Genomic DNA, 1,153,433 nt, shown 5'->3' with positions numbered 1-1,153,433 from the left:
TTTTTGCTCGACATTGAATATATTCTGCCTCCTGTTTCCTTTCCTGAATTCCCCTTTTTTCTTTTTTCTTCTCCAAAAATACTAAAAAATGTTTTAAAAAAATATCAATTTGTTTTCCACTACAATGGATAACAAGTGGAATTTGTTTTCCACTTGTTCTCCATGGGATAACGATGGAGTTGCCTAACTACATTTATAAGTGTAATTTCCAAATGGTAAGATATATCCCTACTCTGCATTTGTTTTGGGAATTTGTTTGTGGTAAGATGTGTGTTACATCTCATTTTCAGCCTGCAGCAGACTCAAAGCTGATTAGGCTGTGATATTCACTGGCTATTCGTCCTCAGTTAGTGGGCATATATTTTTTTGCAATCTCCTTGGCCAGACTGGGTTGACATGTTTTTGGCACTCTTCTGAGCCTTCTGATCCCTGCATTTGGTGGCAGGATTTTTTTTTACATCAGCATGTTGGAAATACAATTGATATTGAATGACCCTCAGGGGAGTACATTGAGTGAGATTTGGGATTCTGGTTGTCTCTGAATGATGGTCACTGCTGATACCTAGGACATGGGTGTTAAGACTGTTTAAACCTTTGTTCCTTTTACCACATTTCTCCACTCTACCTTTACTTTTCAGTATGAATAATGAAATTGTATTTGAGTTGTTGACCCATTTCATGGCCCTTTTGGATTTATTTCTTAAGTAAGCCTTGTTTTTATTTTTTGCTCGACGTTGAATATATTCTGCCTCCTGTTTCCTTTCCTGAGTTCCCCTTTTTTCTTTTTTCTTCTCCAAAAATACTAAAAAATGTTTTTAAAAAATATCAATTTGTTTTCCACTACAATGGATAACAAGTGGAATTTGTTTTCCACTTGTTCTTCATAGGATAACGATGGAGTTGCCTAACTACATTTATAAGTGTGATTTCCAAATGGTAAGATATATCCCCTTCAAATTTGGTGTCTCCAGAATCACAATTGAAAGTCCTAACTTATGATGAAGTCTGATTTTAAATTGCAATTCTGAAAATTACACTTTTAGAATTATGGCATTTTCTTGCTTTTGCCAATTCGATTCAAAGTCTTTATTTGGCACAATCAAAAATGACCATAAAAGTACAGAGAATAAAATGCAACAATAAATAATAATTAAATGTTTAATAACAGATTTACAATATTCAATATCAGGGACTTTACAGTTAGAAATCCCAGATCCATCCTCGTACTACAAGTGAGAATAAAATACTTTTCCTCATTCGAATTGTGCCCCAAATGTAAGAAGAAACGAATCCTCCAGTGCACACGGATATGGCAAGCAGCATTATAATCTCTAACATTATGTGCAAGAAAGAACAGTGTCAAGTACTATTTTTTGGGGCCATAATGAAAGCTATGGAATAAGATGAAGCGCTGAGCAATCTTCTTCAAAATTCCATTATATTGGCATGTGACCGTTTCCTTAGGCTGTTGTTTCCTGGTGGAGAAGGCGACAAGAAAATATACTATGCCCACCCGCAGCCTACTCAAAATGAGGCTGTGTTGGGTACTAGTCACCTAAGACAAATATGGTTAGTAACCCTTTTGGGAAAGTATTTGACATATAAGAAGCAACAGTAGGTTTCTTTAACTCAACAAGGGCTCTGTTTTATGATCTAGCACTTAGCAAAAAGGCCTTAAGGTTGTTCTTATTGAAGATAAGCATACTGTGTGGATTATGGGACATAGGGAGACCAAAGAGTGATCTAAAAGTGTCACTGATGTAAGAAAGCCAGGGGATATGAAAAGCATGGCCTATTGCCAGACAATCCAAGATGTTTGAGTTTGTAAAAACTGTTTCAGCTTTTGCTCTGATGGAATTCCAAAGTAATATAGGCTTCAACTAAAGAAGGTTCTCAAAGCCCTACTTCCTTATGAAAAATAAATGATGGTATGGAGGGAGGAGTACACAACGATGCCTAGAAAGACATTCTCCTCAACCTGGAGAGGACCACAAGGTGTATAGCCCCATTGGCCTCCACCGTACATAGCAGCTGACAATGCTCTTACCTTATATATATATATATATATATATATATATATATATATATATATATTAATTATTTCATAAACAGGACATCATTTTTGATCGGGCATTTAGTATATGAGTATATGTTAGGACCATGAGCCACTACTGGCTATTCCCAAATAAAATGTGGAGTTGACCTTCTCAATTTGGAGAGCCCCTAGTATAGAAGGGCCAGCCCACATGACATCGTAAGTGCTTTAGTGTTGTTAATCTTCATTTTTCTGGCCTCTATAAAATAAGTGAATGTGTCCATCAGTTTCTGTGGGCCGACAGAAACCCTTGACATCAGCACAGGGTCATTGGCATACAACACAGGAACTGAATGTCTGGTGACAACGGTCGTGTCAGGCCACAGAGCCCTAAGAACATCATTAACCCAAATAATAAAAAGAGTAAACAAGAAAGATGCCAAGACGCAACCATGTGTAATTCCCCTCTTAATCTTAAATGATGGAGTACATTCCCCATTGGGGCCATAGTGGACCTTGGCAGACAGATTTTCAAAAAGCCTGGACAAAATAAAAAGGACAATATTTTCAGGGGCCCCAAGCAAACGCAATGTAAGCCAAAGAATCAAGTGATCACCCAAATCAAAAGCGCTGCTTAGGTTGGCAAAACATAAAGATAGGGACCCTGGCATAACCCTAGTATATTACCCGATGAGCATGACTACATTGACGCACTGCTCCACTGTCCCTAACCCCTTCCTGAATCCATACTGTGCCTCCAAAAGAATGGAGTTCTAGGCTGCCCATTGCTGTAATCTCTCCAGGAGAAACCTACCCATCAATTTAGCCAAGGAATCCAGGAGATAGATCAGGCTGTAGAACTTCAGCTTGGATCTGTCCTGTAGAGTCATATGAGTGTGAATGACAGACCCATTTTGGCTCTTGAAAGACTCCATAGAGTGATGACGTGAGTGTTAGAACATGGTGAAGTGAGTGCAGGTTGAAAATGTTGTGTTCGCGGTTAGTTACGCGTGGCTACAACTGACAATGAGATAGGGTACAAATACCCCGCAGATCTACAGTGCTCTCCTAGGGAGTTTGCTGTGGTCCTAGCAAACTGCTTGTGCATGCCACATGTGCCTTTGTGGAAACTGGCTAAAGAACCCATTTTGTATTTCCACAGGCCTGTCCCCAGTCTTTGATACTTAATGATGAACAGTCCTGCAAAATGTATGCAAATGTTTGGATGACCTTTAAACTAATGTACCCTGGCAGATAGCTTGTAATGCAAGGCTTGCTTAAAAGAAATACCTCACGTGACATGCATTAGTTCATTTGCCCAGCAACAGACAGACGTCTGGATGTCCACATAGGTCTGAACAGGGGTTGTGAAGAAATTGTTTTGTTGATGCCTTTGAAAGTCCCATCCATTTGAGTAATGTGAAAGTCATGCTTGTGATCATCTTGTATCATGCTGTCATCATGAAATGTTGTTATACTGTGATTGGTTAGAATTTTAGTTGGTTAATATATTTTCACGCCTTTGTGGATTACATGTATGAAAGATCTGATGGAACTTCTCCAAACTTGTCATGTTGTTCAAGGACACATGGCTCTATGATCACAATTATATTGCACTTGAACTTGACTCTGTCTGTGTCTCTATATTTTAAGGAGCTTCCACACCTTCATTGAGGTGCAGAATCAGCGTTTGGCGTATGTAGTCAAAGTGCAACTCCAGCAGGTGTGAAGCATTTGAAGATAATGAAAGCTTCACTGAGAAGTCTAAGCAACATTAGCCAAGTAAATACAAGCAAGGCCTTACTGAAAGGTACTGTGATACTCCGCTATATATAGCTTTACAGTGCACAAAGTAATAATGCCAAAGGCAGCCCCAAACAGATACAGAAAAGAGAGGTAGCTGGCAGAACCGTTGGTAACAAAGCATGTTGTAGTTACACTTACCTGAGCCACAGGAAGAAGAGCTCTAGGACCTTAACGGCTGGCAAGGAGACCCAAAAAAAAACATAGGGGTTGTGCTTACTGAGCTGTCCTATACCTAAAGTGGAACACCACCGAAGCTGTGCAACTATGGAAGACTCCAGAAAGTGAAGGGCTCCAATGGAGACCAAGGAAGAGGTCACCGTTCGACAGACAGTCCAGGACTTCCCAGAGGCCAGTACATCACAAGGCCTCAGAGAAGGTGTGCATGAGCAAATTCACCAAGACCGCCAGATGGAGTCAGAGCGAGCTTCACCTTCACAGTGTGTTGGAAAGTGGATTATTGGTAAGGGCAGGTAAGTACCTACACTTAGCAATAGGCCACTAACCCCCACTAGTTTCAGTTCGGTCTCACTGAATTAACCCCAGCTCAACCCTTGGTAGCTTGGCAATGAGCAACAAAGATTAACCTAGTAGACAAATCAACAGATGTATCAAACTTTTTTGCCTTCTCAAACAGTGTGAATGACAAAATTCCACCATTTGCGAATGCAAAATAGCCCTTTTTGAAAGGCATTTGCAGTGAAATTTTAAGGAATCATTAAAATAGTGATTCCCTAAAATTACAACTCTATTTTGTGAATCACAAACTGCAAATCGCAATAAGGAATCACAAAATAAATGTATGAACCATTCGCAAATTGGGAATGGTAGCAAAACAGGGATTTTGCATGTGCAATTTACCACCAACTCAAATCAGGTGGTAATCAGGTAAAACCTATAAAAAGAGGCCCGGAGTGCATCAACCCTTTTCAACAATGGCTGCACTCTACATCATAGCGAGTAGGATGAGGATCCTGGCAGGTTTGAGGAGAGGGAGGAGGGGACAAGAGCGCATTTTCAGAGTGTGCATTTCTCTCTTTGATCAGACAGAGGAGGACATATTTGATCAGTATATGTTGAACTCTGCCATTATACTGGACCTAACAGCATATTTACAACAGCAACTGCAGCCACACACACACATAGAACCGATGCCATACAACAGCAACTGCAGCCACACACACACATAGAACCGATGCCATACCCACGCATGTGCAGGTATTATGCTCCCTCCACCTCTTAACCTCAGGAACTATCAGGGGATCATAGCAGCAGGCGGAGGTGGGTGCACTCTCACGCTTTTTCAATGCATTCCTCAATGCAATTTTAACACAAATTAATCTGCACATCAAATTCCCCAGCATCCCACAGGACTTGCAGCTAAATAATTTGAATTTCTACCAGGTAGCCCAATTTCCTCATGTCATTGGCTGCATTGATGGGACACATTTGGCAATCTGTCCAACATCTGAAACTGAGTACATATACAAGAATAGAAAAAATAGCTATTCCACAGGTCATTTGCAATGCTTCCCATATCATTACTGATTTAGTGGCCAGATGCCCTGGTAACACACATGATTTGTCTATCTTTAGACATAGTGGAATGTACACAAGGATTCTTGCTAGAGAGTTTGGAGAAGGATACCTACTTGGTAATGTTACAGAGAACAATGCAACAAATCATATAAGTGACGCCACAGATAACAATAACTAATTTTACACTCCTGTCATTGTAGAAGACAGTGCAGTCCTTCATCCTAACACCATACCTCAATGAAGCCACGCCAAGTGAACGGCGATACAATGCAGTACATAGATTGATGCGAAGTGTAATTAAAAGGACCTTTGGCCTGCTGAAGAGTCACTTCCGGTGCCTGCATAAAAGTGGGGTCGCACGACAATGCAGTCTGGAAACCACCTGTAAGATTGGGGCCACATGTGCTGTGTTGCATAAAATCACTACGACAAGAGGCATACAAGTGGAGCCCACAGATACAGACTCAGATGAGGATGACTACCCCTTGCCACCCCTTCACCCAGCAGTCAGAGCCAGAACAACAGACCGCAGGCAAAGACGTGCTGAGATTACGTGCAACTATTTCTGATGTAAGTAATGACAGCACCACGTCTTGTTCAATTTTTTGCAACACGCATCACATTTATTGCCTTAACTTCAGGTCAGTTATGTGGGCATAGGACATACATAGTCTAAAAGCACAATCTGTACCCAATTACAAAGTCATACCATTAACAGCATGGTATCAATGCATTGACACAGACTATGCAAAGGCCAGCACATGTCCACATTACTTTTTACATACACACACTCCTCTAGAATGCTCAGTGGGCTCAGCGGCACCTCTTTTTGAAGATTCTGAGACAATAATGTGCCTGGAACTGTGACACCTAGGATCCATTACAGGGACTGTGACAAAACTGAGGCTAGAGAGCTCCACAGTATACTCACCACCCATCTCGCTGTTTGCAGCATTCTGGGCTGTCTGCAATGTCTCCAGTGCATTGGTAACTCAATCAATCACAGACATTTATAAAAGCGCGCTACTTACCCGTTAGGGTTCCAAGGCGCTGGGGGGGGGTGGGTGACTGCTCGAAGAGCCAGGTCTTGAGGAGTCTTCTGAAGGCGAGTAGGTCTTGGGTCTGTCGGAGGTAGGTAGGGAGCGTGTTCCAGGTCTTGGCAGCGAGGTAGGAGAAGGATCTGCCGCCGGAGGTGGTTCGTTGGATGCGGGGGACGGTGGCGAGGGTGAGGCTCGCGGATCGCAGATGGCGGGTCGGCGTGTAGAAATTGAGTCTGTTGTTGAGGTAGGTGGGGCCGGCGTTGTGTAGTGCTTTGTGTGCGTGGGTGAGGAGCTTGAAGGTGACCCTCTTGTCGACGGGAAGCCAGTGGAGCTCTTTGAGGTGTGGGGTGATGTGGCTGTGGCGGGGTGCGCTGGTGATGAGTCGGGCTGAGGCGTTATGGATGCGTTGAAGTCGTTGGAGGTGTTTTGCTGGGATTCCTGCATAGAGTGCGTTGCCGTAGTCCAATCTGCTGCTGTCGCGGGCGTGGGTCACTGTCTTCCTGGTAGCGGTCGGGATCCACTTGTAGATCCTGCGGAGGGTGCGGAGGACTTGCACCAATCATCGTGCAGTGTCTCCACTGCAATGTGCCATTTCCACTTGCATGCTCACAATACGTTGTGACAGCAAAGCAGTTGCATTAGTGAGGCAATTAACAAATCTGCTGAACCCATCCAACCTACCCATCAATTGGTGACTGTGCATATTAGAAATGGGGTCTTTGGTTGGCAGGTACCCCCTGTCTAAGCAAGGACCCTCACTCGAGTCAAGGTAAGTCACACACAATCCAAATTATCCTGTGCCCACCCTCTGGTAGCTTGGCACTGAGCAGTCAGGCTTAACTTGGCAATGTGCAAAGTATTTGTGCAAGAAATCATGCAATAACACAGTATAACACCACAGAAATACACCACACAGTGGTTAGAAAAATATAGAATATTTATCTGGTTAAATGCAGGTCAAAACAATCAAGATTTGATAAGTAGATGTTGAAATATCACTTTAGAGAATGATAAAAATAGTCTTAAGTTCTGAAAAGCAATAAGTGTCTCTTCCAAGCGCAAAGGGGCATATTTATACTCCGTTTGCGCCGAATTTGCGTCGTTTTTTTCGACGCAACTTCGACGCAAAACTAACTCAATATTTATACTTTGGCGTTAGACACATCTAGCGCCAAAGTTCATGGAGTTAGCGTCATTTTTTTGCGTGAACACCTTCCTTGCGTTAATGATATGCAAGGTAGGCGTTCCCGTCTTAAAAAATGACTCCGATGCTATTGCGTCGGATTTATACTCCCGGGCAAAAATGACGTCTAAAAAACCTGCATTTGCGCCGGATTTTAGCGCCTGGGTCAGGGCAGGCGTTAAGGGACCTGTGGGCTCAGAATGAGCCCAGAGGTGCCCTCCCCTGCCCCCAGGGACACCCCCTGCCACCCTTGCCCACCCCAGGAGGACACCCAAGGATGGAGGGACCCACCCCAGGGACATTAAGGTAAGTCCAGGTAAGTTTTTTTTTTTTTGTGGCATAGGGGGCCTGATTTGTGCCCCCCTACATGCCACTATGCCCAATGACCATGCCCAGGGGACAGAAGTCCCCTGGGCATGGCCATTGGGCAAGGGGGCATGACTCCTGTCTTTGCTAAGACAGGAGTCATTTCAATGGGGGATGGGCGTGGTAAAAAAATGGCGCAAATCGGGTTGTGGCGATTTTTTTGCCTCAGCCTGACTTGCACCATTTGTGGACGCCCATACGCCATTTTCCCCCTACGCCGGCGCTGCCTGGTGTACTTCGTTTTTTTTAACGCACACCAGACAGCGCCGGCGGCTAACGCCGGCTAACTTCATTCAATAAATACGGCGCCCGCATGGCGCTTCAGAATGGCGTTAGCCGGCGCAAATTTTTTTGACGCAAAACTGCGGTGGTGCAGTTTTGCGTCAAAAAGTATAAATATGGGCCAAAGTATCTGATTTGCGTCTAAATTCTCTGCAAGGGGCCATGGAGGAAGAGATACGTGGAAAACTGGGAGGTGTGTGTCAGTTTCTCTGGGGGCACACAGACGATGCAACGATATTTTTCCACACAGTCAGGGCCTTGCGTCGATTTCCAGCTCAAAGACTTGGATCCTCTTCGGGTTGCGGGTTATTTGGATGCCCCGGGGACGATGAAGAGAAATCCTGAGAGTGTAGGACGAAGTCACAGGAGCTTCGTCAATCTGGTGGGCGAGGCAGGGAAATTTCTGTCACACGGCAGGAGCTGCGTTGATTCTTCTCACAGGAAGTCAGGCTGCATTGTTCTGGCTCAGCTATGCATCAATCCAGTGGGCCGTGTGTCAAAGTTCTAGTCAGAACGCTGGCGCTGCGTCGATCTCCTCTCGGGGAGCTGGCCTGTATTGTCCTGGTTCGGCGTGCGCTGATTTTCCCACCGCGATGCTGGCTGTGCATTGTTTCTGGCAGGCTGTGTGTCGAATCCATGCTGCACAAGGAGTTCTTTGCAGGATGAAGTCTTTTTGGCCCTGAGACTTCAAGGAACAGGAGGCAAGCTCTATCCAAGCCCTTGGAGAGCACTTCTCAGCAGAGCCAGAGGGCAGCAAGACAACAGGGCAACAGCAGGGTGGCAGTCCTTTGCAGGAAGCAGCCAGGTGAGTCATTTGGGCAGCCAGGCAGTTCCTCTTGGCAGGTTGCAGGGTCTGGTTCAGATTTTCTTCACCAGTGGTATCTTGTCCAGAAATGTCTGAGTTGGTAGGGTCAGAGGCCCTGTTTAAATACCCAAATGTGCTTTTGAAGTGGGGGAGACTTCAAAGAGTGGCTTAGAAGTGCACAAGGTCCCCTTTCAGTTCCATCCTGTCTGCCAGGGTCCCAATAGGGGATTTGGTGGTCCATTGTGTGAGGGAAGGCCACTGTCCTTTCAAATGTAAGTGTCAGGCCCTTCCCACTCCCAGCCCAGGAAGACCCATTCAGTATGAAGATGTGTGCAGGTGTGACTGAGCATCCTGTGTTTGGGATTGTCTGAGTGAAATGCACAAGGGGGCTGACAACTAACCTATCCAGGCGTGGATTGTAAGGCACAGAAGGATTTAAGTGCAGAGAAATGCTCACTTTCTAAAAGTGGCATTTCTAAAATAGTAATATTAAATCCAACTTCGCCAGTCAGCAGGTTTTTGTACTACCATTCTGGCCATACTAAATATGACCTTGTTACTTCTTTCAGATCAGAATCTACCACTCAACCAGTATAGGAGGGTAGCTCTAATGTTAGCCTACGGAAGGAACAGGCCTCACAGCAGTGTAAAACGAACTTAGGAGTTCTACACTACCAGGACATATAAACTATACAGGTATATGTCCTGATTTTTATCTACATAGCCCCCTGCCCTATGGGTTACCTAGGGCCTACCTTAGGGGGGGATGACTTATTTGTAGAAAAAGGGGAGTTTAAGGCTTGGTAAGCACTTTTAAATGCAAAGTCGAATTGGCAGTGAAACTGCACACATAGGCCTTGCAATGGCAGGCCTGTGGCATGGTTAAGGGACTACTTATGTGGGTGGCACAATCCATGCTGCAGGCCCACTAGTAGCATTTAATATACAGGCCCTGGGCATATGTAGTGCACTTTACTGGGGACTTACAAGTAAATTAAATAAGCCAATTGGGTAGGAATCAATCTCACCATGTTTCCAGGGAGAGCACATATGCCCTTTAGCCCTGGTTAGCAGTGGTAAAGTGTGCAGAGTCCTAAAACCAGCAAAAACAGTGTCCAAAAGGTGGAGGGAGGCAGGCAAAAAGTTAGGGGTGACCACCCCAAGGCTATCAGGTCTGACAGCACCTATGGTGGGTGACATTGTCTTGCTGCATTACAGTGCAGAGTTCCTTTATTGCATTAGCCATCTCCCCTATTTTTTCTGCTTTTGCTTGCTGTCCTTCATACTGATGTCTTTGGGAGCATCTACCAACAGAAGGTGGTGTGTGTACATCTTCTTGGAAGTCATCAGAGTCCTGAGTAAATTCAGGGAGGGGTTCCACTCTTGCCCAGTGTCTGGCTGGTGCTGGTATAGTGGACTCAATGATGTCAGTATCAGACTGTGGCTGGCTTTCCTCATTCTGCCCTGATTCAGTATCTGTTGCATCAGTTGGAGGAACACTTTCAACGACAATTCACAGCATGTCAGTCATGATGTACTTTTTCCATGTCTCATTTCACATCTACATTTTTAGTAAAGATTTTCCCCTGCATAATGTCTCTAATTGTCTGATGTGTCTCTCTGTTTGGTTTTGCATACTACTGCTATTTATGTAGTAGGTGCACTTTTGGGGTATGGCCTTCTACTCCCATAAGGCATTGTTGTGTTGAATGGAAAATGTGGCATGGACGGTTTTTCACAATGCATGGTGACATTGCAATTATCTAAGGGATATTTGTCCATGCAGATATGGTGATTCAATTCATTACTGCCCTTACCTTTGCTGGTGCTCGGTGTGCCTAAGGTATCCATGTCAGTGACACCACCAACTGCTTCAGGCAGCAGTGTTGACTCCACCATGTCCTCCAAGGAGGTGGACGGTGTCTGGGTGGATGGCCCTCCACCAGTGCTGCTTGTGTCCTTTAGCCTGCTTGCTACGCTCTCCTTGGCATGTGACTGTAAGTGGTACCAGCACTTGAGTATCTCCTCAATTGTACGCTGTGCAACACCCACTGTGCTGATGTTGGCCTGAATGTCAGTCTAACATTTCCTCTTCTCACTTTCTGGAATATGCAGTGAGTGTTTGCCAAATAACTGGTCATGGTTCCTGACCACTCTTCTATGAGCACCTCCAATTCCTGCTCACTGAATTTAAGTTTTCTTTTTCTCCCTCCTGTGTCCTTGCCATTCCCATCAGTGGCCATTGTGTATTATGGTCCTGGCTGACTCTCCTGAGTGCCTCCCTGGTACTGTGCTGGGTGTGTGTGCCTGCTCATGTGGCTGTGACTTCTAGAAACAACATCCATTGACTCACTTCCTGGTTGTGATGTCATCATGCTGCTCCAGAACACAGAAGTCGCGGTTTGAGATTTCCAAAAACCCATTCTCTATTTAACCGAAGCGCTATTTGGTACTCTTTATTTGCGATTCCCATTTTTTGGTAATTGCAAAAAAATCTGTGATTGCCTTGTTACATCGCATTTTGTGAATCCCAAATAGCTATTCAGTAGAAATCGGTATTTGGGATTCGCAATTGCGGACCTTCGTCCGTCTGGTCCAAAGGATGTAAAGCATTCAAATATCACAAAACAGTAATAAAATAAAACACAGAAAACTGCTTAAAAAACAAAAACAATTAAAAAAAACTAGGAAATATTTTAACTTTAATTTGAAAACAGAATGAATACAATCAGATAAGGGGAACCGGAGATATGATTTTTTAAAGAATAAATGTTTTTTAGCAGAAGGAAACTAAAAGCACCCCCCGGGATACCTGATCTCACCTCGACCAGGGCAAAGTCAAACTTTGAGGCCAACTGCAATAGAGCTCTTCTCTACAGCAAGCAGGAGGCCTTGATCATAAATTTTCCTTTGGATATATTTTGTAAATTTGTATAACTTTTGCGTAAAAAAATTACACAAACGCAGCGCAAAAAAGTATAAATATGGGCCTTAGTCTTTTTCTTGAAGATTTTTCTCACTGGGACGAAGTCACCATTCTGATCTGACCTCCCTGAAGCCCTATTCAATATGCGTCACAGGAGATCTCGGCAAAGAATGCTTTCTTCAGACTTAGACAATTTTTCAGGATCGATATCTTTGTCCAGGCCAGAGTTAGTATTGGATCCAACATCCCTGGAGCCTTCCTCAGATATGCTGCATGGGAAGTCCCCACTTTTTACATTTAGACTTCGTCATTTTTTGAAACTTTTTCTCTTTGACGTCGGGCGATCCTCCACAGCAAGCGAGTCAACTTCATTGGATTGACGTAAGCCGGCTTGACACACGAGGGCGGGTCGGTCCCTTCATTGAGTATTCAAGTATTATAATCTTCTCCAAACTTATTGCTCTTCTTCCAGAAGGTCTTTGAAGGTACTTAAGGAGTCCACTGCTCACCCCAAGGTTCCAGAAGCTCTGAGTTGCTTCTCTTGGGTTAGGACTCCAACTCCCAGAATGCACCTGGTTCAAACTGAAAAATGACCACTGGACAGTGGTCATCTGGTCAGTTTCTTCAGGATTTGATTCAGGGGACTCTGGTTAGCTATTTACTACCTGTAGCAAACAGGGAGTCCCTTCTTGAATCAGTTGAAGCCAGGCAAAGTCCTTTTTGTGGTGAAGCCCAAGTGTGCAGCTGGTGCAGTCCTTCAGAGTTCAGTGTCCAGGTACAGGTCAGGGGTCCAGCAGGACAGTCCTTCTTCTTCTTGTCTTGTTCCAGGCAGGGATCTGAGGTGTGGATGCAGCTCTTCCATATTTATCCTTGTTCCTGTGGTGGAAAGCTGAGGAGGGGGGCAACTGTCCAATCACAGGCAGGCCACCACCATCTTGGATGACCACTTCCTGGGAAGTGTGGCAAAAAACAAAAAAAAACAATCCCAGAAAGCAAAATTCTTTAAAAAATCAAAATGGCAGAATCTGAATTTTGGATGCTGGATCTGGCTTAGTCCACCCACTAGTATGGCTAAAATTCATTAACATACCCCTTTCCTGCCCTCTCCTTATCTAATCAACCAGTTTGGGTGCTCTCCCCCCATTCAGTTTCACCATCTGCTGAGGCAGATCTCCTCCCCCAGGCACTTCCTTTGTATTCAGCCTATTCCACTTCACACCTCATCAAAGCAGCCTGGCCAGGCTGCCAGAGGCTGGCCAATCGGAGAAGGACACTACAGAGCTGAAGTTGGCAACTGTCAGGTAGAGTTTAAACTCTTTCCCTGAACTAGTTATATTAAATTCAACAATGACAAGTTGTTGGATTTATTATAATGATCAGTTTGATACCAACCTTAAAATATTTAACTCATTGTGAGACTTTATTAATTAAAAATAAGGGTCCATATTTATACTTTTTGATGCAAATCAGCGCTTGGGCAGATTTGTGTCAAAAAGTTTCCCACCCGCTAATGCCATTCCAATGCGCCAGCCGGGCGCCTTATTTATGGAATGACATAGCCGGTGCTGCGGCCTGGTTAGCGTAAAAATAAATGACTCTAACCGGGCAGCGGAGGCCAAGGGAAGACTGGGGGTTGTGTGCCAAAGTATTGTGCAAGCCGGGTCAGAGTACAAAAAATTGGCTCTAACCTGACTTGCGCCCTTTTTTGATACACAACCCACATAGAAATTACTCCTGTCTTAGCAAAGACAGGAGTCATGCCTCCCTGCCCAATGGCCATGCCCAGGGGACTTCTGTCCCCTGGGCATGGCCATTGGGCACAGTGGCATGTAAGGGGGCCCAAGTTAGGCCCCCCATGCCACTTAAAAATATATATATATAATATACTTACCTGCACTCACCATGGATGGCCCCCCCATCCATGGGTGTCCTCTAGGGGTGGGGGAGGCTAGCAGGGGGTGTCCCTGGGTGCAGGGAAGGGCACCTGTGGACTACTTCCATGGTCTCCCACCATGGAAATGAGCCCACAGGTCACTTAACACCTGCCCTGACCCATGCGTTAAAAAAAATGGCGCAAATCCGGCTGGGCGCCATGTTTTAAGGCCCGCCTCCTCCTGTGCGACATTTTGACGCCGGAGGATAAGTAAGGCGCACATGCCTTTGAGTCATTTTTTAAAACGGGAACGCCTACCTTTCATGTCATTAGCGCAAGGTAGGTTTTCACGTACAAAAAATGACTCAGACTCCATAACTTTGGCGCTGGATTGGTCTAGCGCCAAAGTATAAATATGGAGTTAAGTTTGTACCGATGTTGCATAAAACAAAATGACGCAAATCCGCAAATCCGGCGCAAACAGAGTATAAATATGGGCCAAAGTCTCCCCATTTTTGAGTATGGAACCCGTTCACTACAATGAGGTAAAACATGAATTTGGCTATTTTTCCTCACCAGGGCTTATAAAACATGTTTTATAAGGTACCTGCTTATAATTAGACTGTACCCAACCGTGGGGGGCACCCAGGACACACCTTCGGGTGACTTGTTTGTAAAAATTGGGTAGTTTAAAACTTTGGAAGTACCTTAATTCAAAAGTCAAATTTGAAGGTAACTTTAATTTAAAAGCAGCCAACAAAGCAGGTCTGCCTTTAAAATGACACTCATTACCTCAGCAGTGCACATATGGGTGCAGTACCTATTCTGGGATCTCGAAACCTACATGTTCTACCATAAACTAGGGACTTATAAGAAGGTCGATACTGGCAATTATAATTAGACTAACTTGCATATCCACTTTACACCGAGCACTGGCCCTGGGACTGGTTAGCAGTACCCAGGTTAGAGTCAAGAGTCAGTAACCACCAGTGTCTGTCCAAAAGGTTTGTGATTGACCAGGGCAAAAAGGAAGACTTTCCTCAGTGCCATTCTCTCTAGTGAGAGGATAGAGACATTTGATGATTTCATTGATGCACTAGAAGAACCTGATAACAAAAATATCATCAAGTACCTGGATTATCTTGTTGGTTATGGTGTGGAGAAAGTCACTGGCAAATTAAAGAAGCCTTGGATCTTAAATTCAATCCAACACCAAATGTAGATTATGAAAGGTACATTTTCAGTCAAGAGTGACAAAGAGATGAAAAAAACATTGACAAATTTGTAAAGAGACTGGATATGTTCATAAAACAATGCAGATTCAATTAATTTAATGACGAAGAAGCAATATGTCTCTGAGTTCTTGATGTCTAAATATCAGATTCCTTCAGACAACGAATGCAGAGAGAAACTATTACTCTAGAGTGAGTTCTCATGGTGCGTGCAGATAAACAAACTGGTGACATGGAGGCCGGAAATGCCCAAAGTGAGCCAGTCATGAATATAAAAAGCAAGGTGAGACACAGAGCTGAAGAATACAAGGTGTTGTTGTCACAGAAAAAGAAGTTGTGTTTCAGATGTGGACTATCGTTTTCAAATGAAGAAAAATATCCTGCCATTGCAAATGCTACGTCAAACAGAACCATTTTGTAATGGTTTGCAATGCAAAGTAAAAAGTAAGTGCATCACAGAGAGAAGACAAAATGACTGGCCGACTGTAGGAGGCTGGCTTGGTGTGTGGTGGGTACCTATGGTACTTACACCTTATACCAGAAATAAAACACTCAGGCGGTTACCGCCGAATGACCGCTCCGCAGTCAGGAAACCGCGGCGGCCATTCTGGCTTTCCCGCTGGGCCGGCGGGCGACCGCCAAAAGCCCGCCCGCCGGCCCAGCGGGAAAGCCCCTGCAACAAGGATGCCGGCTCCGAATGCAGGGGTGCGACGGGTGCAGTGGCACCTGTCGCGATTTTCACTGTCTGCTAAGCAGACAGTGAAAATCTTTGTGGGGCCCTGTTAGGGGGCCCCTGCACTGCCCATGCCAGTGGCATGGGCAGTGCAGGGGCCCCCAGGGCACCACGACACCCGTTCCCGCCATCCTGTTCCTGGCGGTAAGAACCGCCAGAAACAGGGTGGCGGGAAGGGGGTCGGAATCCCCATGGCGCAAGCAGTGCCGCCATGGAGGATTCTCTGGGCCAGGGGAAAACCGGCGGGAAACCGCCGGTTCCCCTTTTCTGACCGCGGCTTTACCGCCGCGGTCAGAATAGCCCAGGAAGCACAGTGTCGGAATGACCCCCTCAGTGTTACAAAAATAAAGGTACTTTATTTTGGTGACACAAATACCAAAAATACCATAGAGACTATACTCCCTTAGGAGGTAAGTAATACACACATTATATGCACTAGTATGCAGCAATAGGCATAAAAAACACAGTTAGAAAACAGTGCAATTAGTGAAAATCACAATAGTTAGAAATGGGCCTAGGGGGAGCACAAACTATATACTAAGAATGTGAAATGCAAAAGTTGGTCCCACACCTAGGCAAGTGTAGTGTGTAGAGGGGAGCTGAGAGTAATAGGAACACACAAATGCAAGTACCACAACCCACCCCAGATACCAGGAAAACAAGAGTAAGTCACCGTAAGTTTCACATAATACACACAGAGAAGTAAAGAGGAATAATGCAAGACCAAGAAGAGACTGTAAGACATCAACAGTGGATTCCTGGACAAGAAGACCTGTTGAAGAAGGGGCCCATGTCCAAGAAGTACAGAAGCGCCCAAGAAGAGCAGGAGCCCCTGCTAACCTGATTGAAGGTGCAAAAGGTGAACCACTGGGGATGAAGAAAATTCAGCACTGCACCCAAGAAGACGGGTTCCTGAAGGATGCAAGTGATGTCCCACGTCAGATGGAAGATTGCAGTCAAGTTTGCGTCGTTGGAGTCTGCTAACAAGCCTTGGCATACACAAAGCTCGCGGGTAACAGAAAATGGCACTGCCGGGGACCAGAAAGGACCAGGTGGACTCTACCCTGGAGGGGAAGTCAGAGGGGGCTAACGGCAACACAGAGAGCCCACAGAAGACCAGGCAGCACACACAGGAGTCCCACAGGATGGGGAAAGGAAAGTTGCAGAAGAGGCCCACAAAGCACTACAACAAAGGCTCCTATGCCGCTGGAGAACCACTCAGGAAGCTTTGCATTGCAGGATAGAGTGCTGGGGGCCAGAGCTTCAAGAGGCATGAAGATCCTGGAGAAAGGATTCCAACAAGACTTGGCAGCTGCAAAGAACACAGTGCAAGGGGGTACTGTTTTGCGTGGGGAGGCAATCTCTTACCCCCACCAAAGTTGGACAGTTGGAGGAGAGGACCGTTGGGACCACTTCAGTCCACCACCCATGATGCAGGATCCACGCAGCTCAGCAGAAGAGGGGATCCATGCAGGGAGAGTACTTTGTTCTTCTGCAGGTTGAAGACGGTCTGTCCTCAGAGGATGCACAACTGCAGAAATGTTGCAGTTGCTGAAAAGAGCCGGAGATACAATGCTGCAGAAGACATCTTGCTTCTTTGTTGCAACTTGTAGGGTCCTGAAGAGTCCAGATGCAGTTTTTTTCGGTGAGAAGTCGAAGTGGAGGATGCAGAGGATTCCTGCTGGAGTCTTGCAATCCAGGTTTGAGGAACCACCCAAGAGAGAGAACCTAAATAGCCTTGAAAGGGGGATTGGTCATCTAGCTGGGTGACAACCTATCACGATGGGGCTCTGACGTCACCTGCTGGCACTGGCCACTCAGATGCTCCCAGAGTTCCCTGCCAACCTTGAATTCAAGGTTGCAAAATCCAGGGACTTTGGAGGAGCTCTGAGCACAAACCCTGGGGTGGTGATGGACTGGGGTGGTGATGACTGAGAATTGCAGGTAATTGCAACCTTTTCTACACCTATTGGCCTGTTTCAATACAAAAGACTATGGTTCAGTGTGTCATCAGCTGCAGAGATTTTTCAAGATGTCATTAGACATATCATATAGCCTGTTGTGAATGCTGTCAACTATAGCGATGACATATTCGTTTTTGGAGCTACACAGAAGGAGCACGATAAAGCTCTTGGGCAAGTGCGTCATTTACTCATTGATGCAGGCTTAACATTAAATGCTTAGAAATGTGAATTCAAAAAGGCAAAGCTACAATTATTTGTCCACATATTTTCTGATGGGGGCATGATACCAGATCCAGCTAAACTACAATCGTTGTCAACTGCCAGTTCCCCATAAGATGTTTTCATGTTACATCCATTCCTTGACATGGTCAGTTATTGTTCTAGATATATATAAAACTTTGACACTGTGAGTGATCCATTGAGAGAGTTGATGAAAAAGAATGTGTCATTTCACCAGTCACATGAATGTGAGACTCAAACAAGCTATTGAAAATGCTACAGAAATGGCATATTTTGATCCAAAACTAAAACAAAAATTGTTTTGGACGTCAGCCCGGTCGGGTTAGGCTCAATCCTTCCACAGCACAATGGACACCCAAATGCTCAAAGTCATATTGTACTGTATGCAAGCAAAAGTTTGTCCCAGACTGATCATGCTTATTCACAATCTGAAAAGGAATGTCCAGCAGTGGTAGGGGTTTTTAAACATTTCGATGTGGTCCTAAATGGAAAACCTTTCATACCTGTAACAGATCATCAAGCATTGCTGACCATCTTTGGCAATCCAAAGACCAAGATGCCTCCACGCATTGAACATTGGGGTCTACGATTACAGGATTACAACTACACAGTTCAGCATCTTCCAAGGTGAGATTAAAACCTTGAAAACTACTTCTCCAAAGTGTCTGTACAGTGACAAGGTAACCCATCTAAGACAGCTAAAGCCTGAGCAAACTTCACTGTGAAATCAAACACACCAGCTGCTGTTTCATTGGAACAAATTGTCATTGCCATGCGTCAAGATAGTGACATGTTAAAACTGAAAGACATAATTACACATCAGTCATGGAACAAAAATACTCGACATCTTATCACTGATAGAAGATACCAGAAGTTAAAAAATGTCAAAGATGAACTATCTGTGACACAAGAAGGCATTATCCTGAGAGGTTTTAGAATTGTCATTGCGGAAAGTCTGCAACAATAGATTACTGAAGTAGCCCATGAAGGATATCGTGAAATGGTTGCCACAAAACAAACTCTCTGAGATCGAAACTGTGTTCCTCATCTCGATGAAAGATTTGAAAGGGAGTTGAAGGCTTGTCATTTATGCAACTGCCTGTCATTGAAAACTACTCAACCCTCCTTAAATATGTCAGAATTGTCAAAGAATGCATGGGAAAGAATTGCTGTTTACTGTACAGTTGACAATGGACATCACCTGATAGTGATTGTGAATGAATACTCCTGCTTTCCTTTAACAGAAGATATCTCATCTACCACTCAGGAAAGAGTAAACGAGAGATTAGATGGCATCTTTGCTACATGGGGCATTCCTGCAATTTTAAAATCTGACAATGACCCACCATTCAATACTTGAGTATTCAGAGACATTCTCAATCTGCTTACTGTGAAACATCAGAAGAGGATTCCTCTTTGGCCAAAGGGTAATGGCCTTGTTGAACATTTCATGAGTACATTAATGAAAGCTGTTCAACGTGTTGCATTAGAAAAGCTCTACCTCAAGACTGTCTTGAATTCTACTCTATGAGCTTACTGTTCAACTCCTCATTCAACCACAGGTGAATACCCTGCAATGTTGATATTCAGGAGAGCAATGGTGACTAAGTTACCTCAGCGCACCAACAAGATCAAGAACTGATGAAGAAGGCCTCTGCTGACAAGCGACAACATGCAAAAGACATTGCTTTCACAAGAGGAGGTCGAGTGCATGTCCATCAGCTAAGAAAAATAAATCTAATGCTCCATTTGATGCTGAGCTATGACATGTTGGAACCAGCAAAGGACACATAGGCCCTCATTACAACACTGGCTGTCGGTGTTAAAGCGGCGGTAATACCGCAAACAGGCCTGCGTGAAAACAAAAAAAGGGATCATGACCGTGGCGGAAACCGCCAACATAGACAGCCACTTTAACACTTCGACCGCCATGGTGGTAGAAACAAACACCGCAGTGATAACCGCCAACAGACGGTGGAAGACAAAGTACCGTCCCACCGTATTCCAAGACGCCTATCCACCACCTTTTCCGGGGCGGATCCAACGCTATCAAAAGCACACCGGAAACAGTACACAGAAGGGAAACCACTCACCACTCGACACCCAACGAGGAACCAGGATGCCATGGAGCCCGAACTTCAGGTGTTACCTTTGTTGGTTTACCTCCTCTTCTACCAGGAGTACGAACGGCAGCAGCAGCGACTACGGTGAGTTCTGCACCTTCAACACAGGGGAGGGGGAGGAAAGAGAGTGACACACACACATGCAACACACCCACCCTCACCCTCACCCTCACACCCAACAACCTAAACACAAATACATGCATCAACATTACACATACACCACCCTACCCCTTGGAAGAACGCAATGACAAAAGGAAATGATTGTAACGATTGTAATCATGAAAAATCCATTAGTCAAAAGTAAAAATTCAGTATATCCAAATATGTACACCAACAACAAAAGTCCGGATAGTGTACCAATCATTGTCCGTGGACCATTGGTCCCAAAATGCATGGGCGAAGCCCACACATGATACCTGACTGGAAACGGAGAGAACACTGCTGGGGCATCAGTTCGAAAATACACAGGCACCTCAGAGGGAGGGGGAAGGGGGGGCACCTCAGCCTGATGAACGCACTACGCCACTGCTGCACGAGGGGGCTCCATGTCCATTGCTGTATCCTAGGGAGTGCAAAAGCCACAGTCCCTCAAGTCTCTCCAGTGGGTGGTTTGCCCACTGCTCTATCCTGTGGAGTGCAAAGCCACAGTTTCTCAAGTCTCTCCAGTGGGTGGGTTGCCCACTGCTCTATCCTGGGAGTGCAAAGCCACAGTCTCTTAAGTCTCTCCAGTGGGTGGTTTGCCCACTGCTCTATCCTGGGGAGTGCAAAGCCACAGTCTCTCAAGTCTCTCCAGTGGGTGGTTTGCCCACTGTTCTATCCTGGGGACCTGGGGCTTGCAAAGCCACAGTCTCTCAAGTCTCTCCAGTGGGTGGTTTGCCCACTGCTCTATCCTGGGGAGTGCAAAGCCACGGTCTCTCAAGTGGATAACAGTCTCCACTGGTTCTGGAGGGGGCCTGGTGCCCAGAGTGCTTCATCCTGCCAAGGACTGAGGTAGGGCATGTTTTTCTCCACTGGTTCTGGAGGGGGCCTGGTGCCCAGAGTACTTCATCCTGCTAAGGACTGAGGTAGTGGATGTCATTCTCCACTGGTTCTGGAGGGGGCCTGGTGCCCAGAGTGCTTCATCCTGGCAAGGACTGAGGTAGTGGATGTCTTTCTCCACTGGTTCTGGAGGGGGCCTGGTGCCCAGAGTGCTTCATCCTGCCAAGGACTGAGGTAGTGGATGTCATTCTCCACTGTTTCTGGAGGCGGCCTGGTGCCCAGTGTGCTACATCCTCCCAAGGACTAAGGTAGTGGATGTCTTTCTCCACTGGTTCTGGAGGGGGCCTGGTGCCCAGAGTGTTCCACGTGCAGTGTGGCTGGTACAATTCCCTCACCTGGGTGTGCGTGCCACAAGATTGGCGAGGTTCAGGTAGCATGATATGCCATGGAGGCAGTGACATACCCCACACTGCTGCGGCTTCACATTCCACCTGCAGGTGCAAACAGTGATGGAAGTCATGCCTCATGGAAGCTGCCCAGGGTCCAGGAACTCTCCTCCAGCCGCAGACGACTGACCACTGGGGATAGTAGCCATGTCAGCGGTGCCAATGTCCGAGGATGCCGCGGGGCTGGTGGCGGTGCTTGCAGTGGTGTCTGTGGCAGTGGTGCTTGCGGCGGTGTCTGTGTTGGCGGTGCTGGCGGCGGTACATGGGTCAGCACCTGCAGAGGGACAAAGCAGGATGTCTCCTGCAGCCTCGGATGGCTGCCCACTGGGGAAGAGACTGGGGACTGTCGCTGAGGCTATAGACGTGCCGGGGGCAGTGCAGGTGGCGGAGCTTGTAGAGGTAGTGGTTGTAGGAGGTGTACGTCTGCTGAATTTGTGTGAAGGTGCATGGGCCGGAGGCTGTTGTGAGGTGGATGGCTATTGGGTGGGTGTGTGCCTGCATTTGTTTACTTTGGGAGGAGGGCTCACTGACACACTGGGAGAGGACACTGGGGATGTGAGAATGGTAGGGGGGTAGTGAGTGCATGTGAGTGGTGTATGGAGATGGGTGTGCTGGTGATGGAGGTAGTGGCTGAGGATGTAGTGCATGCAGGTGTAAGTGGAGACGAGACAGGGAGGGAGGAGGAGGAGATGGAGGAGGGGACATAGTGGAGGCAGTGGATTTTGGTGTGTCTGCATGGGGATGGTGCTTGTGTGAGTGCCTGTGGGATGTGTGGTGCTTAGGTTTGCCATGTCCACTCTTGTGTATTGATGTGTGTGCATGCTGGTCTTATGGTGTGCTTGGGACAGGCTGAGGTACAGGGGATTGGGTCTGGGTGGAGGAAGTTGGAGGGGGGTGGCTGGACACAGGGACAATGGCTGCCATCATTGCTGAGTCCATAGCCTGAAATGCTCTCTGTTGTGCTGCCTGCCCAGAATGAATGCCCTCCAGGTATTCATTTGGTTGTTGGAAATGCATCTCTACACCCTGGATGGCATTCACAATGGTAGATTGCCCAACAGTGTGGTCATTAGCCTCCTCACTGAGGGCAGCAGGGCTGACTGGGGCAGGGCCTGAGGTGCCTGGGGCGAAGGAGATGCCCACCCTCCTGGGTGAGCATGCACGGGACACACGATGAGGGGCTCCTGGGAGGAGGGTGCTGGGAGGGGGGTGGTGGCTGTACCTGTTGATGCGGTGAGCACTGAGTTGCCCGCCACCGCAAGGGAGCTCCCATCAGAGGATGAGTTGCTGTCACTGCTGTCTGCTCCTGTCCCCGCCGTGGAGCTCCCCTCACCCTCCGTCCCACTGGTGCCTTCAGACTCCGTTGCTTCACCCTCCATGGCCAAGTGGGATGCAGCTCCCTCCAGCTCCGGTGCCAATGCTACTCCACCTTATGATGCGATTGCACACAAGAACAGGGAGACCACAAAAGGGGGGGAAGACATGTTCAGTGCATGCAACACCACTACAGTTGGCGGACACAACACACATGGAGCAGCCCTGTGCACTATGCCATGCAATGACAGTTCCTAGAAATTTCAGCTGACCATGGGGTACAAGGCCTAAGACCAATTGCTGTACACCTGGAAGTCACAGGAGCCTGACTAGGTGTAGATGGCTCTTACCACTGGTGGGGTTGGGGTGCCACATAGCCTGCCTCACAAGGGACCTTGCCTACCAAGTTCGCTCTGGCCTAGGGGAACCCACTGCCCACCTCCCCCACCCAGACACCTCATAATCTGTGCAGAATCAGCTGAATGAGAGTGTACTTACCCCCTTGTGACTGCTGTGATGCCCTCAAGCGCCCATCCAACTCCGGATAGGCCACCGCTAGGATCCGGAACATCAGGGGGAACATGGTGCGACGGGCACCCCTCCCACGTTGGGAGGCCATCCCCACCTGGGCCTCCGCCGTCTTCTTGTTCCAGCGGTGCAGGCCCTCCCATCTTTTACGGCAGTGGGTGCTCCGTCTGTGGTAGACCCCCAGGGTCCGGACGTCCTTGGCGATGGCATGCCAAATACCCTTCTTCTGGTGGGCGCTGACCTAGAGGAATGGTACAGGGGGAAAGGAAATTACTTACATGTCCGGACCGTCATACTCATTGCCCACCAGTTCCCACCCATGCCCTGATGCACATACACTCACCATCGGGCACATGCAGGCCTCTGCCCCCCTATGTATCTTCAATCTACACCACTCAAAACAGGCATTGCCCATGCAGCATGCTCATAGTGTACTCACCTGTTTGTCTGGAGGACCGTACATTTGCGTGTACTGGGGAGGACCCCATCCACTAGTTTCTCCAACTCCTCCGAAGTGAAGGCAGGGGCCCTTTCCCCAGACACTGTAGCCACCGTCGCTTCCAGACACAGGTCACAGCAGCACTTGCAGTGTAGGTCCTCTCCTATTGAAGGTCAGGAATCAAGTGAGTGAGCAGACAGAAAATGGCGGTCACGTCCGCAACGGTGCGTACCGTCACCGCCGGCGTACATTGTCATTGGCTCCTGGGACCCATAGGGCCCAATTATAACCAATGCAGAATTGTGCCGCGGTCTCCGACCGCCGACCGCAACGGTGTACAACGCCAGCGCAGTTACCTCATATCCCCTTGTCCCACCTTACAGGTCAGGCAGCCGCCATTTTAGGAAGCCACATGGGATGAATGTTAACTGCGTCACACCTATCTGGGCCAGGAATATAGACAGATGTCGGCACATTGCGGAATAATAACGTTTCTGCAAATAACAAATTGTGATACCTCAGTGTTGGATGACCCTCTGATCGCTGTTCTCCTCCATAGGGCATGTCTGCTGGGGCAGGTGATGAGATGGCGGCATCCTCCTGTGTACAGACCCCTGGTGGACCTGTCGACAATGGTAGAGAGACACATCCTAGTCACATACAGACTTGATTGTGCAACAATCCTGGAACTGTGTGCCCAGTTGGAGCCAGACCTGATTTTAGCTATCCGCCATCCCACAGGAATCCCCCCTCTAGTGCAGGTCCTGTCTGTACTCGATTTCCTGGCCAGTGGGTCTTTTCAAACAACAGTGGCCATGGCATCAGGGATTTCTCAGCCAATGTTCTCTAACTTGTTTTCCAGAGTGTTGTCTGACCTGCTGAAACACATGCGCAGATACATCGTTTTCCCTCTGGTGGAGGATTTGCCCACAGTGAAAGGTGACTTCTGTGCTCTGGGACATATCCCCAACATCATTGGTGCCATTGATAGGACACATGTGGCATTTGTACCCCCCGCAGGAATGAACAGATGGATAGAAACCAGAAGAGCTACCATTCGATGAATGTGCAGATGGTGTGTTTGGGAGACCAGCACATCTCCCATGTCAATGCCAAGTATACCGGCTCTGTGCATGACACTTACATTTTGAGAAATAGCAGCATCCCTTATGTGATGGGGCAACTCCAGAGGCACCGTGTGTGGCTAATAGGTGAGGGCAAGGTCCCAATACAGTTGACATAGGTGTCTGGGTATTGAGCTGTCCCTAAGGGTTAGTGTGTGTCAAAAAGATATCCATCGACATTTGCAGGTGACTCTGGTTACCCCAACCTGTCATGGCTACTGACCCCAGTGAGGAATCCCAGGACAAGGGCAGAGGAACACTAAAATGAGGCACATGGGCAAACTAGGAGGGGGATCGAATGCACCTTCGGCCTCCTGAAGGCCAGATTCCGGTGCCTCCATCTGACAGGTGTCTCCCTATACTACTAACCGAAGAAGGTGTGCCAGATAATCGTGGCCTGCTGTATGCTGCACAACCTGGCTTTGCGACCGCAGGTGGCGGCAGGTGCCTTTTCTGCAGGAGGATGGGTCAGATGGTGGTCTTGTGGCAGCTGTGGAGCCTGTGGACAGTGAAGAAGAGGAGGCAGAAGAAGAGGATATCGTCAACCGAAATCATGCAATACTTCCAGCGAGTCACAGGTAAGAAGATGTAACTGCTTCCCACATCTCATACTGTTGTTTGAGCTAGCATAAGTCTGTCATTTTCACTCAGTGTATGGACCCTGACTTATCACTTTGACTTTCTATTTCACAGATCTGGGTCCCACTTTGTGCCCTCTGATCTGTTTACTCCTGGCCTACAGCTGTGTTACATTGGTATGTGAACAAGTAAACTGAAATTGCTATATTCCATAGTTATTGCAATTACACATTTGTGAAAGCACAGACTGACTCCAGATTGTTTTGTGATTGAAGTGTGTTTATTCCTGTGCAAATAAGTGGAGGGGGTTGTAAAATGGGCTGGGGTGATGGTGGAGGAATGTCCATGGCAGAGTCTAGTCTATTTGTTTCACAAATGCATTGTCCAAAGGGGCATAGGAAGTGGAGCAATGGCAGTTTAAGGATGGACAGGGTGACATAGTGGGACAGTAGGGAGACATTCAGGGGGGTCTCATTTCCTGGTGGGGGTCTTGGCAATGTTCTCTGTCTTGTTCCTGGATCTCAGGGACCGTTTGGGGGGTGGTTCTCCATCTGCAGGGGGTGGGGTGCTGGCGTCCTGTTGTTCCTGTGGCGGTGCCTCCTGTACACTAGGGCCGGCAGAGGTGGAGGGCTGTTCATCGTCCAGGCTAGTGTCAGGGGCCCCTTGTTGTGTCACTGTGTCCCTCCTGGTGATGGCCAGGTCTGCCAGAAGCCCTGCAATGGTGACCAGGGTGGTGTTAATGGACTTCAAGTCCTCCCTGATCCCAAGGTAGTGTTCCTCCTGCAGCCACTGGGTCTCCTGAAACTTGGCCAGTACTGTTGCCATGGTCTCCTGGGAATGATGGTAAGCTCCCATGATGTTGGAGAGTGCCTTGTGGAGTATCGGTTCACTGGGCCTGTCCCCCCCCGTCACACAGCAGTCCTCCCAGTTTCCCTGTTATCCTGTGCCTCTGTCCCCTGAACTGTGTGCCCACTTCCCCCAGGTCCCTGATCGTCCTGTGTTAGTGGGTTTGCCTGGGTTCCTGTAGTGGTGGACACACTGCTGACTAACGTGTCCTGGGGACAGAGGGATGGGCCTGCTGGGTGGGTGCTGTGGTGGTGTTTCCTGAGGGGGGAGGCTCTGTGGTGGCTTGTGACAGTGGCAGGGGAACCGACTGTCCCGAGGTCCCAGATGGGCCAGGCTGGTCATCTTGATCCAGGCATGCAGAGCTTCTGTCATCACTGTGGGCCTCTTCTTTGAGGGGACTGGACATGTCTGGCACCTCCTGTCCGGTGACGTTGAGTAGGGGTCCTGTTGGGGTGTAAATGCATAGTTATTGTATCTGTGTGTGCCATCGTGTGCAATGGGTGAGTGACCCTCTACTCCAGTGCTTGCATTATTGGCTTGGTCCTTGTGTGATTGGTGCTTTTGGGGCATGAGTGAGTCGCTGTACTGGACATGCTTGGGTGATGGGTGTCCATGCATTGGTGTTACATGCAGGGCTTGTTTTTGGGATGTGTGGGTTGTGTTGGGGTGATGGGTGTGAGGGTAAGGGTGGGAGTATGTGATGGCATGCAGGTGGGGTGGGGGGATAAGGTAGTAAAGATTTGCCTTACCAGAGTCCAGTCCTCCTGCTACTCCTGTGAGGCCCTCAGGATGCAGTATTGCCAAGACCTGCTCCTCCCATGTTGTTAGTTGTGGGGGAGTAGGTGGGGGTCCACCGTCAGTCCTCTGTACAGCAATCTGCTGTCTGGATACCACAGAACGCACCTTTCCCCATAGGTTGTTCCACCTCTTCCTGATGTCATCCTGTGTTCTTGGATGCTGTCCCACTGCGTTTACCCTGTCGACAATTCTTCGCCACAGCTCCATCTTCCTTGCAATGGATGTCTGCTGCATCTGTGATCCAAATAGCTGTGGCTCTACCCAGACGATTTCCTCCACCATGACCCTGAGCTCCTCCTCCGAGAACCTGGGGTGTCTTTGAGGTGCCATGATGTGGTGGGTGATGTGTGAGGTGGTGTCTGTTGTGATGTGTGAGGAGATGTGCTGGTGTGTGTTGTTTGAGGTGCGTGGATGTTGTGTAAGTGATGGTGTTGTTTGTCTGTGGATGCTGGTGTTGTTTTTGGTAGTGTCTCTCTCTGGCCTGCTTTCTAATTTCTGGTAGTAAGGGTTTGTGGGTAATGTGGGTAATGTGTGGTATGTGTATGTGTATCAGGTGTGTCTATTTCGAATTGTCCAATGTGGTTGTGTTTTGTAAATGTGTGTGTATTTTGAGCACAGCGTTGTGCACCGCCAATGGTTTACTGCGTTGAAAGACCGCTGCGTTGATTCGTGGGTCGTGATAGTGTGGATTCTTGTTGGCATGACAGTTTTGTTATCACCAGTTTATCGCTGTCTTTTGGTGTGGCGGACTTGTGTGGGCATCTGTTTTGTGGTGGATTCCGAGCTGTGGGTCATAATACCTGTACCGGAATTCCGTAGCCGAAGCGGTATGTTGGCGGTCTTCTGCATGGCGGTAAGTGGGATTTACCGTCAGGGTTGTAATGAGGGCCATAGTGATTGCCCAAAGTCCTGAGAAATCCATCACACAAGATTCCTTGCATTTCAGCCATGTGGCTCATCAGATACTGATTTCAGCAAAGAGGCTGGTTCGGAAAAGACAAGTGGAAAACCACAGACTGCTGTTGCTCCTGCATCGCCAATGCGGATTGTGGACATTCCTGTTGCTGATTCCCAATTCCCAAATGCACGATCAGGACGAGTCATCAAAGCACCAAGAAGGTTTATTGAAGTGTTATGATTATGCATTTGTTTGTAAAAAATGGTAATGTTTTATTCAGCAGAGAGGGAGATATAGTGGATGATGGAAAGCTTGCTTTACCCTATTATTGAATGTTTGCAGCTGATTGAAGAACGTCTATGTACTTTTAAGGTCTTGCACCTCGTTACCGCAGAGAGCTCTGTGGCTCAATCTACTTATATGACAGCCCCTGGGGCTTCTCAAACTGTCCATGACCTGTTTGTAACCAATCCCAACCCTTCCCTTAACTGTCCAAAAGATAGCCATTTGGACAGTTGCTCCTCTGCTACACATCATGACTGCTTTCAACCCCTCCAAAATCAAGTCTCTGGGTCCCACAGTGTAGGAGTGCCTTCCACATTAGTGGGGGAGTTGATTTCAACCAGGACTGCTGGCCCTATGAAGGGCCTTTTATCTAGTCAGTCTTAATTGACTTGCTCTAACAACTTGGTAAGGAATCCTGATAATATTCGGTTATCCAAATTCTTCTCCAGTGCCCCCCCCCACACTTTGTGCTGGAAATACAGGGACACAAAGTAAAGAGGGGGAATTTCCCAGTTTAGTGACCATCAATTTATCCCCAGCTTGCTGCCTTTACGTGGCAGTCCATTCCCAGCCTCTGGGCTCAACTAAAGGAGACACTCACCTCCAGGAAATCAGAGGAGTCCAAGGCCACCATGGAACCAGAACTGGTAGTCTTCAGGTGTGTGTGTGAGGTGGATGGCTGTTGGGGGTCTGAGTGGGAGCGTTTATGAATCTTTGGAGGGGGCAGACACCATGAACCTGACAATCCAGTCTGTCACACAAATGGCCTACATACTGCATCTGTCCCTCATCAATCACTCACACAACCTGTACCTCTGCACTCACATTGCCTGCAGCCATTCCCCCCAAATGACACACTGTTAGCACACACACATCTCCATGCAGCCATGTCACATGCAACGTACCCATGAAGTACTAACCTGTTGGTCTTGAGGCCTATACAACTGCCCATACAGGGGTAGGACCCGATCCACAAGCCTCTCCAACTCTTCCGACGTGAAGGCTGGGGCGCTTTACCCTGTTGGATGGGCCATGGCAGGTTCCAGGCACAGGTCGCAGCAGCACACACAGTGGAGATGTCCTTGTGTGGAAAGTCAGGATTCAAGTGAAGTGGTAGAAAGAAAATGGCTGTCACGTCCAGGGCGGTGAACACCGTCACCACTGACATTGATCAACATTGGTTCCCGTACTCCATAGAGCCCCATTTTATCCAATGAGGAATTGCACGGCAGTGCAGACTGCATTACACTATGATGCCGGCAGAGTCAGCTCACTTCCACCTGTCCCTGCATACAGGATAGACAGTTGCCATTTCCTTACCCTAGTACTCATGTAATGAATTGATATGTGTGACTTAGGTGTCGACTGTACACACCTAGACAATTCTAGTGTCCTACACACATATATGCTCTCTGTACCCTGATGGGTTTCCATAGGTCCTGTCACACACACATTTTAATTTTGGCTCACTTAGGTACCAACCACTGTGGAGGAATAGGAGGAGGAGGCAAGCACCCGTGTACAGACCCCTTGTGGACTTGGCTATACTGGAGGACAGTCAAATCATACTCACCTATTATCTGGACAGGACAACAATCTTAGAGCTGTGTGCACAATTGGAGCCTGATCTGCTACCTGCTATCTGTTGCACCACAGAAATCCCCCCTCTTCTCCAGGTGCTGTCAGTGTTCCATTTCCTGCCTACTGGTTCTTTCCGGGTGACTGTGGGCTTGGCTGCAGGAATGTCACAGCCAATGTTCTCCATTGTGCTTGCAAGGGTTTTGGCTGCCTTGCACAAACACATGTGCTGCTACATCGCATTCCACCAGATTTACGTTTTGTCCACAGTGAAGGCTGTATTCTACGCAATGGGATGCATACCACATGTGATCGGGGACATTGACGGGACCCACATTGCCTTAGTCCCTCCCAGGGCAAATGAACAGGTGTACAGGAATAGGAAGAGTTTCCACTCCCTCAATGTCCAGATGGTATGCCTTGCTGACCAGTACATCTCCCACATCACTGTCAAGTATTCTGCATCTGTGCATGATGCCTTTGTCTTGAGGAACAGCAGCATCCCACAGGTGATGGCACGACTACAGAGGCACACCATGTGGCTCACTGGTGAGCTTGAGTCCCCACCCAAAGCAAGTCAGTGTATGCCTACTGGAGTCATACCCCATGCCATTGTGCATGGCTAAAGTGTGTCCCTCACTTCTTCCAGGTGACTCTGGCTAACCAAACCTGTCTTGGTTGTTGACCCCTGCCTGGAATCCGAGAACAGGGGCTGCAAATAGGTACAATGATGCTCATGGGCATGCCAGGATGACTGTGGAAAGCACTTTCGGTCTCCTGAAAGCCAGGTTCAGGTGCCTCCATTTGAGAGGCGGATCCCTATGCTACACCCCTGAAAAGGTCTGCCAGATTGTGGTGGTCTGCTGCATGCTGCACAATTTGGCCCTCAGATGCCATGTGCCCTATCTGCAGGAGGATGGGGGTGAGAATGCACCTGTGGCAACAGTGGACACTGAGGACAGTGAGGAGGAGGAAGAGGAGGACATATCACCCAGCAGTTTTTTCCAATAGCACTCAGCTAAGACTGTTGACCTATACATGTCTCCATTTAAGTGATGTGCTGTGTGGCTGTAGTATAATGCCAGTCACTACCTTTGCATCCCAAATCCCTATGCCTTCCCTTATTGCAGATGTTTACCGTTGTTACAACAGTGTACTGCTGAGACACATTTGTTGGATGGATTGACACATTTCTGGACATTTGCACAGGATCATGCAGTTAAATACAGTTCAATACATTGCACATTTCTTACTAATATAGCACTATTACTCTAGTTGTGTTCAAGGGTGTTTATTTGACTTTTACAAAAACAATGGGAAGTGAAATGGGTTGGGTTGATGGTTGGGAAAAGTCCAGTGTAGTGGCACAATCTGTTTGTAGCAGAGGTCCAGTGTACAAGGGGCCATAGGAAGTGGAGCAACGGCAGTCCAAAGTGTACAAGGTGACTCAGTGGAACACAAGGGGGAGATTCTGGAGAGGGTAATTTCCTGGTGGTGGTCTTGGCAACTGTCTCTGGTGTCTGTCTGGTTCGCAGGGAATGTTTGCTAGGTGGGTCACCTTCTGCAGGGGAGGGATGCTGGTGGTCTGTGGTAGGGCCTCCTGTCCACTAGCTGCAGCAGATGCGGAGGACAGGTAAGTACACAGGCTAGTGAGGGTGGAAGGGCCAATGGTGGACTGGCTATGGGATGTGATAGCCGACTGACCACTGGTCCCAGATGGGTCAAGTAGTTCATCCAGATTGAGAGCACCAGAGTTGCTGTCATCACTGAGGGCATCTTCTGGTGGGGGACAGCAGGGGCGTGGTACCTCCTCGTCGCTAACATTGACCTGTGGGGATGTAAGTGATTTGTTAGGGTAATTGTCTGCCACATATTCAGCATTTCTAGCTTTCCTAGTGTTATTGGTGTTGTCCTCCCACCTTTGGCAGTGTATGGTTATGTACTGTGGGATTGGTAGTTCTCCGTGCTGTTCATGCATTGGTTGTGGGTGTCCATGCATAGCTGGGAGGGATGTGCTTGGAGTGAGTATGGCGTGCAGGGGTCAACATTTAGGTGTGGTAATTGGGGTAGTGCATTGTGTGGGATGGTGTGGGGTCAAGGAAGTCAGGGTAAGGTGGTGAGTTGACATGCTGGAATGGGGTGGTGGTAGGTTGTTAAAGGTGACTCCAGTCCTCCAGCCACTCCAGTGAGTCCCTTAGGATGCAGGATTGCCAAGACTTGCTCCTCCCATGCTGTCAGCTTAGGGGAAGGAGGTTGGAGTCTGTCGCCAGTCCTCCTAATGGTGAGCTGGTGCCTTGCTGCAATGGAACACACCTTCCCCGAAGGGTCATTTCACCTCTTGCTAATGTTGTCCCTTGTGCGTGGATGTTGTCCCACAGCGTTCACCCTGTCCATGATTCTCCATCATAGCTCCATCTTCCTTGCGATGGAAATTTGCTGTACCTGTGCTCCAAACAGCTGTGGCCCTACCCTGACTATTTTCTCTACCATCACCCGCAACTCCTCATCAGTGAAACAGGGGTGCCTTTGTGGGGACATAGGTGTTGTGTGGTGTGTGTGATGTGCAGAGGGTGTTGAGTGACGTGGTGGGGTGTATGGTGTGTGGTGCGTGACAAATGAATGGGTAGTTGTGGTGTGTGTGTGCACTTGTCTCTGGGATTGGTGTGGCAAGGTGTACCGGTTTTCTTGTATTTGCAAATGTTTTTGAGTGATGTGGGAGGTATTTTATAGTGCTTTTGGTGGGCATGTGGGGTGTGTGTATTTGTGTCAGGTGTGGGTTTTTTGTTCTGGCCAATGTTGTCTTGCCATTTCAGCCGCGGCAATGTGCACCGTCAAGGGTTTACCGCCGTTGAATGTCTGCTGTGGTGATTAGTGGGTAATTATTTGGAGGGCAGTGTTTGGTGGCATAACGGTAAGGGTGGTAGTTCCGACAGATTTTCACCTTTGTAGGTTCTTGCAGATTGATGGTTGTGGCTGTTTTCTGTCGGCTGTGTGTGTCTTATAATCTGGGGGACGGATGTTCACCTCCGCGGCGGTATGCTGGCAGCAATCACCACGCGGTATATGGTATTTACCGCCAATGTCATAATGAGAGCCAGCGTCCTTCACTGGCTCAAATCTAAGTTTGTTTTTCCAATTTCTAAAGCTACTCACATTTTTCTGACAAATAAATTTGGGTGGATTGGTCCAACTGAAAAAACTTTTAAGGAGTACTGTGTTATTATCAATTTTAAACAACTGAGGTTTGCAGGAGAGTCATTGTCCAGGTTTGTATCTCTTACCCAATATTCTGAAAATATAACACTTCTCCCTCTGAAGCAAGTGTTCAATGATTCAATTCTCAACCAGTGCTCTCCTGCTGACTGCCCACTTTTCCCCTGCTGACCATCTAGGTTCTAGGTTCTGAGTGATCTGCAGGAGATATAGGGGGTCATTCTGACCCTGGCGGTCCATGACCGCCAGGGCCAGGGACCGCGGAAGCACCGCCAACAGGCTGGCGGTGCTTCCAGGGCTATTCTGCGTGGTCAGAAAAGGGGAACCAGTGGTTTCCCGCCGGTTTTCCCCTGGCCCAGGGAATCCTCCATGGCGGCGCTGCTTGCAGCGCCGCCATGGGGATTCCGACCCCCTTCCCGCCACCCTGTTTCTGGCGGTTTTCACCGCCAGAACCAGGATGGCGGGAAAGGGTGTCGTGGGGCCCCTGGGGGCCCCTGCACTGCCCATGCCACTGGCATGGGCAGTGCAGGGCCCCCCTAACAGGGCCCCACAAAGATTTTCACTGTCTGCTTACCACTGCACCCATCGCACCCCTGCAACTCCGCCGGCTCTATTCGGATCCGGCTTCCTCGTTGCAGGGGCTTTCCTGCTGGGCCGGCGGGCGGCCTTTTGGCGGTCGCCCGCCGGCCCAGCGGGAAAGTTGGAATGGCCGCCGCGGTCTTTCGACCGCGGGGCCGTCATTCGGCGGTGACCGCATGGCGGGCGGGGACCGCATGGCGGGCGGCGCGGTCAGAATGACCGCCATAGTTACTTCATTCCGCTGAGGAATCCCTCTCATCCATCTGTACGGCTGACTCGATAGCCCAGAACACTTGTTCCCATGCCTCCATTTACAGCTCATAACTGTACCCCCTCTTTCTGTTAATGCCATGTTGCCACCTAAGAATGCCCAATCTAGTTCAACTAGCCCCCTTGCCTAATCTCCAACATTAACACACCCTGGTTATGAAGGGATTTGTCATTTCACTTCATGGAATATTTTTTGGCACTATAATAAATTCAATAGTAGCCACAACTGGTATAATAATATTACTTTTGATGTAATATGCCTTCATGAAACTTGATGTGAAGACACAACCAATGTGGAAAGGTTTTCCTCACTTTGTACCACAGCTACACCATCTCTTGAAAGTCAGGCTAAAGGTGGATTGCTAATTCTAATCTCTCATTTGTTACTTGTTACTATTTGTTTCTCCTTACAATCAGTGTCCATGGTTATCATTTAGGGGTGGATCTAATTTGGTGTTAGCGATATCACCTTTACCCTTGATGTTGAGATGGACACAGATTTGCACCCAATTCACTTTAATTGTTCTATCTTTTGGGCTGATGATTTCAACACACAAAATGTCCTTTATTATTGAGCCATGTGTGTGGTTTAACTGATTGAGTGTGTGTGGGAATCTTACAGGACTTACAAACCCTATAGTGACTTTGTCCTAACTTCAGAGTACTTCCAATCGCTTTGAGCGACCACCACCAAGTAACCTTATCCATGTCCTTTCATGCAGAAAGTACTAAAGTAACCCCTCGTTTTGCTAATTTTATTCCAGTTAGGCCTAATGGTGTCCACACTAAATGGGAGGAGGTCAACCCTCTTTGACTGTTACAGAAGTTGCTATCAATGCAGCTGAATTAAATTATTTTTTGGATACTGAGATGCGCCACAGAAGGTTGCTGAATGCTTTTGAAAAGGTCCCTTAATTTTCTACTTACATGATCCCCTAGACCCCACATGCATGAGATCACTACATCTCTTTCAGATCTATGACCCTTGACCCCCGAGACTTACTCAACACCCCACACCGCTACATTGAATCCCTTCCCTTTCGCCTGGATGGCAATGCCCCAGCTGACACCATGTGCCATGGACAGACCATTCACACTAGTTTTCTATCTAGTGTTGTTTCTTCTTTTTTTTCTTCTTTTTTTTCCCTTTATATATTCGAATGTACTCCATCCATTGGCATGACAGTGTTGTGGTGCATTTAGTGCTACACATTTACATCTTGAGATAAATTGTGTTGTGACCGGTTTAATAAGACTCTGGCTTTGCTCTTGGCTTTTTCTCGTGGTAAATGGTCCCTTATGATTGCAACACTGTCAATATGCCTTGTTCACTATTTTCCGAAAAAGTTCAATAAAGAAATTTTGAGAAAAAAAATCCAATAAGGAGACCTTGAGATATGAATGTTTACAGTTTTAAGTAAAAATAGATCTGGTCCTGGTCAGAGATTTTACCTTCTAACTTAAAGGCTTTTACAGCTCTCAAAATCCGTCAATGTGGTGAGCCTAAAACTGTTTCTGAGGGAGGTGTACTGAAATAAGACACCTTTTCTGTGTGTTCCCCCTGATGGCTCTAGAGGTCTTAGAATTCAGTTTTCTAAGTTCGAAATTTTCAGGGTTTCTCGGGCACCCTCTTTGGGTCACTTCTAAGGCTCTAAGGACATCAGGGAGAGCTCTTAGGGATCCAGGACTTAAAAGGCCACCAGAAAGGTCAATTGCAGGTCTGGTTGGTACTAGTCAAGTGGTCACTTCAAGAGAAAGCCCTCTTGCATCTTGCTGTGTCCCGCAGCCACAAGTAGGTCAACCAACTTCACTGTCCTGCATACAAGAAGGAGCCAGTCCAGTCCTTCAGGCCTCTTCTAAGGTCACAGCAAGCAGGGTCCAGTCCTCTTGTGTTCTGGTCTAGAGAGAGTACTGAGGAAGGTGCCTTGAGGTGCCACATGTATGGTTGGCACAAACCTGTAGGTGATAGTGACTCCTGGCTCCTCTTTCACCAATGGGGATTACAGGAGCCGCCCTGCCTACTTTTGTAGATGGTCCTGATTACATACAACCTCACAGTGTCCCTTACTCCTAACTTTTGAGATGAAGAAACCCTTTCTCACTTGGGCAAGAGTGCATGAACACCTGAAATTGTAAGTCTCTTTCTCTGGGATCTCTGAAAACTGGTTCTGGGGGTAGCTTCACTCCTACTTGGTTTGTTACCAGCCTTGCTGGTGGGACAAAGGGTTCCCTTTTCCATATCTCATCTTACATTTTCTTGTTAATGAGCAGGCCCCTTTACAAGTTAATGAAGTTCCTAGGTCCACTGTAACTGGTATTCCTATAAAGGTAAGAAAAATACCTTCGCTCATCCAGGCCATTGTTCCTGCTCTGGGAGCAGTTTTTATACTTTTGTAAGCCAAACCACTGACAGCTGTCAGTAAGCCAATGCTAATTAACATATGTTAGAAATAGGATCTTTGGTTGACAGTCAGGTTACCCCCTGTTCAAGAAAGGACCCTCATTCTAGTCAGGGTAAAAGAGAATCACCCTCAGCTAACCCCTGCTTACCCCCTTGGTAGCTTGGCAGAGCAATAGGCTTCACTTCAGAGTGCTAGGTGTAAAGTATTTGTACCAACACACACAGTAACTTAATGAAAACACTACCAAATGACACAACACAGGGTTAGAAAAAAAGGAAATATTTATCCAAACAAAACAAGACCAAAATGACAAAAATCCACTATACACAAGTCAAGTTATTAACCCCTTCGCTGCCAGGCCTTTTCCCCCTCCTGTGCCAAGCCTTTTTCTGCCTATTTGGGGCAGTTCGCGCTTAGGCCCTCATAACTTTTTGTCCACATAAGCTAACCAAGCCAAATTTGCGTCCTTTTTTTCCAACATCCTAGGGATTCTAGAGGTACCCAGACTTTGTGGGTTCCCCTGAAGGAGGCCAAGAAATTAGCCAAAATACAGTGAAAATATCGTTTTTTTAAAAAAAATGGGAAAAAGTGGCTGTAGAAGAAGGCTTGTGGTATTCCCCGTGAAAATGGCATCAACAAAGGGTTTGCGGTGCTAAACTCACCAGCTTCCCAGCTTTCAGGAACAGGCAGACTTGAATCAGAAAACCCAATTTTTCAACAAAATTTTGGCATTTTACTGGGACATACCCCATTTTTACAATTGTTTGTGCTTTCAGCCTCCTTCCAGTCAGTGACAGAAATGGGCATGAAACCAATGCTGGATCCCAGACACCTAAACATTTCTGAAAAGTAGACAAAATTCTGAATTCAGCAAGGGGTCATTTGTGTATATCCTACAAGGGTTTCCTACAGAAAATCACAACTGAAAAAGAAAAATATTGAAATTGAGATAAAAAAAAACAATTTTTTTCTACGTTTTACTTTACTTTTTCCTGCAATGTCAGATTTTCGAAAGCAATATACCGTTATGTCTGCTGGACTCCTCTGGTTGCAGGGATATATAGGGCTTGCAGGTTCATCAAGAACCCTAGGTACCCAGAGCCAATAAATGAGCTGCACCCTGCAGTGCGTTTTCATTCTATACCGGGTATACAGCAATTCATTTGCTGAAATATAAAGAGTAAAAAATAGCTATCAAGAAAACCTTTGTATTTCCAAAAAGGACACAAGATAAGGTGTTGAGGAGCAGTTGTTATTTGCACATCTCTGAATTCCAGGGTGACCATACTAGCATGTGAATTACAGGGCATTTCTCAAATAGATGTCTTTTTTACACACTCTCCTATATTTGGAAGGACAAAATGTAGAGAAAGACAAGGGGCAATAACAATTGTTTTGCTAATCTATGTTTCGCCAAGTCTCTCAATAAAAATGATACCTCACTTGTGTGGGTAGGCCTAGCGCCCGCGACAGGAAACGCCCCAAAATGCAACGTGGACACATCACATTTTTTTGAAAGAAAACATAGGTGTTTTTGGCAAAGTGCCTACCTGTAGATTTTGGCCTCTAGCTCAGCCGGCACCTAGGGAAACCTACCAAACCTGTGCATTTTTGAAAACTAGAGACCTAAGGGAATCCAAGAGGGGGTGACTTGTGGGGCTCTGACCAGGTTCTGTTACCCAGAATCCTTTGCAAACCTCAAAAGTTGGCTAAAAAAACACATGTTCCTCACATTTCTGTGGCAGAAACTTCTGGAATTTGAGAGGAGGCACAAATTTCCTTCCACCCAGCGTTCCCCCAAGTCTCCCGTTAAAAATGACACCTCACTTGTGTGGGTAAGCCTAGCGCCCGCGACAGGAAATGCCCCAAAGCGCAACGTGGACACATCCCATTTTTTGACAGAAAACAGAGCTGTTTTTTGCAAAGTGCCTACCTGTAGATTTTGGCCTCTAGCTCAGCCGGCACCTAGGGAAACCTACCAAACCTGTGCATTTTTGGAAACTAGAGACCTAGGGGAATCCAAGAGGGGGTGACTTGTGGGGCTCTGACCAGGTTCTGTTACCCAGAATCCTTTGCAAACCTCAAAATTTGCCTAAAAAACACATGTTCCTCACATTTCTGTGGCTGAAAGTTCTGGAATCTGAGAGGAGGCACAAATTCCCTTCCACCCAGCGTTCCCCCAAGTCTCCCGATAAAAATGATACCTCACTTGTGTGGGTAGGCCTAGCGCCCGCGACAGGAAATGCCCCAAAGCGCAACGTGGACACATCCCATTTTTTGACCGAAAACAGAGCTGTTTTTTGCAAAGTGCCTACCTGTAGATTTTGGCCTCTAGCTGAGCCGGCACCTAGGGAAACCTACCAAACCTGTGCATTTTTGAAATCTAGAGACCTAGGGGAATCCAAGATGGGGTGACTTGTGGGGCTCCGACCAGGTTCTGTTACCCAGAATCCTTTGCAAACCTCAAAATTTGGCTAAAAAAAACACATTTTGCTCACATTATGGTGACAGAAAGTTCTGGAATCTGAGAGGAGCCACAAATTTCCTTCCACCCAGCGTTCCCCCAAGTCTCCCGATAAAAATGATACCGCACTTGTGTGGGTAGGCCTAGCGCCTACAACGGGGAAATGCCCCAAAGCGCAACGTGGACACATCCCATTTTTGGAAAGAAAACAGTGCCTACCTGTGGATTTTGGCCTGTAGCTCAGCCTTCACCTAGGGAAACCTACCAAACCTGTGCATTTTTTAATACTAGAGACCTAGGGGAATCCAAGATGGGGTGACTTGTGGGGCTCTGACCAGGTTCTGTTACCCAGATTCCTTTGCAAACCTCAAAATTTGGCGAAAAAAACACCTTTTCCTCTCATTTCGGTGACAGAAAGTTCTGGAATCTGAGAGGAGCCACAAATTTCCTTCCACCCAGCGTTCCCCCAAGTCTCCCGATAAAAATGATACCTCACTTGTGTGGGTGGGCCAGGTGCCTGCAACAGAATAAGGCCCAAAACTTGTAGAGATAGAGGGGATAGCACAGCGAGTTTATAAGGACATATTCTTTTATACATCTTTAGACTGACTCTGCTTTGGGGACCCACATAAGTGAGGTGTCATTTTACTTGGGAGACTGAGGGGAAAACTGGGGAATAGGAATTTTGTGCTGGAGCGGTGATCCTACTAAGAAAAGTCAGAAAAATATGCTTTTTTAAGCAAATTTTGAGGTTTACAGAGGAGTCTGGGTAAGAAAATGTTGGGGGAGCCACGCAAGCCACACCTCCCTGGACTCCTTGGGGTGTCTAGTTTTAAAAAATGTCTGGGTTTTGTAGGTTTCCCTAGATGAAGACCGCACCCAGGACCAAAAACATAGGTGGCCCCTCCCCCCCAAACACAGGTATTTTTGTAATATATCATTTTGATGTGTGCACATACGTCCGTGATGTGCCAAACACAAAAATTGTGAAAAGAAACGCACTTAGGTTATGTGAAAAAGACCCCTCACCCACCAACCAAGTTGGTGGCATGCTTCATCATCGGGGTCCCACCCGAGGCACCTAGCGTGTCACAGGTGTGCTGCGACACCTGATTACAGCGGAGCAGGTTTTGTCATTTTTACCACACATACTGGTTGGATTTGGCACGAGGGTGAGTGATGGTTCAGTGGATCAAATTTTATTAACAAGAGATTTCACAAAAATGAAATGCACTGTTAATAACTGAAAGGCAAAAAACTGAACCAGTGACTCACAGCTCGTGAGCTGTAAAGCCGCAACAAGGCACCAACCACTTTACAGTCCATTCACACACCTTTCATACATGACACGCACAAGACCATTCACACCGCCAGCCACGGGCCCAGCACATTACAACACTCACATCGACAGACCGCGCCACTCAAAGTCCCATCACTTACATACGCCCACATGCCTGATACAAGAATCACACCAACTGATGGGAGTGTGGACTGGCTTTTGGCTCGCACCGCCAGCCAAGCGCCACCCCAAGCACACCGCCAGCCAAGCCCCACCCCAAGCACACTGCCTTCCAAGCCCCACCCCACACACACCGCCAGCCAAGCGCCACCCCAAGCACACCGCCAGCCAAGCCCCACCCCAAGCACATCGCCTTCCAAGCCCCACCCCACGCACACCGCCAGCCAAGCGCCACCCCACGCACACCGCCAGCCAGCCCCACCCCAAGCACACCGCCTTCCAAACCCCACCCCAAGCACACCGCCAGCCAAGCCCCACCCCAAGCACACCACCTTCAAAGCCCCACCCCACGCACACCGCCAGCCAAGCGCCACCCCACGCACACCGCCAGCCAAGCACCACCCCACGCACACTGCCAGCCAAGCGCCACCCCACGCACACTGCCAGCCAAGTGCCACCCCACGAACACCGCCAGCCAAGCGCCACCCCTCGCACACTGCCAGCCAAGCCCCACCCCAAGCACACCGCATTCCAAGCCCCACCCCACGCACACCGGCAGCCAAGCGCCACCCCACGCACAGCGCCAGCCAAGCGCCATCCCACGCACACTGCCAGCCAAGCGTCACCCCACGAACACCGCCAGCCAAGCACCACCCCACGCACACCGCCAGCCAAGCGCCACCCCACGCACACCACCATTTTTTGTTTACAAACAACAAAGAAACCACTAATTATAAAATAAGCACAAAACTACAAACACAAAAGCTCTAACTAAATACATGACAGAGATGCCAACCGTGAAACTAGAGACCTATGAAAATATAAAACAGACAGCTTACGCTCACGGTATTTCCCAGAAGTTTTTTTTGTGTGGTAGCTTCTATAACAGCTGGGCACACACAGCCCAGGCTTTGAAGGGCATTCGGGGCAGTACATCCGGCTCTCTCTCCGGATTAATCTCCGGGCACATACTCTACATTTCTTTGTGGGCAAGTCTTTTTTGGGAGTGGGAGGAATGTGATCTGGAAAGTGCCGATCTTTCAATCTAGCCACATCCTCCACCACTTCTACTCTAGGAACTCTTGCCGGTTCCACCACAATAAGGCTTTCTATCACCGTCTCCTGAAATTTAACAATGTCATCCTTGACTCAGGTGAACAATCCTTGTATACAATAAAGGCATTAAAAGTTGCCAAATGAAATAAATGTAGGGACAACTTTTGTACCACAAATAAGACTTACGAAGAGCAGTGTAAGGTTCCAACCTCTGATCTACTCTATCAACACCACCCATGTGCCTATTGTAGTCCAAAATGCACGCAGGTTTGCACACTTCCGCAACCTGACCCCAAACAGTCACAGGGGAAGTACTCTCATCATGGATGGTAGATAGCATGTACACATCCCTCCTGTCTGAAAATTTCATAGCTAGCAGCTCATTATTACGCAAGGCACTGCACTGTCCCCTCTCAAGTTTTTTACAGACAAGCTCCCTTGGATAGCCTTTCCGGTTAGAACGGATTGTGCCACAAGCAACAGTGTCCACTCCAAACAACTCCTTGAACAACTGCACTCCAGTGTAGAAATTATCTACGTACAAATGGTGACCTTTGTTAAAGTTCCCACACAATTTTTTCGCTAACTCCAAAAGTGGCCGGACAACCAGGAGGGTCAATACTGGAATCCCTACCAGTGTAGACCCGGAAATGATACATATATCCTGTACTGCTTTCTGACAGCAGATACAATTTAATCCCATACCGTGCCCTCTTACTAGGAATGTACTACTTAAAAACTAAACGCCCATAGACTCGTCCACACTTATCTCTTTGCCTGGAACATAGACCTCTGAAAAACGATCCACAAAATGATCAAGGACAGGCCTAATCTTAAAAAGATGGTCACAATCAGGGTGATCTCGTGGCAAGGCTAAAGCATTGTCTACAAAATGCAGCATACGAAGAAGAAGCAAATACCGATTACGTGTCATAGATGCAGCAAATATAGCCGTTGCCATCAAGGGACTAGTAGACCAATAAGAAGCCAGTGACGACTTCCTGATCAACCCCATCAAAAAAGACAAACCTAAAAACTTTTTCATCTCTTCCAGATATGTGGGAACCCACTGAGTAGCTCTAGACTGAGGCTTAAGTCTGGCAGCGTTGTCCCGCAAATATTGCTCTGCATACACATTTGTCTGCTCCACAATCTCTTCCAAAAATACATCGTCCATAAACAAGTGAAAGAAATGGACAGGCAAAAAGTTTTCCGTATTAACTCTACACCTGGGAGACCAGTAAAAGCAGGTAACTGTGTGTGACAGACCGAACAAGATGAGGACAACTGAAGCAAGAAGTTGTGGTGCTCAGGTAAGTGTTTTATTGTTCTCTAAACAAAAAGGATAAATCAAGTGAGAGTCCGTTCTGCTGTTACTTTTAGTCTCTTGTGAAGTTCTTTTTGGAAATGATGTACCTCTTCTCTTTAGGTGGAGGCACTGTCAGTCTCTCGGACGTCCCATGTGGATATCAGGAAAAGAAATCAAGAAAACGAGGGTAAGTGGGACGTTTAAGAGATACGTATATTCTTATTAAATTTATCGGGCTGGGGTAGACAACAAAGGGAAGGGGGTGGTGTCTGTGTGGAACAGAGGGAAGTGCTTATTAATAATTTTACTAGCGTGTTATTGTGTCCCTAGTGCTTCTTTGTGCCCTCCCACCTCTTTTCCCCATTCACCCTCTACCCCCTCCCTAGTTCCCTTCCCCAGTCCCCTTCCCTGCCGTGTGCCCTTTACTGGCCCAGAAGGACCGTACCTTCGTAAGCCACGACCCTCCGGGGCCGTGGCTGGCGTTGAGGGGGTCCTCCCTGAGGTAGGTTTCAACAGGGCTTCCTGGCTCCAGTTCTCCGTCCTCCCGGTGGTGTTTCCTCTCTTGGTCTTTCGTCGCGCTTGGGGTCGGATCCCTTGCCTCGGTCTCCCTCCGTTCTTCGTCGTCTCCGTCTTCCTCCACTTCGTCTCCGTCACCTTCCTCCTCCTCCTTCTCTCTCCCTTTCCTTGCCGGCTCCACCGGCTTTTCATCGCCGACCTCCTTCCGTGGCCAATCCGTGGCCGGGAAACCTATCCAGGTTTCCCTGGCAACGTCCTGACGCCGGCCTCCATCGGGACGCGTCTCCCCGGTAACAGGGAGACGCGGAGATGACGTGTTGGAGGAGTCCGATACGTCATCTCCGGCCTCCTGTCTCGCGGTGATCGGGTTTACCCCGTCACACTGTGGCTGCTCCATGTTTGGGGCAATCCAGGTGTCAGGTCTTCTAATGGGAAACCCTTCAGCCCCAGGCTGCTGCACTCTTGGCACATCAATGTCGTCCTCTAACACAGGCCCTTCATCTGCACTGAGAGTAGCTTCCTCATCAGAAGAATACTCTCGGACAGAAAACTCACTTCCAGAATCTCCTGCTTCCTCCTCTGCCTCAGATGCAGAGTCAGTGTCGTAATCATGGTCTGAAGACGACTCAAAGAGCATGAGAACAACCTGCTGAGCGGTCACTCTGCAGCTAGCCATGATCCTCACTAACAACAACTAGCACTAAAATAAGTAATAAACAAAGTGTAGCTTTATCACAAAGAGTTATGTACTAAAAAAACTATACCACTCACTTGCCTGAAAAAGCTACTCACCAACAACTACTCTGCACAGACACAGCAATCACCAATGATATCCCTCTAAAAAGAAAAAAGAAAAAAGCAAATTAGACATGTGACAACACAAATATCATTGTTCTCAAATCTAAGGACAATGTCAAACACACAATACTGCATTTAGTACACCACATACAAACATGTCATTCATGCATGTCAACAATACTCCTTTGGAGTAAATTGCTTTCACTTACCTAAAACATGCAACTATGCAAACCGCAGGACAACTACTGCCAAAACAGCAAGGATCCACAGCAAAGGAAGCAAATGCATTGAACTAGAAGAAAAAGAAGAAATAAATTGTTATAATCACAAATACAAATACTTTGCCAGTTGACAAACACCCCACCACCAAGAACTTAGAAGTTGTTCCTGGTACCTAAATGGATCCTGCCCCCCTCCGGGGCAGATGGGTGTAAAGAAATTGGCCAATCAGCCCCCAAGGGGGGCAGAAATGGGCAACACCTCTGTGCCCCCTTTAGGGGGCGATCCTTCCCAAAGGGGGCACCCCCAGCACAAAACAAAAAAAAGGGAACAAAGAAAAAAAAATCCCTGGCGTATTGGTGGTTTCTGCCCTCCTTGGGGGCAGATGGGCCTACAAAAATAGGCCCATCTGCCCCAAAGGGGGCAGAGATGGCCAATACGAACTTTCCCTACTTTAGGGGGGCGACCGTTGCCCAAGGGGTGCCTCCAAACACACACCACACACACCACACAATCCCTGGCGCCTAGTGTGCTTCCACCCCCCCGGGGGCCAGATCGTCCAAAAAAATGGCTGGTCTGCCATCGGGGGAGCCGAAACAGAAAAAGAAAAATAGCCCCCCAGGGGAGCGACCCTTGCCCAAGGGGTTGCCCCCAAAATAAACAATAAAAACAAAATCCCTGGTGTCTACTGTATTTTGCCCCCCCTGGGGGCAGATCGGCCGAAAAAAAGGAGATCTGCCCCCAGGGGGGAGCGAAACACTACAAATATGGACCCCCGGGGGGGGGCGACCCTTGCCCAAGGGGTCGCCCCCAAAAAACACAATAAAAACAATTTCCCTGGTGTCTAGTGGATTTGCCCCCCCCCCCCCCCGGGGGCAGATCCGCCGAAAAATCGGCGATCTGCCCCCGGGGGGGGGGAAATACTAAAAAAAATAGCCCCGCAGGTGGGCGACCCTTGCCCAAGGGGTCGCCCCCAAAATAAACTTTTCTCTAAAAATAAATCCCTGGTGTCTAGAGGATTTTGCACCCCCCTGGGGGCAGATCGGCCGAAAAAAAGGCGATCTGCCCCCGAGGGGGGCGAAACACTAAAAAAAATGGACCCCCTTTTGGGGGTGACCCTTGCCCAAGGGGTCACCCCCAAAATACATAAACAAAACAAAATCCCTGGTGTCTAGTGGATTTGGCCTCCCCCTGGGGGCAGATCTGCCCCCAGGGGCGGCGAAATACTAAAAGAAAATTACCCCCAGGGGGGCGACCCTTGCTCAAGGGGTCGCCCCCAAAAGAAACAGACCTGGAGATATCCCTGGTGGCTAGTGGAGAAAACCCTTTCCTTTCCCCCGTGTCTGTTTCCCCCCCCCCAAAACCCCAAAAAAGGAAAGGACTCATCTTTCTGGGTCCTTTCCCCTCGACGCGCTGGAAGCAAATGGCTTCCAGCGCGTCCGGCAACACTTGATGACGTCGGCGCGCTGTGCGCGCGCCGACGTCATCAGATTGCCGGGGGGGATCAAGGTGGAAGGGGAAGGTCTTCCCCTTCCATCCCCGCCTTGGGGGGTAAGGGGGGTCCACAGGGGGGGCGCGCTAGCGCTCCCCCAACTTCCCGTGCCTTGGACGAGGTGACCTCGTCCAAGGCACACGGGAACTGTAGCCTTGGACGAGGTGACCTCGTCCAAGGCACAGAACGGGTTAATTAAAAATGAAAAAGAGTCTTTAAGTAGTTCTAAACACACACTAACACTGTTAGCATGAAAAAGTGCCTTGGGTGCATCAAAAATAACCCTACACGGGCGAGTGTGTGACAAAAAGGGCTTGCGATGCGTCAATTCCACTCACGAGTACTTGTGTCGGAAATCCAGCTGCACAATGATCCGAAAACCACGCAGCGCGGGTTGATTTCTCCCAGCCTCCATCAACGATGCTGCACGTCATTTCTCCTGCTCTGCACATCGATTCTTCAGTTGCGTTTCCGGCGAGCATCGATTTTCAGCCGCAGAGCTGGCGGCGTGTTGTTTCTGCAGCCGCAGATCGGATTTGCTTCGAACTTTTTCCAACACCTTGCTCTGTGCGTAGATTTCATTTTCTTTAGGCTGCCAGCATCTCCTTTCATGATCCCAGGAACTGGATGGGCACCTCAGGGTAGAGTAGGAGTCTCTCCAGAGACTCCAGGTGCTGGCAGAGAGAAGTATTTGCTGTCCCTGAGACTTCAAACAACAGGAGGCAAGCTCTAAATCAAGACCTTGGAGATTTCTTCTCAAGATGGAAGGTACATAAAGTCCAGTCTTTGCCCTTTTACTCTGTCACAAGCAGCAACTGCAGGATAGCTCCACAAAGCACAGTCACAGGCAGGGCAGCTCTTCTTCCTCCTCAGTTCTTCAGCTCTTCTCCAGGCAGAGGTGCCTCTTGTTTCCAGAAGTGTTCTAAAGTCTGTGGTTTTGGGTGCCCTTCTTATACCCAATTTCTCCTTTGAAGTAGGACTACTTCAAAGTAAAGTCTCTTTTGAATGTGAAATCCTGCCTTGCCCAGGCCAGGCCCCAAACACTCACCAGGGGGTTGGAGACTGCATTGTGTGAGGACAGGCACAGCCCTTTCAGGTGTGAGTGACCACTCCTCCCCTCTCTCCTAGCACAGATGGCTCATCAGGAAATGCAGGCTACACCCCAGCTCCCTTTGTGTAACTGTCTAGTGTGAGGTGCAACCAGCCCGACTGTCAAACTGACCCAGACGGGGAATCCACAAACAGGTAGAGTCACAAAAATGGTATAAGCAAGAAAATGCAAACTTTCTAAAAGTGGCATTTTCAAACACACAGTCTCAGAATCAACTTAACTTAAAGATGTATTTTTAAATTGTGAGCTCCACACTCCACATGTCCATCCACTCCCAAGGGGAATCTACATTTTAATCAGATTTAAAGGTAGCCCCCATGTTGTCCTACCTTAACCACACACTGCACCCTGCCCTTGGGGGTACCTAGGTCCTACCTTAGGGGTGTCTGACATGTAAGAAAAGGGAAGGTTTAGGCTTGGCAAGAGGGTACACTTGCCAAGTTGAATTTACAGTTAAAACTGCACACACAGACACTGCAAGGGCAGGTCTGAGACATGATTAAGGTGCTACTTATGTGGGTGGCACAACCCGTGCTGCAGGTCCACTAGTAGCATTGGATTTACAGGCCCTGGCACCTCCTCTGCACTTTACTAGGGACTTACTAGTATATCAAATATGCCAATCATGGAGAAGCCAATTACATACACATTTTTAAAAGGAGCACTTGCACTTTAGCACTGGTTAGCAGTGGTAAAGTGCCCAGAGCAACAAAAACAGTAAAATCAGAGTCCAGCATACACCAACAACCTGGGGAACAGAGGCAAAAAGTTAAGGGAGACCACGCCAACGGTGAAAAGTCTAACATCATAATATATGCTTGGGCAGGTAAAGCTAACCTTCTAAAACTTAATTTTCCTACATAATTATTAAAAATCAGACTTTACAAATGAAGCAGCCTTTTGATAAATACAGGGATAGTCTTTCAATTATTATTTTACACATCACTACCAAATCTTGAGACTAGCTGTTACTTCTGTTTAGCAGGTGTAAAGTCCACAGAGTTGTGAATTCAGCAAAACAGTTAGGATAAAAATGGTGAGAGACCTCTCACAAAAAGATGGCAATTTCCTACATAAACTATATAATGTTAACACATTGCTTTACGTTTTCTAATGATTAAGGTTGTACACTCTTTTGAAAATATTTGCCCGAAGCTCCATTTAATGAACTTTGAGTGTTGTTGCACTGTCAGTATTAATTCATGAGAACAAATTAACTTTGTTGTCAAGCCCTTACAGCCATTTTCTAATAGGACAATACTGTTTTAGATTGACTAAAGCATTCCTGAAAGTAAAATGCATGCACAAATTAATGAGAAAACAGATATAGACAGGTAAGCAATAATCTAGTCAGGAATTAGTCTATCTGTTTGAAGAATATTTTTATAAAATAGTACTATAATCTGTCAAACCAAGTCACACAAAGAGACGTACCTCATGTGTGTACTGCTCTAGTCACATATCAGTGGTAATATTACAGAAAGGATGTATGTTTCACTAAGGTAGGATGGCCCAGATTTGCTGGGTCAGTTGCAGGTTTTCCACCATCCATATTGCCACATTAAAGTCAATTTAGCACAGTTCTTAGATCTCAAAGAGGGTTAACGTAACCTAGAGAAGGGCACGTTTTCAAATGTTCCAGTGCAGGTTAGGTAGTAGCACTTATCAAGAAGGGACTTTAGCATAGATAATAATGTGTGTAAAAATTGTACTAACTATACTTAGTGCCTCATTGTCTGTGTTTTCTATTTTGGTAAACAATGACAGGTAAGTCACTGTTACCCCTTGGTTGATGCAAAACTGTAGCCCAATGTTTGTGTTTGTGGCATGTTATGGCTTTAGGTTTTCAAATCCTGGTCATGCTACTCTTAGCCCAAGGCTTAGAGATGATCATGGTATCACATTTGCCCCAATACTTTTTCTGCTTGCATGTTTAAACATAGCATATGAAACAGGACTAACTATATTCCCAAAGACATAACCAGTTTATCAAGTATGAATTATATGGCCCGATGTATCAAACTTTTTTGCATTTGCAAACGCTGCGAATTGCAAAAATCTGCCATTTACGAATGCAAAATGGTCCCTGCGATGTATGAAAGGCATTCGCAGTGTGAAAATACGGAATCGCAAAAATGCAATTTTTAGTGAAAATGATATGGTTTTGCTTGTCGCAATCAGCATATTGCAAATAGCGACATGAAATACCGATTCGCTATTTGCGAGACGCAAACTGCAACATAGTTTAGCGAATCACAGATAGCGATCCACAAAATCCTGGCACAATTTGGGATACACAGATTGTGACACGCAAAATCATGTTGCAATGGGATGCATACAAATTTGCAATTTGCGAAAATTCGCAGAATGGCCTTTTGCACATGAATTTACCGCAGATTGAAATCAGGTGGTAACCAGGTGCAATCTATATAAAGAGGCCCAGAATCACTCAGCCGCTCTTCCACAATGGCTGCACTCTACATGATGGCGAGGAAAATGAGGATCTTGGCAGGTTTGAGGAGAGGGAGGGTGAGACAGGAGCGCATTTTCAGAGTGCGCATAACCCTTTTTGACCAGATAGAGGAGGAGATATATGAGAAGTACAGGTTAAGCTCAGCCATGATACTTGACCTGATAGCAGATCTCCAACCCATACTGCAGCGCACCACACATAGGACCAATAGCATACCCACCCATGTGCAGGTATTATGCTCCCTGCATCTATTGGCATCAGGGAGCTATCAAGGGGCCATAGCAGCAGCAGGAGGGATCTCACAGAGTGCTCTCTCACGATTCTTTAAAGCATTTCTAAATGCCATGCTGAGCAAAATACAAGAGCACATAAGATTCCCCAACACCCCACAGGAATTACAACAAACAAAAATAAATTTTTATCAGATTACACAATTCCCACATGTCATAGGGGCCATCGATGGGACACATGTAGCTATCTGTCCATTATCGCAACCATAAAAAAACATCATTTCATAAACATAGAGGTGCTTAGCAATGCCTCTAACATCATTACTGATCTTGTGGCCAGATACCCAGGTAGCACACATGACTCGTACATCTTTCGCCACAGTGGGATTCACACAAGACTGCTAGCAGGGGAGTTTGGTGAAGGATTCCTACTGGGTAAAGTAATAGATGACTATGTTGCATTGAAGTTATATTGACTGCAGATTCCAACATTACTCATTTAACCCTCTGTTCATTCCAGGAGACAGTGCATACGCAGTGTGCACTATATACTGACGCCCTACCTGAACCCTACAATGCCTGCAGAGAGGAGGTACAATGCTGCACACTGGAAAACCCGCAGTGTGGTGGAGCGGACATTTGGTCTCCTGAAGAGCCCCTTCAGGTGCATCCATAAGTGTGGAGGGGCACTACAGTACAGCCCAGAGACGAACTGCAAAATTGTGGCTACATGTGCAATGTTCCACAACATTGCAACGAGAAGGGGCATACCTGTTGAACCAATGGAGCCAGACTCAGATGAAGATGGTGATCCCTTATTACCCCATCACCCAGTAGACAGGACCAGTGCAGCAGAGGGCAGGCAAAGACATGCTGACATCACGCACAACCATTTCTGATGTAAGTAATGACAACACCACTGCAATTTTATGTCTTTCTGCAGTTGGCAACTTTATTACCTTGACTTCAGGTAACGTTTGTGTCAATAGGACGTAGCCATGAACCATAGGCTACCATGTGAAAATAACAGTGTCACACTATTAACATCATAGTATAACTGTACAGCTACATGTCACGGTAGTTCCCTGTAGGCCTTTAAATTACTTCCTACGTCCATGCACTCCACTTGAATGCTCAGTGGCCTCACTGGCACCTCTTGAAGCGGGTTCACCGGCAGTATTGTGTCTGGTACTACGACGCCTAGGATCCATCACAGGGGATGTAAGGCTGCTGAGTATAGAGAACTCCTCACTATCTCCACCACCCAGTTTGCTGTTTGTAGCACTGCGTGCTGTCTGCATTGCATCCACAACATTGGTTGTTTGCACCAAGCCCTGTGCAACGTCACAACTACAGTGTGCCATCTCCTCCTGTTTGCCCACAGCACGTCGTGAGATCATGGCAGTTGAGCTAGCAAGCTGATTGACCGATCTGTAGAACCCATCAAACCTTCTCATAAATTGGTGATGGCGCTTACGGTGGCTGACACACTCCTGCTGAATCTCAGTGCAGAGGTCCCTAATGGCATTTGTCAGGTCCTTTGTGTTTTCGGCTCATTCAGTGACTCCAACTGCTTGCTCATTCCGCCCATGTTCTGATTGAATGACACCAACTGCCAGTGCATTGACCTCATGTGTTTGCATTGCAGAAGCTGCACTTTCAGCATGGAAGCTTCAAGGCTGCCAAAGATTGATGGGCCCTCTCCTTCCTCTGTGCACTGTCTGCCTGCATCGTGACGCCTCCTGACGGGAGTTGACTGAGGCTGGGGCAGGGACTGCTGTGTTTCTGTGGATCTACCCTCTGAAACTGGTGTGGGGAGTTCATCCGGCAATTCATCTGAGTCCAGGTTGTACTCTGGAAGAGGTAACACCCTTGCCCTGCGTCTGGTTGGTGCAATACTGAGTGATTCACTTGTGTTGGAGTCGGACTGTGGCTGTGTTTCAACATTCCCCACATTTCCACCTTCTGCTGCAGCAGAGCCCAGGACATCAGCAACGACAATGTGCAGCATGTCATTTATTTATATCTCACAATAAGTAGCACAATAGTAGATTTTGTACTCTGACATCATATCACTGTGACTTGTGTGTGTTGTTCCTCTATGTGGCTGAACACCAAGTTGTTTTTATGTGGTTTATTGACCTTAGGATTGGGGACTATCACTCCCATAAGGCATTGTTGTGTTGTATGTAATATGTGGCATGGACTACTTATCATGCTGCATCAAGCTAATAGCTATTTCTAGGGGATATTTGTGCATGCACATATGGGGATACACATCATTACTGCCCTTACCTTTGCTGGTGCTGGGTGTCCCTGAGGTGTCAATGTCAGTGACACCACTGACGGCTTCTGCAAGCAGTGTGGACTCCATCATGTCTTCCATTGGTGTGGACGGTGTCTGAGTGGGTGGGCTCCTTGCCTCCCTTAGCCTGCTGGCTACCCTTTCTTTGGCACGGGTACCCAGGTCATACCATCTCTTGCGAATTTCGTCGACAGAACGCTGCACAACACCCATTGCACAGATTTTTGTCTGAATTTCCAACCACAGTTTCCTTTTCTCACTGTCAGGGACCTGTAGAGAGTTCTTCCAAAAGAGTTTGTTATGGTTCCTGACAACCTCCTCAGTGAGCTCACTGAATTTGAGCTTGCGCTTCCTGTCTCCCTTCTCCTTCACCTTCCCAACAATGGCCATGTTGCAATTTGGTCCTGGCTGGATCACAAATCTGGCTCCCAGGTGCTGGACTGTGTCTCCCTGCCTGCTCCTGTGGGTGTGGCTCCTGGAAACAGCATGGGGTGACTCCCTTCCTGGTTGTGATGTCATCAGGCTGTTCCGGGTTGCGGTTTTCGCAGTTTGCGATTTTCAGATACTGATTCACAAATGATTTGCGATTCGGTATTTGCTAATCGCAAATTGCATTTGCAAATTTGAAGAAATTGCAAATACCGACTTGCAATTTTGATACATCCCATTTTACATTTCTAAAATAGTGATTTCTTAAAATTAGCTCTTTAAGAAATGCAACCTTCATGTACCACAACCTGGGCATATCTTGATATTGAGTCTACACACTAGGTTATTTTGACATACGGTGCTCTTTCATCTTGATGAGACCTATAGAATTCACTATTTGTAAACAGTGCATGGCATCTCATGCACTTGTTATGGTATGTTAAGTTGTGTCAATTTATGGAGCGCACTTATCACCAATGAGGGTATCCAGGTGCTTCAGCAGGTGTGTATGTGTGTGGTCCTCCGAAGAACCAGGACTTCACCTTGTTCAAGACCTCAAGAAGTAGGGAGGAGGCTCTGATATATTATGGGAGGAAGTTCCATGTTTTGGGTGTGATGTAGAACAAGCGACCTTCTGCTCTGCCTTTGTGGATGGGGGGAGTGCCTGGCAGGATTGTGGACATGTAGGTAGCTGTTCAGGATGCTGGTCCAATGTTGTGCAGTCCCTTGTAGGTGGACGTGAGGAGTTTGATTTGGCTGCATTTGTGAATTGGGAGGCAGTGGAGCTCTCTGATGTTAAGTTAAAATGTGGGTGCAGAGTGGGATATTGAGGATGAGTTTTGGGCAACTCTCTGAATTTTCTAAAGACTGTGCAGAAGTTACTTGGAGAGCCCTGTCTAGAGTGCCTTCCCATAGTCGAGTCTGCTTGTGAGGAGAGCTTGTGAGACAGTACGTCTGGTGTTCTATGGCAGTCACTTGAAGATCTTCCACAGCATTCACAGGATGTGGAAGCAGGCAGAGCTCACCATTTTATCAAGCAGTAAGCAGCTGTTTTTTACCTCCATCCTTCTGGCAGCATGCTCTTTGTCAGTGAGAATAACTGAGATAGGGATAAAGTTGGATTCTTAAATGCTGAGCTAACCATTAACACGTCCATCACTTAGCATTGTGCAAATACAGGAAACAAATACGCTAATATTAAAACGTTATCTTCGAAATTATACACCCAGCATATCTTTTTTACTCAGAAAAAGCAGGTTAAACTTTTTATTATCAAGGCCCATGTTGATTAAAAATGCTGTCACTGCCAGCAATTACTGAGCTCATTTACTCAATGATATGTGAATAATATGAAATCAATCCATAGAAAAATATAAAAAGTCCAAAACGTTTTCCACGTGAATGTGTGATTATATTAAGTTGATATTTTTGTAAAGTGGACATACATTTAGAAAGCCACTGCAGAGTAATGACGAAACAATCACAGGATCACAAACCTGGGGCAAATTGTCACATTTTTTCACAACAGCACAAATTATTGCCTTTAACTTCACATGACATCTCTATGATGAAAACATTAGCTGCAAATGTCAATATTAAAATAACACAGTTTCTTTATCAATGCATGCAATCATCAATTATAATGCTTATTTGCACATCGGGAGTATACATTTGACAATTATTCTATAATATGCAAATATTCCGTTATATTTGCATGGATTATGATTTGAGGTTGAATGTTTTATTGTCTAAACCATTCACTTCATGGTGTTCACTCACAATACATAAATGTAGTCATGATTGATTTAGATATCAACATATACATTATATACATATATTTACATTCCTATATATTTCAAAAGTTGTGCCCAGCTTGGACTGAAAAATAGGTTTGTTCATGAAGAATCTTATAGGGGTGCGATGTGACTCTGTGGTGTCACTTCCCATTATGTCACTTAAGATTGCATATGTTAAATGATCCAAGATTGCATATATTAAATAATCCCCCAATCAGTGCTTAATTTGAGGCAGTGGTTTCCAATGCTCGACACCGGCACTTAATTGTCAACATCCACACTTATGACAATCTGGCACATGCTGGTACTGTCTAATTTAGAAATGAGAACAACATTTGTTTTATGAATTAAATATACATTATAAATTACTAATACCTACCACCAAGCAATAGCTTTGAGGAGCCTATAATAGTCTGAATTGTCACACTTGTTGGTTAGTAGATAGGTTGGTACTGTCATTGGAAGTGCTGGGAGGTGCTATGGGTGGTGCCAGCTGCAGCAACCTTATGAAGAGGGCCTTGGCACGTTTTTGTTTTACAAATTAAGCACCGTCCCCATATTTTTTACTTTTTCCTGTTGCAATTATTTGTCAGAATAAAACGTTTTTTCATACAGCTCATAAAGGAAAGAAGCTCACACAGCATACAAATCTAATGGTTCCCACGAGGCAATTACTCGCGACAAAAGGCAATACTGAACGTACCATGTTAACCAATAACAAACGTCAACCATTTTGGTATGTGTGACTTATGCAAGTGTGTTATTAAACCGTAAACATCAATGCAACAATTTTAGGGGTTGTGCATCTCAAGCTCTCATGTCTTTTAATTTCTCTCAATATCTTAAAAAACTAAACAAACTAAAGCAAATGGCCAGCCTTTATCTGTCATAATTTATATAATACGGGAGGAAGAATACGAGAAATATAGAGCGTTCAATGCTCCTTAAGTGATGCTTTTAATAATCATTCACCACATAAAATTGTATTTTTAAGTTATCACGTGCGCTACTGACGAAAGGAAAGAGTGCATACATTATTTACATGTTTCCCAATTTCAGCCTAGAGTATTTCTAAAGAACTGCTTCAGCATGAGAGCCAATAGGACCATCTATACTGAGCTGCATTATACAATGAATACTTGTTATATTTAAGAGGAGGAAACGCATGCTGAAAGCTAAACTATACCTTTAAGGACGTGAGTCACCAGCACCACGGTTCACAATTTTTTTATTAGGATTTCTACACTGGAATCAAAGAATCGAACCATGATAAACTTAGGAAAGATTCATTTTAAAGTATCTATTGAATGTTGACTTAAGCTTTCTATTGTGTATTGCTTGTGAAAAGTCACCCCTTTCCACTGTGATAGTGTCTCAAGAGACTGACACCATGTTCGACAGACAGAATCAAATTAAAACATCTACAACTCTTCTGTAGTAATCACACTCAAGAGCCTTTAAACAGAGTTAAAGCTGTTTTCTATAATGGACAGGAGCACTGGGACCTGCCATGAAAGATGTGAACAAATGTGCAGATAAACGTTATTCACCTTTGATTACTCTGTTCCCGATTTTTTTGTAGTACATTTTTAGCAATGAAAAATGTAAAAGTGAAATTCGGCTCTTATTCCTGTCACCGAGACATTTGCATTTGTTATTACTTATTTTGGTCTTCATGCCTAATTTATATGTTAGATCCTATTTATAGTTTGTAATAATGCATGTGTACTACAGGGATGTTAGTACCATAGTGATTTATTCTGGTGTCTGGAGATACATTTGATACTAGTAATAGTGAAGTAATAGTGTTTCAATTGGCTTTAGAATCCAGTCATTAAAACAAACTGATCAGTCTAGGCAATGGACATTTGTTCACCCAGTCAAACTGAATGAACAACGGTTGCTGACACACGCATATTTATACATAGCACACTAATGTGATAAAACACATCTTAATTTTCATATTAACCAAAAGAACAGTTAGCATGCAATACAACATCATCTCTACTGACCAAACCGACCCTTGTAATGAAAATTGCACATATCAATTGAAAAAGCAACACTACCAGAGTTCTAATTAGTAGAAGTGGACCCTATTAATGCTGGAAATGCACAACACAAATGATTCCCCAAAGCACTCTTTGAAATAGTTTACTGAGCTCCTAAATGAGCTGGGACCTATATTATGTGCTGATAAAGTACTATTCAAGAAGTACTACTTTACATTGTCATAAATACTATTCATAATCCTCCAACCAGAGAGCTCTGCCTCTACCTCTCCTATCTCTTCTGTTCAGAGATCCACACAACAAAAGGTGTATGATTTTGTATCAAAAGTGTGAGGGACAAGAATGAGTAGAAGTAAAATGTGAAATATTTACTACTGAATGGTAGCGGTTTGGGGAGATTTAAAGATGGATTCAGGAGGGGTATGCAATTACAAAAGCACACCCACAAAAGAGTAAGACAATTGCTATTTACAAAATAAATACCTACATCTACTTTAGTAGCACTACTGACAAAACATGCTCAAATTTACCGCTCAAATTTACTGTGGTCAAGCCTTAGAATAAGTCAAGTATCAGACATGGCCAGATGCTGGTACTTTAACACACTCTCATGGACATCAATAGAACAGGGAATAACTCAAACATCTTTAAGGACAATTAGAACATCCAATTCAGATGAAGGAACAAAAATGGGCAGAGATATTTTGTACTGTAGATCAAGTTGTGGCAAAGATTTACTCTTGGAAGCACACATTTTATTGCAGCCTTTGATTAGTGTTCCAGCAAAGGATTAAGCTATTGATTGAAGCAGCTGCTTCTTTATTAACATTACTAAGGGCCTCAATACAGACACTGCTGTGTCGGTCGACACCAGGATCGGTGATCCTCAAGGGTTGAGGGCAGGTGGAGGTCGCAATCCGCCATGGCAGAACGATTATGACCTCGTTCTCCACCAGCCTTTTCATGGCTGTTTCACTGTCATGAAAAGGCTGGCAGAGAACAGGGGTAAGGGGCAACAGGGGGCAACATGGGGTCCCCTGCACTACCTATACGCTTGGCATAGGCAGTGCAGGGGTCCCCCTGCCCAGCACCCTCGCAATCATCACTGTCTGGAGGCAGTAAACATTGTGAGGGTTTCGGTGCACCCTGCATGCAACAGCATTGCCTCCAGCTTTATTCGAGCCAGAGACAATTCTGCTGCCTGCTTCCCACTAGGCTGACAGGCGGAAACCGAGGTATCCACCCGTTAGCCTAACAGGAAACACCCAATAGGTTTGGAGGGGGTCGCTACTATGGCGGCAGCCACCCTGTCGGGAGTTTGGCTGACAGGCTATTCCATCTGGCAAACTTTTAATTAGGCCCTAAATGTTTGTTCCATCTTTTACAAACGTTCTTGCAGCAGGTGCAACAACAGGATCGCTTAGCTCATTGTACTTTCCTCCTTGCTGACTTCCTATGTCATAATCCAAAAAGAGACTAGCATTTTGATCAGGCAGTCCACTAACCCCCATTTGTCCACTTATTTTGTCATTGATTTGGTGGTTACATCCCTTATTCTTCAGAGGGGTTGTTAGAATATAACTTTGTTGTAGAATATGTGCCTGGGCCGAAAAATATTGTGGCTGATTATTTGTCACGTTCTTCGGTGGATAGTTGTGAGGAGGTTGAAGATGAGGTTACTATTAATTGGGTTAGAGAGATGGCCCTCAGCGAAGAGGAGTGGAAATTGGCAGTGGAGAGAGATTTGGAAAGGCAAAAACTTGGAGAGTTCATTGTTAAAGGGTGGCCTGAGGTTAGGGACATGCCTGACTCTTTGAGAGGCTATTGGAATGTGAGAGATGAACTTTTGCTAATCCATTGTGCTTTGCATGCGTGGGTTCGGATCCCACCTTCGTCGCCAGTGTTGTAATGAAACCCGCCCAACACAAATCTCTCAGAAGATTAGCTAAGGGAGTCCTGCTTCCAATAGCTTCTTGCACACAAGCTTTCACCATTCTATTCATACACTCTGCTAAACCATTGGCTTGTGGCAGATACAATGCTGTCCTCAAGTGTACAATGGCAAGGGAATCCAGGAAATGCTTCATGTCATGTGATGTCAATTGTACTCCATTATCCGTAACTAAATGACTAGGTATACCCTCTTTAGAGAACTCTTCCTCCAGAAACTCAATTACCGTACGGGTATCAATTGAGTTCACACATTTGGTCACCACCCATTTAGACGCATAATCCACCATAAGTATAACATAACGTTCATTCGGTGGTAAAAGATGGAAAGGACCCATCAAATCTAGTCCTAATTTCACCCAGGGTTTTTCCGGAATCTCAACAGGGGAAAGCGGCGCTCTCACCACAACCTTGCTTTTGTCATTTCGTGCACAACTCATGCAATCTTTTACAACAGCCTCAACCTCACTGTCCAACCCTGGCCACCAATAAATGGCTCTAAGTCTGGATTTGGTTAAACTTCTGCCCAAATGCCCTTCATGAGCCAGATTCAAAATTTTGTTCCTCACCCCTTTAGGAGGTATAGATTTGCTTCCCCTAAATAACTCATTACCATTTAAGGAAAGTTCATCTCTCACATTCCAATAGCCTCTCAAAGAGTCAGGCATGTCCCTAACCTCAGGCCACCCTTTAACAATGAACTCTCCAAGTTTTTGCCTTTCCAAATCTCTCTCCACTGCCAATTTCCACTCCTCTTCGCTGAGGGCCATCTCTCTAACCCAATTAATAGTAACCTCATCTTCAACCTCCTCACAACAATCCACCGAAGAACGTGACAAATAATCAGCCACAATATTTTTCGGCCCAGGCACATATTCTACAACAAAGTTATATTCTAACAACCCCTCTGTCCACCTTCGTATTCTCGGGGTCAGCCCTTCATTTTTCCTAGGAGAGAAAATTTGGACAAGAGGTTTGTGATCTGTCCTCACCACAAAAGGTAAACCCCACAAGTAAAATTTAAAATGCTTGACAGCCCACATGCAGGCAAGAGCCTCTCTCTCTATGACCGAATAGTGTTGTTCAGCCTCCTTGAGAGATCGTGACGCAAAAGCTATTACTCTCTCCTCTTGACCTACCCTCTGGACAAGAACAGCCCCCAAGCCTTTGATGCTAGCATCAGTGTACAAGTACGTTTTTGCACACACATTAAAATGCCCTAAGGTGGGCATCCTCCCAATACAGTTCTTTACAAAAGAGAAAGCAGTCATGCAGTCATTCTCCCAAACGAACTCACAACCCTTCTTCAAAGTGCTCTCAAAGGTTGCGTCACGCTAGAAAAGTTGGGGATAAATTTAGAGTAGTACTCTGCCAACCCCAGGAATTACCTTACATCATCTTTGTCTCTGGGTTCAGGTGCATGAGTTATAGATTCAACAAGTTCCAACTTCGGTCTGATCCCATCGCCAGAAATAGTATGCCCCAGGTATGTCACCGAAGTAACTCCAAACTTACATTTTTCCCTCTTAACAGTAAGACCAGCCTCTGCTAAACTGCACAAAACTTTCCTTAATACCTTGTCGTGATCAACTACTGTTTTACCATGAACCAATATATCATCCTGGAAACACAACGTTCCAGATATCCCTTCCAACATTTTTTTCATGACTCGTTGGAAACACGCGGCCGCAGAAGCCAGGCCAAAAGGCATCCTCAGAAATTGGTAAGCCCCTAAAGGTGTAATAAAAGAGGTGAGATGTCTGGACTCAGGGTGCAAAACAATTTGATGATAAGCTGAGGATAAGTCCAGAAAACTAAACACCCTCGACCCACCTAGACACGACAACTCTTCTGTTATATTGGGTAAAGGTTGACGATCTATCCATATGTGCTTATTAAGATCTCTGAGGTCCACACACATGCGGATGCTTTTCCCATTATCTTTGGGTGCCAATACAACTGGGGCCAACCACTCCGAAGATTCTATCTCCTCAATTACTCCGGCATTCCAACATCAACCTAGGTACTCTTCTGACTTTATGAACAACCGGCACTGCATTTTTAAAAAAAATAATCTTGTGTTCAAAATTTGACAGGCAACCTAACTTCTCACTAAACACACTAGGGAATTCCTTCCAAATCTCCATCAAATCGTCCCCATTGCTTACCACCATAACTTGGTTATCAGAATTGGGATCTAATTTAATACCCATGTCCCGTTAGTGTCGCCATCCTAACAAATTGTTACCACGTTTAGCTACATAGACCTTTCCCATGGTAACTTTATCTTGGAACTGAATCTTCATGACCCTATACCCAATCACCTCTATTCTGGTACCTCCATAACTGACTGGATTGATGTCAGGTTTGACAAGGGAGCCTATAGATGCCCCGAAAATATCCTGCCAGTTCTTATCACCAACCATGGTGTAGGGAGATCCCGAGTCTGCTAAAACTGTAACCGTTCTATTATCCAGTTTAATAGTACACTCAGGCATGATCACAGGACCCTCATCTACTATGCCAGTATTGTGCTCAATACAGTCAATCTCCTGCCCCACATATAATACCATCTTGCTGACATCTTCAGTGATACAATCTATATTGCTACTATCATTGTTGCAAACTCTAGCATAATGTCCCTTCTTCCCGCACTTCCTACACAATGAATTTCGTGCAAAACAATTAGGACTACTTGCTGCATGACCTGCATTGCCAGAGCGGTAACAACGCAAACATTTAATGTCTCTCTTCTTTTCTTGGATGAATGCTTGTGCTTTACTACTACTGTTAACCCTAAGGACTTCTTCCTGGGTCCTAGGTACATGCACAGTAGAGAGACTGTCCCCTTCCGTATGATTCATTTCTTTGATCCAGTTGCTAGTACTCTCCATTCCTTCTACAATGGCAATCGCCTCTCTCAAGTAAGGGTTCTTTGTCAAAAGTTTCTCTTGAACCTTTTTGTTATTGGTGCAACGCACAAGTTGGTCACAAATAAGAGAGTCTGTAATTTCACCAAAATCACATGTGCGTGCTAATGTGCGTAGGGCTGCTACAAAATTCCCTACGCTTTCAGTATTACCCTGAGACCTGGCGAAAAATTTATGTCTTTCTAACACCACATTGAGTTTGGACTCAAAATGTGCAGCTAGGATAACCACCGACATCTCATAAACGTCTCTGGGTTCACCATCCGCCCCACCAATAGACAAAGGCTCCAGGCTGTCATATATATTTCTGCCTTCAATTACCAGGTTATGTAGAAGAACTGCTTGTTTCCTGGCTGGAGAGAACTTTTCCCCACCAATGGCTATTATATATGAATCAAAAAGATTTGTTCATCGTTTCCATGGAAGAATGGGGTCACCTTTGTCCGATAAGAAAGGAGGTGGTTGTGACATTGTAGGTGTAGCCATGGTAAAACAATGGTCAGGCTTGGAAAAGACAAATAACAAAAGTTAGATACAGCCCAGTAGTTAATCAAGACCACTAGAGAAAGTACATAAGTTCATCTCAAACGGAGGCGTATAATAATCCACCACTGTAAGCAGAAAAACAAAATTATTACAATCCAGTTTCCTCCTGGGGAACACTTTGCAACTTCCTGGTAAAAACTGTGGCGTAAAAGTTGCAGTCTAGTTGTTTTTTTTTTTTTTTCGTTGTTATTTTTCCCTCCCTACTCTTCACTTCCTGCCGAAACCGGAACAAAAAGAAGCGGTCTAGCTTCTAGATTGCGGTCGTGACGCGAATAAGCGTGTTCTCTGTGCTCTCAGCACACAGAGGAGAGCGCGAGGGTGCGCGAGGGAAAGCGCGAGCCTCACCAAGAATAACGGCAGTCCGATGTTCCAGAAATAAAACAAAGCCCCGGAGGTACTCACACGACAGGACCAGACGAAACTTGAACTGACAACCTCAGTCTTCAGGTCCACAAGAAAAGAAGACAGCTGACGGTAGCGCGAATCCAGAATTACTAGAAGCTTCCACGCAGAAGGTAAGTTCGTGGGTTCAGGGTTGGTTGGTGACTCGTCGCCAGTGTTGTAATGAAACCCCGATGCAAGGAAGGCAATATAAAGGGAGATTTATTGTCATAAGATTATCCAACCCATAAATCGATCCGTGCTCCGTCTCTCTCCTCAACCGATCTCAGCTCAACCGTCCCTCACCTGGAACCTTCACGTCTCCAGGCTCCAGAATATTGATCCTGGAACTCAGGAGAATGCAAGGTTCCAGGCCTAGCTCAAGCTAGTAACAAGAACATCACAACACACTGATAGACCTGTAATGCTCAAGCACACGTTGCTGGATGTAGTAGGCTAATTTCCATTTTGTTGACACCACCTGTATGAAGACTTTTACGGGTCCTTTGTAAGCACACTGAATAATCCTCAATGCTTCCAGGGTTCCCTGAACAAAATGTTTTTAATCAGTAATCTGAGTGTTCAAAATCTCTTTCAGGGTTAAAGAGCTGCTTGAAATGTAAAACCAGATGAAAATATGCATTTTATGCAGTCATTTTGAAACTAGGGTGTGGGGGGGGGAAAGGATCTTACTTAATGTGAAGATGATGACAGCATGGGGTTTGAATAATGATGTTACCATCCAGCGGGCAATATTCCTAACATGTTGAGGAAAGACCGCCTGTAAATTCCTCATGAAATTGGAATGTGTTTACCTCTTCTCTCTTGGAACCCACATTGTTTGCAGGCATTTGGGAATACTTTGTTTATTTTCAACCTAAAACAAACTTTCATATTTAAAAATTAATATGAAAATGAACAATCAAGAATCTTTTGGTCAGAAAAGTGCAATGTGCTTAGAATTGCTGCTTTATAAAATCGTACAAAGTGGTTTATAGATGAATTATTAGGCTGTAAGAGATAATTAAAAATAGCTGGAAATCTATAAAAAGGCACGCATATGATGCACTTGAACACCAAGGTCTAAATATTGGTTTATAAGAATATCATGGCTCAGAAATTGTGACAGCAAAACGTTGAGGTAAAGTATCATAGGCAAGTTCATTGTTTGTGCAATTCAACAATAACAATGTGGTTAAAAAAATTGTATATCAAAACAGCATGTTTATACAGATTTAGTTAATGCACATGTTTATTGTTAAAGTTTTTCCTTATTGAATTTAGGGCCAGATGTACATAATTACTGAATTGCGACTCGAGAGACTCGCAATTTGCGAGTCGCAATTCAGTGTGCAGGATGGTGTCCCTGACACCATCTGCGACTCGCAAGTGTGTCGCAAAGGCCCACCTCATTTATATTAATGAGGTGGGTCGCAATTCGCGACCCCCATGCGACTCGCAGCACTCATAGGGATGGTGGCCTGCTGGAGACAGCAGACCACCATGTCTGTGACTGCTTTTAAATAAAGCAGTTTTTTTTTTGGAATGCAGCCTGTTTTCCTTAAAGGAAAACGAGATGCATTACAAAACGAAAAAATAAAAAAATAAAAATTCTTTTTTTTCGCTGTTTGCAACGTGCAAAAACTTTGCTACATATGGCCCTTAGTGAGCAGTGTTTTAATATACAGTATTTAATCTATTATTTGAGGTTTGTTTTTTATTGGGTTTTGTTTATATTAGTTTTTTGTGTGTCTTCTAGTTTACAATTGTGACTGTAAACATTGAGGTTCACATATATGGGCTATTTTAGGTAATTATTTTTCTACAGGCTTCATGTTTGTTGGAAGATTGTGTGGATAGTGTTCTAATGTTTGAATAATTTTTTAGGTTAGTATTTTTGAGTTCAAGTGGAAATTGATTTTCTATATTTTACCAGGCTGTGTTTATTGTATGTGTTAGGAAATATTTTGGGGATAATTCAGAGTCTTTAGTTTTTAAATGTGTAATTGAATATGTTGCTTATAAGGTTTATGGGTCTTACTGGTGGAAATATTTTGGTTTGTTATTTTTGGGGTTCATAGACCGTAGGTTAGCCTAGGTTCACACCTACTCAATGTCATGATACCATCCTGAATCATAGTGTGCTCTACAAATTTGCATAACATAATGTATTAATGTATTTGTTATTTTATATCAACTAGTATCACAAATAGTAATATTTACATGCTATGGGATTTTTTGAGTGGGTGGACAGTATTCTAACAGTAGAATATTGTCATTTATATATATTTTTGGGTCAAATGTAATTAATTTCGATGTGGATAATATTTCTGACTTGTTTGTGTATATTTTGATTAGTTGTGTTTTTGATTTATAGTGGGTTACATTATTTTTTTTACAATCAAGGGATCCTTTTATTATTCATTTAAATATATTTTAAATGTACCGGATAATAGTGGTAGGTATTGGTGTTCGAATGCACTATGGTTAAATATATGCTGTTATTTTTTTGAAGGGTTATGTAGGTCTCTTTCCACTGGTGAAGAAAGTGTTTTATACTGATTTATTCTTAAAGGGATTATTGTTGATAGCCTTTATTATGTGGACCTTTCCTTCAAATGTTGGGGTAAAACATATGTAATGGATGAGAATTTACTGTCCCTCAAATAAATGAATTGTAATGCATTTAGTTACAATAGGAAATTGGCAGCCTGTCTTATGCACTTCCCCAATGTTTATGGAACTGAAGTTGGAATAGTCAATTTCACCCACAATCATTTAACACAATTTACCCCAGTGTTTTTTGAATGTGAGAAAGAATACTAAACATCATTCCAACACTTTATGCACTTTCAGCAACATTTATGGCACTAGATTTAGAATTGTAAATATAATGCAATAAATGTATACATTTTCTTTAATGTTTGTAAGTTTTGAAGTAAGATCCCCAATGGGTGCAATTAGCCCAGTGTCTGTGAAACTAGAGTTAAAATAGTATATGTGACCCACTCAGTGAATTTAGTTTTCATAGTTTATTGATTAGTGTTAGCTTTGTATAGTAGCACTTATACATGAAATAATGATGATACTAATAATACCAATACTACAACTACAACAACTACTGCTAATAATAATAATAAAACAATAAAAAAAGAGTACATTACTTTTAACATACAACATCATAGTTATATTTCAATTGTAGCTTCTAAAAAACAATTTTAAGAAACTAGGGGCCATATGTACGAACACTTTTTCCCATAGACAAAGAATGGGTAAAAACCTTTGCTACATCTGGCCCTAGGGCCCTCATTACAACCCTGGGTATTGGTGCAAAAGTGGCGGTAATACTGCCAACAGGCTGGCGGTAATCACCGCCAAATTATGATCAAGGCGGAAAGATCTCAGATAGACAGCCACACCGACTGTCATGGTGGAAACAACAGGCACCATGGCGGTAGCCGTCTACAGCCAGACAGAAGTCAGTATTCCGCCCACCGTATTAAGACATGCCAATCCACCACCTTTTCCGGGGTGGTACCATGACATCAAAAGCCTGGTGGAAACAGAGCTCAGAAGTGAAAGGACTCACCATTGGAGACACAGGGAACAACCACGCCGCCATGGAGATCAAGCTGCATGTCTTCCGAATGCTCCTCTACGTGCTGCATACACGTCGAAGATGACGACGGTGAGTACAGCCGCCTAGCACACAAGGGCGGGGAGAGGAAAAAGAGAGTGACACACACACGCAACACCCCACCCCCACCCCCACCCCCAACACCATACACACATAGAGCTACAGTACTAAAACATATTTACCCCGTGCCTCATATGAAAAATGCAAGGACAACAGGAATTTACTAAAGTGAGTGTAATAAGATCAACACAGTAGAAATAAGAAATATGCAATACAACAGATATATACAATTGTACAGTTCAAGGGCAACTGCCCAGTTCTCATTTTGCGTGGGACACATGGCCACAGGCCAAAGTCCAAGGCCCAACTTGTCACCTGCATCAACATGGAGAGAACACTGCAGGGGCATCAGTTGGTAAATAGGCAGGCACCTCAGGGAGATGGGGGGCACCTCAGACAGGAGGTGGAACAACAAAACTGGTTCTGGAGGGGGCAACATGCCCTGTGCTTGATCCTGGGGAGTGCAAGGCCACAGTCTCTCAAGTGGGTGACTTGCCCACATGCTCTGGAGGGGGCAAAATGCCCTATGCTTGGTCCTGGGGAGTGCAAGGCCACAGCCTCTCTAGTGGGTGACTTGCCCACATGTTCTGGAGGGGGAAACATGCCCTGTGCTTGGTCCTGGGGAGCCTGGGGTTGGTGGGTGTCTTACCCACTGGTTATGGAGGGGGCATCATGCCCTGTGCTCTTGATCCTGGGGAGTGCAAGGTCACAGTCTCTCAGGATGGGTGTCATACCCACAGGAGTTGCAGGGGGCAGGCCGCACAGCAGCCCATGGAGGCAGGACTACATACCATCTGTCGGCGGTGACGGTTGCTCAGTGGTGGAAGTGGTGCTGCTGCAGCAGCCAGGGGGAGGCTCCAGCCCATCCCCTGCAGCCGTGGATGGATGTCCACTGGTGGTGGTGGTGCTACTGCTGCTGGTGGGTGGAGCTCCAGCCCATCCCCTGCAGCCTTGGGTGGCTGCACAACCATGGTCAGTGGTGGGGGCTCTGTCAGAGTTCCTGCCCCAGGCCCATTTCTCTTCCTGCCTGCTGGTGCTGCTTCCTTGGTCTTCCTGGCAGCAGCTGGGGCAGGCTCCTTGCTCTTCTTGGCAGCAGCTGGGGCTGGCTCCTTACCCTTGAGGCTGGCTGGTGCAGGCTCCTTCACCCTCAGGACATGTGCCCTGGATCCTTTCCCACCCGAGTGTGTGTGGTGACTGCTGGGCCCGTGGACTGGGTGGCTGAGGTGTTTGGCTGGGTTTTTGCCACCCTGGCCAGAAGTGCAGGATGGGGGGTAGGGGTTGGGAAGAGGTCAATGGTGGATAGGAAAAGCTTTTTAGGGATGTTGGAGTGGGAAAAGGAAGAAGGTTTGGGAGTGGAGGACGAAGGAGTGGTTATAGGAGGTTTCTGTCAGCAGATTTTGGGTGCAGGTGCATGGGCTGGATGCTGTTGTGTGGCGAATGGCTGTTGGGTATCTGAATGCTTGTGTTTGTGTACTTTAGGAGGGGGAACAGACACAGTGGGAGAGGACACAGGGGATGTGTGCATGGCTGTTGTGGAGGTGTCTGCCAGTGAGGTGTGTGTGTTCTGATAGGTGTGGTGGTGATGCTGATAGTGGATGAGGATGTAGTGCAGGTGTGAGTGTAGATGGAACTGGGAGGGAGGTGGAGGAGGAGGAGGGGGAGACAGTAGAAATTGTGGATGTTGGTATGTCTGCAATTCAATGGTGTTTGTGTGAGTGGCTGTGAGATGATGTGTGGTGCTTGTGTTTGCCTGCGACACTATTGTGTGTTGTCTTGCGTGCATGCTCATCTGCCTGTGTGCTTGGGATAGGTTGGGGTTGAGGAGAATGGGATTGGGAAGAGGAAGTTGGAGGGGGGAGGGTGGAAACAGGGACAATGGCTACCATCAGACAGGAGGCAAGAGCCTGGATTGATCTCTGTTGGGCCGTCAAGCCAGTGTGAATGCCCTCTAGGAATTCATTAGTCTGTTGCATCTGGGCTGCCGGCCCCTGCATGGCATTCACAATGGTTGACTGCCCAACAGAGATGGATCTCAGGGCAGCAGGGCTAACTGGGGCAGGGCCTGAAGTGCCTGGGGCGAAGGAGATGCCCATCCTTCTGGGTGACCGGGCAAGGGCAACTCGCTGAGGGGCTGCTGGGAGGGCAGTGCTGGTACAGGGGGTGGCGGCTGTACCTGTAGCTGGGGTGGTCGCAGAGGTGTCCACCACCTCCAGAGAGCTTCCATTGGAAGAGGTATCTGTGTCTGAACTGTCCCCACCAGTCTCTGCCATGGTGCTCCCTTCGCCCTTCATCCCACTGGTGCCCTCACCGTCGGTGGACTTTGCCTCCTCGGTCCTGTGGGATGCAGCTCCCTCCGTTGCCGGTGCCTCTGCTCCGCCACCAGATGATGCTATTGCACATAAGGACAGGGTGACAAAAAAAAGGGGGGGGAGAGACAAAGGATACACCGGGTCAATGGCTGCACCAACACCACCATTTGGCATACACAGCACACTCACACACAGGGTACAGGCCTACGCACTATGCATTGCACTATCAGTGACAAGGCATGGGGAGGGGAACACACTGCCAAATACAGCACACCTGGGACCCACGCAGCCTTGACCAGTGGTGGATGCCTGCGACCTACTTAGCAGGATTATGCCTTCTGGACCCTAGCCACCAGGGGACCTATGCTGCAATGTCAGGCCTGGCCTAGGGGCACTCACTGACAAACATCCCCCACCTGGATACCACCTACCATGCGCAAGTTATAATGATGGGCACTGTACTCACCCCCTTGTGGCTGCTGTGATGCACTCAAGCGTCCATCCAGCTCTGGATAGGCAGCCAGTATGCGGGCCATCAGGGGGGTCAGGGTTCGACGGGCACCCCTTCCTCATTGCAAGGCCATCCCCAGCTGGGCCTACACTGTCTTCTGTGTCCAGCGTCTCAGGTCCTCCCACCGTTTCTGACAGTGGGTGCTCGGCCTGCCATAGACCCCCAGGGTCCGCACTTCCTTGGCGATGGCACACCATATACCCTTCTTTTGATGGGCGCTGACCTGCAGAGGGAAGACAAACAGGAAAATAGTATTAGTCAGACAGTCCTGCCTGATAGACTTATGGCCCCATACCCCTTAACATCACCATTTACACACACATGGCCCAGCACACAACCTGTACGCTGCCCACGGGACATCAACCCACCCCCCTTACACAATGCCTTCACACCGCACACCATGCATTCATGCCACATGTATCATGTCCACAGTGTACTCACCTGTTGGTCTGGAGGCCCATACAGCAGTCTGTACTGGGGTAGGACCCCAGCCACCAGTCTCTCCAACCCCAACGAAGTGAAGGCAGGGACCCTTTCCCCAGTCACACGAGCCATGGTAGGTTCCAGACACAGGTCACAGCAGCACATGCAGTGTAGGTCCTCTCCTGTTGAAGGTCAGGTAGCAAGTGAGGAATCAGAGAGAAAATGGAGGTCACGTCTGCGGCGGTGCATACCGCCATCGCCGGCGTACATCACCTCACCGCCTCCCGCAACGGCACAAAATGTCAGCGGAATTACCTCACTTCCACCTGTCACTCCACACAGGGCAGGCGGACACCATTTCAGGGGGTGGGCAGGCCTCTGGATAATTACTGCATCACTGTTTAATTTTGGACATACAGGACAATTCTCAATGAACCATTACATTTTGACAGCATGCATCGTACGGTTGTAGCCCCATTGTTCAGTTTGTGACTGGCTCCTCACTCTTTTGTCCCTTAGATTGCTACCACTGTGAATGAATAGAAGATGGAGACATACCCCCGTCTACAGACTGGACTTGGAAAAAATGGACGACAGGCACATCATCCTGACCTATAGACTTGACAGGGCCACAATCTCAGAGCTGTGTGCCCAATTGGAGCCTGACCTGATATCTGCTATCCGTCACACCACTGGGATCCCCCTCTTGTGCAAGTTCTATCAGTTCTCCATTTCCTGGCAACTGTTTCTTTCCAAGTGACAGTGGGCTTGGCAGCAGGAATGTCACAGCCAATGTTCTCAATTGTGCCGACCAGAGTGTTGTCTGCCCTGATTAAACACATGTGCAGCTACATTGTATTTCCCCAGGTGGAAGATTTAGTTACAGTGAAGGCTGACTTCTTTGCAATGGGACATATCCCAAACATAATTGGTGCGATTGATGGAACACATATTGCATTTGTCCCCCCATCAAAATAAACAGGTGTACAGAAATCACAAGAGTTTTCACTTAAAGAATGTACAGATGGTGTGCTTGGTGGACCAGTATCTCTCCCATGTCAATACTAAGTATCCTGGGTCGGTGCATGATGCCTTTGTCCTGTGGAATAGCAGCATCCCAAATGTGATGTCCCAACTACAGTGGCACAGGGTGTGGTTAATTGGTGAGCCTTGGTCCCCACCCAGGAGATGTTGGGGTATGGGTGTGGTGTGGGCCATATGGGATAGTGTGTGACTAAATGATGTCCCTCAATATTTGCCGGTGACTCTGGTTACCCCAACCTATCATGGCTACTGATCCCTGTGAGGAATGCCAGGACAAGGGCAGAAGAACGTTATAATGAGGCATATGGGTGAACCAGAAGGATGATAGAAATACCTTTTGGCCTCTTGAAGGCCAGGTTTCGGTGCCTCCATCTGACAGGTGGATCCCTCTGCTACTCACCGAAGAAGGTCTGCCAGATAATAGTGTCATGCTGCATGCTGCACAACCTTACGTTGAGACGCCATGTACCTTTTCTGCAGGAGGAGAAGGCTGGAGATGCCCGTGTGGCAGCAGTGGACCGTGTGGACAGTGAGGATGAGAAGGCACAGGATGAGGATGAGGACAACAGAACAGCAGTGATCAGACAGTACTTCCAATGACACACAGGTAAGACAGTGTTACTTCACATGTTATTGTCATTATTTAGAAATTGCTTGGCACTGGCATGCTGTTGTTTCCCACTTGTATGCCCACTTCCTGAACCCTTTGGCAATTCATTTTACAGATGTTGGTGCCTCACAGTAGCTCCTGGTGTGACCACTGTAGCTAACTACAGGTCTTTCATGTGTGCTTTTTTACTGTACAGTTGATTTGCAATGTTTGTACATGGTTATAGGTTTACATACTTAAATAATGTTACATACTTAATACTTCTATTTGTTTCAAGAGTGTTTATTTGAGTGCTGATATATTGTGGGGCAAGTGCAATGAGATAGGGGTGACGTTGCAGGAAATTCCAGTGTAGAGTTTCAGTCTGTAGCACAGGTGCATTGTCCATGGGGACATAGGAAGTGGAGCAATGGCAGTTCAAGGTAGACAGGCTGACTGAGTAGGAAACAAGGGTGACAATCAGGAGAGTCGTATTTCCTGGTGGTGGGTCTTGGCAATAGTCTCTGGCTTCTGCCTGGATCGCAGGGACTGTTTGCGGGCCCCTAACACTAGCCAAACCGATGAACAGCCTTCCACCTCCGCTTCCGCTAGTGGAGAGGAGGCCTGCCACAGTAAGAACAGGCCACCAGCACTCCACCCCCTGCAGAAGGAGAACCACACCACAAATGGTCCCTGCGATCCAGGCAGAAGCCAGAGACTATTGCCAAGTGCCCCGCCAGGAAGTAAGACTCTCCTGATTGTCACCCTTTTGTCCCACATGTCACCCTGTCCACCTTGAACTGCCATTGCTCCACTTCCTATGCCTCCTTGGACAATGCACCTGTGATACAAATAGACTGGACTCTTACCTGGACATTCCTCCACCATCACCCTGGCCCAGTGCATATCCCCCTCTACTTATTAGCACTTAAATAAACACCATTTGCATAAATACAAGAATGGAGTCTGTTGAATGATTGAACTATATATTTGTTTAACAAGCTTTAAATACTGCAATACAACTGTACAGTAATGTATACATAGGAATGACCTGTAGTTGGCTGCAGTCAACACACAAGAAGTGATAGTGGGTCAAAAATATCTGAAAATAGAGATGCCAAAGGGTACAGTAAGTGGCTATAGAAGTGGGAAAATCAGCCTATCAGTGACAATGTCAACACAAAACAGTCAATGTAAAGTGAAATTACAGTGTCTTACCTGTGTGTCATTGGAAGTATTGTCGTATTATCGAACTTCTGTTGTCCTCATTCTCATCCTCTGCCTCCTCATCTTCACTGTCCACAAGGTCCATTGCTGCCACACGCCCATCTCTAGCCTCATCCTCTTGCAGAAAAGGCACCTGGTGACGTAAGGCAAGGTTGTGCAACATACAGCATGCCACGATGATCTGGCACACCTTCTTGGGTGAGTAGTACAGGGATCCACCTGTGAGATGGATGTAACGAAACCTGGCATTCAGGAGGCCGAATGTCCTTTCTATTATTATTCTTGTTCGTCCATGTGCCTCATTGTAACGTTCCGCTTCCCTTGTCCTGGGATTCCTCACAGGGGTCAGTAGCCATGAGAGGTTGGGGTAACCAGAGTCACCTGCAAATATCGAGGGATAACTGTTAGACAAACACTAACCCTTAGGGCCCACACCATACCCATACACCAACACCTACTGAGTGGGAACCAGGGCTCACCTATTAGCCACACCCTGTGCCTCTGGAGCTGAGCCATCACATATGGGATGCTGCTATTCCTCAGGATAAAGGCATCATGCAGAGACCCAGGGAACTTTGCATTGACATGGGATATGTACCGGTCCGCCAGGCACACTATCTGCACATTCATGGAGTGAAAGCTCTTTCGATTTCTGAACACCTGTTCATTTCTCAGGGGGGCCGGGGGCAAATACAATATGTGTACCATCTATTGCTCCAATAATGTTGGGGATATATCCCATTGCATAGAAATCTGCTTTCATTGTGGCCAAATCCCCCACCTGGGGGAAAACGATGTAGCTGCGCATGTGTTTGATCAGGGCAGACAACACTCTGGTCAGCACTATTGCGAACATTGGCTGAGACATTCCTGCTGTCAAGCCCACTGCCACTTGAATGGAGCCAGTTGCCAGGAAATGGAGCACTGATAGCACTTGCACAAGAGGGGGGATCCCGTTGGGCTGACAGATAGCAGATTTCAGGTCAGGTTCCATTTGGGCACACAGCTCTGTGATTGTGGCCGTGTACAGTCTATAGGTGAGGATAATGTGCCTGCCCTCCATTGTTGCCAAGTCCACCAGGGGCCTATACACGGGGGATGTCTCCATCTCCTATTCATCCGCAGCGGTTGCAATCTAGTAGGCAAACGGTGAGCAGCTGGTAAGTATTCCATATTTCCAATCACTACACTGCATTGCATGCAGTGACTGTAACAGTATTTTGTTGGATAGGCCCACATGGTGCCTATGTGTACTGTGACACAGTTAAGTGCCATGGCCTGACCCCCCCCCGAAATGGAGTCCATCTGTCCTGTATGGAGGGACAGTTGGGAATGAGGTAATTCTGCTGACGTTGTGTGCCGTTGCGGGAGGCGGTCGAGAACCGCCGTGCAAATCCTCATTGGATACCATTGGGCCCAATGGGTCACAGTGTCCAATGGCGAAATACGCCGGTGGTGATGGTACGCACCTCCACAGACGTGATCGCCATTTTATATCTGTTCACTGACTTGCTACTTGACCTTACACAGGAGAGGACCTACACTGCAAGTGCTGCTGTGACCTGTGTCTGGAACCGACCATGGCTCGTGTCACAGGTGAAAGGGCCCCTGCCTTCACTGCTGTGGAGTTGGAGAGACTGGTGGATGGGGTCCTACCCCAGTACCGATTGCTGTATGGGCCTCCAGACCAACAGGTGAGTACACTGTGAGCACGATGCATGGGGCATGAATGCATAGAGTTCTGTGTGTGAGGGCCTCTTTTAGGGGGGGTGTTGGTGGAAGGGCCCTGGGCAGCTTGCTGCATGTATGGTGGGCAATGTCTTTGCGTAAGGGGATGTGAGTGCTATGGTGGGCCATGAGTGTAACAGACAGGATGGTCTGACTGATACCTTTTCCTATGTGTATTTCTCTGCAGGTCAGCGCCCATCAAAAAAAGGGCAAATGGCGTGCCATCGCCAAGGACGTGCAGACCCTGGGGGTCTACGGCAGGTGGAGCGCCCACTATCGGAAATGGTGGGAGGACCTGAGACGCGTGGGCATGGAAGACGGTGGAGGCCCAGCTGGGGATGGCCTCCCAACGAGGAAGGGGTGCCAGTCGAACCCTGACCCCCCCTGATGGCCCGCATACTGGCGGTGGCCTATATGGAGCTGGATGGGCGCTTGGGGGCATCACAGCAGCCACAAGGGGGTGAGTACAGTGCCCCAATATACTACTTGCACGTGGTGGGGTGGCATCCTGGTGGGGGATGTGGGCCTGTGGGTGCCCCTAGGCCAGGCCTGACATTGCAGGGTAGGTCCCATGTTGGGTGGGGTCTGATTTACACCTCCTCTAACCAAGCTAGTAGGCATCCACTCCTGGGCAGGGGTCTGTGGGTCTCAGGTATGCTGCAATTGGCATTAGGTATCCCTGTCCATGGGCTGGTGACTAACATTGTGACTGTTAGTGCATTGCCTAATGCGTAGGGCTGTTCCCTGTGTGTGTCGTGTATGCCAACGGTGGTGTTGCCACCATTGTCCAAGGGGATCCTTTGTCTCTCCCCCACTTTTGGATTTGTCGCCCTGTCCTTATGTGCATTAGCATCATCTGGCGGAGGAGCAGAGGCACCGGCGACGGGAAGAGCTGCATCCCACAGGGCCCAGGAGGCCGAATCCACAGACGGTGAGGGCACCAGTGGGACGGAGGGCGAGGGGAGTTCTGACAGTGATACCTCCTCCGATGGAAGCTCCCTGGTGGTGGTGGACACCTCTGTGCCCACCCCAACTACAGGCCCAGCGGCCACACCCGTACCAGCACCGCCCTCCCAGCAACCCCTCAGCATGTTTCCCGTGCCCGCTCACCCAGGAGGGTGGGCATCTCCTTCACCCCAGGCACCTTAGGTCCTGGTCCAGTTAGCCCTGCTGCCCTGACTGAGGAGGCTATTGACCTCCTACGAACCATCTCTGTTGGGCAGTCAACCATTGTGAATGCCATCCAGGGGCTGGCAGCCCATTTGCAACAAACAAATGCATTCCAGGAGGGCATTCACTCTGGCATGGCAGCCCAACAGAGATCAATCCAGGCTCTGGCCTCCTCCCTGATAGCAGCCATTGTCTCTGTTTCTAGCCTCCCCCCTCCAACTTCCACTGCCCAATCCCATTCCCCTCAACCTCAACCTATCCCAAGCACACAGGCAGACCAGCATGCACCCAGGACAACACACAGGAGTGGTTCAGGCAAACACAAGCACCACATATCATCCCACAGTCACTCATACAAACACCATACAGAATCAGACATACCAACAACCACTGCCTCCACTGTGTCCCCCTCCTCCTCCTCATCCACCTCCATCCCAGTTATGTCTACAGTAACACCTGCATGCACTACATCCTCATCCACTATCACCACCACCATGACACCTATCACTACACGCCCCTCACAGGCAGTCACTACCCCCACATCCATACACATGTCCCCTGTGTTCTCTCCCACTCTGTCTGTGCCCCCTTGTCCCAAATTACACAAACACAAGCACTCCGGCACCCAATAGCCATCCACCTCACAACAGCATCCAGCCCATGCACCCAAACACAGCAGACAGACACCTCCTACAACCACTTCCTCTTCCTCCACTCCCAAACCTTCACCCTCTTCCTGCCCCAATGTCCCTAAGAAGCTTTTCCTCTCTACCGTTGACCTCTTCCCTACCACACCCCTCCCCGTAATTCTTGGCAGGCCAGGGTGGTCAGAACCCAGACGAGCACCTCAGCCACCCAGTCCACAGCCTCAGTAGTGTCGACAGCTACTGCAGGTGGGAGAGGATCCCCAGCATCAGGCAGCAACACTGACAGGGTGCCTCCACCATGTGCATAAAGGAAGGGCAAGGAGGCACCACCAGCTGCGACAGGGAAGGGCAAGGATGCACCACCAGCAGCGTCTAGGAAGGGCAAGGAGGTACCTCCAGCTGCAGGAGGGAAGGGCAAGGGGCAATCCCGGGCTGCTGACAGGAAGGTCAAGGGGCCTGCACCAGCAGGCAGGAAGGTCAGGAGGCCTGGTGCTGGGACTCATGGTGGTTCAGCTGTCTGAGGCTGCATGGAAAGGGCTGGAGCCTCCCCTCACCACTGCCAGCACTGCCACCAGCACTGCCACCAGCACCGCCACCAGCACCACTGCCAGCAGAAGCAGCCCCAATGGGCAGCCGTCCGAGGCTGCAGGGGATGGGCTGGAGCCTCCCCAACCACTGCCAGTCCGACACCAGCACCGTCACTGCCACCACTGAGCAGCCATCACCGCGGGTGGACTGTGTGTAGTCCTGCCGCAATGGGCTGTTGTGCGTCCTGGCCCCTGCAAATCCTGTGGGTCTGACACCCAGGTGAGAGACTGTGACCTTGCACTCCTCAAGATCTGCATCACAAGGCACAATGCCCCCTCCAGAACCAGTGGAGAAGCCATCCACTCACCCAATCCTTCCCAAAATGAAGCACACTGGGCACCAGGCCCCCTCCAGAACCAGTGGAGGAAGCCATCCACTCACCCCATACGTCCCAGGATGAAGCACACTGGACACAAGGCCCCCTCCAGAACCAGTGGAAGAGGCCATCCGCTGACCCCATCCTTCCCAGGATGAAGCTCACTGTGCACAATGCCCCCTCCAGAACCAGTGGAAGAAGCCATCCACTCACCCCATCCTTCCCAGAATGAAGCACACTGGGCACAATGCCCCCTCCAGAACCAGTGGAGAAGCAATCCACTAGAGAGACGGTGGCCTTGCACTCCCCAGGACCAAGCAGTGGGCAAACCACCCACCTGACAGACTGTGGCCTTGCACTCCCCAGGACATTGCACAGGGCATGTAGCCTCCTTCAGGACCAGTAGTGTTGTACCATCTTCCAGCTGAGGTTCCCCCCATTCCCCGTCCCCCTGAGGTGCCTGTGTATTTTCGACCTGATGCCCCTGCAGTGTTCTCTGTGTTGTTGCAGGAGTGAGGTGGGGCCTTGGCCTATGTGATGTGGCCCTGTGGCCCACGGACATTGAGGACCGGGCAGTGTCCCTCCATTTGTAAATATATTTATATGTTTGTACTTTGATGCACTTATTCATGTTATTTTATCGTATTACACTCACTTTCTTCCAATCATTTTGTCCTTGCATTATTCCTGAAGGGTACGGGTGGATATGTAATGTTTGTGCATCTGGTTGTGTGTATGGTGTTGGAGGTGGGGGTGTTGTGTGTTGCATGTGTGTGTCACTATCTTTTTCCTCCCTCCTCCTTTGTTTGCTAAGCCGCAGTACTCACCGTGGTCATCTTCGCTGGTGTTGCTGCTCATAATGCAGGAAAAGGTAGACGAGCATGGGAAATATGTGCAGCTCAGGCTCCATGGCATTGTGGTTGTTCCCTGAGTTTTCAGAGGTGAGTCCTTTGACTTCTGTGTTCTGTTTCTGCCGTGCTTTTGATGTCATTGGTACCACCCCGGAAAAGGTGGCAGATAGGCCTGTCGTAATAGTGTGGGCAGTACATTGTCTTCCGCTTGGCTGTTGGCGGTTACCGCCATGGTGCTTGTTAATATCACCGTTGCGGTCGGTGTGTTAAAGTGGCTGTCTGTCTGAGCGGTTTCCGCTGTGGTCATAATAAAATTTTTGTTACCTCCGGCCTCTTGGCGGTATTACTGCAGCTTTATCACTGATTTGTAATGAGGGCCTGAGTCTCCTTTGTGGTTTACCTGTAGGCTACACATATTTTGCCTGTCTAGGTTATACAGTTCCTCTCATATTCAGACGTGTTAATTAGAAAGTTTTCCACTTTTTTCCTAGTAGTGGTATTGAATTAGCATCACACATCTACACCAGAGGCATACCCCCACCCTGTATCTTACCAGTAAATATATTAATTCACTTTTTCTACGCATGTTCCTATGGTGCCCTGTCCCTAATAGAGGAGGGTAAGCAGTTGTTACCTTGAGTTTGCCTTAACACCAAGCATGGCACCATGTCATCACCGAGTGCCACAACACTTTCCGTGTGTCCAATTTTATATGTGTATTTGATCTTAACATATATTTGCTGGTCAGTTTTTTTTTTTTTTTTTTTTCACAGGTCCTCATCTATCTAGACTGTTAGATGCGTAGCTATTTGAGTAAGTTAAATCAAGATTTCTTACACAAATCCCTTTACACAATTTGTTATGTAGTGTAGCTTAGGAGATGTTCGTCCTGATGCCAAATGCCAAACGCCATTTGATCCGTAGGGACTTCTTATGCGTGAAACATGTTGACCTTTACTAGTGTTTGAAGGAAGACTCTTCTTTCACCCGTCTGTGTGTTGGTAGAGTGGCAGAACATTGGGGGTCATTCTGACCCCGGCGGTCTGAGACCGCCGGGGCCAGGGTCGGCGGGAGCACCGCCGACAGACCTGCGGTGCCCCGCAGGGCATTCTGACCGCGGTGGTTCGGCCGCGGTCAGATGCGGGAAACCGGCGGTCTCCCGCCGGTTTCCCGCCGCCCTGCAGAATCCCCGCTCCGCCGCCATGGGGATTCTGACACCCCCTACCGCCCCCTACCGCCATCCTGTTCCTGGTGGGGCCCCCGTAAGAGGGCCCCACAAAGTATTTCAGTGTCTGCCATGCAGGCACTGAAATACGCGACGGGTGCCACTGCACCCGTCGCACCCCTGCAACTCCGCCGGCTCCATTCGGAGCCGGCATCCTCGTTGCAGGGGCATTTCCGCTGGGTCGGCGGGCGCTCTTTTGGAAAGCGCCCGCCGGCCCAGCGGAAATGTAAGAATGGCCGCCGCGGTCTTTTGACCGCGGTGCGGTCATTTGTCGGCGGGACTTTGGCGGGCGACCTCCGCCGCCCGCCATAGTCAGAATCAGGGCCATTATCTCCATTCCACTCCCTAGTGTTTTTAACCTTGACTGAGACCATTTATGATCAATAATTTTGAGGTTCTCCAGACAATTTTAGTTATTCTTTCTCCAGCTCCTCTCTGACTGTAGGTTTAAATTTACTCCTACAACCTTTAACCACGGGACGCACTTCAAATTAAGGTATACAGCAAAGAGCCCCCTTGTGGGGCCCATCAAATATTGCAGCGCCAGTATGACGAGGCGCAAGCCCTATGATGAAGCATGACATCTAATGGATGTGTGAGGGCTCTTACTTCTATTTTTATAATTGCCTAATGAATCCTTGTTTTTCTTGTGGAACAGTGTATTTTTTTGATTTGCATGCAGGTTGCACTCCTGCTGCTAAGGATGTAACTGTTGGTGCAGATATGGCATCTACTATGCAGCTTGATCTGATCATCAGCCTCTGTGTCGGTTTTTAGTGATAGCTCACTCCTCTTTCATGCGAGACCAAATACACAACAAAAACGAGGCTATGGAATTCAAAACTGAGTTCATCATCTGCCCTAAAACACAACAGTGGTACAGACCTATTTGATCTAATCACATACAACCTGAACAAGAGCAAAAGCCATCTTCTGCATGCATATACATATTTTGTGCAAAAGAGCAGTTCATGCAATATATTATCCCCCTCCCAAAACAGACAGTCACAATCTTCACTTTCTTTGAAAACCTTGCACACATTACAATGTGTTGCCTAGTAGGTAGGATTCCTAATCCCAACTTCATGTATAACATTTGTTTCTTTTCAGGATGAGGCAAATCTAAATACAACTTGCTACCTATACACAGCATACATTAGAAGTAGTCTCCCAGTAAGCTGCCTGGTTTTATTTTCAAAGGGCTTCATCTCCCACCTTAGTGCGTGGTAGCGCTACTTTGCAAGCTCTACAGTATCCCATTCTATCATGCTTGGGTCAGCCCACAGGTACCACAATTTCATCCCTTCTAATCTACTTTTCAAATGGGCTAACCAACTCCTCAAAAGAATCTCGCCACCAGAACTCTTAACATCTTCCAAGGATTTAACGGAGATTGTTGCCTTTAGGTCCTCACTCATCTGATTCAGTACAACACTGGTTTTAAGGCTGCCTGGTCAGTAATTGGTGTGGCTGCTAGTTCTACATAAAGTGCTGACAGAGGGCTAGCATGCCCCAGCCTTAACAAGACCCTTAAAAAATTATTTACCACTACTTGTAAAGGACGTAAGCTTCCATTCCCATAGAGCTCGGCCCCATAAAGCTCAGCCACCACAGATTTCTGTTTGTAAATTCTAAGGATAGTGTTGATGCTTTGTGCACCTGCCTTTAGTCTAATTTTTAAAACTGCACTGCAAGTCTGCATTAAAAAGTACCAAGCCTTAACTATCTGGTTCCTCCAGATTAGTTGTGCGCTGTGAACTGTATCCCATAGTAATTGTATTGTTCAACATGCTAGATGTACTCATCATTTATCACTAACCGCGTCTTAGGACTGGGAGACGGTTTTAGTACCATACACCGTGGGCCTCAGTATGACTTTGGCGGTCTTCTCTCAAGACCGCCGCTGTGGCAACCGCCAAAAGACTGCCTTGTTGGTGGTAGCCTGACTGCAGTAACAAGAGTCACACACTGAAGAACGCAAAGAAACAGCCACAAATCTGACACCACCAGGATACTGGAGGGCGGGAAACAGGCAGTTCCACCACCAGTACCACCAGCCCGACAACCTTCCACCCACCAGTGTATGACCCAAAAGTCACCACAGCAGTACTTCCATGGTAGAAAACCATTGGCGGTCCAAACCGTTGCACTCAAAAACTCACCTCTGGCAGAACACAACACCACATTGGCCAGTTTGAGTACCCCACACCTAACATACATACACACAGTAGCCACACCTACTCACATCACTATGTAACACACCCCCATACAACCCACAATCCTTTGTAAAAGAAAACACATACACAGACATCGAGGACCCACAAACTCATTACTAAGCACATACACACCATAGTCATGTATACATTACATACTCAGCACACACCACACAACTGCTTGATCAACACTATACACACATCACTACTGCACTCAAACACCACAACCAACCAGCACACACACTCAAACAACCTTATTCCACCAAGCACCCAACACTGCACCCTTACAGACACAACACCCACCCACAACACAACCACCATGGCCCGTCAAAAGCACCAATTCTTCACAGACGATGAGTAGAGGTTCGTGGTTGATGAAATTGTCAGGGTAGTGCCACAACTGTTTGGAGCACAGGTACAGCAAACATCCACTGCCAGGAAAATAGAGTCATGGCAGAGAATAGTTGACACTGAGCAACCATCCACTCGCAAGGGAGGACATCAGGAAGAGGTGGAATGGCCTCAAGGTGAAGGTGCGTTCCATGACATCCAGACACCAAATTGCCATGCTGAAAACTGGTGGTGGGCCGCCATCTCCTCCCCTAGAGTTCACGTGGGAGGAGAAGGTCTTGGGCATCCTGCATCCAGATGGCTTGACTTGAATACCCGGAGGACTGAACTCTGGTAAGTAACTAACACTTCCCTGTCACAAAATCATCCGGTCCAGTATGCCCCCTCACCACCCAATCACTCCACAATTCATCCTATCATCCACTCTACCTCTTACCCAATCACCTAATGCCCCTCTCCTGCATGCTATACTACCACCCAGCCCCAATGCCCACACAGTCCCTGCCAAGTGCACGGATAGCACAGCCAGGCACAATTACTGCAACTCCCACAATGCACCTGCCCATCCCCATCAAAACCTGCAATGTGCATATCACATCACATCTCTTGCATGTATCACTATTGCACCAGCTGCACCAACTGGATACTTTGGTTGAGGACCACTAAATGGCAATGACAGCAATGCTGTGGTACAACACAATGCCAACCAATGCCAAGCACAGACACAGCACAGCCACTTACCTGGAGCAACAACCCTGAAATGGACTCAACATGGGCTTGTAAGTAAGAAGGTATACTCCATGCACAACATGCACAGACAGGAGAAGCAATCTTGCATAAACATATACCCCCCTCCCTTAGACACCATGCTGTAATGTACAGCCATACCCACTCACAACTAACAAGCCTGAATTGCCACCTGCTAACAGGGCACACCTATCATGTGAACCATCACACAGAAACAGAACCCACCCACTGACCTAAAGTTACCAAGCCTGACTGACAACAACTCCTATGGAGTATTGTACATATGTCACAATCCACTATCCACAAACTGTGTTAGCAGTGCTGGACCTGTCATTGCCACTGATGGTAATCAAGTTAAGCCACTGTATGCATCAGACAAAGAGATAACCATTCATCTCCCCATTTAACCCTCTCTCACTCTATCCACAGGTACCTCTGCCAGTGCCACCTTGGAAAGGATGCCAGAGACTGCCAGCTCTCCTCAGGATGGAGGCCCCAGTGAGGACAATCCTACTGGATGTCTGGACAGTGATGAACTACCTGGCCCATCCGGGACCCCTGGTCAGTCTACCACTCCCTGCCTCACCCTGCCCACATAAACCCCCCCACCCTGTGGCACCAATATCACAGCCAACCCTTCGTCTCCAAACCTGTGCCCCAAGGACTGTTCAATCAATAGTGTGCCCCACAATATAGGGACCCGAGTCAACCCCTCACACCCAAAACAATGAAGGTCCTGCTGACACTGGGAGTGGGCACACCATGCCAGGGGCACAGGCACATGGTGGCAGGTGGCATAGCAGGGAACTTGTGGGCCAGAGGACGAGGCAGCCAAGGCAGTCACCTGACCAGGAAGCCAACCCTCAAGTCCTTGGAGCATATCAACAATCCCAGGACAGGATGTTCAACATAATAACCATGTTGGGGGAAAACCAACGGCTGCAGAGGGAATACCACCAGGAGGTCATGCATTAGTGGCAGGCCCGCACTGCCATCATGGCTTCCATTGCAGGGGTGCTTAGGGACATTAACACCACCCTGAGTGCTTCCTCTACCCACTAACAGGCCCCTCCCACTAGACAAATCACCTCTAATCCGTCAACATCTGTGGCAGCTAGTGGAATAGAGACCCTGCCAGGTGAACCACAACCCCCAGGCACCCCTCCCTCTGTAGCTGAAGAACCCCCAACAAATGTGGACGTCCACCCAGACTTCCAGCTGCAGCAGATGGCAAGACAAAATCCACTGTCAGGAAGTGACCCTCACCTGATATCTCTCTCTTGTGTGCCACTGAGACACCCTGTTGACTGTTCAATGACATTTCTCCATTCTTCCTTGGCCCTTGGACACTGGGCCTGTGCTACCTACAGTTGTGCCACCTATGTTGATGATTTCAACCACAATGACCCCACTCATCCCCTGTTGGACAATAAATGCACAATAAGCACTGTAGATCACAGCAAATGCATATTTGTCTTTATTTGTACATATACAAATGTTTGTTCAGCAATATGTTATATGGGTATGGCCCCCTAAACCCAACAGGCTGTGTAATGGACAGCACTGGGAGGCATTCTCTGCAGGACACACAACATAACAAACATGTCCCATGGTAGATGTAAGGGAGTCACCAGTCCTGCCACACACCAGAGCACATCCACTGATCCAACCTGCAAAAAGTCCATGACAGAGACTTCCATCAAGATAGTATGCATGGTGGCACACAAATCACATATGCAGTTCATAGTTATCGTGCCCAGTGTGGATTGCCAACTACACAGGGCACAACAGTTGTCACTTCTACATCGCCAGTCCCAGGAAATGCATCACAGAACTCTGTAGCTGGCATCTGTCATGGTCAAAACTCTACTTTGTAATCAGTCACCAAAGGCTAATGAACACGAATGCCTCAAGCAATATGTAGAAGAGGCAAAGATTCACAGTACACAGTTGCTTGCTGGAATGACATGCGAACAGGAGAATGCTGGCCACATAGCACAATATAGGCCTGTCCATAGAAGATATGATACTTGCAACCTGCATTGAGTACACATGTTAGATATTAGACATTTTACCTCTGCACTTTACATGCAATCTCACACAGAGGGATAGGAACATATTTCACCATCACTGATGATCCAAATCAGGAGGACCACTGATACCTAACAATGTGAAAGTACAACACTTGCAAATACACACACAGCATACCTGTATGTTACTGGAAGTACTGATTGATGAGCTTTGTTCTAGAATCAGCTACACTTTCCTCATCTGCCTCCTCATCACTTTCCATGTCTGCATCACCAGCCACTGGTCCAGCTGCCTCCTCATCATCCGCTAGTAATGGCATCTGACGTCTTAGGGATAGATTGAGGAGCATGCAGCAGGCAACTATGATCTGACATGGCTTTTGGGGAGTGTAGAAGAGGGCACCTCCAGAGATGTTCAGACACCTGAATCTTGCCTTCAGTAGGGTAAATGTCCTTTCACTTACATGCCATGTCGTGCTGTGGGCATCATTGAAATGGAATTCCCCTTCGGTGGCAGAGTACCTAACTGGTATCAACAGCCAGAGAAAGTTAGGATAGCCAGAGTCACCTGTGTGCACAGAGGTGGGACCTGTGACATTTCAGGTACAGACACAGGGAAGAATGTGATGACAGGTACCATAACAGAAACACACATCCAAATGCATACATACCGATGAGCCAAAGGTCTCTCTCTTTAGATGTGCCATCATGTGGGGACATTGCTGTTCCTCAGAATGTAGGAGCATTCACATATCCTGGAAACCTGGCTGTCACTTGGGAGATGTACTGGTCTGCTATACACACCACCTAAACATTGATGAAGTGGTAGTTTTTTCCTGTTTCTACACAGCTGTTCATTAGCACCGGGAGACACCAAAGCTATATGAGGGCGCTGGGCCCGGAAGACCATGGAAGGCCAGATGGGAATGTCCTCCCAACGAGGGAGGGGTGCCCATCTGTCCCTGACCCCCCTAATGGCCTGCATTTTGGCAGTGGCCTACCCTTAGGTGGATGGGTGTTTGAGGGCAGCACAGCAGCCACAAGGGGGTAAGTACTGACTGTATCCTGGGACTTTTCTGGCCTTTAGTGACATTGTTGTTTATGCTAGATGTTCAATGTCAATTGGTATTGGGTACTAGACACCCCGTCAGAGTACCTTTAGCAGATGTGTTTTCGTGCTGTACTGTCAGTGGATGTATATCTCACATTTCCATTCCTCTTCATGTCTATAATGAGGCGATGCACTGATGACATAGGGACCACCATGTCTGACTCCATCCTGGCCATAAAATGGATGTGAGTGTTTGGATCACACTAAACATTGTGTATAACCAGCTCCATCCATCTGCATTAGTGGCTCTGATATGTCAGGCCACTCCCATCTGTGTAGCCTCTCCTTTTATCACTGGGACTATGTACATCATGTACTGTTTCTGGAATTGACAGACAGTGGGGCTGGCCTTACAGTACCACTACAGAAATGGCCCTCACAGGACAGGACTATAGGCCTGATAGCTGATTAAGCATAAATAGGTGATCTGCTTACTGTAGGGCATGGGTAGGTAGCCAAACTAGGACACTGACATATGTAGAATACATATGGCCTGACTGCACAGATCATGCATTCCTAGGAGCTATAATTGGGGAGATGTGGCCTTCAAACCTATGGGATGATACTAGAGGTGGTAAGTGCCCTGTGAGATCCCTTATTAATCACCATGGTTTATACATGACATGTATGACGAAGCCCCAGTAATTCCTATGCTGCAATGCTGGATAACTGCCTACATCATTTCAAAATGAAATTTTGGGGGCACATCTGATGGCCTGTGACTATTACAGCTCGACAATAGGTAGTGGCAGATTATGAGTGGGTTGGGTTCGCACAACACATGGTGTGTTGATGTGATTAAATATTTGGATTCAGTCTCCTCAGGCTACCTCATATGGTAGTGGGATGTGTAATTGGCGTGCAGCCAGTGGCGTATGTCCATGTGTGCCAAATGAATGCTAAACCTTCCCCTCTGAGATGTGTGTTGTCTTGGCCCTGTGACAGGTTTTACCATTTGTGGAATGGTGTGTGTGAGTCTGGAGTTGTCATGGTGCATAGTCCAACTGGTGTATCTGCATGTGTGGTGGCATTGGAAGTGATCCATGATGTTATATGTGTGTTCCTGTGGTACATTTCTTGTAGTACTTTACTCAGTGGATGTGTTTGGATGTGTTATATGTGGTACATGGCACATTGTCGGTGCACTTCGCAGTGGGCTGAGTAGTGGTATATGTGTTGGGTGTCAGCTGCACTGGCTCTGTGATGGGGTCTGACTGATCACATGGCTATACCTTTGACTCACATAGTAGTAATCAGATGTGAACTGTTTTCATGTCTGACTTGTACTGGCTAACTCGGATTTAGTGGCATCACTGTGCTGAGTGGCCATACATTTAATATGAGAGGTAGGTACAATGTGGTCTGTGAATGGAGTTGTCTTCACTGTGATTAACATGTCACAGGGGCATGGACTTATCAGGTGTTGTTACTGTAGAGGCCTGAAGTGTTGTGTTCAGTCAGCTGCACATCTAATGTGTGAAAGGGGCATGGAGAGGTAAAATGTGTATTCAGGCATACTATTGATACTGCATCCAGTGCATGCAAATGCCATTGCCTAGCTATGATATGTATTGTCACAGATTAACATGTTTACCTGCATCTATGAGAGGTATATGTTGACCCTTTCTCCCCTATCTTTCTCTCTCCACCTCTCTGTTTCTCCCTGTCTTTGTGTGCATTAGCATCACAAGGAGAAAGGAAAGGAGCAGCGCACAGGGAACCAGAATCTGGCACCAGGGAGGGACCCAGCGACCCTTGACCCCAGGGTAGGTCGCTCCGCCACCTCCGCAGCGCCACCAGTGCCTGACTGCCTCCTCTCACCAACTCTCAGCTCCGCTCCAGCTGCCGTCTTGCCCGCTGGTGTGCTCCTTCTCCCGAGTGCTTGGCCCCGTGTGACTAACTGAGTGATTGATTTCCCTCCGTTTTCTTCCGTGTATCCCGAGTGCTTGGCCCCGTGTGCCTGGCTTGAGTGATTGATTTCTCCCCGTTTTCTTCCGTGTAACCCGAGTGCCTGACCCCCTGTGAGTGCCCGGTCCCCCTGCCACATTTCTCTCACCCCCGTTGTTTTCTCTCCGGCCCCCTCGCCGTTCTCTGGCCCTCGCCTCGCTTTTTGCCTCTTTTTCCACAGCTTTTGTCCACTTTTGTCCCCCTCGCCGATTTTTCCCGCAGTTTTTTGCTTTTCCCCGCCTACCCTCCCGCCGCCCACCTTCCAGCTGACCCCTCCTCCCCCAGCTACCCCATATATGGCGGCCGCTGCGAGGCGGAGGTAGCGACCCTTGACCCCAGGGTAGGTCGCTCCCCACCTCCGCAGCGCCACAAGTGCCTGACTGCCTCCTCTCACCAACTCTCAGCTCCGCTCCAGCTGCCGTCTTGCCCGCTGGTGTCCTCCTTCTCCCGAGTGCTTGGCCCCGTGTGACTGGCTGAGTGATTGATTTCCCCCCGTTTTCTTCTGTGTATCCCGAGTGCTTGGCTCCATGTGACTGGCTTGAGTGATTGATTTCTACCCGTTTTCTTCCGTGTAACCCGAGTGCCTGACCCCCCGTGAGTGCCCGGTCCCCCTGCCATGTTTCTCTCACCCCCGTTGTTTTCTCTCCGGCCCCCTCGCCGTTCTCTGGCCCTCGCCTCGCTTTTTGCCTCTTTTTCCACAGCTTTTGTCCACTTTTGTCCCCCTCGCCGTTCTCCGGCCTCGCCGATTTTTCCCGCAGTTTTTCGCTTTTCCCCGCCTACCCTCCCGCCGCCCACCTCCCAGCTGACCCCTCCTCCCCCAGCTACCCCATATATGGCGGCCGCTGCGAGGCCGCGCCTAAGGCAAGCCCGTCTGCGCCCGTCCGTGCCTGGACCGCGCCCAGCGCCCGAACCCCTGGCCCCCGCAATCCCCGCCTGACCTACGTCTCCGCACCCTCGCCAACCTCAACCCCGGCCGCACGCCCGGCATGCCACCGCGCCACCCCGAAACGAACCCACGGACCCTTCACCTGCAGCAACTGCCGCTTCACCTGCCAACGGACTCACACCGCTCCCGTCAAGAACGACTGCCCCGGAAGCAATCTCCACTGCATCCTGGTCAACACCCGATCCGTCCACAGGCACGCCATCGAACTGTGGAACCTCATCAACTCAACGAACCCTGACATCGCCTTCCTCACCGAGACCTGGGTGAACCCCTCCTCGGCACCCGACATCGCCATAGCCATCCCCGACGGCTACAAAATCATCCGGAAAGACCGCACCAACCGCACCGGAGGAGGCATCGCCATCGCACACAAAAGCTCCATCCGCATCTCGACCCACACCGACGACTCACTCCCCGACGCCGAACATCTCCACTTCACGATCCACAGCGACCCCAAGACCACCCTCAGAGGCACCCTCATGTACAGACCACCAGGACCTCGCACCAAGTTCAGCGAAGACACCGCAGACTTCGTCAACCCTCACGCACTCTCATCCACCGACAACATCCTCCTAGGAGACCTCAACTTTCACCTGGAGAACCTCACCGACAACAACTCCACCGCCTTACTGGACAACCTCGCCAACCTGGGACTGAAACAGCTAGTCAACACCCCCACCCACTACGCTCGACCCCATCTTCTCCTCCAGCAAACACATCACCTTCAGCCACGCCACCGAACTCACCTGGTCGGACCACAGCTGTGTCCACTTCAGCTTCAAGAAGACCACCATGCATCACCACACCCAGCAACCACCAAGAAGACACTGGAATCGTATCACCACTGAACAGCTCGCATCAACCCTCTCCCAGAACCAACCCACCAACACCACCGACCCCAACGAAGCCGCCAACAACCTCACAAGCTGGATCTCCGACTGCGCCAACCTCCTGGCCCCCCTGAAGACTCAAGCTAACACCAACAACCACAAGAAAAACTCCTGGTTCACCCCGACCTCAAGGACTCCAAGAAAGAATGCCGCGCCCGCGAGAAGAAGTGGCGCCTCAACCAGACCGAGGAGAACATGTCAGCTCTCAAGGACGCCACCCGCCAACACCACCAACACCTCCGCGCCGCACGAAAAACAGCCTACCGGAACAGACTTGACAATAACGCCCACAACAGCAAGGAACTATTTGGCATCGTCAAAGAGCTCTCCAACCCGGACGCAGAAAAAAACTCCATCCCTCCCTCACAAGACCTCTGCGACTCCCTCGCAACCTTCTTCCACCACAAGATCACCGATATATACAACAGCTTCACGACCGCCAACGCGAACCCCCCCCCCGGAACCCGCCACCGACATCACCACCATCCTCACCTGGAGCCCAACCACCACCGAGGAGATCACCCGCGTCATGAACTCGATCCACTCCGGATCCCCATCGGACCCCTGCCCGCACCACATCTAAAACAAGGCCGACAACATCATCGCACCGCACCTCCGAGACGTCATCAACGCCTCCCTCACCACCGCCACCTTCCCGGAGAGCTGGAACCACGCAGAGCTCAACGCCCTCTTAAAGAAACCCACAGCAGACCCCACCGAACTCAAAAACTTCCGACCCATCTCTCTCCTACCGTTCCCCGCCAAAGTGATTGAGAAAATCGTCAACGCTCAACTCACCACCGCCCTGGAAACCAACGACTCCCTCGACCCCACACAGTCGGTTTCAGGGCCAACCACAGCACCGAAACCGCCCTCATCGCAGCCACGGACGTCATCAGAGCCCTGACCGACAAGGGAGAAACCGTGTCCCTCATACTCCTGGACCTCTCTGCAGCCTTCGACACGGTCTGCCACCGCACCCTGATACGCCGCCTCAGCAACGCCGGCATCAGAGGCAAGGCCCTGGAATGGATCGTCTCCTTCCTCTCCGGAAGGACTCAGAGAATCCGCCTGCCCCCCTTCAGATCCACAGCCACGGAGATCATCTGCGGCGTACCCCAAGGATCCTCCCTCAGCCCCACTCTCTTCAACGTCTACATGACCCCCCTGGCGAACATCGCACGCAAACACGGACTCGACCTCATATCCTACGCCGACGACACCCAGCTCATCATATGCCTCACCAAACCCCACCTCAGCAAGGACCAGACTACATGACGGTATGAAGGAAGTAGCGAACTGGATGACAGACAGCCGGCTGAAACTGAACACAGATAAGACGGAGGTCCTCATCCTCGGCCCTACTCCCACCGCATGGGACGACTCCTGGTGGCCCCCCGCCCTAGGCAGCACTCCCCAACCCACCGACCACGCACGCAACCTCGGCTTCATCCTGGACTCATCCCTCTCCATGACCAGACAGGTTAACTCGGTGACCTCGGCATGCTTCAACACCCTCCGAATGCTCCACAAAATCTTCCGCTGGATCCCCACAGACACCAGGAAGACCGTCACCCATGCCCTCGTCACCAGCCGCTTGGACTACGGGAACACTCTGTACGCCGGCATCACCACCAAGCTGCAGAGGAAACTCCAACGGATCCAGAACGCTGCCGCACGACTCATCCTGGACATACCCCGCCACCACCACATCTCCGTACACCTAAAGAGACTGAAGGTGAGCGTTCCCTTTTATAGAGTTGGTTTCCGCCAGGGTTTTCATAGTGGTGCGACTGCGACGGAAACCTTGGGAGTGTGCAGCCTCGTAATTTGTCTGGTGGAAACATGGTCCCCGCCGGCCTAAAGGTGTCTATCGCCATCTGTGGCGGCCTGACCGCACTGGTGGTACTGGCGGTAGTTTGGCTGTGTTCTGTTGGAAACACAGCCATGGTCCTAATATGGCGGCCTTCAATGCAGGGCATCGGAAGTACGACCGGAAGTACGACCGCCGCCGCCAACATGGCGGTCCTGAGAAGGCCAAACTTGTAATGACCCACTTTGTCTTGTTGGAGTTGATGATCAGGGCATATCTATGACAATAGTCTGCACATATGTGTAGTGCATTGTAGGAAAGTACCATCTTCCTTGGTATGTTACCCTCATTTTTACCTGTATGTCAGTATGTTTGTGCCTGTCTCACTAGGATCCTGCTGGTCAGGACCCCAGTGCTCACAGCTTATGGCCTAATGTGCGTGTCTGTGTATTGCTTAACTGTGTCACTGAGGCTCTGCTAATCAGAACCTCAGTGCTTATGCTCTCTCTGTTTTTACATTTTTCGCTGTAGGCTAGTGACTTAATTTCCCATTTTCAATTGACACACTGGTACCCAGGGCATTGGGGTTCCAGGAGATCCATATGGGCTGCAGCATTTCTTTTGCCAACCATAGGGAGATCAGACAAACCCTTGCACAGGCCTGCCATTGCAGCCTGCGTGAAATAATGCACATGTTATTTCACAGCCATTTTCACTGCACTTAAGTAACTTATAAGTCACCTATATGTCTAACCTTCACTTGCTGAAGGTTAGGTGCAAAGTTACTAACTGTGAGTGCGCCCTTGCATTAGCAAAGGTGCCCCCACATAGTTCAGGGCCATTTCCCCAGACTTTGTGAGTGCGGGGATGCATTACATGTGTGCACTACATATAGGTCAATACCTATATGTAGCTTCACAATGGTAACTCCAAATATGGCCATGTAACATGTCTAAGATCATGGAATTGTCCCCCATTCCAAATCTCGTATTGGGAAGCCAATTCCATGCATCCTGGTGGCTCCACCATGGACCCCCAGTACTGCCAAACCAGCTCTATGAGGCTTGCACTGCAGCTACAGCTGCTGCCACCTCACAGACAGGGCTCTGCCCTCCTAGGGTCTGGGCAGTCCAGTCCCAGGAAGGCAGAACAAAGCATTTCCTCTGAGAGCAGGGTGTTTCACCCTCTCTCTTTAGAAATAGGTGTTACAGGCTGGTGAGGGGTAGCCTCTCCCAGCCTCTGGCAAGGCTTTGAAGGGCACAGATGGTGCCCTCCTTTCATAAACAAGTCTACATCGGTTCAGGGACCTCTTCTCCCCTGCTCTGGTGCGAAACTGGACAAAGGAAAGGGAAGTGGACACTCCCCTGTTCATCACCACCCCAGGGGTGGTGCCCAGAGCTCCTCCAGTGTGTCCCAGACTGCAGCCATCTTGCTTTGCAAGGTGTGGGGGCACTCTGGAGGGCTCTGAGTGGCCAGTGCCAGCAGGTGATGTCAGAGACCCCTCCTGATAGGTCCATACCTGATAAGGTAGCCAATCCCCCTCTCAGGGCTAATTAGGGTCTCTCCAGTGGGTTCCTTCAGATTCTGCTTGCAAGTTTCCTTCAGGAATCCTCTGCAACAACTTTAGCATCCTTTGACTTCGGATCAACCGCAGCCTACTCCAAGAAACACTGTAACTGCAAACAAAGTATCCACCTGAGATACTTTTCTTCTGCAACCTCAGCTCCAAGTCAGCAACTGCAACAGTTTCCATGGTGTGCACGCTCTGGGGACACCCTGTCTTCATCCTGCACCAGAAGGGCCAAAGACATCTCCCGTGGAGTGACGGAGTCACTGCTCCAAGAAGGCACCTTTCAAGATGAGGACTAGTACCATTTGACTCCTCTCACAGCAACAAGCGTGCTCCTAAGGACACAGAGGGTGGACATCATGAATATAGACTGTCCTGAGGTCCTGCTGACACAATTTGGAGGAGGTAAGACCTTCCCTTTTCTGAGAGCGATGGTACCCCTCGGTACTGCATCTTCTTCTCCTCCTGGGGCCTCTGTGCACCATTTGCAAAATTCCTTTTTTGCACAGCCTGGCCCAGGTCCCCAGCACTCCATCCTGCAACGCTCAACTAGCTGAGTTGTTCTCCGGCAGCGTGGGACCTTCTTTTGTTGTGCTTCATCAACCGCATTTTGCACCTCCTTTATCCCCGGGTCCTGTGACTCCTGGAGGTGACGGCAGGCACCCAGAGGGCTCTCTGAAGTGCTGAGAGCCCTCTCTTCCTCCTCACACAGAGTTGAGGCCCCCAGGTCCCTCCTGGATCCATCCAGCTCAATTTTGAAGCAAAATGCACTTTTGTCGTAGCCAAGGCTTGTTGTTGACTTCCAACTCGAAATCAAATCTGGAATCTTCCTAGGGTGCATTCCTGCAGTCTTCGACTAACCAGGGACTCTTTTTTTGCATCCTCTTCTGGGTTAGCAGGGGCTCCTGTCCTTCCTGGAACTTCTTTCAACTTCTGGACTTGGTCCCCTTCCTTTGCAGGTGTTCAGGTCCAGGAATCCAGCAGTTGTTCTTTGCAGACTTGGTTTCTGCTGCAAAATCCCAATCACAAGGTGTAGTGTGTCCTAAGGAAACTTGCAGTACTTTACTCCTGCTTTTCTGGGCTCTGCGGTGGGATAATTTACTTACCTTTACTGTATTCTTTCTCTCCCAGTGATTCTGCACACACTACACTTGTCTAGGGCGGAATTTGTGATTCGCATTCCACTTTCTTAGTATATGGTTTGTGTTGCCCCTAGACCTATTTTCTACCATTGCATTCTATAGCATTTCCTATTGTTTGCATTGTTCTATGACTATTTACTTGTCTAATGTTGGTGTCTAGTGTATATATGGTGTATAATCCTTACCTCCAGAAGGAATATTGTCTCTAAGATATTTTTGGTACTGTGTCACCCAAATAAATACCTTTATTTTTGGTAACACTGAGTATTGTCTTTACTTGTGTATAAGTACTGTGTAACTATAAGTGGTATTGCATTAGCTTTGCATGTCTCCTAGTTCAGCCTAAACTGCTCTGTTATAGCTACCTCTATCAGCCTAAGCTGCTAGAACACTACTACTTCACTACTAAGGGATAACTGGACCTGGTATAAGGTGCAAGTACCCAAGTTCCCCACTACAAGCCAGGACAGCCTCCTACATGCATTTCCTGTTTGGGTCAATGGGACTGCATTAACAGCAACAGAATCATTGCCATACGCCATACAATAGAGTCAACAATTATTTCTTTTAGCAAATAAGTTACAACATGCTGTAACTAAACCTTCTGCATTTTTAATCTATATTCTATTCAAAATAAACATTAACACAGAGTTATTTTGTCTCAATTTACAAAGTAAAATAAATATGTAGTAGATATGTAACAATGCACAATAATCACAAATATAATTTGTAGTGTTCTTAGCAAAATTCTGGTTAAAAAATTAAGATTTTAATGAATCTTTTCTCAGTATAACAAAAGGACAGGCCTGGGGGAAATTTCATTAATCTTAATTAATGTTTGGCATTTCACATTTGGTTTTCTATGCAAAGTGTCTGAAAATAATATATTGCAGTTTTGCATTCCTGAAATTTTTGTTGAGTAAAAATGCTACAGTGGAGGTACAAGAACATGAACAAATGGAGAATGAGCTGCTGTTGTTTTTATCATGTGTGATTTTGTGTTGTTTTTAGCATGTCATGTGAGATGTGTCCTGACTTCAGAATTGGATGCAGGTATGCATATTTTGCTTAGAAATATCGTGAAAAATAGAACAAAATTCAGTGTCAGCAGTTTGCTAATGACAGGTAATTTTGTGTATTATTTTGCATCATTTCTCCAAAGGAAATTATGTAAAATTCTTCCAGGTTTACAAATCATGCACCATAAATTATTTTGGCATGTAAAGTAAAATGTATCGCTTTAATATTTTCAAAGATAAATAATTGACATATGTAGGACCTGATTTAGAGTTTGGCAGAGGGTTTACTCCATCACAACTGTGACGGATATCCCACCCACCGAAATATAAATCCTATAGGATATAATGGGATTTATATTCAGGCAGACAGGATATCCGTCACCTTTGATGGAGTAACCACTCCGCCAAACTCTAAATCAGGCCCATAGCTACAATGCATAAAATATATTTATTTTTATTTACAAACATTGGCGAATTTTCTCTGTTATTTAAACTTTTTTTTAAATAGTTTCATATGCATGCATCTAATAATAACATAATAATTATTTTTAAAGCTGTTATAACTGGCAAGACAAGTGTCAATCACAGTACGAATCATGAACATTTTTCTCAAAGTACAGTTTGTAGCATCTTAGTCTCTCACCTGTGTCTTCCTATGTTACATTAAATAATGATAATACATTTAATATTATGACATTAAATAATACATTTAATATCATACATTGGATGCAATCTATTTGTAGGATTCAGCATATTGTACATTCATTCCTTGATGGCGTTACCAATAGTTTGTCAAGATATATGGATGCAGGTTGCAATTTCATCAGATCAGAAATTCTGGGTTTGATATTTATGTAAACTGTATAGGTTTACCCAAATAATGGCCTACACCCTCACCATCTCCCTAGTGCATCTGTTGGATGCTGAAGAGGCTTTAAAAGGAACCTCTGGTGCTCGCACCAGCGGCTACTCTTTTAAAAATCCTGGGGTGGGAGGAAAGCAGAATCGCTTCTGCATCAGCCCCACCCCTTCTTCCACTGATCTGTAACATCAGCGTGCCAAGTACATTGGGTGGAGTTGATAAGAATGACCAGGTACTTTAGACATACAATGTGAGTAGGAAAACTTGCACTTGAGATAAGGAGACGTTTACCCACCAGATCCAGTTGGCAACATACAATGTTTACTTTGAGACAACTACAGGAAGACAGAGGTCTTTCCTTGACTTCCAGTTGACCATTATTTAAAATTGTATTGGCTGAAGAAGCAGTAGCCTCTACTTTATCTGCTATGGAGAATTCTGCAAGCCTGCAGGATTGTCACTTTGCTAACTCTAGGTCTGAAACAGCCAGAAATACTCAACCTTGTTGTCTAAGCAACAAAAGAGGCATGGGATTCATTATTACTGTCCCCAATCAGCCCTATGTTTCACAAATTGCTTTAGGTTGTACCATACAAAATACAGGATTGGGAAATTGACTGAGGTGGAGGTTTCCTAATATATACCTATCAATGGCTATGCATAGCTGCATACTTTCCATGGGTCATTACTTCACTACGCAAGTAGCCATTAAAATGTTTTCCTTTAGTTGAGAAAATCTTGAACTTACTTATTGCCGGCTTGACATATTTATCTGCTGTCAGAATTAGGTAGATGTTCTGTTTGCCATATGACAAATGTATTACACTCACAGCACCGCACCTAATGGTGAACTGAACATAGCACATGATGTCACAGAGTGCGCTGTATAGCAAAACGTAAAGCCTTTTAGCTTAAGACAGTCTTCCCCAGCATGCTTACCTTAGTTTCAAAGGTAGACATACTCAGTCGCTTCTGGAAACATAGGCCTCAAGGCATCCTTGGACATCCTCCAACTATCATCCACAAAATGGATGAAATTGGATTAAGCACAGCAAATGCACTAAAGGCACATGAAAGACATGGCTTCTGGAGCTTTAGGTGGCTGTCACGGACTTTATTAGTAAAGTTTAACTCAGCAGGTATAGGGAAATAGTAAGCACTTGGAAGGATAGGGAGATGCGATAGGAAACAGATAGGACAAGCTTAGGCCTGGTGTGCTATCATAGGGATATCGCATAGGTAGAAGACAGATAGTTAAGGTAGTAGAGTTACACATGCCATCTTCACCAAAGAGCCAACCCCATTGGCTCCACACTTACCCCAATACTCAACTACTTCCTCACTGAACTAACCAGATGCCTGCAAACCATGTAGAAAACAGCAGTCAGACTCACCCTAAATTTCCCACCATGTGCAAACATCACCCTATACCTCAATGAGCTTCACAGGCTTCCTATCCACAAGCGAGCTCTGTTTAAAATCCTCCTGCATGCATTCACAGCCCTACATAACACTGGCCCAGAATGGACTCAGATTTAAGAAACCTTCAGATACCTCTTCTCAGCCAGACTCCTAGATCCTGTGCACATGGAGCACTAGAAAAGGAGGTGGTGCCCTTTCCTACCTTGTTCTGAAAGTCTGGAATGACCTCCCCCTACACATCAGCACCACCTTTTAAATACTTACATTTTGCAAGAAGCTGAAGACTTGGCTCTTTAACTAGGCAAGTCCATTAAACAGCGCAGACTGCTCCTACGCCCACAACTTTTTGCCTGCCTCCACCCATTTTTCTGACACTGTTTTTGCTGGTTTTAGAACTCTGTGCACTTTACCACTGCTCACCAGTGCTAAAGTGCATATGCTCTCTCCCTTAAACATAGTACCATTGGTTCATTCCTAATAGGCACATTTGATTTACTTGTAAGTCCCTAGTAAGATGCAGGACATGTGCCCAGGGCCTGTATATTAAATGCTACTAGTGGGCCTGTAGCACTGATTGTGTCACCCACTGAAGTAACCCCTTAACCGTGTCTTAGGCCTGCCATTGCAAGGCCTGTGTGTGCAGTTTCACTGCCACGTTGACTTGGCATTTAAAAGTACTTGCCAAGCCTTAAACTCACCTTTTTCTACATATAAGTCACCCCTAAGGTAGGCCCTAGGTAACCCATAGGGCAGGGTGCTCTATAGGTAAAAGGCGGGACATGTACATGTGTGTTTTATATGCCCTGGTAGTGGAAAATGCCTAAATGTGTTTTCCACTACTGTTAGGCCTGCTCCTTTCATGAGTTAGCCCTAGGACTACCCTCGTATACTGTTTGAATGGTGGATTCTGATCAGAAAGGGGTAACCAGGTCCTATTTAGTATTGCCAGAATGGTAATAGAACATCTTGCTCATTGGTGAGGTTGGATTTTATATTACTATTTTAGAAATTACACTTTTAGAAAGTGAGCATTTCTCTGCACTTAAAAAACATTCTGTGAATTGCAGCCTGTCTCCAATCAACATCTGTACTGGGCTGGTTGACAGCTTCCTTGTGCATTTCACCCAGACAACCACAAACACAGGACACTCAGTCACACCTGCATTCATCTGCATACTGGATGAATCGTTCAGGGCTGGAAGGGTGGAGGGTCTGACACTTACATTTCAAAGGCTAGTGGCCTACTTTCACACAATGGACTGCCAAACCCCCTACTGGAACCCTGACAGACAAACCTGTACTGAAAGGGAATTTGTGTACTTCAAAACCACTCTTTGAAGTATCCTCCACTTCAAAGGCATTTTTGGTACTAAAACTGGGCCCCTGACCCCACCAACTCAGACACTTCTGGACCTGAACCTGCAAGCTGTCAAGAGGAACTACCTGGCTGCCCAAAGACCTCATCTAGACAGCTTTGCTGAGAAGGACTGCTGCCCTGCTGTTGCCTTGCTATCCTGCTGGCCTCTGACTTTGCTGAGAAGTGTTCTGCAAGGGCTTGGGTTGAGCTTGCCTCCTGTTTTCTGAAGTCTCAGGGCCAAATACACTTTGGTGGTCATTACAACCCTGGCGGACGGTGTTAAAGCGGCGTTAAGACCGCCAACAGGCCAGCGGTAAAAGAATTGGAATTACGACCGTGGTGGAAACCGCCAACAAAGACAGCCACTTTAACACTCCGACCGCCAAGGCGGTACAGACAAACAGCTTGACGGTCACCGCCAACAGACAGGAGGAAGTCAAAGTACCGCCCACAGTATCACAACCTACCAATCCACCACCTTTCCAGGGCTGATTCACCACAGACAAAAACACCGCGGAAACAGGACTTCGAAGGAAAAATGCTCACCTCTACACACCCCACGAAGAATCCGTATGCCATGGAACCAGAGCTGCACATTTTTCCAGCCCTCATCTTCTTGCTCCTCTACCAGGAGCACGAACGACGGCGGTGAAGACAACGGTGAGTACTGCACCTACGACACAGGGGAGTGGGAGGGAAAAACAGGGACACACACACGCAACACCCCCACCCTCACCCACTACAACAAACACACAAATACATATTGATACATTATAGTTACACTCCCCAATCCCCCCGGAAGAATGCAAAGACAAAAGGAAATGAGTGTAACCATTGTAATCCATTAAAATCAAGTACGCAAAAATATATATATATACACCATAAACAAAATATACACCAATCTTAGTAGTCCAGGTAGTGCTCCAATGAAGTCCATGGAACACCATGACGGAGAGAACACTGCAGGGGCATCAGAGAGCAAGAAAACAGGCATCTCAGGGAGAGGGAAAGGGGGGGCACCTCAGCCGGTTGAGTGCACGACGCCAAATCCATGAGGGGGCCACATGCCCAGTGTTCAGTCCTGGGGAGGTCAAAGCCACAGTCTCTCAAGTCTCTACAGTGGGTGGGTTGCCCACTGTTCCATCCTGGGGAGTGCAAAGCCACAGTCTCTCAAGTCTCTACAGTGTGTGGGTTGCCCACTGTTCCATCCTGGGGAGTGCAAAGCCACAGTCTCTCAAGTGGATAACAGTCGCCACTGGTTCTGGAGGGGGCCTTGTGCCCAGAGTGCTTCATCCTGCTAAGGACAGAGATAGTGGATGTATCTCTCCACTGGTTCTGGAGGGGGCCTGGTGCCCAGAGTGCTTCATCCTGCTCATGACTGACTCAGTAGCGTCAGTGCCCTTGGCGCTCATGGGCCAGCGGTGCTTGTGGTGGCGGTGCCCTGTTCAGCGGTGCTTGTGGTGGCGATGCCCTGTTCAGCGGTGCTTGGAGCGGCAGTGCCCTGTTCAGCGGTGCTTGGAGCGGCGGTTCCCTGTTCAGCAGTGCTTGGAGCGGCGGTGCCCTGTTCAGCGGTTCTTGAGGCGGCGGTGCCCTGTTCAGCAGTGCTTGAGGCGGCAGGCTCCTTTGCAGCGACTCAGCTGCTGGTGGTCCTCTCTGTCCCAGCGGGGCTTATGCTGGCGGTCCTCTCTGTCCCAGCGGGGCTTGTGCTGGCGGTCCTCTCTGTCCCAGCAGGGCTTGTGCTGGCGGTCCTCTCTGTCCCAGCGGGGCTTGTGCTGGCAGTCCTCTCTGTCCCAGCGGGGATGATGGCGGTGGCCTCCTGGGCAGCGGGGATGATGGCAGTGGCCTCCTGGGCAGCGGGGATGATGGCAGTGGCCTCCTGGGCAGCGGGGATGATGGCGTTCTCCTCCGCCATGCTGGTCTTCCCAGACTTGCCGGGTTTCTTGTGGCCCTTCCCCACCTTGGAAGGTGTCGCAGCTGACTCCACACTCCCACTGGGACCCCTGGGAGTGGCTTTGGTGGCTGGAGTCTTCCCCCTCTCCCACTGGGCACTGGCCAACTTCTGATGCTTGACAGGTGGGGGACTGTCCGTGCTGTGGCTCCGTGCCACACTGGCTGCCCTGGTGGCCGGTGCACTCCAGATTCCGGTGACTACAGGCACCACTGGTCCCGGAGATGTTGTGGCTGAGGTGCTAGGTTGGGACCTGGAGAGTCGGGCCCTAGGAGACGGACGGGGTGGGGGAGGTGTGGGAAAGAGGTCAAGGTTGGACAGGAAAAGTTTTTGGGAGACACTGGGACGGGTAGCTGGAGGGGGTTTATGAGTGGAGGAAGAGGTTGTGGTTGTAGGAGGTGTTCGTTTGGTGACTTTGGGTGAAGGTGCATGCGCTGGAGGCTGTCGTGAGGTGGATGGCTGTTGGGTGGGTGTGTGCCTGCATGTGTGTATCTTGGGAGGTGGCCTCACAGACACACTGTGAGAGGACACAGGGGACGTGTGGATGGTAGTGGGGGTGGTGACTGCACGTGAGCGGGGTGTGGTGGTGTGTGTGCTGGTGATGGCAGTAGTGGCTGTAGATGTAGTGCATGCAGGTGTGAGTGGAGACAAGACTGGGAGGGAGGAGGGAGATGAGGAGGAGGGGGACACCGTGGAGGCAGTGGATGTTGGTGTGTCTGCATGTGTGTGATGCTTGCGTGAGTGCCTGTGGGATGTGTGGTGCTTATGTTTGCCTGAGCTTCCCTTGTGTGTTGACGTGTGTGCATGCTGGTCTGAAGGTGTGCTTGGGATAGGCTGGGGTACAGGGGATTGGGTCTGGGTGGAGGAAGTTGGAGGGGGGAGGCTAGAGACGGGGACAATGGCTGCCATCAGTGCTGAGTCCAGAGTCTGAAAAGCTCACTGAAGGGCCGCCTGACCAGAATGAATGCCCTCCAGGAATGCATTTGTTTGTTCCAACTGCCTTTCTACACCCTGGATGGCATTCAAAATTGTAGACTGCCCAACAGTGAGGGACCTGAGGAGGTCAATGGCTTCCTCACTGAGGGCAGCAGGGGTGTCTGGGGCAGGGCCTGAGGTGCCTGGGGCAAAGGTGATGCCCACCCTCCTGGGTTAGCGGGCACAGGGCAAAGGCTGAGGGGCTGCTGGGAGGGTGGTGCTGATAGGGGGGGTGGCGGCTGTACCTGTAGATTAGGGGGGCACAGATGTTGCCGCCACCACAAGGGAGCTCCCATCAGAGGACGAGTCCGTGTCGCCTCCGTGGAGCTCCCCTCGCCCTCCGTCCCACTGGTGAACTCTGAGTCTGTAGTCTTGCCTTCCATGGACTCCACCTGATGATGCTAATGCACACAAGAACAGGGAGACCACAAAAAGGGGGGGGGATGACAGAAGAAAGACATGTTCAGTGCATGCATTACCGCTACCGTTGGTGGACACGACAGACACAGAAGCGCCCTGCACTACGCCGCGCTCTTGGACTCACTGTTCAATCCCTGGGACATGGCCTACTAGGCTATGGACGACATCTGCACACATGGATGACACAGGGGCATGACTAGGTGTACTTGGCACTCTACAGAGGTGGGGTGGGGTGCCACATGGCCTGCCTTACGGAGGGACCTTGCCTACTAAACTCGCCCTGGCCTAGGGAAACCCACAGCCCACCTCCCCCACCCAGACACCTCCACTGCGCGCTAAATCAGCAGGATGAGAGTGTACTCAACCCCTTGTGGCCACTGTGATGCCCTCAAGTGCCCATCCAACTCTGGGTATGCCACCACCAGGATACTGAACATCAGGGGGTCATGGTGCGACGGACATGCCCAGGTGAGCCTCCGCCGTCTTCTTGCTTCAGCGGCGAATGTCCTCCCATCTTTTCTGGCAGTGGGTCCTCCGTCTGTGGTAGACCCCCAGGGTCCTGATGTCCTTGGCAATGGCATGCCAAATAACTTTTTTCTGGTGGGCGCTGGCCTACATGATTTGTACATGTGGAAGAGAAACTTATTACCAACTGCACCGTCACAGTCATTGGCCCCCATCCCTACCCTTGGCAATGTGGCACATGCACTCACCGTTGTTTCATGTATGCCGCACTCTCCCCCCTTCCTTCTTACATCCACCCCTCTCCACACAGGCATAGCCCATACAGCATGCTCCCAGTTTACTTACCTGTGTGTCTGGAGGACCGTAGGGTAGCGTGTACTGGGGGAGGGCCCCGTCCACGAGTTTCTCCAACTCCTCGGATGTGAAGGCAGTGGCCCTTTCCCAAGACACCCGAGCCATTGTCTCTTCCAGACCGAGGTCACAGCAGCACTTGCAGTGTAGGTCCTCTCCTGTTGAAGATCAGGTATCGAGTGATTGAACAGATAGAAAATGGCGGTCACGTCCGCGGCGGTGCATACCGTCACTGCCGCCCTACATCGTCATTGGCTCCTGGGACCCATAGGGTCCCATGTTAACCAATGCAGCATTGTGCCGCGGTCTTCGACCGCCTACCGCATCAGTGTACAACGCCAGCGCAGTTACCTCACATCCCATTGTCCCACTTTAGAGGTCAGGCAGCCGCCATTTCAGGGGCTCACATGGCTTTATTTGTAACTGTTTCGCACATACCTAGGCCTAGACTCAACACACATGCAGGCCACTTTTCGGATTATGATTCGTGTTCTGTGTAAGCTGTGGGTACGTACCTCTGAGTTGGTTGACTCTGTGCTCGCTGTTGGCCTTCATAGGCACCGTCCGCTGGGACATGTGAGGAGATGGCGGCATCCTCCGGTGTACAGACCGCTGGTGGACCTACAACAATGGAGGAAAGACATGTGATCATCACATACATGCTTGACCATGCCACAATCCAGGAACTGTGTACCCAGCTGGAGCCAGACCTGATGTCAGCTATCCGCCATCCCACAGGAATCCCCCCTCAAGTGCAGGTGCTGTCAGTGCTCCATTCCCTTGCAAGTGGGTCATTTCAAACAATAGTGGCCATAGCATCAGGGATGTCCCAGCCTATGTTTCCAACGTGTTGTCCAGAGTGTTGTCTGCCCTGCTGAAACACATGCGGAGCTACACCGTTTTCCCTCAGGTGGAGGATTTGCCTACAGTGAACAGTGATTTCTATGCCCTCGGACATATCGCCAACATCATAGGTGCCATTGATGGGACACATGTGGCTTTGGTCCCCCCTGCAGGAGTGAACAGGTGTACAGAAACCGGAAGAGTTATCATTCCATGAATGTGCAGATGGTATGTTTGGCAGACCAGTACATCGCCCATGTTAATGCCAAGTTCCCTGGCTCAGTGCTTGACGCCTACATCCTGTGGAATAGCAGCATCCCTTATGTGATGGGTCAACTCCAGAGGCACCGTGTGTGGCTATTAGGTGAGCACCTGGAAGCAAGTCAGTGGGAATGGTTGTTTGGGTCTGGGGTTATCCCTACAGGTTAGTGTGTGTCTAACAGTTGTCCCTCGCCATTTGCAGGTGACTCTGGTTACCCCAACCTGTCATTGCTACTTACCCCAGTGAGGAATCCCAGGACAAGGACAGAGGAACGCTACAATGAGGCCCATGGGCGAACACGGCGGATAATCGAGCGGACCTTTGGCCTCCTGAAGGCCAGGTTCCGGTGCCTCCATATGACAGGTGGATCCCTATTCTACTCACCAAAGAAGGTGTGCCAGATCATCGTGGCCTGCTGTATGCTTCACAACTTAGCTTTGCAACGACAGGTGCCATTTCTGCAGGAGGATGGTCCAGGTGGCGGTGTTGTTGCAGCTGTGGAGGCTGTGGACAGTGAAGACGAGGAAGCAGAAGAAGAGGACATCGACAACAGGGACTCAGTGATCCTGCAATATTTCCAGTGAGACACAGGTAAGAACACAAACCTGCCTACTACATGTACTTTAACACTACTATCTCTCTTCTGTCTGTCGTTTTCACCCTGTGTATGGTCACTGAGTTGTCGCTTTCCCTTACGATTTCACAGATGTGGGTCCCACTGTGTGACATCTGCTTTGATTCCTCATGGACTATAGCTGTGTGACATAGGTATGTTGACATTACAATTGAAAGAGCTTTTTGCCACAGTAATTGATAATACACTAATTCGAAATCACAGACTGACTCCAGATTGTTACTGGAGGGGGTTGCAAAATGGGGAGGGGTGATGGTGGAGGTATGTCCATGGCAGAATCCAGTCTATTGGTGTCACAGGTGCATTGCCCAAATGGGCATAGGAAGTGGAGCTGGGGCAGTTTGAGGATGACAGGGTGACAAAGTGGGACAGAAAGAAGACATTCAGGTTGGTCTCATTTCTTGGCGGGGGTCTTGGCATCGTTCTCTGTCTTTGTCCTGGATCTCAGGGACCGTTTGTGGGGTGGTTCTCCCTCTGCAGGGGGTAGGGTGCTAGTGTGGTGGTCCTGTGCTGGTGCCTCCTGTCCACTAGCGCCGGAGGAGGTGGTGGGCAGTTCATCGGCCAGGCTAGTGTCAGGGGCCCCTTGTTGTTCCACAGTGTCCCTCCTAGTGTTGAGTACTTCCTTCAGCACCCCTACGATGGTGCCCAGGGTGGAATTGATGGCTCTGAGTTCCTCCCTGAAGCCCAGATACTGTTCCTCCTGCAGCCGCTGGGTCTCCTGAAACTTGGCCAGTACCGTTGCCATCGTCTCCTGGGAGTAGTGGTAGGCTCCCATGATGTTGGAGAGGGCCTTGTGGAGAGTGGGTTCCCTTGGCCTGTCCTCCCCCTGTCGCACAGCAGCCCTCCCAGTTCCCCTGTGTTTCTGTGCCTCCGTCCCCTGAACGGTGGGCCCACTGCCACTGCCCCCAGGTCCCTGTTGTTGTTGGGGTGGTGGGTTAGCCTGGGTTCCCTGTAGTGGTGGACACACTGCTGCTTGACGTGTCCTGGGGACAGAGGTATGGGCCCGCTGGGTGGGTGCTGTGCTGGTGTTTCCAGAGGGGGGAAGCTCTGTAGTGGCCTGTGCCAGTGTGAGGGGAACCAACTGGCCAGAGGTCCCCGATGGGCCGGGCTGGTCATCTAGATCCAGTTGGACAGAGCTGCTGTCATCACTGTTGGCCTCTTCTGTTGGTGGTGTGGACATGTGTGGACCCTCTTGTGAGGTGACGTTGGGTAGGAGTCCTGCAGGAGTGTAAAAGCATGATTATTGCATCTGTGTGTGTCATGGTGTGCAATGGGTGGGTGACCGTGTACCCCAGTGCTTGCATTCCTGTGTGGGACCTTGTGTGAGGATGGTTTAGGGGGGTGTATGGGTTTGTGCAGTTTGCATGCTTTGGTGTTGGTTGTCCATGCTTTGTTGTTGCATGCAGGGCTTGGTGTTGGGATGTGTGGTTTGTGATATTGGGACATTTGTGAGGAGTTGGAGTGATGGGGTGAGGGTGAGGGTGAGAGTGGGGGTATGTGATGACATGCAGGCTGGGTGGGGGATGAAATAGTGAGAGATTTGACTTACCAGAGTCCATTCCTCCTGCTACTCCTGCGAGGCCCTCAGGATGCAGAATCGCCAAGACCTGCTCCTCCCATGTTGTCAGTTGTGGGGGAAGTCCGCTGCCAGTCCGCTGAACCGCAAAGGTGGTGTCTTGAGACCATGGAACGCACCTTCCCCCGTAGGTCGTTCCACCTCTTCCTAATGTCATCCCTATTTCTTGGGTGCTGTCCCACTGCGTTGACCCTGTCCACTATTCTTCGCCATAGCTCCATCTTCCTAGCAATGGAGGTGTGCTGCACCTGTGATCCGAATAGCTGTGGCTCTACCCGGATGATTTCCTCCACCATGACCCTGAGCTCATCCTCCGAGAACCTGGGGTGTCTTTGCCGTGCCATGGGGTCGTGTGGGTGATGTGTGGGGTGGTGTTTGTGGTCATAAGTGTGCTGATATGTAGTGGTTTGTTGTGTGAGGTGCTTGGAAGTTATGTGGGTGATAGTCTGGTGTGCCTGTGGATGCTACTATTGTTGATGGTGGTGTCTCTCTCTGGCCTTCTCTCTGTGATTCTGGTCGTAGGGGTTTGTGGGTGATGTGGTGTGTGTTTTATATAGTATTGGGTGTGTGGGAGTGGTGTGAGTATGTGTATCAGGTGTGTGTATTTTGAATTGTCCAATGTGGCTGTGTTTTGTAAATGTGTGTGTATTTTGAGCGGGCGGTGTGTACCGCCAATGTTGAAAGACCGCAGCGTGGATTCGTGTGTCGTGATAGTGTGGGCGTATTTCTGTTGGCGTGACGGTGGAGATTTTGTTTCGACAGTTTATCACTGACCTTTGGTGTGGCGGACTTGTGTGGGTGTCTGAATTTTGGCAGATTCCGTGCTGTGGGTCATAATAGCTGTGGCGGATTTCCGCGGGCGCGGCGGTGTTTTGGCGGTGTTCTGCACGGCGGTAAGCGGCTTTTACCGCCAATGTTGTAATGACCACCTTTATCTCTTCAGGAAACTCATTGTGCACTGAAAATTGATGCACAGCCTGCCAGAAATTACTCACAACTTGCTTTGCGACTGAGAAATCACTGCACAGCCGAACCGGAATGACGCAGCCCAGTCTCCTGAGTGGAAACTCAATGCAGCACCTGCCTTGCGACAGATAATTTGATGCATTGCCTACCAGATCGACGCACAGCTAAACCGCAATGACGCAGCCCGATTCCCCAAATGAAAAATTGATGCAGCGTCTGCTTTGTGACAGAAAATTTGATGCATCGCCCTACCGGTTTGGCGCAATGTCTGTGCCTTCTTCCAGCACATCAAGAATTTGTCAAAAAGATCCCAACATCGCAGTGAGGAACCAAAACAGTGCACCCAAAAATGACGCAAGGCCCTTGCAGCGTGGAAGGAAACAAAGCTACGTCTGCATATCCAACGCAAACCTTATTTTTCCATGCAGCTCCCCCCTTCCAGTCTCCGTACGTGTTAGTTTTGACGCAAACTTGGTACTTTGTGTAATCAAGACACAACTGTTGATTTTTAAGATTTAAGACTCTTTTTAACCTTGCAAAAGTGATATATCAACTTGTGCTTATTGAATCCTTATCGTTTTGATCTTATTTTAATCAGATAAGGATTATCTATGTTTATAAACATGTGTAGTGTATTTTTGTGGTCATTTCACTGTGTTACTGTATGATTTATTACACAAATTCTTGACACATTGCCTTCTAGGTTAAGCCTGACTTCTCAGTTCCAAGCTACCAGAGGGTTGATACAAGATCATTTGGATTGTGTGTGACTTACTCTGACTAGGATTGTGGTACCTACTTGGACAAGGGTGTATTCCTCTGCAAACTAGAGACCCCATGTCTCACATTGGTGATCAGCAGTCTGGATATGACTTGTGTTTGTGATTTACAATAGCTACGTGTACACTACCTACCCATAGTTAAAGGTCAATTTGTTTTTTTCTCTTTTTGCTGCAATTTTCCTGCTTGACATTTTAATCTAATCCTATATAACATGTCTCTGGCTGGGTCTCTAGGTGGAGCTGGAGAGTTTACCCGAGTTAAGCTGAAGGCATGCACTGTCAGTCAGCTGAAAGGGTTCTGCAAGGGGATGGGAGTACTTACCCGGGGAGCCTCCAAGAAGGAGGAGTACCAAAAGGCTCTGAGGGCCAGGGCAGAAGCCCATTCACAAGAGCATGCTAAGTTGGGAGAGCAAGAGGAGTGCTCTCCAGAGGATTTTCCAACAGCAGTGGGGGCAGTGTCTCATGTCACAGCCTGACTGCAGAGGATAGGAGGGAGGAGACAGAGTTTCAACTGCAGTTGGCAAGATTACAAATTGAAGCCCATCAAACTGAGAGAGAAGCCAAACAAGCTGCGTATGCAGCTGAGAGGTCCTTGGCTGAAAATAAACTACTTCTGTCTCACGAACTGAGTGTGAAAGAACTGGAGCTTAAGTCTATACAGTCTGAGTCCAGCAGTGATAGTGCTAGCATACATACAGGACCTGCTGGAGATAAAAAGGTTTGTATACCAAAAGATGTGGTGCCAAGTTATATGGTGGGAGAGGACATTGACAAGTGGTTTTCTGCTTATGAAGTTGCACTAAGGGCTCATGGGGTTCCTGAAGAGCAATGAGGGGTGGGTTTGTAGAAACACGTGCCAATACTTGGGAGGGACACACTTCTCACTTTAGAAGTGAAAGACCAGAACATGTACACGCTTATGACAGTCTTGTCAAGTTTGGACTGACCCCTGAAAAGTATTGCCAGAAATTCAGGGACAGTACCAAACGTGGGTAGGCTTTTATGATTCTTTTAGCAAGGCACTGAATGGATGGGTGCGGGACACTAAAGTAAATGATTATATGAGTTTATATAATTTGATCCTCAGAGAGCACATGCTCAGTATTTGCTTTACAGAGTTGCCCCAGCACCTGATTGACAGTAAGCTGACTGATTCCTGGAAGCTTGGTGAGGAGGCGGACCTCTGGGCTAGCACCAGTGTCCAAAAAGGTATCTGGGGGGGCACCCACAAAGGGGGTCAGTTATCCATCAGAAGAAAGAGGGGGGGGTTTAAAAATAAGGAGTTCTCAAAAGGCCGCTGTTGGACCTGGCTTTTTGACAGGGTCATCCCCAAACTTTTTGCCTCCTTCCTCCTATTTTTTCTGACCTGTTGTTGTTGGCTTTTGAACTCTGGGCACTTTACCACTGCTAACCAGTGCTAAAGTGCATATGCTCTCTGTGTAAATTGTACTGTTGATTGGTTTATCCATGATTGGCTATTTAATTAACTTGTAAGACCCTAGTAGAGTGCACTATATGTGCCTAGGGCCTGTAGATTAAATGCTACTAGTGGGCCTGCAGCACTGGTTGTGTCACCCACTTCCGTAGCCCCTTAACCTTGTCTCAGGCCTGCCATTGCAAGGCCTGTGTGTGCAGTTTCACTGCCACTTCCACTTGGCATTTAAAAGTACTTGCCAAGCCTAAAACTCCCCTTTTTCTCCATATAAGTCACCCCTAATGTGTGCCCTAAGTAACCCCTAGAGCAGGGTGCTGTGTGGGTAAAAGGCAGGACATGTACCTGTGTAGTTTATATGTCCTGGTAGTGTAAAACTCCTAAATTCGTTTTTACACTACTGTGAGGCCTGCTCCCTTCATAGGCTAACATTGGGGCTGCCCTCATACATTGTTGAAGTGGCAGCTGCTGATCTGAAAGGAGCAGGAAGGTCATATTTAGTATTGCCAGAATGGTAATAAAAAATCCTTCTGACTGGTGAAGTTGGATTTAATATTACTATTCTAGGAATGCCACTTTTAGAAAGTGAGCATTTCTTTGCACTTAAATCTTTCTGTGCCTTACAATCCACGTCTGGCTGGGTTTAGTTGACAGCTCCATAGAAGGAGACGGTCCGCGTGCTGGAAAATGACGCACATCTTCCCCGAGTGAAAAATAACGACGCAAGTCCGTGTGTGAAGGGGTGCAACCGACACACACACCATTTTTCCTCCCATAGAACGACGCACGTCTCCCAGGGTGAAAAATAACAACGCAAGTCCGTGTGTGAAGGGGCGTAACTGACGCACACACCATTTTTCCACGCATCTCCTCTTCTGCGGCCCTCTGCGGAGATTTTCCACTCCAAACCAAGTACTTTGTGCTTGAAAGAGACTTTGTTTACTTTTTAAAGACTTAAGACACTTTATATCAGTGATAGCTCTACAATTTCATATTGCATCTTTATTCGTTTTGACCTGCAATTATCCAGATAAATATTATATATTTTTCTAAACACTGTGTGGTGTATTTTTGTGGTGCTATATTGTGTTATTGTATGATTTATTGCACAAATACTTTACACATTGCTTTCTAAGTTAAGCCTGACTGCTCGTGCCAAGCTACCAGAGGGTGGGCACAGGATAATTTGGAGTGTGTGTAACTTACCCTGACCAGGATCGTGGTCCCTACTTGGACAAAGGTGAATACCTTTGCCAACTAGAGTCCCCATTTCTAACAGTCTTGAGTTATGGAATTCTGTTAACTCCGAATTTGTTTTTTTATAAGTAAAATATTCTGGATTTTTTTGACATGTAACTATGTTTCACTTTGTTTCTATTTTAGGTTTCACCGAATTTTTTTTTTTAATGGATTTTTCTTTACGATTTTGCAAGGTCTTTTTGAAAATGATGTATAACTTTACCTTTTGATAATACTATTCTATTTTTTAAAATCTATTTTTAAATGTATTAATGGCTATGAATTTTGTTTGTTTTCTTTGGGGAAGTGTGCTGTGTGGATTGTCTACAAAAGAACCTCAAGTAGTTTAATTTGTTTTATATATATTGCATTACAGTTTATGTCATTTTTAGATTATGGTTGTATTTTTTGTTTATGATCATGGATGTTTAAGGATGTAATAACTTGTTTACATATATGAAATATGTACAGTGTAATTATCCGACCCAGTATTGGTTTTTACCTTTCCATGCCATGTTGGACAGACAGGACCCACACCCCAATTTTTGTTTTTTAACATAAGTGTTATTCACTGGGCTTTCTGCCAACCGGAGGCATATTGGGGTTATATACTAAAATATCCCCCTCTCCTGGGGGGATCTGAAAGAAAGAAAGACTGGTGGGCCCATGAATGTGTTCTGGATTGGACGCACAACACCTCTTCTTTCATTTTAAATAATATCCTTTGTTTCTAATCCACTTTCTGACACCTGGGGTTCGGATTAGAAGTCTGGTCAGCGGGCCTTGCACTATACCTCAATGGGCAGCCAACTTCCACTGTGCACCACCTTTGGCCATGTGCAGTGTGAGGTTGGCTGCAGGGCCTGTCCCTTGGTCATTTACTGTACCTAACTCTCCACTGGCAATCAACACCTACAGTTCAGTGGGTTTGGCCAGAGAGTCTGGCCTTCAAGCAGCTCTTCAACCCAAGTCTCCCCAGGTGGTGAACACCCAGAGTGCAAGGCCTTTGGTCTGAACACCAGATTCTGGCTGCATGCCTGGTCTCTAGTAAATGCATGATTGTGAGAAAAATCACTATTTACAAAAATGTAGATTTTTATAAAAATGAATAAAGGTAACCCCGTCAAAACCATGGCTGGATGAAGGCCCTTCTAGGATGAACAGGCTGCTGACTGGTTGCTGCAGGACCAGACCCAGTGATCATCTCTCACTTTGAAGCAGTTGTTTACCTTCCATGACTATTAGGCACATTGCCTTGCTGGAGGTCATACCCTGGAGTCTGTTCTGCTCCTCAGGCTGCTAATGCCTTATCTTTTTTCAAAATAGTTTAATTATAGTAAAATAATGTGTGTGTGTGTGTGTGTGTGTGTGTCTGTGTGCGAGAACTGTATTGATGTGGAGTGCATTAAACCGCAAATGCTAGAAGGATTCGTATCAACATGTGTTGGAGACAGCTCACTGCTCAGTTGTTTTCATTATAGGACTGCCCATATTTATTGCTTTCATTTTGAGACTTTGTCTGTGGATAATTATTGTTCAGCTGTGTTAATTACAGGATTTTTACTAACCCACTCGGGAGTGCTGTTCATCGAACTTGTATCCACGTTAAATAGTTGTTTCTTAGGTTTTAAAATATTAGCGAATGTGACTAACTGTGTGGAAGCAAATCATTAGCATTCTTTGCAAATAAAAGAAGGAAATCCTTGATATGTAAACATTATTACAATTCACTTATATAGTTATTACATTGGACAGACACATGAATTTCAGATTCGAAAGAACTGTTTTTGGTGTGATGAGTTATGGTCTTTAAAGAAACACAAGGAAGAAGAACAAACCACGGGCTGGTTGAATTCTCTAGGGAGGCGGACTTGTCAGAAAACAAAAAAAAAGATCTGAAAAGACTGAGGGCAAAAGTATTTGATAAACTGCAGCATTCAGCAGAAAGATTAATGGTCTCACCAGAGCAGCCTCCACATTGATCTGAAGTTGAGAATCCCGTTAATCTTAATGAAGCATTCTGTTTACATTTTTTGGAAACTATTGCCTGACACTGTAGGAACAAATAGTGAATTCAGATATGATTTTCAGTAAAACTATCTAGCTCTGATTTTTCCACAGCTAATTTCCAGTAATGGGCCTTTCAAAAATTTAGCAGGTTCTGTCAATCAAACCCAGTGTCTTATAATTAATCGGAGCGGGTATTTAAATAATGAAAATATATATTATCTATATGAAATAAAAGATTAGCTTTGTGTCATACATTTTTGAAGAGGTACTTGCAAGTGATTTTAAGCATCTCTTGTCCATTTAATATTGCATGCATAACAGCATCTATTGCACTGCGGACTCTATACTCAAAGAGAGCATCAAAAACTTGTAATCGCTGAGAATGTCAATTTGCGATGGTCAGTTATCTGAAGAAGAATCCAACATAAATATTTATTTTCAATATAGCAGTATGAATAATCAATTTAGACATTTATAACGTGGACTCTATGACAAGTAATGTATAGACACACATGGTGGGGTATTTACGCTAATCCCAAGGTGAGATAATTACCATATGTGGTAAATACTGCATATTCCGAGTTTTCAACAAGAAAATGAAGTGTAACGTGCAGAATCAGGTTTTAACACAAAGAATTCCACATGTTTTGCCTATTTTCCTTGCCTTCTCCACTAATACTTTTTGGCAGAATTCACCTGCTGTAATGTATTAGGGTCAAAACTATACCGCTGTGAAATTCAAGTCAAATTTGAGGGCGTGAATATAAGAGTACACTCCTGAGAATGTTTACAGCCAATAGAGCATCGTCAAAAATCTTATGCAACTCTCTAACTCCAAATCCACCCCTTATATACACTGATCATGCCATGTCATCCCCCAAAAAGTTCTTAGGAAAATTATGATACAATGCACAACCATGTTTGTGTATCGCAACCAATAATCTGCAAAGCAATATGATATATAATGGATGCATTTATGCCTAATTTGGATCAAACTATCACCTTCTTCTAGAGATTTAAAGTCCTAGGACCTCATTTTGAGTTTGCTGGATGGGAAAGCCCATCTTTCGGCAGGGTGGACACTGCCTTCGTGCTGACTACCCCACCGGAGTAATTATGAGTTTCCTGCTAGGTCGGAGGGCAGAAACTTCAGTTTCCACCCGTCGGCCTAGCGCAAAACAGGCTACAGCATTGTCTCCAGCAATGTCTCCAGCTCAGGATCGAGCCTGCAGTAGTGCTGTAGCCCGCAGGTTGCACCAGCACCCTCACAATGCAGACAGTGAACATTGCAATGGTGCTGGGCAGGGGGGCCTGCACTGCCCATGCCAACTGTATGGAGAGTTCAGGGGCCTCCTTATGGTCCCCTGCACCTGTTGTCCGCCAGACATTTCATGGTGGTGTTACAGCCATGAAAATACTGGCGGGAAACAAGGTCATTATCCGCGGGACAGCGCTGCATGCAGCGCTGCTCTGGCAGATTACGATCTTCGCCGCCACCACCAGGCCACCTGAATCATGTATCCTGGTGGTGCTGGTGGTTCCCTGGCAGTCCTGACCACCACTGTGAGTGTGTTGATCTGAAGAGTGCTACACTCGTAATGGGGCCCCTAGAATGATAACTGAGTGGCCTCTTCTGCACCAGTGACTCCGCTTTGCTGTTAGTGGTAACAATAGAATACAACTTGCTATACAAAAACGCCAAAAACCTGTTTATCTATTTAACTGCCAAGGATAACCAAAGATAACAAGTCCCAACATACAGCTGATATGTGGTTTGGCAATCTACTTTAATATGAGCTGCAAATATTTCCCAAATCTCTGGCATGACACTCTCATTGTGGATGGCAAAGATGTCAACATGAAGGCACAGACTAAATTAAAATAATCGTGTTCTATTAGGTGAGTTGTTGATACAGGTCCTTTTTTCATAGGATCTCAATCTACTACTTTAAAGACGTAATGGTGCCCCAATTATAGCTAAAAATGCCTGTACTTAGAAGGCACTAGTACAGTACAAACCCAAACCATACATACATAATACATACATAATAAAATACTGACCCTCAGGTGCAACTCAATGCAAATCGATGCAACAATCTGTCAAGTGCAATCCACTCAATGGATGGTTGTTACACCTGTCAGCCATAGGGTGGGCTTTCCTCCAAACATTTTCCCTCTCTTCTTCCATTTTACTGTATTTTTTTGTTGGCCCTAGGACTCTGTGTACTTTCCCACTGCCAACCAGTGCTAAAGTGCTTATGCTCGCTCCTCTAAAACATGGCTGTTGGACCTGGACCTTTTTAAAGGGTCATCCTCAAACTTTTTGCCTTCCTCCTCCTATTTTTTCTAACCCTTTTTGTTGATGTTAGGACTCTGGGCACTGTACCACTGCCGATCAGTGCTAAAGTGCATGTGCTCTCCCTTCTACACTTGGTATGATTGGCTTACACCTGACTGGCCTTTAATTTACCTTAAAGTCCCTTGAACTGTAATTTGAATGCTACTAGTGGCCTGCAATGCAGCTTGTGACGCCCACAGAAGTAGCCTTTTAAACCTGTCTCAGGCTTGCCACTGCCGGGCCTGCATGCCCAGTTTACTGCCACAGGGACCTGGCATCTAAATGTACTTGTCAGGCTTGGAACTCCCCTTTTACTACATATGTCTCCCCTATGGTAGGCCTGAGCTAGCCCTATGGGAACGGTGTTGTGTATGCAAAAGGTAGGACATTTGTCTTTATGTACTACACTGCCTCTCTCATAGGACTGCATTGGAAATGCCCTCACAAATGACAAAGTGGTATTGTTTGATCTATGAGAGGTGGCATAGGCATGTTTGGTATGGTTGCAATGGTAGCGAAGAATGCTGCTAAGTGGTGTAGGTTTATTTTTTATTACCATTATAGAAATGCCAACTTCAGAAAGTGAGCATGTCCCTGTGCTTATGAGTCTAGTGGTTTGCAGCTTGACTACAATCCACGTCTGGGGCAGAGGGACAGTTGGGCTTTGTACATACTTTTCAGAAAGACTGTACACAGGGAGAGTGGAGGTGTCATAAAAGTGCATCTGCATATTGAATGGCCTTCCTGGGCTGGGAGAGGGAAAGGCAGGGCACACCTGCATTTGTGAAGGTTGTGCCCTGGCCTCATACAAAGGGCTTGTTTACTGCCTACTGATGTCTGGAGCCAGTGCTGGAAGAAAAAGGGGACATTCCTGGAACCGGTTAGTGCTGGGTGGAATCCCCTCCCTTCCTTTTGTGGAGACTGCACAAAATGAGTATAAGTACAGGGAATTGTCCCCCACATTGAGTGGAGCACTTTTGGAACTGGGACAGAATCTCTTTCAGAAGGACTACTGAATGGCACGAAGGACTCATCTGGACTGCTCTTCTGTTTGTTGCCCTGCTGCCTGCTATTTGCTGGGTAGCATACAGAACTCAGCTGTATTGATTTTATGCTTTTTGCCCTGCTGCTAGTACTCCCTGACCTGGACTTCCCTTGCACTGCTGGTCTGCCAGGAGGAACTGCCACCAATGGTCCTGGTGTGCTAGCCTACCTGGTCCGCTGTGTCCCAGTGTTTCTCCCAGGAAGCCTGGTGCATGGAGAGAACTGGTTTTGTTCCTGGTCTCCCTTCAAGTCTAGCGCTGGAAGAGCGCTACATTTCCCTTTACCGGTTGTCACCTGGTTTCAGGGAGGGCGATTTTTCATGTACTTTTCCAGAGCAAGGAAAGTGCTGTACCCGGTTTTCCAAGGCTCGACGAGCTCTTTATTCTTGTCACCCTTTGCTCAAGGAAGTGACCCAATATCACCCTGAGTGTGGGCAACCCTCCTCTTCCCTGCATAACATAGCACAGACGAGCGCGCTCTGTGCCATGCCCGGGGGGGGCACAAGAAGGCACCTTTTTTCACCACCACAGCCAGGGTGAGGAGAAAAGAAGAGGACTGGCCAACTTTATTTGATCCGCGGTACCGCCTGCTTGCGGGCAAAGACCCTGTGAGAACTCAGACAGTGGTCGGGAGTCCCAGGTGTGGGGTTCCGCGGAACGCCGCATATTGAGAACCTCTCTAGGAAAGTCCGGGCAGCCTTGCCTTCACAAGGAGCGAGGTCACCTGTCCCTTGTGAGGTTCACAGGGGCCAATCATTTGTGAGCATTGCCACCATTGTGCCACAAGATCATGGATGGCGAATCTGGTCTCCCCATCCACCCAGCGTTACTATACGAGCCCGGAGTGAGAGATGAGAAGGATCGCCTCCGAAGCATCCACAAAACTGCCATAAAGCTCCTACCAGGAGCGCAGGTGCCTTCTGTTGCCCCGATAATTGCAGTTGCGACCCATGCTGGGACAGCCATTGCTGTGAGTCCAGCTGGGTTTATGAAGTCAACCATAACTACCCTAGTTGGAGCACAGGTGTACCGTGCCCACTTCCCCCCTCCGGTTGAACTTAGTGGATGATGTGTGTGCCACACCAGTTTGCAGAGCTGATATCTCTCACATAAGTTCATTCTGTCATGTCATATGAGCTTTCCCCCTGTCCAACTTATACTGGCTGTATAATGCGTTCCCAGTGGACGTGAAATTCTTCCCCCCTATAATAGAAGCACGGGAGCTCCTTTTGCAGGGCAGACATTGGGGTGGGGGTGTAATGTTTTTTATGACTTGACACTTGGGCAATTTAATGTGCATTCCTGATGATGTCTTGGCATTTATGGTATGTGTTCATTATGACATGCATTTTGGTGATTATGACAACCTAACTACAGCTTGTGTTGCAGAATACCAGTACCCTTTATGTTTACCTGACTACTGCTTAGTTTCACAGCGTACTAGTAACCTGCGTGATGTTTTGACAACTGCTTGTGTAGCAGGGTATTATTGATACATGTTGTGTTTGGTCTATTGGTGTTTTTTGCAATACAGTTTATTTTTATACAACTTGCTTTTGTGATTCCTTTGTGATGCATTTATTGTGTCACATGTGTTGTGAGCATTGTGCAGAAGCTTTACACATTGTCTATGAGATAAGCCTGACTGCTCGTGCCAAGCTACCAAGGGAGTGAGCAGGGGTTATCTTGGGTGTGTAACTCCCTCATCCTGACTAGAGTGGTGGTCCTTGCTGGCTGAGGTGCCTACCGTGCCAACCAGAAACCGCATTTCTAACAATGGTCAAAATTGGCTTATGCACAGGGGCCTGTAAATAAAATTCTACCAAGGGGCCTGCAGCACCCATGGTACCTCCGACTTAAGAAGCACATTAAAGCATGTCCCAGAACTGCCGCTACAGCCAGAATTCAGTTTTAAATATCCATATCCACTTGGTAATAAAACCTCCCTTCCAAGCCTTAAACTCCCCTTTTATTACATATATGTCTCCCTAAAGTAGGCCCTAGGTAGCCCATAGGGCAGGGTGCCTTGTAATTGAAAGGTTGAACATGTACTGTTTAGTTTTGCATGTCCTAACAGTGAAAAACCCCTAAAATTGTTTTTCACTACGGTGAAGCGTACCCCTTCCATAGGATACATTTGGATATTCTTTATTAAAATCAGTAAGCTGTAATTTCCAATTGGGAGCTGGTAGCTATGTCATGTTTTGTGTTTTCGGAAGTGGAATGAAAAACCCTTGAATGGTACCACCAGGTTCTTTATAATACTTTTGAAAATACCACTTTTAGGAAGTTTTCATTTTCCTTCCCTTAGTTCTTTTGTACGTACAGCATGACTGGGTGTAGCTGACTACTTTGTGAATTCCTCCCAGATAGTCACACAATAGAGGGATTAGGTGTGCCTGAATAGGCCATCAAAAGGAAGTATAGGGGTGCTCTGCCTTCACACAAAGGAACAATCACCTCCGTATTGTAACTGAAGCCAGCTTGGAGCCAGGGCAGGAGAGTCATGAAATGCCATGCACTGCAAAGACACTGTCTAGAAACTTTTCCCACCTTCCAAAAGGAGGATACCAGCTTATAAAAATAGGACCTCAGACTTTCCAGTTCACTCCTGGGCCTGCAGAAGGACTCTGCTAGGACTGTGAGGACTCCCTGCTGATGTGACCTGTTATACACTCTGAAGGACTGCTTTGCTGTACCTGGAAGGATTGCTTTGCTGACTGGAGTCTGCCTTGAACTCTCAGAGACCAGCCCTGCTCTTGAACCCTGCATTTTCACCTGCTTCCAGGACTTACACAGGCACACAAAGGCTCCCACCAGCTCGAACCAGCACCTGGACCCAGCCTAAATGAGTCCTGAAACTCAAATGGTGTCCCACCAGTCCTGGACCCTTAGTTGTGGTGCTAAAGGTGCCCAGATAGCCAAAACCCAAAACTTAGAACTTGGAAAATTGTTGGCCAAAAACAGGTCTGAGAACCAGGAGGAAACTGGCACCAACCTGCTCGCCTATCCACCCCAGGTGCAATGCCGGTAAGATTGACTTTGGGGCTTACCGTGCTATGTTCTTCTCTGCAGCAGCAAATTATGTTCAATGGTCCTTCACCAAAGGGGTATCCAGCCTTGTGGAATCTTTGGCTACAGCCCTCTGCCTTGTCCTGCTCAAGATTTTATACTTCCAAAAAAAAGAGACTTAAGGCCTAATTTATAGTTTGGCGAAGGGGGTCTACTCCATCACAAAGGTGATGGACATCCCCTCCACAGTATTATGATCTCCATAGGCTAATGAGAGATCGTAATATGGGGACGGGATATCTGTCATGATTGTGACGGAGTAACCCCCACCACAAAACTCTAAATCAGGACTTAGGCCCAAACGTAGAAAACTTCACCGCTGCTTTGACCCAAGGGTCCAGTCGGTGACACTCTATCCTCAGAAACTGATTGCAACCTTTCCCTACCGAATTCGACCTTCTCCGAACATTTTTCTCAAAATTTCTTTTAAGTCCAAAGGTAAGCACTGACTGGGCCCAATTTACTACTTGTATCCGAACTTGTCTCCACCGTAGTCAAACATATTTTTTTTACTTTGACCCTGTCTCTCACAACTAGATGTTCGTGGTTGGTGCTTTAATCTTTTGGGTGCTACATTTTACTAAAAACTTTTAAAAAACATAACTCTGGTTCTACTGATTTGATTTTTGTAATTTTTATGTCAAATAATGTATTAAACTTTACTCTAATTTTATAAAATGGTGTTGTATTTTCCTAGTGTTGTGTTTTCACTTTGTCACAGAATTTGGCTGCACTAATACTCTACACATTGCCTCTAAGTTAAGCCTGTCGGCTTTTTGTGATAAGCTGTTCAGGGTTAAACACAGGATTATTTAGTGCCTTTTTGTGGTTCAGTCTGAAGGTACTGTTTCTTGTTTGCTAGTCAATACTATGATGTCCCTGTGAATACCATGACAGTACAGTGTCCTGCTATACTGGGAAAGGCCTACATTCAAAGATCCAGCCACAGTATATTTTATACTTTGACATCAGGCCTAGTAGTGAGCACAGAAAGCCGAGCACACAGAGTGAGGCTCACACACACAACCAAACATTAAGAGACTGAGGGGCATATTTATACTCCGTTTGCGCCGAATGTGCGTCAAAAATGTGGACGCACAATCAGCGCAAACGTTGCCCCATATTTAAACCCTGACGCCCGAGCCCGCGGATGACAAAAATCCGCAATGTGCGTCATTTTCTGGATGCGGCAACCCGCCCTGCGTTAATGATATGCAGGGTAGGCGTTCCCGTCCAAAAAACGACGCACACACCCTTGCGCTGCATTTATGCTTCCGGGCAAAAATGACTCTCGGCCGGGAGGCGGATCAAAAAAAATGACGCAAAGCCGGATGTGCGTCCAAATGTAACGCCTGGGTCAGGGCAGGCGTTAAAATGGGGCAAACACACCTGTATTTAATCAGAACACACAGAACAAACAGCAGAGCAGCAGAGCAGCAGAGCAGCAACAGGGAGACATGGAGGTGATTTTTATTCAGCGTGCACGTAGACGCAGAGCCCTGCAGCAACAACAGCAGCTACAACAACAACAGCAGGGACCCCAAAGGCAGCGCAGAAGGCAGGAGAGGATATTCCGCCCAAGAACAACCCTGCATGGCCTCAGGGAACACGACATCATACAGAGGTACCGGTTGAACTAGCAGGCCATTCAGCAGCTGCTGAGAAATATTGAACAGCAGTTGGCCCCCACTTTGGTGACACCCCACACCATACCAACAGAAACAAAGCTGCTTGCTGTACTTCACCTGCTGGCAAGTGGCTCGTTTCAGACAACTGGTGCCCTGGTTGGTGGAACATCACAACCATCATTCTCCGCATTGCTGCCAAAAGTACTGGATGCCATCATTTGCCTGACACCCCTCCACATCTGCTTCCCTAACACACTGCAGAAGCAGCAGGAAACAAAACAGGGGTTCTACGCCATCAGTGGCTTCCCACACGTCCTTGGTGCAATCGACTGCACACACGTACGCCTTGTGCCACCTGCTGCAACAGAACACCTCTACCGCAACAGGAAGCACACACATTCAATCAACGTGCAGGCCATAGTCGATCACCAAGGATTGATCAGCAACATTGTGGCTAAATATCCTGGAAGTGTACATGACGCATTCATCTTCCATCACTCTACCATCAACCAACACTTCCAGGATGGACGGTATGGCAATGGACTACTTGTTGGTAAGTACAAAAATCCAATTTATATACACACTGCACAGCAACCCTCTAGGACAAACAACACATACACCACAATAGCAACACCTAGCCAGGAACACACTGAGGTCCTCACATCACTAGCCATGTTTCTGAAGTCACCATTGAACCTGTCACACATTGGAATTTACTCTACGGCGTAATGTGAAGACATTAATGAGTGTGGTTGCCTAAATGTCACCTTGCAAATTGTAAGTGTCACAATAACCTGTACATTAATACATTGCATAAGTCTTAAGGTATGGGATGTACAGGGTACTTTCATATGAACGTGTTAACTACACTTTCATGTTTTAACTCTGCATGGAACTATCATCTCACCCCCAGTGAAGACACATGGACACGTGTATCACAAGTCACAATGCTAGGGAGGGCACACTGTACTGAAAATCCAAATACACACTGCTGACAAACGGTTAGCTAACAAACACTTGCTCAGCCAAGGGAAAAACTCAATGCAAAAGTTTTCTCCTACAAGTATAGGTTGTCACATTAGTGCACAAAAGAGTCACAGACAACACAAGACAACTACTGCCATCAAAGGTCTGTACAAGAGTGCCTCCTACATCTAATTGATCCCATTCTGTGTTTCTCTTTCAGCTGATCAGGGGTATGGCATCCAGCCTTGGCTAATGACACCATTTGGGAACCCGACTACTGCTGCAGAGCGGGCATACAACGACGCCCATAAGAGGACACGCAGCATTGTTGAGCGGACCTTTGGGATCCTAAAGTCAAGGTTCCACTGCTTTGACATCACTGGCGGTAGCCTACTATATTCCCCAGAGATGGTCTGTAGGATCATACTCACTTGTGCCATATTGCACAATATTTGTGTAAAAAGGAACATTCCCCTCCTTGAACCAGACCCAGACATGCCTGAAGACGACGAAGAGGAGGATGCTGGCCTGCAACAGGAGGGGGAACAACCAAACACGGCTGCTGGAGTGCGTAGGCGCCAACAGCTTGTAAATAATTTCTTTTAATAATTTCTTATATCAATACTTATTGCACAATTGTAAATAAACACAGATAACAAACACCACATCATGCTTTGGCCTATTAATTTCTGCCCACCTTTAGTTTGAATTTGCTGAAGAAGAATGTCGTCTCATTGAGCAATAATGACATAACACTCATCACACAAAAAATATACACCACAAATGTCTGCACAGAGGCTATGATGTTTCATGATACATTACCATCCACAGAGGCCAACAGGAGTACAAATGTGGCAATGACACATGCCTGATCCAGACACCTGAGACATTCTCTCACTCAGCACAAAAATGTAGCTCATTTGAAAGTCTCATTACACGTGTTCAGTGACAGGGTGGGACCATCCATGTGTACGTGACCATGTCCTCAATGGCTTCTCTCAATTTTTGCTACAAACAATGCCCAATTGGAACAAGATTAGCTACCAGTAACTCATGAGGAGACCTTGAAGTTACAGTGACAACATACACCCAGACAGTTGATAGTGGATCTACATTCGCCCACACATATAAACATATGTCATCCAATCAACCAATTATTTGCAAGTAGCCGATCACAGTAGTGTCCCAGTTCGAACCTAGCAGGAAGAATGTAACATGCCACTAAACCAGGTAATGCATAAAGGGCCACATACATCAACAACCTATTTGTCATCAGCACATTTGGAACGCCGAGATTTATCAAAAATTTTCAGTGCAAAATGGTATGTCAGATTGCTCCAAATAATCAATAGGCCAAACGTCAAATGGGCTAATGGGATTATTGAATGGCTAACAGTGATTCATACCCTATGGCCTTCCATGAGCCTGCTGCTGCAGGTTTAGCATAACAGAATAAATGAAAGCAATGCATAAATTAGCAAATCTGGAAGGGCAAACCCTAGGGTGCTGTGGGCCTAAGTCCACCTCTACCGCCCCCCAAATATACAATAATTATGTACATGTGAAGTAAACACATGCATAAGGCGCATGTGTGGCCTACATGTCAAAAGTAAAACACATATAAGATACACAAAATCATTATTAGGACATGGTTAGCCCCATAAAAAGTGTAAGTGACAATTGCACTACCTGTTTGGACTATAGATAAATGCATTACCGTGATAAATGTGGGCACATTTTTGAGAAGGAATACATCCTGGTATCCCATTCATCATTTCAAAATAGCCATCAACAATTGCCCAAAATATGTGTACAAATATGGTTAATAACCATTTTGAGCAATCATTAATATTACAGTGTGAATGCCTTCTATACATCCAATAAGGGACATGTGTCATAGCTAACCACAAATGTGTATCACATAGCACCGTTTGGTCATGACAAAGTTCCTTTCACAACTTGAAAAAATGAAGACATTTTTGTCAAGATGCGTCATATTTCCACGCATACAGCATGGGCGTCATAATTTTTTGACGTACAGGAGTGCACAGAATGCAGAGTAAAAAAAATTCCTATTAAAAATAATAGATTAATAAACTGCATTACATGTCCACCATATTTTCTATGATGCGTCATATTTCCACGCATACAGCATGGGCGTCATAATTTGTTGACGTACAGGAGTGCACAGAATGCAGAGTCAAAAAAATTCCTATTAAAAATAATAGATTAATAAACTGCATTACATGTCCACCATATTTTCTATGATGCGTCATATTTCCACGCATACAGCATGGGCATCATCATTTTTTGACGTACAGGAGTGCACAGAATGCAGAGTCAAAAAAAGTCCTATTAAAAATAATAGATTAATAATCTGCATTACATGTCCACCATATTTTCTATGATGCGTCATATTTCCACGCATACAGCATGGGTGTCATAATTTTTTGACGTACAGGAGTGCACAGAATGCAGAGTCAAATATAATTTTCATATTTGGTTCTCATATTTGCCAGCAAATTACATTTCTACTCTAGAACTGTAAACTCAGCCTCACACAAATGTAAGGGAACAATGAAGAAATTAGTTTTGACTCTGCATTATGTGCACTGGTATGCGTCTAAAAATATGAAGCACAATCTGTATGCGTGAAAATATGACGCATAACGGAAAAATAAAAACGGCGGCCATTTTATGCAGGAAGTGATGTAATATGATATCCTGTTTACATAATCTGTACTGTGAGTTTACTTTCACTTTCACTTTGCAGTCTCAGATTCTTCTAGACTTTGTGGGTGTGTGAAAAGTGTTGTCCTGTGTTTTACTGCTTTTGTGTCCTGTGTACCTTGTATATTGTGCTTTTGTGATCATAGTCTTGTTGTCTAATATTGTCTTAGTCTGTTTTGTATACTTTTGTCAAGTCCAGTGTTTCTTTTTTTTGTCTGTGGGAGTCTGTTCTGGGTAGTTTAAATTTGGGGTTAGTTGGGCTATTTTTCTTAAGTTTCCTTTTTCCTTCACTACTCTACCTTTCCCCATTTCCCCCTTTTACTTTTTTTTCTAATTGTTTACCCTTTATAATAGTAAAGATGTCAGGTAGTCCATGGCTTGCCAGGATGGGTGAGGAGGAATTGGGGGGATTCATTTGGCTTGTTTGCCATTTCCTCCCACTCATGCTGGAGGCTGGGGGCCGTGTGATACAGGGGTATCACACAGAGGCACATAAAGTCCGGTGGGGGAAGGTGCGCCATCACTTGGTCCGGGTCTACGGTAGCATGAGGAATGACCATCAACTCAAGCACCGCTGGGCTGATCTGATATCCAGGGAGCAGGATCTGCTGGACCACCTGGGAATCAGGATTGGTGGCCATGTTGGTGAGTACAAATCAATTACATGTGAATAATTGAAAGCTGTGTGGGGACATGTGATGATTGTTACCCAATCTGCTAGATAAGTAGCTGACTGTGTGTAATGCTAGGGAAACCTAATGTGTATTTGTTGCACAATGTGTAGGAAGACCAATGCTAGCAGTCAGATGGCTCATGTTTTCAACACATACTGGATGCCTGTAGCTGTATGTAATGTAGTGTTGCCTTTGTGTCAGACAAGCGACACATTAATGCCTCTATTTGAACTCTACAGGTCATAATTGCCAGTGAAAAAGGGATGTTGAAACATCATACCTACATATGTAGACGCCATAGCTAGACAGAAATTTGTAAAACCATGATGATGCTATAAATGAGTGGTGCCTTCACGTCACATGCAGTTAGCTATGTTGTCCACACATATGTCACATGTGTGTCTGGTTGGTGTGTGTTGAAAATGACCACATAGCCTGTTTGAGTTTGAGGGGTCATGCAGTCCTCAAGTAACCAGCTTTTGGATGTCTCTCTGGGATGCACATGATGAGATGAATGCAACCCGATATTGTTGGGGCATACTAATGGAGGTGTATCTTTGACACCACATGACTGTCCTGGCCACTGCATGTGTGTAGTAGGGTGTGTAACTGTAGCAGGAGACTCATCCAATGTAAATGTTGATTAAGAATTCTTCCATGCAGTATGAGCATGTGTGAAAGTGTATCATTACGCATGTCATATTAACACAGTGTCATTGTAACTGCAATTGTTTGTCAGTGCACGGAGTCTGAGTATATTCTTCCTTCCATGCTTTACAGGTGGACCTGCACCGTACACCATGGGAGAGGTGGCTCATTTTGAGGACCCCGACACCTACAGTGAGTGTGGCCTGAGTGCTATTTTTATTGTTTGCTAGTGATGCATGATGGACTACTGTGTGTTCAACAGAATTCAAGGTTTGATGCGCTGCCCGTTCATTGGTATTGTTGCATTAGTGGGATTTCAAATATCACTTCAGTTTCTGTAGACCAATGCTTAGCCATCTCTCAGATTTAGGGGCTGTAGGTCATTCCAGTCGGCCCGCTATGGGGAGTGGGATGAGTCATGTGGAATACACTGGTTAATGTAAGAGTTGCTCTGGGACTTGGCTTAGACTGAGTCTGCATATCAGACTGACATTCTCCCAGATAGCTTCTGCAAAAGGCTTGTATTAAATATGCAGCTTCCGAGTTGAGGATGGACTGAGTACACTGTAGGTTGGATCTTCCGGGGCCATGTACTTCCACAGGTTGAACTAGAAGTGTGTGGAACTAGAGTGCAATGGCCTAGGTGTTCATTCGACTCATGATCATGGGTGTTCTTGCTCCTCTGTGTGTGTGGTAAAATATGCCTCACTGGTAGTATGTGATGTTGGCCTGAGTCAGTGCATTTTGACATGTGTGGACCTTGGATAGGACAATGTTTGGCTGACTCCAAAGTGTTGCTAGCCCTTCATTGGTGTTGTGTGTGGAGGCAAATACTTGTTGACCTTTCTATACACTACTGGGTGTGCATTGAATCTGGGATTGTTGGTTGTTCTTCCCACCCCACCCTCAAAGACTGCCATGTGATTGGGAATAGGGTACCTAGGACTGTAGCAACCAGTATGTTACACATACTTGTGACCTTTTGCAACTTAGTTTAGAACCTAGTGTACACATTCGGTTATGGCACATGGGTTCAATATTTGCAAACAACAATTTACAAATGGCATTGAGTGAGGGTTGTGATAGTTATCACATAGAGTGACATATGTAGTGAAGTCAGTATGCAGAAGAGGTTCAGCCATAATGTCAGCTGCATTAGCCATTATTTGGATGAGAAGTTTAGGCTGATGTCACCCATCATGTAGAGACATGGATATGCTAGGTGTGAGATGGCCTTTTGTATGCAGGCTTCACATGTACTTCCTCTGAGACTTTCAATGAACTATGTTGTGACAATTGCTGTAACAAATACAGTACAAGTAATGTGCAAATGACCCATTGTGAAATTCCACCCAATGCATTTCCTATGGTAAATAGTTGCCATTTCTCTTCACAGCTGCAAACATGAGTGCTGCAGAGAGACACCAGTTTGAAAGGCGTGCCATGCGATACCGGCACATTCTGCAGGTGCAGTCGGGGTACAGGAGGATGGCCCGCAAATACCAAGCAGATCGGGCCTCCGGGGCATGGTGGGCCTCACCACAGGGTGGCCCTACATTGCCCACAACAGCCATCACCACCACATCCACCAGGTCTCCCCAAGTGGCCCCAGCAACGGCGGGGACAGTTGACCCTGCCTCGTCAGCAAGACCTGGACCCAGCCATTTTCAATACCCAGGACAGTCCAGTGGGCATACAACTACTGCCACACCGTCCACCTCGGCCAGCACACAGACTGCAGCAGCCCCTCCTGTAGACCCAGCCGCATTCCTGGCATTAAGCCGTAAATTGGACAAAGTTTTTTCAAAGGTGGACAAGCTAAGCCAGGATGTGGCATATATTAAGAAAAGGGTTCGGTCCATCAGGCGGACCCTACGGAGGGCCACCCTCTAGGACTTTTGCCATGTTTTACTTTTACCCCTCCCCTCTCTCCTCTTTCCTATTTTGTACTGATAGTTGGGTTTTGGGGATTAGTGTTAGGTTAGTGTAGGTTGTTAGCTTAGTTAGTGTTAGGGAGGAGCGTGGGGGGTCCTTATTCTTTCTATTTTTCTTTTTTGGGTGGGTGGGTGGGTGTCAATGTTGGGATTCATGTTTGTTAAAAAAATATATATATATAAAAAATCACCCAAAAAATATATGATTGTTTAGGATAGTATAGTATGTGTGTAGGTTAGTATGTGTTGTCCTGCATGTGTCCTGTCTCATAATGGTGGGTGGGGGGTTGATGTTTAGATCGTTTCGTAAGTTTAGCTTAGGTTAGTTAGGGACAGTTGTGGGTTAGTAGTAGTCAGGTTAGATTAGTGTAGGTATGACTTTTCCCTTAGTTGCCTCTTGTGTGAATAAATAGGAATAAACATATAGTTAACCCTTTGCATGATGCGTTAAGTGCTACTTTATCATGGCCTTGACATCAGTGTAGTTGAATGTTTTTCTATGACATTAGTGTCCTATGCTACCCACCACAGAAAATGCAGGTTTAACATGCCAGCTACCCGTGTGCTAACTTGATAAGTATCTACCATTTGGGAGACCCACCATTGGTAGTTTACATCAATCACCAAGGATTTGTGTTGATGAGTAGGTATTCTACATCACAAAGTGTGCTTCCAGACTTGTTATTGTGGGTAATTTAATAGGTCGGACTGCAGTGTGATGTTCAGGGAGATCTTTGTAGATGAGGTGTTGTTAACACTCTTGTCTTGTTGCCTTCATTGCTGACCTAGATCATGTGTGTAATAATTCAGCATGACTTTCCTTCATGGAAGTATACTCAGAAAGGGTGATTGATGCAGTGTTTTCTTTTTTTGTTTGCTTAGATTTTGCTGCATAATTTAATGTTTTAGTATTGCATGGTGCCTACATTTATCAGCCACCATTAGTTGACTAGAATTGCTATAGATGGAGCATTATTCTGTCCAACACAGCATGATTGTGTGTGGTTTGTCCCTTCATCAGTTATTCTCCTCAGGATGGTAAGGCTATGATGCAATCCTGGCCACTGCACAGAGGTATCAGACTACATGATGTCAGGACAGTTGTATTGACAAGCTACATGGTTGCCACACAGGCACTTTAGAGTTATCTACTGCACAGTTGATGTGTCAAATAACACAGAGACATATTAGGTGTGCAAGTGCTATTTATTGATAGGTGCTGTAGTGCAAAATGTCCATTGTCCATGTTTGCTGAGTCCGTTCTGGTGCATTCTTACATGGTGATCCTACAGAAGGGGTGTGGATGATGCTCCTGATATGCTGGGGTGATGTCACAGACAGTGCAGAGGGACAGGATTTGGCAAATAGTAGGAGAGAGACATTCACTGGCAATGGTGACAAGTCATACAGTGGATAGCAGAACAGTCACTGAGTGTAGTTGTAGTGAGACTGGCATTTGACAAAACGTAGGACCTTGGTCAAAGTAGGCCATGGTGCAGGGACTAGTGCTTCCGGGTACTCTTCCGTGAGAATGTGATCTGTTCCATGTCTTCTTCTTCTGATGTGTGTGTTGCCTGGTTTGTCCTTGTTGTTGTTGGTTGTGAAGGGGCAACACACACCTCAGTGTTAGAAGACGTGGAGTCAGACATCCCGGGGGCTGCTCCCTGTGAAGTTCTTAAGGGCAGTACTGCTGCAAGGAGGGCCTGCTGGTTTTTGAGAATAGCAGCCACATCACGATGGTAGGCAGCCAGGTCGGCCCTGAGGGGTTCAATGTTGCATTCGTGCACACGTTGACTGGATTGCAGTTGTAGGTGTTGTGTCAACTGGATTACAGCTGTGCTGATTTCCTTCTGTGTTTTCGCAAGTTCCTGCAAGAGAGATGTTAGGGCTTGCATTGCAGCTGCCTGATCTGCAAATGACGTCATGCACGAACGCACCCCCTCAAGGCTGGCTGCCATGTTTTGCATCCCCACCCGCACCTCCTTGGCCAGATCCCGCTGTACACCAACTACAGTTCTTTCAAAGCTGGTACCAGTGTCGTCAGAGTCCTCAGCTGTGTTGGAGCTGGCAGGTCCTACAATTGGGGTGGTGGGTGGGTCTTCTGTGATGGCTGCTTGTTCTGTGCTCCTCCTTGTGACTGAAGGTGGAGTCTGGAGGGTTTCAAGGACCTTTTGGATGGTCTCCTGGGAAATGTTTATGGGCTCGTCATCCATGTCATCAGGGAAATCAGGGACAGGCATATCGGCAGGAGATCCATGTTCCTCTGCAATAAAACAGGGTACAATTAGTGTGTCTGTGTTGTGACAATTTTGCCGTAACATGCAAGCCTTTTGATGACTTTACTATGTGCTCTGGTTTGGTATTGGTATCTGCTGTCCTTCATATGGGCATTGTTATAGGCCTATGGCCCACCTGGGTGTCACATGTATGATATAGAGTTATCAGACTTGTCTGCCTAATCGCCTCTAGGTGTTGCTTTGTACCAATTAGGGAATAGCCATCTTTTTGTCCTACTCGACCCTCCGTGTATATCTATTCGTATGGAGAGACATTTTCTCGCGTGGGCTCTCATTATCCTAAATGAGACTACTGGATTTCTAGGCAGCAGGATAGCTAACGGTGTAGGGGACTGAGTCTGACCCACTTGTAAAGAACTCTGTCACCCTAATTCTTTTTTTTGCTCTGGCTAACTAGCAGTGCCTCATGTCTCCCACGGCAAAGAAATGATTAGGCAGCCGAGCGCATGACATCTTTGGAACTTCTCAGGGAAGTCATGGTCACTCAGATCCAAACCAACTCTCTCATTTCCAGTATGATCTCATATACAAATGACAAAGACAGTATTTCATAAAACAACTGAATTTTAGATAATAATGCGTGAGCCGCAATAACCCAAACAATACAACATGGTAGAATTGAAATAGTCACCAGGAGAGTAAAACATTAGAACAGAGCTATCATGGTGCCTAACAGTTTCTACTCTCCCTCTGCTTGTTCTATTTAGAGCACAGCATGTTAAGCTTCTAGCATGCCTTTCCGAATCACTGGGGAGACATCAGCCCTCATACCTGAGCAAAGGCCTGTGATCTGGTTCAGCATCTGCAACAAGGCAGGCAGCGTCTAGTTGTGGTTCTCTGTTCGGAAACTCCCTCTTGCGTGTATTGGGACAAGGAAGTGATTTTATAAATAACATGTCATCGTGATCACAAAATGTCCCTACGCAGGAATGCCAAATCTAAACTCCTACCACGTCTATCGGCAATGTACCAGACTGTATCCTTGACTGAAGCACAGAGTGAATATGTTATGGAGAACTCCAGTGCTGAAGTAGGCAAAACAGTGTGAAATGAATAAAAAAACACCGTAGAACTGGCTATTTGAAAAATAACAGTACGAAGCCTAATAAAAAGCATTTAGTGCAAAGTGCACAGAGGCTCTAAGCTGTCAGCAAATGAATAAAATACATTCAGGGCAAAGTGCACAAAGTCCTAAAGCCTGAAGCTAATGTGCAAAGGATACGTGAAACTTACCACACTATACTTTCACTGGCTGTGGGTGTTGTGATTGCCCTGGCAGCACACTTGCCTCTCAGGACCTGCCCCCAAATCTTTTTATTCACATTAACCTAAATGTTATTGTTATGTGGCATATCCTATGCATGGCAATGTTAGGATGTGATATGGATGTAAACATTGTTGATGTTTCTAGATGATGTTGGGTAATGTGTTTTTAATTGGATTGCCCTGTTTATCGTATCAATGTCCTATTTGGTTCTCAGACTATGCAGGTGTGTTTCAGTGACCAGTTGCGTGTGTCCCCTCCTCAATGTTGTTATCTGAGCAGTATGACATTAGTGATGTTGCCTTGTTAGCCAGGCACGTGAGGGACCCTGACGTATGCAGCATTTGTGTGTCCTTAGTGCTGTGTGGCTCCTATTGCTGTTTACTTTGGCTGATGTATGTTTCTACTATGGGCATTGGCATTTGAGTGTACTGGTGCCTTTGTCTTCTTTCTAGAAATAGTTGCAGATGTCATCCTCACCCTCTAATTTAGGTATGTATGTTCCATGGGGAGGTTACTGCCATTGGCTACTATAGCTGCACAGAGATCAGAGGTGTTATTGTCAACTGTTGTCGCAGTTACATTGCAGTTGTTGTTTTGGCTACTGGATTACTGATAGGGACCTAGTTGATGTAGGATACATTTTGACTGATGAGTGCCTGGATGTAAGTTTGACGTAGTGGCCTTCCCACTTGTCGCTGCTTTCCCTTAGCTCCATTGTTGTCATGACAGAATGGCCCCATGGGACTGTTGTTGGTGCTGTATTTTGTCGTGCCCCAGCTTCTGTCTGTGCTGGCCATGCCCCCCTGCCGTGCACCTTTACCCATGCCACTTCATATATATGCTGACTTACATGCATTGTGTAGTAGGCGTCCCCCCCCCCGGTTGCAGTTATCATTATTGCATTATAATTCCCCATGTGACTTACCCTGCATGTGCGTTGTCTCGTGGTAGTCTGCGCTGTCCTGTCCTTGAATCCCTGTGACGATCTCCTCAGGGATGATGGCTGCGACCATCTCCTCCATGTGGTCCAGGGCCTCCTGGTGTGCTGGACTCCCCCCTCCAGTCTGCAGTGCTGCCTTCCTGTTCCTGGCCATTTTTTCCTTTGTCCTACGTTTGCAGTCATGCCAGCGTTTCTTACACTCGGTGACTGTTCTGCGTTCTTCAGCCACACTGTTGATCTTGTCCACAATTTTTTGCCATATGGCCTCTCTCCTGCTGATTGGCAACTTAGAGGTGATGAACAGTTGGTGCTGGTGTTCCATCACCTCTTTAACCAGGATTTCCTGCTCCTCTGCACTGAAGCGACACTTTCTTTTTTTTCTATAAATGTCCTGGTTCCTGTATGGATCATCCTGGCTGGTTCCTGGTCTGCTGTCATCTTCCTGGGGTCTGTTGTGGCATCTGGGATCCATTTTGGCTCTCCTCTGCTGAAAGGGCAGTGTTCGCGGGTGAATTTGACGCTATTGCGTAAAAAAAAACGGCGCTTTCCGGGTTGCGCTGTCGTAAATCGACCCACAGTCATTTGCATCGTGTTAACGTTGGTTTCCTTTACGACTTGACGCCGCTGTGTGCGTCACGAAATAATGACTCCCACCTGTTCGTTGCGCCGCCGTGCGTCAAAGTATAAATTTGACGCCCGCACGGTGCACCGAAATGGCGTTAGCCGGCGGTAATTTTTTTGACGCAAAACTGCGACGGCGCAGCTTTGCGTCAAAAAGTATAAATATGGCCCTGAACGTGAGGAAGAGACAACGCAGAGCTCTATCGCCTCGGCACTGTGGTACCGTGGTTATCATTCACACGTTAGACCAAGAGACACAGTGAGGTACTGGGGACTGCAACGGAGAAATAGTAAGGTCTGCAACTGCAACTAAAACATAACTTCACCATAGTGAATCTAAATAGTTGGGCCTCCTGTTAGTAAAATGCCATGGTGAGTGGCATCCGACGTCGTAACGCAATCGTCACTCAACAACAAGCACTTAAGGGTGTTGCTTCCTGTGAAGCCGACTGGTTAATGGGGGAACAGGAAAGAGTGTCAGTAAACTACTTCATGGCTATGTAGACTGCCACAAACATCCTATACTTATCCTATATACTCTTGCCCTCAGTTACATTTCTGCTGAATGAAACGTGTGAAGCACGTCAGGGGGTTCAACAGCCTCAATGAAAATATCTATTAATGATCTCAGACATGGCAACATGCACTCTTAATTGTGGGTAGGCCAGTTCTCTCTCAGGCTCTAGACGTACAGTGATTCTCTTATGTAATGTTTACACCTTCCAGTTGGAGATCCTCAGTTCCACTTTCGTAGCGCACTTGATGTCACATTTACAGGTGTGAAATCTCTTTGTTGACAGCTCTACTCCTCATGGGTCCCAATTTTGATTTTTGGTGCGGATGCTTTCACTGCAGCACACTACACTTGCAAAAGTTCCACCGCCCAATGTTCAAACCACAAGCCACACGATAGCTGCTTTTCTCTGATGCAGTTACAAACACCAAATCTACAGCTGCAACTCACCTACAAATTATGGTAGACATTCCACCTGTCCTGCCTCTGCATTAGACATCCTACTGCGGGAAATTAAGTCATCCAGAAGCGCGCTGAATTGGAGCAGTGACAAGCACCACTACAGTGGTTTCTTTAATAAGAAACAACGTAGTCTCTATGCAAAAAGTCTTGTCAAAACAAACTCTAGAATACCTAGAAACATGTCTCAATAATCTACAGGAGTGGGGTACAGATATGTGGTCCCTGAGGCAAAAAGTAATAGAGCTATACAAAAGGATCAGCAGAAACAATGTAAGAAATATGGGAGTCCCAGTAAAGATGGAGGAGGAATCTATGTCAGCCTTTCTTTGCGAATTTCTCCCGAAGCTCTGAACAATGGCATTTGAACCACTGTTGGAGTAACAACAGGCACTAAGCCATGACCTGTACTTCATCATCTCTGAATAATCTACATCCTCTTCTGGCCTGCCTTTTTCCTCCTCAGCAGGCCCGTCAAGTCATCAATGCAGCAAAGAAACAAGGCCATTAGGTGTATGATGATCACAACATTTTTAAACTAGCAGATGTTCCTCACAACACTAATGTGAAAAGAAAAAAAGCTTCTTAGGTCTCAGGCCAAGGTTACACACCAGAGAATGTTTTTATAGCCTCCTGGAACCAGCCATAATGTTAATCACTCTCAATAGACAGACAACAGAGTACAAGGACACAGAAGCCTTGGAGAAACTTCTGAACATGCTGAACACGTCAGATCTGGACATGACAGAAACTCCAGATTTTACATCAAACAACACTAGTCAGAAGGAATACCAACTCAAAAACAGTTAGGAGCGCACAGATTAGAGGAAGTGATACAGATATCAGTCTCAGGGGACACATGCACACCCCCAACGCAGACATTACCCAGATATAAGTCCAGGTCAGTACTAAGGAATTGATTTTTGTAACACTGGCTTGATTTTCTCATGTCTTGCAAAAAATACTTGTATGTTTGTGGTCATATGATGTTAGATTTGAATTAACTGAACCCCTACATAAAGTCATGGTTGAATTATCAGTCTCTTATTATGATCTATTTTTTATTGTTGGTTTAATATTCAGATTCATTGTCACATCGTGTATTACACAGATCCTACACAATTGAGTCCAGTCCACTTACACGCCCCAATGTCCGATGGTGGTGGCTTCACTACATTTCATTCATGTGGTGGGAGAGAAGCCATTTAGATAAACATGACATGGCTTTCTACCCGAGGTTCCCACTCATCATTATCCTATTTCACACTACTTAGGAACGCATGCCCCATACGAATGAGCATAATATTATATCACTCCTTTTATTTTCTTCTCTGATTCGAAGATCGGAGCCTGCAGCTATACTAAGTACCCTCATTGTCTTTAGTAGCGTGACGCTTTCAAAGAAGGAAGAGCAAGACGTTTCCTTTTCCCTTTTCCACGTCCACACAGCGCATACCCACCATGCTTTCTGAGTACCCCTCTAATACCAGCATACACTGAAAGGAAAGGCTACAGTCACATACTGTGTGTTACCACTGCAAATTGCATCTCTAAATGTCAATGGGCTGATCAATTTTATAAAAAGTAATACATCCTCAAATTTCTACGTACACAAAGACTAGACATAGCTCTCATCCAGGAAACACATTTAACAATCAAGGAAATTGAGAAGCTGAAGAGAGATTGCATTGGGTAGGTACTGTTATTTATGCCATTAAGATCAATACTTCTTGACCCAGCCCGCCACCCCATAGAGCCTATGAAGAGAGATGTAGCACCATTCGTTTATAAATTCCTAAAATTACTTATCATATGGACCTGGAAATATAAGTTTGGAAGATAGTTCGTGAAACTTGAAACTGCGAGATATCTGTAACAGGATTTACCCCTTCACCTCTTGCATGCACAGCTTCAGATGACGGACAGATTATTTTCTTTTGATTGCACCATTAGCTCCTAACGTAGCCATGTCCCTTATAGTTCAGAATTGTACCTCGCCATACTGATACCACCGCAAATCACTGGACATTAACATTTCACGCGACAGAGACCTAAATACAAAGCACGCCAATGCTTTTACTTGCAATTACATTTGATGAAAAATGAAGACACGATATCCTTCACACAAATGCTATGGGCGGAAGGGAAAATTTGCCTGGGGGCGCTGTGATCAAATTACAAAAAAAAAACATAAGGAATAAGAGAAATTTAGACTAGCTATTCTTACACAACTCACTAAGGCCTATAATTCATGCCTTACCCCGACACTACTGAAAGACCTACTCAAGGTCATGATTTGAAATCGATCTATACTGTACATCCCAAGCCAAAACTGGTGAAGTTGGATTCTACATTACTATTTTAGAAATGCCACTTTCAGAAAGTAGGCATTTCTCTGTTCTTACTGCCATCTGTGCCTTACAGCCTATCTCCAATCCAAGTCCGGCCTGTGATGGTTGACATCTCCCCTTGTGCATTCCACCCAGACAACCAAAACCACTGGGCACTCAGCTGCATCCGCATTCATCTGCATACACATGAGTTTCCCTGGGCTAAAAGGGTAGGTGGGCTCTCTTTTACACTTCAGAAGCCAGTGCCTGCCCTCATTCAAAGGACTGATAACATACCCACAGGGCTGCTAGCAGACTAGGCTTGGTTGAAAGGGGAACGTGTGGTCCACAAAACAATTCTTTGAAGTTTCCTCCACTTCAAAGGCACTTTTGGGTATATATTGTAGTTCTGTGACCCCACCAAATCAGACTTCTGGATCTGCAACTGGACTCTGTCAAAGGGACTGCCTGGCTGCCCAAAGGACTCATCTGGACTGCTTTGCTGAAAGGACTGCTCTCCTGCTTGTTGCCCTGCTGCCTGCTGGCTCCTGACCATGCTCGAAGGACGGTGCCTTCCTCCACAAGTGCTCTCCAGAGGATTGGTTTGAGCTTGCCTCCTACTCTGAAGTCTCAGAGCCAAAAAAGACTTCACCAAAGAGAACAAAATCCCTGTGCATCAAAAAATCGATGCAATGCCTGCAGAAATCGAGGCAGCACCTGCCTCACAGCTGTAAAATTGTTGATTCAGCTACTTGGTTGATGCAGCACTGGCTCGTTCTTACCAGCACGCTCTGGATTTTCAACACAATGTCCCTGGGCATCAAAATATCCTCCAATTGCAATGAGGAACCAAGGCTGCGATCCGTAAGCTCGAGGCATCACCTTGCAGAGTTTAAAGAAATGACGCATTGTATTTGCTGCATTGGAAAATCCGATGCATTGCCTTAATTTTTAACGTATCTTTTCCTCTGTGGCCCCTATGCTACTATGGCCCATATTTACACTTTTTTAGCGCCGCGTTTGCGCCGCTTTTTGACACAAAATCATCGCAAACTTACAAAATACAATTGTATTTTGTAAGTGTACGCCGATTTTGCGTAAAAAAACGACGCAAATGCGGCGCTAAAAAAGTGTAAATATGGGCCTATATTTTTTAGGCATCCCAGGTACTGTGTGTTAAAAGGATACAACCACAGATTCTCAAGGATTAAGGCACATTTAAACCTTTAAAAAGTGACATCTTGACTTGTGCATATTGGATTTTTGTTGTTTTGGTGCTATTTTATTCAGATAAGTACTATCTATTTTCCTATACTAGTGTTTAGTACTTTTTGTGGTGTTTTCACTGTGTTACTGTATGAGTTATTGCACAAATACTTCACACATTGCCTTCTATGTTAAGTATGCCCACTCTGTACCAAGCTACTAATGGGCGAGCAAAGGATAATTTAGGTTGTGTTGTGATGTACCCTGACTACGATTGTTGCCTCTACTTGGACAGGGTGCATACCTCTGCCAACTAAAGACCCATTTCTAACAAGGATGGTCTTACAGCCTGTGAATATTTTCTTGGGTCAGACATGTCTGTTATTACACCAGACATAGATGATTCTTGACATGATGAAGTTCTGCCTATCAAATAATGTATTTTCCTTTAACAGTACCTTGTATAGACAAGTAGAAGGGACCCTGATGGGCACTTGTTACACCCCAAGCTATTTGAACTTTCTCATGGGCTAGTGGGAGAAGCAGGTATCTACAGCATCTGAAAACAGTGAGTACATGAACAGGAATGCACTTTAGGTAAGGTTCATTGAAAATTTGTTCTTGATATGGCAAGTAAGTGAACAGGATGCTAAAAACGTTGTGAACAATTTAAATGAGAACAGCTTGAATTAAATATTTTTTGCAAGCATGAGTAGAAAAGACTATGGCCCTCATTATGACATTGACGGTAAATCTCACTTACCACCATGCTGACTGTCAGCAACATACCGCCAACGCGGCGGATATCCGCTTACCAAATTATCACACACACACACCAATCCATCACTATTCAGCCACAGACACAAATCCGCCACACCAAAGGTCAGTGATAAACTGGCGGTAGCAAAACCCACACGGTTACGCCAACAGAACAACAGCCACAGCATTATGACCCACGAATCAACATGGCGCAATGGTGGTAAACCATTGGCGGTACATACCACTGAGCTAAAAATACACTCAAACAAAACAACACCACATTGGACAATTCAAACTACACACATCTGACACACATACACACACCACATCCGCACACCCACACCACCCACATTACCCACAACCCTTTACAACTACAAAGCATTGCCACCAGAGAGAGACAGCAAGACCACAGACAAGACCAGAGACACACACCAGTATCACCTATACACCACCCACGCACCTTACATTACATACCCCAACACATCACCCTACACACCCTCAACCACACCACTCACACTGCACCCATGGCACCACAACGACTCCCAAGATTCTCTGAGCAGGAGCTAAGGGTCATGGTGGAAAAAATCATCCGGGCAGAGCCACAGCTATTTGGGTCACAGGTGCAGCAGATATCCATTGCGAGGAAGATGGAGCTATGGCGGAGGATCGTGGACAGAGTCAACGCCATCGGACAGCACCCAAGAACAAGGGATGACATCAGGAAGAGGTGGAACGACCTACAGGGGAAGGTATGTTTTATTGCAGCAAGACAGTAACTCGCTGTACAGAGGACTGGCGGTGGACCCCCAACTCCTCCCCCACAACTAAAATCATGGGAGGGGCAAGTCTTGGCAATCATGCATCCTGAGGGCCTGGAAAGAGTAGGAGGAGGACTGGACTCTGGTAAGTCAACTCTATGCTACTACTACCCCCCTACCTGCATGCCATCACATACCTCCACCCTCACTCTCACTCCCATCACTCCACCACCTCCCACACACCCCACTATCACAACCCACTCATCCCAATTCCAAACAATGCATGCACCACCAATGCATGGGCCCACCAAATAACAACTCACACAAGGCAAAGTTGCCAGGACAGTAACAACCATAGAGTGCAACCCTCCCATGCACAATATGTCACACACAGAAACAATAACACTGCATTTACATCCCCACAGGTATACCAGCCAATGTCACCGGCGAAGAGGTGCCAGCAACATCCAGTCCCCCCACAGAAAAGGCCCACAATGATGACAGCAACTCTGGTCGCCTGGATCTGGATGACCAACCTGGCCCACCAGGGACCTCCGGACAGTTGGTTACCCACGCACAGTCTCACACCACCGCAGAGCCTCCCCCTTCAGGAAACATCACCACAGCACCCACCCAGCGGGTCCATTCTTCTGACCCCAGGACACGTCAATCAGCAGTGTGTCCACCACTACAGGGACCCCAGGCCACCCCACATACCCAGGACAATCAAGGACTTGGGGTCACTGGCAGTGAGCACACAGTTCAGGGGACAGAGGCACAGGACAACAGGGAAGCTGGGAGGACTGCTGTGTGCCAGGGGGAGGACAGGCCCAAGGAAAGGACTCTTCGAGAGGCATGCACCGCAATCCTGGGAGCATACCAACATTCCCAGGATACACTGGGCCAGATCATGGACATGTGGCTGCAGTATGGAAAGTACCTGGGGATCAAGGAGGACTTGAAGTCCATTAGCACCACCCTGGTCTCCATTGCAGGGGTGCTGGCAGACATAGCCAACAGTATGATGGAGGCAGTGGCACACCAGTGGGCCCCTGCCACTAGCCAGACAACTGAACAGCCCTCCACCTCCGCTGCTGCTAGTGGACAGGAGGCCCCACCAAAGGACCAATAGGACACCCGCAACCCTCCCCCTGTGGAAGGAGAACCATCCCGCAAATGTTCCCTGTGATCCAGGCAGTAGCCAGAGACTATTGCCAAGACCCCCAACAGGAAATAAGACTCTCATGACTGTCACCTTTGTGTCCCACTCTGTCACCCTGTCCTCCTTGAACCACCATTGCTCCTCTTCCTATGCCCCCTTGGACAATGCACCTGTGCTAGAAATTGACTGGACTCTAACCTGGACTTTCCTCCATCATCACACCAGCCCATTGCATTTCCCCCTTTTCGTCAGAGCACTGCAATAAACACACTTTGAAAAAATAAAAGTATGGAGTATGTCAAATGATTTAAGCATGTATTAGTTTAACAAGGTTTAAACATTGAAATTCAACTGTACAGTAATGTACACATAGGAAAGACCTGTAGTTTGCTGCAATGAAAAGACCAGGAGCAATAGTGGGGCACCAATATCTGCAAAAAGTGATGCCAAAGGGTACAGTGAGTGGGCATAGAAGTAGGAATTCACAGCCTGCCAGTGACAATGTCAAACATGAAATTATCAATGAAATGTGAAATAACAATGTCTTACCTGGGTGTCATTGGAAGTATTGATGAATCATTAGAGTTCTGTTGTCCTCATCCTCATGCTCTGCCTCCTCATCTTCACTGTCCACAGGGTCCACTGCTGCCATGCGGCCTCTCAAGCCTCCTCCTCCTGCAGAAAAGGCACATGGCGTTTTAAGGCAAGGTTGTGCAACATACAGCATGCCACGATGATCTGGCAGACCTTCTTGGGTGAGTGGCACAGGGATCCACCTGTTAGATAGAGGCACCAAAACCTGGCCTTCAGGAGGCCAAAGGTACATTCAATAATCCTTCTTGTTCGCCCATGTGCCTCATTGTAATGTTCCTCTGTCCTTGTCCTGGCATTCCTCACAAGGGTCAGTAGACATGATAGGTTTGGGTAACCTGAGTCACCTGCAAATATCGAGGGACAACTGTTAGCCACACACTAACCCTTATGGCCCACACCATACCCATACACCAACATCCACTGGGTAGGAACCAGGGCTCACCTATTCGCCACAGCCTGTGCCTCTGTAGTTGGCCCATCACATTTGGAATGCTGCTATTCCTCAGGATAAAAGCATCATGCACCCTGCCTGGATATTTAGCATCGACACGGGAGATGTACTGGTCCGCCAAACACAACATCTGCACATTCATCGAGTGGATACTTTTTTGATTTCTGAAGACCTGTTCATTTTGCCGGGGGAGGGGGGACAAATGCAATATGTGTTCCAGAAGGTGCCCCAATAATGTTGGGGATATGTTCCATTGCATAGAAAATAGCCTTCACTGTGGCCAATCCTCCACATGGGGGAAAACGATTTAGCTGTACATGTGTTTTATCAGGGCAGACAACACTCTGGTCAGCACTATTCAGAATATTGGCTGTGACATTCCCATTGCCAAGCCCACTGTCACTTGGAAAGAACCTGTTGCCACGAAATGGAGCACTGATAGTACTTGCCGAAGAGGGGGGATCCCTGTGGGGTGAAGGATAGCAGATATCAGGTCAGGCTCGAATTGGGCACACAGCTCTGTGATTGTGGCCCTGTCAAGTCTATAGGTGAGGATAATGTGCCTGTCCTCCATTGTTGCCAAGTCCACCAGGGGTATATCTCCATCTCCTATTCATCCGCAGCGGTTGCAATCTATGGAGAAAAAGAGTGAGCAGCTGGTCATATTCTGTACGTTGTAACCACTAAAGTTCAGTGCATATTGTGACTTTTACAATTTATTGATGGCATATGTCCAGAATGTGAAATTGTGAACTGTGACACATTGCGGGTCCATGGGATGCCCCCACTCCCCCCCCGAAATGGCGTCTACCTGTTCTGTATGGAGGGACAGGTGGAAGTGAGGTAATTCCGCTGACGTTGTGCGCCGTTGGGGGAGGCGGTCGGGAACCGCCGTGCAACTCCTCATTGGTTATCATTGGGCCTAAGGGGTACAGTGGCCAATGGTGATGTACGCCAGCGGTGACGGTATGCACCACTGCGGATATCACCGTCATTTTCTATCTGTTCACTCACTTGCTACCTGACCTTCAAAAGGAGAGGATCTACACTGCATGTGCTGCTGTGACCTGTGTCTGGAACATAACATGGCTTTTGTAACTGGGGAAAGGGCCCCTGCCTTCACCTCGGCAGAGTTGGAGAGACCTGTGGATGGGATCCTACCCAATACTGACTGCTGTACGGGCCTCCAGACCAACAGGTGAGTACACTGTGAGTACAATGCATGGGGCATGAATGAATGGAGTGTGTGTGAAGGCCTTGTGTAGGGGGGTTTGTGGATGGGCCCTGGGCAGCGTGTTGCATGTATGCTTGCCCATGTCTGTGCAAAAGGGGATGGGACGGGGTATGGTGGGCCATGAGTGTTACAGGCAGGACGGTCTGACTAATACCTTTCCCTGTGTATGGTCAGCGCCCATCAAAAGAAGGGCATATAGCGTGCTATCGCCAAGGACGTGCAGACCCTGGGGGTCTACGGCAGGCAGAGCACCCACTGTCAGAAACGGTGGGAGGACCTGAGACACTGGGCACGGAAGACGGCAGAGGCCCAGCTGGGGATGGCCTCCCAACGAGGAAGGGGTGCCCATCGAACCCTGACCCCCCCTGATGGCCCGCATACTGCCAGTGGCCTATGCAGAGCTGGATGGGCGCTTGGGGGCATCACAGCAGCAACAAGGGGGTGAGTACGATGCCCTTCATTACTACATACACCTGGAGGGGTGGTATCCAGGTGGGGGATGTGTGCCTGTTGGTGCCCCTAGACCAGGCCTGACATTGTAGAGTAGGTCCCATAATGGGCAGGCTTCTGATGTGAAATTCCTCCAACCTAGCTAGTAGGCATCCACTACTGGGCAGGGGTTTGTGGGTCCCAGGTATGCTGCAGGTGGCGGTATGTGTCCCTCCCCATGCCCTGGTGACTAGTATTGTAACTGGTAGTGCATTGCCTAGTGCTTAGGGCTGTTCCCTGTGTGTGAGTGTGTTGTGTATGGCAACAGTGGTGTTCGTGCCACCATTGACCAAGTGTATCCTTTGTCTCTCCCCCCCTTTCTTGTTTTGTCACCCTGTCCTTATGTGCATTAGCATCATCTGGCCGATGAGCAGAGGCACCGGCGATGGAGGGAGCTGAATCCCACAGAACCCAGGAGGCAGAGTCTACTGACGGTGAGGGCACCAGTGGGATGGAGGGCAAGGGTAGCACCACGGCGGAGACTGGAGGGGACAGTTCGGACATGGATACCTCCTCCGATGGAAGCTCCCTGGTGGTGGCAGACACTTCTGTGCCCACACCAGCTACAGGTACAGCCACCACCCCCGTACCAGCACCGCCCTCCCAGTAGTGCCTCAGCGAGTTTCCCGTGCCTGCTCACCCAGGGGGGTGGGCATCTCCTGCACCCCAGGCACCTCAGGCCCTGCCCCAGTTAGCCCTGCTGCTCTGAGTGAGGAGGCTATTGACCTTCTGCGATCCATCTCTGTAGGGCAGTCAACCATTGTGAATTACATCCAAGGGCTGGTGGCCCAAATGCAACAGGCCAATGCATTTCTGGAGGGCATTCACACTGGCTTGGCAGCCCAACAGAGATCAATCCAGGCTCTGGCCTCCTCTCTGATGGCAGCCATTGTCTCTGTATCCCCCCTCCCCCCTCCAACCTGCTCTACCCAATCCCATTCCCCTCAACCCCAACCTATTCCACGTACACAGGCAGACGAGCATGCACACAGGACAACACACAAGAGTGGCACACGCAAACACAAGCACCACACATCATCCCACAGGCACCCCCCCAAACACCATACAGGTGCAGACATACCAACATCCACTGCCTCCACTGTGGCCCCCTCATCCTCATCCTCCACCTCCTTCCCTGTTGCGTCTACACTCACACCTGCATGCAGTACATCCTCATCCACTACCTCCATCACCAGCACACCTATCAGAACACACACCTCACTGGCAGTCACCACCACAACAGCTATGCACACGTCCCCTGTGTCCTCTCCCACTGTCTCTGTGCCCCTCCTCCCAAAGTACACAAACGCAGGCACTCAGAAACCCAACAGCCATCCACCTCACAATAGCATCCAGCCCATGCACCTTCACCCAAACACAGCAGACTCATGCATACTAGGAGGAATTGCAGTGATATTGACACACTTTTGGTAGAGTATGTGTTGGAAATGGCCCTTCCTCCTTCTCTTTTTCTGACCTCATTTTTGCTGGTTTCTAGACTCTGCACACTTTACCACTGCTAACCAGTGCTAAAGTGCATATGCTCTCTCCCTTTCAACATGGTAACATTGGATTATACCCAATTGGACTATTTAATTTACCTATAAGTCCATAGTAATGTGCACTGTATGTGCCTAGGGCCTGTAGATTAAATGCTACTAGTGGGCCTGCAGCACTGGTAGTGCCACCCACTAAAGTAGCCCCTTAACCTGGTCTCAGGCCTGCCATTGCAAGGCCTGTGTGTGCAGTTTCACTGTCACCTCGACTTGGCATTTAAAAGTACTTGCCAAGCCTAAACCTCCCCTTTCTCCACATATAAGTCACCTCTAATGTATGCCCTAGGTAACCCCTAGAGCAGGGTGCTGTGTGGGTGAAAGGCGGGACATGTACCTGTGTAGTTTACATGTCCTGGTAGTGTAAAACTCCTAAATTCTATTTACACTACTGTGAGGCCTGCTCCCTTCATAGGCTAACATTGGGGCTGCCCTCATACAGTATTGAAGTGGTAGCTGCTGATCTGAAAGGAGTAGGAAGGTCATATTTAGTATGGCCAGAATGGTAATACCAAATCCGGCTGACTGGTGAAGTCGGATTTAATATTACTATTCTAGAAATGCCACTTTTAGAAAGTGAGCATTTCGTTGCACTTAAATGTTTCTGTGCCTTACAATCCACGTCTGACTAGGTTTTGTTGACAGCTCCTTGTGCATTCACTCAGACACACCCCAAACACAGGGTACTCAGCCTCACTTGCATACATCTGCATTTTGAATGGATCTTCCTGGGCTGGGAGGGTGGAGGGCCTGCCCTCACACAAAGGACAGCCACACCTTCTACTGGGACCCTGGCAAACAGGATTGAACTGAAAGGGGACCTGGTGCATTTCTTAGCCACTCTTTGAAGTCACCCCCACTTCAAAGGCACAATTTAGAATAAAACAGGGCCTCTGCCCTACCTCATCAGACACTTGCTGGAGAAGAAACCTGAACCAGAACCTGCATCCTGCCAAGAAGAACTGCCTGGCTGCCTAAAGGACTCACCTGTCTGCTTTCTACAAAGGACTGCTGCGTCGCTGTTGCCCTGCTGCATTGCTGAACTCTTGCCTTGCTGCTGAAGTGCTCTCCAAGGGCTTGGATAGAGCTTGCCTCCTGTTCCCTGAAGTGTCAGGACCAAAAAGACTTCTCTTTTTCATTAGGACGCCTTGTGCGCCCAAAAATTCGACGCACAGCATGTTCCGCTGTGAAAAATTCAGAAAGACTCCACTCGACGCAACGCCTGCGGTGCAACCGGAACTTCGACGCACGGCCTCGCCTGGACAACGCCACCCGACTCCAGAAAGGAAATCGACGCGACGCCTGCCGTGAGGGAGAAGATTCCACGCACAGCCCACCGGAATGACGCGTAGCCAGAAAACAAGCCTAGGATTCCACGCACAGATCCCGGGACATCTGGTAATCCCGCGAACCACAGAAGGAGACTGTCCGCGAGCTGGAAAACGACGCACAACTTCCCCGCGTGAAAAATAACGACGCAAGTCCGTGTGTGCAGGGGAGAAATCGACGCCCACACTATTTTTCCACCTCTGCGGCCCTTTGCAGAGATTTTCCACTTTAAACCAGGTACTTTGTCCTTGAAAGAGACTTTGTTTGCTTTTTAAAGACTTAAGACACTTTGGGGGTCATTCTGACCCTGGCGGTCCGAGACCTCTAGAGCAAAAATGACCAAAGCACCGCCAACAGGCTGGCGGTGCTTTTTTCCATATTCTGACCGTGGCGGTACCGCCGTGGTCGCACTGCCGGGGCCGGCGGTTTCCCGCCGTTTATGCCCCGGAGGGGATAATCTGCCAGGGCAGCGCTGCAAGCAGCGCTGCCCTGGGGATTATGACCCCCTTACCGCCAGCCTGTTTCGGGCGGTTTACACCGCCAGGAAGAGGCTGGCGGTAAGGGGTGTCCTGGGGCCCCTGTGGGCCCCTGCACTGCCCATGCCACTGGCATGGGCAGTGCAGGGGCCCCCTAACAGGGCCCCGGACAGCTTTCCACTGTCTGCATAGAAGACAGTGAAAAGCGCGACGGGTGCAACTGCACCCGTCGCACAGTCGCAACACCGCCGGCTCCATTAGGATCCGGTTCCTGTGTTGCGGCCTCATTCCCGCTGGGCCGGCGGGTGCAAACTTGGTTTGCGCCCGCCGGCCCAGCGGGAATGTCGGAATGGGGGCCGCGTGAGTGCGGCCGCATGGCGGTTTCCGCCTGGCGGGCGGGGGTAGCCGCCCGCCAAGGTCTGAATGACCCCCTTTATATCACTTTTCAGTGATATCTTTAAAAAATCATATTGCATCTTTGATCGTTTTGACCTGCAAATACCCAGATGAATATTATATATTTTTCTAAACACTGTGTGGTGTATTTTTGTGGTGCTATATTGTGGTATTGTATGAGTTGTTGCACAAACACTTTACACATTGCCTTCTAAGTTAAGCCTGACTGCTCGTGCCAAGCTACCAGAGGGTGGGCACAGGATAATTTGGATTGTGTGTGACTTACCCTGACTAGAGTGAGTGTTCTTGCTTGGACAGAGGGTACCCTGTCTGCCAACCAAAAACCCCATTTCTAACAGTATGTTACAAAGATTCATACAGCATGGGTACCCCATATTGGTTCGGGACAAAGCTGTCCAAAAAGATAGTACACATTCCCACAATGAGATTCTATTTGGTCCCAATTATACTAACAGTGAGAACACTGACACAAGTGCATTAAGAATTATTACCACCTTCAGCAGCAGGTCAAAGAGTGTGTGTGACAGTCTAACCAAAAATTGGGATTGACTTAAATATGATTCTACCATTGGAGAGACCATCAGCTGTACACCAAGGATCACATATTGGAGAAATAGGTAGTCGAGAGATATGGTGGTTAAAGCAGGTGTCAATGTTGAGACAGGTCACACAACACATATGGACACCAGCTTGTAGGTTTCTTTATTTGTGATAGCATGTGAATATTCTACCAACTGTAAAGATTTTGCTATTCTGCACAATACCAGACAGAGTAATATAACACAGTTTATCACTTGCAGCACTACTTTTGTTGTGTACATCTTGCAGTGCCCCTGTGAGCTCAGGTATGTGGGGAGCACAATAAATCCCATACTCAAGCGTATCTTGGAATGCACCAGAGCCATTACGAATCAGTATAAACACTATCTGATTGCCTGCCACTTTGAAAAACACCACCAGAGTGACAGTAAACAGTTCAGTTTATTTGGGGTGGAGCTTGTGAGAATAGACCCCAAGGTAAGAGACAGGGCTGCTGCACTGAAGAGGAGGGAGTCTAAACTCATCTTTGAGCTCAATAGCAGTTCCCCTTATGGTTTAAACGATGATGAGGAGCTACATGTCCACCTAGAGTAAAAACACACATTGTATAAGCGAAAAACTGCTGTAAATTGCAATAAGGTTCTCAGCATCAGGTGATACACAATTTTAAATTTATAATTTTGGGGGTTTTGTTCCTTCAGGGAACAGAGGAAGGGACAGGCTGGGGCACTCTACCCTTTTCTTTTAGGAACACTTCACATGCACTGGGTGATATGTTTTGTATTCACTTTTCTTAAGTTTTCTATTTCAGAGCTGGCTGTATAAATCATGCTAATGTTTTTCATATTTGAACAGACTGCCAGTAAATATGCCCCTTGGAGCTGCATGTTTGTACAATCGTGGGGTACGGTGATCAGGAGCTGTATGTTGACATTATTTGCTCACTATAGGCTATATTTTGTAGATTCTGTGTATTTATTAGGGGCATCCTTGAGTTATATCAGAGTAACAAGTGGTCTTTGCATTTACCAGATTGAATCAAGTGGATAGAGGTATGAGAATTTTGGGAATCAATTTCCGCCGAGCTCTAAATGTTGAGGATGATATGTTCAGCTACATTGTGTGCTTTATTTGGCCAACCCAAAGTGATTTTGATGTTAAATTTATTTCATTTGAATAAAATTATTGTTTGCTGTGTATTTTGAACTTGAATGAAGAAAATGTTACTGCTTTTGGATGAACTAAATGAAGGGCAACATATTATATTTTAATTGGAATTTTCATATTATGTCATTATTATAAATCACTGCGCCCATGGACATTACAAAATGACCAACACATTTTCACGAATAATGATGGTACAACCAGTCCTCTGTCGGTATCTATGGTTTGAAACAAAACACAATGCATATAATGGATGGTATCACAACTTTCTCTCATGCCTGACCAAGGCCGTGGGGCCAGAACACATTGCAGGGGCTAGAGCACATCAAATACAACTTTAAACTGTCTTCCTGAGAGCACGTTGTACTTGTGTTCTTATTGTGTAGTCTAAACAATAGTGGAGAAACTGTTGAACTTCAGAGGGTTTACATTAACTATTTCCACTTTACAAAGCTCAACAGTAGAGAAAGCACTGAATTTCAAAGGGGTGAAATTTACTATTCTCACTCCAAACAGTGAAACAGTAGGGAATGTGTTGGGCTTGGAGGGGTACAATATACTGTTCCTTCTCCATTCTGTGCAACAGCAGGGTAAGATTTAGATTTTAGAGGGGTTCAATTTACTATTCCCACTCCAAACAGTGCAACTGTAGGGAATGTGTTAGGCTTGGAGGGGTAAAATGTATTACTCCCACTCGATTCTGTGTAACAGCAGTGAAAGTGTTGGACTTTGGAGTCATTACATTTACTATTTCCAATCCAAATAACACAACAGTAGGGAAAGTGTTACATTTCGGAGGGGTTACATTTACTATGTGTACTCCAAACAGGACAACAGCAGTGAAAGCATTGGATTTCGGATGGGTAAAATGTGTCATTTCCATTCCAAACAGCAAAACAGTAGGGAAAGTGTTGATGAGGTTAATTTTACTATTCCTACCGAAGTCTAAACAGGAGAAGGAAAGGAACTTCACTTGAAACACATTATTACATATATAAGTAACTCCATCTCAGTCACTGACGACATCAGAACCCTGATGGACAACGGTGAAACAGTCGCCCTCATTCTGCTCGACCTCTCGGCTGCCTTTGACACCGTCTGTCACCGCACCCTAATCACCCGCCTCCGCTCCACCGGGATCCAAGGCCAAGCCCTGGACTGGATCGCCTCCTTCCTCTCAAACCGTTCCCAAAGAGTTTACCTCCCTCCGTTTCACTCAGAACCCACCGAGATCATCTGCGGCGTACCCCAAGGCTCATCACTCAGCCCGACACTCTTCAATGTCTACATGAGCCCCCTCGCCAACATCGTACGCAAGCACGACATCATCACCTCCTACGCCGACGACACCCAACTTATACTCTCCCTAACCAAGGACCCCGCCAGCGCCAAGACCAACCTACAAGAGGGTATGAAGGACGTCGCAGATTGGATGAGGCTCAGCCGCCTAAACTGAACTCTGAAAAAACTGAAGTCCTCATCCTCGGCAACACCCCGTCCGCCTGGGACGACTCCTGGTGGCCCACGGCCCTCGGCACCGCACCAACCCCCACAGACCACGCCCGCAACCTCGGCTTCATCTTGGACCCTCTTCTCACCATGACCAAGCAAGTCAACGCCGTGTCCTCCGCCTGCTTCCTCACCCTCCGCATGCTCCGCAAGATCTTCCGCTGGATCCCCGCCGACACCAGAAAAACCGTGACCCACGCCCTCGTCACGAGCCGCCTGGACTAAGGCAACACCCTCTACGCCGGGACCACAGCCAAACTCCAAAATCGCCTGCAACGCATTCAAAACGCCTCGGCCCGCCTCATCCTCGACATACCCCGCAGCAGCCACATCTCCGCACACCTGAGACACCTGCATTGGCTCCCTGTCAGCAAAAGGATCACCTTCCGACTTCTCACCCACGCACACAAAGCCCTCTACGACAAGGGACCGGAATACCTCAACAGACGCCTCAGCTTCTACGTCCCCACCCGCCTCCTAACCTCCACTGGCCTCGCACTCGCTGCTGTCCCTCGCATCCGCCGCTCCACAGCGGGTGGGAGATCTTTCTCCTTCCTGGCGGCCAAGACCTGGAACTCCCTCCCCACCAGCCTCAGGACCACCCAGGACCACTCCGCTTTCCGGAGACTCCTAAAGACCTGGCTGTTCGAACAGCGATAACCCCCCCCCCCTTTTTCCCCTAGCGCCTTGAGACCCGCACGGGTGAGTAGCGCGCTTTATAAATGTTAATGATTTAATGATTTAATGCAGAAAAAATATTAAACTCTATATACAAATTGTTAATTAACATGAAACATATATATAAATCAATTAAATAATTTATTGACAATTAATAATAAATTGCTAATTAATGTTTACTTAATTAACCTCCCACCCTAAATCCCTATAACCTAGAAGCCAACACCTAAAATATAACTAAACAAAGAAATATTCCATAATTTACATATTTAAAAATCAATTACTTGTTAATGTATTAATGAACTTCCAAGCATAGACCCCTACAAATCTACCAGCCTGCAACTAAAAGATAATTAAACTAAGTTTTCTATAATTGACATATTCAAAATTCAATTTAATATTAATGTCCCCAACCTACAGCCGTACAAACCTAGCATCCCACAACCACAATATAAATAAATAAACAAGTCGTCCATATTTTACATAGTAAATAATTAACAAGTAATAATGAATTGCTAATTAATAATTAAGTATTTGCCTTCCCGCACTAGACCCCTATAAATCAAGCAGCCCCCAACTAGAAATATAGGAAAAATAAATAAGTATTCAGTAAATTACATCATTAAAAATCAATTAAATAACTAATAAACAATCAAAAAACACTTGATATCTAATTAGGACTTAATGCATTTCTCACCCTTTATTCTTAAAAACTTAACAGTCTACAAACAACACATAACAAAAACCAATCAGCAGTGAATAATTTACATAATAAAGATCAATCACAAAAATCAAGAAAATGTATTAAATAATTCATAATTAAGTATTACCGAATTTACTTCCCATCCTATCCAACTACACACCTAACAACCTGCTATGACACTACAAATTACTACAAAAAAGTATTTCAAAAAATTCTAAGCTATAATGTAAAAAAAATGTATAAACAATAATAACATAAAATTTGTATATCAAATAAAACACATTTGTATAATAATAAAACCATTTTTTAAACTACTATATTATTGAAAATGATATTAAAAGCATCAACATTAATTAAAATATTACCTCAAAAAATTATTTTCTTGTCAATGCTATTTGTGCATCACAATATTTCTATGTCACAATATTTAATATCCAACATTTATGTCTCCCGATTTTAACTCAATATCTGGCCCAAAGTGCCTCACAGTTCGGTAGGAGTCTTTTGGTGAAGGTTGATGTGGGCAAGGGTAACATGGGACCCCTGAGTGGATGTTTTTTATGGTAGAAGAAGTTTCAATGGTGGTGATGGGGGGTCACAAAGTCAGGGTTCATGCATTAGCCATGAGGGGAAGTTTAGTTGTGATGGTGATGGGGTCATAGTTGCTGTACATGGAAATGATTTAGATACAAAAGAATTTCAAGATCTTGTTGCAAAGGTCTTCCGTGAAGGTGATTTTGCTTGAGGTGGCAGGAAGCACAGTGAAATTGTTTATGGTACCAACATTTTTCTTGCTTCTGTTTGTGCTGGCATTGATGTGGTTTGCAAAAGCTGTACACTTGGTGTTAAGGATTTTCTGGTGGGAGCGCCTTAGGATGGCTTTTTTCTAGGTACATTTAAAGGTCTCTAAAGAAGATGATGGTGCTAGTATTTATGATGAGGGATGCAACAAAGTCAAGGTGTCACAAGTGAAATTGTTATGGGATCCTGGTAGTCTCTATATGAGGGTTCTGCCCAGTGAGAAGTTTTCTGTGATTTGTATCTTGATAGTGAAATGTTCTATGTAACTGGTGGGGTGCCCTTGTTTGTGTTATGTTATGTTATGTGATATGGTTTTGTTAAGCGCGCTAATACCCAAGGATATCTTGGAGCTAGTAGGAGAGAAACAATACATAACTATGAAAGAATTTTAAAAAATGAATACCAATGAAAAATAGCTGATAAGAACACTACTATGAGTTTAGGAGCCAGTTTTGTAGCTCCTTCCTAAATTTCAACAGATTGGGTTGAGATCTTAAGTGGAGAGGTAGCATATTTCACCATTTAGAGGCAGAAAGACAAAAACTTCTACCTCCCCTTTGTTCCTTTTTAATTCTGGAAACCGTTACTTAATTTGCTATGCTGAAAGGTAGGGTCCTAGAAAGAGAATATCACTTGAAAATATCCTGCAAAAATGAGGGTCTTGATGTAAACCCTTGTGCAGCCAGCAAAGAGATTTGAACTGAATACGTGCTCTAGGTGGAAGCAAAAGAAGATTTTTCAATGAAAGGGAGACTGAACAAAACTTGGGCAGCTTCAAAAACACACTTGCAGCAGCATTGTGTATTGTCTGTAACGTATTAAGAATTGGTTCTTGTGCACCTACCAACAGAGTGCTATGCAGTCTAATTTAGTGGTGACTAGAGCATGTATCACCGATCTTTTTAGTTTAAGTGGGAAAAAAGGGAGAACTTATTTTTTATTTTGAACATTAAGAAACAGGAGGAGGTAATATTTTTTGAGTGGTCTAAGAATGTTAGTTTAGAGACAAATAGAACACTCAAACGTTTTGCTTTCTGTACTGGGACTGGGAGGGGGACAAGACTTGAGGGACACCAAGACTGATTCCAAAAAGGTGTTGTTTCCAAACAACAGCACCTCAGTCTTATTTGAATTAAGTTTTAAATAGTTTGCTTGCATCCAGAGTGTGATGCTGCTCCTACAAGAGATTAACTTTAAAGTAACTCTTTCAGGATCAGAAGAAACAGACATCACTATCTGTTTGTCATCAGCATAGGAGCAACCATAGGATCTAATAAGTTGAATGAGTGGTGAAATGTAAGCATTAAATATGGTGGGACTTACTAATGATTCTTGGGGGACCCCCACACGTAAGATTGAAAGGGGAGGAAGAATACTCCCCTAGGGTCGCTACTTGTTCTCCTTCTGACATAAAAGTTTTGATGAGATTTAGAGCAATACTTTTTGTACCTATGGCATTTGGTCCTTTGATAAGGGAGATTTAGTGAACTGTATCAAATGCTGCTGATAGGTCCAGCCAAGGCCGCACTGTGTCCCCTGTCCACAATGGTCCTGATTTCTTCATAATCAAGGCTCTTTGAGGCCTCTAGGAATAAGATAACCTAAATTTATAGCATTCTCCAGACTTTTCGCTGGAAGAGGTAGGCACAAAATCGGCCTCTAGTTCTTCACCTCAGCTAAATCAAGGGTCAGCTTTTTTAAGAGGCAGAATAGAGGCTTTTTCCAAATGTTTGGAAAAAACTGACTCCAATATTTAATTTAGGACACTAGCCAGATGGGTGGCAATGGTTTTGGAAACTGGTGGTGCAGCTGATGGTGTCTTTGAATATGATGCCGACTAGCAGTGGGTGTGGGGAGGACCAAGGTTCCTGACGCTGGATGTGGTCAAGGCACGAATTGATGCAGACTGCCACATTTCAGTTGCCATTTGGTAGGTCCTGGAAAGAAGAATGAGTGCCAGGAGTGGTAGCAATGTAAAGATTAATGATGGGAGGTAAAGTTCTTGTGCTTGCCTTTTTCTTTCAAAGAAAATATTGGTGGAAAATCAGTGATGCCACTTCCTGTGCAGATGGGTGATGGGAAATTACATTATTTTGCTTTGTTTCTTGTTTAAAACATGATTTTGGTGAAAAAAACGGTGATGTCACTTCCTTTGTTGATGGATGATTGGAAATGCAGTCACTTCCTGTACAGATGGATGAAGCTAAATACTAGTCAAGTTCTATAAAATAACAAAGTCCTTGATGGTACTAGTTTTGGAAAAACATTTCCCCCATACCTGAGTTTAACAAAACCCAAATCTCATTAATACCTAAGCTTGAAGAAATTAATTCCACTGTACAATCTATAGACACATACTGTTGATTAACACTGATGTAAAAATAGTGGCAATAGGACAATTGGTTAAAGTACTAAGTTTCCCTCATTAATTAATTCATCCCAGGTAAGGTTTGTACTCAGAAGATCATCTGCAAATCTTTTACATGCACCTGCTCTGGCAAACTAAAGAAAATGTAGGTGACAAGATACAGATTTTGCTAGATGCCGAAAAGGCATTTGATCAGACAGAATGGACATATTTAGTCTGAGTAATGGACAGGATGAGACTTGGGAAAACCTTTATTGGCATGGTGCCCTGACTGCATATTAAACCCATGACCTTGGTAAACCATGGTGGATTTGCATTTCCTTACTTTGAAATCAAGAGAGGCATGAGGCAAGGCTGTCCTTTTCCATCCTCTGTGTGCCTGATTGTGAGTGTACCGCTCACTATTGCCATCCATGGAGAAAGGAACATTTGTGGCGTAAACACAGTGGTGGGGGAACATAAAGTGATGTGTTATGCATATGAATTATTAGTTACTTTCTAGACCCAGGAAATTGGAAAATTCAATTCAATTCAATGACCCAGGCTGTGACATAATACATGTGTTGTAGGATAGGAAGACACTTGCCCATTACTGGCATACAATGCAGGACTCTTTTAAGACTGAAGCAGGTTAACATCCTGCTGAAAGGGAGAACTGTCATATTACCTGACACATCCATGCCACGTGGTTCTCCGTTATGCTAAGAGATGGTGTTCTACAGCCCTGGCAGTTGCAAAAATGAGGATGTTGTGCGGTAAATCCTCATTCTAAAATTGGCTATAAGACATGTACACAATGGCTTCCATTAAAAAGATATATGTAAACTGAATGATTATATGCATAATTTAATTAATGAATGGGATACAATTGTAAAGTACCTTCTCTGTTACTGAAGACATGAGTCTGTCCCACACTTGTAGCCAAGCTGCAGGTAGTGATGTTTCTGCAATAGATAATATTGCCACCACAGAAAAGGAAAGTGTTTGTAGAGGGAAAAGAATGGATTAGAAAGCATATTATAAATTAGGACATCTCTGCAGTTTTTTACAAATTGAAAATGTAATCAATTTCAGGTTTGTTCATAGATTGGTACAATATTTCCTAAAACACATAATAATGCTAATCAAAAGTCTAAAATAAAAGTAATTTTATATTTATGTAACATCAAATCTATTATTTTGTACCTTGTACAAATTGTTCTTTTGCAGATATACCTTAAAAATAATGAGTACTTCATGTTCTTCCTGTGGTACTTCTTAAGGCATCTTTTGGTAGATGGAATGGTGGATTTGCTCCTTCAGTATCAGAATCTGAATCAGTTTTAACAGTGGGAAGTCACTTTCTAGCACAGGTTGCAATGATTTTACAGCATATGTCAGGGTTATAATACAGAGTCCCACAACTCCTATGGAAACAGGAAAACCTTTCTTTCAGAAGTCCAAATGTAGTTCTCTCTACTACAAAGCATGTTCATTTGGTGCCAGTGTTGCATTGTCACTCACTCCGGTGCTGGGTTCAGCTATGGAGTTAAAATCCAAATGCACCCAGGTTTGATATGTGTTAAGATTTATCAACTACTTACCAAGGAAAAAACCATCATCCACAAATGATGACTGTAAATCCCACGGTTATTGTTATCACAAAGCAAATACTCATTTTCAGATGGTGGGCATATTGCTACGAGTTCCATCTACAAAGCCAATTACATGTGAATAAGTGCAATACAATAAAACAGTAACTCTGTCTGCTGTATGTCCTGTTACGAATTAGGAACAAATATATGATTATTACTATTCCCCAACATTACATTCAAAAACTTACAAAATATCTCAACATGGCACTTTGTGAAACACCACCTGCCACAGCAATTAAATTTGGGTAACTACTGGAGGCTAACAGGAGAAAGGAACAACTTGCATATGAGTTGGTATGACCTTACTTCTATCAGTATTTATTTCTAGAAAGGGTTTAAGTTCAGCTATTAGTTCTAAACACCCTGACTACTATGTGTAATAAGTAGCACATATCTATTTCTTTGTTCATTCATAAAAGGTAATCCTTACACTAAAACTATTTTCCTGTCTTTTCTTCCTCATCTTCATAACAGCCAGTAATCACATCCACCTCACAATCAGATTAAAAGCAACCATTGTGAAAATGCCTGATGCAATCTGGAGCTGTTTTTATAGGTTCCACCTGATTACCATCTGAATCAATTTGGTACTTAATTGCCAGTGCAAAATTTGTGAATCCTTCATACCTAGAAATTTAGATCACCATTAAGAAAACCCTAATAAAGATTTGTCATTTGGAGTTGCAAAGTTCTTGATTCTGTATTTTGCGATTTTGCTAAAATTAGGGTCCGAGTGACGATTCATACATGTGAAAAGGGTATTTTAGTGGTCAGTAACTAGTTTGCAACTGGTTGCCAAACCATTAACTCTTTGTACATCTCACTGTTAGTCTTTTTACGGATCTTGGAATCCTCTAGCATAGAAAGCCTAAAACTGTACCTACAAAGTCCCTTCAAAATTTGACCCTTTTTTACAAGGTCCCACTGATGCTCTGGAGTCTTTAGATATTAACATTTTTTGGACTAGTTCCTCTTTGTCATATTCAAGGATTCCAGGACCTGATCTCATGAACCTCATGTAGGGACCAGAAAACATACTCCAGCAGAGGCCACCAGCAGGGTTCAGTCCGGGTCCAATCCTGCTGGTCTGCTGGGTGCTTCAGGTGAAAGGCCTCTTAAAGTTTAGGCGAAGAGCTACTTTCGTAGGGTTTACTTGCAAGCAGTTCAGGGAGGGAACAAAGAGAGACTCCCTAATCAATGAGGAACATGTTTCCAAGGGCAAATGTAAGCAATTCGGTTATTAGTCAAGGAGGGTGACTAGCCACCTTGAATAATAATCACAATCCTTGTCAGGAAGAACCCCCAATGTCACTGAACTAACATAAGATCAAGCCCCTAGCAGGTATGGCACACACCAGAGAGGCTTAACTTAGGGCAATGTGTAAAGCATTTATGCAACAGAAAAACAGTATTCAAGTCAAAATAAAACACAACATAATAAACATTTAAAACCATATTACAAAAATGGAGAACGTTTTAATCAATAAAATCACACCAAATCGACAAAGATCCAATAAGAGGAATCAGAGATAACTTTAAATGATAACAGAGACTAAAAGCATTAAGCGTCAACTGCAATCAACATGTCATGGTAGACTGAGACGTAAGTACAATTTGAGGTTTACTGAGATTGAGCAGCGATTGAATACAGAAAACAGATTTGACTTGGTTGAAGGTTTTACCAAGGAAAATCCAAAATATTCAGCAGAGAAAGGCAGCACGCTGTTCCAGAAGAGGGCTTCATGAGGTCACAGCCATGGCCTCCGTGAAGTCATTGTTTCGGCAGGAAAAGTTAACAATGTAAGAAATTCAAAGGTCACTCCCAGAGAAGTCTTCTCACTGTCTAGATAGCTTTGGCATCTTCGCCCAGTCAAGATTTTTGCTTTTGCACTAAATAACTTCTTCAGAGCTTGGAATTCTTCAACGGTGCAAGCTGGTTTATGTCTTTCAACTTAACAAAATTTCTGAATCAACCTAATTCAGTACCCTGTGTGGCCCATTGTCAAACAATGATCGGAAGGGTCTGTTGCCTGAAAACTCTATTTTGAAGGAGCAAGGGCGGATACAATTCCTTAAAGAGCAAATGGGGAAAATGTTTACTGCAACTGATCATCTCCAAGACAACATTATGATAGTAAAAACTAGTGACAACAAAATGTTGGAGCCATAATAAATGCTTGTTCAAGCTGAGGTGGACCCTTAATAAACACTTATTAGAAATATGGTTTCTTCTATGAACAGCACTAAACAGACAACCAGAAAGGGACCAGAACCAGGTCACCTCCCACAAGAAGCTCACACTATATCATCCTGCAATCTGGAAGGATCAACTGTCCTGGGCCTTGCATGCGTTGATGCACAACCATGTGTGGGTGATCCTTACAAATATGCAAGTGCCACAGAATTGGAAATGTATAGTCTTGTGTCTAATGAATAACCTGACAATGGATGTTAGACCTGGCATCATTGGCATAGTCTCCCCTAACTTTTTGCCTCTACTTCCAGGTTGTCTCTGTGTCCTGGACTCTGTTTTTGCTCTTTTTGTTTGCTCTGGACACTTTACTACTGCTGACCATTGCTATAGTGTAAGTATTCCCTGCATAACTTGTATGTGTACATTGGCTTATCCATGATTGGAATACTTGATTTACTATTAAGTCCCTAGTCAAGAGTACTAGAGGTGCCCAGGGCCTGTAAATCAAATGCTACTAGTGGGCCTGCAGCACTGTTTGTGCAACCAGTGGCGGCTCCTCCGTATGGGCGGAGGAGCATCGACACCCGCCAGCAGTAACCGCTGCAAACCCATTAACAAGGAAAGGATAATAAACCATGGCCCATATTTATACTTTTTGACGCTAAACTGCGCTAACGCAGTTTAGCGTCAAAAAGTTTTGCGCCGGCTAACGCCATTCTGAAGCGCCATGCGGGCGCCGTATTTATTGAATGGCGTTAGCCGGCGCAAGCAGACCGGCGCTGCCTGGTGTGCGCGAGAAAAACCACGTACACCAGGCAGCGCCGGCGTAGGGGGAAAATGGCGCATGGGCGTCTTAAAATGGGGCAAGTCAGGTTACGTCGAAAAAATCGTCGTAACCCGACTTGCGCCATTTATTTTCGACGCCCATCCCCCATCAACATGACTCCTATCATTGTAAAGATAGGAGTCATGCCCCCTTGCCCAATGGCCATGCCCAGGGGACTTCTGTCCCCTGGGCATGGTCATTGGGCATAGTGGCATGTAGGGGGGCACAAATCAGGCCCCCCTATGCCAAAAAAAATTATTAAAAAAAAATAAAAAAATACTTACCTGAATGTCCCTGGGGTGGGTCCCTCCAGCCTTGGGTGTCCTCCTGGGGTGGGCAAGGGTGGCAGGGGGGGTCCCTGGGGGCAGGGGAGGGCACTCTGGGCTCATTTTGAGCCCACTTGTCCCTTAACGCCATGCCTGACCCAGGCGTTAAAAAGCGGCGCAAATGCGCCGTTTTTAGCCACGCCCACTCCCGGGCGTCTCTTTTGCCCGGGAGTATAAATACCACGTAAAGGCCTGGGAGTCATTTTTTAGACGGGAACGCCTCCCTTGCATATCATTAACGCAAGGAAGGGGTTCACGCTAAAAAATGACGCACATTCCGGGAACTTTGGCGCTATTCGCCTCTAACGCCATAGTATAAATATGGCGTTAGTTGGCGTTAGTTTAGCGTCGAATTTGCGTCGAAAAAAACGACGCAAATTCGGCGCAAACGGAGTATAAATACGGCCCCATGTTTATTATCCTTTCCTTGTGAAAGGGACAGGGACTTGTGGGGTGACCTGGATGAGGGGAGTGCACTGTGCACTCCCCTCAGAGCACATGTGTGTTTGGCCGGCCGTCTCGGGCCGGCCAAACACACATGCGCAATAGGCTGTCGTCAGCCTGGCAACTGTGTCTGACTGGAAGTGCCCTGGCTGGGTGCTCCTAGCCAATCCTGATGCTGCATTGAGCAGCATCAGGATTGGCGCATGGCAGGTTGGGAGCCTGTGAAGACCAGTGTGATGGCGGTGATGTGGCGCGGGAAGGAAGGTGTATTTTATTTTTCATTTTTAAATTTCATTACTTTCCCCCAAGTACCCCTGTGCCCCTGTGCCGCTCCACCCCCTTCATAACCCGCGAGACACGACTGTGTACAACCCACATTGGTAGCCTTGAAGTCATTGCTCAGACCTGTCCACTGCAGTGTCTGTGTGTGCAGTTTTAAACTGGCAATTAGACTTGGCAAGGGGACCCACTTGCCAGGCCTAAACCTTCCCCCTTCATACATGTAAGGCACCCCTTAGGCAGACCCTAGGTAGCCCCATGGGCAGGGTGCAATGTATTTTAAAGGTGGGACATGTACTTATGTGTTTTACATGTCCTGACAGTGAAAAACTGCCAGATTCATTTTTCACTGTTGCAAGGCAGATCTCTCTCACAGGTTAACATGGGGGCTGCCTTTAAATATGATTAAAGCTCAGATTCCCTTTGGGAGCAGAGAGACATGTGTAGTTTGGCGTCTCTGAACTCACAATTTAAAAATACATCACCGGCCTTGTAGCTAAAATCAACGCTCCACCTGCTTGTCAGCTGGAAGATCGAGCAACATGGCTGGAGAAACGATGCGCAACACATGCAGCAGCTGCTGTTAACAACACAAGCCCCCACGCAGCGCAGTTTCTTGACACCCTGCGACCGGATTTCAATGCAACATCACTGGGTGTGGAAAATCAACGCAAATTCTGCCTGGTCCCAAGGTGCCCGTCCGGATCGACGCATCGCTCTCTTGTGGGAGAGAAGAAACGATGCATGCTGACCTGACCGGAGGAGGAATGATGCACGTTCTCACTTGCATTTGAGAAATTGACGCATCACTGGCCTTTACCGATGCACACTCGCCTGTGTGGCTTTATTTTGATGCTACCCAGGTACTTTTGAACGCTAACAACATTCTCAGTGTTTTCTAAAGAATTTAAGTTTCTTCCTTTTTAAATTCATAACTTGACTTGTGTATGTTGGATTTTTGTCATTTTGGTCTTGTTTTGTTTAGATAAATATTCTCTATTTTTCTAAATCCGTGTTGCTTCATTTTGTAGAGTTTGCACTAAGTTACCTTGAGTGTTGGTACAAATACTTTACACATTGCTTCTGAAGCTAAGCCTGCCTGCTCATGCCAAGCTACCAATGGGGTGAGCGGGTGTTAACTGACGGTGATTCTCCTTTACCCTGACTAGAATGAGTGTCCTTGCTCGGACAGGAGGTAACCTGACTGTCAACAAAAGACCCCATTTCTAACATTGGTGATCACCAGTTGGGATTGGACTTGTATTTTGTAATTGACATACAGTGATTAAGTGTACACTACTGTTTTCAGTGCAGACCATTATGTGACCACCTACTACTTGTCTTTATAATTTTTGCTTTTTTCTCTTTTTTGGATTTTTGATCAGACAGAATGGACATATTTAGTCTGAGTAATGGACAGGATGAGACTTGGGAAAACCTTTATTGGCATGGTGCCCTGACTGCATATTAAACCCATGACCTTGGTAAACCATGGTGGATTTGCATTTCCTTACTTTGAAATCAAGAGAGGCATGAGGCAAGGCTGACCTTTTCCATCCTTTGTGTGCCTGATTGTGAGTGTACCGCTCACTATTGCCATCCACGGAGGAAGGAACATTTGTGGCGTAAACACAGTGGTGGGAGAACATAAAGTGATGTGTTATGCATATGAATTATTAGTTACTTTCTAGACCCAGGAAATTGGAAAATTCAATTCAATTCAATGACCCAGGCTATGACATAGTACATGTGTTGTAGGATAGGAAGACACTTGCCCATTACTGGCATACAATGCAGGACTCTTTTAAGACTGAAGCAGGTTAACATCCTGCTGAAAGGGAGAACTGTCATATTACATGACACATCCATGCCACGTGGTTCTCCGTTATGCTAAGAGATGGTGTTCTACAGCCCTGGCAGTTGCAAAAATGAGGATGTTGTGCGGTAAATCCTCATTCTAAAATTGGCTATAAGACATGTACACAATGGCTTCCATTAAAAAGATATATGTAAACTGAATGATTATATGCATAATTTAATTAATGAATGGGATACAATTGTAAAGTACCTTCTCTGTTACTGAAGACATGAGTCTGTCCCACACTTGTAGCCAAGCTGCAGGTAGTGATGTTTCTGCAATAGATAATATTGCCACCACAGAAAAGGAAAGTGTTTGTAGAGGGAAAAGAATGGATTAGAAAGCATATTATAAATTAGGACATCTCTGCAGTTTTTTACAAATTGAAAATGTAATCAATTTCAGGTTTGTTCATAGATTGGTACAATATTTCCTAAAACACATAATAATGCTAATCAAAAGTCTAAAATAAAAGTAATTTTATATTTATGTAACATCAAATCTATTCTTTTGTACCTTGTACAAATTGTTCTTTTGCAGATATACCTTAAAAATAATGAGTACTTCATGTTCTTCCTGTGGTACTTCTTAAGGCATCTTTTGGTAGATGGAATGGTGGATTTGCTCCTTCAGTATCAGAATCTGAATCAGTTTTAACAGTGGGAAGTCACTTTCTAGCACAGGTTGCAATGATTTTACAGCATATGTCAGGGTTATAATACAGAGTCCCACAACTCCTATGGAAACAGGAAAACCTTTCTTTCAGAAGTCCAAATGTAGTTCTCTCTACTACAAAGCATGTTCATTTGGTGCCAGTGTTGCATTGTCACTCACTCCGGTGCTGGGTTCAGCTATGGAGTTAAAATCCAAATGCACCCAGGTTTGATATGTGTTAAGATTTATCAACTACTTACCAAGCAAAAAACCATCATCCACAAATGATGACTGTAAATCCCACGGTTATTGTTATCACAAAGCAAATACTCATTTTCAGATGGTGGGCATATTGCTACGAGTTCCATCTACAAAGCCAATTACATGTGAATAAGTGCAATACAATAAAACAGTAACTCTGTCTGCTGTATGTCCTGTTACGAATTAGGAACAAATATATGATTATTACTATTCCCCAACATTACATTCAAAAACTTAAAAAATATCTCAACATGGCACTTTGTGAAACACCACCTGCCACAGCAATTAAATTTGGGTAACTACTGGAGGCTAACAGGAGAAAGGAACAACTTGCATATGAGTTGGTACGACCTTACTTCTATCAGTATTTATTTCTAGAAAGGGTTTAAGTTCAGCTATTAGTTCTAAACACCCTGACTACTATGTGTAATAAGTAGCACATATCTATTTCTTTGTTCATTCATAAAAGGTAATCCTTACACTAAAACTATTTTCCTGTCTTTTCTTCCTCATCTTCATAACAGCCAGTAATCACATCCACCTCACAATCAGATTAAAAGCAACCATTGTGAAAATGCCTGATGCAATCTGGAGCTGTTTTTATAGGTTCCACCTGATTACCATCTGAATCAATTTGGTACTTAATTGCCAGTGCAAAATTTGTGAATCCTTCATACCTAGAAATTTAGATCACCATTAAGAAAACCCTAATAAAGATTTGTCATTTGGAGTTGCAAAGTTCCTGATTCTGTATTTTGCGATTTTGCTAAAATTAGGGTCCGAGTGACGATTCATACATGTGAAAAGGGTATTTTAGTGGTCAGTAACTAGTTTGCAACTGGTTGCCAAACCATTAACTCTTTGTACATCTCACTGTTAGTCTTTTTACGGATCTTGGAATCCTCTAGCATAGAAAGCCTAAAACTGTACCTACAAAGTCCCTTCAAAATGTGACCCTTTTTTACAAGATCCCACTGATGCTCTGGAGTCTTTAGATATTAATATTTTTTGGACTAGTTCCTCTTTGTCATATTCAAGGCTTCCAGGACCTGATCTCATGAACCTCATGTAGGGACCAGAAAACATACTCCAGCAGAGGCCACCAGCAGGGTTCAGTCCGGGTCCAATCCTGCTGGTCTGCTGGGTGCTTCAGGTGAAAGGCCTCTTAAAGTTTAGGCGAAGAGCTACTTTCGTAGGGTTTACTTGCAAGCAGTTCAGGGAGGGAACAAAGAGAGACTCCCTAATCAATGAGGAACATGTTTCCAAGGGCAAATGTAAGCAATTTGGTTATTAGTCAAGGAGGGTGACAAGCCACCTTGAATAATAATCACAATCCTTGTCAGGAAGAACCCCCAATGTCACTGAACTAACATAAGATCAAGCCCCTAGCAGGTATGGCACACACCAGAGAGGCTTAACTTAGGGCAATGTGTAAAGCATTTATGCAACAGAAAAACAGTATTCAAGTCAAAATAAAACACAACATAATAAACATTTAAAACCATATTACAAAAATGGAGAACGTTTTAATCAATAAAATCACACCAAATCGACAAAGATCCAATAAGAGGAATCAGAGATAACTTTAAATGATAACAGAGACTAAAAGCATTAAGCGTCAACTGCAATCAACATGTCATGGTAGACTGAGACGTAAGTACAATTTGAGGTTTACTGAGATTGAGCAGCGATTGAATACAGAAAACAGATTTGACTTGGTTGAAGGTTTTACCAAGGAAAATCCAAAATATTCAGCAGAGAAAGGCAGCACGCTGTTCCAGAAGAGGGCTTCATGAGGTCACAGCCATGGCCTCCGTGAAGTCATTGTTTCGGCAGGAAAAGTTAACAATGTAAGAAATTCAAAGGTCACTCCCAGAGAAGTCTTCTCACTGTCTAGATAGCTTTGGCATCTTCGCCCAGTCAAGATTTTTGCTTTTGCACTAAATAACTTCTTCAGAGCTTGGAATTCTTCAACGGTGCAAGCTGGTTTATGTCTTTCAACTTAACAAAATTTCTGAATCAACCTAATTCAGTACCCTGTGTGGCCCATTGTCAAACAATGATCGGAAGGGTTTTGTTGCCTGAAAACTCTATTTTGAAGGAGCAAGGGCGGATACAATTCCTTAAAGAGCAAATGGGGAAAATGTTTACTGCAACTGATCATCTCCAAGACAACATTATGATAGTAAAAACTAGTGACAACAAAATGTTGGAGCGATAATAAATGCTTGTTCAAGCTGAGGTGGACCCTTAATAAACACTTATTAGAAATATGGTTTCTTCTATGAACAGCACTAAACAGACAACCAGAAAGGGACCAGAACCAGGTCACCTCCCACAAGAAGCTCACACTATATCATCCTGCAATCTGGAAGGATCAACTGTCCTGGGCCTTGCATGCGTTGATGCACAACCATGTGTGGGTGATCCTTACAAATATGCAAGTGCCACAGAATTGGAAATGTATAGTCTTGTGTCTAATGAATAACCTGACAATGGATGTTAGACCTGGCATCATTGGCATAGTCTCCCCTAACTTTTTGCCTCTACTTCCAGGTTGTCTCTGTGTCCTGGACTCTGTTTTTGCTCTTTTTGTTTGCTCTGGACACTTTACTACTGCTGACCATTGCTATAGTGTAAGTATTCCCTGCATAACTTGTATGTGTACATTGGCTTATCCATGATTGGAATACTTGATTTACTATTAAGTCCCTAGTCAAGAGTACTAGAGGTGCCCAGGGCCTGTAAATCAAATGCTACTAGTGGGCCTGCAGCACTGTTTGTGCAACCAGTGGCGGCTCCTCCGTATGGGCGGAGGAGCATCGACACCCGCCAGCAGTAACCGCTGCAAACCCATTAACAAGGAAAGGATAATAAACCATGTTTATTATCCTTTCCTTGTGAAAGGGACAGGGACTTGTGGGGTGACCTGGATGAGGGGAGTGCACTGTGCACTCCCCTCAGAGCACATGTGTGTTTGGCCGGCCGTCTCGGGCCGGCCAAACACACATGCGCAATAGGCTGTCGTCAGCCTGGCAACTGTGTCTGACTGGAAGTGCCCTGGCTGGGTGCTCCTAGCCAATCCTGATGCTGCATTGAGCAGCATCAGGATTGGCTCATGGCAGGTTGGGAGCCTGTGAAGACCAGTGTGATGGCGGTGATGTGGCGCGGGAAGGAAGGTGTATTTTATTTTTCATTTTTAAATTTCATTACTTTCCCCCAAGTACCCCTGTGCCGCTCCACCCCCTTCATAGCCCGCGAGACACGACTGTGTACAACCCACATTGGTAGCCTTGAAGTCATTGCTCAGACCTGTCCACTGCAGTGTCTGTGTGTGCAGTTTTAAACTGCCAATTAGACTTGGCAAGTGTACCCACTTGCCAGGCCTAAACCTTCCCGCTTCATACATGTAAGGCACCCCTTAGGCAGACCCTAGGTAGCCCCATGGGCAGGGTGCAATGTATTTTAAAGGTGGGACATGTACTTATGTGTTTTACATGTCCTGACAGTGAAAAACTGCCAGATTCATTTTTCACTGTTGCAAGGCAAATCTCTCTCACAGGTTAACATGGGGGCTGCCTTTAAATATGATTAAAGCTCATATTCCCTTTGGGAGCAGAGAGACATGTGTAGTTTGGCGTCTCTGAACTCACAATTTAAAAATACATCACCGGCCTTGTAGCTAAAATCAACGCTCCACCTGCTTGTCAGCTGGAAGATCGAGCAACATGGCTGGAGAAACGATGCGCAACACATGCAGCAGCTGCTGTTAACAACACAAGCCCCCACGCAGCGCAGTTTCTTGACACCTTGCGACCGGATTTCAATGCAACATCACTGGGTGTGGAAAATCAACGCAAATTCTGCCTGGTCCCAAGGTGCCCGTCCGGATCGACGCATCGCTCTCTTGTGGGAGAGAAGAAACGATGCATGCTGACCTGACCGGAGGAGGAATGATGCACGTTCTCACTTGCATTTGAGAAATTGACGCATCACTGGCCTTTACCGATGCACACTCGCCTGTGTGGCTTTATTTTGATGCTACCCAGGTACTTTTGTACGCTAACAACATTCTCAGTGTTTTCTAAAGAATTTAAGATTCTTCCTTTTTAAATTCATAACTTGACTTGTGTATGTTGGATTTTTGTCGTTTTGGTCTTGTTTTGTTTAGATAAATATTCTCTATTTTTCTAAATCCGTGTTGCTTCATTTTGTAGAGTTTGCACTAAGTTACCTTGAGTGTTGGTACAAATACTTTACACATTGCTTCTGAAGCTAAGCCTGCCTGCTCATGCCAAGCTACCAATGGGGTGAGCGGGTGTTAACTGACGGTAATTCTCCTTTACCCTGACTAGAATGAGTGTCCTTGCTCGGACAGGAGGTAACCTGACTGTCAACAAAAGACCCCATTTCTAACATTGGTGATCACCAGTTGGGATTGGACTTGTATTTTGTAATTGACATACAGTGATTAAGTGTACACTACTGTTTTCAGTGCAGACCATTATGTGACCACCTACTACTTGTCTTTATAATTTTTGCTTTTTTCTCTTTTTTGGATTTTTCCCTACTTCCATTTGGTGGTAATCCTTTATTTACTTTTGAACTCCATTTGGGAACTTGTTTTTGTACCTTTGGAACTTTGCACTTTTAAATCGTCATCATGTCTCAACCTGGAGATGCATCAGTTGCAGCTGTTCTTGATTTAGGGAAACTGGAGAGCTTTACAGGTGCCCAGTTGAGGCAGTGGTGCAAAAACCTTGCGGGTCTCCACCAGGAAGGAGGAGCTGCAAAAGGCACTGAGGGTCTGGGTAACCGCCAAGGATGCTGAGGGGCACACAGAGGAGGAGAAAGATGAGAAGGAGGAAGAGCAATCCATCCACAATGGTGTAGGGGGTGGGGCTCTCTAGAGTAGGTAGCAGTGTGTCATCCAAGGGTCTGACTCCTGAAGAGTTGCAGGACAGACAGGCAGATATGGCTGACCAGTTGGAGTTGGAGAAAATGAGGATTGCCATAGAAGATTTTTTTTATTGTTGGCTTATGAGCTCAGCTAGCGGGAGCTGGATCAGAGGAGCCAGTCTAGTAGGGATGGTGACAGCAATTACACAGTGCAGCCTGAGAGTAGGGTGCACATTCCTATAGACCTTGTGAAGGATTACAAGACAAAGGATGACATACTGTTGTGGTTTAAAGGATATGAGTCTGCTATCCATAGTAATCTGGTCCTTGAATCTCATTGGGGGGGCGGGTCTGTGGAAGCACTTTGAGGTAGAGGGATGGGATACTCTGACATCCTTAGAAGGTCCACAGGGGCTCACTTGCCCTATCACGAAGGACGTCCTGATCAGTAGGTGTGATCAGTATAAGGACAAGTTTAGGTCCTATAAGAAGAAGGAATCCCAAACATGGTTGGAATGTGTTGATTGTTTTTGCCGGACACTGGATGGTTGGGTAAAGGACAGTAAGGTAACAATGTATGAGGGGCTTTACAATTTGAATGCTTAGGAGCACTTGTACAGTTTATGTTTTCCAGGACTGTGCCAACACTTAATTGACAGCAAGCTGACTGACCCCAGGAAGCTTGCACAGGAAGTGGACCGTTGGGAGAGCACCAGGGTCCAAAAGAGGTGTGGGGGAGACCATGCCAAGGGTGGGCAGGGTCCCCATCAGAAGAAGTGGGGGAGGGTAAGGGTAAACAGAGGGAGTTCTCTAAAGGGCACAACCTAGTTCCCAGGGTAAAGAATCCCAGCCCCCAGTAGAAAAGAAACCATGGGTCTCTACTGGGAAACCTGAGGAGAAGGGTCCCGCTGGTGCTTTGCATGTTATCAGGATGGTCACATGAGGGGGGACCCCAAATGTCCCAAGTGGACACCGGCACCAACTGGTGCTCAGTCACAAGGTGTGGCTAGTGTAGCGCTTGGGGAGGAGTTGGTTTCAGGTGGGTGGGAGCAAACTGAGATGACCCTTGTCTAACTAGGGGACAGTGAGATGGTCCAGAGGACCCTCGTGCCTGATAACACTAAGAAGTACAGGCGGTGGGTGACCATCAATGGACACAGGGTGGAGGCTCTGAGAAACACAGATGCCAGTGTGACTACAGTGAGGAGTCACCGGTGTCTGAAGAGCAGATAGATCCCTTTGTACTTCACCAAGCAGTTGCAGTGGACAACTCAGCGCACCTGTGCAGAGTGGCGCAGGTTCCCTTTGAATGGCAGGGGGTCTAAGGTTTCTTGAAGGTAGCTGTGAGTCCATCCATGCTGTAGATTGTTTGCTTGGCAATGACCTGGAGGTTCCCTTTGGCAGGATGTGGAACGTAGGTCCCACTTGGAGATGTTGGGTCTTCCTGGGTGGGTGTGTGTGTCTACCTGGTCGACGGTAGCCCGTCAGGGTGATCAGGAGACCCTGGAGCCTGAAAGAGTGGCCCAGGTGTCTGCCAGAAGGGGGAAGGGCAAAGGGCAGGGGAAACTGGCCACAGAAGTTTTCACACTCCATGAGGAGGCTGAACCTGAGGGGGAGGCCCTGGAGCCTACAGGGGAACAGGTGGCTGAACTGGGTGAGGTCCCTGAGCTGTCACAGTGGCAAGAGGAAGGTGGCTTACTGGGGAAGCATTTTGTGAGGCACAGACAACATGCCCTACTCTGGAAGTTTTGTGGTGGAAGGCTGCAGACCAGGCATCTGGCAAGGAGTCTGGATCACATTTGATGTACTGGGAGGATGGTCTCCTATACAGAGAGCCTAAGGTTCCTGAGCCTGGGTCATCCCGTGTGCTGGTGGTACCCCAGTGCTTCAGAGCCTTCCTGCTGGGTCTGGCTCATGACGTTCCTTCAGCTAGACATTTGGGGCAGGACAAGACCTTTGAACGGCTTGTCACCCACTTTTACTGGCCCCTAATGCGCAGGCACTCGGATGCTCATTGTAAGTCTTGCCCAACTTGTCAGGCAAGTTGCAAGAGTGAAGAAAATGCAAGGCCCCCTTACAACCTTTTCCTGTGGTTAGTACCCCCTTTGAAAGGGTTGGTATTGACATTTTAGGGGCTCTGGATCCCAAGACAGCCATTGGCAACAGGTTTATCCTGGTCTTGGTAGACCATGCCACCCACTACCTGGAAGCCATTCCTTTGAGCTCGACCACTGCCCTGTGGTGGGCAGTGCATTGATGGGGGGTTTTCCCCGCATGGGGTTCCCCAAGGAGGTGGTATCTGATAGAGGTACCACCCTGATATCCACATATATGAAGTCTCACCTTACTACCCCCAAAGCAATGGTCTGGTTGAGAGATTCAACTGCACATTGAAGGGCATGATTATGGGCCTGTCAGAGCCCTTGAGGAGTAAGTGGGACGTCCTCTTGCCATGCCTTCTGTTCGCTTACAGGGAGGTGCTCCAAAAAGAGCTTGGTTTTAGCCCTTTTGAGCTGTTGTATGGGCACCCTGTGAGGGGACCTTTGAGCCTGGTAAAGGAGTCTTTGGAGAAAGCCCCTAGTAAACCCCGCCAGGATGTATACAGCTACATGCTGGCTCTGAGAAACCAAGCTGCCAGCTTCAGGAGTCTCGAGCAGGAGAACCTGGAAGCAAGCCAGGAAGACATGAAATGCTGGTATGACCAGAATGCCACTCTGGTCGAGTTTCAACCTGGTCTGAAAGTGTGGGTGATGGCACCAGTGGAGCCTAGGGTGCTGCAGGAGAAGTGGACTGGCAAGAGTAAGGTCACCTACCTGGTGGACTTGCGGACTCCCAGGAACCGTTTAAGGGTCCTGCATGTGAACCGGCTCAAGCCACACTTTGAGTGGAATGAATTGTTCATGCTCCTAGCAACAGATGATGGGGTGGAGGAATAGAGTGAGCCTCTTCCTGTCCTCCTATCTGCTGGAGAAAAAGACGGGTCTGTGGAGGGAGTGATCCTCTCCTTCTCCCTGGCCCTAGAGCAGCAGAGGGACTGTCACCAGGTGTTGGGTCAGTTCTCCTCACTGTTCTCCCTGATCCCAGGGGTCACACACTTGTGTACACGTGATGTGGACACTGGGGACAGTCCTGTTAAACACAAAGTTTACAGAGTGACTGACAGGGTGAGGGCTCATATTAAAGATGAGGCTTCTAAAATGTTAGCGTGGGGGGTTATTGAATTTTCCAGCAGCCCTTGGGCCAGCCCTGTGGTTTGGTCTCCAAGCCTGCTGCCCCTGGTGCCGCTCCAGAACTCAGGTTCTGTGTGGATTACCGGGGACTCAATGCGGTCACTAAGACTGATGCTCACCCCATCCCCGAGCTGATGAGCTCATTGAGCTCACTGACTGGTTGGGAGCTGCCAAGTACCTAAGTATGTTTGATCTTACCTCTGGGTACTGGCAGATCGCCCTGACTAAGGGGGCTAAGGAGAGGTCTGCATTCTGCACACCAGATGGGCACTACCAGTTTAGGGTGATGCCCTTTGAGATCAAGAATGCCCCTGCCACCTTTCAGAGGTTGGTCAACCATGTGTTGGCTGGACTGGATGATTTCAGTGCCGCCTACCTGGATGACATTGCTATCTTTAGTTCCACATGAGAGGAACACTTGCAACACCTCTTTAAAGTGTTGGAGGCCCTGCAGAAGGCAGGCCTCGCTATTAAGGCAAGCAAGTGCCAAATAGGGCAGAGTTCTGTGGTGTACTTGGGACACCTGGTGGGGAGTGGCCAGGTGGTACCCCTACAGCCAAAAATTGAAACAATTCTGACTTGGGAGCCTCCCAAGACCCAGACTGAGGTGAGAGCCTTCGTAGGTCTCACTGGATGGAGTCACATTCCAATTGTATATTTAGTGGAGAATGAGTAGACCAAGGAGAATCAGTTGAAAAGTAATTTATGTGTGCTATTACAAAGTGACATTGTTACTTCCTGTGTATAATAGTTCTCTACAATGTTGAGTCTCCTGCGAACTCCTGTGCTGTGTTTAGTTGTTCCCCCTCCAAGTTATCATCATCCTCCTTCTCATTAGGGTCTTCAGCTTGGGCCTACCAGAGGAAATTTGTCCTGACACGGATCTTGTATAGGATTGCACAAGCCAGTATAATCTTGCATAAAAGAGGAGGAGCATTCAAGAGGCTTCCTCCTGTCAAGGCCAGGCACCGGAACCTAGATTTAAGAAGCCCAATATGTCCTCTCCACCAAATTGCGTGTTCTCCGATGTCCTTCATTGTACGCACGCTTTTCCATGGTTGTGGATTCCCAAATGGTATCATGACCCACGGCTGTATGTATGCCGTAACATTGATCAGCTGCAAAGGTAAGAAGGTAAAACTGTAGTAAAAGCTTGAGGCAGATTAGGTATCTACCATGGCAGTTTGAGTGGTGATTCAGACATACTTGTGGTATTGTGTATGTTCCTGCTCTTCTGAAATGGTTTAATTTGACTGTGTTGATGTACATGACAATCCTGGGTATTGACTCAAGGATCTGCAAATTATCATTATGATTCCAAAATTGATGCTCTTCTTGTTTGTAACATCTTTTGTGTAGCCCATAATTGTGGCAGTGTTCTATTGTTAGATGGAAGATAGCACCTCCTTGCAGCACAATGGTGTCAGATGTGGAAACACCATAGTAGCCCTACATAGCCGGAGTATCCCGTTCATGTTGCCATGTGGCACTACACATGGCGTGCAACACTTAGTGGGGCAAAGTGCCAGATTATTGTTGTGGCAGCCATCAAGTGTACAAGGGTGTATATCACATATTATTATGATGATCACATTTGGTAAAGGTGTATCTCCTAACTTCCAGAAATTGATTTTCTGCCATACTTTCAACACATGCACAGTGCAGACTTTGGGAGGGGCCACAGCTATTTTTCTAAAGTGTCACTTAGTACAGTGCATGCATGGTCAGTCATGTCCTCTATACTCATGCAGGGGCCTACTATGGCATCCATAGTCATTACAGCTTTGCACTGACTCAGCACCTTGGAGCACAATTTAAATTTACTGAACAGACATGATGGAGTTAGGGGGCGCTAGGTGGCATATGTGAGGTGACAATAGAGTAGGTGTGGCACAATTTCTCATGAATCTGCCTCATGTTATTTCATGGCAGGTAAATTAGAATTCCTATGTGTGCAACACAACGCATCAGACAGATGTATGTGCACACTACAGGTATGTCAGGTTTGTGTAGATAAGATGTAGTCGGTTTTGGCACCACTTGGGTGGCATTTGATGTAGATTGTGCCAGATGCTTGCATACCATGATTTAGGTGGGGATGTGCCTAGGTGTGACTTTTTTAGATAGGCATGGCATATGCCATTGACATAGCAGAGCTGTTCTTAGTTTGGTGTAATGTGTGTGAAGTGTATTTAGTAGTCAACCAGTGGACACTTGTAGTGGTTTGTGGGCTTCTTCTGTATGCAAAGGGAAAATAGCTCCACCTGTCCTTCACATGGTGTGGCGGTCAGGTTGTGGCTGTGTTAGCTACATGTGGGTGTATGCGTTTGTGATGTGTAATGATTGCCGTATGCTGCAGCATGGTGCAGATGTGTTGTTGCCTGTACATCTGTGTTCCCATGCCCGTGTGTATTTGTTGTGGTGTTTGTCTAGTTCGTCCTACAGGTTTGGTGCGTTGTGTGTGTTTGGATTGGTTTATTGATTTACCCACAAGTAGCCCATTGCCATATTGGCCATCTTGGAACTGTTCATTGATGGTGGAGTGCTGGAATATGAATGCATCATGGACGCTGCCGGAATACTTGGTTAAGATGTTAGTGAAGAGCCCACGGTGGTCCACAATGGCCTGCACATTTATGGAATTGGTGTGCTTGTGGTTTCATGATAGGTGTTTCGTAGCTGCAGGGGGCACCAGTTGGACATGGGTGCAGTCCTTTGCACCCAGCACATGCGGAAAATGCAGCAATTTGACAGAAACCTTGCTTGGTTCCAGCTGTAGTTGCTTGGTGTTTGGGAAGCAGATGTGGAGGGGTGTAAGGCGGATGATGGCATTTAGGACCTTGGGTAGGAGAATGATGGCTGGGAGACCCCAGTGACTAGTTGTCTGAAAAGATCCAGACGCTAGCATGTGCAGGACAGTGAGGAGCTTTGTGATGGGTGGTTTATTTGTTGAAGATTGCAGCCTGGCTGTGATGTCTGGCGCAATGTGGTGCAGCAGGCACCCGGTTGAGACGGTAAATCTGATGACGTCTTGTACCAGCGGACAAAGTAGGGTTGTGCGCTGTCTGAAGATCCTCTCCTGCCTTCTGCTTTGCCTTTGTGGGTGCTGTGGTGGTATTTGTGGTTTCTGTGGTGGTGGTGGAAAGACCTGCTGTTGTTGGTGACGTCTGCAGTGTGTGCCAAGCTGGATAAGTACGACTCCCATGTTGTCCTGGAGGTTGCAAATGTTCTTTCTGTGAGTTTTCCTTAAGTAGTGGTGACTGGGCCTCACTTTTTAATGCCTGGTCTGACCCAGGTGTTAAAATTTGATGCAAAGCGGCCTTTGCTTCATTTTTTGGGTCTGCTTCCTAGGTGTGCATTGTTTTTGCATCAGAAGGTAAATATGGTGCAACATGGGTTAGCGTCATTTTTTGGAAGGGAACGCCTACCTTGCATGTTATTGTTGCAAAACAACACAAGTTGGTTTGGCACATCCAAAAATGACTCAAACCATGTTATTTTATTTCGACGCTAGACTGGTATAGCCTCCAAATATAAATATGGAAGTAAGTCTGCAGCGCCTTTGCGTAAAAAAAATGACACAAAGGCTGCACAAAGAAAGTCTAAACATACCCCTTATTCTTTTGAAAATTCATATTTGACTTGGGCATTTTGAATTTTTGCCATTTTTGTCTAGTTTGATTTAGATAAATATTGCCTATGTTTGTAAACTGTTGTGGTGTTCATTCACTATATTATTGTGCGTGTTGGTACAAATACTTTACACATTGCCTTTGAGATAAGCCTGGCTGCTTGTGCCAAGCTACTAAGGGGATGAGCAGGGGTTGTCTTTGGAGTGTAACTCCCTTACCTGACTAGAGTGAGGGTTCCTGCTTGGATAGGGTGCATACTCACTGCCAACCAGAGACCCAATTTTTAACAGTATGCAGCTGCAATCATTAATATTAAAACTTTAATTTTGGTCATTATGTGCATTGTGAAATTTGACGTTTGTCTACCATGCCACCCTTTCTATTTAAGAGAGAGAGGAAGAGAAAGAGAGAGACAGAGAGAGCAAGAGAGTGGGGGGGAGAGAGAAAGAGAGAGTGTGTGTGTGTGTGTTTTCATGTCTTAGGTAGACTAACAATATTTTTTAGAATGCCCTTCTTTGTGACTGTGCCAAATATCAATCAATCAATCAATCACTGCATTTGTAAAGCACGCTACATACCCGCAAGGGTCTCAAGGCGCTGAGGAGGGGGGGTGCTACTGGTCGAAGAGCCAGGTCTTGAGGAGTCTTATGAAAGCCAGCAGGTCCTGGGTCTGTCGTAGGATGGTGGGGAGAGTGTTCCAGGTCTTCGCGGCGAGGTAGGAGAAGGATCTGCCGCCGGCGGTGGTTTTTCGGATGCAGGGGATTGTAGCGAGGGCGAGGTTGGCTGAGCGGAGGCTTCGGGTGGGGGTGTGGAAGCTGAGTCGGTTGTTGAGGTAGGTGGGTCCGGTGTTGTGCAGTGCTTTGTGTGCGTGGATCAGGAGCTTGAAGGTGATCCTTTTGTTGACGGGGAGCCAGTGCAGGCCACTCAGGTGGAGTGTGATGTGGCTGCGGCGGGGGACATCGAGGATGAGTCGGGCCGAGGCGTTCTAGATGCGTTGGAGTCGTCTCAGGAGCTTGTTTGTAGTTCCTGAGTAGAGGGCGTTCCCGTAGTCGAGTCTGTTGGTGATGAGGGCCTGGGTAACGGTTTTTCTCGTGTTGAGGGGGATCCATTTGAAGATCCTGTGGAGCATACGGAGGGTGTTGAAGCAGGACGCGGAGACAGCGTTGACTTGCCTGGTCATGGAGAGAGTGGAGTCGAGGATGACCCCCAGGTTTCGTGCGTGGTCCGTGGGTTCCGGGGCTGTGCCTAGTGACGTGGGCCACCAAGAATCGTCCCAGGTTGATGGGGTGGGTCCGAGAATGAGGACCTCCGTCTTGTCTGAGATCAGCTTCAGTCTGCTGGCCTTCATTCCTCGGTGGAGGTTAGCTTTGGCGGTGTGGGGATCTTCGGTGAGGGATATGATCAGCTGGGTGTCGTCGGCATAGGAGATGATGTTGAGGTTGTGTTGTCATGCGACGTGGGCGAGGGGGCCATGTAGATATTGAACAGTGTCGGGCTGAGGGAGGATCCCTGTGGGACGCCGCAGATGATCTCAGTGGTTTTGGAGCGGAAGGGTGGGAGGCGGACGCTTTGGGTTCTGCCGGAGAGGAAGGATGTGGTCCAGGCCAGGGCCTTCTCTTGGATACCGGCATCATGGAGGCGTGCTGATAGGGTGCGGTGGCAGACCGTGTCAAAGGCTGCTGATAGGTCCCGGAGGATGAGGGCGGCTGTTTCTCCTTTGTCCATCAGGGTCCGAATGTCGTCAGTGGCGGCGATGAGGGCGGTCTCGGTGCTGTGGTTACTGCGAAAACCAGATTGGGACGGGTCCAGGATGTTGTTGACTTCGAGGTAGCAGGTCGGCTGTTTGTTGACAATCTTCTAGGTCACTTTTGCCGGGAAAGGGAGCAGGGAGATGGGACGGAAGTTCTTAAGGTCCTTGGGGTCCGCCTTGGGCAGAAGGGCGTTGATCTCGGCGTGCTTCCAGCTTTCAGGGAAGGTTGCTGTCTCGAAGGAACAGTTGATTGTTTTCCAGAGGTGGGGCGCGATGGCTGCGCTGGCTTTGTTGAGGACGTGGTGAGGGGAGGGGTCCGATGGGGATCCGGAGTGGATGGAGTTCATGGTTTTGATGGAGTCTTCGTCGCTGACGCTGGACCAGACGGTCAGGCGACTGGTGCGAGTGGTAGTCGCAGGGGTGGTGGACTCGGTGGTGGGAGCGGGGGGGTCGGGGTTGAAGCTGTTGTGGATGTCGGTGATCTTGCGGTGGAAGAAGGTGGCCAGGGAGTCGCACAGGTCTTGAGATGGCGGGATGTCGTTGGTGATGGAGCTGGGGTTGGAGAGTTCTTTCACGATGCTGAAGAGCTCTTTGGTGTTGTGTGCGTTGTTGTCTAGGCGGTCCTTGAAGGCGGTCTTCTTGGCGGTCCTGATGAGTTGGTGATGTCTGCGGGTGGCACTCTTGAGGGCTGTGTGGTTGTCTGGTGTTCGGTCGTGGAGCCATTTCTTCTCCAGCTTCCGACAGGTGTGCTTGGAGATCCGGAGGTCCTCGGTGAACCAGGCGGCTTTCTTGTTGGTGTGGTTGGTTGTAAAGGTCTTGAGAGGGGCGAGGGTGTTGGCGCAGTCGTTGATCCACTGTGTGAGGTTGGTCGCGGCAGTGTCTGGGTCGGTGGGGTCGTGGGTGGTCTCAGGGCGAGGGCGGTAGTCAGTTGGTCCTCGGTGACCTTGCCCCAGCAGCGGCGTGGTAGCTGTTGGGTGCGGTGGTGTGTGGTGGGTTTTCTGAAGGTGAAGTGGACGCATCTGTGGTCGGTCCAGTGTGGTTCGGTGGTGTGGTTGAAGGAGACGTGGGGGCTTGCGGAGAAGATGGGGTCGAGCGTGTGTCCAGCGGCGTGAGTGGGTGTCGTTATGAGCTGTTTGAGTCCGAGGTTGGCGAGGTTGTCGATCAGGGTGGTGGAGTTGGCGTTGTTGTTGTTCTCGAGGTGGAAGTTCAGGTCCCCGAGGAGGATGTAGTCCGTGGAAGCGAGGGCGTGGGTGCTGATGAGGTCGGCGATGGTGTCACTGAACTGTGGGAGGGGTCTGGGAGGTCTGTAGATGAGAGTTCCTCTGAGGGTGGTGTTGGGGTCGGTGTGGATCTGGAAGTGCATGTGCACGGCGGTGGTGAGGGTGTCATCGGTGTTCGTTGAGATTTTGATGGAGTCTTTGTGGATGATGGCGATTCCTCCTCCCACTCCATTGGTGCGGTCTCTGCGGGAGATCTTGTAGCCCTGTGGGATGGCTATGGCGATGTCTGGTGCTGAGGTGGTGTTCAGCCAGGTCTCCGTCAGGAAGGTGACGTCGGGGGCAGTGGAGTCTAGGAGGTCCCAAAGTTCGATGGCGTGCTTGCGAGCAGAGCGGGTGTTGAGGAGGATGCAGCGGATGTGGTTGGGTTCTCTGGTTGGATGCTGGTGAATCTGCAGTTCCGGCAGGTGAAAGGCCCCTGGGTGCGTTTCGGGGTGGCCCGGTAGCAGGGGTGGTCTAGTCTGGTGTTGAGTGCATGGAGGGTGCTTGCGTCGTAGTGCAGTCTGGCGTTGCGGGGGGTGTGGGTTCCAGGGGTTCTGGTGCTGGGTGCGGTCCAGGCGTGGACGGGCGGACGGGCGCAGACGGGCTTGCCTTAGGCGCGCCTTTGGCGCGCCAGCGGCGCGCCCGCTTCGCGGCCTCCATATGAGGGCAGAGGGAGGGAGGAGCAGCTGGGAGGTGGGAGCGGGCAGCCAATGGGAGTGAAGGGGGCGGGGCAGCAGGGGCTCAGCAGCAAGGGAAAAACCCAGGGGAAAACCCAGGGAAAAAACGGCGGGAAAAGACGGCGGGAGAGGGTCTTCAGCTTGGGCCTACCAGAGGAAATTTGTCCTGACACGGATCTTGTATAGGATTGCACAAGCCAGTATAATCTTGCATAAAAGAGGAGGAGCATTCAAGAGGCTTCCTCCTGTCAAGGCCAGGCACCGGAACCTAGATTTAAGAAGCCCAATATGTCCTCTCCACCAAATTGCGTGTTCTCCGATGTCCTTCATTGTACGCACGTTTTTCCATGGTTGTGGATTCCCAAATGGTATCATGACCCACGGCTGTATGTATGCCGTAACATTGATCAGCTGCAAAGGTAAGAAGGTAAAACTGTAGTAAAAGCTTGAGGCAGATTAGGTACCTTCCATGGCAGTTTGAGTGGTGATTCAGACATACTTGTGGTATTGTGTATGTTCCTGCTCTTCTGAAATGGTTTAATTTGACTGTGTTGATGTACATGACAATCCTGGGTATTGACTCAAGGATCTGCAAATTATCATTATGATTCCAAAATTGATGCTCTTCTTGTTTGTAACATCTTTTGTGTAGCCCATAATTGTGGCAGTGTTCTATTGTTAGATGGAAGATAGCACCTCCTTGCAGCACAATGGTGTCAGATGTGGAAACACCATAGTAGCCCTACATAGCCGGAGTATCCCGTTCATGTTGCCATGTGGCACTACACATGGCGTGCAACACTTAGTGGGGCAAAGTGCCAGATTATTGTTGTGGCAGCCATCAAGTGTACAAGGGTGTATATCACATATTATTATGATGATCACATTTGGTAAAGGTGTATCTCCTAACTTCCAGAAATTGATTTTCTGCCATACTTTCAACACATGCACAGTGCAGACTTTGGGAGGGGCCACAGCTATTTTTCTAAAGTGTCACTTAGTACAGTGCATGCATGGTCAGTCATGTCCTCTATACTCATGCAGGGGCCTACTATGGCATCCATAGTCATTACAGCTTTGCACTGACTCAGCACCTTGGAGCACAATTTAAATTTACTGAACAGACATGATGGAGTTAGGGGGCGCTAGGTGGCATATGTGAGGTGACAATAGAGTAGGTGTGGCACAATTTCTCATGAATCTGCCTCATGTTATTTCATGGCAGGTAAATTAGAATTCCTATGTGTGCAACACAACGCATCAGACGGATGTATGTGCACACTACAGGTATGTCAGGTTTGTGTAGATAAGATGTAGTCGGTTTTGGCACCACTTGGGTGGCATTTGATGTAGATTGTGCCAGATGCTTGCATACCATGATTTAGGTGGGGATGTGCCTAGGTGTGACTTTTTTAGATAGGCATGGCATATGCCATTGACATAGCAGAGCTGTTCTTAGTTTGGTGTAATGTGTGTGAAGTGTATTTAGTAGTCAACCAGTGGACACTTGTAGTGGTTTGTGGGCTTCTTCTGTATGCAAAGGGAAAATAGCTCCACCTGTCCTTCACATGGTGTGGCGGTCAGGTTGTGGCTGTGTTAGCTACATGTGGGTGTATGCGTTTGTGATGTGTAATGATTGCCGTATGCTGCAGCATGGTGCAGATGTGTTGTTGCCTGTACATCTGTGTTCCCATGCCCGTGTGTATTTGTTGTGGTGTTTGTCTAGTTCGTCCTACAGGTTTGGTGCGTTGTGTGTGTTTGGATTGGTTTATTGATTTACCCACAAGTAGCCCATTGCCATATTGGCCATCTTGGAACTGTTCATTGATGGTGGAGTGCTGGAATATGAATGCATCATGGACGCTGCCGGAATACTTGGTTAAGATGTTAGTGAAGAGCCCACGGTGGTCCACAATGGCCTGCACATTTATGGAATTGGTGTGCTTGTGGTTTCATGATAGGTGTTTCGTAGCTGCAGGGGGCACCAGTTGGACATGGGTGCAGTCCTTTGCACCCAGCACATGCGGAAAATGCAGCAATTTGACAGAAACCTTGCTTGGTTCCAGCTGTAGTTGCTGGGTGTTTGGGAAGCAGATGTGGAGGGGTGTAAGGCGGATGATGGCATTTAGGACCTTGGGTAGGAGAATGATGGCTGGGAGACCCCAGTGACTAGTTGTCTGAAAAGATCCAGACGCTAGCATGTGCAGGACAGTGAGGAGCTTTGTGATGGGTGGTTTATTTGTTGAAGATTGCAGCCTGGCTGTGATGTCTGGCGCAATGTGGTGCAGCAGGCACCCGGTTGAGACGGTAAATCTGATGACGTCTTGTACCAGCGGACAAAGTAGGGTTGTGCGCTGTCTGAAGATCCTCTCCTGCCTTCTGCTTTGCCTTTGTGGGTGCTGTGGTGGTATTTGTGGTTTCTGTGGTGGTGGTGGAAAGACCTGCTGTTGTTGGTGACGTCTGCAGTGTGTGCCAAGCTGGATAAGTACGACTCCCATGTTGTCCTGGAGGTTGCAAATGTTCTTTCTGTGAGTTTTCCTTAAGTAGTGGTGACTGGGCCTCACTTTTTAATGCCTGGTCTGACCCAGGTGTTAAAATTTGATGCAAAGCGGCCTTTGCTTCATTTTTTGGGTCTGCTTCCTAGGTGTGCATTGTTTTTGCATCAGAAGGTAAATATGGTGCAACATGGGTTAGCGTCATTTTTTGGAAGGGAACGCCTACCTTGCATGTTATTGTTGCAAAACAACACAAGTTGGTTTGGCACATCCAAAAATGACTCAAACCATGTTATTTTATTTCGACGCTAGACTGGTATAGCCTCCAAATATAAATATGGAAGTAAGTCTGCAGCGCCTTTGCGTAAAAAAAATGACACAAAGGCTGCACAAAGAAAGTCTAAACATACCCCTTATTCTTTTGAAAATTCATATTTGACTTGGGCATTTTGAATTTTTGCCATTTTTGTCTAGTTTGATTTAGATAAATATTGCCTATGTTTGTAAACTGTTGTGGTGTTCATTCACTATATTATTGTGCGTGTTGGTACAAATACTTTACACATTGCCTTTGAGATAAGCCTGGCTGCTTGTGCCAAGCTACTAAGGGGATGAGCAGGGGTTGTCTTTGGAGTGTAACTCCCTTACCTGACTAGAGTGAGGGTTCCTGCTTGGATAGGGTGCATACTCACTGCCAACCAGAGACCCAATTTTTAACAGTATGCAGCTGCAATCATTAATATTAAAACTTTAATTTTGGTCATTATGTGCATTGTGAAATTTGACGTTTGTCTACCATGCCACCCTTTCTATGTAAGAGAGAGAGGAAGAGAAAGAATGAGACAGAGAGAGCAAGAGAGTGGGGGGGAGAGAGAAAGAGAGAGTGTGTGTGTGTGTGTTTTCATGTATTAGGTAGACTAACAATATTTTTTACAATGCCCTTCTTTGTGACTGTGCCCAATATCAATCAATCAATCAATCACTGCATTTGTAAAGCACGCTACATACCCGCAAGGGTCTCAAGGCGCTGAGGAGGGGGGGTGCTACTGGTCGAAGAGCCAGGTCTTGAGGAGTCTTATGAAAGCCAGCAGGTCCTGGGTCTGTCGTAGGATGGTGGGGAGAGTGTTCCAGGTCTTGGCGGCGAGGTAGGAGAAGGATCTGCCGCCGGCGGTGGTTTTTCGGATGCAGGGGATTGTAGCGAGGGCGAGGTTGGCTGAGCGGAGGCTTCGGGTGGGGGTGTGGAAGCTGAGTCGGTTGTTGAGGTAGGTGGGTCCGGTGTTGTGCAGTGCTTTGTGTGCGTGGATCAGGAGCTTGAAGGTGATCCTTTTGTTGACGGGGAGCCAGTGCAGGCCACTCAGGTGGAGTGTGATGTGGCTGCGGCGGGGGACATCGAGGATGAGTCGGGCCGAGGCGTTCTAGATGCGTTGGAGTCGTCTCAGGAGCTTGTTTGTAGTTCCTGAGTAGAGGGCGTTCCCGTAGTCGAGTCTGTTGGTGATGAGGGCCTGGGTAACGGTTTTTCTCGTGTCGAGGGGGATCCATTTGAAGATCCTGTGGAGCATACGGAGGGTGTTGAAGCAGGACGCGGAGACAGCGTTGACTTGCCTGGTCATGGAGAGAGTGGAGTCGAGGATGACCCCCAGGTTTCGTGCGTGGTCCGTGGGTTCCGGGGCTGTGCCTAGTGACGTGGGCCACCAAGAATCGTCCCAGGTTGATGGGGTGGGTCCGAGAATGAGGACCTCCGTCTTGTCTGAGATCAGCTTCAGTCTGCTGGCCTTCATTCCTCGGTGGAGGTTAGCTTTGGCGGTGTGGGGATCTTCGGTGAGGGATATGATCAGCTGGGTGTCGTCGGCATAGGAGATGATGTTGAGGTTGTGTTGTCATGCGACGTGGGCGAGGGGGGCCATGTAGATATTGAACAGTGTCGGGCTGAGGGAGGATCCCTGTGGGACGCCGCAGATGATCTCAGTGGTTTTGGAGCGGAAGGGTGGGAGGCGGACGCTCTGGGTTCTGCCGGAGAGGAAGGATGTGGTCCAGGCCAGGGCCTTCTCTTGGATACCGGCATCATGGAGGCGTGCTGATAGGGTGCGGTGGCAGACCGTGTCAAAGGCTGCTGATAGGTCCCGGAGGATGAGGGCGGCTGTTTCTCCTTTGTCCATCAGGGTCCGAATGTCGTCAGTGGCGGCGATGAGGGCGGTCTCGGTGCTGTGGTTACTGCGAAAACCAGATTGGGACGGGTCCAGGATGTTGTTGACTTCGAGGTAGCGGGTCGGCTGTTTGTTGACAATCTTCTCGGTCACTTTTGCCGGGAAAGGGAGCAGGGAGATGGGACGGAAGTTCTTAAGGTCCTTGGGGTCCGCCTTGGGCTTCTTCAGAAGGGCGTTGATCTCGGCGTGCTTCCAGCTTTCAGGGAAGGTTGCTGTCTCGAAGGAACAGTTGATTGTTTTCCAGAGGTGGGGCGCGATGGCTGCGCTGGCTTTGTTGAGGACGTGGTGAGGGGAGGGGTCCGATGGGGATCCGGAGTGGATGGAGTTCATGGTTTTGATGGAGTCTTCGTCGCTGACGCTGGACCAGACGGTCAGGCGACTGGTGCGAGTGGTAGTCGCAGGGGTGGTGGACTCGGTGGTGGGAGCGGGGGGGTCGGGGTTGAAGCTGTTGTGGATGTCGGTGATCTTGCGGTGGAAGAAGGTGGCCAGGGAGTCGCACAGGTCTTGAGATGGCGGGATGTCGTTGGTGATGGAGCTGGGGTTGGAGAGTTCTTTCACGATGCTGAAGAGCTCTTTGGTGTTGTGTGCGTTGTTGTCTAGGCGGTCCTTGAAGGCGGTCTTCTTGGCGGTCCTGATGAGTTGGTGATGTCTGCGGGTGGCACTCTTGAGGGCTGTGTGGTTGTCTGGTGTTCGGTCGTGGAGCCATTTCTTCTCCAGCTTCCGACAGGTGTGCTTGGAGATCCGGAGGTCCTCGGTGAACCAGGCGGCTTTCTTGTTGGTGTGGTTGGTTGTAAAGGTCTTGAGAGGGGCGAGGGTGTTGGCGCAGTCGTTGATCCACTGTGTGAGGTTGGTCGCGGCAGTGTCTGGGTCGGTGGGGTCATGGGTGGTCTCAGGGCGAGGGCGGTAGTCAGTTGGTCCTCGGTGACCTTGCCCCAGCAGCGGCGTGGTAGCTGTTGGGTGCGGTGGTGTGTGGTGGGTTTTCTGAAGGTGAAGTGGACGCATCTGTGGTCGGTCCAGTGTGGTTCGGTGGTGTGGTTGAAGGAGACGTGGGGGCTTGCGGAGAAGATGGGGTCGAGCGTGTGTCCAGCGGCGTGAGTGGGTGTCGTTATGAGCTGTTTGAGTCCGAGGTTGGCGAGGTTGTCAATCAGGGTGGTGGAGTTGGCGTTGTTGTTGTTCTCGAGGTGGAAGTTCAGGTCCCCGAGGAGGATGTAGTCCGTGGAAGCGAGGGCGTGGGTGCTGATGAGGTCGGCGATGGTGTCACTGAACTGTGGGAGGGGTCTGGGAGGTCTGTAGATGAGAGTTCCTCTGAGGGTGGTGTTGGGGTCGGTGTGGATCTGGAAGTGCATGTGCACGGCGGTGGTGAGGGTGTCATCGGTGTTCGTTGAGATTTTGATGGAGTCTTTGTGGATGATGGCGATTCCTCCTCCCACTCCATTGGTGCGGTCTCTGCGGGAGATCTTGTAGCCCTGTGGGATGGCTATGGCGATGTCTGGTGCTGAGGTGGTGTTCAGCCAGGTCTCCGTCAGGAAGGTGACGTCGGGGGCAGTGGAGTCTAGGAGGTCCCAAAGTTCGATGGCGTGCTTGCGAGCAGAGTGGGTGTTGAGGAGGATGCAGCGGATGTGGTTGGGTTCTCTGGTTGGATGCTGGTGAATCTGCAGTTCCGGCAGGTGAAAGGCCCCTGGGTGCGTTTCGGGGTGGCCCGGTAGCAGGGGTGGTCTAGTCTGGTGTTGAGTGCATGGAGGGTGCTTGCGTCGTAGTGCAGTCTGGCGTTGCGGGGGGTGTGGGTTCCAGGGGTTCTGGTGCTGGGTGCGGTCCAGGCGCGGACGGGCGCAGCCGTGCGCAGACGGGCTTGCCTTAGGCGCGCCTTTGGCACGCCAGCGGCGCGCCCGCTTCGCGGCCTCCATATGAGGGCAGAGGGAGGGAGGAGCAGCTGGGAGGTGGGAGCGGGCAGCCAATGGGAGTGAAGGGGGCGGGGCAGCAGGGGCTCAGCAGCAAGGGAAAAACCCAGGGGAAAACCCAGGGAAAAAACGGCGGGAAAAGACGGCGGGAGAGGGACAACAGAGCACAGGGGTACAGAAAGCAAAACACAGGGGCACAGAATGAAAAAAACGAAGTGGCACAGAAGCCAAGCGCAGGGGTACAGAAAAAAGGGAGCGAGTAGTCAGGCGTCAAAAGCGGCAACGGAGGTTCAACCCGCAAGGTGCTGCGTGGCAGATGGGGGGTGCGACCTGCCTGGTGACAGGGTCATAGGAAAAACATTTTTAAATAATACACCCAATAACTTGTTTATTATGTTAATTGAGTCTAGGCAATTATGCCCTCTACAATGCTATTTATTTCTTGATTTATTTATGTACGCATTTATATATAATGTATCTGTCACAGACCCAGCCATATCAAGGTGGAATGCACATCTTTAAACTGGAAGTTCTAATCTCTATGTTATTTGCTGATAGTTCTGTTAGGACTCATTGGAGAACAAGCTTGAAAGTGGTGCAGTAGTGTCTGCGGGTGCAAAAGAACATCAGTACATTATGAAATGGGAAAGTAACAAGGCATCAATGCCTGACTAGGATATGGAGGTTGGGGAACCATGCATGCAAGTATCAGAGTACACTGAATTGGTGGAGTTTCATTGTGCATGGACTAAGGGCTATGATCCCTTGATCCAGTATTAGAGGGCATTCAAGATGGCTGGTGGTCTGTTCTGTCCCTGAGGCTCTGATAGGAGGTCAGTCAACTAGCACTTGGAGTCACTCTGGGAGTCCTGGATTCAAAAACGGAACAGGGCACAAACAGCAGGGCAGGCTCCTGAGGATTCAAGACAGGCTCCAGGCAGCAAACCAGTCATTCCAGATGCAGCAACGCCATCTTGTGAAGTATACAGCAGGCCACAGCAGCAGGTAGTCCTCTGAAAGTCCTTTCGCAGGTCCGGAAAGTAAACTGAAGAGTGGGTCAGATAGTCCGAATTTTATACCGGGTGCCTCAATTGAAGTATGGGATTTTTCTAGAGAATTCACTTTCAAGTGCTTGAGGTTTCCTGCTTTTTCTGCTCTGGGTCCTTTGTCTCAAGGCAAATCATGGCCCTTTCAGTTGCAAGTAGGGATGTGCCCAATTCCACCCCCCATCCTACCAGTTATAGCCCCTCCAGACACACCTAATCCCTCTATTTTGTGGCTGTCAGGGATTAACAAATAAAGCCCAACTTCCACCAACACCAAGTCATGTGGCTCAGTAACAGGATGCAGGCACCAAATAGTTAGGTCAAGGAAATGCAAACGTTCTAAAAGTGACATTTTCAAAATTGTAACTTAAAATCCAACTTTACCATAAAGAGGATGTTTAATTACAATTTCTCAGGCACCAAACACAAAATGTTTACCTGTTCCCCATCAAATGTTAGCACCTTATAAATGTAATAAGGCAACCCAATGTCATCCTACAGGAGAGGTAGGCTTCGGAGTAGTTAAAAGAATAATTAGTTTTTTTTTTTATTACCAGGACATGTACAACTTAAAAGTATATGGCCATCTTACCGCTTTACAAGGGGCTTACAAGTAAATTAAATATGCCAATCAAGCGTATGCCAATTTTACCATCTTTAAAGGAGAGAGCACAGGCACTTTACCACTGGTTAAGAGTGGTAAAGTGTACAGTGTCCTAGTGCCAACAAAAACATTTGTCAGCAAAATAAATGGAAGATAAATGCAAAAGGTTTGAGGGATGACCACTCTAAGGCTAACAGATCTAACAAAAAGCATTTCAGATAATATTGAAGAAGTGTGCAAGTGGGTGAAGTTTACAAACACTCTATTTTCCTAAGGGTCTAAGAGAATTGATTTGTCAACCAAGAAAAAAAATCTGTTAAAAAAGTGATATATATATCATAGCACTTCTTCATAATCTACCCCTGAATCTTATCAGTGCTGCAGAAGTGCTGCACAAGTTCATCTATTAAACTTTATTCAATCCTGAAAAAGTTGGACAACTACTCTCTTAATAGGAGTAAAGCTACTGTGGTTAATATTTAAGGGTTTTTTATTGACCTGTAAGGGACTTATTCTACTACCTCGCAGTAGCAGGTGGTTACTGCATTTACACTGTGTGAACGTTAAGGGGTATCTGGTAAATAATGACAGACTGATTCTTATACACAAAGGAAAACTTATACTTTTACTCTTTTTTTATGCCCTTCACAAACTATGATTTACTAGTAAGTTTATGACTATGGAGAATCTGCAGGCAGGGTGAAGAACTTCACATATAAAAAGAAAGGCCTGTCCTAACTTTTTATATGCGGAATTCTCCGCCCGACTGCGGAGTCTCCATAGTTGTAAAGTTACTTATATATTGTTATTTGCGAGCACAGAAATAGCGTACACTTACACAAAAGTGTAAATTTACTTTTGTGAATCAAACCCAGTCAATATAAGGTGCAGTAATTATCTGGGGTACAAACCAGCAGGGTCCCTCCATATGGGGGAAGGGGCAATGCCCCCTCACACTTTTCAAAGCAGTAGGTGTCTGTCAGGCTGAACAACGGTCAGCGTGAAAGACATTCTTCTTCTTCAGGTCAGGCAGCTTGGAGCTAGGCAAGGGAAAAATGCTCATGGTCCTGGCTGTCTGCTCTGAATTTTGACAGTCCTGTGGGCGTGATCTCCCCAGCCTGTCAAATGTGCCTCAAGGCTCTCCTCTTCATAACGAGGGGAGCATCGTCAATTACATTGGACCTGAGTACTACAGTTTAAAGCCCTGAAGTGCCCTTAGCCGAGTGTCACTTAGTGACACCTCGTCACAGAGTGAGGTCAGCAGGTCTCACTGACCCCATTCTATTCTGTGACTAGTGAGGAACTGCTGCCTCCCCTTCTTGGGCCTCCGAGTCTTTCCTCTCCCGGAGCAGCAGGACAGGTACGTTTTATGGAGGGTGCATGCATGCACATTTGTATAAATGTATGACTTTTTTGTGAATGGGTGTGTGTGCATTTGGGAATGCATAGGAGTGAATGTGTGTATATGTGAGAGTGTGGACTGCCAGTCCCCCTCTCTACTGGTACAAACTCGATACATTTAACGTTTCAAACTTCGAAATGAGGATAAGGTGGTAATACAAATTTTCATCCATTCCAAGGTACACAAAAGGTGCAATTTGATCACACCTGCTTTTACCTTTTGACACCTGTCTGGCTCATATGTGCTAATTTATGCTTCAATCAGAAGCCTGATCCAGGCAGGAACTCCTATAAGCCCATATCAATGCTTGCAGAGCTTCTGGAATGAGCCCTAGGCCTGAAGCTTCCATTAACTTACATCACGTTCCCCCACTTCATTTCTCACACTACCATTGTGCACTGTCTTGCCATAATGCACGCATTTGTCTCGAATTGTTTAATACCGAAGAAGTGTAATAATTAAGCACATTGGGATTTGATATGTAATTGTGTAAATGAGTGAAGGCCACTGTTCTTACATAACTATTTTTATGGAATGATTGTGATCGAATTGCTATGTATATAATGCTTTGCCATAACAGGGAAAAAAGCCACAAGAAACAAAAATAAATTACTGAGCAAGTCATAACCATGCGCTATTGTGTGATGGATAATAGGAAACGTTTCATCACTCTACAGTACAGTATGTGGTATATTTCTGCTTGACAACCTAGATTCCAAAAGATTTGCCTTTCTTGATTATTCTCAGGATATCTCTGTCACTGTTACTACATGTTTCAGTGAAACACTGCAAAACGTAGGAAGGCAAAAGATCCCGAAGGGCGTAATCCATCTAATACTGTGCGCTTTTAATAAAAATACCATGCCTCTGAAAGAGCACTATCCATTATCTAATTTCTGAACTGGATGAAAAATCTTTTTTGCTTTCATCCAATGTGTGCCAAACAAAAGACACAATAAAAACTGCATTGAAATACATCATCTGTGTGACAGGGATATTAGTCACATTTTATATGCTGACCTTATGCTAGCTAGGACTTTCTGGAGTGTGCTGGTCGAGGCTGACATTTTCAAAGGGGTAAAGCTCCTTCAAGTCATTTTTCACTTGAACAAAAAATGCGTTCGATCTCTAGAGAGAACAGGCGATACTTTTTACTAGAAATGCTGATTCTTTTGTTTTTTCTGTACAATTCTCCAAGTCACTTTAAAGAGGTCAAGCAGAGTAAACACTGTTATGAGAGCCATTTAAAAAAACGAATGTGGCTGTAATATGGCCTGTTGTGGCAACATAACCTACCATTTCATGAAAGACAATTTGAACACAGCAGTGATTGGTTAAGTGTCTGTTAGACCTGACAGTCTTAGAGTGGTCATCTCTCAACTTTGTGCCTCCCTCTCTCCACTTTCCTGACAATGTTTTTGCTGGTTTTAGGACTCGGCACACTTTACCCCTGCTAACCAGTGCTAAAGTGCATACGTCCTCGGCCTTAAACACTGTACATTGGTTCCTACCCAATTGGCATATTTAATTTACTTATAAGTCCCTAGTAAAGTGTGCCTTTGGCCTGTAAATTAAGTGCTACTAGTGGCCAGCAGCATTGATTGTGCCACCCACATAGGTGGCCTCTTACCCATGTCTCAGGCCTGCCATTGCAAGGCCCATGTCTGCAGTTCATTGCCACTTCCACTTGGCATTTAAAAGTTCTAGCCAAGCCTTGAACCCCCCTTTTTGAACATATAAGTCACCCCTAAGGTAGGCCCTAGGTAACCTATGTGGCATGGTGCTATATAGGTAAAAGGCAGGGTATATACATATGTGTTTTATGTGTCCTGGTAGTGAAAAACTCCTATATTAATTTTTCACTACTGTGAGGCCTGCTCCTTTCATAGACTAGCATTGGCACTGCCCTCATATACTTTTTGAGTGGTAGATTCTGATCAGAAAGGGGTAACCAGGTCATATTTAGTATGGCCAGAATGGTAATAGAAAATCCTGCTTATTGGTGAGGTTGGATTTTATATAACTGTTTTAGAAATGCCGCTTTTATAAAGTGAGCATTTCTCTGCACTTTAAAACAATGTGTGCTTTACAGCTTGTCTCCAATCAATGTCTGGGCTGGGCTGGTTGACAGCTTCCTTGTGCCTTTCACCCGGACAACCACAAACATGTGACACTCAGTCACACCTGCACTCATTTGCATACTGAATGGGTCTTTCTGGGCTGGAAGTGTTGAGGACCTGACACTTACATGTCAAAGGCTAGTGGTCTGCCCTCACACAATGGAATGCCAAAACCCCTACTGGGACCCTGGCAGACAGGCCTATACTGAAAGGGGAACTTGTGCACCTCAAAACCACTCTTTGAAGTCTCCCCCACATCAAAGGCATTTTAAGTATATAAACTGACCCCACCAACTGAGACACTTCTGGACCTGAACCTGCAACCTGTCAAGAGGAGCTACCTTGCTCCCCAAAGGACTCATCTGGACTGCTTTGCTGAGAAGGACGGCTGCCCTGCTGTTGCCCTAATGCCTTGCTGGCCTCTGACTTTGCTGAGAAGTGCTCTCCAAGGGCTTGGATTGAGCTTGCCTCCTGTTTTCTTAAGTCTCAGCGCCAAAAAGACTTAGGGGGTCATTCTGACCCTGGCGGTCCATGACCGCCATGGCGGAGGGCGGCGGAAGCACCGCCAATAGGCTGGCGGTGCTTCCTGGGCTATTCTGACCGCGGCGGTAAATCCGTGGTCAGAAAGGGGGAACCGGCGGTTTCCCACCGGTTTTCCCCTGGCCCAGGGAATCCGCCATGGCGCCGCTGCTTGCAGCACCGCCATGGGGATTCCGACCCCCTTCCCGCCAGCCTGTTTCGGGCGGTGTCCACCGCCAGAACCAGGATGGCGGGAACGGGTGCCGTGGGGCCCCTGGGGGCCCCACAAAGATTTTCACTGTCTGCTTTGCAGACAGTGAAAATCGCGACGGGTGCCACTGCACCCGTCGCACCCCTGCAACTCCGCCGGCTCCATTCGGAGCCGGCTTCCTCGTTGCAGGGGCTTTCCCGCTGGGCCGACGGGCAGCCTTTTGGCGGTCACCCACCGGGCCAGCAGGAAAGTTGGAATGACCGCCGCGGTCTTTTGACCGCGGTGCGGTCATTCGGCGGTAACCGCATGGCGGGCGTCGACCGCCGCCCGCCGCGGTCAGAATGACCGCCTTAATCTCTTCAAGAAACACCTGTGTCAAAAATCGACGCATGGCCTGCCAGAAATGACACACAGCCTGCCTTGTGACCGAGAAATCACCGCACAGTTGAGCCGGAACAATGCAGCCCGACTTCCCAAGTGGAAATTCGAAGAAGAGCATGCATTGTGACGGAAACTTCAACGCATCTCCGGATCAATGTAACGCCCGTGCCTGCTTCCAGCGTGTGAAGGATTTCCACGCATCGTCACTGGGCGTAAAAAAGATCCCTGCATAGCAGTGAGGAACCAAGACTGTACGCTGTAAAATTAAGCAAGCTCCTTGCAGCGTGGAACGAAACGACGCAACATCTGTGCCACATCGAAGAATCTGACGCACACCTTTTTTTTCCACGCATCTACCCCTCTGCATTCTCCCTGCGTGTTATTTTAAATGCATCCAGGTACTTTGTGTAATCAAGAGACAACTGTTGATTTCTAAGATTTAAGACTCTTTTTAAACTTGCAAAAGTGATATTTCAACTTATGCTTATTGAATCTTTATCGTTTTTACCTTATTTTTCAGATAAATATTATCTATATTTATTATCCTGTGTGGTGTATTTTTGTGGTGTTTTCACTGTGTTACTGTATGATTTATTGCACAAACACTTTACACACTGCCTTATAAGTTAAACTTGACTGCTCAGTGCCAAGCTACTAGAGGGTGGGCACAGGATAATTTGGATTGTGTGTGAATTACTCTGACTAGGATTGAGGTCCCTACTTGGACAAATGTGTATAATTCTGCCAACTAGAGACCACATTTCTAACAGTGTCTTTTTCTAATGCATGAGGCTAACTGAGTCCTTTCCACTGTGTTAATTCAATATGTAGTTTTGCCATATTTTCTTTTGTATAGCGCATGTACCTAAATTGATTTCAACCCCGTAAGAAGTATCAGCAGACTCTCTTTAAAAATGAGACCTGGCAGACATCCAATTTATTGTGAATTTCCCAATATTTAATTAATTGGTAGTAGAGCGATTGGCGAGGTAGACTGCTTCAGGGAAGTGTCTTCTCAGCAAGAAAATTCACGATCACTGACATTGCTTCTGAAACCTAGAGATAACTAGAATGACTGGCATTGTCCCAGTCTTTGCCTGTCATAAGTGGTTTTGTTCATGAAATGAGGAGCAGCTAAGAAAATGATCCTATCAGAAATGCAAAGCATCTTGAATTCCACATGTGCTGTGGATGAAGGCAGTGGAATGACTGCCACTATGAGATAGTGGAGTGAATATTCCAGACCAGCAACTCCATTCTTCACCATCAAAAGACGGTGAAACAAATATAATTACGGGAATAGGGGAGGGAAACAAAGATATTTATCCTAAGAACTCAGGGCCGTATTTATACTCCGTTTGCGCCGAATTTGCGTCGTTTTTTTCGACGCAAATTCGACGCTAAACTAACGCCAACTAACGCCATATTTATACTATGGCGTTAGAGGCGTATAGCGCCAAAGTTCCCGGAATGTGCGTCATTTTTTAGCGTGAACCCCTTCCTTGCGTTAATGATATGCAAGGGAGGCGTTCCCGTCTAAAAAATGACTCCCAGGCCTTTACGTGGTATTTATACTCCCGGGCAAAAGAGACGCCCGGGAGTGGGCGTGGCTAAAAACGGCGCATTTGCGCCGCTTTTTAACGCCTGGGTCAGGCATGGCGTTAAGGGACAAGTGGGCTCAAAATGAGCCCAGAGTGCCCTCCCCTGCCCCCAGGGACCCCCCCTGCCACCCTTGCCCACCCCAGGAGGACACCCAAGGACGGAGGGACCCACCCCAGGGACATTCAGGTAAGTTCAGGTAAGTATTTTTTTATTTTTTTTTAATAATTTTTTTTGGCATAGAGGGGCCTGATTTGTGCCCCCCTACATGCCACTATGCCCAATGACCATGCCCAGGGGACAGAAGTCCCCTGGGCATGGCCATTGGGCAAGGGGGCATGACTCCTATCTTTACAATGATAGGAGTCATGTTGATGGGGGATGGGCGTCGAAAAAAAATGTCGCAAGTCGGGTTACGACGATTTTTTCGACGTAACCTGACTTGCCCCATTTTAAGACGCCCATGCGCCATTTTCCCCCTACGCCGGCGCTGCCTGGTGTACGTGGTTTTTCTCACGCACACCAGGCAGCGCCGGTCTGCTTGCGCCGGCTAACGCCATTCAATAAATACGGCGCCCGCATGGCGCTTCAGAATGGCGTTAGCCGGCGCAAAACTTTTTGACGCTAAACTGCGTTAGCGCAGTTTAGCGTCAAAAAGTATAAATATGGGCCTCAGTTTATCAACCCAAAAAGGACAATTTAAACCACCCCAAAAAAATATTTTAAAGAATATTACAATGTAAATGAAAATTCAAAGTCAAACATTAACGTCTTTATCACTATAATTCCCTTTAGGTCGAGCCATTCGCTAGTATGTATGTCATTAGTACATCATTTATGTAAAATTATAATTCAAGTATAAATTGGTTGGTCCTGTATCATATGGCATTAATCTTAGCTACGCTATATTTAGATGCACACAAATGATCATATTGCCTGGTACTTTCCAATCTTGAAATAAGATTGGCAGTATCTTAACTGCATAAACTGTATGAACAAATGAAGAGATCTTGTCACTATGGTCATTTTTCTACAATCCTAAATTTTGTGTTGTACTGGGTTTGTAAACTTCTAGATAGAAGTTTTTGTGACAGTAGGAAAACACAGAAGGATTATTTTGTATTACTTTCGCAGGTAGATTTCAATACTAAAAATGCACAAATTTGCACAGACAAAGGCATGTTAAATGTTTTTTTTTTATAGTAAGTAATACTTTTATAAAGTGCACAAATGTGAGATGTCTTAGCACTAACATTCTCAAAGTACTAAGAGTTTTGACTAGTATGCATTCTTCTAAAAGATTATCTGTTATATTGAGATCTTAGGGTAAAGGGCATGGTGTTCCAGAGTCTACAAGTTAAGAAAGGTACATTTCTTCCTCCCCATCTAACACCCTCAATTTTGTGGACTACCACCAAATTGGCAATCCTCGATTTGAGTTTTCAAGAGGGTGCAATCCATCAAAATATTTTTGGGAAATAAAGTGGACTTCACCATACAATGCCTTATTGGCCATTCAGAGGGCCTTAACTTTCACTTGTTTGCTGACTGGCAGCCAATGGAAGTCCTGAATACCTTTGGAGATGGAATTGTATTTAGGTATTTTGAGCAACAGAAGTGCAAGTCACATTTTGAAGTGATTGGAGCTTCAATTGTAACTGTTTCTGGATCCCCAAATAGAGTGTGTTCCAATAGTCTATCCTGGAAAATACTAATGCCACAATGACAATTTTTTGCTTTTCCAGAGGGTCAACTGGAAACACTTCCCTTAGCCCTCTAAATAGATAATAAAAATAGGATGTAACCAATGTTTATTTGATTGGAAAAACAGAGCTGTTCATCAAACATTACCCCCAAACGTTTGACTTTCTGAACCGGATAAGAAAGAGGTCCGATGTTAGTGGGTCACCAAGACATGTTAAAAAATGAAATGTCATATACAAATAAGATAGCCTCTGTCCTTTCAGAGCTTTAGGCTATTCTGCATTCATAGAACACTGTTCAAGCAATTGCTAAATTTACTGTCCACCTCCTCAACATATGAGGAAATAGACACCACTATTTGTGTGTCTTCTGCATATGCTATGGCAACAAAGCCGTAAGACCTAATACATTTAGTCAGAGGAGCTCCATAAATATTGAATAATGTGGGGACAAAGACAAACCCAGAGGCACTCCAAAAGGAAAAAGGATTCAAGGCAAATTCTCCAAAAGCCACACTTTGTTCTCTCTCCTAGAGAAAAGAGCTGAGGATGGTAAGGGCTGTGCCCCCTATCCCAATACTTTCTAGCCAGTTGACAAACAAAGAATGATTCACCATGTCAAATGTGGCAGAGAGATTAAGAATAATTAGCGCAGCACTACCTCCTGAGTCCACCTGTATACAAATCTCTTCAGTGGCAATTATTAATGCAGATTCCATACTGTGAATCCATGCAGGGAGGGGTCTAAAATATTATGGGCTTAATATCTTCACTAAGCACCTTCTCCAGAATTTTAGCAGGTGAAGGTCATCTAGGTATAGAATGATTCCGGGTATGGGATTTATTGGAATTCAGAAATGAAAGCCTCATATTTGATTGGACTGTACTGAGAGGGATTTCTCAATGATGGAGTTGGACCTGGCCCTTTTTGTGGTTTCATCCCTAGACTTTTTGCCTCCTTCCTCCTATTTGTTCTGACCTCTTGCTGTTGGCTGTAGGACTCTGAGCACTTTATCACTGCTGATCAGTGCAGGTGCTCTCCCTACTAAAGTTAGTATGATTGGCTTTTACCTAATTGGCATATTTAATTTACCTGTAAGTCCCCTGTACAGTGGTATCTCTATGCCCGGAGCCTGTAAATTAAATGCTACTAGTGGGCCTGAAGCACTGCATGTGCCACCCACAGAAGTAGTCTTTCAAACCTGTCTCATGCCTGCTAGCGCAGGGCCTGCGTGCACTGTTAACTGCCACAGGAACCTGGCATGTAAATTTACTTGCCAGGCCCAGAACTCCCCTTTTACTACATGTAAGTCAACCCTAAGGTAGGCCCTAGCTAACTGTATGGGCATGGTGCTATGCATGTAGAATGCAGGACATGCACCTGGTTGAGTGGCCTGTCCTGATATTGACAAACAGCCTATTTGGGCTCTCACTGTTGTGAGTGCTGCCTTCTCATAGGGCTGCATTTGAAATGGCCTGCCTTATGTGTAGGGGTTATTGTCTGACTTATGAGGGGTAGCGTAGGCATGTTTGATTTGGTTGTAATGGTAGTGAGAAATGCTGCTTACTGGTATAGGTGGATTTTTTTATCATTACAGATATATGTCTTCTAGAAAGTAAGCATTTCTCTGTGCTTATGACTCTCGTGTTTTGCAGCTTGACTCCAATCCACGTTTGGGCAGAGTGACAGTTGGGCTTTGTGGATAATGTTCAGGCAGCCTGTACACAGGGAAGTTGGAGGTATCACAGACGTGCATATGCATTTTGAAAGGTCTTCCTGGGCTGAAAGAAGAAGGAGGCGGGGCACACATGCATCTGTAAAGGCTGTGCCCTGGCCTCACTCAAATGGCTTTTTTACTCCCAACTAATGTTTGGAGCCTGTGCTGGAGGAAAGAGGGGACACTCCCAGAACCAGTTGTAACTGGTTGGAACCTCCTCTCCCCTCCTTTGTTAAACCATTGCAAAAATGAATATAAGTACAGGAGATTTTTCCCCACAATTTGGAACATCACTTTAGCGTACTTGTAATTGGACACAGAATGCAGGAGGGACTCATCAGGAACTGCCTTGGAATGCTGCTGCTACTGTGCTGACCTGTAACCTCCTTGGTCACTTGGAGGAACTGCCCCTTTGTGCTTGCCTGTTGCTGGGCCCTACGGCCCCTGAGCTCCATTCTTTTATGTCCTCAGAGGCTGGGTGCTGTGGCCGCTGTCCTCGGCAACCTCTGGAATGCCACCTGATGTTCCCAGGGGCTGGGTGCTGTGGCCCGACCCCCCTGCAACCGTTGTTAGCAGAGCATGAGGTGTGCTGCCCGTGATGTTCTTGCTGGACCATAGTGCCTTGTGAAGCACTTTTTCCTGTTCCCTAGCACCTCGTGAGTGCTTTATTTTTGGGGCCACGGCACTTTGCAGGCAGGTTGCTGTGCCAAAAAAGTCACCACTGTGACTCAGGCACTTTTAATTCCAAGCGCGTCAGAGACACGCTGCCTCTGGTACCCCCCGGCACCACAGAAGGAGGGGCCCCTATATAAAAAGGGACGGGTGCATGCTGTCCCCCTGCCCCCAAAATCACCAACCAGCCCCCGTTTTGCGCAGAGGAGCACCATAGACCCCTTTGTTTTATTTTGTGACACTGGGGGTGCCCTCATCTTTCAAAACAGGTACTTTTAATGGACATATGCTTCTTCCTATATTTCTATGGCCATGCTGGGAATATTATGTTAACCTGATTTTTATGTTGTGCCATATATTTACTAATGTTCCTTTTATGGGCATTCTTTGCTAGCATGTTTTCATGACTTACCATATGTTTTCTAATGTTCCTGGTATGGGCATTTATGAGACTTTTATGACAAGTGTATTTTTATAGTAATTATGGTAATTATTTCCTGACTACTGCCTATGTTGCAGAACTCACCTATGTGTTATATGTAACTACTGCTGATCTCTGCAGAGTAACAGTATTGTGTAACGTTCTGACAACTGCTGCAGTAGCAGGGTATTACTGTCATGTGTTTGGTCTAATAATGTTGTGTACAATACAGTTTATTTTTATATAACTTGGTGTTGAGGTTCGTTTATGGTGGGGATAGTACATCACGTGTGTCGTGTGTGTTGCGCAAACGCTTTAAACATTGTCTCTAGGATAGGCCTGACTGCTCATGCCAAGCTACGAAGGGGGTGAGCAGGGTTTATCTTGGACTGGTAACTCCCTTGCCCTGACTAGAGTGGATGTGTTCTGCCTGGCTTAGGTGCATACCCAGCCAACCAGAAACCCCATTTCTAACAATGGAAAAAACGCATGCACAAAATAGTCAGGTTTATACATGCAAATCAAATGATTTGCAAGCATGCAATACTTATTCTGGCTTTGTGTGAAATCGTACATTTTTTCCAATGTGAAATGTAATTCATTTTAGGAAAAATCCTGTGCATTGCAAAAAATATTACTGAAAGGTTATCTGAGTGGCAAATGTACTTGAGGTGTGGTCTTTCATGCAAAGGCCAAAAGATACCTCTTTAATGTATCTTCCATATGCTTAATAAATCATGCAGTGAAAATTCACCAAGGCCTAAGCTGGATAAATACTTTGAAGTGCTTAAAAAATGTCTCTGCTGCTTTCTTTCACTCTAAAAACAGGGATGATTCTTCAAGGACAATTTTCTAACTATTGTTTCCTGAGCTTTGTGAATTGGGCTCCTTTCCAAATGTGCTAGAAGAGGAGGTCCTTACATCAATATTGGTACAATAATCTCATAGTGATTCGAATCCCTTTGACATTATTTTTTTTTTGTAGTTTGAAAAAAGAAAACATCGGGGGGGTGGCCAGCCATCATGGCCAAGTAGACATGATCCACAACAGCTCTGGCAAGCACCCCGCACCTCACCGCACATGGGTGTATTTAGTGAGCGCCTAACTCCGCACCGGGACTAAGACTATGGCCTCACTGCAGCAACGCTCCCTCTGGGACGGTTTAGCTTTGTTGGATCTGACCACAAATCGGGCCTGGAAACAAGATGGCAGGGAGCCGGGGATGTCAGTTGGTGCTGGGCCTGACAAAACACTAGTTGCACGGGGTGAGAGGTGCGGGTGCTCCCCACCCCCCTTGAGGTTTAGACTTTTCTGTGCAAGGAGTCGCTCTGCAGAGCTGAGGCCAGCAAGGCACTAGTGCTTTCTCAGCGTGATGAGTGGCCCCCTTTTATCACGCATGACCTCAGTTGGGGTGACGCCTGTGCATGGGCAGCCAGTGTGCTGGTCCCGGGGATCGTTTACAGACCGTGCACCTTGCCTGACCCTAATATGGCACCTGCCTGATCCTTGGAAAAGAGTGCTGCAGAGCCGGCCCAGTGCTGCTTGCTTTATGCACGGTATTTGTCCACCTTTTCAATTGGCAAGTTACAGAATTGTGCTACAACCTTCAAAAAATGGCAGTCTATAAGCTGAACTAGCACAGACTTGAAAGGATGAATACCTTTTGAAAATGACACAGTTTGGAACTTACTCGTTATAAAAGCCTTGACCTGTCCGAAGATTCAGGGGTGTTATGGAGGGGAGGGGAGATTTGGGGTCGTGGAGAGGTATCCCTTGAGGAACTCTGGCCAACAAACGCTTTCTATATCACCATTTGAATCACCATTAAATGTTTAGGTGCTCAACTACCCCAGTAAGTGCTCCCAGATGTGGAAATACCAGCTTAATAGGCGATTCAATGTTGTAGCGCTCCAGGAAACCCACCTGAAACAGGCAGAAGTGCACCATAGAGTATATCCCAATATCTAGACCTCTTCAGCTAATACAAAACACAATGGAGTTGCGATCCTACTCCACTGCAATGTTAATTTTAACTTCATAGGTAGTAACTCAGATAAAAAGGGGAGACTCTTGATGGTTAAGGGTCTTACAAATGGTTGCTTATGTACTTTAGCTTCAGTATGTGCTCCCAACACAGCCCAGACGGACTTCTTTTGCTCTTCCCTCTCTATGCTGGGTAATTTCACAGAGGGAGACATCATCTTGATGGGGGATTGTAACTTAATATGGGACTCCAGTTTAGACACCACACATCCACATAGAACACATAAGGGACTCTTTCCCAAAACTATTAAAGCAACATTACGCCAGCTGGGCTTGATAGATGCATAGAGATTACTGAGCCCCACAATGCAGGATTATATATATTTTTCTCATTCCCATAGAACCTACTCCAGAATTGACCATACAGTACATTTGTGAGCCAACAGCTATAACATTCCATTTTAACTACTACCATACATTCCATCACTAGCTCTGATCACGCGCCCTGGAAACAGTTCTCAACTGGCATCCCCAGAATTCCTCGTCTCAGAGATGGCACTTCCCTAACATTTTATCAGGAGATCCTATACTCCGCACTGAACATAGGGAAGCGATTAGAGAATATTTTCAGCTCAAACTAACTGGACAGGTAGATCCCTCTCTACTATGAGATGCCGTTAAGGCTGTTCTTCAAGGGAAGTGTTTATCCTTGATGACCACATTAAATAGACAGAAGATAGAAGAGAGGTACATGCTTGAGGCAGAGTTGGTCAAAGCCAAAAACCCTCACAAGGAGACCCCCACACTTCACCTTCAAAGGAAAGTTACGGCCCTTCAATGGAAAGTTGAAGCCATATACGCTAACAGGGCTGAGCTCTCCTTTTTATATCTTAAACATAATAAATGAGAAAGGTAATAAGATAGGCTCTCATCTAGCCAAGCAGCTATGAGCAAACGAGAACATACCTATATTAAACCTATACCTATACCATACCTATATTCGAGATGAAGCAGGACAGCTTCAACATTAGGAACAATCGAAGGTGTTAACACGTCCTGCCCTAGGTAATTTACTTGGTCTGGGACTCGTTTTAGGCCAATGAATCTTTTGACCCTGATTGGAGACACCTTAGGACGGGAAGACTATTCAGCATATCAAGCAATAAATCAACAGTCTCATCAATATTCACAGTAATAAATCAATCAAATTAGTTAATCATTTCAATATGAATTTGAAACGCAACATGACCTTTCAGCCAGGAATAACCACACAAATTTAGTATATTTATGATATTTATTCCCTATTGGTTACACTCTACAAGCAGGTTTATTAGTCTCAACACGAGAAAACACATCAACAGTGTTATAATATGGCAACTCGAATAAGATTTAAGCAAAGCGAAGGTTATAAACATTAGAACAAAACATGGCGTCAACATGTATCCATTTAGCAGAGTATCATTAGCGCATCTGTTCAACACAGCAAAGATTCGGTCATTTTGTCTGATTGCACCCAATATTGGTGATTGCCTCGCCTACCCTCGAATTAGCATCAGCATGTTGGGCTTCATGCAAAACAATTTAGTAACACAAATTTGGAAAACATCTGACTATGGTCTCTGTCAAAAGCAGTTGGTACCTAGAAAGGAAAGGCAAGCAGACAATTACAATTTCATCATCATATAGTTACCCTCAGTAATGGGTCACCATACAGGGTCAGTCTTCGTCCTCAGGACAGTAGTCGATTCGCCATCCTCCAGGAGAGAACAGCAAAGTCTCAGAAACTAGGGCAGACAGTTCTTCCCTCTTAAGGAGGAGAAGAACTTTATATTGGGCAAAGCAAGGTGAGGATGGTTTGAAGAGTCAAAGCAGCAAAGACGGAATGCCAGAGTAACAGCAGGAGTGTCCCTCTAATGGCTGATGTCTCCTTGTAATGCGACGCTAAATTGAATTTTCCCATTGGTCGGTAGTTGGTGCACCACTATCTCTATCCAATAGTTGTGTGGTCACCTTACTAGAATTTTCCCCTAAGAGAGTTCTCATACAGTTCATTGACTCCTGTGATTTACGTTTTCATCGGGTGAGATGGCAGGTAGAAAAAGTTACACACACAACTCCAGTTAGTAGCTCCATTGTCTTTACCAGTTCAGGCGACCTTGTACCTGTTGCGAATTACACTGTTGCATTAAACAAGAATGTCTCTTTGAGCAAGTCGGGTCTCATGAGAAAGAATTTACTACGGCTACACACATCTCTAGCTTCTGAAAAAGTACAGCTTTGTGTCCTTCAGGAAGACAGCACAGTGCACGTTAGAAAACACATTTAATATGAGACCAGGCAGCTAGGCCCAGACTCTTGCTAACTAAAGCCTAGTGATTTATGCAGCAAAATCTTAACCTATAATTCTAAAATGCTAAACAGAATCAGACATTAGTACATTAACAATTCATTATTAATCAATTTCGTTAGTCATCGTATACATTGGTGGACACTCCCCGTGGGCACATTTCATATGCGTATATTAAAAACATATTAATGCGTTTTCTATGCAGCTTCATTACACATTATTTTGCAAGCAGTTCATGTTAATTTTGATTATAAAAGCTACACTCCAACAAAGGCACGAACGCTCCGAGATTTTTATGAGTGTCTCTATACCTCAGAGCCCAGGGATGATAAGGATCAACTAACTTGTCTTGCGGGTGTTGACCTATCCCAGGTCTTCCCAACTCATAATGAAATATTAGTTGCCCCTATTTCACCTGAGGAATTGATTTGCTTATACTTCATGAGGCTCCTGGCCCGGATGGCTTTAATGAATCCTTTTCTAAGACCTTCAGCTCTGAATTGGTCCCACACTTAACAGATTTCTTTAACCATATAGCTGATACCCACACAGTCACCCCCACCATGGGAGAAGCTTTGATTTCGATTATCCCAAAGCAGAGACACCCTTAGACTTATGTGCATCCTGCCGCCCGATAGCCCTTCTTAAATCAGATGCTAAACTATACACTAAGATATTGTCTCATAGGCTAGAGAGGGTGATGCCAGGGCTGATACAACTGGATCAATCAGGCTTTATTGCGAGGCCTTTGATAAGGTAGATTAGGCCTTCCTCTCCCATACCATGTCACAGTTTGGGTTCCATGAGTGCTTCATAATCATGATCCTAGCTAAATATATCCATCCTCAATCTAGAATCGTAGTCAATGGGGTGGCCTCTACTTTTTTTCCCCTTTAGAGGGGCACACACCAAAGTTGCCTGCTTTCCCCTCTACCCTTTCTCTTAGCATTGAACCCCTGGCAGTAAAGTTGAGGGTCACCCTTTCAATCCAAGGGATCCCTTTTGGCTCGGAGAAACACAAACTTTCATTATTTACAGATGACATCCTACTTTCCCACACTTCCCGTTAACTTCCCTTCCAGCCCTCGAAATTGAACTTCATCACTATGAAGCAGTGTCAGGCTTCTGAGTTAATCTCAATAAGTCATTCCTGCTTAATCTCACAGTTCCTCCCACTGAACTTGTACAACTGACATTAATCTCTCCATTCTAATTAGCAAAGAAGGAAATCACATACCTGGGAATTAATCTGACTCCAGCAATAACTGATCTTTGAAGGCAAACCACCCTCCTCTATTGCGGCAACTCAAGCTTGACTTGAAGCACTGGGGTCTGATATACTTAACCTGATTAGGTGGTATAAATGCTGTTAAAATGACAGTCCTCCCCAGGGTACTGTATCTGTTTCAGGGGCTCCCCTTTGCGGTTGACCAGGGGTTGTTTACTAGCATTTGTTCACTGATTAGAAATTTATATGGAAAGTTCACCTGGCTTGCTGCCTTCTGAGGCTTCCTAGAGAAGGGGGAGCCTGGAGCTTCCTTATTTCTTGCCTAATATAGAGTGGCTCAGCTTTGAGTTATTTCAGAATGGTCCATGAAGGTGTCTGACAAACACTGGTTGCATATGGACCGAGCGATAGTGGGTAAAACCATTTGGGACATTCTTTGCAAACCCTAGGCGGACAGGCCATGCAACTCCTATTTAAGTACTTCAACAGTGACCACATTGAAAACATGATCCATGGGCTGATGGCTTTCCTCTCGCTTCATACACCAATAAACCTCAACTCGACACCCCCCCTGCCCTGATGCCTGGACCCTTTGATAAGTGGTGAGAAGGGGGATGCCTCACTGTAGCAGACCTATTTCACAAATGGGACATATTAACATTTGATAACTGTTGCTGAGATTTTATTCTCTCTAAATCTGAGGCATACCATTACACCCAGCTGAAACCAAAATATTGGGCTCACCAATAGAGATCATCAATGGCGCAGTTTATGGTGTGATATTTCTAGAGTCAATCTCTCCCTAGGCCTCCACAAATCCCCACTTTAACGCAATGTGTACCGAGTGCAATGGTATGTTGAAGAATAAAGACATCTGGTACAGAGCACCCTGTGTGGTGTATTCATTTATATGCTCCATGGCTCGGAATGACAGTCTTGTTAGCATGGCTAAAGAGCTCAGATTTCTTCAACCAGCAAAAACAGTCAAGCCAAAAATCTGGTGCTATACCACAGAAAAGATGGTCATTTCCAACAGGTGAATTGTGCCTTTTGTGATGCATAGTTTAGTCAATATCAAGTGATTGAGGGTTGCATGATTTAGATGGTAATTTAGATAGTGGTAGTCAGATGCCCAAAAACAGACATATGGTTCAGGTTTATGCTTAACGCCCTCAGAAGAGTGTAGGATGATTCCAAACATCTCCTGAGAGTGAGCGGAATTAGTAGTGTCTTGCCTTTATTGCACTGCCTCTTCTATGATAACTACTAACTATTTCCTTCTCCTACCAATTGCTATGAGACTAGAGAAGAAGCACTTGTTATTACTGCTCCATTGTTTGATAGGGGCACCTTTGAAAAGTTCAGGGATTTGGATTGGGCCACTGAGAATAATAATCTTAAGGAATTTAAGAAGATTCCTGAAGCGATAAAAACTGCTGGTCGCTCACCATTGCCTCCATGTTTAAAACGTGAGACCTCCTTTTTATTTTACCATCCTGAAGCATTATCATGTAACATCAGTACCTCTCCTAATCATGCTGCCCTTTCTGGATTTCCTTTCTTACAGAGACATAATCTGTATGCCAGGTGATCTCCTCAAATGATATCTTTGTCATCAAAGTTTTATCATGATCACTTTTTATGCTTATTGTTGCTATTGGTCACCTACTAATGAGATAAACGACTCTACATTCAGTTTAAAAGAGACAAACCTTTTTCAGCACCACTGTAATATCATGCATTTTCTCCAGTTTTTGCTAAGCCTAAAATATTTTACATCTCCTGATAGGAAATATGATTGTGTGTCATGACCGTAAAAGGACATTGGTTTATCCATAAGCCTTCCAACTTTCAATGTTCAATGCTTTGAACATTATCTACACTGCAGAAGCTGGGATGAAGGGGAAACAGGAGGAACAGGAAACAGCTAGGGTAGGTAGAGAAAGTAATGTTGGTTCAGTAATTCGGGTAAATAAGTCAGGAGCACATCACATCCTTTAAAATAAAGTATTAAAGGTAACCAAAAACAAGATTCACTTTGCTCCATTAGTCCTGAGTGCAACTTGGACCAGATGGAAGCTGAAAACGTATTACTTCTGGTAAGGATGCAGGTATCATTGAATCCAGTTAACTAGCAAGCAGTTGTAGAAGAACCAGAAAGTGCATACAAAAGAAGAAGGCTTAGTGGCAGAAGTAGTCCGCAGGGAGAGAACCCCACAACTATGACTGTTGCAATGGATATTTAAGTAAGGGCTAGCTTATATGTACTGAGAACCCCTTTTAAGTGAATGCTCATCAACTCATTGTCAAATATGGCCATTGTAGATTGGGAAATCAGCTGTTAAAAAAACACAGGTCACTAAAAGCCATAAATACATGGTGGCAATTTTGAATCCGGCAGACGTTTTACCATGCAGACGGATAGCATGATGGGAAAACAACATTGCTGTCCTGTTGACTTTCGCAGCCACCCTCTAAAACTGACAGAAAAGTGACACCTAAAATCCTGTAGTGAGGATGGAGAAGCAAGGTGCAGCTTTCTACTATCTCTGGAGACCCCAGTAACCTCCTGGTATGCACTGACATTGCACCATATTACTCTCAATGGTTGTTATTGTTTCACTTGGATGAATCTATTCATTATATGATAAAGAGAAGGAAACACTGAAGTCTTATATGGAGAGGATTTACAAAGCATTGCATTGGGCCATCTTTATCACCTCCTGGGACAACTTTGTGTTTTGGATGAAGGAAATTTTAAGATTAGTAATCTTCATTTACAAGGTGCTTATCATCGATTGTGTTTAAAGGGAAGCAACAACTCAATAACCGCTTTTGGTATCCTCTTTGGGACTTGTCTATATCGTGTAATGCCATTTGAGTTAAGCCATTTTCAGCATTTTATGGATTCAGTATTTTGTTTTGCTCTATTTGGATGATATTTTAGAGTTTTCAAGCACCCATGTGCAGCATCAAGATAATGTGATGTTGAAGTTATCAAAACGTTAGCAACATATTTCGTTTGCCAAACATGAGAAGTGTGAGTTTGACAAGGAAGAAATAGACTTTCTTAGATTTACATTTTTTCTGTCCTTTCTATGGTTTCAAAGAAGGTGTTATCTATTTTGGATTGGCCTTCACCCTAATAACGTTGAAGAGACTTAAGGGCATATTTATGAGTTTTTCACACAGTGCAGTGCAGCAAGTCACCTTGCTGCACTGCAGTGAGTGACAGCAAAAGGACAGGAATGCACTGTATTTAAGCCAATATTGGTAATTCCTGCCTTTTCTCCTGCACGGAGACCTTTTGGGAGCATATCGCCAATGCAGGCACCCTTGCACTATTGTGCAAGGGTGCCTTCATTGTATGCAGGATTGTTTTTATGCATGAAGGTGCAGTTTCCTGCACAAAAACAAGCCCCTGAGGTGTTTTCCTCTTTCTATGTGTGCTGCAGAACATTTTTCTCCAAAATGCATTTCTCCTCATTACACCTCATCTGGGAGGCGCAGGTTGTTGGCAGATTCCTAGGTCTACTGCTTCTCAAAAATCGGGGAATGTGTCAAAATCCATTGAGGTTGCATGGGAACACCCACACAACATGTATGGAAACGACTCACTGGAGCAGAGTAATGCAACACAGCTATTTGCATCTGTTGCATTACTCAAGATTTATGAAGCCATGCAGAACCATGCAAGGTGGACTTGTGTAGATTCCTAAATCTCATCTTTCAGTTGTGTCACTCTTGCACAACATTGAGTGGCGCATGGCACTGCAAATGGGCTTGTAAGTGTGCCCCTTAATGTTCCCTTTGATTTCAAGATTGCTAGAAACAGCATTGTCATTTTTAGTGATCATATTACTGAAGAGTTAATTAAGCTAAATAATGGAAGCAGAAAGGGTAAACACAATCTATGTTATGCACAACTTGAGATCTTGCATTTACTGCAGGAAGATAAATCAATAGTAAACAAACCCTTAAATATAGGGGGGGATCTTATGATGTTATCCAGAAACTGGTATGTACAGGGGGCTAATAAACAGTAGAATGATCAAGGATGCTACCAGAAAACTGATATGCAATATTCATCTTAAGAATAGAAATATGAAAATGCTAACTGAGTTGCACAATGCAACAATTTTGGAACGGGAAGCATAACAATTTAGAAAAAAAAACTAAACGTCTACCATTCCAACATTATACTTCTCAGTAAAATAACATAAGGATCTTATTACTACTCCTGGCCATCCAATAATTTCATCTTGCAATAGATCATTGTAAAATGCACCAATATATGGTGACCAAGTAGTAGTAGTAAATAGTTTATTTTAAAAAATTATTTCCTTAAAAACATAATACAGTATAAAACAATTCCATTGTCATACAATGACCTTAAAACTAATCACTTAGCATACATAATTGCTGGAAATTGGGCTATTAGTTGTGTGGCCAGTACAAGTAATAGTTCCTCAGTTGTCCTCAATGGGAACCAAACACCCCATTGTAGCGCTTGACTCTCACATGGTAGTGAGGCGTAGCAGGTCTAAGACCTACTCAAGGGAGGTGGGTGGGCTAAGAACCAACAATTACTGGCACATAGTAATAACATTCCATTAATGATTGTCTAGGTAGTATTTTTTCTTTAGAAAAGGAGAGTATATATATTACACACACACTACTTAATACTATGCAATAATTTACAAATATACATTGGTGGATGAAACATTCCATTGCTGACATGGAGCACCCACTGGTGACCCTCTAGAGGGTTCATCCAAACATATCAAGTGTGTTCAAACAGTCATGATGTCATAAGTACATTACTACGGCATGAACGTGATTATAATAATGGTGAAAATAAAACATAGCCAATCATTGTGCAAACTCAATAAAAACATTGATCAGAAATAAACTTTGTGTTTGTTCATTCTTTCATACACTTGAAAGCATTGTAATGTACCCACATAAGCAGCCCCTAGACTACATAACTACATGAAAACAATATAGAGGGGAAGCATTACTGTGTACTTATATGTTCAGCCCCTAGAGGGCACAACACCATGCAATATTATTACAATGTCATCACATTAAAATGAATCAGTGTAACCATATTCTCAACCCCTAGATAACGCAGTGCATATATATTCAGACATTCCAACTTTCCTAAAATGTTAATATACACTACGCCACCAGAAACCAAACTACTCTCATCTGTCAAACAAAAGTTCCAGCCATGGGAATGCTTAGAAATGCCTTGAAAAGTGGGAAAGGTGATGATTTTGGGGTTCCTCCCAAATTAGGGTGGGGACCCATAAGATTATCCAGGGAGAAAGAGTTCCTCATGCTGAACACTTTGGTGGTAGTCCCATAATCCTAACGACCAACACAGGCTGTGTTATGGGCAAAAACGTGAACTAAATGAACGGCCCCGCATCGCATTATAGGGTGAGTTTTCCTGACTACAGTGAATAACATAGTAGCAGCTCCCCTGCTGTACCAGGGAGAGCCATGTTGAGGTTTTTCTTAGGTTTTTTGTATCTAGAATGCAGGCTCATGCAGCGTATTCATTTGTTTTTCTGATGGGGTGTCCAGTCCCACACAAGCACCCCAGACATGGCCAATGCTGGAGGGCAGCTCGTGGAGCCCACCCACAGCTGCCCTCGCTGGATCCCCGTCTTAGCAGCATGTCCGTGTGTTGCTGCAGGAGCTAGCAGTCCTCCTGCATGTCTGCCCGCTCCAGCAGACAGAAGGGTTATGTTGGGGCTGCTTCCTAGGGTTGAGGCTTGGAGTCCCGGGGCCGTACTCACCGGGAAACGCAACAGTGCTTTCCCATTATTATGTGCACACAGGTGTTGGTGTCCCGGCCCCTGCAAGGAGAGTCTGCCCGGTAGATGGGGTACCTGGGAGAGGTAGGAGCATGGGGAGGGGGCCCTATATACTGTCTTCCCAACAAAATCTATTTTGCTTTCCTGCACAGTGCCTCGGGCCCTGACCCACCCAGGGGGAATTTTACCAGACCTGTGGCAGAGCCCCATGAGCTCATTGGCAGAGAAGGTCAAAGGTGCCCAAAATTTTAAATGCCATAACTTGGGCCCATTGGGCCGATTTGGATGATCCAGGGCTAATTTTACTCCTAAAGGCAAGCTCTATCCACCATTGGCATTAACAACAACCTCCCTCACTGCCAGAGTGGTGCAGTCTTCCAAAAGCTGTTCCTGTTGGCTCCCTGTGCCAGTTCTCCTTTGTGAGTTTGATGGTGGGTGTAGAAGCGTCCAGGGCTTCTCCCAACTGGTTCGTAGGGGGAGCAAGGGTGCCAGCTTCACTGGCCCTTGGGGAGACCCACTGGTCCTGGTGTAAAATGGACATAGTCCTGGGTCCTGGGTGGGGGTCAGGGGGTTCCTACTTTCAGTTCTCCATGACAGTCCCAGGATCCAGCAGCAAAGCAGGTAGAAAATCCACAGGCAAGAAGAGATTGTTCCCCTTGTACAAGAGTTTATAAAGGGGAGGGGAAGGTTGCAGAAGACAGGCACCCCTGACCAATCCTGGGGTGCCAAATCACCTTTCCACCTTTGTCCCATCCCTCCTGCACAGCATGTTGGGACTATCCAAAAAGGCATTATCAAGGAGCCACTGGTCACATCAGCTCCTGGGGTCTCAGCTCCAGCCCTCGCTGACATCACTGCCAGGGACCTGCACACTAAAGGCCGCCCCCAGAGGTTTGTCTCCAGTTGTCTGGGCACTCTCCTTCGTTCAGGGTGCTTGGGCTGGCTCATCCCTGGTGCATGTGACAGCGAGGTTATTGATATAGAGCATTATGCCCCATCCCTTTTCTCCTCAGAAGCAAAGAGAAATAGTGCTAATAGCTCCTTTTGAGTGGGGGCAGCCTTTGTTCCTACTGCTCGAGAGAATGTAATTACTGGACACAGCAGGGTGGCAACAGGCCTGGGATTTAATCCTGAGCCAGAGGAATATGAAAACTCAAAATTAATAGTTTAAACTTCCCTCTTGAGGCCTTTCCCTGGTGAATACCTATGGCTGCAGAGTCCCCATTGCGCTAAGCTACCTGTGCTCTGTTACCGGGCTGAGCACGGCAGCAGTCTCCCACGTGCAGCCTACACACATGTTTCTACGCATGTGCACACATGTTCATGATCAAAAAAAGCAACAAAAAAAATCCGGGTGTACTGCCGGGGCGGAACCCGGTGCAACAATAATTATATACAATTACAAGCCACAAACTCTCAGAGAAGAAATTTTTCTTGTCATTTAAGGTTTGAAAGAACAAGGGGTTCTTAAGAAGATGCTTTGACAATTTACTATACATCCTCGAGGTTCACTTGGCTGATAAAAGTTCATAATGCTGGACAAATCACTTAAAATCAAATGAGCAAGCATACTTTATACAACACAACTCTCAGATCTTAACAATTAACTAAAAAACTGTGAGCATCTAATTTCCTTTTTTAGTATATTTAATGCACAGTCTACAGTTTTTCAAATTTCCAATGATTTTGTCTTCGCAGGTAATGCACTAATTAGGTCAACTGTTTTTAACAACTATTAGTTTGGAGACTAAAGTGCAAGTGCTATAAGAAAAACCATCTATGCAATCATAAAATCCATGTTAATTTCAAGATGAACATGAAACAAAAAGAACAATACAGTTAGTGCAAAATAATCATCATCATTGGACCTTCAAAGTAATATGTACATTTTCTGTAGGACCTCCTACCCCGCTAACACTTTGCTCCAAAACTACTCAAGCTGCTGGCTATGTATAAGGCAATAGCATTTTTATGGATTCCTAGTTGCTGAAACATAAAAGATAGTTTAAAGGTCAGCTTTAAAATATCAGCTCTGAGAGAAAGAAAAATGTTAAAAGTTAAAATCCCTCTGCCCTGCAGGAGCCTTACTGCGAATACGTAGCTACTTAGGCTAAACACTATGTGAGGGTATGTGTTACTTTTTAAGACACTTAAGGCTTCTAGGTATTGCCTAAAACCTAGACAGAGACATAATGAGTGATCCATTTCTTTCTTAGCCACAGAAAGTCTGGGCAAAAAACAAAACATGTGCAACATTTTCTTTAGCACTCAGGTGGCACAAGGTACAAATACAATTTCCAGGGTTATTACTGCAGATTTTACATTTCATCATATGGGACTAAAATTCTAGGATGTCATAGCAAAACCTTATCTGGAGTGTCTTAGCCAACTGAGATTGAGTGGCATCCAAAAACACTTTGAAATGTGGTAGGGGTTTGGGGCCAGGTGTATTATAGGATTTTACCCATTCTGTGTCTATGGGAAAATGCTTTAGTACATATGGCCCTTAATGTTCAAAACTTATGCTGACAAGCTCCTCAACCTGGTGCTTTAATGTAAATTGGCAATAACATATTCCCAGAAAGTAAATTTGAATCAAATTTTCGAGAGCATAAAAAGGGTGAGGGTGAGTCTAGAAAGGCCTAATTTAGCACACCAAGATTTGACATGACAAATCTATTGAAAGCTGGTATACTTGTCTAATTCTAGGAGTTCCCTCATTCCCTCTCTGTATGACCAAGCTCTTGTACTGTCCAAATCCTCACCCAATAAACCAGAGGTCTTAAAACTGCTACTTTCTCTACTCTCTAAAGAGCAACATCATAGAACAGAGGCATAGGTGAAGTGCTTTTGAGAAGGTTGAGTAGAGACCTTGATAGCGCGTCCAGCCTTTATAAATTACTTGTACTTGGACACGCTGGAGGTTGGTGAACCTTTTAACCGAGTTGGGCTCTCCTCATCCAAGAATAGTCAGATCACTCAAATCAATAATCAATAACCATTATAATCAATACCCAATACTTAATTAATAGATCAAACAACACATTAGGAATCAATAACAATCAGTATTTTGACGCAACATGACCTTTCAGTCGTGAATAACCACACCAGTTTATTAAAAGTTAATGAGTTTATTTCCCTATATTAACAAAGCTAACACAATATATATGTCTCAAAATCAAATTATATATGTATACGAACATTACTAGCTGTCCATAACGGTGGAAGAAACGCAATCTACGCAAAATCTGGATTATAATGCACTCGGTTATAGCAATGCAAATCACTAATATAAGTAACTGAATTTGACTAATTTCATACATCGGTCAGCATAACAAGATTTCAATTTAGCATGGTGCATCAAGTGAATACCTCAACTAACCTCTAATTAGCATTGGCATGTGGGGCTTCATGCAAAACAAATTTAGTCAACACAAATTTAGAAAACTCCTAGCTTGGGCCCTATCAAAAGAAGCAGTTGGTACCTAGGAAGGAAAACACAATGCATAATACAATTATCCTTTCATAATTACCAAATACAATCAGCATTCAAGAAAAGTCTTCGTCCTTCAGGTACCGGTTCGATCAGCATGGGGCAGATTGAAAAGGGGGCAAAGTTGAGGGCAAGTTTCCTTGCGGCAGCAAGGAAAATGGGGCAAAAGTTATTACATGGACAGGACGGGGCAAAGTTAAAGTTAAAGTCTCTAGGGTGAGAATTCTTTAAAGTCTCTTTCTCTGCGACAGAGAAAAGGCATCAAAAGGGCTCGTTCCAAAATGGCTTCTTGAATCTTGCTTCAAAATGCCATCGTGGAAAATGGCTGACTTCTCTTTGTCCCGTGGGTTTAAGTAAGAAACATTCCAAATTCTTTAGGGTCTTCCATTGGAGGGTTCATAGGGTGGCTTCAATTTGACCAATGAATAGTGTCTTTCTCCTAGTACTCATTTATGCATACATTGTCCTTGGAGCCTTGGAACACAAGTTGCAACAAAGTTTGCCAATTAATTTTATCTTATTGCCTTTATTGTCTGCACCTGCAGAAACTGACCTTGCTTCAAAGAGGATGAAACTGGCCTAGCACAAAACCTTGAGATAAGTGTATTAGTCATCCCTACTGGAAAAATACAGCCTTAAAGTAAAATAATATGTCTTTGTTAATATAAGTGAAAACCATGCAGTTAAATTCGAGACCAGGCAACTAGGCCAACGCCTCTGCTAAATTTAAGCTAAGCATAAAACAGTTTCAACAAGAAAATCACATAATACATTTGCAATTATGACGGAATACTACATTTTCAATTCTTCATGATTAATTAAGCTCGTTTATAATAATGGCGAACTACCCCGTGGGCACAATTTCCCACGTACATTGGGGGTCATTCTGACCCTGGCGGTAAATACCGCCAGGGCCGGGGTCGGCGGTAGCACCGCCAACAGGCTGGCGGTGCTCCGCCGGGCATTCTGACCGCGGCGGTACAGCCGCGGCCAGAAGCGGAAAGCCGGCGGTGTACCGCCGACTTTCCGCTGCCCATGGGAATCCGCCATGGCGGCGCAGCTTGCTGCGCCGCCATGGGGATTCTGACACCCCATACCACCATCCTGTTCCTGGCGGGTCGCCCGCCAGGAACAGGATGGCGGTATGGGGTGTCGTGGGGCCCCCGTAAGAGGGCCCCACAAAGAATTTCAGTGTCTGCTTTGCAGACACTGAAATTCGCGACGGGTGCAACTGCACCCGTCGCACCTTCCCACTCCGCCGGCTCCATTCGGAGCCGGCTTCCTCGTGGGAAGGGTGTTTCCCACTGGGCTGGCGGGCGGACTTTTGGCGGTTGCCCGCCAGCCCAGTGGGAAACCCAGAATGACCGCCGCGGTCTTTTGACCGCGGTATGGTCTTTTGACCGCGGTACGGTCTTCTGGCGGTTCCCGCTTGGCGGGCGGCTCCCGCCGCCCGCCAAGCTTAGAATCAGGCCCATTATTTTCTTTGCTAAAAGCAAACTACCTTATACAATTTTGATTACATAATATATGAATATTTGTTAGTCCTTCTTTTTCTGCGTCATCAACCTTATAAAATTATTCTCACCCAATGTCAGATTTTGAAGGTTATCTGTTCCCCAGAGCCAGTGTGTTATAAGGCAGCTGCTTGTGCTTTTAAGTTATACACTTTAATAGTCAGAGAAATGGCTCTGGATGTTGTTGCCTAATGTTTTTTTTAGTATTGCCATGGCTCTATGTCAGAGAACAGCTCTAGGCTTTTGTATTAGTGCAGTACAAGACAATTTATCGTCAAGCATCATACCAAAATACCATGAATTCATTCTTATCAATATTGATTTCAAATCCTTTTTTTTCACAACACCCATTGAGTTTGTCCAGTAGCAACTGCAACACGCTCTGGGTTTATAATAATAAGAGGGTGTCACCTGCAAATAGAAGTGCAGGGACTGGGGCCCCTTCTAACTTGGGGCAGTCATTAATATACTCTAAGTAAGCTTTAATTACATCATACATTAAAAAGCCAGAAGAGTCTGGGCACAAGCACACATCTTTATCTCACTGTCCTACATATTGGAACACAATCGGTTGGTTGGCCCTTGGGTCCCCAGCAGACTTGAGAATAGTTCTCATGTTGAAGTCTTATTATTAGGGTGAGAAGATCTTCAGGGACTCCTAGTTTCTTAAAAGTGACCATAGTGAACCTCATGGGACAAGGTCAAATGCCGCCCTCAGGTGGACAAAAGCAATGTATAGGTGACCATCCCTCAGCTTTACATGTTTCCAAATAATAAAAATGATCCTGCACATCTGGACTGTTGTGCTCACTCTTGACCTAAAGCCAGTCTGAAAAGGAGACATAATATTACTTTCCTCTGTCCACTCTGCAAGCTCATTCAAAATCTGCCTGATATAAACCTTTTGAAGGGTGTCCAGGAGATTGATTGGTCCTAATTTGCCTGGATCGAGTCAATCACCTTTTTATAGATAGAACTAATCTTGGCATCTTTCCAGGTATCAGGCTCTTGGGCTCTGGAAGCTATAGAGTCCCATAGAAATTACCATTGGGGGCCCATATTGATATAGAATGCCACAGTAGCTCCCCATGGAATGTTATCTGGACCTGGGACCTTGCACAGTTTCATAGCCTTTATCGCCAACATTGTCTCTTCCATAGTAAAATATGATTTTAACAGCTTAGCGTCCATTAAGTGGCTATTGTGTGGGATGTTAGAAGCTATAGAGGGCAAATTATCATGGTCATTACCATGTGAGTAGAGATTAGCGAACTGTTTGATCCATTAATTTGCAATTAACAAGCATTCAATCTGTGAGGCAGACTCCTTACTCCTGTGGGCTATGAGTTCCCAAACTACAAAATATCACTGGTCTTTGCTGCCTCAATGAAGTCTAACCAGTAACCATTTTGTGTCATTCCTGTTTCATTGAGCTTGTGCCAGTACTCTCTTGTACCGTGCCCTGGCCCCATGGACATCAAGAGGGGGTTTTGATTTGATAGCCTTTACTAAGTTTTTTTTAGATATTTGTCAATTCTTCATATACCAAGGATTTCTTGAATTATTTATAACTGACCCTTTGCTTGGATTTTAGGAGGTGCTGTGGTTAAGAACGGTTTAAAGTTTTCAACTGAGATGCTGCGGATGTCCACTATGGGAAAATCAAAAGAAGGAAGGTTGATAAATGTACTCAAAGCATTAAAATAATCTTTACAGAGTTTTGTTGAAAAAATCGTCTTATCCAATATCTTTGCCCCCTTAATGGATCAGTGGTAATTTCGAACAAATGGCATTAATATGAGAAATGCCCAATCTCTCAATAAAGCATCCTGACATCATTAATTGTAAAGGGTAATGAACACTATGGTGCCTGGGATCTATCTTGAAATATATAATTTTATAACATAAAGAGTCCCCTAGCAGGATGTAATCAATTTTTAGATCTAGCATACCGCTCTTAAAAGTATAGAAACCTAGCTTATCTGATGTGAACTTTCCATTTCAGGCCCAAAGGCCATGTGCTACAGTTAAAAGGGCCAACATAGCAGCCACCATAAATGGAATGTGGGAACTAGTATCTAGAGAAGGTATACCCCATGTCTCACCCACCTCATTTGCAACCAAGTCATAGCCACAAATAGGTTTGCATGTGATATTGAAGCCTTTCTTTTTGTAGTTTTTAAGTAGCTTTTCAATAACACTAGAGTGTGGGATTCGGTGTCTCTCTGTCTCGGCCTAATGCAGACATTGAAAAAATATAGGCTAAGCCACTTTTAAGTATGTATTCTTAGCACCAGAATATCGGGGGAATCAATGTGCAGAACTTCCATGCAGACATTCAACACTATTTTTGCCCAACCAACAAGTCGCCTGACGGCCTACAACTAGGGAAAGATATAGCATTAACAGTGTTAGACCAGACAGCCTTAGGAAGGTTTTCTCCTCTGCTTTTCAGACCTCGTTTTTGCCAGCTTAAGGACTCTCAACTTTACCACTGTTAACCAATGCTAAAGTGCTTGTGCTCTCGCCCCTAAATATGGTAAAATTGGCTTATCCAGAATTGCCATATTTATTAATGTACACTACATGTGTCCATGTGTCCAGGGCCTGTACATTGAATGCTACTTGTGGGTCTGCAGAATGTATTTCAGCCTTTTAAACAACTCCCAGGCCTGCTATTACAGAGCCGGTGGGTGCAGTTTTACACTGCCATTTGTACCGGGCAAAATAATGATTTATCACAGGCCCAAACATTCCCTTTTTATAGAGTCACCCCTAAGGTAGGTCCTATTCAACCCAGAGGGAAGGATGCACTGTATTTAAAAGACAGGACATATACTTTTAGGTTTTACATGTCGTGGTAGTGAAAAACTCTCAAAGTCGTTAATCACTACAGCAAGACCTATCTTTCCTATAGAATAGCATTGGGATTACATTATCACCACTTATAAGTCTAAAATTATCAAATAAAGTTTTCAAATGTGATATCTCCAAAATCACAATTTAAAATCACAACTTATGATGAAGTCAGATATCCCTGCTTGGTGTTTCCTGCTTTTAAGTGTTAATTTATGGTTTCATCTTTAAAAAATAATGGCTCAAGTTCTACTTATCGGATCTTTGTCATTTTTCACTTGGTTTTATTTATCATTAAAATTGTTTTTCTAACCTGATGTGCAGTCTTTTTGTGTGGTGTATTCACTGTTTTACAGTTAAAAGTGTTGCCCAAATACTTCACACTTTGCCCCTATTTTAAGACTGACCACTCTGTGCCACGCTACCAGAGGGTGAGCACAGGTTAATTTAGGGTTTGTCTGACAGTTACCTTGATGAGAATTGTGATTGCTCCTTGTCCAGTGCTCATATCCAGTCAACCAAGAACTCAGTTTCTAACAATCACAATATGATTTGTATCCTGGTAGGTAGGGTAATTGAGTTAACCAGGATTCCTGGAACCTACAAATATTGAATTGATCAATATGATCCTGCCAATCACTGTCAAGGAGTTTTTACCCTAAGCATGTGAAGGACTCAGTAAGTTGTTTGCTGGCTTGTTTTAGAGGAAAGATGCTGATCATTACTTCCGTAAGGTGGTCTTGGGAGATATCTTTGAGTGCATGGGCTACTGTTGTGAATTGTCATAGACAGCCCAGTTGAGATAGGGAGATTAATCTTTGCTTAAATGTGAGGTGTTGTTGGTATGGTGGATCCTAATGCTGAGGGAGAATCTGTACAAATATGAATGATACCTCACAGGTCAAGATTTCATTTGGGTGTTTTTTTATTTTGACTCTTGTGTGATTGAATACTGTCAATACATTAGTGGAGCAGACACATCTTATTTGTATTGTACTTTGTTGTGTATCTTTGATGCTAAAACATTGTGTGTGCATGAAGGTTCTAAAGGCAGGTGAACCACTGAAAGGAGTGAGATTGACTTCACAGTGTGCCATGCAGGTATTGATTTGCTGCTGTAGTGCTGCACTGGTATTGGTTGTCTACGTCACAAGTGGCCTCACTGTTACTGGTTGCTGTTGTTGAACTAGTAATGCAGATAAAGAGCTAGTTTTTGTTCCAGAATAAAATCCTGTTTATGATTATTGAAATTTGATTGAAAAATGAATTGTTTGAAGGACATACAAGATTTATTAAAAGGAGATCTGGCTTCACAGACGAAGACGAGGCATCTAGCATGAAATCTTTTCACCTACAAGTACTAATTGCAGGCCCCAGTGCCCCCATGTGTTCATGATTTGTATCCTGTGCTCTCAAAGATATCTCCCTAGACCACCCTACGGAAGCAATGTTCAGCATCTTTCCTCTCAAACAAGTCAACAAAGAACTTACTTTTTTGGTATGTTCATTGGATTGTTGTAGGAACCAAGAATGGAATTTTGTCATACGGGAAAGGGCTTGGTGGGAACCCCTCTCAGTTATTCCCATAGGGGAAAAACCCTCACCAAATCTTTGGAATGTGCGAATAAGAAAATCTCAGGATTCTTGTTTACCCTTGGACCAATTATAGCACCGAAATCATTATTGTTCTTACCGCAATTCCAGAAATCTCCCGAGCCCAGCCCAGAGCACTCTATTATTTAGTGTTTCAGGAAACTAGAGATACACAACATTCTCTGGGGATCGAGCCAAAGTCCAGTGGCCTCTGGCTTTCAGACTTACTAGTGTATTTAAGATTTTCAGTGGTAGCTGAATGTTTAGGCTGGGATCTACTACTCAGACCTGCCCATGACCTTTAGTATGTACCACCAAGGTTCGCTCTAAACTTTTAAGTTCTTTAAGCTCTTTTGTCAGTAAGTCAATTTTTAAACTTTCTCAAGGATAGATCCCTGTGGGTTTTACTTTCCAAATTACCAATCATATATGAAGGTTCATTACACTCTTTATGCAAGGAATGGAAGGAACCACTTCAAATACTTCCTTACAAGTTCTATTGGCCAGAATAATTGTCTCAATAGATAGAATAACTAATGCCTAGACAGCGTGGGATATAGTGTGGCTCGAAGCTTCAATTGCAAGGGAATCACCTCCCTGCCCTCCACTTGTAAGCTAGGGAAAGGTATTGTGTTTGTTGGAAAGTCCTGCTCATCAATGTAATTCTTGTAAAATCATGATATGTTCGGGCGTTGTGCACCATTTGTTTTTCTATTGTCCCCTATCATAGTCTCAACTTCTTCTTTTAGATTATCAGTCCCCAGTATAGTTCAATGGCCCTCAGCACTCATTCTTCACTTTGGGAGTTTTACCGTTGTTTGGCGCTGCCTCCATTGGCTTGTGCTTAATCATTCTTACAAAAATAGCCAGGGCTAATATATGGAGCCACTGAATTATTTACTTCAACAACTCCCAGTGAGACACAAAGAAAAGGAGATATTATTGTGCAGTTCCCTCATTCAGTAACAGGAGAAAGTGAACAACAAATTTAATTCACACAGATATTACTACCTAAACGTGAAAGGTTTCCCTAGTACAGTAGACCACTTTGTAAGTGCAAGTACACTAAAGATTAACAAATACTTACCTTACACACAGACCATCAGATTATGGCCCTCATTACAACATTGGGGGTAACTACCGCCTACCGCCACGATGACGGCCGCCAACATACCGCCACCGTGGCTACCAGCCATCTACGCGTATCATGACTGCCGATGGTATTCCGCCAGAATGCTGGCGGACCACCGCCAATGGTCATGGCGGTGGACAGCGGTAAGGCGGCACTGCTGACAGCAACAACGCCAGCAAAACACTGCTGACGGTATCATGACCAATGATAGGGCCTGGCGGTGTTTTGCTGGCAGACGCTGCTACTGACAGCAGTGCCCCGGACTGTCTCCAGCCGGAGGACCCCCTCAAGCAGGTAAGTCAGGTTCTCTGACAGGAGAAGGGTGATGGGGGTGTTGTGTATATGTGGGGTGTGTGTATGTTTAGGAATGTGTGCATGCGGGTGTGAGTCACATTGAATACATGCGTGAATGAGTGAATGTGAGTGTTGTGTGTGGTGAATGCATGTGTGTGTTGCGGTGTGTGGGTATGTATGTGTGCATGTGTGGGTGGAGGTGGGAATGCATGTGTGTATATGGGTGCGTGTGTGTATACGTGCGGGGGGCAGGAGAGGGAGGGGGAGGGTGGGGGAGGACTCTGGGGAGGGAGGCAGGGGAGACTCCTATCAGTGCCAGGGAAGGGATTCCCTGGTACTGATCGTGCCTACCGCCATGGTTTTCATGGTGGTACGTTTGGCATGAAAACCATGGTGGTAGGCCGAGTCGTAATCCTGAGGGTGGGATTATGACGGCCGCCGGGCTGGAGACCGAAGCCTCCAGCCGAGCGGCCGTTACCACCCTGACGGTTGGTGTGTTAAAGTGGCGGTCTATGATGGTGGTTACCGCCAGGGACAAAATCCCATTTTTTTTTTCACCGGCCTGTTGGCGGTATTAACTCCACTTTAACGCTGACCGCCAGGGTTGTAATGAGGGCCTATGTTTCTTATCTTTTGCATTGCCTCAACTGAAATTCTTGTGTGCCTCATGCTTTTGGTGAATTTATACTTATATAGCAAGTTTTTTAGATTAACTTACATTAGTTTTGCCCTTGACTTGCAATAAGTATTTTGAACTTTATCTATCGCCTTCTGGTATTTCATGTTTGACCAAATGAGTTGCACTGTAATTTTATTGCAATACAGAGTTTACCTCTCAAGCATCCTAAAAAGGTCCATCACAAGAAGAGAAACAAGAAGATGGGCCCAGAGCTCTATCAGATGGTAGCAGAGGATGGTTAGGTCTTGAAGTAAGGAGAGCTAGAACCCTTTATTCTAGATGAGCTACCCCCTAGAGACCAGTCCCTAGAGTCAGTGCCTTCATTTTGGTAGATCAGTGGAGTTCTGAAAATTCGAGCAAGAGAGACATAACAGGAGAGGAGTGAGTCTTAATATGGCCGTGCTTTGCAGTGGTGCATGCTTAGCTTGCGGAGTTTGGGGAAATTGTCCAGTGCTTTGAGGAGATGGTTAGAATGTTGTGTGAGTCTGGTGTTTTGTATAAAGAAGTTGTTATCAGGTCTAACTTGACCTAAAATCCCGGGATCGTATTAAAAAGTGTAGAAGACACTATATTATAATTGTCTTCAAAGTTTGTTGGTGCTCATTGTGAGACATCATTGATGTCCCAGTTGAGATAGGGACATTAATCTTTGCGTAAATGTGTGGTGTTGTTGGTATAATGGATCCTAATGCTCAGGGAGAATCTGTACCGATCTGAATGATACCCCACAGGTCGAGGTTTGATTCGAGTTTTTTTTTTTTTTACTCTTGTGTGATTGAATGCTGTCAATTATTTCCTGAAGCAGACAAAACTTGCAGGTATTTGGTTTTGTTGTGTGTCTTTGATGCTGAAAAGGGGTGTGTGAGTGAAGATTGTAAAGGAGAGAGAACCACTGCAAGGAGAGAGATTGATGTCACAATGTGCCATGCTGGTGTTGGTCGGTTGGTATAGTGCTTTACTTTTAGTGGTTGTCTACATCACAGGGGGTCTCTCTTTTATTAGTTGCTCTCGTTTAACTAGAATTGCAGAAAAAGAGTTATGTCTTGTTCTGGAACAAAATCCTATTCATAATTATTGCTATTTGATTTAAAAATGAATTGTTTTAAGGTCATACAAGGTTAATTTAAAGGAGATATGGTGTAGAGGGGGAGAACATACCAAAGATAACCCAGGTCAATACATGGCAATAAATGTAGGGATCCACACATGTATTTGGGTTGGTTAATGGTACAACATCACAGAAAAGGAGGGTGCATTGAGGTTTCCACGCCATGGCACATTTAATCTGAAAATCATTAACAAATTGAGGAATATTATATATGAAATGAGACCAGCCCCTTGACCTGCACAGTTTGAGGTGCTCAATGCTTGGGAACATGCTGCTCCTGCTAGAGAAAAGGAAACGTATCAACGAAGAGCCAGAAAAGTAGTGTGTACTTATGCTGCTGCTAAATGGGATGCTGAACAAAAGAAGTGGAGAACTTACATGATAGAGGGAGTCAGATTGTACACAGCTTTAATGAGTGAAGCATTCGAGAAAGAGTCAGAAAAGAAAAAGGATAAGAAACTGAAAAAGGGAAATTGAAAGGAGATGTATGATATGAGTGAGATCAGTGACAGTGATTCTAGTGCTAGCCTTTATGATGCATTATTGTCAGAATGTCCATATCCATGTAATGAGACCTAAGTGGAGGAAGGAGACAGTCCCACTGTTGGTGGGAATCTTGTATCATCTGCTGCCACAATAAACATGAATTCTGGTTTCATCGGGTTGCTCCAGTGAATGTGCATCGTGAACTGATGGGAGACTTGTGCATCTCCTAACTCCGCATCCCCTAACACGGCTGATGCTATTACTGTCCTGGTTACTATTGGGCCTGTGGTCTTTATTTACAAACCTGATTTCCCAGGAAAGGCAACTTTTGGCTGTCCTTAGCGCAGCAAAGTCATCAAGTTGCAATATGAGAGTTTTTATTCCACTGATTCCAACAAACACAAATTCTCCATGTGTAGCAAGTACTAATTCAACACTGAATCATACAGGGTGTGGTTTCACAGGTACAATTCAGAGGATGTCAACTTATGGTATACGTGTATGGAAGATGCCTTTAAATTCTAGTGGCAGTACCTAAAAAGAGGAGAATGTTTCTAATGCCCCTGTAGTGTCACAAAGTCTTAGTGCTATGGAAATAGATGAGTGGGTGAAGGCTTTTATTACTCCTTCAAGTGACAGTGGGAGTTCTAAGTTGAGTCAGAGAAAGATTCAGTCACCTGTGAGATAAAATGTAGTGGATGTGGCTAAATTGAAATTGGAATTAGTCGAAATGATCAGTGGAAATCTCAAAATAGCTTGTTTAGCCTCTTATTAAGAAAATAAGCTTATATTCATGTGTAAGGATGTTACCAGAAATGCTGGACAAGTTTATGACAAGCTATCTGAGTTGTCTCACAAATATAAGATAGATTTGAATAAGACCAAAGCCTTGCAGAAGAGTTGCTGTGTATGCTTTAATGAGGAAGACTTGGCTTGTATTAGAACCTCAGAAATGAAAATTCAAACTAATGAGTTCCTGAAGTTGAGAGAAAATCTGGTAGAATAGGACAAGAAGGTTGAGCGATTTGTGAAGATTTCATAAGCATTGTGGGTTGGTTTAAACACTCTGTTTGGCATTGTGGTTCCAAGTGATTTGTGGGCAGAATTGAACATAGCCATAGACTGGCCTTAGGGCCCTTCGCCGTTGGCGATAAAAAAGTATCAGAAGGACATTTTTTAAATCAAAAGTGTTGCCCAAAGAGATTGATTGAGTCAAGATTGACAGAACAACTCAAGAACCTCAAGAGTCAAAGATTGTTGCTTGCATTCAAGCAGCATAGTGGAATAGAAATAATTGAGTCAAAGCACATGAGACATTTTGTGCCAAAGTTTGTGACAGGATTGAAACCTGAAATTAGCATGAGGATACAGCAGCATTTGTTTTGTTGCTAGAATAAATCAGTTGATGAGATCTTGAGCTATGTGAAGTATTTTAATGATGAAATCGAGATGCAACATGTGAACCTTAAGGAGTAGCTGATTGTTGCTCAGATGAAGGCTGCTAAGAGAAGGAGACAGGCTCTTCCTTTTTGTAGGGAACGTTGGTCCCATGCAAGAAGTGTATCAGCAAGTTGCTACTGCGATACAAGGTAAAGGTTAAGGTGTTCCAATTGATTCTAGTACAGGAATATATTTGGTTAATCTGAAAAAAATAACCCTTGTCACTATTGCAAAAACATGGGACATTGATAGCAGGAATGTTGTCTTAATCAAGCTAATCAAGTTCCAAATTCAGGATTTTCAAAGCCCCAGAGTAACAGCCCTGTGCAAAGACAGAGAGTGCAAATGTTTAATGTGTCATGTGTTCTGTTGATGCAGGTTCCACAACCCCTGATGCCTCAGCGAAATGCAAAGGATTGAGCTTTAGTGAAGCTTCAAATATGAATTTGAATGTGTTTCAAGACAATAATCCATTCCAACAATATCCTCTGCCTGAGGCATCTGAGAACAATGGCTCCAATCAGTCAGCCTAATGATGCATGAAGAGGGATGAAGATTGCTTACTTGGTGCAGTCTTGGAGGTAGACCGGAGAAGTCCATTAATTGATTGTGAAGTGAATGGCCACCCGTGCCATTTTTGTTTTTCATGATGAGGACATCGCCTTTAAATTGGTGAGTGATGATATTAATACTCCATTGTCTTCCACGATTATGATTGATAATGTGATACCAGACCTCAGAGATGCAGTCAAGTCTGAGGTTTGGGATTTTTCAGGTCAAAACATTGGTTTGTAAAAAAGTGTTGAACCTGTCCATATCACCTGAACCCAAATACTGAGTATCCAAGAAAACCCCAATCTAATTTGACACCTGAGATGATTTCTGAGAATACTTCAGTAATTGAATCCATGTTTCACCAATGTATCTTAAAGGAAATCATGGGAAACCCATATAATTCCCCCATTATGGCCTTGCAAAAGCCTAGTGGGAAATACTGCATTGTTTGGGATTTAAGAAAAGTGAACAACATTGTTGTTTCTTGTTGTTCCCTTGTACCAAATCCAGCTGTGATTTTATTTCAGATTCCATGTGAGGCTGAGTGGTTCAATGTCACTGATTTGTGCCAATACCTCTTTTCCACACAATTTCATGGGGACATTCTGTTCCTCTTCACATTTGGTTCAGCAATTGTGTTTTAGCATGGTGTTGAGTCCCACAAGGGTACACCAAGAGGTCTTCCAACTTCAATCAGATCCTCAAGAAGAATCTGGAGTCCCTGGTCATGCCTTGCTACTCAGTCCTAGTCCAATATATGAATGACCTACCTGTAGCTCAGAATACCAAAGAAGCTTCTAAATAAGACACCATTGCATTGTTGGACCACCTGGCTGAGAATGAACATACAGTGTCTCCAAGCAAGTTGCAATACTGTCAGAAAGAGGTCCAATAGTACAGATATCACATTTAGAAAGGAGCAAAGAAGAGTTGCAAAAGAAGAAAGGATTTATGGAATTCTGAAAATGAATCAGCCAACCACCCAAAAGAAGTCACAATGTTTATAGGGATGGTGGGCTACTGTCATCAATGGATAACCAGCCTTTCCCTAGAGGCCAAGCCCTTACAGAGGCTGACACACAAGAAAGTATCTGCTCATGTACCCTGGGATAAGAACTGATTGAATGCATTCCTAAAGCTGAGAGAAAGTCTTTGTTGTGCCCTGGCACTGGGAATGCCTGACTACAATAGGTCATTTGCACTTTTCTACAGTGAGAGGGAGGGCTGCACTCTTTCAGTAATTACACAGTTACATTGAAACACCTGAAGGCCAGTGGCTTATTTCTGTTCTACTCCTGGCCCCTTAGCTGATTTGATCACTCTTACTAAGAGGTAAAGAGGCTTCAGGAAGAGGTGTTGGAAGCAGTACAGCAGGGATAGGTTAGAGCAGGTTGTGTCAAGAGAGGATGACAGTTGAATTTAGGTGGATGGAAGACCTGTGTTTTCAAATAGCTTGTTGCCCCCAATGGCTACACATTTCCATGGTTCAGCTCACATAGCTCACATGTGGTTCATTTGTTTAGGCAAACATGGTTCAATCCCAAGCTTAGATTGATGGCTGAAGCATTGTGTCACGTGTCTGTTGCATGCCAGAAGAACAATGTTGGAAAGAAGATTGTAGTAAAACTAAGTTGCAAAGAGAGATCAGATCCTTTAACAGGATGCATCTGGACTTTATCAAGATGCCTGTGTGTAACAGGCTGAGATATGTCCTGGTGGTTGTATGAATCTTCTTGTGTTGGGTGTTAAGGCCCACTCATTCTGAAGAAATTACAGTTTCACTGTAGCTAAACTGTTGCTAAGAGAACTTATTTGTAGATTTCGCTTCCCACCCTCTCTAAAGTCAGACCAAGGGACTCATTTTAATATTGAGGTCCTGAAATTGTTGTGTGCAGCATTGCAAGTGGAGCATAACCTACATTGGAGCTGTCAACCTGAGGTTTCAGGTCTTGTCGGAAGAGGTTAATGGGACACTGAAATTCAGATTGACAAAAGTGTGTGCTTCAACATCTTTGAAATGACCTGATGCTTTGCCCATTGTGTTGAGTTTTTGCAGTGTACCTGATTGGAGAATGGGGCTGTCTCCCCATTAAATAATAATAGGTAGAACTATGAGATTGCCAGTCATACCTGTGAATGCACTTGTGAACATTACAAATGAAATGATCCTTGATTACTGCATAGAACTAGTTGACTTAGATTGTTCTATGTTCCACCAGGTCAGAGCAGCCACAGCCTGCCCACATCAGGAACAGTGCCATGACCTCAGTTCCGGTGACTGGTTTTTGGTGAAGCAACTTGTGAAAAAGATGCGTTTAGAGTCTTGTTGGTATGGGTCATACCAGGTCATCTTGGTGACAATGACAGATGTTAAATGTGGAGGTCTCCCTAACTGGATGCATGCTTCCCATACTCGCAGAGTTGAGTGTACCCTTGATTAACTACTCTAAGTTAAGCCTGACTGTTTTTTGTGTCAATCTACTCAGGGTTAAGCACTGGTTATTTTAATTACTTTTTATGGCCTACCCTGCAAGGGATTGTGGCTGGTGCTTGACCAGGGCTCACACCCCAGTTAATCCACAAACCAATTTCTCACAGCAACAGTTAATAGCTCCCTTCAACCGCTTAAGGTTCAAGACATTAGATATAAGTTATAGCCATAGACACAATCGGACATTTTTGTTAACTGAAGTTCAGAAGAAATTTCTAAATTCAGTTGAAGACAAAAAAGGAGCAATAGAAGAAAGGGGAAAATATGGACAGCATCAGAAATTTAGAGGACAGTGGGATGAAGAAGAAGCAAAACACAGGGATTCAGGAGTTATGCCAGCATTGCTTTTAGATAATCAACACAAAGGGAAACTATGCATAAGCAAGAATGAATCTTCTCTGAACAAGATCTTCATGGGTAGGAGTGAATGTGGCCATTATTTCAAAAATGGAGATTTTTGGCTTGTATTTTTGGGAGGATGTGATCATGGTATTCCTGGCATTTATTTTATTTGTGGAGACAATGCCTAATTCACGTTGTCTAAGGGGTGGTATGGTACCTGCTATTTAGGTGTGGTTTCCTAAGAAGATATCATGTGGAACATTTGAATGATCTGGTGTGACAAACGAAACCCCAAACTAGACGTGGTGCAAGTGGTGATGAAATTGTGAGAGATATTTCTGGAGCAATAATCCCAAATGTGGGTGTAATCTTGAATGAGCTCAAGATTAGGAATGTGTTCACTATAGTAGATGGATTTCCACATGCACAGCAAGTTAATTATTAGCTGTAGATGCTGACATGATAGCCATGAGATCTATGGCTTGGCAGAATTGTCTTGCATTAGACATTCTGCTCGCCAAAGAGGGCCGAGTCTGCCAAACAATATAGGTCCAACGGCGTTGTACCTATAGCCCTGATAAGAGTAAGCATCTACGATATTGTTAAAGGTGCATTCATGCTAGAAGACTAGAAATTGTTGCATGCATGCGTTTTAAGGGCTGACTTTAACATGCTAACTTGTAGTGCTCGTTCACACTTTTATCTATGTAGTTTGATGCATATTGTTTTATTGAAACTGTATATACTCAAGTTTCATTTATACATTTGAATTCTGATTCATAATTACAAGATGCACTTATAATCATGTATCTCAATTGTGCAATGGTTGTTTTAGTAAGTTAGCATAACCAAAGGCATTAGGCATTTAACATTCAACGTGGAGCTTTGATTGGGTTGCAATGTTCTTTCTTTTGCAAGTACATTTGTGTGATTCTACAGTTCGTGAAAAGCATATTGTGTATTAGAGATAGTGAGGTCTGAGAGGATATTTTGGAAAGGACAGGGAAGAAAAGACGTCCAATGTGGTCCTGATATCCAGTTCGTTGGATGGTAGACATGAGGGGGGTTGCCAATTTCAACTGTACGGGAGATGGAAAACTACTGGTGTTGATGCCATAAATTTCTCAAAGGTTCCCTAGGTTTAATTGGTAACTGCATATTTGTTGGGGGCAGATTTATTAGAGACTTAGAGGGTAACAGACCTCTCTACCTTTATTCCTTTCTGTGGCTTCATGCCATGCAACCCCTCTCTATCAGAACATCTACAGAAGTCTGTGCTATGCTGACACTTTCCTAATTCCAGAGAATGAATTATTATTATTATAATTTAATTTAGTTCAGCATATTTGGATTAATGTAGACGTATCCAATGATTGGACAACAGGACCGAAAGATATAAACAGACCATCAGATTCTGTTTCTCATCTTTTGTATACTCTCCCCTGAAATTCTAGTGTAGCTTATGCCTGTGTGATTTAATCTAATTTGGCAATTTACTTCGCCTTTGATGAAGTTATACTTATACTGCATGTTTTTGAGATTCATTTAAATTAGTTTGGCCCTAAACTTGTAATAGAAATTTTGAACTGTATCTATCACCTTCTGGTATTTAAAGTGTGCCCAAATGGATTGTACTGTAAAATGAATTGTGAGATAGAGTTAAACTCTCCTTTACCTCCCAAGCATCCTAAAAAGGTCAATTGCAGGAAGAGAAAGAAGAACATGAGCCCAGAGCTCCATCACCATCATCAGTAGGAATGATATGAACATGAGATTAAGGTGGTCATTATGAACACGGCGGAAACAACCTCCGTGTTCATGCTGGCGGTCAAAACACTGACCGCCAGCGACCCTGGAACCCCGCCGGGCAGATAATGAACATTTCTGAGAGCCGGGCGGGCGGAAACTTTGTTTCCGCACGCCGGCTCACAGAAAGGCTCGGCTGGGACATTGATGGAGGCTCCACATGGAGCCGCCGTCAATGCCTCTGTGCAGCAGGTACAGTTGCACCTGTCGCTCAGATCACTGCCTGAAAATCGGGTAGTGACCTGTGCAAAGGGGCTCTGCACCGGGGCCCCTGCACTGCCTATGCAAAGTGCATGGCCAGTGCAGGGGCCCCCAGGGGTGTCCCGGGACCCCCCCGCAACCTTTTCATGGCAGGAAAAGAAACATTATCAACAGGGTAGCACAGCTACCCTGGTGGATGGTGTTTCAACCCGCCGCTAGGCTGTCTGACTGCGGGATCCTGGTGGTGAGTGACGGCTGCCGCTGGGGGCCGTCACCATGTGCATAATATGGCGTTTCGGCCCGCCATGATCATAATGAGGGCCTAAGTCGTAACTATAGTAAGGATACAAACAAATTCCTCAATCTCAATCTCAATCTTAGGCTGACAATAGGGAACTCCTGTATACAAATAAGTAATTTCAGGAAAGACACATTGGGTAATTCAGTATTGCACCACATAGCAACCATCCACCTAATTTTCATCGGGGTATCCGAAGCAAAACAAAATACCAGGAGAGCTAAGGATAACATCAAAACACGAAATAGGATGATGACTAGGTTCAGACAAAGAGGGTGCTCCAATAGAATGTTGAAACACACTTCCAATCAAAGAGACAAAATAGAGAGAGATACATTACTATAGAGAAAAAAAACTAAACCTGATACCAACAGGGAAAACCATGGACCTGTCTGTTTTACCACCATTTTCAATACACAAACAAGAGCACTTACAAGTATTGTTAGGAAGTATTGGGATATCATCAGTAATCACAAATTGCTGAGGGATAAAGTTAGCCCCAATCCAGTTATTTCCTACAGAAGATGACTTTAAATTTGGGATAAGCTTGTAAAAAGCCATTTGAATCGCATGACCCAAAGCTAAGTTGAACCCTCCCATGGTTTCTTTCCTTGTGAGCAATGTTAGGCTTTTAGTTACAGTCTAAGCATTAAATTATGTGTTTTACCACTCAACAAACAGACTCATTATATCACAAATACATCATTTGTAAAACTGATTTTGTTGTGTTTCCAAAAGTATGCCCCTGTCCTAATGGTATATTGGGAGTACGATGTTTCCAGTGCAAAATCATATATTAAAACATATGAGGGCAATAACAAAGCAGAATATGACACATAGTACAGCCAAACATTTTTATGAATTGTAGTCATTGAGACAGTGACTGGATGAAACTCAGATACTTTGGAATGGATGTGGTTTAAAAAAAAAATCCAAGAATCAGTGTTCTAAAAATCTAAATACATAACAAACCCTGTCTGCTTAACACCTGTAAGTATGAATGTTAGTGGAGACCTGCAGGTGGACCCCTAATTACATTTAAAAGGTTTGGCATTTGAAATCTGAAGTTTCTGAAATTTGTAATTTTTACATTTTGGGATTTACATTTTTTTAAAATAAGTTACAGGGTATTTTGTACCTTCATTTTCACTATATGTTAATGTTTTCAATTTTTTGAACCATGATAAGCGCTTTAGGTTTTTCACTATGGCACTCTCTTCTCCTGTCCCCACCTTAATTTCTGATTGGAACTGTATGAACAGTGGCTTTGACATTTTTATGCAGCAGATGAACAATGCATTGAGATTATTATGTTAAGTCAATGTCAAACCATAAGGAACTGAATGACCACTAGAGGCTTCTGTTTGTCTTATGATAATATGGATTTGTGGATCTATGTGAATGTTCTTGTAATATTGCTGTAGCGTGCATGCAGAGGGCAATAATAGTGTTAATTCTTTACATATATGAATTTTTCAAAAGGTATGAATAGTTGACATCTTAGTATATGAAGTGTTTCACTTTCCTGTGGTTGTGAAGTAAAGAGGGTGTTAAGATAATGATTCCTGTTTCTTCACTTATGATAGCAGTTCATGATGTTAACATTACCACCAAGAAAAGGGCTTGCCAATCAGGTATTCACTTTTAGTTTTAGTTTCTATTTTCGTATGTTATGTGCTGAACTATGCATGAACATAAATTTGAGTTAAGTGAACAAAATAATACTTGATGAGATATTGCACGTTGCATAGGTGCTGGTAACGCTATGAATATCTTTCTTTTTCAACCAGCCGGCATGTGAACAAGAGTTGAAAGGGTTGAGACGCATCATGTCTTTCTGTACTTGATGTTTTGTTTACCTAAAAGATATATGTATTGTATGCAGTAGTGCTCTGGTGTGGCTCGCTTTTTTCAGAACCTGTGGAGACACAGAGTAATGCATGCTATTAAGCCGACTGGGGAGGCATCCTTTGGGTGAAAGGGGGCAGTACAAAAATACAGGCTCCATTTTGGTATGGAAAAGTATGCTTTATTGATACCACATGCACATCACAAAAAAAAACCAGGCCTTTGTCTTGCCAAAAATATATTTCACTATACAAAAACCACCTAAATGCACTGATCCCCCATCCCTAAAGTATACATCCCCCCTACCAGTAATTAAATTCCAACTTTTTACACTTCTTAAACTTTTAAAATATTTAACTTTTATTGATACCTTTCTATATTTCACTGAATGATGTAGCACCTCCCTTAACTGCATAATGTACAAACCCATCCCAGAATGAGACAAGTGCACCCTATCCCTGAACACATTCCACCACTTCATACCTCAAATCAGTGTGTTCCACCACACTAAATCCTGCTTCTCTAAAAATTGAATACATCTCCTTGTTTATCTTTTTCCTTGCCCCGTCAATCATTGAGGTTTCCTACCCCCCTCCATTCCATCCATTGGATAAATTCCATCCATTAGACATGACAACTACACCACTGGCACATTATCTCACTCAGGTCCCTTTTCAGTTCCTTGAGTAATGCTATTTTTTTGCACAAAACCATGTCATTTTCTCCCAGGTGTATGGCCAAAACATCAGGACATCTATGATGCTTGAGCATGCTACCCAAACACTCCAACAACTCCCCATATCTCATCCCTTCTCTTCCATGCCAAGTCACTGCAAACAGTCCCTCTCCCAGGCCTAAAGTGACTCCTCGCTACATGTTTCTCTGCCCATTTCACAATAGAATGCCCTAGGTCAGCAGTTTTTTCCCCATGACAGCACCTGAAAAAAACAATGAATGTGATGGACAAGGAGACGAAAAATACCAAGTCAAGTCAATCAATATTGCCCTTCCCCCAAATGCACATAGCAGCAGAAACACTTTGAGGACCATTTCCTTAAAGTCATGATCTTGTCCCTGCTCCAACCCGCCATGCTGCATCGGTGGCCAACCTGATCCTGAAGGAGTGAGTTCTGAAAGCTCCAGAGGTTTCCCCAGCCTAGACTGCAGCCTTGCACAGCACTGAGAGCAGCTAAAAATCTGTCACCAGTGCCTCACTACCATGGCAGAAAACCATTCCACTACCAGTTCCATGTATCCCATGCAGTCTACTTCTCCAAATGAGTGGGAATAGCTCAATGACTGAGAATGTCTTCAATACCACCATCTTGGCCAGGGACCTCTGGTCAGTCGTTGACTTGCAGAAATGCAGCTCCACACAATCCTCCATGATGGAATCCTCCTCCCATTGCAATCCCCTAGCACCCTGGCGACCCAGTAATTCATAAACTTGATAGGCCCGAAAAAAAATCCAAGACGTAAGTATGGAAAACAAGATGGTCTCCCCTGACCCAAATCACAAGACAGGCAATGCTTTATTACTGTCTCCAACAAACTCCTTGCCAATGGCTGTCTTGTCCTAGATCCTCACCCCTCTCCTTTGCCCAACCTTCCAACATCCTCTAGCCCAGTTCCCCAGAAAAATGTACATAACCGTAGCAGAGCTTCCCCATGAATGCAATCTTTGCCAGTTTCCCCGTAATTGTCACACTAGACATGTGCTTACCAATCAGCCTCAAGATGAACTGCACTACATCCTCCTTCCTGCTCCCTCCATCTGGCTGTCGCTTGGCACCCATGTTCAGGAAATCTTCCCAAGCCTGTGAGTAAGTACACCTAGTGGATTCAGCGAGAGACCCTACCATCAACCGGAGTATCCTTTATCTCCTATTGACATTAGCTCCTCCGGCATACACATCCTGAAACTATCCACTTCTGTGACCAGACCATGGAACCACTCCCACTGCGAACGAGACAAAGCATCTCTGATGTCATTATTTACTCCCGGGACGTGTTGAGTCTCAAACATCACATCATGCTTCAGACAGCCCAACAAAAATGTGCAATAGCTTGAGGATCTGCATATTCCTAGCAGACTGCCTGGTAATAATAAAGACCACTGAAATGTTGTCTATGTAAAAGAGTACCTTGCAATGTTCCACTTCATGTTCCCACAGAGCAATTGTGACCACCAGGGGAAAGAATTCGAGAAAGGCAATGCTCCGCCTACCAAGCTTCCAGGTGGTGGGCCATTCTTCTGCACACCATTATCCCTGCCAATAAAGTCCGAACCCCATTCTGCCCGCTGCATCAGAATAGACCTGCACGTCCCAGTCAAACTCCTTAGGCACCCTCTTGGGAAATCAATTGAAATCTGCAGGAACATGCACCATATGTGCAAGTCCTTCTTAGTACCTGCAGAAAGATGTACATTGGACTTTGATAAAGATAAACACATCAAGGAGAGACTGATCCGCCTGCAGAAAGTTCTGCTCTACATGATTACTCTGCACACAAAGTTCAGGTGTCTGAACAAAACCTGTATTTCTTTTACCATTATCTTCTCCTTGTCCCAAATGGTATCCAGCAGCATTTGCATATGTACTTTCTTATCCACAGGTAGCCGTGCTTCCATGGCCATGGAATTCCACTCCATACCCAAAAATGATAAGGTTGTACTGGGACAACCTTCTTTTCTGGTGCGAGCGGCACCTCCAAGTCCATCATGAGCTCCTGGAACTGTCCCAACTGTTGTTGGCAGTCTGCCAAACCGGGTGGACCCACAAAGAAAAAATCGTCAGGACAGTGTGCAACTGTTCCCTGACTAGTGTGCCTGGAGAAGACCCATTGCAAAAAGGAGCTGAAAACTTCAAAGAGAGCACAGGACACGGAACATCCCATTGGTAAAGCTTTGTCGACATACCACTGGCTCTCAAACTGTATGCCTAGGAGTCTGCAGGGTGAACAGACAGTAACCTGAATGTAGACTTTATGTCACATTTAGCCATGTATGCTCCCTGACCAACCTATTCAACCATTTCCATTGTGACATCCACTGAAGAATAGGACACAAAGTCCACCTCTTCTTAGATAAAATTGTTCACTGACTGACTTTCAAGCCAAGACAGGTGCTGTATGAGCTCTTTTTTTGGAACCACCCCTATTGGTGACACAATCAAATCAGGCATCAGTCAGTCGTCAAAAGGACCTGCCATCCATCCTTTGTATATTTAGTTCTGCATTTTCTCTGCTACCAACTTTTTATGTGATTTGGCAGACATCAAATGCTCTGCCCATCAGCATATTCGCGGACCTTCATAACCCAGCTTAAATCTCCATCTAAACCCTGTGCTCAACAGTTTTGCCCCTTCCTTGTCCGGATTTTGGGCCAGCCAGTATTCCAAGTATTCCAGATCAATTGGCGTATGAGCCCTTCCCCAAAGCTCCTTGTGCCCCCTACCTTCCCGAAAACCCCCTTGGATAATGAGGTGCGTATGACTGTCTCTGGTTCTCCTGCCATGTTCCTTGGTTTGCATTCCAGTAACCCTATTGCAGACCCTGTCTACTCCCCTTTGTGTCTGAATTTGCAATGCTACTGTGTGCAAAGTCCTTTATTAAAATCCCAGCACGCCCCGTTCACGTGTTCCTCAGTCTTGTTTGCCGTACCCACCCTTGAGAGAGGCCTTGAAAGGGGAGATACATGATTGGCAAGCTGCTGGCTGTAAAAATACATTTCCCAAAATGTGCTGGGCCCAAAGTCTGCTGCCACAAATCATTATCGATCTCTTTCCATTTTGCTTCCGGATCCCAGGGTAAACTGGCCAGAAACTTGTCATCATACTGAGCCCACACATATCCCCCTACGCGATCTGAGTCTTTCGGATCATATCCATATAATTGAACAATGCCACTGACCTCTCAGGGTATCTTTCACAATAAACACTGGCAAACATAAAAATGTGTCAGTCCAATTTTCAATAGCCCTAAGAACTTTTGCCCACTTTGAAAGCTCATATTCCTTTTCCTGTGACCCTTCTTTAGCCCTAAGCTACCTGTGGAGAAGCTTGAACATTTCAATGTATTCTCCTTTACAAATGTTATCCTTTGTGGACAGCGTCAAATGCGCCCCAAAGGAGTTAGTCACTCCCATATATGGTAGTTTTTAAAATTTTGAGCTCCTTACTCTCCAGGATGCTACCCTGCTGTTCTTTTATGTTTGAAACTGACCCAATTTGAACCTTCCCTGCCTGGTCTGCTTGTACCCTGATGCCCACGGGCGTGACATTCAGTGCCTTCCCCTGACATGTCGCCGCTTTTGTGTTGACAGGGACACCTGCCTTGGCTCCTACTTGTCCCCTTCTTCTAAGCCCACCCCAGTGTCTCTGACACAAGGCCCCTTGTTCAGCCTCAATTCCTCCACACATCGCTCTATTTGGAGTCCACCACAGTAGACACTACCTTTATGCAGATTCCGCAGCTGCTGCACACCCCACCTGGTGTCAAGGTCCACATCCTCTCTGGATACAGCCGCCTAACCAGTTATGAAGGAATATCAGCATCGGTCTCTGAAACGCCTTTCATCCTCTTGGCAGGTGCATCCCATTAAACACTAGGAACAATCACATTATCCACCCTCCCGCTGGAGCCACACACCCCATTGTTCCAGCACCTTTCCTCCTCTGAGGGTACTGTCATCCACAATCTCATCTTCCTCTGGACTTTCCTCGTGATAACCAAGCTGCGTGTCCTCACTCAATGTGAAAATCTCCTGTGCGTCATCACCAACACCGCCGCCTTGTGCCCTTGATACAATGTCACATGCTTCAATGTATTTTGCTGTCACGGTGTTGTACTGCTCCTTCCTGCCTTGCTTGCCTGTGCGCACCGATGGCCATACTGTACCCTCTGGTTTGTTACACTGCTTGGGTTGCCACAGGCATCGTGTACATCTAAGGCTGCCCTCTGACTGGCCACACTGTGCATTGCCACCTTTTCGCCTTTGGGCAAAGGAGGCGTACTAAGCTCTTCTGAGTCAACTGACCTGTCTAGCCGCTGGTCCTGTAAAGGAAAAGGGGGAGGGCAATTTGCCGGGGTTAGTCATTCTGTCCTCAAAAGCCTCGCCTGCTTCAGGTATCCACAACTAATGCCCCCTTGCATCCCATTACACTGCCCTCCCCTTCTGCTGTTCCCCTTGAAAAAAATGGGCCTGTGAATCCGCTCCCGCCGCACAACCCCTTCTTCCACATTAGGGCCATATGTGGTATGTTCTTTCCCCACAAATGTCCTGCTCCTCTACCTATGGTGGGGCCTGAGTAGGACTGAAATGAGGTCTTCTGTGGGTGTCCTGCCCCAGCACAGGATCTTCCATTATAATCTATTCCTCCTGGCACTCCCCTACCTCCTCCTCGCCTGAGCTCCACTCGAGCCTTGCTGCCACTAGGGCCAAAGCCATGCCCCTGGTCGGGGCAGTCTCTGACATACCTCCTGCCCCCACCCATGGAAGGAAGGAAGCACAGTTTGTGTTGAGTGGTTCTGCCCACCAGCCCAACTCCTCTGACCAGCAGTCCTTGATACACTGAGATGCCCTGTTTAACCACTCCGCCTTATCTCAGGATACTGGACAGTGGAGCCACTTGTTGACACCTTTGGCCTGTCTCCCCCCACCGCCCAACCCGGCTCGCATCCCCCTTTGGTGGCATGCAATCATCCTGTTTCCTCTTGTCATAAATGTTAAAATGGGCCACACCGTGGTTCCCGCGAGGATCCGTGCACTGTCACAGAGGCCATTCCCCGAGCATGGGCATGGCCTCTACCTCTCACCTGCTATTCTCATGCTTTTTTCAGGCTGTGCGGTGGTGAAACCACCATCACCGCTCTGGCTACTCCTGCTGACATGAGCCAGGCCAGGCCTTGGGCGCAAACATACCCATGCGACCTGCGTCTGCTAGCAGGCACATTGTTTCCCTCACATGGTCATCCTCCATAGCGAGGGATTGACTTGTATGACTCACTTGCTACCTTTAAAGAAAATAACTAGCTACTGAAAAATGCAGAACAAAAGGGAAAGAGAATGGGGACCTAAAATGGCAGTTTATATAATTGGGCTACTAGCCCCCCCAAAAATCCCAAATTACGTCAGGGCTGTACCATTCCCCAATAACCCCGGGGGGCCAAACCTTCTTCCCATCGACTGCCCCCCAAAACCCATTAGTGAAGCTCCGATCCCAGTGCTTGAGGACCAGCTCACCTCAGTGAGACACTAAATAGACAAAGACACAGACTAACACACAGACACACAAACATACACTCTCTCTCTGTCTCTCACTAAAAGCATTAAAGGCATTAAAAATGTAATTAAATAAAGAAAATAATACCCAATGAAAACATATATATTGAAATGAAAGTCTTTAAAATTAAACCAAATGATCAAACATTTTACTCAAAAAATATGTATAATATGCATGTATAACAAAACATTGACAACAGAATTATGCAATATGGCTACTACGTTACTAAAACTACAATTCAAAAGCATACCCGTAATTCAAAAACACTAATGAAACAAAATCTACAACATTTAATAAAAATAGCTGCACATGTAAGCAAACAACACATGTTCTACACGAAACGTGATGTATCATATTATGCATTCGGTTAATATCGACATCGAAAACAAACTTGTGTTCCCATTAGAAAATGCAAAATAACAACTAATTCCTCAAATCAAGTTGGCTATATGTTTACCAACACAGTCAATCACAGTAATAACAATCTTCAATAAGGAAGCCTTCGCAATTTTGCTTCCTTAAAGTGGCAAGGTAACAGTTTTTCACATTTACAAATTAATAATTTTATTTTAGGGCACATTTTCATCATGAAAAATGGAAGTTCCCTCATGCATATTGCCGTAGGAATTAATTTTGGACTCCATTTGTCATTGCTTTTCTTTACATATGTCCACGTCTTTTTGCTTGAAGCTCGTCCCAAAAGTAAATTGATTCTCTCCATCTCAACTAGACAGTTTTTCATAGCATCTTGTAAAGCCCTGGACTGTGCTAATGATCTTTCAGAAGATACTGTCAGATTAAAGACATTTTAACATTCTATTACTCCTCATATAAATATTCTTCATTATACAATTTTGAACGGCAATTAAAATTCTAACAATGCCATTTCTGTGATTGTACATCTTGTTTAATTGCATTATTTTAGCAGCTAGATTTCTTTGGAAATTAGGAATTCTACTGCCTGACTGCAAAGGTACATTTTTAGAGGTTGTTTCATATATTTCAGCCCTAGACTTCTTATTTCGACAAAGAGATAGTTTCTGTTTATCAGTACAAATATGTAGAAAAAGTTGAATAGTACATTACAAGCAACACAAGCGAACTTGGGCATTTTATGCCAACGAAGCAAAGACATGAAACGAAATCCTAAACCAGCACAAACTCACGATAGGTTTTCTAGCCCACATTAAAATGGGTAGTGGTTACGCACAAAAATCAAGATCTTATCCATTTTTAATTGGGGTCTGTAGGATAAATAAAAAATGAATTGGTGCAGATTTTACCACAGCCCAATTCGAGCCCTGATCTTAGAGACCAAGGGGCAGATTTAGGAGCCCCTAGAGCCTCCTTGCGCCAAGTTAGTGTATTTTTTGTACGCTAATGTGGCCCAACAAAGCCAAAATTGGTGCGCCAAATTTACAAAGTGGTACAATGCATGCAGTGTGCTACTTTGTAGCCCTTTGCGCTACATTATGCCTGCACCAGGCATAATGTCTACAAAGGGGTGTTCCCTCATTAGGGGGGCTGAAAAAATGTCACAAAGAGATCTAAGGTGAAGATGTAAGAGCCCCTAGTACCTCTTTGCGCCACATTAGTGTAAATTTTTCGCGCTAATGTGGCCCAACGAGGCCAAAATCGCAGTGCCTAATTTACAAAGGGCCTCAATGAATGCATTTCCCCACTTCGTAACCCTTTACGCTACATTATGCCTGTGTTCTCCTGTTAGGGGGGTTGAAAAAATGGCGCAAAGAAATCTAAGAGATTTCTTTGTGTCATTTGTTTTGGCACTTTTAATGCCTGCTAGTGCTCAAAAGATCAAAGTGCCAATTGTGGGCATCCAGTTGTGCGAGACTGGGTCAAAGCCGGAAAATATGGCTGACAGCAATGAGCGCTCATATATGAGAAGTGGATTTAGCCCAATCAGCGCTTACCTTTGGACTTGGCAGTAATTTTGAAGAAAATGTTCTGAGGAGATAAAGTTCAGTGGAGCATGATTAAAGGTGGTGTCCAAGGAGGTGCCATCATAATTAGTTTTCTGACCATAAGAAGGTAATAACAAATGAAAAGAGGGAATACAATTTGCTATTGTACATTCTTCTTTGCAACCAAACACAAGGTTTCATTGTAAGAGCACAGAGTTCATAACATCCAACACGAATAAGCAGTGTTAAAGAGCTCCTGGCAGGAGCAGCATTAAGCAGCATTAAGCGTTAGGCAGCATTAAAGAGCTCCTGGCAGGAAAAGACAAAATAGATAGACGGAAGAGCAGCATGGTGTGCTTAGAACATGCATCTTCTCAGAGAATTTTCCATCAGATTCATATTGAGGCCATATGGAAATTCCACTAGCAGTAGGGTGAAATAATTAAATGAGCCAGACGAGCCAGATCCCCACCAAAACCAACCATGCTACACACAGTAGTTGCTTACTGTTGGACTTGGCCCTCTCTGCAGGGTCACCTCAAACTTTTTTTGCCTTCACCCCTATTATTTTTGCTAAACTCCTTTTGTTGGCCTTTGGACACTGCACTTTGCCACTGCTAACCATTGTAAAGGGGCTGTTCCTTTAAACATAGTAAATTTGGCTTATACCTGATTGACATATTTAATTTACTCATAAGTAAGAGTAGTATACCGTATATTCAGGTCCTGTAATTTAAATGCTACAGGTAGACCTGTTGCACTTATTGTGCCATCCATTTAAGTAGCCCCTGAAAGCATGTCTCAGGCCTGCTATTACAGCCTGTGTGTGCAGGTATAAACTGCCAGTTTGAACTGGCAAGGTCAACCACTTGCGAGGGCCAGGCCTCTCTTTTCTACTACGTATGTCACCCCTAGGTAGGCATACCACAGGCCTGAGTGCAGTGAACTAAAAAAGCTGGACGTGCATTTTAAGTTTTACAAGACCTGGTAGTGAAAAACTTGTTTTTGACTATTGTGAGGTCTACCTCTCCTTTAGGATAATATTCGGTTACCTTATTAAATTTAATTGATAAATATCAATTGGGAGCAGGTAGGAATCTTGAATTCGGTGTCTAAATAGTTATAAGTAAAACTATCTTTAAAGGTAAAGTCAAATTTAAGTCACAGTTCTGAAAATTCCACTTTTAGAAAGCTGGCATTTTCCTGTCCTAACCCTTTTGTGTCTGCAGACCATCCCTGGGTCACATAACAAGGTATAGCCGGCAGTTGGGATTTGTGTATTGCTCCCAGACCATGAGGCAAATATATTGTGTCTCACTCTGCCTGCACACCACCCTCCATCCAGTTCACCCTCTTCCTCCTGCTATCTTGACCCTCCCCATACGCCTGTTCTGACATACAGTACTCTATGGCTCGGCACTGTCATTGCCCTTTTAATTTTGGCCTCCTTCCTATAGCCCCTAGAAACCTTTCCTACTCGTATGGCCTTGAGGAGTGGCTACCATCAAGAACAGAGTCTTGTATAAAAGCTGTGCCCCTGCATGCGCCAACTGCTTGGCTTTCAGAAATTCCAAGAAAAGAGTCTGTTTGTGGGGCGAGGTCCTGTTTGTTTTTTCAAGACCAAGCACCACTTAACTGATCCTGTGGACCAGACACTGTTGTGTTATCTACCTTTCATCCTGACACCTGGAGTTGATATTTTCTGCTGAAGGTGATCATCTGCAAGAAAAACAAAAGAGACAGTCATTAGTTGCACGATAAGATGAATTACTGCATGCTTGTGCTAGCCAGGAAAAATAGACCAGTAACTGAAAAAAGGTTTGTTGGACAATGATATGCTGTTATGTTTTAGCAGCCAGACACATTCACGAAAAATAAACCTCCGCAATTAAGCCACATGAGAAGAACTAAGAGGACCCTGAAGGCAAGGCTCCCCTCTGAGCTTTAAGAATGGGCAAGATGGTGAAGAGCTCACAAAAGAGGTACGTGATTGAAATGGAATGCACTTATATGGTTTTGTGTAACTGACTAGGGGCCAACTCACTCCTTGTGACTTTAGGGAATAACAAAACCACAGACCTTCATTTGGGAGTGAGATACATAAATATTAGTCACACTACTTACTCCCACTCCACTACAGAAAAAGTGATTAGGAGCCCCAACACTCCATCTCTCATAGAGACAAGATATAATACTGGGAACAGGGGATCAGGTGGAGCCTGGAGGGACAGGATAATAGTTAAGGAGTATAACCTTTCTTCTACATCCTCTCAGCACAAGGGATCCTCAGCTCCACCAAAGGTGCGTCCTTGGAGATCGGCAAAGGAAGTCAGCCGGCACCCACCCAACTTCTAGAATAAGTCGGACAACTCTCTTCTTTTTCTCTTTTCCAACACAGTTTTCTGTTCAGTGTGCATGGTGCCAGCCTTCAGGGGTATGTGTGGTCTCAGTGTCACTCCTGCAGACTCCTGGAACAATTCAGGTCAATGTTTTCCTCGTCCTGGGAAATGGGAAGCTAGGTGTTGGCATGAGTGGCCACTCTGAGTTGGTGAGGGGAAGGAACTGGCACCACACTTGTACATCCGAAAGCCTCTGCCTGAGCACACTCAGAAAGGGTTTGACACTAGTCTTTTGAGACACTAATCGGGGGTCAGGGCAGGGAGGTAGGAAATTTAAAAAACACCTCCGATAGTAGAAATATCCCGGACCTTCTTTTACTTCAAAATAGGCCCAAGTATAAATATTAGACTCTGAGACCCAACTGTTCAGTACAATCTGGACCTGTGGAGAGATTCAGAAGAAAGCCTGCTGTGTTGCTCTGCAAGAAGGACTGTCACTCTGATGTTCTGCTGCCTGCTGCCCCTCTCACCGAGTGAAGGGCTGCATGACCTCCTTAAACCTAGGACCACCAGAGTGACCCCAAGGGTTACCTGACTGTCGTACTGCCTACTGACAAGAGCCCCAGGGAAAGAAGGCTTCAATCACTTTGAACCCAGCACCTCGACGCTGTCTGCGTTTAAGCCCTACCCATCCAAGTGGTGCCACCCCAGTCCTGGACCCTTGAAAGTTGGCCTGAAGTGATCTACCAGCCCAGCTGTGGTCCCAGAGGTACTGACACATCACCTTACTAAACTCTGCATCTGAACCACTGCATGATGCATCTTCGAGCAGTGCAGATGCATAGCCTCAGTGAACTCCACATCAAACCTCTACATGATGCATCTCTGACAGGGGACTTGTAATGCAGCCTGCAGGTTTTTCAGAACTGCCACTGTGTGAGGCATACTTGATGTAGGTCCTTGTTTTGCACATCCCTCAGCAATGGCATCCTCAACAATGACAGAGCCCTGCAACTCCTTCTGGACCAAAAAGTGCGTAAGACATCCTTTACGCAGAAGATCGCACTGCAAGTTCTTTTTCAACAGCATCCTCAACAGCGATGTAGGACCTTGCATTGTAGCCTCACAGCTTCCAGGGGGTGGCCATTGTGTGATGCATCTCCACACCAGGAACTCACATCAAGTTAGCTGCATGACGCATCCTCAACACGGGATTTCCCAACACTCTGCAACCAGGATTCATAGTACTCTTGCTCAGTGAGCCTAACTGGGTGACTGTAGCTGGACTACATTCCTTTGTGGTCAGTCTGGACTTGTGACTTTGTCCCAATGCGGCACATCAAGATAATCACAGTTAGTGCTTGTGCTTTTTGGCAGTACTTTCACTTAAGTCTTTAAAATTGCATATCTCTGGTTCTCATGATTGGATTTTTATCATTAAAATTTTTGTTACATTTTACTCTACTTTTCTAAGCTGGTGTGGGACTTCTCTTGTGTTGCGTTTCCATTTATTGCAGTGTGAATTGCTGCAAACATACTTTACACATTGCCTCTAAGTTAGGTCTCACTGCTTTTATGTCAAGCTACCAGAGGGTCAAGCACAGGTTAATTTGGGGTTGCTTGTGTCTTCGCCCTGACAAGGATTGTGGTTGCGGCTTGAGTAGGGTTTCACCCCTTAACCCCAGTAGCCCAATTTCTTACACTTACCTAGCCTTTGCCACGGCTTTTCACTTTTTGTGAGAAATTAAGTGATATAGTGCTTTATCCAGGTGCTACTGGCATCTTCATTGACACTAAATTTGCTCATTATTATTGTTTACCCTGAAAAGCACTTGTCATAAAGGTTAAAGCAGTAGATGTTACTGACCTTTGTTTGGGGTCCTCTACCCACCTTACAGAAAGTATCCTCCTTGTTTGTCTTGATATCAGTCATAAGGAACTCATCTCATGTGATGTTATTTAAACAACTCACTGTTGGGTAACTCGAGGCATGCTCTGCTTGGCACAACACGGTGCCTTCATTGATTGGGCTCTATAAATAATAACATTTATCTCTGAGTATGCATGAATGATTGCACAATTGAAGTATACACCACAGCACTTCTGCTGCTTAACCTCTAGCACACCAGTATGTGGAAGCTACTACTAAACCTAGGGTTATGTTACTTAACATTATTAAGCATACCTAAGGTAATTGATGTCCTAATGCCTTTACAAAGAAGAATGCTGAAACCTTACCACCTTATAAACTGTCTGGCTGCAAGGAATCCTGCTTCTCAGGTTGCCATGGAGTGAGATGTACAGGTTCCTCTTTCTAGGTCATCTGCAGGAATCTTCCACATCAGCCTATTCTGATGAGCATAACATGTTCAGCCAATAACTCTGCTGACATAAATCAATCACTCTAACATTGCTCAAGAAACACTACGCAAGTATATCAATTTAACTCATCATGAATTGGTAATTCAAAAATTGGTTCACCCACAAATGAACCAGATAACTTGCTGTTTAATGACTAATCAACATCACTGAGCGCAATATTCACTCCAAAGTATATATTGTTAGAGTGCAAACAGTATTAATAAAAAATTGTGTCATTAACGCGTAATGGAAATAACAAGTGTTTAAAAGTAATATGACCACTTTGGTGCCAGCCATAATTTAGTCCAACAATAATAATAAATAACTTTCTAATGAAATGTATTTTGTGTATTTCTAATTAAATGTACTGAAATGCTAATATTATTATGTACTAAAAGTAACAATAGTTTAAATATTATGAAATGTTTTATTCTTCATGTTTTAGCATTGGTTTTAAAAAAGGCCTCATGTTCAGAAGTGTCTAGAGGCAATGTTTAAAATGTTAATGCTGTGAAAAATGTTTTCTAAGCATCCTGTGTGACTTGTTCACTGTGGAAAAGTTTTGTTCTTATGTGTAGTGTGTATTCAAGAACAATAGTGTAATAGTTTTCATGTACAGTCTGCAATAATTGTATTCCACTGCAGAAACTGGTGACTGCAGTAGGAGATGATGATCCAGTCATGAATGCATTAAGTTTAGAAAAGATACTCCTGGAGCATGGAGTAATTGGTTCTGACCTAAACCCCATAGATTGACCAAGAAGCTTAGCTAGTTGCTTTCTAGGACTTCAGTGTAACAAAATTAGGTGATGTGAGTTCAGTTGTCAGCAGGTCTTCTCTGATTCTGCTCGTGTAATGATGTGCTGTGTCTTTAGCTTTCTGACATTTACAGTTCAGAGGCATTAAGGCCAAACATTATTGAACTGTTCCCTATTATGCCACTATTATGCCACTGTCCAATGAAGAAGACCAGAAGATGCTCCCCTGATGAAGACGTCGCTGCTTGCTGGTCCATTTAGGAAAGGTGTAACTGAATGTGCATTTACTTTTCTTGCAGATGTTTATATTTTCTTCTTTTAGAAACCCAACCGCTATTCTTGGTTAGCGCCATAGTCAGATGTTTTCCAAATAAATTTTTGTCTTCTTTCCTTTTTGCATGAAACCCAAACATGCTTATCGAATTAGTTTCATAGCTAAGGATGCCACACTCAATTCATCTGCAATAACGAAATGTATTCTGTGTCTATCATTAATTTGTTACTGTGGTTATTCTGCATGGTGGTTCTTGAATGCTTAATGATAAATATTCTGTCTAGACTATGATAGTTACAAAGGTTTGGTCAAACTGTCTTATTTCTGTACTTATATAATTTGGTCTTGCATTTGGTTTATGTGATCTTAGCGTTGTTAATCTAGGGAAATAAATGTTTGAACTTTACTAAAGTGGTGTGATGATTCGTGGACATATAGGTCATGATGCGTATAAATTACTGACTAAAATATTGAAAGTGATGTTTATTGATTTGATCTCATTGATTGACTATCTCACTCCTATCTGAGTCCAAACATTTGTGTCGACCTCTAAGGGTAATTGAAGGTTACCTTATGTGTGTCACCTTATAAATAAATTATCAAAAGCAATATAAGGCTGAACACGCCCACAATATCACATTGTCACAATGACATCCTGAACAGGGGAACATTCTTGTCTTTTACAACACATCCTAATCCTGGCTACCTCCAGTCCATCAATATTCTTAGATTCCAGTTTGACAGACTTCAGACATTGAGGACTACAGACCCAACAACTCAAACCTGGATATCTACCCAAGTACTTAACAAGTACAATGCTAAAAGCAGACTGGGGCTGGATTGCAGCATTTCTATCAGATAACATAAAATATTGTTTCTAATATTTCTCATAGAAACCTGCCTACAGGGTCAAGTCTCCACAAGTCCAATCTCACCATGTTCTCCAATCTTGGAAGGAATGTATCCTTCACCTAATTCAGAAAAAGGGGTGTAATGCCAACCCGTGGAACTACTGGCTAATCATGTTGCTGGATGCAGAGGCCAAAACATAGGCCAAAGTTTTACTTGGTGAATTTAAAACATGGGTTTAGACAGCATTCTTCTGTCACTGACAATACAGTTGCTTTGTTTTATATGGCATACTGTGCTTTGATTCCACATGGCTGCCACTGTTTGTGTGCTTTGTGAATAATTCCACTGCTTTGGACAGCATTACCACAATCATCTTTGGGCAAAGCTGTCAGACTGGGATATACGTGCAAGCCTGCTTAGAGCTATGATTGCATTGTGCTCAGACACCTGGGGCTTAAAGCAAGGATACATTCTGGCTCCAATGGTGTTTAATATTGACACCCCAGGAGTGGGTCATTCACTAGCAAGGGCAAACTCAATTCCCCAAAGATTGGCTCTATTTAGGCTCCCAGTGATTCAGTACATGAATGATCTGTTTTGATACTAGACCAAATGAGCTTCACTCCTATAACACAAAGAACAAACGGATGACAACCAAGATAAAACAAAGGTGATGATATTATTAGAAAGACCCACACAGATTATATCACCAGCTATGCCCCCCAACAGCAGAGGCCATAATCTGCGTCACTCAGATGAAGTTGCTACTTAATCTTTCATATGGCCAACACTCAGGGGCATTACTTCAACACTGGATACTGGACAGTACCAAGACTTCAGAAGGCTGTTTCATCTTCAAAAATATACTTGACGCTCACTACTTCACTTTGAGTTTGGCCTGTATGGCCAAGACATTGAATGTGAGGCTGCCTTCCTTAATTATGACTATACAAAGAAACGAGCCAAACCAGGCCCCCCCTAAAAACGGTCCACCAAGTGATTGATACGGCATCACCTAATCCAAGGCTTCCATATCTTATGAAGGTGTCTTCTGCTTTAGGAATGAATCTAGAAACGTTGGCGACCCCAAATGTTCTGTACTCCAGCATAAAAAAATACTTTGAGAAAACATGCTGCACTGAGCTTGAAGAAAGCAGACCTGGCAACCATTACTCTACCTAAGCTGCTCCTATCTCAAAAACATGCATGACCACTTCTGTACTGGTGCATTTGGCTCCATTCAGCACATTTGTCAAGAAGAGCTTTATTGTCATGTGGGAGACAAGGGCCAGACTGGGCTGGCCACAGACACAGTGGAAACATAAATATCATAATGTCATTTTATTTGATTTTAGCTTTGAGTTCGATTTTATTGCTTAGTTTTAATCTCTGATGATGTTTACCTTCTCTTAATTGTTTTATTGCAATGCTGCGATTAATTGTATCAATTGTAATTAATTGACACAAATAAACATATTCATTCATTAGTGAGTGAGTCTACACATACAGGCACATATTTAAAGGAAAATGACAGGCCGTGACACTGTGCTAAAATTGGCAGTGTCGCGCTTCATCATTTTCACAATGCAGGGATGCCCGGTATTTCATTGAATACAGCGCACACCTGTATTGTCCCCTGTGCTGGTGCTAAATTGCGCTGTAAATTGAGCTGCCTGTGCAAGGATGTCTGCGTTGAGGGCTTTGATTATGTGTAGGAAGGTGTACTTTCCTGCAGATAAACAATCAGTAATGGCGATTTGGCACTTCTGTGTGTGCTGCAGAATGCAGTCCCAAAGCATCATTTTGAAATGATTGTTTACGTGCAGGAAACTACACCTTCCCGCACATAAATAATCATGTCTGGCATTTTGCTTTTTCTATGCGTGTTGCAGAATGCACCACACATAGAAAAAGCAAAATACAAGGAGAAATAAAACCATTTCTCCTCCTTGAGCCTTGCTAACGCCACCCATTAAGTGCCTCAAGTTTACGAAAATTCACAAATCTGAGGCAGCATCAAACGCAATGGGTGTTGCTGTGGCAACCCCACAGCAACACCTTTTGCACGCCCCTTCTACGCAAAGGGCTGCATGTGTAGGGGCCGTATTTACAAGGTGGAGTTAAGCCACAAAATGTGACTTAACGCCACTTGTAAATATGGCACAGGGCATTGCTCCAAGGGAGACTCATGAAAAGAGGTGCCCATGCGACGCTAGGGCCTCATAAATATACCCCATAGTCCTTTAGATTGTTTACTTGATGAAATGGCTGCAAGAAAATGAGGCCAATACATATATTTTCATTCTTCACCTACAGCTGTTCTGTTGTCCTTCTTTACAAAGTCCAATAGAGAATTAAGATCATAAGGAGTGGAAAACTCCATTGGTACTCATATTACCTGTTAGAAGTATTAGTGATTCCTTTTGGACTGTGAAATGCACCCCTATATTCCAATTCTTTCTAAATAAGGAATCTGAAGATTTGTGTGAATGTATGCAACAGTAACATGATTATTTGTTCAGAATCTGAGCTGCCACATGTTATTCACATTACAAAAGTCTTGCTGGAGTCCAGACAGATTGAGCTGCATACCAAAATAGGCAAACTTAATTTCTAAACTTTGGGCCCAATTCACAACGATTTTGTTATGAGTAGGTGTGACTTACTTTTGTTGTACACTTGCTTACTCCTTAATTTAAAGTGTTGTCTGGACTTACTCCTGGCTTACTTCTAGGCCCAATTCCAAAGGCAAATCTCCCAGAGGATTTCCACACGTATATTTATGCTTTGTCCAGGCTAAAACTCCACTTAGGTGCAATTCACTATAACTCTGGGTTAGTACATTTGCTCACCTCATAAAGGGTGGGAAAAGATTCAACTGAAAAATACGACCGGAGAGTAATTAGCAGTAACGTTCTGGAAACATTTTCTTGTACAGTGCCTACCTTTGTATGAACAATGAATTAAGAAGACATGTCTTGAAAATCTACAAGCGTTTGAGTTAAGTACGGATTTCTGTAGATCCTCCGAGGTAAATTTGGGGTGATTTGAACTGGAGAAAAAGAGAAGTAAATATAAGTGTAACCATAGTGATCAACTACTTTTGCATTATTCTTGGCTTACCCCAGGACATCAAGAACACTAGAAGAGTAAGGGGCATATTTATACTCTGTTTGCGCCGGAATTGCGTCGTTTTTTTTTACGCAATTCCGACGCAAAACTAACTCCATATTTATACTTTGGCGTTAGACGCGTCTAGCGCCAAAGTCCATGGAGTTTGCGTAATTTTTTAGCGTGGACACCTACTTTGCGTTAATGAGATGCAAGGTAGGCGTTCCCATCTAAAAAATTGACTCCGAGGCATGTGCGCCATATTTACACTCCCGGGCAAAATTCACGCCCGGGAGTGGGCGGGTCAAAAAAAATGACGTACGGCTGCCTTTGCGCCGTTTTTTAGCGCCTGGACAAGGCAGGCGTTAAGGGACCTGTGGGCTCGGAAGGAGCCCAGAGGTGCCCTCCCATGCCCCCAGGGACACCCCCTGTCACCCTTGCCCACCCCAGGAGGACACCCAAGGCTGGAGGGACCCATCCCAGGGACATTAAGGTAAGTTCCGGTAAGTACTTTTTTTTGTTTTTTTTTTGTGGCATAGGGGGGCCTGATTTGTGCCACCCTACATGCCACTATGCCCAATGACCATGCCCAGGGGACAGAAGTCCCCTGGGCATGGCCATTGGGCAAGGGGGCATGACTCCTGTCTTTGCTAAGACAGGAGTCATTTCTATGGGGGTTGGGAGTAAAAAAAATGGCGCAAATCGGGTTGAGGCGAAATATTTGCCTCAGCCTGACTTGCCCCATTTTTTGGCGCCCAAGCTCCATATCCCCCTACGCCGGCGCTGCCTGGTGTACGTCGTTTTTTTTCACGCACACCAGGCAGCGCCGGCGGCTGACGCCGGCTAACGTCATTGATTAAATACGGCGCCCGCATGGCGCTTCAGAATGGCGTTAGCCGGCGCTAATTTTTTTGACGCAAAACTGCGTTAGCGCAGTTTTGCGTCAAAAAGTATAAATATGGCCCTAAATCTTAATGAAGACCATTTGTGATTTGAAGCTAGTGTACGGGACAGGCATGGGTAATCTCAGCTGCACCTTAATGAATTGCTTCTAGCAGCATGTGAAGTAGTACCGCTAGAGCTTAAGCTTAAACAGTTCACATTTACTACATAAGTGCTTCTCAGTGCACTCAGTTTGTCAAAAATTATTTGAGCGACCATACCCAATATTTGCAGTGATGCACTGGTTTATCCACGTGGGCTCAGTGTTTTTTTGTGTTTAGTTATGTTAGAGGTATGAAGAATTCACACAATTTGCTTTCAGATACTTACCAAAATTATATAATTATGCGAAATGAAAATCCATCATATTGTTCTATATTTTAGCAAGAAATGTACCCTTGCTTCAGTTCATGGCAAGAATACACATTGAAGCAAAAGCACTGCATTCCACAGTTCCCGGCGTTCTCTTCATGTGTGTTCACAATAAATAATGACCATTTATGTCTCCATTCACGGTAGGTGGCACATAATTATGCATTTCAGGAATTTCGTCTAACGAGCCTAACAAAAAATTCTGAAAACTTCACAAATTACATTGCCATAATTTAAATTTCATATTAAGTATACAAAAACGATGGATAAAATACGTGAATTAATATAAGCCACTGGTTTACTTGCACTGAATCCTAGTCCATCTTTATTTTGCACTCACAAGTGACCCAAGACTGTTTTTGCTCTTATTAATGATTATAAGTCAGGTATATCTTGGTTCCATTGGCACAGTGTGCACAGGATACATGCCGGGTGTTAGAAATGGGTTCTCTAGTTGGAAGAGGTATACATCCTTGTCCAAGTAGGGACCACAATCCTAGTCAGGGTAAGTCACACACATTCCCAATTATCCTGTGCCCACCTTCTGGTAGCTTGGCACTGAGCAGTCAGGCTTAACTTAGCAGTATAAAGTATTTGTTCAATAAATCATACAGTAACACAGTGAAAACACCACAAAAATACAACACACAGGTTTAGAAAAATTTAGACTATTTATCTGGTTAAATTACGGCCAAAACAATAAAGATTCAATATGCTCAATTTGAGATATCACTTTTGCAAGATTAAAAAGGGTCTGAAATTTTAGAAATCAACAGTTGTCTTTTGTTTGCACAAAGTACCTGTTTTATGTCAAAGATAACACGCCAAGGACCGCATAACAGGAGATACGTAGAAAATTAGAAAGTACATCAGATTTTGTGATGCGGCACAGATGACACGTCATTTCTTTTCACCCTGCACAGGGTTTTTCATCGAGATCCGGCGTGCAGTCTTGGTTCCTCACTGTGATGCTGGGATCTTTTTGACACCCATGGACGATGCAGGGAAAATCCTGGGCATGCAGGAAGAAGTCACAGGTGTTGCGTCGATCTGGTAGGTGATGCATTACATTTTCTGTTGCACGGCAGGCACTGCATTGAATCTTCACTCAGGAAGTCAGGCTGCATCATTCAAGTTCAGCTGTGTGTTGATTTTCTTATTGCAAGGCAGGATGTGTGTCGTTTCTGGAAGGCTGTGCGTCGATTTGCGGCACATAAGGAGTTTCCTCAAGAGATAAAGGCTTTTTGACCCTGAGACTTCAGAAAACAGGAGGCAAGCTCAATCCAAGCCCTTGGAGAGCACTTCTCAGCAAAGTCAGAGGGCAGCAAGGCCGCAGGGCATCGAATTAGAGCAATAGCTAAGGATGCCACACTCAATTCATCTGCAATAACGAAATGTATTCTGTGTCTATCATTAATTTGTTACTGTGGTTATTCTGCATGGTGGTTCTTGAATGCTTAATGATAAATATTCTGTCTAGACAATGATAGTTACAAAGGTTTGGCCAAACTCAGAGGGCAGCAAGGCCGCAGGGCATCAGCAGGGCAGCAGTCCTTCTCAGCAAGGCAGTCCAGATGAGTCCTATGGACAGCCAGGCAGTTCCTCTTGACAGGTTGCAGGTTCAGGTCCAGAAGTGTATGATTTGGTTGGGTCAGGGACCCAGTTTGGATACCCCAAAATGCCTTTGAAGTCTGGGAGACTTCAAAGAGTAGTTTTGAAGTGCTTACGGTCCCCTTTCAGTAAAGGTCTGACTGTCAGGGTCCCAGTAGGGGGTTTGGAAGTCCATTGTGTGAGGGCAGGCCACTAGCCTTTGAAATGTAAGTGTCAGGCCTTCTACCCTTCCAGCCCAGGAAGACCCTTTCAGTATGCAAATGAGTGCAGGTGTGACTGAGTATCCTGTGTTTGTGGTTGTCTGGGTGAAATGCACAAGGAAGCTGTCAACCAGCCCCGTACAGACATTGATTGGAGACAGGCTGTAAGGCACAGGTGGATTTTAAGTGCAGGGAAATGCTCACTTTCTGAAAGTGGCATTTCTAAAATTGTAATATAAAATCCAACCTCTCCAATAAGCAGGATTTTCTATTACCATTCTGGCCATTTATAAATGACCTAGTTACCCCTTTTTGATTAGGATCTACCACTCAAGCAGTATATGAGGCAGTCCTAATGCTATCCTATGAAAGGAGCAGGCCTCACAGTAGAGAAAATGAATTTAGAATTTGTTCATTACCAGGATATATAAAACCACAGGTACATGTTCTATCATTTACCTATATAGCACTCTACCCTAAGGGTTACCTAGGGCCTACGTTAGGGGGACGTATATGTGGAAAAGGGGAGTATAGGGCTTGGCAAGTACTTTTAAATGCCAAGTCAAGGTGGCAGTAAAACCACACACACAGGCCTTGCAATGGCAGGCCTGAGACATGCTTAAGGGGCTACTCATGTGGATGGCACAATCAGTGCTGCAGGCCCACTAGTAGCATTCAATTTACAGGTCCTGGGCACATGTAGTGCACTTTACTGGGGACTTACAAGTAAATCAAATATGCTAATTGGGAATGAACCAATGTTATCATGTTTGAAGGAGAGAGCATATGCAGGTTAGCACTGGTTAGTAGTGGTAAAGTGCGTAGAGTCCTAAAACCAGTGAAAACAGTGTCAAAAAAGTGGAGGGAGGCAAGCAAAAAGTTGGGGAATGACCACCCTAAGGCTGTCAGTCTAACACTGGGGCATTGAAGTCCCTCCTTGTGCGTCATACTGAAGTATACATAAAAGTGATGGATGGAATGCTTGAATTGATCTCATCCACTAGTAATTACTATGGACAGCATCACAGCCCATCTTAAGTTTGCACATCGTGCCACTTCAGTTTGAACCCATCCATATGCAAATCAACCATGACCCTGCTCCAATAGGAACAGTCCAGACCGAACTGCCAGGCCAGGTCCTCTCTGAACCAGAACAAAAGTAATCCAAGACGCCTTCGCCTTTGTTAGTGTCTTCAGTCATGTAGAGCTTGGTTATAGTGGCACAGTGTGCCCAGGACCCACTTCTGGGCATACTTGTCCTCTGGGCATAACTGTCTCTCCTAAGGCCTTGCAAATAGGTATAGAAAAAATTGCCTTCAGTTGCTCGGGTTTTTAGTGATATCTCCTTGTAAGTAACCCTCTATGCTTGTAATGCCACTCTGTGGATGATTATAGGCTATACTTGAGATGAATACATAGCATGTGCAATAAAGTTCAGATTTAAGAATTCTTCCTGTTCCATCATAGTAAAATATTAAGTGTAAAAACTGTGCTACAGTCTTTAGAAAGGTTTAAAATAAAAGATCCAAATTTATTTTCTCACATTCTGGTTAGAAAGGATCTACAAGAAGCAACATAGTGTCACGAATGCCTACAAAAATGCCATGGTTCTTGAGAAATTTTACGCCTGGGTGAAATTTAAATCACACCAATGTAATTGGTGTAATTTTGGGAAATTACCATTAGGATTGTCCCACAAAATACGTACATTCTTAAAAATATGCTGTTGTGTCTCTTCACGATATTATGGAACATTTGTGGTAAATATTTCCTGCAAATGTGCAATTCATAGCAAAAAATGAAAGAAAGCAACAGAACAACAGAGTGGCCATTGTTTGTGGTGACTTCGTTTATTTTAATTTTTTTAAATGAAACTGAAAACAGTGACACTATTACTGCTATGGATCACAATAGAAAAACCACAAAATATTTGCATAATAACAGTCTAGAAATCTGTCCAACTAAAAAGTGAAATCCCCTCGGGCTCGCACTCCTCCCCCCAACTCACATGATGCAACTCTGCAGTCCTCCACATCTCCACCAGCCCCTTCCCTCCCCCAGCACATAGCTCAGTAGATCAGAAAAGCACCCCTTATCTCCTCAAATGTATGCATGCTATCATTAAATCTATACATTACCTGTTCACATCTTGCCACCTCATACATTTATTTAAGCCGTTGACTATGGGAGTATCTTTACAGTCTTTCAAAGTCTCCGTATTCCCAGTTTCACCATAGCCAACACCATCAAGAATCAAAGTTTCATACGAGACATCAAGGTAGACAACTTTGTAAAGTCATGTAGACACATGCATCTGAAAACGGCAGAAGTTCTTGCAGTTCCACCTTGAGACTGGGTCATACTTGACTCCAGTAATCCAAATCCCTCTTATATTCCCATAAGATATGTATGTTGCCTCCCCCCAGACCTTTGCACCTTGATAACAGACTCAATTTCAGCCTGCAGAGTTTTGAGGGAGTCTTACCCAATCTATGTACTATCTTTAAAGTGACTAGCCGCCATTCCCTTCAATTGTGAAACCAAAAGTCTGACTGCTTTCTCCCCTCACTCGTAAAAGGAAAGCGGGGTTCTTCAGCCTGGGAGGTATATAAAACATTCAGAACACATTTAGCCTTTGCACAGGTGTGAGAGTGTCTGGTGTAGGACATTGTGGGGGTCATTCTGACCTCGGCGGTAAAAGGCCCTTACCGCCGGTCAGAACTCCGCCATACTACCGCCGCGGCCGCGGTAAACTGCCACGGTCATTCTGACCACCAACTGTGAATCCGCCAAAAACCCGACATCCAAGGAAGGCCGCCTCATCAGCGGGCCGCGGAAAACTGGAGATGACCAAACCTCCACCGCCACGCCAACACAAACAAGCCTATGCCATTCTGACCCACCAATCCACGCGGCGGTCTTTCAACCGCGGCATTCCATTGGCGGTACACACCGCCGCGGTCAAAATACACACACAGCTCCAAAACACAGCCACATTGGACAATTTGAAATACACACACCTGACACACATACAAACAACACTCCCACACATCCAATCAACTATAAAACACACACCCACATCACCCACAAACCCCTACAACCGAAGATCAGAGACGAAGGAGAGAGAGACACATCACAGAATAGAGAGCTACATCACACAGAGGCACACTACACCATCACACACACCACATAGAAGCACAAAGCACCACACACCAACACACTCTTCACCATATACACCACCCCACACCTCATCCACACCACCCCATGGCACCCCAAAGGCACCCACGCTTTTCGGACCAAGAACTCCGGGTCATGGTGGAGGAAATCATAAGAGTTGAACCCCAGCTCTTCGGCTCACAGGTGCAGCACACCACTATAGCCAGGAAGGCGGAGCTATGGCAGCGGATCGTGGACAGGGTAAACGCGGTGGGACAGCATCCCAGAAATCGAGACGACATCCGCAAACGCTGGAACGACTTACGGGGAAAGGTGCGCTCGATGGTCTTGCGACACAACATCGCAGTGCAGAAGACTGGCGGGGGACCCCCACCCACTCCACCCGAATTCACAGCATGGGAGCAAGAGGTACTAAACATCCTGATGGCCTCGCTGGAGTACACGGAGGAATGGACTCTGGTAAGTACAATCTCAACTACTTCCCCCCCCCCAGCATGCTAACCCCCACCACCACCCTCACCCCCAACCCCCCATCACACATCCTCCCTGAGAATGTCTCTCCAGCACAACCCACCCAACACCAACCCCTGCATGCCACCACAAACTATGGACACCCATCACCTAAGCATGACAACTGCACATCCCCCCCCCCTAAACACCCCCACAACACCTCCCCCAAAGGAATGACAGCACTGGGGGACAAGGGCACCCATAAATCTCACACAATAGCACACACAGAAACAATAACCAAACTCTCTTACCCCATGCAGGACCCGAACGCCAACACACCGGCCAGGAGGGTCCAGAAATGTCCATCCCCCCGCCGGAAGAGGCCCCCAGTGATGACAGCAGCTCTGTCGACCTGGAACCTGATGACCAGCCCGGACCATCGGGGACCTCTGGACAGTCGGTTCCCCACACACAGGCCACAGCAGACCCAACCCCCTCTGGGAACAACAGCACAGCTCCCACCCAGCCGGCCCATGCCTCTGTCTCTAGGACAGGTCAATCAGCGGTGTGTCTGCCACTACAGGGCACCCAGGCTAACCCACCACCCCAACAACAACAGGGACCTGGGGGCAGTGGTAGTGGGCACACCGTCCAGGGGACAGAGGCCGGGAGAAACAGGGCAACTCGGAGGGCTGCAGTGCGACAGGGGGGGGGAGGAGAGGCCCAGGGAACCGACTCTCCAAGAGGCCCTCACCACCATCATGGCAGCCTACCACCACTCCCAAGAGACGATGGCGACGGTACTGGGCAGGTTACAGGAGATCCAGGCACAGCAGGAGGAACGCTACATGGGGTTCACCAATCATCTCACCAACATCTCTACCGCTATGGGGAGCATAGTCCAGGCCCTCAACCGGATAGAAGACACGTTGCGGGACCATGTGGCACCACACAGGGCCCCTGTCACTAGCCCGGACCAGGAACAGCCTACCACCTCCGCCGGCGCTAGTGGACAGGAGGCCCCACCACAACGACAGGCCACCAGAACCCCACCTCCTGCTGAAGAACAACCACCCCGCAAGAGGAGCCTGAGATAAAAAAAAAAGACAGAGTAGGATGTCAAGACCCCCGTCAGCATGAGATACCCCCTGAAGTCATCCCACTGTCCCACATTGCCACCCTGTCCAACCTTGAACTGCCCCTGCTCCATCCTTCCACAGGCATATGGACAATGCACCTGTGAGACTGAGAACTGGACTCTGCCATGGACATTACTCCACCCCCACCCATCACCGTGTTAATATCATGTACCATTATCTAGCACCAAAAATAAATCCCTCAATGCACTGAAATCATGCTGGAGTCAGGCTGTATTATTTACAAATGTATAACACATTACCGATCAATTATGTTCTGTTAACTTTGTGCTGAACACATACCGAGATCAATAAGCATTAGTCCATGGGCTAACCAAGCAGAAGTCACGCAGTGGGTCATACAGCACTGAAAAGGAAAGGGAAAATCAAACATCAGTTTTAAAGAACTGGGGGGTCATAGACAAAGTTGAGAAGCTGGAGGCTTTCAGGAAAATTAAAATGGCGTGTGTGATTCTTACCTGTGTGCTACTGAAAATACTGTTGGATAACTCTGTCCCTGTTGTCTGTGTCGTCCTCTGAGTCTTCCTCCTCTTCACTCTCCACAGGCTCCACAGCTGCTTCACCACCACCATCTGGACCATCCTCCTGCAGGAAAGGCACCTGACGTCGCAATGCCAGATTGTGAAGCATACAGCAGGCCACGATGATCTGGCACACCTTCTTTGGTGAGTACATCAGGGATCCCCCTGTCATATGCAGGCACCTAAACCTGGCCCTCAGGAGGCCAAAGGTCCTTTCTATGATCCTCCTAGTTCGCCCATGGGCCTCATTGTACCGTTCCTCAGCCCTGGTCCGGGGATTCCTCACTGGGGTCAATAGCCAAGGCAGGTTGGGGTAACCAGAGTCACCTATTAGCCACACACGTTGTCTCTGTAGCTGTTCCATCACATAAGGGATGCTGCTATTACGCATCACATACGCGTCATGCACTGAACCAGGGAACATGGCATTCACATGGGAGATGTACTGGTCAGCCAAACAGACCACCTGGACGTTCATAGAATGGTAACTTTTCCTGTTTCTGTACACCTGCTCATCGTCTTTTGGGGGGACTAAGGCTACATGGGTCCCATCAATGGCACCAATTATGTTGGGAATATGTCCAAGGGCATAAAAATCACCCTTCACAGTGGGCAAATCAACCTCCTCAGGGAAAATAATGTAACATCCGCATGTGTTTCGTCAGGGCAGACAACACTCTAGACAAAACTTTAGAAAACATTGGCTGAGACATTCCAGATGACATGGCCACTGTTGTCTGGAATGAGCCACTTGCAAGAAAATGGAGGACTGACAGCACCTGCACCAGAGGGGGAATTCCTGTGGGTTGGCGGATGGGGGACATCAGGGCTGGCTCCAGCTGGGCACACAGTTCATGGATAGTGGCACGGTCAAGTCGGTATCGTAGTATGATGTGGCGTTCTTCCATTGTTGACAGGTCCACCAGCGGTCGGTACACGCGAGGATTCATCCTTCTCCTCGCAAGTCCCAGCGGACGGTGCCTAGGAATGACAACATGGAGCACAGAGTCAAGCTAATCACTGGTACGTTCACCACAGCTTGCATAGCACACGGTTATCTATGTATTGAAAGGCGTGTATGTGTGGCAATGCAAGGCCTAGGCCTGTGTGTCGCAGTAGAAATTATGCCATGTGGGCCCTTGAAATGGCGGCTGCCTGACCTGTGAAGTGGGACAATGGGATGTGAGGTCACTGCGCTGGCGGAGCACACCGTGGCGGTAGGCGGTCGAAGACCGCTATACGGAGCCGCATTGGATAACATTGAAGCCTATGGGTTTCAGGAGCCAATGACGATGTGCGCCGGCGGTCGCGGTACGCACCGCTGCGGTACGCCCCGCCGCGGGCGTGACCGCCATTTTCTATCTGCTTAATCACTCGAGACCTGATCATCCACAGGAGAGGACCTATACTGCAAGTCCTGCTGTGAACTCGGTCTGGAAGAGACAATGGCTGCTGCGACTGGGGAAAGGGCCCCTGCCTTCACGTCTGAAGAGTTGGAGAAGCTCGTGGATGGGGTCCTCCCCCAGTATGCGTTACTCTACGGTCCTCCAGACCAACAGGTGAGTACACCGGGTGCACATGGAATGGGCGATGCCTGTGTGGAGTGGGGTGGATGTAAGTTGGTGGGGTGGGGGGCGAATGAGGAGTGCAACGCACGACAGATGAGAGCATGTGCTATATTGCAAGGTTGGGGAGAGGGGGCCAATCACATCTAACATGCAGTAAGTTGATTAATGTTTCCTTCCCACCCTGTACATGTCACATAGGTCAGCGCCCATCAGAAAGTCGAGATTTGGCGTGCCATCGCCAAGGAAGTCCGGGCCCTGGGGGTCCACGTCAGACGGGGCACCCACTGCCGCAAGAGGTGGGAGGACATCCGCCGCGGAACCAGGAAGACCGCCGAGTCACTGCTGGGGATGGCCTCCCAACCTAGGAGGGGTGCCAGTCGTACCCTGACCTCCCTGATGTCCCGGATCCTGGCGGTGGCCTACCCTGATTTGGATGGGCGCTTGAGAGCATCACAGCAGACACAAGGGGGTGAGTATCAGAACATTCTGCTATCTTTCTGCGCAGTGGAGGCGTCTGGGTGGGGGAGGAGGGTTGTGGGTGACATTAGGCCAGGGCGCTTTCTGTAGTGTAGTCCTCTCCCTTAGGCATGGCCCTGTGCTCCCGGCCCCCACCTCTGTAGGGTGACAAGTACAGCTATTGATGGTCCAGCCTCACACATGTGCGCGTTTGTCGTCTCTTGACCTGTTGTCCGAGTCAGAAGTACTGTGTAGTGTACCCCGAATGCGCGGCTTAGTGCATGCGGCTCCTGTGTCTGTCCTCTCCGCCAACGGTGTTGAGATTGCATGCACTCAACCAGGTCTTCTTTTTCTCCCCCCAACCTTCTTCTTCATCTTCTTGTGCATGTGTGCATTAGCATCATCAGGCGGAGGAGATTTGGCATTGGAGCACGAGGGAGCTGCAAGCCACAAGGCCCCGGTGGGACCAGGAACAGACACCGAGGGCACCAGTGAGCCGGAGGGCGAGGGGAGCACCACAACGGGGACCGGTGGTGAGAGCAGCGACACAGACACGTCCTCGGATGGGTGCTCCCTAGCTGTGGCGGCAACATCCGTGCCCCCCGCCTCTACAGGTAAAGCCGCCACCCAGCGCACCAGCCCCGCCCTCCCTGCAGCCCCTCAGCCTACGCTCCGTGCCTGCTCGCCCAGGAAGGCCCCTGTCACCCCTGCTGCCCTCAGTGCGGAGCTCATTGACCTTGTGAGGACGCTCATTGTTGGGCAGACTACCCTTTTGAATGCCATCCAGGGGGTAGAAAGGGAGGTGCATCGGAGCAATGCCTACCTGGAGGGCATTCATTCGGGTCAGGCTGCCCATCAACGATCGTTCACTGCTCTGGCCTCAGCACTGACGGCAGCCATTGTCCCTGTTTCCAGCCTCCCTCTTCTGACTGCCTCCACCCTGTCTCTGTCTCCTGTTCCTCAGCCTATCCCATCCACACCATCTGACCAGCCTGCACACACCTCAACACCCAAGGGCAGCTCATCCAGACACAAGCACCACAGATCCCACAAACACTCACCCAAGCAACACCCAGATGCAGACATTCCAACAGTCACTACCACCCCTGTGTCCCCCTCCTCCTCGTCTCCCTCCTCCCTCCCTGTGACGTCTACACTCACACCTGCATGCACACCAACATCAGCCAGTGCTTCCATCACCACCACACCCTCCTGTACAGTCCGCACGCGTGCAGTCACCACCCCCACTGCCATTTACACGTCCCCTGTGTCCTCTCCCACTGTGTCTGTCACCACCTCTTCCAAGACACACAAACGCAGGCAGCCACCCACCCAACAGACATCCACCTCACGACACCCTACAGCACCTGCACCTTCACCCAATGACAGCACACCTGACTCTCCTACAACCACATCCTCTTCCTCCACTCCCATCACCACTTCTCCTACCCTTTACCTTGGCCCTAAAAAACTTTTCCTGGCTAATCTTGACCTCTTTCCCTCCGATGACCTACCCCCTCCATCTGCAAAGAGTCCCAAGAGCACCACAGCCACCACCAGCCCAGCTTCGGGTGTCACTGTTGTGCATGGGTTCTGGAGTCCACCCTTTGCCAGCAGTGACACCTCCATCAGCAGCAAGGACACATCCAGCCCCCCCCCCCGGCAAGAGGACCAGGAAACACAAGGGCCGCCGTGCGAGGACTGACACGGCTGCCCCCAAGGAGCAGAGTTCGCCCACTTCACCAGCCACAACATCTAGGGGAGGCAAGGGCCCGAGAGCCCCATCTAAGGAGCGTAAGGGCAGCAGGGCGGAGAAGTCAGCCAGCAGGAGCGCGGAGCAGGTGGGCCCCACATGCCACATCCCAGCTGTAAAGGAGGACACCAAAGGGCCCAGGACTCCGTCACCGAAGGGTCCAGAAACATCACGGTCGGAGGGCGACTGAGCAGGGAGTCCAGCCCAGGTCTGGCTCCCTTGAACCTACTGGATGTGCACCGCTGAACAGGGCCCGCCGTGCAGAAGAGCACCGCTGAACAGGGCCCTGCCGTGAAGATAGGCAACGCTGAACTGGGCCCACCGTGCAGAAGAGCACCGCTGAACAGGGCCCCGCCGTGAAGATAGGCATCGCTGAACAGGGCCCGCCGTGAAGATAGGCACCGCTGAACAGGGCCCGCCGTGCAGAAGAGCACCGCTGAACAGGGCCCCGCCGTGAAGATAGGCACCGCTGAACAGGGCCCGCCGTGCAGAAGAGCACCGCTGAACAGGGCCCCGCCGTGAAGATAGGCACCACTGAACAGGGCCCGCCGTGCAGAAGAGCACCGCTGAACAGGGCCCGCCGTGCAGATGAGCACTGCTGAACAGGGCCCGCCGTGAAGATAGGCACCGCTGAACAGGGCCCGCCGTGCAGAAGAGCACCGCTGAACAGGGCCCCGCCGGGAAGATAGGCACCGCTGAACAGGGCCCGCCGTGCAGAAGAGCACCGCTGAACAGGGCCCGCCGTGCAGAAGAGCACCGCTGAACAGGGCCCGCCGTGCAGAAGAGCACCGCTGAACAGGGCCCGCCGTGCAGAATAGCACCGCTGAACAGGGCCCGCTGTGAAGATAGGCACCACTGAACAGGGCCCGCCGTGAAGATAGGCACCGCTGAACAGGGCCCGCCGTGCAGAAGAGCACCGCTCCGCTGGGCCCCACCGTCTCAAGCACCGCTCCGCTGGGCCCTTCCTGTCAAGCACCGCTCCGCTGGGCCCTTCCTGTCATGCACCGATCCGCTGGGCCCCGCCGTCTCAAGCACCGCTCCGCTGGGCCCCGCCGTCTCAAGCACCGCTCCGCTGGGCCCCGCCGTCTCAAGCACCGCTCCGCTGGGCCCTTCCTGTCAAGCACCGCTCCGCTGGGACCCGCCGTCTCAAGCACCGCTCCGCTGGGCCCCGCCGTCTCAAGCACCGCTCCGCTGGGCCCTTCCTGTCAAGCACCGCTCCGCTGGGCCCCGCCGTCTCAAGCACCGCTCCGCTGGGCCCCGCCGCCTCAAGCACCGCTCCGCTGGGCCCTTCCTGTCAAGCACCGCTCCGCTGGGCCCCGCCGTCTCAAGCACCGCTCCGCTGGGCCCCGCCGTCTCAAGCACCGCTCCGCTGGGCCCTTCCTGTCATGCACCGCTCCGCTGGGCCCCGCCGTCTCAAGCACCTCTCCGCTGGGCCCTTCCTGTCATGCACCGCTCCGCTGGGCCCCACCGTCTCAAGCACCGCTCCGCTGGGCCCCGCCGTCTCAAGCACCGCTCCGCTGGGCCCCGCCGTCTCAAGCACCGCTCCGCTGGGCCCTTCCTGTCATGCACCGCTCCGCTGGGCCCCGCCGTCTCAAGCACCGCTCCGCTGGGCCCTTCCTGTCATGCACCGCTCCGCTGGGCCCCGCCGTCTCAAGCACCGCTCCGCTGGGCCCCGCCGTCTCAAGCACCGCTCCGCTGGGCCCCGCCATCTCAAGCACCGCTCCGCTGGGCCCTTCCTGTCAAGCACCGCTCCGCTGGGCCCCGCTGTCTCAAGCACCGCTCCGCTGGGCCCTTCCTGTCATGCACCGCTCTGCTGGGCCCCGCCGTCTCAAGCACCGCTCCGCTGGGCCCTTCCTGTCATTCACCGCTCCGCTGGGCCCCGCCGTCTCAAGCACCGCTCAGCTGGGCCCCGCCGTCTCAAGCACCGCTCCGCTGGGCCCTTCCTGTCAAGCACTGTTTATGGTTCACTGTGCCCACCATGCCTCCTCCTTGACCAGTGGAGACTGTCATCCACCTGATGGACTGTGGCTTTGCACTCCCCAGGATGGCAGAGCGGGCAACCCACCCACTGTAGAGACTTGAGAGACTGTGGCTTTGCACTCCCCAGGATGGCAGAGTGGGCAACCCACCCACTGTAGAGACTTGAGAGACTGTGGCTTTGCACTCCCCAGGATGGCAGAGTGGGCAACCCACCCACTGTAGAGACTTGAGAGACTGTGGCTTTGCACTCCCCAGGATGGCACAGTGGGCATGGTGGCCTCTTCGTGGATCTGGCGTCGTGGACTCATGTGGCTGTGGTGCCCCCCCCCTTCCCTTCCCCCTGAGGTGCCTGTAGTTTTTTCATCAGATGCCCCTGCAGTGTTCTCTCCAAAGGACTCAGGTCTCCTGTGTGGGCTTTGCCCTTGTGTCGCTACACTGTAGCCCACGGACTGTTCTATTTAACTTTGATGTAGAGGACTAATTGCCTCGGTTCTCCATGGCAGTGTGTATAGTATTATTTTGTTATGGATATTTTGTATAGTTGACCGATACATATCAGAGTCTATTTTTTATATAAATTTTTCTTCACAATTTAATTATGTCTTTGCATTTTTCAGGGGGGTTTGGGTGGTGTCACTGTGCATTGTTGCTCTGCATTGGTGTGTACATAGTTTGGGGGGGTGGGGGTCGCATATGTGTGTGCCCGTAACCTTTCCTCCTCCCCCCTCCCGTGTGTCGTAGGTGCAGTACTCACCGTTGTCGTCTGCGCCGGCGTTCGTACTCGTGGTAGATGAGAAGGTAGACGAGAGCAGGTAGGATGTTTAATTCGGGTTCCATGCTGTCCTCCGTACTCGTGGAGTGTGTTTTGGTGAGCGTTTTCCCGTCCGTAGTCAGTTTCCGCCGTGATTTTATCGGCGGGGCTCCCGCCCCGGAAAAGGTGGCAGATTGGTGAGTTGTAATACTGTGGGCGGTACATTGTCTGCCGCCTGGCTGTTGGCGGTGACCGCCGCGCTGTTTGTCTGTACCGCCGTGGCGGTCGGAGTGTTAATGTGGCGGGCTGTGTTGGCGGTTCCCGCCAGGGTCAGAATTCCATTTTTTGGACCGCCGGCCTGTTGGCGGATTGGCCGCCGCTTTATCACCGACCGCCAGGGTTAGAATCACCCCCTGTGTGTACTCCAGGGAGAAGGTTTCAATTTCCCTCTTTAGATGCCATCTATCTTGATAGGCCTGCTATTTAGCCATCACAGATTCCCTCGCCCCCTACAAAATCAAGGGCAAAGTCTCTAAATCCTTATATTCCTCCAAGAAATGTTGGATCAATGATAATATTGATTGCTTATCTGCTGGGTCATTATACCTGGTTGTGTTCATACACCACTGCCTCAAAAGAGAAGATGCAGTCTTCAAACTGAGTGTGAGCATCACCAAATTATGGTTTGAGAAGCCCCAGTGTAATTGCAGCCATCTCTGTATGTTGAAGGGCAGACATCGACACATAATCAATATGGGTGTCTATGCCATGGATGTAGGAGGAAAAGGTATAATCATGTTGACTTGTTAGCAACAATCTCCATAGTTTACCAAAAGTCTGATAGCAAGTCAGAGAGGATCCCTCTATCCCTCCTTCAGGGAAGGTCAGGACAATAGGACCTGTCTAGAACCAGATCCACAACCACATTACAGTCTTTTCCTATGACCACTTGTGTCTTCCAAAAGGACAACAGCAGTCTAGCCAACCTAGAGAACAATGCAGTTTTGTCCCCCACTGGAGGCCATACCAGGGCAACAATCAAATATCCATCCTAGATTTGGAGCTTCACAAAAACATATTACCCTTCCTCATCTACCCAAGTGTTATGCAGGCAGTAGGAAAGGCGTTTGTGAAAAATTATCGCTATTCCCTGAGTCCATATAGCCTGCAAAGAAGGGAGGAGGAGCCAGGGCAGGCATAGATTACTCATCTTACTCTATCTCTTCTAAGTTTATCACACACTATAGTTCCTTGGATCAATGCAATATCCATCCTACCAAGGATGAAGAAGACTTTCATTCTATTAATAAAGTGTGTTAGACCATTGTTGGAAGGTGGGTCATTAGTTGTGTGGCCTACACAAGTATTGGGACCGAACCTGACCACCACTGGGAACCAAACGCCCCATTGTAGCGCTTGACTCTCATAGGGTAGTGTTGCTGAGCAGTCCAAGGCTTACTCAAGGGAGGTGGTGTGGACTAGTAATCCCCATTCACAGACATGCAAGCATGGCACTCAATAAATTATTGCCCAGTCTGTGCTTTTTCTTTTGATAAAGTAAAAGTACAGTTACTATGTAACAATTTACGAATATACACTAATGAATGGAATTACCCTTGGATGACGTTTTGTAAACTCTCACGCCACCCCTAGGGGAAATATAATCCAACCACCCGCTTGGCAATACTGTCCCTGATATCCCAATGCAACATTTGCCTGTAATATAGAGTGAACGCACCAATGCCTGACAATGAGTATAATTACTATACAGAACTCAGTATTACCAGAAACACCTAGACACACGTTTAAATAGTTTAAACAATGACTTGTGGATTACATTGGTGTAACCTAAGACATTTAATTATTTTGGAGCAATACTAACCTGCACCCCTAGAGAATGCAGTCACACAAGCTAAAAAACAAAAGTTCTAACATGCATGTGCTTTACATTTGCATGTAACCCTTGAGGGGTTATAGTTCCATTCTCCTACCCAACCTAGGGTGGGGAACATAAACTTGGCATTGGGGGGATGCTGCTCTGTTCCTGCAGCTCCCCCTGGCAATAGGCACTTGGTTGGTGGTGGCCCCATCTTCCTGGGGCCACAATGAGCTGAACACTGGGTCCTGGAGAACCTAGGCCTGCAAAGCCTTATAGGCCATAGGCATATTTAGTGAGTGGCTCTCCCACTGTGCCGGGAAGAGTCGCTACGCATTTCCTTTTTGTAGATTTCCCTTATGCGGTCTTGTGCCACATTTCCTGGCCGATGGCAGCGTGGGGAGCCCACCCCCAGCTGCCCTCCTCGGTGGGGGGTGTCTGGTCCCACTCGGACACACCATCATGCTGCCTCTTATGTGGAGGGCAGTTTGGGGAGCCCATCCCCGGCTGCCCTCATCGGTGGGGGTTGTCCAGTCCCACCCGGACACCCCCGTCTTACTGCCTTCTTGTTGGATGGCAGCGCAGGGAGTCCACGCCCGACTGCCCTCATCAGTGGGTGGTGTCCGGGCCCACCCAGACACCCCTTCAGGTGCGTATGGTGGGAAAGCGTCTCAGGAAGCCCACCCCCGGCCACTCCCGCCAGCTCCCCTCAAGGCCAGCACCTCTAGGTGCTGCCACAGGAGCCGGCCTGTTCTGTGGTGACTCTCTGCTCCTGCTGGCAAACACCTGCTGTAGGGCACCCAGGTGGGCCGCCTGGGGGGAGTGTGATGGCACCCTCCTTCCTCTCCTGCTGCATCGGGACCGAGACGGGGTCTGGGGACCCCCTCTCCAGTCCAGGGAGCTTAACGGTGCTCCCCAGCCTCGCCCTCTTCGCAGGGCTGGGATCGGGGGCCCCTTTGGTTGCATTCACAGGGGTGTGCCGGCACCCCCCTGACTTGGTCTCCTGGTGAGGACCCCAGGACAATATTTGCGGGGAGCACGACGGCGCCCCCTGCCTTAGTCTTCTGCTGCCAGCTCTCGCTGCCGGCGGCCATTTTTGCGGGGGATGAGACGGCACCCCTAACTTTTCTTCCTGGTGGGGTCCCGGGATGGGGTCCGGGGCCTTCTTTCCACCATGTTCACGGGGAGTGTGACGGCACTCCCCATCTGCCTTTTCTGTCGGGCCCCGGGCTGTCCTATTCCAGGTCACCACCCACTCTGCATAGTTCCTCCCCCACCAGGCTCCCTAAACACAGTTCTTGGTCTGCGCATGCCAGGATCCCTCCCCGCACAGCCCTTACATGGGTGCACATGTGTCTGCACACATGATCACGTGTAATCAGACTGGGGCCTCCTAATCTTGCTGCATCACAGCAGCCTTTCCTTAGCAAGGCGGCACCGGTGGTCACACGTGCAGTCCATATTACCCTGAGCTTAATCTGGGGGAGTCCCTGACTAGAAGGCTCCCTCACAGTAAAAGGTCAAAAACCAGGTGGTCAAAAAGTGAAAAAAATCAGGGCAGAACAAATGGTCAGAACCATCCTCTCACAACCATTAACATTAAGAGAAAACAATGTAAGTGATTTTGTGAAGCTTTGCATCGTCGCTTTGAAGTCGCAACAGATCACGGCCAGAGTGGCAACTTGATACGGAAGCACAGGAGGTTAAAGTGGAGGCAAAGAATGCAGAGCTAAAAGATGGGCCAAGAAAGAAAGACGTTCTTCGAGCAGCCGATTACAGGGTCGGTGGAGAGGAGTCCCTGCGTCAATAATGCCAAGCTTCCCAATCAAAACAATAGCAAAGAAGGGTCTAACACAGCCACATCAACTCCCCTAACCCGAAACCAAATAACTGTAACCTTGGGAGCTCTAGGCTGCCTCCACTCTAGCTACAGACTATCTCTCAGCCATTTTGTCAACAGCAAAGCAATCAAACAATGATCAGCAAGCCATTAAAAAATATTAACTGCTTCTGAATCCCATGCCAGGAGAGTCACCCGTAGCCTGAGGAAAGTACCCCAATCCGACCTCATGGAGAAATAGGAAGCTATGTCATATCATCTTTGACCACAGACTCAATAGTTCCCTTTCCCCTGTTGATACACTTTGCCACCATCACCAAATACCCTTCATATGATAGTCAGAAGGCCCATTGCCAGAATTCCATTGGAGGTCACAGAAGTCCAACATGCCCTCATAAAAATAAACTCTCCTCCCACAATGTCCATCCCAGAACATTCTTACCTTGCACAACAAGTTACTATCAGGAGGAGTCCACCAATCTTATCTCCAATGCTCTGAAATATTAAGGGAAATCTACAAACTTTCAAAACAGAAAAAATGAATAGCTAAGAAATAGAAGAATAGAATGTCCCCCCTGGCAGGGGCTGGTATCGCCAGGTCAGAAACCAACTGGTGAGCACGCTGGGATAGACAAACATCAAGTACTTCCATCCCCCAGTAGAGTAAAATCCACGGGGTTTAAAAGATGACCATGATTTGTCCCTTTCATTCTAAGGTTCCCAATGAGTGACTTTAGGGTCTCTGTTCCGTTTTCTCATTATCTCCTCCACTTGATTGGATTCCTCCAAGACTTCCCTAGTCAACTCATCCATGACCTCTTCACAACATTTAAGAGATGTGCGCAACACTGTTACATGCATGTCAGTTCCATCCAGGTGTTCCAGAGCATTGAGACATTTCTCCAGGTCTTCTAGGTCAGTATACTTGCAGGTCGTGCCGCCATGAGTGGTCAACATCAGTGCTGGTTCCAGCAGTAAAATTTTACTTCCCTGTTCTGTAAGCATGGTCTGAGCGTCAAGAAAAGCTTCCATGTCTGGTTGGTTTACTATGAGAAATCTGGAGTAATAAGGATTTTACTATTCTCAAATTAGTATTGCCCCTGCCTCTTGGCTGTATCAAAGATCTGCCGAGCATGCTGGTGTCTGTGGCACAATATAAGAATCTGTCCCTGGCAGCCATGCAAGGAAGGTTTCTGCAACTTGACCCTATGGTCCTGTTGAAATTCCTGGAGTGTTCCAAAAGTCACAACAAGAGGGGGTGGGATAAGGCACACAAGAAATCCCACCATGTTGCCTTTTTTAATCTTCTCTGTCTTAAATTATTCCAGCAACTTCTACCCTCCAAATCTGTGGTCCTCCTGCAAAGCTCCCACCTTTCTGGGCCCTAGCCTGGAATAATTTTCCTTCTGGATTCCATTTCCATCAGCCTCTGTTCAATGATGAAAATTCTAATTCAGAAACCATTTATGTACCCCCTCAGGGACTGAATTTCCATTGAAGTGATCAACAGGGTAGGGTTCACCATGCCAATAGGCAGTCTGACTTTCTCAAATTCTTTCAGGATCGTCACCAGGGCAGATTCAGGTGTGGCCATTATCGGATCGTGTGGGTTCACCATCTGTTCCTTAGGATCTCTCGTCACAGTAGTTTCCCTCCTCCCTTTCCAGCTACTGCCTCAGAATAAGTCAACTGCCTGGACGTTTTCTACTTTTGGTCACCTCACTGCAGCTGGGAGAAACATGTATCCTCAGGTGAATTGACTCCATCTAGGGAAGGTAGGGAGCCATTTTTAAGTGAGGGTGGATAAGGGGCACTCTTGGGGCACTGAGGGGCTCCTGGAAGATAACAGTCAACAGTGCCTGTTGTCAAAAATGATAGTTGCAATAATCAAAGAGTGCCAAAGGAGATCCCTCATGGTAGAGGCAGTAACAGCAAAGCATCCTTCTAATCCCAGTCTAATATGTCTGACCTGAGCCAGTACAGACAACATAAGTGCTGTAGCCTGTTGTTGGTGCCAGAGGCCTGTGTATCATTCTGATGTCAGTGTTCCTGCCGCTGGGTAGGTAAGCTCTGTCTCCCTCCACCTCACCTCACCACAGAATTGTAAGGCACACCCTGCATGCGGTCTCAACTTCAGCAGCACACAGGCCTCACCTTTGGATTTTCGACCTCACTCGGCAAGCTCACTCCATTTCGGAAGATGCTTGTTTCCACTGCTTGAGGTGCTGCACACTGTCCTACAATGTTGAATCAACTTCAGCTGTGTCCTCACCCGGTTCCCCTGTTGCATGGGTCTGCTGGTGTTACAGGCCACAAATGACTCAGCCAGAGGCTACGATCTTTCAGCTTAGGGATTGATCCTCCCAGACCTCAAAGGGCAATAGCAAGTCCCTGTCACTTCTCCATTGTGATTTTCTCACAGCAGTCATCCTGGGATGAGAAATAAGGAGTCTGGTCAGGGACTGCAGCAGAAGCGTCAGCCCAAAGCCACCAGGTTCTCCAGCACCCAGCCACCTTTTGTTTAAGTGTGCCCTCAAGCCAAAAATTGACACAAAAACACATTTCACACTAATATATACTGGTAATGCTGGATTTGAATTTCATGAAATTACCCATAATTTTGTGTAAATGCTATGGATGTATGAAATTTGCATAATTTGCCTTTGACTAATTTTATGAATTTATGGCAAAAATAAGGAAAATTGTGCATAATTAAGTAAATGAAAATCTGCAATTTTTCACTCTATTTTAGTGTGAAATGTATTCTCCTGTCATTTTCTTTGCTACAAGGATGCATTTAAACAAGAGCAGGTGTTGTTCTGTGTATTCAATGAATATTGTTAGCACAAGTGGCTGCAAATTGCACTATTTTTGGTTAATGCCTATAGTGAATAGTGCAAAACTACACAAAGTAGCATAGCAGCATAATTTGGGGATTTTTGATTGACAAATGCAATGCAAAATTCCCGATATTACATGAGTTACACCAATGTAATTTCAATTTCACCCATTAAATATGTGAAAGCAAAGTACTCAATTTTGGATCATCCATTGTTGTAATCTAAAATTCAAGACAGCTGCCATCTCTTGAGATTTATATGGGAACTCATGCCTGCTGGGTAATGTAGTTTGTCATTGGGGCACTGTCAGGTTGTGCACTGGCCAAGCATGCAAAGACTCTCTCCAGAGAGCAACAGCACTCTGCTAGGACCTCCAGTCTTTCCTTCCCTCAGATGGAATTTGTTAGAAATGGGGTCTTTGGTTGGCAGTCAGGTTACCCCATGTCCAAGCAAGGACCCTCACTCTAGTCAGGGTAAGTCACACACAATCCAAATTATCCTGTGCCCACCCCCTGGTAGCTTGGCACTGAGCAGTCAGGCCTAATTTAGAAGGCAATGTGTAAAGTATTTGTGCAATATATCACATAATAACAGAGTAGAACACCACAAAAATACACCAGACAGTGTTTAGAAAAATATCTAATCTTTATCTGGTAAAATGCAGGTAAAAACAATCAAGATGCAATAAGTACACGTTGAAATATCACTGTAAAAATTATTTAAAGTGTCTTTAGGCTCTTAAAAAGCAACAAGTGTCTCTTGCAAGCACAAAGTACCTGGTTTGCGTTCAAATTCTCCACCATGGGACCGCAGAAGAGGAGATGCGTGGAAAACGGGGAGGTGTGTGTCGATTTCTCCGGCCGCACACAGACAATGCGTCATTTATTTTCCACGCAGAGAAGACTTTGCATCGATTTCTGGTGTGCGGACTTGGATCCTCTTTGGGTCACAAGGTTTTCAGACGCCTCCGGGATGATGTGTTGAAATCCAGCACTTGCAGGATGAAGTCACAGGAGCTGCGTCGATCCGGTGGGCGTTGCGGGGAAATTTCTACTGCATAGCAGGCACTGCATCGATTCCTCTCAGGAAGTCGGGCTGCCTTGTTCTGGCTCAGCTTTGTGTTGATCCATTGGGCTGTGTGTCGAATTTCCAGTCGCTACGCTGGCGCTGCGTCGATCTTCTCCCTGCAAAGTCGGGTGCATCGTTCTGGTTCAGCGTGCAGTGATTTTTTCACAGCTATGCAGGCTGTGCGTTGTTTCTTGCAGCGGTGCACAGGGAGTTCTTTTGCAGGAAATACATTTTTTTGGTCCTGAGACTTCAGGGGACAGGAGGCAAGCTCTATCCAAGCCCTTGGAAATCACTTCTCAGCACAGCCAGAGAGCAGCAGCCAGGCAGCAGGGCAACATCAAGGCAGCAGTCCTTCTCAGAAAAGCAGTTAGGTGAGCCTTTTGGGCAGTCTGGCAGCTCTTTTTGGCAGGTTGCAGGTTCTAGTTCAGGGATTCTTCACCAGTGGTATCTTGTCCAAAAGTGTCTTGATGAAATAGAGTATCTACCTCAGAAGTGTCTCAATTGGTAGGGTCAGAGACCCTGCTCAAATACCCAAATATGCCTTTGAAGTGGGAGAGTCTTCAAAGAGTGGCTTTAAAGTGCACAAGGTCCTCTTCCAGTTCTATCCTCTCTGCCAGGATCCCAGTAGGGGGTTTGGCAGTCCTGTGTGTGGGGGCAGGCTACTGTCTTATGACATGTAAGTGTCAGGCCCTCCACCCTCCAAGCCCAGGAAGACCCATTCAGCATGCAGATGTCTGCAAGTGTGACTGAGCATCCTGTGTTTGGGGTTTTCTTAGTGAATGCACAAGGGAGCTGTCAACTAAACCTAGCCAGACATGTATTGGAAGGCACAGAAGGATTTAAGTGTAGAGTAAAGCTCACTTTCTAAAAGTAGCATTTCTATAATAGTAATATAAAATCCAACTTCACCATTAAGCAGGATTTTGTATCACCATTCTGGCCCTACTAAACATGACCTGGCTACTGCTTTCAGATCAGTATCTACCACTCAAACAGTATAGGAGGGCAGCCCTAATGCTTTCCTATGAAAGGAGCGGGCCTCACAGCAGTGTAAAATTAATTTTGGAGTTTTACACTACCAGGACATATAGAACACACATGTTCATGTCCTGCCTTTTACCTACATAGCACCCTGCCCTATCGGCTACCTAGGGCCTACCTTAGGGGTGACTTATATGTAGAAAAAGGGGAGTTTAGGGCTTGGTAATTAATTTTAAATGCCAAGTTGAAGTGGCAGTGAAACTGTACACACAGGCACTGCAGAGGCAGGCCTGAGACATGGTTAGGGGTCCACTTATGTGGGTGGCACAATCAGTGGTGCAGCCCATTAGTAGCATTTAATTTACAGGCCCTGGGCACATGTAGTGCACTTGTCTAGTGACTTACAAGTAAATTAAATACGCCATTTGGGTATGAGCCAATGCCAACATGTTTTAAGGAGAGAACATATGCACTTTAGCACTGGTTAGCAGTGCAAAGTGCACAGAGTCCTAAAGCGATCAAATATTAGGTCAGAAAAAGAGAAGGAGGAAGACAAAAAGTTTGGGGGTGACCCTGCAAAATGGCCATTTCCAACAGAATCAGTATGAGCAAATTTGGAGCATCGCTCCCCTGGACTGACAGAGTTTTAAGCAGTGAACCACATGCCCAGCACACTGAAATAGAAGAAACAAAAAAGGATCAGTCATAGCATTTATAAAGCACAGTGCTATCACCCCTAAGAGTATCTGGGCACTTAGGGTGCAGTGTCTCCATTGAAAAGCTATATCACAAGTCTCCTTCTGAAGTCTGCCAGGAAGTGAGCTGTTTGGAGGTGGAGGGACAGGCTGTTCCAGGACTTGGCTGCTGTGTAGGAGAAGGAGTGGCCTCTACTGCAGGTGCAAGGTTTCGCGAGGTGGAGCATAGTTGGCTTGCTGGGATGTAGAAGCTCAGTTAAAGGTTGATGTAGGACAGCCCTAGGTTGTGGATAACCCTGTATTTGAGCATGAGGATTTTGAATTGCATCTCTATTGAATGGGGAGTCAGTGAAGGTTTCTGAGGTGTGGGGTGATACTTGAATCCTTTGGTGGGTTGAGAATGAGTATGGCTGTGGTGTTCTGTAGAGTCTGGAGTCTTTTAAGTGGCTGGGAGGACACTCCATTGTTGATAGCTTTGCCATAGTCGAGGCGGTGGTGACCAGGGCATGCGTGACTGTCTTTCTGTTGTCAGTAGGGATCCATTTGAAGATTCGGCGGAGGATGTAGAAGCAGGAGGATGTAACTGGGTTTACTTGTCGATTCATGGATAGTTGGCAGTCGAGGATGATGCCGAGGTTTTGTGTGTGGTCTGATGAAAAGGGCGTGTTGTCCAAGTACTGCTGACCACCAACTGTGGTCCCATACAGAGATGTTCTTCCTGAGAATCAGGACTTCCACTTTGTCGGTGTTTAGTTTGAGGCAGCTGTTTTTCTTCCGTGTTGCTACATTGGTCATGGCATTGCAAAGCTGGCTTTGGCGTTGTGGGGTCTTCAGTAAGTGAGAGGATTAGTTGTGTGTCATCAGCACAGGAGACTATATTGAGATTGTAGGAACTGCTGATGTCTGCAAGGGGGGTCTTGTAGACATTGAACAGGGTTGGGCTGAGGGAGGGTCCATGGGGTGTGCCGCAAGTGATGTTCTCTGGTGTAGAAGTGAAGAAAGAAAGGTAGGTGCTGTGCTTGCAGCCTGAGAGGAAAGAGGTGACACATTTATGGGAATTTTTGTGAATGCCTATGTTGTGGAGTCTGTTGAGGAGAGTGTGGTGGGAGACTGTATCGAATGCTGCGGAGAGATCTTGAAGGATCAGAGCTGCCGACTCTCCTCTGTCGAGGAGAGTCCTGATGTCTTCTGTGGTGGTGATCAGTGCAGTCTCTGTGCTGTGGTTGACCCAGAATCGTGATTGTGAGGTGTCAAGAAGGTGCTTTGGTTCGAGGTAGTTGGTGAGCTGTTGGTTGATGGCTTTCTTAAGCATTTTGGCGGTCAAGGGGAGCAGGAAGATCTGTCTGTAGTTTTTGTCACTGGGTATGGTAGAGGCTTTCTTTAGGACGGGTCTGAACTCTGCATGCTTCCATTCATCCAGGAAAGTTGCTGTGGAGATGGAGGTGTTGAGGATGGGGGTTAGTCTGGTGCTAATAGTGTTGGTTTGTGGTTGAAAAGCCGGTGGGGGTTGGATGGCATGTTGTCTAGGGTGGTCTGTGTGGTAATCGGGGACCAGGAGGTTATTGTGTGGCTGGTGTTCGCTGCTTGAGAGATGTTGTCTATGCTGTTAGTGGAGGATCGGGGCCGTAATTGTTGTATATGGTGGTGATCTTGCTGTGGAAGTAGTCTGCAAAGGAATCACAGAGTTCCTGGGATGGGGGGTGGTGGACTCTGTTGTTATTGGTTTAGAGAATTCCTTGATGCTTCTGAAGAGTTGATTTGTGTGGTTGGCTGTGGTGTTTGATGCAGGTAGTGATTGCTGCTCTTTTTGCTGCCCTGATGTGGTGGTGAAAGTTGCTGAGGGCTGCCTTGTGGTATACCACCTCACTGGCTTGAAGGTGGTGTTGGTTTTAGCTGGGTTCAGCGGGGCGACTTGGTGATCCAGGTGGTGACATTTTGGACAACCTGGTGGAGGTCGAGGTCTGCCGCGTGCTTGGGTTCTGGCATGCCTAGGGCCTGTGCAAATAGGGTCTCGGTTACCTTGCAGCAGCTTCGGTAGGGGCTGCGGAGGTGTTTGGTGTTAGTGTGCTGCAAATTAGAGATGGTAATGTTGGTGATGACATGGTCAGTCCAGGTGAGTTCAGTCATGTGGGTGAAAGTGATTCTGTAGCTAAAAGTGAAGTCAGTATCCAGTGTGTGTGTCTGGCTTTGTGCTTGGGTTTGGTGATCAGTTGGGTGAGGCATGTGTTGATGAGGTTCTCTATGAGGGAAGTGGAGTTGGTGTCTTTGGGTTCATTAGGGAGGAAACTGAAATCACTGAGTAGGATGTAGTGAAGGGAGTTGATGGTGAGGGGGGGCAATGAGGTTGGTGACGGTGTTGCAGGAGGTTGAGCATGGTGCTGGGGATCTGTATTAAAGGGTCCATTGCTTTGTGGTATTGGCTTCGGTCTAGAATCAGAAGTTCTGGTGCTCCATCAGGGTCTTTGGGTCATCGTCGGTGATGGTGCATTGGATGGTTTCCTTGAAGATGGTGGTGATGCCCCTGCCATGTTTGTTGGTGCAGTCTTGCTATATAATCTTGTAGTCGTCAGGGATGGTTGTGGCGATGTTGGGGTTTGAGGAGGATGTTAGCCATGTTTCGGTATTGAAGGCAATGTCCGAGTCTTGGGTGGTGATGGTCTCTTAGATTTCTGTGGTATGTTTGCATAAGGAGCGGGCTTTTAGCAGGATGCACTGGAGTGGTGCTTGGTTGACCGTAGTCTTCTGTGTGAGTGCAGTGCAGATGTTAGTGTGTGCAGATAGGCCGGCATTGCAGGACAAACAGCAGTGTAGGCAGGTGAAGGGTCCTTTGGTGCAGCATGGGGAGAACAGGAAGCAGTTGTTGATGGGGTGGCTAACATTCGGGGCCTGGAGCTCCTTGGTGGTGTAGCGGTGGGGAGTGGGAAGACTGGGGATCCTGATGCAGGCACAGACAGGCACAGATGGGCTTGCCTTTGGTATGCTTTTGGCATCCCAGTTGCGCGCCAGAACTTTCAGAACAGAAGGCACTTAGAGAAATACTCTACAGACAAAAAAGTAGCCAAACTGAATATCATAGAAGAGACAGGTCAGAATGCTGAAAAGGATTAGTCTCAGAATTTCAACTACAGTTTGAAGAAGGGATAAAAATATTTGGGTTCAAAAGTTCATAGCTCATTGTAAAAAGAAGACCACCATAAAGAAAAAAATATATATCTCAGAGAATGAGAGTCCACCTGCAGAATGGAACATGGACAGGAGCATTCCTGGGCATCACAGCAAAAATTACTTACATTTGTCAGACTCCCAGGGAGCATCTTGTCACAATTCCTACAGAAGAATAATTTTAGATAGAAAAGAAGTTTGGACATGTAAAGTCCACTGTCAGAGTTTATAATAAAGGAACACAGACAGAGGGTGATGTGTCACACATTATATAAGTGGTTTTCTCTTCACATCTGTCAGAAGCCCATAAATATATAGCAGCTAAGGATGAATGACCTCCATCCTTTATCAGAGACATGTCTAGTGGAGACAAAGTAATAATTGGTACATTCATTTCTATGTAGGATCTCAGGGATAAATATGCATGAGATTTGCTTTGAAACAAGCTCCAGCATCAAACAGTTCGGAGTGAGGCACTGGTTTAAGCCAAATATCCATTATATCCAGAGAAGTGTGAGATAAAAAAGATTCCGACACAATTGCATTGTAAAAAAGCCTCTTGACAATGAATGCTCCATCTGAAGGTTATATTAGACAATACATACAGTGTAGTACAGTAATATATAAATATTAATTCTCAATCACATTAACACTCAACAGAGAAAACTTCTAGCACCAAACTGATGACAAATCTTATAAGAAAAAAATGAAAATACTCTTGACATCGCTAGCAGTTCCTTTAGACATAACATGGTGCCGGAATTTCAATACCAGACTGTATTTACATTTAGTAGCATATAGCACATGTTTAAGATTACTTACTACGTGTGTATAAAAAACAGCTCAGAGTAATTTGCAGCAAGAATAATAAAAACCCTATGGAACAACTATGATATACATTTGACTGAAAGCGACTTAAGGGAACATTTAGAAATGGCAGACATAATGTTTTTTCTTTCTTAATATCATCTTTCTGGCACATGAATTATCTAGTTTAGGCAAAGGACTGGCATCAGATTTCTTATAGAAATGTACTTCCTTGCTACCCCAATGCAGAAAATTACAAGCCTTGATTTTTAATTTTGAAATGACTTTTCTGCCATATTGTGCTAAGCGAGTGAAGCTTTTATGTGATTTAAGGTTACTCATTTTTTTCTGAAAAGTATTGGGTGGGTACACGTATTGCAATCTTACACACGCCACAAGCTGATAGGTAAAGTTAAATATTATCAAACACAGAACAATAAAAGAAAAGTAGCTGTTAGGGTTGTTCCAGGCATGTCAAACTTCATGTATATTTAATGAGGGACAAGCAAATCCCATAGCCTGCTCATCACATGTATATTCAGCTACCAAGAAACAGGTTACTACAACTAAGAAAATTCTCATGTCTGTGCAGGAGACAATTTTGAAGAATAAAGTGACATTTTGCACAGACTTTAGAGGCAGGAACTAATGCCAGCATCTCAAACACATATTGTAAACTACACTTGTGTTGGTGAAATGGGCGTCAACTCTAAATTTGTGTGATATACAATTTAAGTACGATCCCACACTCAGAACACAAGAATTGTTGCAGTACAGAACGACCTGGAGGGAGGGATTGCGATCCTCATTTAGCCCTTCCCCCACATGCCATCATCTGGAGAAGGTCTGCATGGGCCTTAACGCCCTATTCACTTTAATGGACAAGTATCCACTCCAGAGGCTTAAAGGCTGCCATTATGAACAGGGGAAGAAGGTGGGGCAACTATTAGTGGCCCAACTGTGTTGTGAGAGAACAGGGCTGATTGCAGAGGCCCCCTAACTTTTTGCCCCCATTTTCCACCTTTTGCTGGTGTTTTCCTTACTATGAAGGTGCCCTGTGTACTGCTAACCAGTCCCAGGGCCTGTGCTCTGTGTAAAATCAGTATGTAAATTAGGCTAATTATAATTGGCTAAGTCAACCTACCTATAAGTCCCTAGTATAAGGTAGGGTATGTAGGTTTAGGGATCCCAGCATAGGTAGTGCACCACTGCGGAGGTGCCCAGTGTCATTTTAAAGGCATGCCTGCCTTGCTGGCTGCTTTCAAATGAATGTTATATGCAAATTCGACTTTTGAATTAAAAGTTGCTCCAAAGTCTTAAACTACGTTATTTTTACATATAGGTCACCCCTAAGGTGTGCCCTATGTGCCCCTAGGGCCGGGTGCCATGTAACTATAAGAAGGGACCTTATAAAAATAGTTTTAGAAGCCCTTGTGAGGTAAAAACAACCAAATTAGTTTTTCCCTCATTGTAGTGAATGGCCTTTATAGGCTAGAATGGGGAGACGTTTTTCTAATTTTAAAAGCCCCCTTAAGTGACAGATACGCAGAGTTTGGTATCAAATGAATTGTTATAATAAATCCCACAACTTCCAGTTGTTGGATTTGATATAACTTGTTCAGGTAAAGAGTTTTAAACTTTACCTGAAAAGTTGCCAGCTTCAGCCCTGCATTGTTTTTGCTGCTGTGCTCTGATTGCCAGCCTCTGGCAGCCTGGCCAGGCTGCCTTGATGAGGTGTGAAGTGGCATGGCTTCACACAAAGAGATGTGCCTGTGGGAGGGGATGGTGAGACAGAAATGGGGAGGGATGCCAAACTGGTCTTCAAAGGCAGAGAAGGACATTTGGAGCAACCTAGCAACACCCCCACATCCTGCAACCCCAGACAACTAGGTGCCCCCTTGATTAGATTAGGAGAGTGCAGGAGAGGGGCGTGTTTTTTGATTTTTAGCCACACCAGTGGGTGGCTCAGCCAGATGTAACCTCAAAATCACTTTCAGCCATGATGGTTTTTTGAGGAATGTTGCCTCCTGGGACTGATTTTTGCTACACTTCCCAGTAAGTGGTCATCACAGGGGGAAGGACCCTGCACCTGATTGGAGAACCAGGACCCCCCTGTTTTTCACCCAGGAGCAGGGATAAAACTGGCAGACCTGTACCCACACCTCAGATTCCAACAAGGAGAAGAAGGACTGCCCTGATGGACCCCTGGCCTGCAACTGGACCCGGCACTCTGAAGGACTGCACCAGCTGCACACTTGGGCTTCACCACAAGAAGGACTTTGCTTGGCTTCAACTGGTTCAAGGAGGGACTCCCTGTTTGCTACAGGTGAAAAATTGATAACCAGAGTCCCCTGCACCAACTCCTGAAGAAATCAAGCAGCTGACCACTGTCCAGTGGCCAAAAAGGAGTTTGCGCCAGGTGCATTCTGGGAGTTGTAACCCATACCCCCAAGGATCATCTCAGAGCTTCTGGAGCCTTGGGGTGAGCTGTGGACCCCAAAAGAACCTTAAAAGAACATCTGGGAGAAGATCTAGAAGTTTGGAGAAGTTTGGAGAACTTTTGAAAAAAAAGCTCCATAGAGGGACCGACCCGCAGCAGCAACTCTAGCCGGCTTGCCTCAACCGCGACCCGGCTTGATTTGCAGGTTTGTCCCGGTGAAGAAAATCTCCAAAAAAGAGACTAAGGCCCTCATTCTGACCTTGGCGGGCGGCGGAGGCCGCCCGCCAAAGTCCCGCCGTCAGGTTACCGTTCCGCGGTCGAAAGACCGCGGCGGTAATTCTGACTTTCCCGCTGGGCTGGCGGGCGGTCGCCTTCAGACCGCCAGCCAGCCCAGCGGGAAAGAGGCTTCCACGATGAAGCCGGCTCGGAATCGAGCCGGCGGAGTGGAAGCTGTGCGACGGGTGCAGTTGCACCCGTCGCGTATTTCACTGTCTGCGCAGCAGACAGTGAAATACATGTAGGGGCCCTCTTACGGGGGCCCCTGCAATGCCCATGCCAGTGGCATGGGCACTGCAGGGGCCCCCAGGGGCCCCGCGACCCCCCCTACCGCCATCCGGATCTCGGCGGTCCGACCGCCGGGATCTGGATGGCGGTAGGGGGGGTCGGAATCCCCGCGGCGGTGCAGCAAGCTGCGCCGCCGCGGAGGATTCAATGGGGCCGCGGTACACTGGCGGGACCCCGCCAGTGGTGCCGGTCCGACCGCGGCTTTACCGCCGCGGTCGGAATCCCCATTGGAGCACCGCCGGCCTGTCGGCGGTGCTCCCGCGGTCCTCCGCCCTGGCGGTCAAAGACCGCCAGGGTCAGAATGACCACCTAAGTCCGAATGTAGAAAGTTGACGTGACTTCCCAGCCAGCGTATCCGAGGAGGGCTCCAAGGACGTCGGATCAAGATCCAGGTTTACCCCGGTCGAAGGATTTTCACCTCGAAAAAAACTACTAAGTCCGAAGGTAAACATCTCCACTGAGGGCTCCCGTGACACATATCCGGAGAAGAGTTCCAGGAGGTCGGATTGGACTGGCAGGTTCATTCCGCTGAAGAAAATCTTCAGAAAAACGACTAAGGGTGAAGGTAAACTTTTGACCAAGGCCTCCGGCGGGCTGTAGCCGAGCCGGGCTCGATCGCGGTCAGCCTTAAACTTTGACTTTGCCCCGGTCGAGGTGCGACCAAATGACCAGATTGCCGCTTTTTGTTTCTAGGTGCTAGAAAACAATAATTCCTAAAAAATTCATATCTCCGGTTCCCCTTATCCGATTTTATTCGTTTTTGTGTCATTTTAAAGATAAAAATATAATCAATTTTTTATATATTTATTTTGGATTTTTAAACTGTTTCCTGTGTTTTATTTAATTACTGTTTTGTGATATTTGAATGTTTTACACTCTGTCTCCTAAGTTAAGCCTTGTTGCTCGTTGCCAAGCTACCAAGGGTTGAGCTGGGTTTAATTTACTGAGACCTAACTGGACCTACGTGGAGGTTAGTGGCCTATTGCTAAGTGTAGGTACTTACCTGCCCTTACCAATAACCCATTTTCCAACATGCGTCAACAAGAGGAAGCGCTTGCAATGCCTACTATCCATTCGACAAGTGGCACTGTCCTTAGCCAAACGTAAAATACCAACAAATTTGCAGATTTCTAGTAGGCTCCCTACATCTCCCAAGATGACAGATGACCCTGCTCATCTGGGGGCCTTCTTTCACAGTGTGCGTCTTCCCAGACTGAATGAGTCTGGTAGTGAATTGCTCAATAGGGAGATTAGCAAGACTGAGATAGCACAGGCCATCTCCAATTTCCCTATCATAAGGCTCCAGGAGTTCTACAAGTGGGTGGGAGAGGATGTTATTGGTTCCGTTTCTGAATTCTTCAGCGAAGCCAATCAAACGGGCTCCCTTAGCTCCATTTCCAAAAGAGCAATGATAGCAGTTCTCCTCAAGCTGGGGAAGGAGCCTCTAGTTGGTGGGAGCTACAGGCCCATTTCCTTGCTTAATGGGGACATCAAAATACTTGCAGGCGTCCTCACAGCCCGCCTACATAAGATGATTCGATCCTTGATCCACCACACTCAGGTGGAAACTCTTCACAACCCTGCATCAGTTTGGCCTGGGGGAGTGATTTATTGCCAAGGACCGCTGGCTCTACGACTCCCCTAATGCACAGGTTAACTGCGGTGGCTATCTCTCAGACACATTCCCAATCCATTAGGGAGCCTCGGAAGGCCTGCCTGTTGTCAATGCCGGTGTTCCTCCTGACTATGGAACCCCTGGACGCATCTCTTCGCCAATCCCCGCTCCTCTCCGGTGTCCCTATTCCAGGCAGGACATCCACAGTGGATCTTTATGGAGATGATAAAATACTCACCCTCACGGGTCTTCCTCATTCTCTCCTGGCCTTGTTGGAAATCATTGCTGACTTTGCAGCACTTCTGAGCCACTGAGTGAACTGTGACAAAAGTGAGGTGCTGCCCCTTTCACGCGCAACCACATGTGGTGATATCTGGCTACCCTTTCTGCTAAAAATCATCATGCCTCAAAAACATTGGGGTCTATGTCAACAGGGGTCTGGACTGCATGCAGGCAGACAATCTTGACCCTCGAACACCTGCTTGAAGCTCAATTTTGACAAATGATCCCACCTCTGGCTATCCTTGTGGGGGGAGAGTACCAGCAGTGAGATTGGTGATGTTGCACGGTTCACATACGTCCTTGGCATGCTGCCCCTGTTTGTCCAACTATCTACTCTTCGTTATGCGGGTAAAAGCATAAGTTCTTTTGTCTGGGGATCATGCTCCCTTCATCTAGACAGTGCATATATTTTCGACACATTGCTTTGATGGCAACTTGGGCCTTCAGTTCACCTCTCTCAACTGGTTTACAAGCTACCTGGGACAAAGTATCCATTGCAGTGGGCTGTGGCAGAAAGCACACTGCTAGACTTCTGTCAGGGACTGTACTCACTATACAATGGGGAATCACCGCTGTCACATCCCATCAACTTGATCTTGCAGAACATGATGAAATCCAGGTGGCGAGCCCATTGCTTCTTTGGAGTTGAGCCTCTCTTCATGAGCATGTGCCACAGTGAGGTAATGACAGCCTTCTCATCAGAGGCAAGGTCTTAAACTGGATGATGTGGCGATAGGCAGGTGTTATCAGTTTAAACCAGATCATTCCAGAGGGGTACCCTCAAATTCTTCACTATCCTCCATGAGGAGTTTGGTACATGCCTTAGCATGGAGATACCTCCAATTGTAACATTGCCTCAAACACTGCCCGGGTGTGTGACCCTGGAACCTCAAATCCTCAGTGGTAGTCTCCTATCTTAGGACATGGGGCTGATTTAATGGGGTGATGTCTAGTTTGTACAGCCTCTTGACTCATCAACTCTTCTACCTCCCTCTCCTCAATAACCTCTGCATTGAATGGCAAGCTCGGCTGCAGATGGACTATGAGGCAGAAGACTGGACTGAACTCTTGGAGGTGTTTGACCAGGGGACAAAGAGGCACATTTGAAGTTTTGCCTTTTTGAGACACTGCATGACGGGCACTGGACCCCTGTGAATCTACTAGCCGACGGCTTGTTGCCCCTTGCAAATTGCAATGCCCTGTGTCTAGTGTGGCTTACTGAATGTCCTCTGCACTTGTCTGTCATTACAATCCTTTTTGGATGCAGTGGGGCCCACACTAAGTGAGACCCTGCCGGTCAGGACTCCTCTCCCCTGTCCTAGAGAACTCTCCCGCCCCCAGGGGCACCTTTTACGTACAGCTCTCACCAAGCCAAGAAATGTATACTTTATCACTCGCGTTCTTTCAGGTCTCTCACCCATGAGGACTGGCTAGTGGCAATGTTCCAAGTGGCCTCCCAGAAGTGCTTCACCGATAATCTCCAGGACAGAACTGAGTTCTTTCTTCAGACATGGATGTCCTTCCTACAGGGTCCTGTGGGCTAATCTGCTACTCTTTGCTCTTTAATCTTCGTCCCAATGTGCACCCCTCTCTCCCCTCTCAACTTGCTTGGTGACTACACAGAGCCTAGTCCCATGGCACTGACTGTATGAATGAACCCTCTTGTTGCACCCCACTACCCTCACCACCACCCACATCCCCCACTGTTGTGTTCCCCTCCCCTCTGCACCTCCACTTCCCTCTCTTTTTGCTCTCTCTCCTCTCCCCTTCCATTTCCCCTCCTGTCATGTCTCATCCCAATCCCCTTGGACGCGCCTTACCCCATTACTTCCTGATGTGCTTTCTTCCTTAATGACAGTTCCTGTAACATGGCAAGTCTCCAGTTTGGGGGACATGGCGTCTTTGTATGCAATGTCACCTGTATTCTTGTTCCACTGAAGCCTACTGTAGATGTGTGATTGGTTTGCTGTCATCCTTTGCAATGGCAATTCCATGTCCCCAACCCTCTTTCTGTTTTGCTCTTTTTTGATTTTTCAATAAAGAACTGTGAAACAAAAATAACTTGTTGTAGTAACAGGCACTACTACTGACCCTACACATATTAGCATTAGATGAGTATAAGAGTGTGCTCTTTAACTGATTGCTTGGCTGAGCAGCTGATTGGTGATAAACAAAAATACTCCATGATTTGTGCTGTAATGCAGGTTATTTCCCAAAATGGTGATTTAAAGGCTCAACAGTCACCTTCTAAAACACCAGGTGATTCAACTATATGGGTAGCAGAGAGGTATGCCCTCTTATTAATGCTTCAGAAAAAAAACTTGATTCCCAGACAGAGTGTTGAATTCTTTTTTCTGAGTACAAGTTATACCCCCAGCACTAAAACGGATCAGGGATCTATTAGGTCATTTAGGACTGGAAAGGAAGATTGGTGAACTAGATACCCAACCAGACATATGTTTATAAACACTTCCTCATTTACAGGGATCCCACCACGAGAATAAACAGAGAAAGGGAGTGGCTTTTGAGATCAATGGATTGTATTACATTCATCGATGTATTGAGTGACTGTAGACTTTTTTCCAAGAGAAAATTCAACTCCTAGTGATCATAGACTCTAAAAGGAGATACAGAAAGACAGTGGTCCTATGCTCAGAGGACGGGGAGAAGGGGAGTTATATTATTTCAACAGATGGACCACAGCGTAAAAAATAATCAATTCAACTCAATTAGAACTGGAGAAATATCTTTTCCTAGCAAGTGTGATTGATCAGTATTTTTTTCCACCTGAAGATCTTAATTTAATGCGGTTGATACATGGGACTGTTTCTTTACCATCATCACTTCTAAATTTTATGGGTGTTCACAATACAATTCTATGGGGTGGTGTGAACATATTCATAGCACATATGATCTACATTGATGGCATATTCTATTCCAGTATCTTGCTAGTTATGTGAAAATCATGTCCCTATTAGCATAGCATCATATATTAATCCATTCACTGTGACACTATCATATTCCATAGTTCCTTTGACTTCTTATAATTTGGCTTTGCTTAGAGGTTATTACTTAGTTTCAACTGTATCAGTTATTCCCTCTTATCGCGCTCTTCTCAATAATGACAGCTATATTTTTAAAACTAACGATTAGTGTTGTGTTTTGTATTAAGTTTATGTTTATTTACTTACTGTAAAAAAGATTAAAAAAATTGACATCCTCCAGTTGGAGCTTCTGATGTTGCCCCCTTGCCGGGAGTTAATTTGCGCCATATGAACTTTGATAAAATCAATATGCTTTTAACAATCCTAAAACAATAAGAAGTTTCATTTACTTCTGCAGCCAGAACAGAATTATGACCTTCTGCCAGGACACGTTGTGACATAGATAAGGATAGTCAAAAGCATGTTTATTAAAGATTTGCATCACCCTTGCACAACACAAGGAGGCACAAGAGCGAAGCAACTCTCAAGTTAAACTTATCAAGCTAGGCAAGGGCATCTTGTATGGCCTTGCTTGGCTTCATACATCTGGAGGAACATAAAGCAGAGCAAATCACTGCCTTGTGATATTCTGCCTCACTGAGTCGTTCAATGGGTGGAGTTCAGGTGTTCCCATTCATCCACCCATGGATTATGGCGCATCCCCATGTTTACCATTATTTCAAAATACTACGCTTCTCCTGGTAAGGCATAACAAGGAGAGAATCTTTATTTATGTTCTTTACTTCCTCTTTCTATGCATGCCACATTTTACAGCACACATAGAAAGGAAAATGCCTCAGAGGATTGTTTTTGTGTCAGAAGAGTTTCCTTCCTGCACAAAAGTATGCTGCTTACACTTCAGGCACCCTTGCACCACAGTTCAAGGGTGCCTACATTTGTGCTAGGCAGCACATTGTGCACCGTCAGAGAGAAAGAAAAGCAGGAATTATGTTAAATACAGTGCATTCCTACACTTTCCCTATCACACAGTGCTGCATGGTGACATGCTGCTCTGCACTGCATGATTGTTTCACAAATATTCCCCTCAGTTTCCACCTAATTTTTCTGACCTTCTTGTTGCTTTATTTCAATCTTCTAACCCAAAAGCTGATGCACTGTTTCCAGAAAGCTAGCTCTGGACTATTACTTATTTTCAATACCATACTCTAAACTATGCCAACATTTGTGGCCTTATTCTGATCAAACCGATCTGGTGAATTCTTAACAGTTCTATTTCTCTTACGCTTGTTAAATCTGATAATTCTCCTATGACAATAAATACTCATTTGAGCAGCACTGCCTTCATGTAATCCCTTTCTACTTTTTTGGTGGTAAAGTTCCCAAACACGGAGCTATGTATTACACATATTTATTCGTCTTTGTGTAACTGCAAACTCATAATTCTAAACCTTTATTCACTTCATTACATTCTAACAGTTACTTGACAACTCTACGGAGTCCTTCAGGAGCCAAAAGTGTTTTGTCATTCATACTCACACAACACTAAATATCCCTCTCTGTTATATCAAAAATTATTTTTTTCATGAGCTTTCTTGGTGCTCTGATTACTCGAACCTGATTGTGTCTTCTAAATCTGGGAATCGGCAACAGAACTGTCCATGATCCATCTTGGTATTGCAGGAGCAACAGCAGTCGGGCTTTCCAATTGTCCATTCTGAAATAGTCTCTATTCTGACATGTCTGAAACTTGCGTAATGGATTTCCCAGGACTTTGGGCAGTCACCATGTGTTCTTTGCTGGTTACACATGGAATGACTAAGCATCAAATGGAGCACATCATTCCTATGTTTTTATGGCTGACGGATGAGCACTCAAACTTCTCTTGTGAGGACAGTGTTTTTTGCATATTGTCTCTTATCTGCATAAGCCTTCATTTTCTCTTTATAATTCAAGTCTTTTATACCATTTCTTTCTTCACTTCTCAAGCTTGTTTTGGTTCATTGAGGGAACTTTGTTGTTGTTGCTCTCCCAAAGATCAACATTGATATGTGGCCTAGAGAGGAGTGAACAGTAAGCTTGTAGGATAGAGTTGAAGACAGACTTGAGGTGGACCTTATCCAATGCAGCATGCTGAACAGCGTTTTTAATGTACTCATTAACATTTTCAACAAGGCTATTAGCCAGTGACCCAATAGGTGTGTACTTCTGGTGCTTCACAGTAAGCAGATTGAGAAAGTCTCTGAACTGTCAAATATTAAAAGTGGGCCATAGTCAGATTTTAAAATTGCAGGAATACCCCATCTAACAAAGATGCTGTCTAATCTCTCAATGACTTTTAGTGATGGATGGAAGAACTTCTATTAATGGAAAATATGAGTATTTATTGATAATCACCAGCAGGTGATGTCCACTGTAAAGTGAACTGAAAATGTCAACAGCAATTCTTTCCCAGGCATGTTTTGAAACTCTGACATGCTTAAGGGGTGTTGAGTGTCTTGCGATGACAGACAGTTGCATAGAAGACAGGCCTTAAAATTCTCTTTCAACTCTTTCATTGAGATGAGGAAAACAAATTCAATCTTGGAGAGCTTATTTCATTGTAATGATTCCATTGATGTCCTTCATGGGCCACTTCAATTATGTGTTGCCGTAGACTCCGCAGAACGACAATTCTCAAACCCCTCAGTATTAAGCCTTTCATGTTGTGGACAGTTCATCTTTGGCATTTTTATACTTCTGGTATTCACTGTCACTGGTAAGAGATTGAGCATGTTGGATTCATGATGGATGTGTTGTACGTTCTTTCAGTTTTAACATGTCACTATCTTGACTCATGGCTATCACAATTTGTTCTAACGAAATGGCAGCAGGCATATTTCATTTCACAATGACATTATGTAGGCTTCAGCCGCTTTCAAGAGGTACCTTGACACTGTATAGGCAGTCTGTAGAAAGGGTTTTAATCTTTCTCTGGATGATGTACAATTGTATGGTTGTACTCATATACCCCAACATTCAATGCAAGGAGACATATTGGCCTGTCATCTTGGCCTCTGGATTGCTGAAGATGGCCAGCAATGCTTGATGATTTGTCACAAGTGACAAAGGTTTTCCGTATAGGAACACATGGAAATGTTCACAAACCCACACCACTGCTAAACTCTCTATTACAGCATGTGAATAAGCAGGTTCAGTCTGGGACAAACTTTTGCTTGTGTATGCCACAATAGGTCTTTGGACATTTGGGTGTCCACTGTGCTGTGCAAAGATTGCACCTAAGCTGACCAGAATTACATCCACATTAACTTCTGTATAGAGATTGGATCAAAATATGCTATTTCAGTAGCATTTTCAATGGCTTGTTTGATTCACCTAAAGCTTTGCTTACAATCCTGTGATCAGTAAAATGAAACATTATTTTTTTTCAACTCTCAATGGAACACTCACAGTCTCATATGTACCAGGAACAGTAACTGACAATACCAAGGAATTAGTGTGACATGGAAACATCTTGTGGGGGACTGGCAGTTAACAACACATTAGCTGGATCTGGTATCATGCCCCCATTTGAAAAAATTTCACCAAAGAATTGTAACTTTGTCTTATTGAATTCACATTTCTCAATGTTAAACCTGCATCAACATGTTAATGACACACTTGCCTGACGGCTTTATCATGCTCCTTCTGTGTAGCTTCGAAAACGATAATGTCATCACTATAGTTAAAGACATTCATTACAGGCTGCATGATATGTCAAAGGAAAATCTCTGCTGCTGATGATATACCTAAACTTAGTCTCGTATTGAAACAGACCAATATGTGTAGAAAAATGTGCAATGTACCTGCAATTCTCCTCAAGTTCCAACTGATAATATCCTTCACCATTCACTTGTGTTATCATGTCAGCAATGTGGGGACCTGAATGTCATTCTCTTTCAATTGCCTTGCTTGCTTGAAAAATAGCCACACTGATTCATACAGCTCCTTCACTGTCCTTTTTAGGTACTGCCACTATGAGAGAAAGCCACATCGTCGGATCAGTAAAATGTTCAGTGATGACATGTTTAAGTCTTTTTCTACAGTTTCTTGTAAATGAAATGCAATTCTTCTATGTCTTTGAGCAACAGAATGGGCATCCTCATTAATATGCAATTGTACTTTCATAGTCTCAAGATTTCCTAACCAATGAAACAATGAAGAAAACTGACTTACTATTTTGTGATGAGCATTCAAGTTGTAGTTCATTGAGATCAGTCCCATATCAGTAGCTGTGCTGAAACTGAGAAAAAAGGCACTTGATGCTGCCCCTTGATTCCTTGAAGCATGTGAATGGGTGCTAGTGCTTTTGTTTTCTTGTATTTTATTGTTGCTACGAATTAACCTATGTTTCAATGGTGACGATGCAGCCCACTAACTACAGTAAAGCGTGGATGCAGGTAAAAGCCCTGATCAATACCCGGCTCACCACAGGGGCTGTGATTGATCTAAGAGGGATAGCTTCTGGGTACAGGGTGGCATGGTCCACCAAGACCAGGATAAACGTGTTCCCCATGGCTGTCTTAGGATCCAGAGGCCCCACAATGTCAATACCCACCCTTTCAAAGGGGGTGATGACCAATGGGAAAGGTTGAAGGGAAGCCTTACATTTCCCCCCACTCTTGCAACTTGCTTGGCAAGATCTGCAATATGCATCAGAGTGTCTGCCCATTTGAGGCCAGTAAAAGTGGGTGAAATCCCTTCAAAGGCACACAATGAACCAATCCCAGTAGGAAGGCTCTTGTTAACGTAAATGTCTTAATTATAAATTATTAATTAATGTTTATGTGTTCAGAATAATGAAATTGGTAGAAAATGAATAACGTAGAAAAATAATCTTCAAGTTTGAAATTGTGAATGGCCACCAATATTTACGAATTGTACTAAATGAGAGATTAACATACATGAAATATTGAAAATGTATTAGATTACTGTAGTAATATGTCATATTGAGAGTTATAATCTATGTTCTGTATAATTGTAAGCCTTAACTTAGCGAATGTCTTGGCCTAGTCTTGCCAGGCCTCATGCAGAAAGCTGAATTTCTTAACGTCTAATGGAAAAATGCTGACAAAATGAACTGACAATGAACTGGACATTGTTTAATAAAATGCTTAACTGGAGCGTCGATGAGAACCAACAGACAGGAGATGATGACTCCTGAAAGTATCAAAAAGAGTAATGCATGCTAGATGTACTTTCCCAGGACTCGAACAATGAAGACACTGACTGGAGAAGAAGATTAAACATTTTTGATACCTGACGAGCCGGTTGATGAGAACATCGTAAAGCGGACGAATCAATGACATGTGAACTGTAAAATATTAGAATTCATAGATTTGGTGCATAGACATTATTGGTTAAGATAATAATGAACAACTAATTTACCAATTGGTAATTGGGGGATAGTGTGGGTGACTTTGACATAATAACATGACAGAGGGAAAAGAGATCAAATCTTGCCATTTTATGAACTGCGTTATTACAGAGGAGAAGAGATTTGAGATTATCTCCTCAATCTCCATTTTAAGTTTTTCTAACTGCAATTGGTGCACCCTCTCTGCTTGTCTGTCCTGCAACTCCGCAGGGGTCAGACCTTCAGAAGAAACACTACTGCCTTCACTGAAGACCCTCCCCAGGTAGAACAGGGTTACCCAACACCACATTATGAACACTCTGCACCTCCACACCCTCCTCCTCCTCCTCTGTGTGCCCCACAACCTCTTTGGCTGCCACCCAGGCCCTCAATGCCTTTTGCAGCTCCTACTTCCTAGCAGAGCTCTTGATTGGGCAGCCAAGATCCTTACATAATTGCTTACGTTGAGCCACTGTGTACTACTCTAGTTTCTCCAACTCAAACATAGCTTTTGTAGCCATAGCTGGTGCATCTCCAGATTCAGACATACTTGTGAGGTTCAATAACAATGCAAGAGTTCCAAAAAGGACAGAGAGTGCCAAGAAAAAAATAAAAAAAGGAAGCAGAAAAAAAAGAGAAAAAGGCAAAATAAGTAGTATGTGGTCACGGAATGGTCTACACTGAAAACAGTAGTGTACACTTAATCACTTTATGTCAAGTACAAATACAAGTTTTATCCTCACCTCTGATCACAAATGTTAGAAATGGGGTCTCTGGTTGGCAGTCAGTCAGTTTGCACTCCGTCCAAGCTGGCACCCTCACTCTAGTCAGACACACACCCCTACACTCACACATACACTGCAACAACACATACCCGCACACATACAAACAGACAATCACACAGACCGAAATGCACACATTTCCCATACACACAACACCCCCGCATGCATACATGCACTCACACACCCCCTCTACATACTCACACGCACACCCCCATGCATGCACACAACACACAACACCCCCCACCCCCCTCCCCTAACAGACGAACAACTTACCTTGTCCGTTGATCCTCCGGGAGGGGAGGGGATACATGGGGGCTGCTCCACCACCAGCTCCCCATCACCAGAACACCGCCACACCGAATCATGGGACGTGATTCGGTGGGCGGTGTTCTGATGACAGGGCGGTAGAGGTGGAGCAACCTCCACTTCCCCGCCGACCGCCAGTATGGCTGCTGGAGGCTCTCTGTCCGAAAAAGGACGGAGGGCTGCCAGCAGTCATAATATGCCGTACGGAAAACCGCCTGCACTGGTAGTCTTCAGCACAGCGGTTCCTCAGCGGTCTTTAAAAAAGACCACCGAGGTCGTAATGAGGGTGTATGTGTGCCTAATCTGGGCTCATCCCCACCCCCAGGGACCAAATTCCCCCCTGTATTGTCTAATGTTGCGGTGCTGGTTTTAATGATCTTGGGCTCATTGTGCTCCTGGTGGTGACCTCTAGCATTCACACTTCTTGGGGCTGTTTTTCCTGATTGCTCTTCTACCAGTGAGGTGAACTGAGGGCCTGCTTCCTGTCCTTGATCTCTGAATTCAGAGCCTGCCCTCTGTCAGGCACAATGTGTTCTCCTTAGCTCAGGGTAATATTCAATAGTGCCCTGTAGTCACCTGAGAAGAATACCCTCTATGCTTTCATACTTAAGGCTTGATGGCCTCCTTTGGCCACTTGCAGGGTACCCTTGTAGTGGCAGAATTCAGGGATGGCCCTCTGATAGTCAGTCCCTCTCTGCTTCTATTTCCTGGAAATTCTAGGGAGCCTTTCTCGCCCTAGGACCCCGGCAAGTAAAACCCTCTACCGCTTCTTACAGGGTGTAGAGGGGTAGTGGGTAAATCAACAGATCCAGTCCAAGTCCATGGTGTCCCAGCAGTCCACATTGAGGCATGATCCTCTTCAGGGTCCTGAGAAATCCAATTTCTCTATCTCCGCCTCTACCAGTAAAGAGGTTTTTAAGTGGAAGTAGAAAGTTCCAGAAGGTAGGCACCTCAGCTCAGTCCTAGGAAGATAAATTGTTTCTCCAGCTCTATCCAAACCCTCCTACACAGCATTCTTTGACATTCAAATATGGCTGTTTGAAGTAGTCTGTTTAAAGTCCTTCTCTAAGATGCAAAGTCATGCCCTTAACTTGCATAGATATCTGGCATCTTCAGTCTAAAACTTCAAGGGAGAGCTCTTCCTTGGATTGGCTCCAGAGGTCTGGCATTCTACATTTTTTTCTCCTTGGAAACATCATTTCCAGGCCTTGTCTAGAGTAAAAATCAATTAGGACAGGCAAATTTTGCCCCAGAAACTAGTTAAAAGATTGGTATATAATACCAAACAAATGAGGCTGATTGGAATCAATCTCAGATGTAACTTGCTGCGGATCTAACCCAGTCAGAATATAGAGGGATCTTTTTTTCTTCCACACTAACGTATGCCATACACATACAAATATCTTATTCACAAAGGACCATGACAGTTAAGTAAGAAAAATATAAAACTATGCTGAAACACGTTGTAGATTGCCTGATAAATGGAAGTCTCTTATCTAAACATGTGCTTGAAATGTTGAATCTTATCAATAATTATTTTTTGGGTATTCTGGTTCTAAAGGGGATTTTGGTATTCCCTGGTTCTGAGAAACATCGCTAAACATATCTACTAACCCAGATATAGCCATTGCAGTACAACAGGGCCACTTAAATCTGCATCAGAATAGAACAGAAAGAATAGGAGTATACATTTCTATTATTGATTTTAGTAATTTCTAATGTGTACCATGTTTAATAGAAAAGTTGTTAGGAGCAGAGAGTATGGGTTTTTGCCTTTAAACCTCTGAATAAACATCTTTTTCAGGAATAATAATGTATTGTCCTCCAGGAAAAAGTATAGCATTCCCTAACTCATTGAATAATGTCTAAGATATGCATTGTCTACAATACACTAACTTTACAGTTCTGTGAGACTTTAATTTCCAGGTAGACGAAGACATGGTCACATTGACTCATACCCTCCTTGATATACTGTCCTTGTTTGATTTAAATCGGGTGTCCTCTCAACCAAAAGCTCAGCAGGAAGCATTTTAGATTTGATTTGTACAAGTCATCAGCAGTTGTAACGGGATAGCCTGTGGCTGAAATATGTTCTGACTAACGCATCATTCCTTTTGATTGGCGGGGAAAATGTCAAGGTAGAGCAGAGAAAAATAGGACTGTCTGTCAAAGGGGCAAAATAACACTATCTCATGTAGCAAATACACTAAAGATCACTACTCCCCTATCATCAGGATTGTAAAAAAAGATGTAGCATGTGTCCACTATTAGCTGGAATTGGCAATGAATAAGCTTGCCCCCACTAAATCCATAGCATATCAAGTGAGAAAGGCCTCAGCTCTGTGGTTCTCTGCTGCACTTGCAAAAGAAACAAAATATTTCTGCAAGAATTTAGAAAGGGAATGGCACAGTAACTATTTGGAGGGGGACAAAGGGGGTCATTACAACATTGGCGGTAAAACGCGCTTACCACCGTGCAGAAGACCGCCAATACACCGCGGCAGCGGCGGAATTCCGCCACAGCTATTATGACACACATCTCGGAAACCGCCGAAATTCAGACACTCACACAAGTCCGCCACACCAAAGGTCAGTGATAAACTGGCGATAACAAAACCTCCACCTCCACGCCAACAGAAACACGCCCATTCTATTACGACCCACGAATCCACACGGCGGTCTTTCAACCGCGGTACTCCATCGGCGGTACACACCCTCAGGCTCAAAATACACACATATCTCCAAAACACAGCCACATTGGACAATTCAAAATACACACACCTGACACACATACAAACAACACTCCCACACACCCAATGCAATATAAAACACACACCCACATCACCCACAAAAATGTATCACGAAGGCCAGAGACACAGCACAGATCAGACAATCCCACCACGCAGAGGCACACAACACCATCACCAACACAACATCCACGCACAAAACACCACACACCACGACACATCACCACACACATCAACACTCACACCGCCCCACACATCACACACACCACCCCATGGCACGCCAAAGACACCCCTGCGTTTCCGAGGAGGAGCTCAGGGTCATGGTGGAGGAAATTGTCCGGGTAGAGCCATGGCTATTTGGCTCACAGGTACAGCACACATCCATAGCCAGGAAGATGGAGCTATGGCGAAGAATAGTAGACAGGGTCAACGCTGTGGGACAGCACCCAAGAAATAGGGAGGACATCAGGAAGAGGTGGAACGACCTACGGGGGAAGGTGCGTTCAACGGTCTCCAGGCACAACATCGCGGTTCAGCGGACTGGTGGCGGACCCCCACCTCCTCCCCCACAACTAACAACATGGGAGGAGCAAGTCTTGACCATCATGTATCCAGAGGGCCTCGGAGGAGTCGGTGGAGGATGGGACACTGGTAAGTCAAATCTTAACTAACATATCCCCCACCCTACCTGCATGCTATCACACACCCCCACCCTCACACCCTCCCCTATCACCCCAAATCCTCACTAATGTACTAATAACACAAACTACACATCCCAACACCAAGCCCTGCATGACACAACAAAGCATGGACACCTATCACCTAAGCATGCCCACTGCACATACCCAGAACAACCCCCTAACCATCATCACACAAGCCCCCACACAGGAATGCTAGCACTGGGGTACACGGTCACCCACCCATTGCACACCATGACACACACACATGCAATAATCATGCTCTTATGCCCCTGCAGGAACACGAAGGAACGTCACCACACCAGAGCGTCCAGACAACACCACTCCACCCCCAGAAGAGGCCCACAGTGACGATAGCAGCTCTGCCCTACTGGAGCCTGATGACCAGCCCGGACCATTGTGGGCCTCAGGACAGTCAGTTCCCCTCGCACAGGCACAGCCCAACACTGACCTTCCACCCTCTGGTAACACCAGCACCGCACCCACCCAGCGGGCCCAAACCTCCCTAACCAGGACAGGTCAATCAGCGGTGTGTCCACCACTACAGGGAACCCAGGCTAACCCACCAGCCCAACAACAACAGGGACCTGGGGGCAGTGGTAGTTGGCACACAGTCCAGGGGACGGAGGCACAGGAACACAGGGGAACTGGGAGGGCTGCAGTGCGACAGGCCAAGGGAACCCACTCTCCACGAGGCCCTCACCTCCATCATTTGAGCATACCACCACTCCCAGGAGACGATGGCCACGGTCCTGGTCAAGTTTCAGGAGACCCAGCGCCTGCAGGAGGACCAGTATTTGGGGTTCAGGGAGGAGCTCAGGAGCATCAGCTCCGCCCTGGGCACCATCGTAGGGGTGCTGAAGGACATACAGCAGACCCTGAGGGGCCCCTGACACTAGCCAGGATGATGAACTGCCCACCACCTCCGCCGGCGCTAGAGGACAGGACGCCCCGCCACAGGACCACCACACCAGCACCCCACCCCCTGCAGACGGACAACCACCCCGCAAGCAGTCCCTGAGATCCAGGAACAGGACAGAGCAAGATGGCAAGACCCCCGCCAGGAAATGAGACCACCCTGATTGTCCCCCCACTGCCCCACTTTGTTACCCTGTCCATACTTGAACTGCCCCAGCTCCTCTTCCTATGCCCAGATGGGCAGTGCACCTGTGAGACTAATAGACTGGACTCTGCCATGGACATTCCTCCGCCATCACCCATCACCATGTAACAACCCCCTCCCAATTCTCAGCACTGCAATAAACACCCTTAAAACACAAAACAATCTGGAGTCAGTCTATGATTTGTTCAAATGTAATAGCAATGACAGTGTGAAAAGCGTTGTGAGATGTAAAAGTAACATACCAATGTCACACATCAAAAGTCCTGAAGGATGCAAGTAGATGACACACGTTGGTAACCACACCTGTGAAACCGTAATGGAAAGAAACAACTCAATTACCAAATAATACCAAGTAATTACACACAGGATAGAGGAAGACGTGTGACAGTGAATGTAATGTAAAATCTGAAAATGTTCTCACCTGTGTGTCACTGGAAATATTGCTGTATGACTGACTCCCTGTTGTCGTTGTCTTCTTCCTCAGCTTCCTCCTCATCACTGTCCCCAGGCTCCACAAGGCTCCACAGCTGCCGCAACACCGTCATCTGGACCATCCTCCTGCAGAAAAGGCACCTGGCGTCATAAAGCCAAATTATGAAGCATCGAGCAGGCGATGATGATCTGCACACCTTCTTCGGTGAGTAGAATAGGGAACCACCTGTCATATGGAGGCACCTGAACCTGGCCTTAAGGAGGCCGAAGGTGCGTTCGATCACCCTCCTAGTCCGCCCATGGGCCTCATTGTACCGTTCCTCTGCCCTGGTCCTGGGATTCCTCACTGGGGTCAGTAGCCAGGAAAGGTTGGGGTAACCAGAGTCCCCTAATAGCCATACACGGTGCCTCTGGAGTTGACCCATCATATCAGGGATGCTGCTATTCCGCAGGATGTAGGCGTCATGCACAGAGCCAGGGAACATAGCATTAACCTGGGAGATGTACTGGTCTGCCAAACATACCATCTGTACATTCATCGAATGATAACTCTTCCTGTTTCTGTACACCTGTTCACTGCTGTGGGGGGGACCAGAGCTACATGGGTCCCATCAATGGCAACAATGATGTTGGGGATATGTCCAAGGGCATAGAAGTCACCTTTCACTGTAGCCAAATCCTCCACCTCAGGGAAAATGATGTATCTCCTTACGTGTTTCAGCAGGGCAGACAACACTCTGGACAAGACGTTGGAAAACATAGGCCGGGACATCCCTGATGCCATGCCCACTGTTGTCTGAAAAGAGCCACTTGCAAGTAAATGGAGCACTGACAGCACCTGCACGTCAGGGGGAATTCCAGTGGGATGGCGGATTGGTGACGTCAGGTCTGGCTCCAACTGGGTACATAGTTCCTGGATTGTGGCACGGTCAAACCTATAGGTGACGATGACATGTCGCTCTTCCATTGTCAACAGGTCCACCAGCGGTCGGTACACCGGAGGATTCCGCCATCTTCTCCCATGTCCCAGCTGACGGTGCCTACGAAGGACAAGAGCGACGATGAAGTCAATTTTCATCCAGGTATGTACCCACAGTTACACAGAACACGACATCACACACAAAACCCTTCCTGTATGTGTGTTGAGTGTAGGCCTAGCTATGTGTGACGCAGAATCAAATGAAGCCATGTGGGCCCCTGAAATGGCGGCTGCCTGACCTCTACACTGGGACAATGGGATTGTGGGGTAACTGTGCTGGCGTTGCACACCGTCGTGGTAGGCGGTCGTAGACCACGGCGCAATGCTGCATTGGTTCACATAGGACCCTAAGGGTCCCAGGAGCCAATGAACAGGTGCGCCGGCGGTGATGATATGCACTACCGCGAACGTCACCGCCATTTTCTATCTGTTCAATCACAAGATACCTGACTTTTGACAGGAGAGGACCTACACTGCAAGTGCTCGGTCTGGAAGTGACGATGGCTGCTGCGTCTGGGGAAAGGGCCCCTGCCTTCACTGCTCAGGATTTGGAGAAACTGGTAGACGGGGTCCTCCCCCAGTACACGCTACTCTACGGTCCTCCAGACCAACAGGTTAGTACACAGGGAGCACGTTGTATGGGCTAGGCCTGGGTGGAGAGGGCTGGGTGGAAAAGGGAAGGGGGCAGAGTTCAGGGAACATTAATGCATGTCAATGAATGGGCCACATGGCTAGAGTAGGGAGGGGGGCCATTCACATCAACGGTGCAGTTGGTAATGACTTCTCTTCTTCCCTTGTGCATGTCATGTAGGTCAGCGCCCACCAGAAGAGGGACATTTGGCCTGCCATCACCAAGGACGTCCGGACCCTGGGGGCAAACCAGAGACGGGGCACCCACTGCCGTAAAAGATGGGAGGACATTCGCCGCTGCAGCAAGAAGACGGAGGAGGCTCAGCTGGGGATGGCCTCCCAACGTGGGAGGGGTGCCCGTCGCACTATGACCCCCCTGATGTTCCGGATCCTGGCGGTGGCCTACCCGCAGTTGGATGGGTGCTTGAGGGCATCACAGCAGACACAAGGGGGTGAGCACAACCTCATTCTGCGGACTATGCGTGCAGTAGAGGGGTCTGGGTGGGGGAGGAGGGCTGTGGGTGTACCTAGGCCAGCCAGAAATGCGTAGACTAGGCCCCTCTGTAATGCAGCCCATGTGGCACTCTACCCCACCTCAGTACAGTGCCAAGTACAGGTATAGTTGTCCCTGTGGCATCAATGTGTTCAGATGTCCACCATAGCGATGTAGGCCATATCCCAGGAATTGCATATGCAGAGGCCAGGAGCACAGCGTAATGCAGGGGGCTGCTGTGTCTGTCTTGTCCGCCAACGGTAGCGGTATGCCATGCACTCAACATGTTTTTCTTCTGTCTTTCCCCCCCCTTTTTGTGCTCTCCCTGTTCTTTTGTGCATCAGCATCATCAGGCGGAGGTACAGTGGCACCGGAGCACGAGGGAGCTGCATCCCACATGGCCATTGAGGGCCACACCACGGACTCAGAATGCACCAGTGGGACGGAGGATGAGGGGAGCTTCTTGTCGGCCACGGGATCACCAAGCAGCGACACGGACTCGTCCGCCGATGGGGGCTCCCTTGTGGTGGCGGCACCATCTGTGCGCCCCACTTCTACAGGTACAGCCGCCACCTCCCCTACCAGCACCGCCCTCCCAGCAGCCCCTCAGCGTTCGCCCCGTGCCCACTCACCCAGGAGGGTGGGCCTCACCTTCGCCCCAGGCACCTCAGGCCCTGCCCCAGTCACCCCTGCTGCCCTCAGTGAGGAGGCCATTGACCTCCTCAGGTCACTCACTGTTGGGCAGTCTACCATTGTGAATGCCATCCAGGGTGTAGAACGAGAGTTGCAACACGGTAATGCATTCCTGGAGGGCATTCATCTGGTCAGGCTGCCCTTCAGCAAACCCTGCAATCTCTGGCCTCAGCACTGATGGCAGCCATTGTCCCTGTGTCTAGCCTCCCCCCTCCAACCTCTTCCACCCAGACCCAATCCCATGTACCCCAGCCCATCCCAAGCACACCTACAGACCAGCATGCACACAAGTCAGCACACACAAGTAGCTCAAGTAAACATAGGCACCACACAACCCACAGGCACTCACGCAAGCATCACACACATACAGACACAGCAACATCCACTGCCTCCACTGTGTCCCCCTCCTCCTCTTCTCCCTCCTCCCTCCCAGTCTCGTCTACACACACACCTGCATGCACCACATCTACAGGCACCAGGAATCGCACCAGGACACCCAGCACCACAAGCCGCTCACCTGCACTCACCACCTCCACTGCCATTTACACGTCCCCTGTGTCCTCTCCCAGTGTGTCTGTGACGCCCCCTCCCAAAGTACACAAATGCGGGCACCCACACACTCAACATCCAACCACCTCACGACAGCCTCCAGTACCTGCACCTGCACCCAAAACACCTAAAGTGACACCTCCTACAACCACCTCCTCTTCCTCCACTCCCAGACCCCTCCAACCACCCATCCCAGAGTTCGTCAGAAACTGTTGACCTTTTTGCCCCCACCCCCCCTCCAATTCATCAGTCCCGTCGTAGCGCCTCAGCCAAAAAGCCTCCAATACCAGTGGTGCCTGTTCAAGGTATGTGGAGTGCACCGGCCACCAGGGCAGGCAGTATGACCTGGAGCCAAGGCACTGGCAGCCCACCCCCTGTAAAGCCTCTGAAATTGGAAAGTGGACGACGGGACCGTGTGAAGACTCCTGGTGGGAAAACAACTCATCCCAAGGGGATTGGAGAGTCAGCTGTGACTACACCAAAGGTGGGGAAGGGCCAGAGGAAGTCTGCCCAGCCTGTTGTGAGTCTCACGGCGGAGAAGGGCGGCATCATTCCCGGCGGTCGAGACGCCACCGCCAGCACCGTCGTCACTGGTCAGGAGACCACCACCCAAGTCATTGCCCAGGAGGGCCCAAGTATCGTCACTGGTCAGGAGACCACCGCCACAGCCGGAGTCAGTGCCCAGGAGGGCCCAAGTATCATCACTGGTCAGGAGACAACCGCCGGAGTCAGTGCCCAGGAGGGACCCGGCTGCCACAGCCCCGGTGAGCTATGAGGGAACGTCATGCCACACACCAATGCCCAGTCCATGGAACGTCATGCCACACACAAATGCCCAGTCTAGGGATCGTCATGCCACACACCAATGCCCGTTCCAGAGACCGCCATGGCAAAGCACCGCTGAACAATCCAGAGACCGCCATGGCAAAGCACCGCTGAACAGGGCAAGCACCACCATGGCAAAGCACCGATGAACAGGGCAAGCACCGTCATGGCAAAGCACCGCTGAACAGTCCAGAGACCGCCATGGCAAAGCACCGCTGAACAGTCCAGAGACCGCCATGGCAAAGCACCGCTGAACAGGGCAAGCACCGCCATGGCAAAGCACCGCTGAACAGGGCAAGCACCGCCATGGCACAGCACCGCTGAACAGGGCAAGCACCGCCATGGCAAAGCACCGCTGAACAGTCTAGAGACCGCCATGGCAAAGCACCGCTGAACAGGGCAAGCACCGCCATGGCAAAGCACCGCTGAACAGGGCAAGCACCGCCATGGCACAGCACCGCTAAACAGGGCAAGCACCGCCATCGCAAAGCACCGCTGAACAGGGCTCGCACCGGGTAAGAATGTAAAGACCGCCACATCAAGCATCCTTATCCCATGTGCATCTGGGACAGTGACGGGACAGGAACTTTCACGGGGAGACTGATCCAGTCTGGCCACCAGTCCCCCTCCAGAGCCACTGGTGGATGTTATCTACTTGAGAGACTGTGGCTTTGCACTCCCCAGGATATGGCAGTGGGCAACCCACCCACTGTAGAGACTTGAGAGACTGTGGCTTTGCACTCCCCAGGATGTTACAGTGGGCAACCCACCCACTGTAGAGACTTGAGAGACTGTGCCTTTGCACTCCCCAGGATATGGCAGTGGGCAACCCACCCAGTGTAGAGACTTGAGAGACTGTGGCTTTGCACTCCCCAGGATACATCAATGGGCATGGAGCCCCATCGTGGATCTGGCTTTGCAGTCATCTGGCTGAGGTGCCCCCCCCTTCCCTTCCCCCTGAGGTGCCTGTAGTATTTCTATCTGATGCCCCGGCAGTGTCCGCTCCGATTGAGGACAGGTATCTTTTGTGGGCCTCGCCCATGCTTTTTTGGACTAGTGGTGCACGGACATTGCTATGTGCATATCTGCACTACTTCTCGTAATGTATATATTCTGGCTGATTTTCTTATATATCTGTATATTTTTGACAGACATGTATATTGATACATTACAATGTTTGAACAGATTTCGCTTTGTCTTTACATTCTTCCGGTGGGATTGTGGGTTGTTACTGTGATTTTTTTTTATGCATTGGTGTGTATGTTGTAATATGTCAGGGTGGGGGTGGGGGTGGGAGTGTTTCGTGGGTGTCCCCCTAACTTTTGCCTCCCCCCTCCCCCATGTCGTAGGTGCTGTACTCACCGTTGTCTTCGGCCGGGCCGCTGTTGGTCTTCGTAGATGAGTAGGAATACAAGGGTCGGAATAATGTGTAATTCGGGCTCCATGGAGTCCTCGTTCCTCGTGGGATGTGTTGAGGTGAGCGTTTTCCCATTACAGTGAATCTGCCCCGGAAAAGGTGGCGGATTGGTGGGTTGTGATACTATGGGCGGTACATTGTCTTCCGCCTGTCTGTTGGCGGTGACCGCCGCGCTGCTTGTCAGTACCGCCGTGGCGGGCGGTGTGTTAAAGTGGCTGTCTTTGTTGGCGGTTTCCGCCAGGGTCATAATTCCCTTTTTTTGTCTGCCGGCCTGTTTGCGGTATTGCTGCACCTTTAACACCGTCCGCCAGGGTTGTAATGACCCCCAAAGTGTTGACTAGAAAAACTGTTAAGAGTTACCATAAAGTTTTTAAATCAGTCCAAACAGTATAATATGTCAAGAAAAATGAGCTTGCAGGGAACATAGAACAGGACATTTTTTTAAAATACAACCAGTTTTTTAACCCTAGAGCATGCAAGACATAGGTTGAACCATCTCAAGAATTATACAATAAACTTTGAAACGTGTTCAATGAAAGCGTGAGGACATTCAGTTCTATTTTAATAATGCTCGAACAGATAATAATAATAGGAAGCGTCTGGAATCAGCATTCTCAATAACAAACAGTACCCTACCAAAATTCACTCATATATCCATAGAGGAGATGGAACATGAGAATACCTGCTGCAAGTCAAGATCACCTGATGATTACTGTCTGGCAGAGTTGCTTAGAAAAACAGATTGGATCATTAATTCTTCCTGTACCAAGTTAATTAACTCTCCTTAGACAGGGCAGAAGTACCAGACATCTAGAAGTTGGCAAAAGGCTGGTGTCTTTAAAAAAACCTTCCGCCAACCAGATATTTTGTCAAGTGTTCCCTACTTCCAGCTCTGTCTACATTGTTGGAAAAATTGATCAGTACTCAATTGACCATCTATTTGGAATAAAAAGGGCCTGCTGCATTGGACCCAATTGGGGTTCAGACCCTGACCCTTTGAATCTGTGCTTTTAGAGGTGCCAGAGTCAATTACAATCACATTGTCCTCATCATTCTGGATCTCTGGCGTTTAAAACCTTCTCTTCTGCCCCACATCTACAACTTTGACAGAAACACAAATTTGTGCTTTTACATTAAATTTCTTGCAAACAGAATACAGGCAGGGCCACTTTGAAATAGAGTTCCGCATGGGTTGTCCATGATCCCTCTAATGTTCAATGTCTTCATGGTAATTTGGGGTGATGTTGATATCTGTACAGTAATTACACATCTAGGTGTCAAATTTCACTCAACCTATCATTCTGCTCATCAATTATCTATGCCAAAGGGACAGGGTGTTCAATCTTAGGTGCTTAGTGAAAGATTATTAACTTTTGCCTTTAGAACCCTATGAGATTGTAGTCCATACCCCTGCCACCTCTTTAATAGATTATCAAAAAATCATATCTTGGAGTGTTGCAAATCTGTACTGATCATTCATTCAGATTCTGTCCTCACCTTTAATCCTCCTGGTGACTAGCTGAGTAATTTCACAAGTCTAGCAGGGAGAACATAATCCTGAAATCTAATTCGGAGCTGATTCATAGAAATAGCTAAAATATTCAGAGGGAGTGCAGATCTGGCAAAAGAAACATGAAATCTATTCTCAAAATACGTTTACCATAACACTGGTGCATTATCATAGTGTCAAGGCCTAACTATGGCACAACTTTGTTTTGGTGAGGATTATACATACAATGCAGTACAGACTTACTCTATGAATGCCTACTCACATTATAAGGCCTGCACAGGCTGGTACGAATTCAAGAATTGTTCCTTCTGTATCTGGCTGCCTTTGTTCAGATATCGGTCTGAGCGGAATGGCAGTCCAACTCACTCAGCGCATATACGTGTTCACACACTTTTGCGCACATGTTCATGTGCAGCCACCCAAGACCTTCTTAACCCAGCTATGCAACAGTGGACTTTGTTTTAAAAGGCAGATGCTGGCAGTTAGCACTGGCAATCTATTTTAGCAGTTCCATAGGATATAATGGACTCGTAATACGGCTGGTGGTATATCCGTAACTTTACAGTCACTTTTGGGACGGATTAACACCTCCTCCAAAGTTGTAATAACCCCCTTAGTTTGTTCACAATTTTATCTATTCAGAATCTAGGTTAGTGATATTATCTGAGTCTGACTCATGAACAAATGTTAGAAATGGGGTCTCTGGTTGGCAGTCAGTCAGTTTGCACTCTGTCCAAGCTGGGACCCTCACTCTAGTCAGGTCAATGTAGATACACACTTAAGATATCCCTTGTTCACCCCCTTGGTAGCTTGGCTCAAGCAGTCAGGCTTATCTCAAAGTCAAGTGTATAGTATTTGTAACAACACACACAGTAATACACTGAACACACTACAAAATGGACACCACACCAGTTTAGAAAAATAGCTAATATTTATCTAAATTAAACAAGACCAAAACAACAAAAACTCAACATATACAAGTAAAGTTATGAACTTTTTAAATTAAAAAGTGTCTTACTCCACAGAACACAATGGATGTATCGACGTTACACAAAGTGCCTGGTTTGCAACAGAAATAAAGCCGCACAGGCGAGTGCTCATTGAAAAACTCAGCAATGCATAGATTCCTTACTCACAAGTGAGGCCGTGCAGAGTTTCTTATCCGGTCAGGTAGGCAATGTGTCATTTTTCTCTCCCCCAAGAGAGCGATGCATCGATTTCTGGACGGGCACCTCAGGTCCAGGCAGGTTCTCGATAATGCCCAGCGACGATGCATGCGAAATCCAGCCACACAGTGATGGAGAACTGCACTGTGTGGGGGTTTGTGTCATTTTCAGCAGCCGCTAGTGGGTGTTGCAATGTTTCTCCAGCCGCTATGCAGGTGATGCATCGATTTTCCAGCTGAAATGCAGATGGGGCATCGATTTTTCAGCCATGATGCAGGTGGTGCGTAATTTTTACAGCCTCATTGCAGGTGGTGCTTCAAAATTTTTCTAGCACGGCTTGTGTGCGTGGATTTTAGTCTTGGTTCCACCAGCTTCACCTTTCAAGGGCCCAGGAACTGGCTGAGACACCTGCCCACTTTGCAGGGCAGGAGTCTCAGTAGGGAGTCCAGGTGCAGGCTCAGGAAGTCTTTGATGGCCCTTGGACTTCAAAACAGGAAGAAAGCTCAGTCCAAGCCCTTGGAGACACTTCACAAGCAGGAATATAACACAAAGTCCATTCTTTGTTCTCTTTCAGGCAGAAGCAGCAACTGCAGACCAACCCAGAAAAGCACACTCACAGGCAAATGGACAGTAATCCTTCTCCAGCTCTTCTCCTTGGCAAAGGTTCCTCTTGAGTCCAGAAGAAATCTACAAATCTTGGGTTTTGGGTCTACTACATATACCCCTTTCTGCTTTTGAAGTTGGCGTTCACAAGATCCTGTCTTGCCCAGGCCTGGCTCCAGACTTACACCAGTAGGCTGTAGACTGCATTGTGTTAAAGCAGGCACAGCCCTTTCAGGCCCCCTTTGTGTCACTGTCTAGTAGAGATTCAAAAACAGACCAACCATCACTCTGACCCAGGCAGGGAATACTGAAGCAGGCAGAGTAACAGAATGGGTTAAAGAAGAAAATGCCCAATTTCCAAAAGTGGCATTTTTAAACTGACAATTTAAAAAACAACTGTACCAGAGCAAACGATGTGAGTTGAGACCTCAAACTCCCAATATCTATCTGCTCCAAAATGGAAACTGCAATTAAAAGTTATCAAAAGGCATCCCCTATGTAAACCTGTGAGAGAGATAGGCCTGGCAACAGTTAAAACTGAATTTGGCAGTATGTCACTGTTATAACTTGTAAAAACACACCATTACATGTCCTACCTTTAACATACACTGCACCCTGCCAATGGGGCTACCTAGGGCCTACCATAGGTATGCCTTACATGTATAAAAAGGGAGGGTTTGGTCTAGCAAGTAGGTACACTTGTCATGTCAAATTGGCAGATTAAAACTGCACCCACAGACACTGCAATGGCAGGTCCGAGAAATGTTTAGAGGGCTACTCATGTGGGTGGCATAATCAGTGCTGCAGGGCCACTAGTAGCATTTGTTTTACTGGCCCTGGGCACCTCTAGTGCACTTTACTAGGGACTTACTAGTAAATTGAATTTGCCAATCAGGGAAAAGCCAATTACACATACTATTTACAGAGGGAGCACTTGCACTTTAGCACTGGTCAGCAGTGATAACGTGAAAGTGCCAAACCTAGCAAAGACAAAGTCCAGCACACAGTCAAAACATAGGAAGCAGAGGCATAAAGGACAGTGGAGACCACACCAAGGATACCAGTTCTAACAAAACCTCAAGCAAAACATATTTTTCCTCTGACACTTCACCTTGTGTCCTTCACCCTTGTGTTTCTGCTTGCTTTTCATGTTCATGACTGACTCACTTTGGGCACCTCCAGCCTTCATGTCGGCAGCTGGACCAACAGAATTCTCTTCAGCTCTGGCAGCCATTAGAACTTGCTCCAGAGAGTTTCTCTCAGCATCTGCCATTTGAATGAATCCGACAGGCAGCTGTCAATAACTTATAACACATTGCTTCCTCATCATTAAGTTCATTGAACTTACAGTGTTTGATGAGTGTATACAGTCTCTCAAAAAATGTGTCTGTGGTTTCAGCAGCTCTCTGTTATTCTTGACTGAAGATGTAACTTTCACAATCTACAGTTAGCACTGGATTGAATTCGAGATTCATGGCTTCTTAAATGTGAAAACATGTAACTTCATCAACTACTGACTCCAGTGAGGAATCCCAGGACAAGGGCAGAGAAACGCTACAATGAGGCCCATGGCCGGACTAGGAGGATTATAGCGAGGACCTTTGGTCTCCTGAAGGCCAGGTTCCTGTGCCTCCATATGATAGGTGGTTCCCTATTCTACTCACCAAAGAAGGTGTGTCAGATCATCGTGGCCTGCTGTATGCTTCACAACTTGGCTTTGCGACGACAGGTGCCTTTTCTGCAAGAGGATGGTCCAGATGGAGGTGTTGTGGCAGCTGTGGAACCTGTGGACAGTGAAGACGAGGAAGCAGAAGAAGAGGACATAGACAACAGGAACACGGTGATCCAGCAATACTTCCAGTGGGACACAGGTAAGAAGACAACACTGCCTGCTACATCTGATTTAATTCTTCTACCTCTCATCTGTCTGTCATTTTCACCCAGTGTATGGACACTCAGTTGTCACTTTCCCTTTCGATTTCACAGATGTGGGTCCCACTGTGTGACCTCTGCTTTGTTTCCGCATGGACTAGAGCTGTGTGACATAGGTATGTTGACATTACATTGGATATAGCATTTTGCCACTGTTATTGCTAATACACATTTTCGAAAGCACAGACTGACTCCAGATTTTTTTGTGATTTAAAGGTGTTTCTTTAAGTGCAAAATAGTGGAGGGGGTTGTAAAATGGTCAGGGGTGATGGTGAAGAAATGTCCATGGCAGAGTCCAGTCTATTATTCTCACAGGTGCATTGTCCAAAGGGGCACAGGAAGTGGAGCTGGGGCAGTTGATGGATGGACAGGGTGACAAAGTGGGACAGAAGGATGACAATCAGGGTGGTCTCATTTCTTGGCGGGGGTCTTGGCATTGTTCTCTGTCTTTGTCCTGGATCTCAGGGACCATTTGCTGGGTGGTTCTCCCTCTGCAGGGGGTGGGGTGCTGGTTTGGTGGTCCTGTGGTGGTGCCTCCTGTCCACTAGCGGCTGGCGGAGGTGGTGGGCAGTTCATCGTCCAGGCTAGTGTCAGGGGCCCCTTGTTGTGCCACAGTGTCCCTCCTGGTGTTGACGAGTTCCTTCAGCACCCCTACAATGGTGCCCAGGGTGGAATTAATGGATTTGAGTTCCTCCCTGAAGCCCAAATACTATTCCTCCTGCAGCTGCTGGGTCTCCTGAAACTTGGCCAGTACTGTTGTCATCGTCTCCTGGGAATGGTGGTAGGCTCCCATGATGTTGGAGAAGGCCTCGTGGAGAGTGGGTTCCCTGGGCCTGTCCTGCCCCTGTCGCACAGCAGCCCTCCCAGTTCACCTGTGTTCCTGTTCCTCTGTCCCCTGAACTGTGTGCCCACTGCCACTGCCCCCAGGTCCCTGTTGTTGTTGGGGTGGTGGGTTAGCCTGGGTTCCCTGTAGTGGTGGACACACTGCTGATTGATGTGTCCTGGGGACAGAGGTATGGGCCCGCTGGGTGGGTGCTGTGCTGGTGTTTCCAGAGGGGGGAAGCCCTGTAGTGGCTTGTGCCAGTGTGAGGGGAACCAACTGTCCTGAGGTCCCAGATGGGCTTGACTGGTCGTCTAGATCCAGTTGGACAGAGCTGCTGTCACCACTGTGGGCCTCTTCTGTGGGTGGAGTGGACATGTCTGGACCCTCCTGTCCGGAGACGTTGGGTAGGGGTCCTGCAGGGGGTTAAAGGCATGATTATTGCATCTGTGTGTGCCATGGTGTGCAATGGGTGGGTGACCGTGTACCCCAGTGCTTGCATTCTTGTGTGGGACCTTGTGTGATGATGCTTTAGGGGGATGCATGGGTATGTGCAGTGGCCATGCATTGGTGATGGGTGTCCATGCTTTGGTGTTGCATGCAGGGCTTGAGTTTGGTATGGGTGGGTTGTAATATTGGGACATGTCTGATGAGTAGGAGTGATGGGGGTGAGGGCGAGGGGGTATGTCATGGCATGCAGGTAGGGTGGGGGATATAGTAGTAAAGATTTGACTTACCAGAGTCCATTCCTCCAGCTACTCCTGCGAGGCCCTCAGGATGCAGAATAGCCAAGACCTGCTCCTCCAATGTTGTTAGTTGTCGGGGAGGAGGTGGGGGTCCGCTGCCAGTCCTCTGTACCGCGATGTGGTGAACACACCTTCCCCCGTAGGTTGTTCCACCTCTTCCTGATGTCATCTCTAGTTCTTGGATGCTGTTCCACTGAGTTGACCCTGTCCACAATTCTTCACCATAGCTCCATCTTCATAGCTATGGCGGTGTACTGCACCTGTGATCCGAATAGCTGTTGCTCTACCCGGATGATTTCCTCCACCATGACCCTGAGCTCCTCCTCAGAGAACCTGGGCTGTCTTTGCGGTGCCATGGGGTGGTGTGGGTGATGTGTGAGGTGGTGTGTGTTGTGATGTGTTGGGTGATAGTTAGTGGTGTGTTGTGTGAGGTGCGTGGATGTTATGTGGGTGATCGTGTTGAGTGCCTGTGGATGCTCGTTTGTAAATGGTGGTGTCTCTCTCTGGCCTTCTGTCGCAATTGTTGTCGTATGGGTTTGTGGGTAATGTGGGTGTGTGTTTTATATTGTATTGGGTGTGTGGGAGTGGTGTGTGTATGTGTATCAGGTGTGTGTATTTGGAATTGTCCATTGTGGATGTGTTTTGTAAATGTGTGTGTATTTTTAGAGCAGCTGTGTGTACCGCCAATGGAATACCGTGGTTGTAAGACGGCCGCATGGATTCGTGGGTCGTGATAGTGTGGGCGAATTCCTGTTGGCGTGACGGTGGAGGATTTCTTATCGCCAGTTTATCACTGACCTTTGGTGTGGTGGACTTGTGTGGGTGTCTAGATTTTGGCGGATTCCGAGCTGTGCGTCATAATGGCCGTGGCGGAATTCCGCGGCAGTGTGTTGGCGGTCTTCTGCACGGCAGTAAGTGGCTTTTACCGCCAATTTTGTAATGACCACCAATGTGTTCTCCTCAGCGCAGGGTAATATTCAATAGCGCCCTGTAGTCAACTGAGAAGAATACCCTCTATGCTTTCATCCTTCAGCATTGATGGCCTCCTTTGGCCACTTGCAGGGTACCCTTGTAGTGACAGAATTCAGGGATGGCCCTCTGATACTCAGTCCCTCTCTGCTTCTATTTCCTGGAAATTCCAGGGAGCCCTTCTCGTCCTAGGACCCCGGCAAGTTAAACCCTCTACTACTTCTTAGAGGGTATAGAGGGGCAGTGGGTAAATCAACAGAGTCCTATCCAGTCCAAGTCCATGGTGTCCCAGCAGTCCACATTGAGGCATGATCCTCTTCAGGGTCCTGAGAAATTCAATTTCTCTATCTCCTCCTCTACCAGTAACGAGGTTTTTAAGTGGAAGTAGAAAGTACCAGAAGGTAGGCACCTCAGCTCAATCCTAGGAAGACAAATCGTTTCTCCAGCTCTGTCCAAACCCTCCTACACAGCATTCTTTGACACTCAAATATGGCTGCTTGAAGTGGTCTGTTTAAAGTCCTTCTCTAAGATGCAAAGTCATGCCCTTAACTGTTATAGATATCTGGCATCTTCAGTCTAAAACTTCAAGGGAGAGCTCTTCCTTGGATTGGCTCCAGAGGTCTGACATTCTAAAGAAAATTCTCCTTGGAAACATCATTTCCAGGCCTTGTCTAGAGTAAAAATCAATTAGGACAGGCAGATTTTGCCCCAGAAACTGGTTAAAAGATTGGTATAAAAAAACAAACAAATGAGGCTGATTGGAATCAATCTCAGATGTAACTTGCTTCGGAGAATACCCAGTCAGAATATTGAGAGATCTTTTTTTATTCCACACTAACGTATGCCATACACATACAAATATCTTATTTACAATGGACCATGACAGTTAAGTAAGAAAAACATAAAACTATGCCGAAAAATGTTGTAGATTGCCTGATAAATGGAAGTCTCTTATCTAAACGTGCTTGAAATGTTGAATCTTATCAATAAAAATAATTTTGGTATTCTGGTTTTAAAGGGGATTTTGGTATTCCCTGGTTCTGAGAAACATCGCTTAATACATCTACTAACCCATATATAGCCATTGCAGTACAACAGGGCCACTTAAATCTGCATCAGAATAGAACAGAAAGAATAGGAGTATACATTTCTATTATCGATTTTAGTAATTTTTAATGTGCAACATGTTTAATGGAAAAGTTGTTAGGAGCAGAGAGTATGGGCTTTGCCTTTAAACCTCTGAATAAACATCTGTTTCAGGAATAATAATGTATTGTCCTCCAGGAAGGAGTATAGCATTTCCTAACTTGTTGAGTAATGTCTAAGATATGTATTGTCTACAATACACTAACATTACAGTTCTGTGAGACTTTAATTTCCAGGTAGACTAAGATATGGTCACATTGACTCATACCCTCCTTGATATACTGTCCTGGTTTGATTTAACCCCTTCTGTGCCCAGGACGTGATGGTTACGTCCTGAGACACCGTGCTCATGTGCCCAGGATGTAACCATTATGTCCTGGGCACAGAGCCCAGAGGGAGCGCTAGCGCTCCCTCTGTGGGGTTCCCCCCACCCCCCCAAGCAGGGATGGAAGGGGAAGACCTTCCCCTTCCACCTCCGACCCCCCATGACCTCAGCGCGCGATCGTGTGCTGATTGTCACAGAGGGCCTCCTTCGAGCTTCCAGCGCGATCGGAAGAGAAATGCAAAAGCATTTCTCTTCCAATAACGTGGAGGAGGCCGAGAGACTTCAAAGAGAAGGAAAGTTATTTCCTTCCCATTGAAGTCTCTCGCAGCATTTTAGCAGCCGGATTGCAAGCAATCCGGCTGCTAAAACGCACACTAGAAACCAGGGATTTTTTTTTCAATGAAATTGGCATGAGGGAGCGACCCCTTGGGCAAGGGTCACTCCCAGGGGGGGCAGAAGGCCTTTTCTGCCCCCCCTGGGGGCAGATCGACCTATAATTAGGCCGATCTGCCCCCAGGGGGGACAGAAACCTCTAGGCACCAGGGAGAATTTTTTTTTTGTTTTATATTTTTGAGGTGGGGAGCGACCCCTTAGGCAAGGGTCACTCCCCTAGGGGGCAAATTATATTTAGGCCATTTCTGCCCCCCTGGAGGGTCAGATCAGCCTATTTTAATTAGGCCGATCTGCCCCCAAGGGGGGCAGAAACCACTAGGCACCATGGATTTTTGGTTGTTGTTTTACAGATGGGGAGTGACCCCTTAGGCAAGGGTCGCTCCCCTGGAGGGGCAAATTGTATTTCGGCCATTTCTGCCCCCTTTGGGGGCAGATCAGCCGATTTTAGGCCAATCTGCTCCCAAGGGGGGCAGAAACCACTAGGCACCGGGGATCTGTGTTTTTGCACCAACGTCACGCAAGGGGAGCGACACCATAGGCAAGGGTTGCTCCCAGGGGGGCAAATTTATTTTAGGCCATTTCTGCCTCCCCCGGGGGCAGATCGGCCTATTGTTATTAGACTGATCTGTCCCCAGGGGGGGCAGAAACCTCTAGGCGCCAGGGCAAATTATTATTATTATTTTATTTTTTAGAGATGGGGAGCGACCCATTAGGCAAGGGTCGCCCCCCTGGGAGGGAAATTGTATTCAGACCATTTCTGCCCCGCTTTGGGGGTAGATCGGCAGATTTTGGGTCAAACAACTAGGCACAGGGGATCTTTTTTTTTGTGCCAATGTCACACGGGTGGAGCGACCCCGTAGGCAAGGTTCGCTCCCCGGAGGGGTTGTGGGGGCACATTTATTTTAGGCAATTTCTGCCCCCCTTGGGGCCGGCTGAGCTAGAGGCCAAAACCCACAGGTAGGCACTTTGCAAAAAACACCTCTGTTTTCTGTGAAAAAATGTGATGTGTCCACGTTGTGTTTTGGGCCATTTCCTTTCGTGAGCGCTAGGCCTACCCACACAATTGAGGTACCATTTTTATCAGGAGACTTGGGGGGACGCTGGGTGGAAGGAAATTTGTGGCTCCTCTTAGATTCCAGAACTTTCTGTCACCGAAATGAGAGGAAAAGTGTGTTTTTGGTCAAATTTTAAGGTTTGCAAAGGGTTTTGGGTAACAGAACCTGGTCAGAGCCCCACAAGTCACCCCATCTTGGATTCCTCTAGGTGTCTAGTTTTTAAAAATGCGCTGGTTTGCTAGGTTTCCCCAGGTGCCGGCTGAGCTAGAGGCCAAAATCCACAGGTAGGCACTTTGCAAAAATCACCTCTGTTTTCTGTGAAAAAATTTGATGTGTCCAAGTTTTGTTTTGGGCCTTTTCCTTTCGTGGGCGCTAGGACCACCCACACAAGTGAGGTACAATTTTTATCGGGAGACTTGGGGGAACACAGAATAGCAAAACAAGCGTTATTGCCCCTTGTCTTTCTCTACATTTTTCCTTCCAAATGTAAGGCAGTGTGTAAAAAAGACGTCTATTTGAGAAATGCCCTGTAATTCACATGCTAGTATGGGCACCCCAGAATTCAGAGATGTGCAAATAACCACTGCTTCTCAACACCTTATCTTGTGGCCATTTTGGAAATACAAAGGTTTTCTTGATACCTATTTTTCACTTTTTATATTTCAGCAAATGAATTGCTGTATACCCGGTATAGAATATAAACCCATTGCAAGGTGCAGCTCATTTATTGGCTCTGGGTACCTAAAGTTCTTCATGAACCTACAAGCCCTATATATCCCGCAACCAAAAGAGTCCAGCTGACGTAAAGGTATATTGCATTAAAAAATCTGACATCGCAGGAAAAAGTTACAGATTAAAACGTGGAGAAAAATGGCTGTTTTTTTCACCTCAATTTCAATATTTTTTTATTTCAGCTGTTATCTTCTGTAGGAAACACTTGTAGGATGTACACAAATGACCCCTTGATGAATTCAGAATTTTGTCTACTTTTCAGAAATGTTTAGCTTTCTGGGATCCAGCATTGGTTTCTTACCCATTTTGGTCACTAACTGGAAGGAGGCTGAAAGCACAAAAAATAGTAAAAATGGGGTATGTCCCAGTAAAATGTCAAAATTGTATTGAAAAATTGGGTTGTCCAATTCAAGTCTGCCTGTTCCTGAAAGCTGGGATGATGGTGATCTTGCTACCGCAAACCCTTTGTTGATGCCATTTTCAGGGAAAAACCCACGAGCTGCCTTCTGCAGCCCTTTTTTCCCATTTTTTTGAAAAAAACAAAATGTTCACTGCATTTTGGATAATTTCTTGGTCTCATTCAGGGGAAGCCACAAAGTCTGGCTACCTCTAGAATCCCTCGGATGTTGGAAAAAAGGACACAAATTTGGCGTGGGTAGCTTATGTGAACAAAAAGTTATGAGGGCCTAAGCGTGAACTGCCCCAAATAGCCAAAAAAGGTTCGGCACAGGAGGGGGAAAAGGCCTGGCAGCGAAGGGGTTAAATCAGGTGTCCTCTCAGCCAAAAGCTCAGTAGGACACATTTTAAATTTGATTTGTACAAGTTATCAGCAGTTGTAACAGGACAGCCGGTGGCTGAAATATGTTCTGACTAATGCATCATTCCTTTTGATTGGCAGGAAAAAATGTCAAGGTAGAGCAGAGAATAATAGGACTGTCTGTCAAAGGGGCAAAATAACACCATCTCAGGTAGCAAATACAGTAAAGATCACTACTCCCCTATCATCAGGATTTAAAAAAAAGATGTAGCATGTGTCCACTATTTGCTATAATTGGTAATGAATAAGCTTGCCCCACTAAATCCATAGCATATCAAGTAAGAAAGGCCTCAGCTCTGTGGTTTTCTGTTCTCTTGCAAAAGAAACAAAATATTTCTGCAAGAATTTAGAAAGGGAATGACACAGTAACTATTTGGAGGGAGACAAAGTGTTCACTAGAAAAACTGTTAAGAGTTACCATAAAGTTATTAAATCAGTCCAAACAGTGTAATATGTCAAGAAAATTGAGCTTGCACAGAACATAGCACAGGACATTTTTTTAAAATACAACCAGTTTTTTAACCCTAGAGCATGCAAGACATAGGTTGAACCATCTCAAGAATTATACAATAAACTTTCAAACGTCTTCAAAGAAAGCGTGAGGACATTCAGTTCTATTTTAATAATGCTCGAACAGATAATAATAATAGGAAGCGTCTGGAATCAGCATTCTCAATAACAAACAGTACGCTACCAAAATTCACTCATATATCCATAGAGGAGATGGAACATGAGAATACCTGCTGCAAGTCAAGATCACCTGATGATTACTGTCGGGCAGAGTTGCTTAGAAAAACAGATAGGATCATTAATTCTTCCTTTACAAAGTTAATTAACTCTCCTTAGACAGGGCAGAAGTAACAGACATCTGGAAGTTGGCAAAAGTCAGGTGTCTTCCAAAAAACCTTCCACCAACCAGATATTTTGTCAAGTGTTCCCTACTTCCAGCTCTGTCTACAATATTAGAAAAATTTATCAGTACTCAATTGACCATCTATTTGGAACAAAAAGGGCCTGCTGCTTTGGACCCAATTGGGGTTCAGACCCTGACCCTCTGAATCTGTGCTTTTAGAGGTGCCAGAGTCAATTACAATCACATTGTCCTCATCATTCTGGATCTCTGGCATTTAAAACCTTCTCTTCTGCCCCACATCTACAACTTTGACAGAAACACAAATGTGTTCTTTTACATTAAGATGGCTGCAGACATTTCTTGCAAACAGAATACAGGCAGGGCCACTTTGAACTAGAGTTCCACATGGGTTGTCCATGATCCCTCTAATGTTCAATGTCTTCACGGCTGTTCTGGCTTCAATTGTGTAATTTGGGGTGATGTTGATATCTTATGCACATGACAGCCAGTCAATCATTTCATTAAAATTTCCAGCAAACAAATTAAAAAAAAAACTGTAATCCCTATTTTATGACAGTTATTGAATGGATGAATGAGAAGCAACTGAAATGTAACACTGACAAGACAGGGATACTTTTGTAAGGAATAAGCAATAGGTCTTCAGCACTTGAGTGGTAGCCAAAGGGTCTTGCTCGATCCACCTCACCTGCTACAGTAATTACACATCTAGGCGTCAAATTTCACTCAACCTATCATTCTGCTCACCAATTATCTATGCCAAAGGGACATGGTTTTCAATTTTAGGGGCTTAGTGAAAGATTATTGACTTTTGCCTTCAGAACCCCATGAGATTGTAGTCCATACCCCTATCACCTCTTTAATAGATTATCAAAAACCCTATCTTGGAGAGTTGCAAATATGTATTGATCATTCATTCAGATTCTGTCCTCACCTTTAATCCTCCTGGTGACTAGCAGAGTAATTTCACAAGTTTAGCAGGAAGAACACAATCCAGAAATCTAATTCAGAGTTGATTCAGAGAAATAGCTAAAATATTCATAGGGAGTGCAAATCTGGCAAAAGAAACATGAAATCTATTCTCAAAATACGTTTACCATAACACTGGTGCATTATCATAGTGTCAAGGCCTAACTATGGCACAACTTTGTTTTGGTGAGGATTATACATGCAATGCAGTACAGACTTACTCTATGAATGCCTACTCACATTTTAAGGCCTGCACAGGCTAATACCAATTCAACAATTGTTCCTTCTGTATCTCGCTGCCTTTGTGCAGATATCGGTCTGAGCGGAATGGCAGTCCAACTCACTCAGCCCATGTATGTGTTCACACACTATTGCACAAATGTTCATGTGCAGCCGCCCAAGACCTTCTTACCCCAGCTATGCAACAGTGGACTTTGTTTTAAAAGGCAGATGCTGGCAGTTAGCACTGGCAATCTATTTTAGCAGAGCTTACAGTGAGTGAGACTTAGTTAGTGAGACTCACTCAGAACAAAAGTCCAAGAATGGATAGTCCAAAAAAAATATCCAGGGAGAGGGGTGTTTAAATGGATTGGAACTCATTTTTCTATACTCACACTCTCCTACCCAACTGACACCATGAGTACCAAGGTTTATTTTTCATAAAGCAAATGATTTGCATGAAATCGTTTGATTGTTCACAGCGCTCTTGAGGAACGATGAGGGACTTCAAATTGCAGAATAGGCAAATGACAGAGCAGTCCTCTATGGAACTCCATCAATTACGTTGACAATTTATGCTGAAGCAAAATCTTACAAAGAGTTAGAAAACCAGCAGCATCAGTCTAAAGAAATTAGGCAAAAAGGCATTTTCTCGCAATCACCAATATAACTATTTGTTCATGAGTCAGACTCAGATAATATCACTGACCTAGATTCTGAACAGATAAAATTGTGAACAAACTTAGGCCCTCATTCCAACCCTGGCGGTCTCTGACCGCCAGGGCGGAGGGCAGCGGAAGCACCGCCAACAGGCTGGCGGTGCTTCCAGGGCTAGTCTGACCGCGGCGGTAAAGCCGCGGTCAGAAAAGCGGAACCAGCGGTTTCCCGCCGGTTTTCCCCTGGCCCAGGGAATCCTCCATGGCGGCGCTGCTTGCAACGCCGCCATGGGGATTCCGACCCCCTTCCCGCCAGCCTGTTTCTGGCGGTTTTCACCGCCAGAACCAGGATGGCGGGAACGGGTGTCGTGGGGCCCCTGGGGGCCCCTGCACTGCCCATGCCACTGGCATGCCACTGGCATGGGCAGTGCAGGGGCCCCCTAACAGGGCCCCATACAGATTTTCACTGTCTGCTTTGCAAACAGTGAAAATCGCGATGGGTGCCACTGCACCCGTCGCACCCCTGCAACTCCGGCGGCTCCCTTCGGAGCCGGCTTCCTCGTTGCAGGGGCTTTCCCGCTGGGCCGGCGGGCGGCCTTTTGGCGGTCGCCCACCGGCCCAGCGGGAAAGCCAGAATGGCATCCGCGGTCAGAGCGGCCATTCGGCGGTGACCGCCTTAGTCTACTATCACTCTGCCATCATCTGACTACAGTGAGGCTAGTCCATATACATATACAGTAGCATACACTTAATCACTGAATGTCAAGTACAAATAGAAGTTTTATCCTCACCTCTGATCACAAATGTTAGAAATGGTGTCTCTGGTTGGCAGTCAGTCAGTTTGCACTCCATCCAAGCTGGGACCCTCACTCTAGTCAGGTCAATGTAGATACACACTTAAGATATCCCTTGTTCACCCCCTTGGTAGCTTGGCTCAAGCAGTCAGGCTTATCTCAAAGTCAAGTGTATAGTATTTGTAACAACACACACGGTAATACACTGAAAACACTACAAAGTGGACACCACACCAGTTTAGTAAAATATCTAATATTTATCTAAATTAAACAAGACCAAAACAACAAAAACTCAACATATACAAGTAAAGTTATGAACTTTTTAAATTAAAAAGTGTCTTACTCCACAGAACACAATGGATGCATCGACGTTACACAAAGTGCCTGGTTTGCCTGGTTTGCAACAAAAATAAAGCTGCACGGGCGAGTGCTCAGCGGAAAACTCAGCAATGTGTAAATTCCTTACTCATAAGTGAGGCCGTGCATCGTTTCTTCTCCGGTCAGATAGGCGATGTGTAATTTTTCTCTCCCCCAAGAGAGCAATACATCGATTTCTGGACGGGCACCTCCGGTCCAGGCAGGTTCTCGATGATGCCCAGCGACGATGCATGCGAAATCCGGCCACACAGTGATGGAGAACTGCACTGTGTGCGGGTTTGTGTTATTTTCAGCAGCCGCTAGCGGGTGTTACATTGTTTCTCCAGACGCGATGCAGGTGATGCATCAATTTTCCATCTGAAATGCAGATGGGGCATCGATTTTTCAGCCATGATGCAGGTGGTGCTTAATTTTTACAGGCTCATCGCAGGTGGTGCTTCAACATTTTTCTATCACGGCTTGTGTGCGTGGATTTTAGTCTTGGTTCCACCAGCTTCACCTTTCAGGGGCCCAGGATCTGGCTGAGACACCTGCCCACTTTGCAGGGCAGGAGTCTCAGTAGAGAGTCCAGGTGCAGGCTCAGGAAGTCTTTGATGGCCCTGAGACTTTAAAACAGGAAGAAAGCTCAGTCCAAGCCCTTGGAGACACTTCACAAGCAGGAATATAACACAAAGTCCATTCGTTGTCCTCTTTCAGGCAGAAGCAGCAACTGCAGACCAACCCAGCAAAGCACACTCACAGGCAAATGGGCAGTAATCCTCCTCCAGCTCTTCTCCTTGGCAAAGGTTCCTCTTGAGTCCAGAAGTAGTCTACAAATCTTGGGTTTTGGGTCTACTACATATACCCCTTTCTGCTTTTGAAGTTGGTGTTCACAAGATCCTATCTTGCCCAGGCCTGGCTCCAGACTTACACCAGTATGTTGTAGACTGCACTGTGTGAGGGCAGGCACAGCCCTTTCAGGCCCCCTTTGTGTCACTGTCTAGTGGAGATTCAAAAACAGACCAACCATCAGTCTGACCCAGACAGGGAATACTCAAGCAGGCAGAGTAACAGAATGGTTTAAAGAAGAAAATGCCCAATTTCTAAAAGTGGCATTTTTAAACTGACAATTTAAAAAACAACTGTACCAGAGCAAAGGATGTGAGTTGAGACCTCAAACTCTACATCTCTATCTGCTCCAAAATGGAAACGGTAATTAAAAGTTATTAAAAGGCAGCCCCCATGTAAACCTGTGCGAGAGATAGGCCTGGCAACACTTAAATTTGGCAGTATTTCACTGTTAGAGCTTGTAAAAACACACCAGTACATTTCCTACCTTTAACATAGTCTGCACCCTGCCCATGGGGCTACCTAGGGTCTACCATAGGTATACCTTACATGTATAAAAAGGGAAGGTTTGGTCTAGCAAGTAGGTACACTTTCTAGGTCAAATTGGCAGATTAAAACTGCACCCACAGACACTGGAGTGACAGGTCCGAGAAATGTTTAGAGGGCTACTCAAGTGGGTGGCATAATCAGTGCTGCAGGCCCACTAGTAGCATTTGTTTTACTGGCCCTGGGCACCTTTAGTGCACTTTGCTGGGGACTTACTAGTAAATCAAATTTGCCAATCAGGGAAAAGCCAATTACACATACCATTTACAGAGGGAGCACTTGCACTATAGCACTGGTCAGCAGTGGTAAAGTGAGAGTACCAAAACTAGCAAAGACAAAGTCCAGCACACAGTCAAAACATAGGAAGCAGAGGCATATACAGTCTCTCAAAAAATGTGTCTATGGTTTCAGCAGCTCTTTGCTATTCTTGACTGGAGACGTAACTTTCACAATCTACAGTTAGCATTGGATTGAATTCAAGATTCATGGCTTCTTTAATGTGAAAACATGTAACTTCATCAGTTCGCAGCATTTTCTTTATGACTGCTTTCACACCTTCACCAGCAAGAGTCTTCATCTATTTGATTATCTTTTTGATATCTGTTTCTATTAATGCATCAATTAAATCATCAAATGTCTCTATGTAGTCCATGTAGTTCATCTATCAACAATAATTTGCTGTTTGGCGTTATCAAAGGTGGTGGTGGTTTCAGGAAGGAGGCAGATCATAACCATTTGTGGTTATGAACTGACATTGATATCAGAGTCCTTTATAGCTTCATCTGTTGTCCATCAGGACCTGTTCCATTCATACCATCAGCAAGGACCTGTGACGCACAGGCTTCTGGGTCATCTTTATAACGGAGTTAAATCTAGCCTTTTTCTTGGTCTTCATAGAACAGCCTTTTACTGTTATGAATGTCGCTTTCTGTATGGACGGCTCCAGAAGCACAACCCTGGGCACTTCTTATTGGGCCACTTTTCAGTGGTGTGGTATGATTACTCTCTTTAATGTGTTTTAGTAAGCAGATGACCTTTCCTTGTATCTGAACTGCTGCATTTCCAGGCATTCTCTTCTTCATTTTGACTCCTGGTTAATCTTTGCCTCACAGCACTTATGATCACAACTTTATCATGTAATTTGCCATTGCTATTTTCCGTACTGTCAAAACCTTGTTGTATCCACCTTCAGTAGTAGCGCTACATTTACTGTTTAGTTTTCTAGCTTTGCTAGTAGGTCCTTGGCCAGCGATACGTAGATTTCTCAGTGAAGCTTTCCTTATTTTCAAATGCTTCATACCTGCTGGTGTTGCGCTTTGACTCCGCATATGCCAAATGTTGGTTCCGTACTTTGAAGGAGGCCCATTTGGCACACAAGCAGTTTGCTTTGACCACAGAAAAAACTCTGGGAGTGCACTGTCAATCTTCAGGTTATGTATCCATTTCATGTCGCCTGTTGTAGCATCTTCCCCAACGTGGGTATCCGCCAATGAATAAGCCACACACGGAGCTATTTATTATATGTCTTTACACAACTATATATAACTGTGAACTAAATATTCTAAACCTGCCTTCACTTCACTACCTTCTAACTCTTACTTCATAGCTCTACAGAGACCTTCAGAAACCAAAATTGTTCCATCATTCATATTCACACGACAAGAAAACCTGTACCTGCCACTCTTTCATAATGACTGTAATCATCTACAGGGTTTGCTTCTCAACTGTTCCTCTGATAACAGAATCCTGATAACAGAATCAACATTTGACACTTTTCATTTCGAAGTTTTAGGTCTGTCTTTCAACCAGGACGGAGATTATGAAGAGAAGAGTGTTCTACTATGTCTTTTGCTGTTTTGCTTGCCTCCAACCTTATTTTTCACTCCCTTTTTGCAACTTGATGCATAGTCAAATTACACATAATGCTAATGTCTTGCTTGTTCATGTATCAATGTGCATTCATATACAGTGACTATAGTCACACCCTATACTGCGAATATGTTTAATTGTTTCATTGAAGCCCTAAGGACTTGCTTGAAATTATTGATTATCTCATACTTATTTACTAATATTATTGTGCACCAATGACTACTACACTGAATGCATAGTTCAATAATATGCTTTCAATACATGTATTCAAAAGCTGGATTAAATGTTGGATGGTAAGAGAAAGGGAAAATAGCTTTAACTTATGTTCCCTCTCTAAGAAAGTGGGTTATTAGTTATGAAGGATGTAATTACTTCACAAGTAATATATTTGCAACATGAATCTTCTGGGAGCCAAGTACCCTACGGCAGCACTTGACTCATCCAGGGTGGCAAGACAAAGCAATCCAAGGCCTACTCAGGGAAGGTCTTGTGACTAATACCCCAGTTCACAAGCATGTAAGAAGCAACCCTCAATCATACATTGTCCAGTCAGTCTTTTTACTTATAAAAAATAAATGTTCTTTATTGTTCACAGTGTACTCAATACTACACATTATTCTTAAATATATACAAATTGCCATGTAGAAAAATCCAAGGTTATAGCCTTTTAAAAGTGTGCAACCCAACAAACCCTGAGCCCTGAAACAACAATACCCCCACCCACATTTGCCAAACACAATAATGGTGTGGAAGTGGAAGACTAAGACCTACCTGTTTTTTCAAGGTGTCCCCACAATATTAAAAGCAGAAACAATCATGATAAACTAATACACCACCACTAAAACCAAAAGGGATGGTACTAGCTTACAATGGTGCTCAATAATATGTGTATTGATTCACCCTTAACATTGTTAGTAAAGCACTTCAATAGTAAATGGAGTGATACAGTGTAAACTTAATTATTGTGAAGTGTCCTGCACCCCCGGAGTCTTTTGGGGCGATTCTTTTTACCAAATGCAGCCTCATACCACAAGAAATATGTTTCACTTTTTCTATTTTTCCTTTACTTTGAAACATGCTTTTAAACAAAGACTTGTCATTGACTACACACCTCCATGACCTCAGATGTCTCAGCATCAAGCTAACACTGTCATGTGATAGCATAGGAGCTATCATTCTGTTTCCCAACCATGGCCAGCCCAGGCATATTTCTGCTGGGATGCGCTTCCCAATTTTCACCAGATATGGGCAGCGGGAAGCATAACAGCCCTATGTTCCTGAAACTCTGGCCTCCCCAGGGACAGATACCTCCTGAGCACCTGAGCATGGTAGCACATCCTCTGCCTTCCTTGATCCCTGGGGAGAGGAGGGGTACCCAGAAATGTATTAAATTGAAGAAGATAACCACACTAATTTTCTTTTTTCTGTGTCACATCAGTCCATGTTGTTCTGCAAGGACATGGGGGTCCCCCAAGATAACTTGGAAAACTAAAGCAGGATGTCAAATGTGACCTCATTCTATTCCTCATCAGACCCCCTGGTGAAAGGAACCCCAGGGACATTTAACAAGTAATAAGGGAAGACATTATGGCCCTCATTCCAACCCTGGCGGTCGGTGTTAAAGCGGCAGCCAACCCGCCAACAGGCAGGCGGTAAAAAAAATGGAATTCTGACCCTGGCGGGAACCGCCAACAGAGACCGCCACTTTAACACTCCGACCGCCACAGCGGGACAAACAAACAGCGTGGCGGTCACCGCCAACAGACAGGCGGGAGCCAATGTACCGCCCACCCTATCACAACCCACCAATCCGCAACCTTTTCCGGGGCGGTAGCCCCGCCGATAAAAACACGGCGGAAACAGACATTACGAACGGAAAACGCTCACCTCTACACACTCCACGAGGAATCTGGACAGCATGGAACCCGAACTACACATCCTACCAGCTATTGTCTTCCTGCTCCTCTACCAGGAGCACGAACGCCGACGCAGAAGACATCGGTGAGTACTGCACCTACGACACAGGGGAGGGGGGAGGCAAAAAATTACGGGCACACACATACGCGACACACCCACCCTCACCCTCACCCTCACCCACAACTACATACACATCAATGCAGAGCAACAACTCAGAGTGACATCCCACAAACCCCCCCGGAAGAATGCAAAGACAAAATAAAATGTTCATGAATTTTGAAGTATATTGAACGGCTAAGTAAAAAAATATATCCAACATCTATAACTATATATACAAAGGTAAATTGTCCTGTGCAAATTGGGTATCAGCCATTGTTCGTGGGCCAATGGGCCTAAACACATGGGCAAAGCCCACACACGATACCCAAATCCATTGGAGAGAACACTGCAGGGGCATCATATAGCAAAACTACAGGCACCTCAGGGGGAAGGGAAGGGGGGGCACCTCAGCCAGATGAGTCCATGACGCCAGATCCACGAGGGGCCTCCATGCCCACTGTTCAATCCTGGGGAGTTCAAAGCCACAGTCTCACAAGTCTCTACAGTGGGTGGATTGCCCACTGTGCCATCCTGGGGAGTGCAAAGCCACAGTCTCACAAGACACTACAGTGGGTGGATTGCCCACTGTGCCATCCTGGGGAGTGCAAAGCCACAGTCTCACAAGTCTCTACAGTGGGTGGATTGCCCACTGTGCCATCCTGGGGAGTGCAAAGCCACAGTCTCACAAGTTTCTACAGTGGGTGGATTGCCCACTGTACCATCCTGGGGAGTGCAAAGCCACAGTCAATTAAGTGGATTACAGACTCCACTGGTTATGGAGGAGGCATGGTGCCCAGAGTGCTTCGTGCAGCCCTGCCCGACACAGATCCGGCCCTGCCCCTTCTGCCAATGGGCCAGCGGTGCATGAGACTGCGGTACCCTGTCCAGCGGCGGGCCCAGCGGAGCGGTGCTTGACTTGAAGGGCCCAGCAGAGCGGTGCAGAGACGGCGGTGCCCAGCGGAGCGGTGCTTGACTTGAAGGGCCCAGCGGAGCGGTGCTTAACTTGAAGGGCCCAGCAGAGCGGTGCCTGACTTGAAGGGCCCAGCGGAGCGGTGCTTGACTTGAAGGGCCCAGCGGAGCGGTGCTGTGCAGAGACGGCGGTGCCCAGCGGAGCGGTGCTTGACTTGAAGGGCCCAGCGGAGCGGTGCAGAGACGGCGGGGGCCAAGCGGAGCGGTGCTTGACATGAAGGGCCCAGCTGAGCGGTGCTTGACTTGAAGGGCCCAGCGGAGCGGTGCCTGACTTGAAGGGCCCAGCGGAGCGGTGCTTGACTTGAAGGGCCCAGCGGAGCGGTGCAGAGACGGCGGTGCCCAGCGGAGCGGTGCTTGACTTGAAGGGCCCAGCGGAGCGGTGCAGAGGCGGTGGGGCCCAGCGGAGCGGTGCTTGACTTGAAGGGCCCAGCGGAGCGGTGCTTGACTTGAAGGGCCCAGCGGAGCGGTGCCTGACTTGAAGGGCCCAGCGGAGCGGTGCTTGACTTGAAGGGCCCAGCGGAGCGGTGCCTGACTTGAAGGGCCCAGCGGAACGGTGCCTGACTTGAAGGGCCCAGCGGAGCGGTGCAGAGACGGCGGTGCCCAGCGGAGCAGTGCTTGACTTGAAGGGCCCAGCGGAGCGGTGCAGAGACGGCGGTGCCCTGTTCAGCGGTGCTTGACTTGAAGGGCCCTGTTCAGCGGTTCTTGAGACGGCGGTGCCCTGTTCAGCGGTGCTTGTCTTCAAGGGCCCTGTTCAGCGGTTCTTGAGACGGCGGTGCCCTGTTCAGCGGTGCTTGTCTTGAAGGGCCCTGTTCAGCGGTTCTTGAGACGGCGGTGCCCTGTTCAGCGGTGCTTGTCTTGAAGGGCCCTGTTCAGTGGTTTTTGAGACGGCGGTGCCCTGTTCAGCAGTGCTTGTCTTGAAGGGCCCTGTTCAGCGGTTCTTGAGACGGTGGTGCCCTGTTCAGCGGTGCTTGACTTGAAGGGCCCTGTTCAGAGGTGCTTGACACGTGTCCCCAGGCCACCAGATCCGGCCATGACATGGATCTCACTCGCCACCCGACATGTGGCTGCCCTGCCCTTTGTGCACATCTGTCTTCTCGCTGGTGGGGCCCTCCTGTGCTGATGTCCCGGGCCCGTGGGTGTCCTCCTTCACCCCTGGAATGGGGCTGGTGGGTCCCTCCTGGGCAGCTCGCCTGCTGCCGGACTTGTCGGGCGTGCTGCCCTTGCCACCCTTCCCTGCTCCTCTGTGGCCCTTTCCTCCCTTTATCGGTGTGCCAGGTGGCACCCCACTTCCTGACGGTGCCAGGGTAGTGCTTTTGGAGCCTGCTGTCTCTGGCCTCTCGCGCCGGGGACTGGCTTTTTTGGCTTTCTTTTCAGGGGGTGGGCTGGCTGTATCTTTACTGCTAGCCGAAGTAGCTGGCCTTGAAGGTGGTGGGCTCCAAATTCCTTGGACTATTGTCCTTGTAGGTCCAGATTTTGTGGTGGCTGAGGTGCTGGTTGGAGTCTTATGAGATGGAGGGGGTGGGTCAGGTGATGGAAAGAGGTTAATTTTGGACAGGAAAAACTTTTTTGGAGCAGTGGGAAGGGTAGGTGTAGTGGGTATGGGAGTGGAGGAAGAGGATGTGGTTGTAGGTGAGTCAAGTCTGGTGTCTTAGGGTGCAGGTGCTTGTGCTGGAGGCTGTCGTGAGGTGGATGGCTGTTGTGTGGGTGGCTGCCTGCGTTTGTGTGGTTTGGAAGAGGGGGTGACAGACACACTGGGAGAGGACACAGGGGACGTGTAAATGGTAGTGGGGGTGGTGACTGCACGTGTGCGGAGTGTTCTGGTGGGTGTGCTGGTGATTGACGTAGTGGCTGATGATGTTGTGCATGCAAGTGTGAGTGGAGACGTCACAAGGAGGGAGGAGGGAGACGAGGAGGAGGGACACACAGAGGAGGCAGTGGCTGTTGCATGTCTGCATGTGGCTGTTGCTTGGGTGAACGCTTGTGTGATGTGTGGTGCTTATGTCTGGATGAGCTTCCCTTGGGTGTTGAGGTGTGTGCAGGCTGGTCTGTAGGTGTGTCTGGGATAGGCAGAGGTACAGGGGAGTGGGACTGGGTTGAGGAAGTTGGAGGAGGGAGGCAGGAGACATAGACAATGGGTGCCGTCAGTGCTGAGGCCAGAGCGTTGAACGATCGCTGATGGCCAGCCTGACCCGAATGAATGCCCTCCAGTTATGCATTACTCCGGTGCACCTCCCTTTCTACACCCTGGATGGCATTCAAAAGGGTAGACTGCCCAACAATGAGTGTCCTCAGGAGGTCAATGACCTCCTCACTGAGGGCAGCAGGGGTAACTGGGGCAGGGCCTGAGGTGCCTGGGGCGAAGGAGATGCCCACCTTCCTGGGTGAGCGGGCACGGGGTGAACGCTGAGGGGCTGCTGGGAGGGCGGAGCTGGTGCGCTGGGTGGCGGCTGTACCTGTTGTTGCGGTGGGCATGGATGTTGCCGCCACCGCAAGGGAGCTCCCTTCCGAGGACGTGTCTGTGGTGTCACCACGTGTCCCCGCTGTGGAGCTCCCCTCGCCCTCCGTCTCACTGGTGAACTCCGAGTCGGTTGCATGGCCCTCCATGGCGATGTGAGATGCAGCTCCCTCGTGCTCCGATGCCACTTCTCCTCCGCCTGATGATGCTAATGCACACATGAACAGGAAGACCACCAAAAAAAGGGGGGGGGGAGAAAAAAAGACATGTTGATTGCATGCATTGGCAACACAGTTGGCGGAGAGGACAGACACAGAAGCCCCCTGCACTACGCCGCGCACTTGGGGTACACTACTCAATCTGTGGGACATGGCCTACAAGCCTATGGACGACAAATCCACACATAGGTGACACAGGGCCATGATTAGCTGTACTAGGCAACCTACAGAGGTGGGGGGCGGGGGCACAGGGCCATGCCTAACGGAGGGGCCTAGCCTACGGAAATCGCCCTGGCCTAGGGTTAGCCACAGCCCTCCTCCCCCACCCAGACACCTCCACTGCGCGCAAAGTCAGCAGAATGTATTTGTACTCACCCCCTTGTGTCTGCTGTGATGTCCTCACGCGCCCATCCAAATCGAGGTAGGCCACCGCCAGGATCCAGGACATCAGGGGGGTCAATTGACGAGTGCCTCCCCTCCTACATTGGGAGGCCATCCCCAGCAGAGCCTCCGCGGTCTTCCTGCTCCTGCGGCGGATGTCCTCCCACCTCTTGCGGCAGTGGGTGCCTCGTCTGTTGTGGCCCCCCAGGGTCCGAACGTCCTTGGCGATGGCACGCCAAATATTGATTTTCTGATGGGCGCTGACCTATGTGACATGTACAGGGGGAGAAAAATAAACAATCATTTTCTGCATGCTCGATGTGAATGGCCCCCCATCCCCACCCTTGTCATGTGGCACATGCTCTCATCTGTCGTTTGATGCATGCCTCATTCGCTCCCCTCCCCACCATCGTTCATTCACCCGACTCAACCCAGCCATTGGCCACAAAGCATGGTCCCAGTGTACTTACCTGTTGGTCTGGAGGACCGTAGAGTAGCGCATACTGGGGGAGGACCCCATCCACGAGTTTCTCCAATTCTTCAGAAGTGAAGGCAGGGGCCCTTTCCCCAGTCGCAGCAGCCATTGTGTCTTCCAGACCGAGGTCACAGCAGCACTTGCAGTGTAGGTCCTCTCCTGTGGATGATCAGGTATCGAGTGATTAAGCAGATAGAAAATGGCGGTCACGCCCGCGGCGGTGCGTACCGCGGCGGTGCGTACCGCGACCGCCGGCACACATCGTCATTGGCTCCTGAGACCCATAGGGTTCAATGTTAACCAATGCAGCTTTGCGCCGCGGTCTTCGACCGCCTCCCGCCACGGTGTGCTACGCCAGCGCATTAACCTCACATCCCACTGTCGCACTTCACAGTTCAGGCAGCTGCCATTTCAAGGGCCCACATGGCCTAAAATCTACTGTGTCACACATACCTAGGCCTTGCACCAACACTCATACAAGCCATTCAATGCATTGAGAATCATGTACTGTCCAAGCTGTGGGAACGTACCTGTGGGTTGATTGACTCTGTGCTCCATGTTGTCCTTCCTAGGCACCGTCCGCTGGGACATGCGAGGAGATGGAGGAATCTTCCTGTGTACAGACCGCTGGTGGACCTGTCGACAATGGAGGAACGACATGTCATACTGACATACAGGCTTGACCGAGCCACTATACAGGAACTGTGTGACCAGCTGGAGCCAGACCTGATGTCACCCATCCGCCAACCCACAGGGATCCCCCCTCTAGTGCAGGTGCTGTCAGTACTCCATTTCTTAGCAAGTGGGTCATTTCAAACAACAGTGGCCATATCATCAGGGATGTCCCAGCCTATGTTTTCCAAGGTGTTGTCCAGAGTGTTGTCTGCCCTGCTCAAACACATGCGGAGCTACATCGTTTTCCGTGAGGTGGGGGATTTGCCTACAGTGAAGGCTGATTTCTATGCCCTTGGACATATCCCCAACATCATAGGTGCCATTGATGGGACACATGTTGCTTTGGTCCCCCCCAGCAGGAGTGAACAGGTGTACAGGTACCGGAAGAGTTATCATTCCATGAATGTACAGATGGTGTGTTTGGCAGACCAGTACATCTCCCATGTTAATGCCAAGTTCCCTGGGTCAGTGCATGACGCGTACATCCTGCGGAATAGAAGCATCCCGTATGTGATGGGTCAACTCCAGAGGCACCGGGTGTGGCTATTAGGGGACTCTGGTTACCCCAACCTGTCATGGCTACTGACCCCAGTGAGGAATCCCAGGACAAGGGCAGAGGAACGGTACAATGAGGCCCATGGGAGGACTAGGAGGGTGATCGAGCTAACCTTTGGCCTCCTGAAGGCCAGGTTCAGGTGCCTCCATATGACAGGTGGATCCCTAATGTACTCACCAAAGAAGGTGTGCCAGATCATCGTGGCCTGCTGTATGCTTCACAACCTGGCTTTGCGCCGCCAGGTGCCTTTTCTGCAGGAGGATGGTCCAGATGGTGGTGTTGTAGCAGCTGTGGAGCCTGTGGAGAGTGAAGAGGAGGAAGCCGAAGAGGACGACATAGAGAACAGGAACACAGTAATACAGCAATATTTTCAGTGACACACAGGTAAGAGTACACACCGGCATATTACATTTACTTAAAGACTCCTACCTCTCTACTGTCTGACTTTTTCCCCCAGTGTATGGTAACTGTGTTGTGACTTTCCCTTCCGTTTTCAGAGATGTGGGCCCCACTGCGTGACATCTGCTTTGTTTCCCCATGGACTACAGCTGTGTGACAGCGGTTTGTTGGCATCACAATGTGAATTTACATTTTGGCAGGGTCACTTCTAATACATTTGTTCTAAATCACAGCCAGACTCCAGATTGTTTTGTGCAATAAGTGTTTTTATTCAAGTGCTCTAAATTGGATGGGTGGTTGCAAATCGGTGAGGGGTGATGGTGGAGGATTGTCCATGGCAGAGTCCAGACTATCAGTTTCACAGGTGCATTGTCCAAATGCCTGTGGGAAGTGGAGCAGGGGCAGTTTAAGGTTGAACAGGGTGACAATGTGGGACAGTGGGATGACAAACAGGGCGGTATCCTTTGCTGGCGGGGGTCTTGACATCTTACTCTGTCTTCTTCCTGGTTCTCAGGGCCCGCTTGCGGGGTGGTTCTCCTTCTGCAGGGGGTGGGGTGCTGGTGGCCTGTTGGTCTTGTGTCGGGGCCTCCTGTCCACTAGCGCCGGCGGAGGTGGTAGGCAGTTCTTGGTGCATGCTAGTGTCAGGGGCCCTTTGAGGTGCCACAGTGTCCCGCAATGTGGTGACTACCTGATTCAGGGCCACTACGATGGTACCCATGGCGGAACTTATGTTTCTTAGTTCCTCCCTGAACCCCATATACTGTTCCTCCTGCAGAAGCTGGATCTCCTGAAACCTGGCCAGGACCGTCGCCATCATCTCCTGGGAGCGGTGGTATGTTCCCATGATGGAGGAGAGGGCCTCGTGGAGAGTGGGTTCCCTGGGCCTGTCCCCCCCCTGTCGCACAGCAGCCCTCCCAGTTCCCCTGTTTCCCTGGGCCTCTGTCCCCTGGACCGTGTGCCCACTACCGCTGCCCCCAGGTCCCTGTTGTTGTTGGGGTGTTGGGTTAGCCTGGGTTCCCTGTAGTGGTGGACACACCGCTGATTGACATGTCCTGGGGACAGAGATATGGGCCCGCTGGGTGGGTGCTGTGCTGGTGTTCCCAGAGGGGGGAAGGTCTTCTGTGGCCTGTGGCTGTGTGAGGGAAACCGACTGTCCCGAGGTCCCCAATGGACCGGGCTGGTCATCTAGATCCAGGGAGACAGAGCTGCTGTCCTCACTGTGGGCCTCTTCTGGGGGTGGAGTGGACATATGTGGACCCTCCTGCGCGGTGACGTGGCGTTCGGGTCCTGCAGGGGTATAAAAGTATGGTTATTGCTTCTGTGTGTGCCATAGCGTGCAATGGGTGGGTGCCCGTGTACCCCAGTGCTGGCATTCCTTTGTGGGGGCTGTTGTGACAGGGGTTGGGTGGGGTTGTATGTGTATGTGCAGTGGGCATGCTTAGGTGATGGGTGCCCATGCTTTGTGGACGCATGCAGGGCTAGGTGTTGGGATGGGTGGGTTGTGATCGTGAGACATTTGCAAGGAGTAGGTGTGATGGGGGTGAGGGTGGGGGTATGAGTTGGCATGCAGGTGGGGTGGGGGGAAGAAGTAGTTAAGATTTGACTTACCAGAGTCCATTCCTCCGCCTACACCTGCGAGGCCCTCAGGATGCAGGATGTTCAAGACTTGCTCCTCCCATGTTGTAAATTCTGGGGGAGGAGGTGGGGGTCCGCCGCCAGTCTTCTGCACCGCGATGTTGTGCCTGGATACCATGGAACGCACCTTCCCCCGTAGGTCGTTCCACCTCTTCCTGATGTCGTCCCGATTTCTTGGGTGCTGTCCCACAGCGTTGACCCTGTCGACTATTCTGCTCCATAGCTCCATCTTCCTGGCAATGGTGGTGTGCTGCACCTGTGCCCCGAACAGCTGTGGCTCTACTCGTACAATTTCCTCCACCATGACCCTGAGTTCATCATCAGAGAACCTGGGGTGTCTTTGCGGTGCCATGGGGTGGTGTGGGTGATGTGTAGGGTGGATTGTGTGGTGCTAAGTGTGGTGATGTGTATTGTTGTGTTGTGTGAAGTGCGTGCAAATATTGCTGGGTGACAGTGAAGTGGGCGTCTGGGTGCTCAGATGTCTTTTCTTGGAGCGTGTTCACGAATCTCTAGGAGTGGAGGTTTGTGGGTGATGTGGGTGTGTATTTTATATTGTAATGGGTGTGTGGGAGTGGTGTGTGTATGTGTATCAGGTGTGTGTATTTTGAATTGTCCAATGTGGTTGTATTTTGTAGGTGTGTGTGTATTTTGAGCGCGGCGGTGTGTACCGCCAATGGAATACCGCAGTTGAAAGACCGCCACGTGGATTCGTGTGTCGTGATAGTATGGGCGTATTTCTGTTGGCGTGATAGTGGAGGTTTGGTCATCGCCAGTTTCTCCCTGCCCTTTGGTGTGGCAGACTTTTGTGGATGTCAGTATTTTGGCGGTTTGACTGTTGTGGGTCAGAATGACCGTGGTGGTTTACCGCGGCGGTGTTATGGCGTCTTCTGAACGGCGGTAAGTGCCTTTTACCGCCGAGGTTGCAATGACCACCAAAGTGTTGACTAGAAAAACTGTTAATCTGTTTTAATTTAGTAGCGATTAGATTAAGCATCAGCAGAAGACATCTTGTATTTAGCAACTATTGTGAACATTTCACGGAATCCATTTGTATTCATGGCAGCCATTATCTCTGCCACATGCTGCCATGTGCTCGCCATGTGCTCTGTCCTTCCTTCCTGTTAACTACTCTTGAAAATCTGTCTAGTGACAAGTTATATTTAGCATCTCCCACTTTCGCACATGCCCAGTAAGATCTGCAGCTGTTAGTAATTAGTAACAGACAGTAATGTGTCTACTAGTCCTTGAAAACTGTTAGCCCCTCCTACCTGTTGACTGTGCATTTCCATATGACCTTATATGTATATAACTCTTACTTCTATAATTGTACCAAATTCTTTTTAGCCCCTGCGTGGGTATAAAAGGACCATGCTCTCTTAGTTCAGTGTGCTACTTCAAACATTGCCGAAGGGTGCTGTTTGAACTGTAGTACCACCTCTTGAGGTTTAATAAACTTTGGGGGTTATTCCAACTTTGGAGGAGGTGGTAATCCGTCCCAAATGTGACAGATTTACCACCAGCCGTATTACGAGTTCCATAGGATATAATGGACTCGTAATACGGCTGGTGGTATATCCGTCACTTTACCGTCACTTTTGGGACGGATTACCACTTCCTCCAAAGTTGGAATAACCCCCTTTGTCTTTTATTTCAGTTTCTGTGCCAACTTCTTCCTATATGGTCTGAGGACTTTGTGCAGAGAAGTTCGAACACCTTGCACTAGTAGGCCTTGCTGAGGCTTACTTCGACAAATTGGCGCCCGAACAGGGACTCATCAGCGACTCGGACGGCCAACGGATTGGTCGCGACGAAGGATTGGGATCTCGCTGCGGACGATCAATGCCTGAGGAGACCCGATTCTTGGCAACCACTGCGTTTTTCCCTTATTTCTGATTTGACCATCCAGGTGGCGCCGGTCCTCGACTGAGATCCTTTTGTTCATTCGTCGTGCAGTGACCATTTGGTCGATTTTAGAACTTGGCAGTTGGAACCTGGATGCCCTGTGATTGGTAAGAGTCGTTTTACGGCACTTGCTGTGGGTTTTGATGCCTTTGTTTGGTAATGAAGTTTAGCACCACTTACTGTGGCTCTCGTGTTTTGGGTGACTAGTCAATTTGTGTCCTTTGAATTGATATATAAATTGCAATTTATAAAGGCAGGTAATGAGGAGAATTTTCTCCAATTTAATTTTGATTTGAACGGCACATCGTACTAGAGGTACCTTAAGTGCTACTTTGATTATAATACTGCATATTCTGAAGTATTTTTGGCATGCCTGTTTCGTAGGATGTGTTGCTTTTGTAATGGTACCAATTTGAGACTGGAAGAATCACAACCGGCAGCCCCAGAGGGGATGCCCAACAGAGATATGTATGTTAAACATGGTCTTTCTTCTATAATGTACAGCACATTATGGAATAAATACACTTGTGCGGATCCTGAGTTAAGTTGGCCTATGAATGGGTCATTTGATTTGCGATAGATTGAGTATGTGGAACAATGTATGTGTAAGCAAACATCTAGGCAAGATATGTTTGACTGTGTACGAATGTGGGAGAAGGAAGTGCATGGACGAATGAAGCGTGAGCAAGCCTTGCTTGAGAAAGAACAGTGGAAGAATGTATATGTGAAAGCATTGGAAATGAGAATGAAAGAAATAAACGATTTAAAGGAGATAGAAGAGAAAGAATGTAAATTACAGGTAAATGTCCAATACACTGTTCAGCAACCTCTCTATCCTATCCATAATAAACCACATGTTGATTTTTTTGTTACTAGATTGCCCTCCACCTCCGTATGTCGTTCCTTCTGCCCCTCATGAGTTAGCTGAAGTCTCCGGTATGGAGCAACAGAAGATACGAGACAGTCGCTCTATGTTGCCTGCTGACCGTGCGTCTGAGCTTAGATCTATTGCTCGTAAAACAATTCGTAGCGTTGTCTCTGCTTCTGAACTTTTAGACAATATGAAAGGGTGGACGGAAAAGGAGCAGCTATATTTTACTGAGGCATTTGGCACAGAAGTTATTGAACTATTTCAGAAATATTCTGATGAGTTAGAGCCCGATGATGTAGCAGCTGATCGTAAGCAAATGCGTGATGGTCTTTTTGTTTTCTTTCAGGTGGCTGATGCACTCAGGCGTTTGGTGAAAATATGTGTTGCAGCAGACCATTTGCGAGAGGAGAAAAGGGCCGTGGACGTAGTTGCACGGACATCTCAGACCGGCGGGGTGCAAGCTTCCATCTTCGGAACAGATAAGACTATGATAGTTCACGCAAAACGAATGCAGGAGGCCGCGCCTTTGTATGTTCCTCCTAAAGGATCGGGTACAAGTGATGATAAAACTTCTGTTGATGCTAAGGGTTATTTTATTTATAATTGGGTGTATACTCCTTGGAATAGGGCAGATGTAATGGCACTTAAAACAGCATTACCTGACCCGCGGAAAAATCCAGCCGCCTTTTATGAGGAAGTTGAGGGAGCAATTAGTTCTTGTACAATGACTTTGGCTGACATTGATTTATTTTTTGGATTGATATTACCGCCAGATATGTGGAGAACTGTTCATAAAGTTGATGATCGTGTAGTTTTTGGGGCATCATGAAAAGATTTAGAACAGATGGACAGGGATAGGGAACCTGCGAAAAAGCCGTATCAGTTGATTCTAGATCTTCCCGCAGCCATATTAGTTAAGTTACAAATTATTATTCCACCAAAAAAGATAGATTGGACTGTTTTAGCGTCTTGTAAGCAAAAGGCAGATGAATCGGTCCCTGATTTCTTTACACGCTTTGAAGAAGCATTTCATGATTTTAGCAGCCAGTTATTGTCAGATGATACGGGCAGACATTTGTTTGACGATAAATATGTCGCAAATCTGTTACCAGGAATAGCTAGTTGTCTAAAAGCTAGTGAAAGTTCATGGACTACCTCTACTCCGGTTTCTCTTTTGAATATGGCTCAGTATTATGAATGTCAGGAATTAGAAGCAAAAGGTAGCGAGGATAAACAGATTAAAGAATTAAAGGCGAAGGTTATGTTGGCTCAAGCTTATGGTGTGCCTTTGAGAGGTAGTGATAGAGGTGGACGTGGATCTTATGGTTCTTCTTACACTCATTCGAATTTGTCTGTTGATCAGTGTGCGTATTGTAAGAAATTTGGTCATTGGGCTGCCGATTGTCCAGCACTACGTGTTCAGCAGTGTTCACGTGGTCGGGGAAAAATTAGAAATCGCTCAGGATATTCAGGCCCTAGAAGAAGCACAAATGATCATGCTAGGTTTGATGCTAATGTACGAAGGCAGGATGGGTTTAACACTTTTGATAGACGGAACCAATACCAGATGTCTAACTATGTGCAGCCTGATTTCCAAGATTCTGCTTATGCATAGGATTGCCTAGGATGGGGTAAGGAATCAGTTGAAGTTCCAGTAGATCAGAGGGGTCCCTATGCTACAGCACATGTTTTGGATTCTACTGATCAGTTTCTGGTTGATGCAGGAGCTACTCGTAGCGCCTTGTCTAAAAAAATGATTCCAAGGGCTCCCCTGTCTGGCTTAACCATTACATTGATAGGTTTCGATGGAACACTTTCCCCTAGCCTATTGTCACAACCACTTGCATTCCATGTTGATAAATTTACTGCTCCATGTCCATTTTTGCTTTCTCCAAATACACCAGACAATATTGTGGGTCTTGATATACTCAAGTATTTCAGGGCTACAATACGATGCTCTTCTGAAGGGGTGCATGTTATTTTGAATGATAATCATCCTGTGATGGAAAGAGTTTGTCTTGTTAAAGAGGATATTGCATTAGCTTCACTCCCTAGTACTTTGTGGGCTACTTCAGATACTGATGTGGGACAAATGATTACTCCACCGGTACATATTAGTGTCAAGGAGGGAGCTGTATTCACAGGAGGGCAAAGAAGCACTCATACGAATCGTGCATGATCTTATTGCAGTTGGAGTTGTTGAGGAAGTTCCGTATAATGTTTTTAACAGTCCGATTCTTCCTATTCTGAAAAAGGATACTGATACTAAGATTTACCAATTCATCATTGATTTACGAGAAGTGAATAAGATTGTGGTACAACAATATCCTGTGGTATATGACATCATGACACTTCTTACTTTGGTTCTCCCGACAGCAACTACGCTCTCTGTGACAGACTTAAAAAATGCTTTCTTTTCGATCCCTATTCATCCTGATAGCCGATATGTGTTTGGTTTTACTTTGAATAAAAGATCATATAGATTTTGCAGAGTTCCTCTAGGCTATACTGAGAGTCCTAGTATTTATAGTCAAGCGTTAAAACAATATGTCGATGATATTTTGTTGGCAGATGATACCCCTGAGCAAGGTGAAAAGTGCACTTTGTCCTTACTTTCTTTTCTTGCTTCACACCATCATAAAGTGTCACGAAAGAAATTGCAGTATTGTAGACCAAAGCTAACCTATTTAGTCACCTTTTGTCCAAGGAGGACCGTGCGCTTACATCAGATCATATTCAAGCAATTGTAGACACACCAGTACCCTCTACTCAGAAAGATGTTCGTGCATTCCTTGGTCTTACTTCTTTTTGTAGGCAATGGATATCAGGGTTTTAACACATTGTCAAACCTTTGCTAGCACTTTTGACTAAAGATACTCCAATGCCCCTCCCATTGACAGATGAATGTGAGACTGCTTTCTGGCAGCTACGACAAGCCCTTTGTTCAGCACCAGTGTTTGGTACTCCAGATTACACAAAGACTTTTGCACTTTACGTACATGAGAAAGATGGATGTGCATTGTCAGTTTTAGTACAGACACATGGCGATAAGCAGCGTCCCTGTGCATATTTTTCAGCAGTACTTGATGCTGTCGCTCGAGCGTTGCCTGGGTGTTTTTGTTTAGTTGCAGCAACAGCTGTGTCAATACGTCAGAGTGAAGGGATAGTTTTGTCACATAAACTGTTAGTGTTAGTACCCCATGCGGATGATGCTCTTTTAAATCAAACAAAGACGCAACATTTAACTAGCGCTCGCCTGACAGGATATGAATTGACATTGCTGGCTCCTCACATTACACTGAAGAGATGTGCAACACTAAATCCAGCCACTTTGTTGCCATATCCGGTGACTGAGCCTCGGTCACAAGAAACACACGATTGCATATTCCTAACCGAAGTACAGACAAAGGGTCGTATTGATTTGCAAGATACGCCCCTTCCAGATGTAGACGGGGAATTGTGGGTTGATGGGTCTTGTTTGAAGTTGCCAGACGGTACGACCTCAGCTGCATATGCAATCACCACAATACACACGGTAGTGGAGACAGCTCGTATACTACAGAAGTCAGCTCAAGCAGCTGAACTAATAGCTGTGACACGAGCATGTGAGCTTAGTACTGACTTATGTGTGAACATTTATACAGACAGCCGCTATGCTTTTGGAGTGGCTCATGATTTTGGTTTGCTTTGGAAGGAGAGAGGCTTTCTCACATCCCACGGGATGCAGATAATGCACAGAGAATTAGTGCATAACCTCTTGACTGCATTGACATATCCAAAGAAAATAGCTATTGTGAAATGTAGTGCACACAAGAAAGTGACCAATAAGATAGGGCAAGGTAATGCCCTTCCGGACCGCGTAGCACGTGAGACTGCGATGCAGCGAATTACTACTTCTATGTATGTAGTGAAGTCATAAGCTGAACATTGGCATAATGCTAGACAAGACGTATTGGATATACAGAAATCTGCTTCTGTGAAAGAACGTGAGCAATGGTCTGAAGAAGGAGAATTGGATGATGAGAGCTGTTGGCGGAATAAGCAGATGGATAAATGGAAATTGCCTATAGCTTTTGTACAACCAATGTTTCAGATGGCACCTGGACTGGCACATGTTGGAGCTTCAACAAGAACGAAGTTGCTTACGCAAGTTTGGGAGCATTCAGAAATTTCCTGTACAGCTAAGAGAGTAGTACAGTCTTGTGTGATCTGTTTACAATACAATCCTGGAAAAGGGACACAAACTCCTGCGGGAGTGTTTGCTACACCAACTGTACGTTTTGAAGTTCTACAAATGGATTATATTCAGCTTGAACGCTGCAACAATTTAAAGTATGTCTTGGTGGTGGTATGTGCCTTCAGTAAATGGATAGAGGCGTACCCCACAAAGGATAGTACTGCCATTACCACAGCGAAGGTGCTTTTGAAATAATTTTTCCCTAGGTTTGGTGTTTGCAGACTTTTATGGAATGATAATGGACCTCATTTTGTTGGGGAAGTTATTAAATATGTCCTGAAAGGATTACGGATCAAACAGAAGTTCCAGGCGGTTTTCCACCCACAATCAGCAGGGTTGGTGGAAATGTATAATGCTACTTTGAAGCTGAATTTGGCGAAGATACAGGCTTCCACATCTTTAACTTGGCCGGATGCATTACCGTTGGCATTATTGTCTATTAGGTCAGTGCCACACTCTCGAACAGGCCTTACCCCCTATGAAATAGTATTTTGAAGGCCAATGAATATTTGGGGAGTTTATAAACCAAATTCTGCATATGATGTACCTTGTGTCCTGATGAATGATTATTTGGCACAGTTAACCGACAATTTGGTTTCTATTCATCAACAGGTTCAAGAAGCACTTCCTGACAGATCTACAGGTAAAGGCCATGAACTCCGACCTGGTGACCAGGTGATTATTAAGTCCTTTGAAAGATCAAGCAGCTTGGAACGAAGGTGGCAAGGCCCAGAGCAGGTGCTCCTTGCGACAAAGACAGCAGTTTGAGTGACGAACCGAAAGAATTGGGTCCATAGTACTCACTGAAAGAGAGTGCTACCTACCTTGGTGGAACCTGCTCTGCTAATCGATCATCAAGAGATTTTACTACGGAGAAAGGCTGTGCTCTCACCTGACGAATCTGCGGAGTTCTTCCCGGACCATACGATTTCTGGAGTGTTGCGATGAGACCGAGGAAAGAATCTGTAGTGCTGGAAAAAACTGGTTGAGCTACCACCTTGGGTTAGTGAAACAGAGAGCCAATGTGGCAAGGGGGGTGGATCAGCCATGCATTAGAGTAGTGACACCTGACTTGGCCCGTGGTGAAGAAATCAGCGGCTGCCCAGGGATAAGAGCTCCAATGATTGTTTTTAATTAATTTCTGGAAGGGTCGACTATCACTGTTGCTAAAATGAATAACAATGTGATCATTAGTACTACGGGGTTTGTTGTTGTTTTGGTGGTTATAGCAATAATCACCTGGTTTGTTGAAAAGAAGGCTCCTGCTTGTGAGTTTTTTGTTGCCACTACTCCAGTACCAGAGGATCACTATTACTTTACGCTTCCGTATCATGGGCAGAAGCACCGTCAATCGTACTTCAATAATACTTTCCTTCAGATGTTGCATCATACTCATAATGCTACAAATACTACTAACTGTTGGGTATGTGGAATACACCTGCGCATCAAAAGAAAGGAGGAACACCTTTCATTCAGCTTCCTTTTCACACAATGGTTCTTGTCAAGCTTGGTATAAGCTTTTGTTTACATCTGGAAAACGTACAGAGGGCGGACTTCTTTTTCGCCTTAATAAGGTATGCTACCAGGACAAAGATGGGTATCCCCAAGCCAAAGGAACTAAATGGGAATGGGAAGAGTATCAACCGGACAATGTTTCAATACCATATGTCTTCACAAATATAAGAGACTCTGACAAGAAAGAACAATTTGTGATTTCTGTTACAAAAACTAAAGCAGATTTATGTATACGTAGCATTGGGCGAATTCCAATGGGGATAAGCGATTGTACCTTGATTTTAACTATTGAGGGGGTAAATAATAGTAGTTTTACAGCTTCATATAATGCATATTTTGTTTGTGGTAACTATGGATATTACCAACTACCTGTTGGGTGGTCAGGTGTGTGTTATGTATCTTTTCTATTACCCCCTGTGTTTTTGGCACCTGCATCATATCACCGAGATTTTAAACTGTTCAATGACATCATTAAAAATAGATATAAAAGGACAATAAGTACAAATGAGGTAGACCAAACGGACACTAGCCTGCAACAATATGTTGATTTTAATTTAGGGTTGTTCTCCTTTGTGGGTACTGCGTTAAACAGTAGCAAAGTGAGATGATTGACTAGGGTTGTGGAAGCTGTTACCAATCAGGCAGCTCTGGCACTTGGGAATACTACAGAGGAGCTCCAAATTGATTGTAGCGCTCCAAAATCGTATGGTACTAGATGTGATATTAGCTGATCAAGGTGGTGCATGTTGCATCATCGGTAATAGTTGCTGCGTTTTCATTCCAGATCACTCACCTTCAGTACATGATGCAATATCTAAATTGAATAAAATTGCTGCAGAAATTCACACAGAGACTGGTACTTGGACTTTTCTGGATGGTTTTGGGCTCTTGTTTCCGCCTGGGGCTGGAAACTACTGACTATCCTGTGTGTAATGATTGCAATATTTTTCACATGCTGTATCTGTATTTAGTGTGGTCCAATGTTCTGTTCCATGTGTATTACTGCTTGTATGCCTACCAAAAGAAATATTACAGAAATGAAAGCACAACACATGTTAGATAAGGAAATAGCTGAAACGATTAGCATAAATATACAAGATGAATATTTAGATTATCCCAGAAAGACGAATGTCTTCAGCTAATGCTGAAAGGGTCGTCTGTTGTAATTTAGTAGCGATTAGATTAAGCATTAGCAGAAGACATCTTGTATTTAGCAACTATTGTGAACATTTCGCGGAATCCATTTGTATTCATGGCAGCCATTATCTCTGCCACATGCTGCCATGTGCTCGCCATGTGCTCTGTCCTACCTTCCTGTTAACTACTCTTGAAAATCTGTCTAGTGACAAGGTATATTTAGCATCCCCCACTTTCGCACATGCCCAGTAAGATCTGCAGCTGTTAGTAATTAGTAACAGACAGTAATGTGTCTACTAGTCCTTGAAAACTGTTAGCCACTCCTACCTGTTGACTGTGCATTTCCATATGACCTTATATGTATATAGGTCTTGCTTCTATAATTGTACCACCTTCTTTTTAGCCCCTGCATGGGTATAAAAGGACCATGCTCTCTTAGTTCAGTGTGCTACTTCAAACATTGCCGAAGGGTGCTGTTTGTACTGTAGTACCACCTCTTGAGGTTTAATAAACTTTGTATTTTATTTCAGTTTCTGTGCCAACTTCTTCCTATGTGGTCTGAGGACTTTGTGCAGAGAAGGACAAACCCCTTGCACTAGTAGGCCTTGCTAAGGCTTACTTCGACAAAGAGTTACCATAAAGTTATTAAATCAGTCCAAACAGTGTAATATGTCAAGAAAATTGAGCTTGCTGGGAACATAGAACAGGACATTTTTTTTAAATAGAAACAGTTTTTTAACCCTAGAGCATGCAAGACATAGGTTGAACCATCTCAAGAATTATACAATAAACTTTCAAACGTGTTCAAAGAAAACGTGAGAGCATTCAGTTATATTTTAATAATGCTCAAACAGATAATCATTATAGGAAGCGTCTGGAATCAGCATTCTCAATAACAAACAGTACGCTACCAAAATGCACTCATATATCCATAGAGGAGAAGGAACATGAGAATACCTGCTGCAAGTCAAGATCACCTGATGATTACTGCTGGGCAGAGTTGCTTAGAAACACAGATTGGATCATTAATTCTTCCTTTACCAAGTTAATTAACTCTCCTTAGACAGGGCAGAAGTAACAGACATCTGAAGTTGGCAAAAGTCAGGTGTCTTTTAAAAAACCTTCCACCAACCAGTTATTTTGTCAAGTGTTCCCTACTTCCAGCTCTGTCTACAATGTTGGAAACATTGATCAGTACTCAATTGACCATCTATTTGGAACAAAAAGGGCCTCCTGGGGTTCAGACCCTGACCCTTTGAATCTGTGCTTTTAGAGGTGCCGTAAGCAATTAAAATCACATTGTCCTCATTGTTCTGGATCTCTGGTGCTTAAAACCTTCTCTTATGCCCCACATCTGCAACTTTGGCAGAAACCCAAATTTGTGCTTTTACATTAAGATGGCTGCAGTCATTTCATGCAAATAGAATACAGGTAGGGCCACTTTGAAATAGAGTTCCACATGGGTTGTCCATGATCCCTCTAATGTTCAATGTCTTCATGGCTGCTCTGGCTTCAATTGTGTAATTTGGGGTGACGTTGATATCTTATGCACATGACAGCCAGTCAATAATTTCATTGAAAATTTTAGCAAACAAATTAAAAAAAACTGTAATCCCTATTTTATGACAGTTATTGAATGGATGAACGAGAAGCAACTGAAATGTAGCACTGACAAGACAGGGATACTTTTGCAAGGAAAAAGCAATAGGTCTTCAGCCCTTGAGTGGTAGCCAAAGGGTCTTGCTCGATCCACCTCACCTGCTACAGTAATTACACATCTAGGTGTCAAATTTCACTCAACCTAACATTCTGCTCACCAATTATCTATGCCAAAGGGACATGGTTTTCAATCTTAGGTACTTAGTGAAAGATTTTTGACTTTTGCCTTCAGAACCCCATGAGATTGTAATCCATACCCCTATCACCTCTTTAATAGATTATCAAAAAGCTTATCTTGGAGTCTGCAAATCTGTACTGATCATTCATCCAGATTCTGTCCTCACCTTTAATCCTCCTGGTGACTAGCGGAGAAATTTTGCACGTCTAGCAGGGAGAACACAATCCAGAAATCTACTTTCGGAGCTGATTCAGAGAAATAGCTAAATTATTCATAGGGATTGCACATCTGGCAAAAGAAACATGAAATCTATTCTCAAAATATGTTTACCATAACACTGGTGCATTATCATAGTGTCAAGGCCTAACTATGGCACAACTTTGTTTTGGTGAGGATTATACATACAATGCAGTACAGACTTACTCTATGAATGCCTACTCACATTATAAGGCCTGCACAGGCTGGTGCCAATTCAAGAATTGTTCTTTCTGTATCTGGCTGCCTTTGTGCAGATATCGGTCTGAGCGGAATGGCAGTCCAACTCACTCAGCCCATATATGTGTTCACACACTTTTGCGCACATGTTCATGCGCAGCCACCCAATACCTTCTTACCCCAGCTATGCAACAGTGGACTTTGTTTTAAAAGGCAGATGCTGGCAGTTAGCACTGGCAATCTATTTTAGCAGAGCTTACAGTGAGTGAGACTTAGTTAGTGAGACTCACTCAGAGCAAAAGTCCAAGAATGGGTAGTCCCAAAGAAAATATCCAAGGAGAGGGGTGTTTAAATGGATTGGAGCTCATTTTTCTATACTCACACTCTCCTACCCAACTGACACCATGAATACCAAGGTTGATTTTTCATAAAACAAATGATATGCATTAAATCTTTTGATTGTTCACAGCGCTCTTGAGGAACAATGAGGGACTTCAAATTGCAGAATAGGCAAATGACAGAGCAGTCCTCTATGGAACACCATCAATTACGTTGACAATTTATGCTGAAGCAAAGTCTTACAAAAAGTAAAAAACATTTTCTCGCAATCACCAATATAACTATTTGTTCATGAGTCAGACTCAGATAATATCACTGACCTAGATTCTGAATAGATAAAATTATGAACAAACTTAGTCTACTATCACACTGCCTTATCTGACTACAGTGAGGCTAGTCCATATAGAACCAATAAGAAAACAATTACTGGATCCAAGAATAGCCACAAACGTTCAGATTCAGGACGATATCTCAAGTTTTTTACGAATGTTCTTAACTACAGAACATAACACATTACAATGAAGATGATATTAGGAGAGAAGTCTGAGAAAGCAAAAGTAAGCTTGGTATCAGAAATAGATAATGGAAGGAACTTCTGAAAAAGCAATGGCTACATAAGATGAGACCCTGGAGATCTGATGGTAGAAGAGCAACAGGGAAACCAGCATTGTGCTAAGGAGACTCCACAGGAAAAAATGACGATTTAAAAAATTGTTCAGAAGGTCGAACTTACTTTAAGTGGGAATCAAATAGAGCACAGAAAGTGGCACATAGAGACTGGAAAGTAGTACACTAGTGGAGGTGTTTTATCTCCCTTAATTAAGGACATCATCATTCCATATAGAAAGGCTAAACCATTTCAAAAGCCCATAAAGTGCCATTGCAGAAATACAATTATAGGCAGCTCAAACCACTATTGCCAATTTTATAGATTTCCAAATTCCCCCTAATGAGATATTGCTTTTTTATTTCGCTCTGTACTTTCATTCAAAATCTAGCAAAGTAGGAAGGGGATATAAACACTTATTCCTGAGTTCAAGATCACAGGGGCACAAGCAGATATTATGAATAATCTAAATTGAAAATGTTTTGGTGCAATAACTTTAAGGTTTCTGAAGACCTTGAAGGATCATGAGCTTTACTCACAAAAAATATGTACTCACGAGGGAATGTAATCTGCTTCTACAAGTGCTTTTAGCAAATCCAGAGAGGCAAAAATAAGATACACTAGGGAAAAATGTGATAGTGAAATGGATGTAGTAGACCCATATGAGATTAGGTATATAGTGGGAGGGAGTTAGACTTCAGGCCTAGAGAACGTGTAAAAAGCCTTGCAAACCACTAGGAAATGTTTACTACTGGCTAATATTATTGATGAATTCACCTGACCTTCAGATATGGGCTACAGGAAAGTATGGACCAGGTCCCTCAGTAGGGAAGGGAGAGGCCTATCTGTGGTGAAGGAAGAGAAGGGATTCGTAATAAAAGTGGGAATCTTGTAGTGAGATGGTTAGTGATAACGTATGGACAGTTTAAAAGGGACTTTGGTCTCAAATAGAATGTATAAAAAATATCTCAGTTAAAGCCAGTTGTCTTCAAAAACAATTTAAAAGAGAAACCATCATGACCTTGTTAAATGAATCAAATGCAGCCAAAAAATTAATACAATAAGCTCACTGGCTATAAGTGGTTCTGTGAATTACATTACTGAAATTGTGTCTCTCCTATAGGAAGGATGACTTTCATAAAAAGGAAAAATGCAGGAACGGTGGTCAAAAAGTGATACACAACATAATTGGCAGATGGATAATTTTGCACATAATCATGAGTGGGCAAGACTGTACAATGCTAAATTATTATGGGCCTATTACCTATGACCTACCCCTTTAGAGGAAATGCTTTTGGACTTAGTAAGGTTTCTGTCTCTAGTAGTCTTGCGGGGTGACTATAGGGTTCACCTGAAAAGAACAATTAGCCAGATCCTTCCAAAAGGGGTAGATGACTAGATGAGGGTGATAATCAAATTCATGCAACAAAGCTATAAAATAAATGAAACTGGCACTTGTGGCATATACAGGCAGCTCTAGGAAACTTTAATGTTTGGGAACCAGTATGCTCCAACCACTAATTTTTAATTATTCTTGTCGGGACAGAAATCTAACAGGAGAATTGTTTGTTAATTAATTTGGCTTCTACACCAGGGTTAGTTTGACAATCGTTGAACATTTATCTTAGTAGTGTTTCTGTAGCACAAGGGGCCACTAGAGGAAAAGTAGAGTGGGTTTAGAGACAAACTAGATACTTAACTTTCCTAGATCCAATAGGAACTTGCATATTTGCCTACAGAAGTAAAGGTGACAGAAATAATAACTGTAAGAGGCAGAATAGACAGAAGTAATGGGAATAAGAAATGGTAAACAGAAAAGCACTGTTCAAAGATCTTTCAAGGGAAAAGAAAACTAAAGAACACAAATTGCTAGCATTGAAAGTCAAAGAACAACACTCCCAGAATCAGACATAGCATTTTAGATGAAGCCACATGAGCATATTAAAGTAACTAGAAGGAATAGGCCAGTCTCATCCAAAATGTTTGCAAAAATGTATTTAGGATCTTAATTCCAATTTGGAAAAAATAAGAATTTTTGTAATAACCTCTTACCTCTAGAAATTATCAAATGAAGTATAAAAAATATTGATCAGCAACATAATGGAGGGAGAAGTTACACCTGCTATTATGCTCTTGTCCTCCTCAAAGACCCCAGCATAGACATCCCATCTCATGTAGTCTATAAACTGTTACAAGCAGAAATTATTATTTGGATTACAATTCTCTTTGATGCTGTTCTTAAAAGCAACTTTTAAAACTGACAGCCTTAAGGTGGCATTCGCTCCAACTTTTTCCCTGCCTCCCTCCAATTTCTCAACTGTTTTTTTGCTAGCTTTAGGACTCTGTGCAATTTATTACTGCTAACCAGTGATAAAGTGCCTGTGCACTGTATCTTGCCTAAATAATGGTAATATTGGCTCCACTTTCTGACCTCCTTTCAGCTGGCTTTAAAACTCTGTGCACTGTACCACTGCCAACCAGTGCTAAAGTACTTGTGCTCTCTCTCCTCAATCATGGTAGCACTGGCACCCCAAATGGCATACTTAATTTACATAAAAGTCCCTAGTAAAGTGCACTACATGTGCCAAGTTCCTTTATATGGACCGCACCCAGCGCCAGTCCTCCTGGTCCCCCCAGCCAAAACGCCAGTCCCCCTGGTCCCCCATAGACAACTCTACTCCCCTCTCACCCTCCACTCCCTGAACCCAGGCACCTGCCCTACCTGCACCCAATCCAGCCCCACACACACACAGGTCCCCTTCACCTGCTACACCTGTCATTTCTCCTGCTCCACATCCCATACACCCCACACCAACCCCAGCACCCCCGTCTTACACAAAAACTTCAACGCAATATACACCAGCACTGCCCTCATGCCCACCAACCGGCCCCACCACATGACGCCTCAAAACCTGAACACGCCCCACAACAACACCACCGTACAACACAACAACAACACCCACCACAACCATCTCAACTGCCTGCTCCTCAACACCCGCTCCCTACACAAACATGCCATAGAACTCTGGGATCTCACCACATCACACTCACCTGAGATCGTATTCCTCACAGAAACCTGGGAAAACCACTCTTCAGAGCCCGACATAGCCATAGCCACCCCCATGGGATACAAACTCCAACGCAAAGACCGCCTTAACAAGCCAGGAGGTGGCATCACCATCCTGCACAAAGGCACCATTAAAGTCACCACAAACTCCCCAGACACCCTCAACAGCACAGAACACATGCACTTCCTAATCCACTTAAACAACAACTCCACCCTCAGAGGTACACTAATTTATAGACCCCCAGGACCACGGCCGCCTTCTGCGACATTATCGCCGACACCACCAGCACACACGCCCTCCCCTCCACAGACTACATCCTCCTCGGTGATTTCAACTTTCACTTGGAGAACCTCTTAGACCACCACTCCTCCTCCCTCATAGACAACATCTCCAACCTCGGACTCAAACAACTGGTCACAGCACCCACCCACTCAGCAGGACACACACTTGACGCAATCTTCACCTCAAGCCAATACATAACCTACACCCACACCACCAAACTCCACTGGACTGACCACCACTGCATCCACTTCTTCGCCAAACCCCCCACACACCACCGCCAACATGCCACGCCCTACCGCATGTGGGACAAGATCCCCACAGAATGCCTGAACTCCCAACTGGCACAGAACCCCCCCACACCAACGACCCCAACACCGCAGCCCCCAACCTCTCAAAATGGATCACTACCTGTGCAGACACACTAGCCCCCCTCAGAAAATACATCACCCCCTGCAACATAAAAAACACCCCTTCGTTCACCACTGATCTCCAAAACTCCAAGAGCAAATGCCGCCAAGCGTAGAAAGCCTGGATGCAAGAACCTTCAACATACAACTTCTCCACCCTCAAAACCTCCATCCGCACCCACCACCAACTCATACGCACCACCAAAAGAGCACACTACAAGGAACACATTGACAACAACTCCCAAAACAGCAAAGAACTCTTCACCATTATTAAAGAGCTATCCAAACCCAAAGCCACCAACATAGACCCCACACACACACAGCCCCTCTGCGACGCCCTCTCCAACCACTTCCACCACAAAATCCTGGACATATACAACAGCTTCATACCACACACTCCCACCACACACACCCCTCACCCGCCCAACACAGACCCCACTCACGCCCCCACAACCTACTTACCACCTGGGCCCCAACCACCGATGAAGAAACTGAAATAAACATGAATTCTATTCACTCTGGATCCCTCTCCGACCCCGCCCTCATCGCATCTACAACAAAGCCAGCCCAACCATCGCCCCCATACTCCGTGACATAATCAACTCCTCATTCGACACCGCCACCTTCCCAGACCCCTGGAAGCACGCAGAAATCACTGCACTCCTAAAAAAGCCCAAAGCCGACCCGGAGGTCCTCTCCAACTACCGCCCCATCTCCCTCCTCCCTTTCCCCACCAAGGTCACCGAAAAACTAGCTAACACCCGCCTATCCCACTTTCTTGAGGAAACCAACACACTTGACCCCTCCCAATCCGGGTTCCGCAAGAACCACATCACGGAAACCACCCTCATCGCATGTACTGACGACATCAGAACCAGAGTCGACAAGGGCGAGACCGTCGCACTCATCCTCCTAGACCTCTCCGCAGCCTTTGACACTGTCTGCCACCACACACTCCGCATACGCCTCCACAACACAGGAATCAGACACAAAGCCCTTGACTGGCTCATCTCCTTCCTCACCGATAGAACCCAAAAATTCTGCCTCTCACCCTTCCACTCCACTGCTACCAAAATCATCTGCGGAGTTCCCTAAGGGTCCTCCCTCAGCCCCACCCTCTTCAACATTTACATGACCCCTCTCGCCAACATCCTCCGACCACACAGAATCACCACCATCTCCTACGCAGATGACACCCAACTCATCATCTTCCTCATCCACAACCCCACCACCTCCAAAACCAACCTCCACGCAGAACTCCTTGACACCGGCACCTGGATGGCAACAAATCACCTCAAGCTCAACTCGAACAAAACCGAAATCACCATCTTCAGCCCCAACAAAACCATATGGGATGACTCCTGGTGGCCCACGCCCTAGGCCCCGCACCCACCCCCGCAAACCACGCACGCAACCTCGGCATCATCCTGGACCCCTCCCTCTCCATGACCCAGCAAATCAATGCAGTCACCTCCTCCTGTTTCCACACACTCCGACCACTGAAAAAAAACTTCAAATGGATTCCCACACAGACCAGGAAGACCGTCACCCATGCGCTTATCAGCAGCAGGCTAGACTACGGTAACGCCCTCTACGCCGGCACCACACTCAAACTCAAACGCAAACTCCAGAGAATCCAGAACACAGCTGCATGCCTCATCCTGGACCTCCCCCGCCACGAACACATCTCACCACACCTCAAATCCCTTCATTGGCTCCCCATAGACAAGAGGATCACTTTCAAGATCCTCATCCACGCACACAAATCCCTCCACAACACAGGCCCAACCTACCTCAATGAAAGAGTGAACTTCCACACTCCCACCCGCAACCTCCGATCTGCCGACCTCGCACTAGTCACAGTCCCCCGCATCCAACGCACCACCACAGGAGGCAGGTCCTTCTCCTACCTCACCCCCAAAACCTGGAACTCCCTCGCCACCAACCTTCGCAAAACCAAAGCCCTCCGGCTCTTCAGAAAGAACCTCAAGACATGGTTGTTTGAACAGTGGCCCCCCTGGCACCCCCCCAGCGCCTTGAGACCCTCACAGGTGAGTAGCGCGCTCTATAAATATCTTGATTGATTGATTTATATGAAATGCTACTAGTGGGCCTGCAGCACTTATTGTGCCACCCACCTAAGTAGCTCTCTAACCATGGCTTACGTTGACCTCGATAAACCTTTTGCCAGGACAAAATCTTCCCTTTTTATACCGATATCATCCCTTCTGTAGGCCCTATATGACCCACAGGGAAGGGAACAATGTATTTAAAAGGCAGGACATGTACTTTTCAATTTCACATGCCCTGGTAGTGAAAAACTCCCAAATTCATTTTTGTCTACGGCAAGGCCTAGCTCTCCCATAGGGTAGCATTCGGATTACCTTATTATATCTAATAAGTATAAATCCCCATCTAGAAGAGATGGGTTTGTTAAGTTTGGTGTTTCTGGACTTATAATTTAAACTCACAATTTATGGTGAAGTTGAATTTTAAATTACAGCTTTAAAAATGCTACTTTTGGAAAGTTGGCAATTTCTAACTTTAGCCATTCGGTGCCTACTGCCTGTCTCCAATACACATCTGCGGTGGGGTGACTGCTGACTTGTGCATTCTCTTTAGACAGCCACACACAAGGATAGCCTAGGTGTAACTGATGGGCCATCCACAGCCTGATGATTCATCCTGAGCAGGAAGAGAGGGAGGGTCTGACACTTACACCTAAATAGGCAGTGTCCTGTCCCCACACAAAGGCTGTATATCCCATGTAGTGAGCCTGGAACCAGGGCAGGAAGGGAGGACCTCTCTGTGCTTCAAAAACCTTTCCTTGAACTCTCCCCCACTTCAAAGGCACAAATTAGTATAAGTATGGTGTTGTGTAGCCATTTTAGTTATAGCTCCTTGCACGTTAGTTTAACACACTAGGCCGCTGTGCACTTTGACCTAGATATATTTTATTCAGCTTTGCATTGTTATTTTTACAATAACCAGTTTTACGGCCTTGTTTTATTTTCATCTATCTAACTGTTTTGCTTAGCCCAGCACTGTGTTCTCAAACAAGACATTCTTGATCACTTTGTGCTTCAGTCAAGGCTACAGTTTGGTACATTGCCGGTGAACGTGGTAGAAGTTTAGTCTCCAACATTCGTAGAAAATACACATCCTTACGTAGGGACATTTTCTTAGAACATTAGCTGTGTTATTATAAAAGCACTTCCTAGTCCCATTACACGTTAAGAGGGAGATTCCAGCCAGGGAACCACAACTGTATGCTGATTGCTGAATGCTTTGCTGCAGATGCTAATGCAGACTACAGGTCTTTGCTCAGGTATGAGGGTTGATGTCCTCCCGGGGGAACCTGAAAGGCAGAATTAGAGCTTAACATGCTGTGCTCAGGTTATGACTTAGATAGGAAATAGTCCATCGATTCTAGTGACAATATCATAGCTTATGCTTCACTCTGATGGTCACAATTTTAATATTGTCATGTTGTGTCATCCTGGTTATTGCAGCTCACGCTTTGCTATCTAAAATGCAGTTGTTTTATTAAACCAGTTTTTAAAACTCATACTGCTTTTATTGTCATTTATATATGAGACCGAACAGTGAATGAGAGAACCGTATGTGACCTGAGTGACCACGACTTACCTGAGAAGTATGATATGTCATGCGCTCGGCTGCCCAATCATCTCTACCTCCTGGAAGAGACGCAGCACTGCTTGTTAGCCGGAGCAAAACCCAGATTTGGAGCAACAGGTGTCACCCAAAGTGGGTCAGACTCAGTCTCCCACACTGGATCAAAATCCAGTAGTCTCATTAGAATAATGAGAGCCTACGCGACAACGACACCTCTGGCACCACCAACTCAGTATACTTCTGGACCTGTCTATTCTCCATCAGTAAGAAGGACTGCTGTACTGCTACAATTATTGCCACTCTGCTGAGCTGCTACTTTGCTGGACTCCTGCTTTGGTGTGCTGACCTGCTTGCTGCTGCCCTCTTGCCTGGGAGTGAAAAGGACAGGACCTGCATCTCTACATCCCAGAACCAAAGTTACTCAAAGATCTTGTTGACTTTCCTCCTGTTTTCTAAAGTCTCAGTGACAAAAAAGACTTCCATCTCAACTGCTACTGCTCCTGGACCCATCTTCAACTAGCTCCTGACATCCAGAAGGTACCACTCCAATCCTGGCCCCTTGGAAGTGTTTTTTGTCTCCTGAAATCAAGGTTTTGGGCTCTTTGCGACTGTGAACAGACCCACTTGCACCAGAACCGCTCTGCTCACTTGAAGAATCAGCAAGAACTTTTGCAAGTTCATGTCATCACACAGCAAGCATCCCTACTCAAGACCGAGAGACTCCAGCCCACCCGTTCATGGCAACTGGCCAACTCTTCATGCCCGCAGATCATGTCAGCTATGCTCTCTTTGCTCTTAGCAACATTTTCCAAGTGAACTTGGCTCTTGGCTCAATTCTTTAGAAGGTAAAACTTCACTGGGTCTTATCTCGGATTGTATAGTTTAAAAGAGCTGGTCATCAAGGCCAGACAGACTGAATCCAGCAGCAGTGGTGGCAGCATACATAGAGTACGTGGTGGAGACAAGAGGGTTTGTATACCCAAGGATTTGGTTCCTAGTTATGTGGTGGGAGATGACAATGATAAGTGTTTTTTTGCTTATGAATTTGCACTGAGGGTTCACAAGTTTCCTGAGGAGCACTAGGGTAAGGTCTGTAGAAACCCATGCCTACCACGGGGAGGGACACACTTCTTACATTAAAGGTTGTTGACCAATCCAAGTATACCCCATGAAAACGATCATGCTTGCCAACTTTAGGTTGACACCTGAGAAGTATTGCCAAAGATTCAGGATCAGCCAGAAACTCCCTTTTGGACCTGGCTTTTTGACAGGGTCATCCCCAAACTTTTTTTTGCCTCCTTCCTCCTATTTGTTTTGACCTGTTGTTGTTGGCTTTTGACCTCTGGGCACTTTACCACTGCTAACCAGTGCTAAAGTGCATATGCTCTCTCTTGTACTGTTGATTGGCTATTTGATTTACTTGTAAGACCCTAGTTGAGTGCACTATATGTGCCTATGGCCTGTTGATTAAATGCTACTAGTGGGCCTGCAGCACTGGTTGTGCCACCCACTTAAGTAGCCACTTCACCTTGTCTCAGGCCTGCCATTGCAAGGCCTGTTTCTAACACTCCCCAACAAATCCTGGGTAGATTTTATTGATTACTCCAGTAAGGAACTGAATGCTTATGTGAGGGGCAACAAAGTTAATAATTATGTTTGGTTGTACAATTTAAATATGAGACAGCACATGCTCAATATCTGTAAACTGACTGATCCCAGGAAGCTTGCTGATGAGACAGACCTCTGGGCTAGAACCAGAGCGTCCAAAAAGGTATTGGGGGCACAATGGTGGTCAGTGTTCCTAAAAGAATAAAGATGGGAGAGAAAAACTTAAAAACAAGTAGTTCTTCTAAAAAGGCCCCAAAAATAATTCCCAAGGGAGTACTGGTATCCAGTCACAGTCTGGTCCCAAGAAGAAGGGTTTTTCTTGTCCCAAAACTGGTACAATTGTACCCCAATGTACTGAGCGCTACAAGTGTGGACATTCTAAGGATGACTCCAAATGTGCCAAAAGGGCACTCTGGGAGGAGATGGTCACAGTTAGTTTTAGGGGGACAGACATAGGTGAACCTAGTTTCCCTAAGTGATAGAGAAATGGTGCCAAAAGCCCACATGCCTGCAAATACTTCAACGTGTAGACAGTGGGCCACCATTAATGGGAATGGTGGGGGCTCTGTGAGACACAGGAGTTAGCATGACAACTGTCAAGGTTCAGCTGGTGTCTGCAGAACAGGTCCTAGGAAACACATTCCACCAAGTCATAGTGGCTGATAATCATAAGAGCCTTCTGCCAGTGGCCTTGGTTCAGTTTGAGTTGGGGGGAGTCTCATGTTCTCTCAGACTTTCTGTGAGCTCTGGCATGCCTGTTGATTGTTTATTAGTCAACAACCTGGAGCACACTTCATGGAAGGAGTTAGAGCTCAGGTACCACTTGGAGATAATGGGATTGCCCAAGTTGGTCTGTATGACCACACGGTCCATGGCTGCCCGATAAAGGAGTCAAGGGTGTCTGGAGCCTCGAACAATGGCCTGGACACCTGCCAAGGGTGCGGGACATAGGGCACGGAAAGGCAGTTCCTGAAATTCCCATGGTGGAGGTTGGCAAGTTCCCTAAAGAGGTGGCCCCGAGCCAACCGGGGATGTCACTACTACAAAAGGTGACCTACCTGAGCTTGCTAGCTGGCATGTTGAGGGCGGGTCCACCAGGGAGGAATTTTGCCCAGCGCAGAAAGAGTGTCCCATTTTGAGGGCTTGAGGTGACAGGCCTGAGCCCATGCAGCAGGTGAAGCCTCTGGGAATCACCTGATCTATGGGGAGAATGAACTCTTCTATACAAAGGCTCCTGGCACCCCTTATGCGGATGGTCAGCCAGTGTTACAGGGCCTACCTACTGGGTTTGACTCACAACATACCCCTAGCAGGTCACTTAGGGCAAGAGAAGAGCTTCACCACGCTTCTCTTCCACTTCCGTTAGCCCAGAATGGAGCCAGTCTCACATGTATTCTGCAGGTCCTGTCCCATCTGTCAGGCCATTGGGAAGTCACAGAAAAAAAACACCAAACTCCCCTGACACCACTACCAGTCATTGGCACCTCATTTGAATTGGGTGGCATCAACATCATTGGGCCCTTGGACCCCAAGATAGCCTTAGGCAGCAGGTTTGTCCTGGTCTTGGGGACCATGCCACTTGCTACCCAGAGGCAATCCGATTGAGGTCCATGACTGCACCTATGCTGGCTAGAGCTCTGGTGGGGATCTTTACCCATACGAGGTTCCCAAAGGAGGTAGTGTCTGATAGAGGCACTGACCTCATGTCTGCATACATGAAAATCATGTGGGGTGAGTGTGGTGTAACCTACAAGTTCAGCATACCTTGTCACCCCCCCAAACCAAAGGTCTCGTGAAGAGATTCAGCAAGACTTTGAAGGGCATGATTATGGGACTGCTTGAGCCCATGAGGCTTAAATGGGATGTCCTCTTGCCATATCTTCTCTTCACCTACAGGGAGGTGCCACTGAAAGAAGTAGGGTTCAGTCCCTTTCTAACTCCTCTATGGCCATTCTGCTGGGGGATTTCGGAGCCTGGTTAAGGATGGGTGGGACAACACTTCTTAGAAACCTCTCAGGATGTTTTGAGCTACATGCTTGCCCTCCGCAACTAGATGCATTGCATCTGGAAAAAAGCAAAAAGCAATCTTGAGGCAGGCCAAAAAATAAGAAAGCTCTGGTATGACCAGAAGGCCACTCTGCTGGAGTTTCAATCAGGCCAGAAAGTATGGGTCATGGAACCAGTAGAGCCGTGGACTCTCCTGAACTACTGGACTTGCCCATTTGTGATCAAGGAGCGCAAGAGCGAGACCACCTGGACCTCCAGACCCCTGAAAAACCCCTAAGGGTGCTCCATGTCAACAGACTTAATACTCTCTTCGAGAGGTCAGAAGTGAGCATGCTCCTTGTGACAGATGGGGGAGTGGAAGAGGAAAGTGAACCCCTTCCTGACCTCCTCTCTGCACACAATGGGTCAGTGGAAGATGTCAACCTATCTACAACCCTGACCCCAGAACAGCGGATTGACTTGCCAGTTGCCTGGGACAGTTTATCTCCCTCTCCTCACTCACCCCTGGATTAATGCATCTGTGTATCCATGATGTTGGCACGGGGGACAGACCCCTTATAAAGAACACATTTTATAGATTGTCAGACAGGATGAGAGCCTGCTTCTAGGAGGAAGTCTCTAAGATGCTTCCCTTATGGGTGATTGAGCCCTCTAATAGCCCCTGTTCAAGCAATGTTGTTTTGTACCAAAAGCTGCCCTACCTGGCACCACACCAGCACTCCAGTTCTGCGTGGCCTACAGAGGACTCAACTGAGCCACCAGAACTCATGTGCACCCTACACGTCAATCTGATGAGCTCATTAACAGGCTAGGCACTGCCAAATTCCTCAGTACCTTTGATTTTATATCAGGGTAATGGCAGATCGTCCTGAATGAGGGAGCTAAAGGCAGATCTCAGAGGGCCACTTCCAGTTTTGGATGATGCCCTTTGGATTGAAAAATGCCTCTGCTACCTTCCAAATGCTGGTTAACAGGGTCCTGGCTTGCAAGGAGGCCTTTTGGGGCGCCTACCTAGAAGACATTGCTGTCTATAGCTCCAGCTATTAGGAATATCTGCACCACAACCACGAGGTGCATTAGGCCCTGCAAAAGGTAGGCCTGACCATCAAGGCCAGCCAGTGCCAGATTAGGCAGGCTCTGTGATGTATTTGGGGCATCTGTTAGGTGGAGGCAACATGCAGCCTCTACATGGCAAGATTAAAACCATCATGGCCTGGCAACCACCTAAAACCCAAACAGAAGTGAGATGCTTCCTAGGCCTCACTGGCTATTACAGAAGATTTGGTAATGGAATATTGCACCATTGTTGCCCCCTTCTCTGAGCTGACTATAAGGAAGCAGCCGAGATTGGTGATCTGGACAGGGGCTTGTCAGAAAGCCTTTGACACCCTAAAAGATTCCATGTATATATCACCTGTGCTCAAGGCACCTGATTACTCCAAGCAATTCATTGTGAAAATGGACACTTCACAGCATGGCATAGATGCAGTCTTAGCACAGCTAAACGATGAGGGCCCAAACCAACCAGTAGCCTTCATTAGTGGGAGGTTATTTCCACAGGAACAGAGGTGGAGTGCCAAAGAAAGAGAAGCTTTTTCTGTGATCTGGGCACTGAATTGCATATTGACAGACAGAATTATATATAGACCAGTCAGAGCATTTTAGCTACCGCTATGATTTGATATGATGCAGACAGTATTGTCCCATTTTTAACACCAAACATAGAAAATATCAATAAGACTTCTAAGTGAATAAAGAGCTTTAAAGATATATCCTTTTATCTATTTAATAGGAGTAAGACAGAGGTTATATTAGTTGGTTCATCAAAAAAATCGTTCTGACAAACCTGAACTGATTATATTACCCAAATGCCTCTTTATTTTTCATGCACTGTTTTGCCATCTTAATGGGGCTTTCTTTTAAATGATACATCAAACAGTCTCTTTATATTGCCCAATAAAATTTTCAAAATGACTAAGATTAGACTACGGGAAAACTAGAAAAAGAGGATAGCCCTTCTCTAAATTTCAGAATTATTGCACAGCTACTACTAATAAGGCACTTCAGACGGCCTGTGGCTACACCTCTGCCTCCTTCTGACAAATTGCCCATAGGGTAAATTATCGCTTAGGGAACATGAATGATAGCTGTCGTATTTTAACAACGAGTTTATGTCTGTAGATTTTATGTGCATAGTGGTTTACAATTTTCGTTGCTCATGACTCACCATCAAATCTAGGTAGTGTATCCCTGTGATGCTTGAATTGGCTGTGAATTTCCAATCTATACTGTTGTTTCAGCCATTTAATGAGGACATCATCTATATATCTCTTAAACATGTAAACGTTCTGTTCAAGAAAGAAGCAGAGGGACTAATGAGTAGACTCAGAAAAAAGGCTATTCGAGAAAACTACTATGCAGGGCCAAGAGAAGTCACCCTAAACCCCTGGGCACAGGATATGGATCAAAAAAGAATCCTCTTGGTTGCCACATTTAGCCCTGTAAGCAATGAGGTCCATAAGACCACCAAACAAAACTGCCACCTCGTAGATGAGATCAAAAACCTCCCCACCTCTCATTTGCATACAAACGCAATAGGAGTATCAGAGACAATGTAGTGAAAGCCTACAGGGAAACAGAACTACACACTTACTAACCGTGAGGACTGGACTTTTAAAATGTGCGAAGTGCCAAGCTTGTAAATTAACTCACAATTTGAAGAAGTTTACAAATGGTAACAGAGAATACCAGATGAAATCTTTTTCTAGTTGCAATACAAGGAATGTTGTGTATGTGATTTAGGGCCAGATGTAGCAAGGCATTAGTGCCTCGCAAACGGCGAAAAACGCCATTTGCGAGGCGCTAATGCCTGCGCGCGATGCAGAAACACATTTTGCGAGTCGGAACCGACTCGCAAAATGTGTTTCCGACTCGCAAATAGGAAGGGGTGTTCCCTTCCTATTTGCGACTCACACCGCGATGTAAGTTGATTTGTGACCGCAAAAGCGGTTGCAAATCAACTTGCAGTTACCATCCTCTTGAAGTGGATGGTAACTCATTCGCAAACGGGAAGGGATCCCAACGGGACCCCTTCCCCTTTGTGAATGATCACAAAATTATGAATTATTATTTTTTCAGAGCAGGCAGTGGTCCAATGGACCACTGCCTACTCTGAAAAAAAAACGAAACAAAAGGTTTCGGTATTTTTTTCTAAGTGCAGCTCGTTTTCCTTTAAGGAAAACGGGCTGCAGATAGAAAAAAAAACTGCTTTATTTAAAAGCAGTCACGGACATGGTGGTCTGCTGTCTCCAGCAGGCCACCATCCCCGTGAGTGCCCAGATTCGCTATGGGGTCGCAAACTGCGACCCGCCTCATTAATAATATATGAGGTGGGTCTTTGCGACCCCATAGCGAGTCGCAGAAGGTGTTTGAGACACCATTCTGCATAGCAAATTGCGAGTTGCAATTTGCGAGTCGGAAGGACTCGCAAATTGCAACTCGCAATTTGCTTTCTACTTACATCTGGCCCTAAATGTCAATGTAGGAGAAAAGCCTTACATGGCAAAACAAAGAATTTGCCAACACTGCAGCAGGAGCTGCTGCAAGACTGAAGGAGCACCTCTAGTAAGGTACTTTCAACAGAACGACCACTCAGAAGATGAGAGGATTTTGTTTGTGGTTAAAAATATCAGAGTCAGCCACAGAGGGGAGGGAATCGTGCTAACATTTTGTCAATGAGGAAATGCAAAATCGCCTCAGTGTTGTATGTGAATTAGGTTTGTGAATCTCCTTTACTCTTTCACATATGTGAATCTCTTTTACTTAATAGACATCTTGTCAGGAATACCGCTACCAACGTAAATTGACATGTAGTCGGAATGTAACTCTAGACAATTTTCTGGCATATAGATGAAGTAACAGACATGGCTTCCATACATATCAAAATTAATTTTCTATGGAATAGACAGGAAACAGCTGATCACACTGGTCACGCTACACCCAACATCAATTTCTGTCGAATAATTAACATTTCCGGCAGTATGTGCTATATCTCATAAAAGGTGGTAACATAACTGTAAAGACATTCACATGTTTTCCTACTAACTTGCTAGACCTTCGTAATTATGGGAACGACACCTGTTGTTCACTTTACATGAGCTACAATACTATTTTTGTGGGGGAATTATCTGACACTGTTTTGGGATTACAGTGTTTTAAAATGACCGTGCTGTGTAAAGTTATCATTCTAGCTGAAGCAACCTGAAAGACAAGATAATGACCTTCAATGAAACATCTTTGCGCTACACCAGAGACTGGAAGAGAAGGAGATACCATGGGCCAGTTTTTCTAAGATTTGGCTCAATGCAGCAAGACAACTTTTTGAGAAGCTCTGCATCGAATGAAGAAAGCGGAAATGCACCATATGTCTTAATGTATGGTGCATTTCTTCTGTCTCTCTGTGCTGACCAGCTTGTGGCTGGCATGTGCCAACAAAGGAATCCAAGTGTCTGCATTACAGGCTGGATTGTTTTTGTGCAGAAACGGACACCTTGCTACACAAAAACAATCCTCAGAGGCATTTTCCTATCTAGATGTGTGCTTTAAAATACCCTGCCATTAAAAAGGGACAGGCGCACATGCCCAGGGCCAGTTGCCTGAACCATGCCACTGTGTCTGTGTCACATCATTTCAGTAGCATGGGGACCTAGGGTCCCCAACACTACTATGGCGACAAGTGGGTTTGCCCCCTGCAAGAACCGTCTGCAGCCCCTTCACTCCTCGTGGGAGATTGCATAAGGCTCTTGCGCCTGCAGTGCCACCCGCACAGATATCCCAAGAGGCCTACAGTGTTGGGGAAGCTGCTGCAGCCTGTTAAGGGAAGAAGGCTGAAGCCGAATGCCCAGCGATGCCAGCCCAGGAAACACACAGTTCCTGCTTTGACCGCACAGTTAAAGGCAGACCAACAATAGTGCCCATTCACGAGCCGGGTGCGAGGTGAGCCCCGCGTGAAGTCCGGCGAAGAGAAGCCTCCCCCTCCTTTGCAGTGGCCACATGGGCAGTGAGAGCTGGTATCAACAGCGTGGTGGGGAGACAAGCTGTTCCTGCATCACGTGGCTCTGCATAGCACTCTCAGCCATTTGCTGCCACTGCAGGGAAAGAAAATGGTATGCAGCGCTTGGAAGGCTGCTGCTGCCCACATGTGAAGCTACCCTGCCTGGCACCAGTCATATCCCAGAGAGGGAGAAGGACTGCCAGCGACCGCGTTGCAGCAGATGGGACCCCCACCTCTTTAGCGCTGCAGAGAACAAGATGGGCAGCACTATAGAGGAGGCGCCCGAGGCAAGAGAACAGCTGGCAGTGCACTGCACTAAGCAGGATCCAGAGTGAAAGGCATACAGAGCAGCGGCAACATCACTTACCGGATGCACATGAAGGGTTGCTGGCGTGAGAAGGTGCTGGCAGCAGTCAGAGGCACCGAGCTGAGGGTGGTGGTCTCCTCTGGGGCTGAAGCAGAAGGAACCAGCTTCTGCCTCAGTACTGTGTGCCCCCCGCTACAGGGCTGTCAAACAGGCCTGCAACGACCTACATAGAGACTACTGTCCCCACAGCATGCTGTCTTCCTCCCCACTGCGAGGCTGATTGAAAAAATAAATTAACTGCCCAAGGGATCTCCACAGCAAGAAAAAAAAATAAAGTGTAAGAAAAGAAGAAGAAATAAAGAAAACTCCACTTACCTGCAGTTCCCCACAACAGCAGAAGCCCCCACCAGCTGACAAAATCCTCCGGGCAGCATGGCTCCTCCCCGGCATCTGTTTCAATCAATGAAGCCCGGTAGGAGGAAAAACTGTTTCTGGATCTGAAAAGAAGAGCCACAGTGGCACCCTCTTTTCTGTTTTAACAGGGAAACAAGCTTTGTTGAAAGCAACTTGACAGCAGCAGCCCCAGAGAGTGACCAGCAGCGCACCCACCAACGACACAGAAGATGTAAAGTGACGTGTGCAACCACTGCACAGCGGAGAAGACTGCAGCCATCCCAGCCAAGCTTCAACAGTAAGAAATGGTTGCAATTGCCTTGTGAGGCACTAGGAAAGCGTGCATAGCCTGAGCAGCCCCTAGCGGCCGTCTGCCACCGCCAATACGGAAAGAGCACCATGTGCCCCAGCAGTGATGGACATCACCGCAAGATAGGAGAGGGACATGCTAGGCATCAACAAAGGACGCCCAGAAGGAAAAGAGACAATGTCAGAGGTGCACAGAGAGCTGCTCCACCGAAGCTGACAATGCGGGCAGGAGCCCGAGAACATGGACAGAGCCCCTGAGAGTGTGACGTAACACCCGGGACAGGAGGCCGTGCCAGCTGGCCACACAACAAAACAAGATGGCCACTATTGCCCATCGTTCAGCATGACAGAAGAAGTAATCAAGCCTGCCAAGTAAACGGAGACAGGAGCGAGCCCTGCAACAGCACAGTCTTGTGCTGCAAGAGCGGTGCCCTCGAGCGAAGACACAGAGGAAGAGAACAGTGATTCTCCAGTCATGGAGAGGTCCACCAAGATGATCCCAGAACAGACCAGACCTGCGAGAGTTCTGTCAGAAGAGCGGATCAAGTCCTACTGAGAGGGCTCAGCCTGTGACCGAGCAAGATGCATCGGCTGAGGTGCAGCGAAAGGTCCATGTGACGCAGCATGCGACCTGTGGCGCAACGCCACATCCAGGAAGAAGAGCAAGAGGCACCAGCAGAGGTGCAGTGAAAGGTCCATGTGACGCAGCACGAGACCTGTGGCACAACGTCACACCAAGGAGGAAAGAGGAGAAGAGAGCGTGGCACGATGCCATAACAAGAAAGGACGAAAGGAAGAGAGGAGTTTGACAGACCAGTCACACCACAGATTGACTCCATCACAGGTGCGCAAGTGGAAGGAAGAAGAGTGACACAACTGAGGACTCATGCAAGCTGAGAAAGAGGTGTCCATCAGCAAAAGACAGCCACCGGGGTGAGCAGCCGTCACTGAAGGCAGCCACGAGGGTGGACCCCCACGCTTCTCAGTGTGACCGTCCAGCCACTTGTCACCAGCTGCTTGGTTGAGATGGCATCCCTGTTGCTAACTGCACAGGCCAGGAAAGACCTGCCAGTGGCCACGAAGTCCCTCAAGTGATTCTTCTGCTGACGAAGACACCGCCACTTGTTTGATCTGCAGAAAGATGAAAAAAGATTATCATCTTGATGAGGTGCATCATCCAACCACCGAAGGAGCACAGCACCACCTGAGTGGAGCCAGAGTCAGCAACAAGAACTGACACTGACCAGGCATCTTTGGCACAGTGGAAACTAACCACCTGAACACCTGCCATGAGCCCTGTGAACCAGGCACCTGCCGGTGAGAGCAGACCAGACCATTTGTACCATCCAGGCAGGTCGCTCCCCCCATCTGCCACGCAGCCCCCTGTGGGTTGAACCTCCGTTGCCACTTTCGCCGCCTGACTACTCGCTCCCTTTTTTCTATTCCCCTGAGCTTGTGCTTCTGTGCCACTTGTTTTTTCCATTCTGTGCCCCTGTGTTTTGCTTCTGTACCCCTGTGCTCTGTTGTCCCTCTCCCGCCGTCTTTTCCCGCCGTTTTTTCCCCGGGTTTCCCCCTGGGTTTTTCCCCGGGTTTTTCCCTTGCTGCTGAGCCCCTGCTGCCCCGCCCCATTCACTCCCATTGGCCGCCCCGCTCCCACCTCCCAGCTGCTCCTCCCTCCCTCTGCCCTCATATGGAGGCCGCGAAGCGGGCGCGACGAAGGCGCGCCTAAGGCAAGCCCGTCTGCGCCCGTCCGCGCCTGGACCGCACCCAGCACCAGAACCCCTGGAACCCGCACCCCCCGCAACGCCAGACTGCACTACGACGCAAGCACCCTCCACGCACTCAACACCAGACGAGACCAGCCCTGCTACCAGGCCACCCCGAAACGCACCCAGGGGCCTTTCACCTGCCGGAACTGCAGATTCTCCAGCATCCAACCCTCCACACCACCAGCCAGAGAACCCAACCACCTCCGCTGCATCCTCCTCAACACCCGCTCTGCTCGCAAGCACGCAATCGAACTTTGGGACCTCCTAGACTCCACTGCCCCTGACGTTGCCTTCCTGACGGAGACCTGGCTGAACGCCACCTCAGCACCAGACATTGCCATAGCCATCCCACAGGGCTACAAGATCTCCCGCAGAGACCGCACCAACGGAGTGGGAGGCGGAATCGCCATCATCCACAAAGACTCCATCAAAATCTCAACGAACACCGATGACACCCTCACCACCGCCGAGCACATGCACTTCCAGATCCACACCGACCCCAACACCACCCTCAGAGGAACTCTCATCTACAGACCTCCCGGACCCCGCCCACAGTTCAGTGACACCATCGCTGACCTCATCAGCACCCACGCCCTCGCTTCCACAGACTACATCCTCCTCGGGGACCTGAACTTCCACCTCGAGAACAACAACGACGCCAACTCCACCGCCCTGATCGACAACCTCGCCAACCTCGGACTCAAACAGCTAGTAACGACACCCACTCACGCAGCTGGACACACGCTTGACCCCATCTTCTCCGCAAGCCCCCACGTCTCCTTCAACCACACCACCGAACCACACTGGACCGACCACAGATGCGTCCACTTCACCTTCAGAAAACCCACCACACACCACCGCACCCAACAGCTACCACGCTGCTGCTGGGGCAAGGTCACCGGGGACCAACTGACTACCGCCCTCGCCCTGAGACCACCCACCAACCCCACCAACCCCACCGACCCAGACACTGCCGCGACCAACCTCACACAGTGGATCAACGACTGCGCCAACACCCTCGCCCCTCTCAAGACCTTTACAACCAACCACACCAACAAGAAAGCCGCCTGGTTCACCGAGGACCTCCGTATCTCCAAGCACACCTGTCGGAAGCTGGAGAAGAAATGGCTCCACGACCGAACACCAGACAACCACACAGCCCTCAAGAGTGCCACCCGCAGACATCACCAACTCATCAGGACCGCCAAGAAGACCGCCTTCAAGGACCGCCTAGACAACAACGCACACAACACCAAAGAGCTCTTCAGCATCGTGAAAGAACTCTCCAACCCCAGCTCCATCACCAACGCCATCCCGCCATCTCAAGACCTGTGCGACTCCCTGGCCACCTTCTTCCACCGCAAGATCACCGACATCCATGACAGCTTCAACCCCGACCCCCCCTCACCCACCACCGAGTCCACCACCCCTGCGACTACCACTCGCACCAGTCACCTGACCGCCTGGTCCAGCGTCACCGACGAAGACACCATCAAAACCATGAACTCCATCCACTCCGGATCCCCATCGGACCCCTGCCCTCACCACGTCTTCAACAAAGCCAGTGCAACCATCGCGCCCCACCTCCGGAAAACAATCAACTGTTCCTTCGAGACAGCAACCTTCCCAGAAAGCTGGAAGCACGCCGAGATCAACGCCCTTCTGAAGAAGCCCAAGGCGGACCCCAAGGACCTCAAGAACTTCCGTCCCATCTCCCTGCTCCCTTTCCCGGCAAAAGTGACCGAGAAGATTGTCAACAAACAGCTGACCCGCTACCTCGAAGTCAACAACATCCTGGACCCGTCCCAATCTGGTTTTCGCAGTAACCAAAGCACCGAGACCGCCCTCATCGCCGCCACTGACGACATCCGGACCCTGATGGACAAAGGAGAAACAGCTGCCCTCATCCTCCTGGACCTATCAGCAGCCTTTGACACGGTCTGCCACCGCACCCTATCAGCACGCCTCCATGACGCCGGTATCCAAGAGAAGGCCCTGGCCTGGACCACATCCTTCCTCTCCGGCAGAACCCAGAGCGTCCGCCTCCCACCCTTCCGCTCCAAAACCACTGAGATCATCTGCGGCGTCCCACAGGGATCCTCCCTCAGCCCGACACTGTTCAATATCTACATGGCCCCCCTCGCCCACGTCGCACGACAACACAACCTCAACATCATCTCCTACGCCGACGACACCCAGCTGATCATATCCCTCACTGAAGATCGCGACACCGCCAAAGCTAACCTCCACCGAGGAATGAAGGCCATAGCCGACTGGATGAAGGACAGCAGACTGAAGCTGAACTCAGACAAGACGGAGGTCCTCATTCTCGGACCCACCCCATCAGCCTGGGACGACTCTTGGTGGCCCACGTCACTAGGCACAGCCCCGGAACCCACGGACCACGCACGCAACCTGGGGGTCATCCTCGACTCCACTCTCTCCATGACCAGGCAAGTCAACGCCATCTCCGCGTCCTGCTTCAACACCCTCTGTATGCTCCGCAGGATCTTCAAATGGATCCCCCTTGACACAAGAAAAACCGTTACCCAGGCCCTCATCACCAACAGACTCGACTACGGGAACGCCCTCTACTCAGGAACTACAAACAAGCTCCTGAGACGACTCCAACGCATCCAGAACGCCTCAGCCCGACTCATCCTCGATGTCCCCTGCCGCAGCCACATCACACTCCACCTAAGAGGCCTGCACTGGCTCCCCATCAACAAAAGGATCACCTTCAAGCTCCTAATCCACGCACACAAAGCACTGCACAACACCGGACCCACCTACCTCAACAACCGACTCAGCTTCCACACCCCCACCCGAAGCCTCCGCTCAGCCAACCTCGCCCTCGCCACAGTCCCCCGCATCCGAAAAACCACAGCCGGCGGCAGATCCTTCTCCTACCTCGCCGCCAAGACCTGGAACACTCTCCCCACCATCCTACGACAGACCCAGGACCTGCTGGCCTTCAGAAGACTCCTCAAGACCTGGCTCTTCGACCAGTAGCACCCCCCCTCCCCAGCGCCTTGAGACCCTTGCGGGTATGTAGCGCGCTTTACAAATGCAGTGATTGATTGATTGAATGATTGATCCACCCTAGGAGTTGCCGAAGACTTGAACATGGCCCTGTTGGGAGTTCAGTGCAACTCCTTTGTCACGGCCTACGTTGGCCTGCACAGCCCATGCAGTCCTGTGGCAATCCAGGGGCAAGGGCCTCCATCCGGTGAGAGAGGAATCCCGCCACAAGAGATTTATCTGAGACAGCTCCACAACAGTCATCGGGAAGGACGGAGGTCACATACAGAGACTGGTAACCCAAAGACTGTTGCACTATGGCCAGAGCACCCGAATCCTGATGGCCCGAGCAAGCTGACCATGCGTCAACCACCCCTGTGGCTCCATGTGAAATTAGGATGTGGTCCTGTAGGCTGTTCCTCTGTGACACCTTTGCTTGGCCTGCGATAGGTCAGCACAGTCCACACAGTCCCGTGGCAGCCCACCAAAGGGCCTTGAGGAGACTCCTGTTTGATGGAGTTCTGGCACGAGAGGGAAGCCTTCCACTGCTCTGCCGCTGGACACCCAGGTACACCAGGCCATCACGTCATCTACAGTCTTAGGAGATGTGCCATCCCGAGAGTAGGAATGCCTTCCAGAACGGTGTACAGGTGACTTCCCACTGTTCCAGATGCACCAGCATCAGAAGTTGTACATAGCCTTTAACAACGTGAGCCCAGGCGGGACCGGACCGACAATCCCCAGCAAACTGTGAGATCGTAGACAAGCGACTGAAGTATCCGGATGTCATCTGCGCTTCTGTTCATGTCCAGCACAGTCTGGTTGAATAACGGAGGCGTGCTGTGATGCTGAGTGCCTAGCTGCACCTGTTCCATGTTGCAGGTCAGACGGACCTCCTGAAGAGAATATGTATATATTTTGTGCCTTTGTTTCTGTCCCACTGGTTGGACGTTGTTATTTTGTTCCTCAATAAAGTTTGGGAGGGGGGTAGAGTACGGCTAGACTCCTTCTAGTGGTTCACCAGCCACTCGTCTGAGGGCTGGCCTTACACACACACACCCCACACCCATCCAACACAGGTGTCACTAGTCAGGTGACTCTGCCAATAAAAAGGGCCGGGCGCACGTGCCCAGGGCCAGTTGCCTGAACAATGCCACTGTGTCTGCATCACATCATTTCAGTAGCATGAGGGCCTAGGGCCCCCAACACTACAAGTCCAAACAGAGACGTTTTAAGGCATGGGGAAAGTAGGCTCTGGCAAAAGGCCCCAGTCTTTCAGGGGGTGCTTATGGGGCAAACTATACTCTGCAAAGAGTCTGTCTCTTATGGCTTTGAATAATTCTTAAACAGATTGTTTTAGATACTGTTTTCCTTTAACTTATTTTTAATGTGAGTGATGTGCGGGAGTCTATTACAGACATTTTGCAGAGGCGTGGCTTTACGTTTCATGCAACATACATAAAATGAATGTTGCTTTTTTATCAAAACAGGACCTCGCAGATAAGAAATGGGAGGGGGTCACAGTAATTACTTGCAATAATATTAGATAACTGTTGTTGTGTTACAGTATTGAAAACACATTACTACCGCTGAATACTGGATGTAAACACATTTAAAATTTGGACCAGCAAGCCTGTGTACTCAGTGACGTGGCCAATGAGGCAATGAAAGAGCAGGAATTGAATCACCGATACACATCTGTTCGGAACAGGGCCCCCCAAAATACGGTTGGACCAGGGCCCCTAAAATCCTTAGGATGTCCCCGAGTCTAATTTTGTCATGAAGTAGTCAGCACAACCCCCACTAACCCAAACAAAAGTAATGTTATGCCACTGAGCCCCAAACTAGCAATAAATTAAAGACACTGCGTTTTACTTTTCGTATCTCCAAAACGTGATGTGCACTACAAGCGCTACATTCCTGGTTCCCTACTTCTGATAACTCATACCGTCTAATCACTGAAAGGCATAGTACTTTGCAGTTTTTACTATGTAAATGCTGTCAAAAATACTGTAAGAATCAGAGAAACAGCAATGCACTCCTATTTAGCAGTACAGATACTGGCATGACAGTTCAGATGGTTCCTGTGTATGTTGTGCAGACTACACAACTTCTCAAACAGGAAAATATGAGTCCCTCTGATAAAAGTCTGTTACATTAAAATAACTCATAATTACTTAGCATGGCATGACACATTTTAGTGTAATACAATATGGCATAGCATGAAATAATATATATTTGAACATCGGAACGATGATATTGCCATTGAAGGCAATGAAGTGGCCAAGGACCAATAATGGCTAGTATAGAGCTTCTTCAACCTTCAAATGCTGTCTTTCTTTTTCTCCCTGTTTATTTTAGAACAATAAACTCTCAGTGAGTGAAATATTCTAATAGCATTATAGCCCTTCTGATTTGGATGACAAAGGCTGTTGAAGGCCCTCTCTCTTCCTTCCCTTGAGAAGAAAACTTTGAATACAATTAAATCCCTTGGAAGTAGGCTGTGGTAATGTATGTTATGTGATATAACATAGTATAATACAGTACAGCATAATATGGATTAACACAAATAGCACACTCTAATTTAACATAACAGAGTGTACCACCCCGTAATATTGCATAGCATACATTGCATGGAATTGAATGGCACAGTATAAAACAATAACATAACTTGAAAAAAGTACATTACATCAGGTCGGAAAATCTAACATAATACACTTACCCAATATGCTTATTGGTGGACCTGTTAATCTGTCAATAGCATTTGACAAATGAAGGTTTTAAAACGAAGCAACAGGAAATCAGAATAGGTTTGTACTCATGCGTACATCACACAGAATACAATGCATATTTTGCTCATTGCTATAAATCTTTATTCCCGTCACAATTTACACAATCGGCAGCGCTTGTTCTTCCAGTGTTGTTTACATATCTGAAAATAGTTGAAAGCAATGTAATTGAAGCAAGAATGTTCAAATCACAAAAGGAGTTCAATGCAGAAAAGCTCATTTAAATCAAGACCTCCTTCACGAAAAAGCAGGCAGTAGTTTGTAAACTAAAGCTTTTTTTCTTGACACTGTTTACAGTGAACTCTTTTCAACCAGACATCAAGGCCCTCGTTATAAATTAGGCGGAAGAGATGAGGTATTTACCACACATTGTTTATGCAATTACCCAGGAGTGAGGTAAATGCCTCCTATGCTGACTTTTTATCTTGCAAGTGGCACAATATGGGGAATCAGTATGTAACACACCGAATTTCACCTTTTGTGTTTTTATGGGCGTTTTTCCCTGATATATTTTAGCACCATTGGCCTGCCGGAATTAAACAGGGTAAAACTGCAACTCACAATTGGGACCTGTTTGCACAGGGATCGAAATGTAGTCCTGCAATTGCAAACAGGGCCCAAACGTTTTAAAAGCAAATACTTTATTACTCATTGGCTAAACTTCTCTGGCTCATCTAGGGATGCTGCACTTCCCTCCAGGCTCCGACTTTCAACACCCACTTTCATCCTCTCCAAAACCTATTCAAACTTAATTGTTTAGAGGGGTTTAACTGAAGCAGGGAACATGCTTGTTCAGGTCCAATTTCAATTTGCACATTTTTGTCATAATCCACGAGAATCATATGACATAGCTTATATTTGTGTCCATGGGCCTCATTATGAGTTTGGGTGTCCGCGCACCACCATTGGCTTGGCGATTGGACCACTGTGTTACGAGCCTTGTGGGCCTATGGATCAAGGACCGCTGCAACTCTGCTGGCACCGCCAGGCAGCACAGACCACCGCAGTGCTGGGCAGGACAAACAGGCCAGTAGAGCCTCTGTTTCCACTGGACACATTATGATGTTGCACACCGCCAATGTGACTATGACGGTCCAACCACCATGTTCCAGCAGGCGGAAATGGGGACTATAAAGGGAGCAACTCAACTGAGGGCAATGTTACACATCCTGTGACACCATGGAGCCCATCACACATGTCCTGCCTCTGCTGCTGCTCATCAATTAAGCACAAAATCCACACTGCCGTTGATGCAACCGACGGTAAGTACACACACCTACCTATGTTATTAAGCTCAACAACAGATTGTCGCACCACCACCCACATGAAAATGAGGTCACAATATAAGCACCAAGTATACTTGGCATTGTGTACACAGTCAGAATCATACACAAAGAAGGACACATTCACATCCATTAAACACCCCTTTTGGGCATGTCACACACACTGTACTGCCACACTGAACAAAACCAAATGTCTGCACATCTTAGACATATGGGCAGTGAAGCATACTCAACATTGTGTCATACAACAGCAACAACACAGCAGCATAACTTCTACCAATACATCTGACACCCTCACATTGCACTCATCTCATTGACTGTCATCAGATTCAACAAGCATATGTATGGTTGTGTCATGGAACACAAATACTCCTCTCATAAAACATCTTGTAATGGACCCACACATTGCAACACCATGGAAGGACAATGGGATGTACAGTAGTCAGAGAGACAAATATCCAGAGCTCACTATGCAAACAATAGCTGCACAATAGGGATGGGGGCATTAGGAGCACTCATGGAAGGATTTTGCACTGGGACACATTAAACTTTGCACACACCCCTAAAACAACATTTGCACAGGAACTGGCCCTACATGTATTTACCGGGAGAAACAATATTAGAACTAAGTAATATGCCTATCTGTACAACGTACAAGTGCAAGCCAAGAAGGCATATACAATTGAAATACCATGGGACATACACCTAGATGAAGTAACTGACAGCAAAATGGACACATGCACAGTCAAATGAAAAGGAAGCTATCACAATTGAACACCCTCCATGTCTGCATAAAGAAAACTCAAGCTGCCACAAGTGAGACGGATCTACAATCCATATTAGGAGGACAAGCTTAACACCATACATGCTGACATTGGACCACACAAGATGGAAATCGTACCACACCAAACATGACAAAATGCAATGGCACCACAATTGCATTAACAAACACTTATCCATACAGTCAACATCTATCCTTGCCCTGGATGACACCAGCACTGCCCACAAAATCAGATACTGCAAGCAACAGCCACTGAATCAGCAAGCAGGCTGAAACACGCACAACACAAATTACTCATGAACAACAAAAAGGTAGAACATGATTTTCATAACAAATGTGTACCCCAAAACAACAATTTGGGTTTATTAAAGTGAAAATGCATAATAGCAAAGGCCATTGGCCAGTCCATTTTTTAGTCTATGCACAGTTCTATGCCCACACTTGACTCCCATTACTGACAGGGAACCGCCACAGAAAGAGGTGTGGCGGACGTGGTGGATGTCTGTTGGAGAGGTGTCTGCGTCGATGTTTTGTGTAGTGGATGTGTCACTAGATGTTGTGTTGGTTCCTGTGGGTATGCCAGATGTGATTATGGGACGGTGAGGGTGGAGGGGGTGTCTGGGGAAGTGGGGGCTGATGTCATGTTTGTGGGTGTATGTTGAGTGCCCTTATGCCGGTGTGTCTTGTGGTGTTGTGTTTATGTGTGCTGCTTGTGTGTGTTGAGGTGGGTGCCTGAAGATGTGCTTGGGATAGGTAGGAGAAGGGGGGATTGGAATTGGGAAGAGGGAGGTGGAGGAGGGGCAAAATGTGGGGGTTGACTGGCAGCCATCAGTGAGGAGGCCAGAGCCTGAAAAGGTATCTGTACGCCAGACATGCTACTATGAATCTCTTCCAAAAAAGCATTGGTCTGTTGAAGTTGGCTGGCCAACCCCTATATGGCATTCACAATGGCAGTCTGCCCCACAGAGATGTTCCTGAGGAGGTCAATAGCCTCCTCACTCAGGGCAACAGGGGTAACAGGAGCTGGGGTGGAGGTGGCTGCGGTAAAGGAGATGCCCAACCTGTTGGGGGAGCCAGCACTGCCAACTGGGTGGGAAGCAACAGGGAGAGTCGCAATAGAACTGGGGTGGTGGACAAAGATGGTACAGTAGTAGGTCCCAGTGTGTCTGCTACCACTAGGGAGTGGCCACTGGAAGTTAAATGCGATGGTGACAATGTAGATCCAGTTTCCTCCGTGGCACTCACCTCACCCTCTGGGCCACTTGGTCCCTCCTTGTCTGTGGTGTTTTGATCGAAGATACCATGAAGATACCATGACCAAATGCTTCCCCACTTGATTGCCTGGGCAGATGCTTGGGCTGATACTGCAAATATAAATAAGAAAAGGGTCACCACATGTTTCTGATCACACTTGTACAACAGCTCTGATTAGGAAACATTACCTTACTCACCTCACCCTCTGGGCCACTTGGTCCCTCCTTGTCTGTGGTGTTTTGATCGAAGATACCATGACCAAATGCTTCCCCACTTGATTGCCTGGGCAGATGCTTGGGCTGATACTGCAAATATAAATAAGAAAAGGGTCACCACATGTTTCTGATCACACTTGTACAACAGCTCTGATTAGGAAACATTACCTTACTAGGCTTCAGCTACATATACATGCATGCCATCTGAACTGTCAACAGTTGCCCACAGGAAAATCAGGATCTCAGACAATTGCACAGCTGAAGTTCTGTAATCACAGTAAGGAGACATAGGCGGTCATTATGAACACAGCGGTAAACACCGCTTACCGCCATGGTGATGGTGAACAGAAGACCGCCATTGGTGGTGAACAGAAACCCGCCATATAATGAACTAAAAACCAGAATCCGCCAAAAATCACCAGTCGACCAGTCACCGCCAGGGCCCTGTTGGCGGAAATGCTGGACCTCCCACCCTGCCACCGCTGAGCACACCCACATCCCACCCTCCAAATAATGATGCTCAAATCACCATGGCGGTCAGTGGAAGCTGAACGACCATTGGCGGGGCAGTGCAGACTGCCACGGGCAGAAAGTGGACCCAACAGTAAGAAGTGCACACATTGGATAAGTTAGAAACCCACACACCTGACACACATCCACAACACCACAAAATACTCACAGACACACCCCACCATCCTTTGCAATGAAAGTAGGCCAACAAAGACAGAGAACACCAGAAGCAGATACCGAACGCCACAAAACACAAGACTCACACCAAACAACAGAAAAGCACCCTCACCTCGATTCCACCCCGATACCATTCAACACACTCACCATGTCACCCCCCAAACATCCACGCTTCACAGAAAGGGAGCTAAGGACCATGGTGCATGAGATCCAGAAGGTGGAGCCGCAACTATTTGGGGCTCAGGTGCAGCACACACCCATCACCAGGAAGATGGAGCCATGGCAGACCATTGTCAACAGGGTCAATGCAGTGGGACACCATCCACGCACCAGGGACGACATCCGCAAGAGATGGAACAACCTGAGGGGGAAGTTCAGGGCCATGGCATCCAGGCACCACATTGCACTCCAGAAGATTGGGGGAGGACCTCCACCAACACCATCCAACTACACTGACTAGGAGGAAAAGGTACTGGCCATCCTGCACCCTGAGGGCCTCACTGGACCCACTGGAGGAATGGACTTGGGTAAGTCGTCTTCTTACCCCATATTCATCACACCTGGAATGCATGCACCACCCCACCCCTCCAACATCCACCAGGACCACTACCCCAACCAGCCCACATTGACAACATCCAATTACCCTGCATGCCCCCAAACCCACTAACAGGCCCACATCCCTCCCCCTGTGCACAGCCACCTACCCCTGCAAGGAATCACAAAGGCACTACACCACCCACAATGCACCCCCACTTCCTAAGCAAAATGCAGTGTAAACCTCACAAAGGCACCCTGCATAGCCCTACGTGTAAAATTTGCACAAAACAGACCAGCCCTGTGCACCCCTTCCGATCATGCATTTGTAACAGACATGTCCATTTCCCCCAACAGGCACCACCACCCATGCCACCCTGACAGACAGGACAAGGAGTGCCAGTACCCCCCAGGGAGACAGGGGCTCCTCACAGGACACTGGGGATCGAACCCTGGACACTGATGAGCAGGCTGGCCCCTCACACATGTCCTGGACTGTCCCCATCCAGCAGCCCCACCCAGGATACCACTGACACCCCTCCCACCCAGGCAAGAACATCAGACCAGGGCAACCGTCCACACACCTGTGTATCCAGGCCACAGACTGGTAGAACACAAGTACAGAGGCCACAGCCACCCCCTACCAATAGGCAGGAAGACAATGGCCCCAGTACAAGTGGCACCACCAGACCTGTGCAGGAGACACAGGCACAGGGGGCTAGGCCCAGTGGGAGGGCATCAGTGGCCCAGGGGGAGGCCACAGGATGGATGCTGCAGCCCAGGATGTGATCTCTGAGGTCCTGGGGGCCTACCAGCATAACCATGACAGATTGGCCCAGATAGTATTCACCCTGGAGCATAGTCAGAGAATGCAACAGGAACACCACCAAGAGGACATGTAGCAGTGGAAAATGCACAATGCCACAATGGCTAGCATAGCAGCAGCGCTGCTGCAGCTTGTACAAACCCAGTCTGAGACCCAAACAGTACAGGAGGCCCCCACTACAGCACAGGAGACAGACTGGACAATGACAGCATCAGCAGCAACAATCCACAAACTACCCTCAGAGGAAACTCAAGGAACAACCATGTCATCCCCTATAGGTCAACAGCAGGTGCACAAATGGACCCTCAGGCCAAGATATGGGACTGGAACCTCTGCCAAAAACAAGGACCCCTCAAAGAAGTGACTCTGCAACAATCTTTCCACCAACTATCCCACACAATCAACCACCAAACAGTGCTAACAATCAATAAGAACTCATGTAAGCATTGATGGACCTACCAATACTTACAACAAGGCTGCCACCATGTTGGCATTTAGGATAACCACCCATGACCAGCTGCCATCACTGTAATTTGCCCTATTCAATCCCTGCACCAAATTAAACACATATCACACCTGTTACAGTGTCCCCTGTCATAATGTGTGAACAAAGTGAAATATGGATGCAACTGGCTGATAACTACTTTATTTGTACCTGCGTAGCATAAAAGTACACACTCACCTTACATGTTGTGTTGCCTAAATATGTTAACAAAAAGAACAACTACATTTTATTCTGTCCTATGTAGACCTGGACACAGTTGCAAGTAGTACATTCAAACCCCCCCCTAGATGACAAGGCACACTGACAGTATGTTTCACAAACACCATTCCCAGCCCTTAGTCCCACATAGTTACTGGAAGTAGAGTTGTATCAGTTGGGTCCTAGAATTAACATCTTCCCGTCCACCTCCAAGAGGGGGATAGAATTTCTCACTGCCACGTTGTGCACATGCAGCAGGCCACCACTATTCTACACACCTTTTCAGGCCCATAGGCCAGGGAACCCCCAGAGATATGTAGACAACAAAATCTAGCCTTCAGGAGACCTATCCTGTGCTCTATCACTCTCCTAGTACGTCTATGGGCCTCATTGTAATTACTCTCTGCATCTGTCCCAGGATTCCTCACTGGCGTCAGGAGCCAACGCAGGTTGGGATAGTCAGAATCACCTAGAAAAAGTTGCAAAACAGAGCAGTCATTGCCAAGCCTCAGAGTCAGACAGCCTGTTGTTCCATCTTGTGTGGCACACTACTGTTCCTCAGCATAAAGGAATCATGGACTGAACCGGGGAACATGGCATTCACATGTGAGATGTACTGGTCTGCAGTACATACCAATTGGATGTTCATGGAGAGAAAGTTATTTCTGTTTCTGTACACCTGTTCACTCACTCTTGGGGAGATGATCGGTATGTGGGCGCCATCGATGGCACCTATAACATGGGGTATGTTGGTAAAGGCATACTTGATGGCAGGCAGGTCAGTACTTTGGGGAAACCTCACATAGGACTGCAGGTGTCGTACAAATGCATTCAGAAATCTTGTCAGTATCATGCTGAACACTGGCTGTGAAAATCCAGCACCCATGCCCACTGTCACTTGAAAAGAGCCCGTGGACAGGAAATGGAGTGCAGAGAGCACCTGCCCTTTAGTAGGGATGGCATGCTGATTACAATTTGCCGTAGTCAGTGCAGGATCCAGTAATGCACAAAGTTCGAGAATAGTTGCATGGGTGAGTCTGTAATTGATCATGATGTGATGCTCCACCATGTTCCGCATATCCACAAGTGGTCTGTACACCGACAGGTCCCTTCCTCACCACAAGGGTCTGCACATAGGAGGAATTTGGAACACGTGTGAGGAACACACATACATCGGCACATATTGTCAGTCAGTGAGCACTGCTGACTTGATTGTAGGGACTCAAATGCTAAACATCAACTAGACCATAATTATTGATCGGGGTTAGTCAGGTGTTATATTGTCAATGGTCACATGCATAGGTGTGTTAGGTGAACTTTTGGGCCTTCATTGTGCAGATAGCAGTATTATAAATGTGCAGTTAAGGCCAAAATGTCTGCCCCCTGTCATCCAGAACTGTAGTTGTGGAAGTGACCTCATACCGCTAGCGGTTGACGTAACAGCGTAGGGCGGTGTTTACCACCGTGCGCACAGTCATTGGTTAACATGGATGCCAATGGGGAATCCTGGCGTATAATGATCGCCGCCGGCGGTGATGGTGCACACCGCCGCGGTACATACGCGATTTCCTCCCCCCAACTTCACTTGACTCCCTGATATCGTGCAAGCAGGTACACCACTGAGTGTACTGCTGTGTCCTGCCTCTGGTCATGGAAGTGGCTTGTGTTGCAGGGGAAAGGGCCCCTGCCTTCACCCAGGAGGAAATGGAGAGGCTAGTGGACGGGGTCCTGCCCCTGTACGCCAAGCTCTACAAACGGGCAGAGGTACAGGTGAGTTGTGGGATTGGGGGCAATGGTTGTGTGTAATGGATGGTGTTGGCAGTACATATGTATGCACCTTTGACCCTGCATGGGCCATGGTTCATGACATGCTGCATGCATATGGCCTGTTATTCTGTTTGTACTGCCCGTCCCATAGTAGAAGTCTAGCCAGCTGTATATATTTGCCAAGTGCCTGACCTCAGTGTGACATTTCTGTGTGTCCCTTTTAGAAGAGGGCACTGGGGGTCTCCAACCGGCAGAGGACCCACTGCAGGAAAAGGTTGGAGGACCTGTGGCGCTGGGCGCGAAAAATCTGTGAGACCCAGCTGGGGAAGTCCTCCCAACGGGGAAGGGGTGCCCGTCGGGCACTGACCCCCTCATGCTACGCATCCTGGCCGTGGCGTACCCAGATCTAGATGGGTGCTTAAAGGCTGCACAGCAGTCACAAGGGGGTGAGTACACATACCATATTTGTAACCCCTGATGGATGTCTGTGTGTGCATTCAGGTTTATGCATCTTAGTTGCAGGGACTCTGACTGATGTCTATCTACATGATGGCCCGCGTGGGGAGTAGGGGTGTTTGGGTCAGGTCTCCCACACATCGGGTCCTTAGGGTGTTTAGGGAATGGGTGTAGAGCAGGGTACTGGTCACTTGTCAGGGGCATGGCCATGGGTATAGTTGAAGGTGCTGCCTGTTGAAGGGTCCTCTGGGTGGGTGTATGTATGAGCACTATGTTCACTCCTTTCAGCTGTTTACAAGTGTCTCTCCTGTTTTGTCTCCCCATCCCTGTTCTCTTGTGTTGTTTGTGTACATCAGCATCATCTGGTGAGGGAGCTGAGGCACCGGAGAGTGTGGATGCAGTGACCCACGGATCCTCGGAGGCAGAGTCATCCAACGCCAAGGGGACCAGTGGGTTGGAGGGCGAGGGGAGTGCCAAAGGGGAGGCAACTACCACTGGAGGTAATGACTCCGATACCTCCTCTGATGGGGGCTCCCTGGCGGTGGCGAACCCTAGTGGGCACACCCCAACTGTATCATCTTCCGCCACCTCCCATGCCATCACCGCCCTCCCATTTGCTCCCCACCGAGTTGTCCGTGCCCACTCACCCAGAAGGGTGGGCGTCTCCTTCACCCCAGGCACCTCACAGAGTAGGCTGTTTACCTCCTGAGAACCATCTCTGTAGGGCAGACAACCATTGTCAATGCCATCCAGGGGCTAGCATCAGAGATGCAGCAGACCAATGCCTATCTGGATGCCATTCACGGTGCTGTGTCCAGCCTACAGAGATCTTTTCAGGCTCTGGCCTCCTATTTGACGGCAGCCAGTTTCCCTGGTCATTCCGTCCCCCCCCAACCTCCTCTACCCCTTCCAGCACCCCACTCCCTTCACCCGTCCAAAGCACACAATCTGACATGCAGTCAAGCACCTCAACACACAAGAAGTACACTTCTAAACACAAACACCACACCTCCCACCACAAGCATTCACACAGCCAACATACACATGCACACACAGCAACATCCACTTCCCCCAGTGTTCATACCTCTGCCGCCTCCCTGTCTGTCCCCTCTACATGCACATTCCCAGGCACTGCACCTTCAATCACTGTTGCTTAGCCTATTCCTGCACTCACCACAATAGCACACATCCATACATGCACCCCAGACACCACACCTGCACTCACCACAACTACTGTAGTTGACACACGCAGCACACTCACCAGACTTGATGGCACCCACACAGCATACATTCACACTGGCATCCTGTCTTCTCCCACTGTGTCCAACCCCACTCCAAAAACACACAAACACACCAAAACACCCACACCCATCACACATCCACCACACTTCAGCATACTGTCCAGTCACCTGCACCCACAACAGGCACCCCTACACCACTTCCGTCCACACCCTCTGCCTCCACTCCCAAAACCTTCTCTAGGTCCAACTCAATTGCTCCGAAAAAGTTTTCCTCTCCTGTGCTGACCTCTTCCAACCCACTGGCCCACCCCGTCTTGTCCATAAACGTGCACACCTCCTTGCCCTTTCCACTCCTTCCACTTCACAGCCCACCCCTGTCCGCCCTTCAAATTCCCAGGCCCCTTCCCCAGGAAGAAGCCCTGTGCAGAGCCAATGCCATCTGGCTCCACCCGGTCAAAGCACACTCCTCCACCTTCCAAGGCCAAACCCAAACCCCCTCCACCTTCTGAACCCAAATCCAAGGCCCACCCCCATCGTAAATCCCCACCCCACTACCCCCTGCCCCTGTTCCCTGAGGTGCCTGGATGCCCCATTGTTGCCCCTATAAGGTGGAGTACTGTAGCACTTTTGGGAGTCAGGTTGTGGCCATTGTAGTCCAAAAAAGTCTGGCATTATGGACTGGCCATTGGCCCTAATGTGAATTGTTTGCTCATATAGCTCAATTAAATGGTTATGAGTGGCCTGTGTTTTGGCGGCATACTCTTGATCCCTGGTCTCTTGTTTCATTGTTTGTCGGTGTGGGGCATTTGTAGGTACTATGGTCAGGTTGGATCAGCCTTGTGTCTGGTAAGTACCTCTTGCTAGAGGGTGGGTATGTAACTGTGCCCTTTCTTCCCTTGTTTAGTAGGTTGCGGTACTAACCGTCGTCGTCTTCGTTGCCGGTCTCGGTCGTGGAGGTATATGGCAAGGAGCAGGGTTGGCATGATCTGCAGCTCTCTATCCATGTCTGCTTCGGCGTGTTGTGTGAGCCTCCGGTAAGTGTTTCCTTACATTTGGTTCATTTCTCCCTGGCTTTGCGTGGTGGTGGTTCCCGCCCCGGAACCGACGGCGGTCTAGTGATTCATTATTTGATGGGTGGGTTGTGCCTTTCTGTTGGCCTGTGGGCGGGCTCTCCTCTGCTGGCGGTGGGGGGCTTTCAGGATGACTTTGTTTCAGTTGGTTCATTATTTGGCGGTCCGGACCGCTCCTCTGTTGGCGGTTTTTACCGGCGGCGGTGCGGTGTTGACCCCCATGTTCATAATGAGGGCCATAATCACCTTCAATGCTTTGCCTCATGGAGCTGAACTCAGTTACCTGTTGTCATACAAGAGTAACCCAATGTCAACTTCATTCCCACAGGTTTCACACAAGGTCATGCAGACATAGGTTTGTCACATATACAATAACACAGCAATAAGAAATGATGCTCCCAGAAAATGCATGTTGCTGACAACAGTACAGTAGCCTGGAGAAGGTGACATGGAACTACTCATGTCACACTGGAAACATATTAACAATGCACATGTCACCAAGTTAAGTTTGGCTGAATGGAGTCACAAAGGTAGTACTAATATCGCTCAGATATGGCACACATTTTTCATGGATATGTACACTGTGGACATAATGTGCAAATTGACAGGAAGATATGTCCCTAAAATCCACAACACAATGAATCAGCAAATCCCAAGGAATTCACCAGTAATGTCTGGCGCCCCTTACTATGATATATTCTGATTGCATCAGTAGGTGCCATTAATCCTTTGTATTTTGGAGAGGCACAGAGATTTGCAATTATTTGTATAAGGTCCTTAACATGTTGCCCAATGGGAAGCCCCATCACTTTCTCCATCTTGGTCTTGCAAACCCAGATATCTGTGGATGAATGGTTGTACCCAACCACATGTTATCCCAACATAACTGCAAGTCACTCCATGATGCATGCTAACAGTCAGGTTACAAACCTCCCCCTATTACACATGTACAGTGCTCTTTGGTAGATGATGCCATATCAATGGCCTGAAAATGCACATTGTGGCTAAATAATCTAGTCATACACGTCTTGTCCCTAATTGTACTGCAGTTGTACATACCAAATGACATGCAATGTCTGTTGAGGGTATGTGTCAGCCAACAATCAATAGTGACAAACTCCTGTCTGTGGCACCACATGGAATGTACCCCCATTGCAAATGTCCTTGTCCACACACAGGTTGGCATGCACATATATGTGAGGGATTACAGGAATTATCCAATTAGCACAGGTAGACCATGCTTGAAACAGGAGTGTACACATTTTGTTAAAAGGGAAGGGGACACATGCGCACATGTAGGCACAAGGAATGTTGGCAACAGTGATGGCACACAAATCATGTCAAAGGACATTCCCCACTTACCAAGGGAAAATATTGATCTGTAGCTGCACCCAAAAAACAATGTGTGCTCTGTCACATGTATGATGGCCAGCTTCACTTGGCAGATAGTAGTGAGGCACTAGCACCCATCACATGCTGAAGACAAGTAACCTCTGGGTGGCAGATGCCAATATACACATTTGACCAGACACATGGCTGAGGGAAGTGATCCATCCCTTCCTTTCCTTTGGCCTATAACAGTGAGGAGTAGTGGTCCGTTGCATAGGATGTACACCCACAACAGCAAACATTACTAGATTGATCAATTTGTACAGCCATGTGTTCACTCTGGAGAGCAAATTGTTTGTGGATTGTACACAGTTGTTTCTAAGGTACTTGAGCCTTCTGTGCCACACATTGCTCATACCTAACCACCAGAGGGAGATGTCAGAATGCAACACATTAACTTGGCAATGTGACAGGCAGGAATATGCCCCATTGTGGCTGATTTGCTCCCCTAAAATGTCCATCAAGGTATGGGCACACCACTGCCAGGATGCAGGACATTAAGGAGTTCATGGGCTGATGTCCATCCTGCCCATGTTGGGAGGATAGCCCCATCTGGACCTCCGCGATCTTACAGGCCCAGCATCTCAGGTTCACCTACCTCTTGCAACAATGGCCACTCCGCAAGTTGTGGACCCCCAGGCTCCGCACCTTCCGGGCCATGGCTCCCCATATCTCCTTCTTCTGATGTGCGTGTACCTGCATGTATGCAAGAAACTAATCAAGAGACTACATTCACAAGTTTTATCACAAATGGTTGAGTCAAACGCATGTCAGAAAAATCAATCAAGAATTTTTCATTTTGTCAACATACCACTAGTGGAAAGCAAACAAGCCAATAAGTACGGGGACATGATGAAAGACATTTATATCCATCTGCAAACTAACTCACTACTCTTCTCAAGGTCTACAATGGCTAAGCACGCCTACTCACATCAGGTAGCCCATGCTCCATCAACATGTACTATGGTGTGACCACAATGAAACACTACACAGCTATGTGGTGTCTGAAGGGTAAACTCCCTAGGCCTCAATGGACCAAAACATTCACACTCTGCAGATTGACTCATTACATACAGTCCCTACAGGCAACTTCCATAGTACAAACTTCACCATTAGACTTGAGTGACAATGAAGGGGCTGACATGGTGGGTACCGAAAGTGTATTCCATGTGTGGACATGTGGCCTAACAAATGCAGACTCAAGCAACTTCAGGGGGTGGGTTCTATGGTATGTACCTGTACCAAAGAAACACTCCTTTGGGCATATGAGTCTAACCTACAGAGATGGTATCCAACATACAAAGGTATGTATTGTACAGTTTATGCTATGTGACCAAGCTACTGACTCACATCTCATGGCCTCCCAGGAATCAACACACTATTTGCACTGTGGGACTGTTGTTAGTGCAATATAAGCCTGTACAGGACAACTATGACATATGTCAAGGTGGCAATAGAGTTGTGGAAGTAAGGGACCTGTCATGAATCAAAAACACACATTCACAATGTTACAAAATGTACATATGGACTACTTATTGAATGTACCTGAGTACCCATTCGTAATCTAGTCAATGAATTAAGGCATTCCGGGAAATGCTCTAAAGCATTACATTGTCCACATGCCAGGATCTGCTAGTGTACAGGGAGTGGGCAGAGTGCCACAGTTGCATAGCCACAGAGACTATCCCACAGCCTAGACTAGGTCGCATACTGTGAGATAGAACTGACAGGCCCTGGTCTCTGCAGGCTGAGCAGCCAGAACCAACACGTCACTCACATTTCCATCACGTCCATGCATGACAGTACATCATGTGGCCATCAGCAATTTGGCAAGTTGTTTGTGTGGCAACCTGTAGGGCAGAGTGAGTCAGGAAATTGATTCCAGACAACACTTTTGCAAGGCCTGATATGGGTTGAAAGATCTGTGGTACTATACACATTGCTCACAAGATACTCAAATGACTCATACAAGATGCATACACAGCTCTTGCTGTCATGCGCCTACATGTTGTCCAACATTCACAACAATCATGAAGAAAGAGATGTCATTGGATGGCAATAAAGTTTCCTTACCTAGTTATGTGCATCCAACACAAGGAGGATCTTGGACCCCAAAAACCTCACACAACACAATGTGACTGAACTCAACATACTGGCAATCACAACCTGCACAATGTGCTTCCCATTGATGCCACATAGACCACAACAACAGGCACACAAGAAGTCTAACTGGCACACAGGAGCACATTGTAGCCAGTGAGGAGGGAAAGGATAATGTTGAACAGAGTCAATTGTCCCAATGAGGTACATACCTGCTCCTCTGGCACGCCATAGAGCTGTCCATACAGAAGAAAGACCTCATTTAAAAGCCCCTCCAGCCCCTCGAGAGAGAAGATAGGGGCCCTATCACTTGCTGGGCATGGCATGATTGGTCCCTGAAGTGGCACACAGCAGCTCAGGTAGTGGAGGTATTACTAGCAGCAGTGTCAGGAGTCAAGTGAGTGAATATGCACAACATGGTGGCCACATCCGCGTCATAACCACTGGTGGACACAGCCATTGGCCCAATGTTAGCCTATGGCTGTGTCTGCCGTGGTTGGAGCCATCTAGCTCCGAGACGACAATGAACATTTCCTAATGTCCAGTGGAGTAGGTCAAGCATCCGCCATTTTGACGGGCTGAGATACTGCATTTGGCTTTGTAGACTGCATCACACCTACAATAGATGCACTCTAGCATCAGAATGATCCTTATTCTGACTTGTCATGTAGGTCCTCCTACACAGCAACCAGTGTAGTGTGTTGCATAGCATTTGCCAGGTGTGCATGGTCCACCACTGCCAATGGTCTTTTTGGCGGTCGGAAAATACAGTCACATTTCGAGGGGCAATTGTGTAGTGCATCTTTGAGCTGTGTCCAAATCCATGCCATGGAATTGATGGCACACATGAAGACTTGGTGCCACCATAGGCCACTGATCAAGTTATTGTAACAGAAGGAACTTCTATTCCATCAACGTGCAAGTTGTCTGTTTGGCGGATCTCTGCATCTCACATGTGTGTACCCAATCAGCCCATGATTCCTTAGTAATGCAGAACAGCACCATAGCCCAGCTAATGTCACAACCGCACCCAGAGAGGGCCTGGCTGGTTCGTAAGTCTCATCTTTCCTGATTGTGTGTGTGCAACATCAGGTGCTTCAATCATCAAGTTAGTGACTTGTCCCATTCCTTAACAGAAGACTCCACATATCCAAACTGTCCTTGGTTGTTGATGCTGCTGAGGAATCAAACTATGCCAGTGTAAGTCAGCTTCTATGAGGCCCATTGAAGAACACAGCGGCCAATGGAACAGGCTTTTGAGTTCCTGAAGGCCAGATTCAGGTGTCTGGACAGTACTGGTAGAGTCCTCCTCTTCTCACCCGGGAAAGTATGTCAGATCACTGTGGCATTCTGCATGCTCCACAACATCTCCCTGCAGAGGAATACCCTATACATCCTAGAGGAGGGGGAGCCTGCAGTGCCACCGGGTTATAATCCTGAAATGCCAAGTGAGAATGACAGTGGTGAAGAGGAAGGAGCTGACTTGTGAGAAGATCTACTCAACAGCTACTTCTCATGAGTCTATGTCATGTGATGTAATGACCGTGACTGTACAATGAACAGTAGTTGTGAGAATGTGTAAAGTTGAGTGTTTTGGAAACAGCTAGGGAGCTGATACTCTGCAATATTTAGCCAAAGGTTGCTTGATAAGAAAGCTTTTGACACATCCCCACCTTGATGATGGTGCTTTGTTTGTGTCAGTTTCCTTGCAAAGCAATTTGTTTTCTAGTTGCTTGCTATGTGACTTGTGTTGTAGGAATGGTTTCAAGCCAATATTCCTTGTTTTGTTCTTTGTACAAGTACCTCCACCATGACATATTAATGTGGGCATTTCAGAGTTGTGACATTGGCAGGTATCTGAGGCTGTTATGACATACAAAGTGGACATGGATTGTTCCAGGTAATGTAGGTTGGGGAGTTTGAGTGTATGAGACCTGTACCAAGACAGTTTGCACAGTGTTTGGGTGGAGGTACAGATTTGCCCATTGCACTTGTTTTGTGTCTTGTGGTGGGCCAGATGTCATCATGTGGTTAGAAAATATGTAGTCCTAATTTTTGACCAAGTCATTTTTCCTTCATATTGGCCAAACTCTCTGTTTGTATGTCCTGTATATAGCTGTAGATGTTTTTGATCATTACAGGCCACAGTGTCTCTGCCATATACTGACATATGTTTGTGTCATACCACCAGATGCATTGTAATTGGACTATGATGTCCCTGTGATTGGGGCTTGTTCTACTGCCGCTTGTCTTTATCTTGGCTTATGTGTGGTTGAATTACTTTGATGTGGTATATGATAAGGCCCAAACTGCTGGCATCAACCACTTTAATGTGTGCCTATTCTACAGGACAATGTCTGGCAAATCCCTTCCTTTTGTGGGGTCTGTACCTCTAAATATGTTCATTTACTCAGTATGAGTCACTTATTCTTGCTTTCCAATAGTCCATACATATTGACGTGCTGAACACTGTAATACATTTTTTTGTTTGACTGGAGACTTTATGAATGTGTTGGTGTGTAATGGCTGTAATCCTGAGCTGGATACATATCCCTGTAACTTGCTTGTATGGTTCACGTGGTCTCACTCTCTACATAGCTACATGTGAAATTTAAACAAGCAGAAAATGAGTTTGTGATGGGTGAATTTATTTCAATGCTAATGCAAAAAATAAATAAGGGACAGAAAGAAACACAAATGTAAAGTGAAGGTGTCAGTCATGGTGAAGGAAATCATTGGAGTAGATGCCGCACCACTGTAAGTCCAAAGTCCAGAGTACTCCTCGCATTGGAACTGTAGGTGGTTCAGGATCAGTCAACAAAGTGAATGTGTGGCACACAAACGAGGTCCTTTAGGAAGAGGTCACTTGCTGGCAGTGGTTGGTCCCTTACCATCCACACCTCCTGGATTCTTTGGTGGATGTCCCCACTTGTGGGGAGAGGGTGATCTGCTGCTGCAGTGGCAGGGGTATCTGGAGCTGGTTCTTCCTCTGGTAGGGCCTCCTTTCCAGTGGCTGGTACCGATGTTGATGTGCCTCGTGTTCATGATTCAAAAGAAGGGGTAGACTGTTGTTGAAAAGCCTGGCTCATGGTGATATGTATGTCTCTCAGCACCCCCTGTTAAGGAGGCCATGTTGTTATTGTGGGCCTCCATCTGTTCCTGCATGTCTCCTTGCATGCCCCTCTGTAGCTATTTGATTTCCTGGAGTTCAGTTAACACCTGGCCCATCACGCCTTGGGACTACTGGTAGCCCCCCCCTCAAGAAGTGGCAGATGGTATCTTGGCCAAGAACAGCCCCAGTGGCCTTACCCCACTGGCTCACAGTATCCCTCCCATGCACCCCACGGGCCTGTGCCCTTTCCACAGGGTGCCCTCTCCAACTTGGTCCTGGACCCTTATTGTATGATTTGTTATGCTGCAACTCAGGAACCAGGACGGGGGGACACAAGATGGTAGACACTTTGCTCAGTACACAAGTTGAGGTGTGAATGTTTGCCTGTGATGTTGAGGAAACAGGGCTGGGATGTGAAGTTGCAGGCATAGTGAGACTCACTGTTGTCATCTGACAAGGTTGACCAGATGGGACAGCATTGTCCTCCATGTCCAGACATCCAGGAGTGTCTTCTTCACTTAATTCAGGAGGGTAGTGGCAGTCTGATCTGTGGCCTCTGTGTGCCCAGGAGCAGCTCGACATTTTGATGAAAACATACAATGTTACTGGTTGTATTGTGACATCTACCTCCAACGGTTTAGATGTACAATAAGCACAGGCCTTGTAAAGATTAAGTTGCAGTTAATCGTATTGTGGCAAGTAACCAAGGTATTGGGTGTATTGACATGTATGAAGCATGCCAATTCATTTTGACTCAAGGAGCTGTCAAACTGTGCACATCATTTGGACTTTGGAGTGTGGCCTGAAAATTACATCTTGCTGCCAGTGCAGGACAAACCGTGGCTAGGTTATATATGGCATTGACCATTTGGAAGCCCAGTTGAGTGTGATGCAGGTAAACCCAGGACTTTGTTGTATATGTGAGTGGAGACATCATGTGCACAGTGCATTGTGAATGTGACTGCTGCAAATGCCAATCTGGTGATGGATCTTGAAGCCTTATGATGTGTAAGGAGTCATTCCTGTACTCAAATATTTCATCTTGGGTTAGCATGTCAAGTTCGAGCTATGTTGATAGATACATCTCTGATTTGGGCATGATCCCTGCTTGACCACTTCCAGGTGAATATACTTCATTTGAGAGTTGACAAGCAAGGGTATTTGGACAAGTGGCCACTGTGCTGGTGATTAGAGTAGCAGGGCCTATTGGGCTTTGCAGTCAGGTCACTCCCTCTACTTATCAACACTATACAAATGGTATCCTGCCAACTGAATAAACTTCAATTGAAAGTTCAGGAACAGGGGTCTTGGGACAAGTGACACTCGGCTGGTATTTGGAGTTACAGAAACATGGACTCCTGGGAGTTGCAGTCATGTCAAATCTGTTTTCAGCAGATGCTCGGTGAGAAGGTATCCAACCCCATGGAGCCCTCATATACATGCCCTGCTGGAAGAAAAGGGCTTACATTTCAGAGTCTGTGTCCCAAGGAGAACATCTTCACTGGCTGAAGGTGTGAAAGTACCCAGTTGATCAAAGGATTTTGGGGGCAAAAGTTTCCTGCTCGGAGCTTCAGTGGGACCTCAGACAATGGCTAACTGACTTCATAACAATCTCACCAGATTCAGGCTACTACCTTGTCCTGGTAGAAGAATATTCCCTACATATTGAAGGCTAATGGCGACATTTTGGCCATTATTTATACTTTTTGACACAAACCAGCACCATGCGGGCGCCATATTTAAGGATTGACATTAGCCGGCGTAGGGTAAATTGGGGGTTGTGCGTAAAAAAATGGTGCAAGTCAGGTTTGAGTCAAAAATCATGACTCAAACCTGACTTGCGCGATCTTTTGGCGCACAACCCCCATTGAAATGACTCCTGTATTAGCAAAGTCATACCCCCTTGCCCAATGGCCATGCCCAGGGGACTTCTGTCCCCTGGGCATGGCCATTGGGCACAGTGGCATGTAGGGGGGCCCACATTAGGCCCCCATATGCCACTTAAAAAATATATATATATATACTTACCTAAACTTACCTAGGATGGGTACCCCCATCCATGGGTGTCCTCCAGGGGTGGACGAGGGTGGCAGGGGGTGTCCCTGGGGGCAGGAAAGGGCACCTGTGGGCTGCTTCCATGGTCAGAGACCATGGAAGTGAGCCCACAGGTCCCTTAATTCCTGCCCTGAACCAGGCGTTAAAAAATTACTCTAAATGGGTTTAGAGTCATTTTTTAAGGCCCTCCCCCTCCTGTGCGCCATTTTAACCCAGATGGATAAATATGGCGCACAGGTGTTTGAGTCATTTTTTTGGACGGGAACGCCTACCTTGCATCTCATTAGCACAAGGTAGTTTCCCGCATCCACAAAATGACTCTAACTCCATATTTTTGGCGTTAGACGGGTCTAGCGCCAAAGTATAAATATGGAGTTAAGTTTGCACCGGATTTGCATCAAAATAAATTGCGCAAATCCAGCGCAAACAGAGTATAAATATGTCCCTTAGTGTTTGGCAGAGAAAGAATTCCATCACAAGAGTAAAGGAGTACCCTCTCAGCCAAGCTCTCAGTCATCCTAACCTACTGAGGGCTAAGCAGACTGACAGTAGGCTGATGACGGAACGTGCTCTGGCTCTGTCCTTGACATACTATTCCGATGGCTTGTCGGACTACGGGCTGTCTGGGGTAAGTCATCCGACCACCCACCCACCCAATTAACAGTGGATCACCGCAAAGTGAAATACCCATAGAGTTGGGTCCATTAGTTTTATATTTTTCAAAACAAGCTCCCACTTTAGGAGTTAATTTTTGAAAAATGTAAAACTTTCAACAATTTGGTGTAAGCAGCACCAATGCTACATGCACACTAAACCTCTCAATGACTTTGTATGGGCACCATGATGGGAGTTCATACCAATCCACAGAGTTCACTGCTGCATCAGCAGTAACCTCTCAATTTGACAGGCGAAGCAAAGGCAGGATGGAGGAGCTAGAGTCTTTCACCACACTGACTGCCAAACTCTAATTTGGTTACGTGTCTGATGGTAAAATCCTTGATTCGACCATTCTGGGTATAGTCAACCTCAGGATCCATTGTGGTCTGCTTCATAGTGCGCTCAGGTGGCAGTCTACTGTGACCATAGACTATCATTTGTGCATAGTGCTTTTTAGGGCCATGTTGACTGACAACTTTAAAATTTATATCTTGGGTTACCCTCATTGGATTTTTTCATGTTGGTGTCATTTTGTTTATTAAACTAAATTTTACTCTAGGGGTCTGATGAGATACTAAAGATGGGTGTCATCTACCCATGAAGCTCCAAGACTAGGATAAGTCTCGGCTACATGCAACAGATGAAGCCCCTGTAACAATATCTGCAGGGATGAGTGCTGTCTAGGCCTTAATAAGAGCCGGATCCATTATTTTTTAAAGATGTGCTGACAGAGCATGAACTAAGATGGCTATGCCCAGAAGCTGATTGACCACTAAATGGAGAGCTCCGGGATTGTGATGGATCTGTGAAGAGGCAACTGGTGTTAAAGGAGTGCTGTGTTCCATCAGGCCCTCATTGGCCATGCATACTAGACCCATGCGAGTGAAAGCAGAAGCAGTGGAAGCACTTTCCCTCACAATCACTGGTGGAGATAAAGCAGAGTAGCTGAGTGGGGGGTTGAGCTCCCTTGTCTTCAGCAGGTGCAAAATTGAAAGGCAGCCGTCTTGGTGGCATGGCCTTCAGGTGGGATCAGAAGTCAACACCCTGGGAAACAAATTCAAGATAGTGGCAATCTAGCCCCACCCATAGATGAGGAGAGAGACTGTACGCAGCGATTTTTCAACATAGGGAGCACGTTGGTGAATGAGGACCAGAATGAGGCCCTGGTGTACTCGTGCTTGGTGAAGAGATGTATGCCATGCTCATGGAAGTTGTACGATTGGCCGCTCTTGTGCACTGGACCCCTGAAGACAGATTGTAAAGGAGGTCCCCCACAGTCGAAGGGGTGCTAAACAACTTAATAAAAGAGTCCCCCATCTTAATTCTCCCTATGCAAGGCTTAATTCCCCCTACGCAAGGCTGTGCCCCACAAGTTCAGTAAAGCCTGGTGCAAGTCTCTCCGCATCCTGACAGGACCTTAAGAGGGGGTGATATATGTCTGTGCATTGGCCCCCTGTACATATCATCAGGACTGGCCACTAAGTGCCCAAGGTGAACCAGATAGGGGTCATGTAAATCTAATACGTCACCAGCAAAAATCACAGAGTAGTTTGTACAGAACTCCGTAGAGGAACCCTCTTGGCAGACTGACACCCCCTGGAGTCAGGGCTATAGCCAAGGGAAGGCCTACCACTATAAACTGAATCATCAAAGATATTACTAAGAAGCATGACCCACCTAGACAAAAAGGAGTAAGAGGAAAAAAACGTAGAACTGAGGTACTCAGAGGCCTCACCTAAACAATCGTAAATTGATTCTTCCACAGCGAACCCTTGAGCCGACATATAGACCCATCTAGAACTTACACCATGACAGGTGACAAGGGGGCCAAAAAAGAAATTTCCAGAAAGGACATGCTAAACCAGTCCAAGCAATGAGACACAGCTCACAACAAGACAGATACACCACAAGTCTCCTAATTTGAGGATGGAAATGCCTGGGTGAAAGCTTGTAAGACTGTCAGCAGGGACTTCTTGCTGCAAGCCCTTCAAGAGGTCAAAGATGATGTACAGGCAGTCAGGAGAATATAAAGCTGGAGTGTTGTGTTGATGACATTGAAAAAAGGCCACAAGTTATGGATAATTGACTCTCAGAACTTACAACAAAGGATGATCACTCTTGAAGAACAGTGTGACATACTTCAAGAAAGATGTGAGGACAGAGAAAATCACATAAGAAGTGATCGAAGGCTGGTTCAGCTTTTTAAGAACCATTAAAAAGCTAATGGGAATCGTGCCAACCTGCACTCAAAGATTTGTGGTTCAAGCCGTTGCAACTTTAAAGCGCTGATTATGGAAATGCTCTTTATTGAAGTATCCCCCTAAACCTGCTCAGAAGACTTCAGGGCTGCTCAAAAAGCATCAGAACATCTGTTGGTAAGGGTGCAGAAGAATTACTCTGCCTCTAAGTGATTGGCCAAACTTTACTGGCCCCCGGCCAAAAAAAGTGCAGTTTTTCACATATCAAGTTTTTGACAATGATGGACCAACTTTACTTACCGCCTGTCAAGAACCCTAACATCATCAAATGTGCTCTTAGCAGTGTCTCCCAAATTTCACTAAAGTAGAAGTGGGGGCTGGTCGTTCTCATATCAGGTAGCTAAACTGTAGACTCTCCTCCCTTTCAAACTCCACAATTCCCCAGATTAACTCAGCTTTAGGAAGTCTCTTAAGACCTGGCTGTATGAGTGTGATTGAGAATGTGTGCCTGAATCTAGTCCATCTTCCTGCCTTTTAGTTCTGGGAAGCCCTTTTGAGCAGCTGTGTGCTTTACAAAATGTAATAAATACAAATAATAAATAGACTAAGACATATAGATGGGACCTCCCATTCAGGATTATCTTCCAGGGGCAAGGAAGCCAAAGAAGCCTAGCCTTACTGGACTGGGCATGTGCATTCCTGTGTATAAATCACTAACAAACACTCTCTGATGTGGCAGATGAAGGAGAAATGAAGATCACACGAGGAAAGTGGGCAACAGTGGTGGAAAACAAGGGAGACTGAGGGCCTGATTTAGAGTTTGTTATATCCTATGAACATGGTAACATGGCGGATGGGATGTCCATCACATTTGCGATGGAGTAACTACTTCTGCCAAACTATAAATTGGGCCCTAAAACTGAAAAAGGATGGAAAAGCAGCAGGCAAAGAAAGTGTATTATTGCACCTGAAGCAATTTCCATCAACTAGGTAAAATCCACTCAGTCCAAGATGGTGGTTGTCATCTATATGGTGCTGGTCGTCATAGACCCCGCTGAAGATTTGTACCTTCAAACCTAGATGTTTTTCTGGAGCTTGGATTCATCCAGCGGGACAACGCTGCAGGTTGTTGCCAAAGAAGGCTTGACAACGCCAGACGCTGCTGCCATGAGGCCTAGCTGAAAAGGATTTGCTGTTGCAGGAAAAAGCATAATATAACAAACAAGGGAAACCCAAGGATAACAAGAAACCAGGGGTACACATATTATACAAGGAACAGTGGTTCATAGTCATGAAGAATAACCATATTCATATTGGAGAACCATCATTCCCATATTCACAGTCAAGTCAACTTAAAATATATTTTATTTGCAATTAAATTGCAAAAGAAAATAAAGGCAAGGAAAGGAAACAAATCCAATTAGGAGAAGCTCAGGCAAATATGTGACAATCATGAGTCCATTGCATGAATCACAATTAAACATATACACGACATAGACTTTATGTACAATGATTAATTCACACAGGGTCAAGGTGTCAGAGTAGATGGTGTTTCAGTTCTGTTACCAGTATTGTGATTATCAGCAGGAATAAAGAATAAGTGAGCCTGAGAGTGCTAGAAAGTTTCAAATATTACAAAGAAGAAAAGCAAATTGTGATAAGAAAAATGAAGGCAAAAGACAGAAGGGGAAAAAAGAGGAAGAAAGTGGTGAATAAAAAGTAAATTTGAAAAAAGTAATGAAGCTTCAGGGAACTTACCTTGGCTTGTGTGGAAAGTGTGTTAAAAAAAGGTGAAGGTCCCATAAAAAAACAACATTCCAATGCCCCTTTTGTGCAAACCGGAGATCAGACGGCCATGTGTTCAGACGTGAATGCCGGCAACGCGTGTGCAGCATAAAAAAGGATAGAAAGAAAGGTCGGGCAATTGGGAGGCAGGCTGGGAAAGCATACCATGATGGGCATGTTAGAGGAAAGCCAATGAAAAGGGTGAACCAGGGGGAAATGTAAACAATATGAACTGCCAACGGCTTATACATATGAGGGAATAATCCAGCAAAATCCAAAAAAGGGAAAAATATAAATAAATATAAATAGTGCAACAATATATCTGAGCACTGATATATGAAAAAAGGGGTCTTGGGGGTGCAAAATGAAAAGGGTATGGATGCACCAATTAAAGAATGAGACAAAGGGGAGAAGAGAAAGAAAAGTGAAGGGAGAAGGACAGAAAAATGATGGGGTAAAAAGAGAGAAAGTACCTAAACATAAGTTGCCCCAACCTTTACAAATCTGTTGGCAAATGGGATTTTGAAAACAGAAAAGCTGCAGTAGCATGATACGTATCAATTGAAACATAAAAAGAGAAGTAAATCAAGAAATCCACTTTAGTTACAGATTTTAAAAAATCTATTGGATAAGGAAGAAAAAGACAATTTCTGAATTCAATAGAATACAGCAAGAAAAGAAAGCCAATAAAGTACAAAAAGATATGCATAACTATAAGCTAGAGAGAACATATCCATATCCGAATGACACCTTTCCAACAAACAGAACTTAATCTGATTCATTTTTTGGCCACGCTTGAAGCAGATTCAACACAGCTAATATGATTGTTACTTTCTCCAATATGCCAGGAGGCTCTTCCAAAAATTCAGGTCCCACGTGAAGGCCCTAGTTCAGCTTCAGTGACACATAGCAACACTTTTTAGAGAGAGGCCAACCCATACCCCCAAGGAAAGGGAGAGGAAGAGGTCAAAGGTTGTTCAAAACTCTGGCCTACAGACAAACAGGGGGAAAATACTACCAATAATGACTCCATTGGTTTTTGATAATCTTTCTGTAGTTATTCCTTCGGAAATGGCTAATACGCTGAGAAAAATTCAGATTATTCCAACTTTTAACCTCTCTAAACACTCCCTTTTCTCTGTTGAAATTCAACTTCTAAGTCAGGGCTTATCTTTTGTCCCTATGAGTTATCCTGATTGTTTGAATTTTCAGACAGAAGGAAGATTAGACTCCACACATTCTTCCACAATAACCCATTTGTTGCCACCATCACTAATACAGATCCCTTCCCTTCCTCTAACTTCAGTCTATCCACTAGCACCATCCCATTAGAGGTTCATACTTTTGAGAGATAAGTATTAAATGATATTTCCAATCTAGAGAACCTAAGCGGGTTCATTACGTATAACATATCTAAACAAGAGAAAAATGCTCATTCTGACCTAAAATTTAGTAAGTCCCTGATTATTAAACCTGTCGACAAAAGTGGCAGCAAACAATATTCAAGAGTAGATCATTACAAGAATGAGATTTTGAGAAAGACTATTTTAAACTAAATGCTTGCTTTTCCCATGAAAAAACTTCAGAGACTTATTCTTGATATTACTGGAAAAGGTAAAAATTAAGGATTTCTGAGTCTGAATGAATTCATGTTTCTCAAATTTAAAACACCTAGGAACCCAGTCATTTATACACTTCCAAAAATACACAAGAACCAAGAACCAGGACTGTCCTCCTGGTAGACCCATTGTATCTAGCTGTGGGGCGATTTTTGAACCTCTCAGAAGATATGTTGATTTTTTCACTAAAGACACAGTTCCCCAGACAGTGTGCTAACTCAGGGATAGCATGGAATTTATCAATCAGACTGAACATTTTCCTTTCTACTCTAGGGACTGATTTTTATGCATCATGGACATCAAGTCTCTATTTACCAATATTCCACAACAAGATGGAATTTTCATCATGTCAGAAAATACTTGAAAATACTTGAAAAAAGAATACAACCCCACGCTCTACCCACATCCTTCATTATAGAATTGTTGACTTGAGCACTCACTCATAATTTTTTTGAGTTCAGTGGTGATTTCTATCAGCAAATCAAAGGTACATCTAAGGGAGTAGTTTTTGCTCCCAATTTTGCAATATTGTTTATGGATGATCTAAAAAATGAGATTATTCTGTCTAAAACTAACCCATTTCACAGCCATATTGTTAAATAGAAGCGTTATAGTAATGAAATTTTTTTTATTTGGTTTGATTCTGGTAAAAACCTAACTGAATTTCAAAGGTGGCTCAATGTCAATCGTAAGGACCTTAGATTCACTCTTACATATGGTGAGCAAGAGATCTCTTTCCTTGACCTCATATTCAAAATAAAGGACCGCAAACTGTATACATCTTTATATAGAAAACCGACAGAAAGAAACTCTTTGTTGGGCTATTCCAATTATCACCATAGAGCACTCAGAGACTCGGTCCCTTATTCTCAGTTTTTGCACATCAGGAGAAATTACTTCTTTAAGGAAGATTTCTTTAGAGAGGTCTCCACACTATTGAATAAATTGATTGGGATGGGTTATCCATGGACATTATTAAAAAGATCAATGAAGAGGGCCTGGTTTTGTCCCAAAGAGGTTCTGTGAACACCTAAGGAAAGAAAAAATAATGATAAATTAGTCTATGACACCACCTTTTCCCAAGTCTGTAACTTGGTTAAAAAAAAGTTTCCTTAAACATGCGGGGGTGTTGAATGCAGGTGATTTGACTTCTGAACGCCCACATTTTGCGTTTTGTAAAAGCAGGAGTCTCAAAGATCACTTAGTAGGAGCCAACATCCCCCTCATTAGGCGTAAAATAACTCTTTTTGACCATTGAGCGCTGGACCCCTTGATTAGTCATTTTAAATGTAGAAACTACATTGTTTGTGATTTGACTTTTGACACAAAAGTATTTTTTTACAATGATGTAAAGATGACCCTCCAACAAGTTTTGAACTGTAATACTAGCAATTTGAACTATGCTATTTTTGCCAACGTAATCGGGTATATATAGGACAAACGACACAAAAGTTTGCATCCGGAACTTGCCAACACAGAAGATGACTGTGGTGTAACATCACCAGTGCTCCCCTAGTTGAACATTTTGCGGAGTTTGGACACAGTGAAAATGGTCTGCACTGGCAAGTAATCCATGTGGTGAAACCAGCAGCAAAGGAATGTAGATGTTTCAAGCATTCTCAACAAAGGAGAACTGAAATGTATTCTCTGCATAAACTGTTAACATATGGGCCTTAACAGAATGGAGGACTGGACTTCATTACTATATGGTAGTTCCCTTATATTTTGGCTCCTCGGATATGGCCACATATGGACTTTGCAGTTTTACATTAGTTTGCCCTTATTTTGCCTTAATTCCTGTGTTTTGTTGTGAATTCATGTCCTTGTAATATAGTTCAATATATGTCTTGGTTTCTCTTTATTTTTTTACCGCCACTGCAGACTGGACTCTAAAAGTGGACTGTGCTACAGCATTGTTTTTTCCACTTAGCATTTGAAATAGAAGCTTTACTAGGTTGTAATTTGTTGTGTTTCTTTTTATGTTTCAATTGATACATGTTAGGATATTGCAATTTTTCTGTTGGCAAAATCCTAATTGCTCACAGATTTGTAACGGATGTGGGGCAACTGTTGTTTAGGGACTTTCTCTCTTTTTCCCTTTCTTTTTCTTTCCTCCTCCCTTCCCTTCTCCCCCTCTTCTCCCCTTTGTCTCATTCTTTAATTGATGCCTCTGTACCCTTTTCATTTTGAGCCCCTCTAAAGCCCCTTTTTCATATATCAGTGCTCAGATATGTTGTTGCAATATTGAATTATTTCTATTTATTTTTATTTTTCCTTTTTTGGATTTTTCTAGATTATTTTCACATATTTATCAACAATTGATGGTTCATCATTTATTTTATTTTTCTCTGGTTCCCCTTTTCATTGGCTTCCCTCCAACATGTCTGCCACAGTATGCTTAGCTGGCCTGTCACCCAATTGGGCTACCTTCCTTTCTTGTCCTTTTTTCTGCTGCAGATGCCCTGCATGCATTCACTTCTGAACACATGGCCTTCTGACCTCCAGCAATGTCTGGTTCGTGTAAGTGCTTTCACCTTGTATGCCACATTTTGGGTTAAATACAGACTTGCTTATTCATTGCTTTTGATTTTATCTTAGGTCCTTTTGTCCCAATTCTCCTGCAGGTCGTTTTTGGGTATGGCAAGAATTGTGTCACCACTTTTATATCCTCATTGTGCTGTCTACCAGGTCTCTTTTCCCAACCTCTTGAAATTTCAGGATTGACCTGCCTTCCATTCGCCCCAGTGATGGTGGCACCCAGCATGGCTGGGTAATGCTCATTTTCCTATTCTTTAGAGTTGTTTCCTAACATTTTTACCTATAGTTTGCAGTATTTGGCAACCATTATAGTTAGATATTTTGCTTACATTCAGGTGTATTTATTTCAATTTCACATTTTTATACTTTTCATGGGCACTTTAATGAGCTTGTAGGTTCACAAGGGGTACTGATATGTTGTTTTTTAAAGGTCTTTCACCTTTTTTAACACACTTTGCAAGTGTGCCGGGTTAAGTTCCTTGAAGCTTTATTACTCTGTGCTAATTTAGTTTCTATCCCCCCTTTTCCCATTTTTTCCCCTTCTGTCTTTTGCCTTTTTTTTTCTTATTCAATTTGCTCTTCTTTGTTGTAATGTTTAATAATTTCTAGCACTCTCAGGCTCACTTATTCTTCAGTCCTGATGACGATCCTAATACTGTTAACAGGATTGAAACGTCATTGACTCTGACACCTTGGCCCTGAGAGAATTATTTATTCTACATGAGGGCTATGTTGTGTCTATGTTTAATTTTTACTTATGCAATAGACATATGATTGTCACATATTTTCCTTAGCTTTTTCTAATTGGATTTGTTTTGTTTCCACACCTTTACTTTCTTTTCAATATTTTTTGTCAATAAAGTATATATTAAGTTGATTGGACTGTGCATATGGGTATAATGGTTTTTCTTTAAGAAAAGAAAGCAGAGAAGACCATAAATGTGGTGAAGTCCATCCCACTGGTGATGCAACTTTGATGGATCAACTTGCAGATAGATCCTGGTCTCCTGTTTGTTCTTCAAGCAGTTTCTGGTGAAAATTTTCCAAGTTTTGGGCTTTGTACACTGATAGGATGAGGCTACTCCAACACCACAGTAAGGATCCAGGACCTGGAGGGGCACCATTTGGGAGCATTAAGGCTCACTCCAGCTGAGGCCAGCAGCAGGATTCAAGGCCTCAAAAGCTTTTGATGTCCCTGTAGCATACAGGCGGCCAGTGATCTAGCCTTTGGGAACACGTTTATGATCCTGAGATTAAGGAGCAGGTAAAGTTCTCCATTTTTAGAGAGTAGGGAAGCAAGGCGGTCCTTTCAGCAATAGATCAGCAGGGCTCTCAACCTTCCGGGGAGACAAAAGGCTGGTGTTAGGTTCCTTTGTATGTGGAGGCACAGCCAGTTGAAGTGTAAATGTGGCAGGGTAGAGCTCTGCCCCAGCCATACTGGCAGAATGGCCATATCCTGCCCACATCTAGTCCCCTTTTTGTCCTTATCTGGGAGGAATATGCAAACCCCAAAAGCAGAGCCATTCACAGCCATTTTAGCCAGGATACAGGCAGAAGACACAAATGGTTGGAACAAGTAAAAGCTAACTTTCTAAAAGTGACATTTTCAGAAATGTGACTAAAAATCTTACTTTATTTTCAAAGAGGATTTTAGATTGCAATAGATCTGAGTCTAAGCAGCATTTCTCTATGTGCTAGCAATCCATCATTAGCACCCATTAAATGTAATAAGGTAATTCAGTGATAGTCAAAGAGAAAGATAGGCCTTACCATAGTGAAAATAACTGTAGGAGTATTCCACTGGCAGGGCATGCAAAACATAAGCACAGATGTCCTACTTTTTAAATCTTCTGCATGCTGCCTAGGAGCCTTTAGGGACTTTGAGGTGATTTCTAAGTATCAAAAAGAAAAGTTTAGAACCTAGCAAAATGTTTCTTTTATCTTGTAAAATGGTAAAATGGCAGCCTTGAGTGCAGTTTTAAAGTCACACTTTGGGGGTTATTCTAACTTTGGAGGAGGTGTTAATCCGTCCCAAAAATGACGGAAAAGTGACGGATTTACCACCAGCCGTATTACGAGTCCATTATATCCTATGGAACTCGTAATACGGCTGGTGGTATATCCGTCACTTTACCGTCACTTTTGGGACGGATTAACACTCCTCCAAAGTTAGAATAACCCCCTTTATTTTGTGGCACAATGAGTGCTGCAGGCCTGTAGTAGCATTTCATTTGCAGGCCCTATGTACACTTTGGCCCTCATTCTGTCCCTGGCGGTCGGTGATAAAGCGGCGGCCAAGCCGCCAACAGGCCGGCGGTCTAAAATATGCAATTCTGACCCTGGCGGGAACCGCCAACACAGCCCGCCGTATTAACACTCCGCCCGCCACGGCGGTACAAACAAATAGCGCGGCGGTCCCCGCCAACAGCCAGGCGGCAGACAAAGTACCGCCCACCCTATCACGACCCACCAATCCGCCACCTTTTCCGGGGCGGGAGCACCGCCGATAAGAACACGGCGGAAACAGACTACGAACGGGAAAACGCTCACCTCTACGCACTCCACGCGAGATTCCGGCAGTATGGAACCAGAGTTGCAGGTCATCCCCGCACTCCTATACCTGCTCATATACCAGGAGCACGCCCGGCGGCGCGAAAGACATCGGTGAGTACTGTACCTACGACACAGGGGAGGGAAAAGATTACCGGCACACACCCACCCACCCACACCCACTACAACACACACATCAATGCATTCCCACAGATCACTGTCACAACCCACAAACCACCCCCCTCCGAAATAATGCAAAGACCAAAAGAAGAGATCATAAACGGGCAGATATATTGAAATATGTACACCAGTAATCCCAATAAATAAATAAACTATGTACAAAATATACACAGCTACTAAATGTAGTCCAACCACTGTCCGTGGATCACAGGGGTCCTGTGCAAAGGGGCAAGGCCCAGTCCCACGACAAGAACTCCACGGAGAGAACACTGCAGGGGCATCAGAAAGAAAATAGGACAGGCACCTCAGGGGGAAGGGAAGGGGGGGCACCTCAGCCACTTGAGTACACGACGCCAGATCCACGAGGGGACTCCATGACCACTGGGCCATCCTGGGGAGTGCTAAGCCACAGTCCATACAGTCCATACAGTGGGTGGCCTGCCCACTGGGCCATCCTGGGGAGAGCAAAGCCACAGTCCATACAGTCCATACAGTGGGTGGCCTGCCCACTGGGCCATCCTGGGGAGAGCAAAGCCACAGTCCATACAGTCCATACAGTGGGTGGCCTGCCCACTGGGCCATCCTGGGAGAGCAAAGCCACAGTCCAAACAGTCCATACAGTGGGTGGCCTGCCCACTGGGCCATTCTGGGGAGTGCAAAGCCACAGTCCATACAGTCCATACAGTGGGTGGCCTGCCCACTGGGCCATCCTGGGGAGTGCAAAGCCACTGTCCATACAGTCCATACAGTGGGTGGCCTGCCCACTGGGCCATCCTGGGGAGAGCAAAGCCACTGTCCAAACAGTCCATACAGTGGGTGGCCTGCCCACTGGGCCATCCTGGGGAGAGCAAAGCCACAGTCCAAACAGTCCATACAGTGGGTGGCCTGCCCACTGGGCCATCCTGGGGAGAGCAAAGCCACAGTCCATACAGTCCATACAGTGGGTGGCCTGCCCACTGGGCCATCCTGGGGAGAGCAAAGCCACAGTCCAAACAGTCCATACAGTGGGTGGCCTGCCCACTGGGCCATCCTGGGGAGTGCAAAGCCACGGTCCATACAGTCCATAACAGACCCCACTGCCACTGGAGGAGGCAAGTTGGCCAGAGGACATCCTGCAGCCCTGCCCGAGAGATTCCGGCAGTATGGAACCAGAGTTGCAGGTCATCCCCGCACTCCTATACCTGCTCATATACCAGGAGCACGCCCGGCGGCGCGAAAGACATCGGTGAGTACTGCACCTACGACACAGGGGAGGGAAAAGATTACCGGCACACACCCACCCACCCACACCCACTACAACACACACATCAATGCATTCCCACAGATCACTGTCACAACCCACAAACCACCCCCCTCCGAAATAATGCAAAGACCAAAAGAAGAGATCATAAACGGGCAGATATATTGAAATATGTACACCAGTAATCCCAATAAATAAATAAACTATGTACAAAATATACACAGCTACTAAATGTAGTCCAACCACTGTCCGTGGATCACAGGGGTCCTGTGCAAAGGGGCAAGGCCCAGTCCCACGACAAGAACTCCACGGAGAGAACACTGCAGGGGCATCAGAAAGAAAATAGGACAGGCACCTCAGGGGGAAGGGAAGGGGGGGCACCTCAGCCACTTGAGTACACGACGCCAGATCCACGAGGGGACTCCATGACCACTGGGCCATCCTGGGGAGTGCTAAGCCACAGTCCATACAGTCCATACAGTGGGTGGCCTGCCCACTGGGCCATCCTGGGGAGAGCAAAGCCACAGTCCATACAGTCCATACAGTGGGTGGCCTGCCCACTGGGCCATCCTGGGGAGAGCAAAGCCACAGTCCATACAGTCCATACAGTGGGTGGCCTGCCCACTGGGCCATCCTGGGGAGAGCAAAGCCACAGTCCAAACAGTCCATACAGTGGGTGGCCTGCCCACTGGGCCATTCTGGGGAGTGCAAAGCCACAGTCCATACAGTCCATACAGTGGGTGGCCTGCCCACTGGGCCATCCTGGGGAGTGCAAAGCCACTGTCCATACAGTCCATACAGTGGGTGGCCTGCCCACTGGGCCATCCTGGGGAGAGCAAAGCCACTGTCCAAACAGTCCATACAGTGGGTGGCCTGCCCACTGGGCCATCCTGGGGAGAGCAAAGCCACAGTCCAAACAGTCCATACAGTGGGTGGCCTGCCCACTGGGCCATCCTGGGGAGAGCAAAGCCACAGTCCATACAGTCCATACAGTGGGTGGCCTGCCCACTGGGCCATCCTGGGGAGAGCAAAGCCACAGTCCAAACAGTCCATACAGTGGGTGGCCTGCCCACTGGGCCATCCTGGGGAGTGCAAAGCCACGGTCCATACAGTCCATAACAGACCCCACTGCCACTGGAGGAGGCAAGTTGGCCAGAGGACATCCTGCAGCCCTGCCCGAGAGATTCCGGCAGTATGGAACCAGAGTTGCAGGTCATCCCCGCACTCCTATACCTGCTCATATACCAGGAGCACGCCCGGCGGTGCGGAAGACATCAGTGAGTACTGCACCTACGACACAGGGGAGGGAAAAGATTACCCGCACACACCCACCCACCCACACCCACTACAACACACACATCAATGCATTCCCACAGATCACTGTCACAACCCACAAACCACCCCCCTCCGAAATAATGCAAAGACCAAAAGAAGAGATCATAAACGGGCAGATATATTGAAATATGTACACCAGTAATCCCAATAAATAAATAAACTATGTACAAAATATACACAGCTACTAAATGTAGTCCAACCACTGTCCGTGGATCACAGGGGTCCTGTGCAAAGGGGCAAGGCCCAGTCCCACGACAAGAACTCCACGGAGAGAACACTGCAGGGGCATCAGAAAGAAAATAGGACAGGCACCTCAGGGGGAAGGGAAGGGGGGGCACCTCAGCCACTTGAGTACACGACGCCAGATCCACGAGGGGACTCCATGACCACTGGGCCATCCTGGGGAGTGCTAAGCCACAGTCCATACAGTCCATACAGTGGGTGGCCTGCCCACTGGGCCATCCTGGGGAGAGCAAAGCCACAGTCCATACAGTCCATACAGTGGGTGGCCTGCCCACTGGGCCATCCTGGGGAGAGCAAAGCCACAGTCCAAACAGTCCATACAGTGGGTGGCCTGCCCACTGGGCCATCCTGGGGAGAGCAAAGCCACAGTCCATACAGTCCATACAGTGGGTGGCCTGCCCACTGGGCCATCCTGGGGAGAGCAAAGCCACAGTCCATACAGTCCATACAGTGGGTGGCCTGCCCACTGGGCCATCCTGGGGAGAGCAAAGCCACAGTCCAAACAGTCCATACAGTGGGTGGCCTGCCCACTGGGCCATCCTGGGGAGTGCAAAGCCACAGTCCATACAGTCCATACAGTGGGTGGCCTGCCCACTGGGCCATCCTGGGGAGTGCAAAGCCACTGTCCATACAGTCCATACAGTGGGTGGCCTGCCCACTGGGCCATCCTGGGGAGAGCAAAGCCACTGTCCAAACAGTCCATACAGTGGGTGGCCTGCCCACTGGGCCATCCTGGGGAGAGCAAAGCCACAGTCCAAACAGTCCATACAGTGGGTGGCCTGCCCACTGGGCCATCCTGGGGAGAGCAAAGCCACAGTCCATACAGTCCATACAGTGGGTGGCCTGCCCACTGGGCCATCCTGGGGAGAGCAAAGCCACAGTCCAAACAGTCCATACAGTGGGTGGCCTGCCCACTGGGCCATCCTGGGGAGTGCAAAGCCACGGTCCATACAGTCCATAACAGACCCCACTGCCACTGGAGGAGGCAAGTTGGCCAGAGGACATCCTGCAGCCCTGCCCGAGATAGATCCTGCCCTGCCACGTCTGCCAAAGGGCCAGCGGTTCTTGCCTTGAAGGGCCCAGTTCAGCGGTTCTTGAGACGGCGGAGCCCAGTTAAGCGCTCCTTGCCTTGAAGGGCCCAGTTCAGCGGTTCTTGAGACGGCGGGGCCCAGCGGAGCGGTGCTTGAGACGGCGGGGCCCAGTTCAGCGGTTCTGGAGACGGCGGGGCCCAGTTCAGCGCTCCTTGCCTTGAAGGGCCCAGTTCAGCTGTTCTTGAGACGGCGGGGCCCAGCGGAGCGGTGCGTGAGACGGCGGGGCCCAGTTCAGCGGTTCTGGAGACGGCGGGGCCCAGTTCAGCGCTCCTTGCCTTGAAGGGCCCAGTTCAGCGGTTCTTGAGACGGCGGGGCCCAGCGGAGCGGTGCGTGAGACGGCGGGGCCCAGTTCAGCGGTTCTGGAGACGGCGGGGCCCAGTTCAGCGCTCCTTGCCTTGAAGGGCCCAGTTCAGCGGTTCTTGAGACGGCGGGGCCCAGCGGAGCGGTGCGTGAGACGGCGGGGCCCAGTTCAGCGGTTCTCGAGACGGCGGGGCCCAGTTCAGCGGTCCAGTCGTCCCCGTCGTGGAGCTCCCCTCGCCCTCCGTCTCACTGGTCCAGTCTGACTCTGTGGCATGGCCCTCCTGGGCCATGTGAGATGCAGCTCCCTCCTGCCCCGATGCCACTTCTCCTCCGCCTGATGATGCTGATGCACACAAGCACAGAAAGACAAACAAAAAGGGGGGGGGAGAGAGAAATAAAGGGATATTGAGTACATGGATCTCCGGTACAGTTAGCGGACATGACAGACACAGATGCCCCCTGCACTAAGTTGCGCACTTGGGGTCCGCTACGCATTCCGTGGAACATGCCCTACACGCCTAGAGTTGACAACTGCACCCATGGATGACACGGCCCAGGGATGGCTGTACTGACAAACTACTGAGGGTGGTGGCTGGGGACACAGGGGCTTACGGGGGTGCCCAGCCTACAGATATCGCCCTGGCCTAGGGGGACCCCCAGCCCTCCTCCCCCACCCAGACACCTCCACTGCGCGACAACAGAGTAGATAATGCTTGTACTCACCCCCTTGTGTCTGCTGTGCTGCCCTCACGCGCCCATCCAAATCAGGGTAGGCCACCGCCAGGATCCGGAACATCAGGGGGCTCAGTTGACGGCAGGCACCCCGCCTACGTTGGGAGGCCATCCCCAGCAGAGACTCGGCGGTCTTCTTGGTCCCGCGGCGGATGTCCTCCCACCTCTTGCGGCAGTGGGTGCCCCGTCGATGGTGGACCCCCAGGGTCCGGACTTCCTTGGCGATGGCACGCCAAATCCCGATCTTCTCATGGGCGCGGACCTATGTGACACGTACAGGGAGGGAGAAATACCACGTTCAAGTTTGTCAGCATTTTCCTTGCCAGTGGCCCAACATGCCCCCCATCCCCGCCAGGCCCCCCGCCATGCCCAACATGCCCCCCATCCCCGCCAGGCCCCCCGCCATGCCCCCCGCCATGCCCAACATGCCCCCCATCCCCGCCAGGCCCCCCGCCATGCCCAACATGCCCCCCATCCCCGCCAGGCCCCCTGCCATGCCCAACATGCCCCCCATCCCCGCCAGGCCCCCCGCCAGTCCCAACATGCCCCCCATCCCCGCCAGGCCCCCCGCCATGCCCCCCGCCAGGCCCAACATGCCCCCCATCCCCGCCAGGCCCCCCGCCAGGCCCCCAAGCCAGCCAGTGGCCCCAAATCCAGATTGAATTAAACTCACTTGTTGGTCTGGAGGACCGTAGAGTAGCGCATACTGGGGGAGGACCCCATCCACAAGTTTCTCCAACTCCTCTCCAGTGAAGGCAGGGGCCCTTTCCCCAGGCGCAGCAGCCATTGTCCCTTCCAGACCGAGGTCACAGCAACACTTGCAGTATAGGTCCTCTCCTGTGAAAGTTCAAGTCGCAAGTGGATAAGTAGATAGAAAATGGCGGTCACGTCCGCGGCGGTGCGTACCGCGGCGGTGCGTCCCGCCACCGCCGGCACCCTTCGCCATTGGCTCCTGAAACCCATAGGCTTCAATGTTAACCAATGCGGCTTCGCGCCGCGGTCTTCGCCCGCCGCCCGCCGCGGTGTGCCACGCCAGCGCATTGACCTCACATCCCATTGTCACACTTCACAGGTCAGGCAGCCGCCATTTCCAGGGCCCACATGGCTCAATTTCAACTGCGTCACACAGGCCTAGGCCTTGCATAGCCACTCAGACACGCCATTCACTGCATAGAGAATCGTTTACTGTGCTAGCTGTGAGTACGTACCTGTGGGTTGCTTGACTGTGTGCTCCATGTTGTCCTTCCTAGGCACCGTCCGCTGGGTTGGGCGAGGAGACGGATGAATCCTCCCGTGTACCGACCGCTGGTGGACCTGTCGACAATGGAAGAACACCACATTATCCTGACCTACCGTCTTAACCGTGCAACTATCCATGAACTGTGTGCCCAGCTGGAGCCCGACCTGATGTCCCCCATCCGCCAACCCACAGGGATTCCCCCTCTGGTGCAGGTCATGTCAGTACTCCATTTCTTGGCAAGTGGGTCATTTCAGACAACAGTGGGAATTGCTTCTGGGATGTCTCAGCCCATGTTTTCGAAGGTGTTATCCAGAGTGTTGTCTGCCCTGATGAAATCCGTGAGGAGCTACATCATTTTCCCTGAGGTGGGCGAATTGGCTACAGTGAAGGGTGATTTCTACGCCCTTGGACATATTCCCAACGTAATTGGTGCCATTGATGGGACCCATGTGGCTTTGGTTCCCCCAAGAGACAGGGAGCAGGTGTACAGGAACAGAAAAAATTACCATTCAATGAACATCCAGGTGGTGTGTTTGGCTGACCAGTACATCTCGCATGTCAATGCCAAATTCCCAGGGTCAGTGCATGACGCCTACATCCTCAGGAATAGCAGCATCCCTTACGTGATGGAACAGCTACAGAGACACCGTGTATGGCTAGTGGGGGACTCCGGGTACCCCAACCTGTCGTGGCTACTGACCCCAGTAAGGAATCCCCGGACCAGGGCAGAGGAACGGTACAATGAGGCCCATGGGCGTACTAGGAGGGTGATCGAACGCACCTTTGGCCTCCTAAAGGCCAGGTTTAGGTGCCTGCATATGACAGGTGGATCCCTAATGTACTCACCTAAGAAGGTGTGTCACATCATCGTGGCCTGCTGCATGCTTCACAACCTGGCTTTGCGCCGCCAGGTGCCTTTCCTGCAGGAGGATGGTCGAGACGGTGGTGTTGTGGCAGCGGTGGAACCTGAGGAGAGTGACGAGGAGGAAGACGACGGGGCTGAAACAGACAACAGGGACAGAATCATTGAACAGTACTTCCAATAGGACACAGGTAACATTTCAAAGATAATTTAGTAACTGTTAACTACTCTCCTGCATCTCTGCTGCCTGTCTATTTGCCCCAGTGTATGATGACTGAGTTTTGGCTTTTCCCTCCCTATTTCAGATCTGGGGTCCCCACTACGAGTCCTGTGCTTCGTTTCCCCATGGACTACAGCTTTGTGGCAGCTGTTTGTTGACTTCACCATGTACAAGGACATATTTGCACTGTCATGTCAATTACAATATATTGAAATCACAGCCAGACTCCAGATAGTTTTGTGCAAAATTGGTGTTTATTTAAGTGCTCAAAATGGGATGGGTGGTTTCAAGTGGGTGGGGGCTATGGTGAAGGAATGTCCATGGCAGAGTCCAGAGTAACAGTCACACAGGTGCATTGTCCAGAGGCCTGTGGAGAGATGGAGCATGGGCAGTTCAAGGATGGACAGGGTGACAATGTGGGACAGTGGGATGACATCAGGTGGTATCCATTGCTGGCGGGGGTCTTGACATCCTACTCTGTCTTGCGAGATCTCAGGGCCCTCTTGCGGGGTGGTTCTTCTCCTGCAGGAGGTGGGGGTCTGGTGGGCTGCTGCTGTGCGGGGGCCTCCTGTCCACTAGCGCCGGCGGAGGTGGTTGGCTGTTCTTGGTCCAGGCTAGTGGCAGGGGCCCTTGGGTGTTGTTGAGTGTCCGCCCTGGTGTTGACGAGGTCCTGCAGCAGCCCTACCATGGTAACCAGGGTGGTGTTGATGGCTCTGATGTCCTCCCTGTACCCCCGATAGTGTTCCTCCTGCAGTACCTGGATCTCCTGGAACCGGGCCAGTATCCTCCCATGATGGTGGTAAGGACCTCGTGGAGAGTGGGTTCCCTGGGCCCGTCCCCCCCCTGTCGCACAGCTGCCCTCCGAGTTGCCCTGTTTCCCTGGGCCTCTGCCCCCTGGCCGGTGTGCCCACTACCACTGCCCCCAGGTCCCTGTTGTTGTTGGGGTGGTGGGTTATCCTGGGTGCCCTGTAGTGGTAGACACACCGCAGATTGACGCGCCCTGGAGACAGAGGCATGGGCCCGCTGGGTTTGAGCTGTGCTGGTGTTCCCAGAGGGGTTTGGGGCTGTAGTGGCCTGGGCCTGTGTGAGGGGAACCGACTGTCCAGAGGTCCCCGATGGTCCGGGCTGGTCATCGGTGTCCAGGTCGACAGAGCTGCTGTCATCGCTGACGGCCTCTTGGGTGGGGGGGGTGGAGAATTCTGGCCCCTCCGCCGCGGTGTGTTGACGGTCGGGTCCTGCAGGGGTATAGAGGTATGGTTATAGTTTCAATGTGTGGCATATGGGTGTATCTATGGGTTCTCGTGTCCCCAAGTGCTGGCATTCGTGTGTGGGGGCTTTGGTGAGGGTGGCTTGTGGGGGGGATGTGTATATGCATTGGGCATGCTTTGGTGATGGGTGTCCATGCTTAGTGGACGCATGCAGGCCTAGGTTTTGGGATGTGTGGGTTGTGATGGTGAGACATTGGCGGGGAATAGGTGTGCTGGGGGTGGGGGTGAGGATGGTGGTGGGGGTGAGGATGGTGGTGGGGGTGAGGGTGGGGGTGAGGATGGGGGTGGGGGTGAGGGTGGGGTTCGAGAATGGGGGTGAGGGTTGGGGTATGATTTGGCATGCAGGTGGGGGGGAAGCAGTGGTGAAGCTTCAACTTACCAGTATCCATTCCTCCGCCGACTCCTGCGAGGCCGTCAGGATGCAGGATGTTCAAGACTTCCTCCTCCCATGATGTGAATTGTGGGGGTTGAGGTGGGGGTCCTCCGCCAGTCTTCTGCACGGCGATGTTGTGCCTGGATACCATGGAACGCACCTTCCCCCGTAGGTCGTTCCATCGCTTCCTGATGTCTTCCCGATTTCTGGGGTGCTGTCCCACTGCGTTGACCCTGTCGACAATCCTCTGCCATAGCTCCGTCCTCCGGGCAATGCTGGTGTATTGTATCTGTGTGCCGAACAGCTGGGGCTCTACCCGAACGATTTCCTCCACCATGACCCTGAGTTCTTCGTCTGTGAAGCGGGGTTGTCTTTGGGGTGCCATGGGGTGGTGTGTATGATGTGTGGGGTGGAGTATGTGTAGTTAAGTGTGTTGAGTGTGGTGGTGTGTGTTGTTTTGTGTGTGGATAGTGTGTGGGTGATGGTGTTGAGTGGCTGTGGCTGTTAGTTTGTGGATGCTGGTGTCTCGCTCTGGCCTTCTTTCAGAATTTTTTTGCGTAGGGGTTTGTGGGTGATGTGGGTGGGTGTTTTATATTGTATTGTGTGTGTGGGAGTGGTGTGTGTATGTGTATCAGGTGTGTGGGATTCAAATCGTCCAATGTGGCTGAGTTTTGTTCGTTTGTGTGTATTCTGACCGCGGCGGTGTGTCCCGCCAATGGAATACCGCGTTTGAATGACCGCCGCGTGGATTCGTGGGTCGTAATGGCATGGGCGTATTTCTGTTGGCGTGGCGGTGGAGGTTTGGTCACCTCCACCTTTCCGCCGCCCGCTGGTCTGGCGGTCGGTTGTGGCTGTCGGATTTTCGGAGGTTTGGCTGCTGCAGGTCAGAATGACCGTGGCGGGTTACCGCGACCGCGGCGGGATTATGGAGGATTTCTGACCGGCGGTAGGCGCCTTTTACCGCCGAGGTCAGAATGACCACCTTAGTGCCATATACTAGGGGTTTATAAGTCCAATAAATGTGCCAATCAGGGGTAATCCAATATTACTGTGTTTTAGTGAGAGAGCACAAGCACGTTAGCACTGGTAATCAGGGATTCTTAAAACCAATAAAATGAATTCAGCAAAGCAGGAAGGGAGAAGCAATAAGGTTAGGGAGCGACCATGTAGAGAGGGCCAGATCCAGCACCACTCCATCACACTGAACCATTAGATGTTCTCCTCACTGATTCTGTAGCTACATGTCTGGTGCTAGCAGTAGCTTTGCAGAAATTGCAAGTACGTAGAGGGAGGGGAGGAAGGGCGTGGGTTCAAACTCTGGGACACTTGTATACAAGAATGATATACCCCGAATTGTTACTTTCTTTCCTATCCATTTCAGGAAGGGATAAAGGAGATGGCGAATGGAAAAGCTACAACCTCATACCATGCAGGCAGAAATTGAGCATGTTTAAGCATAAAGGTAAGCAACCTCACACACGTAGATTGAGTACACAGTCACGTAGTTACTTGTTTAGTTTAAAAGAGAAAGGGAACACATATGACACCACACAAGTTCACCATAGGCAGACCAACATCTCCTGATCTCTGTTCATTCTACTGACATTAATAGAAGATTTCTTCAAGACCTCTGATACCTCACTCACCATGTTTGAAAATACTTCTATAAGACGTGGGGAGAATAAATAAGCTCACAAAATGCACAGCAAACATCCAGAGTTAAAGAAATGCAGACATACTCCTCCTTCAGAAGAAACACTTCTTAAAGGTAGTTCAACACAGACAAAGATCTAGGTATTCCCTGGCACAGTTTTACGCATCTGCTCCAAGTACGAAAGAGGGTATGGACATTCTGCTTCAAGGCAAGTTCAAGTTTAAAGCATGGAAGGTTTAACTGAACAAATAGGGCCATAGCTAGTGGTGGTGGTAGAATGGAAGGTTAGCCACTCAAAATCTAAACTCTATGTGCCCTTAATATGTTGCAAGAAAAGTTTTTAATCCCCACAATCCACAATATAATTCCAAATTCCCATTATAATCAGTGAGGACATGATATATTTCACGCAGTATGTCACATCAGTGAGTAGGGAGGACACCAGCACTCTCAGTGGTGGGCAGGACCATGGAACTGGGTCTAATTGATACGTAGGGACAGATTTATGGAAAGTGGTGCTGCACAAGTGCAGCACCACTTTCCCTGTGCGCCTTAGCAACCCCCTACTGCCACCACGTGTGTGCTGTATTTAAAATACGAGGCACCATGGCGCAGGGTAGATGGCAATAGTGCCATTTTTTATGATGCTATGGATGTACTCTGCAAGAGTTGCACCAAAATATTGGTGCTACTCCTGCAGAGTAAATCGGGCCCATTCTAAAGAATGGAAGCTTCCTTCTAATGCCTGCTTTTGAGCCAAAAGAGGCCAAAGAGCACAGGCTTTCTTTGGGGAAGTTAAGGATAAGAAAGAGGCAATTCAGGAGATGGTTGAGGGGAAGCTTTGAGCCTTTCATGCATTTAATGATAAACTATTTACAGTAAATTCAACCAATGTGCAAGCCATACATGCATACTTACACTCTGTCCCTCTTCCCCAAGCACTCTTCTAAGAGCATGAATTTCTAAACGATCTCATAATACTAGCTGAAGCCTCAAGGTTGGAAAATCCTTGGGCCTTGCCAGCTAGACACTGACACTCTACAAGCAATTTGCACACCCTTGCTAGTCCCAATCCTAGCAGAGGTTTTGTAAGAAATTGGTTTATTAGTTGTGCAGGATGTAGGCCCTACACAATAACAGGTCCGCAACTTTTCCTTACTTGGAATCAAGCACTGCATTGTGGCACTTGCCTCTCTCACGTTAGTGATGCAGGGCAGTCCAAGGCCTAGGTGGGCAGGCCTAGTAATCGCCACTCATTGGCACACAAAAATAACTCTCAGTACATGATTGTAAAGGCAGTGGCTTTTCTCTGTATAAATGAAAAGTGCATGTATTAAACACACGCTACTAAATACTATGCATGAATTTACAAATATATATCAGGCAGATTGAAAATACCTTAGGTGAGACTTTGAAATGACATTTGACACCAATTGAGTCACGACCCCCATAATCAAAGTACACACCTAACTACCCAAGAGAGAACACCATAATACAGGGGGAATCATATGAAACAAACCTGACTTGTTGACCTTGTACAAGGTAACTACAACATATCTAGCAAGTATATTGACTTTGGCAAAAGCCACCACATTGATATAACTAAAGCCTATTGACTTTGTCAAGGGTTCATCAGATTAAAAGGCAAATAATCCAGATGTTAGAATCACTACTATGTCACCATAATCAATAACCATGTTTAAATGCAATCAATAATTGAAATAAAGCATGTCAAAAACCACTGTCAGCCATGTATTATTAATAAAGCATTTGAAATCTATATAACGTGTCTTCCTTTATCACATTCAGGCCACATAAAATGAAGCCATAGCACTGCACTCCCACACTGAAAAGCAAAATCTCCAGCCTTAGAAGTGTTTGGAAGATAAGGCAATAGTTACTCTAGGTCAGGGTTCTTAAGACCTGAGAGATAAGGTTAAGTGTGAGAAGGGAGGAGCCAAAATGCCGGCCGAGACGGACGCTTAATCGAGAGCTCCGACATGGGTCCTTGAAAAAACATCCTGTAGGGCACTCCCGGACCAGAGTTAAGTGCATACATGCACAGAAATCTGCCCCAAGGACTCGGCTGCCTCCAAGAGCCGAGCTGTGCCGCAAGCTGTGACGCGGCGATTAAACCAGAGTGCGGGCCGCGGGGGAGCCGGCGGCCGAGGCAACATGGATCCCCAACAAAGCCTTGAGGATCCGGAGACGGTACAGGCGCTGCCTAGGGGCCTGGCCGAGCAGAAGTAGAGGAGCAGTGAGAGGGGCGTACTGGAGGGAAACTCTCGGCTGTGTGGGTCGGCGCTGGCGGCGGCCCGCTTTCCTTCCCCCCCTCTCCCTCCGGTTTGCCTTGAGGACCTGGGAGGGCGGTGGTCCCCCTGCTGACTGCCGCCGCGGTCCCCCACTGACTGCCTCCGGGCAGAGTTCCTCCGGTGGCTGAACTTTGCCCTTAGAGTGCATGGGGGCTTGGGCGGAGCCCCGGAGCAGTGTGCTGCCATGCTGGGACCCGAGGACGAGACGGTGAGGGGCAGGAGGAGTAGCTGGACGGACGGGAGAAAAATGAAAGAAAAAGTGAAGGTACCTGCACGGCGGGAGCACACGGGCGGAGTAGAGGAGGCAGCGGACTGCCGCTGGAGGTCTTCTTCCCCCAATGCCAATGGGGGCAATAATAACAATAACAGCAATATTAATAACCACACGGGGCTTGAGAGGGGACCATGGGTCTGGGTGAGCCTGGGTATATTTCGCCCCCTCTCTTTGGTTCTGCCTCACACTGCTTCATTATCACCCGTGTCCCCCCACCCCGGCTGGGGGTTAAGAGAGCGTGCACCCACGGGGAGCGGAGAGGGCCGACTATGAGGCCCCAGGACAGAGCGCTTAATATCGAGAGGAGCCGCTGGATACGGGTGGGCACGCGCTGGGCCCCGCTGCCGGCCTTTTACGTATAGTGAAGGACTACAAACAGATTTGACTGCGCCATGGGGAGAACCCCATTTTGCGGAGCGCGAGCGCAATAACAGAGGAAGTCATCGCCCAAGCAGTGCACTGACACACCGCTCCACCTGTGGAGCGCACCATGGCCGGGAGGACCAAATCCGCAAAAAAACAAGACCAGGCACCAAGCGATCAACAGCTAGTACCAACTTTACAATCATTGGAAAACACACTTAAAGCCCACTCTACACAATTTGTAAAAGTACTACAGGCGATTATGGACACTAAAACATCCCTGGAAAATAGGATAGACACAGTATCACAAGATTTGAACCTACTCAGGGTGGATCATTGCAAATTGGTGGAGTGAGTGAAATCAGCGGAAGAGGTGCTAGACAGGTTGAACCCATCGGTCTCGGACAACCAAAAACAAATTCAACGGCTGGATGCAGAGGTGAAGATCTCATGGCGGCGCGCGCTGAGGAAGCAGAAGGCAGATCCCGGTGAAACAATGTACGCTTTTTAGGATTTCCCAAAAAACTAACAGAGCAGAACACAGAAATATTCTTAGAACAATGGCTGATTAAAGAGGTACTAAATGGGGCCCCATCAAAGTTCTTCTCCGTGGAAAGGGCACATCGAGTCCCTGGAAGGCCCCCGGCCCCGGGACAACCACCTAAACCTCTGATTGCAAGATTCTTAAACTACAGAGATCGCAATTTAATATTACAGCAGTTTCGTAGCAAAGGCCCATTTCGACATGAGGATTCAGTAGTTAATGCCTATCCAGACTTCACCCAGGAGGTACAGAGACAACGTAACTCTTATGTAAAAATCAAACAACGCCTCCGCGAGCATAATATAAAATACGCCTTACTGTTCCCTGCTAAGCTGAGAGTAATATCAGATGATCGCACCCACGTATTCACATCCCCTGAGGACGCCTGGACGTGGCTGCACGCCAAGGGTCTTGCAGGATCCCAAGCCGGAATGGACGAAGGAGAGGAATGGCTCACTTCTCCATCGCAGAAGCGCTCCAAGAAAAGAAGCAAAGGACAACAAACTGAGAAACAGGCAGCAGAAGAAAGGGCAAAAGCCTTGAAGGAAACTCCTTTATACATGCAGAACTCCTTCGAGGCACTATGGGAGACCCCTGCGGACAACCCGGAATCGAATTCGACCAGCTCAGACTCCACGGTAACTGAAGTTCTAAAGGGCCCGAAGCTCACCCACAGATCCGCGGACACACTGTAGATTCGGGTCATCAGATGTACACCCCCCCGGAATGAGCGACAAACATGTAGGCAGGCACAGACTAGCTGCATGTGTCCCCATATGGAGGAAGACGCAGCTGCGGACCACGAGTATCTTTTGAACTACTTATCCCCCCTTACTGTAATCTTTATTCAATGTCATTGATCATGGGCTCAGGGAGGGGTAAGCATTCCGGGAGGGCCCAGATGTACACGCCGTCCATGCCAGCGGAAGGATGTGAGCCCCGCATGTGAGCCACATCTGCTTGCTAATATAGCTCCCCCACAGGTATTCACATGGATACAAGTTTTATTAGGTAGTAGTGAGTGGTGTAGTTTAACACAAGCTCATCGTTGGGTGTGGGGGTTAATTAGGGGGGAGGACGGAGGGCGATAGATAAGCTGTGCTCAAAAGGTCAATCCAAAACACAGGGAACACGGCTAGTGCTGATATCTTTATTTACATACCGGCAGGGATGGGAGGGAATCGGGCTGATATTGACATCAAGATTGCACCACAGGCTGGTTCTCTACACAAAGCTATATGGCGCAAAACGTAATTCCTTCAATGCGTCAATATGAAATAATAACGTGGAATGTGAGAGGCTTGGGTGCATCAAGCAAAAGATCCCGGGTACGTGCACGCCTTAGACGCCAGGGCGTAAACATCGCCATTCTTCAAGAAACACACTGTTTGGAGCCAGATTTACGGGAGCTATGCGAAAAATGGGGCAGACAGGTGGTAGGCACAACGTACTCGGCTTTCGCCAGAGGAGTTTTGGTATGGATAGCAGGCGGTGTCCCCTTTGTCCAAACCTCACATAGAATAGAGCCAGGCTGCAGATTTGTGGTAATAGAGGACCATCTAGATGGAAAACAATTGTCAATAATCGGTGTCTACGCCCCCAACAGTGCGTTAGTTGAATTCCTGGGCACACTCACCCCAGCATTATTAGTAAATCCTGCAGCCCCATCCATTTGGGGTGGCGACTTTAACAGCACGCCGAATGCAGAATTAGATAGGTCAAATATAACCTTGAAAGCAACACTAAATAGACCCACCAGAAGCCCCTTACTGACATGGGCGGGCGACATGAGAATATATGACTTCTGGCGCACGAAGCACCCGCTGCAGAGGGAATACTCGTTCTACTCAATACCCCACAAAGTGCACACAAGAATAGATATAATATGGGGGTCCGGGGATATATGAGAACAGATACATAAGTCAGAATATCTGGCCAAAACACTATCGGATCACTCACCACTTAGAATAACTTTGAACTGGGGCAGAAGGCGCTCGGAGATCCCGACCTGGCGAATGCAGGTGGAGGCTCTCCAGGATCAGGCGTTCGCAGACAGACTAAATACAATACTGAGACAGTACTGGGAAATTAACAAAGATTCCGCCGGCTCCAGAGCGTTAGAATGGGAGGCTCACAAGGTTGTAGTCAGAGGGCACTGTATCTCAACCACCTGGGGAGTGAGGCGCACTGTACATGCGGAGATCAACAAATTGGAAAAGGAATTGAGAGCAACGGAAATAGCAGTGGCACGAAATGAGACTCCCTACACAGTGCTAAAAGAGGCGCAAATAAAATATAACGAAGTAGATTCTCACAGGCAGTTACTGGAGGCTCCTCTGAAAATGGAGGAAAGAGATCTGGCAGTTGCGCAGATGCCCAGAAATAAAGCCCCAGGCACAGATGGCCTCCCAATAGAATATTATTCCACGTACTTGTCACAGTTAAAGCCTCATCTGCTGAAAGTCTTTGAGGAAGCATGGACCAGTAAGACGCTGCCTCTAACACAAAGAGAGGCAATGATGGTGGTCCTTCCTAAACAAGGACGCGACCCCACAGACGTCAAATCCTATAGGCCACTATTGCTCCTGAATTTAGATTGTAAAATACTAGGCAAAATCTTGGCTAACAGGTTAGCTCCTATCATACACACCTTGATACTCGAGGACCAAAATGGATTCATCCCAAAACGCAACACTTTTCTAAATATCCGCAGGTTGCTGGGTGTCATGGGAGATAGCCCCCCGGAGGCACACGATGAGATGGTACTATCATTGGATATCGAGAAGGCATTCGACACATTAGGGTGGGACTTTTTATTTGCCACTTTGCAGAATATGGGTATTGGACCCAACTATATACAATGGGTACAGACACTGTATGCCATTCCTCAAGCCAGGGTGAAAACAGGAGGGGTTATATCTGCGATTTTTCCGATCACCAGAGGCACCATGCAGGGATGTCCCCTATCTCCCTTACTATTTGCCATAGCGATGGAACCACTGGCCATCCGAATACGTGCTATGAAAGATAGGTGGGGAGTGGCTAAAGACGGGCTATACCATATTGTATCATTGTATGCAGATGATGCCTTAATATACGTACGGAAAGGAAACGAGACGATACCCTCAGTAATGTCACTCCTGACCGAATATGGGGAATTGTCGGGCCTGGTGGTAAACTGGGACAAATCGTGTGCCTTCCCGCTAACTAGATGGTCACCGGTAAGAAAAGAGAATGCCCCAGTGGGTCGCCTGAAATGGTGCTTTGATACGTTAAAATATTTGGGGGTCCACATATATCACAGAAATTAGGATCTCAGAGACGGGAACCTGGGGAGAGCACTAGCCTCCATGAAGGGGTCACTACGTTTCTGGACCAAACTGCCATTGTTGCCTCTGGGCAGAGTGGCGGCGGCAAACATGCTGTTGCTCCCTCGTTGCTATATTGCTTTGCGGCGCTGCCACTCTGGGTCCCCAGAAGCTTCTGCTGTATCCTGAACACAATCTTATTGCAGCTTATATGGGTCGGGGGCAGAACGCGTGTCGCACTCACCACATTGCAGCGACCAATCAGTGCGGGTGGGCTGGGCGCTCCCAAGTTCGAACTACATTATGTTGCTGCACAGTTACAGTGGACACTAAACTGGCTCCACAGACCAAAACATGCGGAATCTGCATGGCTACTACCGCGCCTACATGGAGTACCCTTGCTCATATGGCTAACAACTAAAACACCGAAAGGTGCGCCTGGTAATTCGTTAATGACAGTGGCACACTCATGCTGGCAGAGGTACATATTAAAAGGCTATAAGGTCCTCCCCTATTCGCCACTCCTCCCACTGGGACTGATGCCGGGGTGGGCTGATGCGGGGGGGTCACACTTGCTTACGTCTTGGACAGAGGCGGGTATAATATCGGTGGGGAACTGTTTTGAAGAGGGGAAACTGATGTCATTTGAATCTATACAAGCCCTCACAGCAGTGAATCCCGGGCAATTTTTGGCCTACTACGCCATATGTCACCTAATCAAAAAGATATGGTCGGCTGGTGATCTGGAACCCCGACTTCCCCCACATTACATCAGATGCTGCAGTATGATAATCAAATAAAAGTGGTGACAAATTTGTGTAAAATCCTGAATAAACCCCCAGAACTCAATTTGGAGACCGTAAGAGATGGATGGAACACAGTCCTGCTAGTTCCGGTATCAGCAGTGGAGTGGCTGAAAAGCCTTTACCACATGCAGGGGGTGTCAAGAAATTCCAGGTTTCGTTATACACAATTTAACTACACACACCAAACATACTTATCCCCAGCCTGGATCAATCGCATGTTCCCTAAATCGGCATCTACTTGCCCACGGTGTGGTGCCCCACTGGCACACTTCTACCACATGGTTTGGGAGTGTGCGCAGATACACAGTGGGTGGAGTGGTGTCGTGGAAGAGGTCTTCAATGCGGGGCCAGCAAGAGTTAAACTGCAAGCTCCCTTAATCATGCACAGCAGATAAATACATGCTGAATGTTAAAATAAGACCTAAGCTATGTTTTTATATTTTCTTGGTTTTAGTTTTGTGTGCATGTAAAAGTTATATCAGATCTACTAAATCCTACAAATGTAAACTTATATGTAAGCTACACAGATCTGTAATGAAAACTCAATAAAAATATTAAAAAAAAAAAGTGTAAGAAATTATCTGGGTGGGAGCTGCTGTACTCCTTGTGCCCCCTAGTATGTAGGTTGGTGGTGCCCCCACCCTGCTAGGGCCACCACAAGCAGAGAAAAAGAACCAGATACAGATGGAGACCCACAAGACAATATGGGGCACTCTTTCCGGTAGCTGTGAATACTGAAACAGAAGCCCTGATCGCTTCCTCATTTCCATGCAGTCTGGGTCCGTGTATGTTTCTATTTTCCCTTCTTTTTAAAATAGGGATGCTCAGCCCGACCTGGACAGTTTTTTCCTTTATTTTGTTGGCCGACTCCTCCACATCCCGGGTGGCTTCCTGTGCAGGAGTCATTGTCCTCTTCCATTCAAGAGTTGGCAGTCTTCCTTTCCAGCTGTGGTGGCTGTTCTATTCCACCATGTCACAGGGAGAAGGACTGAAGAGACACCCCCATTGGAGGTTTGTGATGGTGCTCCCCATTCTTCCATCATCAGTGGCACAGGGATGGATTCACAGGCCCCTTTTCATTGTTGCAGGGGGTGCAACCAGCACACCCCCTCATCCTTTGACCAGAGGATGGGTTCCCAGATCCTTTAAATGAATGTGCCATCCTGGGTGTTGGGGTCCCTGGGCCTCACAGTGCTTTGTGGAGGGACCCCATGTACATTGCCTCCCGAGCTTATGGAGTTTAATGCACTTGTCTCGACCCCTGAACACTGGCCCATCCCAAGGGTATGATAGGAAACAGGCCAGAGCCTCATGCTCTCTGTTTTTCCAGAAGGAGTCAAAGGTCAAAACCATTGACATACCACAACTTAGACCCTGATAGACCGATTTTAGCCATTAGTGGTTCATTTTACTCACAGAGGAGATGTCCTAAGGAGCATTTTCAGTAAGCCTCTGCACTAAAAGGGTGCATTTGCAGGCACCAGCCTTTCTCTTTCTCTAGGTCTGTGGTGCTTCTCATTGCTTGCTTGGGTGCAGAAGTTCTGATTTCCCCCACTAGTCCTTAGAGGGTGTAAGCGAAGCAGCTTCCCTGGTCCTGGCGAGACCCACGGTCCAGGCTCAACTGCAGGCAGAGTTATTACTCCATTAGGGCATCAAGGGGATTGTCCTTCAAGTTGTCCATTGTGTTGCTCCTATCTAATTCCAGTGTCTGACTCTCTGTCTCTTCGTTGTACAAGAGTTTTGAAATGTGGGTGGAAGGCTTTAATTGCCAGACACCCCTGCCAGACTAAGGGTGCTGCAACACCCCTCGATTCCCACCACAGTCCTCCTGCATATCATGCTGGGATGATTCAAGAAGGCGCTGTTCACATCTCCTTAGGGGCCTCAGCTCCTCTTCTAGTTGACATCACTGGCAGGGAGTTTCCTACCAGAACTTCAAAGGCAAGCCCCCTTCTGTGTTGGCTCCAGAGGTTTGACCTTTCTCTTTTGTTTAGTGTCTTAGGCTGTCCCACTCAAGATGCAGATTTTTTTACCCACCCCTTTCTCCTCAGCAGTTGAGTCAAGCAGTGTTAATGACTCCTTTTTGTGGGGGTGCCTTTGTTCCCTTTGCTGGGGAGCAGAGTAATTAACTTGGTCCAGCATAATGGTAAGAGGGCTGCACACTGATCCTGAGCTGAGACAGGTAAATATGAAAACTTTGGATGACCCATAAGGCATACATGTAGACTCTTTGGCATTAACTACTGGTGCACATGTTTCACACCAGTTTGATAGCACTCTAGATATTTTAGGACCAGGGGAAGTGAAACTGCACTCTAAGGTAGATTGCCCCCTAAGTGTATAACACAGTGGCTCTGCAGATAAACCCCACTGACTATGCATATAAGTGCCGACTAATAATATAAGGCCTACACCAGATCAACATTTAGGGGGTCATTCTGACCCTGGCGGTAAATACCGCCATGGCGGAGGTTGGCGGTAGCACCGCCAACAGGCTGGCGGTGCTCCGCCGGGCATTCTGACCGCGGCGATACAGCCGCGGCCAGAAGCGGAAAGCCGGCGGTGTACCGCCGACTTTCCGCTGCCCATGGGAATCCGCCATGGCGGCGCAGCTTGCTGCGCCGCCATGGGGATTCTGACACCCCATACCGCCATCCTGTTCCTGGCGGTTCGCCCGCCAGGAACAGGATGGCGGTATGGGGTGTCGTGGGGCCCCTGGGGGCCCCTGCAGTGCCCATGCCAATGGCATGGGCACTGCAGGGGCCCCCATAAGAGGGCCCCACAAAGAATTTCAGTGTCTGCTTTGCAGACACTGAAATTCGCGACGGGTGCAACTGCACCCGTCGCACCTTCCCATTCCGCCGGCTCCATTCTGAGCCGGCTTCCTCATGGGAAGGGTGTTTCCCGCTGGGCTGGCGGGCGGACGCCAGCCCAATGGGAAACCCAGAATGACCGCCGCAGTCTTTTGACCGCGGTACGGTCTTCTGGCGGTTCCCGCTTGGCGGGCGGCTACCGCCGCCCGGCAAGCTTAGAATCAGGGCCTTAATCTTGCAGAGTCCTCTCTAAGCCAGGCTAACTGTGTGCAGTTACCGGTTTGCCCACAATGGTAGTCTTAAACACACAGCCCGCACACTTATACACAGCAAAGTGCCCCTTACCCTAGCTATGTTGCAGCAACCTTTTCTTCAAAAGGCAAATACTGACTGTAAACACCGGCAGTCCATGTATCATGTAATTACCGTGGGTGAGACACCAAGAGTGAGACTCACCCACAGTAAAAAGTCCAAAACTGCATGACCAGAAATACATTGGGTATACTAAAAGGGTGGAACCCACTTGCAATTGTTTTTTAATAGCTTGAATCTTGAGTGTGGCACACACCCCCAATGGTAGAAACAAACATTACCTAATTGGCCGAACCTGACAAAGACACCACTTTGTGCTCATCGTATTAGCCGATCTCCTTGTTGAATATGAATGCTGAAATCTTCATACAAGTGCTGATGAACCATTTAGAGAGAGTGCTGCCATTATTAGTTCTTGCTGACCAGACAAGGCCAACAAGTGACAGCACTAAAAGAGATCTCCCCTTAATAGAGCTCACATGGAAATTACACAAAGAGGCTGGGCTGCTATCACTTGAAGCAGAGAAAGCGTTTGACAGGATACACTGAGAAATGATGTGGGCAACAATAGAGTTGGGATTGGCTCTAGATCTCAAGGCTGGGGTGATGTGTAGAACATCTTACCCAAGGCTAGACAACAGGTAAATGGCAAGGCATCTCCACCAATTGCAATACAATGAGGCGCTGCTAGAAATTGTTAGAAATTGGGTTGTCAGTTGCCTGGAGTAGGTGCTCTTGTCAAGCAGCAACTACAGTCTTAGTCATGGTAGGGTACAAGTAAACCCTACATTTTTGTTCACCCTCTGGTAGCTTGGTAGCTTGGCACAGAGCAGTCAGGTTTAACTTAGAAGCAGTGTGTTAAGTATTTGTGCAGTACTTCAAACAGTAAAACAGTGAAAATACCACACAAAAATATTGCACACTGAATTGAAGAAATAGATCAAACTTTACTAAATAAAAGAAGACCAAAACTACAAAAATCCAATACGTAGAACAGGAGATATTCAATATCAAATGTTTCAGCACTAAAAACGTAAAGAGTTAACTGTGGATATATGGTCAAACCAGGCAGGGACAAAGTGAAAAGTTCAGGCCAAATGCACCTTAAATCCTAGATTGCAGAGTGCTGCATGGATCCATTTTGCAGATGTGTCACACTACAGAGGCGATATGTTGGTTCCAAGGTGTGGCAAGGATGTGGTGCAGGGTCCTGTTGCAGCAACACTGAGAATCCTGTTGACGGTGCTTGTGATGCAAGGGCCTGTATCTACAATGTGCTGAACAGTTGAATCAATGTATCGGTTCTGCTTAGCAGTAAAGCTACAGTGTGAAGTTTTAGCATCATTGTCGAGGCTGTCATCAACAGGAGATGGGAGGAGCTTGCACCGGAAAAAACTTTGCACAGCAGCAGTTCCGAAAGAGGAGGCATCTGTCCTAAGATGCAGGATGTGAGTCTTTTGCAACGGGTCCAGTCCCTGTGGGAGCAGCAATGCATCAGGTCTGCTCGGAGATGTGCCACTCAGCCAAGGAGATTCATTGGTTATGTTTAGGGATGCAACGCTTAGCAGAAGATTAATGTGTTCAGCTGAGAAAACACCTTAAGCCCACTTCCAGGGGTACAGGATTGGGGTGGCACCAATATTACCATTTTGAGGGGAGAGAGCACAAACACTTTAGCATGGGTTAGCAGTGGTAAAGTGTACCAATTTCTTAATACCAGCAAAAACAAGGTCAGAAAAGTGGAGGAGGTAGGCAAAAAGTTGAGGGAAGACCATCCTAAGGCTCTTTGGTATAGCTTCTACTACTTATGTTTCACTGTTATTATACAACAAACATCACTTCTGAAGATGAGACCTGAACTAACCTGTCTCTCTGCCATGTGGGATCATACAAACAGTCTGCGGTCAGACAGAAGCAGACAATTCCCCTAACTCCATCAGGCCTTTCAATTGTACTTCAAACATCCTGTTTGTCACCCATGTTTGTGCAATCATTAAAGAGAAGGTTTTTCTTTTATCTCTGCTCAATGACGCACTACAGTACCATGAAGGCGAGAGCTCTACATCATATGTGTTTAAGGAAGGCAATTGTTAGAAGGAATGGTGACAATAATTTGACTAATTATTTATTTTAATTTTAATAATTTCTCAGTACTCAAACTTATTGCTGGGTTGGTGTTAGAGACAGAGATTAAAGAGTTCAGAGAGAATGAGCTGACAGAAAGCAGATAATTTGGATTATACCTGAAAACTCTAAGGAGCTGTGACCACTTTATCCGATGAAGAACCTTCATTAAAGTATTTAATATGTCCTACTCCCAAAGTCCTTTTTCAGTGCAAAAAGGCCTATCCCTCCCATAGGACAACATTGGGATTGTCATATTAAATCTTATAAGTGTAATTCACAATCTGGAATGGATATGTTTTACAGGGTTGGTGCCTCTGGACTCACAATTTAAACTCACAATGTATGGTGAAGTTGTATTTTAAATAGCAGTTCTGAAAATACCACTTTTAGAAAGCTGGCCTTTTCTTACTTTAGCCATTTGGTGCCTGCTGCCTGTCTCTGAATACGTCTGGGGCGGGTGACAGCTGACCTTTGTGCATTTCCTCTAGACAGTTACACACAAAGGGAGCACATGTGCAACTGATGGGCTAACCACATCCTGATAGGCCATCCTGGTCAGTTTAAGGGCTCTGCCACTGACCTGGAAAGCAGGACATCTACAAAGGCGAAGAATACCCCCTATCTTCCTGGCACACCTCTCTGCACTACTCGAGTATCTCAGGAGTTCTGGCAAGTGTTCCAAAAGGGAAGGGGATTGGAAGTGAGAGAGAGGGAGACACACTGTGACTACCACCTGGTCCAGCAGAGAACCTGATGCTTCAAGAGTGCAGGAGGTCATCATCAACAGTGCCAATGGGAAAGATAATCTTTGTATGTGGGGGGGTGGAAGAACACAGTTATGAGTAATGCGCATGATTGTACGCTGACTAGCATAAACAATACATTCATAAAATATTCACCTGGCATAAGCCATACTTTCATATAATAATCACCTCCCACTCAACACTTTCATATGTACTCTGTGTTGACTGATTAGAAAGTCTTTCAGAGTTTCTGGGTTTTCAAACTATCATTTTATCCTCAAGATAGTGGTTTCTCATAGTGCTTCATGACACACTGCGAATTATAACAAAAACACAACAAAAAACAACAGAGGCTAAGACTAACCTTCAGCAGACAGTCAGAGTGCTCTCAATAATCATAACAAGATTAACCATAATGTGCATGGTGTGTTCATAATACGGAAGTGCCAAGACTGTACCAAAATAAAAAGTCTGCAAAGTATCTACTTTTAAAGCTCACTGCACTTGGTTTCTGAGCATGGTTTTTAGAAGTACAAGTACGCACTTTTAAACACACAATTTGGCCTTCTGAGCATAACTTCACATTAAACACACAACAAGTCTCTGTGCCCACCACTCAAGTCACACAACAAGTCTCTGTACACACATTTCAAATCACTCAATGAGTCTTGATGATCTCAGTTCAGATTCACAACAAGTCTCTTTGCGGGTATGAACACTTAGCTTTTTTGCCCGCAGTGAAGATCCGCTGACAGCCCTGGAACAGAGCCAAGAAAGTTGCTTGTCAAAAAAGTGACGATGAAGGGGTTCCTCCTGAAATCATCACCTGCAGTCAGCTGTTTATCATGGCACGAATTGGGAAGAAAATTAAGCACTACCCAGTGCAAGGTGGTTTTTTTAGGGCGAGCGCAAAGCGCTCGGTCCTGTGTTGTAATCTCTCTTTGGGCTTCAAACCAAGCCCATGTCACGTCAGTTTCTTTCATTGATTTGTGAGCTTGCCTTTTAAAATCTGCTTGCCTTCATTAGTGAAAGGTATGCATAAGTCATGCCTTTTCCGGTGTTTAGCCCTCATCGAGCGCAGCGACCAAGTACTGAAAACATACGAGGCTCCATGTTTTCAGTCCAGTTTCTGGCAAGAAAAGTCCAGTTAGTTATGTGAAACTGATTTATTTTCATTTTCAACTTATATGGCAAGAAAAGCCGGTTAGGAGTTTACAATGCTAATTGCTCTAGCTCAAGCAAACGCGAGACCCATTGCATTGCAAATGCTGGTTATAGCCTGCCAGGGATGCCATTAGGCTACACGTGGAGCAACAAATAACATGAGGATGTTGCCTAGCAACAGGAGGAAGCAGCTGGCCTGAAAGGTGCACAGGAATGCAAACAAGCAGTGGTGATAGTAACATAAGGCCCGAACAAGCCTTAGCAAAACCAACACTTACACAAGAAGATAAAACAAGCCATGGTAAAACCAGCACTGTGTTGGCAACACCAACCCCTTATATGGCAATTGTTAGAAGCAACCCGCACATGATTTATCCAAACTCCCTGAAGAAGTAAATGGCAAATTACACCGGAGTATATTGGGGTAGGGAATGTGTCCCAACAGGCAGGATGGGAGAAAGGAGCTCGGCACAGCCTCACACTCACACCTGAATAGTCTGTGTACAGTGCAGGAAGGGAGTATCTGTTGTGCACTTCAAAGTCTTTTCTTTGAAATCCCTCCCACTTCAAAGGCACAACTGGATATAAACAGTGAACCTCTGACACCATTGCTTAATTTAGCGCCAGCGCTGGGGACAACACAGGGGTGCGCCTTATTCAAATAAATACGGCGCATCCCTGCATTGTGAAAATGACAGAGCGCGGCACTGCCAATTTTGGCGCAGTGTTGCGCTGTGTCATTTTCTTTTTAATATGGGCCTATACATTATTTGAATTGATTTACTACTTATTTTTTAATGATCTTCTCCAGAAAGATCCAAAACCAGTGAATGAGCTCTTTAAGGGATTGCACTAAAAATACAGAAGACATCTTTTGCTGAGGCTTAAATGTTCCCCTTTGTTTGTACAGTGGGCCATGCATCTAATAATGCTACTGATGTTCTAATTTTTAAGATTGCTATAGAGTTGAGTGAATTAAAATGGTTCCTAACAAAAGTAAGTAAGGGAGAAGTTTTTGATTGTTTTCTGAACATGTTGAATTTTCTGGTGAAAATAAGGTGTCATTCTTTTGAATAGTGTACATAAGTTTGATTTGTTGAATTTCATCTCTGTAGTCCTTTGTATTTTCTGAAATGATATGTTTGGCAATATTTTGGAGAGGAGTTGCTGTTATTGTTGAAGGATTATTGTGTGCACATATTTCTCTTTTAGTTTTATGTGATTTGTATGCTTGTTTATCAGTTTCCTTATAGGTTTTCTTCTAGTGCTGTTCATGTTTTCTGTGTTCTTGCTTCAGCTGGGAGTGGTGATCATTGAATACGTTTCTTGATGTCTTTGTTTCTGATGGAAACTTATTTAGTTTTTCTTTGTTCTAGGTAATAAAGAATTTTGACATGCCTGCAGAGGTCCTCTTCCTGTCTTGGGTTCAGAAACCACAGGCGCGCAGGTGAGACACCATCACAAAAGTTTACCCTCGGAGGTCGATTAGATTTTTTTGGATTTGGTGATGGAGGCAGTAGCCAGAATCGTTCAATAACATGAAACCATAAACAATTTTTAAACACCATGAATAATTCAACACTAAATCAGAACATCAGACTGAATAAAGTTTCAAAGCTTTATTAGAATCCCAAATTCAATGTCACATACATGATGTGTAAAACTAAATTATAGACATACATGAAAAACGTAGGATGATCGAAATGTCTGAAAAGATTCAACCTCTTAAACATTGCTACTGCTAAAAACTCCAAAAGAATGATTTAGATTAGCAACAACAAAATATAAACATTATTATCAGATTTCAAAGCAGATGACGGCAGCTTCAGTAAATCATCACAATCCAGTTTAAACAAATAATTTCAGAGCTGGGACATTTGGATTGGGACTTGGGAATTGGGACTAGCATGTGTGGGAACTGGCTAACACATGTGGGCAGAAGCAAAAATAAAGAAAGACAAAAACATTTTGTCAAACAACTAACTAAGATAACTCACTATAACAATATGCTGGTGTGAGTGAGTAAGCTAAAAGGCAAAAAAGAAACCACATTTAGTTATACCTCTCCTCATGGGACAGCAGACAGTAGTAGTTCGTCGAGACAGAATGGTCACCATCTTCCGGCATTGGTTGACAGCAGCATGAGGACATTGCAGAACACGGGCTACACATAGGACAGATCAGCAGTTCAGAATTAGTTGGGCATATTAGTGCTGAACAACATAACAGAATAGAGCAGTTAAAACTATGATGAGGAAACTCATCAGGGTACTTGGAGAAGAGAATGGGATAGCAGACTTAAGACAGAAGTGGATAGAGTTCTGGACAGTTTCAAGATCAGCGTAAAGTGACCGTAAGTTCCCACGGTCTTCACTAATTAAAATACACAAAATTAATTAATTGGTTCATCAGGTTGGCACCCTATTGGCATTAGTTTCAGCATCCAATATCAGGCAGTGGTACCAGCAAGTTTGCAACTTTTAGAAAACTTATCAGCAAAAGTGCGTTGTCATCTGGTGACCTAACATGTGACTAACAAAATATTACATTCCTTTATAATTTCCAACTTACAGTTCCTTTCTCATGGCACACAACAAACTAAACTAATATTCTTTCACATGAACACTAAAGATTTGCTATTCGGTTTGACAGCTAGAACAAGTATTGTTACATTAACTGCATTTGAAACAAGTTCTTCTCCTGCAGTACAATAGAAATATTGGCTAAAAAAAGCATATGACATCCCATGATTTAGCTCAGCATTTTTCTGGGCTGTACAAGCCTGAGAATAAGAATTAATGGGTCACAAAAAGCCCAGAATGAAGAATCACAAGCTGGAAGCTGAGAGCCAGGGCTCACAAATCTGTTCGCAGCATCAAGTAAAACCTACAGAGACCTCAACATTATGCTCACACATTCTGCAGCATGCATAGAAAGAGCAAAATGTCAGAAATGATTGTTTATATGCGGGAAGGTGTCCCTTCCTGCACATCAATAATCATTTCAAAATGACACTTTGGCATTTATGAGTGTGCTGCATTCTGCAGCACCCACAGAAGTACCAAATTGCCATTAATGATTTTTTATGTGCAGGAAGGGACACCTTCCCACACATAAAACCCCTCAATGCAGACATGCTTGCACATTGGTGCAAGGATGCTTACATTGGCGCAGGTAGCTTAATTTAGCACCAGCGCAGAAGACAACAAAGGGGTGCGCCGTATTCAATTAAATACTGCACAACACTGTGTTGTGAAAATGATTGAGCGCTGCACTGCTGATTTTAGTGCAGCATCACGCTCCATCATTTTCTTTTAAATATGGGACTAAATGTTTGCAACAAGGATATGACAAGGACAGTTATAAGGGATTTGAATTCTTCCAGCAGTCTGGTTCAGAGGTTAGTGATTGACTTTGAGAAAACAGGAGTAGGAGGATACATTTTGAGTCTCCTATCTACTGTGACTTGATACAGCACTCTACGTTTCGTGCAGCTGGCTCTGCACTACAAATCTTTCTCTCAGGACCCAGCCTCTGCAGTCTGCACAAGGACAGACAGATGGAAAGGAAAGAGTCAGTAGCAAAAGCATTGCCCTAATTTGAAGGTGGAAACACTTGGGGGCATATTTAAGAGCCCCTAGCAAGACCAGAGCGTCACTATTCCGAGGGTGATGCGCTCATGCCGAAGGCGATGTGCCGGGCCCGCTCCACGTCACAAAAAGGATGGTCAGTACAAATCCATGCAAAGGCTAAGATGTGCTGGTTCTGAAGCCTGCAATGGCAAAGATGTGCTGGTCCCAATGAGGATGTGTGGGTTGACTGAAGAAGCACCTTAGGCCTTGCATCAAGGGTCCAGGACTGGGGTGGCACCACTTGACAAGGCAGACTCACAGCTTGCAGTGTCCAGATGCAGATGCAGTTAAGTTGGAAGTTTTTTTATGTCCCTAAAACATCAGACCAGGAGACCAGTCAGCTAGACTCTGGAGTCACTCTGGGTTCTGGGGTGGAGAGATGCAGGTTCAGCCCTTCTCACGCCCAGGCAAGAGGCAGCAGGTAGCAGGTCAGCACAGAAAAGACAGAGTTCATCAGAGTAGTAGTCTAGTAGAGTGGTAGTCCTTGAGGCAACACAGCAGTCCTGAATCTTACTGACTCACCATCGTGCAAGGATGTCTGCTTTGAGGGGTTTCCTTGTTTATGTGTGGGAAGGTGTTCATTCCTGCACATAAACAATCAGTAATGGCGATTTGGCATTTCTGTGTGTGCTATAGAATGCAGCACACACAGAAGTGCTAAAGTGTCATTTTGAAATGATTGTTTCTGTTCAGGAAGGGACACCTTACTGCATACAAACAGAAAGAGAATGCAGCACACATGGAACAAGCAAAAAACGAGGAGGAATACAAATATTCCTCCTCATTGTGGCTTGCTAATGCCACCCCTCGGGTGGTGTTAGATTTTGGCGCTGCCTCAGGTTTACGGAATCTCGTAAATCTGAGGCAGCATCAAAAAGCAACGGGTGCTGCTGTGGCACGCCCACAGCAACATCCATTGTATGTACAACTGATGCAGAAAACTGCATCAGAGGGGCCCATATTTACAAGGAGACTTAACGCCACACAAATTGGCGTTACACCTTCTTGTAAAAATAGAGCAGAGATTAGCTCCACTGGCGCTAGGGGCTCTTATATATGCCTCATAGAATCCAACAATCTGCTTGACCACACACATGCTGTTATCTAAAGGGCACTGAAGCAATGGTGATAGGCATCAGAATGAAAGGGCTAAATCTAATTAACCAAAACTACGTGATTGCATTCAACCTATTAAACCTCTCCATCGGGGTAGACCACAAAACACCACAAAACTGCTTAAATTCTGTTTAAACATTACCAGAAAAAGATGCTATTGATCTCAATCTTTCATGGAAGAATAAAAACTGAAGTCTTCACGTGCTCTCCATAACCTTTCTTACTCAGTGGATCTTCCTTTTTCAGACTTCATTAACTTTTCAATCTTCGTGAGAAAGAAGCTTCCCAATAAAGAAGAAACTTTCATATCCGTTTACTGCTTCAATGTCGTCATTCCTTGGCCCTAGTCTTCCCCCGTTTTCAGCATCTCCTCTCACTTTTTGATAGATTTATCTTCTCCCTCCCATTTACATAATTTACCTGCCTTCACTGTCTATCATATTTTTCAAGATTATGATGTTTAATTTTGTTACCTACTAATTTGTTTATTTTCCTTTTTGAACTACTTGCGATGTCCTGTACTTGGCAGTTGATCAATGATAGTTGTTTTTCAGTAGTAGCCTCAATGCTTTATGTCTGAGTAGTAGCTAGGAACGTATTGGAAGGATTTTCCCTTGGTCATTCATTATAAGGAATCTTCCGCTCCAGGTCAAATGACCAATTATTTGGCAGACCCACAAAAGATCTCGTTCCCTCTGTGTGTCTACTTGACCTAAACTTCTAAAATGCAAAAGTTCTAGGCATGCTTGTGCACCCTAAGTGCTTGTTTGATGATGCATTGTATTCCAAGGCTTGTGTAGTTCAGGCTATATGGGTTTCTGTTTGCAAAGAATGGCCCATTGTCTGTTCAAAATTGTAATAGAGACTCATCAGTCTTCCCTTCAGAGGAATTCCCTGTCATGTCGAGTTTGCGGAAATTGTTAGAGGCTGAAGTGCAATAAGGGGTATTTTGTTGTGTTTTGCTCTGTTGGTGATACACTTCCTATCGGGCAGTTCTGGTATTTCAATCTTTGTATTCTTGGCAAGGTCTCTTGAAGAGGTGGATTATGCCATGATCTTGGGAGGCGGGTTAGTGTGAGGAAAAGCCTAAGCTTACATCAGTCCACCTAGGCACATGTATTATTCTAGTTAAAAATGTGTAAAAACTGCATTTGTGGTGCTTTTTTTATGTTCAAGTGTTGTAGATCAGTTTAACATGAACCATGCTGCAAGGGAATGGGGCACTGAGATAAAACTAGTAGGTGATCTAAGCAGAGCAAGGGAACAAAAGGGAAAGTGTACGGAAAAATAAGGGGATAGGTAGATAAAAGGAGGGGGGAAGAATCAAGGTTGGGAATGCACACAATCAAAGGAGGGGCAGCTGGTGATCAGGGAATGAATGAGCTGGCCTAGATTCTGTATTGCAACATTGTATTGCGTGAAAAGACAGATTTTATTTCCTTTTGGAGAAGGCAATGGATGAGGGTAGCTAGATCTTGACCATAATTGTTAGAAATGGGATCTCTGGTTGGCAGTCAGTTTGCAGTCTGACCAAGCAGGGACCCTCAATCTAGTATGATCAGTGGAGATACACACTTAGATAACCCCTGCTCACTCCCTTGTTAGCTTGTCACAAGCAGTCAGGCTTATCTCAAAGGCAATGTGTAAGTATGTGTACCAACACACTCAGTAATACAGTGAAAACACTACAAAATGGACCCCAAAGCAGTTTAGAAAAATAGAGAATATTTATCTAAATCAAACAAGAGCAGAATGACAAAAAATCCAGCATACACAAGTCAAGATATTAATTTTCAAAGTAAAAAGAGTCTTACACCATAGAAAACAATGGAAACGTTGATTTTACACAAAGTACCTGGTTTGCTTAAAAAATAAAGCTGCACGAGCAAGCGTGCGTCAGAAATGTCAATGATGCATCAATTCCTTACTCACAAGTGAGGCTGTGTGTTATTTCTTCGGTCGGGTAGGTGATGCATCATTTTTCTCCCCCACAAGAGAGCGATGCATACATTTCTGAGCATAGCTCCTTGGATCCATGCAGCTTCACGGTGACTTTGATGACTAGCGACGATGCATGAGAAATCCTGGTGATGGAAAACCAAGCTACGTGGGGTTTGCATCATTTTCAGCAGCTGCAAGTGGGTGTTGCATTGTTTCTCCAGCCACAATGTGGGTGATGTGTTGAAATCAGCTGCGAGGCAGGTAGCGCATCGTTTTTCAGCCTTGTTGCAGGTGGGCATCAAAATTTTCCCTGCATGGCTCCCTGTGCGTGGATTTACATCCTTGTTCTTCCAGCTTCACCTTTCAAGGGCCTAGGGACTGGATAGGGCACCACTTGGCAGGGCAGGTGTCTCAGCAGTGTGTTGAGGTGCTGGCAGAGGAAGTCTTTGATGGCCCTGAGGAGGCAAGCTAAATCCAAGCCCTTTGAGATTCTTCACAAGCAGGAATATACCACACAGTTCAGTCTTTGTCCCCTTTCACAGGTAGAAGCAGCAACTGCAGGTTAGCCCAGCAACAGTCACAGGCAGTGGCAGCACTTCTCCTCAGCTTTTCAGGTGTTCTCCTTGGCAGAGGTTCCTCTTGGTTCCAGAAGCAAATTTTGAAGTAATATTAAGTCTGGGGTTTTGGGTCCAACACTTATAACTTCTTTCTGCCTTTGAAGTTGCCCAAGAAAGGTCTCTGTTGTTTACAGGATTCTGCCTTGCCCAGGCCTGGCCCCCACACACACACCAGGGGGTTGGAGAATGCATTGTGTGAGGGCAGGCACAACCCATTCAGGTGTAAGTGACTACTCCTCCCGCCACCCCTGCCCAGATGGCTCATCAGGATATGCAGGCTACAGCCCAGCTCCATTTTTGTCACTGTCTAGAGGAGATGCACAAACAGCCAACTGCCAGTCTGACCCAGACAGGTAATCCACAAACAGGCAGAGTCCAAAAATGGTTAAAACAAGAAAATGCCCACTTTCTAAAAGTGGCATTTTCATACTAACAATCTAAAAAACAACTTCACTAAAAGATGTATTTTTAAATTGCGAGTTCAGAGACCCAAACTCCAAATTTCTATCTCCTCTGAAAGGAAAACTGCACTTTATTTAAAGGCAGCCCTATGTTAACCTATGATAGAGATAGGCCTTGAAACAATGAAAAGCAAATTTGGCAGAATGTCTCCATTAAGACATGTAAAAATGCACCACCACATGTCCTACCTTAAACATACACTGCACCCTGCCCATGGGGCTACCTAGGGCCTAGCTTAGGGGTGCCTTACATGTATAAAAGGGAAGGTTTGAGCCTGGCAAGTGGGTACACTTGACAAGTCTAATTGGCAGTTTAAAACTACACACACAGACACTGCCTGCAGTGGCAGGTCTGAGCCATGTTTACAGGGCTAATCATGTGGGTAGCACAACCAGTGCTGCAGGCCCACTAATAGCATTTGATTTACAGGCCCTTGGCATCTCTAATGCACTTTAGTAGGGACTTACTAGTAAATCAAATATGCCAATCATGGAAAAGCCAATTACATATACAATTTCACATAGAGAGCACATGCTCTTTAGCACTGATCAGCAGTGGTAGAGTGTCCAGAGTAAGCAAAACAGAAAAAACTAAGTCCAGCACACAGCAACAACCTGGGAAGTAGAGGCAAAAAGTTAGAAGAGACCTCACCAAGGATTCCAGGTCTAACAATAATGACAGTTCGGCCCCTTGTAACATAGCCGAACCAAGACATTTATTTCTTCTTCTTCTTCCTTCCTTTATTGGTGAAGCTGCTGCTGCCGGCGTTGAAAGTTCTGAGGGATAACTTGATTTTAGATCTTTACAATATTTGGCAACAGAGCCTTTGATCGATTAGGGCATATGGGTTCTCTTTGTAACGATGGGCATTATTGAACCTTGGCTGTAAATCTTCAACAGTGTGATGGTGCATAATAGCAGTCTTATGATCCACTTAACCTATCTAATCCAAGACCTCTTTTCTGAGTTTGATACATTGCTAACCATTTTGCCATATTACAATGGAGCTTTTAAGGATCATTCATTAGTATTATCACACTAATTCACTGTTTTTTCACACTGAAACCTTCAGTTAGTCTGTTTTTTTTCAGGGGGTTCGAATAGATTTAGTCCAGTAAAGATAGTGACTCATCTTATACAAGAGAGATTAGCAATTAATTTAAAAGGTGATCCCACATTGTATTGGTGTGGTTGTACGCAATAGCAAAAAATCTTTTGACAAGAGGTGATAACTGCGCTGTATAAAATACAGGATTCTATAATACCTAGTGTTGTAGTCTGGGCAGGTTTCTGCTTAAAGACTGGTTTAATTACATTTGGAAATGGATTGATTACTACAAAGGCAGAGTTAAATGCTTTTGTTAAAGAGAAATTGATTGTTGGGTACTATATACCAGCCTTGCTGACTTCTGGTAATGATTACCGAAGCTTGCATTTTTAGTGAAGATATTAAAAAATGACAATTTTTGGGATCTCTTCTAAGATTATTGCATTTTATTTTGAGCATTAAACATGTGCAAAACAGCTTAAAGACTTAGCATTAAAGGCTTGCATTTCCTTTCCCTTTACACCAAATTCAAGCAAATACGAATTGCTTACTACATGCTTTACTGGATAAAATCTTCACTCATCTAATTTTTATTATTATTTATTTAATTTCTTATAGCCGTTTCTACAGCACGTCAAAGTACAAAGAGTGTCAGAGAACTTTACATAAGGTATGAGCATTACAAAGCCTATATGCAGGCCTCAGATTACATAAATAGGCAAGGCATATTCAATAAATACACTAGGCATACGAATGTCAAATCAGTTGAACAACACCCTATTCGATATTGGTCACAAATGTCATAAAAGTAAAAACAGAACATTGTAAAAATACAGAACCAAGAGAAAAGTATCTAAAAAACCATCTACAGTACAATTCACAACCCATCATTGAGTCAGAAAGTGCATTGTTGGATTACCTCATCAGATTTTAAAGTAATTCATAACAGAAGATGGGCTTTTCCCCTAATCCCACAGCCACAACCGCATGAGCTGTAAACCCATGAATAATCACATTCTGTCCGGTTGGAAATAGACTACACAACTGGGGTAAGGTAACTTTATCCCCATAAAAATTGCAACCATCATTTAGGGCCCAGGGGCAGCTCCTTTGCTATGGCGAAGGAGCATGGCCCTACTGGCTGTACCAGAAGCAAAAAACATAAAGCAATAGTTTACTATTGTTTTATTTTTCTGCTTCTGGTACAGCCAGCAGTGCAGGGAGGGATGGGGCAGGGCCAGGCCGGGCCATAGTAGGCGGGAGGTGGAGGAGGGGGGAGTGCACCTAAGTGCGCATGTGTGTTTGGCAGGCCTTCTTAGGCCGGCCAAACACACTGTCGAGTAGGCTCTCATTATTCTAATGAGACTACTGGATTTTGAGCAGCAGAATCGCCTGCGGTGTGGGAGACTGAGTCTAACCCACTGCAGGTGACACCTGTCGCTCCAATCCGGGTTTTGATCCGACCAACTAGCAGTGCCTCATCTCTACCCAAGGATAGGGATGATTGGGCAGCCGAGCGCATGACATACTAGGCTTCTCAGGGAAGTCGTGGTCACTCAGGTCGCATCCGGTTCTCTCATTTACAATTCAGTCTCATTTATAAATGACAAACAGAGGCAGTATATCTTTCAATAATGAATTTAATAAAACAACTGCATCTTAGATAGCAAAGCGTGAGCTGCAATAACCAGGACAACACAACATGACAGTATTAAAATTGTGACGAGAAGAGTGAAGCATAAAAACAACGCTATCATATTGTCACTATAACCGAGCGACTATTTCCTATCTACGTTGTACTTTGAGCACAGCATGTTAAGTTCTAATTCTGCCATTCAGGTTCCCTTGGGAAGACATCTACCCTCATACCTGAACAAAGGCCTGTGGTCTTCATTAGCATCTGTAGTGAAGCATTCAGCAATCAGCATACAGTCGTGGTTCCCTGGCTGGAATCTCCCTCTAACGTGTAAGGGACAAGAAAATGTTTCTATAATAACACAGCTGATATTCTGAGAAAATGTCCCTACGTAAGGATGTTTATTTTCTACGAATGTTGGAGACTGAACTTCTACCACGTTCACCAGCAATGTACCGAGCTGCAGCCTTGAATATAGCACAAAGTGATCAAGAATGTCTTGTTTGAGAACAGAGTGCTGGCCTAGGCAAAAACAGTTAGATAGATTAAAATATAAATAGACTGTAAACATGGTTATTGTAATAATAATAAAGGAAAGCTGATTAAAACATATCTAGGTTAAAGTGCACAGCGGCCTAGTGTGTTAAAATAACGTGCATGGAGCTATAACTAAAGTGGCTACACAACAACACATGCGCACTTAGTTTTCTCCAGCCCAACTGTGTTCAACAGCTGGGCTAGAGAAACTACACAGACCCTAGAGCTGTGTCTATGTGGCAGTCACTGCCACACAGACCAATCCTGGCGCTGCTTTCATGCAAGGTTTTGTATGAAAGCAGCGCCAGGATTACTGGGGATCCTGTGCTGGTGTCACAGCGGTGAATGCTGGAACACCAGAAAAAGGGGAGTGCGAGGTGACAGGAGGCGGCAGGGACAAAGACAAGGTAATTGCCTTTTTATTTTTTATTTTTTACCTCATCTTTGTCCAAAGCCCTCCTTTCCCACCCCTCCCTGTGAGTTATGCAGCGGCCGCAGCGGATGAGGCCTGATTTAGATGTTTGCAGACGAGTTATTCCTGCACAACGGTGAAGGATATCAGTACGTTGAAATCTAAATCCTTTACGATATAATGAGATTTAGATTTCAGTGGACAGGATATTGGTTATAGTTGCGACGGAGAACCTTGTCTACCAATATCTAAATGAGGCCCATAGTTCTTAGATCACAAGAGATGCACCTTAAATACAGTTGTTACCCTAAAAAACTATTAACCACAGTAATGTGTTTCCCAAACTTGCGTACAAATACAGTTGCTTTGATGTACGCCCTAACTGTAGCGCAAATCTCCTTAGACCCAAACCCTTGTAAAAAAATCTAAGGCGGGCCCAAAATCTCTAACCTTATTTTTAAATATAAAAGATTTAATAATCCTTTTTCTAACTCCCACAAAAAAAAACTTCTTAAACAGGGTAAAGTGCATTGTGCTTTGTATTGAGGTTCCATCACAAGGACAATGAACATGAATGGACGACCAGTCATTTATTTTGGGAAATGATACCATGATATGAATTAGGTTCAATCCAATGCAGGTTGTTAGAAATTGGGTCTCTGGTTGGCAGAGGTATACACCCTTGTCGAAATAGAGACCACAATCCTAGGCAGGGTAAGTCATACCCAATCCAAATTATCCTGTGCCCAACCTCTGGTAGCTTGGCACTGAGCGGTCAGGCTTAACTTAGAAGGCAATGTGTAAAGTATTTGTACAATAAATCATATAGTAACACAGTGAAAACACCACAAAAAACACCAAACAGGTTTAGAAAAATATAAGATATTTATCTGGTTAAATTAAGGTCAGAACGATAAAGATTCCAGAAGGACAAGTTGAAATATCACTTTTGCGAGATTAAAAAGAGTCTTAAATCTTGGAAATCAACAGTTGTCTCTTGATTTTACAAAGTACCACAGAGAAGGAGATGCATGGAAATATAGGGTGTGTGTCGGAATTTCCAGCACGGCACAGACAAATGCGTTGTTTCTTTATACCCTGCAAGGGGCTTTGCATTGATTTCCAGTGTGCAGTCTTCACTGCAATACAAAGGATCTTTTTGATGCCCAAGGATGACACATGGAAATCCTGGGCATGCAGGACGAAGTCACAGACATTGCGTCGATCCAGTATGGGGATGCATTGAGTTTTCTACCACACAGCTGGTGCTGTGTCGATTCTTCACTCGGAAGTCGGGCAACGTCGTTTCCGGCAGGTTGTGTCCCGATTTTTGGCGCACAAGGAGTCCCTTGAAGAGATGAAGCCTTTTTGGCCCTGAGACTTCAGAAAACAGGAGGCAAGCTCAATCCAAGCCCTTGGAGAGCACTTCTCAGCAAAGTCAAAGGGTAGCAGGGCAACAGGACAACAGCAGTGCAGCGTTTCTTCACAGCAAAGCAGTCCAGATGAGTCCTTTGGGCAGCCAGGCAGTTCCTCTTAACAGTTTGTAGGTTCAGGTCCAGAAGTGTCTGATTTGGTGGGGTCAGAGACCCAGTTTATAGACCCAAAAATGCCTTTGAAGTGGGGGAGACTTCAAATAGTGGTTTTGAAGTGCACAATGTCCCCTTTCAGTACAGGTCTGTCTGCCAGGGTCCCAGTGGGGGGTTTGATAGTCCAATGTGTGAGGGAAGGCCACTAGCCTGTGAAATGTAAGCATCAGGGCCGCCACCCTCCGAGCCCAGGAAAACCCATTCAGTCTGTAGATTAGTGCAGGTGTGACTGAGTATCCTGTGCTTGTCGTTGTCCGGGTGAAATGCACAAGGGAGCTGTCAGCCAGCCCAGACATGGATTGGAGACAGGCAGTAAGGCACAGATGGATTTTAAGTGCAGAGAAATGTTCACTTTCCAAAAGTGGCATTTCTAAAATACTAATATGAAATCCAACCTCACCAATGAGCAGGATTTTGTATTACCATTCTGGCAATACTAAATATGACCTGGTTACCCCGATCTGATGATCAGAATCTACTACTCAAACGGTATATGAGGGTAGCCCTAATGTTATCCCATGAAAGGAGGAGGCCTCATGGTAGTGAAAAACTAATGTAGGAGTTTTCCACTACTAGGACATATAAAACACACATGTACATGCCCTACCTTTTACCTACGTAGCACCCTGCCCTATGGGTTACATAAGGCCTACCTTAGGGGTGACATATGTAGAAAAAGGGGAGTTTAAGGCTTGGCAAGTACTTTGAAATGCCAAGACGAAGTGGCAGTGAAACTGCAAACACAGGCCTTGCAATGGCAGACCTGAGACATGGTTAAGGAGTTACTTATGTGGGTGGCACAAACAGTGCTGCAGGCCCACTAGCAGCATTCAATCTACAAGCAGATGCAGTGCTTTTACTAGGGACTAACAAGTAGACCAAATATGCCAATTGGGTATGAACCAATGTTACCATGTTTAAGGGAGATAGCATATACACCTTACCACTGGTTAGCAGTGGTAAAGTGTGCAGAGTCCTAAAACCAGCAAAAACAGTGTCAGAAAAATGGAGGGAGGCAGGCAAAAAGTTGTGGGATCACCACCCTAAGTCAGCTCTATCACGGGTCAATAAAAACCTTCTAAAACTATTTGTTACTCACATCAATGAAGTTTGTCAACCTAAGTAATGGCCCTTATCCAATAGGTAAAAGACCTAGATTTCATGCTTTCACTCCTTGTTCCTTTATCCTTGAAAATACTTAGCACCATATCTTTAAACGTTCTCTACTAATTCCTTCAATCTTCTGAGGGTCATTAAACATATGTGGTCTACCCAAACCGCTACATACATATTTGAGATTCCTCATCCATAGAATAATATGATCGTAATCAAGTGAGAGGTAGTATTGGATATTGGCTATATCAAAAAATACCACCTCTTGGGGCTAAACCATTTTTCACAATAACAATGGGCCAATACAAATCAAATCTTCAATAAAGCTCAAACCCACCTCTCGATGTACGAAATACAAAGAAGTTGATTGGGAAACTGTAAGCAGTCACAGCTCACAGGTGTTACAGGTGGCGGGGTGGCATGGGGGAGCAGGGGGCAGCCGGGGGTAAATATTCATAAAACTTTGAAAACAAATAAAAAAATAAACTTAACTGCCTGCCAGGGTCCGCCGCCGCTCCTCTGTCTCCTCAACAGGTTGCAGGCACAGGCTCCCAGCCTGCCCTGTAGCCAATCCTGACACTGTTCAGAGCAGCACTAGGATTGTTTGGGAGCGCCCAGCCAGGGTGCTCCCAGGCAGAGTGGGAGCCTATGCCAGCTCTCCAGCCTGGCAGCACAGTGCCGGGCTGGAGAGAGGCTAGAGTACATGTATATTGGGCAGAACCGAGGCGGCCAGCCAAACATACCTGCACACTGGAGGGAGTGCACAGTGCTCTCCCCTCGTCCCTTTCATCCCCAATGCCCGGCCCCTTTACCAATGAAAGCATAAGAAACCTAGTTTATTGTGCTTTCATTGTTAAAGGATTTGCAGCGCCTGTTGCTGGCCGGGGGCAACGCTCCTCCGCCATAGCGGAGGAGCCGCCACTGACTGTAAGCCATTTTTTAAAAACCCTGTTTTCCATTAACTGGAGTAGATGAGATCTTTACATGACACCGCACCCCAGCCCCATACAAAACCATGCTAAAACATTTCACATTATAAATATGTACGTTTTTTTAATTTTTATGGGCTTCTCTCAATTTCTTGAAACCCTGCCAAAGAATCTTCAAATTGGTGCTGTCTAGATTGAACCAAAGAATATGTCTCATATCTCCTATTCACACAAAATGCATTTAACTCTTTATACAGCCTGGCTGTTACCCAATTTCAATATTGATTGAAAATGTCAATTATAATAGTTAATTAGGACCACTTTATGATCCCATCAATCTCTAATACAATTAATTGATAATAGGGGGAATCATGATACAACAAAAATACGTCTCCTTGTGATTCACATGAAGAAATATCGAAAGGCCCACCTTAGGGTGTCCGGCAGTAGCAGGTTGATCAGGCATGTGATAGGTAACAAAAGAATTAAACAAGCTTTTGTAATTCAGCGGGTCTCACATCTGCTCGAGTTAGAGCCATTAGCGTTGTAAACTCCTAACCCGACTTTTCTTGCCACATGCATTGAAAATTAAAAGTTAAACTCTTTCACATAAGGGACCAATTCACAGCTCCACGGGCGCCGTGAGCATCAGCGTGAAGAGACACACAAAAGAAAAGAAGTTCGCTCGCAGTTAAACTTATCGGCAGAAGTGCAATTAGCCATGTAATAGGGACGATGGCAAAGGCGGTAACAAAACCTCCCCAAAGAGGGACAAAGGTAAACCATTTACCAATGTCATCAAAGGATTTTTGAAGGGCAAGCCCAGGAATGAGTGGTAGTGATGAGCGTGAGGTGGGCGTTATTAAAAGCCCAGATACACACCAACACGTCGGAAAAGCAGCGCATACGCGCTGCAATGCTCGACCTAAAAATGGTGTGAAAATAGCCCACGTCTCCTACAGACAACGAATCATAAAATCTTCTAAAAAGATTGCCCACTTTATTCTTAAGCCTGCAATTTACAAAACTATGGGTCATATTCAAAAGCCCCTTGTGCCACCTTAGCACCGCCATAGCATAACTTTTTTATGCTAGGGCAGCACTAAGGTGGCTTTTCTGATGCTATATTTACAAAGTGGCGCAATGCTTGCATTACAACACTTTGTAAGCCCTTGAGCCACATTATGCCTGCATCAGGCATGATGTATGCAAGGGGAGTGTTCTGGAGCAGGGAAGGGAGCCTAAAAAAATGGTGCCATGAAATGTACATCTTTGTTTGTCATTTTTAATGCCTGTTTAGAGCAGGAATGAAAATGACGCACCCATTATAATCAATGGGCCTCCCCCTGCTTTGCTGCACTAGCATAAAAACTTTTGACGTTAGTGCAGCAAAGAGCCACAAAAGGGTGAAAAATGTTGACACTATTGCGCTAATGACCACCATGGTGCAACGTATTGTAAATATGGTGCAACAATGGTGTCGTTAGGCGCCAGTAGGGGGGACACAAGAAAAGTGGTGCATCATCTATTATGCTCCACTTTCTTGTAAATATGCCCCATAATCTTTACTATAAACCAGTGGTTCCCAACCTGTGGGCCTGGGACCCCTGGGGGTCCGCGAAGCCTCCTCAGGGGGTCCGTGACTGCTTAAAAAATGTAATAATATTAGGTCCCAGCTATCAGTAATGACTCAGTGGGGGTCCCCAGGTTCCAATAATGATTCAGTGGGGGTCCCCTGGCTCCAGTATTGATAAAATAGGGGTCCACAGAAGTCAAAAGGTTGGGAACCACTGCTATAAATGGTAAACCACTACTACATGCCAGATTTCCCTGCATCTTATGCTGTGCCTCCTATTTCCGTCTATGCCCCTCTCCAGAACTAAACTTAAACATACCATATACATCTCCACATCCCCCCAATACATGACTCCTTGTGCTTTGCTTTCTGTCCCATACAACGTGGGGCTAGTGACTTAATTGCAGCATTAACATCAAGTGCCTAAAATCTACTCGGAGTGTTTTCATATGTTGTCTTGTATTGCAGCCCAGCAGCTCTTTCTATGTAGACATTACTGTATTTTTATGTCTGCACTCTGCTTTCCTCTACTGTCCACCCTGAAGTTTCTTCTCAATGTGTGTTAGCATACTATCAACCCACTCCATAAGATCAATAACCCTTTGCATAAAGGACTTCATAAGATCAGTACATTTCTCAGTAATAAAAGACTGGCAGGCCAAATGGTCCTCCTAATTGAGCCCAACTCGTACCTACCCCTGTCAGGATATTACACTTTTAAGTATCCAGACTCTCTTTTTTTATTTTAGAACATTGTGTTCTGGGTTGATTGGGATGCAGGGACTTTATTATGTCCAAGATTTCAGTGCAAGCATTAACCCTTTTCCTTGGAACACAGGAGCATGTATGAGCTTCACCCCTCTCATTCATCCCTGCTATCCCCTTGAATGTCCTCCCCAAAATACACAAAGATTGGAGAAACCCCCTGGTTGCCCCATTGTGTCAGGGTGTAGCTCCATTTTAGAGTCCCTGTGCAAGTACATTGATTGATTTTTTTAAAACCGTGGATGAGCATCACTGAGCCCTACATCAGAGACATGATGGATGTGATCTCCCTGATAGTAAACTGTTAGAAATGGGAGTCTCTCTTTGGCCGTGGCAGGGACTCTTCTTCCTAGTCAGGATAAGGGAGTCACAGACCTAAGTTAACCCCTGCTCACCCCCTTGATAGCTCGGCACACGCAGTCAGGTTTATCGCGGAAGCAATGTGTAAAACATGTGAACATAACACACAGTAATACAGTGAAAACACTACAAAAGGACACCACACTAGTTTTAGAAAAATAGCCAATATTTATCTTTGTAAAACAAGACCAAAATGAGAAAAATACAACATACAGTAAAAGAGCTATGAATTTTGCAAGGACTAACTTAAAAATACAGGGGCAGCTTTTTGGAAAGTGTCACTTTCCCTGTGCCCCGTAGCACCCCGTACCACCACCATGTGTGCACCGTATTTAAAATACAGCGAACCATGGCTCAGGGTAGGGGGCAATAGCGTCATTCTATGTGACGCTATTGATGTACTCGGCAGGAGTAGTGCCAAAATGTTGGCACTACTCCTGCAGAATACATAGGGGCCCATTCTAAATAATGCAATCCTCTTTTTAATGCTTGCTCTGAGCAGGCGTTAAAAGTGAAAAACAAAATGGCACAAGGAAGCTCATAGATTTCCTTGCACCCTTTTTTCAGCCCCCCTAACAGGGGAACACCCCCCTTGCACACATTATGCCTGGCGCAGGCATAATGTGGCTCAAGGGTTTACAAAGTGGCTTAATGCAAGCATTGCACCACATTGTAAATATGGCACCTTGAAATAGGTGCTGCAAAAGTGGTGCAAGGAGGTGCTAGGGGCTCATAAATATGCCCCACAGTTCCTTAAAGTTAATAGTGCTGTCTGGGGTTAGTAGGGAATTATCAACAACAAATTCAACAGTTCAGACCAACCGTGAGGTTGTGGGCCAGCTATGGTGATGGGAAGACCCGCAAAATGTACCTTGGAAATGCAGGGCATTGTGGTCCTTGTGCTGCGATCTCAAGTGCAGCATCCCTGGCATTGGCAGGCGTTGATCGCTGTCATTTCCAGAGGTCGGTACCTGGGCCAATGGGCCCTTGCAATCACAAGCATTGCAAATTGAACTCTGTGCTGATGACAAAATCGGGAGCGCTGATTCGATGGCATAGGGGCTGCGGTGCAAAGTGGGAAGATGCGACCGGCGGATACCACAGGTCACAGTACAGGCAGGGGCATCATCATCACTGAAGTGATGATGGTGGCAGGCCTAAGGCTGCAGAACGATGTGGGGTGAGCTCAATGCGGCACCCACGTGTCACAGTGCAGGCAGCGGCATCTGTTGATAATGCTGGAATCAATAGCTTTGACGGTGGCAGACCGGGTCTGTGGTGCGGGAAGGGCTGGTGCTTCAGGTACCTCACAAGCGATGTCCTCAGGCCATGGATACAGGTAGAGGCGTTGCAGTCAGCAGAGAGCGGCAGTCTCCAGGATACCAAGGATGTGGTGTGAAGCGATGCGATGTGCGGGCCCACAGGTCACGGTGCAAGCAGTCTCTTTGGCAGCATCAGGCATGGCAGCGGTGAAACTAAGGTTGTGTTGCGAAGCTGGGCATGGCTCTGTGCGTTGCTGTCAGGTCACGGTGCAGGCAGCAACATTGTTGACAGCGTCATGGTGATTTTTCTTCTGTTGCAGCACAAAACACACAGTTCCCAGTGCTGTGCGCATATGAATTTGAAGTCTTTGATATTCCTGAGACGTTCAACAAGAGACAAGCTCTACTTCAACTCCTTGGAAAAACTTCACAAGCAGGATACACAGCATAGTCCAGTCTTTGTCCTTTTCACAGCAGAAGCAGCAACTGCAGGCCAACCCTGCAAATCACACACAGCAAAGGGGCAGTACTCCTTGTTGGAGGCTGGCCCTCTATGTAGTGTACAAAAACCAAGTACATTATGCAGAGGGTCCTGACAGCCACACGTTAGTTTTCAGGGGTAAAAATCAGACCACCTAATGCTCTAACTTTTAAGGTAGCTGTTCGAGCAGTTAGGCTAAACCAGGAGATGTGCTAAGTATTTGCCATACTCACAAATCCAATCATGCACCACACACCCTCTATGAATAACTAGAAACCAGAATTTCTAAAAATACTTTAGGCAGTCACTTTTAAAAATGCATTAAAAATCGTACGGTTGAGTTACCAGTCTCTTCTTTTGCAGGATGGTTGCAGAGGTCGGTGTGAACTTTGTGCCAGCTAGAGAGCTTCAGGCAAGTCCCGGTTTCTGCAGGAGCAGCTTTGGCAACGTTCTTGGCACAGGTACAGGGACACCTGGATGGGCCTTTTGGAAAAGGAGCTGGTTTTCAAATTCAAAGTGGTGCCTGGGGGTCTCCTTTGGCTGTCGAGGTCACAAGGGGTTGGGGACCTGGGGCACACAGCAGAACCCACGATGCAAGGCCCAGGGCGGCCAGATGCAGGGTGTTTTGGAGGTCTTGGATGCTGTGTGCAACAGAGCCCTCTGGAGCTGAAGGTAAGTCTCTTTGGGGGTCGCTTGCAGGACAACGGGGGCACTCTGGTCAGAGGTCAGAGGTGTTCCTGAAGTCCCTCGACTGGGGCTTCCTCCTGATCCTTTGTTAGCTCTGGGTAAGCTGTTTTACTCCTGGTCTGAAATCAGCTTACCAGGACCCAGGGTATTGCTCTATCTCGGCCACCAGGGATTGCAGTACCACCAAACTTGGTACAGTTGGGGGGCACTTCCAGGCTGTTGTCTGTGTGTTGTTAGGTCCAGCTGTGACTTCCAGTAGCGGAGATATCAGCGATTCAGTGAAGTGTCCTTCACTGGTTTGTTGGTCTTTTGCAGTTTAATTGCTTTTCTTGAGTGATGCCTTCACTCAGGAGGGAGGTCTACGGTGATCATTAAAGCCTGGAGGTCCCGTGGGTTTCTTGGGGTCAGTCCAGTGCTCAGCTCTTCCACTGCCGCGATTCTTGGGACTCTGGTGCAGCAAGCAGGGGTCTTGGCGCCTCTTCTGGTGCAGCAGGTCCTCAGTTCTCTTCCTGGTGGTTTCTCTGGTGCTGGTTTTCTTGTCTTCTTGGAATGTTCTTCGATTCCTTTTTAAATCTAAAATTTTGGTCTAGGGGAGCCCACTAAATACTGAATTTAGTGGGCGTTTTAGGGGGAACCTGGTAGTGGACAATGGGGCACTTACCCTGGGGTGCCTACACCCACTATAGTGATGACTTCCTGTGGGAAGGCTCACTTCCCTAAACCTCATTGGCTGTTCCTCTCCATTCCAAGATGGAGAAATCTGAATCAGAGGATCTACTTCGCATGCAAGCCCTTAGGGGTGATGCATGCCCAGTGAAGCCACTCTTCCTACCCAGCAGGCCTGGGGCTCGAGTTTCAGGGGCTGTAGCCCTTTGAAGCTCACCGCCAGGGTGTTGCACATTCCTGAGGGAGGGGGAGTTAGCTCCTCCACCCAGGAAGGCAAATGTCTTACAAACCAGAGAGTCAGGGCTCTCCCCTATGTTTGTATATTGGCTGTCTGGAGTGGCAGCTGGATGGAACCAGCCAGCAACTCTGCCAGTAAGGGTTAGCTTTTGCAGGGGACACCCCTAAAGTGGCCCCTGGGTACATTTAAGGTTAAATTTAACACTGGTATCAGTTTGGATTTAATATTCTGAGTAGTTTGATACCAAACAACCCAGGGTTCAGAGAGGCCATTATGTAGCTGGGAACTCGTGTTTGACCAGTGCCCAGTACATACATTAAAATGGCTGCTCTGTTCACTCACTATGTCCTAGGCTTAGCAAGCACACAGTGGGGGCATATTGCTTATGCAGCTATGCCCTCACATATAATATGGTTCACCCTGCCTTTGGGCTGAAAGGCCTGCTAGAGTGGTGACTTACCCATAGCACATGCAGTGTATGGTGGACAGGGCACACAGAGAGTGTGCCATGTTGAATTTATCCTTTTAGGGTTGCCCCAGTACACTCGGCCTGCAATGGCAGTGCTGGGTGCATCTGGGTGCAGGCCCCTTGGGGGTGGCACAATCAGTGCCACTGCCCCCAGGGACCTACTCTTAATATCTCTTGCCCTGGGTACTGGGGTACCCATTTACTAGGGACCTACAGGGGTATTTGAGAGTATGACCAATTGTGGCAAGCATCACAACAGTTTTAGGGAAAGAGATCTGGCCCAGAGAACCTATTTAGCAGGGGCCCTGGGCACTTTCAACTTCTAGAACACATCAACATCAGGCAAAAAGTGGGGGCTAACCATGCAAAAAGAGGCCTCCTCTCACACTACCCTCTCCCAAACGAAAGAGGATGAGACTACCCTTTCCCTAGTGAGTCTTCATCTTCTAAGTGGAAGAAACTGGAGAGGCCATTTGCATTGGCATGGGCAGTCCCATGTCTGTGTTCCACTTTAAAGTCCATTCCCAGTAGGGGGATGGGCCACCTAAGCAGTCTGAGATTCTCACCTTTCATTTGTTGTAGCCACCTGAGAGGCCTGTGGTCAGTCTGAATAGTGAAGTGAGAACCAAAAAAGTATTGCCTCAATTTTTTCAGGGCCCAAACCACAGCAAAGGCTTCCCTCTCTATGACACTCCATTTTTGTTCCCTAGGGAGTAGCTTCTTGTTAATAAAAGCAATTGGGTGGTCATGTCCATCATCATTCCTTTTGGAGAGGACTGTTCCTTTCCCCAACTCTGAAGCATCTGTCTGGACTATGAATTCCCTTGCGTAGTCTGGTGCTTGAAGTACTGGAGCAGAGCACATGGCTATGTTCAGAGTGTCAAAGGTCTCTTGACAACTCACTGTCCAGTTGATCTTTCTGGGCATCTTCTTGGAGGTACGTTCTGTGAGGGGGCAACTATGGTGTCATCATCCTTCACAAACCTCCTGTAATATCCAGCCAAGCCAAGGAATGCCCTGACTTGGGGCTGGGTTGTAGGAGCTTCCCAAGCCAGAATAGTCTGAGCCTTGGGTTGTAGAGGCTGTACTTGGCCTCCACCAAGCAGGTGGCCCAGGTACACAACTTTTCCCTGCCCTATCTGGCACACACTGGCCGTGATAGTGAGGCCTGCCTTTTGCAGGGCCTCAAGGACCTTTCCCAGATGGATCAGGTGATCCTGCCAAGTGGAACTACAGACCGCTATATCATCTTAGTAAGCTGCACTAAAAGTTTCCAGCCCAGCAAGGGCTTGGTTCGCCAACCTCTGGAAGGTGGCAGGTGCATTCTTGAGTCCAAAAGGCATAACAGTGAACTGATAACGTCCACTTCGAGTAGAGAATGATGACCTCTCTTTTTCTCCAGGGGTCAGGACAATCTGACAGTACCCTGATGTTAAATCAAAAGTACTCAGGTATTTGGCTGCCCCTAGTCTGTCCATGAGCTCATCAGCTCTTGGAATTGGGTGTGCATCAGTTTGGTTACTGAGTTGAGGTCCCTGTAGTCCACACAAAACCTCATTTCTTTCTTGTCACCCTTGGAGTGAGGTTTGGGGACTAACACTACTGGGCTGGCCCAGGGGCTCTCTAAGGGTTCAATGACACCCAGATCCAGCATTTTCTTGACTTAAGCTTCTATGCTTTCTCTGACATGGTCAGACTGTCTGTAAATGTTGTTCAGGCAGGCTGTCACCAGTGTCCACATCATGAGTTCACCAGTTTGTCTTCCCAGGGGTCAGAGAAAAAAGCCCAGCATACTGGTTTAGCCCTTTCCTGCAATCAGTCTGTTGTTGTCCTGAGAGGGCGTCTGACAAGATCTCTCCATCCACAGAACCATCTTGGGGATTGCTGGGGAGGAGATCAGGGAGAGGTTCACTTTCATCTTACTGTTTCTCGTCTGTGACCATGAGCATGGTCACATCATCTCTGTCAAAGTAGGGTTTTTGGTTGTTGACATGGATGATTCTTTTGGGGGTTTTGCAACTGCCTAGGTCCACTAGATAAGTGACCTCCCCTTTTCTTTCAAGAATGGGATAGGGTCCAGACCATTTGTCTTGGAGAGCCCTTGGAGCAACAGGCTCCAACACCTAAACTTTCGGCCCTGGTTGGAACACTACCAAAGCAGCTTTATGGTCATAACAGAGCTTTTGAAGCTCTTGGCTGGCCTGAAGATTATTGATGGCTTTCTCCATGTACTCAGCCATTCTGGAATGAAGGCCAAGCACATAGTCCACAGTGTACTGTTTGGGCTCTTGAGAGGTCTCTCCCAAGCCTTCCCTTACAAGACTCGGTGGTCCCATAACAGGATGCCCAAACAAAAATTCAAAGGGTGAAAAACCTACTCCCTTTTGTGGCACTTCCCTGTGGGCAAACAGCAGGCAAGGAAGTAAAACATCCCATCTCCTTCTGAGTTTTTCAGGGAGTCCTCCAATCATGCCTTTCAGGGCCTAGTTGAACCTTTCTACCAGCCCATTGGTCTGTAGATGGTATGGGGCAGTGAATTTATAAGTCAATCCACATTCCTGCCACATATGTTTTAAGTATGCAGACATGCAGTTTGACCCCCTGTCTAACACTACCTCCTTGGTGAACCCCACCCTGGTAAAGATACCCAGAAGGGCTTTGGCCACTGCAGGTGCAGTGATGGTCCTAAGGGGAATAGCCTCAGGATACCTAGTGGCATGATCCACTACCACTAGGATGTATCTAGGCCCTGATGCTGTTGGAGGGTCAAGGGGGCCAACAATCTCAACCCCTACCTTCTCAAAAGGAACCCCAACCACAGGCAGTGGAATTTAAGGGACCTTTAAGTGCCCACCTGCTTTGCCACTAGCTAGGCAGGAGGGACAGGACTGGCAGAAGTCCTTCACTTTTTGGGTCATCCCTGGCCAGTAGAAGTGGTTAAAGAACCTACTCCATGTTGTATTCTGATCCAGGTGCTCTGCCAGGGGGATGTCATGGGCTAAAGTGAGAAGGAAGTCTCTGAACTTCTGGGGTACTACCATCCGACTGGTTTCACCAGGCTTAAAGTCTTTGGCCTTAGTGTACAGGAGCCCCTCCTCCCAGTGGACCTTGTGGGTACCACTGACATTGGGCCTAAGAGCTCAGGCTGGTAAGGCCAAAGCTCCTCAGGCTCAGTTCCCTCTAAGGCGGGTGACTCCTTCTCCTCCTGAGGAGAGGGGTCCTGTCTTGGGATCTGTTGTGAAACTGGTTCCCCAGTCTTCTTGCCTTTTCTCTTGGGAGGCTGGTCCACTATTTCAGGATCCTGCTGTCATTTTTCTCTCTGAAGTTTGCTCTGTGCCCTAGTCCTGACACAAGCACGCTCAGGGATTCCAAGCATTGCTGCATGGGTCTTTAGCTCTACCTCAGCCCAAGTGGAATGCTCCACATCATTACCAAGTAGGCAATATACAGGGATGGATGAGGACACAACCAATTTTTTCCTGCCCTGCTACTCCCCCTGTGACAGAGCAGGGAGAACTGCAGAGGCCCCCTAACTTTTTGCCCCCATTTCCCACTTTTTGCTGGTGTTTTCTTGACTCTGATGGTGCCCTGGGTACTGCTAACCAGTCCCAGGGCCTGTGCGCTGTGTAAAATGGATATGCAAATTAGGCTAATTATAATTGGCTAATTTAACCTACCTACAAGTCCCTAGTATATGGTAGGGCATGTAGGTTTAGGGACCACAGCATAGGTAGTGCACCCATAGGTGCACTGCTGAGGTGCCCAGTGTCATTTTAAAGGCAGGCCTGTTATATGCAAATTCGACGTTGGAATTAAAAGTAGTTCCAAAGTCTTAAACTACCTTCTTTTTACATATAGGTCACCCCTAAGGTGTGCCCTATGTGCCCCTAGGGCTGGTTGCCATGTAACTATAAGCAGGGACCTTATAAAAATAGTTGTATAAGCCCTGGTGAGGTAAAAACAGCCACATTTGTTTTTCCCTCATTGTAGTGAATGGCCTTCATAGGCTAGAATGGGGAGACTTTATTTTAATTTTAAAAGTCCCCTTAAGTGACAGATACAAAGAGTTTGGTATCAAATGAATTGTTATAATAAATCCCACAATTTCCAGTTGTGGGATTTAATATAACTTGTTCAGGTAAAGAGTTTAAAACTTTACCTGAAAAGTTGCCAATTTCAGCCCTGCATTGTTTTTGCTGCTGTGCTCTGATTGACCAGCCTCTGGCAACCTGGCCAGGCTGCCTTGATGAGGTGTGAAGTGGCCTGACTTCACACAAAGAGTCTTCAAAGGCAGAGAAGGGCATTTGGAGCAACCCAGCAACACCCCCACATCCTGCAACCCCAAACAACTAGGTGCCCCCTTGATTAGATTAGGGGAGGGGGGTGTTTATGATTTTTAGCGACACCAGTGGGTGGGCTCAGCCAGATGTAACCTCCAAAAATCACTATCAGCCATGATGGATTTTTGAGGAATATTGCCTCCTGGGAATGATTTTTGCCACACTTCCCAGGAAGTGGTCATCACAGGGGGAAGGACCCTGCACCTGATTGGAGAAGCAGGACCCCCCTGTTTTTCACCCAGGAGCAAGGATAAAACTGGCAGACCTGCACCCACACCTCAGATCCCCATTAGATTCCAACAATGAAGAACCAAAGGAGAAAAGGGACTGCTGGACCCCTGGCCTGCACCTGCACTCTGAAGGACTGCACCAGCTGCACACTTGGGCTTCATCACAAGAAGGACTTTGCCTGGCTTCAACTGGTTAAAGGAGGGACTCCCTGTTTGCTACAGGTGAAAAATTGCTAACCAGAGTCCCCTGCACCAAGTCCTGACGAAATCAACCAGCTGACCACTGCCCAGTGGCCAAAAAGGAGTTTGCGCCAGGTGCATTCAGGGAGTTGTAGTCCACACCCCCAAAGATCATCTCAGAGCATCTGGACCCTTGGGGTGAGCTGTGGACCCCAAAAAAACCTTAAAGGAACATCCGGGAGAAGATACAGAAGTTTGGAGATGTTTGGAGAACTTTTGAAAAAAAGCTCCATAGAGGGACCAACCCGCCGCAGCAACTCTAGCTGGCTTGCCTCAACCACGACCCTGCCTGATTTGTAGAATCATCCCGGTGAAGGAAATCTCCAAAAAACAGAGACTAAGTCCGAACGTACAAAGTTGACCGGGACCTCCAAGCCAGCGTATCCGAGGAGGGCTCCAAAGACGTTGGATCAAGATCCAGGTTTCCCCAGTCAAAGGATTTTCAGCTCGAAAAAACGACTACGTCCGAAGGTAAAAATCTCCACCAAGGGCTCCTGCGACGCGTAGCCGGAGAAGAGTTCAAGGAGGTCGGATTGGACTTGCAGGTTCGTCCCGCTGAAGAAAATCTTCAGAAAAAAAACTAAGTGCGAAGGTAAACTTTTGAGCGAGGCCTCCCGCGGCCTGTAGCCGAGCCAGGCTCCATCGCTGTCGGCCTTAAACTTTGACTTTGCCCCGGTCAAGGTGCAACCAGATGACCTGATTGGCGCTTTTTTTTTTCTAGGTGCTAAAAAAACAATAATTCTTTAAAAATTCATATCTGCGGTTCCCCTTATCCGATTTTATTTGTTTTTGTGTCATTTTCAAGATAAAAATATAATCTATTTATTTAAATTGGTTTTGGATTTTTAAACAGTTTCCTGTGTTTTATTTAATTACTGTTTTGTGATATTTGAATGCTTTATACTCTGTCTCCTAAGTTAAGCCTTGTCGCTCGTTGCCAAGCTACCAAGGGTTGAGCTGGGTTTGATTTACTGAGACCTAACTGGACCTAAGTAGAGGTTAGTGGCCTATAGCTAAGTGTAGGTACCTACCTACCCTTACCAATAACCCATTTTCCAACATTTTTGGTACGCAGTGGTGGGATCCTGTACTTGTGTTCAGTATCACATTACAGTTTTAAGTAAAACAAATTAAAAATCCTTTAAATCGTCCTAGTGCAAACATTGTTTTTTAATTTTTAATTTGGATTAATTTCAATTATATAATTTTTGTGATTTTTCTAATTTCTTGTTTCCAATTTTTGCAAAACATTTTTGTTGACACAAAACTAGGGAACCATGGAGCTTGAGCTGGCTAGCCTACCCACACTGACAGTAGTCCAGCTTAGGGGGTTTGTGTACTGCAAGGGGGTTGCCTGCGGCCACTGACCTCAGGAAGCATGTCCTGATTAAATCCCTGACAGCATGGGCTGAGGCCCAAGACGTATGCCCAGAGGAAGCTCCAGAGGAGGAAGATGCAGGGGAGGATGCTAGCTACAACCACTCAGGGGAGGGAGGGCATCTTAGCCTAAGTGAGGAGGAGGAAGACAGGTCCTCACTGCACACAGTTACTGGGGTCATACCCAAAGCTAGTTGGGAGAAGGGAGACCCTTCAGGAGGAGAGAACCTGTCCCTCAGGGAAAGAGAGCTGGTGGTTCAGCTAGCATTTATAGCTTTGGAGGCAGAGAAGCTGGCCCTAGAAAAGAAAAAGTGGGCAAAGAAAGAGATTGTGGCAGCGACAGAGAAGCTGAGGTGTCCATGGGTGGGGATGTTTGCCCCAGATTACCCAAGGGGGTGGTTCCTGCTTATGTAGAGGGGGATGACATAGACAAGTGGTTGGAGGCCTTTGAGAGGGCACTCCAAATGAGAAGGGGTAGGCCTCAATACTGGGGTTCACTTTTATGGGAGTTGGTCCCCAACTCATGGAGGGATAGGCTTCTGACCTTAAATGGGGAGGAGGCAGATTCATACTCTAATATGAAGAGGTGCTTAAAAAAGAAGTTTGGTCTGACCCCAGAGCAGTATAAGATGAAGTTCAGGGACACCCAGAAGGTCAGTACCCAGTCCTGGGTTGACTTTGTAGACACCTCACTTAAGGCACTAGAGGGCTGGATTCATGGTAACAAAGAAAACACTTATGAGGGGTTATACAATCGGATCATGAGAGAGCACATCTTGACCACTTGTATCCAAGAAAGGTTACGTCAGCATCTAGTGGACTCTAAGCTGACCAACCCTAGAGTACTAGGGGAGGCAGCTGATGAGTGGCTGAGAACCAGGGTGGTTGTCAAGTCCCCGGGGGAGACTCCAAGAAGGGGGGTCAGGTCCCCAAAAACCTAAGGAGGGAGGTGGTAAGCCCACCACAGAGACTCCCTCTGTACCCCAGAACCCTAAGAAGCAGGAGAGTAAATCCCACTCCCACTCTGACAAGCAGAGACAGGGAGACCCAGGGTTAAAAAAGCTCTTGGACAGTACGGCTTGCTTTGACTGTCAGCAGACAGGTCATTTCAGAGGAGAAGCAGCCTGTCTAAAGAAGGTGGTTAGCACTGGGCTGTCCAGTGTAGCCATGGAGGAGAACTCCTCAGATGATGAAGTCCTCCTAGCATTGAGCTGGTAGACAGGACCAGATGGTAAGCTGGTGATCCCTGAGGGTGGGAGTAGGCACTTCCACCTCATTCAGGTGAATGGGATCCCTACCACTGGCCTGAGAGACACCTGTGCCAGTCAGACTATAGTGAGTGACCGGTTAGTGACCCCAGACATGTATGTCCCAGGAGAGACCAGGAAAGTCAGGATAGCCACAGGGGAGGTCACCTCCAAACCTGTAGCCATAGTGCCCCTAGAGAGGGATTGTATCCTTGACTGGTTTAGGGTGGTAGTCAGTGCTGACCTCCCCCTAGATTGTATCCTGGGCAATGACCTCCAGAGATGAGTCTGGTCCCAGATGGGGCAGTCTCCCAGGGCACCCCCCCAACCCAAAGTCCTGGGGAGTCAGTCCCTACAGTTAGGAGACAGGGGTCCCCATGAAAAGGAAAGAAGAAAAGGAAAGGTGGCCCACTCTTAAAGAGAGTTCCAGGGAGCCAACGCCCTTCTGCCCCAGTAGGGGGGAGCCCAGAGTTGGCACTGGTGAGGCCTCACCTGACCCCAAGGAAGTCCTGAGTAGTCAGACAGCTGTCCAGATGCTGGGTGTTGCCCCTACACTGACAGAAGGGAGAGTGGAAGGAGGGTGTCTGCCACAGGAGGTGGTAGCCCCCCACTCAAGACAGCAAGAAGAGTGCCTGGACCCCACAGTTGCCCCTAAAGCAGCTCAGCCACCTGTCAGTGGAGAGCGTAGGGTGTAGTTCTGGGTACTGACAGCTGTCAGTAGCCTCTGCTGGGTGCTAGCCTTCCTGGCAGCACTGTACTTGGTCTGGGAGGCAGACCCCAGGGCCAAAAGCAAAGTAGGCCCCCTGACCCTGTTGGTCATGGTGGGGTTGCTCAAGTGTTGGGTGACCTCTTTGGGTAAGCTAGGTGTTGCCCTAGCAAAGTTAGGAGTAGGGGAGGTGGGCACTTCACTACTCAAGTTGGCAGAGAGAGAGGAGGAAGACCCCCCTAGAGGGAAGTTTCAGTTTGAGATGGGTCCTTTCACTGTTGGGATGGATTCACTACCCAGAAGGAATGACCATGGCAGGAGGATGTAAGGCAGAGTAGGCCCTGCAAAGGGACAGCCTGTTCTCTTCACTGTCTTCCTCGACTGACAAGCCAGGAAGACTCTCCCAGGGTTGGGCTGAGTCTCCTGGGTGTGTGGGCTGGGGGGCTTGTGTGAGAGAACATGGCTGATTGCAGAGGCCCCCTAACTTGTTGCCCCCATTTCCCACTTTTTGCTGGTGTTTTCCTGATTCTGATGGTGCCCTGGGTACTGCTAACCAGTCCCAGGGCCTGTGCTCTTTGTAAAATCAATATGCAAATTAGGCTAATTATAATTGGCTAAGTCATCCTACCTATAAGTCCCTAGTGTATGGTAGGGCATGTAGGTTTAGGGACCACAGCATAGGTAGTGCACCCATAGATGCACTGCTGAGGTGCCCAGTGTCATTTTAAAGGCAGGCCTGCCTTGCTGGCTGCTTTTAAATTAAAGTTATATGCAAATTCGACTTTGGAATTAAAAGTAGTTCCAAAGTCTTAAACTACCTTATTTTTACATAGAAGTCACCCCTAAGGTGTGCCCTATGTGCCCCTAGGGCTGGGTGCCATGTAACTATAAGCAGGGACCTTATAAAAATAGTTTTATAAGCCCTGGTGAGGTAAAAACAGCCACATTTGTTTTTCCCACATTGTAGTGAATGGCCTTCATAGGCTAGAAGGGGTCGACTTTATTTTAATCTTAAAAGGTCCCTTAAGTAGCAGATACTAAGAGTTTGGTATCAAATTAATTGTTACAATAACTCCCACAACCTCCAGTTGTTGGATTTATTATAACTTGTTCAGGTAAAGAGTTTTAAACTTTAACTGAAAAGTTGCCAATTTTAGTCCTGCATTGTTTTTGCTGCTGTGCTCTGATTGGCCAGGATCTGGCAGCCTGACCAGGCTGCCCTGATGAGGTGTGAAGTGGTCTGACTTCACACAAAGAGATGTGCCTGTGGGAGGGGGATCTCCCCTCAGCAGATGGTGAGGCAGGAAGGGGGAGGGCTGCCAAACTGGTCTTCAAAGGCAGAGAAGGACATTTAGATCAACCCAGCAACACCCGCTCATCCTGCAACCCCAGACAACTAGGTGCCCCCTTGATTAGATTAGGAGAGGGCAGAAGAGGGGTGTGTTATGATTTTTAGCCACACCAGTGGGTGGGCTCAGCCAGATATAACCTCCAAAAATCACTTTCAGCCACAATGGATTTTTGAGGAATGATGCCTCCTGGGATTGATTTTTGCCACACTTCCCAGGAATTGGTCATCATAGGGGGAAGGACCCTGCCCCTGATTGGAGAACCAGGACCCCCCTGTTTTTCACCCAAGAGCAAGGATAAAACTGGCAGACCTGCACCCACACCTCTGATCCCCATCAGATTCCAACAAGGAAGGACCAAAGGAGAAGAAAAACTGCCCTGCTGGACCACTGGCCTGCACCTGGAACCTGCACTCTGAAGGACTGCACCAGCTGCACACTTGGGCTTCACCACAGGAAGGACTTTGCCTGGCTTTAACTGGTTCAAGGAGGGACTCCCTGTTTGCTACAGGTGAAAAATTGCTAACCAGAGTCCCCTGCACCAACTCCTGAGGAAATCAACCAGCTGACCACTGCCCAGTGGCCAAAAAGGAGTTTGCACCAGGTGCATTCAGGGAGTTGTAGTCCACACCCCCAAGGATCATCTCAGAGCTTCTGGACCCTTGGAGTGAGCTGTGGACCCCAAAAGAACCTTAAAGGAACATCTGGGAGAAGATCCATAAGTTTGGAGAAGTTTGGATAATTTTTGAAAGAAAGCTCCATAGAGGGACCGAACCGCGGCGGCAACTCTAGCCGTTTTGCCTCAACCGCGACCCGGCCTCATTTGCAGGTTCCTCCCAGTGAAGAAAATCTCCAAAAAAGGGACTAAGTCCGAAAGTACAAAGTTGACTGGGACCTCCCAGCCAGCTTATCTGAGGAGGGCTCCAAAGACGTCGGATCAAGATCCAGGTTTACCCCGGTCGAAGGATTTTCACCTCGAAAAATCAACTAAGTCCGAAGGTAAAAATCTCCACCGAGGGCTCCCATGACGCGTATCCGGAGAAGAGTTCCAGGAGGTCAGATTGGATGGGCAGGTTCGTCCCGCTGAAGAAAATCTTCTGAAAAATGACGAAGTGCAAAGGTAAACTTTTGATCGAGGCCTCCCGCGGCCTGTAGCTGAGCCGGGCTCCTTAGCGGTCGGCCTTAAACTTTGACTTTGCCCCGGTCAAGGTGCAACCAGATGACTCGATTGGCACTTTTTGTTTCTAGGTGCCAAAAAACCCAATAATTCTTTAAAAATTCATATCTCCGGTTCCCCTTATCTGATTTTATTCGTTTTTGTGTCATTTTAAAGATAAAAATATAATCTATTTTCATAAATTGGTTTTGGATTTTTTTACTGTTTCCTGTGTTTTATTTAATTACTGTTCTGTGATATTTGAATGCTTTACAGTCTGTCTCCTAAGTTAAGACTTGTCACTCGTTGCCAAGCTACCAAGGGTTGAGCTGGGTTTAATTTACTGAGATCTAACTGGACCTAAGTGGAGGTTAGTGGCCTATTGCTAAGTGTAGGTACTTACCTGCCCTTACCAATAACCCATTTTCCAACACTCCCCATTCAAATTTTACCATAGCCATGGGGTCAAACTTGGTCTCATTGTCAGCATTGGTGACAGGATAAGACCTCCTTACTAGGAACTGAATTGTGGTGACCAGGTGCTGAGACGCTATAGGGATGCTAGCCCCTGTATCCCTCAAAGCTTCTATTTTCTCCCCATTAACCGGTTCTGTGCCCAGGACGTAAAGGTTCTGTCCTGAGGTACAGTGCTGCTGAGCCCAGGGCGTAACCATTAAGTCCTGGTCACAGAGCCCAGAGGGAGCGCTAGCGCTCCCTCTGTGGGGTTCCCTCCACCCCCCCCAAGTCAGGGATGGGGGAAGCCCTTCCCCTTCCACCCCCAAACCCCCTCCACCCCCGTGACGTCAGCACGCAAGCGCGCGCTGACAATCACAAAGCCTCCCCCATCGCACTGGAAGCTCAGCTTCCAGCGCGATCGAAAGTGAAATGCTTTGCATTTCTCTTTCGATCACGTGGGGGAGGCCCGGAGAGGCTTCAAAGGGAAGGAAATGCATTTCCTTCCTTTTGAAGTCTCTCCAAGCGTTTCAAAAGCCGGATTGCTTGCAATCCGGCTTTTGAAACGCCCACTAGACACCAGGGATTTTTCTTTTTTTATGAAATTGTCATAAGGGAGCGACCCCTTGGGCAAAGGTCGCTCCCAGGGGGGGAATTTTTTTGGAAGGCCTTTTCTGCCCCCCCCAGGGGAGGCAGAAACCTCTAGGCACCAAGGATCATTTTTTTTGTTTTTTGTTTACTTTTTTGTTTTAGTTGTGTGGAGAGACCCCTTAGGCAAGGGTCGCTCCCCTAGGGGGCAAATTATATTTAGGCCATTTCTGCCCCCCCTGGGGGGTAGATCAGCCTATTTTGATTAGGCCGATCTGCCCCCAAGGGCGGCAGAAACCACTAGGCACCAGGGATTTTTTTTTTTTTACAGATGAGGAGCGACCCCTTGGACAAGGACCGCTCCCCTGGAGTGGAAAATTTTATTTAGGCCATTTCTGCCCCCAGGCCGATTTTTGCTATGCCAATCTGCCCTTTCGTGGGCGCTAGGCCTACCCACACAAGTGAGGTACCATTTTTATTGAGAGACTTGGGGGAATGCTGGGTGAAAGGAAATTTGTGGCTCCTCTCAGATTCCAGAACTTTCTGTCACCGAAATGAGAGGAAGAAGTGTTTTTTTGGCCAAATTTTGATGTTTGCAAAGGATTCTGGGTAACAGAACCTGGTCAGAGCCCCACAAGTCACCCCATCTTGGATTCCCCTGGGTTTCTAGTTTTCAAAAATGAACTGGTTTGCTAGGTGTCCCCAGGTGCCGGCTGAGCTAGAGGCCAAAATCCACAGGTAGGCACTGTTTTCTTTGAAGAAATGTGATGTGTCCACGTTGTGTTTTGGCCCATTTACTGTTGCGGGCGCTAGGCCTACCCACACAAGTGAGGTATCATTTTTATCGGGAGACTTGGGGGAACGCTGGGTGGAAGGAAATTTGTGGCTCCTCTCAGATTCCAGAACTTTCTGTCACCAAAATTTGAGGAAAATGTGTTTTTTTAGCCAAATTTTGGGGTTTGCAAAGGATTCTGTGTAACAGAACCTGGTCAGAGCCCCACAAGTCACCCCATCTTGGATTCCCCTAGGTCTCTAGTTTTCAGAAATGCACAGGTTTGGTAGGGTTCCCTAGGTGCCGGCTGAGCTAGAGGCCAAAATCTACAGGTAGGCACTTTGCAAAAAACACCTCTGTTTTCTTTAAAAAAATGTGATGTGTCCACGTTGCGTTTTGGGGCGTTTCATGTCGCGGGTGCTAGGCCTACCTACACAAGTGAGGTATCATTTTTATCGGGAGACTTGGGGGAATATAGATTAGCAAAACAAGTGTTATTGCCCCTTGTCTTTCTCTACATTTTTTCCTTCCAAATATAACAGAGTGTGTAAAAAAGACATCTATTTGAGAAATGCCCTGTAATTCACATGTTAGTATGGTCACCCCGGAATTCAGAGATGTGCAAATAACCACTGCTTCTCAACACCTTATCTTGTGCCCATTTTGGAAATACAAAGGTTTTCTTGATAGCTATTTTTCACTCTTTATATTTCAGCAAATGAATTGCTGTATACTCGGTATAGAATGAAAACGCACTGCAGGGTGCAGCTCATTTATTGGCTCTGGGTAGCTAGAGTCCTTGATGAACCTACAAGCCCTATATATCCCCGCAACCAGAAGGAGTCCAGCAGATGTAACGGTATATTGCTTTAAAAAATCTGACATTGCAGGAAAAAGTTACAGAGTAAAACGTAGAGAAAAATTGCAGTTTTTTTCACCTCAATTTCAATATTATTTTTTTCAGTTGTTATTTTCTGTAGGATCTACACAAATTACCCCTTGCTGAATTCAGAATTTAGTCTACTTTTCAGAAATGTTTCGGTTTCTGGGATCCAGCATTGGTTTCATGCCCATTGCTGTCACTGACTGGAAGGAGGCTGAAAGCACAAAACATCGTAAAAATGGGGTATGTCCCAGTAAAATGCCAAAATTGTGTTGAAAAATTGGGTTTTCTGATTCGTCTGCCTGTTCCTGAAAGCTGTGAAGCTGGTGATTTTAGCTCTGCAAACCCTTTGTTGATGCCGTTTTCAGGGAAAAAAACACAAGCCTTCTTCTGCAGCCCCTTTTTCCCATTTTTTTTAAAAAAACTAAATTTTCACTGTATTTTGGCTAATTTATTGGCCTACTTCTGGGGACCCCAAAAAGTCTGGGTACCTCTAGAATCCCTAGGATGTTGGAAAAAGAGGACGCAAGTTTGGCGTGGGTAGCTTATGTGAACAAAAAGTTATGAGGGCCTAAGCGCAAACTGCCCCAAATAGCCAAAAAAGGCTTGGCACAGGAGGGGGAAAAGGCCTGGCAGCGAAGGGGTTAATCAGAGGATGCTGCCTGTATTTGGACATATTACTTGGCCAAGCAGCACAGGATAATTTTACCCTACCCTCAGTGACTAAGGTTGCCTCTGTGGGGACACTGACATGGTCAGGCCACACCTCTGAAACCATCCGGATATTGGCAACTGCATTTACTGCAGGTGGACTAGAGGCATTCTTTTTGTTTTTACAGCCAGAGTCTCCAGTCCGGTGCCCTTTTGTCTTACAGTCTGAGCACCAAGCCTTGTTGGAGTCAAAGTGTTTCCCTTTGTACCCTCCCCTGGTCTGTGAGTGGTCTCTGGGCCAACCCTCCTGTGAAGATTTTTGGGGGCCTTGAGAAGACTCTTTATTGTTTTTACACTGGCTCCCATCTTTCCCTTGGGGGACTTCTTGGCCTCTTTCTTTTGGTCTCCCCTACCAGTGGTAGTTTTGGTAACCCTTGTTTGGACCCAATGGTTTGCCTTCCTCCCCACCTCTTGAGGGGAAAGTGGACCCAGGTCTACCAGATGGTGATGTAGTCTATCATTGGAACAATTACTCAACAGATGCTCTTTCATAAATAATGTATACAGCCCATCATAATCTTGTACCTTGTTCCCAGCTCACCAACCACCCAGTATTTTTACTGAATAGTCCACAAAGTCAACCCAGGTTTGGCTTTGGGATTTTTGAGCCTCCCTGAACTTTATCCTATACTCTTTAGTTGTAAATCCAAAGGCCTCAATTAGGGTACCCTTCATGAGGTCACAGGATAAAATATCTGTCTCATTCAGTGTCAGGAGCCTATCCCTGCACTTTCCTGAGAATAACTCCTACATCAGTGTGCCCCAGTGCTTCTTTTCAATTTGCCACCCAATACAGGCTCTTTCAAAGTCAGAAAAACATTTCACTATATCATCCACTTCTGTGAAGGGAGGGACAACTCCTTTTGGGAGTTTAATGTGGAAAGCCATTTCGTTCAACGCTTTTGTGCAGCCACCAGACATGGGTGCCAAGCCCAACTCTTTTCTCTTTTGTTCTGTCTCCAAAAGCTAACTTTCTAAAGCCAGTCTTTTTGCCAGCCTGGCAATTTCCAGCTCTGTATCTCTGGGTGCTATAGAGCTTCTGTGAGAAGAGGAGCTACCATCATCTCCATTTACCACAGGATCTTCATCCACCTCAGAGTCATCATCATCAGCTGTGGGGTGATCTTTTTCATAATGGGCCACCAGAAACCTAAGTTTCTCTATTTTGGGGCTTTGTCCAGTTTTAATTTTGTACAGTCTGCAGAGTTTCCTTGATTCATCATAGCTATTTGGCCCATAAGGTTCCAGGTTGAGCTCCTGGTTTCTGGACTCTGAATCAGACATTTTTATCTTACTAAAGTTGGGACCTTTTTGGAATATAGAACTCCCCTTTTAGGATAACCAACAAAGAAAAGACTTTTAAACTTTTTCTATAGTTGTAGGGACCTAGCCAGGGGCCTAACAATTACTTTAAAAAATGTGTAAAAAAAAAGGTTAGTCAACTAGAAAAATTAAAAACAATTATCTAAATGACAATTATGAGAGTTATTCATGTGTTGACACAATTGTAAAAGTGGTACCAGCACACACAAAGGCTTTATCCCACTGCTGATACACCAAATGTTGGAGGCTGGCCCTCTATGTAGTGTACAAAAACCAAGTACAATATGCAGAGGGTACGGACAACCACATGTTAGTTTTCAGGGGTAGAAATCCAACCACCTAATGCTCTAATTTTTAAGGTAGCTGGTCAAGCAGTTAGGCTAATCCAGGAGATGTGGTATTTTCTGTACTCACAAATCCAATCATGCACCACACACACACTCAATGAATAAATCAAGACCAGAATTTATAAAAATACTTTAGACTTTTACATAATTTTTAAGACCAAAATCTCCAGAATAGGTTAAGTACTTTTCTTGTTATGACTTTTTAAGGTTTTAGCAAAGTTTAGTCTTTCTGTGCGTAATTATGCACCATAGGAATCAATATGCAGTCAATTTTAAAAATGCATTAGAAATCATACGGTTGAGTTACCAGTCTCTTCTTTTGCAGGATGGTCGCAGAGGTCAGTGGGCACCTTGTGCCATATAGAGAGCTTCAGGCAGGTCCCGGTTTCGGTGGGAGCACTGTTGGCAAAGTTCTTGGAGCAGGCGCAGTGGATGGGCCACTTGGAAAAGGAGCTGGTTTGCACATTCAAAATGGTGTCTGTGGGTCCCCTTTAGCTGTTGAGGTCACAAGGGGTTGAGGACCTGTGGCACACAGCAGAACCCCCGATGCAAGGCCCAGGGTGGCCAGGTGCAGGGCGTTTTTTAGGTCTTGGATGCTGTACGCAACAGAGTCCTCTAGAGCTGTAGGTAAATCTCTTTGGGGGTCGCTTGCAGGACAACGGGGCACTCTGGTCGGAGGTCAGGGGTGTTCCTGAAGTCCCTCGACTGAGGATGCCTCCTGATCCTTTGTTTGCTCTGGGGAAGCTGGTTTTCTCCTGGTCCGACATCAGCTGACCAGGATCCAGGGTATTGTTCTATCTCGGCAACCAGGGGTTGCAGCACCACCAAACTTGGTACTGGTGGGGGGCACTTCCAGGTTTTCACCTGTGTGTCATTGGGTCAGGCTGTGACTTTTGGTCATGGAGATATAGGTGATTCAGTGAAGTGTCCTTCACTGGTTTCTTGGTCTTTTGCAGTTTACTTGATTTTCTCGAGTGATGCCTTCACTCAGGAGCAAGATCTGTGGTGATCCTTGAACCCTGGAGGTCCCCTGGGTTTCTTGGTGTCAGTCTAGTGTTCAGATCCTTCGCTGTCGCGATTGTCGGGACTCTGGTGCAGCAAGCAGGGGTCTTAGCGCTTCTTTTAGTGCAGCAGGTCCTCAGTTCTTGTCCTGGTGGTTTCTCTGGTGCTGGTTTTCTTGTCTTCTTAGAATCTTCTTCGAGTCCTTTTCAAATCTAAAATCTTGGTCTAGGGGAGCCCACTAAATGCTGAATGTAGTGGGTGTTTTAGGGGGAACTGGTGGTGTCCAATGGGGCACTCACCCTGGGGTGGCTACACTCACTTTAGAGATGACTTCCTTTGGGAAGGGTCACTTCCCCAAACCTCATTGGCTGTTCCTCTCCATTCCAAGATGGAGAAATCTGAATCAGAGGGTCCACTTCACATGCAAGCCCTTAGGGGTGATGCATGCCCAGTAAGTCCACTCCTCCTATCCTTTGTCTGGTTTCCCGCCTTTGCTCCTGCCAAAAAAGGAAGCCCGCTGCTGCTAGCAGCCAGCCTGGGGCTTGAGTTTCAGGGGCCGTAGTCCTTTGAAGCTCACCGCAAGGGTGTTGCACATTCCTGAGGGAGGGGGAGTTAGATACTCCACCCAGGAAGGGCATTGTCTTAAAAACCTGGGAGCCAGGGCTCTCCCCCAGGTTTGTATATTGGCTGTCTGGAGTGGCAGCTGGATGGGACCAGCCAGCAACTCTGCCAGTTAGGGTTAGCTTTTGCAGGGGGCACCTGTAAGGAAGGTGAAAGCAAAAGAAAGTCCAGTGCTTGCAGCTGCTGTGTTGTGTGTTTGGGGGTGGTGAATTGAAGGAGATGCAAGGAAGTGCATTCAAAAGAGAGTGGAACGAGAATGCCAAAGAGGAAATATAAGAGTTGTAACATATGCAGATGGAGATGTGGATAGAAAAGGGTGTACATATCTAAAATATAGTGAATATAACAGGAGTGATTGAGACATTCTGAAGACCGTTACTCCTTCCAGAGACCTCAGTAATGTTTCATTCAGAGTCTCACAGTTTGAGAATTAAAACATGTATTATTATTCACTTATAATCGTTGACAAAGCCAATAGTCCTGGCTTGTTTTAGGTGTATGTCAGTTGTGTTATATATTTTGATGCAATAACATAAAGTTTCGAGAAGCAAATACCAGCCAGATGGCACACTATGGAATTCACAGAAATGTATTTTACAAGCCACACCCTGAATTATGTAGGCCATGCCCCTTTTTGAGATACCCCCCTTTTTCATGCCACTTAGAGACCTGGAAAATAGCAATAAAAACTAGAGATAAAAAAAGCTATATGAGAAAGATTTCGGAAAGCACAGATGAAAAAAAACAATCTGGCAAAAGGAGGGAGATGGAGAGAAGGCAGACTAGAAATGATAAAGTGAAGAGAGTAAAGGTACAGAAAGGAAAGAGGGTGGCGAGGGGAGAAAGAGTGACAGGAAAATATGGCGGAAAGAGACAAAAAGAAACAAAAATGAGTGGAAACAAAGAGAAGGAGGGTTGAAAGAAATGGAAGTGAGGATAGAAAGATGAAGAAGAGAGAAAAAGGATGAGGTGCACATGGGCGAATGTTATGGGCCAAAAACAGAATTAATCAAGGAACGTGGAGGCAAATAACACAGGATATTTGTGGATAATGTCAGATCCCCTTGCAGTTGCTATCATGGCTGTGTCGGATAGAAAGGCTAGGTGACAGGGACCAACGCAGGGCACCGCAGCCTCCATGGTGTGGGCTGGCGGCAGGTTTCCCCACACAGAAAGGAGCCCGTCGGGACCCTGTGTAGTAGTGTCCCTGCGAGATCGTTAAAGTAGGTGTAAATAGAGAACAGAAGTTGCAGTCTAGCTGCAGCATGCTGCTCGAGAAATGAGAAGTTCCCCAGGAGAAAGAAACAATGAAAATTGTACTTTTTGTTGCTGTTGGTGTAGAGAATTTCGGGCGGAAAGACGTGCTCGCTTCCTAGTTGAGTGAATTATTTGCTTCTAAGATATGCCACTTAGCGATATGTCTTCTATGTTTTTGAGACTGCTGTGTGCGCTCTTCACTTTTAGATACAATGTATCACTGTGAATTGCAGGAATATTTGGTCTCGAGTATTCAGAATAGTGAGTATTTCACAGCTGTTGCACAGTGAAAAACATTAGTCCAGATAGCTGACAGCCACACAGAGAAAATACCCATCTGAAAATATGAAGAGCCCTGGTAACAATGTAACTCCCTACTTCGTCTGCAAAAATGCATCTATGTTGTTTAATGTATGCTGCATATAGACAACAATGAATGAATTAGGAAAGACTCTAAAAGCGGTCCACACTGATTAATCACTCAAATGTGGGTGCACGATTGTTGGAAACGGCCTCTCCGAATGGTCACCCCAAAACGTTTTGCTTTCCTTCACTTCTTTTTCTGACCTCATTTTTGCTGGCTTTAGAACTCTGGACCAGTGCCCTAAAAACCTGGCAACATTGGCTCATGCCTAATTGGCATATTTAATTGACTCGTAAGTCCCTAGTAAAGTGCACTAAATGTGCCTCAGGGCCTGTAAATTAAATGACATTTAAAAGTACTTGCCAGGCCTTAAACTCCCCTTTTTCTACATATAAGTCACCCCTGAGGTAGGCCCTAGATGACCCACAGGGAAGGGGTGCAATGTACGTAAAAGGAAGGATTTGTACATATGTTTTTTATATGTCCTGGTAGTGAAAAACTCCTAAATTCGTTTTCCACTACTGTGAGGCATGCTGCTTTCATATACTAGCATTAGGACCGCCCTAATATACTTTATGCGTGGTAGATTCTGATCTGAAAGTGGTAACCAGGTCATATTTGGTATGGCCAGAATGGTAATATGAAATCCTGCTTATTAGTGAGGTTGTATTTTATATTACTGTTTTATATTACTGTTTTAGAAATGCTACTTTTAATAAGTGAGCATTTCTCTGCACTCAAAACCATCTGTGCCTTACAGGCTGTCTCCAATCAATGTCAGGTCCGTGCTGGTTGACAGCTCCCCTGTGCATTTCACATAGACAACCAAAAATATGGGACACTTGCCTCATCTGCATTCATCTGCCTATTGAATCGGTCTTCCTGGGCTGGAAGGGTGGAGGGCTTGACATTTGCATTTCAAAGGCAAGTGGCCTACCCTCACTCAATAGACTTATACACCCCACACCAGAACCCTGGCAGACAGGACTAGACTGAAAGGGGAACTTGTGCACATCAAAACTACTCTTTGATGTTTCCCTCACTTCAAAGGCATTTTTAAGTATATTTACTGGGTCTCTGACCCCACCAACTTAGACACTTCTGGACAACACCTGCACCTGCACCCTGTCACAAGGAACTGTCTGGCTGCCCAAAGGACTCATCTGGACTGCTTTGCTGAGAAGAACTGCTGCCCTGCTGTTGCGCTGCTGCCCTGCTGGCCTCTGACTTTGCTGAGAAGGACTCTGCCTTCCCCAACAGTGCTTTCCAAGGGCTTGGATTGAGCTTGCCTCCTGTTTTCTGAAGCTTCAGGGCCAAAAGTACTTATTCTCTTCCGAAAACTCCTTGTGCTTTGAAAATTGACACAGTGCCTGCCGAAATCGGCGAGAAGCCTGCATTGCGACCAAGAAGTCTCCGCACAGCCGACAAGAATGACGCACCCGTAAATTTGATACAGTGCCTGCCTTGCGATGGAAAATTTGACGCATTGCCTACCGGATCGATGCAGCGCCCTTGCCTTCTTACAGTGCATGAAGGATTTTCCCCACATTGTCCCTGGGTGTCAAAATATCCCCGCATCGCAGTGAGGAACCAAGACTGCCACCGAAAAACAACACAAGTCAAGTGCATCATGTTAAGAAATGACGCATCGCCTGTGCCACGTTGGAAAATTCGACACACACCTTATTTTTCCACTCATCTCCTCCTCTGCGGTCTCCATGCATGATTATTTTTGACACATAACAGGTACTGTGTGTAACAAAAAGACAATGTTTATTTCTAAGGATTAATACTCTTTTAAACCTTCTGAAAGTGATATTTCAACTTGTGCTTATTGGACCTTTGTCATTTTGACCTTATTTTATTCAGATAAATGTTATCTATTTTTCTAAACCTGTCTGGTGTATTTGTGTGGGGTTTTCACTGTGTTACTGTATGATTTATTGCACAAATACTTTACACATTGCCTTCTGAGTTAAGCCTGACTGCTCAAGTGCCAAGCTACCAGAGGGTGGTCACATGATAATTTTGATTGTGTGTGACTTACCCTAACAACGATTGTGGTCCCTACTTGGACAAGGGTGTACACCTCTGCAAACTAGAGACCTAATTTCTAACAACGATCCTTCTCAAACTGTGCCTAGTTACTATGTGTTGCAAGTACATTGTGGAATATATAATGGTAACACATTAGCAAAAACATATATCCTGCAACAAATACAGTGATACAGAATGATACAGCCACTAAGAAAAATATGATATTGTAACCTCCATCATCAGTAGGAGTGGGTATAAAATTGCAAAGAAACATTAAATGCAACCAGAAACATTAGGATGTTGTGAAATGCCAAAGCATATGTCACAAAACCATGACCAGAAATACAATCAATTTTAGCTACTGTTGCAAATGATCACCTTTTTAGTAATCTCTTCAAATCCATTAGGTACATTATATACAGGGTCCAGTAAATGTATCCACTTGTATTCTGTCATGTCCAGGACATTACTTAAGTTCCCGTTTTTGCAGTTGTGGGTGACCTTCTGCATAACTAACCAGTTGTTCTACTAGTGGGGGCCTTGTATTTTGCAGTGTATTGTGCTATAGTGCTGCAGAATCTCCACCTTTGGGGTTGTGGGTGACTTTTTGCGCAGTTAACCTCTTGTTCTACTAGGGGGGGCCATGTATTTTTCAGCATATTGTGCTACAGTGCACAGTGCTACAGTGCTAGCTTTCACTTTCTTGGAGGTTTGACCAACATATGACAGATTACATGGATGTTTGACTACATACATATCATTTGTACTGTTGCAATTGGTCTGGTTCCTAATAGTGTACTTTCTGGCATTTTGTGATAATTCACATGCCTTACATCTACCACACCTGAAATTACTCTGCAGGGGAGGCAAAACCCATTGAGACAACAGATCACACTTCCTGAAAAAGGACTGCTGTGTGAATAAATGTGAGCACACTCATACTTGTCCATGAAAATATTTCTGGATCAGAGCCTGCTCCCATCATTTCCCCCGTGTTTAATATTAGTAGTCTCTTGAAGCACAATAACATTTTTGGTCATAGCAATATCTAATAATTTATGTGGGAAACCATGTGGGGTGATTTCTCAGATCTAGTCATTCTTTCACACTTTGGGGGTCATTCTGACCCTGGCGGTCCATGACCGCCATGGCGGAGGGCGGCGGAAGCACCGCCAACAGGCTGGCGGTGCTTCCTGGGCTATTCTGACCGCGGCGGTAAAGCCGCGGTCACAAAAGGGGAACCGGTGGTTTCCCGCCGGTTTTCCCCTGGCCCAAGGAATCCGCCATGGCGGCGCTGCTTGCAGCACCGCCATGGGGATTCCGACCCCCTTCCCGCCAGCCTGTTTCTGGCGGTGTCCACCGCCAGAACCAGGATGGCGGGAACGGGTGCCGTGGGGCCCAATGGGGCCCCTGCACTGCCCATGCCAGTGGCATGGGCAGTGCAGGGGCCCCCTAACAGGGCCCCACAAAGATTTTCACTGTCTGCTTTGCAGACAGTGAAAATCGCGACGGGTGCCACTGCACCCGTCGCACCCCTGCAACTCCGCCGGCTCCATTTGGAGCCGGCTTCCTCGTTGCAGGGGCTTTCCCGCTGGGCCGGCGGGCGGCCTTTTGGCAGTCGCCCGCCGGCCCAGCGGGAAAGTTGGAATGACCGCTGCGGTCTTTTGACCGCAGTGCGGTCATTCGGTGGTAACCGCATGGCGGGCGGCGACCGCCGCCCGCCGCGGTCAGAATGACCGCCTTTGTATCTATGACTTGATGTCCACGGTGACAAGAAGTGGGTTGCATGGCATAATTGCACAGGTTTTTGTTACACCTGGCATCTTTTGGCATGTTTCCCCTGTCTTTTTGCTTTCTAAAATCCTGTTTTTATGGTATACTGAACTTCATTTTTGTAGGTTTCTTGTCTCAGCACACTTAACCACTGCTGCTCACTGCTAAAGTAGAAGTGCTTCCTGTGTAAATTGTATTGGTGATTGGTTTATCCATGATTGGCATATTTGATTTACTATAAGTCCCTAGTAAAGTGCACTGGGCCTGCAAATCAAATGCCACTAGTGGGCCTGCAGTACTGATTGCTACATGTAACAGTGTAATTTACCATTGGGAGCAGATAGAGATCAGGAGTTTGGGGTCTCTGAACTCACAATTTAAAAATGCATCTTTTAGTGAAGTTGTTTTTTAGATTGTCAGCCTGAAAATGACACTTTTAGAAAGTGGGCATTTTCTTGCTTAAACTATTCTGTGTCTCTGTTTGGCTGCTGACTCCATGTCTGGGTCAAACTGACAGTTAGGTTGGATGGGAATTCCCTCTAGACTGTGAACCAAAGAGAGTTGAGGTGTTTAAAGTTTGCCTACTTGAAAGCCAGAAATGAGTATAAGTAGTAAAAAAAAAGCCCAGACTTCTAGAACACTTCTGGATCAAGAGGATCCTCTGCCAATAAGCTGAAGAGCTGTGAGGAGGAGTGTGAGAGGAGGCCTCTTTTTCCATTGTTAGCCCCCACATGTTGCCTGATGTTGAGGTATTGTAGAAGTTGGTAGTGCCCAGCGCCCCTGCTCAAAAGGTTCCCTGGGCCAGATCTCTTTCCCTAAAGTTCCCCAGCTACTTTGGTATCAAACAACTCATTATATTAAATCCAAACTGATACCAGTGTTGGATTTAACCTTTAATTAAAAGTGTCAATATTTTGGCAATTGTGTACCTTCTTCATACACATTCACACAGAATCATACTTGCAACTAGAATACATGACCCACCCTCTGTGTGCTCTGCAGAGAGACCAGGGATTGGATGATCATGTGTTCTGAGCACCTTCCTCACCTACTGACAGGCCTACTGAGAAACTCACACTGGCTTCAGCCTAAATTCCAGAGCTCTCAATAGTGTCCCATTATAAACACCAAGAGCCGACTCAATTCAAGGTATGCACAATACAAGAATAAAGTGTTACACAAAAAAAATACAAAAACACAGCATCTTTAAATTAGCAAACCCTCCACAGGGGTGCAAGATTAAATAAAACATATCAAATATAAAAAGGAACTAAATCACCGGCATGGATTATTTTAAAGTGTTTTATATTCTTCGTTCAAACAGCTATCAGTGTTTTTACCAGGTTAAGGACTTGAACATAGGGTTTGATAGGGACCTCTTTCAATATCTAATTTTAGGTCGAGTCCGCACCTGCTTTGACCTGTTGTAAGTATTGTGGGTGTTTAACCACACCCACCGCACGCCCATCACTTTCGCACGTTCGTGAGCTCGCCTTTCAAAAATCCTTTGTTTTCTTCAGTAAATACTTTACGTTTGTCCATCCTTGGGGCAGTTTTGTTACCACCTTGCAGACCTACCCTGTTACATAGAAAATTGCACGGATGCCAATATGTTTGACAGTGAACAAACTTCCTTTCCTTTTGTGTCTCTCCTTCGCACTCTTGGCGGCCATGGGAATTTGAACCTGCTTGCTTTTGTCAAATAATGTTTTACTTTTTATTTTCAATTCATGACGCAAGAGAAGTCCAGTTAGAAATGTACAACACCAATAGCTCTAACTGGAGCAAATGCGAGACCGAATGCATTGCAAATGCTTGTTTGTTATTTTTTTGTCTTCTGGATTTATTTCCTATTATCATTTAATTAGACAAGTGTGTGTTTAACAAACTCTTTCCGGTATAACCAGGTCTTAGTCTAGGATGTGCCTGGGCACATTACACATAGGGCTGCAAAACACAACATGGCATCCAGCGCTGCGCAGCAGACAGGTGTGGTTTGTAGCACTTAGACCCTCCTCCTAGGGGACAAAGGATGCTGGTCAAGAAAGTGCTCTCTCCACCTGAACCATACACAGGGTGGCAAGAAACACTTGACCAACATATGCAAGGAGTCAGACCAAAATGTGGCTCATTTGTTATGAGTTATTATCTCATCAGATCAGAACGGAACATTGGAAGCAGACAACATGAAGAGTCCACCAGATTACCCAAAGGTATAAAATACAACACGTAAAAATATAGCAATTCCGAAGGGAATAGACAGAACACATTAACGCATATATAAAACATTGAGAATTACTGATGCTGAGTTGAAAAATACGGTATACAGCAAACTGATGCAAATTAACTGAGGGAGTGAAAACTAAGATATCGGCTGCACCGTCGTAATTACAGTAGAAAGTGATGAAATCTGTCAGACTGCCTAAGGTTTTATCTGAGTAATATCTGACACCATTTCTTGAACTCAGATGTGTTTAAAAAAAAAAAAAAATGAAGCCGAAAACCAATTGCATCATCTCCTTTTTTTTAAGGTCAGTGTAGAGGGAATCCAGTTGATAGAGTAGCATAATGAGTTACACGCTTTGGTGCGTAACACAAGTATCACTGATTAAAAGCAATTTCTTCTAAAGTGGGCCTCTCGAGGAGAAGAGTGTAAAAATTACATAATTGTCAAGATGCGCCTGAAATTATCAGTTGTGACCATGTAGAGAAAGGGATAAAAGAGAAAGAGTTGGGGTGCTGAACTAAGAACTTTATAACTCTACTTTTACAGCTAGAAGCCATGTCAGTAAGATCAGTGCGGCGTGAGTGTGGTCATCAGTGTAATGTGTGTTTTGCTCCAAAGTGCTTAACTGATCTTTACCTCCATCTCAGTAAGGCTACATGCTGACAGATACATGGAGCCGGGGCTTAACGTCATTTAGCAGCTGCGACACCTGGCTTGCCCTTTGAGTTCTCTGGCACTGCCTTTGCGACCTCTGGCTTAATAGGTGGATGTCAGTTGGGGCACCGCTTTCTATGTTTTCTGTTAATTTATTATTACAATAATAGTGAATAATAAAATATTATTCAATATGAGAGTAATAAAAATAAGATTATGTCGTTCCATGGCAGCTGAGGCAAGTAAAATGCTTTTAAATGCATTTTGTGTTCGTGTGGTGAGAGTGTGCTTATGTAAGAGTGTGTGTAAGTGTGAATTTGTGTGTATCTATAAGTATGTATCTGTGTGCGAAAGTGGAGGTCAAAGGGCGCGTAATAGCACTTCCACTGCCCCCTGCTATTTTGATGGATTGACAAATGCGAGGTCGCCGCTGCCCCAATTTAGGGGGGTATCACGCATTACATTTTAGAGGGGGCTCCTTGGAACCTGCTAGCCAATTGCAAAATAAGTAAACTGTATAATTAAAAAAAAAAACCTTAGAAATTGCAACCAACAGGCCTGGCAAGCAATATTATCAATGCGATGTAAGAATACATGTCCCTAGTTTTCCGCACAGTCAGTTCTGCTCTTGTGTTGTGACAGGCAGTACGCAGTGCAAGAGCAGAGCCAGCGAGGTAAGCAGATCGGCTTGGACACAAAATAGACAACTCCAATTCTGTGCGGGACTGCTTGGGTCCACTCAGTACTCCCGGGCAGACACGTAATATTAGACCGCAGACAGCTATTTTGTTCAAGTAAGTGAGCGATCTGCTAACTTCATGTAGCTTAATTTGGGAGGGCAGAGGCAGTCTTCCTAGGGCTGGGTTTTTTGTGTTACTAGATGAAGGAAGCCATGGGCCTTGACCAATTAGGAAAAAATCAGGTAGTGATTTACCCTTTCTTTGCACGGTCAAAAAGAAAAACTCTTTCACTTCTGAGGCGGTACTGCCAAGTTGCCACACGCATGACTCTGGGGGTTATTACAACTTTGGAGGAGGTGTTAATCCGTCCCAAAAGTGACGGTAAAGTGTCGGATATACCACCAGCCATATTACGAGTCCATTGTATCCTATGGAACTCGTAATACGGCTGGTGGTATATCCGTCACTTTACCGTCACTTTTGGGACGGATTAACACCTCCTCCAGAGTTGTAATAACCCCCTCTGAGTAAATCCTTGTACTTTAATCAGCACCACTATTCACCATGAGATTTGAAGTTTATTTTTAATCATTTTAAGTATGAACTCCAAAATCTGAACATTCTATTGGCTAAAACATTTATTGAACCACATGCCATCTTAAATGTCACTACAACTACAATTGTATTTATGATTTGGAACTCAATTGAGGTCCACATAAAGATGAACAATACATCAATACTTTAGTCCCTACCACTATTTACACCTAAAATCAAGTTGAATAAAAAAAAAAAAAAAATTTATACAATAAAAGGTTGTATCAAAATGCACCACAATGTTTTCCGCCCAGAATTACACGCTACGTTGCTCTTATAAAAGTACAAAAGGTGAAAAAAGTGTAAATGCTCACATCAATACAATTAGAATATCAAAAAATACGAAAATATTAAGCTTTTAAGATCAATACCAGCTATGTCTGGCTGGAAAGTGCAAAGTGCCTAAAGATAGGTAAAACACAATAAATAGAAGAGAGGAGTACCATAAATACCAACACAAAGGGGGTCATTCTGACCCTGGCGGTAAATACCGCCAGGGCCGGGGTCGGCGGTAGCACCGCCAACAGGCTGGCGGTGCTCCGCCGGGCATTCTGACCGCGGCGGTACAGCCGCGGGCAGCAGCGCAAAGCCGGCGGTGTACCGCCGACTTTCCGCTGCCCATGGGAATCCGCCATGGCGGCGCAGCTTGCTGCGCCGCCATGGGGATTCTGACACCCCATACCGCCATCCTGTTCCTGGCGGGTCGCCCGCCAGGAACAGGATGGCGGTATGGGGTGTCGTGGGGCCCCTGGGGGCCCCTGCAGCACTGCAGGGGCCCCCGTAAGAGGGCCCCACAAAGAATTTCAGTGTCTGCTTTGCAGACACTGAAATTCGCGACGGGTGCAACTGCACCCGTCGCACCTTCCCACTCCGCCGGCTCCTCGTGGGAAGGGTGTTTCCCACTGGGCTGGCGGGCGGACTTTTGGCGGTTGCCCGCCAGCCCAGTGGGAAACCCAGAATGACCGCCGCGGTCTTTTGACCGCGGTACGGTCTTCTGGCGGTTCCCGCTTGGCGGGCGGCTCCCGCCGCCCGCCAAGCTTAGAATCAGGCCCAAACTGTCTAAAACAGGACCTCTCTAACCATTGTTTTGCAGATATATATATGTGCGAGAAACAACATTTTCATGGGCCAAACTTGAGTCTTCTTTTCGAACTTTATCATGAGGTGCCTCGCCTCACCTGCCACACAAAAATTATGTTGTTACAAACGAGTTAGCAATAGTCATTTTGACTTGCCTTTCAACGAGTGCTCTTAAAATAAGTTTAAAAAACATTTGAAAAAGTAAATTTTTTTAAAGCAAAATCTTTCATTAGGGGGATCATACAGGGCTCGAAGGAACTCAGGCGCCGACAGCAAAAACAGCTGAAGACAGATTGGTTTCAGCCCTTTGCGCCGTAATAAAGCGAGAGATGGACAAACAAATAATACGCGGATTAGGTCTTGGGATTCAGCCAGACAGAAATTACACTCTTTAGCTGTTCCGTGCCATTTCACCAGTAGTGTGTTCAAAGGAAGCAATCCCTGGCGAAGCAGCATCCAAAAGCGCCTAACGCTATGAGGAATATTCCATGTGAAGTAAAGTTGTGGTTTTGTTATTACTACAGTATTTACTATATTTGCAAAAGAGCTTTTTTTTTTTTGCAGCTCTCAATATCTAATTGGAAGCTCAATACCTGCATAGCTTTCTTCAAGATAACTTTAAAATGCAATGGAGAAAAATCTAGGTCCTGGCTACGATACAGCTCCAACCTTTCAAGAGAATTGGAAAAGTTTTTACAAAAGGCATATTTGGCCTTGCTATTATTTAAAAAGAGTTCTTTCTTTAATATTGATCTTATGGTATTTTCCTTGCTCTTTAGAATTGAAGCGGCCAACCGAATAACCCCTTCTAATCCTTGAACATATGCACTTCTAAGCCCCATTTCCAACCTTAAGGCCGCCATGATGCTGCCGTATTAACAGACATTAGTTTTCTGAGAAGTTTTCCTTCTGACTGATTCAGGAACCCCCATTTAGAGATATCTATGAGTTCCACCCCATATAGCAGGGATGCAGGAACTTTAACTCAGTATGCAGATGAAAGATATGAGAAATGCCTTCTCCCTGTGGCTGTATATAGGGCCCCTAAACCTCTTGCCTGACATTCGGCCTTTAATTTATTTGAGGCAATGTGGGCAACAACACTAAGGTTCCCGCTAACTATTTTCCCTAAAAAGGGATAAGATTTCACAATTTCTAGGTTTTGCTTTCCCAATGTCCAGTGGTAATCGGGAAAGATCATCTATTTTTTTCCCCAGAAAACAGAGAACCTTACTTTTTGAAACATAGATCTTCTGCATCCAGAAGGGCAATCTGACGATAGTTGCCAGGACAGTTTTGGTCACCCTTTTTAAATAAGGGTACAAAGATACTACCAACCCATGAGGGAGGTATGCATCTAGAAAGGCAGCATCTTCTGAAGACCACATATAAGATCTTATACCAAGAGCTCCTGTCTTGTTTTATTACTGATAAGAGAAGTTCATCAGGGCCCATTGCGGCAGAGGAGCGCTTAGAACGAATAGCACAGTCAATCTCTTTTATTGACAGAGGAAAAAGGGTATTTATTCCTAAACTTTCAGGGGTCTAAAATGGTTCGACCCCATTTGAGGCATACAGGAAGGCAATAAATTCAGATGAGCGGGCTTCAGCGATAGCGGGGGGGACGGATTCTCGACCCACAGCCTTCACCCACTAATGCCCAAAAACGTCTTGCCTGGCCCTTTGTTGCAGCTTCCCAGATTTGGACACAAAGCCTATTCCCAGATTCTTTTGCGAGGCGAGCCTTCAACCGCTTCTTTGTCCTTCTTAATAGGACGACCCTGACTTTCCTTTCCTCAGAAAAAACTAAATACTGGGCCCTAATCAAGTTATTTATTTCTCTATTTAAATCAAGGAGTGTACGGGGAATAATTTTCCCGGCTACTTTTTGCTCTCCAGGCGAGGAGTTATCCACCAACTGCTTCATAAGATTAGAGAAATATTGCAGTTCCATCCCCTCCCAACTAATCAAGTCAGCAAGCACAGGTGCTAGCATGGCCGATACACCTGCAATGCTATTAAAATTCCACTGGGTCCTCCCTGTCTTTTTATCAAAACTCTGGGTAAACCCACTAGACTTCTAAGAATTTAGTGATACTATGGTTGTTTCTAGAGTAATAAGAAGCAAGTTATGGTCACTGTAAGGGGTATTTATAATCCTAAAATATTCCAATAAACAATAGGAAGAATATCCAAGTACTAAGTAATTTAAAATAGTCTTTCCCCCAGGGGATATATGTGTAAAGGAAGCGGGGGAATCCGAAGTGGACCTGCCATTGGCGATAATGCAGTAATTTTTCTTAAGAAGGCTGAGGAGAAGTTTTCCTCTTTTGTTAGTTTTAATTAAAGGGGGGAAACACATGCTGGAATTCGAAGCACTATTTCTCTCCCTGCTTCACACATTTGACCTAAGGCAAAGTTGGAAATTTTACAGTTTAGATCTCCCATTAGTGCTATCAATGGAGGGAACTCAGTGTCTAGGGCAAACTCAAGAAAGGCGAAAACCCTTTGTAACAGAGATTCATAAGCTGCCTCAGGGGGCACATAAACATTAATTAATAACAGTGATGTGGGGCCTCGTGCAGTATTATGCAATTGGATGGTTAAGGCAATGAAGAGGTTACTGGGGTCTTTATAACAGGAATAGTCCCATTTAAATGTATTAGAAAGTAAGCGAGCTACCCCCCCTTTAGCATGTCCCCTTTGCGATGAGGAGGCCTTACAATCAATGACAAAATAGTTGTCCCATAGTAACTCTGTGTCTGACCAAGTATCCTGTAAATAAATTAGATCCGGTTTAAGTGTGTTAAGGTAAGATAATTTTTCCCTGCTAAATTTTACCCCGGCTGCATTCCAGAAAATTATTTTTAATCCTCTATTGGAAAGAGGGATGGGGTGGGTCCCTGGGCCCCTAGTCTTGAGAAAGGGCACCCAGAAGCTGACCCCAATCTTACTGGACATTAGTGGGTAGATGATTAGGTACAGGCCATATCTCCTTCAGTAACACCTGTCTATCATTCCCTATTAGGGAGACTTTAAGAGCCTGTAGAACTAATCTTGATCTATACACAGTATGATCGGTACCTTTAAAATGATCAGAGGATTGCGGCCTCTTAAGGACCTTAATAGCAGCCTTTTCCCTACAAGGAACAATATGAGACTAAAACAGGGCCACATCAATCCCCCGACACTGCAAAAAAATTGCCTAAGAGAGGACCAGGTTCACGAGTGCCAGGAACGAAAGGCGATCCTAGCCCTAAAAACCACAATTAGGGAAACAAGGTCAATGTCATAGCTAGAGATATGTTTCAAAAAACTGGATTCCGAGAAACATCTTAACAGAGTGGACCTATTTAAAATTAAATCTGCATCAAAGATTGGTAAAAAGTCTACTATCTGACAGTCCATATTATGACCTGTAGAAGGTGCTCCTTCCCTAGCCAGGGGAATGAAGGAATCATTAGGAACAACTTCCCTTCTGGAAGGCAAGAAAGGAGAAGCAATTCGATTCAAGGCTGGAGTGGTAGAGAGGTCAGTTTTATGCTCACTTTCAGACCGCTTTCTAAAAATGCTGGACCTTCGTGGAGAGGGCAAACAAGATTGCTTCATGTGTGGCTCTGTGCGAGCTCAGGGTGAATTGTCACATCAGAAGTCACGTCGAGAAAAAGTACCTTCCTACTGTTTTTCCTGCTAATCCATCGATTTAATTTCTTTGATCTCTTGGATTTTTTTCCCATGTTTAACATCATTTCCCTTCTTAGATCCATCTCTCAAAGGTAGCACAGGAGGAGAAATTTTGGGTCCAATCTTTTGGTTGACAGATCTTCCAAAGATGGGGAATACCTTCCCTTCGGGCTGGTTAAACTGTACAGAGTGATTTCCCTTCAGCGTAGGAGTATCAAAGTTAAATTGAATAAAGGCCACAGGACTGACTGGAAATGTTTTTGCCTCACTAGACTGGTTGCATTGGGCACTACCAGATTGAGTGCTCACATTTGGACACATGCACTCTCTTAGGGGTATCTGGGAGTCACTCAGAAGACCTCTTGTCTTTAAGAAGTTGCAAAGAAGCAGCATTAAACTGAATAAGATCTGAGAGTTTCGTCCCCCTTTTATCTTTAGTCATCTCCGTTAAAATTGATGTTACAGAGTCAAGAATACAATCTGTGCCCCCTACAAATTTCTCCAGGAGCTTTAGGATTGATGCAAGAATGTTTTCCAAATCAAACAGAGAGGCTGAGAGCCTAGCCTCAGTTTCTGGAGGTTGAATAGACTGGATTCCATTTACTTCTAAGGTGGGGGTCGCAGGCAGATGAGAATGGGTTTATAATGAATCTTGTAACAAGGGTGTACTATTAAACAACTCCAGACCAGCTGACATCGGTAAGCACTTGGACCTGGAATCCACAGACGGAGGCAAGAGATCATTAGCCTGGGAGCCGAATCTCTGAAATAAATCTGGATCCAGGTCTGGCAGCGTGAAGTCACAGAGCCTGATAGCAGCAGACCTGTTGATGAGATGGCACCACATTCTTGGGAACTTTTTGGAGCCATGTCGGCTAGAGAAAGAGAACTGACTAACCAGGTGGATGTAGAGAAGGAGGAGGGACAATGCTGAGGCCCCAGAGGACTCCGAGCAGGCCGAACATTCTCTAAAGTCTCCACATGGGACGTTGAAAGGTCCTGATCAGGGACCTTAACTCCTCTTTTCTGGCTTACTTCCGCCTGATATAATTCCCTTGAGAACTCCCTTAAAGGCACCCTTGGAGGCCCGTTAGAGGACTCTGGGGGTCATTCCGACCCCGGCGGTCAAGGACCGCTGGGGCCGGGGATGCGGGAGCACCGCTAACAGGCTGGCGGTGCCCCGCCGGGCATTCTGACCGCGGCGGTTTGGCCGCGGTCAGACAAGGAAAACCGGCGGTCTACCGCCGGTTTTCCGCTGCCCTTGGAATCCCCCATGGCGGCGCAGCTTGCTGCGCCGCCATGGGGGATTCTGACACCCCCTACCGCCATCCTGTTCCTGGCGGTTCGCCCGCCAGGAACAGGATGGCGGTAGGGGGTGCCGCGGGGCCCCTGGGGGCCCCTGCAGTGCCCATGCCAATGGCATGGGCATTGCAGGGGCCCCCGTAAGAGGGCCCCACTGTGTATTTCAGTGTCTGCAATGCAGACACTGAAATACGCGACGGGTGCAAACTGCACCCGTCGCACATACCCACTCCGCCGGCTCCATTCGGAGCCGGCTTCCTCGTGGGGAGGGGTTTCCCGCTGGGCTGGCGGGTGGCCTCCTGGCGGTCGCCCGCCAGCCCAGTGGGAAAGCCTGAATGGCCTCCGCGGTCTTTCGACCGCGGAGCGGCCATATGGCGGTTCCCGCCAGGCGGGCGGCGACCGCCGCCCGCCTGCCTCGGAATCAGGCCCTCTGTGTCCGGAGTTGTGATGGGGAGGGCTTCTCCTTTTGTTTCCTGTAATGAGGTGTTCTCCTTTCCCCAAAAGGTAAATAATTGCTTCTGCAACTGACCCTTCAGCAGAAGTGCAGGATTAGCCTTATTCCATATAGAATTGGATTTGTTTTTTAAGCAAGATCTTCCTAGGAGCAGACGGCCTGAATGAAGCTTCTTCATGGTCATCGTAAAGTCTACCCTCTCTAGGGGCACGAAGACTAACGCAAGTGATTTGCGGATCGTGCAAAGCAAACAAGGTCAATCCCGTTCAGCCACCATCCTCTTAACCAGCTTCTTCACCAGCTGACCCAGCCTGGCCTAACTTAATGGAAAAGAGTCCTAGCTCCTACTCAGACACTGGCTTCCTTCAACCCAGCATTACCCCAAGTCTCCCAATATAAATGGTACCTCACTTGTGTGGGTAGGCCTAGTGCTCGCGACAAGAAATGCAGCAAAACACAACGTGGACACATCACATTTTCTCAAAGAAAACAGAGTTGTTTTTTGCAACGTGCCTAGCTGTGGCTTTTGTCCTCTAGCACAGCCGACACCTATGGAAACCTACCAAACCTGAGCATTTTTGACAACTAGACATCTAAGGGAATCCACGATGGGGTGACTTGTGGGGCTCTCACCAGGCTCTGTTACCCAGAATCCTTTGCAAACCTCATAATTTGGCTAAAAAAAACATTTTTCCTCACATTACGGTGATTAAAACTTCTGGAATCTGAGCCACAAATTTTCTTCCATCCAGCATTCCTCTAAATCTCCTGATAAAACTGGTACCTCACTTGTGTCGGTAGGCCTAGTGCCTGTGTCAGGAATGGATCACACAAGGGTCATTGTTAGTCCTTACGTGAGGGCAACTGTTGACCCTGGGGTGATCCATTCCTGACACAGGCAATAGGTAAAGGCATTCAAGTGGGGTAGCGTTTTTATCAGGACAGGTGGGGAAACACTGGGTCGTAGGAATTTTGCAGATCTCAGGATATTCCTGTAGTTTGTGACAGAAATGCAAGAAAAAATAGAGTTTTTATTCAACATTTCACCTTTGCATGGTATTCTGGGGAAGAACACTTTGGGGAATCCACACAAGTCACACCTCTGTGGACTTCCGCAGGTATCTAGTTTCCAGAAATGTCTGGGTTTGGTAGGTTTCCCTATATTGCTGCCGAGCCAAGGCCCAGTGCAGTTGCCATTCTTACAAAACCAGGTTGTTTTGTGAGAGATAATTTTGATGGCTCCACAATATGATTTTGGCAGTGGAATTTGGGGCTGAACTAAACTGGGGAGAGCACTCTTTCTGTGCTTGCCGCCAGATGCACCTGCTCTCTGGGTTTGGTTAACCCGCTGCTGTCCCGCTGCATAGACTGTCCTTGTGAAAGGACAGCAGGACTGTCCTCATCACCACCTTCAGAATCAATGGAAGAGGCGTTGTTGGATGGGACTCCTCTGACTGAAAAATCACATCCAGAGTCTGTGCCAATGTCCTACCCCTCAAATGATGTCTCAGTATCTGCTGTCTCAGTCTCTGATCCTATGTCAGAGCTGTCCTCTACTACCCGAGTGATGTCATGAGCATCAATCATCCAATGAGACCCCATCCCTGCTACTGGCTAGACTGTCGCTCTAAAACACTAGCCTACATAGACAGTCATGCAGGTGGGTGTGTGTGTGATGCATGCAACAGTAAAGGTCACCTTACCTTCACTTCTTCCCTCAATCAGCGTGTTTACTCAAGACACTAAAAAAAAAAGACACACTATTACTTCACCTTTTCACATACTAATCATCACTGTCTTTAGCGCCTCTGGCGCCCAGTCCAACAATCATTATTGGTGCTCCCACTCCCATGAGCTCCTCCTTGTATTCCCTCACTACCATCCAGCAAAAATGCCCTTCATCCTTTTGTAGCCCCCCTCGCACATACGTTTAATTTGTATTATAGTGCAAGTAGTTGCTGCTTTACTGATCCATTCTGCTATTCACACAAAAAACAGATTTGGTCTTTGCAGTAGGCATATAAAACTTCTGTGCTACTTTATGGCATCAAAACTGCTACTAGATTAATGTCAGATCGTTTTCTAGCAGAAACGTAATCACAAGAGTTAGCTTGACTTTTTTATTGCTGCCTAAAAGCTACAGTTGAATCGTGTCAGTTGGAGTATGTGCATTGCTTTGAAGACACAAGCTGCAAGAGAACTGGTGACAAATAAAGAGATCACTTTTAAATGTGGATGTGGTTTTCCCTGGGGGGCAATTGCAGCCCCCAGGGAAACCACACACACATTGGGAAAAGTGATCTCCATATGTATATATATATATATATATATATATATATATATATATATACATATCTATGTATAGATCTATATCTATATCGCTCTCTCTCTCTCTCTATACACATATATATATATATATCTATATATCTATATACAAATCTAAATATATATTTTAATAGCTGTATGCTTTCCGTGGGAGGTGCTTGTGGCCCCCAAGGAAACCATACAGCTATTAAAAAAAATTTCCCCACATGGGGTCAGCCCTGCTAAAGAAAAAATCGTATTTTATAACCACTAGGGGGTGCAATCGCTCTTCTGTGCCTCCAGAGGGGGATTAAATAAAAAAACTCCCAGGCATCGGCCTCTGGTCATTACCCGCTCCAGGGATAGTGTGCAGGCGTCGGCCAGTGCCCGACGCCTGCACCAATGGGGTTAAGAGGTTAGTGAACTCTAGTTATGGAACAAAAGCTGTTAAATGTTTGTTTCCAAAGATAGTAGAAACAGTATATGACAAGCTAGTTTTTTATAGCTTGTATTAAACTCCTTCCTCTATCTTTTGAAACAAACATCTAACAGCTTATGTTCAATAACTCAAGTAAAAAAAACTAACTTGTATTGAACTGCTTCTGCTATCTTTCGAAAAAAACATTTAACAGCTTGTGTTCCATAACCTCTTAAAGATTATGGAGTTCCATAACCTTAAATGATTATGGACTCTATATGGCCATGGAACATGTCGGTGACTGTTTTCCCTTGAGACATGTGCGTTCCAGTTGATTCGCCCTCTGAAATGTCCCCCGCATACATAGCAGCCGTAGCGGGGGCCGTGCTTTCCCCTACATCACCGCCAAAGCCTGGAATTCCCTCCCCCTCCACCTCTGACTAGCACCCTTCCAGAAAGCAACACACAACCTGACTTTTCAGCACAGACAGAGAAACCTCAGAGCCCAGATACCCCTAATGGTGACAGTGTTGCACTTTAAAAAAGGCTGATTGATTGAGGGTAGTTCTGCTCCAGAACACACAAATAATCTGCTGAAAAAGTATCATGGATGGAGCAAGGCATCAACGTCGAGGGGACAATCCATTGGTATTTTCTACGCAGCCTGGTCACTGTGTTGATGGCAAACTCCATTTAAGTGAATGGGATGCGTCATCGTTGAGCCAAGCAGAGTGACGTTGTCGGGCTGCGCAGGCTGTGAATCTGCTTTTGTTGGAAAACCTCTACTTTGGTGTGGAAGGAGCAATGTGGCGGAATTTCTCCCTCACTCGGGGGAATGTATAGCCTAGTGCAGAAACCAGCTGTGGAACACAGTTATGAGGGACAGAATTTGGAGGTGGCACATCAGACAAGGGTGAAACTCACAGACAGCAGAGTCCAGCAGCACCAGGAAATTTGTGGGTACTCTTTAATTGCCTGAGACTGCAGGAGAACAGGGGGCAAGCCAGGAAGCCATTGGAAATTACTTTGAAGAGAAGGCAGAGTCCTTCCAGCAGGGTCAGAAAGCAGCAGGCAGCAGGGCAACAAGCAGAAAAGCAGAAAAGCAAAAGCAGAAAAGCAGCCATCCAGAAAAGCAATCCAGTTGAGTTATTTGGTCAATACAGCAGTCCTTTTGACAGAGGTTTGGTTCCAGGTCCAGAAGTGTCTGATTTCAAGGGGTCAGAGACCAGGTACTTGTACCCAAAAGTGCCTTTGACGTGGTGAAGACTTCAACAAGTGGCTTTGAAGTGCATCTGCTAACTTTCAGCCCAGTTCTGAGTGCAAGGATATCTGTGGGGGTAACCAGTACTTTGTGTGGTGTCAGGCCACTTCCTTTTGAAATGTAAGTGTGAACCTCTCCCATCGTTCCTGCCGAGGAAAAATAATAAGTATGCAAATAAATGCAGATGCAGTTGAGTGTCCTGTGTTTGTGGCTGTCTAGATGGAATGCACAAATGTAGTTTTCACCTAGCCCAGTTAAGACTTGTATTGGAGTCAGCCTGTAAGGCACACAGAGCAGTGAGAGCAGAGAGCTGCCTGCTTTCTAAAAGTGACACATGAAATTGCTTGCCAATGGTGCTGGACATTTGCATTTACTACCTCAAAGAAGATGACTGCTTTGTAAAAAGTTACATAGAGCAGCTCATTTGAAACAATTGGGAAGCATTTTCCTTTGATACCTTTTTAACAATGGGATATTATTGTGTTGTTTTGTTGTGTTATGTGATTTGGTGGTATTGAACAAGTGACGAGAAATGAGGATTATGGGGGTCATTCCAACCCTGGCGGTCGGTGATAAAGCGGCGGCCAACCCGCCAACAGGCAGGCGGTTAAAAAAAAGGAATTCTGACCCTGGCGGGAACCGCCAACACAGCCCGCCACTTTAACACTCCGACCGCCACGGCGGGACAGACAAACAGCGTGGCGGTCACCACCAACAGGCAGGCGGCAGACAATGTACCGCCCACCCTATCACAACTCACCAATCCGCCACCTTTTCCGGGGCGGGAGCCCCGCCAATAAAAACACGGCGGAAACAGACTACGAACGGGAAAACACTCACCTATACACACTCCACGAGGAACCTGGACAGCATGGAACCCGAATTAAACATCCTACCAGCTATTGTCTACCTGCTCATCTACCACGAGTACGAACGCCGGCGCAGACGACAACGGTGAGTACTGCACCTACGACACAGGGGAGGGGGGAGGAGGAAAGATTACGTGCACACACATACGCCATACACCCCCCCCCCCAACTATCTACACACCAATGCAGAGCAAAAACTCAGAGGTTCATTGAAGTCATGGAAAATCATCTATTTTAAATATTAAAAAAACAAATGAACAGTGCTAAATCTAAATACATAGGCAAGAAGTCCAGCTCATTTCGTTAAAGTTCCACAGTCCGTGGGCCAATGTCCAGAAACACATGGGCAAAGCCCACACAGGAGACCAGATACCGTTGGAGAGAACACTGCTGGGGCATCAGATGATAAAACTACAGGCACCTCAGGGGGAAGGGAAGGAGGGGCACCTCAGCCACAGGAGTCCACGACGCCAGATCCACGAGGGGCCTCCATGGCCACTGTGCCATCCTGGGGAGTGCAAAGCCACAGTCTTACAAGTCTCTACAGTGGGTGGGTTGCCCACTGTGCCATCCTGGGGAGTTCAAAGCCACAGTCCATCAGATGGATAACCGACTCCACTGGTATTGGAGGAGGCAGGGTGCTCAGAGTGCAGCGTGAACACCAGCTCGACACAGAACCGGCACTGTCAATGGGCCAGCGGTGCTTGAGATGGCGGGGCCCAGCGGAGCGGTGCTTGACAGGAAGGGCCCAGCGGAGCGGTGCTTGAGATGAAGGGCCCAGCGGAGCGGTGCTTGACAGGAAGGGCCCAGCGGAGCGGTGCTAGAGTTGAAGGGCCCAGCGGAGCGGTGCTTGAGACGGCGGGGCCCAGCGGAGCGGTGCTTGACAGGAAGGGCCCAGCGGAACGGTGCTTGAGACGGCGGGGCCCAGCGGAGCGGTGCTTGACAGGAAGGGCCCAGCAGAGCGGTGCTTGAGATGAAGGGCCCAGCGGAGCGGTGCTTGACAGGAAGGGCCCAGCGGAGCAGTGCTAGAGTTGAAGGGCCCAGCGGAGCGGTGCTTGAGACGGCGGGGCCCAGCGGAGCGGTGCTTGACAGGAAGGGCCCAGCGGAGCGGTGCTTGAGATGAAGGGACAAGCGGAGCGGTGCTTGACAGGAAGGGCCCAGCGGAGCGGTGCTTGACAGGAAGGGCCCAGCGAAGCGGTGCTTGACAGGAAGGGCCCAGCGGAGCGGTGCTTGAGATGAAGGGCCCAGTGGAGCGGCGCTTGAGATGAAGGGCCCAGCGGAGCGGTGCTTGAGATAAAGGGCCCAGCGGAGTGGTGCTTGACAGGAAGGGCCCAGCGGAGCGGTGCTAGAGTTGAAGGGCCCAGCAGAGCGGTGCTTGAGACGGCGGGCCCTCTTCAGCGGTGCACTTCACGGCGGGGCCCTCTTCAGCGGTGCCTGTCTTGGCGGGGCCCTCTTCAGCGGTGCCTGTCTTGGCGGGGCCCTGTTCAGCGGTGCCTGTCTTGGCGAGGCCCTCTTCAGCGGTGCTCTTCAGGGCGGGGCCCTCTTCAGCGGTGCCTGTCTTGGCGGGGCCCTCTTCAGCGGTGCCTGTCTTGGCGGGGCCCTGTTCAGCGGTGCCTGTCTTGGCGGGGCCCTCTTCAGCGGTGCTCTTCACGGCGGGGTCCTCTTCAGCGGTGCCTGTCTTGGCGGGGCCCTCTTCAGCGGTGCCTGTCTTGGCGGGGCCCTCTTCAGCGGTGCTCTTCACGGCGGGGCCCTCTTCAGTGGTGCCTGTCTTGGCGGGGCCCTCTTCAGCGGTGCTTGTCCTGTCTTTCAAGGGAGCCAGACCTGGCCAGGACTCCCCGCTTAGTCGCCCTCCGACCGTGCGGTTGCTGGCCCCTCCTGTGATGGAGTCCTGGGCCCGTGGGTGTCCTCCATCACACCCGGTATGGGGCTGGTGGGGCCCTCCTGGTCCGCGCGCCTGCTGGCTGACTTCTCCGCCCTGCTGCCCTTGCCCTCCTTCAATGAAGCTCTCTGGCCCTTGCCTCCCCTTGATGTTGTGGCTGGTGACGGGCCACGACTACGCTCCTTGGTGGCAGCCGTCTCAGCCTTCTCGCGCCGGCCCTTTGTTTTTCGGGTTCTCTTCCCAGTGGGTGGGCTGGCTGTCCCCTTGCTGCTGGCCGATGTATCTGTACTCGGAAAAGGTGGACTCCAATACCCGTGCACAATGGTCACCCTTGATGCAGGGCTGGTGGTGGCTGAGGTGCTCTTAGGACTCTTACCAGATGGAGGGGGTGGATCAGTGATTGGAACGAGCTCAAGGTTGGAAAGGAACTGCACTTGGGAAGGACAGGGACGGGTAGGTGTAGTGGGTATGGGAGTGGAGGAAGAGGATGTGGTTGTAGGAGAATCAAGTGTGCTGTCTTTGGGTGCAGGTGTTTGTGACGGAGGCTGTCTTGAGGTGGATGGCTGTTGGGTGGGTGGCTGCCTGCGTTTGTGTGTTTTGGAAGAGGGGGTGACAGACACACTGGGAGAGGACACAGGGGACGTGTAAATGGCAGTGGGGGTGGTGACTGCACGTGTGCGGACTGTACTGGAGGGTGTGCTGGTGATGGAAGTACTGGCTGATGGTGGTGTGCATGCAGGTGTGAGTGGAGACGTCACAGGGAGGGAGGAGGGAGACGAGGAGGAGGGGGACACAGAGGTGGTAGTGACTGTTGCCATGTCTGCATCTGGATGTTGTTTGTGTGAATGCTTGTGGGATCTGTGGTGCTTATGTCTGGATGAGCTGCCCTTGGGTTTTGAGGTGTGTGCAGGCTGGTCTGATGGTGTGGATGGGATAGGCAGAGGAACAGGAGACTGGGACTGGGTGGAGGCAGTTAGAAGAGGGAGGCTGGAAACCGGGGCAATGGCTGCCGTCAGTGCTGAGGCCAGAGCATTGAACGATCGTTGATGGGCAGCCTGACCCGAATGAATGCCCTCCAGGTATGCATTGCTCCGATGCACCTCCCTTTCTACACCCTGGATTGCATTCAAGAGGGTAGACTGCCCAACAATGAGTGTCCTAAGGAGGTCAATGACCTCCTCACTGAGGGCAGCAGGGGTAACTGGGGCAGGGCCTGAGGTGCCTGGGGCGAAGGAGATGCCCGCCTTCCTGGGCGAGCGGGCACGGAGCGAAGGCCGAGGGGCTGCTGGGAGGGCGGGGCTAGTGTGCTGGGTGGCGGCTGTACCTGTTGTGGCGGTGGGCCCGGATGTTGCCGCCACCGCTAGGGAGCTCCCTTCCGAGGATGTGTCGGTGTCGCTGACGTCTCCACGGGTCCCCGTTGTGGAGCTCCACTCGCCCTCCGTCTCACTGGTGTACTCGGAGTCTGTTGTATGGCCCTCCGGGGCCATGTGAGATGCAGCTCCCTCGTGCTCCAATGCCACTTCTCCTCCGCCAGATGATGCTAATGCACACATGAACAGGAAGACAAAGAAAATGGGGGGGGTGGAGAAATGAAGACAGGTTGAGTGCATGCATTGGCAACACCGTTGTCGGAGAGGACAGACACAGAAGCCCCCTGCACTACGCCGCACAATCGGGGTACACTACTCAGTACTTGTGACTAGGCCTACAGGTCTATGGACAACAAATGCACACATGGGTGATGCAGGACCATGGATAGCTCGACTTGGCACCCTACAGAGGTGGGGGGCTGGGGCACAGGGCCATGCCTAAAGGAGGGGACTAGCCTACAGAAAGCGCCCTTGCCTAAAGTCACCCACAGCCCTCCTCCCCAACCCAGACACCTCCACTGCGCGCAAAGATAGCAGAATGTGCTGATACTCACCCCCTTGTGTCTGCTGTGATGTCCTCACGCACCCATCCAAATCGGGGTAGGCCACCGCCAGGATCCGTGACATCAGGGGGGTCAATTGGCGGCTGGCACCCCTCCTACGTTGGGAGGCCATCCCCAGCAGAGACTCGGCGTCTTCCTGGTCCCGCGGCGGATGTCCTCCCACCTCTTTTGGCAGTGGGTGCCCCGTCTGTTGTGGACCCCCAGGGCCCGGACGTCCTTGGCGATGGCACGCCAAATCTCAATCTTCTGATGGGCGCTGACCTATGTGACATGTACAGGGTGGGAAACGAAATATCATCACTTTTCTGCATGGTAGATGTGAGTGGCCCCCCCTCCCCAACCTTGCCATGTGGCACATGCTCTCATCTGTCGTGCGTTGCACTCCTCATTCGCTCACCTCCCCACCATCTTACATACACCCCACTCAACACAGGCATAGCCCATTCAACGTGCACCCAGTGTACTCACCTGTTGGTCTGGAGGACCGTAGAGTAGCGCATACTGGGGGAGGACCCCATCAACAAGTTTCTCCAACTCTTCTGAAGTGAAGTCAGGGGCCCTTTCCCCAGTCGCAGCAGCCATAGTATCTCCCAGACCGAGGTCACAGCAGCACTTGCAGTATAGGTCCTCTCCTGTGGATGATCAGGTCTCGAGTGATTAAGCAGCTAGAAAATGGCGGTCACGCCCGCGGCGGTGCGTACCGCCGCGGTGCGTACCGCGACCGCCGGCGCACATCGTCATTGGCTACTGAGACCCATAGGGTTCAATGTTAACCAATGCGGCTTCGCACCGCGGTCTTCGACCGCCTACCGCCACGGTGTGCCACGCCAGCGCATTGACCTCACAGATCCCATTGTCACACTTCACAGGTCAGGCAGCCGCCATTTCAAAGGCCCACATGGCTTAATTTCTACTGCGTCACACAGGCCTAGGCCGTGCATTGCCACTCATACACGCCTTTCACTGCATTGCGATTCATTTACTGTGCAAGCTGTTTGAACGAACCTGTGGCTTGCTTGACTCTGTACTCCATGTTGTCCTTCCTAGGCACCGTCCGCTGGGACTTGCGAGGAGAAGGATGAATCCTCCCGTGTACCGACCGCTGGTGGACCTGTCGACAATGGAAGAACGACATATTATACTTCGTTACAGACTTGACAGAGCCACTATTCATGAACTGTGTGCCCAGCTGGAGCCAGACCTGATGCCCCCCATCCGCCAACCCACAGGGATTCCCCCTCTGGTGCAGGTTCTGTCAGTACTCCATTTTTTGGCAAGTGGGTCTTTTCAGACAACAGTGGCCATGTCATCAGGGATGTCTCAGCCTATATTTTCTAAGGTTTTGTCCAGAGTGTTGTCTGCCTTGATGAAATACATGCGGAGATACATTGTTTTCCCTGAGGAGGAGGATTTGGCTACAGTGAAGGGTGATTTCTATGCCCTTGGACATATCCCCAACATCATTGGTGCCATTGATGGGACCCATGTGGCTTTGGTACCCCCCAAAGGCAGTGAGCAGGTGTACAGAAATAGAAAGAGTTATCATTCTATGAATGTCCAGGTGGTCTGTTTGGCAGACCAGTACATCTCCCATGTGAATGCCAAGTTCCCTGGGTCAGTGCATGACGCGTATGTTATGCGAAATAGCAGCGTCCCCTATGTGATGGAACAGCTACAGAGACACCGTGTGTGGTTATTAGGTGACTCTGGTTACCCCAACCTCTCCTGGCTATTGATCCCAGTGAGGAATCCCAGGACAAGGGCAGAGGAACGGTACAATGAGGCCCATGGGCGAACTAGGAGGATAATAGAAAGGACCTTCGGGGTCCTGAAGGCCAGGTTTAGGTGCCTGCATATGACAGGTGGATCCCTAATGTACTCACCAAAGAAGGTGTACCATATCATCGTGGCCTGCTGTATGCTTCACAATCTTGCATTGCGACGCCAGGTGCCTTTCCTGCAGGAGGATGGTCCAGATGGTGGTGTTGTAGCAGCTGTGGAGCCTGTGGAGAGTGAAGAGGAGGAAGACGACGGGGACGACACGGACAACAGGGATACAGTTATACAACAGTATTTTCAGTAGCACACAGGTAAGATTCACCCACGCCATTTTACATTTACTTGAGGCCTCCTGCGTCTCTACTTTCTGTGTTTCCCACCATTTCCTTTTAGCTGAATTGTGACTTTCCCTTCACTTTTCAGAGCTGTTTGACCAACTGCGTGACTTCTGCTTTGTTTGCCCATGGACTACAGCTTGTTGTCATTGGTATGTTGTCATTACAATGTAACAGAACATAATTGCACCGTTATGTGTGATACATAATAGTAAAATAAAAGCAGACTCCTGAAATTGTAAGTGCAATAGGTGATTTATTATAAGTGCTACAAATAGGTACATGATAGTAAAACGGTGATGGGTGGGGGTGGAGAAATATCAATGGCAGAGTCCAGTTCTCAGTCGCACAGGTGCATTGTCCATATGCCTGTGGAAGGATGGAGCAGGGGCAGTTCAAGGTTGGACAGGGTGACAATGTGGGACAGTGGGATGACATCAGGGGGTATCTTATGCTGGCGGGGGTCTTGCAATCCTACTCTGTCTTCTTGTGTGATCTCAGGTTCCGCTTGCGGGGTGGTTGTTCTTCAGCAGGAGGTGGGGTTCTGGTGGCCTGACATTGTGTGGGGGCCTCCTGTCCACTAGCGCCGGCGGAGGTGGTAGGCTGTTCCTGGCCTGGGCTAGTGACAGGGGCCCTTTGGGGTGCCACATGGTCCCGCAATGTGGTGACTATCTGGTTAAGGGCCAGGACGATGGTCCCCATTGCGGAACCGATGTTCCTCAGTTCCTCTCTGAACCCCATGTACTGTTCCTCCTGCTGTGCCTGGATCTCCTGGAACCTGGCCAGTACCGTCGCCATCGTCTCCTGGGAGTGGTGGTATGCTCCCATGATGGTGGTGAGGGCCTCTTGGAGAGTCGGTTCCCTGGGCCTGTCCCCCCCCTGTCGCAGAGCAGCCCTCCCAGTTCCCCTGTTTCCCTGGGCCTCTGTCCCCTGGACGGTGTGCCCACTACCAGTGCCCCCAGGTCCCTGTTGTTGTTGGGGTGGTGGGTCAACCTGGGTACCCTGTAGTGGCGGACACACCGCTGATTGACGTGTCCTGGAGACAGAGGCATGGGCCCGCTGGGTGGGAGCTGTGCTGGTGTTCCCAGAGGGGGTTAGGTCTGGTGTAGCCTGTGGCTGTCTGTGGGGAACCGACTGTCCAGAGGTCCCTGATGGGCCGGGCTGGTCATCAGGGTCCAGGTCGACAGAGCTGCTGTCATCGCTGGTGGCCTCTTCTGGGGGTGGGATGGACATCTCTGGACCCTCCGTGGCGGTGTGGTGGCGTTCGGGTCCTGCAGGGGTATAAGGGTATGGTTATTGGTTCTGTGTGTGGCTTTTCGTGGGATGGATGGGTGTCTGTGTACCCAAGTGCAGGCATTCCCGTGTGGGGGCTTTTGTGAGGGTGGCTTGTGGGGGAGATGGTTATGTGCAGTGGGCATGCTTTGGTGATGGGTGTCCATGCTTTGTGGTCGCATGCAGGTCTAGGTGTTGGGATGGGTGGGTTGTGATGGTGGTACATTTGGAAGGAGTTGGTGTGATGGGGTGGGGGTGAGGGTGGGGCTATGTGCTGGCATGCAGATGGGGTGGGGGTGGGAAGTAGTAGTTAAGATTTGACTTACCAGAGTCCATTCCTCCAGCTACTCCTGCGAGGCCCTCAGGATGCAGGATGTGCAAGACTTCCTCTTCCCATGCTGTGAATTCTGGGGGAGTAGGTGGGGGTCCACCGCCAGTCTTCTGCACCGCAATGTTGTGCCTTGATACCATGGAACGCACCTTCCCCCGTAGGTCCTTCCATCTCTTCCTGATGTCCTCCCGATTGCGTGGATGCTGTCCCACCGCGTTGACCCTGTCGACTATCCTTTGCCATAGCTCCATCTTCCTAGCAATTGTTGTATGCTGCACCTGTGCCTCGAAGAGCTGGGGCTCTACACGTACTATTTCCTCCACCATGACCCTGAGTTCTGCGTCAGAGAACCTGGGGTGTCTTTGGGGTGCCATGGGGTGGTGTGGATGAGGTGAGGGATGTTGTATGTGTTGTGGAGTGTGGTGAGTGTGGTGGTGTATGGTGTTTTGTGCGTTGTAATTGTGTGGGTGATGTTGTGATTAGCCTCTGTGTGATGGTCTACTCTAAGCAGTGCTGTCTCTCTCTGTCCTTGATTCGCAATTGTGGAAGTAAGGGTTTGTGGGTAATGTGGGTGTGTGTTTTATATTGTATTGGGTGTGTGGGGGTGGTGTGTGTATGTGTCTCAGGTGTGTGTATTTCAAATTGTCCAATGTGGTTGTGTTTTGGAAGGGTGTGTGTATTTTGACTGCGGCGGTGTGTACCGCCAATGGAATACCGCGTTTGAAAGACTGCTGCGTGGATTCGTGGGTCGTAATGGTATGGGTGTATTTCTGTTGGCGTGACGGTGGAGGTTTGGTCATCGCCTTTTTTTCGCTGACCTTTGGTGTGGCGGACCTTTGTGGATGTCGGGTTTTTGGCGGTTTGCCAGTTGCGGGTCAGAATGACCATGGCGGTTTACCGCGGCCGCGGCGGTGTTATGGCGGTCTTCTGACCGGCGGTAAGCGCCTTTTACCGCCAGGGTCAGAATGACCCCCTATATCTTGATTTGTACATGAATATTGGGGAAAAAGATAATTGTATGATAAAAAAGAGGTTTCTATTAATAAATATAGTATAAAGAAATACAGTACATGCAGGTGAAAAAGTTATGTGTCAATTTGAAAATAATGAGGAGATGTTTATCCCTACTATATATGTATTTTGTTATTAGCCTGATTTCCAGTCCACAGATAGTGGGGTTACAAGGACTGGCCCCTTTGGGTTCGAACATGCTTTCTAAAAGTGGCATTTATAAAATAGTAATGTTAAATCCAACTTTACCAGTAAAGAGTATTGATCTTTGTAGGAAAGTACCCTCTTTTTGGCATGGTTATCCCCATTTTCTGCCTGATGTCAGTGTGTTTGACAGTGTTTACTGGGATCCTGCTAACCAAGACTCCAGTGATTATGCTCTCTCTCCTCTAAATATTGTCACTGCATACTGATAACCCAGTATTTCACCCAAAATTAGCATACTCGTGCCCCTAATAAGTCTCTAGTATATGGTACCTAGGTACCCAGGGCATTGGGTTTCCAGGGGATCCCTATGGGCTGCAGCATTTCTTTTGCCACGAATAGGGCTCCCATGCAAAGGCTTCTACAGGACTGCCATTGCAGCCTGTGTCAAAAGGTGCATGCACCCTTTCACTGCCATTTACACTGCACCAGGTCACTTATAAGCCACCCCTATAGCAGACCCCTCAGCCCTGAGGGAAGGGTGCAAACTACCTGTGTGTAAGGGCACCTGTGCACTAGCAGCGGTAGCCCCACAACCTCCAGGACCATATTCCCAGCCCATGTGAGAGTGGTGACACCATTTCACACGTGCACTGGACATAGGTCACTACCTATGTCCAGCTCCACAATGGTAAGTCTGAATATTGCCATGTTTGGTATCAAACATGTTGGAATCATACCCCAGTGCTTTTGCAAGCATTGGTTGTATGACTCCTTAGAGGACCCCCAACATTGCCATTTGAGCCTTCTGAGGTTTTCCAGGCAGCCCCAGCTGCTGCCATGTATCAGATATGTTTCTGCCCTCCTGTTGCTTGAGCAGCTCAAGCCGAGGAAGGCAGAACAAAGGATTTCCTTTGGGAGGGGGTGTTACACCCTCTCCCTTTGGAAATAGGTGTTACAGGCTTGGGGGGGGGGCAACCTCCCAGAGCCTCTGGAAATGCTTTGAAGGGCACAGATGGTGCCCTCCTTGCATAATCCAGTCTACACCATTTTAGGGACCCCCCAGTCCCTGCTCTGAGGTACAAACTGGACAATGGAAAGGGAAGTGACCACTACAATGTCTATCCCCACCCAAGGGGTGGTGCTCAGAGCTCCTCAAGAGGGTCCCTGGGTTTTGCCGCCTTGGATTCCAAGTTGGCAGGGAACTCTGGGAGCATCTGAGTGGCCAGTGCCAGCAGGTGATGTCAGAGCCCTCCCCTGATAAGTGCTTTCCTTTGTAGCTGACCAATCTCCCTTTCAGGGCTATGTAGATTCTCTCTCTTGGGTGGCTCTTCAGATTCAGATTGCAAGACTCCAGCAGGAATCCTCTGCATCCTTTACCTCACCTTCTTACGGAAGAAACTGCACCTGGACCCTCCAGGAACTCTACAAACTGCAACAAAGTAGCAAAGATGACTTCTGCAACAATATATCTTAAGCTCCAGCCAACAACTGCAACTGTTTCCAGTTTGTGCATCCTCCGAGGACTGCCTGTCTTCAGCCTGCACCAGAAGAACGAAGGAATGTCCCTTGGAGTGAAGGAGTCACTCCCCTACTTCAGCAGACATTCCTCTGCAGCAATGGCCGTGGTCTGGGTCCTCTTTCCTGATGAGGTGCATGGATCCAGCATCAAGGGTGGTAGACTGAATTGGTCCTGATGGTCCTGACGTCCAACTGTCCAACTTTGGTGGAGGTAAGAGCTTGCCTCCCCATACAAGACAGTACCCCCGTGCACCGCATGTTTTGCAGTTGCCAAGGCTTGTTGGTGTCCTTTCATGAAGTTCTTCATGCACCTTGCAGCTCCAGCCCCCAGCACTCCTTCCTGCGACACACAGCTTCCTGCGTGGTTCTTCGGCAGCGCGGGACCCTCTGTTGTAGTGATGCATGGGCTTCCTTTTGCACCGTCTTTGTCCCCATGCTATGGGACTCCTGTGCATGCCTCCTGGTCTTGTGAGGGCCCCCTGAGTTGCTGAGAGCCCACTCTGGTTCCCCCTCCCGGGTAGAGTCCGCCAGGTCCCTCCTGGTCCCGGGCAGCACAATTTTCCGCTAACCGCGAGCTTTGCATGTGCCAAGGCTTATTGGTGGAATCCAGTGATGCAAACCAGACTGCAATCATCCATCCGGTGTCTGCACCAACCAGGAACCCGCATTCGTCTTCTTGGGTGCAGTACAGATTGTTGTTCTTCACACGTGTTTCTTGTTTTGCACCTTAATCCGGGTTAGCAGGGGCTCCTGTTCTTCCTTGGCTCTTCAGTGCTTCTTGGACTTGGTCTCTTCCTTCTACAGGTCTCCAGGTCCAGGAATCCATCGTTGGTGTCTTGCAGTGTCTTCTGGTTCTTGCAATATTTTCTTTCTTGTGTTCTTGTGAGTTCTAGGAAAGTTATTGTGATTTACTCCTGCTTTCCTTGGCTCTGGGGTGGGTTCTATTACTTACCTTTGGTGTTTTCTAATACTCCCAGCACCCCTCTACACACTACAGTTGCCTAGTTGGGAAACCGACTTTCGCATTCCACTTTCTTAGTGTATGGTTTATGTTCCCCCTGGGTCCATTTCTGACTATTGTGATTTTCACTATTTGTAAAGTGTTTTCTAACTGTTTTTACAGCTATTTCTGAATATTAGTGTATATAGGCCCGTATTTATACTTTTTGACGCTAAACTGCGCTAACGCAGTTTAGCGTCAAAATGTTTTGCGCCGGCTAACGCCATTCTGAAGCGCCATGCGGGCGCCGTATTTATTGGAAGGTGTTAGCCGGCGCTAGCAGACCGGCGCTGCCTGGTGTGCGTGGAAAAAAACCACGTACACCAGGCAGCACCGGCGTTGGGGAAAATGGCGTTAGAGCGTCTTAAAATGGTGCAAGTCAGGTTGACGCCAAAAAATCGCCTCCACCCGATTTGCGCCATTTTTAACGACGCCCATCCTTGGGTGTCCTCCTGGGGTGGGCAAGGTTGGCAGGGGGGGTCCCTGGGGGATTGGGAGGGCAGCTGTGGGCTCATTTTGATCCCACAGGTCCCTTAACGCCTGCCCTGACCCAGGTGCTAAAATCCGGCGCAAATGCGGGGTTTTTTGCCCCGCCCACTCCCGGGCGTGATTTTTGCCCGGGAGTATAAATACGACGCATTTGCGTCGCAGTCATTTTTTTAGACGGGAACGCCTACCTTGCATCTCATTAACGCAAGGAAGGCGTTCACGCAAAAAAATTACGCTCTTTCCTCATACTTTGGCGCTAGACGCGTCTAACGCCAAAGTATAAATATGGCGTTAGTTTTGCGCCGAATTTGCGTCGAAAAAAACGACGCAAATTCGGCGCAAACGGAGTATAAATATGCCCCATAATTTACCTGTTACTTACCTCCTAGGGGAGTACATTCTCTATGATATTTTTGGAAATTGTGTCACCAAAATAAAATACCATTATTTTTGTAACAATGAGTATTTTCTTTCACGTGTGTAAGTACTGTGTGACTACAGTGGTATTGCATGAGATTTTCATGTTTCCTAGTTAGGCCTTGGCTGCTCATCCATACTATCCCCAGAGTGCCTGGCTTCTAGACACTGTCTACATTTAATTAATAAGGGATAACTGGACCTGGAATAAAGTGTGAGTACCGTAGGTACTCACAACAAACCAGGCCAGCCTCCTACAATCATTACCTTTCTAAAGATATCAAACATGATATAGCCACCCCTTTCTGATCATGGATAACAGCTTAGCCCTTTCTCTACTAAGCCTTTTCCCCCTCCTGTGGTATTCTTTTTTGTGGCTATTTGGAGTAGCTTGTGCTTAGGCCCCCATTAGTGTTTGTCCACATAAGCTATCCACGACAAACTTGCATCATTTTTTTCAACATCCTGGAGATTCTAAAGGTACCTGGAGTTTGTGGGTTCCTCTAATGAGGACTGGGAAATTAGCCAAAATACAGCCAAAATGTGTTTTTTTTTGGAAAATGGGATAGAACTGGTGCAGAAGAAAGTAAATGTTTTTTTCCCTGCATGGGTTGTTCCCTGCAAATGGCATCACCAAAGGGTTTGTGGTGCTAAAATCACCATCTTCCCAGCTTTCAGGAACATGCAAACTAGATTCAGAAACCAAATTTTTCAACAGTTTTGGCATTTTACTGGGACAGACCCCATTTTTCTTATTTTTGGTGCATTCAACCTCCTTCCAGTTTGTGACAGAAATTGGTGTAAAACCAATGGTGGATACCTGACAGCTATACATTTCTGAAGAGTATATTTCAGCAAGGGGTAGGTCAAGGTATTCCTATAGAAAGTAACAGTTGAAATAAAAATATATTGAAATTGAGTTGAAAGAAATAGCCTTTTCTGTTTATGTTTTCTACTGTAACTTTTTCCAACAATGGCGGATTTTCAAAAGCAATATACTGTTACATCCCCTGGACCCTTCTTGTTGCTGGAATATTCAGTACTTATAGGTTCACTGTTGGACTTTTTTGCTTATGCAGGGTCATCCCCAATCTTTTTGTCTTCTGCTTTCTATTTTTTCTGACCTGTTGCTGATGGTTTTTGAACTCTGAGCACTTTACCACTGCTAACCAGTGCTAAAGTGCATATGCTCTCTTTGTAAATTGGATTGTTGATTGGTTTCTCCATGACTGGCATATTTGATTTACTAGTAAGTCCCAAGTAAAGTGCACTAGAGGTGCCCAGGGCCTGTAAATCAAATGCTACTAGTGGGCCTGTAGCACTGGTTGTGCCACCCACATTAGTAGCTCTGTAAACATGGCTCAGACATGCCACTGCAGTGTCGGTGTGTGCAGTTTTTAACTATATATTCGACTTGGCAAGTGTACCCACTTACCAGGCCTTCACTTTTCCTTTGATTACATGTAAGGCACCCCTAAGGTAGGCCCTAGGTAGCCCCAAGGGCAGGGTGCAGTGTATGGTTAAGGTAGGACATATAGTAATGTGTTTTATATCTCCTGACAGTGAAATACTGCTAAATTAATTTTTCACTGTTGCAAGGCCTGCCACTCTCATAGGTTAACATGGGGGCTACCATTAAATATGATTAAAGTGTAGATTCCCTTTGGGAGTGGATAGACATGTGGAGTTTGGTGACTGAGCTCACAATTTAAAAATACATCTTTTAGGAAAGTTGGTTTTAAGGTTGTGTGTTTGAAAATGCCATTTTTTGAAAGTGGGCATTTTCTTGCTTAAACCATTTCTGTGACTCTACCTGTTTGTGGATTCCCTGGCTGGGTCAGTTTGACAGTTGGGCTGTTTGCACCTCTCACTAGATAGTGACACAAAGGGAGCTGGAGTGTAGTCTGCATTTCCTGATGAGCTATCTGTGCTAGGAGGGAAGGAAGGAGTGGTCACTCACACCTGAAAGGGCTGAGCCTGCCCTCACACAATGCAGTCTCCAACCCCCTGATGTGTGTCTGGGGCCTGGCCTGGGCAAGGCAAGATTTCACAATCAAGAGAGACTTTCCTTTGAAATAGGCCTACTTCAAAGGGCAAATTGGGTATAAGAAGGGGACTCAAAACCACAGACTTTAGAACACTTCTGGAAACCAAGATGAACCTCTGCCTGGAGAAGAGCTGAAGAGCTCCCCTGCCTGTGACTGTGCTTTGTGGAGCTTTGCTGCTTCTGCCTGTGCTGGAGGACAAAGTCTGGAGTTTGTGTTGCCTTCCTTCTTGTGAAGAACTCTCCAAGGGCTTGATTTAGAGCTTGCCTCCTGTTGTTTGACGTCTCAGGGACAGCAAAGACTTCTCTCTGCCAGCACTTGGAGTCTCTGGAGAGACTCCTACTCTGCCAAGTGGTGCCCATCCAGTTCCTGGGACCCTGAAAGAAGAAGCTGGCAGCCCAAGAGTACAAAATTCACGCTCCGACCACCATGCGGGGAAAAGATCGAAGCAACTCTGATCTGCGGCTGAAAAATCAAAGAGCCGCCGGCTTCGCAGCTGAAAATCAACGCTTGCCTGCAACACGACCGGAAGATCGACGTCCGGAGCAGGGGAAATGACATGCAGCATCGCTGACGGAGGCTGGTGAGATCGCAAGCTGTGCTGTGTGGTTTTTGGATCATCGTGCGACTGGATTTGTGACGCAAACACGGCTTGGTGTGTAAAAATGCCGCAAGTCCTGCCCGGTCCCAAGAGTGCTGACCAGATCAATGCATCGCTCTCCTGTGGAGACAAGAAACGACGCACTCTGACCCAACGAAAGGAGAAACAACGCAAGGTTTCGCTCGTGAGTGAAATTGACACATCGCAAGCCCTTTTTGATGCTCACTCGCCCGAGCGGGGTTATTTTTGATGCGCCCAAGGTAAATTTTCACGCTAACAGCGTTAGGGTGTGTTTAGAATTACATGAAGACTCTTTTGCATTTTTAGTGATAACTTGACTTGTGTATTGTGGATTTTTGTCATTTTGGTCTTGTTTTGTTTAGATAAATATTTTCGATTTTTATAAACCTGTGTTGTGTCTTTTTGTAGTGTTTTTATTAAGTTACTGTGTGTGTTGGTACAAATACTTTACACTTAGCACTCTGAAGTTAAGCCTTCTGCTCATGCCAAGCTACCAAGGGGGTAACCAGGGGTTAGATGAGGTTAATTCTCTATTACCCTGACTAGAGTGAGGGTCCTTGCTTACACAGGGGGTAACCTGGCTGCCAACCAAAGACCCAATTTCTAACAGTCACCAAGAACCCAAGGTACACAGAGCCAATAAATGAGCTGCACCTTGCAATGTTTTTTCTTTGTGTACTGGGTATACAGCAATTCATTTGGTAAGATGTAAAGAGTGAGAAATAGGTATCAAGGAAACCTATGTACTTTTAAATTGACACAGGATATGTAGTTTAGAAGCAGTAGTTATTTGCACATCTCTGAATTTTGGAGTACCCATACTAGCATGTGAATTACAGGCCATTTCTCAAAATGACTTCTTTTTTACACACTGTCTTACATATGGACGGCACAGATGTAGAAAAAGACAATTGGAAATAGCACTTGTTCTGCTATTCTGTGTTCCCCCAAAGTCTTCCAATAAAAATGGCACCTCACTTGTGTGGGTAGGCCTAGTGCCGGTGATAGGAAATGCCCCAAAACACAACATGGACACATCACATTTTTCTCCTGAAAATGTGTTTTCTGCACACTGCCTAGCTGTTGACTTTGGACTCTAGCTGAGCCGGGACTTAGGGAAAACTTAGCAAACTTTTTAATTTTTTTAAATTACACACCTAGCGGAATCCATTATGTGCTGACTTGTGGGACTCTCACCAGGTTTTGTCAATCAGAATCCATTGCAAACCTCAAATTGTGTCTAAAAAACTACTTTTCCTTACATTTCTGTGATGGAAAGTTCTGGAATCTGAGGGGAGCCACAAACGTCCTTCCACCCAGCATTCCCCACGTTTTTTGTAAAGTGCCTAGCTGTGGACTTTGGGCTCTAGCTCAACTGGCACTTAAAGAAACCTGGCAAACGTGTACATTTGTGAAAACTAGACACCCAGGGAAATTCAGAATGGGCTGGCTTTTTTGGTTCCCACCAGAGTCTGTTACCCAGAATCGCCTGCAAACCTCTAAATTTCTCTTAAAAAACACATTTTCCTCACATTTCTGTGATGGAAAGTTTTGGAATCTGAAGAGATCCACAAACTTCCTTCCACCCATCACTCCCCAAAATCTCTTGATGAAAATGGTACCTCACTTGTGTGGGTAGGCCTAGTATCTGTGACAGGAAATGGCCCAAAACGTATTGTGGAGACATCAAAATTATCTATCACAAAACAACGTAGTTTTTCAAGGGGGTAACCTGCATTTATGGTCCCAGGTTCGGTGGCCATCTAGGGAAATCTACCAAACCCAGACAACTATGAAAACTAGACACCCTGTAGAGTCTAGGGAGGTATTGCTTGCGTAGATTCCCGAACGGTTTCTTACCCAGAATCCCTTGCAAACCTCAAATTTAGATTAAAAGTCACACTTTCTTCACATTTCTGTGTGGAAAACTTATGCATTACTGTGCCTGCACACATTTCCTATCACCCAGCATTTTCATGGATCTCCCAACAAAAATGATACCTCACTTGTGTGGGTGCCCAAAGCAGAGTTAGCCTAAATGCAAATAAAATTAAAAACTGAGGGAGAACCAAAGCGGATTCAAAAAGGCAGGTTTTTTTCATTTGTTTTTAGGCTAACTCTGTTTTGGGCACCTTCACAAGGGAAGCAGAATTTTTATCGGTACAGATGGGGCGGCAATGCTAGGTGGTAGGAATTTGGTGGATTCATGTAGATTCCGGAAGTTTCCATCAAAGAAATGTAGTGAAAATGGTTGTTTCTGGCAAAGTTTGAGGTTTGCATTGTAGGTAGGAAAATGGTGGGTGCGCCTGAAACACACCCTCCTGGACTCCCCCAGATGTTTAATTTTCAGAAGAGTCTGGGTCTGGTAGGTATTTCCAGGTGGCAGCCAAAAAGTCCAGCCACTCACCATTGCAAGTGGGATGACATTGGGAGTTAGCCAAAAGAGTCAAAGGTCTTCTTGTTTGCCTTTAGATGAGATGCTTTAGTCTGCAAGTGGGGCAGAAAGACTGTTACCCCTTTCAATTGGGGTGTGGGGCATAAACATGCCTATGGTGGTGGGCATCCCCCACCCTTCTTTTATTAACTCCAAGGTATCTACTGAGCTGTCAGTCCCCGGGGGGGCAGATCAGGGGTAATTACCCCATCCGCCCCCAGGGGGACAGAAACACTTTGTCCCCATTTATTTGAGGTGGGGCATGCCCATGTCCCTACCCCTTTTTAAAAAAAGAAAAAAACCTCCCTGGTGTCTAGTGGGCTTTCTGCTTACCTGGGGTGCAAATCAGGGGTAATAATTTCCATCTGCCCCCAGGAGGACAGAAAGACTGTGGCCCTTGCGTGTGTGGGAGGAGTGCGGGCACTGTCATGCCCATTTTGGGCAGCCTCCCACCCCTACGTATTCATTAAAAAAAATCATTAAACAAACTTCTGGCGCCTAGTGGGCTTTCTGTTCCCTGGGGGGCAGATTGGGACTACTGTCCCAATCTGTACCCCCAGGGGGCAGAAAGAATTTGGTCCCCATTTATATGAGGTGGGGGCATGGCTATGCCTATGGTGGGCATCTCCCACCCCCTTTCGTTAAAACAAGATAATCCCTGGTGAATAGTGGCCTTTCTGGCCTCCTACGGGGGCAGATCAGGAGCTATTGCCCCCATCTGCCCCCCTGGGGGGCAGAAAGACTGTGCTGCTAATTGGGATTGATGGGGGCATTTTAATGTCCAAGGGGCCACTCCCCCTCCCTAGTGACTAGTGGTTGGATCCCTGCTTGGGCATTGCCCTCCTGTGTGATCCTCAATCAGGGATCCACCACCTGGGAGGGGTAACATTGGAAAGAGATTATCCCCTTTCCTACAATACCTCTTTCTCCTGCCTCAGTGCTCAGGTATGTTATGATAGCCTCCTGAGCACCAAGATGGGAGCACTGTAGCTGATGACTGCCAGCGGCCATTCTCAGCATGGAAGGGGTTAGAAGTATACTAATGGATTACCATTGCTGGCCTATGAAAGGAGTAGGCCTTGCATTAGTGAGAAAAGATTTTGGGAGTTTTTTTCCTACAAGGACTTGTAAAACGTAAGGGTACATGTCCTTGTCTTTTAAATACGCTGCACCCTGCCCTGTGGGTCAGAAAGAGAATATCTTACGGGTGACTTATATGTAATAAAAGGTGAGTTTAAGGCTTGGCAAGGTGTTTTAAATGCATGACAAAGGCAGGCCTGAGGTTTGGTTAACAGGCTACTTATGTGGGTAGTACAATCCGTGCTGCAGGCCTCTAACATTTAATCTACAGGCTCTATGCACATGTAATTCACTATTCTAGGGACTTATAAGTAACATCTTCAAAAGGAGTCCAAATAATTGAAGTATTTTTAAAATAGGTTTCGCCAGGCGATAGGCGGCCTTCTGGCTCAGTTTCCTTGGCATGAGATGGACTACCTTGACGTGGATTCTACAGTGAAAAGACTTATCATAACCACCTTAACATTAATTCTGGAAGCCATGAGGACTTCAATGCACCACAAGATGTTTTTGATTATTCTTTTTTAAGTATCTTGTATATATATTTGTTGGTGATGGTGATGCAGCATGAGCTCTGTACAACAAATATTCAATTAATTTTGTTGTACTAATGAAAGTCCAGTGACAATTTATGGTGTCAATGTTGATAAATAAATGTTGTTAATTTATTCCCTCTTTTTCCATTTTTATTGTTTGATTCAGGTTGGCCACAGAGCCATATTGGGGTGCCGGACAGAGCACCAAAACATTGGAGGGTTTATTGAGGAAGCAGGCAACTTGGTGATGCTGACTTTTGGGGATTGAGAACTTGATGCCTGTGACTGCAGCAGTGCACAGAAGGGACAGATCACCAGCAGCGGTAGCTCAGTAGTACCACAACCACTCCCAGTGAACCCTCAGAATGAGTTTGCTGGAGGATGGGTAATATGGAGACTTGCCAGAGTGACTCACCTAGGGGTTTTGCCCCCTTCTTCTAATGACCCCAGGGCCATGAGGGAACAGTACAACCAGTGCAACAGCAACAAATTGGGACCTGACCGTTGCCCCCCTGCAGCCTGTTCCCACTGGTATCTTTGGGTGCTTTGGGCTCGAAGACACGCTGTCCCCCTCCGAGGGGTTTGATGAATTCCTTGATGCAATTAAAGATGTCAGGAGATCATTGGGGCTCAAAATAAACATGTTGGCAATTGAGCTGGGACTTGTGAGGGCAGACCAAGAAAAATTGAGAGAGAGATTGGAATTCACTGAGTAAACTTTGGCCTCTATCTGCCCCATGGTTACAAAAATTCAGGGGCATGTCAGAGCTCTTCAGAAGGAGGTCTCCATCCACAGGGATAGGGACGAGGACACGGAGGGCCATTCATGGTGCAACAACATATGCATTGTGGCTGCTCCAAAAGAGGAGAAGAACCCAGCAAGGAACTCTTCCTTGAGGACTGGCTACTAGCCTCTGCGTTGGAGATAAAATGCTAAATGTTTCCTTGCAGAGAGATCCCCAGTGGACTTTCCAGACCTGTTGTGGCTGCCCTGTTTAACTACCAGGACAGGGACCACATGTTGCAGATTGTGAAGACAAGGGCCAATGGAAAATGGAATACTAAACAGTGAATATATGCGTGGATTATGCAGTAGAAGTAGAGGGATGCTACAGCTCATTCCTTGCAATAAAAAGAAAATTTCACCTACTCTGATTCAAGTACTCACTCATGTTCCCAGCACAACTTTGAGGACTAGACTCTGAAAAAGCTTACTTTCTTATGTCACCACAAGTACTCACTCATGTTCCCAGCACAACTTTGAGGACTGGACTCTGAAAAAGCTTACCTTTATGTCACCACAGAAATGTGGGAGTGGTCAAACACCAAAGGGGTTGTCCCAGTGAAGCCTCTCATCACCATTGTTGAGCAGATGGAGGACACCTAAGACCAGGAGGCAATGACTAATGTGCAATAGAGGTGAGCCTTCACAGGAACAAGTGGGGAGGGAGCAATCCAGACCAGTGCTAGAACTGGAGAACTAAAGCAGCCCAGAAATGGGGTCAGGCAGTTCCACAATAGACTCTCAGCGGAATCACATGACATTCACATCAATGGAATATTTTGATTATTGTCTTTGTGGGTTGTAGGCCTATTGAAGACAACATGCTGGAGATATGTCCTTGTTTGAATCTCACCTGCAGTACCTACGGTGAGCCCCTGGAACATGCGGACCCAGATGGCTGGTATGTAGTTATAGAAGGCACACTGGATTGCTCTCCATTGGCGTTGGTGGCGTTTTCTGCACCCAACTGCGGTAAGGCACAGTTCCTTGACAGCTTACCCCCACACTAGTGCAGGACCTGTTTACACCCAGCATTTACAGTTGAGACAATAACGGTGTACCCATTAGGGAACTCAATCGTTTGACTCCTCAACCTGCAGGACATGAAGAGCATCAGGGTGACCTGCTCTCTAAAAAACTGGATTGGAGATGGATAGCTACATCACATGTGGTGCACTGTGCACCCACAGAATATTCATAATTTTCATCAGCACATCAGCTACATACAAGAACTGACTTACTTCTTAGCAATGCAGTGGCGGCCTCTCTCATCCGAGACACTGAATATTTAGGCCATTCCTTCTCTGACCACAGACCGCTTAAAATAAAAGTGGCATGGGGTAGGCAGCACACAGATACCTACCTAGAAACTGCATTTCGGTATGCTGCAAGACGCTATGTTCGGGAATTCCATAGGCACACACATTGAGCAATACTTTGAGGAGAATGATAACACTGTGACCAGCAGAAGGGTGGAATGGATGCGTTCAGGATGGTGCTTGGGGCATGCACTTCATAACAACACATGGGGTGAAAACCACAATACACACCCAGCTGTTGCAGCTGAAACACACAATCCACAAGAGGGATGTTTGGCAGGTGTGGTATGAAAAACCCATTGGAAAAATCCAAGGTAGTTTTGTATTGTTTTTGCAGACCATATACATTAAAGCTGCACTGATGAATTTTGTATTGCATGTGTGACTATTTAAATGTGTATAGTCTAAAATCATTTGATGTGAATGATCCGACTTAACTACTGAAAATAAGGGATTGTTCATCGGAGATACACAGGGTTCAATTATTCTCTGGTACTCAAGTTGTGAGAGACGTTATGTCACCGGAGCTTTTGCTTCATATTTTATTGGGTGTTGGGGTTGCACTTGCAGGGTGGACCTTATGGGTATTATGTGGTAAGGGGAATTTCAATCCCAGTCCACATGGTTGTATGGAAGTATCATATGGAGGCTAGAAAGGAGCACAAAGAGCTGACAGACAGACTAGGGCGATTGGATTACAGAGAATACATAGTAAGACAACACAGAGAGGGTGACAACCCAAACATCTTTTAGCCTGGCTCTTTCAGAGTGGCATAAGTAGGCCAATGGTGGGGGCGATTAGAGACCAACATGGTGATATCCTCAGCTTGCAAGAGGACATTAACAAGGACTTCCTTGATGACTCTATTCACCATATACGGATGTGTCCAGAACCGAAGGCCTTCCACTACAAGTATATATAGATAGGGCACCAATCCCACACCTGGACCCTATTCAGAGACTCACGCTAAATGAGCTCCCCACGATTCAAGAGGTACAAGTGGCTATCGATCAGATGGCACATATCAAAACTTCTGGTTCAGGTGGCTTTTCGGTGGATTTATAGACCACCTACAAAGTTAAGCTGGCTCTGAAACTATTCCAGAGATACCAAGAAGCCAGGGAAGAGAGGACACTCCCTTCATCCATTTACAAGGAGCTTGTTGTGGTCATCCCTAAACCTGATTGAGACTCCCTTGGAGTACAATCATACAGACCCCTATCCATTCTCAACGTGGATTGTAAAATTCTCAGGAACTTTTGTGCCAATAGACTAGCTCTGTGCCTAGCCACTTTGGTCCATCCAGGTCAAAAAGGATTCATACCGGGCAGGAACACACTCATAAACCTGAGGCGCCTATTCCGCCTGATGGCCAAGGCCCCAGAGGGGTGCACACCGTACAGTGCGTTCAACACTGAAAAAGCTTTTGATACCCTGTGATAACCCTACCTGATTGAAACATTGGAGATGGTTCTGTAAATGAAGAAGTGGATACAGCTAATCTATAGTAACCCAAAGGCCTGAGTTCACACTGTCTCCATAATTTCAGACATGTTTACTATACGTAGGGACACCAGTCAGGGGTGCCCCCTGTATCTGATTCTTATCACTCTGGCAATGTAGCCCTTAGTGGAAATGTTTCCACAAAGAGGTCTGGTGTAAGGGCTACCCAGAAGCAACTCATTTTTGCTATACACAGAGAACACACAGTTATACACGTGTGACATGCAGTAGGATCTCCCATTAGGGATGGGGACACTGACCAGATTTGGCAAGATGTCTGATCTGAAGTTGAAATGGGTGAAGCCATGCCTGTTTACACTCCGGCAGCTCTCAGAGGCTGAAAAGCTGTCCCGAATACAGACCTTGAGTGGTGGCAAGACATTTTCCACTACCTGAGAGTTAGGATGTACCACATGGAGGAGGCCATTGGCCATGGAAACCCTGGCTCAATAATGTTGACTGTGCATCATGCCTTGAACTTCTGGAGGTCACGAAGGCCAGAATGGCTATTACCAAAGTGATGGTGCTTCCTAGAGCACTATACCATTTTCTGCACTCCTGTTGATCATGCCTAAGGCATTTTTACAAACTTAAGCAGCCTTTTATCAAACCTGAAATGGGGGCCTTTGAGTAAACTCTAGAACCCAACAGAAAGGGGACGTTTGGAAGCAGTGCTACTTAGCAGCACAGCTGCAGTGGCCAGCTCGGTGGCTCACACCCACCAGCAACCCAGAGAGGGTGATTATGCTGAGGGAACTGCAGGGACAGCAATCACAGATTGGCTGCTCAACCCTTGCAGAGAGATGACCCCAGTGTGTAAACTGGCCTCAGTGGCCAAACACTACTGGCACTCATATGCACAACCAAAGAAGAGTGGCCCACCCTACTCACAGAGCCTTCTACTATGGGCACTCCCTGATGCCTATAGGGTAGCTGAACACCACTCAACTCTGCATTTGAATGAAGCGGAACTGACAATCATGGGTACCATGTACATGCAAAAGACATGGATGTCTTTTAAAGAAATTGGGGATCGGTTCGGTATTGATGAGGGTCAGTTCCTGATGTACAACATTCTGAGTATTGTGATCAGGGGAATATGGTGACCAGCACTTAAAGAAACACTGACATCTGACAAGCGAGATCTATTGTTCCCCAATGGAAATGGCAGACAAGTTGTCCCCTTACTATATGATGCCCTTCTGGAAACTAACATATCTGATTATCCGATTATCTAACACTCATGGAATGATAGGCCCAAGCATTGGGCAGGAATTAATGGATACACAGTCGAAGAATGTCTTCGGACATGTCTTGGCACATGTCAAGCAGGTGTCAAGGATCTCGTGTCTTAAATATACACAACTCAACTATATTCATAGAACCTATCTGACACCCAAGTGACTCAGTCATTTTCCTAGAGGTAACACCCAACTGCCCTCAGTGCCAATTCCCGGAGGCCAAGTTTATCACATGGTATGGGCATGCTCGAAGATCACAAGGTTTTAGTCAGAGACAATGGCCATCATGGCAGAAATCCCTGGCAGACCTCTGGTGACTCATTGGCATTTGTGACTGCTGGGCAAAGCAACACACCCAAGAACAACAAACGTGTTATGTTTTATAGACCAAGCACATACCTGGCCAAGAGCCAAATAGCAATGACTTGGAAATCCCCCTCCACACCAGTAGTAAAACACTAAGGGCCTGATTCTAACTTTGGAGGACGGTGTTAAACCGTCCCAAAAGTGGCGGATATACCACCTACCGTATTACGAGTCCATTATATCCTATGGAACTCGTAATACGGTAGGTGGTATATCCGCCACTTTTGGGACGGTTTAACACCGTCCTCCAAAGTTAGAATCAGGCCCTAAGTAGGACCTCATCAAATGGATGAACACTGAGATCAGGGTATGGAACTCCTTGAGCAAGAGGGGAGATGAAAGACCCCCTACATATGCCTGGTGCATGTACATGGATGAGCTGGTGACAAGTCAGATGGAAGGCCACCCTCAATTCACCTCCAGGATAGTCTGCAATTCACTAATGACAGGGGGAGATAGGCAAACTGGATGTAGAAAGGGGGTGGGGAACAGGACAAACTACAGATCGTTAAAACACAGTCAGTGACCCAATACAGCAAGGAAGATGGGATGAAGCACACCACATTTCCCCATACAAACTAGGCAACAGAAAATACCTTCCCCTAGCAAAGTCCCCCCTCCATGATTCACAGACCTTCCAGGTAATACAGGTAACGCTCAAGGGATGGTCCTGAAATACACAAGAAAAAAGCTTACTCAGCTCCACGAAGTTTCATAAATGAGGTCGGGCCCCATTGACCCTGCTTATGTTTTAGAAAAGGGTTTCAGCACTTTCAGTATGCAGCGTGAGATGAAGAAGATATTTGATTACATTATGTACATGATGGTGATTAGTTCTGTCAATATGATGTAAAAACCAATAAAGATCCAAATATCAGGGCCCTTTCAGTTTTGCATTGGCTGGACCCCAGTGAATTTCATTTTTGTTTGATGATGTACCATGTGCATCTGTCAAGTATCTATTCTTTAGTGCACAAGGCCGACCTCCTGGTCATGGGCCCACACCTGTTGAGCACTGTGCAGCAGAGGTTGGCATAATTTGGCAGCTGCCAAATATGATGCAGATTCATAAAATAGCAATATTCAATTGAGAAAATCAAGAATAAGTTAAACATTCTAAGGGCCAGATGTAGGTAAGTTTGGGATTGCGACTCGCAATTTGCGAGTCGCAATCCCATATGCAGAATGGTGTCCCTGACACCATCTGCGAATCGCTAGGGGGTTGCAAAGACCCACCTCATTAATATTAATGAGGTGGGTCACAATTTGCGACCCCCTTGCGATTCCCTCCACTCACAGGGATGGTGGCCTGCTGGAGACAGCAGACCACCATGTCTGTGACTGCTTTTTAAATCAAGCAGTTTATTTTTTGTATTGCAGCCCGTTTTCCTTAAAGGAAAACGAGTTGCAATACACTCAGGAAAATGAAACAATTTGGTTTCATTTTTTCAGAGCAGGCAGTGGTCCATTGGACCACTGCCTGCTCTGAAAAAATATTTTTGGTGACATTCACAAAGGGAAAGGGGTTCCATGGGGACCCCTTCCCTTTTGCGAATGAGTTAGCACCCACTTCACATGGGTGCTAACTGCGAATTGCTATGCCACCGCGTTTGCGGCCACAAAGCAATTCTGCATCGCTATGCGACTCGCAAATAGGAAGGGGAACACCCCTTCCTATTTACGAGTCGCATTCCCATTTTGCGAGTCGGTACCGACTCGCAAAATGGGAATGTGCATCATGATACCCGTTTTGCATGGCGCAAACTGCGAATTTTGCAGTTTGCGCCATGCAAAACGGTTCCTACATCTGGCCCTAAATCTCTACTACATTTTGCGCAAATCCGCATCTAAAGGTGGCAATGTTGTTAGTAAATTAAGAATATTTTTGAACCTTCCCACTTAACTTTGCCCCGATTGGGTCATCATGAAACCTGAAAAGTCTGCAATTGCAACTCGGTAACTACCTGCCATGTTTGATAAACATTCATCAAAGAGTGCCAAAGTTATAAGCAAATGCAAATGTATTGACCTCTTCAGCCCCCACAACTCCCTAATGGATTGACCTAACAAGAGAAAACTATCCTTTTAAGTTTCTATCAAATTTTAGGCATCATACAGTTCCAAACTTATTTCCAAAGAAACACGTGTAGGCCCCCTATTTTTTAACTGAGCCCACTTAATAGACCTGCATGGTTCTCAATACTAACGGCCTGATTTAAAGTTCGGCGGATGGGATTCCCTGTCACAGGCATGACGACTAACCTATCCTCTGTATTACAAGTCCCAAAGGGTATAATGCACTTGTAACACAGCGGACGAGATATCCTTCACAGTTGTGACAGAGTATCGCATCCGCCGAGCTCCAATTCAGGCCATAAGTGTCTACTTAAAAACTACATAATATATTTACTCTGAGCAAAGTTCTACAATTCATAGCATATTTGATGTGAGTCCATTTAGAGGTTTGGTCTATACCTGTGAATAGAATCTCGCATTTCCTATGGGAGCTAAAATGCCAAAATATTTTTTTTTGATTCACCTGCACAGAACTGCACAGAAATTATGATGCCAAAGATTAATTTTTGTTGAAAATCTGTATAAAGAGTAATGGATGGAATTCTTGTAATAATCTCAGTCACTGTAATTACTTGGAGCCGCTTCCCAGTCTATTGTTATTTGGCACCCAGCCATATGCAATTCAGTAGTGACCCTGCTCCAGTGGGAACAGTTCAGCTGGAACTGCCAGGTCAGGTCTTCCGTGAACCATTATTCAAGCAACCCAGGACTGGTTTTGACATTGTCAGCCAGGAACAGTGTGCACAGGACCCACATCTGTGCACTCCCATCACACTCAAGGTGACACAATAAAGTATACATAAAAGTGATTAGTGGAATGCTTGAATTATTTTCAGCCACTGGTAGCTACTCAAGGTCACACCCCAGTCCATACTTGTTTTGCACACCATGGCGCTGCAGGTTGGACCCAGTCATATATAAATCACCATTGCCTTCCTAACAAAAAACTTATTTTTAAGTCATATAGACCCAATATGCTAATACGAACATGGATCGAAAAGAGGGACGCACAGCCCACGCTGTCCTAATTTACCAGCACTTTGCCGCCTACACTTAAATCTTATCTTTTTCAAAACCACGATGATCCCGCATGACATCGGTCCTTCGGTTCCTCACAAACATACCATGCTGTATTAAGGCCATCTACTTTTATAAACCGGAGCCCACATAACGTAAGCCATACTCTCTCAGCACTTATCCTTGTGCCCACTTGTATTCGAAGGCCCAACAATGGTCTTTCAATTCTCTGACTGTACTGCCTACCTGTACTGAGTGTTCGGTTCAGGAAAAGGTGGTCAGAATTCTGATTACCAGCATTTCCCATTTAACTTCTCTTTTGCCATAGGGACGCTTGTATTAGTGAACTGGTGCGTGTTACTGATATCCGCCCTAATGTCAGTAACACAGGCAATGATTTTGAGGTTATACATTTATTAATGAGCTCCAAAACGGATTATTACAATATGCATTATCCAATGTATATCTATGTTTAGATGACCCTTGTCAAAATATGGTACTGACTGTGCTCTGAATATAGCCTTAAACCAAATTGTACCGAGAACTATTAAGAATCATATAAACTATGATTGTGAAGAAAAATAAATGCTGAAAATCGTATCTAAAGGGGCATTTTCATTTTGATAATCACATGGTGTCCATGTCACAATGGACTATGGGCAAGCTTCACTTCACTACACCCCTAATTGTGTCTCCACTTTATGATTTATATTTCTCTTTTCTTCACTCCTCTAATGCTAACCTAATAAAAAATGTCATCCCATATACAAAACGCATAGCTTAAATTAAAGAGTCCCATTGCAGTACCAAGCAACATTAAAATGCCATAGTAACTCCATCTTGACTTTGCAGGACTCACACATCACATTATGGGGGTCATTCTGACCTCGGCGGTAAAAGTCGCTTACCGCCGTCCAGAAGGCCGCCATAATACCGCCGCGGCCGCGGTAAACCGCCACGGTCATTCTGACCCGCAACTGGCAAACCGCCAAAAACCCGACATCCACAAAAATCCGCCACACCAAAGGTCAGCGAAAAAATGGCGCTGACCAAACCACAACCGTCACGCCAACAGAAAAACGCCCATACCATTCCGACTCACAAATCCACGCGACGGTCTTTCAAACGCGGCATTCCATTGGCGGTACACACCGCCGCAGTCAAAATACACACACACATAGAAAACTCAGCAACATCGGTCAGTTCGAAATACGCACACCTGATACACATACTAACACCACTCCCACACACCCAACACAATATAAAGCACACACCCACATCACCCACAAGCCCCTACGACCTGAAATCATTGATGAAGGCGAGAGACAGAGCACAGAATAGAGACTCCCACAACACAGAGGCACACAACACCATCACCCACACAGAATCCACGCACCAAACACCACACACCACCACACGCACCACACTCATCACCACAAACGCCACCCCACACCTCAACCACACCACCCCATGGCACCCCAAAGACACCCCAGGTTCAGTGACGCCGAACTCAGGGTCATGGTGGAGGAAATAGTCTGTGTAGAGCCCCAGCTCTTCGGGGCACAGGTGCAGCACACCACAATTGCCAGGAAGATGGAGCTATGGCAAAGGATAGTGGACAGGGTTAACGCGGTGGGACAGCATCCACGCAATTGGGAGGACATCAGGAAGAGATGGAACGACCTACGGGGGAAGGTGCGTTCCATGGTATCAAGGCACAACATTGCGGTGCAGAAGACTGGCGGCGGACCCCCACCTACTCCCCCAGAATTTACTGCATGGGAGGAGGATGTCTTGCACATCCTGCATCCTGAGGGCCTCGCAGGAGTAGGCGGAGGAATTGGCTCTGGTAAGGCAAATCTTCACTACTGCTTCCCACACCCACCCCACCTGCATGCCAAATCATACCCCCACCCTCACCCCCTCCCCCATCACACCAACCCCTAGCAAAAGGCTCACCATCACAACCCACCCATCCCAACACCAAGCCCTGCATGCGACCACAAAGCATGGACACCCATCACCAAAGCATGCCCACTGCACACACACATATCACCCCCACAAGCCACACTCACAAAAGCCCCCACAAGGAAATGCCTGCACATGGGTACACAGACACCCACCCATCACACGAAATGTCACACACAGAAGCAATAACCATACCTTTATACCCCTGCAGGACCCGAACGCCACCACACCGCCACGGAGGGTCCACAGATGTCCATCCCACCCCCAGAAGAGGCCCCCAGCGATGACAGCAGCTCTGTCTCCCTGGAGCCAGACGACCAGCCCGGCCCATCGGGGACCTCTGGACAGTCGGTTCCCCACAGACAGCCACAGGCTACACCAGACCCAACCCCCTCTGGGAACACCAGCACAGCTCCCACCCAGCGGGCCCATGCATCTGTCTCCAGGACACGTAAATCAGCGGTGTGTCCACCACTACAGGGCACCCAGGTTGACCCACCACCCCAACAACAACAGGGACCTGGGGGCAGTGGTAGTGGGCACACCGTCCAGGGGACAGAGGCCCAGGAACACAGGGGAACTGGGAGGGCTGCTCTGCGACAGGGGGGGGGACAGGCCCGGGGAACCGACTCTCCAAGAGGCCCTCTCCACCATCATGGGAGCATACCACCGCTCCCAGGAGACGATGGCGACGGTACTGGCCCGGTTCCAGGAGATCCAGGAACTGCAGGAGGAATGGTACATGGGGTTCAGGGAGGAACTGAGGAACATCGGTTCCGCAATGAGGACCATCGTCCTGGCCCTTACCCAGATCATCACCACATTGCGGGACCATGTGGCACCCCAAAGGGCCCCTGTCACTAGCCCAGGCCAGGAACAGCCTACCACCTCCGCCGGCGCTAGTGGACAGGAGGCCCCCACACAACGACAGGCCACCAGAACCCCACCTCCTGCAGAAGATGATCCACCCCGCAAGCGGAACCTGAGATCTCACAAGAAGACAGAGTAGGATTGCAAGACCCCCACCAGCCTAAGATACCCCCTGATGTCATCCCACTGTCCCACATTGTCACCCTGTCCAACCTTGAACTGCCCTTGCTCCATCCTTCCACAGGCATATGGACAATGCACCTGTGCGACTGAGAACTGGACTCTGCCATGGACATTACTCCACCCCCACCCATCCCCGCTTCCCAATCATTTACCTATATGTAGCACTTAAAATAAATCACTTATTCCACTTAAAAAAACAGGAGTCTGCTTGTATTCTTAACAAATGTATTACACATAACGGTGCAATAATGGCCAGTTACTTTGTGATGACAACATACCAATTTCAATAAGTTTTAGTCCATGGGCAAACAAAGCTGAAGTCAGGCAGTGGGTCATACAGCTCTGAAAAGGGAAGGGAAAGTCACAAATCAGTTAACAGGAACTGGGGGGAAACACAGACAGTGGAGACGCATGAGGCCTCAAGTAAATGTAAATTGGGGTGGCTGTTTCTTACCTGTGTGCTACTGAAAGTATTGTTGTATGACTGTATCCCTGTTGTCCGTGTCGTCCCCGTCGTCTTCCTCCTCTTCACTCTCCACAGGCTCCACAGCTGCAACAACACCACCATCTGGACCATCCTCCTACAGAAAAGGCACCTGGTGTCGCAATGCAAGATTGTGAAGCATACAGCAGGCCACGATGATCTGGCACACCTTCTTTGGTGGGTACATGAGGGATCCCCCTGTCATATGCAGGCACCTAATCCTGGCCTTCAGGACCCCGAAGGTCCTTTCTATGATCCTCCTAGATCGCCCATGGGCCTCATTGTACCGTTCCTCTGCCCTGGTCCGGGGATTCCTCACTGGGGTCAGTAGTCACGACAGGTTGGGGTAACCAGAGTCACCAATTAGCCACACACGGTGTCTCTGTAGCTGTTCCATCACATAAGGGATGCTGCTATTTCGCATGACATACGCGTCATGCACTGACCCAGGGAACTTGGCATTTACATGGGAGATGTACTGGTCAGCCAAACAGACCACCTGGACATTCATCGAATGATAACTTTTTCTGTTTCTGTACACCTGCTCACTGTCTTTGGGGGGAACCAAAGCCACATGGGTCCCATCAATGGCACCAATGATGTTGGGGATATGTCCAAGGGCATAGAAATCACCCTTCACTGTAGCCAATTCGCCCACCTTAGGGAAAATAATGTAGCTCCGCATGTATTTCATCAGGGCAGACAACACTCTGGACAAAACCTTAGAAAACATAGGCTGAGACATCCCAGATAACATGGCCAATGTTGTCTGAAAAGACCCACTTGCCAAAAAATGGAGTACTGACAGAACCTGCACCAGAGGGGGAATCCCCGTGGGTTGGCGGATGGGGGACATCAGGTCTGGCTCCAGCTGGGCACATAGTTCATGTATAGTTGCTCTGTCAAGCCGGTATGTAAGTATGATATGTCGTTCTTCCATTGTCGACAGGTCCACCAGCGGTCGGTACACAGGAGGATTCATCCTTCTCCTCGCAAGTCCCAGCGGACGGTGCCTAGGAAGGACAACATGGAGCACAGAGTCAAGCAACCCACAGGTTAATTCACACAGCTTGCACAGTACACGAATCGCTATGCATGGAACGGCTTGTATGAGTGGCTATGCAAGGCCTAGGCCTGTGTGACGCAGTAGAAATCATGCCATGTGGGCCCTTGAAATGGCGGTTGCCTGACCTGTGAAGTGTGACAGTGGGATGTGAGGTCACTGCGCTGGCGTGGCACACCGTGGCGGTAGGCGGTCGAAGACTGCGGCGCAAAGCAGCATTGGTTAACATTGAACCCTATGGGTCTCAGGAGCCAATGACGATGTGTGCCGGCGGTCGCGGTACGCACCAGCGCGGTACGCACCAGCGCGGTACGCACCGCCGCGGGCGTGACCGCCATTTTCTATCTGATTAATCACTCGAGACCTGATCATCCACAGGAGAGGACCTATACTGCAAGTGCTGCTGTGACCTCGGTCTGGGAGATACAATGGCTGCTGCGACTGGGGAAAGGGCCCCTGCCTTCACTGCCGAAGAATTGGAGGAACTTGTTGATGGGGTCCTCCCCGAGTATGCGCTACTCTACGGTCCTCCAGACCAACAGGTTAGTACACAGGGTGCACGTTGAATGGGCTATGCCTGTGTTGAGTATGTGAGTATGTAAGATGGTGGGGAGGGGAGCGAATGAGGAGTGCAACGCACGAAAGATGAGAGCATGTGCCACATGGCAAGGTTGGGGAGGGGGGGCCACTCACATTAACCAGGCAGAAAACTGATGTGATTTCTTTTACCACCCTGTACATGTCACATAGGTCAGCGCCCATCAGAAGATCGACATTTGGCGTGCCATCGCCAAGGACGTCCGGGCCCTGGGGGTCCACAACAGACGGGGCACCCACTGCCGAAAGAGGTGGGAGGACATCCGCCGCGGGACCAGAAAGACCGCTGAGTCTCTGCTGGGGATGGCCTCCCAACGTAGGAGGGGTGCCAGCCGCCAATTGACCCCCCTGATGTCCCGGATCCTGGCGGTGGCCTACCCCGATTTGGATGGGCGCGTGAGGACATCACAGCAGACACAAGGGGGTGAGTATCAGCACATTTTGCTATCTTTGCGCGCAGTGAAGGTGTCTGGGTGGGGGAGGAGGGCTGTGGCTATCTCCAGGCCAGAGCGCATTCTGTAGGCTAGGCCCCTCCATTAGACACGGCCCTGTGCCCCCGCCCCCCACCTCTGTAGGGTGCCAAGTACAGCTATCCATGGTCCGGCCTCACCCATGTGTGCCATTGTCGTCCATAGACCTGTGGGCCTAGTCACAATAACTGAGTAGTGTACCCCCATTGCGCGGCCTAGTTCAGGGGGCTTCTGTGTCTGTCCTCTCCGACAACGGTGTTGCCAATGCATGCACTCAACCTGTCTTCATTTCTCCACCCCCCCATTTTCTCTGTCTTCCTGTTCATGTGTGCATTAGCATCATCTGGCGGAGGAGAAGTGGCATTGGAGCACGAGGGAGCTGCATCTCACATGGCCCCGGAGGGCCATACAACAGACTCCGAGTACACCAGTGAGACGGAGGGCGAGTGGAGCTCCACAACGGGGACCTGTGGAGACGTCAGCGACACCGACACATCCTCGGAAGGGAGCTCCCTAGCGGTGGCGGCAACATCCGTGCCCACCGCCACAACAGGTACAGCCGCCACCCAGCGCACCAACCCCGCCCTCCCAGCAGCCCCTCAGCCTTCGCTCCGTGCCTGCTCACCCAGGAAGGCGGGCATCTCCTTCGCCCCAGGCACCTCAGGCCCTGCCCCAGTTACCCCTGCTGCCCTCAGTGAGGAGGTCATTGACCTCCTCAGGACACTCATTGTTGGGCAGTCTACCCTTTTGAATGCCATCCAGGGTGTAGAAAGGGAGGTGCATCGGAGCAATGCATACCTGGAGGGCATTCATTCGGGTCAGGCTGCCCATCAGCGATCGTTCAACGCTCTGGCCTCAGCACTGACGGCAGCCATTGTCCCTGTCTCCAGCCTCCCTCTTCTGACTTCCTCCACCCAGTCTCCTGTTCCTCTGCCTATCCCATCCACACCATCAGACCAGCCTGCACACACCTCTACACCCAAGGGCAGCTCATCCAGACATAAGCACCACAGATCCCACAAGCATTCACCCAAGCAACATCCAGATGCAGACATGCCAACAGTCACTACCACCTCTGTGTCCCCCACCTCCTCATCTCCCTCCTCCCTCCCTGTGACGTCTCCACTCACACCTGCATGCACACCATCATCAGTCAGTACTTCCATCACCAGCACACCCTCCATTACAGTCCGCACACGTGCAGTCACCACCCCCACTGCCATCTATACGTCCCCTTTGTCCTCTCCCAGTGTGTCTGTCACCCCCTCTTCCAAAGCACACAAACGCAGGCAGCCACCCACCCAACAGCCATCCACCTCACGACAGCCTCCGTCACAAGCACCTGCACCCAAAGACAGCACACTTGACTCTCCTACAACCACATCCTCCTCCTCCACTCCCAAACCCACTACACCTACCCGTCCCTGTCCTCCCCAAGTCCTTTTCCTTTCCAACCTTGAGCTCGTTCCAATCACTGACCCACCCCCTCCATCTGGTAAGACCAAAAAAGCACCTCAGCCACCACCAGCCCTGCATCTACTGTGACCATAGTGCAGGGCTATTGGAGTCCACCAGATCCTAGGGCAGGAACATCGGCCAGCAGCAAGGGGACAGCCAGCCCCCCCCCTGGGAAGAGGACAAAAAAGAAAAAGGCCCGGCGCGACAAGCCTGAGACGGCTGCCACCAAGGACAGTAGCCTTGCCCCTTCACCTGCCACATCATCCAAGGGAGGCAAGGGCCACAGAGCTCCAGCGAAGGAGGGCAAGGGCAGCAGGGCGGAGAAGTCAGGCAGCAGGCGAGCTGCCCAGGAGGGCCCCACCAGCCCCATTCCGGGTGTGACGAACAACACCCACGGGCCCAGGACTCCATCCCTGGAGGGCGCCGCGACCGCAAGTTCGGATGGTGAATGAGCGTGAAGTCTTGCCCAGGTCTGGCTCCCTAGACACACAGAACAAGCACCGCTGAACGGGCCCCGCCGGGACAAGAACCGCTGAACGGGCCCCGCCGGGAGGAGCACCGCTGAACAGGGCCCCGCCGGGAGGAGCACCGCAGAACAGGGCCCCGCCGGGACAAGAACCGCTGAACAGGGCCCCGCCGGGACAAGAACCGCTGAACGGGCCCCGCCAGGAGGAGCACCGCTGAACAGGGCCCCGCCGGGAGGAGCACCGCTGAACAGGGCCCCGCCGGCAGGAGCACCGCAGAACAGGGCCCCGCCGGGACAAGAACCGCTGAACGGGCCCCGCCGGGACAAGAACCGCTGAACGGGCCCCGCCAGGAGGAGCACCGCTGAACAGGGCCCCGCCGGGAGGAGCACCGCTGAACAGGGCCCGCCATGAGGAGCACCGCTGAACAGGGCCCCGCCGGGAGGAGCACCGCTGAACAGGGCCCCGCCATCTCAAGCACTGCTCCGCTGGGCCCTTCCTGTCAAGCACCGCTCCGCTGGGCCCTTCCTGTCAAGCACTGCTCCGCTGGGCCCTTCATCTCAAGCACCGCTCCGCTGGGCCCTTCATCTCAAGCACCGCTCCGCTGGGCCCCGCCGTCTCAAGCACCGCTCCGCTGGGCCCTTCATCTCAAGCACCGCTCTGCTGGGCCCCTACGTCTCAAGCACCGCTCCGCAGGGCCCTTCATCTCAAGCACCGCTCCGCTGGGCCCTTCCTGTCAAGCACCGCTCCGCTGGGCCCTTCATCTCAAGCACCGCTCCGCTGGGCCCTTCATCTCAAGCACCGCTCCGCTGGGCCCCGCCGTCTCAAGCACCGCTCCGCTGGGCCCTTCATCTCAAGCACCGCTCTGCTGGGCCCCGCCGTCTCAAGCACCGCTCCGCTGGGCCCTTCCTGTCAAGCACCGCTCCGCTGGGCCCTTCCTGTCAAGCACCGCTCCGCTGGGCCCTTCATCTCAAGCACTGCTCCGCTGGGCCCTTCCTGTCAAGCACCGCTCCGCTGGGCCCTTAATCTCAAGCACCGCTCCGCTGGGCCCCGCCGTCTCTGCACCGCTCCGCTGGGCCCTTCCTGTCAAGCACCGCTCCGCTGGGCCCTTCCTGTCAAGCACTGCTCCGCTGGGCCCTTCCTGTTAAGCACCGCTCCGCTGGGCCCCGCCGGGCCCCGCCATCTCAAGCACCACTCTGCTGGGCCCCGCCGTCTCAAGCACCGCTCCGCTGGGCCCTTCATCTCAAGCACCGCTCCGCTGGGCCCTTCCTGTCAAGCACCGCTCTGCTGGGCCCTTCCTGTCAAGCACCGCTCCGCTGGGCCCTTCATCTCAAGCACCGCTCCGCTGGGCCCTTCATCTCAAGCACCGCTCCGCTGGGCCCCGCCGTCTCAAGCCCCGCTCCGCTGGGCCCTTCATCTCAAGCACCGCTCCGCTGGGCCCCGCCGTCTCAAGCACCGCTCCGCTGTGCCCTTCCTGTCAAGCACCGCTCCGCTGGGCCCCGCCGTCTCAAGCACCGCTCTGCTGGGTCCTTCATCTCAAGCACCGCTCCGCTGGGCCCTTCCTGGCAAGCACCGCTACGCTGGGCCCTTCATCTCAAGCACCGCTCCGCTGGGCCCCGCCGTCTCAAGCACCGCTCCGCTGGGCCCTTCATCTCAAGCACCGCTCCGCTGGGCCCCGCCGTCTCAAGCACCGCTCCGCTGTGCCCTTCCTGTCAAGCACCGCTCCGCTGGGCCCCGCCGTCTCAAGCACTGCTCCGCTGGGTCCTTTATCTCAAGCACCGCTCCGCTGGGCCCTTCCTGGCAAGCACCGCTACGCTGGGCCCTTCATCTCAAGCACCGCTCCGCTGGGCCCCGCCGTCTCAAGCAACGCTCCGCTGGGCCCTTCATCTCAAGCACCGCTGGCCCATTGACAGTGCCGGTTCTGTGTCGAGCAGGGCTTCAGGAAGCACTCGGGGCACCATGCCTCCTCCAATAACAGTGGAGTCGGTAATCCATCTGATGGACTGTGGCTTTGCACCCCCCAGGATGGGACAGTGGGCATGGAGGCCCCTCGTGGATCTGGCGTCGTGGACTCATGTGGCTGAGGTGCCCCCCCTTCCCTTCCCCCTGAGGTGCCTGTAGTTTTATCATCTGATGCCCCTGCAGTGTTCTCTCCAATGGTATCTGGTCTCCTGTGTGGGCTTTGCCCATGTGTTTGTGCACATTGGCCCACGGACTGTGGAACTTTGACGGAATGTGCAGGACTTTTTGCCTATGGATATCTTGTTGACTATGTTCATTCCTTATTTTTGTATCTTTTATATGGCATATTTGCCATTCCTTCAATGGAGCTATTTATACATATATTTTATCGAAAATTTAAAATTGTGTCTTTGCATTATTCCGGGGGGTTTGTGTGGTGTCACTCTGACTTGTTGCTCGGCATTAGGGTGTAGGTATTTGTGGTGGGGGGGTGGGTGTATGGCACATGTGTGTGCCCGTAAACTTTTCTCCTCCCCCCTCCCCTGTGTCGTAGGTGCAGTACTCACTGTTGTCGTCTGCGCCGGCGTTCGTACTCCTGGTAGATGAGCAGGTAGATAATAGCTGGTAGGATGTGTAATTCGGGCTCCATGCTGTCCTCCGTCCTTGTGGAGTGTGTATAGGTGAGCGTTTTCCCGTTCCGCCGTGTTTTTATCGGCGGGGCTCCCGCCCCGGAAAAAGGTGGCGGATTGGTGAGTTGTGATAGGGTGGGCGGTACATTGTCTGCCGCCTGCCTGTTGGCGGTGACCGCCGCGCTGTTTGTCGGTCCCGCCGTGGCGGTCGGAGTGTTAATGTGGCGGCCTGTGTTGGCGGTTCCCGCCAGAGTTAGAATACCATTTTTTTGACCGCCGGCCTGTTTGCTGGTTGGCCGCCGGCTTTATCACCGACCGCCAGGGTCAGAATGACCGCCTATATCTCAGGAGTGAACAAAAAAAACCCGGACACTTCCACATACCTTCATGTGGGTAGTAGACAGAATTCTTGACTGATATACATCTCACATAACTAACTTCTAAAATGCATAATCCCTTACTTCTCTGAAACACAAATGACTTACCACAACCACACTTTTTGTATCATTGCAGCCTTGAGAGAGCCACAGGCTGCTAGAACATGTGTTGGTTGTTCACAGATTAATAATTACTCTACATGTGTAATCTGATGGACTAATTCACACTGGAAAGATGATACATTTACTATAAATAAAGCAGACATTTCAAAGAAACAATAAAGGAGTCCCCACCTCTTTTATTTATGGGTAGACACAATTAATCATGTATGAACCTATTTCCTGTATGCATATCATGGACACAACCTTATATTTTAGTCATTGTTAAAGACGTACCAATTCAATTAAATGAAAATACCACTTTGAATGCATATTTTTATAGTGGATCCATTAACACTAAGGCCCATGTTTATACATTTTTATCGCCGCATTTGCGCCGCTTTTTGACGCAAAAGCGGCGCAAACTTACAAAATACAATTGTAGTTTGCAAGTTTGTCCACTTTTGCGCCAATAACTGACGCAAATACGGCAATAAAAAAGTATAAATATGGGCCTAAGTATGCTATTCTTTGTTATAAAAAAGAAAATCCGTGCAGAGGAAATAAGAGTAAAGGGGAAGAGTACATTTATTTTCCTCAGGGTATGGGAACATATCGGTTCCTATGATTCTTGACCCTCTCAGTCTTGAAGAAAAACTCCTAAGGCAAAACGTGTTTATGTTTTACAATTTTACCTCATGGGCAGGGGGATTTCTGCAATGAGCTCTTCATCAAGAATGGAATTCTTATATGTAGATTTTTGATCAATCCAACCAGTGTATTATTCCTCCTCGAGTTTGGTTAGGTGTTCTTCAGTAGTGAAAACATATTTTTACTAACTTGTCTGTTCCTTCATTTAATTGATGCTGCCTTTTTTTCTCTTTCATTTGGAGGGTTTAATTCCAAATGTTGTGTTCATTCTGTATGAATCCTCTGCATTGTGACACAATGGCATGCAGGTAAATGAAGAAAGACTGTTTTGTTATTTCGTAGGAGCACTGCTCCCAGCAACTTCACAAGCGCCACACTGTTGTTTTCTTTTGCTAATCACTGGCATGATTTTCCTGCACTTTTCAGAGGTTTGCACTTGCGCCCAGCCATAGCCAACTGAGCCAATGGCTAGGGACCTCCTGATCCAAAAGATGTTCTTGTGTATTTCCTGAATCTTCCTCACATTCCCCTGGCAACATTATTTATTTCACCTTAATATAGTAATTGTTTTGTAGGTGCAGTGGCCATGTCTTTCTACCTGGTCCTGCTGAACTTCTGACCTGATGATTGTCCACAATCGCACACAGGTCTTCCAATGCAGACCTTCCTTTTTGTCTGCACTCCTCAGGCACTCAAATCTTGCATCTCCTCCTGGATGACACAGCAATAGAAAAATACAACAGTTCCTATTCCTTAATGCACAGCAGAGAGATCAGTCTAACAGAAGCTCACAGGTCTCTCATCTAGCCCTCTAGACCCAGTAGAGAGTCAGAGAGCTCAATCCATTAGCTCTGGAGAGATCCAAAGAGAATGGAGATGAAATCAGGAAAGAGTGCGCCCGCAAAGGACATGGCAGGGTTCATTGTGTTGCTGTTCCATCCTACAATCTTTCAAGGCTCCTGCTCAGCTTTCCCTGCCTTCACAGAGTCTTTTTAAGGAAGGTGGAGAGCTTTTTGGTAGGTGAGGCACTCACCCATCTTAGTGGTGGCACATCAATCCTTCACTCTTACTTTCATTTAGAGGAACCAAGCAACTTCCTTCCCTACACCTGCATATTATTCTGGTTAGATCTGGTTGTTTCCACCACCCAGATACCTGATATCTTCTCTCCAAAATCTTTAAGGTGCCTAACTCCTGAGCATCAAACCTTCTATATTGCACATATTTGGAGACCTCCCTTAAACAATAGGCATGTGCCGGTGATAGTCATGGATTTTCCAAGTCAGCCCCATTCTCCAGCAAGAGATTTTAAATTCCTCTGGAGCACTTAATCAACCAGGAGACACAGCACAGTAATTCATTCACTGAGTCAGGCAGCTTAAAGTTTGAATTTCATTGAAGGCTATCTCAGAGGAATATGAATAATTGCATTCCGAAATTTAGTTACTTTAAAGTACTGTCAATCTGTATTATGCAAACAGAAAACTATATACAAAACAGTGATTCCTTCTATCATGTCCTAATCGAAAGTTACATATGGGCTAGGTTAAATATAATGTGAGCAATGTAAAGACATGACACATTTCACTTTCCACAAAAATAATTGATTCCATTTATTTCCATCTCCAAGTGATTTATACCAATTTAGACTGTGCTCATTTGCCATAATGGTACCTATGTGCAGATGGCAGGGTGTGTCCTTGCTCAGCCTTCTCGTTTGGACATGCTTATTCCATGAGACACATGAACCAGCTCAGCACTCCTTATTTAAACTATATACAAAAGTGGACCTTATTGCCCTGGATGTTACAGCTCAAGCTCATTTTACGGAGCACTACATTGAATTGGACTTTATTAGGAGGTTCCACAGAATTGCAGAGGTCCAAAACCCAGAGCAGCCAAAGTGGACAAATTAGGGACATTCACTATCTTACTTGCTTGAAGATGAATCAACACTAAATTACATAAAGCCTCATACTCACAATATCCCCAGATATTTTGATCCTGGCAACCACTATTGTACCCTTTTTCATTTCTTCTTTGATAACACCCATTCTAGATAATATTTGATTCTTCAGTTCTCCATGGCTTAACCTAGAAATCCTTACTAGAAGTTCTCAAAAGGTCAATTGCTGCTGCCTTTACATGATCTCCCAACAGAGTTTAAAAATCAACATCCTGTACAAAATGTATTTGTTCTCTGAACCTCCAGCAGCGGCTCCTTCCATAAGGCGGAGCAGCGTCGCCCCACTGCTTTATGCAGTGGATGAAAGGGAAAAATGAAATTATAATAATGCAACATTATAAACATTTTATTTTTCCTTGGGAGCTGGGTTAGAGTGTGGCAGGGCTGTGCTGCAGGAGGAGGGTTGGAGGAGTGGTTTGAGCACATAAGTGTGAATGACGCTTTGGCCGCCCATGTTGGACCGGTCAAATATTCATGCTGACTTTGCATTTCTCCACAGCTCATTCTCTTAATGCAAGAATACAATTGTTTCAATACATGTATTAAAAACTTATCTCAAACTTCTCTTGTGTTTCACTTAGGCATGCATGAATAATCCAACGAAAGGGAAATATCTATGTACACACCTTTACTAGGGAGTCAGAGCATCATGTTCAGGTTGCCCTAAACACCTGTCACCTCGGTATGTTCAGAGGTTCAGGAGAGGCACTGTGAGCCAGCCAGGAATTAGGGCAATAGTTTCTAATGGTGTGGACGGACCACATTCTGATGTTTGCTGTCCTAATGCGCAGCACTATTATCTTAGTAAGAACCGTAACACAGGGTGCCACCAATATACATAGTTCAAGAACAGATTTACTAGGTCTTCTGAGCAGTTTTCTGTTGTGTACCCAAGGTGTCATATTCACCTAATGGGGAGACGTCCATGGTGTTGGGGATAGTATCCTCCTCAGCATTATAAAACCACCTATATTTGTCTGTAGGTTGTTGAAGCTTGAACCTTAAAAGGATACCCCACTGTAGTATTTTCCTTCTCTGAATTCCTTTCACAACAATGACCAATCCAGTTAATATTCTTGTTAATTGCAGACATGCTGTTACACAACATTTACTTCAAAATGGGCTACCTAATGGGGTGGAGATGTTACCTTTGTAGTTGAAGCACACAATGAGTACTAGACAGAATACTTTTGCTCATGGGTCTGTTGTCCCACAGTTGATGCCAATGCAAATACATTCTATACATACCTGTTGCCGACCCACCATGCCAATAAGGAGTATGCAAACACTTAGAATTACCCTTAACAAATGAAGAACACAAAAATTGGTTCCAAGTCACCCTACCACGCATTGTAAACAACATTAGATTGGGTACCCTCTGTATTGACAGGGCCACATTGCCAGTTGCAGCATGCTACTCACCATATCCAAACAAACAAAACCTAGCAGTGGGTGATATATGCCCCTTATATAATCATTTAGTAAGATTATACAGACATTTAACACAGTTTGTTATGCATACTTTAACAACTTCACCAGCTAGGGCTCTTCAAGCTGGTCAACCACAATTGGCTATGCCTGGGATTACCTCTGTGACCACTGATTCTATTATGGGTGAAGAACCCACCAGACAAGAGAAAATTCAGTTGTTGATCTCTCAAAAAACTAACCAGCTTGAAATAGTGTCTCCCCATATGCAGAAACCAAAATAAACATAGAATTCTCATGATGCACTTGCCACTCAGGATGGTTCCCTCAGTTGATGACTGTGCCACACGGGGTACAGTCTTTGCTGTAGTATACCATAATGCATGGTACACATTTTCTTGCTGTTTTACCAGATGTGTTAAAATGATTTAAAATGAAGTTGGGCTGTCCAGATTCTAGACTTGGGGATGGAATTAATGGACAATTTTGCCACAGTATCACCAATTACTTTAGGAAACATAAAAGGGGAAGCAGCAGCACTGTCAGTTTGCCAACACCTCATGCAGGTTCCATTAATAGATCAGGAGTGCAAGTTGCCTAAAATTATTGGCAAAACCTATAAATCCATATGTTGTGATAATCTAGGGACCAGACCAAATGAGCCGCAGCTTAAAGGTAATCCTGATAATTATAATACCAAGCAAGCACCAGAGTTCATTAAAATACTATAGAAAAAACATAGAAGTAATAAAGAAAAAATAAAATCACTGGGAGAATCTCTACAGCCTGGGAGCTCTGAAAAACATTACAAGTTACACAAATGTGATACTTTGAAAAAGTCTGACAGGTATCAGTGTACTGAGACACTGCCTCCTCGTTCCTTTCAGGACTTATCTGAAAATGGTCTGAGAAAGTGGGGCAGTCAGATCGCAGAAAAGAAGAGTATGTGAAACCAAAAAGGCACTCACAACACTCGCCTGACATCATCATAAAAAGGAAGAGAAACTTCCTCAACAGAAACCCAATTTAAAAAAGAAGAAGGTTGAGGGAATTTCAGCAAAATATGTTGCACATACTAAGATCATTTCTTCTGAAAAGGAAATGGGCAGTGACTCTGCTAGACAGTACAGCAGAGGTCACAATAGTTTGCAGAAACTTCAAGAGTGTCTGGATGCAAAAGCAATTAATGACTACATTGATGTCAAAACCTCAGATCAGCAAGTCACCCCTCCAGATAGAGTGTATAAATTAAATATACAGATTGAAGGAGCATAAAATACACAATTAAAGTAATTATCTGGGAAACATTAATGCTTAGCTATGGCATTCTACAGGCTGGAAAGGATTGGCCACTGGAGTTTGTTAGAACCTTTTCACATGGGGAAGCGGTGATTTTACCATCTTGTGAGTACCTTGTTCCTAAGCAGGGAAAACAAGCATGAACTGCAGAGTGGGCTCTTGCACAAGCCCCTGCACTATAGCACAGCCATGTTGGCTGAGATAGAGACTCCCCTTATTATGTAATACCCATAAGGTCCACACTGCAGGTGCAACTCCAATACCCAATAAAACCTGAAGCAAAAGCTCCTGTGACATAACATCTCTCACAGCAGGGAGTAATTGAACCCTGTGTATCTCCCATGAACAATTCATTATTTCCAGTAGTTAATGTGGATCATTCATATAGAATAGTTTTAGACTATATACATTTAAATAGTCAAACATGCACATTTGCAATGCAAAATTCCCACAGTGCAGCATTAATGTATATGGTCTGCAAAAAATACAAAACTACCCTGGATGTTTCCAAAGGTTTTTATTGCCAAAACATAGTACATGAAAGCAGGGATCTAACTATGTTTTCTGCACTCATCTCTCAGTGCAATATTTGCTAGCTCCCCCTGGGGTATGAGAACGGCCCAGGACTGTTCTCTGCACATGTAACATCAATATTGCATGATATTGACAGAAGCATTGTCCTACGTAAATGACATATACCTTACGGATGATGACTCAAACACTCATCTAGTCAGAGTAGATTGCATTATTTTGGAATTTGCTGAGCAGGGCTACAAATTAAACCTTAACAAAACAAAAATTGTGTTTCTCAGTGTCCAGTTCCCAGGATCCCCAAACAAGACTGCAGGCTAGAATTGATCAGAGCTGCACATGAGGGGCTGCATGTGCCCATGCTGATGTGGCTGCAATAGTTTCTCTGTTACAAAAACACTACTGGTGACACAGTCTGTAAAAACAGAAAAAGCAGTTGTGACATTTACCAACTAATTAAAGGTTCCACTATTAAACGCCTACCACAGGCACCTCTCCTAGTTTCCAACAAACCTCTGCAGATACAGAATGATACGGAATGGTACAAATAATTCAACATTTTCATTTCCCAACAAGTGGTTATTGTGGCCAGTGGACACAAATGGTTGTCATGCACATTTTATAAATTCCTCACAGGGTTTTAAAAGAAGCAGACAGGATCCTTGTTCTATCAAGACACAACATGTCACACACACACACCTAGTTTCAAACGCGGAGATGATGCTGAATCTCTGATCCCACCTAAGACAGGGACTGAACAAAGGCAAAATCAACCCTTATGTTCCCACTTTGTATAATATGCTAGTCCATGGATTAGTGCCCACCTCACCTGAGAGGAAGTACTTAATCAAGTGTGGTACTTGAATAGGGCTCCAAAAACAATAAGAAGCTCTGTGCAAGAATATTAAGAAGATGCAAAATCAAAGTTCATCAAGGAAGGCACTGAAAGCGCCACAGATGCCAAGATCACTGGATCATCAGGAAGGCTTGGAAAACTAGAGTGCTGGAAGTTCTGGGCAACTCAGGGACATTCATTGCGCAGGACTGGAATGAGCCTAAGCACTCACGTGGGTTCAGAGGGGGCATTTATGTTGGAAGAAAATACTTTTTCAGAAAGGCATGAGTCACACATGGAAGGGTGAATATTCCAATGACCCTGGGGAAGATTCTGTGTTATATAAATAAATTTGAGGCATAGAAGGAGGCAGGTGCAAACTGTAATTGACAACAATAAACAAGAACAGCCAAACCCCAAGTGCATGATGGTACAATTCAGTAGTTCACAGTGAAAGCATACCTATCATAATAAACACATGCTAAGTTGCAGGTGCAAAACATGCTAAACTTTCATAGCAACAGAACAGGAGGGTCAATGGTTTATGATTTCTGGGGAGCAGGCCGTGAAGTGTTTGAGACTGGAAGGCACCACAAGGGAAGGATGACTTGGAATATTTAGGCAGGGAGGTGACACAAGGGAAGGATTACATGAGCCTGGTGACTAAAACTCACTGCACATAGAGCACCAGATGGGGTTGTGACACAACACACATGATTATTAGAACTTACAGTGTCGGGAACTTATGTCAGAAGTGGGTGCAACATTCTGTCATGGTTTGGACTCTTGCCCTAGGCAAGACTGCTGGTTTAAGGATGAGAGTACTTATGTTTGTAGACGACTATGCCTATCCTACAACAAGTTGCAACTGTTGTCTAAACCCTTCCAGCTCACTAGCAGCACCTTAACAAAAACCCAAATAGTAAAAGGTGATTTGTGGCAACCTTTACGCATGGACTCGAGAGTATGACATCTTAGGGAGAGTCGTGGTTAAACGGAGATTACCCCTTTCTCACAGATGTATCATGTCTTAACCAAACACAGGCAATAACGAAGATGCAGTAAAGTTTCAATAGTTTTTATTTAACACAACTGCAATCTGCAATAAGTTGCATGAGCTGCAATGATTAGGATAATGAACAGTGCTACGAACAGAATTGTAAAGACAAAGGTCATTATTACAAGGACCCCCACCATCATGCAATAACATGAAAAGACATTAAGGGCCTGATTACAACTTTGGAGGCGGTGTTAATCCGTCCCAAATGTGACGGATATACCACCAGCCGTATTACGAGTTCCATAGGATATAATGGACTCGTAATACGGCTGGTGGTATATCCGTCACATTTGGGACGGATTAACACCTTCCTCCAAAGTTGTAATCAGGCCCTAAGTGTGTAATATCTCCTAATACCCTATCATGATAGGCCTAACCTCCTACCTAAAGGAGAGCTGGGTATGTTAAACCTAATCTTCCAATGCCATGTACATGAGAGGAGCCCCAACCCTCATTACCTTGGAATGAGGTCTCTATCTCATACTCCGCAGGAACACGAAGACTGTGTCAGCGTCAAGACGAATTGCAGCATCGATATCAGCGATGATGGCAATGCCTTCTGGTCGGAATCCCTCTGATTATCTATCTACAGTGTGGTGTATTTATACAGATCTACTTGGACCCCTGACGTAGGTGTGTTCCCAAACAATAGATAACAGCAATGCTTGGGGCGGCAATTAATATAAACAATTCCCTCGAAAGCATGAAGAGGGAAAGTCCCTAAATGTAAACACCTACAGTTTGTTTGTCTTTGTCACTTGATTTTGATGGCTTAACGTGGTGGCACTGATAATGCAAATCATAACAAGTGGCCTAACTATAAACAAGGCAGCCATCTTAGAAGAATTAAATAATTAAATGGGCTAAGACAGAGGAAGCTAAGTAGGTTAAAAATCACTAGGTGACGGGGGCACGAGTCCGCAAGCCAATGGCTAAGCTAACTCCTGTTATCCCATTAAAACAAACTAGGATTCACCACAATTCCACTTTATCAGTTGTAAAAGAACACCTCTTTCTCCTCTCTGATGACATGGATTGTCCTAGATCACCACACTCCAAAAGATTCCTGTATGCCATTTACAATGCAATTTGGAAGCTTTCTCAAACAAAAGCAGCTGCTCGCTTAGGGCAAATTGATCAGGCTAATTTTGAAAAAGCATTGGCGGTTGTTGATAATGGGATGAATACATTGTTCACATGTATTTATACACTAAATAGCATTGTGCAGTCTGTAATTATTATCATTCAAAATGACATGTCCTTTTTATATCATGGGTAAAGTCAACTTAGATCTAGTATGCAGTTAAGTTGGACGGTACAGGTTCGGAAATGGAACTACATACTTCAGAAGCACATGACTTCAAACGATATTTTCTTGCTGTTTAATTTAATATGCAAACAACGGATAATGGCAAAGAAAGAGACTACATTCACAATGCATGATATAGAGAAATTAGAAACGTTGCCTTTCACAGTAGTCGAAACAGCATCAGCAGTATGGCTAATACAAAGAGATATTCTACTGTCACTATCTTCAGTTCCCATGAACAATTGAAACAAAAGATGTGAGGCCTTAGGGGAGAGTATTATACACAGGATGTGGGAATTACTTTTCATTCGCAAATGTAGGAGCAGGGACAACCTGAGCTGATTAAAAGCTCCATTGTTTCATAAACATGTGGTGCTTACATCTGCCTGTGAAACTTTTGAATTGAAAGTTGCAAGATTGACCTCTGAAATTCCGTGGCTATTGAACACTGACTTTCCAAGACACTTTGACCAAATTGTAAGTCATGTGTTGTTAGACCTGATGACATTGGCGTGGTCTCCCCTAAAATTTTGCCTCTACTTCCCAGGTTGTTGCTGTGTGCTGGACTCTGTTTTTGCTGTTTTTGTTACTCTTGGCCCTTTACCTCTACTGACCAATGCTAAAGTGCAAGTGCTCCCTTTTAGAAATGAGGTTTCTGGTTGGCTAGGGTATACACCTAAGCCAGGCAGAACCCACCCACTCTAGTCAGGGCGAGGGAGTTACATACCCAAGATAACCCCTGCTCGTCCACTTGGTAGCTTGGCACAAGCAGTCAGACCTGACCATGAGGCAATGTGTAAAACGATTGTGCAACACACGCAACGCACGTTACGCACCACCCCCACCACAAAGGAAACACAACACCAAGTTTTATAAAAATAAACTGTATTGTACACAACATCATTAGACCAAACACAATATGTCAGTAATACTCTGCTACCCAAGTAGTTGTCAGAACATTGCATGGTATGGTTACTCTGCAAAAACCAGCAGTAGTCACATATATCATACAGGTTACTCATTATTTTGCAACATAAGTAATAGTCAGGAAAACATTACTACAATAATGCACATACCAGGAACATTAGAAAAATACATGTCAAGTCATAAAAACAGAGCAACATAATTGTAGGGGTCCTAGCAACCACGTTACCATCATCAATGTCCATATCATAAATTTTGTCTCTTTGACCATAAAAGGAACAGTAGAGAATATATGCGGCATCACCAAGGAACTATTCACCACTAACACAGAACGGAGTGAGCATATTATTATGAGGGCAAAAACTTGATCCTACCGGCACCTGCGCTTCTGTCACATGCGGACCTGTACCGTCAGGGTCAGGCGAGGAAAACAGGAGCTACTGTGTTCCCTAAAGTGGAAAACAGGGCAAGGACAGGTTACCACACTCCTCACTGTGGAGCCACCTCATCTCTGTTATGTCACAACCGGGAAGGGGGCTCTCCTACCCGGCTGCATGGGTGGGAAGGCACTGTTCAGTGCTCCGCTCTTCAACAGTGCGGGAGGGGAGACAACCCAGCGAGGGAATCCGGCACCCTCCAACTGAACGGGGAGACCTCCCGGGTCCACCTCCCATGGTGGGAATGCCAAAAGCAGCTGCACGCATCCTTGCGGTGGGACTGCCAGCTCCGGTGCCCCTCCGCCGGTGATCATTGGCAGTTCTTGCCCAGGGGAGCCGGCTCCTTACTCGTCTGTGGCGCAGCAGCACAGAACCGAGTCTCTGGAAGGGAATGCCTGTTTGTGCCCCGGGGGCACCTCTTGACGGCCTCCTGCACCGCGGAGGCACTATCCGGAAGCTCTCCTGCCTTCACCTTTCCTGCGCCCAGGGGGAACATTATGGAGCGCGTTTTTGAGGCTCTGAGGAAATTCGGGCTGTGGCGATGATTTTCAGGACAAACGCTCCCCGCACTTTTGGAAATAAACAAAAGGCGCCCTCAAAGTGCTTTAGAAAATAAAGAAAAGTGCTCTCAGGATGCTGTAGCCACTCAAGAAACTAAGGTAAAGCCAGCGCTCCTAGTGCACTGCATGCACGCCGTTGTGGGGAGCAGGGTTCACAGCACCCAGCCCCTGGGGACATCAAGTGGAGAGCAGGGCCCAGCAACAGGCCAGAACAAGCGGATGCAGTCAGTGGCAGTACCTCCTGGTGGCCCAGCAGGACACAGGTCAGCACAGCAGCAGCAGTCCAAGGAGGTTCCTGGTGAGTCCCTCCAGCGTCATTAGGTGTCGAGTTCTAATTATGTTACAAGTTTCTCATCTTCATGGGGTAAATTCCCTGTACTTGTACTCAGTTTTGCACAAGGTTTAACAAAGAGAGGGAGAGAAGGTTCTAACCAGTTACAACTGGTTCTAGGAGTGTCCCCTCTCTCCTCCACCACAGGCTCCAGACATCAGTTGGGCGAGGGTAGGACACAGCCTTTACAAATGCAGGTGGGCCCCACCTCCCCTTCTGTCAGCCCAGGAAGACCATTCAATATGCAGATGCAACTCTGTGGCACCTCCACCCTCCCTGTGAACAGGCTGACTGAAAAGTAAGCACAAAGTCCAGCTGTCACTCTGCCCAGATGTGGATTGGAGTCAAGCTGCAATGCACCAGAGTCATAAGAACAGAGAAATGCTCAAGTTCTAGAAGTGGCATTTCTATAACGATAATTTTAAAAAAACTACACCAGTAAGCAGCGTTTCTCACTACCATTACAACCATACCAAACATGCCTACGCTACCCCTCATAAATCAGACAATACCCCTAGATATAAGGCATTGCATTTCCAATGCAATCCTATGAGAAGGCAGCTCTCACAGCAGTGAGAAACCAAATAGGCTGTTTGTCACTACCAGACATGCCCCACAACCAGGCACATGTCCTGCCTTCTACATACATAGCACCCTGCACATTGGGCTAGCTAGGTCCTAACCTTGGGGTGACTTACATGTAGCAAAATGGGAGTTCTGGGCCTGGCAAGTAAATTTAGATGTCAGGTCCCTGTGGCAGAAAACTGCGCATGCAGGCCCTGCGCTAGCAGGCCTGAGACAGGTTTGAAAGGCTACTTCAGTGGGTGGCATAAGCAGTACTGCAGGCCCACTAGTAGCATTTAATTTACAGCCCCCGGGTATAGGGATACCACTGTAAAAGGGACTTACAGGTAAGTTAAATGTGCCAATTAGGTGTAAACCGATCATACCAACTCTATAAGGAAGAGTACCTGCACTTTAGCACTGATCAGCAGTCATAGAGCCACCTGGAAGAGGAAAGAAAAAATAGGAGGAAGGAGGCAAAAAGTCTGGGGATGAATATGCAAAAAGGCCCAAGTCCAACACACACTATGTGAATATGTATTTGTAATTGGCTTTTCCATAACTGGCATATTTGATTTACTAGTAAATCCCTAGTAAAGTGCACTAGAGGTGCCTAGGGCTTGTAAATCAAATGCTACTAGTGGGCCTGTAGCATTGATTGTGCCACCCACATGAGTAGCCCTGTAAACATGACTCAGACCTGCCATTGCAGTGTCTTATGTGCAGTGTTTAAACTGCCAATGTGACCTCTCAAGTGTACTCACTTGCCAGGCCACAACCTTCACTTTTTATAAATGGAAGGCACCCATAAGGTAGGCCCTAGGTAGCCCCATGGGCAGGGTGTAGTGTATGTTAAAGGTGGGACATGTACTGATGTGTTTTACGTGTCCTAATTGTGAAATACTGCCAAATTCGGTTTTCACTGTTGCAAGGCCCATCTCTCTCAAAGGTTAACATGGGGGCTGCCTTTAAATATTCTTAAAGTGTAGTTTCCCTTGAAGAGCAGATGTAGATTTGGAGTTTGGGGTCTCGAAACTCACAATTTAAAAATACATCTTGTGGTAAAGTTGGTTTTTAGATAGTTCGTTTTAAAATGCCACTTTTAGAAAGTATGCCCTTTCTTGCTTTAACCATTCCATGACTCTGCCTGTTTGTGGATTCCCTGTCTGGGTCAGACTGACAGTTGGGCTGTTTGTGAACAAAGATGGCTGGGGTGTAGCCTGCATATCCTGATGAGCCATCTGGGCTAGAGTGGAGGGAGGAGTGGTCACTTCAACCTCCAAGGGCTATGCTTGCCTTCACACAATGCAGTATCCAACCCCCTGGTGTGTGTCTGGGCCCAGGCAAGGCATGATCCTGTAAACAACAAAGACTTTTCTTTGAAGTTGGGCAACTTCAAAGGCAGAAAGGGGTATAAGTATTGGACCAATATCCCCAGGCTTTAGATTATTTCAAGATTTACTTCTGGAATCAAGAGGAACCTCTGCCAAGGAGAAGAGCTGAAGAGCTAAGGAGAAGTGTTGTTCCTGCCTTTGACTGTGCTTTGTTGGGCTATCCTGCAGCTGCTGCTTCTGCCTGAGGAAGAGAAAAAAGACTGGACCTTGTGGTACACTCCTGCTTGAGAAGAGTCCCCAAGGGCTTGGTCTGAGCTTGCCCCTGTTCTGAAGTCTCAGGGCCATCAAAGACTTCCTCTGCCAGCTCCTGGATTCTCTGCTCAGAGTCCTGCCCTGCCAAGTGGTGCCTAATCTAGTCCCTGGTACCTTGAAAGGAGAAGCTGATTGAACATCAAACTGGCTTCGGACAACTCAGGAATGAAGCCGCTTCCTTATCTCGTGACGCGCCTGCAACAGAAGCCGTGGCCCTCGCTGGAGTGCGACAACCCCGCTGGCTCGACACCACTGCAGCCTCGCTGAAGTCTGCGACTCCATGGAAGTCGCCGCACCACGTCATGACCACCGGATAGCTACTCCACCGGAAGTGCGTGGATTCAATGGTTCACACCATTGGAACCTCTCCTCCGCTGCTCTGCAGCAAGGACCAACATCTCTTCATGAAGCCTTTACTCCTTCGCTCTGGAACCAATGCTGCCTCGGATCCAGCAACGTCCTGATCTCCGACTCCGTGCACTGGCTTATTGCCACATTGTCAGAAGGTAATGTACCTGGGGGTCCATGTGACTCCGTGACCGGCACCATTAGTGTTGGTTTGTTGGGAATGACTCCGTCACAATGCTGTGCTATCACCCAATCAAAGCATTTGTGTTTCTGAGTGCTATACTGAAGTTTAATCTTTTGAAAATTCATAACTTTCCTTGCGTATGTTGGATTTTTGCCATTTTGGTCTTGGTTTGTTCAGATAAATATTAGCTATTGTTGTAACCTGGTGTTGAGTAATTTTGTAGTGTTTTTACTATATTACTGTGAGTGTTGGTAGAAATACTTTACACATTGTCTCTGGGTTAAGTCTTTCTCCTCGTGCCAAACTACCAAGGGGTGAGCGGGGGTTAACCAGGTGTGTTTCTCCTTTGTCCTGACTAGAGCGAGGGTCCTTGCTTGGACAGGGGGCAACCTGACTTACAACAAATACCCATTTCTAACACGTTTAACGCCTCCATTACCACTGGTGTTGTGCACTTTTTTTTAAGGTGATTGGCTCTGGGTTTGTCAGCACTGTCTAGACTGTTTTCAGAGTGATTCTGTCTTTTATACACTCCTTGTTTTCAAGTGTATTTGGAGGCATCCCTCTTCTGTTATTTCTAATTGGTGGTATTTTAATTCTACTTCTGTTGCTCCGAAATGGATGTCCCATCTTGAAGTCAAACGGTGATGACACTGCCACATGCCCAGGTGTGTCTTGAATGCATGATGCAGTACTTTGACGTGCCTTGATTGGATGAACTCAATGATGACTCTTGAGTACTGGCTTGTCTTTCCTTCCAGTATAGTTCTAATGTGTGCCTGTGATCCGCTGTCTTTGTTGCCCTTTCAAGTGTTTACTGGTTGTATGTCTTGCAATTCAACTGGTGCCATCTACAACATGAATCAACTGATGTTCTCATTAAGAGATCATTTTTGGAGTTGTCCTATGAGACTATGATTGCTTCAGGATGCCTTTTATGAGCCATTTTACATAGATATGGATGCTATAGCTCCAAGATTCCTTCATTCTGGCTCACCCACTGTGAGCACTACACAGGAAGCTACATCCTTGGTAGACTGACTGAGGCTCTTGAGGTTTTGCCGTATGCAGTTGCAGGATCTATTTTGGTTCCCTTTATTGTGGTATCTTGTATAGTTTTGTGCATTACCAATTCTTGTGTTATATAGGCTGACAGTGTTATGTTACAAATGGGAGAATGTAGAATGTAGGAATGTTCAAGTCGAATGATGTTCCATTTGTAACTACCTATGCTCAGTTGCTGTTGGGCTTGGGTTACTTGACCATGGCTGGGATGGTCTCCAATAAACACCTTGCTTAAAACTACACTTGGAATACATCTTCCTTCATTACACTGGCAACGAGCGGAACATGAAGGAGAGCATCTCAACATATACAAGGAATTTTACAAGCTATTACTTTATACCTCTTGTTAGAAATTGGGTTTTTGGTTGGCAGTCAGGTTGCCCTCTGTCCAAGCAAGAACCCTCACTCTAGTCAGGGTAAGTCACACACAATCCAAAATCAGCCTGTGCCCACCCTCTGGTAGCTTGACACGAGCAGTCAGGCTTAACTTAGAAGGCAATGTGTAAAGCATTTGTGCAATAAATCATACAACACCATAATATAACACCACAAAAATACACCACACAGTGTTTAGAAAAATATAGAATATTTATCTGGGTATTTTCAGGTCAAAACGATCAAAGTTGCAATATGAATTTGTAAAGACATCACTGAAAAGTGATATAAAGTGTCTTAAGTCTTTAAAAGGCAAACAAAGGCCCTCATTCTGACCTTGGCGGGCGGCGGAGGCCGACCGCCAAAGTCCCGCCGTCAGGTTACCGTTCCGCGGTCGAAAGACCGCGGCGGTAATTCTGACTTTCCCGCTGGGCTGGCGGGCGGTCGCCTTCAGACCGCCAGCCAGCCCAGCGGGAAAGAGGCTTCCACGATGAAGCCGGCTCGGAATCGAGCCGGCGGAGTGGAAGCTGTGCGACGGGTGCAGTTGCACCCGTCGCGTATTTCACTGTCTGCGCAGCAGACAGTGAAATACATTTAGGGGCCCTCTTACGGGGGCCCCTGCAATGCCCATGCCAGTGGCATGGGCACTGCAGGGGCCCCCAGGGGCCCCGCGACCCCCCCTACCGCCATCCGGATCTCGGCGGTCCGACCGCGGGGATCTGGATGGCGGTAGGGGGGGTCGGAATCCCCGCGGCGGTGCAGCAAGCTGCGCCGCCGCGGAGGATTCAATGGGGCCGCGGTACACTGGCGGGACCCCGCCAGTGGTGCCGGTCCGACCGCGGCTTTACCGCCGCGGTCGGAATCCCCATTGGAGCACCGCCGGCCTGTCGGCGGTGCTCCCGCGGTCCTCCGCCCTGGCGGTCAAAGACCGCCAGGGTCAGAATGACCACCTAAGTCTCTTTCAAGCACAAAGTTCCTGGTTTCTGGTGGAAAATCTCCTCAGAGGGCCACAGGAGAAGAGATACGTGGGAAACTGGTGTGTGCGTCGATTTCTCCCCAGCACACACTGACTTGCGTCGTTATTTTTCACGCGGGGAAGTCGTGTGTTGTTTTCCGGCGCGTGGACAGTCTCTTTCTGTGGATCGCGGGGATTACCAGATGTCCTGGGTCTGTGCGAGGATTTTCCTGCTTGTTTTCCGGCTGCGCGTTGTTCTGCGGGGCTGCGCGTCAAAGTTTCGATCTCACGGCAGGCGTCGCGTCGATTTCTCCTTGGAAGTCGGGCGGCGTTGTCCTTGCGAGGCCGTGCACCAAAGTTTCGATCTCACAGCAGGCGTCGCGTTGATTTCTCCTTGGAAGTCGGGTGGCGATGTACTCGCGAGGCCGTGCGTCAAAGTTTCGATCTCACGGCAGGCGTCACGTCAATTTCTCCTTGGAAGTAGGGCAGCGTTGTCCTTGCGAGGCCGTGCGTCAAAGTTTTGGTCGTCCCGAAGGCGTCGCGTCGATCAGCGTCGGTGTGCGGCGTTTTTCTTGCCGCCGAACAAGCTGTGCATCGAAAATTTCGGCGCACGGAGCGTCCAAGTGAAAAAGAGAAGTCTTTTTGGTCCTGAGACTTCAGGGAACAGGAGGCAAGCTCTATCCAAGCCCTTGGAGAGCACTTTCACAGCCAGACAAGAGTTCAGCAAGGCAGCAGGCCAACAGCAAGGCAGCAGTCCTTTGTAGAAAAGCAGACAAGTGAGTCCTTTGAGCAGCCAGGTAGTTCTTCTTGGCAGGATGTAGTTTCTGGTTCAGGTTTCTTCTCCAGCAAGTGTCTGATGAGGTAGGGCAGAGGCCCTGTTTTATACTAAGTTGTGCCTTTGAAGTGGGGGTGACTTCAAAGAGTGTCTAAGAAATGCACCAAGCCCCCTTTCAGTTCAATCCTGTCTGCCAGAGTCCCAGTAGGGGGTGTGGCAGTCCTTTGTGGGAGGGCAGGCCCTCCACCCTCCCAGTCCAGGAAGACCCATTCAACATGCAGATGTATGCAAGTGAGGCTGAGTACCCTGTGTTTGGGGTGTGTCTGAGTGAATGCACAAGGAGCTGTCAACTAAACCTAGCCAGACGTGGATTGAAGGGCACAGAAAGATTTAAGTGCAAAGAAATGCTCACTTTCTAAAAGTGGCATTTCTAGAATAGTAATATTAAATCCGACTTCACCAGTCAGCAGGATTTTGTATTACCATTCTGGCCATACTAAATATGACCTTCCTGCTCCTTTCAGATCAGCAGCTGCTACTTCAACAATGTATGAGGGCAGCCCCAATGTTAGCCTATGAAGGGAGCAGGCCTCACAGTAGTGTAAAAACGAATTTAGGAGTGTTACACTACCAGGACATATAACTACACAGGTACATGTCCTGCCTTTTACCCACACAGCACCCTGCTCTAGGGGTTACCTAGGGCACACATTAGGGGTGACTTATATGTAGAAAAAGGGGAGTTCTAGGCTTGGCAAGTACTTTTAAATGCCAAGTCGAAGTGGCAGTGAAACTGCACACACAGGCCTTGCAATGGCAGGCCTGAGACAAGGTTAAGGGGCTACTGAAGTGGGTGGCACAACCAGTGCTGCAGGCCCACTAGTAGCATTTAATCTACATGCCCTAGCCACATGTAGTGCACTCTACTAGGGACTTACAAGTAAATTAAAAAGTCAATCATGGATAAACCAATCAATAGTACAATTTACACAGAGAACATATGCACTTTAGCACTGGTTAGCAGTGGTAAAATGCCCAGAGGTCAAAAGCCAACAACAACAGGTCAGAAAAAATAGGAGGAAGGAGGCAAAAAGTTTGGGGATGACCCTGTCAAAAAGCCAGATACAACACCTCTGCTTTAACAATTTGGAATTGTGCCATAAAACTCAGGCTGCTCTACTAAATATTGCCCATACCAAGATCTTTATACCTTACATTCTGCTTTATATTCTGGTTATTAGACTAACTACATCAAGGAGTGGACAAAGGTGTACACAAGGATTGGAAGATAAAGAATCTGCACAAGAAGTCTGCCTTCATTGAGCTACTGAAATCTTTGTCTAGATTTCAATTCCATTGGAATTCTTTATGTCACTGTGACAATTCAGGATTTTGTACTGTACATTATGTCTACCATACTGCACATCAGCAGAAACTCTCCTTACTTTGTCAGTGATTGCCTCTTTTAAAATTCAAAAGCAGCACCTCGTGAGCTTCTTACTGACGTTTCTGTCCTTGCTAAAGGTTCTACTCGACCCATCGTTGGTGTGGTACATTGAAGATTCTTCTTCTGACAGTGCAGTTTATATCCTTCTGAGGCTGAAGTCATCACGCTAGTGTGCCGATGTCAGGAGTACAAGGCCTATATACTTTCAAAATCACATACAGCATGTATGAGTTGATGTTGGAAAGGCCAAGCTGTTCTCAAAATCACAACCAAACTGTGTGTGGTGGTCATTTTCAAACAGCATACCAGTCATTGCTTACAGTGGCGATAAGCAGGCCCGTGCTGATTAGTAACCACATTTATATTGGCAATAGACAGGCCATGCTTAAGATTACTTTTGTTCACTTTAACGCTAAGAAATTGGTGATATTTCTCAGTGGTGATATGCACACCTGTGCTCATTTACAATTATGTTCTCATTGGCTATAGGCATGCCCCTGCTCTAGCTCACTTCAGCGCTGATAAATTAGTAATACTTCTCTACATCATTGTCTGCAATGGGCACCCTTTGTTTAAGTTTCTGCAACACACACGTCTAGTGAGTACTGTGTGTACTGTGTGCACTGTCTCTGTTGGCACACCTATTAAACTGTAACAACATTTATACACTGATAGGAGTCTTTTTAACAACTACAACAAAACACTTAGGAAGTACTATTTTATACTAAAATTGATGTACTTTAACAATTGAAGCAATTTCTCAGCGCACTTTATACATATATATATATTTGTGTGTGTGTGCGTTTGTATGTGCGTGTGTGTGTGCTATGCAAAACGTCACTAAGGCCCTCAATACAACCCTGCTGGTAAATCCCGCTTACTGCCATGCAGAAGACCACCAACATACCGCTGCAGCCGCAGAATTCCACTACAGGTATTACGACCCACAGCCCGGAATCCGCCACAATACAGACACCCACACTAGTCCATCACACCAAAGGTCAGTGGTAAACTGGCGATATTAAAACCCACACCGTCACGCCAACAAGAATACGCCCACGGTATCACGACACACGAATCAATGCGGCGGTCTTTCAACCATGGTAAACCATTGGCGGTACACACCGCCGCACTCAAAATACACACACATATACACAACACAACCACATTGGACAATTCAAAATATACACACCTGATACACATACACACACCACACCCACACACCCAATCCAATATAAAACACACACCCACATTACCCACAAACCCTAACTACCTAAAACAACACCAGCATCCACAGACACACAACACCATCACTTACACAACATCCACGCACCTCAAACAACACACACCAACACATCCCCACACACATCACAACAGACACCACCTCACACATCACCCACACCACATCATGGCACCTCAATGATACCCCAGGTTCTCTGAGGAGGAGCTCAGGGTCATGGTGGAAGAAATTGTCCAGGTAGAGCCACAGCTATTCGGATCACAGGTACAGCAGATATATATTGCACGGAAGATGGAGCTATGGTGCAGAATCGTCAATAGGGTCAACGCAGTGGGATAGCATCCAAGAACACGGGATTACATCAGGAAGAGGTGGAACGACCTACAGGGGAAGGTGCGTTCCGTGGTCTCCAGACACCAGATTTCTGTAAAGAGGACTGGCGGTGGACCCCCACCTTCTCCCCCACAACTTACAACATGGGAGGAGCAAGTCCTGCCAATGCTGCATCCTGAGGGCCTCGCAGGAGTAGCTGGAGGATTGGACTCTGGTAAGGCAAATATTTACTACCTTATCCCCCACCCCACCCCACCTGCATGCCATCACATACTCCCACCCTTACCCTCACACCCATCACCCCAACAACCCACAGATACCCCACCAACACAACCCACACTTCCCAAAACCAAGCCCTGCATGTAACACCAATGCATGGACACCCATCACCCAAGCATGGCCAGTACAGAGACTCACTCATGCCTCAAAATCACCAATCACACAAGGACCAAGCCAAAAAGGCAAGCACTGGAGTAGAGGGTCACTCACCCATTGCACACGATGGCACACACAGATACAATAACTATGCATTTACACCCCAACAGGACCCCTACCCAAACGTCACCAGACAGGAGGTGCCAGACATATCCAGTCCCCCCACAGAAGAGGCCTACAGTGATGACAGCAGCTCTGCATGTCTGGATCAAGATGACCAGCCCGGCCCATCTGGGACCTCAGGACAGTCGGTTCCCCTACCACTGTTGCAAGCCACCAAAGTGCCTCCCCCTCAGGAAACACCAGCACAGCTCCCACTCAGCGGTCCCATCCCTCTGTCCCCAGAACACGTCAATCAGCAGTATGTCCACCACTACAGGGAACCCAGGCAACCCTACTAACACAGGACGATCAGGGACCTGGGGGCAGTGGCAGTGGGCACACGGTTCAGGGGACAGAGGCACAGGATAACAGGGAAGCTGGGAGGACTGCTGTGCAACAGGGGAGGACAGGCCCAGGGAACACACTCTCCACGAGGCACTCTCCAACATCATGGGAGCTTTCCATCATTCTCAGGAGGCAATGGCAACGGTACTGGCCAAGTTTCAGGAGACTCAGCGGCTGCAGGAGGAACACTACCTTGGGATCAGGGAGGACTTGAAGTCCATTAACACCACCCTGGTCACCATTTTAGGGGTGCTGGCAGACCTTCTCAACAGCAGGAGGGACACCGTGGCACAACAAGTGGCCCCTGACACTAGCCTGGATGATGAACAGCCCTCCACCTCCGCCGGTGCTAGTGGACAGGAGGCACGGCCACCGGAACAACAGGACACCAGCACCCCACCCCTTGCAGATGGAGAACCACCCCGCAAATGGTCCCTGAGATCCAGGAAAAAGGCAGAGAACATTACCAAGACCCCTGCCAGGAAATAGGACCCCCCTGAATGTCACCCTTCTGTCCTACTATGTCACCCTGTCCATCCTCAAACTGCCATTGCTCCACTTCCCAGGCCCCTTTGGACAATGCACCTGTGAAACAAATAGACTGGACTCTGCCATGGACATTCCTACACCATCCCCCCAGCCCATTTTACAACCCCCTCCACTTATTAGCACAGGAATAAACAAACTTCAATCACAAAACAATCTGGAGTCAGTCTGTGCTTTCACAAATGTGTAATTGCAATAACTATGGAATATAGCAATGTCAATGTACTTGTTGACATACCAAAGTTTCACAGCTGTTGGCCAGCAGTAAACATAGCAGAGGGCACAAAGTGGGACCCAGATCTGTGAAATGGAAAGTGAAAGTGACAAGTCAGGGTCCATACACTAAATGAAAATGACAGACTTATGCTAGCTCAAACAATAGTATGAGATGTGGGAAGCAGTTGACATCTTCTTACCTGTGTCTCACTGGAAGCATTGCATGATGATGTTGTTTCGGTTGTCGATATCCTCTTCTTCTGCCTCCTCTTCTTCACTGTCCACAGGCTCCACTGCTGCCACAAGACCACCATTTGGACCATCCTCCTGCAGAAAAGGCACCTGGCGTCGCAAAGCCAGGTTGTCCAGCATACAGCAGGCCACGATTATCTGGTGCACCTTCTTCAGTGAGTAGTATAGGGAGCCACCTGTCAGATGGAGGCACCGGAATCTGGCCTTCAGTAGGCCAAAGGTGCGTTCGACACTCTCCTAGATCACCCATGTGCCTCATTGTAGCGTTCCTCTGCCCTTGTCCTGGGATTCCTCACTGGGGTCAGTAGCCATGACAGGTTGGGGTAACCAGAGTCACCTGTAAATGTGGAGGGACAACTGTTAGACACACACTAACGCTTAGGGACAGCCTCATACCCAGAAATATATGTCAACTGTATTGGGACCTTGGCCTCACCTATTAGCCACACCCAGTGCCTCTGGATTTGCCCCATTACATAAGGGATGCTGCTATTCCTCAAAATGTAAGCATCATGCACAGAGCCAGGATACTTGGCATTCACATGAGATATGTACTGGTCTGCCAAACACACCATCTGCACATTCATCGAATGGTAGCTCTTCTGGTTTCTGAACACCTGTTCTTTCCTGCAGGGGGGGACAAATACCACATGTGTACCATCAATGGCACCAATGATGTTGGGGATATGTCCCAGGGCATAGAAGTCACCTTTCACTGTGGGCAAATCCTCCCCCTGAGGAAATACAATGTAGCTGTGCATGTGTTTCAGCAGGGCAGACAACACTCTGGACAACACATTAGAGAACATTGGCTGGGACATCCCTGATGCCATGGCCACTGTTGTTTGAAAAGACCCACTGGCCAGGAAATGGAGGACAGACAGGACCTGCACTAGAGGGGGGATTCCTGTGGGATGGCGGGTAGATGAAATCAGGTCTGGCTCCAAATGGGCACACAGTTCCTGTATTGTTGCATGATCAAGTCGGTATGTGACTAGGATGTATCTCTCTTCAATTGTCGAAAGGTCCAACAAGGGGCTGTACACCGGAGGATGCCGCCATCTCATCACCTGCCCCAGCGGACGGGCCCTATCGAGGAGAACAGCGAGCAGAGAGTCATCCAACACTGAGGTATCACAATGTGTTATTTGCAGAAACGTTATTAATCTGCAATGTGCCGGTATCTGTCTACATTCCCGGCCTAGGTAGGTGTGACGCAGTTAACTTCCATCCCATGTGGCCTCCTGAAATCGTGGCTGCCTGACCTGTAAGGTGGGACAAGGGGATATGAGGTAACTGCGCTGGCGTTGCACACCATCATGGTGGGCGGTCAAAGACCGCGGTGCAAATCTGCATTGGTTAACATTGGGCCTTATGGGTCCCAGGAGCCAATGATGATGTACGCCGGAAGTGACGATACGAACCGCTGCGGACGTGACCGCTATTTTCTATTTGTACACTCACTTGATACCTGACCGTCAACAGGAGAGGACCTACACTGCAAGTGCTGCTGTGACCTCAGTCTGAAGGCGACGATGGCTCACGTTTCTGGGGAAAGGGCCCCTGCCTTCACTTCGGAGGAGTTGGAGAAGTTAGTGGATGTGGTCCTCCCCCAGTACACGCAACTGTACGGTCCTCCAGACAAACAGGTGAGTACACTGAGAGCATGCTGCATGGGCAATGCCAGTTTTGAGTGGTGTGGATCGAAGATACATGGGTGGGACTGAGGCCTGCATGAGCGGATGGGGGGGTGTATGTGCATCAGGGCATGGGTGGAAACTGGGGGCTAATGAGTATGATGGTCCGGACGGGTAAGTAATTTCCTTTCCCCGTGTACCATTCCTCTAGGTCAGCGCCCACCAGAAGAATGGTATTTGGCGTGCCATCGCCAAGGACGTCCGGACCCTGGGTGTCTACCACAGACAGAGCACCCACTGCCGTAAAAGATGGGAGGACCTGCGCCGCTGGAGCAAGAAGATGGCGGAGGCCCAGCTGGGGATGGCCTCCAGACGTGGGAGGGGTGCCTGTCGCACCATAACCCTCCTGATGTTCAAGACCCTGGCATATCCGGAGTTGGTTGGGCGCTTGGGGCATCACAGCAGCCACAAGGGGGTGAGTACACTCTCATTCATCAGACTCAGCGCGCATTACGAGGTATCTGGTTGGGGGAGGTGGGCAGTGGGTTCCCCTAGGCCAGGGCGAACTTGGTAGGCAAGGTCCCTTGGGAGGCAGGCCATGTGGCACCCCAAACCCACCAGTGATAAGAGCCACCTACACCTAGTCAGGCTCCTGTGACGTCCAGGTGTGCAGCAATTGTTCTTAGGCTTCGTACCCCATAGTCAGCTGAAATTCCTAGGAACTGTCAGTGCATGGCGTAGTGCAGAGGGCTGCTCCCTGTGTGTTGTGTCTGCCAACGGTAGTGGTGTTGCATGCACTGAGCATGTCTTCCTTTTGTCTCCCCCCCTCCTTTTGTGGTCTCCCTGTTCTTGTGTGCAATAGCATCATCAGGCTGAGGAGCATTAGCACCGGAGCAGGAGGGAGCTGCAACCCACTTGGCCCTAGAGGGCGAAACAATGGAGTCTGAAGCCACCAGTGGGACGGAGGGCGAGTGGAGCTCCACGGCGGGGACAGGAGCAGACAGCAGTGACAGTGGCTCCTCCTCTGATAGGAGCTCCCTTGCAGGGGTGGGCACCGCCGGGCCCACTGCATCAACAGGTACAGCCACCACCCCCCTACCAGCACTGCCCTCCCAGCAGCCCCTCAGCGTGTGTCCCGTGCCCGCTCACCCAGGAGGGTGGGCATCTCCTTCGCCCCAGGCACCTCAGGCCCTGCCCCAGTCAGCCCTACTGCTCTCAGTGAGAGGCTATTGACCTCCTGAGATCCCTCACTGTTGGGCAATCTACCATTGTGAATGCCATCCAGGGTGTAGAGAGGCATTTGCAACAAACAAATGCATACCTGGAGGGCATTCATTCTGGGCAGGCAGCCCAACAGAGAGCATTTCATGCTGTGGCCTCAGCACTGATGGCAGCCATTGTCCCTGTGTCCAGCCTTCCCCCTCCAACTTCCTCCACCCAGACCCAATCCCCTGTACCTCAGCCTATCCCAAGCACACCATCAGACAGCATGCACACTCATCAACACACAAGAGTGGTTCAGGCAAAAATAAGCACCACACATCCCACAGGCACTCACACAAGCACAATCTCCATGCAGACACACCAACATCCACTGCCTCCACTGTGTCCCCCTCCTCCACGTCCTCCTCCTCCCTCCCTGTCTCGTCTCCACTCACACCTGCATGCACTACATCCTCAGCCACTGCCTCCATCACCAGCACACTCATCACCACACACCGCTCACGTGCACTCACCAACCCCACTACCATTCACACATCCCCAGTGTCTTCTCCCAGTGTGTCAGTGAGCCCTCCTCCCAAAGTACACAAACGCAGGCACACACCCACCCAATAGCCATCCACCTCACAACAGCCTTCGGCCCATGCACTTCACCCAAATTCAGCAGACGTACACCTCCTACAACCACTCCCAAACCCCCTCCATCTTCCCGTCCCAGTGTGTATAAAAAACTCTTCCTGGCTAACATTGACCTCTTCCATACACCTCCCCCCCAGTCCTTCCCCTAGGGCCAGGCTTTCCAGGTCCCAGCCCAGTACCTCAGCCACCACATCCCCAGGCACAGTGGTGCCAGCAAGCGGGGTCATCAAGTGCGCCACCCATTGTTACCGCCGCTTTAACACCGACCGCCAGGGTTGTGATGAGGGCCTAAATGTATTGAGCACACATGAAGTTGTGTAGAGGAGTTAGAAAAAAGTAAAAGAGCTGCTGTCAAAGTGATTGTGAAAGAAGATGTGAGTAGGAGTAAAGATGATAAAAAAAGCTAAATCACACAAGCACAACAGAATAAATTCAAGCAGGAGTGTGCTATAGATGTGGAAACACAGGTCATTTTGCTTCATTTAAAAAATTTCCTGCTTTGAACGTTACTTGTAAGATTTATAACAAGAAGGGTCATTTTGTGAAGTGTTGCTAGTCATCCAAGACTACAATTCAAGAATCTCTCAAATTTGGGGATGATTGCATTTTATCTGTATTTACTAAAGAAGGATTGATAAAAACACACTTGAGATCAAATTGTGATAGGTGATGTTAAAATTGAAGCATTATTTGATTCTGGTGCATGGCTCCCTTTAGTTTCCAATAGAGTGTTTGACAAAGAGTTGAGTATTAAGATCAAACTCAAAGATCCTGGTGTAGTGCCCGGGGCTTTTGGGAGACAAATAATAGATCTCAGAGGGTGTTTTGAATCTGAGATCAAGTTCAAAACTAACAGTATTCGAGCAAAAGCATATGTTCCAGTGAAAAGTGCTAGTGGGCTCAGTTGGCCACATCAAAGAGAATTAGGGATTACACGAGATCCCAATTCCCTCGCTCCAAGTGATTCACAAGGAAGACTACATGAGAGAGCTGCAACTGTGTAATGTGAAAAACTTGATGTTCAGGAAGTCAATTTGTTTTTGCCAGGAATTTCCTGAAGTGTTCAGTAAAAAGATGGGTTGCCTCAAGGGGTATGTACATCAAACAAAAGTGAAACAAGAAGCCACACAAGGTGTTGTAAAAGTAAGGTCCATCCCTATATCCATCAGAGATGCTGTTGAAGCTGAGATCAAGAGGTTATGTATAGAGGGAATAATTGAACCTGGTGAAAGCTCTGAGTGGGTTGCACCCATTGTAGTTGTGTGGAAACATTCTAGAGGTATTGGGTTATGTGTGGATCTCATTGCTCTCAATAAGTGTGTGATAAGTAATCAGTTCCCTCTTACCAACATATCTGAGATGTTGTCTTTATCACACAATTCTAAGTACTATACCACTTTGGACTTAACTGCAGCTTCTCACCAGACTGCGTCCTGACTCCAACGACTGTACCACTCTCATAACTCCACATGGCGCATAGCGATTTGTTCATATGCCTTTTGGGCTAGTATCTGCGGCTGTAATTTTTCAAGAAGTGATGTACCGTCTGTTTGGAAAAGTTTTGGGTGTCAAATGTTTCCAATATGACTTTCTAATCGTTACTGAAACTAAACAGGTACATGATCAACAGGTCAGAAAGGTACTGAGTATATCGAGACATAATGGATTAAATCTCAAAGCAATAAAATGTTCTTTTCAGAAGAGCTAGATTGAGTATTTAGGTCACAAGGTAAATGCTGTAGGACTTTTCCCAAAAGAGGGCTTGATCAATATTATAGTGAATTTGCAGAGTCCAAAGTTTTTTTTTTTTGTGAATGATAGAATTCCATGCTTCATTCCTACCTAATTTGGCTTCTAAAACACTCAAAATGAAAAAACAGCTTAGGAGGGGAGTTGAGTTTGTATGTGAAAATGAGTTTACAAGCATTACAAAAGAATTGTCTGATGTTGAAAATAGGAGCAGTTATGATCCCTCTACATAGTTTGTCATAATGACAGGTGCTAGGATGTAGGGTCTTGATGCAGTTTTAATGTAAAGAGGGGCGGAAGAGACTGAATTTAGACCTATCACCTAAATTTCCAGATGGTTACGTGGGGTGAAAGAAAAATACCACACGATTGAAAGAGAAGCTATGAGTGTTTTTTTTTTCTCAGTCAGAAATTTAAAAATTTGGCATGGGGAAGGGAATTCACCATACACACTGATCAGATACTTGCCAAAAAAGGATTTGACATGACATCTATGCGGATTTTCAATTGGATTTTTGGTCTTCACGATTTTTGTTTCAATGTGAGATATGTCCCAGGTCCATGTAACAAAATGAATGACAATCTTTCTAGACTCAGTTCTGTGTCAGAAGAAGGAAACCAGCATGATGATCAAGAAGTGAAAGTTTGCAGTATCACAGAAGGATGTGTGTCACAAAAGGAGTGGATCAGAGCTGTTGCTTCTGATTCAGTATTACAAACAAAGCATTTTGTAATGGTTGGAGTTCAGAGATGAGAACAAATCACTAATTAGGAAGCTATTGGAAAGGGAAAGATGAGTTGTCGATTGATGACGGAGTAATCCTGTGCGGTTTGAGACTTGTTGTCCCGAATAAATTGAAGAAAAGAATTTTGAATTTAGGTCATGATGCACACCAAGGGATGAGCAAGTCCAAAGGGAGAATACTGTTCAAATATTGGTGGCCAGGGATAGATTTAATGATGGAAAGAGCAACCAGAGATTGTCCTGATTGTTGTAGCAGTGATAAGATACATAAAGTAAGAAATCCCCCATTAGTTGCAGGGATTTTCCATCCAAACCCTGGGATGTGGTGGCTGTAAATGTCCAACCAATCAATCAATCAATGTTTGTAAAGCGTGGCTTCCCACCCATAAGGGTCTCAAGGTGCTGGGGGGAGGGGCCTCATCCTAGTAGCCACCAGGGTTCTTGCCGCTGGGCGCAGTCCAGCGTGGATGGGCTCAGACAGGCTTGCCTTTGGGGCTTCTGCTGCACAGCTGCACCACATCCGCCATTACGAAGGGAAGAGGGGCAAGGGGAGCAGTCAACTGGGAGGCAGAAAGGCGGGAAAGGCTTCACGGGGGGATAGAGGAGAGAAGGGAGAAAGGAAAAAGAAATAGAGAAAAATGAGGGATGATAGAAGAAAAAGGCAGAAAATGCAGAAGTGAAAGAGCAACAGAGAGAAAGAAAAGGAAATACGTGCTTGTGATGGCCACTAGACCACCAGGGATGAGTCCCAGGGATGAGCCTGTGGGAGGAGGAGGGCCTTGAACTGGAAGTCAGGAGGCTCTCAATTTGTCCCGGCACAGGCAGAGGCAGCAGCAGCCAGAGGAGCTGGGGAGGGCAGCAGACACTGATAAGGAGGTCAGTGCAGTTGCCCTCTCACAGCGCTGTGGCCGCCATTAAGAAGGGGAGGAGGACAATGGGAGTGGTCAGCTGGGAGGCGGGAGGGCGGGAAAAGTGCTTCACAGGGAGAAGGGGGCAGAGGAGAAAGGAGAGAGAGGAAAAAGAAATAGAGAAAAACGAGGGATGATAGGAGAAAAAGGAAGAAAACACAAGTGTGAAAGAGCAGCAGAGAGAAAGAAAAGAAAATAAAATACTTACTTGTGATGCCTACTAGACCACCAGGGATGAGGTGGGCGGAGAAAGGCCTGGAACTGGGAGTCAGGAGACTCTCAGTTCGTCTCAGCAAAGGCCGAGGCAGCAGCAGCAGCCAGAGTAGCCCGGGAGGGCACCAGACGCTGGCCAGGAGGTCAGTGCAACATTTTTGGGCCATTGCACACTAGGGGGATCTCTCGCTATCTAATGGTACTTATTGACCAGTTGTCTTACTTGGCAGACATTGGAATTGTCAGCAGTGTTGAAACTAAGAGGGTCATAGGATTTTTGAGTAAAAGGATTGGCCAATACCATTCTGACAGACAGTGGTCTCCAGTTTGTGTCTGCTGAGATGGAGGAATCCCATCCCAAAGGTAGTGGAACTGTTGAGAAATTTAATAAAGGAATCAAGGCATGTATACAGTTGGAAACAAGTGCTAGAAGGAAATGCAAAGAGGGATTGAAGACATTTTGTATCTGTATAGCTTCTCTCCTTACAGGTGAGGTTCCTTTTGAAGTAATTAGAGGAAGAAAAGCTAATGCTTTATTGTCTCCACAGTGGCTGCACTGGGAAATAGAGGAAAGTGTATCATGGAAACCAATGAAGGGTGGTAATGAGATGGAAGGGCAATGTGTAGAAAAATGCTAAATGTATTATGATACGTGGGAAGCTGTAAAGGAGGTTGACATGTCAGTCTTGTGTTAATAAAGAAATCTGTAATATCGATAGATGGATCCATTTTCATAGGTCCCCAAAGTAGTGTCAAGCTTTTCCACAATGCTGTGAAAATTGAAGATGGGAGAATCTGGAATCTAAATCAATGAGATTGCACAGTACAAAATAAGTGATCCAACTTGAAGTATATGAGTCCATTAATGATTGTTGGAGTTTACTTTTTTTTCTTTTGTGCTATTATTATTCGGGAAGGTGTGAGGTATCTTGTTTGTATTCGAATAGGCAGACCATGTCATGTTTCAAATGGGAGAACGTAGAATGCAGGAATGTTCAATGGAATGATGTGCCATCTGTAGCTACGTGTTTGGCTTGGAGGTTACTTGACCATGGATGGGATGCTCTCCAATAAAGAACCTGTTTAAAACTACACTTGGAGTACATCTTATTTCATTACATGTACCACTGACAATATGGATGAGGTCATGGCTGCCTCCACTGACTTTTAAATGAGGCCCTTGTTTTTGAGGAAATCATCATGTTAAATTTGGCTTTTTATATATTTTGTTTTTCTTTGCTTGCTAGAGTGAACATTGTATTCATTTTATTGCCTTTTAATTGCATAGATTTTTTTGAATTCATCTATTTTACTGGCAAGGGGAAGGTGTCATGGCGACCTTCTTGACCCAAATTGGTTCCCCCATTTTAGTAGCTTCATTGCAAATTTGACATTTTACATGTTTTAGCTGCATCAGTTTTAGCATTGGCATATTATAAGCTTTCTCTGCATGATGTACTTCTGGTAATATGCTGTACACCATGCTTGTTTAGTTTGTCTTTTCTCGACATGTAATCAGAACATTTTTTACAAGGCTAAGAACACTCTACATATCTTCTTGTTAGTTGTGCCTCCCCCTCTGGGTTCACATGCCCTCCTCTGGGGAGTGGTACTGCCAGACATCTGCACTGTCAGGGCACCCTTAGGGGTCAACCCTCTCAGCTCTCCTGACACTAAGGGAAACTCATTCCCCAGAATGCAGTCAATGGGCAGTTGGGGACTAACTATGACCCACCTCTGGGTCACCTCCCAACCCCACTCTAGGGACACCCAGGCCATGGGGCGGAACAAATCTTCCCTAATGGCTGGAGTCATTCTACACACCTGTCCGGTGTACTGCTCTGGTGACACTAGTCTCTCCACCATCATGGTAAGACTAGCCCCTGTGTCTCTCAGAGCGGTGACTGGGACCCCATTCACTCCCACCTGGTGGAAGTGACGACTCCCATCCTCAGGGATCACCAGTTTACCCTCTGAGTCCACCTCCCAACTAAAGGAGATGAAGGCATGGTCTACCATCTGCCCCTGGGGATTACTTTCACCTAAGGCCACATGGGCCACCCCTGTAGAGGTTCCAATACTGGGTGAATTCTTCAGACAGACAGAGTCCCCCTTCCTGTGTCCTAGCTTGGAAGACTCAAAGCAGCGGGGAATGGGATGCTTTACGCCACTGCCCACCAGAACCACCACCCTGTTTCTCAGATGGGGCATGGGAACCCTTTCCTCCCCCCTTACTCTGGGACTCGTCTGGGTCATCTCTAACCTCCCCCTCACTCTGTCAGGGGGAACCGGAACCACCCTTCTTGGGGTCACTCCCAGATACCTTTTTGGACACTCTGTTGCTAGCCCAGAGGTCCACCTCTTCAGCAAGCTTCCTGGGATCAGTCAGCTTACTATCTACCAAGTGCTGGCGCAACTCTGTAAAAGAAATACTGAGTATATGCTCTCTCAAAATCAAGTCATATAAATCTTTGTAATCATCTACTTTGCTGCCCTGCACCCATCCATTCAGTGCCTTACTGGAAAAGTCAAAGAAATCTACACATGTTTGTGTGGATTGTTTGATGCTGTCCCTGAACCTCTGACGGTATCCCTCAGGGGTCAGCCCAAACTTGGCAAGTAAAAAGGCTTTCTGAAGTGGGTATGTGTTGTGATCCTTTATGTCCAATGTGAGAAGTGTGTCCCTCCCCAAAGGTGGCACATAACCCCACATAGCTGTATCCCATTGCCTTTCAGGAACCCCATGAGCCCTTAGTGCAACTTCATAAGCAGCTAACCATTTATCTATGTCATCTCCCACCACAAAACTGGGCACCACATTTTTGGGTATACAAACCTTCTTTTCTCCAGCAGGTCCTGTCAGTACGCTGCCACCATTACTGCTGGATTCAGACTGTCTTGCCTTGATCTCCAGCTCCTTGAGACTCAGTTCATGAGCCAACAAAAGTTTATTTTCAGCCAAGGCTCTCTCAGCTGCAGCTTCAGCTCTTTCAGCTTCAATCTGTTTGGCTTCTCTCTCTGCCCTTCTTTCCTCCTGTTGAGCCTCAATTTTCAGTCTTGCCATTTGCAACTGGAACTCCCTTTCTTCTCTCCTTTCCTCTGCGGTCAGGCTTTGCACAGAGACACTGCTCCCTGGTCTGGAAGGGGGCACAATTGCAGTGGTAACATCACCCACTAATAGCAACAAATCCTCTGAGGGGGCATTTTCTGGCTTCTCTTCCTCATCATCTTCCTCTAAATGGGCTTCTGCCCAGGCCCTCAGCGCCACTTGAAAGTCCTCCTTTTTGGAGGCCCCTTGGGCGGGTACTCTCAACACCTTGCGGAACCCTCTTAGCTGTTTGACAGTATATGTATCAAACAGGGCTAGGTCAAAATCTCCTACTTGAGACCCAGCCAGAGACATGTTGAGTGAGGATTTAGATTTAGAAAATTGTCAGGAAAAAACTCATTTGAAAAAGAGATAAAAATCAAGTTGACCCTCAACTGTGGGTAGGGAGTGAAATACTTAGCTACTGTATGTCACTGCACAAATACAAGTCCTATCCTCACCGCTGATCACCAGTGTTAGAAATTGAGTTTTTGGTTGGCAGTCAGGTTACCCTCTGTCCAAGCAAGAACCCTCACTCTAGTCAGGGTAAGTCACACACAATCCAAATTATCCTGTGCCCACCCTCTGGTAGCTTGGCACTGAGCATACAGGCGTAACTTAGAAGGCAATGTGCAGAGCATTTGTGCAATAAATCATACAATAACATAATATAGCACCACAAAAATACACCACACAGTGTTTAGAAAAATATATAATATTTATCTGGGTATTAGCAGGTCAAAACGATCAAAGATGCAATATGAATTTGTAAAGATATCACTAAAAAGTGATATGAAGTGTCTTAAGTCTTTAAAAAGCAAACAAAGTCTCTTTCAGGCACAAAGTACCTGGTTTGGAGTGGAAAATCTCCGCAGAGGGCCGCAGAAGAGGAGATGCGTAGAAAATGGTGTGTGCGTCGGTAACGCCCCTTCACACACTGACTTGCGTCGTTATTTTTCACGTGGGGAGATGTGCGTCGTTCTACGGGAGGAAAAATGGTGTATGCATTGATTTCGCCCCTTAACACACGGACTTGCATCGTTATTTTTCACTCGGGGAAGACGTGCGGCGTTTTCCGGCACGCGGACCGTCTTCTCCTTCTATGGATCGCGGGATTACCAGATGTCCCAGGGTCTGTGCGTGGATTCTTCGGCTTGTTTTCCGGCTGCGTGTTGTTCCGCGAGGCTATGCGTGGAATTTTCTTTCTCACAGCAGGCGTTGCGTCGATTTCCCCTCTGGAAGTCGGGCGGCGGTGTCCATGCGAGACCGTGCGTCGAAGTTCCGGGCACCCCGTAGGCATCGGTTCGAGCAGCGTCTGTGTGCGCCGATTTTCTCGCCGTGGAGTAAGCTGTGAGTCAAAATTTTCGGTGCACGAAGAGTCCAAATGAAAAAGAGAAGTCTTTTTGGTCTTGAAACTTCAGGGAACAGGAGGCAAGCTCTATCCAAGCCATTGGAGAGCACTTTTACAGCCAAACAAGAGTTCAGCAAGGCAGCAGGCCAACAGCAAGGCAGCAGTCCTTTGTAGAAAGCAGACAGGTGAGTCCTTTGAGCAGCCAGGCACTTCTTCTTGGCAGGATGTAGTTTCTGGTTCAGGTTTCTTCTCCAGCAAGTGTCTGATGAGGTAGGGCAGAGGCCCTGTTTTATACCTAAATGTGCCTTTGAAGTGGGGGAGACTTCAAAGAGTGGCTAAGAAGTGCACCAGGTCCCCTTTCAGTTCAATCCTGTCTGCCAGGGTCCCAGTAGGGTGTGTGGCAGTCCTTTGCATGAGAGTAGGCCCTCCACCCTCCCAGCCGCGGAAGACCCATTCAAAATGCAGATGTATGCAAGTGAGGCTGAGTATCCTGTGTTTGGGGTGTGTCTGAGTGAATGCACAAGGAGCTGTCAACTAAATCCAGCAAGACGTGGATTGTAAGGCACAGAAAGATTTAAGTGCAAAGAAATGCTCACTTTCTAAAAGTGGCATTTCTAGAATAGTAATATTAAATCCAACTTCACCAGTCAGCAGGATTTTGTATTACCATTCTGGCCATACTAAATATGGCCTTCCTACTCCTTTTAAATCAGCAGCTACCACGTCAATACTGTATGAGGGCAGCCCCAATGTTAGCCTATGAAGGGAGCAGGCCTCACAGTAGTGTAAAAACAAATTTAGGAGTTTTACACTACCGTGACATGTAAAATACACAGGTACATGTCCTGTCTTTCACCCACACAGCACCCTGCTCTAGGGGTTACCTAGGGCACACATCGGAGGTGACTTATATGTGGAGAAAGGGGAGGTTTAGGCTTGGCAAGTACTTTTAAATACCAAGTTGAGGTGACAGTGAAACTGCACATACAGGCCTTGCAATGGCAGGCCTGAGACAAGGTAAAGGGGCTACTTAAGTGGGTGGCACAACCAGTTGTGCAGACCCACTAGTAGCATTTAATCTACAGGCCCTAGGCACATATAGTGCACATTACTAGGGACTTATAAGTAAATTAAATAGTCCAATCAGGTTCTATATATGTTGTTTAGATGCATATGAGTCTCTGTTTTTATTTTATCCCTCAAAAAAAAAAAAAACATATTTCAAGATGAAGTTACAAGTGCTGTAGTATTTTTTTAATGTGATCTTCATTTAACGTAAATATATAAAATGATTTTACATTACTCAATTTGTGCACATTTGGCATTCCCTCATGTTTTTTCTGTTTTTCCATTCATCAGTTGCCTCTATAGTTTTCACTGTTAGGAAAGGTTCTACCAGTTTCCCCTTGCACCCTCTGATTCCCTACAGCCCTGTGCTTCTCACTAGTTGGTGTTTCTCCATCACTGTGGTGCACTGGTCTAACAATAGCTCCTGCAGCCCCCGTGGTGTGGGGGTTTCAATAATCTGGAATAAAAAAATCAAGAAGGTAATTTAAAAATATTTGAAGGATTTGAGTTCTTAATGTGTATCTCAAAGGGTAATAGTTGACCCAAACTCCACCTGACTCAAATGATAACACATTTGTTAGGAGTGCCATCTTCATATTTGTGTTGACTACCATACTGTTGATATTATTTCATGTATTATTTTCTGGAACCCTCTTTTTATTCTCTTGCTCAGTATTCATTCCATACAATTTGATGTTGACTTAGTAAGCAGATAGTGATGTCTTTGATACTGTCTGTAGTGATGTCTTTTATCTGTTTCTGATCATCACCAAGCTTTAATGTGCACTTGTTAGTTGCTTTTTTAACCGCCTTGTCATTAGTGGAAGATCCTCTTCCCATCCTACTTACCATTTATGTTTAACTGCTAGGAGAAATTATGATGGAGTTGGGGTTTTAAGTGTACTTCTGGCTGGATGACAATCAATTGCTCCTGAAACTAGTCTGTCTACCAGGCAGTGGGATTCCCTGCTTGATTACAATCTTCTTGCCATTTAAGGTTGGATGGCTGTCCAGCTGTTGAAAATCAGTGGAAAGAAAACGCAAATCCTGATCATTGATGGCACATTTTCACCTAGGTCAAGCTACCTCTGGCCCTTCTCCATGGGCTACCCATTTCATTTCAGAGGATGGAAATCTCTGATCATTGGTGGCAATTGCTCAGCTAGGTCAAGCTACCTCTGGCCCTTCTCCATGGACTACCCTCTCCAGTTTAGAGGATGGAAATCTCATTTGATTTCCAAATGCACAAAATTAAGACACAGTGTTTCAAGCTCCTTTGGGCTCTGAAATACAGCATGCTTTGTATTCCACCTGACTTCCATGTTTCATGGCCAGCTTCCAAATTCCATTTTTCTTAGACTATGCCAAGTAAGTGCACTGAGAGTACAGTAAAAATTAAATAGGTTGTAGAATATGGTGGTCTGGCGTTTCACTGGTGTCTTAAGTTTGACTACAATAATTGAACTGTATACTGGTCTAAGTGTAGCAAGTCTCTCTTTTCAGTATCAGCAACTCAGAGTCTTCGCCTTTTATCTGGACCACAATTATTACTGGTTTTAGGACTCTCTCTCCTTTACCACTTCTTAAGAGTAATGAAGTGCCTGTGTTTCCTCTTTAAAATGTGCTCTACATTAGAGTTTCTATTTTGTCTGTTTAACTTCCATATACATCCACTGTAAATGGTACCTAAAGTGCACCTATAGCATGGAAAGTTCAATGTAATTTTTGTTGTGTAGTATATATAAATATCTGGGGGTGGTAAATGATTCAAGATTATCATTCAAGGAGCACCTAATACAAAGAAGAGCCCTGGCAAAAAATCTATGATTCGCTTTTAACATGGTGCAAAAAAAGACTGGAAGTACATCACAACAATACCTACTCCAGGTAATTGGGGCAAAGTTTCTCCACTCACTTTCCTATGGTTTGGAATTGTTAAAGGAATTTGATGCTTCCATTGTAAACCAGCTCCAATCTGGTCTGTTCAAAAGCATCTTTCGGCTTCCGCAATACATTTCACAATCTCAGGAGATACTGGAGTTTGGCTTGTTCCATCAAGCCTTAGTCAGGATAGGGGCCATCATAAAATCATGTTGAATGCTCAGATCCACCCAGCCAGATACATTTGCTGCCTTGTGTTAGTTGGAAATGGAGTGTACACCAACCCAAAAACTTAGTGGAAATCAGTTCTTCAAGCTCTACGCACTTTAAAATAGGTAAATGTAAAGCTTGATTTTATAGCTTTTAAAAGAAGCACTAGCAAGGTGGTCAAATTCCACTCTTGGACCATAGATAATAAGGAAATTGCCCACAAAAAACATGGATGGACTCAGTTCTTTAGTACTACACCACCTGGAGTCCACAACTGTACCTTATAAATCATATTGCAGTGCCTATTCAATATGCACATTTTATTAACTTCACTTGGGTGCCTTCACATCAAAGATCAAGTATCCATTTGAAAGCAATGTTTGCCGGATTCGTTATGCAGCCTATGTGGTTACACAGAAGTAAACATATTACATTTTGTATGTATCTGTCCAGCTGTGTGAATTGCAATGATTTTTATTAATCTGCAATAATTAATTTTCTTACTTGTGCTGTGCAGTGGATATTTACAACCCCCACAGATGAGACCAATGCATATGTCTTCTAGGAGGATCACTGTGTTCTGGCTAGCATGTAGTTTAAATGCAATGCAGTGACATATGGTGGGGAATTATGCCTTTGCTATATAGGGAAAAATGTTTTTTGCATCTTCATATGTCACCCATCTAGTGTGCCATGTAAGTCCACAGGGCCGGTTGTCAATGAATAAAAATAGGACACACTACATAGCGGCATTGGTGTGCCCTCCAGTGACATAAAAGTCAAAAGCTGTCTTGCTGTGAAAGCCTTGTACCTTTTTCCCTAAGTAAGCTTAGCTTGGAAAAATTATAATTATTTATCCCTGTTTAGGAAATACAACAAAAATGGTTCAACGTTATTTTCTGTTTGAATTAAAAAATCTGATTGAATAGTGAACTTAGATTATTAGTAATGTAAGCTGAAAAGCACATTTAGGAAAATTTGCTTGAGGCTACCAGAGCAAGAACTGGCTTAAAACCAGTTCTTCCACCCATCACATCTCTGGAGCTGGAATACACTCCTCCACCTGGGAGAGTTGAGGGCCTTGGCTTGCAGGATAATAGGCTCTTCCAGAGTTAAGGTAAGGCTCGAAGGTGTTAAGAAGAGATTAGCTATATGGGACTGAACAGGAGCAGGTGGCGCAGGAAAGGACAGCTTCAGCACTACCTTTGACTATGCCAATGAGGGCTTCTCTGATTCATTCCCAAGGCCCTCCAAGACAGCCAGGCTCCAGTCACGGTACAGAGGAAGAGCAGTTTAGCCCCTGTCAGGTGGGGTGAGAACACACCTAATTAGGGGAATGGCTTAAGAGCTGAAGATAGGCAGTTGGGTTTAACCATCTTAAAACAGGAACTATTGGGGAACTTTCCAGTAATGCAAAGAGGAAGGGCTGCAAAAGGAAGTGTGCAGTCTGCAAACAATAGTTAGGAGTGGGAGGTAGAATGTATTGATTCACTAGCTAGGGCAGAGGATAAATCTGACACCTTTATCACTGCCTCATCGGAACATTCCTGGACCTGGGAATACTCCATTTGAAGAAGAAGGCCCTGCTGAAAGAAGCCTCTGGATTAATTCCTGGCTCCTTCTCGAAGAAGAGTGTAAAAAATAGAATTCAAGGACTCCTAACTTTTGCTGACACCCAGGAACTGGAACTTCCTTTCAACTGTCAAGTGGTTGGGCTTCTGTTTGCCTGATTCCGGGACACACAAAGCAGAAGGCCTCCTGACTCCAAGAGAGCTCAGTTTATGTAAGAAAACCAGGCCTGCACGTGAACTGGCTGGAGAGAAGTGTGGAAACCAGAAGCCTGCATAAGTAGTGGATGGAGCACTGGCAGACAAAGCTTTCCTGGCAGTTGGAGAAGGAGGGCCTGATTTAGAGTTTGGCAAATGAGTACTCCATCACAAACATGACAGATTTTCTGCTGGCACTATTACAAGTGCAATATATACTAATTATCAATAAGATAAGGCACATTCCTGTCCTTTCTCTGTATTGCAGGGATGATTGTTTTTGTGTAGAAAGGGTCACCTTCCTGCAGAAAAACAATCATGAGGGGCATTTTCCTCTTTCTATGCGTGCTGCAGAAAGCAGCACACATAGAAAATTGAACAATTAGGAGAAATACAGGTATTTCTCCTCATTGCACCTCACTTATGGCTCCACTGGAGAGGCATATGCTTTTGACACATTCCCAGTTTATGAAATCTCATAAATCTGGGAATGTGTCAAATCCAATGGGTTTTACGTGGGAACATCCACCGTAATGCCCATAGCATGCCTCTCTGTTGCAGGGTAAGGCAACGCAGCGATGTGCGCTCCGTCACCTTAGTCCATATCTACTAGGCCATGAAAAGCCACACAGGGTGGCTTTAGGTGGCCTTGTAGATATTGACCTAAGTGTGTTCCACCGTATTGTCACTAAAAATTAAGTTCCTGCAGCACAGAGTGGCTTGTAAATAAGCCCCTTTGATCCAGATGACCTACTTTGTGTATCTTACCTTAGCACCATTGTGTTCAGCTTCACTCCTAATTCTCAGCCAAAACAGTGACTTTTGATTGGTGCTTTACATTTTCTTGGCTCCTATTGTTCTAAAACTTAAAAAAATCATATCTCTTTTGTGATGATCCTCATGCCGGTTTGTTCATCAACTCTTTCTCTATTTTCTAAATTGCTTTGCAAATGCTATTAGTTATATACTACCCTTGACAATTATTGATATTGTTTGAAGTTATCAAGCATTTCTCTACACATTGTCTGCTGTCTGTGCAATAGCTACCAGGACTTGAGGGTACGTGTATTTGGTGGGTTTATTTAGATGGTCAGAGTACTCCCCTCTCATATCAAAAAACCTATTTCTGACACCAGTCAAGTAGCATTTTTTTTATCCTAATTCCTGCAACTAGAAAGAACCCCAAATACTCTCTAAGATACTGACGGGCTTATTAGAGGTAGCTATCTTTTGCTACTGACCTTCCTACTTTATAGGAAAGAACACAGCAGAGGTAGAGCCTTTCTGGTCCTCATCTCCAAGATGGGAATGGTCTCCATTGGAACTTCAATATACATCTTACAGTTATGTTTTGCATTAGTTGGCACTATCATTAGGAACATTGTTTTTCGATTTGTTTTGCCAAATGTAGCACGTCTAAAAACTCATATATTACCTGTAAAAATATGATGCTCTCTCTCTGTGACAGAAATCAGTTTGTATAAGCACCTTGCATGACAATAAGAAAGGGGGACAGACGCATTTCAGAAACACTGTTCACTTGGTAGAAATTGTTTTGTAGTTGTTTTTGTGAAAGTTAAAAGGGAGAAGTAGTCTCCAAATTATTAGGAAACCTGCACCGATTACTGAAAGGAATAAATTATGCACACTGTTTTCAGGGGCATTCATCATCTCATACCTCTTTTTGAAGACTTCTATCAAACCAAAGTCTCATTAAAATGATATATGCTAATGAGTATGTATACTTTTTATTTTGACTTAATATCATATTGTAGTTTGCCTTCTCATTTTGTATTATTATTTTTTTAGGCAATTAGCAAAAAATGAGAAATATATTTTCAGGTTTATACAGCTAGCCAGATGTTAGCATCTCTACAGCTTAAAAATAGAGTGCGATGGGTGCAAATATTCTTTTGAAAAATAACATATTGTTGTGCTACATACGAAAATCATTTCAGCAATTAAGTACAATTTTTATGATTAATAATGTGCGGGAAATAATTATTTCCACAAACTATAGATAGTTAGCACAAGCAATAAACACTACAACAAATCTGGGCACCGAAGTCCTTGAAACGTAATGTGCGTTCTGTGCAAATAAAATATAATAGACAATAATTAAAAATATATCAGAGAATAACAGTGATCAATATGTCTCCGTTAAATGTCACAATATGAATTAAGGTTTAAAGGTGTAGAGCAAATTTCGTTCCTCTTAAAAGCACTACAGTTAAATTAATTAATAGCACAATTCAGGTACCGATTTTGGAAATAGAACAGTGCGCTTATATTCAACTCGGTCTTTTTTCATTAAAAGACCAGTATAGATGTTTGCTTTCTCCATTACTTTTTCTAGCCTAAGACAGTGCAGGTTATTACAATCTTTTAAGCTGGATACTCAGATCACGTGATTATGGGGGTCATTAGACCCTGGCTGCCGGCGGTAAGGTGGTGGTAACACCGCCAACAGTCTGGCTGTGTTCCGCCAGCAATTATGACCGTGGCGCAATAGCCACGGCCATACCGCCGGCCCCTCCAATTTACCGCCAGGTTTCCGTCTGGTGGTCACCGACCGCCAGCCTGTCCGTGGCGGTAAACACCGCCATAGAAAGGCTGGCGGTAAGGGGACTTGGGGTGCCCCTGGGGGCCTCTGCACTGCCCATGCACTTGGCATGGGCAGTGCAGTGGCCCCCAGGCATAGCCCAGTCGCGCATTTCACTGCCCGAATTTCGGGCAGTGAAATGCGCGACGGGTGCTACTGCACCCGCTGCACATCAGCATTGCTGCCGGCTCTATTACGAGCCGGCAGCAATGTTGATGTGACATTTCCGCTGGCTCAGCGGAAATGTCATAATAGTGAGACAGGAATACCGCCGAGGTTGTAATGACCCCATATTTGTTAATTGTGTGTGAATGTAATGGGACAGGACACATCTGCTTTCTCTTTCAACTAATTTGGAGTATTTCAACTTTTCTACTTTACCTTCCCACCTAACAAGGGATGGCACAATCATTGAAATACATGCAAATACTTTATTCCCATCTAACGTGGAAACTATTAGAAGATACGATTTTCTGCCCAGGTGATACACCACATGAAAGCTGATGACAGGATAGGATAAACTGGTATGGGATAGGATTGGATGGACAATTGCTGGCAGATTCAAAGGGGTCCAAGAATTGCTTTTATATGAGTTACCACCGGTACTTTACAGCTATGATGCAAACTAGCATAATGCAATGAACTTTGAGAGAAGATCCAGAGATAGAAACACATATCACACACTAATCTGGGAAGGAGCTGATGAGAGTGCATAATTTCTATATAACGTTGTGCTAAGAACGATATGCGGACAGTGACCAGCACTCTGGACTGGGAATCTAGCCGAATAAACACAGTTGCATAATCAATAAAATGGTTCTCGAAGCAGAACCATTGATTTCTCTTGTAGATAATGTGGACGATTACATTAGGAACAGTTCAAGGGAGAAAAGACATTGATATGAACAGTTTGAAAATGAGGCGAGGAATTCTCTTGTAAATGCACACTAAACATCTAATAGCATAAGATACCACTGCATATATGGATGGGCCAGACTTATCATTCTACATCCAGTCCCAGGAATGTCAGGGAAAGTGCATATAATTAGAAGGGCAGAATTACTATTCAAACTCCAGTCCTACTAATGTCAACCTGTTGTGAGGATAGGTTTAATATTGGAACTCCAGTTGCATGAACATTGGGAAAAGTGTATATAATTGGAGGTAGAGGCCAAATCTATTATTCTAAACCTAGGTCGCCTAACACCTAACATTAAGGAAAGAGCATACTTGAAGTGGGGGAGGTGAAGATTTCCTATTTTAACATCCGCCCTGAAAAAAGATGATTAAAGTGCACATATTATATGAGGTGAGTGTCAAATGTTCTATTGTAACAGCAGTCCTTCGCATATTAGGGAAAAATGCATCTATGTAGGAAGAAGCAGATATACTATTTACTATTCTAACTCCAGTCCCAAGAGCATTAGGGAAAGTGCACCTAATCTCAGGATGGTGGATGAAGAGAGATTTAAGATTCTAATCCCAATCCCCCAAACATTGTTGAAAAAGCATATGTTTGGACAGGTCAGAATTACTACTCTAACTCCACGCCTACTAACATGGGGAAAGTGCGATTTCTTGTCACTGTGTATGCACTATGAAGAGCAATGCATGGTTGTGCGAAATGACGTAATTCATTAAATCACATGACTGATCGGTACTGTGCTAGATAAAATTGCGCTTCTTTCTCCGATGATTGTTTAAATATTCAGTTTAATCTGATATTGTGTTTCTCAACTTCACAAGTATGATGGTCACTCCGCTTCTTCAGAAACCCCCCTTGAGCCCATCCGACCCTAAAAGTTTTGCCCATCTCCCTCCTATTTTGCAAAACTGCTTGTACAAACAACTAGAGCCTTTCAAATATTCCCTTAAACAGTTAGCAGGTGTATTCTCCCTAGTCCCTTCATACCCCCTTGTCTTTTTAGTTTTTGAGATAGCCTCTAGCTGTTCTTCTTCCTTGCTTTGGAACCAAGCATTTTATGTGCACTGCCAACACCAAACGGACGGCCTTGATGGAGGAATTTCCTCCAACACAAATGTGGCAGATGTCCTGTCCGCCGTATTATGATCTCAGTATATTCAATGGAGATCATAATACGGCGGACAGGATATCCGTCACATATCTATTGATATTACATTCACTATGTCAGCTCTCCCTCAATGAATGTTCACTAACTTCTTAAAAAATAGCTCAAATAGGTTTGATATGTTGATGATTACATCAGGCTTTAAAGGCCTGATTTATAATTTGACAGATGCTGTTCATCAGTGTGGAGGAAAACATTACCTTTACCATTCTGGCAGGCTACAGTCAGATTTCCACCAGCCCAGCAATAATCTCTTTATATGCAATCCATGAAAACCATAGAGATGATCTAAATCCAAAATGTTTGGTAGATGGCTGTCATCAATTCTGGCAGCTGCTTACCAAACTTTAAACTTTTTAGGGATTTTAAGGGACAAACTCCCAAAGCAGTTTCTTTCAGAAAAAAAACAAAAAACCTAATGATCCCTACACCCTGTGAGTTTTCTCTGAGGGTCGTTTTTCCTCTTTTTCCTTTCCTTAACCCCATGTTTTTCCTGGAAGAACATGAAAAAAAACATTTCACCTTCCACCATAAATAGGGCAGGTGATGCACTGTCCTTCCTCCCATGGTTCCTAACCTGTCAGGCTATCAGAGCAAGTCTTCAATTGATGGAGCGTGTGGGTGCTCTACCAACTGAAACCCCAAAGCCCGCCCATCTCTGAATGAGGAGAGAAGATGGAGTAGCCTGTCTGCCAAACTTTAAATCTGGCCCAAAATCTTAAAAAAATAATTTATGGACAGAATCTTTTGGGCATGGCCCTACTCCATCTGTGGTTATTAGGACTCGGAGCATCCTCATTGATACCAAATTACATCACTCTATCTTCATATAACGGCATTTAGGGCCATATTTATACTCTGGTTGCGCCGAATTTGCGTCGTTTTTTTCGACGCAAATTCGACGCAGAACTAACGCCAACTAACGCCATATTTATACTCTGGCGTTAGACGCTTCGGGCGCCAAAGTGCCCGGAGTGTGCGTCATTTTTTAGCGTGAACCCCTTCCTTGCGTTAATGATATGCAAGGGAGGCGTTCCCGTCTTAAAAAATGACTCCCAGGCCTTTACGTGGTATTTATACTCCCGGGCAAAAGAGACGCCCGGGAGTGGGCGTGGCCAAAAACGGCGCATTTGCGCCGCTTTTTAACGCCTGGGTCAGGGATGGCGTTAAGGGACAAGTGGGCTCAAAATGAGCCCAGAGTGCCCTCCCCTGCCCCCAGGGACCCCCCCTGCCACCCTTGCCCACCCCAGGAGGACACCCAAGGACGGAGGGACCCATCCCATGGACATTAAGGTAAGTTCAGGTAAGTATTTTTTTTTTTGTGGCATTGGGGGGCCTGATTTGTGCCCCCCTACATGCCACTATGCCCAATGACCATGCCCAGGGGACATAAGTCCCCTGGGCATGGCCATTGGGCAAGGGGGCATGACTCCTATCTTTACAATGATAGGAGTCATGTTGATGGGGGATGGGCGTCGAAAAAAAATGGCGCAAGTCGGGTTACGACGATTTTTTAGCGTCAACCGGACTTGCGCCATTTTAAGACGCCCTAACGTAATTTTTTCCCAACGCCGGCGCTGCCTGGTGTCCGTGGTTTTTTTCCACGCACACCAGGCAGCGCCGGTCTGATTGCGCCGTCTAACGCCATTCCATAAATACGGCGCCCGCATGGCGCTTCAGAATGGCGTTAGACGGCGCAAAATATTTTGACGCTAAACTGCGTTAGCGCAGTTTAGCGTCAAAAAGTATAAATATGGGCCTTAATGTAGTAGCTGCTCCTAATGCATGTATATAGTGTACTAAATGTGATATAGGTAGTTCTGTCTAATTAGTACCTTCCCTATTCCGTTTCTGTTATATTACCATAAGATTTTTGAAGAAACTGGCCTGCCTTCTTGGGCAATACATTTCACAAACATTCAACTAATCACAAGCTGAGCTCATTTTCAGCTCTCCAGTAGGTAATCCTTTCTGTAGACATTCCTCTCTTAGCTGTGCGTGCTTTGTCCAAGAAGTGAAACATTGGAATGGCTGATCATCTTCACTTTGAGTTGAGTACCACATAATGTGTTTGCTTTTCACTGCTGAATATCCATGCCCTTTGTGTTTCTTCATTGGTACCACAAGAACCTTATTGGCATAGCATGGCATAGTTATTAATCAGTGGTGGAAAAGGTCTCCAGCACTAAAGTTAAATGTGACTGATTTTCTAGAAAGTTTAAACAATCCATTCTCTAGTAAGTAAACTCATTTTGATCATTAACCCTTAGCTTACCCTCAGCTTGGTATAGGCAGCAACGCCTTCTTCAGTGAAATTGCACACCTTATATGTGCAGCATTGCTATAACCTCATTATAAAAAGGAAATACATTGAGTTAAAAATCCCAAACCAATGTAGTAAAAGGGAACACAATTTGATGATTAAAGTGACATAATAATTTGTAAAACTGGATAAAGGATCAGGAGTTAATACAAATGTTTTTCATCCCATAGGAAACAATGCAAATAATGAATCATGTAAGTGCATAGGCTGTGGATGAGCAGGACATAGCCACATGCCAAGGCTACAAGGTGTTGATTCTCTCAGATGATAAAATATGGACAATCAAGACCTAGACACCCTTTGCATCTAAACAACAATGGCACAAGGACACATAAAATCTGTTTACTATTTTTACTTTTCCAATCTGAAATGTCTATGTGGGTCAGAAATTGTCAGCAGGTCAAACAAGTTTGTGGTAGTCACGGACTACAATGTCAAAAGGTCCAGTTAGTACAAACTAGTAAAATATATCTCTTGAGGTAATCGCTTCTTATGGTAATTGTTATAAATGGGGTTTTTGGTTGGCAGTCAGGTTACCCCCTGTCCAAGTAAGGACCCTCACTCTAGTCAGGGTAAAGGAGAATCACCCTTAGTTAACCCACGCTCACCCTCTTGGTAGTTTGGCACGAGCAGGCAGGCTTAACTTCAGAAGCAATGTGTAAAGTATTTGTACCAACACACACAGGGGCATATTTATACTCTGTCTGCACCGAATGTGCGTCAAACATTTTGACACACATTCGGCGCAAACCTTGCACCATATTTTTACAATGACGCCCGACCCCGCAAACGTCAAAATTCTGCTGTGTGCATCATTTTCTGGATGCGGGAAACCATCCTGCGTTAATGACATGCAAGGTAGGCGCTCCTGTCCGAAAAATGACTTAAACACATGTGTGCCATATTTATGCTGCCACGCAAAAATCACACACAGCCGGGAGGCAGAGGCGGAAAATTGCGCACAGCCTGATTTGCGTCAAAATATAACACCTGGGTCAGGGCAGGCGTTAAAATGGGGCAAACACACCAGTACTTAAGGAAAACACACAGAAGCAACAGCAGAGCTCCAAAAGGAAGACATGAAGGTGCTTTTCATCCAGCATGCACACAGACGCAGAGCACAGGAGCAACAACAGTAGCTTCAACAACACCAGCAGGGACCCCAAAGGCAATGCAGAAGGCAGGAGAGGATATTCCGCACCAGGACAACCCTTCTGGGACTCCGGCAAAAATACATCATCCAGAGATACAGACTCAACTGGCAAGCCATTCAGCACCTGCTGTGCAACATTGAGCCACAGTTGGCACCCAGCTTGCAGACACCCCACACCATTCCACCAGAAACCAAACTGCTAGCTGTCCTCCACATGTTGGCAAGTGGCTCCTTTCAACCACTGGTTACCGTGATCTCATAGCCATCATTCTCTGCCTTCCTACCCAAGATATTGGATGCCATCATCTCCCTCACACCCTGACACATCAGCTTTCCCAACACACAGCAGGAGCAACAGGAGACCAAACAGGGCTTCTATCAAATCAACGGCTTCCCACACGTGCTTGGTGCCATTGACTGCACACATGTACGCATTGTGCCACCTGCTGCAACCGAACATCTATACCGCAACAGGAAGCACACACACTCCATCAATGTGCAGGCCATTGTCGATCACCGGGGATTGATCACCAACATCGTGGGAGTGTACATGATTTATTGATCTTCCGCCACTGCACCATCAATCAACACTTCCAGGATGGACGATATGGAAATGGCCTACTTGTTGGTAAGTACAGAAACCCAGTTATATACACACAGCACTGCAACCCTGTAGGACACACAACACATACACCACTACATTGATACATGGCCAGGAAGACACTGAGGTTGTGACACTGCTAGGCATGTTTGAATTCCTGACCCAATGGGATACACACCTATGGACAAATGAAGGTTCCAGATAACAACAGATGCCACTCCACAGACACAAGGGAACAATTTAAAACAACACAATGACAATGACATGGCCTTAACTGGCAGTACAGCTTGGAAGATTAATCTTTCAATATCACATTAATAACACTCAATCAAACACCCGTCCAAACAATAAATACTGTGTAAGGGGGATGCAATGTGTTTTGCTGCAGGTCAAACACCAGGAGACACATAGCATGATGATGATGACTACAATGAAGGTGACATGGAATAATTGAGGCAGTACCAATATCTCACATTACTCCTGCTCTGACATTGCCCACTACCAATAAGCTAGTGGACTGTGCTAAGAACACATATTGATGTGACAATATTGAAAGTGCACTTTCCTACACATACGGTTTTGAGACAATTACACATATACACAACAGATGTACAGGCATATGGACCTTCTGACACTCAAAACGTCAACCTCACACCCAAGTTAACCAACTGAACTGGACAATGTTCAGTAGTATAGGTACACGTTTGAACATGAGTCAACTCGGCAAGGGCAGAGAAATAGGTCAGCAGAGAAATTGTCACACATGGGATATTTGTGCATTGTCAATTGTCAACAATTCAGTGCTGACAACTTATGGAGATGTGTTGTACATTGTCACCTAGCCAAATCAAAGGGCCTCACTGATGTTTACAAAATTCTATTGCATATGTTAAATTGGATGGGATGTCCAGGCCATATAGATGCAACCTTGTTACCACCACTGCGGAATTGATTCTGTGTATGGAAGTATCATGTCACCCCCAGTTAAGACACATGGACACCTCTTTCACATGACATAATGCATGGGAGTACACAATGTACAGCAAGTCTACAAAAATACCGCTGACATCCGGTCAATCAGCCAAACACCAGTTCAGATAATGAAACAACCCAATGCTAATGGCACATCCTAGAAGCCTAGGATTCCACACAATAACACAAACACAGATGAGTCACAGACAACACAAGAGAACAACTGCCATGCAAAGTGATAATCATGGTGCAAGCAACATCAACATTTTCTCACTCATTTTCTCTTTCAGCTGATTAGGGGTATGGGATCCAGCCATGGATCATGACCCCATTTGCAAACCCAAGCACAGCATCAGAGTGTGCCTATAATGAGGCACATCGTCGGACACGCACCATAGTCGAGAGGACCTTTGGCATCCTGAAGTCAAGATTCAGGTTCCTCCACATCACCGGAGGCAGCCTTCTATACTCACCAGAAATGGTCTGCAAGATCATTTTGACCTGTGCCATCCTGCACAACATTTCTGTAAGGAGGAACATTCCCCTCTATGAACCAGACCCACAAATGACTGAAGAGGAGGAAGAGGAGGACTTTGTCCATCAACATAATACAAACACAGCTGCAGTATTGTGTGAGAGACAACACATTGTCCAAAACTTCTTTCAACTATAGTCACCATCACCACTGTCTTACCATTTGTCATTAAACACCTATTCTAATCACTATATCATGGTCTGGGTAATAATGTTTGCATCACATTATCCCTAAGATTCATAATCAGAGTGTAGCCTCATGGAGCATTGAGGAAATACATATTAGGATACTGATATATCCACATCACATTTGATTTGTACAGCCAACTTCACACACACTGTAAATTACATATGTCCTGTCCATTTCATATTTGAAGGGCAATAGCAGAGGACCACAGCTATTTCACACATACATGTTGGCAACAGGGTTCATTGCAGCATATGGCACACAACAAAGACACCATCATTCAATATGGAAACAAAATGCCTCATACATGAGGTAGTGGATGTGCTATTGCATAGGTAACAGGAATGTATGACCAGACCCTTGATAGCAGTAAGTGTGACTTCAGCTATCTTTGCAAGGAGTATGTGTGACAAGAAATCCATGTAAGCAGCAAATGGATAGCACGAGTAACCCAGGTATGACTAGTATTGCTCACAAAACATCCACTTCACATGCCATTCCAGGTCATAAGTCCTGCCACTGACATGTTTTCTGTCTCTCCCCACCCTTCTCAAGGGGGCCTGGAAATGGACTATTTGTTCCCAGATAATCCCTCATCTACACACACACAGACTCACATTCTGACTCCAGTGTGCTTCCCTCTTTAGTATGGTATGCCACAGTCATTGTTCATCTGTCTGCATGGACGTCTGGTCGGATAATGCACTGCCTTGTAGTCTGTAGGACCTGTAATCACCTGTCCATTGCTTCCCATGTGAAAGGTACTGTTGGCCCTTTGAACTTGATTCTCACCTACAGGACTTGTGAGAGACAGAAGCTGCACACGCTTGTGAGCACCTCCATGCAGACCAGCCATTTGAACATGCACTGCCCTTGCAGCTGCCTGGAATGGCATAATAACTGCCATTATATCTATATCACTTTTATGCATTGCCGTATGAATCACTTGTGTGACACAGGCCTTGGGTCATTACGTAACGTTGCAGCACACAGGACAAAAACAGTATACATTTTCCCCAGTGTTGTTCCAGCTTTGACCAGACTCTGTCTGCTCACTGTGTATTTGCCTTGTTCATTTTTGTTCCTGATTGACCCTGCATCCTGTTAGCCTGACTGGTTCCTCTCTTTGCGTTACCATAAAGGTTCCCTGTTGCTACATCTGTCTCAGAGTTGCTTTCCATGCCCTCACTTTCCTCCTGGGGTATTGTGTCAGGTAGGTCTACAATGAATACTCAAATACATTGTTTAGCGTAATCAGTTTACTTATCGTATCATGGGGTGGAACCTTTCTTCAAATAGCCTAATCACAGCCCATCCCTTGTCTCGGTTTCATGTATGCATGAGTGACAAAAGGTGACAGTGTACCATGGCTGTGTGCATGGAATGGGTATGGTGCCTCCAGCACAACAAACAACGTTAGATAATGTGCATGAATTGCCAACACATGTTTGTACCCTGATAGTCCACACACTGATTCACATTGGCCCCAACATATTGATGGCACTTGTGTGGTGAATAGCTGTGAGATTAATCAGCACAGAGGCACTGATGCTCCCTGCTGCAGTGGGAATTTTAGAGGCCACCCTGTGTACAAATGTGATGAAACTTGCTGGTTTAATATTCCTGATCCATTAACTTTGTGAGCACACCAAGGTTGCCCTGTTGTCAGTCTCATAAAACTTCTGCAGTGCCATAGCTGGACTATTCCCATGTGTGTTCTCATTTCCTCTTCGGCTTTCGTTCAAATCAGCTGTGAAGGATACTTTGATAATGCAGGGAATCGCTCCACAGACTCATGACTAGACCTGCACGTAACTGTGACAACATGGACCCCAATAATGACACAGGCTACACATGGGCCCAAAACACTTGAACTGGTCACCTTTGTGCAATTAACCACTGGAAATATGTGAACATGTGCTGCTTGGTCTGCTGGTCCTCCACTGCCACATGAGAAACATAGGTCATTTATACGACTCAAACTGTGGAGTGACATTACATTTGTGGATTGGTTTTGGGACTCGGTGTCACAAACACCGTACCCACATAGCATTTTCAAAAGCCGGACTCATGGGTAGTATTGAAACAAGTGACCAGGAAGTAGTATCCAACATTACAGGACATGTGATGGCATAGTCTTGGATCATTGCCATGATCAACCGTCCTCTATCTATCCTGTGCATGATTTGTCATAGGAGATGCTTATTTCCCAAGAATCTGGGAAGTTCACTCAGCATTTGTTGCAACGTGTATGACAAACACATTTCCTTACTCATTTCCACAGTTAATACCATCTGATGGTTGTCCCCGTTGACAACACATGCATACAAATACATTTATAAAAACAAGTCTTGTGATGTTCACACAGTGGGACAACTAAAATTGTAACAGCCAATTTAAAAACATTGACACACAGGCAATGAATTACTGTATTGAGTTGCGTTGCCTTGCTATCCTCTATTGATGCACAACCTGCTCAAACTGGGTAATACCAATTTGTATTCCAAAAGTTAGGGGATCCTTTGTGTCAGTGAAGAGTGCAAATCCGGTACAACAACTAGAGGATCATGGTCTGCAGCAGTGTTATCTGCCACATGTGCCCATACACTGGAACGCACAATGTAGGTGCAAACAGCCTATCTCTGTATAGTTACAGCTGTCAAGTACTATACAATTTGAGAAATGACCCAAACCCAGTAAAAGACATAAATGTTGACGCATATGCATCAAAAAAGATGCACATGCATCAAAAAATGCTGCACATGCGTAGAAAAATTACGCTCTCTGCCATTATACATCCATTGGCCCTGAGCAGTAATTTCCACACTGTACCCCTTGAAATTGCTTAACTATGAAAAATATTTGAAAATATGTATGCGGGGTAATTTCTAAGCATGTGCGTAAAAGAAAAATGACGGACAGACCTTAAGCGTTATAATATTTTGATGCATCATCATAAAAATGCACCACATTTGAGGCAGGAACTGATGCAATAGGATATCCTGTTTACAGAGTTGGCACAGTGGATGTACTTTTACTTTCACTTTGTAGTCTGATTTGTCTTGACTGTGTGGCTGTGTTTGTGCTTGTCTCTCTGTGAATATTGTGAATTTATCTCCTGTGTGCTCTTTATATTGTCTTTTGGTGTTTTCTACGTGTCTGTGGTATCCTGTGTATGTGTATTTTTGTCATTTCTGGTGTCTAATTTTGTCTTTGTACTGTTGGGAGTCTGTTGTGGGTAGTGTTAGTTTGGGGATAGTTGGGCTGTGTTAGTGTTAATTACTTTTCATTTCCCTCTCCTCCTTTCCCTTCATTATCCTCTGTACCCCTAATTCCTTTATTTTTCAAGCATGTTGGGTAGGCCACGTCTCGGTAAAATGGGAGAGGAAGAGCTGGGGGATTCATTTGGCTGGTGTGCCACTGCCTCCCTTTGATGAAAGAAGCAGGTGGCCGGGTAATACAGGGGTGTCACACAGAGGCAAGGAGGCAAGGAGGCTCCGGTGGGCAAAGGTCCTGTATCATCTGCAACGCATATACAACACACCGCGCATTGACCACCAGTGAAAGCACCATTGGGCTGACCTTGTTGCTAGGGAGCAAGACCTGCTGGACCACCTGGGGATTGTGATTGGTGGCCCTGTTGGTGAGTACAATTCAGAGTATTGTGCACATTTAAGAGCTCTGTAGTGACAGTAGCAGATTTGTTGATATGCTGCAGGCAATGTTTTTGGACATGTGGAATGCAAGTTAAACATACAGTGGCCTTGAGTTATACAATAATTGCTACACATTACCGTCATTTGTTGACACAACAGCTGCACTGAGTTATACAACACAACTGGAGCCTGTAAATTAGTGCTGCCTTCATGTGGAAATGTGGCTCTAACAGATGTTTTAGGCATGGTCTGTGAGTGTACCGGGAAAGACATGTTTTTAATCCAGATATTTTCAAGAAGTAATGTGTCCCTGAATTATTTCTGATACATATCCGAACTGGATTCTGACACATACGTACCAAGTTATTTCTAGCCTCAGGTAACATCTTAGGCTGATAGTTTGACCTGGTTGTGCCGCAATTAAATTAGGGATGGATGCCAAAAGTAATGCACACAGGTTCATATCTGAATGTTTGGTCCTACTCTCCATAGCTGTGGCACATAAAATGGAGCAAATGATACAAATTGAGGGGTAACAACTATCCATGGCCCTCTGTTCATTGTACCTGTGTGTTTTACATTGGTCTTGGGCACAATAGCTGGAACAGAGCTAATGCATTTGCCATCTCTGTTACTCTATAGTCATGAACATCTTATAAGTTATGGGATCATCATGGGATACCTGACGCTGGTGAATGCCTGATCACAATGTATTACGTACATGATGTCGTGCAAGGGACCCTTGACCAATTCCATCATACATATAAAGTTCACTAATACTTTGCTAGTTTGGTTTGGCACACCCATGCTGATCTAGTGCAGCATATGTTTAATAACTAACTTCCCAGTATTGAGGCTATCACAGACATGGGTGTATAGTAAGATCAGAAGACCAGCATTCCTTTGACTGCTGCCATTCCCCAGGTACATACAAACTGAAACCTACATCATCATGATTGCCACAGTGGTACATTTGCTAAACCATGTGTTAATAATATGACAGTGTCAGTTTTCTGTATATCTGCTGATCAACCAACTTGGCAAATGTAAGATGATGAATGTGGCTCACTGTGATTTCCAAAACCCATAATGGGTACACAGGGCAATGAGTGACACATTTCAGGTGCAATGACTACACCTGTGCCCATGCAGTTTGTCATGGATGACTACAATATACACTGTCAACATATATCTCCTTGTTGTATCCAAATATTAAAACTGGTCAATCCATGGCTAGCCTCAAATTGGCATGGCAGCATACCCCCATGCAAAGGTTGTTGGTGTAGTGTAGTACTGTGCCCCAGGTTTCCTCTGAACAGCCCTTGCCGTTGCCCCCGTGCTGTGCCCCTTTGCTCATTCCACTCCCTGAATATCATGACTTATAGCATTGTGTAGTAGGTACGCCCCCCTCGCTTGCAGTTAACATTTGTGCATTTTAATTCCCCATGCGACTTACCCTGCATCTGTGTTGTCTCCTGGTAGTCTGCGCTATCCTGACCTTGAATCCCTGTGACGATCTCCTCAGGGATGACGGCTGCCACCATCTCATCCATGTGGTCCAGGGCCTCCTGCGGTGCTGGACTCCCACCTCCAGTCTGCAATGCTGCCTTTCTGTTCCTGGCTATCTTTTCCTTTGTCCTGTGCTTGCAGTCATGCCAGCGTTTCTTGCACTCGATGACTGTTCTCCGTACTACTGCCACACTGTTTATCTTGTCAGCAATTTTTTGCCATATTGCCTCACTTTGAGGTGACAAAAAGTTGGTGCTAGTGTTCCATCACCTCTTTCACCAGCATTTCCTCCTCCTCTGCACTGAAGCAACACTTTCTTTTCTTCTTCTCCCTCTCCTGGGTCTTGTGTGGGTCCTCCTGGCTGGTTCCTGGTCTGTTGTCATCTTCCTGGGGTCTGACTAAGCATCTGGGATCCATTTTGGCTCTCCTTTGCACATTTTTCTGTGTATGCGCCGCTTTTTGATGCTATTGTGTCAAAAAAAGGCGCATATCCAGTTTGCGTCGTCGTAAACAGGCTCACAGTCATTTTCGGAAAAATTACTCACATCTGTGGTTTGCACCACCGTGCGTCAAAGTATAAGTGCCTGAGCGGTGCAAATAAATGGCGTTAGCCGGCGGTAACATTTTTGACGTAAAACTGCATCAACACAGTTTTGCGTCAAAAAGGATAAATATGGCCCTCAGTAACTTAATGAAAGCACTACAAAAAGACACAACACAGGTTTAGAAAAATAGGAAATATTTATCTAAACAAAACAGGACCAAAACAAAAAAATATCCACAATACACAAGTCAAGTTATCAATTAAAAAAGCAAAAAGAGTCTTCATGTAGTTTTAAACACACACTAACACTGTTAGCGTGAAAATGTACCTTGGGTGCGTCAAAAATAACCCGTCACGGGCGAGTGTGCATCAAAAAGGGCTTGCGATGCATCGATTTCACTCACATGCGAGACCTTGAGTCATTTCTCCTTTCGTCGGGGCAGGGCGCGTCGTTTCTCTTCTCCGCAGTCGATCCGGTCAGCACTCTCGGGTCCGGGCAGACCTTGCATTGTTTTTACACGCCCAGTGGTACTTGTGATGGAAATCCAGTTGCACGATGATCCAAAAACCACGTAGCGCAGGTTTCGATCTCACCAGCCTCCGTCAGCGATGCTGCGCCTCATTTCTCCAGCTCTGTGTGTTGATCTTCCGGTCACGTTGCAGGCAAGCGTTGATTTTCAGCCGTGGAGCTGGTGGTGCGTTGATTTTTCAGCCACAGATTGGAGTCGCATCGATCTTTTCCCCGCAAGACGTTCTGTGCTTGGATTTCTACCTCTTAGGCTGCCAGCTTATCCTTTCAGGGTCCCAGGAACTGGATGGGCACAAAAGGGAAGTGTAGGAGTCTCTCCAGAGACTCCAGGTGCTGGCAAAGAGAAGTCTTTGCTGTCCCTGAGACTTCAAACAATAGGAGGCAAGCTCTAAATCAAGCCCTTGGAGATCTTCACAAGATGGAAGGCACATAAAGTCCAGTCTTTTCCCTCTTACTCTGGCAGAAGCAGCAACTGCAGGATAGCTCCACAAAGCACATTCACAGGCAGGGCAGCTTTTCTTCCTCAGCTTTTCAGCTCTTCTCCAGGCAGAGGTTCCTCTTAGTTTCCAGAAGTGTTCTCAAGTCTGTGGTTTTGGGTGCCCTTTTTATACCCATTTTCTCCTTTCAAGTAGGCCTACTTCAAAGCAAAGTCTCTCTTGATTGTGAAATCCTGCCTTGCCCAGGCCAGGCCCCAGACACTCACCAGGGGGTTGGAGACTGCATTGGGTGAGGGCAGGCACAGCCCTTTCAGGTGTAAGTGACCACACTTCCCTCCCTCCTAGCACAGATGGCTCATCAGGAAATGGAGACTACACCCCAGCTCCCTTTGTGTCACTGTCTAGTGTGAGGTGCAACTAGCCCAACTGTCAAACTGACCAGACAGGGAATCCACAACCAGGCAGAGTCACAGAAATGGTATAAGCAAGAAAATGCTCACTTTCTAAAAGTGGCATTTTCAAATACACAATCTTAAATCAACTTTACTAAAATATGTATTTTTAAATTGTAAGCTCAGAGACCCCAAACTCCACATGTCCATCCACTCCCACAGGGAATCTACACTTTAATGAGATTTAAAGGTAGCCCCCATGTTAACCTATGAGAGGGACAGGCCTTGCAACAGTGAAAAACAAATTTAGCAATATTTCAGTGTCAGAACATATAAAACACAGTACTATGGGCCAGATGTATCAAAGGGTTTTACCCATTCTGTGTCAATGGGAAAATGCTTTGGTACATATGGCCCTATATGTCCTACCTTAACCATACACTGCACCCTGCCCTTGGGGCTACCTATGGCCTACCTTAGGGGTGCCTTACATGTAAGAAAAGGGAAAGTTTAGGCCTGGCAAGTAGGTACCCTTGCCAAGTTGAATTTACAGTTAAAACTGCACACACAGACACTGCAGTGGCAAGTCTGAGACATGATTACAGAGCTAATTATGTGGGTGGCACAACCAGTGCTGCAGGCCCACTAGTAGCATTTGATTTACAGGCCCTGGCACATCTAGTGCTCTGTACTAGGGATTTACTAATAAATCAAATATGCCAATCATGGATAAACTAATTACATACACAAATTTCATAAAGGAGCACTTGCACTAGTACTCGTTAGCAGTGGTAAGGTGCCCAGAGTAACAAAAGCAGCAAAATCAGGTCCCCAGTCTTCCACCCTCTTTCTAGCCTTGTCAGTTCTGTCAGAGTCCTTTGCCACAGGATTTGTAGGATACACTGTCCTGCAATTGGCATGAACCCAACATGAAAGATAGATAGATAGATAGATAGATAGATAGATAGATAGATAGATAGATAGATAGATAGATAGATAGATAGATACTTTATTGCATGACTAATTAAAAGCATTACAATCTGGGACCCCTAAACAGGAGATGAGCAACACCAATAAATAAAAAATAAATCTATGTAAACCTTAAAAGAAGTGACACATTAAAAATCAAATGCATTGGGAGGGCGATAATAATGAGTCACCAGACTAAAAAGCTTTCCTTTTAACCTCTCCAGTTAGTGTTATGGGCAAAATGGGGGGGTAGATTACCCAGTCATTAGTGCGCTGGCAAGATGATTATTGTGAGAATGTGAAATTGAGCCCACTGGAGGTCTCAAGGCTTTGCTGAGAGGCAACTGTGGCATTCATGAATCTCATAAAGCATGCAGCTAGGTGTGCAAATTCATCTCTCAGACACGCTCCTACATCACCTCTGCAAGTCTGGACATTGAAAATGCGCCAGACCGGGAGAAGACAGAACTTCCTTAGCGGGAGCAAGTCCTCAAAGATACATAGAACACATTGTTTGTCAGTGCCATACCAGTAGGACTTCAGAGGGAATAATCCGAAGCACAAGCCCATTAGCTGTCATTTATTTAGCAATTAAGTTGAGGTACAGAGAAAGATAGGATGGGAGGGACCCTGGTTCATAGAGCATCATTGCCAGCCCTCAATGATCCAATTTCTTCACAGCTTGTATGTCACACTCCATCGATATTAACCTATCTTGTTTAATCAGCAGATTAGCCACCACAGGTACCGGCAAGAGACTTGTCCAGACTACATGTGCTTCCAGGGTCTCCAAGGCATGAGCTAGGTACTAATGACAGTCTTTTGGCAAGTTGCAGAACAGTTCCCAGATAATGTTTTTTAACATGCGGTCCTTTGCCTGCTTAGCTTTCGGACTGTAGTCTAGGAAACTGCCTATTAATATCCAGTGCTGTAAGGCTAACCCAAACTCTTGATGGATTTGTGCATGTGAAGTGCAATTAGGAAGCACAAATACTCTTTAATAGCAAGAAAACTGCATTCTGTCCGACCAGTTGGCCATTTTATCTCTGAATGTCAATGCCCCATAGGTGATGGTTGGGAGAAATTTACACCCAATTTGCTTCAGAAGAGGGGATAGATCCGGGTTCTTCATTGATTTTTTCGATTTGCAGAAAGCACAATTTAAGGAGTTTGCTGCCCCCTGTTGGGCGTTTATGAGTGTTGCCATGCGGTCTCTATCGTCCAGCCAAAGCCCCTGATGATTATAGACATTAACTAGCTCAATTGCTTTCCCCTCGATTGACCACCTTACCTTTGTTTTCATTATGTTCACTTTTAGATGGTTGGCTTTACAGAAGACAGTGAGTGCATTGAAGAGCTCAGTAGGCTGATCCGCCTTTGGTCCAGAAGGACTGTGTCGTCCACATACTGAAGTGATTGAATTTTGAGACTGGCCATTTTAGGTGGTGTTAGACCTGACAACCTTAGGGTGGTCAACCCTAACTTTTTGCCTGCCTGCCACCACTTTTTGGATACTGTTTTTGCAGGCTTTTAGACTCTGCACACTTTACCACTGCTAACCAGTGCTAAAATACATATGCTCTCTCCCTTTAAACATGATGACATTGAATCATACCCAATTGGATTATTTAATTTACTTATAAGTCCCTAGTAAAGTGCACTATATGTGCCCAGGGCCTGTAGATTAAATGCTACTAGTGGGCCTGCAGCACTGATTGTGCCACCCACTTAAGTAGCCCCTTAGCCATGTCTCAGGCCTGCCATTTCAAGGCCTGTGGGTGCAGTTTCACTGCCAATTTGACTTGGCATTTAAAAGTACTTACCAAGCCTAAAACTCCCCTTTTTCTACATATAAATCACCCCTAAGGTAGGCCCTAGGTAACCCATAGGGCAAGGTGCTGTGTAGGCAAAAGGCAGGACATGTACCTTTGTAGTCTACATGTCCTGGTAGTGTAAAAACCCTAAATGTGTTTTTGCACTGCTGTGAGGCCTGCTCCTTTCATAGGCTAACATTGGGGCTACCCTCCTATACTGTTTGAGTGGTAGCTGTTGATCTGAAAGGAGTAGGAAGGTCATATTTAGTATGGATAGAACAGTAATACAAAATCCTGTTGACTGGTGAAGTTGGATTTAATATTACTATTTTAGAAATGCCACTTTTAGAAAGTGGGCATTTCTCTGCACTTAAATCCTTCTGTGCCTTACAATCCACGTCTGGCTGGGTTCAGTTGACAGCTCCCTTGTTCATTCACTCAGACAAACTCCAAACACAGCATGCTCAGCCTCACTTGCATACATCTGCATTTTGAATGGGTCTTCCTGGGCTGGGAGGGTGGAGGGCCTGACACATGTCAAAGGGCAGTAGCCTGTCCTCACACAAAGGATTGCCACACCCCTACTGGGACCCTGTCAGACAGGATTGAACTGAAAGGGGATCTTGTGCACTTCTAAGCCACTCTTTGAAGTCTACCCCACTTCAAAGGCACATTTGGGTATTTAAACAGGGCCTCTGCCCCTACCAACTCAGACACTTCCTGGAGAAGAGGACCTGAACCAGAACCTGTGTTCTGGCAAGAAGAACTGCATGGCTGCCCAAAGGACTCACCTGACTGCTTTCTGTGAAGGACTGCTGCCTTTCTGTTGCCCTGCTGCCTTGCTGCTCTCTGGCTGTAGTGAGAAGTGCTCTCCAAGGGCTTCGATAGAGCTTGCCTACTGTTGCCTGAAGTCTCAGGACCAAAATGACTTCATCTCTGCAAGAAGGACTCCTTGTGCGGCAACAATTGACGCACAGCCTGCCAGAAATGACGCACAGCCTGCATCGTGGTAAACAATTCACAGCACGCCGAGCCGGAACGACGCAGCCCGACTTCACAATGAGAAGATCGAGGCAGCGTCAGCGTAGCGACCAGAAATTTGACGCACAGCCCACTGGATCAACGCACAGCCGAGCCAGGACGACGCAGCCCGACTTCCAGAGAGGAATCGATGCAGCGCTTGCCGTGCGGTAGAAATTTCCACGCAACGCCCACAGGATCTATGCAGGGCCTTTGACTTCATCCTGTCAGCACCAGAAATCCACACATCGTCCCCAGGGAGTCCAAAAACACTCGCAACCCAAAGAGGATTCAGACCGAGCACCGGAGATTGACGCAAAGCCTTCCCTGTGTGAAAACTAAATGACGCATCACCGTGTGCGGTCTAAGAAATCGATGCACACCTCCCCGTTTTCCACACATCTCCTCCTCTGCAGTTCTTTGCAGAGATTTTGAATGCAAACAAGGTACTTTGTGCTTGAAAGAGATATTTATTGCTTTTAAGAGACACTTTATATCATTATTACAGTGATATTCCAAAATCTACTTATTGCATTTTAATCGTTTTGACCTGCATCCTGTAAGATAAATATTATATATTTCTCTAAACACTGTGTGGTGTATTTTTGTGGTGTTCTACTGTGTTATTGCATGATTTATTGCACAAATACTTTACACATTGCCTTTTAAATTAACCCTCACTGGTCAGTGCCAAGGTACCAGAGGATGGGCACAGGATAATTTGGATTGTGTGTGACTTACCCTGACTGGAGTGAGGGTCCTTGCTTGGACAGGGGGTAACCTGTCTGCCAACATAAAACCCCATTTCTAACATTGGTGATCAGCAGTAAGGACTTGTATTTGTGCATTGACATACAATAGCTAAGTGTTCACTACCTACCCACAGTTGAAGGTCAGCTTGATTTTTATCTTTTTCTGCAATTTCATTTTCTACCTGACTTTTTTAATCTAAAATCCTCATTCAACATGTCTCTGGCTGGGTCTCAAGCAGGAGATGAAGATTTTGATCTAGCCATGCTGGAGACCTACACTGTTAGACAGCTGAAGGGGTTTTGCAAGGATATGGGAGTACCTACCCAAAAGGCCTCCAGAATGGAGGAATTCCAAGAGGCACTGAGGGCCTGGGCAGAAGTCCATTCTGATGAGAATATTGAGGAGGAGGGTCCAGAGGATGGCCCCTCAGAGAATTTTTGGCCATTAGTGGAGGATGTTACCACTGTGATTGTGCCCCCTGCCAAACCAGGGAGCAGTGTCTCTGATCAGGGCCTGACAGCAGAGGAAAGGAGAGAGGAGAGAGATTTCCAATTGTAAATGGTAAGGTTAAAAATTGAAACTCAACAGGAGTAGAGGAGGGCAGAGAGAGAAGCCAAACAGCCTGACGTTGTGAGAGCAGCCAAGCAAATTGAAGCTGAGAGAGCTGAGGCTGCAGCTGAGAAAGCCTTGGCTGAAAAGAAACTTTTGTTGGCTCATGAACTGAGTCTCAAGGATCTGGAGATCCAAGCAAGACAGTCTGAGTCCAGCAGTGATGGTGGCAGCATACAAGCAGGACCTGTTGAGGAGAGAAAGGTTTGCATACCCAAACATGTGGTGCCAAGTTATGTGGTGGGGTGGAAGATGACATTGATAAGTGGTAGGCTGCTTATTAAGTTGTACTGAGGCCTCATGGGACCTCTGAGGAGCAATGAAGGGTGGCCTTGTGGCTTTATGTACTAGCAGTGGGGAGGGACACACTCCTTACACTAGATCCACATGATCAGAATGCCTATGCACCCATGAAAGCCGCTTTAATGGCCAAGTTTGGTCTGACTCCTGAAAACTTCCATCAGAAGTTTAGGGACAGCACCAAACTTGCCATACAGACTTGGGTAGACTGTTTTGATTTCTCCAATAAGGTACTGAATGGATGGGTGCCGGGCTGCAAAGTAAATGATTACAAAGGATTATATGATTTGATTCTGAGAGAGCATATGCTCAGTGTTTGTTTTACAGAGTTGCATCAGCACTTAATAGACAGTAAGCTGACTAACCCCAGGAGGCTAACAAATGCAAAAACAACAAGTGATGGACGGAATGCTGAACATTGTCAAACATTCACCCCCAGTCACAGATCTGGGTTTAATCCATTGTTTTTTTGCTGCCCATGCCATTCCAGTTTGGACCCAGCCATATGCAAATCAGTCTTGACCCTGTTCCCCATGGGAACAGTCCAGCCCGAACTGCTAGGCCAGGTCTTCCCTGGACTGGAAACAAGCATCCTGGGACCGGTTTCGGGGTTTCACCCCTCATCAGCCAGGCTAGCTTGAATCCAGTGGCATGGGAAGCACGGGACCCACGTCTGGGCATACCCTTCCCACTTAGGGCGACAAATGCAAAAACAAGTGATGGACGGAATGCTGAACATTGTCAAACATTCACCCCCAGTCACAGATCTGGGTTTAATCCATCGTTTTTTTGCTGCCCATGCCATTCCAGTTTGGACCCAGCCATATGCAAATCAGTCTTGACCCTGTTTCCCATGGGAACAGTCCAGCCCGAACTGCTAGGCCAGGTCTTCCCTGGACTGGAAACAAGCATCCTGGGACCGGTTTCGGGGTTTCACCCCTCATCAGCCAGGCTAGCTTGAATCCAGTGGCATGGGAAGCACGGGACCCACGTCTGGGCATACACTTCCCACTTAGGGTGACAAATGCAAAAACAACAAGTGATGGACGGAATGCTGAACATTGTCAAACATTCACCCCCAGTCACAGATCTGGGTTTAATCCATCGTTTTTTTGCTGCCCATGCCATTCCAGTTTGGACCCAGCCATATGCAAATCAGTCTTGACCCTGTTCCCCATGGGAACAGTCCAGCCCGAACTGCTAGGCCAGGTCTTCCCTGGACTGGAAACAAGCATCCTGGGACCGGTTTCGGGGTTTCACCCCTCATCAGCCAGGCTAGCTTGAATCCAGTGGCATGGGAAGCACGGGACCCACGTCTGGGTATACCCTTCCCACTTAGGGCGACAAATGCAAAAACAAGTGATGGACGGAATGCTGAACATTGTCAAACATTCACCCCCAGTCACAGATCTGGGTTTAATCCATCGTTTTTTTGCTGCCCATGCCATTCCAGTTTGGACCCAGCCATATGCAAATCAGTCTTGACCCTGTTCCCCATGGGAACAGTCCAGCCCGAACTGCTAGGCCAGGTCTTCCCTGGACTGGAAACATGCATCCTGGGACCGGTTTCGGGGTTTCACCCCTCATCAGCCAGGCTAGCTTGAATCCAGTGGCATGGGAAGCACAGGACCCACGTCTGGGTATACCCTTCCCACTTAGGGCGACAAATGCAAAAACAAGTGATGGACGGAATGCTGAACATTGTCAAACATTCACCCCCAGTCACAGATCTGGGTTTAATCCATCGTTTTTTTGCTGCCCATGCCATTCCAGTTTGGACCCAGCCATATGCAAATCAGTCTTGACCCTGTTCCCCATGGGAACAGTCCAGCCCGAACTGCTAGGCCAAGTCTTCCCTGGACTGGAAACATGCATCCTGGGACCGGTTTCGGGGTTTCACCCCTCATCAGCCAAGCTAGCTTGAATCCAGTGGCATGGGAAGCACAGGACCCACGTCTGGGCATACCCTTCCCACTTAGGGCGACAAATGCAAAAACAACAAGTGATGGACGGAATGCTGAACATTGTCAAACATTCACCCCCAGTCACAGATCTGGGTTTAATCCATAGTTTTTTTGCTACCCATGCCATTCCAGTTTGGACCCAGCCATATGCAAATCAGTCTTGACCCTGTTCCCCATGGGAACAGTCCAGCCCGAACTGCTAAGCCAGGTCTTCCCTGGACTGGAAACAAGCATCCTGGGACCGGTTTCGGGGTTTCACCCCTCATCAGCCAAGCTAGCTTGAATCCAGTGGCATGGGAAGCACGGGACTCACGTCTGGGCATACCCTTCTCATTTAGGGCGACAAATGCAAAAACAACAAGTGATGGACGGAATGCTGAACATTGTCAAACATTCACCCCCAGTCACAGATCTGGGTTTAATCCATCGTTTTTTTGCTGCCCATGCCATTCCAGTTTGGACCCAGCCATATGCAAATCAGTCTTGACCCTGTTCCCCATGGGAACAGTCCAGCCCGAACTGCTAGGCCAGGTCTTCCCTGGACTGGAAACAAGCATCCTAGGAGGCTTGCTGAGGAAGCTGACCTCTGGGTTAGCACCAAAGTGTCCAAAAAGTTATCGGGCAGGGGCACCCACAAAGGTGGTCAGGGTTCCCAACAGAAGAAAGAGGAGGGAGAACAACGTAATCATAAGGAGCTCTCAAAAGGCCCCCAAAACAATTCCCAAGGGGAGGGGTAACCCTTCCTCATCTAAATTTGGGAAGAAGCCAGGGTACTTCGATAAGAAGATAGGGAAGTTCATCCCCAAATGCTTAGAGTGCTACCAGCATGGACACTCTAAGGGCGACTTCCAGTGTTCCAAGAGAGCACAACACTCCACTAGAGAGCAGACACCTGGGTTGGCTAGTGTAGCGCTTGGGGGGGGCGACAGTCCCAGTTAAGTTTGGCGGGCAGATAGAGGTGTCCCTAGTATCCCTGGGAGATAAGGAGATGGTGCCAAAAGCCCACCTGCCTGCCAATACTTCTAGGTATAGGCAGTGGGTCACCATTGATGGGCAAAGGGTGGAGGCTCTGTGTGACACAGGAGCCAGTATGACTACTGTCAAGAGTCAGCTGGTGTCAGCAGAGCAGATAGTCCCTAATACATTCCACCAGATCACAGTCGCTGACAATTGCGAGAGTCACCTACCTGTGGCTCTGGTTCCCTTTGAGTGTGGGGGGGGTTCTCTGGTACTCTAAAGGTAACTGTGAGTCCTGCCATGCCTGTAGATTGTCTGTTAGCCAATGATCTTGAGCATACTGCCTGGAAAGAGGTAGAGCTCAGATCCTATCTGGAGATCTTAGGTTTGTCTGAGTGGGTCTGCATGACCACAAGGTCCATGGCTGCCCGAGAAGGGAGTCAAACGCGTCTGGAGCCTGCAACAATGGTCCAGACACCATCACAGAGGAAGGGAAAGAGGCACAGGAAACCCACCTCAGATATTCCCACAGTGGTAGACAGGGTCTCAAAGGAGGAGGCCCCTGAACCAACTGGAGAGGATATTGCTGACCTGGGCAACCTGCCTGAACTTGCTTCCTAGCAAGTAGAGGGTGGGCCAACCAGGGAAGAATTCTGCAAGGCGCAGAAAGAATGCACCACCCTTGAGGGTCTGAGGCAACAGGGCACAGCCCAAGCAGCAGGTGAAGCCTCTGGCGATCACCATATCTACTGGGAGAATGATCTCCTTCACAGTGAGCCTAAGGCTCCGGCCATTGAGGCAACACGTGTGCTGGTGGTCCCCCAGTGTTAACGGGCCTTCCTATTGGGCCTAGCTCACGACATCCCCATGACAGGACATTTCGGCCAAGACAAGACCTTTGCCAGGTTTGTCACCCACTTTCATTGGCCTCAACTGTGGGTAGCCTCAGATAGTTTCTGCAGGGCCTGGCCCACCTGCCAAGCTAGTGGGAAGACAGGGAAAAGGCTTAAGGCCCCCCTGATCCCACTCCCTGTCATTGGCACCCCCTTTGAAAGGGTGAGCATCTACATCATTGGTCCCTTGGACCCCAAGACTGCCTTAGGTAACAGGTTCATCCCGGTTTTGGTGGACGATGACACCCTCTACCGAGAGGCAATCCCTCTGAGAATAGTGACTGCACCGGTGGTGACCAGAGCCCTGATGGGAATGTTTACCCATCTGGGGTTCGCTAAGGAAGTTGTGTCTGACGGAGGCACAAACATCATGTCTGCGTACATGAAGTCCATGTGGGATGAGTATGGGGTAACCTACAGATTTACCACCCCTTACCATCCTCAATCCAATTGGCTTGTTGAGAGATTCAACAAGACCCTAGAATGCATGATCACTGGCCTACCTGAGGCCATGAGGCATAAGTGGGATGTCCTCTTACCATGCCTTCTCTTTGCTTATAGAGAGGTGCCCCAGAAAGGGGTGGGGTTCAGCCGGTTTAAGCTTCTCTATGGTCACACTGTCAGGAGACCGCTAAGCATATTGAAAAAGGGCTGGGAGAAAGCTCCCAAGACAGCTCCCCAGGATGTGGTCAGTTATATGCTGGCTCTCCGCAACCAAACACAACGCTTCTGGAAGCAGGCCAAAAGTAACCTTGAGACCAGTCAAGAGGTGATGAAGGAGTGGTATGACCGGAAGGCCACTCTGGTTGAATTCTCACCTGGAGACAAAGTTTGGGTAATGGAGCCAGTAGAACCTAGAGCTCTCCAGGACCGCTGGACTGGCCCATTTGAGATCAAGGAGCGGAAGGGGGGGGCCACTTACCTAGTGTACCTCAAGACCCCTAGACTCCCCCTAAGGGTTCTCCATCACAACCGACTCAAGCCTCATTTTGAGAGGTCTGAGGTCAGTATGCTCCTTGTGACAGATGAGGGCATGGAAGAGGAGAATGAGCCTCTACCCAACCTCCTCTCTGCCAAAGAAGGTGATGGGTCAGCGGAGGGTGTCAATCTCTCTGACTCCCTGACTCTAGATCAGAGAGGAAACTGCTACGAGTTATAGGAGCAGTTCTCTTCCCTGTTTTCCCTTACTCCTGGACTCACCCACTTGTGTGTCCATGATATTGACATGGGAGACAGTCCCCCTGTAAAGAACAAAATGTACAGGTTGTCAGATAAGGTGAAGTCCAGCATCAAGGAGGAAGTTGACAAGATGCTGGCCCTAGGGGTTATTGAGAAGGCCAGCAGTCCCTGAGCCAGCCATGTGGTGCTAGTACCCAAGGCTGCTGCAACCAGTGCCAAGCCAGAAATCCGGTTCAGGGTGGACTACCGGGGTCTCAACTCAGTCACACGGACTGATGGTCACCCCATCCCCTGAGCTGATGAGCTCATAGACAGACTAGGCACTGCCAAATTCCTCAGTACTTTTGATCTCACATCAGGGTACCTGCAGATCACCTTGACTGAGGGGGCTAAAGAGAGATCTGCATTTTCCACACCTGAGGGCCATTACTAATTCCAGATGATGCCCTTTGGGTTGAAAAATGCCCCGGCTACCATCCAACGGTTGGTCAACGGGATCCTAGCTGGCAAGAACGCCTTCTGAGCCACTGTTTTGCTTTCCTTTTCTTATCTTATGACCGAGCTTACAAAACGTCTCTGGACTGCACTTCTTAGTTTAAAGAAGACATTTATTATTATTATTACTTCACCATGAGGTTCCTGAAAGACGAGATTAGTAGGTTGGAAGCACACATTTAAAAGTAGTCAAAGCAATGAAAGCAAAATATATCAAAGTACTTCTCAGTTGCAATGTACACAGCAAATACGCGTGATTATATTATAGCATAACCTCAAAGCAAAGAATAAAAGTCAAAATTGCATCACTGTAGGGCCTATCACTTCTTGTCATCCTTCTCCTATCTTCAAGTTGATGACTCCGGTTCAACTGCGAGAAAGAGAGTTTCCACCCAAATGGGAGACAGGCAGCTGACGTCCGCTCCTGACTGAAGTCCTGAAAGATCTCTCCTCGCTGTCACCCAGGGCCACCGTTAAAAGCAAAAATGCTGGCTGAGTGTGGGAACCGAATAAGTTTGGAGAGTGGCCAAGTCTCCAAACTTCACTTGTTTCCAGGCTGGATTGAGAGGTAAACACACAATCTACGCTCTCGTATCAGCTAGGGTTTGGTGTGACTTCAATACGAAAAACACAGCTTGGTCAACCATGTGGAAAAACACAGCTTGGAAAAACACAGCTCATCTGCAATGTCTCAACTGCAATGTCTAACTCCACGTTAAAGCCAATAGGCAGCTAACCTAAACACCAACTGCAATGCAATGTCTAATGCCATGTTAAATTCAATAGGCAGCTAAACTGAATACAGCATGTAATGAGCTACTGGTGAACATTGAGCAACTAATATGCGCAGTGGTGAAACACAAAGTCATTGGTCAAACACAATTAATGACATAACATCTCCACCCTATGACCAATGAATTTTGTTTACTTGCCTCTTATTTCAAACGAAAACAAAAAAACAAAAACAACAACAACAAAAAACATTATAAGCAAATCAGATTTGAATGATAAAAGCAATCACTGTAAAGCAATGGAAGTGGATTAACATATTGATCTCATAACCTTTCACATCAGATACATGTACAATGAAAACACTGAAGCTTATATACTCTGATTGGGATAATAACTGATTGAACAGTGTCTCTAAATCAGCAAGTTGATGTAGCATGAGTTCTACTCATGTAAAGGTACACAGTCCACCTGAAAGGTTTGCTGGAATGTAAGTGAAAGTCAGGGTTCCACACGAAAAAACACAGTCAGTTAACTGGCAAGGTTGCTTAGTTCCAGTGGAAGAATGTAATCAAACAAGTTGACAAACTTTATTTTGATCCCATGTAGAACTTGAACTGAAGGTGCCAGTTGCGCAAAATTGATTCATGGGGTTAGTACTTTAATCAATCAGGTTCAGGTTGGGGGGACGGTCCCTCCCCTGACCCCATACGCACACACCCAAAGGGAGACCACACAGCACACTCATGGTCAGTGGCGAGTCATGGTAGGATCTGCAAAAGAAAAAAGTATGACCTTTCTTGCAAATAACATTTGTCATCTGAAATGTACCCTTCTTCTTCCTTTCCTTGTTCTATAATCAGCAGGACGTTTTTAGGGCCCTTTGCTAAAATTTCTGCAGGTTCTGGAGGATCATTTGGGGATTCAACCCACACCTTAGCACTGAAATTTTGTATCTGCTGTACCACAGCTTCCCTTTCCTGGCACTGTCAGAAGGGCTGGGCAGACTCCTTCTTTACCAAACCTCCATTCACTGCACTTTTGACAAGTTGGGTAATTCTGTCTCCAATCTGTATAAAAGAATCAGATTCTCTTCTAGTTATCAGCATAATTTTGATTTCGACTTGGTAATCGGCAGCAATCACTCCCCCTAAAACCTGATCAATTTGCCATATCTGTCCTGGTAACTTTCCTCTCCCCAATTGATCTTTGACTGTTAGTGGGACAGATTGTTGTTGTGTGTGCTGACAAATAGGACATTGCAAAATCACAGTTTTTATCAAATATAGGGGAATGTGCATCTCTCTAATCTCTGCCCACCTGTAAGTGGCTTTTTCTCCCAGATGTCAACATTTCTGGTGCACCCACTTAGCCATACCCACCAAGTCATAATTCTGGGTGGACACTTCTGTCTCAGAATATTTCTCTTTAACATCTGCAAGGGAATTGAACCAGTTACGTGCAAGCGATGTGGAAACCCAAACGGCTAATCCATTAGCAGTGAACCAAGAATCAGTGTAAAAATGACACATCTCAAGCAGCTCTTGCTTTAAAGTCTGACACACATTGTACAACTCTGCAAATTGGTTACTTTTTCCTTCTCCTGTGGTAGACAACAACTTTTCAGTAATTGGATTCTATAACACTGCTTTCCATTGTCTTTCAGTACTCATGCATTTCAATGAATCATTAGTCAAACAAACACGCTTTTTATCCTCAGGGGATGAGAATTCAAATGGTGCATTCAATTTCACTGGTGACTCTTTTACCTGTGGTGCTCCCTGCACCCTCTCCTCATCCTGTAAAGGGGCTTGTGACACCTGTTAATGTAGGGATGCAGTGACTTGAGCACTGTTTTGTATGTACCAGATCCAGTGTATGATACTAGCCTCTTGTGCCTGTCCTAAACTGTGAGATTTAGGTGAACTCATCACCCACTGCATGATTGGCAGTTCAGGTTTCAGAATTACATTATCATTTAATGTAATTTACTCAGTATTCACTAGAGCCCAATAACAAGTCAAAAGCTTAATCCAAAGTTCCAGGGGCATTCTTGTCCTCCCCATTCCTGATTTACATGTAAATCAGTGTTTCCCTCTTGCAGTGCAAAACTCAATGTCGCTTGCTTAGTGCAAATAGTAAGAGACTCTAAAAGATTTTGTTTTACCTGTGACAACATCTGTCTATTTTCTGGATTCCACTGAATTCCCAGAAACTGCACATTTTGCGACAGTACTGCTGCCTTGTCTGAATTAATTTTAAACATAGTACTTTGCAAAAGCGGTCAGAAAATAACATTCTTAAATTTGTTCTCAGTGTAATCTATTAAGGAATGCACTTCAACTGCCAACAACCGTGGGCTGCTCTGCACATCTACGCTCTTCTCAAGAGGCTCACACTGGCCCCCATATTTTTTAACCTCCTTATTACTGGAATGGGAAGAGACAGATTCTTCTACAATAGTTTTATAGATTTCAGCATTATCTTGCAATAATTTCTTCTGGCTAATTTGCTTACACAAATTCTTATTTTCATGTTCTAACTGGCTACATCTCTCCTGCATTTTTCTGTAAGGAGACAAAAGTATCCAAACCCTTCTGTCAAGAACAAAAGGGACATAATTTCTTTCAAAAGGCACATTTTCTAAATATGAGAACACTTTTGCTTTATCAAAGCACTCATCCCAAGACTCACAAAGTCCTGATAAACAAGAAAACATGTTTCTCACATCACCATAAGGCAGTTTAACTTCACATGCATTTTCAGACATGGTCTGCCGTGCTTCTTTAATTCTCTAAACAACAAAAACAATTACACTTTTAAATAGTGCACATCCAATCTCTAGTTTGACTCCCAGACTGTCGACTAATGCCAAAATGTTTTGCTTTCCTTCTCTTATCTTATGACCGAGCTTACAAAACTTCTCTGGAATGCACTTCTTAGTTTAAAGAAGACATTTATTATTATTATTACTTCACCATGAGGTTCATGAAAGATGAGATTAGTAGGTTGTAAGCACACATTGAAAAGTATTCACAGCAATGAAAGCAAAATATATCACAGTACTTATCAGTTGCAATGTACACAGCAAATACATGTGATTATATTATAGCATAACTTCAAAGCAAAGAATAAAAGTCAAAATTGCATCACCGTAGGGACTATCACTGCTTGTCATCCTTCTCCTATCTTCAAGTTGATGACTCCGGTTCAACTGAGAGAAAGAGACTTTCCACCCAAACGGGAGACAGGTAGCTGATGTCCGCTCCTGACTGAAGTCCTGAAAGATATCTCCTCGCTGCCGCCCAGGGCCACCGTTAAAAGCAAAAATGCTGGCTCAGTATGGGAACCGAATAAGTTTGGAGAGTGGCCAAGTCTCCAAACTTCACTCGTTCCCAGGCTGGATTGAGAGGTAAACACAAAATCTACGCTCCCTTATCAGCTAGGGTTTGGTGTGAATTCAATACGAAAAACACAGCTTGGTCAACCATGTGGAAAAACACAGCTTGGAAAAACACAGCTCATCTGCAATGTCTCAACTGCAATGTCTAACTCCACGTTAAAGCCAATAGGCAGCTAACCTAAACACCAAATGTAATGTCTAATGCCATGTTAAAGTCAATAGGCAGCTAAACTGAATACAACATGTAATGTGCTACTGGTGAACATTGATCAACTAATATGCACAGTGGTGAAACACAAAGTCATTGGTCAAACACAATTAATGGCATAACAGCGGCCTACATAGACGACATAGCCGTCTATAGTTCCAGCTGGGAGGAACAGCTGTTCCACCTCAAGGGGGTGCTCCATGCTCTTCAACAGGCAGGCCTGACCATCAAGGCTAGTAAATGCCAGATTGGACAGGGTTCTGTGGTGTACTTGGGATACCTAGTAGGTGGTGGCAAGGTGCAGCCACTCCAAGCCAAGATTGAAACTATCAAGACATGACAACCACCTAGAACACAGACAGAGGTGAGAGCCTTCTAAGGCCTCACCGGAGACTACCGTAGGTTTGTCAAGGGCTATGGAACCATTGTGTCACCCTTGACAGAACGTACTTCCAAAAAGCAACCTAGGTTGGTGAATTGGACAGAGGCTTGTCAGAAAGCCTTTGACTCCCTGAAGGAAGCTGTGTACACAGCCCCTGTGCTCAAGGACCCTGAGTACTCCCAGGAATTTATTGTGCAGACAGACGCTAAAGAGCATGGCATAGGGGCTGTTCTAGCACAGCTAAATGAGGAGGGCCTAGACCAACCAGTAGTCTTTATCAGCAGAAGACTATTACCACAGGAGCTGAGGTGGAGTGCTATTGAGAAAAGAAGCATTTACTGTGGTCTGGGCACTGAAGAAGCTGAGACCATACCTGTTTGGGACTCACTTCTGGGTTCAGACAGACCACAGGCCCCTCAAATGGCTCATGCAGATGAGGGGCGAGAATCCTAAACTCTTGAGGTGGTTCATTTCCCTACAGAGGATGGACTTTACGGTGGAGCATCGCCCGGGGATTGACCACGCTAACGCTGATGGTCTCTCCAGATACGTCTGCCTTAGCGATGAGAGCTCCCAGCCCAGGAGGTTGGGTAGCGCTCCCCACTTTCAGCTGGGGGGGACACATGTTAGACTTGACAGCCTTAGTGTGGTCACCCCTACATTTTTGCCTGCCTCTCTCCACTTTTTGGATACTGTTTTTGCTGGGTTTTAGACTCTGCGCACTTTACCACTGCTAACCAGTGGTAAAGTGCATATGCTGTCTCTCTTTAGACATGATGACATTGAATCATACCCAATTGGATTATTTAATTTATTTACAAGCCCAGGGCCTGTAGATTGAATGCTACTAGTGTGCCTGCAACACTGATTGTGCCACCCACCTAAGTAGCCCCTTAACCATGTCTCAGGCCTGCCATTGCAAGGCCTGTGGGTGCAGTTTCACTGCCAATTCGACTTGGCATTTAAAAGTACTTGCCAAGCCTAAAACTCCCCTTTTTCTTTATATAAGTCACCCCTAAGGTAGGCCCGAGGTAACCCCTAGGACACGGTGCTGTGTAGGCAAAAGGTAGGACATGTACCTGGGTAGTTTATTTGTCCTGGTGGTGTAAAAATCCTAAATTCGTTTTTGCACATCTGTGAGGCCTGCTCCTTTCATAGGCTAACATTGGGGCTACCCTCATATACTGCTTGAGTGGTAGCTGCTGATCTGAAAGGAGTAGGAAGGTTGTATTTAGCATAGCCAGAATGGTAATACAAAATCCTGCTGACTTGTGAAGTTGGATTTAATATTACTATTTTAGAAATATCACTTTTAGAAAGTGAGCATATCTCTGCACTTAAAACCTTCTGTGCCTTACAATCCACGTCTGGGTGGGTTCAGTTGACAGCTCCCTTGTGCATTCACTCAGACAAACCCCAAACACAGGATGCTCAGCCTCACTTGCATACATCTGCATTTTGAATGGGTCTTCCTGGGCTGGGAGGGTGGAGGGCCTGACACTTCCATGTCAAAGGACAGTAGCCTGCCCTCACACAAAGGACTGCCACACCCTCTACTGAGACCCTGTAACACAGGATTGAACTGAAAGGGGACCTTGTGCACTTCTAAGTCACTATTTGAAGTCTCCCCCACTTCAAAGGCACATTTGGGTATTTAAACAGGGCCTCTGCCCCTACCAACTCAGACACTTCATGGAGAAGAGAACCTAAACCAGAACCTGCATCCTGCCAAGAAGAACTGCATGGCTGCCCAAAGGACTCACCTGACTGCTTTCTGTGAAGGACTGCTGCTTTGCTGTTGCCCTGATGCCTTGCTGCTCTCTGACTGTGGTGTCCGAAAACCCTGCGACCCAAAGAGGATCCAAGACCGAGCGCCGGAAATCAATGCAAAGCATTCCCTGCGTGAAAACTAAACAACACATCGCCGTTTGCGGCCTGAGAAATCGATGCACACCTCCCTGTTTTTAATGCATCTCCTCCTCTTTTTTGTGGAGATTCGGAATGCAAACCACGTACTTTGTGCTTGAAAGAGACATTTATTGTTTTTAAGAGACTAAAGACACTCAAAGACAGGCAACGATATTCCAAAATATACTTATTGCATTTTAATTGTTTTGACCTGCATCTTATCAGATAAATATTATATATTTTTCTAAACACTGTGTGGTGTATTTTTGTGGTGTTCTACTGTGTTATTGCATGATTTATTGCACAAATACTTTACACATTGCCTTCTAAGTTAAGCCTGACTGCTCAGTTCCAATCTACCAGCGGGTGGGCACAGGATAATTTGGATTGTGTGTGACTTACCCTGACTACAGTGAGGGTCCTTGCTTGGACAGGGGGTAACCTGACTGTAAACCAAATACCCCATTTCAAACAGGTGGGAATGCCCTTAAAGATGCCAGGTACTCAGGAAGGTCAGTCAAGAATAGATTAAATTAGAGTGGTGCCAGTATGCAGACTTGTTTCAGGCCATTGTTTTTTCTTTATGTTGCCCGCGGTAGCCTATCTGGCACTAACTCTTATCTTAATCCAGGTTTCAGAATAAAGGGGGATGACGGCTTTTAATTAACTTGGTCTTGGCTGCCATTGTGGCTTCAATCAGGTGAATGAAACAGAGAAGATTATCTTCAATGTGACAGCCTTTTTGGAAGCCCATTTGGGTCTGAGAGATCAGCTTCCTTTCCGCTGCCCAGACTTGGAGCTCCTGATTTAACATGCTAGCATAGCACTTCGGTGTCGAGGAAAACATTACTCTTCACTTCCGTGCTTAAGCTTTACTGCATTGTTATTAAATGCTTGTCTGGGAAGTTGCTTTAGTATCATAGTATAATGTACAGCTTTGTGCATCAGCCAACTAAAATGGCAGCTATGTGTTTGGACTGCCTACTACTGGCTATAGAATGACAGAAAAATCCCACTACTACTGAATACACCTGGCCCCCAAATCATGCATGGATAGGCTCCTCAAAGTATACTGATTTCCTCAAAAAGCAGGGAAGTGTTATGGCTCCTACAGACAGGGAGATGGTGCCACTATCTGATGGGTGTGAGGTCAGGCAGCTCATTGTCCTTTAAGCATTTAATGTTTGGCAGCTGGGCCCATCACTTCCAACATTATGACAATTATCTCTGTGCTAATGAGGGTTTTCCAAAGAGAAAGGTATTAGGATAGAGGTAGTGCATGCAGGTGTGAGTGTAGACGATACAGGGAGGGAGGAGGGAGACGAGGAGGAGGGGGACACAGTCGAGGCAGTGGATGTTGGTGTGTCTGCATGTGTGTGATGCTTGCGTGAGTGCCTGTGGGATGTGTGGTGCTTATGTTTGCCTGAGCTTCCCTTGTGTGTTGACCCAGTGCTTGGGTAGGCTGAGGTACAGGGGATTGGGTCGGGGTGGAGGAAGTTGGAGGTGGGAGGCTAGACACCGGGACAATGGCTGCCATCAGTGCTGAGGCCAGAGTCTGAAAAGCTCGCTGAAGGGCCGCCTGACCAGAAAGAATGCCCTCCAGGAATGCATTTGTTTGTTGCAACTGCCTTTCTACACCCTGGATGGCATTCAAAATGGTAGACTGCCCAACAGTAAGGGAACTGAGGAGGTAAATGGCCTCCTCACTGAGGGCAGCAGGGGTGACTGGGGCAGGGCCTGAAGCGCCTGGGGCGAAGGAGATGCCCACCCTCCTGGGTGAGCGGGGACGGGGTGAAGGCTGAGGGGCTGCTGGGAGGGCGGTGCTGGAAGGGGGGGTGGCGGCTGTACCTGTAGATGGGGGGGCACAGATGTTGCTGCCACCACAAGGGAACTCCCATCAGAAGACGAGTATGTGTCACTGGTCTCGGCTCCTGTCCCCGCCGTGGAGCTCCCCTCGCCCTCCGTCCCACTGGTGAACTTTGAGTCCATAGTGTGGCCCTCCATGGCCATGTGGGATGCAGCTCCCTCGTGCTCCGGTGCCACTGCTCCTCTGCCTGGTGATGCTAATGCACACAAGAACAGGGAGACTACAAAAAGGGCGGGACGACAGAAGAAAGACATGTTGAGTGCATGCATTACCGCTACCGTTGGCAGACATGACAGACACAGATGCCCCCTGCACTACACCGCGCTCTTGGGCTCCACTGTTCAATTCCTGGGAAATGGCCTACAAGGCAAAGGACGACAGCTGCACAACTAGATGACACAGGGGCATGACTAGGTGTACTTGGCACTCTACAGAGGTGGGCTGGGGTGCCACATGGCCTGCCTTACGGAGGGACCTTGCCTATGGAACTCGCCCTGGCCTAGGGAAACCCACAGCCCACCTCCCCCACCCAGGCCCCTACACTGCGCGCAAAGTCAGCAGAATGCGAGTGTACTCACCCCCTTGTGTCTGCTGTGATGCCCTCAAGCGCCCATCCAAATCTGGGTATGCCACTGCCAGGATCCTGAACATCAGGGGGGTCATGGTGGGATGGGCACCCCTTCCACGTTGGGTGGCCATCCCCAGCTGAGCCTCTGCTGTCTTCTTGCTCCAGCCGCGAATGTCCTCCCATCTTTTCCGGCAGTGGGTGCTCCGTCTGTGGTAGACCCACAGGGTCCAGACGTCCTTGGCGATGGCACGCCAAATATCTTTTTTCTGGTGGGTGCTGACCTACATGATTTTTACAGGGGGAAGAGAAAGTAAATACCAACTGCACTGTCAAAGTGATTGGCCCACATCCCTACTCTTGCCATGTGGCACATGCACTCACTGTCGTTTCATGCACGCCGCACTCTCCCCACTTCCTTCTTACATTCACCCCTCTCCCCACAGGCATAGCCCATACAGCTTGCTCCCAGTGTACTTACCTGTTTGTCTGGAGGTCCGTAGAGTAGCGTGTACTGGTGGAGGACCCCATCCACAAGTTTCTCCAACTCCTCTGAGCCATTGTGTCTTCCAGACCGAGGTCACAGCAGCACTTGCAGTGTAGGTCCTCTCGAAGATTAGGTATCGAGTGATTGAACAGATAGAAAATGGCGGTCACGTCCGCGGCTGTGCGTACTGTCACCGCCGGTGTACATCGGCATTGGCTCCTGGAACCCATAGGGTCCAATGTTAACCAATGCAGCATTGCGCCGCGTTCTTCGACCGCCTACCACGACGGTGTACAACGCCAGCGCAGTTACCTCACATCCCATTGTCCCACTTTACAGGTCAGGCAGCCGCCATTTCAGGGGCCCACATGGCTTCATTTTCAACTGCGTCACACATACCTAGGTCTAGACTCTACACACATACAGGCCACTTTTTGTGTATGAATGGTGTTCTGTGTAAGCTGTGGGTACGTACCTCTAACTTGTTTGACTCTGTGCTCGCTATTGTCCTTCATAGGCACCATCCGCTGGGACATGTGGGGAGATGGCTGCATCCTCCGGTGTACCGACCGTTGGTGGACCTGTCGACAATGGAGGAAAGACACGTGATAATCACCTACAGGCTTGACCGTGCCACAATACAGGAATTGTGTACCCAGCTGGAGCCAGATCTGATGTCAGCTATCCGCCATCCCACAGGAATCCCCCCTCAGGTGCAGGCGCTGTCGGTGCTCCATTTCCTTGCAAGTGGGTCATTTCAAACAACAGTGGCCATGGCATCAGGGATGTCCCAACCTATGTTTTCCAACGTGTTGTCAAGAGTGTTGTCTGCTCTGCTGAAACACATGCAGAGCTACATTGTTTTCCCTCAGGTAGAGGATTTGTCTACAGTGAAAGGTAATTTCTATGCCCTGGGACATATCCCAAACATCATAGGTGCCATTGATGGGACACATGTGGCTTTGGTTGCCCCCTCACAGGAGTGAACAGGTGTACAGAAACCGGAAGAGTTATCATTCGATGAATGTTCAGATGGTATGTTTGGCAGACCAGTACATCTCCCACGTGAATTCCATGTTCCCTGGCTCAGTGCATGACGCTTACATCCTGTGGAATAGCAGCATCCCTTATGTAATGGGTCAACTCCAGAGGCACCGGGTGTGGCTATTAGGTGAGCACCTGGAAGCTTGTCAGTGGGAATGGTTGTCTGGGTCTGGGTATATCCCTCCAGATTAGTGTGTGTCTAACAGTTGTCCCTCGCCATTTGCAGTTGACTCTGGTTACCCCAACCTGTCATGGCTACTGACCCCAGTGAGGAATCCCAGGACAAGGGCAGAGGAACGCTACAATGAGGCACATGGGCGAACTAGGAGGGTGATAGAATGCACCTTCGGCCTCCTGAAGGCGAGGTTCAGGTGCCTCCATATGACAGGTGGATCCCTATTCTACTCACCAAAGAAGGTGTGCCAGATCATCGTGGAGTGCTGTATGCTTCACAACTTGGCTTTGCGACAACAGGTGCCCTTTCTGCAGGAGGATGGTCCAGATGGCGGTGTTGTTGCAGCTGTGGAGCCTGTGGACAGTGAAGATGAGGAAGCAGAGGAAGAAGACTAGAGCTGTGTGACATAGGTATGTTGACATTACAAATGAAAGAGCTTTTTGCCACAGTTATTGCTAATACAGTATTCCGAAATCACAGACAGACTCCAGATTGTTTTGTGCTTTAAGGGTGTTTATTATAGTGCTCAAAATTGGTAGGGGTAGCAAAATGGTGAGGGGTGATGGCGGAGGAATGTCCATGGCAGAGTCCAGTCCATAGGTCTCACAGGTGCATTGCCCAAATGGGCACAGGAAGTGGAGCTGGGGCAGTTTAAGGATGGACAGGGTGATAAAGTGGGACAGTAGGATGACAATCAGGGTGGTCTCATTTCTTGGCGGGGGTCTTGGCATCGTTCTCTGTCTTGTTCCTGGATCTCAGGAACCATTTGCGAGGTGGTTCTCCCTCTGCAGAGGGTGGGGTGCTGGTGTGGTGGTCCTGTGGCAGTGCGTCCTGTCCACTAGCGCCGCCGGAGGTGGTGGGCAGTTCATCATCCAGGCTAGTGTCAGGGGCCCCTTGTAGTGTCACAGTGTCCCTCCTGGTGTTGAGGACTTCCTTCAGCACCCCTACGATGGTGCCCAGGGTGGAGCTGATGGTTCTGAGTTCCTCCCTGAAGCCCATATACTGTTCCTCCTGCAGGCGCTGGGTCTCCTGAAACTTGGCGAGTACTGTTGCCATTGTCTCCTGGGAGTGGTGGTATGCTCCCATGATGTCGGCCCCCTGTCGCGCAGCAGCCCTCCCAGTTCCCCTGTGTTCCTGGGCCTCTGTCCCCTGGACCGTGTGCCCACTACCACTGCCCCCAGGTCCCTGTTGTTGTTGGGGTGGTGGGCTAGCCTGGGTTCCCTGTAGTGGTGGAAACACTGCTGATTGACGTGTCCTGGGGACGGAGGTATGGGCCCGCTGGGTGGGTGCTGTGCTGGTGTTTCCAGAGGGGGGAAGCTCTGTGGTGGCCTGTGACTGTGTCAGGGGAACCGACTGTACCGAGGTCCCCGATGGGCCGGGCTGGTCATCTAGATCCACTTGGACAGAGGTGCTGTCATCACTGTGGGCCTCTTCTGTTGGTGGTGTGGATATGTGTGGACCCTCCTGTCCGGTGACGTTGGGTAGGGGTCCTGCAGGGGTATAAAGGCATCATTATTGCATCTGTGTGTGTCAAGGTGTGCAATGGGTGGGTGACTGTGTACCCCAGTGCTAGCATTCCTGTGTGGGACCTTGTGTGATGGTGGTTTAGGGGGGTGTATCGGTAGGTGCAGTGGGCATGCTTTAGTGATGGGTGTCAATGCTTTGGTGTTGCATGCAGGGCCTGGTGTTGGGATGTGTGGTTTGTGATAGTGTGACATTTGTGAGGAGTAGGAGTGATGGGGGTGAGGGCGAGGGTGGGGGTAGGTGATAGCATGCAGGTGGGTGGGGGATGAAGTAGTTAAAGGTTTGACTTACCAGAGTCCATTCTTCCACCTACTCCTGCGAGGCCCTCAGGATGCAGAATCGCCAAGACCTGCTCCTCCCATGTTGTTAGTTGTGGGGGTCCGCCGCCAGTCCCCTGAACTGCCAGGTGGTGTCTTGAGACCACAGAACGCACCTTCCCCCATAGGTCGTTCCACCTCTTCCTGATGTCCTCCCGATTTCTTGGGTGCTGTCCCACTGCGTTGATCCTGTCCACTATTCTTCGCCATAGCTCCATCTTCCTAGCTATGGAGGTGTGCTGCACCTGTGATCCGAATAGCTGTGGCTCTACCCGGATGATTTCATCCACCATGACCCTGAGCTCCTCCTCCGAGAACCTGGGGTGTCTTTGCCGTGCCATGGGGTGGTGTGGGTGATGTGTGGGGTGGTGTGTGTGGTGATAAGTGTGGTGATATGTAGTGGTGTGTGGTGTTTTGTGCGTGGAAGTTGTGTGGGTGATGGTGTTAAATACCTGTGGCTGCTAGTTTGTGGATGGTGGTGTCTCTCTCGGGCCTTCTTTTTGAATTTTTGGTAGTAGGGGGTTTGTGGGTGATGTGGGTGTGTGTTTGATATTGTATTGGGTGTGTGGGTGTGGTGTGTGTATGTGTATCAGGTGTGTGTATTTCAAATTGTCCAATGTGGCGGTGTTTTGTATGTGTGTGTGTATTTTGAGCGCGGCGGTGTGTACCGCCAATGGAATACCGCAGTTGAAAGACTGCTGCGTGGATTCGTGGGTCGTGATAGCGTGGGCGAATTTCTGTTTGCGTGACGGTGGAGGTTTTGTTTTCACCAGTTTATCACTGACCTTTGGTGTGGCAGACTTGTGTGGGTGTCTGAATTTTGTTGGATTTCGAGATGTGGGTCATAATAGCTGTGGTGGAATTCCACAGCCGCGGCGGTGTGTTGGCGGTCTTCTGCACGGCGGTAAGTGGCTTTTACAGCCAATGTTTTAATGACCCCCCATGTGTCATACACACACCACAAGGCATACACATACCACCGCCACTGTCAGACACATCCACACACAACACCACTGAATCATACAACCACAACACCATCATAACCACACAAACACATTGGCAGAGAAGGACAATGCACACCTCCACAGGAAAACACATACTGTCAGCAACACGTAACAACAGCACACAACCAATACAAACAATAACACTTCCAAACAACGTGTCACATCACACGCGACATCCACCCAACACACAAAGTGCATCACAGATGCATCACAACACACACACCACTGCCACACAATGCCACACAAACACAACACAACATTTCACAACAGGTCCATAGCACAACTCATGCTGCTACACAAACACATCACATACACAGAAGACACACACCAAATCGCACATATACAACACATACATGTGGAAGGAAAGGCAGGACAAGGTTGTGAACCTCGACACCAAAGGGTCACTGGTGCAGATGTATTTAAATAAAAGTCATGTCATTAAAATCAACTATCTACAACATAGGCCTACTGGCCAGTCCAAAAGTGTCCATTGTCCCAAGCACAGGAGGCAGAGTATCTGGTCCGAATTTGACTCCTGACTGCAAAGTGGCCTCCACATGGCAGGGGCATCAATGGGGCATGCTGACATCTCAGGGGTGATGGGGAGGGCTGAGGTGGAGGTTTGGGAGGGGGTCCTTTGGTTTGGGTTTGGGAGAGGGGTCCTAAGGTTTGGCTATGGGATTGGGGCCCTTTGGTTTGCCTTTGGGAGGGGGGTCATCAGATTTTGACTTGGAGGGGTGGGGTGACTTTCACCTGCATGTGGCCCTTTGGAGGAGGTACCTTGCCTCTTGGGGGTGGTAGTCTTTGCTGGCGGAGGGGCAGTACCAGGGGGGCATGGGAGGACTATGAAGTGAAAGGTCTGGGTTTGGGGAGGGCATGAGGGTGCTTGGGGAAACAGGGACAGGGTCAATGGGAGAGAACAGGGCAAACCCGTATAGGAATCTTCTTTTAGGGACACAAGGGCAGTCATGGGAACAACGGGTGGGAGTGGAGGGAGAGAGAGTGATTGAGAGGTGTGTCTTGGTAGGTGCTTTGGGTGCAGATGAGTGGATGGAAGCCATGCGTGTGCTGGGTGTCTGTTGAGTGGGCTAGTGCAGGCGTTTGGGTGTCCTGGGAGAAGGGGGCGAGGAGATGCAGGGAGATGACAGGGTGGATGTGTGAGTGTCTGTTGGGGAGGTACCTGCAGGTAAGGTGGATATGCTGCATGTAGGGGTGTCGGTAGTAGTGGTGAGTGCATATGTGGTGAATGGGTTTGTATGAGGGTCTGCTATTGTGGTGATTGTGGGCATGAAGGGATTTGTGGATGGATGTGGGTGTGTTTAAAGCAGGTGTGAGTGGTGTAGTGTCTGTGATGGAGGAGGTAGAGGGGGAGTCTGTGTAGGGAGTGGATGTTGTTGTGTCTGCATGTGGCTGTTGTCTGTGTGCAAGCCGGTGGTGGGACTTGTGGTACCTGTGTTTTTCTTTGCGAATCGTGTCTGCTGAGGCGGATGAATGCTGGTCTGACTGCGTGCTCTGGATGGGTGTGAGAAGAGGGGTGTGGGATTCAGCACAGGTAGCTGGACGGGGACAGCAGAAGAAGGGACACTGGCTGTCGTCAACAAAGAGGCAAGAGCCTGAAAGTATCTCTGCAGGCCATTGAGAGCACCGTGAATGCCTTCCAGGAAGGCATTGGTCTGCTGCATCTGTGATGGCATTTACGATGGTTGACTGTCCCACATAGATAGACCTCAGGAGGTCAATAGCCTCCTCATTGAGGGCAGCAGGGCTGACTGGGACAGAGGTGCCTGTGACGAAGGAGGCCCTCCTGGGTGAGCAGGCACAGACAACTGGGTGGGGAGCTACAGGGAGGGTAGTGCTGTTAAGGGGGGTGGCAGACAAGGATGGTACTGGGCTTGTCCCAGATGGGTCTGCCACTGCCAGGGAGCATCCATCAGAGGTGGAATCTGAAGAGGATGTTGTAGATCTGGTCTCCCCCGTGCCACTCCTCTCACCCTCTGTCCCATTAGTGCCCTCAACTCTGCTGCTATCAGCCTTCTGGGTCCCGTGGGCTGTTGTTTCCCCACTCACCAGTGCTCCTTCTCCTTTACCTGATGATGCTGATGCACACAAAAACAGAGAACGAGAGGGAGGGAGGGTAGGATTGAAAGAAAGCGTGTAATGGGACAATACCTGCACATCATTCACACAGACCGACAACCAAAAATGATCTCCTGATATGCCATGCCATTGAATGCCCATACACTGGAATGCTTGACTTTGGGAAATCAGAGGGGAAACAAGAGCTATGCACTCTAATCCAAATAATGTGGGGACAATGGCACTTTTGACTACATGAAGGGTCATACAATGCACAGTAGCACAGGACTTGGCACACACCCAGGCCCATATTTATACTTTTTGACGCAAAACTGCGCTAACGCAGTTTTGCGTCAAAAAAATTAGCGCCGGCTAACGCCATTCTGAAGCACCATGCGGGCGCCGTATTTATTGAATGACGTTAGCCGGCGTTAGCCGCCGGCGCCGTCTGGTGTGCGTTAAAAAAAACGACGTACACCAGGCAGCGCCGGCGTAGGGGAAAATGGAGCTTGGGCGTCAAGAAATGGGGCAAGTCAGGTTGAGGCAATTTTTTCGCCTCAACCCGATTTGCGCCATTTTTTTCCACTCCCAACCCCCATAGAAATGACTCCTGTCTTAGCAAAGACAGGAGTCATGCCCCCTTGCCCAATGGCCATGCCCAGGGGACTTCTGTCCCCTGGGCATGGTCATTGGGCATAGTGGCATGTAGGGGGGCACAAATCAGGCCCCCCTATGCCACAAAAAAAACAAAAAAAAAACACTTACCTGAACTTACCTTAATGTCCCTGGGATGGGTCCCTCCAGCCTTGGGTGTCCTCCTGGGGTGGGCAAGGGTGACAGGGGGTGTCCCTGGGGGCATGGGAGGGCACCTCTGGGCTCCTTCAGAGCCCACAGGTCCCTTAACGCCTGCCTTTTGCAGGCGCTAAAAAACGTCGCAAAAGCGGCCGTACGTCATTTTTTTTGACCCGCCCACTCCCGGGTGTGAATTTTGCCCGGGAGTATAAATCCGACGCACATGCCTCGGAGTCGATTTTTTAGACGTGAACGCCTACCTTGCATCTCATTAACGCAAAGTAGGTGTCCACGCTAAAAAATGACGCAAACTCCATGGACTTTGGCGCTAGACGCGTCTAACGCCAAAGTATAAATATGGAGTTAGTTTTGCGTCGAAATTGCGTCAAAAAAAACGACGCAATTCCGGCGCAAACGGAGTATAAATATGCCCCCCAATGTCCTAAACATAGACCTACCCTGTACTCCTTACTCTACTGATTCCTGCATGGCAAGGTAGCATGTCAACAAATCCACAAACAATGTGGCCAGTAACATTTCTTCCCCTGCAGCCATCTACACCTACAGTCTGAGGCAGCTGATTTAGATCACACCAATTACCCCTGTCACAGTGTCAGACTATTAGTGATGGCAATGCCCTGACACCTCAGGTATACTGATGCTGATGGAAAGAGCTGCTCACCCAAAAGATGACAAATGTCAGGAGACAATATCCAAAAATCATTTTCCTGCCCTCATGAGTCACCATCTGCATGGTACGGGCACATATAACCGATACAATTCCTGCCAGGGTGGCTCATACCCATAGACGATGTGCAACTACCAATGTCCTACACAACATCTACACACTAGTAGCATACCCAAACCCATACATGCCTACCATTAAAGAGATGTGAGTCTGTTCTTACACCCCTGTGGCTGCTGTACTGCCCTCAAGTGCCCATTCACCTTAGGGTAGGCCACTGCCAAAATACAGGACACGGGGGGATCAAGGTCCGACTGAAACCCCTCCCTCATTGGGAGGACATCACCAGCTGGGCCTCTGTGGTCTTCCGGGCCCAGTGTCTCAGGTCCTCCCTCCGCTTTTTGCAGTGGGTGCTCCACCAAACATCGACCCCGAGGGTCCACACTTGCTTGGCGATGGTACGCCAAATCCCTTTCTTCTGATGGGCGTTGATCTGCATGTGTGGCACAGACAGAAGGAGAAAGTCATGTAGAGTGGCACCAACAGCAGAGGACTTCACACATCAGACACATCTCTTGACCACACAAACATGTCTTTATGGCACTTCTGCACCTACTCCTTTGCCATCTGCATGCATCCACTCGTGTGTGTTGTCTCCACACCTTTCAACCCCACACACATCACCATCAGGCAGGACAGGAACATTGGACTCATCTGCTGCTCTGGTGCCCCATACAACTGTCCATACAGGGGTAAGACCCCGTCCATGAGCTTTTCCAGTTCCTTCTGGGTGAAGGCAAGGGCCCTATCTCCTGCAGCACATGGCATAATAGCTACTAGAGACAGAACACAGCAGCTCACACAGTGAATGTCTTGCTTGCACTAGTGTCATTTGTCAAGTGAGCTATGCAACACAAGATGACGGTCACAGATGCCGCGTACATGACCGCTACCACCGGCGGTGATCATCATTGGTGCCAGTCTCCCATAGGCAACAATGTTATCCAATGAGGAGTTGCACAGAGGTTGCGACCGCCTACCGCCATGATGACTAAAGCTGGTGCAATTAGGTCACTTTCATCTGTCCTGTGCTGGCAGGACAGGCGGCTGCCATTTTACCTGTTAGCTATGATCTTTGGTGACATGTGCATAGATCAACCATGTTCACACATCATAGCAAAGTTCACATATGTGACATTCATGGTAAGTCAAGTGAGTGTACTGATAACTATGACACAACATGTGCAGTCACTTGCTGTCTCGTAGATGGCCTAACCAAATGTGTGTGTTACCAAGCTACATGTATAGTGTTCTATGACATATGAACTGTCAACATCAACGTGTGGATTTTCCTCTCTCTCATTTCTAGATAGTGTGCAATGATGAGAATGAGACATGCATCAGTGTACCGGCCCCTAGTCGACCTGCTACCCTGGAAGAGAGACGCATAATTCAGACGTATTGTCTAAACCATCAAACCATCATGGAACTGTGTACCCAGTTGGAACGGGATCTCTTGCCAGCCATCCGTAATCCCTATGCCTTCCCTCCCATAGACCAGGTCTTATCTGTGCTACACTCCCTTGCCTCAGGTTCTTTCCAGATGACAGTGAGCTTGGCAGCAGGGATGTCACAGCCTGTGTTCAGTAGAGTGTTGAACAATGCACTGTGTGCTTTACTGAAACACCTGGACAGTTACATCAAGTTCCCCCAATGTGCGGATGTGGCCACTGTAAAATCTGACTTCTATGCCATGGCACATGCCCCCATGTAATAGGGGCCATAGATGGCACCCATATTGCTTTGATTCCTCTCAGGATCCAAGAACAGGTGTACAGGAACAGAAAGGGATTTTACTCCATCCATGTCCAAGTGGTGTGTCTCGCTGACCAATACATCTCACAAGTGACCGCAAAGTTTCCAGGATCTGTGCATGACTCCTACATCCTGAGGAACAGCAATGTCCCACACATGATGGCACAGCTACAGAGAGAGAGGGCCTGGCTTGTTGGTATGTATCCAATAGTATGTGTGCAAGTGTAATGATATCTGTCTTCACATTTTACCCTGTGTCTCTACCAGTATTGTAATAGGTCCAACCTTTTTCCACACAGGTGACTCTTGCTATCCTACCCTTCCGAGGCTGCTGACACCAGTGAGAAATCCAACAACAGATGGTGAAAAACATTTAAATGAGGCCCATGACAAGACAAGACATGTCATCAAGAGGATCATTGGCCTGCTAAAGTCCAAATTTCAGGTGTCTGCATGTCTCAGGAGGTGACCTGCTCTACAGACCACTGAAGGTCTGCCAGATCGTAGTTGCCTGCTGTATGCTACACAATCTGGCTCTGAGACATCACATACCATTACTGGATATTGAGGAGGTGGCAGCTGGACCTGTGGCTAATGATGGTGACATAGACACAGATGAGGAGGCAGATGATGTGGATGTAGATGACTGTAGGACAAAGTTGATCCAGCAATACTTCCAATAATCTACATGTATGTGTCAAGTGTCTTGCATGTGAACTGTACTCCTGTCTGCCTTGTGACATAGCTCATCCAGGTGTGTGCGCTCAGTGGAAGTGTTAAGTGCAGTTATCCCTCTGTGTGGGTGTGTGGCAATTACAATTTGCCCATCAGGTAGGTGTTAGTGTTCATATGTCAGTGCTATGTTTACTGAGCAGTTGGCTGCTATCACACCTGCAAGGGATTGGCCATGTTGTATGGTCACAGTAATACAGTGTCATCAGCAAAAGGACTGGCAACTAAGGTTGCGTCAACAGTATAGCAAATTATCCTCACTGTACACAATGTACAGATATGGTAGCTAACTCATATTGATAGTGGAACTTATCTTTAGTTGGGTACTGTGAGCTGTGAACCATTGGGATTGGATGTCTTGAAAATGTAGATCTGCTATGGTATTTTTGTGCTCACGTGCTTGGGTAATCGCATTAGGGAGGACGACACTGTACTGCATGTGGGTTGGCTGGGCAACAGTGACTTCTGTTGTGACGGTTGTCCCTATCTTGGTGTATTTGCAGGTAACTTGGGTAGTCCAACTCTAGTTCCCGCCTTGATTGGTGGCTCCCTTGACACAGGATTGGAGGATGAGCCTGTTCTACTACCAAATGTGCTGCATGTGCCTCCACCTTCTGTCCATCTTACAGACTTTTTCTGGTCAGTGGTTTAAGTAAGCTGACATACTGTACAACAGTTGATTCAGACATGTTACAATAAAGACACCTACACAGTAGCTTTGCACAATAGTGTTTATTGTGATTTACAAGTGCAATGGGTAATGAGTTGGGTCATGGTGGATGAAAACATCAGAGCAGTTGGCCAAGCTGTAAGTAGTACAGGTTGAATATCTAAGGACGATGGGAAAATAGAGAGATGACAGTAGACAGTCAACAGGGTGTGTCAGTGGCACACAAGGGTTCACAAGAATGTTCAGAAGAGGGTTACTTACTGGCAGTGGTTTTGGTCTTGGCTTCAGGTCCTGAAGGATGTCTGGATGGATGACTTAATTTGTGGGGGGGGTCCTCAGCTACTGAGGGAGGTGTGCTAGTGGCCTGTGGGTCCTCTAGCAGGGCCTTCGTTCCACTAGCTGAGGCAGAAGTGGATGGAACAAATGGTATGTGGCTAGTGGAAGGGGCCTGCTGGTGGGAGGAGGGCACATGCAGGATAGATGTGAGTTCCTTTAGCACCCCTGCAATGGAGGACATGGTGGCATTGTTTGCCTGCCACTGCTCCAGGGCCTCCTGGTGGTAATCCCTATGCAGCCTCTGGTTCTCTTACATGGTGAAGAGTATCTGGCCCATCTTTTCCTGGGATGGCTGAAATGCTCCCAGGACTTGGGAGATGGCCTCCTGGCCAGTCCTTTCCTTTGGGTGTCCCATTCCTTGGCTGATAGATGCCCTCCCATTGGCCCTCCCCCCCTGTCTCAGTGCCTCTGGAACAATCTGCCCACTCCTAGCTACACCAGGACCTTCATCGTCTTGAGTACGAGGGGTGGACTCAGGTCCCTCTACTGTGGGGCACACTGCTAATTGAACAGTTCCTGGGACACAATTTTGGGGATGAGGGATTGGCTGTGTAGTTGTTACCACAGGGATGGGGGCTCATATGTGGGCAGGGTGAGGCTGGTGGTGGTGGACTGACCAGATGTCACAGATGGGCCAGTTAATTCGTCAATGTTCAGACATCCAAAGCTGTAGTGCTCACTGGGGCCTTCATCCTGGGGAGGGCTGTCTGTCTCTAGCATCGTCTGCAAAGTGGCAGTGACAGGGGTACCTATGAATGGAGAGGGGAAGAGTTACATTGCGGAAGTGTACTTGTTCGTATCATTCTCTGATGCATACAGTGGCTTGACTTGTTTCCCCTTGGTTCCCCATGGTGGCAATGACAGGTGCGACACTGCAAACATTGTGAGTGGGTCATGGAATGTGGAATTGGTTCCATGTTTCATGGAGGGTTGTGAATTGTGGATAGCTTAGCTGATAGTGCCATGTAGTGGTACACAGTCGCAGTATCCAGTTATTGTAGCTGGTGCAATGGTTTTAGGTGCAGGTGTTCCACTCTGAAGTGGGACTGGCAGCTTTTCATGTGTGGGGAGTCATGAATTGTGGGAGTTGTAGTGCTTGGCATTGTGAGTGCTATCTGTGCTATAGGGGTGGACTGTGTGGGGATGGTGGCAGTGGGGTGGTGTGGCGTGCTAGGGAGGGGCATTGGGTGATTGGGTGGGGGAGGAAGTGTGGGTGGGTTGAATTAGGGAGTGATAGGGTGGTGGGTACGCATTCTGTACAAGAGTCATTGGCGGCACGGGAGTGTTAGTGACTTACCAGAATCCAGTCTTCCAATTATTCCAGTCAGTCCCTCAGGATGCAGGATGTCCAAGCCCTTCTCCTCCCAAGATGTGAACTCTGGGGGAAGGGGTAGGGGCCCACTGCTGGTCTTGTTGATGGCAATGTGGTGTTGTGATGCCATGGAATGCACCTTCCCCCGTAGGTTGTTCTACCTCTTCCTGATATCCTCCCTCATGCATGGATGGTTGCCCACTGCATTGACCGTGTCAACGATGCTCCACAATAGCCTGGCATAATTTTCCTGGCTATGGATGTTTGCTGGACCTGTGCTCCGAACAGTTGCTACTCTACGCTATCGATTTCATCGAACATGACCCTCCACTTCTCATCTGTGAATCGTGGGAGCTTTTCAGGGGACATGGTGGTGGTAAAGTGGATTGTGAGGGGGGGCTGTGCGCAAGGGTATTGTGTTTGGTGCTTGATGGGGTGTGTGTGGTGATTCGGTTGGTATGGTGGTGGGTTGTGGTGTTTGTGTGCAGTTGTGCTGTGTGTGACATGTGAGTGTTTCAGTGGTGTATATGTTCTATATATTGGGTATGGCAGTATCTCCGGGTCTGTGTGAATTGTTCCTTTTGCAAAGGATTGTGGAATGTGTGTTTTATAGTGGTATGTGTGGGTGTGTCTGATGTGTGTATGTGTCTCAGATGTGGTGTATTTGTACTGTCAAATGTGGCTTTTGGTTCTTTTGAAGGTATGTTTTTGAGCGTGGCGGGTTGCACTATCAATGGTTTACTGCCGTGGAAGGATCGCTGTGCTGATTTGAGAGCCATCATTCGGTGGGCCCAATGTTGTCAGCGTGGGGGTACTGGCAGTGGACCACTTCTCTCCCGCCCTCGGCTGGCCTGACGATGTCAGATTTTTTGGCTGGTCTTCAGTATATAACTTGTAATACAGCGATCAGGATACCGCCAACACTGGCAGTATTTTGTCGGCCTCCACCATGGTGGTCTTCGGAAAAGACCGCCAAACTTGCGCCTAAAGAAAACTGACCTTTTTTTTGCAAAGTCTCGCGATAAAATGATACCTCACTTGCATGGGTGGCCCAGGTGCCTGCAACAGAAAAAGGCCAAAAACCTGTGTAGATTGAGGGGATAGCACAGTGAGTTGATAAGCACATATTTTTCTTTTATACATCTTTTGGCTGACTCTTCTTTGGTGTCCCACAAAGTGAGGTATCATTTTACTTGGGAGACTGAGGGAAACGCTGGGTGGTAGGAAATCTGTGCCGGAGCGGTGACCCTACAAAACAAAGTGAGGAAAATATGCTTTTTTGAATAAATTTTGAGGTTTGCAGAGGAGTCTGGGTAGGAAAATGTTTGGGGATCCACACAAAGCCACTCCTCCTTGGACTCCTTTGGGTGTCTAGTTTTAAAAAATGTCTGTGTTTGGTAGGTTTCCCTAGATGAAGGCCGCACCCGGGACCAAAAACATCGGTGCCCCTCCCCCCAAACGTAGGTAGTTCATAATAGATCATTTTGATGTGTCCACGTACTTCTGTGATGTTCCAAACACTAAAATTTTGAAAAGAAACACACTTAGGTTATGTTAAAAAGACCCCTCACCCACCAACCAAGTTGGTGGCAGGCTTCATCATCAGGGTCCCACCCGAGACACCTAGCGTGTCACCGGTGTACTGCGACGCCTGATTACAGTAGAGCAGGTTTTGCTATTTTTACCACACATACTGGTTGGATTTGGCAGGAGGGTGAGTGATGGTTCAGTAGATCAAAATTTATTAACAAGAGATTTCACAAAAATGAAATGCATTGTTCAAACTGAAAGGCCAAAAACCTTAACCAATGACTCACAACTTGTGAGCTGTAAAGCCACGACAAGACACCAACCGCTTTATAGTCCATTCACACACCTTTCAAACATGACATGCACAAGACCATTCACGCCACCAGCCACGGGCCCAGCACATTACAACACTCAGCATTGACAGACAGCGTCACTCAAGGATCCATCACTTACATACACCCACATGCCTGATACAGCAATCACACTAGCTGATCAATCAATCAAACATTTGCAAAGCATGCTACTCATCTGCTAGGGTCTCAAGGTGCTTAGAGGGGGGGAAGGACTGCCACTGTTCAAATAACCAAGTCTTGAGGCGTTTCCTGAAGGTCAGGAGGTCCTGGGTCTGTTATAGGTGGGCGGGGAGGGCGTTCCAGGTCTTGCCGGTGAGGTAGGAGAACAATATGCTGCCAGCTGTAGTTCGATGGATGCGAGGGACGGCAGTGAGGGCAAGGTTTGCGGAGCGGAGTTGGCAGGTGGGAGTGTGGAAGGTGAGTCACTCGTTGAGGTAGGCGGGCCTGTGTTGTGAAGAGCTTTGTGAGTGTGGATGAGGAGTTTGAAGGTGATCCTCTTGGTGATGGGAAGCCAGTGAAGGTCTCTGAGGTGGGCTGAGATGTGGTCACGGCGAGGGATGTTAAGAATGAGGCATACAGAGGCGTTCTGTAAACGGTGTAGTTTCTTCTGGAGCTTGGCTGTGGTTCCTGCATAGAGCGCATTGCCGTAGTCCAGTCTGCTGCTGACAAGGTCATGGGTGACCGTCCTTGTTTTGGTGGGGATCCATCTGAAGATCTTGCGAAGCATGCAGAGGGTGTTGAAGCAGGAAGATGAGATGGCGTTGATTTGCTTTGTCATGGTGAGTGATGAGTCTAGGATGAAGCCTAGGTTGCGTGCGTGGGTGGTGCATGTTGGTGCGGTTCCTAGAGTGGCTGGCCACCAGGAGTCATTCCAGGAGGAGCGGTTGGAGCCAAGGATGAGGATCTCTGTCTTGTCTGAGTTAAGTTTGAGGCAGCTCTTCTCCATTCAGTTGGCGATGGCATGAAATTCGTCGTGGAGGTTGGTTTTGCCGGTGGCGGGGTCCTTGTTGCAGCTGATGGGAGTGTGTGGACAAGTGCCACACCATGCACCCCCCCAGCCAAGCGCCATCCCATGCACACTGCCAGCAAAGCGCCACTCCAAACACACCACCAGCCAAGCACCACCCCACGCACACCGCCAGCCAAGCGCCACCACATGCATACCACCAGCCAAGCGTCACCTTATGCACACTGCCAGCCAAGCGCCACCCCACCCACACTGCCAGCCAAGCGCCATGTCACGCACACTACCAGCCAAGTGCCACCCCATGCACACTGCCAGCCAAGCACAACCCCATGCACACTGCTAGCCAAGCGCCACTCCATACACACCGCCTGCCAAGTGCCACTCCATGCACACATCCAGCCAAGCGCCACTCCATGCAAACCGCCATCACTTTTTTTGTTTTTAAACAACAAAGAAACCACTAACTAATTACAAATAAGTACAAACACAAAAGCTCTAACTGAATACATGACAGAAATGCCAACCGTGAAACTGAACATATGAAAATAACTGGCAGTTTACGCTCACGGTATTTCAGAGAATTGTTTTTGGTGTGGTGACTCCTGAAACAGCCGGCCACACTTAGCCCAGGTTTGAAGGGCAATCCGGGCAGTACATCCGCCTCTCGCTCCGGATACCTCTTCGGGCACAGACTCTACATTTCTTGTTGGGCAAGTCTTTTTTGGGAATGGGAGGTATATGATCAGGAAATTGGCGATCTTTCAATCTAGCCACATCCTCCACCATTGCTATTGTAGGAACTCTTGCCTGTTCCACCACAATAAGGATCTCTATCACTGACTCCTGAAATTTAACAAATTTCATCCTTGACTCAGGGTAACAATCCTTGAACACAATAAAAGCATTAAAAGATACCAAATGAAATAAATGTAAGGCCAACTTTTTATACCACACGTAAGACTTACAAAGAGCAGTGTAATGTTACACCACCCATGTGCTTATTGTAGTCCAAAATGTATGCAGGTTTGCGCAACCTGACCCCAAACAGTCACAGGGGGAGTACTCTCATCATGGATGGTAGTTAGCATATGCACATCCCTCCTGTCTGAAAATTTTAGAGATAGCAGCTCATCATTCCACAAGGCACTGCACTGTCCCCTCTCAAGTTTTTTACAGACAAGCTCTCTTGGATAGCCTTTCCGGTTGGAACGGATTGTGCCACAAGCAGCAGTGTCCACGCTGAACAACTACTTGAACAGCTGCACTCCAATTTAGAAATTATCTAAGTACAAATGGTGACCTTTGTTAAACAGTCGTCTACAAAGTTCCCACACAATTTTTTCTCTAACTCCAAAAGTGGGAGGACAATCAGGAGGGTCAATACTGGAAACCCTACCAGTGTAGACCCAGAAATTATACATGTATCCTGTACTACCTTCTGACAGTATATACAATTTAAATCCATACTGTGCACTCTTGCTAGGTATGTACTGCTTAAAAACCAAATGCCCCTTGAAGAAGAACAAATACTCATCCACAATTCTTTCTTTGCCTGGAACATACACCTCTGAAAACTGATCTACAAAATGATCAAGGACAGGCCTAACCTTAAAAAGACGTTCACAATCAGGGGGATCTTGTGGCAAGGCTAAAGCATTGTCAACAAAATGCAGCATCCGAAGAAGAAGCAAATAGTGATTATGAGTCATGGTTGCAGGAAATATAGCTGTTGCCATCAAGCGACTAGTAGAAAAATTATAAGCCAGTGACGGCTTCCTTATCAACCCTATCAAAAAAGTCAAACCTAAGAACTGTTTCATCTCTTCTAGATTTGTGGAAACCCACTAGGTAGCTCTAGACTAAGGCCTAAGCCTGGCAGCGTTGTCCCTCAAATACTGCTCCGCATGCAAATTAGTCTGCTCAACAATGTCTTCCAAAAATACAATGTCTATAAACAACTCAAAGAAATTGGCAGGCAAAATGTTTTCCGTATTTACTCTACACCCTGGGAGACCTGTAAAGGAAGGCAACTGTGGCTGCTCCATGTTTGGGGCAACCCAGGTGTCAGGTCTTCCAATTGGAAACCTTTCAGCCCCAGGCTGCTGCATTATTGGTACATCAGTGTCATCCTCTAAAACAGGCCATTCCTCTGCACTCAGAGTGGCCTCCTCATCAGAAGATTCCTCTCAGACAGAAAACTCACTGCCAGAATCTCTCACTTCCTCCTCTACCTCAGATGCAGAGTTAGTCTCATAATCATGGTCAGAAGACGACTCAAAAAGCATGCCAACAACCTGCTGAGCTAGCCATGATCCTTTCTAACAACAAATGGATTGCCAACAACAACCAGCACTGTCTAAAACAAGTAATAAACAAAGTGTGGCTTTATCACAAAGAGTTATGCACTAAAAAACTATCCCACTCACCTGCCTGAAAAGGCTAGACTCACCAGCAATTACTCTGCACAGAAACACCAATCACCAATGATATCCCACAAAAATGTTCTCCGGTCCCACTAAAATAAAAAATAAAATAAAAGCAAATTAGACATAAGACAACACAAATATCATTGTGCACAAATCTAAGGATAATTTCACACACAATCCTGCATTTAGTACACCACCTACAAACATGTCATTTATGCATGTCAACAATACTCCTTTGGAGTAAATTGCTTGTTCTTACCTAAAACATGAATCTATGCAAACCACAGGTCAACTACTGCCAAAACCGCAAGTATCCACAGCAAAGGAAGCAAAAGCTTTGAACTAGAACAAAAAGAAGAAATAAATTGTTATAATCAAAAATACAAATACTTCTCCAGTTGACAAATACCCCGCCACCAAGAATTTACAACTTTTCCCTGGTGCCTAAGTGGATTCTGCCCCCCCTTGGAGGTAAATGGGCCTAAAAAAAATAAGCTGATCTTTCCCCAAGCGGGGCAGAAATGGCCATCAGTAATGTGCCCCCTTTGAAGGGGTGACCCTTGCCTTGGGGCTACCCCCCCACACAAAACACACCCACACAAGATCCCAGGGGCTTAAGTGGATTCTTCCCAAAAAAACAGGCCGATCTGCCTCCAAGGGGGGCAGAAATGGTCAACAGCTCCATGCCCCCTTTGGTTGGTGACCCTTGCCAAAGAAGGCACTCCCCCCAGCACAAAATAAAACAAAGGGGAACAAAAAAAATCCCTGGTTTCTTGGTGGCTTCTGTCCCCCTTTGCGGCAGATGGGCCTAAAGAAATAGGCCCATCTGCCCCCAAGGGGGACAGAAATGGCCATCAGTAATGTGCCCCCTTGGATGATGACCCTTGCCAAAGGGGCCACCCCCCTACACAAAGCACACACTCACAAAAGATCCCTGCTGCCTAAGTGGATTTTGTCCCCCTTTGGGGGCCGAAACACAGATGTACTTATGCCCTCAGAGGAGCAACCCTTGCCCAAGGGGTTGCTCCCCAAAAGAAACCTAAAACAATCCCTGGTGTCCAGTGGGTAGATTCCTGCTCCACGCTCGCGGACCTTGCCCACGATCATGGAGCAGGAATCCACTCAGAACAGGCACAGGGGGAAAGGAAAAACTCTTTCCTTTCCCCCTGTGTCTGTTTTCTCCCCCCTAAACCTCAGGAGAAAGACTCACCTCAAGGATGTCCTCTCTCCTAACATGCTGGAAGCAAATGGCTTCCAGCGCATCCTCAGCAGCATTTAATGACGGCGTGCTGAGAGCGCGCTGACGTAATCAGATTGCCGACGGGGGGTTCGGGGTGGAAGGGGAACCGTGTGCAAGGACGAGACCAGCTCGCCCCAGGCACTGTGGGGGTTAAAGAAAACGATAATAAACAATGTTTATTATTGTTTTCTTTAAAAGGGGCGGGCCATGGGGGTGACGTGCACTGAGGGGGGGTGCTGGAGCACATGTGTGTTTTACCAGCCATCTCGGACCGGCCAAACACACATGCTCCGTAGGCTGTCTCCAGCCGAGCCTCCACAGGCTCCCAGTCTGCCTGGGAGCGCCCTGGCTGAGTGCTCCCAGCCAATCCTGATGCTGCTTTGGGCAGCATCAGGAGTGGCCACAGGGCAGGCTGGGAGCCTGTGCTTGCAGCAGTTTTTTTTTTTATTTTTTTATTTAATTTAATTTAATTTTTCCGCCGTTCCCGTGCCCTGACTCCCCTCCCCCCCTCCACCCAGCGCCTCCTCCCCGCACCTTTCGCGGCCCGCGAGCAGCTACTTCATGCCACAACATGACATGGCATTAACTGACAGATTATTTTTTGCATTATGAGAACCTGCCCATTCGCTCTCACATGAACAGCAGGCGCTAAAAGTGGACAACGTGTTGTTAATTTTACAACAGGTTTCTCTGTTTCTCTTCCCGATGACTCCCAGAGTGACATGCTTTCCATTCGAGGTAGATGAAAGGAGACAGCAGGAGGCGGGACTAGCTAATAACCGCAGAGTCTGCATTGAATCTGAAATGCATTGAGTTACCGATATGTGCTGCAATCAGTGGAGTTTGTCACTTGTGAGATTAGTTGTTTGATGTGCTGTCAAAGTGCTGAGGGAAAAGAGTTTTCTAACAAGCAGCCACACTTGCTGAGACAGCAGTTTAGCACTCAAAGGGCTTCATATAAACAGAGGCTCTAAAGCGGAGCACTGAAATAAAGCTGGGATGTAGCCGGGGAGGGAGAACATTGATGTGAGAAAGAACTTCTTTTGAACAGATTCTATAGAAATGTGTACGAACAGATACTCAGCGCGCTCTAGAATTCGCGGCAAAGCTGTGTTTGTAGTGCACAAGAAAACATCGAGAATTTGAAAATGCACCTCAATTGTTTATGGATTTTTATTGTCCGTGTAAAAAAAAAAATCATATGAGATAGCTTCCCCTATTTCTTAAATTTTATTTCTAATTGTTATTGGGCCATGACAACCTCAAAAGAAGCCCAGTAATGACTTTAATTATATTTTGAAGATCATCTTCAAATCTTTTCTAAGTGTCCTAGGGTTAATGGTGTTTCACCTGCTATCATCTGTGTCCGATTTTTATTCTATAATTAGATAGCAAATAGTGCACCCTTTATTTATGCTCTACAGGTGTTTATGCTTGTCAAAGGCATAGACTTTTAATTTTAATACTGCAGGTCCAATCTAGGAAGAGTGCAGCGTTTAATATTTTTAGTCCTTATTGTAGTCCTTATGAAACAACAACTTGGCATATTTATCACAAGTAATGCCTTTGTCCTTCATTCTACTAGCACTAAAATGACCACGTTTTATATCTTCCCGTAATACTGTCATGCTCGATATGCTGATGAAAGCATTTCACTTACTGCTGATTGGATCTAAAACAAATGAAACCACTTACTACATAAACAAAATAATTTAAACATCTATATTGTTCAATCCGCAAATCTGAAACAAATGTTGTTTGTGCCAAGGATTGTAGTTTACCTTGTCTAAAGAAGTATCTGCACAAATACGCAATGTAACGTTTTGTCTTGTTTATTACTTTAATTGCAGCAATTAAGGCGCGGTACGGTTTTGCTTGCACATCATAAACTCTCTGATAAATGACTACTGTAAGGGAAAAAATCCCATCAGCCCAGGCCCCCTATGTTTGAGTATGAATTCCGGAATCAGCACTGTTTAATCTGGTGTTTCTCGTGGTGCCCGGATCTCATTCTTATCCAGCCGCTTTTAAATGTTCACTAAAGTGTCTGAGGCTGTCTCTCATTGAAAATTCATTTTGGAAAGGTTTGTTTTTTCTCTCGATAAGCTTTAGCTCTGCTTTAATATAAATGCTCGTGCTGTTTCAGAGCTTCAGCAGCTTATAAATACAAATGCCCGGGACAACTCTACGGATAATACATTTAACAGTGAATATTGCACCTAAAGTTAACAAATATCGAAAAATAAAACTTTGACCCTGATTTCTAGTTGGGAGGTGTGGCATCCTGCAAACGGATTTACTGTGTGAGCGCATGAGGCCCAGTTTTACCAGCAGGAAAATCCTGACCCTTGGTAAGGCCCTGGCCCGCAGTCTCGGGCACCCTAATACCTCAACCCTCCGCTCCCTCCACACAGGACCCTCGCTCCAATTTACCACTGCTAGACTCATCTCCTTTATTGAATGATTCAGCAAGCATTTTTTGTGGCTCAAGGACTATGAAAGGAGCCCCAATAAGCTCATAATAAGAGCAAATAATTGAGTCAAGTCTGTACATGAAATCAAACCTGTGGGCATATGTGGGACTTATTGGAGTCTTCCTATCCTGACTAATCAGACAGGCCTTCATGTTGTCTTTTCACTGCACTTTAGGGACTTAGGGCATAATTATGAGTTTGGCAGTGAGGCCACAAGACAGCCTTGCTTGATGGTCCTGCAAAGACTGCCACGCCGGCAGTCTCCCAGACTGCCCTATTGTGAATCATACAGGCAGAACCGCCGACCTCCAAGCAAAATTGGAAGACCACCAGCAGTATGGCAGCCTGGATGTAGGCTGTAGGAAAGTACCCACTTTTTGGCATGTTACCCCCAATTTCTGCCTGATGTCAGCATGTTTGTCTGTGTCACTGGGATCCTGTTAATCAGGACCCCAGTGCTTATGCTCTCTCTCCTCTCAGATTTGTCACTATATAATGGTAACCCAATATTTCACCCCAAATTGGCATATTGGTCAGCCCTCTAGTATATGGTACTAAGGTACCCAGAGCATTGGGGTTCCAGGGGATCCCTTTGGGCTGCAGCATTACTTTTGCCACCCATAGGGAGCCCATGGAAAGAGTTCCGCATTACTGCCATTGCAGCCTGGGTGAACCGATGAATGCACCCTTTCTCAGCCATTTTCACTGCACTAGGTCACTTATATGTCACCTGTATGTCAGGTGTTCCATCCCTGAAGACTAGGTGCAAAGTATCTGTGTGTGAGGACATCCCTGCATTGGCAGAGATGCCCCCACGTTGTCCAAGGCTATTTTCCCAGACTTTGTGAGTGCGAGAATCACATTTTGCACATCCACTGGACATAGGTCAATACCTATGTCCATCTTCACAATGGTAACTCCAAATATGGCCATTTAAGGTGTCTAACACCTGGGAATTGTACTCCAATACTGATTCTAGTATTGGTTGTACAATTCCAACCACTCTGGGGGCTCCACAGTGGAACCCCAGTACTGCCTAAACAGCCTTCTGAGGTTTTCCAAGCAGCCCCAGCTGCTGCCACCTCACAGACAGGTTTCTGCCCTCCTGTTGCTCAAGCAGCTTGGATTCCAAGGTTGTGGGGCACTCTGGGAGCATCTGAGTGGCCAGTGCCAGCAGGTAACGTCAGAACCCTTCCCTGATAGGTGCTTACCTGTGTATCTGACCAATCCCTCTTTCAGGACTATTTAGGGTCTTTCTCCTGGGTGTTTCCTCAGATTCAGATTGCAAGAGTTCAGCAGGAATCCTCTGCATCCTTTACTTCATCTTCTACAGATAAAACTGCATCTGGACCCTCCAGGAACTCTACAAATTGTATCTTCAGCTCCTGACAGACAACTGCAACTGTTTCCAGGTCGTGCATCCTCAGAGGACTGCCTGTCTTCATCCTGCACCAGAAGAAGTGACGGAATCTCCCTTGAAGTGAAGGAATCACTTCCTTGCTTCAGCTGGCACCCCTCTGCAGCGACTACCGGTGGTGTGGGTCCCCTCTCCTGATGATAAGCATGGATCCAGCAACACAGGAGGTGGACTGGAGGGACTCCAAAATTCCCAAGGTCCAGCTGCATCCCCACACAAAATGGTACCCCCGTGCACCACGTGATTTGCAGTTGCCAAGGCTTGTGTGCGACCTTCCACAAAGTTTAGTGTACATCTCACACCGCCAGCACTCCTTCCTCCGATGCACAACTTCCTGAGTGATTCTCTGGCAGCGTGGGATCCCTTTGTGTCATGCTGCGTGGGCCTCCATTTGCACCTTCTTTGTCCACGTGCTGTAGGACTCCTGTGCATGCTGTCTGGTCTTCTGAGGGATCTCTGAGTTGCTGAGAGCCCCCTCAGTCTTGGGTAGAGGCCACCAGGTCCCTCCTAATCCCGAGCTACACCTTTTTCTGCTAACTGCAAGCTTTGTGTGTGCCAAGGCCTGTTGGCTCAATCCAGCAGAGCAAACCAGACTGCAATCATCCATCCAGCGTGGGACATCATCTGCACGCACCAGGAACCCGCATCCATCTTCTTTGGTGCAGTACTGACTGTTCTTCTTCACCAGTGGGTCTTCTTTTGCACCCTCATCCAGGTTAGCAGGGCATCCTATTCTCCCTGGACTCTTCAGGTTGAGGAATCCATTGTCGGGGTCTTGCAGTCTCTTCTGGTTCTTGCATTAATTTCTATCACGTGTCGTGTTCTTGGAAAATTACTGTGATTTACTCCTGCTTTCCTGGGATCTGGGTGGGTTCTACTGCTTACTTTTGGTGTTTTCTTACACTTCCAGTCCCTCTCTACACACTACACTTGCCTAGGTAGGAAACCAACTTTCGCATTAAACTATTTTATATATGGTTTATGTTCCCCCTAGGCCCATTGCTATCTATTGCACTGTTTTATAACTGTTTTACAGCTATTACTGCATTCTAGTGTATATACTGTGCATATTATATACCTCATAAGGGAGTATAGTCTCTAAGGTATTTTTGGCATTTGTGTCACCAAAATAAAGTACCTTTATTTTTGTAACACTGAGTATTTTCTTTCATGTGTGTAAGTACCGTGTGACTACAGTGGTATTGCATGAGCTTTGCATGTTTCCTAGATAAGCCTTGGCTGCTCACCTACAGCTACCCCTAGACAGCCTGGCTTCTAGACACTGACTATATTTCACTAATAAGGGATAACTCGACCTGGTATAAGGTGTAAGTATCTTTGGTACCCACTACAAACCAGGCCAACCTCCTACATAGGCTGCCTGATCTCCAGCACCATCAGCGTTGTGGCCAACCACTGAGTTTATTACAATCACACAGTCACTGTGGTGGTCCCCTCGAGGTGGTTGACTACTGCGGTCAGCAAACTAACAGACAACTGCATATGAATTCAAAAACCTCACATCCTACACACATTGACGAAGTTGACACACCTGCCAAAAATACTATAAAACACACCCTTTCACAGACCACACACCTTTGCATTTCCACTTCAAGACAAATAAGCCAGAGCATCTTTTTCAGTAGAGTACATAGATTGAGTTTCCCTTTTAGTCACTATCCCATAGAACACCCTGCACACACTTTTGTTCATTCACATCCTATTGCACTTCCCCTATTAAGTAAGTCCCTGTCACTCTTATTTTTTTCCCACCATGTCACGTTAAAAAAAGCCCTGTTTTCCTGAAGATGAGTTAGGAGTCATGGCAGATGAAATCATAAGAGTAAATTCAAAATTGTTTGGAACACAGGTCCAGCATACTCCTCTCAATAGGAAAATGGAAATGTGGTACAGGATCATGGACAGAGTGAATGCTGTAGGCAACACCCTTTGCACAAAGGAGGACATTAAGAAGAGGTGGTACAACCTCAGGGGCAAGGTCCATTCCCTGATCTGCAGGCACCAGCTGCAGGTCAAGAAGGCTGGTGGTGGCCCTCCCAGTGCCCCATTCATTTCCCTGGGAGAAGAAGGTCTTGGACCTCCTGTATCTTGAGTGCTTTGCAGGAATACCTGGGGAAGTGGAGTCTGGTGAGTTAGAATACCAAAATGACACAACAATTCAATGTCATGCATGTTCATATCTCACCATTTGCCACTGTCTTGTTCATGTACCCCACTAACACAGAGCATAGCTTGGTCGGTAAGATTGAGGGGGTGTGAGCTTCAGATTTTCCAACAATCATGCTGACATATAACTTTACTTAACATCATACAACAAGCAGAGTGCATGAGAGAGGCTAAAGGGGCATTTGAAAGGGAGACAAATGAGGATTGGTAGGGCTAAGTGCAAGAAATCACAATATTTTGTAAAATGACCAAGGTTTGTGAAGGATTTTGAAACAAAGAGGGAGACAGTGTATGTGTTTCTTTGTCTGTGTGTATGTAAATACTCCTGGTGAAATCCAATAGGCACCTTACTATACTGAACTGAAAGCACCTGTACCCAACTAATTACCAGGAAATACATTTAATAAGGGAGTGTAACACCCCTAACACTTACCAAAGCGACACCTCTGCACCATCATTGTGTATCATTGGCCTAACATCACAATTACCAAGGCCCATTGCATGCCAAATGTCCAAATGGGGCCTCGAAATCTCAAAATAACAGACTCATTCCAGGATCCATGGTATGTCCCAAAATGTAAATGTATGTTCAAACATAAATGGTGCCTGCATACCGATATGTAATACATAACAGTTGTCAAGTGTTGGGGAGTAGAGAGAGTTACCTGACTGCAACTCCCAGCAGGCCCTGTTTCAGGAGCTCCAACCATCAGTCAAGTGTTCTCTCATCCAAAGATCCCTGTTTGTCAACTTACAAATGAAGTTTACTCAACGAAGGGGGGAGAGCATTTGTCTAGTTTTGGGGAGTACAGAGGGTGACCTGACTGCAACTCCCAGCAGACCCTGTTTCTGTAACTCCAACCTCCATCCCAGTGTTCCCTTGTCCAACTACCCATGTTTGTCAACTCACAAACTATGTTTACTCACCTAGGAGTGATCAAGCACAGATCCTGCTCAAATTAGAGACATGTCTGTAAACCTAGCTCCATCTTGAGTTGCTATGACAAGATAAAACTATTGGGAACAGGAAGGACACATTAACCAGTGTGTACAAAAAGTATTCATAAGGCCTCAAGATGCAACACCAGAAGGGAAGCAGCAGCAGACATATTGACACAGCACTGTGCACATGATGACTCCAGTCACAAATAGAACAAATTCCTGGGTCCGCCTGCATCGCACTGACCTAAGCCTCAAAATGGCAAAGACATATTTTGACTCTCCACTGTGCTGGCTGTACTGGTGGCAAGATTTAATTTTCAGGCCATCCTCCAAAGTGCAATTGATCTGCACATCTCAGCAGCTGCTTGAATCTAATTGGATTGGTATGCTTCACACACCAAATACCATGGTTACTTGCCACTTTTGAATTAACTAGAACTTAACTTTGTCCAAGGTTTCTGCTTACAGTAAGACTAAACTGTTGGAGATAGATGTCACAATACAACCAGTAAAAATGTATGTTTTACAATAACAGGTGGATCTGCCTCTGGGTAGACAGAGACTATGGACAGACTGCCACTGCCACTCTAGATGAGGCCCTCTGTGACTACAACACTCCTGGACGTCTGAACATGGAGGACAGATCTGGCCCATCTGGCAACCTAGGTCCTGAGCACAGTGTCCACCATCTCATGCCCCCAGTCCAAAACTTCAGACAGTGAGGGTCTAGGAACAAGTTGGAAAGGGCACCCTGTGGCAAGGGCAGGGTAGGTTGCATGGAAATGATGCTGTGGACCAATGCCAATGGGGCTGCTGTTGGCCAGGACACCATCAACCATGTCTTGGGGTCTATCAGGAGTCCCAAGGTGTGTTGGGCCAGGTGTTGACCGAACTCTGGGAAATCAAGCAGCTACCGAGGGACATGTATAGGGGCATGCAGGAACAGATGGAGACCCACATTACCAACTTAGCCTCCCTAACAGGGGTGCTGACGGACATACATACCACCCTGAGCAGGGTTTTTCATCATTAGTCTACCCCTTCCTTTGGCTCAGCAATAGCAGGCCCATCAACATCAGTAACAGCCACAGGCAGGGAAGCCATGCCAGAGGAACACCAAGCCCCAGACATCTCTGATTCTGTAGCAGCATATCCACCCCTCCCCCCACACACAATTTGTGACATCTAGCAAGGAATCCAGGAGATGTGGATGGAAAGATACCCACAACTGCCAGTAATAACTCTCTTCCTTAAGTGCCTCCTTTGTGTGTTAAACATTCACTCTGGACTGACCCCGAACCATCTACCATTTGCAATGGGAGGAGTACTCTGGACTTTGGACTCCCCATGGTGTGGCATCTACTCCAATGATTTCATTTACCATGACTAACACCTGCATTTTTGAATTTGTATCGAGCCATATCATGTATATTTTATGTTAATCAAAGCTTCACTGACTCACTGTCTGCTGATTTTGATTTCATATTAGCCATGTAGATATGCTAGACAATGTGAATGATGCAATGATGATCCAATTTACTTGTTAAAGATGGGATATGTTGCATGTACACAGTGTCCAGATCAGGATTTGAACCCTACCATACAACCACATGCATACAAGTGTCTGCTCAAGCTAAAACATGTATTACAGTGTTCAGCATATAGGATGTCAAAATGTCTAAACAATTGGAAATCATGAATGATTGGCCCATACTGAGTAAATTAACATATTGACAGGAACCGAACCCAAGACCACAGAAGGAAGGAATTTGTTGGGCATTGCCCTGTAAAATAGGCAAACATTGGCGTGGTTGATGTCATCAGCTTGGCCTTATCACATACCACACCAAAGTAATTCAACATCACATAATCCAAGATTCAGATAGATGGCAGTACAACAGTCCCTTATCACAGGGCCATCATAATCCAATGCACATGCATCTGGTGGTATGACACAAACTTATGTCAGTGTTGTGGTACAGGCACTCTGGGCTACAATGAAGTGATGCTATTAATATTGGGTTTGACCAATGACTTTTGTGTTTCACCACTGCGCATATTAGTTGCTCAATGTTCACCAGTAGCACATTATGGGGGTCATTCTGACCTCGGCGGTAAAAGGCCCTTACCACCGGTCAGAAGTCCGCCATACTACCGCCGCGGCCCCGGTAGACCGCCACGGTCATTCTGACCACCAACTGTGAAACCGCCAAAAATCCGACATCCAAGGAAGGCCGCCACATCAGCGGGCCGCGGAAAACTGGAGATGACCAAACCTCCACCGTCACGCCAACACAAACACGCCCATGCCATTCTGACCACGAATCCACGCGGCGGTCTTTCAACCGCGGTATTCCATTGGCGGTACACACCGCCGCGGTCAAAATACACACACAGCACCAAAACACTGCCACATTGGACATTTTGAAATACGCACACCTGAGACACATACAAACAACGCTCCCACACATCCAATCAACTATAAAACACACACCCACATCACCCACAAACCCCCACTAGTTGGAAATCGGAGCGAAGGCGAGAGCAAGAGAGATAGAGATAGAGATAGCGAGCACAGCATTAGAAAACCCCAACACACACAGGAACACAACTTCATCACCCACACCACATCTACGCACACATCACCACATATCACCACGCACATCACCACAAACACCACCCCACACCTCATCCACACCACCCCATGGCACCCCAAAGACACCCACGGTTTTCGGACCAAGAACTCCGGGTCATGGTGGAGGAAATCATGAGGGTTGAGCCCCAGCTCTTCGGCACACAGGTGCAGCACACCACCATAGCAAGGAAGGCTGAGCTATGGCAAAGGATCGTAGACAGGGTCAACGCTGTGGGACAGCATCCCAGAAATCGGGAAGATATCAGAAAGCGATGGAACGACCTACGGGGGAAGGTGCGCTCGATGATCTCCAGGCACAACATCGCTGTGCAGAAGACTGGTGGCGGACCCCCACCCACCCCACCCCAATTCACAGCATGGGAGCAAGAGGTGGTAAACATCCTGCATCCTGATGGCCTCGCTGGAGTACACGGAGGAATGGACTCTGGTAAGTCGAATCTCAACTACTTCACCCCCCCCAACCACCAGCATGCCAACCCCCCCCCCCACCCCCCCAATATCACCCCCCAGCACATAACCTCCCTGCCAATGTCTCACCAGCACAACCCACCCTAAACAACACCAACCCCTGAATGCCAACACAAACCATAGACAGCCACCACCAAAGCATGACCATTGCACATACCCATACACCCCCCAAACCCTCACAACACCTCCCACAAGGGAATGCCAGCACTGGGGGACAAGGGCACCCAAAATGCACGCCATGGCACACACAGAAACAATAACCATACTCCTTCACCCCTGCAGGGCCCGAACGCCAACACACCGCCACGGAGGGTCCAGAGATGTCCATCCCACCCCCAGAACAGGCCCCCAGCGAGGACAGCAGCTCTGTCGACCTAGAACCTGACGACCAGCCCGGACCATCGGGGACCTCTGGACAGTCGGTTCCCCACACACAGACACAGGAAACAGCAGACCCAAACCCCTCTGGGAACACCAGCACAGCTCCCACCCAGCGGGCCCATGCCTCTGTCCTGCGGACGCATCAATCAGCGGTGTGTCCGCCACTACAGGGCACCCAGGCTGACCCAACACCCCAACAACAACAGGGACCTGGGGGCACTGGTAGTGGGCACACCGTCCAGGGGACAGAGGCCCGGGGAAACAGGGCAACTGGGTGGGCTGCTGTGCGACGGGGGGGGGAGGACAGGCCCAGGGAACCGACTCTCCAAGAGGCCCTCACCACCATCATGGGAGCATACCATCACTCCCAGGAGATGATGGCGACGGTACTGGCCAGGTTCACCGAGATCCAGGCACAGCAGGAGGAACGGTACATGGGGTTCAGCAATGAACTCCGGGACATCGCTACCGCAATGGGGACCATAGTCCAGGCCCTCAACCGGATAGAAACCACATTGCGGGACCATGTGGCACCGCAAAGGGCCCCTGTCACTAGCCAGGAACAGCCTACCACCTCCGCCGGCGCTAGTGGTCAGGAGGCCCCCACAGAACGACGGTCCACCAGAACCCCACCTCCTGCTGAAGAACAACCACCCCGCAAGAGGAACCTGAGATCTCAAAGGAAGACAGAGTAGGATGCCAAGACCCCCGCCAGTCTAATATCCCCCCGGATGTCATTCCACTGTCCCACAGTGTCACCCTGTCCAACCTTGAACTGCCCCTGCTCCATCCTTCCACAGCCATATGAACAATGCACCTGTGCGACCGAGAACTGGACTCTGCCATGGACATAACTCCACCCTCACCCTTCACCGTTTTAATATCATGTACCAAAATATAGCACTAAAAATAAATCACTCATTGCACATAAATCATTCTGGAGTCAGCCTGTATTATTTACAAATGTATAACACATTACTTATCAATAATGTTCTGTTATTTATGTGTGGACAACATACCGATGTCAATAAGCATTAGTCCATGGGCTAACCAAGCAGAAGACACGCAGTGGGTCATACAGCACTGAAAAGGGAAGGGAAAAGTAAACTTCAGTTTAAAAGAACTGGGGGGAAATACACAAAGTAAAGATGCAGGGGGCATTCAGTAAATGGTAAATGGCGTGGGTGGTTCCTACCTGTGTGCTACTGAAAATACTGATGGATAACTCTGTCCCTGTTGTCTGGGTCGTCCTCTTCGTCTTCCTCCTCTTCACTCTCCGCAGGCTCCACAGCTGCTTCAACACCACCATCTGGACCATCCTCCTGCAGGAAGGGCACCTGACGTCGCAATGCCAGATTGTGAAGCATGCAGCAGGCCACGATGATCTGGCACACCTTCTTTGGTGAGTACATCAGGGATCCCCCTGTCATATGTAGGCACCTAAACCTGGCCTTCAGGAGGCCAAAGGTTCTTTCAATGACCCTCCTAGTTCGCCCATGGGCCTCATTGTACCGTTCCTCTGCCCTGGTCCGGGGATTCCTCACTGGGGTCAATAGCCAAGGCAGGTTGGGGTAACCAGAGTCACCAATTAGCCACACACGTTGTCTCTGTAGCTGTTCCATCACATAAGGGATGCTGCTATTTCGCATCACATACGCGTCATGCACTGACCCAGGGAACATGGCATTCACATGGCAGATGTACTGGTCAGCCAAACAGACCACCTGAACGTTCATCGAATGGTAACTTTTCCTGTTTCTGTACACCTGCTCATCGTCTTTTGGGGGTACTAAAGCCACATGGGTCCCATCAATGGCACCAATTATGTTGGGAATATGTCCAAGGGCATAAAAATCACCCTTCACAGTGCCCAAATCGACCTCCTCAGGGAATACAATGTAGCACCACATGTGTTTCGTCAGGGCAGACAACACTCTAGACAAGATCTTTGAAAACATAGGCTGAGACATTCCAGATGACATGGCCACTGTTGTCTGGAATGAGCCACTTGCCAGAAAATGGAGGACTGACAGAACCTGCACTAAAGGGGGAATTCCTGTGGGTTGGCGGATGGGGGACATCAGGGCTGGCTCCAGCTGGGCACACAGTTCATGTATAGTGGCTCGGTCAAGTCTGTATCGTAGTATGATGTGGCGTTCTTCCATTGTCGACAGGTCCACCAGCGGGCGGTACACGCGAGGATTCATCCTTCTCCTCGCAAGTCCCAGCGGACGGTGCCTAGGAAGGACAACATGGAGCACAGAGTCAAGCAAGTCACAGGTACGTTCACCACTGCATGCATAGCACACGATTATCTATGTATTGAAAGGCGTGTATGTGTGGCAATGCAAGGCCTAGGCCTGTGTGACGCAGTACAAATAATGCCATGTGGGCCCTTGAAATGGCGGCTGCCTGACCTGTGAAGTGGGACAATGGGATGTGAGGTCAATGCGCTGGCGCGGCACACCGTGGCGGTAGGCGGTCGAAGACCGCTATACGAAGCCGCATTGGCTAACATTGAAGCCTATGGGTTTCAGGAGCCAATAATGAGGTGCGCCGGCGGTCGCGGTACGCACCGCCGCGGTACGCACCGCCGCGGGCGTGACCGCCATTTTCTATATGCTTAATCACTCGAGACCTGATCTTCCACAGGAGAGGACCTATACTGCAAGTGCTGCTGTGACCTCGGTCTGGAAGTGACAATGGCTGCTGCGACTGGGGAAAGGGCCCCCGCCTTCAGTTCCGAAGAGTTGGAGAAGCTCGTGGACGGGGTCCTCCCCCAGTATGCGTTACTCTACGGTCCTCCAGACCAACAGGTAAGTACACTGGGTGCACATTGAATGGGCTATGCCTGTGTGGAGTGGGGTGGATGCTAAGTTGGTGGGGTGGGGGGCGAATGAGGAGTGCAACGCACAACAGATGAGAGCATGTGCCATATGGCAAGGTTGGGGAGGGGGGGCCAATCGCATCTAACATGCAGGAATATGATGATTTCTCCTTTCCACCCTGTACATGTCAAATAGGTCAGCGCCCATCAGAAAGTGGACATATGGCGTGCCATCGCCAAGGTAGTCCGGGCCCTGGGGGTCCACGTCAGACGGGGCACCCACTGCCGCAAGAGGTGGGAGGACATCCGCCGCGGACCAGGAAGACCGCCGAGTCACTGCTGGGGATGGCCTCCCAACGTAGGAGGGGTGCCAGTCGTACCCTGACCCCCCTGATGTCCCGGATCCTGGCGGTGGCCTACCCTGATTTGGATGGGCGCTTGAGGACATCACAGCAGACACAAGGGGGTGAGTATCAGCACATTCTGCTATCTCTCTGCGCAGTGGAGGCGTCTGGGTGGGGGAGGAGGGTTGGGGGTGACATTAGGCCAGGGCGCTTTCTGTTGTGTAGTCCGCTCCTTTAGGCATGGCCCTGTGCTCCCGGACCCCACCTCTGTAGGGTGACAAGTACAGCTATCGATGGTCCAGCATCGCACATGTGCGCCTTTGGTGTCTCTAGACCTGTAGTCCTAGTCCGAAGTACTGAGTAGTGTACCCCGAATGCGCGGCTTAGTGCTTGAGGCTCCTGTGTCTGTCCTCTCCGCCAACGGTGTTGACATTGCATGCACTCAACCTGGTCTTCGTTTTTCTCCCCCCACCCTTCTTCTTCGTCTTCTTGTGCATCTGTGCAATAGCATCATCAGGCGGAGGAGATTCGGCATCGGAGCACGAGGGGACCGGTGGTGACACCAGCGACAGCGACACGTCCTCGGATGGGAGCTCCCTAGCGGTGGCGGCAACATCCGGTCCCCCCGCCTCTCCAGGTACAGCCGCCACCCAGCGCACCAGCCCCGCCCTCCCAGCAGCCCCTCAGCCTACGCTCCGTGCCCGCTCGCCCATGAAGGCGGGCGTCTCCTTCGCCCCAGGCACCTCAGCCCCTGCCCCTGTTACCCCTGCTGCCCTCGGTGAGGAGGTCATTGATCTCCTCAGGACACCTCCTCAGGACACTCATTGTTGGGCAGACTACCCTTTTGAATGCCATCCAGGGGGTAGAAAGGGAGGTGCATCGGAGCAATGCCTACCTGGAGGGCATTCATTCGGGTCAGGCTGCCCATCAACGATCGTTCAATGCTCTGGCCTCAGCATTGACGGCAGCCATTGTCCCTGTTTCCAGCCTCCCTCTTCTGACTGCCTCCAGCCTGTCTCTGTCTCCTGTTCCTCAGCCTATCCCATCCACACCATCAGACCAGCCTGCACACACCTCAACACCCAAGGGAAGCTCATCCAGACACAGGCACCACAGAAGCCACAAGCATTCACGCAAGCAACACCCAGATGCAGACATTCCAACAGTCACTACCACCTCTGTGTCCCCCACTTCCTCGTCTCCCTCCTCCCTCCCTGTCACGTCTACACTCACACCTGCATGCACACCACAATCAGCCAGTGCTTCCATCACCAGCACACCCTCCAGTCCAGTCCTCACACGTGCAGTCACCACCCCCACTACCATTTCCACGTCCCCTGTGTCCTCTCCCACTGTGTCTGTCACCCCCTCTTCCAAGACACACAAACGCAGGCAGCCACCCACCCAACAGCCATCCACCTCACGACAGCCTCCAGCACATGCACCTGCACCCAAAGACAGCACACCTGACTCTCCTACAACCACATCCTCTTCCTCCACTTCCATCTCCACTTCTCCTACCTTTTACCTTGGTCCTAAGAAAGTTTTCCTTGCTAATCTTGACCTCTTTCCCTCCACTGACCCACCCCCTCCATCGGCAAAGAGTCCCAAGAGCACCTCAGCCACCACCTGCCCAGCTTCGGGTGTCACTGTGGTGCATGGGTTCTGGAGCCCACCCTTTGCCAGCAGTGACACCTCAATCAGCAGCAAGGGGACAGGCAGCCCCCCACCAGGCAAGAAGACCAGGAAGGTAAAGGGCCGCCGTGAGAGGACTGACACGGCTGCCCCCAAGGAGCCAAGTTCTCCCACATCACCAGCCACAACAGCTAGGGGAGGCAAGGGCCCGAGAGCCCCATCTAAGGAGCGAAAGGGCAGCAGGGCGGTAAAGTCAGCCAGCAGGAGCGCGGAGCAGGAGGGGCCCACAAGCCCCATCCAGGGTGTTAGGAAGGACACCAAAGGGCCCAGGACTCCGTCACCGAAGGGTCCAGCAACAGCACGGTCGGAGGGCGAGTGAGCAGGGAGTCCAGGCCAGGTCTGGCTCCCTTGACCTACTGGACAAGCACCGCTGAAGAGGGCCCCGCCGTGCAGAAGAGCACCGCTGAAGAGGGCCCCGCCGTGCAGAAGAGCACCGCTGAAGAGGGCCCCGCCATGCAGAAGAGCACCGCTGAAGAGGGCCCCGCCGTGCAGAAGAGCACCGCTGAACAGGTCCCCGCCGTGCAGAAGAGCACCGCTGAAGAGAGCCCCGCCGTGCAGAAGAGCACCGCTGAAGAGGGCCCCGCCGTGCAGAAGAGCACCGCTGAAGAGGGCCCCGCCTTGCAGAAGAGCACCGCTGAAGAGGGCCCGCCGTGCAGAAGAGCACCGCTGAAGAGGGCCCCGCCGTGCAGAAGAGCACTGCTGAACAGGTCCCCGCCGTGCAGAAGAGCACCGCTGAAGAGGGCCCTGCCGTGCAGAAGAGCACCGCTGAAGAGGGCCCCGCCGTGCAGAAGAGCACCGCTGAAGAGGGCCCCGCCATGCAGAAGAGCACCGCTGAACAGGGCCCCGCCATCTCAAGCACCGCTCCGCTGGGCCCTTCATCTCAAGCACCGCTCCGCTGGGCCCCGCCGTCTCAAGCACCGCTCCGCTGGGCCCCGCCGTCTCAAGCACCGCTCCGCTGGGCCCTTCCTGTCAAGCACCGCTCCGCTGGGCCCCGCCGTCTCAAACACCGCTCCGCTGGGCCCCGCCATCTCAAGCACCGCTCCGCTGGGCCCTTCATCTCAAGCACCGCTCCGCTGGGCCCCGCCGTCTCAAGCACCGCTCCGCTGGGCCCCGCCATCTCAAGCACCGCTCCGTTGGGCCCTTCATCTCAAGCACCGCTCCGCTGGGCCCCGCCATCTCAAGCACCGCTCCACTGGGCCCCGCCATCTCAAACACCGCTCCGCTGGGCCCCGCCATCTCAAGCACCGCTCCGCTGGGCCCTTCATCTCAAGCACCGCTCCGCTGGGCCCCGCCATCTCAAGCACCGCTCCGCTGGGCCCCGCCGTCTCAACCACCGCTCCGCTGGGCCCTTCCTGTCAAGCACCGCTCCGCTGGGCCCCGCCGTCTCAAGCACCGCTCCGTTGGGCCCTTCCTGTCAAGCACCGCTCCGCTGGGCCCCACCATCTCAAGCACCGCTCCGCTGGGCCCTGCCATCTCAAGCACCGCTCCGCTGGGCCCTTCATCTCAAGCACCGCTCCGCTGGGCCCCGCCGTCTCAAGCACCGCTCCGCTGGGCCCTTCCTGTCATGCACTGTTAACGGTTCACTGTGCCCACTATGCCTCCTCCTTGACCAGTGGAGACTGTAATCCATCTGATGGACTGTGGCTTTGCACTCCCCAGGATGGCCGAGTGGGCAACCCACCCACTGTAGAGACTTGAGAGACTGTGGCTTTGCACTCCCCAGGATGGCCGAGTGGGCATCCCACCCACTGTAGAGACTTGAGAGACTGTGGCTTTGCACTCCCCAGGATGGCCGAGTGGGCAACCCACCCACTGTAGAGACTTGAGAGACTGTGGCTTTGCACTCCCCAGGATGGCCGAGTGGGCATGGTGGCCCCTTCGTGGATCTGGCGTCGTGGACTCATGTGGCTGTGGTGCCCCCCCCTTCCCTTCCCCCTGAGGTGCCTGTAGTTTTTTCATCAGATGCCCCTGCAGTGTTCTCTCCAAAGGACTCAGGTCTCCTGTGTGGGCTTTGCCCTTGTGTTGCTACACTTTGGCCCACGGACACTTTGAATCACGTTAGTTGTGCAGGACTTATTGCCTCGGTTTTTCGTATGCACTGGATATTGATTTTGGATTTTTGAGTTGTTATTGCTATTTGACCGTGACTTATCAGTGGTTTTTATTTCCCATAAATTTCGAGTCACTATTTAATTATGTCCTTGTTTTCTTTACGGGGGTTTGGGTGGTTTCACTGTGACTTGTTGCTCTGCATTGGTGTGTACATGGTTTGGGGGGGTGGGTGTATCGCGTATGTGTGTGCACGTGACCTTTCGTCCTCCCCCCTCCCCTGTGTCGTAGGTGCAGTACTCACCGTTGTCGTCAGCGCCGGCGTTCGTACTCGTGGTAGATGAGCAGGTAGACGAGAGCAGGTAGGATGTTTAATTCGGGTTCCATGCTGTCCTCCTTCCTCGTGGAGTGCGTAGAGGTGCGCGTTTTCCCGTTCGTAGTCTGTTTCCTCCCGCCCCGGAAAAGGTGGCGGATTGGCCGGTCATGATAGTGTGGGCGGAACATTGTCTGCCGTCTGGCTGTTGGCGGTGACCGCCGCGCTGTTTGTCGGTCCCACCGTGGCGGTCGGAGTGTTAAGTTGGCGGGCTGTGTTGGCGGTTCCCGCCAGGGTCAGAATTCCATTTTTTGGACCGCCGGCCTGTTGGCGGGTTGGCCGCCGCTTTATCACCGACCGCCAGGGTTAGAATCACCCCCTATATGTTTTGTTCAGTTTAGCCGCCTATTGGCTTTGACATGGCATTAGCCATTACTTTCTGTATTCAGTTTAGCCGCCTATTGGCTTTGACATTGCATTAGCCATTACATTCTGTACTCTGCCTATTGGCTTTGACAAGCTGTATTCAATTTAGCCACCTATTGGCTTTGACATTGCATTAGCCATTACATTCTGTATTCTGCCTATTGGCTTTGACATGCTGTATTCAGTCTAGCTGCCTATTGGCTTTGACATGCTATTAGATATTACATTTTGTATTCAGCTCAGCTGCCTATTGGCTTTGACATGATATTAGACATTGCATTTTGTATTCAGCTTAGCTGCCTATTGGCTTTGACATGATATTAGACATTGCATTTTGTATTCAGCTCAGCTGCCTATTAGCTTTGACATGACATTAGACATTATATTTGATATTTAGGTTAGCTGCCTATTGCCTTTAACGTGGAGTTAGACATTGCAGTTGAGAATCCAAGCTGTATTTTTCCAAGCTGTGTTTTGCCACAAGAAGAACCAAACTGTTTTTCTTCTCACACTAGACTAGACCTGATAAGAGAGGGTACATTTGGTGTTGTTCCTTTCGGCTCAGGCTTGGGAGGAGGAGCAGTCTAGGAGATCTGGCCAGTCTCCAAAGGCTTGCGTAGTTTTCCCGAGTCTGAGAGGAGGGGGCACGCTTTTGTAACGGATGACACGGGCTTCAGAGAATTAGATTAGAATCTGCCTGACTTCAGGCTGGAACTTGGTGCCAGTTGACAGTCTCCCGTGTGGGTAGATAATCTCTTTCTCGCAGTTGACCGGAGTCATCAACTTGCAGACCCCAGAAAGATGAAGCTGTAAATAGTTTCTCACACGGTGAAGTATTTGTTTTGCTTTGCATTCAATATCTTATAAATATAACCTGCTGTGTACATTGCAATTGAAATGTATTTTGTTTTCATTGAACGTGTGCTTGAAATCTAATAATTCGTCTCTTACGAACTTGTGGGTGGGGAAGAATTAACAACAATAAAAGTCTTCTTTGAACTCAGAAGTGCATTCTTGATATGTTTTGTAAGCTCTGATTACGAGATAAGAAGGAAAGCAAAACAAATGATGAAACACATCTACAGCCACATATAGATCATACAAAATGAATGTTTATCCAATGTGATGTAAAAATTACTAAGTTGTAAGCTATCACTATATATTCTATGACCATATTATGACACACATGATGTATGAGGTCCACCACAGCACACAGAACAAGTCAGATTGGCACTTGTTAGAAATGGGGTCCCTGGCTGGCAGTCAGTTTGCACTCTGTCCAAGCTGGGACCCTCACTCTAGTCAGGGCAATGGAGAGACACACTTAGATAACTCCTACTTAACCCCTTGGTAGCTTGGCACAAACAGTTAGGCTTATCTCAAAGGGAATGTGTAAAGTATTTGAACCAACACACAGTAATACAGTGAAAACACTACAAAACAGACACACTCCAGTTTAGAAAAATAGGTAATATTTAAATCATACAACACCAGAGCGATAAAAATCCAATATACACAAGTCAAGATATGAATTTTCAAAATAATAAGAGTCTTACTCCATAGAAAACAACGGAAACGCTGATTTTACACAAAGTGCCTGGTTTGCGCCAAAAATAAAGCCTCATGGGTGAGCGTGCATCAGAAAAGTCAGCGATGTGTCGATTCCTTACAAGTGAGGCCGTGAGTAATTTTTTCTCCGGGAGGGTAGGTGACGCATCATTTTTCTCCCTCGCAAGAGAGCGATGCATCGATTTCTGGACAGGGCACCTCAGATCCATGCAGGTTCATGATGACTTTGATGCCCAGCGACGATGTATGAGAAATCCACTCGCACAGTGTTGGAAAACCATGCTAAGTGGGGTTTGCGTCATTATCAGCAGCTGTAAGCGGGTGTTGCGTAATTTCTCCAGCCATGACGCGTCGATCTCCCAGCCGCCATGCAGGTGAAGCGTAGATTTTAGCTGCCAAGCGGGTGGTGTGTCGTTTTTTAGCCATGATGCAGGTGGTGCTTGGAAAGTTTCCCCGCACAGTGTTCTGTGCATGGATTTCAGACCTTGTTCTGCCAACTTCACCTCTCAAGGGCCCAGGTACTCATTGGGGCACCACTTGACAGGGCAGGAGTCTCAGCAGAGAGTGCAGGTGCTGGCAGAGGAAGTCTTTGATGGCCCTGAGACTTCAAAACAGGAGGCAAGCTCAAGCCCTTGGAGATTCTTCACAAGCAGGAATATACCACAACGTCCAGTCTTTGTCCTCTCTGAGGCAGAAGCAGCAATTGCAGGTCAGCCCAGCAAAGCACAGTCACAGGCATAGGGGTAGTACTCCTCCTCCAGCTCTTCAGCTCTTCTCCTTGGCAGAGGTTTCTCTTGATTCCAGAAGTAATAAAAAAATCTGGGATTTCAGGTCCACTACTTATACCCCTTTCTATCTTTGAAGTTGGCAAACTCCAAAGGAAAGTCTCTGTTGTTCACAAGATCCTGCCTTGCCCTGGTCTGACTTCCTACTCACACCAGGGGCTTGTGGACAGCATTCTGTGAGGACAGGCACAGCCCATTCAGGTGTAAGTGACCTCCACTCAAGCTCAGATGGCCCATCAAGATATGCAGGCTACACTCAAGCTCCTTTTGTGTCATCTAGAAGAGATTCACAAATAGCTCAATTGTCAATCTGACCCAGACAGGGAATACACAAGCAGGCAGAGTCACAGAATGTTTTAAGCAAGAAAATGCCCACTTTGTAAAAGTAGCATTTTCAAACTGATATTTTTAAATCCAACTTTACCAAAAGATGCATTTTTACATTGTGAGTTCAGAGACCCCGAACTCCAAAGGTGAAAAACAAATTTGGCAGTATTTCACTGTTAAGACATGTAAAACACATCGGTACATGTCCCACCTTTAAAATACACTGCACCCTGCCCATGGGGCTCCCTAGGACCTATCTTAGGGGTGCCTTACGTGTATAAAAAGGGAAGGTTTAGGCCTTAGTAAGGGGGCACACACTTGCACGTTAGCACTGGTCAGAATGTCCAGCACACAGTCAAAGCATGGGAGCAGAGGCAAAAAAGACAGGGGAGACCACACCAAGGATGCCAGGTCTAAAAGCACTTCTGACCTTCCATCCAAACATTGTGCAAGCTGTCTTGGCAGAGGTTTCATACATCCAAACTCTGTGACCTACATTACTTTGAACAATCAATGTCCACTTTGTATGTCAGAACAGCATCACATACCTGCCAGTGTCACAACTCTGAAATGCCCAAATGAAGAAGTCATGGTGAAGGTACCTGTACAACAAACAAAACAAGGAGTATAGGCATGAAACCATACATATGACACAAGACAGATAGCAAACATCTAGAAAACAATGTACCTTGCAAGTAAACTGATGCAAACAAAGCAACATCATCAAGGTGGGAATGTGTTAAAAGCTGTCTTACGAAGCAGCCTTGGGCTGCTTATTGCAAAGTATCAGCTCCCTAGCTGTATCCAAAACACTCAACTCTGCACATTCTCACAGCTACAGTTCATTTTACAGTCACAGTCATGAAATCACATGACATACCTACACTCATGAGAACTAGATGAGGATGTGATCTTTTCTCAAGTCAGCTCCTTCCTCTTCACCACTGTCGTTCTAGATTGGCCTGTCAGGCTTCTCACCCGGTGGCACTGCAAGCTCACCCTCCTCTGGGATGTATGGGATATGCCTCCATGGGGCGATTTTGTGGAGCATGCAGCATGCCAGTGTGATCAGAAACACTTTCCTGGGTGAGTAGAGGAGGGTTCCCCCAGTCCTGTCCAGACATTGAAAACTGGCCTTCAGGAGCCCAAAGGCCTGCTCCACTGCCTGCTGTGTTCTTCCATGGGCCTCATTGAAGTGGACTTCCCCTGGCATAATTGGATTTCGCAGCAACGTCAACAACCAAGGACGGTATGGATATGCTGAGCCTCCTGTTAAGGGCATAAGTGCAACAGTAAGTCACTCACTTCATGCTTGTAGCACCTGACATTGCTTACACACAATCAAGAAATACATGACTTACCAACCAGCCAGGCCCTCTCTGGGTGCAGTTGTGACATCAGCTGGGGTATGGTACTGTTCCGCATTACGAAGGAATTATGGGCTGATCCAGGATGACAAGCAAATACATTTGTGATTTAGAGAGCCGCCAAACAGACAACTTGCACATTGATGGAATTTAAGTTCTTTCAATTGTGATATACTTGTTCAGTCGCCTACACATGTGCATCAAGGGCCCCAACTACATGTAGGATGCGAGCAAAACCATAAATGTCAGCCTTCACGTTGGATAAATCCTTACTTCGGGGGAACCTGATATAGCTGTCAATGTGTTTCAACATTGCTTAGAGGAAATCCCTGAACAACAGACTCAATATAGATTGGGATATCCAAGAAGATAGGGCCCCTCTATTTTGTGAAGACCCTGTGGCCAGGAAGTGCACTACTGACATGTTCGGATTACTGGTAGCTGGCATCAGATCTGGCTCCAACTGATGGCATAATTCAACTATTGCTTTCCTATTCAGGCAGTATAACTGGATGATGAGGCATTCCTCATAGTCTGAAGGTCTGGCAGGGGACAGTAGACAGAAGGTTGTTGCATCCTCCCTCTCTCAGGGTACCTGTGAGAAACTGGGGCTGATTGCAGAGGCCCCCTAACTTTTTGCCCCCATTTTCCACTTTATGCTGGTGTTTTCCTGACTCTGATGGTGCCCTGGGTACTGCTAACCAGTCCCAGGGCCTGTGCTCTGTGTAAAATGGATATGCAAATTAGGCTAATTATAATTGGCTAAGTTAACCTACCTATAAGTCCCTAATATATGGTAGGGCATGTAGGTTTAGGGACCACAGCATAGGTGGTGCACACCTAGGTGCATTGCTGAGGTGCCCAGTGTCATTTTAAAAGCAAGCCTGCCTTGCTGGCTGCTTTTAAATTAAAGTTATATGCAAATTCGACTTTGGAATTAAAGGTACTTCCAAAGTCTTAAACTACCTTATTTTTACATATAAGTCACCCCTAAGGTGTGCCCTATGTGCCCCTAGGGCTGGGTGCCATGTAACTATAAGCAGGGACTTTATAAAAATAGATTTATAAGCCCTGGTGAGGTAAAAACAGCCAAATTCGTTTTTCCCTCATTGAAGTAAATGGCCTTCATAGGCTAGAATGGGCAGACTTTATTTTAAATTTTAAAGTCTCCTTAAATGTTACATACCAAGAATTTGGTATCAAATTGATTGTTATAATAAATCCCACAACTTCCAGTTGTTGGATTTAATATAACTAGTTCAAGTAAAAAGTGTAGACTTTACCTAAAAAGTTGCCAATTTCAGCTCTGCATTGTTTTTGCTGCTGTGCTCTGATTGGCCAGCCTGCAGCAGCTTCTGCCAGGCTACTTTAATGAGGTGTGAAGTGGCCTGGCTTCACACAAAGGAATGTGCTTGGGGGAGAGAATCTCCCCTCAGCAGATGGTGAGGCAGGAAGGGAGAGGGCTGCCAAACTGGTCTTCAAAGGCAGAGAAGGACATTTGCAGCACCCAGCAACACCCCCACATCCTGCAACCCCAGACAATTAGGTGCCCCCTTGATTAGATTAGGAGAGGGCAGGAGAGGGGTGTGTTTATGATTTTTAGCCACACCAGTGGGTGGGCTCAGCCAGATGTAACCTCCAAAAATCAGATTCATCCATGTTGGATTTTTAGAGACTGTTGCCTTCTGGGATGGATTTTTGCCACACTTCCCAGGAAGTGGTCATCACAGGGGGACGACCCTGTCCCTGATTGGAGAACAAGGGCCCCCCTGCTTTTCACCCAGGAGCAAGGATAAAACTGGCAGACCTGCACCCACGCCTCAGATCCCCTCCAGAATTCAACAAGAAAGGAACTAAAGAAGAAGAAGGACTGCCCTGCTGGACCCCTGGCCTGCACCTGGACCCTGCACTCAGAAGGACTGCACCAGCTGCACACTTGGGCTTCACCACAAGAAGGACTTTGCCTGGCTTCAACTGGTTCAAGGAGGGACTCCCTGTTTGCTACAGGTGAAAAATTGCTAACCAGAGTCCCCTGCACCAACTCCTGAAGAAAGCGACCAGCTGACCACTGTCCAGTGGCCAAAAAGGAGTTTGTGCCAGGTGCATTCTGGGAGTTGAAGTCTGCACCCCCCAAGGACCATCACAGAACTTCTGGACCCTTGGGGTGAGCTGTGGACCCCAAAAGAACCTTAAAAGAACATCTGGGTGAAGCCCCAGAAGTTTGGAAAAGATTTGAGAATTTTTGGAAAAAAAGCTCCAGAGAGGGACCGACCCGCCGCGGAAATTCTAGCCGGCTTGCCTCAACCGCGACCCGGCCTGACTTCGTGGTTCGTCCCGGTAAAGAAAAACATCCAAAAAAGAGACCAAGTCCGAACGTAAAAAGTTGACCAGGACCTCCCAGCCATCGTATCCGAGAAGGGCTCCATGGACGTCGGATCAAGATCCAGGTTTACCCCGGTCGAAAGGATTTTCATCTCTAAAAAACGACTAAGTCCGAAGGTAAAAGTCTCCACCGAGGAAACCCACATCGCGTATCCGGACAAGGGCTCCAGGAGGTCGGATTCAACTGGCAGGTTCGTCCCGGTGAAGAAAAACTTCAAAATAAAGACTAAGTCAGAAGGTAACTTTTTAACCGAGGCTTCCCGCGACCTGTAGCCGAGCAGGGCTCCATCGCGGTCGGCCTGAAAGTTTGACTTTGCCCCGGTCGAGGTGCAACCAGATGACCCGATTGGCGCTTTTTGTTTCTAAGCGCTAGACAAATAATAATTCTTTAAAAATTCATATCTCCGGTTCCCCTGAACCGATTTTAATAGTTTTTGTGTCATTTTAAAGATAAAAATATAAACTATTTTTATAAATTGGTTTTGGATTTTTAAACTGTTTCCTGTGTTTTATTTAATTACTGTTTTGTGATATTTGAATGCTTTACACTTTGTCTCCTAAGTTAAGCCTTGACGCTCGTTGCCAAGCTACCAAGGGTTGAGCTGGGATTAATTTACTGAGACCTAACTGTACCTATGTGGAGGTTAGTGGCTTGTTGCTAGGTGTAGGTACCTACCTGCCCTACCAAAAACCCATTTTCCAACATAATTGGAAGCAGCGACGGGATCCTGTACTTGTGTTCAATATCACGTTACAGTTTTAGGTAAAACAAATTAAAAATCCTTTAAATTGTCCTAGTGCAAATTTTTTTTGTAATTTTTAATTTTTTTTATTTTTATTAATTTGGATTAATTTCAATTATTGAATTTTTGTAATTTTTGTAATTTTTCTAAATTCTTGTTTCCAATTTTTGCAAAAAGTTTTTGTTGACACAAAACTAGGGAACCATGGAGCTTGATCTGGCTAGCCTACCCACACTGACAGTAGTCCAGCTTAGGGGGTTGTGTATTGAAAGAGGGTTGCCTGCAACCACTGATCTCAGGAAGCAAATCCTGATTAAATCCCTGACAGCATGGGCTGAGGCCCAAGAGGTAGATACAGAGGAAGCTCCAGAGGAGGAAGAAAAAGGGGAAGATGCTAACTCTAACCACTCAGGGGAGGGAAGGCATCCGAACCTAAGTGAGGAAGAGGAGGAACGGTCCTCAGTGGATACAGTCACTAGGGCCAGACCCAAAGCTAGTGGTGGGAAGGGGGTCCTTTCAGGAGGAGAGAACCCATCCATCAGAGAAAGAGAGCTGGAGGCCCAGCTAGCATACATAGCTTTGGAAGCAGAGAAGCTGGCCCTAGAAAAGAAAAAGTGGGCATACAAAGAGAAAAGAGATGGAAGCAGCGATAAAGAAGCTGAGGTGTCCATGGGTGGGGGAGTTTGCCCCAGATTACCCAAGGGGGTGGTTCCTGCTTATGTAGAGGGGGATGACATAGATAAGTGGCTGGAGGCCTTTGAGAGGGCACTCCAAATGAGAAGGGTTAGGCCTCAATACTGGGGTTCCCTTTTGTGGGAGTTGGTCCCCAACTCAGGGAGGGATAGGCTTCTGACCTTAAGGGGGGAGGAGGCAGATTCATACCCTAGTATGAAGAGGTGCTTAGCCAAGAAGTTTGGTCTGACCCCAGAGCAATATAGAATGAAGTTCAGGGACACCCAGAAGGTCAGTACCCAGTCTTGGGTTGACTTTGTGGACATTTCACTAAAGGCACTAGAGGGCTGGATTATTGGTAACAAAGTAGATACTTATGAGGGGTTATACAATCTGATCATGAGAGAGCACATCTTGACCAATTGTACCCAAGAAAGGTTACGCCAGCATCTAGTGGACTCTAAGCAGACCAACCCTAGAGAGCTAGGGGAGGCAGCTGATGAGTGGGTGAGAACCAGGGTGGTTGTCAAGTCCCAGGGGGGAGACTCCAAGAAGGGGGGGACAGGTCCCCAAAAACCTAAGGAGGGAGGTGGTAAGCCCACCACAGAGACTCCCTCTGTACCCCAGAACCCTAAGAAGGAGGAGAGTAAATCCCACTCTGACCAGCAGAGACAATTAGACCCAGGGTTAAAAAAGCTCTTGGACAGTAGGGCTTGCTTTGACTGTCAGCAGACAGGTCACTTCAGAGGAGATGCAGCCTGTCCAAAGAAGGTGGTTAGCACTGGGCTGTCCAGTGTAGCCATAGAGGAGGATTCCTCAGATGATGAAGTCCTCCTAGCATTGAGCTGGGAGACAGGACCAGATGGTAAGCTGGTGATCCCTGAGGGTGGGAGTAAACACTTCCACCACATTCAAGTGAATGGGATCCCTACCACTGGCCAGAGAGACACCTGTGCCAGTCACACTATAGTGAGTGACCGGTTAGTGACCCCAAACATGTATGTCCCAGGAGAGACAAGGAAAGTCAGGATAGCCACAGGGGAGGTCACCTCCAAACCTGTAGCCATAGTGCCCCTAGAGAGGGAGGGTATCCTTGACTGGATTAGGGTGGTAGTCAGTGCTGACCTTCCCCTAGATTGTATTCTGGGCAATGACCTCCCAGAGGTGAGTCTGGTCACAGATGGGGTGGTCTCCCAGGGCTCCCCCCGACCCAAAGTCCTGGGGAGTGAGTCCCTACAGTTAGGAGACAGGGGTCCCCAAGAAAAGGAAAGAAGAAAAGGAAGGGTAGGCCACTCTTAAAGAGAGTTCCAGGGAGCCAAAGGCCTTCTGCCCCAGTAGGGGGGGAGCCCAGAGTTGGCACTGGTGAGGCCTCCCCTGACCCCAAGGAAGTCCTGAGTAGTCAGGCAGCTGTCCAGATGCAAGGTGTTGCCCCTGCACTGACAGAAGGGAGAGTGGAAGGAGGGTGTCTGCCACAGGAGGTGGTAGCCCCCCACTCTAGACAGCAAGAGGGGTGCCAGGACCCCAAAGTTGCCCTTAAAGCAGCTCAGCCACCTGTCAGTGGAGAGCTTAGGGTGTGGTTCTGGGTACTGACAGCTGTCAGTAGCCTCTGCTGGGTGCTAGCCTTCCTGGCAGCACTGTACTTGGCCAGGGAGGCAGACCCCAAGGCCAATAGCAAAGTAGGCCCCCTGACCCTGTTGGTCATGGTGGGGTTGCTCAAGTGTTGGGTGACCTCTTTGGGTAAGCTAGGTGTTGCCCTAGCAAAGTTAGGAGTAGGGGAGGTGGGCACCTCACTACCCAAGTTGACAGAGAGAGAGGAGGAAGACCCCCCTAGAGGGAAGTTTCAGTTTGAGTTGGGTCCTTTTACTGTTGGGATGGCTTCACTACCCAGAGGGAGTGACCCTGACAGGAGGATATAAGGCAGAGTAGGCCCTGCAAAGGGACAGCCAGTTTTCTTCACTGTCTTCCTCGCCTAACAAGCCAGGAAGACTCTCCCAGGGTTGGGGTGAGTCTCCTGGGTGTGTGGGCTGGGGGGGGGTTGTGTGAGAAACTGGGGCTGATTGCAGAGGCCTCCTAACTTTTTTCCCCCATTTTCCACTTTATGCTGGTGTTTTCCTGACTCTGATGGTGCCCTGGGTACTGCTAACCAGTCCCAGGGCCTGTGCTCTGTGTAACATGGATATGAAAATTAGGCTAATTATAATTGGCTAAGTTAACCTACCTATAAGTCCCTAATATATGGTAGGGCATGTAGGTTTAGGGACCACAGCATAGGTGGTGCACACCTAGGTGTATTGCTGAGGTGCCCAGTGTCATTTTAAAAGCAAGCCTGCCTTGCTGGCTGCTTTTAAATTAAAGTTATATGCAAATTCGACTTTGGAATTAAAGGTACTTCCAAAGTCTTAAACTACCTTATTTTTACATATAAGTCACCCCTAAGGTGTGCCCTATGTGCCCCTAGGGCTGGGTGCCATGTAACTATAAGCAGGGACTTTATAAAAATAGATTTATAAGCCCTGGTGAGGTAAAAACAGCCAAATTCGTTTTTCCCTCATTGAAGTAAATGGCCTTCATAGGCTAGAATGGGCAGACTTTATTTTAAATTTTAAAGTCTCCTTAAATGTTACATACCAATAATTTGGTATCAAATTGATTGTTATAATAAATCCCACAACTTCCAGTTGTGGGATTTAATATAACTAGTTCAGGTAAAAAGTTTAGACTTTACCTAAAAAGTTGCCAATTTCAGCTCTGCATTGTTTTTGCTGCTGTGCTCTGATTGGCCAGCCTGCAGCAGCTTCTGCCAGGCTACTTTAATGAGGTGTGAAGTGGCCTGGCTTCACACAAAGGAATGTGCTTGGGGGAGAGAATCTCCCCTCAGCAGATGGTGAGGCAGGAAGGGGGAGGGCTGCCAAACTGGTCTTCAAAGGCAGAGAAGGACATTTGCAGCACCCAGCAACACCCCCACATCCTGCAACCCCAGACAATTAGGTGCCCCCTTGATTAGATTAGGAGAGGGCAGGAGAGGGGTGTGTTTATGATTTTTAGCCACACCAGTGGGTGGGCTCAGCCAGATGTAACCTCCAAAAATCAGATTCATCCATGTTGGATTTTTAGAGACTGTTGCCTTCTGGGATGGATTTTTGCCACACTTCCCAGGAAGTGGTCATCACAGGGGGACGACCCTGTCCCTGATTGGAGAACCAGGGCCCCCCTGCTTTTCACCCAGGAGCAAGGATAAAACTGGCAGACCTGCACCCACGCCTCAGATCCCCTCCAGAATTCAACAAGAAAGGAACTAAAGAAGAAGAAGGACTGCCCTGCTGGACCTCTGGCCTGCACCTGGACCCTGCACTCAGAAGGACTGCACCAGCTGCACACTTGGGCTTCACCACAAGAAGGACTTTGCCTGGCTTGAACTGGTTCAAGGAGGGACTCCCTGTTTGCTACAGGTGAAAAATTGCTAACCAGAGTTCCCTGCACCAACTCCTGAAGAAAGCGACAAGCTGACCACTGTCCAGTGGCCAAAAAGGAGTTTGCGCCAGGTGCATTCTGGGAGTTGAAGTCCGCACCCCCCAAGGACCATCACAGAACTTCTGGACCCTTGGGGTGAGCTGTGGACCCCAAAAGAACCTTAAAAGAACATCTGGGTGAAGCCCCAGAAGTTTGGAAAAGATTTGAGAATTTTTGGAAAAAAGCTCCAGAGAGGGACCGACCCGCCGTGGAAATTCTAGCCGGCTTGCCTCAACCGTGACCCGGCCTGACTTCGTGGTTCGTCCCGGTAAAGAAAAAAATCCAAAAAAGAGACTAAGTCCGAACGTAAAAAGTTGACCGGGACCTCCCAGCCATCGTATCCGAGAAGGGCTCCATGGACGTCAGATCAAGATCCAGGTTTACCCCGGTCGAAGGATTTTCATCTCGAAAAAACGACTAAGTCCGAAGGTAAAAGTCTCCACCGAGGAAACCCACATTGCGTATCCGGACAAGGGCTCCAGGAGGTCGAATTCAACTGGCAGGTTCGTCCCGGTGAAGAAAAACTTCAAAATAAAGACTAAGTCAGAAGGTAACTTTTTAACTGAGGCCTCCCGCGACCTGTAGCCGAGCAGGGCTCCATCGCGGTCGGCCTGAAAGTTTGACTTTGCCCCGGTCGAGGTGCAACCAGATGACCCGATTGGCGCTTTTTGTTTCTAAGCGCTAGAAAAATAATAATTCTTTAAAAATTCATATCTCCGGTTCCCCTGAACCGATTTTAATCGTTTTTGTGTCAGTTTAAAGATAAAAATATAAACTATTTTTATAAATTGGTTTTGGATTTTTAAACTGTTTCCTGTGTTTTATTTAATTAGTGTTTTGTGATATTTGAATGCTTTACACTTTGTCTCCTAAGTTAAGCCTTGACGCTCGTTGCCAAGCTACCAAGGGTTGAGCTGGGATTAATTTACTGAGACCTAACTGTACCTATGTGGAGGTTAGTGGCTTGTTGCTAGGTGTAGGTACCTATCTGCCCTATCAAAAACCCATTTTCCAACAGTACCTATGTGCGACAAGACATTGGGGGTTATTCTAACTTTGGAGGAGGTGTTAATCCGTCCCAAAAGTGATGGAAAAGTGACGGATTTACCACCAGCCGTATTACGAGTCCATTATATCCTATGGAACTCGTAATACGGCTGGTGGTATATCCGTCACTTTACCGTCACTTTTGGGACGGATTAACACTCCTCCAAAGTTAGAATAACCCCCATTATTTGTAACATTAGTCAGCGTGTCCACAGCAACATACATGATGCATGCCAAAAATATAATGTGACAAAACATTTTTGACGGAATAGACATGACGCCCAGTATGCAGCCCAGCCGGCAAGTACACAAGGGTCACATGTGACCCCCATTGTTGTCAACACACATGTCCACAACATGGATTTGTGCGAAACCCAACTATCTGCTACACAATTTCCCCTCAAAATGTGACTGTATCTTCTGATATCCAACAGTATCATTGGTGGTGGTGGACCTTGCACTGCCGTCATATGCCTTCTGTGCCCTGTAACACACTACACTAGTGGTTGTGTACTAGGACCTACATAGCAAGACAGAATAAGGATGTTTGTGATGATTCAACACATATATTGTAGGTGTGATGCAGTTTATGAAGCCTTATATGGTATCTTAGACCGCCAAAATGGAGATTGACGACCTACTCCACTAACTATTAGAAAGACCTCTGCGTGGCAATTCCATTCGCAGTGGACACAGCCATAGGCTAATTTTACTGCTTCTGGCAGTCGCAGCCCAATGTCTGTGTCCGTAGGCGATGAGGACTGCATACACGGCGGTCGTGACTGTCATGTTGTGCAAAATCAGTCACTTGACTCCTGACACTACTTCCAGCAAAACTTCGAGTATTTAAGATGTTGTGTGCCACCTTTGTAAGCAATCATGCCATGTCCAGCAAGAGATAGGGGCCCTGCCCCCTCTCAAGAGGAACTGAAGAGGCTTGTAAATGAGGTCCTTCCCCTGTATGGACAGCTCTATGGCTGAACCAAGGAGCAGGTGACTACCTCATGTGCTGAATCGACTCTGGTCAGCACCATCCTTTCCCTCCTCACAGGCTACAATGTGCCCCTGTGTGTCAGTTAGACTTATTTTGTGCCTGTTGTTGCAATCTGTGTGGCATCAATGGGATGTACTTGATGCAGGTATTGGTGACCGGTACTATACATTGTGTCCATTAACACTGTGTTGTGTGATGATTTTGGGGTCCTAGATCATCCTTGTGTTGGATGCACATAACTAGGCAAGGGGAGTTTACTGCCATCCATTGGCATTTATTTGTTTATGATGGTTGTAAATGTTAGACAATATGTATGTGCATAACAGCATGAGCTGTATATGCATCTTGTCCGAGTCATTTGAGGATATTGTAAACAATGTTTATAGTGCCACAGATCTTTCAAACCACATCTGGCCTAGCAAAACTGTTGTCTGGAAGGCATATCATGATTCACTCTGCCATTCAGGTTGCCACACAAACACAAGCCACATTGATGATGGCCACATGATGTACAGTCATGCATGGAAGTGATAGAAATGTGAATGACATGTAGGTTGTGTGTGCTCAGCCTGAAGATACCAGGGCCTGTAAAATGTATCTCCTAGTATGGGACATAGTCCAGGCTGTGGTAGAGTCACTGTGGCTATGCAACTGTGACACTGTGCCCACTCCCTGTATAGCAGCAGATCCTGGCATGTGGCCAATATGAGACTTTAGTTGCAAAACTTGCCCTGAATGCTTCATTCCATAGACTAGATGAGGAATGGGTACAGAGGTACATCCCAGAACTAGTCCATATGTGCATTTTGCATCATTGTCAATGTGTGCCTTTGACTCATGACAGGCCCCTTACTCCCACATCTCGTTTGTCACCTTCACAGAAGTCATAGTTGTCGTGTACAGGCATATTGCACAAATAACAGACCCACAATGCAGACAGTGTGTAGATTCCTGGGAGGCCATGAAATATGACTCAGTAGCTTGGTTACATAGGAGAAATTGTACAATGAATACCTCAGTATGGTGGATGCCATCTCTGGAGTTTAGGCACATGTGTCCAAAGGAGTGTTCTGTGGTACAGCCCAATGCCACAGAAACCCCCTCCTGAAGTGGCATATGTCTGCATTTAGTAGGCTACATGTCCACACATGCACAGGAAAGAACCTTTCTGTACCCAGTATGCCAGCCCCCTCTGTGTCACTCAAGTGTAAGGGTGATATATGTACCTTGGAACCTACTTGTAGGGAATGTGTTCAGTGAGTTAATGTTGCAGAGTGTAAATGTGTTTTTCCACTCAGGCCTAAGGAATTTACCTTTCAGATGCCACTAAGGTGTGTAGTGTTTTATTGCGGCTCACATCACCTGCTGGATCATGAGCTACCTGATGTCAGTAGGCTTGCTTAGTCATTGTAGGCCATGGGCAGGGTAGTGGGCTAGTCTGCAGGTGGATACAAAAGTGTGTAGTCATATCCCTGTATTTATTGGCTTGTGTGCTTTACAATTGTGATGTGCTGACAAATTGACCACCTTTTGCTTGGTGTTTCTACGTGACCCAACCATCCAGGCAAAAACCTGTGATTGTAACTGCTTGATTTGTCTCTTGCATCCATTCAGGTAAACACCCATCAAAATATGGATATGGAGACCCATCGCCTGGAAGTTGCAGACCCTGAGGGTCCACAGCCAGCGAAGCCCAAGAGATGGGAGGACCTGAGACACTGGGTCCAGAAGATCGAGGAGGTCTAGATAGGGCTGTCCTCCCAACATGGGCAGGCACACATTGGACCGTGACCCCCCTCATGGCCCATATTCTTGTGGTGGCATACCCAGACATTGATGGGCATTTGAGGGGAACACAGCAGCCACAAGGGTCTCACTCCTGCCTCTCACATTAAAAAGGTAATGTGTTAGGTTCTAACATCTCCCCCTGATAATTAGGGATGAGCCCTGTGTGACGCAGGAGCTGAGTAATTGTTTGTGTATATATGTAATGTAGTGCATACTGATGTGCCATGACTATTGGCCCAGGTTCCTAGTACACAACTGTATACAATCCAGTAACAATGTGCTCCCCAGGGCCAACACATGGCTGTGTGCATTCATCAATCAAGTACTGTTTGTTGTTTTAGAGGGGGTTAAATTATATGCTAAATACCACTATTCCTCAGTGTTATACACCAAAGAAAAAGAAGTGATTGATTACTGTCCTCAGCCCTGTGTCAGATCAAATTAGTAAATTGCCATCTGCCCCCCAGAGGCCACTTGTCTTCAGTGTGTGACAAGTACTGTTTCCTCAATACTGTCTGTAATGTGAAGATGGCCATCATACATGTGATAGAGCATACATCAGCTTTGGGTCAGCTACAGATAAAAACTTTCCCTTGGTAAGAGGGAAATGTTCATTGACATGATTTATGTGCCATCGCTGTTTCCAACATTCCTTCTGCCAACACGTTAGCATTTTCTCTTTTGTCAAAACATTGTACTCTGTTGTTTCATGCATGATGTTGCATGGGATGATTCCTGTATTCCCTCACATATATGTGCATGACAACCTGTGTTTGGTATACAGCATTTGCAGTGGGGCTACATTTCATGTGGTACCACAGACAGGAGTGTGTCACCATTGATTGTTGGCTCACACCTTCCCTCACCTGTCATAGCATGTCATTTGGTATGTTCAACTGCAGTAGCTATGAGGGACATGATGGATAAGACTAGAGGTTTTACACAGAATGTGCATTTCCATGCCATTGATGTGGCATCATGTGGAAATGTGCCCTGCACATGTGTAATGGGTAATGTTTGCTACCTGACTGTTGGTATGTATCATGGAGTGTTGGGTACAACCATTCATTCACAGACATCTGGGATTGCAGAACCAAAATGGAGACAGTAATGGTGCTTCCCATTGGGCAACACATTGGGGGCCTTCTAGAAGCACTTGCACATTTCTGGGCTTCTCCAACATACAAAGGGCAAATGGCATCTACTGATGCAATTAGAGTAGACTATTGAAATGGGTGCCAGGCATCAGTGGTGAGTCCCCTGGGGCTTGCTGTTTCCTTGTGTTGTGGATTTTAGGGACATATCTCCCTGACAATTTGCACATTTTGTTTACAGTGTACATTTCCATGTGCAATGTGTAGCATATCTGAGCAACACTAGTACTAGTTCGTTGACTTCATTAGGACAATTTCACATGGTGAAGTGTGCATTGTTGCTATTTTTCCAGTGTGACATAAGTATCTTGTCACTTTCTCCAGGCCACTGTTCATCGGATTCTACCTCGAGTGGCCACTCCCTAGTGTTGGCGGACCCATCAGGATCTACTCCTGTACCATCTTTGTCTGCCACTTCCAGTTCTATCGCCACCCTCTCTGTTGCTCCCCACCAGGTTGGCTGTGCCCGCTTACCTAAGAGAGGCACCTCCACCCAGCCCCTGTTACCCCTTCTGCCCTCAGTGAGGAGGCTATTGACCTCCTGAGGAGTATTTCTGTGGGCCAGACTTTCATTCTGAATGCCATCCAGGGGTTGGCCAGCCTACTTCAGCAGACCAATTCTTTCCTGGAAGGCATTCATAGTGCCTTGTCTGACCTGCAGAGATCATTTCAGGCTCTGACCTCCTCACTGATAGCAGCCAGTCACCCTCCACATTCTTCCCACCCTCCACCTTCCACTTCCCAATCCAAATTCTGCTACCTGTTCCAAGTACAGCAACACATCTGCACATACCCACCTCAACACACCTAAGCAGCATACATTGACACAAACACCACAAGACACACCAGCATTCAAACACTCAACATAAACCCACAAACACATTAGCCACCACTTCACGAGACACCTCCACCAAACCAACTGACTCACACACAACATCCAGCATACCTACAGACACCTCCACAATAGCCAGTGACACATCCACAACACCCACCATACACTCAGGGTGGGAGGAGTAAAATTTTGATTTTAAGATCCTTGATTATTGTGTGTCGAATATATACTTCAAGTTTCTTTGAAAATCACAGGTAAATTGAAAATCACAGGTGTAACAGTGGAGTGCCTGAAATACTAGATTTTGTATGACAATGAATGACTGCGGAGACTGTATGACTGTAGATCAGATATTTGTATGTTTCTCGTTTGTTGAAATTTGGTGTGTATCGACATAACAAGAAAACTGACAAAACTAGATTGCTATCCTTACCAGAAGACTGTTATACTCCAACTATTGTTATCTTGACACACACACAGACTGCAATGCCCCCTGACGATAAGTCTTCAGCAATTGATATATTTTTTCATATTGGCGTCATACGTACCAACTGCTTTATCACAGCACTCATACTATGGCTTCTATTTAGCCCACAGGAATGTTAGGCACACCCAGTGTGAAGGGTAAGGAGCACTGGCATAGATCAGGGATTGTTCTCTGCTTTTTATATTGTACTTGCGTGAATGCAAGTGCGTGGAGAGTTCACAGCCTGTCGCCTTAGCAGCGTGCTTCCTGCCTTGGATTAGGTGGGCTTCAATTCCATAAAGCCGCACCCCCCCTGAGTGGGAACACAAGGATGTGGAAGCTTTTACTCCCTCTCCCTGCTTTTCTGTCATCTCTCCTTCTGCTCGTGTAATGGCGCCGGTAAAACAGCACCTTTGGGCTCTACCTATTTCCAACTTGAGAATGTTTACGGTGGACAAGTATCAAGTGCAATATAACAAAACTGAAGGGCTCTCTCTGCTTCACTAATGACATATACTGCTGGCAGATGACTGTCTGATTGCTTGAAGTATCCACTGTCTGCTCCCTCATGTCTTATTGGGAATGAGTTGCAGAGACAACCTGTCGGCACTCTTTTGTCTCCCACGCTAAGTACAGCTGAATTGTCTGCGCAGCATAACAAGGGAAAGTTACTGACCCGCTATGAATAAGTCTCTTAGCCAAAGGGATCTGGATACCAGTCAGCCTTCACCGCCTAGGGATTTTCCGTCGCACTTGGTCACCGTTCGACAGGGATTCAAGACATTACTGTTTCTTGACAAGTGGCATAGGTTGACATCCAAGAGACCAGATTTGCTGTTCCCCAAGACTGGCACCTATTACATGAATAGGTTGTCCTATTTGCAACAGATTTTGATTCTTCAAGGGAGAAAAATTCGACCTCTTGAATGGGATGCATTCTGGATGTGGGATGCTGTGTTCCTTGACTTGCGTGTGACTAGCGATGTGAAGGAGAAAGAGCATAAGTAATTGTTGGAACTGATAAAGGGATTCTACTCAGAGAAAAAATGGAAAGAAAAAATGAATGGATGGAGAGAACAAACCCTCGAGATAGTGGGGACATTCCCATATCTTCCTGTGGTAGGCGCACAATTAGAGGAACAAAGTGCACAAGGGGATGAGGGAGAAGACCAGCTTGGAGATGATGTACTAATGGGGAGAATAAGAAACACAAATAACGCAGTTGCCCCAGTAAAGAAATACACTCCAGAGCAGTCAGTGAAAGGAACCCAACCCTCTCAGCTATCCACATCTAAGAAGGCAGCATGTCATACCTTGACACAGTACCTGGTAAAAGAGGAAGCACACAGAATGGAACTTGAGAAAGTTACAGGTGCCCTGTCGCTGAAAAAACATAAAAGAGGAAGTAGCTCACATTGCTGGAAAAGTCAGCAGCATTAACATTCGGTTACAAAAAGAATGCAAGGGGGTGGGGGGCAAGATAACCCTCCTGTTAAAAACACACTGGGCACAGAACTTTGATGATGACTCAGGGGACAGTGCTTTAGATGCGAATGGAATGCAGCAAAGGATTTGGGAAATATGCATTTATGTACATCACACACAGCACAATATAAAGATGCTGAATGAGGCTCTATAGGGCATCACCTCTGCAGTAGGTAACAGGAGCGAAAGCATTTGACAGCCCCCCTCCAAAAAGAACCACACCACTCAACTCTCCCACGGCACAAAAGAAAATGCTCCTCCTGGCATACAGTGCCAAGTGTCACACATTATTAACAGATTTAGTTGACAAAAGGATGACACTGGCAGATGTAAATGAAAACTATAACAGCCCACCCAGTGAGGAAATACTGACATTAGCACGCACTGATCTAATGGCCCACATCCCCAAGTACACCTCAACTACACCCAGCACACCAAGAGTGAAGCCCCACTACCACAAGCAGATGCCTGAAACACATCCCAGCTCAGTTTCACAGACAGCGAACTGCACTCTTGCGATGATGCTAAATTAACAGAAAAATTGCAATATGCAACACAGAAGTTACACAAGTGGAAAGAATTAATGGAGAGCATCACAACAGCACAGGTCATTAATGATTTACAGGCAGACACCTACCTGATAATCTTCAAAAAAAGTACACTGTTCCAAGAGGGGGCAACAAATAGTTCCAAAAAGACTTTACTTTGGAATATAAGTAAATCAGAATTATGAGCCCTCTCAGAAGCAAGGGCCCTCAGGTATCATCATCAGGCTTGTTCCACACCAGAGTGGCACTGCAATGTCTGACGGGACCCTCAAAGGGGTCACTAGGCCAACTTCTGAATTGTGTTGGACAGACCAGTGGAGAGAACAGGAAAAGGTGCAAAATAAACGTGGAGTAAAATTGACTCAACTATCCTCTAGAAACTCCTTTTTACTTGATGATAGGGGATGTTGGTCAAGATTAAAAAACAACACTGAGAGTTTAGGGGAATAATGTCCCTTTACTCTTCCAAAAAAAAGTGATTGGGAGTGTTTCTTCTGTCACTGCCAAGTAAGTCAACATGTTTCGCACCTACGTACGTCTTATCAGATCTCTTGGTGCTTCTTCAGGACTGCACATTATCTTCTCCACACAGAAAAAAGAGCGGTATCAAGGTGATATCGAACAAGTGTGTTAATGGTGAGACTATACTCACTTTCTTATTCATTATGTCCTGGACATCTCCGAAGCCACCTGTTGTAGAGGCTAGATTTCTCTTACATAAGGACATCCAGGCGACTTGCCATGCTTCCTCCGAGAGAATTCCTCAGATATCGTAGACCGTGTGAAGGATGATATCCGAGGAGTTCTCTCAGAGGAAGCATGGCAAATCGTCTGGATGTCCTTATGTAAAGGGACATTATTCCCCTAAACAATAATAGCAATGGGAGGATTGCTATGGAGAGCCCTCAACACTTTGTTCAATATAATAGTGCCAAGGGACTTGTGGGAAGACTGCAAGAAATTAATGAACTGGCCAACAGAAGAACCACAGAGGGGAAAATGTGGAGTACCGGGAGAAGAGGTGGAGAAAGCAAGAAAAAAGGTTATGGAATTTATAAAGGGAAAAGTGCCGGAAGACAAGGTAGGCTAGTTGGAAATAATGAATGCAGGAGAAGAATGAAAGTGTGAACAGCTACTATGACTTCTTTTTCCAAGTGTACCATCAGAGTAGTGGAATGAAAAAGACACTTGAGGAGGGGATGCCAGAGTTTGTCACCACATTTTTACAACGACTACAGCTGCCCATCCAGATGCATTTACAGGCATTTTTGTATGCTGGCAGCAGGAGGTCATAGATAAGGTGCTGGCCGCAGCCAGATACTGCACAGACTACCAAACACATTTGCAGAATGCGGAGGAGGAAAAAACAAAAAGGAAAATTGTCAAGTTGCAGGGGAAGTTCTATAGTGGGGGACAGGGCAGAGGTAGGCGCAGAGGACGGGGAAGGGAAAAAACGAGAGAGCATCCTCTCAATGTCCTCCAGGCACAACATGCTTCCACTGTACCCAGCAAGGACACTGGAAGGCAGACCCCCCTCTCCTAGGTAGGGGACCCAGAGGTAGGATTCATGAGATGCAGCCCCAAAGGGAAAGCACAAGGCATTCCACCAGAGCTGTAGGACTCTGTCCCTAGTGAGGTCTAGGCACAAGGAGCAAATGATGTGTGGTGGGTACTGGACTACCCCCAAGGTATGGGTAACATTACACCCTGGGGCACCACTACCGCAAGTGCCACAGTACAAGATATCAAAAGAAGGGGAGAAGGGCATAGCCGCAGTGATACAGGATTTACTGAGGCAAGGGGTACTAAGGGAGATATGGGACAGCCCCTGTAACACACGAATCATCTTGGTGAAGAAGGCAGCTAAGGAGCCCAATAGAGCCCCAGTGTACAGATTTATTACACAAGACATTTGTGAACTGAACAAGATGATAGTCCCTTAATTTCCAGTGGTCCCAAATACAGCCACCATCTTGTCCAGCATCCCAATAAATGTTACCCAATTCTCAATCCTGGACTTTAGCAATGCATTCTTCTCCATGTCCCTCCATAGGGATTCCCAGTATCTTTTTGCATTCCAATTCCACTGCAGATGGTTAACATGGGAAAGAACTCCCCAGGGCTTCTATAGTTCTCCCTCAATATTTTCTAATGCCTTACAAACAGAACTAGCGTCCCTCCAGCTACCCGCAGGTTCCACCATAGTACAGTATATTGATGACCTTCTTTTGGCCTCACCGTCCAGGACAGCATGTATTGAGGACACCTTAGCACTCCTATGTCACATAGTGAGGAAAGGCCACAAAGTGTCCCCCCTGAAACTGCAATTCTGTCAGGAAAAAGTACAGTACTTAGACCATGCACTTTCTCAAGGAACGCAGAAGTTACTACCAGATAGAATAGCACTAATAACACAATATCCCAGACCACACACACAGAGGGAGGTGAGAGCATTTCTGAGAGTAGCAGATTACTGCAGACACTGGATCCCACATTTTTCACTACTAATGCGCCCACTCTAGAACCTCACCCACAAGGAAGTGCCAGACAAAGTCCCCTGGTCCCCAGACTGCTAGGAGGCTGTCCAGACATTGAAAAGAGAGTTGTGCAGCAGCAGCACTAGGACTCCCAGACTACACTAAAGACTTTCACTTATTTTGCCATGAGAAAGGAGGGTGCTCCCTGGGAGTGCTGGCCCAGAAGCACGGCTCCTTCTACTGCCCAGTAGCCTACTACTCCGCCACACTCTACCCCGTCGCAGAAAATGTTGTGCTGGCACACACATTGATTTTGCTTGTTCCACATGCTGAAGACACATTATTGACTACCACAAAAACACAACATCTCACAAATGCTCGCCGCTCCTTATATGAGTTGACCTTGTTGGCGCCACATATCATTATCAAAAGGTGCACCACACTGAACCCCTCTTGTCTCCTGCCAATAGAGTGCGATCATGATGACACCTCCATAGACAACTCCTTCCATGACTGCATTCTGGCAGTTGATAGGCACACAAAGATGAGACCAGATATCAGAGATACCCCACTCTCAGATGCAGAGGGGACTTGTTTGTGTATGGGTATCAGGGACAAAAATAGAACACTGCATGCTGCTTGTGCTGTGAGTACTACGAAAGGATTACTGGAAGGAGGAAGGCTAGCTACAGTAAAAAAGTACCAAGGCAGCTGAATTGGTGGCACTAACAAGGGCTTGCAAGCTGGCGTATTTGAGGTAAAATATCTACACAGACAGGCAATACGCTTTTGGTGCAGCACATGACTTTGGATGGCCAACACATACAGCAGCATCATTTATTGCAGAACTGTTGCAAGCATTGCTTTTACCAAAAAGGATATCCATTGTGGTGTGCAGCTCTTAACTTTGCCAAAGACTATGGCCCTTATTACAACCCTGGTGGTTGGTGTTAAAGCGGCGGTAATACCGCCAACAGGCCGATGGTAAAAAAAATGGGATCACGACCGCGGCAGAAACCTGCTAAAACATACAGCTACTTTAACACTCTGACCGCCACGGAGGTAGCAACAAACACCGCATCCGTAACCACCAACCGACAGGTGGAAGTCAATGTACTGCCCACCCCATCACAACCCACCCATCCGCCAGCTTTTCCGGGGTGGTACCAACGCCATCAAAAGCACGGCGGAAACAGTACATGGAAGAGAAACCACTCACCTCTCGGCACGCAACGAAGAACCAGGACGCCATGGAGTTCGAGCTGCAGGTCCTCCCCATGCTGGTCTACCTCCTCATTTACCAGAAGTACCAACGGTGGTGGCGACGACCACAGTGAGTACTGCACCTAGTACATGGGGGAGAGGGAAAAGAGAGTGACACACAGACGCAACACGCCACCCCCCCACCCACACCCTCACCCACAACACCATACACACATACACATGCATCAACATTACATTTACACCCCGTAACCCACTAGAAGAATGCAAGGACAAAAGGAATAGAGTCAAATCAGTGATATGTTAGAAATAGTCAGATATACGTAAGAATTTTAAAAACACTATTTACAAAAATATACAATACGGCGGTACATTGTCCTCACAAAATGTCTGTGGGCCACTGGGCCAAAACTCATAGGCCAAGCCCACACTTGACTCCTGCCTCGATACGGAGAGAATATTGCAGGGGCATCAGGTTGAAAACACACAGGCGTCTCAAGGGGAGGGTGAAGGGAGGTGCCCCTCAGCCGGAAGATGGTAAAACACTGCTGCTCCTGGAGGGGGCTCCATGCCCACAGCGATGTCCTGGGGAGTGCAAAGCCACAGTCTCTCAAGTGGGTGGTTTGCCCACTGCTTGGTCGTGGGGAGTGCAAAACCACAGTCTCTTAAGTGGGTGGTTTGCCTATTTCTTAGTTTGTTGGGAGTGCAAAGCCACAGTCTCTCAAGTGGGTGGTTTGTGATTGGTCCTGGGGAGTGCAAAGCCACAGTCTGTCAAGTGGGTGGTTTGTCCACTGCTTGGTCCAGCCGAGTGCAAGGCCACAATCTCCCTAGTGGGTGCTGGTTTCCACTGGTTCTGGAGGAGGCTTTGTGCACAGTGTGCTTCATCCTGCCAAGGTTCGGGTGAGTGGATGTGTGAGAAAACAGGGCTGATTGCAGAGGCCCCCTAACATTTTGCCCCCATTTTTCACTTTTTGCTGGTGTTTTCCTGACTCTGATGGTGCCCTGGGTACTGCTAACCAGTCCCAGGGCCTGTGCTCTGTGTAAAATGGATATGCAAATTAGGCTAATTATAATTGGCTAAGTCAACCTACCTATAAGTCCCTAGTATATGGTAGGGCATGTAGGTTTAGGGACCACAGCATAGGTAGTGCACCTATAGGTGCACTGCTGAGGTGCCCAGTGTCATTTTAAAGGCAGCCCTGCCTTGCTGGCTGCTTTTAAATTAAAGTTATATGCAAATTAGACTTTGGAATTAAAAGTAGTTCCAAAGTCTTAAACTACCTTATTTTTACATATAAGTCACCCCTAAGGTGTGCCCTATGTGCCCCTAGGGCTGGGTGCCATGTAACTATAAGCAGGGACTTTATAAAAATAGTTTTATAAGCCCTGGTGAGGTAAAAACAGCCAAATTTGTTTTCCCTCATTGTAGTAAATGGCCTTCATAGGCTAGAATGGGGAGACTTTATTTTAATTTTTAAAGTCTCCTTAAATGATGCATACCAAGAATTTGGTATCAAATTAATTGTTGTAATAAATCCCACAACTTCCTTCCAGTTGTGGGATTTAATATAACTTGTTCAGGTAAAGAGTTTTAAACTTTACCTGAAAAGTTGCCAATTTCAGCCATGCATTGTTTTTGCTGCTGTGCTCTGATTGGCCAGCCTCTAGCAGCTTGGCCAAGCTGCCTTGATGAGGTGTGAAGTGGCCTGGCTTCACACAAAGGAATGTGCCTGTGGGAGGGAATCTCCCCTCAGCAGATGGTGAGGCAGGAAGAGGGAGGGCTGCCAAACTAGTCTTCAAAGGCAGAGAAGGACATTTGGAACAACCAGCAACACCCCCACATCCTGCAACCCCAGACAACTAGGTGCCCCCTTGATTAGATTAGGAGAGGGGTGTTTTTATGATTTTTAGCCACACCAGTGGGTGGGCTCAGCCAGATGTAACCTCCAAAAATCTGATTCAGCCATGATGGATTTTTAGAGAATGTTGCCTCCTGGGATTGATTTTTGCCACACTTCCCTGGGAAGTGGTCATCACAGGGGGAAGGACCCTGCACCTGATTGGAGAACCAGGACACCCCCTGCTTTTCACCCAGGAGCAAGGATAAAACTGGCAGACCTGCACCCACACCTCAGTTCCCTACCACATCCAACAAGGAAGAACAACAGAAGAAGAAGGACTGCCCTGCTGAACCCCTGGCCTGCACCTGGAACCTGCACTCAGAAGGACTGCACCAGCTGCACACTTGGGCTTCACCACAAGAAGGACTTTGCCTGCCTGCAACTGGTTCAAGGAGGGACTCCCTGTTTGCTACAGGTAAAAAATTGCTAACCAGAGTCCCCTGCACCAACTCCTGAAGAAAGCGACCAGCTGACCACTGTCCAGTGGCCAAAAAGGAGTGTGTGCCAGGTGCATTCTGGGAGTTGTAGTCTGCACCCCCCAAGGACCATCTCAGAACTTCTGGACCCTTGGGGTGAGCTGTGGACCCCAAAAGAACCTTAAAAGGACATCTGGGAGAAGCCCCAGAAGTTTGGAGAAGTTTGGACAACTTTTGTAAAAAAGCTCCATAGAGGGACCGACCTGCCGTGGCAACTCTAGCCAGCTTGCCTCAACCGTGACCCGGCCTGATTTGCTGGTTCGTCCCGGTAAAGAAAAATCTCAGAAAAAGAGACTAAGGGGGTGATTCTAAGTCCGGCGGGCGGCGGAGGCCGCCCGCCAGACTTCCCCCACCAAAATACCGCTCTATGGTCGAAAGACCGCTGAGGGTATTTTGGGATTTGCCCTGGGCTGGCGGGCGACCGCCAAAAGGCTGCCCGCCAGCCCAGGGCAAATCAACCTTCCCACGAGGACGCCGGCTCAGAATTGAACCGGCGTAGTGGGAAGGTGCGACGGGTGCAGTGGCACCCGTCGCATATTTCAGTGTCTGCAAAGCAGACACTGAAATACAAAGTGGGGCCCTCTTACGGGGGCCCCGCGGCACCCCCTACCGCCATCCTGCGCTCTGCCGCCATGGAGGATTCTGTAGGGCAGCGGAAAACCGGCGGGAGACCGCCGGTTTTCCTAGTCTGACCGTGGCCGAACCGCCGTGGTCAGAATGCCCTGCGGGGCACCGCCGGTCTGTCGGCGGTGCTCCCGCCGACCCTGGCCGCCGGGGTCAGAATGACCCCCTAAGTCCGAAGGTGAAAAGTTGACCGGGACCTCCCAGCCAGCATATCCGAGGAGGGCTCCATGGACGTTGGATCAAGATCCAGGTGTACCCTGGTCGAAGGATTTTCACCTCGAAAATTTTTTTCAAGTCCGAAGGTAAAAATCTCCACCGAGGATTCCAGCATCGTGTATCCGGAGAAGGGCTCCAGGGGGTTGGATTGGACTGGCAGGTTCGTCTCTCTGAAGAAAATCTTTGAAAAAGAGACTAAGGGGGTCATTACAACATTGGCGGTAAAACCCGCTTACCGCCGTGCAGAAGACCGCCAATACACCGCCGCGGCTACGGAATTCCGCCACAGCTATTATGAGACACAGCACGGAATCCGCCAAAATCCAGACACCCACACAACTCCGCCGCACCAAAGACCAGTGATAAACTGGCGAAAACAATTCCTCCACCTTCACGCCAACAGAAACACGCCCATGATATTACGACCCACGAATCCACGCGGCGGTCTGTCAACCACGGTATTCCATTGGTGGTACACACCGCCGTGCTCAAAATACACACACATCTCCAAAACACCACCACATTGGACAATCCCAAATACACACACCTGATACACATACAAACACCACTCCCACACACCCAACACAATATAAAACACACACCCACAAACCCCTATGACCAAAAATTTGAGATGAAGGTGACAGAGAGAGAGCACAGTAATAGACAACCCCACCACACAGAGGCACACAACACCATCACCCATACAACATCCACGCTCAAAACACCCCCCACCACCACACATCATCACAGTCATCAACACATACACCACCCCACACATCACCTACACCACCCCATGTCACGCCAAAGACACCCAAGGTTTTCCGAGGAGGAGCTCAGGGTCATGGTGGAGGAAATCCTACGGGTAGAGCCACAGCTATTTGGAGCACAGGTGCAGCACACCTCTATAGCCAGGAAGATGGAGCTATGGCGAAGAATCGTTGACAGGGTCAACGCTGTGGGACAGCATCCAAGAAATCGGGAGGACATCCGGAAGAGGTGGAATGACCTATGGGGGAAGGTGCGTTCAGTGGTCTCCAGGCACAACATCGCGATTCAGCGGACTGGCGGCGGACCCCCACCTCCTCCCCCACAACTAACAACATGGGAGGAGCAGTTCTTGACCATCATGCATCCTGAGGGCCTCGGAGGAGTCGGTGGAGGAATGGACACTGGTAAGTCAAATCTTAACTATCATTTCCCCCACCCTACCTGCATGCTATCACACACCCCCACCCTCACCCCCTCCCCTATCACTCCAACTCCTCACTAACGTACTCATAACACGAACCACCCATCCCAACACCAAGCCCTGCATGACACAACTAAGCATGGACACCCAGCACTAAAGCATGCACACTGCACATACCCATAACAACCCCCCAACCATCATCATACAAGCCCCCACACAGGAATGCTTGCACTGGGGTACACGCACACCCACCCCTTTGCACACCATGACACACACACATGCAATATTCATGCTCTTATACCCCTGCAGGACCACTACGTAACGTCACCACACAGGAGGGTCCAGACATCTCCACTCCACCCACAGAAGAGGCCCACAGTGACGACAGCAGCTCTGGCCAACTGGATCCAGATGACCAGCCCGGACCATCGTGGGCCTCGGGACAGTCAGTTCCCCTTGCACAGGCACAGCCCAACACTGACCTTCCACCCTCTGGTAACACCAGCACAGCACCCACCCAGCGGGCCCATACCTCCGTACCCAGGACACGTCAATCAGCTGTGTGTCCACCACTACAGGGAACCCAGGGTAACCCACCACCCCAACAACAACAGGGACCTGAGGGCAGTGGTAGTGGGCACACGGTCCAGAGGACGGAGGAACAGGAACACAGGGGAACTGGGAGGGCTGCTGTGTGACAGGGGGCGGACAGGCCAAGGGAACCCACCCTCCACGAGGCCCTCTCCTCCATCATGGGAGCATACCACCACTCCCAGGAGATGATGTCTACGGTCCTGGCCAAGTTTCAGGAGACCCAGCGCCTGCAGGACGAACAGTATTTGGGGTTCAGGGAGGAGCTCAGAACCATCAGCTCCGCCCTGGGCACCAACGTTGGTGTGCTGAAGGACATACAAAAGACCATGAGGGACACTGTGGCACTCCAATGGGCCCCTGACACTAGCATGGACGATGAACTGCCCACCACCTCCGCCGGCGCTAGTGGACAGGACGCCCCACCACAGGACCACCACACCAGCACCCCACCCCCTGCAGATGGAGAATCGCCCCGCAAGCGGTCATCGAGATCCAGGAACAGGACAGTAAAGATGGCAAGACACCCGCCAGGAAATGAGACCACCCTGATTGTCCTCCCACTGTCTCACTTTGTTACCCTGTCCAGATTGGAACTGCCCCAGCTCCACTTCCTATGCCCATATGGGCAGTGCACATGTGAGACTAATAGAGTGGACTCTGCCATGGACATTCCTCCTCCATCACCCATCACCATTTTGCCACCCCCTCGAATAATTAGCACTTCAATAAACACCCTTGAACCACAAAACAATCTGGAGTCAGTCTGTGATTTTGAAAATGTGTATTAGCAATGACAGTGACAAAATGCGTTTTCAAATGTAATGCCAACATACCTATGTCACACATCACAAGCCCATGAAGGATGCAAGCAAATGACACACGTTGGTAACCACACCTGTGAAACCGTAATGGAAATGTACAACTCAGTTACCAAATACTGCTACTAATTGACAGACAGGATAGAGGTAGAAGTGTGAAAGTGAATGTGATAGTAAAAAAATTGTTCTCACCTGTGTGTCACTGGAAATATTGCTGTATGACTGACTCCCTGTTGTCTATTTCTTCTTCCTCAGCTTCCTCCTCATCACTGTCCTCAGGCTCCACAGGCTCCACAGCTGCCACAACACCGTCATCTGGACCATCGTCCTGCAGAAAAGGCACCTGGCGTCGCAAAGCAAGATTGTGAAGCATACAGCAGGCGATGATGATCTGGCACACCTTCCTTGGTGAGTAGAATAGGGAACCACCTATCATATGGAGGCACCTGAACCTGGCCTTCAGGAGGCCGAAGGTGCGTTCGATCACCCTCCTAGTCGGCCCATGGGCCTCATTGTAGCGTTCCTCTGCCCTGGTCCTGGGATTCCTCACTGGGGTCAGTAACCATGACAGGTTGGGGTAACCAGAGTCCCCTAATAGCCACACCCGAAGCCTCTGGAGTTGACCCATCACATACGGGATGCTGCTATTCCGCAGGATGTAGGCGTCATGCACAGAGCCAGGGAACATAGCATTCACCTGGGAGACGTACTGGTCTGCCAAACATACCATCTGTACATTCATCGAATGATAAATCTTCTGGTTCCTGTACACCTGTTCACTTCTGCGTGGGCGGACCAGAGCTACATGGGTGCCATCAATAGCACCTATGATGTTGGGGATATGTCCCAGGGCATAGAAGTCACCTTTCACTGTAGCCAAATCCTCCACCTGAGGGAAAACGATGTAGCTCCTTACTTGTTTCAGCAGGGCAGACAACACTCTGGACAACACGTTGGAAAACATAGGCTGGGACATCCCTAATGCCATGGCCACTGTTGTTTGAAATGATCCACTTGCAAGGAAATGGAGCACTGATAGCACCTGCCCTTTAGGGGGTATTCATGTGGGAATGGCGGATTGGTGAGATCAGGTCTGGCTCCAACTGGGTACACAGTTCCTGGATTGTGGCACGGTCAAACCTGTAGGTGATGATCAAATGTCGCTCCTCCATTGTTAACAGGTCCACCAGCGGTCGGTACACCGGAGGATTCCGCCATCTCCTCAAATGTCCCAGCTGACGGTGCCTAAGAAGGACAACAGCGACCACAGAGTCAACAAATTCCCAGGTATGCACCCACAGCTACACAGAACACGACACCAAATACAAAACTCTTCCTGTATGTGTGATGAGTGTAGGCCTAGGTATGTGTGACGCAGTAGTAAATGAAGCCATGTGGGCTGAAATGGCGGCTGCCTGACCTCTAAAGTGGAACAATGGGATGTGAGGTAACTGCGCTGGCGCTGTACACCGTCGCAGTAGGCGGTCGTAGACCGCGGCGCAATGCTGCATTGGTTAACATTGGACCCTATGGGTCCTAGGAGCCAATGATGAAGTGCGCCGGCGGTGATGATACGCACCGCCACGGACGTCACCGCCACGGACGTGACCGCCATTTCTATCTGTTCAATCACTCGATACCTGATCTTCGACAGGAGAAGACCTACACTGCAAGTGCTGCTGTGACCTCGGTCTGGAAGAGACAATGGCTGCTGCGTCAGGGGAAAGGGCCCCTGCCTTCACTGCTCAGGAGTTGGAGCACCTCAGCCAAAAAAAGTCCGGTACCAGTGGTGCGTGTCAAAGGTGTGTGGAGTGCACCGGCCACCAGGAGAGCCAGTGTCACACGGAGCCAAAGCACTGCCAGTCCACCCCCTGTAAAGCACCTTAAGTTGGAAAGTGGCCGACATGTGGAGGACTCCTGCCGGCAAAACAGCTCACAAGGGTCCCGGGGGGAGTGCCGAGTCAGCTGTGACTCCTCCCAAGGTGGTGAAGGGGCAGAAGAAGTCTCCAAAGTCTGGGAAGAGCAGCACGGCTGAGAAGGCCGCCATCGTCCCCGCCGCCCGGGATGCCACCGCCAGAAGTATCGTCACTGGTCCGGAGACCACCGCCAGAGTCAGTGCTCTGGAGGGCACCAGTATCGTCACTGGTCAGGAGACCACCGCCAGAGTCGGCCAGAGTCAGTGCCCTGGAGGGCACCGGTATCATCACTGGTCCGGAGACCACCGCCAGAGTCAGTGCCCTGAAGGGCACCGGTATCGTCACTGGTCAGGAGACCACCGCCAGCATCAGTGCCCTGGAGGGCCAAAGACCGACATGGCAAAGACCGACATGGCAAAGCACCGCTGAACAGGGCAAGGACCGCCATGGCAAAGCACAGCTGAACAGGCCAAAGACCGACATGGCAAAGCACCGCTGAACAGGGCAAGGACCACCATGGCAAAGCACCGCTGAACAGGCCAAAGACCGACATGGCAAAGCACCGCTGAACAGGGCAAAGACAGCCATGGTGAAGCACCGCTGAACAGGGCAAACACTGCCATGGTGAAGACCGCTGAACAGGGCAAAGCACCGCCAAATCAAGCATCGTTAGCCCATGTGCAGCTGGGACAGTGATAGAACTGGGACCGTCACGGGGAGCGTGATGCACTCTGGGCACCAGCCCCCTTCCAGAACCAGTGGAGACCTGCATCCACTCTGTCTGTCCTTCACAGGATGAAGCACTCTGGGCACCAGCCCCCCTCCAGAACAGGCAAAAGACTGACATGGCAAAGCACCGCTGAACAGGGCAAGGACCGCCATGGCAAAGCACTGCTGAACAGGGCAAAGACCGCCATGGTGAAGACCGCTGAACAGGCCAAAGACCGACATGGCAAAGTACCGCTGAACAGGGCAAACACCGCCATGGTGAAGACCACTAAACAGGGCAAAGCACCGCCAAATCAAGCATCGTTAGCACATGTGCAGCTGGGACAGTGACGGAACTGGGACCGTCACAGGGAGCGTGATGCACTCTGGGCACCAGCCCCCCTCCAGAACCAGTGGAGACCTGCATCCACTCTGTCTGTCCTTCACAGGATGGTTCACTCTGGGCACCAGCCCCCCTCCTGAACCAGTGGAGACCTGCATCCACTCTGTCTGTCCTTCACAGGATGAAGCACTCTGGGCACCAGTCCCCCTCCAGAACCAGTGGAGACCTGCATCCACTTAAGAGACTGTTTGCTTTTCTCTCCCCAGGATGTAACAGTGGGCAAACCACCCACTGTAGAGACTTGAGAGACTGTGGCTTTGCACTCCCCAGGATGTAACAGTGGGCAAACCACCCACTGTAGACACTTGAGAGACTGTGGCTTTGCACTCCCCAGGATGTAACAGTGGGCAAACCACCCACTATAGAGACTTGAGAGACTGTGGCTTTGCACTCCCCAGGATAAAGCAGTGGGCAAACCACCCACTGTAAAGACTTGAGAGACTGTGGCTTTGCACTCCCCAGGATAAAGCAGTGGGCAAACCACCCACTGTAAAGACTTGAGAGACTGTGGCTTTGCACTCCCCAGGATAAAGCAGTGGGCAAACCACCCACTGAAAATACTTGAGAGACTGTGGCTTTGCACTCCCCAGGATGGTACAGTGGGCAAACCACCCACTGAAAAGACTTGTGAGACTGTGGCTTAGCACTCCACAGGATACATCAATGGGCATGGAGCCCCATCGTGGATCTGGCGTGTTTCTGTAATTCGGCTGAGGTGCCCCCCCTTCCCTTCCTCCCGAGGTGCCGGTTGTATTTTTATCTGATGCCCCTGCAGTGTTCTCTCCATTTGTGGACAGGTATCTAGTGTGGGCCTCGCCAATGCATTTTGGGCCCAATGGTCCAAGGACATTGAAATGTGCATACCTGCACTACTAATCGTGATGTATATATTTGGAAAGTGTATATCTATCTGTATATATTTGGTTACTGTATTTTGATACATTACAATGTTTGAACTGATTTCCTTTTGTCTTTGCATTCTTCCGGGGGGGTTGTGGGTTGTTACTGTGCTGTTTGGAAATGCACTGGTGTGTGTGTTGTAGTGGGTGAGGGTCGGGTTGGGGGTGGGGGTGTTGCGTGTGTGTCCCCCTGACTTTTGCCTCCCCCCTCCTCTATGTCGTAGGTGCAGTACTCACTGTTGTCTTCGGCGCCTACATTGCTGATGTTCGTAGAAGAGCAGGAAGACAAGCGCTGGGAGTATTTGTAGTTCGGGCTCCATGGTGTCCTCCTTCCTCGTGGAGTGTGTTAAGGTGAGCATTTTCCCATTGCAAAAGCTGTTTCCGCCGTGTTTTTATCCACAGTGAATCCGCCCCGGAAAAGGTGGCGGATTGGCGGGTTGTGATACTGTGGGCAGTACATTGTCTTCTGCCGGTCTGTTGGCGGTGACCGCCGCGCTGCTTGTTTGTACCGCCGTGACGGTCGGAGTGTTAAAGTGGCTGTCTATGTTGGCGGTTTCCGCCACGGTCATAATTCCCATTTTTTGTCCACCGGACTGTTTGCGGTATTACCGCAGCTTTAACACCGTCCGCCAGGGTTGTAATGACCACCTAAGTGTGAAGGTAAACTTTTAACCGAGGCCTCCCACGGCCTGTAGCCGAGCAGGGCTCCATTGCGGTCGGCCTTAAACTTTGACTTTGCCCCGGTCGAGGTGCAACCAGATGACCCGATTGGCGCTTTTTGTTTCTAGGCCCTAAAAAAAATACTAAGGGGGTTATTCTAACTTTGGAGGAGTGTTAATCCGTCCCAAAAGTGACGGTAAAGTGACGGATATACCACCAGCCGTATTACGAGTTCCATAGGATATAATGGACTCGTAATACGGCTGGTGGTAAATCCGTAACTTTTCCGTCACTTTTGGGACGGATTAACACCTCCTCCAAAGTTAGAATAACCCCCTAATTCTTTAAAAATTCATATCTCCGGTTCCCCTTATCTGATTTTATTTTTATAAATTGGTTTTGGATTTTTAAACTGTTTCCTGTGTTTTATTTAATTACTGTTTTGTGATATTTGAATGCTTTACACTCTGGTGGTCATTCTGACCCTGGCGGTCTTTGACCGCCAGGGCGGAGGACCGCGGGAGCACCGCCGACAGGCCGGCGGTGCTCCAATGGGGATTCCGACCGCGGCGGTAAAGCCGCGGTCGGACCGGCACCACTGGCGGGGTCCCGCCAGTGTACCGCCGCCCCATTGAATCCTCCGCGGCGGCGCAGCTTGCTGCACCGCCGTGGGGATTCCGACCCCCCCTACCGCCATCCAGATCCCGGCGGTCGGACCGCTGGGATCCGGATGGCGGTAGGGGGGGTCGCGGGGCCCCTGGGGGCCCCTGCAGTGCCCATGCCACTGGCATGGGCATTGCAGGGGCCCCCGTAAGAGGGCCCCTACATGTATTTCACTGTCTGCTGCGCAGACAGTGAAATACGCGACGGGTGCAACTGCACCCGTCGCACAGCTTCCACTCCGCCGGCTCGATTCCGAGCCGGCTTCATCGTGGAAGCCTCTTTCCCGCTGGGCTGGCGGGCGGTCTGAAGGCGACCGCCCGCCAGCCCAGCGGGAAAGTCAGAATTACCGCCGCGGTCTTTCGGCCGCGGAACGGTAATCTGACGGCGGGACTTTGGCGGGCGGCCTCCGCCGCCCGCCAAGGTCAGAATGAGGGCCTCTGTCTCCTAAGTTAAGCCTTGACGCTCGTTGCCAAGCTACCAAGGGTTGATCTGGGGTTAATTTACTGAGACCTAACTGGACCTTAGTGGAGGTTAGTGGCCTATTGCTAAGTGTAGGTACCTACCTGCCCTTACCAATAACCCAATTTCCAACAGGATGCATATCTCCAGTGGTTCTGGAGGGGGCTTTGTGCCCAGTGATGCAACACTTGGGGTGTGGCAGTTCACAGTCCCTCATCTGGGTGTCTGAGGCACGAGATTTGCAGGGACCAGGTTGCATGATTGCCCATGGAGGCAGGGCTAGACTCCATTTTGTGACAGCTATGGCTGCAAACTGATGGTAGTGCTGGAGCTGGTGGGGTGCTGCCAGTGGTGGAGGGAGGCTACAGCCCTTCTCCTGGCCACTGGGGCTGTTGCTGCTGCTGATGGTGGTGCTACTGTCAGTGGTGCAGGTGGCGGTGCTTGTGGCGGTGCTTGCAGCGGTGCAGGTGGTGGTGCTGGCCGTGGTGCAGGTGCCGGTGCTGCCAGTGGTGGAGGGAGGCTCCAGCCCTTCTCTTGGAGCCTCAGACGGCTGCCCACTGGGGCTGCTGCTGCTGACAGTAGTGGTGCTTGCGGCAGTGCAGGTGGCGAGGCTTGTGGCGGTGCTTGCGGCAGTGCTTGCGGCGGTGCTAGCGGCAGTGCTTGAGGTGGTGCTAGCAGCAGGGCTGCTGGCAGTGCTGCCCGTGGTGCAGGTGGCAGTGCTAGCGGTTGTGCTGGTACCCACCAGGCCTTCTCCTGCAGCCTCGGACGGCTGAAGTGCCTTGGCTGGTGTTTTCTGCCCCATCCTCACCTTGGCAAATGGTGGTGTGACCTTGGATCTGGCAGCTGGAGACTTTGAGGTTGCCTTGGTGGGTGGTTGTGGCTCCTTCTCCTTGCTGGATCCTGTCCCCCTCTTCATCTTGCCAGGTGGCGGAATGGTTTTGGCCTTGGCAGGGGTTGGTGGCACTTTGGCTGGGCTGGTGGGTGCCCCCTTTGATAGCTGCAGGAACCACAGCGGATGGCGATTTGGTGGCTGAGGTGCTGGGCTGGGTTCTGGCCACCCTGGCCCGAGGGGAAGGACGGAGAGGAGGGGTAGGGAAGAGGTCAAAGTTGGCCAGGAAAAGCTTCTTAGGCACAGTGGGGCAGGAAGAGGGAAGAGGGAGAGGGTTTGGGGGTGGAGGAAGAGGGAGTGGTTGTAGGAGGTGTCTGCTGAGATTGGGTGCAGGTGCATGGGCTGGATGCTGTTGTGAGGTGGATGGCTATTGGGTGGGTGGGTGCTTGTGTTTGTGTACTTTGGGAGGATGGGTCACAGACACACTGGGAGAGGACACAGGGGACGTGTGCATGGATGTGGGGATGGTGACTGCCAATAAGGGGTGTGTTGTGATGGGCGTGCTGGTGATGGAGGTAGTGGATGAGGATGTAGTGCATGCAGGTGTGAGTGGAGAAGCTACTGGGAGGGAGGTGGAAGACGAGGAGGAGGGGGACACAGTTGAGGCAGTGGATGTTGGTATGTCTGCATGGGGATGGTGCTTGTGTGAGTGCCTGTGAGATGAAGTGTGGTGCTTGTGTTTGCCTGAGCCATTTTTGTGTGTTGATTTGGGTGAATTCTGGTCTGAAGGTGTGCTTGGGATAGGTTGAGGTTGAGGGGATTGGGATTTGGTAGAGGAAGTTGGAGGAGGGAGGTTAAAGACAGGGCTCCCATCAGTGCTGAGGCCAGAGCCTGACATGCTCTCTGTTGCGCCATCACACCAGAGTGACAGCCCTCTAGGTTTGCATTTCTTTGTTGCAAATGGCTCTCAAAACCCTGGATGGCATTCAGTATGGTTGACTGCCCAACAGTGAGGGATCTCAGGAGGTCAATAGCCTCCTAACTGAGGGCAGCAGGGCTGACTGGGGCAGGGCCTGAGGTGCCTGGCGCAAAGGTGAGCGAGCACAGGAAACACGCTGAGGGGCTGCTGGGAGGGCAGTGCTGGTAGGGGGGTGACGGCTGTACCTGTTGTTGGGGTGGGCACAGAGGTGTCTGCCACCACCAGGGAGCTTCCATGGGAGGAGGAGTCACTGTCGCTGGTGTCCCCTCCTGTCCCCGTCGAACTGCTCCCCTAGCCCTCCGTCTCACTGGTGCCCTCACCATCTGTGGATTCGGCCTCCAGGCACATGTGGAATGCAGCTCCATCCGTCGCTAGTGCCTCTGCTCCTCCACTAGATGATGCTAATGCTAATGCACACAAGGACAGGGTGGCAAAACAAAAAGGGGGGGAGAGACAGAGGATACACTTGGTCAATACCATCAATAACACTACCGTTGGCGTACACAACTCACAGGGAGTGGCCCTATGCACTAGGCCATGCACTACCAGTTACTAAGATAGTCACCAGCCCATGGGGTACAATGCCTAACTCAATTAGCTGCACATCTGAAACCCACAGGACCCTGCCCAGTAGTAGATACCCACTAACAATATTGGGGTGGAGTGCTTCAGAGCCTGCCCAACAAGGGACCTATCCTGTCATGTTCACCCTGGCCTAGGGGGCACCCACAGCCCACATCCCCCACCCAGGTAAACCTTAACGTGTGCACAGTCATGAATCTGTACTCACCACCTTGTGGCTGCTGTGATGCCGTCAAGCGCCCATCCAGCTCCGGATAGGCCACCGCCATGATGCTGAACATCAGGGGGGTCAGGGTCTGACGGGCACCCCTTCCTCGTTGGGAGGCCAGCCCCAGCTGGGCCTCCGCCGTCTTCCTTGCCTAGCGGTGCAGGTCCTCCCACCGGTTGCGGAAGTGGGTGCCCTACCTGTCAAAGAACCCCAGGGTCCGCACCTCCTTGACGATGGTACGCTAAATACCCTTGTTCTGATGGGTGCTGACCTGCATGGAAAAGACAGCAGAAAAGAGAATTAGTTAACCTTCCGGACCGCCACCCTCATGGCCCACCAGATCCCTCCCATCCCCTGATGCACATAAATTGACCACCTTGCATGTAGCACTCTGGCCAGGATGCCTCAACCACCCCCTACATGTGGGTTACACACAGCAATCCATACATTCATGGTCCACGCATCATGCTCGCAGTGTACTCACCTGTTTGTCTGGAGGATCATACAGTAACGTGTACTGGGGTAGGACCCCATCCACCAGTTTCTCCAACTCCTCCGCAGTGAAAGCAGGGGCCCTTTCCCCAGACACATGAGCCATTGTCGCTTCCAGACACAGGTCACAGCAGCACTTGCATCGTAGGTCCTCTCCTGTTGAAGTTCAGGTAGCAAGTGAGTGCACAGATAGAAAATGGCATTCACGTCCATGGCTGTTTGTACCGTCACCGCCAGCATACATTGCCATTGGCTCCTGGAACCCATAGGGCCCAATGCTAACCAATGCGAAGTTGCGCAGCCGTCATCGACCGCCTACCTCAACAGCGCACAATGCCAGTGGAATTACCTTATTTCTACTTGTCCCTCCTCACAGGTCAGGCAGCCGCCATTTCAGGGGGGCCCAGGCCATGGCACCTAACTGCATCACAGCAGACATTGGCACAGCAACTGACTCACAGATTCAAATACAGGTTCTGTAAAGGAAAAGATGCATCATTATTTCAATTGATGTGTGAATATGACCCTCTGCTCACCGTTTTCCTCCATAGGCTTCAACCACTGAAGATGAATATGAGATGGCGACATCCTCCGGTATACAGACCCCTCGTGGACCTTGCGACTATGGAGGACAGGCACATTATCTTAATCTACAGACTTGATCGGGCTACAATCCAAGAACTGTTTGCCCAATTGGAGCCAAATCTGATGTCAGCTATCTGCCAGCCCACAGGTATACCCCCTCTAGTGGAGGTCCTGTCAGTGTTCCATTTCCTGGCAAGTAGTTTCTTCCAAACAACAGTGGCCATGGCATCAGGGATGTCTCAGCCAATGTTCTCCAACGTGTTGACCAGAGCGTTGTAGGTACAGCTACATCGTATTCCCCCAGTTGGAGGATTTGGCCACAGTGAAAGCTGACCTTTATGCCCTTGGACATATCCCCAACATCAGTGGTACCATTGATGGTGCACATGTAGCAACTGCCCCCCCCGAAGAAATGAACAAGTGTTCAGGAATAGAAAAAGCTATCACTCTATGAATGTGCAGATGGTGTGTTTGGCGGACCAGTACATCTCCCATGTGAATGCCAAGTTTCCTGGCTCTGTGCATGACGCCTTTATCTTGAGGAATAGCAGCATCCCATATGGGATGGGCCAACTCCAGAGGCACCGGGTGTGGCTAATAGGTAAGCCCAAGGCCCCCACCCAGTATAAATTGATGTCTGGGTATGGGGTTGTCGCTAAGGGTTAGTGTGTGTCTAACAGGTATCCCTCGATATTTGCAGGTGACTCTGGTTACCCCAATCTCTCATGGCTACTGACCCCAGTAAAGAATCCCAGGGCAAGGGCAGAGGAACGTTACAATGAGGCACATGGGCGAACAAGGAGGATAATTGAAAGAACCTTTGGCCTCCTGAAGGCCTGGTTCCGGTGCCTCCATCTGACAGGTGGATCCCTGTACTACTCACCCAAGAAGGTGTGCCAGATCATCATTGCATGCTGCATGTTGTTCAACCTGGCCTTGAGACGCCAGGTGCCTTTTTTGCAGGAGGATGAGCTTGGAGATGGTCTTGTGGCAGCGGTGGAGCCTTTGGCCAGTGAGGAAGAGGAGGCAGGGGAAGAAGATGTGGACAACAGAAGTAATATTATACAGCAGTACTTCCAGTGAGACACTGTAACTTCACTTTACATTTCAGTTTTCTGTTGGATATTGTACATGGCAGCCTGATTTCCCTATGTTTATGGTCACCTACTGTACCCTTTGGCATCTCTATTTTTAGATCTCTGTGGCACACTCTGGCTCCTGGTATGTTTACTGCTGCCCTCTAAAGGTCATACCAATGTATAAATGACTGTATATATGACTTGCAATGTTTTCAGAATGTTGTACTAATACATAATTCAATCATTTGACAGAATCTAGATTTGCATTTGTTCCAAGGGTATTTATTTAAGTGCTCATACGTAAAGGGGTATGTGCAATGGGCTGGGGTGATGGTAGAGGAATTTCCATTCAGAGTCCAGTCTCTTGGTATCACAGGTGCATTTTCCATTGGGGCATAGGAAGGGGAGTAATGTCAGTTCAAGGTGGACAGGGTGACAGAGTGGGACAGAAGGGTGACAATCAGGAGAGTCCTATTTCCTGGCGGGGGTCTTGGCAATGTTCTCTGGCTTCTGCCTGATCACAGGGCCGTTTTTGGGGTGGTTCTCCTTCTGCAGGGGGTGGAGTGCTGGTGGCCTGTTGGTCCTGTGGCGGGGCCTCCTGTCCACTAGCGCCGGCAGAGGTGGAGGGCTCAGAGGTGACGGTGTGGCTAGTGTCAGGGGCCCGTTGTTGTGCCACTGCCTCCCTTATGGTCTTGCCCATGTCTGCCAGCACCCCTGCAATGGTGACCAGGATGGTGTAGATGTTTTTGAAGTCCTCCCTGATCCCCAGGTACTGTCCCTTCTGCAGCTGCTGGGTCTCCTGCACTTTACAGTATCTGACCCATGGTCTCCTGGGAATGGTGGTATGCTCCCAGGATTTTGGAGAGTGCCTCCTGGAGAGTCGGTTCCCTGGGCCTGTCCTCTCCCTGTCGCACATCATTCCTCCCAGTTTCCCTGTTGTCCTGTGCCTCTGTCCCCTGAACCGTGTGCCCACTGCCACTGACCCCAGGTCCCTGATGGTCCTGTGTTTGTGGGGTTGCCTGGGGTCCCTGTAGTGGTGGACACACTGCTGATTGACATGTCCTGGGGACAGTGGTATGGGCCCACTGGGTGGGTGCTGTGCTGGTGTTTCCTTAGGCGGGAGGGTATGTGGTGGGTTGGGACTGTGGCAGGGTGACCAACTGTCCAGAGGTCCCTGATGGGCCAGGTTGGTCATCGTGATCCAGGCGTGCAAAGCTGCTGTCATCACTGTGGGCCTCCTCTGGAGGGACTGGATGTTGCTGGCAACTCCTCTCCGTTACGTTGAGTAGGGGTCCTGTGGGGATGGAAATGCAGTGTTATTGTATCTGCGTGTGCCATCTTGTGCATGGGTTTGTTTACCTGTATGGTTGGGATAGCCCTGGCAGCTAAGGTTTGTGTGCATGATGATTTTGTGGGCTAGGTGATTCTCTCTAATGGGCATGCTGTGGTGATGGGTACATGTGACATCCACCCCACGTGCTAAAGACAAAAGTTCATATTTTGATCCCCTGAAAAAGTGACCAATTTGACCTCCCATGAGATACTGTTTGGCCGCCCCATGCACATTCCTGGCCATATGTCTGTGGTGCCACTCGTGGTAATTGATGAAAATAACAGAAACACTAAGGACCAAATTTATACTTTTTGACGTCAAAAATTTTACTGCTGGCTAACGCCATTCCAAAGCGCCATGCTGGCGCCTTATTTATTGAATGACGTTAGCCGGCGCTGCGGGCTGGTGTGCGTAAAAAAAAATGACTCACACCAGGCAGCGCCGTCATAGGGGAAAATGGAGGTTGGGTGTCAAAAAATGGGGCAAGTCAGGTCTGAGTCAAAATTTTGGCCTCAACCCGATTTGCGCCATTTTTTTTTACGCCCATCCCCCATTGAAATGACTGCCCCCTTGCCAGATGGCCATGCCCAGGGAACTTCTGTCCCCTAGGCATGATCATTGGGCATAGTGGCATGTAGGGGGGCCCAAATCAGGCCCCCCTATGCCACAAAAAAAATACGAAAAAAAATACTTACCCCAACTTACCTCAACGTCCCTGGGATGGGTCCCTCCATCCTTGGGTGTCCTCCTGGGGTGGGCAATGGTGGCAGGGGGTGTCCCTGGGGGCATGGAAGGGCACCTCTGGGCTCCTTCTGAGCCCACAGGTCCATTAACGCCTGCCCTGACCCAGGCATTAAGAAACGGTGCCCATCAGGCTGGGCACCGTTTTTTAAGGTCTGCCCCCTCCTGTGCGTCAAAATGATGTCACAGTATAAATAAGGCGCACAGGCCTTAAAGTCATTTTTTGGAAGGGAACGCCTACCTTGCATATAATTAACACAAGGCTGGTTCCCCCTTCCAAAAAATGACGCACATGGTGGAACTTTGACGCCCGCGGGGTCGGACGTCAAAGTATAAATATGGGGCAGGGTTTGCGCCGATTGTGCGTCAAAAATTTTGATGCACATTCGGCGCAAACAGAGTATAAATATGGCCCTAAGTTATCTCTACTGCCAGGTGCTGCAGGCCTTACCAGAAGAAAAGTCACCACCAGAACACAGACTGAAGCCTTGTGATTGGGTGTGGGTCAAAGCCCACACCAGATGACATTGCCTACAGCCCCAGCGAAAGGGACCATACCAGGTCCTTCTGACAACTGCTACAGCGGTCAGATGTGAGGGGCTAAATTCCTGGACCCACAGATCCCACACCAAATTGGCGGCGGGACCAACAAATCTGCAATAGCCACCTCCAACACCAACAAGGGTTCTGAACCACTGCCAGGATACAACCTCTGATCCACAAATAATACAAAGGAACACTGACAGGACTGCTCATGCTGCACCCTCCCAAGGTCAAGGGTTGCAAGGGGTCCTGTGGTGACTCCTCATTGGACTGCTCGTGCTGCATAACTTTAAAAATACAGGGTGCAAGCGGGTCCTATCTGGATTTTCCTACAGATGTACCTCAATGGGAATTATGTGCTAGATAACCGCTGATGACACATTATAGGGTACCACAGAGGGAGAAATAATAAATTACCACCTAACGATTTAAAGACACTGGGAACAATTGACTTTTACGGTCACTGACATCATCCTATCAGCAGCAGGGGCAATTCCTAATGAAAAGAAAAGGAGAGCAAAAGGCCTGCAGTGCTGACTGCCATCTGCACTCCTGTTCCAGGAATAATCTTGACAATATATCAATAATAATGTTCGCAGATGAAACATACATACCATTTCTCGATGAGCATAATTATATCAATAAAAGTGAAGGATTGGTTGCCAACACATCAGACCAAAGAGAGGCAGGGACACCAGTAGAGGAGGGATATAAGGGACTGGTGCTATAGAGAGAGAATTGGGAAATATACGGTGACAATACGTTTGTACAAATGGTTAAGCTGAATGTAAAGGTTGAGACTGTTCAGTATGCACTCACTTGCCCACACACTTCCAAAACACAATGAACTACACAGCTATCACAATAAGAAACTACGTGAGATATAACATAGTGAACAGTGTTATAGAACAGCAGCTCAACAAGAGAGTCTACTATAACAAGAGAACATACGGAAGGGACACGCCTCAAAATGGCACAGCATGTACGGACTGATCCCTCAGATAGAGGACCGGCTGATTCTGGCCCAACTTCAGGGGACCTTGGCAATTTGGCAAGTACACCAAAATTGGGCAAGAGGAGGGACAGGCCCCCAGGGACAGGACTGTAGAAAGTATAGGCATTCCATTCCCAAGAGTAGGTGGGCAGAAGAAAGCACCATTGTGCATGAAGTACATCAAGGGAAGTGAACCTATGCCCCATAATGAAGTTCCTCCACCCTTCTGATGACTGCCTCACGCCTAATTGCAAGGAGGGTTTCACTGATGCCAATTTTAACATGAATATGGGTACCAGCGATTGCCTCAGTTATACCAACTTGGACAAAATAAGGGTTGGTCCATGGGCCTGTCAGGTCCCAAGGGATTTTTCTTTGTATGTGGTACTTACGCTGGATGGCAGGGTAGCTGTTATTCAGCATTAGTGCTGCCACGCATAACACATGTGACAAGTCTGTCTCAGATAACAGATCCAGCACGCTGGAAGATGTGCAGAAAAAGTACCCCTTCTTTGATAGATCAGACCTTAGAAATTATGGGAGTGACAGTGCCACCACTTGGAGTTATGCATTCAGAATATAAAATGCACAAATTGGCTGGACGGTGGAGACATTGGCGCACTTCACAGGGACTGCTCTGGGAAATATCACTGAGAAGCTCACTGATCTAAGAGCTGTTGTAATTCAGAACAGAATGGTGATAGACATCATTCTAGTAAAAGATGATGGGGTGTGTCATGTGATCCATCAGTACTGCTGTGTGTACATACCAGATGATAGTGGGAACATCCATAAGGCAATAGGAAATATAAGGAAAGTAGAAAGGGAGGCAAAGGAAGTGTTTATATTGACAGAGCCAGGCGGAATATGGGAACAATTAGGAGGATGGTTCAGCAATAGGGGGGTCATGGTTCATAGAGGCGCTGGAAATATGAACAATGGCACTCATAGCAATGTGTGTGGTAAGAAAGGTATGTCCCACCTGCATAAAGGTAGTGCAAGGCAGAAGCTGTAATAAGACTGCTGAATATCACCAGCACCACCATAAACAGGACGCCCCAGAGGAAAAAGTCACTCCTGAGACCACAGTGCTACAGAGGGAAGTGTAGGTTATCATTGAGTATCAAAGGGTGGAATATGGAATTGCATTTTCCATTGTCTCCATTATTGGGCCTACTAGGACCTGTGATATGCAGTGATAACAAGGCCTGTTTGTTGAACAGCTTATGACTGCAGTCTGCTTTCTGTACTTTTCTTTTTGTTCGAAGCGTATAATGATGCAAGGCTACCATCATGACAGCCCTCATTAAATATTGCATGCTGGCTGAAGCAATACATATGAAGAAATGTACGTGTCGTCTCTGTCAGATGAAAAGTTCAATTTTGTAATGTGGGGCACGTAACCCGTATTCTGTTATTTCCCTGATGTACTATACCTTACCTTATTTGGGGCGATATAAAGGATTAACAGTAATATTTTGTGAAATGTCCGAGAAATTATCACATGCTTATGTTAAACATTAATTAACACGCCATGTGGTTTGCAGAAATAAAAGATCATGCATGACTTCCTTAATTTGAACTGCTTGGACTTAGCCTCTCAAGCCTTCAGTTCCTGTGCACGTATTACATTTCCTTTCTTTATACTCTAAAGGCTGGCTGGTCTTTGGTTTTGTTCCTAAGGAAGAAGCTTTGACAACACAATGCACACAGACACATCTAGCACATCCGCCATTCCTGCAGACATCACCACAACACCCACAGATACATTCACCACATCCAGCATACTCGCAGACACCACCCCAACAGACACACACATATTGACCACATCCAGCATACCCACAGACACCACCCCAAAAGACACACAAACATCCACAACATCCAGCATACCCACAGACACCACCTGAACAGACACACACACATCCACAATCTCCACCTCCCAGCCACCAAGACGTGCAAATGCCCACACTCACACACACAAAGGACACCACTCAAACAGAAACATACCTCACACATACACACACCCAAAGCATCTACACCCACACACAAAACAACCACTCCCTCAACCTCCAAATCCCCAAACCCTTCTGTGGACCCTCCCTATTTTCCCAAGGAGAGTTTACATGTTGAGCTTGCCCTTTCCTCGTCCCCTCCACCCCCATCCAAACCCAGGAGGCAATCCACCCACATCTCAACCCATCCCTTCCACATCAACGTCCTCCTCTGTCACACCTGCCCCCGTAAGCACTGATAACCCTCCCCTCAAGAAGAAGCCCACCTCTCCCAACCCTCCCATCCCAAATTCAAACTCACCCCACCCCGCCCAAGGATGATCCCTGAGGTGCCTGCCTACTCACCTGATGTCCCTTCCTGTGGCGGATCCTTGGCAGTGAGTGGAGCCAAGTGTGGGCACAGTACTGTGCAGAGATTTGCAAATGGACTGGCCAATGGCCTTTGAGTCTCATTATTCTGGATTGAACAAACCCAAGTTGTTATTTTGTTGAGTACACATTTGTCCTTTCATTACTTTTCTACCTTTTTGTTGCTCCTGAGTAATTTGTGTTGCAGTCCTACAGTTATGTGTGTTTCACTCTACTTGCTGATCCATTTGCTGTTGTTTGTAATATATAACTTTGGGGGCAGTGCTGGTGTCACCCAAGACAAAGGTAGATGTTGTCTATATGGATATGTGAGTGATAGTCCAATTAGGATGTCACTGCATAGTGCTATGTTCAGTATGGTAAGTATTTCATCTTGTCCAGTGTCAGCATGTATGGTGTTAGACGTGTCCCCCTGATATGGATTGTACATTAGTTTCATGTGTGGAAGCTTGAGTTTTGTTTGTCCAGACATGGAGGGTGTTCCATTTTGTTAGCTTCCTTTGCATTTGAATTTGCTTGTGTTCAAATTGATGTGTGTGCCTTCCAGTTACTTCATCTAGATGTATAGCCCATGCTGATGCTGTTGTATTTGCTTTCTTGAATTGCAGTTTCACATTATGCAGATAGGCATGTCACTTGCCTCTACTATAGTTTGTTCCTGAGATACCTGAAAGGCCAGTTTTTTGAAAATGTTGTTTAGGGGCGTGTGCAAAGTGCAATGTGTCCCAGGGCAGCATCCTTCCCTGAGTGCTTCTGTTGCCACCATCCCTATCATGCAAGTGTTGTTTGCATAGTGAGTGTTGGATATTTGTTTCTCAAACTATTGTTCAACCCATTGTCCTTCCACTGTGTTGCAACGTGGGTGATGTGTGGGTCCATTTTAGGGTTGTTGCCTGGGAGGGTTGTTTGTGTTATATGACACATCCATACATATGTGTGTTAAATCTGATGCTGTCCATGGCATGTGTGCAATGTGAGTGTTTCAGTTGTATTGGTAGCTGTGATGTTGCTGTGTTATTGCTGTTGTGTGACACAATGTTCTGTACACTTCGCTGTCCCTGTGCCTAAGACGGGCAGACATGTGTTTTTGTGGAGTGTTGTGGGGTCAGTGACCTGCCCAAAGGGGGAGTTTAATAGCTGTGAATGTGTCATTTCTTGTGAATGACTCAGACTGTAGACACAATGACACATGTACTTGGTACCCATACTTGTGACCCCCATATCATGTGGATGATGGTACGATGATCTGTTTTTGAGATTTATGACACATGTAGGTGTGTGTGTACTTACAGTTTGTTGCATCCACAGCAATGTGGATTTTTGGGCACATTCAATGAGCAGCAGCATTGGCAGGATGTGTGTGATGGACTCCATGGCAGCCCAGGATGTGTAAATCTGCCTGCAGGTGAGTTGCTCCCTTTATTATTTCCATTTCCGTATGTTGATATGTGGTGGTTGGTCCACCATGGTGGCATTGGCCGTGTACAACATCATAATGGGCCCGGTCGAAACACTGGCCCCGTCAGCCTGTTTGGCCTGCCTCATCATCGCTGCGCTCTGCGCTGCCCGGTGCTGCCGGCAGGACTGTGGCGGTCTTCGCTCTCCAGGACCATCAAAATCGTAATACAGTGGTCTGTCCGCCAGGCCCTTAGTTATTTGACTAAGCATAGGTCATCTAGAAGTAGAATTGCAAGTAGAAATGAACCTCAAAAGCATTGTAAAACTCAGGGACGAAAGACTAACGACTGCATGGTCAGTGTGAGAAACAAAGGAAAAACAACGTCTCAAGTCAAGCCTTTGATATACCATTACAGGAAATAGGTTAGCTCCATCTGGATTTGGAAACATCTGAAAACAAACACTGGGAAGAGAACCATCTTGGATGGAATGCTGGGAAAAGAACCATCTTGGATGGCAATAAAGGTAAGGCTGGATACACCCATTTCTCCTAAGAAATGGTGAACTTTAAGCTTGCAAAGCAGAACCCATATTTGACATCATTCTTCTCCTCCATATCTCTATGTCCTGCACTCTGCCCTCCTTGGCCAATGCTCTGCATTAAGGTTTGGAACACACCTCCGGCTGACCATAAACACATAATTGCGAGCTCTGCATGAGCGAAGCAGAGGAGGGTTTCTCAACACCAGACTAGTGACACACTGTTTTTTGTTCCAGGAATACAAACTCCCATTAACAAGTTACTGCCTCTGGTAAATCTCCTGTCTGAATGCAGCACCTCCTTAAAACAAAACCAATCTATGTGCAAACAAACTCTAACCAACATGAACCAACTACAAAGGAAACAATGTCAAAGAATTAGTGCTATCAAGGCCTATATCAAAAACAAGCACAATCCACTTTGAAGGGAAGGCAACAAAACAAGTTTGAATCCTATTGAAAATATATTATCCCCAGCCACAGGACGTAATTAACAAAAAGCTTAAGCAAGTATAGCACACACACAAAACACACAATAACCTAAACATTCCTTATTAATTCTCATTGTAACTTGAATAAGTGGGTCGACGCTACCAAGAAGTACAAAATGCATGTATGTCATGTAATGTGTTCTGCATTTCTATTTGTATACAATTTTTATTATAATTATTTTTATTTTATTTTAATGTGCTTTTATTTGTTATTTGTGAGCAACCTAATTCAATTACTGCACTTGAGATTAGTCTTTCAGAAACTTTCCCCTTTATGATCTTTTCTTAGGTTTGACGTGCAATAGAGCTTGCATCATTCATGTTGACCGTATTATGTTCTATACATACTCTAAGGATCTGTTTGGGGGGATCCTTCAGATTCAATTTGAAAGCATGAGGGACAGTTTTACATCATCAATGCAATATGTTTACATTACAGTGTAAAACTGAGTTAGAGGAGATCCATAGATATTGAATGTGTGGCACCATAACATCAACAATGTTATGGCGCCACATATATATATGTTACTTTTCTAGAGTGTCCTACAGTTTCACAACATCCCTGCTTCTGGGTCCTGGGTGAGGCTCCTTGACCTTTGGAGGTGGCACTTGGGGGTTATGGATTCATTCAATCTGTATGCTCAGAACAATCTTGTTCTGGGGGAAGAATGTTGTGTCAAACGTCTGTGGTGTACATACATCTGGTCTTTCTGAGTGAGGGCCCTCCACCCATACACTAACATCTATCCACCTATGCCTCTTCTATTTTTCGTTCCATGCACATACTTCTCCGCCCATAGAGTCACATATGTTAAACAGCACACATGGGTACATAAAGAAATAGGGGGATGTTTACTGACATGTGCGACTGTTTACGTGTTGAGTTTGTGTGGCTGTATCCTGCTGTGTAGAGTCTCTTTTTATGGCACTTGTAAATGTGTTATTGTTTTGTCCTTGTAAAGATATCACACAGGCACCGGTTTTGATAAATAATAATAATAATAATAATAATAATAATAATAATAATAAATAAAACATGCACCTAAAATAATTCTGGTCTATTTACTTTGCCCAACCTTGGTCGGTTGGTGGTAGCCTTTGAGAATGGTTAAAGAGAAAATATTTACTTTGTCTTTGACTTTAAAGGCACAAATAGGCGGTGATTCTAACCGCGGCGGGCGGCGGTCGCCGCCCGCCATGCGGTTACCGCCAAATGACCGCAGGCGGCAGCCATTCTGGCTTTCCCGCTGTGCTGGCGGGCGACCGCCAAAAGGCCGCCCGCCAGCACAGCGGGAAAGACCCAGCAACGATGAAGCCGGCTCCGAATGGAGCCGGCGGAGTTGCTGGAGTGCGACGGGTGCAGTAGCACCCGTCGCGAATTTCAGTGTCTGCTAGGCAGACACTGAAATTCTTTTTGGGGCCCTCTTACGGGGGCCCCTGCAGTGCCCATGCCATTGGCATGGGCACTGCAGGGGCCCCCAGGGGCCCCGCGGCACCCCCTACCGCCATCCTGTTCCTGGCGGGAGACCTGCCAGGAACAGGATGGCGGTAGGGGGTGTCAGAATCCCCATGGCGGCGGAGCACGCTCCGCCGCCATGGAGGATTCTCAAGGGCAGCGGAAAGTCGGCGGTACACCGCCGACTTTCCGTTTCTGGCCGCGGCTGAACTGCCGCGGTCAGAATGCCCAGCGGTGCACCGCCAGCCTGTTGGCGGTGCTACCGCGGTCATTCGCCCTGGCGGTTTTTACCGCCAGGGTTAGAATGACCACCATAGTCTGCACATTTTATTCCAAATTTCACTGCCTTTGTTTGAGCTGGGAATGTAGCTAAATAAATGTTGTGCTAAATTGAGAGCTTCACAATTATGTGATGGAAAAGTTGCAACTTAAGGCATGTTTGAAGAGATGGGCACTGTTTTCTAAATATGGCCAATTAAAGGATGTTCCTTGGTAGAAACACCCTACTTGAGGGAATACAAAAAAAATGATCTGATGCTGGAGTGATTAATTTTAAATTATGTGTACCTTTCAAAGAATGGATATTATGTTGTGTTATGTTGACTTGTAGAGTACACTAATCAGCTGTGAGGGTATCCAGGTGCTTGAGCAGGTTTCAGTGTGTATTCCCCAAAGAGTTGTTCAAAGAGCTAGGTTCTCAGCGCCATTCAGAAATCAAGAAGTGAGGAGGAGGCTGTGATGTGTTGTTGGAGTTTGTTCCAAATTTTGGGTGTGATGTAGGAGAACAAGTGCCCTCCTGCTCTACTTTTGTGAATGCAGGGGGAATGTAAAAGTAAGAGGGAGGCTGAGCATAGGTTTCTGGCCTGTTAGTGGAAGTGTATTTGGTTGTCCTGGTATCATGTAGCAGTATTGTGTAGGACTTTGTAGTTGTGCATGAGGATCCAATTTTCATTGTGAGTATTAATAAGCATTGCTTTAGCCAACCCCTTTTATTATTCAAACAATAGAAGGAAATACTATTGACATAACTCTGTTGGAACCAGGTTGTGTGCCTGTCTGGTTAGTTGATGTTGAATAGCCAAAATCCCAGAGACCCCAACATCCAAGTTCTTTCAGCATCTTTCTCTTTACATTAGAAATCCACACAGTTTGAACCCAAGAGCAACACTTGTAAATTCACTAAACCTTCCAGCACAGAAGAGCAGAGTTGAATGAAGGATAAAAACATCTTAAAGGACACATTACGTTTGTGTCAGCAATTAGTCTGATACTGCTTTTAGTTGCTGGTGCTGGTGAAACACTTATTTTTCCTTCATGCTTCAACTGCCAATACATGCTTGACCCTCCAAATATTGCACCAAGTAAAGATTGAGAAATGATTTTTTCTTGCAGAGGTCTGGCAGAGGCCATGTAACTCATACAGATATTAAATTGGACTGTGTGAGTGAGAAAAGTCCATTTACATGTTTGAGCATTTGGAAAAGTAACATCGTATTCTTGTTAAGTAATAAAAAACTGACATTTCATCCAATTAACTTTTACATTTTAACCACTGAGAGAGGATAGAATCTCAGTGATTCTTCATAAAGCAGTTGTATGCCACATGGCGGCTGTTGCACTCTTGTCTGCTGATTTATATGTAAGAAAACAGGCTAACCCAATAGACAGTCACATCTGGGTCATTGAATATATATAAGGAATAGTGGTTCCTCATCTTTCTAACAGTTTTGTACAAAACACATTGGGATCTTTCACATATATTAGACATTGAATAGCTTTAGCTAAAAAAAACAATAATTTCTAGTACATTTATGCAAAAACGTGATGTAGGATGGGGAGAGCACAGTGCTCAGTGCAATGAAGTGCAAAGTAAAAAGTTATGATATCTTAGGGCCTGATTTAGAGTTTGGCAGAGGGGTTACTCTGTTCCAAATGTGATGGATATCCTGTCCATTGTATTATGATCTCTATAGACTATAATGGGATCATAGTACGGCAGCAGGGATATTTGTCATATTTGTGATGGAGTAACCCCCTCTGCCAAACTCTAATCAGGCTCTTAGATTCAAGCAGAGAGGGGCACTGTGAGATTGTTGGCAATGGGGCGTACATGAAATGCTGCTAAAGTCGGTAGGGATACCCCTGGGAACTTTTTCACTCTTGGTTAGGAGGAGTCAGGAGTCACCACAACCCACAGGCTGGTGCCAGACACTCATGGAACCCGCCTCAGAAAGTTTTCTAGGCAGGTGGAAGAACAGAAGAGGATTAGAGCTGCAGCCTATGACAGGAGAAGAGTCTTAAACATTGGATCCTCTCTCTATCTTGTAAACTGGACAAAGAAGTGGACTCCAATAGTTATAAGGCTGACCACCTGTTCAAGCTTCCGGGACACAACACATTACAGGAGACCTCTACTGCAAATCCTCAGCTGACCAGATTCAACTGGACCTCTCCTGGACCCTGCTGCTGGTCTCTGCTGGAGTGAGTGTTGACCCCCAAGTATTGTCCCTAAGGTTCTGAACCCTTGGCTGGTGCTGAGGGATACTCTTTCTAGAATATCCTGGGATCTGGGCCTTAGACCTTTTTTGGCCCCATAGACCTCCAAAAGACCAAGACCACCATGTCAAGTCGATTGCTGCTGGGCCAAAGATTCTGAAGCAGCAAATCCAATTCAGTGGCCCCTGGAAGAGAAGGTACCAGGCCTTGTGGAGCCCTCTTCACGCACATCATGGAGCCTTGCCTCACTGGAGGAATCCAAGCTTCAAAAATGTGTCTAAGTTTACAAAACGTATCCAGCTGGTGAAGGACCTTCTCTGTGAACAAAGTTCCAATTTCTCTCACTCAGTGCATTTCTGCCATATTTCAGTGGCTTCACCGAGACCTCGTCAGCAGCAATAAGCCACCCGGTAGCCCTCCTTAGCCACAGCCATCTCTCTTGCCCTCTTTAATTTTTTAAACTACCTTTTCAGAGGCTCAGTATGAAGTTAAAACTTCTGACCAGCTCGAACTTGGGTTTTGTATCCAATCCATTCTCTATCACCTTAACTTTTGCTTAGGTACTGGTGAACCAGATGACTAAAGTTAGCATGTAATATTTTTTGCCTCTATTTCAAACCTTAAAAATAAAAAACATAAACCTAGTTTCCTGTATTGGATTATTGTGGTTCTTGTGTGAGTTTAGATAATATCTTGTATTGTATTTTGACTTCATTACTGTTCCTCTACTGCATAAATACTTTAGACATTCCCTCTAATGTGTGCTCTGTGCTATAGCTACCAGGCAGAGCCTAGGTTTAGTTAGTGACTTTAGTGGTTCACTGTGACAATGATTGTGGGCATTGCTTGAGGTTGGTAATCACCCCCTAAACTAATACTCCAATTTCTTACACCTCATGTTTAAAACATTAGATTTACTATTCAATATCAAATTTGTAAGAATAAACTCCTGTGGTCATTTACAGCCCAAAGTCGGTTTTACATGGTTTCAAGTGTTTAGGATGGTCAATTGCCAACACCCTTTTCCTCCACTCCTCAATACTTGACACAAACGCTCTGAGAATAAAAATGAATAAATGTTGGCATAACCTTTATCTATGGTATGGATACAAGGCTGAATACTTGATGGTATGTGTGCTGAAGAGAGCTTGCAGGAACCATGAGTTCTGAACTAGAATTGGGTTTTGTTTCCTAGCCATGCAAAGTACTTAGAGTGTAGCACTCATTCTTTAGGTACTTAGAAGGGAATATAGACAATGTATTCATGGTGCACAGATTGTTGATATACACAGAAATATGGATGCATCTCTTGTAGTACAAGGTGTTTAATTACACACTTAGGCAGGGTTGACACATCCCATAAAAGTGGCATGAGAGTGAGGGGCAGGGCTGTGTACATGTGTACATGGAGGTGGGTTTGTTAGTTGCATCGGTGTGGTTGATGCCATGAAACCAAGACAAATAAATGGGTCACCTACAGTGGTATAACAGTAGTGAAGAGAATATGGGAGTGTGACTTACACAAACTTCCAACAATGGCATATTACACATGGGGATGTGCTTAGTCATGGCCTGCTGTGAGGGTAATGTAGAAAGTTAAGGCCACAGAGTGTGCCTGGTTGGAGACAGGAGAGTCTGGCTCGTGTCATGATGCATGGTCCATACTTGACTTAGCCACAGTTGGTCAGCTGTGTGGCCAATCCCATTTGCACTGTTGGTCCTCTTAGAGTGGTTTCCATGGTGGGAGGGGGTGTCTGTAATAATAATGGGCCTGATGGATACTTAGAAATACTTTACCCACATGCCTTTATAGAAAGATGCCACCACATGCTTCTTGGCAAGCATAGGCCATCAAATTACAGGCTTTTCTTTTTTGAGAATGGTGTGGGATGGATAGTGAGATAGCAGTTTGCTTAGGATTCATGTTGTTTTTATGAATGGACATTAAGGTGGAAACATAGGCCCACATTTAAGAAATGTGGCACTTTATATAATGCAGCACCACCTTTCTTGCTCCCCTTAGCACCCCCCCGAACATCACTATGTGTGCTCCGTATTAAACATACAGCGCACCATGGCGCAGGTTAGGGAAAATAGGGTCAAAATGTTTGATGCTATTGTTGTACTTTGCAGGATTAGCATAATAAATGTTGGCACTAATCCTGCAAGGTACAGAGGGGCCCATCGAAAATAATGCTGTGCCCCCTTTTAATGCCTGCTCTGTGCAGGCGATAAAATTAGCCATCAAAAATGGCTCAGTGGAGTCTCATAGATTCCACTGTGCCATTTTTGCGGTCCCCTTAACAGGGGAACATCCCTCTTGCATACATTGTGCCTGGCACAGACATAATGGCCCTCATTACAACTTTGGTGGTAAATGCCGCCTACGGCTATGCTGACGGCCGCCAACATACTGTGTCCGCAGCGGTAATCCGCCATGGGTATTATGACCCACACTGAGAATACCGCCACAATACAGACACCCACAAAAGTCCGCCACACCAAAGGTCAGTGATAAACTGGCGATAGCAAAACCCATACCGTCACGCCAACAGAAATACGCCCACAGTATCACGACCCACGAATCAACGTGGCGGTCATTCAACCGTGGTAAACCATTGGCGGTACACACCGCCACACTCAAAATACACACACATATACAAAACAACACCACATTGGACAATTCAAAATGCACACACCTGACACGGATACACACACCACACCCACACACTCACACCACTATAAAAAACACACCCACATTACCCACCACCCCTTATAACCCAAAAAAGTCGAACAAGCACAGAGAGACAATCAAAGAGCACACAATCACTCAGAGGCACAGAACACCATCACTCACACAACATCCACGCACATACCATAATACATCCCAACATATCACCTCACACATATCACTCACACCACATCATGGCACCTCAAAGACACCCCAGGTTTTCTGAGGAGGAGCTAAGGGTCATGGTGGAGGAAATCACCCGGGTAGAGCCACAGCTATTTGGATCACAGGTGCAGCAGACATCTATTGCTAGGAAGATGGAGCTATGGCGTGGGACAGCATCCAAGAACCAGGGATGACATCGGGAAGAGGTGGAACGACCTACGGGGAAGGTGTGTTCTGTGGTATCAAGAAACCAGATAGCAGTACAGAGGACTGGCGGTGGACCTCCACCTCCTCCCCCACAACTTACAACATGGGAGGAGCAAGTCTTGGTGATCATGCATCCTGAGGGCCTCGCAGGAGTAGCAGGAGGACATGACTCTGGTAAGTCAAATATTTACTACTATATCCCCCACCCTACCTGCATGCCATCACAATTTCCTACCCCTACCCTCCCCCCATCACTTCACCACCTCACATATACCCTACTATCACAACCCACACATCCCAATACCAAGCCCCGCATGTTACACCAATGCATGGACCCCCATCACATACCTGCATGGACACCCATCATCACAGCATGCCCAGTAGAGAGACTCACCCTGCCCACACAATCACCAATCACACAAGTCAAGGTGACAGGGAAAGCACAATTCTATAAGGGAAACACACCCATTTAACAAGATGGCACACACAGATACAATAACAATGCATTTGCATACCAACAGGACCCCTACCCAACGTCACCGGATAGGAGGTGCCAGCTACATCCAGTCCCCCCCAGAAGACACCCACAGTAATGACAGCAGCGCTGCACGCCTGGATCACGATGACCAACCTGGCACATCTGGGACCTCTGGATAGTCGGTTACCCTACTGCAGTCCCAAATCATCACAGAGCCTAACCACTCAGGAAACACCAGCACAGCACCCACCCAGCGGGCCCATGCCACTGTCCCCAGGACATGTCAATCAGCAGTGTGTTCAACATTACAGTGACCCCAGGCAACCCCACTAACCCAGGACGATCAGGGGCCTGGGGTCAGTGCCAGTGGGCACACGGGTCAGGGGACAGATGCACAGGACAACAGGGAAGCTGGCCCAGGACAGGCCCAGGGAATGAACCCTCCACGAGGCACTCACCAGCATCATGGAAGCATACCACCATTCCCAGGAGACCATGGGCACGGTACTGGCCAAGTTTCCGGAGACCCAGCGGCTTCAGGAGGGACAGTACATGGGGATCAGGGATGACCTCACAAAAATCTACACCATCCTGGTCACCATAGCAGGGGTGCTGGCTGATATGGGCAAGACCATGAGGGAGGCAGTGGCTCAACAAAGGGCCCCTGAAACTAGCTAAACTGAGGAACAGCCTTCCACCTCCACCAGTGCTAGTGGAAAGGAGGCCCCGCCACAAGAACATCAGGCCACCAGCATCCCACCCCCTGCAGAAGGAGAAAAACCCCACAAACGGTCCCTGTGAACCAGGCAGAAAACAGGGAACATTGCCAAGACCCCTGCCAGGAAATAGGACCCTCTTGATTGTCACCCTTCTGTCTCACCCTGTTATCCTGTCCACCTTGAACTGCCACTGTCCCACTAACTATGCCCCGTTTGACAATGCACCCATGATGCCATGAGACTGGACTCTACTATGGACCTTCCTCCACCATCACCCCAGCCCCTTGCACATACCCCTTTACTTATTAGCACCTAAATAAACACCCTTGAATCAAATACCAATCTGGAGTCAGTCTGATGATTCACAAATGTATTACTACAACATTAGCAAAGCATTGCAAGGTATATGTTCCTTTACCCATATCAATGTATGACAGTTGTTGGGCAGCAGTACACATAACAGAAGCCAGATTGGGGTACACAGATCTGAAAAAAGAAAACCCAAAAGGAACAGTCAGTGTCCATAGACAGAGGGTAAGAGGCTGCCATGTACAATGTCCTAAAGTATACTGAAATGTGAAGAGGAGTTGCAGTCTCTTACCTGTGTGTCACTGGAAGTACTGCAGGATAATGTTTGTTCTGTTGTCAACATCTTCTTCCTCTGCCCTCTCTTCCTCACTGTCCACAGGTTGCACCACTGCCACAATCTCATCACCAGACTCATCCTCCAGCAGAAAATGCAACTGGCATCTCACTGACAGGTTGTGCAACATACAGCATGCCACGATGTTCTGGCACACCTTCTTGGGTGAGTAGTATAGGGAGCCACCTGTCAGATGGAGGCACCGGAATCTGGCTTTCAGGAGGCCAAATGTCCACTCAATAATCCTCCTAGTTCACCCATGTCCCTCATTGTAACGTTCCTCTGCCCTTGTCCTGGAATTCCTCACTGGGTCAGTAGCCATGACAGGTTGGGGGTAACCAGAGTCACCTGCTAATATCCAGGGACAATTGTGAGACACACACTAACCCTTAGGGACAACCCCATACCCAGACACCTACTCATACTGTGTGGGGACCTTGGGCTCACCTGTTAGCCTCTGAAGTTGGCCCATCACATAAGGGATACTGCTATTGGGCAAGATATAGTCGTCATGCACAGAGCCAGCATACTTGGCATTCACATGGGAGATGTACTTGTCCGGCAAACACACCATTTGCACATTCATCAAATGGTAGCTTTTTCTATTCCTGTACACCTGTTAATTTCTGCGGGGGGAGAACAAATGCCACATGAGTCCCATCAGTGGCACCAATGATGTTGGGGATATGATCCAGGGCATAGAAGTCAGCTTTCACTGTGGCCAAATCCTCCACCTGGGGGAACATGATGTAGCTGCGCATATGTTTCAGCACGGCAGACAACACCCTGCCAACAGGTTTGAGAACATTAGCTGAGACTTTCCTGATGCCATGGCCACTGTAGTTTGGAAGGAGTCACTTGCCAGGAAATGGAGCACTGACAGGACCTGCACTAGGGGCGATACCTGTGGGCTGGTGGATAGCTGACATCAGGTCTGGCTCCAATTGGGCACACAGTTCTTGGATTGTGGCACAATCAAGTCTGTATGTGGTAATAATGTGTCTTTCCTCTGTTGTCGACAGGTCCTCCAGGGGTCTGTACACAGGAGGATGCCACCATCTCATCATATGCCTCAGCGGTTGTATCCTATGGAGGAGAACGGTGAGCAGGAGGTCCTTTACCACATAGATAGCACAACTGTGTCTGAATTAATGTTACAGAAGCCGTGTGTTAAATCATGAGTCAGTATATGTGCCAATACGTGCTGTGATGCAGTTAGGTGCCATGCCATGTGCCACCCTGAAATGGCAGCTGCCTGACTTGTGAGGAGGGACAAGGGGAAATGAGGTAACTGTGCTGACGCTGTGCAGCGTAGCGGTAGGCAGTCAAAGACTGCCGCGCAACTCTGCATTGGTTATCATTGGGCCCTATGAATTCCAGGAGCCAATGACGATGTATGCCGGTGGAGACGGTACACACCGCGACGGATGTCACCGACATTTTCTACCCATTCACTCACTTGATACCTGACCATCAACAGGAGAGGACCTACACTGCAAGTGCTGCTCTGACCTGAGTCTTGAAGCGACAATGGCTAGAGTGTCTGGGGAAAGGGCCCCTGCCTTCACTGCAGAGGAGTTGGAGAAACTGCTGGATGGGGTTCTCCCCCAGTACACGCTACTCTACGGTCCTCCAGACAAACAGGTGAGTACACTGTGAGCATGATGCGTGGGCAATGCCTGTTTGGAGTGGTATGGATGTAAGGCACATGTTGGGGGGTGCTAAGGTGTCCTGCCCTGAGTGCTGCATGAGAGGTGGTAAGTTTATGTGCATCAGGGCATGGGTGGGAACTGGTGGGCAATGAGTATGACGGTCCGGACTGGTGAGTAATCACAATTTCCTCTGTCTTTACCCTCTAGTACAGTGCCCACCAGAAGAAGGGTATTTAGCGTGCCATCGCCAAGGAGGTGCGGACCCTGGGGGTCTATCACAGGTGGAGCACCCACTGCCGCAAGAGATCAGAGGACCTGTGCCGCTGGACAAAGAAGAAAGCGGAGGCCCAGCTGGTGCTGGGGTCCCAGCGTGAAAGGGGTGCCCATCGCACCATGACCCCCCTGATGTTACGCATTCTGGCGGTGGCCTACCCAGAGTTGGATGGGCGCTTGAGGGCATCACAGCAGCCACAAGGGGGTGAGTACAGATTCTGAAAGCTGACTTTGCGCGCTTTAGGAACTAGCTGGGTGGGGGATGTGGGCTATGGGTGCCCCTAAGCCAGGGCGATCATGGCAGGGTAGGTCCCTTGTTTGCAGGCTCTGAAGCATCCCTACACCAATGGTACAAGTGGGCAACTACTAGTGTGCAGGGTCCTGTGGGTGTCAGGTATGCAGGTGCTGGCATTAGGCATTGTACCCCATGGGCTGGTGACTACCTTAGTGAGTGGTTGGGCAAGGCCTAGTGCATAGGGCAGCTCAGTGTGTGTTGTGTCTGCCAATGGTAGTGGTGTTGCTGGCATTGACCATGTGTGTCCTCTGTCTTTCCCCCCTTTTGTTTTGTCACCCTGTCCTTGTGTGCATTAGCATTAGCATCATCAGGTGGAGGAGCAGAGGCACCAGCGTCAGAGGGAGCTGCATCCCACATGGCCCATTAGGATGAATCCACAGAGGATGAAGCTACCTGTGGGACGGAGGGCAAGGGGAGCTCAACGACAGGGACAGGAGGGGATACCATTGACAGTGACTCCTCCTCTGAGGAAGCTCCCTGGCAGTGGCGGACACCTCTGTGCCCACCCCAACAACAGGTACAGCCGCCACCCACCCTACCAGCACCGCTCTCCTAGCAGCCCCTCAGCGTGTTTCCCGTGCCCGCTCACCCAGGAGGGTGGTCATCTTCTTCACCCCAGGCACCTCTGGCCCTGCCCCATTCAGCCCTGCTGCCCTCAGTGAGGAGGCTATTGACCTCCTGAGATCCCTCACTGTTGGGCAGTCAACCATTATGAATGCCATCCAGGGCGTCGAGAGGCATTTGCAACAAACAAATGCATACTTGGAGGCCATTCATTCTGGCGTGGCGGCCCAACAGAGAGCATTTCAGGCTCTGGCCTCAGCACTGATGGCAGCCATTGTCCCTGTGTCCAGCCTCCCCCTCCAACTTCCACTAACCGACCCAATCCCCTCTACCTCAGCCTATCCCAAGCACACCTTCAGACCAGCATGCACACACATCAACACAGAAAAGTGGCTCAGGAAAGCATAAGCACCACACATAAACACACAGGCACTCCCACAAGCACCATCCCCATGCACACATACCAACATCCACTGCCTCCACTGTGTCGCCCTCCTCCTCGTCCTCCACCTCCCTCCCAGTATTGTCTACACTCACACCTGCATGCACTACATCATCATTCACTGCCTCCATCACTAGCACGCCCATCACAACACACCGCTCACAAGCAATCCCCACCCCACAACCATTCAAATGTCCCCTGTGTCCTCTCCCAGTGTGTCTGTGAGCCCACCTTCCAAAGTACAAAAACCCACTCAAAAGCCATCCACCTCACAACAGCCTCCAGAGCCCATGCACCTTCAACCAAACTCAGCAGATGTACACCTCCTACAACCACTATCTCTTCCTCCACTCCCACACCCCCTCCATCTTCCCGTCCCCAAAACTTTTCCTAGCTAACATTGACCTCTTCCCTACACCTCCCCCCCTGTCCTTCCCCTAGGGCCAGGATGTCTAGATCCCAGGCCAGCACCTCAGCCACCAAATCTGTGCCCGCTGTGGTCCCTGCAAGTCCAGGAGGATCGAAGGAGGCACCTGTTAGGGCTGCCAGTGTGCCACCTACAGATGGGAAGGACCACCTGATTCCATCACCTGCCAAGGTTAAGAAGGGGCCGGCATGCAGCAGGGGAAAGTCACACCACCCACCCAGCAAGGCCTCATCCAAACACAAAGAGGACAGTGGCAAGGTCCTAGCAGCAACTACCAACATGGGGAAGGAACACAAGAGCAAGGCCAAGTCACCTCAGGGCACGAAGTCTGCTGTTGAGGGGCTGGTGACCACCATTTCCCCAGATAGGCCAGCAACCTGTACCACAGACAGCACCACCGCAATGACTGCCACCAGCACCTGCACTGCCACCTGCACCACTGCTGCCACAACGCAAGTCACCAGCATCCTCCCCAGTGATCAGCTGTCTGAGGCTGCAGAGACAGTCTGGTGTCACCCTCCACCACTAGAGACACCTGCACCACGGGCAGCACTGCTAGTATCTCCGCCAAAGACACCGCCGCAGACACCACCACCTGCAACACCATCTGCACTGCCACGTGCTCAGCCGGTGCCGCTACATCAGCACCATCCCCAGTGGTCAGCCATCCGAGGCTGCAGGTAAAATCCTGGGTCCTGCACACATCACATGAGGCACCACCACCAGCACTGGCAATACCAGCAGTTTGCAGCCTAAACCGCCGCAGGATGGAGTGTGGCTCTGCCTCCATGGAGTATCATGCTACCTGTTCCCTGCACATCTCCCGGCTCAGACACCCAGGTGAGGGAATAGGAACTGCCACACCCCAGGTGCAGCATCACTAGGCAAAAAGCCCCCTCCAGAACAAGTGGAGAGATGCATCCACTCACCCCCTCCTTGGCAGGATGAAGTACACTGGGCCGAAAGCCCCCTCCAGAACCTGTGGATAGATGCATCCACTCAACCCCTCCTGGGCAGGATGAAGCACACTGGGCACAAAGCCCCCTCCAGAACCTGTGGAGAAAGGCATCCATTCACCCCCTCTTTGGCAGGATGAAGCACACTGGGCACAAGGCCCCCTCCAGAACCTGTGGAAAAAGGCATCCACTTGAGAGATTGTGGCTTTGCACTCCCCAGGACCAAGCAGTGAGCAAACCACCCACTTGAGAGACTATGGCTTTGAACTTCCCAGGACCAAGCAGTAAGCAAACCATCCACTTGAGAGACTGTGGCTTTGAACTCCTCAGGACCAGGCAGTGGGCAAACCACCCACTTGAGAGACTGTGGCTTTGAACTCCCCAGGACCAGTCAGTAGGCAAACCACCCACTTGAGAGACTGTGGCTTTGAACTCCCCAGTACCAGACAGTGGGCAAACCACCCACTTGAGAGACTGTGGCTTTGAACTCCCCAGGACCAAGCAGTGGGCATGGACCCCCCTCGAGGAATAGTGGCGTAGTACCATCTTCCGGCTGAGGTGCCCCCCTCTCCTTCCCCCTGAGGTGTCTGTGTTTTTTCGACCTGATGCCCCTGCAGTGTTCTCTCCGTTTTGAGGCAGGTGTCATGTGTGGGCTTTGCCCATCCTTTTTGGGTCCACTGGTCCACGGACATTTACAAGAGACAGTGTACGGCCTTCTGTACATAATGTGAATATTTGTATATACTGAATTATTTTTATTCAATTACTATATCTGATTGTTCAAAATATCACTGGTTAAACTCAATTCCTTTTGTCCTTGCGTTCTTCCAGGGGTTAACGAGGTTTATCTGTAATGTTGTTGAATGTGTTAGTGTGTATGGTGTTGTGGGTGAGGGTGGGGGTTGGGGGTGTTGCGTGCCGCATATGTGTGTAACTGTCTTTTACCTCCCCACCTCCCCTGCACAAGGTGGTGCTAAACCTCTTTAATCTGGGACATAAAGTGGTGATAAGGTGCACATTGATGTGTTTCAGACCTGGCCTTAAAATTATAGTGTTGAGGAGTCATCAACAAATAGGGGAGTGTTAGTTAGATTTGAGTCTGGAACCTGGTTGTCTGGTGCACTGAGGCTGTATGGCGACAGATTGAAAAATTCTCCATGGTGACCGACCAGCTGTTGGCTACTTTATTTATTTTTATATTTTTTCAGTGTTGGCTCCATCTTCTCTTTTTTCAAGTATTTAGGCTGGTCATTTGACAACACCGTCACACCTTAATACTTGACAAAAATATTTTGAGTTTAAAAATAAATAAAAATAAATAAATATGCTGGAGAAGAGAGCCAGAGTTGCAATAGTGCACCTATTTACCTGCATGGGGGTGGCCTTGATATCAGGTGTAGGACCTATACCTGATTCTTGAAAAAGGTTCACTCCTGTTTCCTCTATTCAAGAAAGGTCCCGGGTTTCTTGATTGCACTTTTTAACACTGAGGGGTACTGCTATGCAAGCATCCTCAATAAAGAATTACACGCTTGGGCCACAGAGAAAAAGACGATTGCGCACAACCAGACAGGATTTCAAAAAGGTTGCCATATTGAAGACAATCTAATGTGTATATCTTATCTGAATTAAGTAACAACGGCATCCAAGGGCAAGGCCCTACTTGCAGGGTTCATTGACTTTAAAACAGCATTTGATAGCATCTCAAGAGCAAAACTCTGGATGAGGCTAAATGAATGAGTCATGCCATCTTAACTATTAAGGGTAATCATATTGCTGTACTCAGTCACTTGGGTAAAGATAAAAATAAACTATGGTTGGTCCACAACTGCTAAAATCATAGCTAACAGAGGCCTAAGGCAAGGCTGCATACTGGCCACATTTTTATTCAATCTCAATTGAGCTGATTTAATGGAACAGGGAGATCTGGAAAAGGAGAGTGCATTCCCAAAAAAGAAAAACGGCCCTAGAGTTCAGTCCCTCCCGTAAACTGATGTTACAGTACTTCTGGACCAGACGCCTATAGGTATACGGAGGCCTTTTAATGAATGTGCCACTTATTGCGAAATTAACAATCTTCAGATAAATGTTGCTAAAACAAAGGTTTGATCATTTCTCTCAAACCTAAAAAAGGGGAGCTGGGTTTATCCAGGGTAATGCGATTGAAACCATTGATTCCTGCAAATACCGAGCAGTATGATTAGATTGTAGGGGATGAATAGATCCACACATCCAGGCCCAGCAGATGGCAACAAATTCTCTGATGTGGGTTTTTCAAAAACTACAAAAATCCACGGTGAATCTAGATTAGCATCCCCTTCTTAGGGTAATAGGCTGAAAGCTCCTACCCACTATCTCATATGGTGAAATTATATTTGGAGGTAAGCTGATAGACTGACTGGATAGGGCCCAATCCACCTGCCATAGAAGCATTTTCTCCTTACCAGACACTACCTCACATGTCCAAATTTGGTTCTGCCGGTTCTTGCAGCAGCTAATACTATAGGCCAAGTTTATAAACCTTTGCCTCAAATGCAAACAAGTCGAGAACAACACATTAAACATGTAATTTGGGAATTACAGATAAGCTGGCACAGTTACTTGAACACTGCAATGGAGGCATTTGAGACACGTGAGATCTGGTCATGTGATCTCCCTGCAGACATAGTAGCAAAGCTGCTGACCAAACAAGCAAAATTAATCTCAAGAGAACAGGATGACCAGGCCCTGAAGACAAAGATACTCGGACATTGGGCAGTAATGTTGTATGATCAAGGCATCCTTCCATCCTACCTCTCACTTCCTCTCAGCAAGTATATGAAAAAGCAGCCGATGAGACTGAGATTCGGTATTGTCCTCCTAGAAACATATTGGTATGTCTGACAGGATACCAATGATGAAAACAGGCAATGAAGATTTTGTGCAAAGGGAGAGTAATCTTTGTCTCACATCCTATGCATGTGTTAAAAGCTGCTCCATTTGAGAATATTCTGGCTGCGACCAATATGGCAAGTAATTAATATCAAGGTGCTGTGCAGGCATGCCTGAAAGAGGAATCGACAAAGCTAGTTGCTTGATTTTTTACATTTCTGAAAAGCACCCTAGCAACTTTGCAGTTGTCGCAGCCTTCTCAGGAGGAAAAAAGTAGCATTTTTTCAAGTACAACAGAATGAGGTGGAATACTTCCCATACACTTCGCTTGTGGTCAGCCAACTTTAGTTGGGCCGCAGAGCAGAACTTTACATCAGAGGCCAAGCCCGCCCTTGGGGCCGAAAGCTTTTTCTGTTTTCTAATTTTTTTAAAAAATAAGCTCTTTTATTAAATTCTTGCTGTGTTTATCACGGGACGTGCTTTGCACTTTAAATACCTGTGATGAAGGGCTTTTTTAAAAGTCCGCTCTCTTCTCAAAGTTTTGCCCTCATCAATTTCTTTTAACACTTTTTATTGAATTAACTAACAAGTTTCATATGTTAACTATTGAGACATTTTGCCTATTATTGTAATGATTTTAATTAATCACTCAATAAGGAATTATCTATCAGGTGTATTGGATGTGGCTCAGATTTTGATAGTTTCATGTTCTCACCATTTATGTTACAGCATTTACATCTGAGTAGCAATGCTTTGCTTTTGCTTAACGTATGTGACATGTGTAATATTACTCAGTTACTCATATATTTTACTGATGATCTTCACATTTGAAGTACTACAGTCTGAAATTCAGTTGAATGATAAACCACCTAATATGCGTAAGAAAAATGTGGGAGGGTAGTTCAAGTCTTGCACATGTGTAATATAAAAAAAAATTGGTTTTGGAAATAAATACATTTCATAGTTCAAAATGACATTTTTGTGAAGTGTAATACAAATTGCATGGACAATATAATATTGGAAAGTTGAGTATTACCTAGTCTAGGTGGAGATTGAAGACGTGAGCTTTCATTCTTTTCACGATTGGCAGAGATACCTTGTATAAATGGGTCAGTTTATGTTGAGAAATCTGTCAAGGTTGGAAGAGGAGCTTCATGCCAGTGTTTATAAAATTATTTGAAAAGCCTACAATCGACTGTATGTATTTTTTTTTATTCATGAATCTATATCTTTAAGCTTATGTCTTATAGCTATAGATGAATACATCAAAAATATAAACATAAGATTAAATTCATTTACAGTTACACAAAAAAGAGCATTTGCCCTGTAAGACTCCAGGGACCTAGTTAAAAATACATATGACATTCATCTAGGCCTCCCAAGTCAGTAGATAAATCTATGCTCATGTGACAATTTGACTTGCAGAAATATCAATGTCATCATTTATTAATCAAAAGAACAGCGAACATTAATAAGCTTGATATAAACAAGATAAGTGCATCCTTACTGATTTCATATCTCTTAATAAGGTAATTAGAATCAGGTGCTGCTAAGCAAGGGCGCATTACTTGATCATCCTGAAGTGCTATCCTGTGTACATAAAATCCTAAATGTCAGAAGTTTCCCTGGAGATTTGTGATATTACATTATGCATAGGTCATCAGATAATGTGATTGTCTCAGAGAAAGAATCATTCATTGCATAAACATTGTTTATGCATGTGCTCATTTCATAGAACAAAGGTGTGTGCTCGCAATTGTGTTTGATCTGGTGGAAAAATAAGTTACCCTTGCAATCCCCATTTATTTTATCTAAAAGATTTTATTTTACTGTAGCTGAGCCTTATGTTAAGTATAGCGTACTACGTGAAGAAACACCCTCAATTATTTTTCACACATATGTAGATATAGCCATTCATCCAAAACATGTACACTGTGTAATATAGGTATCAGGAATACAAAATGCCAGCCCTGGTTTTGTTTGGATGGCTTATAAAAAATGTTTTTTAATACTGTTCCTAAATTATTTTGCTCTTTTGAAAGGCAAGAGTATGAGAAACTTTCATTGGAGAGTTTCATTCCATACTCCCTGATACTTGTTGATCTGTAGGAATACTTTTAAAAAGTCTGAAATCGACACATATCGCATTTTTTCCCTGCCAACAGGCAAGTCCACTGTTCTCCATTTCTCAAGTAAGGCTTCTGCATTGGAATAATGAATTACATTCCTCCCCAAAGTTAAAGTTAGACATAATTAAGTAGAAGATCAGCATAGTCCTTTAATGACTCTAAAAGCCAATTTCTTTCATTAGCCTTGAGAGCAAATGACCATACAGCGACTCATGGGAGCCTCTGTATTTAAGAACAGTAGGTACACACCTGCTGTTCTAATAGGCAGGAAGGGAATGCTCTTCTTTCTTTGACATTCTCCTGGGTATTTAAACAAAATATAAAGTTTTAAATATCAAGTCACAGAAATATCCCCAAAAAATATTATGATACATATATATTGTGATGCATAACTATAGTTTTCAAGAATATCGATTTTTAAGGTACTATCTTTGTCAAGACTATTGTTGTTGTTAATATTGTTATCAATAACATAGTTGGAATACATATTGTTTTTTTAATTATCTTTCTGTGTTTCAGTTCATATATTAATTTTATGAGTCATTATTGATTGTATAATTGTTAATAATATTTTAAATATCGTTTTTAATTTTAAGTGATTTATAATTTGTATTTAATTGTTAATAGTAATTTAGAGTGTTGAAGCGGTTTGCTAGGTTTGTAGTGGTATGGGGTGTGAAGTTAATCACATAATAATTAATTGACAATTTAATGTTTATATTTTTATTGAGTTTTACCTATGCAAGTTGTGTAATTATATTTTTTAGGTATATATTAGTTGTGGGCTGCTAAGTTTGTAGGGGTATCGGGTGAAAATTAAATAAGTAATGACTAGTTAAGAATCAATTCTTAATTTATTAGGAATTATTTAATAAATGATTAATTACATACATTTTGTAATGTTGATAGTTTTTAAGGTATATATTGGGTGTGGGCTGCAGGGTTTGTAAGGCCACAGGGTGGGAAGTTAGTTAAGTAGTAATTAATTACTGAATAGTTATTAATTAAGTAACATTTCATTGATTTTTTAATAGTGTTATACTTAGTCATTTTTGTTATATTTTATGTGTGGGCCACTGGGTTTGTGGGGATATATTCTAGGAAGGTAATTAAATAATAAATACATAATATTTTTTTTAATTCATAATTAATCATGACATTGTTTGCTAATCATGTAAATTGTTTAATTGTTTTTACTTGTATACATACATATATATATATATATATATATATATATATATATTTATTAATTGATAATGTTCAGGTTAAGAGTTTTATATTTGTTGTAAATTAATTGGGTTATTCAGATATGTTATATGTTTGAAGTGAAGCATTTTCCCTACTTTTGCACAGACTGGAGTGAGAATATGAAAGTTAACCCCTCCAAAGTCCAACGCTTTCCCAACTTTTTCACGGACTAGCATGGGAATAGTGAATTGAATAGCTCCAAAGTCCAATGCTTTCCATACTGCTGCAAAGACTGGAGTGGGAATAGTAAATTTAACCCCTCTAAAGTCCAACACTTTCCCCACTGTTGCAATAACTTGAGTGGGAATAGCAAATTTAATTCCCCTCGAAGTTGTACGGTTTCCCTACTGTTGCACAGACTGACATATGAATAGTAAATTTAATACCTCCGAAGTACAATGCTTTCCATGTTGTTGCATAGACTGGAGTGAAAATAGTACATTTAACCCCTCCAAAGTCCAACACTTTCCCCACTGTTGCAATGACTGGAGTGGGAATAGTAAATTGAATTCCTCTGAAGTTCAGCGCTTTCCTAACTGTTGCACAGACTGGAGTGGGAATAGTTAATTTGACTGCTCCAACATCCAACATGTTCCCTGCTTTTTCACAGACTGGAGTGGGAATAGTAAATCTCACCCCTCTGAAGTCCGACACTTTCCCTACTGTTGCACAGACTGGAGCAGGAATAGCAAATTTAGCCCCTCCAGAGTCCAATGCTTTCCCTTCTGTCACACAGACTGGGGTGGGAATAGTAAATAGAATCCCTCCAAAGTCCAGCATTTTCCTTACTGTTTCACAGGCTGGAATGGGAATAGGAAATGTTACCTTCTGTGGGCCTCATTGAAGCGAACTTCCCCTCGTGTGATTGGGTACCCTACTGTTGCCAACAACCAGGGATGGTTTGGATAGCCATAATCCCCTGTTAGGAACCGTTATATGTGTGCAAACATAAATATTAGACATTTCACATTTGGTAGCAGACATTAGATACTGACACTTAATCACCTATATGATTTACTTACCAGCCAGGCCTTCTCTGTGGACTGTCATGTCATCATCTGTAGGAGATTGCCATTCACATGAAGAATGCACCATGAACTGAACCAGGGTACTTTTCACATACTTGGGAAATGTAGAGGTCCACCAAACAGCCTTCTTGGACATTTATGGAGTGGAGGTTCTTCCTGTTCCTATACACCTAACCATTGCCACTTAGGGGAACTAAGACTACACGTGTACCATCACTGCCTTCCACCACATGTGGGATGTGTGCCAAAGCATACAAATCTGCCTTCACGTGTGTCAAATTCTCATTCTGTGGAAGTCAGATGTAGCTGGTCAGGTGTTTCAACAGGATTTCAAGACAAATCCCCTTTCCTTAGTTGTGACTTGGAAATGGATAGGCATGACAATGAAGGTCTTGGTGATAATGACATTCTTACCCTGTTTCACATATTATAGGCACAAATACCATCTAACCAATTGCCATGAGGGTATAGATTATGCCACCAATGATACATAACTCACATTTCATGAATTTCACAACATGTATTTAAATTGGATTTCAGTAGCATGGTTGCTCTTAGCCAGCACTGAAAACCATGATGTAGATGTGTTTCAGACCACATGACGCATTTCACTTGTAACTTTCACGACCATCTAAGAACCTTAAAATGTCAGCTGCCTGATCTACTGTACTGGATATCAGGAAATGACATACGTTCACCGGTGGAGGTCGTCATGGTGGTAGGCAGATACTACTGCAATGGATATTGCTATTGGAACACATAGCTGCCTTTGGCAGTCTTGGGCAAATGGCAATGACAGCAGGTGGTGATGGTCTCCTATGTGGTGGACACAACTGCCATTTTGTATCTCTCACTTGACTGCTAATACTGCTGCCAGCAAGACCTCCACGACTTGAGCTGCTGTGTACTGCCTCTGGGAGCACTCATGCCATGGCCTACAGGTGATAGGGCCCCTGCCTTCTCACTGAAGGAGCTAGAGAAGTTGGTGAAGGAGGTCCTACCCCTGTATGAACAGCTCTATGGTGCACCAGAGGAGCAGGTAAGTGCACCATGTGCACAAATATTTAATTAGCTCAACTATACTTTGTTTTACTAAACAAAGGCTGATGGGCAATGTTTCAGAATGTGCCCTCAAAGTCTGTAGGGTCCCATGGTTGGTAGAGAATGGGATGAGTTCCTAGTCATGTACCTATATTTGGTGACAGATTTTGAGTCCTGAGACATTGTGGAGACTGTTTGATGTATGTTCCCTGACCCACCTCGTGACTGTAGCACAAGGTTAGTGGAGGTGGAATACAAGACTCTTCCTGAAATACCATATTTGCATATGTGTTTGCTGTCTGGTCATATGTGAAAACATGAAAGCTGGTGCTGGAGATGCATATCTTTTGCCTGTGTCCACCTCACATCTGGCCTGACTACATATGCTCATCTATCGGTAGAGGAGATGTTCAAGACAGTCAGTGTTTGGCTTGGTGTACTAACTAGTCAGTTACCTTGCCTGTTTTAGTATGGAACATGTGGACATGACAATCTTTTTTTTGTATATCATCCATGCAAGTCAACACCCATAAGAAAAAGGGGATCTGGTGTGCACTTGCCAAGAAAGTGCGGACCCTGGGGGTCCACAGCCGGCGAAGCACCCACTATCAGAAAAGGTGGAAGGACCTGAGATGCCCAAAAGACCACAGAGTGCCAGCTTGGTGACTGTCGGACCATGACCCTCCTAATGGCCTGCATTTTGGTGGTGGCCCACCATGAGTTATATGGGCATTTGAAGACAGCACAGCAGCCACCAGGGAATACGTACAGGCCTAAATTATGTTTATTCCTTTACTAGGTGATTGAGTTACTGCACAGTATGTCAGCTCTTACAATGTGTTAAGTGCAAAGTGTCACAGATCTACTGTGTACACATTGATGTTCTGTAGCCATCTATGGCCCTCAGGTGTACACAGACCTATGTATTTATAGGCATGTTACTCAAATATGTCGCCCCCTCATTACAATGGCATTTTATGGTGCACATATGACTGTCCAATACGTGTACCATTATACTGCATTTCCTACAGTGGTGATTGTACATACCCACCAACTGATCAATCCTCCCATTATCATGGTGGTAAGCTGTGTAGATCCTTGATTTCTGTCCTCTGCAATGTCTTAAGACTCCTGTCCATGCAAAATAATAATTTGCAAAGTGTGCAAAATAGAGTCATACATTATATACTCAACTTGCATTTTCAAATGTTTTCTAATAAGTGACAGCTGCATGTGAGGCTCTGATGTCCACCTGTAATGTCACAGGACATACAAGGTTAACTCCTTCACACCTGTTACACGGTTATCCCCCTTGGTAAGTGAGGGATGCACATAAACATATGTGGAGTGTTATGAAAGTAGACAACATGCATGTTGGATATCATTGAGGTGTTGCAACATTTCAATGGGCACACATACATTGATATCAGAGGCTAGGAGGTTTCCTACCATGCTAATGTTCTGTTAGTGGAAAGTGGCCACACTGCTTTGTCCTAGGGCATACTGTACTAGACATGATTCATAGGCAATGATAGCCTATTCACTGTTATATTTGTGACAGATATGTGTCAACATCATGTATTAACTGAAAGGTACAGTAATTATTCCACATTGGAAATCGTTATGTCTACCTGCTGTTGCTATGAAGGATGTGGCGATTGAGTCCTGGCTGTTTGGGTACCTAATGATGGCAATGACACATATGTGTTGCAGGTCTGAAAGTTCACATACACATGTGAGTTGTATTGTAAGTGTTTCTAGGATTGTGGCTTGCATCATGGTAGATGTACCTGTCTTGTTAGCAACACATGTGCTTTGCCTCTGACAATCCTACACAAATAGATGTAAGGCTTGCCATATCTGATGTGTGTGTATTAATGTTTCCACTCAGTCAGTGGCTTATTGATGGACTAATTGCACAGTATAGTAGTCCATATGTAAAGTAGTGTCCATTTGACATTGTGGTTATGTGTGGAATATAGGTCTGAGCTTACTTGCCCTTACTTGAATGATAACGTTTTTTTACAGAACACCAATGAGCTGGATGACTTGGTCCACATTGTAATTTCAATCCTTGATACATCACTATTGGTAGATGTGTGTCTGCAATGTGTTCTGACTTCTTAACCGAAAATTGGGATACATGGGAATTTGAATTGTTATAGGTTTCCATATGTCCATGGTGTATGGTTGTAACTGTGTGAAATGAAGAAGTTATGGCTTGTCTACATTAGGCGTGCTTGCCTGTGCTCCACAACATTTGTCACAACCTGGTAATTTACATCAGAGTAAAATATGTGTATGTGTTGAGTATGTGTTTTTGAATAGTGGTAAGCAACTTGACATTCCTAAACTGTTGTTTGTTTGGTGCTTGACTATGTTGTTGTGGATAGGGAACCTGTATCATATGGCAAAGTCACCTTGTCATGGTATGGTCAGTGTAATTGGTCATCTTGGTGCTTTGTATTGTAGGTGTCAGTTAGCTTGCTTAGCCAGAGAATAACAATGTTTATATTAAGGAACCTACTTCATGTTTTGTAGTGACATGATGTTGACACTTAACTGCACTACCAAGGGGTGTTGGTGAACAGGTTGTAAGAGACCTATGTTTGCTGTATGGTGGAAGTGTTATCTTATGACTGTGATGACCATACCTGACTTTCTGTTTTTCAGCAATCAACACCGATGAGAGAGACAGGACACAGCCAAGTGGGCAGCTTCTGACAACAGGACCTCCAGTCATGACACCACAACAGCGAGGGACCCATTGACCCGAAGGGTAAGAAGAGTGCCACGGGGGAGACTGCAATGTGGATAAACTACATCATCTTCAGAATCCTCCTCTAGTGGCCACTCACTAGTGGTGGCAGACCCATCTGGGACCAGCCCAGTACCATTTCTATCTGCCCCCCATTTTATCACTGCCCTCCTTGTAGCTCCCCACCCAGTTGGCCATTGCCGCTGACTCAAGAGGGTGCGTATCTCCTTTGCTGCAGACACTTCTGCCTTGGCCCCTGTTAGCCCGGCTGCCCTCAGTGAAGAGGTTATTAATCTCTGTGGGTCAGTCAACCATTGTAAATGCCATCCAGAGACTGACAACTCAAATCCAAAACAGCAATGCGTTCCTGGAGGGAATTCACTGTGCACTAGCTGGCCTACAGAGATCTTATCAGGCTCTGGCATCGATGATGACAGCCAGTAACCCCTTGTCTACAATCCCCTATCCACCTTCCTCTTCCCAATCTGATTCCCCTTCCCCTACCCAGTCAAAGCACACAAACAAACATGCATCCATCCACCTCAACATCAATGGGTAGTGCAGACAAACATAAGCACCAAAAGACATACCACTGGCATGCACACAGACAACATCCACCTGTAGGCACAGCAACAGTCATGACCTGCCCTGGTACTCCCAGCACCCCCAGATCACAAACACAACACCTGATACACCAGCAGACACCACACCAATATTCAGTGATCCAGTTACCACACCTATCCTATCCGCACACAGCATCCCAGCAGACCCTCAGACATCCACCCCAGTCACCATACCCGCAGATACCACAACCACTGACACACTTAAATGCAGAACATCCACCATACTTGCAGTCACCACCCCAACAGACAGCCAACCAACCAGTGCACTCCCCATCATCTCCACCACCCTTAGCCCAAGACACATAAACGCCCTCACTCACCCACCCAATAGACACTCATCACCCACAAGCATACCTCACACAAACACGTACCTAAGACATCCACATATAAACGTCAAACAACCACTCCCCCTCCCTCTATGCCCAAACCCCCCTCTGATGTCCGTCCCCATGTGTCTAAAAAGATTTTCCTTTATGAGTTTGACTTTTTTCCTACTCCCCTGTACCATCCCTAAAAGGACCATTTCCCTCCCCAAGGCTATCCTTTCCATCTCCAAGACCTCACCTATCCCTTCTGCCAGCATCCATGTCCCTCTCCTGCCAAAAAGAAGTCAACCCCTCCCAAAAATGTCTAACCCCCTCCAAAGCCAAAGCCTAAACAGCCCCATGCCTAAGTCCAAATCCCCCTTTCCAAGGCTTAGCCCACCCCCCTTCCACAGCAACCTCCAATGAATCCATGAGGTGAGTGCCTGCCCTCTTGATGCCCCTACCTGTGGCGGTTTCTGGCAGTCAGGGGTCAAGTAGGGGCACCATTTCGTGTCTTTGGTGCTGTTTGTCATGGACAATGGACTGGCCTATGATCTTGCACCAACTTATTTTAATATTTATTATTTGCATAAAAATAACCAATCAGTTGTTTGTTTGGTTACATCTTTGTCCTACAATTCCTTTCCTAGGTTTGAGTTGTTCCTGGCTGACACTGGTTGTGTGCCAGTATTTGTGTGTGTGTGATGTGTGCTGACTGTTAGGTTGTATGATGTTGTAATTGTGTTTGTTCCATCACATCACATTGCGCTGTCTGTGTGAATTCCTGGTCAGTGTCAGTGGTGAGTGATTGACATGTGTTTGTATTTGTTCTGTTGTGGTTTTGTTGTTATGAATTTGTATGTTATATGTGTACTTGTGTAGATGGGCCTGTGTTGTGTTGTCGTGCATAACTCTGTGTTCTTGATGTGCGGTTTGTGTGCTGGCTGCAGTGTGCTTGCTGTGTATGTGTGGGTGTATTTGCTACTGTGTGTGAGTGTAACTTTACTGTTACATGTGAGTATAGCTCTCGCACCCCTCTCCCTGTGGTATATTATATTTCAATTCAACTGCATTAATTTTACATATGTAAAAGGTGAGATTGGGTACTCACAGATGTTGTTGTCCTCATCGGCTGTGATTTCGTTGTCCTTCTGTGAGCAGGAGCAGCGGGGTGAAATCTAGTTGTGGTTCCATGGTGGGTCCGGAGGAGTATGGCTTCCTGCAGGTGAGCAAATCCTTTAACACAGTTTTTTTTTGCCTGGTGTTCCATGGTGGTCTGACAGCAGCGGAAATCCTGGCAATGTGCAACCTGGCAATGAGTACGGTGGATGCATGGTCTCCGCCGGACTTGTGGTGGTTCCAATCGTAGTGGTCTGATCGCACTGGGGGTGCCAGCTGTGCTTTGGCGGTCTTCTGTGTGCACCACAGTCAAACTCATAATTCAGTGGTCTTCTCCTCCAGGCTTTTTGCGGTCGGACCGCCACCACCAACATGGTAATCCGCCAAACTCATAATGGGGCTCTTTGTTTTGCATTTGAAATAGAAATAATCCCTTTAAAGTGATAGGAAAACTGTTCATACACTACCTCTTTGGTGGAAACTGCTTCTGGTTCCTTATAACAACAAAAAAACATCAGGATGCGTATTGATAAATTAGTTTTTTTATTGTGTGATGATTAGTGAGCACACTGCACTGATGTGATTTAAATGAAAGTGAAAGCAGTCAGCAGAATTGGGCTTCAACCATTTTCAATGTGCTCTGTGCTCATGCAGCACAACTGTGTCCCCAAGCATCTAGCCAAACAGGAGCAGTATCAAATGTCCCTTTTCAAATGGTTTCTCTTTCAAGTGTATCCCTGCTTGTGAAACACCACAGAACGCTATCCCCAAGCAGGAATTGATCCAATAGCACTAAAGAATTTGCTTCGGGATGAGAGAAACAGTCCTGGCCATGGGCAAGTGCTTTCCTCATAAAAATGCTAACACTGTCCTCCTGCTTCTGTATGAGTATAAATTGGGGGTTCACTTTCAATCTGCTCCCTCAATGGGGCAGAAAGACCACTAAATACTGGGGATAATGTTTTATGTAAAAAAAAGGGATAGGGTAGGCCTCTCGCATCGGTCCATGACTCCACCTAAGAATAGCCCATGTCTTCTTTCTGTTCCCCTTAATGGGCAAGTCGGGACTTACTCCTAATTGATAGTCCTGATATCTCCAAATGCAGAGTTGCACAAATAACCACTATTTGGGGACATTTCAGGAATCCATTGAATACTATATTCCCAATTAATATTCATTAGATTTTTCTATGTGAAGTGATGTATGATGTATGCACAATAAAATATCATTAAAAGCAGCAATTCATGTGTGTTAGGACAACCAACAGATACTCTGCGAGCAGAGGAGTCTAATAGACATAACAATGTAGTGTAATTAATCAGCCATCAGGGCAAAAAATTACAGATGAAAACAGTGTCCCTATTTCAGGTTTTTCTGTTCTTCAATATATTTTATTTCCATGATTAGTTGGTTTTAGAAAACCATGAGTCATCAATGCAAACATTTGCTGATATTAACATGTGGTTTTCTTTTTAGAATTATACAGCATTCAGGGTTCACTCATGGGTTTCACACCTATTTGAACCAGAAACTGCAAGTTGGTATAAACCCCCCCAAAACAGGAATCATGGTTACCACTAAAACTGTTGTTAAAAATAGTTTCTCAATATTGTGCTTCTTCCTGGATGCTACGGAGATAGTGTTTTTAATACAGGAAACCTTTTATTATTGCTATTTACTGTATTGCTGCAAAAGGAACACAATTTTGCAATATTGTGAGCATTTTCTCTGTTCTTTCCAAGGGTATCCATAAATCCTTGGTACCTTCACAATGTGGAGAAACAAATTATGAAAGCTTAAGCCTGAAGTGCCCCAAACATAGCAAAATAGGGCTCAGCACAGGAGGTGGAAAAGCCTCAGCACTAAAGGAGTAAATGTATGCATACTGTAAAAAGTATTCTTTGAACAACATATTTTGCAAGATATGCTTTTAGAATTATGTTAATAGTATTTTCCCTTTTAATGGTGTTTTCTATTATTTTACTGTATATCTGTGTAAATGCATCTAGATAAATGCTTTAAAAAAATTATTTAACCCCCACAGGACACGGGGAGAGCTGGTCTCGTCCCCGGCACACGGGAACCTCGTCATGCACCGGGCCCACGGGGAGCGCTAGCCACTAGACACTATGGATTGTTTTAGGTTTATTTTGGGGGTGACTCCTTGGGCCAGGATCGCTCACCTGGGGGCATAAATATATCTGTGTTTCGCCCCCCTCCCGGGGGCAGATTGGCAGTTTTTTTTTGGCCGATCTACCCCTGGGGGGTCGAAACCCACTAGACACCAGGGATTATATTTATTAGAATGTTTCAGGGCAGTGACCCCTTAGGCAAGGGTCTCTCCCCTGGGGCAATTTTTTTTATATTTTTCAGCCCCCCACTACCCCTGGGCTACATCAGCCATATTTTTGGCCAATCTCGCCCTGGGGGGTCAAAACCCAGTATGCCCCAGGGATTGTGGTGTGTGTGTTTTGGCTCTTGGGGGCATTAGTTTTGGCCAATTATGCCCCCTTGGTGGCAGATAGGCCTATTTTTGTTCCGCCCATCTGCGAAGCCAACAAGACGCCAGGGAATTATTTTTTTTGTTACCCTTTGTTTTTTTTGTGCTGGGGCAACCCCTTTAGCAGGGGTCGCCCTCCAAAGGGCCATTTCTGCCTTCTTGGGGGCAGATCGGCCTATTCTTTTAGGCCCATCTGCCCCCAAGGGGGGCAGAATCCACTTAGGCACCAGGGATCTTGTGTGTGTGTGTATGTGTTTTCTGTGGGGGGCGGCCCCTGTGCCAAAGGTCGTCCTCCAAAGTGGACACATTACTGATGGCCATTCCTGCCCCCCTTGGGGGCAGATTGGCCTTGTTTTTTTAGGCCCGACAGAAGCCACCAAGACGCCAGGGAATTTTTTTTGTTCCCCTTTGATTTTTTTGTGCTGTGGGGCGCCCATTTTAACAAGGGTCACCCCCACAAAGGGGGCACAGAACTGATGGCCATTTCTGACCCCCTTGGGGGCAGATCAGCCTATTTTGTAGGCCCATCTGTCCCTAAGCAGGGGCAGAATCCACTTAGGCACCAGGGATCTTGTGTGTATGTGTTCTGTGTGGGGGTGCAGCTCCTTTGGCAAGGGTTGTCCCCCAACGGGGGCACCCTACTGATGGCCATTTCTGCCCCCCTTGGAGGCAGATCAGACTATTTTATTTTATGCCATTCTGCTCCTAAGACATGAGGGATCTTGTGTGTGTGTGTGCATGTTTTGTGCTTTGGCAAGAGACACCCCCAAAGGGAACACCAGAATCCACTTAGGCACCAGTGAAAATTTGTGCATTCTTGGTGGCGGGGCGTTTGTCAACTGGCAAAGTATTTGTATTTGTGATTATAACAGTTTATTTCTTCTTTTTGTTCTAGTTCAAAGCTTTTTCTTCTTTTGCTGTGGATCCTTGCAGTTTTGGCAGTAGTTGACCTGTGGTTTGCGTAGTTGCATGTTTTCGGTAAGTAAATGACTGACATGTTGGTAGGTAGTGTACTAAATGCAGGATTGTGTGTGAAATTGTCCTTACATTTGTGCACATTGAAATTTGTGTTGTCTTATGTCTATTTTGTTTTTTTTCTGTTTTTAGTGGGATATCATTTGTGATTGCTGTGTCTGTGCAGAGTAGTTGCTGGTGAGTCTAGGTTTTTCAGGCAAGTGAGTGGTATAGTTTTTTAGTACATAACTCTTTGTGATAAAGCCACACTTTGTTTATTACTCGTTTTAGACAGTGCTGGTTGTTGTTGGCAATCCATTTGTTGCTAGAAAGGATCATAGCTAGCCACCGAGTGACCGCTCAGCAGGTTGTTGACATGCTCTTTGAATCGTCTTCTGACCATGATCATGAGACTGACTGCATCTGAGGCAGAGGAGGAAGTGAGAGATTCTGGCAGTACGTTTTCTGTCTGAGAGGAATCTTCTGATGAGGAGGCCACACTGAGTGCAGACGAAGGGCCTGTTTTAGAGGAGGACACTGATGTGCCAATAGTACAGCAGCCTGAGGCTGAAAGGTTTCCCTATGGAAGACCTGAAACCTGGTTTGCCCTAAACATGGAGCAACCACATTATTGGTCTCCCATGGTGTAGAGTAAATATGGAAAACTTTTCACCTGTCAATTTCTTAGAGTTGTTTATGGACAATGTATTTTTGGAACAGATTGTTGAGCAGACTAATTTGTATGCGGAGCAGTGTTTGAGGGACAACGCTGCCAGACATGGGCCTCAGTCTAGAGCTACCTAGTGGGTTCCCACAAATCTGGAGGAGATGAAAAAGTTCTTAGGTTTGACTTTTTTGATAGGATTGATAAGGAAGCCTTCACTGGCTACTTATTAGTCTACTAGTTCCTTGATGGCAACAGCTATATTTCCTGCAACCATGACTCATAATCGCTATTTGCTTCTTCTTTGGATGCTGCTTTTTGTTGACATGCTTTAGCCTTGCCATGAGGTCACCCTGATTGTGATCATCTTTTTAAGGTTAGGCCTTTCCTTGATCATTTTGTAGATCGGTTTCAGAGGTGTATGTTCCAGGAAAAGAAATAAGTGTGGATGAGTCTTTGGTCCTGTTCAAGGGGCGTTTGGTTTTTAAGCAGTTCATTCCTAGCAAGAGGGCACAGTATGGAATTAAATTGTATATGCTGTCAGAAAAATAGTACAGATATGTGTATAATTTCCGGGTCTACACTGGTAGGGATTCCAGTATTGACTCCCCTGTTTGTTCACCCACTTTTGGACTTAGCGAGAAAATTGTGTGGGAACTTGGTAGACGACTGTTTAACAAAGGTCACCATTTGTACGTAGATAATTTCTACACTGGACTGCAGTTGTTCAAGGAATTATTCAGAGTGGACACTGTTGCTTGTAGCACAACCCGTTCTAACCGGAAAGGCTATCCAAGGGAGCTTGTCTGAAAAAACCTTGAGAGGGAACAGTGCAGTGGCTTGCGGAATTATGAGCTGCAAGCACTGAAATGTTCGGACAGTAGGGATGTGTACATGCCAACTACCATACATGATGATAGTACTTCCCCTGTGACTGTTTGGATCCAGGTTGCCGAAGTGAGCAAACCTGTGTGTATTTTGGACAACAATAAGCACATGGGTGGTGTTGATAGAGTAGATCAGAGGTTGGAACATTACACTGCTCTTCATAAGTCTTACGTGTGGTATAAAAAGTTGTTCATACATTTATTTTATTTGGCAACTTTTAATGCTTTTATTGTGTTCAAGGATTGGTCCCCTGAGTTAAGGATAAAATTTGTTACATTTCAGTAGTCAGTGATAGAGATCCTTATTGTGGTGGAAGAGGCAAGATTTCCTAGAGTAGCAGTGGTGGAGAATGTGGCTAGATTGAAAGATCACCACTTTCCTGATCACTTTCCTCCCACTCCCAAAAAATACTTAGCCACTGAGAAATGTAGAGTCTGTTCCTGAATAGGTATCCGGAGGGAGCGGGGGATGTACTGCCCCGATTGCCCTTCATAGCCTGAGCTGTGTGTGCCTGGCTATTTCAGGAGTTACCACATCAAAAAAGAATTCTGGGAAATACTGTGAGCGTGTACTACCTGTTTTAAATTTTCCTATGTTTAGTTTCACGGTTGACTTATCTGTCATGTATTCAGTTAAAGCATTTGTGTTTGTAGTTTTGTACTTATTTATAATTAGTTAGTGGTTTCTTTCTTGTTAAAAACAAAAAAACGTGATGGCGGTGTGCATGGAGTGGCACTTGGCTGGAGGTGTGCGTGGAGTAGCGCTTGGCTGGAGGTGTGTGTGGGGTGGCACTTGGGTGGCAGTGTGCATTGGGTGGCACATGGCTTGCGGTGTGCATGGGGTGGCACTTGGCTGGTAGTGTGCATGGGGTGGCACTTGGCTGGTGGTATGCGTGGAGTGGCACTTGGCTGGCAGTATGCATGGGGTGGCGCTTTGCTGGCAGTGTGCATCGAGTTGCGCTTGACTGGCGGTGGCGGGAGGAGCACCTATGTTTTTGATCCTGGGTGCAGCCTTCATCTAGGAAAACCTACCAAACCCATACATTTTTTTAAACTGTGCCTGCGCGGGGATCCTACAAAGAAAAGTGAGGAAAATATGCTTTTTTAAGCAAATTTTGAGGTTTGCTGAGGATTCTGGGTAAAAAACACTGGGGGATCATTGCAAGTCACACCTCCCTTAACTCCCTTTGTGTCTAGTTTTAGAAATGTTTGGGTTTGGTAAGTTTCCGTATAAGGCTGCTGAGCCCAGAACCAAAAACGCAGGTACCCCCCGCAAAAACGGGTAGTTTTATATTTGATAATTTTGATGTGTCCACATAGTGTTTTGGGGAATTTCCTGTTGCAAGCACTACGCCTTACCACACAAGTGGGGTACCATTTGCATCGGGAGACTTGGGGGAATGCTGGGTGGAAGAAAATGTGTGGCTCTTTTTATATTCCAGAACTTTCTGTCATCAAAATGAGAGGAAAAAATGTTTTTGTTGGCCAAGTTTTGAAGTTTGCAAAGGAGTCTGGGTAACAGAGCCTGGTGAGAGCCCCACAAGGCACCCCATCTCGGATTCCTCTAGGTGTCTAGTTTTAAAAAAAGCACAGGTTTGTTAGGTTTCCATAGGTGCCGGCTGAGCTAGAGGCCAAATCCACAGCTAGGTACTTTGCAAAAAACACCTCTGTTTTCTTTGGGAAAATATGATGTGTCCACGTTGTGTTTTGTGGCATTTCCTGTCGCGGGCACTAGACCTACCCACACAAGTGAGGTACCATTTCTATCGGGAGACTTGGGAGAATGCTGGGTGGAAGGAAATGTGTGGCTCCTCACAGATTCCAGAACTTTCTGTCACCAACATGTGAGGAAAAAGTGTTTTTTTTTACCAAATTTTGAGGTTTGCTAAGGATTCTGGGTAACAGAACCTGGTGAGAGCCTCACAAGTCACCCCATCCTGGATTCTCCTAGGTGTCTAGTTTTAAAAAATGCACAGATTTGGTACATCTCCCTAAGTGTCGGCTGAGCTAGAAATCAAAATCCACAGCTAGGCACTTTGAAAAAAACACGTCAGTTTTCAATGTACAAATGTGATGTGTCCATGTTGCGTTTCCTGTCACAGGCATTAGGCCTACCCACGCAAGTGAGGTACCCTTTTTATCGGGAGACTTCTTGGGGGAACACAGAATAGCAGAACAAGTTTTATTGCCCCTTGTCTCTCTCTGCACTTTTTCCTTCCAAATGTAAGTCGGTGTATACAAAAGACGTATATTTGAGAAATGCTCTGTAATTTACATGGTATTATGGGGGCCCTGGAATTCAGAGATGTGCAAATAACCACTGTTTCTCAACACCTTATCTTGTGCCCATTTTGGAACTACAAAGATTTCCTTGATACCTATTTTTCAGTCTTTATATTTCACCAAATGAATTGCTGTATACCCGGTATTCAATGAAAACCCATTGTATGGTGCTGCTCATTTACTGGCTAGGGGTACCTAGGGTTCTTGATGAACCTACAAGCCCTATATATCCCGCAACCAGAAGAGTCCAGCAGACGTAATGGTATATTGCTTTCAATTTTTTTTTTTTTTATCACCTCAATTTATTTATTTTTTATTTCAGCTGTTTTTTTTGTGTAGGAAAACCTTGGAGGATCTCCACAAATGACTTCTTGGTGAATTCAGAATTGTGTCTATCTTTTGGAAATGTTTAGCTTTCCGGGATCCAGCATTGGTTTCACACCCATTTCTGTCAGTAACTGGAAGGAGGCTCAAAGCAAAACAATAGTAAAAATGGGGCATGTCCAAGTAAAATGCCAAAATTGTGTTGAAAAATTTGGTTTTCTAATTCAAGTCCACCTCTTCCTGAAAGCTGGGAAGATAGGGATTTTAGCACCACGAACATTTTTTGGATGCCTTTTTCAGGGGAAAAAACACAAGCCTTCTTCTGCAGCCCCTTTTCCCATTTGTTTTTAAATGACTTTTTCGCTGTATTTTGGCTAATTTCTTGGTCTCCTTCGGGGTAACCCACTAACTCTGGGTACCTCTAGAATCCCTAGGATTTTGGAAAAAAGGACGCAAATTTGTTGTGGGTAGCTTATGTGGACAAAAGGTTATGAGGGCCTATGCGCAAAGTGCCCCAAATAGCCAAAAAAAGGCCTGTCACCTGAGGGGGAAATGGCCTGGCAGCAAAGGGGTTAAATATGTTTTATGTTATAATAATGTTATCACACAGACTACCATCATGCACTGCTTATGAACTTATGACCTCACATATGCCATAACTCATGTTAAATGACATAATTGATGAAATAAATAATGGCATATAATATGACATAATTTATGTCATCCTGATGACATCATCCAATGGGACAAATACAGTGGTAATTTTGTCTTAAAATTCATTTTAAGTAGATTGTTATTCACTGAGAGTTTTGCCTAAAACACAGTTTAAACTAATGATGCATAGTTTGCTAGAGTTACTAGGAGTGAATGACGGGGGCACAAGCCTTTATTCATTTGTCAAACCATTACTTTGGAATTTCAGGACTTTTAGGGTTTATTTTAGAGTTAAAATTCCACTCTAACCGTGTTTTTTTAGACTGAGACTCTTTACCATAGTCTGCATGCAACTGTGCCTTTAACTGCAATTTCTGTTTCCAGCTAACTCCCACTATGCACTCGTTACAGCCGTGTGCAGTGGGGATTGGGCCTGCATACATTCTATAAGTCTTTACCAATGCAGCTGTGTGCAGAAGGGGTTGTCTGATGGGGCTGGCACTTTAATAGCCAAATGTGCAACATGCCTCAGACGGCTAATCTCTGCTGCGCAAAGTGGAAGGCTGCACACAGCAGGAGATAGCCACAGGGCACAGGCCTATGGACAGGTCTTACACTCATCTCACCATGGGCAACCAACTGCTGCAATAAAAAAAATACATATTAATTTTAGTGCCATGGAAGGTCCTTTGTGTCCCACCACAGAGGCCTGAGAGTCAGGGTGATTTCAGCCTGCCCCCTTATACCTTTTTAAGTAAATTTATTTCCAATACAGTGATACGTTTAGAAGAATTTTTTATGTGAAGACCAGTCATTTAGAATACAGTAAGTTCACAAATCCACAGTGGAAAAAAAAGCTCCCACATCCAACGATTTGCCTCCATATTTTTAATTGGATTCAAAGTACCCTTAGAATTTGCAAATCCATAGAACATGTGCAAAATAATGGTCCCGGTCTCTCAAAAATGTACCCTCTTTGCAAATCCATAGAACATGTTCAAAATAATGGTCCAAGTCTCTCTAAAATGTATCCGTGTAGGAAATCTGCCTTTCCTGTGTGGTCATCCTGTATTTTCGGACTTTTGCTGGAACCCTGTATTTTGCTAATGTTAGACCTCTGTGCACTTTAACCCTGCTAACCAGGGGTAAAGTGCCTGTGCTCCCCCTTTAAACATGGCTGACTTGGCATATTCCTAATTGGTATATTTAACTTACAGATAAGTATAACAAATACCATCCCCTGTAAGGGAACTGTCACTAGTTGACTACAGCACTTATATTTTCATCCACTACAGTGACAGTGTAAAATATGGCTTAGGGCCTACCATTGTAAGCTCACTGTAAATGAGTAAAACCTTCATTTTGAACTGTTAAAATAAACTCTTTTGACAGGTCAAAACCTCCCTTTTAAATATGAATTAGTCACTCCTGCATAGGCCTTGTTGCCGACAAGGCAGGGTGCATGGCATTTAAAAGTAGGACACTTAGAAATTGAGTGTAAACATGTTGTTACATTGACTAGCTCTAAAAAGCTATTGACACTGCTGCAGGCATAGTTGCTCTGTGTAGAAAACTAGAATACAGCTTAAAAATCTAAGTACTGTATTTTGAGAATGAAATTAGCAAGAAAAATAATACACAACTAGTTTATTAATTATTAACATACATTTAAATGATGACGTTAGACTTCTTATACATATTAAGGAAAGTTACATTTCCCTTCCCTGACATTCCTGCAGACTATTTTGCATTCACAACCAAACTTCTCCCAGCCACTGATTAACATTTGAATAAGTGTGCAAAATGTGTAAAAGGCCTTTTTCATTAGAAAACAATTTGCTGACCTGAATGGGTTTGGTTGGTCCCAGGTACTTTTACCCAATTGTTTAGGGCATGTCCAGAAGTCATTCCCATACACTAGATTGTGCTAGGCATATATGTGGCACCTCCAGGCAGCCAGTTATTATTGGACCTAAGGAACAACAGAAGAGGACTGGACATGCTGTCTGAGATGGGCCCAGAAAGAATGGACCTGCTCCCTCTTTTCCTCAGAACAAAGAAGTGGGCCACAAGACTGACCTCTATTTGAAGCTACAAGGATATAACAAATTGCCTTTTCTGCAACTGCCCAGCCCTCCTTTGGCAAATTGACCTGGACTTGACCCTACTGTTTGCCTCTGCCGAACAAACTGTAAGGGGCATATACTCAATCTGCACCAAATGTGCGTCAAAAATTTTGACGCACATTCAGCGCAAACGTTGCCCCATATTTAAACTTTGACGCCTAAGCCCACGGACGACAAAAGTCCACCGTGTGCATCATTTTTTGGATGTGGCAACCCGCCTTGAGTTAATGATAGGCAAGGTAGGCGTTCCCATCCAAAAAATGACTTTAAACGCCCGTGCGTAGTATTTATGCTTTCGGGCAAAAATGACGCACAGCCGGGAGGCGGAGCCGGAAAATGACACACAGCCCGATTTGCGTCCAAATTTAACGCCTGGGTCAGGGCAGGTGTTAAAATGGGGCAAACACACCTGTATTTAATCAGATCACACAGAAGCAACAGCAGAGCAGCAGAGCAGCAGAGCAGCAAAAGGGAGACATGGAGGTGATTCTTATCCAGCGTGCACGCAGACGCAGTGCCCAGCAGCTACAACAGCAGCTACCACAATACCAGCCGGGACCCCAAAGGCAGCGCAGAAGGGAGGAGAGGATATTCCGCCCCAGTACAACTCTTCATGGCCTCAAGGAACACAACATCATCCAGAGGTACAGGTTGAACTGGCAGGCCATTCAGCAGCTGCTGTGAAACATTGAGCCGCAGTTGGCACCCACTTTGCTGACACCCCTCACCATCCCAACAGAAACCAAGCTGCTTGCCGTACTTCACATGCTGGCAAGTGGCTCTTTTCAAACAACTGGTGCCCTGGTCGCCGGATTATCACAACCATCATTCTCTGCCTTTTTGCCCAAAGTACTGGATGCCATCATTGGACTTACACCCCGCCACATCTGCTTCCCTAACACACAGCAGAAACAGCAGGAAACAAAACAGGGATTCTACCTCATTAGTGGCTTCCCACACGTCCTTGGTGCAATCGACTGCACAGATGTATGCCTTGTGCCACCTGCTGTAACGGAACACCTCTACCGCAACAGGAAGCACACACACTCTATCAATGTGCAGGCCATTGTCGATCACCAAGGATTGATCACCAACATTGTGGCTAAATATCATGGGAGTGTCCATGACTCATTCATCTTCCATCACTGCACCATCAATGAACACTTCCAGGATGGACGGTATGGCAATGGACTACTTGTTGGTAAGTACAAAAACCTACTTATATACACACTGCACAGCAACCCTCTAGGACACACAACACATACACCACAACAGCAACATGTGAACAGGAACACACTGAGGTCGTGACATCGCTAGCCATGTTTCTTAGGTCACCATTGAACCTGTCACACATCGGAAATTAGTGTACAGTCTAATGTTAAGACGTCAAAGATCACAACGTATGGAGTGGATTGCCTAAATGTCACCTTGCAAATTGTAAGTGTCCCAATGACGTTTACATTAATCCATTGCATAAGTCTAAAGGTATGGGATGTCCAGAGTACATTGATATGAACGTATTAACAACACTGTCAAAATGAATCTGTGTATGGAATTATCATCTCACCCCCAGTGAAGACACACAGACACCTGTATCACAAGTCACAATGCTAGGGAGGGCACACTGTACTGCAAATCCCAAAACATACTGCTGACAAACGGTCAGCAGCCAAACACTCGTTCAGCCAAGGAAACAACACAATGCAGATGGTACATCCTACAAGCCTAGGATGCGACATAATAACACAAAAGAGTCACAGACAACACAAGACAACTACTGCCATGAAAGGTGATTTCAATGGGGCTAGCTACATCAACATGATCCCATTCATTTTCTCTTGCAGCTGATCAGGGGTATGGCATCCAGCCATGGATAATGACACCTATTGGCAACCCGAGTACTGCAGCCGAGCGTGCCATACATAGGAGGACACGCACCATAGTCGAGTGGACCTTCGGCATCCTCAAGTCAAGGTTCCGGTGCCTCGACATCACTGGTGGTAGCCTCCTATATTCCCCGGAGATGGTCTGTAAGATCATCCTAACATGTGCTATTCTGCGCAACATTTGCATCAAAAGGAACATTCCCCTCCTGGAACCAGAGCCACACATGCCTGAAGAGGAGGAAGAGGAGGATGTTGGCCTGCAACATGAGTGGGAACTACAGAACACGACCGATGGTATACGCAGGCGGCAACATATTGTGAACAATTTTTTAAAAATATAATCACCATCACCACTTTAATGAACTAATTTAAATAAACATCTATAATAATCACCATATCATGGTCTGGCTAATCATTTTTGCACAGCTTCATCTCTAACTATCAGAATAAGAGTGTTGCATCATGGCGCATTGCTGATATACCGATTAGGACACTGAAAATCCCAGAGCTAATGTGATGAGTAACATACAATGGTCACATACACACACACTGTAAATGACATATATCATGTACATTTCTCCTTTGAAGGCCAATAGCAAACAGCAGGCACATTTCAGTTATCTACTGCACAGTTGATATGTCACATTACCCAAAGACAGCTTTGTTGTGTAAGTGCTATTTATTGAAAAGTGCTGTAGTGCTATCTGTACATTGTCCATGATTGTGAGTCCATTAGAGTGACATCTTACATTGTGATCCTACACAAGGGGTTACAGAAATGCTTTTTACATGCTGGGGTGATCTTTCAGACAGTGCAGAGGGACAGGATTTGCCAATGAGTAGGAGAGAGACAATCACTGGTCAGGCTGACAAGATATACAGTGGTAAGCAGAACAATCATTAAGTAGAGGTGTTGCACGACTGGCATGTTACAAAGCGCAGGACCTTGGTAATTGTTGGCCATGTGGCAGGGACTAGTGCTTTCTGGTACTTTTTCCGTGCGAAGGTGATCTGTTCCATGTCTTCTTCTTCTGATGTGTGTGTTGCCTCCTCTGTTCTTGGTGGTGGTGGTTGTGAAGGGGCAACACACACCTCAGTGTTAGAAGACGTGGAGTCAGACATCCCGGTCGCTGCTACCCGTAAAGGTCTTAAGGGCAGTACTGCAGTAAGGAGGATCAGCTGGTTCTTGAGAATAGCAGCCACATCACGATGGTAGGCAGCCAGGTCGGCCATGAGGGGTTCAATGTTGCATTCCTGCACGCGTTGACAGGATTGCTGTTGTAGGTGTTGGGTCAACTGTATTACAGCTGTGCTGATTTCCTTCCAGGTTTTTTACTGTTCCTGCAAGATAGATGTTAGGGCTTGCATAGCTGCTGCCTGATCTGCAGATGACATCATGCATGAACGCACCCCCTCTAGGCTGGCTGCCATATTTTGCATCCCCACCCGCACCTCCTTGGCCAGCTCCCGCTGTACTCCCACTACAGTTCTCTCAAAGTTCTCTCATCTGAGTCCTCAGCTGTATTGGAGCTGGCAGGTCTTTCAATTGGGGTGGTGGGTGGATCCTCTGCAATGGCTGCTTCTTCTGTGCTTCTCCTTGTGACTGAAGGTGGGGTTTGGAGGGTTTCAAGGACCTTTTGGATAGTCTCCTGGGGAATGTTTATCAGCTCGTCATCCATGTCATCAGGGTAATCTGGGACAGGCATATCCGCAGGAGATCCATCTTCCTCTGCAATGAAACAGGGTACAATTAGTGTGTCTGTGTTGTGGCATGAGTGATGTGACATGTCTGCATTGTGATGAATTCACATTGTGATCTTGTTTCGTGTTTATTGCTCCAGTCTTTCAGATGGGCATTCTCCCAGGCCTATGGCCCATCTGCAAGTCACATGTATGTTATTAAGTTATTAGACTTGTCGGCATCATCTCTTCTAGGTGTTGGTTTTGGCCAAATAGTGAATTGCCACCTTCTTGTCCTACTCATCCCTCCGTCTACATCCATTCTCATAGTGAGCACTTTTACTGGCTGTGGGTGTTCTGATGGCATTGGCAGCACACTTAACAATCTGGACCTGCCCCAGTCTCTGATCTTTCGCATCCACTTAAATGTATTCGACATGTAGCATATCCTATGCATAGCAATGTTATGACACAATATGGATGTTGGCATTGGTAATTTGTACAGCTGATGTTGGGAATGTGTAGTACATTGGATTGCCCTGATAATCGTATCAGTGTCTTATTTCCTCCTGTGCAGGTGTATTTCAGTGACCAGTTACATGTCCCACCCCCAATGCTGTTGTCGGAGCAGTATGACATTTGGGATTTTACATTGTGACCCAGGCACAGGATGGACCCTGACATATTCTGCATGGGTGTGACCTTAGTGCTGTGTAGCTCCTATTGTTGTTTACATTGGCTGATGTTTGCAACAACTATGGGCATTCACATTTGACAGTACTGGGGCCTTTGTCTTTTTTCAGGGGATTGTTGAAGTTGTCATCCCCAACCCTCTAATTTAGGTGTGTATGATCCATGGGGAGGTTACTGCCATTGGCTACTTGAGCTGCACACAGAGCGGAGGTGGTAGTGGCAACTGTTGTCGCAGTTACATTCCAGTTGTCTGTATGGCTAGAGGTTGTTAAGAGGGCCCTAGTTAATGTGGGGGGTATGGTGGCTGACATGTGCTGGGATGTCACTTTGACGTTGTGCCCTTCCCTCCTGGCGTGGCTTTCCCTTTGCTCCATCGTTGGCATGGCAGCATGCCCCCATGGGACTGTTGTTGGTGTAGTGTAATGGTGTGCCCCAACTTCTGTCTGTGCAGGCCATGCCCCCATGCCATGCCCCTTTACCCATGACACTCCCTGTATATGATGACTTACATGCAATGTGTAGTAGGTATTCCCCCCCGGTTGCAGTTAACATTAGTGCATTTCAATTCCCCATGCGACTTACCCTGCATGTGTGTTGTCTCCTGGTAGTCTGGCTGTCCTGTCCTTGAATCCCTGTGATGATCTCCTCAGGGATGATGGCTGCGACCATCTCCTCCATGTGGTCCAGGGCCTCCTGGTGTGCTGGACTCCCACCTCCAGTCTGCAGTGCTGACTTCCTGTTCCTGGCCATCTTTTCCTTGGTCCTGCGCTTGCAGTCATGCCAGCGTTTCTTGCACTCAATGACAGTTCTGCGTACTTCTGCCACACTGTTGATCTTGTCAACAATTTGTTGCCATATAGCCTCTCTCTTACTGATTGGCAATTTAGAGGTGACAAACAGTTGGTGTTGATGTTCCGTCACCTCTTTAACCAGAATTTCCTACTCCTCTGCACTGAAGCAACACTTTCTTTTCTTCTTATAAGTATCCTGGTTCTTGTGTGGGTCCTCCTGGCTGGTTCCTGGTCTGTTGTCATCTTCCTGGGGTCTGAAATGGCATCTGGGACCCATTTTGGCTCTCCTCTGGTGAAATGGCAGTGTTCGCGGGGTTTTTTGACGCTATTGTGTCAAAAAACGCCGCATATCCTGTTTGCGGGGTCGTAAATTGACCCACAGTCATTTCCGCCACGTCAACGTCGTTTTGCTTTATGACTTGACGCTGCGGTGTGCGTCAAAATAAATTACTCACATCTGTGGTTTGCACCACCGTGCGTCAAAGTATAAATTTGACGACCGCACGGCGCACCAAAATGGCGTTAGCCGTCGGTAATATTTTTGGCGCAAAACTGGGCCGGCGCAGTTTTGCGTAAAAAAGTACAAATATGGCCCTAAGTCTTTACATAATTTTTTCTTTAACCAGCATGAACCTGGTGAATGTATCTGGCCCGTGCTTCATCATGGTCAGCTTCAAACAGCGCCTAGGTCCCACTCTACTACGACCATTGACTGTCATTGGAACTTTGCTGTTTTGGGTTCTATTTACAACTTTTACATAATACTTCCAGTTCGCCTTATTGGATTTTTGATATTTTGGTGCCAATTCATTTCTTATAGTCTACCCAATTGTCTAACTCATTTTGGGATTTTTCTTGTTCTGCATTTGAATGTTATTGCTGGTTTGATACTGGATAAATACTCTACACATTGCTTCTGCTCTGTGTCATAGCTACCAAAGTTGAGCTCAGATTTATTTAGTGACTTTAATGGATGGTTCACCCTGACAAGGATTAGGATTATTGCTTGACGTGGGTACTTACCACCCTCAATTAATACACCAATATCTTGCCATGCGCAGATCAGTACTCTTTTAAAAGCTAATTTTTCAAAAACTAACAAATGGATTTACACCAAACTAAGCAAAGGTCTATTCTTGAGAAGAATTCTACATACAAACCAAACTTGGAGTAATGCCATTCACCTATTATGTTGGTAGCAGGGAGCTAACAATCCTGTTGCAGTTAAAATAGGAACGGAAAATATCACTTTTGGCCCATTTTATCTGTCCAAGCTAGACTGGTCGATATGTATGGATGTATGTGTGTATAAATGTACAACTTTAGCCAAAAGGGAGAGAAGCACAGTATGTGGCCAAATACAAGCATAAAGTCAATGGTCCTCATTACAACCCTGACGGTCGGTGATAAAGTGCAGGTAATACCACCAACAGGCTGGATTTAACTACTGCCAAATTATGTCCATGGCGGTGAGAACTCAGATAGACAGCCACTTTACCACACCGACTGCCAGGACGGAAACAACAGCCACCACGGCGGTAGCCGCCAACAGCCAGGTTGAGGTCAATGTTCCGCCCACCCACCTCTTCCGGGGTGGTACCAACAACATCAGAAGCCTGGTGGAAACACTGCACAGAAGGGAAAGGACTCACCTTTGGAGACACAGGGAAGAACCACGCCGCAATGGAACCCGAACTGAAAATACTTCCAATGATATTCTATGTCCTGCTCCACCACAAACACCAACGACGGCAAAGACAAGCACGGTGAGTATAGCCACCTAGCACACAGGAGAGGGGAGCAGAAAAAGAGAGTGACACACACATGCAACACATACACCCCCACCCCCAACACCAGCCGCATAATCAGCTGCAGTAATAAAACATATTTACCCTGTACACCTGAGGAATAGTGCAAGGACAATAGGAATGTGGAAAAGTGAGTGTAATAATACCACAGTAGAAATATGAAAATGAAATGTAATGGTATATACATACGTACAGTTCAAGGGACACTCCCCAGTCCTCAGTGTGTGTGGGCCACAGGCCAACACCCAAGGCCCTACTTGTCACCTGCACCAACACGGAGAGAAAAATGCAGGGGCATCAGTTGGAAAATAGGCAGGCACCTCAGGGGGACGGGGAACAGGGGGCACCTCAGCCGGTAGATGGAACAAGGCCACTGGTTCTGGAGGGGGCAACATACCCTGTGCTTGGTCCTGGGGAGTGCAAGGCCACAGTCTCTCTAGTGGATGACTTGCCCACATGCTCTGGAGGGGGCAACATGCCCTGTGCTTGGTCCTGGGGAGTGCAAGGCCACAGTCTCTCAAGTGGGTGACTTGCCCACATGCTCTGGAGGGGGCAACATGCCCTGTGCGTGGTCCAGGAGAGTGCACGGCCACAGTCTCTCAAGTGGGTGACTTGCCCACTGGTTTTGGAGGGGGCATCATGCCCTGTGCTTCTGATCCTGGGGAGTCTGGGGTTGGTGGGTGTCTTACCCACTGGTTCTGGCGGGGGCATTGTGCCTTGTGCTTCTGATCCTGGTGAGGCTGGGGTTGGTGGGTGTCTTACCCACTGTTTCTGGAGGGGGAATTGTGCCCTGTGCTTCTGATCCTGGGGAGGCTGGGGGTGGTGGGTGTCTCCCCCAGCCTCTGGAAATGCTTTGAAGGACACAGATGGTGCCCTCCTTGCATAAGCCAGTCTACACCGGTTCAGGTACCCCTTTTCCCTGCTCTGACGTGAAACTGGACAAAGGAAAGGGGAGTGACCACTCCCCTTGTCCATCACTAGCCTACCGGTAGTGCTCATAGCCCCTCCAGGGTGTCCCAGACTTCAGCCATCTTGCTTTGCAAGGTGTGGCGCACTCTGGAGGCCTATGAGTGACGAGTGCCAGCAGGTGATGTCAGAGACCCCTCCTGATAGGTCCTTACCTGATAAGGTAGCCAAACCCCCTTTCAGGGCTATTTAGGGTCTCTCCTGTGGGTTCTCTTCAGATTCTACTTGCAAGTTTCCAGCAAGAATCCTTTGCAACTACTACTTCATCCTCTGCCCTCGGATCAACCACAACCTGCTCCAGGAACTGCTGTAACAGCAACAAAGTATCCAGAAGGGATACTTTTCATCTGCAACTTCAGCTCCAGCCAGCAACTGCAACAGTTTCCATAATGTGCATGCTCTGAGGGCTCCCTGTCTCCCTGTCTGACACAGGGAACAGCCCTATGCACTATGCATTTCACTACCAGTTATAATGCTAGCCACCAAGACATGGGGAGGGGCACATACCGCCAAATGCAGCACACCTGGGACCCACACAACCCTGACCAGTTGTGGATGCCTATGAGCTAGGTAGTAGGATTCCCTCTTCAGAACCCTGGCCAACATGGCACCTACCCTGCAGTGTCAGGCCTGGCCTAGGGGCACCCACTGACACCCCCCCACCCAGGTACCCCCCTATCATGCGTAAGTGGGTAATGATGGGTAATGTACTCACCTCCTGTGGCTGCTGTGATGCCCTCAACTCCCCATCCAGCTCAGGATAGCCCACCACCAGTATGCATCCATCAAGGGGGTCAGGGTTCGATGGGCACCCCTTCCTCATCGGGAGGCCACCCCCATCTGGGCCTCCGCCATCTTCCGTGCCCAGCGTCTCAGGTCCTTCCACCATTTCTGACACTGGGTGATCCGCCTGCCATAGACCCCCAGGGTACGCACGTCCTTGGCGATGGCACGCCATATAACCTTCTTTTGATGGGCGCTGACCTGCAGAGAAATACACACAGGAAATGGTATCAGTCAGACCATCCGGCCTGTTACACTTATGGCCCACCATACCCCTTCACATCGCCATTTACACACACATGGCCCAGCACACAAGCTGTACTCTGCCCAAGGGACATCTAGCCACCCCCCTACACGACACACACCACTCCATGCATTCATGCCACATGCATCGTGCTCACAGTGTACTCACCTATTGGTCTGGAGGCCAATACAGCAGTCCGTACTGGGGTAGGACCCCATCCACCAGTCGCTCCAACCCAGCCTAGGTGAAGGCAGGGGCCCTTTCCCCAGTCACACGAGCCATGGTAGGTTCCAGACACAGGTCACAGCAGCACATCCAGTGTAGGTCCTCTCCTGCTGAAGGTCAGGTGGCAAGTGAGTTATCAGATGAAAATGGCGGTCACGTCCGCGGCGGTGCATACCATCACCGCCGGCATACATCACCATTGGCCACTGTACCCCATAGGGCCCAATGTTAACCTATGAGGAGATGCACGGTGGTTCCCGACCACCTACCGCAATGGCACACAACATCAGCGGAATTACCTCACTTCCACCTGTCCTCCACGCAGGACAGGCGGATGCCATTTCAGGGGGGTGGAGCGGCAGGCCGTGGATAATAACTGTGTCACAGTAACAAATAGGCCATACAGGACAAATACCACTTAACCATTACAAATTAACATCATGCATTGTACTATTGTGGCTCCAATGTTCAGTTTGTGGCTGACTCCTCACTCTTTTGTCCCTTAGACTGCAACCGCTGAGGATGAATAGGAGATGGAGACATACCCCCGAGTATAGACCCCTGGTGGACTTGTCTACACAGGAGGACATGCACATTATCCTCACCTATAGAATTGACAGGGCCACAATCACAGAGCTTTGTGCCCAACTGGAGCCTGACCTGATATCTGCTATCCGTCACCCCAATAAGATCTCCTCTCTTTTGAAAGTCCTATCTGTGCTCCATTTCATGGCAACTGTTTCTTTCAAAGTGACAGTGGGCTTGACAGCAGGAATATCACAGCCAATGTTCTCAATAGTGCTGACAAGAGTGTTATCTGCCCTGATTAAACACATGTGCAGCTACATTGTTTTCCCCCAGGTGGAGGATTTGGCCACAGTGAAGGCTGACTTCTATGCAATGGGACATATCCCCAACATAATTGGGGAGATTGATGAAACTCATATTGTATTTGTCCCCCCTCAGCAAAATGAACAGGTGTTCAGAAATCGAAAGAGTTTCCAATTCATGAATGTACAGATGGTGGGCCTGACGGACCAGTACATTTCCCATGTCAAAGCTAAGTATCCTGGGTAAGTGCATGATGCCTTTATCCTGAGGAATAGCAGCATCCCAAATGTGATGGCCAAACTTCAGAGGCACCGGGTGTGGCTAATAGGTAAACCCTGGCTCCCACACAGTAGATGTTGGTGTATGGGTATGGTGTGGGTCATATAGGATAGTGTATACCTAAATGTTGTCCCTCGATATTTGCAGTTGACCCCAACCTATCATGGCTACTGACCTCAGTGAGGAATGCCAGGACAAGGGCAGAAGAATGTTACAATGAGGCACATGGGCGAGCATGAAGGATAATCAAATGGACCTTTGGCTTCCTGACGGCCAGGTTCAGGTGCCTCCATCTAACAGGTGGATCCCTGTGCTACTCATCCAAGAAGATCTGCCAGATAATCATGGCATGCTGCAATTTGCACAACCTTGCCTTGAGACACCATGTACCTTTTCTGCATGAGGAGGAGGCTAGAGATAGCTGTGTGGTAGCAGTGTACCCTGTGGACAGTGAGGATGAGGAGGCAGAGGATGAGGATAAGGGCAAAAAAACAGCAGTAATACAACAATTCTTCCAATGACACACAGGTAAGACAGTGTTACTTCACATTTCATTGTCATTAGTTTGAAATTCTTTGGCACTGGCATGCTGTTATTTCCCACTTCTACACCCACTCACTGTACCCTTTGGCAACTCATTTTGCAGATGTTGCTGCCCCACTATCACTCCTGGTGTGATCACTGCAGCCAACTACAGGTCTTTCCTATATGAACATTACTGTACAGTTGAATTGCAATGTAAGTGCCTCCTGGAGAGTCAGTTCCATGGGCCTGCCCCCCCCCCCCCGGCACTCCTCCCAGTTTCACTGTTGTCCTGTGCCTCTGTCCCCTGATTGTCTTGGGTATGAGGTGTGCCCTGGGGTCCCTGTAGTGGTAGACACACTGCTGATTGACGTGTCCTGGGGACAGAGGTATGGGTATGCTGGGTGGGTGCTGTGGTGGTGCTTCCAGATAGGGGCGGCTGTGTGGTGGTGTGTAACTGTGCTTGGGTAACCGACTGTCCAGACGTCCCTGATGGGCCAGGTTGGTCATCCAGACGACCAGAGTTGCTGTCATCACTGTGGGCCTCTTTAGTTGGGGCCTCGATAGTCCTGGCACCTCTTCTCCGCTGACATTGGCTGGGATACATGTGGGGATGTAAATGCTGTTTATTGTTTCTGTGTGTGACATATTGTCCATTGGTGGGTTGCCCTCTTTGTTTGTATTTGCCCTGGCAGCTTTCACTGGTGTACATTGGTGTATGGTGGGATGATTAATTCTCTCTAGTGTGCATGCTTTATTGAAAGGGTATCCATGCAGGTCTGTGAGGGGTGTCCATGCATTGGTATATCATGCAGGGCTTGGCATTGGGATGAGTGAGATGTGATTGTGGGGGTGTGGGAGGTGGTGGAGTGATGGGAGTGAGGGTGAGGGTGGGGGTATGTGATGGTATGCAGGTACGGGGGTAATAGTAGTATAGAGTTGACTTACTAGAGTCCAGCCCTCCTACTACTCCAACCAGGCCCTCAGGATGCATGCTTGCCAAGAATTGCTCCTCCCGTGTTGTTAGATGTGGGGGAGGAGGTAGGGGTCCACCGCCAGTCCTCTGTACAGCAAATTGGTGTCTTGCTGCAATGGAATGCACCTTCCCCGTAGGTCATTCTGCCTCTTCCTGATGTTGTTTCTTGTTCTGGGGTGCTGTCCCACAGAGTTGACCCTGTCCACGATCCTCCGCCATAGCTCCATCTTCCTAGCAATGGATATCTGCTGCACCTGTGCTCCAAATAGCTGTGGCTCTACCCTGATGATTTCTTCCGCCACAACCCTTAGCTCCTCCTCTGAGAATTGGGGGTGTCATTGTGGTGCCATGGGTGCTGTGTGAGTTGTATAGGTGAGGGTGTGTAGGATGATGTGTTGAGGTGTGTGATGTGGGGTGCATGGGTGGTGTATAGGTGTATGTGGTGTATAGCTCTGATTTTGTCTGTAGTCGTGGTGTCTGCCTCGTGCCAATGGTTTGTATTTGTAAGGGGTTGTGGGTAATGTGGGTGTGTGTTTTATAGTGGTGTGGGTGTGTAGGTGTGGTGTGTGTATGGGTGTCAGATGTGTGTTATTTAAATTGACCAATGTAATGTTGTTTTGTATGTGTGTGTCTATTTTGAGCGCAGCAGTATGTACCGCCAATGGTTTAGTGCCATTGAATGTCCGCCATGGTGATTCGTGGGTCATAATGTGGTGGCCGTTGTTCTGTTGTCGTAACGGTGTGGGTTTTGATACCGCCAGTTTATCACTGACCTTTGGTGTGGCAGACTTGTGTCTGTGGCTGAATAGTGACGGATTGATGTGTGTGTCATGATATGGTGATATGTTGGCGGCAGTCAGCATGGTGGTAAGTGGGATTTACCGCCAATGTGTATTAGGAGATGGAGCTGTAGTGTGGAGTGTGGATGGTTAATGCATTAAAATGCAGTTCTCTTTAAAAAGGAGAGTCTCTTCCATAAATTGGAGCAGCATTGGGATCTTCCTGATGGATTTGAGGATGCTGTTTCAGATTTCGGGTAAATAAATAAAAAGCCATGTTTTTCTTTTCTTTTTTACACTTCTTAGTCTGCAGGCTGATCTTGTCTCAGCTACAATTGTGCCAGTAACCACAAGAAAGGTTGAATGTTTTTGCAAAATAAATGTGGAATTGCATATTGTGATGCTTTATAATGATGCAGCTGGTTTTGAAGATGGTCAGCAAGGAGATCTAATACAGTTCAGTCAGGATGGGGGTGATGTCATAATATTGCTTTAGGCTTTGAAACAGACATACTGTGTCACTGAGGGTTCAGGTAAAAGGGTGCCAGTATGGAACCTGGGAAGCCTTGGAGTAAGGGAGTAACCCTTTCCAGATGTGACAGTATAAGGGCATGAACAGCAGTTCTGATGTTGCTTTCTGAACGGAACAGTGTAGACTTTCTTTATAAGGGAGAGCTGCAACCAGGCTGTCTTTGTGTTTTTGATAATATGTTCCTTGAGGGTGAGGTTGGTGTCACGGGCGACTCCGAGGGACTTGGCATTTTGTTAAATTTGGGTTTCAAAGCTGCCATTGATCATAGTTTGTACTGAATTTTGTTGTTCTTGATTTCCCTATCTGTGTGAAGAAAACTAAGTGGCTCCAAGTAAAGGTTGAAGATGACAGGAGACAATATGGAGCCCTACTGGACTCCACAGCAAGATTTTGATACCTGAAGTTGCCCATGCAAACATACTTGTGCAAGTTGTAGATGTTTGAGGCAAACCAATGAAGGCCATTTCCAGTGAATCCCATTTGAGACTCCAGGGTACATATAATGGTGGGATGATCAATTGTGTTGAACACAGCTAAGAGGTCGACCATTATCAAGAGGCAAGGATCATCATCTGTGTTCAGGAGGGTATTGTCTATGGTGGCTAATGTAGTGGGCTCCATGCTGTGGTGTGACCTGAAGCCACACCGATAGTCATGCAGAAGATGCTTAGCCTTGATGTAATCTTAGAGTTTAACACAAATTGCTTTTGCAATGATCTTGCTGATGAATGATGGGATCATAATTTGCATAATCACCAGGGTCTAGTGTGTGTTCCTTCAGGGGAGGAAGGATATGGCATGCCATCAGAGGTTCTGGGAAGGTGCCTTGAGTGAGGAAGGCATTGACAAAGTTGACAATGATAAGTAAGGGTAAGAGACCATCCCCAGAGACAGCTTTGATGAAGGACAATGGTGAGACATAGGGCCTCATTACGAGTTCGGTGGTCTGTTGACCGCCGTCAGGTTACTGGTTGGACAACCATATTGTGAGTCATTAGGGTCTCTGGAGCAAAGGCCACCATGGTACCGCCAGGCAGCACAGAACGCCACGGTCACAAGGCTGCACCAGCAGGCCAGCGGAGCCTGTATCTTCGCCAGACCAATTACGAGATTGCACATTACTAATGTAACTGTGGTGGGCCAATCACCACATCTCAGAAGGCGAAAATGGACAGTATAAAGGGAGACACGCCTGCAGGCAGTTTCACTCATCTGATGCCACCATGGATCCCATCCCACAAATCCTGCCACTACCAATGGTCCTCGAAGATGCAAGAAACTAATGCTGCCTGGACGCCATCAAACATAAGTGCACACACCTACCCATATCAGAACGCTTAATGACAAATGGTAGCACTGTTGTAGACATCATGGGGGTGCACACCGCGGGCACCAAGTACACATCACATCCCGTAGACAGTACAAAACATACTTCAAGATGGACACATTCACAGTCACAATACGCCCCCTTTGGGCAGCTCAATCACACTGCACTGCAACACCTCACAAAAACACACAGCCACAGGTCTCTGCAACTGGGACAGTGAAGTCTACACAACATTCACCCACACATCACCAACTACACACAAACATCACATATACAAAAACAACCAACACACTCACATTTTGCACGGACTAGGGACTGTCATCACATGCAACACATAACTGTATCAATGTGTCATGGAACACAAACAACACAACCACGAAACGGCCCTACAAAGGACACATACATCGCACACATCACAGCACAGTGGAAGCACAATGGCATGCACAATATACAGAGAGACAAATAGACCAAGAGCACCATGCACATAATACCTGCACAATTGGGGTGGTTGTACCAGGAAGGAGGCTGCATGGACACATAGCATCTTGCATCTGCCCATAAAACAACATTTGCACAGGACAAGGCCACACATGTGTCTCAAGGACAAACCGTACACCACACAAATGCCATGCCCATCTGCACAATGTGGGAGTGAGAACCAACAAGCACAAACAACTCCAACTTCATGGGACATTAAATTAGCTGCAAGGGACACAGAGATAAATGGGCACATGCACAGTCTAATGCGAACAAAGATAGCACAACTGAACATACTTCATGTCTGCACTAACAAAACTCAAGCTTACACACATCAGACAAATACATATGCCATATCAGGGAACAAGTCGATACCATACATGCCCACATTGGACAACACAAGATAAAAAATACTTACCATAACAAACAGTATGCAATGCAATGACACCACAATTGCATGTCATCTTGGCGGACAACAGCACTGCCCACAAAGTCACACACTGCAAACAACAGCAAATGGAGCTCCAACCAGGCACAAACATTCACAACTGTAGGCACAAAACACAGGTTAATCAGGAACAAAATAAGGTAGAAAAGGAATTGTAGGACACATGCATACCCAAGGAAACAAACTGTTTGGGTTTATTGAACATGAAATATCAAAGTCCAGAAAACATTGACCAGCACATGGAAATGTGCCCCAAAGAAGCACAGTGGTGTGTCAAACTTGACTCCCAACTGCTGTTCAGCCTTCACAGGAAGGAGCATCAAGGGGGCAGGCAGGTATCTCAGGGATTGTCCAGTGGGTGGATTTGGGAGGGAGGTTAGGCTTGGAAGTGGTGGTTTTCCTCTTGGGAGGGGTAGGCTTCTTCTTGGGAGGGGTGTACTTCTTCTGGGGGATAGAAGTATGGGTGCTTGCATGGGGTAAGGGTGGCTTTGGAGGTAGAAGTGGTGGCCTCGGAGGTGGGTGTGGGCCTCTTGGGTTTGTTCTGGGGGTTTGAGAGAACAGGGCAGAGGTAAAGCTCCAACCAAAAATGTTTAGGGACACTGGGGCGGCCGTCAGAAGAGGTTCGGGAAGGGGGTTGAGATTTGAAGGTTGAGGGGGTGGTTGTATGCTGTGTAGGTGTGAATGTTATGGGTCTGTGCTTATGGGAGGTCTGCTTGTGTTTGGTGGGTGTCTGTTGGGTGAGTGAGTTTGGGCATTTTTTGTCTTGTAGGGCTAGGAGGTGGAGGTGCTGGGGAATGTAGTGGTGGGTGGGTGTGTGGCTGTTGGAGTGGTGACTGCAGATATGGTGGATGTGGTGGATATCTGTGTGTCTGTAGTTGTGGTGTCTGCAGGTGTGGTACTTGAGGTTGACGTCACTTGGTCTTCTGGTATAGTGTCTTTTAGTTTGATGGGTGTGGTTGGTGGACTCTGACTGTTGGTGTGGTGCTTGAGGGTATGCGGGATGTGATATATGTGATGCTGGGGGTTTTGCGGGCATCAAGGGAAGTTGTGGCTGTTGCTGTATCTGTTGGTGGATATTGCTTGTGTGCATGCCAGTGCATTTTTTGCTGCTTGTGTTTGTGTGGGCTCCTCTTGGATGTTGAGGTGAATGTCTGCAGATTGTTCTATGTGCTTTAGGTAGGTAGGGGAAGGGGTGATTTGGAGTGGGAAGAGGTCGGTGGCGTAGGGATGGAAGTTGGCAGGTGACGGACTTGCATCAGGGAGGAGGCTAGAGCCTGCCTTCCAGGAACGTGCTGATTTGCTGGAGTTATTTAGCAAATCCATGGATAGCATTCACAATGGCTGTCTAACCCACAGAGATACTTCTCAGAGGCTGAGGCAGAGGTGCCTGTGGCAAAGGAGATGCCCACCCTCTTGGATGAGCAGGCATGGCCAACTGGGTGGGGAGCAAAAGGAATTGATAGAACAGGGGTGGTGGACAAGGATGATCCTGGGGGATGCACTGATGGGTCCGCCACCACTAGGGTCTGGTCACTGGAGGGTGAATCCGAAGATGAGGATGTTCCAGTCTCCCCCTTAGCACTCCTCTTGCCCTCCAGGTCGCTGTATCCCTCTGTGTCCCTTTGCCAGATACATCCTCACTTCGCTCAGCCCTGTCTCCTTTCCTTATATGTGCTGATGCTGCAAAGAGAAAGAGGAATAGGGTCCACGAACACACTTGAACAACAGCTCTGATCAGCAAACATGATGTTGAGTAGGCCCTAGCAAAAACCTCTACCTAAGTGGACCATACCTGGGCCATACCATATACATGCATGCCATCTGAACTAACAACAGTTGCCCACAGGAAAATCAGGATCTCACAATACTACAATTGCATGGCTGAAGTTGTGCAATCACCATAACCATTCAACCATTTGGAGACATCACCCACAAAGTGTTGCCCCATGGAGCAGACCTCAGTTACTATTGGCTTACAAATGTAGGACAATGCAAAGCAATTTCCACAGATCCTACACAAGGCCATGCATGCATCCATTTGGCACATACATCATGACCCTACCATAAGATGCTCTAAACTTCAACCATGTTTATGACAAAACTACAGTAGCCTGGAGAAGGTGACTGGAAATGCCCATGTCAAACTGGGAAACTATGTACATTTTACACCACATCAAGTGATTATTGTACCAATAGAGTCAAGGAAGTATCAACGTTGTACACATAGGCCACGCATGTGGCATGGAAATGAACACTGCAGATATCATGTCCAATATATCAGGGAGAGGTGTCCTCCAAAAAAAACAATGAATCAACAAGCCCCAGGATCATAACCACTAATTTCTGACACCCCGTACAATGACATACTCTGAATGCTTCAGTCCTCTGCATGTTGTAAAGACATAGAAGTAGCAAAGTTCTACGTGGCTCACAACATGTTGCCCAATTGGAAGCTACATCACCACCTCCATCATGGTCATGCAAACCCAGATGTTGGTTTATGGATGTATGCCTGTACCCAAACACATGTGCCTAGAACATAACTGTAAGTCACTCCATTGTGCATGCCAACAGTCAGGGCACATACCTTATCCTTTACACATGTTCAGTGCATTTTTCCACATGATGCCACATCAAGCTCAAATATTTACATTGTGGCTATGAACTCTAGGCCTGCTTGTCATGTCCCTCATTGCTACTGCAATAACACATGCCAACCAACATTATATGACACATGAGGGAATGCGTCAGCCAATGAACAATGGTGACACTCCTGTATGTGGTACAACTTGAAATCTAAACCCATTAAAATGTATTATCCCACAAACACTTTGACATGCACATATTTGTGACGGAATACAGACATCATCCCATAAACATAGGTAGACCATCCATGAAACTTCAGCTTACAAATGTTTCCTAAAGAGGAAGGACACATGCTGACATATAGGCACAAAGAATGTTGCCAATAGTGATGGCACATAATTTATGTCAAATGACATTCCTCCCTTACCAGGGGAAAGTAGTGATCTCTAGCTGTATACAAAGAACAATGTAAGCCCTGTCATGTATGTTGGACACCTTCACATTACAGACTGCATTGAGGCACCAACACCCATCAAACACTGAGAAAACAAGCTTCTGGGTGGCAGATGCCAACATACACATTTACACAAACACATGGCTGAGGACAGTGATCCATCACTTACTTTCCTGTGGACTGGAACACTGAGGAGTAGTGGTCTGTTGTTTGGAAATTATATACAATACAACAACAAACAGTAAAACTGTATACAGCTATATGTGGCCTTTTCAGAGCAAGTGGTGTGAGGATTCCAATCATAATAATTTCTTAGATCCTTGCTCCAATAAGCAAGGCTTATCAATATAAAACACATGACATGCCAACACAAATAATCTATCCTCTACTGTGTGACACATGGCTCAGCAATAATAGTCAGGGGAGCAGTCAGAACCTCACTCAAACACTTGGCAATGGTACAGGAAAAAATATTCCATGTACTCACCCTCTAGTGGCTGCTGCTCTCAAATGCCCATCAAGCTCCAGATAGGCTACCACCAGAATGTGCTCCATTAGAGGGGTCATGGTATGATGGGCAGCCCACCCACGTTGGGAGGATAACCCCTGCTGGGCCTCCGTGATCTTCTGGGCCCAACCTCTCAGGTCCTCCTACCTCTTTTGATAGTGGGCACTCCCCAGCTCGGTGGGCATATCCCTTTCTTTTGATGGGCATTGACCTGTGTTCATGATCACAAATATCATCACAAATGGTTCAATCACATACATGTCAGTTCCATCAAGATATAACTTTCCCACATTGTCAATACTCCCCAGTTGTGGCACAAAAGCCAACAAGTACAGGGATATGACTCAAGGCATACATTTCCCAATCTGCACATCAACCCAATGACCTGCTCATGCCCTACAGTGAATAGGCAGGCTTACTGACATTTTGTGGGACGTGCCCTGGCAACTTGAATGAGATGTGAGCCACTATGTGACACATCACACCTCTGTGGCTTCTGCAAGGTAGACTCCTTAGGCATGAATGGACAAACAGATTCACACTCTGTGATGATGACTCTATCCATACAGTCCCTACAGGCTATCAGAGTACAAACCCCAAAATCACACATGGATAACAATGAAAGGACTGGCATGGTGGGCGCAGAAAGTGTTTACCCAGGCCATGTGTGGATGTTTGCAATAAACAATGCACACTCATGCCACCTCAGGGAGTGGGGTTCTGTGGTATCTACCTATATCACAGAACACACTTTCAGACATTAGTCTCTATCATACAGAGATGGCATCCAAAAAACAAAGGCATGTATTGACCTGTTTCTGCTATGTGCCCAAGCTACAGAGTCACATATCATGGTCTCCTTGGAATCAACACACTGTCTACACTGTGTGGCTGGCATTTATGCAAAAAGCCTGCACCGGGCAAATATGATCTGTGTGAAGGTGACAACAGAGCTATGGGAGTAAGGGACCTGTCAGGAGTCAGGGGCACACACTGACAATGATACCAAGTGCACATGTCAACTAGATTAGTAATTTACCTCTGGACCCATTCCTAATCTGAGCAAAGGAATGAGGCATTTTCTGCAGAATTTTATAATAGAGCCTCTTATTTGTCAAATCACAGGATCTGCTGGTGTATAGGGAGTGCCCACAATGCCACAATTGTATAACTATAGAAACCCCACCCCAGCCTAGACTATGAACTATGCTGGGAGATACATGTAACTGGCTATACAGGAGTAGGACCTCAGTCACAATCTTCTCCAACTTCTCTGGTGAGAAGGGAGGGACCTATCACCTGCGGTACATGGCATGTTTGCTCCCAGAGGTGGTACACAGCAGTTTGGTAGTGGACGTCTTGCTAGCAGCAGTGTCCGGAGTAAACTGAGGGATTTAGCAGAACATGGCGGTTACCATGGTCATCACTGCTGACGGACACAGATATTGGCCAGCGACCACCTCTGTTAACAATGTTAGCCTATGACTGTATCTGCCACAGTTGCAACTACCTACCACCATGACGACTAATGCTGGTAGTCGAGGGCGGTTCCTACTGTCCAGTGGGGTAGTCAGGCTGCTGCCATTTTGGAAGCCTGAAATGCAGGATTGGGCTATTAACAATGCATCACACATCAGAACTCTTTTTTGAACAAATACCTGCTCATCTTGTCTTGTCATATACCATTCAAACACCATTGTTGTGTGTTGCAGGGCACAAATGTTAATTCACGGTAGGGTACAGTCTTCCCCCATTAATGGTAATTTTTATGCTTGGGACATCCAGTCATATTCCAAGGGACATTTAGGTCCGGATACATGTGGTCTACACATGTGTGGCTAACCAAGGGGCTAATATGTGAACCTTGTGTCATTTACAGCTGTGATGTGTACTGTTTACCATCTCCATCTCTAACAATTTGGCGGTCATTCTGACCCTGGCGGGCAAAGACCGCCAGGGCGGAGGACCGCGGGAGCACCGCCGACAGGCCGGCGGTGCTCCAATGGGGATTCCGACCGCGGCGGTAAAGCCGCGGTCGGACCGGCACCACTGGCGGGCTCCCGCCAGTGTACCGCCGCCCCATTGAATCCTCCAAGGCGGCGCAGCTTGCTGCGCCGCCGAGGGGATTCCGACCCCCCCTACCGCCATCCAGATCCCGGCGGTCCGACTTAGCATATCCAAACTGTTCTTGGATGTTGACACCACTGAGGAATCCAACTATGCCAGGGGAAGTCAGCTTCAATGAGGCCCATGTAAGAAAAAGGCATGTAGTGGAGCGGGCTTGTGGGTTCCTAAAGGCCAGATTTAGTTGGCTGGACCACACTTGTGGAGCCCTCCTCTATTCACCAGGGAAAGTGTGCAGAATCATTGTGGCCTCCTGCATGCTCCACAACACTACCCTGAGGAGGAACATTCCATACATCCCAGAGGAGGGAGAGCCTGCAGTGCCACAGAGTGAGCCTCCTGAAATGCCAAGTGATGATGAGAGAGAAGACCTGTATGTAGCCATAGATGTGTTTCTCACTGCAGGCCTCTTTGCCTGTGCCACAACCCTGACATTTGTTTGTATCATACCATTGAATGCATGGTAAGTGTATTATGATGGGCCTGTGATCAGGGACTGTTGTACTGACCTCTGTCTGTATCGTGGATGCTGGATTACTTATGGCTTTGGCATGTGATAAGTCCCAAGCTGTTGACACAATTCACTTCTCTGTTTGCCTATTCTACAGGACTATGCCTGACAAGGCTCTTCCTGTTTGTGGTCTGGGGGACCGTATATCTACCTTGACACAATATGAGTCAGCCATTCTTGACTCTAACAGTCCAGACATATGGAAAGCCTATGTGCTGTATATATCGCAATAAAATGTTTGGTGGGACTAGACACTTGTAGCAATTGGTTTCTGTGTGTTGGTTGTAATCCTAAGCAGGACACTGTACCTGTAAGACATCCTTTCTTGCACTAGCATCTTGTGTCTTCATAATTTGCTTCATACGCTCTTACATCTCTACATGTCAACAATTGAATCAGTAGCAAACAGACGCAAACTTTGTGGCAAGTGGATTTATTCAACATTTGTGCATAAACCTATATTGGGGCATAATGGAAAAGGAAAGTGAAGGGTCCAGTCATAGTTGATGAAATCATTCAACTATATGCCACAGCATTGTAAGTCCAAAGTCTAATCTACTCCTCCCATATGGAAGGGAAGGTGGTTGAAGAACAGTCAACAGAGTGAAAATATGGCACACAAAGGAGTTCCTTCAGGAAGAAGTCACTTGCTGGCAGTGGTTGGTGTCTGGCCATCTGCTCCTCCTCAGTTCTTAGAGGGACCTTTGTTAGAAATGGGGCCTCTGGTTGGCAGTCAGTTTGCACTCTGTCCAAGCAGGGACCCTCACTCTAGTCAGGTTGAAGGAGAAACACACCAGGGTAACCCCCACTCACCCCCATGGTAGCTTGGCACGAGCAGAAAGGCTTAACCCCAGAAGCAATGTGTAAAGTATTTGAACCAATACACAGTAATGCAGTGAAAACACTACAAAGTGGACACCACATCAGTTTAGAAAAATTGGTATTATTTATCTAAAGTAAACAATGACCAAAACAACAAAAATCCAACATACGCAAGTCAAGATATGAATTTTCAAAAGAATAAAAGTCTTAATCCTTAGAAAACAGTGACAATGCTGTTGTTACACAAAAGTACCTGGTTTGCATAAAAAATAAAGCAGCACGGGCGAGCATGCATCGGATAAGTCAGCGATGCGTCGATTCTTTACTCAAAAGCGAGGCTGATCAATGTTTCTTCCTCAGGTGCATCGTTTTTGTCCCTCGCAAGAGAGCAATGCGTCAATTTCCAGATGACACCTTGGATCTGGGCAGGCTCTGCTTCGATCTTTCACACCCAGCAATGTTGCATTAAAATCCGGTTGCATGGTGTAAGAAAACCGCCCTGTTTGGGGTTTGCTTCTTTATCAGCCTCCGTAGGTGGGTGTTGTGCATCGTTTCTCCAGCCGTGCTTTGTCACTCTCCCAGCCGTGATGCAGGATGAGCAACGATTTTAGCCGCAAATCCTGCGGTGCATCTTTTATCAGCTGCATTGCGGAAGGTGCGTTGAAAATTTCCCTGCACAGCAGTGTTTGTGTGGATTTCAGTTCTTTTCCACCAGCTTCACCTTTCAAGGGCCCAGGTACTGGATGAGGCAGCACTTGGCAGGGCAGGAGTCTCACCAGAGAGTCCAGGTGCTGGCAGAGAGGTCTTTGATGGCCCTGAGACTTCAACAACAGGAGGCAAGCTCAAATGAAGCCCTTGGAGATTCTTCTCAAGCAGGAATGCACAACAAAGTCCACGCTTTGTCCCCTTTCACAGGCAGAAGCAGCAACTGTAGGATATCCCAACAAAGCACAGTCACAGGCAGGGGCATCACTTCTCCTCAGATCTTCAGCTCTTCCCCTTGGCAGAGGTTCCTCTTGAATCCTTGATGAATCTAAAAATGTGTGGTTTTGGGTCCACTAATTATACTCCTTTCTGCCTTTGAAGTTGGCAATCTTCAAAGGAAAGTCTCTGTAGTTCACAAGATCCTGCCTTGCCCAGGCCAGGCTCCAGGCTCACACCAGGGGGTTGGAGACTGCATTGTGTGAGGGCAGGCACAGACCATTCAGGCGTAAGTGTCCACTCCTCCGCCCCTCAGGATATGCAGGCTACTCCCCAGCTCCCTTTGTGTCACTGTCCAGAGGGAATTCACATCAGCCCTACTGTCAATCTGACCCAGACAGGGAATCCACAGACAGGCAGAGTAACAGAATGGTTTAAGCAAGAAAATGCTCACTTTCTAAATGTGGTATTTTCAAACTGACAATTTAAAAACCAACTTTACCAAAAGATGTATTTTTAAATTGTGAGTTCAGAGACACCAAACTCCACATTTCTATCTGCCCCCAAAAGGAATCTGCATTTAAACATCATTTAAGGACAGCCCCCATGTTGACCTATGAGGAAGATGGGCCTTGAAAGCTGAGTTTAGCAGTATTTCACTGTTAAGACATGTAAAACACACCACTACATGTCTCACCTTTAACACCCTGCCCATGGGGCTACCTAGGGCCTACCTTAGGGAAGGGGTGCCTTACATGTAGAAAATGGGAAGGTTTAGGCCTGGCAAGTGGGTACACTTGCCAGGTTAAATTGGCAGCTTAAAACTGCAAACACAGACACTGCAGTGGCAGTTCTGAGCCATGTTTACAGGGCTACTCATGTGGGTGGCACAACCAGTGCTGCAGGCTCCCCACTAGTAGCATTTGGATTACAAGCCTTGGGGACCTCTAGAGCACCTTACTAGGGACTTACCAGTAAATCAAAAATGCCAATTAGGGGTAAGCCAATTACACAGATAATTTACACAGGAGCACTTGCACTTTAGCACTGTTCATTAGTGATAAAGTACCCAGAGTACCAAAGATGCACCATGTACAAACATGGGAAGTATAGACACAAATAGACAGGCAAGACCACGCCATGGATGCCAGGTCTAACAACGTCAAAGCTTGTGTGGGGGTTGAGCTATAGATACAGAGGCAGGGGTGTCAGTGTTGGGTTCTTCCTCTGACAGGGCCTCCCTTCCAGTGGATGACACTGATGACGACAGCCATGGTGTTGCTGTTCCAATGGAAGAGGTAGAGTGTTGCTGACGATCCCTGGTTATGGTACTGCTACTGTCCCTCAACAACCCTGTTTGGGAGGCCAACTTGTTATTGGTGGCCTCCCACTGCTCATGCATAACCCTAAGGCTGTCCCTCTGCTGCTGCTTGATTTCCCACAGTTCGGTAAGTGCCTGGCCCATCACGCCTTGGGACGCTTAATAAACCCCCAAGACTTGGCTGATTGAATCCTGACCTGAAGAATCCCAAATGTCCTCATCCTGGTTGGCAGTGACATTGACACACTGTGCCCCCTCCCACTGGTTCCAGGACCATCATTGTCTGAGGTGTTGTTCTGCGACTCAGGATCCTAGACTAGGGGACATGAGATCATAGGCACTGTCCTAGGGACACAGATTGAGGGGTGAATGGTTGCCTGTGATATCGAGGGAACCATGGTGGGAGGTCTTGCTGTGGGCACAGTGAGACTCACTGTTGGGTCTGTCCAGGTTGCCCAGAAGGGGCAGAACTAGCCTCCACGTCCAGACATTCAGGAATGTCATGTTCATTGAGGGCTTCATCCTGGGGGATGGTGGCAGTCTCATTTGTGGGCTCTGTCTTGCCAGCGGCAGCTCCATCTGTTGATGTGACAGATACAATGTTACTGGTGGTATTGTGACATCTACCTCTAAAAGTTACCAGTGTTATTTTGTGCAACCGGTGTATATAGTTGATTTGCAGGGGATCCTATTGTGAAAGGTACACATGCTATTGGTTGTACTGAGCTGACATTTGTGAAGCATATCAATTCCATCAACGTGCAGCAGCTGCTGAATTTCGCCGAACATTTGGCACTTGGGAGGATGGGCAGAGATTTACATCTTGCCAGCAGTGCTGGCAAAACAGTGGCTGGGCAGGATGTGGCTTTTACCATTTTGAGGCCTAGTTGAATGTTATACAGGCCGAAGCAGGAGTTTGCCATAGATGTGACTGGAGTCATAATGTAGTTAGTGCATTGTGAATGTGTTTGCAGCCAGTACTGTTCTGGTGATGCATCTTGAGGCCTAGTTTATAGCTAATGTTGCACATTGTTTGAGCTGTCCTTCCTGTCCTCAATAATTTCAACTTAGCTTAGCAGTTCAAGCTAGAGCTAGTTGGCTAGTCATATCTGTGAGTTGGGCATGATCTGTATCTTGGTCCCTCCCAGGTGAGTAAACATAATTCAAGAGTGATCAGGCTAGGGTTTTTGAAACAGTGACCACTGTTCCACTATTTTGAGTCACTTGAACAGTGCCTCCTGGTAGATGCATTCAGGTCAATCCCCAGGTTCCCATCTTTAGAAAATGGTATCCTCCCAGATGAGTAAACTTCCTTTGAGAGTTCACTAACAGATGCATTGGGCAAGTACACACTGGACTGGTGATTGGAGTTACCAAAACAGGGCCCATTGTGCTTTACATTCAGGTCACTCCAACTACGTGCCAACACTAGAAAAATGTGCCCCTCCCAGGAGAGTAGCCTTCCACTGTGAGTTAACAAACAGGGGTATTTGTGCAGGTATACATTGGGCTTGTGTTTGGAGTTAGAAAGACAGAGCCTCCTGGCCTTAGCAGTTCCTGTACTACATACACTGTACAAATGTTACCCCCCCAGATGAGTGCACTTCAATTGGGAATTGACAAACGGTTGTCTTTGTTGCAGAGGACACTGGGCTGCTTAGTAGAGTAACAGTGACAGAGCCTCCTGGTGTTAGCAGTCCTGTCAGTCCCTGTACTACACACACTGTACAAATGTTATCCTCCCAGGTGAGTACACTTCAATTGGAAGCTGAAACACATGAGTCTTTGGACAAGAGAACACTGTGTTGGTGTTTGGTGTTCTAGGAACAGTGCCTGCTGGGAGCTGTAGCCATGTCAGTACCTGTACTATACCCATTTCAGTGATGTCATCCTTTCAGGTGAGTACTCTTCAATTAGGAGATGAAAAATAGGGGTCTTTGTTGCAGAGGACACTGGGATGGTGAGTGGAGTAACGGTGAAGGTGGCACAAGGTGGGTGAGCATGCATGACATTAGATTTTGGTGCCAATTGTTTTGTTGTGACTTACAAGACTCGACTCCCCAGGTATTCCTGTCAAGGTCTCAGGATTCAGGATGGCCAACACCTTCTTCTCCCATGGAAAGAGTTGTAATGGGGCACTAGGAGGGCCACTGCCAGGCTTCTTGGCCTGCAGTTAGTGTTGGGAGACAATTGAATGGGCCTTGCCCCTGAAGTTGTTGCACCTCTTCCTGATGTCTTCCTTAGTGCGCCTGGTGCTCCCGACAGCATTCACTCTGTCGATGATCGTGTCCCACATTTCCATTTTCCTACTGAGAGTAGTGTGCTGGATTTGTGCTCCAAACAGTTGTGGCTCTACTCTTATGATTTCACCCACCATGACTATTATGTCTTCATCTGTGAAACAGGGATTTTTTTGAAAGTGGCATGGTGGGAAAAAAAATAGGAGTGAAAGTGGCTTCCTAAGAGGGAAAGTGCATAAGAGTGTGACTGGACAAAAGTGTGTGCAGGGTGTTCAATGGAACGGCGATAACAAGGGGTGCTTAATATATGTAATCTACAGAAAACAGTCACTCTGGCTTCTGTGTTTGGCATTCTAGATGCAAAGGATTGTGGTGTGTGAAAGGATGTGTTTTATAGTGTCCTTTGCAGGTGTGTTGAGTGTAGCAATTTGTGTCAGCTGTGTTGTTTTCAAATCTGTCCAATGGACTGTTGTATATTACTTTGGTGATGGCGGACCGCTGTTGATCTGATCGCCATGGCTGACTGCCCTGGGTGTCTGTTACTGTGACTTTGGACTTGTAATACGGTCAGCTTTTGGTTGCAGAGCTGTCGGTGTTGGATATTGGACTGCCTACATATAAGCTGTTGTACCACTGACGATCTGCCTTTTTTGGATGGCGGTCGGTGGTCCTGCTTGGTTGACTCATAATGGGGTGGTCTGGGAGACCGTAAACATGGCGTTTATTTCGGGACCACCAACATGGCGGTCCAGTGGGCTGACCACTAAACTTGTTATGATGCCCATAGTCTTCATAGTAGTGGCTTTAAGAGAGGGTTAATTAAGTCAGTGAGAACTGGGAAAGATAGGGCTTTGAAGCCTGACCATTGTGGGGGTCTAGTTTGAAGGGTGGGTTTAAGAGAAGAAGAAGGCTTTGTATCTTCATTTTGCTGTTAGTTCTTCTGTATTTTGTCACTGAAGAAGAGGTTCATGGCATTGCACCTTTCTGTACAGTGAGAAATAGGTGTCCCCCCCCAGGGACTGATGTAGTGCTTGATTGTCTTTGGTATAGCAGCATTCTGCTTCCGTTGGAGGCTTGATGAAGTTGATATAGTACTTTGCTCTGGCTGGTTGATCAGTCTGTGTGTTGTAGTGTTGCACAGAGATACTTAATTATCAAGTAGAAACCAGAAGACCTTTTTTTCATTTTGTTTCCTGTCTGCAGATTGATTATTTACTGTCAGCAAAGTCTTTTGCATACTAGGGTGCTAAAGGCTTTGACTTATTCTTGAGTATCATAACTGGGGTTTCGATCCTGACATTGCAAAACAGTGTTGAAGTTATTTATAATAGTGTTGGCAGCCAGTGTGGAGTTGATAGGGTGAGAGTTGATTTCAAGCACTAGGATGGCTATGGAGAAATCTTTTGCAGGATCTCAAGGTTTGGTTTATTTAGGATCTCGATGAAACTTGCCTTGAACAACCCAAACTGGATGTTTTTTCTACACTGGCAAGTTTTGTGCAGATTTGTCAAGCCGCACCAGAGTTATTAAGAAAATATGAATTGCCCTCTCATAAAAAAATGTGACCTGACCATAAGAACATAGGTGCAATATATGTCTGACATTGCAGTACAAAATTATTTCTGTAGGAATTTACCATGTTTTGTGTGGTGTCCCTCCAGATGTTGGCTCTATCTATTTTGCTAGTTTTAGAACTCGGTGCACTTTAACCTTGCTAACCATCAGTAAAGTGCCTGTGCTCCCCACTTAACATAATTGAAATGGTATTCTCCTAATTGGCATATATTTATAGCCTGGAAGTTAAATGCCACTATTGATTTTATAACTTATTGTGAAATCCAACATATTGACAGTGCAGATATGTCTTCAGTCCTACCATTGTAGTCTGACTGCCAGGTGTTATCTGCCTTCCCTTAAAATCACTTTCTAAAACCCTGGCTCAAGCTCGCACTACACTAATACAAATTAGACGTTCAATTGGACTGCAACCCAGGCACAACTCACTGAGCAATATTGCATATAAAGGGGGTCATTCTGACCCTGGCGGCCGGCGGATTGCTGGCGGGAACACTGCCAACAGGCTGGCGGTGTCCCGGCAGCAAGTATGACCGTGGCGCAAAAGCCACGGCCATTCCGCCGGCCCATCCATTGTCCCACCAGGTTTCCGCCTGGCGGTCATAATCCCCAGGGCAGCGTTGCAAGCACCGCTGCCCTGGGGATTATGAGTCCCGACCGCCAGCCTGTCCATGGTGGTAGACACCGCCATGGAAAGGCTGGCGGTAAAGGGATGCACGGGGCCCCTGGGAGCCCCTGCACTTGGCATGGGCAGTGCAGGGGCCCCCAGGCATAGCCCCATCGCGCATTTCACTGCCCGAATTTCGGGCAGTGAAATGCGCAATGGGTGCTACTGCACCCGCTGCACATCAACATTGCCGCCGGCTCTATTACGAGCCGGTGGCAATGTTGATGTGCCACTTCCGCTGGCCCAGCGGAAATGTCGGAATAGGGAGGCATGAATACCGCCGGCAATGGCGGTATTCTGTCTCCCCCTGCCTTGGCGGTCTGGTAAACAGACCGCCGAGGTCGGAATGACCCCCAAAGTGTTGTCTGGTAATGATCTGTTCCATTAGGTCGGATGCCTATCATAGCATACCTTCTTCGGTTAATTTGGAAACAATAAAGAGATTAGGGAATACTTATGCAGCAATTCGTCAAAATACCACCGCAAAAACACATCAGCTTGACCACATACCTAAACACAATGTAAACATTTCTGCTTACACAGCGAGCAGCCATGATTTCATTGCAGTGTCCACAGTTGAAAACAATAACATATTCATGTCTAGATAGCAAGCAGACATGATTCCAGCATCTAGGAATGTCTTATCTATTTACACTTCTTCCGAAGCAAATAGAAGAACCTGAAATAAAAATAGAAAGTTCATAACACATATAATAAATACAAGACTCTAGAAAAGCATTTTGTAGCATGTCATATGTTCTATGAAAGAAATAGAAATGTTTGAGACAATAGGCGGTAAAAAAAGAAGAGAGAGGAGAGACAAATGATGGAAATAATAGAATTTGAAAGGAAACTGTCATAATGTTTATGACACACCCAAAACAACTTCTAAACTACACAATATGCACACTGCATCTATGTGTTATTGCAGCTACTTGTTCAACATTTCCAAACCAAACATTCACACGGTTATTTGGCTAGTATTAATGCGTTTTGCAGAAGCTTGATTATCACTAATTCATGGCATGCCTGTTCAATAACACTTGATTTCAAATTGAAATAAAAAGGTCACTGCAACAACTGGAGTAGTTTTAAAAACTGCACTATGTTCTGTCAAGATAAACCTTTAAAACAGGCCTAAAAAATACTTGTAAATATTAATATATCAACCGTAAGTAGGCCTTGTAGCACATAAGTTAGGTTTTACTGTATTTAAAATTAGGACATACAGAAATGTAATGTTAGTATGTACTTACAGTGACTAGCACAGTAAAGATAGCTTCGCTATAGGAAGGTTGGCAGGCCCATAGCAAAACACTGGAAAGCAATGTTAAAGCTTGCTTTTGCTACCTTCAATTAGGAAAAACCTGGAAATATGTTTTCATTACAATTTCTATTATTTGTGTAAACGCTTAATCATAATGTCAGATTTCTAATACACACTAGGGAACATTTTAGGACAATTAACCTGGAAAATTAACCTTTCTCCATATGAAACTTTTGAAGGGTCATTTACATGAACCTTCCAACTGTTAACTAGCTAGTGATGGGCACTGAACGGGGTGTGAAAACTGCTCTCAGTACAGAGAAAAAGGCGTGGGTGTGGGGAGGTATTTCTGTTCCTCTGGCAGCATGTGCCCAGGAACTTAGGGCCAGATGTAGGTAGCCGTTTGCATGGTGCAAACTGCGAAAATCGCAGTTTGAGCCATGCAAACAGCCTAATGCGATGCTCATTCACAAATTGCGAGTCGGTACTGACTCGCAATTTGTGAATGCGACTTGCAAATAGGAAGGGGTGTTCCCTTCCTATTTGCTACTCGCATCGCAATTCAGAAGTGCTTTGTGACCGCGAATGCGGTCGCAAAGCAACTCGCAGTTACCACCAGTGTCACACTGGTGGTAACTCATTCGCAAAAGGGAAGGGATCCCCATGGGACCCCTTCTCCTTTGTGAATGTGGGCATAAAGGTTTTTTCAGAGAAGGAAGTGGTCCAATGGACTACTGCCTACACTGAAAAAACAAAACCAAATGGTTTTGTCATTTTTTTCATTTTGCAACTCGTTTTCCTTTAAGGAAAACTGGCTGCAAAATGAAAAAAAGAAAAACTGTTTCATTGAAAAAGCAGTCACAGACATGGAGGTCTGCTGACTTCAGAAGGCCACCATCCCTGTGAGTGCAGGGACTCGCTATGGGGTCGCAAAATGTGACCCACCTCATTAATATTAATGAGGTGGGTTTGTGCGACCCCATAGCGAGTCGCAGACGGTGTCTGAGACACAGTTCTGCATCCGGATTTGCGATTCGGAAATTGCGAGTCGCACAGACTCGCAATTTCCGAATCGCAAATCCGGACCTTGCTACATCTGGCTCTTAGTTTACAACAAAGGGTCCTCCTCTGTCACAAGCAGATGTCATAAGGCATTTGGACATGTACCTTCCTTTGTCCTTTTTGTCTGGCTGGCACCAAACTGAGTAGGAGAGAGTTACCCCCAAGAACTGATTGGAGTGACAAGAGAGGAGGGGGGTGCTTATTTTCCTGGCCACACCTCTGGGTGGGGATACAAGCTCTACACAAATGGAGAAGGGTTTCACCATTTTGGATTTTACAAATGCTGGTCACTGTGGCATTATTTACAGTAAGAAAACAGGAATGGTTGCAAACATGGACCAGTTCAACACTGGGAACTTTCACCCCGTTGGTTGGGGGGGCAGGAATCACCCCCTCCCCCAAGTTAGTGCTAGGCATAAATGTGACATTCCCTGGCATACTTCACAAAACACTTCTGGGCCAGCACAAGAAGAGACTATGACTGGACCTACTGTCTGTGACCCGAGAGGGGCCTTGAAGCATTGGACCTAATCTTTCTTACACCCTGGACAAAGACATTGACTCCCAGGGTCAGAAGGCTAACTTCATGTTTAAGCTACACCAACACAACAGGCTACAAGAGGCTTGTCCGAAAGACTCTCAGCTTACCAGTTCCAAGTGGACCTGACCTGGAGCCTGGAGCCCTGACCACCAAGTGCTATTTCTCAGGTCCTGGAACCCTTGATTGTGCTTGGCTGGACGTCTCCTACCACTCCTGGGATTTAGAAAGTGTTTCAACTATGAGACCTCTGGAGGACCAGGACAACCTTGCTTAGCCGATCCTCTAAACATGCATTGTAGCTGGCTGAAGATTCAGGTTTCTCCCACTTGAAGCACCTCTGCAGCTGCAAATATGATTCAGCCAGACCTTGCAGAGCCCTCCTTGGCTAAAGCCTGCAGCCTTCCCCACTGAAATAAAGATGTGAATGTAGAAATCTTTGCTGATGAAGGTGCCACAGTATCTGGCCAGCGAGAGGACTTCAATGTGTGAAAAATTTGGATTTCTTCAACGCAGAGATTTTTCAGCAAATACCAACTGTTTCACTGGGACTGCATCCAATGGCTCCTCAACCTCGTGGACTTGTGGAGCTCACTTTTGCTATAGCCTGCTGCCTTGCCCCCTGAAGGTTTTTGACTTCCATTTTTTAGACTAAACCCCATTGTAAAAGCCTCCAAACAGGTTGAATCTCATTTCTATATTTGTCCTGTTTTTCCTGTGACATGTTGACCGTGTTTGGTGTGTAAGACTTTTTAGCACTGTTTTAATTCAAACATTTTAAAAAGTTATATCTTTGGCTCCCCTCATTGAATTTTTGCTGTTTTGGTGTAATTTCATTTATTTGTTCTATTTTTCTAAATCTGTTTTGGATTTTTATTGATTTGTCTTTTGCCATTATTACTGTTGTGGTAATGCATACTTACTTTAAACATTGCCTTAAGCCAAGTTTGCCTGACTTGTCCCATAGCTACCTGGGGTTGAGAACAAGTTAATGTATTGACTATGAGGTTTCACCCTGAAAAGGATTGTGATTATTATTTAAGGTGGGTTGTCAATTAAGGATGACCAGCAGGCCCCTGATTTACAATACTGAAGGTATATCAAAATCCTTTACAGAATTATACGCTGACTATGCTCAACTGAAGTTCTCCCTGCCCTATCTATAAAGACATGCTTGTCAAAACGCTCTCTGCTGACCTTCACAGAGCAGTAGGTCCCACTTTGGAGGCAGATATTGCTTTAGAGGATGGTATTACAGGGCTATCCAGAATGCCAATTGGGAAGGCCCTGAACCAGGAATGTTTTCTTGTGGTGTTTGATACAATATCCACTCTTTACTGGTATTGATTCTTACACATCTACATAACACATTTGCTGTTACTCGATTGTTTACGATTACTTTGCATGAGGCAGTCATACCTAAAGCTGGCAATAATCCAACACAATGTGCATTGTATTAACTATTGAATTTTAAAGCAAAAATATTTTCAGGTATTTTGGCACATTGATTGGGGCCTTATATGCATGGATTGGTGGATCTGGATCAAACAGGCTTTGTTCCTGAATGAGGGTAGTGCATTGATAACACCAAACACACATTACATATAATCAATCATACCTGATAACCTAAAACACACACATTTTTGCTTTCTATTGACACCTAGAGAGCTTTTGGTAGAGTCCACTGGACCTTTCTGACTGAGATCTTGAGTGTGTTTGGTTTCAGACCAAAATGTAATACTCAGTGTCTGCTCTGCCCCTGTAGCAAGAGTAACAACTAATAGAACCGTATCACAGCCATTTGTTATGAATACAGGGAAAAGACAGAGGACAGAGGTCAGGGGGCATTGCCCTCTATATGGAGCCATTGGTGGAGAGTATTCAATCAAATTCCTAGGTCGACGGAAGACAGACGGGTAATGAAGTATATAACATGGCATTGCACTCAATTGACGTGTTGGTCATGTTTTCAGACCCCTTGAATTCACTCCCTGGTTTGCTACACAAATTAGAAATGTTGGCTCAGCAGTCAGGGTTTAAGATGAATACACAAAAATTGCAAACATAAGACACATGAACACCCCGCAGAACATGTAACACATGTTACAAAGCTTCTTCCGTTTCACTTGGGCACAACGTGATATCCCCTACTGTGACAGTAAAATATGCCCTTCCATAGAGAGAACAGTCTCTCAGAACTATAGACCTAGCAGAAACAACTCATAGTAAGAACAGAGTTATCTTTTGAAGGGTTGAATTTCTATGCTGCATTGAGACGGTTATGATGGCCCTGCTCCCTTAAATTCTATACATGATGCAAACAGTGCCCTTACTACTGCCCCCAAGCATAATAGATAATCTACAGAGTCACATAGACCCCTTCATATGGGAAGGTAGGAAGCCTTGTATGGTCAAAAAGAAATAAGATAGAAGTGCCCCCCACCTGCTGCATTACTATGTCTACACACAAATCAGTTATATGGTGGAATACCACAATTGCCTGTACTCAGAGAAGTATTGGTGCTTTGCCATGCAAAACCAAGCAGTTGTGAGTATCCTTATTTGACTGGCAAATAAGCACAGGCTGTTTCAAGTGTCCTCTTCCCCAATATTATGAGCCACTACAGGGGTGTGGGATAGAGTAGCCATCTCAAAAGGCCTGATAACAATTCCTTCCATAATGACCTTTTGAACAATCCCAAATTTACACCAGCTCTATAGGGAAGATTATTTTCAAAGTGGTAGACCACTAACTATAAAAGAGAAGGAGATTTTTTTAATAGAGATGGCATCCAGTCTTTTGAACAACTGAAACATGGTTATGACATCACAGAGAAAGAGCGGATATTATATTTACAAATCCGACAACTATCAGTTAAAGCTAAAGCAGTATGAAAAGTGGGTCATCACAAAACAAAATGATAAACAGCTGCTCTTGAATTTTTATAAATTAATACAGAGTGCACCGCCCCCCTGGTAAATTCCTGCCAAACACATAGTGGGAATCAGAACTAGAGCATTGTTTATCTCAAAAGAATAAGAGGACATACACACTGGGAACCAGATCTCTGTTGAATAGCTTGGGCAAAGATGCACTTATAAAAACAGCTATACATTGGTACTAAATGCTGGAAACTGTTCACCATTGGTATTCTTCAAGATCAGTGTAGAGTTGGAGAAAGTGCAAGGAGGTGGCTAACTTAACAATTTTACTGTGAAGATGTCCAAAACTGCATCACATTTGGGATGAGGTGCTCTGCAGCATCAACAATATATTTGACACTGAGATCCATCAGATCCTTCCAAACACCCGGTTGGGGCTCCCAAAAAAACTAACCTTTCCTAAGAGGTCTACACAGGGTAGGGCAATCTCTAATACTCTCTGCTCACCAGGCAGGCAAACACAGCAAAATGAGGGAAAGAACAAGCACAAGAATATAGAGATTGACTCAACAGGCTCTGGAAATTGCTGGGTATGGAAAAATTGCCAGCAGCCCTGGAGTCGTAAAAGGCCAACTTTGTGAGAGTCTCAGCAGTGCCCTTGCCTTCTCTAATCAGAGTTTACAGAATAGAATCACCCGCCTGAGATACCTCAGAATACTCCATATGACACAGACATGCAATATCTAATGGGATCCTGGATTACTGATTGCAAAAGAGGGCCGTGGAAGGGTGATGCACATAAACATGAGTGATTAAGGTTCCTACAGGACTCCCTTATATTACAAAACAAAGTAAACCATGGACATACATGCCCGAAACAACACTCACACTGTAAGATGTATCCAGGTTTTATAATTGCAGAAACATTTTGCACCAAACTTGTCAATTGTTCTGCAGTTAAATTCTGGTATTTCTTTTGTTTGCTCATTTTTCATTAGCAAGAAGGCAAATGAATTGAGTGGATCATCAGTCATTCTGTTCATCAAAATTGTTATTAACATCTTCGCTAAGACTCTGCTTTTGTCATGGGTGTGGCGATGACAATTCACTACAACTTTAGGATCTCACATAATTATATGAGGGTTTTGGACAACGGAGAAATGAGTGCTCAGAGACCTATCAGCAAACAGTATAGTGTATATATATTCGAATAGTGGTACATCCCCTACTCTGAAAAAAACAAGTTTAATCAGAAAAACTGCATAAATAGAGGCACACGCTACATAAAATTAGTGCACAACTTCCGTTAATAGTATGAAAGCTCAAATGAAATATCTCAGTCAGAAACCAATGAGATGTCCAAGTCCAGAGCACTTAATCATAATCAAAATCTTTATCTTCTAGCAAGGTGAAAATAAGCGTCGCAGTTCTTCTGTATGGTTCACCCAAATCTGGAATATGTACTAGCAACCATTATACACAGATGTTGTTAAGTTTGGTTCTTTAATAGCTGCTTGATATATTTTCGCAAATACGATGTGGGGCAATTGATTTGAACTTGCCCGATAGGATAGGTGAACTTTACAATTGACTTTATAACGAACTATTACAACAGCGCTGAGGAAGTTAATGGGTCACTCCCCTAGACAAAACACGTGGCTGGGGTACATTTGAAATTCAATCATTTCACTTATGGAAACCTAAAGATTTGTTTGAAACCAATAAATTCCAGATTTGGGTGAACCATACAGAAGAACTGTGATGCTTATTTTCCCCTGGCTAGAAGATAAAATTTTTGATTATGATTAAGTGCTTTGGACTTGGACATCTCATCGGTTTCTGACTGAGATATTTCATTTGAACTTTCGCACTATTAACTGAAGTTGTGCACTGATTTGATGTAGCGTGTGCCTCTATTTACGCAACTTTAGGATCTCACAAAATTATTTCTGTAAGTTGTATTCAAATAGAAAGCTAAATAAAGTGAAATCACCAATAGTTCGATTGAAGTGATAGTTTCAATTAGGAACAAAAGTTCAGTACATAATCTTGCCTTGTCAAGAGTGGGATGTACTTGCACTGTTTCTGTGGGTCCTTTACCTGAAAAAAAAAAAAAATTGGTATGTCTTACAACTAGGTCACTTTGTGGTAGTGTGCATTGATGAGATGCTTTATGTTAGAATTTGGATTATTAATTGAATGGGGTGTGAGCACTGGTCTAGTAGCAACCACAATCCTAGTCAGGGTAAGGCATGAGCAAATCCCAAATTAACCTATGCTCAAACCCCAGGTAGCTAAGCACAGATCAGTCAGTCTTAACATAGAGGCAATGTGCAAGTACTTGTGTAACACTTCAAACAGTAAAACAGTGAAAACTCCGCAGAAAATGATCTCAAGCCACATTAGAACAATAGAGCTTAACTTAATACATAAAATAAGACCAACATGACAAACATCCAATCAGTAGAGCTGGAGTTATGAATTGTAAAAGAATAAACTGTAAAATAGCACCTAAAAGCAAGAAGCACCAACAGTGGGTATCAGGTCACATTGAACAAGGTCAAAGTTAAAAGTTCAGGTTGACCTTGATGGATCGTGGATTGCATACAGTCCAAGGTTAGACTTGCTGAAGATTTACCTTCTCAAATTTTGTGCCAAGAGCCCCATTCATGTTGGGGAGGGTCCCAGAGAGCAAGGAGAGTCACAGGAGGTGATCAATGTTTCAGAAGGAGCAGGCGGTGTTGCAAATGGACTGGCTGGAGTTTCAAGGTGACAGTACTCAGCAGGCGATCAATGCTTGTTGGGTGAAGAGTCGGGTTGGCAGCTGTTCGCAATGAATTTCCATGGAGGTGGCAGAGTTCTGATGCAAACTGACCCGCTTGTAGTCAAAAAGTGCCCAAAACCTTGATTTCAAGAACTTGTGAGCCACATCAAGTGGACCTGAGAGGCACCACTTGGGGGTCAGGATATCATTGAAGCTGGGTCCAAGAACTGGTTGGGAGCCTTTTGTGTCACTGAGGCTCAGATCAGGAGGGCAGCGAACTAGTCCTTTGAGTCACTCTGGGGTCCTGGGTTCAAGATCAAGTTGCCAGTCCAGTTCTTCTTCTACAGGCAAGAGGGCAGCTGGCAGCAGCTCACCACAGCATGGCAGCAGTTCCTTTAGACCAGCATTCCAGCAGATTGGCAGTCCTTGTAGCCACACAGCAGTCCTTCTCATGGCAGATTACCCACAAGTCCAGAAAGTGTACTGAAGTCTTAGTATCTGAGGTCCTTCTTTTATACCCTTGTGCACTGGTTCTGGAAGGTGGGACAAGCCTCTAGACAGTGGCTTTGAAGTGTATAGACCTCCTTGCCTGCCCTGCTGCCCTGGCTCCAAGGAGGCTGCAGTGGCAATGTGGAGTCATTAGGCACTTTTGTCCTGATTTAAGAAAACCGATGCACAACTGTACTCGTGCAGTTGTGCGTCAGAAAACTTTCTGCAGGTTAACACCATTCCTTAGCACCATCCATGCACCATATTTAAAAACAATGCAGCATGGCGCTAAGGAGAGATTAGCACAAAAAAATGACACTAACCACTGCGACATACCATAAAGAAAAATTATGCTAATGCTGTAAAAGTGGTGTTAGAACATTTTGTGGCTCATTTGTTTATGCAGCATTATTACATTAAAGAAAACATGCAAGCAAAAAAAAAACTAGGGAGACAAGATGGAGAATGCAGGCCAGGAGAGACCCCAGAGATATCCCAATGAACCCAGTACAAGCCAGGAGGGACCAACAAAGTCCCAGGTGAAGGAAAAGAGGAAGCAGAAGTGTTGCTTTAGTGAGGAGGAGAATGACATCTTGGTCAAAGAGGTGATGGAGCACCAGCGACAGCTCTTTATTACCTCCAAATTACCACAAGGTAGGAGAAAGGCTATATGGCAGGCGATAGTAGATAAAGTCAACAGAGTAGCAGAGGTAAAGATGACTGTCACTGATTGTAAGAAGCGCTGGCATGATTGCAAGTGCAGAACTAAGGAAAAACTGGCTAGGAACAGAAAGACAGCACTGCAAACTGGATGTGGAAGTCCTGCAACCCAGGAGGACCTAGATGAGCTGGAGGAGATTGTGGCTGCAGTCATCCCAGAGGAACTGGCCACTGGAATTGCAGGACAGGACAGCACAGACTACCAGGATCTACCAAAACTGCATGGTAAGTTGCAGGGGGGACTATATTGAATTTTACAGATGGCAGAAGGGGGTAACATAGGACACACTGAACGCATGCAAAAAGATCACATTAAGACACACAGGGCCAGAATCAAAAGGCCCCATCGCCACCCGAACCTCACTTTTAGTGAAGCTCTGGTGGCACTATGCATTTCAACATATATACATATGTACACAATGTAGTGTTAAGCCACTTACTGTGGCCCCTACACATGCAGCACTGTGCCTAGAAGGGGTGTGCAATCAGTGTGGCTTGACTGTGCCACAACAATACCCATTGCATATTGTTGTTGCCCCAGATTCAAGACTACATGTTAACCTGAGGCTGTGACTAAATCCAACCCAACCACCACGGGGCTGGTGTTAGGATAACATAACAAGGCAAAATGCTTTCCTTCTTCCTCGTGTCATAGCCCTTCTTATGTGTGATGCACACATAAAAATGCCAAATCGCCATAATAGATTGTTATTGTGCAGGAAGGAACACCTTAAACAATCAATCCCCTAAATGTAGGCACCCTTGCACTATGGCGCAAGGATACCTGCGTTGGTGCAGGGAGCCTAAATCTGTGTCGGAGGAAACGCAGGGGTGTGCCATATTCCTGTAAATACGGCACATCCTCGCGTTTTAAAAGTGGCACAGTGCAGCTATTTTTGCCGCAGCACCAACCTGCACCACTTTTGAAAAAATGAGGGCCTCAGTGTGCAATAAGTCCTACGCTACTCACACAGGGTGGCCCTACAACAACTCGAACACACCTCCATGCACCATTTGGGAATTGCCACAAAAGTGAACGTATGTAACATATGGGGTATGTCCGTGATCATCATTTGTGCTGCTATACAAGTAGCTTCAATTTCACAATGTAACAAGGTTGTCTGTGTTGTGGGAATGGTTGGCATTTGCATAAAGGGAAACCCTCATGCATAAGAACAGCCACAAGTGGCATCAATGTTGCACTATGAGCCCAATTTCACTAGCCCGTAATGCAACAGTACCATCATACAAATAGTTGCCATTGTGGATTCAAGCTGCCCATTCCTGTCGTACCACATTAACAAAGTCTCAAAATACATGCATTGATCCACCTTGTACATCCTTACACCAACATATGCCTGCGACAGGTATGCTGTTTGGAAGTAAATGTCCCTTATGCAGGGAGGGACAAACTAATGGGGCTGACACTCCATAAAGGTTGCACTGTGCCATCTAATTAGCACATGTGGGGCCTGCTAAAGGCAGATGACAAAGAGACACAAGCATTGTAAGCAGTGGACCTCCTTTGCTTTGCTGCACTAGTACTATCATTCATGGTGCCAATGCAGTAAAGCACCAAAATAGTGACAACACTCATTAGACTACTGTGGGAATGTCCACCATGGTGAAAAGGAATGTAAATGATGTGCTACCATGGTGCCAGTGGCTGTAGCAAGGGTTCTGCAAGTAATATGGTGGTATGGAATCAATGCACCAAATACCTTTAAAGGTTGCCCTATGTCTGTTGCACAATGCAACACATAATAAGCAACTACAACCTGGGGTCTGTAACATGTCTCTGAGCCACCAGTAGCAAGTAAATGATGAGCTACGTCAACAGCCGCTACAGTCAAAGATTGACATTTCACTATCCCATTGTAGAGGGTGATGCCTTACCTCCTGCCGACCTGCCTGTCCTGGATTTTACAGATGACATGGATGACCAGCTGCCGATCATCAATGAAAAGACTCTCCAGGATGTCCTAGGTTCCTTCCAGACACAACCTCCAGTTGCAGGGAGGACACACAGTGTTGCAGGGTCACCACATTAAACACCCGACTACCAACACACAGCACCAACCAGTCCTGCCACAGCCCTTGACTTTGAGGACCAAGACATCCCCTTTCAGAGGACAGAGGTAGGAGTCCAGCAGTATTTGGCCAATCAGGTGTGGGTGGGGATAGAGACCATGGCAGGCAGCCTAGAGGAAGTGCAAAGGTGACTCAGTCCAAATATGGACAACTCAGCTTCCATCAGAGGCACCCACTCACTGCTACGTGTACTCCAGCAGTCCCTGGGCTACATGGCTGATGTCATGAGGCAGAGGCTTCAACAATTGCCCTCTGACAGTGGCTTCAGCATGATAGATAACAGGCTGGTGGTGATACAAAATGCCCTGGAGCCCATACAACAGGAAGTGGCCTTCCTCGGGGAAAACATGGCTGCCTACCACCGAGATGTAGCGGCGGTGTTGAGAAATCAGCAGTTCCTCCTTGCTGTACGTGATGCCTTATGAGTTCCCACAAATGGCAGGACCTTTGATTCCTCATCTCTATACCCTAATGTATGTGTGGCCCCCTTAACTTCAACAACAGCATCACCCATAACACAGGAGGCACCACACACATCGGGGGATGAAGATGTGGAAAGGAACAACATTCACCTGTTAAACCACCCAATAGCACCAGTCTGTGCCTCATGGACAGTATCTCCTTAGTTCTGCGTTTAAGATCATGCCAGTGTTGTGACAGCTGGCAAAGTGCCCTCTTCACTCCTCCACTGTTGACTCATCCGCTATGGACTATAATTGTCTCAATTCCAACCTATTGTCAATTTAAACACCTCCTCACTTATGCACACTTCTCTTACCCATGTCTCATCACATGTCCCTCATGCTTAGACTCTGAATGTACTTTAAATGGCTCAGGATCTCTCATGGGGTCAGGGAACTGGACATTGTACTGCATTGGAAAATAAACTTGTACATATAAATACACCATAATCACAGGTATAATGCACTGTTTCAGTATGTACTCAACTCACACAAATGTCTGCATTGTGTGAACCAATGTCAATGAGAACAGAACCAAAAGACATGCGTGGCTTACTGTCAGACACAAAGGCACACACTAGGACTCAAACATGATAAAGGTGACCAATAGTATTGTGGACTACAAATACCTTACTGAGTCCCACAAGCATGTATTGAACATATTTCCATGCAAGTTGACATATGGCATGAATGGTTCAGAACTCAAGTGTTCAGGAAATTTCCCTGAAGAACATACAAGTACAACAAATAAGTGAGGAACTGAAGAGCATACTCAAAACTGTGACAAGCAGGTGTCAGTCTGCCAGTATCCATACCCCAAATAAGGTGGAGTATAATGTGCAAAACCTTTCTAAAATGTTTGTGACAGAACTTAGCAATGCCAACTGATGTCGCATCATTACCTGTCAAATATATTGTATCAATACACAATCAGAGTGTCAGGAACTGCGCTGAAAACTATTTTGAGTAGCTGATGTCATAGCACTCCCAATCAGACAGGTCTTGGTCATTGGGGATGCACATGGTCATACATATAAATCAATACTGAATGCATACCCTCATGCATGAGAACACCCATCTGACCCTATTTAAAAACATTATTATAATTTTTTTTTCTACATATATCCCTAAATATAACCCCCCACGCAGCTACCCCTAAACAAAAACAATGCCTAAATCCACACCCAAACTACACTAACTATATCCTACAATAACCTACAATATCCTACCTAACCCATGTCTAACCCCCTAAAATCCACTAAAATTTTGAATGATGCATACTTGGGAAGGCAAGGTCCAGGGTAGTGGTGAGTGGCCACACCTACAGCTTCTTGAGTTTCGGGAGTTGTCTGCCTCAAGTCTGGCCAACCTAGTCTTCCGCCCGGCCATGTTTTCTTGCATTTCTGCCTCAAAGCTGGACCCCGTGCCAGATGGTGGTGGCTGTCGTGGTGCTGGTATTGTCTGATGTGTTGCAGATGTTGAGGGTGCCGGAACTGAAGGAGCACCACGGACTCTGAGTGCTGTGGACACTCCTGTAATTGAGGTGGTTTTAGGATGTTTGGCTGGTACACCATTAGTGAAGGCCTTCCAAGCCCTGGAAGACTTTTCCGTGCGGTATCTCCTTGCCATCTTCCTGTAACCAGCCTGGACCTTGTAAATGTGCTAGAACCTTTCTACACATTCAGTGAATTTCCATTTCTGTGCTGAGACATTGTGGCAGCTAAAACATGAGGAGAATATGTCATCAGTAACTGTACTGGGTAGAGGATGAAAATGCATGCATTATAAACAGCATTTAGCGATGAAACATGTTGTCAAGTAGTAAGGCAACAAGGGCAAGGGCCAAGTCCATACAAAACTGCCTAGCAAGCATCTACAGTATTAAGTATGTGTCACGGGGATAATGGCTCTCCAAATTTGCGCACTAGGGCCAATATTCGAGAGGGCGTTGGGCCTCCTTCCACCACATTAGGGTCATAAGCAATATGACACAAATAAGGCACAACAAGGCCAAATGGTCAGCAGAATCTCAACAAAGTGATGCAATACCTGTCTTGTGCCACTTTGTCACCTCTTGCCCATATTAGACCTGTGCCATGCATAATGTATGCAAGGTTTGCGTTATTCTGGAAGGGTGACTGCCAAATGTCACACTGCAATCTAAGAGATTCAGCTGTCTCATTTTCTTTCCCTAATTTTAATGCCAGCTCAGAGCTGGAACTAAAAGGGGACACACCATTGATCAATCAATCAATCAATCAAAGAAATTTGTAGAGCGCGCTACTCACCCGTGAGGGTCTCAAGGTGCTGGGGGGGTGGGCGGGGAAGGTCACTGGTCGAACAGCCAAGTTTTGAGGTTCCTTCTGAAGACTAGTAGGTCTTTGGTTTTGCGAAGGTCAGTGGGGAGGGAGTTCCAGGTTTTGGGGGCGAGGTAGGAGAAAGACCTGCCTCCTGTGGTGGTGTGCAGGATGCGGGGGACTGTGGCTAGGGCGAGGTCGGCTGATCGGAGGTTGCGTGTGGGAGTGTGGAAGTTTACTCTTTCATTGAGGTAGGTTGGGCCGGTGTTGTGGAGGGATTTGTGTGCGTGGATGAGGATCTTGAATGTGATTCTCTTGTCTATGGGGAGCCAGAGTAGGGATTTGATGTGGTGAGATTCATGAGCGTCAGGGGAGGCCGAGGACGAGGCGCGCGGCTGTGTTCTGGATTCTTTGGAGTTTGCGTTTGAGTTTGAGTGTCGTGCCGGCATAGAGGGCGTTGCCGTAGTCCAGTCTGCTGCTGATGAGTGCGCGGGTGACTGTCTTTCTGGTCTCTGGGGGGATCCATTTGAAGGATTTTTTTAGGGTGCGGAGTGTGTGGAAGCAGGAGAAGGTTAGAGCATTGATTTGCTGTGTCATGGAGAGGGCGGGGTCGCAGATGATGCTGAGGTTGCGTGCGTGGGTTGCGGGGGTGGGTGCGGGGCCTAGGGCGGCGTCCCATGTGGTTTTGTTGGGGCCGAAGATGATGACTTTGGTTTTGATTGAGTTGAGCTTGAGATGGTTAGTGGTCATCCAGTTGGCGGTGTCTAGGAGAGCGACGTGTAGGTTGGTTTTGGCGGTGGTGGGGTTGTGGGTGAGGAAGAGGATGAGTTGGGTGTCATCTGCATATGAGAGGATGGTGATTCCGTGTGCTCGGAGAATGTTGGCTAGGGGGATCATGTAGATGTTGAAGAGTGTGGGGCTCAGAGAGGACCCTTGGGGGACTCCGCAGGTGATCTTGGTAGTGTTGGAGTGGAAGGGCGGGAGGCGGACTCTCTGGGTTCGGTCTGTAGGGAAGGAGGAGAGCCAGTCTAAGGCTTTGTGGCGGATTCCTATGTTGTGGAGGCGTGTGCGGAGTGTGTGGTGGCAGACGGTGTCAAAAGCTGCGGAGACGTCCAGGAGGATGAGTGCGATGGTCTCGCCTTTGTCGACTTTGGTCCTGATGTCGTCAGTGCATGCGATGAGGGCGGTTTCTGTGATGTGGTTCTTGCGGAACCCAGATTGTGAGGGGTCAAGGGTGTTGGTTGCTTCGAGGAAGTGGGATAGGCGAGTGTTGACTAATTTCTCTGCAACCTTGGTGGGGAACGGGAGGAGGGAGATGGGGCGGTAGTTGGAGAGGATCTCTGGGTCGGCTTGTGCTTTCTGCGTGCTTCCAGGGGTCTGGGTAGGTGGCTGAGTCAAAAGAGGAGTTGATTATGTTGTAGAGTATGGTGGCGATGGAAGGGCTAGATTTGTTGTAGATGCGTTGTGGACAGGGGTCAGAGAGGGAACCAGAGTGGATGGAGTTCATGTTTTTTTCAGTTTCTTCGTGTGTGGTAGGGGTCCATGTGGAAAGTGTGGTGGGGTCTTGAGGGGGGTTGAGTTGGGTGGGAGAGGGGTATGTGTGGTGGGTGTGTGTGATGTGAAGCTGTTGTGGATGTCCAGGATTTTGTGGAGGAAGTGGTTGGAAAGGGCGTCACATAGGGGCTGTGTGTGTGTGGGGTCTTTGTTGCTGGCTTTGGGTTTGGCAAGTTCGTTGATTATGGTGAAGAGTTCTTTGCTGTTTTGGGAGTTGTTGTCAAGGCGTGTCTTGTAGTGAACTCTTTTAGAAGTGCGTATGAGTTGGTGATGGGTGCGAATGTTGGTTTTCAGTGTGGAGAAGTTGGTTGAGGAGGGTTCTGTTCTCCATATTTCCTCAGCTTGGCGGCAATTGCGCTTGGAGTCTTGGAGTTCAGGAGTGAACCATGGGGCGTTCTTGATGTTGCGGGTGGTGATGTGTCTTCTGAGGGATGCTAGTGTCTCTGCGCAGGTAGTGATCCATTTGGAGAGGTTGTTTGCTCCTGCGTTGGGGTCGTTGGTGTGGGGGGGGGGTTATGGGCCAGTTGGGAGTTTAGACGTTCTGTGGGGATCTTGTCCCACATGTGGTAGGGTGTGGTGTGTTGATGGTAGTGTGTGAGGGGTTTGGTGAAGGAGAAGTAGACGCAGCGGTGGTCTGTCCAGGGGAGTTCGGTGTTGTGGGTGTAGGCTATGTGTTAACTTGAGGTGAAGATTGCGTCCAGCGTGTGTCCTGATGAGTGGGTGGGTGCGGTGACCAGTTGTTTGAGGCCAAGGTTGTTGAGGTTGTCTATGAGGGAGGTAGTGTTGTGGTCTTGTGGGTTTTCTAAGTGAAAGTTGAAATCACCGAGGATGATGTAGTCTGTGGAGGTGAGGGCGTACGGGCTGATGCTGTCTGCGATGGTGTCGCAGAAGGCGGGGCGTGGTCTGGGTGATCTTTAGACTAGTGTACCTCTGAGGGTGGAGTTATTGTTGATGTGGACGAGGAAGTGCATGTGTTCAGTGTTGTCGATAATGTCTTGGGAGCTGGTGGTGACTTTGATGGTGTCTCTGTGTAGGATGGCGATACCTCCACCTGGCTTGTTTAGGCGGTCTTTGCGTTGGAGTTTGTATCCCTTGGGGGTGGGTATGGCTATGTCGGGTTCTGAGGAGAGGTTGGTCCAGGTTTCCGTGAGGAAGGCGATGTCAGGTGAGTGTATAGTGATTAGGTCCCAGAGTTCTGTGGCATGTTTGTGAAGGGAGCGGATGTTGAGTAGCAGGCAGTTCAGTTGGTTGTGGTGGGTGGCGTTGGTGTGGTGTGTGAGGGTGTTGTTGCGGGGTGTGTTCTGGTTGTGGGCTGGTGTGGTGCGGGGTTGGTTGGTGAGGGCAGGGTGGGTGAGTTTTGTGTTGGGGTCTTGTGTTTGTTGAGGGTGGGGTCGCTATGGTTGGTGTGTGGTGTGAGGGATGACGAGCAGGAAAAGTGGCAGGTGTAGCAGGTGAAGGGGCCATGAGTGTGTGTGGGGATAGGTGTGGTGCATGTGGGGGCCTGGGTTGAGGGAGTGGAGGGTGAGGGGGGAGTAGGTGTGTCTGGGAGGGCACAGACGGGCTTGCCCTTGGCGTGCCTTTGGTTCGCTAGCGGCGCGGCCGCGCCGCGGCTGCCATAAGAGGAGGGGAGGGTGAGAGTGGCAGCTGGGAGGCGGTAGGGCCTGTCCTATGAGAGGGCTGGGGGGTGGGGCCGCAGGGGACGCAGCGGCAGGGTTTGGGAGAGAGAAGAAAGGTGAGAGAAGAACAGAGAGTGAAGAAAGGTGAGAGAAGAACGGAGAGTATAGAACGGTGAGAGAAAGGAGGGGGGGAGGCAGGAGGGGCTGCAGCGGCGTGGTTTGGGAGAGTGAAGAAAGGTGAGAGAAGAACGGAGAGTGAAGAAAGGTGAGAGAAGAATGGAGAGTGAAGAACGGTGAGAGAAAGGAGGGGGGAGGTGCCGCAGGGGATGGAGCGGCGGGGTTTGGGAGAACGTAGAAAGTTGAGAGAAGAACGGAGAGTGAAGAACAGTGAGAGAAAGGAGGGGGGAGGCGGGAGGGGCCGCAGGGGACGCAGCGGCGGGGTGTGGGAATGAGAGAGGACGGGAGAAGGAGGTGGCGCGGAGGGCAAGGTGGGGAGCGACATACCTGCAAGCAGGGTCGAAGGTTGCCCCTAGCTAGTGCGCCGCGGCTGGCGCGGAGGGCAAGGTGGGGAGCGACCTTCCTGCAAGCAGGGTCGAAGGTTGCTCCTAGCTAGTGCGCCGCGGCTGCCATAAGAGGAGGGGAGGGTGGGAGTGGCAGCTGGGAGGGCCTGTCCTATGAGACGGCTGGGGGGTGGGGCCGCAGGGGACGCAGCGGCGGGGTTTGGGAGAGCGAATAAAGGTGAGACAAGAACGGAGAGTGAAGAAAGGTGAGAGAAGAACGGAGAGTGAAGAACGGTGAGAGAAAGGAGGGGGGAGGTGGGATGGGCCACAGGGGATGCAGCGGCGGGGTTTGGGAGAGTGAAGAAAGGTGAGAGAAGAATGGAGAGTGAAGAATGGTGAGAGAAAGCAGGGGGGAGGCGGGAGGGGGCGCAGGGGACGCAGCAGCGGGGTTTGGGAGAGTGAAGAAAGGTGAGAGAAGAATGGAGAGTGAAGAACAGTGAGAGAAAGCAGGGGGGAGGCGGGAGGGGCAGCAGGGGACGCAACAGTGGGGTTTGGGAGAGCGAAGAAAGGTGAGAGAAGAATGGAGAGTGAAGAACGGTGAGAGAAAGGAGGTGGGAGGGGATGCAGGGGACGCAGCGTCGGGGTTTGGGAGAGTGAAGAAAGGTGAGAGAAGAACGGAGAGTGAAGAAAGGTGAGAGAAGAACGGAGAGTGAGTAACGGTGAGAGAAAGGAGGGGGAGGTGGGAGGGGCCACAGGGGATGCAGCGGCGGGGTTTGGGAGAGTGAAGAAAGGTGAGAGAAGAACGGAAAGTGACGAACGGTGAGAGAAAGCAGGGGGGAGGCGGGAGGGGCTGCAGGGGACGCAGCAGCGGGGTTTGGGAGAGCGAAGAAAGGTGAGAGAAGAATGGAGAGTTAAGAACGGTGAGAGAAAGGAGGGGGGAGGCGGGAGGGGCCGCAGAGGACGCAAAGGTGGGTTTGGGAGAGCGAAGAAAGGTGAGAGAAGAATGGAGAGTGAAGAACGGTGAGAGAAAGGAGGGGGGAGGCGGGAGGGGCCGCAGGGGACGCAGTGTCAGGGTTTGGGAGAGCGAAGAAAGGTGAGAGAAGAACGGAGAGTGAAGAAAGGTGAGAGAAGAACGGAGAGTGAGTAACGGTGAGAGAAAGGAGGGGGGAGGTGGGAGGGGCCACAGGGGACGCAACGGTGGGGTTTGGGAGAGTGAAGAAAGGTGAGAGAAGAACGGAGAGTGAAGAACGGTGAGAGAAAGGAGGTGGGAGGCGGGCGGGGCCGCAGCGGACGAAGCGGCGGGGTTTGGGAGAGCGAAGAAAGGTGAGAGAAGAATGGAGAGTGAAGAAAGGTGAAAGAAGAACGGAGAGTGAAGAACGGTGAGAGAAAGGAGGGGGGAGGTGGGAGGGGCCGTAGGGGACGCAGCGGCGGGGTTTGGGAGAGTGAAGAAAGGTGAGAGAAGAACGGAGAGTGAAGAACAGTGAGAGAAAGGAGGGGGGAGGTGGGAGGGGCCGCAGGGGACGCAGCGGCGGGTTTGGGAGAGCGAAGAAAGGTGAGAGAAGAACGGAGAGTGAAGAACGGTGAGAGAAAGGAGGGGGAGGTGGGAGTGGCCGCAGGGGATGCATCAGCAGGGTTTGGGAGAGCAAAGAAAGGTGAGAGAAGAACGGAGAGTGAATAAAGGTGAGAGAAGAATGGAGAGTGAAGAATGGTGAGAGAAAGGAGGGGGGAGGTGGGAGGGGCCGCAGGGGACGCAGCGGCGGGGTTTGAGAGAGTGAAGAAAGGTGAGAGAAGAACGGAGAGTGAAGAACGGTGAGAGAAAGGAGGGGGGAGGCGGGAGGGGCTGCAGGGGATGCAGCATCAGGGTTTGGGAGTGCGAAGAAAGGTGAGACAAAACTTAGTGTGAAGAACGGTGAGAGAAAGGAGGGGGGAGGTGGGAGGGGCCGCAGGGAATGTAGCGGTGGGATTTGGGAGAGCGAAGAAAGGTGAGAGAAGAATGGAGAGTGAAGAAAGGTGAGAGAAGAACAGAGAGTGAAGAACGGTGAGAGAAAGGAGGGGGAGGCAGGAGGGGCTGCAGGGGACGCAGGGCGGGGTTTGGGAGAGTGAAGAAAGGTGAGAGAAGAACGGAGAGTAAAGAAAGGTGAGAGAAGAATGGAGAGTGAAGAACAGTGAGAGAAAAGAGGGGGGAGAGTGAAGAAAGGTGAGAGAAGAACGGAGAGTGAAGAAAGGTGAGAGAAGAACAGAGAGTGAAGAACAGTGAGAGAAAGGAGGGGGGAGGCGGGAGGGGCCGCAGGGGACGCACCAGCGGGGTTTGGGAGAGCGAAGAAAGGTGAGAGAAGAACGGAAAGTGAAGAAAGGTGAGAGAAGAACGGAGAGTGAAGAACGGTGGGAGAAAGGAGGGGGGAGGCGGGAAGGGCCGCAAGGGACGCAGCAGCAGGGTTTGGGAGTGAGAGAGGACGGGAGAAGGAGGTGGCACGAAGGGCAAGGCGGGGAGCGACCTACCTGCAAGCAGATCACAATCGGCCCCTATGTATAGGTCATGGTTAGCATTAGATTCTCTTGCACTAACCATGAATAGTACATCATGTCCATCTAGATGTTTACCAAAATTGCCACATACCAATTTCCATGGTGCGCTGTACATCATATAGAGCACACACACGGTGGCGGATACTGGGGAGCTAAGGACTGCAAGAGAAGTGGTGCAGCACTATGTGAGGTGCCTTTTTACTTGTATCTGCCCCTATCTGTGCACAAATGTGATACGCCTCCTAACTACCAGGTACACACTCATCATGCACATTTCATACACATGTGATGTGATCATGGTTGCTCACAACTATCATGATGTCTGAAACCTGTTGTTTCATCTCCACAAGTCTTATTTGCTACAATCCATGGACTTGTCCCACATCCATCTGGAGAAGAGCACAAATCTCAATGTCCTTCACAACAGAGCTCTTTGTACGTCCGGTGCCTCACTTCATTATTGAAGAGCAGTGAAGTGCCGGTGGTGCAAGAGTGTTCCTTGCAAAAGGCCCTTGGAGAGCTATACCCAGGTACTTATATTGTACAATGTCCTGACATATTTTGTGTAACATGTGGCTCACAGTGCTGGAACGGGTGCTATGTAAACATATATTTGCTACATCCATGCATTTCAGAGAGCAAGCACCTCTGATGCATATCATGACGGACATCAGTGTGTTTTGGGCCATACAAAATATTTCCTGAGAGACACCAAACCATGGCACCACACGTTGACACCTGTGCAATATTGTATAAATTCCAATCAATCAATCAATCGTAATACTTGTAAAGCGTGACTAGTCATCTGCTAGGGTCTCAAGGCGCTAGGGGGGGCAGCAGTAAGTGAGAGGCAGTCGATAATTAGGTGAAGAGCCAAGTTTTGAGGTCCTTTCTAAATTGCGAGAGAGTGGGAGATCTTCTGAGGTGGATGGGAAGGGTGTTCCAGGTCCTGGCGGCGTGGGGGGAGAAGCATCTTCCTCCAACTGTGGCCTTCGAGGCGCATAGGACGGCGGCGAGTGCGAGGTCGGCAGAGCGGAGCTGTCAGGTGGGTGTGTAAAAGTGGAGTCTTTGGTTGAGGTATTCTGGTCCAGTGTTGTTGAGGGATTTGTAGGTGTGCATGAGAAGCTTAAATGTGATTCTCTTGTCTATTGGGAGCCAGTGCAGGTGCCTCAATTGAGCAGAGGTGTGGCAGTGTTTGGGGGTGTTCACGATGAGACAGACGGAGGCATTCTGGATGCGTTGCAATCGTTTTTGTACCTTGGTGGTGGTTCCGGCGTAGTGTGCATTGCCGTAGTCTAGGCGGCTGCTGACGATGGCCTGGGTGACTGTTCTTTTGGATTCAGTTGGGATCCATTTGAAGAACTTCCGGCGCATGCGCATGGTGTTGAAGCAGGCGGAGGAGACTGTGCTGACTTGACGGTCCATCAAGAGTGCTGAGTCCAGGATGAAGCTGAGGTTGTGGGCGTGGTCTGTGTGGGCCGGAGGGCTTTCAAGGGCAGTGGGCCACCAGGAGATGTCCCAGGCTAAGGGGTTGTTGCCTATGATGAGAACTTCAGTTTTTTCGGTATTAAGCTTGAGGCAGCTCTCCTTCATCCAGGTGGCGACTGCCCTCATTCCATTGTGGAAGTTGGTTTTGTCTGTGTGCGGGTCATTAGTGAGGGAGATGATTAGTTGAGTGTTGTCAGCGTATAAGATGATGTTGAGTGCATGGTGTCTGGCAATGGTGGCTAGGAGGCCCATGTAGAGGTTGAAGAGAGTGGGGCTCAGAGAGGAGCATTGCGGGATGCCACAGATGATCTTGGTGACCTCTGAGTAGAAGGGGGAAGTCAGACTCTTAGGGCCATATTTATACTTTTTGACGCAAAACTGCGCTATTGCAGTTTTGCGTCCAAAAAATTAGCGCCGGCTAACGCCATTCTGAAGCACCATGCGGGAGCCGTATTTATTGAATGGCGTTAGCCGGCGCTAGCAGACCGGCGCTGCCTGGTGTGCGTGGAAAAAAACCACGTACACCAGGCAGCGCCGGCGTTGGGGAAAATGGCGTTAGGGCGTCTTAAAATGGGGCAAGTCAGGTAGAGGCAAATAAATTGCCCCCACCCGATTTGCGCCATTTTTAACGACGCCCAGACGCCATTTACATGACTCCTGTCTTAGTAAAGACAGGAGTCATGCCCCCTTGCCCAATGGCCATGCCCAGGGGACTTATGTCCCCTGGGCATGGTCATTGGGCATTGTGGCATGTAGGGGGGCACAAATCAGGCCCCCTATGCCAAAAAAAACAAACAAAAAAAAAAAAAATTAGACTTACCTGAACTTACCTGAATGTCCCTGGGATGGGTCCCTCCATCCTTGGGTGTCCTCCTGGGGTGGGCAAGGGTGGCAGGGGGGGGGGCCCTGGGGGCATGGGAGGGCAGCTGTGGGCTCATTTTGAGCCCACAGGTCCCTTAACGCCTGCCCTGACCCAGGCGTTAAAAAGAGGCGCAAATGCGGGGTTTTTTGCCCCGCCCACTCCCGGGCGTGATTTTTGCCCGGGAGTATAAACACGACGCATTTGCGTCGCAGTCATTTTTTTAGACGGGAACGCCTACCTTGCATCTCATTAACGCAAGGAAGGCGTTCACGCAAAAAAATGACGCTCATTCCTCATACTTTGGCGCTAGACGCGTCAAACGCCAAAGTATAAATATGGCGTTAGTTTTGCGCCGAATTTGCGTAAAAAAAAACGACGCAAATTTGGCGCAAACGGAGTATAAATATGCCCCTTAGGGTCCTTTCAGAGAGGAAGGAGTTGATCCATTCTAGTGCTTTGTCTTGCGATGCCGGCGTCATGGAGACAAGTCTGTATTGTGCAGTGGGAGATGGTGTCAAAGGTGGCATACAAGTCGAGGAGGATGAGAGTCGCCGTGTCACCCCTTTCTAGGAGGCTGTGGATGTCATCTGTGGCGGTGAGGAGGAGGCAATGTGTATGGTGAGTTGTCTGTTAACAGCCTTTTCAATGACCTTAGCTGGGAAGGGGAGCAGAGAGATGGGACGGAAGCTCTTGAGGTTGTCTGGGTCTGCAGTGGGTTTCTTCAGTAAGGGCTTGATTTCGGCGTGTTTCCAGATTTCTGGGACGGTGGCAGTTTTGAATCCTCATTCCACATCCTCAGCAAACCATCAGCTATGATGTTGATATCCAAGCATAGATGATGGTATTGAAACTGACACACATGGTATTTGTACATGGCTTAGTACACATCAAACCCTCTCAGACACAACACTTTCTGTACATATGTGACATACAAGGTGGCACTTACTGGTTGCAGCGGGGTCTTCAAAAATGGTAACCTCTCCTATGGTGTAGTTTGGAGGTCGCCTGCAGACATGACAGGATAACATAAGTTTATGATTTGTGAAAAAAGATTAGCATGGAAAACTGTTACACAATGCACTTGTTTAGCTGAGTGACCTAGTCAACTTAGTGTTTTGGAATGACCCACTGCCATCTACAACATATCAGTCACACAGACATAGGTAGCATCCAAAAACATTCATAGCAATGTGACTCACCCTTACATACATGACTCTGTTTCATATGTCACACTTACTGGGGGACAGGACACTGTTAATTGTGCAAAGCTTAGGGGAAGATAATGAGGAAGTGTTGCTTCACCCAGTGCAGTGCTGCTTTCCTTGTGCCCCTTAGCAATCCCTTACTGCCACCATGTGTGTGCCGTACCTAAGATAAGGAGAACCATGGAGGGGGCAATGACATCATAATTGTTGATGGTATTGATGTACAGTTCAGGGTTAGTGCCAAGAATTTGGTCCAACCCGGAACAGTACATAGGGGCCCATCATAATTTCTGGTGTGTCCCCTTTTGATGCATTGTCTGAGCAGGCATAGAAAATGCTAGAATGATTAAGACAAATATTTTTTTCTGTTTTCTCTGTGCAATTCATTATTTCCCCCCCCAACATGGGAATGCCACCCTTGCATACATCATGCATGGCGTAGGCATCATGTTGCCCATAGGCTCACAAAGTTTTATTACCCTTTCTGCTACATTTTGCCTGCACCAGCCAATATGTATGCAAAGTAGGTGTTTGCCTGTTAAGGGGGCTCAAGAAGTAGCACATTCGAACCTAAAGGTACACTTAGCTTCATTTTGTTTGGCACATTTGAACGTCCGCTCAGAGCATGTGTTAAAAAGGGGGCACACCATTATATGTTGATGGCCCACTAAGTACTGGTCAGGGTTTTAGGCAAATTGATGGGAATGACCATGAACAGTACATCAATAGTAGCAACAATATTGATGCAAATGCCCCCTTACCTGTGCCATGGTGCGCCATATCTTAGATACAGCACACACATGGTGGTGGGGGGTGGTGCTAAGGGATGCAAGGAATGTGGCGCTGCATTGAGTACAGCATCACTTTCTTTACATCTGCCTCTTGATGTCCTTGCCTTTCTCATGAAAAGCTATTATTTTCCTAATGCCCTACTGTCATGCACATGCAAAGGAGGATGTAGCAATGTTACAGGTCCGCCTTCCCTGGTAATAAAGTCTGCCCAGTGCTTGATCTGTGGTCCTTGCAGTCTACCTTGAAGATCCTGCATAGCTGGAACAGGACCTTCTACCAGCACAGCTTCCTGGACTCTGTAGTGTAGCCCCTGATTACACGGCCACCCGTTCTCAACATATAAGGGAGGTAGTTGCACACTAACTAAATTAACCCACCATTTCATCTGGACTCTTGCGCTGGGCACTTCCCTTGCCAGACATCCTGCTGTCTCCTTCCACAGCAACCAATGACCCAAAAAAATTAAAATAAGTCCACCTAACCCCAAATACTCCAAATACTCCAACAAACTACACTACCCCAAGATGAACACCCAACAATACTAATACAATGACAGGACAATTTCACTACAAATACAACAAAAAGGACTGAACAGTTACAGGACACAGCACAAAACTCTCACCAACTACCACTCCTCAACCAGCAGCAGCTCCACTCAACCTCTCTCAACCACAGACAGAATAGACTGTAAAGTAAAAGTGAAAGTAAATTCGCTCTACCATGTGTGCAGCAAGGAAGTCCTGTTACATCACTTCCTGGGTATGTATGCATCACATTTCCTGATATACGTAGTTTTTTTTAGCGCATGGCAGCCATGTGTGGACTTTTTCGATAAAGGCTGACAAGGCCTGTTGACAATGGTATGAGTCAAAGTTTTTAACGCATACAGGACATGTGTGGGTTTTTGAGGGAAGGCTGAGACAGGAAGACAGTTCAGACGCGCACGGTGCCAGGCATCATTTTAGTTATTTGCGCTCTATGGAAATGTACCACATGCCTCACAATTTTTGATGCGTAACGTCCATGCGTGCATTTAGATGGAAAGGCTGACAGTGCACCCACATTCCTTGTTACAGGGGCTATGCATCTATGTCGTTTGTATGGTATTGCTACAAGTATATGCATATGCATTTTATTGTGCACCTGTAACATAGGAATGTGTTACCATATGTATGTGTGTGATGAAGGTGCCAATGTTTAAGACTCTTAGCCACATACATGTTTACATATGTGTACTGAGTGTACATATGGGATGCTACACATGTTGGGGGTCTACCACATTTCATGTTAGAATTTCAGTTGTACATTACTAAACACAACATAAGATGGGAAGTGCCATGTGTAATACATGTGTCATTGTAGGTATATATGTGATATGTATTTTGTGTGATAATATATGTATCATGTCTGATACATGCTGCATGATACAGTGGTGTGTTTAGGGATTGAACACATAAGAAATCTTGAATACAACTGTCTTATATGTAGACCATTGTTCCAAAGCTGTGTACTCATATCTGTGTAAAATATGTTTCAAAATGGGGGGACATGGTCTATCTTGGCCATATCATGGTCATGATAGATTGTAAGTAATCATGTGACACATTTTATGGTAATTGTAGTCATGTGTCCATCCGCAAATTGACAGCAACACGCCTGGTCCACTTAGCTGGGACATGTGTGGCTACATTTATGTATGTTGTGTTAAATACATACATTTTCTAAGTTCAACTACTCAAGCATATATGCAATTGGCAGATTGATGAAATTAAATACAATCTGTGTGGCAGGGGTGCTCTCATGCAGTGATGACACTCGAGTCATCAATATGCAATTTGAATGGTCATACAGGGCCATTGTTGCATGTATGTGGTCACCTCAGCTCAGTTCACGGAGTTTAAGGGAGAGTTGGTTGGTGATCTCACATCCTCATGATGACTCATCTGCACTGTGATGCATAGTCCCCTGCAGACATTTACCTGCATGTTTGTGATCCCATTGTCAAGTATGTGTAGTTGCATTTAAGGGACTTGATGTGAGGCTTGCCCTATCATACACTGGGGAATGGCAGCTTGTTTGTGTAGGACATATCTAATCAGTTCTAATTGTTTCACATGATTTGCTAAGAATCAATGTGATTATTCCTTGGATGCTTGGATAGGTCATTGATATTTTTTGAACTGTGACTTGTCTGTAGACCCCGGGACCCATGGTACAGATACTGTTCTCCCTGGACTACCCCTCTTTGTCGATGACCACTATGGGAGCCAGGCACTGGTCTAACAGGAGTATTCACCGCTTCTGGCTCTTGTCATACATCTGCTTCAGATGTGAGGCAAGCTAAGCGGCTGTCAACTTATTTGGTTTCATTATTACTCCGTTGGGCCCTGGTGCTTTGGTGGGCTTCACATCCTTGATGGTTTTTACTATTTACAATTTCCTCCAGGGAAAGTGCATCTCCTGAGGCTTCCGTATCCTCTGCAGTGAGCCTTTGGTAGGGAATGTCTCCCAGGAGTTTGCCTGCTTTGTTTTTTAGTAGTGGCCAGCCATTTGGGCTATGGTTTGTCCACTACTAGCAAGTTTCCCAGACTGCTTCTGGATCCCAGATACCCCTCTATTCACTGCCTCAATCCTGTCCAGCCAGGCCAACATTTTTCCTATTGTGTCCCCATTACATTCATGTTGTGCTGTGTTGCCCTATAGTGCATATTTACAGCTTCCTGAGCCATGTTTCAGTACTGATTTTGCTTCTGGTCTAGGATGTGGACTCCCTCAGATCCATTCTCATTAGGCTTTTGGCCTCAGGGACAAAATCTCATGTTCAAGAACCTTCAATTTGACCCTTTATAGTTGTTTCCCTTGCGCCATCATTGTGAGACTCACCTCCTTGATTACTGTCTCGTAGGCCACCCACAATGTGAGTGAAGACTTGACTGATGTGCTGTTTCCCTGAAAATGATGGTCTTCTGCAGCTAACATCCATTCTCTACGTTTTGGCTCTTTAAGGTACCAAGGCCTCAATATGATGCATGTAGTGTTTATCCTTTTGGCCCCAGCCTACACCAGCCACTGGGGAGAAAAGTCATAAATACCCCTGGTTAATGTAGTGGCCTCACTGACTTTTAACAGCTGGTGAGTTGGCATGAGAAAATGATCAATTCAGGAAAGACTATGATGCACCCCCAAGTAAAACGGATGAAGTGCTGGCTTGCTGGGTTAAGGGTACACCATACATATGCCAGTCCTGGGGCAGTGAGGAAGTCTGCTAATGGCCGTCTGACTGAGTCCACAGGCCTGTGGGGATGTGGGTGTGTTGAGGACCCCTCACATGATCACTTCTCCATCTGGAAGACTGTGTAGCAGAGTGGTCAGGGCTGGTAGTACGGAGTCGTGAAGTGTTTGTTATTGTGATATATACTGAAGGTATGTTTAAGATGTCCTCCTTACCAGGTTCCAGAGAGCACCACACAGGGACCCAGGGGATCGGGCCATATTTGCCAAATGACCAGGGGCAGCTTTCTCTTCACAAACATTACTACTCCTCTAGAGGAGATGGTATGGCCCACATTAGCAGCCTTGTTATTTCCCCAGTGGTGAAGGGCATTACACTTATGGCCTAGGAGGTGAGTCTCTTGTAGGGGAACCATCTCAGGGGAATCTGGTTTGATGTGCTGGGGCACCACTCCCCTCCCTGTTTTACTTTGTTGGGTAGGCCATTGACATTCCAGGATACCATCCTTAGGGTTGGCGTACTAACTTCGGACATCAAACTGTATGGTTAAAGGACCAGACACAATGGATGCCGACCCTAAGCTGCTTGGGGTTGAGACTGTGAGATTGAATATCCTGCATGCCTCAGTTTTGTTGACTGGCCTTATGTATCTTGCTTGAACATTAACTACAGCAAATAACCAATTAACCCTCTTTAATCATCACTCCCCCCTCCCTGCTACACTGCACTGCAGATTCCAAACAGCCCACCTCCCCAACTATGCATAGTCCCTGTTGCCCCAACCAAACATACTGCTAACTAGTATGCATCACTACCACCTTCTGGCCCCCACCCAGCCCCTTACTGGAATGTCTTTACCAGGTTGGTGTCTCATGTCCTCTGTCTCAATCTTGCTCCCAATTACCAATTTAGGAACATCGCAGCCTGCTTCCAGCCCAGCCACAAGACACTATGGGTGAATATCCAGTGCCACATTTATGATCCCATGAGCCCCCTCATCTCCCTATCATTCCCAAGATCTGTTTGGGTGATCTGGACGATGCCCCAGTCTAGGTGTTATATGTTTAAAACCCCCACCTCTACTCCAAGTGCTTCACTACACTTCTTTGTCATGTTGCCACCTGGCGCCTCTTAGGGTGGTTGCAGTGTCTTGACCCTCCTGCCAGCTGACATTCAATCCAACCAATCACAACCAGCTTCTGGAGTTGCTAAATAGTGAGTTTTGCATTCTGCGACTAATCAAAGTTGCACTGGAAAAGTCAGTGATCTCATTCTCAGAGCCTTCTTCACCTAGAGGACATTGCATGCGGCCTCTAGACCCAAAGATAGAAATTGTTTACAAAGGTAAGCCAATCTTTGCCTATATGTCATGGAGAGCACAGCGAGCTGCTTGGTGATGCATGTCCCAGTATCGAACGTTTATGAGTCTTGCTATGATGGGCCAAGGGTGTGCTTCAGGCTTTCATGATGCACCTGGGATGTGATGGGATCCCTCCACCTAAAAGAGTTTTGAAAGTCTTCTGTTTGTAGCTGTTTCAGTATGATATTGTCCACAAACAGATCCATGGCTGGACCCTTGGTATTTTGAGGTGCCACTAGTATCCATAGATCATTTCAGCAGGACCAGCCCTCCAAGTCTTCCAACTTCTCTCTCAACTGTTGAACTGTGGCTTTACATCATTTTTCATACAAGGCCACATGCTCACATGTGCTTTCCACAACCTATGTAACATTTCCAATGAGTGTAATTTGGTACTGTGATTACTTGTGTCAGCTATGAACAGAGGGAATGACACAATCAAGCTTCCTATGTCGTTCTTCACACATACAATGTGGCATGGGTCTGTGACTTGTTAGTGCATTCCTTGACTGACATGCACATTCTTAGTTGACTGGGTGTAATACACCGAGACATTTATGTGTATTGGTCCCTGTATGTCGCTCTCTTGCTAATACATGTTAGTGGCACTGAGAAATTTGTTCTCAGTACTCATGTGTGATGTTGTCATTCAGACTTAGCTAGGTTACCTAGCAGACACAAACCTGCCATTGTAGGTACTTGCTAGCCATTTCCTACCTAGCCCATACATCTGTACAGCAGTCTTCAGGTATATTTCATGGATTGGTACAGGCACACATCAAGCCAAGACAGTTGTGTGATATGTGTGTGACAATGTAAATTGTATTAGCTAGAGACAATGCCTACATACCTTCAACACATTCATGTGGTAATGACTTATTTAAGAGATGTTTATTGTTCCTGACTATGGGGCAGATTAAAGTAAAGTGGCTCAGAAGCCAGTGCAGGGCCACTTTTCTTTTCACCCTTCTACCACAACTATGTGTGTGCTGTATTTTACAGTCCCCACACCATGGGACAGGGTAGGGGGCAATTGCATATGAGGAATTTGATGCAATTGATGTACTGTTCAGGCTCCAAGCTAAGATTTAGTCCCTTGCCAAGAACAGTACTCAAAGTTCCATTGGCCCCCTTTAAACAGCTGTTCTGAGCAGGTGCCAAAAGTAGCAGTAATATATGACACAGCTGTTTTTGTTAGATTCCACTGCACCATTTTGGCACCCCCTTACCAGCTGTACACCCGCCTTGCATACTTAATGCCTGTCACAGGCATTTTGTGGCACAAGATGTTACAAAGTGGCACAATGTCTCACTTGTGTCACTATGAGTTTCTATTGCTTAGATATTTGCATTGTTGAGCCACATTAATGTAAGATGTTTGACACTATTGTTGCACAAGGATGCACTAGGCCCTTAAACCGGGGCTAAGTCCTAAAGTTGTTTACAACTGTTGTGGTGTAGTCATAATCTTTCAGATATGTGCAAGTTAGAATTGATATGTGATTGTGTAAAAGAGTACACCATGTACATTCTGAGTTTGCGTGATTTTATTTACACAGTGATTCTTGGAGTACAGTTCTATGTGAAAACGTTTTGCACTTTAGTTCTGTTTTGCGTACCCCAGCAGCAGTATTTTGTTGTTCTCCCTCTGCCAGTTGAACACCATTGTTGTCATCCTCCTCATTCGGGACATCTGCTTGGTCATACCAGGGGATATGTGTGCGTAGACAAATGTTGTGAAAAGTAGCACATACAAGGATGATTTTGCAGACAAGGGGTGGTGCATATAACTGTCCTCTTCCTGTAAAATGCAGGCACCTGAACCTTGATTTAAGGAGGTCAAATGTCCACTTCACTACATTTCTGTAGGATTCATTGTAGTACTGTTGAAGAGTGGTCTGATCAGGCATTAAAAATTGTATTTATTTTTATTTTATTTATTTAGAGAGTTTTCTATTGCGCTGGCAAGACCTAAAGGTATCAGAGCACTTTACAACAGTACAAGCAATCGAACACATTCATTTTATACGGGTAAGATTTCACGTAGGCATGCAGGTTGGTGTGAGGGAAGGGGCGGGCTGGAGGGGGATGGGAATTAGGGTGATGGATGACTCTTTAGCAGAGATGTTGGTTGAGGAGGAGTTCCCTTAGTTGCTTCTTGAAGATCTGGAGGGAGGGGTTTGATCTCATGTGAATGGGATGGAGTTCCAGATTTTGGGGACGGTGCTTGTAAAGGAGCATGACTGGGTTTTTTCTTTATGGGTTTTGGGCATGATGAGTATAAAGGTGTTTGAGTTTCATAGTGTTCTTGTCTGTCATTCCTTAATGAGTGGCAAGGTATTCTGGTTTCCCAGTGTGCAGGGCTTTGTGAGTTAGGCAGGCAGTTCTAAAGTTGCAGTGGGCTTCGATTGGGAGCCATTTTAGTCCTTTCAGGGCAGGGGAAATGTGGTTGTATTTTTAATTCTTGTATCCATTCTGGCCGCTGCATGGAGAGTGGATCTCATGGGTGCAAGCTGGGCTTTAGCCATGCCGGTGAGGATGGCATTCCCATAATCTAATCTGGAAAGCACCAGTGCTTGCATGGCATTTTTTAGGTCAGCTGGCAGTATGAATGGTTTGATTTTGAGCAGCAGTTTCAGGCTGTAGAAAGCATTCTTCGCATTATTTTTTATGTGGTCCTGCATAGTCAAGTTGGTGTCCAGAGTGATTCCTAGTGACTTGACAGAGTTTGTTGAGGTAAGATTGCATTTGAGAGCATCTATGGATTTTAGCCATTCTTGCATCTGGGGGAGCTGTTTCGTTTTTGATGTGAGAATAATTTCAGTCCTATCTTGGTTGAGTTTCAGGTGGTTGTAGGATAGCCAAAGTTAACTTCTTTAAGGGTGGCATTTAGTCGGTGTACATCCTCTATTGAGGATATTTCCATGTAAAGTTGGGTGTCGTCAGTGTACAGATGGAAGGGGATGTTAGCTCGGTTGAAAATGGTGGTAAGAAGGTCCATGTAGATGTTGAAGAGTGTGGGCGAGAGGACAGATCCTTGGGGAACCCCTCTGCTGATTGTAGTTGTGTCAGAGGTCATGTTATTTATTTTTATTTGTTGAGAGCGGATCTGTAGAAAGGATGAGAACCAGCGTAGGACCGCTCCTTCCACGCCAATTCTTTTTTGGAGGGAGTCCAGTAGCAGCTTGTGATCAACCATGTCGAAGGCAGCCGATAGGTCTAGGAGAATCATCAAGCAGCATTAGTCTGAATCAAGAGAATTGCAAAGGTCATCTACTATGTTTAGAAAAGCTGCTTCTGTGTTGTATCATTTTTTAAATCCAGATTGAAGAGGGTTAAGAGGTTGTTGTTATCTATGTGTTGGTTTAGCTAAGAGAGAATGCATCTCTCTAGAGCTTTGGCAAGGAAAGGTAGATTGGAGACTGGTCTGAAATTGTTGAGGACGTTTGTGTCTGCTCCCGGTTTCTTTAGCATGTGCATGACTTGATCAAGCTTGAGGCAGTCTGGTATCACGCCGGTTTGCAGGGAGCTGTTGATGATATTGGTCCAGATGGGGGTAAGAGTCTGGTTGAGGTTTTTTTCCAGGGAGGTTGGGAGGGGGTCTGCCAGGTGAGAGGATGGTTTGGATGTGGTCAGTAGTTTGGAGATATCTGCCTCCAAGAGTGAGTTGAAGGTCTTCCAGCTTCGGGAGTTGTCGTAGGTTTTTGGGAAAGATGATATCCATCGGTTATTTTTGGAGAGATAGAAGGTAGGTAGTTGAGCGGTATTTATTGTTGTATGTTCTGGGTGATATCATCTCCGTAGCTGGCAGAATGTCAGTTTCTAGTGAGAGCTCAATCTTTGTGATTTTGTCGTTGAAAAAGTTAGCAAAGTTGTCACATCGTTCTTTGGTTGTTAGCGGGTGGATTTGGGGTGGTTTGGAAGTTTGTTGTTTGATGATGTTGAAAAGCTACTTTGGACGGTTTTTGGCTCTGTCTAGTGCATTACAGAAGAATGTGCTTTTTTCATTCGTTATGTGTTTTTTGTAGTTTCTGCATTCTCTTCTGAGTTGCTCGAGGTGCGTGGTGGATGGGTCAGATCTCCAAAGTCTTTCAGCTGCTCTCAGTTGTCTTCTTTCAGTATTTTGATCTTTATTAAACCAGTCTCTTGAGGGTGTGTTTTTCACTCTTTTCAGTTTCATAGGGACTAATTGGTCTAGTTTGGAGGATACTGTTGAGTTGTAGTGAGTGGTGAGCTCGGTTGTTGAGAGGTTATCGGATGGGGGTAGAAGAGAACTGATTCTTTCTTCTAGGGTTGCTACTGGAATTGGACTTATGTTTCTTTTCCATTGGAGATACTTTTGCATGTAGGTTGGGTGTTGAGATGCTTTGCTGAGTTGGAATAGAATAATGTGATGATCTGATCAGTCGTCAGGGAGGATGTTGTCAATCGTAAGTGTTTCTATCTGAGCTACTATAGCACCCAGTGTGCACCTTTGTTGTGGGTTTGACCCTTGCAGAGCTGGGAGAGGTCTTTGCTGTGTAGGAGATCATTTAAGGATTGGATTAGAGTATTGCTTTCATCGTTCCATTGGAGGTTGATGTTTCCTAGGATGATGAAATTGGTGCATGAGACTGAGCAGTGTGTTATTAGATCAGCCAGGTGTTCCTGAAAGGGGAGGGTGTTGCCAGGAGGGTGGTAGAATAGGTGACAGATCATATTGGTGTTGTCTTTCATCCTTATGGACGCGCTGAAATGTTCAAATGAGTTGTAGTTGAAAGTGTCTTTTATCTCTACGTTCTTGTGAATGATGATAATGCCTCCACCGTGGCGGTCTTTCCTGTCTGTGTTGGTTATTGAGAAACTAGTGGGACTAGTGTGTCCATGATCGGTTGTGAGTATTCATTCAGCCAAGTTTCTGTGATGAAGGCAATGTCAATGTTGTGGTTCAGGATGGCATCTGCTAGTTCCATAGCATGTTTGACTGTGGATCTGAAGTTAATCAGCATGCATTTGGTGTGACCTCTGTTCTTAGTGACTGGGGCCAGAAGACATTGATGAGGTGTGCTGGAAGCCTGGTTGAGCTTGGTGGTGTGTGGTTTCGACCTAGACCCGTGATGACCTGGATTTTGGATGGTGCGTTAAGATTGGAAGGGTTCTGGTTGTGCGATTGGGCTAGTTCCTCTGCTTCACTTTGTCACAATGGTGCACTTGTTCTTTTCGGTCTTTGGGCTTTGAAGTTGTGGGGCATTGAGGGCCAGCTGAATGGTTGGGGTTTAGCTCTGCCAAGGCATAGGGGGGTTTGTGAGTGTGCATTGCTCTGTGGGTCTCCTGGTTGGTCTTTGGAAGAAGGGAGGGGGTGGGGTTTGTGTGGGGGGACAGAGATTATGAGATTTGTTAGGAAGGGAGATGGGATTAGGATAGGAGTGCAGGGTAGAGCGTCCGGTTTGGGGAGAAGTTGAAAGAGTGATGTCGATCTTATTGTGCAAGAGAGTTTTAGTGGTGCAGACTTGTGTGCGACCAGGGTTGTTGGGTTTGTTGTTTGAAGGGTTTAGGGTGCTGTGAGTTGAGGTGGGGGAGGGGTTTGTGACAATATGTACTGTGTAAGGGGTATGTAATGTGTTTCGCTGCAGGTCTAACACCATGACACACATAGCATGATGATGATGACTCCAATGAATGGGACATGGAATCATTGAGGCTGTACCAACATCTCACATCACTCCTGGTCTGACATTGCCCACTACCAATAAGCAAGTTGATGTGACAATATTGCAAAGTGCACATTGCTGCACATGCGGATTGAGACAATTACACATATACACAACAGATATACAGGCATGTGGACCTTCTGACACATAAACCTTCACAACCAAGTTAGCCAGCTTACCTGGACCAGGTTCAGTAGTGTAGGTACACGTTTGAACATGAGCCAACTCGGTGAGGGCAGATAAATAGGTTTGCATAGAACTTGTCACACATAGGATATTTGTGCATTGTTAATTGTCAACACGTCAGTGCTGCCAACCTATGGAGATGTGTTGTACATTGTCACCTAGCCAAATCAAAGGGCCTCACTGATGTAGAACAAATTCTATTGCATATGTTAAATTGGATGGGATGTCCAGGCCATATAGATGCAACCGTGTTACCACCACTTTGGAATTGATTCAGTGTATGGAAGTATCATGTCACCCCCAGTTAAGACACATGGACACCTCTTTCACATGACATAATGCATGGGAATAGACAATGTACTGCAAGTCTACAAAAATACCTCTGACATCCAGTCAATCAGCCAAACACCAGTTCAGATTATAAAAAATCCCAATGCTGATGTTACATCCTAGAAGCCTAGGATTCCACACAATACCACAAACACATATGAGTCACAGACAACACAAGATAACAACAGCCATGCAAAGTGATAATCATGGTGCAAGCTCCATCAACATTTTTCACTCATTTTCTCTTTCAGCTCATCAGGGGTATGGGATCCAACCATGGATCATGATCCCATTTGCAAACCCAAGCACAGTAGAGCGTGCCTATAATGAGGCACATCGGAGGACACACACCATAGTAGAGAGGACCTTTTGCATCTTGAAGTCAAGATTCAGGTGCCTCGACATCACCGGAGGCAGCCTCCTATACTCACCTGAAATGGGGTGCAAGATCATTTTGACCTGTGCCATCCTGCACAACATTTATTTAAGGAGGAACATTCCCCTCTATGAACCAGACCCAAAAATGCCTGAAGAGGATGAAGAGGAGGATGTTGTCCATCAACTTGAGGGGGACCATCCAAACACTGCAGCAGGATTGCGTCGGAGACAACACATTGTACAAAACTTCTTTTAACTCTAGTCACCATCACCACTGTCTTACCATATGTCATTAAACAACTCAGTTCCTCACTAAATCATGGTCTGGGTAATTATTTATGCATCACATGATCCCTAGGAATCATAATCAGAGTTTAGCCTCATGGAGCATTGCAGATACACAGATTAGGATACTGAAAAAGCCACATCACATTTGATTGGTATGAATGTACACCTAACTTCACACGCAGTGCAAATGACATATATCCTGTCTATTTCACATTTGAAGGGCAATATCAGAGTAGCACAGCTATGGCAAACATCCATGTGAGAGACTTGTGAGAGACTGAAGTTGCACACACCTGTGAGCACTTCCATGCAGACCAGCCATTTGAACCTGCACTGCCCTTGCTGCTGCCTGGAACGGCTTAGAAGCTGCCATTTTATATATATCCTTGTTGTGCATTGTCATATAAATCACTTGTGTAACACAGGCCTTGGGTTATTGTGTAACATTGCAGCCCACAGTACAAATACAGTTTTCATTTTCCACAGAGTTGTTCCAGCTTTTCCCAGTCAGAGTCTGCTCACTGTGTATTTGCCTTGTTCATGTTAGTTCATGACAGAGCCTTCATCCTGTTAGCCTGATTGGTTCCTGTCTTTGTGTTATCATAAAGGTTCCCTGTGGCTACATTTGTCTCATAGTTGCTTTCCATCCCCTCACTTTCCTCCTGGGGTATTGTGTCTGGTAGGTCTACGATGAATCCTCAAATAGAGTGTATAGTGTAATCAGTTTACTTATCGTATCATGGTCTGGGACATGTATTCAAATAGCCTAATCCCGACCCTATCCCTTGTATGGGTTTCATGTATGCATGAGTGACAAGCAGTGACAGTGTACCATGGCTGTATTCATGGATTGGGTATGATGCCTTCAGCACAACAAACAATGTTTTCTAATGTGCATGAAAGGACAAAACATGTTTGTGCCCTGACGGTCACACCCAGATTCACATTGGCTGTAACCCAATGATGGTGCTTGCGTAGTGACTAGCTGTGAGATTAATCAGCACAGAGGCACTGATGTTCCCGGTTGCAGTGGGAATTTTAGGGGCCACCCTGTGGACAAATGTTGTGATGAAACCTGACGGCTTTAAATTACTGATCCAATAACTTTGTGAGCACACCAAGTTTGCCATGTTGTCAGTCTCATAAAACGTCTGCAGTGCCATAGCTGGACTATCCCCATGTGTGTTGTCAATTCTTCTTTGGCTTTCGTTCAATTATGCTTTGAAGGATACTCTGTTAATGCAGGGAATGGCTCCACAGACTCATGACTAGACCTGCACGTAACTGTGACAACATGGAGGTCGATAATGACAAAGGGTACACATGGCCACACACTTCAACTGGACACCTTCGTGCAATTAACCACTGGAAATATGTGAACACATGCAGCTTGGTCTGCTGGTCCTCCACTGCCACAAGAGAAACATAGGTCATTTATATGACTCAAACTGTGGAGTGACATTACATTTTTGGATTGGTTTTGGGACTGTGTCACAAACACTGTGCCCACATAGCATTTTTGAAATGTCTGACTCATGGGTAGTATCCATACAAGTGACCAGGAAGTGGTATTCAACTTTCCAGTACATGTGATGGCTTACTCTTGTAACATTGCCATTATCAACCATCCTCTATCTATCCTGTGCATAGTTTGTCATGGGAGATGTTTTGTCCCAAAAGTCAGGGAAGTTCACACAGCATTAGTTGCTACGTGTATGACAAACACATATCCTGACTCATATCCACACTGAATAGCATCTGATGGTTATCCACATTTACAACACATGCATACTAGCACAATAATGAAAGCATATCTTGTGACGTTCACACAGAGGCCCAACTAAAATTGAAATAGCTAATTCACAGACATTGACACACAGGTAATGAGTTAATGTATTAAGTTGCGTAGCCTTGCTATCCTCTATTGACGCACAACCTGCCCAAACTGGGTAAAACTAATTTGTATTCAAAAAGTTTGTGTATCTATTGAGTCAGTGAAGAGTGCTCATCCGGTACAACAACTGAAGTATGAAGATCTGCAGTAGTGTGATCTGCAACATGTGCCCAAACACTGGAAAACACAATGCAGGTGCAAACACCTATCTCTGTACGGTTACAGCTGTCATTTACTTTAAAAATGTGAGAAATGACACAAACCCAGTAAAAGACATACATTTTGACGCAAATGCATCAAAAAAGACGCATATGCATCAAAAATTGCTGCATATGCGTAGAAAAATGACGCTCACAGCAATGATACATCCAGTGGCCCCGAGCAGTAATTCCTACACTGTACCCCATGAAATTGGTTATCAATGCTAGATATTCTGAACTATGGATGTAGGGTAATTTTTAAGCATATGCGTAAAAAAAATTGACTCACACACTGTAAGTGTCATAAAATTTTGATGCAGCATAATAAAAACGCACTGCATTTAAGGCAGGAAGTGATGTAATAGGATATCCTATTTACAGAATTGGTACAGTGGGTGTAATTCCACTTTCACTTTGCAGTCTGTGATTTTTCTAGACTGTGTGGCTGAGTTTAGAGTTTTGTCTGTCCCAACTGTGCTTTTGTCTCCTGTGTGCCATCCTATTTGTCATCTGTTTTATTTGTAATTGTCTCAGTTGTTCATTGTAAGTGTTTATTTGTCATATTTGGTGTCTAATTTTGTCTTTGTACTTTTGGGAGTCTGTTTTTGGTATTGTTAGTTTGGGGATAGTTGGGCTGTTTGAGGGTTACTTTTCTTTCATTTTCCTCCCTCCTTTCCCTTTATTTTCCTCTGTACCCTTTATTTTTCAGATTATTTCTGTCATGTTGGGTAGGCCACGTCTGGGGAGAATGGGTGAGGAGGAGCTGGGGGCATCATTTGGCTGGTATGCCACTTCCTCCCCTTGATGATTGAAGCAGGTGGCAGGGTGATACAGGGGTATCACACAGAAGCGAGGACTCTCCGGTAGTCCAAGGTGTAGTACCATCTGCGTTTCATCTTCAACACACCGCGCAACGACCACCAACTGAAGCACCGCTGGGCTGACATTGTTGCCAGAGAGCAAGACCTGCTGGACCACCTTGGTATTGTGATTGGTGGCCCTGTTGGTGAGTACAATTCAGAGTAATGTGCACCATTAAATGCTCTGTAGTGACAGTAGCAGATTTGTTGATATGCTGCAGGCAATGTTTTTGGACATGTGGAATGCAAGTTAAACATACAGTGGCCCTGAGTTCTACAATAATTGCTACACATTACCATCATTTGTTGATGCAACAACTGCACTAACTTACAAAACAAAACTTGATCTTGTAATTTAGTGCTGCATTCATGTCAATAGATGATGGTAATGCGGCTCAAACATATGTTTTATCCATGGTCTGTGAGTGTACCAGGAAAGAGATGTTTTTCACAAGCTAAAGCAAAGAATTAATGTGTTCCCCAATTATTTTGAATACATTTCTGAACTCTATTCTGGCCCATACGAATCAATTTCTTTCTAACCTCCGGTAATATCTTAGGCAGATAGTTTGACTTGGTTGTGCCGCAATTAAATTAGGAATGGATGCCAAAGTAACACACACAGGTTCATATCTAAATGTTTGGTGCTGCTTTCCATAGCTGTAGTGTAAAATATGAAGCAAATGATACAAATTGAAGGATTACAACTATCCTTGGCCCTCTGTTCATAGTACCTGTATGTTTTAAATTGGTCTTGGGCACAATAGCTGGAACAGAGCTGATGCATTTCCCATCTGTGTCAATCTATAGCCATGCACTTCTCATAAGTTATTGGGTTATCATGGGATACCTGAAGTTGGGGAATGCATGGTCACAATGTATTACTTGCATGATGTTGTGCAAGGGGGCCCTGACCAATTCCATCATACATATAAAGTTCCCTAACACTTTGCTAGTTTATGTTTGGTACACCCCTGCTGATCTAGTGCAGCATATGTACAATAGCTAACTTCCCAGTATGGAGGCTATCACAGACATGGGTGTATGTTAAGATCAGAAGACCAGCATTCCTGTGACTGCTGCCATTCCGAAGGTACATAGAAATTGAAACCTACATCATCATGATTGACACAGTAGAACATTTGCTAAACCATGTTTCAATAATGAGACAGTGTCAGTTTGCTGTATACCAGCTGATCTCATAACTTGGCAAATGTAAGATGATGAATGTGGCTAACTATGATTTCCAAAACCCTATATGGGTACACTGGACAATGAGTGACACCTTTCAGTTGCAATGACTACACCTGTGTCCATGCATTCTGTCATGGATGACCACAATATACACTGTCAGCATTTATTTATTTGTTGTATTAAATTTTGAAAAATGGCCAATCCAGGTTTTGATTCAGATTGTCACTAAGTAATGCACAGGAACCCTGCCGTTATGGTGTCATAGGGGGCATATGTAGCTCTGGGTGCACTGTAAATGTAGCATATGTGACCTAGACACAACACAGGCCCTACATGTAAGGGACCATAGAAAGCATAATAATCATGAGCTTCACTCAACCCACATGAGCATCACACAGTAACTGTCCCTTGATGCACAAGCCATTATACCCGAGTGACTGATATTGCAGTGCTCCAGGAAAGTGGCTTTGCCTGTCTCTCATTACAACAAATGATGAAAGGAGTACATTCCATAAATGAGTCTGCAACCAATTGAGGGATCATGTTTGTCACCACATGATAGTTAGGGCCACTGCATGTGTGCATCACTCACTGGAGTGACAGGGTCTATACATGTTTGCAGTGCTATGTATGTTGGAGTATCATTATGCCTGAGGGGCTGTACTTTCAGATATGTCACACACAGTAATTTTATTTGAAAGTGTTGTACAGTGCACAGTCATTGAGCACATTTCACCCTTCAATGCTTTACTGGTGGACCTGCCCCTTTCACAATTGGTGAAGTGGCTCGATTTGCGGACCCAGACATATCCAGTAAGTGTTGACATTTATGTTCTGTGTTGTGTTTGCAGCTGTTGTGTGATTGACTCCTGTTTGTTGGACAAATAGCAAGGTATGATGTGCTGGCACATGATCTGATATGTAACTTGACTGGAGTTTCATTTTTTTCCATATTTGAGTTGGACAATCAGCAGCGTAGAGTCATATTTTGGGAATGTAGCGCAGCCCTGTAGGCATGGCCACGTGAATAGGGTGACATTTGTTGTTAAATTTCTTGTAAAGAAAATTTTGCAGAGGGCCATTTTCATGATTTAGTCAGCAAGTCAGACCCTGAATCTCACAGAATAGGGATGCCAAAGTATTACCCACAGACTTGAGCCTCCGTGTTCACTAATGAACATGTTCCACAGTATGTTTTACTTCCTAGCAGCATCTAGCTCCACATATTGTGCTACGTGTATGTGGCACTTGAGTACATTGACATAGGTGTGCATGCAGCTCATGCCCAGATGTGTGCTTGCATTTATCTGCTTCTTGTAGGACAGGTATTGGTGGTATCAAATGATGCTGACAATTGTCTGCAATTACAAACATAAATGTGGATGGGATTGTCCAAGGTTTGTGTTTATCCTAGTTGGACATCCTCTTTACCTGTGGTGGACTGACTAAACACATGTACAGCTGTCCAAAGCTTCCTGGGTGCCCGTGATGTTTGAAAGTATGTGTTGCTTGTACATCCCCCGCCTGAGGCACAGGCTTAGGGTTATGAAATATGTGCACCTAGGTGTGATGATCCAAGTGTAGGACACATACATGTAAATCTGTAAATAATTTGTCCCAAACTAGGATACCCACTATTGATTAGCAACTGCATACCATCCTGGCAATTCCATTTACAAATCACACATCTTGTGGCCCTTGATTGTCATCCAGAAGATAGTCATTAGTTGGCTTGTGACGTGTGCAGGACTTGCAGCATTTGTTACGTGACTAATGGCAGAACAATGATGCTTAGATCATTTAAGTTGGTAAACATCTATTAGAGCATTGCTGTGCTGTTAGATAGGACATGTGTTGGCTGCGTTGGCATGTACTTCCTCAGGGAGAATCTGTGATCTGTATGGGGATATGGCCTGTTTCAGCTACATTAGATGTATTGTCTGATTCTCATCAGTAGGTGCATCACACAATGATGTACCTAATGTTTGGCTTTATCTTTTTTAACAGCAGCCAATATGGATGCTAACCAGATCCGTGAATTTCAGTGGAGGGCGATGCGTTACTGCCACATTCTGGATGTAGAGTCTGAGTTCTGCCACATGGCACAGCGTTATTGCCATGAAAGAGCCTCAGGGGTGTGGAGGACATTTGCCCAAGGGGGCCTTTCTGTGTCCACAACAGCCGCCACCAGCAGCACAACCACTACGACCCAGGTGGCACCAAGCATGGCAGCCACCACTGCAGGTCCATCAACTTCCTCAGCTTCTGGACCACTGACAGCAGCACCTGCACCTCCCCCTCCAAGCATGGCAACACCAACTGGACAAACCTCGACAACCAGCACTCAGACCACCCCTACTGCAGTCACTGACACTGGGGATTTCGTGCTATGCAACGTGACATGCAACGGATGTTGCGCAGACTGGACAGGCTACAGCAGGAGGTGTTGCAGATAAATAAGAGAGTGCGTGCTATTAAGAAGACCCTGCGGAGGGCGAACTTGTGAATTTGATACCCTCACCCTCCCTCCTCTTTCCTGATTCTTTTAATAAGTGGGTTTAGAGGGCTTAGTGTTAGGTTAGAATAGGCTGTTAGTTTAGTTAGTAGTAGTGGGTTGGGGTGGAGGGTATGAATTTTTTACATGTTTTTTTTAATGTGTTTGATGATGTTGGTGTTTTTGTCTATTAAATAAAAATATATATATATTTTTTTTTAAAGAAAAAAAAATATATTTGTTTAGTATGAGATAGTATGTGTTTAGGTTAGTATATGTTGTCCTCCATGTGTCCCGTCATATAAGAGGGGTTGGGGGTTGATGTTTAGAGTGTTTAGTTAAATGTGATCAGTAAGTTTAGCTTAGGGTAGCTAGGGTCAGTTGTGGGTAATGTGTTGTAAGGATAGGTTAGGTTAGTTAAGGTGTTTCCCCTAGTTTTATCATCCTATATTTACATTTTAATAAATACGTAGGTACTCCTTTACAGTATGTGTCATATGCTTGGGGATCAGGGCCTTGACATGGGTGAACAGTGTCAATTTAGTATTTGCATTTGTGTTCCATCCTGCATCCAAATCCCAATTGAGCTGTCACATTGGCTGCTACACCAAAGCTACTTTGCTAGGAATCTGCCATCCATTGCACCCACCACTCAAGGTTACTATGGTTACCAATGTGTTGTTAAGTTTGGATGTATGTTTTCAATCTGACATACTTTGAGACCAGATTTGGTATTGAGGACACTGTGTTACGTCTACCTGCAGCCTGATGTTCATGTGAACCCTGATAAGGTGAGTGATGGTACATGTAGTATAGCATACATAACTCACATCTATCATTTGTTACATGGTACATCCAGGTTACTTATTTGTACGTACACTCATACACATCCATTCCTGCTGTATGGTGTGTGTGATGAAAAATTTGAATCAAATGTCACATACGTAAAGATTGTCTAGAAGGAAAATTTGAAGGCAATGATTTTCTGCTTAGACATCCCTTGAAGAAGACTTATTCTGTCCAACACAGCATTATACTGTAATGCTTCTATTCACCTCAGAATTAACCCACAGGAAGGGCAGATGATGGTACAATTCAGACCACAGTGCACAGTTATCAGCCCACAATCTTTCAGGGCAGTTGTATTGACAGTCTATGGGCATTGACCTGAGGCAAACATCACTAATCTCCCTCACGGTTGATGTGTCACATTACACAGAGACAAAGTGGTTGTGTAAGTGCTATTTATTTTAAAGTGCTGTAGTGCTATATTTACATAATCCAGGATTGTGAGTCCATTAGTGTGACACCTTCCATCGTGATCCTACACAAGTGCAAAAGGACATGTCATTGGACATGCTGGGGTGAAGAGTCATACAGTGCAGAGGGACATTAATTGCCAATGAGGTAGTGAGAGACAATCACATGGCATAGTGACAAGGTAAACAGTGGGCTGAAGAACAGTGCTTGTGAGCAGCTGTTGCAAGACTGGCATGTTACAAAGCACAGGACCTTGGTTATAAGTGACAGGGACAAGTGCTACCAGGTACTATTACAGGTGAAGGTGATCTGTTCCACGTCTTCATCTTCTGATGTGTGTGTTGTCTCCTCTGCCCTTGGTGGTGGTGGGTTTGAAGGGGCAACACCCACTGCAGTGTTTGAAGACGTGGAGTCAGAAATTCCGGTAGCTTCCAACTGTGGGGCTATTAAGGGCAGTACTGCAGCAAGGAGGAGATGCTTGCTCTTAAGGACAGCATCTACATCACTGTGGTAGGCAGCCAGGTCAACCCTGAGGGGGTCAATAGGTTGAAAGATTTGTTGTTGGAGGTGTTGTGTCAACTCTCTTACTGCTGTGCTGATTTCCTTCACACTTTGTTGAAGTTCTTGCAAGATAGATGTTTACCCTTGCATGGCTGCTGCCTGTTCTGCAGTTTACATCATGCACGAACGAACCCCCTCTAGGCTGGCTGCCATATTTTGCATCCCCACCCACACCTCCATGGCCAGCTCCCGCTGTACTTCAACCACAGTCGTCTCAAAGCTGGTGCCAGTGTCGTCAGAGTCCTCAGCTGGGTTGGAGCTGGCAGGTCGTACAATTGGGGTGGTGGCTGGGTCCTCTGTGATGGCTGCTGTCTCTGTGCTCCTCCTTGCAGCTGAAGGTGAGGTCTGGAGGATCCCAAGTACATCTTGGAGGATCTGCTGGCTGATGTTTGTCAGCTCGTCATCCATGTCATCAGGGAAGTCCAGGACAGGCATATCCACAGGAGAGCCATCATCCTCTGCAATGAAATATAGTACAATTAGTGTGTCTGTGTTGTGGCATTTGTAATGTGACGTGCCTGACTTCATATTAGTTGCATATTGTGATATTGGTTCCTGTTCATTGTTCCTGTCCTTAATATCAGCATTCTCCCAGGTCTATGCCCCACCTGCATGTCACATGTAGTGTGGGCAGTTTGGGGAATTGTCTGCGTCACATCCTCTAGGTGTAGGTTCTGCCCAAATTGTATGTTGCCACCTTCTTGTCCTACTTAACCCTCTGTCTACTTCCAGTCTCATGTTGTGGCCTTGCACTGGCTGTGGGTGTTCTGATGGCACTTGCACCACACTTAACAATGTGGAACAGTCCCAGTCTCTGATATTTCACATCCAGCTATATGTTGCTGAGACCTAGCATATACTTTGTATAGCATTGGCATGGCACACTACAGATGTCAGCATTGGTAGTGTGTAATGTTGATGTTGGGGAATGTGTGCTACATTGGATTGCACTTATGGTCCAAGCAGTGTTCAATTTCCTCGTCTGACTGTGCGGGTGTATTTCACTAGCCGGTAGCATATGTCCTCCCCCTCAATGCTGTTGTCTGAGCAGTATAACAGTTGGGATGTTGCATGGTGTCATTGCAGCTATTGTGACCCAGGCACAGGGTGGACCCTGACATATGCAGCATGGGTATGACATTACTGTTGTGTACCTCATAATGTTTATGACAATGGCTGATGTTTGTAGCAACTATGGACATTCACATTTGACAGGTTTAGCACATTTTTATTGATTACAGGGGATTGATAATGTTGAAATCCTGAACCCTCTAATTTGGGTGTGTTTGTCCATAGGCACGTAACTGCCATTAGCTACTTAACCTGCACACACACCGGAGGAGGTAGTGGCAACTGTTGTCAATGTTAAATTCCACTTGTGGATATGGCCTGAGACTGTTAATTGAGCCCTAGTTCATGTAGGGAGAATACCAGCTGTCATGTGACAGCAGGCCGGTTTTACGTTGTACCCTACCCTCCTGGACTGGCTGTACCTTTCCATCATCCTTGGCATGGCAGCATACCCCAATGCAAAGGTTGTTGGTGTAGTGTAGTACTGCGCCCCAGGTTTGCCCTGCACAGCCCATGCCCCTGTGCCGGGCCCCTTTGCCCATTCCACTCCCTGAATATCATGACTTCCATGCATTGTGTAGTAGGCATGCCCCCCCTGCTTACAGTTTACAAATAGGCATTTTAGTTCCCCATGCCACTTACTCTGCATCTGTGTTGTCTCCTGATAGTCTGCGCTGTCCTTGAATCCCTGTGACGATCTCCTCAGGGATGACGGCTGCCACCATCTCCTCAATGTGGTCCAGGGCCTCCAGTGGTGCTGGTCTCCTACCTCCAGTCTGCAGTGCTGCCTTCCTGTTCCTGACCATCTTTTCCTTGCAGTCATGCCAGCGTTTCTTGCACTCAATGACTGTTCTCCATACTTCTGCCACACTGTTTATCTTGTCAACAATTTGTTGCCAAATTGCCTCTCTCCTACTAATTGGCAATTTAGAGGTGACAAAAGGTTGGTGCTGGTGTTCTGTCACCTCTTTCACCAGTATTTCCTGCTCCTCTGCACTGAACCAACACTTCCTTTTCTTCTCCCTCTCCTGGGTCTTGTGTGGGTCCTCCTGGCTGGTTCCTGGTCAGTTGTAATCTTCCTGGGTTCTCTCAAAGCTTCTTGGCAATTTAGAGGTGACAAAAGGTTGGTGCTGGTGTTCTGCCACCTCTTTCACCAGTATTTCCTGCTCCTCTGCACTGAACCAACACTTCCTTTTCTTCTTCTCCCTCTCCTGTGTCTTGTGTGGGTCCTCCTGGCTGGTTCCTGGTCAGTTGTCATCTTCCTGGGGTCTCTCAAAGCTTCTGGGATCCATTTTGGCTCTCCTGTGCACATTTTGCTGTGTTTGTGCCGCTTTTTGACTCAATTGCGTAAAATAAATGGTGCCTAACCGGTTTGCGACGTTGCAAACCGGATCAAAGTTATTTTCGCTGCGTTAACGCAGTTTTTCTATACGACGTGACGCATTGGTTTGAGTGAAAAAAAAAGACTCACACCAGTGGTTTGTGCTGCTGTGCGTCAAAGTATAAATTTGAAACCCAAGTGGCGCTAAGAAATGGTGTTAGCCGGCGTTAACATGTTTGACGCAATACTGCGTTGGTGCAGTTTTGCGCCCAAAAGTATAAATATGGGCCCAAGTGTTCAGGTGCGCCTCTTAGCATTCAATGGATTTCTTAGGGTGGGGTCAGGGAGTCCTCTCTTTGTTTCTAATGTTGGGGAGGGGTGGGGCCAGGGAAACTCGGGCCTTGATAGTCCTTCTTTGGTGTTATATTCAGGTGTGCCTCTTAGCTTTCAATGGATTTCTCAGGATTGGGTCAGGGAGACCACTCTTTGTTGCTAATGTTGGGGGGGGGCAGGGATGCTAGGGTCTTGATAGTCCTTCTTTGGTTTTGTTGCATGGCCCTGATTCGATTGGGACCATCGAGGACCAAGAGAAAAGGACAATATGATGGGCTTGTGATCGATTCTTTGAGGAGGTCAAGCCCAAAAAGCAGCTCACAGGGTGGAGGGCTTATAACATCACTCTAGAGGCCGTGAGAGGTTTTTCCCGATAGGGAGGAGTAATTCTGGCCTTAATTTGCTCCAATTCCAGACTCAAATTGCTCTTTTTTAACTCACGGCTGAGGAAGGGGGGGCAGTAGCAGGCCTGGGGCACACACAGAGCTTCAGCTGCTCCAGAAAAGCCATAGGAATGCGGGCTTGGAGTTGGGTGCTCATTGGGGTCATGTCAGAGCTCCTGGCAGTAGATGGCTGGGGGTTTGCACCGCCTGACCTGTGCCGGGTGATCGGCCAAGGGGTTGCGCTGCCTGGCCTGGCCTGGCTGGAGCGATCGCCCTACCTTGTCCAGCCTCTCAGATGTACGGAGGCTGAAGCATGGATTCAGTCATGGCTCCCGGGAGAGGGCGACAGACGACTGAGGTGGCGCAGATGGAATTGGATTCCCAACTCTGCACGGACAGGGACCAAGCCGTGCTTTAAGCCAGATCCATTGTGCCAGTGGATTGCCTCACCTCCATGAGGATGAGGGTTCAATGTGTCCGAGTTGTGGATGAGGGACTGAGTTGTGATCTCCAGTCGGTTGGGTGGCATGTGGCGGATGGCGGACGGTGGGCAGTGGATGGTGGTCTCAAGGTGAGTCATATTGCTTCCTTGCTCAGTACCAACGGTGGACAGCTCTCACCTTTGTGTGTATGAGGGTCTGAGTTGTGATCCCTGATCAGCTAGGCAACAAGCGGCGGATGGTGGATGGAGGCCTCAGTTTAGTCAGATTAGTTCCTGTTCCTTGTTCCTTGTTCCTTGTTTAGTTCTTTATTCCGTTGCAGTTCGTCGGCAATTGTGGGGAGGATGCCCAAGGGAATCCCAGGATTTTCACCGATAGTGATCAATAAAATACTAATACTAATCAGACTAAGTGTAATTTTTTTTTTTAGCCAATCCTTTGCATGCGTCATTTTTCTGTTGGGTTATAAATTTGGCACTAGCGGCCTACCGTAATGTTTTTAGGAGCAAACGTCTTCCTTGCATATCATTGTTGTTAAATAATACCAGGTGAGGTGGCTCTCCCAAAAATGATTCTAAGTCAAAAATGTTGACGCCAGACTGCTCTAGAGTCAAAATCTAAATTTGCCATTAAGTTAGCGCCACTTTTGCATCAAACAAAATGGAGCAAAAGCAGAGCTAACTTTTCAGAAATCTGGACCTTTGTGTGAAGCCAGTGCTTCAGTTGTAAGTGTGTCTGTGCTCAGCTCTGAATCCATCCTGCTAGTTGATGGCTCATTTAGCCACATCTAATCTCCCCATTTTGTGCCTTTCTGGGAGGAATTCACAATCTAACTGTCAACTACACCCAGCCATGAGACCCAAGACAGGCTACAGGCACAAAACGGTTCAGGGCTTAAAAATGTCACCTTTCTAAAACGGGCATGCTTATGAATATGATCAAAAACCTGGCTTTACCATTAGATAGGACTCCTCACCACAATTCCAAAGACACCAAATATGATATAACCACCAGATGCACAAATTGGAAATTGTGGCTTATTAATTGTAATAAGGAATCCCCAATGTTGTTCTATTGGAGCAGTAGGCCGCACAGTGAAAAAAGGAATTGAGGAGTCTTTCACTACCAGAACATGCAAAACTTAAACATACATGCCTAACCTTTTAATTACATAGCCCCCTCCCCTGTGGGCTACATAGGGCATACAATAGGGGTGATGTGTATGTAATAAAAGGAGATTGTTGGAAAGTAGATTATTGGTAAGGGCAGGTAAGTACCTACACATAGCAATAGGCCACTAACTCCCACTTAGGTCCTGTAAGGTCTCAATAAATTAAACTCCCCTTAACCCTTGGTAGCTAGGAAACGAGCGTCAAGGCTTAGCTTAGCTCCAGCACTGCCCTGGGGATTACATCCCCATCTGCCAGCCTGTCCATCGTGTTTTTCACTGCAATGGAAAGGCTGGTGGAATGAGGGACTCGGGTGCCCATGGGGGCCCCTGCACTGCCCATGCATTTGGCATGGGCAGTGCACAGGCCCGCATGCACAGCCCCATCACGCATTTCACTGCCTGAATTCCGGGCAGTGGAATTTGCGACAAGTGCTTCTGCACCGCTGCACCACCACATTGCTGCAGACTCCATTAGGGGCCGGTTACAATGTTAAGGCCCTGTTCCCCGCTGGGCCAGTGAGTGGAAACACTGTTTCTGCCTGCCGGCCCAGTGGGGATCTCAAAATAGGGCCAGCGGGGTTCAGGCTGCTCGTGTGGCATGATGGCGCGATGACAAAGTGTGTAAAGCATTCAAGTATCACAAAACAGTGATCACATAAAACACAGGAAACAGTTTAAAAATCCCAAACAAATTTTATAACAATAGGAAATATTGTTATCTTGAATTTGACACCAAAACGAATAAAATCGGATAAGGGGAACCGGAGATATGAATTTTTAAAGATTTAGGCCTTCATTACAACCCTGGCAGTTGGTGTTAAAGCGGCGGTAACACCGCAAACAGGCCGGCGGTAAAATAAGTGGAATCATGACCACAGCGGAAACTGCCAACAGCCAGGTGGAAGACAAGGTTCCGCCCACTGTATTACAAGAGGCCTATCTGCCACCTTTTCTGGGGCGGTACCAATGCCATCAAAAGCATGGTGGAAACAGTGTTCTGAAGAGAAACAACTCACCTCTGGACAATCAAGGAAGAACCAGGACGCCATAGAGCCCGAGCTGCAGGTCTTCCCATGCTGGTGTATCTGCTCATACACCAAGAACACCAACGCAGGCAATGACGACCACAGTGAGTACTGCACCTAGCACACAGGGGAGGAAAAAGAGAGTGACAAAAGAGAGTGACACACATGCAACACGCAACACCCCCACCCCCGCCCTCACCTCCAACACCATACACACAAACAGATGCCACAACATTACATATACAACCCATAACCCTCTGGAATAACGCAAGGACAAAAGAAAGGGAGTCAAATGAGTGTAATATTAGAAATGGTTAGAAATACATTCAGAAATCAAAAACAGGATTTGCAATATATACAATATATACAAAGGGTGGGACAATGCTGTAGGAGGCTGGACTGGCTTGTAGTGAGTACCAAGGGGTACTTACACCTTGCACCAGGCCCAGGTATCCCTTATTAGTGTATAGGGTGTCTAGCAGCTTAGGCTGATAGATAATGGTAGCTTAGCAGAGCAGCTTAGGCTGAACTAGGAGACGAGTGAAGCTCCTACAGTACCACTAGTGTCACTTGCACATTATCATAAGAAAACACAATACACAGATATACTAAAAATAAAGGTACTTTATTTTTATGACAATATGCCAAAGTATCTCAGAGTGTACCCTCAGTATAAGGATAGCAAATATACACAAGATATATGTACACAATACCAAAAATATGCAGTATAGTCTTAGAAAACAGTGCAAACAATGTATAGTTACAATAGGATGCACTGGGGACACATAGGGATAGGGGCAACACAAACCATATGCTCCAAAAGTGGAATGCGAACCACGAATGGACCCCAAACCTATGTGACCTTGTAGAGGGTCGCTGGGACTATTAGAAAATAGTGAGGGTTAGAAAAATAGCCCACCCCAAGACCCTGAAAAGTGAGTGCAAAGTGCACTAAAGTTCCCCAAAGGACATAGAAGTCGTGATAGGGGAATTCTGCAGGAAAGACACAAACCAGCAATGCAACAACGATGGAGTTCCAGTCGAGGGTACCTGTGGAACAAGGGGACCAAGTCCAAAAGTCACAAGCAAGTCGGAGATGGGCAGATGCCCAGGAAATGCCAGCTGTGGGTGCAAAGAAGCTGCTACTGGACAGTAGAAGCTGAGGATTCTGCAGGAACGACAAGGGCTAGAGACTTCCCCTTTGGAGGATGGATCCCCCATGCCGTGGAAAGTCGTGCAGAAGTGTTTTCCCGCCAAAAGACCACCAACAAGCCTTGATAGCTGCAAATTGTGCGGTTACGGTTTTTGGATGCTGCTGTGGCCCAGGAGGGACCAGGATGTCGCCAATTACGTCTGGGGACAGAGGGGGTGTCACGCAAGACAAGGAGCCCTCTCAGAAGCAGGCAGCATCCGCAGAAGTGCCGGAACAGGCACTACAAAGAAGAGTGAAACGGTGCTCACCTGAAGTTGCACAAAGGAGTCCCACATCGCCGGAGACCAACTTAGAAAGTCGTGCAATGCAGGTTAGAGTGCCGTGGACCCAGACTTGGCTGTGCACAAAGGATTTCTGCTGGAAGTGCACAGAGGCCGGAGTAGCTGCAAAAGTCGCGGTTCCCAGCAATGCAGTCTGGCGTGGGGAGGCAAGGACTTATCTCCACCAAACTTGGACTGAAGAGTCACTGGACTGTGGGAGTCACTTGGACACAGTTGCTGGATTCAAGGGACCTCGCTCGTCATGCTGAGAGGAGACCCAGGGGACCGGTGATGCTGTTCTTTGGTGCCTGCGGTAGCAGGGGGAAGATTCCGTCGACCCACGGGAGATTTCTTCGGAGCTTCTCATGCAGAGAGGAGGCAGACTACCCCCACAGCATGCACCACCAGGAAAACAGTTGAGAAGGCGGCAGGATCAGCGTTAAAGAGTTGCAGTAGTCATCTTTGCTACTTTGTTGCAGTTGTGCAGGCTTCCAGCGCGGTCAGCAGTCGATTCCTTGGCAGAAGGTGAAGAGAGAGATGCAGAGGAACTCTGATGAGCTCTTGCATTCGTTATCTAAGGAATTCCCCAAAGCAGAGACCCTAAATAGCCAAAAAAGAGGGTTTGGCTACTTAGGAGAGAGGATAGGCTAGCAACACCTGAAGGAGCCTATCAAAAGGAGTCTCTGACGTCACCTGCTGGCCCTGGCCACTCAGAGCAGTCCAGTGTGCCAGCAGCACCTCTGTTTCCTAGATGGCAGAGGTCTGGAGCACACTGGAGGAGCTCTGGGCACCTCCCAGGGGAGGTGCAGGTCAGGGGAGTGGTCACTCCCCTTTCCTTTGTCCAGTTTCGCGCCAGAGCAGGGCTGAGGGGTCCCTGAACCGGTGTAGGCTGGCTTATGCAGAAATGGGCACCATCTGTGCCCATGAAAGCATTTCCAGAGGCTGGGGGAGGCTACTCCTCCCCTGCCTTCACACTATTTTCCAAAGGGAGAGGGTGTAACACCCTCTCTCAGAGGAAGTCCTTTGTTCTGCCATCCTGGGACAAGCCTGGCTGGACCCCAGGAGGGCAGAAACCTGTCTGAGGGGTTGGCAGCAGCAGCAGCTGCAGTGAAACCCCTGAAAAGGCAGTTTGGCAGTACCAGGGTCTGTGCTACAGAGCACTGGGATCATGGGATTGTGCCAACTATGCCAGGATGGCATAGAGGGGACAATTCCATGATCATAGACATGTTACATGGCCATATTCGGAGTTACCATTGTGAAGCTACACATAGGTAGTGACCTATGTGTAGGTCACGCGGGTAATGGTGTCCCCGCACTCACAAAGTCCGGGGAATTTGCCCTGAACAATGTGGGGGCACCTTGGCTAGTGCCAGGGTGCCCTCACACTAAGTAACTTTGCACCTAACCGTTACCAGGTAAAGGTTAGACATATAGGTGACTTATAAGTTACTTAAGTGCAGTGGTAAATGGCTGTGAAATAACGTGGACGTTATTTCACTCAGGCTGCAGTGGCAGGCCTGTGTAAGAATTGTCAGAGCTCCCTATGGGTGGCAAAAGAAATGCTGCAGCCCATAGGGATCTCCTGGAACCCCAATACCCTGGGTACCTTAGTACCATATACTAGGGAATTATAAGGGTGTTCCAGTAAGCCAATGTAAATTGGTAAAATTGGTCACTAGCCTGTTAGTGACAATTTGAAAGAAATGAGAGAGCATAACCACTGAGGTTCTGGATAGCAGAGCCTCAGTGAGACAGTTAGTCATAACACAGGTAACACAGTCAGGCACACTTATGAGCACTGGGGCCCTGGCTGGCAGGGTCCCAGTGACACATACAACTAAAACTACATATATACAGTGAAAAATGGGGGTAACATGCCAGGCAAGATGGTACTTTCCTACAAATGCCCACTCAAATTGTCTGTGGCCCACTGGGCCAAAATACAAAGGCCAAGCCCATACTTGACTCCTGCCTCAATACGGAGAAAACACTGCGGGGGCATCAGGTTGTAAACACACAGGCACCTCAGGGGTAGAGGGAAGGGGGGGCACCTTAGCCGGAAGATGGTACAACGCCACTGCTTCTGGAGGGGGATCCATGACCACTGCTCGGTCCTGGGGAGTGCAAGGCCATAGTCTCTCAAGTAGGTGGTTTGCCCACTGCTTGGTCCTGGGGAGTGCCAAGTCACAGTCTCTCTAGTGGGAGGTTTCCCCACTGCTTGGTCCTGGAGAGTGCAAAGCCACAGTCTCTCAAGTGGGTGGTTTGCCCACTACTTGGTCCTGGGGAGTGCAATGCAACAGTCTCTCAAGTGGGTGGTTTGCCCACTGATTGGTCGTCAGGAGTGTAAAGCCACAGTCTCTCTAGTGGGTGGTTTGCCCACTGCTTGGTCATAGGGAGTGCAAGGCCACTGTCTCTCTAGTGGATGCCTTCTTCCACTGGTTCTGAAGGGGGCTTTGTGCCCAGTGTGCTTCATCCTGCCAAGGATAGAGTGAGTAGATGCCTTCTTCCACTGGTTCTGGAGGGGGGCATGTGCCCAGTGTGCTTCATCCTGCCAAGCATAGGGTGAGTGGATGCCTTCTTCCACTGGTTCTGGAGAGGGCTTTGTGACCAGTGTGCTTCATCCTGCCAAGGATAGGGTGAGTGGATGCCTTCTTTCACTGGTTCTTTCACTGTTTCTAGAGGGGGCTTTGTGCCCAGTGTGCTTCATCCTGCCAAGGATAGGGTGAGTGGATGGTGTTGGTACTGCCAGTGGTGGGGGGAGGCTCCAGCCCTTCTCTGCAGCATCAGGTGGCTGCCCACTGGAGCCGGGGCTGCTAGCAGTGGTGCTACATGCGGCCATAGCGGTGCTTGCAGCAGTGCAGGTGGCGGTGCTGCCAGTGGTGGGGGAGGCTCCAGCCCTTCCCCTGCAGGCTCAGAAGGCTGCCCACTGGGGCTTCTGCTGCTGGCAGTGGGGCTGCTTGCGGTGGTGCAGGTGGCAGTGCTGGTGGTTGTGGTGGTAGCCTCCAGGCCTTCACCTGCAGCCTCAGATGACTGAAGTGCCCTGGCTGGTGTTTTTTTCCCCTTCCTGTGCTTTGCAGATGGTAGTGCCTCCTTGCTTCTGGCAGCTGGAGTCTTTGACTTGGCCTTGCTGGCTGGTTGTGCCTCCTTCTCCTTGCTGGATGCTGTCCCCTTCTTGCCCTTGCCAGGTGGCGGAACCTTCTTGGCCCTGGCAGGTGTTGGTGGCACATTGGCTGGGCTGACGGGTGCCTCCTTAGAGCCTCTCACAGCGGCAGAAACCTCAGCGTCCGTGGACTTGGTGGCTGAGGTGCTGGGCTGGGTTTTGGCCACCCTGGTTCGAGGTGATGGACGGGGAGGGAGGGGTAGGCAATAGGTCAAGGGTAGCTAGGAAAAGGTTCTTAGGGACATTGGGGCGGGAAGAGGGGGAAGGTTTGGGAGTAGAGGAAGAGGGAGTGTTTGTAGGATGTGGCAGTCTGCTGTGTTTGGGTGCAGGTGCATGAGCTGGATGCTGTTGTGAGGTGGATGGCTGTTGGGTAGGTGTGTGCTTGCGTTTGTGTACTTTGGGAGGAGGAGTCACAGACACAGTGGGATAGGACACAGAGGATGTATGCATGGATGTGGGGGTGGTGACTGCCAGTGAGGGGCGTGTAGTGATAGGCATGTTGGTGATAGAGGTATTAGATGAGGATGAGGTTCATGCAGGTGCTACTGGGAAGGAGGTGGACGAGGAGGAGGAGGGGGACACAGTGGAGGCAGTGGATGTTGGTTTGTCTGCATGGGATGGTGCTTGTGTGAGTGCCTGTGAGATGAAGTGTGGTGCTTGTGTTTGCCTGAACAACTTCTGTGTGTTGATGTGGGTGAATGCTGCTCTGAAGGTGTGCTTGGGATAGGTTAGGGTTGAGGGGATTGCGACTGGGTAGAGAAAATTGGAGGGGGGAGGTTGGAGACAGGGACAGAAGCTGCCATCAGTGCGGAGGCCAGAGTCTGAAATGCTCTCTGTTGGGTTGCCACACCAGAGTGAATGCCTCCAGGTATGTATTTGTTTGTTGCAAATGCCTCTCGACACCCTGGATGGCATTCAAAATGGTCGAGTGCCCAACAGTGAGGGATCTCAGGAGGTCAATAGCCTCCTCACTGAGGGTAGCGGGGCTGGCTGGGGCAGGGTCTGAGGTGCCTGGGGCGAAAAAGATGCCCACCCTCCTGGGTGAGTGGGCATGGGAAACATGCTGAGGGGCTGCTGGGAGGGCGGTGATGGTAGGGGGGTGGCGGCTGTACCTGTTGTTGGGTGGGCACAGAGGTGTCTGCCACCGCCAAGAAGCTTCCATCGGAGGAGTCGCTGTCGGTAGTGTCTCCTTCTGTCTCCGTCATGGTGCTCCCCTCGCCCCCGTCCACTGGTGCCCCTCACCGTCGGTGGATTCGGACTCCAGGCCCATGTGGGATGCAGCTCCCTCCATCACCAGTGACTCTGCTCCTCCGCCAGATGATGCTAATGCACACAAGGACAGGGTGACCAAACAAGAAGGGGGGGGGGGAGACAGAGGATACACTTGGTCAATGCCAGCAACAACTCTATCATTGGCATACACAACACACTGGGATCAGCCCTATGCACTAGGCCATCCACTACCAGTTACAATGTTAGTCACCAGCCCATTGGCTGCACACCTGAAACTCTGCCCAGTAGTTGATGCCCACTAACACTATTGGGGTTGGAGTGCTTTAGAGCCTGTCCAACAAGGGACCTACCCTGCCAGTTCGCCCTGGCCTAGGGGCACCTACAGCCCACATCCCCCTCCCAGGTACAACCTTAACGCGTGCAAGTCATGATTCAGAATCTGTACTCACCCCCTGGTGGCTGCTGTGATGCCTTCAAGCACCCATCCAACTCCGGATAGGCCACCGTCAGGATGCGGAACATCAGGGGGGTTAGGGTATGACGGGCACCCCTTCCTCGTTGGGAGGCCAGCCGCAGCTGGGCCTCCACCGTCTTCCTTGCTCAGCGGCACAGGTCCTCCCACCGTTTTCTGCAGTGGGTGCTCCGCCTGTCAAAGACCCCCAGGGTCTGCACCTTCTTGGCGATGGCAAGCCAAATACCCTTTTTCTGATGGGCGCGCCCTGCATGAAAAAAAGCATAGAAAAAAGGGATTAGTCATACAGTCCGGACTGTTACACTCATGGCCCACGATATCCCTCCCATCCCCTCACGGACAGACATTGACCATCAGACATGCACCACTCTGTCCAGGACCCCTCAGCCCCCCCCCCCCAACACGAGGCTTAAGCACACAGCAATCCATACATTCATGGCCCACGCATCATGTTCACAGTGTACTCACCTGTTTGTCTGGAGGACCATAGAGTAAAGTGTACTGGGGTAGGACCCCATCCACCTGTCTCTCCAACTCCTCCGAAGTGAAGGCAGGGGCCCTTTCCCCAGACACATGAGCAATTGTCGCTTCCAGACACAGGTCACAGCAGCACTTGCAGCGTAGGTCTTCTCCTGTTGAAGGTCAGGTAGCAAGTGAGTGAACAGATAGAAAATGGCGGTCACATCCGTGGCAGCCGGTGTACATGGCCATTGACTCCTGGAACCCATAGGGCCCAATGATAACCAATGCGAAGTTGCACTGCGGTCATCGACCGCCGACCACAATGGCGCACAACGCCAGCGGAATTACCTCATTTCTACTTGTCTCTCCTCACAGGTCAGGCAGCCACCATTGCAGGGGGGCACAGGCCATGGCACCTAACTGCGTCACAGCAGACATTGGCACATCAACTGACCTTTGTATTCACATACTGTTTCTGTAAAGGGAAAAATTCAGTTTTTTTCACATATGTGTGAATATGACCCTCTGCTCACCGTTTTCCACCCTAGAGTCCAACCGGTGAGGATGAATAGGAGATGGAGATACCCCCCCTGTACAGACCTCTGGTAGACCTGGCGACAATGGAGGACAGACACATTATCCTAACCTACAGACTTGATAGGGCCACAATCCAAGAATGTTGTGCCCAATTGGAGCCAGACCTGCTTTCAGCTATTTGCCAGGTATCCCACTTCTAGTGCAGGTCCTGCCAGTGCTCCATTTCCCAGCAAGTGGTTCCTTCCAAGCAACAGTAGCCATGGCATCAGTGATGTCTCAGCCAATGTTCTCCAACGTGTTGATCAGAGTGTTGTCTGCCCTGCTGATACACATGCGTAGCTACATCGTATTCCCCCAGGTGGAGGATTTGGCCACAGTCAGGGCTGACTTTTATGCCGTGGGACATATCCCCAACATCATTGGTGTCACTGATGGTATGCATATAGCATTTGCCCCCCCCGAGAAATGAACAAGTGATCAGGGAAAGAAAAGGCTTTCACTCTCTGAATGTGCAGATGGTGTGTTTGGCGGACCAGTACATCTCCCATGTCAATGCCAAGTATCCTGGCTCTGTGCATGATGCCTTTATTTTGAGGAATAGCAGCATTCCATATGTGATGTCTCAGTTCAAGAGGCAGGGGTGTGGCTAATAGGTGAGCCCATGGTCCCCACCCAGTTGATGTAGGTATATGGGTGTGGGGTTGTCCTTAAGGGTGAGAGTGTATCTAACAGGTATCCCTCGATATTTGCAGGTGACTCTGGTTACCCCAACCTCTCATGGCTACTGACCCCAGTGAGGAATGCCAGGACAAGGGCAGAGGAACATTACAATGAGGCACATGGGCGAACAAGGAGGATAATTGAGAGAACCTTTGGCTTCCTGAAGGCCAGATTCTGGTTCCTCCATCTGACAGGTGGATCCCTGTAACACTCACCCAAGAAGGTGTGCCATATCATAGTCGCATGTTGCATGTTGCAAAACCTGGCCTTGAGATGCCAGGTGCCTTTTCTGCAGGAGGATGAGCCTGGAGATGGCCTTGTGGCAGAGGTGGAGCCTGTCGACAGTGAGGAAGAGGAGGCAGAGGAAGAAAATGTGGACAACAGACGTTGACTCATTCATCAGTACTTCCAGTGACACACAGGTAAGACACTGTAACCACTTTCCATTGCAGTATTTTGTTAGACATTGAACAGGTGCCGCCTGATTTCCCTATGTTTAGCATCTCTATTTTCAGATCTCTGTGCCCCACTCTGGTTTCTGGTGTGTTTACTGCTGTCCACTACAGGTCATACCTATGTACATGAAACTGTACATTTGAAATGTTTACAGCTTGTCAAACTAATACGTATTTCAATCATTTAACAGACTCCATACTTGAATTTGTTCCAAGGGTGTTTATTTATGTGCTAATAAGTGGATGGGGTATTGCAATTGGGTGGGTTGCTGATGGAGGAAAGTCCCGGGTAGAGTCCAGTCTATTTGTATCACAGGTGCATTGTCAAAGGGTGCATAGGAAGGGGAGCAATGGCAGTACAAGGTGGACAGGGTGACAGAGTGGGACACAAGGGTGACATTCAGGAGAGTCTTATTTCCTGGTGGGGATCTTGGCAATGTTCTCTGGCTTCTGCCTGGAATGCAGGGACTGTTTGTGAGGTGGTCCTCCTTTTGCAGAGGGAAGGGTGCTAGTGGCCTGTTGGTCCTGTGGTGGGGCCTCCTGTCCACTAGCGTTGGCGGAGGTGGAGGGCTGTTCTTCGATGTGGCTAGTGTCAGGGGCTTATTGTTGTGCCACTTCCTAAGGGGTTGTGGGTATTGTGGGTGTGTGTTTTATATTGGATTGGGTGTGTGGGTGTGGTGTGTGTATGGATGTCAGGTGTGTATAGTTTGAACTGTCAAATGAGGTGTAGTTTTGTTAGAGTGTGTACCGCCAATGGTTTACCGTGGTTGAACGACCGCCGCAGTGATTCGTGGGTCATGCAGCTGTGGGCGTATTTCTGTTGGCGGAACAGTGTAGATTTTGGTACCGCCAGTTTATCACTGACCTTTGGGCTGGCAGACTTGTGTGGGTGTCTGTATAGTGGCAGATTTCTCTGTGTGGGTCATAATACCTGTAACGGTATACCGCTGCGGTCATGGTATGTTGGCGGCCGTCATCACAGCGGTTGGCAGCATTTACTGCCAGGGTTGTAATGAGGGCCTTAATGTTTTTTAGCGTTTAGAAATTAAAAGCGCTACTCGGAGCATCTGATTACATCTCGACTGGGGCAAAGTTAGAGTTTAAGGCTAACCAGGATGGAGCCCTGCCCGGCACCAGCAAGCAGGAGGCATCAGTCAAAAGTTTACCTGTGGACCTAGCTCCCACTTAATGCCAACATGGTAGCGCCATATTTAAAATACGGCTCACCATTGCGGTAGTTAGGGAGACTAGCGTAATAATTTTGAATCCTGCAAAGCACCCAGAGGCCCATTGTAATCAGTGGAAGCCTTTTTTTTTAACGCCTGCACTTAGCAGGCGTTAAAGAATACCTATAAAAATGGCATAAAGTAATCTCATAGATTACTTTGTGTCATTTTGTACGGCCCCCCTAGTGCCAAAACACCCCCTTGCATACATTATGCCTGGTGCAGGCATTATGTGGAGCAAGGGGTTACAAAGTGGCGCAATGTAAGCACTCTGCCACTTTGTATATATGGCGCTGCGTTTTTCCCCTTCCAATGCCAAATTAGAGTAAACAAAATTACACTAATGTGGTGTTGGTATAGCACAAGGCCAGCATAAATCTGGTCCAAGTCTTTTTCTTGAAGATTTTCTTCGATCGAGACGAAGTCACCAATCCGATCTTTCCTCCCTGGACCCCTCTTCGGATACGCATCGCAGGAGACCTCGGTGAAGAATTCGACCATTGGACTTAGACGATTTTTCAGGACAGAAATCTACATCTGGGCCAAAGCTGAATCTTGATCCAACATCCCTGGAGCCCTCCTCAGATACACTGTGTGGTAAGTCCCAACTTTTTTGCGTTCGGACTTTCTCAATTTTTTTGAGCTTTTTCTCTCTGACGTCGGACAACCCTCCACAGCAAGCCAATTTTGAGTCAACATTGTTGGATTGCTTTTCCAGGAGCACCTGGTGAAATCCTGGAAGTCTGGGGCTCTGGAGCTTTTCAGAGGGACAAATCTGCAAGTCAAGCTGGGTCGCTGTCGACGTGAGCCAGCTGGACTAACGGCGGCAGGTTGGTCCCTTTATGGTGCTTTTTTTCAAAAGTTCACCAAAATGCTGGATCTTTAATCAGAAGGTCTTTGAAGGTCTTTTAGGAGTCCTCAGCACACCCCAAGGTTCCAGACGCTCTGAGTTGCTCCTTGAGGGCTAGGACTACATCTCCTTGAATGCCCAGGTTCAAATCTACAAATGACCACTAGCCAGTGGTCAGCTGGTCAGTTCCTTTAGGTTTTGATGCAGGAGACTCTGGGTAGTTATTTTTCATCTGTATCAAGCAGGGAGTCCCTTTTTGAACCCATTGAAGACAGGCAAAATCCCTTTAGTGGTGAAGCCCAAGTGTGCAGCTGGTGCAGTCCTTCAGAGTAAAGTGTCCTAGATCAGGTCAAGGGTCCAGCAGGGCAGTCCTTGTTCTTCTGATGTTGTTCCTTGTAGGCATCTGAGGAATGGGTTCAGCTCTGCCAAATGTATCTTTGCTCCTGGAGTGAAAAGCAGGGAAAGGCAGCTGTCCAATCACATACAGGCCACCACCATCTTGGGTGACCACTTCCTGGAAAGTATGGGAAAAATCTATCCCATGGAGCAACATTCCTTAAAAATCCAAAATGGCAGAAACTGAATTTTGGAAGTTAGGTCTGGCTAAGCCCACCCACTGGTGTGGCTACAAATCCTTAACACACACCTCTCCTGCCCTTTCCTAATATAATCAACAGGACACCTGGCTGTCTGGGGTTGCAGGAAATGGGGGAGTTCCTGAGCTGCTCCAAATCTTTCCCTTCCTAGAAGACCAGTTTGGCTGCTCTCCCCCATCCTGTTTCGCCATCTGCTGAGGAAGATCTCCTCCCCCCAGGCACTTCCATTGTGTTCAGCCCAGGCCATTTCACACCCCTGACCAGGCTGCCAGAAGCTGGCCAATCAGGGAAGGGCACTACAGAGTTGAAACTGGTAACTTTCAGGTAGAGTTGTTGCATTTATCAGTTTGAGAGCAAACTTGCCATATCCAGCTCTTTTGGAGACTTTATTAATTAAAGTAAAGTTTCCCCATGTTTGCCTATGGAGCCTGTTGACAACAATGAGGGAAACACACATTTGGCTATTTTCCCTCACCAGGGCTTATAAAACATACTTTAGAAGATCCCTGTTTATAGATACACCTTAAGGGTGACTTATCTGTACGAATAAGGTAGTTTAAGACTTTGGAAGTACTTTTAATTCCAAAGTCAAGCTTGCATGTAACATTAATTTAAAAGCAGCCAGCAAGGTAGGCATGTCTTTAAAATGACCCTGGGTACCTCAGCAATGCACCTATGGGTGCACTATCTATGCTGGGGCAGCTAAACCTACATGCCCTACCATATACTAGGGACTTATAGGTAGATCGACATAGTCAATTTTAATTAGTCTAATTTGGAAACTCATTTTACACAGTGCACAGGCCCTGGGGCTCGTGAGCAGTACCCATGTCATCATCATAGTCAGGAAAACACCAGCAAGAAGTGAAGAATGGGAGAAAAAAGTTAGGGGGCTTCTGCAATCAGCCCAGTTTTCTCATAGGGAGTTTAAGGCTTGATAAGGGGGTTTCATGACAGTTTAACACTGCATTCCAGCTTCCATTGGAGACCTAGGGCATGGTTAAAGAAGAGCTACTGAAGTGGGTGACACAATAGGTGAAGCATGCCCACTAGCAGCATTTAATTTACTGTCCCTGGGTATATGGGGTACCACTGTACATTGGACTTGGAGGTAAATTAAATATGCCAAGCAGGTGTAAACTGGTAAAAATATGTTTTAGGTAGAGAGCACAAGCATTTTAGCACTGATTAGCAGTAGTAAAGTGCACAGAGTCCTAAGGCCAACAAAAGGAAATCAGCATAAAGTGGAGGGTAAAAATCAAAAGGTTGGGGATGACCCCACAGAGAAAGCCAGGCCAAACCCTTTGGGGATGAAAGCACTCTCGGGCATGGATTATAAAGATATCACAGACTTCTTTTGCTCTTTGGACCAAGGTAGTTATTTGCAGTCTCCAGTTTGCAAAGTGAGATTCATATAGCAGATTAGAATACAGCCAATGGATTCCTATATTTTGTTGACACTTGTCAGAGAAATTGTAATAGCATTTTAGTCAAATACCATATCAAATTCTATCTTTGTAATAGAATAAATAAAATGTCAACATGACGCATTATGTTATGCAAAAGAAATATGAAGCATATGAAATTCCTGTCTTTCAATGCTGCCGTTAATCCATATATTTCATATACAGCATTGGACTGAAAATCACTGCTGTATGCTTTAGTCCAGATGTATTCAGCAATTTCATCTAAGTGCTGATGGATTATACTGATTTCTCAAATGTTGAAGTTCTGAAGAGACTATCTTTTCAAGAACTTTTGTCCTTTTATGGAAACTTTACTATTTCCTTAGTGCATTGCTCAGGGAAAGCAAAGTTTATTTAATTCAGTAGAGCTGCAGCAATTGTTTCCATAGGCAGATCTTCTTTTAGATATGAAACACAATAAAATCATTCTGCTACTTTCCAGTTTCCTTCAATGCAGAAAAAGTACTGAATAGACTCTTAGTAGAGACATCAGTTGTGTCATCTACTAGACACTTAATCAGTACTTTTCTATGTCTGCATAACATATTCAATTTTTACTTCCACCATAAAGTACAGCAATTCTTTCTTAGAAGTGCCTTTAAACATATTGACAGTTTTCAAATGTGTTTCCATTGCACTGTCAATGCCAGAGACAGAAATCTATAGTGCTTTCAGTACACCAGTCTTTTCACAGCACTTATGGGTTATACAAAGGCACTACAAAAATGTATAAGTCAACAATTTCTGATGAAATTGGCTTTTATTAACTTGTACATTATGGCCCGTATTTATACTTTTTGACGCTAAACTGCGCTAACGCAGTTTAGCGTCAAAAAGTTTTGCGCCGGCTAACGCCATTCTGAAGCGCCATGCGGGCGCCGTATTTATTGAATGGCGTTAGCCGGCGCAAGCAGACCGGCGCTGCCTGGTGTGCGTGGAAAAAAACCACGTACACCAGGCAGCGCCGGCGTTGGGAAAAATGGCGCTAGGGCGTCTTAAAAATGGTGCAAGTCAGGTTGAGGCAAAAAATCGCCTCCACCCGATTTGCGCCATTTTTAACGATGCCCAGACGCCATTTACATGACTCCTGTCTTAGTAAAGACAGGAGTCATGCCCCCTTGCCCAATGGCCATGCCCAGGGGACTTATGTCCCCTGGGCATGGTCATTGGGCATTGAGGCATGTAGGGGGGCACAAATCAGGCCCCCCTATGCCAAAAAAAATAATTAAAAAAAACAAAAATTATACTTACCTGAACTTACCTGAATGTCCCTGGGGTGGGTCCCTCCATCCTTGGGTGTCCTCTTGGGGTGGGCAAGGGTGGCAGGGGGGGACCCTGGGGGCATGGGAGGGCAGCTGTGGGCTCATTTTGAGCCCACAGGTCCCTTAACGCCTGCCCTGACCCAGGCGCTAAAATCCGGCGCAAATGCAGGGTTTTTTGCCCCGCCCACTCCCGGGCGTCACTTTTGCCCAGGAGTATAAATACGACGCATTTGCGGCGCAGTCATTTTTTTAGACGGGAACGCCTACCTTGCATCTCATTAACGCAAGGAAGGCGTTCACGCAAAAAAATGACGCTCTTTCCTCATACTTTGGCGCTAGACGCGTCTAACGCCAAAGTATAAATATGGCGTTAGTTTTGCGCCGAATTTGCGTCGAAAAAAACGACGCTAATTCGGCGCAAACGGAGTATAAATATGCCCCTATGTTTCTTTACTCCCTCATGTCACGGCTGTGCAATGTCTGGTTATTCAAACAGAGCTAATTTCAATTTATTGGACAAGTTGGATTTACAGGAAATATATTTTCTTATTTTTTTCTGAAAGATGTTTTATGTCAGTAACTCCTGTTTTTGAGCAGATACCTTGACTTTCAAAGAGAAAGCAGGGAAAACAGAAATGCACACTTTCAGAAGTTCTACCAATAAGCCACTTCATTTTGTCACACGAGGGTCTGCATGTGTTGTGTTTTACCCTTCACTTTTGCAGGCTGTTCATTTTTGTTTCAGGGTTTATTAAGTAATAAGGATTTTAGAAAAATGGGTTAGCAAGTAAACTGTAAACTGTGGTCATTTTGTTTATACATATTCACTAAAAAGAAAGCAACAAAAAGTGTGCTTATTAAGCAAAAATACTTGTTAGAAATGGGGTCTTTGGTTGGTAGTCAGGTTACCCCCTGTCCAAGCAAGGACCCTCATTCTAGTCAGGGCAATGGAGAAACACACTCAGTTAACCCCTGCTTACTCCCTTGGTAGTCTGGCACGAACAGAAAGGCTTAACCCAGAGACAATGTGTAAAGCACTTGTGCCAATGCACACACAGTAATATAGTGAAAACAGTACAAAAAGATGTAACATCAGGTTAGAAAAATAGCCAATATTTACCTGAGTAAAACAATACCATTAACAACAAAAATCCAACATACACAAGTCAAGTTATGATTTTTTTAAAATAAAATAGCACTTAGAAACACAAATGCTTTGATGAGGTGATATCACAGCGTCGTAATGGAGTCATTCCCAACAATCCGATGCCAATGGCATCGGTCACCGGATCATGGCTCCCCCGGTACAGTACCTTGTAAATTTGAGGAAACAAGCCGGTGCACAGAGTAAGGGATCGCGGGATCACTGGATCCAAGGTGGGGTCGGTTCCGGTGCTGTGGAGTGAAGGAGCGGAGGTGTCATGAAGAGGTGTTGAGTCCTTGCTGCAGAGCGGTGGAGGTGAGGAAGCGTCGGTACAAAGGGTTGGATCCACGCACTTCCTGTGGATTTGGTATACAGCAGTCACAAAGTGTTGAGGCGACTTCCCCGGAGTCTCAGACTTCGGCGAGGCTGCAGCAGTGTCCGGCCTGCAGGGTTATCACACTCCAGAGAGGACCGCAGCGTCGGTTGGAGGCGGCTTCATGGGCTTCGGCAGCAGCGTCAATCTGGAGTAATCTGAAGTGGGGTTACTTGGTTTTTCTTGTTTTTGTTTACCAACTTCTTCTTTCAAGGGCCCAGGGACTGGATTAGGCACAACTTGGCAGGGCAGGAGTCTCAGCAGAGAGTCCAGGTGCTGGCAAAGGAAGTCTTTGATGACCCTGAGAATTCAGAACATGGGGCAAGCTCAGTCCAAGCTCTTGGAGAATCTACTCAAGCATGAATAAACCACAAAGTTCAGCTTTGTCCCATTTCACAAGCAGAAAGAGAAATTGCAGGACAGCCCAACAAAGCACAGTCACAGGCAGGGGCATCACTTCTCCTCAGCACTTCAGTGATTCTCCTTGGCAGAGGTTCTTCTTGGTTCCAGAAGCAATTCTTGAAGAAATCTAAAGTCTGGGATTTTTTATCCATTCCTTTCTGCCTTTCTCTGTTCTTTACAGGATCCTGCCTTGCCCAGGCCAGGCCCCAGACACACACCAGGGGGTTGAAAACTGCATTGTGTGAGGGCAGGTACAGCCCATTCAGATGTGAGTGACCACTCCTCCCTACACTCTAGCCCAGATGGCTCATGACAATATGCAGGCTACACCCCAGTTCCCTTTGTGCCACTGTCAAGAGGAGATTCACAAACAGCCCAAATGTCAGTCTGACCTGGACAGGGTATCCACAAACAGACAGAGTCACAGAATGGTATAAGCAAAAAAATGGCTACTTTCTAAAAGTTGCATTTTCAAATAGATAATTTAAAATAAAACTTTGCCAACAGATTAATTCAACAGATGAGTCCTAAAGCCAACAAAAACTGGTCAGAGAAAATAGGAGGAAGGAGTCAAGCAGTTTGGGGGAAATAAGGGACAGGTCCAACAATACTATATCCATACTAATACAGACTCAAGCACACTCAAGTATCAGCATTGTCATTATTCATTCATCCTCGCTCTCACAGGCACATAATTATTGAAGCACGTACAGATTTCCCCCTTCTGGTATAATATTTCAGTTATTTGTTTAGCTCCTCTCTTTTGCCTGCTTATAAGTAAAATATGATGTACACTTTGAGCTAGGCACTATTTCACACACAACAGGGACCGCTGAAAAGCTTAAGCACAAAAAAACAGAGATCTGGCTAGGGTTTAAAGTCTGAATGGTATATTTCACTTACAGGTTGACATTGAACTACTATTAGGAGGATTAAAAAAAGAACTTTGGAGGAAAAGCAAAATAATGTATTTAGAACTTTTGGCTTGAATTTGTACTACTGAATTTTCTAAAATGAACCTTGAAGAAGGGAAGAGTTTTGATTAGGCATTTGCCTTGAAAGAGTTTCAGGCAGATCGTTGTTACATCTAGTACCCATCAGTGCTGAGTGCAGAAAAGTAAATGTTAATTTATATAAACAGTTTAACATTGGAGTTAGTCGATTTATAAAATCTCCTATATTTTAACAGAGCTACATAACAGAAACGTACACAACACATTGATTGTAGATTCTAATATTAGAAATTGCTTCAGATTTGTAAATGTAATTGTATTTATAGATTGGTTACTACCCCATCCTAGTCACTGTATTATTATTCAGCGAGTAGTATGCTACTATGAATCCCAAAGGTAGATAAGTGGTGGTTTAGTAGAGGGAAATATACATTGTTATGGGTGGTAGAAGTAGTCGACGTGAATTTGTTAGTTGGATAAATAGGATAAAGGATAAATAGAGGAGGGAAACATTTAGGTATGATTATTTGGGAGTTCATAATAGCAAAAGGGGTTTAGAATGAGTCAGAGAGCCTGTTGGATGATTAGGATATAGGATGGATCAAGGAAGGAAGAGTTTGGAAAGGGTTGCTTGGGGGTTCATAGCAGTATAAGAGGTTGGGGATGAGCCAGAGGATGGAGGTAGAGGATATTTTAGAAAAGGAATAGGATGAGTCAGAGTGGTGATTTGATGAGGTTTAGAGAGATTTGTTACCATGCAATCTTATTCTAGAAACTTCCTAAATTGTGTATAAAACTGTTAGCTGATCTGCCCTCTGGAAGCTCCCATCTTTGATGAATGCCAGGGTGATGTCTATTCAACTTTTTTGTGATTGTTTTACATTGTGGAGATCACAGCCCTCAAACAGACAGGACTACAAAGAGAAAGATACACATGACATACCTCCACACTCAAAGACTCTTTCTCAACTACCCATGAATTTAACATTTAGAATGGCTTCTTCAGATGCATAGAGAAGCATCCTACCTTCTGGCCTGAGGTCAGTGTACCGGAGGGCAAGGTTTTTGTCAGGACTTTGTTGGAGCAGTAATAGCACATCCAGCACGTGTCATGCTTGGATGTCTCTCAATCATCATCAACGAGTTACACCCCTGGCTTGCAATGTTTTGGGAAATACATTTCTTGTACATTACTGTTTTATTTATTAAACAGAAATGTTCAAAACAAATAATCTTTGATTTTGCATCAGAAGACTCCAAGGTGGCTGTGAGACAAATAGAAACATAGCCTATTGAAAGAACAATTCTGAGTTTACAAAATGTTTGTTAGTTGACTCAAATATGGCTGAACTGGGTCTACAAGGTAAACTATTGAAGGATGGGGGCCTTCATCATGGCTCCTTGAACTGAGGGATACCCAGTCTATTTATTCTGGGGGTAAAGCCTGACAAAGTAGCATCTCATTTTTAACAGACAAAAACCTCAGAGTAAGACAGTCATGGAATTGTTATTTAAAAGCTTGATTAAAAAGTGTTTGTTGAATTGAAGTTGTGTTGTTGTAAGCAGCTTCTGAAGATAGTTGCTAATGTGACAATATTCCTCCCAGTGCTAATCATGTTCTCCCTGATAGCTACAACCACACCTACAACAGCCCTTCACCTCATAACTCACAAATCACTATACAAATAATGCATATAGCTAAGGAAAAATATGCTTGCTGACTAAATTATTTGAAGGAAAGTGACCATCTGGCCACCAATAATTTCGGAATGTTATTTTTGACAACTAATTTTCTTTTTAAAAACGGTTAGTAAGAACAGGCCAAGATGTTTTGGGGCATATTCTCCTGTAATTTTCCTCCTACCTGTATATTCTATGCATTGGAGCAATGCCATAATAATAATAGCATTTCATACCACACCCTTACCATTTCTTAATACTCTAACTAAAAGGTGTTACCACTACCCAAATTATGGTACCAAATTTACCAGCATTGGAACAATAGAAGGCTGAGTCTGATTTGTAAGTATTCAAGTTGAAGACCCTAGGATCACTACATTTACCAATGTGGGAGTCGTATGTGTGACCCTCAAACCATTTCATTTTCATCTCAGAACACATTAAGTAATTGTTTCTGCAAGTCATAATTGTAATCAATTGTGAATTTCCAGATTTAGTATTTGTGGCAGATTTTTACTGTACAGAAGAATAGTGAAACCATTCTCAGTAGACCATCCCACCATAAACATCAATTTGAAACTCTGAACAAAACAGCCCACCTTCCAGGCTGATAGAAATACACAGTACATGGAAAATGGCATGCAAATACTGCTCAATAAAAATATAGAATGCTCTCCGAAAAATGGAACTAAGACATTATTTAAAAGCTTTTTGGCTACATGTATCAATGTTTGGTTTTGCGACTCGCAAATTGTGAGTGAGAGCAATTTGCGAGTTGCGAAACCATATGTTGCATAGTGTCAATGACACTATTTGCGATTTGCAAGGGGGTCGCAAATGCCCACCTCATGATTATTCATGAGGTAGGTCGCAATTTGTGACCCCCTTGGGAATGGCGGCCCTCACAGGGATGGTGGCCTGCTGGAGATAGCAGACCACCATGTCTGTGACTGCTTTTAAATAAAGCATTTCTTTTTTTAAATGCAGCCCGTTTTCCTTAAAGGAAAACGAGATGCATTTGAAAAACACAAAATGAAACGTTTTTGTTTAATTTTTTTCAGAGCAGGCAGTGGTCCATAGGACCACTACCCGCTCTGAAAAAATGTTTTTACTGACATTCACAAAGGGGAAGGGGACCGCTTCCTGTTTGTGAATGGGTTAAACTGCAATTGTTTTGTGACAACATTTGCGGTCACAAAACAATCATACATGGGACACCCCTTCCTAACTGCGAGTCGCAAACCTTTTTGCGATATGGTAAATAGTTTACTGAATCGCAAAAAAGGTTTAGTACATGGGAAAGTGTGTTTTGCACATCGCCGTTTGCGACGTGCAAAAGGCTATGTACATGTGGCCCTTTTTAGGTCGAGCGTTAGCGTTCGGCCTGCTGTATACTAAAGTACACTATAGAGTGAGTTCCAGCGTATTGATTTGTTAGTTGCAGTGTACTAAAGTATACAATAGAGTGAGTTCCAGCATTTTGATTTGTTAGTTGCAGTGTCCTTCAAAAATCCTTGCTTGCTAGTGGTCAGTTCTGCCTCTTTTTCCTGCCTTTTTTCACTTTGGGAGCAGCACAAAGTACTGTGTAATTACGCTATGTCCTGTTTATCTCTTCTGAAAGGGACTTTTTCTTTCAGTATTGGCCTGTTTGCCTTGCACTGTGGGTGTGTGTTCAGTCCCTCCTCCCCACCAGCTCCCTCTGTAAACATAAACCAACATCAGAGGGGGGCTGTTCCAGGGCCAGTTCACCCTCACTCTCGCTCTTGCTCTCTTCCTCTTGTTATTTTCACTCTGTGTGGCAATAAAAGTCCAGTCCGTAATTTACAACGCTATGAGCTCTAACTCGAGCAAACACAAGACTATTGCATTCCAAATGCCGGTTTATGTTCTGCATGCGCCCACTTTTTAGGCACAGAGAGATTACATGATTTGCTAAAAAGCACAGGATGTTGAAGCTGAGAGTCTGCATCTCTACTGCTATGCCACATCCTCCCTACATGAACAGTGTCTCAATTAAGCACCATGGCGAATAGGGTGTTCATTGGAGTGCGAGGTCGGTGCTACAGCGTGCATGTGCATCAGTTCAGTATTGCATATAGAGGTCAGTGCTACCGGAGGACGAGGTGATATGGAGCGTAATCCGAGTTGTGTGGTCAACACTTTACAGGCCCTATCCAGGCTTTACTTTGCCTCCCATTGACATGGTAGAGGTCTGTTCCGGAAGAGTGGATTATACAAACAAGCACTCTAAAGTCTCAGGTGGGCATAATAGACTTTATTCCCAGGCAGCTTTTCGAGGAGATGCACACACACACACACACACACACACACACACACAGACTTAAATATAAAGTTGTTGCTTGCTTACAGAGTACCGCCAAAATCGCTTTTTTCCTGATAGGATTGAGGACAAGCACGGAGCCGTCAAGGTCTGTGCATGAATACCAGAGGCCTCCTTTCTGAATGAGGGGGCCTTTATTTTGGAAGGGGCTTTGAGGACAGATAAAGATTGACACAGATTTTGGTTTGAAAACAATTGCGATTTGCCACAGGAATCAAACATCTTTCTTTGCAGATGGGCATTTAAAATGAATATACAAGTAGGTTCTGGAGAGGTTGCCTCACGGTAGCGATGAATTTGGGCCAACTCAGCAGTTCATCCTTCAAGTGTTATTACAGTGAATGCCATCTTACTGGGTAATAACTACTGTTCTTGACGGAGTTTACAAGAAGTGAAATGTGCAAAATGAAATGCTGTCCGTATTATTATCATAATTAATTACATGATAGGAAGAAGGTCGAACTACATCCTGTTTGCTTCCCAGTCATCGCTCAACTCTCTTCAGTGCCTCGTAAGGGGATGTATGTACTGCTAGTAAAGTGCAGTATTCTTCTAAGTGCTCTTAAAGTGAAGGCGTTGGTGTACATATATATTTGCTTTTAAAAGCGTTCTGCATTCTAAAATGTTTCAAGCAGTGATTGCAATGGATATGTAAAAGTGCAGGTACCCTATGCCAGGGTGCCCTTCAATTAAAAATATTGCACCTCTGCTTAAAGGTGCATGCCCTTCCTCTCCAAGTAAACAGGAGCAGATATTCCGCACTTGAGTACAGTCCCATTTAAAAGCCGTGGTTGCAACAGCTGCAGGAAACAGAGAGCCTTCTACTTCACCAGACCTTTTGCTTGCACAGGGACATAGCCGCTCTTCAAAAGCGTCCATGTACCTGCCTGAATCCGCACCAACTTTAATTCTTCAGCATGGCATTAAGCTCTCAAAAAGGAATGCATAGTGCGCACTGATAGTTAATTCCAAAACAGAACAACAACACCTAATTAAAGACAATTTCATATTTAATATGAGGCACATTACATTTTTGCTAGTAAGTATACTTTAAGTGGCAAGTAAAGTGAAACAACCCACTGTTCTCTCAATTCTTCAGCCCATACAACACTGTTCCCTTTTTCTTTCCATCTCTTTTTAGGAAATTTAACTCTTTGGCCTGACCCCATCAGTCTAACTTCAGCCCCTCACTAGTGGTGTGAAGCACTATATTAATTGCAATTTAATATATCTGGCATTTACAATTCCTCGTGGAATAAACTGACGCAGTGCTGAAGTGCATGCCAGGAAGCCACGTCATAGCTCACCTCCTCTTTTTTTTCACCCACAATGCAAGCTCCACCCTCTATACATGCATCACAAGCCATTGCCCTCCCACCTCCTTCAACAGAACCGGCCCTGGCAGTCCTTCTTTCACACATATTATGCCAGGCATCTTCTGCACAATGCGCGTATTTCAAAAACGTATCTCCATCAAGCCACAACCTTTCTTTCTTTCCCATGCCTTTTCAACAATTCTGTCCCTCAAACCCACAATCTCCTTCTCTTCTTAGGGCGTCTTCTGCTTACTCAGGCCCTCCCTCTTTATGCGTCTGTGGCCTTTTCTCCCCTTCTTTCTCTCTTTCTCACTGACTCTCTCTGCTCCTGTGTCTGGAGTTCATTCACCACTTAGTGTACAAACTGCCTATCACCCTCTATCTTCCTTTCTATCTATTCTGTTCAACTTTCACCCCATCTATCCACCATGCCACATAATTCCACTACACAAATACACTACACACCGCTCAATTACACCTGACACAATTCCACAAATAGCAATTCCAATTAAACCCATATACATCCACTCCACTCCAAAGCAAATACACATGGGTGAAAGACATTGTAATTTACAGCCCAATAGCTCAAACTCTCGCAATTGCGAGACCTTCTGCATTGCAAATGCTTGTTCTTCTCTTGAGATTAGCTTTATTCGTCATTACTTTTCACATACTGAATTCCTTAAGTAACATATAGCTAATAGCTAGTATATTCAGCATAGTGGTCAGCCAATATGTGATTCAACCCATACAGTATATAATATAACATATTGTGAGATAATATTAAATAATATAATAGAAACCAAGTTGTATTAAAAAGGCAAGTTATATTGTAGATATCAGATTTAAGGAATAATAAAAAGCTACTTATTTATATTGACATAAATGGCTAACTATACTTAGGTGCGGAATTCAAAGTGTAAGTTTAAGGTGCAGCACAAATCTTATGACTCATACTGCAAACGGGAAGTTGTGTGTCAAGGTGAATATGTGCTCCGTATATTGTATTCATAAAAAATCTTCACTGAACAGCAAAAAAATGAGGCCAGTATATTTAAAGATCTTTACGAATCTTTATTGTTCTACTGCTAAACATGGTTTAATGATCGAGTCACAAACAGCGCTAGGGAAGGATGGGATATGTTACAGATACTTGAAAGGAAATGTGAACAAGCATTTTCAATGCAACGGGGCTCGCATTTGCTCGAGTTGGAGCTATTTGCGTTGTAAACTCCTAACCTAAGTATTCTTGCCACACAAATTAAAAGAAAAAAAACACAGCACGATCACGCTATGTAAAATGCAGTGCGATCGCGCTGCAATTGAAAACGGAAAAACTGAGCGCGATCGTGCTAAGTAAACACCAGTGCGATTGCGCTGCGGAGAAAATTAACAGATAAAGTAGTCCGGGCCCCAAGCTCAAAACATCGAGCCTCGTATGTTTTTGGTAGTTTACCGGTGCTGTGTACGTGGGCTTAACACCGGAAAAGGCATGAGGTATGCATGCCTTTCACAAATGAAAGCAAGCAGATTTTAAAGAGCAAGCCCAGGAACCAATTAAAGTGACTGACGTGACCCGGGCGTGGTTTGAAGCCCAAAGAGAGATTACTTTATGGACGGAGAATGTTGTGCTCGTCCATAAAAATGGAGGAGGAATATAGAGGAGACAGATTAATAGAGGTAGAAGGGAAGGGGAGGGCATAAAGGAGCAGTATTTATGCTATCGTGATGCATGTTGTTATTGGTGCATTTGTTATCATTCAGTTCTAAAAACAGTTGCATAAGATTAACTGTCACTCAAAATCAAAACTGGTAATATAGATCTCGGTGTTACCTCTCATAGATACACCTAACTAGTGTGAATAATGGTCTTAAATTCATCTTTTGTAACCGAAAAGGGAATGTAATTATATAATTGCTTTCAACTCATATTGAAAGGGCTCACCTTTCTACACTCCCAAAGTAAAAAAGTTAGCTACTGTCATACTTTGTAGCATTTAGCAAATACTTTTAGATTGAAAAGAACTGCATTCTATTGTAATGCACAGCTCACACCAGGTGCTGAAAAGCGAAAAGTTGGTGAAATGTAAAACACTAAAAGAAAAAGAAACAGCAAAGTATTTTAATCCATGTGTTAAATCTTCTGGAATTTAAAATGTAAATGTCTATTACACCTTTGATTTAATGCATCATTAGTATTCCATTCCCAATTTTGACAGAACAAAATGCTCCATCTCAAAAGGGAATGAGCCTATTTTATATCATTAACAAATAAATATGGAAACATTAAGAAGCGTTGAACATCCAAGAGAGAATTACAATATATATAGAGCTTCCATAGGTGTGTGAGATTTGGGCAGCGTCTGATTTTATGTAGAATGCGTTTCATTGTTTTTCTTTTTTCTGCAACGTAATAAATATCTATCTGTTCGAAGTCAAATATAATGTGGCCAAAAGCACAACCTTTGGTGAGAAAAGGCCCTGTTGTGTATCTTCTGAGGCTGCAAAGACAGGCAGGCAATACTTTGAAAAATGTTTCATGATAATATTAGCCAGACTGAGATTTGCTTTTGAGCTGCCCAGTGTATACCTATAATCAAATCTTTTTAGCACAAAGGCACTAACCTGTATCTCCATGTGTGAAGGTAGGCTCAGCTAATTCAGCACCCAAGTTCACTCTGCGCTCTAAGGGGATCATTACAACTATATAAATGGACACATTCCAATAATGAATGCAGCTTCACTTCCCTTCGGTCAATAAGAACGATACTCGAAATCCAGTCATCAAGCCCTCCTTGATTGGATATAATAAGTTATATTTAATTAGTGTTCACCCAGTTTCCTCCCCTCACAGGACTGGGCTCCATTGCCCACATTCTGTCATTTTTTTGAGCGATGACTTGAAATGAGACCAAGGGCCAGATGTACAAAGCTTTTTCCTTGTCGCCAATGGCCCGATTCGTAGAATCAGTCCGTTCGCGACAAGTAAAAAACATTTTCCAATGCACAGACTCAATTTTTGCGATTTGGTTATCTATTTAACGAATCACAAAAAGGGTTTGCGAGTCGCAATTAAGAAGGGGCGTTCCTTTCCAGAATTGCGAGTTGCAGTGCTATGTATGATTGTTTTGTGAACGCGATCACAAAACAATTGCAGTCAAATCAGTACTAACCTATTCACAAACGGGAAGGGGTCCACACAGGGCCCCTTTCCATTTGTGAATGGATGCTAAAATATTTTTTCAGAGCAGGAGGTGGTCCCACGGACCATTGCCTGGTCTGAAAAAATAAAAAGAAAACTTTTAATTTTTGTTTTTGAAATGCATCCTGTTTTCCTTTAAGGAAATATATATATATATATATATATATAAATAAATATATATACACACACACACACACACACACACATATCCTAGTGGCGGTCATCATGTGTCCATAGTAACTACATTTTTTTGTTGCTAACAATTGCTAATAATTTGGTGATGTTTGATGAAATTCCACAAAACTTTCCAAAAAAGTATACTTTTTTGCCTTGCTTAAAGTTTTGGGGTGTTTCCCCATTATTTTTCTCAAAGGAACTTCAGACACAGCTGCAGCCCAGACTGCTGAATGGACTTACACCAAAATTGGCAGGAAGCTTATTCTAGGTCCAGAAAGTGTCCTCTGTGCTTTGTATATATTTATCCTAGTGGGGGTCATCATGTTTCCAAAGGAAGTGCATTTTTTGTTCCTAATAATTGCTAATAATTTGGTGTCATTTGATGAAACTCCATGGAACATCCAAAATAGTATACTTTTTTGCCTTCTTTGCGCATGGAAAGTTTTGGGGTGATTCGTCAACTAGGAGTCGAGAAAAAAAGGAAAGGTGCCAAAACACATTTTCCCCATTGATTTTCCCAAAGGAACTTCAGACACAGCTACAGCCCAGACTGCTAAACGAACTTACACCAAAATTTGCAGAAAGTTAATTCTAGGTCCAGAAAGAGTCCTCTGTGCTTTGTTTTTAGGTGTAAATCTGTAAAAATGTATACATCTAGTGATGTGGAAGCTGAGATCTGATTGGCTGCCACCACCTTAAATAGGACATGGTGGCAGACATCTTGGGTCTCGGGACTTGGTCCTGAGTCTTAGAAAACATTAAAAAAAGACACCAGGGGTCAGTGTAGGAGTACCCTGACCACCTAGGCCTGGTGGTGAATCTCAGAGGAACCCCTCCTAGGTCCAGAACCATTGAGGTAATTTGTGAATCCACATCAAAATATTAAGCAAAAAGTGTGGTCTTCCACGCTTGTTTGTCTTTAAGGTCCCATGAGGGGGTACATGTGGCCCCCCTCCCGAGGCCAAGTTTGGCCCCTTGGATCCCAGGGCCCAGTGCTATTGTGTGGGTAGAGGGGTACGGAACCCCCTCCCCATGCCATTTTTGGCTATGGGAAACCCACCCCCTTAGGCTGGCTACATTGTAAAGTGAGAGAGGGGCATACTACTTTCTCCCAAGGCCATTTAGTGCCCTCCCATCCCCCAGGGCCCAGCTGAAAAGGGGGAGGGGGCATATGACTCCATCCCCCAGGAAGTGGGACTCCGTCCCCCGGGGCCTGGACTCATTGCAAAGGCAGAGGAGTGTAGGGTGCCCCTACTCGGGCTGATTTCGACCCTTGGAGCCGATCCCCCAGGACCTGGATGTATTTGTAAAAGGGGGAGAGTGCATGCAGCCCATCTCCTTGGGCCAATTTCCTAGGGCCCTGCTGCATTAGCAAAGGGCAGTGGGGGCCTGTGGCCCCCTCCCAGAGCTAATAATGGTCCTGGGGACCCCATCCCCCAGGACTGGCTTACAGGCTATGTCTCAGCATGCCTATCCAAGGACATAGCAGTATCCAGGCAGGGAAACCTGTGTTTGCTCTCGTTTGGCAGGAGCATTTTCAAATCTTCCTTGAAGCATCCACAATCACATCCACAACCATATCGTATTATTGTTGTGAGGCACATCTTGTATTTGTTGGAGGGACTGGAGGGCTGATTTTTGCTTATATTAGCTGTATGCTTTTACGACTATTTGCAAACATGCTCTTTGGAAGGGGCAACACGGAGCAGCCATTCTTGTAGGCCTGTACTCTCAGAGTGATTAGCACTTTAGTTGCCCTCATTACTTTCCATTGTGCCCAGCCTTATTTAAACACAGCCGTGGCACAGGAGAGTGCCACATCATACTGTTTCTGTGAGCCATTTTAAATCAGTGTTTTTTAACATGTGTTTTTAAAAACATCATGTAATCCTTGATTTCCTGGGGGAATTGGATGGTTAATTTTTGCTTATACTCAATGTATATCTTTACAAGGAGGTGTAAACACACTCTTTTAAAGTGGCATCATTGAGCAGGCCTTTTGGTAGGGCTATAATTCAAGAGCAGTAAGTGCTCTAGTTGCCCTCATTACTTTCCACTGCACGTGGCATTATTTAAATGTGGCCGCAGCATAGACATGCATGGGATGTGCACAGTGGGTGAACCGCTGGTGCACCAAAAGCAAGTCCATTTGCGCTTGTCCGTAGTGGGACCTCGTCAAGTTTCAGAACTCGTGGTGAAACTGAACCAGCAACCAACCGAAGACTCTCATATTCCCATAATCAGCTTCAGGTATTGAATGGTAAGCATCACAGATGTACCACACTAAATTTGATCAATAAACCACCCCCCCCCAGAGAAAATCAGATATTCAAGGTGTGTGACTTTAAATTGACCAGACTGATTGGTAGACCTGTGAGAACTTGGTGAATTAGACATGCAAGAACTAGGGGAGTAACTTTGCCCCAAATGAATGAAGCAGGAGAAGTGAAGAAGGTTAATGGCTATTTGATTAATGCCCATTCCTAAATTAAGGATAATCTAGAGTTTGCTGAATTCATCAATACCCCAAACCTTGACTGTGTTATAGTAACAGAAACCTGGCCCACATGTTTTCATATCCTGATTTTGCAGAAGTTGTTCATCCAGTTATTCTATTCTGGTACAATATTGGAAGTGGAGATGAGGAGGAGGTGTGGCCATCATTTATTAAAACACTTTCTACTATTTTATGGAAGCAGCCAAAGGGTCTACTCTATGTGAGGCATTGAGATTTATTCTTAACATTTTTCATGCAACATCCTTTTCTGGGTTTCCAATCGATCGTCCTCCCCGACACAGATCCACTTTTTCACTAAAAATAAGGCAGCTGATTGAACCTTACTTAAACAAATCCAATTGCACAATCATAGGTGATTTTAATTTTTATCTACAATTTAAGGAAAGGAGACTCAGCTACTTTTATTGATACCTTAGCAAGTTTTAGACTCACTAAATTAATTAATGTACCAACGCATTCTCCAGTCCATACACTAGATGGATTTTTTTCGAACAATGCAATGCTGAAGGTTGAGAGAATACTCCCTCTAAGCTGTTCAGATCATCATGCTGTTGGTTTCTCATTTTCCTATAATCTCTCTAGGGAGGCCCTTAGAAATCTGGAAAAAAATTAAGTTGTGACTGGAAGAACATGTCGTAGATGGAATTTTTAAATGCCTGAAAACTGTAAACATTTACTATTGAGGAGGATGTTAACCTGGCCTCCAAAGAATTTTCAGGATGGCTTAACACGGCCTTGGATGGAGTTCCACCTTTTAAGACTTGAGACTGCCATAGGCAATCAGCTTCTGCTCCTAGGTTCTCTGACCGACTTAAATCATTCTGACCAGAAGGAAAAAAGTAAATATAGAACTCTGATTAGAGAGTATAAGCAGGCTAAGTTTGAGGAGAAGTCTAAATTCTGCACCAAGAAAATCACTAATGCTCCCAACTCTTCTAGAGAGTTATTTAAAATCATAAATACTCTGTCTTCCTTTAACACTCCTAATCCTCCTGAAGGCACATAGACTTTCTGTGATGAGGTGGCTTTGTTCTTAAAAATGTTTAACCATCCATAATGAATATATGGAAAACAAAGATCATGAACAGGCTCCTGACCTTAGTAGAGCCAGTCTGCATGAGATGTTAGAGTTCAATGTGAAGGAAGAAACTACAGGAAGCCACCCCTCCTTCTCCTGGGAACCTATTGGATGACCGACTCTCCTTTGACCTACAGGTAAACAGAAAAGTTTCTTTCTGTTTCAAATTGGTCAGAATATTGACAATAGGTTTCCCTATATTCCCAACCTGAGCGCAAAATAGTAGTGAATCTAAATCTGTCTAGAATTGATTATTGTATGCACTGTACCTGAACATTAACAAATTCTTCATCAGAAAACTGCAAACTGTACAAAATGCAGCAGCAAGGCTCATCTTACACCTCACAGGCATCATTTGGTGGCTCCACTGGTTGTCCATTAGTAAGCGAGTAACAGTTAAAGCCTTGTGTATTGCACACAAGAAATTGCTTAACTTAGGACACTGGGTTATTAGAGCCAAATTTCAGTGGTACAAAACCGCAAGGCCACTATGCACTAGTAAGCATAAACTGGTGGTTATTCCTAAATTTTAGGAGACATGATGGAGAGAAAGACTCTTCTCTGTAGCCACGGCCAAACTGTGGAATACTCTTCCATGCTATCTAAGTGCTATAGAAATTAATCTGGTTCTTTGAAAGGCTTTTAAAACTTATATATTCTCTCTGTAGACTGTTCTTTGTTTTGAATACCTCTATTTTGCCATCCTCTAGATTGTTTTACATGGCTTATAGCACACTGATTCTAGGTATGTTTCCCTGCCCGCAGGGAAGCAGGCGGGGAAACAGCTAAATATTGGTCCCACCAGGAGGGAGCAGCATTATTAGCTGCTCCGTTTGGGCTGGATGCTGGAAGGTAGTTCATGTCTCAGGGGCCTTTGGGCTCCTCCTGCAGCCTCCAATATTACTGTACCATGCCCCATGGGATGGGGTTCCCATGGCTGAAGCCGACTAGGGGAGGAGGGCTGTGAGCACCCCTCCTTCTAATGACAGCACAAGGTCCTGGGGAATGGGGTCTGTGAGGCCAAAATTGGCTGTAGGTGATGGGGTACCTGGGGCCAAAATTGCCCCCCTTACAAATGGCCCCAGGGATTGGGGTTTGCAGGGCTGAAATTGGGTGCTACCCTCAAGGTGCCTCGCTCCAACTGACAATGCCACTGGGTTCCGGTTGATGGGGTCTCCAAGGCCAAAACATCCCAGAGAGTGAGCCTGTGTGCCCTCCCCCACCTAAATATCATAGCTGGCCCTGACAGAAGGGGTCCCCAAGGCCTGAGGCCAATCAAGCACTGCAGACCGCTGAAGGCTGTGTGCAGTGTGGGACTGGTTGCCTTTGAAGGGGATGGCCACAGGGCATGGACACAGGCCAGGCCTTGTGGCCAACTCCCGACTGCGCATGGCCAATGTCCATGTAGAGCGTGGGTTTGGCTGCATGTGGGTGGGATTGCCTTAAGATGATGTTGGATTTACATATTGTAATTATATTACGCTACTTAAAAAAAGACTTAGGAATTCACTCAAAAAATCAAAGGTTGAGGTAACGGTATAAATAGGTGAAATGTTCAGGAACAATGTAACATTTTCAAACTCTAAAAACCACAGAAATAATATAGCTAGAGTTCTTTCAAGTAACTCTAACTCATTCCCTAAGGTAACTATAACTTGCTGCCTCACCATGCACTGCTAATTACCTCACGTATTACATCACTCATGTCACCTTTCATCTCATCATTGAAATTATCACTGCAACATTTGCAGTGAAATTATTGTTGAAAAAAAGTGCATGGCGGAGGCACAAATTATAGTTACCTTTGGGCATGGGTTATAACTATAACTGGTGAGTATCTGTGGTTTTTAGCATTTCAAATGTTACGTTGTTACTGAACATATCACCTAAGTATAACATTATTTTAACCTTCGCTTTTTCAGTGAAAATAGATATATATATTTTTGTGTTTGTCTGTGTGTGTGTGTGCGTGTGTGTGTGTTCCATAGGAAAAAAAATGTTTTGTGTTGCTAATGACTTTGGCCCTGTTTGACAAATCTCCCCAGCTTAATGATCCATCAAGCTGGGGCAGAGAAAATGGGAGTGTCCCAAAAACTATGCATCCCTATGCATTTTCCATAAATTTCTTTAGCTAGGCCTACAACAAAAACTGCTGAATGGAATTACACCCAATTTGGCAAGACGCTAGATCTTAGTCTGCAGACTGGCTTTTTGTTATTTGGTATAAATCCATTCAGGTAATTTTTAGAGATGAAGGGTTAAATTGTATTTGTACATATGGACAGTTAAGTCCTTGAGAGGCATGAGAGACTCTTGAAGGAGTGCCAGTTTAAATATGGAGCATTATGATTGGCCCAGGGAACATTTTTCCCCTTGGGCAAATTTGCTCCAGTTGGAGTCAGCTCCCATGGGAGCAAGCAATCTGATTGGCTGCCAGCAACATTGGAATAATGTAGCTGTAGTCATTACAGGACTTGGGGACTTAGTCCCCTGTTCTAAACTTGTGAACAAAAAAAACATATAATGGGACAGGTTAATGATACTACGTCCTCCTAAGCCCCATTAGGAAGACCCAGATGGACCCACCTGGTGCCAAAATGTTAAAACATCAGCAGCTTCACTGTGGTCCTGTGGGACTCCAGCAGGATAAAAAAAGAAATACAATGGCAGCAGGGGATGCCAGCAGTGTGTAATTGAGGGGAGGGGGTGCACTCCCCTCCTCAAGATGTATTTGGCCTGAGGGCCCTATCCCCTAGGGCCCTATTCATTAGTATGAGGAGGGGACCACACAGCCCCTCTAGCCGAGGCTTTGTAGGTTCAACTGACCCCATCCCCAAGACTCCAAATCATCAAATATTGAGAGGTGCTCTGCGTAGGCCCCCTCCCTGAGTCATCACAGCCCCCAAGGAGAGTACCCCTGGGCCAAAAGCCTTTAGGAAAGGGAGGTACACGGCCACCCCAAGTCATTATAGGCCTCAGGGACTCTATCACCTGGGGTCAGCTCACATGCTGTATACCAAGGAGCCCACCCCGGGGCCACAGCAGTTTCCTTGCAAGCACCAGTATGGGCAGGGAAACGTATTTGCTCTCACCTGGCAAGGGCATGTTTAAATCTCCTTCAATGCAGGAGCAAACACAAAGGCCCTCATTTCGAGTTTGGTGGGTGGAAAAGTCCGCCTGCCAAACTCCCGCGGTCAGGTCACTGCCAGTGCGGTGACCTTCCAGTGGCCCCTATCGCGAGTTTCCCGGTGGGTCAGTGGGTGGAAACTCAGTTTTCATCCGCTGGCCCAGCGAGAATCATCCCACAACATTGACACCGGCTCGTAATCGAGCTGGCAGCAATGTTGCAATGTGTAGGGTGCAACAGTACCCGTCACACTTTTTATGTCTACTACCACATGACAGTCAATGAACCTCCATTGAGAAATGAAGTAGATATGAGTAGAAAAGTGGGTACTGTTAACACTATTTACTCTATGGAGAGAGTTTCCTCAAAGTCACAAGTCAATGTTCATCTCCTCATGATTTGGAACTTGAAAGGAGTCCACATGAAGAAAAAAACCACAAAACATAGTAGGACACAAAAGCAATACTATGAATAATGACATCATAAAATCATTATTACAATTAATAGAAACCTTACAAAAATAAATAAAGGCATTGGTAGAGGCAATTTCATTATTTAAGAGTATAAGATTATATCCAAAAATTCAATACACAGGCAGGTGGATAAAATCAGTTCTAAAAAGAAAAACAGAATGCTCCTTAAGTGCAACACTTACAACACTGGACAGCGGTCAGCTGTTCAGTTTCTTCAGTAGTTGGTGCAGGGAACTCTGGTTAGCAATTTTTCACCTGTGGCAAACAGGGAGTCACTCCTTGAGCCAGTTGAAGCCAGGCAAAGTCCTTCTTGTGGTGAAGCCAAGGTTTGCAGCTGGTGCAGTCTTCCTGAGTGCAGTGTCCAGGTGCAGGTCAGGGGTCCAGCAGATCAGTACTTCTTCTCCTGCAGTTCTTCCTTGTTGGAATCTGGTAGGGATCTGAGGTGTGGATGTCAGAAGACTACCCATTAAATCAAACTTGTAGAGGAGCAGATTCCTTTTACCCAACTCCCTCTAACAGATGCGTGCTCAGACTTTAACTGATTATCTGAACCCTGCAACCTCAAGGCGGAAAGGGGAATGGGAATAGAAAAAGTGAGACCACCTATAGATCCAGCTCCAGCCTGTGCTTCCCACTTGAAGATAGGATATTCAGTGTGTGTCTCTGAAAACCTGCACCTTTCTTCTTATTGGGATTTCTTTAAAGGAAGGACCTGCAGTCGAGTGATAAGAGCATATATAAGTACATTCCTACTGTGCATTCAACTGTTCAGCCATTCACATTCACCTAATTCTATTGTTCTCCTAACATGGATTGTTTGAGAGACTAGCCTCTCTCTAAGAGAACAATGTTAACTTAATATCTTCTTTTCTCCAGGAGTCGAGGGTTTCCAAGGTTTTTCTGGAGAACAGTTTAAAAGTTCACATAATGTCTTTTACAGGAAATGAAAACTCCTTCTCAAGGTTCAGTTTTCTCAATTACAGTCTCTAGGAACACTGAGGTTTGTCTCTTAGACTGACAAGTCTGCAAAGCATAGAGTTCTTGAATAAATATGTAGATATATAAATTGGAAAGTCTGAAAATCATACAAAGGGATTCCTTACTGCAGTTGCTTGAACAAATTCTCCTCAGAAATATGATAGCCAGTTGTTGGAAGAAGGAAATAATTCAGCTTCTTCAAAAGGGAAGAAGTAGCTGGTGTGCACAACGGAACAAGAAAAATAATAAATTACTCAAAACTGGAAGAATTCTCTATGAAACGAAGTGCCTCAGGAACACTGCTCATTCTCCTCAGGATGCCAGTTGAAGTGCACAGCTCCCAGAGAGAAACAACTGGAGGCTAGATTCAGCATGAGGCAAAGGTAGAAACACTAGAGTGTTGACCTCACAAGGATTTGTGGCCACCATCTTGAGTGGCAGTTCAACCTGAAGAAGCTAGTTCTAAGAACAGCCTCCACAAGAGCCACCGGTAGTGAGGACACCACTGCAACTAACGTGGGTACAAGAAAAAGGGGAATCGTTTTGGTGAGGGAAGAACTTAACAACGCTGGCAATCGTTTTCCTGACAGTGTGTGCAGCTCTACAAGTTTTATCCTTGCTCCTGGTTGAAAAACAGGATGGTCCTGGTTCTCCAATCAGATACTGGGTCCTTCCCCCTGTGATGACCACTTCCTAGGAACTGTTGCAAAAATCAATCACAGGGAGCAACATTCCTCAAAAATCCATCACGGGTGAAACTGAGTTTTGGAGGTTACACCTGGTGGCGCCCAGCCCTCTCCTGCCCTCTCTTAATCTAATCAGGTAGGACCTAATTGTCTGGGTTTGCAGGATGTGAGGGAGGTGCTGGGTTGCTCCAAATGTCCTTCCCTGCCTTTGAAGACCAGTTTGGCAGCCCTCCCCCTTCCTGCTTCTCCATCTGCTGAGGGAAGTTCTCCTCCCACAGGCACATTCCTTTGTGTTGTTCAGTCTAGGCTACTTCACACCTCACCAAGGCAGTCTGGCCAGGATGCCAGAAGCTGGCCAATCAGAGCAGAGCACTACAGGGCTGAAGTTGGCAACTTTTTAGGTAGAGTTTAAAACTCTTTACCTGAACAAGTTATATTAAATCCAACAATTGTAAGTTGTGGGATTTATTATAACAATTCGATACCAGGCCTGAGCTATCTGACACTTAAGAGGACTGTATAAATAAAATTAAAGTCTCCGCATTGTAGCCTATAGAGGCCATTCACTACAATGAGGAAAAAACGAATTTGGCTGTTTTACCTCACCAGGGCTTCTTAAACTATTTTTATAAGGTCCCTGCTTATAGTTACATGGCATTCAGCCCTAGGGGCACATAGGGCACACCTTAGGGGTGACTTATATGTAAGAGTAAGGTAGTTTAAGACTTTGGAAGTACTTTTAATTCCAAAGTAAAATTTGCTTGTAACTTTAATTTGAAAGCAGCCAGCAAGGCAGAACTGCCTTTTTAATGACACTGGGCACCTCGGCAGTGCACCTATGGGGCACTACCTATGCTTGGGTCCCTAAATCTTCATGCCCTATCATATACTAGGGACTTATTTGTAGGCTGACATAGCCAATTATAATTAGCCTAATTTGCATACTGATTTTACACAAAACACAGGCCCTGGGACTGGTTAGCCGTACTCAGAGCACCATCAGAGTTAGGAAAACAGCAGCAAAAAGTGAAAAATGGGGGCAAAAAGTCAGGGGGCCTCTGCAATCAGCCCTGTTTTCTTACAATAGTCCTCCATCCCCATCTAACAATATCTAGCACCAGGTGGAAAGGTGGAGAGCAATTATCAAACATAATAAAATGCTGGGCATTCCAAAATTTGACAGTTCTTTTCACAAAAGTGGCCATTCAACTTTTTCGAAAGCTGTGTATTTTCAGTAATAAGTTTAAATTCACACTATTGTCCAGAGTGCAATGCTTTTTTCTAAAACTAGATTGCTCTAGAGGAATAATTATGTTATTCTCAAACATTCCCAAGAACAAGATGGGAACTTCATCCTGACCCATTCCACCTGAGAACTGCATTGGCTTGATTGAAGTCTTGATCTCACTCACATAGGGTGGACCAGAACATGCCAGTATCATCTGGGAGTTGATGCAGATATCTTCGGCACGAATGTTCTCTAATGCAACACCCCTATTTTTCGACACTAATGGTCAAGGGGTGAGGTTTTGCTCAAGTTCCACTACAATCAGCAATGACATCCCAAAACGTTTGCATATTTTTTCTGAAGGCAGCTTTTCTTAAATCAACCCACGTGTGATCACATTTTTGAATTTTTAGGCCAGCCTTGAGCAAAGTCTTCTGTTAAGCAAAGATAGTAGGCTGGTACTTTCTTTAAAGAAGAAGCCAAATTGAGTTCTAATCCGTTTATTTCTTTGTTTAGAGGGATTTTTGAAGGTTTTTTTTGTCACTTTGGAAAAGAGAGGAAGCAATCAACTTCATAAATTTACTAACGTTGACACATATATCTTCTTTCCAAAGGCCTGTACCATTAACTGTCCTTTCCAGTAGCTCTTTCACATGAAATATCCTGGCCTATGATTGTTACATTCTCTCTGTCTTGTCGGTAAACTGAGACTTAGAGCCATCAAGTCTCCACAGTCCTACTGAGGGCATAGTGCAGTCCATGGAGAACTAGTATTCAGTGATCACGAAGCGGGGTATCTATGACTTTCAGATAAGAAAGGACATTGCAAGTGGAATATGAGGCAATAAGGTAATCAATTCTGTAGAGCCCTATCAGAGGTTTGAGGGTATATTGGGCAGGTGAGTCAATTGCAAATATACCATTTAGGATGAGGCCATCATTCTTCCTAGGAAGCATGAGGAACAAATGCCCTCTCTTATTTGTTTTCATTTTTGGGGGAAAGGGATCTGGGAACATGGAATGATTTGTCTTTGTCACCATCTGCAAACAGGTTAATGGAATGATTTGAGACCTTACAATTTAAATCTCCCACTAACACAAAATGTAGATCTTCCTCGAAGGGCAAGACCTGACTTATAAATGAAAATAGATAAGTTAACAGTGCACTGTAGTGTAGGCCAGAGGGAGTATACACATTTACCACTAAGGCAGAATTCCGCCTGCTCTCACCAGGGATGATTTTTTATGACTTGGAAGGGATTAGAGGGATCCAGGAATCTGCTATAATTCCACTTGAACCTAATGCTTAGCAAAATGGCTATCCATTATTTTGCATGCCCTTTCCTTGATTGATGATGTGTGCAGTCTTATTCCAATGAGGGTTCGGTTTAGTTTTCTTGCCAGCTCCCATATGGCTCAGTCTGCGTGAGTGAAGTTCCATGCTATCATATTTCCTCAGTGAAGATGATTTGATCCAACGGATGCTACACAAGATATTAGGGAAAATTAAGCGTAGGTGATTCCTTCGCAAGGCTCCTTTGCTAAAACAGCCTGAGTCTAATCTATCATCGGCCACCTCTGATCATCTCAGGAGGCTTGGTGCATAATCCTGAATGTTCTTTGTCAATTACCACAGAGTGAGAGTCCAGGAGTGTCTCAAGAAAAAAAGACTAATAGTAAATTAAAGGGGCTACAGCTTTAGAGAACGCCATGCAAGTCAAAAAGTCAATAAAAAAACAATTGAGGACAAACAAGAGAGGAACTGCAGTTCTCATGGGTGCACCTCCACCTCAGCACTGCCTCCACCTTTATAAATGTGAAAGTTTCTGAAATTCAGGTGTTAAGCATGTACTTTATTATAAGAACTGACATAGCTAGAGGAGGACCAACTACTCTTCCGCCGGTGTTTCAGCATAGCCCCTAACACCAGAAAGCCCACCACATGTCCGACCACCCTAGCTCCCCAGGGGAGTCAGACACAGTAGCAGCGAACCAGTAAAAGGCAAACCAGATTGGATAAGGTCAGCTTCTAATGTACAACATAGCATCAACACCAATTCCAGAGCTCAAACCGGTAGTGTGGGGACAGTGCAGGGACCAGAAATGCAGTCTGGAGTGCAGCACCAAGCAATTCCACTTCAGATATGGTTCTATGCCAATGTTTCAAAACAGGTTACACAACTCTCAACATTCTGCAGCTGCGAGAAAGACTTGTCGGTTACAGTCGCTGCAAACTCAGAGTCCTTGGCGATCCTCTGACAATCGGGAGAGAATATGATAGCAGTGGTGGTGGGCTCAACCACAGCAGCAGCAGAGGTGAAGAACATTAATCAAGAGAAGGTAGAGAGCAGACTGGAAAGAAACTTTCTCTTCTTCTAGTTTCTCCCACATTGAGTCGTGTTGACACAACTCAATGTGGGACAGAGTTTACTCTGTACCACACTGTTTGCAGACAGTCAAACTCTCATGCTAAATACACCACAGGGTATTAAAAAGTATCTAATAAGAACAGTGTACGCTCTATGCAAAACTTGCTCAAGGAGCGACTATCACTTATAGAACCAATGTCTGAAGGTGCTAAAGATCATACTACCTGCATCCTTCTTACTGTGATAACAACTTTACAGGTAGCCTATCTTTAGAAGCAAAACAAACACATGTACATAGGATAGTACCTGGTGCACAGAGTCTTCTATGTAGAAATTGTCATGCTGATACAGTTCTGTCTTATAACTCAAGTCTGCTTACAATACATGATATGTTTTCTGTACAATCTTTGCCCTGTTGGAAACATTTTCTCCAGAGCCAAATAACTTTTGTGGCACATGCTGAACATAGTCGGCAGCTGTCACCTGCACACAGAGTTAGTCCTTACCACAACGATTTATAACGGGTTCATTACCTCTACACATCTAAATGTCATAGTAGCACAAGGGTTTTGTAAAGACTTACATCCACTGGCTGGATACATGCTGTAAAAAAATAGGTAGAAACGTAATATAGTAGTTGCCCACCACTATGTAAACTATAAAATAAACTAGCACACTCATTATATTATATTATAAGTGATGTCATCAATGATGTAATTTGAGATGTGATTAGAGATGTTATAAATGATGTCAGAGCACATGTCATGAGTGATGTAATACATAAGGGTCATAAGTAGTGTATGGCAGATGCACAAGTTACAGTTTCCTCTGCTATCTATAACTGGATAATGTCTGTGTTATTTTGGGTCAAAAACATTAATGTTATCACTTGACCTAACCATAACCTTACTCTTTAACCTTTCCCTTAAAATAACAAAGGTGACAGGGACGTTATAGTTAGGCTCACATTTTAAATGTACAAACCCATAGAAGTTCAGCAGTCATGGTTAGAGTTATTTCAAGTGCCCTAAGAGAACTATTACTTGCGCACCCGCGATCCACAGTTTTTTCCTAAAATTATTTACTGCAAATATTACAGTGATATTATCAATGATGTTATAAAAGATGTTGTGAGTGTTGCAATATGTGGGGAAACTAGCATTGAATGGTGATGGTGTAAAATATAGTTACCTTAAGGCATAAGTTAGAGTTACTTGAAATAACTATACCTATAACTGCTACATTTCTATGGTGTTGTATGTTTAAAAAGTGAGCCTAATTATAATGTCCCTGAAACCTTTGTTTTTTCAGTAAATGTCCACATTAATTCAACCACTGCTGTGCAAGGCCTTTGGCAGTGGAGAGCAGGGCTTCATTGCAGAGCCTGGCTTCAGGACAGGCCTTGCGGCCAACCCCCTATAACCACCCAACCCCGCACCTTTCATTGTCTTCGACCATGCAGGGTGGAAGTTGGCCCCAAGACCTGGCCATTGGCAAATCCCCTATAAGCACCTAACCCTACATCAGGCGTGGCCTTTGGCCGTCCATGGCAGGAGTTGGCTGTAGGGCCTGACCTGCTGTCAGGCCCTGCGGCCAACACCCTATAACCACCCAACTCTGCACCACACATGGCCGTCAGCAAGCCTTTGCAGCCAGTCCCCATAACTACCCAAAGATGTTTTCTAGACTTTGATGAGATATTTTTGGATAAATTAATAAGAAAAAGAGTGTGATCACATTTTGGTATATGACTTAAATATTTAAATATGAGTAATTAAAGGAGGAATGTGACTACTGAGACACCTACTGACTTTCAGGGTGAGAGCCCGAGACCTTAACCTCTAGGCCACAGGTGACTCATTGCTGTGCACTTTCCAGACATAGAAATGACATTCCACCGAAAGATTTGGATGGCAAAAAGACATAAATATTCCATCACTAGGAATGTTTAACAGGGGAGGTCCTTGGGGCTTGGGCTGGCCTAGTGGGCCAGCCTACCTTCTTTAATACTTTGCAGCGTCCGTAGTAGGTGGTGGTGTTCCATGAGGCTGCAGGGGTGGGGCGCACGTGGGCTCCCTCACTTCCATTTAACAACTTTTTTACTCAGGGAGGTGGCAGTCCCCAGGGTGTGGACGGGCCCGGCCCAATCAATAAATTGCAGTACCCCAGGGAGGTGTCAGTCCCTGGGACTGCGGGAGGGACTGCATCAATTTAACAACTTTTGTTTAAGAGAGGTGGCAGTCCCCGGGGCACAGGGGTTGCCATGCAGGCACCCCCCAACAGATAATATACAGTGCCCCGAGGAGGGGCCAGTCCTTGGGGCTTTGATAAGCCCTAGGAGCGGGGCCCCTTGCACCCCCTGCTCTTTTTCCACAATGCTCCGGGGACATGGCCCACCCGGGGGCAATATTAAAAGCAAGTCCATGAGACTGCACTTGCTTATATATTTTTTTAATTACTGTGAAATTCTTGGATTTTCCATGATTTGCACAATAATTAAAACAATTACTTTCGAGCCGTGGGTGGGGCGGTCCCTGGCAGACCCTGTGCACCACGTTGAGGGGGTAGGATAACAGTACACTTCCTCCTTTTTTGTTTGTTTTTCTTTGAGAATCGGCTGAATCCAAGACTGAAAATGGCTACCAACACTTCTTGGTTGAAGTGCTGGCAGGTCAATCAGATCTCTGCATGAGATTGGGACTGTTCCCCAAGCCTTCGAGCTTCCAGATATACAAATTTGGTTTTCTTTTAATATTTCAAAAATTACTGTACAGATTTACATTAAATAACAATAACAAAGTGTCTTCTTTCTGGACCAAAATCTACCTTTCAGCCCAATTTAGTGTAATTCCATGCAGTAGTTCGGGCTGTAGTCATGTTCAAAATCCCTATGGGAATTAAAATGGGAAATACGCCTTTTTTTTTTACCACCCTCTTTTTCTTGGCCCCCACCTGACAGATCGCCCAGAAGTGTCCTATGCACACCAAGATTCTTTTGAAGACTTTTTTGGGAAAATTTTATGAAGATTTGTCAAACAGTGACAAAAATATAGGCAAGTAAAAAAATATGTTTTTAATCGAAACTAGGTCTAAACTATCACTACCTTCTGGCGCCCCCCCCCCAGTAGGGGATATATGAAATACCAAAGGTTATATATATATATATATATATATATATATATATATATATATATATATATATATATATATCTTGAACCATTTAAACATCTAAAAATGTCATTTAAGATGGAGAATGGCAACAACTCTGCTGGGGAAAAAGGCAATGTTAATTGTTTGTGAATCAAACAGTTGCTTTTGGATTGGTTTTGGATTGGAGAGGAAAGCAAAGTAGGGAAGCAAGAGAACTTGACTAAAGCATCAAGATTCAACACAATGAAATGTGATTAAATGTTAATGAAAACAGTTAGAAAAGGGATTTGCAAGGTGTTTGTGTATAAATTAGAACCAGAACACTAGAAATCAAAGAATTACAAGAACCTCAAATGTCATGCCCAGTACTGGAAAAACTTGGGTATGCAGGGAAGTGGCACAGTTTCTATGGAGAAAAACAGGAATTCTCGGGGACGTGGCAGGCTTTTAAAAAACTGTAGGCAACACAAATATGAAGGATTTTCTAAAGAAATAAAAAATATTCACCTTACAGCAAACCAATGTGCATGCATGCCACAACAATATATCCAACTATGCTAAAGGCTATTAATGATGCCATAAGGTTGCAGGCAAAATAGTTTGCACTTTGTGGGAAAGTCTCTTTTTGCATGGTCACCTATACTTTTTGTACTGTCTGGAGTTGCACACCGGACACTGCTGATCATGCCCCAGTGTATGTGCTCTGACACCTAAAACATTATCAAAATGCTAGTTCCCAAAAATAATGAATTTAACGTTACAGTAAGGCCATAGTATATGGTGTAGGAAAATGCACCAAAGCATGGAAAGTATAATGTCTCCTATAGACTGCACAGTATGTTCTTCCATCTACTAGGTTGACAAAGGAAACATGGTGGCAGCCCTACCTCTAGTACTTAAAGTGGTAACTATCAACATTTAGTGTGTGCATGTACCCACAGTGACTAGTCCTCAAAATCTATTTTCAATGGGAACAGCTGTAGCTGTCCTCCGTGAAAATTGGAGAATAAAACCATGGTTTGGAACAAGCTACCACATTAATTTGAACTCTAATATTATTGTTTATTAAATCTCCAATTCTGTAATAAAGAATATTTACGAAAAGAGACTTCAACATCTAAACTTTATCCACTTCAACCTGCAGTGGGCTAATTAGCATTAGCACGCCAGCTGCTGGCCTGTCAGTGTTTACCCTTAATATGATGTGAAAACTGGTTCCAGAGCAGAAGCAATGACTTAGGCATTTTGGCAGGAAAACATGATTGTGAAGTATGTGACACATATTCTCTAGGAAGGGCAGGAGGAACTTTATTAAATCAAAAGGGACTGGACAAAGTGAGGAAAAAATGGCCCATATGAAAAGGTTCTGCAGCAACTGTTATTTCTATCAAGAAGATTTGCCACAAAAACCTTGAATGTGTCTTATTTTTGACTTCATTAATATCAGATGAAGAAAAGAAAAAATGAGGAGAGGAGAGGCGATGAAAGGAGAGGAGAGGACAGGCGAGGAGAGGTGAGGCACACATGTGACTACTACAATGACTGTTTTCAATTTGTGATGTGTTGTCAAATCTATATTAAGATCAGTGAGAAGACAATCTTTGATCATTACAAAGGAGAACCTGGAGCCAAGGATGATGGAAATGTTTTGCTTACTAAGTGACCTCTCTGTAGAAGTGACAAGTGATGACTCTGTGTTTGGCTTCAAGCTATGCTTGGAGGCATGAATTCCTCCGTGAAACAATGCACTGAGCATGCTTTCAATTGAGAGTTCAGAGTTAGTGTTGTCTGCAGTTTTTAATTGAAGAATACTAAATATGGCTGGGAAGTGATGATCAAAGGATAGTGATTCATCTCTCAAATCATGCTCCCACTGCAAACTGAGGTTTTTTTAAGCTACGAGCACCATTAAAATAGGGAGAAAAAAAATGTCATACGTTGTACTTTTCTTTTTTTTAATCATTAAAATCAAACATGTATGTTCTAGAATATTCAACCTCTGAGATTGTGTATAAAAATGTCATTATTTTATTTTAGCCCATTTCTTAAATATTCATTGATTTAATCATTATAATTCTGAATCAATCTATCTGCATGTTTTTCCTCTGTACTGTGATGAACTTATTAAATATGCACAGATGCCTGTGCATATGTCTCGGCGCCAGCAAACAGCAGGATTACACCATAGGGACAATTCTCTATCAATAGCCCAGAATCTGGTTCTGTCTTAAGAACAGCTGCTGGAACCAGAATTCAGAATCAGTGCCAAGTCAACGCTAGTGGCAGGAACTCTGCAAATCAGCACAACAGTATTGTCTCCTCTTCGCAGCCGGTGTTGGCAGTAGGTACCACCTTCTCTTTCTGGCAAGGCAAGAGGATTGGAATGGAAGCATAAAGGGATACGTTCTGAATGTGTGATTAAGATGTACGCTTTATCACACAAATGATAGAAAAAATGGGAGCAAGGCATCCATGTTAACTATTCAATGACTGGCAGGTTTAATCTAAAGCAGAGATCTCCAACATTTTCTGCAGTAAGAGCTACTTATGTTCAATGAAAATCATCCCAAGCTACTAATTGTATTAGAGGTTTAGCACTGACCACATCAGACAAGTTTATATTAGTGGTCTCGATATGCAAGGTTACCACAAAAGATCACATCAGTACATCAGGCACGGTTCCCAGTAATATTTCTAAAAAATGCTTTGTCAGTGCGGAATGCCTGTCCATGGGTAATACATAACAACTATAGCTGTAATGTTAATACTAGTAATAAGACTCCCCAAACATCAGCTCATGAGGTCTGAAAATGTATATGTATGTATGTAAGTAGGTAGGATTTTTAGACCGCATTCCGGCTCAAAAGAGCATCGAAGCACTAGACAATAGGTGAGAAAAAAGAAACATTTTCATCCTGAAGACTCACTTTACAAGGTTGGTATACACATGAATTCAACTAACCAAAAGTTTCTAATTTATTAAGCTAGGCTTCATGCAGGATAGCTACCTATGGGTAGCTGGAGAGCTACCAGTAGCTCAAGTGCTACTCTTTGAAGAACCCTGGTCTAAAGGCTGCCTATGACAGATTGTAGGAGGGAGCAATGTTGACTTATCTTAGAGATGCAAAATGTATTTATTTAGATCTGGAGATGAGTTTGTATGCCCCATTGGCCACATGTCCAGGAGAATATCTGTTTGCATTGTCTATGCCACCATGCTGAGTGGTCTTTTACTCAAGAATACTTGTTCATTGGCACTGGTCTATTTCACATACGTTTTCTGCCCCTGTTAGAATACAAAATATGCTGCAAGACCACCTTGCGGGTTCTGTCATAGCCTTTTTCTCAACTGGATGCCTTATTAGACCTGGAACGGGGACATTTACAATATTTAAACTAGACTTGAAAAATGGAAATTGAGTAAATAGCACCTAAAACACGTTTTCATTTTTGTATGACTAGCACAGCATTCTCATTAAAGCATATACGCTTGACATTCAAGTGCACCATACCTGGATTTAATATGTGCAGACCTCAAGCAGTATATACATTCTGAAGATAAGATTATACTTTACGCTCTGAGCAAAGCTAACTAAGCTGTACTGGGAGGAAGTAATTGAAAAATAAAACCTCACCTGCAGGGTAATGTGCTGGAAATATTCATATACGGGTTGATGTGTACTCAGCAGTGATAACTTACTCTAATGGACTGAACTTTTAATTCCGCCGCCGTTCAGTTCTCGAAGAGATCAAAAAACTTTGTGCAGCACTTATTTACCTCTCTCCTGCAGGTTGCATCTCCTAGGAATAGGATAAATAAATTGACTTTATTAGAAGCATATTGCGAGCGTGTCTTCAAAAATCTGGCGATTCAGACTGCCAAAATGCAAATTAAAATATATATTTGTTCGATGCTGTGGCAGACCCTTCTGTGGATCATGATATCAGCTTTGCTTAGTAGGTAAGCTAAAATGTTATCCAGTTAAAGAACAAAATGTTCTCGTTTGTCTAATCGTTCTGTGCTTTTGGAGCCGCTACTGAGCCAGATCTGTGAATAGTGATGAAAAGAAAGAATTTCCTTCCTTTTGAATTGAAAGCATTTAATAGTTCGCTACAATGCTATAATAATGTAGTCAACGCTTAACATACCATAACATAACATTTTCTGATGGAGCAGAGCACATAATTCTCCTGTCCTCAGTGCGGTTGTACTTCCTGCAAGTAGTCCACGTAAGTCTTCTCTTTAATTCGTTATTTATATATGTGATTGGCGGTGTGCACCTACAAAGTGAAGAGCTGATTGACGCACCTCTATGCCTGTGTCCTAGCCATGACTCATTCCAGTTATCAGGGGTTTGTTAGGGTTTAAAATGTGTGTTTTACATAAAAATGGTTTTGTCTCTTCCTTCAAAGCTATTATAGCTGATGGAAATATTTGTAATAAAAGTATAGAAGATGGCATGCACACTCAGAATTCTGCTAAAATGTTTCCCTATTGATATGAGATTTCTACCTATTTACTTTTTCTTTTTGTCCACACTTTTCCAGCTGGAATATTCATCCAAATGAAGATGTTTTAGATATATGCATTGTGTGTAAAATAGCTTGACATCATTGGCAAAAGAAAGGCTCTCCTTAATTCTCATCAAAATTAGAGAGCGTTCTTACGCATTGACTGCTGAATCAAGGTCCTTCACTAACTCAGTTTTGCGTCAAAAAGGCTAGCGCTCATTAGCGCCATTTTTTAAGGCCACTCAGGTGTCAAATTTATACTTTGACGCTGGGCGGCGCTTGTTGTAGGGTCAGGAATAAAAGAACAACATGACTCTGTTTGGCAAATAATATGAGCATTTATGAATAACGGCCAGCTCTGTGACTGATACCACACTCAACTTTGTCAGTACAAACAGCCCCTTTTATATGTTCACGACACCTTGAATGCGTCTTATCACTTGTCATGCATTTTGATTTAAGCGCCTGCTTGGTACATTGTATCTCTACCTACATTAGTATAAAGCCACATTTCTCCTTGAGAAAGCATCTAACTACGCATTTGCAAAAAAGCGAAGGTTACACATCTGTCATGAGCACATTTGTTAATAAACCGCAATGTCTTTTATCTCACGTTCTGAAGCCTATCTGTACTTCCTCCTTCAACTAACTCCAGACTTGGAGTCATCCATTTCTGTCTGGCCTCCCTTGCACAGCTGCTGGCCTTCAAGCATCAGAGCTTATCGTGTTCCCTTTCTAAAACCACCATGGTGTATCCTTCCCTTGTGAACGTGGATTAGAATGTGTGTCCTCCCTGAGTGTGTGTGTTAACAATTTATGACTCAAGCTTTCTATGGCCTTCTACTTGCAGCTGCAATATGAGTAATTGTTTCTGCTTGTCCTTGCCTTACCTCCATGCTTCCTGTCCTGAGCTCTCTATTTGGACACGATGAGCATTATGGGCCTGTATTCTTCTCTGATCATGTACAACTCTGCACATTTTTCTCCTAATTCATGCATTAGCAAAAGTGGGCCTTCTCCTTTTTCCAAATTTTCAGTACCATTCCCCCCTTTAGTTGAACTTTCAACTACTTCTTCACCTTCAATGCTACATACATTAATTAGAGTGTATATGTTGTCCTCGTCCTCCTGCACTTTCCTGGCTACCCTAATAGTGAACAACCCACCCAACTACTGGCCAACTCTATTGCAGAATCCTACCACTATTTGATAGATACAAAACATCAATAAGATCACTACAAGTATCGGGAATCACCCCTTAACCAGTCCTGACAACCTGGATGGCATCCATACAAACCACCCTGAAAACCATTTGTGAGGGGCACCCCCCTCGTCTGCCATCTTCTTCTGTAGGTTATGAAGAGTCTGTTTGCCCTCCGTTATTTTTCTGTTGTCTGCATCATTAGCTGGCACGTATGTGCAACAGGCAGTTCCAAGTTTGGCACAAACCCCACCCTCCATGGCTATCATCAAGTCTAGCACATACCTATGTTGCATGATTATCACCCTCACAGCCCGCATTTCTTCCTTGACTGCATTGAACCCATCTTCAGTCACGTTAATGGTCTTCATCAGTTCCCATCAGGATATTTGCAGCCAGTGGGCAGTTGACTTTGCTTGGACAAATGGGAAGAACAATTGGGCATCATTGAACAACCTGTGCTGCTGTGGAACGTCTTCCCAGGTTGTAGTACCCATATACTCTGCATATCTCTTCTTCCGATGGTGTAGAAAGGTCGTTGGACGGCTCATGGGGTGGTCATGTAACTTTGAGATGTCCACTCCTGGAATCACCAAGGAGGGGGTGTGCTCAGTAACTAAGGAACAAGGGGCCAGATGTAGGAAAGGATTTGCGAGTAGCAAACGGAAAAAATTGCCGTTTGCGAGTCGCAAATCGCATTTTCCTATGCAGAAATGCATTTTGCGAGTCAGGACCGACTCGCAAAATGCATTTCCGAATCGCAAATAGGAAGGGGTGTTCCCTTCCTATTTGCGATTCGCAGTGGTATGCAATACCATTTGCGACCACATATACGGTCGCAAATGGTGTCGCAGTTACCATCCACTTGAAGTGGATGGTAACCCACTCGCAAATTGGAAGGGGTCCCCATGGGACCCCTTCCCCTTTGTGAATGGACCACAAATTATTTTTTTAGGGTAGGTAGTGGTCCAAGGGACCACTACCTGCACTGAAAAAATACCGAAACTAAAGGTTTCGGATTTTTTTTAAAGTGCAGCTCGTTTTCCTTTAAGGAAAACGGGCTACACTTAAAAAAAAAATAAACTGCTTTATTTAAAAGCAGTCACGAATATGGAGGTCTGCTGACTACAGCAGGCCTCCATGTTTGCGAGTGCCCATAGTCGATATGGGGCCGCAATTTGCGACCCACCTCATTAATATTAATGAGGTGGGTCTTTGCGACCATACCGACTTGCAGATGGTGTCTGAGACACCGTTCTGCATTGCAAATTGCGACTTGCAATTTGCGAGTCGGAAGGACTCGCAAATTGCAAGTCACAATTAGCAATTTTGCTACATCTGGCCCAAAGACCTCTCCATCCGGAAGGAAGTCGCGAATACAGCCATTTTCCTCATTGCCGAAAGTAGTCCATCAGACTTGAGGTGCCCCATTGCATGTCAGCATTGTACTTTGTGGTGATGCAATTGAAGTTCCTCCCTACTGGGACTGTTCCATTCCCTCTGAAACATAAAAAGAAAACAATTGGTGTTCTACCTGCTCAAAGAGTGGATGGCGTTTCTACCCAAGTTAATCTAGATATGTTTTCGTCCTATATAGTCTGACACTTCTGCTATGTGCTATTGTCACTCTGATTTCCCATACATAAAGAGAGAGCTCTACATCCAAATGTTGCACCATAGTAGCACTGACCATGGACGTATACTGATCCATTTACTCAAAAATTTGGCCTCTCCTGACAATCTTGAAGCATAGGTGTGGCTGAATAGTTTTTACTGAAAAGTGTAGGTCGTGATATGCCCAGGAATCGCTGCTCTAATATTCTATTTTTCCATTTTTTGCTCTTGTGCCTCATTACCCCTGTCTCAGCCATTTTTTCTAACTTCACTATTAACTCCTTGCGGTCTGTCAGGACATTTTTTATATCGGCTAACTCCTTCTCTTATTGTGTGGTGTTTACTAGGAATGCTCCCTGTCTTATCTGTAAGGTTTGCATCCGTGCTCTCATTCTGCAAAGACACAAATATAATAAACATTGAGTAACATTCGGAGGTACCTCTTTTGACGAGTGCAGCCTGTCTGTGTCACTAGCATGTGGAATCAGGGAACAAACAAAACATGATTCATTAGTAGTCTGCATGCCTATCTCTGTCATGTGCTGATACCATATGTTGTCTAGTAAGCTAACATGAATATTATGGGATACATTTTCATACTTATATACTTCTCTCTGCAAGCGCTTATTATACTGACACATTGCCATGCGTGGGCTAAAATACCATTGAAATGTAATTGCTAGCATAACAAAACATGAACAGAAAAACAAAATGGAAATACAAAACTGTCCACCAGCAGTGTTGAATAGGAGCTCCGCTGGCCTCTTTAGGAAGTACGCTGTCCTTCGTCTTTTTCTTTGCCCTCCTCTAAAAGTTCCTGTGAAGATGGTGATGCGTGACATGAAGCAGGGGCCAATCGAACGTCTGACAGATGTATCCATTGCTTCCTGCCCTCCACCTTCACTGCTGTGGGGGTGCTCTGGGTAACTAAGTAGGGGCCCTCGAACTTGCTGTCCTCATCGTCGTACAAAATTGCATATGTACACTTGCTGGCCCAAGGAAATTGGACTAGTCTGCTGGGCTGCGGTGGTGCACTTCTGTCTTGCAACCAGTTTAGAGAAGAACTTGACAGACTTCAATAACTGAGATAAATAACTACTCATCTCCTGTCCTAAAACCTCAGCTGTCTTTTGAGCATCTGTCCTCTGTCAAGCTATTGTTAAAGGAGTTGGCATTGGATGCCCTGTCAATCAATCAATCAATCAAAGAAACTTTATTTTGGCTACAAGAGCCATAAAAGCACATAGCAGCAATAAATACAAATAAATACTCAAAGTAATAAATATAACAATACATATAATGATAAAAATGGAATAAAAATAAAATAAAATGCACTCACACAATGTGAAGGGACAGTCTTGATGGAACCATTAAGCAGATAAAAAAATTCCCTCTAGCGATCCAGCTAGCTCTGAGGAATTTGGCAGCGGCAATCACTAGCGTTGGCCTAGTGTCTGATCCGAGGATTCGCAGGGCTACTTCAGAGCTGCGGACTCCCAGCAGTCTGCATGCGGGGCCAGCCATTTCCTGCGTGAGGCGGTATATGAGGGGCAGGCAAAAAGGACGTGAGGGAGGTTCTCAACGGGGGCTTTACAGGCTGGACAAGCGGCTGATTCTTTGTGTGACCAACGGCTGGTGAAGAATCTTAGTGGTAGTGTTCCAGTGCGAAGCTGAAAGTACAGTTTTCTTTCCCTTGGGACTGTGATTATGTCTCAAAAAGCCTCATACTTGCATGTCTCTTTTATGTTAACAAAGTCACAAGATAATGTAGTGTGAAGTGCGGCCCCTAGATCTTTGTGGTCTGCCATTTGCTAATATAGTTTCTTTAGTTCACTTTTCGAGGGAAAGACAGAGGTGGTTGGTGAATTCCAGAGCTCACTGAGCCCGAGTGAGTAAAGTGACCCCTTGATGTATCGTAGCCAGGGGATGCTGTGAAGGTGATCAGTTTTTAAAACAATCTGCAGGGCTTCAGTAAAGGTTTCAAGCTCTGGGGTAGTCCAGAGACGCCGCCAGTATAGGAGAGGGCGTAGGTGGGCTTTATGACAGATACGTTTTAAGCCAAGATCCTTAAAAAGGGGGAACAGTGGAGTGCTTAGCGGAAGGGACACAAGGTTTCTTAGGAAATTGTTTTCAGTGATGGTTATGTCTTGGATTTTAGCATAACCCCATAGTTCAGCCCCGTAAAGCGCTGAGGTCATGGCCTGGGCTTCCTATATCTGTATTGCTGGGCGGATTGGTTTTGTATATGAGAGGTGAAAGTTTTTTAATAGTACCCCTGTTATTTACTTTAGTTTTAAGGCTTGTTTCCCTGTGTGTGATTTCCAAGACATGTTGTCAGTCAATGCTATACCCAGGTAGCAGAAAATGCCCACCTTCTCAAGTGTGGTGCCCTCTGGTGTAAACTTCCCTCTAAAAGATCTATGGGGATTGAGGGTCATTAGTTTTGTTTTAGAGGCATTGATTTCAAGTCCCCGCGTTGAGCAGAATTTCTCAAAGCACGTGAGGAGTTTCTTTAGTCCACTAGGGGTCTTAGATATCAGGAGAGTATCATCTGCAAAGAGCATGACAGGAATTTTTTGTGTGCCAAATGATGGTGCGTCAGCCTCCACTCTAAGCAGGTATGGGACGATTTCATTAATATACAGTGAGAAGAGGGTCAGGGCGAGGACAGACCCTTGCCGCACACCCCTTGATACATGGATTCAATCAGTTAGTTGCCAGTTATTGTCCCACTTGACTCGTGCGTAGTTGTCCTCGTGGAGCCGTATCAACAGTGCTAGGATGTGCTCTGTGATTCCCATTCAGGAAGGAGTGTCCCATAGTTTATTGCGAGGTACAAGGTCAAAAGCAGACTTTAGATCCACAAAAGTTACATAAAGACTCCCTTTACCAATGAGCACTGTTTTCCAGTATAAAAATAGGAACCTGAGGGCTTGGTCAGTAGTAGATATTTTTTTCCGGATACCGGCTTGGAGGGGACTAAGGATATCATGTTCAGTCATCCAGTCTTCGATCTTTCCCAAGAGGCAGTGGCAGAAGACTTTTTGCACACAGTCAATTAGACTGATTGGTCTGTAGTTGCAGGGGAGTGATCTGTCGCCCTTTTTAAAGATCAGGACAACAATAGCCCCTTTCCAGGACTCAGGGATGGGCGCCCCAGATGCTATTGCGTTCGCTATGATGGTGAGGTATCTTAACCAGGATGCAATATCGGTTGAGAACAGGTCTGCTGGGACACCATCCGAGCCGGGGGCCCTGCCGTCTTTTATGGTGCCTAAGGAATTTGTTATGTCACTTTGAGAGAACAGCTGGGGTACTTCAGTGGTGGGTACTGGAGAAGTGTTTAGGCAGGGGTCCATGTGAACAGGAGTGGGGCTATCGTGGTCATGGGAGTACAGCCTACTAAAATGGTCTACCCAGTCTTTCGGGGCGATGTTGGTTGTTATGTTCAGTCCACTGCTTTCTGGGCCTCGCGCTGCCAGGGACCAGAACTGACTACAGTTCCTCTCACGCACTGCGTCGATAAGTGCTGTCTACCACTTATCATCTTGGTCACGCTTGGCTTTGCGTATGGCTGACTTGTAGGACTTTCTAGCTAGGCGGATGGCGGTGGCATCCTTGGATTTAATAGCTTGGATTAAGTGCTTATTTGGTCTCTTGCTATCGTGGGTTGTGGATACTGAGAAGTGGGCTGCGATATCCTTAAAGCATGAGGTGTGAATTAAACTTATTTCCTTATAGGTGATTGCGGGACTCACCTCTAGGTTCATTAATGTAGTCTTTAGGGTGTTATTAGCTGCATTAATGAGTGCGGTCCGAGCCGCAACATTGTCCCACTTAGGTGTCGTTTGTCGTTAACAAGGCTAATACCCTCTGGTGCTGCTGCTGAGGAGTTAATCGTGGGTGAGTGGTTGCCCAAAGCTAACGTGTGGACAGAGAGAGGATTATGATCACTTTCAGTTCTTTCAATGATCGTCATGTCGATGACTAAGGGCCATAATCTTATGTTGAATAGACAGTAGTCGATTCTGCTGGTGTGGTTGGTTTTGTTGAATGTGTGGTGGCCTTTGGCGTCTGATTTAGTTCTGCCATTTAGTGCCCTGAGCCCAAATTCCATGGTTAGTGACTTAACTTGGACAGTGACCTGCGTCCACCTCTTGATGGGTGGAATGGACAGGGCGGGGATAGACCAAGCTCGATCCTCCTCGTCTGTGGACCTGAGATCATCCCAGTCTAGAGGTTCGAATGTGACATTAAGGTCACCTGCCAGAATGGTTTTATGATGGCGGGGGAAGTTTTGCAAGAGGGCTGCCAGGGCACAAAGGGTTTTGGAGACTTGACCCCCCTGACCCCTCAAGTATAGATATTGAAGATGTTCACAACAGTGTCAGGCCCGAATGATAGACGAAGACCTAACAGGTCGGGAGAATCGGTGGGTAGCTGTAATATACGACAGTTAAGTGATGTTCTGATCCGGATGGTCAAGGCCCCAGAAGGCCTGCCTCTAGTACTGGGCACGGCGGGGATGTGGAAGTTTGAGTAACCTGTTCGAAAAAGTGGATCAGTTGACCACGTCTCTTGGAGAAGACATATATCAAGCTCTTCAATAAAAGAGGTAAAAGATGGAAGATGGATAATAGATTTCAAACCTGCCACATTCCAGGAAACAAGTCGTACGCGAGTGAGTGGAGGAGCTATCCTGTCTAATTGCTTGGTATTTACATATTTAGCTGCCAAAGGTTGATTCGGCAGATGAGGTTGAGTAGGGAGAAGTGGATCAATAACAATGTTGGTCAGTGAGACCTGGAGTGGGTGGTGATGTTCCTCTAATGAGGCTGACCTGGCCCTGATGAGGGAAGTGCTTGCAGGCTTAGCTATTGGTTCTTGATTTGATGGGTAGTATTCCTGCAAGATGAGAGGTGCAGTATTGTTATATTTGTACAGCAAACCGACAGAGGTCTGGGGGGGTATGTCATGAGATGGAGAATGAGTACTTGCACTAGCAGTGTTAGGGATTGCAGCAGGCCTGGAGGAGTTTGATATATGTTGGTTGCATGGTTTTTCAGCAGAGATTTTAGACAAAGCTTTAAGTCAATCGTTCTCACCAAGGGTAGATACAATTTTTTCTGGGCAGTAGCTCGGGCAATCCCCATAGTGCATGGGTGGCCAAGGGTATTTGAACTGGATGCTCAAGTGTGCTGGTGGGCTTGTTCTTGCATCTAGGGCCACCAAATTGTCCACCATGGTCTCATCCTTGAGTGTCAGTTTTAAAATATCAAAATGTGTTCCCGGGTCAGGCCAGCTTGCTACGTTAATTATGTCCTTACGTATTACAAAGCGACAGCCTCTTACATGGTGAATCCAGTGAATTGCCTTGTTTTTAATAGAGTCTTCCCCTTCCTTTTGTATCGATGTATTTAACTTGGGAACGTTAACCATTAGAACTACATTTCCTGATTGAGACCAATCAGTGGCTGGCTGTGCAGAGTATTTTGGGGCAGTATTGCTCATGAGTTTGGGAATTATGTGATGATGTCTAGGGCATACCCTGCACCTGAGCTGTTATGCAAAGAAGGCTTATGGGAGTTCTGGGTCTTAACACCGGCTGGAAGGAGGCCATCACAGCTGGGTGCTGGAAAAATTGGCAGATTTGTTGCGATGCCTGGTATGGGTGGGCTTTGGGTAAGGTTCATGGTAGCTGTGTCATCTGGAAGAGTTAACTGTTTTACTATTGCAATTAAGGAGTTAACCATGAGCTTCAGTTCTAATACTTCCTTTTTTAATTCTTGTACAATGCTGTGGGTCTATGTAGGTTGAGTATGTGTTTGTGGCTGGTAGCCCGTCCACCCTAATACCTGGGTCAATGTCATCATGCGATTCTAGGGCATTAATTAACGGGTTAAAGCGGTTGCTGCACTGGATGAAATCGTTAGGGCCCAGTGATAGCTCGTTCACTAGAGATGGAGCAGTGTGGGTGATAACATTCCTACCCTCTCCCTGCCCTATAGTGGCTGTGTCCTGTTGCCCACGTTTCACAAAGATCTCAGCAATTTTCTTTGGGCCAGCCCTCCTTTTGGTTGGGGAGTGTTCTCGCCCAGTACCGTTGGGATTATTTCCCTGAGTAGTAGTTAAAATTCCCTCACATTCACCCAAAAGAGAGTCAATTCTGTCCATAACGCAGTTACTAGCTGCATGCTTCTACCTTTTCCACTTAGCTTTTAGCACTGCCCCTGCCCCAGCCTCTATTGCTTTCCTTTTACCCATCTGGAACTGTTATTGGTGATAAAGTGTTCTACAGAGTATCAATATATTAATGCAGCCTATGGGATGGCACAGTATTGACAATAGCTCGTGGCGCTAAGATCATTGATTCCTGCTTGAATGGTCGATGTTAGGGGGGTGGCCCAGCCCAGCCTCTTCCGGGCTCCTACGGGCGTGGACGGGCCCGCCCTTGGTCTGGGCTTCGCCCGCGCATGGCCCGCACGCGTCCAGTGCAGCGAGGTGCCCCCACGCGCTCTATAGCGCTCGTTGGTGTCAAGTGATGCAGGTGCAGGGGAAAATGGCTGCCTCTTGGGGCCTTCAAAGCAGCTTGGGATATGTAGTCCCTCTCAAGTCTTTAGCGCGTCCTGCACAGCAAGGTGCCCCCACGCGCTTTATAGCGCTCGTTGGTGTCAAGTGGGTGCAGGTGTAGGTGAAAATGGCTGCCTCCTGGGGCCTCAAAGCAGCTTGGGATATGTAGTCCCTCTCAAGTCTTTAGCACGTCCTGCGCAGCGAGGTGCCCCCACGTACTTTATAGCGCTCGTTGGTGTCAAGTGGGCGCATGTGAAAATGGCTGCCTCCTGGGGCCTCAAAGCAACTTGGGATATGTAGTCCCTCTAAAGTCTTTAGTGCGTCCTGCACACAGCGAGGTGCCCCCATGTGCTTTATAGCGCTCGTTGGTGTCAAGTGGGTGCAGGTGCAGGTGAAAATGGCCGCCTCCTGGGGCCTCAAAGCAGCTTGGGATATGTAGTCCCTCTCAAGTCTTTAGCGCATCCCAATAATTTTAAAGAAAGCAGCTGTAAATGGCAAAACAGACGACAGGAAAATGTAGCGACACAGAAAGCCAGCCATCTTCCACTAGCAGTACCATAAAGTCGCTGTCACTATCTGGTGAGTGGTCAAATGATGATCACTTCCTGGTTGGTTCCTGAGGGCATATAAGGCAATACAGCCAGTTCTTCTGCAGTGTGGCACATAATTTACTAATTTTGTTCTTTAACAGGCCGTTAAGGCGTTCCACTATACCATTACTTTGGGGATGATAAACAGATGATAATTTATTCTTTATTCCTAGAGAGGTGCAGATGTGCTGAAACATTGCATTAACGAAGTGTGTGCCGTTATCTGAGCGGATCGCTTCTGCGATTCCCCACCTAGGTAATACTTCTCTTATCCAAAAGTTAGTTGCTGCTTTAGCATCATTGTGTACACATGGTCATGCCTCGATCCACCTTGAAAAGGGGCAGACCACCACGATAAGGTATCTGTAATTGTTACATCTCTCAATCATGTCAACAAAATCTATATGTACATTTTTAAATGGGCTTTTCGGACGTGGTATTGTTGAGGTAATTACTTTTAGTGTGGGTCTAGGGCTCTATTGTTGGCATACTGCACATCCTGCAATGTACATAGTAATCATTTCAGATAATTGTGGAATGAACCAATCTGTCTGTAGCGTAGCAAGAAGATATTCCTTGGCAGTGTGTGTAGGGAGGTGTAGTTGCTCTAGGGCTGTATACATCAGGGCTTGTGGCATCACTGGCTTACCTATGCTTTCTTGCCTATAGATATAATCTGTTGGTGACTGTATACACCCTTGCTGTTCCCACAGCTCCCTTTCATGAGGCAGTGCTTGTTCTTGCAATTCGCATTATGTAATTGTGTTGTATCTGTGTATGGGGGAGGTAATTCAGTAGCATTCTGTTGCCTGCTTGTCATAATCCCTAACGTGTGTTCATCCTGTTCACTATAGTTTGGAGATGTTTTAGCTGTTTCTTTTGCTGCCCAGTCTGCCAAGGCGTTTCCCCTGGAGACAAGGTCTTGCTGATTGGTGTGTGCTGCACATTTTATAACTGCTACCTTAGATGGCAGAGTTAAAGCTTTTATCAATTGCACCAATAGATCTTTATGCATTACAGGGGATCCATCAGATTTAAGAAATCCCCTTCTTTCCCACCGGTGAATGCTAGAATGCACAGTGGTGGTGACATATGCGGAATCTGAATAAATGGTAAACTCTAGTCCTTCAGTGTGTTGCAGCCCTTCAAGAATAGCTACTAATTCTGCAGCTTGTGCTGAAAAATGGGATGGAAGTGGTATTTGACTCACTATCTGTAAGGTGTCAGAGGATCCCTACTGCTCGGCTTTTACAACGGCTGCTTCTGAGTGCCTGATCCCAGTCTCCTGATCTATGAAAGAGTACCCAACAACAAAGAGCAGCATGCTCCCAGGGATGTGGTCTTCTCCTATCCCACTCTCTTTTTCTGGGGTGTAAGTGGCACAGTCATGTACTTCTTCATCGTCTGAAACTGGGTGTACAAAGAATGTTGCTAGATTCACTGTGTGACAGTGTACCACTTGCAAGGATGGTATTGGCAGTATTACTTCATATCCAGATACCCTCTGAGTTGTAATGGTGCTCTTGCTCTTTTGCTAAATAGCGAACATCGCATGCTCTACATACAGTGTTAAAAGTAATCCCATCACTATGGTGGTGCTCTTTTGAACTGCAAAAGCTGCTGTAGCCAGAGCTTTCTCACATGGATAATCCCCTTTCATGATGGGATCTAGCAGCCCACTGTAGTAGGCAATTGGTTTGTGTCCCAGAGATGTCTTTTGAGTTAGTACTGCTGTCATCGTCGTTCCATTACAATGACAGAAGAGGAAGAATGTTTTATTATAGTCAGGTGTACCTAACACTGGAGCATTTCAATCAATCAATCAATAGTTTATTTGGTCCAGATTTGGACCATTTGAGAAATTAAAAATGATCATACATACAAAAGGATAGAAACCATAAATCATCGCATAAAAAAAAAAGACATTAGCAATTAGTACACTGCTTATATAAAAAAAAGGTTCGTAAAACTACATAAAAAAGTTTCATAAATAATTAAGACAAGACTCTTAAAATAGTGTCTGAATCTTACCCTATACAAGACGCTAAATGCTAAAATAATACGAATCAATTGTTAAAAGCATATAAACTATTCTAAAACAGGTTTATACATAAAATAAGACATAAAAACTACATACAATAGCTCCTATTAGCAAAAGTTAGAAGTCAACCAGTGGAAAATGGAGCCCTAAGTTAGTCAGTTCTCTTAAATAAGTTGATCAAATAAATTGCATCTTGCCATTTATAAAATTATATATGCTGGGGAGCTATGAATCACTTCAATTGGGGTAACCCACTAGACAACATGCTCGGGGATACAGTCTTATATCCTCGATAAATCACACTAAGTTTTATTTAAAATCCCAGACTATTATGACAGGGTTCTAGTTCGCTAACTTCTAGACCGTTCTTCAACCGGTGGGTTAAGATCTGTAATGATCCTACTGCGGATTTTCCATGCTGCTGCCAAATATTTAGAAACAGAACTCACTATCAGCATGGAAGTGTCATATTTACATATTCTATATACACTGTTTCGGTTTTGTGTTAACAGTGTTTTGCACAGAGGGATAATCCACTTCCCTCGAGGGCATTTGTACAGAGGACAGAAAAATAGGACATGCTCAGAAGTTTCCTTGCATAGATGGCAGTTTATGCATTTGTCAGATAAAGGACTATTGGTCGACCAGCAAGCCGTGAAGCTGTTGACTGCCAATGTTCCATATCTGAACTGAAGTAGTAAAGAGCGAGCACGGGCTGGTATAGGGAGATCCAGGAAGCTTTCAGGCAGAGGTTCGTGCTTGACCAGCAGAAACTCTGCTGTCAGCCGACCTAACCCAATTGAGCCGAGGGATTCCTCATGGATTTTTTCCCAATAACGATCTTTGATCAGGCGTTTAGCGTTACCAGGAATCATCTCGGGATTCTCCCAATAATGGGATAAATTCAGTTTGACCCAAGCAGCTTATATCTCCCTTAGCCACCGTACTTTTTCCCATCTATAGCAAGGTGGCAATAGTTCTTTAACTGCTGACCTGAAGGGTTCGAGTTCTTCTGTTTTCCATTGTCTAACCCAGTACAGAAGTGGTCTTAAGTATGCTGTATCTTTAATACTATTTAGACCCAGGTCCAGTCTTAGGGGGAGCATCGGCGTGCCCTTCCCTAGTCTGGATATGTGTCTAAGGAAAATATTTTCTTTGATTTGAAGAGTGTCCAGTTGTCTGAGAGATCCCCAAAGTTCCGCTCCATATAGGGCCGCGGCACGGATTTGGGCTTTGTAAATTTCAGAGATAAGGGTCAGAGGGGGGCTTATTGCAGTGCAAGCCTTACGCCCTATCACTCCACATTTTTGGCTGATTGTTAGTGCCCCTTTCCTTATAGCTGCATCCCAGCTGCCCTTATCAGATAGTCTGATGCCCAGGTAATCGTATTCCATTACCCTCTCCAGATGAATTGAATCCATCTTTATATTTGCTCTAAGCTTCTTGTTCGGGGCACTGTATATCATGAGTTTGGTTTTCTTAACATTTATATCTAACCCGTAATCTCTGCAGAATACACCGAACTGGTTAACCAGATTCTGGATTCCCATGGATGATTTAGACAGGAGGATAGTGTCATCTGCATAGAGTAGGCATGGAACTTTGGTCCCGGCCAGCTTTGGGGAATCATTAGTGCAATTTGCTAAATACTTAATACAATTATTTATGTATAGAAGAAAAAGGGTAGGGGCCAAAACACACCCCTGTCTGACTCCCCTCTCAATAGCCACTGCTTCTGTTAGATCACCATCCTTACCGCTCCTGATTTGTGCATAAGTATTCTCATGTAGTCGGGCGATAAGTTTCAAGAGGCCGTGTGGGACACCCATATTGGCTAGTGTCAGCCATAGCTGGTTTCTGGGGACCAAATCAAACGCGGCTCTAAGATCAATAAAAACTACAAAAAGGTTTCCGCCTCCTACTTCCACAGTCTTCCATTTTATTGTTAAAAATCTTAGCACCTGATCTATGGTACTAACTGCTGGCCTAAACCCTGCTTGCAGATCAGAAATGGCATTGGTTTCCAGAATCCATTCTTCTAGACGGGACAGAATTTGCTTTGCAAAAAGTTTTTGGAAGTTGTCAAGTAAGGAGATTGGGTGGTAGTTGACAGGGTTAGAGGGGTTACCTTTCTTAAAGATGGGAACTATCTCTGCTCCCATCCAGGAGCTCGGGACAGGTGCTCCTGCAGTTACCGCATTGGAAATGAGGTTCAGATATGGGGCCCATATATCTGGGTTTGTCTTGTATAAATCGCCTGGTATTTTATCAAGGCCGGGGGCCTTTCCCCATTTCAGTGAAGCGATCGCAGCCTTGGTTTCTGCCAGGGTAAATTCAATTTTGGGTGTCTCAGTAATCATGGTATGGCTCAATTCCCTGGTAGTAACACCAGTGATCCCAGAATATAATCGGGAAAAGTGATCTGTCCACTCTACAGGGAGTATTGACGCACCAGGCGAACGATTCGGTTCTTCACTGGCATCAGCCACCAGTTTCCAAAATTTCGAGGTGTCATTTATTTTAGCAGACTCCAGGAGGGAAACCCATCTAGATTCATCCCATCTCCTACGGGCTCTACTTTGTTCCTGTTTATAATCTTTCCTGGCTTCCCTTATTTGATCTGACTGGCCTCCTCTTAAAGCTCTCAGCAGTTTGTGCTGTGCTTCCCTGCATGCGGCGTTGAACCACCTTGCGTTGCACTTCTTTTTAACTTCTTTTGCAGACTCTTTAGTAAAAAGATTTTTTAGAGAATTAAAAAATTGTGTGTGGGCTACTATAAGCCCACCACTATCTTCTAAAGGCTGAGATATGCGATCCATGTGATCAGCCAACTGCCTGTACACAGATGCCAAGGTGGCTGTGTCGGTGCTCAGGGATTCCCATCTAACATTTCGTCTATTGTTGGTCAGTGCGAGCTGTTGTTCGTGGGTCTTGAGACAGGAGACATCAAGTAGGGGTAATGGTTCATGGTCACTTTCCTCATGATCTACAATGTTCATGTCAACCATATAGCCCCACAAGCGGATGTCAAGCAAAATATAGTCTATCTGGCTCTTCTGAGTCCCGCGCCTAAATGTAGGGTGAAGATTAGGGTCCGAGCGGGAACGACCATTGCAGGCCCGCAGGCCATGTGCCAGTGTAATATCCACAACCTGATGTGTTAATCTATTTATTTTTGGTCTTTTGCTTGATACCAGTTGAGGGATACCCCAGTAGGCGTCTTCATCTTTGTATAGTTCCTGGGCCAGCAAGTAGGGTTCAAAAGTGACATTAAAATCTCCTGCAATAAGAATAAAGTGGGAAGGTGATTTACAAGAGAGAAAGCTGTCCAAAATAGTCACTGTGTCGGACTCATATTTGCCACACAGGCTCCTATTATAAATATTGATTATTAAAAGTGGTTTCTCACTAAGGGATGGTATTGATAAACCCATCAAATCGGGGCAGCCCAAGTCAATTGTTTCAATCCAACATTTAAGGGAACAGCTAAGCCATATAAGCAGCCCACCTGAGGGTCTCCCTGAATTCACCTTAGTTGCTGGGACCCAGTAACTTTTGTAACCAATTCTGTATTTGGGCTCCAGTGCCCATGTTTCTTGGAAAATACATATTTTATGTTCGTCTATGAATTTGCCCCATTCAGGGTTGTTCATTTTATTCTCCAACCCTGCAATATTCCAACTAAGAATGGTATCTAGGCCATCTATTTTGCAAATGGAGTGCCGTGGGGAAGTTTTATACCCTTTTCAATCATATCTATACCAGCCACGATTGGATTTCCCACTACAGTATCGCCCAAAATATTTCTTGCCCCGTCCAGATCGGGGGTGGCGTGAGCAGTTCGAGTATCTGAGATGGTGGTGAATATCCATGTTTACTGAGGTCTATTAAATCCGTGGCTAAATTGGTCTCAATCACCTTGCACTCCTTATTTGCATCCCCAATACAAATTTCAGAACTCTGGACACAGGAGGAGAGCCAGATACTAATTTCCATCTTAGAAAGATCTGGCTGAGCAAGTGCGGAAATTGGCGTAGGGTCTCTGGTGTCTGCAGTAGGGGTTTGTTCGACCTCAGGATTACCTTGCCCTAATTCGTGTGTTTCAATATTTCCGACTATAGGGTACTTCTTATCCCAATTTTTTGAACCTTGAGGCTGAAATGAACTGTACACAGTGCTGGCTTTTAGTCAATCAATTTCAGAAAGCGAGAGCGAAAAGGGGCTGCATCTCAGCTGAGGGTCAGGCTGCATCTGGAGCATTTGTTATTGCTCTCTTTAGTCCAGGAAGGCTGTCTCCCTTTCGTCGGTCCAGTCTACTTTGTTTGCGTTTATGTGGGACTCTTTTAAAGCAGTTAAAAGTGATGCGGTCAGCGTGGTGTAGTCAAATACCCACTGCCTCACATAATTGCAGAGTCCTAAAAACTTCTGCATTTGTTTTGTGGTTGTTGGCTTAGACATGTTCCTAATACTCTCTACTCTGTCTGGTGTCACCCTCCTCCCATCTTTAGAAATTATCTGTCCGAAGTAGTGGACCTCTGTCTGCATGTACTGCAATTTATTTTTGCCCACTTTGTAACCTTTTTCTGCAAGCATGCAGAGGAGACCAATGGTGTAATCTCTTCATATGTCTTCAGTGGCACTGCAAACCATTATATCATCTACGTATTGTAACAAAGTACTCTTGCAGTTAATGTTTGCTAAATCCTTCTTCTCTGTTCTGTTAAAAATGATTGGGGACTCACAGTAGCCTTGTGGAAGACACCAATAGCAAAATTGGGTCTGTCTAAACGTGAATCCAGTCAAATATTGGCTGTCAGAATGCAGTGGAATGCTGAAAAACACATTCTTCAGATCGACCACTGAGAAATAAGTGGCCTCTCTAGGAATGTTTGTTAGTATGACTGATGGGTCAGGTACCACTGGAAATTCTGGTATCACTACATCGTTAAGGGAGAGGAAATCCTGAATAATTTTCCAAGTACCCCCCTTTGCCTTGCATATCGGGAAAATGGGAGTGTTGCACGGTGTCGACCTCTCATATATTAGTCCCTGCTCAAGTAATGCTTGTATTGCAGGGAGAATACCCTCTTCTGCCTCCTTGGGCAAGGGGTACTGGCGTAACCTGGGCAGAATTGCTCCAGGTTTCAAGGTAATTTTCACAGGCTCTGCCCTTTTGATCAGTCCCACATCATATGGACCCTTTGTCCACAACACCTCTGGGACTTTTGCCAAATCTCTCTCAATTATTGTTTGGTCTTGTGCATGTCTGGACACTGTTCTGTATTGTAGCTGCACTCTCATGGCAATGTCCATCTCAAACAAAACTGTCTCAATTAGTGGGCAATCATCAAATATTTCTTCATCTGATATATCTGTTAATTTAACCCCAGGATCTGTGAATATTATTGATGCCCACATCTCCTATCTTCTGTCAGTTGTCAGCACCACGGCATATGTTGATATTATATCAAAGGTGGATATTTCCAATATCATTTCAGGGTTTTTTATCGGATCCACAGGCTCGTAAGGCCTGAACAGCAGTTCCTTTGGTAACTGCACTGTTTTCCCTCTTAGTGCTGGTGTGTGCGCTATCAAGGCATATACACAGCAACAAAAAAGCCTATGTATTGACAGGAACTGCTCTGACCTGTTGTCCTAGCTCCTCATGAGCTATGAGGGACAATATCCTGCTCGGTGTGACACCTGGTGTGTAACATGCCATTGACCCATCCTCTAGGAAGGAGATGGTCATGTTCAGTTTACTCAGTAAATCTCTCCCAAGAAGATTGACTGGTGACTCTGGGGAGTACAGTAGTGGTCCTTCAATGTGTTTATCTCCCACAATCATGTTTACTGATTTGGTGAATGGAACCCTGTTCACAGCCCCAGAAAACCCTTGTGTGTCCATTGAGTTACAAGAAAGTGGTAGTGTTCCGTCCTTTATACACAATTTGGTGGCCCCAGTGTCGATTAAAAACCTGTAGGAGCAACCTTCTATGGCTATCGTCACAGTGGGTTCCTCATCTGACCTGCGGGTTACTGATAGTATCGGACACACAGTGAGTATCAGACACACAGTGGCCCTCTGCGGGCTCTGTCATTGGGTATAATTTTGAGTTGGTGTTCTCCCGAACATTTGGGGTGATGCATGGAAGGGATTGCCTCCTTGCACTGTTATCCCTCCCACCTGGACCTGTGCCTGTCCTCTCGTAGGTTTTTGACGCCTTGGGGACTGCCTTGCGACATTGGCCCTTGGGCTGCAATCCACTGGGCTTGGGGGCCCTGCGGGGGTCCCTGCATTGCTTGCTGTTGGGGCGCCCATTGCATTTGTTGATGCCTCATCTGCCCCTGCGGGGAATTCCAACCTTGCACACTCTCATCGTTTTTCCTGGCTCTGCCTTCTCTTGCAAAATGGCACATCTTACCACAATAATTACATTGTTGTCCTGCCCTATAGCTTCCTTATCTTTTCCCATGTGTTGACACTTGCTCTCCTGTAAAACTCCCCTGTCCCTTTCTTGTATCACTTACTGGTTGTCCTCCTGGTGCCTGTACCTGTACTGACATTGTGACGGACATTGGTGGTGCAGTCACAAGTGTCCCTTCTGTTTCTTAAGTTTTTGTTGCACCAACTTTGCTGCGGCCCTTTCTGCCTGTTCTGTACTCTCCTTGTTTTTTTCTTCTTTTCGCTTAAAATAATGTATTATGTGGGCCTGTATTTCGGGCCATGGTTTAGCCTGTATTCCCACCACTCCATCTAAATTTGCTTGTATATCTGTGGGAAGGCCTTGATTTAATACATTATAAAACAAAATTGCATTTCCTCCTGTGTTTTCCCAGTTACATTCTACCTCCTGCACCCATTGTTCTTTCATTCTAGTAATGAATTCTGCAATATCCTCAGTTGGCTTTATACTTTCTGCCATAAGGGCTCCAATGTCTGGTCTATCTGGATACGAGTTATTGGTCGATGGCTTCCTGACCTGAGACTTAACCTTGGATCTGGTCTAGTTCTGCGTGTCACTTTAGCTGGTTTGTCTATGGCATACTTTTCCCAAACTGCAAGGCATTCTTCCATGTAAGGGTAATTCCAACCTTGGTCACCCAGACCCTGCCGTACACAATCTTCTGCAGTTGCTAAATCAAAGGGTTGAAAAGACCCTTGTTGCGCCATGGCTTCCTTCCTTCTCTTTTAGTCCACCTTGCCAATTCATCTGAGAAGGGGTAACAATAATAGCTACCCTCCTCTTGCTCTATCATCTCTAGAGGTGACATTTCTGACCTTGATTTTAGGATTGACCGTCTTTGTGTATCTGTGCCATCTCTTGCTGTCATTACCAGTTCTCGTGTAGGGCGCAGGCGAAAATTGTATAACCTTCTGTTAACCCCTTGCTCATGCGCACTCCTATTAAATCCATTGTCCCAATCCTCATCATCTTCTGCCCCTGTTATGACCTGTGAGCCATCCATGGGCTCCTCATATTGTTGCTTTTCTACACCTCCCTCCCATTCTTCTTCCTCTTCCTCTTCTATCCATTCCTCTGCTGCCTCTCTCAGTGTGTCTGCAGATGTGTCTCCAAGCCTAAGAATGATGTGCCCTGTAGTCCATTGTTCCCGGAGGGGGGCCAGGCTCCCAGATTGCTCTCCTTGTCTCACCATGTGTTGCAATTCACTTACTAGCCTGTCTCTCCCGCTCTGTTCCGGGTCGGCTCGAGGAGCTGATGGGACGGGAGTGGGGGTTGCCTCAGCTCCACGTGCCTCTAACCTCTCCTCCTTAGGCTCAACCCGAACTGGATCTTCGTACCCTGCAGCCGGCAGGATAGGGTAAAGACCATAAGGTGAGGGCTCCCCTATTGACTCCCCCGGGGATTCTTTACATTTGGTTTTTCATGACAGAATCCCCGCATAGTGACAGAATAGCATCCCTCTTCTGTCTTTTCTTTTTCTTATATGTTGAGCGAATGTAAGTCAATGTGTGTTCAGCTATGTCATCATCAAATGTCCCTTCTTTTGGCCATGGTTGAGCATGATCCTCTGTGCCTTTATGCCACTGCATACAATATTTTAGTATTCTTTTCTTGTCTGAAGGGAATGTTTTTATCATGTGGTCCAGAGGGATATCCATGATCCCCACATGACGGGTGTTTCCTATGCGTACCTATTGCAGGCTGACCGCTGCACTGTGTATCTCTTTTCAGCTTCTTGTCTCTCGTCTTAGTGTGTATTTAGCTTTACCACTGTTACTGACCTATAGCAGTGTTGTGTAGGGACAGTCCTACTCAGTATTACCTGACTTTACATATATTGTTGTGAGACCGTATTGGTGAACATCAACCATACTTATCGCCAATCTGTGCAACACCTCTTCTATGGTGATGTCTGGGGCGGGTGAATTTATGGGGGGTCTGAGTGGATTAGTACCTGATGCAATGCGTGTTATAACGTCATATATGTAGATAACTACTTGTGGTGCTCGGGATGTGTTGAGCCATTCATTGTTTAAGGTTGTGAAATTGCGAATATCTGTGAGAAACGCATCAAGAAAAGCCTCTAATATAAGGGGTGATTGTGTTATTATTTCAAACTGCGGGGTGTTGCATGGGCATAGGGGTTGCCCGTGAGTCCATTTAAATACTAATTTTAACTCAATGGTATCTGTCTCCTGCCACAGAGAATCTTCAGCCTCACTCATAGGGATGTATTATCAACCTTTACTTACTTTGGGATTGTTTGTTCAGCCCCCCTGTGTTTTTATTTACACTAATTATTTCCCACTTAACGCCTTAAGGGTGTCTATTGGGATGTCAAAAATATGGCAGAGATATCGCACTCTCTCCTCCTCACTTATATCTGACTGCGTGACTACTGGTGGGGACACCTGCCATTTCTCTATAGCCTGACCCTTTTGGTTGTAAAACACTGTACTATTTTTGTCCTCTTTTTTACTCATTACTCATGAAATACATCCACTTGTCATTGTTGCACTTTTTAGGTTTGCAACCAAGGGTCTGACTGTGCTCAGACTCCCACTGATATTTCAGCCTTGGTCGCTCTCCCTCAAAGACGCCTTCCAGATGTTACGAAATCTGGGAATTTGGTGAACCGGGTGTCTGACTCACTCAGAACAAAGTTTGGTGGCGCCGGTAAAGCAACCGTCTCTTACCATGTCAGACTTCACACTTGCTACTCGGTCCACCCACTATTTCTACCCTGATCCTCCGGATCTAACCGGGATACCTGGTAGGCATTCCCAAATGAATGTCTCTTCCAGGGGCTGCCCCCTGGGTAATGCACTGCTGCCTGTCACACTAGCTAGTCTTTCGGTCTAACCGGGAAATCACAATTCATTTATACCATACCATCAAAACATTACATTGAACCCCCTAAATAGTCTTCCGGTCTAACCGGGAAATCACTGTTCATTTTTAGCATAACAACATAAAATTGCATTTAAACCCCACATAAATCATGCATGCATTTTGTTATATTATATTTGCCAAAAAGAATCATGCAATTAAAAATAATAAGGTACGAAGCCCAACCTCTCTCCACCCTTTAGGACAGCAACATCTGGAATTCCCGACTGCCTGTTTGAATAGGCAGGTGTAAGCTCACCTGTTTTTGTTGTGCTCAGTGTTCTATTCAAGCAGTGCAGGCGGTGCCTCCTTCAGTTGTGGTCCGGGTAAGAGACAATAGCTCCTGGCTGGTTTAGCCAGATGTTGTAGGGTCAGGAATAAAAGAACGACACAACTCTGTTTTGCAAATAATATGAGAATTTATGAATAACGGCCGGGAGGGCAGCACAGCTCTGTGACTGATACCGCACTCAACTTTGTCAGTACAAACATCCCTTTTTATATGTTCATGACACCTTGAATGCATCTCATCACTTGTCATGCATTTTGATTTAAGTGCCTTCTTGGTACAATGTATCTCTACCTACATTAGCATAAAGCCACATTTCTCCATGAGAAAGCATCTAATTATGCATTTGCAAAAAAGAGAAGGTTACACATCTGTCATGAGCACATTTGTTAATAAACCGCAATGTCTTTTATCTCACGTTCTGAAGCCTATCTGTACTTCCTCCTTCAACTAACTCCAGACTTGGAAGCATTTCTGTCTGGTCTCCCATGCACAGCTGCTGGCCTTCAAGCATCAAAGCTAATCGTGTTCCCTTTCTAAAACCAACATGGTGTATCATTCCCTTGTGAACGTGGATTGGAATGTGTGCCCTCCCTGCGTGTGTGTGTTATCAAGTGATGACTCAAGCTTTCTATGGCCTTCTACTTGCAGCTGCATTATTAATAAATGTTTCTGCTTGTCCTTGCCTTGCCTCCATGCTTCCTGTCCTGAGCTCTCTATTTGGACACCATGAGCATTCTGGGCCTGTATTCTTCTCTCATCATGTACGACTCTGCACATTTTTCTCCTAATTCATGCATTAGCAAAAGTAGGCCTTCTCCTTTTTCCATATTTTCAGTAACACGCTAAAAAATGTTTAGAGTCATTTTTTCTCATGTTAACCATTGGGCCTTGTCGTAAGGCAAAATGATGTTAACGGAGTAAAAATGACTCTAATCCGGTTTACGACATGGAAACATGTTGCAAAGCGGAAATGGGCGATTTTTGCCCATAATAGCATCAAAAAGAGACGCAAACGGAGCAAACAGTGCAAAGGAGCCCCAAAATGAATCATAGAAGCCAGGAGAGATCCCAGGGAGACCCCAATCAACCAGAAACCAGCAAGCAGGGCACAGACAAGAACCAGGGGAGTGAGAAGAAAAAGTGAAAGTGTTGTTTCAGCGCAGAGGAGCACAAAATACTGGTGACAGAGGTGATGGAGCATCAAAATCAACTCTTTGTCACCTCCAAGTTGCCAAATGGAAGGAGAGAGGCAATTGTGGATAAAGTCGACAGTGTGGCAGAGGTTAGGAGAACAGTGACTGAGTGCAAGAAACACTGGCATGACTGCAAGAGAAGGACAAAGGCAAAAATGGCACGGAACAGGAAGGCAGCACCCAGCCCATGCCAAGTACAAGTGCTGTGCAGGCCACCTAGGGGCACACCCCACCACTTCACCAACAACCAATTCATGGGAGTTACACCACCATGCAAAGGCTGGAGGAACTTTGGAAATATACCTGGAGGGTAGTGTTGAACGTATCACTGGTCTGGTGTCACAGAACTGATGCCTCCGCTGCTGGTAACCTGCCATGTCCAGGCCATTGGCCCATGGGGCATTACACATTGACAACAGTTGCTACCACCACCTGTGCTGTAGGGGGTGAACAATTACACAGTGGCAGTCAGGTGCCCCTTGTATTATTGCACATGAAATATACCTCAGGCCCTGACCTGAGTACAACTCCTTAGAATTGGCAATGTCCATAGACACATTTACCATCAGGCACTGTCACAAACAGAATGATGTACACAGCAGAAAAATCATATCCATATTGGCCATCCCATGGTTCAAACCTGTGCTTTTGTCACATGAGCTGTACTGTCATCAAGCTGCACTCATGTATCATAGTGAAAGGAGGGTTGCATTGAGGGGAAGGACATAGGTGTTCAGTAAGGTAAACAAACTACTTCGACAGGAGTAGAAACAGTACTCTGCCAGGTCCATGTGTGCTAAGCAAAGTGGCACACAAACACAAATCACAACATGAGGAGACATCAATGGCAACAAGAGCACAGTGTGGCAACTATACCACCCCTGGGGTGGTGCAAGGTCTCAGCACAGCATGGGTGTAGGTGAAACATGTAAGACTGGGACAGGTGAAAATTGGTGCTGTGCCATGAGCACACCAACACACATTGCAAGGCAACACCATGCAAATGGTGCAAAGGGAGGGTAGAACAAGATAAGAGGCCGTCAAGACACAATAAGGATATACAACACACTTAGAAGATATGACGTCGACAATTGTGGCAACTGGGCTTCCATTCATGTGACATGCAGGTTGGGCATAGGGCTGTAGACTGCAGCTATGATGTACTGGAACAATCCATTGGAACTAATGGGTACATCATAGGCCCCTAGCACCACTGCAATGTCACTTTCAGTGATGCTCCAGTGGCGCTAAGCACCGCGTTATATTGACAAGGTGGCGCTAAGACACTTTTTATGGCATTATGTCACCTTGTAAATACATAGGCAGCTGATCATGACAGTGCGTGGAAGGTGGTGCAATGGGTGTTGCTGTGGGTGGCATTAGCAGGGTGCAATGAGGTGGAATACATTTGTACCTCCTTCACATTTTGAATTCCTATATTTGCTGCAATCTGCAGCATGCATAGGAAGGGCGAAATGCCAGAAATGATTGTTTAAGACTGTGAAGGTAGATCTCCATGCACATAAATAATCATATGTAAATGACGATTTGGCTCTTCTGAGTGTGTTGCACTCTACAACTCACACAGAAGTGCCAAAGTGCCAATGGTGATTGTTAATGTGCATGAAGCGACATTTAGGATGCCTACAATTACGCTGGCAGCTGAATCTTGCACCAGTATGGGGGACAATACAGGAGTGCCCCTTAATCACTTGCATACAGTGCAATCTTGTGTCACCAAAGTGAAGCAGTGCAGCGCAGATTATTATTGCACAGCACTGTGATGCACCACTTCTACATCAACATGGGTCTATTATGACAATGAGGCTCAAATATCAAGTCAGTGAAGTGACTTGTCAACTGCCATAACACAGATAGACTGATTTTATACCATCTCATTGCAGAGGGTGACGGCTCTCCTGTGGGTCTGCCTGTCCTGAAGTACCCTGATGACCTGGGTGACCAGCTGGCAACTATCAGCCAAGCGACCCTCCAAGAAGTCCTTGTGAACATGAAGACACCACCTCCAGTTGCAAAGAGGAGTATTAAATTAGAAGACATCCCACAGGCCCCACTTAACACCCTAAGAGTACGACCTGCCAGCACCGACACAGCAGAGGAATCTGAGGACACAGGAACCAGCTTTGAGAGGACAGGGGTGGGAGTCCAGTGGGAGCTGGCCAAGGAGGGGCGGGTGGGGATGCGAACAATGGCAGCCAACCTTGAGGGGATGCAGATGTGCATGGTTGCGGCAACTGAACAGACTGCAGCCAACCAATGCACACACTCCACAATGCGTGGAGTCCAGGCGTTTCTGAGGGACATAGCTGCTGTCATGAGGGGGAGGCCACAACAACTGCCCTCCCAAACTGGCAGCAGTGTGCCTGAGGACAATAAGGACCCAATGCACTGGGAATTGGTCTCCTTCAGGGCAGACATGACTGCCTACCAGAGGGATGTTGCAGCTATTCCTAAAAACCAGCTGCTCCTCCAGTGATGCCATATGTAGTGCCACAGATGGCAGCTGGCGGAAGGTGGCAGTCCACATCAGCAACCACTGAGGTGTGTGTGGCCCCCTCTACCTCAAGGGTAGAGGGGGCACCACACACATTGGAGGATGAAGATGTGGAACAGATCATCTTCACCCATAGGAGTTCCCGGTAGCACCAGCCAATGCCACATGGGCAGTAATTTCCATAGTCTTGTGCTTGACATCATGCCAGTGTTGACATTCTGACAGATATGTACCCCACTGCAACACACTGTTGACCTTTCTGCTATGGCCTGCTATTGTCCCTAACTTTCTGTTAGAAATGGGGTCTTTGGTTGGCAGTCAGGTTACTCCCTGTCCAAGCAAGGACCCTCACTCTAGTCAGGATCTTGTCACACACAATACACATTATTCTGTGCCCACCCTCTGGTAGCTTGGCACTGGGCAGTCAGGCTTAACTTAGAAGGCAATGTGTAAAGTATTTGTGCAATAAATCATACAATAACACAATATAGCACAAAAAAATACACCACACAGTGTTAGAAAAATATATAATATTTATCTGAAAAGATGCAGGTCAAAACGATTCAAATGGAAAAAGTATATGTTGAGATATCACTGTAAAGTGATATAAAGTGTCTTAAGTATTTTTAAAGCAAACAAAGACTCTTTCAAGCACAAAGTATGTGGTTCGTGTGAAAAATCTCCTCAAAGGACCTCAGAGGAGGAGATGCTTGGAAACAAAAGGGTGTTCGTCGATTTCTCGGGCTGCACACATAGATGCGTTGTTTAGTTTTCACATAGTAACCGCTGTGCTTTGATTTCTGGTGCTCAGTCTTGGATCCTCTTCGAGTTGTGGGGTTTTCAGACGTCCCGTGGATGGTGCGTGGATTTTCTGCCCTGGCAGGACGAAGTCACAGGAGATGCACCGATCCAGTGGGTGTTCCATTGAATTTTCTACCGCACGGCAGGTGCTGTGTTGATTCCTCTCTGGAAGTTGGGCTGCGTTGTTCCGGTTCGGCTGTGTGTCGAACCAGTGGGCTGTCAGTCAAATTTCGAGTCGCTACGCTGGCACTGCGTCGATCTTCTGCTTGCGAAATCAGGCTGCGTCATTCTGGTTCAACGTAAGTTGACATTTTTACAGCGGGACAGGCTGTGCGTCATTTCTGGCAGGCTGTGCGTTGACTTTTGCCACACAAGGAGCCCTTTTTTGAAGAGATGAAGTCTTTTTGTTCCTGATACTTCAGGGAACAGGAGGCAAGCTCTATCCAAGCCCTTGGAGAGCACTTCTTCACCACAGCCAGAGAACAGCAAGGCAGTAGGGCAACAGCAAGGCAGCAGTCCTTCACAGAAAGCAGTCAGGTGAGTCCTTTCGGCAGCCAGGCAGTTCTTTTTGGCAGGATGTAGGTTCTGGTTACAAGTTTCTTCTCCAGGAAGTGTCTGAGTTGGTAGGGGCAGAGGCCCTGTTTATATTCCCAAATGTGCCTTTGAAGTGGGGGAGACTTCAAAGAGTGGCTTAAAAGTGCACCAGGTCCCCTTTCAGTTCAATCCTGTCTGCCAGGGTCCCAGTAGGGGTTGTGGCAGTCCTTTGTGTGAGAGCAGGCCCTCCACCCTCCCAGCCCAGGAAGACCCATTCAAGATGCAGATGTATGCAAGTAAGGCTGAGTATCCTGTGCATGGGGGGTGTCCTAGTGAATGCACACGGAGCTGTCAACTAAACCCAGCCAGACGTGGATTGTAAGGCACAGAAAGATTTAAGTGCAGACAAATACTCACTTTTTTAAAAGAGAAATTTCTGAAATAGTAATATTAAATCTAACTTCACCAGTCAGCAGGATTTAATGTCACCATTCTGGCCATACTAAATATGAACTTCCTACTCCTTTCAGATCAGCAGCTACCACTCAAATAATGTATGACGGCAGCCCCATTGTCAGCCTATGAAGGGAGCAGGCCTCACAGCAGTGTAAAAACAAATATAGGAGTTTTACACTACAAGGACATGTAAACTACATAGGTACATGTCCTGCCTTTTGCCTAGACAACACCCTGCCCTATGGGTTACCTAGGGCTTACCTTAGGGGTGTCTTATATGTAGAAAAGGGGGAGTTTTAGGCTTGGCAAGTACTTTTAAATGCCAAGTCAAATTGGTAGTGTAACTGCACACACAGGCCTTTGCAATGGCAGGCCGGAGACAAGGTAATTGGGCTACTTAAGTGGGTGGCACAATCAGTGCTGCAGGCCCATTAGTAGGATTTATTCTACAGGCCCTGGACACATATAGGGCACTCTACTAGGGACTTATAAGTAAATTAAACAGTCCAATTGGGTATAATCCAATGTTACCATGTGTAAAGGGAGACAGCATATGCACTTTAGCACTGGTTAGCAGCGGTAAAGTGCGCAGAGTCTAAAAACCAGCAAACAGTATCTAAAAAGTGAAGGGAGGCAGGCAAAAAGTTAGGGGTGACCACCATAAGGCTGTCAGGTCTAACACTTTCCATTTGGCAATTTATGTACTCCTGCACTGAAAGACACTTTACCCAAACATGTCCTGCGACATGTTCCTCAACTTTGGACTTATGTTGTGCCCCAAGTAGATGGGTTCCACAAATGTGGTCTCAGACCTGGACATTGTATGTACTTTACACTGTTACACTTGTAAATAAACACAAGTCCATGGTATGAGGGGGAGCTGGGTGACAGATAAATGACACAACGCTTGGGCTCTACAAGACAACTGATTCAGGTATTCTGGTTTGTCCCGCAAGGCACACAGAGGCACTTTGTGGAGGACAAGTGGCTAAATACTTAGTCTGCAATTCACATGCATTGAGTAATCCATGACTGATGTGTCACAATTGGCTGATGGCATCAAATGGCCCATTGCCAGTGCCCCCTAACGTGGGTATTCCCCCTTTGTAAACATAATTGCAGGGCTGATGTATGTGAAACTATGATATTATTGCACCACACAAGGATTGTCATACTTAGTTATCACAAACCACTCACAGATGGTATGCTGGCAGTGTTTAACCTTATCATATATGACTCAATGCTGGGGCACAGATGTTGCATGGCCCATGAAATGTGTGACCTAGTGATGGATGTGCATGACTATCCGAACCTCTGACTTACATTGGTTAAATGTTAGGATTTGTGAAGCCCATGTCTATACTGGCAAAGTGACACTTCATTCTGGTTGAATGCAACCTGTCCACAAGCATTGCATGCAGCATGCCAACACAACTGCTACTGACATTCAAGTGCAGTGAACAGTAATTAGTTAGCCCACCAATCACCATACCGAGATGGTGCAGAAGGTCCTGCTCCCTGCCCACAAGGTCAACCCAGCGATGCTTCAGCTTATGGTCATGCGACTAGTGTGGTACACCCTCTTCAGGTGGTGGAGCACCTTTCCCCAATGCAGCCGCCTTGCCTCCGTATGCCATGGATCACACAGCCAACCAACTCTAGCATCAATGGGAGGTAGTGTGCTACCAGCCAAATAAAGCCTACCAGCTCCTCCTCCCCAATTCTGGTCAGCCTCCCCTGTCAGACATTGCACTGGGGTACAGGTAGAAAAAAATGTTAGACAGTACAATGGAGAAACAGAAATAATGAAAAGAAACTTAACACCCAAAAATTCAATAACCCAACTAACCCACCTATAGTACTAACCCAGACAGGCACCCGACAGCACAAGTACAAGGTAAAATACACTAAACACAACAAATTCACAGATACTTGGACAAATGACAATATAATACAACAGAAAACATGACTGGAGGTACAGCACAAGATAGACTAAATCACAAGAAGACACCACCAAGTCCAAACCACAACTACACAGTCAAAAGAGGCATAGACTGTAAAAAGAAAGTGAAGGTACACCCACTGTACCATGCCTGTATACAGGATATCCTATTACATCGCTTCCTGTGCTCTGGTGTCACATTTTTCTGTTATGCGTGTATTTTTGTTGACGCATCTGCCTCCCACCTGTGCGTCTTTTTTGCCCGGGTAGATAAATATGGCGCTAGGGTGCTTGAGTCATTTTTTGGGTGGGAATGCCTACCCTGCATCTCATTGAAGCAAGGAGGTTTCACGCATCCAAAAAATGAGGTTAACACCATTATTTTGACGCTGCAAGGGTCTAGCGTCAAAATATAAATATAGTATTAAATTTGCACTGGATTTGAGTAAACGAAAAAATGACACAAATCCGGTGCAAACAGAGTACAAATATGCCCAAAGGTATTTTGATAGCCTACCGTGGCAGAGTGGTGTATGCAACATGATGAGGCCCCTTTGCAGAATGTAGTAAGAGTCCCACAGACTTGCTAGATATGTGAGACATTCGAAGACCACAGAGTGAATGCGTGCCCCTTGAAGGGTGGGGGCAAATATGCCCCACAGAGGCCTGCCTAATGTCCCTGGTGTATGCTCCCTCATTCCCTGTTTGAGGGACACTATGTGTACTCATCATTGGCTTTCATTTGACAAGCTAATGCTTTCTAGAAGTTGTTTCATGGTTGGTTTCAGTTTAACGGCCAGCATTAACACTTGATAACAAGATATGTAGCAGAAAAACATGACTGGAGACATGAAGGGGCAGATTTACAGAAGGTGGTGCTGCACAGAGGTCAGCACTACTTTCCTACGCCACTTAGCACCCCTCTACTGCCACCATGTGTGCGCCGTATTTAAAATCCAGCGCACCATGGTGCAGGGTAGGGGGCAATAGCGTCATCCTTCATGACGCTATAGATGTACTCTGAAGGAGTAGCGCCAAAATATTGGCGCTATTTCTGCAGAGTAAATAGGGCCCCAATCTAAAGAATGGAAGGCCCCTTTTAATACCTGCTTTTGAGCAGACATTAAATGTGCCGTAAAAAATGGCGTAAGGAAATCTCATAGATTTCCTTATGCCATTTTTCTGGCTCCCCTAATGGGGGAACGCCCCCTTTGCATACATTATGCCTGGTGCAGGCATAATGTAGTGTAAAGGGTTACAGGGTGCACAATGCATCCATTGCGCCACCCTGTAAATACAGCACTGGGATTTTGGCCACATTGGGCCACATTAACGTCAGAATAAATAGCGTTAATGTAGCGCAAGGTGGCACTAGGGGCCTCTAAATATCCCCCTATGTTCTGCCAACAAGGAGTCATGTAACTATCCTATTACAGTTACCTCAACTAAATTAAACAGGTAGTTGAAACATGTTTAATGATAGCAGCAAAATGCCGGTATGAGACCGATGGGTGGATTTCAATCCCAATTTTTCCCATTAACATTCAGTTATCAAATGCCCTCTGTAGTGATTGCTGCAGATGCCCGTATTATGCATTCATCATTTGGTGCACAGTATAAATGGAAACGTGCCTAAACGAGAATACTGAACACAAACTGTTTGTCATATTCTCACTTAGAAACAACAACACAAAATTTACACAAATTTCGGCAACGTGTAATATGCACATCATCCCTGTTCACAGCAGAGAGCATCAGCACAAATGGACGTTTGGCACATAAATGATTCGATCACGGCCATACTGTCATAAAGAAAGTTGCATAAACCAATTTCTGCACATTTGCACATTGTTTAAGATGTCACCTTTGATGTTTATTAATTAGGAATATGTGCGAAAATAGGTTTTGTGTCCATTTTTATGTATGGCATGTAATGGTACTTGTGCTGCTCAAGTCAAACATCTTGCATTCTATTCATATTATTTGGGTCTACCATCTATTGCTGTTACGATGCGTCCTTCAACTTCCTCCAGAATACATAAGGATCTGTTTTGTCTTTGAAAAATTATTTATCAAATTAATTATCTGATTTAAATATGCTAGACATAAAGTGAGCCCTTGTTGTTCTTTTCATTGCACTGAAGCAGACATTTTTAGTAGATTTTATCATCACTTTTAGGTCGAGACTAGGCAATATGCATGCACTGTCTGCGAGACCTGCTCTAATCAGTAAAAGTACTTTTGGCCACATATACAAAGGCTTTTGCACGTAGCAAACAGCGAATCGGGCTGTTTGCGATGTGCAAGCTGCACTTCCCCATGTACAAACCCAGTTTTGCGATTCGGTAAACTTTTTACCGAATCACAAAACAGGATTGCGACTCGCAATTAGGAAGGGGTAATCCCTTCCTAATTGCGAATCGCAGTCCCATGTATGATTGTTTTGTGACAGCGAATCAGACCCCTTCCCCTTTATGAAACAAAAACGTTTCATTTTCTGTTTTTGAATTGCATCTCGTTTTCCTTTAAGGAGACCGGGCTGCATATAAAAAATAAAAAAAACTGCTTTATTTAAAAGCAGTCACAGACATGGTGGTCTGCTGTCTCTAGCAGGCCACAATCCTTGTGAGGACCTCCATTCCTAAGGGAGTTGCAAATTGCCACCTACCTCATGAATAATCATGAGGTGGGCATTTGTGACCCCCTTGCGAATCGCTATTAGTGTCAATGACATTATACTACATTCGGATTTGCGAGTCGCAAATCCGAACTTTGATACATGTAGCCCTTTGATCTCACCTGCTGCTTACCTTAGATTGGCTCTAGTGTCGCTCTTCTTTGCTGCCTCCTAAGTGATTTGCACAGCTGAGACATAACCTTTGTTCTTAACTGAGAGGCACCAGCCGTAAATTTGTCTTTATTATTGCCCGTCCGCAGTGATGCAGGTACTATTTTTGCTACCCTCTCCCACTCCCCCTGCCCTCTTTGCCAAGATGCGGGATTTTGTTTACCTTAGCTCATCTCAGCACGGCGCCCGCTTCATGCACGCAGCGCTTCATGACACCCAAATTTTAATGTTTTAAGTAATATGCCTGTGCAGATTAAAGACATAGACAGCTGTAAGGAAACGGGTTAATTCTTTCTCGTTTGTACAAATAAAACAAGAATCTTGCTTCATCTTCTCCGGTTTCTGCATAGTTTATAGATACACACGTGTCATCGTTTGGCCATTTTACAGCAACAGCATCGTGGTATGCAAAAGGAAAATTTGCAGTTATCAACAAATATAGTGACTTTTCTTGCTTTCTTAGACTTTTCTGTTTAGTTAACTTATTTAAGTATCTTTCTAGACAGTATGTATTAATTGAATTCAAAATATTATCAGGTTAAAGGTACTTAAATTCCAAGCGATCTCTCTATTATGAAAATTAATTTGCAAAGTTTGTTCAAGCGGCTTTTTATTATGTGCTTAAGTGAGTACTTCAGCAAGTCTGAAATGCCATAATCTTATGCATTTCTTTGTCAGGGCTTGTGTGGTTGTGTGGCCGTTCTGCTGCTCAGCCTGTTCGAAGCTCCCCCCTCCCCTCCCGAGCTTTACTTTTGCAGCACATTATTTTGACAGCTGCTGCAAACCAGCATTCTACTACCTTTTTCAGTGCCCTCACTCTTCCTTCGCCCTCTAGGATCTCTGCTGCACGTTGGATATGACCTGTTTTATCTCTGCTTTGTTGATATGCTCTTGAGGCTGGTCTCTGCCCGAATCATTGACAGGGCAGTTGGGTGCCTCTGAAAAAGGCGGTCAGCTGGGCAGGGTCTACTGCCACCTAAGGGGTGTAAAGGGCCTGATAAAATGTTGCAAAGTAATTTGCAACATACAAAGTACTGCAGTCAGCTAAGGATGCGACTGGTAGCACATTGGATGGCCTGGATGGCCTTCACAGCCTCGCTCTGCCTCAGGTGTGCTGCCAGTATCCGGCCTGTCTTTTTTGACTGCTAGTTGTGACAACCCTTTAGGCACTACAATGCATACTCCACCATGGAGGTGAATAGCATGTTATGGTCCATGCATGCCTTCTCCAAGTGGTTCCTGATGAGGACCATTGAACTCACAGTGTAAAGGCAAGTGAAAGTCGCTATGGTGCTCTCCACAGCCTTCTGCTGTTCTGCCTTCTGCTTATTGGACAGGGCAGTGTCTCTCATTTGCTGGCCCCATATAGTCAACTTGGCAGCCACTCGCGGTGTGTGAGCTGGAGAGACAGACCCCCAATTGTGATCTAGGTAGATGGTAACATGGGACAAACTGGGCCTTGCCCTGATGTGACCTCTAGTGGGATATGTTGAGGCTCCATAGTTTGCAGCCCAGACTCAGCAGCCCCAGGTCTACCAAGAGGAGAATCAGAGATTGTTCCGAGAGCCTGCCTTCCAGAATCCGGTCATCTTGCAACATGGCAATCATCAGCTGGGAGAAAAGAAAGTAGTCCAACCACGATTGGGTGCAATGCACAGATCAGAGGAAGGTAAATTCCCGGTCAGTAGGGTACAAGCAGTGGCAAATGAAAGTTAGATCACAGTCTGTGGCGACATCCTCCTGAACAGCACAGTCTGCATAGTTGCGCGTGTCGATCAGGCCAGTACAGTCCAAGATCGCATCCAGGGTCAGGTTCCAGTTGCCCCCTATGAGCAAGTACATAGCATCAATTTCTGTTAGCAGGCGATTGAGCACCAGGAAAAACACCCTCTTGAGCCCAGTTGGTGCGTATACAGAGCCCAAGCACAGCATCCTATCACCTATCCGCAGCTTGACAAGAATATACCAACCATCAGGGTCTTGATCACAGTCAGTTTAGAGAGATTAGTGCAAGAGGATTGCTACTCCACATATCCAAGGAGGCACAGACCCACCCAACAGGGGGCGGGTGGCTGCTCCCCTCCTAGTCAGGCCAGATTTTCTCCGCTTCTGCGGACATGAGGTGGATCTTCTGGAACAAGGCCATATCAACGCACTCAAGTTAAGGTATGCAAGCACAACAAAACAAGAGAGTGACAACCATTGTCTGCAGGCTTCTGAACAGCAAGCAGACATGCAATGAATAATCAGCCAATACTCATCTTGAAACAAAAGTGGCTATGAGAACACAAGAAGGTGGCAGTCCAGGGAGGGCAACAACTCAGTCTGAGGCCAAACTAGACTTCAGCGGAGAGCGGGATTAGTCATGCCCTCAGTCTTGTGTGAGTTCAAACACTGCTTGGAAAACCTTTCCCTTGCCATTTTGCAATTTGCTGGATGTATATTGGGATCTTTCCTGGTGTTCGTCCCGGTGGGGGCCCTGGTCCACAGTAGCAGAGGAGCATATGTCCAAAGGCTGGAGGACCAATGATGTCTCAGCAGGAGCCATGTCTTTACCCTTGCCCTGAAGGCCCTCCAAGAAAGATCGTAATTTCTCAGAGTTGTAGAAGCCATCCCTCATGATCCACATCCATGTGGGCCGAACTTTATACCACATGAGTGAAGTTGATGCCAGAGGGCAAGGAATGCTTTTCACTTGTTGTTGGTCTCCCAGGAGAATTCTGTTGAGATGCAGATTTTGTGGCCCGCATATTCATAGAGTCTGTGGGAGCAGGCTGCAGTCAAGAGTTGGCAGACTTGCTTGTGGCAGAAAAGCAAGAGATGAGTGGCTGCGCCTTGCTTGTGATGGCCTAATCCTATGGTCCCTTTGGATCTCTGAGGGGAGAAGGGAAGTCCCATAAGGGTGGAAAGAACGTCCCAGAGAAAGCAGCGTGCACCAGCCCCCTTTACCTGTTCTGGGAAGCCAGAGAAGTTGATGCTATGCCTCTGGCTCCTGTCATCCGGGTCGACAATCTTGTTGCAGAGATACCAGAGTTTTGAGTCCCGACCAGGAATTAGGTTGATACACATTGCTCCATCCCATCCATCCTGTTGTGGAAGCAAGTGAGGTCCAAATGGATACATTTTGATTCAGGTGCCATGGCTGTCATCTTGGTGTCTATGACCTCCAGACAGTGACTCACTGAAGTGACTTTCTGTAATAAGTGGCCCATTGTGGGAACTGGGGTGGCACACCGGGAAATTACATAGACAGAGCAGATGGGGCAGATGCAGGTCTCGTCTGTGCGACTAACTCCATACAGAGTAGCTGACAAGATGGCTTCCCAGAGGACATTGCAAAGCCGTAGGCACAAAAGAGCACAGGACTACCCCCTAGGGTTGGGGGGAACTCTAATGGTGGGTGCAGTAGAGTGGCCCCTTCCGGGCGGTGGGCCTGGAAATACTGACCAGGAGGGTTGATGAAAGGCAGCTGAAGGGTGGATGTGGCAATCACAGACTCTTCTTGCCTAGTACCCCCATGGCAGGAACCAGGGACCAGTTACCAAAAGACTGTGCTGCCCTGTGTGCTCTCCCTACAAGGTCTGCTGGCTGATAAGGCAGTGTACAGCTTGCTGAAGGAGGGATGGAGGATATATAGGAAGGATAAGGTGCAAACACTCTGCAGGCTGGAAAGGACTGCAGGTGTGGTCTTCCGTAACCAACACCCTATGAGGCTGGCAACCTCCTCTGGGTGCGCAGATAGTCCTTCCTCCAATCATAAAGAAGGGGAGGGCTGGGGTCAGGGTTGTCACACAACCAGGCCACAGGTGGGGTCCGTAGGAGCTGAGGCCAATGGTGGAGGAGGCCACACTCTGCAGTTAGTCCAAGTGCTCTGTCCTGTACTGCAGCAGAGCCCTCAGGTCAGGGGTAAGGCAGTTGGTGGTTGGGAGGCAGGCCAGCCTAAGACAACTCTCTTAGGTTGCTGCCCAGGCCCCCAGTGGTACTTAAGAGAGAACGTATTGTGCACCAAACCCCTTGCAGCCTTTTGTGGTGTGGCGTGAGGGTCGGGGACCAAGCCCAGGACAGGGCAGATTCAGAGGCGGGGATGGGTGACCCCTAGTCAGAGTTAAGATCCATTTCAAACTAGGGCCCCCCTCAGCCTAGCATTGCCACCTGCCCAGCCATGGGACATCAGGGTCAGTAAAGGGGCCCCCACTGACCAGGCCTCGAGTGCCCTCCTCTGTCCCAGGTTGACACGTATGTGGTCTAGGTGCATGTGCACGGCTATCGCGCCATGCCCACCTAACTCCATAAGGCCCCGGTCCACCCTCGAGGCCAGTCCGAGGGGGTGGAGGGGAGAGCAAACCAGGGCTGACAATCAGGGTTCTGCCCTAGTGATAAGAGCCTGGGGGGGGGGCTTACTCACTGTTCCCAGGATGCTTCAGCACAGCCACAATGGCGGTCCAGGTGCCATCAGAGGCCAACTCCTCCCTTGCTGAGTGCCAATGGAGCCCGCTGCCCCTGCAGTGTTCATTGCACAAGTACCCAGGCCACACAGGCTGGTGCCAGAACTCCTCAGCCATCTCTGGGTGGCGGATCGAGCTGGAAGGCCTTCCGGTGCAGCGGAGTCCAAGAGTCAGGCGGCCATCTTGTTCAGCGGCCAGACTCCACCCCTCTATTACCTATTGTTAACAATTCTCTACAATATACAGAGTGGGCTTTGACTCCACCCAGAGAATTGTCTCTCTTTCACCGCATTCTAAAAGCTATTTGGTGTTTCATTGTGCCTCCTATGACGTGCTTACTTCTGCAGTCCTTGAGGGACTATTTTACTTCTCAAAAGCACACTGACCCCTTTTGCAAAAACGTATTTATCTCACAGCTGCATTGTACACAAAAAACAATTTTTTTCCCACTTGAGTGATGTTTTTAAATGTTTTTTTCAGGTCTCAAGATATAAGCGTGGCCTGTTGTCTTTGCTGATTGCTTTTGCCAGTGCTTAGATAGCTTTGTGTGTAGCTTACCTGAAACTGCATTCTGCAATGTGAATGGTGAATCCCAGAGTGCAAAACATTTCTTTGTCGTTCTGAAGTCAAAAAATTACAGCCAAAAAGTTTAAATTATAACACCAAGAGGCAATTGTAGAACCAAACCGTACAACGCGGTTACGTAATGAAGAATACATTTTCAAACGTGTCTTTTAGCCCCAGATTGCTCTATGGGTTAATTCATTTAAAGTTATTCTGGGTTGTCAGGGTAGTATGCGTTACATGAGAGAGAGCAGATCATGGACTGAACAACCAGAAATCGGAACTCTTCCAGCAACAGCAAGACGTTAATTCCTCAAGGTACAGTAGTGTGACTGTGCTTTTCATGGCTTAGTATTATTCACTGCTCCAATAAAGTACCTTCTTAACATTTACAAACTGAGGCTCGTGAATGACACGTAAACAGGAAAGAAACAGAAAGATTCCACGTTTGGTCCCCGTCAAACGAGGTCAATTTTTGTATTGCTCTGTATCCCAATAACGTGAAATATTTATAGGAACTGCCGATAAAGGTGAAGAAACAATGACATTTCGGGATTAATTAGGGTGCCTAAGAAGCCAAGTCTGGGTGCATCAGCACTTAGGGCAGCTAAGCACAGAATAACTCAACTTGTCCCACCTTTTAGAATAAGTCAATATTGTTCAGTGTTTGAGGGGTAGGTGGTGTAGTGTGCCACACGGCAATGCGCAATGTTATAACGCATAGTGATGAAAGTGGGGCATGTCAGGAAGTCAGTAAATGGGGTCCGCATAGGCTAGTGCCTGTACGTGGCCTTTATTCCAGATGTGTCTATGTCTCTATTGCGCCGCCCAGTACTGCCATAGTACATTGGCAACGAGGATGGTCTCTGGACCGCCTTTGCATTTCATGACAAGGGACTGAGTGAAGCAGCATCGTGGAATCCGCTGCATCCACTTGCAATGCAGAGAGGGAGAAAATGCAAGGTCGGAGCATAGTGCCAGGTAGTGGCCCATCAGCACAGCTACACTAGGGTCTCCAGGCTATGCATGATTGCCTGGAGACCCGAGTCAAAGAGAGCACCACTTGCTGGAACCGGCCACACACTGCACTTAAAAAAAAAAATAATAATAATAAAACACTATGGGGAGATGTATGAAAAGTGGCGCTGCACCTAGTGCAGTGCCACTTTTCTATCGCCCATTAGCACCCCCCTAATGCCACCATGTGTGCATCGTATTTAATATACCGGGCACAATGGCGGTAGTTAGGGAACTAGCATCATAATTTCTTACGCTAGTTCAGCGTTTTGCAGGATTAGCGTAAAACATTTTGACACTAATCTGAGCAGCCGTTAAAAGTGCCAAAACAAATGACGCAAAGAAATCTCTTAGATTTCTTTCCACCATTTGTAGGCCCCCCTGACAAGGGAATGCCCCCTTTGCGTACATTATGCGTGGTGAAAGTATAATGTAGCGCAAAGGGTAACAAAATGGCACAATGCATCCCATTTCACCTGAGCAGGAAAGGTGAACTTGAACCAGAGTGATTGAAATGCATGGGAGTAATGGAGAAAGTTTTTAGGGCCCACGCTTAGGTTTCACCTATACTGAAAATCACAGAAAACAACCAATCCAAAGCTAATTTGGTCTGCATTGATGTGAGGCACCTAACACAGCAATTCATTTAGAAAGACATCTGACATCAATACTTGACGGCATCGTAGCCAACTTAAATGGAGCAAAATGTTTATCAAAGTTGGACCTCAAACCTGGGTAACACCATCTCATTCTAGTCACGTACATTCAAAGGCACATTTATCAAAAAGTCACAGTTCAGCAAGTCACCTTGCTGTACTGCACCGCGTGACAGGGAAAGTGCAGGAATATGTTGTATGTATCATTATACAGCACAGGCCTGCCTTTTCCCAACTCTGGCGCACAATGTGCTGGATAGCGCCAACAAAGGCACTATTGCACCATAGTGCAAGGGTGCCTGCGTTGTAAAGAGGGATGGCTTTGTGCAGGAAGGGATAGCCTGTGAGGCAATTTCCTCTAGCTATGTGTGATGCACAATACAGTACACATCAAAAAAGGAAAAAAAAACTAGGAGAAATAAACATATTTTCCCTCATTATGCCTCACCTGGAATGGTGTAGCAGTTTTGACGCAATCCCAGGCCTACTGGGAATGCATCAAAATCCATAGGTTTTGTGTAGGAATGCCTCCCTGGGTAACAGTAATGCAGTGTAGCGATAGGCGCTGTGTTGCATTACTCTAGATCTATCAAGCCACTCACTGCCGTTCAATGTGCCCTTAGATGGCTTGATAAATCGAAATATAAGGGTTTGTATTAGTTTTGGACTCCGTCGGGTGGTGCAAATGCGATGCAACCCTCTGATCATTTAAAAAACTTTCTAAATAGGGCTGAGATGATACAGAAGACTGATATGCGATCAACTTCACTGCTGGAGTCTTTCAAGAATAAGAAAGTGTTTACGAAACAGCACAATGTAGTATTTCAACACTAAAGCTAAAACAGAGCTGATTGTAGACTTCAGTCCCATTGAACTGGGAGTGGTCCTTTTTCAAGAACAACACGGACACTCAGATCTATTTGCATTTGCTAGCAAAGAGCAAACAGACATGGAGAAAAGAGTGAACAAGAGTCTCTGACAGTAGGTCGACATGCACAAACTTCCATGTTTACCTTTTAGAAAGGAACTTTGCTTTTTTAAGCTGATCACACACCGGTGGTACTTCTGTTCAAAGGGGATGTCACAAGTTTCGCCACAGATTTAAAAATTTCCATTCCAGCTCTAAAGGCATGATTCTGAAGTAAAATATGGACAAGTAGCTCCTTTTAGAAGTAGAAGCCGTCACTCAGCAATAGTGGCATGCTTCATCATTGGGCTCCGCGCCTCGTTGGGCTAGCCCTGCATTGTCTAAAGAGACAAGGGGGAGGCACTTTGCTAGAGATCTTATTTGTATCACCTGTTGGACAAGAATATATGGCCAACAATCCCTTCAAAAAATGATTCAGGAAAAGTTATCAGAACTGCGTAGAACTGGTCTAAAAACATAATTTTAAAACTAACTAAAGGCTCACTCTAGACCTATTTTTATTCATGGGACCTATGTTAATGGGATACAAATGATAATCAATGGATCCTCGGAACATATTATGATTTCTAGACACTTTAGTTGGTCAGCATGTTTTGCACCTAATCTGTCCTAAAATGTATCAAGGGCACAACTTCAGGGCATATCTGAAACCTGATCTTCAATCGGTGGGAAAGCTATATCAGTGTTAAAGTGTCCTGATATTGGAGGTAGCACATTCTGGTTGGCTGAGGCTGAGCCCTAGCCAGGCAGAACTCACCACTCCCATCAGGGGTGGGTGATTATATTCACTGTATAACCTATGCATACCCTTGGGTAGCTTAGCACAGAGCAGTCAGACTTACCAGAGTGGGCAATGTGTAAAGCAATGGCTGAGCAATACCACTCAAAAACTACGCTGAGTGTCACAAAAGAGACTTCACATGTGGTGTATGTAAATATGTTTTGTATTCAACACACATATTAATTAACACAGCATGAATAATATGTAACTCTGGACAGGAATCACCTTTGGAAACAACACTAGCAGTACTAGGTCCAACTGTGTTAAAACAACATTTGTAATATGCACACATGAGAAAAATAATACATTCCCCCCATCACCCACATGAGGTGCCAAACGTGGTCAGCACGAGACCCACCTAGCAAATTCCCTCAACTCAATTATACACAGCCTTATGGTGCACCCCGGCTCACAACAATATCAGCAATATGTACATACAGAGCAATGCAGCACTTTAATTTAACTTCATGGCCTGGCTCCCAACAGGTAAAATCTAAGGTCAACCATGTAAGTCCTCTGTCAAGAATTAACAAGTGTAGCAATAACTTGCAATAGCTCCTAAACACTCCACACTGCCAAGTAGTGCCATGGATATAAGGTGGCTCGTAACTTACACACACACATATACTCGCTCCCAGCACCCTAATGTTGTGCACTGATATCCGGAAGGATATCTGTCACTGCACTTGAAGACTCCCCCCCCCTTAGCCCTTTCCTTCACTCTCCAACTCACCCTACTACTCCACCTCCCACTAACTAAAGATGTGTATAGCCTTTCCCCGGTTTCTAGGCTGCTCAAGGCCAGAGTCTCCCTTGTTCATGCACTCGGGGACAATATGGGGGCAAGGAAGAGATACCAGCAGAGCAGATAATAGTCTACATATTTCACCAAATGAATTGCTGTGTACCCGGTATAGAATGAAAACCCATTGCAAGGTGCAGCTCATTTATTGGCTCTGGGTACGTAGGGATCTTGAGCCCTATATATCCCGGCAACCAGAAGGGTCCAGCAGACATAACAGCTTATTGCTTTCACAAATCTGACATCACAGGGACAAATTACAGAGCAAAACGTGGAGAAAAGTAACTGTTTTTTTTTCAGCTCAATTTCAAAATTTTTTACTTTCAGCTGTTATTTTCTGTAGAAAAATCTTGTAGGATGTACACAAATGACCCCTGCTGAATTCAGAATGTTGTCTACTTTTTAGAAATGCTTAGGTCTCCGCGATCTGGAATTGGTTTCATACCCATTTCTGTCAAACACTGGAAATAGGCTAAAAAAACAAAAAAATAGTAAAAATTGATTATGTACCAGTAACATGCCAAAATTGTGTTGAAAAATGTGGTTTTCTGATTCAAGTCTGCCTGTTACTGAAAGCTGTGACAATGGTGATTTTAGCACTGCAAACTCTTTGTTGATGCCATTTTCTGGGAAAAAAACACAAGCCTTCTTCTGCAGCCCTTTTTCCCACTTGAAACAAAATAAAACAACATTTTCGCTGTATTTTGGCTAATTTCCTGGTCCCCTTCAGGGGAACCCACAAACTCTGGGTACCTCTAGAATCCCAAAGATGTTGGAAAAAAAGGACGCAAATTTGGCACAGGTAGGTTATGTGGACAAAAGGTTACGGGGCCTAAGCGCAAACTGTCCCAAATAGCCAAAAACGTCCTGCCACCTGAGGGGGAAAAGGCCTGGCAGCGAAGGGGTTAATGTACGACAGGGAGGAGAAGTCCCATTATGCATGGCTCCCCCATAACTCTTCTGCCCCTGCCTAGCAGTTGAAAGAAGGGGCAGATGTTTATGGGGGGCATTCATAACATACAATTATAGATGGGCAAAAAACAAATTACAGGGATGTTTTTCACCTCAGGGTTCTGATTGCCACAATAGACAACTCAAGCTTCGCTCTCATATGTCTATTTCATGTCACTCAGAACCCCTTGGTGAAAAACATTACTATAATTATTATTACTCATCTCAATGAGTTTACAAGCATCAACATTCGAAGGCTGAAATGTTGAGTGAAGGTGTTGGAAATATAAAGAGTTGCCTTAAGGTTACACAGATACCTCTGCATAAATGTCAGTAGCAGGATCACAAAATATTTTTGACTGGCACTACTTGTGGTAAGTCAAGTAGGTTTTATCCCTGTATTACAGAAGGTGTTACATGGATCTGGTACAAAAATGTGTATGCATCCTTCTTTTTTTTGCATTCTGTCGTGGTAGCGATGTTGTGTTTTTTGTTGCGGTAATGTATTGTTTTATTGTCATATTGTACTATAGTTTTGGTGCTGCGTTCTGTTTGAATTATTTTATTGTGTTGTGCACTTTTATGTTTTTGTTGTGTTGCTTTGTGTTATGTCATTGTGATGCGTTCTGGTATTTAATGTGAAGATGTGAGCAAATGATGGTCAATTTCCAGTCAAAATCTGCAAATTCCCTTAAGGTTGCAGAGACAAGTAACCATTTACCACATTTTACGGTGACACAATAGCGCAGATACAGCTCTTCGTGTAAGGAATACACGAGCCAGCCCAAAAGTGTCACAGTCCTGTCTGAAATGAGCAGTTTCAGTACTCACTTACCTCACGTGAAACTTCCCTTTACCTCAGACCTACATACTGTAAGGACCCATTGGTGAACTCCCGTGTATTGCCATAACACCAAACAGGCATGCTTTTAAAGGTTTGGAAGCTTTTCTTGATATTAATTGAACTAAATGCAAATGTCGGTGCATTATCTTTGTAGGAATACCGCTTACTTTACACGCTTTGTTTTTTGCCATTTCAATTTGAGCTGAAGGCATCTCTAACATCAAGCTAAAAAATATTATTTACAAACGCATGAAAGATGTAAAATAATCCCCGCTATAAAATACATTGCACATTCCTCATTCTGCCTTTTCTGGAAGATGTCGACAACTGTACAGTTATTTTAAATATAAGGTTAAACACTGTTCTCCATCTGGCAGTTCCATTAAGTTTTTGAGTGGTACATGACGATTCAAAACACATTTTCTAAACAATAAATATGTATGATGCTTTGTTCTGAAGCGGATTTACCCCTTGCTGTAAATCTAAAATTACAGCGGGTTAGCATCTGTATCAATTAGTCTGTTACGAATTGCTTCTGAATATATTTGAGATTTTACAAGGTGTTACTCTTCAGCTAAGCCCCCATTGTGTGCACGGTGCTATTTTGAATCATCACGGCCATGCTTTTAAATTGCTGCTTGAGGAATCATTGCAGACAACGGCAAACTGGGGATTTTTGGCCCATTCTTCAGCGCATGTAATGGATCACGTTGATCTGTTAATGGCTTCCTGTCACCCTTGTTATTTCTTATGTACTGATCTACGGCAATGCTGTGTTTGTAAAACCCTACTACTGGCTATGCTTTTGTGGGGCTTGATCTTACTGTTCAATCTTGGTTCTGCTACAAATTGACACACCACTTACATCCACCCATAAATTCTCTAAAACTCAATGCAGATTTAAAACTACACAGAACGATCACCAGAGGTGAAGGCTGTGGTGGAATGCCCCCCGCCAGAGGGGTGGATGCAAGGCCTGCCACATTCCAGACTCTGCAATATAACTTATAACTTCACCCTATGCACGACCGAAAGACATGCACAGTGGGGTTTGGCTGTTTGTGGGGGGAAGTGAGAAAGAACCTACCTGCAGTCCAGGCCCTGCAGCAAACACCGCACGGCCCACACCCAAGGGAGCTGCGCAGCAGGTGATGGCCGCCTGTGGGGCTTTGCATAAACATGGTGATACAATATTAATTTTAAAAAAATCACTGTAGAGAAACCAAAGGTTGAAGTGATGTTATAGTTAGGGGAAAATATCAGTTAAACCATAACATATTAAATTAAAAAACTCTGAAAGTTACCAGCGCCATTAAGTAACTAAAGCTCACACCCTAGCAATGCCCAGTGTTGTTATCAATAATGTCATTTAGATGTCATCACTGAGGTTATAAATTATATCATAATTTACTATAACAACCCTGTGGCCAGGCCCTGTACTCAAAACCCCATGGTCAGCCAACACCGCACAGCAAATTGCTTGAGTTTCAGCCATACCCTGCACCCACCTCCTCAAAGGTCACACACCCAACCACCGGTCGGCAGCCAACACCTCCTTTTCTGTAGGGGTCACACCAACAATAAGTAAAAGGCAAGCCTCTTGGGTTTGTCAAGGGGTGACTTTATCAGCATGCAAGCTAGTTCGATTGGCTTTGTTAAAGGGTCATTACTGTGATAAAATTCTACTTACATTTTATGATTTATAGCCAATAGATAGCCTACCTTTACTGAAAAAACATTCTTCATTTATATGAAGCAATACAATGTTCATCATTACAATTTTAAATTAAGCATTTGCCTTCAGAACAACATTAAACTGTATCAAAGTATTTTGTTTACACAATGCAGTCATAAAACGAACACCAATGGTTCCTTGTAGTCCCAAGTTGAAGAGCAGAAGCTCCAGCCATAGCAATGCTTGGAAATAACTTAAACATTTCCTGAGGGTATGTTCCACAGCCCCTCCAGGGAACATAGGGGCCGATTATGAGTTCGGCAGGTGGGAAGACCCGTCGGCCGAACTTCTGATGGTGAGGCTGCCGCCTTACTGGCGACCTTTCTGCTGGCCCATTACAATTTTTCCGCTGGGCTGATGGGCGGAAATCAAGGTTTCTGCCCGTCAGCCCAGCTGTTATCAAGCTGTTATTCAAGTTATCAATGAATGATATCGTTATACCAGGCATTGTCTCTGATGATTGGGATGCGAAGACAGTAGATTCTATGCTGACAGAGTTACAATATTATACTGTCTACGATGATGAAGATGCTTACCTATTTAGAGATAATCATGGTGGCATGTTTTGCTACAATTATTATGGACACCACTTTATTCATAAAGCAAGTAGCCCTAAGTCGATATTTGATTATGTGCAATGGGAACATTGCCCGACTCCTACACAGGGGAGTTCTAAAACGTATTATGATAAAATTGCGTATTTTTCTGGGCATAATCAACAGAATGCTAAGTCTTACTATTTTAAAGTTACTCCGTATGCTAATAAGCAAATGTTATTGACCGATACTAAATTACTGTATTCGAATTTGTTTGTATCTAAACTTTCGGTTGAGGGGTATGAATATTGGTTTAAGACTGTTGATTTAAAAAGTGTCTGGGGAACGAAAAATTGGCAAATGCAAGGGAGGGACGCATTATTTAGGGCATGTATTATCCATGTGCAGATGATTTTCCTCAATGAGACAGTACAACAGACTAGCTGTTTGGGCTTAGCAACGATTAGAGAGTTGAATTTGCCTGGTATACCTGTCCCTTCCAAATTGAACGGATGGCAGCGATATGTTAATGCCACATTCAGTGAGTTTACACACTGGGTCCAGAATGGTACGCTTAACACTTCATTGATACATCCGGGCGGGTGGTTATTATGGCCCGTAGACACTAATAAGTGTCATCAACGTTTTGTTACCTCTTCAGGGGGGGTTCAGGACTAGTAGGGCGGACCCTCGCTACATATCACAGAACAGAACATGCTGATATCATAACTACATACAGCGTGGGAAAGCTTTGTCAGCAATGGTTAAAATCATCCACGCTGGATGCAGTTAAATCACATCTCATGTTGCTGTCTAATGATACTGACTTACAAGATTTTTTGTCAGGACCAAAGATGCCACGGAAGAAACGTTTTTTATATGAAGTATATAATGAGATTTGGAAGCTTTCCCTGGATGATTCCAACTTGCACCAGATCAGCCCATCGTGAACATTGTTCCTATTGGTCTGACCGCCAAACTCTTAATTTGGTGGTCGAACCGCCAAATCGGCAGCAGTCATGACCGCCACCGTATGTCTAGCAGTCTGTTGACCGCCAGACTCGCAATGTAGCCCATAGTGTTATTTTTATTAATTATTTTTTGGAGGGGCTGCTGCACTAACTACAGTCACCCAAAACACTTTATAGTGCTCATGCCGAGATTGGGGAACTAAAGAACATAAAATAAGTGCCACATCTCCCACATCTCCCACAGCCCTGCAAGTTCCGTACATGCAGCCCTGATCATGTGGTGCAACACTGGTGTCACCATTCTGTTTTTGCTGCAGCCTGACACCCTTTTATTTTGGCTCCCACCTGTGGGAGCCAAAATCTATTACCCTGCCAATGCAACCCCCCTCTTGTCCCACACACGGTTAGGAGCAGAAAACAACAAATTAGACATTACTTTTTGTGTCCCAGGGGATAAGATCCCCAGGACACAAATAAGTACTCAGCCCAAGGAAATGAGGTCCCCTGGTCATAAATTGGCATGGAGATGGGTGCCTCTTTCCCCAATCAGTAAAACAATGTACACAGTGTTCAGCATTTTATTCATTTATCTGATGACCTGCAGGACTCCTGTTGGACCACGCTTCACTTTTAAAAGAAATTACATTTTGGACCCCTCCACAAAGACTAGGGGGTCACAGTATCCCTACTCTGCCTCCTAATGTCCTTATTCAAAAATATTTTCAGGATATGAGAACCAAGCTTTTGAATCCTATAATGTCTGCCACAACATCTTTTTCATGTTGCAGCCAGCTAGTCAGAACTCTCGCTCTGAACAAATTCCCTCAAGCAATCAGAAGGCTTAAATTTTGAATTTCAGTGCTATGGTCCATGGTCCAGATATGCTTACATTTTGAACCTTAATTTTACAAACACTACTGAACAGAATTACAATAAATCTCAGAAATAATACTCTCTGGTTAAAGACTCTGCTTTCTGTCAAATTTGGTGTAATGCTGTTCAGATGTAGCTCTGTTAAAAAATCCTTATGGAAATTACATGGGGTAATTGTGTTTTAAAACTCCACTTTGTTCTCAGCCCTCACGTGATGCATCACCCCAAGTCTTTCAAGAAAGGGGCTGAGATGGATGAATGAATTTTTTTTGTGAAGTTTCGTGAAGATTCATCAAACAGCACCAATGTATTAGCAAATCAAAAAAGCAGTTTCCGCATGGCAACGATGTCCTATCTATAACTATATAGTGGCTATCTATCTATCTATCTATCTATCTATCTATCTATCTATCTATCTATTTATCTGTCAATTTTTGAGTCAATGCATTTTCCATAGATTTTTTAGATAGGCGTAGTGACAAAACAAATGAATGGATTTTCATCACATTTGGCTAGAATATAGATTATGGTCTGGAACTGATCCTTATTGTTATTTTTTTAAATCTGTCTAGTAGTTTAGTACTAATAAGGTACACTCAGGCCACTATATGCTGCATTAATTTAACAGAATACCAGTATATGATTGACTAATGACTGCCTTTATAAAAGAAAAAGGCCGCCATATTATGTTTACCAAAATTAGGCCCTGAATACTACCTTGGCGGATGGGATACTCAGTCACAAATGAGACAGATGTCCGGCCCACTGTTTTACAAGTTCCATAGGATACAGCAGGCAGGATATCTGTCACACTTGTGATGGAGTATCGTATCCACCAAGGTTGTAATCAGGCTTAGGCTGTGATATGAGTTACCTGCCTTATATATAAGTTATATAAGTAAGTAAAAGGTCTTATTTTTTTTGTACATATTATCATTTTATTAATGTGTTAATAGGCAGGGAACATTTTTTATAATTTTCTATATCTTAAAAAAAGTTTACAGAACACCGCAGTATTACCTAGGAAGTACCGAAGGAATTAAAAAAAATTGAAGAGCATGTAAAAATATTAAGAAAACACTGTACTCTGCTATATTTTACAACAAATAAAACAAATATAGTGTACTAGAGACTTTTTTTCATTTTTTCTACATACTATATGGAGTGCCATAGTGCTACATAGAAAATACCACGCTACTTACAGAAATTTATGTAAGAAATTTTAAAACGATTACTTCATTAAATAGAAGGGGAAATATACTCTATCACAGTGTTTTGGGGATTTTTGTGACATATATTTATATATATATATATATATATATATATATATATATATATATATATATTTAAATTTACACTTACTCTGCATTCTGGATTTTAAGGGGAAAATATATTGTAGTTTAGTGTACTTAAAAAATAAAGAAAAATACAACAACAAAAAAAAAATCACTGAACTACACTGTATTTATCATTAGACCCAAGACGCAGACTGAATGCGGTCTAAACAATATGGTAGTACAGCGATATGCCACAATCTATTTTTAATATATAAAGTAAAACAACAACTTTTACTTACCTTTACACAGTTATGTAAACTAACACATCCCTTTATATGCACCTATAAAACTGTAGAGCACTATTTACACTTAAAAGAAAGAACACAGCCAAAGTATGGTATAAAGAATATGGCTGCCTTTTACTTTTCTTAGTGCAGTCATTACCCCATAATATACTGTTTTTTTTCATCAGCATGTACTGTGGTAAACCACAGCTCAAAATATCACCACATATTTGTGCCTTATGGACCTGACAAACATTTTAATGGTAATATCTTCACAATGGCAGAGTCTCAGCACATAAAAAGATAGCACTGTCCTACCTTTTAATGTTTTGAGCCTCTGCAGGCTTAAAGATGTAAGTGTAAGTTTATCTTTGTGAATTATTCCTTATAAGTTTAAAACTACATAAACTATTTAGATCTACTACCAAGAAGGGCCCTTTACACCACATGGCTATATTTCGGACACATTCTATCTGCATCCGTTCAACAATTTGTACACACCTCTTTAAACAATTCTCTATTGCCATTATTATTATTATTATTATTATTATAATTATTATTATTGTTATTATTATGATAGATTTGTAGAGTGCATAGCTATGCCAACAAGGTTTCCCTGCACTAAGTACATCAAGATAAACAGACCCAAACTAACACCATGCACAAACACAGAAAAGGCAAGTCTTTACAAACTTTTGAAAGGCTGGGAAAGATTGGCATGATCTCATAATGTAAGCAAAGTTTTCCACAGCATGGGGCACAGGTAGGAGAAAGACTGGCCCACTTGACATTCTGGGGACTGTAGAGACATTTGTATTGCATAAGCACGGATAGTGGTTCAGCTTGTAAGGTGACACCAAAGTTCTGAGTTATTGGAGACAGAATTTTACATGTTTGTGCATATAGCACAGATCTTTATATTGATTCACTTCACATTTGGAAGCCACTGAAGATCTTGAAGAAGCTTGGAAGTAGAAGTATATTGAGGGAGGTGGAGTAGTAAGCTTGCAGCTGCGTTCTGAACTGCCTGAAGCCACTTATGTGAGGCCTTGGGAAACCCAAAATAAAGAATATTGCCATAATCCCAACTGGAAATAATTATTGCTTGAATCACTGTTCCCTGAACAGAGATGAGAAGGAAGCTGAGGATTTTCTTTAGCCATCTCAACACTCAAAAACAGGCGGAGGCTACCCAGGAGCTTATTATACAGCCAAGAACCAAGATTCTTAACTATGGAGAGACGCGCAGAGAACCTTTGGGCACAAATGGGGTCCCCAGAGATGAGGTTAGTTACCCACAGGAGAATCTCAGTCTTGTCCTCATTCAGTTTGAGGGAGTTGTTGTTTATCCATGTGGTCATTTTTGTAAGGCAGATATCTGGAGCATTAGCACTGTAATTCTCCTTGGATGACAGTGAGACAACAATGTGGGTGTCATTTGCATACAAGAATAGAAAGAGACCACAGCTCTACACAATATCCACCAATGGCAGCACATAAATATTAAATGAGATTTGACTAAGTGTACAACCCTGCAGTATACAAAAATGAAAGTGGATAAGACTTTTAGCAGTTTAGTGAAGAACTGCAGTACTGCAATTGTCTTGCTGAAACCTTAGATGTTCAGTGACACCAAGGGCCAGATTTATACTTTTTGATGCAACACTGCGCAAACGTAGTAGGACAACATATACTAACCTAAACAGATACTAACTAATACTAAAGAAATATATATATTTTTTGTATTTAAGTTTTATATATTTTTTATTAGAATACACAAAAGCCCCAACATTAACTAACACCCACCCGCACACAAACTGACATGTAATAATATGACACCCCCACCTACTTTTCCTATCTAAACTACTACTGTACTCTAACCTATCACTAAACACCCGAAACCCAATAAAAAGCTGGATAAGGAAAGAGGAGTTCAGAGGTTTGCCCTCTTCAGAGTTTTCTTAATAGATTTCAGCCTCTGGCTATTTCTGTCCATGTCTCGCTGGAGAGTGACAAGCTTTTTTATGACTTTCCGCATGTCCCTCTGGAGCTGGGAAATGGCGGCCATGTCCAAAGCAGCAGATGTGGTGGTCTATGTTCCACACGTAGTTGCTCCTGCAGGTGTGGTGGTCAGTGGTGCTGAAATGGAAGGTGCAGCAGGTGTGGTGGGTGTTGGCCCCGAGGATGAAGGTGCAGCAGGTGGGGCTGATGTTCTGTTGGCCGCTGTGCTACTGGCTGCAGTTGTGGTCGTGGCTCCACCTGTTGTGGCCAATGCCGGTTCCCCTTGGCTGAAAGCCTGCCATCCTCCTGTGACTCTCTCTCTCTGATAGTGTCTTGCCATTCTCCAAAACCCAAACTCAACATCCAAGATGTGCCTGTACCTCACTGCCCACCTCTGGAAATCCTTGATCTCCTCTGCATTCATGTTGGCAGCTGTAAAAATTAGACAAGCAACCATCAGTGTCATCATTGTGTGATGCATGTACAGATGATAATAACGGCACAGCAAAGTACAAGAGGTATACCAAATAAAGTGATCTGTGCATTGATGTAGTGCAACGTGTCACAATGCAAATGCAGCAAGTACTTCACATGGGGCAGGCCGACTAATCGTTATCATCTGAGTCAACTTCAAGGCACCCAAGACCCGTGATTTGTATACGTAATTGGCAGGATGCTAATCATAAGGGATCAGTGTAGTTTGGGACACATGCATGTTTGAATGAGATGACTGTCATCTACACTGTGACTATCACATCTACCTACATATATGTTCTTCCCCTACCCCTGTGCCTCAGGTGGGATGGGCATGCAATATATAATCACAACTGTCGAGGACAACCACAAAGCCATGTTCACCTGTACATGGATTTAGTGAGTAGAACATATGTGAGGAAGGCTGTCACCTAGGAATGAGGTATCCATTGGTCATTCACATCTACATTCATGTTTCCTTTTGTGGACAACCATCAACACCTGGTCCGCCAACAAATTTCCAAAATCACTCACATTGATGACAGCACATGTCTGGCCTTGACCTGCATTCAAGCCTATTACATACCACATAAGTGTCACGTAAATGGAGTACAACATATGGGGCTAGATGCTAGGGGACAGTTACCCATACAATCCTACATGTACATTACAATACAGGATGCGCAATTTTGTGAGAAAACTGACTCATCATTGTCTTGTGAAAATGAGGGTATGACTTGCTGACATTATTCTGACACTGGAGCACTTCCAAGTCAAATGTGGGCCTACATGTGGCTACTAATCACCTTGTTCACATGCTGCTGCTTATTGTGCAGCACAAGGCTCTCAAGATATGACTCTCTGCCTGTGAATGTCTAACCCTTGCATGGAACACTATGTCACCCTCCAGTCAAGTAATATATCAGATCACGTGTCAGCTCATCATATCTTGCAATGAGTGCAACACACAAGAATCACTCACACAACAGCTGCAATCACTACACAGGACAGACATTTTCACACTCACTGGATACATCTATTTCCTCAAATCGAGCCACTTCCCCGATGGTATAGGGGGCCGTTCTACCTGTAAGACATCGAAAGGAAATATATGCTCAATGTCTGATCACTGTACAAACGTATGGACAACATATCACAGTGTGTAACATTTTATATGAGTGAGCTGCTGACCCTGCATGTGGACACTCCAACAGACATACCACGGAAAACTCGCATTGACACTTCTAATCCATTTCAGATGGTACTCCATCTCATGATTTGTAACCGGGTAACAATTTCAATGGGACTGCCCTGGTGCACTGCAATACAAGTGACTTGTGCATGAAGGGACAATGATTAACTGTGTGATGGACATGTGGGTCAATTTTCAGTCAGCAATTATCATGCATTCAGTGGTCCATAACATATGTGGCACTGGTGTATGTAGGTAACAAATGCCCCATTGGCAGTGTTCCCTAAGCTGTATATGCCCCTTTGACAACTTGATGGCAGGGATCATGTGTGTGTAATGATGACAATGTAGCACTAAATATGGATATCCTACTTTACTATCCCAAAACAGTGAAATGTGGTATTCTGACAGTGTTTTAGCTGATCGTCATTGACAGAATGCATGGCCACAGGTGTTCCCTTTGCATCTGAAATGTGTTACTCAGGGCCACATGTACCAAGATCAGGTTTGTTGAGTCACACATTGCAAGACTTAGCAACTAGCAATTAGCAAGTAGGATGATCTGAGGTACAACACTGACGGCAATGCAGCGCACCAAAAGTATAAATCATGGCCTGTGTGTTTTGTGTATGAATGAACTGTAACAACAATATGTGTGCTTCTGATGGAACGGGATGCAATACATTTGATGTAATGCTCATGTATGAATGTGTAGCAAATTTGCGAGTCGCAAAACTGAATGTACAACAGTGTCAATGTAACTTTCTGCGATTCACAATGGGGTTGCAATGACTTACCTCATGAATATTCATGAGGTAGGTCGCAATTTGTGAACCCATTGGGAATATTGACAATCACAGGGATGGCTGCCTGCTGGTGTCAGCATACCACCATGTCCGTGACTGCTTTTAAATAAAGTAGTATTTATTTATTTTTAAATGCAGCCTGTTTTCCTTAAACGAAAATGAAATGCATTTTGAAAACAAAAATGAAAAGATTTCTTTTCATTTTTTCAGAGCAGGCAGTGGTCTTTGGGACTGCTGCCCCCTCTGAATAATTTTTTTTGCATGCATTCACAAAGGGTAAGGGTCCCCTGGGGATCTCTTCCCTTTTGCAAATGGGTTAACACCAATTTGAAATTGGTGCTAACTGTGATTGTTTTACATATCATTTAGATTCAGTGTTAGGAATGGACACCCTTGACACGCCCCTTCCTAATACTGAATCCCAAGCCCCAAACTGCGATTCGGTAATGTTAGACTTTTCATCCTTGCCGTGGTCTCCCTTAAGTTTTTGCCTCTGTTCACCAGGTTGTTGATGTGTGCTGGACTCTGTTTTTGCTGTTTTTGTTACTCTGGGCACTTTACCCCTGCTAACCAGTGCTAAAGTGCAAGTGCTCCTATACAAAATGTGTATGTAATTGATTCATCCATGATTGGCATATTTGATTTACTAGTAAGTCCCTAGTACAGTGCACTAGAGGTGCCCAGGGCCTGTAAACCAAATGCTACTAGTGGGTCTGCAGCACTGGTTGTGCCTCCCACATACGTAGCTCTATAATCATGTCTCAGACCTGCCACTGCAGTGTCTGTGTGGGCAGGTTTAAACTGTAAATTTGACTTGGCAAGTGTACCCACTTGCCAGGCCTAAACCTTCCCTTCTCTTACATGTAAGGCAACCCTAAGGTAGGCTCTAGGTAGCCCCTAGGGCAGGGTGCAGTGTATGGTTAAGGTAGGACATATAGTAATGTGTTTTATATGGCCTGACAGTGAAATATTGCTAAATTTGTTTTTCACTGTTGCAAGGCCTGTCCATCTCAGAGGTTAACATGGGGTCTCCCTTTAAAATATAATTAAAGTGTATATTCCCTTTTGGAGCGGATAGACATGTGGAGTTTGGGATCTCTGAGTTCACAATTTAAAAATACATCTTTTAGTAAAGGTGATTTTAAGATTGTGTGTTTGAAAATGTCACTTTTAGAAAGTGAGCATTTTCTTGCTTAAACCATTTCTGTGACTCTGCCTGTTCGTGGATCCCCTGACTGGGTCAGTTTGACAGTTGGGCTGATTGCACCTCTCACTAGACAGTGACACAAAGGGAGCTGGGGTGTAGCCTGCATACCCTGATGAGCCATCTGTTCTAGGAGGGAGGTGAGGAGTGGTCACTCGCACCTGAAAGGGCTGTGCCTGCCCTCCCACAATGCAGTCTCCAACCCCCCGATGTGTGCCTGGGGCCTGGCCTGGGAAAGCCAGGATTTCACAATCATGAGAGACTTTCCTTTGAAGTAGGCCTACTTCAAAGGACAAAATGGGTATAAGAAGGGCACCCAAAACCACAGACTTTGGAACACTTCTGGAAATCAAGAGGAACTTCTACCTGGAGCTGAAGAGCAGAGGAAGAAGAGCTGCCCTGCCTGTGACTGTACTTTTTTGAGCTATCCTGCAGTTGCTTCTTCTGCCTGTGCTAAGAGGACAAAGACCGGACTTTGTGTTGCCTTCCTTCTTGTGAAGCTCTCAAAGGGCTTGATTTAGAGCGTGCCTCCTGTTATTTGAAGTCTCAGGGACAGCAAAGACTTCTCTCTGCCAGCACCTGGAGTCTCTGTAGAGACTCCTACTCTGCCAAGTGGTGCCCATCCAGTTCCTGGGACCCTGAAAGGAGAAGATGGCGGCCCAAGAGTGAGAAATCCACGCACAGAAGGCCGTGCGGGGAAAAGATCCATGTGACTCCGATCTGCGGCTGAAAAATCGACGCACTGCCGGCTTCGTGGTTGAAAATCGACGCTCGCCTGCAAGACGACCTGAAGATCGAGGCCCCGGGCTGGAGAAACGATGCACAGCATCGCTGACGGAGGCCGGTGAGATCGTGGTTTTCGGATCATCATGCAGCTGGATTTCCGACACAAACACCGCTGGGAATGTAAAAACGACTCAAGGCCTGTCCGGAACCGAGAGTGCTTACCGGATCGACACATCGCTCTCCTACAGAGAGATGAAATGACGCTTCCCGACCCAACTATAGGAGAAACGAGGCAAGGTCTCGCTTGTGAGTGAAATCCACACAGCGCAAGCCCTTTTTGACGGATACTCACCCGTGCAGAGTTATTTTTTACACACCCAAGGTACAGTTTCACACCAACAGCATTAGCGTTGTGTTTAGAATTACATGAAGACTCTTTTTGGTTTTTAATATATAACTTGATTTGTGTATTGTGGATTTTTGTCATTTTGGTCTTGTTTTGTTTAGATAAATATTCTCTATTTTTCTAAATCTGTGTTGCGTCACTTTGTAGTGTTTTCATTAAGTTATTGTGTGTGATGGTACAAATACTTTACACCCAGCACTCTGAAGTTAAGCCTACTGCTTGTTCCAAGCTACCAAGGGGGTAAGCAGGGGTTAGCTGAGGGTGATTCTCTTTTACCCTGACTAGAGTGACAGTCCTTGCTTGGACAGGGGGTAACCTGACTGCCAACCAATGACCCCATTTTTAACAGGTAACAAGTTTGCGAATCGTAGTTTGGACTTTGTACATCCCAAAATGCATTTTTCTAGTCGCAAAGGGGCAGATTCTGCGAATCTGCCCCTTTGCGACTAGAAAAATGATTAGTACATCTGGCCTTTAATGTTCTGTATGTGAGGATTTCAGATGTTGAGTTTACCACTTGTTTTAAGGCAGTTTTGTGCCATGACGATTTTATCTAAGAAGTAGGAGGCTCTGGTGCTGCAGCAATTTTTATGATAAGGTTTTAATGCAGTTCTATACCTCTGCTTATCGTTTTTATGATAGGATTTGCGCCAAACTCTTTCTAAATGTTTGCAATTATTTTTATTTTAGCTCAAGGCATAATTAAACCGTGGAGCATGGGAAAGGGATCTGTGATGAGTAACAAGTTTAATAGGTATTAAAGATTCACAAGAAGACCAAAACCAATTATCAATGGTGGATGAATTTGTCTGCAGACCCTAGACCCATGTCGCATAAAAATATCTGAGTTAGTGCCAGTTTTAAGGAAGCGCCAGCCTGCCTTGCTTAGAATTGCTACAATGATATAGAAGGTAGGTGTTCCCTTCCTAAAAATTATGCTAGCCCCCTCAGGGCCATATTTATCTTTGGACGCTAAAACGATGCACACTAAGGAGGCGAACCTAAAGAATGACGCTCAGACTAGATGTGAAAGTGCTGTTAGGCACATTTCCATGGGAAATACCATTAAATGGGCACATAGATGCCTATCCCAACCCCCAGCATCACCATCACCCACACCAAAAGGACTCTTCTGGAGGACAAAACCCAGATTAGGTAAGTTTATGTGTATGTGTGTTGTGTGCCTCTAGGGGCCCCTTACATGGGGAACCAGTCTGTTGGTGTTGTCCTGAAGACATTGGTCCCCTGTGCTGGGCATTGGGGTTGTGGCAATCACTCCTGTCTATACTTACACAGGAGTTGTTTTTGGGCTGATTGAGCACCCAAAAATGACCCTAGGATGACTAGCAGCAGATTTGTTTGCCGCTAATCATTCTAGCCCAGTAGTGCCTTTTTTACCTAAAGCCATTCCGCACCGGCTAGTGTCTTTTGTTCCGATGCTAGCCAGTCCTCAGTGCCATTGTGCGACTTTTTTTAACTATGTCGCACAGACGGCACTAGGGACTGGCGTTAGCTCGCACTACATTTTTTGCTGCACAACTGCGCTGGCGCAGTTGTGTGTCATTTTACATGAATATGGGCCCAAGATTGTAAACTTTATGCAAAAGAAATTTCATCTGAGCTAGATTCATTTGGACATATTGATCAAACTGGTTTTATGAAACATAGAATTTCTGTAAATAATAATAGATTATTATTCCATGTAATTGAAAATGCCTCATCTTTAACTTTACCATGTGGAGTTCTTGAATTAGATGCTGGAAAAGCTTTTGACAAAGTACATTGGCAATATCTTTTTCGTACCCTATCTATGTTTAATTTTGGTAATTCCTTTATTTGCATAATTTCAGCACTGTACTTTGGTCCGTCTGGAAGACTTTTTATTAATAATCAGTTATCTAAGAAATTTAGCTTTTCAGAGGCGCCCTGGGTCATCATTTAAACAACTGTATCAAAGAGCTAGGTTTGTGAGAAGGCTGGGAGCGGAGCCACGGCAAAGTGGTGTTTTATCGGAAGGCAAACGCCATCACTACGATGAAGTCTTTAATTTTTCATAAACTAAAACTGTCAAGAAGACAACATGTCTGGACTGTAATAATATCATACAACACTTTACGGGCTCAGGAATATTTAGCAGCATCTGTCAATCAGTCGTTGAAACTCCAGTTTATGCTTTTTCGATTTGGGATGGTGGAAATGAAAGACATGGTCCCTTTATGGAAACAGCAAGCACCTACCCAGTCTTTCCGCTTGTGTGGGTATAGACAAGAGTCATTAGAACATATTTTTTTGTGTGTGCCCGGCTTGGTAAGACCTTAGGACATTGTTATTGAAAAACAACTTCATGGTATTAAATATACGCTCATGCAGACCAGACTCTCAATCCCGTTTTCTTGTCGAGGGACCAAATTCACGGTCAGGCCCAAAAAGAAATGGAGAATAAAGAGTGCCCAAACAGTTAACTCTAGTTAGAATTAGTCTTAGGTATAGCCCTGTGTCACTTACTTTAGGAAATTGCCTGAGCTTACTTTTAATAACTAGGATGCAACGTGGCTTAGCACAGGAGTATTGAAGTCCAGAACTCAAGATCAAGAACATGGTTGAAGTTAGTGGAGCAGGTTTTAGTCACGTTCAATTTAACACCAGGACGTGATCTAGTTCCTAATAAACAAAATATATTTTTATGTTTTTTTATAATGAGTATGTTTAAGTATTTATATAGTATGTATGTTTGAATTGCAACAGTTTTAATTAACCTTGCTAATAAAATAAACTTGAAACTTCTTTAGATTTTTTGAGAAACACATCAAGGTTGTCCTTTATCACCTCTAGTTTTCATCCTTGCTATTGAATTGTTACTTATTGCTATCAGAAATTGAGAGGAAATTGAAGGTATTACATTTAATGATGTTACTATCAAAACTTCAGCATATGTGGATGATGTTTTACTATATATTTCTGATACTGACTCATCCATTCCCCTTTGTTAAAATCTAATTCATACATACTCCCACATTTCAGGTTACTCTTTAAACACTAATAAGAAAGAATTGTTTCTTTTAAATGTATGCTGTACCCATGATATGTTACCTAATAATGAAATCAAATGGCAAAGAGAAAAACTTAAATATCTTCTAGTAACATTAAACAACCAATTACATTGAACTGTGATTATGTTCCTAATAATATCAAAGACAAATTTCAGAAATGGTCCACTTTACATTTATCCTGGTGGGGCAAAGTTTACTTTATTAAAATGGATATTGCTCCAAAAATATTTTGTGTCCTTTCCATGATCCCGACGCAACTCCCTCTCAAGTTTTTTGAAAAATGTAGATAAATGTATATCTAAATTTATTTGAATAATAAGTCACCACATATAAGCTATACACAATTTAAAATCTCAAAATGCAATGGTGGCTTTGGATTCCCTGACGCTTTTAATTATCATAAAGTGTTTATAGTAAAGCAAAACATTTTTAGTTTACTGTTATAGAATTTAATAATGTACCTACATGGCTTTGTATTGAACGAAGTTTGAATTCACCATTCCCGTTACCGGCATTACTGACTATGGGGCTAATTAAGAGTTTGGCAGACGAAAACACCCATCTGCCAAATTCCTGATACGGTGGTCGCCAACATGCAGTCAACTTCCTCGCCTGTCCCATTACGACTTTTCCACTGGGCTGACCGGCGGAAACCAACTCCACTCCACTCTACACCACTCCACTCTACGCTACTCCACTCCATACTACTGCACTCTATGGCACTCTGCTGTATGCCATTCCACTCTATGCCACTCCACTCTTTTCAATTTCCCTCTACACCAATCAGCTCTACACAACTTCTCTGTACACTATTTTATTCTATGCCACTCTACTCTACGCCACTCCTTTCTATGCTATTTGACTCCATGCCATTCTAGTCTAAAACGCTGTACGGTATTCCACTCCTCTCTACATTATTCCACTCTTTGCCCCTCTACACCACTCCACTCTACGGTATTCCACTAAACAGCACTCTACTTTATGCAATTCCACTCTATGCCGCACCACTTTATACCACTCAAGTCTATACCACTCCACTCTATGCCACCCAACTGTACATACAATGTATGTTGTATATTGTCGTGGTTTGTTTACTACCTACTTTGCTTTTTTAAAAAGACCTAGACAGTAGCTTGAATGATGTCACCAGTGATGTCATCAAGGAAGTTATTTGAGATGTCATCAGTGATGTCACCAATAAATGCCATTTAACATGTCATAAGTGATATAATATGTGAGGTCAAAAGCAGTGCACACATTTTGACACCGAACTGTAATGTTACTTTGTGTGGCATTTAATTAAGTGAATACTCAATGGGTGCATCTCTTATGTTCATATTTATAAGTGCTTCCTGTTGAGGTTTAATTTCTGTGAATGCTGTATCTGTGCTAGATTAGACACGTGTCTGCATATTTATCAAAGAAAAGTCGACATTTTTGCAACAAATGTACACCCAACTGGAGTTTTCTATATTTTTTCAAAAGACACAGTACCATAGCACTGCATTAATAGTAATAAGGAATCAGGAGCACTGGGTACCGCACTGCCAGCTGTTTAGTAGTTCAGGAACTGCCACCCGTAATATGATTTTTCTCCTTTGTTAATGGAAGGGAGTGTCCCATTCGGACTCCTGCAAATGACACTGGAGGTGATGGTGTGCCCTCTCTCCCCTCATATGGACTACTTACAAACAAGATTTAGGACTCAGTCCTGTGATGGCCACTGAGGAGAGAAGTGGCAGCCAAACTAATCACCTGTACTATGGGACTATGGGGCAAGTCCTAGACCTGCAGTACCGAAATGGACAAAAGGAGGACAAGCTGTCTGGGCCAATCAAAAGGCCCCATTTTTTTAGAATTATGGTGCTGTGGGACAACTGTCTAGGAATTCCTAAATCCTGTCCATTTGCGACACCCAGAGCTGCTGGTCAAATGCAAATTTCTCAAAAACAGAACAGAACAGATTTACATCAAATAACAAAAAACTAATTTTTTAAAAAAGTTCTAACTTTTTGCCAAATTTTGTATCATAGGTACAACCGTGTCAGAACCTTTCAGGTGGGTATGGGGCAAGCAGGAGCTATTGTGCCCAATCATGGGGGTTGAGGCCTTTTACAGATGATGTCATATGACCCAGCTTACTATGGGTCCTGAGCAACTGGGTTAGGTACCCCTTCAGCACCTGGGTTTTAGCAGTAGCATGGGTTGAGAAGTCCAATACTTCTTGTGGGGGGGGGGAGTAAAATACAGGCTGATATCTAAAAACACAGCCTTATTCCTCAAAAGTCGTTAAGTAGCAGGAATAAATGATTGACCAGCAAATAAATCAAACAACTTTATTGTTTCAGCCTACAAATGCAGGCCGTACAATATACATCACAATAATTGAATTTATAATCGCACTAAAAATATATTCACATCCTTATACACAAGAGACATTTAAAAAAGCTGCAGACCCATACATCTACTTATGTTTGAAAATGCTACTAAATTACAATGTTCTAATTCTAATCACAGCTGCATAACAATGACCTCCCCAAAAAAGCACCCAGCCAAATCTACGAGCAGCAATTAAAATGACTCATGATTAGTGCTTTATTCAGATAGGATGGAAGGAGACATGAAGTAATAATTCAGTGCTACTAAAGTGCAAGTGCTATTACTATCAAATGATGTTTATCGAAATACAATATTGCTAACCTTTATGTTAGCAAAGTATAATGGTATGCAAGTACTAATTCTGAAAGTGCGTGAAAATGGTACTACAGGATATAGATAAATTATACTATCTGTCAAATTGTAGAACTCATACATTGCGACAACATATATAGGAGGAAGAAGGCTCTATTCTTATGCCCATTGTCCCAGTGATGGCAGAGATTAACAATCTAGGAGCCTGCCATGCTTCAGATATATATAAGAAGCAACCTGATTAAAAATGTGCACAGGATCAAGGCATCCTTACAGTATCTAATGTTATGAGCAATACAGAGAGGGCAGAGATAACATCTTCTGATCTTCAGAGTAAAGGAACAAACAACATAAAATGCATGACAGATTCTACACCCCCAAATTCACATCTACAGATCGGTGGGCTGTTATCACAACATTTCTAAGTGCTGGTAAACAGCTTCACTGGCAAACTTCCTACTCTGAATGTAATATATAAAACTGATTTATTTTCTTGGTAGAGTTTGTCAAGATGTCTTTCAAATACAGGAAGCCATTTAAAGACTTGAAAGTGGGCCACCAATTTCCATTTCAGGCAGTTGAAGATGTAATCATTGAACTTCTCATTTATCAGTTGTCCCCTTGCTGTAGATAGGCTACAAGGATTGTGCAAAGCTTTGAGCAGCCTACAAAGTTCAAGCAAAGGTGATTGTACCACGGTAGCTTGATTGAGTCAGAGTATGATCATAGTCTGCAAAAAGGTTTTAAGGTAGTTAGCACAGGGTTTTCTCAATTTCTTATCTAATACAAGAGGGGTTGAAGTGCTACATGCTCCTCAATAGAATTAAGACAGAACTGCAGCCTTAGCTTATCTATTTGGGTCCTTGGGCCAAGGTGATGGGGACAATGCTAAACCTGTTTCTTTGATCTTATTAGGCCCATGGTTCTTTTTGTGTCCCCAAAACTCTGCCCCTAGTCAGTCCCAGCAGCAATGGCTTGTTGCTTGGTATGCCTCATTGATAGCACCAATTGTTCTGTGGGCACAGCTGTTAGAAAACCTAAGAAAGGCCTTGCCATACTCAATCAGTTTAGTTTCCCTTTTAAGTAGGTGGGCAGACTAGGACAGCTTTACATCAAATGTTATCCCAAGATAGTCATAATGTTTCAAATGCTATAATAAAATTCTGTATATTTTATATACACTCCTGGGTTTAGCTATGCTCTTTAGGATCATAGATGTTGATTTCTATGTATTGATTCAAATTTTCTTTAAGTTGCAGTAATCCTCAAATGCATTGAGAAATTTGATAAAGATATTGAACAAAGCAGGGGCAGGACGCAGGATGTACATCTGTTTAAGCCTGACATTATTGTCAAAACTGCTGGCTGTTTCTTTTCAGTGGTCAAATCTGACTGAAGAAATGTCCTAGTTATAGAGGAGTTTGAGTGCAAAGTCAACTTCTTCAGGGTAAACTAATAAAGACAGGGTCTGGCAAAGTGGTTGATGATCAATAGTATCAAAGAGTGTCTTAAGGTCAATAAATGTCATATACAGCATTGAATTGTTTATAGAGGTGTATTTCAGACCAATTTCATATAATCACATTGCTTGCTCTATTGTGCCTTGGCCTTTCTTAAAGCCTACTTTTGAATCAGAGATGATCCCATTGTTGATTCCTCAATTATCTGAGCACGTGAATATTGCATTAAGCAAAGAGCTTAGTCAATATTGGTCGGATCATTTTTGGGAAGGTCTATGATAATTGTTGTTTTCAATGAGACCGGGACCATCTCTAGGAACCAAAGTAGATACCTGGACTAAGTGGTCTGATCAAAATGTGCCAGCTGGTAACCTATCAGTGCCAAGCGAGCTGTGTTGGTTCTGATTGTGAATCTCTGTCTAAACCTCCCATTTAGTAAATTTATTATGTGGCATAACATTCACAATTATGTTCAAGGGAAGCCTTGGAATGCAGGATAAACAAAACTCATTGGCTTTCGGACCTGGACTTATTGAAGGTTATGACATTCCATTGCTGGCTATGCTGTACAATGATTGAAAGTAGTTATACCAGGAGTCAGGTGAGATGTTTCCATAATTTTCACCCTCCCTTAGGAGCCTTACCTAACCATTTCCCAGAAACATTGAGGCCCATATTTACACTACCTTTGAGCCGGATTGCCTTCATTTTGTTTTACGCAAATCCGGCACAAACTTAACACCATATTTATATTTTGACACTAGACCCATCTGCATCAAAATTTCAGAGTGTGCGTCATTTTCTGGATGTGTGAATCCGGCTTGTGTCAATGAAATGCAAGGTAGGCGTTCCCGTCCCAAAAAATGACTCAAACACCCGTGCGCCATATTTATCCAGCCGGGCAAAAATGAAGCACGGGTGGGAGGCGGACCCAGAAAATTACGCAAATCCCGATTTGCGTCAAATTTTAATGTCTGGGTCAGGGCAGGCGTTAAAATGGGGCAAACACACCACTACTTAAGGAAAACTCACACAAGCAACATCATTGCTCAAGAAGGACAACATGGAGGTGCTACTCATGCAGCATGCCAGAAGAAGCAGAACACAGGACCAACAGCAGTAGCTACCACCACACCCACAAACAGACTCCCAACAGTACAAATGCAAATCTAAATACAATTAAAGACACAAATACACTTACACAGGATACAAAATACACTTACCAAATACCAAAAGACAATACATATATCACACAGGAGACAAAATCACACAGTCCACAGAGAGACAATCAAAAACACAGCCACACATTCTAGAATAATCACAGACTTCATTTGAAAGTGAAAGTACACCCACTGTACCATTTCTGTAAACAGGATATCCTATTACATCACTTCCTGTCTCATTTGTGGCCCGTTTTTATGTCTTGCATGTAAATATTTGACACTTACGGAGTTTAAAAAAATACTTTGATGCATATGCGTCTAAATCCCACGCATTCATGGATTATTACATTTTCAACGGATATCTGCATGCCTGGGGTGCGCTGGGGGAATTAACGCTAGGGACCCATTGATATATAATGTGCGTTAGCATAAAAAATTCTGTCTTAAACTGTGTTTGCGTCATTTTTCTAATTTGAACATGCATGCAGCCACTAGACAAAGATAGGCTGGTATCACCTGCAGTGTGCGTTCAATGTGATTGGGCACATGTGGCAGACCATACTACTGCGGCCCATAATACTTATATCATTGTGCAAGATTAGCTCTCTTAACTGACGCAACAGCAGCACAAACTTTGTAAATTTAAATGGATTTTTCAAGTTTGCGCAGGTGTTGCATCAATAGAGAACAGCAAGGCAACGCTGCAAAAAAAAATATTCATGGCCTGTGTTTTGTGTGTGAATTGACTGATAAAAATATTTGTGTGCCTCTGTGTGAACGGCATGCAAAACATTTGGCGTAATGTTCATGTATGTGTTACAAATGGGTATCACCATCAGATGCCAATCAATGAGGTACATCAGTCATGATATGTGTTTGTAATACCTGTTGCCTCTTATGCTGTGTGTGCTTGCTTGATTGGGGACAATACATTTCCCATGACAAACAACACACAGAAAAGATCGAGGACGGCTGAAGAGGGCTATGTCAGATATGTTACCCCTCACATCTCATGAAATGTTGACTACCTCTTCATGGTTACTTGTGTGTATACTGCCCATGAGTCAGGCATGTGAACTTATGAGGTAGGTACAGTGTTTGTGACACAGTCTCAAATCCAATCATAACATTGTTATGTACACCACAGTTTGACTAATCTAAATGACCTATGTTCCGCCTGTGGCTTTGGTGGACCAGCAGCTCAGGCTGCATGTGTTCACATATTTCCAGTGGTTTCTTGCACAAAAGTGTCCAGTTCAAGTGGATGGCCATGTGTACCCTGTGTCAGTATTGCCCTCCATGGTGTAACAGTTACGTGCAGGTCTAGTCAGGAGTCTGTGGAGCCAACCATTGTATTAACCGAGTACCCTTCAAAGCACATTTGACCTAAAGCCAAAGATCAGCTAACGGTATACAAGGGCATAGGGCAGCTATGCTACAGCAGAATTTTCAGAAGGGTGACGACAGAGCAACCTTGTTGTGGTCAAATACGTTATTGATCAGTAATAGACAAACAGGCAGGTTTCATCACTACATTTGTACACACAGCAAAGGGGAACATCATTGTCTCTGTGCAGATTAATTTCACAGTTAGTCATCACGCAAGCCCCATGGAAAGGTGGCGGCAGAAGTGAATCTGTGTCTGGACCATCAGGGCACAAACATATATTGTCCTTACATATACATTAGCAGCCCTTGTTTGTTGGGCTGGAGGCACAGTATGAAATCCAGGAATACAGCCATAGCAAACTGTCACTGTTTGGCACTAATGAATACATGGAAAACCAGAAAAAGGATGGGAGCTGGATTCGCCCCCTGGAAAACATGTCCCGGTACCAAATAAATAAGAAAACAAATCAAACAAATTTACACAGTTGAGGTCTGATCGTAGACTTACCAGACACAATACCCCAAGAGGAAACGGAGGGCATGGAAACCAACTATGAGGCAAATGTAGCCCCAGGGAACGTCTCTGGTTAACGCAAAGACTGGAACCAGTCTGGCTAACAGGATGCAGGCTCTGTCAGGAACAAAAATGAACAAGGCAGAAAAACAGTGAGCAGAGTCTGACTGGAACAAGCAGGAACAACACTGTGGAAACAAAGAGCAGTTTCATGTGTACTCAGCACTGTGACACAATCCAACAAGGGCTCTGAAACACAAATGAATTGTACTCCAATGCACAACAAGGAGCTTCAGGGAATGGCAGCTTCTAAGCAGTTCCAGGCAGCAGCAAGGGCAGGGCAGAGTCAAATGCCTGGGCTGCATGAGAGTGCTCACAGGGGTGCAGCTTCAGTCTCTCACAAGTCCTGGAGGTGAGAATGCAGTATAAGGGGCCAACTGGACTTTTCCCATGGGAAGCAATGGACAGCAGGTTAAAGGTCTTACAGACTACCAGGCAGTGCATTATGGGACCTGAAGTCCATGCAGGCTGATGAAGTAGAACTATGGCATGCCATACTGAAAAGGGAAGCACACAGGAGTCAGAATGGGAGTCTGGGTGAGTGTAGATGATGATTCCCAGGGTACAGATAGTCCATTTACAGCACCCCCTAGAGAAGGGTGGGCAGAGACTTAAAACATGGCAGTGGCAGTACTTATTACCTGGGATGGACTGCACAGGGCATGTATTGTGAGCATTGTTTGTCATACCTGGACACTTGTGCTATCCATTTTCAGGTTTGATGCACTTCTTGTCACACATGCTCCTTGCAGAAATAGCTGATGTCACACTTACTGCTGTCAAGAGTCTGGTCATACATTCCTGTTACCAATGCAATTTCACATACAATGCCTTATGTATGAGGCACTTTTTTACCTTATGATTGATGGTGTCTTAGTTGGGTGTCATATGCTGCAATGGACCATGTTGGCAACATGGATGTGTCTCATAGCTGTGGTCCTATGAAATTGCTCTTCAAATGTGAAATAGACAGGATGTATTTCATAAAAACTGTGAGTGATGTTTGCTGTACAATCATACCCTTAAAATGTGATGTGCATCTAAAGTATGCAAATTTGTCTTTCTGCAATGCTCCATGAGGAAATACTCTGATTATGATTCCTAGAGATCATGTGATGCATAAATAATTACCCAGAGCATGGTTGAGTGATAAAGTGAGCAGTTTAATTCCATATTGTATCAAAGTGGTGACAGTGACTATTGTTGGAAACATTTTTGTACTATATGTTGTCTGCGGCGCATTCCTGCAGCTGTGTTAGGATGTTCCCCCTCATTTTCCCGGACAGCATCCTCCTCCTCCTCCTCTTCTTGCTAATCTTGCAGACCATTTCTGAGGAATGTAGGAGGCTGCCTCCAGTGATGTCCAGGCACCTGAATCTGGACTTCAGTATGCCAAAAGTCTGTTCAACTATGGTACATGTCCTCCAATGTGCCTCATTATAGGCACGCTCTGCTGCTGTGCTTGGGTTGGCAAATGGGGTCATGATCCACATCTGGATCCCATAACCCTGATCAGCTGAAACAGAAAATAGGGGTAAGTATTTTGTTGTTAGTTGCACCAGGAATGTCACTTTGCATGGCAGTTGTTATCTTGTGTCGTCTGTGACTCATATGTGTTTGTGGTATTGTGTGGGATTCTAGGCTTCTGTGAGGTTCTTTCTGCGTTGGGTTGTTTGACTAGCAAAACTGGTGTTTGGCTAATTGACCTGATATCTCTGGTATATTTAGAAACTTACAGTTCAGTGTATATCTCCCGTGCATTATGTAGTGAGAAAGGTGTGTCCGTGTGCATTCGCTGGAGGTGACATGATTCTTCCACACACACAATATATTTCACTGTTGTGGTAAACATGGTTGCACTACATGGCTTGGACATCCCATCCAATTAGACATGTGTCATTGCAGGAGAAATGCAACAGTGAGGCCCTTTGATTTGGCTGGATGACAATGCACGAAACAACTCCATAAGTTGGCTGCACTGAAGTGTTCAGTATTGACAATGCACAATTATCCCATGTGTGACTAGTTGTATGCAAACCTGTTTTTGTTCCCTCACCCTGTAGGCTCATGTGAAACCGTGCACCTACACTACTGAACTTGCTTCAGGTGAGCTGGCTAACTTGGTTGTGAGGGTGAATGTTTTAGTATAGGAAGGTCCATCTCCCTGTACATATGTTGTGTAGATGGGAAATTGTCTCTTTCAGTATGTGTAGCAGTGTGCACTTTGCATTATTGTCACATCCAGATGTTTTCATTGCACAGTCCACTTCCTTATTGTTAGCTGGCAATGTCACCCCAGGAGTGATGTGGGATGTTGGTACTGCCTCAATAATTCCAATTCACCTTCATTTGAGTCAGCGTCATCATGTTATGTGTCTCATGGTGTTTGACCTGCAGCAACACACATTTCACACCCCTTACACACAACGTATTGCTTGGAAGGGTGTGGGATTGACTGTGGCCTTATGTGATATTGTGTCCTGTGTGTCCTAATGGGTTGCTGTGCTGTGTGTATATTACTAGGTTTCTGGGCTTACCAGCAAGAAGGCCATAGCCATATCGTCCATCCTGGAAGTGCTGATTGATGGTGCTGTGGTGAAAGATGAAGGAATCATGTACACTCCCAGGATACTTTGCCATGATGTTGGTGAACAATCCCTGTTGATCAACAATGGCCTGTACATTGATGGAGTTGGTGTGCTTCCTGTTGTGGTATAGGTGCCCAGTTGCAGCAGGCGGCACAATCTGGATATGTGTGCAGTCAATGGCACCAAGCACATGTGGGAAGCCATTAATTTGATAAAACCCCTGTTTGGTCTCCTGTTGCTTCTGCTGTGTGTTGGGGAAGCTGATGTGGCGGGGTGTGAGGGACATGATGGCATCAAGTACCTTGGGAAGGAAGGCGGAGAATGAAGGCTGTCATACCCCGGCAACCAGGGCACCAGTAGTTTGAAATGAGCCACTCGCCAACATGTGCAGGACACCTTGCAGATTGGTCTCCGGTGGCATAATGTGGGGTGTCTGCAAGCTGGCTGTTAATTGTGGCTCAATTTGGTGCAGCAGCTGCTGTATGGGTTGCCAGTTGAGTCTGTACCTCTGGATGATATCATGTTCCCTGAGGCCCAGAAAGGTTGTCCTGGTCCTGAATAGCCTCTCCTATTAGTTGGGGTAGTTTTGGGCTGTCTTTGGGTTAGCTAAGTTTCCTTTATCTACCTCCTTTCCCTGTTTATCCTCTTTACTTTTGAATTATTGTTTTGGTGTGATGTCGGGAAGGCCATGGCTAGGGCGCATGGGTCAGGAGGAGCTAGGGGCATTTGTGTGGCTGGTGTGCCACTTTCTCCCCCTGATGTTGGAGGCTGGGGGCCTTGTGATACAGGGATATCACACAGAGACAAGACGGCTGAGGTGGGCAACGGTGCTGTTTCACCTGAGGTGCATTTTCAACACCCAACGTAATGATCACCAGCTGAAGCATCGCTGGGCTGACCTGGTGGCTCGAGAGCAGGACCTGCTGGACCACCTGCGTGTGGTGGTTGGTAGCCCTGTTGGTGAGTACCAAATTGACTAATGTGTACAGTACAATGCTCTGGAGTGACACTAGCAGATGTTGTGACATGCTACATGCAATGTTTGTGGACATGTGGAATGAAAATTGAACAAACTGTGAGTGTACCAGGAATGGGATGTATTACACATGGTAATACATGGTAACAATGCAGTCCACAGTTTTGTTGAACCATGTCCAAACGGTATTCAGGGCCATACATATCAAGCTCTTCATAACCTTCACTATTATTTTAGGCCCATATTTCTACTTTGTTTGCGCTGCATTTACATAAGCTCTGGAAGCAAAAGTAGCATATACTTGCAACATACAAATTTCTATTTCTAATTTGCGCAGCTGTTGTGTAAAAAATTGAAACAAATGTGACATAAAAAACTTGACATCTGGGCCTAAGTTTACTGTATCTGTGTGTTTATGTCAGGACAAATAATCATTCACATGGCCAAACCCAAATGGGCCATTATGCTACCAGGTTGCATTATCACAAAACAGGGTTATCTGGTGGCATTTCAGATTAGGTGTTGAAATCCTATCATTGAGAAGCATGCCCCTACAACATTTTTTGCTTGGGCACAATTGCCGGGACTGAGATATTGCATTTACCATTTGTGTCACATTGGTGCCAACCCATTTTCAAAAGTGAAAAGGTCAGCATGGCATCCCTGCTCTTTGTGAATGCATGGTCACAAACTTTTTTTGAGCATGATGTTGTGCAAGGGACCACTGACTGCTCCGATAATACTATTTTAGTGAAGAAATAGGTTGTTAAATTACTTTCTGTACACCCCTGCTGAAATATTGCAGCATTTCTACAAATGTAAACTTCTCAGTATGAAGGCAGTCACAGAAATGGTGGTCTGCTGAGCTCAGCAGGCCAGCATTCCTGTGAGTGCCGCCATTCCCAAGGAGTTTTCAAATAGAGACCTACCTCATCATGATTGAAGACGAAGAACATTTGCTACCCCATTTTTCATTAGCAAACAGTATCATTTCAGGTGTACAACCTCTGATCAACCAACTTGCTAATTGCTAGTTTCAGAATCTTGCAATGTGTGATTCACAATACCTGCTATAGGTACACATGCGCCTGAGTGTCACATTTCAGCTGCAATGACTACACCTGTGCCCATGCATTCTGTCAACGATGAGCAACTAAGATACTGTCACCATACATCATTTTGCAGTTTTGAAACAGAAAAGTGGCCAATCCATGTTTAGCATAACATTGTCGTCAATTAACACACAGGATCCCTGCCATCATGTTGTCATAGGGGGCATATACGGCTTAGGGTACACTGCCAATGTGGCATATGTAACCTACATACACAGCTGGCACACCTATATGGACCACTGAAAGCACAATAATTCCTGAAAGCAAATCAACCCACATGACCATCACACAATTACTCATTGTCCCTTGATGCACAAGCCACAATACTCGAGTCACTGGTATTGCAGTGCACCAGGAATGTGGCATTGCATGTGTCTCCCAATTACAAAAGATGAAATGTAGTACCATCTGGAATGTATTATCCACAAAATTGAGTAATCATGTTTGACACCACATGATTGTTAGGGACAGTGCATGTGTGCATACGTGTGTCTCTCACTCACTGGAGTGACAGTGTCAATGCATGTTTGCAGTGGTATGTCTATTGGAGTGTCTACATGCCTGAAGTGCAGCTCTATCATATAAAATGTCAGACACAGTGATATGTTATTCCGATGTTTCTACAGTGAACAGACATTGAGCACATATCACCCTTCCATGTTTTACAGGTGGACCAGCCCCCTACACCATAGGTGAAGTGGCTCGATTCGAGGACCCAGACATATCCAGTAAGTGTGAAATTGTTTGTCCTGTGTTGTGTTTGCATCTGTTGTGTGATTGACTCCTGTGTGTTGGACACATTGCAAGATATGATGAGCTGGCACATGATCTGATATGTGACTTGACAGGAGGTTGACATAGTGTTCCATGGAAGAGTTAAACACTGGCAGAGAGTCATATATTGGAAGTTGAGTGCTGCGCTTTAGGCATGGGCAGGTGAACAAGGTGATTTGCAGCCACATGTATGCCAAAAAATTTATTTGAAGGTGGCCAGTGTCATAATTTAGTCAGCAAGTCATACCCTAATTCACACAAAACAGTGATGAATCAGTTTTACACACAAACCTGCGCATCCCTGTTAAGTAATGAACATGTAGGACTGTGTGGGTGACTGTCCCACAGCATCTAGCCCCACATGTTGTACTCAATTTAGGTGGGACTTGAGTGATATATTCTAGGCGTGCATGCAGGTCAAGGCCAGAAGGGTGTTTGCATTAAAGAGGTTGATTTAGAAAATGTGTCAGTGGGATCTGATGTTGATGGTTGTCCACAAATAGAAACATGAATGTAGATGTGATCGTCAAATGGTTGGCTCACTCCTAGTTGGCAGGCCTCCTTACCTGTGTCACACTGACTAAATCCATGTACAGCTGGACAAAGCTTCATGGTTGTACTTGATGGTTGAAAATATGTATTGCATGCCCATCCCCCCTGAGGCACAGGGTTAGGGGGAACAAATATATGCAGCTAGGTGTGATGATCAAAGTGTAGATGACAGACATGTAATTCAAGCATTCTTCTGTACCGAACTACAATGCCCCCTTATGATTACCAACTGCATACTATCCTGCCAGTTCGATATACAAATCACAGGTCTTGTGTGTCTTGAATTTGATCCAGAAGATAGGGATTAGTTGGCCTGGCACATGTTGAGTACTTTCAGCATTTTTTATGTGACCAATAGCACTACGTATATGCACAGATCAGTTAATTAAGTACACACCTTGTTGTGCATTGCTGTGCTGTTAGATAGTTGATGGGTAGGCTGCAGTGGCATGTCATTCCTCTGGGACAGGCTATCATCTGTACTGTGATTTGGATTGCTTGTGCTATTTGTGAGGAAGGGTTAGATTATCATCTGTACATGTATCAGACAATGATGTCATTAATATTTGCCTGTCTCTATTTACAGCTGCCCACATGAATGCACACGAAATCTGTGAATTTCAGCGGCGGGCAGTGCAGTACAGACCCATCCTCGATACAGAGGCTGGGTACCGTATGATGGCTTGGCGGTATCTTCACAAGAGAGCCACAGGTGTTTGGAGGGCTTTTAGCCAAGGGGGGCCAGCATTGGCAACAACAGCAGCCACCACACCAACTGCAAGCACAGTGGACACTGGATTGACAGCCACTCCAGCAGGACCCTCAACCTCATCAGCCCAATGCCCCGTAGCAGCACAAGCTGCACCACCACCTCCAACCACAGCACCAGCACCTGCAACACCAAAGGCAACTCAGACCACCACAGCTGGAGTAATGGACATGTCAGCACTGCACCACCTCCAACGTGACATGCAACGCATGATTAGGCACATGGACAGTCTAGAGCAGGAGGTGGCCCTCAACAGCAGGAGACGGAGATTGATAAAAAAAATACTGAGGAGGGCAAATCTTTGAGTTTATTGTTCCTCACACCTAATTCCGTCCCCTCCCTCCTCTTTCCTCATACTGTTTTTTAGTGGGTTTAGGGGGCTTAGTGAAAGGTTAGAGTAGGCTGTTAGTTTAGTTAGGATAAGTGGGTTAGGGGGTGGGGGTAGTTATATTATTACATGTTGGTTTGTAAGTATGTGGCGGTTGATGTTGGGGTTTATGTGTATTTAAAAATATATATATAAACATATATACATATTTGTTTATTAGTTAGTATGTGTTTAGGTTAGTATATGTTGGCCTACACGTGTCCCGTCACATAAGGGCATCATATAAGAGTGTTACATGTGATAAGTAAGTTTAGCTTAGGGTAATTAGGGCCAGTTGTGGGTAATGTATAGTTAGGATAGGTTAGGTTAGTTTAGGTGTTTTACATAGTTTACGTTTCCTTTCATACATATATAATAACGTTTTATGTATTCCTTTACAGTATGTGTCATATGCTTGGGGATCAGGGCATTTGCATGAGTGTACAGTGTCAAATTTGTGTTTGCCTGTGTGTTCCATCCTACATCCACATCCCATCCTTGACGTGGTTATTCCCACTTCCAAATGAGCTGTTACATTGGCAGCTACAACAAAGCTACTTCTCTATGGATCTGCCATCCATTGAACCCACCACTCAAGGTGAGTATGGTTCCCAATGTATTGTAAAGGTTGGTGTTAGTTTAAAACCTGTCATCGTTTGAGTCCTGTGTTGGAGTCTTGGGCACTGTGGAACGTCTGCCAGCAGCCTGATGTTTATGTGAACTCTGATAAACTGAGTGGTGTCATAATCTTATGAAGTTCAGTATACATAAATCACACCTATGATTTATTACATTGTACTCCCAGGTGACGTTATTGTCCAAACACTTGTACACATCCATTCGTGCTGTATGGTGTGTGTGTGGGATTAAAGTTTTGAGTCATATGTCACATATACAATGATTGTCTTGCAGGGGATGTGGGCAGCATTGAGTTTCATCTTGTAGATACTTTGGGCCTGACATATACATTTTCTAAAAAGCATTATACTGTTTGTGATGCTTTAACTTCAGAAATAAGCCAAAGGCAGCACAGATGATGATAAAAGTCCAGACCCTTGTACATAGATATCAGCCCACATTCTTTCCACACCAGTAGATTGACATGCTGTGGCCATTGACATGTTGCATGCATCATAAAACTCCTGCACAGTTGATGTGTCACATTTCAGAGAAAAAAAGTGGTTGTGTAGGCGCTGTTTATTTTAAAGTGTTGCTGTGCAATATTTACATAGTCGAGGATTGTAAGTCCATTAGTGTGACACATTCTATTGTGACACAAACACAAGTGCAATGGTCAGGGACATGTCATTAAACATGCTGTAATGGAGTGTCATTCAGTGCATGAACATTAATTGCCAATTAGGTGGTGAGAGACAATTGCAGTTCATAGTGGTAAGGTAAAAAGTGTGTTGGAGAACAGTGCATGTTACCAACTGTAGCAAGACTGGCATTTTATCAAGCACAGGACATAGGACAATCACTGCCCATGTGGCATGGACTGGTGCTAGCGGGTACTCCTACGGGTGAAGGTGATCTGTTCCACTTCTTCATCTTCTGATGTGTATGTAGTCTCCTCTGCCCTTGGTGGTGGTGGATTTGAGGCAGCAACACACACTTCAGTGTTTGAAGAAGTGGACTCTGAATTCCCAGTAGCTGCCAACTGTGGGGCTATTAAGGGCACAACAAAATTATTGAGTATAGCAGCTTCATTGCTGTGGTAGGCAGTCCGGTCGGCCCTGAAGGGGTCATGATTGTAGTCATGCATGCAGTGAAATGTTTTAGATGCCAGGTGCTGTGGCAACTCCCTAACTGCTGTGGTGAAGTCCCTCACACACTGTTGTAGTCCTTGCACTAGGGATTGTTGGACTTGAATGGCTGCTGGCTGTTCTGTGGATGTCATCATGCACATGCGCAACCCCTCAAGGCTGGCTGCCATATTTTGCATCCCCGCCACACCTTCTTGGATAGCTTCCGCTGTACTCCCACCACTGTCCTTTCAAAGGTGGTCCCAGTGTCATCAGAGTCCTCAGCTGTGTTTGAGCTGGCAGGTCATACTATTGGGGTGTTGGTTGGACCCTCTGTGATGTCTGCTACATCTGTGCTCCTCCTTGCGACTGAAGGTGGGGTCTGGAGGGTTCCCAGAACATCTTGGAGGGTTTCCTGGCAAATGGTTGTCAGCTCTTCATCTATGTCTTCAGGGTAGTCTAGGACAGGCATATTCACAAGACAGCCATTATAGATATTGTACAATTAGTGTGTGGGTGTTGTGGCAGTTGTAACGTGACATCACGGACTTCCTATTAGTGGAACATTGTAATCTTGGTTCCTGTTCATTGTTCCTGTCATTAATATTAGCATTCTCACAGGCCTATGCCCCACCTGCAAGTCACATGTAGTGTGTGCAGTTTGGGGAATTGTCTGCGCCACATCCTCTAGGTGTAGGTTCTGCCCAAATTGTGTGTTGCCACCTTCTTGTCCTACTCAATCATCCCTCTACTTCCATTAGCATGGTGAGGCCTTGCAATGGCAGTTCGTGTTCGGATGCCACTTGCACCACACTTACCAATATGGGACTGACCCAGTCTCTGATATTTCACATACACCTATACGTTGCTGAGACCAAGCACATACTATGTATAGCATTGGCATGGCACGATACAGGTGTCAACATTGGTAGTGTGTCATGTTAATGTCCTCAATGTGTGCTACATTGCATTGCCCTGATGGGCCTGGCAGTGTTCCATTTCCTCTTATGAATGTGCAGGTGTGTTTCACTAGCTAGGCACATATGTCCTCCTCCTCAATGCTGTTGTCTTATCTTTATGACAGTTGAGATGATGCAAACTGCCATAGCAGCTATTGTAACACAATGCCCTGGATGGGCAGCATGGGTATGACATTACTGCTGTGTACTTCATAAAGTAAGTAACAATACATGATATTTATTGCACCTATAGACATGAGCATTTGACAGGATTTACACTTTTTTCGAAATTACAGGGGATTGATAACGCTGTCATCCTGAACCCTCTATTTTGGGTGTGTTTGATCCAAGGGCACCTAACTGCCATTTGCTACTTGACCAGAACACACAGCACTGGTGGTAGTGGCAACTGTTGTCAATGGTAAACTGTAGCTAGTGAGTTTGCCCAAAATGAGCTTATCTGGTTGTGTGCCATGTGCTGATGGCACTGTGAAGGTCTTCCAAATTTAAGGCCATGTGGTTGGTGAAACAAAGGTATTTTGAACTTAGCATGGTTGAAAAACTTTGAGTGTGTGGCTCCCAGGTCTCTGGCAAACTAGGCCCCTACCCTGGGCATTGGCAATTTCTCCTACAGCTGCCATATGGAATAATTGATTTCTCAGATTCATAAAGACCATTGGGGTCTCTGGTAGTGCTGATCTATCTTGGCCTCACTGCTAGTTACTGATAGACACTCACACTCTTTTTCGTCAAATGCATTGTAATTTGATTTTTGTGGGATTGTGGGAAACTGGCATAGCCTGTTTTAAAATCTTGGTGATGATCTTGGACTGGTAGGACATCTCTGCATTTGCATATGCTCCTACCAGGAAATGGCACACTTCTAGCTTTGGAATCCTAGTGGAGGTTTTTTCTTTACTTTACCTCCATTTATTAGTCCCTGAACTTTTTCATCACACACTTTATCACTTAACCGCTCTCCTGGATTGCATGTCGGATCCTCAACTAACTGCTGGTTCCCTACTCTTAAAGTCCTAGGTAGATTCAGTTTTTTTTTTTTCTATGATTTGCTCTGTGAGGCTTTTTTAAAGATTTTTTAATCTTGGAGTTTGTGAAATGTTCTCTTTGTTATAGTTCTGGAGAGCAGGTTGTGTTACGTACTGCGCTGGACTTCTCACCTCTAGATACCGGGTTGGCGAATACACCAAGGGGGTGATTCTAACCCTGGCAGTCGGTGTTAAAGCGGCGGCCAACCCGCCAACAGGCTGGCGGTAAAAAAAATGGGATTCTGAGCCTGGCGGGAACCGCCAACACAGACAGCCACCTTAACACTCCGACCGCCACGGCGGTACAAACAAACAGCGCGGCGGTCACCGCCAACAGACAGGCGGCAGACAATGTACCGCCCACACTATTCCAACTCACCAATACGCCACCTTTTCCGGGGCGGGAGCACCGCCGATAAAAACACGGCGGAAACAGACTACGGACGGGAAAACGCTCACCACTACGCACTCCAGGAGGAAGGAGGACAGCATGGAACCCGAATTAAACATCCTACCTGCTCTCGTCTACCTTCTCATCTACCACGAGTACGAAGTCCGGCGCAGACGACAACGGTGAGTACTGCACCTACGACACACGGGAGGGGGAGGACGAAAGGTTACGGGCACACACATATGCGAACCCCCCCCCCCCAACTATGTACTCACCAATGCAGAGCACCAAGTCACAGTGACACCACCCAAACACCCCTGAAAAATGCTAGGACATAATCATATTTGGAATAAATATTTATGTACCAAAAAGCTCCAGAAAATTATCGTACAACCATGAAAGATATTCACAACAAAACTAATGACATACACATCAGTGTATAACTGAAGTACCAAGTCCTGCACATCCTACGAATTCAGCATGTCCGTGGGCCAAAGTCTTGAGAAATAAGGGCAAAGCCCACACAGGAGACCTGAGTCCTTTGGAGAGAACACTGCAGGGGCATCAGATGTAAAAACTACAGGCACCTCAGGGGGAAGGGAAGGGGGGGGCACCACAGCCACATGAGTCCACGACGCCAGATCCACGAGGAGCCACCATGCCCACTGGACCATCCTGGGGAGTGCAAAGCCACAGTCTCTCAATGTCTCTACAGTGGGTGGGCTGCCCACTGGACCATCCTGGGGAGTGCAAAGCCACAGTCTCTCAATGTCTCTACAGTGGGTGGGCTGCCCACTGGACCATCCTGGGGAGTGCAAAGCCACAGTCCATCAGGTGGATGACAGTCTCCACTGGTCAAGGAGGAGGCATGGTGGGCACAGTGAACCATAAACGGTGCTTGAGACGGCGGTGCCCAGCGGAGCAGTGCTTGAGAGGAAGGGCCCAGCGGAGCGGTGCTTGAGAGGAAGGGCCCAGCGGAGCGGTGCTTGAGACGCCGGTGCCCAGCGGAGCGGTGCTTGAGAGGAAGGGCCCAGCGGAGCGGTGCTTGAGACGCCGGTGCCCAGTGGAGCGGTGCTTGAGAGGAAGGGCCCAGCGGAGCGGTGCTTGAGACGGCGGTGCCCAGCGGAGCGGTGCTTGAGAGGAAGGGCCCAGCGGAGCGGTGCTTGAGAGGAAGGGCCCAGCGGAGCGGTGCTTCAGAGGAAGGGCCCAGCGGAGCGGTGCTTGAGACGCCGGTGCCCAGCGGAGCGGTGCTTGAGAGGAAGGGCCCAGCGGAGCGGTGCTTGAGACGCCGGTGCCCAGCGGAGCGGTGCTTGAGAGGAAGGGCCCAGCGGAGCGGTGCTTGAGACGCCGGTGCCCAGCGGAGCGGTGCTTGAGAGGAAGGGCCCAGCGGAGCGGTGCTTGAGAGGAAGGGCCCAGCGGAGCGGTGCTTGAGACGGCGGTGCCCAGCGGAGCGGTGCTTGAGAGGAAGGGCCCAGCGGAGCGGTGCTTGAGAGGAAGGGCCCAGCGGAGCGGTGCTTGAGACGGCGGTGCCCAGCGGAGCGGTGCTTGAGAGGAAGGGCCCAGCGGAGCGGTGCTTGAGAGGAAGGGCCCAGCGGAGCGGTGCTTGAGACGCCGGTGCCCAGCGGAGCGGTGCTTGAGAGGAAGGGCCCAGCGGAGCGGTGCTTGAGAGGAAGGGCCCAGCGGAGCAGTGCTTGAGACGGCGGTGCCCAGCGGAGCGGTGCTTGAGACGGCGGGGCCCTGTTCAGCGGTGCTCTTCTGCACCGCGGGCCCTGTTCAGCGGTGCTCTTCTCCACGCCGGGGCCCTGTTCAGCGGTGCCTATCTCCACGGCGGGCCCTGTTCAGCGGTGCTCTTCTGCACGGCGGGGCCCTGTTCAGCGGTGCCTATCTCCACGGCGGGCCCTGTTCAGCGGTGCTCTTCTGCACCGCGGGCCCTGTTCAGCGGTGCTCTTCTCCACGGCGGGGCCCTGTTCAGCAGTGCTCTTCTGCACCGCGGGCCCTGTTCAGCGGTGCTCTTCTCCACGGCGGGGCCCTGTTCAGCGGTGCCTATCTCCACGGCGGGCCCTGTTCAGCGGTGCTCTTCTGCACTGCGGGCCCTGTTCAGCGGTGCTCTTCTCCACGGCGGGGCCCTGTTCAGCGGTGCTCTTCTGCACCGCGGGCCCTGTTCAGCGGTGCTCTTCTCCACGGAGGGCCCTGTTCAGCGGTGCCTATCTCCACGGCGGGCCCTGTTCAGCGGTGCTCTTCTGCACAGCGGGCCCTGTTCAGGCGTGCTCTTCTCCACGGCGGGGCCCTGTTCAGCGGTGCTCTTCTGCACCGCGGGCCCTGTTCAGCGGTGCTCTTCTCCACGGCGGGGCCCTGTTCAGCGGTGCCTATCTCCACGGCGGGCCCTGTTCAGCGGTGCTCTTCTGCACGGCGGGGCCTTGTTCAGCAGTGCCTATCTCCACGGCGGGCCCTGTTCAGCGGTGCTCTTCTGCACCGCGGGCCCTGTTCAGCGGTGCTCTTCTCCACGGCGGGGCACTGTTCAGCGGTGCTCTTCTGCACCGCGGGCCCTGTTCAGCGGTGCTCTTCTCCACGGCGGGGCCCTGTTCAGCGGTGCCTATCTCCACGGCGGGCCCTGTTCAGCGGTGCTCTTCTGCACCGCGGGCCCAGTTCAGCTGTGCTCTTCTCCACGGCGGGCCCTGTTCAGCGGTGCTCTTCTGCACCGCGGGCCCTGTTCAGCGGTGCTCTTCTGCACCGCGGGCCCTGTTCGGCGGTGCTCTTCTACACGGCGGGGCCCTGTTCAGCGGTGCTCTTCTCCACGGCGGGGCCCTGTTCAGCGGTGCTCTTCTGCACCGCGGGCCCTGTTCAGCGGTGCTCTACTCCACGGCGGGGCCCTGTTCAGCGGTGATCTCCTCCACGGCGGGGCCCTGTTCAGCGGTGCTCTTCTGCACCGCGGGCCCTGTTCAGCGGTGCTCATCCAGCAGGTCAAGGGAGCCAGACCTGGCCTGGACCCCCTGCTCAGTCGCCCTCGGACCGTGACGTTTCTGGACCCTTCGGGGACGGACTCCTGGCCTCCTTAGTGTCCTCCTTCCCAGCTGGGATGTGGCATGTGGGGTCCACCTTCTCCGCGCTCCTGCTGCCCTTCCGCTCTTTTGATGGGGCTCTCGGGCCCTTGCCTCCCCTACATGGTGTGGGTGGTGAAGTGGCCGCACATTGCTCCTTGGGGGCAGCCCTGTCGGTCCTCGCACGGCGGCCCTTGTTTTTGCGGGTCCTCTTGCCGGGGGGGGGGCTGGACGTGTCCTTGCTGCTGATCGATGTGTCACTGCTGGCAAAGGGTGGGCTCCAGAACCCAGGCACAACAGTGACACCCGAAGCTGGGCTGGTGGTGGCTGCGGTGCTCTTGGGACTCTTTGAAGATGGATGGGGGAGCTCATCGGGGGGAAAGAGGTTAAGGTTAGCCAGGAAAAGTTTTTTAGGGCCAAGGTAAAGGGTAGGAGAAGTGGAGATGGAAGTGGAGGTAGAGGAGGTGGTTGTAGGAGAGTCAGGTGTGCTGTCATTGGGTGAAGGTGCTGGTGCTGTAGGCTGTCGTGAGGTGGATGGCTGTTGGGTGGGTGTCTGCCTGCGTTTGTGTGTCTTGGAAGAGGGGGTGACAGACACAGTGGGAGAGGACACAGGGGACGTGTAAATGGCAGTGGGGGTGGTGACTGCACGAGTCTGAACTGTCCTGGAGGGTGAGGTGGTGATGGAAGCACTGGCTGATGTTGGGGTGCATGCAGGTGTGAGTGTAGACGTCACAGGGAGGGAGGAGGGAGACGAGGAGGAGGGGGACACAGGGGTGGCAGTGGCTGTTGGCATGTCTGCATCTGGGTGTTGCTTGGGTGAGTGTTTGTGGGATCTGTGGTGCTTGTGTTTGGATGAGCTGCTCTTGGGTGTTGAGGTGTGTGCAGGCTGGTCTGATGGTGTGGATGGGATAGGCTGAGGAACAGGAGACAGAGAAAGGCTGGAGGCAGTAAGAAGAGGGAGGCTGGAAACAGGGACAATGGGTGCCGTCAGTGCTGAGGCCAGAGCAGTGAACGCTCGTTGATGGGCAGCCTGACCCGAATGAATGCCCTCCAGGTACACATTGCTCTGTTGCACCTCCCTTTGCACACCCTGGATGGCATTCAAAAGGGTCGTCTGCCCAACAATGAGCGTCCTTACCAGGTCAATGAGCTCCGCACTGAGGGCAGCAGGTGCAACAGGGGCAGGGGCTGAGGTGCCTGGGGCGAAGGAGACGCGCGCCTTCCTGGGCGAACCGGCACGGAGCGAAGACTGAGGGGCTGCTGGGAGGGCGGGGCTGGTGCGCTGGGTGGCGGCTGTACCTGTAGAGGCGGGGGGCACGGATGTTGCCGCCACCCCTAGGGAGCTCCCATCCGAGGACGTGTCGCTTTCGCTGCTCTAACCAGCGGTCCCCGTCGTGGTGCTCCCCTCGCCCTCCGGATCACTGGTGCCCTCGGTGTCTGTTCCTGGGCCCACCGGGGCCTTGTGTCCTGCAGCTCCCTCGTGCTCCGATGCCAAATCTCCTCCGCCTGATGATGCTAATGCACACATGCACAAGAAGATGAAGAGAAAGGGTGGGGGGAGAAAAAAGAAGACCAGGTTGAGTGCATGCAATGTCAACACCGTTGGCGGAGAGGACAGACACAGGTGCCTAATGCACTAAGCCGCACATTCGGTGTACACTACTCAGTACTACTGACTAAGACAACAGGCCAAGAGACGTCAAACGTGCACATGGGAGATGCTGGACCTTCAATAGCTGTACTTGTCACCCTACCGAGGTGGGGGCCGGGGGCACAGGGCCATGCCTAAGGGAGAGGACTACACTACAGAAAGCGCCCTGGCCTAATGTCACCCACAGCCCTCCTCCCCCACCCAGACGCCTCCACTGCGCAGAAAGATAGGAGAATGTGCTGATACTCACCCCCTTGTGTCTGCTGTGATGTCTTAAAGCGCCCATCCAATTCAGGGTAGGCCACCGCCAGGATCCGGGACATCAGGGGGGTCATGGTGCGACTGGCACCCCTCCTAGGTTGGGAGGCCATCCCCAGGAGTGTTTCTGCGGTCTTCCTTGTTCCGCGGCGGATGTCCTCCCACCTCTTGCGGCAGTGGGTGCCCCGTCTGTTGTGGACCCCCAAGTTCCGGACTTCCTTGGCGATGGCACGCCAAATCTCGATCTTCTGATGGGCGCTGACCTATTTGACATGTACAGGGTGGATAGGAGGAAATCATCAATGACCTGCATGTTAGATGTAATTGGCCCCCCCCACCCACTTTGCCATATGGCACATGCTCTCATCTGTCGGGCGTTGCACTCCTCATTCGCCCCCCACCCCACAAACTTACATCCACCCCAATCCACACAGGCATAGCCCATTCCATGTGCACCCGGTGTACTCACTTGTTGGTCTGGAGGACCGTAGAGTAGCGCATACTGGGGGAGGACCCCATCCACGAGCTTCTCCAACTCTTCAGACGTGAAGGCAGGGGCCCTTTCCCCAGTCGCAGCAGCCATTGTATCTTCCAGACCGAGGTCACAGCAGCACCTGCAGTATAGGTCCTCTCCTGTGGATGATCAGGTCTCGAGTGATTAAGCAGATAGAAAATGGCGGTCACGCCCGCGGCGGTGCGTACTGCGGCGGTGCGTACCGTGACCACCGGCGCACTTCGTCATTGGCTCCTGAAACCCATAGGCTTCAATGTTAACCAATGCGGCTTTGCGCCGCGGTCTTCGACCGCCTACCGCCACGGTGTGCCCCGCCAGCGCATTGACCTCACATCCCATTGTCCCACTTCACAGGTCAGGCAGCCGCCATTTCAAGGGCCTACATGGCTTAATTTTGACTGCGACACACAGGCCTAGGCCTTGCATTGCCACACATACACGCCTTTCAACCCATTGCCATTCTTTAACTGTGCAAGCTGTCTGTACGTACCTGTGGTTTGGCTGACTCTGTGCTCCATGTTGTCCTTCCTAGGCACCGTCCGCTGGGACTTGCGATGAGAAGGAGGAATCCTCGCGTGTACCGACCGCTGGTGGACCTGTCGACAATGGAAGAACGCCATATAATACTTCGATACAGACTTGACCGTGCCACTATCCATGAACTGTGTGCCCAGCTGGAGCCAGCCCTGATGTCCCCCATCCGCCAACCCACAGGGATTCCCCCTCTGGTGCAGGTTTTGTCAGTCCTCCATTTTTTGGCCAGTGGGTCATTCCAGACCACAGTGGCCATGTCATCTGGAATGTCTCAGCCTATGTTTTCTAAGATTTTGAGCAGAGTGTTGTCTGCCCTGATGAAACTCATGCAGAGCTACATCATTTTCCCCGAGGAGGGTGACTTGCCTACAGTGAAGGGTGATTTCTATGCCCTTGGACATATCCCCAACATCATTGGTGCCATTGATGAGACCCATGTGGCTTTGGTACCCCCAAAAGACGATGAGCAGGTGTACCGAAACAGAAAAAATTATCATTCGATGAATGTCCAGGTGGTCTGTTTGGCTGACCAGTACATCTCCCATGTAAATGCCAAGTTCCCAGGGTCAGTGCATGACGCGTATGTGATGCGAAATAGCAGCATCCCCTATGTGATGGAGCAGCTACAGAGACAACGTGTGTGGCTAATAGGTGACTCTGGTTACCCCAACCTCTCATGGCTACTGACCACAGACAGTGAGGAATCCCAGGACAAGGGCAGAGGCCCCTGGGCGAACTAGGAGTATTATAGAGCGGACCTTCGGCCTCCTGAAGGCCAGGTTCCGGTGCCTCCATATGACAGGTGGATCCCTATTCTACTCACCAAAGAAGGTGAGCCAGATCATCGTGGCCTGCTGTATGCTTCACAACTTGGCTTTGCGACGACAGGTGCCTTTTCTGCAGGAGTTTGTCCAGATGGCAGTATTGTTGCAGCTGTTGAGCCTGTGGACAGTGAAGACGAGGAAGCAGAAGAAGAAGACATGAACAACAGGTACTCAGTGATCCAGCAATATTTCCAGTGAAACACAGGTAAGAATACAGACCTGCCTACTACATGTACTTTAACACTACTACCTCTCTACTGTCTGTTGTTTTTACCCAGTGTATGGTCACTGAGTTGTCACTTTCCCTTACGATTTCACAGATGTGGGTTCCACTGTGTGACATCTGCTTTGTTTCCTCATGGACTAGAGCTGTTTGACATAGGTATGTTGACATTACATTTGAAAGAGCATTTTGCCACTGTATTTGCTAATACACTATTTCGAAATCACAGACTCCTGATTATTTCGTGCTTTAAGGGTGTTTATTTAAGTGCTCAATATTGGAGGGGGTTGCAAAATGGTGAGGGGTGATGGTGGAGGAATGTCCTTGGCAGAGTCCAGTCTATTAGTCTCACAGGTGCATTGTCCAAAGGGGCATAGGAAGTGGAGCTGGGGCAGTTTAAGGATGGGCAGGGTGACAAGGTGGGACAAAAGGATGACAATCAGGGTGGTCTCATTTCTTGGAGGGGGTCTTGGCATTGTTCTCTGTCTTTGTCCTGGATCTCAGGGACCACTTCCGGGGTGGCTCTCCATTTGCAGGGGGTGGGGTGCTGGTGTGGTGGTCCTGTGGCGGTGCCTCCTGTCCACTAGCGCTGGCGGAGGTGGTGGGCAGTTCATCATCCAGGCTAGTGTCAGGGGCCCCTTGATGTGCCACAGTGTCCCTCCTGGTGTTGAGGAGTTCCTTCAGCACCCCTACAATGGTGCCCAAGGTGGAATTGATGGATCTGAGTTCCTCCCTGAACCCCAAATACTGTTCCTCCTGCAGCCGCTGGGTCTCCTGAAACTTTGCCAGTACTGTTGCCATCGTCTCCTGGGAATGGTGGTAGGCTCCCATGATGTTGGAGAGGGCCTCGTGGAGAGTGGGTTCCCTGGGCCTGTCCTCCCCGTCACACAGCAGCCCTCCCAGTTCCCCTGTGTTCCTGGACCTCTGTCCCCTGAACCATGTGCCCACTACCACTGCCCCCAGGTCCCTGGTGTTGTTGGGGTGGTGGGTTATCCTGGGTTCCCTGTAGTGGTGGACAGACTGCTGCTTGACGTGTCCTGGAGACAGAGGTATGGGCCCGCTGGGTGGGTGCTGTGCTGGTGTTTCCAGAGGGGGCAAGCTCTGTAGTGGCCTGTGCCAGTGTGAGTGGAACCGACTGTCCCGAGGTCCTAGATGGGCCGGGCTGGTCATTTAGATCCAGTTGGACAGAGGTGCTGTCATCACTGTGGGCCTCTTCTGTGGGTGGAGTGGACCCTCCTGTCCGGTGACGTTGGGTAGGGGTCCTGCAGGGGTGTAAAGGCATGATTATTGCATCTGTATGTGCCATGGTGTACAATGTGTGGGTGACCCTATACCCCAGTGCTTGCATTCCTGTGTAGGACCTTGTGTGATGATGGTTTAGGGGCGGTGCATGGGTATGTGCAGTGGCCATGCAGTGGTGATGGGTGTTCATTCTTTGGTGTTGCATGCAGGGCTGGGTGTTGGGATGGGTGGTTTGTGATATTGGGACATGGGTGAGGAGTAGGAGTGATGGGGGTGAGGACGAGGGTGGGGGTTTGTGATGGCATGAAGGTAGGGTGGGGGATGTAATAGTAAAGATTTGACTTACCAGAGTCCATTCCTCCAGCTACTCCTGCGAGGCCCTCAGGATGCAGAATAGCCAAGACGTGCTCCTCCCATGTTGTTAGTTGTGGGGGAGGAGGTGGGGGTCCGCCGCCAGTCCTCTGTACCGCGATGTGGTGTCTTGAGACCACGGAACGCACCTTCCCCCGTAGGTTATTCAACCTCTTCCTGATGTCAACCCTATTTCTTGGGTGCTGTCCCACTGTGTTGACCCTGTCCACGATTCTTTGCCATAGCTCCATCTTCCTAGCTATGGAGGTTGTTAGAAATGGGGTTTTTGGTTGGCAGTCAGGTTACCCCCTGTCCAAGCAAGAACCCTCACTCTAGTCAGGGTAAGTCACACACAATCCAAAATTATCCTGTGCCCACCCTCTGGTAGCTTGGCACGAGCAGTCAGGCTTATCTTAGAAGGCAATGTGTAAAGTATTTGTGCAATAAATCATACAATAACACAATATAGCACCACAAAAATACACCACACAGTGTTTAGAAAACATATATAATATTTATCTGGATAATTGCAGGTCAAAATGAATAAAGATGCAATATGAAATTGTAGAGATATCACTGAAAAGTGATATAAAGGGGGTTATTACAATTTTGGAGGAGGTGTTAATCCGTCCCAAAAGTGACAGTAAAGTGACGGATATACCACCAGCCGTATTACGAGTCCATTATATCCTATGGAACTCGTAATACGGCTGGTGGTATTTCCGTCACATTTGGGATGGATTAACACCTCCTCCAAAGTTGTAATAACCCCCAAAGTGTCTTAAGTCTTTAAAAAGCAAACAAAGTCTCTTTCAAGTACAAAGTACCTGGTTTAAAGTGGAAAATCTCTGCAAAGGGCCGCAGAAAAAGAGATACGTGGAAAATGTCAGAGTCACCAGATCTTCGGGGTCTGTGCATGTTCCCAACACGTCCACCACTGAACATCTCCAAGACTCTGATAGATAAATCACAGAGACTGAGAGAGTCCAAGAGGGGAAGAGGGGATTAGGAAGGGAACAGCTGGGAAGGAGACCTGTAGTAAGAAAATGGTTAGAACACACAATATGAAAATTATATCTCCTGAAATCAATACTAGACTATGATTCTAAGCCTAGTCACTCTGAAAACATAATCAATCTAAGAGTTAAGTTTAAAATGACTAAGTTTCAAGATGGCCGGATACCTGTAGGGGAATCAAGATGAATTAAATTAAAACTTTATTATTCAAGTACTTTCCTTTACATGAGAATCAGAAAAAACATGCTGACTAAATTTTAAACCAGTCATATAAATCCTGTTTTGAGAATATATACTAGGACCATACAATATGGCATCTAGAAACTCTGGCCTTCTGTGTACTCTTAAAATATTTCAACACAAATTGCGCATATTGCAGATATATATCTATATAGTAAACACCATAAAAGGATTGTGCACCACGAATAACATAATATGGATTCAGGAAACAAATCACATAACTTGTCAACTTGAATTTTATATAATAAATATCTTAGAATAGTAGCATACAATAAACAACATGAATTAAACTCGAGGAGAGAATCGTGCGTCTTGCCAATTCAAGTGTTACCATGGACAAATACCAAGAAATGGTAGCACGCAATGAATATCAAAGTCAAATCATCATTAATCGAATCGCGCGCCTTGCCGATTCGTAAAACACGATGTAAATGTCAAGGAATAACAGCTCACATTTAATAACAAGATCAAAGTACAATGAAACGAATCGCGCTTCTTTTGCCGATTCTTAAGCCACCATGTAAAATGACGAGAAATGGTAGCGCGCAATGAACAACAAAGTTAAATGCTCATGAAACGAGTTGTGCGTCTTGCCAATTCGTAAAACATCATGTAAATGTCAAGAAATAGTAGCGCGCAATGTACAACAATGTTTAAACACCATAAAACGAATCGCGCCTCTTGCCGATTCTTAAGCCACCATGTAAATGTCAAGAAATTTTAGTGCGCAATAAATAACAAAGTCAAACCTTTATGAAATAAATTGCGCATCTTGCCTATTTGTGAACTACCATATAAATGTCAAGAAATGGTAGCGCACAAGTAATCTGTTACTCATTTAAGAATTTAAACCAAGAATTTGAAAATTCTAAAAAACGGTGTCAGGACAGTCCAACCACCGTCTTACCGCCTGGAACAATTATCACCAAGGAAGGCCCTGGAAAGGGGCCACACCCTAACACACTCTGAAAACCTGCAGCAATACTTTGCAAAGGAAAAGTATTTGTAAGCATATTAAAAATAAGTTTTCAGGATTGAACTCTGCAATGCAAAAGGTTAAACCACAACATATAAGCACAATGCATAAATTACTTTGTTTTGAGGGTGCTGGGTTTTTGCATTTTAATCAGCAATAGAGCGCGTATTGCTCTGGTGTTGACAAAAATGGTGTGTGTCGATTTCACCCCAGCACACACGTTAGTTTTCACACGGGGAAGTCAGGCGTCGTTTTCCGGCGCGCAGACAGTCTCTTTCTGTGGTTCGTGGGGTCACCAGATGTCCCAGGGTCTGTGCGTGGAATGCTAGGCTTGTTTTCCGGCTGCGCGTCGTTCTGGTGGGCTGTGCGTGGAATCTTCTCCCTCACGGCAGGCGGCGCGTCGATTTCCTTTCTGGAGTCGGTGGCATTTGTCCAGGCGAGGCCGTGCGTCGAAGTTCCGGTCGCACTGCAGGCGTCGCGTCGAGCGGCGTCTTTCCGGATCGGCATGCAGTGAATTTCTAACCACGGTGCAAGCTGTGCATCAAATTTTTCGGCGCACAAGGCGTCCAAATGAAAAAGAGAAGTCTTTTTGGTCCTCAGACTTCAGGGAACAGGAGGCAAGCTCTATCCAAGCCCTTGGAGAGCACTTCAGCAGCAAGGCAAGAGTTCAGCAAGGCAGCAGGGCAACAGCAAGGCAGCAGTCTTTTGTAGAAAGCAGTCAGGTGAGTCCTTTAGGCAGCCAGGCAGTTCTTCTTGGCAGGATGCAGGTTCTGGTTCTGGTTCAGGTTTCTTCTCCAGCAAGTGTCTGATGAGGTAGGGCAGAGGCTCTGTTTTATACCCAAATGTGCCTTTGAAGTGGGGGAGACTTCAAAGAGTGGCTAAGAAGTGCACCAGGTCCCCTTTCAGTTCAATCCTGTCTGCCAGGGTCCCAGTAGAGTGTGTGGCAGTCCTTTGTGTGAGAGCAGGCCCTCCACCCTCCCAGCCCAGGAAGACCCATTCAAAATGCAGATGTATGCAAGTGAGGCTGAGTACCCTGTGTTTGGGGTTTGTCCGAGTGAATGCACAAGGACCTGTCAACCAAGCCCAGCCAGACGTGGATTGTAAGACACAGAAAGATTTAAGTGCAAAGAAATGCTCACTTTCTAAAAGTGGCATTTCTAGAATAGTAATATTAAATCCAACTTCACCAGTCAGCAGGATTTGGTATTACCATTCTGGCCATACTAAATATGACCTTCCTACTCCTTTCAGATCAGCAGCTACCACTTCAATACGGTATGAGGGCAGCCCCAATGTTAGCCTATGAAGGGAGCAGGCCTCACAGTAGTGCAAAAACGAATTTAGGAGTTTTACACTACCAGGACATGTAAACTACACAGGTATATGTCCTGCCTTTCACCCACACAGCACCCTGCTCTAGGGGTTACCTAGGGCACACATTATAGGTGACTTATATGTGGAGAAAGGGGAGGTTTAGGCTTGTCAAGTACTTTTAAATGCCAAGTCGAGGTGACAGTGAAACTGCACACACAGGCCTTGCAATGGCAGGCCTGAGACAAGGTAAAGGGGCTACTTAAGTGGGTGGCACAACCAGTGTTGCAGGCCCACTAGTAGCATTTAATCTACAGGCCCTAGGCACATATAGTGCACATTACTAGGGACTTATAAGTAAATTAAATAGTCCAATCAGGTATGATCCAAGGTTACCATGTTTAAAGGGAGAGAGCATATGCACTTTAGCACTGGTTATCAGTGATAAAGTGCGCAGAGTCTAAAAGCCAGAAAAAACAGTGTCCAAAAAGTGGAGGGAGGCAGGCAAAAAGTTAGGGGTGACCACCCTGAGGCTGTCAGGTCTAACATGTGTGCCCCCCCAGCTGAAAGTGGGGAGAGCTACCCGACCTCCTGGGAGCTCTCATCGCTAAGGGGGAAGTATCTGGAGAGACCATCAGCATTGGCGTGGTCAACCCCTGGGCGATGCTCCACCGTAAAGTCCATCCCCTGTAGGGAAATGGACCACCTCAAGAGCTTAGGATTTTCACCCCTCAGCTGCATGAGCCATCTGAGGGGCCTGTGGTCTGTCTGAGCCAGGAAGTAAGTCCCAAAAAGGTATGGCCTCAGCTTCTTCAGTGCCCAGACCACAGCAAAAGCTTCTCTCTCAATAGCACTCCACCTCTGTTCCTGTGGTGATAGCCTTCTGCTAATAAAGACTACTGGTTGGTCTAGGCCCTCCTCATTTAGCTGTGCTAGGACTGCCCCTATGCCATGCTCTGAAGCGTCTGTCTGTACGATAAATTCCTTGGAGTAGTCAGGGGCCTTGAGCACGGGCCGTGCACATGGCTTCCTTTAGAGAGTCAAAGGCTTTCTGACAAGCCTCTGTCCAATTCACCAACCTAGGGTGTTTCTTGGAAGTGAGTTCTGTCAAGGGTGACACAATGGTACCATAGCCCTTGACAAATCTGCGGTAGTATCCTGGTAGGCCTAAAAAGGCTCTCACCTCAGGCTGTGTTCTAGGTGGTTGCCAGGCCTTGATAGCTTCAATCTTCGCCTGGAGTGGCTGTACCTTGCCACCACCCACTAGGTGTCCTAAGTATACCACGGAACCCTGCCCAATCTGGCACTTACTAGCCTTGATGGTCAGGCCTGCCTGTTGCAGGGCCTGAAGCACCTCCTTGAGGTGGAGCAGGTGTTCCTCCCAGCTGGAACTGTAGACAGCTATGTCGTCCAGGTAGGCTACACAGAAGGCATCCTTGCCAGCTAGGACCCCGTTAACCAACCGTTGGAAGGTAGCGGGGGCATTTTTCAACCCAAATGGCATCACCCGGAACTGGTAATGGCCATCAGGTGTGGAAAATGCGGATCTCTCTTTAGCCTCTCAGTCAGGGCGATCTACCAGTACCCTGAAGTAAGATCAAACGTACTCAGGAACTTGGCAGCGCCCAGTCTGTCAACGAGCTCATCAGCTCAGGGGATGGGGTGAGCATCAGTTAAGACCCCGGTAGTCCACACAGAACCGGAGTTCTGGCTTCGCACCTGGGGAAGTAGCCTTAGGGACCAACACCACAGGGCTGGCCCATGGACTACCGGATTTCTCAATAACTCTTAAAGCTAACATCTTGGAGACCTCCTCCTTGATGCTGGCCTTCACCTTATCCGATAACCTGTAAATGTTGTTCTTCACAGGGAGACTGTCACCTGTGTCAATGTCATGAACACAGAGGTGGGTCAGTCCAGGAGTAAGGGAGAACAGGGGGGAGAATTGCTCCAACAGCTCATAGCAGTCTCCTCTCTGGTTTAGAGTCAGGGAGTCAGAGAGAATCACACCTTTCACTGACCCATTACCTTCTTGGGCAGAGAGGAGGTCGGGGAGAGGTTCACTCTCCTCTTCCATTCCTTCATCTGTGACCAGAAGCATGTTGACTTCAGCCCTCTCAAAATGAGGCTTCAGTCGGTTGACATGGTGCACCCTTAGGGGGTTCCTAGGAGATTGAAGGTCCACTAGGTAAGTGGCCTCCCCTTTCCGCTCCTTTACTTCAAATGGGCCAGACCAGCGGTCCTGGAGAGCTCTAGACTCTACTGGCTCCTTTACCCACACTTTGTCTCTAGGTTGAAACTCTACCAGGGTGGCCTTCTGGTCATACCAGCGTTTCATTGCCTCTTGACTGGCCTCAAGGTTACTTTTGGCCTCTTTCTAGAAGTGGTTCATCTGGTTGCGGAGGGGCAACATGTAGCTGACCACATCCTGAGGGGGCGCCTTTGGAGCTTTCTCCAACCCCTCCTTGACAATGCTTAAGGGTCCCCTTACAGGGTACCCATAGAGCAGCTCAAAGGGACTGAACCCTACCCCCTTCTGGGGTACCTCTCTGTAAGCAAAGAGAAGGCATGGTAAGAGGACGTCCCACTTACGCCTCAAGGCCTCAGGGAGGCCACCAATCATGCCTTTCAAGGTCTTGTTGAATCTCTCCACAAGACCATCACTGACTTCACTCTCTGTAGGAGATTGGCCTGATTGCAACAACAGTATCTTCACTGTTGCCTCCTCTGAGATACAAGATCACTAACTTTGCATGGGCTATGGCCTGATCGGTACAAACATGGCCAACTTCATGGTGGACTCCTCTAGAATAAAGGGTTGCTGAATGGAATATGCACACAGATGATGGCCAGAAGGGTGCAGCAGCCATCTATTCACACCTTTCTATGGGGTTCCAGTCACCAGGATCCCCAACTGGACCTTGCTCCCTCCAAGTGCTTTCTTCTTCTTAACAGGGCATTCAGGTCTTGGCAGAGAGGCAAGCACTGCAACTCCAGGATTCGGTAGCAGGTGGTCTTGGATTTCCTTTGGTGATGTCCCCTCACCCAGCTCAAAAAATGGCAGGCATTAGCCCCCAGTCCTGGTTTAGGGTGGTCAGAATGTTTTGTTCCACCTGCTGAATTGGCAGAATTTGGTAACTCCGCATTACTCTAGTGACGTGGAGTTCCAGCCAAATTCTGCCAGTCAATTCAATTCAGCTTTATTTTGGCATAAAATACCATAACAGCATACAAACAAAATTCATGACTCTCTAAAAGAAATTGAGCATCTTAGAAAAATCAAAAAAATCAGGCCCATAATAAAAATCAAATCCTGAACACCCCCAAGGCAATATAATTCAAATAAGAAAGTTAACAATATAAATGTTATAAAATGATCGATTTGTCAATAAAGATATTTTAAAATACACAATACTAGTCACCATTGGATTTTTTCAAGTCCATGTAGTGCAAGTAGGCAAGTTATCAATAAACGTATTTTAAAATAGACAATTTGTCAATAAAAAAATTAAAAAATACACAATTCAAATCACCTTAAAATTTTCCGATGCAACTCTAGTTACAGGTCTTAATACAAACGAACAGTAGGAATTGAATCTCTCTGATAATAGCAACGGCTACGTGTGTGCACTAATAATATCCATTATAAATATAAGGTCCATACTTTTCTAGAAAGACGTTTGCCTCTAGCGTACCATATTGCTTCTAAAAACCTTGCCGTTGCTCATACCACAATCACGTGTGAACTTGTTTTACAGATTCTAAGAGCCGAATGGCAATCCCTAATGGCCAATAATTTGCATAGTGGTTTTATCCAATAAGCCCTCTGTTTCTTGTACGCCTGACAAAAGAATAAAACATGTGCAACACTCTCTTGGGCCATGCATCCTATTGGACAGAGGTCGATTGGATTTTCTGTTTGTTTCCATCTTGATGTGAAAGTCCGCAAGGGTAAGGATCCAAGTCTAAATCTAATATAAAGTGCATGTGTTAAGGGTGAGGTTATTATGTCTAAAAAATGCTCAAACTCATAGTGACTCTTAGTTAATAAAAAGTCCTTTGTCAAACTGGGAGATGGAACTAATACCATCTTGTTTAATTGCCGGCTCGACCAATAGACATCCTTCAGAATCTGGTTGGCATTCTTTTGGAGAGGAGTAGGATCAGACAAATACAGGCCTAGGCCTAGCTTGTGGAAAGGAATTTTTACATGATTGCACCACAGAACTTTCTCCATGTTGGGGCCTGCTAACACTGCTCTAAGCCAGAATCTATACTGGTCTAAAATATCTGTAGACCATAATCTAATCCAATATTGGAGTGGCCTTAGGGTAGCTAACTTTGCTACAGAATACAGATTTAAATCCATCCATATGGACAAAGTGGGAGAACTCGAAGGAACTTTACATAAAGTTTTTATATACGAATTTTCTGACCTCTCCAATTCTTGCCAATTGCAGTATCCCCATAGCTCGGCGCCATAGGTGACTCCTCCTCTAAACTGACTTGTATAGTTTTCTATTGCCGCATGATGGAATATTTGAGTGATCTGGCAGCAAATCTCAATATACTACCAGCTTTTTGTTTCAACACATAATACACTTTAGCAGGTGGGCTGACCATTTGTGTGAATCCTTCATCCTGATTCCTAAGTGTTAGACTTTTCATCCTTGGCGAGGTCTCCCTTAACTTTTTGGCTCTGTTCCCCAGGTTGTTGATGTGTGCTGGACTCTGATGTTTCTGTTTTTGTTACTCTGGGTACTTTACCACTGCTAACCAGTACTAAAGTGCAGGTGCTCCTTTACAAAATGTGTATGTAATTGGTTTATCCATGATTGGCATATTTGGTTTACTAGTACGTCCCTAGTAAAGGGCACTTGAGGTGCCAGGGCCTGTAAATCAAATGTTGCTAATGGGCCTGCAGCACTGGTTGTGCCACCCACATACATAGCTCTGTAATCATGTCTCAGACCTGCCACTGCAGTGTCTGTGTGTGCAGTTTTAACTGTAAATTCGACTTGGGAAGTGCACCCACTAGCCAGGCCTAAACCTTCCCTTTTCTTACATGTCAGACACCCCTAAGGTAGGCCCTGGGTAGCCCAAAGGTCAGGGTGCAGTGTATGGTTAAGGTAGGACATAGAGGCCCTCATTACGAACCTGGCGGGCGGGGGAGAAGTGGCGGTAATACCGCCAACAGGCCGTCGGAAAAAGAAATTGAACTATAACCATGGCAGTTACCGCCATGGTCATCTGCCACTTCTCCACTCTGACCGCCAGGGGGGTGACGACCGCTGGGATGCAGACTTCGGTCTCCAGGCGGGGGGCCGTCACCAGACCACCACCGGTATCAGGACCCTGCATACCGCCATGGATTTCGGATGGTTTGGAACCGCCACGAAATCCATGGTGGTAGGCACTATCAGTCCCAGGGAATTCCTTCCCTGGCACTGATAGGGGTCTCCCCCACCCCCTACCCCAACCCGAGTCCTCCCCCACCCCCACCCCCTGCCACCCCCCTAAGGTGGCAGGACCCCCTCTCCACCCGACCGCCAACATGCACATACACAAACCCCTACACGCACACAAACACTACAACACATACCCGCACACATACAAACAGACATGCACACAGACCGACCCGCACACATTTCCCATACACACAACACATCCCCCGCATGCATACATGCATTCACACACCTCTTCTGCATACTCACATGCACAGCCCCATGCACGCACACAACACACAACACCCTCCCGTAACGGACGATCATCTTACCTTGTCCGTTGATCCTCTGGGACGTGACAGGATCCATGTGGGCTGCTCCGCCTCCAGCTCCCCGTCACCAGAACACCACCACGGCAAATCCTGGGTTTGAATTCGGTGGGCGGTGTTCTGATGAAGGGGCGGTGGAAGTGGAGCAGCCTCCACTTCCCCGCCGAACGCCAGTATGGCTGCTGGCGGCTCTCCGTCTGAAAAAGGACGGAGGGCGCCAGCAGTCATAATACGATGCGCAGAAAACCGCCTGCGATGGCGGTCTTCAGCACAGCGGTACCTCAGTGGTCTTTCCAAAAGACCGCTGAGGTCAGAATGAGGGCCATAGTAATGTGTTTTATATGCACTGACTGTGAACTATTGCTAAATTTGTTTTTCACCGTTGCAAGGCCTGTCGCACTCTCATAGGTTAACATGGGGGCTACCTTTAAATCTGATTAAAGTGTATATTCCCTTTGGGAGTGGATGGACATGTGGAGTTTGGGGTCTCTGAGCTCACAATTTAAAAATACATATTTTAGTAAAGTTGATTTTAAGATTGTGTGTTTGAAAATACCACTTTTAGAAAGTGGGCATTTTCTTGCTTATACCATTTCTGTGACTCTGCCTGTTTGTGGATTCCCTGTCTGGGTCAGTTTGACAGTTGGGCTGGTTGCACCTCACACTAGACAGTGACACAAAGGGAGCTGTGGTATAGCCTGCATATCCTTATGAGCCATCTGTTCTAGGAGGGAGGGGAGGAGTGGTCACTCGCACCTGAAAGGGCTGTGCCTGCCCTCACACAATGCAGTCTCCAACCCCCTGGTGAGTGTCTGGGGCCTGGCCTGGGCAAGTCAGGATTTCACATTCAAAAGAGACTTTACTTTGAAGTAGGCCTACTTCAAAGGAGGAATTAGGTATAAGAAGGTCACCCAAAACCACAGACTTTAGAAACCCTTCTGGAAACAAGAGGAACCTCTGCCTGGAGAAGAGCTGAAGAGCTGAGGAGGAAGAGCTGCCCTGCCTGTGACTTTGCTTTGTGGAGCTATCCTACAGTTGCTGCTTCTGCCTGAGTAAGAGGGCAAACACGACTTTGTGTGCCTTCCATTTTGAGAAGAAATCTTGAAGGGCTTGTTCTAGAGCTTGCCTCCTGTTGTTTGAAGTCTCAGGGACAGCGAAGACTTCTCACTGCCAGCACCTGGAGTCCCTGGAGAGACTCCTACTCTGCCCTGTGGTACCCATCCAGTTCCTGGGACCCTGAAAGGAGAACCTGGCAGCCTAAAGACAAGGAAATCCACGCACAGAGCGCTGTGTGGGGAAAAGATTGACGCAACTCCGATCTGTGGCTGAACAAATGACGCGCTGCTGGCTCCGCAGCTGAGAAACGGCACTTGCAGTAAACGCGACCGAAGAATCGACGCACAGAGCAGGAGAAATGACACACCGCATCGCAGACGGAGGATGGGAGATCACAACCCGTGCTGCGTGGTTTTAGGCTCATCGTGTGTCTGGATTTTGGACTCAAGTACCGCTGTGCGTGGAAAAACAACGCGAGGCCTGCCCGGACGCGAGAGTGCTGACCAGATCGATGCACAGCTCTCCTGCGGAGAGAAGAAACGACGTACCCCGACCCGGTGAAAGGAGAAACGTTGCACGGTCCCTCTCGTAAGTGGAATCAATGCCTCGCAAGCCCTTTTTGACGCGCACTCGCCCGTACGGGGATATTTGTGACACACAGCAGTAACATTTTCACGCTAGCAGTGTTAGTGTGTGTTTAAAACTACTTAAAGACTCTTTTTGCATTTTTATTGATAACTTGACTAGTGCATTGTTGATTTTTGTTGTTTTGGTCTTGTTTTGTTAAGATAAACATTTCCTATTTTTCTGAACTGGTGTTGTGTCATTTTGTAGTGTTTTCATTAAGTTACTGTGTGTGTTGGTACAAATATTTTACACCTAGCACTCGGAAGTTTAGCCTACTACTCTGCCAAGCTACCAAGGGGGTAAGCAGGGGTTAGCTGAGGATGATTCTCTTTTACCCTGACTAGAGTGAGGGTCCTTGCTTGAACAGGGGGTAACCTGACTGACCAAAGACCCAATTTCTAACACTAAGTAATCAAAATCCATTAAGCATTATCGCTTTCCTCATCCTGCATTTTAAATCTCCGAACACCATGTATTTGGTCTTTAGATCCATTGATTTGAAAGCCATAATCCCTGCAGAACAACCAAAAATTCTCAAGCAACCTATTTAAACCTGTAGCAGTTTGTGAAAGCAGTAGGGTATCATCTGCAAACAGGAGACATAGGCCCTCATTACAACATTGGTGGTAAATCCCGCTTACAGCTTGCAGAAGACCGCCAACACAATGCTGCGATGGCAGAATTCTGCTACAACTATTACGACCCACAGCTCAGAATCCGCCAAAATTCAGACACCCAGACAAGTCCGCCACACCAAAGGTCAGTGATAAACTGGCGATAACAAAACCGACACCGTCACGCCAACAGGTATACGCCCACACTATCACGACCCACTATTCCACGCAGTGGTCTTTCAACCCCGGTATTCCATTGGTGGTACACACCGCCGCGCTCCAAATACACACACATTTACAAAACACAACCACATTGGACAATTCCAAATACACACACCTGATACACATAAACACACCACTCCCACACACAAAATCCAATATAAAACACACATGCACATCACCCACAAACCCTTATGACCAAAATTGAGAAAGAAGGCCAGAGAGATACACCACCAGAAACAACACTAGCATCCACAGGGACACAACACCATCACTCACACACCATCCACGCACCTCAGACAACACACACAAACACATCCCCTCACACATCACAACCGACACCACCTTACACATCACCCACACCACATCATGGCAACTCAACAACACCCTAGGGTCTCTGAGGAGGAGCTCAGGATCATGGTGGAGGAAATCATCCGGGTAGAGCCACAGCTATTCGGATCACAGTTGCAGCACACCTCCATTGCAAGGAAGATGGAGCTATGGTGCATAATCGTCGACAGGGTTAACGCAGTGGGACTGCATCCAAGAACTAGGGATGGTGCGTTCCGTGGTCTCAAGACACCAGATTGCAGTACAGAGGACTGGCGGCGGACCACCACCTCCTCCCCCACAACTAACAACATGGGAGGGGCAAGTCTTGGCTATACTGCATCCTGAGGGCCTCGCAGGAGTAGCAGGAGGAATGGACTCTGGTAAGTCAACTCTTAACTATTACATCCCCCGCCCTACCTGCATGCTTTCACATACCCCCACCCTCACCCCCATCACTCTAACACCTCACAAATGTCCAACTATCACAACCCACCGATCCCAACATCAAGCCCTGCATGCAGCACCAAAGCATGGACACCCATCACCAAAGCATGTCCACTACAGATACCCACACAGACCCCAAACCAATTATCACACAAGGTCCTAGACAAGAATGCAAGCACTGGAATACAGGGTCACTCACCAATTGCACATGATGGCACACACAGATGCAATAATCATGCCTTTACACCCCTGCAGGACCCCTACCCAACGTCACGGGACAGGAGGTTCCAGACATGTCCATTCCCCCCACAGAAGAGGCCCACAGTGATGACAGCAGCTCTGTCCAAGTGGATTAAGATGACCAGCCCAGCCCATCTGGGACCTCGGGCCACATGTGTCCCATGAATGGCGCCTATGATGTTGGCAATATGTCCCAGGGCATAGAAGTCACCTTTCACTATAGGCAAATCCTCTACCTGAGGGAAAACGATGTAGCTGTGCATGTGTTCCAGCAGGGCAAACAACACTCTGGACAACACGTTAAAGAATATTGCCTGGGACATCCCTGATGCAATGGCCACTGTAGTCTGAAAAGACCCACTTGCCAGGAAATGGAGCACTGACAGGACCTGCACTTGAGGGGGTATTCCTGTGGGATGGCGGATAGCTGACATCAGGTCTGGCTCCAACTGGGCACACAGTTCATGGATTGTTGCATTATCAAGTCTGTACGTGACTATTGCGTGTCTCTTTTCCATTGTCGACAGGTCCACCAGCGGTCTGTACACCGGAGGATGCCGCCATCTCATCACCTGCCCCAGCAGATGTGCCATCTGGAGGAGAACAGCAAGCAGAGAGTCAGCCAACACTGAGGTATCACAAACTGTTATTTGCACACATTTGTTGATCACCAATGTGCCTGTTACTGTGTGTATGCAAGGCCTAGATAGGTATGATGCAGTTATCATTAATGCCATGTGGCCCCCTGAAATGGCGGCTGCCTGACCTGTAAGGTGGGACAAGGAGATATGAGGTAACTGCACTGGCGTTCTACACCGTCGCGGTAGGTGGTCAAAAACCGCGGCGCAATCCTGCATTGGTTAACATTGGACCCTCAGGGTCCCAGGAGCCAATGACGATGTGCGCTGGTGGTGACGGTACGCATTGTCGCGGACGTGACCGCCATTTGCTATCTGTAAACTCACTTGATACCTGACCTTCAACAGGAGAGGACCTACACTGCAAGTTCTGCTGTGACCTCAGTCTGGAAGTGACGATGGCTCATGTTTCTGGGGAAAAGGCCCCTGCCTTCACTTTGGAGGAGTTGGAGAAGTTAGTGGATGGGGTCCTCCCCCAGTACACGCTACTGTACGGTACTCCAGACAAACAGGTGAGTACACTGTGAGCATGCTGCATGGGCAATGCCTGTTTGGAGTGGTGTGGATGGAAGATACATGGGGGAGGACTGAGCCCTGCATAAGCGGACCGTGAGTGTATGTGCGTCAGGCAAGGGTGGGAATATGGGCCAATGACTGTGACGGTCCAGACAGTTAAAGTTTTTCCTTGTCCCCTGTACTATTCCTGTAGGTCAGTACCCACCAGAAGAAGGATATTTGGCGTGCCATAGCCAAGGATGTCCGGACCCTGGGGGTCCACCACAGATGGAGCACCTACTGTCAGGAAAAGATGGGAGGACATTCGCAGCTGGAGCAAGAAGATGGCAGAGGCCCAGCTGGGGATGGCCTCCCAACGTGGGAGGGGTGCCCGTCGCACCATGACCCCCCTGATGTTCCGGATCTTGGCTGTGGCGTATCCGGAGTTGGATGGGAGCTTGAGGACATCACAGCAGCCACAAAGGGGTGAGTACAGTCACATCCATCTGACTCTGCGCACATTATGAGGTGTCTGGGTGGGAGAGGTGGGCAGTGGGTTACCCTAGGCCAGGGCGAGCTTTGTAGGCAAGGTCCCTTTCTGAGGCAGGCCAGGTGGCACCCCAATCCCACCAGTGGTAAGAGCCATCTACACCTAGTCAGGCTCCTGTGACTTCCATGTCTGCAGCAATCTGGCATAGGCCTTGTACCCCATGGCCCTGTGAATAATCTAGGAACTATAAGTGCATGGCGTTGTGCAGAGGGCTGCTGTGTCTGTAGTGTCCGCCAACAGTAGTGGTGTTGCATACTCTGAACATGTCTTTCTTCTGTCTTCCCCCTTTTTGTGGTCTCCCTGTTCTTGTATGCAATAGCATCATCAGGTGGAGGAGCAGTGGCACCGGAGGAGGAGGGAGCTGCATCCCACTTGGCCCTGGAGGGCGAGACAACGGAGTCTGAAGCCACCAGTGGGATGGAGGGCGAGGGGAGCTCCACGTCGGGGACAGGTGGTAACAGCAGCGACAGCGAGTCCTCCTCTGATGGGAGCTCTCTTGTGGTGGCGGGCCCCTCTGTGCCCCCCGCATCAACAGGTACAGCCGCCACCACCCCTACCAGCACCGCTCTCCTAGCAGCCCCTCACCGTGTGTCCCGTGGCTGCTCACCCAGGAGGGTGGGCATTTCCTTCACCTCAGGCCCTGCCCCAGTCAGCCCTGCAGCCCTCAGTGAGGAGGCTATTGACCTCCTGAGATCCATCCAGGGTGTCAAGAGGCATTTGCAATAAACAAATGCATACCTGGAGGGCATTCATTCTGGCCAGGCAGCCCAACAGAGAGCATTTCAGGCTCTGGCCTCAGCACTGATGGCAGCCATTGTCCCTGTGTCCAGCCTCCCCCTCCAACTTCCTCCACCCAGACCCAATCCCCTGTACCTCAGCCTATCCCAACCACACCATCAGACACGCATGCACACACCTCAACACACAAGGGTGGTTTAGGCAAATATAAGCACCACACATCCCACAGGCACTCACACAAGCATCATACCCATGCAGACATACCAACATCTATTGCTTTCACTGTGTCCCCCTCCTCCACGTCCTCCTCCTCCCTCCCTGTCTTGTCTCCATTCACACCTGCATGCACTACATCTTCAGCCACTACCTCCATCACCAGCACGCCCATCACCACACACCGCTCACGTGCACTCACCACCCCCACTACCATTCACACATCCCCTGTGTCCTCTCCCAGTGTGTCTTTGAGCCCTCCTCCCAAAGTACACAAACACAGGCACACACCCTCCCAACAGCCAACCACCTCACAACAGCCTCCAGCCTATGCACCTTCACCCAAATTCAGCAAACTTACACCTCCTGCAGCCACAACCTCTTCCTCCACTCAGAAACCCCCTCCATCTACCCGTCCCAGTAAGTCTAAAAACCTTTCCTGGCTAATATTGACCTCTTCCCTACAACTCCACCCCGTCCGTCCCCTAGGGCCAGGCTTTCCAGGTCCCAACCCAGCACCTCAGCCACCACATCACCAGGCACAGTGGTGCCAGCAACAGCAGGCTATTGGAGTGCGCCAACCAACAGAACTGCCAGTGTGCCACGGAGCGAGGTCAATGACATTCCGCCACCTGCAAAAGTTAAAAAGTTTCCCACATCCCGGAGGGAGTAGCAGAAAACACCTGCCACCAAGCGCTCAGGGAAAACGAAAGGGGATGGTGGCAAGACAGCTGCACCACCATCCAAGGTGGGGAAAGGCCAGAAAATAAAGGGCAGGTAAGGAGAGGGCATGGTGGCACCGACAATTGGACCAGTGTCACACCTTCTGTCCACGCCGACGGCAACCTGTACGGCAGAGAAGGCCGCCACCTGCACCGTCACCTGCAATGCCACCTGCACCGCCACCTGCACCGCCACCAGCATCGCTGTCAATGAGGCCACCACCAGCACCGCAGTCACAGAGCCCACCACCAGCACCACCGCCACAGAGCCCGCCACCAGAACCACCGCCACTGAGCCCGCCGCCAGCACCGATGCCACAGAGCCCTCCGCAAGCACCGCCGCCACAGACCCCGCAGCCAGCCCCGATGCCACAGAGGCCGCCGCAAGCACCACCTCCACAGAGCCTGCCGCCAGCATCGATGCCACAGGGGCCGCCGCAAGCACCGCCGCCACAGAGCCCACCGCCAGCACCGATGCCACAGAGGCCGCCACCAGCACTGTCACAACTGAACCCGCCACAAGCATTGCCAGCGGCCCAGTGACATCCTGAGCCTGTGGCACCACCGCAGACATGGCTGCTATCCCCAATGGTCAGTCGTCCGATGCTGGTGGTCAGTTTCAGGAGCCTGGGTAGCTTCCATGATGCACGACTTTCAGTGGAGAAAGGCATCCACTACCTCAGTCCTTGGAAGGATGAAGCACTCTGGGCACCAAGCCCCCTCCAGAACCAGTGGAGAAAGGCATCCACTACCTCAGTCCTTGGCAGGATGAAGCACTCTGGGCACCAAGCCCCCTCCAGAACCAGTGGAGACTGTTATCCACTTGAGAGACTGTGGCTTTGCACTCCCCAGGATAAAGCAGTGGGCAAACCACCCACTGGAGAGACTTGAGAGACTGTGGCTTTGAACTCCCCAGAATAAAGCAGTGGGCAAACCACCCACTGGAGAGACTTGAGAGACTGTGGCTTTTCACTCCCCAGGATACAGCAGTGGGCACGGAACCCCCTCGTGGAGCAGTGGTGTTGTGCATTCATCAGGCTGAGGTGCCCCCTCCCTCCCCCTGAGGTGCCTGTTTCATTTCGATCTGATGCCCCTGCAGTGTTCTCTCCGTTTGAAGTCTGGTGTCATGTGTGGGCCTCGCCCATGCATTTTGGGACTCTGATCCACGGACGATGTTTGAGTAATATCCGGACTTGTGTAGTTGGTGTACATATTTGTATATACTGATTTTTGAAATTGCACTATCTGATTTTTATTGATTACATTTGTTCAAATCAATTCCTTTTGTCCTTGCATTATTGAAGAGGGGGTGGTGGGGTGTATATGTAATGTTGCTGCATGTATTTGTGTGTAAGGTGTTGTGGGTGAGGGTGGGGGTGGGGGTGTTGCGTGTTGGGTGTGTGTGTCACTCTCTTTTACCTCCCCTGTGTTGTAGATGCAGTACTCACCATGGTCGTCGCCACCATCTTTGGTGCTTCTGATAGAGGAGCAGGAAGACCATTGCAGGGAGTATCTGGATTACTGGCTCCATGGCGTCCTGGTTCCTCGTGAGGTGTGGAGAGGTGAGTGTTTTGACTTCCAAGTCCTGTTTCCACTGTGTTTTTGTTCACATTGGTTCCGCCATGGAAAAGGTGGCAGATTGCCGGGTTGTGATAGGGTGGGTGGTACATTGTCTTCCGCCTGTCTGTTGGTGGTGACCGCCGGGGTGTTTGTTTGTACCGCCATGGCGGTCGGAGTGTTAAAATGGCTGTCTATATTGGAGGTTTCCGCCATGGTCGTGATTCAATTTTTTTAACAGCCGGCCTGTTGGCGGTCCTACCACTGCTTTAACACCGACCACCAGGGTTGTAATGAGGGCCATAGTGTTTTGGCTCCATCCAGTTCCTAGGCATCATTTCCACGAGCAATTAAGGTATACATGCGTTTATGAAAAGTAAGAAAAGTGTGGGGGCTAATACACAGCCCTGTCTCACACCTTTCTGTAAGGGAAATTCCTCTGTGAGTTCGCCATCTGTTACCCATATTATTCTAGCACAACTTCCGGTATATAGTTCTTGGATTAGTTTTAAAAGGGGTCCTGGGACTCCAATCTTACCCATGATTTCCTATAGTTTATCTCAGGAACCAGGTCAAAAGCAGACTTTAAATCTACAAAGGTGACAAAAAGTCTCCCTGACTCTAGATCAACATTTTTCCATTTTATGGATAAAAAACAACAAATCTGATCTGTTGTTCTTGTTTTCTGTCTAAATCCTGCCTGCAGGTGGCTTACGGCACCATTATCCTTTATCAAATCCCTAAGCCTACCCAAAACGTGATAGGAAAATATCTTTTGTAGGTTGTCTAAGAGGCTTATTGGTCTGTAGTTGCCTGGAATTGACATATCCCCTTTCTTATGGATTGGGACTATTATCGCACCTCTCCATGTTCGGGGAATTTGAAACCCCATCAGAATAGAATTGGAAATTCTATTGATGTAGGGACACCAAAATTTGGGGGTCCGATTTGAACACATCACAAGGAATTCATCTAGGTCAGGCGCCTTTCCAGATTTTTGTGCTAAGTTTGCTTTCTCTGTTTTCCTCAGGGTGAAGGGTAGGAGCATGGCTTTTTCCAATATATCTTTCTCTATAGGGATCTCATTACTTGCAGGTGCAGTTGTTTCCTGTATATAAAGGTTTATAAAATATTGCAGCCAGTTCTCAGCAGGGATATGACAATCAGGTATTGGATTTTCATTTCGCTCTCTAGTGGCAATCAAAAACCAAAATCGATTGGAAGTTCTATCCTTTGCTGCTAGTAGCAGTTCTTGCCAGGTCTCCTCCTCCCATTTGGACTTACAGATTTTTATTATATGGGCATAATCACGTCATGCTAGGGTTAGATTCCCTCTGTTGTTTGCCCTTGCTGCCTCCAAGAGTCTACTCTTGGCCTGTCTACACTCATTGTTGAACCATCTGCTATTGTTCCCTCTGGGCTGTTTTTTCCTCATACAAGCTCTAAAAAATAGATCCCTCAAAGAGGAAAAAAACATTAAAGCCCTCATTATGACTTTGGTGTAAGCGGTAAGTCCCACTTACCGCCATGCTGACTGCTGCCAACATACCGCCGGTGCAGTGGTTTACCGCTACCCATATTATAACACACTGGCGGTATCCAAACCCACACTGTTACGCCAACAGAACTATGACCAACGAATCACTGTGGCGGACATTCAACCGCAGTAAACCATTGGCGGTACACACCGCTGCACTCAAAATACACACACACATACAAAACAGCACCACATTGGACAATTCAAAATACACATGCCTGACACACATACACACACCACACTCACACACCCACACCACTATAAAACACACACACACTACCCACAACCTTTTACAACTAAACAAATTTGACAACAGAGAGAGAGAGACACCATGAGCAACCACAGAAACAGAGCCAAAGAACATCATCACCCATACACCATCAACGCACCTTAAAGCACACACCCCAACACCTCACCCCACACACTGTCACACACACCACACACACTACACCCATGGCACCACAAAGACACCCCAGATTCTCAGAGGAGGAGCTAAGGGTCATCGTGGTGAAATCATCTGGGTAGAGCCACAGCTATTCGGAACACAGGTGCAGCAGATATCCATTGCAAGGAAGATGGAGCTATGGTGGAGATTCGTGGAAAGGTTCAACGCCGCGGGACAGCACCCCAGAACAAGGGATGACATCAGGAAGAGGTGGAACGACCTATGGGGGAAGGTGCATTCCGTGGTAGCAAGACACCAGATAGCAGTACATAGGACAGGCGGTGGACCCCCACCTCCTCCCCCACAACTAACAACATGGGAGGAGCAAGTCTTGGCAATCATGCATCCTGAGGAACTGGGAGGGGTAGCAGGTGGACTGGACTCTGGTAAGTCAACTATTTACTACTTTTAGCCCCGTACCTGCATGCCATCACACATCCCCACCCCTACCCTCACTCCCATCACTCCATCACCTCACATACACCCCATCATCACAACCCACCCATCCCAATACCAATCCCTGCACGTAACACCAATGCACAGACCCCCATCACAGACCTGCATGGACATACATCACTAAAGCATGCACATTAGAGAGAATCACCTAGCCTACAAAACCAATACTCACACAAGGCAAAGCTGATAGGGCAATCACAGCCATAGAGGGCAACACACCCATGCACAAGATGTCACACACAGAAAAAAGAACACTGTATTTACATGCCAACAGGTCCCCCACACAACGTCACTGGAGAGGAGGTGCCAGCAACATCCAGTCCCCCCACAGCAAAGGCCCACAGTGATGACAGCAGCTCTGGACACCTGGATCTGGATGATCAAACTGGCCCATCAGGGATCTTCGGACAGTTGGTTACCCAGGCACAGTCCCATACCACCACACAGCCTCCCCCTCAGGAAACACCAGCACAGCACCTATCCAGCAGGCCCATACCCCTGTCCCCAGGACATGTCAATCAGCAGTGTGTCCACAACTACAGGGAACCCAGGACACCCCACAAACACAGGACGATCAGGGACCTGGGGTCAGTGGCGGTTGGCACACAGTTCAGGGGACAGAGGCACAGGACAACAGGGAAGCTGGGAGGACTGCTGTGCAACAGGAGAACAGGCCCAGGGAACCGACTCTCCACGAGGCACTCACTAACATCCGGGGAGAATACCACCATTCCCAGGAGACGATGGGCCAGATACTGGACAAGTTGCAGGGGGGACAGTACCTGGGGATCAGGAAGGAACGGAAGGACAGCAACACCACCCTGGTCACCATTGCAGTGGTGCAGGCAGACATGGCCAACACCATGAGGGAGGCAGTGGCACACCACCGGGCCCCTGACACTAGCCACACCAATAAACAGCCCTTCACCTCCTCTGCTGCTAGTGGACAGGAGGCCCCGCCACAGGACCAACAGGCACTCCTTCCCCAGCAGAAGGAGAACCACCACACAAACGGTCCCTGCGATCCAGGCAGAAGCTAGAGAACATTGCCAAGACCCCGCCAGGAAATAAGACTCTCCTGATTGTCACCCTTGTGTCCCACTCTGTCACCCTGTCCACCTTGGACTGCCATTGCTCCCCTTCCTATGCCCCCTTGGACAATGCACCTGTGATACAAATAGACTGGACTCTATCCTGGACTTTCCTCCACCATCAACCCAGCCCATTTCACTAACCCCTCTACTTCTTAGCACTTTAATAAACTCCATTGAAAAAATATACAAGTATGGAGTCTGTCAAATGATTGAACTATGTATTTGTTTTACAAGCATTAAACACTGCAATAGAACTGTACAGGAATAAATACATAGGAATGATCTGTAGTAGGCTGCAGTCAACACACCAGGTGCCAGGGTGGGGCACAAATATCTGAAAATAGAGATGCCAAAGGGTACAGTAAGTGGCCATAGAATTGGGAGAATCTGCCTGCCATGTACAATAAAGCATCAATGTAAAGTGAAGTTACAGTGTCCTACCTGTGTGTCACTGGAAGTACTGTCATATGATAGTTGTTCTGTTGTCCTCATCCTCATCCTCTGCCTCCTCATCTTTACTGTCCACAGAGTCCACTGCTGCCACACGCCCATCTACAGCCTCATCCGCATGCAGAAAAGGCACCTGGTGTCTCAATTCAAGGTTGTACATCATGCAGCATGCCATAATTATCTGGCAGACCTTCTTGGGTGAGTAGTACAGGGATCCACCAGTTAGATGGAGGCAACAAAACCTGGCCTTCAGGTGGCCGAATGTCCTTTCTATTATTATTCTTGTTCGCTCATATGCCTCATTGTAACGTTCCTCTGCCCTTGTCCTGGGATTCCTCACAGGGGTCAGTAGCCATGAGAGGTTGGGGTAACCAGAGTCACCTGCAACTATCGAGGGATACCTGTTAGACACACACTAACCCCTATGGCCCACACCATACTCATACACCAACCTCCACTGGGAGGGAACCAGGGCTCACCTATTAGCCACACCCGGTACCTCTGAAGTTGAGCCATCACATATGGGATGCTGCTATTCCTCAGGATAAAGGCATCATGCACAGACCCAGGATAATTTGCATTGACGTGGGAGATGTACTGGTCCACCAGGCACACCATATGCACATTCATCAAGTGTTCCATCGATTGCCCCAATGATGTTGGGGATATGTCCCATTGCATAGAAGTCAGCTTTCACTGTGGCCAAAATCTCCACCCGGGGGAAAACGATGTAGCTGTGCATGTTTTTAATTGGGGCAAACAACACTCTGGTCAGCACTATTGAGAACATTGGCTGTGACATTCCTGCTGCCAAGCCCACTGTCACTTGGAAGGAGCAACTTACCAAGTAATGGAGCACAGATAGGCCTTGCACAATAGGGGGGATCCCAGTGGGGTGATGCATAGCAGATATCAGGCCAGGTTCCAATTGGGAACACAGCTCTGTGATTGTGGCCCTGTACAGTCTATAGGTGAGGATAATGTGCCTGTCCTCTATTGTTGCCAAGTCCACCAGGGGTCGGTACACAGGGGATGTCTCCATCTCCTATTCATTCGCAGCGGTTGTAATCTAGGGGGCAAAATGAGGAGCAGCTGGTCAGTATTCCACATTTCCAAACACTACACTGCATTGAATGATGTGACTGTAAAAGTATATTGTTGGATAGGCGCAAATGGTGCCTATGTGTACTCTGATGCAGTTAGGTGCCATGGCCTGCCCCCCCTGAAATGGCTCTGCCTGCCCTGTGTGGTTGGACATGTGGAAATGAGGTAATGCCGCTGATGTTGTGCACCGTTGCGGGAGGCAGTCGAGTACTGCTGTGTAACTCCTTATTGGTTGTCATTGGGCCCTATGTGTTACAGTGGCCAATGATGATGTACGACGGTGGTGACAGTATGCACCGCTGCGGACATGACCAACATTTTCTATCTGTTCATTGACTTGCTACCTGACCTTCAACAGGACAGAACCTACACTGCAAGTGATGCTGTGACCTGTGTCTGGAACCTACTCTGGCTTGTGTCACTGGGGGAAGGGCCCTTGCCTTCTCTGTTGCAGAGTTGGAGAGACTGGTGGATGGGGTCCTACCCCATTACTGAACGCTGTATTGGCCTCCAGACCAACAGGTGAGTATACTGTGAGCACGATGCATGGGTCATGAATGCATGGAGTGCGGTGTGTGAGGGCCTCGTGTAGGGGGGGTTGGTGGAAGGGTTCTGGGCAGCATGATGCATGTGTGGTGGGCAATGTCTGCGCATAAGGGGATGGGAGGGCTATGGTGGGACATGAGTGTAAAAGGCCGGAAGGTCTGACTGATACCTTTTTCTATGTGTATTTTTCAGCAGGTCAGCGCCCATCAGAAAAAGGGTATATGGCGTGCCATCGCCAAGGACGTGCAGACACTGGGGGTCTACAGCAGCCGGAGCACCCACTATTGCAAATGGTGGGAGGACCTGAGACGCTGGGCAAGGAAGATGACGGAGGCCCAGCTGGGGATGGCCTCCTAACGAGGAAGGGGTGCCCGATGAACCCTGACTCCCCCGATGGCCTGCATACTGACGGTGGCCTATCCAGAGCTGGATTGGCGCATGAGGGCATCACAGCAGCCATAGGGGGTGAGTACAGTTTCAAAATATACTACTTGCGCATGGTGGGGTGGTTTCTGGGTGGAGGATGTGGACCTGTGGGTGTCCTTAGGCCAGGCTGGACATTGCAGGGTAGGTCCCATGTTGGGAAGGGGCTGATGAACACCACCTCCTACCAAGCCAGTAGGCATCCACTACTGGGCAGGTGTCTCTGGGTGTCAGGTATGATGCTATTGGCGTTAGGTATTCCTGTCCATGGCCTGGTGACTAGCATTTCTACTGGTTGTGCATTTCCTAGTGTGTAGGGCTGTTCCCTGTGTGATTGTGTGTGTTGTGTACGCCAACGGTGGTGTTGTTGCCGCCACTGACCAAGTATATCCTTTGTCCCTTCCCCCCCTTTTTGTTTTGTCATCCTGTCCTTATGTGCATTAGCATCATCTAGCGGAGGAGCAGAGGCACCAGCGACGGAGGGAGCTGCATCCCACAGGGCCCACAAGTCCGAATCCACTGACGGTGAGAGCATCAGTGGGATGGAGAGCGAGGGGAGCACCACGGCGGAGACAGGAGAGGACAGTTCTGACAGTGATACCTCCTCCGGTGGAAGCTCCCTGATGGTGGTGACATCTCTGTGCCCACCCCAACTACACGTACAGCCGCCACCCCATACCAGCACCGCCCTAACAGCAGCCCCTCAGTGTGTTTCCCGTGCCCGCTCACCCAGGAGGATGGGCATCTCCTTCGTCCCACGCACCTCAGGCCCTGCCCCAGTTAGCCCTACTGTCCTGAGTGAGGAGGCTATTGACCACCTGCGATCCATCTCTGTTGGAACAGTCAACCATACTGAATGCCATCCAGAGACTAGCAGCCCATTTGCAACAAACAAATACATTCCTGGAGGGCATTCACTCTGACATGGCGGCCCAACAGAGATTAATCCAGGCTCTGGCCTCCTCCCTGATGGCAGCCATTGTCCCTGTTTCTAGCCTCCCCCCTCCAACTTTCTCTACCTAGCCCCATTCCCCTCAACCCCGACCTATCCCAAGCACAAAGGCAAACCAGCATGCATAGAAGACAAAACACAGGAGTGGCTCCGGTAAACACAAGCACCACACATCATCCCAAAGGCACTCACACAAACACCATCCAGATGCAGACATACCAACATCCACTGCCTCCACTGTGTCCCCCTCTTCCTCGTGCTCCACCTGCCACCCAGTTGCGTCTCCACTCACACCTGCATGCACCACATCCTCATCCATTACCACCATCACCAGCACACCTATCTGTACACACCCCTCACTGGCAGTGAACACCCCCACATCCATGCTCATGTCCCCTGTGTCCTCTCCCACTGTGACTGTGCCCCCTCATCTCAAAGTACACAAATGCAAGCACTCAGAAACCCAACAGCCATCCACCTCACAACAGCATCCAGCCCATGCACCTGCACCCAAAATCAGCAGACACCTCCTACAGCCACTTTCTCTTCCTCCACTCCCAAACCTTCACCATCTTCCCGCCTCACTGTCCCTAAGAAGCTTTTCCTCTCCACCGTTGACCTCTTCCCTTCCCCTCCCCCCCGTCCTTCACGTTGAGCCAGGGAGGTCAGAACCCAGGTGAGCACCTCAGCCACCCAATCCACCGCCATAGTAGTGTCGACAGCTACTGCAGGTGGGAGAGGCTCCAGGGAACCAGGCATCACCACTGAAAGTGTGCCTGCACCAGCTGCCAAAGGAAAGAGCAAGGAGGCACCACCAGCTGCCAAAGGGAAGGGCAAGGGGCTTTCACCAGCAGGCAGGAAGGATAGGAGGCAGGGTGTTGGGACTGATTCTGAGCCCCACCACCAACTATGGTGGTTCAGCCATCCAAGGCTGCAGGGGAAGGGCTGGAGCCTCCCCCCACTACTGCCTACACCGCCACCAGCACCACCACTGCCAACAGCACCACTGCCAGCAGCAGCAGCCCCAGTAGGCAGACGTCAGAGGCTGCAGGGGACGGGCTGGAGCCTCCCCCATCACTGCCTGCACCGCCACCAGCACTGCCACCAGCACTGCCAGCAGCAGCAGCCCCAGTGGGCAGCCGTCTGAGGCTGCAGGGGAAGGGCTGGAGCCTCCCCCTACCACTGCCTGCACCGCCACCAGCACCGCCACCAGCACCACTGCCAATAGCAGCAACCCCAGTGGGCAGCCGTCCGAGGCTGCAGGGGAAGGGCTTGAGCCTCCCCCCCAACACTGCCAGCCCCGACATTATCCCCGCCACTGCCACCACTGAGCAGCCATAACCACCGGTGGACAGTGTGTAGTCGTGCCTCCATGGGCTGTAGTGCGTCCTGGACCCTGCAAATCCTGTAGGTGTGACACCCAGGTGAGAGACTGTGACCGTGCACTCCCCAAGATCTGGATCACAGGGCACAATGCACCTCCAGAACCAGTGGAAGAAGCCATCCATTCACCCCATCCTTGCCAGGATGAAGCACACTGGGCAAAATGTCCACTCCAGAATCAGTGGAGAACCCATCTACTCACCCCATCCTTGCCAGGATGAAGCACACTGGGCACAAGGCCCCCTCCAGAACCATTGGAAGAAGCCATCCACTCACCCCATCCTTGCCAGGATGAAGCACAATAGACACAAGGCCCCCTGCAGAAACAGTGGAGAAGCCATCCACTCACCCCATCCTTGCCAGGATGAAGCACACTAGGCACAATTCCCCCTCCAGAACCAGTGGAAGAAGCCATCCACTAGAGAGACTGTGGCCTTGCACTCCCCAGGACCAAGGAGTCAGTCAATCAATCAATCAAAAAATTTATAGAGCGTGCTACTCATCCGTAAGGGTCTCAAGGCGCTTGGGGGGGGGAAGGGAAGGGGGGGGGGATGGGATGCCGATTACTGTTCGAAAAGCCATGCCTTGAGGTGTTTTCTGAAGAGCAGGAGGTTCTGAGTCTCGCGGAGGTTGGTGGGGAGGGAATTCCAGGTTTTGGGGGTGAGGTAGGAGAAGGATCTGCCTCCGGTGGTGGCGTGTTGGATGTGGGGGACTGTGGCGAGTGCGAGGTCGGTGGAGCAGAGGTGGCGAGTGGCAGTGTGGAAGTTCACTCTTTCGTTGAGGTTGGTTGGTCCAGTGTTGTGGAGGGAGCGGATGAGGATTTTGAAGATGATCCTTTTGTTGATGGGAAGCCAGTGAAGGGATCTGAGGTGAGAGGAGATGTGTTCATGGTGTGGGAGGTCCAGAATGAGGCGGGCGGCTGCGTTCTGGATCCTCTGGAGTTTTCGCTTGAGCTTGACTATGGTGCCGGCGTAGAGTGCGTTTCTGTAGTCTAGTCTCCTGCTGATGAGTGCACGGGTGACGGTCTTTCTGGTCTCTATGGGAATCCATTTGAAGGCTTTTCGCAGCATGCGGAGGGTATTGAAACAGGAGGAGGTGATGGCATTGATTTGCTGGGTCATGGAGAGAGAAGAATCCAAGATGATGCTGAGGTTGCGTGCGTGGGTTACGGGTGTTGGGGGGGATCCTAGGGCGGTGGGCCACCAGGAGTCATCCCATTTAGATTTGTTGGGGCCGAAGATGATGATTTTGGTTTTGTTGGAGTTAAGCTTGAGGTGGTTTGCTGTCATCCATTTGGCGGTGTCAAGGAGTCTGGCGTGGAGGTTGGTTTTGGCAGTGGTGGGGTTTCGGGTGAGGGAGATAAGGAGCTGGGTGTCGTCTGCGTAGGATATGATGGTGATTCCGTGTGGCAGGAGGATGTTGGTGAGCGGGCCATGTAAATGTTGAAAAGGGTGGGGCTGAGGGAGGAACCTTGGGGGACTCCGCAGATGATCTTGGTGGCTGGGGAGTGGAAGGGAGGGAGGCGGACTTTCTGGGTTCTTTCGGTGAGGCTGAAAGCAAGCCAGTCCAGGGCCTTGTGACGAATACCTGCGTTGTAGAGGCGTGTGCGGAGTATTTGGTGGCAGACAGTATTGAAGGCAGCGGAGAGGTCCAGGAGGATGAGTGCGACGGTCTCGCCCTTGTCGACTCTGATGTCATCAGTACATGCGATGAGGGCGGTCTCAGTGTTGTGGTTCTTGCGGAATCCAGACTGGGTGGTGTCTGGTGGTGTTGTTGCGGGGAGCGTTAGGGTTGGCGTGGGGTGTGTGTTTGTTTCTGGTGTTTGTGAGGGAGCAAGAGAACCGGCATGCATAGCAGGTGAAGGGTCCCTGCGTATGTTTGGGGTTGGCTTCGGTACAGGTGGGGAGCAGTCCTGGGTTGAGGGAGTAGAGTGTGTTTATTGAGTAGTGTTGTCTGGGGGGGCCAGGGGGACTGGCGTGGGCGCGGTCCAGGAGCGGACGGGCACAGACGGGCTTGCCTCTGGCAGTGGGCATGTAGCCCCCTCCAGGACCAGTGGCGTTGTACCATCTTCTGGCTGAGGTGTCCCCCCATCCCCTGTCCCCCTGAGGTGCCTGTGTATTTTCGACCTGATGCCCCTGCAGTGTTCTCTCTGTGTTGTTGCAGGAGTGAGGTGGGGCCTTGGCCTATGTGTAGTGGCCCTGTGGCACAGGGACATTGAGGACTGGGCAGTGTCCCTCCATTTCTAAATATGTATATACTGTTTTGATTTTGATGCAGGAATTTCTACTATTTTATCTTATTACACTCACTTTAATCAATTCCTTTTGTCCTTGCTTTATTCCTGAGGGTGGATATGTAATGTTATTGCATCTGGTTGTGTGTATGGTGTTGGGGGTGGGGTGTTGAATGTTGCGTGTGTGTCGCTCTCTTTTTCCTCCCTCCTCCCTTGTGTGCTAGGTGGCAGTACTCACTGTGGTCGTCTTCGCCGGTGTTGATTTTCGTAATGCAGGAATAGGTATACAAGCATGGGGAAGATGTACAACTCGGGCTCCATGGCGTCATGGTTGTTCCCTGAGTCTCTAGGGGAGAACTTCTGTGTTCTGTGTCCACCGCGCTTTTGTTGTCATTGGTACCACCCCGGAAAAGGTGGCGGATAGGCCTGTCTTAATACATTGGGCGGAACATCGTCTTCCGCCTGGCTATTGCCGGCTACCGCCTTAGTGCTTATTGCTATTCAATAAAATATTTATTCAACACTGTAATTTTTATATTTAAATATATTGATATGTGTATATATGTATATATATATATATATATATATATATATATATATATATATTATATATATATACTAATGCATTTAAAAATTGATACAATTAATATAATGTAGCTCTTTATCTATGTGTTTATATATGTGTATATATATATATATATATATAGAGAGATTTAGATATATGTATAGACAGAGAGAGAGAGATATTTAAAAAAAACAAAGGTTACAAAGGACATTATAGTTAGATTCACATTTTAAACATACCAAACCACAGAAATCCACCTGTTATAGTTAGTTATTTCATGTAACTATAATTCGCAGTCGGTGTGTTAAAGTGAATGTCTGTCTGAGCAGTTTCTGCTGTGGTCATAATTCAATTTTTTTGGCGCCGGCCTGTTGGAGGTATACCACTGCTTTATCACCGACCATCAGGGTTTTAATGAGGGCCTAAGTGTCTTTCCATAAGCTGTGTAGATGGCCTTGTAGACGATGCGTCTGGGGAAGAATAGTTGAGGGTTAATTCATTCAATTTAGCCATTAGGCTACTAGATTTTGCAAAAGTCTTCCATTTAATTGAGCGTTTGTTATATGCTACTAAGATAGGGAGCATGCCTTCATATTCGCGCTGCACATTGGCATTGGTCTTAAGCCACCTCTCACACTGTACTAAAGTAGGTGAATGGTCACTACTGTATTGTTCCCCCACCTTAAGGTCTCTAAATTTGTTGCAACTCCTAGCATCAATCAAAGCACAATCAATATGGCTGTTGTAACTCCCTCTAAAAAAGTTGGTTTAGCAGGCATGTCAGAGGGGAACCGCCCATTTCCAGGGCAAAGGCCATGCATTAGCATAAGATCAATCACCTGAAGAGCCCTGGTGCTAGATGTAACCTGGTTCATTGTTGAGGAAAAAAGGGGAATTCCCCATGAGGGATCCTCAAGTTGAGTTAGTTCCGAAAAAAAGGAATTTGGCTCCAGGGACACATTCAGGTTTCCAGCTATGAGAACGTAGTGGGTAGGATGGAATTGCAAAACCAGTGCACTCAACATGCTAATAGTAATGGTGGTTTGGTTAGGTGGGCCTGGTCTGTTATATACATTGACACATAAAAGCTTAGGGCCCTGAGTTAGCTTTATAGAAATTGCCAATATGTCACATGAATCAACATATATGTCCCTCAATTCCCTCGCAAGGAGACTGTTTATCCATGTGATGAGTCCCTCCACTCCCCTCCTGGCCTCAGATAGTCTTGCACTCTTACAATATGAGATAAACCCCTGTCTAAAGATATTCGAGTTGGACCAGGTCTCCTGAAAAAGACAAACATTAAAAGTATCAATGAACTGCCCCCACCCAGGATCTATAATCTTACTACAGATGCCAGCTACATTCCATGAAATTAATTCACAATCAAAGGATCCTGGCCTCACAAAAGTACCCGTTGTACAGTCTGGAATTGGTGTAAAATTTAACTGCACGTTTGTAACTACCACATTTACGGGCTCAACCTGATCCATATTTCTAGCCGATGGCTGATCCAATGATGATTGGCTGCCTGGCCCTGGTATTGTATGAATAGACAAGGGGGTAAAAGGTAGAGATAGTCAGTCGATATCGGAAAGATTATCGTGTTGCAATGGACCCTGTGTCACAGGGAGGTGCTTACTCTTAGTGCCACTCGCCTTCACATGTGCCAACAAAAGCGGAGAGGTGCTCACAGTCCCTGTTCTGTTGAGGCCCTCTAGCAAATCTTTGCTGTTTCTCAGTGTATCACGCAAATTTAGGCCTCTTCCTAAGGTTGTAGATTGCTCCCTCTCGTATTCCATAGCAGATAGATGACCCCTAGGGTCCGGAAAAATATCAGAAACAGGGGAATCCCCCAAGACACCTATTCAATGCACCTGGCGGGAGGGACTAAGAACAATGTTAGAACAATTCCTAAAAGGGTTCCTTGCTCCAGAGATAGGAGACCTTCCACTAGTTTGGTACACGTAAATGTTAATTCTATTGTATCCCAATGCCCTGGAATTTCTGTGTGACGCGTGGCAAAATAATATCCGAATATATTATAGATCCGCACTGCCTGACGTGTCTAATCCAGTGGATGACTTTGATCTTTAAGGACGAGCTACTTTCGTGTGCTGAATGCGACACTGGTGGTACGTTGCACATAAAGATTTGATGGGCCATATCATATATTTTACTAGTTGGAGCTATATGAGATTGTTCGTGAGAGCTACTCGCTCGAGAACCAAATGCTAAATTGCCTCCCTTTTGCACTATTGGTCCAAAATCTGATGCAGTGGTAGGGAACTTCTTGCTACAGCAGCCCGGCTTGTAAGATTATCAGTCATTAGAGCCCTCTGGGTTTCATAGATGGGCAACACAGGAGCCAGGCAATCACTTTGGATAACTTGATTTCTTATGCCCCTATCCAGCAGATATAAGAGATTAAGCAACTCCTCCATCATTTGTCTTAATACTCTAATTTCTTCTCTTAAATTTAAAATGGTGGCATCCTTGTCTTCGTGGGATGGAATTTGGGCATATGTTTGGCAAGCTGTTTGCACACCTTGGTTAAGCATGTCAGTGCCCGGAAAATCTTCAAAAGACCCCAAGGGTAAAAAACGATTTGAACAAGGAATCTCGTAAATGGTTGAGCTACACGGGGGAGCGTCCCCCAAGCTCCCACAAGGATGACTGATGGACTCACTGTCAATAATGGGATATCGCACGCCCCTGGGGTGGGTTCCACAGTTGCCGTTATTACTTTAGAACCCAGTTCTCCCTTATTCTTTGGCTTGGGTTTGAAAAAGGTGGAAAGTGGGGCACTTTTCCTCCTCTCGTGTGCACACTGTTCTTTCCCATTGAACATAGATTTGACTTCGTTAATCAAAGTATCAATCTGATTGGTAACACAGTTTTGGACATTACAAGAAGTGGTGTGGGATTTTGGGACTTTTGGCAAAGCTGCACCCATCGCGGGGCTCCCTTTAGCCTTGCGCTTGCCCACACCCAATTGAATAACAGACGTTAGGGAGGGATATTATCCCAGTTTTACCTTAAAATAGAGGTGGGGTGGCCCGGCCTGGCCTCCTTCATTCTCTGATAGGTGAAGACAGGTCTGCCCTTGGTCTGGTGTTGGCCGGGCAAGCCTGCGCTCGTCCCTCACAGCGGGGCAGAAGTCTGCTGATAAGCGCCTCCAGGCGTGAGAAGAGCGACAGGGGTTGCTTCCTGCCATGAGGAAGTCTAGGGCGTGTGGTCCTGCGTCCCCCGGCCCCCTCACAGTTTGTCCCAAATTCTGTCAGTCACCACAAAGCTACAGAAGTGTGTCCTCTAGCGCCATTTTCTACTGAGGGTGATCATGAGACATTGCTGTCAAAGAGCTGTTTCTCAAGTAGATTTTCAACTTGAGCAGCAGCAAAATCAACTGGAATGGCTTCTCCCTATTACACACTGCATGGTGCTATTTGTACTGATTTTTCAGTGCTGCTCGACGAGTATGACATGCATATTTCTGCCCTCTTGCTGGACTCTGTGGATTATTGTTGGAGTTTTTATGTAACTCCGCAAGTTCCACCCACCCCCAGTCCTGGTCACAGGCAGAAGTCCTTCATAGCGTCTCCTCCTCAATAGTGCATGCGGCTGCTTGACGGTGGAACTGCTTGACAGTGGAAATTCTGCACTGTCCTTCCGTCAGAGTCCGGAGATGATCGGACAAGCCAGACACAACACAATTCTCTTCTGTTAACCAGCAGAGAGGGCAAACATCACCATGGCAGGCGTGTTAGATTGGAGAAAAATGTTAAATGCACAGTGTAGCGACCGTGTCCGCCGGAGTCCAGAAATGATCGGAAAAGCCTGTCACAACATGCTTCTCTTCTGTTAACCAACAGAGAAGTGAAACATCACCATGGCAGCCATGTTATGTCTGAGAGAAAGCTTAAAATGCACAGTGTAATGACTGTATTCATCATGGAGTATGTCATACCCTTTCCCATTCGGACATTGTTGCTACACCGTGCATGTTAAACTTTCTTTCAGATGTAATGACTAAGATGTAATTTGTGTGCGGGCCAGGCTGCGATATTTGCAGCCTGCCTGGCTCCCACCAACATTTATAATCTGGGTATGTTCCATCACAGGCCAAGCTGCCATGTTTGATGTCTGCCTACCTCCCATCAGCATTTATGATACAGTTCTGAGCCTGTCATTACACCATTACTCATTCAACCCCCTTGCATAAAGTTCTGGATTTGGGAACAAAATTTTATTCTTAGCATCAGCTCAACATGATGTGACCCTCTGCAAATTACTTAGAGACCTAGGGGCATATTTATACTCCGTTTGCGCCGATTGTGCGTCAAAAAATTAGACGCACAATCAGCGCAAACGTTGCCCCATATTTAAACTCTGACGCCCGAGCCCGCGGACGGCAAAAATCCACCGTGTGCGTCATTTTTTGGATGCGGCAACCCGCCCTGCGTTAATGATATGCAGGGTAGGCGTTCCCGCACACAGCCGTGCGTCGTATTTATGCTTCCGGGCAAAAATGACTCTCGGCCGGGAGGCGGAGCAAAAAAATTACGCAAAGCTCGATGTGCGTCAATATGTAATGCCTGGGTCAGGGCAGGCGTTAAAATGGGGCAAACACACCTGTATTTAATCAGAACACACAGAACAAACAGCAGAGCAGCAGAGCAGCAACAGGGAGACATGGAGGTGATCTTTATCCAGCGTGCACGTAGACGCAGAGCCCAGCAGCAACAACAGCAGCTACAACAACACCAGTAGGGACCCCAAAGGCAGCGCAGAACGCAGGAGAGGATAATCCGCCCAAGAACAACCCTGCATGGCCTCAGGGAACAAGCCATCATACAGAGGTACCGGTTGAACTGGCAGGCCATTCAGCAGCTGCTGCGAAACATTGAACCGCAGTTGGCCCCCACTTTAGTGACACCCCGCACTATCCCAACAGAAACAAAGCTGCTTGCCGTACTTCACCTGCTGGCAAGTGGCTCGTTTCAAACAACTGGTGCCCTGGTTGGCGGAATATCACAACCATCATTCTCCGCATTTCTGCCAAAAGTACTGGATGCCATCATTCGCCTGACACCCCTCCACATCCTCTTCCCTAACACACTGCAGAAGCAGCAGGAAACTAAACAGGGGTTCTACGCCATCAGTGGCTTCTCACACGTCCTTGGTGCAATCGACTGCACACACGTACGCCTTGTGCCACCTGCTGCAACTGAACACCTCTACCGCAACAGGAAGCACACACATTCAATCAACGTGCAGGCCATAGTCGATCACCAGGGATTGATCACCAACATCGTGGCTAAATATCCTGGGAGTGTACATGACTCATTCATCTTCCGTCACTGCACCATCAACCAACCCTTCCAGGATGGACGGTATGGCAATGGACTACTTGTTGGTAAGTACAAAAACTACACTGCACAGCAACCCTCTAAAACACACATCACATACACCACAACAGCAACATCTAGACAGGAACACACTGAGGTCCTGACATCACTAGCCATGTTTCTTAAGTCACCATTGAACCTGTCACACATTGGAATTTACTGTACAGCCTAATGTTAACACATTAATGAGTGTGGTTGCCTAAATGTCACCTTGCAAATTGTAAGTGTCACAATAACCTTTACATTAATACATTGCATAAGTTTCAAGGGATGGGATGTACAGGGTACTTTGATATGAACTTGTTAACAACACTTCCAAATTTAAATGTGCATGGAACTATCATCTCACCCTCAGTGAGTACACACAGACACCTGTATCACAAGTCACAATGCTAGGGGGGGCACACTCTACTGCAAATCCCAAAACATACTGCTGACAAACGGTTAGCAGACAAACACTTGCTCAGCCAAGGAAAAAACACAATGCAGATGGTATAGCCTACAAGTATAAGATGTCACATTAGTACACAAAAGAGTCACAGACAACACAAGACAACTACTGCCATTAAAGGTATTTTCAATAGTGCCAGCTACATCTACATGATCCCATTCTGTGTTTTTCTTTCAGCTGATCAGGGGTATGGCATCCAGCCATGGCTAATGACACCATTTGGGAACCCGACTACTGCTGCAGAGCGGGCATACAACGATGCCCATAAGAGGACATGCAGCATTGTCGAGCGCACCTTTGGGATCCTAAAGTCAAGGTTCCGCTGCCTTGACATCACTGGCGGTAGCCTACTATATTCCCCCGAGATGGTCTGTAGGATGCTGGACGCTGCTGGAGTGCGTAGGCGCCAACAGATTGTAAATAATTTCTTTTCATAATTATCACTATCACCACTTAATGCACTATTGTAAATAAACTTTGATAACAAACACCACATCATGGTTTGGCCTATTCTTTTCTGCCCACCTTTAGCTTGAAATAGCTGAAGAAGAATGTCGTCTCATTGAGCAATAATGATATAACAATCATGACACTAAAAAATACACCACAAATGTAATGGCCACCATACAATGGTCAAATACACACACCATGTAAATGACAGACATCCTGTACAGTTCACCTTTGAAGGGCAATAGCTGAGGACCACACATATGACTCACATACATGTAGGAAACATGGATCATCGCAGCAGATGGCACACAACTAAAACACCATCACTCAACTAGGGGAAAACAGGCCTCATACATCAGGCAGTTCACATGCTAATGCTTCAGGAACAGGAATGTAGTACTAGACTCTTGGCAACAGTAATTCCAACTACTTACTATCATTGCAATGACTATCTGTCACTAGAGTTACACATAAGCAGAACATACACAGCACAAGTGCTACACCTATGACAAGCATCCAGCACATCACATCCCATCTACATGTCAGCCCTTTTCTAAAAACATTACACACACTTGCAGCTGCTCACACCCCACCTGTCTGAAGAGGTCCCTGGAATGTCGATTTGTGTACACTAAGATTCCCTCATCTACACACACACACTCACAAGAGTCATCCAGTGTGCCACACCCTTTCCTGTGCCTACCATTGTCATACTACCATCTCACTGTGTGGAACTCAGCTCATATAATACACTGCCTTGGAGTTTATAAGGCCTGGTATCACCTGTAGATTGATTCTTCTGTGAAAGGTACTGTAGGCTATTTATCAGCTAATCCCATCTGACAGGACTAGTGAGACACAGATGGAGGCCACACCTGTGATCCCCTCCATGCACACCACCCAAATGTCCATGCCCCGTCCCTGCTGATGCCTCCTACTGCATACATGTTTGAATGTGAGCTATTACATCATTAAGCTTTGACACAAATGTTGCCGTTGAAAACTTTATCAGGGTTCATGTGTCACCTTCAAAACAACACAGGACATACACAGTGTGACATCTCAACTGTCTAATGCTCCCTCTGACCAGTCCTAGTCAGAACACGTGATCATGTAATTACTGAAAGAGCTTGCTCCTGATTGACCCAGCATCCTGTCAGCCTGACTGGCACCTGTCCGTGGGTCACTCTACAGATACCTGGGGTCCACCTATGGACCACATGTGCTGTCCAAAACCTCTTGTACCTCAAACACTAATTTGTCATTAGCCTAATCAATGTATACTCAAATACATAGTAGTGCATCATCTGACTGTCATTTGCATCCGATTTGTGACAGTGCCCATGAATAGGCAAATCTTGGCCCTTCCGTTGTCTGACCTTCATTAATGCCTAAACTACAAAGTGTGACAATGGACCAGGACCATAGTGTATGATGGTGCAAATGGCCTCCACCAAAGCCAGCAACCTCAGATAATGTCCATGAAAAGGTTACACATATGAGGACCCTGACTGTTCAAAACGCTGAGTAACACTTTTTCAAATGATAAAGATGAGTCGTGTGTTGAATACCAGCCATTTACTTCTGCACAGAGGCTATGATGTTTCATGATACATTCCCGTCCACAGAGGCCAACTGGAGTAGAAATGTTGCAATGACACATGCCAGATCCAGACACCTGAGACATTCTCTCACTCAGCACACAAAGGTTGCCCATTCAAAAGTCTCATTACACGTGTTCAGTGACAGGGTGGGACCATCCATGTGTAGGTGACCATGTCCTCAATGGATTCTCTCCATTTTTGCTACAAACAATGGCCAATTGAAACAAGATTAGCTGCCACTAACTCATGAGGAGACCTGGAAGTTACAGTGACAACATACACACTGACAGTTGATAGTGGATCAATATTGGACCACACACATAAACATGTACCATCCAATCAACAAAATATTTGCAAGCAGCCGATCACAGTAGTGTCCCAGTTGTAACCTAGCATGAAGAATGAAACATGCCACTAAACCAGGTAATGCATAAAGGGCCACATACATCAACAACCTATTTGTCATCAGCACATGAGGAACGTTGAGATTTAGCTACAAATATCAATGCAAAATGGTATGTCAGATTTCTCCAAAGAATCAATAGGGCAAACGTCAAATGGGCAAATGGGATTACAGAATGGCAAACAGTGAATCATACCCTATTTGCTTCCATGAGCCTGCTGCTGCAGGTTTAGCATTACTGAATTTGGGAAACCCTTGGATAAATTAGCAAGTCTGGAAGAGCAAACCCTAGGGTGCTGGGGGCCTAAGTCCCCCTCTACCGCCCCTCAAATATACATGATATATGCACATGTGAAGCACACACATGCATAAGGCGCATGAGTTGCCTACATGTCAAAAGTAAAACACATATAAGATACATAAACTTGTAATTAGGACATGGTTACCCCCTTAAAAAGTGTAGGCGACAATTGCACTACCTATTTGGCCTATATATAATTTTGATTACCGTGATAAATGTGGACACATTTTTGCTAAGGAATACATCCTGGTATCCCATTCATATTTTGAAATTAGCCATCAGCAATTAGCCACATATGTGTACAAATATGAGTAATAACCATTCTGAGCAATCATTACTATTGCACTGTGAATACCTTCTATACATCCTATAAGGGACATTTGCCATAGCTAACCCCAAATGTGTATCACTTAGCACCGTTTGGTCATGACAAAATTCTTTTCAAAATGTGACAAATTAAAGACATATTTGTCATAATGCATCATATTTCCACGCATACAGCTTGTGCGTCATAATTTTTTACGCATAGGAGTGCACATAATGCTGGGTCAAAAAAAGAAAGAATTTTTTTTATCCATAATGCGTCATATTTCCACGCATACAGCTTGTGCGTCATGATTTTTGACGTACAGGAGTGCAGATAATGCTGAGTCAAAAAAATCTAATAAAATTAAATATATTACTATCCAGCATTACATGTCCTCCATTTTTATCCATAATGCGTCATATTTCCACGCATACAGCTTGTGCGTCATAATTTTTGACGCACAGGAGTGCAGATATGCAGAGTCAAAATTTATTTTCATATTTGGATATCATATTTGCCAGCGGCTTAAATTTCAACTCTAGAACTGTAAAATAAGCCTCAAACAAATATAAGGGAACAAAGATGAAACATTTTTTGACTCTGCATTATGTGCACTCCTATGCGTCAAAATATATGACGCACAATCTGTATGCGTGAAAAAATGACGCATAGCGGAGAAAAAAAACGGCGGCCATTTTATGCAGGATGTAATGTAATAGGATATCCTGTTTACAGATTCTGTACTGTGGGTGTACTTTCACTTTCACTTTGCAGTCTCAGATTATTCTAGACTGTGTGGCTGTGTGGAAAGTGTTGTCCTGTGTTTTAGTGCTTTTGTGTCCAGTGTACCTTCTCTATTGTGCTTTTGTCATCATTGTCTTGTTGTTGAATACTGTCTGAGTCTGTATTGTATTATTTTGTCAAGTCCAGTGTTTCTTTTATTGTCTGTGGGAGTCTGTTGTGGGTAGTGTAATTTAGGGGTTAGTTGGGCTCTTATTCTTAAGTTTTCTTTGTTTTTCACTACTCTACCTTTCCCCATTTCCCCCTTTTCCTTTTTCTCCAACTTTTTCCACTTTTCCAGTGCTGATCTGTCAGGTAGGCCACGGCTTGCCAGGATGGGTGAGGAGGAATTGGGGGGATTTATATGGCTTGTTTGCCATTTCCTCCCACTCATGCTGGAGGCTGGGGGTCGTGTGATACAGGGGTATCACACGGAGTCCCGTAAAGTCCGGTGGGGTAAGGTGCGCCATCACTTGGTCCGTGTTTATGGTAGCCTGATGAATGACCATCAACTTAAGCACCGCTGGGCTGATCTGATATCTAGGGAGCAAGATCTGCTGGACCACCTGGGAATCAGGATTGGTGGCCATGTTGGTGAGTACACATCAATTACATGTGCACAATTGAAAGCTGTGTGGGGACATGTGATGCTTGTTACCCAACCTGCCAGATAAGTAGCTGACTGTGTGTAATGCTAGGGAAACCTACTGGGTAATTGTTGCACAATGTGAAGGAAGACAAATGCTAGCAGTCAGGTAGCTCATGTTTTCTACACATACCAGTTGCCTGTAGTAGTATGTAATGTAGTGTTGCCTTTGTGTCAGACAAGCAACACGTTAATGACTCAATTTGAACTCTACAGGTCACAATAGCCAGTGAAAAATGGATGTTGAAACATCATACCTACATATGTAGACGCCATAGCTAGACTGACATTTGTAAACCGAATATGATGCTATAAATGAGTGCTGCCTTCACGTCAATTGAAGTTAGCTATGTTGCCCACACATATGTCACATGTGTGTCTGGTTGGTGTGTGGAGAAAATGACCACATAGGCTGTTTGAGTTTGAGGGGTCATGCAGTCCTCAAGTAACCAGCTTTTGGATGTCTCTCTTGGATGGACATGATGAGATGAATGCACCCCTATATTGTTGGGGCATACTAATGGAGGTGCATCTTTGACACCACATGACTGTCCAGGCCACTGCATGTGTGGTAGGGTGTGTATCTGTAGCAGGAGACTCATCCAATGTAAATGTTGCTCAAGAATTATTCCATGCAGTATGAGCATGTGTGAAAGTGTTTCATTACGCATGTCATATTCTCACATTGTCTTTGTAATTGCAATTGTTTGTCAGTGCATGGATTCAGAGTATATTCTTCCTTCCATGCTTTGCAGGTGGACCTGCACCGTACACAGTGGGAGAGGTGGCTCATTTTGCAGACCCCGACACCTACAGTGAGTGTTGCATGTGTGCTATTTTTATTGTTTGCTGGTGATGCATGATGGACTACTGTGTGTTCAACAGAATTCAAGGTTTGATGAGCTGCCCATTCATTAGTATTGTTCCATTAGTGGGATTTCAAATATCACTTCAGTTTGAGTAGACCTATGCTTATCCATTTCTCAGATTTTGGGTCTGTAGGCCATTCCAGTAGGGCCCGCTATGGGGAATGGGATGAGTCATGTGGAATACACTGGTTAATGTAAGAAATGCTCTGGGACTTGTCTCGGACTGAGTCTGCATTTCAGACTGACATTCTCCCAGATAGCTTCTGCAAAACTCTTGTCTGAAATAGGCTGCTTAACTAGTTAAGGATGTACTGAGTACACTGTAGGTTGGATCTTCCGGGGGCATGTACTTCCACAAGTTGAACTAGAAGTGTGTGGGACTAGAGTGCAATGGCCTAGGTGTACATTCTACTCATGATCATGGGTGTTCTTGCTCCTCTGTGTGTGTGGTAAAATATGCCTCACTGGTAGTATGTGATGTTGGCCTAAGTCTGTACATTTTGACATGTGTGGACCTTGTATAGGACAAGGTTTAGCTGACTCCAAATTGTTGCTAGCCCTTCACTGGTGTTGTGTGTGGAGGCAAATACTCGTTGACCTTTCTAGACACTCCTGGGTGTGCATTGAATATGGGATTGTTGGTTGTTCTTCCCACCCCACCCTCAAAGACTGCCATGTGTTTGGGAATAGGGTACCTAGGACTGTTGCAACCAGTATGTTACACATACTTGGCTTGGAACCATTTGCAACTTTGTTTTGAACCTAGTGAACACACTCGGTTATGGCACATGAGTTCTATACTAGCAAAAACAATTACAAATGGCAGATATTGAGGTGTGTGATTGTTATCACATACACTGACATATGTAGTGAAGTCAGTAGGCGGAGGAGGTGCAGCCATAATGTCAGCTGCATTACCAATTATTTGGATGAGAAGTTTAGGCTGATGTCACCCATCATGTAGAGACATGTATATGCTAGGTGTGAGATGCCCTTTTGTATGCAGGCTTCCCATGTACTTCCTCTGAGACTTTCAATGATCTATGTGGTGAAAATATCTGTTACAACTACAGTAAAAGTAATGTGCAATTGAGCCATTGTGCTATTCCACCCAATGCATTTCCTAAGGTAAATAGTTGCCCTTTCTCTTCACAGCTGCAAACATGAGTGCCGCACAGAGGCATGATTTTGAAAGGCGGGCAATGAGATACCGGTACATCCTGCAGGTGCAGTCAGGGTTCCGACGGATGGCCCGAAAATACCAAGCAGATCGGGCCTCCGGAGCATGGTGGGCCTCACCACAGGGTGGCCCAACGTTGCCCACTACAGCCACCACCACCACATCCACCAGTTCTCCCCAAGTGGCCCCAGCAACGGCGGGGACAGTTGACCCTGCCTCTGCAGCACGACCTGGACCCAGCAATTTCAGAGCTGCAGGACAGTCCAGTGGGCTACCAACTTCTCCCACACCGAGCACCTCGGCCAGCACACAGACAGCAGCAGCCCCTCCTATTTACCCTGAGGCATTCTAGGCTTTAGACAGGAAAATGGACAAGTTTATTCGTAAGGTGGACAAGATGAGCCAGGATGTGGCGTACATTATAAAGCGGGTTAGGTCCATCAGGCGGGCCCTACAGAGGGCCAACCTATAGGACTTAATTGATTCTTTAAAATTTATCCCTCCCCTCTCTCCTCTTTCCTTTTTGTCATGATAGTTGGGTTTTGGGGATTAGTGTTAGGTTAGTATAGGTTGTTAGCTTAGTTAGTGTTAGGGAGGAGGGTGGGGGTCCTTATTCTTTCTATTTTTCATTTGTGTGTGTGTGAGTGGGTGGGGGTCAATGTTGGGATTCCTGTCCGTTTAGAAAAATAAAAAATAAAAAAATATATATTTTTTTTAAAAATACAAAAAAACATATGATTGTTTAGGATAGTATAGTATGTGTGTAGGTTAGTATGAGTTGTCCTGCGTGTGTCCTGTCTCATAATGGTGGATGGGGGGGTTGATGTTTAGATCGATTCGTTATATGTGTAGAGTAAGTTTAGCTTAGGTTAGTTAGGGACAGTTGTGGGTTCGGAGTAGTCAGGTTAGATTAGTGTAGGTATGACTTTTCCCTTAGTTGCCTCTGGTGTGAATACATATGAATAAACATAAAGTTAACCCTTTGCATTATGTGTTAACTGCTACTTGATCATGGCCTTGACATCAGTGTAGATGATTGTTTTTCTATGACATTTGGGTCCTATGCTACACACCGAAGAAAATAGAGGTTTAAAATGGCAGCTACCCCTGTGCTAACTTGGTAAGTATCCACCATTTGATAGACCCACCATTAGTAGTTTACATGGATCACCAAGGATTTGTGTTGATGAGTAGGTATTCTACATCACAAAGTGTGCTTCCAGACTTGGTATTGTGGGTAATTTATTAGGTCGGACTGCAGTGTGATGTTCAGGGACATCTTTGTAGATGAGGTGTTGTTAACACTCTTGTCTTGTTGTCTTCATTGCTGACATAGATCCTGTGTGCAAAAATTCAGCATGACTTCCCTTCATGGAAGTATACTCAGAAAGGGTGATTGATGCTGTGTTTAGTTGTGTTTGCTTAGATTATACTGCATAATTTCATGTTTTAGTATTGCATGGTGCCTACATTTATCAGCCACCATTAGTTGACTTTGATTGCTATTGATGGAGCATTATTCTGTCCAACACAGCATGATTGTGTGTGGTTTGTCCCTTCATCAGTTATTCTCCTCAGGATGGTCAGGCTATGATGCAATCCTGGCCACTGCACAGATGTATCAGACTACATAATGTCAGGACAGTTGAATTGACAAGCTACATGGTTGTCACACAGGCACTTTAGAGTTGTCTACTGCACAGTTGATGTGTCAAATAACACAGAGACATATTAGGTGTGCATGTGCTATTTATTGATAGGTGCTGTAGTGCAAAATGTACATTGTCCATGTTTGCTGAGTCCGTTCTGGTGCATTCTTACATGGTGATCCTACAGAAGGGGTGTGGATGATGCTCCTGACATGCTGGGGTGATGTAACAGACAGTGCAGAGGGACAGGATTTGCCAAATAGTAGGAGAGAGACATTCACTGGCAATGCTGACAAGTCATACAGTGGTTAGCAGAACAGTCATTGAGTATAGTTGTAGTGAGACTGGCAATTGACAAAACGTAGGACCTTGGTCAAAGTAGGCCATGGTGCAGGGACTAGTGCTTCCGGGTAATTTTCCTTGCGAATGTGATCTGTTGCCTGCTTTGTCCTTGTTGTTGTTGGTTGTGAAGGGGCAACACACACCTCAGTGTTAGAAGACGTGGAGTCAGACATCCCGGTGGCTGCTCCCTGTGAAGTTATTAAGGGCAGTACTGCAGCAAGGAGGGCCTGCTGGTTTTTGAGAATAGCAGCTACATCACGATGGTAGGCAGCCAGGTCAGCCCTGAGGGAGTCATGATTGCATTCGTGCATGCAGTGGAAAGTTTGGGGCGCGAGGTGTTGTGGCAACTCCCTTACTGCAGTGGTGAATTCCTTTATAGTTTCTTGTAGTCCTTGCAGTATGGATGTTAGGGCTTGCATAGCTGCTGCCTGATCTGCAGATGACATCATGCACGAGCGCACCCCCTCAAGGCTGGCTGCCATATTTTGCATTCCCACCCGCACCTCCTTGGCCAGCTCCCGCTGTACTCCAACTACAGTTCTTTCAAAGCTGGTGCCAGTGTCGTCAGAGTCCTCAGCTGTGTAGGAGCTGGCAGGTCTTGCAATTGGGGTGGTGGGTGGTTCTTCTGTGATGGCTGCTTGTTCTGTGCTCCTCCTTGTGACTGAAGGTGGGGTCTGGAGGGTTTCAAGGACCTTTTGGATGGTCTCCTGGGGAATGTTTATGGGCTCGTCATCCATGTCATCAGGGAAATCAGGGACAGGCATATCAGCAGGAGATCCATGTTCCTCTGCAATGAAACAGGGTAAAATTAGTGTGTCTGTGTTGTGACAATTTTGCCGTAACATGCAAGCCTTTGGATGAATTTACTTTGTGATCTTGTTTGGTATTGGTATCTGCTGTCCTTCATATGGGCATTGTTATAGGCCTATGGCCCACCTGTGTGTCACATGTATGATATAGAGTTATCAGACTTGTCTGCCTAATCGCCTCTAGGTGTTGCTTTGTACCAATTAGGGAATAGCCATCTCAATGTTGTTGTCTGAGCAGTATGACATTTGCGATGTTGCCTTGTTAGCCAGGCACGTGAAGGACCCTGACATATGCAGCATGTGTGTGTTCTTAGTGCTGTATGGCTCCTATTGCTGTTTACTTTGGCTGATGTATGTGACAACTATGGGCATTGACATTTGAGTATACTGGTGCCTTTGTCTTATTTCTGGAGATTGTTGCAGATGTCATCCTCACCCCCTAATTTAGGTATGTATGTTCCATGGGGAGGTTACTGCCATTGGCTACTATTGCTGCACAGAGATCTGAGGTGTTAGTGTCAACTGTTGTTGCAGTTACATTGCAGTTGTTGTTTTGGCTACTGGATTACTGATAGGGACCTAGTTGATGTAGGAGATATTTTGGCTGACGAGTGCCAGGATGTAAGTTTGACGTAGTGGCCTTCCCACCTGTCGAGGCTTTCCCTTAGCTCCATTGTTGTCATGACAGGATGCCCCCATGGGACTGTTTTTGGTGTTGTGTAATGTCGTGCCCCAGCTTCTGTCTGTGCAGGGCATGCCCCCCTGCTGTGCCCCTTTACCCATGCCACTCCATATATATGCTGACTTACATGCAATGTGTAGTGGTATTTCCCCACTACTTACAGTCCCCATTATTGCATTATGATTCCCCATGCGACTTACCCTGCATGTGCGTTGTCTCGTGGTAGTCTGCGCTGTCCTGTCCTTGAATCCCTGTGACGATCTCCTCAGGGATGACGGCTGCGACCATCTCCTCCATGTGGTCCAGGGCCTCCTGGTGTGCTGGACTCCCTCCTCCAGTCTGCAGTGCTGCCTTCCTGTTCCTGGCCATTTTTTCCTTTGTCCTACGTTTGCAGTCATGCCAGCGTTTCTTACACTCGGTGACTGTTCTGCGTACTTCAGCCACACTGTTGATCTTGTCAACAATTTGTTGCCATATGGCCTCTCTCCTACTGATTGGCAACTTAGAGGTGATGAACAGTTGATGCTGGTGTTCCGTCACCTCTTTAACCAGAATTTCCTGCTCCTCTGCACTGAAGCGACACTTTCTTTTTTTTATATACATGTCCTGGTTCCTGTATGGATCTTCCTGGCTGGTTCCTGGTCTGCTGTCATCTTCCTGGGGTCTGTAGTGGCATCTGGGATCCATTTTGGCTCTCCTCTGCTGAAAGGGCAGTGTTCGCAGGTATTTTTGACGCTATTGCGTCAACAAAAACAGCGCTTTCCGGGTTGCGCTGTCGTAAATCGACCCACAGTCATTTACGTTGCGTTAACGTCATTTTCCTTTACGACTTGACGCTGCGAAAAATGACTCCCACCTGTTGGTGGTGCCGCCGTGTGTCAAAGTATAAATTTGACGCCCGCACGGCGCTTCGAAATGGCGTTTGCCGGCGGTAAAATTTTTTACGCAAAACTGCGCCGGCGCAGCTTTGCGTCAAAAAGTATAAATATGGCCCTTAAAGTAAAGGAAATAATGGCGCTATAATGCGGCCAGAGTTGACTGCGTCATAGTGCTATTATTTTGTCCACTTTCAACCATGTTACACAGCAGAGCAATTGCTGCTGTGCAAATGTCTAAAAACATTGACAAAGACAATAGGCATAGGCGAAACCTGTTGGCTTTGCCAATGCTAGTTTCTATTAGACCTCAATCCATTCTAGGTGTTGGACAGACCTTTGCCCCAATCATCACTAAGGATGATCTCCTTCTTGAGTATTGAGCCACTTACCAAGAGCTTCCAAAGCCACAGTGTAGTGAGATGTCCTCATTTTGGGCAACTGACACTACTTTGCCTTCATCATAATTAAGGTTGAACGTGATATATTTAAATAAATTCCACTAATATTAAAAATATATTTTATTTATATATTTTAAATAAACACACAAATATATATATTTGCATATGTCTAGCACATAATGTAACATAATTAATATTTATATATTTATGTTACATTATATATTTTTTTTATTGTAAAAGTATTACTGCGAAAATAAATATTCAATAACATATTTATTCAACATTGTAATTTTTATATTTAAATATATTGATATGCATATATATATATATATATATATATATATATATATATATATACACTAATGCATTTAAAAATTGATCAAATTAATATAATGTAACTCTTATTCTATGTATATATATATATGAATATATATATATATAGATTTAGCTACATATATAGACAGAGAGAGAGAGAGAGAGAAAAAAAACAAAGGTTACAAAGGACATTATAGTTAGGTTCACATTTTAAACATACCAAACCACAGAGATTCACCTGTTATAGTTAGTTATTTCATGTAACTATAACTCGTGCCCTAAGATAACAATAACTTGCTCCCCCACCATGCACAGATTTCTGCTAGATAATTTTACTGCAAATGTGACATGGATATTATCAATGATGCTATCAAAGATGTCATGAATGAACTCTTATGTGAGGTAATTAGCAGTGCAAGATGAGGGCATGAGCTATAGTTACCTTAAGGCATGAGTCATAATTACTTGAGATAACTCTATCGTCCCTGTAACCTATGGGTTTATCAGTGAATTTCTCAGATTTTTTTAACGTAAAGTAATTTTCTTCACCATACGTTAATCCGACCACCACCAAGCACGACCTTCAGCCGTGCATGGCAGCAGATGGCCACAGGGTGGGGCCTGCTACCAAGCCCTGCATCCAACCCTTATAACCACCCAACCTTGCACTGCGCACGGCCTTTGGCTGTGTACAGCAGGGTTGGGCGTCTGGGCCTGGCCTGCAGCCAAACCTGCAGCCAACCCCTATAACAGCCCAACCTCACATGGCTCCCCCCCCCCGGTCGATCTCAGTGACAGGCACCCCATTCCTTGCCTAAACATTTAATTTTTTGGGGGGGCAGGACCATATGGTCCCCTCACCAGACCAATCTCAACCTCGGAGACCTCATCCCTCAAAGCCTGTCCTAAACAGTTAATTAATCCCCCGACCATGTGATCTGGGTGCTCGCTCAGGGCACCCAGCCACAATGTTGGGGATCGTCGGGGGAGCCTGAAGCCCCTTGTGGTCCCAGCTGACTCCCCACCTCCTGTGGGAGCCAGAGTTGCTGCTATAGAGAGGGAGCTGCTAAACACGTGGGCAGGAAAAACAGAGGAAACCACCACTTCCTGCAAGTGAGAGCTGTTTGTCAGATTTCATTTGCTGGAACTGGAGTATTTGCTCTGACTTGGCGGGAGCTGTCAAATCTCCCTCCAAGTCAGCACATACAGCTATGTCTTAGGGGTGGGCACCCTGGGACATAGCAGGAGATGGACATGGGTAGGTGGTCCCCAGGACCAATAATGGCTCTTAAAGGGGGGGGCCACATGGCCCACTCAACTTTAATTGCCCAAGGGCGGTGACAGTCCCCGGGGTTGTGGGGACAGCCCTGCATCTATTTAGTTTAAAGACCCAGGGAGGTGGTGGTCCCCAGGGCTGCTAAGGCGGCTATACAGCCACCCAGCATTCAATTTATTAAAAGCCCCGGGCGGTGGCAGTCCCCGGGGCTGCTGGGGGCCTGGTGCCCCCCACATTTATTTACAAAATTTGCATGGGGAAGTTGCGGTCCCCAAGGCTATGGGGGGTGGCTGGATGGCCTCCCTGCATTCTAATGTGAGTTATGCCCTGGGGAGCTGGTAGTCCCCAGGACAGTGGGGGCCAGGTAGCCCCCTGCATCTATTTAGTTTAAAGCCCTTGGGAGGTAGTGGTCTCCAGGGCTGCGGAGGGCCATGCAGCCCACACATTCAATTTGGTTAAAACCACAGGGAGGTGGAGGTCCCCAGGGCTTCAGGGGGGACGGGAAGCCACCCCACATTTATTTACAAAATCTGCTGCAGGGGAGGGGCACATGCCCCCTTTACACATTAATGTAAGTTATGCCCCAGCGAGGTGGTAGTCACTGGGGCTGCGGGGAGGGCTGGTTGGCCCCCTGTATTTAATTTAAAGGGTGCCTCACATTCAATTTGTTTAAAGTGGACCCCTGCACTCATAATTTAAATGTCTCCTGGAAGGTGGAAGTAAATGGCTGTGGGTGGGGCAGACAGCCACCCAACATTACAAAATGGCAATGACCCCAGGACCTGGCCCACCTAGGGACTGAATTTAATCAAGCACAGGAGCCCATGCTTTATAAATCCACTGTAGCTCCTGCAGAAAAAAAACGCTTTGTTGCTGTGGCGGGGTTTCCCTACCCTGGCTCCTTTCCATTTTTTTCATCGGTTTTTCTGAAGCCGAGTCCCAACATGGCTGCCAACACTTCCTCCTTGAAGTGTTGGCAGCCAATGAGATCTCTGCACAAGATCGGGATGGTTCATGGAGCCTTTGATGATATATATATATATATATATATGTTCAAATTTGTTTTTAATTAATTTTTCAAAAACTATTGAATGGATTTACACCAAATATCAAAAAGTTTGCTTTCTGGACCAAGAGCTACCTTTCTAAGAAATTTGGTGTAATTCAGCCCAGTTGCTCTGGCGATATTTCTGTTCAAAATCCCTCTGGAAAAATGCATGGTGAAAAAGTGTTTTGGAACTCTCCCTTTTTTTGGCACCTGCTTGATGGATCACTCCAAAACTTTCCAGACAGATGCTGAAGTGATCGTAGTATTTTTGGGGGAAATGTTGTGAAGATTCTTCAAACGGCACCAAAGTTATTAGCAAAACAAAAAACGATTTTTCTATAGAAATTAAGTCCTAACTATAACTTCCTAGTAGTAACTGCTTTTAAACATAGATATGGATATAGATACAGAAAATCATGAAAAATATAAAACATTATAAAGAAAAATAATTTTAATAAATATAGGAATGTAAAAAATAAATAACATATTAAAAATCTGAAAATCCCAAAAATACTTTTACAAAAATACCATAAACAATATAATACATTTAAAAAATAAAAGCAAGTAAAGTAAAACACAAAAAAACAAAATGTTGGACTTCGGAGGGTTATAATTTACTTTTCCCATTCTAGTCTGTTTAACAATATGGAAAGCTTTGGGTTTTGACACAACAAAGTTTACTATTCCCAATCCAAACATAACAACAGTAGGGAAAGCTTTGGTTTTTGGAGGGGAAAATGTATTATTCCCACTCTAATCAGCACAACAGTAGGGTAACTGTTGGACATTGGAGGGGTAAAATGTACTATTCTTAATCCAGTCTGTGCACCAGTAGGGAACGCGCTGTATTTTGAGAGGGTGAAATTTACTATTACCACTCCAGTTAACGCAACAGTAGGGAAAGTGTTTGACTTTGGAGGGGTAAAATGTACTATTCCCACATCACTGTAATGGTAGGGAAAATGTTGGATGACAAAGGCATAACATTTAGGCCCTCATTATGAGTGTGGCGGTCTTAAGACTCCCGCACTTGCTGTCTTGTTCTTACCGCCATGGGCCTGGCTGTAAAGATCACCTCATTATGAGTCTGGAGGTCTGGATAAAGCCAAACCGCCACAACGTCGCTAGGCACGCTGGTCGAGTCCGACCACCGGAGCCTGCGATGAGCTCCTCCAAATCAGCAGCAGGCCTAAGACCACCGGCCGTATTAGGAGGCAACAAGCCACCAGGCTTTTCAAGGTGGTCGCCCACCATGAAAACCCTGGCCATAACACACCAGGAGACGGGAATCCCCATTCCTGTCTCCGGCACACGCACCCCCACCCATCCACACACTTGCAAACCCCCCATCCTGTCCACACACTTGCAAACACCCCCTGTCCAAACACTTGTAAAAACCCCACACTCGTCCACACACTTGCAAACACCCCCACCGACTGCATGCATACATACAAACACCACACCCAACCGCACACATACATACAAACACCCCCACTCGCTCTCACACTGACATACATGCACCCCCATCCAGGGACCACCCTGCCCTCTTTAGTCTCATAGTATGGCGGGCAAAGTCCTTTTGGCAGGCAGTGCTGGCGGTGGAAACGCCTGTCATCTGCCCTCGGCAGGCCTGGTGGTGTCGGGTTTGTGGCTGTAATCTGACAGTCTTCGGTCTCTGACTCGTAATACGGCAGTCATGAGATCACCGACACTGGTGGTCTTCTGGTGGCCACCAGCACGGTGGTCTTCCAAAAAGACCGCCAATATCATAATGAGGGGCTTAATGTCACTTCTCCAAACACCACAACAGTAGGGAAAGTGCTGGATGTTAGAGGGGGAAACATGTACTATTCCCACTCCCATTTGTAAAAGAGTGGGAAAAGATGTGGATTTGGAAGGTTTGAGATTTACTGATCCCACTTCATACAGCACAGCAGTAGGGAAAGTGCTGAATTGCAAAGACGTTCATTTTGCTCTTCCTACTGCAGCCTAAACAAGAGTAGGGAAAGTACTTCACTTTAAACACATTACATGTAAAAGGGACATGCACAAAAAAACTCAGAATACATTCAAAATTATTAATTAAGATATGTATGTATATAAAATACACACACATAAATATGTATGCACACACACAGTATTCTGTAATTCACACATTTAAAATCAATTAAATAATTAACAATTAGTAATTAATTGATAATTAATGACTAATTAATTAACTTCCTAGCGTGTACCCCTACAAACTTAACAGCCTGCAAATAATATATAACACAAATATATCAATATAATATAATATTCATAATAAATGTCAATCATATGATTAAAAAAATTGCATTGAATCATTCATAAATGTTAGTAACCAATTTACTTCCAACCATATCCCTCTATAAATCCAACAGCCCGTTATGGCACTATAAATTAGTAAATAACATTTTTATAAAAAAAAAAATCCAACTTAGAATTACAATCTATATTTCAAAAGCATGAACTTTATATGATTAATAGTAGCACATATTATTAATATATCAACTAAACACATTTAAATAATTAATAAATGATGCTGTAACCACTATATTATTGAAAATAACATCATCAATGTAATTCAAAAGAATGTTGCATCAACAAATGGTTCTTGTAAGAGATATTTGTGCATCACAATGTTTGTGTATCACAATATTTAGATTCCAATACTTCTGCCTCCTGATATTTTTTAATACATGTGTTGTCCAAACACTCAATATAGCACATGTTAAGTTCCACTCCATAGAACAGATTTTTGCCACACGATTATCAGTTCAATGACTCTAAGAGGAACCAAACAATCTTTTTTTGATATTGTTATTTTGTAATTCAAATCATATGAAACCTGGACCCATTTTCATCACACCTTAGGCATCTCAGTGAAATATGTCTGTTTTGGTTATTCAGATACGATGCAGTATAATAAATAATAGATTGAGTATACAAATATATTCTCTTACAATTAGTCCCCATAATGTTGGTACGTTAACTTCCTTCCTATTTCTTCCTAGATCAGGGTTTCATTTGCCATTTTTTTTAAGGGTGGGAGAAAACTTGTTGTGTTTCACTCAACAGAATTCTGTGGAGTTACATAAAACTGAGATTCTGTGAGCTGGTCAAATTTTTGCACATCGCACTACTCGCACTGATTTTTAGCACCACGCAGGTCGTCGGAGGGAGCTGCTTTTTCCTGCCGCTCAAGTAGATTTTCTACTCGAGTGGCAGCTTTCTCAACGTGAACAGTCACGATTGAGAAATCTCAATGGGAGGTGTTCTACCACACAAACATCTCACTAGGGGGTGCAAATTCTCACTCACATTTGCAAACTTAACATTGGCTAGCCACGTGCAAGAAAAAACTTTGCCATTCAGCAATTGGTGGAGTTTTACTAGAACTCTGTGCTCCAAGGGGAACTCACAGTAGGCAAAACTCTGAAAACTCCACCTGTGGAACATCATTTTTCGCCCATTCCCAATTTTGTTTTAAATGTGATTTACAGAAGAGATGCTGTATCCCTCTGTGCTTGCAAATAGGAAACCCAACACTGAAACATTGGACATAGTTTTCTGTTGCAAGCATATCCAAGGTATATTACTGTACCTAAGCCATTCTCCAAATTTGGTCAGCCCAAATATCTTACAACCTTTTACTTCCGCTTGGACAAATCAGAATGGAGTCTGATAAGATGAAATGTTGGTGTTTTTTGGGAGTGTTCAGATACCGAAAGCGTTGTATTTGTTTTATATGTATTCAAAATGCGTTAGGGAAGCGGTTGGGGGATTCCGTATTAGCTGTTTTTCTAACTGGTGGATAGTTAAATTAGTCATTTATAATATAGGTAAAAAAGTAGTTAGCAAAATCAATGCTTTCTGCCACGTTAATTAACAAGAGCTAAAGGGGACATTTTTTGATAATAATTTTGAAAATCGTGCAAAGCAAACCATCGTTTCTTCTTTTGAAGCTGAAGTATTTCACTCTTTTTTGCGGTGGGTTTTTATTCCATAAAAAGCTACCATTTAACCCTTCAATTTCATTTAAAACTGCTGAAACAAAATACATGGTAGTGTTGAGAATTGAAAGGTGAGTAAAGGGAGAACTTTTATTTTCACACAAGCGGTCTACCGGTTCTAAAGATAGAAAGGTTACGCCACCTCTCTACTAGCATCTGTATTTTATTTTTTAGAGGTTCAAAATGTAGTTTATAGAAGTTTTCTAACTCTTCAGAAATCTACATTCGTAGGTACTGTGTTGGGGATCTATTATAATTAGAAGTAAAAACATCTGGATGTATATAATTGGGGGTTTGAATAAAAGAGTTTAAATTTTGCTCAACTTTGTAACCCCCAACCTGTGAAAAATTAGAATTTAAATGAAAGAGAGCTTCTATAGAATGTTTATGTGGGACTATTTATTTCACTAAGTCATCTGAACACTTTTCAAATTTCGGGGAGACATGAGCAATGGTTCTTATCTCTAAACTTTCTCGTATTGCTATTTCTAATTGTTTGATTTATAATGCAAATAAAATTGGTGAAAGGGGCAGCTCTGGTTAGAGCCATGCGTAATATCAATCTTATGATCAGTTGTTCCGTTCAATATAAGCAAATCTTCTGCTCCTTCAATGCAGCGTGGGTAGAGTCCTACGTAATTGACAACTTATTTGATTGAGTAAGCAAAGGAAATGTTTTTATGGTACAAAATCAAACGCTTTTCTGACTCTAAACAAATAAATGGCACACAAGTGTTAGTAGCCGTCACATAATGCAAGGCCTCTAACAAATAATTAGTGTTTGCATTAAGCTGACATAGCGAAACAAATCGATTGTGGTCTTAAATAATTGATTCGAGTGTTCCTAATATCATTCTTATTCAATTAGTTTAGAAAGTGTTTTCTGATCGGAATATAACAATATTCTTGGTCGAAATGATTTAATTAAGTGGGTTCTTCCCTTTTTTCTAATAGGAGTTTTAATTTCAAATATAGGGGGTATTTTTACCACTAGACATGACTAAATAACTGTGTCATGTATCAGTAGCTTTAAATTCTTCAACAATTTTTTGGCACCATTCTGAGGTAAAACCATCTTTTCTCATCGCTTTGCCCTTTGGGAGATTCTTAACAACTGCAATCACCTCCTCCTGGGTAACCACACGAGGTAGCCCTGAAGCCAGATCGGGGCAAATGCCATTGATATAAAATAGGATTGTCTTCCAGTGGGGCATAATAGGACCCAAATGTCTCATTTGGCTGATTGATTTCAATCGCAGCAACTACCCATCTACGGGAGTTAGCCTTCACAATTTTCACAGTACAAGTAGAAATCTTATTTGAAACTAAAATTGCCATCTCTCTGTGTTTGGTGGATGCTGAAGTCGTAGATATAATTTTGAAGGGAAACCATAGTTGATTTTTTTGCTCTAGGTAACATTTTTCAGCAGTACAAACTTAATAGAAGCTATCGGCTCATGAGTCCATGCTACTTTGCTTTACTTTTTCATGTTCTCATTTGCATTTATTGATAATATGTTAGCCCAGATGCATGGAGAAAAATACTGTTCCATCTAAATCCTAAACTAAGCTTTGTCCTGAACCTGTTTTCAGTTTTTTCGACCACTTCCCACCATGGCACCATCTAAACCACAATCCCTGATCCCCAGATTTCCTTACTACCTCCCTCCACCCCTATCAGTGACATCCCACCCTTCTTCACTGGAACTCCGACCCTTCCTACGCATGATGTGATATAAAGCACCGATAATGAAACAAAAAATGCATGTGTGTCAGGTATCCCCCTGCAACCCACCCATCAGTTTTACAGTTAACTAGTTTCAGCCTTACCATATTTCCCAACTAGAAATTCTAACAAATATATTATGCTGAATAACACTTTACATTAGAGGTGCAAGGCACCACAACATAGTCTGCTAAATTATGTAGCTCTTCAACTCTTATGGTCCTTAAAAGTTAAATTCATATTTTTACTCTTTTTTCTTTTGTATAACATCTACATATGTATGTGCTGAGGCCATACCACGGACATCTGCAATGAGTTAAATAAGCTAAGAAAACCTTTTGGTTGGCTGGGTGGCTGGATGAGCATTGTTTGAATGCTCTCATTCTGAAAACAAAATGTGTTAAATGCATAGTTGACTAGATTTGAAAATTATATTTATTGATGACCCTGAATTCCTTTTTTTTGGTGATCAGTATTTTCTCCTCAATCTTAAAGTATTAAAGATTCCAAAAGTTGCCAGAACAGTTCCTCTATGCCAAATGTTTGTGCAAGTTGAAAAAGGAACGGAACATGCTCTTGTAATAGTGAAATCCTTAAATCCTGCATAACATGCGTTCAGATCAAACTGACAAATTGTTCAAGGATTGAAGAGTTCTACTCTTTCAAATAAAGGATTCCAACAAACCTCAGGTTTGACCTCCCCATCCTATTTTCATGTTCCTCTTTTTGTGTTTCAAAGTAGAGACATGTTTGACTTTGTTGATTGTTTTTTGGGGTGAGGCTTGATATTCATTACAATCTGAAATGTTCTGTTGCAACTCCTCAATTTGTAAAGAAAAGCAATCGATTTTTATATCTATTTATAACATATGAGCATGAAGGGAAGATGCCATTGCTTTACTGATTGTTTTTAAAGATATAAGTTCTGAACAAATAAATTGATATAAGCATTCAATGGCATGATTAGAAACATCAATTGGAGGTAATTGCACTGCTCCATTGTTTGCTCATTTTGGATTTGAAGAGGAGTTTTTGCCTAGAACAATCTGTATAGTAACTTCTTTATTGTCGACTTGATATAAATATTTAAGTGCAGCAGTTGTGCAAGTGAAAAGTCTGTTCTTTCTTTTTGGACATCACATGCTTCTATGCATCAGAGTGATCCCTATTTTCTGTTTCAGCTTAGCCCCAGTGTGTTGCAAAGATAGTCGGAATGGGAAAGCAGAGTTTTCTCTACCATTTATTTTGCCTACTCTTTCACTGCATGATTAGGTAAGTCCCCCTGCAGTTTCCTCTTGCTAACAGATGTGAGTTGATTTATAATAGTATGAATAATGTTGAGTCTGTCATAATTAAATTCATAGCGCTTGTGGAGCTTTGCTGCTGCTGCTGTGTGGGATTTAGTATTAAAGCTTCTCCTAGCTCTGATGCTTCTGTGTAAGTGCTTGCCAGTGAGTTGTCAACCGTTTAAAACAAAATACCTTTTGCTGTGGTCTTTTGTCTACACCGTCATTGCCCATTAACTTGAGTGCAGGGAAGAGGAGTCCCAGAGTGGTTTAACGTCCTAGACATTGTGGTCCTTTTGATTTTCAGTGAATAACCCAGGCTTTTCCCAAGAGGAAAAGTAGTAATCTTAACAGGCACTGATGACTTGGTTCTGGAAGTAGCGGTCTCAATCCTCAAATGGCTATTGATTTCTTTGAATATCCTTTGTGTGCAACTTTCTACACCCAATCCTTGTACAAACCAATTTCACCTGTTAAAATTCAAGACGGCATACTCCGAATGCATTCTGAGGGATGAAACTGTTAAACATGTGATACAGCAAATAAAATTAAGTAAAAAACTATGCAAAGTAAGAAACATTTTGTTAACAAATAGAATTAGATATATGTCTTATAATACTATTATTTAACATTTCTTGTGGTTTCCTTCCATCCTTAGAATTTCCCTACTGGGTAAGGGAACTTCACTGGTCTTCAATACACTAATTATTGTTTCATCACAAGCACAAGAATGAATTGGACAAATAGTTGAAAAACAAACTTGGAGTGAACGGATTTATTTGATGTTTAGGGGAATGTTCTGAGTTAATTATTTAAACAAATAGAATAAAAAAGGAAATCCATTGCAGGGCTATGAAGTGAGGCGCTAGAGGCGAAACACGACCCTGAGCTAGAACCACTGATTCAAGGATATTGTACCTGCATCTAAGATCTGAAGGTGACACCCTGCAAGCACACTAATATAGTATAAGCTTATCAAGCTGAGGATTAAAACAGGAGAGTGTGCAGATAGTAGAGTTTAATATTTTCAATTCATCTACCACTGGTTCTGAAAGACCCTCTCAGGAAATAATTGAATTATTGAGTTGAAATAAAAGCCATAGGAGATAATGATAAACTCAAATTACTTAAAACCATTCAGATATAAATAAGCATAATTCAATGTTATGAAAAACATCTAAAATTATTCATATTTACTATTTAATTGTAAAATATAACTATTTTTAATGTAAAAGTTAATATAGCTTTTTAGGAAAATATTATTAAATTACTGAATTAATTTAACAAATCTTTTTTACTAATTTTTAAAGGATTTTTTTTTACTTTTGGGTGGGAATTTATTTTGTATTATAAACTTCAGCATAATAATTTAAATGTAATTTAATATATTTAAATCAATTCAATATTGAATCATAAATTAATCTAATAGTGTTGAAAAATACATTCTTTTTTTCTACATATAAAATGTACATATAACATTAATTTAGTATAATATTTAACTTAAAAATATTCTTACTAACTTTAATAAACATTTTATATTTTCCCTATACTTTACTATGGGGAGATCCCTCCCACCGGGATGATCACACTATTACCATAGGGATATCTTCATTATGGGGGCAGAGATCCCGCAATTGCAATGTATAGGGATTACTATTGTATAGGGAAACGTCCCCCAATACAATAGTAATCAAGCAACTGGTAGGTACCTCATGCAAAACGGAGAAGGATACTCTGAGCAGTTGGAGCTCGAGGCAGGGAATAGGGGCAGCAGGGCGTATGCATAATGGCACTAGATGCATTTGTCAAACTACAAGACATTTCCACACGCTAAAACTCTGGGAGTCACTGCTGCTTGCTGCCTGCGACTTGCTGCTTAACTGTTTGCAGGTTTGATGTACTTTTGGCCCTCCCCACCCCGCTCTACTCCAACTGCCGGAGCTGCGGTTGTGGCCAGTGGACCCTTGATTGCATTGCACTTGTGGTGTTTAGACCCCCCAGGGGTCAGACAGAGTTGGTGATGAAGTTAGAGAGCTGAAAGCTTGTGGTCTCTTGTGGCTCTGAGCCAACGGTAGCTTTTATCAGCTCGGCATGGTCCAAGAATGCTGTTGGTGCGACGCTCATGGTTGGGCCTAGGGACCATGTGAAACTAAAGAAATTGATTGCAGCGCTTGCTGAGAAATTGGCTGAAAATTAGCTGTGCTTCTGGGGCCATTGTAACAAGTATAATTGTGGTAGGGTCTTGTGCCTCACCTCGCCAGCAAGTGCCTTGTCCAGGTCAATGCCATCTCCTCTTCTTGCTACAACACCCTCCGCATGCTACGAAAAATCTTCAAGTGGTTTCCCGTCGAAACCAGTAAAACTGTCACCCACGCCCTGGTCAGCAGCCGACTGGACTACGGAAACGACCTATATGCAGGAACGACAACCAAACTCTAAACAAAGCTGCAAAGAATCCAGAACGCATCCGCCCGACTCATTCTGGACGTCCCACGCCGCAACCACATCACTCCCCACCTCAGAGACTTACACTGGCTACCAATACCAAAGAGGATCACCTTCAAACTCCTCATCCACACACACAAGGCCCCCCACAACACAGGCCCAACCTACCTCAACGAAAGACTCACTTTCCACATCCCAACCCGCAACCTTCGCTCCGCCAGCCTCGCCTCGCCTCCGTTCCCTGCATCCGCCACACCACCGCCGGAGGAAGATCCTTCTCCCACCTGGCCACCAAGACCTGGAACTCCCTACAGCTCCACTTTCGCCAGACCCAAGACCTCTTAACTTTCAGGTAACACCTAAAGACATGGCTATACGACCAGTAGCTTCCCCCCCAGCGCCTTGAGACCGTAGTGCGCTTTATAAATCTTATGATTGATTGATTGATTGGTTGGGCCCTTGACTTGTCCTGGCCTTATCACATTGCCTGCCCCAATCACGATTGCCCTCCCGTTTGAAGGATATCATGGTATCCTTGACTGTTGGGGACTCTTTTGGGGGGTACCATGGGAGAGAGGTACAAGGAGCATGGGGTAGAGGCTTGGAGGTTCAAGAAGGGAATGGGGCTATTGGAAAGCACCACAGGTGAAAGTCTGCTTGAAGCTTTCTGCTTTGCTTGTGTCACCCAGGAGATAATCCATTGTGGTTGGCACATGCAGAACGGATAGAAGGAGCCCGGTCGCATCTTTGTGGCCACATTATTAACTGACTGTTCCAAACACCTCCTATAATGTTTTGTCTATTTGTACCAAGTGCTACAAGTGTTTTTTAGAAAAACTAGTAGAGAAATTAAAGAACTTCAAAATAGGAGGGAAAAGTGGTCTACCTGGTGGTAAAATGGTTAAACGAAACTCAAAATCATAGGTTAGGAAAGCTTATTTGTTAATAATTATGACATCAAAATCTGTGATTTCTTCAAATGACCATGTTTTCAACTAAGCTGATCAGTGATATCAGAGTACGTTACCGATACTAAGATTTAGAGTTGTGAGTAGAAAGGAGCAAGTAAAAAAAGAGTGTGTTTCCAAAGTGACGAAATTTAGAGATACATGAATCCAAAAGCTAAGGGTGGGGGCTTATTAAGCACAACTAAATCATGATCCAGCCAAGAAATCGATACTAATGTGCTAATAAACAATTATTTTGAGGCTCTGATAAAATAGAGGCTTGGTCGAGAACGATATTTTTAATCTACGAGAATTCTCATAAAAAATCGTGAGAACATCAAAGGTTCAACGATGACCCAACTTGATAATTGGTTTACTCCAGGTGCCAGGGCTAGACTAGCCATACAATAGATAACTTGTACATTAAGAGGTTGTTTAATTTTTGTCCTCCTGTCACTTGAAAACATATCATTGATGAATGTGAAATGTACCTAGGGCTTGTATTTGGTCATGGGCTCTGCCTAAATGCTCTACTCCCATCCAGTGTAGCCACATCGTCATAGAAAACTAATTCACCATAAGGGTGATGATTTCATATTCTTGGGAGTCTCAACAAAGGTGACTGCTCTGTTTGATGATGGGCTTGAGTAAATTACTTTGTTTCTAATGCGTGTGTCATCTTTGAAAGCGTAGAGGGGGGCTAATCCGCCATGTGTTGTAACCATCTCCAGTGTTTTTGATATGTTGTTACACCACAAGTGTTGTGATATCAGGTTTTCAGGAGACTGTCCAGGTTGTTGTTTTATCCATTTTGTATGTTCTTCTTATGACTTTTCGTTATTCAGCTTGTCACTTAAGATATTTGATTCTCTGTCAAAATCGTGTTTTCTTAAGAAATTCCTTATTAATCTTAGGAATAGAACCACTGGCATATTGTTTCATAACGCACCTTGAATAGAATCTTTCATAAATTAGTAAAGCATTGTGGTCAGTGGATTATGTATGGGCCATTATCATAAATTGATCGGAAACAGCTTTTATTTTCAGATTTAAAGATTACACTTCATGATTTGAGAATGTTCCTGCGCATCCGATATGCTCATCGCAACTGTTAATTCAAGTGAAGAATTCCATTGTAGAGTGGAAATCGCATCCCCAGAATATCATTGATGTAACTCTTCCACAACTTGATATTCTATATCCATAACTTCGTATCATGGTGTGTAAATGGAGGTTCACCAGACTGGGAGAACCGGTGAAGCCCATGCTTGCATTATGTGAAAACTGGAAGAAATGTCTGGTCAGATGAGCACATTCCTAAGTAAATTGGAGCAATATACTGTCAGGTGTTCTGATGTAGGTTTACAGTAATTGTCCTTGGTGTTGCTTCTTGTGTAATGTTGATGTAAACAACTTTAATGTCCAATGTTAGTAATAGTCGGGTGTTAATTAAAGTCAAAGGACCGGGCATGCAGTAAATTTAAGTTTTCTTTAGTGTCTACAGTACGACAGCAATCATGTTATTAAAAGCAGTTAAAAGAAGTCCACACGTAGTTCTAGTGGTGATCCTATCCCTTACACTGCTGGTCTTCCTGGCAGTGGTGATCTCTTCCTATAAATTTTCAGGAGACAGTAAATTTAAAAAAAAAGATGGATTTTCATTAGTCAAAAGGTTCCTTACTTCCTTAGAAATTAGGTTGTTTGACAACCCTTAAAAATTAAGGAGTTGATCTCTGTCTGGCTATTTTCCATAGGATTATAAGGACGTCTTCTGTAACTTTCAGAAAGGGGAGGTAGGAACTAGGGGGCATATTTATACTCAGTTTGCGCCGGATTTGCATCATTTTCTTTTGACACAAATCCGGCGCAAACTTAACTCCATATTTATATTTTGTCGCTAGACATGTCTAGCACCAAAATATGAGACTTAAAGTCATTTTTTGCCTACGGAAAACTACCTTGCATCAATGAGATGGAAGGTAGGCATTCCTGGGCAAAAAATGACTCTAAGGCTCAAGCACCTTATTTATCCCCAGTGCAAACATCACGCATGGGAGGAGGAGGGACTTAAATGGAGACCATGGAAACAGCCCACAGGTGCCCTTCTCTGCCCCCAAGGACACCCCACCCACCCGCACCCACACCTGGAGGACACCTAAGGATGGGGGGGACCCATCCCAGGTAAGTATATTTTTTATTTTTTTTCAAAGTGCCATGGGGGACTAACTTGGGTCCCCCTACATGGCACTGTGCCCAATGGCCATGCCCAGGGGACATAAGTCCCCTGGGCATGGCCATTGGGCTGGGGAGGCATGTCTCCTGTCTTAACTGAGACAGGAGTCATGTCCATTGGTTTTTACCTCCAAAAAATGACGCTAGTCTGGGCAGAGACATTTTTTTTGCCTCTGCCCGTACTAGCGTCATCCTCTGACGCTAAGCCCCCTGTTCCCCCTGTGCCTCCCACACCAGGCTAGCATCCTTTTCTAGGATGCTAGCCAGACCTTACCACTGGCTAGTGTCATACCATGAATATGACGCCCGGCCGGCGTCTTGGTATGATGCTAGCCGGTGGTAAACTTTTTGACGCTGAACTGCGTTAGCACAGTTCAGCATCAAAAAGTATAAATATGGGCCTTAGTATTATACTCAGTGGTGATGAGAATCACAATTTTAATACTTTTATCAGCTTGCTTTCTATCAAGATTATTGAACAATGCCTGCAAGGTCTCCTTCTCATGCTTTGATACGTTTTGAAGCTCTGTCTAATGTTTCTTCCTCAAACGTCAGTATCTGCCATGGAATCATAATATTGAGCGGGGTAAAATAAACTTTGGGCCTGATTTGGAACTCAGCAGATAGGTTACTCCATCATAACTGCGACACCTATCCTATTTGCAAAAAGCTAAATCTCTTTCTACCCTATGGAAGTCAGATTTTGACGGACAGCTATCCATCACCGTTGTGACAGTGTAACCCGCCAGCCGTGTTCTAAATCAGGCCCATTGTTTTTAATGCAGAAGTGACAATTTATACGTTCTGGGATGGATTGTCTTAGACAAAAAAAATTTGCTAAACATTTCTGAAGAACTGCTGTAATTCAGTCCAGCTCTTGAAATGTTTGTGTACACTAATTGGAACAAAATTCCATAATTCAGCACTTTTTGTGACAGATTGACAACAATTCTCATCTGGGATTCAGTTGCAATGTATTTCCTTTGCTACGTTTCACCATTTGTTGTGTGTCTTGTGTTGTATATTGATCTAGTTGCTATTTTCCTTGGATAAAAGTCACTAAAAATGCATGCTTAGGGGTGTATTTACCAACATTTTGCACTAGGTTTGTGTTAGACCTGACAGCCTTAGGATGGTCATCCCCAAATTGTTGTCTCCCTCCCTCCACTTTTCTGACACTGTTTTTGATGGTTATAGGACTCTGCGCACTTTACCACTGCTAACCAGTGCTAAAGTGAATATGCTCTCTCCCTTAAACATGGTAACATTAGCTCATTTCCAATTGGCATATTTGATTTACTTATAAGTCCCTAGTAAAGCGCACTACATGTGCCCAGGGCCTGTAAATTAAATACTACTAGTGGGCCTGCGGCACTGATTGTGCCACCCACATAAGTATCCCCTTAAACATGTCTCAGGCCTGCCATTGCAAGGCCTGTGTGTGCAGTTTTACTGCCACTGTGACTTGGCAATTAAAATTACTTGCCAAGCCTTAAACCTCCCTTTTTCTGCAAATAAGTCACCTCTAAGGTAGGCCCTAGGTAACCCATAGGGCAGGGTGCTATGTAGGTAAAAGGCAGGACATGTACATTTGTGTTTTATATGTCTTGGTAGTGAAAAACTCCTACGTTTGTTTTCCACTACTGAGGCCTGCTCCTTTCATAGGCTAGCATTAGGACTGCCCTCATATACCTTTTGAGTGGTAGATTCTGACCGGAAAGGGGTAATCAGGTCATATTTAGTATGGACAGAATGGTAATAGAAAATCCTGCGTATTGGTGAGTTTGGATTTTATATTACTATTTTAGAAATCCCTTTCGTAAGTGAGCAGTTACCTGAACTTAAAACCATCTGTACCTTACAGCCTGTCTCCAATTAACCTCTGGTCTGTGCAGGTTGACAGCTCCCTTGTGCATTTCACCCAGACAACTACAAACACAGGACACTCAGTCACATCTGTATTCATCTGCATACTGAATGGGTCTTCCTGGGCTGGAAGGGTGGAGGGCCTGATACTTACATTTTGAAAGGCCAGTGGCCTGCCCTCACACAGAGGACAGATAATCCCGTACTGGGACCCTGGCAGACAGGACTTGTCTGAAAGGGGAACTTGTGCACTTCAAAACCACTCTTTGAAGTCTCCCCCACTTCAGTTGCATGTTTGGGTATATAAACTGGGTCTCTGACCCCATCAAGTCTGACACGTCTGGAACTACACCTGCACCCTGTCAGAGGAGCTGCTTGGCTGCCCAAAGGACTCATCTGGACCGCTTTGATGGAAAGGACTGCTGCCCTGCTGTTGCCCTGCTGGCCTCCGACTTTGCTTGATAGCCTCTGCCTTCCCCAAAAGGGCTTTCCAAGGGCTTGGATTGAGCTTTCTTCCTGTATCTGAAGTTTCAGGGGTAACAAAGACTTCGTTGCAATCGTTGAAAAGATTTCAACAATTGACGCAAAGCCTACATTGTGGCTGGGAAATCTCCGCACAGCGGACAAGAATGATGCAGCACTGCCTTCCTGACTGGAAATTTGGTGCTGCACCTACCTTGGGACGGACAATTCAGCGCATCACAATACTGCACCTTCTGCTTTTTCCAGCACATCAAGGATTGTCAACACATTGACGTGAAAATATCCTTGCTTCGCAGTGAGGAACCAAGACTGCACACTGAAAAAACAACACAAATCCCTTACAGCGTGGAAAGAAATAACACATTGTCTGTGCCTTGTTGGAAAATTCGACACAAAACCTCGTTTTTCCACACATCTCCTCCTCTGCAGTCTCCATGCATCGTTTGATGCATCCCAGGTAATGTGTGTAACAAAGAGACAACTGTTTATTTCAAAGTATTGAGACTCTTTTAAAACCTTTTAAAAGTGATATTTCAACCTGTGTTTATTGGACCTTTGTTGTTCTGAGCGTATTTTATTCAGATAAATATTATCTGTTTTTCTAAACCTGTGTAGTGTATTTTTGTGTTATTTTCACTGTGTTACTGTACAATTTATTGCGCACTTTACACATTGCCTTCTAAGTTAAGCCTGACTGCTCAGTGCCTAGCTACCAGAGGGTGGGCACAGGATAATTTGGATTATGTTGTGATTTGCCCTGACTAAGATTGTGATCCCTACTTGGAAAAGGGTGTATACCTCTGTCAACTAGAGACCTCCTTTCTAACAGTTTGCATCGCAAAAGTGATGCAAATCAACTCAATTCTTTTTTGTTATTTACTTTGCAGTGCAAAACTTGTTTTGCACTGGAAAGTTGCCTAAAAGTAATGCAGACCCAAGCCTAGTTTGTTTTGCATTACTTAGTGCCGAGGCAGCATTCCATGGGTGGTATCTTGGCGTTCCCATGCAACCACCCATGGCTTTGATGCAAAAACATTTCTATAAAAAAATTGAGAAAGGATTCAGCTACCATTTGAAAATAGCCCTTTAAAGGAGATTTCATCGTACTCTCATTATTAGAACTAGAATATATGCTGGATTTGGGATGGCAGCACCACTGCTTGTGTGTGACTGAGTCAATCCCACACTGATTGGCAGCTGTCGGGCCAACTCTTTCAATTAGCTTGTAGCACCTCATCCAAACATAGAAAGCCCTCAGTGACCTCTGAGGAAAGTCATGGTCAACAAATATTATCCATTTCTCTCATTAGCAAAGGTATCATACACACAAGTAATCCAAAGAAAAAATGCAGGATGGTTTTCAATACATTTATTGAAAAGATTGTAATCTAGAAATAAATATATGAGCTGCCATTATTAGGGAAATTAGACATAGCATGATTATGACTGTTATGACCAGTGAGAAGAAAAATAAACAACCCGAACATATTGGAATGACATATACATAGGAATTCTACCTAACTCCTAATGCCTAGGTGACAGCATGGCAGTGATAGCCTAATCTATCCATACTTAGGCCCATATTTATACTCTGTTTGCGCCAGATTTGCATAATTTCTTTACGCAAATCAAGCGCAAACTTATGGAGTTTGCATCATTTCAAGGATGCGTGAAACGGCCTTGCGTCAATGAGATGCAAGGTAGGCATGCTCGTCAAAAATGACTCTAAGCCCAATTTGCGTCAAATTTTAACGCCGGGGTCAGGGCAGGTGTTAACATGAGGGAAAAACACCACTACTTAAGGAAAACACACACAAGCAACATCATTGCTCAACAGGACAACATGGAGGTGCTACTGATGCAGCATGCTAGACGATGCAGAGCACAGGACCAACAGCAGCAGCCACCACCACCCCAATGTGGCCTCTAAAGGCAACGTAGAAGGCAGGAGAGGGTCTTCAGGACCAGGACAACCCTCCAAGGCCTCAGGGAAAAGGACATCATCCTCAGGTATAGACTCAACTGGCAAGCCATCCAGCAGCTGCTGCGCCAAATTGAGCCACATATAACAGCCAGCCTGCAGACACCACACAATATACCACTGGTGACCAAGCTGCTAGCTGTCCAGCATATGTTGGCAAGTGGCTCCTTCCAAACAACAGGTGCCATGGTCGCTGGAGTATCACAACCTTCATTCTCCGCCTTCCTTCCCAAGGTCCTAGATGCCATCATCTCCTTCACACCCCATCACATCAGCTTCCCCAACAGCCAGCAGAAGCAGCAGGAGATCAAACAGGGGTTTTATCAAATACATGGCTTCCCGCATGTGCTTGGTGCATATGACCGCACCCATGTCCGGATCGTACTACCTGCAGCAACAGAGCATCTATTCCGGAACAGAAAGCACACCCACTCCATAAATGTGCAGGCCATAGTTTACCACCAAGGATTGTTTACCTACATCTTGGCAAGTATCCCGGGAGTGTACATGATTCCTTCATCTTCCACCACAGCACGATCAATCAGCACTTCCAGGACGGATGATATGGTAATGGTCTTCTTGTCCATAAGTCCATAAACCTAGCAATATACACATACCACAGCAACCCTGTAGGACACACAATAAATACACCACTACATTGACACGTGGGCAGGAAGACACTGAGTTGTGACACAGGTAGTTATGTTGTATACCCTGACACAATGGGATACACACCTATGGACAAATGATGTCTGCCAGTAACATTAGCTGTCAATCTAGAGCTACAAGGGACCAATGTCAAAGCACACAGTGACAATGGCATGGCCTGCACTGGGAGCACAACTTGGAAGCTGAACCATTTATTTACTATTACATTAGGCCACATAGTCAATCCGACACCCTCCCAAGCAATATGTAGCGTGTAAGGGGTGTGCAATGTGTGTAGCTGCAGGTTTAATACCATGAGACACATAACATGATGATGCAAACTTACATGTAGGTGACACGGAAACACTGAGACAGTCCCAACATCATACATCACTCCTGCGGTGCAATTGCCAGGTAACAATAAGGAAGTGGACTGTGCTATGAACACATATTGATGTGCCACTAATGCTAACTGCACACTGCTGCACATAATGAAAGAGCCAATTGTCCATCAAAATAACAGATGTACAGGGAGCTGGCCCTTCCTGTACAGATTCATCCACCTCCACAAGGCAGTTAGCCGGTTACCTGGAGCAAGTTTGGTAGTGTAGGTGCAAGGTTGCACATGAGCCACTGGTAGAAGGAACTACAAAGGTTTGCCTAGAACCAAGTCACACATGGGACAATTGTGCATTGTCAATACTGAACACCTCAGTGCTGCCAACTTATGAAAATGTGTTGTGCATTGTCACCAAGCCAAATCAAAGGGCCGCACTGTTGCATTTCATCTGCAATGACATTTGTCTAATTGGATGCGATGTCCAGGCCATGTAGTGCAACCATGTTACCACCACATCGGAATCTATTGTGTGTGTGGAAGTATCATGTCCCCTCCAGTGAAAGCACACTAAAACATGTGGCTCACTACACAACGCATGGTACACACAGACTGACCAGCAGTTCAGAAACAAAATCATAGATACCAGGTCAATGAGCCTAACACAAGTTGTCAAGTCAAACAACCCATTGCAGAAAAAACCTCACAGAAGCCCAAGATCTCACAATATCACAAACACATATGAGTCACAGACAACACAAGATATCAACTGCCATGCTACATGAGATTCCTGTTGCAAGCACTAACAAAATACTCACTCCTATTTTTTTTTTACAGCTGATCAGGGTTACGGGATCCAGCCATGGATCATGACCCCATTGCCCAACCCAAGCACAGCAGCAGAGCGTGCCTACAATGAGGCACATCGGAGGACATGCACCATTGTAGAAAGGACCTTTGACATCCTGAGGTCCAGATTCAGGTGCCTGGACATCACAGGAGGCAGCCTCCTAAATGCCCCACACATTGTGTGTAAACTAATACTTACATGTGCTATCCTGCACAACATTTGTGTGAGGAGGAACATCCCCCTATACGAGCCCGAGCAAGAACAGCCTGAGGAGGAGGAGGAGAAGGATGGTGCCAAGGAAAATGAGGGGGAGCATCAAGACACAGCTGCAGGAATGCGCCGCAGACAGCAGATTGTTCAAAACTTTTTTAACCAATAGTCACTCTAAACACCTTGTTCAGCTATGTAATTAAACACCTTACTTTATCACACAATCCTGCTCTGGTTACTTATTTCTCCATCACATGTTCTTTAGGAATGTGAGTATTACCTCAGGGAGTATGCCACAAAGACAAATCTGACTACTTCTGATGCAACATCACATGTGATGTGTATGATTGTACAGCAAACATCACACAATCTAAAAAAACGAATCTTTTGAATTTCACATATGAATGACAAAATCATAGGACCACAGCATACGACACACCTCCATGTTGCCAACATGGTCCACTGTAGCACATGACACACAACTATGACATCTCCAATCAGAAGGTAAATAAGCACACATTCATGAGGCAATGGATGTGAAATATCAGTGGTAACAGGAATGTATGAACAGACCCCTGACATTAGTAAGTGTGACATTTGCTGAGTGTCCCAGGTATGACAAGCAATATTCACAACACATGCCCTGCGCAGTCCATCCCTGGAAATAAGTCCTGCCACTGCCATGTGTTAGGTCTCTGCCCTCCCATCTCTAGGGGGTGCTGTAAATGGACTATCTGTACCCTGGGAATCATCATTAACACTCACCCAGACTCCCTTTCTGACTCCTCTTTGTTTCCCTTTTGCATATGGCATGCTATAGAAGAACTACATTAGCCTGCATGGACTTTAGGTCTCATAATGTACTGCCTGGTAGTCGGTAAGATCCATAATCTTCTGTCCATTACTTCTTATGGGAAAAGTCAGGTTGTCCCTTTATACTGGATTCTCTCCTCCAGGACTTGTGAGAGGCTGAAGCTGCACACTCCTGTGACCTCTCTTGTGCAGCCCAGCCATGTGACTCTGCCCTGGCCTTGCTGCTGCCTGGAACTGCTTAGACGCTGCCATTCCCTGAAGCTCCTCGTCATGCATTGGAGTATGATTCCTTTGTGTTCCAGACCCCTTGTTGGATTGTGTTACAGTCCTGATTATGCCTGAACCTGCTCTTCGTTTACCAAGTGCTGTTCTTGCTTGTTCCAGTCAGACTCTGATCCCTGTTTCTCAGCCTTGTTTATGTTTGTTTCTGCCAGATTCTGCTTTCTGTTACCCAGACCTGTTCCAGCCTTTGCGTCAACCAGAGCCTGTTCCTTGTGCCTGGCTTTGCCTCCTAGTTGGTTCCCTTGCTTTCTGTTTCCTCTTGGGGTATCATGTCTGGTAAGTGTACTATCAGTCCTCACCTGTCTAGAAGTGTTTTACTTTGTATTTGGTCTGGCACCTGGTTTCCAGCCCCCATTCTTTGTCTAGTGTTGTATGTAGTCATTAGTGCCTAACAGTGACAGTGTGCTATGTCTATTTTCCAGGAATTGTTACTGTGTTTCCAGCCCGACCAACATGGGCTAGTCTCGTGTATGTAAGTACAATCCTTGTTTGAGCCCTAAGAGTCCAGACAGAGAATTACTTCTGCTGCCACCTTTCTATGGGGCTTGCGTGGTGACTAGCTGTGAGATTAATCTGCACAGAGGCACTGATGTTCCCTGTTGCAGTGGGAAGTTCTGAGACCAACCCTATGTACAATCTTAGGGAGAAGCCCTGCATGTTTGTCCATTACTGACCCGTTCCATATTAGTCCACACTAAGGTTGCTCTGTATTCACTTTTCTGTTTTATCTGCCTTACCATAGCTGCCCTATCCCCTTGTATGCCTTTAGCTGCTCTCCTGCTTTGGTACACCTCTTCCTTGCAAGTTACTCTGTGAACTCAAGGGTTGCCAATGATAGGCTCCTGACCCGCACAAAACCGGAACACCATGGAGCCCAATCCTGACATAGGGTACACATGCCTACACACTTGAACTGGACACTTCTGTGGAATGCACAACTAAAAATATGTGACCACATGCAGCCAGGGCAGCAGGTCCACCACTGTTTCATGAGTCAAACTGACGTGTACATAACATTTTGTATGGGTGGAATTAAGACACACTGTACGTACTAAACATGTACATATGGTCGACACATTAGTAGTTTACACACAAGTCACCATGAAGTCATAGCCAACAATTAATGACATATGAGGGATAACATATCTGACTTAGCATCCTCAAACATCCCTGAGTTTTGTTTGTCATGTGAAATATAATGTCCCCAAAGTCAAACAACCACATACATCAAATTGCCATCTGGTGTAGACACCCATTTGTAACACATTCATACATGAGCATTATGTCAAATGTATTGCATGCTATTCCTTCAGAAGCACACATATTGTTGTTACAGATCATTTACACAGAAAACACACAGGCTATGATTCATACTTTTGTTGCTCCTGATTGCCATCATTTATTGATGAAAAAGCGGTGCAAACTTACAAAATACAATTGTATTTTGTAAGTTTGCGCCGCTTTTGCATCAATAAATAATGGAAATGCGGCGCAAATAAAGTATAAATCTGGGCCACAGTTGCATGCTCTACCACTTGTGTCCAACCACTATACCGCACCCTATAGGCCATACAATCCTATCTCCATCTCAATACTGGGTGCATGCATGTTAAATAATTGAAAATCACACGAACACAGTTTGAATCAAACATTTTGACACAAATGCATTAAAAAACAACGCAAACGCTAACTAAATATACATGGGCCCTTAGCGTTAATTCCACCTGTGCACCACACACATGCGGATATCCATTAAAATAGAAGTTTCCCACTAATGTGTGGTATTTTGCTGCTCATGCAGGTCATACATTGAAAATATTTACACAAACAATGTATGCGTAAAAAATAAAATACACTCAAGATAGAAAACGGGCCGCAAAAGGGACAGGAAGTAATGTAATATGAAATCCTGTTTACAGACATGGTACTGTGAATGTACTTTCACTTTCACTTTACAGTCTATGCTTTTTCATGACTGTGTGGCTGTGTCTTGGTGTTGCTAGTGTCTGGATTGCGATTCTTGTATCTTGTGGTGTCTCTCTTGTGTCTTTTTGTGTATTCTATTTGTATATTGTACCTCTTTAAGTGCTTTTGTGTAGTTTAGTGTTTTTTGGATTGTATTTCTACTGTCGGGGTCTGTTTGGGGGTTACATTAGTTGGGTTAGTTGGGGTTCATAGTTTGGGTTGTAAGTTTCCTTTTTTCACATTTATTTTCCTTCCTTTTTCCCTTTTTCTGTTTTAAATTGTTGTGCACGGATATATCGGGAAGGGTAAGGCTGACCTGCATGAGTGCAGAGGAACTTGGGGCCTTTGTGTGGTGAGTGTGCCACTTTCTGTCATTGATGCTGGAGATGGGTGGGCGTGTGATACAGGGGTATTACACAGAGGCAAGGCGGTGGGGCAAAGTGCTCTACCACATCAAACGTGTATTCAACACAACAAGGAATGAGCACCAGCTGAAGCATCGCTGGGCTGACCTGGTGGCCCGAGAACAGGACCTGCTAGATCACCTGGGTGTGGTGATCGGTGGCCCTGTTGGTGAGTATCACATTGACAAATGTGTACAATAGAATGTTCCTGAGTGACAGTAGCAGATGTCTTGACGTGCTGCATGCAATGTTTGTGGTAATGTTGAATGGAAGTAGAACAAACTGTTAGAGTCCCAGAACTGAGATGTGTTCCACATGTCTATACATGTTAACAATGCAGTCATGAGATTTGTTGAGTCATGTCCGACTATTACTTCGGGCCACATGTACCAAGCTATTTTTAATTCTCACAAATGGCCTAGTTTTCAGATTTAGGGCCTGATTCTAACTTTGGAGGACGGTGTTAAACCGTCTCAAAAGTGGCGGATATACCACCTACCGTATTACGAGTTCCATAGGATATAATGGACTCGTAATACGGTAGGTGGTATATCCGCCACTTTTGGGACGGTTTAACACCGTCCTCCAAAGTTAGAATCAGGCCCTTAGTGTGTTTACGTCAGGAAAAATGTTCATTCAAATGCACACCCCAATTCTGCCATTCTGCTATGACATTGCCCAATCACAAAACAGGGTTTGTGAGTGGCATTTAGGAAGGGGCGTTCCTTTCCTATTGGCGAGTCGCAGTCCACTGATTGATTCTTTGTTGACTTCAAATGCTGGCACTAAACAATTGCAGTTACCAGCCGTTTCAAGTTGGCGCTAACCCATTTGCAAAAGCGGAGGGGATCATGGGATCCCTTCCCATGGGATCCCTTTCCTTTTGTGAATGCATGCCCTAAATGTGTTTCTGAGCAGAAAGCTGTCCAACTGACCACTGACTGCTTCAAAAAAAATATTTGAGTCATAATATTGTTTTTTTAAATGCTTTCTGTTTACCCCTGATGAAATAAGGCTGCATTTAAATGAAAATATACATTTCTATTTGAAAGAAGTCACAGACATTGTGGTCTTCTGAGCCCAGCAGGCCAGCATCCCTGTGAGTTCCTCCATTCCCAAGGGGTTTGCAAAATGAGACCTACCTCATCAAAATTCATGAGGTAGGTCATTTGCTACCGCATTTGTGATTTGCAAACAGTGTAATTGACAGTGTTGTACCTCAGATCATCCTACTTGCAAATTGCGAGTTGCTAAGTCTCGCAATGTGTGACTCACAAAACCTGATCTTGGTACATGTGGCCCTGAGTAACACATTTCAGGTGCAATGGCAACACCTGAGCCCGTGTATTCGGTCAATGATGATCAGGTAAGACACTTTCAGCATACCACGTATCACTATATTGAGACAGCAAAGTGGGCTATCCATGTTTAGCGCTACATTGTGATCATTACACACACATGATCCCTGCCATCATGTTGGCAAAGGTGGCATATACAGCTTAGGGGACACCTACAATAGAGCATTTGTTACCTACATACAACTGTGCCACATCTGTTATGGACCACTGAAAGCATGATAATTGCTGACTGAAAATTGAGCCACATGTCCATCACACAGTAACTCAGTGTCCCTTGATGCACAAGCTACAATACCTGAGTTGCTTGTAGTGCACTGCACCAGGGAAGTGCCATTGAAATTGTCACTCAATTACAAATCATGACATGGAGTACCATCTGAAATGGATTAGCCACAAATGTGTGAAGATGTGTGTCTATCACTCACTGGAGTGTCAGTGTCAATGTGCGTTTGCAGTGGTATGTCTGTTGGAGTGTCTACATGCAGGATCAGCAGCTCACTCATAAAAAATGTTACACACTGTGATTTGTTGTCCACATGTTTGAACAGTGACCTGACATTGAGTAACATTTTTCCATTCCCTGTCATACAGGTGGACCGGCCCCCTATACCATTGTGGAAGTGGCTTGATTTCAGGACCAAGACATATCCAGTAAGTGTGATAATGTCTGTCCTGTGTAGTCATTGCAGCTGTTATGTGAGTGATTCTTGTTGTAAGATATGATGAGCTGGCATGTGATCTGATATATTACTTGACTGGATGTTGACATAGGCCCTCATTCTGACCTTGGCGGGCGGCGGAGGCCGCCCGCCAAAGTCCCGCCGTCAGGTTACCGTTCCGCGGTCGAAAGACCGCGGCGGTAATTCTGACTTTCCCGCTGGGCTGGCGGGCGGTCGCCTTCAGACCGCCAGCCAGCCCAGCGGGAAAGAGGCTTCCACGAGGAAGCCGGCTCGGAATCGAGCCGGCGGAGTGGAAGCTGTGCGACGGGTGCAGTTGCACCCGTCGCGTATTTCACTGTCTGCGCAGCAGACAGTGAAATACTTGTAGGGGCCCTCTTACGGGGGCCCCTGCAATGCCCATGCCAGTGGCATGGGCACTGCAGGGGCCCCCAGGGGCCCCGCGACCCCCCCTACCGCCATCCGGATCTCGGCGGTCCGACCGCCGGGATCTGGATGGCGGTAGGGGGGGTCGGAATCCCCGCGGCGGTGCAGCAAGCTGCGCCGCCGCGGAGGATTCAATGGGGCCGCGGTACACTGGCGGGACCCCGCCAGTGGTGCCGGTCCGACCGCGGCTTTACCGCCGCGGTCGGAATCCCCATTGGAGCACCGCCGGCCTGTCGGCGGTGCTCCCGCGGTCCTCCGCCCTGGCGGTCAAAGACCGCCAGGGTCAGAATGACCACCATAGTGTTCCATGCAAGGGGTCAACATTCACAGGAAGAGAGTCATATCGTGGGAATCTTGAGCTGCACAATAGGCAGCAGCATGTGAACAAGGTGATTAGTAGCCACATGTAGGCTCCAGTGTCAGAATATTGTCACTGAGTCATACCCTCATTTTCACAAGACAGTGATGCATCAGTTTTCCGCACAAAATTGTGCATCCCTATATTGTAATGTACATGTAGGACTGTATTGTCACCAAGTCATACCCTCATTTTCACACAACAGTGATGCATCAGTTTTCTTCCCAAAATTGTGCATCCTTGTATTGTAATGTATATGTAGGACTGTATGGGTTACTGTCATCTTGCCCCATAAGTTGTACCCCATAAGTTGTACTCCATTTATGTGACACTTATGTGGTATGTAATAGGCATGCATGCAGGTCAAGGCCAGACGTGTGCTGACATCAATGTGGGTGATTTGGAATTGTGTTGGCAGATCAGGTGTGGATGGTTGTCCACAAATGGACACAGGAATGTAGATGTGATTACCTATGGATACCTCATTCCAAGGTGGCAGCCCTCCTCAGATGTGTTCTGCTCACTAAATCCATGTATAAATCGCTTTGTGGTTGTCCTCGACAGTTGTGATGATGTATTGCATGCCCATCCCCCCTGAGGCACAGGGGTAGGGGAAGAATGTATATGTACGTAGATGTGATGATCACAGTGTAGATGATAGTCATCTCATTCAGGCATGCATGTGTCCCAAACAACACTGACCCCTTATGATTAGCAACTGCATCCCATCCTGCCAGTTACATCTACAAATCACTGGTCTTGGGTGCCTTAAAGTTGACTCAGATGATAAAGATTAGTTGGCCTGGCCCATGTGAAGCACTTGTTGCATTTGCATTGTGACACATTGCACTACATCAATGCACAGATCACTTTATTTGGTACACCTCTTGTTGTGCTTTGCTGTGCTGTTAAATACTTGATGGGTAGGCAGCGTTGCCATTTCATTTGTCAGGGACATTATGGGGGTCATTACGACCCTGGCGGAACAAGTCCGCCAGGGCCGTGGGACGCGGTGGTACCGCCGACAGGCCGGCGGTGCCCCGCGGGGCATTCTGACCGCGGCGGCTCAGCCGCGGTCAGAGAAGGGAAACCGGCGGTCTCCCGCCGGTTTCCCGCTGCCCCAAAGGAATCCTCCAAGCCGGCGCAGCATGCTGCGCCGGCATGGGGATTCCGACTCCCCCTCCCGCCATCCAGTTCCTGGCGGTTCTCCCGCCGGGAACCGGATGGCGGGAGGGGGAGTCGCGGGGCCCCTGGGGGCCCCTGCCGTGCCCATGCCTATGGCATGGGCACGGCAGGGGCCCCCGTAAGAGGGCCCCTAAAAGTATTTCAGTGTCTGCAAAGCAGACACTGAAATACGCGACGGGTGCAACTGCACCCGTCGCACCTTCCCACTCCGCCGGCTCTATTACGAGCCGGCGTCATCGTGGGAAGGGAGTTTTCCCCTGGGCTGGCGGGCGGTCTTGTGAAGACCGCCCGCCAGCCCAGGGGAAAACTCGGAATACCCTCCGCGGTCTTACGACCGCGGAGCGGTATTTCGGAGGGGGGAAGCCTGGCGGGCGGCCTCCGCCGCCCGCCAGGCTCGGAATGAGGGCCTATATCATCTGTACTGTGATTTGGACTGCATGTGCAAATTGAGGGAGAGTGTTAGATTATCATCTGTACATGCTTCACACAATGATGACACTGATGTTTGCCTGTCCAACTTTTACAACTGCGAACATGAATGTAGCGGAGATCAGGGATTTCCAGAAGCGGGCAGTGAAGTACCAACACATCTTCGATGTCGAGTCTGGGTACCGGAGGATGGCAAGATGCTATCAGAGAGAGAGAGCCACAGGAGAATGTTGGGCTTTCAGCCAAAGGGGACCGTCTTTGGCCACAACGGTTGGAGCCACCACCACAACTGCACCCAGTAGCACAGCGGCCACCATGACATCAGCCCCACCTGCTGCACTGTCAACCTTCCACTTCAGCACCACTGACCATCACACCTGTAGGAGCAGCAACCTCTGCAACACAGACCACCACATTTGCTGCATTGGACATGGCTGCCATTTTCCAGCTCAAGAGGGACATGTGAAAAGTTTTGAAAAAACTTGACAGCCTGCAGCGGGATGTGGACAAAAATACCCAGAGGCTCAAATCCATAAAGAAGACTCTGAGGAGGGCAAACCTCTGAACTCCTGCCTCCCCTCACCTCTAATTCCATCCCCTCCCTCCGCATTCCTTATCCAGTTTTTTAGTAGGTTTAGGAGGTTTAGTGATAGGTTAAAGTAGGATAGTAGTTTAGATAGGATAACTAGGTGGGGGTTCATATTATTACATGTTAGTTTGTTGGGGGTTAATGTTGGGGCGTTTGTGTATTTTAATAAAAAAAAGAAAAAAGTTATACAAATTCAAAACAAGAAAAAAAAATATATATTTGTTTAGTATTAGTTAGTATCTTTTTAGGTTAGTATATGTTGTCCTACAAGTGTCTCGTCATATAAAGGGGGTGGAGGGGCAAATGCTTAGAGTGTGTTGTTAAATGTGGTAAGTAAGCTTAGCATAGGGAAGTTAGGGCCAGTTGTGGGTAGTTTATAGTTAGGATAGATTAGGTATTATAGGTGTGTTACATAGTTTTAAGTTCTGTTTTGTACATAGTTATTAAAGACTTAGGTACTCCCTTACTGCATGTGTCATATGCTTGGGGCACAGGGTGTTTGCATGAGTGTACGGTGCCAATTGTCTGTTGGCCTGTTTATTCCATCCTGCATCCACATCCCTCTCTTGACATGTTAATTCCCACTTCCAACTGAGCTGTCACATTGGCAGCTACAACAAATCTTAATCTCTATGCATCTGCCATCCATTGTACCCACCACTCAACGTAACTGTTTTCCATGTATTGGACAGATAGGTGTTGTTTTGAAGCTGTCATCGTTTGGGGCCTGTGTCAGAAGGTTGGGCACTGGGGGACATTTGTCTGTAGCCTGATGTTCATGTGAACACTGCTAAACTGAGTAGTGTCAATTTCAAATGAGGTCAAGTATACAAATTTAACACCTGCATGTTTTAATTGTACTCCCAGCTAACGTTATTGGCCAAACACTCCTACACAGCCATTCCTGCTGTATGTTGTGGGTGAGGCATGTATGTTTTAAAGCAAATGTCACATAGACAATGACTTTCTTGTAGGGGATGCGCCCAGCATTGAGTTTCATTTTGTAGATACCATGGCCCAGAAATATACTATTATTGCACCGCATTTGCCTCATTTCTTTACGCAAAAGCAGCGCAAACTTACAAAATACAATGGTATTTTGTAAGTTTGTGCTGCTTTGGCTAAAAAGATAATGCAAATGCAGCACTGAAGAATTAGACTTCATGGCCCTTGTGCGTAAATATCTGCCCACATTATTCCTGCACTCTGGTATTGACACTCTGTGACCATAGACATGTTACATGCATCACAAATCTCCAGCAAAGTAGATGTGTCACAATACACGGAGCCAAAGTTGTTGTGTAGGCGCTGTTTATTTTGAAGTGCTGTAGTGCATTTTTTACATAGTCCAGGTTTGTGACCCCATTAGTGTAAAGCATTCTATTGTGACGCAACACAAGTGCAAGGTGGAGGGACATGTCATTGGACATGCTGAGATGAAGTGTCATTCAGTGCAGAGGAACATGAATTGCCAATGGAGTAGTGAGAGACAATTGCAATCCATAGTGGTAAGGTTAACAGTGTGTCAGTGAAGAGTACATGTCACCAATTGTGGCAACACTGGCATGTTGTCAAGCACAGGACAAAGGGAAGTCAGTGCCCATGTGGCATGGGCTGGTGCTACCAGGTACTCCTATAGGTGAATATGATCTGTTCCACATCTTCATCCTTTGATGTGTGTGTCATCTCCTCTGCCCTTGGTGGTGGTGGTCGTAGTGGTAGGTTTGAGGGGGCAACACACACTTCAGTGGTTGGAGAATCGGACTCCAAGTTCCCGGTAGCTGCCATCTGTGGAACTACATATGGCATAACTGCAGCAAGGAGGAGCTGCTGATTATTGAGTACGGCAGCAACATCCCTGTGGTAGGCAGCCATGTCTCCCCTGAGGGGGTCCGGCTTGTTGTTGTGCATGCAGCTGCAATAATGGGAGGGCAGGTGTTGTGGCATCTCCCTCACAGCAGTGGTGAGGTCCCTCACACACTGTTGGACTCCTTGCAGTAGGGATTGTGTGACTTGTATAGTTGCTGACTGTTGTGCGGACTTCATCATGCACATGTGCATCCCCTCAAGGCTGGCTGCCATAGTTTGCATCCTCACTTGCACCTCCTTGGCCAGCTCCTGCTGTACTCCCACTACTGTCCTCTCAAGGGTGGTCCCTGTGTCATCAGAGTCCTCAGCTGGGTTTGAGCTGGCAGGTCGTGCTATTGGGGTGGTGGGTGGGTCCTCTGGGATGGCTGCTACACGTGCACTCCTCCTTGCGGCTAGAGGTGGTGTCTGGAGGGTTCCCAGGATATCTTGGAGGGTTTCCTGGCTGGTGGTTGTCAGCTGGTTATCCAGGTCATCAGGGTAGTCCAGGACAGACAGATCCCCAGGAGAGCCATCGTCCTCTGCAATGAGATACTGTACAATTAGTGAGTCTGTGTTGTGCCAGTTGTAATGTGACGTCACTGACTTCCTATTGGTGGTAAATTGTTATCTTGGTTCCCATGCATTGTTCCTGTCATTAATGTTTACAGTCTCTCAGCCCTATTCCCCACCTGCATGCCACATGTAGCATGGGCAGTTTGGGGAATTGTCTGCGTCACATCTTCTAGGTGTGGGTTCTGTCCAAATTGTGGCTTGACACCTTCTTGTCCTAATCAACCCTTCCTCTGCTTCCATTAGCATGGTGAGGCCTTGCAATGATTGTTGGTATGCTGATGCCACATGCACCACACATAACAATATGGCACTGTCCCAGTTTATCATTTTTCACATACACCTATACGGTGCTGAGACCTAGCACCATACCATGTATTGCATTTCCATGAAATGATCCAGGGGTCACCATTGGTAGTTTCTCATGTTAATGTTTGTGTATGTTCGCTACATTGCATTGCACTGATGGGCCTGGCAGAGTTCCATTTCCTCTTATGACTGTGCGGGTGTATTTGCCTAGCTACACACATATGTCCTCTCCCTCAATGCTGTTAGTACTATGACACCTGAGCTATTGGATGGTGGCATTGAAGCTATTGTGACACAGGCACAGGGGTAAACCCTGGAATGGGCAGCATGGGTATGAGATTGCTGATGTGTACATCATAATGTATGTGACAGTGCCTGATAGGTATTGAGTCTATGGACATGAGCAGTTGACAGGAGTTGCACTTGGATAGGGATTGATGGACATTGATCACATAGTCATACTGAACCCTCATTTTGAGTGTGTTTGTGCCATGGGCACCTAACTGCCATTTCCTAATTGACCAGCACACACAGCACAGGTAGTAGTGATAAGTGTTGTCAATGGTAAATGCCGCTTGAGTCAATGGCCTGAGACTGAGCATTGTCCTTTAGTTTACATTCTGACAATACCAGCTGTCCTGTGACAGCCAACCAGTTTTACATTCTACCCTACCCTCCTTGTCTGCTTCAGCATTTCCAGCAGCCTTGGCATGGCGGTGTACCCCCATGCAAAGGTTGTTGGTGTTCTGTTGTGCTGTGCCCCTGTATGCCCCAGCACAGCCGATGCACCTGGCATGGGCAGTGCTGGGAGTTCCGTGGCATTCCCCTTTGCCCTTTCCACTGCCTGATTTTCAGGGCTGACATGCACTGTGTAATAGGTATGTGCCTCCCCCTTCTTGCACTTGACATTTTGGTATTTTTGTCCCCCATGCAACTTACCCTGCATATGTGTTGTTTCCTGGCAGTCTGCGCTTTCCTGTCCTGCGATACCAGTGATGATTTCCTCCGGGATGACGACTGCAACCATCTCCTCCATCTCGTCCAGGCCCTCTTGTGGTGCTGGACTCCCACCTCCGGTCTGGATTGCTGCCTTCCTGTTCCTTGCCATTTTCTCCTCTGTCCTGTGCTTGCAGTCATGCCAGCATTTCTTGCACTCAGTGACTGTTCTCCTGACCTCTGACATACTGTTAATCTTGTCCACAATCTGTTGCCAAATTGCCTCTCTCCTCCCAATTGGCAATTTAGAGGTGATGACGAGTTGATGCTGGTGCTCCATCACCTCTCAGACCAGGATTTCATGCTCCTCTGCGCTGAAGCTACACTTCCTCTTCTTCTTGTCTCTCCCATGGGTCTTGTCTGTGTCCTCTTAGCTGGTTCCTGGTTGTGTGGGGTCTCCCTGGGGTCTCTCCTGGCTTCTGGAATCCATTTTGGGGCTCCTTAGCACTGTTTGCTGCATTTGCATCTCTTTTTGACGCTATTGAGGTGAAAAATGGCGCATATCTGTTTTGCTACATTTTTCCATGTCGCAAACCGGATTAGAGTCATTTTTCCTGTGTTAACGTCATTTTACCTTATCACAAGATGCAATGGTTAGCGTCAGGAAAAATTACTCTAACCTGTTCTTAGCGCCACCCATCATCAAAGTATGTTTGTCCCCCAGGTGGCGTTAAGAAATTACGCTAGCGTTGGTGCAGTTTTGCATCAAAATGTATAAACCTGGCCCTTAGTCCATGAGAGGAGCACCCACTACTATTACCTGAGAACAGGGATCTGCCTGTCGTCTCCTTGGCTGGTTGTAAAGACAAGGCTGAGATAGGCAGAAAAATGGCAAACAGCATGGATAGGTATCCTGGACCTCCCTCCTTTTCCTTGGCCTGTCCAATGTTTTTATAAGAAACATGTTAAGGTTCTGTAAAATAGGCCTGCCATGGGCATGTGCATAAATGTCAGACTGTTTACGTACTCTTGTGGCAACAGTATTAGATCTATTATCATGTACTGTTATTGTCAGCCTTGAGCAGAAGTACATGGTGAAATGTGCACAATATTATAACAATGGTTTTGCAAAATCACAACTGGTTATGAAAAATAAGGCATCCACACTGAAAAGCAGGCTCAACTAAAATGAATAAATGAACTTAAAGACTATGGGGGTCATTTTGACCTCGGCGGTCTTTTTTGAAGACCGCTGAGGGACCGCCGTGCGGAAGACCGCCATTGCTGGCGGTTTGCCACTCGGCCTATTATGACCGTTGGCAGCTCTCCGTCCTTTTACGGATGGAGAGCTGCCAACAGCCATACTGGCGGGAGGCGGGGAAGTGGAGGTTGCTCCACCTCCACCGCCACGCCAACAAAACACCGCCCAGGAATCACGTCCTGTGATTCGCTGTGGCGGTGTTCTGTTGGTGGTGTAGTGTCAGCGGAGCTGCCCCCATGGCTCACGTCCCCTCACGGAGGATCGTCGGACCAGGTAAGTCGATCGTCCGTGAGGGGAGGGGGGTGGGGAGGTGTTGTGTGTTGTGTGGGTGCGTGGGGGTGTGCGTGTGTGTATGTAGAGGGGGTGTGTGAGTGCGTGTATGCCTGCGGGGGTGTTGTGTGCATGGGAATGAGTACGTGTATGTCTGTGGGTATGTCTGTATGGATGTGTGCGTGTATGTTTGAATGTGGGTGTACGTGTATGACTGTGTGTGTGCATGTAGGCATGTATGTCGGCGTGTGTGCGTGTAAGTATGTAGGTGGTGCCTGCGTGCGTGTTGTGTGGGTATGGGTGAAGTGATGTTGGGGGTCGGGGTGGGGAGGGGCCCCTGCCACCTTTGGGGGGTGGCAGGGGTGGTGGGGGGGTAGGGGAAGGAGTCGGGGTGGGGTGGGGTATTCCCTGGCACTGATAGTGCTTACCGTCATGAATTTCATGGCGGTTCAAACCGCTGGAAATCCACAGCAGTAAGCCGTGTCCAAATACCGCCGTCGGTATAGTGACGGCCACCGGGCTGGAGACCCAGTTCTCCAGCCCGGCGGTCGTCTCCGCCCTGGCTGGCGGAACGGAGAACCGGCGGATGACCATGGCGGTAACCGCCATGGTCATAATTCCACAGAGTGAGACCGCCAGCCTGTTGGCGGTCTTACCGACGGTTCTCTGCCTTCCGCCAGGGTTGTAATGACCCCCTATATCTGGGTAAAAGGGCACATGCTGCAGGCCTAAGCTAAGCTCAAATATGTGTGCACAAAGAAGGTGCAAAAATTAACCTATGACAGAGAAATGTTAACTACTTTGCATGTGGTCTGCCTTGTACAGCACACATACAAAGTAGGAACCGTTTTTAATGTAGTCTAAGCATACTCCTTTGTATTGGAAGGGTACACCTTAGAGTAGAAAACCCATGCTAGACTCAAGCACACAAAGGTATGGGTGTGGTGGTCAGCAGCACAATTCTGCACTGGTGCTAGGGCGAGGGAAGGAGAGTGCCATATCTCAGCTGATAAGGCATTCTCCTGCTCTCTCCCTGTCACACAACACAGCACAACATTTTTGGCTGCGGTGCTGTGTTCCATGAAAATTGGTAAATCCTGCCCTTTATGTTTCAAATTTGTCTAGACAGGGTTCCCATATTTTAAACGAACACACTTCAACATCTCTTAAAAGATATTACATGAGTTTGCTAATGCAAAATGTAAGACCATAGTATCATGAGAGACACCTGGTCAGCTGTACTGGACTCTTCTCTCAATTTAAGATGAATGGATAACATAATCTTTAGTTACCCTCATTCTGGTAAAACAGTGCATCCCACTGAAAAGCTTGTCATCAGCTTACGGGTACAGAGAAGTACTGAAACTCCCTAAAAAAACCTGCAAAACACTAGAGAGAAAATAGAAGAAAATGTGTAAAGTGAAGTATCTGGATGCTTACTGTGACAAACTGGGTTGTTGGCTGACTGGGGCATGAGCTCTGGTCAAGCCACAATCACAATTCATTTCTGCCCAAATGTAGTTTTCAGGATGCTGATTTGCCCTCCTGGACAGATGCCCAATTAATGAACACCCTACAGTACACAGATGACAAGCTGTGTCAGTGAGCAGACTTATCATCCTCCCTGACAACTATTAGTGTGGTATAGCATCTGGCTGCCACCGCCCCATCGGCACCTACCCCAACCTCATAATGCCACTGTGGAAGGTGTCCTCAGCACCCACATCGGAGGGCAAGCCCGGACTACCGACCCACAAACATGCCCTGTGATCCAGATATGATCTTGTGCCCTTCTCCAAGAGTTTCTCCAGATTACGTGAGGAGTCCCATAAATGGTACTAAGAACTAAGAGCCAGATATACGACGGCCTAAAGCAGTCGCAAACAGTGAAAATCGCCATTTGCGACTGTAAATTGGGCTGGTATAGTGTACCATCCCTATTTTGTGAGTCGGTCGCAACTACCGACTCGCAAAATAGGGATTTGTGACTCGCAATTGGGAAGGGGCATCCCTTTCTAATTGCGAGTCGCAGCAGGCCACCATCCTTAAGTGCAGTAATTCCCAATGGGAATGCAAAGTGGGACCTACCTAATGATTATTAATGAGGTTGGTCAATTGCGACTCCATTGGGAAATGCAAACAGTGTCTTTGACATTGTTGTGCATTTGGTTTTGCGACTTGCAAATCTGGTGTAAATTGTAAGTCACAAAAAATTAGGTCATACATCTGGCCCTAAATCACCTGGTAGCAATGGGGGACCTTTCGCGGAAGGACTTAGGCATTTTATTTAGTTTCATTATACCAAAAGACCAATGGGACAAATGCAAGTATGCAGTTACCTGGCCAGTCACTGAGCCTAGGCAAAAAGAGGATGGGGAGCCTAATTATCTGGCAGGAGATATGCTTGAGGAAGGAATAAAACACCTAAAGACAAAGATCCCAGAAGATAGTGTAGACTGGTCGCAGATGGTGAACACCACATAAGAGAAGGATGAGACAGTAAATGCTTATTACAACTGCCTATTTCAGATTTACTATCAAAACAGCAGCATGCACATACCTCTAAGGGAGGGCCTACCAGCTTTTGTGACAAAATTTGTGCAGGGTCTGTAGCCGGCAATACTTGGGTCATGAGCTTTCAGAGGGGCATGAACATAGTTACCTGACAGGATCTTCACTGCCACACGCTTTCCTATACCCACCATGCAAAAGGAGATGAGGGCCTTTTTACTATTGGCAGGGTACTACAGTCACTGAATATCAGATCTTTCCTTGATTGCTCTCCCCATTCAAGATCTCACACATAACGTGTGTCTGACCCAGTGCCATGGTCCAGTGAATGCCAAATTGCCTTCCGAACCCTGAAGCATGATCTCTGTGTTGCCCCGCACTGAGACTTCCAGATTATACCAAAGACTTCCATCTGTTCTGTCATGAAAAAGAGGGCTGTTCTCTGGCAGTGCTCACACAAAACCATGGAGCATTCTATCGCCCAGTAGCTTACTACTTTGCTACACTAGACCATGTAGCCACATCCTTGCTGTCCTATTTGCAGGCAGTTGCTGCTGCCACCCTAGTCATAGAACAATCAGAGAACATTGTATTAGCACACACCTAGGTTCAGCACATCCCACATGCTGTTGATATACTTGTTGTTGGCACCACACTTTGTAATAAAAAGGTGCACCAATCTAAATCCTGCCTACCTCTTGCCAACTGATTATGATGGCCATGAATTGATCCCTGATGATGCTTTCCATGACTGTTTGCCTGCCATTGACAGAAATACCAAGGTGCCACCAGACTTACTGGACTCTCCTCTTCTCAATGGTGAAGGAGACCTCTTTGTGGATAGTTCATGTTTGAGACATGATAAGGGAATTCTGTAGGCATCGTATGCCATCGACACCACAGGCAACTTGGTGGAAGAAGCATGGTTGCCTATGGGAAAAAAGTGCCCAGATGGTCAAGCTAATAGCGTTGACCAGACCTTGCCAACTGGCCAAAGAAAGGAGAGTTATCATATTTGTAGACAGCCAGTAAGCTTTCAGGGTTACACATTATTTTGGCCAGTTCTGGGCAATGTAAGGGTTCCTCACCTCAGCAGGGCACCAGGTCCAGTGTACAACTAATAGGTTGCCTTTTGCAGGCCTTGCTTTTGACTTCTAAGGTAGCAATTCATAAAATATGCAGCACACACCTCTTGTAAAGATGATGGGCCTTCCTACGATGCAGCCTAGTGGTGGCAGTCGGACCGTAGTAGCTATGGCAGTCCAACTGCCACATTACGAGGTTGGCGGGCAGACCTTCAAACCTACTGCCGTCCCCACCAGGATCAATGATCCCGACGGGCTGACAGCGGTCCTGGCAGTAATCAGCTAGGGCGATGCCAAACTCTGCACCGCCATACTGATGACAACCTTCTTCTCTGCCAGACTTTTCATGGAGGTCTGAACACCATGAAAAGGCTATCAGGGAATAAGTGCAAAGGGCCGCAGAGGGGCCCTGCACTGCCCCAGAACCCTCGAAATGTGCAGACAGTGTGTATTTTGAGGGTGCTGGTCCCTCCTGCGTGCAGCAGCATTGCTGCCGGCTTTATAATAAGCTGGTGACAATGCTGCTACACCTTTCTCACGGGGCTCAAGGTTTCCGCCAGTCAGCCCAGTGGAAAAGCCACAATGGGGCTTGTGAGGAGGTCCTAATACACAAAAGGAGAGTGCTGGGAGTATGTGAACCCCATACAATCTCCCTTATACATGAAATTATGACACAACGTATATGGGGAATAATAGAAGCAGGCCCCTCTGGCCCGTTTCATAGGTGAGAAGGTCACCGACTTGGTGATCTAAAAAGTAGGCATGGAAAGTGGGAGTAACGTTCGAGTGTTCAGAGACGGGTGGGGGAGTTCCCTTCACGGACTAGGTGGCCTCACACACATTATAGTGCCATGCTTCATCATTTGATTACCTACCCCTACCCAGGTAAGATGATACTACCTGGGCGGACTGAACCTTGTTGTTAAACAAACTCTGGGGGAGTGCTGAAATGTTATCTTTCTGGATAAAGTGGGGATCCAGTTGATCAGAAATACATACTAAAATTACCTCACAAAACACCTGTATAGTTCAATATTTTAATAACGGTGTTTGTTGGTAAGATTAAAAAAAATATGAGACAATCTTAAACATAATGGTTCAAGGTGTCCTACAGAATTCTATGGCCAACATGTTTCTGCCCTCTCCTATAGCCAAACTGGTCTGGAACATTCGTCAGGGCCTAGGATCCCTCCTATATATGGAGGTGGCTGACTCAGCTAGATCGTGAGCACATGCATTGAAATGCAAATGGGGCCTATCAGTCCGGGTTTCTGAGGAAGGCCTAAAAAAGAGAAAAGAATGAATTAAAATACCAAAACGTTGTGCACACAGTGTATATGAGAACTCACTACAATTTACTGCACACTAGTGTGTAAAAACCATGCCGTGGGTCACAGAAACAACCATGCAAAGCTATTTGAAGTTATTTACTGGGCTTGTGCTAATGCCCTGAGTAATACACACACAACACAGGGGTGGTCATTCTGACCTCGGCGGTAAAAGGCGCCTACCGCCGGTCAGAAATCCTCCATAATCCCGCCGCGGTCGCGGAAACCCGCCACGGTCATTCTGACCCGCAGAAGGCAAACCTCCGAAAATCCGACCGCCACAACAGACCGCCAGACCAGCGGTCGGCGGAAAGGTGGAGGTGACCAAACCTCCACCGCCACGCCAACAGAAATACGCCCATCCCATTACGACCCACGAATCCACGCGGCGGTCATTCAAACGCGGTATTCCATTGGCGGGACACACAGCCGCGGTCAGAATACACACAAACGAACAAAACTCAGCCACATTGGACGATTTGAATCCCACACACCTGATACACATACACACACCACTCCCACACACACAATACAATATAAAACACACACCCACATCACCCACAAACCCCTACGCTAAAAAATTCGTCAAGAAGGCAAGAGCGAGACACCAGCATCAAAAAAATAACAGCCACAGCCACTCAACACCATCACCCACACACTATCCACACACAAAACAACACACACCACCACACTCAACTCACTTAAATACACATACTCCACCCCACACATCATACACACCACCCCATGGCACCCCAAAGACAACCCCGCTTCACAGACGAAGAACTCAGGGTCATGGTGGAGGAAATCGTTCGGGTAGAGCCCCAGCTGTTCGGCACACAGATACAATACACCAGCATTGCCCGGAGGACGGAGCTATGGCAGAGGATTGTCGACAGGGTGAACGCAGTGGGACAGCACCCCAGAAATCGGGAAGACATCAGGAAGCGATGGAACGACCTACGGGGGAAGGTGCGTTCCATGGTATCCAGGCACAACATCGCCGTGCAGAAGACTGGCGGAGGACCCCCACCTCAACCCCCACAATTCACATCATGGGAGGAGGAAGTCTTGAACATCCTGCATCCTGACGGCCTTGCAGGAGTCGGCGGAGGAATGGATACTGGTAAGTTGAAGCTTCAATACTGCTTCCCCCCCACCTGCATGCCAAATCAGACCCCAAACCTCACCCCCATCCTTGAACCCCACCCTCACCCCCACCCCCATCGTCACCCCCACCCTCACCCCCACCACCATCCTCACCCCCACCACCATCCTCACCCCCACCCCCAGCACACCTATTCCCCGCCAATGTCTCACCATCACAACCCACACATCCCAAAACCTAGGCCTGCATGCGTCCACTAAGCATGGACACCCATCACCAAAGCATGCCCAATGCATATACACATCCCCCCCACAAGCCACCCTCACCAAAGCCCCCACACACGAATGCCAGCACTTGGGGACACGGGAACCCACAGATACACCCATATGCCACACATTGAAACTATAACCATACCTCTATACCCCTGCAGGACCCGACCGTCAACACACCGCGGCGGAGGGGCCAGAATTCTCCACACCCCCCACCCAAGAGGCCGTCAGCGATGACAGCAGCTCTGTCGACCTGGACACCGATGACCAGCCCGGACCATCGGGGACCTCTGGATAGTCGGTTCCCCTCACACAGGCCCAGGCCACTACAGACCCAAACCCCTCTGGGAACACCAGCACAGCTCCCACCCAGCGGGCCCATGCCTCTGTCTCCAGGGCGCGTCAATCTGCGGTGTGTCTACCACTACAGGGCACCCAGGATAACCCACCACCCCAACAACAACAGGGACCTGGGGGCAGTGGTAGTGGGCACACCGGCCAGGGGGCAGAGGCCCAGGGAAACAGGGGAACTCGGAGGGCAGCTGTGCGACAGGGGGGGGAGGAGAGGCCCAGGGAACCCACTCTCCACGAGGTCCTCACCACCATCATGGGAGCATACAACCGCTCCCAGGAGACGATGGCGACGGTACTGGCCCGGTTCCAGGAGATCCAGGTGCTGCAGGAGGAACACTATCGGGGGTACAGGGAGGACATCAGAGCCATCAACACCACCCTGGTTACCATGGTAGGGCTGCTGCAGGACCTCGTCAACAACAGGGCGGACACTGAACAACACCCAAGGGCCCCTGCCACTAGCCTGGACCAAGAACAGCCAACCACCTCCGCCGGCGCTAGTGGACAGGAGGCCCCCGCACAGCAGCAGCCCACCAGACCCCCACCTCCTGCAGGAGAAGAACCACCCCGCAAGAGGGCCCTGAGATCTCGCAAGAAGACAGAGTAGGATGTCAAGACCCCCGCCAGCAATGGATACCACCTGATGTCATCCCACTGTCCCACATAGTCACCCTGTCCATCCTTGAACTGCCCATGCTCCATCTCTCCACAGGCCTCTGGACAATGCACCTGTGTGACTGTTACTCTGGACTCTGCCATGGACATTCCTTCACCATAGCCCCCACCCACTTGAAACCACCCATCCCATTTTGAGCACTTAAATAAACACCTATTTTGCACCAAAATATCTGGAGTCTGGCTGTGATTTCAATAGATTATAATTGACATGACAGTGCAAATATGTCCTTGTACATGGTGAAGTCAACAAACAGCTGCCACAAAGCTGTAGTCCATGGGGAAACGAAGCACAGGACTCGTAGTGGGGACCCCAGATCTGAAATAGGGAGGGAAAAGCCAAAACTCAGTCATCATACACTGGGGCAAATAGACAGGCAGCAGAGATGCTGGAGAGTAGTTAACTTTTAATAAATTATCTTTGAAATGTTACCTGTGTCCTATTGGAAGTACTGTTCAATGATTCTGTCCCTGTTGTCTGTTTCAGCCCCGTCGTCTTCCTCCTCGTCACTCTCCTCAGGTTCCACTGCTGCCACAACACCACCGTCTCGACCATCCTCCTGCAGGAAAGGCACCTGGCGGCGCAAAGCCAGGTTGTGAAGCATGCAGCAGGCCACGATGATGTGACACACCTTCTTAGGTGAGTACATTAGGGATCCACCTGTCATATGCAGGCACCTAAACCTGGCCTTTAGGAGGCCAAAGGTGCGTTCGATCACCCTCCTAGTACGCCCATGGGCCTCATTGTACCGTTCCTCTGCCCTGGTCCGGGGATTCCTTACTGGGGTCAGTAGCCACGACAGGTTGGGGTACCCAGAGTCCCCCACTAGCCATACACGGTGTCTCTGTAGCTGTTCCATCACGTAAGGGATGCTGCTATTCCTGAGGATGTAGGCGTCATGCACTGACCCTGGGAATTTGGCATTTACATGCGAGATGTACTGGTCAGCCAAACACACTACCTGGATGTTCATTGAATGGTAATTTTTTCTGTTCCTGTACACCTGCTCCCTGTCTCTTGGGGGAACCAAAGCCACATGGGTCCCATCAATGGCACCAATTACGTTGGGAATATGTCCAAGGGCGTAGAAATCACCCTTCACTGTAGCCAATTCGCCCACCTCAGGGAAAATGATGTAGTTCCTCACGGATTTCATCAGGGCAGACAACACTCTGGATAACACCTTCGAAAACATGGGCTGAGACATCCCAGAAGCAATTCCCACGGTTGTCTGAAATGACCCACTTGCCAAGAAATGTAGTACTGACATGACCTGCACCAGAGGGGGAATCCCTGTGGGTTGGCGGATGGGGGACATCAGGTCGGGCTCCAGCTGGGCACACAGTTCATGGATAGTGGCACGGTTAAGACGGTAGGTCAGGATAATGTGGCGTTCTTCCATTGTCGACAGGTCCACCAGCGGTCGGTACACGGGAGGATTCATCCGTCTCCTCGCCCAACCCAGCGGACGGTGCCTAGGAAGCACACAGTCAAGCAACCCACAGGTACGTACTCACAGCTAGCACAGTATACGATTCTCTATGCAGTGAATGGCGTGTCTGAGTGGCTATGCAAGGCCTAGGCCTGTGTGACGCAGTTGAAATTGAGCCATGTGGGCCCTGGAAATGGCAGCTGCCTGACCTGTGAAGTGTGACAATGGGATGTGAGGTCAATGCGCTGGCGTGGCACACCGCGGTGGGCGGCGGGCGAAGACCGCGGCGCGAAGCCGCATTGGTTAACATTGAAGCCTATGGGTTTCAGGAGCCAATGGCGAAGGGCGCCGGCGGTGGCGGGACGCACCGCCGCGGAACGCACCGCCGCGGACGTGACCACCATTTTCTATCTACTTATCCACTTGCGACTTGAACTTTCACAGGAGAGGACCTATACTGCAAGTGTTGCTGTGACCTCGGTCTGGAAGGGACAATGGCTGCTGCGCCTGGGGAAAGGGCCCCTGCCTTCACTGGAGAGGAGTTGGAGAAACTTGTGGATGGGGTCCTCCCCCAGTATGCGCTACTCTACGGTCCTCCAGACCAACAAGTGAGTTTAATTCAATATGGATTTGGGGCCACTGGCTGGCTTGGGGGCCTGGCGGGGGGCCTAGCGGGGATGGGGGGCATGTTGGGCCTGGCGGCGGCATGGCGGGGGGCCTGGCGGGGATGGGGGGCATGTTGGGCCTGGCGGGGGGCCTGGCGGGGATGGGGGGCATGTTGGGCCTGGCGGGGGGCATGGCGGGGGGCCTGGCGGGGATGGGGGGCATGTTGGGCCTGGCGGGGGGCCTGGCGGGGATGGGGGGCATGTTGGGCCTGGCGGGGGGCATGGCGGGGGGCCTGGCGGGGATGGGGGGCGTTGGGCCACTGGAAAGGAAAATGCTGAGAAACTTGAACGTGGTATTTCTCCCTCCCTGTACGTGTCACATAGGTCCGCGCCCATGAGAAGATCGGGATTTGGCGTGCCATCGCCAAGGAAGTCCGGGCCCTGGGGGTCCACCATCGACGGGGCACCCACTGCCGCAAGAGGTGGGAGGACATCCGCCGCGGGACCAAGAAGACCGCCGAGTCTCTGCTGGGGATGGCCTCCCAACGTAGGCGGGGTGCCTGCCGTCAACTGAGCCCCCTGATGTTCCGGATCCTGGCGGTGGCCTACCCTGAATTGGATGGGCGCGTGAGGGCAGCACAGCAGACACAAGGGGGTGAGTACAAGCATTATCTACTCTGTTGTCGCGCAGTGGAGGTGTCTGGGTGGGGGAGGAGGGCTGGGGGTCCCCCTAGGCCAGGGCGATATCTGTAGACTGGGCACCCCCGTAAGCCCCTGTGTCCCCAGCCACCACCCTCAGTAGTTTGTCAGTACAGCCATCCCTGGGCCGTGTCATCCATGGGTGCAGTTGTCAACTCTAGGCGTGTAGGGCATGTTCCACGGAATGCGTAGCGTACCCCAAGTGCGCAACTTAGTGCAGGGGGGATCTGTGTCTGTCATGTCCGCTAACTGTACCGGAGATCCATGTACTCAATATCCCTTTATTTCTCTCTCCCCCCCCTTTTTGTTTGTCTTTCTGTGCTTGTGTGCATCAGCATCATCAGGCGGAGGAGAAGTGGCATCGGGGCAGGAGGGAGCTGCATCTCACATGGCCCAGGAGGGCCATGCCACAGAGTCAGACTGGACCAGTGAGACGGAGGGCGAGGGGAGCTCCACGACGGGGACAACTGGACCCTGCAGCGACACGGACACGTCCTCGGAAGGGGGCTCCCTTGCGGGGGTGGCACCATCCGTGCCCCCCGCCATTACAGGTACAGCCGCCACCCAGCGCACCATCTCCGCCCTCCCAGCAGCCCCTCAGCGTTCGCCCCGTGCCCGCTCTGCCAGGAAGCCGGGCATCTCCTTCGCCCCAGGCACCTCAGGCCCTGCCCCTGTTACCCCCGCTGCCCTCAGTGAGGAGGTCATTGACCTCCTCCGAACGCTCATTGTTGGGCAGACTACCCTTTTGAATGCCATCCAGGGGGTGGAGAGGGAGGTTCATCGCAGCAATGCGTACCTGGAGGGCATTCATTCGGGTCAGGCTGCCCATCAGCGATCGTTCCAGGCTCTGGCCTCAGCACTGACGGCAGCCATTGTCCCTGTCTCCTGCCTGCCTCTACTAACTCCCTCCTCCCAGTCTCCTGTTCCTCTGCCTGTCCCACCCACACCATCAGACCAGCCTGCACACACCTCAACACCCAAGAGAAGCTCATCCAAACATAAGCACCACAGATCACGCAGACATTCACACACGCAACATTCCGATGCAGACATGCCAACAGTCACTACCACCTCTGTGACCCCCACCTCCTCGTCTCCCTCCTCCCTCCCTGTGACGTCTACACTCACACCTCCATTCACCTCACCATCAGCCAGTGTTTCCATCACCAGCACACCCTCCACTCCAGTCCGCACACGTGCAGTCACCACCCCCACTGCCATTTACACGTCCCCTGTGTCCTCTCCCACTGTGTCTGTCACCCCCTCTTCCACACCACACAAACGCAGCCACCCACCCACCCAACAGCCATCCACCTCACGACAGCCTATCCCTCCTGCACCTGCACCCAAAGACAGCAAACGTGACTCACCTACAACCACATCCTCTCCCTCCACTCCCATTCCCACTGTACCTACCACTCTCCATTGTCCCAAGAAGCTCTTCCTCGCCACTACTAACTTCTTTCCTGACCCTGAGCCCCCCCCTCCTTCTCATCGGGGTAAGAAGAGCACCTCAGCCACCACCAGCCCTGCAGCCCCCTTGACAAGGGTGCAGGGGTATTGGAGCCCGCCAGCCCGCATGTCTGGATCTTCGCCCAGCAGCAAGGGGACAGCCAGCCCACCCCCTGGGAAGAGGAGCAGAAGGCGGAAGGGTCGCCGCAGGAGCCCGCCTTCTACATCCCCCCCGGACACCACCCAGAGACAGTCACCAGCCACAGCTCCAAAGGGAGTTAAGGGCCACAGGCCCACGACTAAGGAGGGCAAGGGCAGCAAGTCAGAGAGGTCAGGCAGCAGGCCTGCTGCCCAGGAGGAGCCCACAACCCCCATAGCCGCTGCCCCGGGAGGAACCGGCACAGCTGCCCCGGGAGAGCCCACCACCCCCATAGCCGCTGCCCAGGGAGGACCCAGCCCAGCTGGCCAGGAGGGCCCCACCACCCACAGCCCAGGTGGGCAGTGAAGGAGCACCATCCCCGCTGCCCAGGAGGGCACCACCAGGCAATTAGCAGTTGGCCATAGACCGTCCGCCGTCTCAAGAACCGCTGAACTGGGCCCCGCCGTCTCAAGAACCGCTGAACTGGGCCCTTCAGGGCAAGAACCGCTGAACTGGGCCCCGCCGTCTCAAGAACCGCTGAACTGGGCCCTTCAGGGCAAGGACCGCTGAACTGAGCCCTACAAGGCAAGGAGCGCTGAACTGGGCCCTTCAGGGCAAGGACCGCTGAACTGGGCCCTACAAGGCAAGGAGCGCTGAACTGGGCCCCGCCGTCTCAAGAACCGCTGAACTGGGCCCTTCAGGGCAAGGACCGCTGAACTGGGCCCTACAAGGCAAGGAGCGCTGAACTGGGCCCCGCCGTCTCAAGAACCGCTGAACTGGGCCCTTCAGGGCAAGGACCGCTGAACTGGGCCCTACAAGGCAAGGAGCGCTGAACTGGGCCCTTCAGGGCAAGGACCGCTGAACTGGGCCCTACAAGGCAAGGAGCGCTGAACTGGGCCCTTCAAGGCAAGGAGCGCTGAACTGGGCCCCGCCGTCTCAAGAACCGCTGAACTGGGCCCTTCAGGGCAAGGACCGCTGAACTGGGCCCTACAAGGCAAGGAGCGCTGAACTGGGCCCCGCCGTCTCAAGAACCGCTGAACTGGGCCCTTCAGGGCAAGGACCGCTGAACTGGGCCCTACAAGGCAAGGAGCGCTGAACTGGGCCCTTCAGGGCAAGGACCGCTGAACTGGGCCCTACAAGGCAAGGAGCGCTGAACTGGGCCCCGCCGTCTCAAGAACCGCTGAACTGGGCCCTTCAGGGCAAGGACCGCTGAACTGGGCCCTACAAGGCAAGGAGCGCTGAACTGGGCCCCGCCGTCTCAAGAACCGCTGAACTGGGCCCTTCAGGGCAAGGACCGCTGAACTGGGCCCTACAAGGCAAGGAGCGCTGAACTGGGCCCTTCAGGGCAAGGACCGCTGAACTGGGCCCTACAAGGCAAGGAGCGCTGAACTGGGCCCTTCAAGGCAAGGAGCGCTGAACTGGGCCCCGCCGTCTCAAGAACCGCTGAACTGGGCCCTTCAGGGCAAGGACCGCTGAACTGGGCCCTACAAGGCAAGGAGCGCTGAACTGGGCCCCGCCGTCTCAAGAACCGCTGAACTGGGCCCTTCAGGGCAAGGACCGCTGAACTGGGCCCTACAAGGCAAGGAGCGCTGAACTGGGCCCTTCAGGGCAAGGACCGCTGAACTGGGCCCTACAAGGCAAGGAGCGCTGAACTGGGCCCTTCAAGGCAAGGAGCGCTGAACTGGGCCCGCCGTCTCAAGAACCGCTGAACTGGGCCCTTCAGGGCAAGAACCGCTGGCCCTTTGGCAGACGTGGCAGGGCAGGATCTATCTCGGGCAGGGCTGCAGGATGTCCTCTGGCCAACTTGCCTCCTCCAGTGGCAGTGGGGTCTGTTATGGACTGTATGGACTGTGGCTTTGCTCTCCCCAGGATGGCCCAGTGGGCAGGCCACCCACTGTATGGACTGTATGGACTGTGGCTTTGCTCTCCCCAGGATGGCCCAGTGGGCAGGCCACCCACTGTATGGACTGTATGGACTGTGGCTTTGCTCTCCCCAGGATGGCCCAGTGGGCAGGCCACCCACTGTATGGACTGTATGGACTGTGGCTTTGCTCTCCCCAGGATGGCCCAGTGGGCAGGCCACCCACTGTATGGACTGTATGGACTGTGGCTTTGCTCTCCCCAGGATGGCCCAGTGGGCAGGCCACCCACTGTATGGACTGTTTGGACTGTGGCTTTGCTCTCCCCAGGATGGGCCAGTGGTCATGGAGTCCCCTCGTGGATCTGGCGTCGTGTACTCAAGTGGCTGAGGTGCCCCCCCTTCCCTTCCCCCTGAGGTGCCTGTCCTATTTTCTTTCTGATGCCCCTGCAGTGTTCTCTCCGTGGAGTTCTTGTCGTGGGACTGGGCCTTGCCCCTTTGCACAGGACCCCTGTGATCCACGGACAGTGGTTGGACTACATTTAGTAGCTGTATATATTTTGTACATAGTTTATTTATTATTTGGGATTACTGGTGTACATATTTCAATATATCTGCCCGTTTATGATCTCTTCTTTTGGTCTTTGCATTATTTCGGAGGGGGGTGGTTTGTGGGTTGTGACAGTGATCTGTGGGAATGCATTGATGTGTGTGTTGTAGTGGGTGTGGGTGGGTGGGTGTGTGCCGGTAATCTTTTCCCTCCCCTGTGTCGTAGGTGCAGTACTCACCGATGTCTTCCGCGCCGCCGGGCGTGCTCCTGGTATATGAGCAGGAATAGGAGTGCGGGGATGACCTGCAACTCTGGCTCCATACTGCCGGAATCTCGCGTGGAGTGCGTAGAGGTGAGCGTTTTCCCGTTCGTAGTCTGTTTCCGCCGTGTTCTTATCGGCGGTGCTTCCGCCCCGGAAAAGGTGGCAGATTGGTGGGTCGTAATAGGGTGGGCGGTACATTGTCTGCCGCCGGGCTGTTGGCGGGAACCGCCGCGCTGTTTGTTTGTACCGCTGTGGCGGTCGGAGTGTTAAGTTGGCGGGCTGTGTTGGCGGTTCCCGCCAGGGTCAGAATTGCATATTTTAGACCGCCGGCCTGTTGGCGGCTTGGCCGCCGCTTTATCACCGACCGCCAGGGTCAGAATGAGGGCCAGGGTCTCTTACCCTGTAGTGTAGAGGCAATTTGCCTCAGGTCTGGTAACAAGGGGAGGGGAGTTGCCCCTTGTAGTCTCACTCTGTGGAAGAACAAGGGTTCAAATCAGGAAGGAATGGTGGATGCAAGAGGTAGTACTAGTTAAGGTAAGTAAAAATCCTATTATTCTCGAACTCGCGCAAAGTTTGTCTAGCATCTACAGGCCGGGGTAAAGCTCGTAGAAAGTACAGTACTTAGAAGAAACAACATTCCAAGGTCTGTATTCTGTAAAGCAAGGTTACCTTCACGCTATAAATAAAAGGGAGGCCCCCATTGGGCTTCATGGTCCCATGACAAGACAACATATATAGAGAGAGACACACAATACACATCTCATCTGGTTAGGATCCGGGGGGGGGTGCTATCTTTAGAGAGTGTATGGAGCTCCCAATGCAGTCAACTTACTACTCCAAAGGTGGCATCTCACGTGTACACCTAGAGGTTCCCCATCCCAGCCGCTTGTTCGTTGGGGGCTGGGACGTGTTGACCATAAGTAAGGCTCACGTCCCAAGAATGATGTAGTCCCAGAGCCCCGGGCTCCCGTGCACCAGAGGCGGTGCATGTAGAAGAGGCACATGAAAAGGACGGTAGCCCCTAAGCGTGCTTGTTCCAACCGGAGGGGGGGAAGGGGAAAGGCAAAGGGAAAAGGGAGAAGGAAAAAAGGGGGTGAAAATTCAAAAGGAAGAAGAAGACGAGCAGGGAAACAACAGGGAGATGACTAAGGGCAGTGAGTGAGGGAAATTTTGCTAGGCCGGCCATGTCAATTGCCCCACTCTCAGTGTCCGATGATTTGCTCTTACAGTACTGCAGCAAGCTAACAGAGACATTTTGTTGTCTTCATCGTTAGATACTGCAGGCCCTTCCTAATTCCACCGCACCTGCTGTGAAGGCCCACACCAGACGTCACTGTCTCCAGCCTAGGTGGAAAGGGCCATCTCAGGTGCTGCTGTCTACAACCAAGGCATCAAGTATGAGGGTCTGACTTCCTGGACACACAGCTGCCACACCAAGAAGGCACACCCACCATTGGTTCAACAACAAAGACCAGTGGCCTCAACTCCTTTATCAACAACCCCTGCTAATGATCACTGCTAAAACCTCTGTACTAGAAAAGTACCTGGGTGGCATGTGCTGGCAAACTCTGGCACCCCCTGAAAGTTACAGGTATTTTAAAGCCGCATAAGGATCCATTGTTTTATTTTTTCATGTTGAAATGCCTGGCATCTGTCCAAAGAGAGAGAGGATATGGCCATGGGTGCTGAGTGTGATTTGTACCCCTGTCCCAGCAATTGTAATAGTTGTGTATTGCAATAGTATTTGCTGACAATATTGCCATACCATGGATGGACAGATACCAACTGCTAATATAACAGAGACTTTACATTCTGACAAAAGTAGGAAACGTAATTGAAAGTGGCAATGAAAGTGATGGAGGGAAGGACATGTGGAAGGAGTATGAAGCCTGTATGACTATGCGGCACACCACACGGAAATGGTCACTACTAGAACATTTTGACAAAACACCACAAGAGGGAATAGAGGGACAGCATTTCCGTGACACATGGCATTCTCTGGGGGACAGGGATGCTGGTGAATTAGAGGTACCAAGGCTAAAATTGCACAACAGGTAGTGGCCACTTCTGTATTAGGAGTGCTCATAGCAACTGCACACACTATGGCCCTCATTCTGACCTTGGCGGGCGGCGGAGGCCGCCCGCCAAAGTCCCGCCGTCAGGTTACCGTTCCGCGGTCGAAAGACCGCGGCGGTAATTCTGACTTTCCCGCTGGGCTGGCGGGCGGTCGCCTTCAGGCCGCCCGCCAGCCCAGCGGGAAAGAGGCTTCCACGATGAAGCCGGCTCGGAATCGAGCCGGCGGAGTGGAAGCTGTGCGACGGGTCCAGTTGCACCCGTCGCGTATTTCACTGTCTGCGCAGCAGACAGTGAAATACATTTAGGGGCCCTCTTACGGGGGCCCCTGCAATGCCCATGCCAGTGGCATGGGCACTGCAAGGGCCCCCAGGGGCCCCACGACCCCCCCTACCGCCATCCGGATCCCGGCGGTTGGACCGCCGGGATCTGGATGGCGGTAGGGGGGGTCGGAATCCCCTCGGCTGCGCCGCCTTGGAGGATTCAATGGGGCGGCGGTACACTGGCGGGAGCCTGCCAGTGTTGCCGGTCCGACCGCGGCTTTACCGCCGCGGTCGGAATCCCCATTGGAGCACCGCCGGCCTGTCGGCGGTGCTCCCGCGGTCCTCCGCCCTGGCGGTCTTTGACCGCCAGGGTCAGAATGACCGCCTATGTCAACTTCATAAAACCAAAGGGTGGGGCTTTACACTTATTCCCACAGTTAGTATGATATAAGGGCTTGTTCTTTGCGTGTGGGAAATCTGCCTATTGCTACCCACTTTCTGAATGGCATGGGAGTTGCTATATCTCCTTTGAGATACCACGTATCGCTCACATCACCCACCTATCTCGAATATGCTTGCCGGAAGAGGCTAGCAAAATGGCCAGAAGACAACATGATCACAGTAGTAGGTGTAATGGTGCCTCCAATAGCGATAGCCCATAATAGTCAGAGAATAAGTGAGTCAGCTAGGATGATCAAAAGAATGTCTGATTCAAGTGTTGCTGCACTAGGAAGTATCACTGAGGAATTAACTGTGTTGAGGGCCATGGTTATGCAAAAACATATTGCCCTAGACATCATCCTGGCCAAGGAGGGAGAAGTATGCCAGGTCATGCACCAGAGGTACTGTTCCTACATCCCTGACAATAGCAATAACATTACTACAGCAATAGGGAACATAGAGGAAGTAGAGCAACAGGCCCACAACATACAGGGGTCAGTTATGTGAGCCTCTGTGCTTTCCTGGGTGGAGGTCTAAGGAACTTGGCTGGTAGAAGCCTTGATAATAGGTGTAGCAATATTGGTAGTCATATGTGTTCTTGTCCAGGTGGTGTCACTGTTTCTCTCCTCTGTTGCAAGGGACTATTGTGTAAGAATGGATAATGCTTCACTGGTGCAGCAATATGTAGAAATGAAGGTGATATATCAGCAACTGTTTTCACTAAAGCAAAGAATGATGGGGCCCACCTCTGCTGAGGACAATAAACGACAGGAAGGGTGATAATTATAGAGGAGTAGGTATGTCTAGGGGTCATCACTGATTATGAGTGGAAGTGGAAATTTTTTTTCTTTTGTGCCAGAATCCACTTCTTTTATTCCTTGCCTTTATCCTGTGATAGTCAATGTCGACAAAGCCTACAAGACACATCTGAGGGCAAATGACCTCAGATAAACTACTGTACTCTGCTGAACAGCTTGTAATGAAAGGCTTGCACAAAAAGATATCTCACGTGGTATGCATTGCCTCGCCTGCCTAGAGATAGCAATAACTCAACATATCTATACCCATAAATAGGCAAAGACCAAAGGGCCTACATCTGATTGGGTGGAAATTGTGCAAAACCATCAAATGTATGCATTTACTAGGCCCCTACCATGGACATGCAAGCTATTATTGCATCACACTTGTATCACAAGTTGCCCTTCCACTTTTGATTGGTTGGATAATTTTTATGATTTTGTAATTTTTGCCTCTTAGGTCAACTTCATACTACATATTTGGGTATGATGTTGAAGTAATCATTATTCCTGTTTCATGATTGGATGTGTATTTTCATGCTGTTGTGTTTTTTTTACAAATAAAACCTCAAGTGGAAGGTCTGCAATCCTGGACGTGCTGATCATCACCATGAATTCAGGTATAAACTCTTGCCTATGAAGGATGACAGTTGCCTGTGTTGCTTTTATTGAGATTCTACCATGGCAGAGAATCCACAGGTCCAAATGTGGACTGAAGTGGTGGTGTCAGAGGTTAAGTACTTTTACCCTTTTGGGCTTTTGAAGTGGGGAGACTTCAAAGAAATGCCTTTGAAGTGCCCTTTGAGTCCCTGCCCTTCCTTCCCTGGCCCCAGACTCACTAAAGGGAGTGATGTAGCCCTTTGTGTGTGGACAGGACACAGCCTATTTAGGTATAGGTGAGACTGTTCCCAACCCCTCCCCTCATCATGCCCAAGATGGCCCATCAAGGCCCATCAGGTCACACACAATCTCCCATTGTGGGTGGCTGTCTAGGAGGAATACACAAAGCAATGCTGTTACCCCTCCCCAGACATGTGATGACAGACACAACGGCCTATATTTATACTTTCATTGCACTGCATCTGCATCATTTTTTGACACAACAGCGGCGCAAACTTAAAAAATACAATTATATTTTGTAATTTTGTGCCACCTTTGCATCAAAAAATGATGCAAATGCGGCACAAAAAAAATATGAATATGGGCCACAGTAGGCACCAATGCGGTCATTCTGACCGCGCCGGTCGGCGGTCGCCGCCCGCCAAGCGGTTCGCGCCGAAAGACCAATCCGTGGTCAAAAGACCGCGACGGCCATTCCGGCTTTCCCGCTGGGCCGGCGGGCGACTGCCAGAAGACCGCCGGCCGGCCCAGCGGGAAAGCCCCTTCAACAATGAAGCCGGCTCGGAATGGAGCCGGCGGAGTTGCAGGGGTGTGACGGGTGCAGTGGCACCCGTCGCGATTTTCACTGTCTGCAAAGCAGACAGTGAAAATCTTTGTGGGGCCCTGTTAGGGGGCCCCTGCACTGCCCATGCCAGTGGCATGGGCAGTGCAGGGGCCCCCAGGGGCCCCACGGCACCCGTTCCCGCCATCCTGGTTCTGGAGGTGGACACCTCCAGAAACAGGCTGGCGGGAAGGCGGTCGGAATCCCCATGGCGGTGCTGCAAGCAGCGCCGCCATGGCGGATTCCCTGGACCAGCGGGAAACCGGCGGGAAACCGCTGGCTCCCCTTTTCTGACAGTGGCTTTACCGCCACGGTCAGAATCGCCCAGGAAGCACCGCCAGCCTGTTAGCGGTGCTTCCGCCGCCCTCCGCCATGGCGGTCATGGACCGCCAGGGTCAGAATGACCCCCCAAATATCTAAAGTAAGAAAATGGCAACTTTTTAATTGTGCTTTCTGCTGATTTGTGTACCTGGCTTTTCTAACAATTGACAAAATTACTAAAGTAAATGATAGAAGGAGATAGAAATGTAGTTATCTATTTCAGTTGTATTTTGCTGCAACCTAAAATGTGTAATGTTGTTTCCAGCCACATCTACCACCAGTGCAAGAGCCAGCTGAATCACCAGTGCACCAGATGTGGCAGCGGTCAGAGAAGGAGCACTGGAGGCATCAGGGACGGACGTTGATAAGCCATAGTGCTCTTGTTCATAGGCAATTACTAATATACTCACTGCAAGGGCATTGCTTGTGAAGCCCCTTGTTTAGCAGCTGCTGTGGAAGTTGAGTTCATAATGGCCTCCTCACTCTGCAGATCAGCAGACAAAACCTCGGTGAATGGACGCTACAAATGATGGCTTGATGGAAAAGCTAACGAAGGATGGATGGATGGCTAAAAGAAAGAATTGATGAAATGGTATAAGAGTGAAAGGATGTGTGGATGAAAAGAAAAAATGAGTAGGTGAGTAATAGGAGATGCATGGGTGGGTGAAAGGGGTAAAAGGATGCCTTAGTGGGTGAAGGGTGGATGGCTAAAATGATGCTTGGGTACAGAATGGGTGGATGGATGGTAATGAATGATGGTAACGGATGATGCGTGGATAAATGGAATGATAGGTGAAAGCAAGGTGTTTGAAAGAGTGGATACGGGATAGGTGATCATATGGATGGATGGATGGATTTATGGATGGCTGGCCTGGAATGGTGAAAGACTGGACAAGAGAGTGTAAATCTTAAATGGTGGGCATACAAGAGTGAATTGAACAGGTGAATGAAAAGATAAATTAATAATTGCTTGGATCAAGACGTAAGGGAGCTGTTGTGCAGAGGGACATGTCTGTTCACCTACTTTGCTTGGTTTGCATGGTTATCAAAGCTTTGGTTCAAAGTGGGGGTATTTTAATTTTCTGTCTTATCCCTTAACTCACTGTAGTTGAAGCAAGACAGATCTATTTCCTCCCACTCATCATCATATCTCCCTGCCCATTAGTCACTTATGCAGCTGTGACATAAATGCAGCGTGGCTCAATTTAACAGTACAATAGTGTTGTCTGTGCAATGTGCATCTGCTTCAGTTAATGCAGCATTTACAAGGTTGCCAATGCATTGCAAACTTAAAAGGTGTGTTTCCTTTCCCTTGCAGTGCCCACTCTGTCACCTCTTAGTACTATAGTCCTTTATTCTTTCCAAAGTTCTATCCCAGCCATCCAAAAAAAAAAGGAAATCCATTTTGGCATGTGCCACATTTATGTACAAGTGATTAATATTTCATGGCTTCAATATTGGACTCATGCCAGTTCAAATGTTCCCTTTTGACAATCAACAACTACACTGAGGCATGTGTGGGTAAAACAAATGGTCCTGTGACTTGTTGTAATCAGCCACATCAAATTCTAGTGGCCCTAGAGGACCACCAATGTCCTGCTACTGTGCCACTACACTTTTTTAAAAATTGTGTGCACAGAGCACTGTTTATAATTTGTAATTTACCTTTTTCTTTCCTGCTATAGCTTCTCCTTGTTGACATGCAACTTGCCAGAAGATAGCAGCCTGCATGAAGCTGCAGAGGCTGAAGGGCATCTATAATGAATGTCGGTGGCCCTTCAGATGAAGGCGGATGAGGCCCAGCCAGCAGCCAACATGCTTGCTGGTCCTAGCTCTTCCACCTGGCTGCCAGCACCTTCATCCTCCCAATGGCACCATCATCACAGCCACGTGCTGGTATCAGCTCTTCCCCATTCCACCACTTCTGCCCCCTCTCACACTTAAACCACAACTTCCACTGCTGCGTACTGCAATACTTTTGTGCCTGGACCGCCGGGTGGCACACATCAAGGCTACCCTGGATGATCTTCAGCCATGCATGGAGATTGCCATCTTATGACTCTTTAAAAAAAAAAAAAATTGTTATGTGGTATAAACACCTAAAGAGGGGTGGGAAGGGAGTTGGGGGAAGGTTTTTCACTTTGGACTTTCATTGTGGACTTTTGTTTCTTTTGTTGGACTTTTGGGGACAGGGCTATTTGTTTGACTAGAGGAGTGGTCCTGTTGTGGGCCTTCTATTTCTGTAAAATTAAAGGGGGATAATTTATTATACTTCATTTATACCTAAGATCTTTATTTTAGTTTGCTCTGCTGACTTTTAGTGAAGCATGTTTTTTAAATCTGCTAAAAAAATCTATTTCTTTACTTTTACCCTTGCTCTACTGCTCTCTGTAACTATATTGATCACTAGGGGATGACTGCTGTTAGAAATGGGGTCTTTGGTTGGCAGTCAGGTTACCCCCTGTTCGAGCAAAGACTATGACTCTAGTCAGGGTGAAAGAGAATCACCCTCAGCTAACCCCTGCTTACCCCCTTGATAGCTTCGCAGAGCAGCAGGCTTAACTTCAGAGTGCTAGGTGTAAATTATCTGTACCAACACACACAGTAACTTAATGAAAACACTACAAAATGACACAACACCAGTTTAGAAAAATAGGAAATATTTATCTAAACAAAACAAGACCAAAATGACAAAAATCCGACATACACAAGTCAAGTTATGAATTTTTAAAGATTAAGCTAAAAAATAGCGCTTAGAAATACAAAATGCTTCGATGAGGTGTTAACAGGGCATCGTGATGGAGTCGTTCCCAACAAGCCAACACCAGCGGCGCCAGACACAGAGTCGCGTAGACCCCCAAGTACAGTACCTTTGATGAAGAGTGAAAACAAGCCGATGTGCGAAGTCTGTGATCTCGGCGTTTGTGTCAAACATTGAATCCCTGCACTTCGAGCGGCGTCAGTCAGGACGTGGTGCGGCAACTTCCATGGAGTTGCGGACTTCAGCGGGGCTGCAGCAGCGTCAGGCCTGCGAAGGTCGTCGCGTTCCAGCGAAGATCACGGAGTCGGTTGCAGGCGGCGTCAACGAATTCAGCAGCGGCGTCGGTCCGAAGTCGTTCGAAGCCGATTTCCTTGGATTTCCACCAGCATTTCTTTCAAGGGCCCAGGAACTGGCTAGGGCACCTATTGTCAGAGCAGGAGTCTCTCCAGAGACTCGAGGTGCTGGCAGAGAGAGAAGTCTTTGCTGTCCCTGAGACTTCAAACAACAGGAGGCAAGCTCTAAATCAAACCCTTGGAGATTTCTTCACAAGATGGAAGGCACACAAAGTCCAGTCTTTGCCCTCTTACTCTGGCAGAAGCAGCTACTGCAGGATAGCTCCACAAAGCACAGTCACAGGTAGGGCAGCTCTTCTTCCTCAGCTATTCAGCTCTTCTCCAGGCAGAGGTTCCTCTTGTTTCTAGTAGTGTTCTAAAGTCTGTGGTTTTGGGTGCCCTTCTTATGCCCAATTTCTCCTTTGAAGTAGGCCTACTTCAAAGTAAAGTCTCTTTTGAATGTAAAATCCTGCCTTTCCCAGGGCAAGCTCCAGACACTCACCAGGGGGTCGGAGACGGCAATGAGTGAGGACAGGCACAGCCCTTTCAGGTGTAAGTGACCACTCCTCCCCTCCCTCCTAGCACAGATGGCTCATCAGGAAATGCAGATTACAGCCCAACTCCTTTTGTGTCTCTGTCTAGTGTGAGGTGCAACCAGCCCAACTGTCCAACTGACCCAGACAGGGAATCCACAAACAGGCAGAGTCACAGAAATGGTATAAGCAAGAAAATGCTCAGTTTCTAAAAGTGGCATTTTCAAACACACAATCTTAAAATCAACTTTACTAAAAGATGTATTTTTAAATTGTGAGCTCAGAGACCCCAAACTCTACATGTCCATGTGCTCCCAATAGGAATCTACACTTTAATCATATTTAAAGGTAGCCCCCATGTTAACCTATGAAAGGGACAGGCCTTAACAGTGAAAAACAAATTTAGCAATATTTCACTGTCAGGACATATAAAACGCATTACAATATGTCCTACCTTAACCAAACACTGCACCCTGCACTTGGGGCTACCTACGGCCTACCTTAGGGATGCCTTACATGTAAGAAAAGGGAAGGTTTAGGCGGCCTGATAAGTGGGTACCCTTGCCAAGTCGAATTTACAGTTATAACTGCACACACAGACACTGCAGTGGCAGGTCTGAGACATGATTACAGAGCTAATTATGTGGGTGGCACAACCGGTGCTGCAGGCCCACTAGTAGCATTTGATTTACAGGCCCTGGCACCTCTAGTGCACTTTACTAGGGACTTACTAGTAAATCAAATATGCCAATCATGGATAAACCAATTACATACAATTTACACAGAGAGCACATGCACTTTAACACTGGTTGGCAGTGGTAAAGTGCTCAGAGTTCAAACGCCAACAGCAACAGGTCAGAAATAATAGGAGGCAGGAGGCAAAAAGATTGGGGATGACTCTGCATAAGCAAAAAGGTCCAAAAATTGCAAATTATTTATTCTACAAAACCCTAGATACACTCAAATAACATTTTCAGTAGAAGTTAATTACGACTAAACAAGTTCACTTCAATCCATAACTCTTCCCTTGCCTGAACAGATGAATAAAGGTCTGATACCTCATTCTTCTTACTGCATGGTTTTCCAAAGGTGGCATCTATTCTTATCTTAAGGGGTTTGTAATAGTAGTAGGCTAGCACACTAACAGGGAAAACACAAGGTGGCGCTCCCACCGATGTGAACTCCAACTATAAAATTAATTAAAGAGTCATCCACCACTGTCAACTAAATTGAAAGAAAACAGAGTTAGTGGGTTATATATTATATTATAACTTTAGAAAGACTTAGACCAGACTACCACAATGACAGTATTTGACACACAATGAAGAACACCTGATGCGATAATAAAAATAGAAATATCAACTTCACAGGAACGGGGAACTAGTATGTAATGACAACTAAACTTAGGAAATTAAATCCTTGAGTCAGGAGAAGTGGGCTCAGAGTTAGGAGTGGTTGAGCAAAGTTAAGCCTTCACGCAGCACAGAACACAAGGCCTGAATGATGATGTTGATGGGGCCGGTGTGGAATATTGCTCAGGTAATAGAAGGTCATGCAGTGAGTTGGTGTCACTTTCACCACATCCCACCCAGCAAGTGTGTGATCCATTTATGGTGCAAAATTAAGTCACACCTCAATAAATCACACAGCCCTGGGAAGAAGGTTAGAGGCTTGATGAATGGATAGAAAAGGGGATTTGGAGAAAGGTGTGATAAAGACAAACACTACACAAAAAAACAGCAACAATATTCACCAGGGCACTGAGTGGCACACCATTATAACTCTGTTGTGGAAAGAAATGATGAATTGACATGTATGACACAGTTCATTTGAATGCATTGCAAACAGTCTTTCAGCCCCAGAGAGACACAGGATAGCATATCACTAAATGTTATGTCTTCTAGGTTTGAAAAATACAAAGAATGGAGAATTTAAGTTAACCCATCCAGTTCTAAAAATTATGATTGTTAAACAGAAAATGATACTGTATTGCCATATTGGGTAGTAAATCTCCATTCTTCTTGGAATGTCCGTCATACTTGGGTGCCTGGCTGAACCTACCCGGTAGGTAAGCTGGAGTGTTGAGCTTTCAACAAGTTTTGTTCTTGCAGGAGAGGACTGAGAGAAGGCTGGCATATTGAAAAAACAGTAACTGTATCATAGAGTAAAGTAGAAGGACAAAGGGAAGCAAGATAAGCTTCATGAGGAGTCAGGGTGTACCAAAAACACTTAGAGGCAGAGCCAGAACATAAGAGGAGTTTCCCGTTTGAGCCAGCAATGCAGCAAACACATACTCAGCAGCATTTCCCAAATCAATGCACCTCTCTCCAGTCCACAGAGCAGAAGGTGTACTAGGCCTCAGAGTCTTTGACATCACCATGGTTTCTCTTTGTAGCCAGTAACTTTCTCCTTCTAGCTCTTAAAGTAGTACCAGGCTGAGTCCTTCCATCCTCCTCCTCCTGATTCTGAGTAACTCTGACCCAGTCTCAAACCAAGCGAGGTAGACCTATGTAGTGCACAGCTGTTAAAGAACTAGTAGAGAAACAGAACTTGAGGATTTTGTGTAGATTTGTGTTTGGTAACTAAAGTGACTGGTGTGGTCAGAGGAATCCGAAAAAAGAAGTGGCTCCTGCAGGTACAGTTTACAAAGGAAAGGCCAATAACTTTCAGGAAAACAATTGTCAGCCATCAGCCCCCAAACATTGCAAACATTTGAAAAGAAGTTTAAAAATTTGATGAACTCCCTCCCTCATTGTCAGCCACCAGATACATCATCAATCATCAATCACAATCACTCAATATAACACCAACTCATTGGTGTAATAGTTATTAGTTACCTCTTCCAATCCAAGCACAGTGGTTGAACAAAATATTATCTCCTGTTTGATGGTATTAACACATTGGAATTTGGCACTGGTATTGGCAGTGTTTTATTCAAGGATCTTCTGGGGCAGCTCTGCTAGATTATGTAAAACAACAAGATAGGCAATAGCATGTGAGGAAGGCAGGCATCATCTCCAATGTCCTGATGAAAATGTGGGGGCTTCTTCACTGCACACGGGTCCAACTCCAATCCAGCCATATATGTGACAAACAAATGGTGGGACAGCATAAATCCGACACAAACATTATGTTCCACTAGCAATTTGTTTGTGCAAAGGAAAAAAGAAGTTCAATGAGAAATAATGAACAATTTATAAGGTGGCACAGGCATACTCAGCCAGGAAGTAGAGTCCATCCTCAAACTCAGGTAGTTCACCCAGAAGTTGGTCAGCAAGCATGCTTGATTCTGACCAATCATTCTCTTCTTCCTCCTGGGGTCTTTTGGGAAAAGTGTAATCAAGTGGTAAAAATGCTGGTTCATTTTAATCATGGCTAATCTCTCCACATTTTGAGGTAAGAGACTGGGCTTTCTCACTGTTACAACTGCACTCACTGCACTGAACACATGTTCAGCAGACACGCTGGTTACATCACAAGCCAGATACTTTATTGCCAGGGTGAGCTCTGTCCATTGGTGCATGTCAAATAATGATACACCAATGGGTTTTGACCCACATATACCTATTTTGGATCATCCTGATACTCCTGGAACATCCTCTGAAGTGTCATTGGTACTGCAACTTCCTCGACCTCTTTTGAATTTGCTTCTGCATTGGACTTAAGACCTGCCACTTGAAACCAAGCCAATGTGGAGGTTGGGTCAAATTGTTCTGATGTTGTGGTTGCCAGTGTTCTTGTAACCTGTTTTAGCTGCTGTGAGATAAGACTGCCCTCTCTGGAAGTTGAAGGCGGCACCCCAGGACTGCGGAGTGGGACTCTAAGTTCCAGTCATTACTCTTCCAGTTCTCTGGCTTGCTCAACAATCCAAATCTTGTATTGTGAAACATCCCCTTCAGGAAAAGGAATGAAAGTTGGGAGATATTTTTTTGTAGTGTGAATGAAGTAAGGTGGCACAGATGTTCTCTTTGCATGAGATAATGTAATTTTGCAGCATTGAATTACAAGCCAAGCAAAGGATTAATCTCTCAACAAAGGCATGCACCTCGGAGTGCAAACCTTTCAGACACCCGCTTTAGCTGCTCCTGTAACAGATGTTACAACGGGATAGTTTGGCCCATCCTATTGTCCTCCTTTCTAACATCTTGCAAGAAAAACCTGAAAAGGGAGCATCATCTGTGTCAGCCACTTGATGAGTCCCCATATGGCCGCATCCATAGTCATAGCTTTGTAAATTGCATCCCCTCTTCTTTGAACAACATAGTAATTGATTTGTCTGTACTGGTCAAACACATGTTGCAACATATAATAGACTGAGTTCCAACATGTTGGTACCTCCTGTATCAGGTCTTTAACTGATACTCTGTTACCACACTGAATAATCCGCAACTGCTTCTGGGCTTTAAAAGAATGGCTGAAATTAGTGTAGATTCATCGGCAGCTGGTCAGTATTTTGCCGATTATTTATTTTTTGAGAAAGTCTTGCACAATCAGATTGATGCAGCGTGTCAAACACAGGACCCTGAAATAGCCACCATCTGCCAAGTCCTTGACTATGTTACTGCCATTGTCCATGGCAACAAGTCAATTCGCAGACCTCTGGGTCACAGCCATTCGGACAACTTGCTATTAAATTCATCCAAGATGTTTGCAGCTGTATGTGATTTCTCCATGATGAACATGGCTACAGTTGCATGCTGCCGAACGCTCTGAAAAAGTTCTTCAGAGACAAGACCTGTAGTGATCGTTTGCTTTACCCCCACAAAAAAGAACCAGTGTGCAGTGATGCACACGTAATCAGTCGCCTGACAACTGGTCCACGTGAATGCCATCAGGTGGCTAGTATGGACAACACTTAGCTGCAAAGCTTGTCCAACCAATGGCAGCATATTTCGATGCAGTGCTGTATCAGCAACTTCGGCAAAATAGGTCCGACTTAGAACCTTCCATTTCAGGCAGATGGCTGTTACAAACTCTAAGAATCCCACTCCTTCCACAAAAAAGGGAGGCGGTCCAGTGCTAATATTTGTCCCTGCTTCCCATTGAATAGTCATGCCATTGGCTAGTTACGGTCATAGGGCCCCTCCTGCCTAGGCATGCCCGTAATTGTAGCCTGAATTTTCTTCTTTTCATGAGTCCACTGACACAGGTGACTTTTTAGATGGCGGTGGTGGTAGACTTAATGTGAGTCGTGGTGCAGTCACCCTCTGCCATGCTGTCTCCCTCTGACTCTGAGTCTTCCTGTGCCATTCTGAGGTCACTGGTTTGACAAGTTGTATCTGAAATTTCCCAGCTCACTTCACTTTCACTTGTGCAACCACGTTCAGCAACAGGATTGTGTGATGCTTTTTCATATAGGTCGTCTGGCCTCTAGTACCATAATGTGAACCAGGCTTACCTCAACGAACACTTGTGTGGCAAATGGAGCGTATCGCAATTTTGATAATCATAAGGTACTGTCTTACTGGGCCATTGCCAGTGCCTGAAGAAGAACTGGAGGTAGGTGGGTGTGTCAATTGCCTCTCTGCAGTGCATACTTCTACTGAGGTACGGATTGGTACAGGTCTCTTCTGGGGCCTTCAAATATGGGACCTTGTGGTGCTGCCTGTGCCACATCCTTCAGAACACTCTGGATAATAATGTCAGACTCCTCTACGACAGCTTCCACAATTATTGGCTCATCGTCATCATCCTCCTCACCATCATCCCCTTCCATGATTCTAACGCTCTCTGGAACTTTTCTTTTCCTTTGCCTCTCCTGGTGTCTCCTGGACTTTGCAGGGGTATACTCCATGTCCCTATCATTGCCATCAGAAGTGGTACTTGGAGAAGATGGTGTAGTAGTAGTAGCCTTTCTTTTTCTTGCTGGAGATCTGGGAGCCATTGATCCTAAAAGAGGAGGTTCTTGCTTGGCAAGAAGTTAGACCCCCTGTTCTGCTCCAATTTTGGGAAGATCTACTATAGCTGGCTGTGGCTGCTGTCCACTTTGCTCTGTTTCCTGAAATGATTGTGTACTACTTTGCTAAAGAGACAGATCCAATTCAACGCCAGTGCTTGTCGGTGTCAGCATGATCGCAGTGGTTGCCTCACTGACAGACATGGTCTTGGGCTTAGGTTGGTGCTGTGGGAGTGCTGCTCTTAGGTTCCTCCCTGGAGGCCGGTGTGACAGACACAAGTCTTCTGAAAATGGTTGCAGTCGGCAGACCACTGGTGGAAAGCTGCTTCTTCTCACTGAACGTTTTCTTGTGAGCAACATTCTTTGGGGGCATCTTAAAGCTCTCAGTTGACAGTGGTACTAAGCTGCACAAGAAGAAGAGTTTTGAGGACTTAACTGTACAGGCCTTCTCTTTGGCAGTACTCCAGGTGATTTGACAATTCTTCTCTTGTGCACCTATAAGCAATCAAGCAAAACAACATGTAGTTAGTGAAACATGGCATTGTTACAGGTTGAAATAGTATAGACTAATGAAATCTTAGTGCAGTAGGTTACTTATGTTATAAATGTCAATTTAATCAAACATTGTAAAGTCAAACCACACCATAACATTTAATTTCAAATCAGGTCGTAAAACATGCAGCTCTTTGCTGTATCTCCATGTGTGTTAAAGGAGACACTTGTGGTAGTCAGAGAGAGGTGCATGGGTAAAAAAATAAAAACTATGGAAGCAAGGTAGTCCAGGGGAAATGGAATAATCATTAAAAAAATGAATGGCTGCTGATTTGTTCATAGTGTGCCACAGCCACATTGTCCAGGAGGAAATGGACTTATTATACACCTAAATACTGTATTGTGGCTGTCTGCCTTTGGTGGATGGATGGATGGATCAAGGCACAATGCAAAATTAAATAAAATGAAATAAACATTACAAATGTTAAACAAATCTTAAAAAAAAAAAAATACTAAAAGAGAAATAGAAAATAAAAAACAAGAAATATAAACAATAAAATTGAAAAATAAAATAAAAATTGAAAATAAAAACAAAATAAAAAAACTGAAATAAAAATGAAATAGGCAAATTAAAAAATAATGGAATAAAACAAATAAAAACGAATAGAAAAACAATAGCAGTGTTTGTATATAAGCCTATGGCAAAGACACGCTGGCTGAATGCACAAAATGGCTTCCAGCCACATGGTAAAACAACAACAAGGACCAAAGAGGCATGGCAAACAAAGAACACATACAAGCCTATGCAAAAGGACACTCGCTGGATAGACAAAATGGCCGCCAGCTATAGGGTCAAACAACAACAACAAGGAGGAAGGAGGCATGGGTAACAAAGAAGAACCCATGCAAACCTATATCAAAGACACACATGGCTGGATGCACAAAATGACTGACAGCCACATGGTAAAACAACAACAAAGAGCAAGGAGGCATGACAAACAAAGAACACATGCAAGCCTAAGGCAAAGGGACACCCGCTGGATGGACAAAATTGCCACCAGTTATGTGGTTAAACAATAAGGAGCAAGGAGGCATTTGGAACAAAGAAAAAACATGGGCATGCCTTTGACAAAGAAACACTGGCTGCATGCACAAAATGGCCCCCAGACACATGGTCAAGCAACAACAACAAGGAGCAATGAGACATGGGTGACAAAGAAAGAACACATGCAAGCCTATGGCAAAGGGACACTGGCTGCATGCACAAAATGGCTGCCTGCCACATGGTCAAACAAAAACAAGGAGCAAGGAGAACGAAGAAGAACACATGCAAGCCTATGGAAAAGACACGCTGTCTGGGTGCAAAAAATGACCACTAGCCACATGGTCAAACAATGACTGAAAAACAAGGAGGCATGGACAACAAAAAACAGACGGAAGCCTATGGACATACACTAACCAATATGGCTCTTGGCCACACAGCATGGAGAACAAAGACAAATGGTGGATGGCGACAAACACACAAACATACCAACACACACTGGCTATAAGGAAGCATGGTGGTAACACTAAAGGAAACACTAACATTAATTCAGCAATGCAAAACACAAACGTTAACTGAGCTGTACAAATTTCACAACAACAGTACTCACATCCGCTATGCCACCAAATATTACCACACGACGTATACACTTTTTGCAAACTAACTGAAATGCAAACAAAAGTCAACATTTTTATTTTATCCATTTTAATCCAATGCCATCCCTGCTCTAAATCAAGTTTTAAAAACATATCACTGAAATATTTATTTCATGCACTGATGACTATTAGTACTGGGCCTATTGTCTAGATGGCCCTTTGGAAATGTAGGCGACATGGTAAAATAAATGTTAAAAACATGTGGGAAAGGACAGGTACAGAGCTTGGCAAAAACATTCCTTCACAAATCATGAGCAATCTATGAAATGCAAAATAAATAACAAGGCCATTACTGAAACTCCAAGCTACCCACCACTTTAAATTTTTAAAATGAAACTAAAGTACAAAGGAACATTGATGCATTTCCAAGCAAACAAACAACACCCTTATTGAATAGTTTTGGAACATGTGTGATTTCAGAAAAACAAAGTCCTTAAATCCAAGGGTATATCCAGGAGACAAGCATAGTGGTCCTTTCACCTCAAAATTCAAGTAAAAAGTGACCAGGAGATTGACAAAGCACTGGAAGAAGTCCCCTGGACAAGAACAGGAAGTTGGAGTCTCTGGGGCACTTCCTTCTTGTTGGAATTAAAAATAAGGCTTCTCAATCTAAAAAACAACTGAAAGATTGACTAGATTTAGATGTATCTGGAGTAAAATAATCTACTCCAGGTGGATTTGCTCTTGCAAGCGGGACTGTTTTGGCCGCTGTCACAGCCAGAAACAGCACTAGTAAAGTCATGCACTCTGGGCCAGAAACAGAACGCACAAACGCAAAGACTTGCATGAGCTCGCAGCAGCCCCGGAGTATTGTGGTACTTGTGAGAGAGCTCCAAAACCCAACCTTACGTATGAACCCCGCTCCACACCCGATTGCAGAATTTGGGAACTCCGCACTACTCTGTGTAGCACGAAGTGCACAAATTCCTCAAACTCTGCCTGCTGAGCAGAGTTCTACTCCCAAGCCTAATTCGTATGTGCCACACTTTTGGCATAAATTTAGAATGTTAGTACTCTAGTTACTCATTAGAACATTGTGGTAAAGACACTGGTCACCAGGCAGCTAACTGGTAGTCTGGTGATGGTGTTGAAAGTGAATGTTTCAGTCTGCATGTCAAAATGTTTTAATGAAATTGAAGAGGAAGATATTTGAGAACTCATTTAAAACTTGTCCTATATTTTCTTTCTACAGCAATAACCATAATTTCTATGAGAAAATAAACCCCATCATTTTGTTCATTTCAAAATTAAGGGGGTTATTCTAACTTTGGAGGAGTGTTAATCCGTCCCAAAAGTGATGGTAAAGTGACGGATATACCACCAGCCGTATTACGAGTTCCATAGGATATAATGGACTCGTAATACGGCTGGTGGTAAATCCGTCACTTTTCCGTCACTTTTGGGACGGATTAACACCTCCTCCAAAGTTAGAATAACCCCCTAAATGTTTTAGGTTTTACAAATTTAATTCTATCAAGATGGATTCAGATGTGCCACACGTTTGGCATAAGTAAGACTGTTAGCTCTCTAGTTGTTCTGTAGAACACTCTGAGAGGCTGCACTAAATCACAGGGAAATCAACTGACAGGCTACTCCTTTTAGAAGTAAATGTCCTTCTGAGAATGTCAGACTTCATTCTCATATGGCTATGAATTTATAGAAAATCTGCTCTCATTTTAGTTTCTGAAACACCTTCCATAACTTCTATGGGAAAATCATGAAAAAAATGTTTTCTCTCAAATATTATTCATGAAATCCCAGCAGGGAAAAATCACCTTAGAACACACCACAATTTCCAAAGGTATTATGGAACCATCAACAAATGATTCATATTTTAACTGAACCTGTTATTACCCTTTCTATGTTCTACTTTTTGTGACCCTCAAAACCTACCATTCACTACAAGGAATGTTAATGGGGTGCTATCATGTATTTTGGTCCCAAGATGGCTGCCAGCACTTCCTGTTTGAAGTCTTGAGAGTCAATCAGATCTGTGCTTAGGTTTTGTCCAGATATCTACATTTCCTTTTCCTTTAACAACTCCAAACTACTGAATGGATTTACACCAAATAACAAAATAACAAAAAGCTCCAAGATCTAGCTCCCTACCAAATTTGGTGTAATTCCATTTAACGGTTTGGGCTGTAGTCAAGTCTAAAGATCCTATGAGAATTAACAAGAGAAACATACTTTTTTTGACCCCCGCCTCCGCTTGACAAAAGTGCATGAAACTTACCATGCTCAATAAGACACAGCAGGACTTCTTTTTGGAAAATTTTGTGAAGTTTTGTCAAAAGAAGCCAACGTTATAGGCAAGTCAGAAAATACTTTTCCTATTGAAACTAGGTCCTAACTATAACTACCTACTGGCGACCGCCAGTAGGCAATCTATATATATATATATATATATATATATATATATATATATATATATATATATATTATATAGAAATATATATATATATACCCAAATGAGCTCCCCCTTTGACTTTCTGTTCTTCAGATCCTCTGGGGACAGGCCCCTTGCAGACACACGGTTCCCTTCCCCATCCTGGTCCTCCATTGGGGATGAGCTGGGCTCTCTTTGTAGCTCAGTACCAGGTCTCCTCAAACTCTGATATCAGCCCCCCTCCTCATTATCATGACCCTCATCATCTCTTAAGATGGATTGCCCCCTCTACACCTCCTCAAAGGCTCTGACGGCTATATGGAAATGCAGTTTGTTAGCTTTCCTGTCTATCTTCAGCCTCTTCTGTCTGCAGAACTACTGTGGCCATTTGTTCCAACCTTATGGCAAAAAACTTTCCTTTCCTTTTTTTCATTATCATGAATTTTGTGGGAAAGAACACACACTTTGACTGTTCCTGAAAGGCCAGATTTACTCACTTTTGAAAAAATGCAGAACAGCAAAGAAAGTTGCTGTTCTGCATTCCATCTAAGAGAGAGACCCAAACTGGCTCATGGACATATTGGTGGGCTGGGCTAACTACCATAGAAGCCAGTTTTGCTGGGGACCTGCTGGCCATGTTCCTACTTACAGAGGTTTTAAATAAATACTTCAAAAACAAATAGTTTTAAAGCATGCTTAAATCATACTTTTGAACTACTTGTTTTTAATTGTTTATTTAGAAGTGCTGCAAGGAGCCCTAGCAACAAACTGTGTCCTGAACTGCAGTGAAACTGGCCCCACCTTACTAGCCCACCGAAACACTCAGCAGCCAGTCAGACCCTGGCCATATCTACTGCAATATATCCCTGTTTCTCTCTCCCCCTGCAATGGTGCATTTTCTGCAGCCTTGTGCCAGGCACATTCCCCAGCACTTAGTACAATGTTGTGTGTGGATGTGATGTCCTGCATAAGAAACTTTTCAAACTTTTCATGTGTGCTGTACATTACAGTTCACTTGCAAAGTTGGAAAAGTTTAAAGAAAAGCAGTATTTCATCCAATGTTACGCCTATCTCGAGGATATGCGTATTTTGTTGTTTTGAAGCACTGCAACTGTTAGTAGATAGGGCTTTGTATAAAAACATTGATGGTTGCATGTGAATGCCCATGTACTACCCATGGGGCACAAAGCAGAGCACAGAACTACTTTGTATTACGTTAGTGCTACTTTGCAGAACAAATCAGTATTTGTGCTTGAAAGTAAATCCCAATTTACGTCTTTGCCCCATTTCACATCACATTTTGTGGCTCTACACAAATGCAACAAGTTGATAAATCTGGCCAATGTCCTGTAGGCATCAAAGCATTCGATAGTTAATACTTAACAAACACAAGTGTGTTTTCATTCTTGGCACAAACTTAATAGGAGTGCTGGATACCCATGTCGGTATGGTAAATATTAAAGAGTGAAGTATATTTTGATATGTGGAATTGCCTATTCATGAAACTGACACGATTCATAGTTATGTAAATATGGTTTACTGTTTAGCATTTCAAAGGATTTCTAAAAGTCAAAGGGCTGCGGTACTTCCTCTTTTAAAACTCAAGTTTAGTTCCTAAATAAGAAAGGTGCAGTATCTATAAACAAGGTGTCTGACTCCTCTGTGTGACTACGTTTTAAATATCCCCAGACATCTAAAGCCTTAGGCCTTCAGGATTATGCACTGAAATTCTGATAATAAAGAGGTGCAGTAAATGAGGTATTTTATTACATCATTCCTGCAAAAGAGATAGGCAATAAATCAATCAATCAATTAAACTTTATTCAGCAGCATGAAAGCAGCCATAAAGTCAGTCACAATACAGATAAATAAATAGCCAATAATTCAAAATATATAAAGTAAAAAAGAAGTGCAGTATAAAATTGCAGCAACAAGATTATCAGGGCATAGAGCTAAGTGAACGCGTAGTAGATTTTAGAAATGAACTAACATTAAAAATCACTTCCTCATTGTCTAAAAGTAGTAAAAATCTAAAAGTGACTCTATATTCGCTAAGATCACAGTACTTCTTTAAAATTGGAGTTAAAAAAGATCTTGTATAACGTGTAAAAATGTGCAAAAAAAGATAAAACGGAGCCCTGTCTGTGCAGATAAGTTATCACACAGACAAGGTATAGAGTCACAAGAGTGTGTATAGCCCAGTGGAATACAGAGTTAATACTTCACAGTATATGACCTGAAGTGAAGTAATAAGGACCGTTCCCACCTACCGTGGGCAATCAAAATATAATCAGTGGAGCAATTAAAGTCCCATAAGACCAAATACCTGGGCAAAACCACTTTCCCTGCAAAACCTTTTAGCTGCTCCAATTCCATAAGCTGGTAAAAAGTGTCATCCACGGACCTTTTACTTAATGAGACGCAGGACCAGTGCTTAATTTGTGCTTGTTATTTCCGGTGCTGGGCATCAGCACTTATTTGTGAAGGCCGGGGCTTATTCTTATGCCTCAAGCATTTGCTGTGAGCAAAAGACACATATGTGAAAGATAGAAGAAGGAAAAACTAAAAAGCGTCATAAAGGGAGAAAGTAGAAAGTTGCAGGATGAGCTGAAGGGGCAGGGGTGGCTGTAAATGGATTGAAGAGGCCCGAGATGGCTTCAGGATTACGCTGCCTCAGTATTCAGTGCTGGCAGAGTTAATTACAGCAGCCGCATGTTTAAGAGAAGGGCTTTGAGCACCGGCACCTCTTAAATTACAAATTAAGCACTGTGCAGGACGAAGGATCAGTGAAATGAGATTCCATCCCCATACATTGATATGCAAAATTAACATAACTAATCCAAGGAATTTGCAAACCCTTCTCCAAGAAGGGAAAATTCACTATTATTCCTTAGTCAAAACAGCCTCTGGGTTTTTCCAAATTGATAATCATAGCAAGACCGGTCGGGCCCATACCAGATCATCAAGATAAGATAGCCTGAGCCCTTTATGACTCATTTAAGTAGCAGCACATATAGGAAGACATGACACTCTCAGAAAGAATGTATTTTCTTGTCTTAGGATGGCATTACAATTCGAAATACCCCAAACCTCAGCGCCATAGATGACAATGGGTAAACACTGAGTTTTACAAATTTGAAGCAGCAACATTAAAACTCCACCACCCGAAGTTTGAGGGAGGCTGCATAAAGACCCATTAGCCTTAACAAATTTTGTCATATGATGGCAAACATTTGGGGGCCATGAGCTTGACCTGAGAAGTGGATTCCTAAATAACAAAAAGTGCTCATACTAGTCATAGAATTAAAACCAATTGACAGGGTAGGCATGGGTAGGTGCTTTGGGCCACAGGACATATCATTGGACTTGAAGAAATTAGTCTTGCGGTCAAGGGAAGACATAAAGTTGGCAAAAGTGTACACAAGAAGCCACAGAGCTCTTGGAGTTCGAGCCAAGATTACTGTGTCCAAAAGGGCTGGAAGGGGCTTGCCTCTTATTTGCACATCACATATAAAATAAATAAAAGAAGGGCTAACAGACAACCCTAACTAACTCCTTGATGGATCTCAAAGTCTCCTCAGACCTCACTCTGTTGATTAATGTGGACCCTTGCCTTCATTCCCTCATGTATATAAGCCAGAAAATGAATTAGGACAATGTCAAGTCCCATTTCCAATAAGAATGTGCCATAGTTTAGCCCTACTTGCACAATCAAATGCTGAGGTCAAATCCACGAATGCTAGGTAAAAAGGGGATTTTCTAGCCACCCTACATTTACCTAGCACCAGGTTGAGAAATAAGCATTGTTCATTAGTTCCTATTTTACTTCTAAAACCAAATTGGCATCCGTGCAAAACAGATCCTGCACCCACCCACTCCATATTTCGATTTTATATGACTTGGCCGAATATTTTGGCAGTGCTATCACTAACAGAAATTGGTTAAATAAATATAGGGACTACGGTTGACATGCTTCATGAGCAAGGTAAGGATGAATGCGACAAGCTGTTGAAAATATTTGTAAGGAGGGTGGCCCAAAAGGGAACATTCGATTTAATCAGATCAACAGGAATCCCATCAGGTCTAGGTGCCTACCCACCTTTACTTTGATTAATAGCATGCTCAACCTCTAACTGGGTAATATTAAAACAAGAAACTAAAGACAGATCAACACTAAAAGTATCTACAGAGGGCAGTGCAGCATATATTTCCCAAAAATGCTCTTCCCACTTACTGCTAGTAATAGGACAGGAAATGGTAGTATGGGCCTTAAAATTAATCTTAAGTTCTGAAATAATAGTCCAAAACAGCTTACTACTGCCCTGATGAGATGCATGTAAAAGTAACTCCCAACAGGAAGATACAAATTAATGCCGGCGCATGATAGTGCATAATTAATACGGTTTGTGCAACCTCTGCACTAAATCAGGATTCCTCGGCTTCGCCACTAATGCAGTGCGGAAGGCCGTGTTAGCTATAGAACACTCAGCAATAAACAACCTAGGGGGAGCGGGGATAGGTTTAGATGGCATAAGTAATCTTTCTTTGATTCTAACACATAGCTTAGTTAAGGCTCCTACCAACTGAAAACAGGGGGCTCCTAAGACAAACAAGCAAACACCAAATCCTAATCAGTTTATCAAGGAACTGAGCTGCATTACATAACCTCCAAACCAGCCTCAGGTCATCTGTTGATGGTTGAAGATTGCAAGCACCCACCTCTCTTCGAAACTCCCTCTTATGAGGGATTGTCAACATAAATTAGATAGGACTATGATCGCTAAAGGCCGTTGGAACGACCACACCGCATTGGAGCCGCTCGACTAAATTATCAGTAATAAAAACACAATCAATGAAGGAGGGGCTCCAACTACCCTTGAATGTAGGAACCTCATTACTGCAAAGCATTGTAATGGCTAATGCATTGATCATACCTGCAGATTAAAAAAACAAGCACTTCAATGCCAGGAGGGTCAGTACAAATGCTGGTGAACATAGAAAAAGTATTTACATGAGTCTCAAAAATATTTGACAGATGCACATTAAAGTCACCAGCCAAACAAAGATGTAATGAGTGACCCAATTACACTGTCCTGACTGCTAAATCAAGAATAAAATTACATAGAAGTGAGAACTTCTAGGAATAATAACAAAATCAATAATTATAGAAATGTATAATATACATGCAAATAGTGGCCCTAAAGACAATGGCTTGAAAGCTATTATCAGGAGTCTTCATAGCTTTAACTAAACCATCAGAGCTAGTTCTTATCCAAATAGCCAGCCCTCCAGAATTACATCCTCTATTCGAAGGTCTAGCAGGGCTGGAAAACCATTGGTAGCCATCAAATTGTGTAGGTAATGTATCCCACGTTTCCTGTAATAAAACAATATTGTAGCCCTTTATAACGTTCTGCCAGTCAGGATTCAAGATTTTAGATTTCAAAACTTCCAGCTTAGGGTTCTCAGCGGCACACTGCAAACATTTGCAGTGGCCATATGAGGATCAGAAGCTAAGCCCCCCTGCCCAGCTAGTAAACTAGAATTGATGGAGGATGTAAATGCAGATGCCGTAATCTCCCAGTGAGGGGTGCTATGCCTTCCCCTGTCTGCGCACACAAAGTGTGGACTGGCTTTAGTCAGTCCACACATTCAAGACAAGTCAGTACAGAAAATGCATTGGAACAGTGGGTGACACTGGGAATATGTGACATGTGAAACACAAAACTGCGGTGAGGAGCCTGTGGCCTATAAAGGAATCCTAAAAGCAAGGTGACAATGTTTGTTTATTTCTTTATGATCATTATATTCTTTTGCACATAATATTTGATTATCATTTGCAGCTGTTCTAAAATGTATAATAACAAAATCACCTTGTATGGATTTCTGGGAATACTCAACCCATCCTACTCTATGCATCATTAAAATGTAATTCGGTCCCTGGCTTACATAGTTTTTATATCCAAGCTGCCCGTGTTCGGCCTTTCATAAAAACGGATTCCACGCCTCCTGCTGGCCCACATTCAAAGCGGGACCCCAGCCAAGTCCAGCACATACAGGTGAGAGAGCGTAGTTTAAACATTACCTGTTTTTAGATGTGAAATGCTTACGATTAACAAAGCTGCATTAATAGTTATGAAATATTATTCATTGAAACGTATTTTAAACGTGGAGAATTATCACATGCATAAACTAATGTCGACTGTAAGAAACAATTGTTTGAATTATAATTAACTGAATAGGTTAACACGTACGATAATTGCATTTATTATAATCCATAAGCCTTAAGTTAGCGTGAATCGAAAACTAGCTGTGTAGCTCTCATATTAAAGCATATTTTTCTGTTTCTCCAGTGTGCTGACTCGCAAAAGGCCATAACCCAGCATTTGTTCTTTTCTCCGCTTATTGTATCATTGACCGTTATATTCTCATCCGCATGCTAGTTGCTTTAGGATAAAGTTGTACGCCTTGCAACAAAATATGGACACTTTCAAGGACACTGAACCACGGAAAAGAGAACTCTTGACCCGAAGAACGTGCCAGAAAATGAAGTAACCCCGGATGTGCCACCTACGAAAGAAGTCAATTATAAAGACCAATCAAATAGTCGTAAATTATCACAAAATGACAAATGCATTACTTAATGTATAATTTGATAGGTTGTGGATAGTGGGGTATAGTAACTATCCAATAGAATTTTGGGGGAATGTATTATGAAAAAGGGATAAAAACCCATGACACAAGAGACTCGAGAGCATTAGGTAGGGAATGATATTGATTGCATCCAGAAACTCTGTCACTTTGTTTGGTGACTTGAGACTTAATAAAACCATCCTCACCCTTAGTCACCCCATTGCATTTTCCTCCTTAAGAGGGAATTGTCCCCTGCTTATAGACTAGATAGACTGACGGCGATCTAACTGATGTCCTGAAGACGAAGACTGATCCTGTATGCTGACTTATTCCGAAGAGGGTAATTATGTTGTTGCTATTGAAATTCATTTGTTTTGCCTTTTCTTTCTAGGTACCAACTGCTGTGTATTTTTGATTAGAAACCTTAGTCAGATGTTTTCCAAATTGATGTTCTAAATTGTTTTGCACGAAGCCCAACATATTGATGCTAATTGTGGTTAGATGAGGCATTTCATCTTGACTGACGTAACTGACATGACGGACGTGGTGCTATGCTGAACTAAACATATATGAGGCTTACGCGTTTAGATTTGTCTATCTTCATATTACTATCCTATGTTTGAGATATTTGCATTAATACCACATTGTGACTATGCTATTTGCTTCTTGATTTTGAGATTAATACATATTATTATTAGATTGTAATCAATAGGGAATAAAATTCACAAAACTTCAATAAGGTGTGGTTATTCATGACTGAAAGGTCATGGTTGCGTTGACGGTTTTAACTAATGTCTAAAGTGAAATATATTGTGGTGATATATGTTGACGATATTATTGATATATTGATCAGTTATCTCGTCTTACGGTGTCTCACCACTGGGTCCAAAGATTCATCGGCCTAAAACGAGTCCTGATGTGTATAAATTAACATAGAAGGACGCGTTAACGCAGGCAAACTGCAGGAGGAAGATTCGAAATATCTTTACAAGGTACAATAGCAGGGTTATTAATGACATCTATTTGGCAAGTTCCCGGGAGCTGTGGAAACACCGGATGAAACAATAGAGGCCTGCACAAGGGTGACAGGATTAGTAATAAACAGACCTTCAGGCACAGTAGCAATACGAGTATTCCAGTGAAGGGACTGTTTGGTCTGTGAATTACCAATAGTCTCCCACAAGGGTGGTGAATGAGCATATGTGGAGATATGAGTTGAACTCCAGAAGGCAATGTCTTTGGCAAATCGGGCCACCAGGCTTAATCAAACTTTCTAATTGGCCCTCAATACAGCCTAGCCAATCTACTAATGGTCTTAATTTATCCTCCATAAAATTTTCGAACTTGGCACAAAGTGCGTCTGATAGATAGTGATCTGGTAATAGGAGGTCACAAGTCTGAGTTGCAGAGGAGAGTAAAGGAGTACAAGGGGGTGCAAAGGAGGGTAAAGAGGGCTGAATCCACTAAAGGATCTGGGTGGGAGCTTTTTAACACCATGAAGGTTGCTTTCTTTTAATTGCCACATTTTTATCCAGCTGCCTTTTATGGTTCATAGCGCCAGTTGGTTGAGAGAGATCAGATGTAAATAAACTGCTTTGGTCAGCTAAGCCCTTTGAGTGTTGCTACCATTCCCAGGTTCTGAAAAAATTGGATCCATGTTGGCACGCACATGACTTGAAGGGCAGAACTCAGACTAGGGTCAATACCAGAAGTTACTAGGAAAGACCCGCAATATTCAGAAGCTAGTCTATGCTCAGTGAGATCAGTCTCGCCAGACACAATCCCAATAGCATGGTCAAGCATGCTTCCAATAGTGACTGATGGACGTGAACTTGGCATTTCCCTATGCTAAAATGTTTTTTTCACCTTACTCACAGTCAAAGCCCTATGGTTACTGTTTTCCTGGGGCTACTGATACTCTCCTCCTCAAGACAAGGGGCCAAGGAAAAGGGCCTTGTCTGGCCTCATCTGACTATGGACAGGTGCAGACTGGCTCGTCCTTGGCCCGGGCCTCACCTGGGCACAGCCCACGCAGGTCCAATGGGAGGTGGCAGGGTGCATTCAACCACATAGCATGGAAGTAGTAGGGCCGGCCCCTCCTCCCTGGGCTGAGGGTGATGGGACACTAAATCCCGGCAGCAAGGCAAAACAGCACCACTCTGTGCGTCCCGTGCCCTAGGGGTGGCAGGGCACTTTCAAGTGCACAGTGCAGGGCTAGCAGGATCGGCCGCCTCCTCCCTGGGCTGAGAGTGATGGGTCACTGAATCCCGACAGCAAGGCAAAACAGCAGCACTCCGGTTTGTGCGCATGCGTGTGTGGGTGTGTTGTCTAGCCTAAGAAACTTTTCAAACTTTGCATGTGTGCTATATATTACTGTTCACAGGTAAAGTTGGAAAAGTTTAAAGAAAAGCAATCGTTTATCCAATGTTACACCTATCTTGTGGAGATGTGTTAGTAGATAGAGCTTTGTCTAAAGAAACATTGATGGATGCCTGAGAATGCCCATGTACCACCCATGGTGCAGAAAGTAGCACACAGTACAAAGTAGAGCACAGAACTACTTTGTGTTACTTCAGGGCTACTTTGCAGTATAAATCAGTATTTGCGCTGGAAAGTAAATCCTAATTTAAGTCTTTGCCCCAGTTCACATCACATCTTGGCCCATATTTATACTTTTTGAAAAATTATAGTGCCGGCTTGCGTCATTCCAGAGTGCCAGCCGCCCACCAAATTTATGAAATCCCGCAAGCCGGCAGAAAGCGTGACCTAGCTTCTGGGAAAACAACGCTAGCTGAGTTGGGATGACGGCATGGGGAAAGGGGGTTTTACACCAAAAAATGAGGCAAGGCTGGTTAGAGGCAAAAATCAGGAGTCATACCCACCACCCCAATGGCCAGCACAGAGGACAAGGGTCCCCTGGGCATGGCGATTGCACCCAGTGACATGTAGGAGGGGGGCATTTCAGGGCCCCCAATGGCACTTAAAACATTTTTGGGAAATACTTACCTCTGCTTACCTGGGATGGGGTCCCCCTATCCTCTAGTGTTCCTCTGGTGTGGGTGGGGGTATTCCTGTGGCATGAGGTGGGCACCTATAAGGTCTTTCCAAGGTGTTTGACCATGGAAATGGGTCCACTTGTCCCCTAATGCCTGCCCTAGCCCAGACGTTGAAGAATGACGTTAAGCATGCTTAGCACCATTATGTAGGCCCGCCTCCCCGTGCACCTTTTTTGCATGGGAGGATAAATAAGGCGCTAGGGATTTTGAATCATTTTTTGGATGGGAACGCCTACCTTGCATCTCATTGATGCAAGGTGGTTTCACGCATCCAAAAAATGACTTTAACTCTAATATTTTGATACTAGACGGATCTATCGTCAAAATATAAATATGAGTTAAGTTTACGTTGAATTTGCGTCAAAACAATTAGTGAAGTATATTTTGATGTGTGCGCTTGCCTATACAGGAAACTGATATGATTCATAGTTATGTAAATACGGCTTACTGTTTTGCATTTCAAAGAATTCCTGAAAGTCAAAGGACTGAGGTACTTCCACTTTCAATATTCATGTTTAGTTTCTAAATAGGAAAGATGAAGTATCTACTAACAACGTGTCTGACTCCTCTGCGTGACTACGTTTTAAAGAGCCCCAGCCTTCCATAGAATGTCTCATACTAATATTAGGCCTTCATGATTATGCCCAGAAATTCTGATAATAAAGAGGTACAGCAAATGAGGTATTTTATAATATCGTTCAGAACAGATTGGAAACATTTACTTTCATTTTTTTATGTTGAATTTTATTTTCTACTGTTACACAGGTTCCAATCCACTAATTTCTTCTGACAGGCATAACAGAAATGCAACTTCCTAATTGCATTAATTACTCAACAACATATTGAAGAAGATGATCTGCAAAGCACTATTGTTAGCGGGTCATTGACATTTTCACTCTTCCACCTTGTCAAGACTTAGAAGTTCACTTTTACAACAGCTGCTTGCAATTAAGGGAAATAAAGGTAATTGTTCTTTAGGCCGAATGAAGTTGTGCTCTGCCTAAAAATTACATTTCCTAAAACATCTGGTTAATTAGTTTACATGTTATCGCTTTAAATAAAATAATCTTTACATTTGTAATTAATCAATTATGCATGGATTCGGGAAAATTGTATACCTAAACAATTACCTTCATTTAGAAACATTATTTGTATTTGAACAAAGGCAGTGTGATCTGGACTGGAATTTACAAGCATTCAAGAATGTATTAAATAGAAGGACCCTTGCGAACTAATTCCATAATTACCTTAGTATGATGGAAAGCTATATTGACATTTCTTGTTTCTTAACTGGTTGAGCTTTAGGTCTTTTGAGATCCTGTAGAAATATCTTAGCAGAACATATATTTTCTCTCCAGGCGACCCCAGTGACCAATGTGATAGACACTAAAGATTAGTGTCGTTAAAATATTTTGTCGAAAATCGGAATAGGTGGGATCTGCCTTTTTTAGTTGTGTAGGTTGCTCCACAAGTTAAGTAAAGAAAACCCAATTGTCAGAAGGCAGGTGGGAGCAAACAGGCTCCCTTCCTAATTGAGGTCCACTTCTTCAACTTTTGTGTGCTGCTGATCTCAGTCAGAGAACATCCTCCTGAAGAATAGGTCACTTTCAGTAGGGCCGTAATGTAAATGTAATGACAATGAGGGGAATTACCTTGTCCAGGCTCTGACAGTGCTCCTAAAATGAATTCCTTGAGCTGAAGGATGTACCATGGCTGAGACCCATAGCTCACTAAAATTAAAGCCGAGAGCCCTAATCAGGATGGGAGTCTGTGTGCACCACCTCTTTGTGCTAGTATACAGCTGAGTGTACTTAGTTTCAGAGACCTGAACTGGAAGAACTGAGAACTGTGTCCGCAGTACTGTCCTGTTACCGCAGATTTCAGGGTTTTTTTCTGCTTGGAAAGACAGATTTGAACCTTGTGAATAGGGCGAATTTCTACCAGGATTCAAATTTGCTTGATACAAGATGTAAAAAAACGAAAGAAACTTCACTGGTAATGATGACCTACAACCATTTTAATGTCAGGCTTACAATTCAGACATTGAAGAACAACTTTTTTCTTAATTTATATAACAAGAAAATGGTGACGAGTATTCTACAGCTGAAGTATTAGTAAATCCCAACATTCTGTATTTTGCCACTAAGGGAGTTTCTGATCAATCGTATATCTCATATAACATAACTGTTTTTTGTCATTTTATATGCCCGCAGAGGGATATGAATGATTTACAAAAATTAGGAAATGGTATCTCACGATCCCTGTAGAGGTATTCATCAAGACATCAAATATTATTTTGACCAATAATTTGCACCACAAGACATTCAATAATACAGAGAATCTAGCCCTACATCTTCTGCAACCGCTATTTCTCCCCTGTATAACAGTGTTGCTGCAGCCTTTTATACTAGAAGCCCTCTCAATCCTTTTGCTCACCATGCATTTTTCTAGAGATTTATTTATCTTTTTCTGTGATTTACAGAATTATATGTTCCCCACACAATTCACAAGCACTGTACACTGTGTAAGGTGAAAGGCGTCATTTATCTTATTCTTATTTAAAATCCTCTCCATAAACTAAAAAAACACATATGATCGTATTCTATTTGAATTACACCAATGCAGTTAATGAAAAGGTACCTCAGTCCAACTTCTGCTCCATCAAGATTGTCTTTTCAGTGACATCTTGGCTGATCTCTTTTGGGTTAAAATGAAATAAAGCTGCACTAGTGTTAAGGAAAGGTTACTGGCAATCCATACATGCCATAATTCAGTTCTGTGAGAAAACAGGGCTGACTGCAGAGGCCCCCTAACGTCTTTCCCCCATTTTCCACTTTTTGCTGGTGTTTTCCTGACTCTGATCGTGCCCTGGGTTCTGCTAACCAGTCCTTGGGCCCGTGCTCTGTGTAAAATGTAAAATCAATATTCAAATTAGGCTAATTATAATTGGCCATGTCAACCTACCTAGAAGTCTCTAGTATAAGGTAGGACATATAGGTTTAGTAACCCCAGCATAGGTAGTGCCCCATAGGTACACTTCTGAGGTGGCCAGTGTCATTTTAAAGGCAGACATGCCTTGTTGGCTGCTTTTAAACTAAAGTTATATGCAAATTCAACTTTGGAATTAAAAGTACTTCCAAAGTCTTAAACTACCTTATTTTTACATATAAGCCACCCCTAAGCTGTGCCCTATGTGCCCCTTTGTGTGGGTGCCATGTAACTATAAACAGGGAGATTATAAAAATTGTTTTATAAGCCCTGGTGAGGTAAAATAGCCACATTTGTTTTTCCCTCACTGTAGGGAATAATCTCCATAGGTTAAAATGGGGAGATTTTATTTTAATTAACAAAGTCCCCATAAGTGACTGATACCTTGAGTTTGGTATCAAGTTAATATTTATAATAAATCCCACAACTTGCCTTTGTTGGATTTAATATAACTAGTTCAGGTAAAGATGAGGTGTGAAGTGGCCTGGGCTAAACACAAATGATGTGCATGGGGGAGGAGATCTGCCTCAGCAGATGGGAAAGCAGAAAGGGCGGAGAGCAGACAAACTGTTCTTCAAAGGCAGGAAAAGACATTTGGAGCAGCTCAGGACCTCCCCATTTCTTGCAACCCCAGGCAATTAGGTGTTCTCTTGGCTCTTGATTAGATTAGGAGAGAGCAGTAGAGGAGTGTGTTTAAGATTTTTACCACATCAGTAGGTGGACCCAGCCAGATCTAACCTCCAAAAATCAATTTCAACCATGTTGGATTTTTGAAGAATGTTGCTCACTAGGGTTGAATTTTGCTACACTTCCCAGAAATTAATCATCAAAGGAGAAAGAGCCTGCCTGTGATTGGGCAGTTAGTCTCCTTGCTTTCCACCACAGGAGCAAGGATACATTTGGCACAGCTACACCCACACCTCAGATCCCTACAAGGAACAAGACAAAGAAGAAGAAGGACTGCCCTACCGGACCACTGACCTGCAACTGGACACTGCACTCTGAAGTACTGCTCCAGCTTCAAATTTGGCTTCACCACTAAAAGGACTTTGCCTGTCTTCCACTACTTCAAAAGGGACTCCCTGTTTGCTACAGGTAAAAAGGAGCTACCCAGAGACCCCTGCATCAAGCAAACAGAGCCAAGCTGACCAGCGTCCAGTGGCCATTTGAGGATTCTGACCAGGTGTATTCTGGGAATTGTAGTCCAAACTCCCAATGAGCAACTAAGAGGTTCTGGAACCTTGGATCAAGTTGTGAACACTTCAAGGACCCAAAAAGGACCTCTGGAAGAAGATCCAGAAGTATGGAGACATTTGGAGCACTTCCATAAGTTGAAGAGGTGCATTGTAGGAGTTGTACTCCCAGACCCCGAGAGGTAAACCTGGGCCTCTGAACCCTTGGCTGGTGCTGTGGACAACTTCCCAGAATCAAGAAACACTTCTGAAGGTAAGTGTAACAGTATTACCTTGTGGGTGGCATGAACTCTGGACATTGTCCCTGTCCAGTGTGATGTTTTTTAACCCTTTGAGTGTCAGTTGCTTCTATGTGCTAGAAAACATCTTGGGGCATATTTATACTTAGTTTGCACCGAATGTGCATCACAAATTTTGACGCACATTCGGCGCAAACCTTGCCCCATATTTAAACTATGACGCCCGACCCCGCAGATGTCAAAGACCCTCTGTGTGCGTCATTTTTTGGATGCGGGAAACTACCTTGTGTTAATGACGTGCAAGGTAGGCGTTCCCGTCCAAAAAATGACTTTAAGCCTGTGCGCCTTACTTATACTCCATCATCATTTTGACGCACAGAAGGGGGCAGGCTTTAAAAAACAGTGCACAGCTTGATGTGCGCTGTTTTTTAACGCCTGGGTGAGGGCAGGTGTTAAGGGACATGTGGGCTCACTTCCATGGTCTCTGACCATGGAAGCAGTCCAGAGGTGCCCTTTTCTGCCCCCAGGGACACCCCCTGCCACCCTCTCCCACCCCAGGAGGACACCCATGGATGTACAGGTAAGTTGAGGTAAGTATAACTTTTTTATTTTTTAAAGTGGCATAGGTGGGCCTAATTTGCCCCCCCTACATTCCACTGTGCCCAATGACCATTCCCAGGGGACAGAAGTCCCCTGGGCATGGCCATTGGGCAAGGGGGCATGACTCCTGTCTTTCCTAAGACAGGAGTCATTTCGATGGGGGTTGTGTGTCAAAAAATGGTGTAAGTCCGGTTTGAGCCATGATTCTTGACTCATACCTGACTTGCACCATTTTTGAAGCACAACCCCCATTCTTCCCTACGCCGGCGCTGCCTGGTTTGAGTCTTTTTTTTTACTCTGACGAGCCCACAGTGCCGGCTAATGTAAATCCTTAAATAAGGTGCCCGCATGGCGCGTAGGAATGGCATTAGCCGGCAGGAAATTTTTTGACGCAAACCTGCGCCGGCACTGGTTTGCGTCAAAAAGTATAAATATGGGCCTTAGGGGCATATTTGTACTCTGCGCCGAATGTGGTTCAAACATTTTGACGCACATTCGGTGCAAACCTTGCTCCATATTTAAACTATGACGCCCGACCCCGCAGACCTCAAAAAACCTCTGTGTGTGTCATTTTTTGGATGTGGGAAACCGCCTTGCGTTAATGACATGCAAGGTAGGCGTTCCCGGCCAAAAAATGACTTTAAGGCCTGTGCGCCTTATTTATACTCCTGTGTCATTTTGACGCACAGGAGGGGGTGGGCCTTAAAAAACAGCGCACAGCCTGATGAGGGCAGGCATTAAGGGACCTGTGGGGTCACTTCCATAGTCTCTGACCATGGAAGCAGTCCAGAGGTGCCATTCCCTGGCCCCAGAGACACCCCCTGACACCCTCGCCCACCCCAGGAGGACACCCATGGATGGGGGGACCCATCCCAGATAAGTTGAAATAATTATAATATTTCTATTATTTAAAGTGGCATGGGGGGGCAAATATGGGCCCCCCTACATGCCACTGTGCCCAATGCCCATGCCCAGGGGACAGAAGTCCCCTGGGCATGGCCATTGGGCAAGGGGGCATGACTCCTGTCTTTGCTCGGACAAGAGTCATTTCAATAGGGGTTTTGCATTAAAAAAAAGTCCGGTTTGAACCATGATTTTTTACTCAAACCTGACTTGCACCATTTTTTGACGCACAACCCCCATTCTTCCCCACGCCAGCTAACATAAATCCTTAAATAAGGCATCCGCATGGCGCATAGGAACGTCGTTAGCCGGCGCTGGTTTGCGTCAAAAAGTATAAATATGGGCCTAATTCTTTAAACATTCATATCTCTGGTTCCCTTTATCCGATTTTAATCCTTTTTCTGTCCTTTTAAAGATATAAATACAATCTATTTTATAAATTAGTGTTGGATTTTTATCATGTTTTGTGATTTTTAAATGCTTTAAACACCTGTCTCCTAAGTTAAGCCTTGACATTGGTTGCCAAGCTACCAAGGGTTGAGCTTTGCTCAATTTATTGAGACCTAAGTGGACCTAAGTGAAGGTTAGTGGTCTATTGCTAGGTGCAGGTACTTACCTGCGCTTACCAATAATCCACTTTCCAACAAGTTCAAATTCAGTTGCCTGACTCATAAAGAATTCCTCCTTTTTATCCCTCTATATCTAGCATCACTTCTTACTATCTCTTGGAGGACAGAAGGGGGTTTGGAGCAAGGACCAAGGACACTGCTCCTAAACACCTTACTCAGGAAGCAACCTTTTCAGATCAACTCCAAGGAGCTACTAAAAATTGACCGGTTTCTGCTCTGCCTTAACTGACAGTATTGTATAAGCCTTCCTTCTCACTATGCCCTACATTTGCCTCTTGTTCTCCTGTTTACTGCTTCTCCCTTTTATGAAGTCTCTGCACTTTTAGGCCCATATTTATACATTTTTAGTGCCGCATTTGCGTCGTTTTTTGATGCAAAAACGGCGCAAACTTGCAAAATACAATTGTATTTTGTAAGTTTGAGGCGTTTTTGCGTCAAAAAGCGACACAAACGCGGCGCTAAAAAAGTATAAATTTGGGCCTTACATTTTATTTCTCTGTCTCGATGTGGTGCTCAAAGTGAGAAAATCAAAGGGTATTATTTGTAGTTTTTTGGATAGAGTACCTGATTATAAACATGGCAGATTTCTTTCTTGCAGTATTACAGGTGAATTATATTCTATCAGATTTTTAATATGGCAGATGCAATAACGTTACATTTGTAACAGAGTATCCCATTCAACAAAGTCTAAATCAGGCCCCAGCCTTGTACATTTCTGTGTAGCCATACAGTGTTCCAATCAGAACAATTCAGTTATTATTTAATATTCAAGAGGGAGACTCAAAACATGCATACAGATCTCAGAGATAGGCCACAGTGCTCAAGTGTTGACACTGCCATGCAAGGACAGTCATCACATTTCCATTTATCGGATCAAAGGTTGTACATTAGTGGTGGCTTTCTTGGATGCTTCATTCGGTACACAAGTGGACAAGCCCTAGTGGAGGAAGCCAGAAAACAGGACTTGATTACTAAAAAAGAGGCTGACTTTTTGATAACTGAGAGACCATAGTTCTACATGTTGCCTACTATCCATAAACATAGAAATCCACCTCCATGATCCCAGCTTGTCTTGGGTATTGGTTCTATATTGGAACACCTGTCTGTGCTCGTGGACTGGTTCCGACCAATTTTGGTGCAGAAGATGGGATCCTATTTCAAAGATTGCAGACATTACCTTTGACTCCACTACTGAACCAATGATAGGACTGGATATGGAGGTTCACTATATGAACACCCCTAAGGAAAAGAGTTTCCTGGTCATTAGGTATCTCCTAAGGCAAGAGAAGTAGAATTTTAAGATTCCCATCCATTGGATTATGAGGCGGACTCGATTGGCATTGTCAAGGATTTTTTTTAAGGTACTCCAACAGCACAGCACTCCAAATGGTAGTATTTTTGCCACAAACACAGCCTGTCTGTATGTCCACGACTTCAAAAACAAGCACATTTGAGCCAACAACACTTACCCGAACGAAGGCAGCCTGTAGAATCGAAATACGGACATAGCAATAAAGAGACTCCTCCAGGTTCCTCAAGTGGCTAAGCACTTATAACCACACAGTTTTCTTCATAGTTTTGCAGCCATGTCAACTAGTTCTTGTCACCTTTATAATCTTGCAAGGTACCTTAAAAAATTAAATACTTAAAAACACGGATGTCACAGGTTTTCTACCATGTATAAATTAAATGTGTAAACGTGTACCATAATTAAAACTCCTTAGTTCTGATTTCTCCACAGCCACGCGACGTTTGGTGACTTAGTAAATGACAAAAGTATTTTGCATTAGGACTGCGTCACAAAAGTGATGCAACCCCAACGCAAAATCTTAGTCAAACTGGACCTCTATTTGGCAGCAGTTTGGTAATTTGAATAATTGTTAAGAATATTCGACCATCTTTGCAACTTTTTACTGCTGGGCATTACGTTTGAAAAGAGGTGAGATATTTTTTTCAGAAAAGACTGTTCCAGCTACATGATTTGATAAAAATCTTTGATATGTTTAAGATTTATGGAACCTGGGTTATTATTGACGTAGAGGGTACCCCAGTCAACAGTCCAAATTTGGCGCGATTTCAGCTAGACTTCCTATATTATTCACAGCTGCAACCACCCTGGGATTTACCTGCCACACTTCTCACTCACCTCCCTGTCTTCATGGTGCGCCAGTCCTTCTTTTGAGTTAAACAGGTACATCAAATGTGAAAGCTTTACTAAACGGAGCTGAAACCATAATTTGTTCATGGCAGTATTTATTGTGATGGCTAAATGTTGGAAGAATTAGACATTCTTTGGCAGAGCCTGGAGTTTTATCAGCTTATGGTGGCCATGGTGTTATTTTTCAATAAGACACCCGCAGTTCCACCACCTATGTTAGATAAACGGTCTCAACACTTTCATTATTGCATGGGAATTGATACATTCAAGCCTTCATTATGAGTTAGCTATAATAATATGCAATAATGATTGCACCACATAAAAACTGACAGCGAGGTGTTTTGTAGGGTGATATAAGTACAGCCTACCATGAGTTTACTGGAAATACTCTGCAGACCTTGGTGCTTACTGCACTAAAGCCAAATGTTTCGGTATCTACCCGGCATGTACCCTAGTTAAATATTGGCAGGTTTGGCCTGCTTATGTTTATCACAAAACACTCATTATTCCGATATGTCCCATGGTTATTTCATTATCAAAGGGACACTTTACTGACACTCTTGGACATACGCCAAGGTACATAGGTCCTCATTTTGACATTGGTGGTCTTTTACAAAGACAGCCAATGTCACGCCCGCCAAATGACCACCAGTGTTGGCGGTCTTCAGACCGCCATATTATGGATGCTGGCTGCTCTCTGCCACTATTAGGCGAGGAAGCAACCAGCAGCCATACTTGCGGTCGGCAGTGTAGTGGAGGTTGCTCCATTGCCACGTCACTACAACACTGCCCACCATATTACATCACTGTAAATGGTGTGGCGGTGCTGTGGTGATGAGGTGCTGGCAGCGGAGTAAGTGCCATGGATCCTGTTCCATCCCAGATGATGACCAGGTAAGGTGATGGACCGACAGGGGAGGGGGGGTGTTGAGTGTTGTGGGCATGAATGGGGGTGTGTGTTTGTGTGAATGGAGGGGGTGAGGGGTGTTGTGTGTGTTTGTGTGTGTGTGTGTATGCAAGTGTATGTATGCTAGTGGGAATGCGTGTATGCAGGGGCGGGGGTTTTGTGGCCATGTGTGCATGTGTGTGTGAATGAGTGTGTGTGTATGTATGTGTGTATGTATGTACGTGTGATGTGTGCCTGCGTGGATGTACAGGGGCTGGGGGGGGTTCAGAATGGGGATCGGGGCTGGGGGTTAACAATGGGGATCAGGGGGGTGGGGGTACAGAATGGGGATCGGGGTAGGGGAGTGTTACTGCTTGGGGTGATGGGGGGCTTCTGATGGCGTTGGGGATGGGGGAGGGTCCTACATGGAGGCGGGGGTTAGGGAGTCCTGCAGTGGTGACAGGAGTGAGTATTCCTGTTGCCAGTATCATTACCGCCAGGGATTCCGTGGCGGGGCTGCCACCACAGAATCCCTGATGGTAAGTATACTCAAAATAACATGGGTGGTGTTAGGTGGACCGTCGGGTCAAAGGTGGTCAACTTTCAGCCAGGCGGTCCATCCCCCGTGGTGGTACAAGTGTTGAACTGCTGCAATGCAGCCAGTTCACTACCGTTGTCATAATTTGGCGGTCCTGCACCGCCACACTGTCGGCAGTCTGTCTGCCCCCGCTGGGGTGGTGGAGCAGGACCACCAGGTTCGTAATGACCCCCATAATCTTTGCTGGCAAATATGGCACCCTGTGAGCAATCAGTGTCTGTCTACACATATGAAGAATTGTATACCTGTACAGCTCAGTCACTTTCCTTAGTCTCATTTTGCCCTCTCTATAAATCACACGCATTCAATTTTCTACTTGGTGCTCTTTCCCAGTGTTATGAAATGGTTGTTGTGAATGTTGTATTTTAAATCATTGTGTCCCACATAGGTAGTCATAAAAAAGGGCTACCTAAGGAAGTAATATAATAGGCAAAAGAAAACCTAGCCAATAGCAGACTGTGGCTATCATAGCATGATCTTGTTTGGAAATGTAAACCGTTGATTTAAATTCTTAGTCTGGAATAGATTTGTGGGCATTTTTGACATACTTTACTGTGGCATTTTGACACTTTTCTGCTACTAACTACATCCACTTCTTCTTTGCCCTCCATATAAAGCGTTAGTTGGTATTGTGGCCTGTTCATATCTTGTCAAAAAAATAAAAAAAATCTAGATAATGTGCATGCAGATACAATTGTGAAAGTTGGTGAGATAGTAGATGAACCACTGCAAAACTCAGTCTGAGATGGCAAAACATACATGTTTACAGTGTGCTGAATAATGCTGGGTTATTCAAATGTAAAGAATTTGAGTAATATCAGAAGACCTGTGCTATTATTGTAGATGAGAAGCAGTTCATTTTTACCTACCTGAATTGTAGTGGTCTCTATGGTGCAGGTTACTCTGAAACTAGATTTGTAGTGTTGAAGGAGATTGTTATTGCTAATTTGATTTTGTAGTTAGGGTGGTAAGGGCAGTATAATCTGTCATCAGTGATGTCTGGGCAAATTCAAAAATTTGAGGCGCATAACGCTTGTTATGAATTACCCAAATTATCCAGACTGAGTAAGTGAGGCCAACTGTTGTAAGGAAGAGTCAAGGGAGAGTGAGGGTGATGAAAAATGGCCCTCTCTGAAGGGTGACCCCAAACTTTTTGCCTTCCTCCTCCTCTTTTTATGACCTCGTTTTCATTGGCTTTAGGACTCCGTACACTTTACCACTGCTAATCAGTGCTACAGTGCATGTGCTCTCCGCCTAAAAACATAACATTGGTTCCTACACAACTGGCACTCCTTTCATAGGCCAGTATTAGAACTGCCCATATATACTTTTAAGTGGTAGATTCTGTTCTGAAAGGAGTAGCCCTGTCATGTTTAGTATGGCCAGAATGATAATAGAAAATCCCGCTTATTGGTGAAGTTGGATTTATTATTTATATTTTGGAAGTACACTTTTAGAAAGTGGACATTTCTCTGCACTTACTGCCTTCTGTGCCTTACAGCCTGTCTCCAATCCACGTCTGGGCTGTGCTAGTTGACAGCTCCTCTCCTGTCAAAATCACTGGACACTCAGTCACATCTGCATTCATCTGCATACTGAATGGGTCTTCCTGTGCAGGAAGGGTGGATGGGTTCTCACTTACACAAAGGACTGATAACCCCTGCAGGGATTCTGGCAGACAGGACTGGGTTGAAAGGAGACCTTGTGCAGTTCAAAATCACTCTTTGAAGTTTTCTACACTTCAAAGGTATTTTTGGGTATGTATACTGGGCCTCTGACCCCCACCAAATCAGGCACTTCTGGATCTACACCTGCACTTTTTCAGAGAGACTGCCTGGCTGCCCAATGGACTCATCTGGACCGCTTTGCTGAAAAAGACTGTTGTCCTGCTTGTTGCCCTGCTGCCTGCTGATGCCTGACTCTGCTGGAAGGACTCTGCCTTCCCAGCAAGTGCTCTCCAAGGGCTTGGATTGAGCTTGCCACCTGTTCTGAAGTCTCAGGGCCACAAAGACTTCACCTAAGAGAAGAAAATTCCTGTGCTCCTGAAAATCGGTGAAATGCCTGCAGAAATTGACCCAGCATCTGTCTCATAGCTGAGAAATCACTGCATCACATACTGGACCGATGCATTGCCTGCTCCTTCTTACCAGCGCATCGACCCTGGGGCATCAAAATATCCTCGTGAGAACCAAGGCTGTGCTTCTGGAAAGCAACGCATCCACCTGCAGCATGGAGAGAAACAACGCATCTTCTGTGACACGCCAGAAAAACGGACACAGCATCTTATTTTTCAACGCATCTCCTCAGAATGAAGGCTGAGCTCCTGTAAATCGCACATCACATTGCAGCATGGAGAGAAACAATGCATCATCTGTGCCACCTCGGAAAAACTAACACAGCAGCTTATTTTTCAAAGCATCATCTCTGGAACGAGGCTGGACTCCTGTAAGTTGCACATCACCTTGAATGGTGAAAAGAAACGACCCATCATCTGTGCTTCACCTGAAAAACCTATGAGGCACCTTATTTTCAATGCATCTCTTCCTATGCTACTCCGTGCGTTGTTATTTTTGGCACACTCCAGGTACTGTGTGTTACAAGGATACAAGCACTAACTCTTAAGGATTGAGACTCATTTAAAGATTTAAACAGTGATATCTTAGCTTGTGCATATTGGATTTTTCTCTTGTTGGTCTTATTTTATTCAGATAAATATTAGCTATTTTCCTAAACTGGTGTAGAGTGCTTTTTGTGGTGTTTTCAATGTGTTACTGTATGAGTTCTCGAACAAATACTTTACACATTGCCTTGTAAGTTAAGCATTCCTGCTCTGTTCCAACTACCAGAGGGTGAGCAGAGGATAATTCAGGTTGTTTTGTGACTTACCCTGTCTGGGACTGTGGTCCCTACTTAGACAAGGATGTATACCTGTGTCAACTAGAGATCCAATTTCTAACAGAAGCGTTCTCCTCTGTAAATGTTTACAAAAATCAAGGAGCAGGTCATGGCAAAAATGGCAGAATGGAGACACATTTAATCTTTCTCCCCTTTGGGTCCATTTAGTCGTCTTCACCATTCCTCCACTAAAATTGTGCAGGAAATACAGGGTTTGGGAGCACAGAAAGCAGGGAATCCCTCCTTGGAACAGGTTAATCACAATTTAGGGGCACACAGTCAATGTCAGCACTTTTTAACTGCTGATTCACCAAGACAGCATGTGATCCTCATAAAGCGGTCCAGAGGGGGGAAGTATCAGAGCAACTGTGTGCTCTGCTGTGGCCCCTGTTAATGGACCGATATGGGACACAACTGTGTGAATGGTAGCAGCATTAAAGCCCAAATGGTCGGGCTAATCTGATGCCTAAAGCCAGAACAGAGCCCAGGAATAGAAGTGATCCCTTTTGGGGTATTGAGATGGGCCAAACAGAATCCACAAGACGGAGCAAGGGAGAAGTATCCAGGCTAAAAGCAGGCCTCAAATCACTTGCAGGAGCGGCACATTTGAAAGAATAGGGTTGAGGGCCCACTTTGGAGCACAAGTGGAGGAACAGACAAAACACAAAGCTGGAATAAGATCTCCACAAGTATCCTTACCAGTGGGGCATTTTGATGCAGGTATCGGTGCCATCGTAGACTTTTGGCAGTTACAGCAACTTAAAGCTATGACATCAGTTAAACATAAACATGACCAACCTGGTAAAAATCTCTTAAACAAAGTGGCTCCCTATAGGCAAGGACCTAACTGTAAGAATGTGGGTTATTTGTTTAGAGAGGTGAGAGTCCATCTCAAGTAATAAGCACAGACCTTGTTAGGATGAACCACAAGTCACTAAATAAACACTTGCTTAACAACCTGGTAATTTGGCACAAAAGCAGTCAGACTTAATCTAGAGGAGGTGTGCAAAGAATTTATGCAACACTCAAACAGTGAAAAAGTGAACACACAACAAAAGAAAAACACCAAATCATTTTAGAAAAACAGAAAATATTTCAATACATAAAATGATAGGCCCACTGTGATGGAGCACGGGTAAAACACAAGGACCAGGTTTGTCTTTGTGCAGAGTTTACCTTCTCACACACCCGAAGCCCAAGTGAGGGGACTCTAACGGACCTTATTGATTGTAGGAGCTTCAAGAAGATTATGTCACTGGGAAAAGTAGGCTGTCGTCGGAGCTTCACATTGGCAGGAGACATGTGCGGTCACTATTGATGTGAAGAAGATGTCGTCATTGTATTTTTGCATGAGAGGGAGATGCGGGCAGTCATTTGTGGTTGTGCAGCACCACAAATATCTGGGTTTTTACCTGGAGCCCAGTTATTGCACTTGTGAAGAAGGAGGGATACAGTTTGACACCTTCCAAGAGTCCAGGATTTGGGAAGGCACCTTTTGTGGGTCAGGACTTACTCCAGCAGAGGCCAGCAACAGGTGCCAGCAGAGTCAGTTGGTGCTGGTCAGCTGGGCAGTTGCAGGGGTGGTCTCTAAAAACTTGTTGTGCCCCTGTTGGTCAAAAAGGAGGTCAGATAACTGACCCTTGGAGACAGTTCTGTGGATTCTGTGTTCAAGGAAGCCAGATCTAGTCGTCTTTCTTCAGTCCTTCTTCTATTTCTTCCCCACGTCCAGTGTGTTCTCATGAGAGTTTCTGAGGGTGCCTCTTTTTTACCTAGTGCCAGCTTGGGTGTGGGGTGCCTCTATTTGTTTACCCCTGAACTGGTTCTGGTCAGTTCTGCCCCTTCCCCAGGATTTGGCTCCAAACTGTCTAAGGTGACAAAAGGTAGTTGCTTGTTACAGGGCAGGCAGCTTCTGAAGTCAGGAAGAGGCTGGGCAGAGACTCAAGCTATCCTTTAAAGCTCAAGAAGGGCTAGGTACAACTCCTCAGACCATCCTGCTCAGGAGAGAAACACCCTTCCACACATTTAAGGCTCTTTTGTTTCTTATCTGAAAGGAACACACATCACACCACAGTAGAGCCATTATGGTAGTGTGATCCTGGACACTGTCAGAAGGGTACATTTGATTTAAGCAGAAAAATGCCAACTTTCTAAAAGAGGCATTTTCAGAATAGTAACTTAAAATTCAACTTCAGCATTAAAAAGGATTTAAATTAGAATTGCAAGGAATAGAGGAAGCATTTCTTTACCTTCTTCAAAACTGAAGTTATCATATATTAAGTGGCATAATGTAACCCAGTCCTACTCTATGGAAGAGGTAGGCTTGCTACGGTGAAAAATGACTTTTTCATTGCCAGGACATGTAAACCTTAAGCACTCGTGTCCAGCTTATAAAATACTGTGCACCCTGCCTTGTGAGCCTTTAGGGGCTATCTTAGGGGTGACTTACATGTATTGAAAAGGAAGGGTTAGGCCTGGCAAAATGTTTATTTTCCCATGTTAAAATGACAGTTTAATACTGCACTACAGGCTGCAGTGGCGGGTTTGAGATAAGCTTTACAGGGCTACTTTGGTGAGCGGCACAATGAGTGCTTCAGGTCTCTAGAAGTGTTTCCTTTATAGGTTTTTTGGTACATATGGTACATTATACTGGGGACATGAATGTACATTAAATGTAACAATCAGGTGCATACCAATTTTTCCATGTTGAAAAGGTAGAGCCAAGCAATGCACCACTGATTAGCCAGAGTACAGAGTCCCAATAGCCAACAAAAATAGTTTCAGCAAAATAAAGCAAAAATCTCGAGTGAACCTGCAGAAAAGACCAGGTCCTGCTATAAAAATCACAACACTCATGATGACTGCCACAAGGACAGCATCTCTACATTTTCACAAGCACTAAACTTGCCTCCAGTTACGAAACAGTTTCTTCAAGGGCTAAGAGATGACTTTACAGCCTTCTGGGATAACCTCAAACAAGATTTAGATATCCTAACAGACTTTAATAACCTGGATCATAGGCTTCTCTCATATTGGTGAAAGCATCTGAAGGGAGATATGAGGAGATGGAACTGATAATCCTCCAGGAAAAAAACATTGTATTGCAAAAGAAAGATCTTGAAAATAGGCAAAGAACAATATAAGGTTGAGGAATCCCACCTGGAGTGGCGTATGTCAACATCACTGGCTATGTGCAAAGCCTCCTACATTCTATATTGGGTACATAACATGATGAACTAATCAAACTAGAATGCACCCATAGGGCTGAGAATTTCACAACCCAAGCAAATCACCCTCCAGGTATCATCACTAGGCTTTACCATTTTGGATTGAAGGAGAAGATATTGGAACCAGGGAGAAACCTTGAGAAATGTTATATCAATGGTATCAGTTCTACATTTTCCAAGACCTGGTGAGGACTACATCCCTAAAGATAAAAGAATGTAAAACAGTGTGTGGTGGCATTTGTTCTCAATGACAGCATCAGTACTAATAAATCAAGTCACTCACTAATGCACTACAGATTCCCGGCATCTTACAAGCAGAGGCATCCCAGAGTGACAGTGCCACGGTATGACCATAGAAGCCTCCTTCACTGAAAAATAGGTAGTGATGGCAAACAATAGGAAGGTGGAGGACTATCAAGCTCCACTCAGAGACCATCATAAAAGAGAGAAAGGCAGCAATCAAGCACCTCCAATACATGTGGGATGAAGAAAAAGACGTGGGCTGTCAAAAAAGGGGATGGGAAGAGTATCACATGGTTATCTCTTTCGGTAGGAGGGATATCCTGTAGCATGCTGGAGCAGAAGGTGGCAGGAATTAAAGAGGATGGGGAGCAACACACAAATTTTAGTTTAATACTCTAGTTAACCCTCAGATTGGATAACAAGTGTCCTACAGGAGTAGTTAGGCCATAGTAATTAACATTGGGAATTATTTTAGAAGTGCAACCAAGATACAAGGTTATTTAGAATAGACATGGAGTGAAAAGGAGGGGAAAACGTAGCTGGGATGGTATTGACAGTGACAGGCAGCTCCAAGGCATTCTAGACTATTCCTGCAAAATATATGTGCATACAAGGATAGTATGTCTGCTCTGATTGCTATACACTTCTTGAAAAGTCCTCAGAATGAGTAAACATCTCAAAACTCTGGTCTTGTTTAATGTTAGGGGCATCGTGCCTTGGTGAGAATGACAAAAATATTACATTCTTTGAGAAACAGGAGGGGGTTATTGCTTTAATGTAGGAAACAAACCTTCTTGACAGAGACATATGATGGGTGTGGTCCAAAGGTTACGCGCATCACTATTTTGCCTCCACTCACAATAAGACTAAAAGGTAAGAATTCAAATAGGGTAACAAGTAGGCTTATCCCTGGAAAACCTCCAAAAAGTCAACAAAAGTCTTTGGCTGCTGTTTCTGTGCATTTTGTGTGACTACACTTAGCAGAGCAGAATCCACACTACTGATATACTAATACCCCAATTCGATCACACATGTGTTTCCATGGAGTTTGCTTGAGGAGATTACGGTACACTGGGATACAGAAAAAATATCCTTTAATAAACAATTCCTGTGAAGTAGCCATGCTTGTGAGTCATTACACCCTCAGGCTTTTTGCATCATAATGACACTGGAGAGTGAGGGCTGTGGCACTCATTAAAGGCAAGTATCAGAGAAACTTTTATTGCAATAGAAGCTAGGCTTGACAAAATACACGTTACACTGTCACAAAACCTACAAAAATGTAGAAGGTCACAACCCTGACCCAAACATTGTGGCATCAACAAATACTTGTGCAATGCCACCTCAGTTTTTTTGATCTTAATAAGGTAAAATGCTCCAAAATGAAAATTCGACAACGGCATTATGATGTAGGAAATAAGACAGATGGGCTTATGGCAGCCAAACTGGCAAAAAAACAAGTTTAATCTCAGATCCTGGAAATAAAGAGCAAAATGAAACACTGTAAAGAAACGATCAGGATAAACTTGGAACGGTCTCCCGATTTCATCAAGCTTTTTGCAGGTCTGAGTCGTGGGCAATCCTGGAAATTAAGAACAATATTTGTGTGGCCCAACTTGGCAACCTTACCATGCTCCAGCTAGATGATTTAGGAGCTCCGATTAGATCATAGAAAAAATTGTAACAGTTAAAAGCCTTAGGCCATCCAAGGCGCCCAGCCCTGATTAGTTTCCGTGGTGTCCTGCCCCAATTGGTTTTTAAGACAATGTGGCAACAGTTGTTCCTGCTTATGTGACAAGTGATCAATGGCACTGCCAGAGAAGGTATTAATACCCCAACTATGGATGAGGCAACAGTCTATGTTATTTTAATTAAAGTCAAAAGATCCACAGACGTGTTACATATATAAATGGTTTCTCAATTGAACAATGACTTTAAAACATACTTGAAAAAATGTTCAATAGGCTGCTGCACCTGCTGCATGACATTGGAAATCCTGATCAAGGTGGGTCAAGGCGGATGTCACCCCAAAAGAAAAGTGAGCCTTTACATGATAAATATTAATCATAAAGGAAAATAGAAAGAGTCCATCCTATCTCTCAATGCTGTAAAAGCTTTTAACAGTGTTGAATGGTCATTCCCGAGTGAAGAGTTAAGGTACAGAGTAGTGGGGGCACTTTGACAGTCAGAACTAATGTTAAAGTGCAGGGGCTAGAGCCTGAAACAGTGTCCCAGGTGCCTGGCAGTGAGAGGAAAGGCATGGGGCATCAGAATGCACTACAACAGTTCCAACTGTGCTGGAGGAACTTGACTATGAGGAGGAGGTCCTGTTACTTACAGAGAAGATGTTTCTGTCCTAGGAGATATGCATGAGTTGGCCAGCTGGAAAGCCGCAGGACTGTCCTTTGTAGAGTTGTGTAAGGTTCTGAAGGAGTGCCCCACTTTTGAGGGCCCTTGCTGCAGTGCTGAGCCAAACCAATGGTGACACTTCTGGTGGTCAGCACAGTTATTAGAAGAAAGCTCTTATTTCTAGTGAGGAGAAGGTCCCTGAGTCTGGGTCAACCAAAGTGATGGTGGTCCCCAGTGCTATACCGTCTTCCTACTGCAACTGGCTCTAACATAACCTTGGAAGGGCTCCTGGGGAGGGTTTTCCCTCTGGTCTTTACCTTTACTAGAAGTATTCTTTGAGAGAGTGAGCATGGATATAGTTGGTAATCTGGACAGCCCTAGGGAACAGGTCCCTCCTGGACTTGATGAACCATACCACTGGGTACCCTGCAGCTATACCTCTGAGAACAGTGACTCACCCATGGTGGCCAAAGCACTAGTGGGAATCTATACCCGAGTGGGTTTCTCAAGAAGGCAGTGTCCGACAGGGGCCTCTGATTCATGTCTGACTATATGAAAGTCATGGGGGGTTTCTTGTAAGTTCTCCACAGTATTCTAACCGTAGGCCAATTGGGCTTGTAGAACTTTAATGATATTATATTGGACTAGGAAACACCTAGAAATTTCATTCATAAAGTCTTTGGAATATTTATTAAAGACTCAATACTGGTAAAGTCTGAATTTCAATGAATTTAATAAAAACATTTGCTTTTAGAAAGATGCCTGTTCACCTCCCAAAGCCTCTGGATACCAATTTGCATTATCCTCCATCTGGAGCCCCATGAGTGCTAAACCCTGGATAAGGTATGAAAACTGCTTTGTGGAGAGGTGTTTCTGTGCCTTTGACAGGAAGACCATCTGGGCTGTACTCAGGAACTTGATTACCTTCAAAGAAGGCCTATCTAGTTACAGGTAAGTATGAGCTGCTACTTGTGCATGGCCCTTCTTTATTCTGTGAGAAAAGGCTTCTTTTGGAATGGTTAGAATCCCCACGTTTTGCATGGTAAATGATGGAGCCTGAAAGTTGTCAGTGCCCAGGGCCCCTGCTAACCAGGTTCTCTGTGCCTGATCTCTCTCACCAAAACTGTTGTGATTCATTGGCACAGTTGGAGACACCTTTAGCTGCCACTTTAAATCCCTAGTAAATGGTACTTAGTTACCCATGGCATGGGATAATAAGGGAAAGGCCCATGAGGGTAGCAGCACTGATTGTGTCACCTCCTAGGGTCATGCATTCAGATGTACCCAGCACTGCCATTGCAGGCTGAGTGCCCTGATGCAATCCTAAAAGACAAACTGTCCACTACCTACAGCATGCAGAATAGGGAAGACACCCCTCTGGCAGACCTTCCACTCCTAAGGCAGGGTGCCCTACACTGTATGCCAATGCATAGCTGCATGAGCAATAGGTCTCCACTGTGTGCTTGCCAAATCTGGGACATAGTGAGTGAACAGAGCAGCCATTTTAAGTGCAAGTGCTGGACTCTGGTCAATATGAGTTTCACAAATACATGATGGCCACTCTGAACCCTGGGTTGTTTGGTATCAAACAACTCAGAATGATAAATCCAAGCTGGTACCAGCATTGGATGTATTACAAAATGTATGAAGGGGATCACCTTAGAGGTGCCCCCTGCAAAATCTAACTACCCTGGCATGGTTGCTGGCTAGTCACAACCAGCCTGCCATCACCAGACAAGAGTTTGAATCCTTTGGGTGAGAGATTCTGCTTTCCCTGGGATTCACAACAAAGCCCTTCCTGGGTGGAGTTGCTAACATCCCCTCCCACAGGAATGTGTAATGGTCTGCTAACGATCTTCAAAGGGCTTACCTTCCTTAAAACTCGACCTCTACGTCTGCTTCTAGCAGGAGATGGCTGTCCCCAATGAAAACCCCACTTTTGGTGGGAGCAGTAGCAGAAAACACCAGATAAAGGGCAGGAGGAGTGGTCAGACGTGGCTTGCACCACCCCTAAGGTGTTGCATGTGAAGTGACTCCTCTATTTTCATTTTCGTCCATCTTAAATGGAAGGAAAATAGCCAAGGAGGTGTAAGGAAGTGACCACTGTCCACGGAAAGTGGTCACTTAGTGGGTGTAGCCACCCTAAGATAGGAAACCCAATGGTCACTACTAGGTTCCCCCTAAAACACCCCCTAAATACAGTATTTAGTGGGCATCCCTAGACCAAGAAATCAGATTCCATGGACAAAAGTAGACCATCAACAAAGATGACCCACAGCTCAATAACTGAAGTCCAGCTACTCCAAGAAAAGGTGCTAAACCCTGCCTGATGCACCCAGGACTTGACAATTGCCACAGAGGGGTTTCTTGGATATGTACTCTACAAATCTCCAGAGGACCTCCACTCTTTGAAAATTGCCAAAGATCTCCCTCCAGAGTGAAGGCATCACTCTGTAACACCAAGGAACCAAAGGCCCAGTGAAGACCACTTCACTGACGGACTGCTGACCAAGAAACCAGATGTGGCAGCCAAACCAAACTTCACCTATTTGACCATGAGGACACAACCCACCAGTGTGCATGGTTGTTGGCACTTCGTCCTTCAATGGCCAGACCGTGCAATAGCCGCAGGTACTGGTTACTTTACAGCGAACACTCAGAAGGACAACCCATTATGGACTGAAAAAGGACCAGGAGGAAGCCCCAGCAGACGGACTTCAGGAACCACCCAGACCTCCCACCAATTTGCCCCTGCTGACCTACAAGCAACCCTCAAAGTAACCTACCTCATGCTTCCAAGGGCACCTTTGCACACAGCTTCTAGCTCTCCGATTCAATCTGCACCAGCCTCCCTGTGCCCTGCACCAAAGATCCAGGTGTGCACTAAGGGTCCTCCACCCCTTGCAATCTTGATACTTTAAGGGGACTCACCGGACTTACTTTTAAATCCACCTGTGCAGTGCTTTTCCAAGTGGTCCCCCGCATTGGCCTGGCACCATCTCCATCGACTTTCTGCAGCTACTCCTTCTGGAACTGGGAGTTGCTCGAACTTCTGCAGCTAGTCCAGAGTACCCAATGACGACCTTGACCTACCTGCAAAAGAAGACACTAGTAAACACATTGCCTGATTTACTGTGAATCAAAGTATTCTTCCATTGATTCCTACGGTGCATAATTATGCACAGAAAGATGAACTTTATTAAAACTTAAAAAATTCATAACTTAAAAAGTACTTATCCAATTTTGATGATCTTGGTCTTAAAGGTTTTATACAAATCTGAACTATGTTTGTAAATTGGTCTTGAGTAATGTTCTTTGAGTTTATGCCTCAATTTATTCATACTGTGAGTACAACAAATGCTTTGCACCTCTCCACAATTAGCCTAACTGCTTGACCAAGCTACCATAAAAAAATAGAACGTTCTGTGGTCTAGTTTTTACCTCTGTAAAGCAATGTGTGGTTGCCTGGACCCCTGCCCAGTATGCCTAGCTTTGCACATCACATAGAGGGCCAGCCTCCTACAGGTCACCCATCGAGGCACAGTGGGAAAGGAGCTGCCCTAGCATGGGCATCTGCAGAAATTGTTTTGTGAGGGGGACACAATTTTAACATCATCCTTTCTCCAACCCTTTTTGACAATATCAAAAAGGGCAGGGGCATAGTCATTGTCACATAAAGCGCCAGCATGCAAAGGGTTGCGAAACCTGATGAAAAAGCTTAATAGAAGGACCAAGCTGTGATTGTCTGATTAGCAATTTCTAATCTGTTTGTATATTAACATATTGTATTGTAGCCATTCTAGCTATAGCTCTGTGCACGTTCTTTTAACACACTAGGCCAAGCCACTGTGCACTCTAACCAAGATATATTTTATTCTGCTTTATTTTATTGTTACAGTAGCCACTTTCACGGTCTTGTTTTATTTTCTGTTTATCTAATTGTTTTTGCCTAGGCCAGCACTCTGTTCTCAAACAAGACATTCTTGCTCACTCTGTGCTTCTTCCAAGGCTACAGCATGGTACATTGTTGGTGAACGTGGTATGAGTTTAGTCTCTGACATTCGTAGAAAATATGCATCCTTACGTAGGGACATTTTCTCAGAACATCAGCTGTTTTATTATAAAACACTTCCCTGTCTCTTACACGCTAGAGGGAGATTTCAGCCAGAGAACCACAACTGTATGCTGATTGTCGAATGCTTCGCTACAGATGCTAACGCAGACTGCAGGCCTTTGCTCAGGTATGGGGGATGATGTCTTCCCAGGGAAACCTGAAGTGCAGAATTAGAGCTTAATATGCTGTGCTCTATTATAGCTTAGGTAGGAATTAGTCTATCAACTGTAGCGACAACATGATACCATTATTTCTATGCTTCACTCTTTTAGTCACCATTTTAATATTGTCATGTTGTGTCGTCCTGGTTATTGCAGTTCACGCCTTGCTATGTAAGATGCAGTTGTTCTATTAAAATCATTATTAAAACATATACTGCCTCTGTTTGTAATTTACACATGAGACTAAGGTAACTGAGAGAAACAGATGAGACTTGAGTGACCACGGCTTCCCTGAGAAACCAATTATGTCATGCGCTCGGCTGCCCAGTCATCCCTGCCCTTGGCTAGAGATGAGGCACTGCTAGTTGGCCGGAGAAAACCCTGGATTGGAATGACAGGTGTCACCTGCAGTGGGTTAGACTCAGTCTCCCACACCGCTGGCGATCCTGCCGCTCAAAATCCAGTAGACTCATTAGAATAATGAGAGCCTACGCGACATGGTGCCACCAACATTTGGTCAGGCTCTAATTTTTGGGTCCTCCTGAGTATCTCAGTCTCAATATATATAATGACACCTCTATATCGTATACGGAGACGTCCATGGTACTGAGGATTTCCACCCTAGCTACGCAGATTATCTTATCCGAGGCTGGAGGCTGTTCAAGCTTGAACATTGAAAGGAAAACCCCATTTGGTGTGCCTTCTCTGAACATATTTTCTATCTAGCATGGCGAATCCGCAGCAGGTAGCAATAGCAGTCAATTTGAGACAAACCCTGACTGCACATTTACTAGCAAATGGCCTAATGGCCCGGGTGGGGGTCCAGTCACATTTGTGGTGGATGCCCATCCAGCTTATAGAACAGAACTTTTCTACTCTTGGGTCACATTTCCAGCAGTTGATGGGAACACAAACACATTTCATCATTATACACTTGTAACATACCTGGAAAATACAGGGCATATGCATATTTAGAAATTCCATTATCTTATCAAGAACATAATAATTGGCTTGATGGCGCCCTACCCCACATAATATTACCAGTAAGGTTAGGTCCTCTAAGTAATGATGGTCCTACCTCTTTATTGGCCACCTATACCCCACACCCTGCAGTAGCGACTTTAGCAGTAGCTGAGGTTTGTTGCTCATGTACTGAATTAACAGTGACATATAGGGGGTCATTCTGACCCCGGCGGTCTAAGACCGCCGGGGCCAGGGTCGGCGGGAGCACCGCCGACAGGCCGGCGGTGCCCCGCAGGGCATTCTGACCGCGGCGGTTCGGCCGCGGTCAGAAGAGGCAAACCGGCGGTCTCCCACCGGTTTACCGCTGCCCTTAGAATCCCCCATGGCGGCGCAGCTTGCTGCGCCGCCATGGGGGATTCTGACACCCCCTACCGCCATCCTGTTCCTGGCGGTTCGCCCGCCAGGAACAGGATGGCGGTAGGGGGTGCCGCGGGGCCCCTGGGGGCCCCTGCCGTGCCCATGCCAATGGCATGGGCACGGCAGGGGCCCCCGTAAGAGGGCCCCGCAAAGTATTTCAGTGTCTGCTAAGCAGACACTGAAATACGCGACGGGTACAACTGCACCCGTCGCACCCCTGCAACTCCGCCGGCTCAATTCTGAGCCGGCGTCCTCGTTGCAGGGGCATTTCCTCTGAGCCGGCGGGCGCTCTTCTGGAGAGCGCCCGCCGGCCCAGAGGAAATGTCTAAATGGCCGCCGCAGTCTTTTGACCGCGGTGCGGTCATTCAGCGGCGGTACCTTGGCGGACGGCCTCCGCCGTCCGCCAGGGTCATAATCAGGCCCATAGACGGCTAGTACAGTTTGTGATGTAAACATTAAATACAAACCCAGCACGTGCTGTGCCAGCACAACCACAGGTAGTGACGTCAGGTATAAACCCTGCAACTGTACATTTGATCATGGGTAAAATACCCACCAAACAAGAGGAAACTCTGTTTTGGTTAGTAGAAATAAATAAATGTGCTTACCATTTGGGATGGTCCCTACAGTGGATAACTGTAATACCTGGGGCACAGTATTTGCAGCGCTCTAAACAACCGCACATGGTACACTGGCACTTGCCAATTTGCCGGAAGTGTTGAAGTAAATTGAAGACGAATACGGGGCTGCCCCGGCCCTAGATTTGGGGGTGCAAATAACAGGCAATTTTGCCACAGTATCCTCAATTATTTTAAGTCATCTTAAAGGGGAAGCAGTTGCATTAGCAGTGCGCATGCAGCTCCGTGACGTTCCTCAACAGGATCAGGAACGCGAGCTGCCTATGATTATTGCAGAGACCTATTCTAGCATTGGTTGAGATAGTCTAGGGCCAGACCAACTAAACCACATTTTCAGGGAAAATCTAATAAGGATTTTTCCAAGCAAGCTCCTGAGGGTAATAAGAAACACTTGGATAAAAATACAAAAAAATCCTAAAAAAGAGAGGGGAGAATCTCCGTGTACAGAGACCCCACAGAATAGATATAATCCAGAAATATAGATAATATGAAAACGCCTCATAGATATCAATATACTGATACACGCCAATCTTGTTCCTTTCAGGACTCATCAGAAAAACAAAATGAGAGAGGTGGGCAATCAGAGCGAAGAACAGAGTACATGAAACCGAGACAGGAATCACAACGCACATCAGAAGTTTCTGTTAAAAGGAAAGAGAAACCTGCCCAACAAAAACCCCAATTCAAAAAGAAAAAAAGTGGCAGCAGTCACAGTTTGACATGCCACTCAGGAAGAGGGTCCTCTTGAAGAACATGAAGTGGGCACTAGCACTGCTAGACAGCGCTGCAGGGGTCACAATAGTTCGCCGGAGTCTTCTAGAGCATCTGGAGGTGAAAGCCACTGATGACTTTCTACAAGTAGAAACTGCAGACATGCGTGTCTCCATGACTGATAGGGTGTATAAAGTAACGCTACAGTTAGGAGACATTGAGTGCAAAATAGACACAATCTTTTGGGATTGCGTAATAAACATATATGATGTTTTGTTGGCAATCAAGATTGGCCAACGAATTTGTCCGTACCTGCCCATATGGAGAAGATGTTATTAAACCTTCTTTCTCGCCCCTTGTTCCGGAGGAACTCTCTGAATCCTATGCCATTGATTGGGCCTTGGTACAGGCACCTGCGTTATATCGCAATCACATGGCATGAGATAAAGAATCCCCCTACCATGTAATTCCTATTAAAAATCAACCCCAACCACAACCTCAGTAAAACATGATGCTAATGCACCTGTGAGGAAAATACTCACACAGCTAGAATACCAGGGCATAATTCAACCCTGCGTCTCTCCAATGAATAATCATTTATTCCCAGTGGCTAAACCATACCATTCATACAGAATAGTCAGACTACAGACATTTCAACAGTCATACATGCACATATGCTATACAAAACTCACATAGCACAGCACTGATGAACAATATAGTGCGTAAAAAATATAAAACAACACTGGACATTTCCAATGTTTTTTTCTGCCAGAATTAAGCGCCTGAGCGTAGAGACTTAACAAGTTTCAGTGCACTAGGCTCCCAGAAACAATTCTGTTGTTTACCTCAGAGGTATAAGAATAGCCCAGAACTATTTGCAGCTCGTGTCACTGCAATTCTGCACGAGATTGACCCTGAAGCATGTCCCTATGTAGATGATATTTATCTGACAGATGATGAATTACTACAACATTTAAGATGGGTAGCCAAGATGGGTGTTGTCGGATTTGCTGAATTTGGCTACAAATTCAACTTTAAAAAAACAAAAATTGCCTTCCTCAGCATCCTGTTTCTGGGATATGAGCTGTCAAGTGAAGGAAAGAGCCTAGTGCCACAATTCTTAGAAAAATGCACACAACTACAACCTCCAAACATGATCAAAAAACTCCAATCTCTGTTGGGTTTCCTAAATTTTGGCAGAATTTACATTCCAGATTATGCTATACGCATAAAACCTTTATATAACTTGATACGTCCTAATTTTTCAAGTGAATTTTGGACAGTTTAACATACACGCATTCTCAGAGATCTGCAGACAGACATGCTTGCAGCACAACATCTACACACAAGGGACAACAAGACACACTTGGTTATCAGAATAATTACTGGTGCCATCGGCTTCACCTATGTGACATTTAATGAAGGTGAAACAGTCCCGATTGCATACAAATCACACTTATACTCAGAAGCAGAACAACGCTTTGCTCCCACAGAGAGAATTCTCACTGCTGTACAGATGGCTGTCATTAAAGAAAGACATCTACCTCAGGGCAAACACATAATTGTTGCTTCCCCAATCCCAGCCCTAGTGGCTCTCACAAAAGCCAGCGTTCCAAACGCAAAAGCATTACATCCACGTTGGATACAATTGGCCACGTCTTTTTACACTGCCACTGATGTAGACTACATTTTTGACCCAAAATTACAAACTCAATAATTTTTGCAGTACGAACTAGGTTACCCAGTTCCATTACACACACTGCCTATCGGACAATATCATAGAGGCATGTACACTGATGGCTCTGCACAACCTGCAATTGGCACAAAACACCAATATTCTGCTGCTTGCGCAGTCGTAAGCAGCTATATGGAGGACAATAAATTTTGTCCCCTACACACATTCACGCAAACCCTGGGGGATTGCACAGCACAATTGGCAGAGCTAAAAGCTCTGTTGATGGCACTGGAACATACAGATCCTGCACAGCCAAAGCTGATTGTTTGGGATTCATACTATTGTGTCCAGTCCTTCAATGAATTCCTGCATTACTGGCGCAAGAATGGGTTCAGAGATTCTAAAGGCAACACCGTTAAACACATACTTCTGTGGGGGAAGGTAGCGGATTTCAAGGAAACGCTACCAAATGTCCATGTTGTGCATACACTTGGACACCAGCGTGTTGGAATACACATGGCTGGAAACACACTGGCTGATGAAGCCACAATGTCAGCAGTAGCTATGGATGCTGTAGCTGCAGTAACACGTTTAAGTGCAAAACCGGACGCAGACATATGGGCTGCCGTGAAAGCTACAGCTGATGGTACGCCCTATCCTAAAACATTTCCAGCTAAATATTCCTACCGAATGGGAGATTGCCTGAATGCTGAGGTTAGGATACCAGGTCTAGGCATAAGAGATATTCCCAATAAAGATATAAGACCAGAATTGATCAAAGCAGCGCATGAATGGGTGGCATCTGCTCATACTGGTGTGGCAGCTACAATATAAATCTTACAAGCCCGCTATTGGTGGCCAGGCCTCTACAAAGAGACCAAGCAGTATGTCCTTTGCTGTGACATCTGCCAACAAATTAAAGTTTCCACCGCCAAGTGCCTGCCGCAGATACCCATCCTAATTTCAAACAAACCTTTACAATTTGTGTACTTGGACAATAGCGGTCCCCTAACACCGGATAGTGCATACAAATATATATTGGTCGCTGTTGACTCTTGCTCCAGATTTCTATGGGTGTGGCCACAACGCTCGGCTGATGCTCGGACTGTTATTAAAGATTTGCAAATCTTTATCGGTACATATGCAGTTGCGGCCTTCCGTTCGGACCAGGGCCCTGCTTTCTCCTCAAGGGCATTCAGGGACACCATGGCTTTGTTGGGGGTCCTACTTCAGTACTCGTCTCCATTTCATCCCAAGGGAAATAGTGTTGTGGAGCAATTAAACCATGATTTAAAGCAATCCTTAACAGCTAGAGTCTCAGGTACAGGTCGTAGTTGGCTTAATTACCTGTATGGAGTTCAGAGAGCACTTAACAATCTGCCTAGAAGGTCCCTGTGGGGGTCGTACTTCATATGAGTGCCTGTTCAGAACTCAAATGTATGTTCCAGATCTTTATGGTCCTGGCGTGGAGGCGGCAGAAACACCTTTAGACATAAATTATCGTGTCACTGTCTTACAGGAATTACAGCAGTTCCGTGACAACAATTCTTCTGCCAGTACTGCTTCCGTAGGAATTAAGGATGTACCAGTAACATCTACCGGCTGGATTCCTAGAGTCGGGGATCTAGTACGTGAAAAGGTTGCTGTGAAAAAGGAATTTGGTCCTTCGAATCGAGCACCAGACCCAGTCTTGGGGATACACGCTACCAGAACTGTCATTCTACCGCCGTTGGCAGGTGCCAAGGAAAATGGTTTTGTCTTCATCAACAATATCAAAATACACCATCTGGCCGATCCTGCACAGCAGACCAAGAGGAACAACCGGTAGTTACCGAATCCCTCTCACTACTGGTCAAGACAAGAAGTTCCTCTACAAGTTGCAAGCAGCAACATTGACACCCCTCTGACCTTGGGGAGGGTGGAAAATGATCTTGCATTGGTTCCACTAACATCAAATAATAGAGAGACAGTTGATTGATTTGATACAGCATCAACACAAATGGATGGTGCTATTTATTCTGTGCCACCACGAGAAACACCAACTCCACATGAGTGACCACAGCTTCCCTGAGAAACCATTTATGTCATGCGCTCGTCTGCCCAGTCATCTTTGCCCTTGGTAGAGATGAGGCACTGCTAGTTGGCCGGATCAAACCCCGGATTGGAATGACAGGTGTCACCTGCAGTGGGTTAGACTCAGTCTCCCACACCGCTGGTGATTCTGCAGCTCAAAATCCAGTAGACTCATTAGAATAATGAGAGCCTACGCGACAGTATTATGCGCCACGTAAATATGTTTAGCTTCAGTTAAAGCTATCTTACTTTTCCTGTAACAAGCTGCTCAGTGTGACACCCACACTGCAGCCTGCTTCTTCTGACTGGTGCAAGCTTGCGCACTGCTACTGGTGGTTGAGACTACAGCGGCCGCAGTGTTACGCTGCACTATGAGCCTGCACACCATGCTGTATCATAGCTGCCAAGGTTTCAGATTGCTATGTGTGACAGTTTCATAATTTCAGTGTAATAATGAGTGACATTTCAAATCAACTAATGAAGAAGAAGATAAGCATGGCTGCACTGAGAAAGGCTGACAGTGGAAGGCACTCATCTAAATCACATCTAGGCAGGCTGCTTATTTAAAAAAGAATTTAGCTCACTGAGTGCTGGGGAAATTATTGTTGCCAGTCTGGTGTGCTGCCCACTGTGCGATAAGTAGGGGAGCAGTTGCAGAGTAGCCCACAGTCTACTAAGTGGCTAGTACTAAGTTGTATACCCGGACCCAGTTAGCGTGCTCATAATTAAAGCAGCTGAAAAACTGAGCAGAGGCTGAGCAGTGACAGACTGTGTGACTCTGTACAGGGACGCAGACAGGTCACCCTAATAGCAACCTGATAGTAAGTTAGCACTACATATTGTGTGTTGTTGACACTCTCAGCACACCTACTTCTTTTGAGAGAAGCACTGGCAGCTGGCTCACCATGAGCTGGGCTGGCATTGTGGCAATTGGGCCCACACTGGCAACAAGCAATAACTGACTCCATCTCCAGTGGCAGTGTTTATGCTGTGCTCACTATGGCAGGCTGGTTGCTTCGTGCCTGGATACCACTAGAGTGCGAGCAGGGAGCTCTCCCAATTGATGCCTGCCATGATCATGTGCCCAGCCAGAAATTTCACAGTGAGGCCGGTAGGGTCAGGTCTGTCACAGGATTGCATACCGTGCGGTGCACTATGAGCAGCATGCTGTGCTGCCACAATCCATTGCCCAGAAGCACAACAGTTAATGCAGCCACAAATTTAAGGAACAAACTGCATAGAACAACTGTTTGACAGCCCACGCGCTCGCAATCAACTCTATTCACACTCGGTAGCCATTGAGCGCACTGACCTGTCTGCCTGATGCATATTACCAGATGCAGTGTCGGGGGTCCTTTGTTACATTGTAGCCCCACAGTGCAGCTGAGCTCTAGCAGCTGAGCCAGAAAGCCCCCAAGCCTGCTGGGAGAAGCACGCACTGCAGAGGAGTTGTTCATTTTCCTGATCATAACTCATGGATGGGCACACAGCCTCTCCAGAGGGGAACAGGGCTTTGCCATCTTGGATTAATGCAGAGAAAGGCACTGTGGGATTGTTTGCTGTAGTATAAACAAGAAGTGTTGTAAATGTTGATAAGATTACCCTGTGAACACTATTGATTAGGAAGTGGCCAGGAGTCAACCTCAGTGACCACAGGGCAGTGCAAGACATATGTGGCATCCAAAATACCATCCTCAGAATACTACTTAACCCATGGAAGATCAGTAAAGGACTAAACATGCGGTCTGAGATCTAAGAACAACCTAGAAGCCTAGATGCACTCTTCCTCTTGTTCCCAGCACAAAGAAGTGAACTACAAGGGTCTTTCTGACATCCTGGAACCATGGCTTGTATCAAGGTGTAGTTCCCTAATATTATCTGAAATGTGGAACTTAGAAGATTTTTGGCTCCACAGACCTCCAGAGGAAGAGGACCACGCTGAGCCAATGAAGGTGCATTGCCACTGGGCTGAATTTTCAGGTTGCTCCCACTCTGAGCTTTACAGCAGATGAAAATCTGGTACAGTGGGACATCACAGAGAAGCCTCTTGGAGACTTCTTCATTTACTGCAGCTTTGCCCAGCTGAAAGAAACCATGCTCCACAAAAAAAGAGTCAGAATATAGAAATCTTCACTGGGGATAGTGCTGAATGTATCTGACCAGTGAGGGACCAGCCCTGTGCATAAAATTGCAACTTCTCCTGCTCGGAGCTTTGGTGCCAAGAATCGCCGGCTTCTCTCAGAACTTTTCCAAAGGCTATCTGAAGACGTGGAGCCTTCCTTAACCACAGCCTGCTGTCTTGACCCACTGAGGATTTTTGGCTTCCATTTTAGAGACTAAGGTGGTCATTCTGACCCTGGCGGTCTTTGACCGCCAGGGCGGAGGACCGCGGGAGCACCGCCGACAGGCCGGCGGTGCTCCAATGGGGATTCCGACCGCGGCGGTAAAGCCGCGGTCGGACCGGCACCACTGGCGGGGTCCCGCCAGTGTACCGCGGCCCCATTGAATCCTCCGCGGCGGCGCAGCTTGCTGCACCGCCGCGGGGATTCCGACCCCCCCTACCGCCATCCAGATCCCGGCGGTCGGACCGCCGAGATCCGGATGGCGGTAGGGGGGGTTGCGGGGCCCCTGGGGGCCCCTGCAGTGCCCATGCCACTGGCATGGGCATTGCAGGGGCCCCCGTAAGAGGGCCCCTACATGTATTTCACTGTCTGCTGCGCAGACAGTGAAATACGCGACGGGTGCAACTGCACCCGTCGCACAGCTTCCACTCCGCCGGCTCGATTCCGAGCCGGCTTCATCGTGGAAGCCTCTTTCCCGCTGGGCTGGCTGGCGGTCTGAAGGCGACCGCCCGCCAGCCCAGCGGGAAAGTCAGAATTACCGCCGCGGTCTTTCGACCGCGGAACGGTAACCTGACGGCGGGACTTTGGCGGGCGGCCTCCGCCGCCCGCCAAGGTCAGAATGAGGGCCTAAGGGCCTGATTCTAACTTTGGAGGACGGTGTTAAACCGTCCCAAAAGTGGCGGATATACCACCTACCGTATTACGAGTCCATTATATCCTATGGAACTCGTAATACGGTAGGTGGTATATCCGCCACTTTTGGGACGGTTTAACACCGTCCTCCAAAGTTAGAATCAGGCCCTAAATGACATTTAATCAATGGGGTTTCATCACTCTTGCAATATACAATGTGGTGAATACACGAATCAAGTCCAAAATGCGATATATGAAGCCACAGAAGGCCACCTTCCATGGATTTGGACCCATAACCAGATTTATCAGAAGTGGTAGACCTAGGAATGCTCCTTACAGCTATACTTTCCAGCGGAGGCTAGGGGGGAAACATCTTTATTTCTCCTTGTTTTTGCCTCCTTCTATGTGTACTACATTGTTTTTATGCAGGAAAGTGCTCCTTCTTGAACACAACAATTCTCCTTACAATGCAGGCACCCTTGTCAGCCAAAATGGTGCCAGCACAGGGAACAAATACTGGAATGTACCATATACTTTTAAGTACACCACATTCCTGCCCTTTCCTTGTCATGCAGTGCAGCACAGCAAGGTGACTTTGCAGTGATGTGCTGCATGACTTGGCCATCAATGTGGCCCTACGTCGAAGGTAAAAATTTCAACTGGGTCTAATCTGGTTTCTGCGTACAAAATTCATGCTCCATTACAATTGGCCTTAGTGCATGTGTAAATACTGGTGAAGCACAGTCAGATGACTATTGTTGGTGCTTAGCACTTTTTCCCACTATTTTGAACCAAGATAACTATCTCTAGTTCTCCACTTTGGATTTCTATCATTTTTCTATCTTTCTCCTCTATCTGCTCTGTGCAAAAGCTAGCAGGGGGTTGAGTTCAGGTTAATATAGTGCCTTTGTGATTTTCACTAACAAGGATTGTGTTTATTGCTTAAAGTAGATCATCATCCCCCTAAAGGAATACTATGCTTTCTTACAATTACATGTATTTATGTCTGTCAAAAGTTTACCTTCGGACTTAGAGGGTCATTCTGACACCGACCACGCTGGCGGTGCTCCAATGAGCATTCTGACCGCGGCGGTTCAGCCGCGGTCAGAAGCGGAAAGTCAGCGGTCTCCCGCTGACTTTCCGCTGCTCATTGGAATCCTCCATGGCTGCGGAGCGCGCTCCGCAGCCATGAGGATTCTGACCCCCCCTACCGCCATCCAGTTCATGGCGGGAAAGCCGCCATGAACAGGATGGCGGTAGGGGGGGTCGCGGGGCCCCTGGGGTCCCCTGCCGTGCCCATGCCAATGGCATGGGCACGGCAGGGGCCCCCGTAAGAGGGCCCCAAAATGTATTTCACTGTCTGCCTTGCAGACAGTGAAATACGCGACGGGTGCAGTAGCACCCGTCGCACCTTCCCACTCCGCCGGCTCGATTACGAGCCGGCATCCTCGTGGGAAGGTCGTTTTCCCCTGGGCTGGCGGGCGGTTTAACTGGAACCGCCCGCCAGCCCAGGGGAAAACTGGTAATACCCGCCGCGGTCTTTTGACCGCGGCGCGGTAATTTGGAGGGCGGGATCCTGGCGGGCGGCCTCCGCCGCCCGCCAGGGTCATAATGAGGCCCTTAGTTGTTTTCTTGAAGATTTTCTCCAGCGGGACGAAGTCACCAGTTCGATCCGACCTCTCTGAAGCCCTTCTTTGGATGCGTGTTGCAGGAGACCTCAGTGAAGATTTCTACGTTCAGACTTATACGATTTTTTGAGATGAAAATCCTTTGACCGGGCCAAACCTGAATCTTGATCTGACGTCCCTGGAGCCCTCTTCAGATTCACTGCGCGGGAGGTCTGGTCAACGTTCTACGTTCTGACTTAGTCAATTTTCGGGAGATTTTCTACAGCTAGATGAATCTGCAAGTCAGGTCGGTCGGAGTTGAGGCAAGCAGGCTAGACTCACCCCGGCGGGTTGGTCCCCTCTATGGAGCTTTTTCCAAAAAGTGCACCAATCTTCTCCAAACTTCTGGATCTTCTTCCAGAAAGTCTTTGAAGGTCCTTTAGGGGTCCACAGCTCACCCCAAGGTTCAGGAAGCTCTGAGTTGCTCCTTGAGGGTGCGGACTCCAACTCACAGAATGCACCTGGCTCAAACTCCAAATTGGCAACTGGACAGTGGTCAGCTGGTCAGTTTCTTCAGGATTTGATGCAGGGGACTCTGGTTAGCTATTTTTCACCTGTAGCAAACAGGGAGTCCTTCCTTGAAGCAGTTGAAGCCAGGCAAAGACCTTCTTGTGGTGAAGCACAAGTGTGCAGCTGGTGTAGACTTTCAGAGTCCAGAGTCCAGGTGCAGGTCAGGGGTCCAGCAGGGCAGTCCTTCTTCTTCTTATGTTGTTCCTTGTAGGGATCTGAGGTGTGGGTGCAGCTCTGCCATATTTATCCTTGCTCATTGGGTGAAAAAAGAGGGGGTCCTGGGTATCCAATCAGACAGGCTCCTTCCCCTTTGATGACCACTTCCTGGGAAGTGTGGCAAGAATCAATGCCAGGGAGCAACATTCCTCAAAATTCAACATGGCTGAAAGTTATTTTTGGAGGTTAGTTCTGACTGAGCTTACCCACTGGTGTGGCTAAAACTCCTAAACACGCTCCACTCCTGCTCTTTCCTAATCTAATCATGAGGGCACATAATTGTCTGGGGTTGCAGGTTGTGAAGGAGGTGCTGGGCTGCTTCAAATGTCCTCCCCTGCCTTTGAAGACCAGTTTGGCCACCTTCCCCCTTTCTGCTTCCCCGTCTGCTGAGGCAGATCTCTTCACCGAGACACATCCTTTGTGTTCAGCGCAGGCTACTTCACACCTCATCAAGGCAGCCTGACCAGGCTGCCAAAGGCTGCTCAATCAGAGAAGGGCACTACAGAGCTGAAGTTGGCAACTTTTAGGTAGAGTTTTAGAACTCTTTACCTGTACTAGTACATTAATTCCAAATGTAATTTATGGGACTTATTATAACAATTAAGTTTTGACACTTAAGGGGAATTTGTTAATTAAAATAAAGTCTCCCCATTTTAGCCTATGGGTACCATTCACTTCAGTGAGGGAAAAACAAATTTGGCTATTTTACCTCACCAGGGCTTATAAAACAATGTTTCTAAGGTCCCTGCTTATAGTTACAAGGCACCCAACCCTAAGGGCACATAGGGCTTACATGTAAAAATAAGGTAGTTTAAGACTTTGGAAGTACTTTTAATTCCAAAGTCGAATTTGCATAAAACCTTAATTTAGAAGCAGCAAGCAAGGCAGGCCTGCCTTTAAAATGACACTGGGCACCCCAGCAGTGCACCTATGGGTGCACTACCTATGCTGGGGTCCCTAAACCCACATGCCCAACCCTATACTAGGGACTTATATGTAGGTTGACATTGCCAATTATAATTAGCCTAATTTGCACACTCATTTTACACAGAGCACGGGCCATGGCACTGGTTAGTCGTACCTAGGGCACCATCAGAGTCATGAAAACACCAGCAAAAAGTAAGTAAAAAATGGGGGCAAAAATTTAGGGGGCCTCTGCAATCATCCCTGTTGTCTCACAATCTACACATTCCAGCAAATCACACATGATGCTAGATAATTCCCTTCATTCCAAAATTATACTGTCTGCTCAAGATATTACAGCCTGCTTGCTCAGAACTGTCTGAGTCGCAACCCTTCCCTATAGTATCAGGATTGCAGGCTTTGCAGGAAAACGTGCAGTTCTGCTTTTTCCTCCTTCACATTTTGCCATATATAAGGTGGCAAGGTAGTCATTTTCACATTTTTCTGGGAAATTATGAGAATTGGTGAAGAAACACTGATTTCCAAAGTTATCTCCCTTTTCTGGTGAGAAAATTCATACTCAGGAGAGAATTTGGGTGTAAAAATACAAAGAAATATATGTGAAGGGTAGGCACACAAGCACACATTGAACTAATTCTGCTCTTCAGATAATTCTATTTTTGCTCAGTATATCAACAAATTTCAAACAGAGGAGCCTTGAAATCTGCTGATTCCTCACCTCCTATTTTGGGGCACTTCTGACAATAGTTGAAGCACTTTTAACAATGTTTTTTTATGTAAGAGCTCCTGCTGGTTCTCTCTATCTGTTTGCTTTTTTGTAGATGAGTTTCCTGTCAAAAGAGGGAGGATCTGGACTAAAGAAGCACAGCTTTAGTGTAAAGATCATCTATAACTATTTACTGGTTCTTGTGATATTTATTTCCGAAAAATTTAAGTTACCTAAGTATTACTATTTGACAGGATGCTTAATTTTTTATACTGTAAGGAGTCAGACAAGGGAGCACGATGGCACCACTCTTGTTTCTTATTTATATTAATGACCTAGATCCTCACTTGGCATTAGTAGGGAAAGATCAGCCTAAAATGAAGTCTAGAGTTCTTCCATTTTTACTGTATGAAGATGAAGCAGTTTTAATGTTGAGAACCGCTTATAGATTGCAACTTCTTTTACATGCATTGTTTCAGTCAGTTTTAACCTTTGTTAAGAGGATTGGACATAAGCCCATCAGAGAGATTATTAATATCTATAAAATTAAATGTATAAATGGCATCATACTGGGGCAGTAGCATGGGGATATTAACCGTGACAGGCCATTACAGAAGGCGGAAAAAACGTTTTTGAGAACATTGCTGGCTGTGCCCCAATCTACCCATGTCTTTATGTACTCAGAGACTGGTCTCACTCCTGTGGGTTATAAGATTAAGTTGGAACTTCTACTATTATGGCTCAGAACTGGGGGGAATTCGGAAGCCCAACTGTTAGAAAGGGGGTCTTTGGTTGGCAGTCAGGTTTCCACCTGTCCAGGCAAGGACCCTCACTCTAGTCAAGGTAAAGGAGAATCACCCTCAGCTAACCCCCATTTCCCCCATGGTAGCTTGGCACAAGCAGGTAGGCTTAACTTCATAGTCTAGGTGTAAAGTATTTGTACCAACACAACAAAATGACACAACACAGGTAAATAGGAAATATTTATCTAAACAAAACAAGACCAAAATGACAAAAATCCAACATATACAAGTCAAGTTATTAATTTTAAAATCAAAAAGTCTTAAAACCTTTTGTAAACAGCAAAAACACTGTTAGCATTCAAAAGTACCTGGGTAGCGTCAAAATAACATTCACGGGCGAGTGTGTGTCAAAAAGATTAGCGATGAATCAGTTTCACACCCACAAGCGAGACCATGTGTTGTTTGTTTTTCTCCAGTCGGGTCGGCGTGCATCGATCCAGGCAAGCACTCGGGTCCGGGCAGGTGTTGCATCGTTTTTCTGCGCTCAGCAAGGTTTGTGTCGAAAATCCTGCTGCACGATGTCAGCAAAACTGTGCTGTGTGGGTTGCGATGTTACCAGCCACCGTTGGCGGTGTAGCGCATTGTTTCTCCAGCCGCGTAAGTCGATTTCCCAGCCTCACTGCAGGCGGAGTGTCGATTTCAGCTGCGAAATCGGCAGCGCATCGTTTCTTCAGCCGCGTCTCGGAGGTTGCGTCAGAAATTACCCCGCACAGCGGTCTGTGTGTGGATTTTCAATCTTGGTCTGCCAGCTTCACCAGTCAAGGCCCCAGGAACTCGATAGGGCATCACTTTGCAGGGCAGGAGTCTCAGCAGAGAGTCCAGGTGCTGGCAGGGGAAGACTTTGATGGCCCTGAGACTGCAACAACAGGAGGCAAGCTCAGGGCAAGCCCTTTGTCCCCTTTCACTGGGCAGAAGCAACAATAGCAGGATAGCTCCACAAACCACAGTCACAGTCAGGACAGCACTTCTCCTCAGCTCTTCAGCTCTTCTCCAGGCAGAGGTTCCTCTTGATTTCCAGAAGTGATCTAAAGTCTGTGGTTTTGGGTGCTTTTCTTATACCCATGTTGGCCTTTGAAGTAGGCTTACTTCAAAGTAAAGTCTCTATTGTTTGTGAAATACTGCCTTGCCCAGGCCAGGCCCCAGACACACACCAGGGGTTGGAGACTGCATTGTGTGAGGACAGGCACAGCCCTTTCAGGGGTAAGATTACCACTCCTTCCCTCCCTCCTAGCACAGATGGCTCATCAGGATATGCAGCTCCCTTTGTGTCATTGTCTAGAGAGAGGTGCAAACATCCCAACTGTCAAACTGACCAGACAGGGTATCTAGAAACAGGCAGAGTCACATAATGGTTTAAGCAAGAAAATGCTCACTTTCTAAAAGTTGCATTTTCAAACACACAATCTCAAAGTCAACTTTACTAAAAAATGTATTATTAAACTGTGAGCCCAGAGACCCCAAACTCCATGTCAATCCACTCCCAAAGGGAATCTACACTTTAATCATATTTAAAGGCAGCCCCCATGGTAGCCTATGAGAGGGATGAGCCTTGCAACAGTGAAAACCGAATTTGGCAGTATTTCACTGTTAGGGTATATAAAACACATTAGTATATGTCCTACCTTAAAATACACTGCATCCTGCCAGGGGGCTACCTAGGGCCTACCTTAGGGGTGTCTTACATGTAAGAAGAGGGAAGGTTTAGGATTGGCCAGTGGAGACACTTGCCAAGTCGAATTGGCAGTTTGAAACTGCACACAAAGACACTGCAGTGGCAGGTCTGAGCCATAATTACAGGGCTACGAATGTGGGTGGCACAACCAGTGCTGCAGGCCCACTAGTAGCATTTGATTTACAGGCCCTGGGCACCTCTAGTGCACTTTACTAGGGACTTACTAGTCCAACACCAACTATCAAGAGATGTATTGGAAGATGTTCTTGCTTTGGATATTGTTTATGCTATCCCATGGTTTAGCTCTATTAGGAAGGGAATCTCAGAGCTAGGGTTGTCAGAACTGTTCGGGAATGCTGTGAACATTAACTTGAAGGTTGTATCTCAGATGAAGGAGACTTTCAGGTAAACAGGGCAGACACCATCAGGCAGATTTTGATAAAATGTCTGCCAACGCTAATTACAATCTGATCACATCTTTCCTGGTTTTATAATCAGAGCCCGAGTTTTTATTAACACGATTTCAGTTTGGTCTGTGGCAGTGTCTAGTTGTATTTCCTAGGAATGAAGTTTGCTGCTCATTGCTGCTGATTTGTCCTGCGACAATTTGGGCCAACAAAGCACAATGCACTTTATTCACTTTGCCGCTTATGTTTCTATGCACTTCCTTTATACAATTCTATGCTCTTCCAAGATTGGATCTTATAGGGAGGCCTATGCAATTTTGCAAAAGCTGGATAACATGCAGCTCTGTTTTGTAGTGGTAATTTATTTTCACTTTGCTCTGAGGATTAAAAACAGGTATAAATCCGCCTAATGAATCTTGAGTTTGGTGACGTGGACACTTGATGCAGAGAGGGCTAGAGGACTGCAAAATTCGTTAGTACGTCCCCTCAGGGTTTTATTAGCTTGTTTCTATGGTTTCTAATGTGCTCTTGGTCCCTTTTTGGGATGTTTTAGATATTTTCATATTACTGCTGTAATTGCATACCCTGACGCCGCATTTTATGATGTTATGTATTTATGAATTGTTTTCGGTTGCACGTTTATGGTGAATAATGTTTGTCTACCTGTCTGACTAATTGAATTATGTTATTGTGTTTATATCTGTACAAAAAGCAACCTATTTATAGACAAAATAATATGTCTAACCGGGCTAAGAAGTACAAACAGCCCATTTCTTTTCTTCCTCTTACATCCAAAATCATTGAACAAGTCGAGCCATTTCTATGCTCAATTCTAGAAGAAATGCAAGCTATTTGCCATAATGCTGCTATCAGCATGGCTACAAAAAGCATTTGGAGAGAATTTGCTTCCCTCCCTATTACATTCTTTGACAATGAATTTGTCCAATGAAGAAATAACTCCTGGACCTGGGAACCACAACAAACAATATAACCTGAGGATTTTTAATCTTTCAGGAAGTACTGAAGGATCTGATTGCTGTCCATATCTACAACCTATGCGACATAAATAGTGAATCTAAAATGTGATGAGAAATTTAAGAGACGTAAGGCATACCAAATCACTTCTCATTACAAAATTAATCGATCTAAACTTACACGAATTTTCTTTAAAGTTATTTGTGATCATCCTTTTAATATGATAAAAAAAGAGCTGCTAAAGAAATTCCTTCTTCACTGGATAAAGAGAATAAAACACTTATACATCAAGATTTTGCTGAACACGTTGTTGCTGTTGGAAAGGAGTTCAGAGTTTTGCAACCCATACTTAAAGACCTTGGCTTCAAATATGGTCTCCTTCCACCATGATCATTTGAAACAGTGAAATATCTAACTCTGTCAATCATCCTGCAGATCTAAGACTTGCTCAATCAAATCTTTCCACTATCCAAGGAAAACCATAACTGCACTGACATTTTTGCCTCTGTTCGTGTTTATAGCTTGTACATCACACATATGTTCTTATTTAGCCTTAGTTACTGATTTATTTAGTTAGCCACTAACTGTCGGCTATTCTAGCTATGTGTGAATACGCTACTGCATTATGAAGACTGTTCTATTATGTGTGCTCAATTTTTTGTGTTTGTTTAAAACTAATGTTTCTCTTGTTTATGTGTTGGCTTTAATATTATCATTATCTTTACTTATCTGTTTCAGTGCTACCCTACTTCTATCACTATGGCTATGCTGCCTAACGTTAAGATGACTTCCCTTAACATTAAGGGACTAAGGGCATAATTACAAGTCCAGTGGTCCGAAGACTGCCAGACTCCCGCTGGCAGTCCGACCGCCATATTACAGGATTGGCAGTTGGTGCTGCCATGCTGATTACAACCTTGTTCTCTACCAACCTTTTCTTGGCAGTTCAACCGCCATGAAAAGGCTGGTGGAGAACAAGTACAGGGGGCCACAGGGTGCCCCTGCACTGCCCATGACAATGTCATTAATAAAAGTAAAATGGATACATTTATTTTAAATACCATTAATTTGTATGGACCAACAAATGTTGCCCATTTTTAAAGACATCACTTCTAAAAATATACATTTGGGTACTGTTTTTCGTGTAGTAGGCAGAGACATTAATTTGATTAGAGATCCACTTCTTGATAGATTATTGTCTGCCAAAACCAGGGCTCCTAAATCTCTTTATCCCTTTAAAACTATTTTCAAGAATGCTAAACTTATGAATCATTGCAGACTTAATTTTCCAGCAAATACGATTTTAAGTTCCTCTCTAATTCTCATTTATTTCTTCCACAAAATGAATATTTACTGTCATCTAGAAATTCATACCCTTTCATTTCCAATCCTAATACTGGGAAACTTCATATCTCAGATCACTCTATTGTGTCTATGACTCTAAAACTAGATGACCTTTCCAGTTCCTAGTCTAGATGGAGAATGAATAATGATACTGAGACTGTGCTTTATGGAGACAACAAAAAGAATGATGCATACTATAAATAATTATTTGCATCTGATTAAAAGATGCAACTTCAGACATTATGGCCCTCATTACGAGTATGACGGTGGGTGGACCGCCATGGTGGAGTTAGCAGATGCACTGCTGCGCCCCTGGCAGTGAAGACCGCCATATCACAAGTACAGGGAAGGCAACTGCAGAATATAGTCAAGTTACCGTTCATATCGCCACAGTGGATGGCCCGGCGTGGCAGGTGGCAGCCATCTTCAGGCTGGCAGTCAGGAGGTATCCCACGACCACATTATGAGGTTGTACACCGCCAGGATTTCCAGGCAAGACCCACCGCCACCAAAAGCCTGGTGGAAATGAACAATATAAAAGGGAACACCTACTTTCAGGAACACAGGCACATCCGTAGGCGCCTTGACAAGCAAATTGCAACTCCTTCCAATACTCCACGTGGCCATGCAACTCCCAGACCAACAACAGCAACCAAGATACCAACCAAACATAAGTACACCAGCCTAGCACACACTGGAGGGAACAACCTTAGTACACACATACAACACACACGTTACGGGAAGCCATGCTCACACACACATTCAAACAAACACCAGTACCAACACCCACACACACCAGCATACACCCATGTATACATGCTAATACCTACAACCACCACACATACATGTGGAAAAAAAGCCAGGACAAGGTAGGTACCATTGACACCAATGGTGTTGTGGTGGAGATATTTTAGAAAGTTAAAATTGTGAATGAAACTATGAATACATAGGCCCAAGGGCCAGTTCAAAGGTCAACAGTGCCCCGAGTATACTGGGCATAAAGTGACACTCCAACTTGACTCCTGACTGCAAAGTGCAGGCCTCCACAGAGCAGGGGCATCCCTGGCGGGCCTTGGGCTTGGAGAGGGAGTCCTTTGGAATGGGCTTGGAGGGGGGTCCTTGGGCTTGCTCCTGGAAGGTGGGGAGTTTACCCAGGGGTTTGGGTTTGGCCTTGGAACTGGATGGAGTGGGATGGCCTTGGGAGTGGAGGGAGTGGGCTTGTCCTTGGAAGTGGAGGGAGTGGGCATGGGCTTAGGTCTGGTAGGAGGAGCAGTGGACGTGACAGGGGCGGAAGTGGCAGGTGGTGGAGGGTCATGGCCAGTGGTTGGCTGGGAGGTGAAAGGCAGGGGCTTTGGAAGAGTAGCAGGGTGCTTGGCGGTCAGGAGGTATCCCACGACCACATTATGAGGTTGCACACCGCCAGGATTTCCAGGGAAGACCCACCGCACCAAAAGCCTGGTGGAAATGAACAATATAAAAGGGAACACCTACTTTCAGGAACACAGGCACATCCGCAGGCGCCATGACAAGCAAATTGCAACTCCTTCCAATATTCTACATGGCCATGCAACTCCCAGACCAACAACAGCGACCAAGATACCAACCAACCATAAGTACACCAGCCTAGCACACACTGGAGGGAACAACCTTAGTACACACATACAACACACACGTTACGGGAAGCCATGCTCACACACACACACAAACAAACACCTGTACCAACACCCACACACACAAGCATACACCCATGCCTACATGCTAATACCTACAACCACCACACATACATGTGGAAGAAAAGCCAGGACAAGGTAGGTACCATTGACACCAATGGTGTTGTGGTGGAGATATTTTAGAAAAGTTAAAATTGTGAATGAAACTATGAATATACAGGCCCAAGGGCCAGTCCAAAGGTCAACAGTGCCCCGAGTATACTGGGCATAAAGTGACACTCCAACTTGGGCTTGGAGAGGGAGTCCTTTGGAATGGGCTTGGAGGGGGGTCCTTGGGCTTGCTCCTGGAAGGAGGGGAGTTTATCTGGGGGTTTGGGCTTGGCCTTGGAACTGGACGGAGTGGGATGGCCTTGGGAGTGGAGGGAGTGGGCTTGGCCTTGGAAGTGGAGGGAGTGGGCATGGGCTTAGGTCTGGTAGGAGGAGCAGTGGACGTGACAGGGGCGGAAGTGGCAGGTGGTGGAGGGTCATGGCCAGTGGTTGGCTGGGAGGTGAAAGACAGGGGCTTTGGAAGAGTAGCAGGGTGCTTGGGGGGAACAGTGACTGGGTCCTTGGTGGGGATCAGGGAAAAATCTCAGAGGAAATGTTTTTTGGGGACACAAAGGAGGTCAAGGTAAGGATGTTTGGGAGAGGAGGAAGTGTGTATGGCTGTGAGGTGTGTAGGTGTCTTAGGTGCAGGTGCGTGGGTGGATGAAATGTGTGTGCTGGGGGACTGTTGGGTGGGTGAGTGTGGGCGTTTCGATGTACTGGGATGAGGTGGGGAGGAGTTGCAGGGAGATGGCAGGGAGGATGTGTGAGCGTATGTTGGGCTGGTGTCTGTAGGTAGGGTGGATGTGCTGCATGTTGGGATGTTGACAGTCATGGTGTCTGTGCCAGTGGTGTATGGGGTGCATGAATGGGGGTCAGATAATGTGGTGACAATGGCAGTGAGGGAACATGTGGCTGGATCAGTGACTGATGTGGTGCTGACTGCAGGTGTGAGTGGTGTACTGACTGTGAGGGGGAAGTGGTGGAGGAGTCGGTGCAGGGTGTGAATGTTGTCATGTCTGCATGTGTCTGTTGTGTGTGTGCATGGCGGAGGTGGCATTTGTGGTGCTTATATCTGTCCTTCCATACTGTGAGGGTCATTCTGACCCTGGCGGCCGGTGGCCGCCAGGGCCACCGACCACGGGAGCACCGCCGACAGGCTGGCGGTGCTCCAATGAGCATTCTGACCGCGGCGGTTCAGCCGCGGTCAGAAGCGGAAAGTCAGCGGTCTCCCGCTGACTTTCCGCTGCTCATTGGAATCCTCCATGGCTGCGGAGCGCGCTCCGCAGCCATGAGGATTCTGACCACCCCTACCGCCATCCAGTTCATGGCGGGAAAGCCGCCATGAACAGGATGGCGGTAGGGGGGGTCGCGGGGCCCCTGGGGGCCCCTGCCGTGCCCATGCCAATGGCATGGGCACGGCAGGGGCCCCCGTAAGAGGGCCCCAAAATGTATTTCACTGTCTGCCTTGCAGACAGTGAAATACGCGACGGGTGCAGTAGCACCCGTCGCACCTTCCCACTCCGCCGGCTCGATTACGAGCCGGCATCCTCGTGGGAAGGTCGTTTTCCCCTGGGCTGGCGGGCGGTTTAACTGGAACCGCCCGCCAGCCCAGGGGAAAACTCGTAATACCCGCCGCGGTAATTTGGAGGGCGCGATCCTGGCTGGCGGCCTCCGCCGCCCGCCAGGGTCATAATGAGGCCCTGTGTCTGTTGATGTGGATGCATGTGGGTCAGTAGGTGTGTCTTGGATGGGTGAGGGGAGAGGGATGTGGGTATGGGTACTGGTAGCTGGAGGGGGGTCGGAAGTATAAGGGAAACTGGCTGCCATCAAGGAGTAGGCTAGAGCCTAAAACAATCTCTGTATGGCAGACAAGATACAGTGAATGCCTTCCAGGAACGCATTACACTGTTGCATCTGGGATGCCAGTCCCTGGATGGCATTCATGATAGTTGTCTGCCCCACAGAGATGTGTTGCAGGAGGTCAATAGCCTCCTCACTGAGGGTAGCAGGGTGGACTGGGGTGGGGCAGAGGTGCCTGCAGTGAAGGAGGGGCCCACCCGCTTGGGTAAGTGGGCACGGGAAACTGGGTAGGGAGCTACAGGAAGGCGTTGCTGGTAAGCTGGGTGGAGGACAAGGATGGTGCCAGAATGGTTCCAGATGGGTCTGCCACCACCAGGGAGCGTCCATCGGAGGAGGAATCAGAAGATGTAGTGGTCAATCCGGTCTCCCAGTAGCACTGCTCTCGCCCTCCGTCCCACTGGTCTCCTCGGCTCCGCTGGTGTCAGCCTCCTGGGTCCAGTGGGCTGCAGCTTCCCCACTCCTTTGTCAGATGATGCTGATGCACACAAAGACAGAGAAGGACAGAGAGAGAGGGAGAGAGAGAGAGAGAGAGAGAGAGAGAGAGAGAGAGAGAGAGAGAGAGGGTGCAATCTGTCAATGCCAGCATAACAGTGACACAGGGTAGAACATCAAACTTTGATGACCGACCACCATACGCTATGCCCACCTATGCACATCCTGCAACTAGGGAACTCCATGGGGGAAACCACAACAATGCACAAGTCAACCGCTGATGGTCTGACTGATGCAAACATAAGGAGTGGCATACCCGCTACACCTGTTCAGTACCTTCCCACTTCCCCTGGCCATTGAGACAGTCATGTAAAGGACTGTAAACCCAACAGAATCCTGCATGGCTCGTTGGCAGGCCTACTTGGCTATTGTCAAGTAGCACTGTGACCACTTGGCGCACCCTCCCCACCAGCCTGCCAGCTGACTTGAGATGCATGGCACAGTGGTTGGCAAGGACCAATCACAAAGGAATGACACCCCAGGTCCAATCATCCTGTTGCCATGAGCTGGCAAGCACATCTAGCTTGTAAGTGGCCACACAGTTACAACATTGGAGGACTCTGCCCCGCTACCACAGACTGCATGGCATTACCCACAGGTGTGATGCCAATCCTGCCCAGATGGACACTACTCATAGTGGGCATCATTGTACCAAGTACCCACGTTACAGCTACCCAATGGTGCCCACCCAGGGTTGCAAGTGAGAGTGAGTACCTACCCCTGTGTGGCTGCTGTGCTGCCCTCAAGCACCTATCCACCTCATGGGAGTCCACCGGAAATATGCGGGCCATGAGGGGGTTCAAGGTTCAACGGGCACCCTCCATCATTGGGAAGATGTCTCAGGTCCTCCCACCGCTTTCTGCAATGAGTATAATGCCATGCATGGACCTCAGGGTCCACCCTTGCTTGGCAATGGCACGCCAAATCCCCTTCTTCTGATGGGCGCTGACCTGCATCAGTGACACAGACAGAAGGACACAGTTATGTAGAGTAGCATCCCTGAGACAGCAGTGGACAGCACACATCACACTTCCAAACCCACACGTCATCACCGAACGTAGCCTTAGGCCCCTCACCCATGTCCATGCTCCAGACACACTGCCACCTACCAAGGACCCCATCCCCATGCAACCAACTCACATACAGGACAATGACATTGGTGTCACCTGCTGCTCTGGTTCCCCATACAACTGTCCGCTCCAACTCTTCCTAGGTGAGGGCTGGGGCCCTATTTCCTGGAGGACATGGCATCTTGGCTACCAGAGTCAGAACACAGCAGCACATGCACATGCAGTGGAGGTCTTCAGTGCATGAGATTCAGGAGTCAAGTGAGCATGAGCACATGCAATGGCAGTCACGGCCGTCATGGACATCACCGTCGTCGGTGATCACCATTGGCTCCTGACTCCTGTAGGCAACAGTGTTAACCAATGGAGAGTTGCACAGTGGTCGTGACCGCCTACCGCCATGACGGATGATCTCATTTCCACCCTTCCCATGCATGCAGACAGGCAGCTGGCATTTTACATGCCCAATGTGTAACATGTGTGTAAGTTTGTGCATCATTTGCTGAACAGTGGTGACATCAAAACCATCAACACAGTATGTGGTGTATAACATTATTCCAACTCTCTCCTGTTCCTAGGTACGATGTAAGGTTGAGGATGAGGAATGCACAGGTGTTCAGGCCCCTAGTCGACCTTGCCACCCTGGAGGAGCGTCACGTCATCCAGACCTATCGCCTGAACCGTGTGACCATCATGGAACTGGTGGCGCAATTGGAGCCGGATCTGTTGCTTACCATTTGCCATCTAAATGCCATCCCTCCCACAGTGCAGGTGTTGTCAGTCCTTCCATACCTTGCCTCAGGTTCCTTCCAGGTCACAGTAGGCCTGGCAGCTGGGATGTCGCAGCCCATGTTTAGCAACGTACGGAGGGATGTGCTATGTGCCCTGCTCAGACATATGCAAGGAAGCAAGTTAACCAGCAGGGATAGATCTGTATTAAATATCTAAGCAAAAACCTTAAAAATCATTTCTTTATTACAAATAAATAAATTTAATCCTAGAGTCCACAAATCGCCTGTACATCACAATAACACATACATAAAAAGTGAACCTAACAAAAAAGCACTGTGATGCATAAAAGAAAAGGCTGCTGAACCATCAAGTGGCAAGCAGTCGTCATTTCAGGTCGTGACCGCTGTGGGAGGAAAATATCCTATTCAGTGAAGACAATTATTCACTGAGATGAAAGTTCAATCCACTCCCCGAATTATTCAGTCCAAAAATGTTTCAAAGTTCCAACAGTCACTCCTTAGTATGACATAGTCGACGCGTTTCGACCTTATCAAGTACGGCCTCCTCAGGACAAAAACGAAAGTGCCTAAATGATTGTAATACACAAAAATTACCAAACTAAATTTATCAACGTATAACCACTATTAACACCAGGAGTGGTAAAGCCCACTCCTGTTCACCAACACCTTAATTGTGCTCAACAACTTCTATAATTTATTTTGTGAGAAACTTATATATACACAAATATATACAAAACTATACAAAGAGTATGGCAGAACCCTATAACAGGACCATTTTATAAATTGCAGTAAAAGTTTATACTAGAAAACGAAGAACAAGCCTGAAAACACGATAAATTATCAGAAACAAAAACGTTATCGGACATATCGAAGAATAGTCTGATGGATTGACATGCTGTAAACTAATATAAGGGTCACACGTAACTCGAAGAACTGACCTTGATTAGAAAAGCTAATTGTAACAAAAGCAGGACTGCAGCTGAATTAGTGCTGTCTAAAATAAAGAACAACAACTTAGGAGTTGGTATCCAAAGAAACGCTCCTCCTATGTGTGTACATACAAGCGTACGGCGCTTACCTTAGCTACAGCGGTTCTTCAGCTAAAGTGGTAAGGGTGCTTGTGTCCTGGGAGTCCTACGGCGGGGCATCCTTGTCACTGGCTGCCGCTGGCGTGGAGGGCTCTGATGGGATGTGGCCAGTGGAAGAAGAATGCTGATGGGTGGTGGACTCATGCATGACCATGGTCAGGTCCTTGAGCACCCCTGCAATGGAGGCCATGGTGGCATTTTGGGCCTGACTGTTGCATGGCCTCCTGATGATATTCCCTCTGTCGCCGCTGGGTTTCCTGCATGGTAGCGAGGATCTGGGTGACTGTGTCAAGGGTCTGCTGGTATACATCCAGGGCATAGTTGAGCGCAGTCAGTTGGTGTGGCTGCCCGAGACTTGGACCCCTGTTCCCCTCCCAATACCCTTGGCCCCCTGTGCTTGTGCCCCTGGCACAGTGTACTCACTTCAAGTAGCTGCCGGGCTTTCATTGTTTGGGGTGTGCGCCCTTGACTCTGGCCCCTGTACTATGGGGCACACCTCTGATTGTGAGGTCCCTGGGGCACACGTTTCCGATTCAGGGGCTGGCTGTGATGTGGTGTACTGCTATGTGGGTTGTGCTGGATTGTGGGAGCTGTGGTTCTTCACATTGTGTTTGTCATCCATGCACTGGAAGTGTGTGAGTAGGGACGGTGGGAGTTGGGTGGTGTGGCATGCAGAGAAGTGGGTGCGGTGTTTGTGATGGGTGCAGTGGGGTGGGTTGTAGTGGGTTAGAGAGTGGTAGGTGATGGGGAGCCATGCTGGGAAGGGGTGGTTGGTACTTGCCAGTGTCAAGTTCTACGCTGATGCCAGTGAAGCCCTCGAGTTGCAGGACCTTCTCCTCCCATGATGTCAACTAAAGGGGAGTAGGTGGGAGCCCACCGCCAGTCTTGTTCTGGGTGATCTTGTGCCTTGACGCAATGGAATGGACATTCATCCTGAGGTTGTTCTACCTCTTTCTGATATCCTCCCTTGTGCGTGGGCAGGTGCCGACTGTGTTAACCCGATCAACGATCCTCTGCCATAACTCTGTTTCCTGTGTTATTGATGTTGGCTGTACCTGGACTCCCATGAGCTGTGGCTCTACTCTGATGATCTTGTCCACCATGACCTAGAACTAATTGTCGGTGAACCGTTGGTGCTTCTCGTGTGACATGTTGTGTGGTGGGTATGTGGTTCTGTATCTGGTGCAGTGTGGGGTGTGTCGTGATGTGGAGGTGTTTGGCTGTGGTGTTGATTTGTACAATGTGTGCTGTTGGATACATTTTTGTTTTGTTTGGGGTGTGCTTCACATCGAGTGTGTATGTGGCTGCTCATAGTTGTCGCATAAGGATTGTGGTTGTGTTGGTGGGGGTGTTATATGGTGGCGTATGCAGGTGTGCGTGGTGTGTGTATGAGCTTCAGGTGTGGAACATTCGAACTGGACAATGTGGTATTGGCCACTTTCGCCGATGGCTTGTTATTCTGCTGCGGTGCGGAACGCCAACGGTTTCCACCCAGCATGTTCCACTGTGCTGGAGGTTGCCTCTAAATATGACTATTGGAATGGTTTTGGCATGCCAGGGATGCCGGTTGTTCAGCCACTCTTTGACCGTGGGTTGACCTGGTGGTGTTGGTTTTCGTGTCTGTTTTTGGGTGGTTTGTGCTTTGTGACTCGTAATGCGCAGTCACTATACTGCCACCACTGGTGGTATAGTGCTGCCATTTGGCACGTGGTCTTGCCCGAAAACGGCCAAACTCGTAATGAGGTCCTATATGTTGAAAGGTATCTATTGGAGAAGCAACAATCTCTTTAATTGCTTACAAAAATAAATCATTTAATCTGAAAAGTAAAGGTCTTGAAAATAACATTGCTACATTTGAAAGAGACTTCATTACAATAACAATTCATATAGAGTAATGTTAAAGAAACTTTGACATGAATATAACTCATCACCTGGGTAATATTTACTAGCCTCATGTGTCACTGCTGCATAATTGTTTTGCAGCAGCGCATAGTGCAATATCTATGAAGCCTTGCAAAAGCCATTTTGCATTGCCTTTTTTATGGCCTAGTTGATATGGAGTAAGGCAAGGCAGTCACTTTGTTGTCGTAGTCTGCATCGGGGGAGTTCCATAGGCATTATGATGGGTTTTCCCATGCAACACCCATAGGTTTTGTCGCACTGCCAGATTTACAAGGACATGTAACCTGGAAATGTGTCAAAGCTGCAAGCCTCCCATGGGAGGCATAATGAGGAGAAATATTTTCATGTATTCTTGTTTTTTCCTCTTTCCCTGTGTGCTGCATTCTGTAGCACACATAGAAAGAAGGTAACACCTCCATGGATTGTTTCTGTGCAGGAAGGTATGCGTTCCTGCACATAAACAATCCTGCATGCAACACAGGCACCCATGCACCATGGTGCAATGCTGCCTGCTTTGACGCTTGGCAGCCGATTGTGCAGCAACTCAGGGGGAATGGACATAAATGCACCATACTTCATAAATATGGTGTAATTCTGCCTGTTCCTAGTGGTGCAGGGCAGTACAGCAAAGCCACTTTATGACTTTGTGTGGAGCAATAAAATTCCATGAATAAGTTATAATAAACTTAATGTACTCAAATCTAATGGCGGTGTTGGTTTGAAACCCTACTCAAGCAACAGTTATAATCCTTGTCAGGGGGGGGTCACAAAAAGTCACTAAATTAACTTGTGTTTAATCTTCTGATGCCTTGGCACAAAAGCAGTGAGCACTTAAAAGGTAAGAAAGTGAAAACACAACACAGGAAAAATCCTTCACCAATTTAGAATAAGTATATTTTAAATAAATAGGTTGACACTAACCACAAAAAATCTAATCACTGGAACCCGAGTTATTAATTCTTAAAATTGAAAGAGAAAAAATAGCCTAAAAGATCAAAGCACCAACGCAGACATCTAGTTCCACAAGAAATGGCAAAGTCTAAAGTTATGTCTGACCGTGATGAGCGTGGTTCAGAAACACATAATAGATTGGGCCAAGTCTCCACTTACCTTGAACTGAGAAGAAAATTTAAAGAAAAATGTTTGAGGAGATAAAGTTTAGCTGGTCAAGGCAGCCAGCAGATTACAAAGAGGAGGCGTCATCGTTGGGGATCCCCTATACGAAGTTGCAGTGAAAGTTTCTATGTTTGAACTGAGACACTTTTTTGGAAGTTAAAAATCTCCAACAGGAGGAAGCGGAAGGCTTCACCAGTCAAGATACCGGTTCTGCATGAAGCCGCTGGACAGGATTTGCTGCTGCAGAGAAGAACATGGCGGGCACCTACAATGAAATCAGGCTGACCGGCAGTGCACCTTGGGTAGATCAGAGAGTAGATAGTTCCTAGTGTCCTCTCAGTTCTCAGAGCACTTTTTGGTTGAGAATTTCACATGTTTAGATTTGGGCAATCTTGGCACATTTAGTACCACCTTCAAGATCCAGGACAGGAGGGGCACCACTTGCAGGGTAATTACTTAATTAAGTTGAGAAGAGGTGCAGGTTCAAGATGGCTGTAGCCTTTTATGTCCTTAATGCTCTGATCAGGCTAGCCAACTAGTCCTTGGATTTACTATGGAAGTCCTGGGTCAAGCAGCAAAGCAGGTTTCATACAGCAGGGCAATTTCCTGAGGGCACAAGGTAGGCTTAAAGAAGAAGGGCAGTCCTCTGAGGACACAGCAGGCCACAGGCAGCATGGCTGTCCTCTGAGGGTCCTCTGCAAGTCCAGAAGTGAATGGAAGAGTGGGTCTGAGGGTCCTAATTTTTTACCTGGTGGCAGGTTGAAGTGGGAGAAACTTCCAAATCCCCCCCACAGATGTGTTGAGAATTTCACATTTCCCTGATCTGGTCCCAGGAGGCCTGTGGGCACAAGAGGCTAGTGTAAATTTCTTTATGTGAGCGGTGAGGCAGCTGCTTAGGAGTGCTAGTAGGGCTGTGCACATCTCTGCCTCCCCCTCCCAGGATCTCCCATCTTGCCAGTATCCAGTCCCCCTATTGTGTCGCTGTCTAGGAGAAATACACAAAGACCAACTGCTAAATATACCTATTCACATGATCCAGGAAACCGGCTGTAGGCACCAATGGTCAGGACAAAAAAATGCCAATTTTCTAAAAGTGCCATTTTCAGATTTGTTAAATCTGACTTTACGATTAAAAAAGGTTTCAATTGCAATCCCGTAGACACCAAACATGAAACTTCCACCTGCTTCCTAACAAAACCTATCATTTATTAATGTAACTCAATATTGTCCTATGAAATAGGTAGGTCTCACAGTAGTGAATTACAAATTTGTGAGATTTTTAATACCAGGGCATGCACCCTGCCCTATGGGCTGTTTAGTGTCTACCTTAGGGGTGGCTTATATGTGTGAAAAGGGGTGTTTTAGGCTTTTCAAGGGTTTTAGGTTAAAAAGTCAAATTGTTAATTTAGAACGGCTCACAGGCTGCAAAGGGGGTGTCACAATAATGGGCTGCAGGCCCACTGCTAGCATTTAATGTAACAGCCCTCAATACAGGTATACCACTTTACTGCAGACTTACAGATAAACTAAACTTGCCAATTGTGTGTTACACAATGTTGCCATATTTAAAGGAGAGAACACAAACACTTTAGCAGTGGTACAAGCAGTCCTAAACGTCAACAAAAATTGGTTCAACAATCCATTCATTCATTTATAAACTTTATTCGGACATTAAAAATATCTGTAAAACTACAAACACAGAATTAAAAACAGTAAAAAAACATTTTAAAATGTAATGTACATACTAACACCAATACAAAATCCAAGGTCTAAAAATCACAATTCAATTAATAGGCCAATCAATAATAAAATCATCCCAGTTAATCAGTATTCATTGAATGGTGCGATCACACAGCAGCGCATAATAATGCCCCTACCAATGAAATTATTTCTTCATCATCAAGCTGCAAGAGAGTGTGAAAAGCAACCCTATGATTCCTGATACCACGTTTTGTTAATAAGGGAATCAAAAAAAGCACAGTAAATTTAAAATAATATTTAAAAAAAATGTAAAGTGCATTACTGTTTGTCCAGACCTCTCATCACAAGGGCAGGGTATATAATCAAGGACAGTACTAAAGGTTAATGGGAAACAAGTAACAGATGTCTGATCATGCCAGCCCTGTACTGAAACAAGCAGCTCTGTTCCCACCAAACCATAGGTTTACTCATACACCCCGCAGTTCAAATAGCCATTGTTAGATTCATACATACTTCTACACAGGGCTTCTTTCTTTCGGCGGCCAATCTTTTAGACTCCGACAGAATTAGAGGAGCCAACTGTAGCTGTTTTTATTGGTGCTGTGATTACCTTCAGGGTCTGAAAAACCTTGAGAGAAACCAGCCTTGAACATACATGATTTTACACTAGCTAGCAACAGAATCTCACTTCCTTTTGCACAATTAAGACAGTCCCTAATAATTGTTCTCGAAAGGCTGTCACCCTTGTTTTTACATACTCTCAGCCAGAAAAAGGTTCAGCAATTCATGAGGTGTAAGACAAACAGTTTGTGTGAAGAACACTCTAAGGCTGACAGTTTTAACAGCTATTTCTGTTTGTTGAACATACTAAATAGCTGCAGGAATCTTTTATTATACTAATGTATTAATTATTGTATTTTACAGACAATTGTTCCTAAGGTACCTTCTAATCCACATACACTTCTTGCATACTTTTCTATTATTCTTAGACAGTTCCATATTATTTTCAATACTGTTTTTGCATTATCTTATTTTCATATGTATCAAAAAAGAATACAATATTTCTGAACACAAGAAATATATGTTAAGGATGTTATACATGTGGCATGAGTGACTATGAGCTCATGATAAGAAATGCCTTGAGAGGGTCTCCTTGAAGTGAATCAAAAAAGAAAGCTATGCATTTGTGTATTAGATTGACATGAGTGATGCAAGTTGCCTAGAAAGCTTGATGAGAAGTTATAAGAGTTAGATGACATTAAAGTCAGTTAAAAGGATGTGAGTGATCTGAAGTGTGAGGTGATGATTGATGAAGTGAGCATGCAGTTATTTGTTAGTTTTTGGTCAAGGCACACGATTACAGCATTAATAATAGGGTTCACAAGGTGATGTAGTAATGAGGTACATATGAACATATATTGAAATGATTTTGGGGAATGGATGCATGGTATTAAAGGTTATAATGTGATACCAAAGTGTGGTGTATTCACAGTAGGGGTGGGCGGAGCTCTCAGAGCTTCACTCTGTGGAATTTCCAGGAATTACATCAAATCGGCTGCAATTTAGCACCTGTAGTATGAGTGCAACTGAAAATCTGTGTGAATGTCTTTATGTGTTGCACAAAAACACACAGTAATTTGAGATGATTTTGCTGCTGCTTGAGTAGAAAATCTACCCGAGCAGCAGCCAATCTACTCGAACGGCAGCCCTCTGACCGCAACTGATTGCGAATGCCGGAGAGAATCCACATTAAAAAAAGTGATTAGGAGTGCTAAATGTCACTCATCCTCACCAGCTCCTGTATTGTGGTGCCTTTGGGAAGACATTTTTTGCCATGTGTTAATTGGTGAAATTCAGCCAGAATTAAGATTTAAAAAGTAGCTTGGAAGAGACAAAAATCCCACCAATTCTGTAGATGGAATGGAACATTTACCCACCCATAATTTGCAGCAACATTTATGTTGCAGCAAAATGACTACAATCTTGGTTTTGGAATACCTTGTGGGTCTTGAGAAAGATATGCGTCATAGTGACAGAAGTGAACAGATTTGTTGTTGAAAGGAATTTCCTAGAAGAATTAGAGGAATTTTATCCAAGTGCATTCATAGAAAGTTTGGTAGCTTAGGTTTAATGAATGAGCCTAATCTTGAAAATGGCTCCTAAACACTGGTGGTGGTCCACAAATCAGATCTCTCAATTCACATATGTTTTGAATTTAGAAATCCAACATTCCTTACCCAGCAAGAATGACAAGCCTATGATATTAGGGAATCTATGAGCAAGTTATCGGTATGATCCGGGATGAGGCTTGGTGAAAGAAAAAACGAACCGTTTACAAACAGATGATACGGACATTTGATTGCATGGTGACATTAACGCCTAATAAAATCAGAAGCGTCAGGATAATACTAACAGCCAAAAAGACAATTTGGCCTGACGGTTGTATTCAATATGTGATTTCGCTGATTAGAGGAAGTGGTGCCAGTGTCCTTCGACTGTCCTGAAGAGGCCACAAGTTTAAAGGCCGAAACACGTCGACACTAGTCTTGCGGGATCAAGGGCGTGTAATTAATGAATTGAGAGTTTTAATAATTCAAAAGCACTAGATAAATACCTTAAAAGATTGTTAGGTGTTTTCAGCCGGGTGCTAACCCCTTGGTCATCTTTAGTAGGCAGGATCACAATGAGAATTGTGCTAGAGTGACCTGTATGAGTTATTTCGTTGGGCATTTCCCATTCTTATGTATTGTTTGTGTTTAGTTGTAGCTAATTGTGTAGTATAATTTATGTAATAGTTTTTGATTTGATATGTCTTTTACTGGTGTTTTTTACACGTTCTCATGATGAGGTATACATTGCTATTTGTAAATAAATGAATAAACATATTTGGGAAAGTAATTGACCCTATTAACCAAAAGTGAATTTATTGATTAGATTTGTTCCTGCCTGCTATATTTTTTGTGAATATGCTCTGATAGTACCCTAGCAGGGTGGGGTGAAAGAGTACTCCCCTCCCTTTGTAAATATGATATTAGGGAAGGCAAAATGATTCTTTATTTTGTGTTGCTTTGTTGCTGATCTGTATATCATCAAAGTGACTTACACAGGTCATCTTGTCATTTAGGGTGCTTTGTCTATATGTTTGGGGTTTATCACTTCTGATGCATACACACTGCTTTGACGTCACCCTAGTGGTGCCCCAGAAGCGTAATGGAGTACTGACATTATGATGGAGTTCATATGTTTCTCAGGTAGCAAAAGTCTCTGGTCTCTTAAGAAGGAAAAGTGTACAATCAGGATGTTGATTGTCATGTATTTAGTAGATACTATATTTTCTTTTGAATTTGGTGGTATAACCAATAGGGTAAATTGCTGGTGGTAATTCAGAAAGGTTTAATTCCAAGATATAAAAAACAATTATGGTCATATTTTGGTTTTGTGAAATACTACTCAAATGTTGTAGAATAATATTTCTACAGGATGAAAAAGATGAGTAAAGTGCTTATAGTAGGTGTCTATTTTGTAAGGCCAGTAGAGAATTTGAGAATGGCATATATGCTATTTCATTGTCCATTGTCAGGAACTGTGAAAAATTATTCTAACGCATAAGGGGTCTGTTTACTGCTAAGTCAGTTATACCAAAGGTGAGACCTATGTCCTTAGGCACACCAGTTCCATGCACATCAATCAAGCCTATGGGCCTGATGTAGATTTTGGTAGACGGTTACTCCGTCACAATGAATACCCCGTCCCCCAAAATATAATTCCCATTATTTCCTATGGGAGTTATATTTCGGGTGACAGGAAATCCATCATCATTGTAACAGTAACCCATCAACAGAAATCTAAATCAGGCCCTATATCTGTTATCTGAGTTGGTTAATGACTGCCCTCTTTCCATCTCTGCTGCTGCCAGAGAAAAACATTTCGGTGCAGCAGGTGCAGTAGTTCCAGGGTTCAGAGGCCAGAGGCGCCCAGTGAACCCTCTCTCCGATCAGTCTAGAGACTCAGACTTAGACGAAGAAATCCCTTTAACAGACTCAGATATTGAGAGTAGCTCTGCAGCAAGTATCTGGGTATCCAATTACTCAACATGTAGAAGATAATCAGTCGGCCAAACTGATGTTAGGAGTAGTTCAGGGGCCAAGCTTAGGAGAGACCCGCTTAAGCCTCAAGAGGAGGATGGTGAAATGCAGTGGGACTATACGGCCACCCGACAGGCTTTTTCGAAAAGTGATTCGGCCTGCAGTACTCTAGTGCCCCCTTCCATGGGTGGCCCTGCAGAGTCTCCCTTGTTGGATCTTATCTACAGGACAATGGTCCAGAATCATGAACAGGCACAGAGGGAGAGCAGGAAAATGAAAGCAGCAAACAGACAGTTACAATTATCCATTAAAAAAGTGGGCAAATCTTGCCAGGACATTGGTGCAAGCATCGCCACCATGGAGACTCGAACTGAGGAGCTGGAAATCGAAGTGAAAGCAGCAACAGCACAGACGACGACACAAGGACAGCAGATCTCGGATATTCAATGGAAACTGGAAGATGCGGAAAACCGCCAGCGGCGGAATAACTTGAGGATTTTGGGTATAGCAGAGGACCTTGAGGGGCAGGATACTAGGGCCTACATAGCTTTACTTTTTAAGAAAGCATTCCCAGACCTGATCGGGTGGGATTGGGAAAAGGAGATTCAGAGAGCACACCGTTTTCCGCTAATGAGGAAAAAACAAGCCTTGACCTCTGCCGGTAGAGACCAGAGCTATCCACTGGCTATTATAGTGTATTTTGGTAATTTTTTACTGAGACAGGCTGTGTTTGAAAAAGCTCGCCCCAATTCAAAGGTGATGGTGGAGGGTGTATCATTCTTTAGTAGGCCAGACTTTGCACATGCCACTGTAGAGAGACGGTGGCGACTCAGGCAGATGATTGCTCAATTCCAAGAGTTGGGGGCGGAAGCCTACTTGTTAAGCCCTGCACGTCTAAAAGTTGTCTATAAAACAACTATAAGATTTTTTCTCTCAGAAGTTAAAGCAGGAGAATATGTACAGCAACTGAAAACTGGTCAAGGGCAGGGGGTACGGGAGAAGGGGGGGAGGGTTTGCCGTAAATAGCCGTTTATATATAAATGTATGTAAATGTATGTGATACTGATTGGGGGTAGGTAAACTCCCCCCGCACTCCGCTCTCTACTCTCTCATTTTTTTTTTTTTCTTCATGTATCTCTTTTTGGCCTTTTCTTTTCTTTTTCTCTTTTGTTTATTGGTCAAGGGTTTCGATCGGGAGGGTGAAGAAGAGGGGCCGCGGGTAAGGATTGGTAATATATGTGTGAAGGGTTTTTTTTAACGTATGGGTGGGCTAACGGGAGCGGGACTGGCAAATACCATCTTACAGGCTCAGGAGCCTGGCGATTCCATTTGTAGGGGTAAGGGTTGGGGGGTGGGCTAAAGGAGGGTGGGGGGGTCACAGGGACAAAAAGGATAATGGGACACACAGCAGGGGGAGTGAGGATAGCTCTCATCAGTGGAAAAAGGGACAGGGTGCGAAAGCAGCAAATTTGAATGGGGCATACAGGGGAGCCAGAAGGACCAACATCCATGAAAATAGGACAGTTAAGTGAAATACGTATTGCCACAGTGAATGTTTGTGGGCTCAATAATAACAAAAAACGGCAGCTTGTAGGAGAGGTTTTCAAGTCATGGAATGTCGATATTATTTGTATGCAGGAAACACATATCCCAGTTACACAAAAGCAACTAATGGAGTTTTATGGCTGGAAGCTAGCGGTTTTTACACGACAACACACAACCACTAGAGGGGTCGCGATATTAACTCGGATCGGTACTTTGGTTATACATAGACAATTCGCTGATAAACTCGGCAGGCTGGTTCTGTTGGAATGTTCGGCTAAGGGGCTAAGGTTCACTCTATGTTCTATTTATGGATCCAACACAGATGATCCAGAGATACTGGATTGGCTTAATTTAGAACTTGCGACCTGGGCAACACCTATCATAATGTGTGGAGATTCAATATACATTTAGATAATAAAAAACCCATTCAGGAACAAATACTCTACCTGGGTAGAAAGAATAAAGTTTTTAGGGCACTTCAATCATTGGCCATTAATCATGGCTTGATCGACGTCTGGCAGCTGTGTTGCCCGCAGGACTCAGGGTTCACCTTTTTCTCTGCCCCGCATAAGAAACTAGTCAGGTTAGACTACTTTTTTGTGACAGCCTTTCTACAAAACCAAATAAGGATCAACAGACTTCCTAGAATCATATCAGACCACAACCCATTGGTTTTGGCTTTAGAGATTGGGAGAAAGGGCCCGCAGCCTAGATCTTGGACATTTGATAGGACACTACTAGCCGATCCAGGGTATATCCAAAAAATGAAGGAATGGATCCTGGAATTCTTTAAGATAAATCAGGACTCCGCTTCTTGCCAGACAGTTTGGGATACATTCAAAGCTGCTGTCAGAGGAGAAACCCTGAGCTATGGGTTAAGAAAGGAGAAAATACGCATGGATCAGTTAAAATTAGTTCAGACAAAGCTGGTTAAAGCAGAGCAGCGACTAGGGGAAGCGATCCGCAGCGGAGTAGAGATCGCAGACATTCTGTGTGATGGGAATATCATTAAGGCAGAAGCCACTAAGATTTTTATGGATAAGGCTGCTGCAAAATGTTTAGTATATCGCCAAAAATGCTATGAGTATAGCGGGAAAGTGGGCCAACAGCTGGCCTTAAGAATAAGACAAAAGCAGGTATTTGGGAACATTAAAAGCTTAGTGAATGAAGAGGGGCGGATGGTACACAACGGTCCAGAGATTATGGAAGTTTTTAGACGATTCTATCAAAAATTATATACCCAGGAAGAACAGCCCCAAGAAGAGGAAGGGATCAATGCTATGGGCAATGAGATATCAGATCAGTTAAGAGAGGAAGATAAGGCAGCTTTAGAAGTACCTATGACATTGGAAGACTTGGAGATAGCAACTCGCGCCTTGGCAAGCGGGAAGGCGGCAGGGGGGGATTTAATTCCATTGGAATTCTACAAAGTTTATTTTGTGGAGATATGTAAACAGTTGCTTAATTTATTTATTGAAGTACAAGCAGGGGCTCCTCAACCGGCCTCCTGGGGGGAGGCTAAGATAGTAGTCTTTTTGAAAAAGGATAAGGAACCCATGCAGCCTGGTTCATATCGCTCAATTTCTCTAATTAACAGTGATGCCAAAATTTATGCTAAAATACTTGCCAGTCGCCTGAGTTTGGTAATCTCAGGTTTAGTATCTCCATGGCAGCATGGCTTCATCCCGGGGAAGAGCACGGCAGACCATATAAGACGAGTCATCACGCTACTTGATGTTAGTGCAACAGCCAAGCTTCCCATGGCAGTAATCTTGCTAGATGCAGAAAAAGCTTTTGATCGGGTTCACTGGCCCTTTTTATGGTCTGTCTTGCGTAAAAACAACATCGGTCCCGGGTTTGTTAAAGCAATTCAACAACTTTATCACAAACCAACGGCTACGATACAAGTTGCCGGGCTAAAGTCGACCTCAATCAGTATCCAGAGAGGTACGCGACAAGGGTGCCCGTGTTCACCTCTGCTTTTTGCGCTATATATTGACCCCTTGATCAGGAGAATGATCAGGAATGATCGGATCATTCCAGTCTCATTGAAAGGAGGGTGTACTAAGATTTTAGCATATGCAGATGATATTGCGGTGGTGACCACGGACCCCAGGACTGCTATATTGGAAATAGAGCAGGAAGCCCTGCAGTTTGGGAAAAGATCTGGCTACTTGCTGAACAAAAGTAAATGCCAAATGTTGGTGAACGACTCAATAGATTTTAAGGATGAGCGGTTGCTGACACAGGTACAATATTTAGGTGTTAAACTCACAGTAAACCTTGACGAAGTTGTGAAAATAAACATGGGCCCGATTTTAACAAAGACTAGGAAAGATCTTGCTCGCATTAATAATCTACATTTGTCACTTATGGGACGTTGCAACGTGATAAAAATTGTCTTTCTACCCAAAATACTCTGGGGGTGATTCTGACCTTGGCGGTCTTTTCGCAAGACCGCCGAGTTACCGCCGCGGTAAAGACCGCCGACCGCGGCGGTATGCCGCGGCGCGTATTCCGACCGCTGGGAGCGTTCCGCCGGAAAACCGCCAGCAGCCACACTGGTGGTCGGTGGGAAAGTGGAGACTGGTCAACCTCCACCGCCACGCCAGCAGAACACCGCCCACAGAATTACGACCCACATTTCTGTGTGGCGGTCTTCTGTTGGCGGTCTTCTGTTGGCGGTCTTCTGTTGGCGGTCACGTCCCTATGGCTCCCGTCGCCTCCCGGAGGACCAACGCAAGGTAAGTTGATCGTCCGTGAGGGGAGGGGGGGGGGGGTGTTGTGTGATGTGTGCGTGCATGGGGGTGTGTAGAGGGGGTGTGTGAGTGCGTGCATGCGGGCGGGGGGTGCTGCTGTGCCTATGGGCAATGTGTGTAGTTCGGCGGGTGCGCATGTTGGCATGTATGTGTGCGGGTATGTGCCCCCGTTGTGTATGTGTGTGTGTAGGGGGTGTGCATATGTGCATGTTGGGGGTGCGTGCATGTCGGGGTGCGTGTATGTGCATGTCGGGGTGGGGGGGCAGGGGGTTTGTAACATCTCTCGGGGGTGGCAGGGGGTGGAGGGTGTGGGGGGACTCGTGGGGGGTAGTGGGGGGTGGGGGAGACCCCTATCAGTGCCAGGGATGGAATTCCCTGGCCCCGATAGTGCCTACCGCCATGGTTCGCATGGCGGTTCCCGACCGCCAAAAACCACGGCGGTAAGCAGGGTCATGATGCGGTTGGCGGTCTTGGGTCAACCGCCGGGCCGGAGTGCGCAAACTCCGTGGCGGTCGGAGTGGGAAAGTGGCGGTCGATCGCGGCGGTGACCGCCGCGGTCAGAATGCCATTTTTTGGACCGCCGGTCTGTTCGCGGTCCGACCGCCGCCTCTCCGCCGACCGCCGGGGTTAGAATCACCCCCTCTATCTCTTTAGAACAATCCCCCTAGAGATTGGGCAAGACTGGTTCAAACTAATAGAGGGATTGGTTAATAGCTTTATTTGGTCCTATACAAAGCCGCGCCGGGCTTTTCACTATCTGACTCTTCCTAGAGAGAAAGGGGGGTGGGCACTTCCCAACTTTAAACTTTATTATCTGGCAGCAGTGCTTCAGTATGCACAGACACTTTATGTCACAGATAGATCCGGGCAAGATGCTCTCCCTTCGATATATACCCTAATTTTGGGCAAAGAAGCAGATGCAGTCTTTCTGCGGATTCTGGAACTCAGCTACTACAAAAAGGTTAAATTTAAGGTAATCTATGCTGCATTTAAGGCATGGACCCAGGTTAAGCACAAGATAGGTATAGGACGAATCTGCTACTACACTCCCTTGTGGAATACACCCACGTTTCCGACGATATTTAAAGACCACTATTGTTTGAGGTGGAGTAACCGGGGTATTCATAAAGTCGGGGACCTTTTTCATTCTGGCAGCCACTTCAATTCATTTGAGGAACTGAGTGTGGAATTTGCACTGGAAAAAACAGACTTTTTTAAATTTTTACAGATTAGAGCTTTTCTACTAACTAGTATGACCCAAGGTTGGCACATAGACAAGATTAAACTAATGGAAGTTTCACGACACCCCACTAGCTGCGGCATTAAAAACCTGTATCCGTTGCTTTTAAATGCTATATTGGACGACCGGGTTTTACTTGTTAAAAAATGGGAAGGACGGGTTGGAGCTAAAGAGATAGAGGTTTGTGAATCTATGGAAATGGCACAGACTGTTTTATTGTCTGCGAGCCCACAAGCTCAACATTTTATGGTATTGTATAATTTATATTATACACCTGCTAAGATTGCGAGCTGGGGTAAAACGATGGGAATCATGTGTCCACAATGTGGTTGCCCGAATGCAGATCTCTGTCATATGTTTTTTCAATGTGTAAAACTGGAAAGTCTGATTACCGGGATATCCGATATATTGAAGAAAATCTTGAAACAGACTATTTATCTGACACCTCAAATGGTTTTGCTGGGAGTTGATCATGCAGTCTGTAATAGTCGAGATAGATATTTTCTGTTCATAGCAATGTCGGTATTTCGTAGCTGCATAGCATCTCTGTGGCGTGATGTAGACCCCCCACGATTTAATCAATGGTTTTCATGACTTTTATCTATGTATCACTTGGAGAATAGCCTGTATGAACTAAAAGGAGCAGCGGCCGGTAAAAGACTCACTAGAGTTTGGGCACCCCTTTCTGCATGGCTCTCGGGGCCTCGAGAATATGCTAATTAAATAAGTAATCTTATATGAGATCTTTAAAAGCAGAAACTATGGCTATTGATTTAGAATAGAATGCATGTTTCCCCTGTACAACAACATTGATGTACTTACGACTTTTTTTTATTTTTGTTTCTCTTCTTTTATGTTGCAAACATGTAACCCGCTGTGTGTTCTAAATAAATAAAATAAAAAAATAAAATAAAAAATAAAAACAGAGTGGTAGCTTCAGCGTTCATTAAAAGCCTGAACAGCAGAAAATCCTCTAACATCTGGATATGAAACTTTATAACAATCACACCCTCATTGTCTTACTAAATTAATTTTAGTAGGACAAAAAAAACCTAACTTGAATTTCAGAGATAGTTTACACCAGCAGCCCGTTTAAACAAAATTATTTTATGCTAAACATGATAGCTAGGTCTTCTATTCTCATCTGTTCTTGCAGCCAAGCTGACAAGTTAAGCAAGTGAAGGTCGAATGCCTCTCATTATACTTCAGCAAAAGTAGGTGATGCGATTCTGCACTGCCTATCTCATCTCTGCTTCTGGTACAACATTCCTCTCTAACTCTCTCCACAATGTGCTCTGCTTAAATAACATCATTTAGCCACTCTCTGGCAGTACAGATGAGTATAACTCACACTTGGAAGTGAAAAGGAAAATATGTACCATCGTTTTCAAGCATTTTATGCTATTCCCAGCAAAGTGCAACATGCTTAAAAATGGGATGTCCTGTTCTAATTATAGACACTAAGGTAGATGAATCTGTGGCAGAGCAAGACACCTTGAGGCAGGAGCATGATCAGTACCAGGCAGTCTTAAGTTTGAATGAGAAGAGTACCAGAAGACATTGAACATACTTCAATAGACTAATGTAGAAGCAAATAGAATCTGAAAACATGAAGCTGTGAACTACTTACTTAAACCAGCAAATAGGACTCTACATTATCAGAAGGAATCCTCAGACTCAACCATGGTAAGGTTAGACATGGGTACAGAAATGTCAGAACATACCTCTGTGTGCTGTTTGTATCAGAGCTTTGGACACCAATTCAACCTGTTAAATTTACAATTGATTTGGTATATTAGGTCGCAGAATAATGGGCACAGTTCAAATGTGCCTGGTCCAGAGATTTTACAGCACTATCACATACTTTGTGCTTTACCATGTCTGGTCTAAGCCTACAATGTATAATCGATTGGCAGGATCTAAATTAATGGTCTTAAATGTGTTTAGGAACATTCAATTATCAGTTAAGCTACATGCTTGATAGAATCATGCATTGTTTGACATATGACAGGACAGGCTAATAGACACAAAATCTATCCATACCTTTTGCACACTGGAACACAAATAGATAGTTTCAAGAGACCCACTAAGGATGCAGAGAAGGCTAAAAGTTTCAAAGGATATTGAAGGGTTATAATTCAACTCAAGCAATGAAGCTATTGTAAAGCATTAGTGAATCTGTACTTATGATTCTTACACTTCATAGTCAGCAAAAAAACACTTATGCATTCTGGATATTGACAGGGCAGATCTTCAACATCATGGACATTGCAATGGTCATATATGACTACAGGACCACATGTAGCACAGAATACTGGCATAAAGTAGGTATACACATTTTCACCCTTACTGGTGATGATTCCTAACAGAAATTAGCAGCAACTGCCATTGCAGACTCTGCTATACCTTCACACATATCATCACACTTGTTTGACAGAGGGGTAAACATGTGGGCCTGGTGAAACGTGGGTAGTGGCTGTGCTACAAATCTTGTTTCTAGGAGTGGAAATCTTACTTTACACCCTATGGCATGTCACTTGCTCCTGCGTAGTGCCAGTCAAGAAGCACCCTCTAACAGTGAGGCTCTCATTACGACTTCAGCAGTCTTTTCAACAGACCGTTGAATTTGCAAGCACCAGAAGACTGCCAGTGTTGGCAGTCCAAAGACTGCCATATTAAAACTTCATTCAGATTGTCCCCCATTTACGAGTGGAAATCAGATACAGTTAGCCTCGCTGACTGCAAAAAAAGGTGTTTCCACTGCCAGCACTGCCACGCCAACAGAACTCCACCCACCATATTACAATACGTAATACAGCGTGGTGGTTTCCAGAAGAGTGGTGTGGTGCTGGCAGTGGAAAGTGCCAAGACCCATCCCCTCCAGGACAACCACCTCGCTGACACACGTAGGTGGACAGTCTGATGGGGGAGCAGGACTTGTTGTGTGCATGTGTGTGGTGTGTGAGTGTATATGTATGTGTAGAAGTATGGGTGTGTGTGAGGGCATGTGTGTATGTATATGTGCGTGGAGGATGTATGTAACTGAATGGAAGCAGAGGGGAGGGGTGTCGGGGTGCGAGTGAGTAGGTGAGTGTATTGGGATGTGTGCGAGTAGGGGTGTTTGTGTGTGTGCATGCGAGCAAGTTGAGAGTGTATGTCAGGGAGTGTGTTGGTGAGAGGGGGTGTACGTCAGGGTGTGTGTTGGTGAGTGGGGTGTGTGTCAGGGAGTGTGTTGGTGGGAGGGGGTGTGTGTCCGGGAGTGTCCTTGTGAATGGCTGTGCATGTATGTAGGCGTGTGATGAGTGGGGGTGCGTGTCTGTGTGCGAAGGAGTGGGGGTGTGTGGATGCATGCATGCGGTTGGGAGTGTATGTCTGCAAGTGTGAGGATGGGTAGGGTGGTGTTTGCAGATGTGTGGCAGTGTGGGTGTGCATGTGCCTACAACAGGAATGTGAATTCCTGACGCCGGGTACGTTACCACCAGGGTTTTTGTGGCAGGGTGACGGTCGCAGAAAGCCTGACGGTATGCTGAGTTGTAATACTGCCGGTGGGTTATAGCTGCTGCCGGGCTGGAGGTGCTCAGCGTTGTGACTCGTAATACGTAATCCCATGTTATGTAAAGGATGAAATCTATCTTTCCGGCTAGCACACAAACATACTAACAAAACCCAAATCCCATACCTGCTTCAAACACACATAAAACAGAAATATATTTCACATACACACATTGTTGTATGACCAGTAAATGACATAATTATGAGCATGAGTTCACTCAAAACATCTACATGTAGCGTTGTTTGAAAAGAACATTGTATAATGCTTACATTTAGAATTGAAAAAATGTTTGTTTTTGGCAAAAAATAAGATAATTCGATATATAATCTTTGATGTCAAAACAATTACTTGTAATGCTTATATTAACCATGATAATGTATGTCAGGAATGATTTAGAAACATTTTTTACAACATTTACATTTTTGATTACTGAGGTAAAAAAATACTTACTTGATGACAAATACACGCTTTACACACATAAAGTAGTGTGTATAATGCAACCTTCTGGACGTTATAATTGTGAGGCAGGTATGTCTATGAGGAAGAGATTACTTACATTTTGTTGTTTTAAGGCTACAATGTCCATATACCTTTGATTTGGATTCTCACTGGTTTGTCCTCTTCCTAAACAACAGCATGGTATACTCCAATGCAGAGCAAAAACAATTAGATGCTGCCAAATTTGCTAGGGGAAATGTATGATGAATTTGACTCCTATTATAGATTTTTCCGCCATCTCAGGTAAGGAAGTGGAACCACCGGAGTTTCCATGACAGAAAGGAAAGTTTAAATAAGGCGATTGGATTTCTGTCTGATGTATTTGTTGCCTTTTTTCATTACTGATTGACAGAGGAAACAGAAGCCAATACAGTGAGCAGATTTTTGGTTCAATTTAATTTGGCAAACAGCCAAGTTGTAAATCAGCTGTATAGGCTACATGATGGAGGATAGTGTTAGAGATGATTTCTGACAGAAGTACTGCATCTGTCTACGTCTATATTTTTAGATTTTGTAGTGAGCCACCATTCCTCCATCATAGAGTAGTTTCTCCATCTTAAAGGCTGCTCACAAAATTTACGGTTTCACCTTAAGTGCCACTGCCCTTCATGACTAAGGGCCTGATTTAGAAATTAACCGACTGGTTACTCCGTCACAAGGGTGAAGGATATTCCATCCCCAAAATCTAAATCCCATTATGTCCTATGGGATTTAGATTTTGGAGGATGGGATATCTGTCACGGTTGTGATGGATTAAGCCATCCACCGAGTTCTCAATCAGACACTAAGGCCCTCATTACGAGAGTGGTGGTCTTAAGACTGCCACACTCCCGGTGGCCATTTTAATGTTGCGGACCTGGTGGGAAAGACCTCCGTATTACAAGTTTGGTGGTTTGGACAAAGCCAAACCACCACAACGCCGCCGATATTGCCAGGGGGTTTAGAATGCCTGGCCGGAGGTGAGCACCTGTGCTATTTCGACTTGGCAAACCACCAGGCTTTCTGTAGCGGTCACCCCACCGCAAAAACCCTGGCGGTAATGCACCTGGTGAAATGAATCCCCACTTCTGTCACCAACACACACACACACCCACATGTCCCCACACTTGATAAACACTCCCCCACCCATCCACACAGTTGCAGACATACCCCACCCATCCACACACTTGCAGACACCCTCCCACTCTTGCAGATACACACCCCCAATCGCACACATTCATCCAGACACCCCCAATCGCTCACACACAAACGGACACGCACACCCACTCATCAACACACCTACATACACACACCCCACTCACCAACACACTCCCTGACACACATCCCCACTCGCTCACACGCACCCACACAAACACCCCTACTCTCACGCATCTCAATACACATACCTACTCTCTTGCACCTGACACAACTCCCTCCCTCCTCCGCTTCCATTCAGACATAAATACCCTCCACGCACACATACATACACATAGCCAGTCGCGCACACCCATACCGATACACATATACGCACACACCACAGACATGCATACAACTCCCACCCTTTTCGTTTGGTAAACGGGTGGAAATCCGAATGAAGTCGTAATATGGCAATCTTTGGACCACCAACACTGGAGGTCTTCCGGCACCCGCGACTTTGGCGGTCTGCTGAAAAGAGTGCCGAAGTTGTAATGAGGGCCTAATTTGTTACTGTCAATCGATGCAGTACTCAGTTAGTTCTTCCACCATAACTGCTGGTCTAGTGGTTATCTGTTTGCCTGATTTACAGTTGTGAGTTGTTGCTTCAGGATTGATCAAACAGTGAGACATGGTATGTAAAGGTCAGCTCAGACACATTTGGCATATGCTTCCATTGAAATGGTGGTTGTGTCCATCAAGCTTGCCAATGCGAAGTCTTTACGAAGGATGCATATGTCTGCGTTATGTTTTACATAAACACTTTTACCCTATTCCACCACTATTAAAAGGAATCCTCTACATAGACTGCTATTTTCTTTCTCATCTGAGGATGAGCTCTGCGCAGCAGCAGGTCTCATGTTTCCTTTTTTTGTTGTACTCTCAGTGGTTAGGTTTTTTAAAATTATTTTTCAAAATGGCTGGTAGAAGAAGTCAAGGATTTCTGAGAATAAGTTCACTGTCATGATGGACAAAAATCTTAAGGTACATCTTTCTTTACTTAGTTTCCTAGTCCAAATCAAAAGCATTAGTCAAAGGAGGCAAATGAAGGAGTGAATAGTGGACAAGGTCCATGCTTGTCTACTAACAAGCTCTCACAGGAGGACATTGGAAAGAGGTGGAATGAGCTCCAAGGGGGAAGGTACCTTCCTTTGCTTCCGGGGCTCATAAAGAAGCGCTAGAAACTGGTGGTGGTTCTCACAGGCCCCTCAATCTCAGGCACTAGAAGGACTACACACTGAGAGCCATAGTGGACTACTTTGATGAGTAGAGAGTAGTGAGTAGTTGGAAAAAGTATCTGTAGTACTATAATATTCATCTTATATGTTTTGGGGTAAACTCAACTTGCATAGATTATTGTTGGAATGAGTTGTGTTTGAAATGGATTATGTTTTACCTAAACATTGTATTTTCAGGGCCAATCAAATCTTTTTTTAAACAAGCATTATTTAATATTTGTGTGCATTCTCAGAATATAGCGAGGATTTTTACATACCTCTCCGTAGGCTGTGTTACATTTTACAGGTTATTAATAGGGATTCCTTCTAACATATGTAGAGCATGTGCTATTTCTTGGTATATGATTTGGATATTCTGAAATAGATTACTATATACCAAACAATTTACTAAAAAATCACAATTATCTTGTATATCCTATGTTGTTTTATGTATCTGTCCATGAACCTCAAATTAGTACAACTCATCTGAAAGGTTCATATTTTCATACTGAACTCCATGCACCAATTGCATAGTAGTCATGTTATGTTTAAACTATGTTCAAAATATATTTTCTGCTTAAATTTCTTCATCATCCAAGCCCACATTTTTTTGCAGAGAAGATGGTAACATATACCTACATTTATCATTTATCTTATCTTGACTTCCTGATTTTTTTTTTTTTGTTTAAAATATATATATTAAGATTACTACTTTGTGTTTTTTCTGTTCTGACATTTACTAGCTATGGGCATCTACACTTTTACTTATTGCTTTGTGGTACCTCAAACATGATTCTGAATCCTTATGAGCTCATAATATGTTTTAACTGCCTGTGTACTATATGTACAAAAGTTGTTAGAGTTAAATTTAAAATCAGACTTTTAACATAACAGGGCAGCTCTGTTCATTAGTGTTATCACAAATACAACAAAAATTGAATATGTGTAATACAGTAATATTCACCACCCTAGTGTTGGTTCTTACAATCCAGCATCTATGCAACGTTTATATATATATTACAAATACCATTCCTAATGCATATTTGTCACTAATTATAATGTCACACAACACCTAATACATGCAGTGAAGTTAAAGCAGATATGTCACACATGCATAATTAAAATTCTCATAAAATCTTTATTAAAAGGTAAACACATGCATTACTGTGCATTTGCATCATCCAAAAACACTTAACAACATCCTGAAATGAATCGAGATAGATTGACACTCATTATACAAATACATGATATAATATTGTAGACATAGAGACTAACGTCTTTCATGTTGGACATTCATAAACATATTTCACTGTATACTAAATTATTTTTCAAAGACAAAACCTGGGATCTAAATATGGTGGTCACTATTATGAGTGAAAAGAGTGATTAATGTTTTCCTGCTTTTTTAAAATAGCATTAATCTCAGTTTATAGTAAAGTTGTGTTTGACATGCCGTAAATGCACTAGGATTTAGTATATAAAATTGCAGGCTTATGTCCCACATATGTGATTATTATTTATTTTTTCATGAGCTCAACAAAGATAATCATCTTCAAGTACCCAAGGCTCTACCCTGGCATATAGACCACTGCATACTTCCCTCAGCCAATAGGAGTCTCCTCAACAGGAAGAAGATCTTGATAATAGACCCAGCCCATTTGGTTCCAAAAGACCTCCAACAGTGGTGCCTCTCCCAAGCAAATATTTGGGGGAAGCAACAGAGCCCGACGTTCATCCCCAGTTGGACAATGCAATAACCACCTGTGTGTGCCACATTATCAGCTACTCTGGGTCAGCTAGGGTGGATAACATCTATAAACAATACCAGAAGGCCATAGATCTATTAGGAGAGTGCTGGGTTGGATCATCTCTGGACAGGGTACCAGAGGAAGGTCACACATCATCCATTAAATTTGGAAAAAACAGATTAATTTGACTGGCCGGTAGGGGGATTAACTGAGCCAGATCTACTAAGGGCAAAGAATGATCTTTGGTGAGAACAACATATTTGTGGGAGTGGCAGGTGAGTGTACATACTATAGAGACTTGGGTGCTTCAGGATGATTTTAAACCATGTAAATGTATTTCCTTCCCTTTGAAGTTTCTCACAGGTTTCAAAAGCCGGATTGCTTGCAATCCGGCTTTTGAAACCCCACTAGACACCAGGGATTTTTTTTTTTTTCAGTGAAATTGGCAAAAGGGAGCGACCCCTTGGGCAAGGGTCGCTCCCGGGGGGGCATTTTTTTAGGAAGGCCTTTTCTGCCCCCCATGGGGGCAGATTGGCCTATTATTAGGCCGATCTGCCCCCTGGGGGGGGCAGAAACCTCTAGGCACCAGGGACCTTTTTTTTTTTTTTTGTTTGTGATGATTTCTTTTTTTTTTAGGTGGGGAGCGATCCCTTAGGCAAGGGTCGCTCCCCTACGGGGCAATATATATTTAGGCCATTTCTGCCCCCCTTGGGGGCAGATTGGCCTATTTTGATGAGGCCAATCTGCCCCCAAGGGGGGCAGAAACCATTAGACACCAGGGAGTTTGTTTTTGCGCGCAAATTTCACGCAACAGGAGCGACCCCTTTGGCAAGGGTCGCTCCCAGGGGGGGCATTTTTTTGGGAAGGCCTTTTCTGCCCCCCCGGGGACAGATCGGCCGATTATTAGGCCGATCTGCCCCCAGGGGGGGCAGAAACCTCTAGGCACCAGGGATCTTTTTTTTTTTTTTCTTTTTGTTATGTTTTCTTTTTTTTTTAGGTGGGGAGCGACCCCTTAGGCAAGGGTCGCTCCACTAGTGGGCAAATTATATTTAGGCCATTTCTGCCCCCCTTGGGCCAATGTCACGCAAGGGGAGCGACCCCGTAGGCAAGGGTCGCTCTGGGGGGTGGGGGGGGGGTGTTCGGGGGCAAATTTATTTTAGGCCATTTCTGCCTATTATTAGGCCGATCTGCCCCCAGGGGGGGGCAGAAACCTGTAGGCGCCAGGGCAATTTTTTTTTTTTTTTTTTTTTTTTTTGTTTGTTTGGTTTTTTTTAGAGATGGGGAGCGACCCATCAGGCAAGGGTTGCTCCCCTTGGGGGCAGATTGGTCGATTTTAGGTCAATCTGCCCCAAGGGGATTTTTTTTTTGGCGCCAATGTCACGCAGGGGGAGCGACCCCGTAGGCAAGGGTCGCTCCGGGGGGGGGGGGAAGCGGGGGGGTGTTTGGGGGGCAAATTTATTTTAGGCCATTTCTGCCCCCCCTGGGGGCAGAAACCTCTTGTTGCCAGGGCAAATTTATTTAAGGGCATTTCCCCCCCCGGGGCCGGCTGAGCTAGAGGCCAAAATCCACATGTAGGCACTTTGCAAAAAACACCTCTGTTTTCTGTGAAAAAATATGTTGTGTCCACGTTGTGTTTTGGGCCATTTCCTTTCGTGGGCGCTAGGCCTACCCACACAAGTGAGGTACCATTTTTATGGAGAGACTTAGGGGAACGCTGGGTGGAAGGAAATTTGTGGCTCCTCTCAGATTCCAGAACTTTCTGTCACCGAAATGAGAGGAAAAAGTGTTTTTTGGCAAGATTTTGATGTTTGCAAAGGATTCTGGGTAACAGAACCTGGTCAGAGCCCCGCAAATCACCCCATCTTGGATTCCCCTTGGTCTCTAGTTTTGAAAAATGCGCTGGTTTGCTAGGTTTCCCCAGGTGCCGGCTGAGCTAGAGGCCAAAATCCACACGTAGGCACTGTTTTCTATGAAAAAATGTGATGTGTCCACGTTGTGTTTTGGGCCATTTCCTGTCGCGAGCGCTAGGCCTACCCACACAAGTGAGGTATCATTTTTATCGGGAGACGTGGGGGAACGCTGAGTGGAAGGAAATTTGTGGCTCCTCTCAGATTCCAGAACTTTCTGCCACAGAAATGTGAGGAACATGTGTTTTTTTAGCCAAATTTTGAGGTTTGCAAAGGATTCTGGGTAACAGAACCTGGTCCGAGCCACACAAATCACCCCATCTTGGATTCCCCTAGGTCTCTAGTTTTCAGAAATGCACAGGTTTGGTAGGTTTCCCTAGGTGGCGGCTGAGCTAGAGGCCAAAATCTACAGGTAGGCACTTTGCTAAAAACAGGTCTATTTTCTGTGATGTGTCCACGTTGCGCTTTGGGGCGTTTCCTGTAGCGGGCGCTAGGCCTACCCACACAAGTGAGGTATCATTTTTATTGGGAGACGTGGGGGAACGCTGGGTGGAAGGAAATTTGTGGCTCCTCTCAGATTCCAGAACTTTCTGCCACAGAAATGTGAGGAACATGTGTTTTTTTAGCCACATTTTGAGGTTTGCAAAGGATTCTGGGTAACAGAACCTGGTCCCAGACACACAAGTCACCCCTTCTTGGATTCCCCCAGGTCTCTAGTTTTCAGAAATGCACAGGTTTGGTAGGTTTCCCTAGGTGGCGGCTGAGCTACAGGCCAAAATCTACAGGTAGGCACTTTGCAAAAAACACCTCTGTTTTCCTTCAAAAATTTGGTTGTGTCCACGTTGCGCTTTGGGGCGTTTCCTGTCATGGGCGCTAGGCCTACCCACACAAGTGAGGTATCATTTGTATTGGGAGACGTGGAGGAACGCTGGGTGGAAGGAAATTTGTGGCTCCTCTCAGATTCCAGAACTTTCTGCCACAGAAATGTGAGGAACATGTGTTTCTTTAGCCAGATTTTGAGGTTTGCAAAGGATTCTGGGTAACAGAACCTGGTCCCAGCCACACAAGTCACCCCATCTTGGATTCCCCTAGGTCTCTAGTTTTCAGAAATGCACAGGTTTGGTAGGTTTCTCTAGGTGGCGGCTGAGCTACAGGCCAAAATCCACAGGTAGGAACTTTGCTAAAAACAGGTCTGTTTTCTGTGATGTGTCCACGTTGCGCTTTGGGGCGTTTCCTGTCGCGGGCGCTAGGCCTACCCACACAAGTGAGGTATCATTTTTATCGGGAGACGTGGGGGAACGCTGGGTGTAAGGAAATTTGTGGCTCCTCTCAGATTCCAGAACTTTTTGCCACAGAAATGTGAGGAACATGTGTTTTTTTAGCCACATTTTGAGGTTTGCAAAGGATTCTGGGTAACATAACCTGGTCCCAGCCACACAAGCCACCCCATCTTGGATTACCCTACGTCTCTAGTTTTCAGAAATGCACAGGTTTGGTAGGTTTCCCTAGGTGGCGGCTGAGCTACAGGCCAAAATCTACAGGTAGGCACTTTGCAAAAACCACCTCTGTTTTCCTTCAAAAATTTGGCTGTGTCCACGTTGCGCTTTGGGGCGTTTCCTGTCGCGGGCGCTAGGCCTACCCACACAAGTGAGATATCATTTTTATCGGGAGACGTGGGGGAACGCTGGGTGGAAGGAAATGTGTGGCTCCTCTCAGATTCCAGAACTTTCTGCCACAGAAATGTGAGGAACATGTGTTATTTTAGCCAAATTTTGAGGTTTGCAAAGGATTCTGGGTAACAGAACCTGGTCCCAGCCACACAAGTCACCCCATCTTGGATTCCCCTAGGTCTCTAGTTTTCAGAAATGCACAGGTTTGGTTGGTTTCCCTAGGTGGCGGCTGAGCTACAGGCCAAAATCTACAGGTAGGCACTTTGCTAAAAACAGGTCTGTTTTCTGTGATGTGTCCACGTTGTGTTTTGGGGCATATCCTGTCGCGGGCGCTAGGCCTACCCACACAAGTGAGATATCATTTTTATCGGGAGACTTGGGGGAACATAGAATATCAAAACAAGTGTTATTGCCCCTTGTCTTTCTCTACATTTTTCCCTTCCAAATGTAAGACAGTGTGTAAAAAAGACATCTATTTGAGAAATGCCCTGTAATTCACATGCTAGTATGGGCACCCTGGAATTCAGAGATGTGCAAATAACCACTGCTTCTCAACACCTTATCTTGTGCCCATTTTGGAAATACAAAGGTTTTCATGATAGCTATGTTTTACTCTTTATATTTCAGCAAATGAATTGCTGTATACCCGGCATAGAATGAAAACCCACTGCAGGGTGCAGGTCATTTATTGGCTCTGGGTCCCTAGAGTTCTTGATGGACCTACAAGCCCTATATATCCCCGCAACCAGAAGAGTCCAGCAGACGTAACGGTATATTGCTTTCGAAAATCTGACATTGCAGGAAAAAATTACAGAGTAAAACTTAGAGAAAATGGATGTTTTTTTCACCTCAATTTCAATATATTTTTTTTTCAGTTGTTATTTTCTGTAGGAAACCCTTGTAGGATCTACACAAATTACCCCTTGCTGAATTCAGAATTTCGTCTACTTTTCAGAAATGTTGCGGTTTCTGGGATCCAGCATTGGTTTCATGCCCATTTCTGTCACTGACTGGAAGGAGGCTGAAAGCACAAAAAATCGTAAAAATGGGGTATGTCCCAGTAAAATGCCAAAATTGTGTTGAAAAATTGGGTTTTCTGATTCAAGTCTGCCTGTTCCTGAAAGCTGGGAAGCTGGTGATTTTATCACCGCAAACCCTTTGTTGATGCCCTTTTCAGGGAAAAAACCACAAGCCTTCTTCTGCAGCCCATTTTTCCAATTATTTTTTAAAAAACGAAATTTTCACTGTTTTTTGGCTAATTTCTTGGCCTCCTTCTGGGGAACCCACAAAGTCTGGGTACCTCTAGAATCCCTAGGATGTTGGAAAAAAAGGACGCAAATTTGGCATGGGTAGCTTACGTGAACAAAAAGTTATGAGGGCCTAAGCGCGAACTGCTCCAAATAGCCAAAAAAAGGCTCGGCACAGGAGGGGGAAAAGGCCTGGCAGCGAAGGGGTTAATGTACGTAGCCATTGACCTGTTGCAGCATAGCATTCCAGAGTTGGCTTAGTGCACTGGAAGCCGTAGGTTGAGTCATCCCATTACAGTGAATCACAATATAATGAAATGTGCTTCAAGCACAAAATGTAGTACTAAAATTATCTTCACAAGAGGGGGTAAAGCTGTGAAATTCCTAAATCGAGGATGCAATTCACCTTCCCGTTTTTTACATAAATCTTTAATTGTCAGATGTTTATGTAAACATCTTTATCAAGTGCCACTGCTCCCTGGTTTCAGGATCAAGAGGAGCTTTGTACATTCTCTCTCTCCTTTGTCTAGTTATCTGTTGAGTTCAGGAAGCAATTTACCTTCCCATGTTTGACCTAAATCTTTCATTGTCACATATTTATTGTACACTTATATATCAAATGCCACTGCGCCATGATTTCAGGAACAAGGAGAGCTTTCTTCATTCTTTCTCTCCTTTGTCTAATTATGCCTTGTGTTGTTGTTGTCTACCTTCCATGACTGAGCTATCATGCCATGCATTCTTTCATGTACATGGATGTAACTGTTCATCACATAAGCATATACATGCTTTAGCATTTTGTGGCTTAACTCTGAGACTTCAAAACTACAGCACTTGTCAGAGGTTGCTGCTTCTTTTCTCATGTGTATCACACCATAGAAGAGTCTACAGTGGACAGAGACTCCGACTTCATCAAAGAAGAACTGGAAGTCCTGGTAAAGTGATCTACTGCCACTTAGAAGGTCCACACAAATCTCAGGTAAGCTTTAAATTTTCTTTAGGTTAAGCTTGTTTGCTTAAGTTAAGCTTTTCCCATAAAATGTAGGCCCAAAGTTTTAGAGAGTAATAAACAATACACATATTGTCTTGGGATAAATAGGAATACAATTATGAAAAATAATTTTTTGATCATTTACACCATCATTTATATTGATCAAACAATTGTCCTAAAACGTATGTGGCCTGAATGTTTATAGAAGTTTCTGGCAACATATTTCCCATGTATGTATTTGGTTGAAGAAAAATAAATAAGATATATTTGTTTTTGATAAACAAAACACATGTGAAACATATTAAGTTGAAAGCAATGTTTTAAGGAAATTTATTTAATTTACACATAATTATTTTTATATAAATGTAGAACATTCATGGATGTAGGAAAACATAAAAGGGAGGTGCATATCACATTTTTTAAATATGATTTTATACTAATTGTATATCTCTGAATGTTTTCATATCCTTGTATTAAATCAGGCCATTAATCATTTTTTTACTCAAAATCCATTATCAAAGCAAGCCTGGCAGCTGTATCTGATAAAATCCTCTCAAAATCAGATGCTTGTGCCATAAGATTTTACAGAAGTTCCAGAGGTCTTGTAAATCAAAAAAAATTATCAGTCCCAGCTTTTCAGTCATTCTGAAGTAATTCCTCTCAGTCTCTTTTAAGGCTCTCAGAATCTCTGGGACAGCACATAGGGGCCAGGATACCACTCTACCACATGTTTCCATCAGAATACAGTCCATGACCAATTGATACTGGCCGGCTGCTCACTTCTAGAAAAGGGTCTCTTGAAGCTTGTTGTTTCAGCCAGCTGACCCCAGGTGTCAACTTTGCATTCATTGGTACAGGTGAGAGGTAGTTCAGTCCCTCAAGTCTCCACATAGATCAGAGGCTGTAGATCCAGTCCTCTTCTTTTCTTCCACAGGTCAAGGAAGTATTTGGATGAGCTAGGGGAGAGGTGCCACTTTTGTAGGATCCACTAACCAGTTGATGGGGATGGCTCCTGTACACTCCCTAACCAATTGAGCAGAAAGGGTCAGATGTATGAAAGATTTGAGAATTGGTAAACTTTCTCAAATTCATTTTCCCATGTTTGGAGGCCATTCAGTTGCTATTTTTTGTGAACTGAATAAATAGTGATCCCCTCATGTATGTACTCCAAATAGTGATTCATTATTAGGGGTTTCCTAATAGCGAATCACAATGTATCTGTATGAATGATTTGCAAATAGCGACTAGTCGCAGAGTGGTCATCTTTCATAAGCAGTTTACCACCAAATGTAATCAAGTGGTAAATGGGTGCAATTTATAAAGACAGGCCCAAAATGCACCAGTGTCTATCACCATGACAGTTTTGTAAGTGATGGTGAGGAGGATACAGATACAGGTTAGAATGCAGGAGGAGGAGATAGAAAAGGGTGCTTAGGGTCATGATTATCCCATTTCAGTAAATTGAGAAGGGAGAAGGATATTTTTAAGAAATATAGACTTAGTAGTTAGATTATATGTACCTAATTGCAGAACGTATACCACAGCTTGAATGAATGAGAAGGCCATACCACCTATTTGAAAGTACTATGCTCACTTCACCTACTAGCCTCTGATAGTTACCAGAATATCACTGCAGTAGCAGGTGCTGTTTCCTAAATTGCCTTAACCAATTTTTTTTTGTATTTTCTAGATGTAATTTTAGCAAGCATTACTAGCATATCATTTTCCCTAACAATCAGAAGGGTTTATAACCAACACACTATCCTGCTGCATCACAGTATATAATGTTGTCACTTCTTCGGATATGTTATCAAATTTTGGACACAGTGACCTATAACCCATGCCTATAATATTGTTAAGCTTTTGAAAACTACCATGTATGTTTGTTTTCAAAGGACACTAACTGTTGTCTAACTCTTTTCATACTTTGATGTTGTAGGCACTGCACTGACAATATGGATGCTTCAAAGCCAACAAAATATTGAGAGGCTGCTGCCCAATTATCTGATGCAACTTGACCAGACGATCTGTCACTTAAAGCACGGTGATGCCTTTTCAAATTGCTCCTGTACAATTGCCTTGCACTTATAGCAGATTATAGAATGCGCCTGGGTACTGGAGGTTCCTCAGACTGTTCAGCAAATTCTGGGAGTATGTTAACTCTTGGCCTGCATCTTGAAGGCACAAGTGGTGTGGTAATGGATGGTGGCTCATAGACTTCCACCAATTCTGATACAATGTTTCAGTTGTCTTAGTACAGTTTCTTGCCTGCTCTATGATGGTACATCTGTGTAAGGATAGACTGTATCTTACTGTGAATATATATAATGAAACAGTAACTTTATTTTTTGCTTTAAAAAATAAAAATAGATATTCATGCTAATTTAGTTGTAGAAAGTGGATTTGTTACATTTTAGTGTTTTGTGAGTCATGTTTAAAACAATCTAAATGTATGTCAGTAGGTAAAATCAATTCATAGCACTACATTTCCCTTAATGCATTCCAAATCAAAATCCAAAAGCTCATCTACAGTGCATTTTGAATAGGTTATCTCACTTTCCTAAATGTCAAAGCTAACCATATACAAAAAAATTAATCAGTGATGAGTAAACATCAAGCTTAAATATAAATATTAAAAAATTGTCTTTTATCTTTAGCAGCTGAGGTTGATGTTGATACATCAGTTGCACTAAAACCACTAAAATTCTCAAGCTCAAGGTTTGGATCAAATAATTCCTTAAGGGAGATCTGTGGTGGCTGAGTAGGGGGTTATCCTCCTGTAAGCCATGTCAGTTTACTTGCCACTTTATCTTTTGTCCTTATCTCAGGGCATACCTTCATTTCCATAGTACCTTGTCGGTATGCTGTATGGCACCCACAAAATCATCTTTTTCCAGAATATTCAGTGTTGTACTTGGCCTCTCTCCAAATGTTATGCCTTTACATCTCCTATTTTTCTGAATTTGTGACTTTGGACTCTGTCCAACTTACCAATGTTAACCAGAGCTTGTGCTCCAAGCTTAAATATTGTGGAATTGGTTTACAACGGATTAGCATATTTAATTTACTCATATGTTTCTAGTACAGTAGTATACATTATACTTAGGGCGTGTAAATTGATTGATAGTTGTGGGCCTGCAGCACTTGTTGTGCAATCCACATCAGTAGCCCTTTAAAACATGTTTCAGGCCTTGATTGCAGCCTGTATGCAGTTTTAAACTGCCAATTGGACTTAGCATAATAACCATCTTGCCAAGTCTAAAGCACCCCATTTATTATATATGCCACTCTGTATACTCTAGTCAGCTCAGAGCAGGGTGCATTGTAATTAAAAAGTTGGACATGTATGTTAAGTCTTACATGTCCTTGTGGTGAAAAACTCTCAAGCTCATTTTTCACTACTGTGATGCCTGCTTCTCCCATACGTTATCATTGGGTTACTGTCATACATTTAAGAAGTAGAAACTTTTGATTGGGAGCAGGTAGGCAAGTCATGTTTGATAACTGAGAAATTGAAATTTGAAATACTCTTTATTGGCAAAGTCAGATTTAAAGGCACTATTTTGAAAGTTGGCATTTTTTAGTCGTAACTATGCACCATTTCAGGTAGGTTGGATAGCCGGAACTGGGTAAAGCCCCACTTGCAAATCAATAGGGTATACCCTGCCTTCACACAAAGAACTTCACACTAGTCTTTTGTGCCTGTAACCAGGCTGGAGTAAGGCCAGTGTGGTTCTAAAAATTCTGGACCCATGTAATTTACTTTGCCACAGCAGTACGATTTTAGTATCAAAAGACCGATAATGACTAGTACACTAAGTATGAGCATTTTCGCTCAATTCCAGCAGCGTTTTCACCTCGAAATCGCCATTTTCGTCCTGCACTCGTGGCTCCCATTTTATACACGGCAGCCATTTTTAAAGTTGCCCTCACATAGGCTTATAATACAGTCAGATTTGATTCCAAGGACACGTACACCTTGATTGACTTTTCTCTGACCTGGGCAAGCTGGAACCATTGCCTCAGGCCAAACCTGTTTGGTCAGTCCCTCTCCCAGTGGCCGAATCAGATAGAATCAAGGCACACCATGCCATAAAACCCTTATTATCGCTCACACACCCTACCTAATCTTGCTCACACCTGCACCTGCTCTTTTCTTCCTCTTACTTTACGAGGGGGAGGTGCCCGTTTTTATTGGGGGTCCACACTTATCTGATGTAAAATACTAGTCCTTGCCGGGTAATTTATTATGGGTTGGATGACATGAAATATGAGGTTTCATCATGACACTGTTTTTTCCTTTGTAGTGAAAACATGTGAATGACCAACCAAAATGTGAAGAATGTTTGCCTGAAGCTTAAAAAATTGTATATAAGGAAACCTGACTTTGCATTGAAACACAGTCTCCTAAGAACATACAAATCGTGCTGTTGTACTTCTAGGACACTTGTCAATTGGTTGCAGCCAATAAATTCGATCTTTGACTTCACCTAGAAGACTCTGAGTTTCTGTAGTCTGAATCAGGAAAGTACCCGAGGTCTTTGGGTGTACCCTGGCACCGCTGGGTTACCGGATCAGTACCGGTTCTGAAAAACCCAGTACCTCACCAGAGCGGTGGGAAATTCCAAGCACTTTTCAAAGGAGAACCTCTAGAAAATTATCCTACTGTCCCTTGTGTACTTGAGAAGACTGCTTTACCGCACCAAGAAGAACTTTTTTCCTGCCTGAAGCCTGCCCTGACATCTCAGAGGCCTGCCCTACTGCTGTGCCCTGCACTTTTCCTTGAACCCAGGATTACCAGAGTGACTTAAAGGGCTACTTGACACGCCTCATGATCAGTACCTTAGGATCAGAAAAGGCTTCAATCTTTAAATCGCACCTGGACCCTGCCTGAGTGAGTACTGACCCTCCAAGTGGTACCTCTCTAGTCCTGGACTCTTGGAATTGGTTCTAAAGGTGCACGGATAGCCCAAATACAAAACTTGGGTCTTAGAAACTTTTCTACCAAAAAGTGTTCTGCTTTCAAATAAGAGACTGTGGCTCTCATTATGACTCTGGTGGTCCTGGGACTGCCAGACTGGCGGTGGCTGTCTTACCACCACCACCACTCCGGCGGTTTGGCCAATGCCAAACCGCCAAAACGCTACTTGTACTGCCAGGGCGGTCGATGTGACCTCTGGCCCGGTGGTAGCCGCAATACCACAATAGATATTATGACTCAGCAGACTGCCAGCATTTTCGTGGTGGTCACATCACCACGAAAATGCTGGCAGTCATGCACCCGCCAACAGGAATCTCCAGTCCTGTCTCCGGCAGATGCACCCCCACATGACCACACACCTACATTCACGCACCCACACTCACCCACGCATTCACTTACATAAACCCCCACACACTCGCACCCAAACCCACACTCAGATACACCCATTCACTCGCAGACACACACTCAAACAGACCAATAGACTTGCATGCACGCACCCGAACAGACGCATACATATGAATGCACGCACTCAAACTTACATTTCCTCCCCCCTCCACATTCACACAAACATACACGTACTCACACACACACAAACACTCCTTTGGCATACACACACTCACAAAGGCACAAACACCCCTTCCCCCCACATTCATACACACATTCAGACACTGCACACATTCACACAACACCCCCCACCTTCCCTTTTGGGATGCCCAACTTACATGCTTCGGCGATCTGCGGGGGATGGGTCCTGACGCTTTCCACCACCAGCACCGCACAGCAGGAAACCGTTGTGTCGTATTATGGATTGTAATACAGCGGGCAGCGTCCTGTTGGCATGGTGGTGCCGGCGGTGGAAAGCACCTCTATTACACTGTCGACCAGGCTGACAGTGTCAGATTTCTGCTTGAAATCGGGGAGAAATTGGCATGATGTTGTAATAGGGCAGTCTTCAGACCAACAGCACTGATGGTCTTTTGGCAACCGCAGCTTCAATGGTCTTTCAAAAAGACCGCCAAAGTTGTGATGAGCACCTAAGTCTGGACTGAGGATTCTTCCCCGTGTCTTTGGCCAGTGGCTCCCCAATGATGACACCTCCTCCTAGAACAGCGCTAGCTACCTTGTCCCCCTGAAATTTACCTTTTCGAGTCCGGGGGTAAATGGAAACCAGGCCCAATCCACCTGGTGTATCCATACTGAACTCCATAGCGTTCAGCCATAAATTTCGACTTTGCCTCAGTCTAATACAACTAGATGACCGTGGTTGATGTTATTATCTTACAGGCACTAGATTTCACTTTAAACTTTAAAATTTCATAACCGAGGTTCTACTAATTGATTTTTTTTCATTTTGGTGTCAAATAATGTATTGACATTTACTCAGTTCTAAATTGCCACTAATGACATTTATCTTACAAGTTCTGGGTACACTTCATTACTGTAAACTAGGGACTTGAAGCTAAGTTAAATAGGCACATCAGGAGTATAGCCAATTTTGACATATTTGAGGGGTCAGAGCACATGCACCGCAGCCTGGTTAGTAGCACTCCGGTGTGGAAAGTAAAAAAAAAAATGGAAGCATCAGTTGAATAAAGAAATGGGGCTGACCTTATAAAAAGCAGTATTTTCCTACAGGATGCAAATCTGGACCTATTAATTTACAAGTATTCATGAATAGGTGTGCTATTGAAAACTTTGAGTCCAGTGTATGAAGTCAGGTCATAAAACCCGGAAGTATACAAAAAAGTGATAGATGCAATGCTTGGATTAATTTCAGCCACTGGTTAGGTGCCAGGTATAGCTTGGTTCAAATAAGAGAGTGTGCACAGGATCCACATCTGGGCATACCTGTCCCACTTAGGGCCACACACTAAATTGTACTTAAAAGTGAGAGATGAAGGTCCAGATGTAGTAAAATTCTGGATTGCGACTTGCAAATTGCGAGTCAGACCGACTCACAATTTGTGAGTCGCAATCCAGAATGTAGGATGGTGTCCCTAACACCATCTGCGACTCGCAAGGGGGTCGCAAAGGCCCACCTCATTGATATCAATGAGGTGGGTTGCAATTTGCGACCCCCTTGCGTGTGGCGGCACTCACAGGGACGGTGGCCTGTTGGAGACAGCAGACCACCATGTCTGTGACTGCTTTTAAATAAAGCAGTTTTTTTTATTGTAATGCAGCCCGTTTTCCGTAAAGGAAAATGAGTTGCATTACAAAACGAACAAATGAAACGTTTCCGTTTCTTTTTTTCAGAGCAGGAAGTGGTCCATAAGACCACTGCCTGCTCTGAAAAAATGTTTTCCATGCCATTCACAAACGGGAAGGGGTCCCATGGGGACCCCTTCCCTTTTGCGAATGGGTTACCACCAGTGTGACACTGGTGGTAACTGCGATTGCTTTGCGACCGCGCTCGAGGAAACACTCCTTCCTAATTGCAACTCGCAGTCCCGTTTTGCAAGTCGGTAGCCAGGTTACACAAAACAGGGATTGGGCATCGCGATGTGCTTTTTGCACATCGCAAACATTGAAATTCACTGTTTGTGACGTGCAAAAAGTTTGGTACATCTGGCCCAAAATGCTTAAACAATCGTAGCCACTGGCAACTACTCAGTGCCATATCCAAGTCCATCATTATTTAGCACACCAGGTAGAAAGCATTTTGCATGGTGCAAACTGCGAAAATCGCAGTTTGCCCATGCAAAATGCTGAATGCGATGCTCATTCACAATTTGCGAGTCGGTACCTACTCGCAAATTGTGAATGCGACTCGCAAATAGGAAGGGGTGTCCCCTTCCTATTTGCGACTCGCATCTCTATGCTAAATTGCTTTGTGACCGCGAATGCGTTCGAAAAGCAATTCGCAGTTACCACCAGTGTCACACTGGTGGTAACCCATGCGCAAAAGGGAAGGGGTCCCTATGGGACCCCTTCCCCTTAGTGAATGTTGCCATAAAGGGTTTTTCAGAGCAGGCAGTGGTCCAATGAACCACTGCCTACTCTGAAAAACCGAAACCAAATGGTTTCGTTATTTTTTTTATTTTGCAACTCGTTTTCCTTTAAGGAAAACGGGCTGCAAAATAAATTTAAAAACTGCTTTATTTGAAAAGCAGTCACAGACATGGAGGTCTGCTGACTTCAGCAGGCCACCATCCCTGTGAGTGCAGGGACTCGCTATGGGGTCGCAAAATGCGACCCACCTCCTTAATAATAATGAGGTGGGTCTTTGCAACCCCATAGCAACGCGCAGTCGGTGTCTGAGACACCGTACTGCATCCGATTTTGAGAATCCGAAATTGCGAGTCGCATCGACTCGCAATTTCCGATTCGCAAAATTGGAAATTGCTACATCTGGCCCTAAGTCACCTCAGTTTGACCCAGCTGTATGCAAACTAGTCTTGATCTTGATCCAATGAGAGCATTCCAGCCTGACCTGCCAAGGCATGTTCTCTCTGAGCCAGAACAGAAGCAACCCAGAGCCAGTTTTGACCTCCTAAGGGCTTATCAGCAAGGTAAGGCTTAGTTCCAGTGACAGTGTGCACGGTCATAAAACCAGCATGAATAAACTGCACTGCAACTAGTTTGCGACTTTGACGTTTTGCATTGTGACTGATTTCCTAATTTGTCACATTGCAAAATCTGGACCTGCAGGAGGTTGCAAATGGCCTGCCTAATGAATACCAATTAGGAAAGAGGCTGTTTTCAACCCCTGTGCTTTCCTGGAAATGCACATCTGGTAGCATTTAAGGAACAGCAGACTACTGTTCCTGTGTTCGTTTTCATTCCATGTGAACATTTTGTTTAACAAGCATCCCCTATCTGTTAAGGAACACGAGTCGTTATTTTTTAAAATGTTCACTTGAATAACACCAGGGGGCATACTTCCCTCTGCACTTCGAACAATTTTCGAAGTGAATACTGTCTCCCAAGGACAGCTTCTCTTTTTGCGAATCACACCCTTCAAACATAGAAGTAAAACACGCATCAATTAATTCTAATTGTAATTGATCAACTGCATTAGAACATGTATGTAGGAGTGGGAAACCCATTTCAGAAGAAAACCCTACTTTAAGAGTTGCAACGAGTTTTCCAGTTTTGAGAGTAACTTTTTTTTTTTTACTTTTCACTACTCTGAGCTTGCACAGCCAGCCTGTGGTTTTATGACTTTCAGGCTTTGCAACCGCAAAATAGTTCTCCTCATCAGGCCATGTGTGGGTGAACATTTGGACATAAGATAAGTGCTTATGGCATGATTTTGAGAGTTTTTCCCTTATTCATTGCCACTTAGTATTTTTTATCAAAATGTATTCTTAAGAAACCACTAGAGACTCACAATCGCCTTTAGTGAGGGCTCATTTTCCATGCTTTTGCAGTGTCAGGTTTATACGTATGTTTCTTTGTTTTGAAATCTGTCACATTATCACACTCTGTTTGCAATTCCCATAATGTATTAACTCCGAGACTAGAAGCATTTGCTATGACTATCACTTTTCTCCAGAATGATTTTCCCCCACAGAAATGAGCTCAAACGGAGAGGTGTGCTGATACTTAACCAGTTAGCTAATTAACCCAAATTTCTCCAGGGTGAATTATTCTTTCCTTAGACTCCTGGTTGCACTATATCGTTTATGGCACTCCTGCTGGAACTGTTGTTCATCACTGTTACTTTTCTTTATCAACATACGAGAGCAGCGACTTCCATAGTTCTCAGTCTGCTTCCATGGCTTTACTTTGTGGTTCTATCTGAACAAAGTGTATTTGGGGCTACCACTTATGGCATGTTAAGAGCATCATCAACGATATGACGGGGAGCACATTTACATTTGTTACTCATATAATTTTATAGATTCAAATACCTTTACTACATATGATGATAACATATTTCAAAATTATTAAAAAACTAAAAAGAATATCCAGTTTCTCATTCTTTACATACAATGTCCTCACTGTAGAAATATTTGATAAAAGTAAAGCGAAGCATGAATGACCAGTTAGCTTTACCTTTTCATGAGCATTATTACTTTTTGCTGAATATCCCATGATTTGGCTGGTGCTAGCGTACAAAATAAAATCTCAAGTTACATATTGGAAATTTGCTTGATAGTTGTTAGACCTGACAGCCTTAGGATGGTCACCCCTACCTTTTTGCCTGTCTCTCTCTACTTTTTGGACACTATTTTTGCTTGTTTTAGGACTCTGCGCACTTCTAACCAGTGCTAAAGTGCATATGCTCTCTCCCTTAAAACATGGCAACATTGGTTCATACCCAATTGGCTTATTTAATCTATTTGTAAGTCCCCAGTAAAGTGCACTACACCAGGGCCTGTAGATTAAATGCCACAAGTGGGCCTGCAGCACTGATTGTGAGACACACACAAGTAGCCCCTAACCATGCCTCAGACTTGCCATTGCAAGGCCTGTGTGTGCAGTTTCACTGCCACTTCGACTTGGCATTTAAAAGTACTTGTCAAGCTTTAAACTCCCCTTTTTCTACATATAAGCCACCCCTAAGGTGGGCCCTAGGTAACCCCTACAGCAGGGTGCTATGTAGGAAAAAGGCAGGACATGTACCTGTGTACTTTATACGTCCTGGCAGTGTAAAACCCCTAAATTACCTTTACACTGCTGTGAGGCCTGCCCCTTTCATAGGCTAACATTAGGGCTACCCTCATATACTGTTTGAGTGGTAGATTCTGATATGAAAGGAGTAGCAAGGTCATATTTAGTATGGCCAGAATCGTAATACAAAATCCTGCTGACTGGTGAAGTTTGATTTAATATTACTATTTTAGAAATTACACTTTTAGAAAGTGAGCATTTCTCTGCACTTAAATCCTTCTGTGCCTTCCAATCCACATCTGGCTAGGTTTAGTTGACAGCTCCGTTGTGCATTCACTCAGACAACCCCAAACACAGGATGGTCAGTCACACTTCCACACATCTGCATACTGAATGGGTCTTCCTGGGCTGGGAGGGTGGGGGGCCTGACACTTACATGTCAAAGGACAGTGGCCTGCCCTCACACAAAGGACTGCCACACCCCCTACTGGGACCCTGGCAGACAGGACGGAACTGAAAGGGGACCTTGAGCACTTCTAAGCCACTCTTTGACGTCTCCCCCACTTAAAAGGCACATTTGGGTATTTAAACAGGGCCTCTGACCCTACCAACTCAGACACTTTTGGACAAGATACCACTGGTGAAGAATCCCTGAACCAGAACCTGCAACCTGCCAAGAAGAACTGCCTGGCTGCCCAAAGGACTCACCTGTCTGCTTTTCTGCAAAGGACTGATGCCCTGCTTTTGCCCTGCTGCCTTGCTGTCTTCTGGCTGTGCTGGTAAGTGCTTTCCAAGGGATTGGATAGAGCTTGCCTCCTGTTCCTTGAAGTCTCATGAACAAAAAGACTTCATTCCTGCAAAAGAACTCCGTGTGCGGGGAAAATCGATGCACAGCCTGCAAGAAATGACGCACAGCCCGCATCGTAGTGAGAAAATCACTGCACACCGAACCGGATCGACGCAGCCCAATTTCCCGAAGAGGAGACCAATGCAACGCCGACGTTGCTACTGGAAATTCGACGCTCGTCCCACTGGATCAACGCAAAACCGAGCCAGAACAACGCATCCCAACTTCATGAGAGGAATCGACGCAGTGAGGCAGAAATTTCCACTTATCACCCACTGGATCAATGCTGCCCCTGTGACTTCGTCTTGCACGCCCAGGATTTCAACGCATCATCCCGGGGACGTCCGAAAACCCCACAACCTGAAAAGTACACCAGTCTACGCGTTGGAAATCAACGCAAAGCCTGCCTTGCCTGAAAACTCCACGAGGCATTGTCTGTGTGCGCCAGAAAAATCGACGCACACCTCCCTGTTTTCCATGTAACTCCACCTCTGCGGTCACTTGGGGAGAATTTAAACGCAAACCAGGTACTTTGTGCTTACAAGAGACACTTGTTGCTTTTTAAAGACTTAAAACCCTTTATATCATTTTTACAGTGATATTTCAACGTTTACTTATTGATTCTTGATCGTTTTGACCTACATCTTACCAGATAAATATTATACATTTTTCTAAACACTGTGTGGTGTATTTTTTGTGGCGTTATACTGTGTTATTGCATGATTTATTGCACAAATACTTCACACATTGCCTTCTAAGTTAAGCCTGACTGCTCAGTGCCAAGCTACCAGAGGGTGGGCACAGGATAGTTTGGATTGTGTGTGACTTACTCTGACTAGAGTTAGGGTCCTTGCTTGGACAGGGCCTGACTGCCAACGAAAGACCCTCTTTCTAACAATAGTATTTACCACAAAACTATTGGTAAGCTAGACCATAGTTTTTATTCCAAATCCCACTTGCTGGTTTCACAAAAATGTGGTTCGACATTTTGCCAAAATATGTCATTCTATGTTCATCATGCTCACCTTTTATTGTTTGAAATCAGCAAATTTGACCAGTTGTAAAATGTATAATGCTTGTTACGATGTGTCACATACTAAATAATGTATTTTTCCAGATAATATTTTTTAAACCAAGTTACATTAATTGTTAATCTATTTTTTAGGGCAATGTATGAGATTTTTTCCAGGCCTGAAAGCAATGTTAATTAAGCTAGAGTAATCTTTGTTATTCTGCATTATTCCTTGATGGGGAATCACCTATAATTACACAATTGGGCTTGTTTGCATAATTAAGAGTAATTTAGGGGAAAAATTCTACAGCAAGAGAACATTTAGCAAGCATGTGTGGCTGCAAATGGTGCTGGTAAAGTTCTGTTGCATTTAGTGAATGAATGAATGAATGAATAATTTATTGTACAGATAATAAAATCCAATACAAATAAACAAAAAGAAAGCAAAAAAGCAATCAAGAATAAATACACTCAAAGACTGAATTTGTGCTAAAAACACACCATGAATTAAACACACATGACATATTAAAAGAAGACATTCCTGCCTAGAAATGTAAGACAATCCTGAGATGTAAAGATAAAACAAACAACCCAGCCCGACACCCCACATAATACATAAAAAGACAAAATACATAGGCACAGCCTTAAAGTGCATGGTGCATTAAATGGTAATTGCACTAAATATCAATGTATGCCGTTAGAACTCCTTGGTCTAACCAATAACGGGCAATATGGCAAGAGCGTGGAAGAGATCCCAATTATCCCTGTTCGTTGCTCGAAGTGCCATTGAATTTAGATTGTGCAATTTTAATAAATTTAGTCAAGAACACAATTAGCGTTGGGTTGGCTTGGTCCAAAGGCTGGATGATAGCCTGTCGATAGGAGCAGATTCCCAGTTCGTTCCATTTACTCCTTTAGTAAAGCTGGGCACAGACAAACCACTTGATCAATGGTTTTGTTCGCATTACTACAGCCTCTGCATGTCACACCGTACCCGTGGGATAGCTGCCAGTGGGGCAGATGTTTTTTAAAAAAACAATCACCCATCCTTAAGGCCATAAAGGCCTTTTTCAACCAAAACCCATAGGAGCAAGAGAAAAAACTAGAAGACGTACCTGGCTTAAAGGATTCAATTACTGTCCAGGCATGCTTCCGTTGACTGAGGAGGGAACAGTCTGAGTGATAAGAATACAGTTGAATAAGCCTTTTTACATCTAGTTTAAACAGAGAATAGGGGGGATTACTTGCCCAAAGATCACCAGCATCTAGTCGCCGTTTACATTCAACCAAGAAATTAGAATAATTACACTTCGATTTCGACTCACTAAATTCTTGCCACAAGACTGCCTCCAGGTGACTGTCCGTGGCCTGATGCAATGTATACAAAGCTTCAAAAAAGCACCAGCACCAACTGCCACCAAATCCGGAAGCCCAAATTCCAACCGTACCTGCGCGGGTGAAGCCAGGCGCGGAACATGAAAGACTCTCTTGTAGATTTTATTGAACAGCCTATTTAATAGGCAAGAGCCTTTGCCCAACAAAATTTCTTGACCATAGGCCAGCAAAGGGATAATCTTTGCTCTCATAACTTCCATTAGGGAAAGAAGGGTCGGCCCCTTTAAAACTTTAGATAACTTAGAGAAAGCCACCTGCAATGCCACAGCTTTGAGTTCAATTTCCTTCTTATGTTTAACAAAACTGCTCCTGGAATCAAAGTGTACCTCTAAATATTTATAAGACTGGTTGGAAACAAGTTTACAGCTTTTATAACATCAACTAAAGCCAAAATGTTTTTTCCTCCAAAGGAGACCACTTTTGTTTTAAGCAAAATAACTTCCAATTGATTTACGGAAGTATAAGATGCAAGTTGGTTAAGCAGCCGTTAGATGCCAATCTTAGTGCAACTAAATAGTGCAAGATCATCGGCATGAAGCAGATGACTGAGCCTAAAGCCACCAATCTTCGGGGGATTGGAGTTGACGAAGTCAAGAGACGTTGACATGTCTGCAATGCACAGATTAAAAAGAAGGGGAGCAAGTACGCAACCCTGTTTCACACCACGGGTGGTGGGAATTTTTCTAGAGAGGGAGCACCCATCAACAAGCTTAATACGGACCCAGGTGTTTGTATGGAGTTCTATGATAGCACCCAGGAGTACTGTAGGGATGCCCCAGTTTTATAATTTGGCCCACAGGGCACTCCGGGGGATCCGATCGAATGCCGCCTTAAAATCCACAAAACAATAATTCAGCATCGAACCTGACAAAATCACCCTGTCGATCAGAATGGAAAGTGCTAATAAATTAGTCGAAGTGCCTGAGCCAGCAGAAATGCCTGTTTGGACAATGGGAATTAAAGCCTTTGATTCAGCCCAAGCACGAAGATCTTGCAACAAAAGACTAGCATAGAACTAGGCCTCATTGTCCAGCAGGGCTATCATCCTAAAATTGGCAGGGTCTGACATTGAACCACTTTTATATAGGGGATGAAGGATGGCACCACGCCAGGACTCAGGAATTTTTGAAGTTAAGAGCCAGTGCTCGAACAAATGTGCAAAATGGTTGTCCCAAAAAAGAGGATCCTGTTTGACTAGTGCCTGTGGAAGGCCGTTGGGACCGGGGGTTTCAAATTGCTTATCCCTCGAGATAATATGGGGGTGACGTAGTTGAAAGAACTTCTTCACTCCCTGCGAGGGAATTAAAGACCCTGTAAACAAGGGGCACGTTTTAAACAAAGCAGGATTAGAACGATGAGCCCCCTCATCCAGCAGTTTCCCATCCTGCTTGCTAGCGGAGAAGTGGGTAGTCAAGTAAGAAATCCAAGCTCCTTCTAAAATATCGACAACATCAATGCCCCTTTGGTTGTTAATTAGAGTGTTGATAAGGGACCGAAATTTTTTGGAATTTGGATCTTTGCTTGCACTTAAAAGTTTAACCCAAAACTGATTAAGATAAGTCTGATAGTCATCATAAACAGCCTTCCTATAATCTTTCCTCAGTTGTTTGTATTCAATGAATAAACACTCAGAATCAGGGCTTTTTCTAATTGCCCTTGCTAGCCTATTACACGCGTTCTTTAGATTCCTGGTTTCCCTAGAGATGACAAAGGACCAGGATGGAGCGTATTTATGTGCAAATTGATGGAACTTTGACCATAAAAGGCAAGAAAGTTTAACCCATAACATAATTGGGGACACACAAACTGATCCCTCAGAGTCAAAAAAATTAATACATTCAGTCAATACTATACCGCCAATAGAAGCATTCCATTTTTAACGATTTAGTGACTCGGAGCAAACACAGCCACCCACTGCCCGCATGACGTAGTGTACAGGAAATCTAGATTTGATGGATACAATTTGTGGAGAGTGATCACTCTCACTCTGGGAGGAAATCAGAAACCTTTCAATAAAAGAAACAATTCAATATTACAAATGGTATAGTCTAAATAGAAGCAGGACCAACCATCTGGTCTTGCCCACCCGGGGGGGGTCATCGTCACATAAACAACCATCCAAAACTTTAAAGCCCATGCTGTTAAGGTGCATTACTAAGTACTCTGCCAACGGGCAATGCAGACAACCCTGAGGCCTTAATTGTTCAGGAATTCACTGGCGATTACCGCGAGCAGGACCCTCAAGAGCCTCCATTGTATCCTGAAACAGGTTAATTTAAAATCACCAGTTATAAGATAATTAGCACATCGGTATTCCCCAACTAAGTTGCCCACAATCTGCATCTGTCGAGACAGCCTGCACCTTTTTTCCTTTGTTCCGGGAATAATGGCAACATTAATTACTATACATTCCTGATGACAATTTCCTGGATCCAGTTATCATCCCAAACAATGGCAATATAATGGCATTTAATTTAACAGTTACATAGATGGCCAATCCTCCCTTGGAACGGGCATTTTTGCTCATTCTATGGGCAGATTTCCATATTTCTAAATACCCTGGCAACGGACAGCTGTGCTCGACCCAGGTTTCCTGAAGGGTGATTATATTGTAGCTGTTCAAAAATGTTAAAAGGTCAGCCGAGGCAAACTTATGCACAACCCTATTGATATTCCATGAACATAAGGACAGATATCCAGGTGTTTGAACAGAACCACCCACCCATAGGGGTCAATGGGGATGCCCATGTGAGAGGGTAGATGGCAGCCAATCCCAATTAGAGGACCCCTGGGAACCAGAGCCGGTATGAGGTGCGCCATTAAAAGTAGATGTGCCCCCTAGGGCACTTTTCAAGATTGAAAAAGCCTTCAATACTATGGGAGCCGTTGAACATTGGGATTCTGATAGTAACACAGGATAACCAGACTCCTTATAGGAAGTTATCGTGATGCCCCACGAGAGAAATACATCTCTCTTAGAGAGAATAGACTGAGCTATTGGGGCAGAAAATAATGAAACCAGGGTGGAGTCCCTTAAGTAGGGCCCCCTAGACTCCAAGAATTCAATGAACACAATGTCCTTAGAACCGATGTCATTAAGATCCAGGGTGGCATTAAAGATTCTTAAAATATTCCCCCTATTCATTATGTCATGAGGGCCCCTGGAGCGATATTCTGGGGTAAACACAAGTTTAAAAGTTGAGCGTTCCAATGGATTCGTGGAGGGACACAGGGGGAATGAAGGCTGTAACTGTTCCTCTACATTGAATGGGCCCACAGGGCTCCCCAAGGCCGGAATATCAGCAGAGACAGACCGGAGGCTTGATGTCAAAATTACAGGAAGGCTGCTTCTATTGTCAGATGGCAATTTGAGGAAATTGGAAGAACCAAAATCCAAAACATCACCTTCAGTATTCCCATAAACAGTTTTGGATTCCAACAGTGTGGCGGCAGGGCGAGCAGGCACTCCACTACCCCAATGTGGGGCTACCGAAACCGACACACTGCCTAGGTTGCCTTTCTCTGCCAAGATCAACTGGTCCTTGAAGAGGAGTTCAGTTTCCTGCACAATAGTGCCAACCAGAGGATCCTTAGCAGGCTCAATCAGGAGGGGAAAGCCAATTGGTGAGGTTAACAAGGGATTGGGTGGTGAAGTCGCCCTGGGGGCCACCTGCAACTGCAAGAGCTGCTGCGCCTCAGGACAAACCGACGGTTGGACATTGGTTGAAAATCCTTGGGGGGGGGTTGGCTCCTCCTATTGTTCCTTTGTTTACAGAGTCTTTTTTTTCCCTCTTGCTCAATGGATATTGAGCCACTGGATCAGCTCCTGAGGGCGTTGGTTGAACTAAAGCAGGTTGTGCAGGAATGCAGGAAAAATGGGAGGAGGCAGGCACTGTGGATTCGCTTCAGGTAAAGGAGAAATTGTGGGAGCACAGTTGGCCGCAATGACATGCTCCAAGACTCCAGTAGCAATTGCCCGAGGGAGATTAATGGGGGTTACACTCTTGGCTGGAAGAAAATAATCATCCAATGTTTTTGGTTGAATGGGTTGCCGAGCCAAATCAGGGAGGGAGCTTAGATTCGGCGGGGGCACCAGGGGCACAGGAGCTGAAGATAGCGTCTTGATTTCACATACAACTGAACTAAAAAAGGTGGGTAAAGATGAAAGGCTTTCAATTGGAGAGCAGCAGCACATTGGTTGCACAAAATTAGAGCTTGTCTGTGCTCTAGTGATTAGCTGGTTGAGGTTTTCAATTTTATTATCAATACCAGGTACATGAGAGGCCAATCTATTCAGCAGATCAACTTGGACGTTCAGTTTTTCGGAGTGATAGTTCAAAGCCAGCACAGTGGATTGGATAGTTTGTAAAGGCTGAGGCCAGGCAGAGCCAGTTACTATGATCATAGGAGAGGGCACAGGGTTGAATTCTCTGTCAGCGCCACTCATGGAATCAGATTGAAGACAGGAAAGGTTAAAGAGCGATTGGTCATTTAGCTCGCCATTAATGAACTCAGTTTGTGGGCTGAGAACATCCCCGCTAGAAGACCTTATTGGTAACATTGGATGAATGCTGCCAGTTTAACTCGGGTCAATTGGGCTGCCCGGGGGCTGGATGCCAGGGGGATGCCATGATCCTGCGGGGAGTCGCAAGCAGCTTACAGGCAGCCCATCCTGCCCGGCAAACCGATGGAGAACTTCTGGAGAGGCCGCTAAAGAAGGCAACCACTCCCCTGCATTGAAAGAATGGTCACTGGAAATAATAATTGGTGAAAGTTCATGTTTTGACAAAAATGTGGCCGGCTGGCCCCCATTAGGTTGAGAAGGTCTCACTTCACCCTGAGATGCTAACTGGGAAGAGGCGGGTGAGACAGGGTGGTGAACTTGTGGCGCTTTGTTAAATGACCACAAGCAATGGGTAAAGGATCAGTGACTGCAGGCTCCATGGGAACACTCTGGCCTGGCTCCGGCTCGATCTCCCCACCATTTGCCAAAAGTTCCAACTAAGGATTTTTCTTAAAATAAGTCAGAAGAGAAGACTTGCGGAGCTTCAAGGAGCATGGATATGGCGTGTGAACAACGGAAAGTTGAGACTTCAAAATTGCTGAACTAGGCAGTTGTAGGAAGTGCTGCTGTAATTACAGTGGGTGAAGGGGGATAAGTCCACTTATCAGAGGCTGATGGTAAATGCGAGGTGCCTTACCCACATCGACGCCACAGTGCCATTTCTTGCGCTTTTGAAGATTTGGGTGCTCCTTCCTTACTTTACCAGACCTCATAGTGTGACAAACTCCAAAGGCCCTTCCTTCAAATCTGGGGAAGCTCAGGGGAGGAAATAATGTCACTCAGCGTAAGTAAGTAAATCCTTAAAGAGGGGCTTTGCAGTACTTGTTTTGGGATATCTGTGCTCCACTTGAAGACTTGCAGACTTGGAATGAAGAAAGGAGTGAAGGAGACCCATTTAGGTTAAAAAAGGGCAGAAAGAGTCAGGAGGGCAGGAGGAGCAAGGCAACATGGTCCAGACAAGCCCCACTGGCCTAACACCAGCCGCCTCCATCAAAAAACGGTTACCTACAGCCTAAGCTACAGTTTTGTGCCTCCCCGACACCTTCACTTAGCCCGGCTTGCAGGATGTCTAACACTTGCCTAAAGCCACCGTCTCCAATGTAGCTCCCACCCAGGCAGTCCTGAGAAGTCCTGAGAAGTCCTGAGGAGGTCAATATTGGCCCAGGCACAGAATTCTCTCGTGCGGCCACCAAGGGGCCGTCTGTCGTGAAGTGGAGTGGCTGACCCAGCGAGATCCTTACCCAGCCCCCCCCAGACCCAGGAGTCCTTGCATGAGCCCACCAGGCCCAGGAGTCCAGGAGCTGAGAACCAGGAGCCGGGAACCAGCAACAGCTGCCCAAAGGGAACCTAAGGCAAGTCAGGCAGTGGAGGGGGAGGGGCAGGCAGGAAATTCCAACAAGAAAGTCGCCCACCCAGCCACTACTGCACTACTGGCTGGCGAACAACACCGCTGCGCTCCCCAGACACGGTTGCTCCCGCACAAATAGGGCAGGGGGAGCGATGTAGCTGAGGGAGTGGAAGCCCCTCTCGTGCGGGGGTCCTCGTGTGGGGGTCCTCACTGCCTCACTGCCTTTCGCAGCCTTTTGCAGCCTTTCACTCCCGCTGAGCACCGGCTCTGGCTCCAACGGCTCCAGCAGCATGGAGCGGCGAACTCCAAAGCTCTACCTCCCGGCACCTCGGATGTTGCGAATGACGTGATGTGCGACTCATCTGTTGCATTTAGTGTTAT

Source organism: Pleurodeles waltl, chromosome 1_2, assembly GCF_031143425.1.
Source record: "Pleurodeles waltl isolate 20211129_DDA chromosome 1_2, aPleWal1.hap1.20221129, whole genome shotgun sequence".
NCBI classification, from domain to species: domain Eukaryota; kingdom Metazoa; phylum Chordata; class Amphibia; order Caudata; family Salamandridae; genus Pleurodeles; species Pleurodeles waltl.
The sequence above is the reverse complement of the archived record's forward strand: the minus strand, read 5'-3'. Positions refer to the sequence as shown.